At 40.4% G+C, this 1,153,433-nt stretch overlaps 6 protein-coding genes and 2 long non-coding RNA genes across 18 annotated transcripts; 5 read left to right on the top strand and 3 right to left on the bottom strand.

Moving 5' to 3' along the window:
- Positions 1-76,875: 76,875 nt before the first annotated feature.
- Positions 76,876-81,513, bottom strand: DNAJB9 (DnaJ heat shock protein family (Hsp40) member B9). The gene is made up of 3 exons (XM_042922276.1): positions 81,216-81,513; positions 79,353-79,579; positions 76,876-78,370 (listed from the first exon to the last, which is right to left on the bottom strand). Exons 2-3 carry the CDS (start codon positions 79,567-79,569, stop codon positions 77,919-77,921), a joined length of 669 nt encoding a protein of 222 aa, XP_042778210.1. The 5' UTR covers positions 79,570-79,579; positions 81,216-81,513; the 3' UTR covers positions 76,876-77,918.
- Positions 81,514-81,615: 102 nt separating this feature from the next.
- Positions 81,616-218,817, top strand: THAP5 (THAP domain containing 5). 5 transcript variants are annotated; one of them, XR_006197845.1, is made up of 6 exons: positions 81,616-81,835; positions 85,631-85,823; positions 94,261-94,370; positions 158,035-158,214; positions 211,128-211,190; positions 218,243-218,817. XR_006197845.1 is itself a non-coding variant. In XM_042922242.1 (4 exons), the coding sequence occupies exons 1-4, from the start codon at positions 81,756-81,758 to the stop codon at positions 158,150-158,152; spliced, it is 501 nt and encodes a 166-aa protein (XP_042778176.1). In that variant the 5' UTR covers positions 81,616-81,755; the 3' UTR covers positions 158,153-158,293. The 5 variants fall into 5 exon arrangements, 2 of the variants coding, with proteins under 2 accessions (XP_042778176.1, XP_042778169.1); XR_006197846.1 differs by lacking the exons at positions 211,128-211,190; positions 218,243-218,817 and adding an exon at positions 197,550-197,954; XR_006197847.1 differs by lacking the exons at positions 211,128-211,190; positions 218,243-218,817 and adding an exon at positions 166,696-166,722.
- On the bottom strand, positions 112,038-158,344 carry GPR141 (G protein-coupled receptor 141). The gene is made up of 2 exons (XM_042922262.1): positions 158,287-158,344; positions 112,038-113,898 (listed from the first exon to the last, which is right to left on the bottom strand). Exon 2 carries the CDS (start codon positions 113,882-113,884, stop codon positions 112,979-112,981), a length of 906 nt encoding a protein of 301 aa, XP_042778196.1. The 5' UTR covers positions 113,885-113,898; positions 158,287-158,344; the 3' UTR covers positions 112,038-112,978.
- On the top strand, positions 162,362-162,958 carry LOC122209953 (60S ribosomal protein L10-like). Its single transcript, XM_042922289.1, has one exon. The coding sequence runs from the start codon at positions 162,377-162,379 to the stop codon at positions 162,941-162,943; it is 567 nt and encodes a 188-aa protein (XP_042778223.1). The 5' UTR covers positions 162,362-162,376; the 3' UTR covers positions 162,944-162,958.
- On the bottom strand, positions 183,136-188,764 carry LOC122209958. Its single transcript, XR_006197858.1, has 3 exons — positions 188,598-188,764; positions 184,889-185,108; positions 183,136-183,613 (listed from the first exon to the last, which is right to left on the bottom strand). It is a non-coding gene; the product is annotated as an uncharacterized LOC122209958 (long non-coding RNA).
- A 25,341-nt stretch (positions 218,818-244,158) lies between the features above and the next one.
- LOC122209966 lies at positions 244,159-255,414 on the top strand. The gene is made up of 3 exons (XR_006197860.1): positions 244,159-244,242; positions 254,550-254,597; positions 255,257-255,414. It is a non-coding gene; the product is annotated as an uncharacterized LOC122209966 (long non-coding RNA).
- Positions 255,415-286,879: 31,465 nt separating this feature from the next.
- Positions 286,880-817,423, top strand: ELMO1 (engulfment and cell motility 1). Of its 5 annotated transcripts, none has more exons than XM_042922198.1 (22): positions 286,880-286,953; positions 384,671-384,818; positions 409,050-409,090; positions 410,125-410,197; positions 445,515-445,565; positions 449,976-450,145; positions 461,795-461,830; positions 473,463-473,562; positions 480,434-480,585; positions 482,732-482,810; positions 488,434-488,484; positions 491,026-491,148; positions 492,574-492,705; positions 542,112-542,216; positions 575,919-576,027; positions 653,275-653,411; positions 772,251-772,414; positions 783,100-783,212; positions 792,338-792,445; positions 800,159-800,241; positions 810,738-810,815; positions 816,161-817,423. In XM_042922198.1, the coding sequence occupies exons 2-22, from the start codon at positions 384,741-384,743 to the stop codon at positions 816,359-816,361; spliced, it is 2,184 nt and encodes a 727-aa protein (XP_042778132.1). In that variant the 5' UTR covers positions 286,880-286,953; positions 384,671-384,740; the 3' UTR covers positions 816,362-817,423. The 5 variants fall into 5 exon arrangements, with proteins under 5 accessions (XP_042778132.1, XP_042778144.1, XP_042778152.1 ...); XM_042922210.1 differs by lacking the exon at positions 286,880-286,953 and adding an exon at positions 287,060-287,129; XM_042922218.1 differs by lacking the exon at positions 286,880-286,953 and adding an exon at positions 384,270-384,422.
- Positions 817,424-939,118: 121,695 nt separating this feature from the next.
- Positions 939,119-1,107,569, top strand: AOAH (acyloxyacyl hydrolase). 3 transcript variants are annotated; one of them, XM_042922170.1, is made up of 22 exons: positions 939,119-939,341; positions 939,630-939,821; positions 964,136-964,231; positions 973,398-973,464; positions 980,726-980,825; positions 997,825-997,884; positions 1,003,041-1,003,111; positions 1,009,827-1,009,887; positions 1,010,942-1,011,012; positions 1,011,929-1,011,977; positions 1,013,200-1,013,248; positions 1,015,143-1,015,237; positions 1,037,535-1,037,626; positions 1,056,907-1,056,989; positions 1,073,978-1,074,014; positions 1,074,752-1,074,826; positions 1,082,531-1,082,703; positions 1,089,615-1,089,673; positions 1,089,762-1,089,821; positions 1,091,089-1,091,185; positions 1,096,495-1,096,571; positions 1,106,143-1,107,569. In XM_042922170.1, exons 2-22 carry the CDS (start codon positions 939,695-939,697, stop codon positions 1,106,269-1,106,271), a joined length of 1,728 nt encoding a protein of 575 aa, XP_042778104.1. In that variant the 5' UTR covers positions 939,119-939,341; positions 939,630-939,694; the 3' UTR covers positions 1,106,272-1,107,569. The 3 variants fall into 3 exon arrangements, with proteins under 3 accessions (XP_042778104.1, XP_042778120.1, XP_042778111.1); XM_042922186.1 differs by lacking the exon at positions 939,119-939,341 and adding an exon at positions 939,352-939,488; XM_042922177.1 differs by lacking the exon at positions 939,119-939,341 and adding an exon at positions 939,352-939,492.
- Positions 1,107,570-1,153,433: the final 45,864 nt, after the last annotated feature.

The following is a 1,153,433-nucleotide window of genomic DNA, read 5'->3' as shown; positions in this document are numbered from 1 at the left end:
CAAACCTTGACATATCATGCATATTCCAAGAGTCTGAAAATAACTCTGTATCCTGAAATCTAATCTCTCATCCCCAAAGAAAACAGTAAAGCCAAACTTTAGAAAGCCTAGCCTTTTCTCATTTTCAATTGGGGAAATACACTAAAATATACGGCTCTAAAAAGTCAGAAGTTTGGTATCTCATTAGCTCCATTCTCTCCTTCAGTGGCAATATATCTCCCTCTTGTGGATTTCTGGGATATTTCCACCCAGGAGAGTCCCTTCGAACTTACACCTCTGACTTAATCACTAGGTTGTATTGCATAACTATAATCATAAATAAAAAATGAGGTATCTATTGTACCCTCCTCCTAACTTGAAATACTAGATGGAATACATACCCTAGCAATTCACATTCATTCCTCTTCTGGAAATGAAGTAGCTGTTAAGAAAACTGTGATAATGTATCAAATATTTATTGAGCTATTATGAAAAGCATGGACACAGGGCACTTGAAAATGCAGAGCTTGCTTCAGCAAAAATTTACAACCTAAAACAGAAGACTGAACATCCTGCTGAAAACTATGTGTCAGTTGCTTTGATGGTAAAAATAGGCTTGGACTAGGACAGCTGCCCAGGTGGAAACCCCCACCTGTGCCAAGCAATGCCAAACACTTAGATTCTAAAAGGCGGGAGTCCAGGGTGAAGTATGGTGGAGTCCTGTGACTATGAAACTGATATTTTCCCTTATATATATAAAAAGTAAGTCAATATAGGAATTAAATTTCATCATTCTGTACAGAGATAATGCTACCAGACAGAAATACTATTGAATTCTTGTACTGCTACCTTAATTTTTTTCAATATCTAGACCTCCTTTTTCTTTATTTTCTCCCTTTTCAGAAAGTATCATTCCCTTCCAAGAGTAACCCTTTTACAATTTTCTTAGCTTCACTCTCCTTTGTTACGTTTCCTCTGCCTACAATTTTGCTCAGGTCTCTTGCATCCCCTCCACTGATACTTCTTTGAACTACAAAGTCCACTAGAATTATTCCCATTCAAATTAGGCTCTACTTTGTTTCATTCATTCACTAAGGAATCCCCAGCAACAAAAACAGTGCCCAGTCCAGAGCAGTTATCAATAATTTTTTTCCTTATTAGTTATTGTCTATGCATGTCTTCATTGAAATATAACCATACCATAAAACTCACCCTTTTAAAGGGAACAGTGGGTTGTTAATATAGTGGGTTGTTAATATATCCACAAAGTTGAATGAAAGTGGTACAGTCATTGATGAGGGACCATAAGGCAAGCTGATAGCCAAGCACAAACTAGTGTGTGTGCGCACACACACACACACACACACACTCAATTGGGATATGTGTGCCATTCCTCAGGCACTCCTGTATGCCCAAGAACAAAGGAAAGAAAAGAAAATAAATGGCTAATTGACAGAGATCACACTCATGGAGGACATGAGTCTCCATGAGTTTACAAATATCTGAGTAAATTACAAGAAAAAGACAATCTTATCAAAAAACTTATCTCCAGAAACCTATAGACTCAGTTTCCTGGAGCCCCTAGTATACCCTCCCCTCCATAGTGATGTGGGGAACAAAGGCAAGAAGGAAATGGCAGGTAAAATTAAATGTCCTTATAACCTGCAGCCCATAGACAAATACTTGAGGAAAATACAGAGTATAATGTTTGTCCAGGAACCCCCTACCATTCTAATGTTAATGACTTACTAGAGAAAAACAACCTTAGCTCGTCAATAGCCAAGGACTCAGGTATCTTAGGAGTCCTCTTTAGCATACTTAAGTCCTTCTAGAGGCCTCCCTGTTGACTCTACCCCGCCCCCCAACTCCATAATATAAAACCAGTCATTCTTCACAACTGCAGCACAGCTCTTTCTGCCCACAAATTCCCCATCAAGAGTTCTCTTTTCTTCACATCCTCACCAGAACTTTTTAACTATTTTTTTAATAATAGATCTTCTAAAACATATGAGGTGATACCTTATGGCTTTGATATGCATTTTTTGATGTCTAGAGATGTTAAACATCTTTTCATGTGTCTCTTGGCCGTTTGAATGGTCATGTGTCTTCTTTGGAAAAATGCCTATTCAGGTCCTTTGTCTATTTTTAATTGGGTCGTTTTTGTTTGGTTGGTTGACTTTTGCTATTAAGTTCTATGAGTTCCTTGTACATTTTGCATTTTAACTTCTTTCTGTATATGTAATTTGCAAATATTTTTCTTCCATTCTATAGGTTGCTTTTCATTCTGTTGATGGTTGACTTTGCTATGAAGAAGCTTTTTAGTTTGATGTAGTCCCACTTGTTTATTTTTGCTTTTGTTCCTTTGCTTTTGATGTCAAATCCAAAAACTCATTGCCAAGACTGATGTCAAGGACCTTACGCTTTCTTCTAGGGGTTTCACAGTTTTAAGTCTTACATTGAAGTCTTCAATCCATTTTGAGTTTATTTTTGTGTATGGTATAAAACAGGGATTCAGTTTCATTCTTTTGCAGGTGAATATCCAATTTTACCAATACCATTGTGTGAATAGAATATTCTTCCCGCATTTTATATTTTTGGCTTTGTTGTCAAAATTAATTGACCATATATATGTGGGGTTTATTTCTGGGCTCTCTATTCTATTCCATTGATTTATGTGTCTGTTTTTAATGCCAGTACCATACTGTTTTGATTACTATAGCTTTGTAATCTAGTTTGAAAAGAGGAAGTGTGATGCCCCTACCTTTATTCTTCTTTCTCAAGATTGCTTTAACTATTCAGGCTTTTCTGTACTTCTGTACAAATTTTAGGATTGTTTTTCTCCATGAAAAATGCCACTGGAATTTTGATAGAGATTGCATTGAAACTATAGATTGCTTTGGGTAGTATGGACATTTCAACAATATTAATTCTAAATCAAAATTAGACCTTGTATAAAAAAGGAAAAGTGGAGTCAAGGGTGAACTATAAGGTAATAAGTTTGTGTTATTCTAAGCCACTAAATTTGTGGTAATTTGTTACAGAGGCAATAGGAAACTAATATAATCACCTTTCATTATTTAACAGGACTTCTAATGTGGATGGTCTTCCTGGCAATAATGTAATGCTCAATTTCCAGTGATGGATGAGAAGCAGTTTAGAATTTGAAAACAAATAACAAATAAAGTAATAAAGAATGTTGATATTATTTTATTTTAAACTGTACTCTAAGTATTTACATAATATGATGGTTAATTTTATGTGTCAACTCGACCTGGCCACAGGGTGCCTAGATTAAATATTATTCTTGGGTGTAGCTGTGAGGATGTTTCCAGATGAGATTACCATTTGTGTCAGTGGTGGACCCAGTAGATTGCCCTTCTCAATACGGGTGGGCATTGTCCAATGTGTTGAGGGCCTGAATAGAGCAAAAAGCAGCAGACTGGAATTACACTTCTGGCTTTCCTGCATGTCCAGTTACAGAGGGGAGACTCTGTAGTGGGACTTCTCAGCTTGTATAACTGCATGCACCAATTCCTCATAGCAAATAAATTAACACACACACACACACACACACACACACACACACACACACAGGTTCTGTTGCCCTGAAGAACCCTAATACACATAGCTTTAGGAAAAACTAGATAACCTCAATGATAACCTTCCCATCATTCCTATGATAACTCTTCTATCTCATTCAACTAAGTACCTTTTGGCTGAACCCACAATATACTCTACTTCGTTAGTAAATCCTACAGATTTTGTGATGTTAAACTTCATTCATTTAAGCATATAAGAAAAACTATGTGAATTACCACAAAAGGCACATTTTAATTTGCTACAAAAGTCTAAAAACATGTGTGAGCTCAGTGATAATTTGAAAACACTTGAGATGCGTGAACCTGATTTCTATCAAATAAAACCATGACATAAATTTACTATCTAATAGAAACTATGTTATGCACTAAAATCAACTAACATTTTCATCTGAGAAATAAAATTCCACAAAACAACACACACCAATTCCAACATACAGTTTGCTATTGCTATGGTCAGAATGTTTGTGTTCCCCCCAAAATTCACGTATTGGAATCCTAATGCCCAAGGTGATATTAGGAAGTAGGGTTTTGAGCAGTTAGTAGGTCATGAGGGTGGAGCCCTCATGAATGAAATCAATGCTCTCCTTAAAATGATCCCAGAGAACTCCCTTGCTGCTTCCACCATGTGAGGGGATGTCTAGAAAAAATAAAACTCTGATCTGGTTCTCCTCAGGAAAGACAAAGGAAGAAATGAGGTATTTCTAACCTCTACCTCACGACTCCAAAATAAAGGATTCTCTTAATGAACTGAAATGTAGTTCATTTTTAAATACAATAGAGTGGTGCTTCTCAAGCTATGAAGGTATAACTATTCAAGAATCTCATCCTGGAGGAGGGATGTACAAAAAAAGCACACAGTTTATTATCTTTCCGCGCATTAGCTTCTCTAGAATATGGGATTCCCAAAGGAATTTATACTATTTCCTGACAACCCCTAAGCATAAAATTAATAAAGAAGGTAAAAGAAAATTTGCTCTAGAGATTCAGAGCTGATTAACTTAAGCCATGCCCGTCCGTCACTCTCTGGAAGCCAATTAAGTAAAGTACTCAAATGCAACACTTTAACACCATAAATTAAAGTTGGCAAAAAGTTTAAACCCTATCATAAAATTAACCATTGTAAGTAAATGTACATTGTAAGTAAATGTTTTGAAAATGTACCTTTAAAAATAATTGCTAAGCAAAACAAAGGAAATTTTTATTGTGAAACAGCCAAAATGACCCCATCAATCTTTCCTAGCTTTCCATTGGGGAAAGAGGTTCTTTGCAGTATGAGGTATGTGAAATTAATCTTCTTCAAGGGTATTATTCTGCAGGATCCTCTGAAAAAACTCATGTACAGTACAACTTTTAAAGTTAACTCAGGGCTACAATATGGTCAGAAACAGAAGGAAGGGGATTCATGGTCCTGATTTATTCTTTTCTCTCTGTAATTCATTTGTAGACAGTATCACCCCCAATCATATCTCCACACAATAAATAAAGAAATGGACAGACCGATAGATTAAACTAGCCCTGTAACTCTGTCTTGTATGCATGCTCTCAATACATATTGTGTTTTTGAACTCAATTGTCAAACACCTGGCTACTGAACCATGGCTTTTATGACATAATCAAGAGAAAAGTCATTATGATGAGGAAGAAGAGTCCCATATGCTAAACCTAAAAGGCCTTGAAAATTAGGAGCCCGGGTTAATTGATTATGCTAGATGATTCTAATATTACGTATTATCCCAAACACTCACAAAACCCCACCCTTATTCCATGCTCTGGAACTATACAAGCACCAGATAAAACCATTCTTCCCCTATTTCCACATTATCCTTGACATGAAGAGGAAGGTTTCCAAACTTTACATGCTACATATAAAACCAACCTTCATCCTTCACTACATTAACTCTCACCACCTATCTGCCTTGAGTCTGAGATAGACTTATCCCTTTATTCTTGATTCATTGATCACCTCAACAAGCCCAGACTCACCTCCTCTACATATGCCTTCATCCCTGGGCTCTTCTTACCAGATGGCTGTGTCTTTACTCTTTTATGAATTCATCTCCCACCTGTCCTCAAGTCCTGAAACACTTCCAATATGTCCTCTGAAATCCACCATTAAGTGTTAGCAGAATCTAGGCACCTGGGTGGCTCAGTCGGTTGAGCATCCAACTTTGGCTCAGGTCATGATCTTGCAGTTCACAAGTTCAAGCCCCGTGTCGGGCTCTGTGCTGACAGGTCAGAGCCTGGAGCCTGCTTCAAATTCTATGTCTCCCTCTCTCTCTGTCCCCTGCCCCTGCTCGTGCTGTCTGTCTCTCTCTCAAAAATAAACATTAAAAAAAAAGTGTCAGCAAAATCCCTTGTATTGATATGTCATCAGTTTGACTTGGTTTTCTCCCCAGGGTATGGCATGGCTTCATCTCATCAGACTATGTACCCGTTACGCCTCCTTGTTGCAATTATCCACAGACCTGGGTCCTTCTCTACTCCTTGAAGAATTAATCTCTTAAGTCACTGTTCACTTCCAGCACCCTGCTTGTCATTATTCTGGGTAATTTCAATATCCACTTGATGATCCTTCCAATACATTTGAACTTACCTCCTCTAATAATCTTGTCTTCCTCCTAACCCAGCCACCTACTCATTACCAAAAGAGCAACTCCCCCATAAGCTCAATATCAAGCATCCCACTCTCCCACCATCACCTCTTGTTCTCTAATATCCCAGTCCCAATCGGGGCCTATCACTTTTTCCCACATTCTATTCATATATTTAATATCCTCTTTATGTAGTTTAAAATCCACAGACCATCATCTCTCTTTTGCATAGAACCTCAGCTCTTTTTTCTTCCTCTTGCCCCATGGTTCTAACTTGGTAAAACTCTAATCGCAGTTAAATCTGACACTCTACCTGCTCTGTCCTAACATCTATGAATCTAAATATAGTGGAAGAAAAACATCTCACTGGATCTTTAAATCATGATCACTTATCTCAGATATTTTGAGGGCTGCCTGGTGAGTAAACCGTATTTCTCTGCTCAATTTTCTCATTCTCCTGAAGGACTTTTTCAAGCCTATTCCTTCACCTGAAAACTCCAGCAGCTCCTCATCTTCACTCTCAGTTTTGCTTCCTGTATCTCTAAGGAAAGAAGAGTTCCAGAAACTACTGCTACCACCTCTACCTACCCCAGCTTCATGTATTCCACCTTACTTTTCCATTACCAGAGGTGAATTTTCCATGCTTTCATCTAGTCAACTCCTCTACTTGAGCACGGGAGACCATAATCTCTCAAGTAAATGCTTTTGCTCCAGAAATTCTCCCCTCTCTTTCCTGATTTTTTCATCTCTACTAGATCATTCTGTTAGGTATAAAATTACCAATTCACAAATACTTCTATTGTCAACTTCATCTCCATTTTGCTAAATCAAATCTCAATCTTCAAACTAAATGATATGTCTGCAATATCTGACTTAGTCAATTACTTAATCAATATCTGACTGAGTCAATCCTCCGCCTTGAAAGACTTTATTCACTTGGTTTCCAGGACACTCTGGTTTCTCTCCTACCAATGGGATGCTCTTCAGTTTCCTTTGCTGGCTCCTCCTCCTCTTTATGACAACAACACTGGAGGGGACCTAGAGCTCCTGTTCTGGATCTCTCCTCTATCCATATTTATTTTCTTAATGATCTATCAATCTATAAGCTGATAACTCCCAGATTTATATTTTCAGCCTGACCTCTCCCATAAACTCTAGTTTCAATATCTAACTACATTAGGCATACTCTGCCTTAATAATGCTATGTAACATACCTCATGTCTATCAGGTCACTGAAGTGACTTATGATGATGCATTTCTTCCCAATTTATCTTCAGGAATGCCAAGGCATCTCTGCTTCATGCTACAGAATCAGTTCTGGTCTATTCCACATATATTTTATTCCAAGAATAGCAGTTCCTGAAGGGTTATGTATGCTCTTTGTATGGCAGAGAGAGACATCTTCAAAGGAATTGCCACATTTTTATCGTATCACCAATCACCTCAGCTCAATTGGCACACTGTTATTTCTACCAACAATTAATTGGAGAAAGAAAGTCACATGGCCAAGCCCAGCCTCAATGAGTCAAAGAAGTGTACTCTACCCCAGGGAAGCCATTTAATGTAATCTACTGCACCAACTCCCTATACAGCATCTTCCAAAAAACATCTCAAACAAAAATCTCAAAACTTGTGATGGACAAAATTGATTTTATCCCCTAAACCTGCTTCTCTCACAATTTTTCTTTCACATACAACATCCAACCCTATTGCCTTTACCTTTAAATATGTCCAGAATCTGACCTCATCACCTCTATTGTAACCAACTTGGTCCAAGTCACCATCATCTCTTAAAAGGAGGATAATAATAACCCCCTAACTAGTTTCCAAATTTCCACCCTCATCCTCCTATAGTGTATTCTCAATGTGACAACTAGTATGAGTCTTTAAAAGTAAGTTATATTGGTGTGCCTGGGTGGGTCAGTCAGTTAAGCATCCGACTTTGACTCAGGTCATGATCTCACAGTTCATGGGTTCAAGCCCCGCATTGAGCCCTGTACTGACAGCTCAGAGCCTGGAGCCTGCTTTGGATTCTGTGTCTCCCTCTCTCTCTCTGCCCCTCCCTTGCTCATGCTCTCTTTCTCTCTCTCAAAAATAAACATTACAATAAATAAATAAATAAGTTATGTTGTGTCACTCCTCTACTTAACCCACCAATCATCTCCTTTACCACTCTGACATCATCTCCTACTATTCTCCCCCTCATTCCATTCCACTCAAACTTAACTGCTGATCAGTGCACACAACAGATACATTCTTGCCCACTGACCTTGTACTTGCCCTTATCTCTGCCTATATGGCTCTTTCTGCTTTTCTTAGGACTTTATTCAAATGCCACCATCTCAGAAAAGCCTCCTTGAAAACTCCAATTTCATAGCACACTCCAACTGCATAGTGCAAGGAAGTACTATGATGAACATAGCTGTGGAAACCCAGAAGCTCACCAATCCAAACTATGAGTCAATGTATAAAGTACCTTTATAGTAAGAACATGCCAATGAAGAGCAGTGGAACATTATACTTTGTCACATATAACCCTGAAATTCATCACCAAGAGGTAAGTGGTCTCTCCCTCAACCTGTGAGAGATGAGTACTTCCCTTATTCAATGATGGTGGCTAAGCCATGTGACTTCCTTTGGCCAGTGGGTTGTGTAAAGAGGCATTATGCAAGCAGAAGCTTTAAACCGGCTGTAGTGATTTGGCATGACCACTCATGCTTTTAGCATTTGCCTTGAAAAGAATATGCCTTGAGTTGCTTCTGGCCCCAAATAAGAGTCATGTGGATCAAACCTAAACCATTCCACAGATAGCACCCAAGCCCAAGAAGCCCAGCAGAGCCCAGCAAGTCATATCCAACCTGCAAGCCCATAAGAAAGGAAGCCACTTATTGTTACAAGCCACTGGATTTGGGGAGTTGTTATGCAGCATTACTACAACAAAAACCTGAAAGTATTTTTATACACAATATCAGTACCATCTAGAAAAGTTTCTACAATCTTTCTCCATTATTTTTTTTCCATTACATCTCACAAAGAGTTTTACCCTTTCTCTAGTACCCAGCTACCACTATCACTCTTCTTCAGTGATAACTTCTTGAAGCAATAGTCTACATGTATTTGTCTTCTTTTACTCATTTCCCAACATGGTTTAACCCCCCTCCAATCAAGTTTACATCTTGATATCATAGAGACCATTTTCTCAAATGTCACTCATTCCTTTACCAAAAGGGCAGATACAACACAGGGCTGTGGCAGTAGGAATCATGACAACTAAGTCCATCCATAGTGACAAGTAAAGGGTTGGGATGAATTGGGGAAGAAAATGTAAAGCAATTTGAGAAGCACTATATTTCCAATCTATTGAATATTTAATCCAACTCTCTACCTTTCAATTTTTACATTAAAAATTAAAATAGTTTATTTGCTAGATGAGAAATCAATCTCAACTTTCTCAACCACTAATTTGGTAATTTTATGTAATGCCACTTCAGTTCTCTGAATCCTGATATTTGCATTCATAAATTTAGAAAGCTAAACTTCATGGGTTTTGAGCAGAAACTTCTGGGAATTTTTCAGAATTCAGAAGCAAAAGACTTCCTATTCCTCCATCTAACTCTGATATGATGCCTTAGGGTAGAGAGGGATTTGGGCAATCTGAAATGCTCAGCAATTGATTTCTTACTTTCTCAAGCCCTGTTGCACATCCCTGACACACATTCACACTGGTCATTTAGGAACACTAAGGCAGACATTCTCCAACATTCCTTTAAAAACTTAGTAGGTATGTTTACCTTCTATAGATTGTGATCTGAAAATATTAACTGAAATGTTTGTATCTCTAATGCAATCTATCTATGCTATCTAGTGAATATAAGCTTTCTTTTTGCCTGTTATAATATCCATCAAAGCACTAGATATTAACACTCTTCATATTAATTTACCCTCCCAGACCCTCAAAATACCGTATATGCAAGTGCTCTTCTATCAAGCCAGCAACTTTGCAATGACATATATTATTTTCTTCATATAACCAATAGCATGGAGGGAAAGAAGAATTTAAAAATTAGTGTGAGCTTGGGAGTTGTGTATTTTAGATATAAATTTTCCCCATGACATAAACATTTGAAAGCATTACAATAATTGAATGTTTTCTTCTTTTATTATCTCTCTATCCAGAAAAATAATGATTGTATCATTTTGAGATTTTAGTATATGAAAGCATTTTTTTCATACTTTTATTCAATTATTTCAATATAAATTCACATATATATACATGCACCAGCCTTCTAAAAGTCTAATACCCCTGCTGCTCAGACAGACATCAAGCAGTTTCCAAGGGAACATTGCTTCAAGCCAGTGATCCTATTAAAAAGATCCCTCTGAGAACAAATATCTCTTCCCTTCAATATCATTCAGAAGCATTAAATTAGAGCCACTCCTCTTGAAATGAAGAGAACAATCCTGTACTTAACCATCACAGGGTAACAGAGAATTTTCCCCTTAAAAGCATAATTATTCTACAGGGTGTCAGCACTGGTATGGACCATTAGCTCTGACAGTGAAAAGCTTCTAATTCCTCTACAATTGAAAAGTTGCTCTAGATGACAAGAGATCCACAAATCATGATTATCTTAAAATCAGAGAATTAAGCCCTGTAGCTGAAAAGACTCTCCAGAGATCTGATGCCCAAGTCCTCTGGCTGGGGCAAGGAGCAAAGCCAGAAACTAGCCCTGCTGAGGAGTCCTTAAGTGATGCTGCTTGCCTAGTATCAGCCATCAGAGCAACAGATAACTCTTTAAAAGTTTTTTGGTTTTGGTTTTGTTTTTGGTATTTTTTTCTCATTACAAAATAATAAAAGTTAGAACACATAAGAAAGGACAGGGAAGAGGGACACCTGGGTGGCTCAGTTGTTTAGGCATCCTACTTTGGCTCAGGTCATGATCTCACGGTTCGTGAGTTCAAGTTCTGTGTCAGGCTCTTGTGCTGACAGTTCAGAGCCTGGAGCCTGTTTCGGATTCTGTGTCTCCCTCTTCCTGCCCCTCCCCCGCTCATGCTTGCTCTCTCTCCTTCTCTGTCTCTCTCTCTCTCTCTCTCTCTCTCTCTCCCTCTCTTAAAAATATAGAAAGAAAGAAAGAAAGAAAGAAAGAAAGAAAGAAAGAAAGAAAGAAAGAAAGGGAGGAAGGAAGGAGGGAAGGAAGGAAGAAAGGAAGAAAGAAAAAGAAAGCAAGAAAGAAAGGCACAATGAAGAAATAAAAATCAACCATACTCCTCGCACCTAGAGAGCCACTGTTAACGTTTGGGACGTAGTTCTAAACTTACTCTGTGACTCTAAACTGACTTTTTAAAGACTCAAGTGAGTTCATTAGCATACACATAATGTACTTTTATCAAAGAATACTTTATTGTAAATATTTACTCCATCTTACTAAATATACTAATCAAGATTTTAAATTTCTGTAGTAAATTCTAATTTACTGTACTGGAATTTATTTAATAAACACCGATTTTGACACACTTAGGTTGTGATTTTTCACTCTTACAACTAATAGGGAAGTAGACATCCTTAAAAATATACCCTTATGTACAATAAACATCATCGCCACAGAACAAATTCCTAGAAGGAGAATTGCTGGATCACAGATATAAGTATGTTAAGATTTAATATACTTTATCAAAGTACTCCTCAGGTAGTAACAATTGAAAGTCCATCATCAGTATATATGGGAATGAATACCAGAAATGGCACTGGAATCCTTGGACGGGGTCCACCCAGGACAGTTCTATCTGTACATAGCAATAGCCAGGGGATTTCTGCCATCTCTTAAAGGCCAAAAGTTGGATCACTGAGAAATATTAGATTTATATTAAAAAATAAGACCTAATAAGAACATTACTAATAATGTTCATTTATAAATACTTCTAAGCATCTATAGATACTCCACAGAAAAGTTACAGCAGTAAGTTCCAGCTCCTACTCAAAATGAGCCAGAGCTAAAGGAGTTTTCTCTTTTTGTTCTAGAAACTTCTTACTGTTTTAAAAAGGCCTCCTATTGGGGTGCCTGGCTGACTCAGTCAGTGGAGCATGTGACTCTTGACCTTGGGGTTGTGAGTTTGAGCTCATGTTCGCCATAGAGATTACTTAAAAATAAAAAATCTTTAAAAAAATAAAACAAACATCTTTGTAATAGGATAAAAGGACCCTTACTACACGATTATAAGAGAACATAAACTCAACCAGCTATAAAGCCCAGACAGGTATATAAAGATATAAACTTGGCCAATTTCAAAACATTGGACACTGAGGAGTCTGTAGCAAACTGAAGTAATTTAAATTCAAATTTAAATTTGTTGTTGTTGTTTTTAATCATGAAAGACAAATTAAATTATGGAGGCACTTTACTTTTTTACACTATACTTTATACTTTTTTACACTGTTTTTTAGAGTAGTTTTAGGTTTACAACAAAATTGGAAGGAAGGTACAGACATTTCCCATATATCCCTGTCCAAACACATGTATGGCCTCTCTCATTACTAACATCACTTACCACAATAGTACTTTTTTTTTTTTTTTTTTTTTTTTACCAAGGATGAACCTACATTGACACATTATAATCTCCAAAGTTGATAGTTTACCTTAGGATTAATTCTTGGTGAGGAACAGTCTATGGGTTTGGACAAATGTATAATGACATATATCCATCATCATAATATTATATAGAGTATTTTCACTGCCCTAAAAAAATTCTCTGTCCTCTGTCTATTCATTCCCCACCCCCCAATTACTGATTTTTTTATTATGCCCATAGTTTTGCCTTTTCCGGTATGTCATATAGTTGGAATAAGACCAGTGTATAGCATTTTCAGATTGACTTCTTTCACTTAGTAGGACATCTTGTCTGCTTCCAACTTTTGGCCATTATGAATAAAGCTCCTATAAATATCCCTGTGCCAATATTTGTGTAGACATAAGTTTTCAACTCCTTTGGGGAAAAATACTAGGAGTACAATTGCTGGGTTATATGGCAAGAATATGTTTGGGTTTGTAAGAAACCACCAAACATGAAGGGGTTTTGGATTTTGTCAAATGCATTTTTTTGCCTCTATTGATATGATCACATGATGTTTCATTTCTAGTCTGGTGAGGTAATGGATTACATTAGTTGATTTTTGACATTGAACCAACCTTGCATAAATGGGATAAATCCTACTTGGTCATCATGTATAAAACTTTTTATAAATTGTTGGATTCAATTTACTAATATTGTGTTGAGGATTTCTGCATCTATATTCATGAGAGATATTGCTTTGTAGCTTTCTTTTTTTATAATTTTTTTTTTATCTAGTTGGTGTTAGGGTAATACTCACCTCATAGAATAAATTAGGAAGTAGTCTCTCTGTTCTGTCCTCTGAAAAAGATTGTAGAGAACTGGTATAATTTCTTCCTTAAATGTTTGGTAATTCACCATGGAATCCATCTGAGCTTGGCGCTTTCTGTTTTGGAAGGTTATTAACTATTGATGCAATTTCTTTAATAGATATAGGCCTATTCAGATCATCAAACTCTTCTTGTGAGTTTAGCAGATAGTGTCTTCCAAAGAAATAACGCATTCCATCTAGATTATCAAATTTGTAGACATAGAGATGTTCAAAGTATTCCTTTATTATCCTTCTAACAACCCTGGGATCTGTAGTGATGTCCCCTCTTTCATTTCTGATATTAGTAATTTGTGTCCTCTTCTTTTCATAGTTAGACTGGCTAGAGGTTTATTGATTTTACTGATCTTTCCTAAGAACCAGCTTTTGGTTTTGTTGATCTTCTCTATTGATTTCCTGTTTTTGGTTTCATTGATTTCTGCTATAATTCTTACTATTTCTTTTCTTCTGCTTACATTGGATTTAATTTGCCCTTCTTTTTCTAATTTCCCAAGGTGGAAACTTAAATTCTTTTTTAATGTTTATTTATTTTTGAGAGAGAGAAGGAGAAAGAGACAGAATACAAGTGGGGTAGGGGAAGAGAGAGATGAAGTCACAGAAGCCAAAGCAGGCTCCAGGCTCTGAGTTATCAGCACAGAGCCCAATCCAGGGCTCAAACTCACAAGCTGTGAGATCATGACCTGAGCCGAAGTCAGCCACTTAACCAACTGAGCCACCCAGGTACTCCCCAAGGTGGAAACTTAGATTATTAATTTTAGATCTTTTTTTCTTTTTTAATATATGCATTTAATGCTATAAATTTCCCTCTACACACTGCCTTGCAGCAGCCTACAGATCTGGATAAGTTGTTTTCACTTTAATTTCAAATTCATTTATTAAGTCATCCTGACAGTCAAGCAAAACATATTAAGGGAAAATTTTCACTCATGGACCCCCAGATTACAACTGTTTTGTTGTTTTGTTTTGTTTTTTGTTTGTTACTATTGTAGATTATTCTCAGTCTCTAATGATTATTCAAAGTATGCTTTGAGCAACAAAAATTTATTGAAAGATTTTTATGGATGCTTGCTTCAATGTACTCTTTAAAAAGAAGACCCAACCTGTGACATTTAATTTACTAATACTAAAATGGGGTTTCTTTCTATGAGCCTATATCCTGTCTTGTCTGTGCTCTGCCTTGCTGCAGCAATTTGTGATGTCCATATCCAGTCAGTGTAGTGGAAAGTTGTTGCAAATTTATTATTGTTAGCAATAATAAAAAATACTAACATTAGCTAATATTTACTGGATTCAGTTCAACAGACTATCTTAACTAAAAAGGCATTTCCCCATTATCCACCTCCCCATGGAAACTCTGGAGATGTTCCTTTTAACCATTTCCCCCACAAAAACATATACAACCTTCCCTTATGGTAAATACAATAAGGTGGTTCAGGTTCCAAAAGACTGAGCTGCCCAAAGATAAATGGTGCTTTTGCCTTTGGGATACAGCAGCATACTCTAATTACTAATTATATAAATTAAAATTGTTACAGATTTGAACAGTATACAAAGAGTCTCCTTTGTTGCAAGGTCTCTGGAAACAAGTGAGAACACAAGGAAGGAAAGGAAACATGGGCTAGGAAATGCAATGGGTGGCCCTTATAAAGCTTGATTTTCAGTTGTGAGGCTGATATCCCAAGGGAGTAGAACTCTATTTAAGCCTAATGCTTTGGGGGGATGGTAAAGTTCTTGAACTCACAAGCTGAAACATTCTCAAGAGGGCTGTTTATTCAGAAGAGACATATTAATCCATTAAGCTAATGCTTTAACATAAAAGGCTAGACTTACTACATTAGCTTCAGTGACCCAAGTGATTTTACCCATTTGAATAAATAACCTTTGGTGTGAACAATATAAAAAAAATAATAATAAGCATCAAATTCCACTGTGTGTGTGTGTGTATGTGCGCGCGTGTGTGTGTGCATTCCAACTGTTGGGTTAAATTCCTAGCCTGTGTCTTTATATTACTCTAAAAATCTCCCATACTCTGAAACATACATCTGATCTAAAAAAGAAATTGCAACCAAAGGCCTGTACTTGTCTGGATAAAATGAAAGTTTTCTGAATGTGTGTAAGGGGGAAATTCTCCATAAAAGGAAAGATAAGTTGTGACAACTTGGGACTCCAAAGTAATAATGATATAAAATTATATCTTAATTGTAATTAATAAGGTTTGGAGGTACTGAAATGTGAGTTAACCATCTATGTTTTCAGTGAAGTTTACTCCTGAAATATGTTGAAATATAATTTTCACTAAATCTTAATAAATCATTTATAGCAGATGTTAAGTGTATCAGCATAACAGGATCATGCAAAGAAGTTAGTAAATTCCAACCTAGTAATAGCATCAGGCAAAACAAATATGCATGATTAACAGTGACAGTTTGAAAGAACAGCTCTAAGCAATTTAAAGACCCAGGGACCAAAAGGATCAAAAGAAACAAGTTACTTTCATTGGGTGAATAGAAGTAACTTTAAAATTGGGATTGTTGTAAGATGCTACTTAAAATGAGCTACAGGAAAGCAATGAAAGAGGACTTATTTTATTCTCGAAAAGCCTGTTCTGTCAAGGTTTTTGGAGAACCAATTATTCTTAGGAGTTCGTCAAATAAATGCCTCTGAGCCTGTCTCAAGCTAAAAAATTACATACAAGCATTTAGCATGTATTAGTTTGACCCTGTGAGCTGACCTCATTCATGAGATTTCAACAGAGTTGTAGAAAAATGCTTCAACATGCTAGCACACCTTAATCGAACATGGCATGTTTTATAGCAAAGAGTATAATGTGGGAAATTGCATGAAAATGAGAGTAAAAAAAGAAATTAATTTAATGCCATTCTGTATCTCAATACCACTCAGAATTTAACAAGAAACACAAACTACATAACCACTAAATTCTGGTTTCATTGATCCAAATCCCCTCTAACTTTTCAAACCAACCCACTCACTTGTCTTGTTTTAAATATTTATGAACTCAGCTTTTATCTGGAACAATTATCAATTGCTAATTGTTATATTAATAATAGAAAATTACATTCAACACTGAAACAGATGGTCTCCTTTCACTCCACTCCACACTCTTCGTCTTATTGAAAACTCTCCTAAAAGCCAAAAACTATCAATCAGTTGAATGGGTTTTACAATATGTTTATTACTCAAGATGGGGTGTCAATGAAAGCTTTTCTTAGTGAGAGGCAATTATTTTGATCTGGAAAAAGTTCACAATATGTTTGATAAACAACATTTGCCTAAACATAAATATTTTCTCTCTTTTCCCATTAAAGAAATGTAATCTTATACCTTCTAATCTCTCACTCTTTGACATTTTATTAACCATTAATCTGGTGAATATTTATTTGACACTCAGTGAAACTATAGATCATATATTTACATATGTTTGAGAGCATCTCTTTAATGTGGCCTCTCTGGGACTTGGATCTTCATGAATATTGCCTTCTCTCTCCATTCTATGATCTCCTTCTGAGGTCTGCCATGCATCCATCCCTGACAAAATAAACCCTCTGATTTATTTGGAACTAATTAAGTCATCCTCATTCATTTATACCTTTAAAAACATTCATTCATACCAATAAGATCTTCCTAGACTGAAAGGATTGTATATATGATAATTTGAAAAACTATAACAAAGATATAAATACAAGTTTGATTTTTGCAGGCCTATTTGCACATTTTGTGGCACCACTTTATTTAAATATTTATATTCATTTTCTATGAACATAAGAAAATTTAATGGTCAGAATTTTCATGGAAAAGCTAATCAAGAATAAATTCTTGTAAAGCAATTGGCAGCAAAACACTTCAGACTCACCAGGTAAATTATAAATATTTTAGTCATATTATTAAGGTAAACTACACTAATGTCAATTCTTTACTGGCTTAAAATGCGTTTATTCTAAGTATTTTTCTTTAACCATAATGATGAAAAAGTATTTCAATAGATAAATATGTGTCTATGTTTTTTATCATAAGCAACATTCTTGTTTCCTTTCATTAACCAATTGCATTTCAGCATGAAAAACATTAAAATTAGGATAGCCAGTTTACTTCAGCTGTTGCCTTATTATCACTGGACTGAGAGATCAGTCAGGAAATTGTGCTTTCCTCCTTTTTCAAATCCTAAACTATTTCTCATTTGCAAATAATTTAGCTAATAGAAACCATTCTTTAGAAACCTGCAGAAGAAATTCTGTTCCTAAAAGCTTAATTGTCCTACAGAACTCCTATGATACGTATCTTGGAAAAAAAATACAAATAAGACAAAGCTTTAAGATGAAACTTTGCCCCTAAGAATCATGGTTGGCCTTGGTTCTGGTACAAGAGATCCTCAATCCTGATGCTCAGACACCTGAATCCCTGAACCTCTTCTGGAAAGCTTTGTCCCTCCCCAGGCTGGGGGCCAAGTCGGAACAGAGTTTCACTCAAAACTGAGGCATTGATTCTAGTAGAACTCTTGATATCTTTTCCCACAGAAGCTTTCAGCAACAAGGTCGGAGATTCTCAATAATAGGCAGAACAGTGTATAAGAAGTGAAAGCTAGAGACACAGTGCTGAGCATCAGGTGGGAAGGTGAAAGAGAGGCTGTGCCTAGGAAGATAAATCATACATTAAAAGTATGAGGGATAGGCCCACGTCAGGATATGGTACCTCAAAAGGGGACAGGCAAGCAGTTCAGGACGAAAACTATGACCAGTGCACAGGTAATACCAATGATGTGACATGGCAAAGGGCTTTATGATTAATACAGGACCATGCAAGTGTTCTTTTCTATTCAGAATCCTGAGTAGAAACATGGCTCAATCTGGTATTCCTTTCAGAGATTTCACTCTAGTGTCAATGGAATAGATTGGAGAAACAAGAAATGGCAAAGGTGTAAATGAGGGCACTAGAACTGGGGAATATTCAGGGAATAGAATTGATAGGAATTGGTAAAAATTGGCTGCTGGGTCTGTGTGCAGACTTAAAGTAATATTTTTGTATAATTCCCAGGTATGAGTTGGCCAAATGTGAGGATAGTAGTTCTATTCAGAAAGCTAGGAAAACAGAAAGAAGAGCAGACTTTTGAGTAAAATAATGAGGTCAGTTTTCACACTTCTATTAAGCAAGATAGAAGTATCCCAACCCAACCAAAGAGAGACCACTCCTTCAGCCACTCTGGCTTGGTATTCCCATCCTTTGGGAGGAACTACAACTTGTAGCCAGAATCTCACTGTACTCACAGATGCTCAGAAGTATCTATAAATTATTATTAAACCTTACTTACTGTTTGTTTTTTTAGTGAAAATCTAGTATTTCTCAGTGAATTAATTTCTGACCTTTTAAGGGGTGGCAGGATCCCTCTTATCATTGCTATGTACAGATATAACTGTCTTGGGTGGACCTGCCCAAAGACACCAGGATTCATACACTAATGGTGGACTTTGAATGGTTATTACCTTTCTAAGGAAAATTTTGACAAAGTGTATCAAAAGTCTTAGCACACAAGGGGCGCCTGGGTGGCTCAGTCGGTTGAGCGGCCGACTTCGGCTCAGGTCATGATCTCGCGGTCCGTGAGTTCGAGCCCCGCGTCGGGCTCTGTGCTGACAGCTCGGAGCCTGGAGCCTGTTTCAGATTCTGTGTCTCCCTCTCTCTCTGACCCTCCCCCATTCATGCTCTGTCTCTCTCTGTCCCAAAAATAAATAAACTTAAAAAAAATAAAAATAAAAATAAATAAAAATAAAAAAGTCTTAGCACACTTATATTCTATGATCTAGCAATTCTCCATCTAGAAATTTGTCCTAAAGAAATTCCCAGAGAGGTACACAAAGATTTATATATGAGGATGTCTAGCACACTATTAGTTATTAGTGTAGAATTTAAAGACTACCCAATGGGATCGTTTAGTAAGTAACTGGAAGTAGCTGATCCCTAGAAGTCCATCTCCTCCATTCAAAATGGGCATATTTCATCTACAGATCCCAGTCCTTCTTTATCTCTTTAACCTTCCCCTGATCTTATTCTTGCCTTTAAGTTGCTTCATGCCTATTTCATGTTTGATCCAATCCTGCCTTCTCCAAGACTAGTCTGCACTCTGAATTTTACTTATCTGTTCTTCATCCAATCCTCACAACTCTAGTCTTCTCTACGTAGCAGACAGGTAATCTGATATTCAAGCACATGAAACACACCAGGCAGAAGGCCAGATCCACTGTAGTCTCCAAGATGAGATGGTTACGTTAGCACTAATCTCCTGAGCCCCATGCACTCTGTTTCTTGTACTCACAAAGGTGTAATTCCAAGCACAAGAATTCCAGACAAAGCATAAGACAGGAGTGCCATGGCAGTGAGTCAGGTAATACTTTAGGAAATGGGGCTTTCAGGTATCACTCCTTCATCTGGCCATTTATTCCATTCTAAAACTGGGTCCATCCTGGTCTCTGATTCATTTGAGGGCTGCTTATATGCTGCTCTTCTGGAAAGTTAAAGTAAGTCAATCTTTCTGAAAATATTTAAATTGCAAAACATTGCCATTATTCCTGAAATAGATTGATGTAATTATGACAGACGGTAATTGAGTATATGAATATAGCCAATACATTCTTTAGCAGTCAATGACTAACATCAGTGCCAGAACTGAGAACACTGCTAGAAATTTAGCTTTGGATAGTTAAGCCATTTTAAGATGTATTTAAAAAGTTTCTAAAATACCTTGTCCTAAACACTGCCCTTCTCAAACTACAGAGCTACCCAGGGGAGACAAAGCAAATTCCTAAGGGTGACAACAGCATATTTTAATTGTCAGAGGAAACACAGGGGCAACTGTCAGATTCCATACAAACTGCAGCTCCAAAACAATCCAGTTTCAATCTTATATCTACTCACACTCCTTTTGATGATGTTAATGTCTTTTTTCCCAGCTTCATTAAGATATAATTGACATATAAAACTGTATTAGCTTTAGGATCTCCTATATGGATTTACCGTGATGGTATCATATCTTTGTGAAACATTTTCAGATGTTTCTGTGATGAAAAGCAAATTGAAACAAAAATTAATGTGAAATAAGAAATGAGAGTGGTATGGGGCGCCTGGTTGGCTCAGTCAGTTGAGCGTCCAACTTCAGCTCAGGTTATGATCTCACGGTACGTGGGTTCAAGCCCTGCATCGGGCTCTGTGCTGTCAGTTCACAGCCTGGAGCCTGCTTCAGATTCTGTGTCTCCCTCTCTCTCTGCCCTTCCCCCACTCACGCTCTGTCTCCATCAAAAAATGAATAAACATTTAAAAAAAAAAAAAGAAATGAGAGTGGTAGTTCTATCTGAATTTACAGTTTCAGAATGCATGCAGGGCCCAACAGTCATACAATACTATGAGTAAATAATTGTTGGAATTTAAGAATAAAATATTATTTTTCTTTTTACTCTAAGTGTATTATTTTTTCCAAATGGCTTCTTTGATGTTAGGGCATAAATACCCATTAAGTTACTTGGGCCTAAATACTTACTAAATAGGTATATTAGTTATTTTTTTGGCCTAGGAACACAGTGAAAAAATTACCAGACGCTAAGGGTACTTGCTATTTACAGAGAGAGTTCAAGAACCTCTGCCTAAACGCTATGAAACTCTAGACATAACTACACATTATTATTACATCTTGGCTCTTTCACAAAATTGAACAAAACAGTTTTCACAAAATTTTGTTTGAATATCACAAAAAGCATTTAACTTCCAAATATACAGAAATTCTTATTAATCCATTTTTTATGAAACTAAATAGTTAGCCATTGTATAGGATTTTATAAAGATAAACATTAAATCTTTACTTTCAAAAGAATTAGTTTTTCCTCCTATCTTTGGTTTCACATTTCTGTAATTTAAGAAAGTACAGACTTTTAGGCAAAGGCCCACATAACTAGTTGCCAAAGAATTTATTTGTATGGAAATTTCTCTTCAGCCCTCTCTACTGATACATAAATATAGTACGTAAAGTTTAACCTCATTCACAGAGGAAGAAACACCTGAGGCATGCCAATCAAGCCAAAATCTTTTATCAAATTGCAGGTGTGTGTTGTTTTCAATACCCAAACTAGCACCAATCATTCAAATCAGTTTACTTTATGTAAATTAGTCTCTTCAAAAAACTTCCTTAATCCAGGCCGTTATTAAGTGAAATGGGATTTACCTCAACTAATGTCTGCCCAGAGGGAAAAACACACAAGGGAAACCTTATTATAGCTTGAAGAACTGGGCTCTCCTTTGTTTACTTACAATCCCTCCTCTGGCAAGAACAATGAGCAGGCTGTAATTATTTTCTTGACTGTCATTTTTACAGTTTTAATTTGATGCTGCATCTTAAGGAAAAGAGAAGAGGCATACAATGATGAGACCTTTTTTTCTATACCAGTCTGGCTTAGTGATTAAGAAAGGGGGACATCAATTTTGCCACTAATTTCAAAAGGGACAAATCTAAGGAAACCTATACTCTTGTGCTTGCAAAGTAGAAGAGACCAATTTTCTAACTGGTATGACTGTGTTCCACTAGAAAATAGACACCCAACTTGGAATTTTTTTCTCCATTAAATAGCAATGTATTTTTTAAAAGGAAGAGCCGTCAAGAAGATTCACAATCTTGGGACATCAGTCCAGCACAGGTTTTACAGTATTAAATGGAAGTTTAACCAGGAGGTAAAGGTGACTTTTGATGTGTGTTTTTAAAAAGTCTTGATTGCTAGGGCGCCTGGGTGGTTCAGTCAGTTGAGCATCTGACTTCAACTCAAGGCATGATCTCACGGTTCCGTTCGTTGAGTTCAGGCCCTGCATTGTGCTTGCTGCTGCCAGCTCAGAGCCTGCTTCAGATCCTCTGTCCCTATCTCTCTCTCTCTCTCTCTGCCCCCACCCGTTCTCTCTCTCTCTCTCTCTCTCTCTCTCTCTCTCTCTCTCAAAAATAAACAAACATTAAAATAGAAGTTTCAATTGCTTTGTATCATAATTAAAGAATAGCCTGAGAGAAAACCACTAATTTTTGGAACCAAATGCAGTCATTGGTGACAGACTTAACATTCTTTTATATGTTCAGATCTTGTGTGTGATAATTTAAAACTGACAAAAAGCCTTATCACCTGGAAGCCTGGGAAAATGAGTTCTCACCATGTCCCTTTGAAGGTAGTGGCTCACATCCCATACTCAATGGAAAGTGACACTTAATTTGGCAGATCTTGGTTTTAGGAACCCGAGAGAATAAATCTGTCCTAGTAACCTAAAGTACACAAAAGAGGTTGATACAGGGTGGAAGAGGTTGATACAGGGTGGAATTTACTTTGTCAAAATGTCACAAGCAGCCTAAGGTGGGAGCCAGTGTGAAACTGGTGCAAGGCAGATTTTGAGGAAAATTATGGGATTGATGTTTTTATTTTTATTTTTTGCTATTTTAATTATTCTAAGATTTGCACTTGGCCAAGTGATTTTTTTGGTATTACTTTAATATATCTGAGACATTCATTCCAGACTCTAAATAAACATAAATAAACCTTAAACACATACTAGCTGCGACACATATATACCATGTTATCACCATCTTCCCAGGCTCAGATGAACCCTGCTATAGGAAAGACAAGATGAGATTTTTGGTCCCCCTGACTTTTTTTGAATAATCAATGCATAACAAACTCCAAGGTGTAAGTAAAAGTCACCCATAAAAAATGGGAACAAAATTAGAAAAGTCATCCCCTGCAACTGAAATTTATATTAATTCATGTGGAATGAATGTGATTAGGCTTCTGCAGGAATGACCATTGAGAGGCATTTGGAAAAAGATCAGGTGTCCCTAAATCTCCTTAGGTCTCAAGTCCAAATATAAGTCACTATAGCCTGGGCTTTGACTTTGGATAACCTGGATGACCACATGTTCACAATAAATGCAAACATGATGTAGCATTTGGCATGAAGTTTAGAAAATGTAGAGTTGAAGATGAATAATTTTTTGAGGTTTATTCAGAGAGATGTGGAAGACAAGTCATTAGAAATACACATTCAGTGGTTAATAGAGCAGGAGTAATTCTCTAGTGTCTTCTACAATCCCCAAGAAATAGCCTTCAGAACTACTCCATTTATTTTACCATCATCTCATATGTTCATGTTTGTCTCTTTGTCAGCAACTTGGATCCCTGGGAAGTCTGGTAACAGGAAGGGCTGCCTTAGATAAGGGTTTTCTAGTGACAAGAAAGGCAAATCCCCACTGAACATTAAGTTAGCACTTGTTTAGAAATAAATCCACGAGACTTGTTCACCTAAGGTCAATCTCCAGAAGCTCATCATTCCTAAGTAAACTGAGAGCATCAAGTTTCTTGAAACTGGATTCTGGACCCGCAGGAATTTCATCAGTCCTCAAAAGAACCGTGCTTGCAGAAACGTGTGAAATGGTGCAAAAGTAACACATGTAGCATATCATTATACATTTGTCAAAACCCATAGAATGTACACAAGCAAGAGTGAACCCTAATGTAAACTATGGACTTTGTGTGATAATGATGTTCCAATGTAGGAAGTTCCACTGATGGCAACAAATGTACCCCTCTAGTGTGGAATGTTAATGGTAGGGGATGATGTGCTTGTGGAGGGCAGAGGATATATGCTACTTTCTATTCAATTTTGCTGTGAACCTAAAACTACTCTAAAAAGTAAAGTCTACTTTAAAAAAGAAAAATTAATGCATCCAACCAGAAGGAGTTAAGATATACACTTTGGAGGCAAAGAGACCTGGTTTAAAATCCTGATACTTGGGGAGCCTGGGTGGCTCAGTCAGTTGAATATCCGACTCTTGATTTTGGCTCAGGTCATGATCTCACAGTTCATGGGTTCAAGCCCCATGTCGGGTTCTGTACTGATGGCATGGAACCTGCTTGGGATTCTCTCTCTCTCCACATCTCTCTGCCCCTTCCCTGCTCTCTCTCTCTCTCTCAAAATAAATAAATAAGCAAACATTAAAAAAAATCCTGATATTTGCTGTGGCTGGGTGACATTTATCCTTTCTGAGCCTCAGTTTTTTATCTGTAAAATGGAGAAACTAAATATATACCTTCGATGTTATGACAGTTAGATGAAATAATATATGTAAAGCATGTAGAATAGCGCCAGGCAGATACTAAGATTTCATAATTTCCATACTCTGCCCAAAATAAATCCTATAAGGTTGGGCCTAAATTAGAAGTTATCCTTCATGCCAAAAAGTATAGAGCTCACTGTGACTACTCTGAGAGCCTAAGGCACATAGGGAAAAAAAAAAAAAGCAAGAAATGGCAGGCTACAAGACCAGGCCTCAGAAAAAGAAAGCATCTCCAGGAAATAAGTTGTTAGGGTTAAAAATTTCACAAAGCATATTGGTTGTATCAAGCTTTCTAATTAAAACACTTGACGTAGGGGCATCTGGCTGGCTCGGTCAGTAGAGCATGTGACTCCTGATCTCAGGGTTGTGGGATTGAAGCCATGTTGGGTGTAGAGATTACTTAAAAATAAAATCTTAAAAAAGAAAACACACATTTGATGTAAACTTTATTACACTGAATCTAAACTATGTGTCAGACTCTGTCTTAAATGATGGAAATATAGAAATTAACAAGGTATGTATTCTTCCCTCAAGGGACCCAAAGAACAGTGGAGAAAACCAATAATCAGAAAAAATATACCATAAAATGTACAGTGGAGACCCCTCCCCCCCCCAAAGAAAAAAACAATTCTTCTTTGGTCAGCAAACAAAAAAGTTTCTAAAGAAGAAGCACCAGGTGAGTCTTGAGAAATACTGCAGCTTAGAAAATACTTAAGGAAGGGGTGCCCAGGTGGCTCAGTCAGTTAAGTATCGGACTCTTGATTTCAGCTTAGGTCATGATCTCATGGTGGATGAGATCGAGCCCCCCTCCAGCTCCATGCTGATAGCATGGAGCCTGCTTGGGATTCTCTCCCTCTTTCTCTGCCCCTCCCCCGCTCACACTCGCACGCACGCGCGGGCGCTCTCTCTCTCTCTCTCTCTCTCAAAATAAATGCATAAACATTTTTTAAAAAAAGAAAGAAAATACTCAAAGAAAAGAAGTTCATTGAACAGAGACCGGAGCATAAAGAACTTGCAATTTTCATGGGAGGAACTGGAGCAATGTAAATCAAAGAGGCAAAGCACTCCTTTTAAGGGATGTTAATAAGAATTAAAAGATGTTAGGGGCACCTGGGTGGCTCAGTCGGTTGAGCGGCCGACTTCGGCTCAGGTCACGATCTTGCGGTCCGTGAGTTCGAGCCCCGCGTCGGGCTCTGGGCTGACAGCTCGGAGCCTGGAGCCTGCTTCTGATTCTGTGTCTCCCGCTCTCTCTGACCCTCCCCCGTTCATGCTCTGTCTCTCTCTGTCTCAAAAATAAATAAATGTTAAAAAAAAAAAAAAAATTTAAAAAAAAAAAAAAAAAGAATTAAAAGATGTTAAAAACAAAACAAAACAAAACAAAACAAAAAAAAAACCAAGTATGCCATAATCTAATGGATCCAGAACATGCTGGGTCTAAAAACGTAAACAGTGACAAACAGATCTCTTTACCATAGGATTTCTTAGCACTTTTAACATGCAAATGTGTATTGTAAATCTCCAAAAGGAGAATCTGATGTAGGACATTTTCCAAACTTACCTGACTCAGAACCTCTTTTTTTCCATGCTCCTCACAAGACATGTCATTCAACCCATTCTAGGATATGAGGTTGTTGTCTAAGAGGAGTGAATAAGGAGCTTCAGCCAGAGAGTGAGGTGAGCTAAATCCTCTTGCAGATCCCAAAGTCCTATAGAATAAAGTGCAAACTCCTCATCCCACCCTCCCAGCTTGACCTCGCACCACCTCTTCTGGCTACACATTTCCACTTCCTCCCTCCATGTTCTCTACACTTTGGACAAACTAGACATTTCATTTATTCCCAAGAATGTTTTTAAATTCCCTTGCTTCTGAGCTCTTGAAAAGTCTCCTTTTGAAATTCTACTTTATCTTTTGGGATACATCTCAAAGACTACTTCTTCAATAAAGTCTTTCATGATTCCCCAAATCATGTTAATAACACTCCTTATGTGTCTTGCTTTTATTTCTAGTTGCCCTTCTTTCATTCTATTCTAACAGATGGCAGCGCTCATGTGCAATGGGAGAAAGTTGGTGGGGAGCGCTGGTGACTGCTTGCCAGAACTACCCAAACACCAATTGCAAATTTTTCCTTCTATAGCACTATTTCCTCTTCCTTTGCCCAGTGACTGCCCTACCTCTCTCTGTCTCTCTCTCTGTCTCTGTCTCTCTCTCTCTCTCTCTCTCTCTCTCTCTCTCTCTCACACACACACACACACACACACACACACAGAAAAGGGTACCAAAATGTCACTCACTTCACACAAATGTGCAGAGAAAATTCAGCTTCTTTATTTTGTCTGTAACCGATCTAATCTTTCTCATTAGCACCCACCTGGTTAGTAGTGATAAAAGCTGAGTTTATTCCTATCTTGTAAATTAATCTACTTTTTTCTGGAGAACCCAGTCTTTTCTGGATAAATGCCCAGTCTTTCAGAGGTCCTGATTCTTCCTTCTATTCTGCAAGAGGGCATCTGGGCATATGAGGTGTGTTTCCTGTGTCCTTCTGACGGTAGGAGGTCATCTGGGATTTACATTCTCCATCCTTAGGCTTTTCTCTGCACTGGCAATCATAAACTGAGACTGTCCCTCAGTGTTCTGTTGTTAAATTTGGCAGTTGTTAAATTTGGCAGTTGACAGGATTCATGATCTGACCTCTCTCTGTTTCCTTAAGCCCTCATGATCTGATTTAAACCCATCTTCTATCACTAAAGCAGGTGGTCCTGGCCCAGGTGGTTTATCCATGGCTCTCAGCTACAAGGTCACCTCCACTCTGCCACAGAAACTCTTGGCATGCTAGAATCTCACCTCATTTACTCTTCCCCCCTCCCCTCTAGGGCCTGCAAGACAATCTGGGACCCCATCCAAGTAGGACTGGAACAAAAAGACAGCCCAGGAGAGCTAAAGTCAGTAGGTGCTCAATAAAAATGTGAATTCTAAGAGTTAGATTTTTATACATTTTAATGTTACCAGTGCCTAGGTATTATTTTCAAGAAGCTCTGATAAATTAAAATATAAATTTTATCCAAAGATTCAATGTTTTATATAATCATTTTAACATACACAAATTTGGTTACTTATTTTAGCTTATCATCATCACCCTCCATTTTACAGGATCATCATTTTACAGTAATAAGACCCCTACCCTCAGATACTTTAAGCTTTAAGAAAAATAATCATGATATGGATATATGAATGAAGAATAAGCAAGAGCACCATGTTAGCAGGAGCAAGGCCCCTATCCACAGTTATTTTAAATTTTAAGAAAAATAATCATGGTATAGATACACAAATGAGGAACAAGCAGACAAGAATACTTGAACAAAATATAACCTTTAAATCAGTGAGAAGGTCAAGACACAGAAAAAGTCTAACAGTGAGACAAGGGAAACAAGGGCTTGAGACAAGTGGACTTTGGAATGCAGGCAAAGTAGGATCCGGGAATTTCTCTCGGTAGTCATTCTCCATAAAGGTAACAGCACAGTGTTATTCAAAGGACATTAAGCATCTCTAAGAGTGACCCTAAACTCTTCTACAAATATGAAACTATGTAAATGGATTCCAAACTGATAGAATCTTTCAAATATTTCTCTAAAACATAGGTTCGGAATAAAGAAAATTAAAAAGAAAAGAAAATTAAACCCTTTCTAATACGCTAATCACATCTGTTCTTACTCCTCTGTATTAGTTCACCAGTCAGAGACTGGCTTCCAGCTTCCTGCTAATTGTGACATTAGCAGAATGTAACACTTGCTTTGGAAGAGAAGAGAGAAATCCAGACAGCTTTTAGCATTTGAGTAATTAATCACTTAGTAGGTAGTACTGGATGTTGGGTCAGGGGAGGAGGATTAGAAATCATTTTAATAGTGGATGAAAGGAAGGCAGGAGTTTTAGATACCATTTTCCTTCCCGGGAATATCCCAGAAGTTGTCATTAAAAAAAAAAAAAAAAATTTATATCTGATACAGAGTCAGGAGTTCATTGGTTTATTTCTTTTTATTTTTCATTTTAAGTAAAGTCTTCCCTGAAGATTGCTGCACCATGTAAGTATGAAGCCAAGCATTGACTATTTCATCACACCAAATACCATCTCTTTTCCTCTGAAAGGTGTTGAAAGGTTCATTTAATCCAATGACTCAATTGGAAACTTTAACAATGCATTTTATATGACACACAATTTATCTAGGTTTTAAAAAATACATTGGAAGAATACCTTTGTACATTTCAATGACCCTGAGAGAACCTCAGTTACTTTACATTATATGGATATTGTGCTACAACCTGCCTGCTTAACTGTAAACTTTTATCTCCAATTAACTTCTGCCTATGATCTATTTAAACCCTCAGAGAAGGTGGGAGAGGTAGGAAGTCAGGCATAATGGTTCTTCCTGGAATAAGGCAGCTCTCAACCAGCTTACAGGTATCAAAGGGCAAGGAGGCCAACAAAAGCTACAGAAAACAGGGGATCTTACCTTCATTCAGCCTACACTGAGCCTGGTGGGCATGATCTGGTGGGTTGAGCTAAAACGCAGAAACATTCCAAGTGGGCAAAGCAACAAAGAGAAGAGCCTGTCCAGACCTTCCCAGGCTCAGCAAGCACTGGCTCCATGTAGCCACCGGGATTCAGGATCAGAAGGTCCAAACATTAGAGGGCATTCATTAGCACAATGAGGGCAGAAGCAGAAATAAAATCCTACAGCCTGTACAAGTGTATGCACGTCAGTTGGATAAAGGTGGTATATAACAGATAACCACAACTGATCCAATAGAAAGAGAGTTGAGGTCCATTACAAGTGAAGCCAAAGGAAAGATGAGAGATAAGGTGTCACCTTGCAAAGTGAGCTGTGTCCACAGTGCTTGTAGATCAGTACTACCCTTTTGGGAGGTGGAGAACTTCCTTTAATATGTCTACCAAGATATGATCCCTTCCTTTCTGAAGGAGACTATATCCTTTTGATGATGTGCACATTTGTAACATGCTAAATTCTACCCGCATTTAATTAGCACATAAAGCACTGAGTGACTCTCCCAGGAAGACGGTATCAGACCTCACTGAGTATTTGTTCTGGGTTAGGTAATACCACTAACACGTGTGGTACAATGATCTGCTACTTTCCATTAAGTCACATCAACTGTTCCTCATCGTAACGCCCCATAATGCCCTCTGTGTCCTGGGCTCCTGCTTACAACAGACAGAAAAGAGGAAAATCCAGCAATTTCAGGTCATAGTCCCTCATTAAGTTAATGATCTGATTGGGGTCAAACCCTGGGCTTCACATTTGAATCACCTGGGGAATGTCTGAAAAACAACGAAGGTCTGGATAAGGCCTGGATGTGGTTATTTCTTAGAGCTTTCCGGAAGAATGTAATGTGCCCCAGGGCTGTGCATGATTGTCCAACTGAAGGCATTACACACAAACAGCAGCAGATTACAATGCTGACAGTTTTTCAGATCAGGGAAAGCTCTGAAACTGGCTAATCCCTGTGCAACGGAGCACAGCACAGGACAGTTCCTGCCCTCCAGAAAAAAATGATTTCAAATTGGTTTGTCTGTTGTTTTGTAGGGTTGTTGTTGTTGTTAACATATTGGCAGCCCATCCCGGATATGTCTAAGAATCTCCTTGCCAAGAAATCCCCAGTAATCACTTAACCCCATCTATGTATTCATTTAACCCAGGTTTCTATGGGCCACACAGACCTGCAGAGAAACACTACCATGGCCTTAGGGACCATCACAGTGTAACTGATTCTACCCCAAAACTCCCCATGCTGTCCTCTGCTGCCCTGGTAGTCCTGAGTGGTTCATATTCCTCCCTTGCAACAATTTCCACTTTTCTGCAGCCACTGTCACTGGTTTCCATTCTCCTATAGCTGCCATTATTGAAGGCTTATTGAGCAACCACAATGTCAAGCAGGAGACTGGGTTCCTGTATAGTATTTCATGCCTTCCCTGACCACACAGGTTGGGTTAATTAACCTTCCAACAGGCTGAAAGAGCTCCCTCTACTTACTTTCTGACAGGAACTTCTCTTCTTTTACAGACCCAGTGCTTGCCTGTTTTCTTGCCTATATACCCAACATATGCACCACGAGAACAGTACTAGGTTTTTAGCCATTATTTGATCCCCAACAATTTCTCTTCCTCTGTTACAAAGCAGGACACTCTTAGAGGCAGTCCACTTGGAGGCAGCCTGACAGTGAACCATCCTGCCTGATTTCAAATCCTGCCTGTCACTTACTACTGGTCGTAGGACCCCAGGCAAGTTTCTTAGCCTCTCTATGCAAGCATTTCCTCCTCTGTAAAATAAGGATACTAAATAATAAATGACAACAGTACATATAAAACTATTACTAAATATGAAGTGTTTAAAAGAGAACCTGACATCGATGACCAATTGTCCTAGTTTGCCCAGGACTGAGAGGGCTCTCAGGGTGCAGAACTTTCAGTTTGAAACCTGGGAAAGTTTCAAGCAAACCAGGATGAGTTGGGTCACCTCACTTGGCACACAGTAAGCAGTATATACACGTTAGCCTTTTTGGCTTGATGTAGTTGGCGAAACATGGAAAGATGGTTCTTTTGGACCATAAATAGATGGTTAAATATCTGTAATTTCTGTTACTTTCCCAAAAGTCAAGTCATTTGAGCAAGATGCATTCCCCACTAAATTGCTCATCCTGAGACCAGGACTCAATGTGCTTATGGATTCTTTTGTCTTCAAACTTATCCAAAGTAGAGGCCTGAATCACCTCTGTTCCATCTTCCCAAGGTGCCTACATTAAAATCACAAACTCACTTCTCATTGGTTTATTTACTCTTCAGTCCTGCTGGTTAGAAATAGGCTTACTTCACATTGGCTCATTTGTTTGATCTTGTTTAATGAAGCAAATGTTTGCAACACTAGGAAGTAAAATATTATTACTGTCGACGGTGCCCAATGTTATTTGGCTTTCCATCATAGTGCTTGCTATGCATAAACAAATGGCATTTCTTCACCTTCCTCATCTCTACAAGCTGCATAATCACAAACAATATTAAAAATATCTCTTATGCACTGGTCCAAGCTCACATAGAGATGTATGCGTATAACATAATTAAAAAGTAATGTGAATTTTCACAAACACAACAGAGCTTAGCATTGCAAAATGATGTTGTCACTCTGGAAGGAAACAACAGGGAGTATGAGAAGGAGCAGAACTTTCATGCCAGATACATCCCAATTCTCTCCTAGTTCCAAGGGGTCTTAAATCACCTAAACATTTTTTTAAAAAAATTTTACTGTTTATTTTTGAAAGAGAGACAGAGTGTGAGGGAGGGAAAGGCAGAAAGAGGGAAGGGCTGAAACAGGCTCCAGGCTCTGAGGTGCCAGCACAGAGCCCAACATGGGGCTCGAACGCACAAACCACGAGATCATGACCTGAGCTGAAGCCAGATGCTTAACTAACTAAGCCACCCAGGCGCCCCTAAAATCACCTAAACATTTTGATTCTATTTCTTTATCTGACTGACAGGGATAATACTTGCTTCGTAGGACTTCTGTGAATATTAAATGAGAGCAATGTATATTAATCACGGAGCTTCCTTCTCACTTTTAAATCTAAGTCATCCTGGGGTGGAAGCCGAGGCACAAAGTCATTCCAGAGAGGATGCTGCTACAAAAAATATTTTTGAAATTGCTTATACCACAGCCTTGTAAATTTCTAAACAAACAAAAATTCATTCTGACTCAAATTTGGGTAATAAAGTGGATGACCTGAGCAGAGCAACACTCTCTGTAGTAAAAACAGAATTCCAAACCACTTCCAATTTGGCATTGCCCAAATAGAATCAATTTGTGTGCAAATTAATTCTTAAAATGTTTAATATTCCTCAGTTTATCTTTTAACAGTTCTGGTGTCAGGAAAGGGAACCGAAGAAGACCCCCAGCAGCCCCCAGGAGCAACAGGCAACGAGATATAAGTACCTTGAACTCTGCTGCTTTCTTGCTGCCTCTGGAGGTGGTGGATAAGCCGTTCCCGGATTTTGGATCCTAGTTCCAAATCTTTGGCGTTATGCGTTTTCAGACTTTATATTAGCTTCTCCCTACCTACCCCCACCTCTGGCCTCCTCCCCCAACAGGTTCCAGAAACTAGCCGGAGTTGGAAAGGGTCTGACTTAGAAAACAGTACTGAATCCAAACTAAGGCTGGACACACCTTCAAAACCAGACTGGGTCCAGGGTCAGACTGGGTCCATCTTAGAAACACAATTGGGACCAGGAGGAACTAGGTCCGGAATGGACAGGGTCTTACTTAAAAACTGGGCTGGATCTCAAGTCAGACTGGGTCCAATTAAGAACCCGGATTGGGTCCAGGAAGGACTAAGTCTGGGAATAGACAAGGTCTGACTTAAAAACTGGACTGGATCCGAGGTCAGACTGGGTCCAACCTGGAAGCCTCATGGGGTCCAGGAAAGACTGGGTCCATGGACTGACTGGGTCTGTCTTAGAAACTGCGCTGGATCCAACTTAGAAACCGGACTGGGTCTAGGACAAACTAGGTGTTACTTAAAAACCGAACTGGGTCTGAGGACAGACTAGGTCTGATTTAAACTGGACTCAGTCAAGTATGAGGCCTCAGGTGAATAAAATTTTGTTTTAATGCTGAACAAGCAGGTTAAGCTAAACTATTGTTTAATGCTGAATTAGAGTGTTCACAGTGGAGAACTTTTAACCATCTTGGGTAAACTTATCCGTTTAGGAGGCACCCTAGACAAAAAGGGGTCTCGGCCAAGTGCTCACTCTAAAAGGGAAGAGGGAAAATTATTTTTCTTCTCTATACTTTCAGATGACCAGGATGAGACACACTGAGACACCCCACTCACTCTAGAACCTATAGACTACATCCCGGAAAACTGGCAATAAACAGGAAAAGGTAAGAATTTTTACTGCGCTCCTGGGTGGCTCAGTCGGTTGAGCATCCTAATCTTGATTTGGCTCAGGTCGTGAACCTAGTTTTGTGGAATCAAGTCCTGAATTGGGCTGAGTGCTTACTGGGGAGCCTGCTTAAGATTCTGTCTCCCTCTGCCCCTCTCCCCCACTTGTACAGTCTTTCTCTCTCTAAAAGAGAAAAACAGGAAGGAAGGAAGGAAGGAAGGAAGGAAGGAAGGAAGGAAGGAAGGAGAAGAGAAAGAAAGAAAGAAAGAAAGAAAGAAAGAAAGAAAGAAAGAAAGAAAGAAAGAAAGGAAGGAAGGAAGAAAGAAAGAAGTGTTGGGGAGGATGTGGAGAAAAAGAAACTTTTGTGCCTGGTTGGTGGGAATATGCAAATTGGCTCAGCCACTATAGAAAGTAGTATGAAAGTTCCTCAAAAATTAAAACTAGAAATGTCATGCAATTCTAATAATACACTACTAGGTATTTACACCCCCCCCCCCAAATGAAAACACCAATCCAGAAAGATATATGCACCTTTATGTTTATTGCAGCATTATTTTCAGTTGCCAAGATATGAAGTAACCCAGACGCCTATAGACAGATGAATGAATAAAGAAGATGGGTGTGTATTTATATTTATATTTATATATTTATATGTGTACATATATTTATACATATATATATGTATAGTAATATTGGAATAGTACTCAGCCATGAAAAGAAAGAGTTCTTGCCATTCATGACATGAATGGACTTAGAGAATATTATGCTAAATGAAATAAGTCAAAGAAAGATAAATACCATATGATTTCACTTATATGTGGAATCTAAAAAACAAAACAAACATCAGAAACAAGCCCATAAATATGGAAAACAAACTGCTGGTTGCCAGAGAGGAAGGAGTAGGGAGATGGGCAAAATTGGTGGATAGATGTAAGAAGTATAGTCTTCCAGTTATGGAACAAATAAGCCACAGGGATGAAAGGTACAGCACAGAGAATATAGTCAACGGTATTACAATAATGTCTTATGGTGATAGATCATAGCTACATTTGTGGTGAGCATAGCATAATGCATAGACTTGTTGAATCACTATGATATACACCTGAAACTGATGTAACATTGTATATCAAATATATTTCAATAAAAAAAAAATTCATGGATTCGAGCCTTGTGTCTGGCTCTGTGTTGACAGCATGAGCTTGCTTGGAATTCTATCCCTCTCTCTCGGCCCCTACCCCACTCATTCTCATTCTCTCTCTATCTCAAAATCAATAAACTTTTAAAAAATTAAAAAAAACAAAGATGAGTAACACTAAAACATTTTTTCAACCATCTGAGCAGGTGACTTTAACTTATTCTATCTGCCATAAATACAATTCTAATCCAACCATTCTTTTATAAACTGGGGAATTTTGTATTACCTTTCAACCTGTCTCATGGCTAAAATTTTTACATGAAAGCTGTAAGACCTCTGTGTATGTATGTTACAGATGTGTGATATTTTTGTACCTCTGAATGGTATTATCAAAGTTAATTTATAAAGAACTCTATTTAATTGACTTAAAGACAAACAAGCATTTAAATAAATCAAGTACACTCTCAGAAATATAGTATCTAACCCTAAAGAATTTTAAGTTTACATGATCTAGGATAATCTTTGGTAAATAAAAGCTAGTTTAAGTTTGTTGATTTAATAAAAACAGGCATGTCATTAGTTACCAACACCAAATATAATACTTTTATTCTACTTAGGTTTCCTAATGGTCAAATAAACTCATGCTATCTCTGTTACAGAATTTGTTTTAGCAAGAAAGATAACGTAAGATGGTAGTTAGCTGTTTAATACCTCATGAAATTTTCATGAGTTCTCTAAACATAATTGTTAAGGACAAATAAACTAAATAGGTGTAAGTAAAATAAAAGTTTACAAATAAAACTTCAGTAATAATTGTGCTTTATGGTATGTCTACTTAACAATAATTTCCAAAATCTTTTGGTAACTTGAAACCTTAAAGTTATACTGAGATAAGTTGAATGATGGATATTCACTGAATATCCAGACCATTTCCAAATAAGATATCAACTTATAAAATGTTACTGAAACATTAATTACTGAGCATAGGTTTATCTACTGTTGACTTCCTTTCTTACAAAGGAACTAGAAATATTTGGATCTATTAGTAAACATGTCTTGTGCCACACTGAAAAATTTATTACAAGGAAGAATGTACTTCTAGAAATTGTAACATGTATTTATCAAGTTGCCAATCCACAGAATGCTACTGTAACAGTCCTTGCTTCTTAGTTTTTATTAAGAATAAAGGATTCTAGGGGCGCCTGGGTGGCTCAGTCGGTTAAGCGTCCGACTTCAGCTCGGGTCACGATCTCGCGGTCCGCGAGTTCGAGCCCCGCGTCGGGCTCTGGGCTGATGGCTCAGAGCCTGGAGCCTGCTTCCGATTCTGTGTCTCCCTCTCTCTCTGCCCCTCCCCCGTTCATGCTCTGTCTCTCTCTGTCCCAAAAATAAATAAATGTTAAAAAAAAAAAATTTAAAAAAAAAAAAAAAAAAGAATAAAGGATTCTAAGAGTTAAGAATTCTAATCAATATATGGAATTAAAATTACTTAAAAATAATAAGGGTGAAAGGAAACCACTTTGTATGAAAGTTAGTAAGGAAAGTAGAATGAACAACTGTTGTTCCAGAAAGAGAAAGACAAAAAACATAAGACAAAACATGACTGGAGATATATATATACATATATATATGTATATATACATATATATACACACATATATATGTATATATATACACATATATATGTGTATATACATATATATACACACACATATATATGTATATATATATGTGTGTGTATATATATATATGTGTATATATATATATATATATATATATATATATATATAGTAAGTTTGTTGCATAGACTTTGTTGCATAACTTGTTGCATAGACTCAACAAGTATGCATTATGCTATATATGTATATAGAAGGGACATGGACAAGGAATCTTTGAGAAGAAATTTTATGCATCAATGTAACAAAATTGGAATGGATTTAAGTTTTTAAAGTATGAGTTTTTTTTTAATTAATTTATTTACTTTGAAAGAGAGAGACAGAGAGTAGGGGAGGGACAGAGAGAGAGAGGCAGAGAGAAACAATCCCAAGCAGGCTCCACAATGTCAGCACAGAGCCCAATGTGGGGCTTCAACTCATGAACCCTGAGATCATGACCTGAGCCAAAACGAAGACCCAGACGCTTAACTGATACCCCAAAGTATGAGTTTTAATATCAAAAGTACATTGGCACAAAATTAGACTTTTGTTTTCTCTCTGTTAAAAGGACAGTGGTTTCTTGGTCTGCTCTTGGTAAGAGAATGTGAGAGGTGTTTTTCTACCTTTTGGGTAATCTACCTGGAAAGGAAGATTTGTGTCTTACCAAAATAATTTGCTGTGTTTCATGCTGTCTTTATCAGGTCTTTGATTCCTTAAGAAAAGCCAGTTTTCTCAATATTGAAAGAGCTCAGTATTATTCATAACGAGCTAAGTACTATTTCATAATGAGCTGAGAGTCTATGTAGTCAAATGCTCAAACTTTTGACAAATTCTCAAAATAAAGTTCTAAATGGAGTCTTTTTTACCTCAAAGTTACTTTGACATTTCCCAGAGGGTCTCTGAAAAGTCTCAAAGGATTTGCCTCACCTTGTAAAAGAGAGATGTTAAACTATTAGGTTTATTTGGTGGTGTATTTGGCGTGGTAAATTATGTGGGAAGCATTGTCAAATAAAAAGAGACGGCAGATCTTAGGTTATCTGTGTATGGATATGTTACTAACATGTGTATCCCAGAAGTTGTCTAAAGTTTCTGGAAACTTGTCAATACTCTCATTGTCCGACTATTATCCTAAATTATTGTCTGCCACAGAAATAACTACATTTCCTTGTCAAATGAATTCTCATCAGATCATTCATTAACCATGACCATTTTTAAAGTCTTTTTTGTCATTTGGTTATTGTCTTACTCTTTTGCAAGGGTGCTTCATCTTCAGAGAAATTCATGGAAAGGACTCTGACAAGTACTCTGGATATAGGTTTCTGTTAACTTTAAGATCACAAAACTGAACTAGATAAGAATTTTTAGAACTAATAAAAAACTGGACTCAAGCAGAACCAGAATCAACAATATGACATTGAATGAACTGATGAAGATGATTATATTTTGTATAAATTTTCTTTGAAATATTACTGGTTCCTTAATGTTATATTTTTGCAGATTTAAGGAAACCTTTTTCACTTTTCTCATAAGCTATCTATGACCTACAGTAAAGTATGTCTATGTAAACAAAATTGTAACATTTCTTTTTTGTCCCTGATTTATCTAGAATTCAGAAACCTATTGAATATTCTTATTTTCATGACAATACAGTTATTTGCATAAGTTCAGTGAGAATCTGCTCTCCCTGTAACAAGATATAATTGGAAACATTGGTTTTTACTAAGGCACTAAGGCTTTGACTAGAAAGTCATATTTGAGAATATGCATAAAATCAGATATAATCAGAACAGTTTTAAGGAACTAAGGTGGACATTATGGAGCCAATAAAAGCCCCTTGGAAAACCTGACCTTGTACCTTGGCTTACAAAGTTCCCAACAGTCTTACCACATGACTATGAAAAGTCAAGTCCTGGCAGGCCCAGGAACCTCAGGTTATCTAGGCAACCTCCAGAAGAGAAGAATTCACCCAAATCTATAGAAATTCCAGGCAGAGTCTGATGGTGAATTCTTGGCTTGGCTTCTAACCCTAGAAAGCCTTTTAAAAGTCTAGTTTAAGATTCTTTATGAAAAGTTCCAGCAAAGCAGATTTAAAAAGAGCCTATCTGCATGATCACTGTTCTTGCCGTACTTCTGTAAATAATCAGGCCGACAGACTTATTTTATAAACAAATTAGCCTTCCTGTCACTACCTTTGATACAGATGATGGTGATTGTAAGGGAAAAATTATGTTTCTGTAAAAAATTATAACACAACTTTGTGGATACCAGATTCTAGTGCCATTCATTGTCTTTGATTTTTATTAAGTATCTATAAACCAAACTGGATCAGTAATTCCTCTACTTTCTCCTAATATCCTGTAACTCTCCAGGCTAACACTTTCAATTTTCTCCCACCCCTCTGATTTGGAATCAGTAAGAAAAAAGACTTCCCTTGAACACTTTGGAAGGGACCATACCAGGTCCTCCTCACCACCCAAACAGCAGCCAAACTTCACATACTTGAACCTTGGATCCACATCCCCCAATCAAAAAGGGTTCCTCCAGCTACACACTAGCTGGAGATCTAAATTTTAAATTGATTGGGGAAGTTTCTCCCCAGAAGCAGAGAGCATCTTGAAGTAGACAGCTCTCCCAAGATCACTGATCAAGATCTTTATCTCCAACATAGAATCTTTATTGCTGCTGCCTTTTTGCTACTTGCTTTTCCTCTCTCTCTGTTCACACATGGGAAGACAGTGCTCCTTAAGTTTGGCAACTATCACTGAATAGTTAAGGCTGTAGGTGCACAAGTCCCTAGATTTTCTTCCTAAGGTGGGTTTAGAGAATAGAGTTGCTTTAGATTACCTATTGGCTGAACAAGAAATCAGTACTGTGGCAAATATCTTCTGCTGTAGCTCGATCAACACCTATGCTATTGTGGTAAATATAGGAAATTAACAAACAAGCCACTTGGCTAAAACAGGTTGATCCACTTCAGGTAATTACATTGATTTATTTGATACTGACTGGTTTGGTTGTTAGGGGCCCTGGCTAAGGAGCACACATCAGTCTTTTGGTATTATCCTCCTAATAGTTATCATTGTAGTCTCCCTGATACACAATGTTCTCCTATGCGTCTAAAATGCATGTGCATAAGCATCAGCAGTACATTGGATGATCTCACTATACTTGGAGAAACAGAAACAAGAAAACAAAGAGACAAACTGCAAAAACAATTCTTCCCCAGATCTGACATCTTGACCTGTGAGTTTCACAATGAGAAAAGATCAACTTAACTCTAATGGTGACTGAGAGTGGTGTTAATACCAAATTTTTGGTCAATCTCTCATGTATGAGAAGATGACCAAAAGGTGGGCATTATCAAATTAATTCAATAAGGAGGCCATTAGACTGATGTGACTCTAATGCCATGGCAGCCTATGTAAGCAAACCAAAACCCAATCCCGTCAGTACCTCAACATTGCAAAATCAAAGCTCAAGAACAAGTAATTACAAACAGCCAACTAGACTCCACACCATAGCCAATCAATAATTTCCCTACTTGAGCCTTTTCCCTATAAAAGTCTCTCCCAGAGCTCCTGACAGTGGAGCCCTCCTAATCACTTTGGGTTTGGTGCTGCTGGTTCCAATTGATTTTTGTTCAAGTAAAATCTTATTTCTTTTTTCCAGATAAACTCTTAAAACCAACCAACAAATAAATAAATAAATAAATAAAGTAATAAGGAGAAGTAGGTCATAAACTAACTCTGAGGCAATTCTGAGAGAGGAGTTTCAAAAACATTCTGCAAACTGATAGAATCTTCCAAATTCGTTTATAGATTTCCAAGGTAATTCCTTGAAACAGCAACCCTAACTTGAATGATTGCTTCTAGGATCATTTATTTTAATCACATTTATTCTCATCCCCTTTATGTAATTAAAAATAATTCTGATTTCAGGCACTGATTTAGATACTCTCATCACCACTGATGCTTGATCTGTCATAAACCAAAGCTGAAAATTATTTCCTGTTATGTACATTCTTCAGAGTTTACATAACAACAAATAGGTTGTATCTGTTACACACGTTACTCTTGCTGATGGCGACATGTAGGGCAGATTTCCACAGCCAGAATGACGAATAGATTTGTGTTTCCCATCTTGACATTTAGGATAAAATACCACAAAAATTGGTTAAAAATCTTTTGGTTTCAGTGTGATTAAATAATATGCTTGCATTAATATCTGTTCACTTTGCTGCGAACTCTTGCCCTCAATATGCATTATCAGAAACAGTGCTTTTCTGCTAGGACGAGCTGCCATAACTATCTCAAAGAAAAAATATGCTCTTGGCCACAAAGATAAATTATAGAAGAATTTTTTAAAAAGTTAGGTTTACTGATTTAAGAGGCACGTGGTGAGCTTTCAGACCTCAATTAAGGTTGTGATTTCAGAAAAAGAAAATGAATTTTCCAAGCAATTAGGTGGTAATAGATCTAATAGCTTTGGGGGAAAATAAATGGGTACTTTTAACTTTGACAACTGGCTGCCATGCATTTGTTATATAACCTCTTTTGATAAGTATTTTTGTTCCAAATACCTTTTTTAATTATCTGAAAATGCCTTTTGCAGGGAATTATAAAGAGTAACAACCACAAAGGAGACAGGCATTCTGCCCTACAGAGTCAATGGCATTCACTTTTCTAAAAACATCTCACGTTAATTTCATAATACTCATTTTTAAAGGTCCAAAAATATGTGCTTACCGATAAACCATATGGTCTCAGAAGGATATTTTACAAGAAAATGTGTCAGCTTTCATAAACTTCCACAGGGGACCCTTTTCCTTTTGAAAGAAAAAAACCTGACTTTGAAAACACACTGGAACTTGAACATGAAAAGATCTTTTAGCAGTATGAGAATGTAATAGAATCCAACAAAATCAGTGTATTTCATATTAAAGTAAGGCCCTGTGTTCAGCTCATCCATGGGACAAAAGAACAAATCATTGCTTACAGTGATGTAGCATAGGTATTCAAAGTTAATGGAGATTTAGATTCCTCATTTACTTATAGTTAAAGGAAATGCTAAGGAAAGGCTAAGATTGATTCATCTGGAAATAGAGGCATTTTTCTATACCTTATGCTATAGGCAAAAATCTTTTTTAAGCTTTTTTGTTCGCAGTGTGCAATTTTCTTCGTTATTTAACCCCACTTTTCACCAGCCAATTCTATAGAGTGTTGAAATGCATTCTGCAAAGTCTCACAAAGACAGAAATCTTCTATCCACCAGTTTTGTATGAGCAGGAAAGAAATTATTTGAGTTTTGTTGTGGTTCTCCTGGAGGCCCCAGAAGCCTGGCCTCTCTAACCTACAGAATAGCACAAATACTTGGCTTTGGGGCAGAGGAAAATATTTCAACCTAATAACTGAATGAGATTTCTCTACAAGAGGACATAAAAAATTAAAACACACAGTGGTTGAACCTAAAACTTGGCCGGAGACAAAGGAAGTTTCATGTCCACTTTGCTGGAGTTGAAATAATTGTTCATGAAATGGGGATTCTGAGATCATACCATCAATCAGTTAATGAGTAATGAGTGGAACAATAGCCAACTGATTCAGTCACTTTAGCCACACCGAAAATGAATATTGATTTCTAAATCCAAATCATTCAGGAGGTGATCTATAGTGTTTACTCAGTTGCTCTGTTCACCTGGCCCCTTAGTAATGGATCTGTAGAGTGCTTGCTCTCCTCTGAGATCAAAGCATAATGTATTGGTGCTAATAGAAAAATAGCAGTTCTCCTAAGCTCAGGATCCCTGTCTCCATGGGAGGAAGCAAGGGGAGCGGAGTGTCCTCGGCTCAAGAAAAGCTGGGACAGGACCTCAGTGCCACAGAATTAAGCAGGAAAAGCAGCACAGGTCATAAAGCCACAGTGACATAGGGTCAAGCTTAAAAGCATAAACACATAATAATGATAACAACAGAAGGCATATACTGAGCATAAATATTTGTCAGGAATCGTACGTATCTCAGCAACCCTTGACAACCTTTGAGATACATTCTATCCCTGTCTCAGGGCAAAACTGAGATTCAGGAAGCCAGTGGTGGAATCAAAATTAAATCCAGGCATCTGACATCTGAGTCCTTGCTTTTGCCAGAACCTCTTGGTAGCACTGGCCAGAAGTGAGTAAATAGTCAAAATGAACATAAAACTGAGTTAATTGGCCAGACATCAAGAGAGGGGCAAAAGGAGACGGTGGGCAAAGGTTCAAGGGGCTGAGGCCTATAGCCAGGACCAGCAGGTAGGTATGTGATGCTGCTTTAGAAGCCTGTTCTCAGCCACATCCAGCAGCTATGGCCTGTCTCCCTTTAATCGCCTGCAATTATGAGCCACCTTCAGGCAGGGATAACTAGAAATAGTCATATTGGCAAATATGGGTAATTCAAGAGCAAACCCCCCAGGTCAGAATTCCTTCAGGTATCCTCACATTTTAGAACAACTATTATTTTAAAATCTGCTTGTAAACCCTTGAGAAGAGGGTGGTAACATGTGGCTAGCATGTCTTCATCTGAGAAGCTCAAACCATTTCACAGTGGCCCTGGGAAAAGAATCATTACTCAGTGCCCGGAAGCTAGGGTTGGAGTATTAGAGAAGAACCCAGTGTCTTCCTATGGCCCTGTGGGTTATTGTGCACTTTGACCTAGGGCAGAGAGAAAACAATGGTAATTTAGAAATTGGAATCTCACAGCTTTTTTTTTTGGCAGAAATTACATGTTTCCAGAATCTCTGAAGGATGAATGTATTGCTTATTGTGAATCAGGGAATCAGTGGCAGAGTCTATGGGGCCTACCAGATTAACTGTTTTGCCAGCGTTGATTTGTTAAGCAATTAGAACATGTGCCAAATAAAGTCTTACACCCATTATGCCACACTGGTAAATAGCCAGCTTTAATCTTCAGTACCTTTAAATGGTTGCCATTATATTATATTGTCCTCAGTGGATCATGCATCTGTTTATAATCCTTCTCTTTCTAGAATTGTGGTTTGTAAAGAAATAGATCTGACTAGTGAAACCCATAGTGTGGAATTATCTTTACTACATAAATTTATAGTGCTTTATGTTTACAAAAGATTTTGTTGTTGCTGCTGCTAGTTGTTCTTTTCAATGGATCTGTTTAGGTAAGTATGGCTATTTTCATTTCACTCCTGAAGGCTGACAGAGATCACATTGCTACAATTTACCCACTAAACTCATGACCCAAACAGAAGTCATATGCTGACACCCAGCATAGTGTTTGGCCCATTTTTTCTTTCACTTAGGCAAAAGGTAAAAAAATATGGACAATTAACCAATTTCCACTTAACTAATGATTATAGATATATAGGTTAAATGATTCAGACCAAATCCTTTCCTAATCCTCATTCACATCAGTACTAGTATTTCTGGCAAGAATTACTTACTAAAGTAATTGCACTTTAGTAGCATGTGTACTGGTTTTTTATTTTCTTAATTTTTTTTTATTTTTAAGATTTTAATTTTTAAGTAATCTCTACACCCAGTGTAGGGCCCTAACTCACAACCCGAGATCAAGAGTTGCATGCTCCACCAAATGAGCCAGCCAGATGCCCCTGTACTGGTCTTTTGGTTTTGCATATTAAGATTTGAGTGCAAACATGCTTTAGACCAGGACTGTACTGGTTCTGCAGGGCCATAAGGGCAAGCACAGGGACTAAAGGCCCAGACCCACTTCAAGTGACAGTGTGCTCAAAAAACCACAACATACACACCTAAAATGTCCTGAAAAACTGGTGTACCCAAAAGCGTGTGATAACATTCAGGTCAAATCCTAACGAATAAAATCCAACTGTAGAACTGCTAAGAGAAAACTTTCTGAGCCACCGTCAACAGCCACCTGGTTTCAAACAATATTTAGCAAACCAAATTCCAGCATACCAAACAAAGAAGGAACATTCTCTAGACTCTGGTGTGATGATATTTGATAGCATAAACTAAGGGAATACACACTAAAACAGTGGTTCTCAAAGTGTGGTCCCAAACCCCAAACATCAGCATCACCTGGAATTTGTTAGACGTACATATTCCCAGACCCCTCCCCAGACTCACCAAATCAGAAACTTGGGCAGGAGCCTAGCAATCCGGTTTCACAACTTTTCCAAGGGTTTCCGACGCACACTAAAGAAGAGGATCTGCTTCAAGTAGAATGAGATCAGGAAAATTTCTTGAAGGAAGATAATCTTGAGTCAGACTTCACAAGAAACAGAAGGCTTGCCCAGTTTTCCCTCTTGATAGAAGGCTCTACAAGCAAGGCCACAAAAACCCAGATTAAATATTTACCCTTTCAGATAAGTTTAGGCTCTGTTTAATGCTAAACTGTCTCATGCAACTACTTTGGCTGATCCATTTTCTACAGACATTTCAGCCTAAAATATATACTCCCCAGGCAGCCAGTGAGCTATCTTAAGAAAACTAATAATCACTCTCAAATACTTGAGATTTCACATGTTATCCTTCAAGATGAAATGTGAATTACTTCCCTCACTGGCAATTGTTACTTCTTTTCTTTGTCCATTTTGCAAACCATATGTTTAGTTCAAAGGTGAAATGTGTAGGAAATTTACAAAGAGGTTAAAATTAATGTGAACATGATACTAGAAAGATTGCTGAATTCTAGTCAACATTTTTTAAAGTTCTTATTTCTTGCCACAGAGTACAGTTTTTCTTAACACAAATATACTACTCCCTTTCATTAGGCTCCATTTGATAACAATTTTAGTGTTCTACTTCCCCCTTGTGGTGAAAATTAGCATTTTTACTATTTCTGAAATCTAAAGGTTGACAGAGAACAGCAAAGGTTTATTTATACTCAGCATCAAGTTTAAATGGAAATTGACAAATTCAGCCAATCATTTCATTGATTTCTCTATAACATTCAAATTCAGATCTTTTTTAAATACCTGATGGTTTGTAGAATCTGTTCCTTTTCATCCAGATATATGAAATTATCTAGATGCAGACAAAAACAAATGATGGGAGTAGCCAGTCAATTTTTTTTCAAACAGCATTAAATTGTTGACTTTTTTAGTGTTCCTGAAAATAGAAATTCAAGGCATCAGAATAATGCAATCATTACTGTTAAATATAAAGTCGCTAATGACTCTACAGAGAATTTGTGGTAAGCTTCTCAACATTTATTTTGTAAATACTGCACTAGTTAATGGATAGCTCACTAGAAAAAAAAAAGGCCCAGTTTAGTCAAAATTTCACTATAAAATCTGAAATTTACAGCTGTAGAGTTGACTTCTCAATGGTGCAGGATTAAGTGCCATCACAGCAACAAATTTCAGTCATTCATCAGAATGTATTTTGAGTTGAATTACTGGGGTTATGAGTGTGGTGTCAAGACTGACAATTTAAAAATATAAAACCTTCAGAAGTCAAAGAAAATAAGGGAAGAAATGACAATTTCAACAGCTATGTTTGCATTCATGTTGCATTCAAGTTGTCAACTCCTATACAGTGTCTGTGTGATAATCTCAAAAGCATTGATTATATGGGGCAAATGATGAACCATATAGGGGTCTGATTAATGAGGGTGAACTGGTTAGGATAACCAACCTCAATCCAAGAAAAAACTGGGATAAATAACCGTGGACTCAACCTTCAAATAATTCTAGTTTCCTTCATCTCTGATATTGTTAAGCAGTGACATTTTTTAAAACACTTGCTATATTCAGGATGCTGAGCTAATGAACCATCTTGTCCTTCAAGGACTAGCTCAAATGCCAGATCTCTAAAGCCAGACAGAATGAATTCTTCCTCTTCAATGGTAAGATAGTGCTTATTCCTACAACTAGGAATATGCTTCACACATGATTGTATAACTATTTTGTGCCCAGCTGTCTTCCTCACTAGGCTCTGAGCTCTTTGAGGAGAGGAACCACATCTTAATCATGTAGAATTACTAAAATCTAGCATAGTGCCTAGCATATAGTAAGTGCTCGAAATTTTTTTTTTCTAAATGAATTGAATAAATGAGGGTGAAGGGTGTGATACGAAGGAGTTGAAAGTATAATATTGGCCTTCAATTAGTTTATGGTTTATCTGCATAGGTTCTCTAAGTGTATATTGACTGGTTTGGTCTTTGTATGATTGTAAGAAGTATAATAAAATGTATGTGATCTCTTCTGGGGTTAAGGAGAACTAAGAGAGGGTGTTTATTTGTTAAATGCCCCTTAAATCAGCTTTTCCACTGGCTCTTCCTTAAAGGCACAGAACTTGCTGACTACTTGCCAGTAGTCAGATGAAACTGGGCACCTTTATTTTTTTTTTTAATTTAATTTATTTATTTATTATTTTGAGAGAGAGAATGAGCAAATGCAGGAGGAACAGAGAGAGAGGGAGAGAGAGAATCCCAAGCAGGCTCTTCACTGTCAGTGTGGAGCTGGATGCAGGGCTCGAACTCATGAACTGCAAGAACATGATCTAAGCCAAAGTCAGATGCTTAATCAACTGAGCCACCCAGGTGCCCTGGGGCCTCTTTTCTTGATCAATGTTATTTTATTTTCTCCACAATAGCTGTATGACCTCCAGCTAAGTTTGCACATGGGCAGAATTGGAAAGTGATCAATAACATGTGTTTTTTAAGGATATGAAGAAGACCCCAATTATCCACTATTTTCCCCACAACTATGTTAACTAAAAATCCACCAAAATAAAATTGATTCCATTGTGCCATAAATTTCCCCAACCATTTAAAAATGAAATATCTATCCCCTTGGAGGGGCAACCAACACAGTTCTTGACACCTTGGTGAGTACTGATGTTTATTAGACTACCTCCCATCTGTTCTAACTAGAACTGAGAAAGAGCATGAAGATTCTGGGTACTTAATAAAAGAAGGCAAGTGTCGAGGGGTGAGAATGAACATAAATTCTCTGACAGTGAATCACGGAAGCCCTACCATTCTAGACTTCTGTATTCTTGGACTGAGAGGGGACCCATTCAGTTGGCCTTCCTCTACATTTTCTGCTATCACCTATCCACCCACAGTTTATTACTATGATCCCTCCCCTTCAAAGTGACAACTAATTAGAGAGAAATCATTCCTTATACTATCAACCCTCAGAATGTTCTTCTTCCTTCCCAAGTAACATATGCTAGTTTATGTGATGTGGCAGGCTGTAATTAAACCAAACCCAGCCTCAGCTTAATTTCCAAGCAGTAAATGCCATTCCCACCAAGGTTTGAAAGCTTTTATCACATAGCCTTAGGGCAGAGTAGCCTGGTTATCCAGCTAGAAAAGAGTCAGCTAAGAGCACACAGACCCAGGGGGAGATGTAGTGGGCAGCTTCACACAGTCCTGCTTCCTCCATAAACTAGCAAAGCCAGCATCTAGCATTTTCCACAGGACACTGAAAAGACACTATGCCCTGAAAATCAGCAGATGGTAAGATAGTTCTGCAAAACCATACTCTGGGCCAGAGCTTAACTGAAGGCTGACAACTCTCTATGATCAGGAATACAAATCCTAAAGCAAGAGGGAGACCTGCTCTTGCAGACAGGGCTCTAAGAGTAGCCTGAAACACACCAGAGAGGAGTCACCGTGGACGGATCACTAGATCTGAAGCAAGGAATTAGAGTCAAGTGGACAGCTGTCATTGTTGTTGTCATCGTTATTTTTACTGCTGGGCCAAACAAGATTTCTTCTTTCCTTCTAATGTTACCCTAAGTCCCTTCAGGGTAATTGCTTCTCCATCTCTCTATTAAGTCTGAGTGGAGCTGTACCTTTACCCAAACCAGAGATTGGGCACCAAGTCATGGAATGGGTGGACTGTGTCCACTCCCTGTATTCTGTATATACTGAGAGGGGTGCTACAAATATTGAATATGGAGAAGAGTAATTTTTATTTAAAAAACAAAGTTTGGGGCACATTCATTCCAGGGCAGAACCTGTAAAAGATGGTCAGATACTTTCTATTGCCAAGACTGGCAAGACTGCCCTGGTTTTTGTTCTTATTCTATTATTGTGTGGAAGTCATCGCATTTCTAAGCCTATGTATTCTATGATGAATCCCTCCAATAAATTTGCTTTCTCTAGGCTTAGCAATAACCAGTTCAGGTTACTTATAACTAAGGAGGCCTGACTAATACGCATTGTAACACATACACATGTACATATATAACTATATAATAAATCTGGTTACTCACCTATACCAGGTACCTTAGACCGATTGAAGATGCCCATAGTAAGCAAATTGAGGTAACCAGACATGCAATTCATTTTTCTGTGGGTATGTCATGTGCTGTTTTATCAACGTATTTCCAGCCTCTTATTCTGGATGATCTCTGAGTGAGCCAGAAAAACAGAAGCAAATAGAATGTTGAGCGTAATCCTCTTGACCTCATTGCATGGACCTATTGAATGGAGAACTCAATCTCAGTGTCTTGAAAGGGAGAGAGGTTATTTCTTAGATGAAGTAAAGGAATCAATACCTTTAGGGCATTTTACCTCAGAGTAGATGTGGCAGGCAGCAGATTCACATTAAAATGAATCCTTTTAGGGGCGCCTGGGTGGCTCAGTCGGTTAAGCAGCCGACTTCAGCTCAGGTCATGATCTCGAGGTCCATGAGTTCAAGCCCCGCGTTGGGCTCTGTGCTGACCGCTCAGAGCCTGGAGCCTGTTTCAGATTCTGTGTCTCCCTCTCTCTCTGACCCTCCCCCGTTCATGCTCTGTCTCTCTCTGTCTCAAAAATAAATAAACGTTAAAAAATAAATAAAAATAAAATGAATCCTTTTGGACTGTCACTGGACTGGATCGCCACTAAGGCTCCCATGCAAGAGCTGAAAAGACCAAGTCTTGTCATTTCCTGTGTGTTTTAGTTCCTGGGTGCTATAACAAAATACATTGAGTGGCTTATAAACAACAGAAATTTACTTCTCACTGTTCTGGAGGTTGAAAGACCTAGATCAGTGTGCCAGCACAACTGGGTTCTGGTGAGAACCCTCTTCCAGGAGGCACACTGCCAACTTCTCATTGTATTTTCACATGGCAGAAAAAGAGCAAGAGAGCTCTTTGACATCTATTTAATAAGGACACTAATCCCATTTATGAGGGCTTATGACCTAATTACCTCCCAAAGGCTCCACCTCCTAGTACCACCACATTGAGGGTTGGATTTCAACACATGAATTTGGGGGGACACAAACATTCAGTCTATTGCACTGTGAATGGCAAAAATGTCCCTATGACATAGTAGTGTTGGGTTGGACCTCAGACCATTTTCTGATCCATCCACTCCAGGTTACCCACTCCTCCTCAAAATCAGAGTTCCATTTTCATTGACTTGCTTACCCCTAAGCACCACTCAGAGAAATAGGGGTTTAATAATTACAGGAAGAAAATTATTTTCTCACGGTTCTTGAGGGTAGAAGTCCAACATCAAGGTGCTATCAGGGTCAGTTTCTGGTAAGATGTATCTTCCTGGCTTTGGGAGCTGGGGGTAGACATACAAGGCAGCCCATAACAAAGGCCCACAGATTGGGAGGCTTAAACAAAAGGAATTTATTTTCTCACAGTTTAGATTGGTTTCTTCTGAGGCTTCTAATTGGCTTGCAAATGGCCATCTTTTGTGACTTCACATGGTCATCCTTCTGTACAGGTTTGTGCCAAAATTTCCTCTTCTTATAAGGACACCAATAATATTGGATGAGGGCTTATCCTAGTGACCTCATTTTACTTAATTACCTCTTTAAAGACCCAGTCGCCAAATACAGTTACATTCTGAGGTACCAGGAGCTAGTTCTTCAACATATGAATTTTAGGGGGGACAAAATTCAGCCCATAACAGTAAAATAATAAGTCAAGAAACTGAAAAAATGATGAGAATAAAGAATGAGACATTTATCAAGGTTGGGCCCCAACTCTGCCTCTGAGGCTCATAGTTGCTAGCACAGAGAGAGAAGCTTGATCGGTTACAAGACATTCATCATGCTTGTGCATGGATTTAAATGATGTTCTTCCACAGGCAGTGTGGTGTTGTTGTCTAATTAAAAAGTCATGACTCTAGGGGTGCCTGGGTGGCTTGGTCGGTTGAGCATCTACCTCTTGACCTCAGCCCAGGGTCATGGATTTGAGCCCCATGTTTGACTCTGCACTGGGTATGGAGCCTACTTAGAAAAAGTCATGACTCTACTGGTAAGAGACTCAAGCCAGGGAAAAAAAGAATAGTACCATGACAGCCCAGTAGGAAATGCATTCTTCAGCAGTGAAAATCTTAGGGATTCCTTCAAAATACACAGTCACAAAATACACAATTCCTTCAAAGTCACAGGGCAACTATCTGCATTTCAAGATTCTGGGGACAGAAAGAGTTCCCCCAAAGAAACCAATACTTCATAAATAATATACATTTATATGTGTTTGCATGGAATAATTTTCAAAAATTACCTACTGCAGTTATTTTAAACAACCTCCTAATATTAACCACAGTTCTAATTTCTCAACTAAGTAACAAAATTCATGAGGGATCATAGATCTAAATAGGCTCTTCATAGTCTCCAGCATAAAGACCATCATAGCTCAATGGGTCAGATATGAGGAATGTCCAGGGACTGGAATCACAAAATTTAACCTTTGATTCTGTGTCCTACAAACCACTTAAATCCTCTTTGGAAGAGAAATAAATATTTGGGAGTGAGGAGACAAGAAGGCATACATCAGGATGAATGGTATAGCCTAGAGATATGTCAGACCTTCCAGTCACATTCAGAGATAAAGTGTATCTACAAAGTGAAGGAACTTATCAAGTAAGCCTCCTTTTCTGCCACAGATAGGAAATCTTATTTAGTGCTAAAGGATCATGAACTTGGGAGATTGTCTGGGTTTGAATTCCAGAATGATCACTTGTTTATTTTTTATTACATTTTATTTGAGGAGAGTTGACACACGATGTTACATAAGTTTCAGGTGTACAACGTAGTGATTCAACATCGGTATGTTATGTTGCACTCACCATAAGCGTAGCTATACCATCTGTCATCACACACTGCTATTACAACACCATTGACTATATTCCCTATGCTGTCCCTTTTATTCCTGTGACTTAGGCATTCCATAACTGGAAGCTTCTATCTTTCACTTCCCTTCACCCATTTTATCCAACCCTCCCATGCCCCCTTTCCTCTGGCAACGATCAGTTTGTTCTCTGTATTTATAGGTCTGATTGTTTTTCGTTTGTTCATTTGTGGGGTTTTTTTGTTTTTTTTTTAGATTCCACATGTGAGTGAAATCATATGGCATTTATCTTTTCTCAGTCTGACTTATTTCACCTAGCACAGTACCTCTAGGTCTATCCATGTTGTTGCAAATGGCATGATGTCACCCTTTATAATGTGTAATATTCCATATGTATATCTTGGCTATTGTAAAGAAGGCTGCTGCAAACATAGGATGCATATAACTTTTCAAATTAGTGTTTTTGTTTTCTTTTGATAAATAAATACCTAGTAGTGGAATTATTGGATCATGTGGCATTTTTAGTTTTAGTTTTTTGAGGAACTTGCACACATCTTCCACGGTAGCAGCACCAATTTGCATTCCCATCAACAGTGCATGAGGGTTTCTTTTTCTCCACGTCCTTACCAACACTTGTTATTTCTTGTCTTTTTCATTATAGCCATTTTGGCAAGTTTAAGGTAATACCTGTGGTTCTGATTTGCATGTCCCCGATGATTAGTGATGTTGAACATCTTTTCATTTGTCTGTTAGCCATCTGTATGTCTTTGGAAAAATTTCTACTCAGGTTCTCTGTCTTTTTAGTGGGATGGTTTTTGGTGTTAAGTTGTCCAAATCACCATTTATTAAATGTATGTCTTTGGGAAGTTTCATTAAGCTCTCTACACCCTGGCTCCTCATTTGCTGAGGAAGAGAAACAACTGCATCTATTTGAGGATTTGTTAAGAGGATTTAGTTAATATGTAAAGTGCTTACAACAGTGCCTGGCACGTAGTAAGTGCTATTATTATTAAATAGTTCCTTAAGCTCTGAAAATTATGGGTTGGTATAATCAAATTTCTATTGTCTGAGTAGAAGTGATAGAACAGTTTCAGCCATATGTGCATATTTACATGTCCCAGAATGTATTTTGTATTCTGAACAAGGTTCATGTATCCAGAAGAGGACCTCATTCTGTTAGCATAAGAGGGACATGAGTTCCTTTGTCAATGCCTCATAATGAGACACCTCTGCATTTAAAACCCCAAAGGGAATTCTCCTCTTATGGAGCTGTTGTAATACCTTGCAATTCAGATAGAATTACCTATCTACTTTCACTCCAGGTCCCGACTTTACACATTTCTTCTCCAACTGGGCATCTTTATTTAAGATTATTTTCCCCAGGTGTATTTCTGTTCACTTTTCTGAGTTGAATCTTGTTATGTTTTTGTTCAAATCTCTGAGCTCCCTTCAGTCTTTGTAAATGATCTCGGTCTGTGGTGTTAGCGCCGTCATTTGGTGCTATATTGTAAGCTTCATTGCATGTATTCTCTCTGCTAGATCATTAATGATGCTTTTAAAATTTACATCCAAGACTTTTTTCAGTCTTTTTCTTACATCCACATGCTTTTCTCTAGAAAATGACACCACTTGGCTAGTTCTCTCCCTTTGTTCTCTGTCATTCATTCTCTCTTTGTCCTTTTAAGAATGAAGGGAAACTGTTACCCAAGTAAGCTCTGTTATTCCAAGATGGCTTTTCTTCCTTCATGTACTTAATGCAGATACATAATTAGTGTAGGACATATTTGAATGGGATAATTTGTTTTATAAATTACAGCCACAGGCTCATCTGTTTTTGTATACTTTCTCTTCGTTCCCCTCATATCTAAAGTAATCGGATTTACGCTGCTGCTTATGTTGACTCCCTGTGGTTCTTCCGATATGTGACATCTGTTATTTTACAGTACTTAACTCACGTGCACTGGCAGCCAGGCACCTATTAGAAATAACAATTAAGGGCATAAATAACACACATCTGCATGAGTTCTGGCGCTCACTCAGGTATTAACTCTGCTTACCATCTTCCAGATTTATTCTCTTCTGCATTGTAAGAATCATTTGATTTTGGAGAGTTTAGCTTTCCTTCCTGTGGAGACTTCAGGATATATTTATATAATTGTTTTTGTAAGTTGGGACAAGTGTGTGGTTGCGTTTGTGTTGTGTGCTCTTTGATAATTGCACATTCAGGAGAGAGAGACACTCCCCATTGTATTCTCTTACTGCAGCACTCGGCTTCCCACCTGAATAGTTTTTACAACAGCATCAAGCATGACTCATTGGTAATCCCTGCTGATATAAAATTCATATGCCTGTGTGCTTCCTTCTGAAGGCAGTGATTTGCATTTCTGTAGAGGTTTGAAAGAATAGGAGAGGGTTATTATCTGTTATTATTTGCTGACCACCCACAGCACTCACAATGGGGTACAAGAGACAGAAAGGAGAAAGGTCAGCTCTTTAAAATGTACATGTAACTAGCTCAGAGCCAATGGAAGCATCTTGGTGGCACCTTAATTAGCAGCTTCCAGGGTCAGAGGACTCTAAAAAGCTTCCTAACATCTACTTGGAGCCCATGGAAACTGTCACTTCACAGACTCACGAGATGAGAAGGCTGGCCGAGAACAGCTGCGAGTTCTCTCTGCTTCACTGTGAAACAAGATGGTTAGTGCCACCTCACTCCTGCTTTTCAGAGCTTGGGGCTGGGATGCTCCATGGACATCACTGGCATCTGCTGGGTGCAACAAAAGCTTTAAGTGTTTATTCCCCTCAAGAAAAACAGGAATGAAAAAGGAAGGAACCATCTGAATTCAGTGACTGAAGGAATGGTGCTTCAGTGGATGGCATTGTAATGGCAGGACAGGCCGGATCCATTGGGAGAGAATGGAGCTGGAACAGAACCTGAATAAGGAGGATTCTGATGGTTAAGTCAGACTGGAATCCTAAACCCATGCTTCCCAGAATTAGCCATCAGAAAGAGAATGAGGAGGCTTTTTTCTTTTTCTTCAAAACAAAAGCATAACTTATAACACTAACAATACTCTTACAGCAATCTAATTTTTTTCTAAAAACCTTTCAAATATTTTTAAATGACAGAGCATGAGGTCAGAGAGTTTTCTGTTTGTTTAGTTTTGGAAGATGACAGATGAATGAGAAGGTTGAAATAGATCATGTATAAACTATGCTTTCCAAACAATATGCAGGATTCCAGCATCAGAAAGGAGAACAAAGCTTTAAGTACTAAAATATGTCAAAATATGATAATACTAAAGCAAAAAATCCAGATATGTAAATGTCCAATGACAGGGAAATGGTTTAATTATATCTATGTGGCGGAATTATTAGATAACCATCTTCCTAGATGGTTATCTTCCTAGAATTAGGCTTTCAAGTAATTTTGATGATCAGGGAAATGCTCACTATATAATGAAGTGAAAGCATAATACAAAACTACCCCTGCAGTATGATTTTATTTATGAGAGTGTATGTACAGATATCTACACACACACACACACACAAACACACACGAACACTGGAGGGAAACACTCCCAAGTGTTGATAACATTGTTATATCCAGATGGGAGGAGCATTGGGGATGATTTAATTTTCTTGACTTTTTTCAATCTTTCTATGATTAATGTATCTTACTATGAAAATCAAAAAGAAATGTTTGTAAATTCCTAGCCTACTCTGAAGAGATAACTCATCTCACAGGACATTCACTCATGTGATACTAATTTAACACTTTTAAAAGTCCGTCTTAACCCAAATCTCTTCTACCAGTATCCTGCAGGTGCCCCAAATTCCTATAATTATAAATTGATTTCACAGCATATTTTGAGCAAACAATACATATATTGTATAATCCTATTTCTTCTTGTCTTTTAAGTAAGTATATATCCTAATACTTATTTATCTTTACTTATTTATATTATTATACATGTGCTGGGAACTGACCCAACCCAGTTGGTTCACAAACATTAGCTTCTTTTTGATAAACAGCTGTGGGCTCTAAAGGTTGGAAGTAGGTGATAGCAAGGGTCTCTTTTCCCACAGCTGCCTTATCAGGGGGTGTCTGGTACAGTGAACCCAGATCTCAGATGGACTTTTGTACAAGAGACAAAAATTTATTAGCATGCAGGTACAAACACAGGCATGCTCACTTCTCTCTGCTCAAAGTGCACACAGGACAGAATGGAATCCTCAACCTCATATGCCAGGCAAAGAGCATAGGATTGGATTTAATAAATTCTTGCTCCCTATTCATCAAGTGCAGGTGTGCCTGCATAACATTTCTAGCCAATTCACACATCTGGAATACTAATAATTTTACAAAGAAAAAATTATTTCTAATATCCATTGTATGCTAAAAAATAAATGACTGGAGATCTTATAGTGGTTCTTCTAGTGTGTGGCCTTTCAATGGTAACTGATTGATTAGTATATGTCAAAGATTAACTAATCAGCTCTACGGTATTGATTAAAGCCAACACATATACTTAAGTAATTTATAATAAGTTATAGAGCATATAATCTTATGCCTTTACCTAAATAATCTGAAGAATAACCAGTAAATTACTATTAGTGGTATTCTCCAAAAAGAATGGAATTAGGAAGAAGGGACTTTTTTTTCACACTCTCCTGTATTATATGTTTACAAAAGCAAACATTATTTTTGTAATATATATTTATACTAATGAAATTTTTTAAAGGATGGGATACATGATAATGGAGATTTATTCAGAAATAGGGATTGACCTCTGCATGCCTTCAGAAGTATACAGCAGTGTGCTGGGGATTTGGAAAAGCACAGAATGAACAAGCCACTTTAAGACTGAATTTTGCTGAGAATTTCAGATGGGTTACAGCACTGAGCAACCTAAATGGTAAGCAATTTAAAATAGATGTTGAAGCAGTTTCCCCCCTGGTCTTCCTTTCCCAACCCTTTTGGAGCTGCCTCCCGCCCTACCTCCCCCTCAGCCCCTTGATTTTAGTGGGAACATATGAGAAGTTATGCCTGCTGCATTACTGTGCATTAATTCTTGTTGTGAATTAGCTCATCAGATTATCAGCAATCATGATGCGACAATTACCTACAAGGGCCAAGGAGTGAGAAGAGGATGTAACTGGTGGCATCTAGTGGTTGGGAGCTTTGAGTAGGAAATGCAAGGAGAGAAAGAATGGTCTGGAACTAAAAGGCAAACTGAGAAGGAATACCCTGAACCCTGGGGGCAGCCAACCCTTGAGCTCTCAGGTTAGGGGACTAGAGCTCTGAAGTGGTGTGCCTTGGGGGCTGAATAGGAAGAGTGGAGCAGATAGGTCAGGGAGCATTAACACCAAATAGTTTTATTACACAATTTTATCCCTTCCCAGAAAAAATACAGATGTAAATTTACCAGCAGACAGTGCTATGTCAGTCATCAGATTTGCTGCTGCTGAAATACATCTGTCAGCTTGTTTGCATCAAGCAGAAGAGCTGAGACTACAATCCTTGTTCATGATAGATGGAGATTTGGAAGACATTTGCTTTATCCAGCCTTTTGCTTACTTAGGCATCATGCAGATACAAAAGACACCGCCAGAATTTGCTTAGACAACACTGAACATGGGATAAGAGTGAGAAGGAAGGGAGAAAATCACTATGAAATATTGCCACTTCCACTGCAATTCTGTAACCATCATTCTAAATTGTGAAATGCTTGCTGCTGCGTATAAGGGGCAGGAGCCTTTCCTGATTCAAAGGCATTGGCAGAAGGCTTCATTTGTCAGGGAAGGAAAATGCCTAATTCAAAATGAAAGTCACCTGGCCCTGATAACTTGAAACAAATGAAGCAAAACTTCATTCTTTGGTTCAGTGCCAGGGAACCACTCCTGTCCCTCTAGAGAGGGTGAGTTTCCACCCCTCACCATTTCTCACTTGCTATTAGACCCTTATAAGCGTAGTGATGGAAGAGAGAGGACAATGGGATCATCGAGCTAATGAAAATTAACTACTTTTTGTGTATTTCACTTCAGTTGCCTTAGGAAAGTAGCACAAATCTCTCACTCTTGCTCTGTCTGCCTCTGTCACTGCAGGACAGCTTTGATTCTGCCTTCTTGTGTCTGAGTGAGTACAGACCACTCCAGAATGTCGGCTTGCTTCCTTCCCCTGACATTCCTCCTTTTCCCCTTCCCTTTCTTCCCAACCTTCCTTCCCATAAACCTAAAGTCTAATTCAGACAGCTGGTGCATGATAACAAGTCCTCTATTCATCCATCCCCCATCTTTTTGACAAATATTTATTTACAGCCTGTTATGGATGAGATGTTTGAGAAGGGAGAAAAAGCACTCCCTCAGACCCCCTTCCGCAGCTTATATGCCTGAGAGATTCTGAAAACTCAGCCCCTAAAGTGACTGTAAACAGTTTGCTGCTGTTTTCTGTATAGATCTATAAAGAGAAAGTATTACATAAAAATTACAAATCTATTCTAACAATGCTCAGTGATTCCTAGCTGAATGCTACCCTCCTCCTTCAGCAGCTAAGTAAAATGAACCAGCAGAGCAAATAGAATCTGGTGCCCATGGCAACATACATTCCTGCTTTGAACTTGTCAATCCACCACAAGGAAATCACATTAATGGGATGTTTTTCCGCTACAAATAGCTTTTGTCTTCACATTTTAATTACGGGAATAGATTTTTCTTGATTTCTAAATTCTTCAAAGACCTGGGCAAAAAGGAGAAAAAGTAAAATAAAAGTAGTGTTGCTTCAAAACGTCCTTGAAATTCCAAGCAGCCTTTTAGTTGAGGGAAAGAAGGTGGAGAGAGAAAAATGATCTATTTGTCACCATTTTTCCCCACTTACATGACCGTGAAAAGTCAAAGGCTTAGGTGGATACTCTTTCAGCAATTTGTTTGTCTTTTTAAGATAGTTTCCTCATCTGTAAAAACAGAGATAGCAAAATCTGCCTCATAAGAGTGTCATGAGGTTTAATTAATGTTTACGAAGTGCTAAGGATAACTGTTGAGGATTATCAATTAATACTGCTGGTTAATCCTGGGTGGGAGAGCCTCGGTTTCACCTTAGGCCCTTAGCTATTTCATTCAGTCATTATCAGCCAGAAAATGATCATTTTGTCTATCTTTAATTGCTTAACCGTGGACCATGACTGTAGGAGTTTATGAACACATTTTATGAACAGATTAGTAAATTCATGAAAAGGATGAAATTAGAACTAATTTCCACCACTAAGAAAGCTGGGGAAATAGGATATGGCACCTAGATACCACCATGAATTCTACAGGAAACTCCAAGGAGGACAAATTTGGACAACAAGAAGGAAAGAAACAATGAATATTTAAGTTGCAGATTTTAGTAGTCTTCATTCTGACCTCAAAACCAGCTATATGATAAATAAAGGCTCTAATTGAAAAAGAGGGTTGATAATTTCTGATTTGTGAGAGTCTATCTCTCTAACTCTTTCTAAATCTTTTAATCTTGATTTTTGAGAAGAATTGAAAGGACAAAACAAACTTACTTGCAGGCCTTGGCTTTACTTACTTTGTCGACCTATAGGCATGGAAGTAAAAAGGTAGAATATGACCCAGAGCTCTGGGCCCTCCTTGCTCTTAGTTCTTAAGAAAAAAGACTTGCTACTTTAGGATGCTATTGACTGAGGAAATTAGACCAGCCTCAGCCACTGTCTGCTGCTCAGTTTGTTGGACAAACTGAACCCCACAGAACACAGAGTGCAAGCAGAAAACAGCTATCTGGACTGCCCTCAACTCTTCACACTGGCTCTCACAGTTTGCTCTTCTGTGCCCTTGGAGGAAATCCTGGGCAGGTCTATAGGTATTCAGGTCTATATAGGTAACAAAAAGTCTTCCAAAGTGTTGGTGAGGATGTGGAGATAGTGGAATCCCTGTGCTTTACTGGTGGGAATGTAAAACGGTGCAGCCGCTAAGAAAAAAAAGTTTGGCAGTTACACAATAAGTTAAACAGAATCAACATAATCTAGCAATTCTACTCCTAGGTGTATACCCCACAGAATTAAAAACAGGAACTCAAATACTCGTAGGCCCATGTTCACAGGCAGTGTTATGCACAACAGCCAAAAAGGTGGATGTCATCCAAGTGTCCATCCGCAGTTAAATGGATAAACAAAATGTGGTACATGTACCTACAATGGAATACTATTCAGCCTTAAAATGGAAGAAAATTCTGACACATGCTACAACATGGATGAACCTTGAAGACATTATGCTAAGTGAAATCAGTCACCAAAGGACAAAAACTGTATGACTCTACTTATACGAAGTATACCTATAGTAGTCAAATTTGCAGAGTCAGAAAGTAGAATTGTGTTTACAAGGGGCTGAGGGGAAAAGGAACGGGGAGTTACTGTCCAGTGGGTACAGGGTTTCAGTTTAGATGAAGAAAAAGGTCTGGAAATGGATAGTGGTGATGGTTGCATAACAATGTGAATGCACCAAATACCACTGAACTACACACTTAAAATGGTTAAGATGGTAAACTTTCTATTATGTATCTTTTATCATAATAAAAACATTTAAGTCCTTTAAGCACTTTGGGCAACAGAATATCTGACCAAATTTAAGTCTAAAATTTTAGTCTGCATCCAGTTTTACTCCCCTCTCCCTTCCTCCATCAGCAGGACACACCCCTGCAGCCCAAAACATTGCAGCGGAGAAGCTCAATGCATAAAAACTGTTCAATGAACACAGTATTAGATGAACCAGATATACATATGAATCCAAATGAAGAAATAGGACACTGAAAAGGTATGTCTTGACACAGATCAGGAATGCTGTACATGTGTCCTGTATGTCCAAGAGCAGGGGACAGGTGGGGGTGATGTGATGGGAAAATGGAGAAACTAAAAGAAAACCTCAGCCTTCCTCACAGGGGAGCTTGTACTAGTACGAGTTCTACCCTCTGATTTCCCTGCTCTCCCCGCTTCTGACTTCATCCTCTCTTCCTTTTATGGCCTACTCCAAAGGACAAGAACATGCACAATGCACAACTGATGGTGAACAATAGAAAGAGCAATAGAACACAGAAGGAAAAGGAAAAACCCTGTAGAATGGTATTCATTTTACAGCACACCCAGGCTGCTCATAGCTTTAAAGCAAAGCAAGGCCTCCATCTAGTGGGGAAGCAGGGGTGTCCAACATTGCAAATGTTAGTTGCAAATTTATGAAACCTTCCTCCACCCTCCATATTAAATTTGGCAGCTGTTCTAAAGCTATATGCCAACTAAATCATGCTTGACAATCATATTTGTTTCTGGCTACTTAATTCATTCATTTAGTCCAGTAATAGATATTAACAACATTATATTCCCTACAGCAATGCAAACAATTACAGACATTTGTAATGTTCCAGCTTCTGCTGTGTCACAGATGCTAATGCATCAGTGAAACTCAATGAAAAATATCTGTCCCTCGGGGAGTAGGCTAAACAGAATAAAGGTAATTTTTTCTTCTTTACTAGTAATAATGGAAAAAGTGAAGAATCTGATCATTTTGAAAAAAGTCTTTTCGGGGCGCCTGGGTGGCGCAGTCGGTTAAGCTTCCGACTTCAGCCAGGTCACGATCTCGCGGTCTGTGAGTTCGAGCCCCGCGTCAGGCTCTGGGCTGATGGCTCGGAGCCTGGAGCCTGTTTCCAATTCTGTGTGTCTCCCTCTCTCTCTGCCCCTCCCCCGTTCATGCTCTGTCTCTCTCTGTCCCAAAAATAAATAAAAAACGTTGAAAAAAAAATTTAAAAAAAAAAAAAAAATAGCAACTTCCCTATTTAAAAAAAAAAAAAAAAAAAAAAGTCTTTTCACCTTTAGGCAATATATATTTTAATCCATCTAATTAAAACAAACAATACATTTCAAACTACAATTCAACCAATATATACCAAGTGATTTTTTAAATAAGAAATACTGGCAAGACTGCAAAGTCACTCTTTATGCTGTAGTTTAATGTGGAAAATTCGTCAAGACACTGGTAAGACCTTGGTTTGAGAGCAGAATTCGTTCTGGAAACATGCTTGTAATCCAAACCTTATAATCCAAGGTAGTCATTGGTCTAGCAACTGCCCAAAGTTTTTAATTAGAAATTGACTTGAAACAGTTTATTCAGTTTCTGCTGTGTAATAAAAACATGGAAAATTACATTCAATTTCATTTCATGTGGAAACATACCACTAATTGGACTAATAAGCTCTTATATTGGTTATATTTTTGCTGGACCACTTTTTCCCCCCATCTACTCTGAGTAGTGATAGGAAGGGGTAGACTACACCCTCAGACCTTTAATTTTACTTGTTGATTGTGTCTTGGGTGGACAGATGCTAATTTTCATATAGATTAAAACCCTGGATTGCAAGTAACTTGTCCTGCAAGTGTTCTGCAAGATGAGCAAACATTTCTAATAAATTTTAACTTGATAAACGAGTGAAGTCTTGCAATATGAGTAGTACATGATGCCAAATGTCACATGATCACAACTGAGCCAATTGTTCTTGAAATTTGCCTTGGATTATAAGCATGTTTCCAGAAGAAATTATGCTCACAAACCAAGGTTTTATTGTATTTTTTTAATAATGTGTTTAGAATTCAGTGGAAAGTTAGAAGAAAATAAAGTTAGAGAATGGAATAAAAAGAAAGCATTCAACAAACTACAACCAATAAGGTTTAGAAAAAAAAAAAAAAAAAACACAACAACTCTGCCACCCTCTGAGAAATGTACAGGAATCCTGGGCTAACAAGTGACAGCAAAACAGGTCAGGCCTGGCCTTTAGTCCACATCTCTCATCATCCACCTTCTGCTGCCTGATTTTGCCATTAAGCACTGAAACTCTACTCTCTATGAGACACCGTATTATTTCCTATTGCAGCTGTAACAAACTTAGTGTAAATTTAGTGGTTTAAAAACAACACAAATTTATTATTTTATAGTTCTAAAGGTCAGAAGTCTGAAATGGATCTCATGGGTTAAAATCAAGGTTTGGTAGGTCTGTATTCTTTTCTGGAAGCTCTAGGGAGAACCCTTTTCTTGCCCCATTCCAGCTTCTAGAGGCTGCCCTTATTCCTGTCATCTTCAAAGTTAAGTCCTTCTCAGGATATTCATTTCTCAGATCTGACTCTTCTGCTCTCTCTTTCCCATTTAGAGACTCTTGTGATTGCATTAGGTTCACGAGGACAGCCTAGGACAATCTCGTTATGTTAAAGTCAGCTGAGTGGCGATCTTAATTCCATCTGCAAATTTGATTCCCCCTTGTTCTGTACCTGAACATATTTACAGACTCTGGGATTAATACAGACATGTTTGGAGGGCCATTACTCTACCTACTACAGACACTGTGACAGAAGCTCTGCATGGCAACCCTCTTCTAGTGCTTCCCAACCTCTTTTTACACCAGGGAACACAGGGGAAATGAATTTATTTTATGACAATATGAAAATGAAAATACTTTATGGAATATTGAGGCTATTTTTTAACAACTGGATAACCTGGTCATGCCCCAGCACAATTTTTTGAGAACCCCTGCAGTCTACACTGACCACAGGATTGATCATAGTGGCTCACACTACTACTCCTGTTAAGGCTGAGGCCCTCATAGACCAGCATGTACTGTCTCCATAGAGTCTTCCAAGGCAGATAAGTGGGAAGGGAAGCTCTGCCATTTGATTTGCCATCCTACTTCCTCCCATTCTCAGGGGATCACTCTCTCCACCAGACCAGCACATATTCATCTTCCTACCTAAGCATTACCTTCCCTTGTGTTCCTGTCTACTACCCCTTCTTCCTATGGGGGCAACTTAATGTGATTCCTTGCTGCTCCTGACACTTCATGAAGGGTTTGAGTGACAAGTGCTAGAATTCATCTCAGACTATCTTAAGCAAAAAGAGGACATCTTTGGTCTTCCATAACTGAAGAGTCCAAGGGGAGTTCTGGCTTCAGGCATAGCTAGATCCAGAGCTAAATGGCCCTGAAATTCTCTGTGGACACTTTTTTTAAGTTCCCTTGAAGTAGCTCTTGACAGAATCAGGTTGACGTCAGTCTTTCTGTTAGCAGTCCCAGGAGAAAAGATATTTTATAATCTAAACATGAATTAATTGAGATTTCTTTTGACCTACTTTATGATCTGTTTGAAAATACTCTAGAAGTGTTGGAAAAGACAAAAAGTTCTTTTGTTTATAAATACCAAATAGGGGAAATTATCAGTACACCATTTATTATGGCTTTAAAATGAAATTTAAATCACATGTTTAGGTGTCTGTGCCAATGCATATAGCTCAAAGGGGTTGGGAGAAGTAGGATTCTTTTAAAGGGTTTTAAAAGATAAGCTCACACAACCCTATTCAGGGAAGAATGTCTATTTAAAAAGAGTTAACACTCAACTTTAATTTCTTAACTCAATAAAAGTTTTTCTAAAGTTCCCCTTTGATCCTCTTATGCCTGAGGGGCAGTGTCTTAGTTTTCTGACTATCCAAAGATCCACCAGTATCCATATATAAACTGATTTATCTCCTTTCAAGAATGATCTCTTGAGATAGTATCTCTGACAGTTTGGAGATGGTATATGAAAATTATTTTCTAACACTAAGATCTGACAAAAAAATAATGATAAAAAATTAATAGTAAAAGAGATGTTACTTGGGATTTAAAAAAATGCTGGATGACTATGTCAGATTATCAGTGTCTTTATGTACAGATGTCCCTTATTTAGTATAATCGAAATAGCTCTATTCAGATTAATCTTTCATGAGTTGAAGGATTCTGTAATGTTTCAGAAAATCAAATTGCTGAGATAATGTGCATCGTGTAAATTATCTAATTCATTCGTTAAGTATTTATTGAGTATTCACTCTATAGCAGTCATAGATCTAAGCACTTAAGACACATCAATGAACAAAACAGAGATTCCTATCCTCATGGAATTTACAGTCTATCAAGAGGAAACAGATAACATAAGTAAGCAAATGAGTACTGTGAAAAAATGGAGATGAAAAGAGATAAGGACTGTGGAGGTGGACAGACACTATGGTATTAAATAGGATGGCCCAGGAAGTCCACTGAAAAAATAACATTTGAGCTAAGACTGGAAGAAGGTAAAAGGATTGGCCATATGGTAGAAAAATGACCCAAAAAGAGGAAACACTAGTGCAAAAGCCCTAAAGAGGAAGCATGCCTGGCATGTTCCTAGAGGCGTAAAGAGTTCAATATGGTAGGAACACAGTGAACAAGGGGATAGAATTAGTGAGTTAAAGGGAAGGGGTGGGATGATTATAAAGGATTAGTAGACCATTATAAAGGATTTAGCTTTAATTGTGAGAAGGGAGTAAATGAAAAGTTTTAGGTAAAGAAATAATAATCTCTGATTTACCTTACAAGAATAATCCTAGTTGCTGGTTTGATAACAGACTATAAGGGGTAAAGGATGGAAATTTACCTTTACTCAATAATCCATATGAGATGATAATGATATTTGCATTGGAGGTGATATAAAGTTGTAAGATTGTGGATATATTTTGAAGGTATAGCCATTAGGACTGGCTATGGGGTGCGAGTGCAAGAGCATGAAAAGAATCAAGAATCGCTCCAAGGTTTCAACCTAAGCAACTGGAAAGGTGGATTTGCAATCATCTGAGATGGAACAGATTTCAATCAGAATATCACAAATTGTATTTTGGACATGTTGAGTAGAGTTGTACTTTATATAGTTGGATATATGAATATGGAGTTTAGGAGAGACCTGACTTGGAGATAGAAATTTGGAAATGCAGGTAAATTGACAGTTTTTGAACTATGAAAAGAGGACACATAAGGAATGAGCATAATCAGAAGAGAATAGAAGAAAGGAAAGGGGAAGGAAAAGGAAGAAGAGGAAAGGGAGGAGAAGAAGAAAGAAGTGGAAGGGAGGGAAGGACTAGGACTAAGAAGATGCAAAGGACAAGGGGAATAGAACAAAAGAGACTGCCAATGAACAACTATTGAGGGACACGAAAGACCAAGAGTTTGTGTTCTGACAGCTAAGTGAGGAAAGAAGATTAAGGAGAGAATTGAATTGTATAAGATGAGGCCTGAGAAATGATCAACTTATTTATTATTTGACACTGATTTTGTACAGTAGAGCTCATCAACAAGAGAACCCCGACAAGAAAGTGTTGGTGGAGTGGTGTAGCCAAACTTCTCCAAAGAAGTATACATACGAGACAGCAATTAGTTGGAAAAATAGAGTAAAGAGAATTTGTTTTTAATGCGGAAGAAACAGCAATAGGTTTGTTTGTTGGTGGGAATTATTGAATGGAAAGCAAAGTCTTGATAAAAGGGAAGAACTTCTGGAGCAATGTATTGAATGCTCTGAATGACATGACCAAGTGCAGTGGAGGGCTTGGCTTTAAGTGGGAACATGAAGAGTTTGTCGATGGTAATGGGTTCATGCAAAGGCAGAGAGAGTAGAGCTTGTGCTACCAAATGATGGTGGGAAACTTGGGAAGTTCTTTTCAGATTGCTTCAGTTTTTTTCAGTGAAGATAGATTTCCAGCAATGAATGAATATGGATGCATTTACCTTTGCATGTTTTTCCTGTACAGGTGAAGTTTCTAATTTCCCCAGTACTGGCTTTCTACATTCATAATTTTTATGTCATTTTCCAAGTGGCAAACAGAGACATCAAAGAGCACTATGGGAATAAGAAAAGGAGGACTTTTGGGCTTCTACTTTTGAGATTATGGCATTGCCATAATCACAGGCAGTCTATCTTTATAACAACATCCAAGTTTAATCTGGAACTTCCTAATATTCATAACAAAGAAAAATGAGGTAATATATGTGTACTTTGCACTTTTAACATCATAACCCTCCTCAAATCACTCTTCTAATAAATCTCTCTCTACTAACTACAGTAGCTCTGTGGATACATTAGTCCTAATACTTGTGCATGGAAAGCTTCTAGAGTAAAGTTTTTAGAAGTTTGCCTTTTCTACAAATGTTTGTTCTTTAATGAAAGATATGTCTAGTCCACGGTTTCCAAAGAGTATCACACAGTATCACACTGGTCCAGCAAGCTGCTCTTGCAAAAGGGTTTGTTGATGACAGATTTTAGAAATGCCTCAAACTGTATCTGCTTCATGGAGATATCTAACATAAATTAGCATATTAATGACTTCGAGAAGTCCTAAGACTTTCATAATCCAGTGTTTCCCGTATTTGACTATGGAGTTCTTATTTTCATTAAACACACATATTACACACTTTACAAAAAGCTAGTTTAGTGCCGTTCCTTTTGTGAAAATATAGTATTCCTAATAAAATCATAAGACATATTTTATTTTGGTAATATTTAAGAAAATGGATGTGACTAATACATTATTGCAGCATGTCTAGTCTATGCCAACTAACATACACCTCTACCTCTAGTCTATGCCAACTAACATACACCTCTACCTACACAGGGAAAAAAACAGAGAGGAATTGATCATAGCCTTCCCTGAAAAAGCAAAGAAAAATGTTTTTCTCCATATCTTATATCCCAGATCTATGTAGGCCTATACAGTGCTCCTGGTCTATGTGTCAGAGAAGGAGATTCGGTATTATCTAAATGACAAGAATGAACACAAATAATCAAATAATATGCATTAGCAAACTCTGGTTCATTCCATTTCTAATTATGAAATATATAACATAGAAAATGCTAAGGTAAAACTCATTTAAAACAAGAAAATGTTGTAGCACTTTTAATTATCTACATATTAATACATTTAGTTGTAACTAAAAGTCAATTGTAAAATATTGGCAGAAAATTTTATTTTAATGACTTTTCCCTAATATAGGCAATGAATCATGTAATGCTTCAAGTGACTATTGCTATGCAAAATTATATTTAAATAACAGGAAATTAAGTTTAAAATATTGAATAGTTGAAAATGTTTGCAATACTGATTTAAACTGCTAATTTATTAAGTGATAATTACATAATGTGTCACATCCCAAAAAAGATTCTATCATGAGGCATCCATGGGGCCTCAGCAGCATAGGTTGCTGGGGGAAAAGATGAAAACAATGAGTTGGCAGCATCAAGATTAAGGGAAATAATCCAGATGTAGATTTGACTCCCTATAGGCCAGTAGATAAAAATTCAAAGCCAATATTCAAATTAATGAGGAAAATTGAGGTTTGACTGAGGTAGGATGGGGCGGAACAGAGAGGAGTGGGTGGCGAAAGATATGATGAGGTTAATGGGCCATGGTAGCAACCATCTTCACTCTCTCTCTCTCTCTCTCTCACACACACACACACACACACACACAAAAGGAAGAAAGAAAAAAATAGAATAGACTTGACTTTGATGAAAGGGACTTGAACCTCTAATTTAGTGTACACCATTTAGCAAATAACTTCCCTCTTAAAATGCCTACATCATGACAAATACAAGTTATCAGAAGATCTTTTGATATATAGATGTTGAATAGGTGGCTAGGCCTGCTTTCTACCTAAATGACTGTCTCATGAATAGTAGTAGACTAGTAAGGCAGAGAATTCAATTTTGTACTTCAGAAAAATCACAAATTACTATATTATGGAACTTTGAGGTCTGTTCCAAATAGTTGAAAGCATAAATGTTAAACCAATGCCAATGCCAAGATTCTACAGTATTTAAAGTGAGGTTGGTTCCTGACTCACACAAAAACTCAGCCACCACTTGGGGATACAACGAGAAGAGCCCAATCCTCTGTTAAAACATCTATCTCATAGTGAAGAATAAATCATAAAGCAAAACCGTTCAAGGCTACCGAAGTCTTTGTTTTTTAGTATTCAACTATTCATAGTGAATACTATTCACATTCTTCCAATTCCTCCCCTCCATTCTTCCAATTCCTAATAGAGTACCTTTTTTCTCCAGGTGTCAGTATTTTTGCAGGACACCACGAGTTTTAGGGGGGAGAATAGCCCCAGCCCCAGCAGGTGGTCATGATTGGCCCAAACCAATCATGGTGGTCATATTTCCCTTGTTAGTGACTAGTCTAGCTATGGACATGTAAGTAACAACATGGAACATTTCTGGCCACTAAGATGGGAGGGAAAGTTTTTTTTGAAGGTCTTCCAGAGAAGGTTTTATTGCTCATAATGAAGCCAACACTTCCTCTGATCAGAGGAAGACAACTACAAAGAAGCAAAGCCAGATTCCTGGCAAACTCCTAGAGCTGCCTGACTGACCTCTGGACTCTTTGCTAGAAAAGAGAATAAGCATTTTATTGCTTTGTAAATTTAATTTTAGGGGTTTTCTATTAGCTGCAGGCATCCTAAGTAATAGACCAAGTTTTTTTTCTCTAAATACATTCTAATGTAGAAAAAAGTCTTTTCACAAACAGAATTCAAACATCACAGGTTCAGGGTACCTGGGTGGTTCAGATGGTTAAGCGTCTTGTCTTCAGCTCAGGTCATGATCTCATGGTTTGTGGGTTCAAGCCCTGCATCAGGCTTTATGCTGACAGCTCAGAGCCTGGAGCCTGCTTCAGATTCTGTGTCTCCCTCTCTCTGCCCCTCCCCTACTCGTGCTCTGTCTCTCTCTCTCAAAAATAAAAAAAGACAAACATCACAGGTTCCTGTAAAATGCAAGTAAGTCTTCCCTGCCCTCTCAGTGCCACATCTCAGAAGTTATCAGGTTAGCAGGTGTTCTGGTGTTTATCATTAAAATTCCAAGTGATATATGCTTAAATCACTGGTCTTTGATTTATTACCTTTCAACAGAATCAATTGATTACCTACCATGAAAGATGATATAATTAATACACTAACCTTTTCTTCCACCTTGCCTTGTCTTCTTTCTCTTTCTATTCCCTAATGTGAGGTACATTTTAGATAATTCCTATAAAAATAAATCTTGTGTACAATTTAATTGTAAATTACAACTTAATTGTTAAGTTGAGTAATAGATCCATGAAGGAAACAAAAGTTTTGTTTTCTGAATGAGAAATTCCCATGTCAAATTCTAATCTATGCTCTTGCTTTCTAACTTTCCTTATTTCTTCATGAAGATATATACGCACCTGCCACTGTCTCATTTCCCATGCTGTACCCTTTCTATTACATTGTAATTTAAAGTAAAAATCAGCATATAGCATATGTGGGTAATAATCTTTGAGTTCTTGGATTTCTTTAAAAGTTTGTCTACTTATTTTGAAAGAGCAAGCATGACCGTGTGTGAGCAGGGTTGGGGCAGAGAGAGGGAGAAAGAATCCCAAGCAGTCTCCACATGGAGGCTCAGAGCCGACATGGGGCTTGACCCAACAAACTGTGAGGTGAGATCATGACCTGAGCCGAAATCAAGAGTCAGATGCCCAACCAACTAAGCCACCCAGGCATCCTGAGTTCTTGCATTTTTGAAATGCCTTCATTTTTGTCTCCCCTTCTGTTAATAATTTATCTGGTTACAAAGTTTTAAGTTCAAAAGCATTTTTCCCTAAGCTCTTTGAAGACATTGCTCCATTCCACTCCAGTACCTGGTATTATTTTTCAGCTATCTATTAAATTAATTCTTGCTATTATGTAGGGAAACTTCTTTTAACCCCACTTCCCCCACCAAATACTTTTCATTTCTCTGTAGCTCTTCCCAAGAAAACTATACATCGCTTTTCTAGACTTGGTGTCTTCTATCCTCTTTCTCCTTCTATTTTGCAATATTTTTTTTGGTTTGGTTGGGATTGGGAGAGAAACTAATCCTTATATTCTCCCACAAGATGAGACCATCTTGCCCGCACATGCTAGAAGCTTTATTATGGAATTCTCAAATTGTATTGCAATTCCAAATTGTAAGGAATTCTCAAGAGACTGTGATAAATTATTCACTTATATTAGTATTTTGATCTGTTTCCATTTACCCCATTATTTTACAGACCCAAAGGATATTTCACCAAGAAAATATATGTATATGTATAGAAGTGGTGTGATTATTCTATTCCTCACTGACTAGATATAACCTGAATTCACTACTCGACTGTCAGAACCTGTTTGATACCACAAACTGCTAATACTGGTCCAGTTAGTAAAGGATGAGACTAGATTATAAGAATCGTTTGCTCTTTATCCTAATAATCTCATTTTGATTCTTCTGTTCGCCAATACTATCTTATTTTAAAAATACAATTTAGTAACAATGACTAGTTTTTATTTTCTTGGGGCAATATGAAAGGAATTTTTTAAATTAAATTGTATATTTGTTTGATGATGGCTTTTATAGGGTATATAGTCCTGAAAAAACAATGCTATTTAAATAGCTATAGCAGTGATCAAAAGAAAAGCATGGTGATGAAATGTAAGCTAGAATAAATAAAATTATAAAGGGTCTGATGGGATCTTTTTCAGGTCATAGTTAATTCAAATAGAGAGAGAATGGGAACACAAGCATATCATTTTTGCTCTACTTTAAGAACACATACTATTTAATATGTGTTCACAAATGATTCGTTATGATTTTTTACTCAATTTAGGTTGGTATTTACCAAACTCTGTTGGTGGCACACTTGGATATAGTTAAAGGCACTAGGTAAAAATAGTTCCATGGTCCAATAAGTTTGGCAAACAATACTTGGTATATTGACTAGAGATTAATGATATAGACTAGCATATTGAAAGCTCTGAGAAGCCACTAAGACGGTGTATTCTGGGACCCAAATTTCAAAAGCGTGGGAGCATGTTTTCTCCCCACACCACAAGGCAATGCTCTGGACACTAGCTGGGTGTCCTACAATTCAGCTCAATTCTGACACTATCTACCCGTAGACAGCATCAGATCCCATAGGTTAAGGGCTCAGTCCTATAAGACTGCCCCTCCCTTCAGATGCCAAATGCAAGCCCAGCACATTACTTGTGTTTCTGCCCAACTAGCTACATGATTGGAGTTTCCCACCACTCCCTCCTCAGGTTTGATTAATTTGTTGAGCAGCTCATAGAACTCAGAAAAACATTTTATTTCCTAGATTACAGGTTATTGTAAAGGATATAACCCAGAAACAGCCAGATGGAAGAGATATAGGGAAAAATATGGGGACAGGGCAGGGACATTCCATGTCCTCTCTAGACACACCACTCTCCCCAAATCTCTATGTGTTCCCCAACTGGGAAGGAAGGTCTCTGAACCTTCTCTTTTTGGGCTTTTATGGAGACTTCATAACTTAGGCACAATAGATTCAATCATTGCCATTAGCTATGGATTCAACCTCCTGTCCCTGTGCCCTATCTGGAGGACTGGGGATGGGTCTGAAAATTCCAACCCTTTAAACACAGGGTTGGCTCTCCTGGCAACCAGCCCCCTTCTTGGGTGTAGTCCCAAAATCACTTCATTAATAAAACAAGAGACAGAGTTATCACTCTCATTACTGGAAATTCCAAGGGGTTTGCAAGCTGTGAGCTAAAAACTGGGGACAAAAACCAAGGATATATGAAAAACATATTATGATCATTTAAATGACCAAATACATATTTCTTATAATTCACAATATAGTGCCTACCTATAAACATATTTAACAAGGTTTGAATCTTAACCTGGATTTCACAAAATTATTTAAACATCATTTTTTTTTTGCAGCATACTTATTAACATCCTATATAACACTATTCTGAACAACAAGCTATTTGCTACACAGATGGAGTCATAACTGAAACTCAATTAAAATATCCATGTTAAGAATTCTGTCCAGAAATACATTCGCTATAAATTACTTTCCAAATAATTTCTTTGAAAGCACTTAGTTTGGCTGCCATTGTCTCTTCAACCTGCTCCGAACAGGTGGGGCATCCCCACCACCTGACAGGAACTGGTCTTGTCAAAGTCATTTCTGACCTCCATATGCTAAAAAACAAACAAACAAACAAACAAACAACCCACAATGGTCAGTTCTCAGGGATTGGGGATGTTTGTAAAAACATCCCCAATCAGTTTCTACTTTTTGATAGATTTTAGTTTTTGTTTTTCCACTTTCTCCCAGGACACAAAACTCTTAATTCACTGGCTGTTTCTTCTCATGTACCTTTGTAGGTTCCTCATTTTCTCCTTGCACTTTTAGAGTGCCCTGAGGGTTCGGTTCTTAGATTGCTTCTTTTTATATCTAAAAATATTCCCTTGGTGATTTCATTTAGTCTCAAGGTTTAAAATATTTTAAATTATATTTTGACAATTAAATTATATTCTGACAATTCCAAAGTATACATTTCAAGTTCAGCTCTCTTTTCAAATTCCAGGCATATCTCCACCCTCTAGATATTTTCTCAAAGTTGATATGTCCAAATTGAACTTCTGATCTTCCCTCTCAAATGTCTTTCTCCTTTAGCCCTCCCCCTCTTAGTTAATAGCAACTATCTTTCCAGTTCTCTATAAACACAAAGCTTGGAATCATCCTTTTCTCTTTCATGTCTATATCCAAACCATAGGCAAATCTTGCTGGCTCTACCTGCAGATTGCATGTGGAATCCAACCACTTTCCACCATCTCTACTGCTATCGTCCTGGAACACTGCATGAGCTACACCAATTTCTCATTCTGGAATACTAAAATAATTTAACTCATGTCTCTATTCCACTGTTGCCCCTCCACAGCCCATTATCAACACAGTGCTAAAATGATCTAACATGTATGGAAGATAAAGTCATTTATTTGTTCATAACTCAGTTATCACATCACATTGCAAGGCCAACTTCTTTATAAAAGGCAAAAGCCCTATGTGATATGCTCCTAATCCTCACCACATTTATAAACTCATGTCTAGCTACTCTCCTTGTTCACTGACCTCTAGCTACACTGGCTTCTTTGCTGTTCCTAGAACTTCTCTCACATGCTTCCATCTTCCATGCAAATAACTCAAACCTGTGCAGATTCACCTTCATAGTGAGGCCTGCACTGGCCATCCTGTTGAAAATTGCTTGATCTGCCTGCCCTCTCAATATCCCATATCCCTCCTCCGTGCTACATTTTTTCTGTAGAGTTTATCACCTAACATGGTAATTTACTTATTGTGGTTATTGCAGGTCTCCTTCCACTAGAATGTAAGCACTGGCACCCTATTATTATAATGAATAACAATAAATAGGACTGCACAACAAATTATCTAGCATGGAGGAGTAAAAATAATTTTCCCTCTTCCTCTCTAGGTTCTTGACTGAGACTCCTCTTTCCCCATCCCTCACCCTGTAATAAAAAAAAATTTAAAAAAAATTAAAAAACCAGATTAACAGGAAAAAAAACCAAAGATATTTAATAACATGTATACCTCCAGTATACATGTGAGACACTCAGGAAAACTGAGTAACTTTCCAAAATGGCCCAACCATCTCGAGAGAAAGACAAAAGATGTTATGGTTGGGGGAGCCAGTTATGGAAGATGTTCAGATAAAGCACAGTAAAGAAGAGTAAGGTTATTACACAGGTTTAAGTCCACGTCTTCTCCATTCATCAGAGTTTCTAGTGATTTAGTTATCTTCCTCTTCCTAGTACAAGGGGAGACACCCTTACAAATTGAGATTTTCCTTTCAAATATAAATATCTTTTACAAAAACATCCTCTTGTTTTTCAGAGTGTCTTCCATGTCTATAGTTTTTGTTTTTGTTTTTTAAGAAAAGTAATCAGCCTAAAATACTTTTTAGACCTAAAAGGCATATTTAGAGGTGGCAAATTCTGCTCTTCACTAGGTAGTTTCCCATACAGCAAGGTCTGGAGAAAAGCAGGGGAGGAGTTTGAGTAGCAAAGTTGAGAGGAGAATCTGAATTTTGTAGAAGGGTCCAAGTAAGTCCTGCATGATAGGGAACATATATACCACACATCTACAGTTATCTTCCAGTGACTTTGGTTGTAGTTGATGTTCATGTAAATTCATACCGCTTCATCTATCCTGTCTGACACCATCATCACATGGAAAGAAATCTTGGGAGAAGCAGGTTAAGTAAGACAAGGACCTCTGCCTGATTCACTGATGAAATATTTTATCATAAGTCTAGTACTACTAAATTTTTAAATTTAAATTATCTCCTAGTATCACAATTATTTCCTGAATTATAGTTCTTTGTCAGGGTTGGATGTTGGGTTTTCCTTAAATGTCTGATATTCCTTGGACACCTGTGTTTATGAAGGACTACATCAAATTCCAGATTGCTGTGAAAAGCAAGTTTCCTCAGCAATTAGATAGCCATTTGAACAGAAGCTATGGTTCTGTGTAAGTTGTCAGGGCATCTCAACCAGCAGGCACCTGGTATGTGGATGACTTACAGAAGCTATTGTTTCCTACACATGCCCAAGTAAGGAGGCTTTACTCTGGGAGTGGAATGGTGTCATTACTCATCCTTCCCTTCCCCAAGCGAAAATTTACTTCACCTCTACTCTACTTTCTATAGCACCCCAATACCCTCACTGAGGAGCCTCCCTGGGAATAGGATAATCTGTTTCCTTGAAAATTTATTGTTTTAGGTTTTACCCTAAAGAAAAAGCTATCTCAGTTAATAGCAGTTTAGCTGGAGGAAAGAAGGGCAGGGGTTCCCAATGCAGTTCTTCAATTAATCAGCATGACTGAACACTGGCCCATTCCTTTTGTCTCCCCGCACCCCCACCACCCAAATCTGAGCCTTAAAGTGTCTCTAGGATACCTGGCCATGGTTCTCTTTTCTCTCAATCCAATCCCTTCTGCTTTATTCCCTCCTGGAATGTCTCAAAAATCCTCCTCTTCTCCAGAACTTTTAGGACTTCATTCTTATATTTTCTGTTATTGGGACCAAGAAAGGGGGAAAACAATCATGGTTGATTATACTCAATCTGTCATCTGGAATTGAAGGTACCAGCATTAACATAAATATAAAAACTTTGGAGATCTACTGGTGGTACCAACATCTTCTTTCCTAGTGTGTTCTTTTAATTGCTAAATAAACTTTCACTTCAGAAAATTAAAATAACTACCCTAAGAATGTACAAATTTTTAATTGTCCTTCAGCAACCTGAATTCTCAAAGAACTGATCTCAGAATTGAAACTGAAACTCATAGCACAAACAATTGCCTAAAACCAACCGTCAGATCAGGAGTTAATTATGCCAATTCTGGAACACCAAAAAAATCTCATGGCTACTATATGCCCTATAGTATCTAATTCAAGACATATTCAATCCAGAAAACTTGAAGAATTATAAAAATTCATTCAAGAAAAAGACTAAAAGTCACGTTATAGATATTACTATTTTGCCCAGAAGGAAAAAAAAGACTGGTAGATTTCATGTATCGATTTGTGTAGGGAAGATAGATTAAGCTATTGTATTGATCATTTCTTAAATATAGTTTTCTATTTTTTACCATACACCTGTACAGACTAAAAAGAAGAAAACACGTAAGTTATTGAGAAAACTTTTATGTTGATTCCTGGCCTTCCAGTTGCTTATATATCAAACTATACACACATAATACACATACCCCCATAGATTACCTAAGTATATTTTTGATATTTAGTTTGTATCTAAGGTGTGCATGACTCAGGGTCCATTTTTTCCTTGCAAAAATTATACCAAAGAGTCAAAAGGGAGGTTTAAAAAAAAAAAAAAAAGGGGACATTCAAATCAATGTTCAGAATGGGAAAACAAGGGGTAATCTGGTCCAGAAGAAAAAGGGGACAGATGCTGACAACGTAAAGTTAATCCTGTTTGAGGTTTTTTGTTTTTGCTTTTTGCTGCATTTGTTCTGTTCATAGGCTACAGATAATCCTCAGACCAAAATTCAAGGTATGGCCATTTTCTTATCAAGCAAAAGAGGTAGATGGGGCACTTGGGTAGCTTAGTCAGTTAAGCCACCAACTCTTGATTTCAGCTTGGGTCATCATCTCATGGTTCCTGAGGTTCATGAGATTGAGCCCAGCATGGATCTCGGAGCTGTCAGTGCTCCCGTTCTCTCTTCCTCCTTCTCTGCCCCACCCCCTGCTCTCTCTCAAAAACTAATAAACATTAAAAAAAAAAAGTAGTAGGTATATCTTCCAGGAAATAATTAAGATTCATAAATTAATAGCATAATTCCATTTTCTTCAGTTTGAAAATTAAAGACAATTATTAACAAATATAGCTTTATGTAAAATCTCTTTTTCCCAATCAGGCCTAAAGAGGAAAGAATACTTGCTCCTAGCAAGCAAATACATCAAAATCATAATTAACAAAATCTTTAAACTACAAAAACTTGTGAGGGAAGGATGATAAGAAAGTAAGAGTTTTTCAGGGTTTCAGGTCAAAAATAATTTCTGGAATATGGTCTATGGTCAGCATAAGCAGCCCCATTGTTTATATATCCTCCATAGCTCCAGACTACAGAATAAACTTAACAATAAAGTGACAACTGACGTTATATTGTAAATATTATATTTCTCTCACTCACACACAATGTTTTATGAGACATTTACTAGTTTTAATGTATCCATAGGATTAATACTCATATGGAGTAGAATGCAAAAAGTGCAGAACTAAAGAAGTCAAATGAAAACAAAAGCACACGTTTCTTAGGATTTAAAAATATTGCACATAATAAGTTTGCACAGAAATTACTGGCTGTATCAACAGAATGAGGTATTAGTCAATCTCTAGATAAAGATGAGTGCAAAGAAGAGGAGCCACACACAAGAGATACATAAATCCATAGAAGACCTAGCGCGCCAACGACTAAGAAAAATGTGAAAAGATGTGTAAATGAGCTATGATTTCAACACTACAAAATAATTAGCCAGGGACCAAACATGTAACAATGTCTTGGCAATATTTCAAAAGTTTTCAACTGTCTTTCAGCCTAAATGGCTATAAGCAATACAATCATTTCCCTTACTCCAATTTTACTACAGAAAGGTATGGTTCTGTGGTAAATATTAAACCGTGACTTTCTGAAACTTTCAGTGGAAAGATACTATTATCCTTTGTTGAGTGACTCAATTGCAGTTTCATGTACATTTAGCAACCCAAATCAGAGATGCTGCAGAGCATGCAACTTTAAATTAGCAAAGGTTTCACTGCAAAAACCACTGAAGTTCACAAATTTAAATCTACAGTAAGTTTTAAAGTTTAACTTTTAAATACGTATCAGGCAAACTCAATCTTTTCTTGGTAATAAAACTGGCCACGCAAGTAAGCCCAAGGGCAAGTAGAGAAAGAAAGACCAGGCAGAATTATAATATCTTTTGTTTTTTTTTAAAAGAATGTTTCCTAATCAGGAAAATTAATAATTATCTATTTCTCTAACTGAATGTTGCTGAATTTTCAAAAACCATTTAAATACATTTAATATCTATATCAAGTTAAGTGAAATCATGCACTTGTCAAAATAGTTCACAGAAAACTGTTTTGCATCAAAGATATTGAAGAGTCAACTAGTTGGATTTAGTGAGGACAAACAGTGAACTACTGTCCTGAACAGTCAGTGTATGTAGTAACCATATTTCCTCTTCGTTGTGTGACAGTCCTGCAGTGCTTGCTAGATCCATGGAATCTATTTTCAGTCTGTACTGTGTGCCGATTGGTGGTGTCAAAACCACTAAAAGAAAACATTTTCTCCATATCTTCAAACATGTCATCAAACAGTCCACCTCCAAAAGAAAATTCCTGGAAATGATGTCTTTGTCTACTGGAACCATCCTGGCGTGTCTGGAAGTGATTTTCAAAAGGCTTCTTGGACCGAGTGTTTTGGTTTTGACCAAAAAATCCAAAGTCTTTAAATAAATCATCAAAATTAAAGTTAAATGATTGCTCAAAAGGGCTTCCGTTAGCTCTTTGTCCTTTACCATTAGTAAAAGCACTGTGTCCAAGTGTATCATACTCTTTTCGCCTGTTAGCATCTGAGAGTGTTTCATATGCTAAAGGAAATAAAAATATTAGTAACTGAAGGTAATCAAAATTACATATAACCCAACCTCTTCAAATAAGTGAATTCAATTCTCTATTTTAGGGAAGAATATCATACCATCAATAAAACCAAAACATTATAAACGTAGGAAAAAGGTAAAATGAAAGTTACAATAGGCAGGGCCTTTGTCTTGTTCACTGTACAGTATCGGCCGTTAGCATATGCCTGCCCCCAATAAATATCCAATAAATATTTGTTAAATGAATGCTACCATTACTTAAAGGTAAGCATATGGGTAACAATTAGTTATTTTTCATATTATTTGGGTAAAACTATTCTTGTATTAAATAACTTAATGGCTCAATATAACTTTAATTAGTTATATTTAGAAGAATTAAGATTTCTCACTTCCTTACTAGTTGAAGTAAATGTTTAATTCCAACTGTCTATTCAATTACCCCCATCCACCATTAATTACCATATGCTCAGTGCAACTTGTTTCAGGGCTAGTCTTAAGCTAAAATTTGTTTCATATTTTTTCTTTAAAGACAAATGTCGTTTTTAAACATATATGAAGAAAAAACCCACATTTCAAAGTCTATTTAAACTTTTTACACTTAATATTTTTATATTTAATCTCCATACTTAGTAAAAACCATGTTTCATAGGTTAGCTTATAAGTTTTGGGAACCTAAAATTCCTTTTAACATGTAAACAATAAGCTACTTCATAAACAATAAAAGAAAGAAGTAATACATTATCAACATTTTAAGATCTATATGTCAATAAAAATGCATACTACCATTTATCCATCCATCCAGGAATCAAAGTACTTATCATAAGAAAATAGTCTCAAGAATCTCCCTTTATTTAAATGTAGATCCCTCTCTGCCACCCACCTCCACAGTATCTCCAAATACATACACTTCTTAGCTATCATTCTCCTTTACTAGTTAATATCTGTGAGGCCTCAGAGACAGTCATTTACTTACCTTCTGCAATCTCTCTGAATTTTGCTTCAGCATCAGGGCTCTTATTTTTGTCAGGATGGTACTTCATGGCCAACTTGTGAAAAGCTTTCTTGATTTGGCGCTCTGAGGCTGATTTTGGCACACCTAAGATATCATAGTAACTTTTGGAGGCCAAAATTAATTCCGTTATCATTAAAATGCAGATTGCAAAGACGAAAACTGACTGGGGAGTAGCCATTTTTAATATCCTAAAAAAGAAAAAAAAAAATTATCCATGGAGCTAACGTTAAGATTTTTTAAAATGAAACCCAGTGAACTTTTAGGATACAAGCTATACTTCCTGCAGTATTAAAACTGTTAAGCATATAGTATCTTGTACTTGTTTCCATGTTATTTCAGTTTACAGGTTTTATTACCCCTACATTGGTTGTAATCTTCTTGAAGGCAAATATAATTCAACCAAAGTGGGAAAAAATCTCCTTTGCTTTACCTTTCCACTAATACTCTGGTCATACACAGAGTAGACACAAAAATACTCAATAACTGATTTTTGCCAGTTAATATTGAAGATTCATCATTTGCAAACATTGTAAAAAGGGTGGGAAATCCAAGTAATTTTTCAAAGGATGTCAATTTCCCTTTCAAAAATTCATATTCTAAAAGGATTAAAAATAAAAGTATTTAACTTCACAGAAAAAGTACATTACCAAGGTAAACAGCCCAGTAGGTCTGAATTGATAATCTTCCCTTCCTAAGAATGTACCAACTTCAGCCTTCGTTTTGGCAAGGTGAGCCAAGTATTGCAAATAGGAAAATCTCATCATAATAGTATTGACAATACAGTAGAATGTAATGATTTTTTAATCGTAACATCCCAAATATTTAACAGAAAAATGGGTTTTGTTAAAAACTTGTAATTAACAGAATTTAACATTTCTCCTAAGGCTACCAGAAAAACGAACTGTCATAGTCTTTACTTTGGATAAGCTAGTTATTTTCAAACTTCTCAGTAGTCATTAAAATATCTCTCTAACCTTAAAGAAGTTTTACATTAGAATTCAGCTTAGAATTCTGGGTAGTATAGATTTAATGACTTGGGATTCAAAACGAATGTGACCCTGTTTTTTGAACTCTACTACAGGAGTTCTTAATAACCTATGATGACATTACAAGGCTGACGAAAGACAGTACGGTTTGTGGAAACTGCCTGCCTTTCTCTCCTGTGGCATTTTCTGAGCGTAATTAGCAGATGGATTCCTCCTTTCCAGAGAGTTACTCATAGTCACGGGCACCGAGGATCAAGTACGACCGTCTAAAGAACGCAGAGGGAGTACTGCGGACGCCACAAAGACTGCAGGTACTTCCCTAGTCAGAGAGTGGGTCTGAAACTGACAGGGAGGCACATATTACTGGTTTAATGAAGGATACTCCACAGTTTAGTATCTGACACTTTTTTTTAGGAGACCGACTTTTGTATCATACTTCTCCTTCCCAAGAGGGACCCATCGGACAGCAGCCTGGGCCTTACTCCCCAGAGCCGGTGGGCGGTTGGGCTGCACTGTCCAGCCCTTACCCCAAGACGACCCCATACGCGTCCCGTCCGTCCAGGCACCGCCCTCGCGGCTGTACGCGGCCCGGAGGCCAGCCCTGGGAAGAGCTGTCCGACGCCCGAAAAAGCCAGCGGCCAACCCAAAACACAAAACGCCCTATTCTGTGGTTCGGTCATCTCCTTTTTCCTCGTCCCTCAAGAACACCAGGCAGCCTGAAGCGCTCGCGACGACCGTGGCGACCACCGAGAGGTCAGTCTACAAAGACCGGCCGAAGCCCTGGGGACACTCTAAACACCCCTCCCCGCGACCTCCCGGCCTCTCCCCACATCCTCACCCTCCGACTGCTGCTGCTCAACAGAGCAGAGGCGCCGGGAGACTGACGACCGTCTCCGCACAGCTGCTCGGCCCGGCCGTTCGCCCAGGTCTCCACGGCCTCCCCTAGCCGGCGGGCGCCCCACTGCCGGTTGCACACCGACCTGACGCTCCGCCTGCCGCCGCCGCCGCCGCGACCCCTCTCAGCCCGCTCCCCACTGGCCAGCGGCCGCTACTGGCTCCGCCACCTCAGGAGAAGACCTACACGAAACGCTTCCCTATTGGCTCCCGCTTCCCCACCTGACCCTGGCGCCCTACGCGCACGTGGAAAACTGTTGTTGCCGCTCAGCCGGTGCGTCACTTCCGGCCCCAACCTCCAGAAAGGGCCGTGCTGAAGCCTGAAGAAGCGGAAGTGAGTCGACGATTGCAGCGTCTTTCCTCTCGGCCCATTCCGGCGCAGGCGCGGTGGCCTCGGACGGCCTGGACTTGGCGGCCCCACCTTGGCAAGGAGGTTCCGCCAGCGCCCCTCGTCGGCCTGGGCCTTCTGGGCCGCACCCGAGCGATGCCTCGCTATTGCGCAGCGATTTGCTGTAAGAACCGTCGGGGACGAAACAGTAAGGACCGGAAGCTGAGTTTTTATCCGTAAGTTGTCCTTCGAGCAGAAGCGTCAGACGCCTTGTCTTTGGGCCACTGTCCTGTGGCCGTTGTAGCCACGGTTTGGGGTTATCTGGAAATTCGTCCTCGGCTCTCCGGGCGTGGCTCTTCACTGCGCGGGAGGAGGATGTTAAGGGTCGAGTTGAGTTTACCTAGAAATGCCCTGGGCTAGGACACTGGGCTGGTGGCGAGGCATATAGGGGCCTTTTTGGGTGTTAAATAGCCCCCTAAAAACAGTAGAGTTTGGGCGGTGCTCCGTGGATTTCCGAGCGTTTCCCCACCTCACCTGATCTCATTTTATTGTACGACGTTAACCACCACTTAAGGCACACATCAAACCCGCCAAGTGGGACGTTGCATTCACAGTTAATTTACACCTTCTGTGAGTTAGGTTGCATAGATGTTCTTAAGTCCGTCTTCTCCCGACGAAACTAAGGCCCTTCAGAAAGTAGGTTACCTTGAAGTTCTGTGACAAAGCCAGAATTACAACCTGTGCCCTGCTCAGGGCTCTGTAGACTCTTCATTCGTACAGACAACAGGCTAAGTGTTGTTCCAAACTACTACTGCCACGAAATATTTCCGTGAACCCACAGAAGTGTTCGTTTTTATTCAGAAGAAGAGGGAAGCAGTAGTAACTCGGAGTCCAAGCTCCAAAGCCAGACTTAGTAGGTTCACAACCTGGCTCCCCTACTCTGTAGCTGAATGACCTTCTGCAAAGTTTGAACTCTCTGTGCCTGAGATCTCTCACCCGTGGAGTTATTAATTGTACCTACTTCACACTTTGTGTGTAAATAGGTAAAGCTGCACTTGACAGTCAGTACGTGCTTAATATATGTGAGAATCAACGTATTTGCAATATTTTGTTTCCTTTTTTTCTTGTTTGTAAAAATAATTCGTTTAGCTCTAACCTGGTCGTCTTTTACTCTTGTAGATTTTCACCAGCTATTTTTTGAAGCCTGTTTTACTTTAAACCAGAAACTCTGTGTTCGTGGATACAGTTGCTTTCCATGATCTTAACTAATGGAAAAAAAAACAAACAAAAAAACCCCCAAAAAACCCTGGTAACCCCAAATAACTTACATATGGCAATATTTCCAGGATTGTCTCCCACCCGTAGCCCACAAGATGCAGAGTGATTTTTGAGAGGAGTTGTTAGTTATCAATAGCTGTGACTCTGAGAAGGTTTGTAGCAAAAAATCATGTTAAACTTGATTTAGCCTCATATTTCCCAGATTTATTTGGCCTTGGATTTAGGGGGAATAATGCCAGACTCCAAATTCTTTTAAGTTAATCTTTCCATAGTTACTGTTTTTAAGGAGGGAAAAATAATAATGCCAGAGGAGGTCAATTGTAAAGATTTTTTTCCTCCAATTATGAATTTACTGCAAGTGGGTTTTTTATGTTTTTTATTTCCATATGTAGTCTGAAAAATAAAAATTGAATTAGTTTTAGTCCCCTAATAGCACCAAACTTGAAGAATTGAATTTGTTAATGCTAACACTGTAATAAGCTCTACTGTATACTAATTTGATAATTCAGTTTACGTGTGTATATAATATTCAGTTTATACTGTGATTATTTTATACTTTTTGGGGGATTAATATGGCATTGAAACCAAATTGCTGAGCAAATTGAACCACACTGTAAAGATACGAAGTTGTTCAGGAAACCTATTCCAGGAGATTTCTTAGAGATTTACCTGCTGAGAAAGTATTGCGGTCCAGTTACTAATGAGGATATGCACAAACTGATTTTTTTTAATTATTTATTTATTTATTTTTTTTTAGTTTGGTAACTTAGTATAGGTACAATAGAAATCTGCAAACAGTGTGCTTATACATAAAATGACATTTAAAAATATTGTAAAAGGCATATTCCCTTTTTAGATGTAGCAGAAAAAGTATGAACTTACCTATGGCTAACAGAATTTAGGTCTTCTGAAAAGAAAATTATTTTTGCCTTTAAATGTCTTTTCTGGTTATGTGTGTTATACTTACAACCTAAATTACTGATACATGCAAGGTTAAAAGTTTTTCAAGCCATGTATGAATATTGTATCTATGGTAAGAACTTACAAAGGTAGATGATCTGATTATTCCATATAAGGGTATCTGGGTTAAAAATTGTTTCCTACAAAGTACCCAGACTCCTTTTCCTTAGCATCTTCTAAAAATTTTTTTATTTTAATGTTTATCTTTATTTTTGAGACAGAGAGAGACAGAACATGAGTGGGGGAGGGGCAGAGAGAGAGGCAGACACAGAATCCGAAGCAGGCTCCAGGTTCTGAGCTGTCAGCACAGAGCCCGACGCCAGGCTCGAACTCGTCAACTGCGAGATCGTGACCTGAGCTGAAGTCGGATGCTCAACCGACTGAGCCACCAGGCACCCCTCCTTAGCATCTTCTAAAGTTATCAATATTTGCAGGGGTGCGGGGGAGGCATGCTATTACAAAGCATAACCTAAATGGTTGGGATTGAGAGGGAATGTATAATTGCTGCTTTCTATATAAGAAACCTTATGTCGTTAACTATTTTTTAAAAATAAGAATTGAGACTTCTCATAAAATCATTGAAATATGAATTACTGTTAACTTTTGTTTAATGGAGTTTAACTGAAACCTATTTAGATTGGTAGGAAAAGTTTTCTCTCAGATTCTGTCATTAGCTTAATTTTGCCTATAACACACATTTCATTATGTTAGCACCAACTCTAAACAGAGGTTATTTTCAGCCCAGGAAGAGCACAAAAAAGAACTGTCTTACTTTTCTCTGTCTTTTCTCTTTGATTTCAATTTCATGTTATAAAATATGAGTCTGTTCAGGGGCGCCTGGGTGGCTCGGTCGGTTAAGCGGCCGACTTCGGCTCAGGTCATGATCTCGTGGTCCGTGAGTTCGAGCCCCGCGTCGGGCTCTGTGCTGACAACTCAGAGCCTGGAGCCTGCTTCGGATTCTGTGTCCCCCTCTCTCTCTGCCCCTCCCCTGTTCATGCTCTGTCTCTCTCTGTCTCAAAAATAAATAAATGTTAAAAAAAAAATTTTTTTTTAATAAATAAATAAATAAATAAATAAATAAATAAATAAAATAAAATATGAGCCTGTTCTTTACAACATTTTTAGTTCTTGTGTCAGTTTTCTTTCATAACTTGAATTTTAGGGTTCTTAGTTTATTGGTCATATAAGTTTAGAAATAGTAGACTAAATTATGTATGGATAGACTTGAGGCTGATTCTGGTAAAGGGCATGGAATATTAGTACTTTTATAAAATATAGTATTCATTGTCAACTAAATCACTTACTTGAACTAACTTTTTTTAAAAAAATGTTAATAAGGGCCTAAAGTTAAATACTCCCTTGAAATATAGAAAAGACACCATTTGACTTATTAGTATATAGTATCAGTATAGAATACATTTGGATAGGACTTTGTAGTTTATGCCAAGCTCTTTCCCAGTTCTAGGCAAAATATACAACGAAATAAAAATATAATATAATCCACAGAAAATATGAGTAGATTTTATCCTTTGTTGGAACACACATATTTTACTTGAAGAGACTCTGAGTTCTGTTTTACCAGCCAGTCTTCTCAAAAGCTTTGGCTACATGTCTTAGAGCTTACTCATCTTTCCTCGAGAGGGGATGTAGTAATTATCACAAAGATGCTCTTACATGGTAGGGACTGTTGCCTTGCTTTTGCAGCACTCAGTGCATAGGTTACCCTATGTATGCAGTCCTGAAACTTGGCAAAATTGTAAAAATATAGCAAAGTTTTCCTTTTTTAATTTCAGGTTTCCTCTACATGACAAAGAAAGACTTGAAAAATGGTTAAAGAATATGAAACGTGATTCATGGGTTCCCAGTAAATACCAGTTCCTGTGTAGTGACCATTTTACTCCTGACTCTCTTGACATCAGATGGGGTATTCGATATTTGAAACAAACTGCAATTCCAACAATATTTTCTTTGCCTGAAGATAATCAGGTATTGGAGGCAGAGCATAGGGGAGAGGGGGATAATGCAGGGTGGTAGGTTGCAGGGTCGCAGGTAATGAGGTTAAGGGAGGGAGAGGGAAAGATAACTGCTGGGGAAACAGATGCTTGAGAAAAAGGAAGAACTAATTTATGCTTTTACTAAAAGTATGATAATTAAAAAAAAAAAAATTAAACCATTGTGAAGCATACCTTAAGAACCAAAGATAACATGTGCATAAATCATTAAGTTATTGACATAAGATAGTGATCTAAGATTTTGTTATTGGTCTTTGAGTGATCTGAAATATTTCCATCATATATTGAATGTGCTTAATACTTTATAAAAAACACTTTGAAGTAATTTGAGTTGTTATGTGCTTAGAACTTTTTTAACTGCATAAATTTGCTTGGCCAATTTATAATTAAATATTCAGCACTGACTAATAAGAGAATAAGGTTAGTGAGGACATCTTTAGAATTTGAAAATATTATTTTCTAGGAAAAAGACCCTTCCAAAAAAATATCTCAGAAGAAAAAATTAGATGATGAGAAAGAAGTATGCCTAAAAGCCAAGTCACAAGAATCATTTGCATCAAATGAGCTAAAGAAAAATACAGTTAATACAGATATTTTCCCTGAACACACAGAATTACTTAATTCTTCTACCTTGGTGAAGCCACCAGCTGCAAAAACAGAAGGTATACAAAATAACATATTAACTCTTAATCTGATTAAACAAGATACTGGAAAACCAGCATCTACCTTGGAAACATCAGTTACCCAAAACATAGGTGGTTTTCACACATCTTTTGAGAATCTCAATTCTACAACTATTACTTTGACAACTTCAAATTCAGAAGATATTCAACCATCTTTGGAAACCCAAGAAGTACTCGAAATCACTACGAATCATCTTGCTAATGCAAACTTTACAAATAATTCTGTGGAAATAAAGTCAGCACAGGAAAGTCCATTCTTACTCAGTACAATTACTCAAACAGTTGAAGAATTAAATACAAATAAAGAATCTGTTATTGCCATTTTTGTACCCACAGAAAATTCCAAACCTACGATTGATTCTTTTGTACCTGCTCAAAAAGAAACTGTGGAAATGGAAGATCTAGACGTTGAAGACTCCTTATATAAGGATGTAGACTATGAGACAGAAGTTTTACAAATTGAACATTCTTACTGCAGACAAGATATAAATAAGGAACATCTCTGGCAGAAAGTCTCTAAACTACATTCAAAAATAACTCTTCTTGAACTACAAGAACAACAGACTCTTGGAAGATTGAAGTCTTTGGAAGCTCTTATAAGGCAGCTAAAACAAGAAAACTGGCTATCTGAAGAAAATGTCAAGATTATAGAAAACCACTTCACAACATATGAAGTTACTATGATATAGAGTGTTAAGAGGTTTTAAAGCTGTGACTTTCATATAAGCTTTTTGCAGCCAAACCAAATTATATGTAAAGTGAACTTTTTTCCTGTATAAAGTTCTCATCTTAATGAAGCTAAGTGTTCTAATATTGTGAACTGTATCCTGTTCTTATAATGTTCATTTTTGGGAAAAACTAGAGAGTTGTTGGGCTGTAGAGAAAAAGTTTCACTATTTGGTAATCTTCTAAATTAAAGTTAAGATAGAGTGAATAAATAATATGGTAATATGATTCATAAAATGGGAGAGCATGGATATGGTGAAAGGGATCCAGAAGAGAAATAGACTCTGGTATCAGTCCTGGTTCTACTATTAGCTTATGACTTGGGCAAGTTACTATTGAATATCAGTCTGTAATCTGTAAAATAAGGGCACTTCCTAAATCTAGTCTGTTTATAGTTCTTTTCCTTTCTATTCACGTACTTCTAATAGAACAAATTTTCTATAAGGTAATAAATACGTAATAATAGATATTGGCTAGCATTTGATGTTATTAACTATTGGATTATCCTCAAAATTCTGTGGTGTGTGACGTTTTGGCTATATAGTAATCTGTAGTAACAAAGGAAGGTACTCTTTATAATTTTATCCACTTGAACTAAAATAGCCATCCTTTAGCCAGTTCATAGAAGAGGTACCTTAAACTTCAAAGAACATGTATTTCAGTACCGTATATGTAGCTGACCATCATAATACAGAGTCACTTAATCTTAACATTCTGTATTTAAGGTTATAATTTGCAAACCAAAAGTTTTAATGAGGTTAATTTTTAAAAATCTATATATTACTTTATTTTAGAAATCATACCTTTTTATCTGTTTAATGTGTAACTTTTAAAAATGTGTGCTTTTGTCATTATTCCAGAATGATAGAGTAGTACTTAATATTCTACATGCCCACTTACATATATTTTATTAAAATACATAAGAAATTATAGATATTTGGTGATGTTCTTAGGCAAGTAGGAGAGAAATGGTGATATAAATAAAAATACTGCTTATATCCATATGAATTTTTTAAAATGTGAAAGCAAAGACTTAATGGGAACAACAGAAATGTGAAAACAAAAAAGATCTTGTAAAATTGTCACTTCACATAATTAAAATGTTACTGATGGTGGTATTGAGCAAGTTCTGATCAGTGTGATTCATATTTTTTTCATCTTTTTTTTTTTTTTTTAAGTAAAAAATACTATTCAAGAAAGATTTTGAGAATTCTTGAGGTAGCATGTTTTTGGTCCTGGAAGATAGGAGGTGCTCAATAAATATTAGTTGACTGCACAGCAAATAGTATACTAATTGTTTTGTAAATTCACGGTGATTGTTTCTGACCACATTTTAGTTTTTTTAAGCTGATAAAGTTAATTGGTATTATATAAATATGTGTCTGCTAAATACAAAAAGTTGATTTAGACATGTCCTTATGTGCTCATGGGAGAAAAAAAGAAAAAAGTTTAAATTTTTTCATAAATTGTGTGCAGATAATTGGTAGAATTAATATGGTTACCTTTAAGTATTCTTATATTTCATTTTTACAGTACTTTAATAAAAATAGTATAGATGAAAATAACCTTGATAAGTCATTATGAAGTAATGTTTCAACTCTGTTTTTAACTGTGTATATTGTAGTTATTTTCCATTTGTTTGAAGTTGTAGTTTACTCAGGAATAATTTAAACTCATTGTATTTCTTTAAATTTAATAAATTATAAATATTTAAGATATTTTCTTGGCCTGCCTATATTCAATTCGGGATGTTTCCAACCTGTTAACTTCTAAATATATTTGGGGATTCTGATGAATTTTATTTCTTACTTGCATTATTATAGCAATCTCTTAGCTAATCTTGCCATATTTTTAATCCCTTCCATATCATTATGGATTCTGTCAGCTTTTTACTTCAACTATAGATCTAACTATAGCATCCACCCACTACTTAACTTTCCCAACTCAGAAATCTGAAATTACTCTTGAATACCTATAGAATAAAACCAAACTTGTTACTATATGTGATCCTACGTGATTGGCTTCATCATGTGTTCTAGCTGCACTACTTATTTAGCATTTTCCAAATATAGAGGTGACTTTCTTCCTGAAATTTAACCAGTCAAAATTGCAATTTGATTGAATTCCATCTCCTTTTTTCCAGTCAAAATTGTTTTCTCTCTGCTCCTACGGGGCTTCATTTTATAACACCATAACAGCGTTTGCTGTATACTTTTTTACTTCATGATATTTATGGCTGTTTTTTGACCAGATTGCAAGCTTTATAAAGCAGAATTTTCATTAATCACTTATTTCTTTGACAATGTAATATTCACTCAATAAATGTTTGGATGAACATTTTGAATTTGCCTACTTGATTCTTGTCACTTAAAATCAAGAACCTTCTTAACAGAATGGGTCCTTGATACCTTAGAATGTTTAGGGAAAGTTATAGGTCTTTACATAATTGTTGAAACATTCCATGTCTCCAGTGGACAATACAGTTTACCAATTATCTGCTATGCCATCTCTGAATTTTGTGTGTGTGTGTGTGTGTGTGTGTGTGTGTGTGTGTGTGTGTGGTAGACTATCCCCACTCAAATATTTTCTGTTTTCTATCCTATATAATTAAAAAGGAAGTAAGTCCAAGTATGGCTATAGAATATATCTCATTCTATATTCTTTCCTACACTGTGACCTTACCACTCCCTTATCAAGAGGTGAAATTTATTTCTCTACCTTTCTTAATCTGGTGGGCTATGTGAATGCTTTGACCAATAGAATACAGTGAAAGCCATGCAGCCAGTTCCAAACTTAGCCCTTAATTGGGTTGGCAGCTTTTACTTCTTTGGAACAGTATCTCTTCAAATGCTAGATGCCCTCTAAAATATGTGATTACGCTGATACCATACTGGAAAAGCCAAAGCCACATGGAGAGGCTCTAGAAAATGTGAAGAAGCCAAAAAGCAACTCAGTTTGTATCACAGAGTCCTGAAAGACAGTAATTGGAGTCAACAGGTATCTCTGGAATTGGAGGAAGAGGTGTGAAGACATGTTTTTTTAAAAGAATAGAATTGATATTAACAAGCAGTAGTCCTCACACAGCTTGGCAGGTGTCCCTTTCCTAAATTCAAAGGTTTGCAAGTTTATTCTCTGGAGAGGACAAAACAAATTCTTCAGAAAAGATCATGGGTATCCCTATACCGTACTGAAAAAGAGGTATTAAGTGAAAGTTTATAGTGAAAATTTGTATCATTAAGTGAAAGCTGAATAGTGAGCTCCAACCTAGCCTCTAACATATATTCAGTTCCCAGAACTGTGGCAACCAAACTTAAACCTTTTAATTTTCTCTTGGGAATTTGACAAACTCATGATGATGAAACAAGATTTCACATTGGGAGTTCCAGCTGGGTCCAGCTAAGTCACTCTTCAGTAGTGATTCTTAACCCTTCACTGCATCAAAATCACTCGAGAGGTTTTAAAATGTTTCATTACTCAATCTGATTCAGTTAGGTATAAAACCTGAGTATCTGTGGTTTAAAATTTTTCCCAGGTGATTCTCCTATACAGCAAAAGTTGAGAATCATTGCTCTACAGTAAAGCTTATGGACATGGCTCATCCCCGAGTGAAGAGTTTCTCATCAGTGTCCTGCTGACAGTTGACAGTCAATTGTATTAGAGATAGCAACTAAAATAAGTACAAAACAGCAATTTAGAGAAAATACTGTTAAGTAGAAGAAGAGTTAGGGGAAAGAACCAAACTATACTTAATACTCTTGCTAAAAAGAGATGTATATTGTATACCTGAAAACAAAAACAATACATTTTTATTTATTTAAGAAATTTTTTAATGTTTATTTCTGAGACAGACAGAATGCGAGTGGGTTGGGAAAGAGAGACAGGGAGATGAATCTGAAACAGGCTCCAGGCTCTGAGCTGTCAGCACAGAGCCCGACACGGGGCTCCAACTCAGGAGCTGTGAGATCAGAACCTGAGCTGAAGTCGGACACTCAACTGAGTGAGCCACCCGGGCCCCCTAACAATACATCTTTAAAAAGGAGTATTAAAAAGAACCCTAGTAATTTAAAGTGTGATATTAGGGACACACCGAGGCACATCATTTTTAAAAATCAAAACTTTAGACACAAAAAGAGGATCTTACTTCATCAAGAAAAAATCCACAAAGGGTCAAGAATAGGACAGCTTCAAACTTCTGAATGGCTACACTGGAAGCAAGACAAGAGATCAATGATTTGAAAATTATGAGAAAAAGGTTTCCAAGATCAAATCCTGTATCCAAAGTCTCAAAATATAGCATCCTCTCTTTTCTAAGGCAGCTATTGGAAAATGCATCCTAGGGAAACAAGGCTGTAAAAGAAAATTAAGAGAATGGCCTGTCTTATAAAATTATACCTGTGATGATATTTTATCATTCAATTGATCCCGACATTAGAAATAGGAAAAAGGAAATTCAAACTGAGAGAGAAGCAGAGAGAATCCCAAGTTGGTAGTTAAGGGAGGTCCCAATTTAATAGCCTGACCACCAGTCCAAATTAGAGTAGGGCAGAAGGCTCAGGGAGTTCTTCAAGAAGATAAAAATTGATGGAATAACTGACTGGGGTAGAATTTAGAGTTGAATTAATAGTAAATACAGAGAAAACTATGCAAACAAATCGGAACAAATACACAAAATATGTAGAATGGTCAAGCCGTTATTTCTTAGTACATACTAAGATACATAGTTAAAATAATGTAGTTAAAAAATACATAGTTAAAAAATACTTAGTACATCGTTAAAATAATGTAAATACAATATAAACACTGATATATTAGGAAGATAGTATGGGGCAGGGGGTGTGTGTGCCATGCGCATCCAGAGGCGTGCATATATAATTGTGCTGGGGCCAGGAGCAAGGAGTGGGATGATGTAATTGAAGCAAAATCCTCATCAACCGTAGCGGGATATCAAAAGATAATGCCTAAATGCAAAAACTTTAAAAATAGCAAATTAAGCATATTATTTTGAGTTAAATAGGTAAATACATAAAGAATCCACATATGTCATTGGAAATTGTTGACTCAGGAGTAAGAAATGGAGAAGGACTGCAGTTTTTTGTTTCAAGGCTTATAGGATGCTGACTTTTTAAGCACATGTTTAAGAGTAATGGGTTTATTTCTATTCATCCTTTAGGACTGACCTATTCATTATTTTATCTACAAAGCCTTCATTTGCCTTTCCAGATGCCCTTTTTAGTCTATTAGCTACCTTTACTTTTCCCTATCATAATATCTATCTTCCAGCGTCATTATTGCTTCTTTACTTGTTCTCATATCCCCAATATAAATTTTCATACCTTCAAAGTATAAGCTTTTTACATGCTTTTAATAAAAGCTTCATTGTGTAGCACAATTTCTCATACAGAGTAGGAGCTCCATAAATACTTGTCAAGTAAGTAACTTGTCACCTACTAAACCATATTTCAGGAATTATTTTGTTGGGTCTAATTCTGTCTCCACATTGAGACAGTCACTAGATAAGTTAACCAATTTGCAGCTCCATGATGCATTATTGCCCCATTATTCAAGCAGGCTCTGTTAAATTACTAACTTGAATTATAATGCAAATAATGCTACTTTATTTTTAATTTTTTTTTTTATATTTGGAGACATTATAGCATCCAGTGGCCTGCAGCTTATAATCCACACAAATGTTCTGTAAATCTCACAAAAGCTTGAGAACATAGCTTTGACATATGGAATGCTACTTTAAATCTTTCATTGGCATGCTATAAATAGTACCTAGTAAATGTGAAGTACCATTTCTTCCAGACAAGAGTTTTGTAACTTGGAAGTCTGGACTTTAGGAAGTCTCCAGGAGGGTCACTGTATCCCCTAAAATTTAATGCGACATCTTATGTATATAGACATTTTTCTGGAAAGAGAAGCCATAATAATTTCTATTATATTAGAAAAGGGATAAATGACTCCAAAAAATTTAGACAATGCAATAATACCTTACATTCTACATTGTGCCATAGATCATAAAGCTCTTTACATACTTTATTTCCTAAGCACTCTGCAACAAAAACATAAGAAAATGTGTATTCTAGATTTGAATACACAAAACCCCCACCAATTTAGCTCTGTGGAATAGAACTGGGATTAAAAGGAAAATCGGCCCATATCCAAAAGTGGGCTGGGTAAATTCTACACAATTTTTAAGAGTTTCCAACCAGTGTTATTTCATATTTTCTGAAAAATAGATTTTAATGTTCAAATTAGTATATAGACTGTCAGAAAAACAAATTCAGAGATTATATAAGTACTATTTTGATTTTTGGAAAATACTATTTAAGTACACTTGTTTCTTGGTTATTGAAATATAATTCAAAATAAGAAGCAATGTAACAGGAGCCAATTTCAGAGCGAGCCTAATCTTTGTTTTTCTCAGTGCATGGTTCAGGTTTTACATTAATAAAAATGCATAGTGTTTTTAATATGCACAACAGACTAGAATATCAAAAATGTGAAATGAGGTTAATTTTATTGAACTTGCCAATATGCTTAGTCTAGGGAAAATGAATTTACTGACATGAGACTAGAACATATCTGAACCATGGATGAAAAAAGAAGTCAATCAGTTCAATGATGGGGTATTAAAATATGAGAAGGAGTTTGGGAGGAATGAGGTGGGAGAGCAAAGAGCCTCATTCAGATTTTCCAGATAATCCTCAGACAATCATTAAATAAGAAAGCATTCATCTATTCCTCCCTGGAACGCTAAGTGTACTATGTTAAAGAGAGATTTGGTTTGCTATGTTAAAATTTGGTGCTTTCGAGGTCTGAAACATCTTTTGGCATATTAACTTACAGTCCACATGCAAGTTTAGTTTTATTAACTTGGGAAATGAGAAAATATGAAGGGAAAATATGTGGTAGAATATAGGAGGGGCATAGAGCTGAGACTCAGAAGACTGAGCAATCCGTCTTGCCTCAGAATTATAATCTAATCTCCTTTGTCAGGCAGAAGCACATTACTGGGTATCATCACAGAAATGCATTCCTGAAGACAAATACTGTAAACAAAGCCTTTTACTGAGAAAGACAGCAAAGCCAGTCCAAGGCACAGTGAGGTAAGCTGCTCCTTCTTTAGCAATAGCAAAATACTGAGGATGAAGAGACACCATTACTAAGAACAGGGAGTGGAGCATTTGGTTTTAACAAGTTATGTTTGGCTCAGGAGAAATTGCTTCCAAACTTAGATTAAGTATTCCCACAAATGTCCCCTTTCTGTCTTTCTTTTGTTAATCTGGGCAGAACTGAAACAAGAACTTCATGGGTGGTGGGGCCTATGTATCACTGAAGAACCAGTTGCAATGTCACCTTTTCCATGTGGACACACATACACACACACACCGCTTAGTTTTTCACTCCTCTGTCTTTACAAACTCTATATCATTATAACTAGATAATTCTTTGTTGTAATTACCACCTTACATATCAGGTCTCTCTGATTACATTGCAAGTTACTAAGAAGTGGAGATTAACACTCATCTTTGGCACTATAGGGGAGGAAAAAATTTCTCTGCCTTCTTAGATTGTGTGGGCCTGTGAAACAAACTGACAAGAGAAAAACAGTTTATTAGCACATGAACACGTGCATGGCACATACATGTGGGATAACTCCGCAATGGGTAACTAAAACGGGTGGTCAGAACTTGGGGCTTATATAGCATCTTAACAAAGAGAAGTGAGGGGCACCTGGGTGGCTCGGTTGGTTGAGCGTCCGACCTTTGATTTTGGCTCAGATCATGATCCCAGGGTCGTGGAATTGAGCCTTGCATTGTTGCAGAGCCTGCTTAGGATTCTCTCCCTCTACCACTCTCCCCCACTCATTCTCTCCCTCTCTCTCTCTCTGTCTCTCTCTCGGGTAAAACAAAAAAACAAAGAGCAGTGTAAGACAAAGGTAAAGGGGTTTAGGTCGGTAGGGATGGCAAGTTATGGCAAGGTAAATATATGGAGGAAACTTAGGGAAGATAGGGTTGTTTTAGTAAGTTTTTTTATGTAGCTTACTCTGATGCTGGTAAGTCTAGAGTTGTCTCTGGTAATTACGAATTATCCTGTTCTTCCTAATATAGGAGAGAGCCAGAAGGTTTTGTGTGTGTGTGTGTGTGTGTGTGTGTGTGTGTGTGTGTGTGTGTGTGTGTCTGCTTCTTCTCAGTTGTCCTCAACTGAAAGCAAAGTGATATGTTTTGGGGTGACATAATCTGACCCCCTTTAGCACCTAGTAGGCCCTCAATTAGTTTTGGGAAAACACAATAATATGCTGTCTCTTGTGGCTATATTTGAATGACAGATGGTGGATAAAGTATATAGCATTATGCTTATGTCTAATTACTTTTAAATGCTATAGAACACTAACTTAATAAGAATTTTAAATTGCTCAGTTTCAAAGCCTATTCTAATTCAGTGCTGGCTCTTTTGCCCTAACGTGTATCTCAAATTTACCTGTTAACAGCAAATAGAAGTTTAAGATAGTTAAGAATAGGGATATCACTCTTTTCAATTTGAGGCCTCATCTAGAAAGTCACAAAATATTTACTCCAAGATTTCAGTTTTCAATTGCAATATGTAAAATGATTTAAAAATAAATAAGTCTCAAAAATCTAAAATCTAGTAGTGCTAAAGATACCTTACTGGTGATTACTAAATCTTCCTTATGTTGGATTTACCTAAAATCTAAGTTGAAATTTTTTAAGTCAAGCCTTTAATTCTTTATCAATTATCTTCATCTTAAGTAATTTATCTCTTGATTTAGATTTTATTTTATGAAGTTTAAACTTCACCTACATTTATTCTATAACTTCAAATATATATTATTTCTAGAAGTGTTTATTTTAGTCCGTCTTGATTTTCACAACTGAACTGAGAGCATATTAAGTGTACTTTGTTTGAGCTTTATAGAGAACCTGCCATTTGGTCTTGTTGCCATGGAATGTTTTCTACCGACTCTCTTAAAGTGACACATATTTACTGTTTATGATTGTTCTGGGAACTACACTTACCTATTTAGACATGAAAAATCACTTTCATTACACTATAAAAGAATATGGATTTTCTGAAAGCTCATTTTAACCTGAATAATACTTTGCTTCATTTACTTATCTTAAATCTTGTATCAGTTCATTTTCTGGAGTAATTCAACTGTTTTGTCATTCTTAGAAGTGTGTCTATTTTTTTTAAATATAGCATCAAATCCCACATAAACTATGGCAAGTTACATTTCTTTGAATAAGGCAAAATGAAACCAAATATAATTTGGAATTATCTTTCCTGAGACATGTATCTAGCACGTTTGACTATCTCTTCCTCCTAAACTTGTTTTACTGCATTTCCTGTGTTGGTTTTATTTATTTGTTTATTTGTTTGTTTGTTTATTTTTAGAGACAGAGAGTACAGGAGCATGCATGAGAAAGTGGGGAGGGGAGGGTGAGCAGTGAAGGTGGTAGAGGGAGAGAGAAAATCTTAAGTAGAAGAAAATCTTTACGCCCAGAAAGTTTGTTTCACACTCATTCTTACAACTCCTTTGGTTTTTTGTCTTTTGGGGTTTTTTATCTTATTTTAATGTTAATGACCTTTTTTATTTAGAAGATTGAAAGTTTTGGAGCACCTGGATGGCTCAGTCAGAGCATCCAACACGTGGTTTCGGCTCAGGTCATATGATCTCATGTGGTTTGTGGGTTTAAGCCCTGCATCGGGCTCTGCGCTAACAGAGTGGAGTCTGCTTGGGATTCTCTCTGTCCCTCTGTCTGCCCCTACCCTGCTCTCTCTCTCTCTCTCTCTCTCTCTCTGTCAAAATGAATAAATAAACTTAAAAAGAAAACCTGAAAGTTTCAATTATGGATTACCTTATTTTCTCCCTTTAATATTTGGTTGCAAAATTCCCTGGACCTAAAGGTTTTGTTTTGTTTCGTTTGTTTGTTTTTAAAGAGGTTTCTGAGAACAAATTCATTTTTTTTTTAATATTTGTTTATTTTTGAGAGAGAGAGAGACACAGAGCATGAGTGAGGGAGGGGCAGAGAGAGAGGGAGACACAATCCAAAGCAGGCTTCAGGTTCTGAGTTGTCAGCATAGAGTCCAATGCAGGGCTTGAATTCACGAAGCGTGAGATCATGACCTGAGCCGAGGTCAGGGGCTTAACCAACTGAGCCACCCAGGCACCCCTCAATTTTTAAAAAAGAAATGAGGCTATTCATATTTTCTTTTGGTCATGTGTTTGTTTTGGAAAGATCTGTTTTTCAAAGGTTTTGTCCATTTCATCTAAGTTGTCAAATGTTTTGTTCATAACACCCTTTTATTATCTTTTTGATGTCTGTAGGATTTGTAATGATATCTAACCCTTTTTTTATTCCTGTTATTGATTGATCCCTGCATTAAGTAACATCTTTAACCCCCTTTACATGTGGGAAAACGAGCCCCAGTGGTGACTTACATAACTTGCTGGCTCAAGATGGTATGATTTGTTATTAACCTCTGATTTGCAGTGCACTGTGTTTTTCTGTATATATGTTTACCTGAAATATCTCACAAAATTTTATTTGACAAGCAGTCAAAACTATAGCTGGGATGAAAAATAATATGAAGGAAAATTCATGCCAAGTAAGTCGTGGATAACTGTTGACTAGAACAATTCAGTATAGCTATCAAAAATACTTGGAAATATTTCAGACCTAGAATTGAAAAACTAAAGATAACAGTTGCTGTAAGTTGCAGTATTTTAAAGATAACTTTTCTTTTGGAAAGTAATCATTTGGTGATGGACTGCTTGGCATTGGTCTATAGTCATCATGATTCTAGTACTATCATGATGGTAGATGGCTATCATCAATTTTTTCCCTCTCCATATAAGCACATCATACTCCCATCAAGAAATAGCAGATAGAACCTATTCCTTACCTTCCTTTGAATCTGCGATGGCCTTAGTGACTTGCTTAATGAATAAAATGTGACAGATGCAATGTTCTGGGACTTGCACAGCTAGGGCATAAAAAGCCTTGCAGCTTCTGCTTGGGCCTCTTACAACACTTTGTCTTGGGGAGACCGGTTACAACATAGGAAGTCAGAGTATCCTGATCTCACCACATTCTAGAAGCTATATGAAGGTACTTCAGTTAATAGTCTGAGCTTAGAGTTGTGGCCATACCCACCAAGGCACCAGACATGTAAGTGAATCCACCTTGAACCCTCCAGACTGGCCCATCTGCCAGCTAAATGCCACCAAGTAACTTCAGTCAATGCCATATGGAACAGAAGAAACCAAACTATGCCCGAATACCTGACCCATGAAATTTTGAAATGTAATAAAATGCTTATTGTTCTAAACCACTAAGGCTTAGGACTGTTACACAGAGGATAACCAGAACAATGACTATTATGTAAATGATGGAAAACATCCCTAACATTTAGCTTTATAAAGACTTATGTGAGACTCCTGATTAGTTGAAAGAGAACCTAGAAAAATACCATCAAATCTGACATGCTAAGTGGTATATCCTAGACAACTTTGTTCTCCTCCACAGAGCTAAGATGACAATACAGTTTCTAAAATTTATAACAGTTCTTGCCAACACAGTTATTTCAATTTAATATTATTGACTATTTCTGGTCTTCAGCCGGTAAAGACTTGTTTTTAGGGGCAGCTAGGTGACTCAGCCACTTGAGTTTCAGACTCTTGATTTCGGCTCACGTCATGATCTTGAAGTTAGTGGGTTTGAGCCCACATCAGGCTCCATGCTGACAGTGCTTGGGATTGTCTCTATCTCCTCTCTCTCTGCCTCCCCACCCCACCATGCTCACTCTCACTCACTCTCTCTCTCTCTCTCCTTCTCTCTCTCTCTCTCAAAATAAATAAACTTAAAAAAGAAAAAAATAAAAAGACTTGAAGGGCACCTGGGTGGCTCAGTCAGTTAAGCATCCTTTTGGTTTCGGCTCAGTTCATCATCTCCCAGTTCATGAGATCGAGCCTCACATGGGGCTCTACACGGACAGTATAGAACCTGCTTGGAATTCTCTCTGTTCCTCTCTCTCTGCCCTTCTGCATGCACATGTACACATGCTTGCTCGCTCTCTCTAAATAAATATATTTTTAAACTTGTTTTTATGTTTAAGATATTATAATGAACAAGACTTTCTGATTATTGGTTGTCATCTTGGAGAGAAAATAAAAACATCTTCATGTGTAAGGGTATATTCGAGTTGTAATGTAAGGCTTGAGCTTTTAGATTTTGGCTCTAAACATACTGGACTAGCTCATATTTCAGGATGCTTTGAAACAAATCTCTGTGAATGAATGGATCTGTAATAGAGGATTTGCTTTCTGAGAGAATTATCTCTTCCTGGAGTGTTAAAAAGCTTTATGTTGGATATCCATGGTGTCTCATGCAACTTAAGATTAGTCTGTGCTTTGCAGCCCCTTTTAGCCAATAAGATCATAAACAATATAACAAAGGTTAACATATAAAAAGCAATGACTGCTAAATTTAACCAAATATCTAGTGCTTTTTAAACAACATCCTGGATCATAAATTACTTTTAGTAAAAGCCTCATACCTAATTTGGCTTGGTGAGAATTTAATTGGAAAGTGTATATAAAGTAATTCAGTGTGTCTGTCCTGAGTTTTTAATCCTTCTTTTTATTCTTTAATGAAGAATAATTGTATAGCAACAGAAAACACAGTCAATATCTAAAGTCATTGATTCCTTCTTGGCTCAACCAGGAATCATTCTCATTAAACAAACAAAAATACATGTGAAGAAATAGTTATCATTAAAGAGTCCTTTCCTTGAGGCATATTAAAAATCATTATAAGCCTTCAATGAATGCCACGTTTCTATATAGCTCTTTTTATGTAGCTTTAAAGTGCTACTATCACAATTGTTCAGATCTGAAGAAAATAAGAGAAGGTGAACTGGCTCACATGCCCACTGAAAGGAAACAGCTGAATGACTGAAATTTCCAGCCATGTTTTTAGCTCATTAGGCAATTGTTAAAGTGTTTTTCCATTGCCATAACAAAAGTAATTAAATCCAGGACAGACTTTTTAAAGAAAATGGCTTGTAAATACTAAATCATATCTATCCCAAAGCCCAATGGCTTCATTAGTTCATAATAGTCACCATAGAATGCATCCATTTCTCAGGATACACAAAGGCCCATATCAATAGTCAAATGGCTTGTATTTGACAACTGTTGTTGGCAAATGAGTAGAAAAGCTATCTTATCACTTAAGGCTAGTAAAATATAGATATACTTTACTTACTGAGCAGACCAAATTGTTTCATGGCTTATGATTACATTGTAATGCAATAAAAGCCATAATAAAAGCTGTTACTTCTGGTTATTTATGTATATATAAAAAGGTACATTATGGATTGTTCCTGTGCATTGTGGAAGCTATTGCTCCCTCATGCACCCTGGAGGATTCATTAATTCATTTGTTCCTTTATCAACATTTAATGAGCATGTATTGCTAAAAACTGTTCTATATTCTGAGTTTGCAACAATAAACAAACCAGAAAAAAAAAAAATTCCTGTTATCTTGAGGCTGACATTCAATCTAAAGAGAGAAAATTAACTTAAAATTGCAAATAAATGAATTATACAATGCCAGAGAGTAAGAAATAGTGTGAAGAAAAATAAAGCAAGGTATGGAATAGAGTGTAAAAGGAGTACATTTTTGATGAGATGATCAGTGAAGGTCTTTCTGGAGAGGGGACACTTCTTTTTTTAGGTATTTGTGTGTTTGGTTTGGTTTGGTTTGGTTTGGTTTGGTTTGGTTTGGTTTGGTTTTGTATGGAAGTAAGCTCTGTGCCCAATGTGAAGCTCAAACATACAACCCCAGAGATCAAGAGTCACATGCTCTACCGACTGAGTCAGCCAGGTGCCCTGAGGTGACACTTTAGACGAAATGTAAATGAAATAAAGGGGAAAACTCTGGGAATATCTGGGGAAAGAGTGTTTCAGGCAGGAACAGCAGGTGTAAAATCCTGAGGCTGGAACTTGATTGGTAAATTCAAGGAATAGCAAGACCTGTGAGGTTGAAGTGACCTAGGGAATGATCACCATGATGCTGGAGAAATGCCCAGTAGCTTTGGATTTTACTGTGTGATAAGAAGCCATTAAAAAGTTTTGAGCAGAGAAATAAAAGATTCCTTTAACTGCTACATAAATGACAACATAGTGGCAAATGAAAAAGCCCTGAGAGCAATCAAGAACCTGCAGGAGGCTATGGCAAAAGAAGATGGTGCCTTGGATAAAGGTGTGTTCTAGATGTTTTCTGTTTGCTTCTCCAGATTCACTTTCCATCCTTCACCATGGTGTTTTGTGCCCTAGGAGGCTGGTTTGATTCAGCCAGTGAGGGACACTGGCAGAAATTGGAGAGCAAGAAGAGAGTGAGGAGGGTTATTTATTGTCCTGATTCACTTCCTGCAGGGTCACAGGAATTGATGTGTGCCTCTATCCATAGCTCCTCCTAGGCAACCCTCTTCAAATGCCTTTGCTTTCTAGGTTCTATAACGTCTAACATTCACCCCTTTAACCTATGCTAATGAGGGCTCTGCAAGGTTGCTAAGCCTGAGATTTCATACTATCTCTTGTTGAGTTTTCTAACTCAATTTATACGTTTAAATAGTGCCTTTCATACACCCTCCCCAAATTACTGTGCTTTAATGAGCGACCTGTTTCTTGCTGGGCCATGATGGCACAGAGTGATAATGGTGATAAGAAGTGCTTGGATTTGGGATATATTTTGACAGGATCTGCTTAAAGATTGGTTGTGTGCATACAACCTGAGATATGAAGAAGGGATACAACTTGCTTTTTTACCCTTAATAATATGGAGGTTTTCTTCCAAGTCAAAACATAGACTTCTGTTTTCAGTTAATTCACACAATTCCAAAACATGAATATGCCATGGCTTATTAGTTAATCACCCCACTTGAAGACATTTAGTTCCTTTCTGGCTTTTTGCTAATATAAATAATGCTGCAGTGTACTCTTGCACTATACATCCTCTATCTTTGTGCATTGTGGATTTCTTGAGGACATATTTATAGAAGTAGAATTACTATACCAAGAGATAGGTACCTTTAAAACTTCTATAAATATTTCCAAATTCCTCTCCCAAAAAGCAATATTAATATGCCCTTCCAACAACAGTGACTTTTACCCTCACAATGAAGAAATATTATTAAACTTTAAAAAATATTCTGATAAAAATGTTATTTGCTTTTCTCTGAATGCTAGTGATATTGAGCATCTTTCCATGATAGTTGGCCATTGTTTGATGAGGAATATGATTACACATAGATTCAAAATAGCTCCCACAAAATACTTAATTACAAAGAAAAAAAAAGGAACTTCACAGTAGAGAAATCTGGCAAACACTACCTTAATTAAGTGACCAAAGTGACTGTCATCAGTAATGGTGATGTGGTTTGAAGTGTTGGGGTTCAGAGCTGACAGCCAAGAGAGAATTCTTGAGACATCTTTGTTACAAAAAGGTGGTTTTATTAAAGCATGGGGACAGGACCCTTGGGCAGAAAGTGCTACACTAGGGTTGTGAGGGGTGACTGATTATATACCTGGTTATACAGTTGGGGGAAGTAACGATAAGGGGAAGTTTTCAAAAGGACTTTCATATGCCAAAGACTCACAGGATCCTGAGGGTTGTGCTAAGATTGCGTTTTGTCCTTAGCAAAGTGTCAGCATCAAGGCAGCTGAGGTCCCAAAGGAAGGTTGCTCTGCCTGTTTCAAGGACTTGTCAGTGGGTTGTAGGCAGTAAGGTAATTTAATTTTTCATTTGCCTTTGTTTCCCACATCAATGGGACAAGTCAAAATTGTAGACCACCTCATGGTAATGAGATATAATAAGAAACAATGTGGTACTGTTATGCCCAGAATTTGTGATCCCCAAAGACCACCAGGGAGCCGAGTCCGATGCAAAAGCAAAGAGCCTTTATTCGAGCTAGCTTGAGTTCAATCCCCTACCTGCACCGACGACGACGCAGCGGTGAGATGCCGGGGAGAGAGAGCGAGTTTCTAAAGCACAAAGGTTTTGTTGGGGTCTAGGGGCAGTTGGTGACGTAATGGCTGTGGCCTCAGCCGATTGGCTGGAGAAGGGTCATGGCCTCGGCCGATTGGCTGGGGAAGGGTCGGAGTCCTCTTACGCAGGTCGCCAGGCGTGTTTTGATCGGGAAGTTTGAACGGGTGAGCGGGAGGTTACTCAAGGGGAGGAGGCGTGGTCTGAGGTTTCTGCGATTTTCTTTTTTTTTTTATAATTTTTTTTTTTTTTAACGTTTATTTATTTTTGAGACAGGGAGAGACAGAGCATGAACAGGGGAGGGTCAGAGAGAGGGAGACACAGAATCTGAAACAGGCTCCAGGCTCTGAGCTGTCAGCACAGAGCCCGACGCGGGGCTCAAACTCATGGACCGCGAGATCATGACCTGAGCCAAAGTCGGCTGCTTAACCGACTGAGCCACCCAGGCGCCCCTCTGCGATTTTCCCGGAAAGGGGCATGTCGGGGACATAGTCACTCAAGGTGGAGGACACAGAACAAGATGGAGTCGGCGGCGTAGGTCCGCCCTTTCAGCACCTGGGTGAGTTAATCGGTTAAGCTAAGTGTCCAACTCTTGGTTTCAGCTCAGGTCATGATCTCACAGGTTCGGGTTTGTGAGACCAAACCTGGTGTCGGGCTCCTCACTGTCAGCTTGGGATTCTCTCTCCGTCTCTCTCTCCGTCTCTCCCTCTCTCTCCCTCTCTCTCTGCCCTCCCTGGTACATGCACTCTCTCTCTCAAAATAAATAAACTTTAAGAAAAAAAAAGAAAGAAAGCAGCAGCATTTCTGTGATATTTCTACCAAAGATACATAATCTGAATCTAATCATGAGGCAAACCCAAACTAAGAGACAAACTACAAAACACGTGTTTGTATTAAGGTCGTGTAAAATAAGGAATGACCAAAGAACTATTCCAGAGTGAAGGAGACAGAAGCAGTGGGGTCTTTGGATTAGATAGTAGTCATGAATCAATAACTTACTGATTTTTAAGCTTGTATAATCATTTATAGGAGAAACAGACCTTGTTGATGAGAAATTCTCACTAAAACATTAGGAAGTGATATGGCAACAGGTCAGTAACTTGTCCTGAAATTGTTCAGGAAAAAGAAGTTACTTATATTTTATTTGTAATTTTTCTTAAAGCTTGAGATTATTAAAACAACAACCAACTTTTTCACATCAGAAATCACAATACATATTCCTCAGGAATACTTCTCTACTTGGCATCCAACGGACACCATATATTTATTCTTGTGACAGAGAGGATAAATCTTAACTTGCTTTCTCTTCCCTGGATTGTTTTTTTTTTTTCTGATACAGGTTTCAGCAGTGATAAATCATATCATAGTGGTTAGAGAAATATCTCATCACACTATCTACAAGTTAGAAAAATAAAGGTTCTGAGAGCTAGTCAAAGGCTGTGTCATTGGAGAGAAAGACTTAAGTAAGGTACTGGCTTGCTTCGCATAAACTCTAGCCTTTTCAGGATTTCAAATGTAGGGGAGTTTCCTGAAACCCTGTTTTGTTTTGTTTTTTTTTTAATTTTTTTTAGTATTTTATTTTATTATTTTTGAGAGACACAGTGCGAGCAGGGGAGGGGCAGAGAGAGCCAGAGACACAGAATCTGAAATAGCCTCCAGGTTCTGAGCTGTCAGCTTAGATGGTTAAAAGACTGAGCTACCCAGGAGCCCAGAAACCCTGTCTTAAAAGCATTCAAATGTTTTGCTAATTGGCAAGCATTCAAAACAAAATGAAACAAAAACAGGTTACCAAAATCCCAATCCTCTACAAAAACAATGGTGTTTTGTTTGTGCTCTATACATTATTTCTAAGAATTAACTTAATTTGGGATCAAAAAATTAGTTGCAACAAACCATTATTAAAATAAAGTACTAAAACCTCTAAATATGAACTAAAAAAAATACTTTCTTTCAGAATTATTTTTGCTCTTATAGCTAGAGATATATTTTAACAGTATCTTCTCAACCAACCTGCTACAAAAAAAACACAGTTTTTATGAAATAGTTTTTTTAAGAAAAACAATCTTTTGTGTAGGGTTCTGAAAATGCTAAAAGTTTATTTTTCTTACTTAATTTTCTCTTCTCCCCAACCTCCTTTTTTTTTTTTTTTTTTTTGGTAAGTAAATTAAGCTTAAAACTCAAGTAAACAAGCTTTGAAAAGCAGATACAATTGGTTACTTTGGGCTGCCATCTAGTGTTAAAGAAAATATTTACCTTTTTTATATTGACAGTGGTTTCAATATGACAAAAGGTGAAAGCAAATACTATCCTTAAAATATTAAAAAAATTTTTTTAATGTTAGTTTATTTATTTTTGAGAAAGAGAGAGACAGGGTGTGAGCAGGGGAGAGGAGAGAGACTGGGAGACACAGAATCCAAAGTAGGCTCCAGGTTCTGAGCTGTCAGCACAGAGCCAGTCGCTGGGCTTGACCTCAGGAACTGCGAGATCATGACCTGAGTCCCAAGTTGGATACTTAATTGACTGAGCCACCCAGGCAGCCCCTTTTTTTTTTAAAGTTTATTTATTTTTGAGGGGGGAGGGCAGAGAGGAAGACGCTAAAATTTTTTTTTATTTGTTTTAATGTTTATTCATTTTTGAGAGAGAGAGAGAGAGAGAGACAGCACAAGTGGAGGAGGGACAGAGGGAGACAGAGAGAGACAGAATCTGAAGCAGGCTCCAGGTTCCAAGCTATCAGCACAAAGCCTGACGTAGGGCTCAAACTCACAAACCATGAGATCATGATCTGAGCCGAAGTTGAACACCCAACCGATTGAGGCACCCAGGTGCTCCCAGGATAAAAGATTTTTTAAATAAAAATTAAGTATATTTGAAGTGTATAACATGTTGATTTGATACACATATACATAGTGCAAGATTACTACAGTTAAGCCAGTTAACATATCTCCTCACATAGTTACCACATTTGTGAGGAATGCACTTGAAATCTACTCTTTTAACATATTTCCAGTGTTCAAAACAAAATCAAATATAGTCATGCCTTTACATTAGATCTCTAAACTTATCCTATATAACTACAAATTTGTACCTTTTGACCCACATCTCTCCATTTCCCCACCAACCACCATTTTACTCTCGACTTCTATAACTTTTACTTTTTTTTTTTTTTTTTTTAACTTCACACATATTTGACCCTTGAACAATACAGGGGTTGGTGCATTAACCCCTTGCCTGGTCAAAAATGCATGTATAATTTTTAACTCCCCCAAAACTTAATACTTACAGTCTGCTGTAGACTTGGAAGCTGATGAGGCCACATAAGGCAAGCTGACCCCCCACCCCCCAAATCACCTTCCCCCAGGTGGGATATGTGTGACATTCCTCAGGCACTCCTGGCTACCAAAGAACAAAGGAAAGAAAACAAATGGTTAACTGGTTAACTGATAGAGATCACAGTCATGCAAGGTATGAGTCTCCATCAGTTTACAAATGTTTTAGTAAATTACAAGAAAAAGGCAATCTTATCAATAGCCTAATCTCCAGGAACTCCCCACTGTCTAAATGATAGTGCTTTGCTAGAGGAAAAAACAGCCTTAGCTTGACAATAGTAATCCAGTAATACTTGAATCTTCTTTAGCATATGGAAATCCCATTAAGAAACTTCCTCTTGATTTTATCTCCCCCAACTCCATGTGTATAACCAGTCACTCTTCACAATCCCAGTGCCTGTCTTTCTGTCCACAGGCCCTGTCCCCTGTGCTTTAATAAAATCACCTTTTTTGCACCAAAGACATTTCAAGAATTTTTTCTTGGCCATCAACTCTGGACCCCCATTACTCTAAAATCCCATCAGAAGCCTCACCAATAAAAAAAAGTTGATTAACACATATTTTGTATGTTACCTGTTTTATATATGTATTCCTACAAAAAGTAAGCTAGAGAAAAGAAAATGTTAAGAAAATCGTAAGGAAGAGAAAATACATTTACAAAACTGTACTGTATTTATTGAAAAAAATCTGTGCATAAGTGGACATACCCAGTTCAAATTCACGTTGTTCAAGGGTCAACTGTACATATCTTCTTTATCCATTTATCTATTGATGGGCACTTGTGTTGTTTCCATATCTTGGCTATTGTGAATAATGCTGCAATGAATATGGGAGTACAGATATCTCTTTGAGATCTTGTTTTCAACTTCTTTGGATATATGCCCAGAAATTGGATTGCTGGAACATATGATAGTTCTATTTTTAATTTTTTGAGGAACCTTTGTACTTTTTTCCATAGTGGCTCTCCCAATCCACATTCCAGCAACAATGCACATAGGTTATCTTTTCTCCACATCCTTACCAACATTTATTATCTCTTGTGTTTTTGGTGACAGCAATTCTAACAGTGCGAAGTAATATCTCATTTTGTGGTTCTGCTTTGCATTTCCCTGAAGATTAGTGACACTGAGCATCTTTTCATGTACCAGTTGGCCATTTGTAAGTCTTAATTAGAAAAACATCAATTCAGTTCCTCTGCCCATTTTTAATCAGATTGGGGGGGGGTTGCTATTGAATTATGTGTTCTTTATGTATTTCGGATTTCAATCCCTTATTGGCTATTTGATTGCAAATATTTTCTTTCATTTGACAGGTTGCTGTTTCATTTTGTTGATGGTTTCCTTCACAGTAAAGATGCCTTTTAATTTGATGTAGTCCCACTTTTTTATTTTTGCATTTGTTACCTTTACTCTTGGTTTCAAATCGAAAAAAAAAATCATTGCCAAGACCAGTGTGAAGGAGCTTACTTCCTATGTTTTCTTCCAGGAGTTTTATGGTTTCATATCTTAAATTTAAGTCTAATCCATTTTAAGCTGATTTTTGCACCTGGCATAAGATAAGAGTCCCATTTCATTATGTTGCATGTGGTGGTCCAGTTTTCCCAACCATTTACTGGAGATTGTCCTTTCCCCATTGTATATTCTTGGCTCCTTTGCCATAAAGTAATTGATTATAAATGCATTAGTTTATTTCTGGGCTCTATTCTCCATTGATCTATGGGTCTGTTTTTAAGCCGGTATTATGCTGTTTTGATTACTATAGCTTTGTAATATAGTTTAAAATCAGGAAGAGTGATGCCTCCAGCTTGGTTCTTCTTTCTCAATATTGCTTTGGCTTTTGGGGATCTCTTGTAGTTGCATACAAATTTTAGGATTGTTTTTTTCTATTTCTGTGACAAATGCCATTGGAGTTTTGATTCTGCATTGAATCAGTAGATTGCTTTTGGTGATATGGACATTTTAACAATAATAATTCTTCCAGTCCATGAGCATGGAATATCTTTCCGTGCATCTTCCTTAGTTTCTTTTATTAATGTCTTAGAGTTTTCTTTGTACAGCTCTTTTACCTCTTGGTTAAATTTATTTCTAAGTATTTTATTCTTTTTCATGTAATTGTAAATGTGATTGTTGTCTTAATTTCTTTTTCTGATAGCTTATTGATAGTAGATAGTAATGCAACTGATTTTTGACTATTGATTTTGTATTTTGTAACTACTGATTTCCTTTATTATAACAGTTTTTGGGGGGAGTCTTCAGGGTTTTCTTTTTTGGCATTATCCAAGTAAATCCACCATCACTGTGCCCTGTTACCATAGGGCTTTTGTTACCAACTATCTCCAAAGTGCTATAACCAGCCCCTATTACAAAGAGAATTTCCTGTTCCTGTCACCCCCAAAAGGTGTGAGAGTCCTCAGTCCATGCCTCATCTTATTAGAGGTTACGTGAGCAAAATCTGCATAATCTAATAAATGGCAATTTCACAGTTTCACCTCACTGACCTTCCACTCAAGAGTTGATGACTGAGAATGTCTTGGCTCAGTGCTCTCCTTCACAACCCCTTTATTAGCTTAGGAAAGCAGTTTTACTGGCAGCCCCAATGAGGAGGATTAGAGGAGGATTTACTTATTTTCACCACTTGTTGAATAATTCCACACAAAGATTACAGGCAAAATAGTTTCTTTCTACCTAATCTATGTCAGGTTAAGGAGGAAAGGGACCCAAAGACCTTTTCAGAGGAAAATTAAGAAATGAACAAAGGCTGAGTAGAGAGCTTTTCTTGACGGATGCCAGAAACAATCTTTCTGTCGGTGCCTCAAAAATTGTCATTATCGGGGCGCCTGGGTGGCTCAGTCGGTTGAGCGGCCAACTTCAGCTCGGGTCATGATCTCGCCGTCCGTGAGTTCGAGCCCCGCGTCGGGCTCTGTGCTGATAGCTCAGAGCCTGGAGCCTGCTTCGGATTCTGTGTCTCCCTCTCTCTGACCCTCCCCCATTCATGCTCTGTCTCTCTCTGTCTCAAAAATAAATAAACGTTAAAAAAAAAAAAAATTTAAAAAAAAAATTGTCATTATCCCTGGGTTTAAAATCTGGTAGATATTGACCATGAGCCAATTTGAGAGTCGTGAGTTCCCTCAAAGGGAAGTGCCTTTGTCTTATCAAAAAAGAAAATACACATATATGTTTTCTAAAAAGTTACATTTACTCTTTTAATCACTGCAGAAATGAAAGAAATAGTTTAGAATTGAATCAACCTGAGGTTTAAGTATTCCTGAAATATAAGAATATTTTTTCTGTTCATAATGTCATAATTGATAAATCCGCCTTTTAAATTGACTCTTTGCTTTCTCAGTTGGTCTCAATGATTGCAGACCCCAAACCTTACTTTTTATTGCAAATATTTGGTAACACTTTTACCATTTTAAAACAAAATTCACAGATAATATAACCTTCTTACAGTATTAAATATATAATGTTCTAACTGTAACAAATGAATAATGAAGATGACAGTTATTTGTAATAAAGTAGTATATATATATATATATATATATATATATATATTTAATATATTTCAATGTGTAAATGCTCAGACATCACCAAAGGAGACAAAATCAGGCAGTCTGATGTTGGCACCTATTTCTAGTATCTATCTGAATACAACAGCTACAAATATTGTTTACAGGTTTGTTCTGTTGTATTTTAATGCCATAGATGGTGTCACCATTGATAATGTGATTTTACAAAGGAATGAACAACTCTTGGTAAAGTTCTGAGGAAAACATAATAAAATCTTTCCTCAATATCCATGCCATGGTATCTACATTTCTGGAAAATTCAGAAAATTAAAACTATACCAAAAAACACTATGTGTTTATGAAAATAGAATAAAACCTGACTAACTGCTCTAATTATTATTTACATATGTTTCACTTCATAAATGTCTGGAAGAACATTCAAATACACAGCGAGACCTGGTAATTATTTATTATGCAGACAGTTGTGTGCAAGGCAAAATGTCTCTGACCCCAGCCACAATTGCCAGTAGTATACTCTTATGATTTGGATATTCAAAAATGGCCAGAGAGGCCAGTAATGCCCCCACTCCTGCATGAGATTCATTTTCATAGTAATGAGAAACAGCAAACAGACAAATTGAAAATATCCACTTATTTTCTAAATATTGATGATTAAGTTATTTTATGTTATGGAATATTGCATTTCTATATTTTGGGTAATATTTCATAGAGGTCCACAGAAATAGGCCCTTTATTATGATATATAATAATATAGGGAAAAGCATAATGTCTGAGCTTAACATATTAAAAACCTGGAAGAGGTTATAATACATTTATTTTACAAGCTAGCAGATATTATGATAGTAAGACATAGATATATAAGAAAAGAAATTTGATGTAATTTCTGTAAATAACTGTTTGGAAATTTTAATGTTTTACTATTTGTATTATTCTATGCTATTTATTTTTGTTATATTTTACTAATTATTTTCCTACAAGTTTTATGGATGTAACAGATTTTCTTAAAACTTTTGTAGATCTTAGAAATTTCCTTACAACTTTTATGAGTCATGAGAAGGAAAAAAAAAATAAGAAAAAATGGTAAAAGAAGGCAAATAAGAAATAAAGGAAATATAACCTTAAAAAAAAAAGAATAGATAAAAGAAATTTCAAAACAGGAAAATTTTGGTAACAAGTCATCGATACAGCATGTTGCTGCTTTGTCTTCCTCAAAATTATTTTCTATGAATTAGTAATTTTAGTGATCATAGAAACTCACAGGGATATTTCTTATTCATCTGATAAATTTATGGATCCATAGAGTATAACAAATTAAGAGAAATCTTTAAATTCTGAACATTTATTTTGCTGGGAAAAAAACCTTAACTTAATTCATTCCATTCTTTTATCCCTAGCACCAATCACTTTAGGTTTTCTGAAATATTAAAAATGAAACTGCATCAGTTCCTCGGAGAGTTTCAAAATTATAAAACTTTGGGGAAAATAGTAGAAATATGAGCAAGAAGGGAAAAAAACCCACAAACCTATGTATCAACTTAGCAGCCTAATCTCATAGTCTAAATTAATTTTTCCTTTTTTTTTTTTTAAGTTTATTTATTTATTTTGAGAGAGCATGAGCTGGGGAGAGGCAGAGAGAGAGAGAGAGAGAGAGAGAGAGAGAGAGAGAGAGAGAGAGAGAGGATCCCAAATAAGTTCCATGCTGTGAACGTGGAGTCTGGCTTGAACTCAGGAACCATGGGATCAGGACCCGAGCCAAAGTCAAGAGTCAGACAAGGGCCAACTTAACCTGCTGAGCCACCCAGGTGCCCCTTAAATTAATTTTTATTTAGATTTCTCAAAAGGTCTTTTTTAAGAATATTGTTTTTGTTTAAAGACTTGTAACTTTAAGAGTAGAAGGTAACTCTAAAAAGTATAACATTCTGTTTCCAAGGAAAATCTAAATTAACTGTGGCTCAAGATATCTAGAGTTATTTTCAAAAAACATAAAGGGAAAAAAAATTAATCATTTCCTTAGGAACTCATTTTAATGCTTACCAGCATATTGGTGAGGAATATTATTTAACTTATAGTTTCACCCTCATTTATATATGTTTAGTAAACTTTTAAATGATTTTTGGATTTATTGAGGATGTTGATCCCATGTTCTTAAACTTGACTTTTTAAAGGACAAATCTAGATAGCCTTGTTACCGCAGAAGGCTGCAAGGAGTTCTGTTTCTCTTTATTGCTAGATAAGTGACTTCCTACCAAAGTTATGATAATCTAGAAAAATGTCTTACTGCTCTCCACCCTTATCTGTTATTTGTCAGGGTGGGAATTGAATGGACATCTTATCTGGTTAACCAAGTAGAGTTTGTGCCTTTGGGGCTGATTCATTGCCAGGATTAACTTACCTAAGGTTAAGTGGAATGAAAAGAACTAGAGGGCTAAATCTGTCCAAAGCCTGAAAAAGACCATGTTTCAAACTGATGAAACCAAAATAAGCTGGTGAAACTCAGAAACCATTAAACCCATGGTACCTACATGGGCCAAGTAGACATTTTATACTGGAAAATAATGCTGTAGTGCAGCTCCAAGAGGACTGAACATCACTAGTCTTTCTATAGACATCATTTAGAGATGGCAGGGATTAAATAAGAACTGGCATGAATGCTCTGACATTTTATAGTCTTTTTGTTTGGCTGCATCAAGGCATGGTTTTAATCAAGTAAGGAAATAACACTTCCTGCCTCTCTGTGCCCATTTTTACTCCCAATATAAAGGAATTCTGAATACTGTGGTTTGTGGCTAGCGGCACAAAAAGCAATTCCAAAGGTCAATTATCTTTTGTTTACAATGGCTTCCCCCAAGAACAAAGAGCAGCAAATCAAAGCAGCTAATTGCTGTTACACTCAAGAAGATTTCATTATAAAATGCAACAGTGTTGTTACAGTCGCTTGACTGTGCCACCACATATAAGTAATAGATCCTAAAGAACTGGTAGGGAAGGAAGCAAACAAGGATGACTCCTATAAAAAAAAGGTTTTTCAGCTGGGCCCAGAACTCCTGGTGGGACAACAAGGAGTGGCGTAGCTTCCGCACCATTGACATAATGATGAAGATCTGGAAGACCAAGAGAATCACTGCAATGGCTATAACAATAGTGACTATCATATAGTTGATAACTTGCACGTGGGCACGAGCAAGTTCTTTGTGGAATTTAAAACAGTGTTTCTCATCATACGTCTCATTACTTCCATACTGAGAAATAACCAGGGGTACCACAATGACAATCACCAGCAGCCACATGCCAGTACTGGCCGCCACAGCATGCAGTTTTCTGTAGAATTCCACTTTGTCCTTGCGCTTGAAGAAGATGAGGTACCTGATGACCAGGATCACCACATAGAACAGGAATGTGAGGTACATGTGGATGTGTAGCATGGCGCTCACAAATTTGCAGAAGGGCAACCCAAATGTCCAGATGTGCTTGATGAGATATGTCAAGCGAAAAGGCACTGTCACCAAGAAAACACTGTGGACCACCACCAGGTTAACGACTGCTGTGGTAGTCACCGACCGCGTGTTCATTTTCACCAGCAGGAACAAAATAGAGATGATGCCCACCAGTCCTCCAATGAGCACTATGAAGTAGAGCCTGGTTAAATGGGGTGTCAATATAGGACGGCAGGAAGAACTGTTGTGGTCAGCCATATTTCAGAAGTCGCCTAGAAGAGACAAAACACAAATATAACTGACAAAACTTCCAGAGCTTTGTTCATATCTCCTTCCTAGCATTGGCAATATGACTTTGTCACTTATCTGTGTATATGATATAAACTTTATGTACCTTAAGAATAAAGACTATGTCATATGCATATCTGTATACTTGAGACTGAAAACATAGTTAAGTCATTGATTGTTAAGCTTTAATAGGTTAAAGACTTCATCGAGAGGCCCCCAGAAACATGTATGTATGTACATAGTCAAAACAGTTTGCATAAAACTGGATTGCAGACCATCTGAAGCTGACACATGGATACTATTACTGTGACAGCCAGTGGGGAAAAATTATAGCATGGAAGGAAAGTTGAGTAGATGCATTAAGTGCACAAAATATTTCTCTTTTAAGTATGATTCTAATTCTCTAATTCCTTCCAACTCATCAGCAAATGATGCAAGAGTATTCATAATTCATTTAGGATGCTAAATAGTTTGGCCAAGGAAAATCAACTACATCGAAGCAGCAATAAACAATAGGAGTGTATATGTGAATTTCTCACCATAGTTATGTTGTAATCTAGCAATGAGGCCTTGGCTAAATTCTCATGGGTCCCACTGAAAACACAGCATATCTCCCAATTCTCCCATTCCCACACCTTCAAATTCGTGGAAGAACCACTATCACTTTTCCTCTGAAAAGATCCTTTCCCTAAATAGTCTTAGTCCCTTCTAACCCATTATCCACATTCTAATTTATTATTTATTAAATGAAAGAGTTAGTAATCCTTTAGTTACACTAAGTCATTTCTTTTCTTATTTAAATTCCTTCAGTGGCTTCCCATTTCTTTCAGAGTAAAAAAATCCTGGGGCTCCTGGGTGGCTCAGGTCATGATCCCAGGGTAATGGGATCCAACCCTCCATCAGGCTCTGTGCTAACAGTGTAGAGCCTGCTTGGAATTCTCTCCCTCTTTCTCTGCCACCACCCCCTCTGCTTGTGCATGCATTCTCCTCTCTCTCTCTCTCTCTCTCTCTCTCTCTCAGAATAATAAACATTTTTTAAAAAATCCTTCCATGTCTGCAATGTTCTGGGTCATGGCAAAATCTGATCCCTTGAGACCAGATTTTAAAAATGATCTAGAGGTGAAATTGACAGAATTTAATAGATTGTATATAGGGAAATGAAGGGGGGGGGGGGGGGAAGTATCTCAGTCACTCCCAAATTTCTAACTTGAACAATTGTGTGATTAGAGATCTGTTTACTGACACCAGGGAGACTGAGGATCATATCTGAGGAAGAGCAGTGATTGAATTATACTCTTAGTATCTGACCTTTGTAACACATTTGCAGTTATTCTTACTCACTTCACGGATGTCTCTTCATATAATCAAAATTACCCAGCAGTTAAAATGAACCACCGATAAATTACAAAAACATTATACTGGTGTACATGTAAATCATATATTCTCAGAAGTCCATTCTTAAGGTGTGAAAAAAATCTTTCCATGTATGAAACACAAATATACATAGGTACACAAATGGACAAGAGTATATCTATGGCATGAAAACTTCATAAAGAGGGGAGAAACAATTAGGTAACAAATGGCTAAAAATGTTCTTTAAGGGGGAGATAATTTTAAAAGTTAAAGAAACACTGTACTAAATAAAAGATGGCAGCCACAAAAGACTACATATTGTTCTTTTTTTTTTTCTAGAAAATCAAAATTAATGAGGCAAAAGGTGAGTGTAGTCCAGGACACAGGTAACAGGGGTAGGATTGGCTTCAAAGGGGTCTGGGAGAGTTGATGCAGAGATGGAACGTTTTATATCATGTTGGTTACAATTCTAGTTATTTGTCAAAGCTCAACAAATTGCACACTTAAAGTTGGTGAATTTCCTGGCATATAACTTATACCTTAATAAAACTAATTTAAAAAAAAAAATAATAATAACCTGACCCCAGGAAACCTCTGCTTTTGTGGGCATGGAATAGAATTTCCATGTGACCCACTTAAAAGATTCTTTCATGTTATATTTGTTCTATGTGCTGTGTAATCTTTGTATTTCCCTTTTATTCTTCCCTTTGAAAAGTAAACATTTAATTATATTGTGTTTGTATCTGAATTAATAGTAAATGTGTCACTGTAGTTCTGTCCATCATTTTCTTCAGCTATTGAACTAGAATCTGGACTGATTTCTGAGAGAAGAAAGTATAATCAGTCTTATTTGAGTCATTTGTCTCAAATACTCCTTCTTTCTTATGTATAAACTGCTATGATCTCTGTTCCCTAGTTCCCAGACATTACAAGATACTGTGTAAACTATTACAGAGTAGACACCTGCTTTTTTTTTTTTCTTTAATGTTCATTTATTTTTGAGAGAGAGAGACTGAGCACTAGTAGGGGAGGGGCAGAGAGAGAGGGAATCACAGAATCTGAAGCAGGCTCCAGGCTCTGATCTGTCAGCACAGTGCCCAATGTGGGACTTGAACCCATAAACTGTGAGATCATGACCTGAGCTGAAGTTGGACACTTAACCAACTGAGCCACCCAAGAGCCCCTAGACACCTGCTTGCACCAGCTAAAGTGGATTTTGTTGTCTTCAGTTAATAACCCTGGCAAAGCTGATCAATTCCTATTTCTCCTTTAAGAATCCGCTGAAGCAGGGGGACCCCTGGGTGGCCCATTTGGTCGAGCGGTTGAGCCTCTGACTTTGGCTTAGGTCATGATCTCGCATTTGTGGGTTCAAGACCCACATCAGGCTCTGTGCTCAGAGCCTGGAGCCTGCTTTGGATTCTGTGTCTCCCTCTCTCTCTTCCCCTCCCCTGCTCATGCTCTGTCTCTCTCTGTCTCTCAAAAAATAAAATAAAACATTAAAAAAATAAAAATAAATTAAAAAAAAAGAATCCACAGAAGCAGGGTGTCCTTCAGGAAGCCTTTGATAATCTCCATTTGCAATTCAGATAGTGTACCATTCCTCTTTGGCCCCATGGAAAATGTACCACGCTTGCTTCTATTATGTCACTTAGGACATAGACCATAATTCTCAGTTACGCTGCCTCCAAACAAGACTAACTACAGAAGAATCATGTTTTCCTTTTATCCACAGAAACTAATGAATTTTTAAAATGAATGTAAATATCGTTATTGAAAACTAACATGCATATATAGTAGAGTGCTCAGCTGTATGTATATAGCTCAATGAATTTTAAGAGTAAACATAGCCTCACCAAAGGTAACCTCTATCTTCATAACTAACACCATAGAGTAGGTCTGTCAACTTTGAATTTTATATGAGTTTAATGTCCTTTGTTTGTGTGTATCTAGCTTCGTTCACTCAACATTATGCTTTGAGATTCATTCACGTGTATAGTTGTAGTTCATTCTTTTTGTGGTATATTAGATTATTGTATGAATATGTCACAGCTATATTTTTAATGGATAATATATTATTTCCAGTTATAAGGCTATTATAGATAATGTTACTCTGAACATTCTTATAAATATCTTTTGTAAAAATAAGTATGTATTCTGTTGGAAGTTTACCTAGGTGTGGATTTGATGGATCAGAGGGTATACCTATTTTCCTGGGGTCAAAGTCTTTACACCTGGAAATTATACAAATGTCTTTATTTACCTAGTTGATTGTCTAATATAATATGAATTGTTGTTAAAGAGTGCAGCCGGGGGTGCCTGGCTGGCTCAGTCTGTTGGGTGTTGACTTTGGCTCAGGTCATGATCTCATGGTTTGTGAGTTCGAGCCACGCGTCGGGCTCTGTGCTGACAGCTCAGAGCCTGTAGCCTGCTTCGGATTCTGTCTCCCCTCTTTCTGCCCCTCCCATGCTCATGCTCTTTCTCTGTCTCTCAATAATAAATAAACATTAAAAAAAAAAAAAAAAAAAAGTGCAGCCGATCTCTTTAAGACCTGAAAGAAGGTGGAGCATTTGGGTGGCTCAGTCATTTGGCCTCAAGTCATGATCTCATGATACGTGGGTTCAAGCCCCACATCGGGCTTTTTGCAGACAGTGCAGAGCCTGCTTCAGATTCTCTATTTCCCTCTCTTTCTGCCCTACTCTGCCCATGCGCTTGCTCTCTCTCTCTCTCTCTCTCTCAAAAATAATTTTTCTTTTTTTTTAAAAAAGGACCTGAAAGATGGTAAGGGATATAGTTGCACTTCCATGGAGATAATCCATTACTAGTACAAGGAGTCAGGAAATTTCTTTAAACAACATCTATAACATTTATTTGCTGATGCTATTTAGATATCTCATCCATATATCTTCATCGTTTTTCCTCTTCTCGAAATATTCTATCCTATTTAATCCCCTTTGTGTATCCTTGAGATCTAAACTCAGGTTCCATTTCCTTCAGGACTCCTTCCTGCCCCTTAGACATTTCAGCTGCTTTCTCAAAATGCTTTACTTAGGTGCCTCATTCCTTTCTTCACTGCTTTATTAATTCCTAGTTTAATTCTTTATTTTAGTCATTTGTGTACTTGTTTTAGACACTGGATTTCTTTCAGAAGTAACATTATTTTTTTAATAGTAGGCATGAGTTGTTAATTGAATGAGTGAAATAATGGTAAAAGACTGCTTTGACTTTATTAAACACATTCTTGATAGGGCCCCATTTGGATCTAATCCAGTAACTAATGTCAAGATCCCAGAAATAAACTATAGACCCAGAGCAGACTCTCCTAAGGGAGTAAGATTGTCTCCCTGTTTCTCCATGAACCACCTTGCCTTGGCAGGGATCTCTTCTTTATCTGTGATTGAACCCTGATGCTCAGCAAGAAGCCTGGCCTCAAACCAGTTTCCCTCTGCCCTCTTTCATTCCCCTCTTTAAAATCCTTCTTCGTTCCTTTTAGTGAAAAGAATGAAGTATGACATCTACCATGCCATAAAACCTTTTGCAATCTGACCCCAACTTATGTTTCAAGGTGAACCTCCTGTTATGACCTTCTCCCTACCCCTGTTTCCTCATCCTGTGCCTTGGACTTACAGACCTTCATGCCATTCTTAGAATGTTCTCTTTTAAACCTCCAGGTCATTTCTTCTCTCCACAGACCCCAAACGTACAGCTGGACACTGGACACTGAAGTCTAGGTTGTATGATAAACGGTTTTATATCTCTTATTTAAAAACTTCCCCTGGCCTCCCGTTTTCTCTTGGAGGTGTATAAACTTCTTAGCATGCCATGCTAGATCCCTGCCACTGGACTTTTATCATTCTGTACCTAGCTTCTCTGCCACTAGAGCACCAGGATTCCCCTGCTCTGCCTGAAAGATTTCTTCATTGTTCTGTTTTGACCTCAACCCACGCATAGCAGAACTCCTGGGTTTACCCTGTGGTTTGGCTGGGGGCTGTTTCCTTGTGTCTTGGCATTTCCCTTCCCACATACTTGCTTGGGCCTCATTGGTCATTGCCCAAGGCTCGAGGACTACTTTAATATCAAAAGCGAGACATGGAAGTGGCCTCTGTGGCTATTTTATAAGGAATCCATGGTAGAGCCAACATCAGAGACCAATCTCAAAGTGAAAGTCCTAAAAAATTGTTAGAGTCCTACAAAATGGCATTAATTAGTCCACATCCTCATGAGTACGTAGACATCAGGTCCCAGATCCCCTTCTTTCTAAACAGAAAAGCAGCTATAATCAACTTGGGATTTTCCATTTCATTTAAGGGACTCCCTGCCACAGTCTATAGATTAAGTAATAGCATCGCATCGATGTTTCTTATGTATGTATAGTACATAGTGAAGATTCTGAGGTGAATAAAACACACCTCTACATTTAAATCTCTTTCTATCTGATAGGGGGGAGAAGACGTACATAAATTATTTATAACACCTACAGGTATATTTAAAAATGCACCATAATTCAGAAAGGGGAGTGATTAACACAGTGGAGACAGAATGTAGTGGCAATAGAGTAGTTCTTGGGCACAGGTGTACAACAGATGCTGCATCTTGAAGGTTGTTTTGAAGTTCCAGAAGCAGAGAAGAGGTAGAGCACTCCAGGTGTAGACAAGAGGCTGATAAAAAGCATGGATCCATGTTCAGAGAATCACCTGTAGTTTGATGTGCCTGGAACATTAGGCAAATAAGCAGAATACAGGCAAATGTCTGTAGATGACACTTGTCATCATGTTGCCCTCATGTTGCCACTCTGAGGATTTCCTATTTTATCCTGAAAATTATGAGAGATGTAAATTTTAAAATGTAAAATGCCATTTAATATTTCAATTCCAAAAGCTGGGTTTTGGCAACAGAATGGAGAAAAGATTGAAGCGGGGCAAGACAAAAAGAGTGATACCATTAGGAGGCTATTATGCTGATCAAGTTTAAATATCATAAAGATTGGTGCAAGTTGGTACCACCTAGGGGAGTTTTGGGGAATTTTTTGCACCCAGACTAAACAGAATTGAAGACTCTGGGGTTGGAGAAGACTGTGTGCTTCAGGTATGTCCATTAGCAAATAGTGACATCTTCATATCAAATCAATGATAAAAGGACAGGAATAGTCACTGAATATTTTAAGAGAACAAATGCCGTATTAAAAAGTCATTAAACCCCTCAGGCAAAGAACTGAGAGTCTAGTTAGTTTTCTGAAAGAGAAAAGAGGAAAAAGTAACTTTAAATGTAATTGATACTGTCAAAGAGAAGAGAATGATGTGAAATTCAATTATAGTTGTTATTGAATAAAAGATGTACTGAACCAACACAATTAGTGAGCTTGTAAGAATGTTCAGAAGGATTCCCACAGCTGGAACAACAACAAAAAGCCTAAGAGATAGGAGATGTAAAAGAAATTCTAAGAGGGGTGCCTGGGTGGCTCAGTCGGTTCAGCATCCAACTCTTGATTTTGGCTGGAGTTGTGATCCCAGGGTTGTGGGATTGAGCCCCATGTTGGGCTCCGTGCTGTGTGTGGAGCCTCCTTCAGCTTCTCTCTCTTTCTCTCTCTCTCTCCTGCTCCTCTCCCTGCCTCATTCTCTCTCTCTCTCTCTCTCTCTCAAAAAAAAAAAAAAAAAAAAAAAAGAATCTAAGAAACACCTAGGGCAAATTTAGAAGTTCCAACATCATCTGGAAATAGCAGAATGGAATGAAACATTCAGATAAAGAGTCGAAGAACATTCCTTACACGTAAAAAAAGATGATATCTTTATGTTGAAGGATCTAACCAGTGCTTAGCTGAATTAATAGAAAAGACTCACATTAGGCACATCAGGATGGAATTTCAGATCACAGAAGACAAACTCACATATCCACTTGGATGTCTAACAAACATTTCAAATTTAGTATATCTAAAGCTGAACTGCTGTGCTCTTCCTCCCCATCTCCCAAGCACACATACACCATTCTTCCTGATACCCTCCCAGGCTCAGGTAATAGCAACTACATTCTCCAGTTGCTTGAGTAGAAAACCTGAAAGTCATCCTTGATTCTTCTTTTTCTCCCCAAATTAACCTACACTCCTTAACCAACCCTAATCCTTCCTCCTTAAAAATAATCTAGTGGACCAGATGTTTTTCTATAAAGGACATTACTGAGACAATTGGCAAAACATGAACAGTCTCTAGATTAAATAATAGCATTGCATCAATGTTTTTTTTCTTGACTTTGATCATTCTATGTCATTATATAAGAGTATGTCATGTTCTTAGAAAATATACACTATATATCATAAAGGCATCATGTCTTCAACTTACTCTTAAATCAAAAAATCGTAATAATAAATATATATGTATCTATATATGTATATATACATACACATACATGCATGCATAGATACATATATATAAATTGAAAACCAAATGTGATAATTATTACAATTGGGGAATCTGTGTGAAGGGTATATTGGAGTCCTTTGTACCATTCTTATGCTTTTAACAGGTATAAACAAAATTATTTCTGGGGCACCTGGGTGGCTCAGTCGGTTAAGCATCCGACTTAAGCTCAGGTCATAATCTCACAGTTTGTGAGTTCGAGCCCCGCGTCAGGCTCTGTGCTGACAGCTCAGAGCCTGGAGCCTGCTTCAGATTCCGTCTCTCCCTCTCTCTCCCTGACCCTCATCCACTCACACTCTGTCTCTGTCTCTGTCTCTCTCAAGAGTAAATAAACATTAAAAAAAATTTTTTTTAATTATTTCTAAGTTAAGGGCACCTGGCTGGCTCAGTTGGTAGAGCATGTGACTCTTGATCTTGGAGGTTGTGAGTTCAAGCCCCATGTTGTGTGTAGAGATTACTTAAAAATAAACTCCTAAAACATTATTTCTAAGTTAAAATTATGAAAAGGAGAATCTAAAATATGTCTACTCTTCACCACTTACATTGCTATAACTGTGATTCAAGTTGCATCATCTTTCCCTAGGAATATTAGACAAACCCATAAATTCTCCTTTCTTTGACTCTTGTCTCCCTTGTTGTCTATTCTCAACTCAGCAACCAGCATGCTCTTTCAATGCCATTCTTCTTATCACAATTTTCTAATGGCTTCTTATTTCACTCAGACTCAAATCAAAATTTTGAAAATGGTCTATTAGGCCCTACAGAATTTAACCCCACATCCCCCACATTCTCTCTTTGATCTTATCTCCTACAACTATCACTTTCATTGGTATATTCCAACTAGGCATAATAACTCCTTGCTTTTTCTCAAACTTCCCTGGAATGTTCTCACCTCAGGGCCTTTGCACATGAAGTTTCCTCCTCAGGAGTATTCTTCCCAGATATCTGCACAGCTTGATCTGTCCTTTACCCCCTTCATGTCTCTGGCCAAAGGTCGTCTCAGTAATTCACTTCCTCGCTTTCATATTTAGTATGTCAATACTCCACTTTCACACAGCACACCTCATCTCCTTTTTCTACTTTATCATTCTCCACAGCATTTATCACTGACCCACCATATGTTTTGTTTGTTTGTTTGTTTGTCTTCTTGTTGCCTCCACTAGAATCAAGTCCTTGAGGACAAAGAATTCTGGTTTTTTTCACTTTTTTACCTCTAGCATCTGTAATAGCGCTTTGTGCCTAGTAGCTTCTTAATAAATAATTATTGAATGAATGGAACCAAACATCCTAAAAGTTCCCATAGAGGAAAAAAAAACACAGATAATCTATAAAAGAATTAGAAGCAAACCAGCATTAGACTTCTGACATATTAAATGCTGGGGGGAAAAGAATCTGAATGGTTTTGAAAGATGATTTTGAATTTAGAATTCTGCTTGCAACCAAACCTGCATTCAGAAGAGTAGAAAAGCATTTCCTGATACATGAACACTCAGAAAGTTTACCTCTCTCAGATCTTTCCTGAATTATTAATGTAAATTCCAGCAAAATGAGAAAAGATGTATGGGATACCAAAAATAGAATAGTGAACCAAAATATAAGTGAAACACAGCGAAATCTATAATGTTACCACACAAAACTAAAATATGGTTTCAGTGTGGTGGGGGTGGTGAAAATAAAAAGGAAAAGTTCTATGTTAAGATTTTTGTTTTATTGGGGAAGGGATTAAAGGTAGTATTTAATTGCAGAGAATCCAAAAACTATGAGTTTAAACTTTTGATGAAATTTAAGAATGGTCAACTTGGTGAATAGATGTTGGTATGCCTTACAAACTATAAGGAAAAATGAAATACAGTAAAGCCAATAAATCTAAGCAAAGGAAGGGAGGGGAAACAATAAAACAGAAAACAAACAAGAAAAAATGGTAAGTAGACAAATTTAAAAAGGAGAAAATTAGTGCAGACACCTCTGAAATCACTATATTGTTCCTTCCTCTACTTACTAAAAAGAATTGTATGCATTTCTGTGAATATACTAAAACCCACTGAATTGTACACCCTTTTTTAATGTTTATTTTATTTATTTTGAGAGAGTGAGAGAGAGAGAGAGAGAGAGAGAGAGAGAGAATTCCAAGCAGGCTCTACACCCAGCACAGAGCCTGATATGGGGCTCAATCCCATTACTGTGAGATTATGACCTGAGCCCAAACCAAGAGTTAGATGCTCAATTGACTGAGGCGCCCAGGCACCCCTGAATTGTACACTTTAAAACAGTGCATTTTATGGTATACAGATAATATCTCAATAAAGCCATTATTTAGAAAGAGAGAAACTATCTGAACTGAGTAATGAGATAGGAGAGAGGAGAAGGAGAAATGGTAATGAGAAGGAGAAAGAGAATTATTACTGACAAGGTAAAGAATTAAGACAGAAACAATGGTGCTAAGCAACTTACTCCCTTCCTGTTGGGAGGAGAGAAGAGAAGTGTAACTTAAGAGTCCTGGCTAGACAGATAGCTCAGAGGCCTGGTCCCTTTGACCCTACACTTCATTCCTCTTTGCTTCCCACTCCATCCCTGGATTCACTTCCTCCTACCGCACTGCACAGATGGGCCTGTGGGTGAATCCATTCAATATGAGAGAACAAGAGCACTTGTCACTGTTGTCTCTCTTTTTCCTCATTATGTTTCACACCCATCCTTGTCCCCAGAAATGAAGGATCCACAAAAGATGTGTGATTTACCACTGTGTCACCAAGGCCAGAGGGACACCTGTACCAGGGATCAGAAGACAACATCACAAAATCTTAGAATCAGAATGAAATCTAGAGATTACCACCATTTAAACAGAGGAAGACACTGCAGACCACACAGGGACTTTTTGTTAACCTAACAAAGTAGTCACTATCTAAACCTCAGGTCTCCTGTTCTAGTCCAGAACTGTTTTCATGACACAAGACCACTATGGAAAGAGTACAGAGGTCCAGAGACATTAAAGACAGCTTCTGAGTGGCAGAGCCATGATTGAAGCCCTCCCCCAAGGATACTTCTTCAAGGATATCAGTTAGGAGCCAGGATGAATATTCTGCCCAGGTAGAAGAGGCGGAACAATGAGAAAAGGTTGTTGATGGACAAACAGCTTCCCTGCCTGTGAGATATCCTCGGAACAAATTACATTTTGTTATGTTTATTGAAAAAAAAAAATAGGAGCATTCACTTTAATCACTCTGGGAAAAATCAAGCAGCATTTTATCCAAAATATTTTGAGAAAAGACTCTGGAATGAGAGCTCCACATTAAGGATAACTTCAGGGTAGCTAAAAAAAAATAAATAATAAATAAAAAAAATCTTTCCGAAAATACCAGAGGCAGTGTGAAAAACAACAAAACATAAATGTCAGGTCAACAGAAATCCATTTGAGAGAATTATATGCCTAAGTAATATACATGAAAAAAAAAATCCCCCTACATTTGTGTGTGTATGTTTGCCTTCTCTCACAGTCCTCATCTTTGCTATTCTATTTCTGTTTGAAAGGAGTCTCCTGGGTGTTCAACTAAAATTATAAAAAATGCTTGCTTAGGCAGTGTCAAATAAAGTTACATCTGTAGTCTCACTAATCAAAAAAATCAATTCCAGCCAACAATAACATTCTGGGTTTGAGCTATTATCTGTCCAGTTAATTGAGTTGTTAAACATTGTTCCTGACTTCACAACTTCTGGTTACCCATAAGGGAAGTGAAAGCTGATGTCAGAATCCCATGAGGTTGAAACTCAGAGGTTTTGTACAGAGCGAGAGTTACACTGCTTAGTAAGCCATCTTGGCACACTATTTACCACCTATTTTCTCCCCAAATAAGGAGAAATCTGTGAGGTCTTTCCATTCCTGGGGAGAACTTTGCACACATCTCTAGGCCTATAGGTATTAAAATGTGCTATGAATTCTTGATCCTACACTATACTCTCAGCCCTCAACAAGCAAAGCCAACAATGAAAGAAAACTGTCAGAAGTTCTACAGGTTCTTCTGTTCAAACCATGGCTCCCCTTCATATCTAAATAGAGCTCTGGGAAATCCTTGATCTCAGCTGCATATAATCTACCAACAAGTCAAGATGCAATGGCCAACAGAACACCTAGGAGGACCAGGAATGGAAAATTACTTTAGAGAATGTTGAACCTCTTCATTAAGGGAAAGATGGCATTTCATTTGGGAATTACCAACATCTGTGGTAGGAAGGTACCATAGCTTCAAGGGTAATGGAAAATATAAGCTTACTCAGAAGAACTTTCCTCAAGTCAAAGCTGCTGAGAAATTAGCCAGACAATTTAGTCAGAAATTAGCCAAGGCTCACTCTCCTCCCTTCTTTAGTCCCAGGTGCCTCTGAATGTATGCTTTTTTATCAACAACGGGTGTGTCTGTTCAACACAGTGTGTTGGTTATGATAGCTGCCCTGCGTCCGTTCCTGACACTGTGATGGAAATTTCACATACATTATTTATAATCCTCCTAAGAAGTCTAGGACATGGGTATTTTCTATCCCAAGTATCAGATCAGAAATTGAGACTCAAGAAGGTTAAGCAACTTTTCCAAGGTTACTCAGCTAACAAGTGGCAGCACTAGAGCCCAAATGCTGAGTGTCACTTCACTGGGTTGTAGCAGTAGAGTCCTCCTGAACAAAAAAGTGGGCATTCCACTGCTGCTGCATCGCTGCTCTCCTCTGAGTTGGGGAATCTGCTAGACAGTTGATCCTTGTTTCTCCACTGCATTTGTTTATGTCTTGTGACCAGAGTATTTAAGGGCAATTAATTTGAATACTAGCAAGAGACTTGGAGAAGTAATTAAAATAGGTCCACTCAACATTCTCTAAAGTCAATATTTGCGAAGCAGTTCGTCAGATTGCAATATAATAGAAAAAACTGAATTAAAATTTAATTACTAAAATTTAATTTGTCCTAAAGATAGACTCCTGAAACTTTTTCTTAATTCCTTTTTACTTTTTGAACTATGTCCTTAACCACCCCGCCCTTTTTGAGATTGAAAATTGTACTGAGAGATTGTTATGGTGGGCCTTGTCAAACTGCTCAACCCCAGACAGATCTAGCCCAGGGAAGTCCATGTGTAACCATCGATGGGCACAAGGGGCTGGTATCTGCAAGTATCTGCTGCTGTGTGCCCAGGAATCCCTGGATAAACAGCTGGGACACACCCCTCCCCTGGGAGTGCCAGGCTCGAATCATGCCACATCTTTCCTCTGACTCCCTGGTTCCTAATTAACTTCACAGACTCCCTAGATCTTGAGCCTCCCTGAACCCCATCCATTTCTCCATGTTCTGGCACTCCTTTCTTTCACTCCATTAATTCTTTTCACCCATTAATTTAGTTGTAGCTTTCAGATCAATGACCCTCCCAGGACCAGCCAACTCTTCAGATCTTGGTTCAGCCTGACTATAAAGTTCTTTAGGCCCTACTTCCTCTATTATTCCTGCTGGCCCCTGTTTCCAAGGGCTGTTCCTGCTTCTCTTCATCCTTAACTTATTTCTAATAGAATCCCTGGAAAGATTCAATCTTTGCCTTATGTTCTAATTTCCTTACCACTTCCTTTCAAAGTTTATTCCCCACCCTATCCCACAGGGACTGAAATAGTATCCTGCTGAAATCCCCAGAGTAAGAGATACCACTAATTTCCCCAGTTTTGTGTTTAAATCTCAGCTTCTTTGTTCCTGTTTTGCTACCCAGCTGCCCCTGAACTGCACATTCTAACCATGGCCAAGGTGAACTCTAAGATTAGACAATTTTAGACCCTTCTTACAACAGTGACTCATGACTCTCAGATATGTGTGGCAAAAGGTAAATTTCAATGTTTTTTAAAAGTTTTTTTAAGCTTATTTAGAGAGAGAGAGAGAGAAAGTGTGCACATGATGGAGAAGGCCAGAGAGAGAATCCCAAGCATGTTCCACACTGCCAGTGCAGAGTCAGATGGGGGGCTCAATGGATGTCACAAACTGCGAGATCATGACCTGAACCGAGATCAAGAGTCAGAGGCTTAATCCACTGAGCCACTCAGATGCCCCAAGTTTTAATATTTTTGAAGAGAGGAACTAAGTCACTAGGATCATTTTGGCCCTTTATACAGGAAAATGAAGGCCAGTTTGTCTATTAATAAACAGAGGGTAAAATCCATTTTATAATAGAGGAAGCTATTATTAATGCTGGATGAAGGAAGAGCCACCAGATATCTAACAATGGATCAGAAAGCTTCTTGGCAGATTGTTGTACAGAAGACTCATCACTGCATCTGATGGTCAAATAAAATGACCAATCTTGAGATCCTGTGACTCAACAAAGACCTGGCTTTTTCAGTCATGCCTTACTCCATCTCTTAGCTCATTCGGACTTCCACCTTAATCTCAAACAACAGAACTACTTTGTAGTAGTCCTGGTTACCAAGCAGCCAAAGGCACTTCTTTGGGGCTTTCTGGTTCACTCTTCATTTTCTTAAAGGTACCTGATAGCAAATCAGCAGCTTCTCTGGATTCTGGCCACAGAATTAACCTCAGTCCTGAAGGGCTTTAAAATAGAATATTCAGAAAGGACTTAGACCTTAAAGTTCCAAGACTGGCTGAGGGGGAAAGGCAGAATTCACTAGAGATCTCAAACTTGTGTCATTGACTTGGCTTAAACATTTTCCCATGGATGATGTTTTTTCATCACAGATGACATGCTAGTATTACTGTTAATATTCTATATTCATTTATTTATGGCTACAACTGCCATGTACAATGAGAGTAGAAATGCCTTGTCTTTCCCATATTTTCTGAGTGAGATGGGAATTGAATGTTGGCCAGCCCCCAAAGATATATATCCAAGTCTATGAATGTGATCTTATTTAGTAAAAGAATCTTTGTAGATGTGACTGAGGATCTCAAGATGAGATTATCCTGGATTATCCATGTGGGCTCTAAATCCAATGACAGGTGTCCTTAAAAAAGACACACAGTGAAGAGACAGGAGAAGAGGAGAAGGCCATGAGAAGACAGAGGCAGAAATTGAAAATATACAGCCATAAGCGAAGAAGTGCCTGGAGCCAATAAGAAGCTGGAAGAGGCAAGGAAGGATTCTTCTTTAGAGCCCTCAGAGGGAGTATGACCATACTGGCACCTTGATTTCAGATGTCTAGCTCCAAAGCTGTGAGGGGATAAACTTCTATTGTTTTAAGCCACCAAGTTTGTGGTAATTTGTTATGACACTAATACAGGTGGCCATAATTTTAATGTTTACATTATCACAAGGGGAAGAAATCTTAATTCTGGCAGAACCTCTGGGTCTGTAATGTCAGAATCACCCAGATCTGTGGGGACATATTCAAGTACAAATTGTGCTACATACCACAGCCTTCCCAGATTACAGGAGAAAGTTAAGATCATCTGATGAAACTCCCCATTTATAAATAGTAAAGCTTACTCTTCAGGCCTCTGTAATGTCCCCCACAAAACTTACCAGGAAAACTTAAAATAGAAGAGTGTTATGGAGGTGCCTGTGTGGTTTAGTCAGTTGAGCATCCAATTCTTGACTTTGGCTCAGGTCATGATCTCATGGTTGTGAGATCAAGCCCCATGACAGGGTCAGCGCTGGAGATGGATCTTGCTTGAGATTCTCTCTCTCTCTCTCTCTCTCTCTGTCTCTCTCTCTCTCTCTGTCTCTCTCTCTCTCTCTGTCTCTCTCTCTCTCCCCCCACTTCTGTCTGACTTCTTGATCATGCAGATGCACACTCTCTGTCTCTCAGCAACAACAAAAGAGTATTGTGAATTTGAGCTCTGCTTGAGATACTGTATCTTCAAATTCCATGCTGTGGTAGGCATCTGAAACTTAATATCCTCAAAGTATTTTCATATACTCTCTCACCCTTGTTATCTCAGAAGAACCCACATTAGGTAGATGAGGTTCTAGCATTAGTTCATCTCTCATTCCTGCTTAGGGCAAATGTCATGTTTCCTTTGCCCATGAGAGGCTTTTTCAAGAAGTTCCATGAATGCATATGTCATCATTACATTTACTTCAAATCAAGGCTCACTAGCAGAAATGATTTTCTAACCCTCATTTTTTTCCTAAAGCTTCTATTTCATCCTGAATCACCATTCACTTTCTATATAACATTTAATGTAGTATCTAACTGCAAAAGTGCCTGTTGTTTTGTATATTGATTGACCATTTCCCTTACTAAGCAAGAATCTCCCATAGGGCAGTGACCATGGCTGTTTAGTCCATTACTAGTCTGATGCTGGATACATAGTAAACACTAAATATTTTGTTAGATATTTGTTGAATTTAAGGCTTTTTACCTCCCTTACTAGGTATAAATCTATTAATGGTGGCAACTTTCAATGTAATTAATCTATTTTATCCCAGAGAGAAGAAACAATGCATTGCAAGGCTATGAGAGCAGAGACTGATTTCCTGGTATATTACCTTTGAACAATTATATTTAAGGTGCATATATGTTCCCAAGAGATGTGTAAAGATTATATAGTAATGAATTAGGGGCACAAAGTAAAAGAAGACACAGTCCTGCCCTCAAGCAGCTTATCCTCTCCTGAAAGAGGCAGATACATGTAGTAGAAATACACGAAGGTAGAATGAGAGAGTGCCTTGAGAGCAGAGTGATGAGAGAAGCCAAACTGGGAGAAGGAGAAATCCAGGAAAGCTTCACGGAGAGGCTGCTTGTGAAATGGAATTGAAGGATGGAAAGGATTTGGTAGACAAAAAGAGAGTAGGGGACAGAAGGAGAAGACAGAAAATGTCAGGGGATGAAACAACATGAGCCATAAAAGACAGACACCAAACTTTGAAAGGTTTGTTGATGAACAACTTGGTCTTCTTCATTAAAACCATGAATAAATCAATCAGCAAATATACAACCTCTCTGTAAGTTTTGATTATTTAGTCCTTGTTGTTCAGAGATGTCCTCAATCTACTTAATTTTGGAGGGGGGAGGGAGGTGACAGTAAGAGATATATTTGTATTTCTCTTTAATTGCTTCTATTTTAGACCATATACTGTAGACTAGAGGAAAGAAGCATAGTGTTTCCTTTCTGTAGATTTGAAAGCAGCTTCTCATTCTCCCAAGGCCTCAATCTATATTTTCTGGCCACATTCCCTGCTGAGAGGTATCATGTGTTTAAGAAATGACATAAATGTTAACCATAGTCAGACACACATAATTAGGAAGGTCCATCTGTAATCAGACACCCCCCATGGTTTAGACAGGGCCTTGTTCCCTTTTAATCATACCCATCATGAAAAATTGAGGCTCATGACCTAGGCGACCTTCCGTATACCTTCCTAGGCACCTTCTATAGAGCTGGTCTCTAATGAATGCTCATAACACCCTTGGCCCCTTGGGAAACACTTTATCACTTTATCAATCTCCAGTCTATAAGGGAAAACTTCATTTTAATGTTTAGATACACAGCTTGAGTTGAAAATCTAGCCAAAATTTCAGCAACTTTACATGCTCTTTTATAACACATGAGACCCAAGCAAATGACTAAAATGGAAACTTCATTCTTAAATAGAAACTCTTAAGAAGGCAGGGAGCTCCTAGATGGCTCAGTTTTGTTAAGCATCTGACTCTTGATTCATAATCTCATGGTTCGTGAGATCAAGCCCTGCATCGGGTTCCACACTGATAGCAACAGTGTGGAGCCTGTTTGGGATCCTCTCTCCGTTTCTCTCTGCTTCTCCCCCATACATGCATGCACATGCGCTCTCTCTCTCTCTCTCTCTCTCTCTCTCTCTCTCAAAATAAATAAATGAACATTTTTAAAAAAGAAATTCTTAAGAAAGGAACCATTTAAACAAACAAACAAACAAACAAACAAAAAAAAACAATTTGTACTGGCTTCCTGAGCAAAAGAACTAACTCAACTAAAGAATATAGAAGTTACTACTTTAGGCCAACAAGAAATCATACTTTCATCCATATACTTATTTTTTTGACCATCTTTATTAAAAACACTAATCCCAAATAAAACAATGAAATAGGGTAATTTTTGTTTTTTAGGGTGCTACATTTCTACTAAAGCCCTATTACTTGTTCTTCTAATTTCTCTGTCCATCCCATTCCTTTAACAAAGCTGACTTTTTCCTATGTCCTGATTTCTCCCAGCAATATATCACACATGACCCAAAAAATTCCGAACTAGTCCTTTATGTTCTAAGTCATCTTTCAACTCTCTCAAGAATTTTCTGTTATTCCTCCAGAAACGTAATGATCTTTCCCACTCTAATAGTTGTATCACTTTTGATTCACATCATTGCAAGTTTTAGTATAGCTTTTTGATTTGGCTCCTCCCTCTACATAATAAATATATAGATACCCAGAGAAGGAACTATGTTTAATTTTTTTTTAGTTTTCCCCTCAGTTCTTAGCAAGACTGTGGTTTGCATGGCTCACTGAAAGAATGAATGATGTTGTGGATGGTTGTGTTTGTCTGCCTCCTCAGACATCAGTTCTGCCCTCCTCAAAACCCATCATTTCCATTTTAGGATCTGTGTCATTCTGAAGACGTTGACTCCATGTCTCAACTCCAAAGATGGGACGCTAGCCTTGGGCTAAGGTAAACTGAGCAGTACATTTCATCCCCCAACTCACACCTAATCATAATTACTGCTTCAAGATGGAGGTATGACCTAGGATGGTCTAGTTGGAAAGATTTCAGGACTCTTTCTGGCTATGCTGGGCAAAGGCAAATTCTCTTGTTTAGAGGTATATGTATTTGAGACTTAGAAGTGCTGTGGTCATTTTACTGGCATAACAGAAGTCAACATTACAGTAGGCTCATGTTGCTGATACGGCTTGGCAAGAAACAAGCATAGGTATCTGGTATAGGAACTATGTTCTTATATAACATATAGGAACAGGAGGAAAAGAGAACAGGAGGAAAAATCCCAAATTTTGAGCCCATCTGATAACAACAACAACAAAAAGTCAAATTAGAGTTCTCTTCAGTTTGCATTACTAAAAATGTCATTATTTCCTCATATGTAATATGGGACCAAGAATGAGATAAATTATGTAAAGCACCCAGCATGGAGCTAAACACTGAACAGCTACTCCATAAATCTCAATAATTTCCCTTTCTTTTCCTCCCCATCTAGAAGTCTTTAAAAACAAACAAACAAATAAACTCCCAAAGCTGAAATATATCAATAATGAAAAATTCTTGTAATAACATGTTTTGAAGAACTCAGGATAAAACTAGATAATGCTCAGGAAAGAAACTTCATCTTCCAGTTTTTGCAAGGAGAAGACTAACCAAATCAGGACTCATATACTTTTGTGAAACTTTGTCATTACAAATAAGGTAATAGCTTACATCCTGTTTCTACACATCAGAGTAACAAACCATGGTGCAACAATGCTTGCTACAAAAATGGCAGATGAAAACACAAAGAAAAGTAAACTCTTGATTCCTTGGGCCAGATTTTTACGTTAAAAAAGGTTCATTGGAAAATGAGGGTAATGTAAAGGAAGAAACTTCAATTTGATTTATTTAAGGTTATTTGGATAAATTCAAGTTTGTTTGGCTTCTTTTAGGATTATTCTTTAACTTTAATTGTCCAAGAAGTTATGTAACCAGCAATTAGCTACCAAGAGTTCCAAGTTATTAAAAAATTCTGTTACAAATATAACACTCTAGAACCTAGTACACTGTAAAACTGCATAGTAACTGTCTTCTACCAAGATATTTGTAATTATTTTGTTACAGTGGGAGGAATTCTCACTATTATTATTCCCAAATTCTTCTAGAGCCTTATAGGAAAATATAGTCCTTTGGAGTCAAGTTATCTGGCTAGTTCTATTAGCAAAAATGTATACTATCATTTTTTCCAATTACCATGATTAAATGTAGTAATTTAGGTGATATAAGAGAAAAATAGCCTGAGCCTAGGTCCCAGCTCTGTGGATTATTAACTGTTTAAATCTCTTTACTTCAAAGTATTAGCCCTCTCAGCTTTATAGAGGATAATGATAATAGTACATGCCCTGCCAAACCCATGGGCTCTCAAGAGAATAAAAAGGATTCCCAACAATATTTGCCACCAAAATACCTGGCATAAAACCTAACCTTAACTGCATCTAGAACCCAGGTTGGGGGTAGGTGGCAGGTGATGGGGGAGGGGGAATGAAACAAAAGTCATTCAGAAAATAATAGGAAAGGGGCGTCTGGGTGGCTCAGTCAGTTAAGCATCCAACTCTTGATTTCGGCTTAGATGATGATCTCATGGTTCATGAGTTTGAACCCTGCATCAGATTGGGCTCTGTGCTGTCAGCGTGGAGCCTGCCTGGGATTCTGTCTCCTTCTCTCTCTGCACCTCCCCTGCTTGCTCTCTATCTCTCTCTTAAAATAAATAAAAATAAACTTAAAAAAAAAAAAGAAAATAGTGTGCCTGCTTGGCTGAGTCGGTAAAGCGTCCCATCTTTTGGTTTCGACTCAGGTCATGATCTCACTGTTCATGAGTTCGAGCCCCACATCGGGCTCTGTGCTGGCAGCATGGAGCCTGCTTAGGATTCACTCTCTGTCCCTCTCACTGCTCCTCCCCCCACTCATGCTGTCTCTATCTCAAAATAAATAAGCTTAAAAAAGAAAAGAATAGGAAAATCATTAGCTTTGCAGCTGAACACAACCATATTTGAATTCTGACACTATTACTAGTTTGATCTTAAGCAATTTATTTAATCTCCTTGGGTTCAGTTCCCCGATTTATATAATGGAATATTATATTATCAATATTGCAAAAGTGTTAAATGAAACAACAAAGGGATATAAAGGGCTTACTATAGAGTCTTGCTTTAGGAATTTGTTAATAAATTGTAGCTGAAATTACACAGAATATTCAAGTAGAGAAATAAGGTTTCAGTCATGAAAATATATAACTAATGGGTACTTTGAGCCATGAATTGGAGGTTCTTTAGCAGCAAGACAGCATATACTGGAGATGGCATATACTTAAAGTGATGGATCAATTGAAGCTATGAAGTTGGGAACTTTCATTAACTCATAAGTCTCAACACAGACAAGTGTAACATTGGCACCATGTGGAATACAGGAAAAGAATTAAAACACTCTAGGCAACAAAAGAGGAAGAGAAATCTAAACAAGAGACCTAACAGATACCCTTGGATATATTGGCTGAAGTGTTTTTTAACAATTTACCCATGAAAAAACATTATAGAGTAGCATCAGAGTCCAATGGAATTTTATCTGAATTTTTAAATATGTAATAATGTTGGACTTAATTATTGATAGCATGCACACACTATATTTGTGGCAGGGGCATTATTTGCCTACCTCCTCACTCTCCTACCCCATGTGCACACACTCTGACGTGTGACTTTGCAGTCCCTCCCACTATAGGACCAGCTTGTATTTCCAGCCCCCGTGACTTTATGTTTGGCCAGGTAACTTGCTTTGGCAAATAGGCTAAGGTAAAAGTGACAGTGTGCCAGTCTTGAGCTTAGACCTTAAGAAGCAATGTCTCTGCATATTCCCTGTCTCTGCCATTACCAGGAGAAGAGCATGCTGGGTTAGCCCCTGGTCCCAGGAGGAAGGTGAAAGACACATGAAGTGGAAATAAACCATCCAATAGAACCCAGCTTTTGTCAGCAGACACCAGAAGTGGGTGCAAGCTGAAATGGGATCTGCAGAGCCACCCTGCTAAGCCTAGACCAATTGGCTGACCCTTAGCCAGTACGTAGGTCCATAAAGATAAACGATTGCTTCTTTATGCTTTTGAGTCTTGGAATGACTTATTGCAAGCATTTTGCTGGCAATAGCTAACTGACTACACTGTTCTTAAGAGGCATCTTGCTTTTTAAAGTATTGTCCCTATCTGAAATACAAATCAAAACCACACTCAGATATCACCTCACGCCAGTCAGAGTGGCCAAAATGAACAAATCAGACTATAGATGCTGGAGAGGATGTGGAGAAACGGGAACCCTCTTGCACTGTTGGTGGGAATGCAAATTGGTGCAGCCTCTCTGGAAAGCAGTGTGGAGGTTCCTCAGAAAATTAAAAATAGACCTACCCTATGACCCAGCAATAGCACTGCTAGGAATTTACCCAAGGGATACAGGAGTACTGATGCATAGGGGCACTTGTACCCCTATGTTTATAGCAGCACTCTCAACAATAGCCAAATTATGGAAAGAGCCTAAATGTCCATCCACTGATGAATGGATAAGAAATTGTGGTTTATATACACAATGGAATACTAAGTGGCAATGAGAAAGAATGAAATATGGCCTTTTGTAGCAACGTGGATGGAACTGGAGAGTGTGATGCTAAGTGAAATAAGCCATACAGAGAAAGACAGATACCATATGTTTTCACTCTTATGTGGATCCTGAGAAACTTAACAGAAACCCATGGGGGAGGGGAAGGGAAAAAAAAAAAAGAGGTTAGAGTGGGAGAGAGCCAAAGCATAAGAGACTCTTAAAAACTGAGAACAAACTGAGGGTTGATGGGGGGGTGGAAGGGAGGGGAGGGTGGGTGATGGGTATTGAGGAGGGCACCTTTTGGGATGAGCACTGGGTGTTGTATGGAAACCAATTTGACAATAAATTTCATATATTAAAAAATAAATAAATAAATAAAAATAAAGTATTGTCCCTATCTGCTTATTCATTGCCATCAGAAAGGCAACCACTGTTTGCCATCCTTCAGGTGTCAAGGTATGCTTTAAAAAAAAAAAAAGTCCTTTGATTCATGACTTATACATTATCTAGAGAAGAAGAGAAAGGTGATATGAAGAGTGAATGGCAGTCTAGTTTTTATGGTCCAAACAAAAGTAATATTAAGTATGGAAAGTCAATCACCATATTACCCTTTTTGTTTTTGTTTCTTCCAAACTTTTTGGTACCTCTCTTATTGACTCCCCACTGGTAAACATGTGAGTAACCTGAGTCTCTTAACCACCAATACTAACCCTTGGGTCCTTTTCCATACAACAACATATGCACCTATTTAGGCAAGCCTAGGAAATTTGGAGGTGAATAAGTCACTGTTATCAAAGGGACCAGAGGCAGGAACTCAGTCACTCCTCTCTTGTGTCCCACAACCTATGGAAACTTATAATACAAAGCCTCTAGAATCTTGAATAAGGTGACCTTATTAAAGAATAAGTCAGTTATTCCGAGATTGCTGAGTTGTTATGAAGTAATGGTATTTATCCTGCCTTTTGGGTATCTGTCATCTATTTTTAAAAAAATGTTTATCTATTTATTTTGGGAGAGTGTGTGCACGCACACGTACATGCGCACATACATGTGTGATGAGCGGGGGAGGGGTAGAGAAAGAATCCTAAGCAGGCTTCGTGCTGTCAGCATAGAGACTTACTTGGGGCTCAATCTCACAAACCATGAGATAGAGACCTGAGCCAAAATCAAGAGCTGGATTCTTAACCCACTGATCCACCCTGTGAGATCATGACCTGAGATGAAATCAAGAGTCAGATGCTTAACCCACTGAGCCACCCAGGTGCCCCTCTATCATCTATTTTCATCATACACAGAGGACTCAGATTTCCAGACCTCTGACACTTCTGGCTGTATTTAATCAAACCTTGAGGCTATTATTCAGGTAAATAATTTTATCTTTATCTGGAGTTGGAAATTTGCATGTCTAGGATACCTAGTTTGCTAGATCATACCTCATTCAAGAAGATCTAAACATATCGTGCAGAAAGTATTCAGGGCCAAGAAAAGGATACAGGCAGAAGTTGTGAGATTTCAGAGAAAGATTTCCTGCAGTTAGGAGACTCATATAAAATTTCCTGGTGGTGTTTCAAATAGGCTTAAATTCAAATCAATGGCTTAAATTTGCTAGCAGAGGTAGAATTTTAAGAACGAGATTTTTAAGGTGGAATTAACCTACAGGAATTAATTTCTGATGAAAAATTGAAGATACCCAGTAGATTTGGGGAGGTATCTAGCCAATTCATAATTCGTCTGCTCCGGACCCTATGACCTGATTTTTCCAGCATGTGCTCACAGTGTTTTTCCATGTAGCTCACGGTGAGTTCATCTGTACTTTTAACAGAGCTGTAGCCAATGAAATGCTCACTTTGGTCATTTATCAGGAAACCTCTAGATTGGTGCCATTCAAGGTTAGTCTGTGCATTGACAGCATCAACTTCACTAGGGCCCTATCCAGGCTGACTGAATGAGAATCTCTGGGCTGAGGCTCAGCAATCAATTTTTAAACCAAGTTTTCCAGAGGGTTCTTGGCCATATTAATATTTGAGGACTGTTGACTTAATTCACCTTGAGCAAGTCACCCCTCTGTCCACAAAATGAAGAGGTTAACGTGGATGATGTCAGTAGAGCCTTTGGAGATCTGTCATTCTGCTATTTCACTCCAAATAGTATCAATCTCTCCCCCTGCTTTTTTTCCCCTTTTGATTCATGACTGTTATAGAGTGTAAAGGAAGACTTTGAGAGCCAGATCTGTGGTAAGTCATCTCCACTCTCACCCTAAAGAAACTAGAACACGACTAGTTATAATAAACACATGGGATATTTGATGAAACAGGTATGGCATTCTGAAACTCAGGAGGAAAAAATTTATCCTGTTATATACATAAGTAAATAGCAATCAAAATTGTGTAAGCAAAACAAAAATACCTTCCTACTACTTCCTAGCTCAGTCCAGAAATAATGACCATCACAACAACAATAAGGATCTCTGTCACCCAGATCATGGGCTTTAAATATAATTTCCCTCTAGAAGAAGCCAGAGCTGCCTGTTGGAGAAAAGTGAGGGAGAGAAGAGAATTCTAGATTTTAAAAGATGTAATAAACAGATCAACAAGGGCAGTGTGTAGGCCTTGTTTGGAGCCCAAGTCAAGAAACCAACTGAAAAAAGTATGAGGTGATCAGGAAAATTTGAACAATAACTGGCTTTCTATAACACTAAGGGGATTATTTGGAGCAAGATAGTTGTATTATAGTTATTTTTTTTAGAGGAGTCCATGGGGGCTCTTGGGTGGCTCAGTCAGTTAAGTGTCCAACTTCGGCTGAGGTCATGATCTCCCGGTTTGTGAGTTCATGCCCCGCGTCGGGCTCTGCGCTGACAGCTCGGAGCCTGGAGCCTGTTTCAGATTCTGTGTCTCCCTCTCTCTCTGACCCTCCCCTGCTCACATTCTGTCTCTCTCTGTCTCTCAATAATAAATAAACGTTAAACAATTTTTAAAAAATAAAGGAGTCCTTATCCTTTAGAGATACATATCAAAGTATTTATGGATAAGATATTACATCTGGGGTTTTCTTCAAATTGATAGAGTTGTAGGGGCTGGGAGAGGAAGAAATCAAACCAGAGCAGCTGCGAGCCAAGTCGTAGCTGGGTAATGGGTGCATGGGGGTTCATTGCTCCCTACTGTACTGTGTATTTCAATTTTTCTATAATCAGTAATCTAAAAAGAATGAAGCCAGAAAACATTCCCTCCTCCAAAATACAAACCATGAAAGATAGATATACTTCCATTTTCTATTATGAAGAGTGAATATGGTTAAGTCCAATGCTTCCAGAGGAAGCATTGCCAGTGGGAGGGGGGGTCTCTCCAGATCCTCAAGTGCCCTCACTTTGTCTACTTGGAGTCAACCCTTGTTTTACCCCTTGCAGAGAGGGCTTTGTGAGCAGAAGACCCATGCTGTGAAACAAATGCCTAGAGAGTGTTAGTGCTAGCTTTGTGGGCACGCCATAGGCACTCAACAACTGCTCGCTCAATAAGAAATACTTCCAGCAGAAGTACAAGAGGCCAGCTGACAGACACAGATGTACTTGAGTCCCTGCTGCTGTGCTCCCTGCCCTCACATTCAATACCCAAGCCTCCCTCGCCCTTAGCCCTTAGCTACTTACCACGCCCACTGGCAGCTACTTGTGATCTGATCTTCACTTTTGGTGGGAAACATCTAGTTTAAGATTGCCCTTTACAGATACTTCTTTCATCTGTGCCTTTAATGAATTGTGTTGACAAGGTAAAGAGACCTGACATCAATGGTTTTCAAATAAGTGAAAATTAAAATGGTAAGATCTTGGGGTGTCTGGGTAGCTCAGTCAGTTAAGGGTCTGACTCTTGATTTCAGCTCAGGTCATGATCTCAGTTTTGTGAGTTCGAGACCCATATCAAGCTCTGTGCTGACAGCATGGAGTCTGCTTGGGATTCTCTCTCTCCCTTATTCTCTGCCCCTCTCCCACTCCTTCAAGCTTGTGCGTGCTCTCCCAAAATAAATAAACTTAAAAAAATAATTATGCTACACCCACATGACCTATTAATCCTCTGAAATTATGCTTATATTAAATAAAATAGAAGATTCGTGTGATAAAGAAGACTGTTTATACACTGATCTCTGCATAATCTGAATATATATATATATATATATATATATATATATATATATATATATGTGTGTGTGTGTGTGTGTGTTGAAAATGACTGTATCAAATATTTAAGAGTAGTTGGTTTGGGCAGTTGTATTGTGAATGATTTTAATTTATTTCCGTACACTTTTGCAGTGTTTTTTGTAAACATTTTTTGTAATAAGAATACTATTTTCATAATCATAAATTTTTTTAAACATTAGTTCTATAAATGTCCCTATATTTCTTAATTGCCTGATGTTTATGACTTTGACGATAGAAACAAAACAACAGCCATAGATACACTCAGAATAGGTACTATCGCTTGTGCATTTAATATAGTTTTTCTTGGCTTAGTTAAAAATATAGTGTAATAAGAACTTCATCTTAAGGTCATTTGGATGATAAATGAGACACTATATAGAAAGAATCCTTGTAAGCCTTTAGGTTCAGTTTCCTTTGTATGTAAAACGTTGGGAAGGCTGGGGTAAGATACTATATCTGAACATGCATTATAATCTATGAAATGTAAGAATGGTAGCCATTGTTATTACTTATTCGAATGTACTTTAACAAAGGCATTTGGGTTTTGCCATCTTATTCCTGCTCTAACCTTGCATAATGACGCCAGTGGTTCTGCAAGGAAAGGACCCTGTTTGCCTGGGTTTAGTACCCTACACTTGCCTCCTTGTTCCCCCTCACCATTTTCCTAAAGTAATCTGTCTTTTGCTGGGAGAGACACATGACTTTCCACACACACAGTGTTCCTCTCAGACATGACATTACTACTCATTTTCCCAGGTCTTATGAGGTCAGTATTAGCTTTCACTACTTGCTGCAAATGACATCTCCTTTTGTTACCACCATTAGTACTCCCATTAAACTGCGGAGGAAGAAATGTGTCTTCCTAACACAAAAATAAATTCTGGAAGAACAACAAGTCCTGCTTAATTGGAACACAGGCTGCTTTTGGCTGGCTTTTTTGCCAGGTAATTTGTCAGGAGACAGTTTGAGGAAATGCTGACAGAATCAGAGACTAGATTCAGATTCAACCATTTTTCCTCATCATGTTTAAATATGGCCACTTATAAAATTACAACCTTCTATCTGTTCTGTCTGCTAGGCTGCTATGATGGTTTAAATAAGCTGACTCTTAGATCCAAAGCATCTTAGAGGTTATATATTATCTAAGAGGTAATGCACTCTCCAGTGTTCTTTTCAATTTAGGAAATTTCTTTCACATCCACACATTTCCAGTGCCATAGAATCCATACTCTTGTTTTGTGTGGCAGTCTGTAGCATTATTGGACAAAAGTAATTGCCGGAAAGTTCTTTATTATATTGTACAGAAGTCTACCTCCCTATAACAACCCACCATAGTTCTAGTTCTATTCTTGGGAGGTTTACAATTTAAATTTTTTTTTTCCTTTCTAAATGATATTTCTTCATCAACCGAAATATTCCTATCTTCTTTCTTTCCTATCAACCTCTATACCCTTCTGTAGAATTACAAGCTTTGGCACTGGAGTCCTGCCTTTATCATTTACTAGCTGGGCTGTCTTGGGCAAGTTACATAATTAATGTCTCTATACTTCATTTTCCTCATCTGTGAATTGGATTGTTATAATGTGGCATATTTCATAAAGTTCTTGTACTGTTTCACTTGCATGCAGATAATCTACGTAAAACACACAGGAGGACTAGGTATAGAGGTGGCACTTTACCACTTTATAAATGTTCATCATTAATGAAGGTGATGAAGATGGTTTGGTTTCCTTCCTCATGTGGCCAGACTATCTGGACACTCTAGTCTATCCATGTCCTTCTTAAGTTATAATGCCAGGATTGGAGGAATAATCAGGGAAACTGAGAATTAGGTGGGATGTGTACCACATGATCTGGATGTTAGCTATTTGAAACTAAGCAACTTACTTTATTTCTCTAAACTTTTATTTCCTCATCTATAAAATGAGAATTATAAGATTATATGCTTTGCAAGTGTGTTGTGAAAATTTAGGGATGATACTGCACTAAGGTACTAAATATGTGTCAATCATGGTTGTAAGCACCATATTTAAACACAGTACCATCACCTTGGCAAGCAGTAAGCATTCAATATTATTATGACAGGAGAAGGTATAGGAGTTTCAGGGTGCAACTGTCTGCCTCTAGGGTAATATTTTTGCCCTGGGCACAGAATCTGTGGTCACCCCACCCCTGAGAAACCCCACACATATCTAACCACATTTCTGCCCAGCTCTACTTGCCAGATACTTTGACAGGAAGGAGATAAAAGGAAGAAGAAGAGAAGAAGCTTGGGGAAGCATAGGAGACAAAGAGGAAGAGGGAGAGTCTGTAGGAGTGAGAGAGAAGTAGGAAACACACCAGGTGGGTGGTCGCTCTCAGAAAGAGGGAACAGGAGGAGAGCCACCAACATGAGAAGGGGCCTCTCTTATTTTCCTTCATCCATGCCCAGTTTCTTTGCAAGAGTCTGTGCTAAATGATGATTCATGTGAAAAATGAAAAAAAGAACCCTACAAAATTCACACCATCACTTTCTTAGAAAAAGGCAATGGCATGAAGAACAAAGAATATGAGCTTTGGTATCAGATGCATTTTCTTTTTTTTATATAGTTGCATTTTCACGGTACTCATCATTAAGCCCTCCGTTTGAATACCAGATTCGAAGTGTTGCCTTTAATTTGTTGACTTAGATTCTTTTTATTGCCCTTTATTTGTGAAATCTTTAGTCCTGCGAGAAAAGTTAAGGCACTGTAGGGGGAAAAGATATCCCTACATCCTCTTGGTACCTACAGGGATCTGGAGGATCAAGAAAAGTTCTCTCCACTGGGAGAGTTTAACTTTGAGCCTTCTTCTTGAATCTGGAAAAAAATGCTTTTGGAGGCATTTTGATGTCCACAGTTACTGAGAGCCCTGAGAACCTCTGTGCTCTGAGCTTTGGAAGTTTACTTATCACAGTCCAGTGGTTCTTAATCTGGTGACCGATTTGCACCATTAACCCCCTGCTCTGTATCTCCTAGACTTCCTGGCCACAGTTTAGTGTTAGATGCTACTAGTAAGAAGCGGTGTCCCTGTGACAATCTGAAAGTGAAACTAAAGAGAAGCTGTCACCTTTCCTTTGGAAACAGCATGCAGGCCCAAGGGCTTCTGTAGAGAGCAGATAAGCCATTCCGGAGGAGGATGTTAGTCTTCCTCCAAATCACCCTCCTTGGATCAAAAGCAGCTGTAGTTTTCAATGGCAGTTTTCTGAGATTCCTATTCCTGTGCTATATCTTCCCTGAGGTTTTCAGAAAACAAAACAAAAACCAGCAACTGCCCTAATCTTTACTCTCCAAGCACTCCCAATGGTGTTGTAGCATCTGATCCTCTGCACGATGTCCTTCCCTGTTTGGAACGCTTGGAATGGTTTCAGGGTTTCTTTTTTCATTACTCTGGTTGTGCCAACTGCACAATAGACTTGCCTGGACAGTTGTGGGAAAACACTGATGCATGGCTCCCACTTCTAGAGAGGAGCTTCGGCACCCATATTTTTAAAATGCTTTCCAAATATTTCTAATGTGCATCAAAGATAAAAACCACTGTCTCAATCTCAAATTGAACACCTGACCTCAGCTTCTTGTTTCTTTTTTTGTCAGACCCACATTTCTTAGTCATTTCAAATCAGCTGTATCAAGTGAGAGAACTTGCTCTATCCCTTCCCTCAATATGTTTTCCCAACACATTGAGGATAGGCCAATAGAAGCAGTTTTCAAAGTGGCCTAGGGTTTCTTGGTGTCTCACAGAAGGTACCTGGGAGAAGCAAATGTCAATGCAAATATAAATGTGTAAAGACATACAAGAGTAAATTAAAAGTAAATATTAAAAAGATTTACCAGGCATTTTGAAAAATAACCAACATTGTACTTTTGAAAATGAAAAATATGCCAATAGAACCAGCATCCCAAAGGACATATTTGACAAAGAAAGTAAAAACTGGTGAGCTGTATAATGGATGTGAATCAATTCCTCATCGTACAGCACAGAAAGAAAAATAATAAGACAAAATGGACTGTATACCTTTTTTAGCACTTTACATATAATTTCTTTTATAATTCTCATAATAATCCCATAAAGAAATACTATTGCTTCCTTGCCTTAGAGATGAGGAAACTGAGGCATAGGGAGGCTACGTAACTTGCACAAGTTTCTATACCTAAGAAGAGATAGAGCCATTATATTTGACCTAGAGAGCCTGGCTTCAATTTTGTTACTCAGCAACTATGTTATGTTATCATCAAGAAAATTGAAACCACAAAAAACAAGTCGATGTGGAGGCTGAATTTGTTCTAGAAGAGAAGATAGAGCAAAGTAAAGGCAGTTTTTTTTGAGAGATAATTACTGAGACTTTTCCAGAATTGATGAACAATAACTATCATCAGGTTCAGTAAGTTCAAAAAAGAATGAAAAAAAAAGAGATAAATCCATACTTAGACACAGCAAAGTGAGAATGCAGAATGCTAAAGAAAAGGAGCCACTGATGTTAAAGGCAGCCCATTAGAGAAGATAGATCACCTAAAAACAAAATCCTTTATACAGACAAGTGGGCTCTTATAAGCAGCAGTGGAGGTCAGAATACAGTAGGATAGTATCTTAAAAACAATGAGTAAAAATAATTACTGATGTACAAAGTATACCCAGCAAAATTCTTTCAAGAATGTGGATGAAAGAAAGACTTCTGTACAAATAAAAATTGACAGATTGTAACACCTAGTTCTTTACATTAGGAACATGTAGAAGATATATTTAAGGAAGAAGGAAATTTATACAAGAAGTGACAGAGGAAAAAATTTCTAATCAAAGAAACTGCAAATATATGGGTAAATCTAACCAGATTTTATATAAAACAGAAATAATAATATCTAATTTATTGGGGTAAAATATAAGACAAAACTAAAATACTGGGCAAAAATATAACTTGAGAGGAGGTTTTCTGTCAATGTGTTCTAGGATCTGTGTTTGAGAGGAAAATATGATATTGTTTAACCTAGGGCTCTGAAAATAATATGGAATTTCATATTTCTTTGAAAGCACTAAAAGAATAAAAATATAATGTGTATCTTCCAAACCAGTAAGGAGGAAAAATGGAATGAAGAAAAGGCAAGTTCAATTGGTTAAAAAGAAAAGAAAACAAGGAAGGAAGGAAGGATGGACAGAAGGAAGAAAGGAAGGAAAGAAGGAAAGAAGTGAGGAAGGAGGAAGGGAAGGAAGGAAAGGTAGAGGGAAGAAGGGAAGAATGAAACTTACAAAAAGATATACAAATAACACACTGAGGAGTAGGAATAGATGCACGTTCCAGTAATGATTTATTTCAGTGAACAAACTCTATAGTTAAAAAAGATTATCAGACTTTATGTCTAAAAATCCATTAGAATCCCATTATTTAGACACACCTTAAATAAAAGAACCTAGAAAGTTTGAAAGAAAAAGTACTAAAAAGCTACAGCAGGCAAACACTAACAAACAAAAAAAAAAAAAAAAAAAGGGAGGAAGGAATTGATATGTCTGTATCATCATGATTACAAAACAGGCCTGCAGTTCTATGCAATGAATGCTGTAATAGAAACAGGTACAGTCTATTGTGAGGGAAAAGGGGAAAAAAAACCTCTTGTCAGAGAGTTTAGGGGAAGAGTTGAAAGAATTTGAAGGAAGAAAAGGAAATAAACATTTGGCCAATGTTTGTTGAGCAGCTGCCTATTCCTGGCCCTGACCTGAGTGATTTATTTGCACTCTCTCCTTGTAATCCTTATGACAACTCTCTACAACATGAATTATTACCTTCAGGTTAAGTAGGTTGACTAGGGCTCATATGTGGCTGAACAGGACATTGAATTCAATTCTGTCAAACCAGACAACCCACCATGTGAAAACTGAGCCTTAAGTATTTATGTGTAGAATTACCAAATAAAATATAAGATAACCAGTTAGATTTGAATTCCAGATAAACAGCAAATAATTATTTTTGTACAAGCATCCCATGCAATATTTGGGACATACTTATACTAAAAAAATTATTTATCATTTATCCAGAATTCAACTTTAACTGGGAGTCCTCTATTTTTGTTTTCTAAATCTGGCAGCTCTAGGTGAGATAAAAGGGAGGACAGAGGTGAGCAGAGATATAATGGTGCTTAGCAAATGTCCCCCTTGTGTCCCAAAGCAAGACTCACCTCCTTTCCTCCTGTGACAACACATTTAAATAAATGAAAAAATATTTATGGCGTACCATTTTCTTAATTGTTATTTAAGGAGGGGGGGGGGGGTTAAACCAAGCTTGTGGGAGAAGAAGAACATAGGCTGGACTCTTCTAAAAGAAAGAATATTATCTAGTGGGCTCTATCCATAAAAATATATAGGAGCTGGGTATAAATTCATGTATAAGTTTTATGACTGTTATTTTTGCATGAAAAATGTCATTGTGTGATATTCTATTTTAAACATAAAGTCATACAAATGCTCATGTGCCAGTTACCCATACACACTTGTATTTTTTTCTGCACATTTGGGGAATGGGAGATTCTAATTGAAAATTCCCTTTAACCAAGAGCAGCGGCATAGCATGTAGTCGGAGAGGTTCAGAGGGGAAACATCTCCTGCAAGATGCCCACCCCATCTTTCTACCTACGAGTCACAGATAGAGACAACCTGATACAGTGGTGATAGGTGACTTTTGCTTTCAACTGGGACACGATGTTATGCCTTACTAGAAGAGAAATCTATAAAAAGGGAATTGGGTGCTGAGGCTGGACATACTATGGTTTTCCAGTGCTTTGGTACTGAATTCCAATTTCTGCATTTATATCCAAACCCTAACTTTTCAAAAGGTCAAACTGTAACAAAATGCCTTCTGCCCTATGTTTATTCTGACCATATACTCTTTCTCTTTCTCTTTCTCTTTTTATGCCCCTAAGTCCCCAATTCAATAACTTACCAAAGTTGAGGCATAGGGTATAATGTAACAAATACGGCTTAACACCAGCTCTACCAGCATCTGGATAACTGAGGACAAGTAAGTATTCAACCTCTCTGAGCTTCAGTTTAGCTACCAAGAGTTTTCCTTCAAGGAGCAAGGAAAGGAAGCACAGAATAATGGTTAGATAAGCCCTCTGGCTTCTTGAGCTCCACTTCCCACTATATAGGATCACAGAAGCAAATGATAGGAGGCACCGTCCTGATTCTGTCATGCTCAGAAACTGGTAGTTTATTTCAAATGTTTTTGGCAGTTTTATTAAAATAAAACACAAATTTATATTTACACATATTTTCCTATTATGCACATTTAACTATTCAAAATATAAAATACAGGGGCGCCTGGGTGGCTCAGTTGGTTAAGCGTCCGACTTCGGCTCAGGTCATAATCTCGCAGTCTGTGAGTTCAAGCCCCGCGTCGGGCTCTGTGCTGACAGATCAGAGCCTGGAGCCTGTTTCAGATTCTGTGTCTCCCTCTCTCTCTGACCCTCCCCATTCATGCTCTGTCTCTCCCTATCTCAAAAATAAATAAACGTTAAAAAAAAAACAAAATTAAAAACAAAACAAAACAAAATATAAAATACATTTTAAAAAATCCAAGTTGATTTGGGATTTCTGACTGCTTATAATCTAGATAAAAGGTTTTCAAACTATAGGTTAAGGGCCAAATCCCATCTGCCAGCTGATTTTGTAAGTAAAGTTTTATTAGAACACAGCCACACATATCTGTTCATGTGTGATCTGTGGCTGCTTTCCTGCTACAATGACAGTTGAGTGATCATGGGAGGGACTATATGACCTACAAACTCAAAAATATTTACTATGTTTTTTAACAAAAAAAAAAGTTTTTTCCAGTCTCTGATTATAAATTGAAGGACTTATTTATTTATAAAGATTTTATTTATAGGGAGAGAGCATGTGCACATGGGTGAGGACATGATGGGGGGAGTGGCAGAGAGAGAGGAGACAGAGAATCCCAAGTGGGCTCCATGCCAATAGCATGAGGCTCGAACCTACAACCCCAAGATCAAGAGTCACACACTCCACCAACTGAGCCAGCCAGGTCCTCTGAAATCAATTTATTTAGATTGGCAGGAATTCATTCATGGGTTCCAGTGGTGCCAACAAGACAACAGCATAAAGACTGGAAGCTTTTATAATTAGAAGTCATAGCTGATCTGGCTTCTAACCCCACCTTATATAGAACATGTACTGTGAGATAGAATTAAAGCTTGGCATGATGTCAAACATAGGCAATGTCAGTAAATGTTCAGTCTCTTCATTTAAACAGGTATTAAAATGAATATCAGCTTTTCCTCTATACTCTGTTTCATTTCAGAAGTGAAAAAGAGCAAAGGAGAGCAGTCAGGAGTGTCAGTCTGATAAAATGAGACAATGAAAGGCCTCTGTATAATTTTGTTTAAACACAGACAAAAACAAGGTCGCTGGGCCACACATGAAGTACCATACATCCCCTTCCTTAGTTAAAATTAATGACCGAAACATAAAATGGCCTTTGCTTTCTGGCAACATCCAGTATAGCGCCAACCCCTACTTCTTGAAACCCTCCCCTAAATCACTCCGTCAAAGCCCAAATTCTATGATAGATTGTTTCTAACACTATCTTATTGAGTTAGCCCGTGGTCCCCCATGGTGTGTTTTCTCCCTCCCTGCAATGAGTAATAAACCAGAGTTTTTAAACTATAGGTATCCAGGGGCGCCTGGGTGGCTCAGTCGGTTGGGCGGCCAACTTCGGCTCAGGTCATGATCTCGCGGTCCGTGAGTTCGAGCCCTGCGTCGGGCTCTGTGCTGACAGCTCAGAGCCTGGAGCCTGTTTCAGATTCTGTATCTCCCTCTCTCTGACCCTCCCCCGTTCATGCTCTGTCTCTCTCTGTCTCAAAAATAAATAAACGTTAAAAAAAAAAAATTAAAAAAAAAAAAAAACTATAGGTATCCACGTGGTCTTTGATTGAATGTCATTGACAGATGGGACAGTGAGATGAGAATAGTTTCAGGTTTATTGTAGGAACTATAAACTCTACAGTGGTTGTAGGAGGGAAGAAGGATGATAATTATTGAATAATACTGTGTCCTAGGCATTTTGCATATGTCAGTACTTTGGATCCTTGCAATTCTCATTTGAGTTAGATGTGATCTCTCTTTTACAAACACAAAAGCTGAGGCTTGTTGGAGTTGACCAAGGTGTGGGGCATGGCAGATGTGTTTGCCACTTAGAAGTATACAAAGGCTGAAAGACTCATGATTTTTTACAAAGAAAGCATAGCTAAAAGGAATAAGGCCTATATCTCCCCCTATGATAGACTCTCTTGTATGTATGCACAGTACTGGGTATTGGGGCCAGGATGCACAGATCATCTCTCTGAATATTCCTCCTCTCAGGCCACTGGATCGGAATCTATGGGGAGACTTAGAAATTGGTGCTTTTAACAAGTTGTTCAGGTGCTTCCAATACAGACACACCTGGAGAATCACTGCGTTAATGTAATGGACCGCCACATTCCTTGTCAGTCCTTCAAATTTCACACATCAAGTCTCAGTTGAGAGTCCCAACCTTCTGACCCCTCTGTCTTCACTGACCTTCCTACTCATGAAATTATCCCAGCTTTTAGAGTCCACATCATGCAACTCGTGCCCGAATACAGAGGCTGCTGGAGAAAACTCAAACAAAATTCACTTCCCTGACCTGCAACAGTATCCAGGTGACCTTAATCTTTGATTTTGTCATTATCAACATAAAGTAAAAATTATCTAAACCTAACCTGGAACAGAGCTTTTCTGTGTAATCCACTTCACTATGTTCTTTTGGGAAGCAATTAGTATTCCTGATAAAATGCTTTCAATTTTTTCTAATAAGCCTTAATGGTATTAAGACCTGGTATAGAAAACTAGCTACTTATACAAGCTACCTATACATCATCTGGCTAATGATTTTTACTCAACATCCTTTTTCTTTTTATGCAATGTAACAAAAATTATCTAACCACTTTTTTTCTTGTTAATGTCTCTGCCAAGAGCAACATCTTAGAATTGGCCTCTTTTAGATCTTTTTCTCTGAACAAAATTTGACATTAAACTTTCAAGTTCTTTTCATTAAATTTTCTTTAAAAATTTAGTAGTAAAATAAAGATTATTATACCTATCTCCTGCTTAGAAGCCATAAAAATTTTGACAAATACAGATCCTCATGATGACATGATCTTTGCATTTGTTTTACATGGATAAATTGCAGCTTTCCAAATATATTATTGTCTCCTAGACAGAAGGGGTCATAAACATCTTTGAATATTTCCACATGCCTCTCTACCTATAATATTAACAAAGAACGAAGTAGATAATAATCCCTATTTTACTATTCATTTTTTTTCCTGAAAACAAGAAAAAGTTTTATTTGACATTTGCTTCATGGGAAGAGATCTGAAACAGGCCAATTTAGCAATTTTGTTCTTGGTAGAGATATTTTTAGGATATATTGTAAATAATGTGGTGTATGGAAAGAGAGACTGGGGGAAGTGGATTGATGAAATTTTTGAATTTAATTCTTGCATATCATGTGCAAATCCCAACTAAAGCTTTTCTAAGTCAGGCTCCTGCATAGAATAAAGTCTGTGCTAGATATGGTCAGTGCTCTGCAAAGAGATTACAACCTAGGGGAAAGAGAAGACTTGCATTAAAATAGTCTTAGGCACTGTGTGATAAATTACATGAGTGCCATTGTACAGCTGTGAAATAATAAGAAACACATATATTTGTCTCTGCCCCCAGTCCCTGACACAGTATTCCTAACTCCTTGTAAAATCCTAAGTGATAAGAGTACTCATAACATGGTGACTCCGGGTGGGCTCCCAGATGGCTTCTGTATGGGGGGGTAGTCACCAGAAAGACCAAATCCCAAATTTTCAGTCCCATCCCATCCTCCAGAGAGGGGAGAGGGACTGGAAATGGAGTTCATAATTGATCAATCCCAAAAGTAGGGGCTTTGGAGAGCTTTCAGGTTGGTGAACATATCCACACTGGCAGGGCATCTCCCCTGACTCAATAAGGACAAGCTCCAGGGCTCAGGGTCCCTCCCAAGACCTTGCTTTATGTATCTCTTCATCTGGCTGTTCATTTGTAACCTTTATAATATGCTTTAATAAACTGGTATACGTAAGTTAAGTGTTTCTTGAGTTCTGTAAGATGCTTTAGCAAATTAATCAAATCTGAGAAGGGAGTAGTGGAAGACTGTGTTTTGCAGCCAAATCTGACAGAGTGATGTGCACCATGAGGACCTACTACTTGTGATTGGTATCTGAAGCAGGCTGGGAGCAATTTTTTGGGACTTGGCCTTTAACCTGTGGGGTCTGACTCTGTCTCCAGGTAGATAGTGTCAGATCAAGTTAAATTATAGGCCACAGCTGGTGTTGTGGAGAAATACTTGATGTGGGAAGAGAAGGCTCTGTACATTTGTTAACCAGAAGTGTCAGAATTGAGGTATTCTGTATTAGTAGTAAAGGACACACCCATAAAAGGGAAAGAGTGGGTGGTTTTTCTAATACATCAGGTGACACAAAAAGAGGAGAACATTTCCATCTGTCAATGTCAGTGAAGGCCCTAGACGTAGTTGCTGTGCTGGTTTTGACAACTAGGAGTCCCAGAGGGGAAAATGATGCAGCAGTGGTCTAGGCATGGATCACAATTTTACAAAGAAGATAATGTGTAATATGCATTGGGGGAAAGATGAGATATTCTAATAATATCTCAGGGGCAACAGATTGGAGAATAGTGGGAGATAATTCATGTCAGGTGTTCTCAGACTAGATGCCAATATTTTCAAACCAGAGATCGCTGGGAGCCAGAATAGACAGGTGATTTATTTTTTCATGTGATTCTAACAATAGAACCAAGAATTTATCTTTCCAGAAAAGAGCAGATACTATGATTCCATTTATCTGAAGGATTTAGAATAGTCAACATGAAAGAGACAGACAGTAGAATGGTGGTTACCAGGGTGTGAGTAGAGAGTAGGGATTTATTGTTTAAGGGGTACAGAGATTCAGTTTGGGATGATGAAAAAGTTTTGGAGATGGATAGTGGTGTTGGTTGCATAATAATGTAGCTATATTTAATGCTACTGAACAGTACACTTAAACATGGTTAAAATGGTAAATTTTGTGTATTCTTTAGCAAAAAAAAAATAAGAAACAGGAAAATAATTTGTCTTTAGGACAGACACTTGCTTTAGTCAAGAAAGGATAATTTTATGGCACAAAAACAGACACATAGACCAATGGAATAGACTAGAAACCCCAGAACTAGACCCACAAACGTATGGCCAACTAATCTTTGACAAAGCAGGAAAGAACATCCAATGGAAAAAAGACAGTCTCTTTAACAAATGGTGCTGGGAGAACTGGACAGCAACATGCAGAAGGTTGAAACTAGACCACTTTCTCACACCATTCACAAAAATAAACTCAAAATGGATAAAGGACCTGAATGTGAGACAGGAAACCATCCAAACCCTAGAGGAGAAAGCAGGAAAAGACCTCTCTGACCTCAGCCGTAGCAATCTCTTACTCGACACATCCGCAAAGGCAAGGGAATTAAAAGCAAAAATGAATTACTGGGACGTTATGAAGATAAAAAGCTTCTGCACAGCAAAGGAAACAACCAACAAAACTAAAAGGCAACCAATGGAATGGGAAAAGATATTTGCAAATGACATATCGGACAAAGGGCTAGTATCCAAAATCTATAAAGAGCTCACCAAACTCCACACCCGAAAAACAAATAACCCAGTGAAGAAATGGGCAGAAAACATGAATAGACACTTCTCTAAAGAAGACATCCGGATGGCCAACAGGCACATGAAAAGATGCTCAACGTCGCTCCTCATCAGGGAAATACAAATCAAAACCACACTCAGATATCACCTCACGCCAGTCAGAGTGGCTAAAATGAACAAATCAGGAGACTATAGTTGCTGGAGAGGATGTGGAGAAACGGGAACCCTCTTGCACTGTTGGTGGGAATGCAAACTGGTGCAGCCACTCTGGAAAACAGTGTGGAGGTTCCTCAGAAAATTAAAAATAGGGGCGCCTGGGTGGCTCAGTCGGTTGAGCGTCCGACTTCAGTTCAGGTCACGATCTCACGGACTGTGAGTTCGAGCCCCGCGTCAGGCTCTGGGCTGATGGCTCAGAGCCTGGAGCCTGCTTCCAGTTCTGTGTCTCCCTCTCTCTCTGCCCCTCCCCCGTTCATGCTCTGTCTCTCTCTGTCTCAAAAATAAATAAACGTTAAAAAAAATTTAAAAAAAAAAAAAAAAAAGAAAATTAAAAATAGACCTACCCTATGACCCAGCAATAGCACTGCTAGGAATTTACCCAAGGGATACAGGAGTACTGATGCATAGGGGCACTTGTACTCCAATGTTTATAGCAGCACTCTCAACAATAGCCAAATTGTGGAAAGAGCCTAAATGTCCATCCACTGATGAATGGATAAAGAAATTGTGGTTTATATACACAATGGAGTACTACATGGCAATGAGAAAGAACAAAATATGGTCCTTTGTAGCAACGTAGATGGAACTGGAGAGTGTGATGCTAAGTGAAATAAGCCATACAGAGAAAGACAGATACCATATGGTTTCACTCTTATGTGGATCCTGAAAAACTTAACAGAAACCCATGGGGGAGGGGAAGAAAAAAAAAAAAAAGGAGGTTAGAGTGGGAGAGAGCCAAAGCATAAGAGACTGTTAAAAACTGGGAACAAACTGAGGGTTGATGGGGGGTGGGAGGGAGAGGAGGGTGGGTGATGGGTATTGAGGAGGGCACCTTTTGGGATGAGCACTGGGTGTTGTATGGAAACCAATTTGACAATAAATTTCATATATTGGAAAAAAAATAAAGATTAAAAAATGTAAAAAAAAAAAAAGAAAGGATATTTTGGTGAGCTTTCTTGTAGCACAACTAGAAGGTACTGAAGATGCTTCATATGTGGATGGACTGCATTTCTGTTCAATGGGCCTTGCTCTTTAGAGATGATTATGGAACAAACTTATTTTTGATACACTCTAAGCAGAGCTTCACATAGGAAGGGAGAAACCTGAATTTGTCGATGTGAAGGTAAGGAGAGAAGTGTTCTGCCCCAGAATCGTGAGTAGGCCTCAGTAGCATGGCCACACCCAGGGCTAATGAGAGGTAGCTGTTGGATACCTCCACAAAGAAGTAGTAATGCCCACATTAGGTGATCCTAACTTTAACTTTTTCATTTCCTTCTACAAAATTGTAATTTTTAAGTTATCATCAAGCCTTCAATATAGTTCACAGGCCAGCAAACCACAGCCGGTGGACCAGCCACCTGTTTTTATAAGTAAAGTTTTTATCTCATCACAGATACTTGTTTATGTATTATCTGTGGCTGCTTTTGCATGATACCTACAGAGTTGAGTAGTTGTGGCAGAGATTGTATGGTCTATGAAACCTAAGATGTTTATTATCTAGTCCTTCCAAGAAAAAGTTTGCAGAAAAATTTGTTACAGATTCAAGTCAGTTGTGTTTGAGAGGGAACCAGAGGTGCCTTGTTCACTTTCTGGAATGAAGCCGGCCAGAAAGGTGCAGAGGTGGGGTGCCTGGGTGGCTCCATTGGTTGAGAATCCAACTCTTGATCTCGGCTCAGACCATGATTTCATGATTCATGAGATCGAGCTTCACATCAGTCTCTGTGCTGACAGCACGGAGCCTGCTTGGGATTCTCTCTCTCTCCCTCTCTCTCTGCCCTTCCCCTGCTTGATCACTCTCAAAATAAATAAATAAATATTTTAAAAAAGAAAATAAAAGAAAGAAAGGTGCAGAATTGATCTGCAGATAGATCCCAGGGCAGCAGTCAGATGAGAGGCACCCGCTGCTTTGGGCTTATAGAACACTGAAGCACAGCCCAGAATATCTCAAAAATCCTTCAGGAAGGGATGGAGCTTCCTGTCATAACTTAAGCCAGACCTTGGACCTTAAATATAATTGGGTTATATATTTGAGATCCCATTTATGAAGGTTTGGAATTTTTGACTCTATGTAGGACTAATCTCAATCCCTAAGGAGATCCAGGAATATGACTTTAGCACAACCTCTAACAGTTGAACAAGTGGTGTTATTTAATGCAGCATGACACTGCACAGGCATGCTCTATAATTACATCCCCAAGTGAATAGTTTGTTGCTATTTACCTAATAGCTTTTGCAGTGGAGGGGGAGTGAAAGCAGGGAAGGAGGTGGGATGCACTTTTTTTTTTTTTTTTTTTTTTTTTAGACAATATGGTGAGCAAATTCACTCATTTTTTATTTTTATTTTTTTCAACCTTTTTTATTTATTTCTGGGACAGAGAGAGACAGAGCATGAACGGGGGAGGGGCAGAGAGAGAGGGAGACACAGAATCGGAAACAGGCTCCAGGCTCCGAGCCATCAGCCCAGAGCCTGACGCGGGGCTCGAACTCACGGACCGTGAGATCGTGACCTGGCTGAAGTCGGACGCTTAACCGACTGCGCCACCCAGGCGCCCCGCACTTTTTTGAATAAGGACATTTCAGGCATAACTCCAGATGTACACAGGACTGCGCAGGCTTTTCATTAACATTTCTTAAATTTTTTAAATCTTAAGATTCAAATTTCCCTAGAGTAGTGAATGAATCACTAGCCAGCTATTGTAAATTGAATCCCCCTTTCATAAAATGAAATTATTCCTAGATAGAGAAGAGAGGTACATTTCAATTGCAAGTCATTTTCTACCCTGTGTAGCTGTGGGGAATCCCAAGTCAATGGTGCTCAGATTTTGGCATCATCATTTGGCCAGGCAATGGAAATCAGGCTGAACTTCTTTATCATAGAACAGAGTGTTACTGTAAGTTCTATTAGATCTGAGTTTTGGATTGCCTGTTTACGTGTAATGCTCTAGCTGGTACAACCAACTACCTGGTCTTAGCAGGAAGGGCTCAGACGCTGAGCATGCTGCTATTCCTTAATCAAACACCACTCTCCATCACTCCCTCCCACAGACTAGGTTACTGGAACATCTGTAACATGTGAATTAAATTCAACAAACTTCACTCTTGTTAAAAAAGATGACTTAATCCCCAGGAACTGCAATCTTTAGTTGACCAAGTATTTTGAAATCACGGTTATGTCCAAAGTTGAAAAGAGAAGCAATCTTTGGCCTTAGCAATGATTGTTTTTAGAGCGTTTTGGGTGCTAGGCCTTCAATGTGACCGTAATTATGTGCCATGATAGGATTGTCTTTTCATTCATTCATTCATTCATTCAAATATACATTCCAGAGATGTTGAGCACTTAGTATGTGACAAACATTGTTCCCAAATACAAGGATGAAAAATGCATAGTTCCTGCTCTTACAGAAGTCATATTTTTAGGAAAGAAACTCTGCTTAGGTTAAATTCGATTATGGTTATCATGACTAATACCATTGTCATCAAAAATAAGATAAGACAATAAGAATATTTGATTAATATTTTGACATCATTCATACCAGATTTGAAGACAATTTGCAAAGTAATATCTCAAAAATGTCTGACTAATTGCAGAATTTTTGCCAAAGCTATTATTTGGAAGGATATTACTGATTTGTGCATATTACAATCTTCTTTAGTATATTTTTGACATGTTATTTTGGTCATAATGTGCTAATAACATCTATTGTAGTGTTAGCACGGTGGCTTAGACATAGTAGACATCCAACAAACATTTCATTGAATTTTAGATTTGGAAAACATCTTTAGGAATCATCTAGTCCTGTGGTCCTTGACCTTACATTGGGTTTTGAACCCCTCAAAAATCTGATGAAATATGTGGGCTTTTTTTCTCATTAAAAAGTAGCATATTTACATACACTCAGACTCTTGTATACAACTTTAGGGGATTGGTGGATCACCCTATGTATCATCCACAAACTCCTACATCTTCCACTTTATAATTGTTGGAAATCATTGCCTAGAACAGGAGTTGGAAAGCTATGGCCCTGAGGCCAAATATAGCTCATCTCCCATTTTTCTATCGCCTGTGAGCTAAAGATGGTTTTTACATTTTTGAATGATTTCATATTATCTTCAATTTTGCCTCCTGGATGGCAAAACCTAAGTTATTTACTATCTTGTCCTTTATAGAAAAAATTTGGCAAGCCCTGGCCTAAAATGGTTAGAAAATATTTTCTAAATCACTCAGCCAATTACTAGAAAACAGAAGACTAGAATTCATACCACTTGATTCCTCATTTATTGTTCTTCTCATTACTCCTGTTGATCAGTTATAATATTGACTGATTGACTTAAACCCAATAAAAAATAGAACAAGGAGTTGTAAATCTGGAGTCCTTAAAATCTCTTAGACAAATAATTACGCAGTTGTATAGGAAGTTGAAATCCAGGAATTAAGTGACCCATCCAAAATTATATTACAAATTTGTTAAGCAAGATTAAACTCAAACTCAAGTTGTACATTACTGACTTACTTTTTTAAAGTTTACATTATATTTATTTCACATATTTGAAGTGCAATACTTCTTGCAATTCTGTGATTTTAAAGTTGTTTTCAGATTCCCTCTGTCATATAGTACTGCAAAAATAGGATAAAAGAATCATAATAACCATTATTACACATGTTACTTTGAATATACTTCTTTTAGAAATTTCAAAGTACCTGACTGCTGTTGATTGTTTTCTTCTATTGATTAAGGCTGCCAGAATAGTTTTAAACCATATGTGAGAATATTACCAATAATAGAGCTTAAAGATTTTCAGAAGAAAAAAACACTTAAAATATAAACATTTTAATAATATGTAAATGCAATATCAAATGCCCAAAGGCCTCTATGATGGTTTTAACAAGACTCTCTTTTTTTCTTTTTTCTTTTGACAGATTCCGAAACCACTTTTGTTCATTTTTGACCACATATAAAAACTGGGTGTCACCTTCAGAGCAGTGTGTACTACATGGAAAGAACTGGACAATTCCTTTTCTAAAGGAGGAATTGTGATCAAGAGGAAATAAGCTTGCTTTTTACAGCGAGACTGAAGATTCTGAATTAGAACTTCAATGGTAAGTTCAGTATGTTCTCTTCACGCATAACCTTCATTCATGAGCATCCCACCCCAGGTCTTCTGCACTTACCTGAAAAAGCCAGACTTCTCAGGGAGGTACTGAGATGGGCCACCTGTCTGAATTCCAGATGGGATTCTTTTCTAGTAATAAGTCTGCTTGGGCACTTCCATGGACTGCGTGCATTCAAAAGGCCCAGCCAGTTCACTAAAGCAAAAGGAAACTGGTGTGTTCGAAGTTCCGTAAGAGAGTCAACAGCAACCACAAAACCTCAAAACTATTTCAAACACACTAGCGTTGAAAAACCAGGCTCTTAAAAAGATGAACAGTAATCCAGGTTGCAAAATGACAACAAGGCCAACTGTCAAGAAATATTAAGGTTTTAGGACTACTGTAAGAATCCATTAAGGAAAAAAATGATATTATCAAAAACAAAAAGGGGAGATAAACTGTGTGTTGTGTTTGGGATGAAAGATTGTATATGTAGTATTTCCCTTCGAAAATTGACAGAGTTGTTCTGTCACCCACTGGGGACCTAGAACTACTATTCTTATCATGTATTTTGGTGATTAGCTCTGTCATGGATATATAATATTGCCTATGATATGACACTGAACAGTTCATTTACTTAGAGTGAGAGAGAGGATGGCTCAAGCAGAGACCATTAGAGTGGCAGAGTAAGGGAGTACATTTGTCCACAGCCTTGCTTTTTAGACTCTTAACATTATCTCCAAAAGAAGATAAGCACACAGTCACAGACATAAACGGCAAGTATTTGAAAGAAAAATAAGTTCCTCAAACTGCTCTAATTTGTCTAGCTTATTATGCAGCACTGTAATAGTCTAGAAATATTATAACTATTGTGTAAATTACATGATAATTTTGTATAGAAATCTGGGAGTTAAAATGCTAATTTGTTAAATATCAACATTTTAAATATACTCCAGTTTTTAGCTCTAATTTGACATTTCTGCATTAAAAAAAAGAGAAAAGCGAGCATCAAACACACCATCCCTGGGTTCTCTCTACTTTCAAGGCCCTAATTAGAATTATGATTTTGGTAATTTCTGATGATTTCCGGTTTCCTGTCAAATGCTGAAGAATATTCTAGGCAAACAGTTTGCAATCCTTGTTTCCTTTTGTTCACATTTCTTGTTCTACGCATAATATTATTAGTGCATCTGACTGTTGTTTTTTAGTTTCAAGGGAAGGTCTCTTTGTCTGGAAAGTCTTCAGCTGCAGCAGGTGTGCCATTTTTGTGTTATAGGAGTAAATAGGAGTAAAAAAAACTCAATATGTTTCAAAATAACTCAAACTGGAGGAATTTTAGTTTTTAGTAATGGTAGAGAAGACTGTTCCAGACACACCCACCTTCTAAGAACAACTAAAAAAAAAAAAAGGATAGAATATAAAACCTATTGGTTTGAAGGCTATAGAAAGCTGGCCAGGTCATGAGAACCTGAAAAAACAAAATCCCCAGGAAAAGAGAAGTACAAAGGGTGAACCTGATTTTTAATTCTAGTTTTCACTCAAGGTGTTTCTGATTTGTAAGTGGCCACTGAGAGGCAGAGAAATTGAGCAGAAAGGGGTAGTTAGGAAGCTCAGAAGTGAAGGACACCTGTTTAGGGGAAAAATTAGAGTCCAGGGACCACAAAGAAGGTGGCACCCTTATAGTCAAGCTTTCAAGTGGGACCTTTATAGGACTTCACCTTTGGAGAAGGCATGAACTAGAAATGCTATGTCATCACAAGATTAGAGCCAAATTTCTAATCTACTAAATTAGTTAGGTAAATAGATAATCAGTGAATAGATTAAGGGATTCATCATCATTTTAACAGCCTCCCTCTTACCACGAGCAAAAGTCATGTCTGGAGGGGCACCTGGGTGGCTCAGTCGGTTAAAACCTCCCACTCTTGATTTTGTCTCAGGTCATGATCTCACAGTTCGTGAGATCACATTCTGTACTGGCAGCATGGAGCCTGTGTGGGATTCTCTCTCTGCCTCTCTCTGCCTCTCTCTGCCTCTCTCTGCCTCTCCCCTGCTCACACACTCTCTCTCTCCCTTTATAAATAAATAAATAAATAAACAAACAAACAAACAAACAAACAAACACCTAAAAAAAGTAATTTCTGGAGCCAAAAAAAAAAGTTCTAGAGAATGATAACACTTTCTAAATCAGTAAATTAGCTCTGAAAATTTTTGCATGTATTGTTCAAGGTTCTGTACAAATATATATAGATAGATATAGATATAGATATAGATATAGATATAGATAGATACAATTTGAAGATACAATTGGCTTTATTTTTTAAAGTTTATTTGTTTAACTTGAGATAGAGATTGGGGGAGGGGGGCAGAGAGAAGGGAGAGAGAGAATTCTAGGCAGGCTCCACACTGTGCTGTTAGTGCAGAGCCCCATGTGGGGCTCAATCTCATACTGTGAGATCATGACCTGAGCCAAAATCGAGATCAGATGCTTAACCCACTGAGCCATCTAGGCACCCCTATAATTGGTCTTATTAAATGACCCATGAATCAGGCAGCATCCCATCTAGCAAGTAGAGGGGAGTTCCTCAAGTTTCAATTGATATTAATAGGCATACTTATGTCAAAAGATAAGACCTAATAACCAAAATCATGAAAATAAACCTAAAATAGAAACAAATGCATAAGGAGATACAGATTGAAGGACTTTAAAATAACTGATTAATAGTTTGAAGAAATAAGGTGAAATGCAGAGAATTTTACATTTCTTTTGGGAATCTAGCTTTTAAAATTCAAATGGAAATTCTGAAACAGAAAAATAAAATAATAAAATTAAATACTCAATTGATGGGGCTAATAGAAGATGAGACACAGAAAATGGAGCTAGAATAAATCAGAAGAAAATATCAGATTGAAGAACAGAGGAGGGAAGAAAGGATAAAAATTACACAAAATCACAAAGAAGACACAGGAAAGTCCTAACATGCCCAGAATTGGTGTCCTAGAAAGAGAGAAGAGAAAGAATTAGGCAGAACCAATATTTAAAGAGGTAATAAGATAAAGAATTATACAAACCCCCTAATATAATAGTATCTAAATGAGTGAGCAATCACAAACAAAGGTTTTAGACTACATGAAAAAAAGTACATGACAGTAAATGTTGATTAAGAGACACACTTGAAATGCAACACAAAAAAACTAAAATAGATGAATGAAAAAAAATTTTAAGGCCAATATAACTATATTTTATATATTTCTCAGGGAAATTAGACTATAAGGCAAGACACTTTATTGGCAATAAACACAGGAAATTTTATTATGATAAAAGAGTTAATATTTCCAAAATATTATAGTTGTAAATTTGTTACACTTAATAATGAGTTTCAAAATATGTAAAGCAAAATAATGATGCAACTAAAAGGAAAATGGACAAATCCATTATCAGAGGGAGATTTTTTTTTTTTTTTTTTTTGAGACAGAGAGAGACAGAGCATGAATGGGGGAGGGGCAGAGAGAAAGGGAGACACAGAATCTGAAACAGGCTCCAGGCTCTGAGCCATCAGCCCAGAGCCCGACGTGGGGCTCGAACTCAGGGACCGCAAGATCGTGACCTGAGCTGAAGTCAGACGCTTAACCGACTGAGCCACCCAGGCACCCCTATCATAGGGAGATTTTTAACACATGTCTCTTAGTAACTGATACACCAAACAGACAAAAACTCAACATGGATACAGTAGATTTGAACAATGCAATAAATAAACTTGACCTTATTTACATACCTTATACTCAGCAAATGCAAAATTCATACCAAATGCCAAGCCAGTTAACCAAATGATGAATCTAAAAGAAACCTTAAAAAATATCAAAAAGTAAAATTATACAGAGCACATTTTCTGACAACATTGCAGTTAGGATAGAAATCAATAATGAAACAAGATAATATTAAAAATTTTATATTTGAAAAGTAATAAACTTTTAAGTAATTCAAACACTAAGAGAATGAATACAAATGAAAATTAGGAGATATTTTTCTTTGAATTATAGTGAAAGTTCAACGTATCAAAACTTTTAGAATACAGCTATAGACATACTTAAATGCTGTTATTAGGAGTAAACAGCTGAAAATAACCTCTTTTCCTTTGGCTTGCCACTGGGCCATGGGCCCAGTGGTATTGCCATGGGCCACCACCCACCCCGGTGTTACTGGTATTGTAAGAACAAGCGGTGTCCAAAGTCTTGTTTCTGCAGAGGTGTCCCTGATGCCAAGGTCCGCATCTTTGACCTTGGGCAGAAGAAGGCAGAAGTGGAGCAGTTCCCACTGTGTGGCCACACAGTGCCAGAGGAATACGAGCAGCTCTCCTCTGAAGCCCTGGAGGCTGTCCGTATGTGTGCTAACAAGTACATGGTGAAAAGCTGTGGCAAAGATGGTTTTTGCATCCAAATGCGGTTCCATCCCTTCCACGTCATCCTTATCAACAAGATGTTGTCCTGTGCTGGAGCTGACAGGCTCCAGACAGGTGTGTGGGGTGCCTTTGGAAAGCCCCAGGGCACAGTGGCCAGGGTCCACATTGGCCAAGTCATCATGTCCAACAGTACCAAGGTACAGAACAAGGAGCATATGATTGAGACGCTATGCAGGGCCAAGTTCAAGTTCCTTGGCTGCCCGAAGATTCACATTTCCAAGAAGTGGGGCTTTACTAAGTTTAATGTGAATGAATTTGAAGACATGATGGCTGAAAAGTAGCTTATCCCAGATAGCTATGGCTTTGGTCAAATACATCCCTAATTGTGGCCCCTTGGACAAATGGTAGGCTCTGCAGTCATGAGAACCTTGACACTGCCCGCTCCTTATTCACGCTCACAATAAACCCTGCTTCCTGTCAAAGAAAAAAAAAAGCTGAAAATAAATCATCCAAGTATCCATTTCCACTAGTTAAAAAAATTAGTCTGAGGCAACAGGCACATGAAAAGATGCTCAACGTCACACCTCATCAGGGAAATACAAATCAAAACCACACTCAGATATCACCTCACGCCAGTCAGAGTGGCTAAAATGAACCAAATAAGGAGACTATAGATGCTGGAGAGGATGTGGAGAAACGGGAACCTTCTTGCACTGTTGGTGGGAATACAAACTGGTGCAGCCACTCTGGAAAACAGTGTGGAGGTTCCTCAAAAAGTTAAAAATAGATCTACCCTATGACCCAGCAATAGCACTGCTAGGAATTTACCCGAGGGATACAGGAGTGCTGATGCATAGGGGCACTTGTACCCCAATGTTTATAGCAGCACTTTCAACAATAGCCAAATTATGGAAAGAGCCTAAATGTCCATCTACTGATGAATGGATAAAGAAGTTGTGGTTTAGGGGCTCCTGGGTGGCTCAGTCGGTTTAGCAACCGACTTCAGCTCAGGTCATGATCTCGCAGTTTGTGAGTTCAAGCCCTGCGTTGGGCTCTGTGCTGAGAGCTCAGAGCCTGGAGCCTGTTTCAGATTCTGTGTCTCCCCCTCTCTCTACCCCTCCCCTGCTCACGCTCTGTGTCTCTCTGTCTCTCAATAATAAATGAGTGTTAAAAAAATTTTTTTAAATAGTTGTGGTTTATATCTACAATGGAATACTACTTGGCAATGAGAAAGAATGAAATACAGCCTTTGTAGCAATGTGGATGGAACTGGAGAGTGTTATGCTAAGTGAAATAAGTCATACAGAGAAAGACAGATACCATATGTTTTCACTCTTATGTGGATCCTGAGAAACTTAACAGAAGACCATGGGGGAGGGGAAGGAAAAAAAAAGTTGGAGAGGAAGGGAGCCAAACCATAAGAAACTCTTAAAAACTGAGAATAAAATGGGGGTTAATGGGGGGTGGGAGGGAGGGGGAAGGGGGTGATGGGCATTGAGGAGAGCACCTGTTGGGATGAGCACTGGGTATTGTATGGAAACCAATTTGACAATAGATTTCATATTAAAAAATAATAAAAAAATAAACTTATTGTGGTAAACATAAAAAAAAAATTAGGCCAAGGAGCAAAAAGAAACAAATAATAAAATTAAAAACATATATCAGTAAAATATAAAACAAATGTGCTAGAGAAAATAAATCTAATAATACATTTTAAAAGACTAATAAATTTCACAAATCCCTGGAAAGACAGATCAAGAAAAAAAGAAAGTGCACAAAATACCAATATCAAGAATGATTTTTTTATAACAAAGGGTCTTAACTATAGATCCCATTGTTAAGGAAATAAAAACAAAAGGATATCATATCAGTTTGGGGGTAATAATTTCAATGAAATGATTTAGAAAGCCATAACTTAGGGGTGCCTGGGTGGCTCAGTCAATTAAGTGTCCGACTTTGGCTCAGGTCATGATTTCATGGCTATGGGTTCAAGACCCACATCGGGCTCTGTGCTGATGGCTCTGACAGCTCAGAACCTGGAGCCTGCTTCAGATTCTGTCTCAGTCTCTCTCTGCCCCTCCCCCACTCGCACTCTGTCTCTTTCTCTCTGTCAAATATAAATAGATATTTTTTTTAAAAAGACATAATTTACCAAAACGGTTAAACTGGCGCAAGAAGAAATATAAAATGCAAATAATTTAGTATCTACTAAATGAATTGAATCTGTAACTAAAACCCTATGAAAGAAATTTCCATGTCCATCAATTTTACTAATCAGTTCCTCCAAATATTTAGAAATAAACTTGACCTTACATATACTATTCCATAGCTCAGAAAAAGAGAAAAATTTTCCAAGTTATTTGTTGAGGTCATCATAATTTTGATAGCAAATATTGGTAAGAACATTACAATAAAGACCTAAGAGAGACTAACTTTCATTTATATAGACACAAAGCCTATACAAAATATTAGCAAAGCAAATCCAGTGATATAAAAAAAATGATAATATATTACGGTCAGGTGAGAATTATTCCAGGAAGGCAAGATAGTGTAACGTGAAAAATCAATGAATGCAATTTACCACATAAAACAAATAAAGGAGAACAATCATATGATCATCTCAAATAGAGACCAAAACACATCTCTGAATAAAATTCAACATCCATCCATGATTTAAAAAAGAAAAATGACAAACTAAGAATAGAAGGATATTTACAAAATCCTATAGCAAACATCATATGTCACTGAGAAACAATGAAAGCTGTCCTCTTGATATTAGATGTTCGGTTCAACATAGTATCCTCACCCAGTGTGATGAGGCAAAACAGTCAATAAAAGGTATAAATATTGGAGGGGTGCCTGGCTGGTTCAGTTTGGTATGTAGGGTGTGTGACTCTTGATCTTGGGGTTGTAAATTCAAGTCCCACATTGGGTATAGAGACTACTTTTAAAAAAATAAAATATTTTTTAAAAATGGTGTAAGTATTAGAAAGAAAGAAATAAAACTGTCTTTATTTGCCAGTGGAATAATTTTATACATAAAACTTCCAAAGACTACAGACAGACTAATAGAATAAATTTATTAATTTAGCAAAACAGTTACATGTTAATTTGCAAAAAAATCGATCATATGTCACGATTGCAACACACAAGCAGAGAATGCAATTTTTAAAATAATACCTTTCTTTCTTTCTTTCTTTCTTTCTTTCTTTCTTTCTTTCTTTCTTTCCTTATTTATTTATTTTTAGAGAGAGAGAGTGTTCAAGCATGGGAAAGGAACAAAGGGAGAGAGAGAGAGAGAGAGAGAGAGAGAGAGAGAGAGAGAGAGAGAATCTTAAGCAGGCTCCATGCTCAGCACAGAGCCCAATGCAGGGCTCAATCCCATGACCCTGGGATCATGACCTGAGCTGAAACCAAGAACTGGGCACTCAACTGTCTGAGCCACTAAAGTGCCCCTAAAATAATACCATTTAAATTAGGATCAAAGAATATTAAAATAAATCTAACAGAATATTAGAAGATCTTCTATGTAGGATACTGTATAACATTGAGAGAAATTTTAAAAAGACCTCAGTGAATGGAAGACTATATATTACTTTCAGATAAAAAGATTCAGTATCGTGAGGATGTCTGTTCTCCTCTAAGCTACCTATATTCAATGCATTTCTTTTTTTGTTTTCATTTTAATTCCAGTGTAATTGATGTACAATGTCATATCAGTTTCAATTGTCCGATTTAGTGATTCAGTAGTTCCATATATTGCTCAGTGCTCATCAGAGTAAGTGCACTCTTAATCCCCTTCACCAATTTTACCCATTCCCCCACCCACCTCCCTCCTGGTAACTATCTGTTCCCTACAGTTAAGAGTATGTTTTTTGGTTTGTCTCTATTAAATCCACTTCTAATCAAAATTTGAACAAGTGTTTTCTGTGGAAATTGACAAGATGATTTGAATGTGTATATGATAATGTAAAGAGTCTAAAATGTCAAAAACAATGATAAAAAGGGACATATTTGAAAGATTTAAAATGTCAGGTATCAAGAGGGGCACTTGCATGGTTCAGTGGGTTAAACATCTGATTCTTGATTTCAGCTCAGGTAATGATCTCGTGGTTCATAAGACCAAGCCCCACATTGAGCCCTGTGTCTGAGCTCTGCACTGACAGCCTGGAGTCTGCTTGGGATTCTCTCTCTCCCTCTTTCTGTCCCTCCCCTCATGCATACAGGTTCTCTCTCTCAAAATAAATAAATAAGCATTAAAAATAATAATAATTTAAAATACTGGGTATCAAGATTTATTTTAAATCTAAAATAATTTGGACAATATAGTATTAGCAGAATAATGTACAAATAGACTAATGGAAGAGTATACAGTCCACAAACTAATTCACACATGTATGGACACTTAATTACAAAAAAGGTGGTAATATAGAACAGAAGGAAATAATGATCTTTCAATAAATGGGGCTGGGTCAGCTGGACATTCAAATGAAAGAAAAAATGAATCTTGACTCCTTACCTCACACTATACATAAAAATCAGTTCCAGATAGAAAGTTGATCTAAATGTGAAAGGTAAGATAATAAGATTTCTGAAGATAACAAAGAAAAGTATCTTTATGACCTTGGGATATAGAAAGAATTTTTTTTCTTAGAATACAAAAATCAATAATCACTAAAGAGATACTGATAAGCTGAACTACACTGAAATAAGATTTTTATGCCCAGCAAAGACATCATCAAGACAGTAAAAGGGCAAATCATGGAGTGGGAACAGATTTTTGTAGTTCATAAACTGACAAAGGACTCACATCAACTAAGTACCAATAAGAAAAAGATAATAACATGAAGTTTACGTATACAAAATATATGAATAGACAATTTGCAAAAGATTTCCCAATAAACACATATTAGTGATTTGGGAACTGGAAACAAAAACTGCAGTGGAATACCACTAACTGTACATCAGATAGCTAAAATTTAAATAGAATTTAATACCTCACAATTAAAATTTAAAATTTGAATAGAGTTTAATGCCTCAGAATATCAAGTGTTGCAGAGGATATGGAGTAAATAGAATTTTCATACACTGCTAGAGGGAGTGGAAAAGTGGCACACTAAAGCTGTGTTTTTACAGCTGAATATCCAAATGACCATGAACCAGCAATTGCATTCCTAGATATTTAACCAACAGAAAATGCATACGCATGCGTACCAAAAAAAGTTACAGTTCATAACAGCAGTATGTATAACAGTCCAAATCTGAAACATCCCAGAGGTCAATAAAAAAAATAAAATATATTACAAAAATGACAGTGTGGAATGTATAGAATTGCTCTTACCATGAAAATGAATGAAGTAATTCTACACGCGAAAACTTGGATGGATTTTGCAAACATTGTATTAATATAAAGAAGTCAGCTGCAAAAGAAGGCATTGAGTGATTACATTTATATAAAATTTAAATATTGGCAAAATTGATGTAGGATAAGTCACAAGTAGAAGTGATGACTGGAAGGAGGACTTCTGTGGTATCTCTTGATCTGGGCAGTAGTCAAATGTGCTTGCTTTGTGGTAATTTATCTGGTTTTACCCTTATAATTTGTGCACTTTTCTGTCTCTAGATTATGCTGAAACAATAAAATTTTATTTTTAAAAATGACCCATACTGGAAATGCAGTGCTGTAAGTTATTTGCCACTAATTATTTTCACAGTTCTTTTGTTTCCAAATAAGACTTCAGGCAATGTTCTCTTTTCTCCTTAAGGCTTCAGATGGAATGTTCTCCTTTTCTGAATCACTTGCATACTACTGCTCCTTTTCCTGGGTTTGATGCTAACACATCCTCTTCCTCATTTTGAAATATGTTTGGCCAGTGCTTCATCCCCAGTGAAATACGTGCCTGAACAATTAGCTCCAAATCCATTTTTAGAGCTCATTTGGAACAAATTTGCATATGGCATTTGTGAGCTTCCTGCTCTTACCTATTAAATCAATATGCAAAGTAAACTCTGTTTGAACTCTGCTGTAGATCTTCAAAATTATCTTAAGAACATAAAAGGAACGATTTCCAATATTGGGACCCTATATAAAAATGAGGCTGGTGATGATGGCATGTCAAATATTTAAAGAGCAGGGGAGGGATCTGTGAAGCTCAGAATCTCAGTGTTTGAAGATACACACTGTTACTGGAAACACCCTTCCAAGTAGTCATCCACTCTCTGCCTGCTCATCTTGTGACAGTGCTGACATTTAAAGTGATTCATTGCTTACAAGCTGAAATGTCTTACCATACTATCTACCCACATCTTCAGTTCCCCACTTATAGCCACCGAGGAAAAGCTTTACCCTTTTCTGCACAATAGCTCTGCAAGTACCAGGTGACATTTGCTTTGTCCAGTTTGTGTCTCGTCTTCTCCATGCCTGGGGCTGCGATCTGTTAACAGAATACTCATGTGGAGTAGCTTTGAGTTCCTCCACCCTCCTTGCCTCTCTGCTTTCAATACCCTTCAGTTTATTTAACTGCTTTCTTAGGGGTTCATCCAGGACTGCACCAAACGCCTTCAGTGCGCTCAGACCTGTGAAAGGATCTCTCTTTATGTGCTACTTTTTTTTCAGAACTGCCTCCACATCTCTTACCATCCTGTGCTTTTGAAGCCAAGAGAAGACCTTTGCACTGATCTTTACTAAATTTTATTTTGCTCCAAGGTTTTTCAAAACTTTTTAGATCCTAAATTCTCACTACTACATCTTTATTCAAGATGTCTAACAGAACAGAACTGAAGTTCAAGGTCTCTACCTATCCAAAAATTTCCATTTGAGCACCAGTCTATTCATGAGTGTCCTTCAAGAAAAGTTATTCTCCAAATCATACAGCTTGTGTTTCCAGAATGTCAATATTGCCAACAGCAACCTTGCCAAATGCCTGGATGAAAAAGCCACATACCTATGTCTAATGAATATTGTTCATCTTCATTCTGGTAACCTGTGCAAGATATCGCTGTCACAACTTAACTTTCCAGTGACATGAATTAGAATGTGGACTCTGCATTCACAGTAGAATGCAAAGATTTGGAAGTTAATCTGCATTCAAGTTCCTCTCTTTTATCTAGTAAATTAGGTATCCTTAGACCACATAGACTCACTCAGGCTTATTTTATTAATTAGGACAATGGGATAATGCCCATGCCCCTACTGCAGAATTTTTTAAATGTTGCTTGTTTTATGATTTGTGTGACCTTTGTCTAAACCAGTAAATTCTCTTCAAGAGAATTTCAAACTGCATATATACAGTGTTCTGAAACAGAGACCATCAAACATCTTCATCAGTGCAGAGGCCCAAGGTTTTCACCATTTAATGCATCCACACACTATATTTAGTTATTAAAAAAAATTATCCCCTGTAATGAAATGTCATTACAAGGGGTGACAATTACCACAGTGATGATGACAATGACGATGATGATAATGATGATGATGTGCTGATATACAAATGGGGCTATACCCAGGACACCCTGAAGTCCACACCCTAATGCTTCTATTGTTAGAATAACTGATGTCACTCACTTGGCTTCCCCCAGAGCATGAGGTGTCCTATTTATATGCATGTCAGGATCTTATAAGGCATTTTAGGGTGTTGCTAGGGTTGACAAATGAATTTTATGGGCGAACATGAACGCAACACAAATCTGTACTTCCTGTCAACAAAAGACTAGATTCCAGGCCAATGTAATTCTCAGGAAACAAGTTTTACAGTACTATTTTTAATTTTTTTTTTGGAAGTTTATTTATTTTGAGAGAGACAGAGAATGCAAAAGTAATGGATGGGCAGAGAGAGAGGGAGAGAGAGAGAGAGAGAGAGAGAGAGAGAGAGAGAGATTGAGAGAGATTGAGAATCCCAAGCAGATTCTGCACTGTTAGCATGGAGCCCAATGAGGGTCTGGAACTCACGAACTATGAGATCATGACCTGAGCTGAAGTCAGATGTTAACTGACTGAGCCTCAGGTGCTCCTACAGTACTATTTTTAAAGCAGAGCTTGTTTTTCTAGAAGCAGAATAGGAGCCCCTACACTTAGGGAGACTAAACTCCCACAGAGAAGAAAATCTAATGGTATTATAACTTAGGAAGTGTTACAACATGGGGGAAGAATTCCAATTTCCAATGTATTTATTCACCAATAATTTACACACACACACACACACACACACACACACACACACACACACACCCCAAATAGATCTAATAACTGAATCACCAGGCAAAAACTTTTATTCCAGGCTAAGCCAGGCCAGCACACAATTATAAGCTTCAAACATCCCAATCCTGTTCACAGAAATAGTCTTAGACATTTTCTCTTGACCTTTACCTTAATTTCTTTGCTTAGCTTCCATTTATTTTTTAATAATTTTTTAAATATTTATTTATTTTTGAGAAAGAGACAAAGTGTGAACGGGGGAGGGGCAGAGAGAGAGGGAGACCCAGAATCTGAAGCATGCTCCAGGTTCTGGGCTGTCAGCACAGAGCCCAGTACAGGGCTCAAACTCACGGACCACAAGATCATGACCTGAGCCGAAGTCAGAGGCTTAACTGACAGAGCTACCCAGGTGCCCCGCATACCTTCCATTTCTACATCCATCTAGCTCTTGACTGCTTTGCTTTGGACCTTATGCTTGCTATTTGTAGTTGAGGGTGGATTTGACTTCTTAGTTCCGGATAGCCTACCTACCTGATGGAGCTCTAGCCTGGAACTCATCATCAGTGATGGTTTCCTTGTTTACTTAACACTCCACAAGTGAGAGGTACAGAGAATTCTCCTAAGAATGGCTAGCTCTTGCCAGAGAAACTTAAGAGACAGTTATAGTGGGCCTTTAGCTGCCCCCAAATTTTTGTTGTCATTAAAAAAAATTTTCATTCCATGTTTCCTGTATTTTCAACACTTGTGTTTTCGTGTTCTATTTTTGTTACTGCATCTCTATGGTGCATTTATTCTTGCAGGACGAATTTATTAATTTATTCAGCAATCATCTATTGTACAATTGTACTTATGTATTTAGCAGCATAGCTCCAGAGACTATTAGTTTGATTCCACCTTTGCTGGGGAACTTGTCCACTGCTTGTGCAACACTGTAGGTCTCATCACACTGGCCAGCACTCTGCTAGGCGGTACCTCTTTGTCTTTAAATTCCTTTGCCTTGGTACACAAGTCTTCCTATTCACACACTATCTCTCATTTGCTAACATTCCCAACTTGTAAATAAAAACCTTAATTTATCTACTATAATAAAGCCATATTTGAGCCAATATTTATGTTTTGTTTATAGTTCATCAGAAGATGAAATCTATGAAAGTAGGGATTATGGTTTATCTACAATGACTGACCAACACTTAGCCCAATAGCACAAAACACATTGTATATGCTCAATAAATGTTTGCTTAGCAGGTAGATTGATGGATAGTTGGATTGATGGATAGATGGATGGATGGATGGATGGATGGATGCTTAGTATGTTCCAGGCTAATGTTAAGAATTTTTCATAGGGGCTTCTGGGTGGCTCAGTCGGTTAAGCATCTGACTCATGATCTCAGCTGAGGTCATGATCTCATGGTTCGTGAGTTCGAGCCCTGCATCAGGCTCTGCACTGACAGTGAGGAGCCCGCTTGGGATTCTCTCTCCCCTCTCTCTCTGCCCCTATGCTGCTCATACTCTCTCATTCTCTCTCTCTGTTTCTCTCTCTCTCTCTCTTTCTCTCTTGAAATAAAAAAATAAACTTAAAAAGAATTTCATATAAAATAATTCCTGGAGATGTATTGTACAGCATAGGGAAAATAGTTAATATTGTATTGTATATTTGAAAGTTGCTAGTAGAGTAAATCTTAGAAGTTATCACAAGGAAAAAAAACTCATAACTATGTGTTTGATGGATATTAACTAGAATTATTGTGGTGATAATTTCACTACATATGCAAATATTAAATCATTATATTGTAGACCTGAAACTAACATAATGGTATGTGTCAGTTGTATCTCAATTAAATAAATAAATAAGAATTTCATAATTTTTAAAATATTATCCCCTCAGCAATTTTTAGGGGTAGGAATCGTTAGTCTCATTTTATAGCTGGGAAGGAAAACTCAGAAATATTATGGTAGCTTTCCCAAGGCTATTGTTAAAAAATACTGTCATTACTTGGTATTCTGTTAGAGTTGCATTAATGATTATGATTAATAAACCTGTTAGCTAGCATCTTTTGAACACTTATGCCTTCAATAAGTATTTTCCTCACATTATGTTATATAGTCCTCAGGCAACCCTGTAAGATGGGGCCATTATTATGTCCATTATATTTAGTCTTTACTGTCACACCCAAAGTGTCCTATACATGCCTGACAATTTAAATGAGAGGTGTGAGGGGCGCCTGGGTGGCTTAATCGGGGAAGTGTCCAACTCTTGATGTCAGCTCAGGTCATGATCTCACAGTCTTGAGATGAAGCCCCGTGTCGGGCTCTGCACTGTACGTGGAGCCTGCTTAAGATTCTCTCTCTTCTCCCTCTGCCCCTCTCCTCCCCACTTGTAAGCTCTCTCTCCCCTTCTCTTTCTTAAAAATGAAAGTAAAAAATAAAAGTAAATGAGAAGTGTGAAATACTATCTTTTCACTTATTCACACTTCTCTCTCCATGGCCAACTGAGGAAGTGGAGCCTACAAAGAACCTCTGCTTCTGCTTTCCTGAAAACAGTGTTACCCAACATAAATAAAATCAGTAAGTATCTACAGTTGCTCTTCCAGTTCCTCATTACTAGAAAGACAGTGATCCAGATAGCTAAATTGTCATAACTAAATTAATCTGAATTTATCTCCCATTAATGATAGGCATTAGGATAGGACCTCAAGGTTTGGACATGCTATGATAATATTAAACATATATATTAAATATATAAATATAAATATAAATGTAAAACTATATATTTATTTTCTCTTACATGTCACCCAGGCAATTAAATAGCCAGCTAAAGGGGGTGTTTTTATCAGAGAACCCAACTATAAATTGGGTTCATCTAACATCATCATTCCTGACTTTACTTATTTTTTATTTTTAAATTTTTTATTGAGGCATAATTGACACATAACATTATTTTAGTTTCAGGTGTACAGCGTAATGATTTGCTATTTGTATGTATTGTGAAATGATCACCATAATAGGTCTCGTAAACATCCCTCCCCATACACAGTTACAGATTTTTTTCTTGTGAGGAGGAGTTTGAAAATTTACTCTTTTACAACTTTCAAACATGCGATACAGTATTATCAACTATAGTCACTCTTTATCCTTACATTGGTTCTCCTAATAAGTCTGATATCTCTTGCAGGGTTTCTTCACATTTAAAAAAATCTTAGTTCTCTTTTCCTTTCCTCCTGAACAATTGTGGGATCCCTATCCTTCAGGTTGTTTATTCTTCTTTTTCATCTGATCTGCGCGATTACCAAAGCTTTGTAATGCATTCTTCATCTTATTCGTTGAGTTCTTCAGTTCCAGAATTTCTGTTGTTGTTGTTGTTTTTTTAATATAATTTCAATCTGTTTGGTAAAGTAGTCCTTCTGTTCATTAATTTTATTCCTGGGTTTATTGAATTGCCTGAGTTCTCTGTAGTTCATTGAATTTCTTCATAACAGCTATTTGGAAATTTTTGGTTTTGTTTTTTGCTTTAAAATTTCATTAACTGAGCATAGTTGACATACTATGTTACATTAGTTTCAAATGCACTGCGCAGTGATTCAACATCTCTGTAAATTATGCTATGCTCACAAGTGTAGCTACCATCTGGCACCATACGATGCTATTGGAAATATTGACTGTATTCCCTATGCTGTGCCTATTTATTCCATAACTGGAAGCCTGTATCTTGCATTCCTCTTCACCTATTTTGCCCATCCCCACCCCCCCTCTCCTCTGGCAACCATCAGTTTGTTCTCCATAACAGCTATTTTGAATTCTTTATTGGTTATATTGCAGTAGTCCGTGTCTTGAGTTGAGTTCCTGGACAATTATCATTTTCCTTTTGTGATACCATATTGCTGTGATTTGTCATAGCGTTGGATGAAATGTGCCTGTGCTGTCACATTTAAAGCAGGAAACTCCTTTCTTATTTATGGAAGGCTTCATTTTCTTGGATTCTAACACCTTAACAAGTGGTCAATTAGAAGCCTTTCTTTTCATTTCCAGAAGGTGGTGCTATAACACAAGTTTTTGGTTTCTCTTCTCAGGCTGACCACACCGCACACTGCGATCACTTTCCACCTCCTCTGCTGGGAGAGGTAGCTGCTCCCAGCTGCCACGCTGCCACCAGCACAATCCCAAGGCCCGGCAGCGTGAGCTCTTGGGAGTGGGGCTGCCTCACCCATTCCTCCCTTTTCTCTGACTACAGAATTGTCTCTATCTAACTCCAAAGGCTTGCCAAGTTCTCCCATCAGATGGGCTTGTCCCTCCACAAATTCCCTATTTCCCATGAGTGCCCAATTGTGTATTCTCCAGGTTACTTTTTCCCCCCGATAGAAGCAGGTGAGGGTGGGCCACGCTCATGACTCCCGTGGATACACAGCATCATTTGTGTATCTCCACCCACTTTTGATGCACATGTGGGTGGATGTCCCAGGTGTCCTGGCATACTGTGCAGAGGCACTTTTGCTTGGTTCTGGATGCCCCGTTACTTGTAAATCAAAGGGGAGGGAAAAAAGGAACGACTCACACTGCCATGATACGGACCTCACTCTCCTCCAGAACTTTCCTTTAAAGAGCAATAGCCCTAGGATAACTAATTTTTCTTGGTATGCCCAGAACTTTCATAGTTTAGCACGAAAATCCCACATTCCAGAAAACTCCTCAGGACTCAGAAAGCAGGGATGTTGAGTCACTCTGCATGTCCCTTCAGAACAGGCCTCTAGGATCTGATAACAGCTCCACACAAAATGGGAGCTCCACTGAAAACCTGTCAATCCACAACTCTCCTTCGTAGATAAATCACATTTCTTTTCTGTTTATTAAATAGTCCACCTTCTTTGAAAATACAAATCTAAGTGGTATATCTTGGTCCTGCTTGGCCTCTATCCAGATGGTAATGCTGCTGAACGGGCGGCTGCTCTCCAGCTTGGGTAGGACTTATGAAAAATGATGTCCATTACATCAGGGTTCTTCCTGTAGCCCAAGGCACACCTCCTCAGTGGCACAGACTGGTCTGCAACCAGCCAATGCTGCATCACAACTATGTAGACATACAGAGAATTAAACCTCCTATAGCTATGGTGCCAATGGACTGGGATGTCGGTGGGTACACCCCATAACATGGCCAGTGTCTTTGGTGGTCACACGCTAGTGACCCCAGCAGGCATTAGGATCTTCCCTGGATGGGCTCACAACAAAGTCTACTTTAGTTTGAGTGTTGTCCACATTGATGCGCTCATTCATATTTTGTAGCACATTATTCTCCAGCACTCTTGTGCCCTCATTTGAATGAGTACTTCAGGAAGCTTGTGTCCTGTTATGGGATGCTTTAGTTCCAGGTTAGCAAACTTTTTCTGTAAATGGACACATAATACATATTTTAGGCTTTTGCAAGCTCTATGAGCTCTGCCACAACCAGTCAAATCAGCTGTTAGGAGTCAAAAGCAGTCATAGACAATACACAGATGGCTGTGTTCCAATAATACTTTATTTATTTATTTATTTTTTTTTAATTTTTTTTTAATGTTTTTTATTTATTTTTGAGACAGAGAGAGACACAGCATGAACGGGGGAGGGGCAGAGAGAGAGGGAGACACAGAATCGGAAGCAGGCTCCAGGCTCTGAGCCATCAGCCCAGAGCCCGACGCGGGGCTCGAACTCACGGACCGCGAGATCGTGACCTGAGCCGAAGTCGGACGCTCAACCGACTGAGCCACCCAGGCGCCCCATAATACTTTATTTAAAAAACAGACAGCAGGCTAGATTTGGCCTATGGGATGTAGTTTGTGAACTTATGCTGTTAACAACAACAACAACTGTAGTTAGCTACATAGTTCTAGAGCAAACAAGTGTTGAAGCAGTTCTGGAGAGTGTAATATACGATCCAGTTTTATACATGTTCAGACTGCTAAAGATTTCAAATCATTGGAATCTTGATCCGGTTGTTAAACTCTTTAGGCAACCTCAGACATTTCAGTAAAGCACTGACATTCTGACTTCTTGACCAGGAAGATTGTGGGAGAGTAGGTACAGATATTCTGAAATTCACCAGATTGAAAAAAATGTTTTTCCCTGCACTGTCTTTGAGTATATAAACTGGACAGAGCCTCTAATTTAAATGTTTTTTCCAGAATAAACATCTTATTTGAATGCTGGTCAGAGAGAGAGAGAATCCCAAGCAAGCTACACACCCAATGCGGGTACGGGGGACAGAGGCAATGGGGGGCTGGATCCCAGGACCATGAGATCATGACCTGAGCCGAAACCAACAGTCAGATGCTCAACCGACTAAGCCACCCAGGCACCCCAAATTTCTCTTTTAACTCAAAGACTCTCATCTATTCAACTGGTACATAGTGGGCTTCATAATTGTTCTCTTGCCAGCCACAGTGCATAAAAATCTCCCACACTCCTCAGGAATTTGCCTGAGTAACTGCAGATTGCCTGGAAGTATGAATGCCTATAGCTAGTTATAATCTTGAAGGGCACTTTGTTCTGAAATGAATTTTAAGCTGTATGCTTACTCATTTAAAATTTTAGGGTCTCGTTAAGCCAGTCAACAATTCCTGCCTTAACTGAATCATTACAAACAAAATGATCTCATAAAAACTTATACTTTTAGAGATTTTTGAAACCTATTGCCTGATCAATTTCCCATCTCTTTCCTCAAAATATCCCCAAATAAAGTGACCCCTTTTTTTGGCTACTCAAAGCTCCCTGGAGTAGTAAAATCTATTTTAAAACTGTCTGTGCCATAGTCATTTTAGAAAACTTTGCCATAATAAAAAAAATCACCTTTATTCACATAAGCAAAGTCTGGGGAGAAAGCACATATTTATCACATCAGAGAAAGTTCTTTCAGATAATACCTATCTTGGGGACACAGGTTCAGACAAGTCTCTAACTTGGCTGTTTTGGCAGGAAGCTCACTGGGGACACACACTCCAACTGGCTCCGCTTTAATGATCTTACATAACACTCTCATAACCTCTGCAGAGGCATCACTAGGGTATGAAATTGTGGCAAACCACTCTATGAGTTTTTCATGGTATAAACAGTCCAGAGTTGCTATCATAAAATTAGCAATTTCTCTAATAAAACACAACATTTGCAACTTATATCCACTGAGTTTCCAGCCCCGGCAGCGATGTTGCTTTTGTTTCCCCTCCTCAATAGGTACCAGGTACAGGAAGGCTATTCTGAGTTCCAGATTATATAGATCATATTTACAGTCATCCATCAGAAGGTATTTAGAAATAGTTCAACTCATATCAGGAAGCCTTGCACATCCATCCCACACAGTGCCTCACTGATCTTAGAAAAGCATTTTGAGCAGTGGATGGTGGAGGTTGATGGTCCCTTCACATTGGCAGACAGATTCATACCCCCATTCTCTTAGACATGAAACCTTAACATAGAGAAGGAAACAACATGAAATAAAATGAATTCCTATGAAATACACAGCTAACCTTATTAGTACTAAAACACACCTCGACTGGGGTCTCAAACCCCTCCTGTATCCACCCTCCCAAACACAAAGTGAACACTAGCTTTGCTGATGGTAGCAATGTCCCACATAACAATTTTTTTGCATAAAGTCAGAGCCATCCTCTGCAAAACATGTCAGCCTACTCTTCTCTGCAATGACTTCTGGGAGACTCCTCTTTCAGTCTCTTAAACCACAAATTCATGTATCACTCATATCAACTTCACAATTTAATTTATCTACTATCTTCTTTTTAATTTTCGGGCACTCTGTCTTGATTTATAACAGCAATAAATCTTCTTTTGTTAATGTGTTTCGTTGTTTCTCCCCCATTAACTCTGCTTCCTTGTGTATTTCTTGTGTTTTCATATCAGTGCCTCCATTTCATGTTATTAGTTTTCTTGATATTTTTGAAGATTTGAAACTCTATGTTCCTATTTTGAGTTGAGGGTTTAGACTTAAAGCTCTGTTAATTAGGAGTCTGTTTCATTCCCAGAGGAGCATTCTTGTGTCCCTGCTGTGACTCGAAGTCCTGGCTGTGGGACTAGTAGTATTTGTTTAGAGGGGTGTCTGGAGATGATGCTGGGCAGAGTGTGCAGAAGGCTAAGGGAGTAGAGTAGGGTTCCTCATTTCTCCTTCAACCACATGCTTCTCTGGGGGTCTCTGTATGAGAACTGTCTCTGCAGAAACTCATGCCTTGGCTTCTATCTATGGGAAAAGCCTGGTATCTACTGCTCCTTTTTCATTTTTAATTCCTGGCTATTACCCAAAGGTGCAGCTTTATCTCTACCTCTGCTCTGCCTCTTGGTCCAGCCCACAGTATCCCTGGGGCTCCCCCCCAGTGGGCACTGTGAGCAGAGAAGCAGTGGGCCCCAACCAGCCCAGCTGTTTTGAAGGAAGACCTTTAATGAACTACTCTGCTGGCTGTCTTACCTGCATTTGTGGACTCTGACTTTAAAATTTCTCTTTGGAGAGGAAGGGATTCCATCTGAGACATTTGTCTCTAACCTGTATTTTGGGTTATTCTTTTAGTTCTGATTCCTTTGTAATTGCAATGCCTTAAGACTTCTGCTTCACTGATAGCAGACTTTCATATTCTTCCATCACTGTTAGGAATTATTTATTTTAAAATACATTTTTCACATCCGTCAATGGAACTTGAAACAGAAGAGGAGATAGATGCAAATGCTGCATCCTTCGACTTACAGCAGATGTTCCAAGAGGTTATTTAACCTTGTTAACAAAAGGCAAATCTTGGTAAAGATATATGGGTTTGCTTCTCTCTCTCTCTCTCTCTCTCTCTCTCTCTCTCTCTGTCTCTGTGTGTATAAGCATGCATGTGTATACACACACGCACACACACACACATATATATATATACAGATATATTTTTTCCAAACCTTAAAATAATCTTTTAAAGTATTATGGTCATCACTTTTATGGATGAAGAAATTCAGTGAAAGCTTAAGAACTTTTGATTAACTTGATCTAATTTCAAATAAGTAGGAAACTTGTACTACACTTGACCTAGTATATCCTTTTGTCTATTTTTATCTATTTTAAGGTGATTTGCCACCACTTGCTGCTGTCAGTGGTGCCTAGTGGTAGCTGGCATATACAGTAGGCACTCAATGCATCTTTACTGAATTCAGTTGACATGAAAGAACAGGATTCTATATACCCAGTGCGTCGAATTTCAGAACTTACATTGTTTTTACCACACTCTATCATCGGAGCTAATATTGCTCTAATTCTTCAGAGTTAAGACGCTACTCTCTCCTTATGCAATGTAAGGAAACTGCATTCTCATGCAATCCCTTCCTCTAGCCTGAGGCATTTTCCCAAGGGATCATTCGCATAGTCAGTAACAATTCTGAACAGGACACTTCAGCAGTGAGTTTTAGAAACTAGAACCCTAGAAAGGACAAGCAGCATGTGTCCATTTTGGTCTTTCTAGCTGCTTCCCTGGTGCCACAAACTTAAGATAATATACAAGTTGGAAATATTAACAAGATGTGAAAATAGAATGTAATGTCAGGAGCAGCAGCTTTGGAGATAAGAAGGGTGATCCATTTAAGCTGAGGCTGCACCAGTGTTGAAATCCAACACTGATCATGATTAGTAAACAGCACTTAAAGAACATCTGTTCCCATAGATACACCTGTGCTAGTGCTTTTGCTTTGGTTTTAGAGGAGAAAGGAGGACTTGCATGCAGGTTTATATGAATACATAAAGGCTGAAAATGGGCTGATGGGATGCAACTTCAAGTATCTTCCCAAGATTGGGTCCATGGGCCTGGTTGTAAATCGTATGGAGGGTAAAAGATCTGTTTACAAGGAACACTCTCAGAACTGGGCATGACCAGCATTGCTTGGCTTCCCTGACTATAGATAAAATGCAACACAGAGAGAGTGCCATGAGCATGGTCTTCATTTCCGCTCCAGACCCATTAACCATTATGATTCTAGCCCTGTGAATTAGTGCATTGATGATGGAGACCACAGAGTAGCCATGGGACCCCCATGAAGACCAGGAAGTTCAGCAGGAGGTGGTGCAAGCCCGGTGAATACCTGTGCAGAAATTGGAATTATTGTGAGACAAGTGACATGCCTCGGGGGGATCCCTCAGAACTTTTGTGGGGGGCTACAGAAAGTGGACTTCATGGGAGACTGAAGTCATATTCCATGAAATAATGTAATGAGCCAAAATAATTTGAGATTTAATATTAACATGACCTCACCTTTATCTGCAGCTGTTAGAGTCTCAGAAGATTCTGATTTTATTTCCTTTACTTTCAGTCATTTTCCCCATTCCTAGTACCATGTATGTTTAGGCAGAGTAGTACAGCTTACTTAGTAAAATAGGCTCTGAAGTCTAACTGCGCAGTCTGGACACAAAATGTTGCCATTTGCTGGTTGTGCCCTGTGTTTACTCCTTAACCTTTCTGTGTTCACTATGCACATCTGCAAAATAGTACCTCCCTCAAAGTGTCATTGTGAATATTAAATGATATCAAGGACCCAAGCACAGCATAGGGCTTGGTCCACTTTAAGCATTTGTTTGTGTTAGCTGTGTTGTTATTGTAATTAGTATTATAATCATTATTATTATTTTAGTTCATCTTCATTTGGGGCGTTAGACCTGCTTATCCCACTCTACTTTTCATTTTCTCAACACTGTTGTGTTATCATAGACTTCAAAGGTTTTCTGAATAGTCATCTGTATGCAAATACTGAACTCTGTGCATTTTCCCTTTTCCTTTTGATAGATAGTGGTATTTGTTGACATTTATTCCTTCACTATTCACTGCATCACATATTCACCCATTATGTATTATGTCTACTGTATGCTAAGGATTCTTCTAGGAACTAGGTATATGACATTAAGCTACCTTCAGGGAGCTTACATCCCAATGGTGGAGATAGACAATAAAGTAAACACATATGTAGTGTAACATTGGGTCAATGTAAGGGCTAAGAAGAAAAATGAAGCAAGGCAAATGGATAGTGACAAGTGATGTCAGCTTAAATAAAGAAATCAGGAAAAGCACCCCTTTATTTGTAACAGAGTGTGGGGAAGCAGTAGAGTTCTCAAGAGGTGAACTTGATGGTGAACTGATGAAAACAGTGGAGTTCTCAAGAGGTGAGCAATTAAGAGGAGTGTCCTTGATAACAACAAGAAAGATGGTTGAGCAGCTAGAAGTACAACAGAGGAAACCAGAGAACAGATAGCTAAGAAGAGCCCTCCTGGGGGTAATTCAAGCCTCAAAGACTACCCCTGCAAAAGACCCAGCTTTAATTGGATCAGACTGTGGAGCAATGTATGACCAAAGGTGTTGTCAAAAACAGTAGAGAAATCAGCCAGCAATTAATTTAGTGGAGGCTAACAGCTAGGTGTTAGCCTGAAGCCTGAAGCTTAATGGGCAGTTCAGTTAAAGAGAATTGGCTAAAACCATACTATCCCCAAGGAAGGAGGCCAGAGAGGCTGTGCATATGCCTGAGATAGATCAAGAGTTTATGTAATCTGAATAATGTAGAAGGAAAAGAACTACATGACAGTGTCAATGGAGAAAAATCATTTGACAATATTCAACACCCTTTTGTGGAAAAAAAATTCAACGAACTAGAAATAAAAGTGAATTTCCTGTATCTCATCAAAGGTATCATCTCCCAAAGGAGAAACTCTCTGCAAATATCATAACTTAATGGTGAAATGATGAAGGCTTCACCCCTTAAGATAAAGAACAAGACAAGGGTGACCATTATTACCATCTCTGTTCAACATTGCACTGGAAGTTCTAGACAGCGTAATTAGACAAGAAAAAGAAATAAAAGACATCCAGTTTACAAAGAAAGAACTAAAACTATGTCTAGTTTCAAATGACTTTATTTTTTATATAGAAACCCTAAGGAATATATTTTCTATAGAAAATCCTAAGGAATCCACTATTAAGTGAGTTAAGTAAGGTTAAGGATGATCAATCTACAAAAACTGTATTTCTATACAGCAGCAATAAGTAATCTGGGAATGAAATTAAGAAAACAATCCCACTTACAATAGCATCAAAAAGAATAACATATCGAAGAGTAAAATCAATAGATGAACCACAAAACTCGTAGTGTTAAAACTATAAGACATGGTTGAAAGAAATTAGAAAAGACCTAAACAAATGGAAAGACATCCACATTCATGGATCAGAAACTTGATATTTTTAACATAACAATACTCCCCAAATTGATCTACTAATTCAATGGAGTTTTTGTCAAAATCTCAGCTGGCTTCTATGCAGAAAAGACATCATGGGGGCTGTGGAGTAGAGGGTAGGTGGAGGAGGCAAGAGTGGAGGTGGAAAGCCCACTTTACAGGCAATTCCATTCATCTAAGTGAAAAGTGATAGGCTGGGCTATGCATATGGTGGTGGGGATGGAGAGATGTGACTAGATTCAAGACATATTTAGTGTGTAAAATCTGCAAAAATGTGAAAATAAACCTGGGGTAAATAACATGAGTCTGTAAATGAACATGATATTGGAATAATTTACTCTAATGAGCCCTTCAGAGAATCACTGCCAGATAAATCTAAATAAATAATGAGAATCTGCACATTGACTAAGATGCAAAGCTATTCTTCAGTGAGTGTTCTGCATAAAAAGCAACATCTTTCTTGATTGTTCTTGGCAACTTCTCAGAAGTTGTATAATTGTTTTATTGTGGAGCAGTAAGTCTTGCTGTATATTCTAAAACCTCCTTCCCAAAGTAAAGTCTTTAGCAGAAAATGGGGGGCTAAAACAGCACAGGTACTCAGAATTCCTAAAAAAAAAAGTAGAAAGTCATTTATTCAGAATAGGTATTTAAAGCTATTACATTATTGACTTAAGGACTCAGTAAATGGGGGTCTCAGCTCAGTTTCTGATTTCAGTTTTATTGAGGTATAATTGACATATAAAATTGTAAACCATTTAAAGTGTGCATCATGGTGATTTGATATAGGTTTACATTGTGAAAGGATTCTCCCCTAATTAACACATCCATCACCTCACATATTTATCTTTTTGGGGTGGGCCTAAGAACATTGGACTTCTACTCTCTTAGCAAATTTCAATTATACAATACAGTGATATCAACTATCTTCTGAACTTTTAAGCAATTTTTTTCTGTCCCCCATCTTTAAGATACTACCACAGATAACAAGAAAGACAAATAGGTTAAGTAGTGGTTTCCTTGTAAACATGAGTTCATTCTCAGGTTGCTAAATCAAAGGGATTAAACCTACTGCTGCCTATTTAATCACTGAACTAAGTAATGGTATGTTTTGCTTTTAGTTTCAGATTCTATACATCAGGTTTAAACTTTAGTGCCAACAGCAAAATCCATCCTTTTAATTTATGCCTTTCATTCTAACTATTGATTCTTTATACAATTTATTTAGCCCCATTTCTGTACTTGCGATGATCTCATTTGAAGCTCATTTTATCAAATACCATTTTAACACCTGACTTTTTGTGTGCTTTCAAAATTACATAGTCTAGAGGGAAAATGATTTGCTGAGGCAGTAATAAAAATATTAGTAAAAAAAATTCTATACCACCAGATACAGTTGATATGGATTATTAGAATTATTAGCTGAGTATGTTTATTCTAGGATTTTATATTCTGAGATCAAAGCTCATGTTTTCATTTTGTTATTAGAAGGAACTGCATTGTTTTGTCTTGTATGCATAGTTCTGCCAAATAGGTGCTGAATTCAATACTGATATCAAAACTAATTATCTTTATAATTAACCTTTCTGCTGTAACAGTATTAAATGTAAAACCATGTGACATGGTTATAGAAATTTCAGGATCTGAAAATGAGTCATCTTTCGCAACAGATAACATTTTTGTTCCAAGAGTTAATTTAATTTCATTTAATTCTCAGTAAGTAAAAATCAGGAAAATGTTTGATTAATAAAGCTAAGGAAAGCGGGGAGTAAGTCCTTACAGGAAACCCTCTGTGGAAATGTTTTTAAGTCAAGTACGTTTTATATATAGCACTATATATCCATTTACGCAGACTCCAGATATAACCAAGCAAGTGTGACAAACCATTATACTGGCTGCGATGAGACTCCACCTGTTTGGATAACCATCCTTTGGCTTAAATCATGGAACATATCTTTCCTTGACAACCAAATTAAGTTAGAGGGGAAAGAGAACATTAGCAGTTACTATGTGCTGATCATGGGGCTTGGTCCCGGCTTCATAAATTGACTTCAGACATTTAGGACACGACAAACTCCAACATGTTTTCTCTCAGTGATACTGTCTGTAATTAATAATAGCATCACAATTAACTCCAAAGATAACAGGCCAAATTCTCACAAGTAAAAAAAAATAATGCATCCAGAATTATAGCAAAAACCTGAGATAGTAATGTCAAGTAGCAGTTATGATAAGTGTTAATAATTACTCAAAAATATCACAAATGTTTCTCTTTGTGCACTCCATAGCACAGTGTATGCACAGAGCACTGTGCTATGTGGTAGTATTTCAAGGAGAGGAGGTATTTTGTTGCATGTTCTCATCTTACTATTCTCCGGAAAAGGGTTAAGCTTTGGATGCAGCCCCATGAATTCATTGGGTCAATATTTCTAATATGTTTTGGTCTCAGAGAAACAGGTGTTTCAGAATATGATAAGCTAAACTGTAAGATACAGACACATGACGGGTGAGTGCATGGATGTCTAGACAGAACCTCTCCTCCTTGAGTTCTTCCCATGCATCAGACATGGTACCAAATGGTTTGCATAATTAATCCTCACAATAGAACTATTTTCCCCATGTAAAGGTGTGCAAGCAGCAAGGTTTATTATTGTATCAATGTCAAATGGAGGCAGAGTAGGAATCTAACCCAAGCTTATGTTTCTCAGTCATGTGCCTTTTAAAAATCATTACATTGTGCTCTGTCTTATTATATTAACAGCTATATAGGAGATGTTTACTGGGTGCCAGTGTGTTTACTCTTTGATTATATGTTGTGTTTCAAATCCATGATCTCTTCTGAGTTAGGTATTATTTTACATATGAGGCTCAGAAAGGCCAAATACTAAATAGTTTTATGACCACCAAATCCTTGGGCTCCTTTGCTGACTTTCCAAATTGAATCACTTTGAAAATAGGACATCTTTACTCCTAAGAATTTTAATAATAAATGCATAGGAAGCAAGGAGCAATATCTTTTCCCCCCTCAACTTTTAGATGAGGCAACTGAACCACAAAGGATTTAGTGACTTGCAAGTTTTCCTTAGCCAGTCAGTGGTAAAGTCAAAATTATAGCTCCTGGATCTGAATCATGCTGTTTCTCTGGAATGCTCTGCACCTGAAGAGCCTATACTCAGCCTTTGTTATTCCACTGCCCATCAAGCTTCCTGACTTTCACATTGCTCGGCTCCTCTTGGTGGTCTCCAAGGAGACCAGGAGGCTACTGCCTGTTAGCAATAGTGCCTGTCTTCTAATATACAGCAAGACCATGATGGGTCTTAGTGGCGTGGGCTTTTTTCTCTGTGTATAGTGTGTGTGTGTGTGTGTGTGTGTGTGTGTGTGTGTGTGTTTTGTTTCTAACAAAAGACACTCTTGAGGGGATAATATTCTGGCTTAACTTCAGCTTAAAAAATCGGTTTTTCAACTTGTAATCTAAACACTCTCCAAAGATATTAAAGGACTCATAAACAGAGCCTGGCCTGCACATACATTTCCCAAGAGGAGAACCGAAATGCTTTGCAAGGCAGGATCTACAGAAAATGCAGTCTCTTCTGCACACTGGAGAAGTGTATCTACTGTGAGAACGCAAAGACCTGCTTCCCAAGTGGCCTTGGCAGAGAAGAACACTTCTTATTACCATGACACTGGGTACCGTGTGGTGTTAGCTGTTACAGGGGCAAAGCAGGGCCAGCCCCTTATACTGAGCCAAATGGCCAGTACTGACAAGGATGAAATAGCTGAGGAAGCTCACACTGTCTTTGTTCCTATGAGGTTTAGTGAAAATAGCACATAGTCTACCAGATAACCTGAACAGCTACCTTTCATGGTCAGTAAAATGATCAAAAAAAATAATAACAACTACAATGACCACCTTACAGGAAAGGTTCTTCTAAGAAAATTCTAAAGAAACTGTGTGTGTGTGTGTGTGTGTGTGTGTGTGCATATGTGTGTGCATGTGGTGTATGTGTATATAATGTAATATACATAGAAATATATATTATATACTATATACATAAAACATACTCAGCACAGTATTCATGCATTGATTCATTCATCCATTTAAACACACAATAAGTGCTGATTTCCTAGATTCTTTTTGTTCTGCCCCCTTTCCCTACCTCAGTCTGATTTTTGTCCAAATGCTTGGGATAGCTCTGAAATCCCTTTTTCTATTTTGATTTGAATTTAAAATTTGTTTTGGTGGTTTAAAGAAAGCATCATCTCCTCCCTTCTCCTATAAGAATTATGACTTAGATGTTTCTGTCAGCTCTCAGCAACTGGCTTCTCCTCAAGACAGTAAACATCTGCAATTGGAGGGTTTCAGAGGTTGAGTATCTTGCCTTTTGAGTCACAGACACAAAAGGGGAAAAAAAAGGAGTGAAAAGCATTTCCTTGAATATGTGCTGGTCTCTTAAAACTCTTGTTCTGTGGCAACCTTCTCTGCTCATCAGCCCACAGCATTTCCTCATCCCCGTGGATATTTAATAGCTGAGCTGAGTTGGTTATTCTTTGTGTTAGAAGCAGAGTATATTTCCCTGTTAGTCTGTTAGCCTATTCCCTATCAGCCTGAAATAGGATCTCCAGGCCATCTCCTCCTTGTTCTCTGCCTCGGTGTCTTCACGCAGACTGTCCTTTCTGTCTCAAGCTCTTCAATCCCAGTCCTGCAACACCGCCAGCAACCCCCAGGGACCCCTCAGCCCCCATACAATCCCACCTCTTAGTTAAATCTTGTGAAGCGTTCAGATTCCCAGCCAGCTGCTTAGGAAAATTGGAGTCTTTTGTTATACATTTTAAAAACAAAGCAAAACAAAACAAAACCTACATTTCAAAGCAGTTGTCACAGGTTGCGATGATACACGTGTGTGTATGTGGCTATCTGACAAACATCTGTCTTCACCACAGCACCACAAGCTATAGAACAGTGAAGATTGTGTCTGGTTTTTTCCATTATATTGCTGTACCGAGTACAGTGCTGGGCACGTGGTAGGCACACATGCGTTTGTTGAATGAATACAGTGTTGGTAATGACCCCTTAGAAAGAATCATTCCCATGAATATTCCAAAGCCTCAGCCCCACCTACGATGATGCCGAAATGTCCCCTTAGAAGGGATATTCACTGGAACACTGAGTAGAACAGCCAGAGTCTTGGGAAAAATCAAGGATGCTTTTCAGGTACGTCATGGTCGATCCTTATTTCGCATACTATGTTTGGTGGCAGCATGTATACAACACCTAGGAGAATATGAGCTGCGCTCTGTGTCCCATGACTGTGTACCCTGCCCTTCTGAACAACAGGCACACAGGAAAGGAAAGGTATCAACCTCTGTCGCTCTCCTATGATGTGCCAAGCACTTTGCCTACATCATTTCATTGAAGGGAAGGACTGTAATTCTGCTTATTCCACATTCCCTAAGGCACCTCTGTGAGTCTTGGACATGTAGCAGGCATTGTATTAAACATTTAGTAATGCTCATCAAAGAAATTGCATTGATGAAAAGAGGGGCCCTATGATACGTAGGCAACAGTAGACAAACTAAAACAATAGTGACTCACCAGGATGTGTTTTTCACTTCTGTGATTTAAAAAAGAGAACTGTAGCTGGGATAAAATTCTGAAAATTAAAAAAACAAGTGTTTGCTTAGTGCTATAGGAGAAAGTGTTGACGTAAAAGGCAATTAAGAGTGTGCGTTAGAGGTATCTGGGTGACTCAGTTGGTTGAGTGTCTGACTCTTGGTTTTGGCTCAGGTCGTGATCTCATGGTTCATGGGATTGAGCACCGAATTGGGCTCTGTGCTGACAGTGCAGAGCCTGTTTGGGATTCTCTCTTTCCCTCTCTCCCTCCCTCTCTCCCTCTCTCTGTCTCTCCCCCACCCCTCCTCCACTCGCACATGCACTCTCCCTCCCTCTCTCTCAAAATAAATAAACTTTTTTTTTAAAGAGTGTGTGTTAATCACTAAGATAAATTCATAGGTAACTGAAAAGCTAAGATAGCCAAACTTTAATAGCTATGAATAAGGGGTTCTGGTAATGTAGCACCTACCTCCAAAAATATCCCCTAAGGTATCTGTTTGGCCTCAACATAAGCAAGCCCTCAAGATGTTTTTGGCTGAAACGTCAATCATTTTGAATGATTGAAAATCATTCACCTGGAAAATCTTTTCTCATCTGTACCTCTACCATTTCTCCCCAAATACTAGAGTACTTTGAAACAAATCACTGGTATTATAACATTTCATCCATGAATGTGTTAATCCTAAAAGATAAGAACTCTTCCTTTTAATGTAACCATAATACCATTGTTATACCTAGAAAAAAAGGATGAATAATTCCTTAGTATCTTACTTTAGTATCTTACTCAATCAGTGCTCAGATCTCCCAATATGTCATATAAATGCTTTTATTGTTTGTTGGTTGGTTGTTTTGTGTGTTTTTTTTTTTATTCTCACAGTTGGCTAATTGGGATCAAAATCCAACCAGGGTCCCCATTGTGTATTGGTTGATATATCTCTGGTGTCTCTCTTGATCAATAGTTGCCTCCTCCTTTGTATTTCTATTTGCAATTTATCTTTTGAAGAAAGTGGGTCATTTTTTCTGTAGTCTTCCACTCACTGGATCTCACTGATAGGTCAATAGGGTATTGTTTAACATGCTTTTCTGTCCCTTGTGTTTCCTGTACAGTTGTACTTAGAGGCTTGATAGGTTCAGGTTCAATGTTGGGCAAGAATATCTCATAGCTGGCATTTTGTATTTCCTTTCAGATCACATCACGAGGCACATAATATTATTGTCTCTCTTTGCGTTATGTTAAAATTTATCAGTAGATTCAAGTGTGGTCAACTTGAGCTGTCCATTATGAAGTTTTTTATTAGCTTTTCACCAAATGATTTTCATAGTCTTTGATAGTCTTTACCTGGATCTAGTTTTCATTAGGGGTTCTGAAATGTTGATACTCCTAATTCTATCATTCCTTCTGCATTTGTCAGTTAGAATTCTCATATAAAGAACATTCTCTCATTAATGGAATATGAATATGTATGTATACATTTATATTCTTAACAGTTTGTATGCAAGTACAGGATAAATTCTTTTTCTTTGTTTACCAGTTTTCAGATTGAAGGGGTTCAATTTCATCTTCTAATGGTGATCATAAGTTTGTTTTTCTTTTCAAAATGTCACTATAAACTCATGGATTTAAGCATGTTTGAAAGGATTCAACTCATTGCATTATTATCCTTACCAATGGTTCAATTATCCCATTTTTGAGACCAGTGGAAGCCAATTAAAGTCAGCTCTAGAGTCCTTCTGATATGACCCCAGTGATTTTCAGTAACTTCCTGACTTTCAAGACTTAGATGTCAGGGTTTATGTTGTACGTTTGCTGCCACAGACCTGGAATCAGCCATTCCTGCAAAGTTTTATTGGTAGTTTTTTTCTCAATTTCTAGAAGCTTTTTATACATGAAGTGATATAAGCAGTGGTTTTTTTTCCCAGTTGACCTTTTGTCTTTTTTACTTTACATATGTGAAAGTTGCTTCTGGATTTGAGTCACACATAGGAATGTATTCCACACTCCTAGTCTATAGAGGAGTTTGTTCATGTTTTCTCCTAGTGTATATGTAATTTCACTTTTCAAATTTAAATTTCTAATTAATTTAGAGTCTATGCTAGTACACAGTTGAAGGATACATCAATGTTGTCCTTTTCTAAATGGCTGTCTAATTACCCCAACAGATAAATTTATTAAAAAGTACATCTTGTTCTTTTCCTTTTTCTCCATTTCCAGAACAATTAGCTATTAAAGCCATTTAGTGGAGTGTCCCCATGTGAGAACAGTGTGGCAGGGACTGAGGCTGAGTAGGGTGAGAAGGCTTAAAGGGGAAAGGAGCTCCACAGGTTCTCAGAGTCCAGGTAGGGTCTGGAGGGCGTGTGTGTGTGTGTGTGTGTGTGTGTGTGTGTGTGTGTTTTAGGTGATGATGACCCTATGTTAAGTATCAGAACCCAACAATGGGAGATAGACATTTTCATGTGTGGGAATCAAGGTATGAAATGTCAGGGCCCAAGCAGAGTGAGGAAGGCACGTATATATGAGGCTGGCCAGGCATGAGGTGTCAAAGCCCAAGCAGGGAACAGAGGATCTTTGCGCAGAGAGAAACCCAGCATCGATTGTCAGCACCCAAGTAGCATGACGAAGTCATCTCTGTGGGGGAGGAGTGTGGTAGCGGTGATGGGGGATTGATTATATCCAGAGGAATTGATCAAGCAGGTAAAATATGTAATGGATTTTGAGAGCTTATTATCTCATTGTTGGAGAAAGGAGTTATTAAGAGAGAATGAAAGAAAGCTAAAATGGACACCCTTCACTGAAACCTACAGAACAATGCAGAGAGAAACTGAAGAATACCTCAACAATTGCAAAAATATACAACATTAATGTATTGCAGAATTCGTTATTGTTTAATCGTGAATCTTTCCCAAAGTGACTAGTAGATTCAATACCATCCCATTCGAAATTCTGGCATTTTGGTAAGAATTAACAAATTGATTTTTAATATTTATAAGAAAATATAAAGGACCTAGAATAGTCAAAACAATCTTGAAAAAGAAGACAATTGAAGAAAAAAAGTTAGAAATCTTTAATTATATGATATTAAATCTTATTGTAAAATGGTAATAATTAATAAAGCATGCTATTGACATAGGAATAGAAATATGTCCAGGGTACAAGTCACCTTGAATTTTGCTTTGCAGTAGTTTGCTGTTTTTAGTATAGAGGTCTCACATGTTGTTTGTAAGTATATTCAATTTTTTATTCTATTGCAAATGGTACTTTTTTTTTAATGTTTATTTATTTTTAAGAGAGACAGACAGACAGAGCATGAGCAGGGGAGAATCAGAGAGTAAGAGGGAGACCCAGAATGTGAGACAGACTCCAGGTTCCAAGCTGTCAGCACAGAGCCCTACATGGGGCTCAAACCCATGAACCATGAGATCATGACCTGAGCTGAAGTCAGACACTTCACCGACTGAGCCACCCAGGCACCCCAATGGTATTGGTTTTTAAATTTGGTTTTTCAGGTGCTTGTTGCTAATACATAGAAATACAATTAATTTTGTATATTGACTTGTATCCTGTGTGCTTGCTATATTCCCTTATTTGTTCCAGCTGTTCTTACAGATTCATTTAGAGTTTCCTACATATATAACCATATCATCTATGAATAAAAATTATTTTAATTATTCCTTTTCTCTGTATGCCTTTTGTTTCATCTTTATACCTTATTGCAGTAGCTTGGACTCCCAGTACAATATTAAATAGGAGGAGTGAGAGTGGGCAACTTTGCCTTATTTCTAAACTTAGGGAGAAGGTATTCAGTCTCTTACCACTAAGTATGTTAGGTGTCAATTTTTTTGTAGATATTCTTGATCAGTTTAAAAAGCTTTCTTCTATTTCTAATTTGCTGAGAGGTATTGTCATAAATGGATGTTTAATGCTTTTTCTGTATGTACTGAGATGATCGGATGGTTTTTCTTCTTTATTAAGATGATGAATTACATTGATTGATTTTCAAATGTTAAACAAACTTTGCATTCTTGGGATAAAGCCCACTGGTCATAATGTGTTATTCTTTTTATACATTTCTTGATTTAATTTCCTAATATTTTGTTAAGAATTTTTCCATCTGTGTACATAATAGATATTGGTCTATCATTTTCCTTTCCCTTTTTTTTTTTTTTTTTTTTTGCCATTTTCCCAGTTTTTCTTTACTGTTTTCCTTTCTTTTAATGCCTGCTGTTTTATTATCAGGGTTTGGCCTCATAAAACAGGTTTTGATATGTTCCTTCATCCTACGTTTTCTGAAAGCACTTAGGTAATATTAGTTTTATTTCTTTTTTAAAATGTTTATCACTGAAGCCATTAGGGCCTGGAGATTTCTCTGAAAAGAGGCTTTTAATTATAGATTCAATTTCTGTGTGAGAGATGGAACTATTCACCTTTTCTACTTAATATTATGCTATTTTAGATAAATCTTTTAGGTTTATTTTTCAAGGAGTTTTTCCATTTCATCTGAGTGATCAAATTTATTAGTGTAAAGTTCTTCATTATTTTGTATCATCACCTTGTCAGTAACTTTAGGTCTTGTATTGATGTTCTTTTGTCCTTCTCAATGTTAAGAATGTGTGCCTTCTTTCTTTCTTGCCTTTATTACCCTTGACAAAGGTTTGTCAATACTGGTAGTCTTTTAAAACCTAAGTTTTGGGTTTATGATATTATTTATTAATGTATGCTTTTATCTTTGTTTTGGTCATTGGGTATCTCCAAATATATCAGCCACATTTCAATACTCAAATGTGTTAGAATGACCTGTTCATGCAGAAGCTAATCACTTAGGAAATGAATTATATTTGTCAAAAGTTACTGACTGACTTTCAGTAGAAACTATTTAACTAACTACTAGACATTATTCAATTAAAGGAAAGAAGCAAAACAAACCGTTTATCAAACAAGAAGTAGAGATAGGAACTTTAACATTATTTGATATTACTTAAATTTTACTGTTAAACCTAAATGTGATACATTATTCAAATTCAAGCACTTGGATTGTAAAACAAAAACAAAAACAAAAAAACAACAACACAGTATCTTCATGGTATATTACACAATCAGTTGCTCATAGGCAAAAATTTTTCATTAGAACCTTTTGACTGTTAATGAGAAAAAAGAATCACATAGTAAACTTTGAGACACTAAAGAAAGTACTTTGCAATTGTATATTTAAATGTATGCCATTGTTAATTAGTAAAGTGTAATGCCCAGAATTCGTGATCCCCAAAGACCACTAGGGAGCCGAGTCTGATGCAAAAGCAAAAGAGCCTTTATTCGAGCTAGCTCGAGCTCAATCCCCTACCTGCACCGACGCAACGGTGAGATCCCGAGGAGAGAGCGAGTTTCAAAAGCACAAAGGTTTTATAGGGGTCTAGGGGCAGTTGGTGAGGTAATGGCTGTGGCCTCAGCTGATTGGCTGGGGAAGGGTCGGAGTCCTGTTAGGCAGGTCGCTGGGCATGTTTTGATCAGGAAGTTTGAACGGGTGAGCAGGAGGTTACTCAAGGGGAGGAGGCGTGGTCTAGGTGAAGGACACAGAACAAGATGGAGTCCGCCAGCGTAGGCCCGCCCTTTCAAAAGTAGTTTTTTATCTAATTTAATAAGATTTTTTTTTCCCCTGAGAAGCTGATATAAAGCTGGTGATACTTGTAATTGATCATATCTCTGAATTCAAGAAATAAATATTTTGCAGAGAAACTGAAATTTTCATGACTATTGATGACCTTTTAGGAAAAATAAGAAACCAAATTAAAGCAAGATGAGGAAAAAATTCTGAACTAAACAATAATCATGGAAGAAAAAGATGAAGCTGTCAAAACATAAAAGCTGCTGGCCCCAAGGGAGCTACTTCTCAGTCATGTTTGTTCAGATCTTAACGAAAAGATTATTTCTTGGCTATTTAAACCCCTTTTGATCTTATAAACAGACATAAAGCTTCCTTATTAATATTAGAAAGCTAGAATAATCCTGATACCTAACTCTAATAGAAATAACACACAAAGGGAAAAAACAAAACCCATTGCATGCTCATTTGTAAATGTTAATTCACAAATCCTAAATAAAATAGAAAATTTAGTTCAGCACTATAAATTTCAGAAATTCAATGATTAATATTGGAATTTCTAGTAATATCCTCAATTAGTTGAACATATCTCAAATGTCTGATGAATAAGAAAAAGGGGTATAGCTGAATTAAACAAAGTCAAAGAAATTTCCAGCCCACAAGTATCCTCACAGCCTTAATTTGTTCATATACAAGGAGAAATTGTTTTCACTCTTTCCAAACTTGGTTGAACATAAAACCTTTTTTCTTTCTTTCTTTCTTTTAGATTTTTATTTTGTTAAGTAATCTTTACACCCAATGGGGCTTGAACTCACAACCCCGAGTGAGAATTGCATGCTCCACTGAATGAGCCAGCCAGCCGCCCCCATTAAACCTTTTTTAATACTAGAAATAATGTGCTTTACAACTCAGTTTGAGAGATGTTGAACAATGTCAATAGATGAAAGGGGGAAAGCCAGGTGATCATTTTGATAGATGTTAAAACAGCAAATGACAAAAAAAGGGAAATAAGCACATTTACATATTTAAGAATGCTTGGAAATTCTAACAGGAGTACTGGTGCAAAAAAAGAAGTAACAGAAGCAAATACAAAAAGGAAAAGAATATATAGTATTAGTTTATAATGACTGGTTATCAGGAAAATAACTCAAAAAAGTCAACCAATAAATGTTATAAAATCATGAAAATGTTCAATAAGCTACTCAGCAAAGAATAAAAAGTATATTAACAAAAAATAAACTATTAGGAAATAGATGGAAAAATATCCCATATTCAATGACCACAAAATATAGGAATTAAATAGGGAAAGAGTAAAATTATCATGGACTTATTTGAACAAGTGATTCAACTCTGATGAAGGACCTAAATGAAGACTTGGATAGCTAGAGAGGCAACATGAATCTGACAAAAAGAAAATCAAGTTTTCTAAAGAAATGCAATACAAGAAAAGCGAGTAGAGTTGAGACATTTGGCTAAGTGTTTGGGGAGAAAGGAAACAATTAGAGCTCCACTTCATATATTACATAAATATAAATTCCATGTGGATAAAAAATCTGATTTCCAGCATAAATCATGTAATATTCATATAATCATGCAGTGGGGGATGCCTTTCTAAGCCTAATGCCAGAAGCAGAACCCATCGAGGGAAAGATTGATAGATTCTGTTATCAAAATGTTGGAAAACTTCTTTGCTATAGCTTCTATGCAATGAAATATCCATGAACATAATTTACCAACAACCAAAAAGTATTTTCAATATAAACTACAAAGGGTAACTATGTTTGATATGGGATCAGATAAGGAAATAATTAATACGATAAATGCCAAAGGGTTTTTAACGTACAATTTGGAAGAAAAGAAAAAATTAATCAATTGATACATGAAAATTGCTTAACTTCGTTATTAAGCAAAGGAATACAAACTGGCAGTGAGTTACCCTGCTTTACCTATAAAACTGTCAATTGTTTAAAAATCTGAATGATCCTCAGTGGTTGAGGTGATGTAGGACACTGACACATTACACCCACTAGGAGAAAGACTGGAACTGTTCTAAAGTGGAAAGTTTAGCAACATATATACCAACATCTTTAAATACCTTAAATGCCTCTGGGAATGTTTTATTCCACGGGAATTTTTAGAGATCTAAAATCTAAAGTTTTGGGGGTGCCTGGGTGACTTAGTCAGTTAAGCGTTCGACTTTGACTCAGGTCATGATTTCACAGTTTTGTGGGTTTGAGGCCCGTGTTGGGCTCTGTGCTGATAGCTCAGAGCTTGGAGCCTGCTTCAGATTCTTTATCTCCCTCTCTCTCTACCGCTCCATGCTTGTGCTTTGTCTCTCTCTGTCTCTCAAAAATAAATAAATGTTTAAAAAACTGTTTTTAAATAAAATCTAAAGCTTTTAGTGAAAAGTTTAGCTATGAAAATTTTATCATGGTACTGTCATTTGAGTGAAATTTGGACAAGCATAAATGTTCATAATAGGAATAAATAAATTGTACAAAAATGATTTCTTCCATTATTATTAATTATGCTATGCATGAAATTTTTTGGTATGGAAATACTCTCCTGGTGTATTAAAAGGAACATACAGATTAAGATACATTAAACAGAGATTGACAAACAGAGACTAAGAACAAGATGGAGAGACTCACAGGGACGACTCAGATGAATACACACTAAGCTGCAAAGTATAGTTATGTGAAGGGATTTGGGGTGTGTTTTATTTGTGTTTTTAATTATTTGAAAAAATTTTTTACAATAATACGCAATGTTTCTAACAACAAAAAGAAATAAAATGTACTATCTCAATTGTGAATAATATTACACCAAAATATTAACAATAGATACAATGAGAAGACTGTGGGGGGCCTTTCACTTATATTTGCACTTATAAGCCTTTCTGTATTTTCCTTTAATGGACAGGTATAACTTATGCAATCTGGGGGAAAAAAACAATGTTATTTTTTTAAAAAAAGCAACACGGAGAGATGCTCTCTGTTGCCCTCATAATACAAATCCAAAGTACATTCGAAGGTGTATAATTTTCTTCATGATTTGGCCCTCGCTTACCACAGGTCAGCTCTCTTACTATATCCTTTACTGCAGTCTAAGGCTGGACAGAACGACTTTCAGTTCCCTACAAACAGCAAAGCTCATTCTTTCCTCTGGGCATTTGCTCCTGCCCACACACCCCTTCTGGCAACTTCTCAACAACCCCTTTACTGGAAAACCTCCCTCACCCATCACATGCTGCCTGGTGGGTCAGGTGCCTCGTGCACAACTACATCATTTCATGATTCCCATATCACTTTCTGTTTTCTTGTCTTTCCCCACTCACTAGGTTTTCCAAGTTCCTATGAGGAAAGCCTTAATGAGTGATCAATTATTGTTGTCAAAAGACGTAATGAAATAAGAGAATGAATGAACCAGCCTCCATGTAGCAGATGCTGCCATGGGCATCTCATTTATTTTCTCTCATTGAATACTAACCAAGATTTCATGAGGTAGGTATTATCATGTTCCTTTTCCAGTTAAAGAGACCAAAGTCCAAAGGATTTATTGGATCGCCCTCAGCAGCCCCCAGCACATAGTAAATGCTAATAATTACAGAATAAAAGAACACGCATAGTCTATGGTAATTTCTCTAAAGGCAAAACTCAAGGAAGAATTGAGCTTATTATCTGGATAACTAAAACAACAAGTGCTTTGTTATGAGGATGAGATTGAGAGTAGAAATGGGAATAGGTTGTTTATTTTACTTTTTCTTTTGGTCCTGAATTATTTTAGGTGGCTACATAGAGTGGCTGGATTCATCTGCATTGAAACCCCTTGAGAATTTTTATAGGTTGAACCAAAACAGAATAATGAAATGAACCCTCCTAGGCAGGAATGCAGAAGCAGACATGAAAGATGATTTCTCTGAATTATTTGGCCTTTATAGAAAGAACCATGATGAGTTTCTAGAAAATGCATTATTGATGTGATGTAATAAGGTGAGCTTTCTTTTTTTTTTTCTTTTTTCGTTTCAAATAATGTCTTATTTTATATTAACCACGGTATGAAACATTGCCACTAAAGGTTGTTTTCGGCACAAGTGAATTGTATCTGATTTTATACCCTGCCTTTTCCATCTATCTTAATAGCTCTTATGTTTTGTGAATGAGGTTTTATTCATGTCATTATTCGATTTCTAGTTCAGCATGGATTCAATGGATTCAAGAGATTTTTCTTTCCCAAATCATACCCTTTGTTCCCTACATTGAGTTTTCTGATTTTTGGGTGGTTCCTGGTCAGTTCATGCTTACGCCCATATTTCATTTATTTTCATTTCCTTCTACATAAAAATAACACTCTAATTGTGCTATAGTTGAGAAAATAGATATTTCAAAATAATTAAATATTTTGATTTTAAAAGGGCAGCTTCTACTTAGTGTCTTGAAAAATATTGAAATCCACAGCCCTGTTCTCTTATTTTATATACAAATCCCACATGCATGCAAGATTGTTACAGGAGCACCAAACAAACTCAAAATCCAAATAAAGGGAGAATGGTTAACTAGGACTTGGTATGAAATTTGCAAATTTAAATTATGCAAATATTAATGTTCTTTCCATTTGAGTCTTCTCACTATCATCCAATAATGATTTATTTCTTGTCTATTTAACATTCAGTTGGTTCTAACTTTAAATGCATACTGAGCAAATGTCCATTTTCTTCCTTTCTGCAACAGAACGTCTCTTGTGTGCCAGGCATTGTGCTAGGCACAGTCTCCATTCTCTTGGAGCTTGTAGTGTAGAAGGAAGATAGATGAAGTCACACTAATGAATGTATAAGTACAAATCAAGATGAGTGCCCTAAAGAAAAAAAGTGTGGTCACAGGAACTCCTCTGTGGTGCGTCAGTCAAGTGGCACACCTGCCAGACCTTTAAACTGTGGTCTCTGGTAAGTCTGCAGCATTCCTGGGCTGCCTGTGATTACACCGAAACATTTTCCCTGCTAAACACTTGAGATGAAAACCTTGCTAGACCTGACCTGGCCTGAATTTTAAAATTCAGTTAGAAAGTCTCCTGCTTCTGCTGTTAACACTGCAACACATTATATTTTCGGGTTTGAAATGAGAAGTTTCATCTTGGAGGTGGCTGCCTACCTACCAAGGCTCCATTTAGAATGTGTGGTTCAAAGTGTTTGAGTATCCACAGCAAAGGAGGGCATGGGACAAGCTCCAGAGAAAAAACATCGGGTGTGTGACAATGTGGCAGCATACAGGGACTTCAGCCACAACACACAATGTTCCCTGGACAACTCTGTCCTGTTTCACCATTGCTCACAAATAAACTCCCCCTTACACGCGCACACACACACACACACACACACACACACACACCCCTTCACATCAAATGCATACACTTAAGACACAGATCCCACATGCATGCAAGATTGTTACAGGAGCACCAGGGAAGGAACTGAATGAATAAAATGAGAAATTGGCCTTTTGGCAAATATGTGTGGTCAAGGTAGATGTTGTTCTTGGGAATTATTGATTGGGTTTAAGGTTTAGTGAGTTCACATCAGGTATTCGCTGACTTCACATCGGACAAGTATCATCTTACTAAACTGCGGAAAAATGAGACTCAGAAAATTCAGGCACTTGTCCAAGGTCACTTCACTTCTAACTGGCAGATTAAATTTAAACTCGCTTGTTCAGAGTTCTCTTTCCACCATCATTTTAGGAAAAAGATGTTGAAATTGAAAACATGATGAAAAATGCAGAGTTCATCTTGCAATCTCTGTAAAGGCTCATAGAAGGGATCCTGGGTGAGGAACAAGAAAGATCCTATGTCCTGGTCACCAACATAACAGGAGCCAGGAAAGCCATCCTTCTTCAGAGAGAACAAGTAATTTCTAGGGGAAAACACAAGGCCTTTATAAAACCAAAGTCATGATCCATGAAAGAAATAATTGATAAGGTGGACTTCATTAAAATTAACTATGCTCAGTGAAAGACACTGTCAAGAAAATGAGAGAACAAGCCACAGGCTGGGAAAAAATATTTTCAAAAGACTCATCTGTTAAAGGACTGCTATCCTAAGTATACACACAATTCTTAACTCAATAATAAGGAAACAGGGGCGCCTGGGTGGCCCGGTAGGTTAAGCGTCCGACCTCGGCTCAGGTCATGATCTCGCAGTCCGTGAGTTCGAGCCCCGAATCGGGCTCTGTGCTGACAGCTCAGAGCCTCGAGCCTGTGTCAGATTCTGTGTCTCCCTCTCTCTCTGCCCCTCCCCTGTTCATGCTCTGTCTCTCTCTGTGTCAAAAATAAATAAATGTTTAAAAATTTTTTTTTAAATAAAAAAAATTAAAAAAATTTAAAAAAGAAACAAACAACTCAGTTAAAAAAAATGGGTCAAATACTTTAACAGACATCTCACCAAAGAAGATACACTGATGGGAAAATAAGTATATGGAAAGAAGTTCTACATCATGTATCATCAAGGAAATGTAAACTAAAACAACAATGAGACACTTATTATATACCAATTAGAATGGACAAAATCCAGAACACAGCCCAGATCAAAAGCTAGTGAGGATGTGCAGCAAAACAGGGACTCTCATCCATTGCTGGTGAGAATGCAAAATGGTGGGGCCGCATTAGAAGACAGTTAGGTGGTAACTTACAAAACTCCGTACACTCCTACCATAAAATACCAGCAATTGCACTCCTTGGTATTTACCCAAAGGAGCTGAAAAGTTAGGTCTGTACAAAAATCTGCACACAGATGTTCATATAAGCTTTATTGATAATTGCCAAAACTTGGAAGCAACCAAGATTTACTTTGCTAGGTGAATAAATAAAAAAAACTGGTACATCCAGACAATGGAATATTATTCAGTGCTAAAAAGGAGCTATCAAGCTATGAGAAGACATGGAGGAAATTTAATGCATATTACTAAGTGAAAGAAGCCAATCTGAAGACTATATGCTGTATGACTCCAACTATGACATTCTGGAAAAGGCAAAACTATGGAGATAGTAAAAATATCAGTGTTTGCTAGGGGTTGGGGGGAGGGGGAAATGACTAGGCTGGGCACAGAGGCCATATCTGAATGATACTATAATGATGGGTATATGTCGTTACACATTCGTCTAAACACATAGAATATACAACACCAAGTAGGAACCCTAATATAATCTATTGATTTTGGGTGATTATGATGTATCACTGTAGGTTCATTGATTGTAACAAATGTGCCACTCTGGTGGAAGATGTTGATGGTAAGGGAAGCTGTGTATGTGTGTGGGTGGGATATCTGTGCCTTCTAAATTCTTCTGTGAACCTAAAACTTCTCAGAAAAAAAAACAATAAAGTCTTTTAAAAATAAAATAAAAAACCAGGCCTGTCTTATATTTCACTTTATCCAGGTTTCTAGTTGATAATCTCTGATCTAGAATCCAGTTGGATGAGTGATGATTTCACTGTTTTTTCTCAAAGATATCCTTAATGGTCTGCTCCTTTGTTCTCCCACTTCTTTTCTAGTTTTTATCCTGATTTCGATAATAATGTGAGTTACATGTTTGACAAACATTAGTTTATTATCTTGATTCTTCTGTTGCTAAATGCATATTGTGATCGATAGTATGACTTAGCATTTGTGGAAAAGGGAAACTTGCAGGAACTTGTAGGAAAGAAATATGTAAATACTTATTGGTTTCCAAGCAATTTACATAGTGTAGAGAGCATTTAATCATTACTACAGCACCATAAGTCAATGTTATTATGACCATTTTACAAATGGATAAACAAAGACTCAAAATCAAGGTCCTATAGCTCATGTACCCACATACTATTTGGCATGCAGTAATGGCACCATAACATCTAAATCTGCAACAATAAGGAGAGGGCGGTATATAATGATGTTAGTGCCGTGAAATAACACAATGAGGGTCTCAGTTTGGGGTTGGAAGTTAATCTTCCCACTCTTGTTACCAGAGCATGTGGAATACTAATCCTGCAAGAGGACACAGCTGGCAGTGCCACCACACGCAGCAGAAGCAGGGGCAAGGGGTAGCAGCATTACTTAGCAATAGCTAAGTAATTACTTAGCAATAGCTAAGTAATTTTAGCAATAGCTAAGGCCTATGGAAAGGCAAGTAGGGGATATTCCTCCATGATGAGGTACAGAAAGAAATGGATCTGATTCCCCCAGAACGAGGCCATTAGGCTTGTTGGTTAAGGGTTATTACTAGTTACACAGTAAGTGAGGTCTGGATATTTATATCAAAACCTCTTGCATATCCTTTAGAACTAATCAAATATAACCATAGTTATTACATCAACTTGTACAGGGTTCTCATCACAGAATAGGGACTAACTCTATCTTCAAATTTGAGTATCATCTTCATAAGGGTCTAAATTAAAGCATCCCATGCAGGTGTTTTGCTTGTTTGTTGTTTGTTTTTGTTTTGTTTTGTTTTACCTCTCAAGGGTGCTCAAATAGCAAAAGATGCCACTAGATGGCCACTGAGAACAGATCCTTGATTCGTTCACCATGATGATTGGGTACAAATGGCAGTTAAGAATTGGGGCAAGGTTGGGGCGCCTGGGTGGCTCAGTCAGTTGAGCGTCCGACTTTGGCTCAGGTCATGATCTCACATCTCGTGGGTTTGAGCCCTGTGTCGGGCTCTTGTGCTGACAGCTCGGAGCCTGGTGCCTGCTTCGGATTCTGTGTCTCCCTCTCTCTCTCCCCCTCCCTTGCTCATGCTCTGTCTCCCTCTGTCTCTCAATAATGAATAAACTTAAAAAAAAAAATAAGAAAAAAAAAAGAATTGGGGCAAGGTTGAATTGCTCTGCCTAATAAGTAGGAAGTTATTGTAATGGAAAGAGAAGAGGAGGGAAGAAGAGAGGCAGTGGATGAAGGGAGAAGGGAGAAGAAGAGGCTGGTGTCCAGGGACTATTTTGCCAGGAGGTAATTTTAAAGAACAGAAATGTCTAACAGGAGGTCTTAAAGTTATTTTCGGCAGAACATCTGACGTGAACACCCTCCTCTGCCCCCTAAGGACTCTCCCATCTTCTGCATCGTTCCCCAATGCTTTAACAGCAGTGGATTCTTAGCAGAGAATCAGGCAAGTGCTGGGCATCTGAGCGGAGCTGAGATGCTGATGTTCCATAGGAGGAAGAGGGGCAAGAAGTAGCAGAAAAACAGAGAAAAGATGGAAGGAAAGAAAATGTGTGGCAGAGGGGGCAGCCCAGTCCTCAGACTTGTTTAATTTCTCTTTGAATGTGCAGAGTTTGGGATTGGAACCAAAGTCTCCCTGACCTCCAAGCCCTGCATGGTCTACTCAAATATAAGCGTACAACCGAATCCCTATTGCTAAAAGTCAGCCCACCACATAAACTCAGTCCCTGCTGGTTTGCAAGAAGCAGAGGACATTTTAATGGTTCCCATGACACAGTGAAAACACCCAGAAACTGCCAGAAAGGCTTTCACAGCCTCCCACCAAACAGCTCCAGACTATTGTCTGCTCTTACTTTCCCCTTCTAGGAACAGCTGTAGTCTGCAGCAGTTAAGGCTGTCAGCGGTCTCCCTCTGGGCTTCCCTTTTGCTCCCCTTTTCCACCCACGCAAGTCCTTTGTGCTCTTCACATCCCTGTTCACATCATCCTACCCCCTTCAAGAGGGCTTCCCAATTCCCTTCCCGATTCTGCTCAGTTTTCCATAATTCTGTCCCCTGTCTCATGTCTGGGGTCAACTTTAGCCATCTGTACATCCTCCCCACCACAGACCAGCATGGTGCAGAACTATAATGGGTTCCCAATAAATAATGTTTGCATTGAACGTAAAGATGATGGGTCTGTAACGTTATTTGCAGCTAACTTTAATAACCCCTAGAGGTTTCTTCTAAATAATAGGAAAATCAGATTTTGGCGGTCTAATGCAGAATTCAAATGCAACAAACCCAGCGTAGCTGTCTTGCAATTGGCGCCTGTTACTCCTGGTGCTTGACTTAAAAGTGGCCTGGCTAAACGATTATATGTTTACATTAGAGACAATTAGGAGGATGAAATGATGCTGGGGAGAAAAAGTGCTATTGATTTTGTTTTATGCCCCTCAGCTTATCAGCTGGGGCTGCATGCCAGCCATATCCAGTGCAATAATAGCCAGAGGCTTGAGGGGTTTTGTAGTGAGCCGTGAACTTGAATGGACATATTACAGGGTGCCCAGTGGTTGTTCTGGGAGATGTACCTGCTTAGATGCCATTGGAATTTCCAATTTTTTGGCAAATGTCCTCACACCAGCTGGAACCACAGCTCTGGCAGATTCCAGGAGGGGCTGGCTGCACTCTGCACTGCCCTCAGGCTCATAACTAGCAGACCTGTTCTGCTGGAATCTAGAAATACGGGGCCTGTCTCTTCCTTAACTCCTTAATTGGCACAGAGGAGACTTCATCCTCCCAAGAAGGCCACAGGGAAATAGACAGCAGTGTGGTAAATAAAGCATCCTGACCATTGAAATGATAACTACTTATCCCATGAGCATTTACACCCAAATGGAAGCAAACAAAATTACAAAGTGGCTTATGTCCTTATTTGTTATTGCCAGCATTATTCTTTACAACCACACACTGCTTTCCTTTACAAAGGCCCCACAGCACTTCTCAGATGTCTGGATACTAACATCCCTAAAAAAGAGCAGATACTGTTGAGTGGCATATCTTGTCCCTGCTTCAAAAGGCTTCTTCTCTAAGTTTAGCATCGTCTGAACATGGAATAGAAAAAATGGTAAAGGACATTGTATGTTAACTAACTTGAATTTAAATTTAAAAAATGTTAAAAACTATAAAATACTTAGGAATGCATAAAATATGTGTAAGATCTCTGCATTAAAAAGTGCAAGGCAAAAGAAAAGAAAATGAAAGGAAAGAAAGAATAAAAGAAAGAAAGAGAAAGAAAGAAAAGAAAGAAAGAAAATGGTAAAGGGAAGAGCTGGGTTACACACATAAACAGACAGGAATGAAAGTCAGAGAGAGCCAGAAAGGAAGAGAAAGAGATAGACACAAGAAGGGAAAGAAATAGTGTCAGAGGCATAAAAAGAATAGAGTGATGGATGCACGGATGGAAATACAGAACCTAGCAGAGCAGGCTGACAGACAGACAACCCACCACAGCCAGTCCAAGATCACGTTCCCCCTTAGCCAGTGTGAGGGGCTAAATGGTGACTGTGACCTTTTTTTTCCTCACAGGCAGTACTCCCTCTGGTCCCCTGCCACACTCACCTACTCCCCTTCCCCCAAAACACATCAGCCCTGTATGACTCCTGTGTCCCTAACTGTGACCCAACCCATGGCTGGCAATGACAAGGAGATGCTTCACGGAGTAATAGAATAAGAAGCAGAGTCAAGAAAAGAGAGCACAGGAAAACAGCCATGGGGAAGAAAAGAGGAAGGGAGGGAAGACATGATAACGCTGTGGCAAGGATGGGTATCTCTGGGAAGATATTTTCACATTACAAAGTACACCTGCTGGGAATGGCTCAGGCAAGGGGTGGCAGGCTTATCTCCTTGGTTCACCAGACTTCCTGGAAGCTGGAATGGGGCCTTTTCCCTGCTCCTTGTTTTATAACTCAGGTACCAGCCACCTGGTGACCTCTGAGTTCCCCTGCTCTTAGGGCTGACCCTTCCTTTTTTATTTAAGCTTGTTTATTTATTTAAAAAAATGTTTAATGTTTGTTTATTTTTGAGAGAAAGAAAGAGCACAAGCTAAAGAAGGGCAGAGAGAGAGAGGGAGACATAGAATTTGAAGCAGGCTCCAGGTTCTGAGCTGTCAGCACAGAGCCTGATGTGGGGCTCAAAGTCGTGAACGGTGAGATCATGACCTGAGCTGAAGTCTGACTCTTAATCGATTGAGCCACCCAGGCACCCCAAGTTTATTTATTTCTGAGAGAGAGAGTTGGAGAAAGAGAGAGGCAGAGAAAGAGGGAGAGAGAGAATCCCAAGAAGGCTCTGCGCTGTCAGTGCAGAGCCCAATGCGGGGCCCGAATTCACGAACCATGAGATCATGACCTGAGCTGAAATCAAGAGTTGGACACTTAACCTACTGAGCCACTCAGGCACCCCTGACCCTTCCTTTTAATAGTTGAGTGATAATGGCTTATATTTAGGAAACACATGCTTAAGTTTTTAGAGCTCAAGTGTCATGATGTCCTGCAATGTATGTGCCAATGGCTCCACAAAAAAATAATAAAAATAAATAGTAAAAATCAAAGTCATACATAGAAAAGAAGAAATGAAATGAAATGAAATGAAATGAAGAAATGGTCAAATGTTAACAATTCTTGATTCTGTGTGGTGGGCATACAGGAAGTCAGAGTGACTTTCATTCAACATGTCAGGATGTTTAAACTTTTCCTTTATGAGAGATTGGAATTAAAAAAAAAAAACTAATAAAAAGGAAGAAAAGAGTAAGTAGAGTCCCTTGCCCAGTGGCGGGAAAATCAGCACACTCCCTACATTTCCTCAGGGCTCACTTGCTCTGATTTCCTGTGCCTGCCCCTCCATCACCTTATCTTTCTGTTTGATGATGTCCCTTTCTCTTCACTCTGCTAGACCCAAACATGGACTACAGCCCCTTTTTCCTAATTTCCACAACCTCCCCCTGCCCCCCATGCAAGACAGGTGTGTGCCATCACTTTGACCACAGATCCTGGGGCAGTGATCGGGGCCAGGCTTCCATTGCAAAGCATCAAAGGGTATATATGAAAAATTGAATATTAAAAAAAAATTAATGTTTATTTATTTTTGAGAGAGAGACACAGACAGAGCAATAGCAGGGGAGGGGCAGAGAGAGAGAGGGAGACACAGAATCCAAAGTAGGCTTCAGGCTCAGAGCTGTCAGCACAGAGCCCGATGTGGGGCTTGAACCCATGAACCGTGAGATGATGACCTGAGCTGAAGTCGGACGCTTAACCGACTGAGCCACCCAGGTGCCCCATGAAAATTGAATATTTTTCAATCAAAACCAAAAATAATGTTTGCCTTTATGGTTTTCAAATGGGTATACACTGTAACATCTTATTCTTGTAGTAATATTTTCAATAAAGTGAGACAACTGAAGGGTGCTGTTTCTAGAAGTTCTGTAGCTAGTCCTCCCACCAAGAGAACCAGCATCAGTTTTCCTGCTGGTCATCTCTTGTCTAACCCTGCCTCCTCAAGAACCAGCCTCCTCCCAGCCAGCAGATTCTCTTTCTTCTTCACTCCCTCCCTCTTTCTATCCACACAAACTCTGAATTCAACTCAATTTTCATGCAGAACCACTCACTTCTTTCTATCTTCTCTTCCCTGTTTCCAAACTCTATGTCTGTCTGTGTGGTAGGAGGTGGAGCTGCCTCTATAGAGCCACAGATCTATTAATTCATTTGGTTAAGCAAAAAATCATTTGCCCCCTGAGAGCAATTATGCTAGCAGAGGGCAAAAACATCCACACAGTGTTTATTTTAAACGGCAATTTAAAAAATTCTTGCTACCTTGAACTTTGGCTTCACCAAAGAACCCTATTTAAAATGTGGCAGACACTCAGTAGCAATTTGTATGGGAACTTTGTCTGCAAAGACTGCTGCAGAAAGGCTACTGTCATTGGGTTTTCCTGGGTCACTAGCCTGGGAGAGGACAATTGAGACAATGGAAAGAAGTCTGCCTCCGCCCCATTTTCCCAGCCTGGTGATCTGCCCCACTATCACTGGGATTTCACTCAACTGGCCCACTGACAACTATGCTAGGTCTCTTTTTCTTTGGGGCCTTTGTTCTTTTTATGCCAGCATCCCAGGCCTGTGTTGGCTCTCACCTATTCCTGGAAAAACTGTTTTCTCTGCATTGTCCCCACATTTATGAGAGCAGGATTCAGTGACCTCTGTCCCTCACATCATTTTACCAGACCCAGCTTTCACAGGCAACATGAAAACCTTCAGGACCATCATCCCTGCTCTGTTATTTCTTCCTCTGCTATCCCAACTCCCACAGGATGCTTCTTTTTCAGAGAGGTTTATTTCAGTTCTCCACTTTGAGGGAAGCCAATGCACTCTGCCTTGCTTCTGGAACCTTGTTCTATCAGAAAGAACTGTGAAAACATTACTGCTCTAGATTAGCCAAAGACCTCCTCGTTCTGGATGAGACCAACTTGGAGTCTTTACTTGCAATAAAGTGGAAGTTTCAGGACAATAAGAAATAGAAACTTGTTCAAAGTTCTCACTCTCCCATCCCCTATTAAATGAGACACCAAATAATATTTAAACAGCACCTGCACTCTGGATAAAGGAGGGCTTCCTCAGATGCAGACCCTTTAGGCCCCAGACCTGCAGGGAGCCCCAGTCAGTGGGTGAGAGTCCTTGCAGCAGCCAAACTCTGAGTAGCTAGCATAGACCCTTTCCAGGACAGGGTAGCCTTCTCCACCATGTTGCTATTTCATTCAGGCCAAGAGTTAAGATCATAATCATATCTTACCAGATTTGGGGCACTATGGGATAATGTTCTAATTTTAGTAGAAACACAAAAGAATGATTTCCAGAAAAATGAGCTTTCAGCCTAGGGTTTGCAAAAGTTGTGTATTCTCCTTCATTGTAATTGTAGTTGCCTTGCAGAGGGATATTTAGAACTTCTTGTACTTTTCTTAAAAATCTGCAATGAATAGACAGAGCCTGTTAATCCTATCTGTTTTCATAACTGGGACACATTACCTGATGGAGTAAGGAGCCCTGTAACAACCACATGCCAGCAAGTGGTACTGTTTGGAGAACATCTCCTTTCCTTGAGAAGCCTGCCCCCATCCTTTTACAGGTGTGCTCCCACACTCTGCCCCAATGAGTGGGCAATGGCAACCTCTTCATCTTAGGCAGTCAGAGTCCTTCCCACGGAATTAAGCTCAAGAGAGACAGCCTTTCCTCTCTGGAGGGAAGATTTGGAAAATGTGAGTCCAGAGCCATTGCCTGCCCCTGTGCCCGTTACATGTCTTGAGCCACCCTATAGGAAGAGAGAAGGAACCCAACAACAGACAAGAAAAGCAGAGGTGAGTGATACCGAGGGGGCCTAAGTTTCCAGAGTCACAAGTCCTAAAAAGAACCCTGGGCACAGCCTTCCCAAGGTTCTTCTTCTAAGTTGTGTTTTTCTTTTCTGATGTTGGTTTTGACTTTCTTAACTACTGAAATAAATAAATAAATAAATAAATAAATAAATAAATAAATAAATACTTCTATGCTTAACTGGTTTTCTAGTGTCTGGAACCCAAAGAATCTGACCTAACAAATGGACCATAACTGATCTATCTTATCTTGAGAGTTGAATTGTGTCAGGCCTTGAGCAAAGGCAGATGAGTAGGACAGCCTCCACACTGACTGTGCTCACAACCCAGAGTGGGGGTGAGGGGGGTGGCAGGTAACATGGCTATATGGCACTCCTTTCTCTGAGTTCCTGGATTTATCACCTGACATGCAAAAGACCCATGCTCAGGATTCTCTAGCACACTCATCCCACAGAAGTAGCAATGACCCTTTTCCCCTTTATATTCCTGTTGTTCAGTGCGATCATAAAGGCCTTCTATTTGTTATAGGAATAAGTGAAATTATGCGGTCATAATAACAACAATCCCTCCTTATGATTTTCAGAGCCCTTTCAGATAAATTATCTCAAATATCAAGAATATCCAGTCCATGGAATCCATATAGTACAAAGTTGATGCTTATCAGGCATCACAAATAAAAAACATCCTGTAAGACCTTCAGCTTCCTTCCCTTTCCATATCTACTCTTAATTTTGCTTTCTATGTAGGCTTCCTTACTGAGAAAAAAAATGAGCTAATGGCTGGGAGCTGGAAAGGAAGGGTGATAAAAGTATCTGATTAACTTAGTTTACATTTCCTGGAAATAAGATTAATTGGTTTCTGTTGAAGATGAATCTCAGGGCCTCAGGTACCTAAGAGAATGATCCTCCAACAATGACCTGGGAATCAAAGTTCAAGGTCTGCCAAGCTGTAACCTCAACATCTCATTCACTCATTCATTCACTGAGCTCTATTGGGTGCCATTATGTACCAGGCATTATGGTGTGACTGTCTGCAGTCTCATGAGTTTACAACCCATTACAGTGGTTCTCAAGCTGACTTATACCCTGGAATCACTGGGAGAGCTTTAAAAAATACTGGTACCTAAATCCTACTCCCAGAAATTGTGATTTCATTAGTCTGGGTATGATCTGGATATTTGGAGTTTTAAAATGTCCCCACATGATTCTAAATGTCCAATCAAGGCTGAGAACTACTGGTCTAGGAGAGAAAGGTAAATACACAGGGAATTACTAGAAAGGGTTTAAGGGTTTACAATGGGACCCCATGAGGCTCTCTCCACTCAGGCTTAGAAGACCCTGAGAGGCTTCCCAGAGGAGGTAGCTGAGATGTGAGGGATCAGGAAGACTAACCAGATGATGGTGTTTGGAAGACGGGATAAGAAGAGTATTCTGAGCAAAAAGAACAGTAAATGTCATAAGAAAGTGCACTGAAGACAGGTAATGTTGGAGAGCAGAAATGACAGCAAAGGAGAGACCAGAAGTGATAAAAATTGAACTTGAAGAGGTGAGCAAAGATCAAAACACAAGAACTGAAGTTTTGAGATGTAATTCTGAAGGCAACAGGGCTCATTATGAAGTGTGCTGCGGCAAAACAAAAGGCTCAGCTGTTAGAGATCCTCCGCCCCCTGCCCCCGCCCCCCACAGCCCTTCAAGCCCTCACTGGTAGGTATCAGAATGACGCCAATGGCCACGCCATTGGAGCAGCAAGTTTAATGTAGATTGGTGACTGTGTTCAGGATTTGTCTTTTTAAAATCTTGTCTATACCTAGTCACTGTGTTTGATACATTTATAGGCTTTCTTTTTCTCCCCAGGAGATCAAAGTCACCTCACCGTCTCATTAACCTTCACTTGGCATCCTTAAAGGAGATTACGAGGTAAGTAATATTAGGGAAAGTTTTAAACACTTAAAGATTGAAAGACTTGCCAAAAATACAATACAATAAGCTAAGAAAACACCAAGCTCTGGAGCTGCTTTTTTCCCTCTGATTCCAATTTATCCGCAAGATGACATTATGGAGGAGAACAGGTCAGCTTGGAGCATTGCAGAGCAGGGCAGTGCTGAGCTTCAAGTTAACCTGCACTTAGAAAAAAATCAGAGGGGAATGAAATTGCTTTTTGCTCAGGGAAGTTCTTCCAATTTCAGTTCCAGGGGAAATAGTTAATTCATGAGCTGAGCCGTGAGAGAAATGAACGCATTGGTTCCCAGAGGAAAAGGGATCTGGCCAGCTCTCCAACTGCTAATACAGATTTCAGGCTATTTTACATTTGCCCTCATGGGGGAGAAACTAGATATCACTTATCTAAAACTAAAACATTTTGAATTAGATCTGACCTGGTAGATTTCCGCTAACTCAGCCACCACACGTTGAGGTTGGCCCATTTATTCGTTTAGAATCAGTTAACTGTGTTGCAAACTGCCGGCTCCATCTGGGAGCCCTAGATCTGATTTTCAGCTGCTCTTGCCTGTATGAAGTTCCCTCTCACCTGAGCATCTGGAAAAGGTGGTTTGAATTTACCTTTCAGTTCCACCCTGAGTTCAGACAAAGAAGGCAGAGTATGAGCTAGACCAGTGCTTCCCAAACTATAATGTACCCCCAAGTCACCTGGGGACTTCTGAAAGGGCAGACCCCACATTCTGCCTTTCTGCCAAGTTCCCAGGTGGTGACGCTGCTGCAGGTCCATAAACCATACAATTTCTCTACCTGTTCTGACGCTCTGAGGCAATCTCTCCTCTCAAAACCACCTTCCCTATCACCTGGATCATTAGAGGATCATCTGGGTCTTGAAGGCCTTTTGTCCTTCCAGAGTCTCCTTCTTCAAACACTTCCCCTGGAGGATTAACATTTGCTGCTCCCCCAGCTAACAGTATCAGAGATTAGGTTTCAATTGGTTGAAATCCAAACCAAAATGGAATGAGTCAGGACGGTGGATACTAAAGGAACAAAGGCAGCACGGAACAGAGAAAGGCACACATTAATGACACGATCTTCCCCAGTGAAAGGGAAACTAACAAGGGAAAGCAAAGCCACTCTTCCTGTCCTTAGAGGAGTTTCAAACCAGAGGGCATTAACTAGAACACACTGGAGAGTCACAGCCTTGAGGGAAATCCCACTATGCCCCAGGATTTGTTTTGGGGGCAAATTATGTGAATTCCTGCATTAGCTCCGTAATTTGTAGAATGGGTATGACAATACTGATCATCCACCTGGTATTGTTGTGAGGGTTAAATGAGTTCTTCCATCTTAGATATTGCCAAGCATCCAGTATGGTAGCTCTAACAGTCACTCAAATATAACCAAAATGCAACTAACAAGCATCGGTGAGGTTTGCAACATTCAGATTAATAGAAAGACTCAAGAAGGACTTTGGGAATTCAGCGAGCTCCAGTCTAGGGGTGAAGGGAATACAGTTGATCACACAATTTGTATTCTATCTCAGCTCTCAGCCTTGAATGATGTCCTCTCCTCAATAACTGTCCCTGTAGAATTTACTTGCAGAGTTTTCCCATAGAGAAATGTCATATTCGTGAAGAAAACCTGCCCCAATAATTACTTTGGATCCCTCTTGATATACCTTACTTAATTAGAAGGCAACACTGGAGATCGATTCCTTCACTTGCCAGTTACTAGTTGACCTTGAGCAAATAACAAACTTTCTTACCCTTGGTTTCCTGTTCTATAAAATGGGGGCAAGAGCAACAGTCTCAGATGGCTGTTGTGAAGCTTAACTGGAGGAATCTCTGTGGCCCTTCGGTAACTGCAGATTGTAGCTCCTTCTTCCTTAAAACCCCCCCCATCAAGGTTACGTCACCCCACTGTGACAAATGGAAAGTCTCTTGGGACCAAACAGACCAAGCTGAAGATTGATCCTAGCCTTATTTCTTCATTTTTTTTCCCCTAACCTTGAAATGTTCACTCCTGTCTTCTTAACTCTTACCCAAACTCATGCTGCCAGTTTTCCCCCAGACTGTAGCAGACCAACGGACTATGGAAGAAGCTGAGTTGAACATGATGTCTTAGGGCCTCTCTTTCCTAACAACAGATCCAAACAGGGCAAATTCAAATGTCTGAGGAAGTAAGCATCTCAGCCACGGGGCCTCAGGGTGGGAACTGCTCCCAGGAAATGGCAGAGTGAGGCACCCCACTGGCAGGGGCACAGTGAGGCCTGGCGAGGGGCTCCCCTTCTTCTCCCTAGAACTCAAATGTCCCCAAGCCAAGAATTAGAAGTAAAATTGCCAACATATGGTTTGTTTCCCAACAAATGATGTTCACTTTAGGCCGTGACAATTTTCTAAAATCCCATTTAATATAATTTCATTTTCTATGAGCTAGCAGACAGGGTCAGAAGCTGCAGAGCAGAATGGCTGTGCCGTGTGTGCTAAGTCACGTTGGGAGGGTGACAGGCTCCATGTGTCTGTGTGAGGTACGGAACTGTTAAAACGAATAAGAAGAAAATCAGGTCAACACATAGGTATTTTGAAGGTTAAAAAAAGATCCTAATTTGGGAAACTACAAAGTTGTTAATCTGATTTTTTTTTAATGGGAAATGCAGTGTTGAGATATATGCGAATAGAGCACCACCTTTATCAATTTTCTCATCCTCTCTGGGCGTCAGTTTCCTCCAAAAAATGAGGCTTGTTTGGCATCAGAGATCGCAGAGGGATTTCATTTCCTGTGCTAAGTCTAACCCATGGCCGTGGCTACTCTGAGGACTGGCCTGAGAAGTCCGAGGCTCTAGCTGGACTGACATTACAAGAGATGCTTCATATCTGTCATGAGTCTGGGGTAGCGTTGGTTATAGTTGGTGCTAAACACTTGCAACCCATGTAAATCAGATGGCCTCTGAAGTCCCTTGCATTCTTAGTTGTTGGGTCTAATTTACCCACCACAGGCTGAAGGGCACAAGCAGAGGAGGACCTGTAGAAGATTAGACTGAGATGCCCAACAGACAGGAGTCCCCTAGAGATCACTCAGGAGCATAGCTTTGGCTAAAAGGCATCTTGAAGTTTGACTTGCCTTGTCACTGAACACCACTCACAAATTCAAGCCTAAGCAATAGTTGTGACACAGAAACCAAAAAGCATTGTGTTTAGACAACAAAGATATAGGTCCTCATAGTTCCCTGACTCTTGGCACCTATAATGAGTTGCATGGTGGTCCCCGAAAAGATTTTTCCATTTCCTAATGCCCTGAACCTGTGGATGTTACCTTATTTCAAAAAAGGGTCTTTGCAGAAGTTAAGTTAAAGATCTTGAGATGCGGTCACCCTGAATTTCTCAGGTGAATCCAAATCCAATAATAAGTGTCCTTATAAGAGACTGGAGAGAAGGCACATAAAGAGGAAGAGAGGCTGTGACCACAGAGCAGAGATTGCAGTGATACAGTCAAGGAGGCCAAGGAGTGGCAACAGCCACCACCAGCTGGATGAGGTGAGGAAGGGTTCTTCCCTGGCCTCCAGAACATGAGAGAGTAAATTTCTGTTGTAAGCCACCAAGTTTGAGGTCATTGTTACAGCAGCCACAGGAAATGAACACAGCAGCCTACAGGAGTAATGGTGGCCCTAGAATAGCTCAGGCTGGCCAGAGGAAGAGTCAGAACAGTGGCTTTGTGGAGAGGACATCGGTCCAGATCCTCATCAGTCCTTCATGCCTCCTGTGCCTCCTTTACATGGGATCACTTCTGCAGCCCCCAAGTAAGGAGGTTCTGCCTGGATTCTTTGGAGGCTTTCCACTCATCTGCACCACCTTGGCCCTCAAATGGCCTCATCCAGGCCACCCCTCATGCCAGACTTGACCTTGGCCAAGTTGTATACTCTAACGCAGCTACTAGCTTAATCATTAATCATAATTGCCTTTGTATAGAATGCTCCTGGCCATGTTGGAAAACACATCGTCAAGCTAAACTCCCTCCCCTGTATTACCCAAGTGACAGCTTGCAACTGCATGCAAAACTACTGCCGAAACTCTGGCAGCATTTGGCATCTGAGGAATGGAGCAGAAAAGGAACTCGGAAGCAAGCGAGCTCTCTCTAACAGTGTTTGATACGGAAACTTTCCTCTCCAATTTCCAGTAAATAATGCTCAAAGGGGTCATTTCTGAAATTTCCTCTTTAGGGCCTCAGAATTGCAATCTATAGGAACAGCAGTTCACAGCAAGAACAAGTGGACCAAACCATGAATTTCTTTTGATGCTATTGCCCTTGCCCTACCTTTTTCTCATGCTGTGTGTTGCTTGAACATCCTGAGGAAATCTGGATCTCACCATACAGGAAACCCCTCCCCCAGATTGGGAATTTGACCAGTCTAACTTCCACTTCTCATTTCATTTCCAGCCCTGTGTTTGTAGTGAGACTTCGCTAGGACAGATAGAGTACACTGTCCTGGGAGCCCTGCCTCCCCACCGTGGTCACAACTTGCAGCAAGGAACTAATCTGGTTGACATCTCTCACTTTATGAGAGTTGTGGTAAGGATTCTATTTACTATATGTTACAATGCAATATCATACATTACTATGGTATACTACATACCATCTGTGTGACGCAGAGCATTTATTGAAAATCTGGCAGACAGTGGCTTCTCCTCTATAGGGAAGGAGTAATGACAGCTTCCTTGCATGATTACACTGAGAATCAACATATCTAGTACAGGGGTTGGCACTTGTAAAGTCCTCAGGAAATATCAGCCACCATGACTCCCATTGTTGCTATTGTGATCATTGTTATTACCACCCTCCCCCAAAGATACATAATCCCTTACTCTCCTCACCACCATTTCTGCCTGCTGCCTTATGTGCTCATATAATGACTGAGCGAGGGATGAAGACAGGAGAAGAAATGTAAGCAAAAACTTGGTGCCTGCTGGATCAAAAGAGGTCTGAGCCATTCACAGACTAAGAGATGCATTTGTATCTCAACCTCTTTGATTATCTCTGTTTCATATTCTGTCCACAGAGTCCCTGTTGGACACTTCCACTTCAGAAATCACAGCAGCCCAACTGGCACTAGGCTTTGTCTCCAAAACCACCAACCTCCATATGAAATAGACATCACCCCAAGAAACCATCTTGCTTTATGAACGATGAGACATGTGACTCCAGAATTGCCTATTGAGGAGAGCCTTGATCCCTCCCTTCTAACTGATGTCACTGCTGGAGTCCTTTGGCCAAGCACAGAGGGAAGGGCTTCTGCTTCTGTCCCCACCAGCCTGTCTGTGCACTGAAAGCCCTAGCCTCATCCTTCTTGGTGTGCTGGCTCTGTGCAGCACTTTATTTATTATTATTATTATTTTTAATGTTTATTTATTTATTTTGAAAGAATGTGAGTGGGAGGAGGGACAGAGAGAGAAAAGAGAGAGAATCCCAAGTAGGCTGTGCATTGTCAGCACAGAGTTCAAAGCATGTGGGGCTTGATTTCACCATCCATGAGATCATGACCAGAGCCGAAATCAAGAGCTGGATGCTCAACCAACTGAGCGACACTGATGCCCTTCTGAGCAGCATTTTAAAATGTGGTAGCTCTCATTGTAACCCCTCCACTGCCTCAGCTCTGACTCCTCTTTTCAACCCATCCACCTCTGCCCTCACCTCTCCATTCAGCCATGTTCTTCTATAACTATACATACCTGGCTCTTGACAAAAATGCAGGTTATCTATATTGCCCTTGACCTTCTTAGGCAAACTTCAACCTTCCTTATTGTTCCCACCAGATTACCCCAGCTCTATTCTAAGTGGGAGCCAGACCCTAGTAAGTATGACTGTCCACCCAGGGGTTGCCCCCAATTTCTCCTGCAATCTCATCACCCCAGTCAAAACTTGACTTTCCACCATAAAGTCAACAAGTCTCTTAGAAGTGCCTCTGATGAACTGGTCACACTGCCATGTAAATGACAGATGAGAAAGCAAAGGCACTCCCCTTGAGACTGGTAACCTGACAGGGGCAGGCATTTCCTCCCCAAAGAGGCATTCCTCGGGGTCCTCAGTTGGCCAAAACATTGAGAATGGGTACACCTCCTCAAAAATGAGTTATTTCTACAAAGGTCAATCAGTATATTAGTTTGCTAGGGCTGACATAACAGAGTATCACAAACTGAGTGGCTTAAACAACAGAAATGTATTGTCTCACTGTACTGGAGGCTAGAGGTCTGAGATCAAGGTGTTGGAATGCTTGCTGCTGGAATGGACAATCCATTCCATGCCTCTTCCAACTTCTGGTGGCATCAGGCATCCCCTGGCTTGTAGATGGTCCTCTCCCTGTGTTACCACATCATCTTCCTTCTGTACATACCTGTGTGCATCTAAATTTCCCCATTTTATATAAATTTCCCCATTTTATAAGGACAGTAGTCATACTGGGGTAGGGACCACCCTAATGACCTCATTTTATTTTGATCATATGCAAAGACCTTATTTCCAAATAAGATCACATTCACAGGTTCTGGGGGTTAGGACTCCAACATCTTTTGTGGGGACACAATTCAACCCATAACACTATGGTATAACATATCCTTATTTATGTCAAGCATACAGTCCTGAAGACCTCATGTACTTCAAAGTTTTCATAATTAATTTTTCTGAAGGAAAAACAATAATAGTTAAGGGCACAGGAGAGGGACTATTATCTCAAATTGTATCTATCCACAAACATGTGACATGTTTGTCCTTGAATATTTCTTTCTTCTTCTCTCAGTGTTTTCGCTAATATTTCCCTTTGAGAGTTCACTAAATTTACTGCTTGGCCTATCTCAGTGGTTGTCTGGCTTGTGTAATGGCATTTTATGTAACTTGCACTGCAAAGTCACCAGTTTGCAGACCCGATTTTCAGCACTCACGCTAGCCATATGACTCAATAACATCTTGGATGATATTGTTATGTGATTCGAAAAGTTTTAAATGCTTAAGTTGCAGTGACTATTAAAATAACAGCACAAAAGTAACCAAAATCTTTTGCAGAAATTCTGGTGCATGTAAACAGGAGGGTGATCCACAGTCCACCGACAAAGGAAGCAGGGTATTTCCATCAACAGCTGAAGCAACACTGTCAAATGTGAACACGGCATATAGTTCATTTGGCCCCTGCTTTGAAATTGTGTGATTTTTTTTTGTAAATTTGAGGAATGTATTTTTTTTTTTCATTTTAGGAAACTAATCGAGACTTTGTTAATATTCTCATGTCACCTTATCTCAAATTCACATAGTTCACATTTGCATTAAGTGCCGTTGGACTGTGTAATAAGCACCTTTACTTCAGTAAAAAAAGAATCACAGAGCAAAACTACGCAAAGGAAGAAAGGCAGGTGGAAGCTACATGTCTAGTTAGAGGCCAGTCTTGTGTAGATTAGGAATAAATGGGTTTTAGCCATGTCTCTGGTCCTTGGTCTTTAAATTATTTATTCCCTTGTCCTCTCTGCCTAGCTCTGAAGTCCTCTAACAAAAGAAATACAACCTTTATTATATGATTTTTTTTTTGTCCTCTCCTGCCTCCAGCCACCAAAATGGGCCTGGGTATAAATGCTAAACTCTTAAAGCAGAATGACATGAAGGCATGATGAGGCAGTCAACTACTCAGCAGTGCTGTGCTATGGGAGGCCAAAGATCGGGAGTCCTGGGACTTGGCTTTTGGTCTTGGCTCTGCCACCAACAAGTTATACTTCCTGGAACGACTTGTTTAATTTCTCTTGGCTTTCCCTATAGTGAGTGGTTTTGTACATTTTTGTTAAAGGGATGGAAAGCCAAAGGCAATACACAAGATGCACAACTGTTTCCTTATAGAGAGAAGCATGGGTCATGTGAAGGGGATCTCACATCATGAGCCCTTGCTTCTCCCTACTAAATCCATGGTTCTCCCAAGTCCTCGGGGAGACCAGAGGTATCCTGTGCCGTGGAAAGTACCTTGGACTGTTCTCACCGGTTTTGCCCATTGTCTCATTACGAATGGCCTCACATGCCCCACTCTATCCCTGCTTTCATCTGAACCTTCACCCAGCCCTGGTGGGGAAGAAAGGCTTTCTTTTCAGGACACTGTGCTGATCCTGACTTTGATTGCCTGGCAGGTCCTGGACAGGCCCACCCTACGGCTCCCAGATAGAAAGGCCCTAGGTAGACACAGTGTCCATATTTTCTGAACCAAAACACATGATCTGTTTCACAAGAGACTTATGAATTTTCAAAATAAAATAATCTGAAAAATATGGAAATCAAATATTTAATTTAGCCTCTAATTAATTTCCTTCATCAAAAAGGAACAAAATTACATTAGATTTATCTACCAACGAATCCCAGAATGAGTTTCCCCATTGTTGTTGAGGAACTGCAATCCTCTCCCCACACCCAGCTGGTCTCTATTGCTAATTCCATAGCCAAGCCTCATATCTTCTTTCCAAAATTCTTTCCTCTCTACATACAGGAAGAAATTAATGTTCAGCCTCCTGGAAAAATAAAAGGAAGAACATATCTTTTCCCAGGTCTTGGGATCTTCAGTGTAAAAACACATTCTATTTGTAGGCTTATTCTTTTCACCCCGTCTTCAACAGTGGTGTTTCCAGAGAGATTTGGAATTGTGCTCTGGATTCATCCTCAACATCTGGATGGGCTTGTTTATGTCTGATTGTTTCTCATCTTATGGGGGTGGGAGTGGAGAGAGAAAGGCATTCAATAGTCAGCTCTTGCCTGCCCCACCAGCCCTAGCAGCAACTGGTGTCAGTAAATGAAAATGACCTGGGGTTCTAACATCTGTGAACCAGGTTTCCTGTAGAGCTGATGTACAAGTTGGAGGCAGGAGGGAGGTTGAATTCAGGAAGACAGTGCCTTGCCTTTGCAAGGTGCAGTGGGGGCGAATGACTTCTGGAGGAAATAAAAAGGCCTCACAGGCATGAGTATCATTCAACTTATTTTCTTCTGGAAAGATTGTTCAGAGGCAGGCTGATGAAGAAGTCAGAATGCACAGTTATTTTAGAGCCATTCCACAATTTCTTCTGTACTCAACCAAAAGGTCATTAAAGTTGCCAACAGCTGATGTTGTATGCCAACTTACTTGCAGGAGAAACCGATTCTCACAAAGCCCTCTTGTCTCAGATCGGTTTACTGGCCTGACAGCTTTCAGAAAAGAGGAGGAAGCAGATGTTCTTCTCCCTCTGACTTCAGTGGGCTTCCCACTGACCTCTCCTGCAGCAGAGACCTGATTTAAGCCCAGTGGGTACCTCTGAACCAAAGTGCTGCCTCCCCTCTGGCATCAGGTCCCCGGCCCCAAGCCTCTCTGGTCCAATCAGTGCTTTGGAGGAACAAGGTCTCTTCTAAGTTGTGTTTGTATTTTTTTAAATGAAGAAATGGTATTTTCTGGTTTTGGAAATAACAGAGAGATGCAGCACTAACTCTGAAGGTGAAAGTGGCAGGCTGAAGTGCAACTGTAGACTTTGTGACCTGCCAACTTGAGTGACAGGCTATTTACACTCATTAGGGGACTCCAAGAATTGAAGGCCTCTGTGGATTTCTTGACTTTTTCGAATACTTAAAAAAAGTGTTTTTTTTAAAGGGCATCATTTAGGAATCATCCAATTATCTTATGATTTATAATCTGTATGCTTAAGTTTCTGTGGAGCTTATCAATACAGTAGAGGCATTAGTGATTAATAATTAGTAGTGAGAAACCATAAAGGTTCAGAACGTGTAGTCATTTAGAGAGGCAGCACAGCCCAGTGGTTAAGGCACAGGCTCTGAAGCCAGCCTACATTTGAACCATGGCTCCATGACCTTGGACAACTGACTTAACCTCTCTGAGCCTATTTTTCCACCTATAAAAATAGCATGAAAAAAGTACTTTCACATGAGATTGTTTTAAGGACTAGATTCTTGAGTCAAGACCCAGGCATCAGTATTTTTTTTAACATCCAGATGATTCTCATGTGCAGCTAAGCTCTCCAGCCAGAGGTACCCCTTGCCTGTGACCTTTGGCTACTTCTCAGAGGATGCCAAAGTAGAGGAGGCCCAGATTTGATGGGACACCTGGCAGGCTGAGAGGAGGGTGAACGAAATCTCACACAAGCTTCTTGTCCACAGGCACTGTGTGCAGGAAAGGCTCCTCTCCACCCTGGATGTCTACCTCATGTGCCACATAAAAATTAAAAAAAAAAAAAAAGCCTTCCAGCAGCACCACTGGCCCAAAGCACAGCCATGACTTTCCCACACTCTAGGTGGGTAGCTCTGCTCAAAGTGTACAAACTGACGAGTGTCATTTCTGTGCTCCAGGGCTGAGGTCTAGGGGGTCTCCAAATTGGTCACTTCCTGCAGTTTGTGGCAGAATGTTCCTTCTATGACACCCATGAAGCTGAAAGGTGACTGTTCTAACCATGCCTCCTCAGCAAATAAGGGCTTCCTCATTCATTCATAATCATTAATCTAAGTGATTTGAACTGAATTTGAAACCCAGTTGCATTACCAAGGCATTTTCAACCTAACGTTTGTCAATGAAAGACAAGAAAGAGCGTTTGATTCTTTAAATATCATTTTTGAATTGTTGTTACATGGTTTTAAAATTTTTATTCCCAGCCTTGAGAATAATGGTTTTTGTCAAGAATTTTAAAAGATCATCATTTAAAATCTTGCTCAGGGGTCGCCTGTGTGGCTCAGTCAGTTAAGCATCTGACTTTGCCTCAGATTGTGGTCTCGTAGTTTGCTGCTGTCTGTGCAGATCCCACTTCAGACCTCCTGGCTCCCTCTCTCTCTGCCTCTCCCCTGCTCATGCTCTCTCTCTCAAAAATAAATAAACATTTAAAATAAATAAGTAAATAAATAATAAATAAATGATACCTTGACTAGAAATTGCATTTTGCCATTTCATGCATAAAACCTGACTTTTTAAAGATTCTATGTGGAAGTTTTATACAAATTCATTTTCTTAACATAATTATGTAATATAAAAAAATTATTTTTTCACCAATAGTCATGGAGATACCCCCTAACTCCCCTTGAGCTTCTCCCAATGTGCTGAACAAATACCATTGTTTTCTTTTTTTTCTTATTTATTTTTGAGAGACAGAGAGACAGAACATGAGTGGGGGAGGGGCAGAGAGTGAGAGGGAGACACACAATCTGAAGCAGGCTCCAGGCCCTGAGCTGTCAGCACAGAGCCCGATGCAGGGCTCGAACCAATGAGCCTTGAGATCATGACCTGAGCTGAAGTCGGACGCTTAACCGATTGAACCACCCAGGCGCCCCTAAATATCGTTGTTTTCTATGTGTGCTGTGATGGGTCGGGAAGCATGGCCTTAAAGAAGTTTTGCATGACAAATTGGTGCAGCCGCTCTGGAAAGCAGTGTGGAGGTTCCTCAGAAAATTAAAAATAGACCTACCCTATGACCCAGCAATAGCACTGCTAGGAATTTATCCAAGGGATACAGGAGTACTGATGCATAGGGGCACCTGTACCCCAATGTTTATAGCGGCACTCTCAACAATAGCCAAATTATGGAAAGAGCCTAAATGTCCATCAACTGATGAATGGATAAAGAAATTGTGGTTTATATACACAATGGAATACTACGTGGCAATGAGAAAAAATGAAATATGGCCTTTTGTAGCAACATGGATGGAACTGGAGAGTGTGATGCTAAGTGAAATAAGCCATACAGAGAAAGACAGATACCATATGGTTTCACTCTTATGTGGATCCTGAGAAACATAACAGAAACCCATGGGGGAGGGGAAGGAAAAAAAAAAAAAAAAAAAGAGGTTAGAGTGGGAGAGAGCCAAAGCATAAGAGACTGTTAAAAACTGAGAACAAACTGAGGGTTGATGGGGGGTGGGAGGGAGGGCAGGGTGGGAGGGAGGGCAGGGTGGGTGATGGGTATTGAGGAGGGCACCTTTTGGGATGAGCACTGGGTGTTGTATGGAAACCAATTTGACAGTAAATTTCATATATTAAAAAAAATAAAATAAATAAAAAATAAACATAAAAAAAAAAAAAAAAAAAGAAGTTTTGCATGAAACATATGCAAGAATATTTATAGTGAGACAAACAGGAAACCACCCAAAATTCCATCAACAATAGAATGGACAAATGATGGTGTGCTCATTCAATGGAATAGGTTGCAGCAAGGGAAATCAATGAATTTCAGCAGCATGTCAACATGAATGAATCTCAAAACCTTGAGATTAAGCAAGGAAATAAAACAAGCCACAGAAGAAAACGTACCAAGTTCAAAAATAGGCAAAACCAAACAAAAAATCTGTGATTTTTAAAGGGAAAATAGAACCATTTATTCATTTGAGTCTGCTCAGAGCTCAGAGACTTGAAGTTTGATGGTTTTGTTCTACCTGGATCCTCTTTCCCCGAAATGATTTGGTTTGTTCTTCCCTGTAATTAGGTCTCTGTTCAAACAGCACCTTAGCTGTGTGAGGTCTTCCTAGACCAGCTGATATAAAATCCTGCCAGAGAATGTGCAACATACACACATGCAGACAAACCCACACATGCACACACCACACAACAAATACACACCAAGCGCCTGTCTCCTACCCACCTTATTTGACTTTTCTTCATAGAATTCAACATGTGGCATACAGATTTGTTTCCTTTCTGTCTCACCCAGCCCCCCAAACGGCAGGAACTCGTTTTGTTCACTGCTGCCTCTCCAGCACCTATAACTATTGATGGCACCTACTAGGAGTTCCGTTAAAATCTACTGGATCCAAATGAACACGTATTTAGCACCTACTTTATCACAGCCTACCAAAATTGAGTGCAGGTACGAAATTTAGAGTCACCAACGGGCGTGTGGAAAAATGAAACCTTGTTTTGCCATAATTGCATCTTATTTTGTCTCAGAATCCAGTTTTCACTGGTTGAGAAAATCTAAAACTTTATATTCCAAAGTAAACCTTGCCCTTCTGGATTTTCCTGCAGGCTCTCCTTTAGAGCAAACAGTCAATACAATATTTTACCCCACTCCCCACCTGGCCCTTGTTTCTCCCCCTCTCCTTGGAGGTGAGTTCGTTCCTGAGAGGTGGGGGCTTACAGTGCAGAGTGAGGGGCCCCCCACCTCCTTCATACAGGCTGTTGCATGCTGACATCTGTGACAGTCTTACTTGTCCTGTGGGACCTTTGTTCGCAGACATCTGTCTCCACTGTACCCACTGATGAAATATTTGAATTCCCCCTCCGCTCTCTGCTCTCAGGAGCCACCCACATTACTGATTATTTTTGTTCTCATTGCACGGCAGTTCCGCCACCTATGAGCCCCTTTGAGGGGCGTAGGCAACTTTCAGATAACTTCCTGTACCACCCTAGAATTGCAAGAGATCAGGAAAAGGGATGCAAAGGTTTTCTCTCACATCATTTCATGTCTATTGCACCTCTCCCACGTTGATCTATGACGTTGCTGCCTCTTCAGACTTCACCCAGAAGGATGCTCTGAGGTGCCCCCAAACTCACAGGGAGTCTCCCTGGCATCCACCTCGAGCATCCTTCTCCTCTAGCGAATCAAGCTTGATCTCAAATCCCCCCACGCAGCAAAAACAAGCTCTTCCATCATCCTGAATCTCTCCCTATTCTCCAAAAACTCAAAGAACTTTTTCTCTCTCAAAAATCTTGGCTCTGGCTCTATTACCAGAGGTTTTCAAAGTAGTTGACTCTATTCAGAAACTCGACTGATTCTGAACCCATCAGCTCCCAGAGCAATGAATGACTCAATGGGTGGAAAGCTGGGGGCAGCAAGCAAAGTGAAGAAAAGAGGAACATCTGTTGTTTTCTTGGAGTTTTATCTCACCACAGCAGAACCCATGGCACCAAAAGAGCTTAGGAAATGGCTTTACAAGTTTAGGTAGTGCTTTATTTATCTAATCCTTTGGGAAATCTGCAAGAGTACTTTTTTTTTTTCTGTCTAACAGATGTTCACTACCTGCAACTCCCATTTTTCTTTGTTTTTAACAATTCTTGATGGAAATATTTGTACCGCATATTTCACATCTTACGAACGTATTCAGTGTATAATCTAGAAGATATGGCCCAATTTTCAAAAGAAAGTTGTCTTATCAAGAATATCAATTATTACCTCATGCTATTTGATAGCTCTGAAAACTATCATGGGTTAGGGAAATGAGCAGGATGGCTTGACTTCTACTATATCCTGGCTCATCTGTTATTCTTTCTTCCACCTCCTTTCTTATCAGCTTTTCTCAAGGCTGCTACTATTTCTGAAGGCCAGGAGGAGTGCCTGGGCACCCTTTCTGTCTATAACAGATTGTTCTTGCTTCTCCAGGTGTGGTCCTTGGGCCGTGGCATCAGCATCACCTAGGAGTCTTCAGAAATGCAGAATCTTGGACCCGTCCCTAGATCAACTGAAGTAGAGTCTACATTTTATCACGATCCCAAGGTGATTCATGGACACATTAAAGTTGAAGAAGCACCGCTCCAGATTCAGTGCTTCCCGAGCCAGACTGAGTTCTGGCCTCACTCCCAAGAAATGTCAGTTCAGTCCCAGCTCAGACCTGAGCTGCCTCCTACCTACCCACCCCATGTAATTGTGATTTAGATGACTTGTGGCCCAGTACTGGGCTGACTTTCGTAGGTACAGAACAATTCCCAGTATAGGATGAGCTAGGACAATTTTCCTTCACCTAGAGTCTGGACTGACATTGGGGCAGTAAGTCAAGGAGGCAGCTAACAGGAAAAAGAATGTGGTAGAGAAAAGCATCCTCAGATACTTTTTTGTACATAAATCCCATCAGCTTTATTGCGATGATAAATCATTGCGGTTGTGGTTACAAACATACGTACACTTTTTCCTGCAAATCCCCCAGATTGTACTTCTGTGACTTATTTTTATCTACAAAACATCCCTTGGTATCTATCATGACTTGATTTCACCTGAATTGCAATTTTCCCTGGACTGGAGGGAGGAGGGGCGGATAGGGTGAGATCAGCTGGTCTCTTCTGACCCCTATCTGGATCTTATAACTGTAGGTCAGGAGAATATGTTCTGGAGCTAGACTGTCTGGGTTCACGTCCTGACTCTACCCTTGTCACTGAATGGTGCAATGCCAGTTATTTCAACTCTCTGCCTCAGTTTCCTCACTTATAGTATGGAGAGGATCATAACTGCCCCTACCTCTCAGGTAAGTGTAAGATTTATATGAACTAATCACATGTAAAGTGCTTAGAACCATAGCTGATACATAGCAAGTGCTCAACAAATCATTGTTGTTATTATTACTATTATTATTATTCCTAAACCCAAATAGAAAGCCTTAAAGCCACTTTTATTTCCTCCTTAAGCCATTGACCTTGAAGTCAATTTATTTCTCATCTCTGGGTCTCAGTTTCCTCATCAGTAAAAGAAGGTAAGAACAGTGCTTACCTCACAGTGGAGTAAGAATAACATGAGATTTTTAGAGAAGCACCTAGCAGAATGTCTGACACACATAGGCTCTGAGCAAATCTTAGCTGCTTTCTCTCCTTTGCCATGAAAACAAATAGTCAACACAACTAAATGTTATGTTATCTTACATGCAATTCACATTCAAGAGGCTAGTCGCAAGAAACACCTATTCACCCTTCAGGACCCACCTTAAATACTGTCTTCAGTGTAGCTCCCCCACACTCGCACAGGTACCCCATCGCTCTGTATTCCAACTGCCCCCATAGCATTTAGTCTACTGGGTTGTGACACATCTGCTTGAATGTACATCCCCCAAATTAGACTGTGCACTGGTTGGGGACAAATCTCATATTTTATTCATATCTACATCCCCAGGAGACCAGACAGGGCCTTACGCAGAGTAGGCAGTATTAGTGGCATGGGTAGGTGGATGAGTTGGTCAATGGGTGGGAAGATGGGCAGAAATAAGGAAGCCTGGGGAAGTTCCTTAGCCCTCCTGACATCATGGAAAGATGTAGAGATGTGTTTAGCTCCTCTTGTTCCCAGTTGTGTTGGAAGACTGGAGCTAAACTCTGCAGGTAGAGTGCAGTATTCTGTTAAGTTATGGGTAAGGAGCTCTTTCCATCTAGGTGGAAATTCAGACAGAAAATAGAAACGAGTTCATAGCATTTAGGAGCTTCAATTCCGTAGCTGAAGAGTACTGGGGTTGTTCAGAGTTTATGCAAACCCTTTAGGATGGCGTCCTATGTCCTCTCTGATCTGGTCTCACCATCTCCTCCCAGGTTCCGTTCTTCTCTATCTCTTCTTCGCTACCTCCTGAGAACATTTTCAGTCCAAGAACATTTTCCAGGTGCCCATCTCAGCCAATTGCTCCCTCTGCACACTCTCAGAACACTACTGAATTTTATGTCTTTGCAGTGTTACTTGCCCATTTTACAGATAAGGAAGCTGAGGATTAGAGAGATGATGTAATTTGCCCAAGTTCACACAGGTAGTAAATAGAAGCATCAGGATTTGAATGTGGCTGCGTGGCTGTAGAGCAAATGCTCTTGAACACCATGCATAGAGCAGGGGTGTTAGCTTTTTTAGCAGGTATGTCAATAGCACTCTGACAAAGGGGTGCTGATGTGCTGACTAGCACAAACCGTTAAAAAAAAGAGAATGCCTAATTACCACAAATCATAACTCTTGGTTACTCCGGTGATTAATCTCTTTATCCATATTATTCTCATGGGAGTAGGGCATATGTATATGTATATATTATATATTATGTATATATGTATATGTATATATATGTGTGAATGTGTGTATATATAATATGTACATATTATATATATGTATATATTATATATATAATATGGTATCAATTTATACAACATATAAATTGTTGATTTCAAATTTATAATCTGTTTCCATGGGCCACAGTAAAGGCTGAAGTTCAAAGTGGGGTCTAATTAACAGTAACAATTATTCTTTTATTAGTACTTTTTTCTACTTGCTATTGTAGGACTTAAAACCAATGCCAAGCCTCCCCAGAATCTGTTTATTTCAGAGAAGTCTTTTTTTTTTTTAATTTTAAGATTTTAGTTTTAAGTACTCCTTACACCTAATGTGGGTATCAAACTCACAACCCAGAGATCAAGAGTCGTATGCTCCACCGACTGAGCCAGCCAGGGAGCCCCTCAGGGAGTCCTTTGAGATGTCATGGACATGAAGGCCATGCTGGCTACTAACACATGGACCTTCTCTTCACCTGTGTTCTGGACACAGGTTGAGGCTTGCTAATGCTGCTTCTGCTCTCACTAGTATGACAGCACCATATTTCTCCCAATTTACCAAAACCATATTATAATCTAGGTATATGGCAAGAGAATGCCTGTCTCCTTTATGATTCCCCTTAGGACTCTAAACTCCAAAGTGATTTTAGATTATGTTTGTGTCCCCCAAATTTTAGCAAGACCAGGTCTTTTAGTTTTGACTAGACACCCAACCACTGGGCTAGTGAAGAGTTCCTAGTATGGACCTTCTATTCCTGTTCTTTAGAGCTCTACCTTCTCCAGTACTCACTTTCCTCCCTGTGCTTCCAGACTCAGAACCAGACTCAAGGTCTGCATTTGACTTTGAAGCCTCTTTGGACTTTACTATTCCCTGTAAATTTCTGAGGGTAATAACACCACCTTGTTTTTGTTTTTTGTTTTTTTGTTTTTTGTTTTTTTTTTACAGTTCCTTTCCAAATAAACAGTACATCTTTGAACTTCTTATTAATCTTTGTCACCAACCTTGGGGATGGGCAAGGCTGGTGTTAGTTACTGCCCCAATCTGTAGGTGAGGCAATGTAGACAGGTATTAAGGAAATACAGAAAATAACATACGATCCCCAAAGAAAGGCCAGGATCTGGCCTTGTTTAGCATAGGTGGAGAAACCTGAGTCACCATGAAATCATAGTTTTCAACTTCAATGATGAAAAAGTTTCTTACCTAATAGCTTGATGGGGACCAGATGTCCCTTTCCTAAGTTTAGGACAAAATGAAAAGGAACACTTTTCTTGCAGCTTAGAGTTGATGTGTGGAAGAAGGTTATGATGAAGACAATGCAATGGCATTAGGAAGGGAACTTGTGGACAGTAGGTAAAATGAGCATAGATTTTCATTTCTTTGGGATTGCTTAAGGAGTCTCTTAGAGGGAAATAAATTATGTAACCACAGGACCTTATCTTGTGATATGGGTTCTTTATGTCATCCCATTCCCAACATGACCAGAAGAAACCTGGAATAATATTTTCCAAAGAAGTTTCTGCTCTTGAAAGAAAAGTAGCTTATCTGGTCACTTAACTTTAGGAAATTTTGGGTTAAGAAAAGTTAAACAGGTTGTTTTTTGTTTTTTGTTTTTGCAGTATCTTTTTTTTTCCTCTTGGGGATATGAATCTCTGACAATAAAATAATATTCTCTATTTTCTTAAGTATTTGTCCACATAACTCATTCCTCCCAGGGTATTTTTTAGGTCCCAATTTCACAAATTGCACTTTGATCCAATGTGTAGGTATTTCTATAGAAATAGAATCTCTTAAAGAGGTTCTAAGACACACCTCTCTCCTAAACAGCCTTTCCTTCTGGCCCTGCCAAGGACCAATGGGACATCCTTTCACAGGCAAAGCCTTTTGAAGAGGTGTAGGATTTGCCCTTGGGTTCATTACAGCAGAATACCCAGGAATCCAATTAATCCTCAGGTCCAAGTTCCAATTCCCAGTCCCTGGCCTTCATGGTTTCCAAGTTCTGTGTTCATTTTCCTGATCAGGCCATGTTATAGACTGAATTGTGTCCCCCCCAAATTCGTGTATTGAAGCCCTAGCCCCTACTGTGACTGCATTTGGAGATAGGGCCTTTATGAAGGTAAATGAGGTTAAATTAAGTCATAAGGCTGGGACCCTAATACAAAAGGACAGGTGTTCTTACAAAAAGAGGAGGAGACAGAGACAGAGACCAGAGAGCTCTCTGTCTCTCTGCACATGAACAGAGGACAGGCCATGTGATGACACAGTAGCAAGGTGGCCATTTGTAAACTGGGCAGTGAGTCTTTACCACAAACCGACCTTAGCAGTCCCTTGACCTTGGACGTCTAGCCTTGAGAACTACAAGAAAATAGATTTCTGTTGTTTAAGCTACCCAGTCTGTGGCATTTTGTTATGGCAGCCCTAGCGGCTAGTACAGGCCATTGAGATCCAAACAGGTCTCTTCCACAATTAAGAGAAATCTCAGCGCAGTAAATTTCCCCATAGCCTTCTTCAAAGAAATATATGTCTGGGATTCCTTCTGCCCCATTGATTATTCCCTAGTCACTGGCTTCTATAATGCAGAGAAATACTCTTCTGCCTTTGAGCATCCTATAGAATAAGGATCAGCAACAGGCCAGGCATCACCTAATCTCAACCATACAAAGACTCCCGCAGGACCAAGGAACACAGGCAGAGAATTTCATTCTCTCGGCATCTCTGCTCCTATGCAAACAGGATTTGCTGGAGAAATGATTCACCCCGCCTAAGAAAATTACCTTAAAGTAGTTGCTAATGACTATCCAACAAAGACTGCTCGGTGTGGAGCACTGCAGCCACCTGACACAGCACAAATTCTGACATTTTGGCAGCGTTCCTTTGTCTTACATAAATCATCTCATCTTCGCAAGGAACTGGGGCTGCCAAAAGCTCCAGTGAACAAACACAGCCTGGCAGATGTCACGATGGGACCAAGAATACAGGGTCCTGGAAAGGGGACCGGCAGGCTGACACACCTCCTTAAGTCCCAGGAGGCATGGGGAGGGCAACAGACACAAGCTGACCTGCATGTTAATGTCTCCCAAGTACAGAGAATAGAACATGGGAGACAGAGGAGGAGAAGTTGGTTTGGAAGTGTTTTAAAGTGAAACCAAACACGTCTCACCACTTTAACCACTGAGGAGATTTTCAGATTATTCAAAGGCAAAGGCATCCTATAAACAAAATACAAGCACATAAAACATGTTTTTAACTGGAAAGAGCAATCCAGGGCTATTTTAGATGCTTCATATAACAGAAATATTTATGTTTTTAAAATTTATTTATTTGTTATTTGATAGAGTGTGCAGGAGAGGGGCACAGAGAGAGGGGGAGAGAGAATCCCAAGCAGGCTCCACACTGTCAGCACATGGAGTCCCATGCGTGGCTTGATCTCATGATCATGATCTGGGCCGAAATCAAGAGTCAGACAGTTAACTGTCAGAGCCACTCAGGTGCTGCCCCAGGAATATTTATGTTTAAATAGAAGGAAGAAAAATGGTTAATTGGATTCTTTTGAAAGAAAGACTATTAAAGCATATTTTTACAATAATTGGTACTGTCCTGCCCAGGGACACTTGAGTCCGCAGAAGTCCCTCAGGGAGAATGAGAAATCACCCCGCCTGCAGTGGCAGCCTCTTGGATACATCTTGGATACATACACTGCCACCATGCCACCATGATGAAAACCATGTTTTCAAACTGCAGAACTTTTCACATCACCCCCTTACTTAAAAACCAACAGTTGGTTCTTTTTGCCTTCCAAATGTAATCTAAAATCATCAGCCTGGGCCATGGGCTTCTTTATAATGGCCTTCTGCATATCCCTCTGCCATCATCTCCTGCCCTCAGACATCACCCTCCACTATTGCTATCCAAACTGCTTACTCTCTTCATCTCCACAACTTTACACATACTATTTCCTCCTCTACTCTACTGAGTGAATTATAGCTCATTCTTCAAGATATGGGTCAAATATACCCTTCTTTTCATGTCTCTAGGCAGTGTCATTATTCCCTCCCCTATACCCCCAGAATGCTCCATTCTTCCCTCTGATATAAGATTAGTGTTCAGTACTGTGACTATTAGTTAGGATATATTGATAAATGTTGGGATGGTGGGCCTTTGAGGCAGGCACCTTTCTTATTCAACTTTGAATCTATTTGATACCCTCTAGGCTAAGCATATTATCTGTTGGCCCAGAAAAATCTTTTCCTATTAAAATATGTGGAAACAAACAGACAAATGAAAAACATGAGGTGATTCATAAAATATCCTGAAGCCTATGGAAAAAGTAATGTTTCCTGAAAACTTAGAAGAACATGTATATAAACATGTCTTTCAACAACCAAGGAGGAAGGAAGGAAGGAAGGAAGGAAGGAAGGAAGGAAGGAAGGAAGGAAGAAAGGAAGGGAGGGAAGTGGGAGGGAGGGAGGAAAAAGGAAAAAATCAAAAGGTATTGGCTTTGTGTCTTCAAAAAGACATGGAGGGCATAACCTCCAGAAAAGAGGATCAGAGAACTACAAGGACAGAAGAGTTGAGATGAAAGAATAGATATAGTAGGAACTTATGAAGCTGAAAGAAAAAAATACAAAAAAGCAAGGAATTACAAAATGCAAAAGCAAAACCAAGACTGAATTAGAGCCATAAACAGCGATTTCTCATAGTTCAGCTATGTTTCCCCACCTGGCACATCAGATCCTGGCTCCTTCCTCCTGCCTGGTCTGTGCTACAGAAGTCCCAGCAGATCTTCTGACTTACCCCCCTCTTGTTATGAATCTCTGCTATCTGGGGGATATCAGCTGAGGGAAGAGGTAACAAGAAGGGCATGTAATTAGCCTTCTTGGGTATGTAGGCAGCTGCATCTTGGCCACTGGATGCCAAAAAGTTAAAGAACATAGGTCATCTAAGTAACAGAAAGGATAAACAAAAATAAAAATAATAGTAAAATAAGAATAAAGATTCATCATGTTTACGAAATTAGTATTTTGCTTTTTTAAAGATGATAAGTTAAGGATCTGACTCCAAAAGCAAAGTCAACAAAAGCAAAAAGAAACAAGTGGGGCTACATCAAACTAAAAAGCTTCTTTCTGCACAAAGGAAATCATAAAGAAAAAGAAATATCAACCTACCAAATGGCAGAAAATATTTGCAAGTCATATATTTGATATGGGGTTAATATCCAAAATATATAAAGAACTCATATAATTCAATGGCAAAAAACAAAAACAAAAAACAAAAAACAATCTGATTAAAAAATTGGCAGAGGATCTGAGTAAACATTTTCCAAAGAAAACATACCAACAGATGGCCAACAGATACATGAAAAGATGTTCAACATCACTAATTGTCAGGGAAATGCAAATCAAAATCATAGTTAGGTATCACCTCATACCTTTTAGAATGGCTATTATCAAAAAGACAAGAAGTAGCAAGTATTGGTGAGGATGTGGAGAAAACAGAACCTTTGTGCACTGTTGGTGGGGATGCAAACTGGTGCAGCCACTATAGAAGAGTATGGAGGTTCCTCAAAAAATTTAAAATAGAACTACCATGTGACCCAGCAGTTCTACTTATGGGTATTTATCTGAAGAAAATAAAAACACTAACTCAAGGGCAATATGGGTAGCTCAGTAGATTGAGTGTCCGACTCTTGATTTCGGCTCAGGTGATGGTCTCAGGGTTTCTTGGGTTCAGACTCTGCATTAGGCTCTGTGCTGACAGTGCAGAGTCTGCTTGAGATTCTCCCTTTCTCTCTACCCCTCCCCCACTCGTACTCTTCTCTGTCTCTCTCAAAATAAATAAACTTAAAAAAATTCAAAAAGATATTTTCACTCTCATATTTATTGTAGAATTATTTATAACAGCCAAGATAGAGAAACAATGTAAGTGTCCATTGATGGACGCATGGATATGTGGTATGTATGTATGTATGTATGTATGAATGAGTGAACGAATGTGTGGAATACTACTCAGCCATAAAGAATAATGAAATTTTGCTATTTGCAACAACATGGATGGATCTTGAAGGCACTATGCTAAGTGAAATAAGTCAGACAGAGAAAGACAAATATATGATCTCACACATATGTGGCATCTAAAAGCAAACAAACAAATAAAAAAAAAAAGCTCATAGATACAGAAAACAGATTAGTCATTGCTGGAGACAGGAGGAGGGAGGTGGGTGAAATGGGTGAAGCAGGTCAAAAGGTACAAACTTCCAGTTATAAAATAATTAATGGGGATGGAATGCACAGCATGGTGATTATAGTTAATGATATTGTATTGCATGTTTGAAAGTTCCTAAGAGAATAGACCTTAATAGTCCCTATCACAAGAGAAAAAAAATACATAACTATGAATGAAGATGGATGTTAACTAGATTTATTACTGTGATCATTTTGTAATATATACAAATATTGAATCATTATGTTGTATACCCAAAACTAATATAACGTTGTATGTCAAGCATACATCAATAAAAAATTTTAATAAAGATAAGAAATTCTATTTTTACAACACCAGGATATTTGGAAAATACCCCAAAAGTAAGTATTAAAAAGAAGTAAACACTATCCCCAAATTACCACCAACACTATAATCTACATTTTTCCAAAAATTTTTCATGGTAATACATAAAAAATTGCATAGTTATCCTACACTCATACTCATATCCTACATAATTTCCTTAAGTCTCTGTTGAACATAGCCTATTAGAGTAAATAAATTTAGCTGCTATAAGAAATAAGCCCAGGGGTGCCTGGGTGGCTCAGTTGGTTGAGCGTCCGACTTCGGCTCAGGTCATGATCTTATAGCTCATGAGTTCGAGCCCCACGTCGGGCTCTGTGCTGACAGCTCAGAGCCTGGAGCCTGCGTCGGATTCTGTGTCTCCCTCTCTCTCTGACCCTAACCCAGTCGCATTCTGTCTCTGACTCTCTCAAAAATAAATAAACATTAAAAAAAATAAAAAAAAAAAAAGCCCAGAAATCTGCATCTAAAATGATAAAAGTGTATGACTTCACCAGATCGCAGACCACTGCACACAACAGAGCCATTCCCCCTGTCACACCAAGGATCCTTTCAGCCTGTGATGCTAGGAGCATGAGGCAACATCTTCAACATTCCTTGTAGGTCACTATGGAAAGAGAAGAAGGAATGGAAAGCAACATGGGTTTCTGAGAGGACAGGCCAGGAAGAAGCATGCATCACTTCTGCTGACATCCGTGGACTCGATTTCAGTCATGGAGGTGAGGGTCTGACTCCAAAAACAAAGGTGACAAAAAGGAGTAAGGGTATAAAATTTAGCTGCATGCCCAACACAAAAGGAGACACAGAGACTAGTGAGCATTAGCAGTCTTTGGGTTGTGTGGTGGTTTCAAAATATGTCCACCAATTACCTGATGCTCCTCCCTTCAAAAGGTAGAGCCTAATTCCCTTACCCTCGAGTGTGGAAGTTCTAGCAAAGCGATGCAATGGTGTATGGCTTCTGAGACTAGGCCATAAGAGACATTGCAACTTCCTCCTTGCTCACTCTCTCTTCTCTCTTGAATCACTTACTCTGAAGGAATGTCAGCTTCCTGTCAGGAAGACACTCAAATAGCCATGTAAAGAGGCTGAGGTGATAAGGATTTAAGACTCCTGCCAACAGCTAGCAACAACTGAGACAGACTTCCTCTTAACCGCCAGCCATCTGAAAAGGCCATCTTGGAATTCATCTTCTAGCCCCAGTCCCACCTTCAGATGATTGCAGCCCTAGCCAACATTAGGACTGCCACCTCATGAGAGATCCAAACTAGAAATCTTAGATTTTGACACAAAACCTGTGTGACACAATAAATGTTTAACATTTTAAGCCACTAAGTTTTAGGATAATTTGTTATATACCACTAGATGCTTAATGGAGCATAGATCAACACACGCAGCATAAGCCTAGGCAAAATGTCGCCTAGTGGGACTTTGGGCCCAGACCTAAGATCAAACCCTTAATGGAGGCTCAGTGACTCTCTTACTTAAACGTGGCAGCTATGAGAGCGAGAGGCAAAGCTGACAAAGACACTTCCTCTATGTATTTCCCTTCAGTCCAGGCCGTATTCTGGCCCTCTAAGTATTACCACTCAAAGGGTCAGGTAAAGCCATTCCAAGGGAAATCATGCCAAAGAAAAACAAGGAAGAGGAAGGTGGAATCTGAATCTGAACAACATGTTCCTGGAGGTAGAAGGAGGAGGCAGCCCCTTACCCCTCTTACAGAAGTAGTGCCAGGAGAAAGGAGAGCAAATTTGCAGAAAGGGAAAAGAAAAATGGAAAACTTTCCATTCTGACCTGGAATCAAAACCTCTTTCCTTGTTTCTCAAAATTCTCTACATCAAAGTGCTGGGAGTCATTACATATCCTTATACACAGATCCATTCACATTAGAATTCTTGTGACATGGGATGGAGTGGGTTAATACAGAGGATCTTATGCCTTCCTGGGAGACCAAATGGTGTTATTTCCTGGCCTCATTCTTCTCTGCTTTCTGATAATAAAGGCTGGAGTCTGGCTTAATTCCATGATAGAATAACAATTTCTAACAATAGCCTATCTTCTCAAGTTCATTTTCACTTAATAACATCATATTCTAATACACAGAGTTACTCAAACGAATAACCAACAAAGTGTTTCCAAATGGAGACAGAAATAAACTGCCTTTAATGGACAGAGTACTTAGTACGTTAATTGTTTACACACAGCAACAAACATTGATTGCATTGGTTTGTTAATGTCTAAAGTTCTTAAATGATTTTTTTAATAAATTAAAACTGTCCCCTTTTACTGGATTATCACTAATTATTTCCATCTTGACAGATAGCTCATATTATGCTTTGGGTAAATTATGTTTTTTAATGTTTATTTATTTTTGAGAGAGAGAGAGAGAGAGAGTGGAGGAGGGGCAGGGAGCAAGGGAGACACAGTATCCAAAGCAGGCTCCAAGCTCTGAGCAGCCAGCACAGAGCCCTATGTGAGGCTCGAACCCACAAACCATGAGATCATGACCTGAACCAAAGTCAGACACCCAACCGGCTGAGCCACCCAGGCGCCCCTGCTTTGGGTAAATTATTAACAAATTCTGAATTTAGCTCAAATTAAAGAAATGTTTTACCAGCAATAGCAATATAGCTATTGTTCAGCAGTCAGTTTTATCCCTTGTTTGAAAGACTAACTTGCCTGGTAGGCCCTTTCTAAATGGATAGAGATAGGTAGGTAGGTAAGTAGGTAGGTAGATAAGTAGGTAGACAAGAGGATGGATAGAAAGAAAAAATGAGGGGTGCCTCGGTGGCTCGGTCGGTTAACCATCTGACTTCGGCTCAGGTCACGATCTCATGGTTTGTGAATTCGAGACCCGCGTCAGGGTCTGTGCTGACAGTTCAGAGCCTGGAGCCTGCTTCAGATTCTGTGTGTCTCTCTCTCTTCCCCTCTCTGGTTTGTGCTCTGTCTCTCTCAAAAGTAAATAAACATTAAAAATTTTTTTAAAAAGAAGGAGAAAATGAGATAGGGAAAGAGAGAGAGATGGGTGTACACAAATATAAGGCACGGCTGAAACACACAGGAGACAAAACGTCTTAATTGCTTGGCAGAAAGCACAACACCCTGAGATCTGAGACCTGGTTCTGTGTCCTACTCTGGCACTTAGAACTTTTTCACTCAAAGCAAGTAACTGAAAGCACTCTCAAGTCTATGTCCCTGTTCCTGATAGGGAACACCGCCATGCTGTCCTGCCTATGGCGTTGAAATACTTAATATAGGTGCTAGTGCTCTCAAAGAACAATCCAGAGTGCAAGAGATCATGCAGATGAAGAGAAAATGCCTCATGTGGCCGCCATCTCCAACTCGTAACCCTCCACTTCCAAAATTGCTTTTGCTGCTCTGATGGGAGTAGAGGCAGCTTCTTGCCAGAATTCCATTGTGTTTAGTTCCCCCTCACACTTTGTTCTTGCCTGCCCCAAACCTTCGCTTCCAGAATAGACCCAAGCTCCTGCTAAAATAAAATTTAAATATAAAAAGGATTTTAATATCTCTGAGCACATGACAGCCAAAACCCAAACTCTGATTAGATTCCTTGCTATGCTTGACCCTAAACTCAAAGCACCAAAAGAACAAAATTGTTCACTCTTTCTCCTCCCTCCTCACATCTAGTGTGTTGGAATGACCTTTGATGACCTTTGCCCTCCCTTCAGGTCTAAGAATCTTCATCATAGTATCCCAAGGCTTTATCCAAAGCCACCAGATTCTCATCATTTTACCAAGCCTACCCTGAGCTCCCAAGACCACCACACAGTTAATCTACCCCTAGGACACTCCCACTCCCACCTCCCCAAACACAGGACAGTGCAGAAAGGGCAAGTTCCCTGCCTGTCTTTCCCCATCATATCCTCTGCTAACCTGTGACACAGCATTTTGGTCAAAGCAGAGTTGAATGAATCATAAATGGTGAGAGAGTTCCCACTTGGCAGTTTTCGGCATGGATGGCACCTTACCTTAGTGGATTTGTCAGCTGCTTTTTCGGGCTCAGGAATCATGCCAGCCTTAGCAGCATAGCATAGGGCTCAAGAAAAACTAGCCAAGAAACCATGAATGAGATATAAGATGGCAAATGCGCCCTAGGCTGATGGAGGAGAAGACAGATGTGTAATGTTAATCAAATGATTCACAGGTGCCTCTGGGTCTTTTCAGGATTGCCAGGACCCAGAAACACTTGCATCATCATTGCAACTGTTTGTATCAATGAAGTAAGTTTTTCATCGGCCAACAAAAAATACTCAGAGATGATCTCCAACTTCTGTTAATCCCGTTTGGATTTTAGGGGAGCCAGAGAACTCCAGGTAACTGTGAGTTTTCATCACCTCTTAAGCAACTGAATAAACATACTGGTCACTTTAAGATCCTTTTCCACAAGTCAGCAAAGTCCCTTTTCCCTGGCTTGGTGTCCTCGGTCCCACTAGGGAAATCTCCTAAGTATTCATGCCTACTTATTTACTCTAAATGTTCACACCTGTGCCCCTCTTAGTGGCCACCAGAAAATACATTTGTTGGAAGCCGCCTCGAAAGTAGGCAGTTTGTAATGGTTTTGAGGAGCCTGGCTTCAGCCCAGTTGCCATGACTTTTGTGACTTTTTATTGCCATTGCCACTACTGCTACCACAGGCAAAGGATTATGAGAAACCAGATCTATTACTATCTCAGCGAATGGTGGGACCAAATAATTCTGAGGATCTTGGAGGGGTGAGTGTGTCACATTTTATTTATTTATTTATTTATTTATTTATTTATTTATTTATTTAATGTTTATTCATTTTGAGAGAGAAAAAAAGAGAGAGAAACCAGAGGAGAGGCAGAGAGAGGGAGAGAGAGAATCCTAAGCAAACTCCGTGTTGTCAGTGTAGAGCCGGACATGGGGCTCGATCTCATGAACCATGAGATCATGACCTGCGCCAAAAATCAACAATCAGATGCTTAACCAACTAAGCCACCCAGGTGCCCTGTGTCCTATTTTAAAATCAGAATGTGAGTAGGACTTGGCCGTTTTCTTATACTAAGTAAGGGCAAGCTGTCAGCTGCTGGGCTCTGGCCCAGATTCATGGCCAAAGACCTGGGCTTTGTGGCTTTGAGCTTTCTCTACCTTCACTCCTTTCTTCCACACAGTGTGACAATCTGCCTGGGGCCTCAACAATACAGGTTGCACATAGGTACAACCAGGGCGTGGGAAAGTTGATCCCTGGAGAGGACCCTGGGTAAATTCCCAGCCTCGCCATGCTTGGGTGGGAGAGTTCTGAGGCACGTTCCACAGTTTCTCCGAGTCCCTAGAAGGACTGAGTCCCCACTATATCCTACAGCCTCCTCATCCATGCGTCCTGTGTTGGCTTTTTCCTTCTCTGTCTCACTTCACTCCCTGCTTCTGCTTCCTGGGATCTCTTCCCAATAAGCCACCAGCACCTAAGTTCTTGCCTCAGAGTCGTGCTTCAGGATGACCTGAAAAAAATGAAGACCTTCTTATTTCTTTTCCTCTTTCTAAACTGTGCTGGAAACTCACTTTCCTGGAGGCCAAGCTGAAGGTAGTGGATCTGGGGTCTGAGTCATGGGGAGTGTCAGGAGGACACCAAAGAATGCTGAGGACATGAGCTGGATAAGCCCCCTGCAGTGCCTAGCTAATGTCAATAGGTTCCGTGATGACATTTATTAAGAGAACATAGACATAAATGTCGCCCTTGCTCCATGTTCCTGTATGGGAACTCCCCAGCATGCTCCAGGGGCTGAACACCCACAGCGGCTGTGGCTTACCGAGGCCTCACCCTGTGCCTGTTCAGGGAGGAGCACTGGGTGGGATGTCACTCCATCTTGGCAGAACTATAAAACTCCCCCCAACACTGCCAGCATCAGCAATAAGGATGGTCTATTGCCTGCTGTTTTTAAACAGATTTACAAATTGAGAACATTGCTTCTCCAGCAACAGCACAGACTTGTCGAGAGCAAACAAGAACACCAACAGTTAGAGTGTTAAAAATGCAGCAGAATATAAGAACTCTGTGACTTTCAGTGTGACTTGCAGCCCTTGCAAGGAGGGAACCCAATACAGAGTCTAGATGCCTAGAGTCCTGTGCTGACGGCATCAGAGCTGAGTCAGGTTGGGGGGGTGGGAACGGCAGAATCCATGAGACATTCCCACTGTTCCAACATGCTAGTGACCAGGTATGCTGTCCGTTAACCCTGGAAGTACACCAAAATTAATGTTTCTTTTGTTGCCTGGTTTTTGGCTAGACCTGTGCTTATTAAAAAACAAATAAACAAGGAGCACCAGGGTGGCTCAGTTGGTTAAGCATCCAACTTCAGCTCAGGTCATGATCATCATGGCCTTTAGTTCCAGCCCTGCATCAGGCTCTGTGCTGACAGCTCGAGCCTGGAGACTGCTTCTGATTCTGTGTCTCCCTTTCTCTCTCTGCCCCTCCCACATTTATGCTGTCTCTCTCTCTCTCTGTCTCTCTCTCTCAAAAATAAATACACATTAAACAATTGACATTAATTTTAAAAAACATTAAAACAAACAAACAAAACTTGTTTGTCCCAACTAATCCTTTTGCTGATTCTACAAATCTCCAGTTTAGAAGTTTCTCCTCACTTCTCACTTCTAGTGTGGGAGTGACCTCTGATGACCTTTGCCTTCCCTCAGGCCCCTTGAAAGAATCTTACGAAATGGGATAAACCCAAGTGACAATGACTGTCAAGATCCTGAGAACTCAAGGGGATCCAAGCTCTAGGTAAACAGCCACTCTTAAGTTATAGTGTTTGAGACAAAGGGTAAGATAATAGAAGACACTTAGGGTTCAAGGTCTCAGAAGTCTGACATTTTAAAATTAATTGATAGGTGACCAATGCTTGCATGAGAGAACAGTGAGAAAGGGACGTGTTCCTTATCCCTGGGGAATTTCTTAATGTTGTAAAAGATGAGTAACCCCCCTAGAGGAAATTGGTTCATAAAATAAAAATATCAATGCAGTGGAACTTTAGGGTCAGAAAAAGCTAGACTCAAACCAAGCTCTGCCACAGAGTAGCTGAGTTCCTTATGCAGTCTACTTATTTGGGACTTCTTTTGAGCTAAGGAGTTGAAACACTTAGGTACTTGCCAGGCATTTCTCCCTTATCTACTTGCCACTTTGTTTATGTTAACGCCCTGCCTCGTTCCATGCTTGATAAATCCTACTATATACTCTTTAGTTTCATCTCTCCTTACTGTTACCTAGATATGCTTTTCCTATTTCATTATGAACTTTCAATATAAGTGCCAGATCACAAAAGGACGAATACTATATGACGTGCTTAGAGTAGTTGAATTCAGAGACAGAAAGTAAAGTGGTAGTTGCCAGGGGCTGGGGGAGGGGAGAACGGGGGAGTTAGCATTTAATGGGTATAGGATTTCAGTTTTGCAAGATGAAGAACGTTCTAGTGATGAATGGTGGTGATGGTTGCAAAGCAATATGAGTGTTCTTAAAGCCACTGAACTGTACACCTAAACAGGGTTAAAAAGGTATATTTTATGCTATATGTATTTCACCATAATTTTATGAACAGAACACCTGACTCACTCTCATGATATTTACCTGTAAGATTCACCAGAATGGAAATATTTGTCACATCCAGATCCACCTTAACATTGTTTTCTAGGAAGAATTGAGGTAGAGAAAGACATACTTTCCCCTCCTGGACAAGGAGGATATATGCAGTATGAGTTTTGCTGAGGGAAGAAGAGAGGCAAGGTGGCATTTCCCTCTGAATTTTGGTTTTATGATCATTCTTTCGTCTTCTCTAATTTGCTGTCTTAATTCAACGCCATCCTTAAAAGTGGACGTCTTTCTAAAACAGCCACGTTCGAGGACAAACCACTCTCCCACTGCGTATGTTGGTTAAATTATCACGTTGTTTAAATTATCAGGTGAAAATATTTGCTCTGCGCTGGGTTTTCTGATGGTAACAGGGTTTGAACTTGACTAGACTTTTTTGTTTTATTTTGGTTGTATATCATTTACCCACATAATTTGTCAAATTACTGTATGAATATTTGTACTGATGTTCCCACAAAGGGCACTAAGTACTATACTAAATCTTAGCAGAATCCCTGTTGGAACACTCTGTGAAATTGACAGGACTTGGGTTTTTAGGTGTTTTCCTTCCACCCAGCTGAGCTGCATTCCCATAACCCAATATAAAAGTGTGGCCATTCACATTAACTTAAACTGATGAAATATCTTTTCCTTCCCTTGATTTCCTACAACATATCTTCCAGTTATCCTTTATGCTCTACAATTACTTGGGGGAGTTTGCTTTTTGGCTTAAAAGCCTATTGCCATTTTATTATTTTAGAACACCAAGGGAATCCCTTTCAAGCAAGAGAGCAGCATTTTCTCTTCCGTCTTGAAGGAAGCCAGACACTTCGCTGTCACATTTCAGACTGTGGATTGTTTTCTGACCTCTGGTTTCAAGCAGCATGGATGGCATACGGACTCAGGACTAAGGTTTTGTTTAATGCTAACGAGCATCGTCTCTCCTCGCCTTCTCCCGTGGCTGCTGCTAGTTATCGTGTTAAAACAGTGGTGGCAGCATATCTGCCCAGGCAGTTTCGCTTCTTGCATTTATTCAAATAATTTGGATGCAGATTTTCTTTCTCTTTCAAGCACTGAATATGATTCAGTTCCAAATATCCCTTATTATTTCACCTGCCTTGAAACGGGAATTGTAAGCACTCTGATAAATGATGTGAAAGACTGTCTAATTTCCGTAACAACCTCTGTCAGCTGTTAACTTGAAATTTTATAACATCTAAAACATTCTGAAATTCCTCTGTGCATATCCCTGAGTGAGCTGACAGCCACGTGGCCCCTGCATCAATTCTGCCAAGAAAGAAGGAAAGAGAGAAAAGGAACTATTTTCCTCTTTCTCTGGCAGTGGAAGAACACTGCTCTCAAAGCTCAGCCTGCGTGAACAATGAGTCTTTTTCCATAGAATAGAAGACACAAGAACCCATCACTGCATACTAAGTTGGGCTTAATTAATCTAATTTCTATCTTCAGAACGCTCCCTTTTCCTTTCTCAGAGTCAAGGTGAGGGGAGAATGGGAGGGAACAAAGGTGGGAAGCTCAGAGATCAAAAAAGAACAACTAACCCACCGAAGAGCCCAGTGTTGTTTTCAGCGGCTGAAAACCCTCTGAGTTGATGAACCGTGTGTTGTGTGTTATGTGTTATGTGAATATTTGTTGCAACATAAAGATAGCGTGAGGTCATCACTAAGCTCACCCTGCTGTAGGTGGTGATCATCTGGTTTGTAATAAGCTTCAGGAAAGACAGCTTTCAAGAGGGGTCCACCACATTCAGGAGCTCTGTAACAGTTACTTTCATAACCCTAAATCCAGAGTTTCCATGAGGACACTCTAAACGAACTGTATAGACTAAATAAACATCGCTGTGGGGTAGGGAGGGCTCCAATATGGAAATCATGGTAACAATACATTGGCAGGAGTTGCATGCTGCAGTAAATTATAATGTAAACAGCTTTCCTTGATAGAAAACCCCATATGGAAAATGGAATCCAGCTGTAGACTATAGATCACATAAAACACCACCATCTCTGCACTGAGTAGGAAAGCTGAAGAAGGTGGTGCAGGGACACTTGGGTTTTTTCAGTCTGCACAGCGGAGGGTGAACTTGATGTGCTGACCTTCATTACAAAAGGTGGGTGCGCAGTTCCCCAGAGGCACATTCCACTTGGGCTCAGGTTTACAAGCCAGAATTTGTTTCCTTGGGTCCCACTTTACTCTTTATCAGAGTAAAGACTCTTTATCAGAGTAAAGACGCCAGCTTCTGACAAAGGGTGTGGGAAAGCTTCTGAATCCATGAGTGTTCCCTATATGCCAAACACGAGAAGAGTTTAATTAAAAACTTAAATATAAAAGCAGAAAAAATGCAGCAAATAATTTAACAAGCACTGCCTCCAGATTAACAAGAGTCAATATTTCGTCCTACTTGCTCCAGATCTTTGTACCTTTGTATAAAAGAAACAAAATATTCCGGTTAAAATGGAAGCTTCCTTTTTTCCTCTCCTGAGTCCCATTCTCCTCCACCACTCCCCCACCCCCTCCAGGCAGAGAAGCAGCATTTGGTATCTTTCTTATGTGGATTATGTTACTGTATTATCTCATTCCCTCCAGCAATTCTTTGAAAAGGCTATTATCCCCATGTTATAGATAAGGAAACTGAGACCCAAGAAGATCAGTATTTACCCATGGTCACACAGCAAGTAGGTAAAAGAGTTGAGCCTCACAGGTTGCTCTGACTCAAAACTTGTGCCCTTTTTTACCATATCCTACATTTGGGGGAGCTGGTCTTTCTCATCTGCCCTGAAGGTGGCAGGGATTCTTTCCAACTGAATCCTTTCACCTCTTCAGATCTTGATTCATGGGCTTTACTTTCTGATTCCTTGATGGAATCATTTTCAAATTTTTGCCTTTTTGGTTTATAAAACCAAAGCATGAATCCAACAGGGGAGGGTTAAGATGGGAGAATTACATTATCTTAGCCTATGCATTTGGGCATCCTATCTGTTTTTAAATGCACCACTGGTTCATGATTACCTTCCCGAGGGCCAATGGTGTAGCCTATATTTCATTGGTCCCATGCCATTAGGGAGCTATCTGTGAAGTGGTTTTTAAAACCTCTCCCTGGATACTTACAATTTGTTTCATAGCTGTAACACTCAAAAAGGACTTCCAGAGAAAGGTGGGATAATAGCAAAGCATAACTTAGATTCAAGAGTGACTACAGTACAGACTAAAAAAAAAATGGTTTTGCAAAGTAATTTGGTAATATGTATCATGAGCCACAAAATTATCCATAATGTTTGACTATAAGAACTACGTTCTGAGAATCTATCCTAAAGAAGCAACCAAATAGTGGGAAAAGCAACATTCAAAACACTTCCTAATTCTGTTATTTATTGAAGCCTGGAAGGGAACTAATGGTCCAAGAAATGTTGTTAGATGTACTATATAGAAGGACCCCTTGACTGAAACATGTATTGTCATTAAATTGATAAAAGAAAAGCAAGGCACCCATCCTCACTGCCAATTAGGTGTATTAAATTTGCCAAGCTGGTTAATCATTCCGATTTTCAAATTTCTCAGTAGCAGTATACAAAATACTGACATCTACCTTAAACATACGAGAAAATTGAATGAGCTAAACATGAAATAACTTATTCCACTTATGGCACTGCATAGTACCCAATAAACCGTACCTAATAAAATGATTATCTATGAAAAAGGTATAGATTTGTTGCAATTACTACAAAATATGTCAATAAAAGAGCCTGGATTCAAATATATAAAAAGATAATCTAATTTATGTTACATGTTTTTATTACAGTAAAAAATTAAAAATATCTGATTTGGGGTAATGGTGTAAGAGAGGCAACATTTTTACTCTACCCTCTTAGGTTCATGTTTTAGAGGTCTGCAAATTAAATGTAAACTTATAGGTTATCAGGGGAACAACCAAAACTTATATATAAAAAAGAAGTGGCTTTCTGAAATACATATATACCTATATACCTATATATATCTTATAGGCATATAAACATGGGAGTTTAGGGGCGCCTGGGTGGCTCAATCGGTTAAGCGTCCGGCTTCGGCTCAGGTCATGATCTCACACTTGGTGAGTTCGAGCCCTGCGTCGGGCTCTGTGCTGACAGTGCAGAGCCTGGAGCCTGCTTCAGATTCTGTGTCTCCCTCTCTCTCTGCCCCTCCCCTGCTCATGCTCTGCCTCTCTCTGTCTCAAAAATAAATAAAAACATTAAAAAAAAAAATTTAAAAAAATAAATAAATAAATAAAAATGGGAGTTTATATACCTAACTGAAGAGGGGAAGGAGAAGAAAAGGCTTCTATGAGAGGAACAAATGGATTTCTAGGAGAAGAAATAAGAAAGTCTGTGATAATGTTTATTCAGGTCAGACTTCGTCTTAGCTTTTTTTCTTCTCAGACATAAAAATCCCCTGAAGATTGGACTCGTGGCAGCCCCACTCCCAGAAGTTTCTGTAAAGGAAGGCTTTTTGCTGCACCTGTTAAATCCCAAATGTCTTTGCTTTAAAATAATCTTTATATTAATTCCGGGGGGCCTAAACGGGCCTCCACATTGGCATTAAAGCACTTTTCCACCAGGGTGCCTGGGTGGCTCAGTCAGTTAAGCATCTGACTCTTGGTTTTGGCTCAGGTCATAATCTCATGGCTTGTGAGTTCCAGCCCTGCTTTGGGCTCTGTGTGGAGCCTGCTTGGTATTCTCTCTCTCTCTCTCTCTCTCTCTCTCTCTCTCTCTGCCTCTCCCATGTGCGCTCACTCTATCTCAAAATAAACTTAACAACAAAAAAAACCCCACTTTCCCCTCTTATATATTAAACAAACTTGCTGTAATATTGTTAGGCAGATTTTATAAACTTTTTAAATAAAGTGATATTTTCTAGGCTGTTACTGTATAATCTATGACAGAGGAGGCTTTTCAGTTCAGAAGAGAAAAATTCTAACACAGTCTATATTCAGAGATCATTGCAATGGTAGAAAGAGCCCTGGACTATCATCCCAAGGACCTCTGGTCACATCACAGGAATAGGATTTACCTCCTGTGTTCCACCATCCAATGGACTGGGATATGCTGGTCCTCAATTTCCTCACCTATAAAGTAAGGATAATAATAATGTCTAATTTGCACATTTCTTAAAAAGAACTGGATAAGATCTATGTAGGTTGAAAGATCATTTCATTAATAAAGACTCATTTGTGTTAGATTAAAATACTTTAATATATATGATCTTATAAATAAGGTGACATTTTATTCATGTAATGAATAAGGGAAGAGGCATGATGATTAAACCTGAAAACTTAAAATATATGTATGTATTCACCTCCAGGGAATGGCAAGCTGATATTCACCCTTAGGCACTCCAGTGGCTACAGCTTACGTCAATGCTGTCGTTTTAAAGACAAACTTGTTTTTTTAAAACTGGAGTTAAGGAAGAGCTAGAGACCTTACGGAAATAAAACAATAGCTTAAAGATGACCCTGAACACGATGACCTTGAAAAATGAGATTGTTATTAAAGAACATTGCATTGGATACTTCATCCTGGTTATTTTTCCAGCTCAAACCAGAAATGCCACCCTCTTCATCTCCTAGAGTCTCTGACATAGTTATGGATAGAAACTGGATGACAATGGGTTCATTTTTGATCCAGCAGTGTTGATTTAGACATGGAGTTTATCTGCTAATTTAACCAATATTTCCTAATATAAACCCTCCACCCACTCACAAACTATTCTAAAGAATTTTCCTGAAACTTACAGCCTTACCTGGAAAAAACAGTTGTTCAATCCATCAAATGTAGCTATTAATAGTAACTTTAAAATTGTCCTACAAGGTCCAAGTGAATATAAACATTGGAATAAAGTACTCTGTGCACTCATAATATGCTTCTAAAAATTAAGCTTTTCATGTGGAAATTATCAAATAAATAGCTGTCCTCATTTCTGTGGAGATAAATAACTCCAAGATTTCATTATTTGTTACGAATTTTCAAAATAATTGGTTAAAACTCATATCTGGTTAACAGCCTGACACAGCTTCTCCTATTTTCCACAAAAATACATAGAAAGCTTTTCTTTTTTAATGATAGTCATGATGCAATTTTTTAAAGGACTATTGCCAGAATCCTGGAGAGATTTCTCTAACTCAAAGTCAAAGTCAAATGATAGACAAAAGCAAGTGACTAGTTGGTGCTTTACCTCTGAAAATAATGGAGGCTTTCATTCTAAAATATCGACAGATATCCTTCATCCTTTCCTAATTTCATCCTCCTGATTCAGACTCTTTGCCATGCAGCTGCTTTTCTAATGCTAAATGTCTGCGTAGAGGTTTTTAAGGCAATCAGGATTCTGGTTAGCCATTCCCCAGAGTATCTCTCCTTTCTCCATGTAGTCACAAACTGTGACCCCCAGGGCAACTAGAGCGCATTGCATTCGGGGCTTGTCCAGTTACTGAAGTGCGAGAGAAACTGCAGAGGACATGGGAAACAGGACATCCTAGGGATTATAGGTTTTTAACTTTCTTCATTTGCTCAGAGTATCAGGAAATCAGGAAACCTGTAGAAGTGCTCTAAATGAAAGCTCACTAAAGCCTAAAAAGTCTGCCTTAAAATTATAGGAAATGTTGGAACTATATAGATGCAGAATAGGGTCATGGGCATTCCACAGTTACTGTGTCAACAACCACCAAGTCACTATTTATTAGAGGATGAGTAAATATAAAAAGGGTGGAGGTAGCTTACAAAAAAATCAGGTAAGAGAAAGGAAGTGTCTTGAATACTCAAAGAAATCACTAATTTCTGAAATGACGTTACTGCAAGAACCAAAAAAAAAAAAAGTAATTTTGAATACTCTGTCATCTCCACTAGGATACTAGAATACTTGAGTTCAAATCTTGCGTGCTGCCATCACCTTGGGCAGATTCCTTAATCATTCTGATCTTCATTTATCTGTAAGTGAAAAAATGGAGATAAAAATATTTCCTCATATAGGGTTGTATTACGAATTGCATAGTATTGTGTAAATGAAATGCTTCAATGCTTAGAAAATGGAAGAGTATAGCAGTGGTAGTAACAGAGTGGACGAGGTGGTGGTGGTGACAATATTTTCAGTAAATATTCTGATGTATATATGTATACTGATCAGTTGGTTCTGATGTATCAACATGTTTGAGAACCACTGTGTCCAGACTCCTTCCATGACCTGGTGCCTTCCTACCTACAGTTTCATCTTTGCCTTTCCCTTTGTCATAAAACAGAACTTCCCACGTATTATAGGATAAGCTCTTCTATGCCTGGGGCTATCCCTTTGCCTGGAGCACAGACCCCACCTCATTCCAGTTCTTTGAAACACTTATCCCTATTTGTTCTTCAGTATTCAGCTCAAGCATTGTCTCCTCCAAGACCTATTTTCCGTCAAAGGAAATATGCCCAACAAATGAGCAATTTCTATTTTTATGGTCTCCCAGAGCATTCTGTAGCAGTAACTCAAACACATCTTTGTATTATACTGAAGCTATCTCTTCCATGTCTGCTTCTGTTCCCACCAAGCTTTGTCTTAAGGACAAAGCCCATATTCTGTGTAGCAATTCCAAACTCTAGATTTCACCATGGAATGATTATTTCGGTTTTACAATGGATAGTTTACAATTTTTTAAAGTTTTTGTAATGTTTATTTTTGAGAGAGAGACAGAGCGCAAGCAGGGGAAGAGCAGAGAGAGGGAGACACGTCTAAAGCAGGCTCCAGGCTCTGAGCTGTCAGCACAGCCCGATGTGGGGCTCAAACCCGCGAACCGTGAGATCACGATCTGAGCCAAAGTCGGATGACTTTGACCAACTGAGCCACCCAGGCGCCCCTAAAATATTTTTTAAAGCACTATTACCAAATTAACAGTAAACTATGTGGTAAATTACAGAGCACAAAGAACAATGGCCCAATTTTTTTCTGAATTTGTGTTTAATATACGCATATACAACATATATGTGCATACTTCTGAGTTAAAATAACCTATGAAGCCAACATTTCCTAAAGCAAATTCCTAGAAATACTTGTTTCATGAGTTACTCAATGAAAAGAAAGATACGTGAAATTAGATATTCTGAAATATCCTACACTAAGAATTGAAGAATCATTGTTGAATACAATGGTTCCAAGAGTTATTTGACCATGATGCCATTTTGTTAAGTATACTTTTAAACCCTCGGAGTAAGTAGAGTTCTGTAGACACACATTTTGAAAGATGCAGAGTGACTTATTCTAACCAGTCCTTTTGCTAAGGTGGCAGACAGCACAGATGCAGATGTCATGGCATAGAGAGACAATTTTTGTTGGAGTGGGCTATGCTCTTACTATAGCACAGCCAGAAGCAACAGACACATTGCAAGTACATTCTGTTGCATGGCTGTTCACCTCACCCTTTCCACTACTAAGGATTCTGCTCTGCTTTCATAGGCAGTCCTTTTAATTCAGTGAATAACGTTTTCCCCTTTTGAGGCATGTGTAAATGGATTGCAAAGTATTTTGCAATGCATCCATCTGTGACCACAGTCAGGCTCTGGGCAGCAATTAATTGAGACAACCTGAGATATGATTATGCCTCACAAATAGGAAGGAAGAAAGGAGGGGGGGGGGTTCTTCTTTCTTTATAGTATCAATTTTATTTCTAATATCATGTGTATGATATATATTTGTTTATAACATCACATTTATCATATTTTTCTATTTTTTTAAATTAAGGCATAGTTTGGGGAATATGTACAAAAATGCACTTCTGATTTACAGTTTTGGGTGGAATGAGGACAGAACTTAGCTTCTCCTATTTTATTCATGAAATCTTAGTACAGGAAATGGTATACTATCCATTTATGTTAGTGGCTTCATATTCAGCACAAAATTAAGCTTTCTGCCTGGTGTCATTTGTCAAGTAAGCTTTTTAAAGCAGTAATTTTCCTTTATCCCTTTTAAAGGCAGCTTGTTCTTAAAAACCAGAGTGTGCCACATTACCCAACAAATTGTCACCAAGGGGAAGGAACAACATGAAAGCTGGGAATTATAATGCTGACCAAGTGCAAAGCAAATATTGCAAACCCCCCAAAATACTTAGGGGTTTTTTTTGACCACCAATCTTATCTCAAATGCAGAGACTCAAATGTCAACTTTGGTAATAATTCAGAAGGTTAACTGACACTCTGCCCTGAATCTGAAATACTCAAAATTGTACATGTGTTGAAAATGCAGACTATACAAAGGTGCCAATGTACCATAAATATACATGTATCATATACAAAATGATGGAATGCCAGTCTAAGTATTTATGAAATTTCACCCTAAACAAAATACTTGTTCCAGCAATAATGAATAATTTTAAATATTTGATTCCATATATAGCTGCTAAATGCTTAAGATTTAATGCTGCCTTAGAGAAATTATAGGGAGGCCATATCTCATTGAAATATTGGCTGGAAAATTCTGGTTGCTAAATCTCTATCTAGAGTCATACAAACAAGCATTCAAATCATTTAGGGTTTTCAAAAGAACCTGCAATTACCTCTCTTCACACTAGGTGGTGTAGTCAAGACCAACAAAGCTATCAAATGGATGAATACCTTTGGTTTAGCAAGGTCAAAACTAAAGGAGGGTATCATTTTAAACTTGAAAACAGATATGTATCTTGTGTTAAAATCCCAGTGTGTTTGATAAAGAGAACAGATGAAGAACCAGTAAAAGAGGAATGGAAAGCCTGTTCAAATAGCTTTGGGGATAACAGGGCTTCTTAAAGAGTAAGTCACCAACCACGAGGAGTACCAGTTAAAATCCACATTCCTAGAATCCACACCGCCACACTTTACAATTATGGCATCAGAACAGCAGGGATGAAGTAGGAGCCTGAGTCTGTTCTCCTAAGATACACTCGAGTTGGTCTTTATGCAAAACTCTGAGAAATAGATTTAGATTGCTCTAAATCTGTCCAGGGGTAAGAAACCCCAGTTGACAAGTGTTTGATGTTCAGAAACTTTTTTTTCAGCTTCCTATAGCTTGTATCTTGAAGATCAAGGGTTATAGGCTTCACTATAAAATCTCCAGAGGAATTTTTCCTATGTTACCATCACTGCAAGAAAAAAATCAGAGTGGCAGATTCAGCCCTATGTGTAATAGAATATTTGGAAAGCAGTTTGAGCTTTGTAGAATGGGGGAAAGAAATGTATTTTATAGAATGCAATGAAAATGAATCTCTTCTGGGAGGAATGGGTGGTAGTTATATTAGATATTCAAAAGTCGAGCCACATTGATCTGCCTTTTGAAGTAATTACATTGATATCCGGAGTTTAAAGAAATGTATTGCTTGTTCCCTGCGGATGTTTTCAAAAATCTTTTTTTCTAAACCAAAGCAGTGTTTTGTTTTGTTTTTTTCTCTAGCTTGAATCACAAAAGAAAGCATTTTACTGAAGTGCAGCTAATTATTGTATAGGAATATATGCATATGGGTGTTCATGTGTGTGTGAACTCCGGAAATGAGTTCTCTGTTTTTTATTTTAAGTGAGATTTTTTTGTTTGTTTGTTTTGGTTGAGTCAAAGCTTGCTCCCTTAAACTCGTTTGTTTTAAGATATTTTTAAATGGACAATATACTAAGATGAATTTCCCACTAGTCTAACTTCAACTGAGTATACAGAATAAAATGTAACCATTTCTTTAAGACTGAGCACAATCCGTGGGGCGCCTGGCTGGCTTGGTTGGTATAGCATGCGACTCTTGATCTTGGAGTTTGATCCCCATGTTAGGCATAGAGTTTACTTTTAAAAAACTGAAAAAAGAAACATTTAGCACAATGCATGTTAAAATGTGTCCTGTACAGCATACTTAAGGAGCCATTTCTTCAGGGCTCGCTGAGGACTATTTCTCTACGGTATATGAAACCAGGCGACTTTGTTCCTTGAATCTTTGCACATACATTTTATGGTTTTCTTATTTTTTCCCCCTTACTTTTAATTGTTATTTCATGTTGCCATCAATACACCAAGGCAGTTGGGAGGACTCCTGTGTCTAATCTCCAGAGGTCTTGGAAGGCTGATAGCTAAATGTAGTTTGTCAGAAACGTGTACCGAGTGAGAAGAGTGGGGGCCTAGTGGGGGAAGGGGAGGCTGCATTAGTCAAGTGTCTACCCTGGCTATACTTTTGAATTTTCTCATTCTTGATTATTTTCCCAAAAGGTGAAGCTGCAGGTGGTTGAATGGTGGTTACCTGAACTATTATTTCGAACAAATCTTTCTAATCTGTTTTTACTTGGGATTATAATCATAACATTTGTAGAAAAGCTTTGTGGCCTCCTCAGGGTATATAAATCTTGTTTTATTTTTCATGTACTAATAGCATAGTGCATTTTCTCTCTGAACAAAAATGTCTCCATGTGCTTCAGCCTTTTGATTTCTAAAAAGCCTGTCTGCATTGTTATATGTGCATATATGTGTATGTGCACATGTACAAATATAAAGGCAGATATGTGAGTGTGTATTTACTATGGGGCAGAGTGAAAAAGGAGCTCATTCTTCCATACTGGGAAACAACTTCATATGAACCTGCTTTCTTCTGAGCCATTTTTATTGCTTGCTTAATTATCTTTATCAAGGTCACTAAATGGTAGAAATGCTGACAAGAAGGAATGAGGGTGCTTTACAAAGGAACAGTAAGCCAGGACTGCGATCGATCGCTCATGTGCTCCCTTTGGGGCAGGGTGGGGGAGTTGGTGAACAAAAGCAACAGTTTCCAAGAACAAACAATGGCATTCTCTGTGACCTGGAGCACAGCGAGCAACCCTGTGTCCTCACACATCAACTCCCTCCCTGAGACCCAGGCTACCTTTTCCTCCAGCCACATCTACAAGGCCAGCATCTCAGACACTTTGGACATCTTGTTTTTCTTTTTGGTTTTAGAAAACATTCCTTATAATGGGGGGGGGGGGGAGGGAAAGCACTTTATATTTTTTTTAACTAAAGAACAGCTCTAACAAATTTACAAATCTCTAAATACACGAGGGCCTGAGTGTCTTTGTTGAGCCTTTGATCTGGAATTGCTATATCTTCCCCTGACCCCTCAGTGAGGGTAAAGACAGGTCTTGCTTTGCTCAACATGGTCTCCCTTGCGGGGCCCAGTGCCTGGCATAGAGAAGGCCCGAAACAAACATTGTGAATCAACTGATTGACTGTAGTTGCAAACAGAAACTCGACGGTGGGTGGAGATTAAGTTTATCCCATATAAGCATCAGTCAAGATCAAAACATAAATGCATTTATGTTTGTGTCTCTTACAGATTTATTTCCTCTTGTTTCTCCTCTGAGAGCTTTGAAAACATTTTAAATTTTATGAGGAACAAATGACATGTCCCACTATGCCATCTCAAATCTTCTTTTCTGAATTCAGGTTTCGTCTTAATTGCGGAAAAAATGACACAGCTGCACTATAGAAAAAGTAAGCACAGAAAAGCATATTTTTAAAAATACCCATAATCTCACTGCCCAGAAACAACAGCCACTAAAATGTTGTTTCCTTCATAGTTTTCTGTATTTATGTCTTTAATGTATATCTATGTTCACATAATTGAGGTGTGTTGTAAATATAATTTCATATTCTGCTTCTTTCATGTTATTTCATAAGTGTATGCCAGTCATTAAAACTTCCTCAAAAAGCATAATTTTCATAGTCATGTTGTGCTCCACCATAGAATGATGCCGTGTAATCAAGTTAAATTCATTTCTCCATTATCGAACATTTAGATCATTTGGAACATTTTATCTTTATGACCATCTAAAGATAGTGTTTGTGCATATCATGTGCACATAATGTTTGTGCACAACAGATTACTTTCTTGGAATGGTTTCCTAAAAATAGACTTGACTATTTTTAACGCTTTTGATTAAGTATTGCCATATTGCCTTCTGCTTTTATTGAAATTTGTAGATTAAACTTCTACCAGCAGTGAATGAGACTGTAACAGTAGCTGATAGCAGCTACCATTTTTTTTTTGATGTCTTATGTACCAGACACAGTGCTAAATGCTCTATGTGTGTCATATCATTAACTGTAACCATACCAATATGAAGTAGGTATCCTCTCATACCTATTTACAGATGAGAGACTGACAAAGAAGTTGCATAACTTTTCCAATGTCGTACAACTGGATTTGGGATCCAGATGATTCACCTCCAGAACGCTGGCCTTCAGCATACTGAGGGAACGACATTGAAAGGTAACACTATATACCTAGTATTTTGATTCTTTGCTAATTTCATGAAGGAAAAGACTGTATCTTGTTTCTAAATTTCATTATTTTAATATTAGCAATTTTAGGTGCTTTCTTATAATTATTTGCCAGTTCTATTTCTTCTAGTGTAAATTGTCTCTTTCTATCATTTGCTACTTAGTGACTCTTCTCTTTTTACAATATAAACTTGTTAAATATTAAAAATATTCTGTTTTTTCCTGTGCCTATTGGTGGCTAAAATTGCTCCTGTTTGGCATATAATTGTATTAGGATATTTTACCTTGTGACAGTTCATTTTTAAGCAGTCAAATATATTATTTTTCTTTGTGATTCATTCCATCACTAATTTTATGTTCGAAAGTAGTTCCATATCCAGATATCTGATATTAACTTACATTTTCTTTAAAAACTCTATCCTTGGGGCGCCTGGGTGGCGCAGTCGGTTAAGCGTCTGACTTCAGCCAGGTCACGATCTCGCGGTCTGTGAGTTCGAGCCCCGCATCAGGCTCTGGGCTGATGGCTCGGAGCCTGGAGCCTGTTTCCGATTCTGTGTCTCCCTCTCTCTCTGCCCCTCCCCCGTTCATGCTCTGTCTCTCTCTGTCCCAAAAATAAATAAAAAAAAAAAAAAACGTGGAAAAAAAAAATTAAAAAAAAAAACTCTATCCTTTTCTTGTGTTGATCAACCAATCTTTCTAGGTTGTTTACCTAGAAAGTCTTGCTAATTGCCTCAGGTTTTGTCTATTTGTCTGAGACCACACTGTTAGAATCCGAGTGGAAACAGATCTTTTCTAACATTTCTGTTACTCTGAAAACACAGTTCACAAAAATTTCAAGACAGCAACTTTGTCTGCTCCTTCTCCCCAAAAGAGGAAAACCAAGAAAGCATAGATACACATTGCTAATGATCATTTGATACAGAGGATTGAGTTTTGGTCCTGGGCATCAGTGCCCTTTTCTGACACTGAATTCACTTGGGTTGGTTCTCAGTATAAGAAGCCAAAAGACTAGAGTTACTTATGAGGTGTCAGTTTTTGAAATATAAACCCTAAAATGACATATTTCCAATCCAAGAGGTCTGCCTTTTGTGCTAGATCACTGTAGAGCAGTCTTTGTTTACAAAGCATCACATTATCTGGCAACAAAACCTCCTAACAATCAAGCCTCCTTTCATTTTCCCAACACTGTTTGCTGATAATTCTTCAGAAAAATTTTGAGATTTTTTTTCATGCTACTAATTTATGCCAACGTAAATGGGAGTCTAATATTCTGTTTAAAAAGAAGTGTAAACATATTTTGGGGATGCTTCTCCATTCACTCTAAAATCTAAAGTCTGAAATTATTTACATGCAATTTTCAGTGATTTATTAACTAATTATAAACTGAGGTAGGGCTGATGTTGAAAGGGTAGATTTGCTATTGGCTCCTCAACTACTTTAACTCCCAGGAACAGAAAACCTACAATTATAAACAAGACATAGGCAACCATGGTAACAGATCTACTTTTCACAACAAATACACATTTTTTCAAAAACAATTAATGTTCCTTAATGTTTGACTTATTGTTACAAGCACTTCCAATGGTATTGTTACCTTCTTTTTTTTTTTTAATATTTATTTATTTTGAGAGAGACAGAGAGAGAGAGAGAATATGAGCAGGGGTGGGGCAGAGAGAAAGGGAGACATAGAATCTGAAGCAGGCCCCCAGCTCTGAGCTGTCAGCACAGAGCTTGATGCAGGGCTTGAACCCCGAACCACAAGTTCATGACCTGAGCCAAAGTTGGATGCTTAACCAACTGAGCCACTCAGCCAACCTGGTATCTGTTACTTTAGAAATAAATGTCCAGGTAAATATGGATCTAGATGCATTAACTTTAAGTTAGTTATATAGACCTCAGTTATATTAACTTTAGACTTGAAAATCTTGTGACTATGTTTTGATCCAATTTTAGACTATGTTATTATGCACATACCTTTTCAACAAACAGTTAATCTGGAAGTTATGCAATGATTTATAATGCATGATGGGATATTAAGCAATTACTATTTGAAAATAATAACTTCAGTGGAAATCCAAATGGTTCTCCAAATATGAGGAACAGTAAATCTCCTCCAGCTACTTTTCATACCATAAGACTGAAAGATATTTCACAAATTATCTGGACTGACTTTGAAGCAACTGCATGAAATAAAAATTATTACCCAGAATACCCTAATTAAAAGTGATTATTCATACCAACAGCTAAATTTATTGTGCACCTACTATATGCCCGAGATTTTCCAATCAATTGGCACTGATTTCTCAGGTACTATGTCATTCTCATTTTATGCTCAAGAATACTGAGGCTTAGAGCAGTCAAATAACTTGTTCAAAGTCAACTTTTATCAGAAAGTCTGTTTAAGACAGACTTAAACCTGTCCTGTCTGAGTTCAGGAGCTGAGCTCTTACCTCCTATGTAATAAATAAATATCAACCACATTCTGCCAACCCATCCTAGGTACACGATTATTAAAAAGGCTGGCTCTTCCATTATTCCTGAACTTCATTTAGCCAACATAGTAGTCAAGATATCTGAGGAATTGGACCCCATAAAAAGATGCCAGGAGTGACCCAATTAGCCAAGAACACCTATTTTTAAAGGTAACTAAGAGTGTTTGGAGGCCCTTATTTTTGAAAGACTCTCTTTCTGAATAGTGTACCACTTTTTGCATAGAATCTCTTCTGTGTGAGAGTAGAGGTCAAAATAGCCTGCAATGGCTTTTAATGGGCACCTTCTTTTTTGGGACACATGGAGTGTCCCCATGTGACTAATTTGTAGCCATTCTTTTTTTTTAAGATTTTATTTTTTAAGTGATCTCTACACTGAATATGGGGCTCAAACTCACAACCCCGAGATCAAGAGTCACACACTCCACCAATTAAGCCATCCAGGCACGCCTATAGCCATTCTTTAAGTAAAGAAATAAATTTGGACCAAAACTCTAAATACTAAGTGTACATTTGAGGCTTTTTGATGCTTATTCTCCTTTGCCATGAAAATATTGCCAATTTCCTAATTGTATTAATGTACTATATTATAAAAAATGGTATCACTGGGGGAGAGCTGAATAATGGTAACATCAGGCCACTCTGTACTATTTTTTTGTAACTGCTCATGTGCCTATACTTCAAAAAAAAAAAAGTTTTAAACTACTGCCAAATTTCCATCTTGCCAGGGAAATGAACTTCTGGGCTTTGCAGCTGATAACTTTCTTCCAGCTAAGGTCCCTCTTGGGGTATTGGCCATCACTTTGAAGAGGCACTGATGTATGAAATGGGCACAAATTGTTATCATAGAAGGACCAACAGAACATATCCATAAACCTGCATAGAGGGTCTACCTCATGTCCTCCTCCTGGTATGTAGCCGAGGGCCAGGGTGTCTCTGAAAAGCTTCATTAGAAATGAAAGTCAACCTGTTGAGGAAGACTCTCAACTGCCTCTAGTGGCACTTATCCCCTGCAAAAAGACAAACTCACCAGGTGACAGGGTGAGTCCCAGACAGAGGTCTGCAATGAGCAGGGAGGAATTAGCCATGCTCCTTAGCTGGCTGCTGCCTTTAGATGTTTACTTATACACATCAGTGCCAGATCCTGACAAGGACAGATTACCCGAGTGCTGGCTTCTGGGAAGGGAACGTGCAGTGGAGAGAAGAGCAGAGCAGCCTCATTCGGGCAAGCAAGGCCAGTCCCAAGCGGAGTTCCAAGAGCCTACAGGGCCCCTGTCATCAGGGGGGACTGCTCACATGCTCACCCAGGAAATCTACTTTGTGAACCGCCTTGAGCTACTAGGAACATTCCCAAAATAAGACATTGATTTGAAGGACTGATGGAGGGTGAAAGAAAAAATTGAAGATCTGTTCGGAAGGCAACTAACTGCCTGAAACGCAATCTCTGCTTTTTGTTTGTTTCTTTGCTTAGAGAGAGAGGAAGGGAAAATAGAACCCTGATAGCTTCACCTAGTTAATGAGGCTGATCCTGGAAGTTCGTGGAACCCACTTTGGCCCATCCTACCCAGAAATGCCCCAGTCGGTATTCAGAGAACAGAACCTGTTCAAGGTGGTATTAGGAACAAGGTTGCAACTTTGAAAAGATAGAGCCCTGCACACAGCATGAATTCGGAGGTGGAAGAAGATCTGCTAAGGGAATTTGGGAAGACAAATGACAGGGCAGGGAATACAAGGAATTCTCGCACGAGCCATTTCATAGACAACCCCAAAACTGCCCATCCGTCTTCTGCCGTCAGCCTACCAAAAGCCTTGTTGGCGTCTCTGAAAATAGATGGCTAAATAAGCCTAAGCTTTTTTGGTTCATAGAATTGGTGAATCAAAGGGGCAGAAGATTTATCTCATGCCTCTAAAGATCATTTATAACTTGGCTAAGTGGCCCAGGATAAAACCACAATAAAGGTGATTCATGCAGGAAATCCATTCTGTTGAGGCAGAAATGAAAATTCACATTAAATCACCGTCCATTCTGTGCACGGGAGAATTGGAGTGAGCCAAGCTCAGTGGATTCCCAGGCACACTAAAGGCTGAAAACCCATTGTTCTTGGAAAATGGGGGAAATGAGACTCCTTTAAAGTGGGAATGCAGCCTCTGGCTCTGAGAGCAGGGAGGTACTCCTGACCAGGGTGAGCTGCCCAGTGGCCCTGCCATGCTGGTGTCTGGAACTATATTCCCGGATGGCAGCCAGCCTGGGGATCTATTCAATTACTGCAAGATCCTTGCCAGGAGGCTTTTATCAGCTGCACTATTTATCAAGACAATTGGACCCAGTACAAAAACCCACCTTTGCAAATTGCCATGAAAGGGCTGTCTATGTGGCTGAATCAGGGATGTCTGCTGCCTCTTGGCTTTTGGACTCAACTGTACAGTTATTGCATTTTCTCCTGGCTGGGATCACCTGAAAATATTGTTGTCCCCTATCCTTCACCTTCCCTTTTGGTCCAGAAGTCTAATGTATTGAGGGATAATCTAAGCGCAAAAGCAAGTTCACGGAGCAATCACACATGGGCCCATTATTTTGCACATGATTTATTTTTTGCGTGACATTAAAGTCTTCTCAGTCTCTTTCCCTAACCTTCAGCTAGAACCACACTTCTTCCCTTTTTCCTGCTAATGATCTATCAGATCTCACTGTTGGGCATTGGTTATGACCAAGTGAGATGATTTCCAAGCCCGCACCCTCGTTTTTCAGTGAGAAGTGGATTGATGCTTCATCGGAAGGCCTCAATTTTATTGTAAATTAACAAAAAAATGTAGAATATTTTTAGTACACTTAGTTTGGGATTTTCCTTCCCCATTGGTTCTTTATTAGCCTTTATTCATACAGTAAGGTTGTATGCAACTTAAAATACAGTTATTCAGTCATAATGAACAATACCTAATGCAACTCGGTTGGTAGCAATGGAGTCTGAAATGGAGATAATCCACGAGTGCATACACATCAGTGTGGTACTTGCCACAAATCACTGGTGCTCCTCTGTTGTCGTGACTGAAAGCTGACAGTGGCCATTGTGACACATTCTAAAGGGTGGCCTAAGCAATTCATCCGGAGTTGTGATAAAGGTAGGAATTCCATCCATGCTGGATTTAGCAAAAGCAAAACCTCATTAAAGTAAATCCCCTCCTCTGAAAATAAGTTAAATCTATTAACTGATTTATGCTCTTGTCAAAAGTGCCAATGTCCTTATAGGTGATGGTAAGCTATCTTGTCTATTGACAAACACTTGAAGACTGGATTTATATGAGAATCATTGGCTTTCTTGAAAAAAAAAATAATTCATGTCTCTTCTTATGTACTGCATAAGGGACGCACCCTGCAAACATCAGCAATAAAGAAGGCTTATTTTATGGTAAAAGCAATCTGGTAGATTGTAGGTAGAACATTACATTTGTCTGGTCATACAAATCTTATGGGCACAAACTAAAACATACTGAATGCGTCAATTAACCAGAGTTCCTATTGGATTTTTTAAAAATAAAAACTGTTTCTCATGGCACTACAGTCAGTACTTTGATTCGTTCCCCTTTCAAAGACTAAGGGAAGGGATAGGCCCCTGGTAACAGGCTGTTGCCCATCAAACTAGATGGAGACAATTAATTTAATGAAGAGTTTCTATTTAGGAAGAAACAGTAGGAGGAAAGGGCAACGGTGGGAGCTTCCACCAGGTTGGCTGGTGTTTTACAGGCAGGAGAAGCAGCTGGAAATTTGGATGATGGTTTTGAAAGCCTGATGATAAGGAAAAGGTCACTAAAATTGAAATGGTGGGTGGGAAAGTGGAGCAGACCAGGCTAATGTGGCAAAACTGTATCATCTCGTGTGTGTTAAAGCTTTTAAGGAACTCTTTTCTTTTTGCTTCAAACAGTTTGCTCTTCTCCCTAGTGACTACTGTCCTGTGAATGGCATAGATTATTTGCCTCTTTTCTTCCACCTAAATCAATTCTAAAAGCAATTTTTTAAAGTTCAGTTTATATGATAAGGAATGTTCCCATCAGACCAGAGTCATATTGCGAATGTGTGTCTTTTGCTTTAGTGTGTAGTTTTTTTAAGCCAATGTTGTTCCCACACTACCTTAGAAACAATGTGTGTATTTACAAAAGTAACAAACATTGTAGCTTGGAAAATTCCTTTGGCACAGACAGGAATGTTCAGCCACAAATGCTTCTGACTTAAAACCTGAACCAAATAAAACTTGACAGCAAGGCAAAATATTTTATAGGCAAAGTGACATTTTATAATAAGGGAATAATAAATGCAGAAGGGAGAATGAACCAAAGCTGAAATATCATCTGAGATCCCCTGGATACTAAAGGGAGGTGAATCTCATTTAGACTTTTCCTGTTTTTATTACACTAATAATTATGTCTATGACTGAAGCACTCTTAAACTTGGAGAACTCCCGTATTTCTAATTACGTGGTCACATATCTCCAATCGCATGTCTCTATGAGATCTGGATGACGCAGTGGGAAGCCTTGGTCGCGTGGTAAAATGGATGGATATGGAAAGAAAAGTGATGGAAAAATCACAGAACCACTTGATCAAGCACTTCACTTTGCAACCAAATCAAGCAATGTTTAAATCAACCTGATGAACATAATACAACCCAAAACCCATCTACAACTGGACATTAAATCACATTACAAATGGAATTAATAAAGACCAAGTAAGCTTACTTGCCAATCTCCCGTCTTCTACCCTACTACAAAAGTCAGCAACCACTGTTGATTTGCGCATTTAGGAAAATCAGCAAGGGTCTATCAACCACCTTTCTAGTCCATAGGACAATTGTAAAGAGGATACAAAACATTGATGTGTTAGTCTGGGAAAATAGAAATAGTCAAGGCTGGTTTTAACACAATTGGGTTAGACTAGGATTAAAAGAGAGCCAGGATTGCAAAGCAAGTTGGTGTGTGGATCTTCCCACAGTGCCAGGAGACATGCATCTGCCTTTCTTTCCTTTTTTTAAAATTAAGTTTATTTATTTATTTTGAGAGGTGGGGCAGAGAGAGAGGGGGGGAGAGTGAATCCGAAGCAGGCCCTGCACTGTCATCGCAGAGGCCAACACAGGGCTCGATCTCATGAACCATGAGATCATGACCTTGGCCAAAAGCAAGAGTCAGATGCTTAACCGACTGAGCCACCCAGGTGCCCCACATCTGCCTTTGTGTAAGCGTTGGTGAAGTGCACTTTGGGTTCACTCCAAATGGATGGACTCCAGGCTGGGAAAAGCCCACAGTCCTCATGTTCATCACTCAGAAATAGATATTTCCCCAAAAGAATGACCATGGTATAATACTGAAGAAACAAAACAAGGCAAACAAGAAACTTACAGTCATCAAATCACTAGATTAAACAATGACTTTAGCTAATGTATTATTCATTTGACAGACATTTATCACTTGGCCTACTTTTCCATGGTAATATATGGAGTGCTGGAGGACAATTGGAAATGATCTAAGCATCTTATCTCTGGATATTTGGTTTCATTAGGTCTGGAGTGGGGTCTAGAAATAGATCCTATTTGTTTGCTTGCTTGCTTGTTTTAAACTCCTGAGAAGATTCTAAGGATCCACAAGTTGGGAACCCACTGATCTGACAGAGGTTTTCAGTCTCTGTGTTGCCTGGTAAGTCAGAGAGAGCAGTGGGAAGGAACCAGAGCTGATGCAGAGAGCATTGATCATAGCTCCAGTCTCTGAGTCTGCAGGACAGCAGCTATAAAGTGTGTTGCTGGGGAAGAAATTCAGAACTTTTTATCCAAACATTACGTTACTATTTAGAAGCTGTGTGACCAGGAACAAGTAATTAAACTTCTTGAAGGGGTACTTATCGCACCCCCTTTCAGAGTTGTTAAACATTCTAAGTGAGATTGTAACAAGGCTTGCTCTGGTGCCTGGTCCATCATCAGGCTTAGTGTCTGTCCTTCTCCCTCACATAAGGTGTAGCCCTTCTTCCCCTCCTCCTTTAATGTTAAAAATTGTTTTCATTCTCCACAACCCAATCCCAACCTACATACTCCATGAAAGCTTTATGACACCTCCACCACTCCCACCACCAAGGCTCACTGGCCTCCCTCCTCCTTGTACTTCTGTGGCCCTTATATTCAGGATCACATAATCTGATACTTAATTGTCCTCCAGTCTCTTCACGAGTATTATTTTAGTTTTCCTGGCCTGGCTCTCCTTGAGCACTCAGACAATGTTTTCTTCATAGAGGGGCAAAAGAATTCCTTGTTGGTTGATCGAAAGTACCTGTTGGGCTGCTTCCATAAGAGACATCTAATGAGGAATGGGAAACCCTCATTTTTCTGTCGACATAATGCAGTGGAGACCAGCCAACATTGCTACGGCTTCTGTAGGCATTAGTATTCTGAAATAATCATCAGAATGCCAGTCTCCTTCCACCCCCACTCACTTGTTTTGTTGGAAAAATGCAAAACCTGCATTTTCCATTAACCACATCTAACTCTATGCACAGAGTGAATGCAGTGTCTGTGTTTAGCATCCCAAATGTGATAATTATGCATTATACTTACTCCATGGCTAAATCTTACATTTCTATACTAAAACACAAAGGAATGACTAAATACTCTAGTGTGTTATCTTGCCCTTCCTTACCATTGTGGGTTTTCTTCTTATCATCCAGATTGGCCCCATGCTGAAATGCACCTGTAAAAATAAGTAAGAAACTTCAGATGTATACAAGACTTAAAAGGTGAGTGACGAGAAGAGGTGAATTGTAGGGACATCTGTGCCAGCAAACACATGAGCATATTGGAAAGAGGTAGCATTGTGTGTGTGTGTGTGTGTGTGTGTGTGTGTGTGTGAGTGTGTATGTGTACGCCTGTGGAGAAAGCAGATTTTTTTTTTTAATGAGGAACAAAAGCTGGGTTATGTAAGCAGCACTGTTCAAAACAGCTTGTATAGCAAGAATGGAAACAAGGTATGAATATTCATAAGTAAAATGGAAGAAGTGTTCATTTGCAAGGAAGTGGAGATGAAATTCTGCATATTGTTTGACCACAATTTTACCCAGAAAGCTTTGGATGTGTAGATCACACAATATGTCATACAAACATAAAACCAACTAACCCCATTGCCTCAATATTCCCCTTCTTCAATACACTAATAATCAGTTTATTAATATTTCTACGTGTTATTCAGTCAGGTTGTCTTGATTTTGATTCTTCCACCTCTGGATACCTAAAAGTGAAAGAAGAAAGAGATAATAAAAATAATCATATACAAAGATTAACTCCAAATGAATCAAAGGCTTAAATGTAAGCCAAATCTATAAAATTCATACAAGAAAACATAGGGATGAATCTTGGTTACCTTGGATTGGGAAATGGATTCTTACATATGACATCAAAAACATAAACAAGATAAGGAAAAAATTGATAAGTTGGACGTCACCAACATGAGAAACTTATGTACTTCCAAAAGATACTATCAAAAAGGTTAAAGACAACCTACAGAATGGGAGATAATATTTGAAAATCATATATCTAATAAGAGTCATGCATCTAGAGTATAGAAAGTACCCGTGGGGATTCTGTATGGCTCAGTTGGTTAAGCATCCAACTCTTCATTTCAGCTCAAGTCATGATCTCGTGGTCTTGGGATCAAGCCCTGCATCGGGCTCCATGCTGACAGAGCCAAGCCTGCTTGGGATTCTCTCTCTCCCTCTCTCTCTGCCCCTCCACTGCTTTCATGCCTCTCTTTCTCTCTCTCAAAAAATAAAGTATATAAAGGACCCCTATGATGCAATAATAAAAAGTGAATAACCCAATTAAAAATGGGCAAAGTATCTGAGTAGACATTTCTCCAAAGGAGATATACAAATGGCCAATAAGGACATGAGAAGATGCTTAACATCATAGGTCGTTATGGAAATGTAAACCAAAACCATGAGGTACAACATCACACTCACTAGAATGGTAATAATAAAAAAGTCAGATAACAAGTGTTGGTGAGGAAATGGAGAAATTGCAACCCTTATACACTGCTGGTAGCAGTTCCTCAAATGGTTAAATATAGAATTAGCATTTGACTCAACAATTTCACTCCTATGTATATACCCAAGAGAAATGAAAACATGTCTATGGAAAAACTTGTATACAATATTAATAACACCATTATCTATAATAGTCAAAAAAATGTAGAAACAATCCAAATATCCATCAGCTGATGAATAGATAACAAAATGTGGTTCTTCATACAATGGAGTATTATTCAGCCATAAGAAGGAATGAAGTACTGATTACATGTTATATCATCAATGAGCCTTGAAAACGTTGTGCTAAGAAGCCAGTCACAAGATCACAAATCATGTGGTTCCATGTATATGAAATGGCCAGAATAGGCAAACCTCTAGAGATGAAGAGTAGATTAGTGGCTACTTAGGGTGGTAGAGTGCATAAAAGGGTGATAGCTGAAAAGATAATGGGGCTTCCTTTTAAATTTTTATTTATTTTTGAGAGAGAGAGAAAGAGAGAGCAGAGGAGGGAAGAGAGAGGGAGAGAGAGAATCCAAAGAAGGCTCTGCATTGTTAGCACAGAGCCTGATGCAGGGCTTGAACTCACAAACAGTGAGATCATGACCTAACCTGAAACCAAGGGTTGGACACTTAACTGACTGAGCCATCCTGGCTCCCCAGGGGCTTCCTTTAAAAGTGATGTAAAATGTTCTAAAGATGACTGTCGTAATGGTTGCACAACTCTGTGACTATACTAAAAACCATTGAATTGCATACTTCAAATAGGTGAATCATATGGCATGTGAATTATGATTTCAATAAAACTGTTGCAAAAGAAAAAAAGAAATGAAGAAAGAAAGAAGAAAAAGGAAAAAAGAAGTACTCACCATGATCTTGGGCTCTGTTAGAAGACCCAAACTTTTTATGAAATGAAACTCTATCAGTGAAATTATCAATAAATTGAATGATAGGAACAACATGAAAAGAAAATGATCAAATGAAACTCATTCCAACCTCTAATGCATTCCCTAAGTCTTATGTACTGTCATGTAACATTTTAATGATGGGGTCTTAAGCAGTGATATTTTTCCCCCCTCAAGTAGAACTTTGATCCCTCATACATTTGCCTTGAAAATTGGAAGACTCAAAGCAAAGTTGATGTCAAATGGCAGACTATATTATAGCATTTGTCATAGCATTCAATCTGTGGAGCTTAAGTTTGGTAGTATTTTTCTTTTCTATATGAAGCCAAGAACAAATTGAGTAACCTTCCAGAATTTGATTAGGAAATCAGTGGATCAAAGTTTTAACTTTAGGATGAGGTACAGTAAGGGCACAAATTAAATACACTTCAACCTGTTCACAGGATTTAGATAATCAGCCCAGAACTGATCTGTTGCCTCTGTTTTCAAACTGCATTCTATGGATCCTTCTGTGGAGGAAGGGATCCAAGGAGGGTGTGTTCCAGGTTTCTCCATCCAGAGAAGCTCCACTTCTATCTGTTCTAAATGTAGAATTTCTGCTTAACAAGATTCTATGGCTAAACAAGTGTTGAAACATGGGGATCTAGATCATTTTAATTAACAGAAGCATCCTGAACTTTCCCAGCCTCACAAAGTTTTTGTAAAAACATGAGCCCAGCTTCACTCACAGAGGAAACGTCACCAGTTCACAGAAGACCTGCCTCCTGTAAAGGACTTCCCACCCCAAATATTTCTTGGAGTCTTCTGGAGGCATTTTGTACATGTTCAAGAACAGGTCACCATTTATTCACTCAACAAGCATCAGTTCTGTGTTTGCAACAATGTAGTTATCTTCCAGCAGTCAGGTAAGGACTTTCTGCCCTACCCTTACCCTGTCCTTTGTTCTTTTGGTCAGGCAAGACTACCACTTTTAACAATGAGGGAGAGATCATCTTTCCAGTCCTTTTTCGACCAGCTATTGATGAAGAGATGCCATAACACCTGGAGGAAATTAGGATTCTCCCTAATCCTTTCAACACAAACATGTGACAACAAGATGTTCTGGCTGTTTAAAAAAAATCTAAGGGGAACCTGGCTGGCTCAGTTGGAAGAGCATGCGACTCTCAATCTAGGGGTTGTGAGTTCGAACCCCACGTTGGACATAGAGATTACTAAAAACGAACTAACTAAATAAAAAAATACAGTATACAATTCAATGTGTTCTTTTTTAAAATCTATACTGCCTTGGCTCAGAGATAAAGCAAGATTTTTTATCACACAGCTTTAGACTGTGGAGTGTGAAAAATTAATGAAATTTCATTGTAGAATAAATGGGCTTTTGAAAATCTAACTCAAAATGAGCCATTGCTGGTTTCATGTGGCATCTAACTAGCAGTTTCTGACGTGGCCTTGTCTGGTTTCCCACTGAAACACCCATGGAAACTCAGAGAACAGCGAACCCTCAGACAGCTCACCTATTACTAGAGTATGTATGGCACCTGCACTAACTTAATAGTGGAGTTAATATTTGAAGAGCCGAAACCTCCTTTGGGGGAGCCAACATAATATTTTGTGACTGAAAAAGCTTCATCCCTCCCACCCTGCCTCAGAACCTGAGTCTCCCTCAGTCATCACTTGGACAAGTGTTCTGCCTTTCTCCCATCAGGGAGGCCAAAACCAACCTTTTAAACCAACCTAGTTAGAAAATACTGGGTATTTTGATTTTTATCTCTGTATTTATATTTTTGGCAATTGCTTCTATATGCTTTTGGCCAGTACTATGGTGAAATTATCTTAAGTTTAAATTATGATAGAAGGAATTCAATTTTGTTCCCTGATGCATGTCCATTACCTAGAACAGTGCTCTGCAAAGAGTAGACAATTAAATTTAAATTTTAGAAGAGAATTTGAAGAGTTTTTGAACAGAATTCTTTAATAATGATTAAATAATTTCATAAAGAATTTTATTATGAAATTCACCAAGAGCTGAGAGAAATAAAAACCAGGAGTTGGTTGAAAGAAGGAATAATCCATTGAACAACAAGAGTACTAAAATAGCCTTTGTTTATTAGTGACCTTCAAGGAATCAGCCCTATGTCCTCTCCCCGCCTACCAAAGCAAGTGTTAACAAGCCCACTCATTTGCCAGAGCAGAGCTGGGCTCCCAGTCAATGCCGCTGACAGTGGAAGGAAGAAGAAATAATTACTTCTTAAAGCCACACATTAATTTAAGCACTTGGGAAAATTCAGTTTGTGAAAAATAAAGAATGAAATGGGAACAAAAGAAAAACCATGTTTCATGTCAGAACGGAAAGGTTAGAGACAGAAACAGCGAACAGAATGGAGTGTGTGGAAACACAGTGAGCTGGAACCAGTGGGAAGACCAGCCTCCTGCTGCAGCATGGCTGGCATTCACCTCCCCACCTGTGAACGGGGACGTTACACTCTGCACACTGCTACCACCCGCTTTCCCTCTGTATAGACAAGGTGGGGGATGCTCACTAACCCCCTGGCAACCTACTTGTTTGAGGAAGGACGTTAAAATCATGACTACTGTTTGAGGGTTTGAGGGCACATGGAGTTAAAGGCAGCTCTAGGGCCATCTTTATCCTTCTCTTTTCAACCCTGCACCCAACTCCTGTGATTTCTATGTATAAATCACCTTCTTCCTTTACTTCCTCAGCTTTGAAAGATAAACATGAAATACTAGATTAAAATGTTTTTAATTCTGCCATTTAAAGGTGCTTTGGGGGTCGCCTGGGTGGCTCAGTTGGTTAAGCATCCCGCTCCAGCTCAGGTCATGATCTTGAGGTCGGTGAGTTCCAGCCCCATGTCGGGCTCTGTGCTGACAGCTCAGAGCCTGGAGCCTGTTTCAGATTCTGTGTCTTCCTCTCTCTCTGACCCTCCCCCGTTCATGCTCTGTCTCTCTCTGTCTCAAAAATAAATAAAAACGTTAACAAACAAAGGTGCTTTGCAATATAGGTTTTATTATTATTTAATATGGCAAGGCCGCCAGATCTGAAGTCAGCTGCCACTGAAAAATAGTTACACCTATAGATCCCAAGAGGCGGGGGTGTGTCATGCAGTGGAGGGCTACGTGGGGACGTGCCAGGGTCGGTCAGGAGGCAGAGGGAGAGGGGACAGTTGTGAACCAGAGCTTTTACTGTGATTTCTGTAGGAAGGAATGGGCCTGGCATTGTAAGCAGGCTTAGGATTGGCTAGTTTGGACAAATTCAGTGGGCTCTGGGGCACAGGGTCTGTCCCTAGTTGTCTGGTACCTCGTCCTGGAGTACTTACGCAAGAGGATAGCGGCCCAAAGTGTGAAAGCCAGAGACAGGAGGTGGTGGGGGATAATGGCTCTGGACTGTTGGTTTGCATTTGAAAGGCATGCTCAATGTCCAGTTGTTAACTGTCTCTAGGTATTGGCTAGCCCTGGGAGGGATACTTCCTCCAGGGTCAGCCAGGCCCCAGATGTCAAAGCATCAGAATACAGAAAATAAAAGACATGTTTCATACAAAAGGCACTTGCATAGATTCAGTTTACCGGAGTAATAAACCCAGCATTTCAGCTGGTGACTTCCATTATGATGTGGAACTCCAGTATTGAAAGGTCGGGTTACCCATACATTCAAAACCATAAAAAGGGTTTCAAGCTGGATGTGAAGAAACTACTTCTATTGCAAGGGAACCATCCTCATGCTTGCCCTGGTGATTTGCTCTATCTGAGTACTAAGAAAAATACTTCAGGAGGATGCTTTATGCTTTATTATTGACCATTAACTTGTCATACCATGAAGGAAAAGGATGATTTAGGACTGCTGATAAGAGCAAGAAGATTTTCTCTTTATCACAAGGTGGAAATCCAACCTAGTGCATCAATAGCAGAAGATCTTACCACTCAATAGACGTTCAGAGCCTTGCAGAAATGGACCTGCAGGAAATTACTTTCATGGAGGAGGAAAAAAAATGACATCAGGTTATTGGTCCCAAATGGCTCATCCTAACCTCCAAAAATAAAATACAGATGAAGATGTCAGGAGATAGGAGACATTCAGCCACATTTAAACTAAGACTTTCTACCAGCCTATTATTGGAGTTTGGAAGGAATTCTCTCTAGCACTGAAGCTGATGGAATTGGATAGAAAAATATGATCAGCGACTCATTCAATGAATGCCAGTTTGCCATAAGGTAGGAAGTGCTTGCCTTCATCTTGCACAGTTTATGTTCTGGTTACTAAAACCCAAAAAGGGGATGTATAGATTTTTCTTCCTCTGGACTGAATAGGCAAGCAAAACAAAAACAGAAACAAAATATGCCCATGGAAAAAAAGGTATTACCAAGGGATAAAGAATGCCAAACAAGATGTCAAGAACTCCAGAGGAAAAACAAGCTTCTGAAATGGCTTTATTTCAGAAACCAAAGGAAATTGTTAAAAACTGTCAACCTCAGCAGGATTAAAGGAGACATATCCTTCATGAGAGAGAAGCAGAAAAATAAAAAGAAATAGACGAGTCTGAGATGCAAAGGGAAACGAATAAGGAAGGTATTCAAGAAAACTAAAAATGTAACACCAGAACCGACACAATTACTGGGAAAGAACAAAACTGCTAATTCAGAAAATCAAATCAGTAATGGGGCAAGATTAAGAAACTCTTCCAGAAAACAGAGAAAGAGAACAAAGAAATAAAAAATGACAAGACAGAAGATGATAATAAGTGTCTAGGACAGAAAATAGAGAGTTAACAGAATAATTATATGGTGTACCTGAAGAGAAATTAGAAGGACAGAACAAGAGCAAGAATCAGACACAAATGTATAAAACTTTCATAGACCAGAAAATACGGGGGTTTATCACATTTCTATAAACTTATATACATTTTGACAAAATATTTGCTTTACAAGAACTACAGGAAAATAAAAAATAAGCCTATAAATTGAAAAGTGGGTTATGTGCAAAAGATAAAAATCAGGTTGACCTTAGCCTTTTCCTCTGTGACACTAAATGCTGAAGACAAAGTATTGGCAGAATTTTGAGGTAGAAAATTGAAATGTAAGAGTTTTTTCATATGCAGGATTGTCTTCTCACAGTGTGAGGTCAACACAAAAATATTTCCCCAGTTGTAAGGGCTCTGAAAATATATTATTAGCTCCTTACCTTTTTATTAAAAAAAGGATATATTCCTTCTGAATGAGAGAAAAACAGGAATAAAGAACTCAAGATCATAGATTTAAAGTCAGCCAATAATGATATGTGCCATTTAGTTTCAGTAACTATTGAAAGTTTAGTTACAATAGCAAACGAAATTCTAAAATAATTTTTGACAGAGGAAGATTTATATGACAAAACAATAATTTAATTCCCAAAATCTTTATAAAAAACTGTTTCAAAACCTAGGAATTAGGGTGATTATGGTGGAGAAAAAGGTTTCTTAATTCCACATTTCATTTAAAAGGACTCAGAGGATTGCTTTTCATTTTTTAGTTTGATGTAGGAAGATTATAGTTTTTTTATGTTTATTTAAAGAAACCTTAAAGATGGGGTGCCTGGGTGGCACAGTCGATTGAGCATCTGACTGTTTTGGCTCAGGTCATGATCTCACAGTTCATACAATCCACCCTTCATCAGGCTCTGTGCTGGCAGCATGGAGCCTGCTTGGGATTCTCTCTCTCTGCCCCTCACCCACTCGTGCTGTCTCTGTCTCTCTAAAAATAAATAAACTTAAAAACCTTAAAGATAACTAACAGCAACACAAAATGACAACATATATTACCTTCAAATCAGTGAAGATAAGTGCAGACATATTGTGATGTGATCCTAGTTTTAGTTATAAAAAAATGTCTAGGAAAAATGTATGTAACATGTATTTTTTTTTCAATTTTCACTGTTTCTAAAATGAACATATATTAATTTTAAATGTAGAAAACATTTTAAAAGAGATATCTTTCATATATAAATGAAAAGAAACTCATTGGCATTTTCTAACCAGTTTCTTTGTTTGCTCTGCACAATTCACCATCAGAACTGTCCTTATGTGCAGAATCAATTAAACATCCCATGAGAAAATGGGCTTAGTGAAAACTTCCATCTGGACTTTTGGAACAAATAACCTGCATCACTTTAAACAATGATTTGCATATCAAGCATCGTTTGCACAATATTTGAACTGAGGTTACATAGAGGCATCTTCTTTTTTTTAAATCCTAGAAAAGCAACTATTCACGTACTTTGATTAGATAGTGATCTCTTTGAAGCCTGAGATTTTTTTTTTTTATTCCCAGTACCCAGCCCAGAGCCTGGTTATATGTTTGTCACATTCAAGTGAAATGAAATGACATAAATGAAAATATCCTGCCAGATGATTGTTGCTGTCACCATGTTCATTCCCATTATTGATCACAAGGCATTGATGTCACAGCCTCAAACTTCTTTAGTTGCATTTTGGGCCATTCCAAACTATTTCTCCCTCCATATTTTTGTAAAGTTTACTCACACCTGCAAAACCCAGGTGGTGTTTGTTACTATATATGCTTTTAATTACCAGTTGCTTAAATGAGCTGTAGTTGTGAAATTGCATTTTCTGCTTAAATTTAAAACTTTTTTCCATCATCTGATTTTTATTTAGGTCCTGACTTTTCTTCCCCCAGGTTCTATGGATCTGCATTAATTTTATTTTCTTTGGAAAACTTCTTGAAGCTAACAATTTAAACATGGCAGGCTTTTTCACACCCCCAGGTCTTTGTTCATGCTGTTCACTTGGCCCAAGTGTCCTTCCCACCCCCCCCCCCAGCACTTTTATACTCATCTGAATTCAGATATCACTTCCTTGATTAAGCTTCTCTTCCACCTATGGGTTTCCATTGCACATTGTACAGTCATTATAATGTTTATCAAGTAGTGCAGGGCCTGTGTCCCCTCTGTACCAGACCCATTCTTAGAACAGTATAACATGTGCATTTGATAAACCCAGTTTATGTAGAGTTATGTGGTATGCCCTCTCCCAGACTCCCAGGATGTGACATTGAACAGGTAATGAACCATGACGTGGTACTATCTTCAGGGAGCTCCCGAGCTTATCTAATAAGATAATGACTAGTTTTGACCGAGCCATGACCAAAATAGATGGAATGATATACGTAGGGTGTGTGTGTGTGGGGGGTATCTACTTAAGATAGGTAGTCAAGGCAGATCTACTTGAGGGCAAACTAAGGCCAAGGCCTAAAGTACAAGAAGGAGCTAGACATGTAGAAACCAGGCAACTGCCTTCTAGGCAGAGAAAAAAGCACGTGCAAAGGCCCCAAAGAAGGTATAATCTTGCCCTGTTCAAGGAAAAGAAAAAGCTTAGTATGTCTCAAGCAGAGGGTGAGAATCTCCCACAAAGGAGAAGAGTGGCATGAGTTGTCACTTAGGCAGAGGGACCCACGTAATGATGGCCCTGCAGTCAGTGGGAAATTTTGATTTAATTCCATTAGTCATGAGTTACCATTCAAGTTTAAAATAAGGAAGTGCCATTACCTCATTTCTGTTTTTAAAAGAAATGAGAATTCTTCACAGGGGAAAAAAATTGGCATGAGAAGTGTTTTGGGTGGAGAGTAGTGCCATTTACTGAAGTTGGGAAGAAGGTGGGACAAGGGGTGTTGATGTGATTGGGTTTTAGACACAGTATGTTTGAAAGTGGAAGAATCAAGTAGGCAGGTGGATTTATGAGTTTGCAGTTCATGAGAATGTCTGGCTCAGAGATTTAGTTTGAAAGATATTCTCATATACATGGTATTTAAGGCTATGGGATTGGAATGGATTACTTTGGAAGGAATGGAATAGGACCCAGGCCAAGTCCTGAGGCAACCGAACGTTTGGAGGTCAGATGGAAGAGGCAAAACTAGCAAAAGAGCCCAAGAAGGTGGGGTCAGTAATGTTGAGGAGTGTGATTTGAAGGAAAACAAAAGGAAAGTATTTGAGAAAGAGCAAACAGCCAAGTGCGTGGAATACTGCTAGGAGTGCAGTGAATGAGGACAGATTTCCTTCTGAGCTGATACACCCCAGCTGGTTGGTGGCCTTGTCAAAAACAGTGTCGACAGGGTGGCAGGAACAGAAGTCAGATTGGAATGGATTATAAAGGAGATGGAGGTGAGGAAGGAGAGATGATAAGGGTGTAGCTTTGAGAGAAATTTTGCTGTAAAGGGGAGCAGAGAAATTACTTTCTGCCTATGTCTATAACACATACAAGACATACATTTTGAACACACTACAATACTTCTTTTTCAAGACTACTCAAAATATAAGAAGAATCAATAGACCAAATAGGAATATTTATAATAAATGTGTGATATGGGAGAAGTCTTCTGTTAATCACAGTACTTTTTTGTTAATTTCTGTTCTATCCTACACAGCTAAATAAATAATAGCTGACAACTTAGGAGCAACTGAAATTTGCCAAATAAAATAGATTATTTTATTCAACACTCATAACAACCCTATGAGGAAGGTACTCTGACTACCCTGTCTTATATATGGGGAGTTCAAGTCTTGGAGACTTAAAAGATTACATTGGACCACAGACCTAATAAGTGGTAGAGGCATGATTGGAACCCAAGTTTTGACTTCAGAGTCTGCATTCCTAAACTTAGCAAAACAAGAGTTGGAGATAAGAAAGAAGGTATTACTGACACAGGATAAAAGCTAGAATCTAAGCCATCCTCATTTACAGAGAAATGGTCTTTCACAATTCACTCATAATTTTGGTAAGAAGATGAATGTCTTTGTTAAATAATCTTCGGAAGTAATTTAGATAATTCTGTGGGTGGCTGAGAATGAACGAACAGAAGGCTTTGATGTGATCCCTCTGCCCCTTTTTTTTTAAATGCAAGCAGGACAGAGATTTAGGAAATGCCATCAATGTGCCACTAAATCTGGAATATTTAAGACTGAATATTCTAAAGGTCTCTAACAATATGCCCCAGACATTCATAAAGGAAGTGTCTGAGTAAGAGTAGTACATCCTTTATTTACTGGGTTTATGAAAATGTGCCTATAGCAATAGCTTCTAGGTACGTTTTTTAAAAAGTAGGTTCCCCAAACATTTGACTAACCAGAACCCACATTTCATCAGTGTATAAGGCAACATCCAGGTAGAAAAGTTGAGTCTCATGCATGGCCTAAAGAGATCAGCAAATGCATAGAGGTAAAGAAAAGACATAGGTGAAGTGTGAGCCAGAATAGGATGAATGCCCTCTGAAAACAGAATCCACCTGGCTCTCCAAACCAATGGCTGCCCTACTCATTTACAGAGCAAAGAGACACAACTCAACTCTAAGAAATGTTTAAGGCCACAGTCATTTAGTCGTCTATGCATTTAGTCATCTTGCAAATGGTTTTGAGTTTTTCAAAGCACGTCACGGTGCAAAGAGGCAGTTCAAGCTCTTGAGGAATTTATGATCTTCAGGAGAGATGAGTTCCTTGGCTTATCTGCCAAGTGCCACAGGAGTGACAGATACCAAAACAGGGTGGTTGTGAGAATAGAAAAAAGAGTAGTGAACAGTGTCAAAGACTCTAAGGCAAAGGTGTAATACAGATTTAAAAAAAAAAATCACAAATTTTAAAGGAAATATGTTGCCCACTATTTAAATTGCAAAGAAAAGAATTAAAACAAACATTTAATTCATTCTCAGCACTGATATTTCTGGGTATGCATTTGTACAGTTGAAATATGTAATGTACATTAAAAAGTCTCTTTTTCATTCAGTGATATGTTGTGTTTCATACCACATTATATAATTTTCAACATCGTTAAAAATTCATCTTATATACAGGCCATTTTAATGAGTATTTAATACTCCATTATGTGGTTAAACTACAACTTATTTAGGCATTGCCCTTTTTTTGACCATTTGAGTTCAATGCAACTTTTGAGATAACTTGAGATATACACTTTAGTGCCAACCATGTTTGTCTTGCTCTGATTGTTTTAAGTACACATCACCAGAGTGAGTGAAACTTCTGGATCAAAGGACAGGAACATTTTTAGGGCTTTAGTTAGATGATGTTCCAGGAAGATTACAGCAATTTTTACATCTTCAAGGAAACTCTAGGTGTGTCTGTCTCATTAAACAATGGACTACCATAATCATCACTTTTATATATATATATTTATATATATATATATATATAAATATATATATATATATTTAATGAGTAAAACAATTACTCATAGTTATTTGAAATCTTTGAGTTCTTTGCTTAAATTCCATTAATATTCCATAAGCCACCTGCATTTTCCCTCTTATGAATAATCCGTTAATATCCCTTGCTTATTTGCTTTTTGGAGTTCTAGTGTTTTAATGATGTGTTTGAGTTCATTGTATATCAAAAATCATAACCCATTATCATATCTGTAACAAATATTTCCAAATATCTTCCTCACTAATGGTTTGCCTTTCAATTGTCTTTGCTTTATGTCAGCAGGATGGACAGAAGCAGAGGCAGAGATGCCTTAAAGCATTTGATGCCTTTGGGAGGTGGAGGGTTCAAGGTGAGTGTGGAGTTTCTGGACACATGTGTATCCCTGTCCTGGCAGATGAGTCTGAAAGTGGCTGTGAAGAGCTGTGTATGGTTCATAGTTTGGACTATTGTTAGTATACAGTGACAGACAATTGGAGGCTTAAAAGAAAAAAAGGAAGTGACATGATCAGACCTACCTCTTAGAAACAGAGATCTAATGGTTGGAAGAAGGGTGGGTTGGAGGGGGAAAGGGCCTTACCAGTCTGTTCCTGGACTATTGAAGCAGCCTCTTTGGTGGTCTCCTTGGTTTAACTTACATGACTTTGGGGTGCCTGGGTTGCTCAGTCAGTGAGCGTCCAACTCTTGGTTTCAGCTCAGGTCATGATCTCATGGTTTGTGGGTTTGAGTCCCATGTGGGTCTCTACACTGACAGTGGAGAGCCTAGTTGGGATTCTCTCTCTCTTCCTCTCTCTCTGCCCTTCCCCTGCTTGTGCTCTCTCTCTCTCAAAATAAATAAATAAACTTAGAGACTTACCTGACTTTTTCTTTATGCTTAAATTTGAATATTTAAATTTAAGTTAAAATAAGGAATGGAGTATAGGACATTTCTTTCTTAGAGAAAGAAATAAAATAGATAAAGATGAGTGAAGATCCCAATAAACTGCAAGTGTTTGTGGGGCCAACATTAAAGGAATACAGGATTTTCTTTTCCAACATGTGGTTGTTTGGTGGACATATTTGATTAAATCCTAGAAATTATGTAGAAAAGTAGGAGCGATAAAATCATAAGAGATAGGCTTGCCTGAGAGCAGAAGGCATCGAGTGCTAGAGTTTAGGATTATTTGTAGGTGATGGGTAACCTTTATGTGTTAGACATGAATAAAGTAGCTTATTGGGAACATTAACTTGAGAATGTGTAATATTGATTGAAAAGGGAGAGAATAGAAGCAGGAAGATCAGTCATAAGTTTATTGCTTTGGTACAACATTTCTGGAGGGCAATTGGTGATATGTAACAACAATATAATACATCCATCTTTAAAAAAAATTTTTTTACATTTATTTTTGAGAGACAGAGAGAGACAGAGCGTGAGCAAGGGAGGGGCAGAGAGAGAGAGAGAGAGAGAGAGAGAGAGAATCAGAAACAGGCTCTAGGCTCTGAGCTGTTAGCACAGAGCCCAACGTGGGGCTCGAACTCACGAACTGTGAGATCATGACTTGAGCCAAGGTCGGACACTTAACCGACTGAGCCAAGCAGGTGCCCCAATACATCCATCTTTTGACCCAAGAATTTAACTCTTGGGAATTTATTAAAGAAATAATAGAAAAAGTGTTTAAAGTTGTAGGTGCAAAGATGTTAACTGAGCTGTCATTTATAATAGAGAAACAGTTTTAAAACTAAATATCCAACAATAATTCATAAGATGAAATACTATGTCATGACACAAATCTGTATTTACTAACCTTGAAATGGTTTCAAAATACACTTCAATGATGGGGTGCCTGGGTGGCTCAGTCCGTTGAGCGGCCGACTTCAGCTCAGGTCATGATCTCGCGGTCCCTGAGTTCGAGCCCCGCGTCGGGCTCTGTGCTGACAGCTCAGAGCCTGGAGCCTGTTTCAGATTCTGTGTCTCCCTCTCTCTGACCCTCCCCCATTCATGCTCTGTCTCTCTCTGTCTCAAAAATAAATAAACGTTAAAAAAATTTTTTAAAAATACACTTAAATGAAAGCAGAGAGATGAAAAACAGTATATTTAGAATGCCTCCACCTTTACTTTAATCATATATATCATCTCATCCTAGTAATCCTTGTAGAATTGTCATCTCAGTGGTGATTTCTAAAGCAAATATTATTTAGAATAAATTTCACCAAATAAAATGTTCAAATTCCTCTCTTTCCTTCCTATCAGGAATGGAGTAAAATGGGACAGGGGCTAGGGCCTCAGTAAGTCTGTGCCTAATGTTAAATTAGTGTAAGTTCCATGTACTGTACATTTGTAATATACAGTAACATGCCACTTCTGCTTCATTTCGGTAACTGCAAAGGCACTTTTCCCCAAATACCGTTTATCATCTGATAGCCTCCAACTGAAGTCTTCAACAGTCCCCATAAGGTCAGCTATAGAAGCGTGGCATGGATCTCTGTTAAAGCACAACGATCATGGCTCTGGATTGAGAAATCTGCTTTCAGTCCCCATCTGCCACTTTATAGTGAATTTGGCAAGTCACTTAACCTCTTTGAGTCTGTGTTTCATCCTTAAGTGGGGATAATAAAATATCTTTCCTTTAGTTTATGTGAATTGAACACAAATAAAATCCCTTCCTTGATTTAATTCTTGTCTCTTCAGACGAGGAAATTTAGACAAGGAATATAAACACTGGGGTAGCTTGTTTTATTTTTTATCTTAATTAAAAGTAACATATCCACAACTCATTGTATAAAATGCTGAAATATGTTTCCTTTATAATTAGTCTTTTTGGAATAAAACATAGATTATTTTCCCCAAATATCACAAACCTTTCCTATTTTCATAAGTGTACATGCAAATTAAAGAGGATCTCACCTTAATTATAAGTATTTAAGATAACATAATTATGTTACTCACGTAACCTACCTCAGATTTATATTCAAGTCCATAGTGTATTTTCCAGAAAAAAAGGCCTACCATCTTTAGGTTCATCTAAAACATTTTGCTCAGGGAAACAAAATGCTATTTACGATTTTTACGGTCAGGTAAATATATAAAGAATCCTACTTGGTTTTTACTTTCCCCATTCAAAACCTAAATACTAGGCTTTTTAGGAGAACAAATACACATGCTTGCAAGTGAGTAATTACTTTCTTGGTCATAATGCTATTGTATTAACATGAGATCTAATGTTATTCCTCCAAATTTAACCCAAATACTTAGCAAAACTTTTTTTATGCACGTCTTAAGAGCCATATCAAGTCCAAAGCCTTAAAATTGGCAATTAACAGTAAAATTACTACCGTATCTCTAAATTATCTTTTCACATTTCATCCTTCCACCCCCTTTTTTCCTTTGAAATAAAAGAAGAAATAAGGTCATGTTTGGGGGCAAACAATATAGGGTGTTGACAAAGAACTGCAAAAATTGGGACACTGTCTTAAAATAAAATTGATGTCATTGTGGATGTTTGAGAGTTGAAAGTAACCTTCAATCAATCTGGGGCCCTAAATCCAAAAAAATCAATGTATATAAAACTACAGATGAGCTAAGTTTTTGTAGGTATATATGTCCTTGGAGAGACCAAGTTAGTAGGTCAGCTGAGGTGTGCTAACCCCTGAATTGTATGTGGTGACCCAGGAGGGGAAGTGGAAAGATGTGATTATGATTCCTGGAAATGATGTAAAGAAAAATGTGGAAGAGCATAATGGTTCAGAGTGTCCATTTAATGTGTCATGTGCCTGGAAAAAGAAGACAGTGTTTTAGGAGAATACTGAGTGGTCTCTGGAGGGTACAACTGGGTGTTCTATAGACCAAAAGGAGAGCTTTTTAAAAATCCAACAAAAAAAAATTTTTTTTCTTTAATTTTAGAGAGCACCAGTGGGGGAGAGGGGCAGAGAGAGAGAGAGAGAGAGAGAGAGAGAGAGAGAGAGAGAGAGAGTATCTTAAGCAGGCTCCATGCTCAGTGTGGAGCCTGGCACAGGACTCAATCCCATGACCCTGGGATCATGAACTGAGCTGAAATCAAGAGTTGGACACTCAACCGACTGAGCCATCCAGGCACCATTAAAAATCCATTTTAATGAAGCATAATTTATATACAATAAAATTCACCTTTTTAATTTTTATTTTTTAGAGAGAGAGAGCACATGTACATGCACATGAGCAGGGGAGGGGGTAGAGGAAGAGGGAGAGAAATAACTTCAAGCAGGCTCCATGCCCAGCACCAAGCCCAGTGCAGAGTGCAGCTCGATCCCACTACTGTGAAGTCATAACCTGAGCTGAAGCCAAGAGTCAACACTTAACTAACTGAGCCACCCAGGCGCACTCCATCTTTTTTAAAAGTAAAGATTTTTATTTTGAGATAATTGTGTATTCACACACAGTTGTGAGAAATAATACAGAAATATTCCTTGAACCATTTATCCAATTTCCTCCAATGGTGAAACTATAGTAAAATATTGTTCGGGAGCCTGGGTGGCTCAGTCGGTTAAGCGTCCGACTTCGGCTGAGGTCATGATCTCACCGTCGTGAGTTCGAGCCCCGCGTCGGGCTCTGTGCTGACAGCTTGGAGCCTGGAGCCTGCTTGAGATTCTGTGTCTCCCTCTCTCTCTGACCCTCCCCCGTCCAGACCCCCATTCAGTTTTGCTCTGTCTCTCTGTCTCAAAAATAAACATTAAAAAAATTAAAAAAAATATTGTAATATTGTACTATTATACAATTGACCTTGACTATATCAATGTCAAAATCCTGGTTGTGATACTGTATTGTAGTATTATTATAAAATATAGTATATACCATACTGTACTATTGTATACTGTGTAAAAAAACCAACATATTGACATTGACACAGTCAAGGTAAAGAGCAGTTCTATCACCACAAGGATCCCTCATGTAGTACTTATATAGCCATCCCCCCAGCTTCCCCCACTTTCCCACTCCACCATCTCTGACCCCTCCCAACCACTAATCTGTTCTCCAGTTCAACAGTTTTATCATTTCAGGTATGGTCTTTAAATAGAGTCAGACAGTGTGTACCCTTTTAGGATAGGATTTTTTTCACTCAGCATAATTCCCTGGTAATTCATCCAAATTGTTATGAATATCAGTAGTTCATTCCTTTTTACTGCTGAGTAGTATTCCATGATACAGAGGACCACAGTTTACTTAGCTAATCATCCACTGAAAGACAGAATGTACTAATTTTAACTTTGTGTTTTTGATGAATTTTAACAAATTGATACACCCATGGAATCATTGCCATAATCATAAACGGGACATTCATACAAAAGAAATGAAAATATATGTTCACACACACATTACGTGAATGTAGCAGTTTCATTCATACTAGCTAAAAACTGGAAGCAATCCAATGTCCAACCACAGATGAATAAATAAAAGAATAAATAATGATATAGCCATACAGTGCAATACCACTCACTCAGAAAAAAGAAATGAACTACTGGTATAAATATCATACATAATGAAAAAAGCAAGACCTAAAAGAATATATGCTCTATGATTCCAATTATGTGGATTTCTAGAAAAGAAAGCTTTTTTAGCATCAGAGAGCAGATCAGTGATTGCCTAGGGCTGGGAGGGAGGAGGGGAACGGTTGACTGCAAAGGGGCACGAGAAAACCTTTCTTGGTTTAAGAGAACATTTTAAACCCTAAACTGGGGAGAATCTGTTGCTCAGAATAGAAGGATGTTACTTTCACAGAAAACAAGGAAGTGCTGAGAAATAAATTTGTTTATGGAGGATGGTAAAAAGAGCAGAGTAGGGAAAATAGATGCCCAAAGGACCAAACTATAGAAGAATAAAGAACTCCAAAGGTGAAAAGAGTGGAAACTTGAAAGAAACTTCTCAAAGCTTCAAATTACAGAAAGCTGGTTGGAGCCTCATAACACCAGGGATGTGAGCCTCACCTATTTGACACTGAGTTTGTAAGATGTAAATTTCCCTACTTGATTTTGTGATCTTTTTTTTTATTAATAATTCTACACTTGTAAAAAAGAAAAAGAATTTTTATTTTTAGAGACAGAGTGTGATTGGGGAGAGGGGAAGAGGGAGAGAGAGAGAGAGAGAGAGAGAGAGAGAGAGAGAAAGAAAGAAAGAGAGAGAGAGAATCCCAAGCAGGCTCCATGCTCAGTGTGGAGCCTGACATGGGGCTCAATCCCATGACCCTGGTGATCATGACCTGAGCTGAAATCAAGAGTCAGACGCTCAACCAATTGAGTCATCCAGCTGCTCTGGTTTGTGATCTTTACACAGCTGTGCTCCCTGTCCTTCTTTGGGTCTGGAAGGAGAACTTAGCCCTGTATATGCAGAAGCAAAGAATGTGGAGACTGCAGGTGTGGAAATTCTGCAGGAAAATTGACAGGAAAATTCTCTCTGATTCCACTAATTGGTAAGACATGAAATTACCTCCAATAGCAGAAAGCAAACAAGGAACATTTTCTTTGCATTTCTTGGGACTCTTTCATGACAAGATACACTGTGATATTTTCTACTGATGCCCTGCTGGAAGTCCTCTCTACTCCTCCCAAAAGTATGGAGTGCTGACATAGTAAATGGCATGCCCAGATGGAAATAAGCCCTTTTAGCCTAATACATATCCCCAAATCCCCTCTACCCTTGAAGGAGACAGTACTTCCCTGGTTGTAGAGAGAAAGACTGGAGCAAAACAAAGACAATAGGACTGGAGGCATGAGTTCAGTCTGAAAGAGAACATAAGAACAGATGTCCAAAACCAGGTGAGAGTAGGGGTGAATACTAATGCCAGGGGGCCTGGAGGTGGGAGAGACGTAAGATATGGTTACTGGGATTCAGAACTGGGGAAATAAACTAAAGTAAATAGGAAGCAAGAAGGAATCAAATTAAGTGGGGAGGATTGCTAGGAGATGCTAAAACCACTGGTTAAAAGATCATTCTGGAATAGGATATTTGCACAGTGTAAAGTATCCTGTCACAGATTTATTATTACTTGTAAAGGGAAAACTTACTTTTTCACTGGAGTTAATTCACTTGGTGGTGACATTTCCCAGGCGGTTAAAGTTAGTACCACCAAGACTGGCATAGACTGACAATGCATATACCAGTGTGATGTAGTGTCGAGTACCCATATCGCTCATGAAATGTTCTTACCAAAAATGTTTAACCTGAAGCCCTAATCCATATAGCAAAAAGGACAAAGGATAAAGGGGTAAGTGAAATCACACCACAAGAGACAGATAAATCCGGAGTGTGAGCTATTCTCTAAGAGGGTTTGCCTGGACCTCACACCTTATTAGTAACAAGGATTAGAAATACAGGTTCTACATAGAAGGAAGGGGATATTTTGCCTCCTAATACTGTAGGCAATAGATAAAGTGAACGGATGAGTTAGAATCTGGATGACCAAAGAAGAAACCTCAGTTAGACCCTGAGACCCAAAGCTTAAGAAAAAAATTGGAGGTTAAGACCAGGGTCTCACTATACAGCATTTATAGAATAAAAGTGAGAGGAACTAGTGAATCCAAAGACTCTGATCCTTATCATGGCAGAGGAAGCCACTTAGTGGGGTGTTTTCCAGAACCCTGATCTGTTCTCACCTAATCTGTGGGTGTGGGGAGACACTGATGCCTGACTGCATCAAATTCAAAAAGACTTAGAGAAGGTGAACCAGGGTCTTTGGTCCCAGAGATCAACCACATAAACACAGACATGACCTAACAGTAACATAACAAAGAATTTTGCCTTGCAATTGGGTCAGCAGTGAGATAGATGCATTCGAAAAATAATTGACAAGATTTAGCTGTATTGTTTGTAATGGTTAATTAATTAATTAATTTATATGACAACTGATTTTTTTTTAAGGATCAAGACTGGTGTCCTTCAAGGGAAAGATGGTTAAGATGAGAGAGATTTGAAACCATAGGATTTGAAACCATAGAAGTTAGAGTAACAGAGAGCATTTAATCCTCAGGAGAATGTTTAGATAGAATTCAGTGTCTGTCTTCAAAAATCTGAAAAAGGGTATCTCTTGGAGGAGGGATGTGACTTATTCCATGTTAACTGCAGAGGGCAGAGCTGGGATCAAAGGGTACAAGGAGGTGGATTTGTCTAATTGCTGTGCAAGGAGAGACACAGAGTTCCCTGTTTACTCTTGGAACAATTATGACAGCTAACATTTACTGAGTGCTCATGATGTCTGCACTATAGTTGAAGTCTTTATATGTCTTAGCTAAAAAGTTGTGGATCAAATTCATAGTTACCATTACAAGTGCTCATAGCATCATTGGTAAAGGTTCCTTTTACTGGCTGCTTATTAACTTATTTCGTTTGGATACTTACCTATTTACTGTTATTATATCATTATCATTTTACAGATGAGGAAGGCTGATTACTTTTCTGGAATCATCCTACTTTAAGTTATTGGCTTATAATGATCTGGACCCAAGTCTTCCTGCTACTAATATTGCCTTCAGAGGTTATGCATATAATAAGAGGTCAGATCAGGGCTGTTCATTAGAAATATAATGTGAGCCACTAATGAGAGCCATATGTGTAATCTTACTTTTTCTATTAGCCACATTAAAAATGTAAAAATAAGCTATTGAAAATATTTTAATTATTACATATATATGTATTTATACTTATATTTTAACCCAATACAATAACCCAACTGACTCATCACATCTTAAACTATTATCATTTGTTCAAGTGATGTAATCAACACAAAAATTATTAACAAGGTATTTAACGTTCTGTTTTTCACACTAAGTTCTGTGTCTATATTTTCATAACATCTCAGGACTAGCCACATTTAAAGTGATAGTTGCTCGGGGCTCTCGGGTGCTAATGAGGAGCCAGCACAGGGTTAAAATTTAAATCTCTTGGCAGGGGAGAGAGTGGGATTGCAATTTAAAGAGGACCTTTACCTTCCACCTTATATTCCAATGCCTCCTTGCTCCTGATTTACCTCCTTTGCCAGTTTGAAGTAACAACTGCCTTTGTCTTTTCTGGTAGAGCCAACGTATATACTTCTGAATTTGGAGAAAGCAGGTGTTTTTCCTGCAACCTTCCAAGGACTGTCATTTCCCTTCTGGCAGCTACACTGGGAGTTCATTTGTTTGAATTTTGCTTTGAAAGTCACAAAAGTAGGTTGCATTAATTAAATAACGTACTCCAAATACCAAATTGGGGGTAGAACGTCTTGCTTTATGAAAAGTTATGCAAAATTAGGGAGTCCTTGGTTTAATTGATTAGAAATAAATAGTGTAAATGCATAGGTGACTATAAGAGGGAGTAAAGGTTTTGTTATTTTTGCCACGCTGCTCACGGGTAGAGGCAGAGCGTCAGAACAAACACACCAGCCTCTTAAAGTAGCTTTAAAACAGCCCACCGAAGTTTCCCCTCGAAATTCCAAACCAGCTGCCAAAAATGAAAGCTTATAAAAAGATGCCACGCGCTCTCGGCCTCCCGGAGGTGGCGCTATGACGGTGACGGAGTTAATTAGTGCCTGCAAAGCGCCGCGTGTGAGCTCATCCGAGAAGTCATGCTCTGCACACATATTATTTATAGCCGATCTGAGGCGTGCACGGTGTTTGACATTTTTCTTCTTTTTAAGTAGGGGGACTTCAAAAAGTCGTGGACATTTCCCTCCACCCTCCACCCCGCAGGCAAAGTGCAGTAGGCAGGCTCCAGGGCGCGGGCGGGAGGTGAAAGCGCCAACCACGCGTGCCGGCGTGCAGGTGCCGGGGGCGGCGGCGGCCACTCTGCAGCGTCCGCTCGGGAGGAGAGTTCGCGGTTGATCTCGGGATGCCTTGCAGATGCAAAATGTGTCTCTGGCCAGCAGGAGGAAGGAAGAGGAAGTGAGAGCAGCGGCAGCCGGCGGCGCAGCAGCCGGCGGATCCCCAGTGTAAGTGCGTGTGCGCGGGCGAGGATGGGCACGGGATAGAGGCAGAGCCACCCATACGGCCGCGGCCCGTAGCTGAGGGACAGAGCTTCTGGCCCCCTTCAATGGTCACGGGTCGCCAGAGCTCTGGTCGCACGGAACCCTCGCCGCCACCACCGCTGTCCTGCGACCCCGGGCAGGTTCGTAAAGTTTCCTGGATTGGCGCCGCGCCCCGACTCGCTGACCTCAGCGCGGCCGGGGAGGGAGCTGAGGCTGGGGCACTGGAGGAGGCGTCCTGTTCTGGGGGACTCTGGGCGCCGCGGAGACACTTTTGTTTCCTCCCTGGGGGCTCCGCGGCTGGAGCAGGGGTAGCCGCGGCGCTCTGCGGGGCGAGGGCTGCGGGCGCTCCGGGGCGCTCAGCAGTTGGGGAAGTCTGGGTAGAGCCGGGCGGCTGGAGTGGGAGTGGGAGTGGGAGCGAAGGGAGGGCGCGCGGGAGATGGAGAGCAGGGCCCGGGGCCCGGGAACCCGCGGAGGCGATTTGGCCAGGGCCGGCTGGTGGGGGCCGCCGAAGGACTGCGCTGCTGGCTCGGGGGGGACAGGGGACAGGGGAGTGTGGGATTTGGGGGCTTGGAGATCCGAGAGGCTGCGCCTGGGAAGGTACTGGCAGCTCGGGCTCCGGCTTTTCTCTGGTACTCGCAGATGGGAGGGAATCCCTTGGCGATCGCGCTCTTGGGAGGGGACAGCGATGGGCTAGAGGGATGGAGGGCCCGAAGGGGCAGGAGGAAGCGATTGGGGCGGCTGGGACCCTCAGGGGCGACAGTTAGTAAATACTCGCCTCCTGGGAACGTGCCGGGGTCTCCCGCTGGGACTCGGAACGAAGGAGGCGGGGGCAGGGGGGTTCTGTGGGAGATACTGGCATGGAATGGGGGGGGGGCACGCGGCGCGCCTTCAGAGTAGGGGCCAACGGAGCTTTGGGGGTCCTGGAATCCGAGCTGAGAGGGGCGGCGGAGATCGCTAGAGTAGCTTTGAGGAAGAGGAAATATAGAAGTCTGCCAGCCCTGGGGTGCGCGCGTGTGTTTGGGGTTGGGAAGTCCGTGTTGTGTCGCGGGCGCGCGCGAGGGCGGCGAGCGTGTGAGCAAGTGAGCGTGTGTGTGTGTGTGTGTGCTGTGTGTGTGTGTGTGTGTGTGTGTGTGTGTGTGTGTGTGTGTGTGATCGTGAGGGGCTCCGAGCTTGGGACTTCCCGCCAAGTGACCCTCTCCCGCTTGGGGGCCGGACGTTTGAAGTTGGCAATTCCGGGCAGAGGTTGTTGGCGGTGGGACCTGCGTTGACCTAAAGCTGCAGGGCTTGGCCTCCCCCAGTGACCTGGCCCTGGGGTCCTCTGGACAGCTCTTAGGACTCACTGAGCATATTTTGTGCAGCCCTGTGCCTCGGACCATGGGCCTGCTAACACCGCTGGCCAAGAAAGATGCGGACTTAATCCGCTGTATTTAAGATTTCAGAGAAGCTTGAGACCAGGGTTTCTGCCTCCGGAGGCAGGGGCTTGCAGGCTCCCAGGTTATCGCTGCTAGTGGCTTGGGGCTAGCGGTGGAAGAATTTCGGAGGTTTTTGTTTGTTTGTTTGTTTATAAAATAAAAGTAATTAATGATATGCATTTATGCATCAATCATTTGAGGGTAACTTTAGGAACTAGAGGGGCATAACCCCACTGGGGTTCACTTTTAGATCAAAAGGCTGGCAGTAGCTATTGTTAAGGGCCTTTTCTGGTTGTGGTTTTTCATTTTTCCCCTCCATACCCACTTCCCAAGGTTATTTCAAGGATTTTTGTTTCTCAGTTTACAGAACTGGGGACTCAGAAGTCCAGATACCCTGCCGTCAGGTGGCAGACTTTTTTTTTTTTTTTTTTTTTTTTTTTTTTTTTTTTATGGTTGCCCTTCTGAACTTCTGCTCTTTACTATGGTACATTTCCTATCTCTTGAGGGCTTACAGGTTAAATGTTGCCTTTTTTCCTAGTACATTTATTACTCAGATTTTTTTTTTTTTTAATTAGATGGACTGGTTGTGTTGGGAAATTGTGAGGGAATGACTTGACCTGCAGTGTTGGAACTCTGCAGTGGGGGGTGGGGTCTGGAGGGAAGGGAACTGGGGAAAAAGTTAGCAGGTGTCCGGGAAGGGGAAGTCGTGAGGCAGTCCCAGACCTGGGTCTGGTGGAATTTAGGATCCCTTTTTGGGCTACAGGATGGGTAGTCCTGTTAGTGGCCATATCTTCACACACCCCCCCCCCCCCCGCCCCCATCCCCTTGTCCTATTCCTACTTTTCTTAAAACTGCAGCCAATCTGATTGCCTTACATTCTTCTTTTTCACCAAGTTCTTTCCCCAGGACCTTTGCATATGTTATTCCTTTTGCACAAAGAACTTTTCCCCACATGTCCAGATGGCTCACTCCCTTGCACACTTCAGGTCTCTTCTACCCATTTGTCAGCTTATAGGCAGCCTTTTCTGACCTCATGTAAAATAGCAACCAGCCACTCCATGGTCCTCTTAAGTAACTCAGTTCCGCCCCCCCCCCCCCCCACTTCAGCATTTGTTACCCCCTGGCATTACATATTCATTTGTTTATTTGATTATGTCTGTTTTCCCATTAGAATGGAAGTTCCATGAGGGTAGGGACCTTGACTTGTGTATAGGTCCAGAACCTAGACTGATGTACTGACCGAGAGATGCCTATTATGGGAAATATACCAGGCAAATATTGCAGCATCAGTGGCAAGTGAACCCAGGTAACAGGCTTTTGCTTTCTTTCTTTCCTTTGTCCTTCCTACCATGCCCAGCCATTCTTCTTGCAGACCTCTTTCTGCCCTGAGTAGACTCAGAATTTTAGCCTGAAGAAAGGAACAGAGAGGTGATTCCTTGAGAGAGTAGAAGACCAGTACAGTTTATTGATAACACGTAGCCACTTCTGATCTGGTGTTTGTTTTATCATATTCCTTGGAGAAAGTGTTTGCAAAGTACGTGTTGCTTTACTCAAAGAAATACCCCCTCAGGAAGAAGGGCATTGCTGTGAGTGGGGTGAAGTCAGATAGCCACTATATCTTGTTCTGCTTTCCCAGAAGATGGAGGTGAAGGCAGAGGAGGAGAAGACGTAAGGAAGAAGAGAAGCGGCAAATGTCTAGAAGAAAAATGAAAGGGAGAAAACAGATGAGGGGCTTCTATAGTGCTTCTAAATCATAAGCATTTATGAAATTACAGTATTGAGATAAGATAATACTTAAGTGGTTTAAAGTAATTTACCCCCTTTGGGTGTTTGTTGTGAATGGGTGGGGAGAGGTGGAGGAAGAGAGTGCTTTGAAGCCCTTGCAGAGAGGATGTGGCTGGGGTGTGCCAAGGGGCTCTACTGAGTGCACACGTTGCTTACCTTACCATCTTTCTTAACACTGAAGGTTTAGAGCTAATCATTCCTATGGAGGACATTTCCTGTTCTGATCTAAGACACTGGGTACCCTTAAGGTTTGTAACAGGAAGCCTGCCACAACTTTTTAATGCCTGAAACCATCCAGGTGGGTAGTTTGGTTTTTAAGACATTCATTCTATTGAATTGGGAAAAGGTGGGGAATTACTAAACCCTGTCTACATCACAAAGCCTCAAGTGTTTGCTGCTAATTATGCAACTCCATCTCTGCTTCCTTCTTGTCAGCTAGTCTAGTGTTTTTGAAGTTTGGGGTTGCAGTCCAGGAGTAGACCATCATATCAATTTATCATGTCCAAACCAGCAGTTTAAAACATGAAATAGAAGGGTACAATGGAAAATAGGGTGTTTTACAAAACAGACACTGAATCTTAATGTCAAATGCGTTGCTTAAGGTTAAAAAAAAAGTCTATTAAAAGGTCTATTTTAATAACTCTGGAGGCCCTAGGAATCTACATGTTCAACCAGTTTGCCAGAGATCCTGATGAAAGTGGTTCACAAGGCCATACTTTAAGAAATATTTAGCTGCTCCCACCCCTTACCAATGCTATTGGTTTAATTTCCTGCAAGAGCTGCTATTTACAAATGTTCAATTAGATGCAGTGAAAGTGTTAGCCATTGACTTAACTTTTAAAATGCTACTGTTTATAGAACTTGATGATATGCCTGGCTGTGATTCTGCCATATTGGCAAAACTGGAAATCTGGTTGGTATGTTTGTCACTTACCGATATGGTGAGGCAGTAGATTCATCGGAAATAACTCTTTAACCTTACTTAGAATAAAATGAATGTACTCTTTTCTGGCCAAGTTTTAGTTTAGTGCTTTGGAGGTCTTTGGAAGCTTAATCAACTTTTCCTTTCATATTTTATACCCGGTATTCCCCATATGCCTATCTTAATTATTTTTGGACATTTGCAAAGACACTAGTCATCTTTTCTTGTGGCAGCCACGCTGCTGTGATACATAATTAGATAAAACATTTTATTTTATTTATTTATTTTTACGTAGGCTTCATGCCCAGTGCAGAACCCAGCACGGGTCTTGAACTCAGGGCCTTGAGATCAAGACCTGAGTCGAGATCAAGACTCAAGATGCTTGACCAACTAAGTGTTGGTTAAGGTACTTCTAAATAAAACATTTTAGAGGACTTGGGCTTGGGCCTGGCCAACCAAAGAAGAAAAAAGGGTGAGAACTTTAGCACCATCCAAAACAAAGATTTTAAAGACCAACCATCCAGGAGAGAGAGTGTGGCTCCCGTGAAAGGCATGTGGCCCCTGAAAGCCTTTGACTATGCTCAGCACAGCATTATTAGGTACAGCGAAGCCATCCCTGCATGCATAACACACAGAGGGGTTGCGGTTTTCAATCTCCTGGAAAATTTAGGTCGTGGGAGTATTAACAATTCTAACTTATTTATAATAACCAGTCCTGAGGCCCATAAAACATTGTTAGGATCCGGGGTTAGGTTAACTGTGTTTTCTAAACTTTCACAGGATAAGTGCAGGTACAGTTTGACCAGAATTTTGTCACTGGCCTAAGGAAGTGAACAGTGAAGTATCCAATAGGAATCTGTGTGGGAGAGGGAACGCTAGCACATTAAATAGAATTAACCACAGCAACAACCTGGCGTAGTGCTGAGTGGAGAGATTAGTCACATGTATAAATAGAAGGAGATGACGATCCCCAGTCAGTGTTCTAGGCCCCCACAAACACTGATTTCCAGAATCTGAGCAAGATTATTATTGGAACTTCAATTTTAGGAATTGAGGCTACAGTTTTGGCTATTTTAGTTCTAACAGTTAATTCAGGGAATAAAACTTCCCTCAGTTAGAAAACGTTTACTACTTGCTGGACTCCAGGACTACTGTGTGTTGGGTGGGTTGTCCTTGTTGGGTAAGGGACAGTGGTTGGAGGGTACCATGATTAGGTAAGCCCTGATTGAGCATTGCCTCAGTGGTCTTGGAGTCACAGGATCCGTGCGATATTTTCCTCCTTGCATCAAGAGCTGACACCCTTCTTCCCAGAATGCTGCTTTGGAAATGGTGGAGAATAGACAGCAGAGTATTATCCTACTTTACAGATGTGGCTTGGAGGAATGAAATGTCACAGGGATATTTGGAGAGTAGATCTGAGCTTTCCTGACTCTTCTTCCCCTGTTGGTCCTTTTCCGTGCACCATGATGCCTGTTTTGGTGATTTCCTGCTCTTGTTGGTTCTCTTGTACTAGCCTGGCCTGAGGCTAGAACCCCCATGTTGAGGTAGGCTGCAGTGCATCCAGGGAGCACTTCCCTCCTGTATGCTGGTAGAAGTGCCCTGGGTTCCAGTGGATGTGCTTTGGGTTGCCATGGCTCCCAGGGATGTGCTTTCTGCCCCTGAGACCAAGTTTTGCTGAGTTGGTGCCTCTCTTTGGATATCTCATTCCGAAGCTAAACTAGTGGGGGGGACAGCATGCCCATCACCTAAGCTCATGATATTGGAGCATATAAGCCAGAATGGAATTCATTAATCAAAAATGAGAACAGTGTTTGCCAAGGAGAATAGACACATATTCTTTAGCAAACACTTTTTTTTCCTCTCTCTCTGTGGGTGAGTCATGGTGAAAGCAAAAGCATGGAACCAGTTGGTGGTGGGGAGGGACCGAACGGTGGTAGGGAATACATTTAACAGCATTTTCCATCTAGTCTTAAGTTTTGCTACTTCTGCCCCATAGATTAATACCAACTAAGGGAACCAGAGACTGGAGTCTTCAACCAGAATGGTTTTTCCCTTGGGTGATGCTGAAGCTACTGATTCTGTTCTTTTTCTCCTTGCAGGCTATTGCCCTTTATTTTTTTTTTAAGTTTATTTATTTTTGAGAGAGAGAGAGAGAGACAGAGAGGGTGAGTGGGGGAGGGTCAGAGAGAGAGGGAGAGAGAGAATCCCAAACAGGCTCTGCAGTGTCAGCGCAGAGCCCGATGTGGGGCTTGAACTCATGAACTGTGAGATCATGACCTGAGCCGAAATAACCAACTTAGCCACCTAGGAACCTCTGGCTATTGCCAGTTTTATGTTGACTATTTCAGGCAGTCTCAATCTCAGGACTCTTGACCTATGGGGCTGGATAATTCTTTGTTGAGGGTGCTGTCCTGTGCATTGTAAGAAATACTAGCTTTTTTTGGCCTCTACCCTCTGGATGCCAGGAGCAACACCCAGTTCTAATAACCAAAAATGCCTCCAGACATTGCCTATTGTTCTTGAGAGGGCAACCCCTCATCCCCCAATTGAGAACCATTGTTTTGTTTCCTTACGTAAATTAGACTAATTGTGTGCTGTCTGACAGGCTAGACTTTTGATAGCAGTTTGTAAGTGCCCCAGTTTTCTCGATACTGGTGAATTCTTAGACCCTGAGGTGGTGTATTCACAGATAGATGGCCTCACCCTATATGTTCTTTTATTTTCCCTAGATCTTCAAATTTCCTCTGGAGCTTCCTTCCCTCCTGTCTTACAATTGTCTTCCTAACCCAGCTCCCTTTCAAGTTTGAATTTCATGTGTGTTTCTTCCTGGTCTGCTGTGGCTGAAGAAACCTTGCAGCTCATGACTTTATGTTTCAGTTTCCACAGAAGGTCTGGAATTCTGGCCACTGGTTGCTGCCTTAACCATCACCTCTACCTAATGGGAATATGATAAAGGAAATGAGGAAGGTGGTTAACAAAGCTCAGTTTGGCTACGTTCAGAGGCCTCTGTCACAAGATTAAGGAAGTGTCTGTGTGGGAATGAGTTAACAGGGTGAAATACCTCCTCCATTGCTTGTAAAATGTACCTTGGCTAGTTGGATAGTAATAGATATTGATATTCCATTAGTGTGACCAGGACATTGTACTGGTCAGGGGAAAAGCTTTAAGGTACGTTTGTATGTGAAGCCCTTTCCCCCTCTATCCATTAGATTTCTGTCCTAATCTTGCCACATTTATTTTCTTATGTAATTATCTGTCGACCTTTTATTTACCTTCACTGTTTGGCTGCAGTAATAGTGCAGAGCATCATCTAGTGGCTTAAGTAATGTAGAAATATTGCTGGCTTGTATGCTGGCTATGTCTCCCCAAGGCAGCAGCCTTCTTATAAGTCACAGCCCTATGCCAACCCTCCACCCTTCCTTCCGCCCTTTGTGCCTTTTTTTTTTTTTTAAGTTTGAAATTACGTTTAGAGAGCCAGCATTTTGTGCTATGGGGTTCTGTGGCTGAGCAGTACTAGATGAGCTATATTTTCCAGGCTGCTACACACAATTACCCTTAATTTTGAAGCGTAATGCATTTCAAAATATTTTTTTTTTTCCTGTTTTCAGGCTCTTTAATCCAAATGCAGAGCCACAGCTGGCTTTGCCCGTGGCCCTGAAAAGGCATGTGGCTTGGGAGGTAGAGCTAGTGGAAGGACTTTGGTTAGATTGCGTATTTTTGGCCGAGTGAAGAGTGAATTCCAATCACACTCAGTAAGCCTGGTTTTTACTTGACTCCTGACCACCTTCGCCCCTTGCCCCGCCTCACCGTTTTTAGAGCATTTTTAGAGTAGACCCTGTGCCCCAGTTATTCCAATTGTGGGCCACTCTGTGGGAAGTGACTGAGTACTCAAAAATTTAGGTTTGGGGGAAGGGGTTGATTCTATCATACACTTAATAGTAAGCATGTGTTGTGTATGTATGTGTGAGAGAGAAAGACACACACACATACACATACATTTATGCAGCTCTCTTAATAATGAAAGGTCTTAGAAGTAAAGACACTTACTATATCAGCTGCTAAATCTTATTTTCTTCAGTGCTTGTCATATTTACAGCAAGTCAGTACAAATTTTGTTAAATCAGAACCTTTATCAAGGAATGAATGTTTCCATCATTTTTGGACTTACTCTACTGCCACGAAGTGACTTCAACTCATTAGAACTATTTTCTCAGTTACTATCCATTCTTCAGTAGAGAGTTTTGGGAAACATTTGCCTGGGTTTATATGAGAGAAGCACAATAAAGATTTATTTGTTAATTGTAGTATACTTTAAAAAATAAATGTGTGGCTTACACTTAAATGCATATAAATGTTTTCACATTGAAATATTGCTACACTTATAGCACTCACCATAACACATTATTTACATTATTCGTTCATTCATTCATTCTTTTATTCAGCAAACATTTTAATTGCATTTCATGTTCTGAGGTCAAGGCACTTCTTGGACATTATAAGATCCACTTCATATGAGCCGTATGGGAAGAGGGGCTGTGTGGAACACAGACCCATTAGCAGATACTCATAATGGAGTGTGATGAATGTATGTGTAGAGTGTTTGCAGATCACAGAGGAAAGAGTTCACAATAAAGTAACTTTGAGAAAGATCTGGAAAGCTGAGTATTAAAAGAAAAAAAAAAACATGATATGTCCAAGGAATACATCAATCAGGGTAGTCAGGAGAAAGTCTGGAAGAGGCCTTGTGTCAACTCTTCTGGGAGCTGGGCATTTAGATTGAATGGAAAGGAAAAACAAAGGATTTTAGGCAAGGAAAAGACACAATTGGAATTTGATGAGAAATATAACTGCCAGGGCACCCAGGGAAGGTAGATGAGAGGGGGCAGCAGGAAGGAGGTACCAAGGACAGACGGAAGCTGTAAGCTTCTTCCTTCTGCGGCTACCCAGAAAAACATGCAGTCTTAGGCAAATGAATAAATAAGTAAAGCAGCATGCTTGTGGTGTAAATGCAACCTGAAAACAGGTCTCTCTACCCTACCTTCTAGTCTGAGTAGTGGGCCATCCTCTTCCTTTAAGGAAACAATTTCCAGAGACAACCTCCCACCCCCAACCAAAGGCTGGATGGAGGTTGGAGAGAAAGGATATTGATATTGATATTGATATTGATGAAAACAAAACAAAACAAAACAAAACTTAGTGACTGATTAGTTTTGGAGAGAAGGGAAAAAGTAGGAGCCTTTGAGATTTAAAGCTAAATAAATAAATACTTGCTGGCTGAGAATTCAGGTATCTTTTTGACTTTATCAGCTGAATGACTTGGTGTAAGTTAATTATCATTCTCAGCCTCAGTTTTCGTATCTGAAAGGGGAGGTAATCTAAGTCCCTATCTTTTGGAGCTGCTGAGGTAATTAAATGTAATGATGATTGTAAAGTAGGGTACCCCAGAAGCAGTGCATTGGATTTGCTGTTGTTACTGATGTTATTATTACTAATTCAAATAGTTACTATTCAGGTTTTTTATTCAAATATCTTGCTAAAATCCTTTAAAGACATACATTTATTATTTCATCTTCTCTGTGAGTTGTAAATAGCCCAGGAAATTCCTGTTAAGGTCCTGGCTAGACTGTTAGTTTGATTTATGTCTCTTTTGCTCAAGAACACAGAGAGGTAAGCTGCTGAAATACAGGTCAGGGGAAATTACGATCAATTGTGAATGAAAAGAACTGACCTAATGAATCCTGTTAGCAACTTGAGGTCCTCAAGTAAAAGCTCTTGTAAATAGATCTCTTTCTCCCATTCACTTGGAACTAACGTGGGGTTTTGCTGTGTTATTTTATTATTATTTTGCTTCATGTAGAGAGAATGGAGGTTGCTAATTGGGACTCTTCCCCTTTCCTTGATTCCAGTTTTCTGGGGGGGGATGTTTGCACTTGCCCAGTGTGGACAGGAGCCCAGTGAGAAACGTCCCACTTAGTGGAGTACTGGTGGAAGAGCAAATGGCAGGAATTTAATTCAGTTGAACTGGGTTTCATCGGTTGTGTTGCCTATTAAGGAAATTCAGTGGTTCCAATAACACTTTGTAAACGTCTCTTTTTGAATCATTTGGAACATTCCAGTAAGTAGGGACCTATTAATGTTCAATGGCAGGTGGGTGGTAGTAAAGTGTTAATCTTTCTTCTTTGATCTGAACCTGTCAACCTGATTAGGAAATACTCTGGGGATTAAAACAGAAAAATAAAAGTAGGATGACTATAGTCCTGAGTGTGACCCAGCATCGATCTGTTGGCCCAGAGTAATGAAGCATGCCAACTCTCCCTTTCAAAAGTGTCTCAGGTTGGACAATTCATTTTATGGCCACCTAAGTAGAAGCCACCTGTTTCCATTTCTGTTTATTTTTTCTGGCTTTTCCTAGTTGTTTGGGTGACTTTTCTGCTTTATGTGCCTCCAGGAAGGCAACAACTGGCTTACAGATGCACCAGCTCATTAAGGAGTAGCACATGTACCTGTCACTTGGTAATGGCCTTCACGAAGTGGATTGAAAAAAAAACCAACCTCAATGCAGGCGCTAAACTGCCATGACGTAGAAGTGTGCAAGAGAACTGTGCGAAACGGAAACTGCTTCTCTAAACTTGTGCTTCGAAAGAGTGTGGCTTCCCCACCTCCCGTTGCTGTAGTTGTAGAAGTCACTCATATCTCCTCTAGATGCAAATCTTGTTTGGTATGTGACAAATCGCACCCTATTCTCAGTGTAAAATAAAATTTCCAGTCCCTATCTCTTCTCCCAAGCAGGGTGATAAGTATGGATGATTCAGCTGCTGGATTGTCACCTGTGTAGCAATACCTCTACAACGTGTATTAGGATTGGTGTGTAACTTTAAGTAGGATCCAATGTTAAATAAATGTTTAAAGACCCATAAAGAGATTTATGTAGTGAAACACAGATTTATAGTAAATAACTGGAGAATTACATTCAGAGCAAACTGCGTATCAGTTTAACTATGATTCAGACACCTTGATTTGCCCTATACCCATTTTATGGGTGACGAAGTTTGTCTGTTAGAGAGGCTGGCTGCCCAGCATCTTGCAGATCCAAATTCAGTGCTCTTTTCTGCAGCGCACCAAATGCTAACTTTCCTGCTGCCAAGTCTCCATCAATTTGTCAAATTCATTTTTGCCTCAGTTGAACCTGTTACGTTGGGATGTTGTGTTGAGTGGCCATGCTACTTGGTGAAGGGTGGAGAACAATTTGCCATGAGACCTAGTGCCAGAACACAGTCAGGTGGCAGACTGTTCATCACCTGACCCAAGGGCTGACTGCAAGCAAGATGGCAGAAAGAAGAGGACGGTAGTAGTGGATTCACTTATATTCCTGTGAGACATGATTCTGCTGTCATAGAAGTTGTGACTTTAAACAAAATTTTTTTTAATGTTTATTTATTTTTGAGAGAGACAGAGACAGAATGGGAGTGGGTTAGGGGCAGAGAGAGAGGGAGACACAGAATCCGAAGCAGGCTCCAGGCTCCGAGCTGTCAGCACAGAGCCCAATGCGGGGCTTGAACTCACGAGTTGCAAGATCATGACCTGAGCCAAAGTCGGATGCTCAACCGACTGAGCCACCCAGGCATCCCAGAAGTTGTGACTTTCGATGACTTGTTTAGAGCCATTTTAAATCTTTGAATATGCTGCTAACAATTCTGGCATATGAAAGTGTCATGAAGCAGTCTGAGAATCGACTCCTGGAGCTGATCATGATAAGGCACGTGAAGGGGTACAAAAATATAAGAAGTCATCATGAAAATCTCCAGGTTTGTTTTTATTTCAAAATACATATTTTAGACAGTGAACAGGCTTTAGGGTAATCATTCATAACCAGATCAATGCAAGGCCCAGAGAAATGACATAATAGCAGTTGTAACATTGAGTTTCACTCTTCCCTCAAACTCTGGCAATTGTGTTATGTAGAGTTGGGCTCATCCATTAGTTTTTTGTTTTTAATTTTTTTAATGTTTGTTTATTTTTGAGAGAGACAGACAGAGTGTGAGTGGGGGAGGAGCAGAGAGAGGGAGACACAGAATCTGAAACAGGCTCCAGGCTATGAGCTGTCTGCACAGATCTCGACGTGGGACTTGAACCCATGAGACGTGAGATCATGACCTGAGCCGAAGTCGGATGCTTAACTGACTGAGCCACGCGGGCACCCCGGGGCTTATCTATTTGAAGTGAGAAGTGCCAAAGAAGGTATCTAGTATCATATACAGGGAAGGGACACTACCACAGGACTTTAGTCTTCAGGGTACCAGAGACATTGGAACCCCTTATTTTTAGGAGAAGGATCATAGTATATTTGATGGTTACTATGGGTCTGATTTTGCCTCCAGTGTTTTCCTTTTAAAATACTTTTTAATGCATTTGTTTACCCACAAATATTTATTGAGGACCTGCCAAGTACGATGGGGTGTACTATGTGATACACAAACAGTGGTGAGTCTTTTTCCTACAAAAAATAGCAGACCTATTGCTGCTTTTAGGCTGCCTAGACATTCACTAGTGGAAGAAAGGTGCATTGATCAAAGGATCACACAAATAAATGTGACATTTAAGGTCCTGATGCTGAAGGGCTGGGGAGGAAAGACACTGATGCTAGAAGGGCCCCTGGCAGGGGATTAATGTTGTCAGAGAGGGCTGGGAAGAGGAGAATGGACTTTATTGGGAAAAGAGGAGTCTGTGCAGATGACTAGCATATGTGAAGAGCAGACACGGACGTTGAAGGAACAGGAGACCACAGTGCCCAGGGCAGGGAGCACTCCAGGCCTGGAGTAGACTGGGGAGGAGGGCTCCTCGGGATCAGGGGTTTGGGTCTTTATCAGAAGAGTGGTGGGAAGTCACTGGAGCGTTTTACCCGAGGGAGTGATGTGATCAGATTTATGCATTGCAAAGATCTTCCTGGTTATAGTAAGTTTTACATGATTTAAAGTTGGTCACAATGTGGATGCACTCTTACTACTTTTTTATTTATTTATTTATTTATTTATTTATTTATTTATTTATTTATTTATTATGTTTATTTATTTTTGAGAGAGAGAGAGAGTGGGGGAGGGACAGAGAGAGAGGGAGGCAGAATCTAAAGCAGACTCCAGAGCCCGACTAGGGGCTCGAACCCACGAACTGTGAGATCATGACCTGAGCCGAAGTCGGATGTTTAACCGACTGGGCCACCCAGGTGCCTCACTACTTTTAGAATCTAACCATTTCTAAAAGAATCAATGTAGTCACTAGTGTCTCCTTCAAATTTTAAGCAGCAGTTTAACCAAATGATTTAACATGGATGTTGCACAGTGCCTCGTTCTGTGGTTCTCAGCCTTCAAAATGCCTAAGACTCACTGGGAACAAGAAACTGCATTTTAGCAGGTTTCTCAGTTGATTCTGATGCCAGTGGTCCCGACTCCACTTTGAGAAGCATTGTCCCCAAAAGTGCTAAGGAGTGAAAAAAGAATATAAACCTTGAGGTAAAACATTGTGAGGCTGCCAATAGAGGAGGGAGCCTCTTTACTGTCGGAGTTTTAACTTGGACCCGTTCTCCTGATACTGGAGGGATTTTCTTCTAGTGCACCTGAAATGGATTCTAAATCCTTTGAGTTTCTTCTAATTTATTTCTTAATCCTTTCATATGCAGCTGTTTTCTCAGATCTGTGGCTTATTCCCTCTGTGTCTCTGATATTTTACTTTACATTGTGTTGCCATTTAATAAGAATCTTTTTTATGTAAGTCCCAAATGAGGTTATAAGGCAGGGAGGCGGGGGGAGGTGGGGGAGGCCGGCCAGATGAAGAGGGGGCTCAGAAGCCCCTGCTTGGCTTTGCTTACTTTGCCCTCTACAGCACCAGACTGAGCGCCTTCTGCCAAGGTGAGACCAGTCTATAGTTACCATAAAAGGGGATTGTTTTCGGCTGTTCCCCAGAGAGTAGGAGAGGCCAAAATTCTGGCTCAGGTGAAATCGGTCTGAAATGAATATTAAGGACAGACTTAGAGCAGAAAAGAAGTCACAGAACACATCAGACAATTCAGCGGGTGCTCAGAGAGTAAAGTGCCCTGGACCCACATCTCCCTCTGGTCCACATGACACAACTCAGTGGTCACCTCCTTGGGGAACCTTCTTGATTTCCTGGTATCCCCTCCTAGGACACGTTCGGTGCTTCTCTGTGCTGAGTAGATTGGACGTCACGAAGGTACATATTCCCAGTGCTGAGCCCATAAGAGCCACTCCGTGGTATGTTTTCAGAGAGAAGCGCAATTATGTATGCAGATGAGCACTGTGTCCTACAGTCCTTTTGGGAAGAGCCCTTTCAAATGGCTTCTTTGTCCCTGAGTATGGAGCCCAAGGACACGTGGTTCGGGGATGTAACTCTCATTGTACTCATTTCTTCTGAAGACAACTGCTGCTGGAGGTCACTGTGATTGAGTCCTGGGCCAGACCAGATGTCAGATGTGGGGAGACAAATGGCCACTGGCTTTGCAATGCCCTAATCCTGTGGTGGCCCTGGTTACTGCTTTGCTGTCATTCCACTGTGCCCAAGTGTACCTTGGATGTAATGAACTTTCCAGAGGAGGAAACCAATGTTTTGTCATTTGCGTTATTGTCTGCGGAAGTATTTATACCTCATGTAGGTATTTATAATTCTCTCCTCATCACTGAAAAGCCTGTGGGGCATAGATATTAGAGACCATAACTTGTAAGAATGTAGAAAACATTTCTTGGCTTCAACCCTGAAATTTCTATCCTCTTTGTGCCTTCATCCCCACAGTTCAGCCAATGTTGAAGCTTGAGAGTTTTTTTCTCTTTTCCTTCCTCTTCAGTGCCTGTGGACGACCAGGCATTCGTGACATACACTGGGGGTTGGGATCCCTACCACATATGTGGTTACCCACATTTCATTTAGTACATTCTGAGAGCACCGTGGCCTTGATAATTTATGTTTCTGCACTCTAATTGCACATTATTTTTCTAGCAGCTATCAAAGGTTTCAGCTAGCAATTGAAACTTGATAAGTGTCATGGCTCTTCATTGCTGGAATGATTAATCCTGATGTTCAAGACCTGAGCCAAGCCCATTTCTTTTAAGACAAATAGCACACACACAGTAAACCCCAAACTTAAGTGTTCCGAGTTCACTCTGAAAGTAGAGCACATTCAGGCCTTTGGAACCGCATTCTCAGAACTTCCACAGCCCCTTTCTCCCTTGATAAAATGAGCAAACCAGTCTTCACTCTCCCAGTGTGGGGATTCTGCCAGTTGCTGGGTCTGTGTATTTCAATTATATATTCTGGAGCTGGAGACTAACCATGGGATGGGCTCTGTGACCCACTGGAGAGACTGTGAGATGGCTCTGAGCTAAGAAACTCCATTGATCACCTGAACTCCATTTAGCACCTTCTCGGATTGGTGGGCCACCAGTGACATTTTGGATCTCCTGGAATCAGTGCCAATTCAGAGCTGGTGCCTGGTAGTCCCTCGAAGGTCTGATTATTTCCTTTTCCCTAATTCACATTCCCCCTCGTGAAAGGCTGTAGGTCCCTTTGGAGGAAGGCTGGGAGAAAGATTAATAGTATGAATTTTTGGCAATCTACCAGGGTCCTTCCTCAAGGGGATCCAGTCTCGCCTTCATTTAAGGGGTTCTGGGCCTATAAATTGGTTTAAGCACAGGAATTGATGGAGAGGCCATGACTTTTTATGATTCAGGTTAGACTTTTGTCCCCTTGACTCACATATTCTCTGCTTCTACAGATTAAGTAAGAATTTAGTAGGCTTTCTATCTTTTTCACTTGTAGTTGACTCCAGGAGTCTCTGTGAATCCAACTATTCTGATTGGTCTTTGACGCTGCTGTCCATATGGTAACCATACTGCACTAGAAAGTACTTAGAGTCTTTGACTGGCTGAAGGGCTGACCTGTCTGCTCCCTTAGACACTTCAGTGAACTGGCTTGGGGAAGCAACACAGGCGAGAGCTTCGCAGCCACAATGATCGAAGTTGAAATTACTCATCATCTCCTTGCTATGGGCAAATTCATTAAGCTCTCGTGACTCCTGTTGCCTCCTGTATAAGTGGAAATGGTGCTCATGTGTTGTCACAGTAAAATGAAAATGTCCCCAAGGAATGGAGTTCTTTGGGCTCCAGCAGGTGTGAAGTAGATATGAATGGGTGTACACGTTTTGAACCTCTTCTCCAAAATTGTGTGTTTAAGCCTGTTGGTTGGATGGAAGGGATGGAGTTAGGAGTCACAAATGGACTTACAGGATGCACTGTTTGTGGTTAGCTTCCCATTCTCTTCAGGTTTGCTGAAGTCCCTCAAGTACGGGCTCGATTTTAACTGTTGTAGGAAAAAGTGCCATTTTGTTAAAAATAAGTAATGCCTACAAAAGAATTTCACATTTCCTGTCCTCTGCATTAGGACTTAAATTTCAAGTTTACTATGTTTTCAAGAACCAGTGTTTGATTCCTGGGTCCTATTTTTCTGTCTTTAGAGAAATAAAGTTTGTATGGGACAGGTGACCTTCTTAGTACTTAGCTGATGCTGTGGAAAGTCTTGTTTGTGGACTCTGTTTGTGGACTTCATTAATTGACTCATTCTTCAAACACTCAATGCCAGGGAAGTGTGATACACAGGGAGGGACTTGGCTTCCTCCAGGGGACACCCATAATACAGGGTGACTAATACCCCCACGTAGGCACTGACCACTGTCACTGTTGGCCAAAGGCCTGCTTTATGGAAGATGTACCTGGTGAGCTCCGTGGCTCTGGTGGTCCAGGCATGGAATTTGGGATCAAGAGGCCATGGTCTTGGTTCCATGGCTGCTAGGACTATAATCTGTGGCCTCCCTTGGTTGCCTCAGTTTCCTTAGCTATACTGTGGAGGGAGGCTGCTAGATACGATGGATCAATCCCAAGCAAAAAACCATGGAGCAGCTGCTTCAGAATCATCTCAGCAGTTAACAAAATTAAAATCTGGGCCCTCAACCTCAGAATTTCTGATTCTGGGCAGGTTCTGGAATTTGTATTTATACAAGGACTCCCTGCCCTGGCTGATTTTCATATGAAGCATCCTTTGGAAGGCCCTGGATGACTTCTAGCTTCCCCTTCTTCCCTATAGCTCCACTCCTCATCTTTACAACCTAACACCCTCTTAAATATCTTCTTCAGAGGGCCTTTTTGACCTCTGACTGATTGGCTCTTTATAGGGAATTAGGTCTTGCCTCCGTGGAAAAAACAAAACAAACAAAACCCGAAAAACTTTAACAAGACTCATCACTGTGTACTTGTGTATGTTTTTGTCTCCCATATTGGCTCTGGAGCTTCTGAACGTTATGATGGCACTGTGTTGGCCATTGCATCTTCTGTGTCCTGCCCACTGCTTGGCATGGAGAATACGCCTAAAGGGGGGGTGTTCACAGGGCAAGATGGGAGAGTGGGAAAACCGTAGAGTGGCTCCTTTCACTGCCTGTTAACACTACTTGAAGAGGTTTCATGGATGTTTCCAAAAAATCACTCCAGCATCTTTGGGATTGCCCATTGAATTGCTTAATTTGCGTCGGCTCTGGCACCCAAATACCTGCCTGTTACAGAGGAGCCTGCATCCCTCCTTTAGCCTCAAGGCCCCAGGATGGACGTGGGATTGCTGAAAGAAGCGGGGACAAGGAGACACGTTGGAAACTGACAGCTTAAACTCAGGTGTTTTGCAAACACAGGGACTTCCGAGATATTAGTTGGCATTCGCCTCTCTTTACCTCCTGCCTTCCCCAATTGAAAAAGACAACCCACAATACGTGGGCCCCAATTCTCCTGAGGACAGAATGGAGTCACACTGAGAAAAGGGAAGTTGGTTTCCTGGTCGCCCTCCCACTCAGGAGTTCTGGGTGGCGCCATCCCACACTATTTGCATCACTGAACTATACACATTGCCAAGTCTGCATCTTAAATTTAAACATTTGGATGCTGGTAAAGAAAGCCTGAGGGAAAAGGTAACATTTCACCCTAAGCGGTGCGTAAGCACTGTACATCGTATGTTTTACTTCTGCTTTTGGATTAAGGACAGAACGTTAATTAAAAAGTAAAAAAGCTCATTTTCTGAGCAGCAATTAATTTGTGTTCACTCTGCTTTTCATCTGTCGAGTCTTTGAATTTTTGAAAACATAAAGGCTGTAAAAGATCTCCTAGGGGTCTTTCCAATGTGCATTCCCGTCTGATTGTTTTGATCTTTAGGCTACATATTGACTTGGAAAAGGAACCAGTGTTATAAGAAGAAATGTCATCGCAACGATCTGGTTTCTGATTGTCCTTTGGATGGCGCAGAGGTGATAGGGCTCCAAGCATATGCTCTTGTTGTTTATTGGTTCTGCCCAGTCCCCGTCCAGAGTCCAGTGTTCCGTTTAGTCAAAACCACTAAGAAGCAACATAACTGGATTCATTAGCCTGAGTTCTGAACGCTCCTCTGAAGAGTTATTTTTGTATCATACAATTTTAATTTTTGGGGACAGGCTGTACCACTTTCCAGGTGCCAAAAGTGATCACTCAGATTTTTTTATTAGGTACTATTTTAGCTTCAAAAATATTTTATTTTTTATGGACTACTTTGTGCCTTTGACCCAGTTCTCTTTTCCCTGGGATGTGTGCCCTAAGAGGATGACATTTATGTTAACAATACCTGGAATATTAATTCCTTTCAAATGAAATCACTGTCCCCATCCTCCTTCAACACACACACACACACACACACACACACACACACACACACACACACAGAGCTTCCCAAACATGCATCCTTCATACTGGTAAAATGTGTTTAGAGTACATATGGGGAAAACTGATTTTTCTCCCTTTTGCAGCAGGGGGAGGAATGTACAGAAGTCTTGTGAGAGGTAGCTGGAGTAATCGAGGGCCCCTAATTGGCAGACCTGGACCCTGTTGTCTGTATTGCTCCTTGTGGAGGGATTTTCATACTCATGGTGGCCGTGCCATGAAGGAAGGACCACAGACAGACCCTGTAGAAATAAGAGAGTGTGCCGTTTGCAGAAGTGAGCTGTCAGCAGCCATCTCCTCTAACTGTAATTTGCTACAGCCTAGAAATGAACAAGTGACAGCTATTAAAAGGGCTTTAGAATAATTGCAGGTAAGAGTGAAGATATTATAGAAAAGGCATTTTATGCCACTTATACTTGTTTTCTACTCAGGGAAGGGTTGAAAATATTTGCAGGCCATAACATGTTTACAAAACAAAATAGAATCCTTGGTCATTTTATTTATGACTAGTTTACAGTGTTCATGGCTTCTTTCTTCTTTTCTTTTTTTTTCTTCCATGTCCTAGTGGCTTTGGTTTAGCTGACATCTGAAGGAGGGCGGTATCACATTGGAGGGAGCCGTGACACATTCTCAGCATTGGTCGCTGCCAAGGGGGTGAGGTGACTGGGGGTTATTTCATCCGAGATGTCAAAGTTCCTCACCATGTGCTTTTCCTAGGGGGAGGGGGTGGAGCAGGGGCTCTTGTTCTTGGCTGGGTGCCATCATGCTGTCATGTGCTTTTTGTGAATTTTGGTTTTAGAGTTTGAAGAAGCCTTTGCCCAAAATATACCTTAAAAACGTCTCCCCACCTCCCAGCTAATGTAGCACATCCTAGAGATGCTCCCCCCCCTTTTTTTCTGTAAATTGAACTGCAGTGGTTGTTCATTTTCACAAACCATTTTGTTCCAAGTAAGTATACATTTGCTTGACAGAAAAAGAGTTGAAATATCTGAACTTAAGCGAGAATTCCAAGTGCCATTCTTGCCTTGGAAAGTCACAGAGTCAGCTTCATGCCCTTTGTCATCTGTGATTTCCAGCAGTGAAATGATTTGAATCTAGTTTCTAAAGAGGACCCCTTTGATCCTCTGAACCATGATCCTTCCTTGGGGGAATTAAGTTAGCCTCGGGAAGTTCAGTTTGTGATTTTTCAGGAGAGAAGATACAACATATTTTACTGAAAAGACATTGGGCATTCTGAGTTAATGTTTCCCTGCCTATGATATTGAGGAGTTAGATACGAATACGTGCCATGCAAAGGGATTTCTGTATGGTATGTTATTTATTTCTCACAGTTAACCACTATTAATAATCTTATTGTATAGATAAGAAAACTCAAAGCTTAGAGAGGGCGAATCACTTGTTCAAAGTCAGAGCCAAACAGAACGATGGACTGATCTTAGGTCAATGAGAATAGTTAACATCAAAGAAGACTCTGGAGAAGAGATCCTTTTGTTAGGAGACTTACAGGCCTGTGGAGCAAATATTTATTGAGAGCTTAAAATGTGTGCTGAACTGCTAGGCACCAGAGACCCAGAGAGCTGCCTGAAGAAGACTCTTGTGAATTAAGGGTCTGGTAGCCTCACCGCAGGAGGGAACTCCCATAGGACTTTCCTGGGGAGATTCTCCTCATGTATTAGCATGTGAAGTGCTGAACAGCCCGCAGTCAGAAACCTGTTTTCCTTGTAATATTTTTGGTTTTCGAACTCAGTTAACCATAGGTTCCCTTTTTCTCCAATAAAACGTATTACATTTTGCAGAACCAATATTCTGTGCAGCACGTGTTTGGGACCTAACCTAATCCTTTTAAACTCATTTTTACACACGTGAGAAATCTGAGGTCCATGATGACTTGGCCAAGGTCAAAAGTAGTTGTTGGCAAAGTTTGTGTCATTCACCCATTCATTCAACAAGTATGTATCCAGTGCCTCCCAGGGTGATTTGGGGTATAGCAGTGAACAAATGAACAAGACAAATATACATGAAGGCAAAGCGATAATTTTAGATAACAGTAAAATCTATGAAAATTGGAAATTTTTACTTTTTCAGCATTCTTTTCAAGACAGGAAGCTTGCCTTTTTCATCTTTGTTTCCCCAGTTTCTAGCAAAGGGCAGGAATGCACTTTCAATAAATAGTTGTTGAAGAAATAAATGAGCTGTTGATGATTTGGGGCCTTTCCTATTATGTAACAAAGCATTCAATTAAAAAAATAGCAATTGCTGATAGTTTTGGGGTGTATTACTCTTTGGGAAATTAAAAATGAAATGGTCTGGGAAGTCCGCAGATTGAAGTAGGTTTATTGATCACCCTGCTGAGAAGCCACAGTTCTGAACAGTACTGACTTTAGACAGTCATTAGAAGGCAGGTACCTTATGTGACAAGTTGTGTTTCAAAATCATCTCTATAGGTTTCTCAGTGTTGGTAAATTGTTTCATTGCATAGAATTTTCAGACCACATCTGTTTCTTGATTCCTGGGCTTTCGGCCATGTTGCTAAAGTGCCAGAATTTCTAAGGCTCTACCCAAATTGCTAATGTCAATAGATTCTTGAGGAGTATATAGTTTGTTCAGATGCAACAGAGGTGGGACAGAGAATCTTATTAGATGGCCAGTTCCTCATGGCTTGAATTAGAGGGGACCTGGGAATACTGGGCAATCTGGTGATTTTTCTGAACCGTGATCTTCTAGATCTCTGCTCACGAATATTGAAAAGGACTAACGGAAAGATGTATTATATGTGAAGCATATGAAAAATGGCTGACATCAGTACAGTACGAGGGTCTATGAGTCCATTGGCCTAGAGGTTCTGGTCAACAAAGCAAATAGCCTTTCTACTTGCATTATCTCCTTCTCTTAAGGAATTTGTGGCTGAGGAAGACCATTCTGCTGTGGAGGAAATGATGATCTAACACTGGCATGTTCATGTCTCTTTACAGTTTGCCTTGTTGTCCCAGGAAGGGAGGGGGGAGTGCCACGATGGACCTTGTTCTTCATTCCTCAGAGTGGGAACTCCTTGCTCCCGAGAGACCTCCACCCATGAGGTTCACTCAGCAGGGGCCCGCAGGACGCACGCACCCAACACATCACCGCAAGCAGATCATTTAAGAGGGCATTTCAGAGAAGGGCATTTTAGTGGTTAGAAATGCAGCCTTTGGGAGCCTGTGTGGCTCAGTTGATTATGCGTCTGACTTCAGCCTCAAGGTTCCTGAGTTTGAGCCCTGCATCCAGCTCTCTGCTGTCCGAATAGAGCCTGCTTCGGATCCCGTATCTCCCTCTCTCTCTGCCCCTCCGCTGCTCGCAATCTCTCTCTTTCCTAAAAATAAATAAACTTAAAGAAAAAAAAAGAAATATCTTAATTTCAGAGAAGGGCATTTTAGTGGTTAGAAATGCAGCCTTTCCGGTAGAGAGCACTTACAATTTAAAAGAAGAGAAAGGAAAAAATGAATCTGACACCGTCTGTCAAATTCATTTCTAGGTTTCTCATGGAAATCTAGGTTTCCCCAAGAGGGTATTTCCCTGAGAAGGAATTATTTCATTCTACGTGGCTCTGTGCATCACAGCAAAAATCAGACATCTGTTTCTGGGGAAAAGAGGCAAAGAGGAATTGGGATAGGTATTTGAGAAATAAAATAAAATGGAAAGCTGCAGATTTTATTTAGCCCCAGAAGTGAAAGCAGAGCTTTTAGAAGTTAGGTAAAGAGATACAGGCTTAATAGTATCTGTAGGAGTTTACTGTAGGCTGTAAGAGGAATGTCTGACTACAACGAGTGATGAAATGGTGGTAAATGGTATTGAACGGAAACGGTGGATCTTTTAACCTTCCATATTTTAAGTAAATAATCTGTAATGTAGAAGACATTGGTGCATGGCAAAGAGCATGATACCTGGGGCTGGAAAGAGTCAGGCCTGAATCCCACCGTTTCCACTTATAGATGTGAGAACTTAAGTAAGCTGTGTGATGGTTTTGATTTAATAATTTTCTCATCTATAAAATGAGGATTATAATACAGACCTCCAGAAGATGCTATGTGGTGCTTAGCAGGCCTGGCATGTGAGGAGTGCTCAATAAGTAAATGGTAGCTTTTATTATTAACTCTAAATAGAAAAATACCTACCTAGTGTCCACCACACCTGGAGAGGAGCTCTGAAATGCCCTCTGGAGGTGCTTCCAAACCTTGTGACTTGATTTAGTGTGGCATCATGCTTGCCTGATTTTTTTTTTTATTTCCAAAGAAATCTTATATTTATTTGTTACCCTGTGAAAAATAAGACTTTTTGGAATTTGCACAATCCATTAACTAATTCTAAAACCCCTTTCCTAAATAGGAAGGCAGGCGTTGCCCTGCTCCATCTGCCTGTTTGTGCACCTGTTTAAGCATTTTAAAATCCAGCAAAACATTTAAAATCATGGAAGCCAATTGCTTCATGACTAAACAAAATTCCCTAAAAATGTTGTATATTCCTGCCAATAGCAGAATCCTCCAAAAGAAGTAGGAAAACCATCCGAGCTTCTTTATTAATGCTGTTGATGTGTTGAGACTTGTACCAGGTCCCTTAGGCCAAAAGGAAGCACAGATCTGGGGGGGGGGGGGGGGGGGAATCGGATGAATTAAGCCAATAAAATCTGATCTCTTGGCCAGAGATATGTAAATTCTTTGTCCCAATTAACAGAAATAAGACTGTCAGGTCTGGAAAAGACTTTGGTAAATAATGCAAACTCATTGCCTTATTGAATTTATTTCTCTGGATGCTATAAATGTAATTGGTAATCAATAGGTATTGTTTGCTTGCCATGTGAAATAGTTTCAAGTTGGGCTAAGGAAGAGTCTGTGGTGTTGAAATAGAGGAAAGCTAATTTTCTTATGCTGGGATTGGCTTTAATCTTATTAGCCAGATGTTCTAACCATTAAAGCTAACCAGTCAGATGAAGCCACAAAATCTCAGTTGCACAATGTAATTGGATTGTGAACTGCATTCTTTAAAGGTCATCATTTGTATGGGACAGAAGCACCTCTTGTCTGCATTTTGGGAGTGCAGGTTGGCTCTCTGGTCTCATTCAGGTCAGAAACACTGCTGGCATTCACTTTGGACCTCAGCTCCTTGTGGTTAAATCACTGCATTTGTCACCTCCAAGCACAGGGGCCAATTTTGGCCAATGAAAGTGGTTAACCCTTCTGCCTGGCTCTCTCCTGCTGCTGTTTATGAGGCATGGCTCTTTCATCTGTGCCTGTTGGAAGAGCGTTCAGAAAAATCCATTGCAGCTCCCAATTTTGATAAAGCCTTTAATTTTCCATCCTTTCCCTTGGCAGTTTCATCCGTTTGCTGCAAATTCAACTCTGAAGAAGCCAGGGTTGAATTGAGGTGGCAGTTTCAGAACTGCCTGGAGTTTAGGAGGTGTGATTATATTAGAGAATCTCCAGCCTGGAGTTTGCTTGGCATTGAAATCTGAAGGCTTATACTATCCTCACAGGGAAAGATTTATGGTACCTGGAGAGAGAGGACCGTGGCCCAAATGAAGTGTGATATTTTGATAAGGTGCTTGGCAAGGTTGCTGGATATAGAGCAGAGTAGGTCTCCAATGAGTACAGGCAATCCTGAGCCCTCTTGGCTGATCATTACAAAATGCGTGTCCACTAGGAGATGAGAAAATGTGTGGTGGGCAATATAGAAAGAGTACAGTTGGCTAAAATAAGCAAATAGGGAAAAGAAGCCATTTGAGAGAAAACTTGGCGCATATTTAGTATTTGTGTCTGTTTTTCTCTTGAAATGGGCTGATGTGTTGGCAAGACGTTTCTGGCTGTTGTCAGAACATCTGTGCTCCTTTGCAGAAGACTCAGGGTTCTAAAGTGTTTGGTGGAAACTATGTAACTGCCACTCTGTATCCTCATTAAGGAGTTAAGCCTCTTACTGCTCCCAGTGTGATTTTTAAAGAAAGACCTGGCACACAGCTCTGGGCTTTTACTTTTGCATACCACGTGGCAGAAGAGTTTCCAGCAATGAAATATAAGGCCATCAGATTCAAGTGTACCTCCTTGAGGCCAGTCAGCTTTGCTTGCCTGATTGGAAATAAGAACGAAAGATGCCAAGTCAGCAAGGTAATTGTGACTCAGGCTCGCAAGCAAGAGGTGTGGCTAATTCTTTGAAGGCTTTGCTGTAGCCACTGTTGTTAGTGGTAAATGCTGTTACAGTGATCCTAAAATATCAGTGACAACACAATAAGAGTGTCGTGTTTGATCACCTCAAAGTCCAGTGCTGGTCAGTGGGGTCACCCGGGGCATCCACACCTAGCCAGCACACTACCCATCTTCTACCTGTCTTTCTTTCTCTCGAACTCCATCAAAGTGGCCAGATGTGGAGGAGATTGGGAAATGTGGTTAGTGAGGTGCTTGTGGAAATGCGGGGACTTACTGAATACATAGTATTGTCTCTACCACAGCCCTAAAATGTTCTTCCCAAACAGTTGTGGATCCAGGTGTTGTGGGGCCTGACACTTAAGCAGGTGTGAGGCTCGCTTTAGAAAATGACACGAAATTACGTATAAAAGTGAATATTCATTTACAGTGAAAGGGGAAGGGCTCAATCAAGCAAGAGGCCATGCAGATAAAGGTTTCTTAGTGCCACCATAAAGGTAGCTCTGCCCCTAGATGTCCCAATAGAAAATGGATGTTTCCCCTGCTTGAACTGTAACCAAACTGCCCTGCTCCATACAACCCCCAAGGAGCACTTTGTGCTAGAGAGGGTGCGTGGAGCCAGCTACCCCACCCTGCCCCCCAGTGTGAACACTGCTCCAGCTTGTCTGGGGAGCCACTTGGCTATATGCCCATGATCCTTCATGTACTTTGACTCAGCTATCTTCCCTTCTCCTCCTCAGCTTGCCTGCACAGGGCTGTGGGCACGGGTGCAGAGGCAGATCCAGAGTGACTGTAACCTAGCCACTGGGTTCCAGACCGAACATCCTCCCCTGCCCGCATTTATAAATTTGGCATATACCGAGCGTGTGTTAATATCAGGGTTAGTTGGGATAATGCATCAAAGTGCTTAGCGTAGTGCCTGGAACTTAGTAAGAAGTTAATACATGTGGTCTATTTTTTATTATCATTCACACTAGGCAAAGATTTATGTTTGAAGATGTTCAATCTGCATTAGTCATATGTAAGAAAATGAAAATATTCTAATTGTCCAGTGACAGGTATATGCTTGAATTATATGTCATCATACAGTGGACTGTTACAGTAATTACAAATGATGGTAAAATGCTTTATGCAAGGAAAAAAAAAATGCATGTAAAATAACAGGTGAAAATAATGATAGGAAACAGTGTGGCCCAATTATGTAAATAATGAGTAAATTAAAAAACACTGAAGTTAGGAAAATGTTAGCCTTGGTAATTTCTGGATGATAGACGTATGACCAAACTTTATGCTCGTCTTTATAGCTTTCTGCATGTCACAAATTATGTGTAATTGTTTAGATAACAATATTACTGATCTTCCCTTATAAATAACAATATTACAACTTTAAATGTGCCTGGTTATTTTACTGTTTCTGAAGTGCTGTCACTTCATATTTAATCTTCACAACAACCCTGAGAGAACAAAAAAGAAAAAACCTTGCGTTTTTAATGGAAAATGGATAAAACAAAGCAAACCCATCCAGCCACTGAGAACTTTGAATTTTTTTAAACTTCCAGATAGCATAGTCACAGAAACTTCTATCTTTTTCCTTACATTCCCTAATTAATTCTGCTGTTCACCAAGCACTGTAACAAAGGTAAAAACACTGCTCTCTTCTCGATTAATACGGCCTTCTGTTTAGATCTTTCATTACAAATATTTTAAAAGTATTAGTTTGGGTTAATTTTTCATGGAGGTTCTAGACTACAGCTTGGAACCCTAGCCTTGTTCTGTCAGGAAATGCTGTCTGCATTTCAGCCAAGGAGTTTAGCAGTACACTTTGGGTCAGAGCCTGCCTGCTTCCCAAGCAGGGCTCCTGGGCTCCCTGTCCCCCACCTGCCCTGCAGGCCCAGCCCTGCGCTCTAGCACTCCAGGCCTGGGGAGTGGGGTTGCTGGAACAGCCTCTAGGACCACAGGGACCAACACCTTCTAATCAGATCATCCTGCATGCTCTTCTACCCTGGCTGACTGGTGTTCTTTATCTGGCTTCTTTCTTGTTCCAAGTGCCAGAATCCTCACCAGAATGACCCACTGAGAACTGGGCGCTTGGCTCCTACCAGACCCTCCTTCCTGCCTTATTAGCCCTTTACTGCAGAAGCTGAAGTCTGCCTCCCACTCCTACCTGGTGGTTGATGTCTCCTGATAAAGGCCTGCATGGAGACTTCCCTGATTCTGACTACCAGGCCATACCTGAGAATATTGTGTTTCTAGATTTGCCCTCTCCACACGTGGCCTGGCCTGCTGCTTCCTGTTTCAAGTCTGACCCTTGGATGCTGACCTGGTTACTTGAGCAAACCCAAAGGCATCCTTGGCGTGGACATCCAGCAGGTTCAGGAGTCTGCTGGTGCAGTGCACTCCCTTCAAGCTACCAAAGCTGCCTCTCTCTTTGCTTTCGGCCTTGCTCACCCCAGGGACCTGGGCAGATCCGATTCCAGGTTCTGGACTCTCCTGTGGGCCTTCCCTCCCTCACTGCAGTTAACTGGGCCAGGTCACCAGATACTGCACTTTGAAAAGACAACCTGTTTTGAAGTTGTCCACTGCTGGAAGGCAGTGCTGGAAGGCGGGTAAGCAAGATAGCTTGTGCTCATCTATGCTTAGGGGTAGAATCCTCTTATTTCAGCTGTGGCTAAAAGTATCATTCAAGGCGATGCAAAGTATGTTGCACTTTCTACCTGGAACCGTTTCAAGTCCCTTAAAAGTATCCTGGGATGGGAATGTTCCTGTTCCTGTGTTTTCCTTAACAGGCAGGTCAGGTTAAGTGGAAAGTGTGGGCAGGGAAAAATGTTGTCAGGGAGAGCCTGGGTTGCTTTGTTAGATTCCTTGGGCTGCCTTAACAAATTGCAACAAACTGGGTGGCTGCAAACAGAAATTTGTTCTCTCAGGGTTCTGGATGCAAAGAGTGCAAAATCAAGGTGTTGGTAGGGCCTTGCTCCCTGGGAAGTCTCTAGGGGAGGATCCTTCTTTGACTCTCTCAGCTTCTCTTGGTTCCAGGCATTTCTTGGTTTGTGCACAGGACTCCTGTCTCTACCCCCATCATCACTTGGCTGTTTTCTTGTGTGTCTCTGTCTTTGCATGGTGTTTTCCTCTTATAAGGACACCAGTCATATTGGATTAGAGCTCACCCCAATGATCTCATCTTAACTTGATTACATCTGCAAAAACCCTATTTCCAAGTAAGGCTACATTCATGATACTGGGGTTAGGACTTCAGTATAACTTTTGGGAGTCACAATTCGACCCGTAACAGCTGCCTTTGATCCACTCCTGCTGAACTCACTTCCGTGGTGTGGCCACCAGCAGGACTTATTTGAGTCTTACTTTCCTTGGCTTTAAGTGGAGATAACAGTACTGCCCTCTAAAAGGGTTGTTGAGAGCATTAAATGAGGTAATGCTTGGGAGAGTATCTGGCTTATAGACAGCGCTCAGTAGGGTGTTAGCTCTTATGGCCAGTCACGTCCAGTCCTTTGATTTCACAAGCTGGTTCATGGAGGAATTGAGTCACACACAAAGTTACAGTAAAGCAGAAGGTTAATTCTTTCCAGGCTGTGACCCATGGGATTCATCTGCACACAAATTCTGCTTACAGTGTTGTTGTCAGTACTCCTTTTGCCCGAGTATTAGCTTGGTTGACATCTTCTACATTACTCTTTAAGTGTAACTCTCTTGGGCAAGGTCTAGAGAATCTAGGCCTTGAGCTGGGCTGAGAAAAATGGGTCTATCCTCTAGGGTCATCGTGTAAGACACGTGGCTTGTGCACCACCAAGCTCCATGGTGCCATCCATATAGCCTGTGTGAATGGCACTGCTGCAAGCATTTCAGGGAACACAGCCCTCAGATGGCTGAGGGTCCTTCCCGGGGTTGCATGAGGTTGGTTGGTGGGTACCACCAGTCATGGTGTGAAACTTGAAACGTATTCTACTGGCTTAATTAGTTGGTAGAAATGGGACTCCAGAGATTCAAAGATTCCATATTCCGTAGCTTTGCAGAATAAATATGTATATTATCCATCAAGGTAGAACCTATAAGTTGTCCTCAAATCAAACTGCTCTTGTTTTCCCCACATTGTCACTGTGAAGTTTGTGTCATCAGTTTCACAGTTGGAAGCACATCTGATGTGGAACATAGGTGCTACAAGTTGAAGGCCTAAATAAAGCACAGCTTAAGACTGAACTCCAGTAAAGGAGTTCTCTATCAGTTCATTCACTTATTTCTGGTATAAGTCAGTTGCAAATCTGAAAATACGGTCTTGAGTTTGAATGTTCATTTAGTGGAGCTGATCATCTGAAATGCTTGTTATTAGAAAGATTGCAGATTTCATTATGGAAGTTACTTTGAATGTAATCTATGTGGGTCTATTGATGTTCTGGGAATTTTGAAGCTGTGCTATAGAATTTTGAAGATGTTCTCGTATTGAAGATGTGCTGTAGCCATTTGGTTTATGAGCTGTTGAGGTGCTGTTTATTTTTAATATACTCTGTTCTTTCTTCTTCCCAAAGCAAATAATCAAGAATTACTGTTTAACTTTAAGTGAGATTCATTTACTTTATGTTGAGAGTTCTTATTACTTTAATTTATTTTCCTTTTTCCTTGAAGCTGTCATGTCTTTTGGAAGATAAATCTTCCCATGCACTTTTTTGTGCATTCTTTTCCTTTTCAGTATTATTACAACCACAACAAGGCATGTTATTACACACTTACCATATGCCAGGCACTGTGCTAACTGCTCTAGATAGATTATTAGTATTATTATTTAATTTCATATCAATACTAGATTTTTAAGTAGTGTCTGTTAGAATTCACATTTTCTAACGAGCGTTTGAGGCCTGGGCAGACAGATTGGCCGATGTTTGTAAAGTGGGGGGGCCAGAGTTTGAGCCCTGATACTCCCACTCGGGATCCTGTGCCCTCCACCCTGTACTCTTGATATTGCAGACACTGTCCATTCTTTGCATTCAGGGAACTTCAGATGCAATCTAGAATTTTTCAGCGATTCAGAAGGCCTCTGCATTTTCATGTAGTGTGAATTTTGGGCCAGTGGTTGGATTCACTGTGTTTAATTTGTTTTGTTCAGGTTGACATTGTGCTAATTTGCACAGGCAGTAGCTGAAAGCAGTGGGAGATATCCCAGTAAGGCTCTGGGTTGCAGGAGATATTAGCATGGAATTGAGAAATTCACAGGTTTCATACCTAGATAACCTTGAGGATTGACTCAACTTGTTATTGAGTATGTATTTCTGAACATAGAACGTTACTTGCTTTTGTGTAATAAATAATACCAAATCAACTCAGATAACTGGTTTGAAAAGTTAAATAGGGTTTAAAAAATTTTTTTAACATTTATTCATTTTTGAGAGACAGAGAGAGACAGAGCGCCAGCAGGGTAGGGGCAGAGAGAGAGAGGGAGACCCAGAATCCGAAGCAGACTCCAGGCTCTGAGCTGTCAGCACAGAGCCTGATGCAGGGCTTGAACTCACCAACCGCTAGATCATGACCTGAGCCCAAGTCAGACACTTAACCAACTGAGCTGCCCTCCCCTCCCTTTTTTTTTGTACTTGTGGAATTTCTCAAGGACTCTAGTATATCCTATGTGCATTGCAATCCTCAAGAGAGAATAAAAGGAGCCTTAAGTGTTTTTGGAATGTACCTGACAATTGTTTGCTTGCTTGTTTGTTCATATTTTGTTCTGACAGGTAAGATTAGTCTTAATGCATTTAGCACATGTTGTTTTAAGTTGTTACAGTGGAGGGGTTAGGATGGCCTTGACTGTAAGTAACAGAAAACCCAGTGCCAAGTGGCTTAAGCAATAAAAGCTATATAAGTGCAAAGGTTAGAGGTATAGTGAGCTATAGAATTAGTCTAATTCAGCCACTCCCTAGGCATTTAGGATTTGGTTTCTGTTTTTATTTCTATCCCTGCCACAGTTGAACTTTGGATCTGGGCATAGGACAGATTCCCCTCACAAATGAACAGGGTGGTGACCAAAGAATGCCAGAAGAAAAATCTGATAATTTTTAGGAAGAACGCACGGGCGCATGGTTGCTTGAGAGGCATCAACAAATGCCCACCGTGGCCAGTGGCATAGCTATGCCTAATTTAGATTGATGAAGATATTAATTCCATGTTTTCTTTGCCTTGCATGTGTTGACGTTCTACATGTGGTGTATGGGGATCCCCCCGCCCCCAATGTTTCTGGTGAATATTTCTGTAGTTCCCTCTAAACACACAAAAAGTTTCCAGCAGCATGCTCAGAGGTACCATTCTGCATATTTCAGTTTCCCATGTAGCCATACCAGAGATCTGGTAAGACACCAGTGCTGGCTGCTAACATCCACAAAAGTTTTAAACTTAGTGAAAGGAGCGCTAGAATGACATTATACCCATCCATAGCCATGCGATTCATATTTACACTTAATATTATTTTGATGTGAAAGTGACCTGGTGAATGTAAATGGACTTCTCTTAATTTACCCTTTCACTATACTGCTCGCATGTTTTTTTCTCAGTTCTCAGAGAAGTGCTGAAGGGTGTTTTGTTGACTGACAGGCTGGGAACAGTGAGAAAAAAAGAGAACTAAGGGCTATAAATTTGCATGTCACATGGACATCCAGTTTTTGGCCATGGGGTTTCTTCTGAGAAGTGAGAAATGCCTTCAGATGACCTGGTTCATTCGCTGGTTGTCCTATTTATTTGCCATATTGCACCAATTGGTATTTCCTTCTATTGTTCAGTTGATCAACTGAGTGCCTGCTATGTGCAAGGTATTTTGTATGGGTTCTAAGTTGATCGAGACTTTCTTTAGAAACACAGCTTTCTTGGTCTTTCAGTCTGGTCAGGGAGATGACAGGGTGCACAAATAACTAACACAAAGGATCAAGTGCGGAGGGAGGCTCAAAACAAGTTCTAAGAGGCTGAGAGGAGGGAAAGATTCCTGGAGGGCTGAGGAGTCCTGTGTGAGTGGGGGAAGAGAGAAGACTGGGGACTTCAGACACAGGAAGTGTTAGCAAAAGGATAAATAATCTGGTTTGGCTAGAGCCTAGATGTTGTGAGGCAGTCAAAAAAGAAAACACCAAATTAGTCGAGTCACTTCTTGTACTAGGGATTTATTGTTGTTTAACCGTTACTCCAAAACTCAGCAGCTAACCCAACAAGAAGCTCCTGTTGCCTTTCATAGTTTCCGTGGGCCACGAATCCAGGAGCAGCTTGGCTGGGCAATTGTGGCTCAGGGTCTCTCCTGAGGTTGTACTCAGATGTCAGATTAGGGCTGGAAGATTTGCTCCAAGGTAACTCATTCACATGGCTGGTAAGCTGGTGCTTGTCTTCTTGACATGATGGCTGGCCTCCCCCAGAGCAGAAGTTTGACAGAGTTGGTCAGGTGGCAGCTGTATCCTTTTAATGATCTAGCCTTGGAAATGACATAGCATCATTTCCCAAAGATTCTATGTATTAGAAAAGCCCAGTCTAAGGGAAGGTGGAAATAGGAGTCACCTTTGAAAGGGGGGAGTGTCAATAAATAAAGGGAAGAGTTTCAAAGAATGTGCACAGATACTTAAAACTATACTGCTCCTGAATGGGAAAAAAAAAAAAAAAATGACAGAAGCAGAAACAACAGTTGCATTGCAGTAGTTTTTTTTTTTTTTTTCTTTAGTTTGCGTTTATTTTTCTTTAGTGGTAGTTTCTTTAGTAGTTTCTACATAGTCTTTCCTCATATTGTTGGCATGTTAGGTTATTTTTGATTGGTAAACTATGGCATAAATAATATCTTAAGTGTATTTTCATCTACTAAACCAGTTATTTAAAACAAAAGTTGGTAATTTAATTCAAGAGGTTTCTTGTAGCAGAAACTTACTACATAAGGTAGTAGATAAAGCAGAAGTGTCCCCGGGCTGGGGTGGAAGTGGAAGGGCGCAGCCTCCCCTGAGCACCCATCAGGACCCATAAACACTGGGACCCTGGAGACTAGAGCTCTGCTTGAAAGCCATGCCACAGATCCTTCCAGTTCGTTTTTTATTTTCTTTAAGAATTCAGTTTGTTCTTTTGAAGAACTCTTTCCTATTCCATGATTTCAAACTGCTTTGTAAAATGTTTTCAAATCCTGGGGTGCCTGGGTGGCTGAGTTGGTTGAGTGTCCAACTTCGGCTCAGGTCATGATCTCAGGGTTTGTGAGTTCGAGCCCTGCATCAGGCTCTGTGCTGACAGTTCAGAGCCTGGAGCCTGCTTCGGATTCTGTGTCTCCCTCTCTCTCTGCTCCTCCCCCACTCATGCTTTCTTTCAAATATAAATAAACATTAAAAAAATGTATTCTAATCCTAAGAATTATTTTCGGCATTTTAAATATGTGGTTGCGTCATGGCACCCAATGATAGTATTGTTTCATTCAAAATGCATGTTTTGTGGGTGGATGTGGGAGGTGGTTGAGAGTGAGGAAGAGGACTTTAATTTGAACAGAACTCCCCCCTCTGTGGAGCACATATTAGTTACGTACATACCCGGGGACTGAAGAGAAAGGGTGGTTATAGCAGTGAAAGACACGAGCCACCATTCTCTGTGATGTCAAAACTAAAAGCCGTCCATGGTCATGGAGCCTCAGACAGTCACAGTATTACCTGCCGGGGTGGGAGGCAAAATTCTGAGAATGGAGAATATGCGTACTTTTGTGTAAGCGTTCTTGATAATTTCCAGAAGTAACGGGAAATTTTTATGAACCAGATAAAGAAAACTATACTCTTTAGTCATATGAATATTAGTTTTCTCAACATAACAATATACTACTAAGGTCCCTTTCCCTAAAAAGCCATTTCTGTAGACTGTGTGCATGAAAAGAGACCCTTTAATAGAGAAGTTGGAAAAGCAGATTACATTACCTCTCTTTAACACATTTAAAGGGCAATAGCCAGCAACATTATATTTTATTTAAAGAAATTTGAGGATGAAAAGCATGAAGATACTAATTTTTCTCTACCATCACTTTGCACTTTCATTGCTGCTACACTGAACTTTACCTACTTCTTCCTGGAAAGAAAGAACATGCAGCTTGCTGCACAGATTTCTTTTTAAACTGTTGTAGTAGATGTAGAAAGCCTAGAAGAAACTAGGGGCTGGTTGTCAATTCAAGAAGGAAGATTCTGTTTGTTTCACCCCCCCCCCCTTTTTTTTTACAAAGATGTGTGTGTGGGAGGAGATTATTGCTCTTTGAATTCCTCCATTACCAATCGCTGTTAATACCTGTGGGATTTCCCATTTAGAATATTGGTAAGGTAGAATTAGTTGCTCTGTCTCCATAATTATTTCTTAAAATGGTTTTCTAAGAGCCAGTAAAATGTGCTACTTCTTGTTCTTTCTTCCTGTTGTAGCTGTTCCAGGTTTTATTATGAAAATGTATGTGTGGGAATAAAAGCCCAAGCTCTTATCTAGCAGAGTGTCTGGCATGGAATAACATCAGTAAACATTAATTCCCTTCCACCTTTCCTTATCCTGATGCCTTCTGCACTTACCCCAGCATCTACGTAGGGAGGGTGTCAAAAAGCCCCAGAGCAGATGGCTTATGAATAACATCCTTTTCTTCATTCAGCTCAAAATCTTTTCACTTACGTCTTCTAACCTTTGTAGGTTTATCTATTTCTCCCCAACATGCGACCCACTGTTTTTTATCTCTTCACCAGCGTAGAACTCAGGTTGCCTTCATGTAGGGCTGGACCTACAGGCCCAACGATGGTATCTTATTTCTCTAACTGTTCTAGTTTTATCTTGTTTGAATGAAGAAAACTATTAGAAACTTGGATTATTGATCATTCCATTTTCATTCGTGTATGTCCTATATGCCATCCATCCATCCATCCATCCATTCATTCATTTGTTCAGCATAACATTTATTGAGGGCCCACTGTGTAGGGTTGTACATGGGGTGGGGCATGGGGCATGGGGCATGGAGGCTACTGTGACCTAGACATCCAGCCCTTTGTCTTTGCCTTTTAGTAACTCACAGTCTGGTGGAGAGATAGACATGTAAACGAGTAAGTACATTTCAAATAAGCATTTATCCAGCTCTTGCTAGGTGCAAGGACATGAACCAAATTTCATTATTTTAAACCTGATCCTTTCTTTCAAGGAGTTTATAGTTTAGTACAGGAAAGAAAACACATATCTAATTTAGCAACAATTTAGAGAGCTTTGTATGTGTCAGTGTAGTTGGGCAGTTCAAGTTTATTTTCATGTTACTTACCTAAAATAGACCCTTAATATGCAAAGAAAGTAAATATCTTTGGAGCTGGAATAATTAGAGTGGGAATTGAAGAGAAAGTGGGAAACAGAATAGTTAAGAATAGTCGAGTAGTTAAGGGCTCTGGACTGTGGGAGTCAAATATATCTGGATTTGGATCTTGGCTCTCTTACTTAGTAGTTTTGTGACTTTATGGGGGGGGTGGTTAATTGCCTTTCCAAGGTTTAGTTTCTCCATCGGCAAAATGGGGATAATATTGATAATACTGTGGCAGATTGTATTTTCCAAAGATAGCCAAACCGGCATCTCTCATTTCACATGTTCTTATGCATGTCACTTTGACAGTCATTACCCACTTAGTAATAGGGTTTTGTCTCTTCTTTTTGATCTTGAGTGGAAAGTTGTGACCACTTGACCAACAGAGTATAGCATAAGTGGTGTTCTATGACTTGCAAGGCAAGATCATAAAAATGCTATGCATTGCCATCTTGTTCTGTGGTGTTCGTTCTTGGAAGCCAGCCACCATGCTGTGAGGAAGCCCAAGCTGCTCATGGAAAGGTCCAAATGGGAGGAATTGAGGACATTGGCCCACAGGCTTGGCTAAGCTCCCAGCTGACAGCTAGCACAGCTTGCCATCTTGAAAGTGGATCCAGTAGCAAGCCCCAGGTGAATTGTCCTGGCTGACTCCACATGAAGCATAGACCAGCCATACCTCCACCCTGCCAAATTATATTTTCATGAGCAAAATAAATGATTGTTGTTGTTTGAAGCCACAGATTATTGGGATGGTTTGTTACACAGCAATAAATAACCAGGACATCTGCCATGTAAAGTTGCTAAGTGGATTCAATGAATTGATGCTTATAAACCAGTACAAAACTAATGCTTCACAATAGTAGTTCTTTTCATTATTGTTACTAGTTGAGAAGATAATGGAAATCAGCATCAATTCAAAGCATTTAATGGAAATCAGCATTAGTTCACAGTGAGGTCACAATCTAAAGTTCCTCCTGAACTTCTGGTATGGGATAGATTTTAAGGAACTTGTTTTGTTCATTTTTTTGTCATTTGTAAAAATTCTGTTGTGTATCAGCTTCCCAGAGTTCTTTTCTCCTGGGTTTATGATACTGACTCTGCCAGACTCTGTCCTCCTTTGATCCAGAGTTTCATTCAAGCTTTCGGTGTCATGACCAGATTCATAATCAAGGTTTTAAACTTCCAGAATATTCTGCGAAGGTCATGCTCCTGATGTTATTAAATTTTTTTTATTAAATTGTGGTAAGAAGCATAAAATTTATCATCTTAAGCATTTTTAGGTATACATTTCAGTGGAGCTGAATATTGCTGTACAACAGATCTCTGGAACTTTTTCATCTTGCAAAACTGAAACTCCATACCTATTGAACAGTAACCCCTCATTCTCCATTCTCCATGCCCCCAGTCCCTGGCAATCATCACTCCACTTTCTGTTTCTAAGAGTTTGACGACCTCATGTGAGTGGAATCATGCAGTATTTATTCTTTTGTGACTGGCGTATTTCACTTAGCATCAAGTCTACAAGATTCATCCATGTCATGGCATGTTCTTTGGGCATAAAGAAATTTGGTAGAATGTGCTTCTTTCGAAGGCTGAATGATATCTATCCCACTGTATGTATGTACCACATTTTGTGTATCCCTTCATCTGCCAGTTGACATTTGGGTTGCTTTTACCTCTTGGCTATTGTGAGTAATGGTGCAGTGAACATGGAGGCACAAATACTGCTCTGCTGTTATTTTTTCCACCTTCCACCAGTACCAGAACCTCACTAAAATGTATTTGAGAGGGGGAGGGGCTTATTTGTGTTCACTGCCATTTTTCCCCCAATATATTTTAGAGAGTTGTACATCATTAGGTGGTCAAGCTGCCCAGCATATTGGGGCGTTCTTCCCAGGGGTTTCATCTCAGCATGCGTATCTGTTGTGTAACCTGAGTAATATTAGAGTTACACCTCTATTTGAAGGGCTCTTCCTTGCTTTCAAAGCATGGTTTCACATCATAAAAGCCATATATGAAAAGCCCACAGCTAATATCATCCTCAATGGGGAAAAACTGAGAGCTTTCCCTCTGAGATCAGGAACACGATAGGGATGTCCACTCTCACCACTGTTGTTTAACATAGTGTTGGAAGTCCTAGCATCAGCAACCAGACAACAAAATGAAATAGAAGGCATCAAAATTGGCAAAGAAGAAGTAAAACTTTCACTTTTCACAGACGACATGATACTCTATGTGGAAAACCTGAAAGACTCCACCGAAAGACTGCTAGAACTGATACATGAATTCAGCAAAGTCGCAGGGTACAAAATCAATGTACAGAAATTGGTTGAATTTTTATATACCAAAAATGAAGCAACAGAAAGAGAAATAAAGAAACTGAGCCCATTTACAATTGCACCAAGAACGATAAAATACCTAGGAATAAACCTACCCAAAGATGTAAAAGACCTGTATGCTAAAAACTATAGAAAGCTTATGAAGTAAATTGAAGAAGACACAAAGAAATGGAAGAACATTCTTTGCTCATGGATTGGAAGAATAAATATTGCTAAAATGTCAATACTACCCAAACCAATCTACACATTCAGTGCAATCCCAATCAAAATTGCACCGGCGTTCTTTTCAAAGCTAGAACAAACAATCCTAAAATTTGTATGGAACCACAAAAGACCCCAAATAGCCAAAGTAATATTGAAGAAGAAAACCAAAGTGGGAGGCATCACAATCCCAGACTTTAGCCTCTACTACAAAGTTGTAATCATCAAGGCAGTATGGTATTGGCATAAAAACAGACACATAAACCATTGGAATAGAATAGCGAACCCAGAGTTGGACCCACAAATGTATGGCCAACTAATCTTTGACAAAGCAGAAAAGAGCATCCAATGGAAAAAAGACAGTCTCTTTAGCAAATGGTGCTGGGAGAACTGGACAGCAAGTTGCAGAAGAATGAAACTAGACCACTTTGTTACACCATACACAAAAATAAACTCAAAATGTTTGAAAGACTTAAATAAGAGCAGGAAACCATCAAAACCCTAGAGGAGAAAGCAGGGGAAAACCTCTTTGACCTCAGCCGCAGCAATTTCTTATTTGACACATATCCAAAGGCAAGGGAATTAAAAGCAAAAATGAACTATTGGGACCTTATCAAGATAAAGCTTCTGCACTGCAAAGGAAACAATCAACAAAACTAAAAGGCAACCAATGGAATGGGAAAAGATATTTGCAAATGACATACTGGATAAAGGGCTAGTATCCAAAATCTATAAAGAACTTACAAACTCGACACCCGAAAAACAAACAATCCAGTGAAGAAATGGGCAGAAGACACAAATAGACACTTTTCCAAAGAAGACATCTAGATGGCCAACAGACACATGAAAAGATGCTCAATGTCACTCATCATCAGGGAAATATAGTCAGAGTGGCTAAAATGAACAAATCAGGAAACTACAGATGCTAGAGAGGATGTGGAGAAATGGGAACCCTCTTGCATTGTTGGTGGGAATGCAAACTGGTGCTGCCACTCTGGAAAACAGTGTGGATGTTCCTCAAAAAATTAAAAATAGAACTACCCTATGACCCAGTTATAGCACTACTAGGAATTTACCCAAGGGATACAGGAGTGCTGATGCATAGGGGCACATGTGCCCCAATGTTTATAGCAGCGCTTTCAACAATAGCCAAATTATAGAAAGAGCCTAAATGTCCATCAACTGATGAATGGATAAAGAAGATGTGGTTTATAGATTCAATGGAATACTGCTTGACGATGAGAAAGATGAAATCATGCCATTTGCAGCAATGTGGATGGAACTGGAAGGTATTATGCTGAGTGAAATAAGTCAGTCAGAGAAGGACAGATATCATATGTTTTCACTCCTATGTGGATCTTGAGAAATTTAACAGAAGACCATGGTGGAAGGGAAGGGGGAAAAATAGTTACAAAGAGAGAGGGAGGGAGGCAAACCACAAGAGACTCTTAAATACAGAGAACAAACTGAGGGTTGATGGGGGGGGGGAGAGGGAAAATGGGTGATGGGCATTGAGGAGGGCACTTGTTATGATGAGCACTGGGTGTTGTATGTAAGCCAATTTGACAATAAGTTATATTCATAAAAAAAGCGTAGTTTCACAAGCATTATTTTATTTAACCCTTGCTGAATGATGGCTATTTCTTTAATATGGGGAACAGAGGATACAATTATGGATGTAACCTCCATGCAGCTGTTGGCATTTAATATCGTATTCATGTTCTCTACCAAAGTGAGCTTCAGTTATGAGTAGGCTTGATGTAGTTTTTTACTTTATTTTTTTAACTAATAGATGTTATTATTTTAATTTTTTGTGTTTATTTTTTGAGAGACAGAGTGCGAGTGGGGGAGGGGCAGCTAGCAGGAGACACAGTTCAAAGGAGGCTCCAGGCTCTGAGCTTTCAACACAGAGCCCAACACAGGGCTTGAACTCATGGACCACAAGATCATGACCTGAGCTGAAGTCAGACGTCTAACTGACTGAGCCACCCAGGAGCCCCAATGGATGTTATTATTTTAATAGAAGTTTTAGGTTTATGGAGAAATCAGGGACTAACCACAGAGAATTCTCATATCTCCCCTCTCCTTGCACAGTTTCAGGTGTTGTTAACATCTTGTGTTAGTATGCTACATTTGTCACAGTTGGACCAATAAATGACACGTTATTAGTAATTGAAGACCATAGTTTACATTAGGGTTCATTCTGTTTTGCGTTGTTCTGTACATTTTGGCAAATGTATAATGCTTGTATCCACCATTACAGTATCATACAGAATAGTTTTACTGCCCTAAAAATCTCCTGTGCTGTACCTGTTCATCCCTCACCTCTATGCCCCCTCCCGGAGCCCCTGGCAACTATTGATCTTTTTACTGTCTCTGTAGTTTTGCCTTTTCTAGAATTTCATATAATTGGAATCAAACTGTGTGTAGCCTTTTCAGACTGACTTCTTCACTTAGAAATATGCATATAAGGCTCATCCTTCTTTTAAAAAAATTTTTTTAATGTTTATTTACTTTTGAGAGAGAGTGAGGTGGGGAGGGGCAGAGAGGGACAGAGACAGAGAATCCGAAGCAGGCACTGTGCTGTCACCAAAAAGCCCTACATGGAGCTTGAACCTACTAACCATGAAATCATGACCTGAAGCAATGTCAGATGTTCAACAGCCAGAGCCATGTGGGTGCCCCAAGACTCATTGTTCTTTTTGTGTGTGTGTAGCTCAATAACTAATGGCTGAATACTATTCCATTGTGTGGATAGACTCCTGTTTGTTTATCTGCTTTCCTATTGAAGGATGTCTGGGTTGTTTCCGAGTTTGGGCAATTATTAATAAGATTGCTATAAGCATTTGTGTGTAGGTTTTTGTATGGATATAAGCTTTCACCAAATATCAAGGAATGTGATTGTTACATCATATGATGGGAGTTTGTATAATTTTGTAAGGAACTGCCAGATTGGCTTCCAAAATGGCTGCACCATTTTGCATTCCCAATGCAAATGAATTACAATGAATGAGACTTCCTTTTGGTCTGCATCCTCACCAGCATTTGGTGTTGTTGGCGCTTTGGATTTTAGCTATTTGAATAGATATGTAATGTTATCTCATTGTTGTTTTAACTTGCGGTTCTCCAATGACAGACATATAATGTTGATCGTTTTTTCATATGCAGCATGTTTTTAGTCTTTATTTTTAAAAATTTTATATTGAACTCATTCGAGGCTCACACACACACACACACAAACAAACAAAAACCCCACGTATAGAGCCATCCCTTGATCAAGCTTTTCCCAATGGTAACATCTTACTTTTATCAAAACCAGGAAATTGACATTGCACAATGCGGTGAACTAGGCTGTAGACTTTACTGGTATTTATTTCATCCGTTTTTTGTGCACGGATTCTATTTTTGTGCGTGTTTATAGTTCTGTAAAGTTTATTGTCTATGTGAATTCATGTAATCACACCTACAATTAAGATATAGAATTGTTCCATCTCCACAAAGACACTCCCTAGAGCTCTGCTTTTATAGTTACATGCTCCCCACAAACCCTGCCCGGCCCTAATCTCTGGAAACCACTATTCAGACATATGTTTTTTTAAAAAAATATACTTGGGGTTATTGATCTAATTTTGTCTCTGGGTCAGTATAATTTGAGGGCTATTGTTCGATTGATGTTCCTTTATGGGTCCAGTCTCAGGTTAGTTAGAATGAGCATCTTCATGTACCTTTTGAAACAGGAACATTTTCTTCTTAGGAATTCAGATACAAAGAAGTTTTGCCAGCCGTGTTGCAAAGTTTTGAATGGCTAACAGAAAAAGAGGCACTTTAGTGAACTTGAGTAAAATGAGAACACTTCAGGAGTTTGGGACAGGTTTGACTTCAATGTATGTGTGTCTTGCTACAGATTGTGAAGTATAGTCATTAACCCTTAATGCAGCAGATCCGTTAGGCTGGGATTATTATATGATAAAAAAACTACACGAAAGTTTCATAATAAGTTCCTCAAAGTAAAGATGTACCTTAGTTCATTTAAAACACGACTTAAATTGGGGCATCTTAGTGGCTCAGTCAGTTAAGCAACCGGCATTTGGTTTTGGCTGAGGTCATGATCTCACAGTTAGTGAGATCTGCCCTTCTCCCCCACTCACTCACCCACTCTCTCTCTCCTCTCTCTTTCTGTCTTTAAAAAAAAAAAAAAAGCAAGCAAGCAAGAAAAATGTCTCCAGACATTGCCAAATGTCCCCAAGGAAGAAGCAAAGGAGGAGTCATCCCTAGTTGAGAACCACCGATTTTATACAAATATTTTCACACATACATATACTTGAAAAATATATAGTATTATTTTCTAATTTACATAAATCACGTGGAATTTATGTTTTGTTCTGTATCTTGTTTTGTCCATTTGTTATTATGTCATTGTATTTCAGCCATGAACGTAAGTATAGTGTATCCCTTTAAGTAATATATACTGGGTCACCTGTAGACTGTATCTGTATGACATTTTATTTATCTGTTGATGGACATGTAAGTTGTTTAAGTTGTTTCCAGTTTTGCCATAAAAAATTATTCTTCGGTGAATGTTTTTGTCCATGTCACCCCTGAGCACGTATGTGATTATCAGAGGCACTGAAGAAAAGCCCCGTTGAATGTATTCAGCTTTACTATAAATTACCAAATTGTTTTCCAGACAGGCTTTATTAACTTAAACTCCCAATCAGCAGTGTATGTCATCCTGTTTACTCCATATTCTTACTGACACTTGATATTTCAGAATTCTTTATTCTTTGCCCTGAATATCTTCCGTGGTATCTTATTGTTCTACTAATTTACATTTCCTGATTCCTAGTGAGTCATCAAGTTTTAACTGGACGGACCTTTGGGATCTTCTAGTCAAGTGCATTTTAAGATGAAAAGAAAAAAAACAAAAACAAAACCAAAGAATGTGGTTTTACTTCTTTGATGTTATTTTTATTTACTAGGAATATTTTTCTGTCTCATTGCTTTATGTTCCTCATGGTCTTGTCGTATTGAATTCTACTTCAAATTAAGTGGAAGGCTTTCACATTTGCAGCGAAGGTGAGAAATGTATAAGTAGAGAAAAAAAGAAGAATTTTGATAGTACAGATTTACCAGCCATCCCAAGAAGATGGCTGTTTACTGAACTGATTGTGTTTGGCCATAGGGCCTTGTTCAGGAAGGGCACTCAAGAGTTTGCATGAATGATGGAATGAACCCTGAGATGTAATGAGCTAAAGTCAAAGTCCTAGGAGCAGCTTTCAAATACCCTTAAAGCTGGGTTTTTCTCATCTCCTGCAGCTTGAGCTTAATTTCCTGGTTCTGTCTTTACCCACAGTAGACCTAGGAATTCCTGATAAGGGAAGGAAGTGTCAACATTTTGCTTATTAATGATTGGTTTCCCAGTGAATTTTGACCCATGCTCCTCAAGGCAGTCCTCTTGAGGCTACCCTCCCAGAGTCCAACTGCTAGGACCAGCAGAGTTGACCCTCTGGGATAGAGCACAGTCCCCCAAGGACACGCAGTTTCCTCTGACGGCCTCTGGAAACTGGAAGAGGTCCAGCCAGTCTGTGCTGTAACTGCCACGACACTAGTAAGCTTATCTTCCAGACAACCTCATTCCCATTAACGAGCCCAGCATCCTGAGTCCTGGTAAGTATGCCAAAAATGATTTCAGTGCCCCACGCACATGCAAGTTTAATTGCTCTGTGGTTGCGTAAGATGCAAAACGAAGGAATGTATTGCCTACAAGGAATGCATTTGTGATTATGTGTAATTCATTGCATCACAGATATTTGTGTCAGTCAAAGCAGCATGGAAATGTATTTGTTTTACTTTGTGATTTGGAAGAATAACTGCAGATAATCAAGCTTTCCCTAGTTAAACTTTGTGGGCTTATTTTTATGCTAAATGATGCACATAAATGCATGTTAATATTTTGTCAAACTGAAAAATATTTCTTGCTGAAAGAGACTCTGGTAATAACCCTTTTTAAAGCTACCACATGGAGGATGCCATAAAGTCCATTTGTGTGTTTATTTCTTCTGTGACTCTTGTTTTGAGTAGGCATCTGTTGATGACCTACTGTGGGCAGTGTGCTGTCCCAGGTCCAGGAGCTAGAAAGACAGATAAGGGGGAGGCCTTATCTTGGGAGCTTTTTGTCAAGTGGAGATAAAGATGCACAAACAGATAGTCACTGTGAAAGGTGATAGATACCATGTGACACTGGGCAGAGGGGAGGAACTTTGGGATAACCACTTTGCTAAAGTTACAAGTTTCTCGCTGTACCCTGAATAATGAATGTGAATGCAATACAGATGAGACCAGGGGTGGGGCTGAGGCTGGAGCTGAGTGTTCCAGGCAGAGGGAATAGTATGGGCAAAGGCTAAGGAGTTGTGAAAAAGCCTGACCTTTTGGGGAGAATTGTTATTTATGATTCATTCTTGTTGTTTGGTCTGAATGTATTGAAAACACCCATGCCCTGCTCCTGGGAATACTTCATTCAGATAAAATCTTATCACCCATTATGCTACCTAACACAAGTATTTTAGTCCCCAGCTGGTGGTCCCCATTGCCAGTACTTCATTGATCTAGCCATGGTGACTTCTCTCCAGGGAATGTTGCTCAGCAAATGCCTTCTTCCAGCCAGTTTCATAGAGTCCACACTTTTAGTGAGGATGCTGATCATGTGCCTACTTGCATTTTATTCAGAAAAGGGAAAAAAAAAAAGAAGGAAAGAGATTTGAGCCAAGCAATCACTGATTTTTTTTTTTAACTAGAGATTTTATTTTGTCATCAAGTAACAATTATCCAGCTACAACCTCAGTCTATTTAGAACTAAGATTTGAAGTCTGCCTTCCAGACCCCCAGAGAAAACCATGGAAGAAAATATCCAGGAAACATTTGGGACTGGAGTGTGAGACTCCCCACCCCGCCCCCCTGCCCCATTTTTTTTTTTTTTTTTTTTTTATTACTGAATTCAGAAACTGCTCCATTTCCACAGAGAAGTTACATCTCAACAGTGGTTCGAGTTCTGGGCTCTGCAGCTGGGGAGCATTTGAACACTGCTTTCAACTTGGGTAAAGGAGAACCCCTGTGGAAAGGGGTTCCCTGGAGGGCCTGAGGGATTTATTATTTACTAGATTGTTACTTCCATTAATGCAGAGAAGCATTTGAAGGATGCTTTCTTTCCCCCCAGAGATGTCATTATCGCAGGTAAAAATGACATGGGAACCCTGGGGATGCCCTGGAAAACGGAGGGAGTGGCAGAGATGAGCAGAGAGCATGAGCACCACTGGAAATACTGGCATGTCCCGCTGGAGAGCACTGGGCATGTGCAGGAGCATCCTGCAGCACGTGGAGTAATTGGAAGATGAAAGAGAGGACCCGCTTAGGGTGCAGGTCACGGGTCTCTCTTGGTAGGATTAGGGGGAGGTGGTTTGTGGAAAAGAGGACAGAAGGTGCTGGTTCAAACCTTTCCATGCCCTCTTTACATCGAGTGAGTTTCTGTACTGATTTGACAAGAAAACTTACAATATGAGGGATTTTTTCCCCTCCCATCCCCTCCTCCCTTTTTCTTTTTTTTTCTATTAATAGACTTTATTTTTTTTAGAACAGTTTTAGATTTACAGAAAAGTTGAGCAGATAGGACAGAGAGTTCCAATATACATTCCCTTTTCTGTACAGTTTTTCCTGTTATCAACATGTTGTATTAGTGTGGTACATTGAAAAAAAAATTAACGAATCAATATTTATACATTATTATTCATTATATCTATAGTTTACATTAAGATTTAGTCTTCGTTTTGCACAGTTCCGTGGGTCTTGACAAGTGCATAATGTCATGTATCCACCATTATAGTCTCGTACAGAATCGTTTCACTGCCCCCCCAAATCTCCTGTCCTTCTCCTGTTCCTTACTGCTCCCATCCTCACGCCTGCTCCCCCCAGCCTCCAAACCTCTGGCGACCTCTGATCTGATCTTTTTATTGTTCCTATAGTTTTGTCTTTTCCAGCATGTCACATAGTTGAAATCAAATAGTCTATAGCCTTTTCAGACTGGCCTCCTTCACCTAGAATTACGCCTTTAAGACTCATCCACGTCATTTCATGCCTTTATAGCTCCAGCACAATTGCTGGGTTGTATGGTAAGACTAAGTGTTTAGCTTTGTAAGAAAGCACCAAACTGTCTTCCTAGATGGCTGTACCATTCCTCCTTGCCTTTTAACTTTCCACATGACTTTAGTTTGGAAATAGAACATAGAGGTAATTTGTGGAGAAATGCAGATGCTACTTAAGGTGCCGCGCACTGATTCTGAAGTAACTGGAGAAGTGGATTCGATAGGATACAAGAGCAGAAGACTTGATGAATAATGCCTTTTACTATAAGGACATTTATTGTTTACTTAACCAAAGTCAGGAGCAAGTGGCTTCAGATTCATTAAATAGCTCAAGCTCGTTTCTCCTCTTTTGCTCATCCATACTCAGCATGTTGGCCTTTTGTCTTCTGCTTGCACTTCATAATGTGAAGATGGCTGTTGTAACACTAGGCGTCATGTCCTCACAGTCTCAACAAGAATAAGGAGGAAAAAGAAACACCACTAGTTCTCTTCTTACTTTGTCTCTGTCATCAGAAAAGCGACTGTTAGCAGATTTCTTCTGATGCCTTATTGGCCTCAAATGGGTGATAGAGTCACTCCAGCTGCTTGGAGGCCAGGAAGTGGCTGTTTTGAGCCCCTCTAATGTTTGACCAGGCCTCCTCCATTTGCCCAATGGACTGTTGCTACTTGTCAGCTTTTTTGGCCTCAGTGTCCTTCTTCTGTTGTATGAGGGTTGGGGTGTTCACTCATTTTCCAACTGTGTTTCCATGAGCCCCAAGCTTCTGGAGATGAGCTTAGGGTGCTTTCTGCTGGGAAATGGATGGGGGTAGACTGAGCCGGGTTCTGCCTTCCCACTTCTTCCTGGACAAGCCTACTTCCAGCTTCCTTACAGGTTAGGGCTCCCGGAGGGTTTCCTTTGAATAAGGCTTTTGCAGCCAAAATTCAGTGTGAAAGCATCCTGGGTTGGATGATGGTGAATGTCTCTTTCAATTCTAAGAGTCAGATTTTTGGACCAAGGTGAAACAAGGCTATTCGTTCCCTAAGTGCTTTGTAAAATCCTTAGAACTTTGTCTCAAAAGCTTTACCAAATGCACATGTTGTGCGCCGGCTGAAAGGAAACTGGTTTTGTTCTCTGTCCTGAAGGAAGAGGACTTTGCCATTTCGAAAGTGGTTTAAATCTTACTTCTTCCTTGACAAGGAGGTGGTTTGGAGGTGGAAGATAAGATGGTCAGCAGTCTTGAGTGTTACCTCTGAAAAGTTAAAAATTTGATCTTTCTTAGTCTTTTCAAATGTAAATATCTAATGTCCTTGAGCAAAAAAACGATGATTTGTGTTCTCTTCTGTTCTTTTCTAACTCCTGTCTATATTTATGTGAAATTTGTGGCCTTTCAGATGGGCATTTTATATTTGATGTAGTTATGTTTGTGTGTGTGTGTGTGTGTGTGTGTGTGTGTGTGTTCTGGAAAATGTTGTGGGCCATTAAAATATATTTCAGTTAAGGTGCTTTGTAATCAGCATTTATGCCCTGAAGTGATTTTATGAAATTTTATGGAATATAAAATACAAAAAAACCCCCAAAACTAGGTGTGTGCTCCCTAAGGAGCAATGTGTGAATCTGCTGGTGAGTGAAGCTGACATATTTTTGTTTTTGTTTTTCTTTCTTTTTCCTTTTTCTTTTCTTTCTTTCTTTTTCTTTTTTTGGAAATAACTCCGGTGGCTTCACGGTCCATGCAGCACACTGTGATATATGGACAGCATGCTGGTGCTGGCAGCTGATACCAGCCTGGGATGCCCCCCTGATCTTGGGCAGCTTGTGTCTTTCTGGTCTTACTGGTACAGTATTTAAATACGGAAATCCTGCTGTGTGAAAGACAAAGGGCCTCAGTTGTACGTGAGCACAAGCTATCTGATGTTTCATGGTGACAAGTGTCATCTCATTTACAATGCATAACTCCCTCCAAAGTAGATGTGTTCTCTCATTTTGCAGTGGAACACCGTGAAATACCAGACTTGTGCCATATTAAATAGCCAAGAAGTGGTGGCAGAACTGGAGATGAAGTCTTCCCAGAAGACTGAAGATTTGCCACTAAATCAGTGGCTCTGCCCTTCCAAAATAATTGGCATTTCTCAGACTTACTAATTTTGGGGAACACTTTTGTTTTTGGTGCCAAATAATTTGCGCATTTAAAGATGTTTCCTCCTCGTAACAGTCCTAGGGAAAAGAGAGCTTATGCTGGCATGTAGTATGGGGGTTACAGTATTATCCCCATTTTATGTTGCAGCAAACTGAGGATTGAGAATTGTAGAGGAGATATGTCCTTCCAGGACATGTGAAAATCTGCTGAAGATGTTGGACAAAGGGTACTCCTGATAACACTGCTTCCAGCTTCTGTGGATTTATAAAATTCCCCCAACGTAGTCACTCAGCTTATTCTTATGACTGATGGCACAGTCATGCGTTGTCCAAAGGTGGGGGTGGTGGTGAATGTTTGTCTACTGGAAAAAAAATGATAAAAACTTCAGCCTTTCCTCCTTTCCCATACACTTTCACAGTGGCTCATAGTCACAGTCCTTGGGATCCCCTTCTTTGCCTGCAATGGGCTGGCACTGGGGCCAAAGTGGAGGGCATGATGTGCTGGCATGGCATAACTCTTCACAGGGCCTTCTAAGAGTGGGTTCAGGCCCTGGTGAAAAACACATTGGTGGTTCCTCCAGTGAGGACTCACTGGCTGATAATGTCTACATAAAAATTGAGATTGACATGCAAAAAAATTGCCTGACACACACCTCCCCCACCCCCCCCCTCCAACCCCCAAGTCTTGGGAGAGAATCATTCTCCTCCCGCTCTCCTTTCCCCCAAGAAGTTTGTTGAGTGAGTTCAATAAAGAGCATGATCCCAGCCCTCATAGTCATGTTCTGGCAGAGCATGGGTGGGCTAGTGATATCCAGCAAGACAGATCAAGGAGGAACCAGAACCTGCAATGGATTGAGGTGGGTTCCAGATGGGAGAGCAGAAGCCCAGCTGGAGGCTGAAGGTCTTTGTCCAGCCAAGTGGCAGAACATGGTATCTGGACTGGAGGGCCTCAGGGGCAGATGTTAGACAGTTGCCTTGTTAGGTTGGTGAGGGTACCTATGAAGGGTCTGCTCCTTGTCCCATTGAACTTTAGCATTAATGAAGCTGGCTTCCTCTAGTAATTCAGTACATCTGAAGTGGAAAATCAGTTCTGGGTTGGAACATGCCAGGAAGGTGGGGAATGATCTTTTTAGGAGGTCAGAGTCTTAAACTGAGGGTGGTGTTTCCCAGAGAGGTGCCAGAAACAGGAAGCTTTTCTGTGCCTGTGGGGTTGGGGGTGGGGGCCCTGGGAAGTAGTGAGGGGAGGGACTTATACACTGGGCACAGACCTGTTTAACAGGTCTATCAGGAGACTAAGTCTAGGAAGAAGTAGTATCACAGTGCCACAGTTCAGGTCATCTTTTCTTTCCATTTTCCAAGTAGGATTAATGGAAGAAGGTGAGACTGTGACAATAGCAGCTATACACAGAAGCCTGTGCTCTCTTCTGATCCCTGGCCTTTCTTTATCATTCCCTGGGGAGGAAATTTTTGCCCTTTGGTTTCCTTACTTAGCAAAGGGTTTTTTGTTTGTTTGTTTGTTTGTTTTATTTTGTTTGCTTTGTTTGTTTCAAGTATCTAGGAATCATATGACAGGAGGTAAATAAAATACTGGAAACAGAGAAGGAAGATAAATAAAGTTGGTGAAGTCAGTCCCTTTCTGATTCCTACCTGAGTTTCCTTATCCCGTTTCTCGTATTAAGCAGTGAAAAGAGCTTTAGAAGAAAGGACTTGTGATGATTAATTAAATGCTTACATTTAAATGAATATACAATTGAGTTTTCATGTGAAAGAAACTTTAAAGTACTAGAGATAGGAAGGGAAAATAAAAATGAAAGAGATATTAACCTCCCTACTTTTCAGGGCACTTGAGAATAGAATTCAAAAACCCTTTCCTGCTTTTCATGTGTTTACACATCTTTTTAAAAAGTGACCCTGGGGGCAGGAAAAAATAGGACGTATTTACTAGTATCTGTTGGGCCTCAGGGGCTGTGCTAGAGTTTGTATGAACGTGAGCTCATTTAATGCTCACTACAGTCCTGGTGAAATGTGTGTCATTGGCCACATTGATGAAACAATTGAGGCTCAGAGAGGTTATAGGCACTGCTTAAAGGGAAATCACTGGTAAATGGACCTGAGGCATTCCAGCTGTGTCTTCATGAACATGCTGTCCATGCCCCTGTTAGTGTGTGTGTGCTACCGAATGGAGCTGTCTTACAGATGCCTCTTACAGTCATTCCTTTTACCCCTATGTGTTCCTGACATATTGATTCAAAGGTGAGCTTGAACCTTCTTTCAGTTTTCTCAGCCTTTGAAAACTGACCCTTCCTGTTTTGAGCATGAAGTATTTTAAGCATTGCTATTCAAAGGGATAGAAAAGTTAAAGAAGAAATGAGGAAAGTTTATACTGTGAGAGGCCATAAAAAATGTGTTTTGACCTTCTATTGGGTCTTAGTTTATTTCTTGTCTTAATATATAAGTAAATTAAAATTCAATTGATTATATATTTTGCGGATATTCTACCTTATTCAGTAGAGTTTAAGACTATGCCCAATTTTATATATCCAGCCAGTTTCTTTCCAATGAAAATTCCCATCTTCAGTCTGTACTCATCTGTCTTTCTTAGGGCTTAGCTATCAGATTTAGGTTAATAATCCTCATAACATGATGCAGTCATCTTTTATTTTCCCCCTTTTCTTGTTCAGTGAAAGCAATCAATGCTATGAATTTTCCTCTTAATTACTTTTTTGCCTGAGCCCTCTAGGGTTTTGTATATAGCATTCTTAAAATAATTGGTTTCTGGCCAAGATTTGTTGAACACCTATGATATTCTAGTATAAAGGAAAAATATACATCCTATACTTTAAACTTGAAAATAGGCCAGTAGGCAAGAGGATGGCTGTGTGTTCCTTCAAAATCATGCTAGCTTATTGGCCCCACCTAAGGATTATCTGATTCTCTAGGTGTATTGCCTTTCTTTGCTTTTCTTGGACTTACTTTTTATTGTCGGTTAAGGTATTTTACAAGTCTTTGAGGGTAGATTAATACCTATAGGAAATGGTGCAATGCAAATGATTCTTGTCCACAAGAAAAGATTATCCCCCAAAATATAACTTTGCTGCCCTGCAAGGCATTAAAAATCTTATTTTGGAATGCTTCTTTCAGGGACTATATATAAATATGTCTCCTCTCCTAGAACCCTCTGAAACAACTTTTCTATCCTGTCGGTTTTCTCGTTGAATTAAATACATCTTTAATAGGTATTCATTTTGTGTTTGTATAAGGATCATATTTTTAATGTTTTGAAAATTGATTCACACTAGGAACAACATAAGAGGCTTTCACATGTGTCAGAAAGACCCAGAGCTGGACATTAGTTAAAACAGGAAAACTGATATTACAGGAACTATTGCAATAGGGGAAAAAGAGGACTGGGCTCAATTCCGAATGCCACAAAGGAAAGTGGAGATTTATAGCCAAGGATCAGGGAGAGGGTCAGAGAGAGAAAATTACTAAGAGGAAACATCAAGAACAGGGGATTCTTGTGAAACTGACACAACAGGATTCTTGCTGAAGGCAGACCAGGGTGATCATTTATCACCTGGGGGGTAATGGTGGATGAGGAATTTGGTCAGATATTGAGGGTGGGAATTTTCTCTTAAACTGATTTTAGCAGGATTCTTGTTAAAATTGGATTCTGCAGGGTCAGAGGTGGAAGCTCATGGAGAGGCTTTATTGAGCAGGGGACTCAGAGGAGGCTGATTAAAATTTGGTCAAGGAGAGAATCCTTGTAACACGAATAATGCAACTTAATCTTCACATAAATCCTCTTAGGTGAGCTTATCATCGTCTCTAATTGTACTCAGGAAGAAATAGGCTTAAGAGTGTTCAGGTGGGTGTAATGTAGAGGCACCCGGTGAGCCCAGGTTTATATGAATCAAGGTCAGCTTCGCCATGTTACCATGAGAAGTCATGTGCTTCTCACTGAGAAGAGCAGTGACAAGTGTGACCTAGTACGGTGCGTAAGAGAATATGGATAAATGAAAGGAAGAAATAGGTGAAGGAAAAAAAGTTTGAGATCACCTACAAAATAACTATGATACTATTGTGTTTTTTCTCCCCATAGGGCAAAATTAAAGTGTGCAGAATATCTATGCAATGGTTGAATCAGATGGATTTGACTTGGAAAGTCCCTATCTCCTACCTCAGACCTGAATATTTACTTACTGGGTATATATAGAGAAGTGGTTTAGAAGAAGTAGCAGAGGTGCTTGTTTTTACATTAACAAAACAAAATGTTGGGAGAGGTGGGGTGCCTGGGTGGCTGAGTTCGTTAAGCATCCGACTTGGGCTCAGGTCATGATGTCACAGTTCCTGAGTTCCATCTCCCAGTTGGGCTCTGCTCTGACAGCTCAGAGCTGGAAGCCTGCTTTGGAGTCTGTGTCTCCCTCTCTTCCTGCCCCTCTGACGCTTGTGCACGCGCACTCTCTCTCTTTCAAATAAATAAATAAAACATTAAATAAGAGACAAAAAAAGCATTGGGAGAGAAGAACTGTGATTGCTTCTAGATCTAGCCAAACACTGGGATTTCATCTTTCACTATGCAAATGTCCAGTTCCAAAGCTTAGCCTTTTAATACCGTGTGGTGTTTTAAGTTTTTCTTGCGGATCTCATAAAGTTCTCAAAACAAAATTGGTTATAATTCACTTTACTTAAAAATAAACATATGAGGGATGTGCTATGAAATTAAATCAACAATATGCTGCTTCAGGCCCAGGATTACTAGAAATGATTAGGGAGACATAAGTGGTAGGTAGTAGTGAGAGAGGCAAGGGTGAGCAAGTCTTAAAACATCTCTCTCTCCTTCTCACTCTCCCTGTAAAACTACTCTCAGCTATGCCCACAGTAATCACTGCAGCAGGTAACGTTAGGAACTTAAATGTAATTAAAGTACTAGGCCTGAAACTCAGCATGCCATGGTATCCATCCGTAGCAGCAGACTCTGTCCTTGAAATACTCTACTAACCAGGTTGCGTATAACTTCAGTGGGGTTCCAGATTGGAGGTTGGGAAATTGGTTTTTGTGTCTGGAAGTGCTGAGTCAGCAACACCTACTGTTGTTACATTCTGCATCCTGATTACAGGCACCCCCGCTCCTATCCATTTAATCCAGAAGCCCTCTGGACACTCCCGATACTGTTCTCTCCTGCACTTCTCACACACCTGCGAAATCCCATGGATACTGCATCCTGTGTTTCTAAAGAATCTGGCTTCTGTTTCCTTCCCACTGTTCCTGACCTAGATTAACAACTGTCTTCAGCCTCTGGTCTGAAGATGGCTGCAATGGTCTACTAACCTACGTCCTTCCCTCTGTGCCCTGTTTTCTCCCCTCTGTAGATGGGTTCCTCGCATTGTTGCAAAAATGTCCGTAAGATCTTGCCAGTTGGCTTCGAATCCTTTAGTGGCTTCCCATGGCTTACACACCCTTGCTGAGCATCCAAGCCCTTTTTGCCTCAGCCCCGGTCCACCTTGTTCTCCAGTCCTCCCTTCTCCTGTAGTTCACCTTTGCTCACAGTCTCATCTGGAATCTGTTTACATCTGTTTTCAAGCAGAACCTGCAGACTGTGTTGAGCCAGCCATTTGTCCTGGACTGCTTCCCTCTCAACCTGGATGGGGTCAAGCATCTCCTTCTCAATACTGCACTGTAGCTTTTTATTTATAACCTTTCTGTAAGAGACCATGCTGTGTTCTGGGGGCAGGGCAGTGTCCGTTATACATTGGTGTCTCTGTGCTTAACAGGGAGGAGCTCCCCATAAATGTTGGTGGCTTGAATGAATGAGTGAAATGGGACCTTTCTGGCAAGAAAAAGTTAATGCAACTAACTTTTATTTAGCTCTGGAATATTTGCGTGAGAAAGACCTAAGGTGTTCACAAAAGCATATCATCTCTTCTTTCTTTTCTTCTACTTTATCCCATCTCTAGAAATGTGTCTGTATAACTCAGATGTCATTACTATCACTATTACTACAGTTCTCTCCAAGGAGGAGGCAGGAACGGTGGAGCAGAGAGAGTACAAACCAAGATATGCCCAAGCCCCCTCCCCCAGGTCGGTCTGTCTTTGAAATAGGCAAGCCAGTCTTCATAGACATGAGGGGATTTGAGCATGCACACACACACACACACACACAAGCTGGGTGTGTGTGTGTGTGTGTGGAAATGAACATCACCAGCAATGGGACAAATCAGAATCCTATACCACCTGGTAACGTGCAAGGAAAAGGATGCAGCTTCACTTTTCCGTGATTTTCCTGCCAAAAACTCATAATCTGACTCTATAATCACAGGAAGCATCAGACAAAGCCAATCTGATGGACTTTATACAAAATAAACAGTCTGTAATTTAAAAAAAGAAGTCAAGGTCAGAAAAATCAAGGAAAGACTTAGAGGGGGGAGGTGTTTTAGGATGAAGACCAAAAAGACATTAACAATTAAAAGAACCCTGTGATTCTGAACTGGATCCTTTTGCTATAAAGTACATTATTGGGACATTTGGTGAAATTTGAATGGCGTGCAAGGAGCAAATGTAATATGTATTATATGTTAATTTCCTGATGTTAATGGTTGTGTTGTGGTTATGGAGGAGAATGTTATTGTTGTGGGAAATGCACACTCAGGTATCAGTGAGTGGTGCATCTTTGGGTTGTCAAGTTACTTTCAGGAGGTTAAGAAAGAAGGTTCTTTGTATTAAAATTGCAATTTTTTTTTGTAAACTTGATATTGCTTCAAAATAAAAATTTTAAAGCAAAAACGTCAATAAACAAACTTGGACTTGTCCCCATGGACAGGTTGTCCTTATGAGATGTGATTCTCGGTGTATTTATGGTGAGGGAATTGTGCAGAAGAGGGGCTTCGTTTTCCTTGAGCTGAATTGTGAGCCAAGGGTGAAGTTGAGGGGCCTGGTGGAGAGCAAACATGGATCCTGTGTCATCCCCGCCCCCCCACCGCCCCCGCCACCTCTCCAGTCCTCAGCAGGTCGCCTTACCTGAAAACAGGCTCAAAAGACAGACTGGCAGCTCCAGCAGAGCAGGGCTACCTCCCAGGGACAGGTGCAATTGGCAGGCTTCTAGTAAGATGCCAAGTTGATGATTTACTGTGAGATGTGTAAGTGCCAGACCACTGGCACTCTTTGATGAGCAGATTTCCTCTGTATAGCAAACTTCAAGGCAAGCTTGGTGGTAAGCAGGAGAGTGCGAGGTAAACAAGGAATCACAGTGAGGAGAGCTAGCCAGTGGAATTAGTGTCCAGAGGTGTCCTGTGAGGGGAGCCTGACTCCTCCATCCTGCATGGGAACATCACACTTGGCAATGGCATGTGGAGGCGTGAATTGGCCGTGGGGCTTGTACTCCCTTGGGGGGAGCTGGGTGGCTTCTTAGACTCCTATTTTTGTCTGCTTCCATGGTTGGCCACCTCTCTGCCTCTGACTGATGTGTTCTTGCTTTAAATAGGGAATTAGTGTCAGGCAGGTTGTTGACTCTTGAATGTCTTTGCATGTCTCTGATTCTGTGTTGACTCCTGGGTTGAGTTTATTTGTTCACTTTATTTGAGTTCCTTTAGAGGTCCTCGTTGGCCACTACTGGCCACGTGGGAACTTGGGGTAGAGAGAGGCTACGCTCTAGAGAAGCAACTTCCCTTTTTCTATTTATTTTTTTTTAAAGTCTGGAGCCATGTAAAAGGAAAGAAAGACTTAAAAAAAAAAAAGGCTTACCTTCTTGGAATATCTTGTTATCTCTAGAGTTCTTGAACTTCCCCAGGTTTCAGAGATTTAGCCAAAATAGGTATTTCTCCCTTTTGAGAACAGTGTGCCCTCTGCTGTGAACCAAAGGTATTCAGCTTTTTGGTGCAAAGTCTATGTGGGGCTGGCTGGTGATTCTAGCTCTCTTTCCACGGCTGAGTAGCACTCTCTCAGGAGTGAGACTTCCTGGCATCCCCGCGCCGCGCCCCCCCCCCCCCCCCCCAGCCTCTTGAGGTTTTCTGTTGTTACTCACACAGGTGGTCAAGTCTCTGCTAGGGCACTTCACGACCCCCAGGTACTTAGCCCTGGAACTTAAGGTTCCAAATGGCTCTGTATGTAAAAGCCATTTGTTTCCTGGGGGGTGTCACAGGAGACCCAAACCTTGAGGCTCTTGAGTGCCACAACCTGTTTTTTGAAGAGTTGCCTAAAATCTGAAATGTAAGTCAGCCTGCAGAAAGAAGCTATGGTTCTGTCTGGCTCATCAGTTAGAGACCAGACAAAAGGGTCTGGGTCCTTCCGTGAGTGATGAAGGGCTGCGTGCTTTCAGGCACGAACTCCGTATCCTTCTTCAAAGGATAGTTAGAAGGTTGTTTTGATTTTTGCAAAGGAAGAGCATATACACATATGGACTGGCCCACACTAGTCCAACTTAAGGGTCCTCAATTTAGTGTGATTTTATATTTTGTTTTCTCCTTTGCCCATGCAATGATAAGGCCCTTCATACAAATGCCTTAATAAATGATAACCAGAACATGCCTGATTTGGCATCTTCCATGACGTGGAAATTGAACCCCAGGTTCAGTTGGGGATGGGGAAGCAGCATCTACGTGGTCACCAGGTCAGCTGCTGAGCCCTAGCTTGACCCTCTGTGTACTCCTGAAGAGCTCTTGGGATCTGGTGAACAGACACAATAGACTGGAGGGTGGTGAGTGTCTGCAAGACTCAAGGAGCAGACTTGGTTTCCATTTGCAAACAAAGTAACACTGCAAGCCTCACATGAATTCTGGAATTAGTCTTTGCTATATGTGTGATTTTTTTTTTCTTTTTTTCTTTTTTTTAATTAATTAATTAATTAATTAATTAATTAACTTACTTACTTACTTACTTACTTACTTACTTACTTACCAAGTCAGGGGCTGTGATGAGTTATCAAACTCTGTGGACCAGAGAAAGGAATAGAATCAAATCACCTGAAACATGCTATTCAGAGCAGGTAGGACTGTAGTCTGCTCAGGGACCTATAACTTTCACTTTCATTCCATCCCTGGGCCTCCTTGCATCTGGGAGTCAGAGAATAATAATAAAATAAAGGCAGGCTGTAACAAGAAATGTGATCCTTGGGGTACCCTACTAAGCTGTGCCTCTGTCAGTCAGGATTCCTATTTGATGGAAAGAGCTCTGCCCTTTCCAGCTCTGCCAGGCATTCCCCTCGGCGGTGAGGGGGCGTGGGCTTGATGTGAAACTGAGCCCTCTCCTTGCACGTGGTGAGGCTGACAGTTGTATAAGGAAATGTTCCCTGGAATGGGCTTCGGGTCCCTGCTCAGTCAAGAGGCAGACTTTTTACTCCCAGTGACAGCTGCAAGGTACCAATTTACGGCGGGGCACTAGCTCAGAATTCCAATTACCGTTTGAGTTTGCAAAGAGCCTACATTTCCGTGCCTATGGTGCATTTTTACAACTTGCCACTGTGGTGGCCAATATATAGCCATCCCCCGTTACTAATATTTCTAACCAAATGATTTGCGGAACGAGAGCACAGGTGATATATATATATACTTAAGGCTTTTTGCTCCTTGCCGGGGGTTGGGGGTGGAGGGAAGTGCTGGGGAATCTGCTCGGAATTTCAAGAGGTTAAGAAAGGCAGGTGGAGATGGTGAAGGCTATCAGATTTTGGAAGCCGAGGAACACCTGTGAGGCTGTGGGAAACAGGTATTTTCTGTTTACAGTAATTAATTTTTGTTTCAGAGAGCGGCTCTCCCTAATGAAGGTAGCATGTGCCAGAGAGTTAATAAAGGATTTGGGGGGGCACTTGCACTTCATGCTTTATGCACACCCATAGCTTGACGCGGTAGCATTCGTTTCTTCTACAACTCTTGACAGTCTATTTCCTCTGGCTGAAGGATGACTAGAGTCGCTGTTGTAAGAGCAGGATATTGAGGATCTGGAGACTAGCACGTCCCCTGCGCCCAGGCTGTCATTTTTGCCCGTTAATGCTCCACAGGGCAGGAGGATGGAAGGTATGTCTTCCAGCTTTGACAATTCATGGATCTTTAAGGTGCTTGCATAGCTATGTTTTAGCAGTGGATCAAAGTGTATAGATTTCAAGTAACAGCTTTGTTGCTTCTGTTGGAGGAAATCCACGTGTCTGTCCACATGCACGTCAGCACAATGGAGGAAAAAAAATCTCAACATTTTAAAATAGATCTTTAAAAACATTACCAAGACTATGTAGTGCTTTAAAAAAAATCCTCCTTCTGAACTTTGAAAGTCTTTTTCTCCACACATAAAGGAAAGGTCTTATGTGGCTGTTTTGCTTAATGTGGGCTGGTTTTATTTTGGACTCTTTGAAACCCAGCGTGAAGGCTAAAATTCTATGTGGAGAAGTAAAAAAATGAAAGGAATGGTGAGGTTTTGGTTGTGCTAAATTAAAGTGACAAGGTACTGATAACAGGGCATGGCTGTGCCCACAAATTAGCCCTCTCTAATTTGCTGCTGAGGAAAGGACTGCTTTGGTGTTGCATTGTAATTTCTCTCTTGAATTAAAAGTTTAGAAAGTCTAGTTTGCTCAAAAGAGAAAACCTGAAAAACGTAAGCCTTTCAGTTTTGAAATGGCCCATGGTTCCCCTATGTTCAAGGAACTGTTTGAGCTAATCTTGCTTCAGAAGTATGTAAATTACATGGTTTTATGTTTAGAAGCCACACTGTGTGTTGGATTATTTGTGTGCTACTTAAGGTAGCCTTTTCCAAAGTTTTTGTTCCAATCCAGGATGTACTTTGCGTTCCTTAGGTGGCATCTGTGTTTTGTGTGGTCTCCTCTGTATATATGAGGTGCTAGAGGGGCACCTGGGTGGCTCAGTCGGTTGAGCATCTGACTTCAGCTCAGGTCATGATCTCATAATGAATTCATGGGTTCATCAATTCAAGGCGTCCAGCTCTGGGCTGACCGCTTAGAGCCTGGAGCCTGGAGTCTGGAGTCAGCTGGAGCCTGATTTTGTGTCTCCCTCTCTCTCTGCCCCTCCCCCACTCATGCATGTGTGCTCTCTCTCTCAAAAATAAACATTAAAAAAATTTAAAAATAAAAAAAAAAATAAGGTGCTATGTTATGTACAGAATGGATTTCTGATGGGGGAAAGAGGTAAAGAAGGCAAAAGTTACTTTCTTCAACTTCCATTTAGTTCTAGGCAGCAGCTTGATATTGATGGGGAGCTGGGATGACATTAAGTTTCTCCAGCTACAATATGGCCTACCTCAAATTACAATATCCCTGTACCCCAAACTCAGCTTCCTAGAGGGCTGAAATGTTGTCATTCTGCGAAATCAATGATCATATTACAAAAAATTGGCCTCATGGATTGTAGAATATGACTCGGGATTGTTTATTACAGTACTGTAAAAAATGGCAATTCATGATAATTTATCTTTTGTTTTTAGTTTCTGTTGGTGTTTTCTCAAGGAGAGACCCGCTGCTCCATATCAGATTGTCCACTCCTTGGTGTTGACACTTGTGTCCTCGTGAGAGGCTTTAATTCATCATGGCTAATCCATACTTAGATAGTTATGGTGTTTCCTAAACTGTGTTCCAAAGGTGGTTAATAGATGTGATGTGGAAAGGGTTTTATGGTCAAATTTGAGAGACACTGGGATAAACAAAGCTAACAGATTGCTTTACTGAAGGACTTTTCTGGGCCTTTAACATTTATATATGCACATTGTAAATTGTCAGGACAGTGAGTGGAGTAGACATCTGGCACAGGTATCTGCTCCTAAGTGCATGCCTAGGGAACACTGCCTCAAAATTTGGCTCTGCCTGTCTGTTATGGGTTAAAATTGTGTCCCTCCCGGAAGAGATATCTTAGAGTCTTCCCCTTGCCCCCAGTACCTCAGAATGCGACCTTATTTGGCAATAAAGTCCTTTAGATGTAGTTAGTTAAGATGAGGTCATATGGGAGTAGGGTGAGCCCCTAATCTATTATGACCAGGGCGATTAATAAAGGGGGAATTTGGACATAGACACATACATACCGTAGGACAGTGCCATGTGAAGATGGAGTTATGTTGTCACAAGCCAAGGAACTACCAGAAGCTAGGAGAAAGGCCTGGGATAGATCTTTCCTAAGCACGTTCAGAGGGAGCATGGTTCTACCCACACTTAATCTCAGACTTCTCGCTCCAAAACTGTGAGACAACACATTTTTGCTGCTGAGCCCACTCAGTTTGTGGTACTTTGTTATGGCAGCCCTAGCAAACATTGCCATTTTAGACTTGGGCTCAGTATCTCAGGCTTGTTTTCAGGGTGGGCTAGAACCACATTCCTAGTTCTAGAAGCTTCTCAGCCAAGCTCTTCTCTGATCTTTTCTGTATTGTGGGTTCATTCTTTTTTTTTTTTTTTTTTAATTTTTAAAAAATATTTATTTATTTTTGAGAGAGACAGAGATCGCACAGGGAAGGGGCAGAGAGAGAGGGAGACACAGAATCCGAGGCAGGCTTCAGGCTCTGAGCCGTCAGCACAGAGCCCGACCTGGGGCTCGAACTCACAAACTGTGACATTGTGACCTGAGCTAAAGTTGGACGCTTAACTGACTGAACCACCCAGGTGTCCCGGTTCATTCTTTATATATGCTGTGTGTGGTACTTCCACTAGGGCATGCACCTTCTTCCCATTGACCTGGAACACTGGTTCCTAACTCTAGTTTTATACAATGGAATTATCCAGGAAGTCAAAAAAATACTAATGGCCAGGCCCCACCCTGGGCCAATTAATTATAGTCTCAAATATTAGACTTGAGACTATAGAGTCTGTACCATATTAGAGTATAGAGCTCAAGTATTTCCTTTAAAAGTTCTCCAGGTGATTCTAAGGTACAAGCAGGGTTAGGAATTACTGAAGGCAGCAAGGGCTGAGTGTATGTCAGGGGGGGTTGGGGGCTGGGTGATGGAAGCACCAACCAAAATTCAGCAGGGGATAGTGGGTCCCTTGTTGAAGCCAAAGAGCTGGGTTTGAACCCTGGATCTTCCACTTACCTACCGTGACTGTGTAAGAGTCACTTAGTGGCTCTATACCATGGCTTACTCATTTATACAGTAGGGATTATGATTATCCAGTAAGGCTGCTGTAAGGTATCTTAGTGAGGTCAGAGTTCTGTAACAGAATATGATAGACTTGGTGGGTTTTAAACAACACAAACCTATTTTTCAGAGTTTGGAGACTGGGAAGTCTAAGATCAAGGTGTCCATTCGTGTCTGATGAGAGCCCATTTCCTGGTTCATCTTCTTGCTGTATCCTCACATGGTGGAGGGGCCAAGGGAGCTCTCTAGGGTTCCTTTTATAAGGGCACTAATCCCATTCATGAGGGCTCCACTTTCATGATTTAATGACATCCCAAAGACCACCCTTACCCCCCCAAATACCATCACACTGGGGATTAGGTTTCAACATAGGGATTCTGGGGACACAGACGTTTAGTCTGTATCATGAGAGTTCAGTGAGCAGTATTGAATTCAGGGTCTGAGAGATAAGCATTGAGGACTCTTGGTGAACATGTTCAGGAGACCCTGTGATCCTGTTCTCAGTGAGTCTTCCAAGGCAAGAACAATCTGTCCCTGTAATCTTCTGTCCTTTATCCAAACCTATCCCTTCATTACTCTTCCTTATTCCTCCCTCCCTTTCCAACTGCCTGCTCATAACAATCACAACATTCAAAACAAAGGAAACCTGCATTCTTGGTATGCACACCCTTTCTTCACAAATAAAAAAACATTGGTTAAGAGAGTGTGTTTATTCCTTAAGGAAGTGGGCTCTGGGCCGAGGATGAGGTCACTGTGGCCCATACCACTGTGGGCTGCAGTCACTGCTTTTATAGGTGAAGTCATTCTTAGCCAAGAACAGGCAGCTAAAGCACAGCATCTGAAATACTACCCAGAAATCCCCAAATTGAAGACAAGCCTGATCTTAGGTTAATAGGTAGCCCACTCTCTTGTGAGAGCTTTCTGGCTCCTGGCTCTGAATCAGAATTAACCTTGGGAATGCCTGTTGAATCCAGATCTCCAGGGGTCAGAGCTGGTGTTTGGTGTTTCAAAGGTCTACAGATTACTCTAATGCAAGGACAGACTTGCCACCCTTCATAGTCTGTATGTATGCATGCATGTATGGGTGCAGGCATGCATGCATTTTGTCATGTAGAAATCCAAGCACTCATTCAGTGCTTCATTCACACATGTCAGTGTGTGCCAGGCTCTCTTCTAGATGGGATATTGGCATGAATGAAACACTCATGTTCACTTGAAGCTTCTTTTCTAGTGAAGAATCCAGAAAATAAGCATGTAAACAAATACCTGACATAATGTCAGACTTTGACGAGCACTAATAAGAAAATAATATAGAGGAGGCAGGTGGGAAGGACAGGACATTGTTTTGGTTAGGGATTAAAGCAGGTTTCCCCAACGAGACAATGTTGGAGCCTGAGTAAAGAGAGGGAGCAAGTCACAGAGCAGTTTGGTTGGGGGGGATGTTCTAGGCAGAGGAGAGCTTTGTGTTTGGTGTGCTGGAGAACAGCAGGGCCAGTGGAGTGGACTGGACAGGGACAGAAGTGCAGAGAGGAGTGGAGGCCAGACCATAGAGGCCGACAGACTATGCATATGGCTTTGAATGTTTTCTAAGTGTGATGGGATGCAAAGTTTTGGGCAGGGGAGTGACATGATCTGATCTGTGTATTAAATGTATCACTCTGGAGAATTTATTGACCATTGTCAGCCAAATCCCAGAGTCCCAAGGAGGCCCACTAAGAGGTATATTTTCAGGCACTGTCCAAGGAGGTTTATTCATTTGCTCCCAGAAAAGTAGTAAACCAATTCCTAGGCAGTGTTGGCTATGCTTAGAACATCAAAACAAAGTATAGAATGTAAACTTTTTACACTTTGTCAAATCTGTATATTTTAAAATATGATAGCTGCAGTGTTATTTTAACAAGACCATAAATTCAAACAAATTTGTGTTCTTTTGTATTGCTGTCTTTTCTTGTGTGCAACCCTTGTTAGTTTTATTACAGGTTACAGTAATGGAAGTAATTTGTAGGGGTCAAATTTTTGAGGCAAGTTATTGAGTAGATCTAGAATTTAGTGTTTTTCTGACAAACAAATGGAGAATTTCCAGTTTTCCTATAATCTAATTATTGGGATCCCTCTTGTTGGTAAGTATTGTATCTTTTCTAATGACTGGCACTTTTTATTTGCATGTGTATCACTTCATTCATCTTGTTTGAGTGTAAGTAATTGAATGTCTGTTACGGACTAAGTGTTTGTGTCCATCCAAAATTCGTGTGTTGAAGTCTAATCCCCAATGTGGTGGCCTTTGGGAGGTGGTTTTACACTTTTCCTGTAACATGTTATACGGTAAAAAGGGAAAGTAGTAGAAACATTGTACTTGGTAATAAAAGAGATGGGTAGAAAACAAAGATGAGCCGTCAAATAAAAACTGAAAATATAACAAAAAATGTATACGTAGATTCATTTGTGAAGTGTTTCAAAATTTTTGTGTTAGATGCTATGTAACAAAGGATAAGTAAAAATTCATGAACTCACTGGACAGATACAATCTTAACCAAGTACTCAAAGTTGATACCCTCCCTCATCAATGGGATAAACCAACTGCATGTGCCTCCTGATATGAGGTATGACACCACTCCTGTTATATTTCTGCCAAAAAATCCATATCAAGAGTCTCATTTCAAAGAAACATTAGGAAAACCCAAATAATGGGACGTTCTACAAAATAACTTTTGTATATTTTACCTTACTTTTCAAAAATGTCAATGTCACAAAGACAAATAAAGACTGAAGAACTCTCCTAGATTGAAAGAGACCAAAGAGCTATGTAACTCAATGCTATAAGTCATCCTGGATTAACTCCTAGACCAGGGAAACAAACTCTGGTCTTTTATGATAAAGGACATTATTGGGACAATTAGTGAAAGTTGAATAAGGCTTGTAGATTATATAATAGTGTTGTATCAATTTTAACTTCCTGATTTTGATAATTGTGCTGTGATTATGTAAGTGAATGTTCTTGATCTCTAGACATGCACATTAAAGCATTTAGGATAAAGGAGCATCACATTTGCAACTTTCTCATAGATAGTGCCAGAGGAGGAAAAGCTCTTTTTCCTCTGTCCTCCTAGGTTCTCCAGCTGGGGCTCTGCACATTAGACTGACAAAAGATGAAATAATGAGAGAAAAACAAACAGAAGTTTATTGCAGCATGCATACACATAGGAGAAACTCAGTGTTGGGTAACTCAAAGGGGTGGTTAGAACTTGGGCTTTATAGCATCTTAACAAAAGAACAGTAAGTTTCAAAGAAGTGATAAAGTCAAAGGAAAAGGGTTTTAGGTTTTCAAGGGTAGCAAACTGTGGGAAGATAAATATGTGGGGCAACTGGAAGGTAAGGGTTAATTTAGTAAGGCTTGTTTATGCAGTTGTATCTTGGTGCCATCTCATCTTAGGTGATAAGGTTGTCTTCATCCTGGTATTGAAAGCAGGGGACATCTTTATGGGGGATCTTGTGTTCTGTTGTCAGGCAGATTGGCAGAGGGCAGAAAGCTCATCCCGTGTATGCCCTTTTTAAAAATTGCCTTCAGCCCACAGTAATCCTGATGCTAGACCAGCACATTTTGGGGGTGGTATACTCTGAACTCCTTCACTCTTCTGAAATAATACAAGAAAAAGAGATAAAGCTACTGTGATAAGATGTTAGTATCAGAGGAATCTGGGCAAAGAGTATATTTCATATTCCTACTGGGTTTTTTCTAAGTCTCCAATTAGTTCAAATTTGAACCCTAAATTGAGTTTAGGAGTGTATTTTCCTCCAAATTTCAAACACCCCATAAGCTAGCGTTTTCTTTTTTTCTTTTTTTTTAATGTTTATTTATTTATTTTTGAGAGAGTGAGAGAGAGGGAGAGGGAGAGAGAGAGAGCACGAGCATGAGCATGATCAGACGAGGGGCAGAGAGGAAGGGAGACACAGAATCCTAATCAGGCTCCAGGCTCAGAGCTGTCAGCACAGAGCCTAATGTGGGGCTCAAACCCGCCAATCGCGAGATCATGACCTGAGCCAAAGCCAGACACCCAACCGACTGAACCACCCAGGTGCCCTTGGTGTTTTCTTACTGGTAGAAAGAAGGCTTCTTTTTTAAAAATATAAGGCAAGTATTTGAGATTGCCTTAAATATTTTGTCAATTAGCTAAAAACATTTCAACATTATCACGTATCAATAGAGCAGTGTGAGTCTTGCTTGACATGCCAAGAGAGCCAGTTAAAATTAAGTGGACCAGTGGGAGGTATTTTTCTTATACTTGATTCTTACATAGCCTTAAATAGTCTTCAATTCTTGAATAGAAAACTAATGTGCAATTTAAAGTATTTACTTCATACTGCTCATAAATCTGAAGATTTGTCTCCTTGTTTTGAATGTGTTTTAAAAGAGGACATAAAAATTTACTAAGAAGTGAGACATTCACTGTATAGGGGATTTCCTGAATAGTGACAGTGATCTGGAAACTTGTCAAAGATTCTGTCCACCCCTGTAGACTAGAAGGAGGCACGAATATTTGATTTCTCATGTTCTACATATAAATTTACCTGGACATTGGTTTGTAGATGGTTCAAGCTTTGACTGTTAAAAATATGTGTAATTGCATAAACTCACATTTTTGTTAATCTTAGAGCCTACGTCACAGTGCGAAATCACCTGTTGTTATTATAAATAACTTGGGGCTCCCTTATGAATTGTCACTTAAGTAGTAGGTAGTTCTTGCAGTTTTACTGTTCAGAAATGGTGTAGCTTAGTGGCTCATTTTATACAGACTGTTGTTCACTTCACGAAGAAGAGTTTTGCCTCTTTCACCCTGCACTTTCTACTGGAACTCTGATAAACTGGCAATGCCGAGGTTTTATTCATTATGACCACTCTACCTAGAGTAATGGTACCCTGTTTTTGAAAGAGCAGTTCTTTTGTTGGTAGTACTGATCTAATGAATGGACAAAGGCTGTGAACTTGGACATTATCTGGGGTCTGTCCTCACTCTACAGCAGCTGTAGAACCTTAAATAAGCTACAATCAATACTCAGTATTTGTGGATTCTGTATTTATGAATTTGCCTACTTGTGAGTATTTATAACTCTAAATCAGTGCTTCTAGTGCTTTTACAGTCATTCACAAACATGCACTGAACAGTGAAAATTCTGAGTTGCCCAGTGAGCACATTCCCAGCTGAGGTCGAACAAAGCAACACTCTGCCTTCTTGTTTCAGCTCTCATGATGTAAACAAATGTCCTTTTCATGGTCTGTTTGGTGCCATGTTTTTCACATTTTTATGCCTTTTGTTGTGATTTCACTCTTTAAAATTAGTTCCAAGCGTAATGACAGAGTGCTGTCTAGTGTTTCTAAGTGCAAAAGTTTGTGCCATGCTTAAGAGAAAAATGTCCGTGTTAGATAAGCTTGTTCAGGCAGAAGTTACAGTGTTGCTGCCATGAGTTCAACGTTAACGAATCAACAGTTCATATTAAATAAGATATCTTTAGGCAGAAACACACATAGAACAAAATTGTGTATAGATTGGCTGACAAAAATGTGGCTGTTGGCTCACAGGAACCTGTGTATTTCCCTTAGGAGCAATAGTTCAGCATTTGCCAATTCAGTGATCCCAGTGACTTTATAGAGAGTATCACTAGTGCAAATATAGAGAAGTGACTTTATATTTGACCTCTCTGAATTTCAGCTTCCTTATAGATAGGGTGCCTATATATCTAACTCATCATACAGCCCAGAGTGAAAGTGAGAATTTATCAAACAGTATGCTGGTTCACCGAGTCTAAACAATTATTGTCGAGAAAACTGGGTCATATAGTCATCCTATCATAGGTAATATGGAGCTTAAAATACCTAATTTCAGGAGCACTCAGCAAATATTTATGGACCATCTCCTACTTTCCAGGTAGAGCATGAGGTCGGATCGAACCTGACCCTTTCTAGGAAGACCTTAGCAGCTGAAAACTAATGAATGAGGAGAGAATGATGCAAGATAACATCCTGTTAAGGATTCTAGGGGCAATGGGAATCTTTTGAGAGATTCTAAATAGGGAAGTGATAAGACGTTTAAAAAATTCTCTGTAGTGAATGGAATTGGGAGTGGAGGGGGGAGTAAGTCAATGCAAGGGAAGTGTCAGGAGGCTACTGCAATAGTCCCAGCAAAAATGATGGTGAAAGTGGAGGTGAAAGAAGACTGACGTACTTAGGAGTTCAGTTCTCTTGGTCTTGACAATGAATATGAATGTATGGAATGAGGAAAAAAGCTATCAGGAATGATCTTCAGATTGCTTGAATAGAAGTCCGTTTTCTGAAAAGAGAAATGTTGAAGAACCATTATGGTGAGCAGAGTCAAGCATTTAGTAAGTTAGATATAAGTATATTTACATAGAAGACCATCTGTAAATTTTAGTTTTTTCCCCCTTTTTATTTCTGGCAATAACAATTTTTAAAATGATGTTTGTTTTTTTTCTCCCCTCTCTCTTTATCTCTGTGGGTTTGTGCATATTGGTGTCCAAATCTGGTTACTACTCTTTCATTTTCCATACCAATTTTCCGAGCATTCTTTTGCACACATTAGTTGGAAGTCGGTTAATACCCCATGTCTTCAGTTCTGCCACTGTCCACAAGTACGCGGTTTTCCTGGTCCAGGTTTCAGATCTGCTTCAGGCTGCCCAGAAGAGACAGAAGTATGGGCCTCATCTGGTTATCTGGTCCAGGTTCTTACACAGGCCACACAGAGTGGTCTGACTCTGGCCTTCCAAGGGTGCAGCCCTTTAGTGCACACACGGGAGCTCAGCTGCTGCAGCGCTGGCTCCCCGTTCCAGCATGACTGATTTTTTGGGAGCTTTCTCCAGATCCTGTTTTTGAACTTGGGTTATACTTCTAACTCCTCTAGTCTTTGGGATCTGTTGGGAGGAAAACTTCTCTCTACCCACTTAGCTTCAAAAGGTCTGGGTCCTGCCCATTTAACTGACAATAGATTAACAGGGAAAAGCAAAGATTTATTTACATGTGCATGCAAGAGTACTCAGTATTGATTAACTTGCCGAATAGTCAGAGATAAAGGTTTATATACCAACTTAATAAAAAAGAGATGTTTAGAGCTTCAGTGGGGAAGTATGGAAAGTTCTGTTGGGCTTTTTGATGCTAATGCACAACTGAATTCATTTGTCCTGGTGCTAAGGGTTAGTCTTCTCTCTCCAGGCAGAGAGGGTGGTGGGACGTAAGGGGCCTCGTCTGTACTGTAGGCTGTATTTTTTGAAGCCTCTGCTGAAGTTTAGATAATTTTCTTTCTGTGGTTGCTGATTGTGCTGATGTTTTTAGTTTGCAGTAATTTTAATACCTCTTTGGTGGGCTGTTAATTAATCTCTTCAGACTCTAGGTTTCCTTTTCTGTCAGAACAATCCAAACCCATCAGTCTAATTAAATTGAATGTCCTAAGAGAGGGATTCTGGATCCCTTTTTTCCTGTGGGTAGAGGATGGCTCCTCTATCCTTATGCACATGTATCCACCTTCTCGTCCTTGATCTACTCTGCCTATCAAGGAGTACTGGAGAGGGGTAACCCTGCTCAGGTCACTGAAGGTCACTCCTCCTCCCTCTTGTCAGTGGTACTAGTTCACCCCTCATTTGCATAACTGTGTGAGGCCACCTTGTTTACTCATCACTAAACTAAGATCTGCTTATAGTGATTTATCTTTGTCCACTCACAGACAGACACATGGTCTGGCAGTTTCCCTTTTTCGAAACTTGTAAGACCTGCCACATCCTGTGGAATCAGAGACTTTTAACTAATGGGTAAGTAAGAGATGCTGCAAATTACAGGTTCACAGATTTCTTGCAACTTTTTGATCTTGGATAAAAAATGCTTAAAAAACAGTGAACATTAGGTGAGGTCAGCTTTGATAAAAGGTAAAATCCTAAGCCTTTGCTAACTGGTTTGTCCCTTCCCTCTCAAGCTGCATGAATCTGTGCTTTTTGGCTAGGAAGAATTTGATCTGTTACCAGCTCATAAACCCAGGAAGGCTTCCCTTCTTTTTCACTTACCAAGTTTTTAGCAGGGAGAGGAGTAACCTCTTAAGATGTGATTATGCGTGCTTTTGAGTACTGCTTTGCCTCTAAGGAGAGGAAATACTATAGGAATCAGGGACATAGGAACAAAGAACCAAAAATTACTTTGTAGAAGTTCTAAATTAAAAAAAAAAAACGATTAACTAGTGTTCTCTTTATCTGGCGAGTGGTAAGGAAGCCTCAGATACAGTCTATTCAGCTTTTTGCAAGACTTCCAGAAATGTATTAATAAATTCTTGGACAACATGGAGAAAGGGGAGCTGGATGTTGATACAGTAAGACACAAATGGTTGCATAACAATCTCATTCTCAGCCACCACCTCCTTCTTTTTCCTTCCTGGGCTGCTTGGGTGTCCAAGGTTCTGGCCTTCAGCCAGGACTCACTGGTGTGCCAGTCGTGGCCAGCATCCATTACGATTGGTCATTGTGGACCCTGTGCTGGTATTAAGTATTTCACATGTGGTCTCAGGGTATAATAAACTAGAGCTCTTGGGGAAGGCTGGCCGAAGCTGGACTAGGGCCAGCTAGCTCCTCGGGAACTTTGTGCATGGTGCCCACCCCCCACATATAATTAAAATAAAAAACAATCATAAAATAAGTGTCAGGAAATCCAACACAGTGCACATATTCTCATGATGATGACCTTAGTATGTTTTTAGAACTATAAAGTAACAAATAATGTTTTATTTTCTCATTGACTGGATGTGCCTGCTTTGTTAGTCCCTTAAACATGAGCCTTTGTTGAACTCAGCGCAGGCCTCCTACGGCAGCAGGGAAGGGAGAGAATTGGGAAATATGGATTGATTCTATTTACATTTCAAGCTTCTATCCATAGTTGTGTTGGCTTAAAGTGAGTAAAAATTGTTTGCATAGCCATTAAGCGTTTACGATAACGTGTTGAGTTGTTTAAAAGAACAGCACTGCTTAAATTAAAATAGCACCACGCACAAATAAGCCATAGACTCCTTGCAGTGGAACGATGAAGCACAATATCCAACAGAGGGATTTACCGCAAAAGTCTAAATTTATTAAACTCCCTCTTTTGCATATTGGTTTAGTTAGATTGTTTGCTTTTGGCTTTAGGGCAAGCAAGTGTGCCTTTCCCAGAACAGATGTCCCCTAGCGCTGTCTTCAGCTTTACATCTGCTTCTCCTGTTGTGATGTGACATGCTGACTTGCAAAGCAGATGGTGTGGCGGGATTTCAGGTGAGGCTCATTCAGGTGATTCTTCCCTTAGGTGTCACAGCACACTGTGACTATTGCTCAGCACCAAGGGTGAGATCAGAAGCGTGGAGGGGGGATGTTGCTTTTACAAGCCTCAGGATACCGGGCTGGCTGTGGCTACATTTGCCGTCATTAAGAGCCTGTCAGACTGGGGAGATGATGTCTCCTGATAATCGCTCTCTTCTGCTCAACGCCAAGTTGAAGAGAAAGATAATTGTGAGAAAAGAGCGCTGAAGAGAAGCGCCGACTGTCAGATCCCTTAAAGAGTGAGGGATTTATCTAGGAACACAGCTGAAAATACCCATTAAATATGTAAACTAGACTGAAGGGGTTGGCAGAAACAGTGGCCGTTATTTATTGAATTACTGCATTTTTATTAGTTTGAAATATACTTACATATGTTTCAGTTAGCCCTGGGGAGGAGAGAAGAGTTTATTAGTACAACTGCAAGTTATAAAAAGTGTTATTTAGTTGCTATAATTTTAAAAGCGAGATGTGTAGGATAGGGGAGGATAAAAAGAAATCTATGGAAAATCCTATTTTGGACCTACCTGGCCTTATGATTTTAGAACATTAAACACAGTGATCATGTATTGTATATTTATCATGTGCCAGTGTCTCATGGAAGCACTTGACTTCATATAATCATCACAGCACACCTGTGACATAGTGGTCCTACCCACATTTAACAGATGAGACGTTGAGGATTAAGGGATTTGCCTAGTCACTCTGGTGGTTAGTTATAGAGCCAGTTAGTGCTAGTGATCTCAGAGATTAAGGTTTTAACCACACAAAGATGCGTTAGTTGCCTCAGTCACTTTTCCAGTTACCTTCCCTGTTTTAAAAAAGTGGGGACAGGGGTGCCTGGGTGGCTCAGTCGGTTGAGTGTCCGATGCTTGGTTTCATCTCAGGTCATGATCTTGTGGTTCCTGGGTCGACCCCTGCATCAGGCTCCCTTGCTGGCAGTGAGGAACCTGCTTGGGATTCTCTCTCTCCCTCTCTCTGTGGCTCCCCTGCTTATGCTCTCTCTCTTTCTCTCATAACAAATAAGTAAAACTTTAAAAAATTAAAAAAAAAATTAAACAGTGGGGACAGGACTAAATTATTTTTAATGAATCAGTGAGTTTTAGAACTAGAAACTCATTGCTTTTTTTAAAAAAAAAACTGAGCAGACCCAATGTTTATCCTATACTTACTGCAAAAGGTCAAGACAATGACTAAGTGGTAATTACTAGCAAGTATTTGTAGCAAATTAAGTCATTTCAGGATTTTACTTTTGACAATTATTTGTATCAGTTTTAGTAACAGAGACATGGAAAGAAGGTATTTCTGAGCCACATCTCAGTTGCTTTCTCATTTCTGTCTGTATGACCCTCCTCCCACCCCATCGTACTCTGGAGTTGCTAAATAATCATATGACAAGCCATCAGCTCATCAAGGGAGTGATGAGTAAATGCAACGGGTGCGTGAGAGGAGGGAATTTCAGGCAAGGAATAAGAGACAAGCCACTGAAGAGAACCAGGAAGAGACTGTTGATTCTGTGCTTTTCAAATGTGAAGGTTATTTAACTCTGCCTCCTTAGAAAACATGCTCCTTCCTCCTTTAGGAAAGAAAAGATCCATTCTTTAGCAGATCATAGATTCTTTTACATAGTGCAGTTTATTAAGATGTAGCTACTTTATCTTTATTAAAATTTTTAAAAAATGTTTATTTATTTTTGAGAGAGACAGAGCACAAGTGGAGGAGGAGCAGAAAGAGAGAGAGAGGAAGACACAGAATCTGAAGCAGGCTTCAGGCTCTGGGCTGTCAGCATAGAGGCCAACAAGGGGCTCGAACCCATTAACCATGAGATCATGATCTGAGGCAAAGTTGGAGACTTAATGGAGTGAGCTACCCAGGGGCCCCAAGATGTAGCTACTTTAAATATATACAAGAAAGTTTAAATGTACTTCCATTATTTATTGCTATAGGGACATCTCATCCTTTTGTTATCATGCTAAAATCTGGTATTTCACAAAAGTTAATTTTCTAGGTAAATAAATACCAAAACGTAATATTTTAATTAATTAATTTTTTTGTTTTTGAGAGAGAGAGCAAGTGGGGAAGAGGGGCAGAGGGAAAGAGAGAATCTTAAGCTCCTTTAACATTCTTTTTTAAAAAAAAATTAAAAAAATATTTATTTTTTGAGAGAGAGTACAAGTGGGAGAGGGGCAGAGAGAAGGAGACTCAGAATCTGAAGCAGGCTCCAGGCTCTGAGCTGTCAGCACAGAGCCCACCGCGGGGCCAGAAACTGGGAGCCAGGCCATGAGATCATGACGTGAGTCAAAGTCCGATGCTCAGTCGATCGAGCCACCGAGGTGCCCCCCAATTAAGATTCTTAAGATCGAGATGTGGGGCTCCATCTTCCCGTGCCAAGATCATGACCTAAGCCAAGATCAAGAGTTGGACACTTAAACTGAGTGAGCCACTCAGGCACCTCTTATTAACGTTTTCATTTTAATAAATTATGATAGAATTTTACATTTTTAAGTATACCATATAGGCAAATGAGGATATATAACATACGTATTGTTTAATGAGGAATAATAAAAAATTAATACTCATTTACCCACCACCCAGCCTGAGAAATGGAACTTTACAGTACCTTTGAAGCCCTGATCCCATACCTCTCCCTCATCTTTGTAACCTTTGTCCTGAATATTTAATTCATGATTTCTTTTTATTTTTTTATTTTATTTTATTTTATTTTATTATTTTTAGGATTACATAAATATAGACAGTAACTTTGGAACTTTATAAAAATGGAAATATTTTGTATTAAATTCTCTGTGCCTTGTTCAACATTAACATTATAGTTCTGAGATCCACCCATGTTGATACATGTAGCTGTACTTCCTTTTCATTCTTTATAGTGTGTATTCCATTTTATGAATATGCCACCGTTTATTTTTCTCAGGATAGACATTTATTTGAGTTGTTTCCAGTATCTTGCTGTGAGGATGATGCTATGAATATTTTTGTGCACCTCTCCTAGAGCAGATGAGTAACAGTTTCTCTAGGGTGTATCCCTGGGGAGGAGAAGCTGTGTTGTAAGGGGTTTATACACCTACCACCTTACTGGGCAGTGCCATCATGATCCCACAGTAGTTGTGCCATAAATTCTCCCAGGAGCACATGAAGCATCATGATGTCACAGTTCATGAAATTGATCTTGTACAGCACTGTGCATTGACAGCTGGAGCCTGCTTGGGATTCTCTTTCTCCCTCTCTCTCTCTGCACCTCCCTTACTGACTCTCTGTCTCTGTCTCTTTAAAAAAAAAATAAACATTTAAAAAAATATGATTTACAAATATTTTTAAAAAATTAACCAAGTAAATTAAAAAAATTTTTTTAAGTTTATTTGTTTATTTTGAGAGAGAGATAGAGTGAGCAATCAGGGGAGGGGCAGAGAGAGAGGTAGGGAGAGAGAGAATCCCAAGCAGGCTCTCTGTTGTCAGGACAGAGCCCAACTCTGGCCTTGAACTCACAAACTGAGATCATGACCTGAGTGGAGACCAAAAGTTGGACGCTTAACCAACTGAGTCACCCAGGTGCCCCTAACCAAGTAAATTTTTAGATATAATTGGCTTTATTAAATGATTCATGAATTAGGCAGCATCCCTTCTAGCAAGTAGAAGAATACTCCAAAGAACTGTACAAAATGCAAGTTTTGTTTGTTTGTTTGTTTGTTTTTTTAGGAAGGAGGGTGGGGCAAGAAAGTTACTAGCAAAAGAAAGGAAAGGATTGTTTTAGGCAAGGAGGTCTTTTCATGTACATCACCTAATCTTCCTTTGGGAGATATAGAGGGTCCATGTGACAGATTACCTTCATTGATGCTGACCAGAAAACTCCTGAATGACCAGTTAAGATTACGTTTTTGGGGGAGGTTGAATCTGCAATTTGGTCGGGCTATTTGTATCCTTCTTAAGAGATCCTTCTTCAGTAATGATAATTAAGATATTCTTGTGTATGTGTGTATATATATATATATATTCTAAGACTTACCTTTCTATTAATTTATACTTAATGTCTGGAATTGTTTCATTTAATGTAGATTGTGATGTGGGGGTTAAGTTTAATTTTCCCCACATTGTTCTGGTGCTATTTATTAAATGGTTAATTCTGCCCCCCCCCCCCCCCCCCCCCCCCCCCCCCCCCCCCCCCCCCCCCCCCCCCCCCCCCCCGCCAGTAGTCTGCAGTGTCAGCTTTAGCAGTTACTAAGCCCTCATCTGTGCTTAGGTCCTCCTCCAGCCTCTATATTTGTTACATATCCTTGTTGATGTCTTTACCATATTGGTTCCTCTTAGTCATAAACTTTATATCTCTCCATCTATTTTGGGGTGTTTAAAATTTTTCAATAAATTTTATTATTTTGTACAGAAAGATCTTGTAAAATTTTGTTTGGTATATTCCTAAGTTTCTTTATTATTATTATTATTATTATTGTTATTATTATTGTAAATTGTATATTTGAAAGATTGCTCTTTCTAATTCTTTATTGCTGGTGTATAGAATTGCAGATAACTTCTATGCATTGATCTTATATTAATAAATCTTGACAAACTATCTTATTAATACTAATAAAGTTTCTGGTAGATAATTATATTGTCTGATTAATGACAAACTTGCTTTCCCCCTTCAATCCTTATAATGTTTGTTTTTCTTGTCTTATTGTGTAGGCTGGGACCTCCAGTACAATATTTAATAGAGATTGTGCTGTTGGACTTCCTTGCCTTGTTTTCAATTTTAAAAGGACTGCTCAATGCTTCATAATTGAGCATGATGATTGCTAGGCTAAAAAAGCTATAGGCTTTTTAGATACATTTTACCAAGGAAGTTTCCCTCTACTCCAATATGTCTACTTTTTCTAAAAGGCTTTAAGAAATTGTGATTGACTTTGAGTGTTAGTGATTCTGATGTCCTGTTCACCCATGGCAGGAAAGGAGTTAGATTTATTATCAGTGATTGATAATGATGCCTGCAGTGGTGGCTAGTGGAGAAGGGGTGATAGAGGGAAGTAGCATATGGTTGCTATAGTTTATTTCTGCCCGTTTATATGTTGTCAAATAATTTCATGCAAATTACCACATTTTGGCTATGATTTCTAGCTTTTTGTTTTTGTTTTTATTTAGAGGATTCTGATTCCATTACTGTGACTGGAGCCCAGGTCTAATGCTCACCAGTTTTTTTCTATTACAGTCTGGTGACTCTTAATATGTACCATGCTTAAGTAACCAATTCTTTCTTCTGTAGTCTTCCCCAGGCTCTCCAGGTCACACACTTACTGAGTTGAAACTGCAGCCTGCTGTTTTTCACTGTACTTCTGAGGAGTGTCCTTAAAGCATCTAAGAAATAATTGGCTTACCCCGAATCTAATCAGTTTATTTATTTAGTTATTCAGCAGATATTTATTGAGAGCCTACTATGTGACTAGAGGTCTAATGGTGAAGAGGATAGCATTCCTGCCTCATAGTTTACACTCTAGAGTGGAATTATGACAATAAACAAATAGGTGAGTGTGCAATATAGTACAAGGTAGTGATAAGTGGTGAGTGAAGGAGAGTGAGAGAGAGAGGAAGAGGATGATTGGGAATGTATGTGTGTTGGCGTGTATGCCAATTTTATTGGCGTTAGGTTATGTAGAGAAGGCTTCTCTGAGGAGATGACATTTGGGTAGTCCTGAATAAGGTGAGCAAACAAGCTATGGGAAGTTGTGGGAACAGTGGGTGGAAATCATAGTATTTTTGAGGAACTACAAGAAGTTCCACATGGCCAGAAGAGAATGAGCTAGGAAGAATGGAGTAGGAGATGGGGACAGAGAAAGAGGAAGAGGCCAGAAAATGTTGGGCTGGTAAAAACTCATCAAAGAGATTCTGCTTTCATATTCTTATTGATATAATGGAACTATGTAGGTGTAAAGTATTTTAGTAGCATCTGATATGTTTGTTCTTTTATTCTTTCAATGATTTCTTCAGTCCATTATTGGGTTGCTGAGAGTAAGAATGTAAATGCCTTGCGAGCAGCAACCAGGGTTTACTTAACTCTTGTGTCAGAATCTCCAAGCTCCATGATTGATGGAAGGAAGGCCCTTGTTAATATTTGTGAAATGAGCAGAGAATATTTTTCCCCTTGGAGGAGTTTAGGGAGTGCTGTTACTTAATTGAGGCTGGTTCTTTGGGTCAAGTTGGGAGATGTTGCTATTCTGCAGATGCTAGAGGAATGAACCTTGGATAGGGTAGGTGTTAGCCACGTGTCTTTCTAGCCTTGAGTTGCTCTATGGATGAAACTCTTCAGTTTCAGTGAGGGTGGGAAATTCTCAAACTCTGACTTCCTCTCTTCAAATAGAAACATACAACTTAGGTAACTGTAAATGATTCGTACATGATCCCATAACTTTGTTTTACTTCAGCTACTGTTTTGAACATTAGGTATTAGGATATTGGAATGAATCTGATTCAGAGCTAGATGTTAACTTCTATGCCTTAGTCACCTATTTGTAAGGTGAGATTATGTGACAGTATTTGCTGTCCTACCTCATAGAGATTCTATGTATGATGAAATGAAATGGATGTTAGAAATTTGGTTTGTCTATTTTAATGTATGGTAAATATAGTCTGATAGACTGTAGTTATTACCAATAATGTTGGTTTTGTTGCATACAACATAATTTAACTTTGAAGAAAAAATACTCTTGATTTTGCATTCCTAAAAGATGTGACTATAATTTCTTCCTTTGTCTTATAGAAGAATGGCACAGATATGAAAATTGAGGGGTAAAAGTAAGGAAGCTGTTCCTAAATTTTCCTTTTTATCTTTTATTCCCTTTGATTAAGATGGGATTTGCTGCTTAGAATTCAGAAACAATTTCTAGATAATTTTATTTAAAAATTTTTTAAAATTTATTTCTTTTGAGAGGGGGGTGCAGAGAGAGGAGAGAGAGAATCCCAAGCAGGCTCTGCACTGTCAGCGCAGAGCCTGATGTGGGGCTGAAGCTTATGAACTGTGAGCCAAAGTCAAGAGTCAGATGCTTTACCGACTGAGCCACCCAGGTGCCCCTAGATCATTTTAATCACCTTGGAAACCTCATTGGTGGACAGGACCCTGTGAGTGGTGGCTGGAAGTGAAATCTTAGTTTGGTGATTCATTTATCAGATGTTTTCTTATCAGCATAGTGATTGTAATCTTTAGTAGGCTATACAATGATTATTAACTGTTGTACATACTTAGGAATCTTAAAGTCCATGCACATATTTAGTAGTATGACAACATGGGAAGGAGAACGGTGGCCATGGTGATACTTTCTGTGTGTCTGTATGCCTAGGAAAAGATAAGCGATGAGATGGAATAATTATAAGTAATAGAGAGAAGAGTCTACTATTGGAGAAAAGAATTTTTAGACTGTCTGCATCAATTAACTAGTTGGTTAGCTCTTTAGCTCTCCACTTTACCTTGGAAGCCACATTTTCTCCTGTGTCTTCACACTGGGTTTGAACTTTTATGATCACTGAGATCAAAGTCTTGGTTGTAAGAAATTATGACTGAGATGAGTAGTTTGTATTTGAGAATTGGCACTTTGGTGGTTCTACAATAGAAGAGAGTTTTCTCTTCTGTTTCTCCTAATGAGGAGAGCTTCTTCAGGGACCAATATTGAGCAGATCTCCTACTGCCCTTTATGTCCTGCTGCTCGTTTGGTGTTGGCCCTCACTAACTAGAGGGAGCTTGGATACCGTCTCTTTCCTGTTGAGCTCTGAATCTCTTGGCTTCACTCCTCTCGCCACACTTCAGCATGATCCCCTGCAGCAAGCTTGGGAATTGATTCACCAAAACAAATTCTTTCATTTCCAGGTGCTCATTTGAAGGACTCTTCACTCTGTGAAGTTTCACAGCCTTTGATTACCGTAAGACTTTAGGACCACATCATAGAATTTAAAACAGAAAGTGAAAATGTGGCCTGATATTAGAAGTTATTTCAGTAAAAGTGGATGTGTTTTCCAATCTATGGGAGTAGACAGACTACTATTACGTTCCCATTCCATGGAGGCTCAGATGTAAACCTGTGGGGTCAAAGAGCTTTTTATTTGATAAAAGCTAAAAACTTACCCGTATTCCTCACAAGTTATGACAGTCATTCACAACTGTCAAATATAAAAATGTTTGGATGCCATCCAGGGATAATCTTTAACAAGTTCCAGTGCTAGACATATAAGAGTTGATAGAAACTTTTTGAGCTTTGCCAAGAAGATACTTCTGACGTGTCTTCAGTAAGATTCCTTTTTGAATTATTTTTTTATCAATGGTGACAGAAAAGGGAATATCCTTAGCTGTCTTACACCTGAAAGACAGGATTTGTCCACAAAAGCACTCTACTTTCTCTTCTTTCTTAAGCAAAACTTGCCAAATCTTAAGATGGTGAAGTGAGAGGAAGAGCAAATTTGGTTTGACTTGAATTTTTTCTTATCTTAATTACAAAATGTAAGAATTCTGGAAAAAAATACCATAGTAGAAATAAAGTCCAGAATTTAAAGCACTAAATCATGCCTTATAGAACTCATGTGTTATTTTTTCCATTTCACTAGATTTTTGAAACAAACAAACATGGAAAGTCTCTTTCTCCAGTTGGATTAACATTTAGGTGAAAGCCCAAATGGTCAAGTGTGAGTAAAACTCTTTAGGAAATTTCTAATTTAAGCATAAGTGTGTTTCAGCATTCTGATTTTTGTCTGACATTGTGAATGCTTTTAGTCATGGATACAATACTATATTTGGCAGAATGGATATTAGACACAGAGCCATATTAAGGTCCCCTCAGTATCTCTAAAATCTTGTTTTATTTTGATAAAGACACAGATAAAGACTGTTTGAGAATTTAATCCAAAGGGAAGAATGTATTGAGGGTTCCAGTTTGGTTTGCTGGGAAGATATCGTCCTTTGACACCATAGTGGCCCAGAGATGGGGATGTATGGGGGCATTCTCTGGCCTTCTGTGGGGAGGAGCCTTCTTTACTTCTGAGAGACCTGGCCTAGGGCAAGGTCTTAGTTAGAACCAAATTAAGTGAGGGGATTCTTGAGGGATTGAGTTTAAATACAGAAGCATAGATGGGAGGGCGTGGTGATGGTCATGAAGTCATTAGCGTCCTTCTAGGGTATAATTTTTCAGGGAACCCTTCCCTGGCCTTTTTGGTTTCCTGCTCACTGTGTTTCATTTCTTTCTCCAATTCCTGAGCCCTGGAGGTAACTTCCTTTCTCTTTCTACCTCTGCCAGTGTTTAGATCTTATGGTATTATGGATTCTGAGAAATTAGTCTTATCATTTCTTGAGATTTTCCAGAGTTATTTTTCCCCTTCTAGTAAGAAATGAAAGGTAGGAAGTAAAAGGAATAGTAAATGTGTTTTGGAATGACTTCAAGAAGCTGGGGGCAGAAAGGAAAAATGGAGAGGAAGGGAGACTAAGTTCCATAGTAGGAGTTTGGCATACTAGAGCAGCCAAGAGAGGGCCAGAGGTACTAAAATGGGATTGGGAATAGAGGGAGGGGGCAGAGGAGGGAGAGAGAGATGGAGAGGGGGAGAGTGAGAATGAATATGAATGAGGTCTGGACAGGCGGGCACTGGTTGGATTATGTAGGCCTTTGTGAAACTGTCAAAGACTTTGAGTTTGGAGGCATCTGGGTGGCTCATCGTTTAAGCATCCGACTTTGGCTCAGGTCATAATCTTGCGGTTCCTGAATTCAATTCCCACATTAGGCTCACTGCTGACAGTGCAGAGTCTGCCTGGGATCCTCTGTGTCCCTCTTTCTCTGCTCCTTATCCCTCCCCCCTCAAAAATAAAGAAACATTAAAAAAAGACTTTGGATTTAAGCCACCCTCAGTGGGGAGCCATTAAAGGCACTTAAACAGAAGAGCCATTTAAAAAATTTTTGTGCTTTCCACGTTGGTGGCTGTGTGGAGAAGAGACTGGAGGCTTGTTATAAGTCCAGTTGAGAGATGTTGGTTTGGCCCAGGGAGCGTCAGTGAAGATGGAGAAAACAGGATATATTTGAGAGAGTTTAGTTAGATTGGTGGTGGACGGGAGGCGGCAGGTAAGGGAGAAGGAGTGTCAAGAAGGACACCTGGGTTTTGGCATGAGTATTGAAGTCCATGTGTTAGTCAGGAAAGACTAGGTCCCGCTGTGGTAACAACAGCCTCAAAATCTCAGGCCCATATCACAACGTTTTCAGGCCTGCAAAGTGGGCCATACATCCAACTGACCCTCCAAGGCAGCTGCCCTTTGAACTCAGTGGTCAGACTGCCCACCATTTTAACAGACTTGGTTCTACCAAGTTTGCTGTGACAAAGGAAGAGAGGACATGACTCTTCAGTTATTCTGTCACTCTTACTCACATGTTGTCCACAGTGGGTTATGTATGGCTATACCCTTTTATTTCAAGGAGCTGGAAGTGTAACCCCCTAGTATACTCAGAAGAGGAGAAACAGAAAACTTGGTGTGAAGGTCTACCACAAACCCATTTTTTAATATTTCCATATCTCCATTTAATGTCTTCAATATCTCCTCTGAAGGAGGAGCAGATTCTGGAGGAAAGAGTTTAGTTTCACATATGCTGTTTGAGATGCTTATGTGAAAAACTAAATATCTATATCAAGTAGGCAGTTGGATATTTGAGGAAGGGAGGAAGAAGGAAATAAAGGAATGAATGAAGGAAAAAAGGAAAGGAGGCCAAGAGAGTAGGAAGGAAGAAGGCAGGAAAATTTGGGTTTTGTATATATGTTGAAAGTATATCTGTGGGATTGTATGAGATTGCATAGAGATGGTGTCTAGAGAAAGACTAGGATGAAGAAATGAACCCTGTATTAGTTAGGTTAAGCTATGCTGTATTGTGGGTCCTTTATGGTTCAGGGTGAGATTCTGCCATTTTATACTGTACTGTCTGGGCAGAAACGGTCTGAACACAATATTCAATGTCACTTTCCCAGCACCTGGAAGAATATGTTGAAAGAAGTGGTACCTGGTAAAACTGGACTAGCAGGAGGTAGTAATTGATAAATTATATTATGTTATATAAGATTATATCAGATTATATTATATTATATTAGTCTGTTTTTTTTCTGGTCAGCTTTGTGGAGATAGAACAAAATTAATTGCTTTTCCTTTCCCTTCAATGAGTATTGACCAATGTATAGAGTCATGTATCACCACAATCAAGAAACAGACCATTTACATCACTCTAAAAAAGTTCCCTTGTGTGCCCTGTGCAGTCAAATCCCTCTCCCCAGACCCTGGTAGCCACTGATGTGTTTTGTATCAATATAATTTTGCCTATCCTAGAATTTTATATAAATGGAATCATGCAATATGTGTTCTTTTGTATCTGGCTTCTTTTATTTGGCATAGGGATTGGCAAACTTTTTCTGTAAAGATTCAGATAGTAAATATTCTTACAGGCTATAAGGTCTTTGTTGAAAGTACTCAACTCTGCTGATTACACCATGAAAGCAGTCTTGGAAAATATATAAGCGAATGTATGAATGTATGTAACTCTGTTCCAGTGAAACTTTGTTAACAAAAATAGGGAGAAGGCCAGATTTGTCCTTGTAGGCTGAAGAGAGCTGACCCTTGACTTAGGAGAATGCTTTTCAGATTCATTTTTACTACTGTGGGTAGTAAATCATTCTTTTTTATTGCTGACTGGTATTCCATTGTATTTCAAATATTCCATAATGTGCTTACCCATTCATCAATTGATGGGCATTTAAGTTGTTTCTAGTTTTGGCTTTTATGAAGAAAGTTGCTATGAACGTTCACTTACAAGTCATTGTGTTAACATATGCCTCCATTTCTTTTAGGTATATACCTAGGAGTGGAATTTCTGGGTTATATGGAAATTGTACATTTAATACTGTAAGAACTGCCCCAACTGTTTCTTTAAAATAAAAAAAAATTTTTTTAATGCTTATTTATTTATTTTGAAGGAGAGAGAGAGAGAGAGAGAGAGAGAGAGAGAGAATGAGTGGGGGGAGGGACAGAGAGAGAGAGAGAGTATGAGCAGGGGGAGGGACAGAGAGAAAGGGAGAGAGAGAAACCCACACTGACAATACAGAGTGGGATGGGGGCTCAATCTCACTCAGGAACTGTGAGATAATGACCTGAGCTGAGACCAAGAGTTAGTTGGGTGCTTAACCCACTGAGTCACCCAGGTGTCCCTCCCCAAAGGAGACCTACTAGTTAACCACCAATGTATGAGAATTCTAGTTGTTCTGAGTTCTTACCATTGTAGTGAGTGTCTACTGGAATAAATATTTATTAATATTTAAATGTTAATGGTTATAAATAAATCAATGAAGTATAGTGGGAATATTGTCTAGTGTCATAGATTTTTTAGATATGATTTTTTAATGACTACTATTCTGTCTTGTGGCCTTACCATAAATTATTAAATGGATTTCCTATTATTAAACCTTAAGACCGTTTATAAAAATTTCCTTTTGAAAACAGAGCAGTCACCGTCTGTGGAAAAGACAATAAATTCAATATTGCTCTTACTGGTAAAGGTAGAGAGTGCAATTAATTCTTACTCTTATTTGCAGTTACTTGCTAGGACATGTGCCTTTCCTACTCAGTTGATCTGGGGATTGGGTTGAAATCCTTTTGAAATTTGATGCGCCTAATTCAGTCCCACTTTTGAGTGGGCAGCCACCCTGCCTCTTCATGGGTACATCAAGGAGTACCCTCAGGCACATCCTGGAATTTTCTTAAAAAGTATTTTGTGTCTCTTGGTCTCCAAGTAATTTGTACCTTAACATGTAGGTGAATTAATTTTTGTCTGGGTAATTTTTAAGTAAATGTTTTAAATGTCTACCTCAGTTGTTTATTATTAATGTTTACTTATTTTTGAGAGAAAGAGAGAGAGAGAGAGAGCAGGAGAGCACAAATAGGGGAGGGGCAGAGAGAGAGAGGGGGACAGATGATCCAAAGCAGGCTTTGCTGACAGCAGAGAGCCAGATGTGGGGCTTGAATTCATGAACTACAAGATCATGACCTGAGCCGAAGTTGGACACTGTTATAACCAACTGAGCCACCCAGGTGCCCCTGTACCTCGGTTTTTAAAAAATCTCTGTCAAGTTTTGTAAATTTCTACTTTAAGCTGTGTAACTTCCCAGTGAACTGTCTTATACCTGAGTGAATTGATTTGCTATTTAGGTTTTTGCTATAATAAGCTCATTAAATGTTGGAGCCCGACACCAAAAAGTCATTATTTCAGTTTTGAGTACTTGTTCTGAGGCTATATATTCTGACAGAGCTAGATGTCAATTAAGATTATTCCTTGTTAGTGGAAATAAAATTGTATTATCTGCTTATAAAAGAGTCCCTCTGGATCCTTTCTCTAGGGACATAGGAGAGTATATTCAACTTGTGCAAAAGTTTATCCGTTCATTAAGTGGAAAGGTAAGAATATAGAGGTCATCAAGAAATCCCAGTTTTACCTCACTGGAAGTTATGCTTGAGCCATGGGGTGTTTTTCCTGCAGAGCTCTCAGAGGAGCTGCATCAAATTGCAGGTTCTGTCGCAGCTTCAAGAAGTCAGTCTGTGTTGAGCCTGAACGGCTCAGGCCATGTGATTCCTTCCATGGAGTCAAGGTTGGATGCAAGTTTGGTAAGTCACCATCAATGTTATGTTATACCAAGTGAGAAGGTACAATAGGGATCCATAATGAAAAAGTACTTATAGCCTCCTTCTTCCTCATGAACCATATTTGTTGTAAAATCCTGGATTTGCCGATTCATAGAGCTAATGTTGACTGACTTTCACTGTATGCCAGGCCCTGTTCTATGCATTTTGTGTGTATTAAGATAGAATGAAATTCAGTGTAATGGCACAGAACACAAGACTTTGGACTGGCAAGGCTGCTAACTAGCCAAGTTAGTGGCTGGTTTCCTTGGAGACTACATTTCCTCATTTTTAGAATGGGAATTATGAACAGCATCTATTTCCTAGGGCTATTGGGAGGATTCAATGAGTTAATATATCTGAACTGTTCAGTGGGGTGCCTGGCACATAGTAAATCATATGAACACTAGCTATCACCATCATCACCTTATTACTCATCTCAAGAAAGCTGTGAGATAGGTACTGTGGTTTTCCCCATTTTACAGTTGAGCAAACTGAGGCACAGAGAGCAATCCTCTGAAGGCCACAAGGCTAAGAGGCCATGAAACTAGGATTAGAATACATGTAGTCTGAGTCCAATCTGTGGCCCTAACTGCTGTGCTCTGCTGCCTCTCCATTTAAAAGAAAGAAACGGCTATGAATTTTAGGTGTAATCTGCAGTAAAGCATATAGGTCTATAAGGAAGAGATGAGTAAGAGGGGTGTCTCTTGTACTGGGGGCTTGGACTTTACCACTGGTTCTTCTGGATGAGTCTATACATTCATTGACATGATAGTGGTCAACGAAGTGACCGAGAGTGCATCTTCTATTTGGAGTGGTCCTAGTTCAATAAATTGGCATCACCATCTATTCTGTTAAGTCAGCTGGAATCCTGGGTCATGCTGAACTCCAGCTTTTCCCTCTTCCCTGTATGCAGTCTGTCATCAATTCCTGTCGATTTTTATTTTTTAAATATCTCATAAATCTCTCACCTTCTCCATCTCCAAGGCACCACGTCAGCCGAAGCCACTGTCATCAGTCGCTTTCTTTCCAGTCTCCAGCAGTCTGTCCCTCCTTGCTCCATTCCAGTCTGCTCTACTCATAGCCTAAGGCAAAATGCAAATCTTGTAATCTTGTGCCCTGGCCTAAAACATTACCCATTTCACATCCAAATCCAGATCTGTCTGATTGTAAAACCTGCCTTCTTTCTTCTGCCACCTTGCAGAAGAAAGTTTGGAACAGTTAGCTTTGATTTGCAAAGATGAAAAAAGTAAGATTCTTAGGTGTCAAGTAGAATCAGGTTTTCTTTGACCTCATTCATTACATTCATGCCTCAGATAATTAGGTCCCAGAATCTGACCCCATTACCAGACCCGTCAGCAGAACTCAAGTGTTCCACAAAGATTTATAATCTCTGACCTCTTTTCTAGGCAAGGCAGAGCGTATCATAATAGGAAAATGATAAGATGCATAGCAGCCTTTTCTAATTTTTTTTTTCCCTGCAACCTCGCTCACTAATCTCGCAGGTTATTTAAAAAAGTTTTTTTTTGGTGTATGTGGTTATTTTTACTATTATTGGTTGGGTTTTTGCCTGACTGAGTCTTTATCAAACCAGATATTAGCTGGTTGAGTCCCAAGTTTGCTAGAACTGAGTGCGGATAAGAATTTTAAATCATCAGCATCCTGTTAATTTACCAAGGTAAAATTTAAAAGGCACTCAGTTAGCAAACTGCCAGCACTGAGTTGGAAGTCCCTCTATCTGGTTTCCTCTCATCAGCTTTTAATCTCAGCCCTTCCCAGAGCATGCAGACAGAGTGTGGGGGATCTCTGCCCAAGGGAAAGCAAAGAGGAAATGAGCAGGCAACAACAAAATCTATCCAGAACGTGATCCTCGGGTTGGCAGGAAGCCAACTGGCAACTCCAGGGTGTAACCAGTAATATTGGTTTTCAGGATAGAACTGCAGGCCGCCTTTTCCCCATTTTGTACCGGTTTTTATTTTTAAATGAATATGGTAAGGAATTTCTGGATTCACATATATGCCTATGGAAGAGCAATGATTTTTTAAAAAATCTTTATTTATTTGAGAGAGAGAGAGAGAGTGAGTGCTTGAGTTGGGGGGGGGGGGGGGAGGCAATCCACGAACAGTGAGATTATGACCTGAGCCCAAATCAAGAGTAAGACACTTAACTGACTGAGTCACCCAGGAGCCCGAAAGAGCAGTCCATTTGTTCAACGGCAAACAGTGGCCCATTGGATCCACTGTTATCTTGGTGTTTGTGTGAAAAACTCTTCAAAGTGTGGCCACCTGTCTATGCTGATAGCATGTGCCCAGACAGTGTTTTATCTTAAGACAAATTGCAACAAACTTGTGAGGGAACCCAGACAAAAACCAGAAGTAGAGATCTCTATCATTCAATCCTGGGAGTCCTGGCAGAGCCTCCTCAGGTGAAGGAGGTAAGAGAGAAAAACCACGTTTTGGTCTTTGTTTGTCTTGTTGGGCCTGTGGGCTTGTGCCTAATAACCAGAGGGATAAGCTATCTAAAACCCTGAAAATGGAGGAAATTCATGTTTCCTAACGGAAACTTCCCTGAGAAACATTTCAGAATTCTTCTGTGTCTAGCCAGGATATGATACCCCCGGTAGTAGAGCTGTGTCATCATCGGCCACTTAGTGCCCATGAAAACCCCAGTTTCTGGGGAGCAGCTGGGCCCAGGTGGGGCGGGCCATGCTCATCAGGCTCCAGGTGCCTCCCCTCTGTCAGCTTGGTGGGTGGAGCCTCAGCACTTTAGAGCTACTCACCTGGAGAGCAGGACAGCGAAATCAGTGAGTGGGGCAGCTGGATGGAGGTGTCCCTCAGACAGGTGAGAGTTGGAACTCACTCTGGAGGGCTGGAGTGACATGTAACTGGGGAAGCTGTGCAGTAGTGGTGGGGCAGGTCCCTCTCTGTGCAGAGGGCACCCCTTTGGTCCTTCTTGAGGGTCTTGTAACTATCGAATACCTGAAGGCCACATCCACTTCTTGGAGAGAAAGGATTGAGACGCAGTTGAGTCCCGGTCACCTCGCTATTCTTACAGAACTTGGCTGTGAGACGTGGGTCGGGAGAGAAATCGGGTCCGTTTTGTTCCATCAGGTTATCTGCCCAGGCATTTCTGCTTTTGAAATGCAGGAGGATTCTTCCGGAATCTTAACACTATCCTTCCTCTTCCTATTCCTTCCAACCCAGTCACTCACCTGGAAGCTTGGTGCTCATCTTTTAAAACCCAGAAGAAAGAAAAAGTGTTCGTATCTGTAAACCCTCCGTGGACCTGAAGCCAAGTTAGCATTCCTCAGAACAGTTTGTCCAGTTTGGTTGTGATGCTAAAAGGGGAAAAGAACCACCGTGCGGTGGGACTTCTGTGTGTTTCGCTAGGGAGGCTACTGGCTGCCGTGTCCAGGTCCCCCATGCCTGCCAGATTCATAATCATAATACTACCCTAGCAGACCCTGTTCCAATTGTTTATATGTTCAGGGTTCACAACAGTCCTATGAGAAAGGTTCTATTGTTCTTCCAGTGTTACAGAGAGGACACCGAGGGCTAGCCATGTTATGTAACTGTCCAAAGTCACAGAGCTGTGAGTAGGTCAGGGCCCGGATTAACACCCAGGCAGACACCTGACCTTCACACTCACTCACCAGCTCCTGTCCGTCTGGAGAATTAAACCTGAAGGACCCGAGGAGGGAGAAAGAGGCAGAGGCTAGTGCCATCCTGCGTGTGCGGCATTACATCACGTACGCGTTGTGCAGGATGACTAATTCTGTGCTGAGTTGTCAGGTGGCAGCCTGTGGACGCACAGCCCAGCCCTCCGCCTGCCGCAGAAGGCCCTTGCTGCTCATCTGATGCAATCGAATTTCCTAGGGTGGCCTTTGCTGCTCTGCTGTTGCTGGAGAGAGAGAGAGAGAGAGAGGGAGAAAGAAGTTTCGCATATTGTTTTTTGATCAGCAGGTTTGGAAACTTTGAGTGTTTGGCTCACAGGATGGTGGAAACGCTCCAGCATTTCCTGTGGCCTCGAGTCTGGGTTGCGAGATAGAGAACTGGGCCTGAGCTTTGTCTCCTCCACCGGGGAATGTCAGCACACATCACGAGTGACAAGGCTTGCCTGCCGGGAGCAGGGGAGCTTGGGGGGATCTGAGGGGGGCGGACAGGAGGGGAGCAGTCACTGACGTTACAACAGCCGAAAAGGAATTTGAAAAGCAAATATCCAAAAACCAGAATAAAGGAGGAAGTGTGTGCCTTAGTTTGTAAAATAATGAACTTTCCAGTTGAGATGCTACTTCCCAAAGTGCGAGAGAAAGCTCCTAGTGAAGGGAGAAGAACCAGCAGCTCAGCTTGTGTCTCATCTTGTTTTTGACAGAATTTCTCTGGGAGGAAAACAGATCTGGAGTAGGCCCTGCTCTCACCTCTGAGCACCTCTATTTCTATTTCTGTCCAGTGGGACACACGAGTAGCTGCTGCTTGAAGAAGTGCCTGAAGGTTTTCTGAGGAAGGAATTCTGGATTTTAAAAATGCATCATTGGTTTGAGTAATCCTGTGCATTTTTTTTTAAATGTCTGAATTTGCTTTTAAGGAAAGAGTGATTCATTCGTTTTATTCATTCACTTGTCTGAAAAGTATTTATTGAGCTGCTATTTGCCATGCCATCTGGTCTAGACTAGAGGTACAGAGATGGATAAGATCCCTACCCTTGGGGAACTCATAAACTAATAGCATAAGGTATGGAAAGGTGTTCTGGTAGGAGCTTTGTAAGCACCTGAGGAGATAGTTGGGGCCATTGCTTCTTAGCTGGGGAGGCTGTGGGGTCAGGGAAATCTCTCAGAGGAACTGGCACATGAGATTGGCTTTGAAGTCTAGGTGGGAATTTTTGAAGCCAACCCAGGGGTGGAAGGGAAAGACATTCCAGGGAGAGGGAACATTGAGAACAAAGGCGGGAGGCAAGAAAATTTGCCATGCCCAGGAAATGGCCAGCAGTTTGATGAGGAAGGAAAGCCAATATTTGTCTTGGTGCTTTTCCTCTCCCCTCAGGACACTGTGGCACACCTCGAGAGTAATCCTCGCTTGGCCAGTCTGGGGCTTGCCTTCTTTAAGCAGTGCTACCCACAGCCACTGCAAAAAGACTGTTGATGATCTTAAAGAAGAACCTATTTGCCACGACTTAGAGACTCCTCGCTTGTGTGTGCTTGTGGGTGGGGCTCAGGGATGCATTGGTGGGGGGAGGGTGTCTCCTGGTACTCAGAGGCAGGCGGGAACCAGGCTGTGGGAAGTTGATGTGCTATAGGTCATGAATCACCAGCCAAGGTTTTAAAGCTTGAGATTCAAGCTCTCACAAATCCAAATATTCTGTTTCTTTTGCTGTTTATCTTCTGCTAGTTTGCACAGTAGAAAGCTGTAGTTAATTGAATTTTTACTGTCCTCTGTGAATTGGAAAGAGTTACTCAAAAGAATTGGGTTGCTTTCCTGGAGATAATCCCATAGATGCAGGTGATGATAATTCAATATGGGACTAAAGGAAAGTGTTTTCTCTGCCACTTTCCACTCTATTTCAGGCCAAGACTATTCAGCACTTCTGTTTTTCTTGAGAAGTGCAGGAGGTAAATGGTTTCAAAGCATCGTTTCCCGAACTGTGTCCCATGTGAAACTAATGCCACAAGATGCTCCATGAAAAAAAAAAAAAAAAAAAGAATTTTCTAGAAAGATATATTTGGGAAATAGTATATACCGCATACAAAAATTTCACGGTACATATATATTGCATTAAAGGCCCAATAAGTCCTATAGTAAAGGAACCTTTTTAAAAATGTGGTATAGTGATTAAAAACATTGATTGTGGAATCAGACACATGTGGATTGAGTTCTGGCTGGGCTCCATATTTGGATATGAGACCTTGGGCAAGTTACTCAATGTCTGTGCATTTTAGTTTCCTAGTCTGTAAAATGGTTTAGTAATGGTACCTATTTCATAAGGTTGTTATGAAAAGTATATGATACATGAACTAGCTGGTTCCATAATTAGCTGTTATTTCATTTGATGTTTTACAAGAGATTTATTTTTTCCTTTTCTTTCTTTCTTTCTTTCTTTCTCTTTCTTTCTTTCTTTCTTTCTTTCTTTCTTTCTTTCTTTCTTTCTTTCATGTTACATTACTTAATATCTGAAGGAAGTAGTGTTGTGTGGGAAATGCCAGGCTAAGGCTAATTCCTGAAATGCCTGCATGATTCCTGGCAGCAGTCCAGGAGAGGGAAAGCAGCTTCTAGGCACTGAGGGCTCCATCAGAAATGTGGACATGCAGATATTGAGCTCTAGGACTGGGGAATAAAGTATCATTCCCATTTGGCTCCAAGGTCAGATTGTGTAACTTTAGTCTGTGTTTTGTGGTTCAGTTGTCTCTTGAGAGACTGGCAAGATTATAACTGAGGGCAGTAGACAGATATGGTAGGGTTGATGTATTAGTTAGGAGTTTTTCAATTACAAGTGATGGAAACCTACCTCAAACTCACTTACTGTAGCAGGGAATTTATGGGTTCATATATCTAGGAAGAATATTAGGAGAGCTCAAAGAATGGAAGAAAAAGTGTTAGGAGCCAGAATACTCAACATAGTTAAGACTCTTGTTCTCTTTTCCCCTCTCCTGTCTCTTTTCTCTTTGTCTTTGCTTCTCCTTGCCACATTCCTTCCTATTGCAGACAGCCCATTCCCACATGGATAGAAGATGGCGGCCTAACAACCCCCCATTGAAAAGGAGAACTCTTTCCTTCCAGGCCTCATAGAGCAGTCCCCAGAAATTGATTTGCTTAGATCATGTGTCTGTCCCTTGGACTGATCAATCACTCTTGCCAGAGAAAGGGGCATTGTCATTGGCCCCACACATGCCCAATCTTGGTTGTGGGACAGGACCTGCTACCTGAAGAGAAGAGGTGGAAAAGCTCACTAGACAGACAAAAACCAAAGCTACAAGAGTTCAGTAGAGCTGTATGTGAGGGAGAATGTGCTAGAGTAGAAGGTAACAAAATTGTCCTCAAATGATATCAATGTTTTCATGTTTTTATATAAATTTCCTTTCCTGTTGATTTTAGCAACTTACTTTTTTTTTTTATTTCTCCAAGTGGTCCTTATTCTACATCTCATCTCTCTTTTTTTTTTTTTTTGCAGTTAAAATATTATATTTATGACTATTACTGCCCACTTTGTGAAGTTGGTCTATGTAATAAGTTTTTTTATTAAAAAGTTTTTTTTATTCTTTATTTTTGAGAGAGACAGAGAGACAGAGAGACAGAGTGCAAGTGGGGGAGGAACAGAGAGAGAGGGAGACACAGAATTGGAAACAGGCTCCAGGCTCTAGGCTGTCAGCACAGAGTCCTATGCGGGGCTTGAACTCATAAACTGGGAGATCATGACTTGAGCCAAAGTTGGATGCTTAACTGATTGAGCCATCCAGGCACCCCAATAAGTTTGTTTAAAAGCAATATTAGAAGCAGTCACCTTAGTGCCCTGCTTTTCAACCAGAGATGATTTTGACTCCCAAGGGACATCTGGCAATGTCTGGAGACATTTTGATTGTCTCCATTTTATAAGTGAGCATCTGATTGTATAAACGGGCATCTACTGGGTGGAGGCCAAGGCTGCTGCTAAACTTCAGCAGAGGCCAGGATGAGTCCCACAGCAAAGAATTATCTGATCCAGAATGTTAATAATGCTGTGGTTAAGAAGCCCTGCTTTAGTGGTTTCAGGAGAACAGACCTTCTCATGGCCAAGTTTATTAGTCTACATTTTATGGATTAAAAATAAATTAATTTTATTTATTTCTAAAGGGCTTTTGCTTTTTTTCTTGATTGTATCAGTGTATGAGAGTGTTATTTTGCCCACATTCTCACCAATCAATGAACATTTATTTCTTACCAATATGATAGACAAAAAAGGTCTGTTTTGCTGCTTTAATTTGCATTTCTCTTATTACTGTTAAGAGTGACCTTTTGGGTATTTATTGACCATACATTTCCTCTTGTGTGGATTACTTTGTAAACTAAAAAAAAAATTTATAAGAGATCATTGTTAAGGATATTGATACTAGGTTAGGTCACAGCTGTTGCAAGTATTTTCTCGATTGCTTATTATTTGTTTTTAAATTTTTATGGTGCTTTTTGGAACGGTGAAGATTTTAAGCGTCTTTGTGTCAAATCATCAGCCTCTTCTTTATGCTTTCTGTCTTCAGTGTTACGCCTGTTTACTAGGGCTGTCATAACAAAGCACCACAGTCTGGATGGTTTAAACAACAGAAACGTATTGTCTCCTAGTTCTTGGGGCTGGAAATCTGAGATCAAGGTGTGGGCAGCTTGGCTCTTTCTGAAGCCTCTCTCCTTGGTTGTCAATGGCCGTTCTCTTACTGTTTCCTCAAATGGTTGTCCTCTGTACCTGTGTCTAGATTTCCTCTCCTTACAAGGACAACAGTCAGATAGGATTAGGGCCCATTCTAATGACCTTATTACAACTTAATTTCCTCGTTAAAGGCTCTGTTTCCAAATACAGCCATAGTCTTAGGTACTGGGGGTTAGGACTTGATCATATGAATTTTTGGGGAACACAGTAGCCCACAGTCATGTTCGAGGGGCCTCCAACACCTTGGGAATATGTAAATATTTGGGGGAAGTTACCAAGCTCAGTAAGGTTTAGTATCTTCATTCGTTTACTGTAAGGAGTGCCAACTATCACTAGGGGAAGGATGCAGGGTAAGGAAACAAGTGTGTGCTTCAGGCTTCCAGTCCAATGCCTGCTCTCAGCTTCTGCCCCTGCTCCTTTCTACCAGCTGTCCCATGCCCTCCATGATGACATTTCCAGTTGTTGTGAGAGCAAAGACTTTTCTCTGCAAGTTTGCAACATATTGTAAAAGGGTAGCTAATAGCACGTTTCGCACCTGGCAAGTTGAGTTATTACTAAGATTACCTTAGGAGGCTTTTGTCAGGAGCATATACATAACATGGAATATTTGATTCAGTTCTCTCTCTTCCTTTCTTTCTTCTGAATGGTTATGTCTTGCACAGTGTTCCCCTATTCCTGAAGCCATGAAACTTCCTCCTTGGCCTCTGCTGTTGTCAGAATGGATGTTAATTCCCTGATGGAGTAAGAGACTCTGAAATGGCACTCCCACCATCTATCGATCTATCCAGATCCTCCAGTGCAGGGGAGGATCCCTGCTCTCATGATCTTCCCTGGCCGTCATCGCTCATCTATGCGACTTGGAAAGAGGAACGTCTGTCCTCTAATGCATGTTTGAGAAGGGAAACAAAGACAGAGTTCAGCAGGCGTGGATGAATCATAGCATCCTGGATAAGGTGAAGTGGGAGGCACCTGTCTCTTACCGTATTCTTGGGCTTAGACAGTAAGGGTGTTGGGATGTATCATTCTGTTTGGAATAAGAAGGATGTTGGACAAAGAAGAGGAGAAGAAGTAGGCCTTCCTGAGGCACAGTGCACCGTGCAAGACTGTGTCCTCCAAAGCACAAAGTAGGGGGCTCAGGAAAGCCTGAGATCAGAAGATGCCACTTTGCAGTAAGGATTGTTTTGAGCTGAAATCAATTTAGAAACAGCACAGGAGGAACTCTCTGCCATTCTCGTTTCTACTTAAAAGCAGGGCATAAATGTTTCTTTTGTAAAGGAAATTTAGATCTCTAAAGGAAATTTCTATTTGTAAAGATATGTTCCTCTCCCAAACCTGGAAGAGAACTACTCCAGACACCACTCTTAACCACACGAAAGGATTTGAGACTGCATAGCAAACCAACTGAACAACTTGTTTTTTAACCATACATTTCCAAATCACCATTCCACCCCTTGTATCCCTCAGGAGCCCAAACCCCTTTGCCTTTGTCTAACCTCTTGTCCACACTTTGTCACCCTGTGTGAGACGGTATGGAAGCTCCAAGCTCTAACCACCCCTTTGAGTTACTTCTCACTGAGTTCTCCTGCATGTATGTACATTGCATGAGTAAACTCATTTGTTCCCTTCTGTCAATCTTGCCTTTGTTAGTTTAGTTTGCACTACCCAGCCACTGAACCTAAGAGAGCTGAGGATAGGTTTTTTCCCTTCCTCTCTAGATGGATGAAGTGAATGAAAGATTACTTTCAGAAGAGTGCTACTTTCAGAGTCCCTTTCTTTTTCTCTCTCTTTTTTTAAATCTTTTTTTTAAAGTTTAATTATTTATTTTGAGAGGTGAGGAGGGGCAGCGAGAGAGGCAATCCCAGGCAGGCTCTGAAATGTCAGTGTGGTGTCTGACATGGAGCTCGAACCGTGAGATCATGACCTAGGCTGAAATCAAGAATTGGATGTTTAACCGACTGAGCACCTCAGCACTCCTCTCTTTTTTTTTTTTAAATGTTTGTTTATTTTGAGAATGTGAAGTAGAGAGTGTGTATGCGCACTTGTGCACGTGAGTGAGAGCGGGAGAGGAGCAGAGAGAGAGAGAGGGAAATAGAGAATCTCAAGAATCCCAAGAATCTGTGCTGATAGCACAGAGCCTGCTTGGGATTCTCTGTTTCCTTCTCTTACAGAGGCTGATGTGGTGCTGGATCCCTTGAACTCTGAGATCATGACCTGAGCCAAAATCAAGGGTCAGATGCTTAACTGACTGAGCCACTCAGGTGCCTCTAGGCCTTTTCCCTCTTTACCTAACCTGAATACTAAGGGAAAAGGTTGTCTATTTTTTTTTCTACAAGGGAGCATTGAGCATTTGAAATATGAGATTGGTGCTCCCTCTCCACTATTCCCATAATCAGTATAAACCTATTATTTGTCACCAGTAGATAATGATGGCCAGTGGGCAGAGGACAACTTTCCTGGGGAGGAATGAAGGGACAGAGGAGTTGAAGCAAATCATTTACCCAGCTGTTTGGTGTTTCTTTCCCATTGATCCGCCTTTTGGCTTCTACTGGCCCATCTGTCAGCCTCTTTCAGTGCAGTTGTGGGGGCACACAGTTCACCAGGGCAAGTGTGTTAGTTTTTCCATTACACAGCTCCTATAGGAATGTCCACATAGGCTTGATTTTTTCCCCCCTCTCTTAATAGGATTTGCTGGTGTAACAGAAAGACTAGAAATAGGATAAAAGGGTTTAAAGCCATTACAGGGACCAGAAGCTAAAACTATATGGGAAATTCGGTGGTGGTGGGGGGGGGAAGGATCAGGTATTTGGAAACTTTATGCTCCCAAGACCTAATCAAGCTGACTGGAAAAACATGTGCTGATGTAACAGATCTTTAGGAGACTACAATGAGGTGAGCTTCAAACAGAGATATAAAGAACTTTGGACATAGACCAATGTGTAGAGACAGACAGATTTCTAGATGGGAATCAAGAGCGGTTTCTCTCTGTTGTCTTGGAAACGTGACCTAAAGCTAAGAAGGAGACCTTCAGCAGAATGATAAAGAAAATTGCAACTTGCTCAAGGGTTATGGAGTCACGTGTAACTGACACGGGGACTTTAGTAACTAACTCCCAAATAAAAAGCAACTAACTCCTCTGTCTCATTAAATTCGCTCAGCTATAAGCAAAGCCATTTGACATGCATATTAAGGTTGTAGAATTTTCATGTTAAAAATGGAATCAAGTAAATCAATCAGCAGGCAAGCAGGGACCTTGCAGAATTCTCCACCCGTTTCCTAGTTGCCTCCAGGGATTTGAGAGTTACCTTACAAGGCAGAATGGTTGGAGTGTCTAGCCAGCTGCACAGACTTCCCTTTAGTGGGTCTTAAATTTTAGTTTGCATAAGAATTATTATATTAGGCTGTTTACCAAAATTTATGAACCTTATATTTATGGGGCAATTTTGACAACATTAGACTCCACTTTACTGCTGGTGGCTCTGATGAGATAAAATTAACTGTTCTCTCACGGAAATATAAATTCAAGAGGATAAAATGTGGACTTCTGAGGATAACAATGTGGACTGGATTATTCATTCTGAAATGGTGCACCTGACTCTTGCCTGCTGGAGCGCCGTCTGTGCTGTTTGTTAGTGTGGGTAACACTGATGAAGTCTAATCACACTTGTCAAGTGAATTCCCAGGGGATTCCTTGTAGCCTTTTGGCTCTCTCAATGGCTCCTTTGTCCACTGCTGTCATCTTATTCTCCACAGAGACTCAGGGAGAGCCACATCATTGGATTCTCACCTGTTCAACAGGTTTTGTCTCAACAGTCTTTGAGGAATAAATACCAGTGAAAGGGGAAGAAAAGCACCCTTGGCTTTTGATTCCTGGGTGGTTAGATGACCTCTTTTAGTGTAATTCTAGACTATTTTGTGTAGAGGTGGGAGGAGGGTGCTCAAAATGCATTTTAATTTTCATTATTCTCTTGATCCCCAGGATCGTGTGTTCTTTGTTTACCTGGTATTTACAGTCTATTTTCACATTAGAACCTATTTTCATGATTCTTATTCTAGGGTGTATAACTGGTTGGGATTGAAGTGATGTGGTACAGACATAATACATTGCCCATAGAATTCTCTAGTGAATAAAGGAGCATAGAGACTATGAAGAGGAATACCCCAGTACAGATTTGCTACTTGTGCTTGCATATATGAGACCCCATAATTATTTAACAAGTCCCTGTTGTAGAATATTCGTCCAGGTGGATGTGCAACTTTAAGAGGATGGAGATTCTCCACTATATTTTCACACGCGCGCGCGCGCACACACACACACACACACACACACACACACACACACAAATTTAAGTTTTGAGTCACATGAATGTGTTATCCGTTCAAAAATATTAAGTTAAAAAAGTCATCCTAAAGAAACAGGCCAATAATCTAGGGGAGGCAGCAGAGGATAATCTTACTTCTTTTGTGAAAGCAACACTATTCATTACAGTGAAAATTCAAGGTCCGTTCTGTTTGCCGCACTATCCACATCAGTCAATTTTCTTCCCTCCTGAAGGCGCAGTGTGTGAACTGGCCTTGGGGAGGGAGTGTGTGTATGCATGTGTGTGAACCTCAGGGCATTTTTTCTTCCTCATGATATCCTGGTTGCTATAGTGCGGAGCTCTATTTGTGACACACAGAAAATACTTTAAAGAAATGCTGCTTCCTGACCATGACTTCCTGGGCAATCTGTTCTTCCGGAGACTGTTGAGCGCGAGAAGTTTATGTGCGTTTCTGGACAGAGTGAGCCCAGCTCATCCAGACCCTGGGCACCACTGGGAGCCGAACCCCGTGGTAAGGGACAAACTGCCCCTTGCGGGGACCACGTCTCCTGAAGGCTTCGACTCTAGGGCATTGGCTCCTTCCTGTCATCTGTCTTCTCTCCTCAGGAGCAGCCGGAGGTACAGTTGGTGCCCTGTGTGTTGTATACCCAGAGCCGTTTCTCATACCTAAACCACCAGTGAAAACAGGAAGTGATGAAGCAGAATTTGCCCTGCATCGGCACTGAGCAACTTTTCTTTCTTTTTGTCATTCCTCATTAGGTGTAGACACGTGTGGCCGTCTGCACTGTAGGATCCCGGTTCTATAAGCTTTGGACTCCCTGGGATTACCATGCCGCCCCCCGCGGACATCGTCAAGGTGGCCATAGAATGGCCCGGCGCCTACCCCAAACTCATGGAAATCGATCAGGTCAGTCATGCTGGCAGCAGTTTGGGGGTTCTCTTCAGTCTTCTTTCTGTCTTGGAATTTTCACAGACTTTGGTTAGCTCTTTTGTCCTCCTGTCTCTCTCTGTGCTGAAAAATCTGTGCAATAATAGTTGCAGTGTAGTTTGCTTTGTGTACCACATACAGTGACGATGGATGGGGTTTTTATGCTCGTTCAACATCTACTTGGATTGTGTGAATACAGGGTTTGTGTCTGAAGCTGGGTGAGAGGCGGCAGGGCCCAGTGGCTTAGGTTCCGGGCAGTTGGCACAGTGGAGGCTATCCCGGCCCTGCCTGGCAAGTGCTCATGAGTAGGTGCAGGTTGTTTTATCCTAGGCAACACGAAACTTAATTTTTTGATACACTTTCCCCTTTGATTTTTGCAGAAGCAGCCAACAAGTACATTACAGTAACAGCTTAATAGTGAAATTAGTATAGAGGGGCTTGGGCTTGCCTCCCAGCTAATTGTAATTTTATTATTAATGTAAAATGCACTGTCTGTCTAGTGCCTTGTCTGGCATGTAATACATCCTCAATACGTATTTAATGAATGAAAAAATATCCAAAAGATTTTTTAATATGGCCCTACCTTTAAAAGCCTCCTTTAGCTTGGGTCTCAACAGTCTTACGGTGTGGCTTTGATTTGATTTGATTTGATTACAGGTTATCTCAGGAAGGTTACTAGAGCAAATAATTTAAGGAGGAAAAAAAATTGAGACTTATGTACACTTAGAGTTTCATAAAACAAATACTATAGAATTCTAGGTGGCTTTTAATATTTTCACAATTAGGCTACCATGGCAACTCCACTTTTTATATATGTTCTCAGTATTGTTCTATGATTATGATCTATAATTTTTTTTCCCCTGGTCAGATGTTATTATCTGGTTGAAGAATACTGTAAGAGTTGTATGGCATTGTGTGGATCCAAAAGACTATTGACATAAATTATAAAGGTCAAATCAGAATTAGTTGAGCTTGAGTGTGAATTTGAGAAAGGGTAAAATTCTAGGATTGTTGTCAACAAAGGTGTCATCGGTCCAGCTCATCATTGTCACTTTAACTGCTCTACGAGGCAGTTTTTGTGGAGCTCTAGAAGCAACCCATGTGGGTAGAGAAGCCCATCCGGTAGTTTTATATACATTTGTGTCAGGTAACAGATGTTTGTCCTTTTTCATGTGCTGTTTGAGAGAGGAGGTGAGTTGAATTTTAAAATATGCTTGGGACTACCTGGTGCAGACTAAATACAGTTAGGACTAGGTTTGCTACTGGCTAAGGGAACCAACGGCCTCAAAGGGGAGTTGACCTCTTACATCCACATGGCAGTCCTGGGCTGGCGTGGTGCTCCGGGGACATGAACCCAGGCAGGCCTCTTCTGTCTTGTTGCTTTGCCTTCTCCATATGTGTGGCTGAGGATGGTTGTTCGGGCTTCACCTGGGAGCTCATTGGAAATGCAAAGTCTCAGACCCTACCCCAGATCTCCTGACCTAGAATCTGCATTTTAGCTAGGTCTCCAGGGACTCCTGTGTCTAGTTAAGTTTGAGAAGTACTGAGCTGGATCCCTGGTACCCCAGGTCTGGGGTACTTGTTTAAATGTTCTTGGGGCTTCTACCTCAAGTGATTCTAAGTCAGTGGTTTAGTAAATTATTTCCGTTTGATTCTGCCGTGGCTCCGGGAACCTCTGCTATCAGGCAATAGCTCCTGATACACATTCTTAGGGGTTTGTGGAGTCAGTGTCCTGTTCTTGCCTTTGGGGATGGCCTTTGGTGTGTGTGTGCCTTAACACTTATTTTTTAGTTATCTTTTTATTTTGGAACAATTTTAGATTCATAGAAAAATCGTGAAGAGTCTATTGAGAGTTTCCATAACCCCTTCACTCAGTCTTCCCTAATGCTTAATATAACTGGTACATTTCCCAAAATGAAGGCATTAACCATGGCACATTACTGGTAACTAAACTACAAACTTTATTTGGATGTCAGCAGTGTTGCCACTGATGTCCTCTTTCTGTTCCAGGATCTAATCCAGGAATGCCAACCACATTGTAATATAGTCGTCATGGTTCCTCATTCTCCTCCAGCCTTTGACAGTTCTTCAGTCTTTCCTTGTTATTTCATGGCTTGAAAGTTTTGAGCAGTAACTTTAGTTCAATACAGTTTTTAAACAGAGAAATGGCAAGACTAGTACAAAGAACTTCTGTCTACCTTTTATCCAGGTTCTTTAAGTATTAACATTTTGCTTCATATGCGTGACTGTTTTCTCCATTTTCTCTCTTTTTAATATATAGCTTTTTTTCTGAACCATTTGAGAGTGACTTAGAGGCATCATCCCCCTTTACTCCTAAATACTCAGTGTAAGAACAGAATCCTTCTTTTACATAACCATAGTCTCTTTATAAAAGCCAGGAAATTGAACAGCAGTTCAAAACTATCATCTAATTCAAAGTCCATAGTCCATATTCAAGATTCATCGGTTGTCCCAATAAGATCCCTTATCCCTCCAGGCTCATGTATTACATTTATTGTCCTGTCCCGATGGTCTCCATTGACATGGAATGTTTCCTTAGTCTTTCTTTATCTTTTGTGGCCTTGACAATTTTGTAGAGTACAGGACAGCTTTGTGGAATATTCTTCAGTTTGGGTCTCTCTGATGTTTTCTTCCCAGGTTTTGCATTATTAGGTGAAATGCCAGAGAGATGATGCTGTGTCCTCTTCGGGGCACTGTATCAGGAGGCACCTGGTGTTTCCTTGTCTCGTTCTTGGTGATGATCCGGTTTTACAAATGCAGATATGAGGTTCACAGAAGTTGAGTGATTTGCCAATTCATGAGAGCAGGACACACACCCAGGTCTCTCTTACTCTGAAGACTGAACTTTTAAACAGTTGGCTAAATTGTGGGCCTTGTGGTATTGCCGTATGGAGACTACACAAAGGATTAGAAACCTAACCCCTTATTGCCCTGCAGCTACTGAGATTGTAGTGAGAGACTCATGGCAGTGCTGGCATCAGGTGTTGTTTCTTGATTGGGTCAGAAATTGGCCCAAGAACTGGAAATGTATTTGCACATGCAACAAAGACTTGAGCCATGATTCGTACTTGGACTTTTCTTCTGATCTTTTACCTTGTTCAGTGAGGGTCGCATAGCCTGCCTCTCTCCTGTGGCAGGCTACCTTTGTTCAGAAAGCTCTTTGCTCCTTTTGACCCTGGGTAGCTACTATTTCACTAAAAGGTTATTTCTGGGAGTTGGGTTCGGCTTTGCTGTCCCTTGTTCTCCTAAAACCTTGAGTGTCCTTCCGCTTATCCCATTGTGTTGTCCCTGTCTGTCACCTTAAACCGGTGGTCCGACTCAACCTTGGGCGTGCCCAAGGATCACCCAAGGAGCTTGTGAAAAATGCACATTTCCAGCTGAGCTGCAGAGATTTTGATTCTGTCGCCAGGGGTGGGGCCCTTCCTCTGCTTTGTGAGGAACACTACGTGAGGTTGATGCAGGGGCCCCCACACCTCCCAATCCAGGGGCTCGTGAGAAACCGTCATGAGCCTGTAAATTGCTTCATCTTTGAGTGCAGTTTCTCTAGTGCCTAGAGAACAGTCCGTCCTTAATCAATGGATATTTAATTAATGAATAACTGGAAGAAGGAGCACATTTCTGCTCAGCTTTGCTCTATTGATGCCTGTTTGGTTCAAGGGGATGTCTGCACGGAGCCGACTGGTTTGTTTTCTCTCCAGATTGTGAAGAGACAATTCTGCCTTTCCACTCAGCAGGAAAAGCCCCTATGGGATTTTTACAAGAAGAGTTTGCCATACCATAGGAAGCCGTCAGAGGAGTTGTAAACTATCTCGTTGGTGGCTTCTGCTTTGGCCTTTATGGTCTGTTGCTGAGTTTCACCCTCAGGGGCCACTTGAAGCCACCAGTCGGTGGTTGTCTGGACATACTGAGCCTTAAAGCCTCCCACCCCCTGTCCTGGTTAACTTACTATTTTCTGAACAGCTTATTTTTCTCAATCAAGAGTATAGAACCCTCGACACTCTGATGAGAGGCGTTTGCTGAGAGTTAGTGTGGCCTAAGCAATGCAGTACACTCTCCAGGACATTGAAACCTGGATGGGGCCCCGGAGCCCCCATATTTGTGAGAGGCTCTGTTACCCTCTTTGAGCCTCAGTATCTTCATTTTGCAAAGCTGACATAATAATTTTGCACTTTCATGATTGTTGTGAAGATTAAAGAAAATGTGTGAAAAAGAATGTAGGACATCGCCTGGCTCAGAGTAATTACTCCATAAAGGCAGCCCTGTTTCTGCCAGTTTAAGCAAGTTCTCCTTAGATTAGGAAATGAGATGCGCTGGTTTTCTTTTTTACCTGCCTTTTGTCAAGAATGGTTCCCTGGCTTTCTCCTTCTTTCTGTGCCTAATGTTTTTATTTTTATTAAAAAATTTTTTAAATGTTTATTTTTGAGAGAGAGAGTGGGGGGGTGAGGGGCAGAGAGGGGGATACAGAGGACCCCATACAGGCTCCACACTGACAGCAGAGAGCCGGATGTGGGGCTCGAACTCACAAATCATGAGATCATGACCTGAGCCCAAGTTGGATGCTTAACTGCCTGAACCACCCAGGCACTCCTGCCTAATGTTTTTAATGTTTAGGAAGAGAGACAACTAAAGGGTAGGTGGGAGGCATCACCTAGTAATAAGGGAGAATGCTAACTGGACATGCAGCCAGTTGTGCTGTGGAATATTCACTGGCTCCCTAGCACTTCTCCTTGATAGTTTCTTCTGTTTCTTGGCCACGTGCCAGCATTCTGGGCAGCAGATATTCTGTTCCCACACATGCGCCTCAGGCCTCTAGTTTCTCCTGTCTGCCCTGCCTCACATTCCTTCCTTTCCAAGGAGTGCACTGTGGCCAGAAAGCCACCACTCCTGTCTGCGCCTTACAAGTCCTCTGCTTATGGGTTTGCGTGCCTCCAGGATCTCATGATGCCCTTGTCTCCTGCCATTCTCTTCCCGCCCACACCCGCACCCACTGCCAGCAGAGGAGGGAAGGGATGGTCCTGCCCCTGTCCCAGGCCATTCAGTCTGTCCCATCCCCCGACTCTCTGGCTGCACCTGTGTTCTAACCCGTCCTTTCCCCTTACCTGAGGCTTTGCCCCATCACTGTTGTCTTCAGTTGTTCTTTTCTTTTCTGCTTTCACCAATAAGCTCTTCTGTTCCTGCCTTGGAAGGCCCTTCTCTTGACCTAGTAACTCTCTTGCTAGCGTGTAATTTAGGTTGTGTCTTTCCATTCCAAGTTGATTTAAATGTTGTCAGTATAGACCATCACCTGTGCTGTGTCAGTATCTACTTAATCTGAGAATGAGTAACAACTTTCCTCTCCCTGGAGCTGCTCTCTGATGGCTGCAGTGCCTTCTGCTTTGCTAAATGGAGTGGTCCTCCCTCCGCCTTGCTTGGCCTCGCTGTCTTGGTTACACTTGGCAAAGCTGCTCATTCTGATCTTCTTGAAACTCCCTGTTCTTCATTAAGCTGCAGTCCTGAGATTCTCCCTCCTTGTCTGATTAGTCTTTGTGAGTTTCCTTCATGGTTCCACGACTTTCTCCTTTCTAAATTTGCCCCAGCCTCAGTGCTTAGCCCACTGGTCTGTGTGTTTACTACTGATACTCTTTGTCTAGATTCCATGTTCTCTCTTGGCTTGAAGTATAACTTCTATCTAAGTAACACCAGCTCTGTCACCAGTGTGCCCCTGCTGGCTGGCCACCAGGTCTTCTCCATTTGATAGATACGTTATGCCTCTATATAAGCCTCCATGTGCCTGCAGAATGCAAGCAAGTGATTGGTGAAACTGTGCAGATGTAAGCCTGCAGAAAGGTGGTGTGATAGGTGTTACCAACTTTTGGAAGTTATTTCAGGTAGAAGAAGGATGGGTTAGATGTGTTGTTCACAACCCCAAGTGTACAGACTCCATCCTGTCCATACAAGGAAATAAAGCCCACTTCTACTCAGGAAAAGCTAGCCTAAGCCATCCCAGCGGGCAAGGGGTCTGGGTCGTCTCTAATATCTGTGCACCGGACAAGCCCTTGGGAAGGTTGTTATACATCATGTTCAGGCCCAGAAACAATGATGGGGAGAGATGCATATATTTTTTTAAATGTTTATTTTTGAGAGAGAGAGAGAGAGAGAGAGAGAGAGAGAGACAGAGACAGAGAGCACGAGCGAGCAGGTGAGAGTCGGGGAGGGGCAAAGAGAGAAGCAGACAGAGGATCTGAAGTGGGCTTGATGCTGATAACAGTGAGCCCGATGTGGGGCTTCAACTCACAAACTATGAGATTATGACCTGAGCCGAAGTTGGACATTTAACTGACTGAGCCACCCAGGTGCCCCGCATGGTTTTTAACCTTAGTTGGATCATTCTCAAGGATCCTTCTCAAATCCTTCCCAAATGTTTCAGGGGTGAGGGGTATATGCAGTGTGTTTGAAGGCTTTTCACACTCACTCCTGCAACAGCAGCTTATATCGGCCTTTTGATTTTTGCATGCTTTTGCAAAAGATTTTGTTTGAGGAGAGTATAATACAACTAAAAAAAAGTAAGTCATGGATGATTCTTGAGTGATCCTAAGACTTGAATCAGATTCTTTATTTATTTAAGTTTTTCTTAAAAAAATTTTTTTTAATGTTCATTTATTTTTGAGAGAGGGAGGGACAGAGCATGAGCTGGGGAGGGGCAGAGAGTGAGGGAGACACAGAATCCGAAGCAGGCTCCAGGCTCTGAGCTGTCAGTACAGAGCCCGATGCAGGGCTCAAACTCACAAACCGTGAGATCATGACCTGAGCCAAAGTCGGATGCTTAACCAACTGAGCCACCCAGGTGCCCCTTGAGTCAGATTCTTTAATTTGACTTGATGTCCCCTCCATGATTTCCCTTCATATTACCCAGGGTGCAAGGTATCTTTGTATTGACCAGGGTTCAAAGCTGCTGTGTGCAATTTTTAAGTACCATCTTGCTATATAGAAGCTTCCCCTTTAGAAGTATGTCCCTGCACATGCATGTGGTTCGTTTCTTGCAGTTTCTTTCTGAGAGTAAACCTGCTTGAATTCCTCCTGCTTCTGTTCAGCCCTTCATTCCTTTAAATCCTGGCTTTGCTAACACTGCCCAGAGCCTTCTTTGTATTCAAACCTTTGCTGAGTGTGTTATAATGCAGTTATTTTTCCATCCTTCTCATTTCTTATACCATTTTCTTTGCCTGTAGCTTTTATTCAGTTAATATAGTATGCACATAATGTTGCTTACATTTTTTTAGTGTACCCATGTCTTTTGAAGTAGATTATATGCTCCCGGTGATCAGTCAGCTTGTGTTTTACATGTATTTGTACCCTGTGATCCCTTACATCGACCTCTATTTCTGTGTGTATCTACTTTAGGTTTGAACTATGAACAGTAAGGATGAGAATAAACCATTGATATTCTCCATCCTCCTAGCAGAAAAATTGTAGTAGCATCCTCTGCCTATATATGGTCGGGGATATTATTTCCCTAAGAGAAACCTACATGATGTGTTTTCAGGCAAGCGTGTACAAAATGACTGCCTGCATTTTCCCCTTAGCTATCCTATTTCTGTAGATATGTTTTTTTGTTTTTTGTTTTTTGTTTTTTTTTACATTTTTTAATGTTTATTTATTTTTGAGAGAGAGAGAGAGAGAGCGAGAGAGAGAGAGAGAGAGAGAGACAGGCAGAGAGAGAGGGAGACACTGAATCCGAAGCAGCCTTCAGGTTCTGAGCTGTCAGCACAGAGCCCGAGGTGGGGTTTGGAGAACCCATGAACCATGAGATCATGACCTAAGCCAAAGGCGGACATTTAACCGACTGAGTTACCTGGGCACCCCTCTGTAGATATTTAAGATATAATCTAATATGTATAACTTTGATTTACCCAAGACCTTTTTAAGCTCATTAATTGCATAAAGCACATTTATTTTTTTAAAATTTTTTTTTTAACATTTATTTATTTTTGAGACAGAGAGAGACAGAGCATGAACGGGGGAGGGGCAGAGAGAGAGGGAGACAGAATCGGAAGCAGGCTCCAGGCTCTGAGCCATCAGCCCAGAGCCCGACGCGGGGCTTGAACTCACAGACCGCGAGATCGTGACCTGGGCTGAAGTCGGATGCTTAACCAACTGAGCCACCCAGGTGCCCCCATAAAGCACATTTAAATTTTTGTGCTTGACATTGGAGTTTTGCTCATTCTGTACATAATAATAACAGTAGCAGTAGAAATAATAGCATGGGCCATCTGATGAGCACATACGATATGCCAGGCAGTATGTTAAATGCCTTGCAATGGAGTATTTCATCCCCCCAAAAAGACTTTAGATGTCCTAGTTCATAATTGTTCACAAGTTCATTAATTTGCCTCAGATCACACAGCTAGGAAGCTACTGATTTGAATCCAACACTGCATGATACTAAAACCCAGGCCAGGGGCGCCTGGGTGGCGCAGTCGGTTAAGCGTCCGACTTCAGCCAGGTCACGATCTCGCGGTCCGTGAGTTCGAGCCCCGCGTCAGGCTCTGGGCTGACGGCTCGGAGCCTGGGGCCTGTTTCCGATTCTGTGTCTCCCTCTCTCTCTGCCCCTCCCCCGTTCATGCTCTGTCTCTCTCTGTCCCAAAAATAAATAAAAAAAAAAACAAACAAAAAAAAAAAAAAAAAAAAAAACCCAGGCCATTTCTACTAAACCATAAATCTGTTCCGTAGCTCTTTTAAAAATTTCATTTCAGCCTAACTGAGGTGTGATTGACATGCATTATAAGATATTTAGAGTGTACATCATGGTGATTTGATATACAGATATACTGTGAAAGGATTCTCTCCCATAGAGTTAATTAACATACCCATCACTTCACATACTTATCTTTGTGTGTGTGTGTGAGAATGTTCAAGTTCTACTTTCTTAGCACATTTCAGTTATACAATACACTGTCATCAGCTGTAGTCACCATGTTTTACATTAAGCTTTATTCATCTTATAGGTGATAGTTTGTACCCTTTCGCCAGCCTCTGCCTATTCCTTCTACCTCCCCAGTCCCTGGCAGCCATCTTTCTATTCTGTTTCTGTAAGTTTGATTAAAAAAAAAAAATCCCATGTGTAAGTGATATCGTGTAGTATTTGCCTTTATTTAACTTACCTTACTTGTTAGGTAGTTCTTTTTCAGATTCTCCATCTCTTATGCTCCTCCCTAATTGTTCCAACCATTAACACCAGTCTGATTTGAGCAGACACATACACCATTGCCAAATTTGCTTGCTCCAGCCACTAATGACGTGACTTCCAGGGACACACTGTGTCATGAAAGCAAAGATGGTATTTCTTTAAAAATGAGGGGCAATGTGGCCACTGGCCTAGGTTACTCCAGAAGGAGCCACCTGAAATGAGACATCCTGTTGAGGCTGGACACTGGTAAGGCAGTTTGACTTGGTGCTTATAGGCATGGGCAGTGGGCAGACTGATAGGGCCTGAAAGTCTGGGCTGCCACTTGAGAGCTGTGTGACCGGGGGCAAGCCTCCTGCTTTGTAAGAAAGAATTGGCAGTATTCATACATCCTTCCTGGCATTGTGGGGATTCAGTGAGATCATCATTCAGCGCTCTGCTTAATAATGGTAACCACTAGCAGTCAGTTATGAGTTTTCAGATTGGCACAAGCTTTTTGTGTTCCAGGCAAGACTGGAAGCAATAATACAAACTTCTACTTAGTTGCATTAAAGTCAGTTCTGTAGCCTGAAAACCCATAATTCCTGCGACATTTAAATATTGACAGCCTGGTGAGCTAAAATGACATCTGAACTCAAAATATGTTTTGAATTCAGAACTTTAAGATCACATAGCACATAGAATGCACAACATGAATGTACTTAATACCACTGAACCGTACATTTAAAAATGGTAAGGGCCACCTGGGTGGCTTAGTCGGTTAAGCATCTGACTTCAGCTCAGGTCATGATCTCACATTTTGTGAGTTTAAGCCCTGAATTTTGCTCTGTGCTGACAGCTCAGAGCCTGGAGCCTGCTCTGGATTCTATGCCTCCCTCTCTCTGCCCCTCCCCTGCTCGCTCGCGGTCTCTCTCTCTCAAAAATAAATAATTAAAAAAACCTTTATAAAAATGGTTGAAAGTGGAAATTTTATGTTTCATATTAAGTTTATTTATTTTGAGAGAGAGAGCAAGCAAGCATGTGAGTGCAAGCCAGGAAGGGGCAGAGAGAAGGAGAGAATCCTGAGCAAAGCCCTATGTGGGGCTCGATCTCCCCAATCTATGAGATCATGACCTGAGCTAAAATCAAGAGTCAATAGCTTAACCGACTGAGCCACCCAGGCGCCCCTGGAAATTTTATGTTGTGTATAGGTTACCACAATACACAAAGTTTTAAAATCCCGTAGAATCGAGAAAATGAGATTGGATTTCTGAAAAGCGAGGTTCCAACTTTATATTACAAAAATTAAAAGTCCTGTAATTTTCCTAGACGGTTCTTTCCTGACTGTTGGATTGTATCACCATTTCTCAGCCTCAGAGCCACTGAACTTTTGGACTGGATGATTCTTTTTTTTTTTTTTTAATTTTTAAATGTTTATTTTTGAAAGAGAGACAAAGTGTGAGCCGGGGAGGGGCAGAGAGAGAGGAAGACACAGAATCCAAAGCAGGCTCCAGGCTCTGAGCTGTCAGCACAGAGCCTGATGTGGGGCTCGAACTCATGAACCATGAGATCATGACCTGAGCTGAAGTCGGATGATTAACCTACTGAGCCACATAGGCCCCCCTGGACTGGATGATTCTTAGTTACGAGTGCTGTCCTGTGCATTGTAGGATTTAAGTTATATCCTGGCCTTTACCCACTAGGTGCCAGGAGCATCCCCTCCCCCAGTTTTGGCAACCAAAAATGTCTTTAGACATTGCCACATGTCCCCTGGGCAATTGACGAATTTCTCTCTGTTGAGAATGGACTAAATCGGTGGTTCCCAAGCTTGGTTCTTTGCTGGAATCACTTACGAAACATATTGAACATACGGAGAGGATTATTTGTAGGTACATTCGGAGGCCCAGGGATTCCTGTTTTTATCAAGCTCCTTGGTGATGCTGATGCTCTTGGGGCCAGATTTGGAAATCACTGTTGTGAGGCCCTCTAAATTTCTGACTCTCTCTGTTGGCGACTCATCTGGTTCCCACAGTAACCTTCAGTGTGTGATTCAGTACCCGCATCAGTAAAATGGTCCTACTAATTCTTCACCTCTCCTTACTTTACACAATGTCCAAACATAGCACCTGCAGGAGCTCCTTCTGTTCCACATGACAAAGATGTGACAAAGCCTGTGTGCGGCTGCACTATTGCTTTGTGTGATGTCATAATAAAGGTAGAATGACACTGTGACAGGAATAGTCATTCCTCATCTGATTTTGCAACTGTTGGACTTGGTATTGTAGCTGTTATTACTTAAACTTCCTTTAAAATAAAGTGACTGGGCCATTTCCTTTTCTGGTTTAGCTCCCTCTCGTTGTGTGACAGAGTCTATATAACCTCATAAAATAGAGTTTGCCATGCTTTGGAAGGGAAAGGCAGCAAACCTATTTCTCCCCTCAACCATGAGCTCAGTTTAATTGAGCAAGAATGAATGCTAGCATTCTGCTTTTCCTTCTGAAAATGAATTGCAGATTTTAGTTTGCTTTCTAGGTAGATTTCAGCAGAGAAATCTTTCTGCAAGGGTGTGGCCCTGGTGAGAGGAACGTGCCTTTCCTTGTTCCCACCATGCATTCTATTATTCTATATATTCTATATATATATTCTATATATCAATATATATATTATTGCATTTTATTAATTACCTTTGGGAAGATTTATTTTTGTCCTTCCATCAAAGCCATCCATGATCAAAAGACAACCAAATGGCTTTGAGATAAGATATATCCATTTTCAGAATGATTGTAGATGGACCATTACTCTGGGACAAGTTTGTGGTGATCTGTTTGGGTTTGTCAGCATCATCACGATAGGATGCTGGTTATTTCTGGCTCACTTCTTTCTTGACCTCCTGACCCATATAAACAACCACGTATCAGCCTATTTGCCTTGGCCATCTATGTCCCTTGTCCTGCAAACTCAATATATTCAAAACTGCCTTATCATGCCTATCACGCCTTCTACTCCAAGACCTGTGTTGCTTTGCTTCGGAAACTTCATGTTTTCCTTTTCCAGGTGATAGGTGAGAAATACAAGTAGTTTGCTGAAGCTGAAACTGTATGTCCTCCCAGGCTCTTCCCTCTCCATTGGCTTTTCTGTCCAATCAGTTACCTCAGTAAACTTGCCTGCATCTGGTGCCTTTTTATCACATCTGATGCTGCTGCTGCTCTGGCTGGCCCTGTTTTCCCTGGGCAATGTGGAGGAACAGAGAGAGCAACAAGGGAGGACTTAAAAATAAGTGTGTCAGATATCTCCCAAAGGGAGAACTTTAAAAGCAAGAGGACGATATCTCCATGAGCAGATTATGAACACAAAGGAGGTAGATAGAAATTGAGGAATATATGGGTATCAGAAAGAATCAATTAGAAATCTTAGAAATGGAAAATATACATATGGTAAGTGAAATATAAAAAAAGAAGGAAAACTACAAAAGATAAGTAAAAACAATAGAATGCACAGACAGAGTAACCCTAGAGTAGATTTGGCTAAAGAGAAAATTGATAACTTGGAGAATGAGAATGAGGAATTCATTCAGAACATAGCTCAAAAGATGAATGAAACATATGATTTTGAATTTGTGTTAAAAGGATGCATTAGGAAGTTGTAACCTATGTCTAGCTGGCAGTCCTACTAATAAAGAATGCAGAGCACCTGGGTGGCTCAGTCAGTTAAGCATCTGACTTTGGCTCAGGTCATGATCTCATGGTTTGTGAGTTTGAGTCCCATGTCGGGCTCTGTACTGATAGCGTGGATCCTGCTTCAGATTTTCTGTCTCTGTCTCTGTCTCTGTCTCTGTCTCTGTCTCTCTCTGCTCCTCTCTCTCTTTCTCTCAAAAATAAATAAATAAACATAAAAAAAAAGGAAATCCTAGCTAATATCTTACTTCTCTGGAACTGAAGAGAAATTCTGCAGTGGGAGAGAACAGAGGCTCTGGATTTGGCTGATTGGATGAGTAGAGGCTCTGCTATTCGGAGCTAAATGGACTTAGTACTTTATCCAAGAGCCACAAGAAAAGGAGAGGTTTATAAGCAGGGGATTGGCATGGTATGATTTGTACTTTTAGAAGATATCCCTACTGAAAACAGCCTAAAATCTGCAATTCATTTTCAGAAGGAAAAGCAGAATGCTAGAGGTCATTCTTGCTCAGTTAAACGGAATTCTCAGTTGAGGGGAGAAATAGGTTTGCTGTCTTTCTCTTCCAAAGCATTTGTATGTTTTGCAAAAGGTAAAATGAAATGAGAGAGATTATTTAGACAGCCCTTGCAATAGTCCAGGCAAGGAGTGATATGCCGTGGCTTAGGATAGTGATGGGAGATAGAAAGAAGTGAAGCATATGTCTCATCAAGATGTCTAGTAGGATTAAATTGACACGAAATTGATGATTGATTATATGTAGGGGGTGTCAGGTGAAGAGGAGCGAAATGTTAAAGATGATTCCGAGATTTCTTGTGTGAATAGCGAATGGTGGTAGCAGCTATCAAGATAGTGGAGGGATATTTAGGTGGACTCACAGTCTTCATGGAAACCTTACACAAATGGGTACAGGAGAATAAAGCAGGTATCTGTGTGACTGTACCTCCTTTCAGATTTTCTTTGGGTTTCAATGCACTGGCCAATTTGTCCACTTAACTGGTCTGTCAACCTCCAGTGCAATCACCTGTCATTAGGAAATGCACTTGACTATGTCACTTTCCTGCTTAAAAACTCAGGATGGGTCCTAATCATCAAGAGTTGTTTATAGGACTTAGACATCTTTTGCCTCTGAGTTGCCTGTTTAACCCCTCTCTCATTCATGCGTATGACACTGTTCATATGCCACATGAGCCATGGCTTTGCATTTGCTAGACTTATAACCAAAAGTACCCTAAGCAACCCAGATATCATCTGTTTTTAATTGCTCCTCTGTACCCAGAAGCAGAATAAAGAAGAAGGTTTAGTGAGTCACCTGTGAGATTGACTTGGTGGGGCTGAAGAGTCAATAATATGAAGAGCAAGGAAGGTATAATGTTGATTCCAAGCTTATTTTCTGGCAAACTAGAAGAAGATGAGTAAAAGCTGCAAATTAGGAAAGAGTTTGGAGTAGGTTTTGAGTCTGAGGTTATGGAAGGATACACACTCAAGTTACAATGGCCCGAAACAGAAGGGAACTACACAGAAGTGAGGGCTGGATGTTGGATTTGAGCATAAGGTGAGAAGGGGACCAGAGCACAGAGAATTCTTCCACTAGATGTCGGAAGTCTCAGTGTTCACTTAGGGTTTCGTCACAAGGCAGTGTCATCTACTATTCTCATGGAAGTGCTGAAACATCATGCATTAAAATAATGTTTATCATGAACTCACTATGTGCCAGGAACCAAGATGCCCAGAAGTCCAGCACCCTTCCCCTTGAGTGTTAGCTCTGGGCACTTGGTCTTGTTGTTCATGGTTGCCAGGGTTTCAGATTTGGGATGGAGTTAAAGAACGCGGATTCTGAAATGACATAGGTCCAGGTTCAAATTCTGGCTTTGTTCTAGATGCCTTAAGGCTTTGAGCAAGTTACTTAACATCTCAAGATCCTATGACAGTTTCATCATTTGTAAAATAGACTTAGTAGTATCATCTTATAGGGGATATACGATAGTCATTCAATAAATTGTAGCTATTACTATTACCGTAAGTGTCAGAAGGCCTGGCCAAGTGATGATAGATAATAAAAGTCTAGGTTGATGATGTCTCAAAGTTAAGGGAGTTTTAGAAAGTGCATGAGGTTGTGGCCATTGTTTGCATATTCCAAACCCTTCAAGAAGAGCCTGTTTTGTTATTCTTCAAGGCTATGGTTCAGCCTTGAACCATATGGTTCTAACCAATGGTTAGATTACCATTGCCCCATTCATGGGACATCTATTTGAGACTTGAAAGTCCATGTCCTTCTGCTGTTGGCTGGCAGATGTCCCAGCACATCCATTACCATTCAAGAAAGAAGGATGAATTGGCATTGGTGTATCCACTCACAAACAAGTAAACCCACCACATAAAGAAGAGAGTCAAGAAATAAAGGAGGGGGAGAAATTGAAAAAATAAACTCACTTCTTAAAAACTCCCTTCGCCACCAGTTCCTCTCAGTGTGCTTTTGACTGCTGTCTTATATCGAATCTTGGTTTCTTTGCAGGTGATAAACCTTCATAATCCTGTTTTTAAATTGAACCTGAACAAAGTAAGGTTCTGGCTTTCTTGTATCTGCTCACCTAGACTGATAATACCCTACTCATGTGGGTCCACAGTCATTTCTGTTTATCCTACTGAGCCTGCCTGTCCTTTAAATTTTAAATCATGCACATAAATACTTATTAACCTTCCACATATGAATTTGACACAAACAAGTAGACTATTTCACAGGAGTGAGGGTAGGCCGACCTTATGACCTCAGCTGGTTTGGAGTACAAATCCCTCCTTTCCACAGAGAACACTTGGTTGCAAGCGTGTGGAGTATAGTGGTGTGCCAGCCAGTGGGGAGTCATCTGGGCATACTTCTTGGAAAGCACTGATATTAGGGAAAGTTGAGAGGGAGATAGGAAATAAGAGATTGGTTGTTATTGCTGCCTGAGATACTGAAATTTGGGGGAAAAATATGTTTCTTATGTCCCTAGCAACGTTGGTATTAGGACAATATAAAATAGGGACTAGGAAGGAGAATCAAAAAAGATAATTGGTATCAGTCGTGCTTTGTTTTTGCATTGTTCATTTTCATACTTTAGTCACTTTCTGAAATTTCAGTTTCCCTTCCAATTGAAGGGAAATACAGTTTCTACTGAGGAGGAATACCAGAATACCTCAAAGAGAAAGGGTTTTTTTCACTTGTGTGTAACCCACTAACACACAAAAGTGCTAATTATTTACGTCTTTGCTCATTTACACAGTCCAATGATTTTTTTTGACACAAAGATTCTACTTTATCTTGCTAAAATGTGATATTTAATTAGTTTCATGAAGCTTGAAACAAGTCATTATAAAGAAACCATTTCTGAAACAAATCATTTGTCAAGAAAAAGGTGGCATAGCCTATCATCTTTCAGTTTTTAAAATTAATGTGGTCCGCATGGTTGTACTACTTTGGAGATGTAGTTGTAAAGCCCTTTGTCACTTCCGACAATGGAATCTTGTGCCAGTGATTCACATTGGAACTGTTATCAAAATACTTGCTTTCCAAGAACCAGCTAACTTTGCCCAGGGAAGTGTGGTTTTGTCATTCTCCTTCAGATTATTCAGGCTGTCCATAGGAAGACAGTAGGCACACACACCCCCCTCAGAGCGCATCACATTCCTCCATACAAAAGTATGGAGGTAAATGGCTCTGAAGCATGGAGACTCATCATAGGGCTCCTTGGGGTGGGGGTGGGAGGATAAAGCTGTTCTAAGATGACTTGTGTCATTGACACAATGTCAGGAAGCACCTCTGGGAACTAGGCGGGTTACTGTACATTAAAGTTTCTCCAAATCCTATTGTAGGCTAAGTCGTAGTTAACATGCGTATCCCTTCTCAGAGGTGTCCTGACATGTGGAAGCTGGGTTTCTTTTCTTTCTGGGCCAACATTACTCATAACTGCTGTGCAGAATATGTTCAATGAATTTCCATCTATAAAAGCAAAGTAAAATCCCAAGTGCTGTGCTGTATCGCCTCAAAGTGTCAGAATAAAGCATCTGTCACATTCTTTTAAAGCATTGGAGAAAAGCTTTTTAACACACTGAAACCAAAAACTTTAAGTCTTTGTGGAAAATAGTTTTGCAATTAAAGGACTGTAAGACGCTGGCCGTATGGAAGGGCAGACGCATGGTGGGGATTGGAGATTGCTTCTGTTTTCCTCTTGCTATGTTCCTTCTTTAGCTCCTGCGTGAGCTTTAGCGGCTGTCGGAAAGAGACCAGAAGAAAGGGAAAGAAGCTAAAAGTCTGGAAAAAGAAGACGTGGTCTTAATGAAACAATATTTGCTAATTGCCCGCTTTGCGGGGGCCCAGCAGTCACTCGCCTGGGAAGTGACAGAGGTGTCTCAGAGGTGGTCTCTGCCTCCATAGCAAGTGTAACTGAGTTGGCAGACAAAATGAAAATGAGTTGAAGAATGAAGAATGAATAGGAAGAGATGAGATCCAAAGGCAACAACGGGGCTGGAGTCACTCAAAGAAGAAAGAGGAACTGGATATTCATTCATGTATTTATTTCATCAACTTTTACAAAAAGTAGCTGTAAAGTGGCAACACAGGATACAAGAATTTTGAAAGAAGCTCTTCATAAATAACATTATGCAGTGTCTTACTCTGTCCTGGGTGCTATCTCAAAGGTTTTACCGCACTGTGCCATCTCAGTTCATCTTCATGATACTACAGTGTGTGAGGTACTGTGTTTATTTTCAGTAGAGAAAATGGAATCACCGAGAGAAGTCATAAACCTAAGGATTACAAAACCCAGAGTTGCAGAAGTTGGAGTTTAAGCCCAGGTCATTTTCTAAAGATGAGAGCTCATAGTTGAGGGAAGATCTAGAAAAGCAGGGAGTGGATAAAAATTCAGCATTCCCAATGCTTTCCTGGTGTCTGTTAACTTAATGTCACCACATAAGCACTTTCCCCCCTGTGTCATTAAAAACATTTGAAATGAGTGAGGTTTCAGTGAAACCAGGCTGTGTTTTCTGGGCGATGTCCGTTTTGGGACAAATGTGTGCCTGACAAGTGACTGTCGGAGGCTAGAACTCCAGCCCACAATCCGTAGGTGCTCGCAGCATGTGGTCACAACGCTGGGGGTGCTATCAGCCTCTATGGGTCAGTGTCAAGGGAGCAGTGTGTGCATGGACAGATTTAAGAGCCCTGAGGTGAGCCTTTGGGTTGGGTGAGTCTTCAGGACAGATGCCTCTGCCAACAGATAGGAACAGGTGGTTAAACAGGAACTGTGCTCATAGGAGGCATGTCAGGGACAGGGACATGGATGTGGCAGAACTGTGGGGCTCTTTCCAGGGGAAGGAGCCTTAAGGCAGGCTGGACGCTGCCTGCCCCTAAACAAACAAGCAGAGATTCCCAAGGATGTTTCTTCTTGGGATTCTCTGATGCCTTAAAAGAACCATGTGGTTTGTGTGAGAGCATAGTTTTTTTTTTAAGAGATAAAAGGGAGCCAAAAGGAAGATCTGGTTTAGTAAGGAAGAAGATGAAGTGTTAAGCTTTCATGAAGGGGTGGCAGGACATCCACGTGGATCTGCCCGAGGGGTTATTGGTATTGCTGGACCAGACCTTAGAAGAGGGTCAGAGTGGGAGGCATGGATTCAGGAATTTATGATACTGGCATTTCATTAAAGACAAGGGAGAGATAATAAAAAGGAAAGCAAAGACCAACACCCACTTTAACGAATAGAGAGAAGAGAGTGTTGCCAGAGACACAAGATTAAAAATGAATTGCTAGAGAATTTGGCCATTCGCAAAAATGTAGCTGATCTTATGAAAAGTAGATACACAAATCTTTTTGTATAGGAAATTTGCTCTCCTGACTCGCTGTCTTTGATAAATTCCATTAGATAAGGGAATTCTTTTGGAGAATAAGAGTTAAAGTCAAAAAGGAGGAATAAATCTTAAAAAAACAAACAAAAAACAAAAACAAAAAAAGCTACTCCTTGAATATAACTGTTGGCACATGGTACTTTGCCAATCAGATTCATATGGAAATGCATACTTTGGCAAATAAAAATATTTCTGCCAGCATTAAAATTTCCCCAGAAAAATATAAAATGAAGAAATGCTTTTCTATGCTGCAAGATGACCTCACTGTTGCTAAGGGGAATGAGGAAAAGAGTGTGGTGGTCTGGGGCCACCCCTAACCACCTGCAAGGTGCAGTCTGGTAACTGTCTAACCCTCCTGGTTATCCTTAAAAACATTCCTGCTCTTCCCATCTCAGCTCACTGCTGAGGCCAAGACGATAGTTTTGACCTTCAAAACAAAAAGCTTAAGGAATTTGGTTATTTTTTAAAAAACTTCAAGTAGGCTCCACAACCTGTAAGTTTGAACTCATGACCCTGAGGTTAAGACTTCCACGCTCTATTGACCGAGCCAACCAGGCGCCGCAGTTACGATTTTTTTTTAAGTTATGAAAACATACTTAGGTAGTTAAAATAATTTTGCCTCAATATTCTAAATCCTGATAGATTCAAATAGAGTATAGAATTTTATTTTTAGCTCCTTTAGGCTTTATGGAATCAGGAAGAAGAACCAGTTTTTGCCTTTTAGACCAAATTTTCTTTTTCTCCTGAGCCTTTTCTCTCAATGAAGTGAAAGACAAATTGTTCCTCAGTTCTACAGAAAGCAATCAAAGTGTCACCATACTCCCAAGACTTAGAAGACTGGGGAGATAGGCAGAAGCATCCTATGCCACTTGAGCAAATGTTAACCAAAACATAGGCAGAGCTGGCTGGCCTTTGGCTTGGAATGTAAGTGGCACAAGGAAACTCACGTCAGACTAAGGGCTTTGTATAGGAAATGAGAAAAGCGGTGGCACCAGACTAGTATTTTCTGTTTGGGTATCTTGTTCAGTCCCAGTTTATGATAGTGCTGCTCACCTGTGTGACCTTGCTAACGGATGGTGATGGTGATTTGACGGGTATCTGTTTTATCACCTGTTGAATTACACTCGTCATCAGCTAGCTCGCTCAGTGCTTTTCCAAGCCATGAATCACATAACTCCTTCAAGAGGCATCTGTGCAGGGAGTAGTGACAGCATTCACGTGTCTAACAACTTCTAGCCAACAGCTGCTTAGAGCCACCCAGTGTAGTTTACATGGTAGGAAGGGGGGGTGGGGTGGGTGTGCTAGTTAATCCAGGCTATTCTTCAAATAGTTTCCTTTATTCAAGCCTTTTTGTTTGTTTGTTTGTTTTTTGACAGAAAGTGAATGTATGGGTTTTCCATTCAACAGAAATGCATTGAGTCTCCTTTTAGATTCTACTAGCACCTATATACTATGGTAACTAGTACTGAGGGCTGGAGAAGATTAACCCACATGAATTAAGAGGGCTTGTTCTCAAGGGACAAGAAGATAAGACAGAGATACAAAGTTTTGGGGAGTGACTTATTTAATGTGCTAAGTACAGAGAGGGAGTGACTTCTGTCTGTGTGGTTGGGGAGATCAGAGACATCTGCTTAAAGGTGGATATTCTGCTTTGAAATGGGTATTACTGGTAGTAAGAGTTCATTGTTAGAACTGGAACAGAAAGGAGAGGGACACTCAACAAATGGTATAAAGTGTAAGTATGGAAGTGGGATTCTTTTCTTTCCTTTTTTTTTTTTTTTTTTTTGGTGAATCATGGACTAATCCAGAAGCATGAATAACATGTACAGCATTAGTAGAAAGTTTGACTGCATGAGCACAGATTGTGGAAGGCCTTGGATGACAAGCTAAGGGATTTATACCATATTGGTGATGGTCACTGGGGATCTACAGAGGATATTGGGGCAAAAAAGAGTGACCTGAGCAAAGTTTGTAGGGAAAGTCAGATTTTACCCAATTATGGCTAATGTAGGGATTGGAGAGAAAGAAGCTGGGGATGTGGAGACTTATTTGCAAGGATCTGGTGACCGTGTCCTGAGAGCTCTACAGAGGTAGTAGTAAGGTCTGGAACGGATAAAGGGGAGACAGTTTGTGGAGGCAACAATGATGAGACTCAGTGGAAATGCATATATCACAAAATAGAGTAAAGAAAAGGGGAAGGCAAGGATGAATTCTCTACAAATGTATGTGAAAAACTGCCCCATGTAAGCAGTGTAGGAACTAATGGCAGATAGGAATCAGAGTTTGATGTGCCAGTGGAGCATTTGACTGAGGATTTGTGGTGAGTCATCAGTAATGAAGGGGTTGCACTCCGGAGTGGTTGGGACTAGGGACAAAGAATGAGAGGCAATGGGATTGGGGGGAATATTTGTCTGATAGCAGGAGTTGGGATGGGGAGTGTCTGTATGTTAGGAGAGTAGTTAGGAGGTGAGAAGTCATGACGTGCCTTTAACTCCGTTGAGCTGGAGAGTGAAGAAACGAAGGCTGTAGGTGCTTCTGAGCAGAAGCGGTGTAACCAGAGGGAGACGTCCTGGTGGGGTGCGGGACCTTTGAGGTCCTGCTGTTGTTGGGGCAGGTTGATGGGTGAGAGTGATGGTTTTTGTTTGTGTATTTAATAAGATTCCTGAAGGAGAGTTAAATGTTGTATCTAGCAAGCTGTCAGAGATGTGCAAGAGAGTATTTGGAGCCAGAACTTTACACTGTGGGCAGTTGAAGTGAATGAGGAACTGACCGATTAAGCAAAAGCGGAAGAGACCAGAACAGAAATGTGGCGTTAGGAAGTTAGAGGCAAAAGAGAAACAATTGAAGGATCTCTTGGCTTTTACTGATGGTGTATTGGTTAACACTGTAGGAGACTGAAGGAAATACCATGAAAGCTCTGGAAAGAGGGTTTCCAAAAGAAGGCAGTAGTAATAGTGTCAAATAAGGTAGATGAATTAAGGGAGAGGAGGACTGTGAAAGTTCACTGGCACTACCTTTGGGTGGTGGGAGCTAATATTTCACTGGAACAGCAAGAAGAATAGAGGAGACAGGTGTGGGACGTGGGCCATAACATTTATTTTGAGGGGTTAAGGCTGCCTTATGGGTGCGTTATGTTCAGTTAACTGTGATTCCTTTTCATCAGTGGTTTAGAGCCTTTGTATAATCTTTGCTAAATCTCTAAGTTCTTCCATGGTTTTTACTCCTTTCATCTATCCAGCCTGAGAATATTCTAGATATAATAGTACCCCATAGACTTCTGTCGGTTCAAATTTGGTTCTGAATCTATGAGTCAGACCTGAAGGAAAATCTAAGAAATTACTTTATGACACCTCAACTAGGAAATCTAATTCTGGGAGCTATTGTGTTAGATGCCTTCTCCTACCTCAGTAGCAATGCTTTCTTGGTCTGATCTGTTGTTTCAATGTCATTCAAGGCTAACATCCAGTCTTGTTATTTACATTTCAGTTTTGAGGGTGCAAAAAGTAAGATTAGGAGGCTAGGAGTGGTAAGTCTTCATAAAATACAGATAGCCTGGAGAAGGCTCTGGCAGTTGGAAGTGCAAAATCCTCATCTTATGGGCATAGTTTTACTCCTAAAATTCCTTTGTCCTTTGGATGTGAGAATATCATTGCCCCTCCACTTTAAAGCTAAAGCCATAAACAGTGGATAAGTTCTTGTGAAGCCATTGGCTTGTATAACATGTAACTTCTTTGGAGAACCCAATCTCCATTTCTCATCTTATTAGAAAGGAGACCAACTCAGGATGTCGGGATAACCCAGCAGCTTTCCACTCTTCAATGATTCTGGGTTCCCCTTCTTCCCACTGGATTTTTAGCTTAGTCAGACATTCTTTTGAACACATGGTGGTGGACTCAGTCGTAGAGACTAGATCTCTGGTGGGCAGGAGTTCATTGGAGGAACACTGTGGACTGAGCTGGAGTCAACTTTTAGCTAGGGCTGGAGGCCCTTAGAAGGGACTGTGAACAGTGGTCAGAATTCACTAATTTGTCAGAGCAGACATGGCAACATCATGTCTCAGGGCTATTCTGTGACATGAGAGAGTAATAAGGCAAAATCCTAACCCTTAACCCTTTTTTGATTTTTTTGCTCTTTGTATTAATTCTCATTTCTTTCTTTCTTCTTTTTTTTTTAATTTTTTTTTTAACGTTTTATTTATTTTTGAGACAGGGAGAGACAGAGCATGAACAGGGGAGGGTCAGAGAGAGGGAGACACAGAATCTGAAACAGGCTCCAGGCTCTGAGCGGTCAGCACAGAGCCCGACGCGGGGCTCGAACTCACGGACCGCGAGATCATGACCTGAGCCGAAGTCGGCCGCTTAACCGACTGAGCCACCCAGGCGCCCCTCTCATTTATTTCTTATAGTAGCCCTGAGGAATGGATAGGTCCTATGCCCGTTCTACAGATAAATTAGTTGAGGTTCAGCAAATTAAGGGAATTATATAGGTTATGCTGCAGACCAGTTAAGGAGCTAGGATTTGAATTGGTTCTGCTTGATTCAGTATTCATTTCCCCATAACACATTGCCCTTCAGAGGGACAGAAGCAGAACATGTTTATATGTAGACAGCTTTTTATATGTTTGTATCTGAAAAATCCAAGGCCATGTGTTGTATTTCTTTGATTTTTCTGCCCCCTTTATTTCTTGCCTGTGATTTGTTCTTTTGGTTGACATGCTACTGCCCACCCCAGACGGAGATAGATAGGGGGTCTGTTTTCGTCCAAAGTAGAGAGGTTTCAACATCACTGGGTGAGCTGTATGGGTCTCTCTCTTTGCTGCATTCCTTCTCTCTGGGGGCAGGCAGAGCGGAACACAGCTGTGGCTGTTAGGCCTGGAGCACAGCTGTAGTCAGCCGGCCAGTTGACACCATGGCACATGGTGTCATGGTCTCATTACTCAAGTGTGTCCAGCTCAAGCTGCTGCATGATTGGCATTTGTCAGGGCCACGGTTAGGAGAAGAATTCTATGCACTTTGTAGGAACAATTTCGCAATGCCTCCTGTTCCATTTGCCACACGTTCTCATAAAAATGTCCTGAATCCAAGCTTGTTTGCGTAACACCACACTGCTGGTTGCCTGCTTCGTGTACTGATCCTGAGGAATTCTGGTTATCGTTTGACCTTGGGGCTCTCATTGCCTGTGAGATCGTTGAACAGAGCTCTGTTTTCATCTTGATTTTAACGCAGCTACGTTAAATATGATGCATGTTTTGTTCAACTAATAATGTTAAGAATAGAAAATGGGACCACAAGGATAGTAAATCATTAATATATCGGGCAGTGACGGCTGGTAGATTACACCTTGAGAAAAACACCAGACTCATTGACAACAACCAAGAATAGCAAATGGAAGTTCTCCTTACTTAGATATCTTTTTATTAGGCTCCTTTTCTTCTTCTTTTTTTAATTTAAAATGATGAAATGAAACTAACAGCATTTCCTTTTTTTTGCTATTTTTGCAGAAAAAACCACTGTCTGCAATAATAAAGGAAGTCTGTGATGGGTAAGTGTTACTTAGGATATGTGTGAGTTGCTTCAGTCCACAAACTGGAAGCTAATAAAATATTCCTGAGCAATTATTATTGCTTTATTATTATTATTTTTATTTATAACATTATTTATAAGTTACTACCTGATCTCCGCAAAGACATCAAGAATCACTCTGTACAATTTACATGCCCTCTTACACCAAAAATTTACTGTTGTTCCTCAAAGAGCAGAAAGTGTGAAATGGCTGGTGTGTGCACATTGGGGCCGGTTTTATTTATTTTGAAAAGCTGTGGTTCATTCATCCTACTCAGCAGGGAGCAGTCTGAAGTTCCTGAGGTTAAATACACACCTCATCTGGTATAAATTGAGAGGACCATTCAGGCTCCCATAGAAGACGAAAGAATTTAGAGGACAAGTCAGTGTGTGGTTTTGCTGCCCCATGGAACTTGACAGTGTTACAGCTTTCCTACCTCTCTTTGGCTAGCCTTAACAATCCAAAGGGAAAGCATATATAGAATTGCATGAGGTTTTTCTGCTCCAAAGCAGAATTATGAAGACAGTGTTAACTTGGAGTTTATTTAAGACCTGGGATACTTGATTGGAATGTTTCCATATGCAGCAAGCATAGTGATTAGGGATTGCAGAACAGAGACCATTGGAATATAACAATTATCAAAAATTTAAATTGCATTCATTTCTTCTGTGTTCCTCTTTCTGCTCCATTCCTTCAAAATGGGGGAGGAATATAACATTGTATTTAAACACCCCTGCCTCAAAGCCATAAAGATGAAGTGCTTCAAGGTGAGCCACATTCCATCCACTAGGTGTGCAATAGGACCACGATGATCCACAGAGGAAATGATTGGTCAGGGCGATGCAAGGTGGGCTAATGTCATTCCAGTGTTAGGAAGCTCACTGGGGGGTGTGTTGGGTACTGGCCAAATTCCAAGTGTAGGGTGCTTCATCCTTCTAATTCTGTCACACTGTAAAAATGACAATGACCCAGTTTTTTTGTTTTTCTGATCAGTTTATGCTTATATTTTTAAGGTGGTCCCTTGCCAACCATGAGTACTTTGCACTGCAGCACGCCGATAGTTCCAACTTCTATATCACAGAAAAGGTAGGTCAACCACATTATTTAATCTGGGACACTTCTATTTAAAAAAATTAAAATATGACTGATATTTCCTGTGTTCAGGACTAGACTAGACCTGCTGATTTAAATTTTAAGCCTCTATCATCTGTAAAAATAGAGTGTGCAGAGCAAAGACTGCTACTTTAGTATGAACAAGGCAATAGTTAGCGTCTTCAGGAGTGAAGACCAGATATGTTTCTGCATCACGTTTTAGCAACTACATTTGCCTTCTAACTGTGCATATACTAGTCATTCTTATTCCTTGGTTACAGCATTTATTTGATGTTTAATGACTCCTTTCTCAGACTGCTTTTTTTTTTTTTTAAGAACAATCTCTTAAGTCCTGTTTAAAGTAGTGGAAACAATGGTAAGAAACCTTTTCAAAGGCGGCATTGTGTAGACACTGAGTATTCTGTGGCTCAGGGAACCTTGCATTCTTCGTGGGGGATTTTGTTTTTTTTTTTACTCTTTAAGAAGCTTGGAGGAGAAGGAGGGAGTGGTGAGGACTAACGTGGTTGTGGCAGCAAGTAAAAGCAATGTCTCTGAGAGATCCCTGACAGGAGAAGGGAAAACTAATATTTATTCAACACCTACTGTGTGCCAAGGAACTGGGCTAGGCACATTTACATCCGTTTGTGGGTTTCTTCCTCAAGACTAACCTGTGTTGTAAACAGTATTGGCTTTGGTTCACAGATAAGAAACTGAACCACGAAAGTCCAATGGCTTGGCCAATATCTCACGAGTAGTAAATGATACAATCAAAAAATAAGTTTAGGTTTTTGTGCTTCAATCACTTTGCCTTTTGGGAATTTCTAGAAGAGCTTAGTGTTTAGTTAGTTTAATGAAGAATTCACTGAAATACATAGAGTCAATATTGTCCTCATGGAACTTTATAACCTTGTGGACTTGGTGGGGAGGAAAGGCTCAAGCCCCCTGAACAGTTTTCATGACAACAAGGTAGTCAGTTCTGGGACAGAAGTGAATACAGAGTGCTCTTAGAGGAGCGGGTTATTGGGTGACCTCAGGCTCCAGACTTTGTTCCTCCCAATCAGCAGTCCCTGGAGCGACCATCAGTTTACCTGTGAATCAAGTGGTTGTGCAAGGTGGAGGCTGTAACGAGGGTCCTGCAGTTACCGTGAGGGCTTGCTGTCCCCAGAGGAGTGTGTGTGTATGGGGGTTGGGGGCAGATGGTAATTCAGTCCAGCCCAGTAGGAGTATAGCCACAGACTTGGGAATGCTTCTCAGAAATTGCTTTGTTCTTCCCAGATGGACACTGGAATTTTCATAACTGATCGTGTTTTTCTCTTCCTACTAATTGACAGAAAGCTGAGAGTCAACAAGTGGACTAGATTTCCTGGCCTGTGTTATATTTAATTTTACTTGTTCCTTTCTACCAACACTTAGTTTCCTGTCTTTATTTTCCCTTAGCTTCATTTTCTTACTATTTTTCATTGATTCTTTACTGATTTATATAATCTGCATGCTCTTCTTCGTGAGGTAAAGAGGGTATAAATAAGTAAGTTAAATGTTAGCAGTTAAACATATTGCTGTGGATATCTTTAAGCAGAATACGGTCTCATTTCAACTCGGTTCACCTTTTAAAGATAACTAAAATATTACAACTTTTAGGGTATTATCAGAAAAGATTGGATGGTTTCCTACTATTTGGAGCATAATACGAAAAAGTGTAAAAAGTATTGAGTGATATAATTATAGGGCGATAGAAGTTATAATGGATTTTTCAAATATCACCAATTAGTGGGCAGTGCTATCAGTTTTGTTGGTTGCAACAGCCTAAAAAATGAGAATAGAATAGATCACATCACTTCACCTGTGTTGTTTTTTTTTTTTTTAATGTTTTTATTTATTTTTGAGACAGAGAAATACCGAGCATGAGCAGGGGAGGGGCAGAGAGAGGGGGAAACACAGAATCTGAAGCGGGCTCCAGGCTCTGAGGTGTCAGCACAGAGCCCGACGCGGGGCTCGAACTCACGGAGTGTGAGATCATGACCTGAGCTGAAGTCGGACGCTCAACCGACTGAGCCACCCAGGCGCCCCTCACCTGTGTTGTTTGTAAATCCTTGTGTCGTACACACACATATACAGGACATGTGTATTGTGCTGGTTTTTTTTTAACCTTGGGTTGTGGTAAACCACAGCCCAAAGTCACGGAATCACAATATCCCTGCATTTGGTTAATCTGTATTGACTTGTGTCCCCTGGTGGCTGTGCTGTAACCTGTCATCATTGGCAGGAGACCTCAGTGTACTGTAGATGACTAGGATGAGATTCTCAGACTGTAGAACATACTCATTGCAAGGAGAACCTTTTAGAAATGGACATTTTCAGATCCCACCCCTAGAGACTCAGATTGAGCTGACCTTGGATATGGCCTAGGATTTTGCAGTTTAAGAGCCTCCATGGAATTCTAATGGAAACCCTAGGACCACCTGGGGGGATATAGCTCTGGGGCTGTTTTTTGGTACCAGTACTGTGTGTACCACAGAAGTTATGCACTAAGTTTGACTTAGAAGTGTGTGTGCAGCCAATTCTTGGAATAATTTAAAAATTCATAAAATATTTATGCTTTTGTTCTAATGAAAATTAATGTATACACAGAAAATTCAAACCACTCAGAACAGTGGGAAAATTATTAAAATAAAAAAAATTTAATGTTTTATTTATTTTGGAGAGAGAGAGACAGACAGACAGACAGACAGGCAGGCAAAGTACAAGTGGGCAGGGGCCAAGAGAGAGGGAGACACAGAACCCAAGCAGGCTCCAGGCTCTGAGCTGTCAGCACAGAGCCCAATGCTGGGCTTGAACTCGTGAACTGTGAGATCATGACCTGAGCTAAAGTTGGACGCTTAACCAACTGAGCCACCCAGGCAGCCTGGGAAAATTGTTATTTTATCAGGCATCTTAGTTGTTTTTTAGAAAATCTTGTGTTGCCTGAGAACATTGTTAATGTTGAGTTTGAAAGGGACCGCCACCTATGTTTGTCATCCAGTCTGTCTGTCTTCAGGGGGCAGTAGCAGAGATTATTCTTTTATTAAGAGTTTAGGGAACGAGAAGACTCATCTTCCCAATCATCGCTCTTTGTTTGTAAATAGAATGTCATCACTCTTCCTCCTGCAGCTGTTAGTGGGCACAGCTGTGTGTGCATGTGATACAGAACTCACATGTCATGCACAGGGCAGGAGAGACCTTGGATCCTGGGTCACAGGCGCAAACCTGGGCTGCCTTCAGTCTGCTGTTAGGTTAGTGCAAATACTCCTATACATAGAGCCCATTTTCCATTTTAGCCTCATTTTGGTTACTTACAGCCCAGTGAGTTGTTAGGTAATATTTGCATTACCATGGTAACTGGTGACTAATTTTTGAAACTTGTACATGTTCTTCTTAGTTACTGATTTCCCCTTGCATATGAGGTGGTCTCCCCCCTCTGCCAGAGATAAAATATCACCTGTAATTTGAAAGAAGAAAAATTCTCCAGGCTCGACAAGCTAATGCATTTTGTGACTGATGGACGGATGCTTGTAATTCTCTTCTAATATCCTCAGGAAGGCACCTCCCCTACTTTTCTCATGTTATCCAAGTGCATTTTTCCAAAATAGTCTCATTTGCTTATTGGGCCATTAACTTTGGTTTTTCAGTGGGAGAGAATATTATGTTGTTGAGCAGTGTTCAGCAAAAGCATAGCATAGAAATCCTTACAGAAAGTTAAGGTTTAGCTACTCACAAGCTCAAATTCTGCCCCAGAAATTTTTATATTTCAGGGTGATGTCCGAATGAAAGAGAGAGAGAGAGAAAGAGAGAGACAGAGGCAGGAAAAAATAAAAAATAAAAAGTGAATTGTGTATCTTTTTTCAGCTTTATTGGGGTATAATTGACAAAATTGTAAGATCTTTAAAGTACATGGTGATTTGACATATGTATACACTGTGTAAGGATTCTCCCCATCTAATTAATTAACACATCTATCACCTCATGTGCTTATTTATTTATTTGGTGGGGACATTTAAGTTCTGTTAGCAAATTCAAGTTATATTACACAGCATTATCGACTGTAGTCATCATATTTTGAATTAGATCTTTAGACCTTGTTCATCTTATAGCTGAAAGTTTGTGTTGTTTTACCAGTCTCTCCCTATGTTTCCTGTCTCCTATCCAGCCCCAGAAACCACTTTTCCACTCTCTGTTTCTATGAGCTGGACTTAAGTGATACCATGGAGTATCAGTCTTTCTCTGTGTGATTTATCTTACTTAGCATAATGCCCTCAAGGTCCATCCATGTCCTTGCTAATGGCAAGATTTCCTCCTTTCTCATGGCTGAATAATATTCCACTGTGTATATGCCACATATTCTTTTATCCATTCATCCATCGGCAAACACTAAGGTTGTTTCTACACCATAGCTGTTGTGAATAATGTGGCAATGAACATGGAAGTGCAGATATCCCTTTGACAGCCTGTTTTCATTTCCTTTGGATAAATATTCAAAAGTGGGGCTGTTCGTTAATATGATAGTTTTATTTCTGAAGAGTTGAGGAACCTCCATGCAGGTTTCCTTATTGGCTGTACCAATTTACATTCCCACCAACAGTGTATGAAGGTTCCGTTTTCTCCACATCCTGGCCAACACTTGTTTATTTATTTGATGATAGCCATTCTAACTGGTGTGAAGTGATATCTCATTATGGTTTTGATTTGCATTTCCCTGATAATGAATGATGTTGAGTACCTTTTCATGTACTTATTGGCCATCTGTGTGTCTTTGGGAAAATGTTCATTCAGTTTCTCTGCCCATTTTTAAGTGGGATTGTTTGTTTGTTTGTTTTTGCCATTGAGTTGTGTGAGTTCTTTATATATTTTGGGTATTAACCCCTTAACAGATGCAGGATTTGCAATTATTTTCTCCCTTTCCATGGGTGGCCTTTTCATTTTGTTGATGGTTTCCTTTACTATGAAGATTTTTAGTTAGACATATCCTACTTGTTTATTTTTGTGAATTGTGTGTTTAAGTACTCTGGTGGAATTTGTCTTCCAAAAAATTTTTATATAGAGAGACTGCTAATAAGCATTCTAGCTCATTATCCTCATTTCAGTCTGATGATGTGTGTGTTATTGTCTCCATTTTACAACGAGGAAGGTGAGACCGAGAGAGAGGTTAAGCAACAGGTTGTATAGGTCACGCAGATGGGCAGTGGTTAAGCTGAGTCTTGGACCTGGGTGGGTCTTTCTTCAAAGCTTTCTAGGCCATCTCCTGGAAACATTCTGTCCCCACTGCCCAGGCCCCAATTTGTTTATGATTCTTTTCTGTGGACCCCAGACCACTGATCCTGATGGTAATTGCCTCACGAAAATACATACAGGAAGTTACAGCCAGCTTCTTGTGAGCATTTGTTACCAGCTTCAGTCTGTGGCTTCCTTATTCCCTAAAAGGGTAACTTGGAGGAAGTTGTAACAAGTAGTGTTCCACTCCCTAGAAATTAGCAGAGTACAGCTGACCCTTGAACAACAGGGGTTTGACCTACCCTGGTTCAGTTATACATAGATTTTTTTCAATAAATATAGTACAGTACTGTAAATGTATTTTCTTTATGATTTTCTTAACACCATTTTCTTTTCCCTAGCTTACTTTCTTGTAAGAACACAGTATATAATACATATAACATACACAATATGTGTTTCTCAGCTGTTTATGTTGTCGGTAAGGCTTCCAGTCAACAGTGAGCCATTGATAGTACAGTTTTGAGGGAGTCAAAAGTTATATGTGGATTTTTGACTGAGTTGGACATCAGTGCCTCTGACTCCTATGCTGTTCACAGGTCAACTGTACATTTTCATTTGGATTGTATGGATTATATAATTGTGCAAAGTAGTATTATTGTACTAATACCGTTCTTTTTAGGAAAGTTGCTTTGTCATCCTTAAACCTAAGCATTAAGAGAGAACAGGGCATAGTGAAGGATGCCTTTGGTAGACTGTATGTTCCACTGTTAACCCCCTACTAAGACCTGTTTCAGAATGTCTGAAGTATAGTGATATACCTTGGTAGGATCTTATTTAGATTAATTCTTATTTTGTAGGAAGAGAGATGGCCAAGCCTCATCTGGGCTCTCTTAGCCAAGCTGGCTGCAACAACCTTTGGGAAGGAAATGGGGTCATTTGTGGGGCATCCCTTTTTATGCCATTCTCACTTCCCAGATGCTCTTGGTTCTCAAAGGCCTTGAGCCTCCTAGAACCTGGGTAGATAAGGATTGTGTCCCTGGGACTTGTATATTCTACTCGGTCAGGAGATCACTCAGTTAACCATGTGGAATTCACTTCAACTGTCATGCTTTGAGTACTGGGCTCCACAAAGGGCCTAGTGAGAAGAATATGTTCCATTCTCTGCATTCGTGATCTCACTCTCTAGTGGGGGGACATAGTCTTGAAATGGGCACAGGTTTTAAGGAAGGAGAGGAAAGAACCGAATAATTATAGGAGGGAGGAGGTCACCAAATGGGTCTTTGAGCAGGCTAACTATGTCTGATCTGAATTTGGGAAATATATTCATTTAAAGACCACACTCTTTTTGTGAGTTTTAGCATCCTGGCAGGCCAGTTCAGGAGTGCTCTGGTGGGGGGAACAACTACCATGAACATTTGTTGGATGCTTGCTCTGTGGCAAGCTGTCTGCTAAGCGCTTCGCATGGACTGTTTGTCTTATTAAATCTTCATGGAAAGCCTGTGAACCGGGTTTTATTGTTACATGTTCCATTTTACAGAGGGCACCGCTGAGGGTCAGGGGTGTAAGGAAGTAGGCTGGGATTGGACCCAGGAAGTCTGACTCAAGAGCCAGTGTCCCACACTCTTGGGCTGTGCTGTGAGGCAGGCATTTCGGCACGCCTCATCATGCCGTACCAGAAATGGGAGACATACCAGTTCTGGTGCTGGAGATGAAAATAGATTCTTTCATCATCTTCTTTTGCCTCCCTAGTTTCTTCTGCTGAAAGTCCTCATTCTACCAGCTCTTGACCTCCTGAAAGCCCTTGACTCGACATACATCCTTGACCCAATAACCCAATTTGATCAGCATTGTTGAGCCAAGTAGTTTGCTTTAAAACTTCTGCAGAGGTACACACATCACCAGTTGAGCCTCTTTTCCATTTGGAGCAAAGCTAGTGAGTCCAGGGGAATTGGCTTCATCTCTGTATGGGAGGATCAGCTTTGTGCAGAGATGGTGGATGACACCTCTGAACTGGGTCGGCTAACACAGGGGTACGCGTCTCCATCGGTCGCTACAGAAAATGAGAATAGGAGTGTCCTGTGGCTGGCTCAAGATCGCTGTAATCAAAACAGTTCAAATTTGTGCATATGCCTTGGGTAATTTTTTTTCAAACGTGCCCTTTTTTGTACGGTGGATGTAGGCTGTCTAATAAAGAGAGAGCAGGGGCATTTTTGTTAACCACATCTTTCTCTGTTCTGGGTTGGTGTCCTGAAGCACAAGACATCTCACGTCAACCTGGCTCATCTTCTAAAAGTGGCTAAAATCTTGTGGGGTTGGAGGTATTTCTGAGAAAAGATTGGGGAACTTTCTTCTATTTTAGGTATAATGTGAAAGTGCAAAACTTTTTGGATGATAAGATTCTAGGACAATAGAATTAATAGTAGGGGTTTTCAAACTGTAGATCATCCCTCATTAGTGGGAGTTACATCATTTTAGTCAATTGAAAGAGCTTTAAGAATGGACTGTAATAGAGAACAAAAATAACAGTCTGTTGCATGTGTTGTTTTGCTTCTCATACATTCATAAAATACATGTATAGTCTTAGTTTTGCCTTGGCTTGGGGGCAGAAGTGTTGGAGAGTCACTGAAGATCATTACAAGGGAGGGTTCGCTAGGGAGAATAAATACAAGGCTGTATGTGAAATAGTTTAAGGAAGCCTCGCGATTGGAGTGTGTTCTTCCCTGAAGAAAGTGTCACGCATCCACAGACCACCACCAACACTGCCACCAAACAATATACAAAGCAAACTGAGGCATGTCTTTTCCTGGGAAGCTGTCCTGCCCCTGGTTCCTGGGCAGGAACCAGACGGCAGCTCTATGGCCTGGTGCCCTGTGTCCTTTCCCTATTGTCACAGAGCCAACGGCACCACGAGCTGACACATTATCCTAGGTGGGCCCCCCATACTCTCTTCTGGGAATCTGAAATTCAGGGGTGAGTTGGGTGGTGGTGTTTGCCAGAACAGACAGTCATATGGAATCACATCTGATGGCAGATAAATCATCCCGCAAGTCAAATAGTTGGTAGAGCAAGCTGTAAGCGCACTGAGTAAAACCAGCCTGCAGGAAGGATTGAGGTAAGTGGGAATGAAGGCCCCCCGAGGGAGTCAGCAGCGGTGGAGAGGGAGAAGCTCCCATCCTGATTTCCCTCTCTGCTTTCTGTGTCCTGTCTTTGCACCCCTGAGAGAGGACCTGCCGGGGCTTTTCAGTCCCACCCCTTTACTTAAACCACTTTATGTTGGTCTTGGTTACTCTTGATCAAAGAACTTTCACGGGGATAGGCATTTTAATTTGAGCAAACCAGAGCCCAGGAATGTTGTAAATTTCCTGACCCAGCCACATTCCCTTTTCTGCTGCCTACGGTACAAGATTCTGGATTTGTTCAACAGAAGCCACTGTTGCCACCTCTGCAAGCTGCCCTCTGCCAGGTGTGACTGGCACGGGCCCCCACCTGCAGACCTGAGCCAGTGCCCCAGGACCGGGTCTCAGCAGGCAGGAATGCAAAGAAAAATGTTCCTGCTTTTCACCTTGCCCTGTCCACTCAGCTCTCCTGGGGTTCCTGACTCTAAGCATTTCTTCCGTGCTGCCCCTTTGCTCTCTCCCGTGCCTTTCTCACAACCTGCTGCCTGCTGTGGCCTTGTTAAAGACTCTACGTTCACATGTGCCTTGCTGCTGAGTTCTCCCTTTTTTTTAACTTGTGATTGAACCTGACTTTTATTATGGACGCTCCTTGCCCTGATGGCTGCTGGAATGCCTGTCACCAGCTTTTGGAAAGCACTGGACTCTCCTAGATAGGCTACTTGTACTGGATCTGCCAGCTTATAACCCAGGGCTGTCAAGCAGAAACAGCCATGCCAGGAGGAAAAAAAACAAAACAAAACTATGCATGCGTATGTTCGATAAAAGAAACTTGTATGGACTTCCCGGATGTGCCAGGCACTGTGTTGAGCCCAAGATAGTTCTAACCTTCGTGATTCTCAAAGTCCAGGAGGGAAGAAAGACAAATAAATATTTAGTCCAAATTAGCCAGTTATAATTGTTAAGTGTCACAAAGGACAAATGTAAGCATCCAGACCTAATTAAGCCTGGAGCAGGTGACATTTAAGCAGATATCTAAGACAAGGGTGCGGGGGGAGGCCCTTGAAATGGGCAAAATGTGGCTAGAGAGTTTTGCATAAGCCTCAATTCTCAAGGCCTTGTAAGGCCATATTAAAGATGTTAAATTTTATTCTAAGGGCATTGGGGAGCCTTATGGTTCTAAGCTAAACCATAAAGGACTACAGACTTCCCTGTGATTAGTCTGAATGTATCATACTGGAAGAGTGGTCAGCCTATGCTAGAAATGATCAGAAAACCATTTACTATGGAGAGGAAGGAAATGCAAGGGTATTTTGAAATAGATCTAGGGATTGACATCAAATGCTGGGTAGCTCTCTTGATTCCAAGGAGAAAATAGGACCAGATAAGAATCTTCTTGAAATGTCTGCCTTCAAAAAGCTTGCCACAGGGGCGTCTGGGTGGCTCAGTCAGTTAAGTATCCAACTCTTGATTTTGGCCCAAGTCACGATCTTATGGTTCGTGGGTTTGAGCCCTGCATCAGGCTCTGTGCTGACAGTGTGGAGCCTGCTAGGGATTCTCTCCCCGCGCCCCCCCCCCCCTCCGTTCTGATCCCCACTTGTGCTCTATCTCTCTCAAAATAAATAATAACTAAACTAAAAAAAAAAAGCTTGCTTTGTATTAACCTCCTTGATATCTTGGCTAAGGTTAATAATAACATATTGCAGTTAAATTGAACTGCTCTCTTTATTTATTTCCACAGTGCTGTCTTCTTGATAAATTTGTTGATTTGCACAGCCAGATAAAATGTTAATATAATTATCTGACTAACATACTCAATTTTAACATCCCTTTTGGGTACTCCTAATATAGAACATAAAACATTTTCTAACTTACATTCATAGGAAAATAAGTAGAAAAGAATCTTAATATTTCCTGTAGATTGGGGCATAGGAGTGAAAGAGGGAGAAATCTATTTGCTCAGATTTGACATTTAAGCATGTGATGGGATGAAAAAGATAAGTTCCTGATTTCATAGAGTTTTCAGTCTAGAGATAAACTAGATAGATACCAATTGATGATGGATGAGGGTCATGTTTGAAAAGATTATTGGGAATATGATTTTTGAATCAGTTAGGTTTATAATTTGATCCTCTGTGGACCTATGTGATTCAGTGCACATTTAAAAAATCTGTTAAGTAGAATCTGAACTCTTATGCTTTATTTTTTTTATTTTTTTATTTAAAAAAAATTTTTTTTAACGTTTATTTATTTTTGAGACAGAGAGAGACAGAGCATGAACAGGGGAGGGGCAGAGAGAGAGGGAGACACAGAATCCGAAACAGGCTCCAGGCTCTGTGCTGTCAGCACAGAGCCCGACGCGGGGCTCGAACTCACGTACCGTGAGATCATGACCTGAGCCGAAGTCGGACGCTTAACCGACCAAGCCACCCAGGCGTCCCATCTTATGCTTTATTTTTTAAACATCTGACTCATACACCATAAAATCTGCCCAGTTACTGTATATACTGCAATGGTTTTAGTGTATTTATAATATAATATGTAGTGTTTTACTTTTTAGATAGTAAGTCTGTGTCATGTCCACCTGGGGTACTTTCATTTTCCAAAACAACAGCTCTCAGATTTAAATGCAGATCACGTGTCAAATCTAGAGGTTTAGATTCCGTAGATGAGGGCTGGGGTTCGAGCATTTTTAACAAGGCTGTTGGTCATGATTGCACACTACCACTAGAAGTGTGAGCAGGTTCTGGATCTTTCCCCTTATTCCTGCGTATGATGAAAATCCACATTATGAAATCTTATTGGCCTGTAGGCCTGGGTGCTCCCTGAACTGGAGGCATCATTTTACTGTTGCTGAGAGAGCATGAGGTCCAATTTCTTACTTATTTAACCTGGCCATCAAGGCGTGTCACAGTCTCGCCCCAGGCAACATTTTCAGTGTTGCTTGTTTGTCTTGTTTTCTCAACTTCAGACAACCTGCCTGAATAAACTCTAAATAAACCTTGCTTCTGGAATTCAGTCCTGTTCTTCCTCCCGCCCCTTCCTCCTATTATCGTGTTTCAGGTACAGGACTAGGTGCTTTGGATAAAGACACAAAATAACATACTCTTTGCTTCTGGGGAGATGAATTTTCGCAACAAACACACACTGAAAGCAGTCTTATTAAAATAACTGCCATTTCAGGACAGCTGACCTCTTCTCCCTACCAATCCTAAATTGTTTGAGCTGGAAGAAACCTTGGCTATTTGCCTGAAAGAATCTTAACCCCAGTTCTGAAGATTAGTTTCTTAATTCAGTCTTCTTGTAAATTTCTTCCCATCTTTACTGCTTTCAGAATCATTGTTTCTTTAGTTATTGTCTGGTAGTTTCATTTGTAGAGAATCAGAACCTGCATGTCTTTGCTGTTGCCTTGAAATGATGTTTAACTATTTGTGTGCTAATTTGTATTTTCTTCTCCATGGGATTCGAAACACCTTGCAATCAAAAACTGTGTTCCACCTCTAGACCCCTCTTACAGTGTCTCACCTGGTTTCTTGAACAAAAAAGAAATAGGTGTTTGAGTACTGTTTGTTGATTTAATGTGATGCAGTTTTCTCTGTAAGATAGAAAGTACGATTAGTCTCTTAATAAATATGTATGATGTTGGTTAATTCAATTAACAGAATAGGCACATACACTTTCAGATTATTCACCATGGAGGAATTGTAGAGTGAATAAATGAATCTTAATGCTTCTCTAAGAGTCTTAAATCAATGTTAAAAAGTTGAGGTTGGCTTTTTGTCCCCCACAGCTTATTAATTATCTCTCTAAAATAAGTACACTATATATATTCACACACACACACACACACACACACACACACACACACACACATCTGAATTTGATATTCACACATTGCTGAATATCAATTAAAATTTTTAAGGGTTCATGAAGTCTCATAATAATTAAATCAGTTCTATGGATTGAAGTACTCCCTATTTGGAATAAATGACCTATTCCTGAGAACATGGTCAGCTTTAGGAATTTATCTCTAGTTCACTGCAATTGCCATGGGGAGGGAAAAATAAGAGCCCCCCTGTACCTTACAGTATACAAGTAAATCATTATTATGCAGATAATCAGACAGTAATATAATTTTAGTCAGCATTATCATTTTTATTTTCATTATAGCAAATTACAACCTCTAAGAATCAAACTATACTTATGAAAGATAATTTACCCCAAATTATGTGATTGTTCAATTCTGAGAAAGTGTATTTTACTTTATTTCACCCTGGGGATCTATTAATATTCATGTGGCTCACCTATCATAAGTTCTTCACTTTAGTCAATTGACTCTAAGGAAGCAGTAGTCACAGGAGAGCAGAGAGAATTCTAGGCTTAAATAAATGAATGCTTCAGACTTTCCGTGAAGGAAAATATGGGCCATGGCTTAGAAACTTTGTTGGCATTCTCTACCCCACCCCCACACACTCTTTTTCATTACATGAAGGAGAAGTTTTTGATAGTCACACTCCACTGTGGTGACCCATTTTCCAATAACCAGTGAACAACTGAATGCAGCTGTTTGCAGTTGGCTTTACATGTACATATGGTGAAAACATGTCACCAAGAACAGAGGTTGGAGCCAGAATTTTGACCAAAACAAAAAACGCTTTGAAATAATGTCATTTTGTGTTGCCTTGTGTTTTGGTCCTTTTAGGCTGTTATAATTTTATTTCTCACAGTTTTATTTCTCACAATTCTGGAAACAAGAAGTCCAAGACGGAGGTGCTGGCAGATTTGGTGTCTGGAGAGGGCCTGCTTCTTGGTTCAGAGGTGGTCATCTTTTCACTGTGCCCTCAACATAGCAGAAGGGAGAGAAAGCTCCAGAGGGTCTCTTTTTATAAGGGCACTAATCCCATTCGTGAGGGCTTTACCCTCATGACCTAATCACCTCCTAAAGGTCTCACCTTCTAATATCATCATATTGGGCATTAGGATTCAACAAACAAATTTGGGAGACAGAAGCATTCACTCTGTAGTAGTATCTTGCCACATGTGAACCAACACTTTTTTATAATTACTCCCCAGACCTTACATTTTGAATTTCTCCAAGTCAGGAACCAAAAGATTATTAATATTATTAACATTTACTTTATTTAGGTGGCGCATGGTGGCTCAGTCAGTTAAGCATCCAACTCTCGATCTTGGCTCAGGTCAGGGTCTCATGGTTCGTGAGTTCTGAGCCATGCATCAGGCTCTGTGCTGACAGTGCAGAGCCTGCTGGATTCTCTCTCTCTTCCTCTTTCTCTGTGCCCTTCCCCCAGTCACGCTCTTTCTCTCTCTCTCTCAAATATATAGACTTAAAAAAAATTCTACTAAAGAACATACTAGATTTTTCCCAGTTCAGTAGATGAAGATAGAAGGCCGGGGTTGAGCTATGGGCAAGATGATGGCCCTATGGCACACCTGGGTGTTTGATTCCTGTGATGTTATTTAGGATGAAGTGGTAGGTACTGCTTGGCTTCCCTCAGCCCTTCCTCAGCCCATCAAGCTCAACTTATTAAAATTGGAATACACACACAATCACACACACCCACACATGTGTATGTACTCCTCAGACCGTCCGGACCTTCCTCACGAGCTATGCAGCCCTGGGATTGGGCTTTGGCCAGCCACTGCCTGTTCTGGGAATGTCATCTCACCTCTATCCTGGTATTTTGTTCTCAGTGACTCAAACTAAATCGGCAGTAGACTTTCTGAAGTTTTCTGTAAAAACATTTTTTTGGGTGGTTTTAGAATTTCCTAATTAGAGTTTGGGAATTGGATGGGAGCTATCATTTTAAATCATTTGGTGCTTTTCCTCTAGGGAAGACTTGGAAGAATATATACTTATTTCAGGATGAAGAAAAAAAAAAAAGCCAGTCTAAGTTGAGTCACATAAATGAGAGGGCGCAGGAGAGAGGAGGTACTGACTGCCATCGGAATTACTCAGATGTCAGTGGTTTTATGACATGTTATTTAATGTTTACCACTGACTGTTGGATAGAGGCTATCATGGTGATTACACAGGCAGCTAACTTTTTTTTGCTTAGGCTCCCTAGCTTGGGTTTGGTAAGATAGGACTGCTTCTAGAATTGCAGGCAAAGATAAATGCCAGAGGTCATGATAATTCCATGTTCTCTAGTTTAGTTATTAAACCGATGAATAGGTTGACTCAAGTACTCAAACATTTAACTGTGTCATGCTCAGATACAGAATGAGTGACACACTCTGAAGGCAGGCACTTGTTTACCAAGAATGGCCCTAGAAACACTAGAATACTCCTAAACAAAACTAACAATAGTAAAAAACAAAACCAGTTATCAGTGGAGGAAAACAGTTCTGAGAAAGGCTCTGTGATTCTTACAATGTGTTCCAAAGCCAGCAACTTAACTGCAGATTTCCTAAGCACAATCTCATTCATGGTTTTTTTTTTTTTCTTTCAGAAATGAGGTTATTTTTGTCTAGCTATTAGACTACATTTTCTCAAAGTTTTAGGCTGGAAACAATATAGACATCATGTGTTTGTGTCAAAGGATAAAAGATTCATGAAACAGGGGCGCCTGGGTGGCTTAGCTGGTTAAGTGTCTGATGCTTGATCTTTGCTCCAGTCTTGATCACAGGGTCATGAATTCAAGCCCTGCATCAGGCCCTGCGCTGGGTATGAAGCCTACTTAGGGAAAAAAAAAAAAAAAAAAAAAAAAAAGATTAATGTAACAATAGTCACTTATACTATTTGGAAAGCCTTTAAAAAATTTATTTTTAATGTTTATTTTTGAGAGAGAGAGACAGACACTCAGAGCGTGAGTGGGGGAGGAGCAGAGAGAGAAGGAGACACAGAATCTGAAGCAGGCTATCAGCACAGAGCCCAATGCAGGACTCGAACTCCCAAACCGTGAGATCATGACCTGAGCTGAAGTTGGATGCTTAACTGACTGAGCCACCCAGGCATCCCCGGAAAGCCTTTTTTTTTTTTTTTTTTTTGTTATTTTTAGTATGTTATTTTCTGTATTATTTTATATTTTTAAAATGTTTGGGAAGACCTATCAGGATGAATTCATGACTATTAATGGTTGTGATCCACAGTTTGAAAAACATTTTATTACAAGGTCCCAGACACAGATTTCCTCATCTTTTAATCTCAATGTCTAGAACAGTGCTCAGTAGATATTTGTTTCATGAAAAATGACTACCCACTAGAACAGTAAGTCAGTGACCCAAGGGCAGACTTAAGGGGTAGGCATGAAACAAAGATCAAAAGAAAAAAGAGAAATAAAAAAAAAAAAGGGAAGAAAGTTTGGTAGACAGACTGGAGAGAGCAAAGAGATTTTAATCTCCACCTCTTTGCAGTTGTTTTCTGGATGTGACACTGGGTGACATAAGGGTTCTAGATTGCCCACTCTTTCCACTGTGATCAGAGTTAAGTTACGGTAATAATTATTGCGTGACCTTTTTTTTTTTATCTCCATTGTTCCAGCTGTCTATTGTTGCTTCAAAAAACACCCGAAACATAGTAACATAAAACAAAAACCCATTATCAGTGGAAATGATTAGTTATACTCATTGATAATCTGGGTCGGGGATTTGAACATGGCAAAGCAAGGTTGATGGCTTGTAATTCATTGCTTGGAGTCTCATTTGGAAGGACACAAATATCTGGGAGATGGAATCATTTGGAAGCTTCTTCACTGGTCTGTTTGGCTTCTGGATTGGAATGACTCAAAGGGTGGGCACCCATCAGCTGGGACCATAACCTGAAGTGCCTACATGTGGCCTTTGCATGTGGCTTGGGCTTCCTTGCAGCATGTAGCAGTGTTCTGAGAAGCTCCCTGCGACGGTACTTCCTAAGAGCCAGTGTTTCAAGAGAGCCAAGCAGGAGCTGCATGGCTTTTGATGACCTAGCCTCAGAAGTTCTCTGGAATCTTCTGCTATACTCTTTTGCTTGAAGCAGTCATAAGACTGCCCACAATCAAGAGCAGAGGACAAGGGACCACCCTCTATAGAAGGAGTGGCAGAGAACTCTGGGGCTTTTTCATGAAACCACCGTATGCAACATCTCTTTAGCTTTCTCTTTCAGAGAAGAGCTGTGAGACAGGTTTCCTACTTTCCAGAGATTATCCAAAGATTAAAATGTGTTTTTTCACTTTTGCTAGATTTCAACTGCTTAAGCTAAGAGGAAGAAGAAAATATAAAAGAAGAAAAGTAGAAGAAAGTTTACATCATTAAAACATACAGTAGCAATGAGACAATTTCCACTTCGATAAAGGATACAAGAGGCGAAAAGATCTGTTGCTTCTCTTTTTTGAGGATGGAGGGGGGACAGTGATTGTATAAATTGAGAAAGTGTTCACAGGAAAATAGAGGGAATTTATTAGGCACTTTGATATTTACTCCTTCTTCTGAGAATAATTTTGGGGGAAATTGGTTCACTTCCTTTACCACACCTAAAGTTTCAAGTCCAAATACAAAAGTGAGCATTTTGTTACATCAACTGCACTTGTAAACCAGTAAGTAACCACTCTTCATTTTTCAAAGATGATCATGAAGTTGGTGCTGTAGCTACAGAGAAAGATCTGAAAGAGACCTGGTGGGTTAATTGCAGTGCTGTCGAATCTCTGGTACTGATAGAGGTCAAGTTAACCTTGGCTATCAAGCACACTTGTCATTTCTCACTCCTGTCGGAGGGGGGGAAACCCCAACCAAAACATAAGTTTAAAAATGATTCATTATGACCTTATTTAAGATTTTGCATTTCATTAAGAGATGACTAGGAAGGGATAGCTTCCTCTTACATTATGGTTTTTAAAAATGTATTTCTTCCCTTTTGCCATTCTTTCTTTGCCCCCTGACTTTTATTTTTCCCTCCTGTGATCCCGTTTCTTCCTGCTGATTTTTCCTTTCTGTCTCTCTGTGACTTCATTTTTCTTTCACTCTATCTTTCCTCACTATCATCTTTAGGTTATTAGCCATCTTTTAAAAAAATGTCTCTTCCCGGGCTCTGTTCATCTACTTTTCTTTCTTTTCCCCTGTGTTCAGATGCCTTATCTCTTGTAACTTCAGACTTGCAAGCATTGTAGGTTTAGGTTTTTAGATATATAAAAAAAAATAATGAGGTGCCACTTTACTAATTTAGTGTAACTTATATAAAAGTCTTTTCTCAGTATTTGCTGCTCCTAAGCAAGCTGATATGAAGTAATCAAATTTCATTTACAAAATTTACACAAATAAGGTAAGCACATTGGAGACATATTAAAAAAAGAAGAGTCAAAATTGTTTAAATGATGACAATCCTGTTACTTAGAGAAAACTAACATTTCAGGATACATATTTGAGTTTGGATACATATTTGTTCTTGCAAAATGAGATCATAGCATACACATTTTTTCATAACTTGCATTTTTTTAAATTTGAGAGGCAGACAGCACTAGTTAGGGGAGAGGGGCAGAAGGAGAGAGAATCTTAAGCAAGCTCCACGCACAGTGTGGAGCCTGATGCAGGGCTCGATCCCACATTGAGATAACCACCTGAGCCGAAATCAAGAATCCATCACTCAACTGACTGAGCTACCCGGGTGCCCCAGCATAATTTACATTTTAATGTAATACATACTGGACATCTTAACATGTTAGTTAATATACTCTGCCTATTTCATTGTGTACTGAAGAATAAAAGGCTTAATACTAGCAAGACAATATGTAAGTCACCTAGCTGTGGTCATCCCTCAGTGAGTCATATTTTCTATTTATTTGTCAAACTTTCTTCATGGCTGAAAGTATTCAACTCAGTTTTAAAATCAGTTCTTTTTGTTTGGACTTTTTACTTGCCTTTTTTCTCTTCTGTTCTATTTTTTCTTTTGTTTTTAATGTTTTACTAATCTTAGAGAGGAGCACAAGCAGGGGAGCGGCAGAGAGAGAGAGGGAGACACAGAATCTGAAGCAGGGTCCAGGCTCTGAGCTGTCCACACAGAGCCCGACATGGGGCTTGAACTCACGAACCGTGAGATCATCACCTGAGCCAAAGTCGGATGCTTCACTGACTGAGCCACACAGATGCCCCTCTCTCTTTTGGTTTTTTAAAACAATACAATAGCGTCCATTCTTCAACCTGAGGCTTTTTGTGATTTTTTTCACTGTTTCCTTAGAAAATAGAAGTTTAATGATGAGTCAAAGAAACGGGGTCATCCTGGCTTATACAGTCACCATTTGTTAAGGACCCCCTAGGCACCAGGCACTTTAATGGATGATTTCATTTAAGCATTTAGGGCTCACAGAAGCCTTAGGGGTTTTGGAGTTTTAGGTTGCAGAGCTTCTGGCGGTGAATTTTGGAATTGAAATGAAGATCTTCTGTATTATTATGAAGAAAGTTCCATTTCAGGGGTTTTCAGAGGTGGTTCAGGAATTGCAGATGTATTTAGTTTATACAGCCTTTTAAAATATTATTTTGAGTTCTTTAAACATAAGTAAAAGAATCAACAGAAACTGTAATAAGAGCTTCATCATTATTAAGGTGCCAGGTTAAGTTGACTTTAAACAGACATCAATATGAAGCATTTCATTTCCTCCATCCCTGTGCATATATTTACACTGCTTATAAATGTGTCATTGACTGGGAAGATTGTACTGTTTTATTTTAAATCAGGCACGAATCCATCCATTCAAGCAAAATCATTAAGCAGGTTTACTGCTGCTGCACCTGTGTGCTGGCCCACATAGATCAGGGGTGGTTCAGATATATTGGCTTAGGAGCATGGCTGGTGTCCAGTAACAGGTGAAAATCTAATTTGATTCCTTTCTGTGAGCTTTGGATTTTTTTTTTTTTGGTCTGAATTTGAATATTTATCAGGAATGAGAGTTGAGATTAGATGTTAGTTATATAGATTTGAAAGAAAAGGTGTCCCATTGTACCTTTTCCAAGAATCCTTAGATTTCGAGTTAGGCTCTCAAAACATTTACCACTGACAGGTACATACGTGTGTGTGTGTGTGGTTGGCAGCATCCAAGGTGGCACCCAAGATACCCACCCCCTAGTGTTACATGCCCAGTATAATTCTCTCTCTTTGAATATGGTCTGGATCTGTGGATATGATGGGATGTCACTTCTGTGATTATCTCATACTGTATGTTCCAAGGCATTTGCATATGCAGTTAAGGTCCTTAATCACTTGACTTTGGGTTAATCAAAAGGGCGATTATCTTTGTGGGCCTGACCTAATTAGAGGGGCCCTTTAAGAGAAGCTAAAGCATTATAGAGATGCTCTCCTATTGTCCCTGAGAAGGAGAAAATTGTCATGTTATGGAAAAGGCTCCAGGATAAGGATGGGAGGAGAGCAACCCCTTGGAGTTGAGCATGGTTCCTTGTCAATAGCTAGCTTAAAAATGGAGGGAAGAGGGATCTTAGTCATACACAAGGAAACAAATTCATCAACAGTTGGAATGAACTTGACAGAGGCCTCTGAATTCCAAATTAGGATTCAGCCAACCAGCATCTTGATTTCAGCCCTGAAAAACCCAAGTAAAGGACCTAGCTAAAACGTTCTAGATTCCTGACCCATAGAAACTGTGACATTACACATTGTGTTGTCTTAAGCTTCTAAGGTTGTGATAATTTGTTACATAGCAGTAGAAAACTTGTACACGTGGAAATGCATCCAGATTTTCTCCACAGTGAGTAAGATAATAAAACACAAAGTAAATTGAATGTGGAAGCTTGTTATATTATTGTGATAATCATCCACAATACCAGATATTGAATTTTTATGTTACTATAAAAGCTTCCTTAATTCCTACTGATGACCTTGATAAAATACACATTTACAAACTTGAGCTCATAAAACATGTTAATATTAATACACTGCCTCTTTGTCTAGTTTAGGTTCTGAGGCATCATCTGAGGGATTTTTTTTATCCCCTTTTTAGAACAAAAGCATTTCATTATTTGAAAACCACTGGCTTGACTAATAGGCACTTTTTAAAAAGACTGCATTTTGGTTGTTTTAAGAATGTAACTGTTGGCAGGGAAAAGAAGAACAAGATTGTGCAAGGCTAATTTATAGTCAGCACATTGGTTTTAAATATATGCTTATATCTTTAATTATTCCCTCATTACAGAGTAATGCATAGATGTAAGAAATCCAGCCACTGCTTTTGACTCAGACCAATGAATTTTAGACTAGTGATATTATTGTCAAGCAGAAATCATTTAAATAGTAATTTAAAACTTTTTAATCATGCCATATTTCAAACATATCAAAAAAGCACAGGAAATGATATAACTGACACCCATATACTCAATCATCTAGATGTTAATAGATATTAACATTTTGCCTATTGATTCAGATTATCTTTAAAAAAAAAAAGCTAGTCTGGCTTAAGCCCTACTCTGTCATTCTTCCTGTTTCTCTTTCTATTCCTCTCTCCCCAGAGGTAAGTACTAGCCTGAGATTGATGTACATTATCCTCATGAATGTTTTATAGGTTTTCTGCATATTTATGTTTTCGTGAATAATATAGAGAATTGTTTAGCATTTTAAAATTGAAGTTACTGCTATAATACTGTAGGTAATATTTTCCAATTTAAGTTTCTCATCCAAAGTTATATTTTTGAGATTAATTATGCATAATACCCCATGGCATGAATAAAACCCAGCTGATAAGCAGTTGTTTCCCTAATTTTGGTATCACAAATAGTACTGTAATGAATATTCTTGTACATGTATTCATGTGCCCTCACTTGAAAGTTTCTCCACTACAGAATGTAGAAAGCCTTTGGGTTGCAGGGTGCGCCCTGATTCAGCCTTACCAGAAATTGCCCAACGACCTTCAGCCGGCCTAGTGCCACCCATAACGTAGAGTTCGTATTCCCGCCTTCCTAACCAGCGCTTGCTGTCACAGTCTTTTTAGCCAAGTGGATGGGGATGCTGGGCGGCTTCTTGTGGTTTTAATTACTATTTCCCTAACTGCTGAGGCTGAGCATATTTCCTATGTTTATTATCTCTTCAGATTTCCCTTTTACAAACTGCCTGTCCAGTCTTTGTCCAGCAGTGGGAGCAGAGTGTTGTACTTTCATTGACTGACAGGAGTTCTTTATCGGAAGTGGACACAAGTTCTTTTTTCTATAGCTCCGCTTAGTCCATAGCTTTTTGTTAACTTTCCTGTGGTGTCTATTGTTAAAAATAAGTTAAATATTCATTTTAAGATGATTAAATTGATCTCCTCCCCCCCACCTTTAATATCTGGGCTTCCCATGTCTTGTTTAAAAGCACTTTCTCTAGCCATATGTCATAAAGGTATTCTTTTGTGTTTTCTTTCGAAAGCTATGAAGTCTTGATTTTTATATAGGTAATTAATCAATTTTGAAAGTGTGTGTGTGTGTGTGTGTGTGTGTGTGTGTGTGTGCATGCGCGCATGCACATGCATTAGGCAGGGCTCTAATTTTATCTTTTTTGTCCTAGCACCATTTGTTGACTAATTCATTGCCCTTCTTCCCATCCCCATGATTCTGCTTCTGATCATCGCTTCTGTTGTGAGTCAAGTTTTCTCGAGTATAGGTATCTTTGTGGCTTTTTGGTTCTTTACCACACACCTTCGATCACTTACAACTTGGTAACAAAACTTGATACCAGGAGAATGAACCTGTCTTCTTTTTCTTTATCAAAATTATCCTTCCCAGTCCATACTGTGCCATTTATATGTATTTTAGCATCAGCTTGTCAAATCCTGTTAGGATTTTAATTAGCATTGAACTAATTTATGGATTAATTTTGGGGAAAATTGCTTTCTTTATGGTATTTTTCTATTTCATCCATGAAAACGATTTATCTTCATTTATTAATTCATTAGAATGTTCTTTGACATTTTCCAATGAAAGTCTTGTAAATTTTTTTTCAATTAAATTTAGTAGACATTTAGTGTACGTTTAGTAAAATGTATGCCTAAGACCTCATGTATCCATCATAAGTTATATCTGTGTTTATGCACTTTCATTGTTTATAGCTATTTATGTATTATATATTGGGCATTTGCTGTTTACAAGTCATTCTGTTGAGTTTAATTAATTTCTACAAACATTGGCATGTATTTATCAGTTAGTGTATTTCCCATTTTTTTTTTTAATAAAATTAAGTGTCCGAGAAAGGAGGTAACTTGAATATGATTGTCTATGACTAATTCTACAGCCTGGATTTTGTCTCAGTTTTATTTATACCTTTACCTTTTGCTAAAAGCCATGTTGTAAATGGCTTTTTAAATCAGCTGCTGTTTCTATGATATATGTCATCTTATTTCACAGGATCTTTTTATAGTAAAAAACCCAAAACCTTGTTATCAAGTCTCTATGTGAAAAAGGCATTTATTTAATTCACCAAGTAGTTGTCCCTTCATACCAATTAGTTAGTTCATCTGGATTGGACATACTTACACCAGAAAATAAGTCTATAAAATAAATGCTTTCTTTGGCAATTATCTTTGAATTAACTCTTAAGAAAAAAGCCCTATTTAACTGAATTGGCACAGTCTTGTTATTGCTGACTATGTCATGAGTGCTTTCCATGAAGGTAGAGTTAGTTCCCTTGCCTACCCTGACAAGACAGACAGCTTCTGGAGACAAGGCCTGGATGTCTGAGTGCAGTGTGGGTGCTCTAGTGAAAAAAGGCAGAGGAAAGCTCAAATGCAGATGAGTTTGTAAAACTTTAAAAGTTTTGACTGTTTACTTCCTGCCCCTTGCATCTGTTATCCTTACTAACTCCTCTAGAAGACTCTGTTTAAACTCTGATTTCGCGGGGCACCTGGGTGGCTCAGTCCGGTTGGGTGACTGACTTTGGCTCAGGTCATGATCTCACGATTTGTGGCTTCAAACCCCGCATCGGGCTCTATGCTGACAGCTCAGAGCCTGGAGCCTGCTTCGGATTCTGTGTCTCCCTCTCCTCCTTGTGCTCTGTCTCTCTCTGTCTCTCAAAAATAAATAAACGTTAAAATTAAAAGAAAATAAAGAAAATAAACTCTGATTTCCCTCCTGGTGTAAGGAGGGAGGGAAGAGAGGATGGCATGAAGCAGACTCTTGTGGATGTCCACTGAAGCCCATTCTTTGTTTTGTGTGCACTGTTGGGTACTTTGTCTCCCGCACTGAATCCGCAGCCTGCCTTCCTCGGGCATCCATCCCACCTCTTCTCTTAACGGGGCCCTTCCCCATAGGGCAGGAGCAGGTGGATTTCTGGGAGTGCTTCTGGACGGCCTCATGAGCTGCAGAGCTTGGGTGTTGGAGAGCTTCAGGGCTGTTGTGACCTTGCTCCTGTGCCTGGGCAGCCTGGTACTGTGGCCCAGGTGACCAGTGTGGTGGAATATGGCTCATTTCCATTCAGGACACCGTTGCGGACACATGGATTGGTACTGGAACACGAGCAAATACGTGTCAATTCTCTGTTTTAAAAAAATGCTTAATGATACATGTGCCTCATAGTAGGCATGAAATAAATATCCTCTTGTGGACAGAAGGTTGTAGATAGAATAGGGAAGGAAAGGAAAGATAGTTTGAAATTTATTTGCATTGCACAAGGAAGAAAGGGACTGTATGTCTGTCTTTGAAGACATAAATGGGCAGTTAGCTTTAGTTTACAAATATATTCTGGCTCTTACTCTCAATTGTGATTAAAATATCCATTCCATTCACTTAAAAAGTATTTATTGAACACGTTTCACCTACCAGGCACTGTTTTAGGCACTGATGATGATAAAATGTGAAGATTCCCACTCTTCTCTTGCATATGTTCTTGTGTGTGTGGACACAGACGAGAAATTTTTAAAAAACAAACAAGGTATTTATTTTGAGATTGGGGTATGTGGTATGAAGGAAGTGAGTAACGTACTGTGATACACATATGGGGGCAGAGTGTGGTAGGTGTTACAGTTGAGGTTCAGCCTGCTAGGCCAGCTGTAGAATATAGGTTCCAGAACAGGTCAGAAATATGATTTGGCTTGGCTCAAGTTAACAAATAACCAGATAAAAACGAAATACAACTACAGCAGTGTGGATGTGGTTTCCAGAATAAGGAGCTTTGGACCTTTCTTCTTCTAACACATGAGCCCCGAGAAGAAAACTTATGCCTCCTCTCTAAGCAGTAATTCTCCTGTAAGGATTTCTGCTACCCAGGGTTACTGTCTTGGTTCTGGGTCTTCTTCATGGGGTCAAGCCAGCTCCAGGGCAATCTGGATCTCCCTGCAAGGCCCTGGATGTCCATCTGTGGGCCTTGGCCGAGATTGCCATAAGGCATCAAGAATGTCTCTAAAGAGGAGACATTTGAGCCAAGACTTGTGGATCATAAGGAGGCAGATCATAGCATTGCAGGAAAAGGAATAGCCAGTGTGAAGGCCCTGAAGCATGAAGGACTTGGTGTGATAGGGATAGTGAGCTGGGGGTGGGAAGTAGATCGGATGGGATTGGAAAGGTTGGCTGGGGCCACATCCAGTTGAGTCTTTTAAAGCATAGTAGGTATTTGAATTTTCTTCTAAAGTACAGTGGAAAACCACCGTTTTAACCTGGAGTCCATGAACTTATGCAGAAAGAAAGTTACAACTCTGTGAAAATATAAATTTTGCATTATTTCAGTCATGAATATAGGCAAGAAGCCACAGTAGTAAAGCAGTATCTGTGCCAATGTTACCAGTAGAAATCATAGATATTTCCATTTATCACTGTTATTACAGCTTCTTCAACATGTAATTTATGATCATTACACTTAATTAGAAATTATGGTGGTTATTAGACCTTGTAATGTATCTTGTTATTTCATGCATTAATACAGGGATCAACAAACTATAGCCTTTGGGTGGAATCCAGGCTGCCACCTGTTTTTGTAAATAAAATTTATTGGAACACAGCTGTGCCCATTTATTTATGTATCATTGTTGCAGCCCTTCCGGCCTGCAATGCTTAAAATATGTACGATCTGGCAATTTCTGGAGAAAGTTGCTGATAACTACATTGATAAAGCAGCATATATGTTACTATGATACAATTTTAAAAATATTTGCGTAACTATCGGGTTTTTTTTGCAAGCGTATGCATTTTATTTCTGCATTTAAAGACCTTATTCAGAGAAAAGATCCATAGGCTCCACCCGACTGCTAACAAATCCACGATCATGGGGAAAAACAGAAAAGAAAAAGAATCGCTGTACTGCGATGTCTCAAGGCAGGTGAACAAAATGGCCTTGACCTGTGTTCCCTTTGCCTCAGATCCTCTTCCGTCTTCTTTGTCAGGCAGATTTTCCATATTTTTGGTGCTCAGTAGCAAAGCTGCCCCTTCTTATGAATGATGTGTTGCATCCATTCTGTGTGCCAGATCGAGGCGTTGTTAGCACTAATTTAATCCCCACAGCAATACCATTTAGTCTAGGTATGACTGTCTTCGTGTGGCAGCGAGGGAGGTCCAGAGATGTTGTCATGTACATGTAGCTCATTTACTGAATTTCACTGAGCACCAGCTATGTGCCAGGTGCTGTGCCAAATGTCCAAGGAGACAAAGCTGTTAGTGGCGAAGCCACGCTTTGAGTCAGGCCCTTCAGATACCAGTGTGTAGGTGGGTCACACCACAGCAGCAGGTTACTTTTGGGATATCATGTGACACCGTGCTGTCTCTTTGATGCCAGCCAGCGAGCTTGTTCACTTCTCCCTCTCTGATGTTTCCATCCCACTTTGTTCCATAGCTCTCTGCTACAGAGGTGTCCGTCTTGTTCTCCCTCCATAGTCTGTTGTTTGCATTGGCTTTGGCTAGAGTCAGCTGTGGGGTTGGCATTTTCACTGCTGTAGCGGCATCCTTGGTGATCCCTGCCAGGGCCCTTGGGGTGGCCTTTTAAATGTGTATGTTTTGCAAGCATGAGCTTCTTTCCTGTAAGTGCAACTCTCCTCTCCAGCACTTTGTGGGTTTCTGAGGCCACAGGCTCTAACTTGCCAGCAACATTGTAACCTCGGTTTAAACATGTGCAATGTGACATTTGATTGGGGGCTAAGTTAAAATTGATGGCAGTGGAGAAGGGCTGGGGAATCAAGTCTCTGTCTCAAATGGATGATAAAACACGACTGCAGGGGAAAGGCTGTTTCATGTGGTTCACTCCAGCTTTGCTAGTTCCTTCTGTCAAAACCAGGGAGGTCGCTTTCTCCTGCAGAAACATAGACAATCTTCATTAGCTGGGTTGGGCAAATACCCACAATATCAGACATTTTTCCTGCTCTCTTTCCTTTTTTCATCTGTTGCACACGAGGAACATTGTTCCTGTAGTTATCTACACACGGGCACTGGTATTTTTTTGGTGTATACACACACGTTATATTCCAACAATTTGGACTCATATTACAATACTGTTTTGCAACCTACATTTTTTGCTGCACAATGCAATGTGACATGTTCTGATATTATTAAACATTTTTTTATACCAGCCCTTTAATGGCTGTGTTATGTATAATTGGGCTGCTTAACTATATTTATTTCAATTTTCCTTCATATTAGGGAACCTTTGGAAGACTTTGTGTATCAGTCAGGGTATAGAAACCATACCATTATTTGAACAGGAGCATTTTATTTTAAAAAATGGTTCCTTGTAGGAACTGGTTAACTGCGAGGAAAGGGGTAAAAGAGGATGCTGAAGAAGCAGTTGCAGCAAACCAGCTGTGGCCTTTAGTCTGAGGAGTGGGCAGTTTGAGAACTAAAGCCCAAGAGAGGGAACTGCCCCCCTCCCCAAGGCTCTTCGAAGAGAGCATGGCTGCCACAGGGACATCACCACCAAGGTGAAGGATACACACCTGTGTTGGACTATAGAAAGGAGTCTGTAGTAGGCAGAGTGACTTAGAAGTGGCCTCTGTAGGCGGAGTAGGGCAGGAGGCCTGAGGACTTGCACATCAAATAATAAGAATCATGGTGGTGGATGGAAAGCCAGCAGCCTTTTTCTGACCAGGCAGGATCATTCCGGTGCCCTCCACTGGTGAAGCTTCACATTCTGTCAGGTGGCAAAGGGGAATGCTTGGGTGTAGCTCTTGTATTCCAAAGTGGGGCCAAGAAAGCTGGGCTTTGAGATAAGAAACAATAAATAATGCACTGGATTTGCTTTTAGTTTTTTTTTTTTTTTTCTCCATTATGACTAATACTGCCTTAGACAGCCCTTGTAAGATGTCGGTACCTCTGATGTTTCTGTAGGACAAATTCTTAGAATTTGATTTTGAACATTTTTAAGGCTTTTGTTAAACATTACAAAATCACCCACCAAAAATTGGGCCATATTTACTCTCCTTCAAGTTATGCATGTGAGGAAAGGCATAAATTTTTATCATAGAACTTTTTACTAGCTTTTCAGATCTGGGTGCTTGTATCAGATGGTGAACTTGGAGACTGGAGACGCTCAGGGCAGGTGGGCCTGGGGCTGGAGCCTGCGGGCTGACTCAGTTAAGTGCCAAGCCCTGCAGTGATCGTAGTTAGAAGTGTGTTGCTAGAATCCTTCATCACCTCAGCCAACCTCCTTAACTTACTTCCTTTCTACTCCAGTTCACTGCTGCTGACAGATTCATTTCTCTGAAGCATTCCCTTCATCATAATCAGTAATTTTGCTCAGAAACCTTAAATGTTTCCTCTTTGTTGTACTGAGAATAAAAGAGAAGAGAATTGACCTTTGGTGCTGGGCCCCTTGCCTCCATTCTGTTGATGAGGAAACTGAAGCTGATCGACTTGCCCAAGGTCACATGGGAAGTTAGATGGCTCAGGCCCAACCTGGGCTTCCTTCCTTGTGGTCTACTGCACTTTCTAGGCTCCCAGACCCCTGTTGGTCCATCATGCTCGTGACATTACTGTTCTCCCAGGGCCTGTAGTGAGAGAGAGAGATTTTCTTAATACATGTCCTCATTCCTCAGATGACCACACTATGCCATTGCTGGTGCTGATCCCGCTGTCTGGATTGCTAAAATTGTCCCCCTCAGCTTCTGTGCTCAAGGGGGCTGCCTACTCTGACTTCAAGGTTGAGTCTAAGACTCATCTCTAAATAATGACCTTCCATTATTTCTTAGCAAATTGTACTCAGTCAATTCTTATCCTAGGGTGTCAGGGAGACCTGGATATGGATTGGGTCCAACCTTGAGCTTTTGGTCCCTGGGCCTGGACACCAAGATAGGTGTGTGCTCACTCCTACCATGTGAACTTGGCTGAGGAAGCAAGCAAAAAAAGGGTGCCTGTTTTTCATCAAGAGTGAACATCTAATAGTGCTTGTTCCTTTAAGGTAAGACAGCATGTTCTTCTGCAGAAAAACATACTGTTCTTCATCTCTGTCTTCTACAAGTGGTTGATTAAAATGCTGAGGGGGACCAGCATTCTCCCTATGTTCTTCCCCTGGGGTTCACGACATCCCGGGAGACTCCCTGGGCCCCTGCAAGCTGTCTACCTGCAGCTCTCCGCTCATTTTACCCCGAGTCTCATTACATATGGAAAGAGAGCAAACCATTCCTGTGCAGCATGCCCTCGGCCTCCTTCCGTGGTCTGTGTTTACACATCACAAATAGGTAGTTAGCAGATATCTTCCTTTATACCTGCCTCGTTCCGTCTTCTCTTGATGTTGGGAATTGTGTAAAGGATGCCTGTGTTCTGTGAAAAGGAAAGTGATGGAAGAAAAACAACTGAGAATAGAATCGAGTTAGGGGCAGGAAAATAGAGTGGACAAGAAGTCAAGCCCAGATCCTTCGATTAATGGGTGAAGATGAATTGCTCAAGCTGTCTGGGGTTGATGGGGACATGGTCTCTGATGGTAAACGAACCTGGGGAAGGCCACAATGGGAATTACGGTGAATGTGCATTTACCACAGTTTGCCACACATTCTCATCTTTCTACCTCACCCCCGCCTCCCAGCCTTCTTTTTTTTCCTGTTTTTGGAGGTTCAGATTTTTATTTTAGGGTATTTCTAACATCGCTCCTCAAATGTTAGACCCGTAGTCCTCTGTCTGGAGGCATTGCTGCGTAACCTAGCAACCGGCATATCATGTACTGTCCTCAGTTATTCCTTCAGCCTGAAGATTTGAAGATCACTCAAATGGACACATAAAGGACAAAAAGGGTCAGGTTTACATGCAAAATCAGTGTTTGTGATGATTGAGTAATGGGGGTGAAAAACAGCATTATTTAGTAGTAATACATCCAAAGTAAGGGCCCTGTCACATCTGGAGAGAGAGAGAGAAGCAGACAAGGAGAGAGGAGGAGAGAGGGAGCCAGAGGAAAAAAAGACCCCGGAGCTGCCTGCCCTCCAGGAGTCTGGCTTTTTGGGGTCGTAAGCGCCCTCTCCCCCTCTGACCTTCTCTTTCCTTGCTTTTTGACCAGGGAATAATTCTTAATTTGTCTGGCTAGATAGAAAGTTGGCATACTGAGAAAAACAAATTTCAGAGGGAAAAATAGGAGAACAGTGACATTTTTCAGCAGGATCTTATTATCCAACCCACACAGAGACTGAGTCGCTGAGCTAGTTCTGTGAAGAAACACAAAGACATCCTATCGAGACGCCTGTGAATGTCAGGGGCTAGTACAGTCAGGAACTGCTGGGCATGAGTAAATATGACAGTGGGGCTTTAGCTGGCTTTCACTGGGCCACTTCTTCTCGTACACTGTGTGCAGTTGGGACATTTCACTGCACAAATGTTCTGGCTGCCTCTTTTCTCTTCATTTTTGAGGTGCTGGCATTAGTCTTGTTTGCCTCAGACTCTATTTCCTTGAAATTCACAATACTTAGTCTGAATGTGCTGGGTGTTCTTGCGGATTAGACTGGGATGATTCTAAACTATTGTGCCTCAGAGTTACTTAGGATTATAGCGAAAATGAGCATCCCTGAGAAAGTGGCTAGGGAACAGGAGCCCTAGAAACCAGTATTTTAATGTGCCCTTATGGTGACTCTAAAAGAGATGATATGACGGTCATACAAAAAAATGGAGGATTGAAGACTGATTTCTCAGAGAGGGGCAGGGGGCAGTGTCTTGGCCTGTGACCCGATGGATACATTCTTCATTTTTGCAGAATGCCCCTCTCTGTTTGGGGGCGGGGGGAGGTTGGTCCATTGTTTTCTTTTCTTCCCCACATGCTTTTATATGTCATTTGGTGGTGTTATTCCTTGGCTAGCCTGGGAAAGTGACCCTGACCTGGTTGAATGCTGCTGGATTGGCCCCATTGGAAGCTGCTCTCCAGGGGTCACCAGTACAACCTGTTGATGAAACAAAGCTGGCCAGTATATTGCTCACTGTGGTAAAGGGAAAACACAGCCATGCAAAGCTTGGGCAATGTCTCAGCAGGTGCAGGCGTATTGGTCAGGGTTCAACAAGAGATGCAGAACCAGTGGGAGATATGTGCAAAGAGGTTTATTGCAAGCAGTTGGCTTACGTGATTGTGGAGACTGGATAGGCAAATCCAAAATGCATAGGGCATGCTTTCAGGAAGAGGAGGCTGGAACTCTGGGGTAAAAGTTGAATCTGCTGTCCACTGGTAGAATTTAAGGCCTTTCAATTTATGGAATCAGGCCCACCCAGATTATCTTGGATAATCTCTCCTACTTAAAGTTAACTGATTATCAACTTTAACCACACCTGCAAAATACCTTTACAGTAACACCACCTAGATGCATATTTGATTGAATAATTGGGGAGAGCAGACTAGTCAAGTTGATATATCAAAAGACTATCGTAGAAGGTAATATCAGAATTTCTTGAGAATTGGAATTTGATTTAGGCCGATCTTTCAAAGCATGTATGGATATGGTACAGCAGTCCAGGATAGGTGTTAACAGCAGAGATTTTCCAGTTGAGGGATTCAAAGAATCTTTGGATGCAAACAGTTGATGTTTTCCACTGAAGAGTTTACGAGGGCCTTTTAGGAAATTCCTATAAGGAAATTCACTCTTTTCTAATGAAGGAAGACATACACTTTTGTTCCCAAAGCATGAGCTTTGTGATTTCTTCTTAATTTATGAACTAGAAGCATTAAACACAAATATGGCTACCATACTGTCGAACTGGCCACTGCAGAGACAGGACACATTCACAAACTGCAAATCAGAGCCAGAATTTCACCTCATGTATGCCTGCCCCTCCCTCTTTAAGTGGCTAAAGGCCAGTCTACCTTGTAAGTGTCATATCTTTACTCTCTTTGTGCATCCTAGACTCTTTTTTTTTAATGTTTATTTTTGAGAAGGGGGAGGGGCAGAGAGAGAGAGACACACACACACAGAATCCGAAGCAGGCTCCAGGCTGTGAACTGATAGCTGGACCTTAATGTGCCAGCTGATAGCTCAGAGCCTGATGTGGGGCTCGAACTCATGAACTGTGAGATCGTGACCTGAGCCAAAGTCAGATGCTCAACCAACTGAGCCACTGGGGTGCCCCAAGGAGACCCCACTTTTTAAAAAATGTTTATTTATTTTGAGAGGGAGAGTACAAATGGGGAAGGGCAGAGGGAGAGGGAGAGAGAGAATCCCAAGTAGGGATCACTGACAGCGTGGAGCCCAACGTGGGGCTCAATCCCACAAACATGAGACCATGACCTGAGCTGAAATCAAGAGTCGGATGCTCAACCGAAATCAAGAGTTGGACACTCAACCGACTGAGCCACCCAGGCGCCCCTGGAGACCCCACTCTTAAGTGATGCTCTACGTTGCCTGGATGAAATTTATAGAATCAGAGAAAGCATAAGCCTTTTCCTTTGCTGACCAACTTTACATTCTTTGGAGAGTGGAAGGTGACATCAGCCTGTGGTCGAAGAGGTGTCATCCAGTTGATTTTCCTGATAGAACACAGCCTCTGAAGCACAGGTCTGTCTGTACTGCCTTTCTCTTTGAGTCTCATCTACCTTTCTGACAGGACCTTAACACTTAAAATAACTTTTTTAATGTTTATTTATTTTGAGAGAGAGAGAGCAAACAGGGGACGGGCAGAGAGAGAGGGGGAGTGAGAGAATCCCAAGCAGGCTCTGTGCTCAGACTCACGAACTGTGAGATCATGACCTGAGTTGAAATCGACAGTTGGGCCCTTAACCGACTGAGCCTCCCAGGTGCCCCAGGACCTTAACATTTTTAATGCAAATTTAATAGCTCTTCCCCTTATCTTCTTTTATTCCAAAATGCAAAACACTGATTAGAAACACATTTTTTTCAGAGGAAAGGAAAAGCCAGAAAGGCAAATGAACTGCTAGCCGAGAAGACAGAGGCACAGGGATGAGAGCTGCTGTCTAGTTAATGGTGGCTGTCCCTCTCATTTTTGAGCCACTTCTAGGCTGGGCTCAGCGCATTTATCACCTCTTGTTCTTACTCTTTGTTCCCCATGCAATGGCTCGCTCTCCCTACTTTAGGGAAGAGAAGACTTACATCCGTGTGGTTAAGGACCTCGCACTGAGCACAAGTTGGGGAATTTGAACCCAGCTCCTCCTGTCGGTGGTTTTGATGCTGCTTTTGGTTTAAACACACAGTGCTTAAGACTCTTTCTTTAAAGAACTCATACTTAGATCCCCAAAAGTCAGGAGCCAACATTGCAGGAGTCAACCTGGGGGCCAGCTGCTTACTTTTACCCCAGTCATACCCCCACCTAGGGTCCTGTACTGTGGGCCTCACAGGGAACCCCTGAGAACCTGCAGGGCGTTTGCTGATACCATACTTACTTCTTTGCTCTCATGTACGTTGACCAGTTGATGAGGATAATTCCCCTCTGAGGATAAATGCAAAATCTTGGTCTTTTTCCAGAGAGAAAATGGGCAGAGGGCCGACTCAGTCAGTGGAACATGCAGTTCTTGATCTTGGGTTGTGAGTTTGAGCCCCACGTTGGATATAGAGACTAGTTTTAAAAAAATCTTAAAAAAAGAGTTGTTATGATGGTTAAATAAGCATGACAGCAAACCCCTAAAATACCCCAGCTCGGTGCCTTTCAATAAATGTTTATTGCTATTATTAGGAATCCCTACCCTCACTCCAAATTTCCATGAGGAAATATTATCCTAAGTCCTTCCGGCCTCTTTGTGTTCACAGGGCTGCTTTTTCTTCTTGACTGGTTATTTGGGAAGAATAAAGTGGGCCCCTTTTTCTCTGGGAAGGAAACTGCTTTAGGTCTGACCTCAACAGGTAATCTGAGGGTCCAGTTAGCTGTCTTGTTGGTTCTTACCCTGAGCCTTGTTTTCCGTAAAAACTAGTAAAGGGGATATTTTAGGTTTTCATCTTCTGACTCTCTTATTTCTCAATTCATTTAGAACCTGAGCAAGAAAGAGGGATGCTATGTTTTCAGCTTCCTTAATGTTTTATAATGAGAATTTGCTGTCTTTCTCTCCTTTGGCAGAGAGTCATAGAATTTTAGGGTTGAAAGATTTTTTAAATGACAGAAATTAATTTCACCTTTCCTGCCGACCAGGTGGTCATTCGGGCCTTGCCTGACACTTCCAATAATGAGAAGCTTGCTTTCTCCAGAGGCAGCCCAGGGTGTCTGCCTGCGGATGCTCTAGATTGAGCTGGAATTGACAGAGTTGAACTTTCAGGCCATCCTGCCCTTGGTATAAACGTTTGGATTAGTTTTCTTTGGGAGACAGTGTGGGCCTGCTTTCTTTTAGGTAGTCGTTTTAGAAAATTCATTTTCCAATAAGTAGTCAGAATTGGCTGAGGGAGAGAGAGAGTGTGTTCTGTGTGCTTTTGGCATCTTATCCTGAGAAGCTTTGTACCACCTCCGTGTGCCTGCTGAACACATTCCAGATTGTGGCTCCTCTTAAGTGATGCAGGAGAATGATCCTCATGGCGCTTTATTAACTTCCTGGCCTCTGTGCTCCAGGGTGGGGCATGTGGATGTGCGACTCCCATAAGGTCTCCTCCTGAAAGCTGAGAATGGTGCGTACTCTGGTGGCAGGAAATAAAACTGCCAGTGAGATTCTACTTCCAATGCCAAAGATTCTACGTGACAGCTTTAGGACATTCACCGCCAACATGCTTGCCAAGTGGAGAAAGACTGACTTGGGCTCTTCTTATTTATGCTGTGTTCTTCACTCTAAGGTGACACACAGAGCTGGCAAATGTTAAGAAACCAAGTTCCTTAATATAACCTTAAAAAGGTAGCTTTATTTAGATGGGATTCACATTCCCTTACATCCACTATTTGAAGTGCTCAATTCAGTGGTTTTTGATATATTCCTAGATTTGTGAAATCATCACCACAATCAATTTTAGAACATTTTCATCACTGGGAAAAGAAACCTTGCAACCATTAGCGTTCATCTCCCCCCAGCCCCCGCCACCTGCCAGCACCTGGAAACCACCAGTGTGCTTTCTGTCTCAGTGGATTTGCCTATTGTGGACATTTCATATAAATGGAACCATAACAGCGGTGGCCTTTGTGTCAGGATTCTTTCACTTAGTGTAATGTTTTCAGGGTTCATTCATGGTGTAGCATGTATCAGCATTTCTTTGTATTGCCTAATAATATTCCGTTGAATGGGTATACCACATTTTGTTCACCAATTGCTGGACATTTGGGTTGCTTCCAGCTTTTGGCTATTATGAATAACGTTTTTGTGAGCATTCATGTACAAGTTTTTGTGCAGATGTGTGTTTTAATCTAGCAGAACTGGTTAGGTTGTATTTTCTAAATAACCTTTCAAAGTTGCTTTTTTTTTGGTTTGCTCTTCTTGGGCCCTATATTCCTACTCTCTGGACTTATACTCACTTCTGTGCTGAATGCTGTCTGTGACTTGTTATAAAGTTAATACATCTGAGACCCAGTTTAAAGTTCTTTGTAGAAATAATTAAAAATCACTCAAGAATTATGAGAATAAAGTGACAAACTGAATCATAAGAATTCTTATTATATGGTATCACTACTAGATTATTTTTGCCTTTGCTCTCTCTTCTTTACTAAGCTTCTAAAATTTGAAGACTTACAAAGATTTTATTTTTCTTTTCCAGAATCGCAATGAAATAAAAAATGGCACTATCCTTCGATTAACCACATCTCCTGTAAGTTGATTTTAGTTTATAGCTTTCTAGTAAATGCTTTGGTCTTCAGTTCTGCTATATGTGATTATGGGATATTAATTTTTATTTATTTATTAAAAATTTTTTAAATGTTTATTTACTTTTGAGAGACAGAGTGTGAGTGGGAAGGGGCAGAGAGAGAGGGAGATATAGAATCTGAAGCAGGCTCCAGGCTGTGAGCTGTCACCACAGAGCCCAGCGTGGGGCTCGAACCCACGAACCATGATAATCATGACCCGAGCTGAAGTCGGACACTTAACCGACTGAGCTACCCAGGTGCCCCTGGGTTATTAATTTTTGAGGGTAACTTTAGTGCAAGACAGAAGGTGTCTGGAATGTCCTCACATGCAGATCCTGGATTAGCAGTAATGCCTTTCCTTGTATTTCCCATTTCAGAGGAGGAAACTTTTATTTCAGGTTCAGTGCAAGTAAATTGACTATAAGGTTTGAGTTTGGTGGTCACTTCAACAATTCTCATATTACAGATGGGGTAACTCAGTTGTACTGATTGGTCTTACCCACCTGCCCACACATACACCTAATGCCATCTGAGCGAATTCAGCCAACGGACAAAGCAAACAAAACCAAAGACAGCCTATGATTACCTCTCTTTAAAGTCAGGGTGTGTATGTGTGTAAAAGAGAGAGTGTTTAAGCGTTTTTCTAGTTTTGGTCAGTGATTATGACAACTCATAATAATATAATTTGAGAAATATTTGCCACTAAGGTTGTTTCATTGACAGCTGATTCTAGATGAAACACTTCAAAAGCTAAACAAAGTGCTACAGAATATTTAGACTACTGTAGCTGGCTGTGTTGCTTATCTTCGTCTCTCTTACTTGCTTGCAGATTCTTTGGATAGTAGCATTAGCATATTTAAACTGTATTATTTCACAGTGCATTTTATTGCTTTCCTAAAAAATATCGTGCACAAAATACACCAAGTGTTACTATTTTCACTCCGCATATGTCATGAAAACTGTGTCTAACTCTTATTTTCAGCTTCCACCAAAGCCATGTGGTAGGCTAAAAATAAATTTGAAAATTGGGAAAAGCATCTGGCTAAACTTAAATTGTGGGTACTGTAACTACCACACATTCTTCTGGTTGAAAATTACATTAGAGAGGTTTAAAAACTCTTAAACATTGTACCCAACAACATCTTGAACCTAAACACAGTGATAAGCTCCACAGAGTGCATCGTGGGAGTTGGCCAAACTGTCTTCTGGTGCCTTCTTTTCCACTTTCTGGAAATCATATTTCTTACTCCTTTTTCAATGGCCACATGATGAGCTGAGACATTTTTGTCTGACTTAGCATTGACCTTACCTCAGTCAGCATGAATTAATGTTAATTTGACCTTTCGAGACCGTGATTTCATTTGGTTTTTGTAGTTTCTGTTTATCCTGTTACAATTACTCATTTGCTGGCTGGGCAGAAAGAGTCCACCTTGCCTTGTTAGGTCTCAGAATTAGAAAGGCTCAGTTTTCACATCTAAGCCAAAGAAGAAGTTCATTCTTTTTTATTGCCATGGGTGCATGAACAAAACTTCCACAACATAAGCTACTCCTTGAAAGAAGGTTAGGTGTTTGTCAGGGTAAAGTTTTTCGGCGTCCCGATAGCTCATGCTTTTCTGGTAGTGACCTTCACATTCCCAGCAAGGTGAATGGTGAGATGTGAAAGCCAGGGCACAAGGCGATATCATAAGATGGAGTCCACCTACAAGAGACTGGTGTCTGTATTCTAAAGACTGGTGGTTTCCAAACCCGAATCATTGGTGGAACTTTAAAAATGCGGTTGTTTGGGCCTTTACTGAGAAGCTGAATTATGATACCTGGAAACAAGGTCCAGGAATCTATATTCATTTTAAACAAGCATTTTATGATTTGGCTGTAGCCACAGGGTCTAGAACTGGGCATTACTCTAAGTGGGATATTTTGGATCTGTAAAAACTTCACTTGCTGTCAGTAGATTGTTTTTTATTATTTTGTGTTTAACTGAAAAATATGGGTCAGCATATGCTAACTCTTTCACTTTTCATGTACGCACAAAAAAATGTTAAAAAATATAACCGTCTCCATCAAATTTGCCAGGAAGTGTTAGTGCACCATAAAGAAATCAGCAAATGGTGTCATACCATAAAAATGTTTGATTCTTTCCTCTACCTCAGCTGAACTTCTTCTGTAGCCAGACAAAATGCACACACACCGACATGTGCACACTTATGCGTGCACACACATGCACACACTCTTGCTTTAGGTAATGTGCAACTGCGCTGAATTCCACCTGTGTGACCTTGGGCAAGTTACATAACTTGTCTGCACTTCAGTTTCCTGTGTACAACGAACGTGATGAGGACAGCCACCTGGTAGGATTGTTGTGTAGATTAAATGAATTCCTTCATGGGGGTATTTAGAATAGTGGCTCATAAAAAGCCCCAGGTAACTTAGATGTTTTTATTACTGGTACTAGAAGTACCACACACCGTTACCATTAATACTGACAATGAAATAATTTTTGAGTACTCCTTATTATCATAATCTGTATAATAAATGCAGGCTTCCTGCTTGGAGGAGATTGTACTTTTCGAGGAATTCAAAGTGATCTGCTTGGGGTAAATATATGTCAGTGCTGTCTGTGCACTTGAAAAATTTACAAAAAAGTGTATCCTTGAATGATTTTAAAAGATAAAGTGATTCTTGCTCAGTTCTCCATTCTCCCTCTTAAAAACATGGGATTTAGGGCGCCTGGGTGGCTCAGTCGGTTAAGCGTCCGACTTCAGCTCAGGTCACGATCTCGCGGTCCGTGAGTTCGAGCCCCGCGTCAGGCTCTGGGCTGATGGCTCAGAGCCTGGAGCTTGCTTCTGATTCATGCTCTCTGCCCCTGCCCCGTTCATGCTCTCTGTGTCTCAAAAATAAATAAAACGTTAAAAAAAAATTAAAAAACAAAAAAAAAACAAAAAAAACAAAAAAACATGGGATTTAGGGTTCGGGTGACTTTTCAGATATCCAGGAAACTGAATGAGTAGAGAGAGTTCTTGTTCTCCCCCACCTTCCTCCTCCTCCTTTTTTAAAATTTCTGATGCAAAGTGTCAGTTTTTGGTTATAACTACAATGGGAGACCACTGTGCTTCTCTGACCAAGTGATGGGGGCATGGTTCCATTCCTGCCTCGGCATCTGAAGTGTTGGCATTGGTTTCCTTGCTGGGTCCCCTTCTCTCTTTGGGGCTACTTTCAGGTGACAGGGAAGGGGGAACTGGGCAGGGAGGAAGGGGACCTTGACTGTGGAGCCTGTTGGGGTCTCAGTACCTGTGTGGATTCCTGTCCTTCACTCTGCAATCTTAACCCTGTTACAGTCCACATGGGGCTCCTCTGATAGTTCTAATGAGTTTCCATTCAGAAGATACGTCGCTTCCGGGGACAAATACCTCCTCTTCCCCTTTCTCTGAAATATAACAAGTTTCAAAGGAGAAACAAGTGGCTGAGAAGGAGAATATGAGGATAGTACATTGCTTCACCCATTGCAGTTTTGAGTTAAATAGTAACTGCCACAGATGTTGAGTTATTTCCATTAGGCAAAAATAGAGGCAGAAAAATTTAATATTTTATTTTTCTTACCGTCTGCCCCAACTGAAAAGTAGCTGTGAAAATCTTTACTGGAAGAACGAGAAATATAAACTGCAAGTTATTATCCAATATATTTCCATTCCTCCCTGTCCGGCATGTAGTAGCCAAGGGCAGAGGCCTTAAAAAAATGTCTAATTTTAGGTGAAGCTACTGATTTGGTTTCCTAATTATTTTGTTTTATATTTGTGCAGTAATTAGCCAATGCCTGTGAAACACATGTTGAAAAGCAAAATTTATAAGCACTGTTGTGTGTTGTGCTAGAAGATTTTCAGTAACTGGGAAAGATTATTTCTAATGAAATAATGTCTAGTGAAGCTTTTGAACACTCTGTGTAGGCAGTAACTGCTCAGAATATTGACTGAACGCATGAATGTTCTGTATAAATTTGCGTAATGGCTTAACTAAGCAAATAGCTTTTTGTCATTTGTAGACAATAATTTTACTTACAAGGTAAACATTTTCCCATTTTTCCCTCCTCACTGCCACTCCTGTTCCCTTTCAGGGGCTTTACTGTTTTTGTGCTCTTACTTTTCCAAGAGACAGAAACGTGGGCTTTGTCAAGAAGGCAACCAATTGCCATCATTAAATTAACAGACATTGCTTGAAGGTGGAGTCATGCAGGTTGGAAAACTGCCCTTGGTATATAGAATGCACATGGTCTTATGCTTCTGGGCCCTGTTGTCTTCCTTTCTCAATGAAACAGTAGTTTTTTGTCTATTGTGGTTTCCTCTGTGAACACTCTTCCATTTATTTTTGTCCTCAATGAGGCTCAAAACGCCCAGCAGCTCCATGAACGAATCCAGTCGTCAAGTATGGATGCCAAGCTGGAAGCCCTGAAGGACTTAGCCAGCCTCTCCCGGGATGTCACATTTGCCCAGGAGTTTATAAATCTGGATGGCATCTCTCTCCTCACGCAGATGGTCGAAAGCGGCACCGAGTAAGCATCTTTTATCCAGACTTCTAGTCTGTCCTATTCTTTCCCGCATTCTGGGGATTTGTTACTTTCCTTGTACTTGTAATTTCTAGTTTTAAAGACCAGAAATTGACCAAAAAAACAAAATCTATGTTTCAAAGTCTTAAACTAGGTCAAAATAGCATCCCTGAATAATCTTTTACAACATTGTCATTTCAACGATGAAATGCTTAATTATTTAAAATTATAAATACTATAAATATTTATCAAATACTTACTGCATATAAAGAGTGGAAGTTGGGAGAATTTAAAAAGTTGTGAGCCAAGCCATTAAAAAATCTATGGAGGCAGACCTCAACTGAGATATAATTCCTTGTGAGGGCTGGGACCAGTTACAGCTGACAGAGGGGGTGTCAGTGAATGGGCCTTTAAGGAGTTTGAGTTCCATCATGATCAGGAAAGGGATGGACATTTCTCCTTGGGAGCTCACCTTCTCAGGGAAGGCTTTAATTCTGTGGTGTGATTGGGGGTAAGGAGCCTCCTTACCTGGGGGTAAGGAGCCGGGTGGGAGCTAGCTCTTACACATGTGGACAGATGACTCCCCTCACCACCAAACGCCAGGGTAGGGTCCATAGGTAGCTAGCTACTCATTCCTATATGGTCAGGTGCGACTAGCATAGACTATTAGAGCATGTAAGTTACAGCCTATGAAAATGCCAAAGCAGTTAATTACGTATGCTAAATTAATGATATGCAGAGTTGGGATAGATATTTATTAGGAAAGAATACATGTCACTGGGAATTGGGGTTTAAGCCTGGGTCATGTAGATCTCTCTTCAGTACGTGGTGATTCAAAGAATGAATGGATGACGGTGCATATTGGAGACCTATCTTGGCCCTCTCTTTCAGTCCCTTTCCCCTCCCTTTCCCTTCCTTCCTTCCTTCCTTCCTTCCTTCCTTCCTTCCTTCCTTCCTTCCATCTCCTCCTACATGTGGCATTATTTAGTCTCTGCAACTGGCACTAGTGAAAGATTCTTTTTAGATGGCAAACAGACTTGGATGATCTGAAAAAGGGTCGATTGTAGACAGTTATCATTTTATTTATTTATTTTTTTTATCATTTTATTTTTTTAATGAGGACTAAAGCTCTGCTCATTAAAATATGGGGGAACATCAACTTGCAGCAGGGTGGGGAAACTCAAATTCTGGGTGTTACCAGCATCCCAGCAGGCCTACTATAAATTGGAGCTGGAGTTTGAAACAGCTCAAGGGAAGTTGAATAAGTTTATGGATCCAGAAGACTTGACCAAGGAAAAGGAGAAAGGGTTTTTGTCTGTGTTGGAAGCTCCAGGCTGAGGTCTAGTGTGGAGTGTGTCAGATCCCTCATTCCTTGGGGCTAATGAGCAGCAGAGTGTGAGCTGGGATTATGAACACCTTCACTGGTGACTGTGGACGACTTCACATGGCTGCCACTCCTGCTTCATGCCCATCACTGCTTCTGGTGGGACAGTGAGCCCTGGGGGGTTGAGCCTCAGCCACATTTATGGCATGTTAAGTGAAAACGTAGAGGCGCCTGGGTGGCGCAGTCGGTTAAGCGTCCGACTTCAGCCAGGTCATGATCTCGCTGTCCGTGAGTTCGAGCCCCGCATCAGGCTCTGGGCTGATGGCTCGGAGCCTGGAGCCTGTTTCTGATTCTGTGTCTCCCTCTCTCTCTCTGCCCCTCCCCCGTTCATGCTCTGTCTCTCTCTGTCCCAAAAAAAATAAATAAAAAACGTTGGGAAAAAAAAAAAAAAAAAAAAAGAAAACGTAAAAGTGGCCCACATTTACTACCTAAGTCCCAGACGTTGATGTATCACAAGCGATGTACTAGAGCCAGTTGTAATGTAACCTGCTAATATTGGGCGGTTCTACCACAGACCTAGGTCTCTAGGGGCTTAAGCTCTTGAATATTCAGAATGCTATTGTGTTAATGCCTCCAGATTTTGCAGAATTGTGATCATAATTACAATTACAATGTGAAATACACTGAAAGCAGGGGTCCATGTGATTTGCACCCTGAATAGAGGGTTGAGGCAGAGCTCTGAGACCCCCAAGGGCGGCAGTTATAGATTTTGACAATGAGGAAAAATGCATGCTGGGAGCGCCAGTATTTTAGTTTCTCATTATATTTGTTTGCTAGTGCTTCCATAACAAAATATCACAGACTGGGTAGCTTAAACAACAGAAATTTATTGTCTCTTAGTTAGGGGGGCTGGAAGTCTGAAATCAAGGTGTTGGCAGCGTTGGTTTCCTCTGAGGTCTCCTCGATTTGCAGATGGCTACCTTCCTGCTGTGCCCTCATGTGGTCTTTCTTCTGTGTGCGCTTATTTCTAGGATCTCTCTGTATGTCCAAATTTCCTTTGCTTATAAAGACACCAGTCAGATTGGATTGGGACACACCCTCATGGCCTCATTTTAACTTAATCACCTCTTTAAAGGTTTTGTCTCTAAATACTGTCCCATTTTGAGGTGCTGGGGGTCAGGGAATCAACATATGAATTCTGAGGGGACACAATTTAGCCCATAACACTCATTAAGGGGACACTGCCCTTTCTGCTTGAAAAGGAAAAGAGTAAAAACTGATGCCATGTATTTGTCTTGTCTAAATTATTACTTATTGTCTGTATCATTGCCTTACTCTGTAACCCATCTTGACCTCTAGGGGGGCCCAAAAGAACCACACTAATCCTCAGAATGAGGATTGAGGATGGCACGTCTGAATTGTATCTCCATGTTGCACACGTATAACCTGAGAGAATGTTGACACTGAATGTACTTTATGTGAACTACAGTAATTGAATTCCTGCTTTAAAAAAGCGTATTAAAGTAATTAGCATTTTAATTATTTATAATCCAGAAGCCATGTTGATTTGTTCCATGCAGCCAGGTTTCAGACACACAAATGATTCAAGGCCAGATCTTGGGTGAGTTCTCATTTGCATTGATCTCTTACACTGTCCCATCACATTATGTTATGGGAAGGAATGATATCTCTCTGGATCATCTTCAGTGTCCTCCTCACCATCTTATATGAGTTCAAAGCCCTGCTACTTCGGGGGATGGAGGGAGGAGGCACCCTGCTTCCTTCTGCTGGGTCCTGCGACTCATCTTAGAGCTGCTCATTTGTCGCACAGCTATTTTTCAGGTCTTCTGCTCAGATTAAAAACAAAAGAGAAAGACCTTTTTCTTGTAAGGAAACCTGGCTTCTCAATTAAACTTCTAGCAAGACATTCATTAATTAACAGGAAACTTTTGGAATAGAAACTGTACAAATTAAATGGATCCTGCAATTTGGAAGGCATTTGGTCATGACTTCTGGGCAGATTTCCAGCTGGGCAAGGCAGAGGTTTTGTGAAGCAGGACCTGTGGAAATTTTTAGGAAACATTGAAGAAATGCAGCTGGAATTTTTCTCTTTACTTTGAGCTATAATGAGATTCAAAGATTACTCACCTGCTTGTCGTTACTCAAGGCTGAGCTTTTAAAGGTCTCCCTCATTGGTGCCAGGAGGGGCCATTGGGCAAAATTAGCAACAAAGGAGCAATGGAGAGTGTCACTTTGGCAGAATGCAGTGATTAATACCTGAATTGAATTTTTCCATCCTTGTGGGATTTTGAAATTCTATTCCCAGTTTAAGCTTGAGACATAGGTGTGGAAGCAAATGAAGTTGTGAGGAAACTTCTCAGTGTTAGCTCAATCTGAGCAAGGAAATGGTTTCAGGGAAGGAAATTTCAGGAATGGACAGTGTTTACTAAAAAATGGGTATTAAAGATTTTTCAAGGGATTAATATCTGAAACATATAAAGAACTCATACAACTCAATAAAACAACCCAGTTGAAAAATGGTCAGAAGATCTGAATAGACATTTTTCCAGAGTATACATACAGACGGCCAACAGGTACATAAAAGATGCTTAACATAACTCATCATCAGGGGAATGCAAATCAAAAACACAGTGAGATGTTAACTTACACCTGCCAGAATGTTATCAAAAAGGCAAGAAATAACAAATGCTGGAGAACATGTGGAGAAAAGTGAACCCTTGTGAATGGTTGGTGGGAATGTAAATTGGTACAGCCACTCTGGAAAACAGCATGGAGGTTCCGCAAAACATTAAAAACAAAACTACCGTATGATCCAGTAATTCAACTACTAGGTATCCATCTGAAGAAAGTGAAAACATTAATTTGAAAAGATACACACATTCCTATGTTTATTGCAACATTATTCACAATTGCCCAAATATGGAAGCAGCCTAAGTATCCACTGATCACTGATGGAAGAATGGACAAAGAAGATAGGAGATGTATGGAGTACTACTCAGCCACTTGTGACAACATGATGGGCCTGAAGGGTATTATACTAAGTGAAATAAGTCTGACAGAGAAAGACAGATACTACGTGATTTCACTTCCACGTGGAATCTAAAAAACAAAACAAAACCCAGACTTAGAGTTATAGAGAATGGATTGGTGGTTGCTAGAGAGGAGATGGTTTGGAGGGTAGGCAAAGAGGGTGAAGGAGATCAAGTACCAACTTCCAAGTATAAAACAAATGAGTCACAATGATGTAATGTACAGCATGGGGGAACATAGTAATATTGTATTTGCTTTGTATGGTGACAGATGGTAACTGGACTTACTGTGGTAATCATTTCACAGTGTATACAAATGTGGAATCACTATGTTGTACACCTGAAACTAACATAATATTGTATGCCAATGACGTCTCAATAAAAAAAGTTCAGATGATATATTTTATTTTATTTGAAAGAAAAAATCATACCTGCAACTCCAAATCCCATGTAGCGAATAACACTGCTTTTCTTTGGCTTTCAATAAAACACCGTGTTCTTTGTCTATGCCTCTGTGCACACAGACAGTGGGACAGTTTGTCCTGTGTCTTTCCAGTGTTAAACAGTCAGAAGAACAGGGGAACATTTCCAAGAACGAAAGGGCAGGATTCTTATAGTTTCCTTCCCACTTGGCAATGTGACAGGAAAATTACGCTGTTGGAATATGAGTAAGCTGTAGCACCACCCTGGGCAGAAAAGTCAAGAGACTGAAAAAGTTAAATTTATGTATTTACAAAGACCTCAAGACAGTTTTTTGAATTAGCTTTCTCTCCTTAGTTAAAAAAAAAAAAGTGTGTGTGTGTGTATATGTATGTGTGTATATATATATATATATATATATATATATATATATATTTAAAAAATAAATATAAGTAAGCAGAAGGAGGAAAATAAGAATCATTTGTAACCTGCCTTTCGAGAGACCTTTTTAACATTGTGGTATATACCCTTTTTGTATTTTCTTTTAGATACACACACACATGCACAGGCTTTATTACAAAAGTAGAATATATAATTACTTTATTACAAAAGTAGAATAATTATAATGCTCATATCTTTGTAGCCTGCTTTTTGTACCTAACAACATTGCCATGTCATTAATATGATTTCCTTTATCATTTTTGTCATTTGTATATTGTTTCACTTAAACTTTAAGTACAGTTGATATGCAACTTAATAATCTGAAGGATGTGCACAGTGTAGTCAACCATCCCACAATTGTTGGACATTTGTATTGTTTTCAGGGTTTTTTCATGATTGTGAACATTCTCTAATCAGCTATTCTTCTAGTAAAATCTTTGTGAGTATTTAAATTACTTTGTTGGAGTACAATTCCTGATTTGGAGGATATACACATTTTAAAGCTGTTTTAAAGTGAGAACAGCCTGAAGCCCACTGAAACGTCCTCATTTATACTTTACCACTCATGTAGAAACATGTCCATTTCTAACACCCTGGCCAAAACTGGGCTGGTGTTCCCTTAGGGATTCTAGCTTTCCTAAGAAAAATAGTAGTGAGATAGCGGAGGGGTTCTCACTAATCTGGGGAATTTATAAGCGCTTTTTGTTTTTTTGGTTCAAGTCATTTCTCCAAAATTTGGCGGGATTAGGAACAGTGGAAAGAGTCCCATAGTTATTTTAGAGATATGTAAACCTCTTAGGTAATTGTCATAAAAATAAACAATGTGAATTGTATAATTATTAGTCCCCTTCCCAATCTGTCATACATATGACACAGATGTATGTATAGCTCTGTGTGTTTTCACTTATAAGAGATTTGTTGTCATCATTCATTAACAGACAGACGGTTTCATATGAAACTTTCATTAGTCACACCATTTTCTCCTGGCCAGAGTAAGAGCTGTAGCCATTCCTTAGGAGATGTGAAAATTGATGTATGACTTGAATTAAGCACCTGAATGATGTCTTGGCTCTGATATTGCCTACCACCCACAGTTGACAATGGATTTACAGATTTTATTCATTTGGCAAAGTGTGTATTATTTGAGTGCTGAATATTTATGACACCAGGTTAGGCAAATGGGAAGAGGTGTTCTGGGGGCGAGGGGGTGGGGAGTATGTGTGACCTTTTTTTGATGTTTTGTCTTCACACAAAACATGACTTTGTTTTTTGAAAGTAACTTTGTTAACCTCCATGGACATAGATTATCAGCTCTAACATATACTCTTGTTTCTAAGAATTCGATGTCCCTTATAAACCTTGGCTGTTTTGGAAGGTCCAAGCCAGGCCAGATTGTCAGTGACTCAGTGACTGGAAGCTAAGCACAGGTCGCAGAGTGCATGCCCTGCACTTCACCTTAGACATGAGGCCCAGGGAGGAGCAAGCAGCTCCCAGGACCACAGAGAAAATGCTCTGTGTGCTCTGTAGGCCCCAGCTGTGAAGGCTGCCCAGTCTCCCCACATCCTTCTGCCTGATTTCTTGGAGCCTGCACTCAGCAGAGCTCAGGGAGTTCCAACTGGAACAGCCCTCCTGGGGCCCTGCCAGAGATTTACATCACAATCAGAGGGGTCAATCATCTTGTGCTTTGTCAGCCATTGTGTGGCAGAAAGTTCCTTAAACTGGACCTTCCCCCTTCCAACTGCTCTAAGTTTGTCTCTGGGTCTTTGTCCAATTGTGCAGTCATAGACCAGCAGACTCTAAGTCAGGGGTGGGTGATGGTCTGGTGAGGCCAAAGAAAAGATCCGGAGAGAGTGATCGATCGAGGTGCACAGGTTTATTGGGGGAACTTACAAATAAGGAGATCAGAAGCAGTCAACTGGAGAAAGAGTCTGCTGCTGGGATCTGCGTGCCGCAAGCTTTGATAGCGCAGCAATGTAGCTCAACAGCTCTCTGCAACCTTTCCCTCCTTGCGCAGCCAGTGTTCCAAGGGGATCAAGGCCTGCCCATCTGGACACTCTCTGTTACGAAGAAGACACTCTGGGTTGGGCACCCCCAGGAGCCCCTGACCTTAAAGGCTGAACAACACATTCTTCCACACGTTCTGTTTGATGGGAATATAGAGGGAGGTGGGACTCTACATTCTCCAGAGAGTTACTAACAGGGACATTCGGGTGTACTTGCACAAACTAGCTATCCAGCATCCCTCTGGAAATGGAAATGAGAAGGGGTCACGCAGCCTGTTTTAAAGAAGAGATTATCTTCTTCTAGGAAACAGAATGCCATACCTTGAGCTCAGGTGAGAGGCCTCTGGCCACTCTGAAACAGCAGCCTTTCTAGAACCATTTCTTTCTGGTCATGTTTCTTCCTTTCCTTCCTTCCTTCCTTCCTTCCTTCCTTCCTTCCTTCCTTCCTTTCTTTCTTTCCTTCTTTCTTTCTTTAATTTTTTTGGAGTGAGAGAGTGCATGTAAGCTGGGGAGGGGCAGAGGGAGAGGGAGAGAGAATCTTAAGCAGGCTCCACACCCAGTGTGGAGCCCAACGTGGGGCTCAATGCAGGGCTCAGTCTCACGACTGAGATTATGACCGGAACCAAAATCAAGAGTTAAATGCTTAACTGACTGAGTGACCCACGTGCCCCTTGGGCATGTTTATTTTAAAAATGACTATATTGAGAAAGAGAGAAAGAAAGAGAGGAGAGAACCTCAGCCAGAGACATCAACAATGAAAAGTTAGCCTTCTCTTTATGCTTAATCTGAATCAAAAGTGAGGAGGCTGAGAAGAAACACCGGTCAGGGAGAACCGTCCACGGCCAGAGTCTGCTATAGCAGGGGGAACACATATAAAAACCTAGAGGTGTTCAGGCACTAGGCCAGAAAGCTATCTTGAAAAGTTGTACTGGTAGGTTTATGTATTATACACACACACACACACACACGCGCACACAGATACACACCCCACATACACGTTTATTTTGAACCAGTGCTGTTAAAAATAAACTGAGGCATATGAAAATTTTTAAGAATTTATTTGACCAAAAATCAATTGGAAGCTGTCAGTGCCAAACTGGAAGTGGTTAGGTTTCTGCTGCACCTGTGGCAGGGGGAAGACTTTTATAGAGAAGAGGTGGAAGGAAAGCACCTATTTGACTGGCTGCAGCTTAAAGCCTCATTGGGTGTTCCTGATTGGTTGTTCTTAGATACCGGTTTTTTGTTTTTTCTTTTTATGTGTGTGTGTGTGTGTGTGTGTGTGTGTGTGTGTGTGTGTGACCCTGCAGCATTTACAGGCTTAGATTTTGGTGTGCTTCTAGAGGCTTCTGGCCTTATGGCCACCTCAGTTAATGGCCTCCTTGTTTAGTTAACTGAAGGGTCCCCTACTAAATGGAAGAGTTGCAAGATCAAGTTTGAACATTTGTGTCTGTTGTGTCCTTTAATACAGATATCTAACTCCAGGTAGCGCCTTGCACCAACTTTCCTCTTGTTTCCTAATCTTTTTCCTTATGGAATAATCCCTTTTTAAAAAATTTTTTAAATGTTTATTTATTTTAAAATGTTTATTTATTTAAATATTTATTTTTGAGAAAATAAATACATGTTTATTTATTTTAAATGTTTATTTATTTTTGAGTTTTTTAAAAATGTTTATTTATTTTTAAATATTTATTTTTGAGAGAGAGAGACAGAGTGTGAGTGGGGGAGGGGCAGAGAGAGCTGGGAAGACACAGAATCCGAAGCAGTCTTCCGGCTCTGAGCTGTCAGCACAGAGCCTGATGCATGGCTTGAACCCACGAACCATTAGATCATGACCTGAGCCAAATTCAGGTGCTTAACCAACTGAGCTACCCAGGCGCCCACCTCCCCCACCCACCATGGAACTATTCTTCAGTGGTTCCCTTTCTCTCATGATTTTGGCACCTTTTGAGATTATATATCAGCCACTTTTAGAATATCCTTCAGTTTGGGTTTGTTAAAAGGTAATTCATTAAAGGTGCTTTTAAGAAAAAGATAAAAGCATGGCTCTCATACAGATATAAAAATGAACATATGTTAAGACATTTTACTCATGTGACATGAGGGAATGAGGCAGATGCTCTAACAGTTTCAAAGGAAAAGTCAAAAGGGCACCGATTTATATGGAGCAAAGGGTTGGTGAAATGAATTGCAAATGGAGACAACCTGGATTTCCGCCTGCAAGGAGGAAGTCCATTAGAGCACCACATGACAGGACAAAGTATATATATTCATCAGGTACCTACAACTTAGAGACAACAGGGCTGGAATCTGCTAATTCAGAAGAGTTTGCAACGGACACTGTACAGTTTTCCATTGGAACAATTTTTTTTTCTACATGTTTATCCTGTATTGTTTTCCTGTTGTAAACCCATATGATACGTCTTTGTCTGGAATATTAGAGATGTTTGTGTGTGGTTTTGTTTTTTTTCATTGCAACCTATTGATGGCACATGATGTCTTTTTGTCTTGTTACTCGTGTTCACTTTGACTTAAGGCCCTTATAATAGTACCTTCCAGATGTCTCTACTGTAACAGTTTTTTGTTTGTTTTTTGTTTTTTTTTTTCTTTTGGGTAGTTACACCACAAAAAATGGGAAACAGTGTAAATCAGGTTGGTATGTTTTCCCCCAGAGATTTGGTTCTGCAACAATACCAGCACACCAGTCTTTCAAACAACACGGACTCATTCAGTCCTGTTTAATTCAGGAAGCTATAATCTGTCACTATTATTATTTATTTTGGTGCTTGGTTTGTCCCAGATTTGGTTGTCCTTCTGACCTGTCCTGTCCTTCCCATTATTTTTTGAGCATTCATTACTTTCTGGTGCAGTGACGTGTTCCAGGGTTATCTAGATCTTTCCTTGTCTCAGTCCCATCAGGAGTCTTTTTTTTTTTTAAATTTTTTTAACATTTATTCATTTTTTGATATAGAGAGACAGAGTGTGAGCAGGGGAGGGGCAGAGAGAGAGGAAGACGCAGAATCTGAAGCAGGCTCTAGGCTCTGAACTGACAGCATGGAGCCCGACGCGGGGCTACAACTCACGGACCGTGAGATCATGACCTAAGCTGAAGTCGGATACTCAACCGACTGAGCCACCCAGGCGCCCCAAGGAGTCATTTTTACAAGGAGCTCAGTTCCTTTTAGTGGACAGTAGTGTCCTAGGTCTGCCCGCCTGTGACCACCTACTACTTTCACTCTTCCCACTGGCTTTTTGAAGGAGGAGGGTGGGAAGGAAGCTAATTTTTTTTAAAGACAGATAAAGGAAAGGGATGGGAGGAAGAAGAAGAAGATGGCTGTATACATTTTTACCCCCACCTGACCCCCAGTTTTACCAGAGACTAGATCTGATCTCCTTGTGGTCAGTTAGGTTTCTCAAGTGGTTACATTTTATGTGGATGAAAATGAAACTTAACTTTATCTGAAGAGCCAAATCATTCATCAACCACTTACTAAGTATCTGCTCTGCATGTGCCTGACATTATAGTAGTGAGTCACAGTGTCAAGCCCCTGCCTTCAGAAAGCTGGAAAGACAGTGAGGTGCCCTACCAAAGTCATACAGCTGGTGTTTCTCAGTGAGTGCAGATGTGAGTCCCACCTTCAGTCTGGTCATGTGGGGGAAATCGGAGGTCAGGGAGGCTTCCCAGAGGAGCCAAGAATCTGGTGAATTTGGAGTAGAACTTAGCTAGTTGGACACGTTGGTTAGAGGGAAAGGGTATTCCAAACAGGGAAGAACATACCTAGAGCCAGAGATATTTGGCAGACTGGAGGGATGGGAAGTGGTTTGAGAGGATGAACATCACTTGTTTCCTTATCTTCTTGACCCCAGGTTTTTAAGAAGCATGATTGCCCTTTCTTGCAGACAAGATTTGTCTATTGCACACTTTTTTGCAGGCTGCCATCACAGAGTTCCATCTGTTGTCCAAAACTATTGGAGTCTATTATGATGTCTTTTTTTCAAAGAAGCAATCTTTTCTCAAGAAAAGGGAAAATAGAATTAGTGGGCATTTTCCCAAAGAAAGATAATTATTTCTTCATTGTTCGGCATATACTTAAGAACTGGTCTAGTTTTGGGCTCTACTTTTTTTCATCAAATCTTTACCCATTTTGATCCAAATGGAATGTTCTTATTGCCTTTATTCAAGTAAATGCAATAGGTTGGTTGCAGTAGTTTAATCTCTGCCTTTTGGTTGTTTCTTATCATTAGAGAATACCAATTTGGTACTTTGAATAATGTTTTGCAATAAATAAAGTCTTGTACATCATGGCAGTTAAATCTTCCCTATGTCTAATCCTGAGCTCTCTTCAAGATATATTCTTTGTGTAAAAATTATTGCTTTCAAACATACTCCTCACATGGTTGTTTTCAAATTTTGCAGACGATACCAGAAATTGCAGAAGATCATGAAGCCTTGGTAAGAATTTATGATCAATTAATACAGATGATGTAATACTTCCTTCTTCTTTGCATAATTAAACCCTGTCCTCTGACTGATTGTATAACTATGCATCTAAATATTTTAAGTGAGTGATTTTTTATTCTTTGTTTCATGTTCTTATTAACAGGTTTTTCAAAAATTTATTTCCCACTTTTTTGCTTTGTGGTAGAAAGGATATTTTATGTTTGTGGCCACAAAATGATTACATCAGAATTGCTATCCTTCTCCTAGAGCAAGGCTAGGCATAATTTTATGTACTACTTTAAACAAAAACTTCCTTTTTTGTGGCCTATGTGATGTTCAAAGTCAAAAGTCTTTGATTTTCTTCAATGACTTACTATGAAAAAGATACACATTAAAAAAACATTCAGGATTGAAGTATGGAATGAAAATTATTTACTTTGAGTCTCAGAAAGTAGTCATCTGTCAAGTGAATTGCATGTTAATTGTGTATGGAGATCTCAGAACTTCTTTCTTAGAGTTCCCCGCGCCCCCCCCCCCCCCCCCCCCGTCACTGCCTTTCTTATCCATTAAACAGGGTGAATCCAAATGGGGCCTAGCAAACTCTCTACAGTAGGCAGAACAAATTTCCACTTCACCAAGTTGTTAAGCAGATAATTTCATTTTGAGAAGCAAGACTGAACAGTATCTGAAAATGTGCACCTTATTTTTTAAGCCCTCAGAGAAAATTCTGACCACTTCAGTGTTCAATACTGGTCTCAAGTCATTCATCTTCCCCTACCCTTCCCACATAGAAAAAAGCGTATATTCTCTTCAGTTATTAAATTCTAATGAAGCAAAAGGTACTACTGAGATTTGAGGGTAAATTTTTTTAAACGTTATTTTGAGATATATGTTTGCGATAGTGGAAACACTTAATGGTAATGGAAGCAGAAGCCATCTTTCATGAGAGTTTGTTCTGGGCACTGTCTCAATGTTTACATTCATTACTTTTACACACTCATATCTGACACATAAGACCAGTATAATGAGAATTATTGCCTTGATGCAGAGGTTAAAATCAGGTAATGGAGCTGGGATCAAACCAAGTTTTTCTTTAACAACCTCATGCAACTTGCTAATGTAGAGGAAGTTGGGGGCTCTGAAGCCAAAATAATTTCTTAAAGTTTATTTGCCAATAGTTTTAATCACTTGGTATGTAGGGATGCTGGAAGTGGGATTACACATTAACCATGATTTTCATTTATCAAATGTAGACAAAATCAGTGCTCAGGGCCCTCGTTCTGGTAATGGTGGAATGTCTTAATTAGACTTAATACAGATAAAAATGGTTAAATCTGGACAAAGTAGTGTGAACAAAAACACCTAAAAGCAACTACTTGAAGGAACTGGATAACCCCCCAAAGTAGACAGAAAGAGGGTGGTCAGTTCTTGAAAGAACATAATGGGTCTCAGATGAGATTTGTGTGTTTGTAGCTTTTGCCTGAGGGTACCCGCTCATCCAGTTAGCACGGGGCAGCAGGCAGCCTTAGTCTTGGTAAGTTACTGAGAGGATATAGTTTGGGGGCTGGCAGAGCAGCTAGATTATTAGGGGCAACCTGTGAAAGAAGAGAAGCTCAGAGGGTAGGAGACCTCATTTCTACAGGTTCATATAGATCCACCTATAAAATCTGCCCAAATCAGAAGCATGAATGTACATGTGTGAGTGTGTATGTGTGTGAGAACCCCAAAGGACCTGGTAAAAACATCTACCGGGAGTGGAGAGAATTGAGAAGAGATTTAAACTGCTGCTGTTTGCAGAATTTGGAGTTTGATTCTAGCTAGGTTAATTTCTGCTCTAACAAAACAGTCTCAGAAAAACAGAACTGGATTTTGAGACTTGACAATCTTTTATTCCCAGTGTTCAGAATATAACAAAAATTACTAGGGGCGCCTGGGTGGCTCAGTTGGTTAAGCATCTGACTTTGGCTCAGGTCATGATCTTGTGGTTTGTGAGTTCGAGCTCCACATCAGGCTCTATGCTGATAGCTCGGAGCCTGAAGCCAGCTTCAGATTCTGTGTCTCCCTCTCTCTCTGCCCCTCCCCCACTTGTGCTCTGTTTCTCTCTGTCTCTCAAAAATGAATAAATGTAAAAAAATAAAATAAAAAAATTACTAGATAAATGAACAAGAAAAGATGACCTATTCTTAAGAACAAAATAAAGCAGATAGTAGAAACTGACCCTGAGATGACCCAGGTGTTGGAATTAGCTAATGGAGACTTTTTAAAATGTTATTTATTTTTGACAGAGAGAGAGAGAGAGAGAGAGAAGGAGGGAGGGAGGGAGGGAGGGGCAAAGAGAGAGCGAGACATAGATTATAAAGCAGGCTCCAGGCTCTGAGCTGTCAGCACAGAGCCCGAAGCGAGGCTTGAACTCACGAACTGTGAGATCATGACCTGAACCAAAGTGGGAGGCTTACCTGATTGAGCCACCCAAGTGCTCTGCTAATGGAGATTTTTAAAGCAATGCTTATAAACATATTAGAAGATGAAAGTATTAGTATAATGAGTGCACAGATGAGGAGTCTTAGCAGAGAAATGGAAACCATAAAAAATAACCAAGTGGAAATTATAGAACTGAAAAGTATAATACTTAAAATGAAAAATTCACTCTATGGGAGTTGAAGATGGAAGAAGAGACAATAACCTTGAGGATGAATCATTACAAATCACCCAATCCGAAGAATAGGTAAAATAAATAGTAATTGACCTGTGAAATAGAAATAATTGGTCTAAAATACATCTAATTGTGGTATCAGAAAGAGAGGAAAGAGAGAATGAGACCAGAAAAATATTTGAGGAAATAATGACAGTTTCAAAATTTGTTGAAAAATATATTTATAAAGCTAGGAAGCTCAGTGATCCTACCTGGAATAAATAGAAAACTATACCTGGAAACATCATAGTCAAACTTCTGAAATTTAAAGATAAAAAGGATACCTTAAAGGCAGCCAGAGGAAAACAACTTACTACATTAAGAGAGTAAGAATAAGAATGAGAGCTGATTTCTCATTAGAAATAGTGGAGGCCAGAGAGCAATATTTTAGAAGTGTAAAAAAAACAAAAAACAAAAAACAAAAAAAACCCCACACAAACCAAACCAAAAACAAAGAAAACCCCACAAAAAACAAAAAACTTGTCAAACCAGAATTCTTATCTAGTAAAACTATCTTCTGAAAATGAAAGTGAAATAGAAACACTTTTAGATAAAGGAAAACTAAGATAGTTCATCATCAGCAGGCATACACTACAGGAAATATGGAGGAAGTTCTCCAGCCTGAAGGGACATGCATTAGATAGAAATTGGGCTCTACAGGAAGGAGTGAGCAACACTGGAAATTACAGATATGTGGGTAACTAGAAAAGACAAAATACAGTTTTGTCTTTAAAATTTCTCATATTTATTTACATTTGTAAAAATGTTTATTTATTTTTGAGAGAGAGAGAGAGAAGCAGAGAGAAAAAGACACAAGATCTGAAGCAGGCTTCAGGCTCCGAGCTGTCAGCACAGAGCCCGACACGGGGCTGGAAGTCAGGAACCGTGAGATCGTGACCTGAGACAAAGTCTGACGCTTAATCGACTGATCCACCCAGGTGGCCCTCATATTTCTTTAAAAGGCATATGGCCATACAAAGCTAAAAGAAGTATAACTCAAAATCCAATAGAGGAATTAAAAGGGACTATAAAAAATATTTGCAGAAAAGAAGGTAAGGAAAGAGAAACAGAACAAAACACAGCTGAGACAAACAGAAAACAGATGATAAATTGATTGGCCTAAACCTAATCATATCAATAATTAAATTAAATTTAAATGGACTAATCACTGCAATTAAAATATTTCAGATCATATTTGAAAAAGCATGACCCAGCTATGTGCCATTTATAAGAAATGTATTATAAATACAAAGGTGCATGTAGTTCAAAACTTGAAAATACATACATGTATATGTGAATAATAATAAATTTTTTTTTACATTTATTTATTTTTGAGAGACATTGGGACAGAGCGTGAGTGGGGGAGGGGCAGAGAGAGAAGGAGACACAGAATCTGAGGCAGGCTCCAGGCTCTGAGCAAGCATTCAGCACAGAGCCCAACACGGGGCTCGAACCCACAAACTGTGAGATCATGACCTGAGTTGAACGCTTAACTGATTGAGTCACCCAGGTGCCCCAAATGCGAATAATAATAAAACTTAGTTGTTTTATCAATAGCAGACAAAATAACAATTCAAGACAATATTTTGTCAGAGATAAAAATAATTCATAATAAAACATGGTTGCGTTATTAGGAATACATAAAAGTGTTAAATGTTTATGTACCTAATATAAGATTTCAAAATACATGAAGCAAAAAGTGACAGCTAAAGGGAAAAATAGACAAATCCGTGGGGCACCTGGGTGGTCCCCCAGCTAAGTCGGTTGAGCATGCGATTTCAGCTCAGGTCATGATCTCATAGTCCATGAGTTCGAGCCTCGTGTTGGGCTCTGTGCTGACAGTTCAGAGCCTGGGGCCTGCTTCGGATTCTGTGTCTCCCTCTCTCTCTGCCCCTCCCCCACTGGTGCTCTGTCTTTCTTTGTCTCTCAAAAATTAAAAAAAAAAAAAAGACAAATCCTTAACAATAGCTGGAGATTTTAACACTGTCTTCTCATTGATAGGAAAACTGGCAAAATCAGTAAGGGTAGACAAGATTCGACCAACGTTGTAAAATATCTTGGGTCACCATTTATATAGAGAGCATCACATTCAACAATAGCAGAATACATATTCTTTTCAGTGTATGTGTAATGTTCACCAAACAGACCATATACTATGCTGTAAAAAGTCTCAAGAATTTTCAAATGATTGAAATTATACAGATTACATTCTTTGACCACAAGGAAATTGTATTTTAAATCAGGAACAATAAATTTGCGGGAAAGCCTCAGATGTTTGGAAATTAAAAGACATACTTCTTTAATACCCAGGAGTCAAGGAATGCACCCAGGTGAAATTGCAGTATATTTTTAACTGAATGATAATAAAATATAATATAGCAAAACAAAATTTGTGGATGCAGCTAAAACAGTGTGTAGAGGGGAATTATATCCTTAAGTGCTTATGTTGGAAAAGAAGAATGGTCAAGAAAAATCAGTGATCTAAGTTTCTACCTTAAAAAGGTAGAATAAATAAGTGTGAATTACAAAAGTGGGAGGAGGGAATGAAAGGAGTAACTATCCGTGAAATAGAAAACACATAAATAATAGAGAAAATTGAAACTAGAACAGATTATTTGAAAATATTTAGTAGGAAAAAAGAAGAGAAAAATCCAATTGTCAATACTAGGAATAAAAGAGGGAATATCACTACAGAATACACTGAAAATTAAAGGGAAATAAAAGAATGTTATGAATAACTTTATGCCAATAAATTTTAATCTTTAGATACCAAATGTGCCAGCTAATGAGACTAATGAACACTGGTGCAAAAATCCCCGGCAGCATATTAACAAATAAAATCAAATGATATATAAAAAGGATAATACATTGTGGCCAGTGAAAGTTTATCCCAGAAATCACTCAATGTTTGAAAAGCAGTCACTGTGATTCAGTGTTTAGTAAAACAAAGGAGAGGGCTTAAAGAGAAAAATGATCTTAATAGATACAGAAAATAATTCATAGATACAGCAAAAGCACTTCATAAAATCCAGCATCCATTCATAAAAATTCTTAGCAATCTAGGAATAGAGAGAACTTCCTCAACCTGATAATGAGCATCTACTAAAAAACAAACAAACAAAAAAACACATCATACTTAATGTTGGCATACTGAATTCCTTCCAACTTCTGCCCTTTTAAAGATTGGGAATAAAGCAAATGTGTTTGCTTTTTGCACTTCTGTTACATTGTGTTGGAGTTTTTAGCTATAGCAATAAATCGAAAGAAATAAAAGACATAATAATCATAAAGGAAGAAGTAAAACCATAGAAGACATGATTATCTGTGTAGAAAATTGTAAATCTATAAAGAAAGTCTTAGATCTCATAATTGAATTTAGCAAGGTTTCAGGATACAGCATCAGTGTATAAAAGTGATGTATAGGTATGCATTAATAGCCAAATGAAATTTTGAAAATTTCTATTTACAAAGTGGCAAAAATTATAAATTTTTTAGGAATACATTTAACAAGAGACATGTAGCATCTCTTCACTGACAAATACATGACTGAAAGAAATTGAAGGCCTAAATAAGTAGAGAATATACCGTTTCTTGGAAGACACACACATTGTCTTCAGTGCAATATTCAGTGCAGTAATATTCAGTGCAATATTATTTTTTAAAAAGAAATTACAAACCAATCTTAAAACTTAAAGGAAATGTTTAGGACCTAGAGTAGCCAAAACAGTTTCGAAAAAACAACAAAGATGAACCAAGTTGGAGGATTTCATTAACTGACTTCAAGACTCACTATAAAGTTATTAACACAGTGTGATATTGGTATAAGAGGAAAGATAGATCAAAGAAATAGAATAGATTCCAGAATTGATCCACAGTTAAATTTTTACCAAAGGAGTGAAAAGAACGTTGGCACATTCATGCTATGATCTGAAGGCCAAGGGAATGTCTACAGGGTGATTTATAAATTTATAACCTTTTATGTATATACTTTTTACCACATACAAAAAAAAAAAAAAACATTTGGAGAAATTCAAAGGGCAGGACAGAACTATATTCATTAACTTTGGGAATTAAGTATATATTGAGTATGACTTAACAAAAACTTTAAAAGTGGCCTTTACTTGCATCTCTTCTCCACTTCTGCCTGGCACCCAATCAAAACATTTGGAAGCACTGTTCTTTTATAAATTTAGCAGCTTAAATTGAAATGCTTCAAGATTGGCTGAATTTTGTTGGAATGAAGATGGTCTCTACTGAGTTGATGAGAAACATTTAGTTGAATCATTCCAGCACACATGGTGTGTTGGCTGTGACATAGCTCTCGACCAGCATGTAGTTTGCAGTCGGCTTAATCTGTGGCAGTCAGTACTGCAAAATCTTTAGCTTAGCACTTTATAAAAAACAAATAAACCAAACAAATAAAAGTGCTTCTGCACGTGCCATGTGCTTGCTTTATATTTGTAACCCTTTTAGCCTTGATCTTTTGCACGCGGCATTGATTTCAGAGCCTTGGCTCCTGCCCTCTCTCCTTGGAGCGTAAGTCAGTCCTCTAGGAGTGAGACTAAACATCTATGTCAGGGTTCAATAAGGGCTTTTATACCTGCATCATTTGAAATTAGGTGATTGAGTTCCTTGATTTGGAATGTAATAAAATTTTAGGATGGCCATCTTCTCCTTGCAACTGAGGGTTTGAGGTTGAATTTTAAAAAAATTCTCCTTCAAAAAAAAAATCCTCCCTCATGGAAACCTAGTATGCCATCCAGCGACCAGTCGTAATGAATTATATTTATGTTATATATGCACTATATATATGCTATATTATATTTGCATGTGTATATATATTTTTATATTGTAATACATAACATGTATAAATATATCTAATCACATACATATGTTATATAGAATATATTAAATAGAATATATATGTTCTGTTCTATAGTATAACCGACTATATATGGTCTAATAAAATATATAGAATATGTTAGATATATAGAATATATAGAATATATTCTATAGATATTCTATATATTTTATATCGATATAAAATATCTATAGATATTATATATATCTATATAGATATATATCTATAGATTTTATATCGATATAAAATATCTATAGAATATCTATAGAAACTACAAAGCACATAAAGAGGGAGAAAGAGAGCGAGAGCGAGAGCGAGAGCGAGAGAGAGAGAGAGAGAATCTCAGGCAGGTTCCATGCTCAGATTTTTATATCTATATAAAATATATAGAATATCTATAGAATATATAGAATATGTTAAAATATATGATGTGTATAAATAAAATGTTATTAGATAATATTTCTACAAAATATGAATATCAATAATATAACATGTATATAAAGTGTTATTAGATGGACCAAGGGAGCGATCCCTGCCGTGGACACCTTGGTGTGTGATATGAAAGAAGCTTCTCTCACTTACCAACCGTTCACACTAATGGAAACTACAAAGCACATAAAGGCCTATCGCAGTGGCAGAAATGGTGCTCCACCTCCTTAACAACCATGGAGATTAAAATCCTGGCCCCAAAAGCAGATTGGAGATTTGAAAACCAAATGATACACTTTCTCTCTGTCTTTTCTCTCAAGTCCTTGCAGCCTGTCTGAGAAGTCTGTGGGCAGAGTTCTAGAGCATTGGAGGAAGCAGGACAATCCTAGATGTTACTCAGGCCACTTGGATTATGGGCCCATTGAGCAGGGGACAGAGTCATTTTTCCTTCAGATAATTAGAGAGCATAAATATAATTTATTTCTTGTTTCTAAGGCAGTTAAGGAAGACTAATACTATCTCTATTCTCAGCCTCAACTAGCTCCAGGGAATATAAAGACAAGTTTGATTCCAAGAGTGTGTGCTTTCCTTTTTCACTGCCTGTCCCACTGCTCATGCTGTTAGTGACAACAGTGAGGCAGTGTTTTGCCTGTATGGAGGCCATGGGTGCCGTTCTCCAATGTCGTGTATATGGGGGACTTTGAGCCGTTGAGATCTTTTAACATGCCAGGCATAAGCAAATGGCAACTATTATATGTTTGTTTTCCGCTCTTTTAAGTAAAAAGGAAAATAAATTAGCAAATAGTGTTTACTGATAATGATATGGTAAAATAATACATTAGCTAATATTGTTTACTAATATTATACATTATTATGTAATAATGTTTTCACAGTAATACTGATACCAACATACTCTATTAATAAATCTTGCTAATTGTTTTTATACCTGGCTCTCTTATTTTCCTGATGCAATTTACTTTTTTTTTTTTTTTTTTTAATTTCACTCAAGCTAATGTCTGGATTTTGTCATTCATTGTCTGTAGAATGAGTCATTTCTGGAATTCTTTTTAAAATTTGACCTTTCTTGCTCCTCTTTTTAACACGTTTTTCATCCTTCTACTTTTTTTTTTTTTTTTTTTTTGGTTCTGTCCTTCAAGTAAGTTTGAATTTTCTGGTTTGGGACTTATTTTGGGGGGCACACCATGTAAGGGGCCCCTGTAAGATTAGTATTGCCAATCTGTGAGTCAGAGAAGCCTTTGAAAAAAAGTATTTCTGGCCTGCATGGGTTGGCTTTCCTTGCGTTCCACCCCCCCCTCAACCCTGGCTCCAAGGACAGAGAATATTTGAAGGCAAACATTTGAAGATCATGGGCTTTGCTTATCTTTCTAGAAGATCACTTTTGCATAATGATCATAGCTAACACTCACATGTTGCTGTATATATACACCACACCCAAGCTTAAAGTGTGGTAGCTTGTTCTATTTCCCCAAAAATCCTGAGTGATCACCACCACCACCACCACCACTGATTTTTTTTTAATAAAGAGTGTGCATGAGCAGAGAGAGGGGAAGAGGGAGAAAGAGAGCGAGAGCGAGAGAGAGAGAGAGAGAGAGAGAGAGAATCTCAGGCAGGTTCCATGTTCAGTCCAGAGCCCAACATGGGGCTTGATCTTATGAACCATGAGATCATGACCTGAGCTGAAATCAAGAGTTGGATGCTTAACCGACTGAGCCACCTAGATGCCCCACCACCATCATTTTTAATAAATGAGGAAACTGAGGCACAGAATGTATCAGTAGCTTGCCCACTTAGAATTGGAGGGGAAAACTGCTATCTGACTCCTGAATCTGCACACATAATCATTTTTATCTATTTTTATCTGTTGCATCTCATCATCTCTGATCTCTGGGAGCTTTGGATCATGGTCTTCTGAAAGCCGTTGCCTCTTCTGTAGGTTTCTTTCTTGCATCACAGCTTGGAAAGTGATGCAGAATTCCCAAGGCCATTACTGAGGCTGGGCTGAGAGAACTGGGAAGAAGGGAAATTATGAAGCCATTTTACTTTGTTTTTTAACGTTTATTTATTTCTGAGACAGAGAGAGACAGACATGAGTGGGGGAGGGGCAGAGAGAGAGGGAGACACAGAATCAGAAGCAGGCTCCAGGCTCTGAGCTGTCAGCACAGAGCCCGAAGTGGGGCTCGAAATCACAAACCGTGAGATCATGACCTGAGCCAAAGTCGGTTGCTCAACCGACTGAGCCACCCAGGCGCCCCATATGAAGCCGTTTTAAAAGAAACATCAGCCTCAGGCACCTGGGTGACCCAGTTGGTTAGGCATCCAACTCTTGGTTGCAGCTCAGGTCATGATCTTCTAGTTTGTGGGTTGAAGCCCCGCGCTGGGCTCTGCGCTGACATTGTGGAACCTGGTTGGGATTCTCTCTCTTCCTTTCTCTCTGCCTCTCCCCTGCTTGCTCTCTCTGTCTATCAAAATAAATAAATACGTAAATAAATAAACAAACAAACAAACAAACAAAAAAGAAACACGAGCCTGTTTTCTATACTATTAACTGAGAATAGATGGGAAAATTCAATCTAAACATTCTATGAGACTTTGTAGTGTAGCAATTGTATATATGAGTTTACAGATTCAAATTCTGAACTATATTTTTTAAAAATCAAGCACATGAATCTGTGAGGTTGCATAGTATGCAGAAATCCTGATGGGCATAATTCAATGTACTTGAAGACAGTACTTATCTTGACAGTTAATGTTTATTATGATGATGATTTACAGTAGAGGTGAGTTTCTGTAAAATATTCTGAGTGTCTGTTGAGTGTGGTTTTGAACGCATTAGAAACTAGGATATTGTCTGATAAGGGTCATGGGTGGAACTGTTTGTCTCATCTCTGTTTTGATTTCTAACTCAAACATTAGACCCTTCCTATAGCCTTCCAAATCACAGCAAGTCTACAGCAAACAGTCATTATTTCTACAGATATTCTATAAAGACTATTAATAAAATGCTGTCCAGGGTAACAGAAATGAATATGCTTACTTACATATATATTTGTACCTATGTGTTTGTGTGTGTGTCTGCACTGACACACACACACACACACACACACACACACACACACACCCCACTCAAATCCTGTGCAAAGTGCTAATACTCTTAATAGAATTATTTATAATTATTAGATACCGTGAATAATGAAAGAAGCACATTGCCCTCTCTTGGTTACTCTAACTTTCATTTGCTGAAAAGCTTTTCTTTAAGTTATCATTTACTGAATGCTTATATACTACACATGTGATTAAGTGCTCTACAAGCAGCCCTGTGATTAAATAGGTATCACTATTCAGTTTTTCAGCTAAGACAGAGGCTCAGAGAGATTTGTGAACTGCCCAGTATGACATAGTTCACCAGAGTGAGAATCTGTGAGAGCCCAGGTCTGTCCAACTGAGGCCCTGGCTTATTCCATAAAACCCACCTTCCTCCTTTCCGTAGACTCACATTTTTTAAGAAGTTTCCTGAGGCCTAGCTGTGTATCTCAATGATCTTTTATAATTCTTCTGTATCCACTTATTTAAAGCTTTCTCACTTCTGTGTCTGTGCTTCTGCTCAGCTCTCCATCTCCATTAATCTTCTCTGTGTTTTCCAGCTTTGGAGACATGCTGTCCTTCACCCTGACAGCCTTTGTTGAGCTGATGGACCATGGAATAGTATCCTGGGATACGTTTTCAGTGGCGTTTATTAAGAAGGTAATGCAGATTGTTTTTTCAGGGCTTAAATTACTTTCATAGATATTTTGCTCTGCTTTGAGGATATGTTATAATTGTTTCTTATAGTTATTTGTGTAAAAGATAGATGTGGTTGTTGAAAATATTATGCATGTGGGGGTCTGGGCACCTAACTTCTATGTGAAGATGACATTGTCTCCCCACCAGGATCAAAAGGGTGTGTATGTGAGAACCCACAGTCAAGGGAAATCAAGGAATCACGTTGTTTACACTACAGACGCAGTCCCTTAGGAGTCCCTGGACAGGATTCAGTTATTCTCAAGACCTAAGTAGAGTTTTTTCTATCCTTCTTCAACCTTCTCTGCCCTCAATCAGGTATTCAGGGAAGGGGAAAGAGGGAAAGCATATTGATTTCCTGCATACCTGGATTTGAAGCAGGGATATAAGAGAAGGAGGTGTGCTTGGGTCCATGCTTCTTAAGTCAAGCTCACTTGTAATCATGGTGCAGTAAATGTCTCTGGGATTGATTTCTCCTTCTTTAGGAGGAAGGTAATGAAGGGGTGGGCAAGGTGGACTTGGTGTGGGAACAGAGGGCAGAAGAGCCCCCGCTGTTCCCTTATAAATTTACTTTATAAGTATAGATTTCTGGGAAGGGTTATGTAAAATAAAGAATTTCAGAGAATCTGTGCAAAAGCTGGAAAGTCAAAGCAAAATCCAGAAGAGTCACTTGAATTTTTTAAACCTTGTTATTTTAATCCATGTTGAAATCATGGTAGACTTACAGAAAAATCGCAAAAAACAGTACAGAATGTTCCCAAATGCCCTTCATGCAGCTTCCCCTAGGTTAACATTTTGCATAATGAGGGTACAGTTACCGAACTAGGAAATTAACAGTGGTACTATTACCATTATTTGATTTCACCATTTCTTCTACTCATGTCCTTTATCTGTCTAAGGGCCTGACCCAGGATCCCACATTGCACTTAGCTGTCATGTCTCCTTAGAGTCTTCTGATCTGACAGTTCCTCAGTTTTTCCTGGTCTTTCATGACAGAAAGTTTTGAAGACTACTGGTCAGTTATTTTGTAGAGTGTCCCTTATTTTGGATTTGTTTGGTATTTGATGGTTAAATTAAGGTTACGCACTTTTGGCAGGAATGCCAGAGAAGTAGTGTCATACCTTTCTCACTCGGCACATTGTATCGGGGTACATGATGTCGACATGTGTTATTAATGGTGGTGTTGACCTTGGTTACATGGTTGAGGTGGTATCTGCTGGGTCCACTCACCGTGAAGTTCTTTCCCTTTTGAAGTTAATCAGTATCTTCTGGGAGATACTGCCTTGAATCAAAGGGCAGAGAAAAGCCCCTAGATTGTCAAATGAGGGTGTTGGAATTGGGTGCCCCAGAGATCGAATGCTTACATGATACATATTTATTTCAGACAAGAGCTGATTGGGAACCAGGGCCTTCTCAACAGACCTCTGAATTCTCTTCCCTTATGTAAGGGCATAAAGCCAAAGGAGATGATTAATGGGAACTACTAGAAGAGGAAGCCTCAGTCAGTGGTACGAATTGCTAAAAAGAAAAGAAACGATTGTAGATGAGAAAGCCAAGGAAACGTAAGCAGTGAATGATGAATGTGAAGAACAAATTGCTGTGTTCTGTCTTTCTAGGATAAAAGTTCTAGAGAAGTAAGTTCAAATCTGAAGATACTGGGTTTTGTGGATTTTTCATACTTAACAAAAATGTTAACTCATACTGGATTATGGCAGGCCTTTCTCTCCTACATCCAAATTGCCTTGCTTGTCTGTTGTTAGAGCCTCTTTTGCTCTAAAAACAGTGCTGTTCTGAATGCAGATTCCTTGAGGTTGTATTGTGCTTTCATCCACATTATCTCTTTTGATCTCCAGAAATCCTTTCCAGAACAGAGCAGACTGTCTTGCTATTACTGGTCAGGAGGGGAGGATACAATGGCTTAGGGAGGTTAAGTGATGTCATAGGGAGTGGAGTGTCACTGGTCCCATGGTTAAGGGCTTCTTCCCCTCATGCTATACACCTGTGCTTTCAAATGGTGGGAAAAATAGCTTCTGAAGATTGGTTGAACCAGTATCGCCTCTGTTCAGCCCTCCCCAACCTCACTGGTAAGAAGTTAAGTGATTTCTTCTGCTCTCCATTCTCCTTGGATCTTGTGTTTGTCCCTGTGCAAACACTTACCCCATTTTTGTGAATTCTTTGTTTTTTTTTTTTACTGGCTCCCAGTAGACCATGAGTCTTAGGAGGCTGGAACCACAGCTTTCTGCATGACTTTATCCTCAGGGCCTGGCACAGAGGAAGACCGTGTGAAATGAATGAATGAAACTTGTTTTGGAAGAATTTTTTTAAAACTCTAGAACTTGAAGAAAAGAAGGAGTATAGTAACACCGTATTTAACTCTATTTCAAGTAAAATTTCAGTTGTGAATGGACAGGGATTTGAAAACTTTTTCATTAAATGACGTGAGAAGTGGTTAGAGAGAATAACAATAATTTAATATTCTAATTACGTAAGAAAATGGTTTTCATTCATTGAAATTAAATTAAAAAGTCTAAGGAAGCAAAGACTAGTGGTCTTGGCAGTTTAAATAAAAAATTAAATATTTTCTCAAAAGGCAATACATTTAATGGATTTCACATTCTCATTCCTTGCCATTCTCTTTCCTTTGCATTGCTACTTAGATCTCAGTCCCTTATGAGAATCTGAAAAATGGCCATCACAAAATGACTTTATAATTGATAGTTTTTGTAAGGTTAACTTTTTTTATTCATTAGCTGGATCAAATTCAGCACTTTCACAACCCAGGAATTGTATGCAGGCAACTGTCTTTTAAATGGAGCTTTATCTCAACAAAACTCATCTAGGAAATGCCCTGACAAAAGATGTTTATCTCTGTGGTCCAGACTTGGCTTCCTATTAATGCCAAATTCATACCACTTTGGAGAAATATTTTTTCCCTGCCAGCCCGTCTTCTTCTTTACTATCTGTTTTCTTATGTGTGGATGGAGATTCTCGTTTACAAACTTTGTCTGCAATAAATAACATCATTTCATAAACATTTTGAAAGGTAGAATCCCTTGATGACAAAATGTAATGTTGCTTTTTAAAGAGTTGGCTACTTAGGGAGAGGGTAGGAAGTTGTGGAGAAGAAAGAAAGGGAAGAAAAACAAAACAAAAAACTAGAACTTTCTATCTTACCCTTTGGTTTTCCCCTAGCCAAGTATAACATCAGTGCCTTTTCTCAGAAGGGGCGTTTCATACAAATGCTCTTACAGCCTTAGCTCTGCAGGAGGGCCTGGTTCACCCTACATAGTTTTCAGCACCTGGACAGACATCCAGCCAATTCAGTTTAGAGACTCAGTAATTTTTACCTCTTAAAAGACTAGAGAGATTCATGGGCCTGTGCCCAGATAATTTAAAATATGACAATGGAACTGCAGGCTCTCTGTGGTTCTTTTCAGTTTTGACAGCATGGAAGAATTTTAAGATCTCGCCCTAAGTTATTCTAAGAAGTGTTTATGTGATTTTAATAGTTTATATCTTTGATGCATGCACTGTGATGCCCCTTAGCTTTTTAGAAGCCACACAAATACTCCTCCGTATTATTTAGGTAACATTTAAAAATGAATGCAAGCATGTGGAGGTAGTATATATAATTATTGCTAACTCTTCTTAACTCTTCTTTCTTACAGTACAGACCTACTTTCACACAGCCGTGCTTTGGCTTAGGGCTGGCTCACCTGTGTGGGCCAAAAGTACAGTAATGGAGCCAGAAGTAATCTAAAGGCAAAGAAAGTCATTGTTTCTTTGGGGGTGGGCAAGAGAAATTAAAAATTTAACCAGAAAATCTTTACTGTTCCGTAACTATACTAAGATCTATAGTTATTTAAAATAGACATAGAGAATAATGCTTGTATTTTGACGAATTTGTACATGCCCTAATAAGGAGCCTGTCTACAGTCATTATGTTTGTTCAGTCAGCCCTGATGCCTTGGTTATTGGTACTTATTAGATGGAAAGATTGGGTCATTTAAATGTCTGGTTAGAACCACTGACAGATAAAGGCAAAAGGTGGCAGTTAGTTTAAAAAAGCCACTAGTATTTTAGTACTACAAAATACTAGTACAAGTATTTTCACGTTCTCAAGCCACAGACTTGTACATAGACTTCTAACGATCTGCATGCCTGCTGTCTGCGAGGCAGGACTCAGCTAAGTGTGTTACACAGAATGCTCCTTTTGTAAGCTGCATTAGGATTGCTGAAATGATAGGTTCCATATCTCACAAAAGAGGTGAAGTATAGAAAAGATTAATTTTTAAGAATATTTTGATGAAAGTAAGGGGTTAGTTTTATGGGAGAGAAATTGATAGAAATGGCAAAGGGAAATGGAATATGTATATGTAATTCAAATATGCCTGAATTAGAGCAGAGAACACAAACTCTTGTACAACATTTGAGCAAGCCCCCTGGGACCATGACGGTCAATAATTTGTAGGAAACTTTAAAAGAAGGTATAGTTTGTATCAGAAAATATTGAGAGTTCTGGTTGGATATTTTGAGAAAGGAAATGTTACCAAAAGGATATTTATGGAAGTAGAGGATAAATGTGTATTAGAGGGGAATCTTGAACATAAAGGAAAGTGAAGATGCAGTCTTAGTAATCCAAGAATGAGTTGGCCCCTGGGCCGATGTTGTGCATGTACAACTGAATGCGTATCAAAGGGGAGACATCGCAAAATGTGTTCGTAGCGATAGAAAATAGGGGACTGGAATTATAATCACTAATGATTATGGCAAACTTGGAAAAAGGTGATAATTGAGAAAGGAGGATTAAGAAGACAATGAGATTGGTTTTCACACCTTTTAATTTAGGCTTTGTTGGAATATCTACTTGGAGTCATACTTTTGGATGCCAAGAATAAGCAATTAATGTACTTCATAGTAAATGCCTTTTTATTTTTCTGTCTTTGCTAGACTATAAGGTCCTCGAAATTAAAAAATCATGTGGGTTTTGCTTATTTACCTATTTCCAGATCTTAGGACAGTGTAAGCCTCTTTTATGGCACACAATCCATACTAGTACTTGAATAAGTGAGAAGAGTGTGTGGAAGCTACAAGGTAGGGGGGCAGGTATTGACAGTAGGCTCTCAGGTGGAAGCTTCTCCAGGAAGTCTTAAAGGTACATCCAAATTTACTAAATGGGGGAAGAAAAGGAGCACGGAAGGCGGAGAGATAGTGCTGAGAAAAATCGGAAGTACTGTCAACAAATTTATTTGTGAGTTCTTCAGCGTTTTTTTTTTTTAATTGAGTACCAGGAATTATGCTGGGATAATGGAAAATGGTTGAGGTGGTGTTGGTGAAGAAGTCAAGGAATTGACATTCTGTTTAGAGGAGGTCTAAGTGAAGTATTAAACCGTGGGCTCAGGATGAGGGTAATTGGATTTTTGTCAGAAAAAGATGGCCTTAGCTTGGTAGATTGGGCAGAGTGGAGCAGACTGTGAGGATTAAGGCAAAGGCTTGCCAGGGACAGTAAACACATTGGAGAAGTTTATTAGCCATGAAAGGAGCTGAAGCAGTCTTTCGAGAATCTTAAAATTTTCATACTCTTCCTGTGCTTTATGCTATAAAATAATAGCTTTCTGGAATATAAAGCCATAATATTACCATACTATACTTCTTCATGTCATCTATTTGCCACCCCTGAGATCCAGATGTATCTGGGGCCAGAGAGGGTACTGGTATCTGTATCCACTACCCTTACTTCCACCAGGGAGTCATTAGCTAGAAACAGTGGAGATGGTAACTGTGGTTGCCATGGGCACCTTTGCGTTTAATCTTGTACAAGGATGGAGAGGGGATGAGGAGAAGGGGTCAATGGGACAGCAGAAAGGAAGAAATTAGTGCCAATGGGGGGAAGCAGCAAGTGTCGATTTGTCATGGAACCAAATTATTTAGCTTTTAAGAAAGTAGTCATTATGTTGATATAATAACAGCCTTTTAGCGTGAGTTGTCAACAGACAGGAATAACTTTTAATGAGACCTCTAAAATAAAACCTTTATGGTACCCATGTGTTTGGGTTACTGTGATCCATTATTCTAACCCTTATTTTACTTCCCTCTTACATTGTGATTTATTGTGTTTGAGGCCTTAGTGATTCATTCCTTAGGGAATATATTTTAGTGCTTAAGCTATTATTTTAACTTTTAGCACTGCTCATTTAAATGTTCTCCTGTTTGCTAAATTTGAGATGAAAGGAATGTATTTTAACCATAAGAAATTGGAAGAATGGGGGAAAGAGTGTTTCATTGTTGAATAATGAGGAGCGTAGCCAGTGCCTAAGAAGTTGCCAGTTGGATTGTGTTGACAAGTGTGATTTGTGTGAATCCCTTAAGAATATAACCAGGGTCATAATATGAACATAAAAATCATGAATCGTGTGGGGGAAGGAGTAGCCTGGGAATGGAAGGAAATGGCTATTAGTATATGTTGAAATTACCGTCTCAAAGAAACACAGGAGTCCTCACAATATATGTTGAAATCATCTGCCTCTGAAAGCTAAAACCCAGAAGAAAAATCCCAGAAAAACCAGAAAATAATTCTTTGAAGCTGTCTCCTTTTTAAAGTTGCTTATTATTGAATTATAGAAATAAGATATAAATATTGCTTTGTAATATGTAATATGAGCAATCATCGCTGACTTGATGTGTTCCTTACTATCCTGCTATAATTCTAGATACTTTTCATCCTCTGTGTCTGGTGTTTCTTAAGTGAGCTCCTAATTTCCTTAGTTTGCTCCCTTCTGGATTTCTATGCTCTGTTTACCTCAAGTAGTCAATTGTGTCCTTCTTGGATTTTCAGATAGCAAGTTTTGTCAACAAATCGGGCATGGACATCTCAATCCTGCAACGGTCCTTGGCCATTTTGGAGTCAATGGTGCTCAATAGCCATGACCTCTACCAGAAGGTGGCTCAGGAGATCACTATTGGACAACTTATCCCACATCTTCAAGGGTAAGCATACCACTGCCACCCCCTCCATGAGGAGGGGAAATGGTTCTGGTAGACAGCCACCATGGAGCTCTGGGAAACACTTTGGATTGGTTTGATTAAATAGGCAGAAAAGGAATCTTGATTTGACATATAGGCACACCGTGTACCAGACCCATCCCCCATCACACTGAAATGGCACAGTGACTTGCCTGTGGAGTGGAGCGGGGGTGGGGGGGGGGGGCATGCCTGTTCCCAGTACCTGGCTCTTCATAGGCAGTCAGTTTTGATGAATGTGATAGATACCGGTAGAATTTTACTTTTAACGAGGCCTAATAGGACAATTTGGTCTCTTGAGTTCTCAACAGTATCTTTCCTTAGTCATTAAAAATAGTGTTTTCTGTGATGAGTATTTTCATAGATAATTGGGAATTTTTAAAGGTAGGCTTCTTTCTTAGGCTCAAGGTGATTACAGTGAGCTTCAGTTTTGTATTTTGTAACGTATGTGTTTTATCTCTAGCGGCTTGAGCTCTAAGATGAGGCCCTGAACAGCCTGTAGGCTTTCCCTTCTCTCTACTCTTAGGTAGTTAGTAAGGTTGCCTCTGAGAAGCACCCCCCCTGTACAATGCTACTTTATAAATAAACCTATTTGGAGTTGCAGGTGGCAACAAACCCCCTGCGGTAGCTTACACAAGACCAGGGGTTTACTGAAAGAATACTGGTACACTTTCTAGAACCCAGGAATGACTTAAGTAGCTAAACCTTGACAAGGATAGAAACTATGGCCTCCTCGGAGTCCTCACAACAGGCCTTTTCTCTTGTGTTTTGGTTGTCACTAAAGTGACTTGGCTCCCAGTAACTACCACCCCTGGTCTCTCAGGACACATTTGCCAGTTCTCAAGAGGAAATCTGATTGGCCTTTTGGGGTTGGGAATGCAGGCTGGGGCTGTGAGGGAATGTTCATTAGTTCTCAATATGCCAAAAATGTTACCTGTTATGTTTATAATGTAAACTACCAAAGTGCATTAGATGTTTCTTTCATTTGGAAGGGGGGATGGTGACCAGGATGTAATAAGGTTTTAAGTCACACAAGCTATGGATTGTGGCCTCAGGGAAAATGAGCACATGATGATTGTGTGCAAAATGATGATTTTGTGCAAAACCTGTCTAGAAATAATACCAGTTTCACATTTCCCTGAATGTGAAATGCATTATTTCTATAGTCTGTGTCTTTTCTCTGAATCTCGAGGGCATACTTGAGCATTCACGGTACATTTTGCCAAAGTGGAGAGTTTCTTATTTGGCAAGTGCCATGCTGAGGATTTTATATACATGAACTAATTTTATCCTAAAAGCAATACCTTTAAGAACCTGGGTTCTCACCCAGTGTTACAGATGAGGAGACGGTGTTTTGGGGATACCCCATGAACTCTTCCAAGGCTACATGGCCAGCCTGCGGAGCACTGGGCTTTAGATTTCATCCCTCCAAGGGCTGCGTTCTCAACTTTGCTTCTCCCTAAATTATTTCTAAATGTAGCTCTCCGGCTGCTCTTTGTTTGTGCCTTGGGTCCTTCTTGTTTACTCTTTACCATGGAGCTTCCATGAGATTTTTGCTTCATTTGGAATTTCTGACTTCATTTTGGTAAAAAGAAAATTTGTAAATTTAAAAAATAAAAACCTGTTGTTTTTATTATTTAAAAAGTTTTTGTTTGAAAATAGATTTTTAGAATATGTAATATCATTGCCATGGAGATAAAAGTGGTATCCTTTATAATAAGTCCAGGAGTGTAGGGACAGGCAAGTCTGGTCCCTATATACTTCATGCAGCAGACAGAAAATCACACACACACACACACACACACACACACACACACACGGCCCCTGGGTTCATGTTTTAAGCCTAATAGAGGAGAAGGGGAGAGAGCCGGCTGACCACCTATCCCCAGGGGACAGTGTGTTGTCCAGCTAGCAACAGTAGTTGTACCCCCCACCCTCCCACTGTGTTTCCTGCCTCATGATGATGATTGAAATACATTCTCATTCAGTGACAACTGCATTTTCTAGGCCATGTCTTTCTCTCTCATCTTTTTTTGGGGAGATCACGACCCTTATGATGGTCTGACTCAGAGGTAGCCTGTTCTGACTTTCTGTATTGTTTGTGTCTTTACAGGACAGATCAAGAAATCCAAACCTATACCATTGCAGTGATTAATGCACTTTTCCTGAAGGCTCCTGATGAGAGAAGGCAGGTAAGCTGGATTTCTTTTGTCTTAAGACTGTACCTGGGACTGGCAACTTTTGGGGCAGTGAGTGCCCTTTCCTTCCCATCCTGGGGAGTCCTTGGGCATCCCTGCTTCTCTGCAGCCCGGCTGGCCAGCCTGGGCTCGTTCACAGATCCAGTGGGCACTAGTTGGAGGTGCGCAAGCCCTTGTCTCAGGAAGAACACTCGGAAGGCTCTGGAGGCAGAGTCCTTTCATCAAATGAAACCCAACGTAGAAACTCGAAACATAAAGAGATGAAAGTGTTACTGCTGTGGTGGAAGCAGAGGTAGAAGCCTTGAGATCTTCTGTCATGCCGTTGCATGCTTCCTAGGGCAAGAGAGGTATTTCTTCCTGCCTGCAAGCTGTTCTCCTTTGCCCATGGAGGTTTAAGATGGCAAGGACAGGAGGGAGGACACGCAGATGGCTGCTACTGGTTGAGATAACTGTTCCTATGTCTGGGGAGCTCTTTGCTCCATGACATTTCTGTTGTCCACACATGCATGTGGTGGGGAGGACTGAGCAACACATTTCCCTTCTGTGCAAACAAGGGAAGGGACCCTTTGATGGACCTATGTAAAACCTGTCCTTTGATACTGTCCTTTGTCTGCAGATCTCTGGTTCTTCTGCAGTGAAGTAAAGGATCATTATAGATGGTGCTGTGGAAGAAGTAGAATTTTGCACGTCTTGGAATATAGCTTGCACCTCAAAATCCATTCCTGTTTTTTCCATCAACATAACATATATTGTGTTACCTTGGTCACAATTCACTTTCATTTAAAAATGGGTTGGAAATATGAGATGTTTCCACCAATAGCAAGTATAGCGGGAGCTCTGTGACAGTTACCACTAAATTGTTTTAGCAGAACTTAGAAGCTAGCATGCTACTGGACATCATGTCAAGAATTTTAGTTTTTAATTTTATTTTTTTTCATTGCCAAGGATTTTAAACCTCAGTGACTAAATGTGAGGGCTTCTGGTTTTTCATTTAGAATCATTTGCTTATTCCTAGGGGGTTCTGTTTGCACAATGAAGGGAGTGGCTTTGTTGTTTCCTGTGTTTGGTTTGGTGCTGGCCTGAGCCAGAGCCGGGGGGTTGCCTGCCCTCCCTAAGCCTGTGCTCCAGGCTTTTTTAAGGGGATTTTTAAGGTGGATTTTTAAGGGGAGCGTGGCCGGTGGAATCCTAGGTGGCACTGCCCTCTTAATGTCCAAATACAAATTACTGAGCTCATGATAACCTCCAGCAGCCCAGCGAATGGCCTGACAGCTCTTACATGTGCAGTCCTGACATAGGCATTGGAAAAGCTTGATCCTTCTACTGGCCAGATCAAGGACACCTGGCAAACTGGTAGCTGAGTGTGGAGTGGGGGTCAAGAAACCTGCTATCTGGTCTGACCTCATGGGCTTCTCCTTTTTCCTGTGGAAGAAGAGGTTGGATTTGGGGAAGCAAAAACTCATGCCCACCCTAAGTGCTATGATTTCACTTGGATCCCTAGATCTAAACCTGTGTAAGATGCATACACTTTGCATCTTCCTGGTACACCAAGAAGTACTGTTAATCTTCTCAATTTGTATCAAATGACCATGGAGAAATAGGGAATCAGTTGCCTATTGTACTGACTCCAGAATAATGACACCAATGAAAATATAATGGAATACCAACATAATGTTAGGTTTGGATTTTGTGAATCAAATTTTATTTTTTGAAAAGTAGGCAATATGAGACTGAGATGACACGGATTGGCAATATATTGCTATAATGATAATAAATCACAAAGGATAGTCTAATAACATTACATAATTTAAGAAAACAGTCCAACTAAGAAAGATAGAGTATATATAATCAAGCCAAAAATTTAGACTGTAATTTAGTCTTTGAAATAAAAACAGCGACAACATAGAAAATTAATTTTGACTTTATAAATTGTGTTGAATTTAAGATGAGTCCGTGACTATTGTTTGTCAAGAAAAGGAATATTTAGATTTTTAATTTAAAAAATGTTTTTCAGTGCATTAAGAGAGAGTTGGCTCTAAAAATATAATTTCAAGTACATGACAAAAAAAGTTTGATGTTATTTCCTGAAGGTTAGTGGAGCTTGTAAAGCAGAAGATCATACTAATTGGGGATATCACTTCAGTTCTATTATATATGTTGTTATTGGCTTTTCTTGTGAAAAATTAAATGTTCTGTATTTTGGGGGTAAATAGGAAAATTTACCAAAGCCTGTCATCAATGATAATATTTTGAGAATTTTCCATGTGCCAGGATCAGTGTTCAATGCTTTGTGTCTTATTTCATTGAATTCTCATATCTTCTGAAAGCCTTATTATTGCCTCTTTACAAATGAGAGTGAGAGGGAGTAAAGAATTTGACCAATTGCTGAGGAGATAAGAGTCACAGCTAGAATCCCAACCTTGACCTTGCTGTTCTCTGCAGAGCATCCATTGTCAGGGAGGCGTCACCCACAGAATTGTCCCCTGTTTGCCGAGAGAAGAACTCTCTGGAGCCTGAAAGACACAAGCCCATTTTCTCCCTCTAATTAGATTAAAACATAATCTAAACATTTATTTATTGGATTTATAGGAACAGCTTTGTTTGTTTGTTTTAAAGCCTTAGGACATTGGACAGATTCCACTTCAGTGAAAAAATTTTATTTATTTCAACTTCTCCTCCAGACTTTGGGCCAAACACATTGGTAGGACTCCATTAACTGGGTTTTCCTTACTTTTCAAAATGTTTAAAATGAATTCAGATGGATTTTAAACACCTCTTTTCGCTTTTACTGAGGAAAAATACCACCATGGTCAGATATTTTTACTTGTCAGGCAGACTGGAGCGATATTTTTGTTTTGTGTTCATTGAGTGGGCCTGAGAGAGTGCTAGGTTTAGAGGGGGCTGGGGCAGAACCTCCCACTTTGCCAAGGCCCCCTGGGGGTTTTGGGGGGTGTGGGAGAAGGTGGTGGTACAAGGGAGGGGTCTCTTGCTTCCCCATGCCTCCTGGATGTGGGAGATTCTCCCTGTCTCTGCACAGGTGAAGGGAAGGGGTACTTGTGTGGGGAAGGGGGCTCTTGGGGATGGGAGCAAACGGATCCTTTTCCTTACAACTACACGCCATTATTCATGTTACCATTTTCATGGCATACATGTTGGTGAGGTCCCTTCCAGATTTCTCTCTAAATATTTATGGTTTTCATAAGTATTATTTAAACAAAAACCTTTTTAAAACTTAAAAGATTTGGTGGGAAAATCAGAAAATACAGATTCAAAGGAAGAAGTTTGAATGAAACCTCTAATTGCATGCCCCAAGAGAGAACTCTTGCAACTGGTCACACTTTGTGTGGCCCCTCTTCCTGCTTTCTTCTAAGCAAAGCCTCTTCTACATACATGATTTTTTTTCACTACATGCACTGGTTATTTTTTTAACTGCTTTTAAAAATGAAACAGGATTTTGTGAATATCTTTCCATGTTAATATACATATATCCATATTTTTTTATTTTTAAATTTTTTTAATGTTTATTTTTGAGAGAGAGAGACAGAGTGTGAGCAGGGGAGGGGGCAGAGAGAGAGAAAGAGAGAGAGGGAGTCACAGAAACTGAAGCAGGCTCCAGGCTCTGAGTGGTCAGCACAGAGCCCAACGCAGGACTTGAACCCATGAGCTGCAAGATCATGACCCAAGCCAAAGTCGGATGCTTAACTGACTGAGTCACCCAGGGCCCCCCCCCCTACATCCATATTTATATCTATCTATACTTTTATATCATCTTAACGGTATAAAATATTCTCTATGGACTCTCAAGTTTACTCAGTTTTCTTATATTGAACAACAACAACAACAACAAATCCATGTTGGAGACAAGGATTTTTTATTTTCTCCCTGACCAAGTTTCTGTTCCTTACAAGGGTAGTAGAAAACGTTCTTTCATTTCCAATCATTTATTGTCTACTTTCTGCCAGACATAGTGCTCCAGGCATGGAATACAAAGATGAAAAGGACAGTCTCGGTGCCCTTAAGGTGACCATAGGCTTACAGAAAAAGATAAATAATGTCAACAGATAATTACAACAATTGCTGTAGATACTGGAAATAAATTGTCCTTTTTAACTTATTTAAAATTTCATCAATCAATAGGCTAAAATAGAGAATTTTTTTCCTTTTTTGTGTGTGATTAGGCAGTAATTTCATTTTTATAAAAGAAAATAAATTAAAAGAACTGTAGGGTCCTTTGGGTTCTTTGTTTTTCATGTGGTCCAAGAAAAAAAAGTGGACCTTCCTATTTGCATTAGGAAGCAAGTACTGCCTTCTGTGTGCACCATAGAAAGACAGGTTCTTTCCAGGCTGCTCTTTTACTTGTTTCTGTGTGTGTCATTGTCCTTGCTTTTTTTATTCTTAAGAGATTGGAAGGTGATTTGAAACACCTCACAGTGTTTATGTACTTTTCTCTGCAATGCAGTGGGTCAGCAGGGGTGTTAAACTAAAATTGTAACCTCTAACAGAGTCCTCTGAATTTCCATCCCTTCTTTTTTCCTACTTGCTTTCCTTTCTGTGGTGACAATGGCACCATTAGGTTGGTGTAGAGAGCAGTGTTGACATCCTTGATTGTCCTCTGACTGTAAGTCCCCACATTCTGTTTCTGCCCAAGCCTGCTTGCGTGTCCCCCTTGCACTTTCTCCCTGTGTTCTGGGTCCTCCTTGTTTCCCGCAAGTTTATTTTAACCTCGAATGAATCCATGGTTGTGTGTTTGAATCGTAGCTTAGTTTCTTCTCTACTCAGTTAAGAGCAGCAACCCTAAAATCCAGCCCCTCCCTGCCCAAAAAACAACACACAGGTGTCTTCCTGAATATGAGCAGTATTTTTGTTTTTGAATGTTTGTACCGTGGTTGTACCCAACTTTATAATTTCTCCTTACTATCTGTTTCTCAATATTTAGAAAGAGTGTCCATGAATCATTTCTTTTAATAAAGTCACCTGCAATTCCTCTGTGTTAGCCAGGCAGCCCAAAGCCCAAAATACAGCTTGTAGAAATGATGCCTAGCAGTGCGGAGTGTGGGCTCTAAGAGCTTTGCATTTGCTCAGATATTTGTCCTTCCCTAAAGAGCTGCTCGGTTCACTTGCCTAGATTGTTTTCAAGCCCTGGGATAAGTACCACTCCCTCTTTGGTTTTGCATAGATTAAGAAGGTTTAGGTCCTTAAAATGATGGTTCCCTACCATGGGGATCTCCTTGGGGGCAGGCGTGTCTCCTAGTGAAACCTCCCTACACGTGTATAGTCTAATAAAAGCTGATGAGCCTTTGGAATGGAGAGCCATTGCTCTCCTTTGGAGCGTTCACTTTTAATTCAGTACTCAATTTTTCCTGGAAGGTGGAAATTCCTAAAAAAAGGAGAAGTTTGTGGGTGCCAGATTTCCTTCCTCTGCTTTTGGACAAAGCTTTGTTATCAAAACAGAACATTCAAAAAGTCATTTGAATACCACTGCCTGTTGGTGTCTATTCCTTCATAAGAAATACTGCTGATATACAGTTAGGAAGCACACCCAGGATAAAGTCGTTTGGGGCCATGTTGAAATGGATTTTTCTAACCTTAGGTTTTATGTGGGTGTGTTTTCCTCCAACAGGAGATGGCGAATATTTTGGCTCAGAAGCAGCTTCGTTCCATCATTTTAACAGTGAGTACCTACGTGCCGTGACTTCTTCGTTGGGTGGGAATGGTCTGGTGTGTTCATATATCTCCTCTTTTGGCTTCCATTCGTGGTGTGTTCTATGACTTGCTTCTGTGAGGAAGCAGTAGGAACTAGAAAGGAAGAAGTGTGGTTTTGGAACTGGAATAAACAAGGCTTTCCCACAGGAATGGCCTCCTTTGGTTGTAAGGAGGAGTCTCTGGAACTGCTCTAGAAAGACATTCTGGCAGAAAGGGGTGGAAATCTCTCCCAGTGGTGCAGGTTTATTACAGTTACCATCACTCTAGCTTTACATTTAGGAAATCAGGGGCTCCTTGACTTAAAAAAATCCACTTGTGTGAGCTTATACAGCTTTTAATGAGGAAGCTAGCTGGAAACCTTCTCAGACTGACAGAAGCCCTGTAATTTTGACCATCATTTTCCTGGGCCCCTTTGCAAGACACAGGCAGGAAAGACATACATGGAATCTACTTGTGAACTGCAATGCAAAAATGACCTGAAATGTCAGTGGAAAAGAAGCCCTACATGTTACGTTGTGAATGCTTCAAAATAAATCAAATAGCATGATTTCCCGAGGCCTTATCTGTTGCTTGCCTTTTAACCGAAGGCTGAAAGAAACATGCATGATTGATTTCCAGCTTACGAAAGAAGCAATTTCTGTTTCTGTGATTTCAAAGAGTTCTACAAGCTCACAATTACACACACACACACACACACACACACACACACACACTCCAATATAATGAGTCTTTTGAAAGTTAAAAACCTTTATGAGGGCAAACAATAAATATTCTAGAATCCAAAGCCAATGGCAATGACTACAGTTTGTCATCAAGTTTGATTTTAAATTTCCTGGCTGACAGGATAAAAAGAAACATATGAGTATAATTTTCATTGTTTAATGAAAGAGGTACCCCAGTTCTTTGGGGATGACACACTTTTCCCCCCAGGAACTGGAATATGAAATGGGTGTTTGTTGAGCATCCTAGTAGATTCTTGGTCCAATAATGGTCTGGTAGAGATTGCAGAGGGGGGATTCATGATATGGTTCATCTTTGTCCTGGCTCTCAGTGGAAGTGGAGGCTTCACTACCAGATGTAGTTCAGTGAAGGTGTTTGTGTGAGAGGAGGAAGGTGGAGGGACAAAGGATGAGAAATGTTAAATTAAGGTCTTAGCCCATGGTTGTTACCTGGGTGTGGCAGTGGGGGTTAGAATGCCCAGAATTAGCATGGGTGGAAGTGGCTGTGGCCGCCATGTCTGAAAGATCACTTTGCTTCAGTGGGAAATCTCCTATGAGACTTTGATGGCTGGAAGGTCAAGGGTGGTATTCTTAGGCAAAAACTTGGAGCACAGATTCTTTTGAGTTGTTAGTAAAAAAGATGGCTATACACCTTGGATGTGAGGCACATACTATGAAGTAACATTCAGTTCTGAAAATGGAAGGGTATGGGGTCTCATTCCACCTCTCCATCTCACTGACTAGCTTCCCACCCACACAACCCCAATATTTTGGTTCAGTGACTTTTTTCTGTTCCTCATTTTTTCTCTCTGCCTGTCTTCCTTAACTGGCTATTTTGATGTGGTGCTCACAGCTAGGACATGGAGTCCAATGCATGCTCGGTTTGGGAGCTAACCTAGAGAAAGTTCTTTCAGATGGCAAGATGTGGTTGGCTCTATCACATTCAAAACCACTGATTTGAATAGTCGTTTCACCACAATGACCAGTTGTTTGGTTGTTCGGCATTTTTAAGGCACAACCACGGTCTCTGCTAAAGAAGATACATGTTAGGCCCAAGCATTCAGTCTCCTTTCTGACCCAGCTCTGGTGGGGGCAAAGGCCTCCATATCTAGTCTCCTGCCATTCCTTTTATATTTGTTCCACTTTCACTCTCTTTCTAAGGGGAAGGGTCGTTTTATTTTTCATTTAATTGTTAGTAGGCGAGTAAAGTTAAGCACATGCATTCCCTCACTGCATTGTGGTGGTGGTGGTCTCTGGATAGTTTCCACAGTGAATTAACTGCAGGCCTGACAGATACTTTGCTTTTTTGTGTTGCTTCTAAAACTTTTCCACATTTAGAAGTGGGATCACGTGTCAGGGACCATGGTAGGGTGAAATGATGGCAAAATTGCTTACAAGACGTATGCACCATTCGCTCCTCTACTGGCCTGCAGGGGATGCTTCTGTTGCAGAAATCCAGTCTTCCTTCTCAGCTTATTTCAGGCACACCTTCTTGACTCATATTGTGGCAATGACCAGTGCATTTCTAGTGCCTTCCATTCTTCTCCCTCCCTCACACAGTAGGTCTTTTCCTGGTTTCTGGCCCAAATAGCAGGAATGTTATTGGGCTCTGGAACATAAACAAAAGCTCTGAGATCACCTCCATGCCCCCCTTTCTTCCGAAGGGCGGTTCCACCCACCAGCCCACACTCCCTGTGCCTCCAAATGGAGAATTCTGGGGCTCTACCTGGCATAGTGATGGGGATTGTTTGCTTTTTCTTTTTTAAATTTTTTCTGAACTATCTCTACAGAATGTTATCCGAGCTCAGAGAGCCATCAACAATGAAATGGCACACCAGCTGTATGTGCTACAGGTGCTTACCTTTAACCTTCTAGAAGACAGGATGATGACCAAGATGGACCCCCAGGACCAGGTGAGTGCTCACCAGACAGCAGCAAAAGCACATAAGGGAGAGAAAGTTATTTAAAATCTTTTCTGGGGCTACTCCCAAACCAGGAATTTTTAGGTGATGATAATTGTTTTATCGTCATCTTAGAACTTGGGGGAATGCATTTAAAATTTAGGCAAATTTAGGATCAGAGAATAAAGCAAATGGATTACTCCATTATACATCGAACACACGCATATTCTTCCTTTATTGGATAAGAAAGCCTGATGTCACACAGCCACAGATCTTGGCTTTTGGTCCCAATACCTTCAATGGTAATGGCTCTGGAGTCAAGTTCCTGGACAACCAGGGCCATTTGGTTGCTCTGTGTCATAATGACCCTGAAGGTTGAGGAAGTGATTTCCATTCTCCCGTTGTCATTACCGAAGGTGGGGGTCCCAGGTGACACCTGATTTCTGGGCTTGCGTTTTTGTTGGTTGGCTGTTTGTTATAATTCTCTCAAGGTCTCTGATTGTTGTGTGTGAGAGGTTATGTCTCCATCCAGAAGGCTTTTGGGGAACTTTACTGCGTGAGGGCAGAGTGAGAGGAAACAGCTGGGAATCCTGCTGTAGCACATTTTCAACTTAAACAGCGCTGCAGCTTTGGAAAGGAAAACACTCATTATTGGCACGTGAGGGCCTGATCTATTGCAGATGTGAACTGCACATGTGAAGTGTGTAACAGCCACAGCACTTCGTTCATGGCACGAGGCCATGCGATTAAGAATGATGGAGAGGCTTTGAGAGGCTGTCCGCCATGCCCTGGACTTTTGGCAAGGCCAAGTGTAATCATCCCAGAGAGATGAGACTGTCATCCTACCACTTCTAGTGATGGAAGGCCATGCATCTTAATGTGGAACAGCCCTCCCTGTTTGGAAATGCTTCCTTTTATTTATTTAAAACATACATTTTTCTCTTATCATGGTAAAATACACATAACAAGAAAGTTAACCATTTTAGCCATTTTGAAGGGTTTGTCTCCATGAAGTCACTTCTTAGTGGAGTCCGGGACCCCTTGTCACTTGAATGCTGTTCATAAACCTCTGTGCCTCTCACTTTGTTTCGAACAGTGCGGAAGTCCCAGGTTCTTGAACTTGGCTTTTCTGAACCCAAGCCTTCCATCATACTTGGGGCTCCATTTAGAACTTGACTAGGCAATTGACACCAGTATTCCAAGTGACTTGGCCATGAGGATAATCGTGGAGGGTTGCCAGGGCTGACCAGCAGGGAGAGTGGCAGGGGGACTATGCAGAGCCCTAACTTAGAACATTGGTTGTCTTTTATCTGTTTTTCTTTTGCCTGAAAGCAGTGATTCATTTAGACCCTGGGGAAAGAGGGAGTGTATGTAATGTCACATAATGAAAGCAGCTCTTCCCTCCCCCTCCTTTTTTTTTCTCCCTAACGCCTTCAGGCTCAGAGGGACATCATATTTGAACTTCGAAGAATCGCTTTTGATGCAGAGTCTGAACCTAATAACAGCAGTGGCAGCATGGAGAAACGCAAGTCCATGTACACACGGGATTATAAAAAACTTGGCTTCATTGTAAGTAAGCTGTCTCCAGTAAGTGCTCTCCTTCCAACATCAGGGGCCTGACCCCAGCCACACAACTGATGGCTCCTCTGAGCGTGTGGTCCTCTTGCGCCTCACAGAATAGTTTCCATATTTTCCAGATGTTTAGCTGTTTAAACAGGATCACATGAAAATCTCTTCTGGCTGCAGTGAAGCGGAATAACTTGCACAAGTGTGACTAATACTGAGTTTGTTTATTCGGTTCTGATTAAGTGTAGTTAGCCCGGGATGCATCTAGACTTCATTAAATCTACTTCACAAGATGCTTAAGGTTCTATTCGAATTAAATGGGCAATGGCAACTGTGGGACGGATCTTATTATTGGGTTAGTGATTGGATTACTTACATACATGGATTTTGTATCAAAGTCAAATTGGGAGGCTCCTGACATGTATTCACGGGCAGATTTATGTGATTTATATTTTCCTAAAAGTTTTGCCTTGCTATGGGCACTTGCTATGGGCTCCTAGATTTTCTTTTTTTCAGTTTACAGATCAGAACATAGCTTGTCTGGAATATAATCTGTTGTTTTTGTTTTAACTTGGATTCCTTTCTTGCCTTTATCATCATTGCATTTCTCCTGTGACTTTGAGCTAATTAATCTCAAATTCTCCGGCTGTAAAATTAGGTCTCCATTTTAGCCTCCATTGTAAATGGCAAAAAATGAGATTTTGGCTTCAGGGATTAGAAATCACCAGGCATTGCTTTATATTACCGGATACCCTCTCCTTTAATACACACACGCGCACACACACACGCACAAATATTAATATTTATATACATCAGTATCCTGCTTTATATGGTATTTGGGAAACCTTGCCTTTCATGGGCATTGTCTTTGCAAATATTTCCACGTGAGTTTATTTGTATTTTTCATTACTGAAGACTTTTTCATTATTTGGATGGACTACACTTTATTTAATCAAACCCTTTTACTGAGCATTTCAATGCTTTGAAATTACCAATAAGTCTACAGTTAACATCTTTGCCGCCCATTAGTTATACACATCCATGATCAAGTTATTAAGATAAATTTGTGGGACTGTCATTTCTTTGGCGTATATTTTTAAGGTTGTTGTTATTACCAAATGGCTTTCCTTTCCACAAACACTGAGTCATTTCCACTTTAATCCAATGGATCAGAGTGACTATTTTTTTAAACTTTTCTAATGTTTCCTAAACTAAAAAAATCTGATAAATTATTGTTTTTATAGTGATAGTCTTAATATATGTTTTCTAATAAGTATACTTGTCAAACATCATATTGTTGCTTTGCAACTTACTGTACAGAGGTACTGTGACATCATTTTTACCTCATCATATCTCATATTTTTTAATGTATATTTATTCATTTTGTGAGATAGTGTGCCACTATGGGAGGGGCAGAGAGAGAGGAAGAGAGAGAATCCCAAGCAGGCTCCATGCTGTCAGCACAGAGCCCGGCACGGGGCTTAAACCCACAAATGGTGAGATCATGACCTGAGCTGAAATCAAGAGTCAGACGCTCAACTGACTGAGCCACCAGGCTCTCCCATATCTCATATTTTGACTGACACTACATTTGATTTTATAGTTGAATCTATTTTTTAAAATCTTAGCAAAAAGTTTCATGGCTGAAGGACCACGTGAGATTTCCCTGTACTTGCTGTGTATCAATGGTCGAGGCTTGTAGGTGACCCCAGCCCTGCTCTCATGCATCTGTGCATTGGCAGAGCCTATTTATCAGGGATATGGCTGAGGGAATGTGGATGGGGCTCACGTTCTATTTCCCCACCCAGTTCTTTACAGGTTTACTTTTGCATGTTGAACGAGGTCTATCCAAATTACCAGGGAAGCTTTGGAAAATCACCCAATCTCCTACCCTCAAATCGTATCAAAATAGCTTGGGAAGAGATCAAGGCATGTGTATTTCAAAATACCCCCAGCTGATTCTGACATCTTATCCTGGTGGAGAGCCTGGGTGTAGGGTTTGCCTGAGTTGCTACCGTTTCGTTGTCTTCCTCCACTATTGCCTGGATTTCCAGTGCATTTGAACTATGCAGAAAATACACAATGCTAGTTCTTTCTACATGGTGCCACCCAGGACTCATTGTGTCTCTGCCCCAGGTCCTAGTGGTTTTTGTCAGCGGGAATTTGGATCCCAGAATGCACAGTGTCATTTCTTCTTCTGGCGACGTGTGTGAAGGACAGAGGAGAGAGGGAAGTCAGGTGAAGAACACTTACCAGGACTTGGATTATTACAGGTTCTTAGGGTTATGCCAGATCTGTAGGAAGGGTATATATAATGGGTGTGGGACGTATGAAACATCTACCTTTTTATTTTCGTGTTCTGGTCCTATGTGAAATAATCAGAGTATTTCATGAGCCAAACTCTGAGTGACTTTTCTCAATGTAGCTCCATCTGTGTTAACATGATGTTAATTCCTTCCACAGTTTAGTATTAGAGTATATCTGTCTTAGTTTTCAGTGTCTACTGAGTGTTCTGCTTCAAGTACTTTAGGAAAAACAATGTATTTTTTTCACTTAAAATTAATTTGATGTGGTTTTAAGGCTTTAGCTCTTATGTGGCCTCCTTTCAAAGGACTTGAAAAGTCATTTTAGAAAAAGCAGAGACCTGGAACATAGAATAACCAAAAGAGAGTGTTGGTTTCCTTTATTTTTCCATGGTTCTTTTTTTGGTTTTCAATTTTAGTCCTTCCCTTGAAACTTCTTCTAGGCCACTGTTGTGCATAAGAGAGTTGAGAAATTGGAAAGATGAGTTAGTAATGATTTCTAATGGTGGAAATTTTCCAACAGCTTTGACAAGCAGAGATTTTTAGTTTCGAAGGCCAGTCCGCCAGAAACAGACAAGCCTCAGTAAATGGAATCATGCGCTCATTGCGCCACCTAGAGACCGTCGTGCAAAAATGCTGGCGGGACACAAGTGGCCATAAAATCTCTAGGTGCTGTAAGCTGTCTTGATGCACAATTCTCTCTGTGCTTCTGAAAGAGGAATAGTCTTGCCCATTCCCTTAGTGAACTCCTTACTGTCTCCTCCTTTAGGAGCACTTGAGATTTGGACAATCTTTTGGATCTCTTTGAGGAAGAATTTCAATTCATAAGATGAAGATTGTTGTTTCTCATTTCACATCTCCTAAGGAGGCAATGCCTAGGAAGTGTTAAATGACAAGTTTTTGGAGTTCAGTGGGCCTAGATTTTAATTCCATATTTCCTAATTACAAGCCATTGGACCAGTGGGCCTGTTATTTTCACCTCTTCGGCCATCAGTTTCCTCAACCATGCAGCTACTGTTCTATTTCAAGGTTGTTGGAAGGCCATTAAAGATCATCTGTTAGTGAGTGGCCCAGCACGTGGAACGGAGGATGTGGCCAGCAAATACCACTTCCCTTCCTTGCTTTGTGGAGAGCACATATCATGGAAGTCACAGGCAGCTTGTTCAGTTTTCCACAGCAGGAGGGGCAGTTGCTCCCACAAGGCAAGCAGAACAGTTGTTAAAGGATAATAAAGCACAACACCTTTGAGAAGGCAGATGGCCTTATGTCTCTTCTCAGCACAGCATCCCGACAGAGCAGGTTTTTCTGATGAAATAATTCTGAAATCTCAATTTAAAGTGGCTAAATGGCGTGTATGGTTAGTCATAACACAGAAAAGCATCTGCTTCTAAAACAAAGCTGCTTAATCTTCTAAGATCTCTCAGTTCATGATTCTCTAGTTTCCAAGTAGACATGCCTTTGCACATCCCTGGGTGGGAGGAGGGTCAGGGTTACTGGAACTAAGAAGGGAAGGGCACATGTATTTCTCAAGGTGATGGAAGGCAGATTCTATTTAGAATGACTTTATTTTGAAAACCGGGGAAATGCCTGCTAACAAACTGTACCTTGTTGACTATAATGGTCAAGAACTGTGTCAAATGATATTCATACTCTGTGAAGAGTTGTGTTCCTGGCTAGAAACCCTTCAGATGTCGAATTGGTAGCTTCTCTGCTTAAGATTTTTACCTTTGTCGTTTGTGGGACAGTCATTAAAAAGGACATATTTGTAGTTCATCTTTCTTTCTTTCTCTTTCTTTTTTTCTTTCTTTCTTTCTTTCTTTCTCTTTCTTTCTTTTCTTTCTTTCTTTCTTTCTTTCTTTCTTTCTTTTGTTCTTTCTTTCTTTCTTTCTTTTGAGACAGAGAGAGGGTGCATGTGAGTGAGGGGGAGAGAGAGAGACAGACAGACAGACAGAGAAGTGGGGCTCACCTGGGGCTTGTGCTTTACCTGAAGCAGGGCTTGTACTCACCCGATGTGGTACTTGAACTCACAAACTGTGAGATCATGACCTGAGCCAAGGTCAGATGCTTAGTGACTGAGCTACCCAGGCTCCCTGTAGTTCATTTTTCTGATCTCTCTTGAACTAAGGCAGGTGTTGAAGTTGGACAAGGCTGTTTTTTTTTTTTTCTAGATGCTCCCCCTTCCCCCATTCCTTTAGTTTGGGACCAAAATAAACTCATTTTTAAAAGAAACTGTTTCTGAACAATATAATGTGCTTTAATATGAAAAGTTTTGATAAATATTTCCCTTTCCCTTAACATTTTCAGATTGTCTTAAGAGAAAGAAGTGACTAAGATGTCAAAGTGGAAAAAGGCATTGAGAAAAATATTATTTCAGAATTAAGATTCTCTTTTATTTATTAAAAACATTTTTTAATGTTTACTTATTTTGAGAGAGAGACAAAAGCGAGCAGGGGAGGGGCAGAGAGAGAGGAAGACACAGAATCAGAAGCAGGCTCCAGGCTCTGAGCTGTCAGCACAGAGCTTGACACGGGTTTCGAACTCACAGACCCTGAGATCATGACCTGAGCCAAAGTCAGACGCTTAATGGACTGAGCCTCCCAGGTGCCCCAAGATTCTCTTTTAAAATGTAGGTTTAATCGCGTTCAGGTTTGCTGAGGCCAGCACCTCACCTGGAGATGATGGTTGTTGAAAAGATACTGTATTACTCGTTGTTATCAAGAGAGGGAACGTGTCACCCCACACAGGACCATGTGGGAAAGCACTGGTGGTGGTCAGGAGGTAGAGGGAGTGAGGGGAAAACATGGACAAGAGCCTTTGTTGTGGTTTCCGTGAAAAAAGTCAAGGCAAGATAAGTGTAAGCAGGTTTGAATAATCTCCTAGAGATCGCCCTTAGTTGCCTGTTACCTGGCCCTGTGATTAGGGCAGGGGCACAGTGGCCCTGAGTGCAAAACCCTGATGAAGGAGATCCCTTGGGGTTTGGGATCTGGATTGGCTAGTTTGCATATAGAAGGCATGCTTCCTGTCTATAGGAATCAGCTAACCCTGGGAAGGGCAGTTCCTCTTCTCTTGGCAAGGATCTAAGATATCAAAGGATCAGAGAATATAAAAAAAAAATTTTAAATGATTAATACAGATTCATGTTAAAATTTTTAGAGGATTTTCTACTTCCAAATGATAGAAGAAAATTATACATCGTTACACAAGTATAATCATATGCAATTGCATATGTAGGGCTTGGTGTCATTTTAATACATTTTTTCTCAAATACAGATGGCAGGGAATGAAGTGAGATGGGTCTTTATCCATGGCTTCCTCCACCTCCATCCCTGTCCCTGTTTCCCTATCACAAGAGGAAGCCTCCTGGTCTAAATGCTGCTAGAATTTAACCATAACTGTAGCGTGACATCAGGATTAAACTTGGGTCTGAATTCAGGCTGTCCAGGGCTGATTCCTGACTCCCCTGATCACAGGCTGAGTGATGTGGGCAGATAACTTGACATTTTCATGTCTTAGTTTTCTCATCTTAAATCTGGAGTATAAGAGTTGTCTCTATCAATAGATTTGTGTGAATTAAATTAGTAGATGCTTGTAAATCACACCAAATAGTGCATGGCGCTTATTAAACAGACTATGAATTTAGATGCAGGTATGCCGATGTTACAATTACTATTGGTATTATTATTGGGGATGAGGGATGGGAGAGTCATAAGTTGTCCCAGGAGGATAGTGAAAAAATGCATGGTTCAAAATAAAAGTTACTGATGGAAGAACAATGTGTACCTGGGAAACTGCAAGCATGTGTCATGGGCTGACATTTTAGCTTGCATGCAGAGAGAAGTCAAATTGACTTTGCAAGAGAGAACAGATTATAGAGAATTTTAAATTCAGAGGGGTTTGAAATAGTCCTCATTGTTTATGGATTCCATATTTGCAAATCCAACTATTCACTAGAATTTATTTGTAACCCCCAAATCAATACTCCTGCTTTCATAGTCATTTGCAGACATGAGGTCAAACAAGGGGGGGAATGCTCCACCTTCTTGTTTTGGCTACAATACTTTAAGATGGAGTCCTTTTCATAGTCTGGCCAAGGCCTCAATTTTTGAAACTTGTGTTTTATGTTGGTGATATTGCTATTTAAAGTGGTCCCCAAGCGTCGTGATGCTGGGTTTTGTAAGTGCACAGAGCTGGGATGTGCCTTATGGGGGAAATGTGTGTGCTAGATAAACTCAGGTCAGGCCGACGTTCCAGTGTTGTTGCCGTGGGTTCATTGCTAATGAACCAACAATATGTATTAATCAAGTTGTCTTAAAAAATACATAAGACAAGGTTATGTATCGATTGGTTGGCAAAAATCATGTGACCAGAGACTGGAAATAGCCTAACACTGTATTTCCCCTAGGAAGCAATGGTTCAGTATTTGTTATATCCGGATTTTCCATGATGTCATAGAACATGGCTACAGGAAATAAGGAGAATCGAATGCACTACCAGTGCCTGGGGAGCTTTCAGTCAGGGGTAAGCCCTGGAGAGGAGGACCTCAGGCAGTCTCAGGCTCAGTCCCCTCCCAGCCCGTGGCCTGTGCATGATAAGTGGGGAAGAGAAAACCCACTGTCCACTAGCTGACAGGCGTGTGAGGTGTAACAATGTCTTCCCAACACTTGGTGCACTGCTCAGGAGACATGGCGGACATTGATGCATTTGTTTGGAGTCAGAATCTCCCTAGAAACTGCTGCTGTACAAAAATACCATGTTCTTGAGATCAGGGGAATTTTCATTCCACAATGACCGTACATAGAGGAGAACCCTGCCTATGGGAGACTTGGCTTCTATTTCTGCATCATTCCTGACAGGACTTTCTCATAAGGTTTTGTCGCTGAGAATGTGATTTGGTTCCTTGGAACACAGAGACAATAAGAATCCAGAATACATTTGTGGGAATTGCAGAATGTAAATTTTGACGTGTACCTAATTTTGTGATTCTCCTCATCTCTACCCCCACCTTTGCAACAAGGCATCTCTGGTAACTACAAGGTAAAGCAGCTTTTTGTGAAGTCACATTTTCCCATATGAATGATTTGATAATTAGGATAGAGTTCCTAGCCGAACACTTTTCTTTCAAGTAGTTAAATATGTGACCCATAAACAATAGGTCAGAAAAGCAAAAGGGACAACTAGTATTTTTCTGAATTGTCATTTATTGAAATTCTGCAAATTTTAGCCATACACAATTCAGGAGGTCCCTGTGTGGGCTGCGGTGCTCTTCCAGGAAGCTCTGGCCAATCCTTTCCAGTCCATCCAGCCCCAGACCATCCCTTCCACTTGAGAGACCCCTGGGGGATGTTAGTTGAGGGCCTACCAGTGACTGAGACACTGCCATGGTTCAGTCTTAGTGAATTTGCAGGCAGACACTGTGTGTGCCCGTTCCTTGGAGGCAAGTCTTCTATATTCTGCCTCGTGGGCACTACGATCTGGTCCCTTCTGGTCACACACCCCTTTTCCCTATCTGAAATGCAGCAAAGCCCCAGTCCTAATCATTTGCACTTTTGCTAGTGTAACCAACCCGGGAGATTCCGGTTATTATGAAGCTGGAGCAGAATCAGCCACCAGGTGGCGCAAAATCACAGCCGTTGATTCCCAACCAGAACCCCCACCCTCATCCTGCTTCTAAACTTGGGCAAACAGCCACTGGGACACCCAGTGACATTGCAGCTCTGCTTATCAGCCTGCAGAGGGTGAAGTTGTAGGACCAAGACAGGAGCCTTAGGATTTCGGAGGGTGGGGGCTCTCTTTAGCCTTCACTGGGGACTTTTGGGGGTAGGAACACCCCAAGATGCCCAGCTGGCCTCTCTATTAATTGAGATTTGTCTGTTGTTCGTGGCAGATGAGCTTTTCTCTGGTATCCACATATCCTGACTCTCATTCTCAATTATTTTTTCCTCATGCTGTCATGGGGGCCTTTTATATGAGGTATAATGGTCTGTACATCTAGTATTATCTTCTGTCTTAACATGGACATGCAGGAAAGAATGCACTGGAAATGGAAAAGCTAAATGCATATGGACTGTAGAAACGATAGTAATAATGTATTTTGAGGTTAAAAACACCCATAATCAAAACATGACAGCAATAACATGGAAGGGGTAGGGACGATTGGTGGAGCCCCAGGGAACCAGCATTATTGGGATGGGGTGCAGAGCTGTGTAGGGAACTCTGAGCTGATTCTTAATATACATTTCTCAGGTAAATAGAATTTATAGAATCATTTTTCAACTTTTTAAGTAGCCACTTCCTGAGTTGTATGTTCAAAGATGTTGTTGAGACTTTGGCCTTGATGATAGGGACTACTTGAGCCTCTTGGACATTTTTTGCATTTATCTCTGTGCCTTCCTCACTCCCAACAAAGAGCAAGGCGGGGTGGTGGGGGGGTGGGGTTCTGAAAGGAAAGCAGCCAAATGAGGGCATTCTATGAGGCTGCCAACAGTTGAGGCAAACGTTGCAGACAGCTATGTTGTTCACTTTCTTGATTGGTGAGTGCGAGTCATGTCTTTCCAAGGGACTCCTTCCTTACAGGTGAAGAGAAGACCACCAGTGTCTTGTCCTTACATGTCCAGGTTCTGTGGTTCTTTCATGAATGTTCCTGGTTACATGATACATAACATGGCACACACTGCCTTCACATTTGGTTTTAAGTGCAGAGACTGTAGCTTTGTTGAAGTTCTAATTATACATGTAGAAGAGGGAAAGTTAGCTCTGGAAAGATCTCTGGCAGAACCCAGGGAGATCAGATATCGGGTTGTATTTGCCATCAGTGAACCCAGCAGAGCAGATCACTGGGACAGAGAGTCCTGTGAAGTAGGCTCTTTAGGTTGGTGCAGCCTCATATGGCCACCTCTATCTCAGGTTAGTGTCATCACTCTTCCTAGTGATGGAGAGAGACATCAAGAAGTTCCATGTGGAATACTTACAGATCTTTTCTTCCCTGATCTTGCTTTGCTGTCTGGCTGGATTGGGGAAGTTAAAAGTGGCCCAGTGTGGCTTACAGGGGCAGCCCCAGCATGTGCTCTCACTGTGGGAGGTAAAGGGTGGGCCCCCTTTTCCTTTGCCCTTCTCTTGCCTTAAGGCATATGTTGTCCCCGCCATTTCCATCAGGTCAGTGATTTATGTATGTGCCATGTTATTCCCCTTGGCCCCACCTTAGCAGGGGGCAGGAGCCTGGAGGGGCAGATAATCTCCCCTCAGAATCAGCCCCCAAACATCTGGCATTTACCTGCTATGGATGCCCCCTGGAGGTGGTGAAAAGTGCATCGGTCCTTACTCCCTGACCAGGGACACATAAATAATTATACTTGTGAAATTTTTTGATATTTTTAAATTTTTTCTTTTTAATTTTTTATCTTAAGTAGTCTCCACACCCAACTTGGGGCTTGAGTTCGTGACCCTGAGATCAAGAGTTGCATGCTCCACCGACTGAGCCAGCCAGGCACCCCACGTTTTGATATTTTTAAAGGAAATAGTTTAAAAGAGAACTTTTTCATTGTAATAACAATATTTGAGCTTCATATTCCTCTTCTGTTTTTTACTGTAATTTATTTTAACTCTACTCAAAATTTTTCAGGGATGACTACTGAAAACGGAGTGAGGAAGACAGGTTTCCCAGATCCTTTCCTATTGAGCACCCATTGTTGTACCAGAGGTGGGCCATTTAGATCTCTTGTTAGAACTGGATCTGTTTTCTGTCACTAGGGGGCGCTCCTAACAAAGGCATGTGTATTAGTTGCTATCCAGGCTGAAGATGTCTTTATAAAAGAGCCACTCAGATGTGCTTGAGAAGGTGGAGTACTTAGTGGGGTAATTTTAGGAAAGGTTCACAAGAACCCCTGCCCCAGCCAAGACCTTTCACATTCCATTTATAGTTTAAAACCCACAAGAGCTTTGTCCTCTTTTAAACATGGCTGTGGCAGAAGGCGGCAACTTATTGAACAGTGTTAGTCATTAACCTCTTAGCATATTGTGCACACCTTCTTGGCATCCTTTCTTTATACATGGAACTTTGGAGCCAAAGGGCACCATCCAGCAGGTGCAAGGATGATACTTGGGGGATGTAGGCTTAGTGACATATAAATAAGTCCATTTTATTCAAGACTAACACAGCTTTTGTGAGCATAGCCCCTGGGCCAGACTGTCTGGTTTTGCATCACAGCTCCATTGCTCATCAGCTATGTGACCTTGGACAGTCGATTTAACTTTTATATACCTCACTATCTTCCTTAGTAAGATGGGCGTAAGTAATAGTCCCTGCCTTACCTTGCTATGGAGATTAATGAGTTGATATGGTTAAGTTCTTAGAAACCTGCCTGGCACTGAGAAAATGTTAATAAATTCTATGTAATTACTGATACAACCATTTAGATCTGATGGCCATAATGAGTCCAGGGGCCACATTTTCCCCCTTGGACAACTGGGACAGTTCTCTGTTAGACCATAACCAGATGGGTTCAGAGAGTAGAGATATGTTAGCTTCAAAAGCAAAGCTAATCCTAAGGGGTGACGTGTCCCAAAGTCCGTGAATTCTAGAGAATTTTTATGAGTGCTTATCAGGGCAGGAATTTTATACCCTTCAAAGAACCTCTTTAATGAAGTGGTTCTTTTTCCTCTGCCTTTTTGCTACTCAGGAGCAGCTAGCACACAGGCCTACTGCTAGGTATGTCCTTATGGATCCAGTCTGTACACAGTACAGTACTCAGTACACAGTAGTTGCTTCTGTGAGAACTTTCAAAGGCAGGGAGGGCTCAAAACCATGAGATAAACCAAAGAAGTTTTGCTGTCCACAACAGGAAACACTTTTCAGTTGGCTGACTCCATCCAAGATAACCATTGAGAGTACCGTGGACTTAGTCTGGACAGCGCGAGACCAGAGCATTTGATCAGAGTCTAGAATAGGATGAGCAGTTATGGCATCCTGGCGTCTACGATGGGTTGTTGGAAACATCCGTCACCTCTTCCCATTATGCTTTGCTGTCGTTGCCTGGCCTAGTGATTTTGCCTCTGGTAGGATCATATCAAAGCACCCTCGAGAACAGCTGGCTCTCCTGGGGTGCAGGCAAGAGGGTGAAGAAACTGTCAGTTGCTGATACAGTTGCCTGCTTGCTGTTGACCTTGCTTTGGACAGCCATTGAACAGCTCCACATGGAGTTAGGGTACCTTCTATTTTTATTCTTTTTCCTGAGACTTTTTTTTCTTTTTCTTTTTCTTTTTTCCAAATGGACACCAGTTGTCAATATGTCTCATAGCTCTGAATTCGGTGTGATGTGACCTTGGGGAGGGGGTGTGAACGTGACATCCAGACCTGTTTCAAGTCTGGGACAAAGTAATTTATACACCGGGAACTGGCTTCATGGTGTGGGATTCTAATTCTGGGGACGGCATTTTGTATGTGTAGGAAGACTGTCAAAACCTTTCCAATGGGAAGGGACAAGAACCAATTTGAGAAGAATGTGGTTATGTAAGAACTGTCCTGGTACAAGCATCTTGGCACAGTTCTTGTACTTGTTCATTCTGAAGGGGAGAGAAGGAGAGCAGGAGGAATTCTCTGTGAATGCTGGCAAACCTCCAGTCCCTCTGCTGAGAAATGATGCACCCTCTTGAGATGGTTCTGCAGATGACATAGTTAAAAGGGTGACAGGTGTTTCTTAACCCTTTCTTATTATTCTTGCCCCTCTTCTTTAAATGCTTACCAAACTGATCAGCCTGCTGGGAGTGTATGATTTTTAGGTGGCCCATTGGAGTTTCCATTGGTTTTACATCAGTAACAAAACAGCAACAGCAGCCACCCCTACCAACAGCAGCATTTTGGGGTTCTTCTTGGGGGCATGGGTCAGATGGTTCCCATGCAGTATTTAGTTTCATCTCTGCAAAGCACAAGGCACAGCTACTATTATTCCTATTTTAGAGATGCAGAAAATGAGGCTTTTTAGCTTTAGGAGGCTAAACACCTGCCAAGGGGCATGCATTGTTTTGGCAGGAAAAGGACACTTTTGCAAACTGTATGTGACCCCTTGAGTTGTTTAGCCAAGGGTACAGACTGCAGTGGAAGCAAGGTGGGGCAATAGATGAGTGTAGCGCATCGTGGCATGGCTCTTTTTCTGGCCTCTAGGAGCACTAAGTGGGTGTGCAAAGCTGAGACCTTCTCTACTCCCATAGAGTCCTGCCAGCGTTGAGAAACCTACCAAATGCTTGTCTCACCGTGGCCTTTTTATGCTCAGAATATCACTGTGAATGAAGAATGCACACCAACTGTTTTAAGGGAATGTGGGCAGACCATTGACTTTGCTTGTTCTCAAGTCAAACCTAGCAAAAACAAGTTCACATCCTTGTCTGGGGGTAGAAAGTAGAGTAGCGCTTGCTTGTTCTTGAAAACAGTGTTGCTTCCAGTTTTCCAGAATCCTAGAAAATCTTCCCAAATACTCAGGACCAGCAAGTGGCAGCAGCAGGGTCCAGGATCCTGGCCGCCTGACTGCAGTCTCCTCGTCTGCCTCTAGGCTGTGCTGTCTGTCTATTTAAGGAAACATGGAAATGCTAGATGAAAGGTCTCCCTCCCTCTGGATTCAATTCTGGTTAAACAGGGAGGCCTTGTTTCTGTTCTCTGGTTGTTTGCTTCTGCCAGCTACCTCAGTGTTTTCCAGTCATTTGAATTTTCATTGATTTTGTTTCTGAGTTTCCTTTGCCCTTCTCTTCTTCCTCCAGACTGGGAGCCTTTTCTGCTCAGAGATGCTTTCTCTTTACCACACCAATGTTCACCTTGCTGCATAATTAAAACAAAGTAATGAAGGAAAGCAAGGGCTTTGATGACTCAAGTCCTGAATGCTCTCATCTACCTGACTTTATGGAAATTCAGAAATTGGCCTTAATTTCTGCTTCCTACTGCTCATGGAACCTGATATTAACTATGTTAATTTTGCTTCTCTCAGCCATCTAACCCTTTATATATTTGTCTGAGATGTCACGTATGTTCCTTCTTAGCTCCCTGGAAGGATTCTCCCATACTCCTACTGTGGCCAATCCTTGTCACTTGTGAGCAGTGTGGGAGAGGGGATAGGCTGGAGAATGGAGAACAGAGAGGGAGATCCTTGCAGTTCGGCTCTTGTTCTGGGGGCAGAATTCACCACAAACAGCATATTTGGGACCAAGTCTGTTAGGAGAAGAGCTACGGTAGCCCTGACAGGAAAGCTGCATTAGGAGGCCCATTCCTCTCTTGCCCGGGGAAAGCGTTGCAGAGCCATGCAATTTCTGTGCACTTAAGGGAGCCCCGCCTCCAGCTGGCTGAGCTTGGCTGAACACCCACAGTAGGTATCTAAGGCATGGGAGGAGATATGGCCTGAACTTCAGCTGTCTGATCTGAGTGGGTCACTGAAAGATGGAACCCCAGTGGGCACCTATAGAATTCCTTGGTAATAATGGATCAGGCAATGGAATAGAGGCATATTATTAAATCTAGAGTAATAAGGGACTAATGAATTGACTCATTTTTTTCATGCAACCAATATTCACAAGCATTTCTTATATTTAAGGCATTGTGCCAATAAACTTCTAGTCACAAAGGTGAGCCAGGCAGAAGCCAAGACCTTTGTGGAACTTAGTGCTTAACGAATTCCCTGTACCTCTAGACCTCTGTGCATGCTATTCCCTTTGCTCGAACTCTTTCTTACTCCTCTCCCCTGCAGTTCTCAGTCCAGTTGTGATTCTGGTGGGATGTTACATTCTTAGACTAGAAAAGGTGAGTTTGATGGGCGGTCTGGGATCTTTTCCTGTTTCAGCACCTACTACCCTTGTTCACTAGTCTGATGTCTCCCTAGAGGGGTAAACCCTTTTCTGTTTTGCACACCATTGCATCCTTTGTACCCAGCACAGTCCCTAACACTGACACTGGATAGGCATATGGTAAGTGTGTGTTTAATTAATTAATTAATTAATTAATGATTCTGTCTTTCAAAAAGGGAGATGCATTTCTGTGTGTGTGTGTGTGTGTGTGCGCGCGCACGTGCGGCTGTCTGTCGGTTTGTAATACCAGGTGGAAGTTGATGTATAATATGAGAAAAATACAGAGTAGAAAATGCCCTTGAAATTCCAAAAGGGAACAGAAAGGATTTGTTTGAGGAATCCATGAAATTATATAGAAGAGACATTGGAAATGAGTGTTAAAGAATGGGCAGTGTTAGACATACAGGAATTAGAAGAAAAACAAAGGAACGAGCATAAGTGAGCTGGGATAGTGGGGGAGGGGCATGGGTGACAAGCAGGGAGAGGCTGAAGAGTGTTAAGACAATGTTCCTTTGATAACAGGCCACGAAAGATTGTGTGCTGGGGTGTTTAGATAATACTTGATAATTTTTTTTTTTGAGGGGAGGGGAGGGACAGAGATGGGGAGAGAGAGAATCTCAAGCAGGCTCTGCTTGTGCTCTAATCTCAGCCCAGAGCCTGATGTGGGGCGTGATGTCACAAACCATGAGATCATGACCTGAGCTGAGACCCAACAGTCAGACGCTTAACTGACTGAGCCGCCCAGGTGCTCCAATACTTGACAATTTTTAAATTAGGAGATTATGTGGTGAAATCTGAGGATTTCCCTTTGGTAGTATAAACATGACCTTTCGGTACATATTCTCTTAGTCTGTTTGCTGTGCATACCCATGGGGCTGCTATAGAACCTCTAATGGGTGTCCTGGAATAGAACTGTGTTGAGTACCCGAGGTGGATTCTTCTGAGCAGAACATAGTAGCAGACTTACATGTTTATGCATGTGCATGGATATGTGCATTATGTTTGTGCACACATGTGTCCCTGTGTGTCCCCATATACCAGCAGGAGACAAAGTGATGCCTAGAGAAAATTGGGTAGCCTGTAATGCCAGAACTCTCCCAATTTATTTGTAAGAGCTAGGAAATATAATTAATACTCTTCCTATAAAAGACCGTTTGCAGAGTCCTATTTTAGTGTTTCCTAGTGATGTATCAGTGTGTATATGTATGTATTTTGCCACCCTATTTTTAGTGCTGGGCATGAATATATGCCATAAGACGGCTGTTTACCAACGGTGTTGTACCTTTAAGCTCCCTGTGCTGCAGGCAGCCACCCTGAGTAGTGAGTGGCCTATGGTTCTAGGTCATCCTCTGATGTCCCTGAGCCTGGCAGAGCATATCCCTACCCTGGGTGGTTGACAGCTCTGTCTTTTTTGCTCTCCACTATGGCTTACATAACAGCTTTTAGTTTTCAGTTCAGTTTACATGTCAGAAAAAATTACGTCCATCTTATAAGAGATGTCCGTGAAGATATGAGCCTGGCAGAATGCAGGAAGCCAGGGGGCCTGGGTTAGATAAGTAGCATCTTGTGGGTTGTGCATTGTAACCTGCTGTCTGGCTTGTGTTTGCTTAGCCTCCCGGAGCCGTACTTCCCAGGTGTGTTCTTTTCCTCCCTTGTCAAGAAGCCAGGGGAAGGCGGTCAAAGCGCTCATGAAGTCCTGGGCAGTATTTACATGGTAGTGCAAACGTTACTTGTCAGGTTAAATTCAGGTAGTGCATTACTTGTCAGGTTAAATTCTTCAAATCTCTCTCCTAAAAATCCCTTCACCAGATCTGAACACGTATCTTCAATGTTTGGTTTTGCTTTTTGGTTTTGCTTTTACTGATACACTTTTTCTTTCCACTTTTTAGTAAGATTTCTTTCAGCAATTCGATTTGGTGTGGCCCTATTATGGAAACTTTAGAGAGGAGGGAACATCAGGAAGAAGCAAACAAATACATAGGAAACCACAAGAAGGCACCCATATCCCAGCCTCCACATGCAGACACTGCTACTGTTTAGCCTGTTTCTTTGCTGCTGATTCTGTGACCTCTGTTCTTTACAAAGTTGAGATTAAACTCTGTGTTCAGTTTCCTTTCACTTCCACATGTCATCAGTAATCCTTGATGCAAATCATGTGTAGTGGCTGGATAGCATTTCATGAAATGATTGAACGATAATTTACTTAGGCCTTCTCCTGTATTATTAAGGATTTAAAAAAATATTACAAAAAATGATTCAGTAGATATCACTGTGCATAACTATGGGTCAGTGTTGAGAATTATTTCCTTAGGAGGGATCATTAGACTCATGGACCAAAATGTAAGGACATTTTTGAAACTCTCATTTATAATTTTGTGTATTTGTACTTCCTATTTTAAAATCCTTCTCCCTGCTTTCCATGAACCAGTTTTTACTCATATTGTTTCTGCTACTTTATTTGAATTTTTTTTGTTTTTTAAAAAAGCTTATTTATTTTGAGAGAGAGAGAATGTGTGTGTGAGCAGGGGAGGGGCAGAGAGAGAGAGGGAGAGAGAGAATCTCAAGCAGGCTTTGCACTGCCAGCACAGATCCCGACGTGGGGCTCAAACTCACGAGCGGTGAGATCGTGACCTGAGCTGAAATCAGGAGTCAGATTGCTCAACTGACTGGGCCACCCAGGAGCCCCAGAATTTTTGTTGTTTACTTTTTTCTTTAAACTAACCATTTTAATTCTAAAAGCAAGACTTGCTTCTTGCAGAGGATTCAGGAGTGTAGATAACCAAAATGATTTAGGTAAGAATCAGCCATATTCCTTCATATATAAGTACTGTTACAATCTTGGTGATATTCTATATTTATATAGATAGATATGCTTCTACTAAAATTGTGATCCTACAGGTTACTTTTTAAATTTTCAAGATGAGTTTTATTTATAAGGTTTCTAGTCAAACACTAGGCTCGGAGAGTTTATTGTGCTATTTTAGTAGATGCTTCCCTTTATCTGACAGAGCATTGTGAGAAGTTTTCTTTCTTTCATGTCTCAGGTACACAATTTTGATAATAAAAATAATTCCTATAGAAAGCGTATTGAAACTTCTCTCCACGTTAGTCCTAGGGCTACTAAATGATAATTATTACTCTTATTTAATATCTCTCTGAGACAAATAAACATGCTACCTGCAGAACAAATGAAAGGTGTTATCCTGGAGCAAAGGAATTTTTTATGATCAACAGTCTGTCATTAGCATAATGTTTATTTTATGCATTTGCAGACTTCTTATCACCTGAATTATAGTTTATAAATATTAACCTAACTATTGATGTTTGCTGCTCCTTCATTAGTATTAGAGTTTCTGATAAATATCTTTTTTTTTGTAGGTGAAGGACAAAACAATAAAGTAAGTCTCTAGGTATCTGGTGATTGGACATGGCTGTAGAAAGATTTCGAATCCAAGGTAGTCTACCCACATAAATCCCTCAGATTTCCTTAGGGACTTGCATTCCAGCTTATCCATAAAATCCAAGCTGATAATATGTTCTCTTTTAAATAAAAATGTCGAGTGAGTACAATAACATCACATGTTTATTTTACACAGCACAGTGATTGTGCTTTGCATGTGCTTTACAAATTATCAAATACCATGCTAAAGATGGACTTGACTTTATTGCACAAAAATCTACTGCCATTTATTTTCTTTTTCAAGTTTCAGCAGTAATTTGTTAAGCACTTTTCCCTGGAAAAGTATCTTTTCATTCCTTTGGGAATTCATTAGTTAGGCTAGATACTTATCTGATTCCATTAAGGTCATGAAGATCAGCTCTTCGAATGACCCAAATAATACACCCTTGTACCTCTGAGAGAGTGGCTTCTCTCCTCATGACTCTGATCCTCAGTTCCTGTAAGGTCTAAATGTTCATTGTCTCTGTCCTTGGATTCTCATGAGATCCCACTGTCTTTCTTGAGTTATATAGCAGGAGTTAGGTAGACTCACTTTTCTTGAAGGTTGGGAGTTCAGATAAAATTTTTTTTTTTGCCTAAGTCACTGGGATCTCTTTAAGAATGACTTGTGTCCTTACTTTTTGACGTGCAAAGTGGTGACAGTGATTTTATATACTCCCCCCTTACAAAATTGTTACACATCAGAGGTGATAGTGTATGTGCATGATTTGTAACTTCTGAAGCATTGTGCAAATGATAACAACAATTGCCATTGGAAATAAGATTTTGATGATTTTATTTTTAAAAACTTTGTGAATGGGGCTTCTTGTCACAGGTGCTAGGAACCATTAAAGTGAGAAAACTACCTGGCATGCATATATATGTATTATAGATACGTACATATATACATATGTACGTATCTATCTCACATTTTAGTTATTATGTATCAGTTGATAGTGTTTGGGGTACCTCCGCTTTTGGTTATTAGGGATAATGCTGCTTATGAAGGGTTGTATAAAGTCTTTGTGTGGACATGTATTTTTTTTTTAATGTTTACTTATTTTTGAGAGAGAGAGAGAGAGAGAGAGCGCACACGTCTGAGAGCATGAGCGGAGGAGGGGTAGAGAGAGAGAGGGACAGAGAATCCCAAGCAGGCTCCACACTGTCAGCACAGAGCCTGATGTGTGGCTCAAACTCACAAACATGAGATCGTAACCTGATCCAAGAGCAAGAGTTAGACGCTTACTGACTGAGCCACCCAGGTACCCCTGTGGACGTATGTTTTTATTTCTCTTGGTTATACACCTAGGAGTTGAATTATTGGACCACATGGTAACTATGTTAAACGCTTTGAGAAATTGTCAGGCTTCTTCAAAGCATTAACAGTAAGTTTATTCTGACCAAAAGTCTATGAGGTTTCTAATTTTTCCACATCCTTCTCAACACTTAATATTATTTGTCTTTCTGATTAGAGTCATTTAGGGTGTGTGAAGTGGGTATTGTGGTTTTGATTTTCACTTCCCTGGTGGCTAATGATATTGAGCATATGTATATCTTCTTTGGAGAAATATCTATTCATATCCTTTGCCCAATTAAAAAAAATTTTTAACGTTTATTAATTTTTGAGAGACAGAGACAGGGCGTGAGTGGGGGAGGAGCAGAGAGAGAGGGAGACACAGAATCAGAAGCAGGCTCCAGGCTCTGAGCTGTCAACACAGAGCCTGATGCGGGGCTCGAACTCACTGACTGCAAGATCATGACCTGAGGTGAAGTAAGATGCCCAACCACTGAGTCACCCAGGCGCCCCTCCTTTGCCCGATTTTATTTTATTTTATTTTATTTTATTTTTTTTCAATATATGAAGTTTATTGTCAAATTGGTTTCCATACAACACCCAGTGCTCATCCCAAAAGGTGCCCTCCTCAATACCCATCCCCCACCCTCCCCTCCCTCCCACCCCCCATCAACCCTCAGTTTGTTCTCAGTTTTTAACAGTCTCTTATGCTTTGGTTCTCTCCCTCTCTAACCTCTTCTTTTTTTTTTTTTTCCTTCCCCTCCTCCATGGGTTTCTGTTAAGTTTCTCAGGATCCACATAAGAGTGAAACCATATGGTATCTGTCTTTCTCTGTATGGCTTATTTCACTTAGCATCACACTCTCCAGTTCCATCCATGTTGCTACAAAGGGCCATATTTCGTTCTTTTTCATTGCCATGTAGTACTCCATTGTGTATATAAACCACAATTTCTTTATCCATTCATCAGTGGATGGACATTTAGGCTCTTTCCATAATTTGGCTATTGTTGAGAGTGCTGCTATAAACTTTGGGGTACAAGTGCCCCTATGTATCAGTACTCCTGTATCTCTTGGGTAAATTCCTAGCAGTGCTATTGCCAAGTCATAGGGTAGGTCTATTTTTAATTTTCTGAGGAACCTCCACACTGCTTTCCAGAGTGGCTGCACCAATTTTCCTTTGCCCGATTTTAACTGGGTTGTTTCTCTTTTTGTTCTATATTCCAGATTAAATTCCATATCAGGTCTATGACTTGCACATTTTTCTCCCTTTCTGTGACTTGTCTTTTCACTTTCTTATTAGTGTCTTTTGAAGCATGCAGGTTTTTAATTTTAAGGACATCTATTTTTTTCTTTTTGAGTAAATTTCGTGTCGTATGAGAAATTATCATAAAGATCTATATCTGTGTTTCTTCTTAGAGTTTTATAGTTTTAGATAGAGCATTTCAATCCATCTTTTCTTCTTCTAAGGAGTTAGCTTTGAGGAAGTAAAAGAGTTCTGGAATATAAGTAGTGAAGTGAGATCAGTAAGTGGAGAGTACATAGCACAGTCTTGGACCCCTCTCTCCTGGATGCTACTTCCATACTCTGTGCATACCTTAGCCACTCTTCACAGAGCAAATTCCAATTCATCTCCTAGTTTATCTCTTTTTGTCTGATGAGCCCTGAATAATAGGAGGTCATCTTCTACATCTTTCTTATCTCTTTAGCTAATGGGAGTTGAATGAATGTGTACTGAATGAATGAATAAAGATTTTGGGCCAGTCAGCTGCTATTATTGTCCCCCTGCTTTTTTCTCATACTTGTCATATCTTTATTGCAAATGCTTTAGGGTGATTTATAAATTACATTGGTTACTGAAACAATATTATTTACAGAGTACAATGGCAGAATGTTTGCCATTTTTTTTAATAATCAGGTTTTATTTTTGTGCAATATATTTAATCACTGGGAAAGTGAAGGTGTCAATCACTACACAGAGACCTGTCCCTCCTCCTCTAACCTGCCTAGAGTCTCACAGACACTTAGCAGTGACACCAGGGTTCAGTGATAATTTTGTTTCATACCCAAGCCATTGTTTTTTTTGGCACTAAACCAGGCTGTATCTCTGCGAAATAAAAGGTTAAGAGGGGGCACCTGGGTGACTCAGTTGGTTGAGCATCTGACTCTTGATTTCGGCTCAGGTCATGACCCCAAGGTCGTGGGACCCTCCCTGTGTTGGGCTCTGCACTAACTGAGGAGCCTGCTTGAGATTCTCTCTCTCTCTCTCTCTCTCTCTCTCTCTCTCTCTCTCTCTCTCTCTCTCTCTCTCTCCACCCCCCCCCCCCCCCGTCTTCTGCCCCTCTCCCCCACTCACTTGCCCTCTCTGTTTCTCTCTTAAAAAAATAGGTTAAGAGAACTCAGGAATTAAAATTAAGAAAGTGGTTATAGAACAAGAGTTGTTGATTTAGCTTCCTCTGAAATAACTTTTAACCTTTTCCCACTCTGAAAGTACATGATGGATCTCATATATACCCCTCCTACAGTTTGAGAGCTGTTATGCTGCCTCTCTCTCACTCTCAAGGACACATCAGAGTTCAAGTGAATAGCTCCAAATTGTTATCATGAACCTGCTTATGGTATTTGCCAGTGTATAAAACACACCAGTGTGTAAGACGCATGACCAGTGTTATAGAAGTCGGGAGAGGGTGAGAAACCCTGGTCTTTGCTAGGCTGCTTGCTCAGGTTGCCAGCAGGGGGCAGCATCTCCACACAGTTTCCTGCTTAGTGGGCCTGTGGGGGAGTGGGCAGTGCTGTCATCAAGCTCACCCCAAACCTGGTACCTCTTCACCTCTTATCCTCCAAGCCTGACCACCCAACTTTAATTAGGCAAGGTGAAAGAAACCTGTTTTCAGTGTTGTTTTTTGAGGAAGGCAATGAAAAGAAAATAGTCCTTGTATGTGAGCAGACACACTAAAATATTTTGTACTTTAGGTGAACGGATGTGTTTTGTGTGCTTAGGGTTCCTTCCTCTGTAGGGGGTACCTATTCCCTTTGCCACAGCTGCAATGCTCAGTGTATGTCTCAACCACAAGTTAAGCCTTATTTTCCTAAAGAAGCACTGCAGTGTCAGAAGGCATCGTACATGGTTATAGCACTTTCCTTAAAGCCCACTGTCCAAAGTGCTGATTTTAGAGTCTGCCAACCTGCATTGAAACACCAATTTAGCCACTTACTAGCTGTGTGACCGTGAGGTTATAATATATTCATGTTTTCTTTAATTCAAAGAGGAGTTGTTGTTTTTTTTTTTTTTTTAACAGGTAGAAGATGGTCTTTATATACACCTCCCAGTTTGGTTTCATATAAATTGACCTCATATTTCTGTAAATACATTTGTATTTCTGTCAAAAGCCCTGGCTGATGCAGGGAGGTTCAAAGGTAATATGATCTGGAAGTATAAAATCAAGTTACTTCAGGTAGTGTCAAATTATTTAAGTTGTGGAGAGTGAAATTGGAGTAACCTACAAGGTTCTACCTTGTGGTACATTCGCTTACAAGGGCGTGAGGTGGGCATCCTTGTTCTCAGCAGCTTAGCCTGGCAGAGTAGTGGGCTCTGGAATGGAGCTCTTAGGGCAAGGAACTGAGCCTTGTTTGAGGAGGGCTGTCTGTGGCCGCTGGGCATGTCTATAGTTTTCCAGCTAACAATTTAGGTCTGATACTTGTTTCCATTTCGAGTTTGAGCAACTGTGGCCCCAGAGACTCCCCTGGGACTCTTGTTATTATTTTTATTTTTATTGAGGCGAATTTCACGTAACAAAATTAGCCACTTTAAGGTAAATAATTCATTTAGTACATTTACAGAGTTGGACAGCCAGCTATCTAGTTCACCCAAATGATTATATTTTTAACCCTGTATTTTGATAGAACTTTGAATTTAGGGAAAAGTTGCAAGAATAATATGAGGAACTCCTGCATAATCTTCAGCCAGATTCAGTTATAACATTTACCTTTTTCTACATTTGCTCATTGCTGTGTGAGCTTATTCTCCCTCTCTCTCTCTCTCTCTCTCTGTCCACACACACACATACACACACACACACACACACACACACACACACACATGCATATGTGTGTATGTATATACACATATAATGTAGGTAATATAGGTGATATCATAGGGTTAATATATAGAAACTACATATCTGTAATATGTATAGTACATAGGCATATTACATATGTATATAGTGTGTGTAATATATATAGAGAGAGACACACACATGCACACACAGAATGTATATATGTATATATTTTTTCCCCTTGAACCATCTGAGAGCATGTTGGAGACACTGTGTTTCTTTATCACTAAATACTTTAGTATCTATGTTTATATACTAATAAGGGTACATAATATAATCACTAAAATCTGAAGATTTAACATTGATAAGTACCATTTTGTAATCCACAGTCCTTACTCGAATTTCATCAAATGGCCTTCATACCTTCAGTTTTTTCCAATCCAGATCCAGTCCACAATCATATGTTGCATTTGGTTGCAATCCTCTTTGCTCTCCCTTAATCTGGACCAGTTCTGCTTTTCTTTCTGTCCCTTGACCTTGATATTTTTTTTTAAATATTTTTTAATGTTTATTTATTTTTGAGAGAGAGAGAGGTGAACAGGGGAGGGGCAGAGAGAGAGGGAGACCCAGAATTGGAAGCAGGCTCCAGGCTCCAAGTCGTCAGCACAGAGCCCAATGTGGGGCCTGAACCAATGAACCTTGAGATCATGACCTGAGCCAAAGTCAGATGCCCAACCGACTGAGCCACCCAGGCGCCCCTTGACCTTGATATTTTTTGAAGAGTACTGGCCAGTTATTTTGTATAGTGTCTCTCATTCTGAATTTGGCTAATGTTTTCCAAGATTAGATTCAGGTTCTTATTATATTTTATACAATCCCCCATGGAAAAATGAGTCCTGACTTCCAAATGCTAGGATTTATGAATGCTGTTTATCATGCGACTCTTTCAAAAGCCAGCAGTTGCATGTAGTTGGCATTTTTTTTCCAGCTTTATGTTGTGAAGATGCCCTAACCCTGTGTGCTACAATGGTAGTGTTAGATTTACCTTCCCTGAGACCACTGAAAGTCAGTAGCCATGTGGATTCAGAAGTCATTACAGTGGAGGTTGATGACTTCAAGACTGAAAGGCACTGAATGAGAATCATGCTGTGCAGCCCTCTGTGTTAAAATCATTGTTCTTTGATATCGTGGAGCCAAATGGAGTTTACTGTATGTTCATTCACTTGTCAGATGTTGAATGAGAAAATGACACTTTGCAATGTAAATTGTTAAGATAATTAAGTCAGTCTTCTAGGGCATGGTGAAGAAAGCTTGAGTCTGCCTGTTGGGCTCCTGCACCCCTATCCAGGGGGAATGGAGCAGTTCATTTCCTCAACAATGCAGTTTCCCTCTGCCAGGCAAAAATATGTTACTACCCCAATAATAAAAAGGAAATCAGTGGTGTGAATTTTTATACATGGCTAATTTCTTATGACTTTTATTATTGTTTTTATAGCTACCATTAGAAGCAGACCCAAGGAAATCACTTGCCTTTCTACTTTTATCTTTTCCTTTTATCCACCCTCTTCCAAAATCTTTGCTTTTCCTTTTCCCATCCTGATTATTTGATAACTCAGATTTTCTCAAAAGTACTCTGGCTTTTGTTTTAAATATTAAGTGAAAAACCAAATGCAGATGAAATTTAGAGGATGATGATGATGATGATGATGATGATTAGAGAAAGAGCACGTGTGAGCAGGGAAGAGGGACAGAGGGAGAGAAAGAATCCCAAGCAGGCTCCACACCACACTCAGTGTGGAGCCTGGTGGGGAGCTTGATCCCACAACCCTAGGATCATGACCCAAGCTGAAATCAAGAGTTGGATGCTCAACCTACTGAGCCACCCAGGAGCCCCATAAATTTGGATTATTTTTAAGTCACACGGACAAAATTTCCCTGGCTAGTCTGTTCCCACGAAGAAAAATTCCTCTGTGTTGCCTTTAGCTTTCAAGCTTTTACTTTTGAAATAATTTTAGCTTAACACAGTGTGGCAACTATAGTTACAGGGAGTTACTTAACCCTTCACATAGCTTCCCCTAATGTTAACATCTTACATAATCATAGCATCTATCAAAACTAAAAATTAAATTTGGTATATTAAATAGTAACTAAACTACAGAGTTTATTAGGATTTTACCAGCTTTTCTACTAATGTCCTTTTTCCTTCCCAGGATCCCAGGATACATTTAGATTTTATGTCTTCTTAGTCTCCTTGGTCTATGGTAGCTTCTCAGTTTATATATATGAAACAGGCTTCCTTGTTTATAATGGCCTTGACACTTTTTATCAAGGTCTAGTCAGACATTTCGCATAAGTTTTTTTCTCAATTTGGGTTTGACTGTTTTCTCATGGGATTTTTGGCTTTTTGGAAAGAATACGACTGAGGTGAAATGCCATTCTCATCGCATCATATGGAGGGTGCATGATACCTTTGTTGACTTTTTAAATGTTCTTATTTTCTTTCTCTGTTTTTCAGTTTTAAATACGTTTTTTATGGTTACTAAAAATATTTTTAAAAATGGAATGTTGTGGATCACTTAAAGAATTGTTGATGCAAAATCCTTAGAACTCTTTAAGTTTTCTGTATAATGTGGGCTGTCGACGTGAAAGTATATCAAATCAGTGTCGTTTCCTCTTTCTCAAATTCTGCAGCCTTTCAAATCCACCTGAGAAGCATGGGTATGCCACTTTATAAAGTGTTTAGAGAGTCATGGACAAAAACATACCAAATCTTGAGATTTCTTTTAAGGTTATTTTTAATGAACTGGGACTGGTTCATACATTGGAATACATCGTGCATGAGAAATATAAGTGATTCAGTGAGTGAGTTCTGTGGCTCTGAACTCTCCACTGAGGCCCAACTTTGACTCTCTGACTTTTCAGTGAGGGTGTTTCTTTGGCTCAAAGAATCTATGTGTTATTTTATTTTTTCAGAAAGCTGATTTTAATCCTAACATAAACCTCCCCTTCAAATATAATGACTAACTCAGGTGTGGATTTATCTCGTTTCCCTTTACTTATGAGCTTTCTAAGTCCTAGTTTACAGTTCATATTAAACAATAAGTCCACATGAGGAAGGGCCTGAGTTAATCCACAAAGCATAGTCAATGCGTGACTACCACTAGCTGGAATTGTCACTCTCAAGCCTTCTCTAATTAGTGGTGCACTCTAAAAATCTTTTATAGTGATGTCTTCTGGAACACAGAGTGACAGAAATAAAACAAAACCCATAACAAAAGAAAACAAATAAAATAAAATTTTAAAATAAAATTAATCTTTAGAAGGGAGATTGTCTTTGTTTACTTCCTGAGATTTAATTCTAATTATGGATCCCAGAACACATTCTGAATTATTATTGTGAAGCTTGACTATCACTAATTCCCTATGCTTCCAATTGGCTGGGGGGGCGGGGGAGGGAGGAGGAAGAAAAATTTAATTAGCTCTGAAGTTTGAGGATTCTCAAAACAAGCACTATTTCCATGCCACTTCCCTGCACTTTCTCTTGCAGATGATGCATGTAATTGCTAATATTTCTCGCATGATGCATGAACGTGTTTGGCAGCCATCACCATGGAGCTGAGTTCCGTGAGCTTTCATAAGGCACATATGTTCAGAAGGTGCTCTGATGGGGCACAGGACACAGCAGCTCAGATCTGTAGCCCGTAGTCTTCCACAAGAACACGCTGTGTTCAGAGGAATGATTATCAAAGTTTCTAATTGGAAAGGTGATCTTTTTAAATTGCTTGAAGCTCTTAATTTCAGTTCCACTGAGAACTCTCCCGTCCGCTTTCTGTCTGGGTTTTAACATGCAGTGTCTGCTTGCATGAGTGGGTCGGTTTCCCCACTGGAATATGCATCTACACTTCTTCCTTATCATTTTTTAATTGCTCTGCTACCTCCATACTTTCTCATTAAGCTGTGTATTCCACATTGGTCTATGTCAGTATTGTCTGACATAGATTGTATATTCTTTTTTTAAATTTATTTTTAATTTATTTTTTTTAATGTTTATTAAACATTAAGAGAGAGACAGAGACAGAATGCAAGTGGGTTAGGGAGACACAGAATCCAAAACAGGCTCTAGGCTCCGAGCTGTCAGCACAGAGCTTGACGCGGGGCTCGAACTCACAAGCCTCAAGATCATGACCTGAGCCCAAGTCGGATGCTCAACCGACTGAGCCACCAAGGCGCCCCTTAAAACTTTTTTAGTGTTTATTTATTTTGGAGGGAGAGAGAGACAGAGCTGAGCAAGGGAGGGGCAAAGAGAGAGGGAGACACAGAATCCGAAGCAGGTTCCAGGCTCCAAGCTGTCAGTACAGAGCCCAAAGCGGGGCTCGAACTCACAAACTGTGAGATTGTGACCTGAGCTGAAGTCGGATGCTCAACTGAGTGAGCCACCCAGGCGCCCCAATTGTATATTCTTCTAAGAGCTATGAAATGAGGCTTTTGCCTCTTTCCTTCCTGAATTTTTTTTCATTTTCTGTTTACTGCATGAACCATACAGTAATAAGAAAACAAAAGAAAAATAAGTTGTGTGTTCTCATTACAACAAACCAGTTATTTTTGTTCTGTTTCTTTCTAGTTTTGATCCCACATGTAGAAGTTAACTGTACTACTGAAGGACAGATTATTTTATATTCTACTTGAAGCATTATCATAAAGGTTTTCTCATGTTGTTACCTCGCCGTCATCCTCATGACCATTTGTTTCATTGAGTTGACACATGGCCATATATTTAGATATTTTCAATTGCTGGCCATTTAATGTTGCAGGATTTCTTCGTTCTTCTAGCTTTCGCCTTTCCTTTCGAATTACTTCACTGGGACAGGTCACTAACCGAATTGCTTGAAGATTTTCATGCTTTTTAGGTTCTATGCTATGTTTTGTTTGTGTTTGTTTTTAGCACAATGTCATTTATAAGAAGGCACTTTGTCAATGTCTTGGGATGAAGTGATGATAAGGAAGCCTGTTTTGGAAGCAGTCTTCTTCTGTGATATTATTGTTGGGATTCCGATGATGTCTTTTAGTGAAGTAGTGAGAGTAAAGCAGCCACTGAGTCTTGGGGAGCTTGTCAAATCACTGGCTCGTAAAAGGCCGTTTTGAAACTCATTTGTCAAGCCCACTGTAATGTATACTGAAATTATTCCTAGTGACTAACGATGTATTCTTAACAGTATTCAAAAGCTATTTTAAAACCTGCTTTGGTCTCCTGTATATGATTCCAAATATCATTTGAAAGTTTTCTTTTATGTCTTGCCCAAATCTCAATCTGCTGTGGAAAATCATTTTCAAGAATTGTAGTCTTAACTTGCAATTATGTATAGCCACATTTCTTCTGCATAGAGAATAGAGGCATTGCCCATTCTGCTGTGATCTTGAGTGATCTGCTGGGTTTTGAGTTGGGCCTGGCGGAGAGTGAAAGCAACGCATCTCTGTAGAGTTAAGAGATGTGTTTGAAGGTGTGATCTTTGATACCACTCCAGGGTGGGTCCTCTCTCTCAACCTCTGTTTGGTTCCACTTGTCCCAAGGAGAGGACTTACTGTGTATACCACTGATGCTTTCTGTGATCGTAGACCATTGTTATCCCATTCCAATCAGACACTTTGAAAATCTGCTGAACAAATTTAAAGAGCCGTGGGTAGTTATGAATTTGTACTGGGTGAGGTGTTGATAGTATATAATGCCTTGCTCTGAAGCCCATACTCAGCATTTGGAAGTGATAAACCTTTTATTAATATGCTCATTCTCAACAACTACCCAGCCTTCATTTCTTTTTTACTTTCCTCTCTTCCTTTTCTTTTTATTTTTCTACCTCTTTGTCTCTTTTCTGATGTTTCAAATGTTGTCCCCCCTGCCTCTTTTTTTTTTTTTTTTCCCCATTCCATACCTCTTCTTCTTCTTCTAGGTCAACCCGCCCCACTGTTTCATCTTTAGAACTCCCTTCTTTCTTGGTTTCTGCCATTCTTAATTCCCTTCTTGTTCCATTGGGAAAATAGGCTTTAAATTTTGAGTGTGCTGAGGGAATGCCATTTTATAGTGAAAAACTACAGGATTCAGGGACTGCATTTGTGGCTTATGGATGAAGAGAGGCTGCAGGAGCTAGTGCTTATGGGGGTGATTTAAGGGTGATGGCTCAGTGTCTCAGGTGGACTTGATTATGTTGTGGAACAGCTGGATTTCAGCCTGATTTTGACCTCTCCTTGCCATGTAATTAACAGTGTGCCAGCCACAGATCATAAAGTAAGTGCAGTTCAATGAATAATACCACGTACTGGTGCCTAAAGTTTGTCTTACCCAGGGGACCCAGTGGGCATGGGCTATGCCTGGATGTCTAGCCAGGAGTGACATTTAAACTGAATTGCCTGATGCTGGGTGATGAGAGCTCTGACATGCATCCCCAGACAGCTGCTCAATGCAGATGGCTGATGAGCTCTGAAGCTGCAGGCTGACGTGTCCAGGAGCCTAGGGGCAAGCTGACCCTTTTCTCTTTAGGCACAGCATCTGTGTTGGCTGTTTGGAAATAATCAGAAGACATTTTAACTTGTTTTTTAGCCAAAGCTTGGGGCACTCAATTTTTGGTGATTAAACTGGACTTCTAAATGGATTTCCTCTAACCCTGAACTCCTTGGACAGAGATTCATGTCATGAAGTAGGTTTGCTTCCCTTGATGAGTGTTGCAGTGAATTCAATCCTTCTCATGGCATTGTGTTGTATATTGATTAACAGAAAATAAGCTGACTGCCAGGCACATTCATAGAAAAAAAGAAGTGGGGGGTTATTAATCATGGAATGGATAACTCATTTACTTGAGACACATAAAATAGATTGAGATAGAATGGGGAGGGTACAGGGCAGAAAATTCACACACACACACCCACTCCTCCCCACCCCACACGCATGCACACGCTAACATGGTTTCATTTACTAACTGAGGAATTTGGTAAGGTAGTTCAGACATATTCAGTGGATAAATATGTAAATAGTCTTCCAATAATCACTAAGGTATTATTCAGGACACAAGCCAGTTGACTTTAGTTTCACCAGAAGTTGGGCAGATATGGCCAAGTAGTCAATCAGTAATCATTGGAATTCCTAGAGTCTGAGGGAGCCACTGCTATTGTGACTTATCTTTGTCCAACCTCATGAAAGCCAACAGAGCCAGCGCTGTCTGTGTTGCACATTTGGGTTTGGGCTAGTGGTCCTGAGTGGGGCTCAAAGGAGAGAGGCAGGCCCTTTAAAAGGAGAACATTCGGGGCGCCTGGGTGGCTCAGTTGGTTAAGCGTCTGACTTCGGTTCAGGTCATGATCTCGCGGTCCGTGAGTTCAAGCCCCGCGTCGGGCTCTGTGCTGACTGCTCAGAGCCTGGAGCCTGTTTCAGATTCTGTGTCTCCCTCTCTCTGACCCTCCCCCGTTCATGCTCTGTCTCTCTCTGTCTCAAAAATAAATAAATGTTAAAAAAAATTAAAAAAAAATAAAAGGAAAGGAAAACATTCCTTTTCTCTTCTCTAAATAAGTTTTGAGTTTAACAAACTGACATAAAAGAAGACATTCACCTTGGGTTTATGCTTCATGCCCAGGAGGAGGGAGGAGAAGCCCCGATGGGAGAGGATGGGCAACCTGGGCTGTCCTGAATTCCCTACAGATTCATTTATTTAATCATCCACTCAGAAGCAGCAGCATGCGAGAGGAGCTATTTGAACTTTTGCAATTTAGCTTCACTAGTTACCTTTGAAAATTTTTATTTAAGTGTAATTGACATGTAATGTCCTATTAGTTTTAGCTGTACATTATAGTGATTTGATATTTCTTTAAAAATATTTTTTTAATGTTTATTTTTGAGAGAGGGAGAGAGAGAGAGAGAGAGAGAGGCAGAGAGAGGGAGACACAATCCCAAGCAGGCTCCAGGCTCTGAGCTGTCAGCACAGAGCCCACAGCAGGGCTCAAACCCATGAACTGCGAGATCATGACCTGAGCTGAAGTTGGACACAACCGACTGAGCCACCCAGGTGCCCTATGATTTATTTCTATACATTGCAAAATGGCCCCCTTGGTAAGACCACCTGTCATCATATCAAGTTATTACAATATTATTGACCATATTCCTCATGCTGTACTTTACATCCCAATGACTTATTTATTTTGTAACTGGAAATTTTTACTTCTTAGTCCTCTTATATTGCCTAACCCTTCCCCCTTGGTAACCAGCATTTTGTTTCTGTATATGTGAGTCTGTTTGTATTTTTTTTTTTTTAGATTCTACATATAAGTGAAGTCATATGGCATTTGTCTTTGTCTGATTTAATTTACTCAGCATAATATCTGAGTCCATCTCTATTGATGGAAATGGCAAGATCTCATTCTTTTTTATGGCTTAGTAATATTCCAGTGTGTGTATGTATAGTGTGTGTATATGTGTGTGTGTGTATGCATGTGTGTATGTATATATATGTACGTGTGTGTATATATATATAGATATATGTGTGTGTGTGTACACACACACACATATATCTATATATATATACACATCACATCTTTTTTATTCTTCATCTGTCAGTAGACACTTAGGTTCCTTCTATGTCTTGGCTATTATAAATAATACTGCTATTTACTTTGAAATAATTCTAGAAGCAAATTTTTCTATCATCCCTTCCATTGCTTCCTTCCGTCAAAGAGGACTGTCATGAATTGGCCCCTAATTCCTCAGTGGTCTCTGTTCTTGGATTCTCCAATGCTGACATGGGTTCAAAGGGGGGGCACAGAAAGAGATAGATGCTTTCCCATGCACCCATACCTGCCAGGTCTGAAAATAGGGGGATATTACTGTAGTCACTAGATCTAATTTCAAAAAGTATATCTCTGGAATTAAATGAGTTTGCCTTAAATTCTGAACAGTTGCAGATGATGTAATCTTTCGAGACATTTTATTAGGAAGATTAAATTAAGATACAGGAAATGCTATTTCACATTCCATTGGAATGAAAGTCAAGTCTTGTGAAAGTTGTTTACTATAACAGAAGGTTGTTGGGCATCTGTTTCGACTCAGTTTTCTCATTGTTTCAAGATCTGTGTTCTTGCTGCCCTCTCTCTACTCCTTGCACACTAGAAAATCCAATCTGCTAGGAGCTTGCTGAGATGAGTAAGGGCCCTCTGCCAGTTGTGGGGAATTTGGACTCAATGAAAGTAGTCAGTGAAAACCTCTGTTTGCTCTATCAAGCATGTGGTACTTAAATGCATGCATGGAGCCTATTTATTTAGCTCCAGCATTGTAACTAAGATGTCAGTTTTCCTTCTCGGCATAGCATATACATGTACTAATTTGATGGTAATTGAGTAGTTGACTTGAGTTCTATTTCTGGTATTGTTGGTGATGTGCCCTCCATCTGAGATGAGTTTTTTGGCTGCTGTAGACTCTAAAATTCCAATCAAGGCTGTTAGTACCTTCTGATAGCAGACTAGCTCTTCACTTTACATTAATGTCACACCAAATCTTACCTTTTCTTAACTTAGCCGATGAAGTCCATGAAAAGATAGGGAGAATGATAGACTGATTTTGGCGTGTGGTATTTTGGATAGGGGTGTGGGGAGGAAACAAAATGAGGGATGCATTGAAATGTTTTTTGTAGCCTTTCTTATGTAAAAGGAAATGCTGAGAAAACATTTCCTAGATATTGAGAGTAAAATTCTTTTCTGAAATATCCTAAGTGGCTCTGAAGAGGATTTCAGTATGAAATGACGTCTTTTTTTTTTTTTTTTTTTTTAATGAAAGCACAGACAATTCTCTCTCCACCCTCAACCCTTTACAGAATTTCAAAGGAGAGGAGAAATAGAAATGAAGTTGACAAGAGAAGCCATCTAAAATTAAAACTCTCCATATGGAATTGCTTTTTCTTTTCCTGTAGATATTGTACTTACTCTAAGTCCTAGAGACTCTGTTCCATCTTTGAGAATTTTCTTACAAGTTGGTCGTCCGAGCCTCTGTTAACTCCTAGCTTCTATCATCGTGCACAATCTGTATCTTTTAAGTGGTGAAAATATGTTCTTCTAAATGACAAGTTTTTTATTTTAAGAACATCTTTTCTAACTTTACTTATGTATTGAATAGATGATAGTACAACATTCAAAAGTTACAAAAGGTAAAAAAAAATTGTAAAAACTGTTCCTTTCATCCCTTTCCTCCATCCTCTGTTTTCCCTTCTCCAGAGGCAAATAAATCCTATTCCCATTTTCTTTGTTTATTTTTAGTCTTTGGTTCGGAGGCCATTGTGTCTAGGACCTAATGGGGTATAAGTAGCTCTTTATACTAGATGTGCTTTATTGGTTCCCATCAATTTAAAATGTATTAGAAGAGAGGATAAGGCCTGGTTGTAATAATAAACTAATGGATCATATTTAGCTACTCACATAAGTTTACCTAGAAATCTCATAGGTAATTCTTCTTGCTGCTGTACCTACATTTATCTGTCCATATTTCACTGTCCAAGATGCCATTGATCAGTAGACATACATTTTATGTATAACTAAAAAAAGAAAAAAAAACCTAGGCAATTAACTATTACTCAGTATTCCCTATTATTTCAGAATTTAAAAAAATACTATGTTTATTGAAAGAGCCATGCTAGACTTGATGATACACAGATGCTTATCATTGAACACTCTTGTAAGCACATAAAAAGAAAATACCAGGGGGGTTCCTGGGTAGTTCAGCTGGTTAAGCTTCCAACTCTTGATATTGGCTCAGGTCATGATCTCAACGTTGTGGGTTCAAGCCCCACGTTGGGTTCCATGCCAAGTGTGGAACCTACTTGTGATTCTCTCTCTCTCTCTCTCTCTCTCTCTCTCTCTCTCTCTCTCTCTCTCCCTCTCCCCCTCCCCCATTCAAGCTCTGTCTCTGTGTCTTCCAAAATAAATAAATAAACATTAAAAAAAAGAAAATACAGGGAAGTAAATTAAGTAAGTTTGATTCCTGAAACTTGCCCACCTTCTTTGAATCACTTTTGACTCAACTCTTCATTGTCTGTATTTTTCCACACAATTTGTCCTATGTGCCATCAAGAGCCTTGGCAATTCAGTTTAAAAAGAATGAAAAGCTTTTGGTGCTGAGCTCTTAAGACACCCTCCTTCTATAATTTTGTAGAGTTAACACACTTTTGATTATCACTGGGCTGGAAATGTATTGAAGTAGGCCTGGCTCTCCCCATCCCTTGTACTCCCCACAACCATTTGGTGCTTGGGATTGAAAAGCATACTAACATTGTCTACAGGTTTATTCTAGACCCTGTTACCCATTCTGCTAGTGTGGTTCTCGCGTTTTTAGTATTCACACCATGCAAAGAAAATTACTTCATAACTGCCTGTCTGATCGAGAGCAATTCAAAGATGCCATTGACTGTGAAATTCTACCCAAATTTAAAACTGTTAATATGTGAAAAAAAGTGCATCTTAGAATTAATGGAAGATGGTAATATTAATTTTAATCTTATTAATTAAAAATAAAATTTCTAGAATTTTTAATCTTTCATGTGAAAAGTATCTCTAAAATGTGGACTTTTGTAGTGCTCATAAATCAATATCCTAAGTCATAAGTACTAAGCTTTGAGATTGTGAAATACCTGAGATTCTTAAGTGTGAAGCTCCCCTTCCTTAGTATGCTCACAAATAATGAGAATACGTTCCTTTTTCAAAACACCTGAAATGAGACAGTTTGAATATTTAAGTGGCAGTTTAAAAAATCTTTTTTTAAGTTTATTTATTTTTGAGACAGAGAGAGACAGAGCATGAACGGGGGAGGGTCAGAGAGAGAGGGAGACACAGAATCGGAAGCAGGCTCCAGGCTCCGAGCCATCAGCCCAGAGCCCGACGCGGGGCTCGAACTCACGGACCGCGAGATCGTGACCTGAGCCGAAGTCGAACGCTCAACCGACTGAGCCACCAGGCGCCCCTAAAAAATCTTTTTTTTCCCCCTAATGAGTCAACTATCTATTTTTACTCTAAGAAATCCAAAAATCAGATTTAAGGGTGATCTTCCAATTGAAAAGGGGAACAACAAAAAAATCTGTATTTGCAGCTCAGCTTGTCTTAAGTCATAGCTGTTTTTCCTTTCTTTTAAATGTGTAATATAGCCTACACATTACTAAGAGAAATTATTCAAAACTTGGAAATAAGGCAAAAATGTGATGTTGAAGCAGTCAAAATAGTAATAATAGCAATAATAATAATAATAATAATAATAATAATAATAATAATAGGCCTGACCAAGGACTATTTAATCTTCTAGGAGAACACCCTTATATTTGACTTGGTTATTTACTGCTGTTAGAGCCCAGACACTGGGAAATGATACATTAATGTGTAGATTTGTAGCTGTTAGGGCTGTCCACTAGGAAAGCTAACCCCAAATGTTGAAGTGCTCTATAAGACGTTAACCAGTTTTGTAGGTAACCTAGCAATCTTACACTAAAATTATTCTTGAAAATGCTGCAAACCCCTTCCCCCTCAATGCTCTTTGAAGCAGCTTTCTCACCCTGCCGCTTTCTTCATTATGGTGCTGAAGAAATCTTGACACATGGTTAGCCTATATTTTTCTAAGAGTCCTGTTTTTAATTTTCTGAAAATTTTACTTCATCAAGACTTAAATCTCCCAAATGAAACAGAAGTTATTGCCAGTTACTGTGATGTATATTTGTGGATTTACAAGTGTGCTCAGTAAGTAGTCCGTAGCCACCTGAAGGCGTGATAATGCATGTTTACCCGATTCAAAAGTAGATTGCTGAGACCATGCATGAGTTAGCCTTTATCCAGTGGTTCCAATGTGATTAGCAAATGATTTCATTGGTGTGGATGAAAAAGCTTCAGGAGCTGGAGCTGGGCTTGTGTAAGGAATTATGGGATTTCAGCCAGAGCTGGGATTATATACAGAATGGTGAGCAGCATTCCGGGAAAGCAGCCTAGGGGCGCAGGAGTGCCCACAGACACAGATGCTGGGGTTTCCTCCATTAAAACCAGGAGAGGGGTTTCCTCAGCTCTCATCCATGTGTGTAGTGATTCCCTGGAGTTATCACCTTTGTCCTTCAGGGAGTTATCAGACATTAAATTCACTTATTTTGGGTCCCCCCCCCAGTTATTCTTTTATTATCTCTCTCCTTCCTCCCTCAGTCCCATTTTTCTCCTTTTCTCCTTTTCTTCTGTTTGCCTCCTTATCCATTAACAAATGCTCCCTCTATTGAAATGGTGTGGAAGATGACATCATGTTTAACTGGATATATGTTCATTTGATTACTTCGGGGCTTTCTAGAATGCCCTGGAGCCTTCACAGCAGATGCCAATCAGTGAAACACACACACACATCAGTGAAGACAAAAATTCCTATGTATTTGAGTATTGCATTGATCACCTATTTGGTATCCCTAAGCCATTATGAGGCAACAGAATACTCAAAGTGCAAGGCTGCATTATCTTATATAACTTAGCACCTGGAAGTCAGGTAAAATGTTGCTGAATGTACAAATGAGTGAAAAATGAGAAAAGCTATTGACTCTTCTTTGCCAGAAGTCCTTATAAATAGAACACATTACCATCCAGTGGGAGACTGAAATTTTCCACGCTTGAATGCAAGAAAATGGAGAAGGTCAAATATCCTCCAGCATCTTTTGGGGACATTTTAATTCTTTAGTTAGTTGACGTCTGATCCAGGGGCAGGGGGATGGCTTAGCAGTGTCAGTAAGATGGGCTCTTTAGCATATTGCTGGCGAGATCGAGAACTAAGTGTGGGCTGAGAGTAGTGCAGGGAATCAGAACCATGGAACCAGTGAGAAAGCCAGACTTCAATTAGTGATGGCTAACACCTAAGAACTCAAGGTCAGTCAATGTCCTCAGGGCAACCAGGCCTACACCTACAATAAAGACTAGGATTTCTGAACTTGAAGCTCTGGCAGAAGGTAGCAGAGGACATTGATGCCACTCTCGATGGAAAGTGAATAACTCCCAGGTGCCATTTCCCTGGAGCTTACCTGGTGCAAGGCTCTGTTCAAGGCGTTTTCTATATGTTATCTCATTTGAGCTTCATACCAGGCCACTGAAGGAGGCAATAACTATACTGTCACAGGTGAAGAAGTGGGTTTTAGAAAGGTGACATTTCTTTTCTTGTTTATTTTTATTGTTTTAATGTTTTATTATTTATTTTTGAGAGAGAGAGAGAGACAGAGTACAAGCGGGGAAGGGGCATAGAGCAAGGGAGACACAGAATCCAAAGGAGGCTCCAGGCTCTGAGCTGTTAGCACAGAGACCGATGCAGGGCTGGAACCCATAAGCCCTGACCTGAGCCAAAGATCATGACCTGAGCTGAAGTTGGGTGCTTAACCGACTGAGTTACCCAGGCGCCCTGGTGACATTTCTTTTCTAAGAACATCAGCTAATGTTGAAGATTGCATTGGAATTTGGGTTAGTCTCTCCAAGTCTGAGCTGCTTATCCCCATGCTTTGCTGCCCCCTATGTATGCTTGTTCAGCCCTATGTGGTTAGTCAGGCTCTTTCCTGATAGAGCACTACTGGGCGTGAAGGACCAGAGTCTTTCCCATCTGTGCAGAGCCAGGTTGGTGGGGAGCATCTGGAGGCCATTTATAGGCCCCATGAACAACATGGGCACAAGACCCAAGCAGTCTTTTCTCCCAGTACTGTTCTCCAGGGTGGGCGTCTCTGGGATCTTTTAGGGGAAGGGGTGGCTGTACTTCCTTTGAGCTATTCCTTCATTTTTCCCTTCCCACCCCCTACACACAGGGTCACTGAGGGAGGTACTACCTCTGCCAGCTTACAGATGAAGAATGAGTGCTTTGTGAATGAGCAGACCCATTTTGCTCCCTCTGCATGGTGTCTGACATGTGAGAAGTCGGCAAAACTCCTTCATGTCGGGGTGCTGAAGAAAAAAAATGATCCTTGACTGCAAAATGGGGAATAGGAGAGCAAATCAGGCTCTTTTGGGGACAAGGGAGGATTTTATAGAAATATGTTCAGAATGGTTTTACAAAAACTACCCGTATACACACTGAGTCTGTTCAAGAAAGATTCATTTGTGCAGGATTGAAATGTTCCTATTAATATTCCTTATCTGAGAGAAACAGAGGAGTCTACTGAATTTCACGAAAAGGTAATACAAAAACTGATATCTGAGGGTCTTCTTTAATACTGTGCTTCCTCTTTCGTTGTTGAGGATATATTTCAGTTCTCCTTCACATGCCAGCATACAGCAGGGGAAAAAGATAGCATAATCAGTATAAAAGTAATACCAGACGCAAGCACCCATTTGCATTTCTGGCAACAACTACTTTTGATCTTACATTGTATTATTCCACAATATTTAAGGTGCAGAGCCCTAAAGTGATTAACCTACTTTCGTTTGCTGGGGTCAAATAAGATTAATGAAACGCAGACTTTCTAAATTTAACTTTTAATTATGGAATATTTTGATGAGAGAAAAACAGCAAAATCTAAAAGGCATTTGTGTCCACACACACACCACTTAGATTTAACAGCTTCTAACATTTTGCTGTGGTTTCTTTGAACATCTTTATTTTGGGAGGGGGACTCTTGAGAAGACAAGAAATTACAGATTCACTTGACATCCAACCCTCTTCCCGTCTGTCCCTCTTCCATCTCTCCCTTGTCTTGTCAGGGTGCAAATGTGTATTATTTCCCTGCATATTTTTGTACTTTGAGAAAATGGTTGTGGGCATTTTGAATGAAATTTTCTTCACAAATAGCATTTAGTGATAACCGCGTCAGTTTAAAGCCATGTATCTATTCTTTAAGTTATTTTTCTGGAAGGTATTATTCCCAAAGTACCCAGTTATTAGAGGAAGTTGAAGTTCGTAAAATAACTACCAAAAAATAAGTTAGACTTTAAGGAGTTAGTTCCAGTTTCTCCTACCCTCCCCCTTGGAGAACCTTGCAGATGTATGTATGTGTGTGTATGTGTGTAGGGAGGGGCTTCCAGACAAGGTTCCTGGAGCACATTAGGCTCACAAGGACAGACAAGAGCTTTTATTTTTTTTACTTTATTTTATTTTTTTAAGACAGTAGTTTTTAATTCTGTCTAATCTGTTTGCTAAGGTTAGGGGCAACTTGGTATTCACATGCTATTTACCTAACATTTCCAATAGTCCTCATCCTCTTACAGAGTTTATTGCCTCTCTGGTTGGTAATGGTGTCGAATTCCTATTTATCAGGTCCTTATTCTCAGGAATGAGAAAGTCACAGTCACTCCGCAGATGAGCAGGTTTATAGGGGCGAAACCAGACCAAAGGGTGGCCTGCATTTGTACTGGCTATGATGAGTGACACCCAGGAGGAGACATAATTCCTCCCTGGTATTTGCTGATTTCATAGAAGAAGGAGGTGTGGCCCAAGATGCACGTTTATGTTTATTTAAAAATTTAATTTCAGTACTGATTTTTAAACCAAAACTGTGTAACACCTTTGATCTTTTTAACCTCAGCTCCAGCTAGTTCCTTTTGGAACTATTCTCTAAAATAAGGAGCCTCTCTTTTCAAGAACTTTCAAGATCACTGGGGGTGATTGCATCTGTTTAGCTCAATTGTTACTAGGTTGAACCATGTGCAATACCATTTTTGTAGGTCAAAAGTGGTTGGATGTCTGTTTAACACAATAAGTTTGGGGAACCCTAAACATTTACAGGTCAGAGAACTTTAGAGCTGATAAATTTCATCAAGATAATATAGTTGTCCAACTGCCAACATTTATAAGTGATCACCCTGTGGCTGGCCTAGGATTGTCCAGTTGGTGGTGAAGTGACTAGTACAGTCCCCTAACAAACTGTGAGGTGTGGTGTGAACTGTCAGGCTCTAGCTGGTGCTGGCTTAATAGGGTCGGGATAAATGAGGTGGGTCCTTTAAGCCCAGAGAACTATACCCTGGCAGGGCCGGCATATTGAGGAAACACCCTGAAATGGCCCAAGTTCAAGAGGCCTCAGGACCTGAGATTGCCCCTGGTTTTGAGAATTTGGATCAGACAGGACCTATTCCTGGCTTCTTCCATCTGAATGAAACCCTTCTCATATCACAGTGTCTGAAATGCTGTTTGTGGATCTAGGCCATACACGTGCCTGCATAGGGCTTACTTGGGCAGGTGGAGCTGAGCCTTTCTGCCCAGTGCATCCCTCTGGCATACCTGGATACTGACCTACGGGGAAGGCTTCAGCAGAGGGTTTTCAGCAGGGTCCAAGGACAAGAATTCCAACTGTTTCTCATGTTCTTCTGCATAATGACCTCTGTTCCCTTTTGCTAGAGAATAGTGGGCACACCTCTAATCAAATATAAGTAAAAATCAATGCATTTTCATTAGAGAAAATAAGAAAAATATTGACAGGTAGAAAAAATATTCCATCTTCCCACTACCACAAATAATTACTATTAGTACTTAGGTAAATTTCCTTCCAGTTTTTAAAAGCATTAAAAAAAATTCCTAATTACATGCTAAGTCTATATCTTGATATTGCTAATGTATATATACTGTATGTGTATATAGAGAGAGAATACAGAGAGAGTATTCTAGATAAAATACACATTGCCAAGGAATATATACAACTGTAGAAATTTTACACAGACTACAATACATATTTTATATTCTTATTTTTTACACTTACAATAACTAAGTCTCTGTGAACACAATTTTTAACGGCTGTGTAGTATTTTATCAAGTGATTCTTTTTTACCATTGTGTAGTTATCCATTTCTCCTTTTAGAATACTGGTTAAGAACATGAGTTCTGGAGGCACCTGGGTGGCTCGGTCGGTTGAGCATCAGACTCTTGATTTCAGCTCAGGTCGTGATCCCAGGGTCGTGGAATCAAGCCCCACATTGGGTTCCACACTGAGGTGGAGCCTGTTTCAGATTCTTTCTCTCTCTCTCTCTCTCTTTCCCTCCCTCTGCCCCTCTCCCCTGCTCGAGTGCTTTCTCTCTAAAAGAAAAAAAAAAACATGACTGGACTATTGGGTACAAATCCTAGCAAGATGGTTGTATGTATGTACATGGCAAGATACTTAACATCACTATGCTTCTGTTTCTTCATTTTTAAAGTGGGCATAAGAATTCTACTTATTCTGTTGCGGAAAAGAGACCATAGTCTTCCAAATTTTAAAGCCAGACTTTGCCATTTATGAGAGCTGCATCGAAGAGAGGAAGAACACGTACCAGCCACAATCCAGGGTCCTAACAGATGAAAATTGCAGGCAGGCTTCTATATCCGAGTATATCAAAGGCCCACTGCAAGGTTTGTCTGTGGTTAGGAGGGGAGAAGGGGCCCAAAGACACTAGGGTGGGGCATTGAGTCATGAGTTTAAGACTACTGAAAACATTCTTTTCAACATAATAGAATTTGTCCTTGGGAATCTTGAAAATAATTAACCATATTTATCCAGGTAAGTAAAGCATGGAACATTTACAAAGGAGCCATGGTGTTGTCTAGGGAGCAAAAACATTTACATTTATTTTTTAGTTGAGCTTTTTAAATTTGTTAAGAAGGAGGGACTGATTTTCTTAACTCAAAGGGTTGCCTTGAGGACAAAATGCATAGAATAGGGGTAGGCTAAGTCTTTTTGTAAAAGGCCAGGTAGGAAATATTTTAGGCTTTGCAGGCCATATTCAAAAGCAGCCACAGAATATGTAAATAAATGAACATGGCTGTGTTCCAACAAAGCTTGCTTTATGTGTTGAAATTTGAATTTCATGTAATTTTCACATGTCACGATTATTATTCCTCTTTTGATTAAAAACAAGATTCAAAACTTCCTTTAAACTCACAACCGTGCAAATGTAAGTGGTGGCATGTGGAGGTTCCTCAAAAAATTGAAAATAGAACTACCCTACGACCCAGCAATAGCACTACTGGGAATTTACCCAAGGGATATAGGAGTGCTGATGCACAGGGGCACATCTATCACAATATTTATAGCAGTACTCTCAACAATAGCCAAATTATGGAGAGAGCCTAAATGTCCATCAACTGATGAATGGATAAAGAAGATGTGGTTTATATATACAATGGAATGCTACTTTGCAATGAGAAAGAATGAAATCATGCCATTTTCAGCAACGTGGATAGAATTGGAAGGTGTTATACTGAGTGAAATAAGTCAGAGAAGGGCAGATATCATATGTTTTCACTCATATGTGGATCTTGAGAAACTAAACAGAAGACGTGGGGGAATGGAGGAGGGGAAATAGTTACAGAGAGGGAGGGAGGCAAACCACAAGAGACTCTTAAATACAGAGAACAAACTGAGGGTTGATGGGGGAGTGGGAGAGAGGGGAAAATGGGTGATGGGCATGGAGGAGGGCACTTGTTGGGATGAGCGCTTTGTGTTGTATGTAAGCGATGAACCACGAGAATCTACCCCCAAAACCAAGAGCACATGTACACACTGTATGCTAGCCAATTTGACAATAAATTATATTATAAATAAATAAATAAATAAATAAATAAATAAATAAATAAATAAATATTACAAAAAAAAAAGTAAGAGGTGGACCCAATTTGGCCCCTGGGCTGTCATAACCTCTGGCTCCGTATAGCCCTTGGCACCCACTAAGTACTGTGTGTGTTAGCTGCTGCCCCCACAATTAGAGTTGTTATCACCACCATCACCATCTCTATTCTAGGGCTGTGCAGTGCTGGCCCTGGAGGAGGCCAGGGTGGCAGCACACAGCCCTTGCCTCCCTTTGACCTCCTGGGAATCCGTCTGTAGCAGCTGTGGCTTCATCAGCACTTGGCTCCATCATGGCAAAGAGCTGCCTTCCAAAGGCTGCTTGGAGAGTTGTGCTGGAATCCAGGGAAACAGGCTTCCTGACCGATGAGCTAGGGCTGCTCTGGGGCTGTGGTAGCACACGTTCTGTGTCCTCTGGTGGACCTTTCCCCTGTGCTCTTCCTGGGTGAAGAGGAGAGATGGAGAAACCCGCTCTACATGGCTGGTGCTAGTTCATGCCCTGTTTTAAAGCGACAAAGGAGAAGAGAAAAGGGGGTTCTGAACAAAGTGGTAAAAAAAAAAAAACGAGCCAGAATTGGAGGGAAGAACCAGTAGGGAGTCACTAGTGTGAGCCACGGTGCTTGGATTGTTGAGAATCCTGTGTGCTCAGCTCCATAGAAAAATTGCAGATATCTTTATAAACCTTGACAGCATTACTTCATTATTCATGAAGGCTTTTTTTTTAAACCAGCTTCATTTTAAAGGGAATTTATTCTCAAGGCATTTTTAATTGAGTTTTTATGGTAATTCTTTGTGTTGACTGTTGAATCAACATTCCAAATAAACTATTCACGCTTATCCTTTTATTCAGCGAGTCTCGCCTCTGCCTGTTCAAAATGATGAAGTGAGAGGAAACCCAGATTTTTCTGAATTGTACACATGGCAGTGCATGGCTTTTTCTGACCTCTTAAGAGTCATTTTTAACTAAGTAAATTTGCATTAAATCCTGAATTTTTGGTGTGATCTTCCATTGTGTGCACGTATGGGTTTATTTATGAGTGTGTATGTACATGTGTGTGTGTATGTGTGTATTTCAAAAAACGTGTATTGTAAAGACTTTGGATAACTCCTGAGATGGAGACTTTTTGAAGGCAAGTAGTATTTCATTTCATTGATTTATTATTATTATTTTTAAAAATTGTTTTATTTTAAGGGGCACCTGGGTGGCTCAGTTGGTTAAGCATCGAACTCTTGATTTTGGCTCAGGTCATGATTTCACGGTTCACGAGTTAGAGCCCCGTGTCAGGCTCTGTGCTGACAGTGTGGGGTCCGCTTGGGATTCTCTCTCTCTCCCTGTCTCTTTCTGCCCCTCCCCCACTTGTGCTCTCTGTCTCTCTCAAAAATGAGTAAAGAAACAAAAAATATTTTAATTCAAGTATAGTCAACAAACAGTGTTATATTAGTTTTAGGTGTACAACAGAGATATTCAAAGACTATTTCATTTTAAATCCATCTTTGGATGAAGCAGATCATGTCAGGCCCCTCGTGCCTTGCATAGTCATAGATGCCAATGTTATTTGATGAGAGGGAGAATGAAGCAGGGGCTGTGAGGCATCAGGAGGTCCTTGTCTACAATCCTCTGACCTTTGGTTGTCCCCACAGCACTCTTCCTGTACACTCAGCCCTTGTTTCAGTATTTCTAAGGACAGGAACTTCTCAGCTAATCCTGTTTTCTTTTAGCTGCACAGAATAATATTCATCCTTCAGATGCCTGCAGACAGACGTAATAGTTCAACCCACAATGCCCATCCCACCTCCAACACCACACCACACAACCCTTTCTCTTCTCCCTGTGCTAAATATCTGAAGTCTCCCCCACCCCCAACCTTTCTGATATGCCTTATGTTTAGACATTTTTGCTTTTCTCTGGCCACTTTTCTATGCACAGTTTCCCATGTGTCAGGAGCTGGCTCGCTGTGTGTGTGCTAGAAGCGTGTGCCTATGTGCCAGATGTGCCCTGACTTGGGCCCAGTCTGTGCAACCTCCTTTGTTCTTCTTGTTGTGCTCCTTTTGTGGGTTAATGAAACCCAGTGTGTGAGATACTTCTGACTGCCATGGGAAATTGACTCTTCTTGGACTTACTGCCAACTCTAACTCCTCGTTCATGGTAATATCAATGGTCTTGAACTCTCCTAGGATTCAGAACAGTTCCCGGGAGGGGGCACGTTTAGTGGTTTCAGGTGGTCCTAGAGCTCAGTTGAATCAGGGTCCATCATCCGAATGATGAGGGTGGCCTTCTCCAACCAGGGGAAGTGGCCAGGTTGAAGGGCAGAAGGGCAGGAGGCAGCAGGTCAGGGAACAGAGTGACAGAGGCCAGCAGAGGTATTAGAGAGGGCAGGTAAGGAGAAGAGAATGTGCAGCTGAAAGGGAGTTACAGTGGGGAAGCGAGGTAGTTCAGGATCTGCTGTCCTGAACTCTTAGCATCTTACTGGGTGTTTCTTCCATGCAGATCTTTTGTGTTTTACTTAAAAGAATCAAATTTTAATGATGAGGAGCTGGACTCTGATGAATTATTCATAAGCCAGATTTCCCTCATTCTGTAGATATGTGCTTGAATTTTTAAAAAAAAATTTTTTACAGGACTTTACATTTTTGTGATTAAACTTCTCGCTAATGGGGCCTATCTTCCTATTCTCCAAAGACCTTTCGAACCTAAATAGGAAAAAAAGCTACAGAACTGAAGTGGTGACTGCCACTTACTAGCCATGATCTTGCATAAGTCAGGGGTTCTGACCCTCATCTGTAGGAAAAGCTAGATAATGTTGACCTCATTCATTATACTTCCCTCACTGGGTAGTCAGGAAGATTAAATGAAATCTCACATTTGGAGTGCCTGGCATGATGCCCACCAGTACCAGTCCCAGCTGGTCACAGTTATTTTTCTGCTCCTCAGCGTATTTGCTATCTTGCCCGCTTGTAAGGCAGATTTGATAGGGCGTTTTCTCTGTATTCATCCCAGCTATTGAGAATTTAATGGAGAGAGACCAGGGCCAGGATCCATAGATTTCTAGAAGCTGCTTCTAACTTTTTGGAACATTTGTTTATGTTGGGGGTCACAAAGTCAGATGCCGTTGAGAGCCCCCTTAGATAAATATGTGAAGTAGCCAAGTGATAGAGCTGTGGGGCCTCCATGACCCCCCCAGAGCAGGCATTTCAATAAAGTCTCTGCCTAACCAAACACTTGGTACAGGGAATCCAGGTTCCAACTCCATTGGCCGGCGGATATAAGTCCCTCAAACACTCTTGCATTGGGTTACTGTGACTTTAGAGCAGTGGTTCTCAAAATATGGCCTAGCAACCATCAGCAATGCCTGGGACCTTCTATGAATGCAAATTCTCGGGCCTTACCCCAGACATATTGAATCAGCAACGGGGGCAAGGGATGGGCAGCAATCTGTTTGAACAGACCCTCTAGGAGATTCTGATCATTCTCAAATTTGAGACCCACTGATTTAGGAACATGCTCTCAACCCTGGCTGGACATTGGAATCATCTGGGGAGCTTTAAAAATCTAGTTGCTTTGTTCCTACCCACAGAGTTTCTCATTTAACCCACTTGGGGTACAGCCTGGACGCCAGGATTTTTCATCAGGTGTGTCCAGGATTGATAACTGCACTTCTAGGGAGCCTGTTGTGAGGCTCCTGGGTGAGAGGTGAGGAGTGGGAGGCATGTGGTTTGATAAACCTCCCAAGTAATCTGCTGTACTAGTCAGATTACTTGCAGACCATGACCTTAAACTACCAGCCACACAAAATATCCTTGAGATGGCTTTTTGTAGACTGAATATTCACTCAATGTGATTTGTCTTAAAGGTTGCTTTTAATGCTATATTTGTTCAGCAAACGTAGACACTCGTATAGCACAAATATTAACTCCTAAATTCTCAAAGGCTTTCCCACGATATGCCATCTGGCAAGCATTATTGTAATCATCTCTTTATTATCCACACTAATGAAGGACTAGCATGGCATTGGTAATTGAAAAACACAGATCATTTAAAAATCATTCAGGCTGGTGCCAGCCCTGCTTCCCCAACCAGAAGCATTTGGGAGTAGAAAATATTGACTGATGACAGTTCCCTACCCCCCTGTGGAGGTACCGTTGCATTTTATTTTAGTTAGAAATTTGAGCAATAGAAGAAGCGAGAGGCTTCTAAATTATAATTACTTTTTTCTGAATAAAGGAGTCTGTTTTCTCAATGAGAAGCCAAAGCACAGAGCAGATAAGCATTGAGTATATTTAAAATGCATTGTCCTTTGGAACTAGTGGGTTCAAAGTGTGCTGTAGAAGAAGTTGCATGGGATTTGAGGAATCATTGGATCTGGATTCTAGATCTTATTCTGCTGTATTGCCTGTGTTATTTGAAATGAGCCACTTCAGCCACTAGCGGGGCTCAATGTGTGGTCCCCATCCAGCGGCATCTGCATCACCTGGGAATTTGTTTGGAGATTCAGATTCTCAGACCCACTCCAACCCTTCTGAATCAGAGACTCTGGGTGAGACCTGGAATTGGTGCTTTAACAAGCCTTCCAGGAGATTTGAATGGCTGCTCAAGTTTGAGCATCGCTGCTCTCCACCAGGGCTCAGTTTTCTCATCTATAAAATAATGCTACCAGCCCAGATAATATTTGAAGTCCATTCCAGCTCTCCACTGGCCTTGGTGTATGGCCTGGAACAGGTTGGAAGATTCTCTGTCTTAGACCTTGAACCTTTCCTTGGATGTGTGAATCAAATAATTCAGCCAAAAACCTGGCATGGGGGTAACAGAAGAGAACCAGATCTCTGGGAACTCTGTACCCAAACACCCCACAGAATGCTCACTATAAAGTAAACTGTGCTTTCTTCAACTGGTTAGTACCATTTTCCCAAAGTGAAAATTCCTGGTGCTTCGGAAGGGGAGGCAGACACTACTCCTTTTTCTGGGGGCCGAGAGCTGTCTCATGTGATTCACGGAGCAGCGCTTCTACAGGAACTAACAAATGGCATCTCAGAAGGATGTACAGAGGTACACAGGCTTTGCAGTAAAACAAGGGAAAATTTCAAGCTATTTATCAAAGCTCTTGCAGCTTCCATTTCAAGACAGGTGGAAAAAAATAACATGGAACAAGAAAAGAAAATAAATCTGTATCCAGAGCACCTCATAAATAAGAAAGGAGTTAGGGGAACTGCTGGCCTTGCTAGATTCTCAGAGTATTTTTGTCACAGTTTAGAAAGCTTTCAAATGTTTTGGCAGTATAATTCTTATACTTTTTTCATTCTCAACATTCATGATTGTAGAGTCATTTCATTGGCTATTAAAACCAAAAGAGAAAAAGGAAACAAGCATTTCAAGGAAAGGGAAACTGAGAAAATGATACCTGCAGTTAAGAGAGAAAGAGAGAGAAAGAATGAGCGAGCACTTAGTTCACCCACAAATACAAAAATTTTTTTTTTCATCTAAAATACAGTGATGCTTTATAATTTAGGGCAAGTCAGAGGAAATCAAAGGCAATTTTCTAATTGGCTTTTGTTTAGTAAGAGCCTATTTGTGGGAGACAATAGGGCATGGTTTATTGAGCATGAGAGACTTGGGTCTGTTATGTCTGGGAGGGATAGACAAATTATAGCTTTTATTAAAAAGGATGGATCACAGGCTGGCCCACTTTGCCTGAGCAAATAATTTGATTGAGGAGGACTGAAGTAATTGAGGACCTGCATTGGTCATCTTTGTGAAATCCCTACTGGTGTCCAGTGGACCAATGACATGGCACTAAAATCCTGGTTAAAAGCCTGTACTTGGAGTTCGGATTCTGGCCCAGCCACACACTGGCTCTGAAACTTAGGGTAAGCCACTCAGATGCTCAGCTTGTTTCCTTGTCTTTCAAAGCAAGATAATAATAGAACCTACTTTGTGGGAGTTTTGGGATGAATCGGAATCGAGTTAGCATATGCAAGGTCCTTTACATAATGCCTGATACGTAGCAGGCATTATTTTACTGGGACTGTTTGTGAAATAGCTGTATGTTTCTTTAAAAGAATCCTAAAAATAAACTCACTATTTCTTAACTGTAAGACCTCTTGAGAGCAGCAGTGCTGTATCTGATACCCTCAGTGTGATTGATAGGAGGCTTCGAGAGGATGCTGGGATCACAATTCAAACAAGACTGATGACCCTTGAGCCGTGGGGACCTTCTGCCTGGACAGCTTCACTGACATAGCTTTGGGGGGTTGTTCGAACTGGATTCAGAGGAGCTAATTTTCGTCATTTGATTTCCTTTTCCTGTGTTTATTTTTGGAATGGACTCAGACCAATGCTAGAAATAGGTCTGAAGTAAATGTCATGTTTTCCTCTCATATTTGGCATACTCTCCTTTGTTGGCCAGAACGTGTTCATGGCAGCTAATATTGATTAGCCTACATTTTTCTCAAATAAACTTTTTTCAGGCTATGTAAAGTCTAAATGCTAGCAGTACCAAAATAAATGCATTCAACTTATAAACCAGTGGTAGAGAACAAAGTAGGAACAAAAGCATGCTGAGACATATTGTCCAAACAAGACATCTCCTGCTCTGCCAAATCAAAGCTGTGAGGCCCTGGGCAAGTTTCTCATCTCATCTGAGTGGCAGTGGCCCATCCATACAGGGGGGCTAATAATAATGCCTATTGCCTGTTTATTAGATAATCCATGTGAAACACAAACTAGTGCTAGCCCTCAGAAATTACTCGGCCGATACCAACATTTTAAATGTTATTTCTGTCTATGAAAATCTAATGTATCAAAGTCAAAATGATAAATTTATGTAGGTTCACATGAAGATAAAAAATGTCATCCTACTTGATTATTTGGAGCTGGGCTGGTGGTACTTTGGTCTTGAGAAGAGAAACCAGACTTCTGGTGGTTGGTGAAATCTGCTGAAGAATTAACCTGATCAAACATTTTGTTTTAACCACAGAATCATGTCAACCCTGCCATGGACTTTACCCAGACCCCTCCTGGGATGTTAGCCCTGGACAATATGCTGTACTTTGCCAAGCACCACCAGGATGCCTACATCCGGGTAAGCATGTAGCACCTTTTAGTTGATGTAGGTCTCCTACTGACTTTGAATTTCAGACTTACAGATATGGAGTGGGTTACCTTTAGATGTGTGTCTCCAGTTTTTTGCCTTTCATCACTCAGTAAGTATTAAAATTAAATGAAATCACTAGGGGCCCTGAAATCAGGATTTTTAACTTTTAAATGTTCTCACATGATGACATCTAAAAAAAAAAAAACACACAATAGTTACCGGAAAATGATGTCTTATATAGTTCAGCAGTGAATTATGACAAAAATTCTTAGACTTAAATAACAATAAAGAGAAATGAACCATCTACTCAAAACTTGCACAATCCCAACTTTAGCAAAGATCCCTTAGGCTTATTCTGCTTTTTGCAAAAGAGACCAAGGATTCTCTCTGGTTCTGTTTCCGTTCAATCCAATGCTGGAGACACAATAAGATAAACAAAAAGAAAGAAAAGAATGGGAGAGATGGGGAGGGAAAAGAAATGCCTTCTCTCCTATTTCTTAACAAACTAGTGAAACTCCAGCTACCAGAAGAAACTCCTTTGTGGGTGAGGCATAAGGAAGCTAGAAGATGCCAACTGCTGAGTGGGCAGTGCAGGTGTGGGAAGGGCTAAATGTGAAAGAACAGGAGCCTAGGGACAGTGACATAGGGCTGCTCCACTGGATGCACTGTTTGTGCTGACACCTATCCCGTGTCCACAGGGAGAGGAGTCCAGATTCAGCGACGGGGAGGCATCCTCATCCAAGGCTGAGATGGGGGAAGATAAGAATAAATGTGACAAGAGAATTGGTGAATAAAATTAAAATTATGATTAGATCTCAGCTTAGAAAATTTTTGATGAGTGAATTGCCTAATGCAGAAAGAATAAGGCTGACACTAGAATAAGATGAGTCTTTACTCTGACATTCTGTGTTGGATCCCTCTTGATGGGACTGGCTTTCTGGAGACTGGGGTTCAAGACCTGGCATTATCTAGTGATGTAAATGTGGGCAGTTCCTTTTGTCTAGGCTCAAAGTTCTTCCCCAAACAAGGGAGTGCTACTCCCCCAAGGGGCATTTGGAAATGTGTGTGTGGATTTCAATGCTAGTCACTATGTCAATGGGGTACGACTGGCCAAAACCTATAATACATGGGACAGTCTGCACAGTGAAAAATTGTTCTACCCAGTAGCAGCCCCCTTGAAAAAAGTCATGCCAGGTTCTGAGTTCCCTGCAGGCACTATATTTTAACTTTACGTGTTTTTCTATATATGCAGTTTGACAAGCTTTGATTTATACTGAAATATTCTTTATAATATGATTATGTAAAAGATGTTATGCATTCCTGTGAAAGGTTTGGGATCAGGTGCTTGGTCAGAAATGCAGTCCTTCATAGGAAAATTATTTGCTCATGGAAGTTTAATTTGGCTTATGTGTGTATATATTTATTGCACAGATTCCTTACTAGGAATATAATCTGCACTCACAGTAAGTAAATTAAATATTTTTGAGGTGCCATATAGTATAGCCTTGGAGAGTTGAGTGTGAAAAGGAGAAGCCAAATAGAAGTTGAATTTAGCATTAACTGATTAATGATTGTAGATGAATGTTTCTAAAGTTAGAGTGTATTGATGCTGAGTGCACAGGAAGCCTATGCCTCATGAAAAGTGATTAATGTTTGAAGCCCATTTTCCTCAATGCAGTCTCTAAACTCTTACAAGTAAACTTAATATGTGGCAATCTGAAAGAACTTTACATCTGATAGGGACTTAAAAGAAAAACCTATTTGTAAAGAAAAATGTGGCCCTTTTTGTCCACATCCCCTTTTCTTTACTGATTAGACCATGTCTATATCTGATAATATCTATATTTATACTTCTATAACTAAGATGTCTGTTATTTTCTCAGAAGTGTCACTTTCCTGATATCATCTGACTTTGGGGCATTAAGTCCTTATTGGAAAGCTAAAGCTATTTGCATGAATGACTGGGGTTAGGGGATCGTATAAGGTCCAAGGACTTCTGCAAGGAAGTTTTGGGGGTGACTATGAAAAAAGTTATCATAGTGATAGTGAAATAATAGTATAGATGGTAGAAATAGTCATCCTAGACAGCTAACTAAATTTCGATCTATGAGTTGAATGGTCTCTTCTGAAATACAGAAATAGATTCTTTTTAAAAATAAGTTTATATTTTGATAAAAATTTGCTTTGTTTTTGGCCAGGTAAATCTCCTGTCTGAATACAATTATTCACTTATTATTTATATCTTTCATTCATTAAACTCTTATTCTGTACCTGAATATAGCCTCACCATTCACTTGCTAGTCTGATTTACAGTTGAGATTTTTAAAAGGAATTGTAACACACACATACACACACACACATACAGGCGCATACATATGTATTTCCTCTTTGCCCTTGACACCCCCCCTCCAGCTATCATGTTTCCTCAAACACTATGTATTTGTATTTATGAGTTGTCTTCTTGCCCTCTGTTCTAATTATCTGCCACTCAATTTGAATACTTTGCACCTTTTCAATGAGGCTTCCACTCAGCACTTTCTAGAAACTGTTCTCCTGCCAAATGTAGAACAGCTCCCCCTTCCTCCATTTCATCTGTCCTTCTATTGACACTGGACACTGTTTACCATTGATCAGTTCTTTCTTTTTGCCTGGAGCCAGTATTGTCTGTCTTGGTTCTCTCCTTGTCCATTTCTCTTAGTCTCTCTGGTAGCTTTCTCTCCCTCTGCCTGTCCATCTAATGTACATAATCCCAAGAACTCAACTGTAGACCTTTTTTCTTCTCAGTGACTCAGTCTGCACATGTTTACTGAGTAACTATCAAATGCCCAGCGAGGAGCTAGGTGATGGAGATCCTCAAGGAACATGTCACTCATGAGTCTTGTCGTTGAAGAGTTTACTGTCTAGAGATGGAGAGGCGGGGTGAAGAGTTAAATACCAGGCACTTTCTGAGCTACTTAGAATATATTCTGATTGGAAAGGAAGGGGATACAGAGGAGAGTCACCAACACAGATGTGGGGGTAAAGTCTGGAAAGCTTCCTGGAGGATGTGGCTTCTGCACTAAGACCACTTGGATAATGCAGTTAATCAGGTGAAGGTCAGAGGGCATGGAGAGCAAGTCTGAGTGGAGGGAAACGTGTAAACAAGCATGTAAAGGTGTGTGCCTTTTTTAGGGAACCAAAAATAGTATAGTATGGCTAAAACAGAGTGGTTAATATGATATGGTTTGAGACACATGTGGGCTAGTTCATTAGGGACCCTAATTAAGATGGGTATTAAGTTGTATTAAGGTGTTCATGCCGTATTAAGGTGTTTGTTTGGGCTTTAGCCTGAAGGAATTGAAGAATTTCTGAAGTGTTTTAAGTAAAGATGATGTAAGTTAATTTTAGAAAAATCATCTTATTGCCAGAAAACAAATGTGAGAAATCAAGACTAGAGACAAAAATAAAAATTGGGAGTAATTTGAACTAAGGTAGTGACAGTGGCACTGGAGAGAAGCGGTTTGAGTGAATTATTTTGGAGCTAAAATAAACTGGACTTTCTCTGAGGAAGAGGAAGAAGAAGAGAAAGATGATTGGCTTGAGTGAATGGAAGGAAGGTAGTGCCATTAATGAGACAGAGAGTGCAGATCTGTAGGGGTAGTCATTTGGAGATGCCCAGACCCTTATATGCATGTAGGACATCTGTCCAGCTGGATGTGTCTAGTAGGCAATGAGGTGTGGGCAGGAGAGCTCAAACCCGTGTAGACGCCACATTCTGTATATTCTACATCCTTAAACTTGATCATTCCCTTTAATTTGTTCATCTAGATTGTTGCCATATTATCTCAGTGGCCTTCCAGCTGAAATCTGGTATCTTTGTACCCATCTTCTATGCCAGCTTCTAGGATAATCTTTCTAAACAGAGTTCAGGACACTTTGGGTACTACCCCTGCCCCACGAGCCTACCTCTTGTGGTACCAGGCACATAGTAGATTTTTAATAGTTTCTTGTTAATTGAGTAAGGAATTTCTCTAGTTTTTATTTAAATGGTCTCTTGCCAAGGATTAATTCATTTTTATCACCTGAGAATCATGGGCGTTGTTCCTTTTAGCAATTACATAAAAGTATAATTTCGCAACTTGGCTTTATTAATGGGCAACCTGGTTTCCTGTGTATGATTTAAATATACTTTGTAAGTGTGTACTAATGGAAGCATTGGATGTAATTGAAGTACCCCACACTTGGACAGGCACAGAACACAAGGAAGAATTGCAAATCTGAGCATCCCACTATGCCTGGAGTAAAATATGGAGGCATAGAATGATTTCAGACTTCTGGGTCTTATTTTCCCTGGGCATAATTGCTTTTACTTTTTCTGGAGATGCTTCATTCCCCAGTTCTCCCCACCACAGCTCTCTCTCTGAGAGGTAGGGGGTAGCACTTGGCTCCCTCCTATGATCCTGCCGTCATTTTTTCACAGACAGTATAATGGTATAAAACTGAATGTGTTTGCTTTTGTTGTTGTTTTGTTTTGTTTTGCTTTTTATCCCCTCCCTGGAGTAGCAAATCTAAATACCTTGGAAGAAAGAAAATTAGTGACTCCATTGGAAATAAAACTTTTGGACTTATATATTCTTTTATTTAATTATTTATTGGGAGCTAGTGAGAAACCCCAAAATGACTTGGTTTTACGTTTGGTTCAAGACTCATGCTGGCTATTGTGGGAGCCAAGACTGAGCCATAAAGCAGGAAATGATGATGAGGAAACCTCAGGCCTCCAAAACATGTAATGGCCAGGTCTGAGGAAGAAGTAGGATCATCAAAAATACTAAGACATGCTGCAACTAAAGGAAAGAGTGGTTTCAGTTCAGTCTTGCATGGTCCCATTTGTCATCCCATTTGATCCGAGTAACTGTGTGCCTAAAGTGGATTGGGTAGCATATAAGACATGTTCCAAAGATTAGCTCAGTTTTCAAGAAAAGCCTATGGGGTAAGCATTGTTAACCACTATTTTATAGATTCAGGAACTGGGATCTAGAGAGGTGCAGAGTTCCATTGGTTAGGTCAAATAGCCAATATTAAGGGAAACTTAAACTTGGGTCTTTGGCCTTCAAGTTTCAGGCATTTTTCCAGTCTGAAGTTTCTTGTCTCTGGGCTTGGGGTGTGGTGGACACAAGAGAGCTATTCTTGACGTGGAGGAAAAGAGGACAGTCTAAGACAAATGATTAGAAGACACGGAAAGTTGGTGATGCCATTAAGGAAGTGTTTGTATTTACTTAGGGTCTTCCTAGATCTAGCATAATCAGAAAGTCCCCCTTAAAAGTAAGAGAGGGTACATTACTTTATGTTTAACTACAAAGTTTGTATACAGCATCACATTGTCTTTATTAAATTGTAAATCCTTTGAAAACTAAGGCTTTTTCCTATATGTTGTCATATTACTGAATATTTGACTGAGCCTCAAATGATGGTATTTAAAGGAATAAATGAGCCTGGCAAAGGTATCACTGTAGAGCTTTCCAGATTTCAGATGTGGTTGGAAGTTCCAGTCTAGTGACATGAGAAGTGACATTTAGAAGATCAGGGGAACTTCAGAACCTATTGTCAGTCATCTGTCTCCCTCTTGGCATTACAGCCAGACAGATGCGTGCTGTGCATTAATCCCAGGCCCTAAAGACGTCAGATAAGCTATTTAAATGTGCGACAATAAAAGCCAAATGCATGCAAATGAGATACTTCTGTTATTGCTTCCATTTTTTTCAGAGGAAAAAAACTCACACAAAAAATAAAAACAGCCCATCTTCTTAGATGCTAAAAAGCATCTAACTAAAGGAAGAGAAATTTCTTTTAACATTTACATTTATTCATTCACTGACTCATTCAGGAAATATTATCAAACACCTACCATCTGCCATCGTGGTGCCATGCACAGTGGATGCGGTGGTCAACAAAAAAGGCAAAGTCTAGTTCTTAGATATCAGAAAATAGAATAACAAGCAAACGGAGAGTAGAGATTGTTTTATCGTGTTTTCTTATTCTTCTCCCCCTTGGGTTTTTCTTGTTTCCTTCTGGATTTTTAGATGTGATCTATCCTGGGCCCATCTACCAAGTCCCAGAACCTTTACTTGATAGTTCTTTGCAGTTTTCCACAATATACTGAGCAGGTAAACATTTCACCATTTTATATAAATTATCATACTGGTTAACCACATCAGAATCACTTAGGACTTGCCTTCTTTCCCAGTGACCTACTTTTCAGCAACGGCACTATTTGTTAGAGAAATAGTCTGGTGTTGGGTCAGTGTGGACTAGAACAAACCTGACCCCTCTTGTATGTTTTCTTTAGTGTGATGTTTGTCATAAATAAAATGTTTTCTTAAGGAAGCTGTTACACAACCAACACAGAATTTATAAAATCTTGAGGCTTCCAGTAACAAAATTGCGAGTGGGTACTAGAAACTACTTGTTCTTCATGTACCCTACAATTCTTGCCTCAACATCCCTCATAATTTATGATGAGCATCTCATCCAATTGGAATATCTTTGCACACTGGGTGATGATGCTAGAAGATAATGGATTTCCTGAGGTAGGGGGGTAGGAATAGAAATCCCTTTGAAAATAAGATTAATTACAATGGTTTCATGTGGTTTTGAGCCAGGGCATATGTATGTTTCTAATATTATACCAAATCAGAGCAGAAATATTTATATGTCAAGTAAATTTGATTATGGGAAAAGATGGATATTTGTCCTTCAGAATTAGTTTCTCAAGCTTCTTTCATTACAGCCATTTTTTTTTTAACAGATGAAAAATGTAACGTGTATTTACACTATTCCAAAACCTTTAAATGGATTCTTCTTCCTCATGATGCATACAAAGTAAACAATACTTTGAAAAAAATGTTGGGAGAAATACTGGTTTAGACCCTACCTCACCACTGAGACGGAGGTCTGGGTGTAGAGGCAGTACTGAAAAGAAAATGCTCTGAGATGACCTCGTATGAGAAAAGCTACCATCTTTGAAACCTTTATATATTTGGAGTACTTAACATACATTATTTGTAATCTTCCCTTTAGTGCTCCCCGAGTTGGGAAGATAAGGTGACCCCTGTACCCTCTTCTTCCAATATATAGATCTCTCTGTCTGCTGAGACACAATGCCACGTTGGGGAAACTGCTTTTGACTTCTCTCTCCTGCATCAGAGGGTGTAAATGTACTTGGGATAGCAAACACAGAGCTTGCCATGAGCTGACAACTATGCTAGGCACATTTATTCATCCTTCACAACACCTCTGTGAGGTCAGCACTATTGTTATTTCTATTTTACAGATGAGGAAACTGACACACAGAGAAGTTAGGTTGTTTGCCCAAGATCACCCAGCTAAGAAGATGCCAGAGCTGAATATAAAGCCAAGTAGTCTGCTTCTAGTGGCCTTTAGAGGTTTATAGATTCATATAGGGTTCACAGCTACAGTTCAGATGAGCCTGTGGATGTGTTTGCTCAACCGGCACAGTATTTTTAAAGCGAAGAGAATTTGAATTGCCTGTAGGCATGGCATGCATTCCCTCTTCAAATAACCATGAGCCCCAGAACTCTGTTCTTTTCCGCCTGGCTGCTTCGTGCATTCTAGTTATCTGCCTTGTACCTGAGGGACTTGAGTTAGTGATTACTGATACTGGTGGTCTGCAGTGACCTTTGTGAAGTTCTGAATACATTATTGGTACACAATAGGTGCTCAAACCACTTTATTTGCTTTTTCCCTTTCCCAGTCCATAAAGTTGTGTTTGATTAATGTCCCATCTCTCTCTTGCTGAGAATAAAGGACTTAAATTTCATCCTCCCAAGGGCAGGCAAAAGGAATAGGCATGCTTCTCAAATTCTCCAGTTGTAAATTTTAAGGAAAAAAAAGTCATCAGATCTTATTATAAATACACTGGACCAGTGTTCTTGGGGGCTCTAAGCATGGTCAGCCCTCCTCACTGTATGTCAGCTTCTTGGTGCCCACCAGCCAGCATGTAAAGAGAATGGGGACCGAGTATCCTACATGCACTAAGGCAGAGTGCTGATGGAGGCAATGCTGAGTCTTGAAAATAAATTAAGGAACTTTTAACATTTCAAGGGGGAAATTGGCAGTTTCCCAAGCGACATAATTACAGGACAGTGTGTAATGTGTAATTAAACTTAACTATGAAGCAAATGATTGGAATAAAGCTTGGTGGCACATCATTTTTTTTGTTCCCACAGTGCTGACAGATTCTCCCCTCCCCTTGTCCCTGAAGTGGCTTTAGCAGCAATTGCTCCTAATTTTTTTTAAATGAAATTATATGTTGCCAGTTAAATACACAGTTTCATGTAAAGGAACCTTTTTTTTTTATTTGAATGGCGTTTTCCTTCTAGGTGATCTGGAGCACAGAATCACTTTGGAATAACAAGGACCCCAAGGCACAGCCTTGCTGGGACTTTAAAATGACTCTTTGTCTAATAATTCATTTACATACTTTATCCTTTGCTCTTATTTTTATTCTTTCTTTGACCAAGGTCCACAGCCTGGAGGCTTATTTTCATGTAGTTTTTTCATGTTATAAAAATAGCGGCATTAATTTCATTGATTGTGAATAACCAAGCTGTTACTGCCAGTCAGGACCCCTTGAGAGAGTGAATATATGTGATTAGATTTAGTAATTGCACTGGAAGGCAGAATTTCTGACTTCCAAAGTCAATGATTTGAACGGGATGCTTCAGGAGTTAGCATGAGATCATTGTTCAACATGGGCTTGGTTTTGTCTCAGAAGACCCATCATCTGAGGGAGGGCGGGCAGGTTCCACATATATTAACTGCTGGGTGTAACAGTATATGCACCTGAGTTCTTTTGGTACTGGATTCAGTAGGTCTAAAGCATGATAAATATCTATTTCATTCTCCTTTGCTACCAGCCCAAGCTGGGTATTAGGTTCAGAATTTTTTTATTTAACTATATTTGAAGGTTTTTCTGGTTTGTATTTACTTTTAAAAAGCAGTAGGACTTTATTTTTTTTAATGCAGTAGGACTTTAAAACACAGTGATGGATTGCTTGAAAAAAAACATTGAAACCAAGCTATATAATGAACTCTATGGAGTTGACACACTGCACACCTAAGCCCAGTGTGAATTACAAGATTAGAAACTAGGGACAGCCTCATGTTTACCAGTGAAGTCCTCAGCCGACAGTCATTGTTCTGATGTCTCTATCTTAGACTCAGTAATACCTTCGCATTCTTTCTCCCAACTGGCTCTCCCTCAGTCCACATTATCCATTTTAATGTCTCACTATGCTAAACAAATAAATATTTATTGAGTACCTACTCTATGACCAGCTGCCTCCTTTCTGCTGTCATTAACCACACTTCCATCTTTGATGACACATTTTTTCCGCCTTCACTGTGCAGAGCTCAGTAGCTGCTGTGCTGGGAGTTTGCTGTTGTTTCTTCCCTTTTTTGTACTCATGCTGCACCATGTTGCAATGCAGAAGTTCCAGGGGTTGCAGCTCATTTATTTCTGTTTTTTTAAGAGGGAAAGTTTTCTGGGAATCCTCTCTTTTTTGTGTGCATAGACTTGGAAGGTGTTATAGGTCTCATTGGCTTTTTAAATAATAGACTTTATATTTTAGAGCAGTTTTAAGTTTACAGAAAAATTGAGCAGAAGGTAAAGAAGTTTCCCAGGTATCCCCTGCCCACCCCCCCCCCCCCCCCCCCGCTCCCCGTACACACAGTGCCTTTAGTTACATTTGATAAGCCAATGTCCTGCAACCTTGCTATAATTGCTTATTGGTTCCAGGACTTGTTTGTTGAGTCTTTGGAGTTTTCTATATAGATAATCATGTTATCTGTGTACAGTTTTACTTCTTCCTTCCCAGTCTGTATACTTTTTATGCCCTTTTCTTATCTTATTGCATTACCTAGGACATGTAGCCTTGATTCTGATCTTAGGGGGAAAGACTCAAGTTTTTCAGCATTAGGTATGATGTTAGCTGTAGATTTTTTATAGATGTTCTTTATTAAGTTGACGAAGTTCCCCGTCAGTATTAGTTTGCTAGGGCTGCCATAACAAAGGACCATGGACTGGGTGTCTCAAACAACAGAAATCTATCCCTTGAGATTTCTGGAGGACAGAAATCTGAGATCAAGGTGTCAGCAGGACTGGTTTCTTCTAAGATCTTCTTCTTGGTTTGTAGATGTTTGTCTTCTCCCTGTATCTTCACATGGTCTTCTTTCTGTCTGTGTCTATGTCATATATAAGGACACCAGTCATATTGGATTAAGACCCATTGTAATGACCTCATTTTTGTCTTAATTACCTATTTTATTTAAATGCCCTGTCTCCAAATGTAGTCACATTCTGAGGTACTAGGGTTAGGACTTCAATAAGTGAATTTGGAAGCACACAATTCAGCCCATAACACCCTCTATTCCCAGTTTACTGAGAGTTTTTTTTTTTTTTTATCATGAATGGATGTTGGATTTTGTGAAATGCTTTTTCTATGTACATTAATATTATCATATGATTTTTCTTTCTTTGCTGTGGTAAGTTACATTAATTCATTCTTGAACCAATCCTGCATATCTGGAATAAATCCTATTTAATTATAGAGTATAATTCTTGGGTTCTATTTGATAATATTTTGTTAAGCTTTTTATATCTGTGTTCATGAGAGGTGTTGGTGTGTAGTTTTCCTTTCTCATAATGCCTTTGGATTTGGTTTAGAGTAATGTCTTCATAGAACGGATTAGGAACTTTCCTCTTCCTCTATTTTCTGGAACAGATTATAGAGAATTGGTATTATTTCTTCTTTAAATGTTTAGTAGAATTCACCAATGAAACCATCTGGGCCTGGTGCTTTCAGTTTTAGAAGGTTACTAATTATTGATTCAAATCCTTTAATAGATATAGGCCTATTCAGATTATTTATGTCTCCTTCTGTCTTTTGAGGAATTGGGCTCTTTCATCTAAGTTATCAAATTTGTGGGCATAGGGTTGTTTATAAGATTATTATTTTTTACTGTCATTGGATCTATAATAATGGCTCCTCTTTCATTTTTGATGCTGATAAGTTATCTTTTCTCTTTTTTTCTTGGTTAGCCTGGCTATAGTTTTATCATTTTAATTGATCTTTTCAAAGAACCACCTTTTGGCTTCATTGATTTTTCTCTGTTGATTTGCAGTTTTCAGTTTCATTGATTTCTGCTCTAATTCTTATTACTTCTTTCTTCCACTCACATTACATTTAATTTGTTCTTTTCTAGTTTCTTAAAGTGGAAGCTTAGATTATTGATTTTACATCTTTCTTCTTTTATAATTTATGTATCGAATGCTATAATTTTCCCTCTAAGAATTGGTTTTGCTATATCCCACAAATTTCCAAAAGCTGTATTTTAATTTTCATTCAGTTTAAAATATTTTCAAAAAAAAATTAGGCTTTTTCTTTAAGTCTTGTGTTATTTAGATGAGTGCTGTTTAATCTCGAAATATTTTGGGGTTTCCCAGCTATCTTTTGGTTATTGATTTCTAGTTTAATTCTACTGTGGTCTGAGAGCATACTTTGTGTAATTTCTATTCTTTTTTCTGTGAATATGTGTCTAATGGCCTGGAATATGGTCTATCTTGTGAATCTCCCATGTGAGTCTGAGAAGAATGTGTATTCTGCTGTTGTTGGATGATGTATTCTATGCATGCCAATTAGATCCAGTTGATTAATGGTACTGTTCATTTCAACTATATACTTAATGATTATCTGCCTGCTGTATCTATCAATTACCAAAATATAGATATTCAAGTCTCTGAGTATAGTAGCTGATTTGTCTATATTTTCTTGCAGTTTTATTAGTTTTTGCCCTACATAACTCAATGCTCTGTGGTTAGGAGGTGCATATATTTAAGGATTAGTATGTCTTCTTAGTTGACCTCGTTGTCATTATCTAATGTGTCTCTTTTCTCTCTGACAATTTTCCTTGCTTTGAAGTTTGCTCAGAAAGTGTAAAATTAGTAGAGTTAATCCATTTTTCTTTTGATTCATGTTACCATGTGTGGGGTGCTCCAGTCGAATTGGGGCTACCAAATGTGGGGTGTCCCAATTGGGTGGGAGCCAGCAGCATAGGGGGTGAAAAAATTCACCCAAGGCAGAACAAAAGAGAAGTTTATTGAATATACCCCAAGGGAGCAGCGGTAGGACAGCAAAGGAGAGACTGCTGCAACCAAGAGGTGGTGAGGGGCCACAGTTATAGGGCAGAGTGAGGAAGAATGGGAATGTATGGAGTTTTCCCTTTTGTGGTAATCTTAAGAACTGTGCCTGGTGTAATTGGTCAGTTAGGGCCTGTGGCTGTTTCAGGGTGGGTCCCTAAATGAGTCTGTTGGTATTGCCTGTTTGCATTCAGCTTGCAACCAGCGAGCTGGTTGCTGTGGGCCCTTTTACCTTACTCAGCTTTTCCTTGCTCAGGTTTGTTGCCTGAAAGCAGCCTCTATACTATGATATGTCTTTCTCCATGTCTCTACTTTTACACTAAATGTATCTTTATATTTAGAGTGGATTTCTTAGTGGACAATGTTTAGTTGGGCCTTGATTTTTATTCACCTTGACAGTCTCTGTTTTTTAATTGGTGTGTTTGATCATTCACATTTAAAGAAATTGTTGATATAATTGGATTAATATTTACCATATTTATTTCTGTTTTCTGTTTGTTGCCTTTTCCTTCATGTGTGCATGTGTGTGTATTTTCTTTTGTCTTTCACTCTTATTTCTACCTTGTCTGGCTTTAATTGAGCATTTTATGATTCCATTTCTCTCTTCCCTTGGTATATTAATCATACTTCTTTTAAAGAATTTTAATTGCTGCGCTAGAGTTTGTAATATACATTTACAACTAATCTTAGTTCACCTGGAAATAATATAATACCACTTCACAGGTAGTGCAGGTACTTTATAAGAGAGTATTCCCAATTCTTCTCTCCTGCCCCTTACTTAACTCATTTATCTATAAGCTATAATCTGTCAATACAATATTGCTATTATTATTTTGAACAAACTGTTATTGGTTAGATAAGTTAAAATTTTAAAAATATTTTATTTTAACTTCATCTATTTCTTCTCTAATGTTCTTTCTTTCCCAATAAAGATTTAAGTTTCTGAAAATTTTCTTTTAATATTTCTTGCAAGACAGGTCTACTGGTGACAAATTCTCTATGTTTTGTTTGTCTGACAAAGTCTTTATTCCTCCTATCTTTCAAGGATTATTTCTTTGGACACAGAATTCTGTGCTTTTTTTTTTTTTTCCCAACACTTTAAATATTTCACTCATTCTCTTCCTGATTGCATGATTTTTGAAGAAAAGTTTGATGTGATTCTTATCCTTGTTCTCTGTTAGTAATGTGTTTTCTCCCTACCTGTAGCTTCTTTCAAGGTTTTCTTTGTCTTTGGTTTCCTGTAGTTTGAATATAATATGCCTAGGTGTAGGTTTTTTTTTTTTTTTTTTTTTTTTTTGGTATCTATACTGCTTGTTGTTCTCTGAGTTTCCTGGATATGTGCTTTGGTGTCTTTCACTAATTTTGGAAAACCCTTAGCCATGTTTACGTCAGATATTTCTTCTGTCACCTTCTCTCCTCCTTCTCCTCCTGGTATTCTCATCACATGATTGTTAGAACTTTTGTTGTACACAATTCTTGGATATTCTGTTCTATTTTTTAAAATTCTTTTTTCTTTTTAAATCCACCAAACCATGCTAATTCTATAGAGTTAGGAGATGTTGCTGGAGACACAGGCAGGAGCAGATCATGAAAGACCTTACATGCTTTGCTAAGTCGTTTACATAATTCAACAGAACATTTCTGCATTTGTCTGCTTTACATATTGTACTTCTGTGTGAAGATATCATGTAGATACAGGGTCTACTTCTAAAACTGCTATAGACAATGGCAATGACTGAGGAACTTTGAGGCAGAGAATGATGTGGTCTGATTTGCCTTTAAGAAAGAACAGGCTGGTAGAGGCACAGAGCATGAATTGGTGGTATCTGTAACTAGAGGCAGAGTAATTGCAATGGTCCAGATGAGAGATGAAGAGGTTTGGTGTAGAGCCCTGCAGCAGGAATGGGTTTGAGATGCAGAATTCCTTTTTCTTTTCAGCTTAGGAAGTTTGTATTACCCTGTGCTTAACTCACTGGTTCTTTCCTCGTCCCTGGCAAGTAAATTAATGAGCCCATCAAAGACATTCTTTATTTCTTTTACAGTGGTTTTTATTTCCAGTATTTCCTTTTGATTATTTCTTAGTGTTTCCATATCTCTGCTTACCTTGCCCATCTGTTCTTGCCTGTTGTCCACTTTTCTATTAAGAGACTTTAGCATGTTAATCATAGTTATTTTTAATTCCTGCTCTGAAAAGCTCCAAATCTTTACCATATCTGTGTCGGACTCAAATGTTTTATTTGTCTCTTTGGATTGCGTTTTTTTCCTTTTAGCATTTCTTGTAATTTTTTATTAAAAGCTGGATATGATGTATTGGGCAACGTGAACTGAGGTAAATATGCCTTTGGTGTGAGATTTTGTTTATCTAGTTAGGAATTATCTGTGTTTATGTTTGCTGTAGCTGTGGTGTCAGAGGCTGAATTTCCTTCGGTGTCCTTATTTTTGTCTGTTTTGTTGTCTTTGTTTTTCCTTAGAGACTCGTCCAAAAATAGGGTCTGGAGGCTTGTAGTTTTTTACCTGTGATCTTGTGCTCTTCTGCTATTATACAGGAGCCCTGTTTATATGATGGTAAAATATAGGGAGAAGGGAAGTGTCCTATAGTCCTGTGATTAGGTCTTATTTTTTTATTATTTTAATGAGCCCGTGTCCTTGTACTGTGACCTTCACATGTCCTTCTCAGTTCCCTTCTCCTCTTTTAGATGAGACAAGAGGGCTAAACATGGCTATGATCTGGTATTTCCCTTCCTTCCCTGAGATTGGTTAGGCTCTGGTGAAATCCAGATAGTTTAGGCTCTGGTAAAATAGTTTCCCTTGAGGGCAGGCCACTGTTAAAGAGAATGGAATGCTCTGAGCTTAGTCCAAAATGCTTACTTTTTCCCTCCCCCTCTTTGAAGCAAGAGAGGATTTTTCTCTGATCTTCATCTTGAAAACAGGGCAGAGCTCCTAGAGGTATAACTCATGAAAGTGTGGGGACTCCCTGAAGTCTGAGCCCCCAGGAGTTTTTCCCTCTTAAGGCACCTCTAGTCTCTTGCAATGTCAGTTACCTTTTGAGTGTTCCCAGCAGGCTCCAGCATTGGCTTCTGCTCCTAGTAAGCCGTGATCTTCTGTATTTCCCTGTTTCTCTAGTTTTGAGGGTGACAGTTTACCCTGTGACCTCAATTCTCTAATGGAACTAAGAAGAGGTGTTGATTTCTAGTTTCTTCAGCCTTTTTTCTTGCTGTGAGTGTGGGAGTGACAACTTCCAAGCTTTTTACATGTTAGACAGGGAACCAGAAATCCCCTTCTTGGTTTTTTAGGAAGAAAAAACAAAATGAAACAAAACATAGCCCACAATTTTGTTCCATTGCTGGATATTCCTGTACTCAGTTGTTCTTTTCCTACAAATTTCCTTCTGGGATCTACTTTCTTCAGGGGTTAAGCTTGGCTAACTGTACTCAGAACATTAATGTTTAAATGTTTCATGGCAGTGAGTATGGGTTGCCACAATAGACCCTTCCAGTTACTCTCAAATCTCTGGCTCAGAGGATTGCTCTTCATTTCATTAAGACTCTGTTGCCATTAACCTCCATCAGCAAATTCTGTTGACTCTACCTACAAAATCCACAGCCCCATCTCTTTTCCTACCCCTACCTCCTTTATAATAATCCAATTCATTAAATATCTCTCTTGTAATATTGTATTAGTCTCCTGATTGGTTCTTCCTGCTTTCACCCTTGTTCCTCTTGTCTGTTCTCCACACGGTGGCCAGAATATTAGGAAACCAGAACAATCCTTTGAAACATTTTTCTCTTCATGTCACTTGTCTGCTCAAAATTTTCCAATGGCTCTCATCTCACTCAGTACAATCCAGAGTCGTTGTCATGGCCCCAAAGGCTCTATGATAGTCTGCCTGTCTCTCTTTATGTCCATCTGTTCCTTGCTCACTCCAGCCTCAGAGACCTCCTTTGTGTTAGTCTCCTTGAGCTGCCATAACAAAATATCACAGACTGCCTGGCTTAAACAATAGAAATTTAATTTTCTCAGAGTTCTGGAGGCTGGAAGTGTGAGATCACGATGCCAGCAGGGATGGTTTCTTCTCTGGCCTCTCTCCCTGGCTTGCAGACAGCTGCCTTCTTGCTGTGTCTTCACATGGTCATCCTGCTGGACTGTACCTTACATTGCTGGTGTCTCTTCCTCTTCTTACAAGGGCACCAGTGGTATTGAATTAGAGCTGCTCCCTAATTGCCTCATTTTAACTTAGTTGCCCCTTTAAAGGCTTTTATCTCCCAATACAGTCATGCTCTAAGGTACTGAGGGCTAGAACTTCAACAAATGAATTCTGGGGGGACACAGTTCAGTCCATAGCATCCTGTTGACCTTGAACATACCAGATGTACTCCAGCCTCTGGGCATTGTACTAGCTGCTTCCTCTCCTGGGAATCTGCTCCCCAGTTAGCCCTCTAGCTTCCTTCCTCATTTCCTCTAGACTTGGGGTGGCCTTTGCTCACCACCAAATATTAAGTAGTAATATCATCTTTTTTGCTCCCTCTCCACCCATCCCCCCTTTGTTTTTCTCTAAATGTAATTCTTGTTTATATACTCTAAATTTACCTTTGTGTTCATTTCCTGCTCCATGAGGGGAGATACTATGTGTTTGTCTCTGCTCTGCCCCAGTGCCTAGAGTAGTGGCAGTCACACAGAAAGCACTCAGCACATATCTGTTAAATGAGTGCCTAAATCACTTGTGTACTGGTGTTCTGCCTTCTGGCTGGGATTGCCAGTTACTCCAAGGTAGGAAGCCATGGAAATAGGTTTCCACCTGGAACATGCTATAACCTTCCTGGTTGTAGCTATCCTCTGGCCTTTGTCCATCCTGGAATGGAAACGAAATTAGCGGTTATACTGGTGTGCCTCAAAAAGCCCTTGCTCCAGATATGCTGATGTTTATACTTGGGTGCATCACTGCTGACTTTTGTTTTTAAGTTGTATTCATTATGACCAGAGTCCAGCTAGTATTAGCAACTTGCCTACCAAATCAGAAGGCATTTTGTATTAGTATAATAAAATTTAGGTGGTAATGTTCCCAAATGCCCCATTGTATTTGATGAAAATAAGTTTTTCCCTTAGGAACCATGCAATACACCTGGTATACCCAAGAGTGTTTGACATGTCAGGTAATTTTATTTTTAAATTGACCTTAATTATATCAACTTTTCCCCTGCACTGGTAAAACCCAAGACTCCAAAATATAGTGTAAAATCATAAATAATAGACCATATTTTCTTGTATTTTATAAAGCAATTAAAACACTATAGTAATAGATATAACAGCCCTAAAACTTCTCACAGACTGGTTTAGTAAATGTTATTCTGTATAAGGGTGCTTATACTTTATACTTGGAGGCTTTTTAGAATACAAGGCTCCAATGTAGATCATTCATACCTGCCTATAAATTCACCGTTACCAAGATGAGGGAAGCTAGCTTGGCTGACTTTTTAGTTCTTGAATAGTGATGCTCCTGTACCACAGAATCTTTGTACTTGCTGTTCCCGCTGACTCAGCCCCTCTTTTCTCCACCCTTACCCCTTAACTTAACTTCCATTTAGTCTTTAGGACTTCATCCTTAAGGCTCCTCTTTTACTGGTTATTTTTCCTTGCTATTTCTTTTACAACACTTATTCAGTTTGAAATTGTATAATCATATGTTTTATTATTTGATCATTATCTTTTTTGTCTTTTGCCCTCACTCCCTAGCCTTGGACCATTTAAATTATTTGTTAAGTGAATAATGAAAGATTTGGTATGTTGAATCCCTGACCAGCGTCATTCCCCTTTTTTCCCCTCAGAAGTCTTTCATGGCCAGGGCGCCTGGGAGGCTCAGTCGGTTGAGTGTCTGACTTCAGCTCAGGTCATGATCTCACAGTTTGTGGGTTCGAGCCCCTTGTCGGGCAGGCTCTGTGCTGACAGCTGAGCCTCGAGCCTGCTTTGGATTCTGTCTCTCCCTCTTTCTCTGCCCCTTCCCTGCTCATGCTCAGTCTTTCTGTCTCTCTCTTTCTCTCTCTTTCTCAAAAATAAATAAACATTAAAAAAATTAAAAAAAAAAGAGAAATCTTTCATGGCTATAGTGATATGTGTCAGAGGACCAAAACTGAAAGCAGACTTGGAAGAAATCTGTCTTTCAGTGAGCTGGTGGGATCATCTAAATGGCATAGTTTGTTAGGACTGATGAGCTGCATGGTGTTAAGCCTCACATAATGTGTTACTTATGAAAGCCATAAGAAGATGTATATGCTACGTGAATAGACAGGAGTTCTGTATGAGAATATGACTAAGAAGACCAAAATTTAGTTAACTGTTTTGGCCGTGGGGTCAGTTCTGCTGAAAGCTTGGTAGTTTGGGGCTACACTCTGTATATGGTGGGAACAAATAAAAGGTAAATATTGAGTAATGAATATGTGCCCAGGGCTGTTATGAATATTTTATACGTATTACCTCATTCAATTCTTCCAACTCTGTAGGTTGTCCCATTTTGCAGATGAGGACTCTGAGGCTCAGAGATGTGAAGTCACTTGTTCATTGTTATAAACAGTAAAATGCAGACTGGGAAGTTGGACCAGACAGTTCTGGGGTAATAACTTTTTAGTACTCTACATTTAATTCAGTGGTATGCTAGTAAATAAGCTTAAAAAGAAGACAAAACAAAACAGATTTGCCAATGTCTATGGTGTAAATACTTCCACTGTAACTAATTTCCAGCTACTGATAGTTTCTGGCTTACAATTTTTTAAAGTTAAACAATTGCTGATTAGCTTGTGTTAGGACACCATGCATTCAATCCCTCTGATGCTTTCACCTTCACATCTATTATCTCCATTTGCTTTTCTCACAATATGATGAACTATGTGGAGTTAGTGGGGTTAACCTAAGTGTCCTCATCTTTTCAATGGGTGGATAGCATGTCAAGTTCCCAGCGTCAATAAGTGATGGAGTTGATTGAGGGGCACTCTCTCTCTTACTGACTCACTTTTGGCTCTACACATGAACAACCTCTTCTGTTATTAGCATCATCCTTCAGAATAGGACATTTGTTACAAATCAGTGAACATGCACTGACACATCATAACTACTCAAAATCCATAGCTTACATTAAAGTTCACTCTTGGTGTTGTGCATTCTATGGGCTTGGACAAATATATAGTGACCTGTATCTACCTTTATGGTATTATATATTTTCACTGCCCTAAAAATTCCCTGTGCTCTGCCTGTTCATCCCTCACCACCATACACAACCCCTGGCAGCCACAGATCTCTTTGCTGTCTCCATAGTTTTCCTTTCCTAGAAGGTCATGTAATTGGAATTGTACAGAATGTAGCCTTTTCAGATTGGCTTCTTTCACTTAGTAAAATGCATTTAAGTTTCTCCCATGTCTTTTCGTAGCTTGGTAGCTCATGTCTTTTTAGTGCTGAATAACATTGCATCATCTGGACGTACTGGTTTATTTATCCATTCACCTACTGAAGGTCTTCTTGGCTGCTTCCAAGTTTGGGCAATTATGAATAAAGCTGCAATAAACATCTTAGTGCAGGTTTTTGTGTGCACGTAAGTTCTCAGCTCCTTTGGGTAAATACTAAGGAGTCCTACTGCTGGATTGTATGGTGGTAGTATGTTTCCATACTATTAAGAGTCTTCCGAAGTGATCACACCATTTTGCATTCCCATCAGCAAAGACTGAGAGTTCCTGTTGCTCCACATCCTCACCAGCATTTGGTTGTCATTTGTGGATTTTGCTGGTGAAATGACTTTAAAAGGGAACTCTTTTCCATTTAAATGGAGTGTTAAATGACACAAGCTTCTTGGATGATGGGTTGTCAGTATATTTTAAATGGCAAAAATACTGAGATCTTTTGACTTAACACGTCCATTTCTAGAAATTTACATAAAGGAAATGATTTTGTAAATAAATATAAAAAATGCTTCACAGGGATGTTGATCATTAGGCTTGGGTAAGTGCAGAAGAGAGGATGTTGGGGTAGAGGGAGGGGTCAGGACCCAAGAATGTGAGTGAAGGGGCAGAGCTCAGCACCTGTGCAAATGGAAATACTATAGCAAGACAGCTGTTTCTCTTTGCCCTGGCAGCCTTATGTACCTTAGGATTTGTATCTTTTTTTTAAATAAGGAAAATATTCTGAAATGAAGGAAAAAGTAAAGTCTTTTTTGGATAAAACAACTGTGAGATAATTGATCTTTCTGATATTTAAATACTTATGCTATGTATTATGTTGGCTGCTTGGGCACAAGAATAGCCATCCTCTCTGTGGTATCCAGTGTGTGCCTTGTACGGCATAAGAGGGGCTTGGTCCCTTCCAGAGGGCAATGTTGGGCTGGTCAAGGTTTCTTCCTGGGAAAACTACAAGCATTGCTTTGGCTTGCCTTACTCTCTTCCCCTCTCTATCCCTATCTTCAGAGATCTTTGTCTATTATAGAGTAATTAAGAGAAATCTCATTAATCTCAGTATAAAGGAATATTTTTGAGTGTCTTATTTTCCATTTCTCATGTCTTACCTGAAAACACCATAAAATCAACAGAGAGGCCAGGCATCAGGTAGGGAAAATGGGGCTCATATTGAGGGCCTGTTTCCAGCTAGAACAGGGGACTTGCAATCAGAACCAGTACCCAAAATGCACAGAGGAAAAGGAGGGCCTGCCAGGGGCATCAGCACCTAGGAAACACGAATAGGTTTTGCTTTCGGTACTTCAACATGGGATGCCAGCCCAGCATGGGAGGGTTGCCCCTCCTCTGCCCCAGAGCACCCCTGCAGGATTCCCTGGTGATGGGAGAGTAAGGAGTGGAGCCAGCACACCCTTGCAGGGTATCTGCAGGGAACGTCTTTTGCTGTGGAAGCTGGCTCCCTGTCATCTCATACATTTTTTCCTGCTGGTTCTCACTCACAGTATTTACAGGAAAGCATTTATAGCAAATACTTGCCAAGTGTTTTCCATAAACACAACTAAGGACATTTTTCACACATTCCAACAGCTCTGTAAATGTTTGTTTTCACAGCGCACAACAAAGGTGAGTATAGTTTCCCTAAACAGGCCTTGGAAAATGTGAGCTTCGGCCCAGTGAGGATTTGCATCTGTGTTGGTCCTTCACCGTGGCCGCACCTCCCTGGGGACACATCAGGCACTTTCAGTAGGCTCAGAGTTTCTAAATGAGTTGTCCTCCACCACTTGGATTCCATGTGTGGCGAAGTGCTCCAGCCGTGGAGTAGCTTCTGGGTCCTGAGCACCCTCATGAGGAAGGAAAGGGTGAGGTTAGAGGCTGCTGGGAGCATCACAGAGGTCACTGCCACTGATAAAGTCCACAGGGAAATATGGATGGAAGAGATAAGATGATTGTGTCTCAGTGAAGATGCATGTGAATGTACAGAAAAAAATGACGACATTTTTCGTGTTAAAACCAAGCAAGTTGATGCTCGCGGGAAGGACAGAGATGCCTACTGGACCCTTGGTGGGCATTGCCAGCCCAACTAGAGGCCAAAGCTTTATCGTGTAGTGTCCATTCACTTGCTTAGTAGCCGTCTCATTAATAGGCTCCTAGTTCATGTGTGACTTTGCTACACTGTTAGGGATTCACAGGCGATTGAGATGTGGTTCTACCTGCTAGGGAAAATAAGACACATATACTTTGCCACAATTTGGGGCAAGAAAGAATTGCTGTAAGAAAGATATAGTAGATAAAGGTCTGTGGGGTTTTAGAGGAAGGAGTTGCATAAGGTTTTATGAAGAAAGTGACACCGAGTTGGGTCCAAAGGAGAAGGGAAATTTAGACAAATGCTGAAGGGAAAAGGGGGGGTAGGGTGGAATGGTATCAGGGGAAGCAATTTCTAAAGAAGGAAATCACATCTGGACCCACCTCTGCAGGAGAGCTACCCACATCTGCACCCACCTCTGAAGGACAGCTGCCCCCACAGAAGATATCTTTTAACAGAAGTAGCCAAGATTTTGGGATGCTTATATAGAATGAGATATAATGAGATGAATTCCATTTAAAAAGCTAGATATAATAAAAGAAAGATTTCTTTTTCACATGCCCTTAATTCAAGTAAAGCCACATATGGCCTAATTTCTTAATTGAGTTTCAATAAATAATTTTCCCATCGTAGCTATTTTAATATGCGTATAATCAGAAAATCAACATTTTCTGTTTGACAATGTTTCTGAAAAGTCCGATTAATTGTCCAGAAGAAGGTGATGGGAAATAAATAGTTCTCTCTCCTCACCTTTCCATCCCTGCAAGTCCTTTCTCTCAAACCAGAGTGAATTTATAAATCTATGAGCTAAGTGAGAAAATGATGTGTGATCTGATTTACAGGGATTCATTTTATGACTAGCTCTCCTGGAATGTGTTTGTTTAGTAAAGCGAGTTATGTCCAAATATGTTTCAGACAATGTATGTGGAGCATAACTTACCTTTAAGACTGCAATAGCTGTTAAGGCAGTAGTGACAATCCCTCAGTAAGAAATCAGGCTTGAGAAATGTCAAGCCTAATTTTTCATCCCACGGTGACTGTCAGACAATGCCAGCATCTCGGTGTCTTTGCATTCCATTGAAGGAGATGGAAGGCATTTGTATGCAGTAATGTAATGTTGAATGAGTCAAAATTCTGCCCTGTGATCTTGTGATTTATTGCTAATACTGCCCAAGATGCACAGGGGCTTCTCTGCCTTCATTCAGCATCCATTTCCCAGTTGCAATTAATCTTTATTACATTCCATACCTCCCCTCTGGTCTGGAATGTTAAAAAGATTGCTCAGGAGAGAGCCTGGAATCAGCTCCTTCTCCTTCAAGTCTCTCCCCCTCTGTGAAGTTGACTCTGCTTGCCCATTGCGTCTCACGTGCACCTTCGTTCCAGGAAGTAATACTTTCTTGTAAGAAATGCAAACAGTATAGAAGTAGATAAAAGAGGTACATAGCAAGTGAAAGCCTATCCACCCTACAAATCCCATCCCCTTGCATCTTCCAAAGAGGTTGCAAGCCCTTAAAGATGGTGTTTTGTTCATATATGTATTTTTAGCATCTAACAAGTTACTTAGCAATAATAAATGCTTGAAGAAATACTTTTTGAATGAATGAATGAGTGAATGAATGAATGAATGAATGAACGAACGAACCAAAGGGTGTGGAAGAGAGTGGAGGAGAATTTATATGTATGACAGACCTGGGAAGTATAGTACTTTGCTTTCCAAAATGTGGGCCTTGGACCGGCAGCATCAGCATCCTCTGATGAAATGCAGGATCTCGGGCTGAACTCAGTCTATTGAATCTGATTCTATATTTAAAAAAATTTTAATGTTTATTCATTTTTGAGAGACGGGGGAGAGAGCACAAGCAGGGGAGGGGCAGAGAGAGAGGGAGACACAGAATCCGAAGCAGGCTCGAACCCACAAACCGAGAAACATGACCTGAGCCGAAGTTGGGTGCTTAACCGACTGAGCCACCCAGATTCTATATTTTAATAAGATCTTCAGGTGATCCACGAGTGCTTTAAAGTTTGAGAAGACCTATAGTAGTATGTGTCTGAAAATAATGATGACGAGAGCTTTCACGAATAAATGCAAGGAAGTGCATGTGATTTGCATGTAAGCAGTGTGCAGTGGATCCCCTTCCCATCAGTGGATCCTGAGGGCTTTGTATGTACTTCATGCTTTACTCCCCTCACAGATCCCATGTGGCTGTCATTGAGAGTCCTCTAGAACTATCATCCTGGGCTATTTCTGAACCTCTAGTGCCTCCATCTGGTCAGTCCTAAACCCCAGCAGGGAAATAGAAATATTTTTTGCCACCCGAGAAACAGTTCAGACCACAGCGCAGCAGTCACGAGGCTTGCCTGAAGATGCCCGGCACGTCACATTTAACTACTACACGGCAGACACATTACTCAAGCGCCAAGGCATGGTTTCCTCATCCGTAACAAGTGGTCCTGCTTCAGTGGCTTGTGGGGACCAAATGAGGTAAACACTTGACAGTTTGCGCAAGATAATCAGTCCATCTGTATTCACTTTTTAAAAAAAAATTGAGGTGAAATGTCACATAACATAAAATAAAGCATTTCAAAGTGAACTATTCAGTGACATTTAGTACATTCACACGTTGTGCAAACACTACCTCTATGTAGTTGCAAGACATTAATTATAATCATCCCAAAAGGAAACCCTGCATCGATTAAGCTATTGCTCCTCATTTCTTCTCCCCCTAGCCCCAGGCAACTGCCAATCTGCACCCTCTATGGATTTTAACTCATTAATGATAGTTTTCATTAGTCACAGCAAAAAAATAAAATAAAATAAAATAAAATAAAATAAAATAAAATAAAATAAAATAAAAATGAAAACAATCAGATTTATTTCCTTCATCTACTCTCCTTGCTTTTCATGTCTTTAAAAACAGGAGGTTCGCTAATGATGGAAAATGAGAATATAGACGTGGCATAACTTTAAATCAGTGGTTCATAAAGTGTGTTCCCAAACTGACAGCATCCATGCTATCTGGCAAATTGTTAGAAATGTAGATTCTTGTGTCCACCCCAGGACAACTGAATCATAACTCGGAAGCTGAGGCCCAGCAATCTGTGTTTTTAATAAGCTTCCAGATGATTCTAACACAAGCTCAAGTTACAGAACCGCTGCCTTAAGTAAACAAGATGTTACCTCTTCGAGCGCGTCACGATGCCCATCCTTGGGCCCCGGAGCGCATGTCCTGGTCTAAGAGAGGAGGTCTTCTAGCTCAGTTTCTGTGATGCAGGCATCAGCGGGGGAATCACTCCTGCTATCCTCTGGCCCTTGGAAGAGTCAACAGAGCTGATGTCTCGGCTTCCCTCAGTGACATCGGGGTCACCATGCAGGCATACACCCACGTCATCCCTGCTGTTACTTCGTCTTTCCGTCTTTGTGCTGCCCAACCCCACACTGGGAGGGAGGACTTTTCAGCAGATCATAGCTGTGATTGCTTGGTGTGTTTCACACATATATCAAAGTGCAGGCAGTGCTTCTTTTTGGTTGATTAATGTTCAATTCAAGGTCTATTATGAACCTCCAGGCTTTAATTACTACACCATTACCCAGTCAATTCCTTGCCATTTTATATTTATGGCTTTTATTATGCCTCTGTATGTGCAGTTGCCTAATTTTATTCTGGAAGGATTTCACCTCATTAGCTGGGTTTTATACCATTCTTCTCATTTGTCCAGATTGTTATTTATCTCGGTTCCCTGTGTGCACTTTCTACTTTTTTTGCCCACTAATCTGACCTCTTATACATTCCTTTTCTCCTTTTCCTGGGACGCATTGTTCCTTTGCCCTTGGCAACTGCTCTTTAAGTGTTTGCAAATTCTGCTATGGGTGTTCTGTGCCCTGGTCACACTCTTATCTCAGTCATTCCAATGCAGCTGCGTGGTGTCATCAGCCTTGTCCAATGGCCTGGAGGTCTGCTCTTTAGCCCTGGACGTGGACGTACCATGGACAGCTTTATTATCAGATTTATTTCTTCTTCCACCTAGCTTCTATATGTGCAATTCAAAGATGTGTGGATGGAGGTTTTTTCTTTTTTTTTAAGAGTATGCTGCTAAAAATAATTTTGAAATGTTCTCTGAAATGCTTTGTAACACATTCTCCGTCAATCCCTCTAGTGTCTCAGAGGAATCTAAGGTTGGGTTTACTTGCTCATGTATTTTCTTAGGTTCCACCCCAGACCTGCTGAATCAAACTCTGAGGGACTGGCCTTCTAGTCTCTATCTACCAAGCCTGTGGGGATGATTCAGATGCCTCCTCAGGTTTGAGATGCTGAAAGAACCTTAGGGAACCCATCCAAGTCAAGAAATAATATTTGTTCTATCCGAGTCCTTACTTTGACAAAAAACAAAGATTAATAATCTCGGTAGCAGTTTTGTTTTGTTTTCTGGTGTGTGTGTGTGTGTTTGTGTGTGTGTGTGTGTGTGTGTTTCAACAGTTTTGCCTTTGAATGATAAGAATATTTCAGTGAAGCAAGTAGTAACACCCTGGAACCAGAGCTCATGTAATTATGTATAGCAATGGTAGATCAATTGTCTCTATCATTGAGTGTGTGGGAGGTCTCAGGCACTAAGGTATCTTTACCATCACTTTTTTCCATTAATCTTTACAACCTTTGTGGAGAGGTATTCTTCCAAGGTTAAGGAATGTGCATAAAGTCACCAGGTCTGTTAGAAGTAGATCCAGGAAAATCATTTCTGTCTGGAGTCGTAATGCTATCTGCTCATCTGTTACCATGGTAAGGACTTTCTTGATCAAAACTTTGTTACTATTTCACCCTCTCCTTTTTCAGTAGGAACAGGGGTAATGTGTTTTGAGGGGAATCAGTAATTAGGAACGTGTGTTCTGGTGTCAGGCCACCTAAGTTCCTGAGCAACGTCTGTTTGTTTCTGTGCTGTGTGACCTCGGGAAAATTACACACCATCTTCTTGCTTCAGTTTCTTCATCTTTAAAGTGGGATAGTTCAGTATTTCTGTCATGTGGTAGTATATGTACCTTAAATGAGACAGTCAATGTAAGTGCTTAGAACAAGGCCTAGGAAATAAATGCTCTCGATAAATATTAGCTCCTGTTTATCTTTCTCTGTTCTCTTGTCTTGCACCTTTAAAGCTATCTCTTTAAGGTCCATTCTCTCTGTGGCCTCACTTCCCTTATCTGTAAAATGGGGGCAGTGGATCAGGTAGACGAGCAGCTGGGATTCAGATTTGCTCGGGTTTGTTTTCCTCTTTGGCATACTTTCGGTAATGTTCCTTACTCTCTGCCCATTTGAAATCATCTTATTAGGGTTTGGCATATTTGTTGGGTTTATGGACTTGCTCAAAATTCATGATCACAATTAAGTTCTTGGGTAGCCCCCTTGAGGCAGCTCAATGTACTTTCAAGTGCTTCTCTCTGGGTTTCTGGGACCAATCGCCATTAGCACCTGCTACCATTAGCACCAAGGGGGAACACAGGAAAAGTGTTCCCTTGTGGCCGCCAAGTCGCCATAAGAGAACCTCAAACTGGGCTTACACTTTTATTTTATTTTATTTTTTTAAATTTTCAAAAAAATTTTTTTGAATGTTTATTTTTTGAGAAAGATAGAGTACAAGCAGGGAAGGGGCAGAGAGAGAGAGGGAGACACAGAACTGGAAGCAGTCTCCAGGCTCAGCCATCAGCACAGAGCCTGACACGGGGCTCGAACTCATGAACTGTGAGATCATAACCTGAGCCAAAGTTAGACGCTCAGTGGACTGAGCCACTCAGGTGCCCCAAGCGGGGCTTATACTTTAACCTCAGAAGAGGTCTGGATCTTGGTGATGTGATCCAAGCTCTAACTCTTCATTCATGATCCTGTTACTAATGTGAATTATTTCTGTGCTGCAGAGGGAACCTCATGGATACAAATAAGGTTTTTTGTTTTATTCATTGGTTTAATATGAGAGAAGATTGGAATTTCTTGTGGTGGGTCAGGAGATAAGTTTTAACAGAGCCTACAAGGTTGACAAGACTCTGGAGACAAGTGTCCTGTGGTGGCCGTGACAGTTTAATATTGGGACTGCATTGCCCAAAGTGTCAGGCCATGACTTATTCTTCAGGGTCCTTGCTCATTCCTGCCCTTGTATCACCCCGTATCCCTGTGGGAGACTCCTGCTGAAATAGGAGCACATGGGGCTTCCTGCCGGCATCTTGGGTGTAAGCAGGTGAGGACACTTTTTTATGAGGTTCTCGTGCTAAAAGGATGTGAGCGCCTCTGGCTTACTTTCAGATGTCCCCCACAGAGCCAGCCTCACTGAAGTCATGATTTTGGTTTAGTTGCTGGTAAAGGCATTGTGTGAAAGGGGTCACACAGGAATAGGAAGAGGGGGACAGCGAAGAGATAATAAACAACAACTGGGTCAAGTCTGTTTTAGGCACTTTGCCTTTGTCTTGTGATTTAATTTGCACAGAAGTCCTGGGAAGTGAGTTTTTTATAACTTCTGTATGTTTCAGAAAGAGGTGGAATGCCTTGTGCAAGTTAAACTAGTTTTGCCAATGCTTCCCGTAGCTTTGTGTCAGAATTGGGACAAGACAGACAATCCCTCCACTTTGGAGAGAACACATTACAAGTTCACACCCTGTCCTTGGCGGCCTGTGAAGAGGCCACTGTGCCGTGTCTGACTCCCAGAGCCAAAGCAGCATATGAAAGAAGACTTCATAGATGAGAGGTAGTGGAAGAAGCCGTCAAGGCTCTCTCACTCCAGGGCTGGAGTGGGAAGACTGAATGGATTGGCCTTGCCCTAGAAGTAGAGAGCTCAGCAGAAAGTAGAGGAAAATGTGTCCAGGACAAGTAGATGAATAAGTCAGCAATGTGATTGATATTGAGGCTAAGAGGGCCAGGGTGGCCCCAGGAGCAAGAAGGAGTGTGTGTTAGAGTGTGGCTGGCCTTGTATTCAGAGCTTAAATGCCCAAGCCAAAAAAGTTCATGATCTGAACCACTGGAGAAGAAGAAATGCAGAACACTCAGAGGACTATTCAGAATTTAGGGAGGGAAAGCCTGGAGGCTATTCCATGCAGCCTCAGTCACTCACTCTGAGCAATTGTTACTGATCTTCACGGGATAAATGAGATAAGAGAGAACCTTATACTTTTGTCTAGAAGGAGCTGGGATTTATAGACCCACTTCAGTGAGATACAAGAAATTGATCAAAGTTACTTCACCACTTTAGTCATGAAATCCATTGAGGTTTATGATAATATGTATGTGAAGACCATTTTCACAGGAAGAGATTTGGAAATCGAAGACTTAAAAATGGAGTTCTATGACTGACTTGGGCTAGCTCCATGCTTTAAGCAAGCCAACGCTTCGCCTTGTTGCCAGTACTTTTTTAAGAGTCTAATAGTAATACCTGCCTTATCAGTCTTAAGGACTTGTTGGGGGATCAGTTGATAGAATTTATGTATATATACCCTGAAAACCTGAAAGTATTTAAAAAACATTTTATACTTAATATGGCACAAGTATCCACTGTTTTATTTTACGAGACATGCAGACAGTTAAAACTTCTTTTGGGGTATGATGTATTCTATGATGAGTGATAATAACAGGTTTTTGTGCTTCATCTATCATGGCTTCTGTTCCAGTATGTTTGCTCTTAAAACTAGAGTGAGGAAAACATAAACATGGAAAATAGGCCTTGATATTTCCAAATGGAACTTTTCAAAATGATGTCTTAGGTGAGCATGGTTAATACCAGAATGCTGAACATAGGTAGAACAGAAAAGTTAAATGTTTTTATTTTAATTTATTTTATTTTTTAATTTTTTAAATGTTTATTTATTTTTGAGAGAGAGAGAGAAAGAGAGGGCACAAGCAGGGGAGGGGCAGACTGAAGCAGGCTCCAGGCTCTGAGCTGTCAACACAGAGCCCGATGCAGGGCTCAAACTCCTAAACTGCAAAATCATGACCTGAGCCAAAGTTGTTGGATGCTTAGCCAACTGAGCCACCCAGGCGCCCCAAATGTTTTTTTTTTTTAAGTTACTGTCTAGTAATCTATTATTAGTAACATTCACGATCATAGACTTCTCTGAATATTTCCGTCGGAATATTGACCCTAAAAAGCACACAGGTAACTTTAAAAATTACTGTCTGCCTTGTCTAAAGAAACCACTCCAGAAGGAGGTTTATTTTTCTTTAGGTGGGTAAATATGATAAGATGGATGGTACATTAAAGAATAAAGAGAAGGGCTTCTCAAAGCTGATTTACATATTGATTACTTAAATTACTCCTTAATTTAGTGCCTGCTAATAAACAGTGCCTTGGAAATGTTTCCGGAACATTTATTGGCTGCAGTAATTCTATCTCCGGTGTATGCAGATCACATCCTCATTAAATATTGATGTGCTCATGAAATGTTAATAGAATGTTAATGTGAAATGCAGGGGGATCTCCTCAGTGGGAGCTGGGACTGGCTGAAAACTACCTGTCTTCTGTCTTTTCTTTATGTTCTGTCTTCTTCTTGCTCTGTTGTTTCCATTAATTCCCCCATCATCAGGAGGTTTGGATTTGCTCCTTAATATATGTATAGCCGTCCCAGATACAACATTTTTAAAAGAGAAAGATTTACTGATTGATGGGAATTTAGTTGTTCTCCCCTCCTGCTTCGCTGAATTGGAATTCCTCGTTAGAACTAGAATGAATTCCTCTAAAAGGAGAAGGGTGATTCAGGATTAAACTAACGAGTCTTTGTGCTCAGCAGATTGTGGAGAAGAGATTGTGAAGAGGGAATGAGCCTTTCAAAGACTCGAGCACCCGTCCTTCCTTGCTTGACTGCAGAAGGGATTTAGTTGGAGTTTACGTTCAGCTTTCTCAGAGAAAAAACAATCAACTCATAACATGTGTTTCCCTAAAGACACTGCAAGGAAGAATTTTTGTCATAAATCTCAAGGACAATAAAGGTTATGCTCATGATGATATTCAGTACATAATTATTTATGTGAGCATATGTTCCAAATGGTTGAAAAGCCTCAGTAAACAGTACGGTTCATCAACTTCTTGGACAATCATGAGGGGGGTAAAGCGATAATGGTGAAGGCTGTGAGAACTGCTTGTGGCACAACAAATGCAGGAGGAGATTGAAGACACAGACTATGTTGTGACTATGGTTGGGTTTTAAGGCAGTCCTGGTAGGAATCTCCCCAAACAGTTGATTTGTTAGTGGGGTACTGTCGGTGCGTATAATAAGAGGCGTATATATGTGTGTTTTGGTGTCTGTGCAGAAAATAATCGGAGCACATTCTTGTTAAAATCCTACTCCTTTGGTTCTAAGCAATGCACCTGATATTGAACTCCCTCACATCACTTTGCTGTTTGGAACCCTGTCCATATCAATAAGATAGCAATTTCACTTACTTTTCTTTCTTCCCCCTTTTCTTCTCTCCTTTCTTCTTCCATCCTTTCAAATATTCTTTCTTTTATCTCACTTTCCTAAAAGCCTTCCCCTCCTTGTCCTCTTCATTCCTTGTCTGCCTCTCCTTACCTTTCTATGATCACATGCCGGGTGTCCCATGCACACTCAGTCTGAGCTGCCCTAATCTCTGCCAGGGATGCTGCCCAGGCCCCCCTTTCTTTCTTACTCCCTCTTATCCCTTCTCTGCACTCAGATCTTTTCCAAACAAATCAGACCATGTCACTCGTCTGCCTAAACCTTGTGATTAGCATCTCAGGATCTTGGAGTGACACCCCACCCAGCCCTGGGGCAGAGGTCTTGGCTCACCTCTATGCTCCCCAGGTTTGTTTTCCCCCTCTCCAGCTCCTGGAACCCCAAATGCTTCTTTGGGCAAGCCCAGACCCCTCCCCATTATAGACCAGGCAGTCTGCTGGCCTGTCCCAAACACATCCTACTCATCTACTCAGGGGCACTGTCCTTGATACCTACACCTGGGATATTCTTCCTCCCAGACCTCGACTTGGCAGCTCTTTCTCATCCCCAATTCCCAGCAGTCACTCAGTTATCTAAACTCTCCTCTGCAGGCCTTCCCCATTGCTCTTTAACACCTCAACCAGTTATTTTTTTTTCCCATAACACTTGTGATAAACTAATTACCTATTGTTTTTATCTGTCTTCCTCAATTAGAATGAATGTTCAATGAGGTCGGAGCCCTGGTCTATCTTGTTCTCTACTTTGCGGGGCTTCTTCCTAGTCGATAATTACCATTATTGATTGAATGAATAAAACACTATTTCTGCCACTGAAGATTTTGTGGCCTAAGGGGTAAAACAACATAGGTCGGTGCACAGCGTTGATGTAGACTGGGAGACACCCACCTACTCAGGATGTCGTGTAGCTCTTGAGGAGGTACCAGGCAACTATATCTGAGATGGTTCCAGAGATGGATAAAGTGGTTATTCCTTTTGTTGACACATGAATTTGAAGTTTAGTGACTTTGAAATAGAGTTTTCTTGCTTTGTTTTTACTTTTGTCCAATCCCTGTATACACACTCCCTTAATTATGGTAGGAACATTTCAAAGTATCTTAAGGATAGAGGAGAATTATTAGACCAACCAAAGAGTTTTCAGAGGAAGTTTTGAGCAAATAAACTGTAAGGACAGGGAATCAGCTTTTCTGCAGGAGCAAAGGTTCCCAAGGCTCTCCTATGGCCTTTCCTCTCTGCTTTCCTTTGCATTTGTGTTTGCTTTTCTTTAAAAAAAATTTTTGTAACATTTATTTATTTTTTGAGAGACAGAGTCGGGGAGGGGCAGAGAGAGAGGGAGACACAGACTCCGAAGCAGGCTCCAGGCTCTGAGCTGTCAGCACAGAGTCTGATGCAGGGCTTGCGCCCACAAATTGCGAGATCATGACCTGAGCCGAAGTCGGATGCCTAACCGACTGAGCTGCCCAGGTGCCACCCCGCCGCCAAATTTTTTTTATTACAGGTTCGCATTCAGGTAGCTCCTGTGCTCACATACGTTGTGGACTGTCAGCACAGTTGGGCCAGTTTTTTTCCCCTTTTGTATGATAAGTCTCAGGGACAAGCTCTGGTTGGTTCCTTTTGTGTCATCCCTTAGGCATGCTTCAGTCAACTAATATGGGGGGTGAGATCCTGTAAGAACATGAGAACCTCTGTGGGCAGATATGGGGAGTTAAAGGGTGCCTGGGTGGCTCGGTTGGTTAAGTATTAGACTTTGGCTCAGGTCATGACCTCATGTCTCATGGGTTCGAGTCCTGTGTCAGGCTCTCTGCTATCAACACAGAGCCTACTTTGGATCCTTTGTTCCCCTCTCTCTGGCCCCTCCCACTGGTGTTTCTCTCTCTCTCTCTCTCTCTCTCTCTCTCAAAATAAATAAATAAACTTAAAAATTTTTTAAAAAATAATAAAATGTAGGAGTTGAAGGCCCAGAAGAGCTGCTATTCACCAGGAAAGGGAAGACTGAGGGGAGAGAGCATGGTCTTATCACTTCAGTAAAAGGTCTTTCTTGTCCTGTTTTGAAAACCTCTCCATCCATAGGCACTTCTGTGCAAGTGGAAACCAGCAAGCAAAATCTGCTCTGACAGGGTGGAAAGTTTTAGGAGATTTGGAAACCATGTGAGTTTTAGGCACTATATACTGAGTATATGCTTAGAGTACAATTGTGTTTTGGCCCCAACCCTTTGTTTGGCAATCTGGGGTGGATCTGTTTCTGTTACCACAGAGCCAACATTATTTTTCAGTTTTTTTTTTAATGTTTATTTTTTATTTTTGAGAGAGAGATAGACCAAGAGTGCAAACAGGGGAGGGGCAGAGACAGAGGGAGACACAGAATCTGAAGCAGGCTCTAGGCTCTGAGCCTCAGCATAGAGCCCAACACGGGGCTCATAGTCGCGAACCTGAACTGAAGTTGGATGCTTACTCAACTGAGCCACCCAGGTGCCCCATCTTAGAGCCAACATTTCAACATTTTCTACAAACTGGCTTCCCTTACTTACCTGTTCCCTTTCCACTTGCAGATTGTGCTTGAGAACAGTAGCCGGGAGGATAAGCATGAATGTCCCTTTGGCCGCAGCAGCATAGAGCTGACCAAGATGCTGTGTGAGATCTTGAAAGTGGGCGAGCTGCGTAAGTAACACTTGTTTCCCACATGCGCATGATGCTTGGCAGGGACCCCACTTCCAGGGTTGTGCCTGGACCTACGCAAAGAATTCCCAAGGTGCTGCCAGCGGTGCATGGGCATCCCTGTGGACCCAGCATTCTTTGGCTCAGGCTTCCAGTGCATGTATTTCTGCGTGTCTGTCTTGGAAATACACATTATTGTTATCTACAAGTAGAAAAATTTGCAGGTATGATGGCTGAATTTCAAATGTTATTGAATGAGTATATATTAAAATAGTCCTGCATTTAGTAATCTGTTAAGGAAAAAGATCTATGGATTTCCTTTTTAAAATTCTGGTTTTTAACCTACCAGTAGATTATTTTCTTTTCTTTCTTTTGAAACAATTTTTCTCTGTAAAGAAAAATTGAACACTTTAATAAAATCCTCTTCTCCCAATATCTCACTTGTTTAGAATACTTTCTCTAAGAGAGAAGGAATTATAGAAGAAAATGGGTAGCTGATCATGACAAATGTGGTCAGAGATATGCTCATTGCTTTTTTTCTTATTTATATTACAAAATTTAGGAGAGGACACCCAGAAAAAGCAGGTATGATAATTTTCCTGCCTTTTGCTCACTGGTGTAATTTGGGTTTAACCTGTTAAGATGAGTCTGATTTAACCTGGCTTGCAGTCATTGTCAACATTTAGCCTCCTTAAAGTGGCTGAGTTCCATTCCCTCCAATATCTCTAGAGCTGACACACATATAAATCTTCCCTTGTAGGCTTAATAACATGGGCGCCAGAGAAGACTGTTTATACCAGAGGAATGTTGGATGTTTGGTATTTGTTGTGAAAGCATAAATATTCAGTTACCTGCTTGAGAGTTTAAAATAATGGTCTGAGATGATTAATGGAAAGGAATCCAATGATTAAATTGGAAAGGAGGTTATGCTTTATTTACATTGTAAAAACCGACTATAGGTACTATTCAGGTAAACTAGAAAATTGAGAGCTTAGGGAGGAAAAATGAGGAATTTAAGTCTGTTCGACCAAGCACAGCAAATATTGTCATCCTCCAGTGTGAGTGGATGGGGGAAAGAGGCTGAAATTGACATGAAACTGCCATGAAAGTTCTTTACTTATGAGCCCAAACTAGGTCATCTGTGCATTAGAAGAGTAGTAGCCTGACCGAGAGATTTCTGTGTCACTCTGCTCAGGTTCACTGTTCACCAAGGTTAACATTTCAGTTTACCTGGATCCTTTTTTTGTTTTAAAGTTTATTTATTTATTTTCAGAGGGGGGAGGGGCAGAGAGAGAGGGAGAGACAATGCCAAGCAGGTTCGTGCTGTCAGCACAGAGCCTGATGTAGGACTAGCACTCAAGAAACGCGAGATCACGACCTGAGCCGAAACCAAGAGTCGGATGCTTAACCAACTGAGCCACCCAGGCGCCCCTATTTACCTGGATCCTTGACCCGAGTTATCCTTCCTACTCTCCATCAGACTAACTTGTTGAGATTTATGTCTGCTGCCTAGCTTACTGTTTATTCAGTTGAAGGATTAAAGTCCTGAGTCAAGCAGATCCTACTGAATTCCTCATCCTGACAGCGGTAACTGTTTCATGTTTATCGCAATTTTATGGGGGGTGCTGCAGGAAGTCACTTGCTAAGAAGCATTGCAAGACCCGCTAAGATTTTCAGAAACTGGACAACAGTCATGCTCTGTCTCGTTGGTGTTTGCTTTGTCTAGGTTATCACCCCACATTGCCCCTTTCCCTATGGCCTACTTTGGCCAGTTCTCACCTTCATGGCAGTAGAAAGTGTATAGAGTGTATTCTTCTGTGCTTCACTACTATATCCAGCCTCTGCTCTTCTTCTTTGACAACTGACCCATATCTATCGTGCTAAAAGTTGACACAGAACAGAGATACAGAGGAGCCGAGGGAGGGAGGATGCTGGGAGTGAAGGGGAGCTGGGTTCTGTCTCTGCCACTTAGGATCCTCATGGCCTTGGGTAATGTCCTCACAAACTTCACCATGCTCTTACACCTCCACATTTTCCCCAGAAGTAGATTGGTAGTATTTGGGGTGATGATTTGAGTAGTTGTGTTCATTTTGGCCTGGGCACAGAGAGGTACACTGGGAATAGAGCGTATTCAGCCTAGGGAGACCAACTTGGAAAAGATGGCCAAGTTCTAGACTGTGGGCAAATATGGATCTGATTTGGACTTTCATCCATGTCAGTGTGACTCTATTTGGCGGGCAGCAGTGGGGGACCATGGTGGCAGGAGTCTGAGCAGACGGTTCTGCTCAGGTGAGTGTCAGCTCTGTGCTTTGCGGTGGGGGTGGAGCCAGGGGTAGAGACACAGACTAGGGACTGACCTCTGGCTGGTGCAGGGCAGCTCTGCAAGACTTTTGAGGACCTGACATCAAGCCAGGAACTAGGACAGAACTCCATTCCTAGGGACTGAGATAAAGAGTGGGGATGAAGGTAAATACCTTGAGGATCCCTGGGGGTGTTCCAGGTGCTGCTCTTGCACTGTACATTATTCCATATCTCACCTTCCGCAGCAGAGAAGGTTCCAGCCTTCTGCAATGACTCATTTAGTACCTTGTCTGGCCCATCTCTGCAGCGAAGTTGGACTAGGTTACCTAGGGCCTGGTATACCAATGGCAAGCTCCTTTCATCCAAGATGACAGATGCATTTATTCATCTGTTTAATCAAAATCTATTGATTACTTACAATGTGCCAAGAACTGTGATTGAACACTGCAGATACAAAGGTGAGCCACTTATGATCCCTGTCCTCCAGAAGCTTGTGCTTGAGAAATTCTTGGGACTGATATCTTCTATTCTTAGTTATAAATGATTGCATATTTATTTTAAATGCCCATTGTCTATTCTAAAGTAGAATTTTGCCAATGTTCTGATAGTTTGAGGTTTTAGGTTGGCCTATTGCTTGCCCTGCAAAGGTCGTTCTGGATGTTTTGCAAGGCTTATGGAGGACTCCACATTTCTAAAGTCTCCATGCCCAAATGAGATGTTTTCTGCTCATAAAATATTAAAGGATTCCTACATTCTGATTGAGTGCTAGACATCAAATGATGAAACACCCTTTGGTAAGAGGAAAATTGCTTTTTAATGGATTGCCTTTTGCCCATTGCCATAGTAAATAAGTTGCTAATATGGAAAACAAATCTGAGTGCACCCTGATGTTGAGGGAAATATCTGTTTTTCTTCTGGGGAAAATTAGTTTCACATACAAATCCATCTTCCTTTGGTTTCAATGTGTCTGCTTTTCTCTGTTTCTAAGTTCATGGTTCTTCTCATATTTGTGTTAATAATTGATCTGGAAGATCATGGTTCTACTAGATCTATAAGCAAGTGCAGAGATCAAAGAAGTTCCACTTAAAAATCTAACTGATTGAGAAAAAAGACATATACAAGAGTAGAAAGATTCAATTTTCTACAAACGCTTTGTTTTTTGATTTAACTACGGTCTTTGATGAAATCCACTTCTGAAATACTGGTTATATTTTGATGTCCAAAGCAAACATGCTAATATTCAATTAAATTAGTGATACCAAGTATTTATGCAGTTTTTTAAGATTGCTTTTTAAAAAGCACTATGTTTCTGCTTCCCAATTATTAACATTGCAAGAGGTGAATGTTTAATAGTGTGGTATAAAAACCAATATCTGATCATTTATATGCTTAAAGCACTTTATCAGGGTTATTTAGTTGAAGCCCCATAACACCCCCAGTAGTTAATCAAGATCAATAGCATCTATGTTTATTAATGAAGAGAAGACATAGACTCACTGCGTATTGTCTGGGGTCACTGGGCTCAAATCAGTGCTCAGGAAGCCCAAAGAATAGTACAGAAAGAAGCAGAAAAGTAGAATGGTTGCATTTTGGCATCTGGATGACCCATCTTTGAATTACAGCTCTGCTACTAGTTGCACGCCTTGGGCATGTTTCTTCCTCTGTTCTGAGCTTCAGATTCCTTATCTAAAATAAAGCAATACCTGCTGCACACAGTTAGTTGTTGGGAAGATTAAATAAAATAATGGGCGCTGCTTTAGTTGCAAGGTAGATGATTTTTTTGCAGGTGATAGAATCTCAACTTTCCATAAGCAGACTGCAGGTTAAGTGACAGAAGGAGAATGCTCTGACTTAAGTAATAGCTGGAACCAGAATCTGGAACAATGACTCTTGTTTCTTCACTCTTCACATTCTGTCTAAAATTATTCTTTGTAACCTGCTTGTTCATGAGTCACTTTTGAGAGCAACACACTTGTTTTCCCTTAGTTTCAATCTTAAAAATCACAAAGAAGAATACCAATGGACCCGGAGGTGGCCACAGATCCCCATTGGGCTGGGTTGTATAATTGACAGTTCCAGTTAGAAGAACAGGACTGGAGTAGAGTGAAGAGCAAGTCTTGAGAAGAAGAGGTGTATTTGTGTGTGTGCAGTGGGTAAGGGTGTGGGGAAGTGGGAGGTGGTACGCTAACAGAAGAAGGGAGTCATCTCACAGACAAATACAAAGATATTTGCTATAGATGTGAAGTCCTTAGGCAGATACCTAGCTCTTAACTGGGGCTAAAAAATGGTAACTGTTGTGTTATTATAGCACTGTCCCCCAAAACAGTAAGTTGTTGAGAGATACAAGGAAACCTTGAGTTTTACACAATAGGTTAATTACTTATCTTTGGGATATGTAGCCCCTGATCCAGTTATATTCCAATATCAAGTAGGGCTAGGATATTTCTTTCTGTCTCCCATTCATTCATTCATTCATTCATGATACACAGGGCTTCTTCTCTATACAGGATCTAATCCCTGATGACATGGACATAGAGCACACACTCCATTCTCAAGCAGCCTACATTCTGACTGGGGAGTCCTTCATATAAACAAATAATTAGAAAACACATTGTCATTTAGAACATTACATTTAAGTTACACTAATATCACTAGGAGGCAGTGGTTCGTTCTTTCTGTCCATAGGAAGCTAGACAGGCTAAGGAAGGGAGAATCTTGGGAGGTTTGACACAGAAAAGGAGATACTTGAGTATGTGGAATCACAGAGATGGGAATACCCAGGTAAGCACAGGTGTGTGTATGGTGGGCAGCAGCTGTTAAAAATTCCAGGCAGTGAGATATAGGTGAAAAGACTTGGAGGGTCGGAGAATTCTAGTTCTATATGGCTAAGGCAGGGCAGGGGGCCTTGAGGGAGCAAGCAAACGGAGGAGATGCTGACAGAAAAAGCAAGAGTTAGGTCATAAAGATTTGCCATGCAGAAGAGCTTGGACTTTACCATGTAGGCAGTGAGAACCGATAGAAGGATTTTTAATCAGAAAAAAATGCCCTAGTCCTAGGCATCAGATTCTAGGATTAGATTTTGTCTTCTGGCTGTGACAAGAACTTGTGAGTACAGGGCCAGTACCAGGGACAAGGTAACTTCAGCCCAGCTAGTATAGCAGTGAGGAGGCTTTTCAGCTTCAAGTATTAGAAATCCCAACTCAAAGAAGAACCTGTATTGAGTATCATAATTGCAGAGTTGAGTAAGTCCTAGAGATGGTTAACTGTTCAGTAATCTCATCAAGGACCCAGGTTCTTTCTACCTTTTGGTTCTGTCATCCTTGATGTATAAAATTTGTCTTTAGGCAGGTAGCAAAATGGCAGCTGCCGTCACATGGTCCAGGGGAAGAGAAGCTGTCTCTTCTAGTGAGTCTCTTTTAGACTTGTGGAAATGTTTCCAAAAGTTCTTCAGCAAACTCTCACCTACCCGAGTCATTGATAAGGGGAACAGGAACAATCATTAGCTGCTCCTGAGACAGGGTATGAAGCCAGCCTTCCTTGAGTATATGACCACAGGATGATAGATAGCTAAAGAAAATAGGGAAAATAGCTACTTGCAACCCTTAATTCTGTCTCTTTACTTTCAAAACTCTCCTCTGCATTTTCCTTACTGCTGCAAAAAACTATAACAAATTGAAGTCAGATTACAGCCCTCTGTCATTTTGCCTTTACTGGGAATTGGGGAATGCATTAGTATTTTTTTTAATGTAGCAATATCAAAGGTTGTGGAAAATGGTAATTGAGGTTTGATTATAATGCATTTCATTTTTCATCACTAAGATGCTAGGGCTCCACTACCTTACTTTCCTTTCAGCAAATGTATATTTTTCACCTCCTCAATTATGCTTTTGTATGTGGGTTATTCTCAGGTGTATTTTGAAGGGCAGAATGGACACATACATTTGTGATTCAGGTTCTCATATTTCCCTGAAATAGTTTTTCCATCTTCACCTATGTGACCATATATAATTAGATTAAAACTTAATAACTGCTTCTCTGCTTTGAAAAAACAAGAACGAAATGTACATCACATGCTATGGAAATATTCAGCATCTCCTTACTTTGTCTTTCAGTGACGATATTTATTACAACACACCAGTGGTGCTGAGTGAAGCACCTTGTATAATTCATCACCCAGACACCTCTGCTTTAGCAAGTAAAAATAACACAGATGAGCAATCTGAAGGACTCTTTGGAGTACAGCAGCAATTAGAATAGACACTTAACTCTGGGACATTGGTGTTTTCGTACTTTGAGAAGTACCATCCATCACTTTGATTCTTAGAACATTCTGGCTAAAGAAAACTCAAGAAAAGTAGTTTTTTAACAATTAAGCCTCTTAAGGGACTTTCTTTAGCCCTCTTAATACTAGCTTATTCCTAAGCTCCCTGGAAAGTTGAAGCTTCTCAGACCTTGACTCTGTCTTGAATCTTCATTTTTCTATTTCTGCTTTCATATGATACCTGCAGCTTAACGTAAAAACAAACAAAAATAAATACACTAAATGTTCAAGGCCTGAGCCCTTCATTTAGAAAGTTTTATCTACTTTTGGCCCAAATTAAAAATGTCAAAGGAGAACGTATAAGAGTCAGTCGAGAGTAGTTGTTTACAATAATTATAGAACTGATCTCAGGATTTGTAATAGCATTATTGCAAGGCAGGAGGATTTAATGTAAGATTCTTGTATTCAGAGATTCTTGTATTCAAGAATCTTGTATAAGATTCTTGATTCAGAATCAGAAGCACGTGGCAATTGGCGCAGCTGATACAAGTAAGGGATTTTGTCAAGATGGTCAGCCATCTTGCTCCTTTGTCTCCCATTTGTAACCTGGGAAAACTCTCATCATCATCATTATCATCACCACCACCACCACTGCCATCATCATTATTCTCATCTCAGAACTAGATGAAGAAATATAGGTTAAAGTGTTTTGCTAAATGTAAAGTGCCAAAAGTTTCACATTTTTTGCTAAATGTGAAATACCCTATTTGTGAAGGAGACAACAACAGAAATATGCAGATTTAGAGACACCGAGGTGTGGCTCCTCCTGTAGCAAAGTCAACTCTGTGCATTTAGTGGCTGCCTTAGAACCTGAAGTTCTGTGGTTACTTGCTGGTGTTTCAGGAGGCAGTACTTGTGGGTACTTCTAAAATCTCAAGGTAGTTCTTACCTCCTTCGGAAGAGATTGCTGCGAGAAATTAAACTCGGTAGTTTAAAAGACTATCTCAAGCACATCCCAATTCTAAATGGATGAAAATAACTTATATTCATCATAGGCATTTTTAGGGCTTGCTCTTTTTTGGTTTATTTCTGAGAAGATATGTAGCTGGAAACAATCAGCATCCATTTCTGTTGTCTCTTAGGTTATAGATTGAGGGGTGAGCCTGGTAGGTTTGCCCAACCTCATAATGAAGAGAGACAGACACAGACATGTTGAAAGAACACAGATGCCCACTGTCTTCCCTCCCACCTTAGAAATACTTGTCTACCAGGCTCATGTACAACATCGGGGTTGAGTGACCATTCTGATTCCTCCTGACTCTCTGCTGGGGAGGGCACCACATTCTCCTGGAAACTCCCATAGCACTTTACTGGTGCCTCTCTGTTATACTTTCTTCTGTTTACTAATACTTTTTTTCCTTTAATTCCTAAAAATTGAGGTAGTTTATAGTAAAGTATAAAGATAATTTCAAAATAAATAAGTGGTAAAAGCAAAGGCAAGTAAAAATTATAATTAAAATGGATTATGAATGTTTGCAAAGAGCATGTTATAAAGGCCTTAGTATTTACTAGTGGTAGACTTTGAATTTGGCTCAAAGATTTGTCTCAGGGAAGCAGGAGGAGCTCAGTAATAGAAAACAGATGTGGGACGCCAGGGTGGCTCAGTCGGTTATGCATCCAACTTCTGCTCAGGTCATGATCTCACAGTTTGTGAGTTCGAGCCCCATGTTGGACTCTGTGCTGACAGCTCGGGGCTCAGAGCCTACTTCCAGTTTTGTGTCTCCCCCTCTCTCTACTCCTCCCCCACTCATGCTCTCTCTGTCTCTCTCTCTCAAGAATGAATAAACATTAAAAATAATAAAATAAAGAAAACACATGAGTACACATCTCACATGAAGAAGCTCAGTGTGTAAACCCAAATGCTAATCAGTTAAGGCTAAAATAATATTTGATAACATTTAATATCATTTGTTAATGATGATGGAATAGACAACTTCTTAGCATTATTTTTTTTTTCTAAGCTCCTGTAAAGCAGCAAGCCAACATATATTTAAAATGGTGATAACAAAACAGCTTTCCCATTAAAAACTGGAACTAAAAGTAGGGTGCTATGGAGTGCTAACATTCACCAGTTGTATCTCTCCTTGATCTGGAAGACATAAATAGAGGTATAGTTCATTGATAGAAACAAAGTATTTTAAATTATAGACAATAAAACTATCCAGAAATCCCTGAAGAAGCAAAGAACAAGCTGTTAGAATTCATGTAGCTACACGGTGGGTAACAAAAATTGGTAGCAGTTCCATATGTCAGCAGTCATTAGTTAATCATAAAATGGATAAAAAGGGTTCTTTTTAATTGTGGCAATACAAATGTAAACTACCTCAGAATAACACTAACAGAAAATATCTTGGACTTGTGTGAAGAAAACTGTAAGACTTCACTAAGATATATAAGTTGTAAATTAATAAATAAGCAAAGGTTTTATCCCTGGTAGGAAAACATTAATATTGCAATAAAGATGTGAGCTCCTCCAAATCAGCGTAGGCTCACATATCATTCCAACGTACTAACAGAAACTGGGATGAGAACTCTACAAAATGACTGTAGGGTTCATTTGGAAGAATAAGGAGGGAAATTGGTAAGGAAGGACTGATGTGGTCAGCAGTAAGTGAATGGACATAAAAATACATTTCCTTTTGGGGCACCTGAGTGGCTCAGTCAGTTGAACATCTGACTTCAGCTCAGGTTATGATCTCCCAACTCGTCAGTTAAAAAAAAGAAACACATTAGAGTAACAGGATCCCAATAGATGAAAGATGCCATTAGTATGAACAGCACCTTCGCTCCTCATCTGTGAAATCAGTCTAGTATTAAAGTTACTAATCTCACTTCAGAAATGTAAGGTGTAACACCGTCTCTCGCTAGCTCCACACCCTGGACTTGGACCCACAGGCTCTTCTTTATCCGAAGCAATAATCTAATCAGCCTCCTCAGCACTTATCATAAGATTGAGATGTACCAGGCCATGAGCGTAAAGGTCCCAGCATGCTATAAAAGTAGAATAGTAAGTAATGAGCATGAAATGAGAAAGTGTAAGCAGAATGCAGAAAGATGCCAACAGATGGTAAAGTAGAGTAAAGTCGACCCCAAAGAGAAAGGAATTAAAATAACAGCAATCAGGATGCGGGACTGCACTGACATGATGGTGAATTTCTATTCTGTAAGGTTTTTAAAATCAAAACATACAATAGTAAATCAAACACAAATACACACAAAACCGAGAAGCAATGCTCACAGCTTTGGTCTTTAACTCACTTCCCGCAGAGGTGTTTTCCCCTGAGGGAGTCCCCAGAGGTTGAGAGAGTAGCAGAGGACAGACAGGTCGAGATGCCTTTTACAGCCTCTCATCCTTAACCTCAGGCCTTTGGATGGAGAGATTTTCCTGGCTGTTGGAATACATAACAGGGTAGATGCCAATGGAGTCTCTCAGCCCTGAGCACTTGAACTTCAGTCAAAAACCACTTGCTGATTTAGGGACACCTGGGTGGCTCAGTTGGCTGAGTGTCTGACTCTTGATTTTGGCCCAGGTTGTGATCTCAGGGTCTTGGGATCTCAGGATCGTGGGGTTGAGCCCCATAGTATGGAACCTCCTTAATTAAGATTGTCTCCCTCTCTCAAAACAAAACAAAACAAAACAAAACAAAACAAAACCACTTGCTGATTTAAAGATCAGTAGAAAGAATTTATTTTTTTAAAACGAAAATGACCAATTTATTTATTTATTAGATGCTTTCTACATGGCAGGCAATACTGAAGGCAATACTCTGTCAACCCTTTCAACATCTCCATTTACAAACGAAGTGCCTGGGACTCTGGGAGAGGTTAAGTAGATTGAGGCCACACAGGCATTAGGTACAGTTCCCTTTTGTGGGATAATGTTGTTCCCTTTACTTGGAAGTATTGCACAATGCTGCAAACCACTGCTTTCATGTTCTTAAAATGTCTTGTCTTCCTCACAGACTGTAAGCTCCTTGAGCACTAGACTCAGAGTGAATTCATCTCCCATCTCACCCTGTAGTCCAGGGATTTATATTCAGTCTGCAGTTAATAAGTATTTATTTCATGAATGGAGTAGCTTTCTATTTGCTTGAGGGTTAGTTCCAAAAATATTTTTCAGCCATCACTAAATGTTTTATGAACTTTCTGTTTTACCCTGAAACTTCTCAAACACCATCCTTTTAAAATTTTCTAATAAAGTAAGAATGAGTTCTACAAAGGGGTGCCTCCTCATTCCTCCCCCTTCTCTTCCTCCTCAGGATAATTTAGTGAGAAGGCCTACTGAGTCCAAATTTGAATTAGAAAATATCAACACTACAGTATGTTCCCCAAAGAGGAAAAAATTTTCTATTTTCAATCTTGTGTTTCAGAACACACAGCTGTGTGACTTCCTAATTTATTGTATTCCCAACTGCCTCCAGACAGCTCTCCATTGCTGCTTCTTTCCTACCCACCCCCTGGATGTGGGAAATGGGACAAATTTTAACCAGTCCAGAATGAGGATGCAGAGAAGCCAGTGGACTGCTCCTCCAAAGATGCCTGTTGCCTAAGCAGGTGCACGTAGCAGCTAGAACCTGAAGGGAGCCAGGTTTCCTGGGATGGCTGCTGGGGGCTAGGAAGTAAGCTGTCAGCTCCTTGGAGACTAATGCCAGCTGCCTGTGTGCTTCCCTGGAGTGTGGTCATTCCCCTGCCTCTAGGGAGCAGGACACAGCTTTGGATCCCAGCAATCAAGCCCAATGTGGCTTCCCTTAATTCGGCTTTCCAAGGGTTTGGCCACGAGAACAGATTGCAGCTGTGGCCTGAGCATCTTTAGAAGTATGAATCATTTTTTTTTCTGAAGAAGCTATTTTGAGCTTTATAATTGCATATTTCATGTTGTTTTTTCATAGAGTAAGGAGAATGACTTGCATTTTTTTTAATAGAATTCTGCTGGTTTCTTTGTTGTTGTGTCTTGTATAATCTGGGCCAGTGATTTCTGAACTTGGCTGTGCATCGGACTCATTTGAGGGAGCTTCTGGGGAATATAATTTCCTGCCATGGAATCCAGAAATCAGTATATTTAATCAACTCTCCAGTTCATTCCTAGGCAGCTGGCTGGTCTCTCCTAAGTTTGGGGATCTCTGTTGAACTCCTTTATGGTAATTTGGATCGTAGTTAAATGGATATTTTTATGGGGTGGTAAGAGCTCTAAACTGGGCCTTAGAAGGTGCAGATTCTTTTTTTTTTCAATATATGAAGTTTATTGTCAAATTGGTTTCCATACAACACCCAGTGTTCATCCCAAAAGGTGTCCTCCTCAATACTCATCACCCACCCTCCCCTCCCTCCCACCCCCCATCAGCCCTCAGTTTGTTCTCAGTTTTTAAGAGTCTCTTATGCTTTGGCTCTCTTCCACTCTAACCTCTTTTTTTTTTTCTTCCCCTCCCCCATGGGTTTCTGTTAAGTTTCTCAGGATCCACATAAGAGTGAAACCATATGGTATCTGTCTTTCTCTGTATGGCTTGTTTCACTTAGCATAACACTCATTCTTTCTCATTGCCACGTAGTACTCCATTGTGTATATAAACCACAATTTCTTTATCCATTCATCAGTTGTTGGACATTTAGGCTCTTTCCATAATTTGGCTATCGTTGAGAGTGCTGCTATAAACATTGGGGTACAAGTGCCCCTATGCATCAGTACTCCTGTATCCTAGAAGGTGCAGATTCTAATTCTGGCTCCCTTACTGACCAGCTCTAAGCTCTAGACAAGGCTCTTCTCCTGTGTGGTCCTTAGTTTCCTCTGGCATAAAACAGTTCTTGCCCAGGTGGCCACCAGCTCCAGAGCTGCTGTGTTAAGCAAAGACCTTTTTATGGACCCAGTATAGTGACCGTAACCACTAAATAAGTTGCCTGAAACTTTGCCATCATCAGTTCTGGAGTGACATGGTGGTATTGGATTCTGTGCAAGAGAAATAAATGCCCAAAGACCTTGTTGTGAGGGGTTCCTAGTGACAAGGCAACCTTGCAGCATGGACAGAGGCTTTGTTGTCTGCCGTACAAATATGACTGCTCTCACTTTTTAAGTGTAAAGTTTAGTTTAATGTGCTTTTCCCACTCCGAATTCTTTCCTCCTTTGAAATATCAACTTTATTGCCAGCAAAGAGTTCTTTGAGAAGAATTAAACCTTAATTTTGCCAGAACAGATAAAGGAAATGGCAAAAAGGAAAAAAGAAAAAAACCATTCCTCTGACTTCATTCTTCCCTGCCTAGCAGATTTCACACTGTCGTTTCCCACCTTGATTTTCTCAGCTGGGTTTGGTGGCTCTTGCCTCTCCATGCTGTGGTGGGGCTGTTGGCTGAAGCAGCAGCATTGTCCCATCACTTGGGAACAGGAGAGCTTAAATAATCCTGAAAGTTGGAAGAAGAACCAAACCTAAATCCAAATGCTGCTTAACATTTCTGCAAGTCATATCTATACCCCGAGAAACACAGCCCTAATGCTTCTTTGGCTTTTATTGGCTATGTAACGATTTGAGGAATCGCTTTGTACTGGAGCCCAGAAGAATCCAACCAGAGTCCACACTTCATTTCCCATCCCAACCTGCCCAGGTCAGAACTAATCCTGCTGCTTCTCTGTGTCATTAATGTTGTCAGAGGAAAACCTCAAATTTAAGGCCTCGTGGGTTGACTAATCATTTAAAAATTTTTGTTTTAGATTAAGAGTTTACCTTAAGGCCTATGCGTTAACAAATGTTCCTATTCGATTATATTCTAAAAATAAGCTAATATCATCCATACCATTTTGTAACCTGATTCTTTTCACTTAATGTGCTGCAGACCTCTTTCTTTTCAGTAAATTTATTCACTTGTAGTTTATCCAAACTTTCAGTAGTTGAATAGTATTTCATTTCATATGCATGTGGCCATATTGTGGATATGGATATAAATAGCATCCCGTTTTATGAAAGTATGGGTCTCTTATTAACAGATATTTACATTGCTTACAAATTTTTGTTTCTATAAAGGGCACCTGGATGAACATTTGCTCAGTAAATACACTTAATTAACATCTTCGTACTAGGGCTGTAGCAGTGAAATAAAACAGAACACCATCTCTTTCCCTAAGTCTCATATATTTATTTTACTTGGAGAGAAACAGACAATAAAGAAATAAGTATATCTCTGCTACATGGTGGAAAAATGCAATGAAGAAAAATCACAACAGGGAGGATGCATGGCATTGCCTGACTGAAAAGACTGTGTTGATCACAAACATATGAATGTAGTGAGGGACTGGGCCGAGACAGTATCTGGACAAGAGTTTTCCCAAAAGAGGGAACAGCAGTAGAAAGGTCCTGAGGCAAGAGTATCCAGCATGGGAAACGAAGAGGAAGGAGGCCAATGTGACAAGAGCAGAGAGAACTAGGTGGGGGGGTAGCAGGAGATAAAAGTAGGGGTGGAGAGTGGAAACATTCTGCCATTGTAACAAATTTAGCTTTTACTGTTAGTGAAAAGAGACGCTATGTGATGAACTGAGCATACAGGTGACATTATATAACTTACAATTTGAAATAATTACTTGGATGATCTATGGACATTAGACTATAACGGAGAACAAGTTAACACACTCCGCTACAGCAAGTTGAGAGGTAATAGTGGCTGGAACCAGGGTGTTAACAGTAGACTGAAAAGTGGTTGGATTCCAGATATATTTTAAAGGTAGAGAGAGCCAACAGGATTTTCTTAACAGATTGGATGTGGGTGGGAAAGAAAAAAAAAAAAAAGAAGAGTCAAGGATGGACAGCTAAAAGCATGGACTTGTCAGTGAGATTGATGGAGAGCATAGAAGACCAATGGTTTTGTTTTGGTTATGTTTATTTTGAGATGCCTTTTAGACATCCAAGCGGAGATGTTGATTTTGTAGTTGGATATATATGTGTAGAGTTCAGGGGAGGGTTCTGAGCCCGAGATTTAACATAGGACATCAGCAACAGAGAGTCAATATTTACAGCTGAGATTGGAGAGCATCCACAACTCCAGGATTCAGCCCTGAAACACCCCAAAAGTTACTTGTTAGGGAGAAGAGGAATGGTAACGATGTAAGAAGAAAATCAAGAGAAATTTCAACTACAGGTAGACAGATTGACAGATGAAATGCTGCAGATTGTGGGATTGAATGAGGACTGAGGGTCGATCATTGATTTTAGCAACATGGAGGTCAGAGGCGATCTGAGCAAGAGCAGTTTCACTGGGATGGTGGGAAAAGAGCCTGGCTAGATGGGTTAACACCAAGTGACGGTGCAGGGATTAGGGCCGTGAACACAGAGGAGTGCTACCCGGCATGGTCTGCAGTGTGCTACAAGGGAGGTAGTGCGGTCAGCTTTCCAAAACCTTTGTAGCAGTTTGACATGGCCATGGCATTTAAGCCCATGAATGTTTTTCTAGGGATTCAGTTTTATTTTATTTTTCACTACCTACTATACCTACAGTATATGGTTTTTGTGTTTTTGTAATCCAGTGTAGTATATGTGCCTTGTTGGAATATTTTTAAGCGTGGAGAAGCAAAACTAATAATCATCCATTATCTTACCACCAAGATAGACTGGTATTTTTTCCATAAAATGAGATTAAATTATATTGTTTTTAATATTCTATTCTTTCCATTTAATATATTGGGACTATATTCCTACAACAATAAGTATATACTTATATCATTATTTAATGCCTCTTTAATATTTCATTGTATGGATCAACCATCATTATTTTGACCAGGCTCTTATTACAAGATATTTTGGGATGTTTCCATTTTTAGTGAAAATAGCACTGCGATGAACATCTCTGTAATTCCATCTGACTATTTCCTCAGCATTAATTGTTGGAAGGTAAAGTTCTGTGTCAAATGGTGTGATATTTTAAAGCTTTTTATTCCTTTACAGTTTACCTCTAGAAAGGCTGAAGCATCTACACCCCCACTGAGCAGGCATGTTGATTTAGGGACAAGGTGTAGCACAATTTTTTTGAACTACTGAAAAAATTGGGGGTTGAGGAAGAAACCTGAGATGGTGAGATTTGGGTGATGATACATAGGGAAACATTCAGACAGGTAAACACATATCTAATAGATAACAGACATGACAGAGATTGATAAAGCTAGATATGATCTGTATTTATCTATACCACAGGCACATTATGACTTTCATGAGCCCTAGGTACTTTGCTTTCATGAACTCCTTCCTCTGTAAAACTGTATAAAAATTTATATTTTTTACTACATTATTATAAAGATGAATATTATCCAGGCTGGATTCATTATTATATGTTCATTATTATCCTATTTATGTTTCTCTTCTAATTTTAAAAGTGATTAGGATGAAAACATTTTATGGGCTTCTAAAGTAATTCCATGCCCTCAGAACTATACCTGCCCTGCCCCATGGACAGGGTCAGCCCAGATTACACTGCTTTATGCTTTTAATATTTCTTTCTTTCTTTTTTATCTTTTAATGTTTATTTATTTTTGAGAGAGAGATAAATAGAGAGAGAGAGAGAGAGAGAGAGAGAGATATTGGGGGAAGGGCAGAGAGAGAGGGAGATACAGAATCTGAAGCAAGCTCCAGGCTCCAAGATGTCAGCACAGAGCCTGACGCAGGGCTCGAACCCACGAACCATGAGATCGTAACCTGAGCCGAAGTCGGACACTTAACCGACTAAGCCACTCAGGCTCCCCTATGCTTTTAATATTTCTAATAATAGATATTACTTAGGACCAAAAAATAAAAGAGAAAAGTATGAGACTAAATTTGTAAATATTCATGGTCCCTACTAGGTTTATTTTTTTCCACAAAGGGAGAAGATCTATTCCTCTTTTCTCTTATATTCATCCCATTTCCTTCCTAGCAGTGGACTGTAATAGAAGACCTGGATCCTGCTCTTAAAAAAAAAAAAAAAAAAAAGTAAGAGGAAAAGTAAAATCTAACCAGCTTCCCTCCCAAACTTGCTTCTACTCCTGATCTCTGGTGTCACCATTCACCCAGTTGTTCACCCTGAGACTTGATATCATCCTTGGTCACAGACTCACATCCATAGCCGGTCAGTGATGCAAGTCCTATCCAGTAAGCACCTAAAGGTGTGTGTGTGTGTGTGTGTGTGTGTGTGTGTGTGTGTGTGTGTGTGTTTTCTGAGATGTAATTTGACATATAACTTTGTATTAGTTCTAGGTGTGCAAATGTAATGATTTGGTAAGGGAGCTGATATATGTTCATATTGAAATGATTACCAGAATAATTTTAACATCCAGCACCTCATATAGTTCTAAATTTCTACATGTTGTGATAAGAACTTTTATGACCTACTCTCTTAGCAACTTTCAAATATACAGTACAATATTGTTGATGATAGTCACCATGCTGGACACTACACCCCCCAGAAAGTTTGCACCTTTTGACCACTAAAGATTTCTTCTGTGTCCTGATTGTTCTGTTTCCACTGCCATTACCCTCCTCTACACCATTGTGGTGCTGCCTCCACACTTGCGCCTCTAATCCATCCCTGCTCCACCCTGTAACCTGGGCTTTATCTAAGGCATAAATCAGATTGGTTTAATCCCGTTCATTAAAATAAGATGGCTTTTGTAGGCCTCTGTTTTCTTTCAAAGTCCAAATTTCTTTTGACCATACTCATGCTCCAGAAATTGCAACACGGTGTACTTTCTGTTTTCTCTTGACCTTTATATACACTGGCTCTTCATTCTAGAACACCCATCCCCCATTGCTTTGTGTCCCCACCTCAGACACACTCTTTGGCCCCCACTCCCTGAAAACACCCTTCCACTGGGCTGAGCTTGACCCCATTGAGGCACATCTCACACTAGATGGAAATTACTTGTCTGTCTTTGCACATTTTCTCCCTCCAGCTCCATCTGCTTCAAAATTAGTGTCAGTTCCATCCAGATTCTTGTGTAAGGTTTTCCGTCAATCAACATGGGTTAGAAGCTTGTAGAGGGCACATGGGTGGCAGCAAAATATAGGACTGGATGTAATTCAAGTTTTTAAATGTTTATTTATTTATTTTGAGAGAGAAGGAGAGAGAGAGTAGGGGAGGAGCAGAGAGAGAATCCCAAGCAAGCTCTGCACTGTCAACGCGATCTCTTGATCTCATGAAGCATGAGATCAGGACCTGAGCTGAAATCAGGAGTTTGATGCTCAACTGACTGAGCCACTCCAGCGCTCCAGGACAGTTTTGTTATAAAGTTGAATCCATTGTCTCTGGGGTTACAATTTGGACAGTTGTCAATAAACTGTCTCATTCGGGTCAAGCAATGCCATGTGGGATGACAGAAGGCAGTGGGACAGGTCTCAGCCACAGTGTGGGACATACAGGAAGAGCTCAGCATGTTTGTCACCATCATCCTGATGGCACTGGCATTGGGAATCCAGCCTACCAGGGTGGGCTGCCTGCTGGGTGGTAGAGCAGCCTCAGGGCCACATGTGTTACTGTCAGTCAGACAGAGGTCAGAAATCAGCAGGCGAATGAATCCTCTGGTTGCTAGACTTTCAAGCTCTTTGTCTCTTTATGTGATGGGGGCCCAAGTTTCTTTGATGCTCTTGGCCTTGAGGAAAAATCAGAATCACAGCTCTTGACACTTACTGAGCTAGAGGTTTGGGTTTTCAGGAAACAAATGATGAGGAAGCAAAGAAAAACAAAAAAATCAGACAAACCCAAACTACATCTAATCCTCTGTCTTTGGGCCCATTTTGCTTTTCTGTTAGAACATTGGTCATCGTAGCTGGTTAGATGGTAAGAAAAGGACCCTGGGACCTTTTTTTTTTTTCTTTTTCTGGCATCTTTTTTCTTAATGCACCAGTTCCTGTGCCAGGTGGTTGCCTACATTTATGCTTAAGAAAATAACACAATTTCTTTTGTTCTCGAATGTTCCTTGTGAGTCATGACCTTGATTCATATGACTTCTCACTTGGAATAGTTCATGAGATGTGGTTGTAGGTATTTTATGTCAAGAAAGAAGAGAAAAATATGTATCTGGAAGGAGGCAGTCAAATGGATTACTCTCTTGAAGTAATTGCAAATAGTGACTCATCAGGGGTAATGAAGTCACTTTAGTGAATTTTGAATAGTGTTTTAAAAAATGGAAGAAAATAATGTTTAGAGTACCTCACAAGTAGCAAAGATAAGTGCTTTGTTAGATCAGTTTTACATTCATCTGCATGTGTACTGGGATGAAATACGAAGTATGTCTCATGCTGTAGGTCACAGCTCAAAAAATTTGAAAGCCACCACCCCCTGCCTGACAATTAACTCTGAAATTCCCTACTCAATAGAGTGTTGTCTGTTTTTGCATTAATGTCTACATCACACATTTTTTGATTCAAACACGTTATTCTGTCAGAGTTTATCTTAAGGGATGAGTTGCCTGCCACTCAATCATACAAGTGAGGTTGATTATCATCCATAGACATCTCCTGCGTGATTCCTGCTCACATCTTTTCTCTTGGTACTGCTCCTGGCTCTTTGTGATATCCCTGAATTTTCAGGCTTATTCCTCTTAGAAGGGCTTCTTTATAGATTAGAAAATGAGATTTGTATATGTGACATCTCCTGTGTATACATAAGAGGGAGCCACAAGACATGTCTTTAAATGAAAGGACAGTGTCAGTGCTTTGTGCCAAAAATGACTGGTGCCTTAAAACAGCTTTTGTGTTTCTGATTTATTTCAGTGTTTTTCCAGTGTTGTGTCTGAAAGAGAATATATTCTGTTTCAAATAATTCCAAATGGAAAGCCATCAACCACCATTTATGTAAAAGCCCGTATCTGAAACCCAAGCAGAAATGTCTGGTTCAGTGATAAATGCCCTTCATTCCTCCTGGGCCTCCTTCACACACAGTTGAGGGAACGTGAATGAGAATAAGTGGGGCATGAGAAAGCAATTTCCAGGCCCTGACTAACAAGAAAATCACTGAATGGTCATTCTGTCCCATGCAAGCCTAGGACTGTGGAAAACCCGCTATTGGGGCCTTTAAACAATCTTGCCTCTGTCTGCTCTTTTGACCTTATGCCCCTACACCAACTCCCACAACTGGCTTGCATTTTGTTTAGATATAGGCCATTTGCAGCTCCCTAAACAAGTCAGACTACCTCCATTGTGCCTTGGTTCCTTGGCACTTTCTCTGTCACCTGATTTTGGTCTAATACCAACCTGTCTTCTGTGGCCCAGGTGACTGCCACAAAACCTTTGGGGACCCTCTCTACTAATCTGAATTCAGTGTGCTTCTATTGATCACCTGTCATACCATACCACCTGCCACATACCAAGAACAGTACTCAAATATGATAGCAACTTACAGAATTATTAGATATCTCCTGAGTGTCTGTGATGTCCCACATCTTGTTCCAGGCACTGGGACTTTGCTGATCTGTTGAAGATAATCTCAAAGTCAGATGTAGAATTATCTTTATGTTCCTCATTAACTTATATTCTAGCAACAAACAAAAGACGAATAAGGCTATTTTCCCTCATAGTAATCCTTTGATTTCTATCACTGTTTAGACAAGTGATATTTTATACCAAATATTTTATTTTGAAATTTACTTTATAAGTTTTAGAAAGGATCAGCATTTTAATTTTTTTAAGTAAATGATCACATAATAATTGCCCTTGATTTTTTTCCTGCCATTTCTCTACCAAAAAAAAAAAAAAAAATCACATTGAAACCAGCATCGTATCACATATACATGTGATATGATAACTATATAAATAATTGCCCTTGATTTTTTTCTGTCATTTCTCTACTAAAAAAATCACATGAAGCCAGTGTCTTATAATTTAAGATTATAAAATTATATTTAAAATTATAAATCTTATAATTTAAGATTATAAAATCAGTACATTAAAAATAATCTTCTTTAAAAAAAGTGCACATCCGTTTTTGAAGTTTTACAAAATGGGAAAGATTTTCAGGAATAAAATTAAAGCCACTCACTATTCTGTACCCTGAGATAACAGCTATAGGCACAATGATAGGTTTTCTTCTACCCTCTACTGTATCTGTATTTGTATCCTCAGATTATCTCTATTATACATATGTTTGCATTTACATGTATATTGAAAAAATGTGGATCATATTGCCTCTATAGTTCAGAGTTCTGTTTTTCTCTTCACTCAAAATGGTCATATCTATAACATCTTTATATATCTTAAATTATCTTACAATATATTCTTTGATGACTAAGTATCATTCCATTGTGTAGATCTATCATAATTTATGACATAGAAGTTTATTTTTATATGCTGAAGTTTTTCCTAACTTTTACTATTATAAACACCTCTGGGATGGATGATTATTCTTGTAGATAAATCTTTTATTCATCTTTAATCTTTTATTTAGAATAAATTGCCAGAAGTTAAATTGCTAGTCACGTCCACCCTTAAGCTCTGGATACCTATTGCCCAGCTATTCTCTGAAAAGGTCATTTCAGTGTGTATGTCCCTCAACCAAATGTGAGAGAGTACCTGTTTACCATACTAAGGACTGTCATAAAAAGAACAAGACTAAGTAAGAAACCAAGAAATTCTTAATTCGAGAGTTCAAAATGTTGTCTTATTCTTGGCTGTCTTATGTCAAATTAACAGCTTTTGATGTATATACTGGCCATTTACATTTTGTTTATCAGTTCTGTTCTAATTACATGAGAATTGCACATTCCTTATGTGGTATGAATAGGAGAAAACTATGACACTATAGTGTGGCATGTGATTTTTATACAGGGATTTGCAATATTGATTCTTTGAAGTAATCAGCATGGGTGATTCTAATTTGGAAAATATATAGGGTCATGATTTTACTTACATATTTCAGGCTATTTTAAAAGTATTAATATCGAGGAGCTATACACTGACTTGCATTCTGAAGTAATAGCAGATTAGGTTGTGAGGACCCAATCCCTATTTTCAGAGGGAACACTTTGCAAAAAAGACCGTTTTTTAGGCATTTCATCACTTTGGGGAGCACTGTTCTCTTTATTGAGTTGCCAAAAGACTATAGCATAGTTGGGGTAGTATTTAAATTTTTAAGTGTTAGATTCTTTTTTATTTAATACTTTTATTAAAAGAGTAGCACATGGGGGCACCTGGGTGGCTCAGTCAGTTGAGTGTCTGACTCTTGATTTCGACTCAGGTGATAATCTCACGGTTTGTAGGTTCAAGCCCCATGTGGGGCTCTACAGTGACAGTGCAGAGCCTTCTTGGGATTCTCTGTCACCCTCTGTCTCCCCCCTTTCCCTTCCCCACTTGCACTCTCTCTCAAAATAAACTAAAAAAAAAAGAGAGTAGCACATGATAACTGTATTTTATGTAAGACATTTAAAATAAAGAGAATACTTCTCTCCATCTTCGACTTGTTTCTTTTTGAGTCCCAGCTCCTTTGATTTGATGGGCTCTCCTAGTCCTTTTTAACTGCATGTGCTAATGTGTTGTGTTGTGTGTGTGTGTGTGTGTGTGTGTGTGTGTGTAATATTATAGAACTCATTATTTTTAATGGCTAGATAGTATTTTAGAGCAATGCCTGATTCTAAGATAATTCTTTAAATGTGAGTGCAAACAGTGTTAGGTTTACCTACAGGGAATTTTGTTTATTTTAATCTATTGGAGGAAGTGAAGGGCCCAAGAGATGACCTTTTTGGCTAATGTTAGTAGAGAAGACATGGTAGAGTGAGTTTCTTTTAAGTTATGCCAAATAATGAAAGATGATGCCAAACTTAATTATCCTCTATACTTGATAAATTTATCTAACTTAAGGAGACTAATTAAATTTGGGTAGGGGAGTAATAAACTGAATGTGCACCATCAAGGAGCTAGGTCCCTTGAAAGTCTGTCTAGGAGAGTTGAATCAAAACATCCCAGATCAATTTATGTTCTTGAACAATTGTCCCACTCAAAACTCTGAAATACATTTATGAAATCCCTTGCTAGTTTCTTCTTGAGAGCGTGAGGCCAACTTTAGGAAAAGAGACATTTTTTTCCTAGGATTGGAGGCGTGGTGAGGAATAGGAGGTGTGTATGTGTGTGTGTGGATGAGAGGCATGAATGAGCTATTCTCTTCTATCTGCCATTCATGTAAATGGAATTATACAGCATGTAGCCTTTTGTGTCTGGCTTCTTTCACTCCACATAATGTTTTTGAGAGTCATCCAGGTTGTCACATACTGTTTCAGTACCAAGTAAGCTTAGTTTATTTTCCTTTTTCCCTTCTTTATTTAAGGCAGGTTTATTGAGATATAATTAGCATAGTAAAGTTCACTCTTTTTAGATATACACTTCTTTAGTCTTGAAAAACATGTGTAGTCATTTAACCACCACCACAATCAGGATATAGGCAATTTCCGTCTCTCCAAAAAGTTTCTTCATGATAATTAGTTTTGTCTTTGATCAGTAGTTCTCAGCTAGTAGAGAATGGGGAGGAAGTAGTGATGGTAAATCTAACTCTACTAACATAAATCTCCAGTAATCTTATATATTCAGCTTTTAGTCTTACACAGCTATTCCTTGATGAAAGTGTCCCTCTACGCCCTTGTGAATCATACAGAGAGGGATATCACAGTAGAGAAAATATTGCATTTGTTTTGTTTTTGTTTTTTTCCGCTGGATTACCATACTTGGCTTAATCCAGGTGTGGTAGTTCCACAGGATGGGCCAGAACCCCTCCCTGACAACAAAGCAAAACTGATGTCCATCATTCTGAAATTCATCATATCATCTTTAACTAGAAGTCAATATTGGCCAAATACCTTGTTCAAGAAAGCAAGGGATCATAAATGACAACATGAGGGTAAACCTACCTCATTTGCTAATCATTGTTCCTGATTGACAGATATTATCCAAGCTTGATACTTAAATACACATTCTGAATATTACACACACACACACACACACACACACACACACAGGCCCATAAGTTCACAGATGTCAGTAAAAGTTAACAAGGCATGTGGTTTTCAGTGAACTAAGCAAGTTGATAAATAAGAGGTCTTAACCCTCTGCTACAAATGAAAAAAAGAAGAAAAGATACCATCTTTAAAGAGTTTTTCTCAGCCTACCGTATCCTCTTTAAGTCTGTTTATGGCACTCCCAGAAGATATGGAAGGCTCTCGAAGCATTAAAGAACGGTGTGACTTCAGCGGCATGGCCCCTTCTGCCGTCACTGCCACAAAAGTAGGGGTAATGAGGATAGAAAATGGCACGGTTGTAGTGTCCTCTCTCTTACCTGCTTTGATTGCAATCTTCTCACCCCCTGGAGGAATAGCTTCCATGTCTAATCGGATGAGGTGAAGAAAAGAAAATTGCATTTATTTTAAGCTTAAAGTTTAGCCAGATGGGAGCCAGCTTAAGTTCCGTGTGAATGTAATTTGATTTTTCCCCATCGCACCAGCCCATGTTGAGTTGCCTCTGACAACTGATAAAATTCACATTTCCAAGCAAATCTCGGATTTAGATATAAATATGCAGAGTGAGCACACAAATTAACTCATGTTCTCAAAGTTAAAAAGGGTGAAATCGGACTAACTTCACATAAGGAAAATTTCAACTTAATGCTGGTGAAACGGAGCAAAATAGAATATAACCCATAATTAGACTACAGAATTCTTTCAATTCATAATTTTTAACAGAATGAGTAGGAACATTCTAGCAAAGTTGATTACTAAGTCTGAGACCCATTTTCTCATTAACTTTTGGTGTAACATTGGAGTGGGTTCCATTTGAGATAATTTCCCAAAGATTGACCTAAAAATGCTTGTTATGAAATAAATTTGGGAAACATTATGAGATGTGAAACATTAGAGATTTTAGCACCTATTAGCAGTTCACATTTTTTTTGCTGTGCTAAGGCACAGTGTGAGCATTTCTCTTCTAAGAAATTTCTTCATTTCATGCTTGCAGCTCTTAGACCTTCCGCTTTTAGTTAGCTCTCGTTCTGGATTTCTATCCTGTCTCCGAGGTGAAGGGGCTCGGAAGTGATGGAGTGCAATTTGGTTTTTCATTATCAGTCTGATTGAGATTTAACTTTCTAACTCCAGTGGTTTGGATCTAGAAACATATTTTTTTTCTTTTAGATAGATCAGCCTTAGGAACAGACTTGCAAGATATGGATAAAGCAAGCTTTTATATGCTTGAGAGGGAATGAGATAGAGTTTCACCTCTACAGCTGGGAGCTACCTAACTACACAGCCCATCTTGTGTCTCCACAGCTTTAATTTAGGGTACACCTGGAGGATGGATGAGGCCTGTGAACTTTCATATGTGTCAGAGTGGAATAGGTGACCCACATTCAGCTTATCTTTGGTACAATGGTATGTGCCACTGCAACCTGTGGTCTGTTATTACCTCTTGGTCTCTTCTCTTAGCCTCATATTTTGTTTTGAATATTCAAATGCAAATATTTTGGGTACCTCCATAATGCTAAATTTGGTACTCCCATAACATCAGGCAGAGGTTGAACTATTTTATTTATGAGTGAGAATAACCTGCCTAGAGTTCATATTTCAAACTCATCCTTTTGAGATTTGTGAATGAATCCAATCCAAGGAGAGCTTTCAAGAACACATTTATCAGCCATGTAACCTTCATTTTCAGGAAACTTTTTAACCTTCACAGTGTTAGTAATGGAAGAAAATTCTGCCTTTTTCTTTTTAAATTTTAGGTGAGTTTTCAAGATGGTGTAGACTAACAGTTTCTATTTCTGGATTTTTAATTTTCTGATTCCTGAGTTAATAGAGATAACCTAGAAGCAAAGATGTTTTAATATTTTAACAATCTAAAGCCATTTCTGAAATTATCTCCTTTTTGACATTTTTTTCTTAAACAAAAATGACTTTTTTTTCCTGGTGGTGAAACAGGCTCCTATACATAAAAGAAAAATTAGAAAATGAAAAAAAAAAAACCATATCACCCAAATAGCCATTGCTAATGTACTTTGTGGTTCTCCCAGCCTTTGGTGCATGTATTTAGAAATTTTGTATCCCAGCATGCAGCAGACTTTCTTTAAGTTGTTAAGATGTCCTGCACACTTGTGTGGGCTGGATGGTCTTTTTCACATTGATTATTCATGTTTTGTTCAGTTGATGGGGCACTTTAGCAACATTTGATCGAAATATTTCCTTCTGAAGCATCATATGTGCAGGTCAGTGCCTGGGCTGTCTGTTGCCCCTCAGTAATTGGTAACATCCATATATTTAAGACTTTTATTTAAAAAATGAATGGATGGGTTTCTTTTATTTATTATTATTTTTTTAATGTTAATTTATTTTTGAGAGAAAGAGATAGAGTGTGAGCAGGCAAGGGGCAGAGAGAGAAGGATATGGAATTTGAAGTGGGCTCCAAGCTCTGAGCTGTCAGCACAGAGCTCAATGCAGGGCTTGAACTCACGAACCATGAGATCATCACCTCAGCTAAATTCAGATGCTTAACCTACTGTGCCACCCAGGTGCCCCAGTGAATGAGTGTCCATAGGATACAGGGATCCCAGTTTTTATTGGGTCCTGTTTAAATTCTAGCAAGGTTTTCTTCATAACTACTTGTGCAAAATTGTTTCTGCCCCTAAAATTGCTCAGATAAAGAATTTATTCCCAAGTCCTTTGTATTGGCATCTCTGTTCAATCAGTTGAAAATCTTATAGGTTATTGCAGCTTACTTGTTCTTAACTGGGTAATGCAAATGGATTTCCAAGTAGCAAGTCACAAATATGTTGCCCTCTAGCTTGTTTTTTTTTTTTTATTTTTTTATTTTTAAGGGTTTTTATTTATTTTTTGAGAGAGCGTGAGCGGGGAGGGGAAAGAGAGAGAAGGACAGAGGATACAAAGTGGGCTCCATGATGACAGGCTGACAGCAGCAAGCCCAATCTGGGGCTCGAACTCATGAAGTGTGAGATCACGACCTGAGCTGAAGTCAGACGCTCAACTGACAGAGCTACCCAGGCGTTTCCCCTCTCCAGTTTATTTTTAAAATTAATTTTATTCTGCCCTAAAACTGGTATGAGCCCTTGAGTCCAGTTTTCTCTGTATCAGTGGCTCTTTGAGGCACTTAAAAGCCCACTGACTTGAAGCCACAATGCCTTCTCAGGGAATGACCCCAGAAGACCTGCATACTGGATGCCACAGAACACCCTGGTGTTTGCAGCCAGAGAACCTGCATTTGTTCCTGGAGACCCACTTTGTGCCAAGGAAGATTCCATATTGTCTAGTTCTTGCCACTGCCCTCAAATTGCTGCATAGACTCAGAAGAGTTGGGCCCCACACCTAAGCATAAATGTTTATATTAATGGACATGCCACATCCAGTGGTAACCACAAAGCTCAGTACCCTATGGCTTTGGCTCCAACTCTTCCTTAGTGATTTACAAGATTGACTGTTCCTTCTTCCCATGTAGCCTAATGCTGTTTGAGGCAGGCAGCATTCTTATTCTTGATTTGTTCCCTCTGTCTACCAGGATTATTGTGTTTTCACTGTCAAAACAGATACATGATCAGGTCAGAGAACACAGAGGAAAAGCCTGTGCTAGAGATAATAAATTGGGAGTCATTGCCATATGAGTTGGTGTTAAAGTCACAGTACCAGTTAAGATTGTCTTGAGAGAATTTAAAGCAGGACAAGCGGGAGTCCAGGCTATAACACCGTGGAAAACCTTCATTTAGGAGCCTCATAGAGGGAGCAGAGGACCATGTGATGGGGAGGCTGTAAGGGGAAGGGCAGAACCAGAAACACAAAAGCACCAGAGGATACTGCTAAGAAGTAGGTCAGAAGAGGACTAAGATGTGTGTGGGGGACATTAGAGATCTTAACCAGAGCAGCTTCCATAGAGAAACAGAGCTAGAAGGCAGAGAAGGGTGTGCATAGAGTGGAGGAGAGATTTGGACTTGGAGAAGCCCAGAGGGAAACAGCTCCTTCTAGGTGCCTAGCCAGAGGGCAATAGCAGGTGGTGGGGGGGGGGAGGAGGGGGAGGATGAATCCTGGGAAGTTATTTGTTTTGTTTTTGTTTGTGATGGTCTTTGGGTTTTTGTTTGTTTAAAGATGAGAGAAATTACAGCATATGTCAATGATGTGCTGGAGCCAATTATTAAATTTTCAGCAAGTTTGGTAACTGGTTGTTAAACAATTGTGAGTTTAAAATTGGCCACAATAGGACTGCGTACATCAGAGAAACTAACAGACAAATACGCCTCTCAACACCAAGAGCTAGTGGTTAAACAGTTATCAGCATACCTCTGGAGATACCTGAATATAGATAGACAGGATCCGCTAGAGAGGAGAGAGAGGAGATGCTGATGGGGCCTGGTCTTTGAGGATGGAGAAGGAGATGGAATCCAACTCTCTATGGAGAAATTGGCTTTTAAAAGCAGGAAGGATATGACCTCCATTTTAATGGAACCCAAGAAAAGAGGACGAGAGAAGAGAAAACTGAGACTTTAAGAACAGCAGTAATTATCAAAGCTAACATTTCCGAGTGCCTGTTGTGTGCCAGACACTTTTCCACGTGCTTTGCCTGGATTATCTCCTATAACAGCCACACGCCGAGGCAGGTATTATCGTTAGGTCTTCATAGATGAGGAGTCTGAGGCACAGAGAGGTGAAGTAGTCTGCCAGACCTAAGATTTTTGTATCAAGGAGCCAGGATTTGAACTCAGTGGTCTACTGCCCCAGCCCTTGTGCGTGGCCTCTGTACTCTCTAGTACCTCCCGGAGAATATGGAGATTCTGTAGCAGGAAGTTGACGCAAGTTCTCTGCTGATTGCCTTTGTTTTCTCTCTGAAGAATGCGGAGACATCCATAACGCCTCAGAGTGAGGGGAGCTAATAAGAAACATTTAAGGAAAGTAAGAAATACGTAAAATGACATGGCCTGTGGGTGAGCAGGCTTTCTAGAGAAGGCTGGCTGTGTAGTGAGGCAATCAGTGGGATCTTATAGCTTCAGTCACCTCAGCTATTCTGGGTAGGCACAGAGAAAGTGGCCTGTAGGGCTCCTCCATGGTTAGGCTTATGACACAGGGATAGAAAAGGAGATGGGAAGGACAGAGGAGTTTAGGGACTTTGGAAGATAATGCACTGTGGACACAGGATGGGAGTAAGAGAATATGGAGGTGGGAGGGGGCTGCTGGACTTGAGGTTTTGAGGAGGTTGAAGAACTATAGCAGTTGAACTAATTGGGGAGGTAAGAAAGGAAGCTACGTGAGCATTGAAATTTATTGATACTGGTTGTTACAGCACACGTTCTTCCTCAGTATTTTCAGTTCAGGTATAGTTGTAGAAGGGAATCGCAAACGTGGAATGGGAGTGAGAGTTACTGAAGATGAGGCAGGCCAAAGGCCATATGTGTGGACCTTAAGTAGTCCAGGGTAAAGGCAGAAGTTGTCATGGAAAGAAGGGCTGTGATCCTGGTTCTAGAATATTTATTATTAAATAACTTGTCATTTAACATCTTTTAATGAATAACATTTGAATATTGCTGATGTTAATTGACAGTTTTGAGGGTCAGTGGCTATACTAATTTCTTGTGTTTATCAGGGAAGGGTACAATCAGGCTCTGTCCAGGTGTGAACATCATCAATTGGGTTGACAATCACATGATACTTGAAACCTTAACTTTGATACAAGTGTCAGATCCCTGCCCCCTTTTGTCTCTTGAGCTTTCACTGAAACCTGAAGAGAATTGGCATTCATAAGTAATAGTAGGTTACAGTGTCCTTACTGGCTGGATGAAATAAAATCACGTTCCAAGCCTTGGTGTGTAGGGAAAAGGTGTCTGTTTATTCTCTTTGATCCCTCTGGAATTCCAGGGCTCACACCCACTATACAATCACCTGGTGGGGTGGTGCCAGTGGAAGGAAACATTTCTCTTCCTGTAGCGAGTTACTGACATGAGTGTTGTTTGCCCTGGACCTCATCTTGAGAAAACTGTGCTGCTTTGTTAATGCAAACCTCGACCTAACTGTGAGTTCCCTTGCTTAGGGGCAGTGTTTCCTGTGCTCCAAGTGGGACTTAATTTACAAGGTCCAGGAAGCGAGCTGCAGTTGCTATGGGAACAGTAACTGAATTTCCTTCCTTTAGTACACTTAACACATCAACCATGATGCTATAGTGGTATAGGTACATCTTCCTTTCCCCCACTCTGAGGTCCTTTTCCTTTATAGATGGATTATTGTTAAGCAAAGGAGAAGGAGGAGTTAATTTCACAGACCTCCCTGATTACTTACCTGATTAGTGTGTCATCATATTCACCCGGCCGGTTGTTCTCATGGTAGTCCCATGTTCAAAGGTTGTGTGTATCTACACTCAACTTCCCACCTTCAGTTTGTGCTAGTTTTGACAGGCTTTCTAATGTCATGGAGGCCCTCACAGTGAGGGAGAGAAAAATGTTGTTTATCCTCATACCCCTGGTGCCCAGCCTATTGCCCCAAATAGAGTAATTGCTTATTGAACTTAACATGGCTTTGTGTACTATGGTAAGTTGTGTTCATTCACATTTCATCTTGACCGCCATGCATCATTTCTTCAGTAAAATTGAAAGGCCTTTTGGGTTAGATATCTCGAAGCACATCGAGTGTGATTGTCAGAGAAGTACTTGCATTGCATTTCGAGGCCACATAATCTTTAGCCCAACATTTGCATATTAATGGATAATTGTAAAACATTATGTAAATTATACATGGTGGTGAATATATTATCAAATCAAATGGCCTTTAGGGGTAATTACAGGATGTGCTGTGTCAACCAGGACGCTGCAGGTTGAATGCTGAGCACTTTCCATAGAATGAAATATAACCTGGCTAGGGTTTATTTCTGTCCAAAGTCATGGGTTGTCTTTCAGTGTGGTTGTTCCTTTTGTTAGATGATGAATCTAACACTTGTGGTGATATTAGTCACAGAATATTAGGGATTAAAAGAATAAAATCCTGACTGAAATACATTAGACTGTGGAAACTTTTAAGGTTGGTAATTAATCTTCAATATTTGAGTCACAGAGAAAGTCCCATGAGTATTTATGTCTTTCATTGTACTTACTCTAACATACTTTCTTTTTTTTTATTTCTTATAAAATAATTCATGCTCATAGTAAAATGCAGCAGACAATGCAGCCTCCTTAAATTAGCCCACTGCCAAACTACTCCATTCATTTATTGACTGCTTACATGTGCCCTCCTTGGAGAGCACTGTCTGACTTACCACTCTGTTCTCCTTTAGTCTAACTTGGTGTCTGCTTTGTATATCCCAGTAAGAAAGTATTGTAGTAGGAGGGAAGGAAGGGAAGGGAAGGGAAGGGAAGGGAAGGGAAGGGAAGGAGGGAGGAAGGATGGAAGGAAGGAAGGAGGCAGGGAGGGACACAAAGAGGAAAGGAGAGATGGAGGAATGGGGGGTGGGGGGAGGAAGAAATTTGGGCTAAAAAGTGCTACCACCGTGGTACTGAATTCTGGGCAGCCCCAGTCATTTCTTCCACCATTTCATAGTAAGAATGAAGCAAGGTTTCTCTCTAGAACATGCCTTTCCATAAAGGAGATCAATGAATTCTGGCTGTATCTAGTGCTTTGAAGGGAGGCTACCTGTCTATAAATCTCTCCTGTAGTAAACTGTAGGTAGCAGACCAACTGTCCTTTATCACCATTTAAGTTCTCTTTCTTTCTAATCCCTAAGATCCTATCCTACTTGATCTCCATGCAAAATGACCTTCCACCCCCATTATTCTACATATTTCAGAGTTTTCTGTTCTGTTAATCAGTGACGACTGAAGGTAAAACATTTTATCCTAAAAGAAGCCTGATATTATGTCAGGTATCTACCTTCCCAAACCAAAATACAAACAATAAACAAATTTAGAAGATCAAAACCTATTGATGACCAAAATAGTCATTCGGATGTATGCTTGCAAATCTGTGTTTTTGTTGGAGGAGCCTGTGAGATCACAAACCTTCTGTGTGTGAGTGCTCCTCTCCTTTTCTGTGCTTCCTTTGGCCCCAGACCATCACCACATTGGACTGGAATCAGGTGACTTGGGGCTTTAATCCAAAATTTTGACACATTAATTGATTTACTCAGTTTACTTTTACTTTATAAGTAAAGCCAGTGATCTAATATTACATAATAGTAAAACTCAAAAGAATTGTTGGCTGAAGTTTTTATATTTTGGTCAATTGTCCTAAAATTTTGTAGGCCCATTTCTAACTAGACACAGAGAAAGGAGCTTTGCCCCATCAAGAGATACTTCTGTTGCTTTTTTAACAGCAGAATTTGAGTTAGATGGTTAAATGCCCCCCCCTTGGCTTCTTGCTGAATCTGTGACCTTGGACAAATATCTACATTAACCCTTCCATCCTGGCCTTTAGAAGCATGGGACATGATTCCCACTCATAGGACTGACGTAAAGGTCAAAGGAGATCAAAGATAAGAGCCCCTAACAGAGGGCCTAATCCATAGTAGGTGTTCAATACATGTTTTCTCTTGTGCATGTTGTCCTTGTTTCCTTCCTCTTCTTGTGATATCACAGAAACGTCCAGAAGTAATAATTGCCAAAACTAAAATGCCAACAGGCAGTGAGGTCTAAGTCTGTACCTGCCCTTGGTAAGTCATGTATTCATCATCCATTTGCCTTTTCTCCATTTCCATCTCAGATTGGTAATTTGGAGCCATTGGGAACTAATGAGAAAATGAAAGGCATTGTTATCATTATTGCTCTGGTGCTATGAGGTCTCATGTGGGAAAATTTGAGAGAGGAAAAGGATAATAAAGAAAGAAAGAAAAAAGAATCCTGCTCAGTATTAAGCTGTGCTATCTAGGGCCTCCTTCATATGACTTCAAAGCCACATTTTCTTAAGTGGGTGTTAAAGGTTTAATCTCCTTGCCAGTTAGAAATAATTCCTAATGATTAACATAATAGTGAATCATTTTTTGGCTCTGTGAGATACCATTGATGGCAACACTGGAAAGCAGTGAAACACAGAAATGGCCTCTGCCTTACAATGAAAGAGGAAAATATAACAGCTAATTAACAGGCTATAGAACATTTTCTACTACTGTATACTAAAAGTTTGACACACATGCTATTGGTTTTCAACAAGGCTAAGTTACCCAATTTTTATGGTGTTCCATATGCAGAGAGCTGATACACTGGCCCTAAGCTCACTTTTCTGCTTTGAAATCATTTTAACCTGACACTCATGACAGATGCTGTAAAGAATGGAGGCATGCCAGGCTCCCTGATTTACAGAACATCTGTATGTAAAAGTCCCCTAACTGATGTGGTAATTGTTCCGGGCAAATCAGAATTAGCCCCCTTCAGTTCATTAAGAAAAGTCATAAATGTGAGCACAGAGGGGTGTTAATAAGGTAAGGGAGCTGTCTCAGGATGGTTCGCTGGACACTGGAAAAGAGTCTAGCATCCAGCTCTCATCTGAGACTATAACTACAGGAAACCTCAGGAGCCTCAGGTGGCCCTGGTGGGAAATCTCAAGCCAACAGGATACCTCATGGATAGCGGTACTATGCCTGAAGGGCATTGGCCCCTCCCATGACCCCCAGAAAGAAGGATCCTACCATGGATTTCAGAAATCCTTTTTCAGTATGGGTGAACTCAGACCACCAACTCTAGACTTTCCAAATAGTTTGCAATCTTTGAGGAATCCTTCAAGCAAGTATTTTTGCATGTGGATATTATCCATGTGGAATCTAGGGCCTCTTGGATTTCTAGAAGTATCTTCATACCGTACTCAATACCTAGAGGCTGTCCTGGTCTTGGGAAGCCACTCTAGAGGTCCCTGTACTGAGATTCTCTGAAAGATTCTCCAGTGAAAGGTGTTTAGTCCTCGTTGAACCTGTGGGAGTTGTCTATTGACCCGTGTGCAACACAGAATCACTTCCCATCACCTCCTCTGGTTAGTCTGATGAAAGCTTGGTAAGATTCCTTTTCCTCGCTTTCTTCCCTGATGGAGTATGGATGCCTGGCCACCCTCGCCAGTGTGGCAGCAAAGTGCGGGATGCAGTGTAGGAGTGCCCTTAAGGGCAAGAGAGAGAACAGTTGCTACATGGCTCCTCAACTTTCAGGCTTTTAAAGTGAATTTTAAAATGTACAATGCAACTGTGATGAATGAGCTAAATCTTTCCCACAAGAATGGAAGATTTAAAAAAAATTATTTTTTTTTATAACTCTGTTGCTTTGACTTGAGTGGTATATCCTGAAGAATTTAACGTTTGCATGAAACCAGCCCCACAGAATCAAAGAAAGTGAGAGCAAGTAGGGATCTGATCTTAGCATAAAGGAGTACAAAGAACTCTGGACTGAGGACTCTGAACAGAATTTTCACTGTTCAGCAGCCAGTGATATATGCTATAATGTATGTTTGTGCATGTTAGTATAAAGTTGCCCTCTGTCTTATAGCACAGAAGGACTAATCTTTTTTCTGTATTTGTGCCCTGACAACTTCTTTAGGGTTTAAAATGTCTTGCTCTTTATTAAATGTTGGTGATAACAGTAGAGGACTTTTTCAATGGCTTTACTTGACACAATGGGAAGTTTATAACATTATGCCAGTTCCCAAATTTAAAAGAAAATGTTTGCTACTCTGTAAAGGCCCAAAATAGAGAACATTAATTAGCAGAACTGCCAGCAACCACTTCCCACCAAACTCAGCTCTTTAGATGAAGCTCAGAAATGTGAAGACATGTGCCCTTCCTTATAGATACATGTTCAGCTCTTTGAGAGAGAGAGAGAGAGAGAGAGTGTGTGTGTGTGTGTGTGTGCACATATACACTCATGTACATCAAAAGCTTAAACTAACCTCTCCTCTTCTGATAATGCTCTAAATATTCCTGGCTGAGGGGGTATTACTGAGCTGGCTAGTGCTTCTATATTTTGGAGACATTGTAAAGGAGGAATGATGAAGGCCTTGTAAGAAATAAAAGTCATGAAAGAATCTCTTCTGTAGACAATTTCATGAGCGCCTCATCGCTTTGGGAGAGCTTGACTTCTGTGTCCAAATGGTTTTACCATTTTCTGTCTAGAATAACAGATGGCAGGACATCTACTGTATGAAGAGCAATCCAGGTGAAAGTCACTAAAAGAGTCAGTCTCTTTCTAACCCTTTATTTTCTTTAATCCTAAAAATGTAGACATTTGTACAAATAGTTGTTAAATTTTTTTTTTCAAAAGCATGACAGATCTGCCCCATAATATCATTGATTTTAACCTTAAATCAGAGCCAGGATGCAAAACCCACTGAAGAATGTATAAAAGGAATAAAGTAATATAAAAACTGCCATTGGTGGGCACCTGGGTGGCTCAGTCAGTTAAGCATTGGACTCTTGATTTCAGCTCAGGTCACAGTCTCACAGTTCATGAGATTGAGCCCCACATTTGGCTCTGTGCTGCTTAGGATTCTCTCTCTCCTCTTCCTCCTCCTCCTCCTCCTCCTCCTCCTCCTCCTCCTCCTCCTCCTCCTCTCCCCTTCCCTCTTACCCCCTTCCCCTCTCTCTCCCTCCCTCTCTCTACCCCTCCCTCTCTCTCAAAATAAATAAATAAACATTTAAAAACCTGCCATTAATAATAAAGTTTCCCTCAAAACTACCGTAATTCATGTCTGTCTTGTTACATGTTTGCCTCAATCCATATAGCAATCATTTATTAATCAGCCTATTTATTCTTCTCGCTGTATTTTATCTAATAAACTGAAAATGTAGTACTAATATTTTTGAGTACTTACCATGTGTTAGATATTTTCTAAGAATTTTTAAGCCTATTACCTTATTTAATACTTAGTCATCCCATGACTATCTTAATCTCATTTTAGAGATGAGAGAATTTATTCACAAGTCCAGTGACCAGCACAAGATTGCACAGCTAAAAGGGTCCAGGTAATAAGTGAAACTCAGGACTCTGGCTCTAAGCTCTTGCCCTTCGTACTGGATTCCATCATCTTGGCCCTGAGTGTATCATTTCATTTCCCCTCCTACCTTCCCCACCACCACAGACACACCCACACAGAGTCAAAAGAAGCTACTTTGATGGTGGGCAATTCCATCTGTTAGTCCTAGAATACCTTTCCTCTTAGTGTCTAGTGGGGTCCCACCTTTAGTGCCTTATAACCCAAGTAGGGTGGGTAATCAAATCTACTTGCTTAGAAAGAAACAGAGGCAAATGGATATTTCTTTCATTTTCCATGTCATCCCTCTCATATTTAAAACTTGCCAGATTAAATAGACCAAATTTGTGATAGGGATATCCTTTTTGTTTTCTAACAGGCACTGGCATTCCGTCCAGTGGACTATGGTTGGGCTTAAGCTTTTTCACGGGAACTGTGCTTGGTCTGATCGAGGTGGTTGCAGTAGGAATTCTGAAAGTGTAGCACTGTCAGAATTAGTCATCTCATGAATGGATGCATGAAAAGCAGACCCCACCTAGTGCTTCTATCAAGAGAGTCACTTAGAAGGAACCACAACTGTTGTTGCTTTTTAATCTCTGCATATCTTTACTCTTGGGTACACTGACCTCATAAAGAACTGGCTGGGGATCTATAGTCAATAAATATAGCTTGTATTTGTAAATCATCTTTCCTCTAAAATGAAAGAATTACTCCACAAATTTTGCTAAAATTAAAATACTTCCTGAAATTTTAGTGAGGGAGGCAAGGCTATTGTAAATCATAAGTTCTTTTTGGGTAGGATTGTGTCTTTACATATATCTTGTACTTCTCAAAGCACCAATGTTTATTAAATGTTTTGTGACTGTTTCCTAACTAATATCAATGCTAAATATTAATGAATTACATGAAATGAAACATGAAAATCCAGCGCACCTTCTGTGATAGCCACAGTGTATTGCTGGGTACTGACCATCTGTACGTGTGCCATTCATGTGGCCAGTAGTAATTATGGTGCCCCCTAGAATTGGGCACCACTCAGCCATATACACTAGTGCAGTTGTGGGCACAGCAGGAGCCATGACTAATAAAACTTAACATAGATGTGGTATGCAGGTGCATTCCCCAGACAGCTTCTAATTCTCAAACACTCAGGAGACAGAACCTATGAGAGATTCTACCTACTGAAGGGCTGGAGCTAACACCGGGTTGAACACTGATATATTTAAGCTGGTTGGGGAAGTTCCTGGAAGATAGTGACCATGCTTTGTTGGTTCTTGGGAGAGTATCTTGGCAGTGAGTCTTCAGGGGAAGGGTAGGTATCTTGACAGCTTGATTCTAGGCTTAAACATATAACCTGAAATTCTTAAATTTATCTGATAATGGGCCTAGGGGTCTTTGTCTGGCTCCTGCTATAGTATCAATTGCCAAAACTTGAAGAAGTTGAGGTTCAGAGAGGGAACTCTGTTTGCCCCAATTTCCGTACCTAGTAAGTTATAGAAATGGAGTTCACCCAAATCTTTAAAGCCCATTTTCTTTGTAGTATGCTTTGCTGCTTCTAGTTTGAACAATTTTTTTTTTTCTATAGACATTTCAGCTCTTTGTTTCTTGTTATCATCTCTGTGTATTTGTCCACTGGCCACAGAAACCATTTTCTCGTATTCATTTTGATGTTCAGTATTTACATTGAGGGATGAGTTGCAACTGTTTTTTGACATGGCTGACAGGGAGACACAGGTATCATGGGGGAGCTAAATGATAAGCTTCTTAGAAATCTGTTTCCTGGGTGATGGAATATACTCAGCTCTATTGTTTGTAAGCGGTAGCATTATTGCTAGGACAAGAAATGCAATACATATGCTAATATGTGCATGAATGGTTGGAAAGATGTTTGAACCCAAGAAGCTTGTCTGTTTCACATTTACAAGCAATGGAAATTGAAAATTTTTTAGCAGGTTTTCAATGAAGATGGGAGAGGTGCCAGAAACTGGAGATTGCTACATAGTGGTGCGTTCCTATGAATTATCATAGGCATGCATACTATTTGCAAGGGCTTGGATAAAATTATTGTGAATCTTGAAATCCTATGATTGTATAAGGTATAGGTTATACAGATCCCCCAGATACATGAGCATAGTCTGAGTAAACAGAAATTCTTAAATTTAATTTGAATTAAGATGATACAGGAAGCTAAAATTGTATTTCTTTTCACAGTATCTCTTAAGATTTCCTTAAAGTATATAATAAAATATCGGTACATTTTGCCTGTAATAAGTATCCCCAAGGTAAAAGTAGCCCTTTAACTTTATATATTACTTTATTATAGCACAAATCACTTTATTTATTACAGTGAAGTTCTTGTGCCTATAACCAATTCCATATTCTTCACAGATATTTGAAAACAGAGGCCAATTCTTGTACATCTGCATGGCAGGCAGGTAATCAGTATCTGCTGAGGGACTGAGGGTGAATGGTATCATTTTCACAATCTTTAAAAGTAGATTCTGAAAACTATTATCACTGATAAAAAATTTTAAATGGATTATTCAAAGGAGTAGTGTTTGGTTTTAGAAGATAAAGTAATAAATACTTTGAGAAGTTTGGGGTTCCCTAGATTTAATTTCCACCAAAACCCACTTTCTTTTCTGTCATAAATGTTAACATGATAAATTAGAGGTGCCCTAAATATAGTGTATCTAGTTTGTAACATGAGGGCATGTTTTAAGAATTTCTTAGAATCATTTTCTTGGAGGAAACAGAGTCTATCCTTGGCTGTATCTTTTTAAGGATTTGAATCTATAATCTGAATGAAGGCATGCAAATTATACTCATCAGACTTTTTAGAATACTCAAATTAAGAGAAGCATTTCATAATTAAAGATTTTTAAATGTCACAATAGGCTGAAAACTTGGGACAAATATCAAAATTAATGGAACTTTTATAAAATTCTACACTTGTATTTAAAAAAATCAGTTGCACAAGTTTAAAACTGAGGTGACTTTGATCAATAACTCTGGGCAAAGGGCCTGAGCATTTCAGTTGATGACACTGTCAGTCTAATTCCATGGCAAATGGTTGTTAAGTAAAACCAGTGCAGTCTCAGACTACACTTACAGAAATAGAGTTTCCAGATCCAAGGAGGGAGTTAAAAGTCTCATGATAAATATACTTTCCTCAGACATGCCTGGAATACTAAGAATCATTCTAGGACACATATTTTAAGGAGGTCTTTGGCAAGCCAGGAGCATATATAGAGAAGTAAGTAATGATGTCTTTAAGCAACAATTGAAGAAATGGGGTATGATTAGCCCCAAGTCGAGAAAGCTGAGAAGAGACACATTAACTTTCTTCAAGTATTTCAAAGATTGTCAAGTGGAAAGGTATTTGATGTACTGCATACAACTCTAGAGGGTAGACTAGGACCAACATGTGTGGAAGTTTCAGGAAACTAGACAAGAGGTTTTTGTTTGTTTTAAACACATGAAATTTTACAACAACGTTGTGAGGCACTGCTCCTGGCCAACCAAAGTTACATGCCAATCTTTCATGGATGTTACTAATTAAGAAGTTTCTAAAAATGGATTTCCCCCATGTCTGGAAATGCAAATTGTTAGAATATTCTAACAAATGTACCTCCAAAGATAGAAAAACAAAGAGATGTATTATTTCTACCTGATACTCGCCCCACTCCAAGACATCTGTTGAACATTCCTTAAACCACATACTGGTTCCAGGCTTTCTCTGTGGAGAAGACTAGATTGCCATCCTTAGAGAATCTTGATATTCAGGGCCTGTGGTTGCCACTCTCCTTGGTACTAAATGTAGGCTTGGGCCTTTTGGGCCTCCTCCCAGACTAAGATTTGCTGGTGTTTTGTATTGCTTTGTTTTTGTTTCTGTTTTTGTTTTACTTATCTCTACCCTGCTGCAATTCAGATTGCAACTCTTGCCTATTGAGTTGCCTTCATATTATGGCTCCATACCATTTGGATTACATCCTTACATCAAGATTTTTTTTTATCATTTTGCCTGCCTTTTTTAAATCTGGCACCCAGCCTGCCTTGACCCCAATCCACTGACCTCTCAAGAAAGATGAGTTATGGAAGAGATTTGAAATTTGAAGTTTGGAAGAGCTGCAGTAGGTGAAACATGACTTTCATATATCTCTCTTATTAAGCATTTAAATTTCCAATCACTTGAAAACTCATGGTATATATATATATATATATATATATATATATATATATATATATAATGATTATATATATAATGATTATATAATCATATATATATAATGATTCTTAGACATAGACATGAAGGCAAATATTAGACAAGGTGGGTATCTGGTTGAAGAAGAGAGTCTTAAGGGTATGATGAGGCCACTGATGAACTAGACATAAAAATGGGAATTTTTAACTTACAATTTGGTTTCTCTCATACATATAAAGCACTGTTCCTGGTAGCTGTAGATATCAATTCTTTACACTACCATGGCTTTGCATGCAAATGAAAAGCTTTTAGTAAAGGTCACCACATGATAACTAGAAGAACCACACTGACAGGACATCTTAACGATAGAAGCAGAGATCTGATAAACTTGGGCTTTACAGAACAGTCATGCTCTGCAGATGAGAGGACACTGTTGGCATAGCGTGGAAAAGTCTTCTATCCTTCTGTCGGGTCTCACCAGACATAGAGAACTTGATGGGAGCATTGTTCCCTGTAGACCCAGGGAGCTAAGATTGAGCTCAAATGAGAGAATCTTGGAAACCGAAACTTAAAAGAGGAAAAGGAAACACTAATGGAAAAGAAGAATATGATGCATAATGGAAGGAAAAGCCTGAAAATCTCTTACATTTAATGGTAATTAACTTGTATAAAAACTTGCACAGAAGCCAAACCACTTAAGGTTCATAAATTATATAGCCAGATTTTAATGGTAAAATTCCTTGAGGAAAGGATTCATTCAAAGTTCACTATTTATAATTTATAAAATATTGCTGTACCCAGTTATGCAGTTAGTAAATGCTTTCCATGATACCTGTGATTTTGATTGAAAGAGAAGAAGATCCCCTTTAAATTAAGGGGGAAAATAGAAACGTGGTTTGGGAAATACAACAAATGAAACAGTTAATCCTCAAGATTCATCCAGTGAGGTTTTGTGATTCAATAATATTTCATATAAAGAACTTTGAGGGTGAAAGAATCTACACTTTTTCATAATTTAGACCAATCTTTTAGTAGCTGGTCAAATTCAAGGGCAAGTTTATTAGTTTTAGAAAAATTATACAAATTGGGAAGAGCCACTAAAGAGGCAGCCCATTTATTGAATAATTCTCTTTGAAAGTTTTTTTTTTCTTGAATAAAATATTCTCTAGAGCTAAGGTGTCCCAGTGTCCACTTGAAAAGCCCTTATTCTCATATATTACCCAATGTGATAAACAAATAGAAAGGCCCATTTCTCATCATCTCCTCCACCCCTTATTTTTCAACACCACAGTTGTTTCAGACATTTTGGTGCTACTTATATCCACTCAGAAAGAAAACAGTATTTGATCCAGTGCTATGTAATAGCCAGAGGAGGAAGGAAGCTGAACATGTCCAAGAAAGAATTCCTATGGGAAATTCCACGTTGATGGAAGGGCACCCTGCCTGAAACCCTTAGAGTAAAGTAGGCCCTCCACATGTGCTGTCTCCTGTGGTTAAATAGTCTCCCTAGCAGTAATTAACCTCAGTTGGAGCAGGTTAAATATCAGCAACAAATGTTGGACTTTCTTCCACTGAAACACAGATGAGACTGTTATGAAAGCACTTAAAGTTAGCCTCTGAATGTGGCTTCTACATCTATCAAACAGAGGTCATATCAGCTACCTCACAGAGTTGCTCTAAGGCATTTGGGTCATTGTAGGGGCACAATAACTATTGGGGTTTTTTCCACCTTTTTCTCAAAGCTCTGTTAAGCAGTATTAAAAAAGAAAATTAACAAAGTAAGTTCTTTTTAAACGTTTGTTTGTTTGTTTGTTTGTTTGTTTAGAGAGAAAGAGAGCAAGCCAGGAAGGGATGGGGAGAGAGGGAAAGGGAATCCCAAGCAGGCTCCTCACTGTCAGCGGAGAGCCCGACAAGGGCTCGATCTCACGAACTGTGGGATCATGACCTGATTTGAAATCAAGGGTTGGACGGTTAACTGAGTGAACCACCCAGGCGCCCCCAAACTAAGTTTTTCTTTTTGCCAAACACCTAAGTATCATTTGTCCCTGAAAGTCTTACATCTTCATACTAAGTAAAGTCTATGATGGATCTATCTTCTCCTGAGGGGAGGCTCCACAGGGTGGCTTACTTTGAATACCATGATTGAATATGACAAATAGGGCTGCTAACAAAGCTCTTGGCTTATCCAGTTGTCCTAGAGGAAGAAAACACATACTCCCAGGAGAAAGCCAACTTGGAGAGGCAAGTGTTGACTGTCTGATGTAATTCTAAATTGAAAATTTATAAGGAAAACAAGATCTTTTTCAGTGGTCAAAATGATAGAAGGTGGAAAAATAAGAGGATAATGTAAAGTAAGTGTAATAGGTATGAGGTTTCATTTGGTGGTGATGAAAGTGTTCTAAAATTATATAATGATGGTTGCACAACTCAATGCGCCAAAAACACATTGAATTTCACACTTAAATAGGTGAGTTTTATGTAATGTAAACTGTATCTCAGTAAAGCTGTTCATTTTTTTGAGGGGTGAAAAAGTGATATTTTCCAACAGCATAGGCACTGAGGACAAGAAGGCTTGGGTTCAGATCCCTATGACTTTATGGTAAATAGTTGGGTGGCCCTGGGTGAGTTATTTAATGAGCCTGCACCTCAGTTTCCTCATCTCTCAAGTAGAGATAAGAAGACCTCCTTCTAGAGTTGTTGTGAGGATAACTGGGATAATGTATGTAAAACGTCTTCCAGAATGCTTAACTTATTTTTTTTTTTAAATTTTTTTAACGTTTATTTATTTTTGAGACAGAGAGAGACAGAGCATGAACGGGGGAGGGGCAGAGAGAGAGGGAGACACAGAAAGCAGGCTCCAGGCTCTGAGCCATCAGCCCAGAGCCCGACGCGGGGCTCGAACTCGTGGACCGCGAGATCGTGACCTGAGCTGAAGTCGGACGCTTAACCGACTGAGCCACCCAGGCGCCCCCAGAATGCTTAACTTAGAGAAAGTCCTCAGCAATGCCAGTCATCGGGCATGGGGGAATTTGCTGGTACTGACAGTGTGAATAGAAATAGGTCTTCAGTGTAAAAGTTCAGAGCCTATAAGAAGTCTTTATGAGAGAAAATTTAACCATCCCATTTGAGGATATATTTCTTTCCCCAAAACTATATTAAGGAAAATTGAGTCCATTTTATTCCTTCAATAAGCCCTTCTTCATTCACCCTTTCTCTGAGCTGACCTGGAAAATCAGCTAATTCACTTATACAAGTATGTGATTAGAAATCAGAAAAAATCTGTAAGCTCTTCAAGGAAAGCAGGACCTTTAACATCCCCCCCCCCCCCCCCGACCCCCCAACCTGATTTCCTTTACAATGAGAAAGCTGAGTTGCACAAAGGAAAAGGCATTGAACAGGTCCTGTATCTTAGTATTAAAGGGCCACCAACTGAATCCTTCTGCAGCAGACTGGTCTTTTCATGGGAGGGTGATGCAGGCAAAAGAGAATCCTTGCTGGAAAGCTGAACCAGGGACTTTGTGGGGAGATGGCCCTGAGAGTCCCAGAGCAACACTGGCAGTTCTCAGGCTGCAGGAAACCTCCCTATCCCCCCAACTTAGATCCTGTATTTATTTCTCCAGTTCACTCAATATACATGTAATAAGTGCCAGCTTTGTCCAAAGTAGTACAGTAAGTGCTTACTGTTTGTCCCTGAACAAGGCAAATGTGGTGTTCTCTGTCTTAAAAGCGGACATTCTGGTGGGAAGATCAAGAAAAAACAAGTTAAAGAGAAATTAAATAATTACAAATTGTACCAAGTTATGAATAAATCAAAGGGCTAAAAAAGAGAGCAGCAAGCAAGTGCCTGCTTTCCCAGTGGGTCTGTCTGGCCGCATCACATCACTAGAATAGCCCTTTCCATCCATTTTCACATCTGTGAAAGGGAAAAAAAAATGCCCACATCACGAAATGTAACCCAAGCCCATTCAGTGAATGCACAATATTCTGGGTCAACTGGTCTTTAATTTATGTTTAATTATCCAGATAGGTTACTGCTTAGGCTCTGTCTTACAGAAGACAGTGGCTACATGAGTCCAAAGAGAGACAATTCATTGAAAGTAATTTGAATATATTACAGAACTTAGATAGGAATCGCTGTGATGATTATCTCATGGAATATTTTTAAACATGTGTTCAGGCTAAGTCCTTCCACCACAACTTTCAAATGTAAGTACTTTTACTTATTTCTTTGTTTTGTGAGCTGGATGGGGAGCTGATCCCAAGACAACAGCTTCTGCTCTCTAATAAACAGAGACAAGAATCTTTTTCAGCATTTCAGATAACAGAATAGTCATAATAATTGTGCAAATACACAGGAAAAAATGTTTTTCATTTGCTGTCTTATAAAATAATTAAAATCAGCTTCTACAAATATAACGAGATTATTTTTTATAATTTAAGGAAATGTATTTTGTGAGTGTATAATGTATAATAAAGTAGGTTTTCCACTAGATGTTAATGACTAAATCAGTGGCTTCAAGTAGAGTTGGTTTTGCACCCCAGGGCATATTTGGTAATGTCAGGAAACATTTTTGTTTGTCACAACTGGTGGGGAGTGCTGCTGGCATCATAGGAATAGAGAGGCCAGGGATGCTGCTAAAAAATCCCTCAATGCAGAGGACAGCCCCTTCTCAACAAAAAATTATGTAACCCCAAAAGTCAGTAGTACTGAGGTTGAGAAACCCTTGCCTTAATCAGTAAAACTTGTTATCATAAATTTTAAGATGTGAATATTTAGTTCTCCAAGGTGAAAGCCATAATTTTTGATAAAGTATAATGATTTTTCAGATAAACCGCCATAGTAAATATTTAACACGGTGAGTTCTAGTTTGATCAAAGAAAACAAGTTTCTCTTATTTTAAGATACCTTTTTTTTTAAATTTTTTTTTTAACATTTATTTATTTTTGAGACAGAGAGAGACAGAGCATGAACAGGGGAAGGTCAGAGAGAGAGGGAGACACAGAATCCGAAACAGGCTCCAGGCTCTGAGCTGTCAGCCCGGAGCCCGATGCGGGGCTCGAACTCATGGACCTCGAGATCATGACCTGAGCCAAAGTTGGACGCCCAACCGACTGAGCCACCCAGGCGCCCCTAAGATACCTTTTTTAAAAAAAAAATCACTATTCCTTTCCTGGGGACACTTACCCAGTAGTGTCAGCCGAATGCAGACAGTGATAAACAGATAACTTCAAATTCAAGTATTAAAGTTCGTATGCTTTAACTTGGAGAAGTTCCTCAAACTCATCACAGGGTATGTTTATTTGCAAGTTAAGCAGAATTCAGATATGTTTATGGTGGCAGGTATGGTTATGCATATGGCACTTAACTAGAATAGACCCCATGACCTAGTCATGGGGGAAGAGTTTGCAGCTGTGGTGCAGCCAGAATCTTCTTATTGAGACAGATCCTTGAATGCTGATGCATTCATTGATCCCATAGGGAGCAAGTGACACTGAGGTGGCTGCATCTACTCATTGGTATTTGTTCTCCTCCTTATCCCCTGTTATGCCTCAAGTGACCACAGGCCAAAATGGGCCCCACTTAACTGGGGCCAGGCTGGTGTTCCTGTTCATTACTGAGGCTTAGACCCGCTTTCGTGATCAGCCCCGCTCTCTCGGTGGTGTTTTAAAGCTCGTACAAGCTACCAAAAGTCGGATATGTATAGAGAAGAAATTCTGTAGCACGCAGGTACCCTGATTAATGAGCTGTTTCTGTATGTAACAAGCTATTTTGTTCAGTTAGGCTATAAAATGCAATGCCAGGTCATTTGTATTCAACATACATGTTTTGCAGACAAATTGCTAGAGGCTGGGGACAGAAGGGTGAGCCAGCCCTAGCCCTGCCCTTCTAGACATTTATTCACTTATATGACTCAAAATTTTTTTTCTCCTTTGCAAGTTAAAGAAATACCAACATCAACTACTGAAGAGGAATTGTGCAGACTCTTTTTTAAGGGTTATGTTTGATTGTTCCTAAGCCATAATTTCTTTATATGGGAATCTGTGACTTATAAACACAAAAGAAGAATTTCTGTTTCATTATAAGCAAACAGTGAGCTGTCCCCAGCCTTTCCCAATCTCTTCCACAAACTGAAAGGATCTTGAAAACCCCTTTGTGCCTTGTACTGGAATTGTTTAGAGAGTTCCCAGGTTCCCTTTAAAAAAATCAGAAAGCAAATTTATATCAGCTGTTATGTTGCTCCAGAAATTCCCTTGATCTCTCAAAGATCTCCCTTCTCGATCTATCAAAATCTCATGCAAGGTACATATTGTTGCTTTCACCTTGATCTCTCCATGAGTTTCAGATTGTTAGGGTTAACTTTAGCAGACATGTGCCTTGGTCTTTGATTTGTCTCATGCTTTGATTTTTTGTTTTGTCTTGTTTTCATCATTCTCATTCTCCCATTTGATTCATCAATGATTATAAACTATCAAAACATCAAACCTAAACTTCTGCTCTAATGAGAGCAGACACACTAGGGTTCTTTCCTCGGCCGATCTAAAGCCTGGAGGGCAGCCCCAAGTGGGATGCTTACAGTGCTGTCATTCTCCAACAAGAAGGTGGCTGGTCAGAGGCCTGGGACCCTTTATTCTCTCATTATTTAGTGCTAATACTTTGGGATTCCTTGTGTGAAAAATATAAAGAAGGCTTGATGTTTCTGGTAGAATCATCTGAGATGGTTCTGACTTCTAACAAATATTACTATGTATGTATAGAAAACATTTTTCTCCCTTTGAAAGGCTGACCTTGAGTTGGTCTGTTGAAATTGTGTATAATTGCTGGGCAGTTGTACATAGTCTATAATTTAAAAAGGAGACAGGTAAAATATATGTTTTAGGTGACAGTGAAAGATCAGCTGGCTCTTGGCTTTACTTATGTTCAGGAAGCAGGGAAGTGGTATGTAGGCATAGGTGGACACCACGAGTATAAATTGAGGATTGATTTAGAGTTTGGCAAGATGTTTCTGCAGGCTTTATCCACAGAAGGCTGCCTCTAGTGTAACAATGTGGCTCCAGGGCCAGCAGGGTGGAGGAGAGGTCATGAGGCCTGCAGGGAGCAGACAGCTTCACGTGGGTTGGAAGGTTTTATTTCACCTCTCAAAGCCTCAGTTTTCTTCATCTCAAAATAAAGATTATTCTAAACCTCACAGTAGCTACCTAATGTGTGATAATGTGTGGGGATATCCTTTGTTAACTCTGAAGTATTGCATAAAATATACTCTTTATCATGGAAATATAGACTATTCTGTAATTTTAGACTATCTTAGGGAATTTAGGATAAGCAAGACTTTATTGAACTATTTTCCTTTTCTCTTAATTCCTTTGTGGAATGAGGCAATGCATAAATATATAAGTAACTTCCTCCTCCCAAGTTCAAATAAGAGGTATTTTTAAGATTTAATAGAGAATAAAGGACAGGGAAATTGCTGTAGAGCAAAAGCAGTCAGTGAAGGGAAAAAAGCATTTAAAAAAAGCTTTTGAACTATTATGATTTGAAAAAAATATGTACCATCTTATCAAAATAGAGAAGTTTTTTTGTAATGATGATATGTCAGAAGTTTAGGGCAATAAGTAGAGAATGCAAAATCTTAGCTTCTTGTACCACTAATTTTTTTTAACAAACTATATCTTTTAGTACACTGTTAAATTTACAGAAAAATGAAAAGATAGTACAAGGAGTTTCCATATACTCTGCTCCCAGATTTTGCTCTTATCTTAGTATGATACATTTGTTACCATGAATAATAGTAATATTAACTAAAGTGCATACTTTCTTCATGTTTCCTTGGTTTTTACTTAATATTCTTTCACGAACCTACCCCAGACACCATTTTATATTCTGTCATTGACTTATACTCTAGTAAGTCCAGAATGTAGTCCTAGGTTCTAAGGGTCTCTTATTGATCATCCTTGTAAAGCATTCAGAGCCTCATAATGAGCGAGTAAAATTACCTCCATTCCAGAGCTCAGCTGTATAACCACTTTATCTGAGCAAAACATAGGCAAAACCTATTATGGGCATTTAAAAATAGCCTGGAACAGCCTCAGTAAATTACAGAGTGTCAACCATGTTCATGAACATCACTTCTAGCATTACTTCTCTAATTCATACTTATTTATTTTTTACACACATTTCTAACACCTTTTGTACCATAGAATGTTTTGAAGCTTTCAAAATGAGTCCACTACCCATAAACAGCTGAAGGTTACTTAAAATCCTAGAATAAATCTCAGTCAGGAGACCCAGAAGATAGTGTGGATGAAAGTGTTATTCTTTTAACGATTTTAAAAGCTTTTGAATTCAGCATCATGATGAGTAAAAGCGCCTATGATCTTGATAATAGGAATGTATAAGTGTTCAAGGATGTGGATAGTGAAACTCAATGTCTAAATCTAGGCTCTGCTTATCTCACAGGAACTTTTCTAGAACTTTCTGTGGAGTATACAGATGAACTATAAATCATCTTTTAAAAGCTAGAAGTAATCAAACAACTCACTAATTGGGACTTACTATTTCACCTGAGAGGCGGTACCACCCCTCCCAACCCCCACCCCACTGGTTATTCCAAGCATCCCCAGTTGACCTGAGAGACAGGAATGGCCATTACAATCATTGTCCTTGTTTGTTAGTAAGCACACTCACCATCAGGCAGGTTAGAGAAAAGTTGTAAGGACACTGAGACAGAGCTCTTTCCTGTCCATGCCTCACTGAGGATTTTCACATCTGCTCCAAAATAGCTATTTGCTGTATCTCAGACAAAACAAAAGCAAAACAAAATACAAGCAAATGCCTGTTTATTGTAATTATTTAAAAAATAAATGAGTTGGTAGTAGCACTTTTCCCTTATAAATATATACAAACATCCCATGCTTCTCCCCTCTGCCCGTGTCCAATGCGTATAAAAAAGACTACTCATTATTTCTAGCCCCTTTTTGGGCAGTAGGGATAACATCACTGTAATAAAGTGACAGAAGAACACATCTCACAAACCTCAAAAATGAGAACCCTGTTGGGGCGCCGGGGTGGCTCAGTCGGTTAAGCCTCTGACTTTGGCTTAAGTCATGATCTTACCGTTCGTGAGTTCGGGCTCTGTGCTGATAGCCTGGAACCTAGAGCCTGCTTCTGATTCTGTGGCCCCTCCCTCTCTCTCTGCCCCTCCCCTGCTCACTCTGTCTCTGTCTCTGTCTCTGTCTGTCTTTCTGTCTCTCTCTCTCTCACTCTCTCTCTCTCTCTCAAAAATAAATAAACATTAAAAAAAAAAGAGAACGCTGAATTCTTTCTCTGGAGCTGGCAGCACATCTGGCCTTTGGCCTGGCCCCTTCCCCACTGGTTTCCTCTCCTTCGTGTGACTGTTCTATTGCCATGAGTTCTGTACACACACAGAACTCACATCAGTCCCCTGGCTGCATGTTAGAATAACTAGGGAGCTTTTAAATCATGTTCTGGCTCAGGCTCTGATTGTTTAATTTAGAGCATCTGGGGTAGACTCAGACCTCAGCAGTTTTTTTGTAAATGGGTATATTGAGATACAATTTATACAGAGTGGAGTTTACCCTTTTTGTGTGTATAGTTCTTTGAATTTTTGAGACACACACACACACACACACACACACACACACACACACACACAGAGTCATGCAGCCAATACCACAATCAAAACATAGACTATTTGTAACACCCCCCCCCAAACTCCACTGTGCCCTTATAGTCAACCTCTCCCCCTACCCCATCCTGGAGACTATTTATCTGTTTTTTGTGGCATCAGTATTTTTTAAACGTAGGTGATTCTTGTCTGCAGCCAAGGTTGAGAACTGTGGTCAGTAGAGCTGCCGGGCAGCCTTTAATAAAATCCAGGGACACAGGGGAGGAAGGCTGCAGTGTCTTGTCAATACATTCAGGAAATCCATCAGTTTATCTCATAACTAGACTTCCTTTATGACTATTAGCTGAGAGAAGACCGGTCTGTTGCTTGTGTTTGTTGTGGTTGTGTCTTTGTTTTAGTCATGGTCTGAAGAGAGACAGGAATGGAGTGACTAGGGGGCTCTGAGACTTTGCCCAGGGGAGGCAGACCACCCATTCCTGCCCCGGTGCAGTTTGTGGTCACCACACACACACACACACACACACACACACACAGTTCTTTCTAGGTATCTGCACTGTTCTCATCACTGTGGACACAACAGTAGGCTGCATGTACAATGTCCCTGCTTGAATGAGGCTTACTGCAAGTGGGTGGAGATAGGCAATCAGCAAATAAAAACCTACACAAGGAAGAAAATGTCATGTTGTCTTACAAAATGCTGTGCACAGAACTGAATGGGGTGATCTGATAGAGGCTACTTTAGACTGGGTATGAATGTGAAGAGGTCACATTGTTAAGTCAGGACCTGAATGTCACAAGGAAAGCAGCCATGCAGAGTTAAGGAGTGTTCCAGGACAAGGAAACAGCTAGTGTAAAGACCTTACAGTTGGAAATGAAATTCGTGGGTGTTGGGACAGCAGGAGGTCAAAGTGTCTAGATGTAGGGGCAAGGGAGGGGCAGTGGAGATGAGGTGGGAGAGGTGGACAGAGGGCAGAGCTCCTGGGGCTTCATAGAATGACATCTAAGTAGATTTCATTCTCTGTGCAATAGGCATGTGATTTGAAGCAGCAAATCACACGTTGTAATGCGTTTTAAAACCTCACTTTGAGTGCCATGTGGAGAATGCATTATAGCAGGTGGAGTGGGGATGAATGGAATTGAGGAAGACTAGTTAAGAGACTGGTGAGGTGAGACGACAGTGGTTTCCTTACCATGGGGACAGAGAACAGTGGCCCCACTGATGCTGTAGACGTGTGAGAAGTGACCCCTCCAGATTTACAGTGGATCGGGTGTGGAGTGCCAGGGGAAGTGCAGAAGTCTCAGATTGTGGAATTGAACTTATGATCTCTTGTGGTAGATTTCCACTGGCCTCTCCCCATATAACCTGAATCTTTATTATAGCTTGCTGAGCCCAAAGATGTTAAGCTATAACCCAAACCTGACATCACCAATGTGGCAACTGGGTAGGTCAGCTTGAGTGACATGCTCCTGCAGATTAACCCAGGGAAGAGAGAGATGAGGCTGTGAATGAGAAAAATCAGTACCAAGAAGTAGGAATGGGGTTAACAGGGAAGCTTTTGATTAATTACTACAATACTGCCTTAAACAAACCAGGTTTTACAAAAAGATCTGGCTCTGCATATACATTTACAGTGAAATGCAAAATAAAATGTGAAAATTAAAAGCACCTGTGAACGCATAATTCTCCTGAGAAAAACAGAGCTGTTGAAACCACATGAAAGAAGGTACCTACGTGATGAAACATAAAACATGAACGTCTTTATTTTCAAAAGTGTAATTAGCCACAAGTATTTCATCAGGATAGCAAACAGAATGAAGAACACCTAGGACCACATTGGGTAACTCGAAGGACAGCAGCTCAGTTCAGGATGTGCACCTGCGTGGTGGTTGCTCCGCCATATTGACCTGTGTGCTCTTGTGGGCAAGGTCATCACTGTGCATAGCTTGATACTCACATTTTTACTCCCCTTTCTTTGGCCAGTATTTCAGGAGTTGTGACTTCATTCTTGTTCGCTGCACTTCTTTTAAACTTATGTCAAAAACTCATCCTTTTTGTCTCCTTGGTAGTACTTTTCAAACAATGACTCCATCCTGCTTCAAACTCCCTTACTCTGGCTGAGAATTTCTGGGAGAAATTGGAATATATATATAACTATCTATATAGAACATTCAACCAGGAAGGTCATTGGCTACCTTGCTGATCAACAGTGAACTCTTGAGTTATCATTGGAACAGCATTGTTTTATATATATACCTTATATATTTCAGGTGCCTACAGCCCATCCACTATAAATAAAGCTCCATGGCTATAAAATGACAAATGGCGGGGCACCTGTGTGGCTCAGTTGGTTGAGCGTCTGATGATCCCACGGTTCACGAGTTTGAGCCCTATGTTGGGCTTTGCACTGACAGTGCCAAGCCTACTTGGGATTCTCTGTCTCCCTCCCTCTCTCTGCCCCTTCCCTGCTCGCACATGGGCTCTCTCTCTCTCTCCCTCCCCCTCTCAAAAATAAATAAATATTTAAAAAATGACAAATGGTAACAATCTTTGCATTGTCCCTTTTCCCTAAAGACATTATACGGACAGCCAAGGTGGTGCAATGATGGAACTGAGTGTTATTTTTCTTTATTCCTTTCCTATAAGGAATGTTAACATCACCTATTCTATATGCTACACTTTTCTTTCATCTCCCCAGCTTCCTATCCCCAATTAACTTTCAGACTTATATAGAATTTTGATGATACACCTATAAGGGAGGCACAACACCTATTTCTCACACCCACCATATATATTTTTTTAAATGTTTATTTATTTTGGGAGAGAGCCAGAGTGAGAGGCAGAGGGACAAAGAGAGAGGGAAGAAGAATCCCAAAGACTACACCATCAGCACAAAGCCTAATGTGGGGCTTGATCCCACAAACTGTGAGATTATGACCTGAGCTGAAACAAAGAGTCAGATGCTAGACCTACTGAGCCACCCAGGCACTCCTTATACCCACCATATTTTGGCTGATGGGGTGGGCTTTATAATGTCCCATCCCTCCTTCTCTGGTAGAGAAATACACTAACTGGCGGTAACATGATGTGAGAAACATTCACTACTTTAAGTTTGATACTGGCTTCTTTTGTTCTAGGGCCCACTATAAATGGAGTCATTTCTTGGGGAGGAGGAGAGATTTGCTGCTCTTAGAGTGTTGTACATCACATTAGGCACATACTCATAACAGCCAGATGCTCTAGTGTTTATATTTCTGCTATTTTTGTGTCAGTCAAATGTTATCGTCATACTAATACTAGATCTTCCCATGGGAATTCACGTCTGTTGGTCATGGATTCGAAGACCTAACATGCAAAAACTCTGTTCAGTATCACAACTACTTTTGTCTTGAAAAAAGTCACCTGTTTAACCTGTGCCAAAGGGAGTACTCATGAGTAAAATGATCTCAAACTCTTTCTATTCAGCTTTAGTGTTACACTCTGAGAATGGTTTTGTCTGATAGTAGATGTCTAGGCTGAGCATCCATCTTTCTAATATTTCACTGTCCAATATGTTAGCTACTAGCCATGTGTGGCTATTTAAATTTGAATTAAGTAGAAATAAATAAAATTTAAAAATTCATTTCCTTAGGCATCCTAGCCACATTACACACACACACACACACACACACACACACACACACACACGCACATTTCCATTATCACAGGAAGCTCTGCTAGACAGCATTATAATGTAACATCTTTCCTAAGTAAAATGAAAGTTTTAAGTCATTGCATTTTTAATTATCCTGGATTGGAGCCTACATTTTCTCTTAAACCATCATTATGTTGATCATATAGAGAGAGTAGATCAAAGAAACCATTTTACCTCAGACCGCGGCATGTCATGATCTTCCATCTTACGCTCTGAAAATATGTGACGCCACCCGTGTTGTGAGCCTGTGTGTGCCCATGTGAGTGTTCTCACACATGAAGTCACATCTATTTATAGCAGTAGTGATTTGTTTCTTTAAATATGACACAGAACTTTTCCTAATCCTTTGAATATGTTTTTTAAAAAAAAGAAAATTAGAGTTTCCTGAGTTTGGGAAAGTAATATTAGAAAGAAAACATGTAAGCAAGAAAAAAACTTGTCATATCTTTTCATGTCCAGCCTCCGTTGCTAAGAATTCAAGGTGTAGGTGATGCTTTGAATATTTAGAAAAAGTAACAACTTCGATGGTAAGAAATAAGAAGAGACTGGAAAGTCTATCCCAAAATATTGTGAACATCCTTTGGGTTACTGTCATGGGCTTAATTCATTGGTTCCACAAGGTTTGTACTAACATAAGAGAAGTTGTCCTGTGAAACCAGGGCACATCTGGGAGGAGTTCCGGGGACATGAGTCAGCACAGGCAGGTCACAGACCTAAAGCATCCAAGGGCAGGATGAACCTGGGGCTGAGGCACATTGTGTCCCATGAGACTAGAGCCAAGCAGGCAGGAGAAAAGGCAAGAATGTTATAAGCAAGGGAGACTTTGGAACTGATGGGAAGGGAAGTGCAAGGGTGCGTGTAAAGCTGGATGTTCCCCAGCAATTGTTGCCAAGAAGCTCATAGCCTCACGCTCATTTCCTTTGGCTTCCACTGAGGTGTCTGTGTGGTTCCCTGATTGAAAAGCACAGGGCCATGCAGGACAGTTAAGGGATACATCTTTTGGGGATCTGGTGGATGATGGACAGAGCAGATGGGTGCACTCAAGCATTGTGTCTGTTAAGTCAGAGCTGTCATCTCTGAAAACTTTTGATTGCAGTCTCGAATCAGTGTCTTTCAAATAGGTTGACTTTTCCATAATTTCTACAGTTCTTTTTATTCCATATTTAACACTTAAGGGTGTCAGCTGCCCAATTAACTGTATGCTGAAGCCATAGATTAGTGTATCTGTGTGAACATTTTGATATCATTCAGTCAAGATGAGATGATGTCTTGAAGTAAAAACAAAAAGCCCTTTGAAAATGGCCTGTCTGGTTAATAAGGGTTTATATTCTGTAAGAAAAACACTCAGAAGTTTGGAATATAATAGCGTTAGAGAGAAGAGAAGAGAAGAGAAGAGAAGAGAAGAGAAGAGAAGAGAAGAGAAGAGAAGAGAAGAGAAATATCAACAGATCCAGATTTTAAATGTTATCCCCACTGACATTTATTTTCATGCACTTAGAGAGCAACCCAACCTTGACTTCTGATTTCTCGAACTTGGTTTTGGGTTGGTGAGGGAGATGGGCCAGTGACCGATTTCTGTGGGTTCCGTCACAGATTGTTTTTTTGCCTCAGCTCATTTCCCCTCCTTCCTTCTCCGTCTGTCTGAATTTTCTCCAGAACAAAGATGGCCTTGCTTGTCTTTGTCACATTCCTTTGCCAGAGGCTGCAGGCCTGCGTCCAGTCTGCTCAAGCCCTTCATGGCCTGGCTCTTGGCACTGCCTGCTGAGTCCTCACCACGGGAGATGGTTTTGTCTTCCCAGATAGTAGCCCAGTTATTTTCCAGTCTCCTTGGCTATAGGGGTTAGTGGACAGAATTGGCCAGAACCCAGTGAAAGGGTGACTGATCAGGTGTTTGGCCTAATTGGAAAGGGAAAATGCAAACATAAATATCAACCGGAATAAAAACAAAAGCTTTTAAAGGTTAATGAAAATAATAGTAAAACATGTGTGACTCCCCCACTTAATGCACAGGAACTGTTGCATCAGACCTATTCCCATAAGAAACCTCTTCATCACAGATTTTCTTTTCTTAAAACATTAAATGGCATATGCTACTCTCTTTACACAAGAGAATTGCCATTTTGTTTGCCGTGAGATTGACTAGTGGATGTAGAAAATTCCAGCAATAAACTTTCAACTCCTCATTTTATTATTTTGTTAGAAGCTTACCTTTTGTTCAGTAATAACCTCCTTGGTATTTCTCACTAGCAAAGTCCTCACTCCTCCCCATTTTACCACCTTCTTTCCTCTACCCCACCTCCCATTTACACTGACCACTTTATTCTCCTATGATTTCTGCAAACTCAGGCTCTCAAAGTGATCTTTGTTTCTTTCATCTTCTCATCCACGTTCAATTTATCGAAAATCCGTTTTGAATATTTCTCTCACAGACGTCCAAACCCTGGTTATATCACTTCCAGGTTACTGGATCCTTTCCAGAAGCTTCCCTCCAACCCCAGTCTTGCACCTATTTTGAAAAAGAGGGAACAATTCCACAACCAAAATGCATGGCTCTTTTTTGTGAACTTTCTTCTGATTTTTAATAATTCCTAGAACTCAGCTCAATTACCACATGTGATACCGGAACATCTTTGAAGATACTTTTTATACATTTTCTTTGATTTTCTCAGCTGTGCGAGGTTGTGAGAAATTAATTCACCCAGAAAACATATGTCTGTTCTGTGTTGGAAAGTGGACCACTACTTCAGCCTGATTTCTTTCTTTTGCACAGTGCTGCAGTATAATTCAGAGATTCACTCACTGTTTACACCCTTTCTTCATCTTCTGTTGTCTTTATTCTGCACCACTGAATGTTCTGGATCACCTAGCCCTTTGAAGCTGCCTTCGGCATTGGATAGTTTTTCTCTCAGTGTCCTCTGTGTGTCCTTTTCTTGGCTTTTGGAGAATCAATTCTGATTATCTTGGATGTGGACGTTCATACCTGATCATGGGACAAATTGCTTTGCAATTCCGTTTCATGTTCTGTATTCTGATAGAAACCCCTATCATCAAAGACACTGCATTTGCCTCATATCCTCATAGATTCAACATACCCCTACCTTCTGGGAATGAACATCCGGGCCTTGGCTATGGCATGCTGACCTGTTTGAAAGTTATAATCTAGTGTCTGGAATTTTTCCTCCTAAACACATGTTCTAGACATTGTTTTTGCTTCATTTTCACCCAACATTCATGATAACAAAGCTCTATTTTCATAAGAGCACTTTTCTCCTAAAAAATCCTAAGTGATGTGAACATTATCCATCTTTGCAGTGTGCCTCTGAGGTAAGTGGGTGGCAGTATTTTTATCGCTTTCTATTAAAGCCGAGGCAGAATTCACTGCACCAGGATCCCCTGGAAAGCAGAGCGATCTGGACTTAGTGAGTCTCTGCTCTGTTTCATTTATTGGCCACCATAAACCTACTCCTGGTAGAACTGTGCATAGAAGCATCTTTGCAGGCAGACTTATATGCATGCATTTAAATGGCTTCCAAGAGACGTTGATTATGGAATTTGGAGTCTGAATGTAAGTGGAATTTGAAATGAGCCTGACTGGGAAATTGTTCTGAAAGAAAAACACATTCAGAACTATGAATTAGATTCTACCCATCCTAAAGTCCAATTCAAATGCCAATTTCTGTAAGAAAATAAACCCATCTTTTCCCTGGATTTTTTCATAACCCTTTGCATGTTCTCCCTTGGTGGTATTTAAGTCACTGTACTTAATTCTGCTGCTCCTCTGTGCAGAGTCTGTGCCTGATTCACCTCTGCAAACAGCCAGTCAAAATTTTTTTCTGGAATGACAACAAAAGAATTAACTTCTATTGTGTATCACCATTGTGGAGCCTAAAAATTCTTCCAGCGGCAGCTCTGGAGTGCCCTAGGTGACATGAAGAAGATGGCACCCATCTGACTGTCCTCTCACTTTGCTTCATGTTCACTACTTGACCACTGATGATGCTGGAGAATGCCTCTGTCCTTGGCTGAGCATCGAGTATCATAACCAAGGAAAGAGTGTCCAGCCAGCCGTTTATCAACAGCAGCTCTGGGAGACCAGCTTCAGGAGCCAAACCTGCAGGGTGTTGTGCAGTGTCTGCACCTCCTTTGAGTGTTCCTGCTCCCCATCGATGACAGGGCAGAGCAAGGCTGGCCAGCTACTGGCCTCTCGGGAGTAGTGGGAGCTTTAGACATGCCAGGTCGTCAGAGTATCTGCTGCTCTGATGAAAAGCACTTCAAGCAGAGTCGCTTGTTAAAAATAAATAATGCCAATTCCCAAGCTGCCCCTGGCTCTCTTAGATGTTTCTAAGAGGTGCCAAGGCAGCCCACAAAACATCAGTAATGAAAAGGAAGGGAGAGCAAGTTCTTTTTGTCATAACAGTGAACTGTGAGTCATGTCTCCTAACTCATCGAGAACATACAAAGGAAGCCAATCAGTGGGGGTGCACCCTAATAGGATGTTTCTCCAGTGACTCAGGCAGGCCTGGAATGAGGAGCAGCCCGAATCAAGCCAAACAAGTATATTTTTAAATCTGGGAGGGCGCGTTTCCTGGTACAATCTGATGATGAGTCCTACACACTTACATGCTTATTTTAGCACAGCCACTGAAATGTGTGGGCACGGTCTCCACAGAGCCTGCTCCTGTGGTCATGTTTTGTTTTGCCAGTGGGGATGCATGTTTAGTGGTTAGCAGCCGCTGGCAAGAGTAGATTGCAGTGCAAAACTTCAGTGTAAGGAGATGAAGAATTTTTGAATGTTGTGACTTCAGCAACTTCGTGCCATCAGACAAGAACAACTTTACAATGAACCATGCATTCCACAAGCATTTTTTTGAAGACCTAAGTACTGAGGATACAAAGACAGAGAAGGCAGGGTCCTGAGTCTCCAGATTCTTAGGATTCCTATGGGGAGACACAAAAGCACACAGAATTGGGAACTTGGCAGAGGGTGAGATGGAGACCCTTAGAAGTGTCAGCCAGTAGGTAATAGTAATAAAAGCATTCCACAGAGGAGCTAACAACTGTATTGGATCTTAAAGACCTACAGGACTTACCACTAAGAAGGGGCATGAGCTGAGGAAGGGTGTTGAAGTCCTACATTAAATCATATGCTCAAGTCTGGAAGTCTTGCAAATGGTGTATTTGAGCTTTTTCGTCATTTTATTTTGTTCTCAAAATTTTGAGATTGTTTGGGGCGCCTGGGTGGCTCAGTCAGTTAAGCGGCCGACTTCAGCTCAGGTCACGATCTCACGGTCTGTGAGTCCATGAGTTCGAGCCCCGCGTTGGGCTCTGGGCTGATGGCTCAGAGCCTGGAGCCTGCTTCCGATTCTGTGTCTTCCTCTCTCTCTGCCCCTCCCCCGTTCGTGCTCTTTCTCTCTCTGTCTCAAAAATAAATAAACGTTAAAAAACAAAATTTAAAAAAAAAAAAAATTAAAAAAAAAAATTTTTTTTGAGATTGTTTTCTCCCTCTCCTCATAAATGCATTCCGGAAGTTTTATTTTTAAAAGCTTGCCCTGAAATTGGCGGATTCAGAGCTAGGCAGGGTCCACATTTATTAAGGATTTTGGACTTTATCTGAGAGATTTTAAGCAGAATGGCTTAATTATTTTCACTATGAAAAGCACTGATAAAACTAAACTCTTGTCGTTGCTATATCTGTGTCTTGCCGTGGCTGTAGTTAGATTTGAACAACCTCCTTATGAAGGCCAGTGAGGAAAACGGATGCATCTTGACGGTGGGAGACCATTTTGAAGCCTTTTGTCCTAACCTAGGAGAGCAGCGGTGAGCACCTGAGCCAAGAGAAGTGGCAGGGAAAGGAAAGGAGGAAATATGTTTAGGATATGAAGGGGAGTGAGAGAGAAGCCAAGGCTGACCTGGATAGCCAAGTAGATTCATACCTGAGGTGGGAAACCTAGTAAGTCTGGATAATGAGTTCAGTTTGGGTCATTTTGAGTTTGAGGTGACTAAGGGACATCCAGGTAGACCATGTCCAGCAAGGAGCTGGTTGTCCAGAGCTCTGGGGGACTACCTGAGCTTGAAATGGAGATTTGGCAGCTGTGAGCATGGAAATTGCAAGACTAGATGAGTTTTCCTAGGGCAAGAGTGAAGAGAGAGGAGAAGAGAAAGATGAGAACAGGACGTTGGGTAGAAAGAAGACCCGAAAACAAAGAACAAGACTATGAAGGAGACAAGAGAGTACGGTGAGATTGGGAAGAGCATATAAGTAGTGTTAGTGAACTGTTGTCATTCTGTTTTTCCCTCTAAAGTCTTGATGACTGTTGGATAATTTTGAAGGCGTTCATGAGGAATCCACTTGCATGTATACACACTAGATATAATGTCTTTCTTAGTAGGAAATATGGTGTCATATTGGGTATCTTATGGTACATTCCAGTGACCATACATGGTGTCCCGGTCATTTGTATGTGTAAGAGAATAGCCCTAATAACAGAAATGGTCTCTGTTTTTAGAGAATTGGAAAATTTTTATAAAATGGAAGTTCCTGAGTACGTTTACCAGGGGAGAAGGAGAGAATGCTTTCAAACTATGAAGAACAAAATTGAATGACCAAAAATTAAAATAAAATAGCTGTCTACAAAAAATGAGAATTAAAGTGCCTGAGAGCATTAACTGTTATATCATGTAGAAGGAAGGTCTGAGAATTTCCATCAGAATCTTCCTACTGGGGTGAAAAGCACCTTAATTTTAGTCTTATCCTTATTTGGGTTTTTCATTAAGATGTGTCCTTATCTAAAATGACCTCCTTTTGGTGAGGGTTTAAAAAGAAAGAGAGAGATTGAGAAAGATGATGGCCAAGAAGCTGGAGGCCAAAATAACTCTTACTGAATTTGGTTTAAGGCGAATTCAAGTGGAGCAAAGTCTGCAATTGCATAACAATCACCCAAAAATATGCAAGGACTATATTGTATATATTGCAGGGGTTAATTATCATTTTATATCAACAAGGCAGGGTAGGAGGAGGGGGAGTAGCAGATATTCAGTATAAGAAGAACTTAGATAATTAATGAAGGGTTAAAATGTATCATCACCCATCAGTTTAGGACTGAATTCTTCAGAAACACACATTCCTAAGGTAGAATCTATGCATGCATCCATCCCATTGGTCCAGGAACAAGAAACTAATGTTGGGACACCTGGATGGCTCAGTCAGTTAGGCGTCCGACTCTTGGTTTCAGCTCAGGTCATGATCTTGTGTTTTATGAGTTCGAGTCCCACATCGGGCTCTGCACTGACAGTGCAGGATTCTCTCCCCCTCTTTCTCTGCTCCTTCCCTACTTGTGTGCACTTTCTCTCTCAAAATAAATAAATAAACTTAAAAAAAATTAAAAAAGTAAAACAATGTTCAATTCACTGGAATACCAATTAGTCCACAATGCTGTGTAGGATGAAAAAAATAGTCTCATTAAAGCAGTAACAAGAGCTTCAACCTAATTCTATTAGTGCTTTTTATTTTTTTTATTTTTTTATTTTTTTAAATGTTTATTTATTTTTGAGACAGAGACAGAGCATGAGCAGGGGAGGGGCAGAGAGAGAGGGAGACACAGAATCTGAAACAGGCTCCAGGCTCTGAGCTGTCAGCACAGAGCCTGACACGGGGCTTGAACTCACAAACTGTGAGATCATGACCTGAGCCGAAGTCGGATGCTTAACCGACTGAGCCACCCAGGCGCCCCTAGTGCTTTTTAATAGTAAAATAGTTTTTATCAACTGCAAAACTGGGAGCATTCTGGGAGCATTCCTAGTGAATGTGCCACATGCTACTCAAATTTATGTTTCAAGATACCACCAAGACACTGACAGCTGGTTTTTTGTTTGTTTGTTTGTTTGTTTGCTTATGAGTTTGGTTCTGTGAAATAAAGAGATTCAATCCTAACATAATCTTTTTTTGAAAAAAATCAGAGTGGGTGGGATTTTTTAAATGAGTAGATTTGATATAATTTGGCTCTTTATTGATGAGAGATTTTTTTTTTAATGTTTATTTATTTTTGAGACAGAGAGAGACAGAGCATGAACGGGGGAGGGTCAGAGAGAGGGAGACACAGAATCTGTAGCAGGCTCCAGGCTCCGAGCTGTCAGCACAGAGCCCGATGCAGGGCTCGAACTCATGGACCGCGAGATCATGACCTGAGCCGAACGAAGTCAGCCGCTTAACCGACTGAGCCACCCAGGCGCCCCGATTGATGAGAGATTCTAAGATCTGATATACCTGGAGTAGTCATGGATCTGTGTGTGATCCGTCAGGGTCAAAGGGGCCCAGCAGCCTTAGATTGTGAATAAGAATTTATTATGTAAATTCTTATATAACCGTGTAATGGTTAGGACTGCAGCAGCAGCAACTACGTAGGTAAAAAGCTACCGGGGCAAGGAGACCTCTGAGTGAGTACACTGGTTACGCATATATTTGGTTCAGAGCATAGCTTCTGTAGGCTGATTGCCTCCTGAAAGCACATTCTGGCTGTGTGACTCAGACAAAGTCACTTAGCCTCTCTGTGCATTGGTTTTCTCACCTGTGAAATAGAGATGAAAATTGAACCTGGCTCACACTTAATTTTCATATAATTAAATCATTTTATAATTTTAAAGCACTGAGAATGGTGGCTGGTATATATGAAGCACTATATAATTGTTTGATGACAAAAACAGATTGGTCTGACTAGCTTTATTTCTTAATCTTTCAGGATATTAGCCTTTCATTAAAAAAGATAAATTTTGTATCTTCTTTATCAGGATAAGGATCTATTAAGCCAATGAGCCAATCGATGCCCATGAAATTAAGAGTCTACAAATTGTTGATTTCCTCCCAGCATTAAAGAGTAACATTTCAATGGGAATACATGTCTGCTATAGATAAATTGGCAAAAGGAATACCATCTTATACCAACTGTAAGAATCGCATATCCAAAAATTATCTTAGTTAGCAATAGCAAGTCTTCATTAAAATGGCGGGTCTGAGAAGAAGGAAATGGAATCAAATTTATTTTTAAATCACAGTAAAGAGGAATTCTAGGAAGTATTCACTTTCTGCTTTAAAAATCTTCCATTGGAGGGTAATTGCTGCCCAGTGAGTGACAGGACAAGAACTCTGGACCCAAACCCTTGTTAAACCCTGGCTGTACCTCCTGTAAGCTCTGTGAGCCAAGCCGTGTCACTCGTCTGGGCCTCAGTTTTCTCATCTGTACAGTGGGGATGATAGTAGCTGCACCAACCTCGTGGAATTGTTATGATAATTAAATGAGCAAATACTTGCCAGGAGCTTACAACAGCTCTTGGCACATGCTCACTGCAGTATTCTCAAGTAAGTAACACCCTGTTCTAGGCTGCTCACCTTCTGATTTGCTGAAGCAGATTCCCCAGGTGTCTTGTTATTCAGATTATGTCCTTTTCAAGTTTTCCAGCCAGCTGTTTCTGGTTTGGTATTTAATGTTTTTTCCTTTTGTTTCCTCTTTTTTGGTAAATCTCAGTCAAGTGCCTGTGTGAAGTTTGACCTTTTCCTAAATTATTAGCACAGTGCTTGAGGATGTGCTTCTTAGGGCCTGGTGTTCTGCTCATACACTGAGGGCTTCTCTGTCCCTCCACACAGGCCTGCCCACATAATCCCAGGCAAGAGAGAGATGTGCTTTTTATCATGCTTTCTTTTTTAAGAGGACTGAATGGAACTATATACAGGCAAAAATATTAGGGACTTAACTCTGGTTTTGTTCACTGATATAAATCTCCATCTTCTCAGATCCCACATTGGCAAAAGCATGATTGTCAGTGGATTATTCCCTTAATATCCCCCGTATCTCCCTTAATTCCACCACCCAGGGTGAACGCATTGTTAACACTGTTATGCAATCCTTGAGGCCTTATGTTCCTTGTGACAGAGTCCCAGAAGGGCCCAAGACAAGCACTGGACCTAGTGTTCCTGGTCTGAATGGGTGTGTGGTAAATGAGGCGGGATGGGAATGGCAAGGGGAAACCCCCTGCCAGGGCCTCGGTGCTGGCTGTTGATCTGCAGAGGAAGGTTACATCTCTGTAGTTTAGGAACGTCATCAGATTTGGTTTTCTTCCCTGTTGAATTTTGTAATTAATTTGCCTTCTTTATATGGTTCCTTATTGTTCTCCTAAGAGAACACCTATGCTTGGGTTTCAGAAAATTGGGGGAGAGAAGGAGGAGGACTGGGTTCTTTTGCGGGTCTGATAGTTTTAAAGCAGAGAGGGAAGCCTGAGTGGAGCCTTCCAAGTGCCCTTATCACAGCACAAGTGCTGAGATGTGTGTTGTACAAAAGTCGGGGACATCCCTCATCCTGTCCTTTAAGCAGTGCATGAAGTGGCACATAATGGAAACCATAGGGAAGAAAAGCATGTCACTGGAGGCACAAGGGGGGGACGTGCAGGTAGGTGTTAGTGGGAGGCTGGCCATGTGGGAATGCAGAAATTACTAGAGGTTCCTGTTTCTGCAGCAGTCAGGAGGGGGAATCCAACCAGGTGGAGAAAACTGAAGGTCTGTAGAGGCACAAGGGAAGGGGCAGACTGGCAAGGCTTGAGTGAAGTGCCCTTAGCAAAGGGATGGGCTTTGGAGGACAACTCCATGGGCTCCATGAAGAGAAAACTCCAAAATTTAACACGTAGAAATACAAGCAGGGGTGGTTAACTTGGTAGGTAAAGAGGTAGAAACTGGGCTTGATTTCAGGCTTCCTTCAGAGGCCAGAGAAAAGTTAGAGGCGGGGAAGTAGGCTCAGGCTGACAGGTGCTGAATGACTTGCTAAAGCAAGCGCGTTTTATGTGAAGAGCTACAGGTGGTCTCTGAGATCTTAAGGAGAGTCATTTACTGAGCAACAGAGAGGAGAAAGAATGGTATGAGGAGCAAGCCCTGGCATGTCCCCTTCCCTTAATTTCGCATTTATTGAATTCAGGATTGCTTATTTTCGGCCCCTTTTGCCAGCTCTCTGGCTCTGGCAAAGGCTCTGAGCCTCAGATCAAGGTATAATCCGTGGTCACGCAATGGCGTGCCCGCTTCTTGCTGGACTTTGAGGGAGGCACATCCTAGCTGCTCCTGAATCTGCCTCTATCCCAGCATAACCTTTGAGTGCCCATCTCACATGGTTGGACAGGCAATTATTTATATCCATGCTAAATTTGCTGTATGACAGTCTCTTAATGTGCCGCTTCTCAGAATAATTTTCCTTATAAAGGAAGTTTTAACAAAGGCAGGCAGAAATTTGCTTTTTGAATATGTTCTTCTTTGCCCTGCCCTGGATTATTGACCATTCAACCAGAATTTTCCTATTTCCCAACCCTCCACTGCACCACCCCCCCCCACAATGCTGCAGCCACACCATCCCCAGAAAAGTAGGTAAAATATATTTAGCAAGGTAAGTATGCTTTGCCCTTGGTTTTTGCATCGCTAACACACCACAAACTTGATACTCCTTCCCAGAGAATTCATTTTTTTTCTTCTCTTTTTTTTTCCTTTTTGGGCCAAGAAAAAACCCCTTTCTTAGACCTGTACATGGATCCAGAAATGATTATTTTGCAGATAAAGAGACAAGGTGTCAAGGACCCAGGTTCCCTTCTCCTGAATGTCTTAGTTGTTTCAGCCAGAGGACAAAGGAAATGTGCATGCAGAGCATATCAGCAAGACGACTTTTTAATTATAAGCAAACTTCCAGGGGTCACTTAGCTTGCTCTTATCAGAAATCTTAATTTAATGGAATTTCTGTGCATTTTTTCTTTTTGTTAAATGTCTCACAAGAGAGGATGGTGCTGCTGCTCTATAACTTTCCACAGGAACTGAGTACCTTCACGAAGGCAAGTTAAAATAAGATTTTAAAATAAATAAGAGGGGCGCCTGGGTGGCTCAGTCAGTTGAGCGTCCGAATTCAGCTCAGGTCTTGATCTCATGGTTCGTGGGTTTGGGCCCCGGGTTGGACTCTGTGTTGACGGTTTGGAGCCTGGAGCCTGCTTCAGATTCTGTGTCTCCCTCTCTCTGCCCCTCCCTCTCCTCGCACCCCTCTCTCTCTCTGTCTCTCAAAAAAATTTTTTTTTAATTAAAAATAAATAAGATTTCACCACAAGCTAACCCTTGTATTCAATTCAACATTTGGAGGGGAGAATTACACATCATATTTGTATTCTGCACGAGGTTTTATGATTAACATTTGTTGAGTGTTTATTATATGACAGGCACTGTGCTAAGTGTTTTATGGGAATCCTCTCACTATGTCTTCACCCAGTTCTACAAACTATGAGTTACTGTTATTGTCATCATAATAAAGGACTCAAAGACATTAAAGAGCTTGGTTGAGATACACAGTGAAGGTGCAGAGGGAGAATTCTAGCCCTAGTCCTAACTCCACAACTGACGTTCCTAGCCACTTTAGCTCTCAAGTTCTTATCTGGTTTACCACTTGTCCTTAATGCACTAAAATATCAAGTAAATGGATTCCCGAATAACAGCAACCCTCAAAGTACCTGAATTTTAATTCCATCAAAAAGAGAAAAAATAGAGTAAGAAAGGAGAAGGGAAGGCGTTACTTCATCACTCTGAGTCTCCAATGCTGAGGTCTTCAATGAGGTCTCCAAAGAATTAGATGATCTGTTTCCTGCCTGCTCCTTCAGCCTCATCTTTTATTCATCTATCTTTGCTTATGTGGTCAAGGTCACATAGATTATGAGCAGCAGAGCCAGGATCCAAGCTTAGACAGATGGGCTCTAGCACTATGTTCTTAACCACCTTGCTAGTTGAATGGATGGATAACAGGTGGACATGGACACATGGATGGACAGAAGGAAGGAAGGAAGGGAGGGAGGGAGGAAGGAAGGAAGGAAGGAAGGAAGGAAAGGGAAAGGAAGGAAGGAAGGAAAGGGCAAGGAAGGAAGATTTGTGAATGAGTGAGTGAATGAAGCAACCAGCCAAACCTGTGATAGCTTTTCAGCACCTGCAGTACTCTTCACTGAGGTCAGGATCTTCATTTGCAAAACAGCAAGCATATACTTACCTATCCAACAGGTGACATTATACTGAAGTCTGGGTGTAGAGAGATGTACCTGACCAACTTCAGAAGCTAATACCACTTTAGGTAGTTGGACTAGGATGCCTAAACAGACAGGTTATATGCTTTTTTATCCAGTTAGTCAACCTGGCTAGGTAAAGTGCCAAATCCCTGGTTCCAGAGATGGTGAGTAGGGCAAACACAGCACTACTTTTGAGAAGCCCATCTAAGTTATCTGCAGTAGTTTTATCATCTAAAATCTTATTGTCCCTTTTTGATCACCTAGAAAGCCCACATTCTATTTTTTAAAGTTAACTTTTTATGAGCGTAACTTAAATGCATAGAAGTGTTCAAATCCTAAAAGCACAACACAGCTCAATGAATTTTCCAACTACCAACTAACTGGCTAGTTAGCTAATTTCTATCTAGATCAAGATAGAGAGTATTATACAACCATCAGAGACCCTTCTGGGTTGCCCCCCTCCCCCCGATTTTTATCTGGAAAAATAACCTGTTTCCACTACCGTAGGTGAATTTTGCCTGTTTTGAGCTTTAGATAAACAGGATCATATAGTATGTTCTCTTTTGTAATGTTCAACATTATGTTTTCGTTCATGTTATTATGGATAGTATAATTTTTAAAAAATCATTTCTTTGTGGTAAATATGCTGCTGTAGGAATAAGCTATCATTTATCTAATCTCTTGGATGGACATTTGGATTGTTTCAAGTTTAGGGCTATAGCAAATAGTGCTGCTCTGAAATTTCATGTACATTTCTTTTGGGGCACATATGTATGCATTTCTATTGTATTTATATGTTTGGGGAGAATTGCTGTGTCATAGAGTATGAAATTTTACCTCTGCTAAATATTACTAAGCTGGTTTTTAAAGTGGTTGAGCCACTTTACGCTTGCATCAACACTCTATGAGAATTCCTCTTGTTCCACATTTGTATCCACACCTGGTATTTTCTACCTTTTCATTGTAGCCCTTCTAGTGGATGTTTGAAAGTTTATTCATTTATATTTACATTTTCCTGATGACTGAAAAAGCTGAGCACTTTTTCATATGTTCATTGGCCACTTAGATACCCTATTGCATGGAGTGCCTGTTTACATATTGTCCATTTCTCGATGTCTGTCTTTTTCATACTGACTTACACAGGTATTTATATATCATGGATACCAGGTCTTTGTCAGATAGTGTTGAAAATGTTCTCCTGTGGTTGCCATCCTACTATATCTTTTGATAAATAGAAGTCCTTGGTTTTAATATAATCCAATCAAATATTTTCATTCAGATTAATGATTTTTTGGTCCAGTTTAAGAAAACTTTGGTCACCTCAAGGTCATGAGTGTATTTTATATTATGTAGAAGATTCATTGTCTTTCCTTTCACATTCAGAACTGTAATCCACTTAGAGTTGATTGTTGTAGATAGTGTGAGGTAGGGAATCATAATTTTTTTTTCCAGATGCATATACAATTGGCCCAGCAAAAGCTTTTGAAAATCCACTACAGTGTCCCCTTTTTCATAAATCTAGTGTCTGTATATACAGGTCTGTATCTGAACTCACTGTTCTCTTCCATTTTTCTGTTTTTCCATCCATAGACTAACATCAAGCTGTTTTAATTACTGTAGCTTTATAATGTCTTTGCATCTGAAAGTATAATTTCTCCAAATTGGTCATTTTAGCTACATACAATAATAATTATTTTGCTATTAAATCTGGTAACAACTGGCATTCGTTAAGTGCTCATTTTATCCCAGTTAATATATGAATCATGTATCACTATACATTTAATTCTTGTAAAAATCTGATGAGATAGGAGGCATTGTCTTTCTTATAATGAGGAAATTGGGGTTCAGAGGTAGTAGAAGTTGATCAAGGTCATGTTACTATTAAGCAGTGACACCAAGTTTTGCACTGGCCAACCTCGCTCCAGAATTTCTGCTCTTTAATTACCACACACTGCGTTGCCTGGAAGGCCTTGGGTCCTTCTTGCTGAATTGGCCGCCTTTTGGTGCTAGAGTCTGATTTTCAGCCCCAGCACTACAGTCAGTTATTTTTTTTTTTTTTTTCCTCTCTCCATGTCCTTAAAAAAAGCCCATAGGGAAAATGAACAATGAAGCATTGGATTAGCTACTGTGTGTCTTTTCAGTGTGGATTTCATACTATTTTTAGGCATGATAGAGGAGAGAAAAGAATATCTAGAGTTCTGTTAAACCAGGCTTCAGGAGCTGGAAAGAGCTGAGCGGGTTTCAAGCCTCTGATCCCCTGTCCTGAAATAGGGGGGGTGTTAGCTTCTATATTGGTGGAACTCAGCAGCAGTTGGGGAACTTCAAATTCTTTGCCCTTACTCTCCTTTGTTCACTTCTCCCTCCTACAAAAGGTTCTGAACTTTCAACATCTTCCCACACAGTACCAAAGCCCCAAAACCAAGCCATTACAGAATACCAGGTCTAAAAATAGAAAACTCAAAGGCTACAAGGGTAAGAATTTCTACAAAGGTATAAAGGTAGAAGTATACATTTGCATCTGAGAATTCATAAATATATTATCTAGACTGACCCTAGAGCCACAAATAGGTCTGATTTGAATTTTCATGCTGCAGATAGCTAGTAAGATTGTATAACTGCTCTGGCAGTTTTGAGGTATTAAACGCTTTTGTGTGTATATGATTTATCCCTTTCTTCCTGCAGCTCATAATTTTAAAACAAAATGCATTTTGTGTTAAGCCAGAGCTTTTTTGGTAAAAATAATCAGAATTTGCCTAGTGCTTCCCGAATCTGTGTCCCTCTAGTACCCGCAAATGGATTCACATAACAAGGGTCATAGACAGCATGGAACAGAGCTTTTTGGCATCTCAAAAATTATATTTATCTTACAAAATTCCTATGAAATAGCAGAAATTTTGTGCATTTGCCTGTGTTGTCTTGCCATTCTATCTTCAGTCAGGTAATTTTCTTATGTAATGGTCTGCATTAGGTGATATTAATAGGTCTGAAAGGGTATAAAAACATCTAACAATTTTCTTATGAAAAAAGAGTTAAGTACTAGCTCATCAAACATTTCCGAAGCCTAGCAAATGTCATTTTGATGCCTTAACACCCTAAATGAAATGTGTAGCCATCCTGTCATTCAAGGAAATAATAATTTAGGAAATAATTGTAAGTTCAGTGCAGGTGCAGTCTGCAAGGTGTATAATTGTTGTTGGGCATTAGGGAGTTGAAAATACATTATCTGGGGTGTGTGTGTGTGTGTGTGTGTGTGTGTGTGTGCGTGTGTGAGTGTACGTGTAGTTTTAGAATTTTAGACTTGGCAGGAATTTTACCGGCCCATTTCATTCACAGGTAAAAACTGTGGAACCCAGGGAGCTAACATGACCTTCTGGAGGTTACAAGTAGCACTAAAACCCATCTTCTGTACTCATCTTTCATTGTTTACTTCCTGTTCAGTGGTAGCCCTTGACCTCTGACACTCCAGTGACAATACGTACCTCATCTCACATTATCCAGCGGAAAATAGGAACAAATCTACTTTGAAAGGCAAAGTGTGACAAAAGTATGTACAGCATTCTTATTTTTATTTTTAAAACTTACGTGCATGGATTATAGCTGCTGTCAAAGCTGGCCTATTTATAAGTGAATTAGATGTCAGCAAATTAATAAGAACCCATTTTACCCTCAGCCCTGGAAATACCTTAATATTCCAGATTTAAAAGACCATTAAGTTGATTCTTTTTTACAAAGTAGAATCTCATTGTGTTAAAAATAGTGTGCTTGAAAACAATTTGGTTTTTAAAAAGTCTTACTATTTTTGTCCCATTGAAAGTTTCTCTCTAAATTTCATTTATAAAAGCATTGCCTAGTAGCTAAATATTTTTTTCTTAATGTTATTATTTAAAAGAACAACAGAATAAGCCTCACACTCTGTGTTTTGTTTGTTTGTTTGTTTAAACCTCTGAATGAAGAACTCTATTCTGGAGACTCAGGCCATCCCTATATGCTGATGCAAGCCCCCACTTCTCAGTGGGATGGCCTGGCCCAGGGTCCACGTGATATCCGATAAGCATCATCGTTCTTTTGGTTTACCCCTGCACTGACCTTGCCTCTTGTAGTCACTGTTTCCACTGAATCCTCACAGCAAACTAATGGAGTTTATACTGTTGTTGCCCCGGTGAACAGATAAAAAGACTGAGGTATGGCCAGGTGAAATGACTTGCCCAGGTGACTCAGCAATAGTGAAGAAACCAGGATTGGAACCTGGCGGTCTGCTCCCAGCGTCTTCACCCCCTTTCTGCCTTGGTGAACTCTGGACAACCCGATGTGCCTTTCTCACTGCTCTTAATGACAAGAAAGGAAAGCAGATCAGGCAACCTGGATGGGTTTTTCCTGCCTGATAATCGTCGATCTTGAATATCTGCAATTTGAACATTTTAGAAGAAAAACATATTAAGACTTAATGCTTTATCCTTACCTCTCATACTGGAATACCCTTAAACAAGGAGTCATGAACCCCAAAATACATCAGAATCTTTTCCTCGTTCCCTGTATGACATGTCAAGGAACAAATTGTTTTTGATTTATTTTTATTGAAGTGCAGTTGACACACACAATATTATATTAATTTCAGATGTACAATGTAGTGATTCAACATTTATACACATTGCAAAGTGATCACTGTGATAAATCTAGCTACCATCTGTCACCATACAAAGTTGTGACATACTATTAACTGTATGCCCTGTGATGTACGTTGCATCCCCTAGCCTTATTTATTTTATAGTTGAGAGCTGTTTGCCCATTCCTCACTGCAAGGGATGAGTCTTTTCAAGGGGTGTAGGATGGGGGCACCTGGGTGGCTCTGTTCGTTGAGCATCCGACTTTGGCTAAGGTCATGGTCTCAAAGTTTGTGAGTTCAAACCCCACATCAGGCTTGTTGCTGTTAGCGCAGAGCCCACTTCGGGTCCTCTGTCTCCCTCTCTATGCCGCTCCCCTGCTTGCACTGTCTCTCTTTCAAAAATAAATATACATTAAAAATTAAAAAAAAATAAGTATTAGATGATGACAAGCTCGTGTCTTCTTGTGGAGGATGCAAACACTGTCTCTGGTGAGAGAATGCTGGGTTTGATTCTAAGCCCTGTCACTGCAAGTTACTTAATTTCACTGCTCTCACTTTTCTCCTCTGTGAAATATGGGTGATAACAGTGACCTTGTTGTTATTGAGGATTCAGAGTTAGGACAAGTAAAACTCTTACAACAATAGCCAGCACATAACTTTAAAAAATTTTTTTAATGTTTTTATTTATTTTTGAGAGACAGAGCATGAGTGGGGGAGGGGCAGAGAGAGAGGGAAACAGAATCTGAAGCAGGTTTCAGGCTCTGAGCTGTCAGCACAGAGCCTGACACGGGGCTTGAATTCATGGACCACGAGATCATGACCTGAGCCAAAGTCAGACTTTTAACCAACTGAGCCACCCCGGCACCCCTGGCCAGCACATAACTTTAGGTAATTGCTGGCAAGTGCCCTTCTTTATTTCTGCTCTTTGAGTCCCCTTTATCCCCCCATGATATATCCATTTAAGTTGTGTTTTCCAGTGCTGCCATTCCTAACAAGGAGCACAGACATGACTGCTAGTCAGTCTGGAGAATCACTCCTGCAGGGAATGTGTTCTGATGCTAACTTGATCCTGCTGTTAGCAATGGCTGTCTTGTCTCAGTGTTCTTTAGTCACTTAGGCCTGTGGTTTCAAAACACAAAAGAATAAAATAGAGTACTTTCCCCAGGATCCTTACTGTGTGGCTTCTATTCGCCCAGCCTCCACCACTTGCCTCTTCCTTCCTCCCTCGCTGGAATGGAGAGGGAATTGTGCCCTAATGCATTGACTTCAGGGGTGTGGCCCTCTGCCTGGGGACAATCTCACTGTTTCCTGTACTTGTTTTTTTTTTTTCTTTTTAATGTTTATTTATTTATTTTTGAGGTGGGGGGAGGAGGGTCAGAGAGAGGGAGAGAGACAATTCCAAGCAGGCTCAGCGCTGTCAGTGCCGAGCCTCATATTGGACTTGAACCCATGAATCACGAGATCATGACCTGAGCCTAAATCAAGAGCAGGACTTTTAACCTCTGAGCCACCCAGGTGCCCCTCCTGTACTATTTAATGAGCATTAGCAGCATTTCTTATATTACCAGCTTAAAAGAACCTATGAGACTTGCATATTATTTGGAGGTTTGAAGGAGTGGATGGAAACTTAGACTTACTGTGTGTCAAGGCCCAGCCTCTGCCAGACACTTCACCCTCTATAGCCCTAGGAGGTAACTAGTAACATGTTTATCTTACTGATGAGGAAGCCAAGGAGAGAGATGCTTGTATCACCAACCCTAATGAGAATTCAAATCAGTGCTTACCTGATTCTGAAATTTATATTCTTTTCATAATACAACCCAGTGGGAAAGAGTCAGGTGCTATTTTTCTCTGGAGACAGTGTTGATTGGCCAGTGTTGATGGGTGCATGTACACTCAGCATGTGACATTTCAGCTTTAGGATCTGAACTTCCCACTGGATTTTGATCTAATCAACAAGAATGATTGGTTGGCCCCAACCCCTCCCTATCAATAGGATCCCAAAGACCATTCACCAGATTTTTCTTCTTCCCGTCCTTATCTCCTAGAAATGTTAAAGTCTTTAAGAAGCCATATAGTGCAATGATAATGATGATAAAAATAATACTTAATAGCCATTGTTTACTAAACCTATCTATGTGCTAGGTATCTTATCACATATTTTATAAACATAATCTAATTTGATGCTTATAAATCTTATAAGGTCATATGTTTTACAGATTCAGGGAGTTTCGTTGTCTGAGGCTACATAGTATGCTAGGGAGCATCAAATCTGGTCTTTGAATGTAGTTCTGTTTGACTGTAACCATTATACCATCCTGCCTCCTCATTCTTACTTTCTCCTTTCTCCCCAGCCTCTGGTAATCTTGAGCATGTGTTCTCTTATGCTAATATCCGTGTGCTTGCATGAGTTTAGGTTTCCATATCAGTAATTTCATGTGTCTAAGAGTAATAGAAAGCCTGGAAACAGTGACTTAAACAAATCATATACAAGGAATTCCTTAGGAGTTCAATTCAGGATTGATATGGTGATTCCACAGTGCCAAGGAGCTCCTTCTAATTGTCTACTCTAAGGCATAGCCTTCATTTTTGTGCTGGACATGAAGTTGTGTTCTGAACCTGAAGAAGTTGAGATGTGAAGGCAGAGGAAAAATGAACAAGCCAGTCAAGTGTCCTTCCTCTTGTAAAGGTCTTTCCTGGAAACTCTACCCAGCACTTTCCCTGTATCTATCATTGGTTGTGATTGGGACATAATGGTCACTCTTAAGAGAGACTGGAAATTGTACTTTTTTTTAGGTGGGTGCATTGTTGCAATGAACAAATTTGGGGTTTGTTAACATGCAACCCAACCTGTTAATTTCTTGAAGTAGGTCAAATAAATTCATCCACTGTGACTCTTCCCCAGGGACTGACTAGGGGAAACTTGGTGTGTTCCAGAGGCTGAGAATATCTTGAGAAGATGAAAGAGTTGGTGGACTAAAAGCTAGAACCAGGTAGACTATGTCGGGTATTCAAGAGAGTTGTCAGGGGGCACCTGAGTGGCTCAGTCAATTGAGCGTCTGACTTCGACTCAGGTCATGATCTCACCGTTCATGGGTTTGAGCCCCATGTCGGGCTCTGTGCTGACAGCTCAGAGCCTGGAGCCTGCTTCAGATTCTATTTCTCCCTCTCTGCCCCTCCCTGCTCATACTCTGTCTCAAAAATAAACATTAAAAAAAAATAAAAAAAAAAAAAGAGTTGTCAGGAGTGCAGCTTGACCTGACCCAGGGAAAAGAAAGGTAAGATCTAGAAGAGGAGTGTGACCCAGTGATTTGAATCCAACTCTACTTGGATCAGGACTGGTAGGAAGAAAGCAGAGGAATCCTAGACTCTAAATATACTCTAAGCATTAATAGTTAAGGTGATGCTACTTGTAAGATTTTACTTCATAAATATCTTCTCTGGATATAAAAGCAGTACTTTAATATTTGTATTGCTGGGGGAGGCACAACAGAGGAAGAGTTAATTGGGAAACAGAATGAGAAAATGAGAACAACAGACAATGATGGGCTTTGATTATGGCAGTTGGAATCCCAGCTCCACCACTTGCAAGCCTTGTGACCTGTGACCTTGGACAAGTCACCTAACCTTTCTAACTCTTTATTTCTTTTTTCTCTTCCCCATCCATCTAACTCTATTTCTAATTAAAAAAAAAGAAATTGATAATATCTTCCTCGTGTGCTTGTTGTAGCAACTAACAACAATGTAGACCTAGTGCCTGACATATGGCTGTGGCAGTGGTATGGCTGTTGTCTGGCAGTAGCTGTTGTTGGTACTGTCACATTGCTAGATGTTGTCCATCAGCAGGTGCTGGCTGTACACTTGCTGTGAGTCCCACTGGACTGGGGGGTCAGGATCCTGGTTTCTGTTGAAGGAGCAGTGCAAGAATATCTGGGAGAGTGGGTGGAGAAGTTAATTTTCAAATCAGCAGTCATAAGGAAGTGTCCTGAGCTCTTGTCAACTAATGCAGGAAGCCTGCTGGGTCAACTAAACTGCAGGTTTCAAATGCTCATTTAGGGCCACCTAAAGAAAGCTCATGATGGAAGGTGTAATTTCTCCAAGATTTACCTTCCTTATATATAAAATGAGGATAACCATCATGCCTACCTACCAGGTTGTTGGGAAGAGAATACCAGTAGAGCCCCCAGTGCATTATATGCACCCAATAAATATTCTTTATTATTAATGATGTTACTTCCCTCCCTCTTCACCTAAGCAAGTGCAGGGTTTGTTGGTCTCAGTTTTGTTTGGTTATCTCAGCTTCAGTAATCCCATAAAAACTTTAACTAGGGCATAAAGTACACACATAATCACACTGGGTCCAAAAGATACTGTGATAATGTGATTAATAATGAGTACTTGGATGGCAGTAGTATTTTAGAGTGCTTCTGTGGACTTGTAAATTCCATTGGCTTCAGTGCTTGGGAAAGTGAGACTGACAGCTCATTGCCCAGGGCAGCAAACACACAATCCACCTGTGTTTACATTCTAAGTTCTTTAAATAGCTTTGTGTCCCAGGTCAGAACTTCACTCTTGCCATTTTTCTGCCAGTAACACAGGCTGGGGGTTGGGGTGACATATGTTCTTGCTGCTGATTTCTCAGATGTGAACAGGCTTGACTACGAGCTGGGGGGAAATCAAAGAACAACCCATGTTCCTGGAAATGATACGCTGGCACAACATTCTTTATCATCACCACCACCTTGCTCCATGTTGGTGACAACTTTTATCCTTTCCAAGCACTTGCCCATGAGTCATGTCATTTGATCTCTCTGAAACCGGTGGAGAAGGACAAGGAGATTTCATTTCCATTTTTTTAGTTAAGAAAATCAAGGCTCATGGGGTGCCTGGGTAGCTCAGTTGGGTAAGCCTCCGACTCTTGATCTCAGCTCAGGTCATGACCTCACTCACGGTTGGTGAGATGGAGCCCCGAATTGGGCCCCACGCTGACGGCTCGGAAGCCTGCTTAGAATTCTCTCTTTCTCCCTCTCTCTCTGCCCCTCCCCTGCTTGCCAAGAGTTCTCTCTCTTTCTCTCTCAAAATAAATAAATAAACGTTAAAAAGAAAAGAAAAGAAAATTGAGGCTCAGGAAGTGGCTTGCTCCTGATTGGCATGGGCTGGACTTAAACCCACATCTTCTTCTGCCCTCAGACCCAAATCTTTTCTACATGACTGCAAGTTGCTGCTAGCCTGTGCCCTTACCTTGTCTGGAATAAAATAGCCTCTGTGTAGCTTTATATCTACCCTTATAGAGGACTGGAATCCACTAAGATAGAGGAGCTTGGGACATAAGAGCTTGTGGCCTTGCCAGGGCGGAGTGTGTTTGCTTAGGTTTGATTAGGGTTCAATTGCTGGGCCTGCACCGGAGGATTCTCTCCAAGCAGAATCAACCACATGGCAGGCACAGGGCTTTCCGCAAGTACAGAAGGTCTTTGCTGTAAGCCCTGTTCATGCCCTGCAGCCACTCCTCTCCCGGGCTTCTAGGGCTTGAAATGCTACCATTTGGAACCCTGAAGACTAATTGGCATTTAAAGAGATTCTGATTAAAATAGGAACTATTTCACTATACATAACAGCTTATATTTAAAAAAAAACTTATGGTACTGTTTTTGGGGGGAACACAAAATCTGGCTCTTTCTAGTGTCCTCATCCATAAGGCATGAACCATAAGAGGCATTGTAAAGATCAAATGAGACGTATGTAAAAGGACTACAAAAATGTAAGCTTGACAGTTAGCAGGGAAGAAGGGAGTGGCTGCGGTACTGTTCTGGGAAGAAGGAGAGAAATAGGCACAGCTCGAGCTCAGAGCACTGGGTCTGATGTACAGAAACCCTGCAACGGGGAGGCAGGAAGGCAGTCTGGCTGACTTCACGGTTTGGTCCAGGACTGGACCATTCACGGCCTTCAGAGCCATTTGGGTTGCTTTGACCTCCAGCCAGCTGTGTCTGGAAATGTAAAACAAATGGTTAATGGCATCAGATGGTATATGATCTCAAATGTCCCCCTGCTTACTGCCATAAGAGGGAAAAGAGCCCCCTGGAGAAATAATCGAGGATGCTATTTTCAAAATTGCAATTAATTGTGTGCTTGGGAAAGCTCATCCTCTGCCAGTTATTCTGGTGAGAAAGGAGAAATTAAGAGTGATGGAGCTATGACTGAAGGTAGTTTGAATCATCTTTATAACGTCAAAAAGGCAGATACAGAGCCCATATTCAACACCAGGGATCCTGGAACAAAAGCTATAAGTTCATGTCTTAGGGTGGGTTAGGAGCTGACTTCCTTCAGTCAAAATATGTCCCTTGGGATAGGTCTGACCGTCTGACCTTCAACTTCACAGTTGCCCATGGACACTATCATTAGGTTTCTTTTTCAAAATGCCTTACTTCCACTGTGGCTTGAGCCAAACGTGCCTCCCATCATCTCTCTTTGGGACACCCACATGTGACTGTGTTCTCTCATTTCACTCTGCAAACTTTCTCTCTTATTTCCCTTCTCTTTCTTCCAGCTAGTGAGACCTGCAACGACTTCCACCCAATGTTCTTCACCCATGACAGATCCTTTGAGGAGTTTTTCTGCATCTGTATCCAGCTCCTGAACAAGACATGGAAGGAAATGAGGGCAACTTCTGAAGACTTCAACAAGGTAAGGTGAATCTGAGGCAGAGGCAGCTTCCTTTGTCTCCCAAGGAGCCTCACCTTTGCATGGTTCCTTAACTGTGTGTGGAAGGCAGATCAGGAGAATGGGGACGACTGTGATTTTTAGGTTGCCTTGCAAATGAAAAAAGAAAGACATACCTGTATAGATGGGAAGCTTGTGTTGGCGATGTTCTCATCTCTCTAGGGATAAGCCTGGAGCAGTTTTGTTCCTTTTGACTAACTAAACTGGAGCCACCAGCAGAGACCCTTTCTTGAAAAATATTATCTAGACTAACTTATTCCGGCATGAGTCCAGATGACTTGTTATTGCAACACCCATTAGATGCCTCTCTCTCCCCCTGTGCAGTGGCTGTTGGAGAAAGAATGAGATCAGGAAGGCTGCTCTTTCTAGGTAACTTGGTTTCTTTGTGGATTATGGATGTGTTGAGATAATCTGCCCTTTGCTGTGTCAAAAAGAGTTTTTATTAAAATGCAAAATCTCTTTCAGGGAGTTTAGTAAATTTATATGGAACATTTTTTTAGTTTGCAGAAAGCATTTAATTCTTTGAACGGACATCTTCTTTGGTTTTCTATAAGAGTGTAAATTTCCCATTTCTGTTTGTGAGTGAATGTTGGGTACCAAGAAGAGTGTTGACCAACTTAGAGAAGGCAAAAGTATCACGTAAACTTTTCACGATAAACGAAATCTTTATCCTTAGGTAAAGGCCTTGTTAACAGTAATCACATCGCTAATGATAACTGATGGTTGAGACAGGTGTATTCAGAACAGGTATATTGGGAGAGCTCTTCAGCACTTTTAATTTGCTACTGTTTATGGATCTGGGTTTGCTTGGCTCCATCACCCATACCTGCTGACCTGGTACTGAGCATGTAAGTGTTGTCGCCAAGAGTCGAAGGGTCTGACCTCACAGTCATCCTATGGGGACTTCATAGCTTGTGTTTGGGGCATAATATAATATCAGAATTCCAACTGTGCTTCATGTTCTTATTGGTCTTTACCTCCCTGTCACCTTTCCTTTGAACTTATAGCCCATCCTTCTTTACCACTATGTTTCTGGTTTGTGGCATCTGGAACTGATAGCAGTTGAAAAGAAAGGAAACCATGAAGAGGAAATGATACTCTTTGCTGAGCCTCAGTTAGGTTCTAACCTGACTGTCCCCATCAGCATAATGATCTCACCTGCAGTTGTAGCAGACAAATGCCATTCTATCTTGGTCACCTTGGGCCATCTATTTAATCCATTGAAATAGGCCCCAGGGACATGGAGAGCCCTGATGCGTAAGCTACAACTGGAGCTGCCAAGGGTCTCAGCAGCGATGCACAGGCACAGGTATGATTGAAGAAGGGAGGTGAAGGAGAGAAACCCAGTAATTCTGTAGCCTCTTAAGTGTACTTCACTTGATTAGGAGGGACATGGCAATTCAGGTACAAATCATCCTCTGGAAAGAGGAATGAAGGAGCAGGGAGACATTCGTACAAATCAAGCCAAAAAAAAAAAAAAAAGAGAGAGAGAGAGTTAAAAAGTCTCTGAAATGGCCAAGACTACTCTGCCCCTGGATCAGAGCAACTCTTCATGTACTACAGTGTTTCTGAAAGCCATCTGGTCTTCAGCTTCTATGTTCATGGGCCACCTGTCCCTTCAGGAGAAGGTAATCCACTGACTGGCCTGTGTTCTGGCATCAGGTGTCTGCTTGCTTGCTTTTTCTTTTTTTTAAGTTTATTTTTGAGAGGGAGACAGAGCAGGAGCAGAAGAGGGACAAAGAGAGAGGGAGAAAGCGAATCCCAAACAGGCTCTATGCTGTCGGTGCAGAGCCCAACACGGGGCTCCATCTCAGGAACCATTAGATAATGACCTAAGCCAAAATCAAGAGTTGGACCCCGGCATCCTGTCTGTCTGCTTTCTGAGAAGATTTCATTCACTCTGCTTCTTCTGAATTACAGAAATTGGCATTTTTGTCAATGATAATGATGTATATATTATTGTTGTTGACATATACACAGATGAGATATTTGGAAAATATTACCAAATTACTGCAGAGGAATCACTCAAGACGGTTAGCACTTAGATGCTTAAATCCTACAGAACATGTAGTTTACAAAATGGAGCCCCAAGAATACATTGTTGGCAAAGGTGACCAGAGGCCTCTGTCTTTAGGAAGTGAGCATGGCTCTCAGGTCCCTGTGGTTCATTGTGGCCATGTGCTTGGGTCAGTGGTAATGATATCCTGCCTGTGCAGGGTGAGGTCCCTGACGTGTCAACTCTGCAACTTTTTATAGTTGACTTATATGGCTGTAAAAACTGTCTTCAGCAAGATGTCTTCAGCAGGTTTGGGGGATAGTGCTTCATCGTGGCCCTAGTGCCGTCTTTTTGCATCATCTGCCGATCGTAGATGTTCAGTGTCACATATGTGCTGCCAAGTAGTGATGGCGGTTTATGGCTGCGAGTAGGCAGCTGGAAGCCTGAGAGCCAGAGGGTCTCATCCTATGCATACATATCCATTGGTCAAGAGTGAATACCAGTGATGGAAATGACCAGGGATCTAAATTTTCCATATTAAATGTTTTTGCTATGGTTGCTTTTTTCTTTTTAGTGTTACACATGCCTTAGTTTTGTAAACGGAAGAGTGTATCAGTTAATGTACTCTTTTATCATGTGTGTACTAGTTTTCTATGGTTGCTGCAACAAATTGCTATGGACCTCATAGTTTAAACAATACAAATGTACTATGTTATGTATAGTTCCATAGGACAGAAGCCAGAAGTGGGATTCATGGGTTAAAATTAAGGAGTCAGCAGAGCTGTGTTCCTTTCTGGCTGCTCTGGGGGTGGGGGGGGGGTGGGGGGGCGGAATCCATCTAGCGTTTTCCATGTTCTAGAAGCCAACCTGCATTCCTTGGCTGGTTGCCCTTTTTATCTTCAAAGCCAGCCAACCACAGGTCCTATCCTTCCCACATCACACCTCATCACTCTGATCCCTCTTTGGCTTGGATCTTTCACTCTTATGGACCCCTGTGATTACATTGTACCACCTGGGTAATCCAGGATAATCTTCCCTATTTTAAGGTCAGCTGATTAGGAACTTCAGTTCCATCTGCAACCTGAATTCCCCTTTGCCATGTAAAGTAACATGTTCACAGATTCTAGGGGTTGGAACATGGACATCAGTGTGGGGCAGGGGGATATTTGTCTGCCTACCATAATATATGTTTAATTTGTAGGTATATTAAATTTGTATCCGTATTTATGCATGTCAATTTAAAATATTGAAACATGGACGGATGAGCTTTTTGTTGTTATTGTTCTATTTGCTGGTAGACCAGCATATCAGTCAGAGTTCTGCTAGTGGTTGCTCAAGCACAGATTTAACTATGTCCCTTTTCTTTTATGTCTCTGTTCTTCTTCTACCAGCCTTGTGAAAAAAGATGGGCTCTGTATGAGGGCCTCTAGGTCAGTGTCTTCCTGATTTTTTTCCTGCTGCTTGTCTATCAACCACTGCTCTACTTTGCCAAATAATAAGTTGGAAAAGAGAGAAGGGCTGAAATTTTAATCAATTCACTTTTCTTCTTGCTATTAACTTTGTAGCAGAAGCTATCGAATTTAGGAACACACATGGATTTGGGGTTATTGGTAGGTTTAATGCTTTCCTTGTTTCCAAAGATTCCCCAAATGCGAATTCCGAATATCTTAAAAGAGCCCTTCATGAGACACACTTTCTTTTGAACTTTCTTGGCCACCATCTCAGACTGTTGCCACTTTGAACAGAGGCATGGACGGCGAATTTGCTTGTCGACCTGTGACCCCCAGTTCTGTAAGAAAGACTTAGCTATCTGCCTTCTTTAGCTCATTACTGGAGAAGCAGTATTCCTCAATCCAAAATTCTGATTTTACAAACAATACTGGATTCCAGCAGATGCAGGAATTTCTCCTACAACCCACCTTGCTTGGGACACTAGTTTATAGATATCTCGTGCTTAGTGGTTACTGCTTCTGCTGGAAGCAAATGATTGGAAAAGCATCACTCTTCTTGCTGCTCCAGACTTGGGAAGCCGAAGATGGGATGTTTTTTATTTATATGAAAGAAGTAGAATTAGAGACTGATTAAAATATTTATGGTTTGAAAAGTACTTTCTTTCAGTTTCCTAATATAGCAGTCCCTGCAGAATAATCCATTGATTCAGGCCATTGAGTTTGTATTCTGTTTTTGCCTTTTGTTACCAATATTTTAGAGCATGCATTGTTCATTTTTATGGGCATTAGAGAAGAGCTCAAAATGCAGCTGAATGCCTTGGCACACAAGTGCCCCATAATCATTTCATTGAAGCCCTCATTTTTTAAGCAGAGTAGGAAAGAAGACATAAGTGATTTGGGTAGTTCAGGTCTGGGAATCTTATTTAAAGCATTTGTTGCCGACCATGCCACTTTAAAAATTCTAACAAGAGTATAATACACTTCAAAATTGATATTTATGTGTAGCAGTGTTTTTCAGCCTTGCCTGAACATTAGAATCACCTGCAGGGCTTTTGAAACTTCTGTTATCCCAGTGCCCAATTGCACAACATAACAATTACATCTTTGGGGTGGGGCCAAAGCTCTCATGAAGATTTTTCATTAAGGTGGATTTGATCGCTAAAGGTGAATCACATCTGTGGAATGACCATTAGTGGATACATGTAACACAAATCACCAACTAGTACATATTGTATACATCGATGAAGTAGTATGCCCATTGGTTTGTAAGACCTGGTTGTGCTACTCAGGAACTCTATGCCTGAAAATAAAAAGGTCAGGGGGTGGGAGGAGGCAGGAATACCAGTATCCCATTGCCCTCTCTTGTGGTGCTATGATACTAAATTGAAGTATTAAATGTAAAAATGCTTCAAGAAGTAAAATGTCATATGCAGTTGTATTCTTTTGGTATGTAATAAGATAAATCCTGTCTATGAGAAATGAATAAATTGTCCTTTTCAAAAGAAAGTGGGTTTTTTTGGCCATTATGTTAAACAAACAAAGAAGGAAACAATGAGAAAAGTGAAGCTGCGTATGTACCACAGATTGAGTTCTGAACGGAATGAATGGCATGAAGTTCATTTACCTTTGGCAGAAATAGGGTTTAAACTGAAAATCTCATGGATTTGGGCAGAAAAAATTTCGGTCCCTTAGTTTTCCATGTGACAGGCCGTGAGCAGCAGGCTAAAACTCAGGTTTCACAAAGATCAGGTGTTTAATAGCTGGAGAGAGTTAAGGCCTCTCTAGCCATTACCTAGCAGCCCAGACCTCTCTGGGGATGTCTGCACCTTCTAGATACCATCCAAATATTTGTTCATGGCATTGGGGTTACTTTAGATGTTATCCAAATCAGCACTAAAAATGAGATCAAATGACTTTGCCATACTTTCAAATTGCCAAAATGGAAGAAATTAATGATTTGAAAAATGCAGTCACTCTAGAGCAAAAGCACTATTTTAAAACTTTACCCAGCAGCATAATATGCAAAGCACATGCGATAGAGGTTAGGATCTCAGGCTTGCAGATGAGAAATCACCCCTTAAAATAGGAGAGGCTGTGCACAGAGAGAACCCAGGGCCTTCAGACAAAGCCGCAGCTGCCCCTGGCTAGGCTACGAGCTCCGTCTGAGTCAGTGGGAGAAAATCTCAATTAGGAAGGATTGGAGAGCACAACAGAGGAAACATCCTGGGAAGTCCTCTGGAAGATTATCCATGGAAAATAGCCACTAACTAGTCACTTCTAATGGATTACGGTGTGGTGTAGAAAAGGGATTGTTTGAAAGCTTAAAGGCAGTGATGGCATGAATAAGAAAGGGAAGTATGTTTACTCCCCGAACTGTTTCCAGTTTACTGACTTTCTGTGCATGCTTTTCAGGGGGCAATTATATATTCAGGAGTCCCCTTCCTAGGCCAGCTCAACTTCATAGTGGTGCAGACAGCGCTCTTGTTGGTTAGCTAAGCTGGCCTAGGGAATGAAAGGTGGTCTGTAACTCTCGCCATGAATAAACATGAATCTTCTCATTTGCATGAGGCAGGTGACTGTAAAATATCTTGGAGCAAGTTGTGAAAGGAGGCTTTGTGCATCCGTGCCCAGGGGAAGCTGGGGAGGACTCGGAGTTGTTTATCTTCATTAGAATTCTATCTAGGGCTGCTGTTATTGATCTGAACCAGGCCTGGGCTAGCTAATAAAGTAGGTGTATGTTTTAATTGAAACATGAATATTTAAGTAGAGGAGAATTCTTTTAAAGGGCCCTGATGTACAAGGAGGCTATCCATTTTTCAGCTGTCTAGGCCATTTACAAGTATTTATTCAAAAAGCTTCTCGTGTTTCACAAAGGTCTTTAAGGTTTGACACAAAGGAAATCGTACTTCCTGTAGAAGCAAATGCATTATATGAATAGATTTATTTTTTCCTTTGAGGCTTCCTGGTGGGTAGGTAGCAAAAGGTTTTGAGTGTGTGTGTGTGTGTGTGTGTGTGTGTGTGTGTGTGTGTGTGTTTAAATGAATGCTTTTAAGTTATTCACTTAAGGTAGTGTTACTCTTTTTTATGGAATTTGCCACTTCCATTTGGACAGTAAGCAAGATATGTCTTCTACTGTCCTCATCAATATGAACTGTGCTGTCTAGAGGCAGCAGGAAGACTGAGAAAGAGACCAAGTAAGATTTTTTTGCTCCTCCAAGAACCAAATTTCTCCCTCTGGGGGCACGATTCCCTGACCCATTGAGAATGCAAGGTTGGAGAGGAGAGAACCAAGGCTGAATGCAGCTGGAGTATCTGGTGGCAATCCTGGCCAAGTGGCTCCCCACTGCCCACTGGCAGTGTGTCCTTGAGAATGTCCTTTAGCCCCTAGATTCCTTCTCATCTTTAAACTGGCAGTAGCAAAAATAACAATAACGACAATAGTAATAATAACAATGATATTTCCCCAAATCACAGTGAAGAAGATGAGGCCCTTAAAGCTTGGCTTTGTAAATTGGCCCATACAAATGAGACCATGTGCTGGTCTCAACAGTCAGAACCTAAATTGACAGTCATTTGCACTTGGTTGTGTAGTATAGTTGGCCTGCTTTGATTTTCCAAGGTAGTTTGTTCAAATACCTTTAAATACAGATTTTTCCATACCTCTGTGTGAAAATCCATTGAACTTTGGTTTGGCTGCAAAAGGAGATGTTGACTGCAATGAGGACAGATTCCTGAGCAAGGAGGAAGTCCTCTCTGTGTGTTTCTGATCACAAGGGATGCCCCTCCCCAGCCTGCCCACAGATACCCTGCAAGTGACTGAGGAGCTTAGCCAAATCTCAGAGGCACAGCACACTTGTCATTCTCTCCCCAGCCAGCTGCATAGCCTTGTGCAAGGGATTCAGCCCTGTGAGCTCCAGATTGCTCATCTGTGAGATGAGAATGGGAAATCACTGCCCCTAGGCGGGCTCTGAGCTCTCTGGACCACATCGGGCAGATAAACTACTTGGCTCAGTCTGGCCTGAAGCAACCACTAGGTGACACATGTTTCTAGATGCCTCTGAAAAGGAAAAGGATAGTTATGGCAACACTAATAGCAGACATTTCCAGAAAAACAACAACAACAACAACAAGCTTTTCCTGTGGATTTAGTGATTAAGGTAATAGAATACCCATCCCACCATATTGTCCTCGTGGTCCCAGCTGCACAGGGTCTGTATGACTTTTATGAGAAATGTGAGAGTGTTCATAAAGTGGTCCATTTCTAGGGATTGTCCCAGGTCGTGCCATTAATAGCCCAGGGTATCTCCTTCTGAAGGGGTTATATCCTGAGTCATCCAGAAAAAGTTAGATTTTGTTGACTTTGTTTATGTAATTTCCCTAAGAAATGGTTAAACTGTTTAAAATTTGTTTAAGAATTAACTGTTAGGTTTAGTTGGCTGAAACATTGCTAATGTGTTTTTCTTTCTTGATGTTCTCTTTCTTAACATTAACTGGAGCATTTACAAAAATGATAATTACCATGATTGAGTCTGATGAGTAATTTTGGATAAGCCTGACAATAGTAAATCTACATTTTAGAGGTTCCTTTAGGTGCAGGGTCTAGCTTTGAGTTCTCCTAGTTTCCAGTCTTCCTGGAGTCAGTGTCTCTTTATATGCATAACATGTGCTAAACTGACACTTGCTAATTAGGAGACAAAAAAATTTATAGGTTCTTCCGCTGGACAGCAGTAAGATACATCAGTCCCTCGGTTCATCTGCAGATCGTCTCTGAACATGAAAATAATAGTGACTCTAAGTTAACTGCTCTACGTAACTCTGCTCAACGACTTCTGAAACTTCTCTCCCTTTTGTTAACTACACTTTGGGGTGCTGAATGAATTGTTAACTGGTTCCTATGACCTGGATTCCATATTCCATTGTGGATTGTGTTAGGGATTTGATAATGGCACAGAAATCATTTTATTAGTATATGTCCAATTAAAAAGAAGTTACCTACATTTTAAGTAAGGCATAATGAGATTTAGGCATTTTAAATTAAAGGGCAGGTAGGAATCAGAGTTGGACAGCTAAGAAGAGTACCATTAGATGTGAATCTCTCATGAAATATGAGTCCTCCTTGATTTAAAAGAAAATATTTATCTTGTAATTGCAAAGAAGGTGAGTGTTTATATGTAATATGGGAGTTGAGAACACAGTTCTACAAAGGGATGTGTTTCCTAAGGTAGAACAGAAGATCGTAAAGGTACTGTCATTTACATGCTCTTTTTGCCAACTCACGGTGCCAGAGGTTAGGAAGAGGCAAGGGATGGAAGGCAAAGAGGTGCCCTAGATAAGATGAGACAGGGAGTCAGAACAAGAGAGTGGTGTCAGAAGCCGTTTGTTAAGACTCCAGTATAAGAGCCGGGAGAAGTTGAAGATCCCAAGTGAAATTTCTAAGTATCTCCTGCAGAAATACCAGATCTAAGGGGTCAGAAGTTTTAAAATAGAGTTAATTATTTAAATGTGTACAATTCGCATGCTGATTTAAATTGCTTATATGTCTATGCAGGGTTTTCAAAACCATGCTTTTATATCTGAGCAGCAGTGAATGATGGGTCAAGCAGTCCACTTTTATTTTACCAAATAGAAACTAAAACCCTCACCTGCTGGTTCAACGCCAGATGCTAGCTGCTCTCTCCATGTCCAGCATAGAGCTAAGCCACCAGGTCAAACAGGTCAAAAGCAGGAACAAAGGGGGAGAGGAACAAACAGGTCAAAAGCAGGAACAAAGGAAGAGGGTACCAAAGCAAGACTAAATTTGTTATAGGAAGAAAAGTAAACATGAATACTTGAATCAGAGAGATGAGAACTCTAAACTGCTAGTTTCTTCTTCTCCTCTCCTTCCCTTTCCCCTTCCTTTTATTATTTCTGTGTTTTCCACACAGTTCTGTTGAAATTAAAAATAATAGTAGGTGCTCAGTGAAACTATGTGGGAAGAAGTCATTTAGATAGGTACTTAAGTCAGATATTGTTCCCGCACTAGGTGTACATCTTCCTTGGGGAAGTTCTCAAGCCAGCCGCTGTCACTTGTGCCAACGACATACTCAGATGACCCTCAAGTGATCCCCTTGCTTTTGCCCTAATAATACCATTACCTTAGAACTTAACCACCATGAACTGCAGTTGTCTATTTAATAGTCTTCTTGAGAGCAGTTCCTTGCTTTTTCTGTATTCTCAGGATCTACTCAGTGCCTCGGATGTAGACAGTATTCAGTGTTACTATCCCACAACCATCATACACACAGCATGGCCACATTAGTGTTCCATATCTTGGTAAATAGTGTCACTATTTCACCTACACTTCAAATGCTGTGTATTCTTTCAACAAATACTACTTTGTATCCACAACACAGAAGTCATGGTGCTAGGCACTGGGAATACAGAGGTGAACTGAATAGGTGGTTTCTGACTTCCTGGAGCTGGCAGTCTAATGAGTTTCTATTTGGAAGTTTATGGACAAGTTCCTCTTTGTGAAGCCAATTGGTGGCCAAAGCCGCTACAATAACTAAGGTCCTCTGCCTTCTCATCATTGCCTTAGCTCAGATCTTCCTCTTTTCTCCAAATCTGATAGATGGGATGTCTGGTTGCAGTCCTTTACTGATCCATAGGGGTGATATATCTATACATCCTTGCCACAGTCCGATGGGGAGTGAATCGCATTTCCCATACCCTTTAACTTTTCACATTGGCCAGTGAAATGATCACAAATATGAAGCAAGCAGAGACCTGAATATTGCATGTGTGGTTGGCGTGGGCTCTTGCACTTCTGCCTTCATCATGATATGAAGTATACTCCCTGGGCAGCCACTCCTCCTTCAGTGTAGGTCTCAGAATGAGGCATATGAGTACAGTTTCCCCAATCATCCCATAGAATTACAGCTTAAAACTATAACCTTGGCTGATCTATAGACCTGTGAGTATGAGAAGAAATTCTTAGCTATTGGTATTATTTGTTACACAGACTATGGCAGTAGCTGACTGAGACACCAGCTATTGCAGTAACTTATCTTCCAGCTTTGAAACCTTCCTACTTTCCAAGTGTCCTCCAACATAGATCTGACTATATCATTCTTGCTTTTAATCCATCATGGCTGTCCATTACCTGCCTCATAAATTTTCATGGCCTTAGCAAGATGTTTAGATATCTCTTTAATTAACCTAATGTACTTTTCTTGCTTCGTCCTCATATCTTCACCTTGCACCTGCTCTAAGCTCTGTAATATTCTGAACTGCCCACAGTTCCTTGTGTATGCCATGGTACTTTCATGTTGCAGATATGTACTCACCCTCATTCCTTCTGCCACCCTTCCCTCATCTGCTTGTTGAAATTCTGTTTTAGGAATTTACACATTGCCACCTCAGGGATACTACCTTGTTTGATTACCATCTCCTTTTCATTCAGAATGAAATTCTGTTACTCTGCCCCCATAACATGGAAGCGTGAACTTCTTTTGGAAAATATCTTCTAGCTATATAGTAGTAGTTATTTATTTACAAACTTACCTTTCTAAATTAAGTCAATATAGCATTGAGAGCAAGAACTATAACTTTAAATCCTAATATTCTCCAGGTATTTTTGAAATAGTAGCTGCCCAATTACTTTGGGTTGAATGTTGAATGAATAAGTGGCCAGAAATGTTTAATTCACACATTATTTAAAACAGTCCACCTAGCCAATAAGATGAATTAATTTACACTGTTTTAATATGGAATGGTCACTCTTGTTCAATTCCTGGAGACCATAGGTACTCATTATTCTGCAGTTCTACCAAGTAAAGAATTTTCTTACCCCAAATGCCAGTAGGCCTTACTGAGAAACAATTCTAGATCCTTCAGTCAGATCGTCTTCTTCAGATGCCAATACTTGGAGGGAATTATAAAATTATTTTGCCATTTCATTATTTTTTAAAATGTTTTATTTATTTATTTTTGAGCAAACAGGGGAGGGGCAGAAAGAGAGGGAGACAGGAGACAAAGAATCCCAAGCAGGCTCTGCACTGTCAGTGCAGAATCTGACACAGAGCTCGAACCCACGAACCAGGAGATCATGACCTGAGCCAAAATCAAGAGTCAGATGCTTAAGCAATTGAGCCACCCAAGCAACCTGCCATTCCTTTCTTAACAAAAGTGGTAGTAATTATTTTTCCACCTATGTAGCTTTATATAAGGTAAATGAGAGCCTCAAAGACATTGAAGAGTCACAAAATAAACTGAATTTCTTTTTTCCAAGGAGAGTGGTTAGAACCCTAGTTAAAAAAAGACATCCCTCTGTTTAATTTTTTTTCCTTGATCTTAAACCACATACGGTGGCCGTTTGGGGAGTACTCTGTTTCCCACTAGTCTTATTCCCAGGCCAGTAGGGAAAATAACGTCAATAATGGTGCTCATCCTTTCACAGGATGGCTGCTGAGAGACCTTCAGTGCAGAAGACAAACGTGCCTGCCGGCAGGTCCACCCATTTAGGTGACTACATACCCGGCAGACATGTACCTGTGTAGCAGTCATGTTAAATAGTAAATGTGAGCTCCCCGTGTCATTCACAAAAAATTGTCTTTTGTATTTTACCTTCATCTCCCAAAGTTCTCTTAAATTAGGAAAAAAAAAATTACATTTCCCAAGAGTGTCGTAAGAGTAGGAAGATGTGGTTCTTGCCACAGTGATTATGTGTTTTAGGTGCTGGAGGCAGTCAGCTCCCGAGAGCGTTTCTGGTCCCAATTTCCTTATTTCTCTTTCACATTTCCGTTTGCGTGGCTTGGCTGGATCTGAGGTGTGTGGCATATGGCTTTTTGCTGCTTGAGCTGCCACAGAAGTGAATGTCACTGGCATATAATGCCAGATTTCCATTTTGTGAATCACAGAGCCATGAGATTCTGTCCGAAAGCTCCCAGGCCACTAGGAGTCCTTCAAGCAGAAGCAGAAAAGGGTAAGACCCATGCCTCAGAGATACTGTTCCTATTACAATGTGTCGATCATGATAAAAAGTGCATATAAAATGGAGATGCTCTTGCTCTCGAGTGTGTTGGAAAAAGCTGCTTGGCTTGTTGACTTCTTTTATTGTGGTCAGGGGAATGGGCGATCCTGGCTTTTTGCTTCCAAGCCTTAACTAAGCACACACTGGTCAGTCAGGGATGTAGAGTTGGTTTTGAATTTTTTCAGATAGATAAGAACTCACTTGTGCACATACCAGAAAAATAAGACTGTGAGTAGAAGATATCAGTGGTTTTTGGATGCAGTTTACCAGCATTTTGTATTCATTGAATTTTCAAGTTACAAAACGCTTTAGGACAGAGTTGGATGATAATGGGGAACCGAAGCTGCCACAGACACAGCCTGAGCCTCGGCTCCCCACCTTCACCCCTCACTCCACATCCCTCCCTACCCCCTCCCTCCCCAACTGCCTCCTGTGCCTGAGGAACTTGGAAATTCACAAAGAAGAATAAGTTCAATCAATAAGTTCAGTACATTCAGTCAATAGATTCAGTAAGTCAGGAGCATTGACCCTGGACTCAAGGACTGGGCTTCAGACCCGAGCTCCATTATTTCCTTACTGGGTGACCTTGGGCACATTAATATCCTTACCCCCTTTTTTCAGCCTTTTCATCTGTGAAATATGGAATTTAATATATGCTGTTGTGAGGGTTAAATGAGCCAGTATTAGGATGATAATATGAAATGGACAATACTTGATCCATTTCTGAATTGGAAAATTAAATATTCTTTATGGTTCATCTTAGTATATATAAAGCACTTGGGCCATTTCCACAAAGAAAAGTACAAAAAGGATGGCATAATGCTCCAGACGAGGTGTGGGGAAGCGTGGATTTTATTCCAGCTCTGCCTCGAGCTGACCACACAACCCTGGGCTCTTGTCCCTCATCTGCCCTCACCACACCCCCCCCTTTTTTTTCTGGACGAAGATGTTCCTGGAAGCCACTGAGGTGGAGGCCTTTGAATTCCTCCTTTGAATTTTCTCTCTTCTCATCTTCTCTGGGCTACCACTTGATCAATTAACACAGTCTGGTCCTTACATCATCAATCTTGTCCTCTTGATGCTGTCTTCTTACCAGCATATAAATGTACTCACATCTCCTGCATTTGAAAAACAAATAACACCTTCTTGATCTTCCATCCAGCCCTCACCTCAAGCCGTATTTCCTCACATACTTGCCTCATTTTGCCACCTCTTGTTTTCACGTCTCAGTAATTTCACGCCTCACTGCAACCTGTCTTCTGCCCTCCTAAAAATATAACTAAAGCAGAAGAAGAGCGATAAGACTCTAAAAGGTACTAATTTATGCTGTCAATACTTGAAAACCTCTTTAGCCACAAAAGCCATTGGTTTTGACGAAGTCAAGAATGGCCTCTGGTGGACATTTTAAAATCTGTCTTGTTTGCCTTCTTTGCAGCCCTTGATTCTCTCCTTCTTAAACAACATCTTCCTGTGGCTTTGCAAATAAACACAACACACACACACACACACACACACACACACACACACACACACAAAATAGATACATGATATGCTATCTATATTAAAGGAAGAAATAAGATAATAATCATAGTTCCAGTTACAGTGATATTTTTAGAAAAAAGATTAAAAGGTAACTAAAATATATAACTAAGCTCAAGAAAAGAAACCTGCCTCTAAAATGCACTAATACGTATTTTGAATACTCAAAAACCTCTTCAGCCACAAAAGACATGATTTCTAAGAGACAAGTGGAGATTGAGAGGAATTGTTGAGTTGTTCTAATTTAAGACTAGAAAGAAGTCACATTGTTATGACTCCCTGCTCTGATGAGAAAGATAGACATCAAAAAATTTGTAAAAATAAATCTTTTATCCCTTACATTTTTATGCTTATTGGCATCCTCCTTTCCTCCCCCTCAATTTTGTCTCTTTCAACCTAAAAAGCTACCCAAATCTCTCCTATCCATAAAATTTTTTTTCACCCCCGTTCCTCTTTCAAGTTCTTACCCAATCTCTTTCCTTCCCTGCACTGCCAAATTTTCCAAGAGAGAATGCCGTCTCCACTTGCCTGCCTCCTCCACTCACTGTGGTCTGATGCTCACCCACGCCCACCCACTAAAACTGCTTTATTTAGGTCAGCAGTTACCTCCCGAGTGTCAGGTCTCTTCCCAGTACTCATCCTGCTCCGTCTCCCTGAAGCACTGTGTGCCCTGCCTGTGCTTCCTAGAATCCGGTCTATTCCCTGACTCCTGAGGCACCACTGCCATTTCTCACTGACCCTTCAACTTGCCCATTTCTCAAGCCCTTCTTCTCATTTCTCTCCCACCTCCTCCCCTCCACCCACAGTGTCTCATCTTCAACCATCCTTCAACTCCAGGAGATGCATGGCGTCTCACCTCATCTCTTAGACGTGGAACTCTGAGTGATCCCTGGCTTCCTATCCTCTCCTGCCAGGTCCCCACATCCTGTGGATCCAACGTGTGTAAGAAGGAGCCATCTGGCTTTACTGCTATGGCCCTGTTTCCTGACACCGTCATCTCTTACATGGACTCTATCTGTCCTTTTATTGTTTTCCCTGAATCTGGACTCAGCCCATGTGTAAGTTCTCTTCCCCCTACCAGAAACACCTTTCTAGAATACAATTCTTCTCATAATGCATCCACACTCAAAAACCTTTGCCTCCCTCTTCTCAAGCATGGTAACTGAACCTTTTCATTCTATTGCGAACCACTTTGACAAACAAAATGCCTATTGCACTCTTCAACACACCCCTACTAACCTCTAATTAATCATATTGATGGCTCCCTGAGCATACCTTGTACTTCCAAGTCTCTGTCCTCACCCATGTTCCCTCGCAAGGAAGACCCTTCTCCCTTTGGTTGGAATTCTGCCCATCCTTCAACGTCCAGCTCATGGGCCCTGTGGAACCCCTTCATGGAAGCAGAATTAACTGTTTCCTCTCAGGCACACTTTCTTTTTACCTCTCTTGTAGCACTTTAACGTACTCAGCCATACATTGAGTTTGAAAACTTATTTTAGCAAATTAGCCTGCTAAAATGGGTCCCTGGCCCACCTCATGGCTGTTTTGAGACAATACTGCAGAATCTTAGACAAACCCATTGAAAACCATGGTCATAGACTTAGTTATCCACACTCTATCGCTCTTATTCCTCAGAACAAGGACAAATTCTTCCTCACCCCTCTACCCCACGGGGGCCTACCAAAAAAATTATATACGTGCTCAACACATGTGACCTGGATTGAATCTTCACCCAGCCATTAATGGAGAAAAGAAAGAAGATAATAATGTCTTTCTTTTTAATAAGCTGATAGTGTTTTAAAAGGAAAAATCACATTCTAGAACAAACTTTGCAAACTATACAACAAATTCAGGCCATAAGTGAAGGGCATTGTGTGACTAAGGTATGGCAGGAGAAGTGATTCTTCAGTGTGATGATTTCTTTTAGGACCAGGAAAAAAAAATAAGGCATTACCAGAAGACAGAGAGAAAAAAAAGGGAATTGTGTGTGTGTGTATGTATGTGTGTGTGTGTGTGTGTGTGTGTGTGTGCGTGTGTGTGTCTTAAAAACACTTTTAGATTTTGTTGTGGTGGCATTTACTTCCTGACAAAAGCTAACTGATGTTTCATGCTGGCATGTACTCCTGCACATAGACCAGGGGCTGAGATGCTTGCAGAAACTTTCACATCTCAGACCAAACTGTGGCTGGGCCTGGCACAACCAGCTTCTGGTTGTTTGTGAAGTTAATTACCCCCTCTCTGCCCCTCCCTTGTTTATGTGGGACAGGAGACCCTGGAGCTCCTTCGATAAAAAGGAACAGAAGACTTGCCATCCACAGTGACATTAAAGGGTCCCTTGCTACCACTTTGCTGGTAGAAACCTTGACATTTCAATAGAATTTTAAGAAAGCTATTAGGACAAAGTGCATTTGGGAAATTCACCAACAATTGATGACTTCATTTACAAAGTCACGCAATACAATGTGGCTGTTTAGAATCATAGATGTTCTGGGGATAAAAAGAAAGTTATGTATGTAGATGTTCATTTCATTATTATTTATAACAGCAAGAAAATGGAAAATAACCCACAATTCAGCAAAGAGGATATGATAAATTCATTTATGGGCACATTTATTAATATGTTAAATGTTTCAGTCATTGAAAATGACATATGTGAATGATATCTAAATATAAGAAAATATTTTTTATATTATATTAAATGTGGGGGAGCAAAATGTAAAATTTTATCTTACTAAATACAAATAAAAACTAATATGCTTTTTAAAAAAATATTTGTTTATTTTTATTTTAGAAAGAGAGAGAGCATGCACAAGTAGAGGGGAAGAGGGGGATAGTGAGAGAGAGAATCTTCAGCAAGCCCCATTCTCAGCACGGAGCCCAACATAGGGCTTAATCCCACAACCCTGAGATCACAACCTGAGCTGAAATCAAAAGTCAGACGCTTAACCGGCTGAGCCACCCAGGTGGTCCCAAAACTAAGAAGTTTTAGACCTTCTTTTTAACAATGGTTTCTTCTGCGTGATGTGATTAATTATAATTTTTTTTCTTTTTTATTATGTGATTTTTAACTTTATTTATTTTGAGAGAGAGAGAGAGAGCACACAAGCAGGGGAGGGATAGAGAGAGAGGGAGAGAGAGAATCCCAAGAAGGCTTTGCATTGTCAGCACATAGCCTGATGTGGGGCTCAAACTCACAAACCACAAGATCATGACCTGACCCAAAGTTAAACATCAGACTCTTGACTGCTTAATTGACTAAGCCACCCAGGTGTCCCCCACTTTTATTATGTTTTTAACATTATACATTTTCTCCACTGAGCATGCATGTTCTTACAGTCATAGTTTAAAAAAAAAAAATTTAAAATACTGGGATGAAGAACGGTCACCAAGTTCCAAATCTGGTATGATTAGTAGTTCTGGTCTGGAGGGAATTCTTTGATCTCAACACCCCATGTTATAAAGTCAGGCTAAATTTTGTTTATTCTTCCTTGAAATAAAGCATGGGTTTAAGCCAGCTGTACTAGCTCAGTCAGTGTCCTGTATCTTTATCCTGAAGTTGATTGGTACAAAGATCAAAAGCCCTCTGAGGCTCTATTCAAGGAAGACTCATTAACTGGAAGGGAGTAGTGAACAGATGTGACATCCTTGAAAAAATGAACCAGATAACAGACAGGGCTGGGCCCTGCACCTGGACTGCCTATAAAATGAGTTGATAGGGGGTGGGGGGAAGGGGAGGGTGGGTGATGGGCATTGAGGAGGGCACCTGTTGGGATGAGCACTGGGTGTTGTATGGAAACCAATTTGACAATAAATTTCATATTTAAAAAAAATAATAAAAAGATAAAACTGTGAAAAAAAAGAATATAAATAAGTACATACATACATACATACATACATACATATATACATACATAGATAAATAAAATGGGTTTCCGAAAGGGAGTTTTCAGATGTGGTTCCCAGCGCATGCTTTTCCCTCTCAGGCTAGGGATTGCAGGGCTGGGAGGAGGGAGGAATGGGAGACATAAGAGATGATTCACTGAGTTGTTTTCAAAGCTATCCTTGTCTCCTAACTTTATCCATGATGTTGGGTAGAATGACCGACAAGTGCTCAGAAGGCTTTTGTAACTTCCATAAGTATAAAGGTTTGCAATAAGCTTTTGTATTTTTGGCTAAGGCATCAAAGATCTCTAGAGATAGTATTCCTGGTGTTGTGTTAATAGTCTGACTCTTAGGAATTCGCAGTATTGGGGATAGCTCTCCAAAGAGATAATTATGAAATAACATGACACGTGCAATAGCAAAAGTCCAATGCACTGTATGGAAGTAATTCAGAGAAGGGAATTCCTTACTTTGGAAGACTTTAATGTATGAATAGAAACTTACCAGGTGAGCAGAACAGAGTTCACTAGGAAACAAACAAACAAACAAAACCATGAAATTTAAGAAGTACATGAAGAGAAAACTTAGTAAGTGGTGCTTTATTACTTTCAAGATATTAAGGCTGCATCCTTGGATTCCCGAGACATGAAAGGAACATGAGGCAACATGTGAAAAGCACATTATTGGCACTTCCTAAACATTAATTGAATGACTGGAGGCCAATTCCGTACTTCCAAACTGAACTTTTTGGGTTAAATATTTTTTTTCGGTATATGCAAAGAACCGCTGCGATGTCTAACACACAATAGATGCCCCCAAATATAAGCAGCAGCATGACGTCTAACACACAATAGATCCCCCCCCCCAAAATATAAGCAGCAGCACTTTTTCATGGTGGAAGCTGTGTGATTATTGGAAGTATTTTGCTCCACAATTCTCATGCCTGTCACTGTGTCGAGAGAATTGTAGGCGATGCATTTCGGAAATCATGTTTCATATTTGCCTTGGGATGACTTGGAAGAGGAGCATTTTTGCATGTAAATGGATTGGTTACTGCCTTTTGGGGGCAATTTTTATTTATATTATCAAGTTAACTCCTTCCTACAGTTTGCTAGCTTAAAGATACAGGCAAGCACTGAGCAATAAAATAAAATTATATTTTTGTGTGAATTTAATTGCTGCACAAATTAGGTTTTAGGGCTCATTGTTTGTGAGAGTTGGGAATAGCCTGTCAATATCATTTGTCTAGAGGTTATGGTTCACATTTCAAAGCTTCATTTAATTGGAAGTACAATAGAGAGCCGTTTGAAGTGGTCTGGCTCTTACAAGCTGATGGATTTGAAAAAATGAGTTGAAGAACAGACCTGTCCTTGTGGTGACAATGCTGGTTTGCCAGGAGCAGGCACAGTCCGAGTGGGTTTTCTTAGGGAGGTGCTGGGTTGTTGCTGATACTCATTGAAACTCTGGGCACATAGTTGAGATGTGACTGACTGGCTCTGCCAGAGTCAACTTCCTTTTTTTTAATGATTTTAATTTTTTTATGTTTATTTTTTAGAGAGAGAGAAACAGAGCATGAATAGGGGAGGGGCAGAGAGAGAGAGGGAGACACAGAATCTGAAGCAGGCTCCAGGCTCTGAGCTGTCAGCACAGAGCCCAAGACGGGGCTCAAACCCACGAACAGTGAGATCATGACCTGCGCTGAAGTCGGATGCTTAACCAACTGAGCCACCCAGGCGCCCCCAGAGTCAACTTCTTTACCAATGGACAATATAAAAATAACTGGTTTAAACAGGACTTGCCATGGAATCCCATATGGTGATCGCCTCTGGTCCTGTGGGTGTCCTCACCTGTGGCTCCATATCTGGGCCCATTCAGACCTGTTGGGCCCCCTTTCAAGCCCTCAAACTCATTCTGCTCTGCCTCTCTCCCCTTTCATACCTCAGAGCGTGACCCTCAGGAACTGACTCCCTATATCTCTGGAACCCCCATTTCCTACATCCTTGCCTGGATGTACTGCATCTACTCATCTTGATCTTGGTTCTCTCTTGCACAGCAAACCCTGCATTCTTCCCCCTCTTCTCTGGCTTGCCCTGTTCTGTTGCAATATAATCCCTGTTGTAACAAGAGACCAGGGCCACAGATTATCCGTGAATCTGTGAGTAGAAAGAGCAGAGAAAGGAACGGCATCGAATGTTACTATTTTATAAGACATAGATTTAATCTCTACCAACTGCTGTGAAATTGGTTCTCTTATTGAGAATATCAGAAACTAATTTTTTTTCTCGAAAGGTAGATTACTTGTGTGTGAAATTGATATGTGTTTCAGAATTGAAAGAGGGTTACTCATGCGTTAGATCTGGAAACCAAGAAGAATGTGATAACAGCCCCGAAGCTTCCCTTTTCCTGATGGTGAAGAAGCTGTTTCTCATTTTGTGTCACCTAAAGAATACCCTGCCTTTGGCTCAGTAGCTTTTTGCCACCATATTGCCAGTGGACATGCTTGGCAAAGCTGAGTTAAGGATTTTGGCATTTTCATTTTTCCTTTTGGCGTGATTTTTCATCAGCCTGCATTTCTGGAATGCCTTTCCCTGGTATATTTGGAAAATTCAAGCTGGCAAGATGATAAGCTTTCAGAATTTCACCAACTATTCCCTTGAAGGCACTCCAGAATTATAAGAGATGCATGATATTGGGCCTTGCTCTTCTGGCCTCCGTGTTGTTCTCAGGTCAGCCCACCCCATTTGCCCAACTTTAATCACACCTCAAGGACTTCCAAACCTCAACTCTTCAACCCTGTGAATGCCAGTCATGGTCACACATCAGAGGTCAACGTCTAGAAGAGGAAAGAATAGAAGATCTATTCATAGACATGTTTGCATTTTGTAGATCTGGTTTTATTTTGGTGTTTGTAGGTTTTGTTTATATTTTAGGCATTTTGAAGGAGAATACAAAAATGGCCAAGTCCAGGGAAATAAACCTACTCCTATTAATGTCTCATGAATATGAGTTACGAAATGGAACTCTCCCTTAGGATGCTATTGGAATCATCCCAGCTGCCCCAGCAACTTGCTTGTAGGAGCTCTGAGCCTGTGGTGTAGTAAACTGCTTGTGGTACTTCACGGACACCTGAATTTGAATCCTGAGTTGCATCCTTACTGGATGGTGACTGTAGATGCACTACTTAAAAGTTGTAGGTCCCAGTTTCCCTTTTTGGAAAATGGGCATTTTTAATGGTATTGGCCCATCATAAGCACTGCATATACATTTGCTATTATTTCTCTCATCCTCCCACAGATGTCAGCACTGTATCATACAATCTTTAGCATCCAGGGACCTAAAGATAGAGTGCCATTAAGTAGACTTGGTAAGTTCTGCTTATGGTCATCTCCCAATAAGGGTGAGGGAAAGAGAAGCATCTACCTTTTTGTATGAGGATTTTTCTATGGAATATTGTTATGATTATCTCCCCATGGGGATAAAAGGATATGTAAAAGGTATTCTGGCCATGTTTAGTTGAAGTTTTGCATATGTTTTCATTTTAAAATGCATCATGTAAAAAAAAAATCAGAGATAATGATCTACTAGTTAACCCAACTACCTAAAGAAATACGTCTCTTGAATGAAATAAAACAGTTGAACTGAGCTGGTAGTAATTATACTTCTGACCTATTAGGGCAGAGTCACTACTTCTGACCTCACATCCTTGGAAGATATGATCTGGATTGGTCTGCACTGGGCCTGTTTCTGTTTGGGGTGGAAGTAAAGTCAGAATGTGTGTGTGTGTGTGTGTATGCTCATGTATGTGCATATTTGCATATATGGTCAGGAGAGGGGATATGCCTTAAGAAGGCTAAGAAGTAGGGGTGCCTGGGTGGCTCAGTCGGTTGAGTATCCGACTTTGGCTCAGGTCGTGATCTCGCGGTTTGCGGGTTTGAGCCCCATGTCGGGCTTTGTGCTGACAGCTCAGAGCCAGGAGCCTGCTTTGGATCCCGTGTCTCCCTCTCTCTGCCCCTCTCCTGCTCACACTCTGTCTTTCTCCGTCTCTCAATAATAAATGAATGTTAAAGTTTTTTAAATAAAAAAAGGAAGGCTAAGATGTAGTTAGAGGTAAGCCTTCAACAATATACACCCTACTATTTCAGATTTTTTTTGAGGCTCAATGTGATCCTCATGACCTCCTTAAGAATCAGTTGACCAAAGAAAAACTGGGATTCAGTGGAGCCATGTCATGAACTAAGGAAGTCATCACCATCACATCTATTGCCAGTGATGAACATGCATCCTGATGAAATGAAGGTGCAGATTGTGGAAATAATGTTTGGGACCAGGAGTTGGAAAATGGAAGGATTTGCTATTAGCGCCACCTCCCATAGCCCAGTACATGGAATCCCCTGCAGCTCCTTTTTAAATACTCCTTGTAAATGGTGTTCATTTTAGTTAAGACTGGTAGGTAAACTAAGAGAAATTTAGCCAGCTAGTTTAGAAATCATTCTACAGCAGTCACTATATTTTCTGACTCCCGAATACAAATCACCCAGCAATTCTTTTTTGATTTGTGAATTTATTTAAAAAGCACTGCAAAGGTATGTGAACTATACACTAAATTTGCTAATAATGTATTCACTAAATCATGTTTATGGAAAGAAATCGAATTTAATTAGCTTGAATCTGCCGCCAAGAAAGTGCAGTGTAAATGGTACTAGCAAATACCTAGCAAGCACGGAACAGAGAATACAGGCTATAATGTGGGAGTTGAAATGGAGAGATTTCTTCTGATTTTTATCCAGATGCCCAGGGGTGATTTCCTCCTCCCCTCTTTCCCAGGTTTTGATGCTTTGATTCCCTTCTACGATCTGTGCACAGCACGTGATAAATACAAAGGTGTTCAGAAGCTTGATGACATGCCACCAATAGTGCATTTTGAGCCTCTGTAGTGCAGGTCCATTACACTTCGTACCAATTCTTGGGGGCTCGTTCAGGTATAAACCAATTAATTAAATGTAGGTTTCTCTTTCTTGAGGTTCAGCAGCAGCTCTGAGGCTTGTGTAGACTCTTTCATTGCACAGTCTAGAAAGGAAAGAATACACAGCAGTGGCCAAATTAACTGATAGTCTGTGATCTCAGCAACACAACTACTGGACAAGGTTCTATGGAAAAATTCTTTGCAAGTTTCTCCAAAGACCATGTGGCTGTTTGGTATAAAGTGACCCCTTATGGAAATGTAGATGAGGCTGCTTATCTTTCAGAACTAAAACCGTGACCAGCTTGGTGAACCAGAGATCCTGCGTACTTGCTTTTGAATAGAAGAGGAGGGTTGGAACAGACTCAAAGAAATATTCTGTCCACCTTGCAGTTTGTCTTCAAAGTGAATTTTCTGGGAGAAAAATTACCCAAAGAAAACTTACAACCTTCCTTAGTGTCCACAATACTACATGACCTACCTGTCTTATTGCTAGCATCTCTGCCTCACTGGTGAATCTGGTCTTTAAGAACTTCCATGTTCTGGGGCGTCTGAGTGGCTCTGTCAGTGAAGTGTCCGACTTTGGCTCATGAATATCATGGTTCGTGGGTTTGAGCCCCGCGTCAGACTCTCTGTCAGACTCTGACAGCTCAGAGCCTAGAGCCTGCTTCAGATTCTATGTCTCCCTCTCTCTGCCCCTCCCCAGCTCATGTTCTGTTTCTCTCAAAAATAAACAATAAAAATTAAAAAAAATGATAACTCCCATGTTCTTTCTTCATACGTAATCCTAGAAGCTATTGAGCTATGTATGCTCAGTACCCACTGTGCTATGGTACCCACACCCAACTCGAGAGTTTGCAGTCAATCAAAGGGAGGTAAACTTGGCTTAATAGAGATGCATCCTTTGGGATGGCTTACAGTAGTGAAACCCCCTGCCCCCATTCTCAAAAAATTAAAAAAAAAACTTTCTCCATTTTATACATTGAAGATTAATTCATTTCCTTTATGCAAACGTCTCTTAGCAGTGATTCTCAAGCTGTGGCGTGAATGAGAATCCCCTGGAGAACTTGGGGAAATGTTCCTAGACTCCATTCCCTGAGATTCTGGTTTGGGAGGGTTGTGGAAGGATCCCAGTAATCTTTATTTTGAGGAGAATCCCAAATGGTTCTGACACAGGTAGTCCCTATAGATCATACTACAGCTGGAGCTAGAATCCCTTGGTTCAAAATCGCAGCTCTGCCACATTTTATCTTGGTAAACTAGGTCAAGTTATTTAACCTCCTATGCCTCAGTTTCCACCTTCTGTATAATAGGGATAATAAAAATACCTCACAGAGTTTTTGTGAGGATTAAATCAGTTAATTCATATAAAGTGCTTAGTATGCTATCTGGACTCTTAATTGCTCAATGAATGTTAGGTAGATCAGGCCAACAAATTATGGATGCCTTGAAATAGATTATTTTATAAATTGAGTTGTATAGGTATTTTGGGGGGAGGGAATCATTTTAATGAGTCGTACAATGGTTTGTCATTGCTAATAGGATAAGAAACAATCTCCTTAATGTGATTGTCTAGGACCCTACAGGTCTGGCCTTTGCTTGCCGTCCAGGCTCATCTCACTCCATCCTTTCAATCATTCTCACTGCAGTCAGCTGCATTTGGCTTCTTTCAGGTTTTCAAAGAGGCCACACTCCCTCCTAGGCAGTGTGCATCTAGACAGGCCCTTCACATGTGCCATTCCTTATGTCTGAGACACTATTCCCCTCACTTTTCGTTCAACTTTTACTCTTCCTTTAGATCTTAGCTCAAGTATCTCCTCCTCTGAGATACTTTTCCTAACCTCACTAGGTTAAATCTTTTCCTTTGTGCTCTCCTTCATATCCCATATAAAAGTTATACTTTCATATTTTTTTTTTGCCTCCTCTAGTAAAGTTATTTTGCCATAGGGCAAAAACCATGCCAGTTAGTTTTGTCACTAGCACAGTGCTTGGCACATAAACACTCACTGTATACAGTGGAATAATTGATTACATTTGCTTGAGGGAAGACCAGGTTGGAATGACATGTTTCTGTATTTAAAAAGTGGTGATTTGAACAGTCTCTGGAGGGTGACAGTGCAAGGGGTAGGTGTCCTCATGGTAGAGGAGAGTAAGCAGAAGAGGTTAGGGATGTTCCAGAAAGGTAGTAGAAAAACCCCAAAATATCCACTGCCCTGGAGGGTGGAGATCATCTGGACAATGCTGAGAAAGATGGCCAGAGTTGGATTTGGGTGCCAGAGAGTCAGTACATGGGTGAGAATTCCTTCCCAAGATCACAAGGGCAAAAAGACAAAATGGAAAACCAGGATTTGGATTCTTGAAGGATTCTCTAACTTATGCCAGAATCATAGCCTTCTTTGACACTTGACATCTTCAGTCAGTCTTTGTACAGAGTTGAAGGCTTCCACAGACACACAGATGAGATTATCACCCTCTCAGTCCCCTCTTGGGTCTGACCTGGCCATGCAGCTCAGTGGTGGCCCCTGCTGTTAATGAGAAAGATAGCACATCCAGAGTCCGACATTAACTCTGGTCATGTAACTAGCAGAATTTGGAGAAAACAAGAGAGGAGTCAGGGGGGATGTAAATGGACTGAGGAAATCCCCAAGGGGACCCCCAGTGTTCAGGGTGCCTTGTGAGTTGCTAGGGCAAGAGAAGAAGATTTTGTGCTTAAAAATCTTCTATAAGCTTCTCAGGTTAATTGCTTCTCAGTTTAATTCACAGTGCCCCCTGAGAAATGCCATTGCAAACTTTTATTTGGAGCCTTTCAGGGCCATTAGATGACAAATATTTTTAAAGAGCCCCACTAACTCTTTAGGTTAACCTCTAGTAAATTTTAATTAGGGGTGGAGACACAGTATTTATGCTCGTTTACATCCCGAATAGGAATCAGAGTATAGATCCTTCCGTAAGAATCCTGCTGGGATGCACTCCTGTGTACACACATTTCTGGGCATGTGAGCACCTCTGGCATGTGTGTGCTATGTGTACAAAGTAAGGCAGTTACATGACATTTCTGGACAAAAACTGAATGTGAAGACAAGAAGAGAGAAAGCAAACTAACAATCAAATAAAAGTAGGGAGAGGGGGAGAGATGAGATTGCAGTTGATTATGGGTCTGGCAGCAGATGTTCTACACGAATCCAACTCGCTGCAGCCAGTCTGTTTCCATGGCAACAGAATCAGTAATTATTGAGCCCAGGCGCTCTCCCCTCCTTTCTTGCAACAAGGTGGAGGCTGATGAATATGAACTATCTCTAGCCCATCACCAGCTCTTTCTTTTTCTTCTTCTTCCTCTTTTTCTTTTTTTTTTTTAAGTTCTTTATAGGAAAAGTGGAGGTATTGAGGAATACCGAGAAGAGGAGCTATGTAATACATATTGATGAAAGAGCATAGGGCACTAAAATTGAAATGAAGCTATTATTTTTTCTCTTGTGATACTATAAGAGAAAAGCTCTTCCTAGAAAAGCCGATGATCTCTGAAGATGCTAAATAAATGAGCAGGAGTTTCCCTGAAATGGAGGCTCCCTTTGATTGGCTGATCTTTCTGCGATTCCTGCCAATCGGAGCACCCCTGGGCTCCAGCTCCATAAACATAAGCAAAGCTACATGCTTATTCTTCTGGACTCGAAGTGTGTAGCATTCAAAGGTGTGCGGCAGGTCTCCATTCACATGGCTCAACTGGAAACCTATTTCATGAACAAGCTTACTCAGGAACCATCTGGTATTCCAGCACATTGTTCTTCTAGGGGACGACTCTAAGTCATTTGGTGGCGGCTTAGCAGCAGTATTGTAGTTGGGAAAGATGGACTTACGGGAGCTTGGTGAGTAAACCTCAGTCTTACACATCTGTCCGCTGGTATTAGCAGCCTGAGCTAAAATGCAGCTTTGTCCTATTGTCTGCCGAGAAAACTATGAATTGGAACAAGCACATGGAAGAACAGGCGTTCTGGGGTTCCCGTGATGTGTGAGCTTCTGTATTCCAAAGCCTGCATGCATTGCTTGGGTATGATTGGATTTGTAGTTGACTGTGTATTATACTGGAACATTGGTCTGTCTAGTAAGGATAAGGATTAGTGTGAGGAGTGGAGTTTTGCTTTATCTCCCTAGGTATAGATCCAGTTCAAAAGAAGGTGTTTTTAAAACTAAATTAAGCGGAGTCAACCCTGTGCATTGCTGGGAAGAGAGAGAAAGGTGCAAGCACGGAACTGAGCGGTGAGCTGCTTGACCGTGTTACTGGTGTTTGCATTGTGAAGAGAGATGTTATTACAATGGTCTGTCAAACACTTCTTAAGACCCCCAACCACAAAAGGAAGCATCTCTTCTGCACGCACTGCTGATCTCAGCTTGGAAGTGTGCAACTGAGCTAGGTCATGCCCCTCACTTCTTTCATGAAACCAGTCTTTAAATCAAAATATGTTCTCTCGCTTTTTGAAAATTAATTTCAAAGATGAGTTGAAGTGCAGACAGAGAGATTTTAGCTGTCAAAAACCATGCCTCAAAATGACTCTGTTTTGAATCCCTTTAAACCCCTGAAAACCAGAGAGGGTTTGCAAAGTTATATTCAAGGATTGGCTCTTTGCCAGGGAAGGGATGCTCTGAGCTATTGCTTTGCTCCCTGGGGTTTAATTTTCTGACACTGGTGATGAAATTCTCGATTTCTTTGGGTAGAAGCAGGAAAAATAAGAAAGCAGTGCTGTAAACAGGCAATGGAGGGGCAGTATGGGGAGGGGGAAACTCTTTGCCTTTAGAGAGGCTTCTAGCTGCAAACTTAAAAAATATATGTAGCAAGACAGAACTCAAGCACAGTGTAGGATTCCAGAGGAACTATAATCTTTCTGAACATGGAGAGGAGAAGCATCGCTTTTGGCGTGGGTGCAGAGAGCGGGGGCTGAACTTGGGGTTTCCATCTCTGCCTGAGAACCTCTCCTCAGCGTCTCTGCTGGTTTTGAGGCTTCATCATTGTTACTTTGTTTTAAATGTAATTTCCTATCTTATGTGCCAGGAAAACAGGCATACTGCATGTCTTCTATTTACAGTTCACTTGGGTTCAAACAACAGAGAGGAAAAGAGGATAAATCATTATCATCTGGCTCAAAAATATATGCACATGAAATAGTTGAACATGGGAAATCTTATTGGCTTGTCCTTTATAACAATGTCCTTTTGACCGAAGAGAGTGTTACAGGTCTTCATGTGGCTGTAGAATGGAATTGGCTGTGTCCTAAATGCAATCTGTGATGAGCGAGTAAAGAAACAAAAGAGCGAGGAAGGTTTTGCCTCCAGAAGACCCAAAAGCAGGGCAAGGGTAGTTGGAAGAGACCTGCTCTTGTGACCTGATACCACAGGAGGAGATGGCCAAGTTTTCTCACTGTGGGTAACAGTCACAGCTAGGAGAAACCTGGTAACTTGACGAGGTCAAAGACCTGTTTGCTAGCTGAAGGCCCCTCTGGAATGTAGGCTGTCCTTTGATCCCAAGAGGCTCGAGATGGTGTACCAAATTGAGAATTCCACCTGATCGGAGGCAAGTGTGTGCATGTAAAGTCTCCCTATTACATGTCGTTCCTTGGCACACCTGGATGCATGTATAATTTTGAGCAAGTCTGGTTGCTAGTGGATGTGCATTAAGTGATGTCATTTCATTAGAATGGCCCTCCGTCCTCTTTTGGTCTCTTCTCTCCCAAAGTAGCGTCACTTATATGAGTGAGGTACTGGCACCTGTTGGCAAGAGTGAGAGAAGAAACAGCCTTTTATGGAAGCAGTAGAAATGTTGTTTTTTTTTTTTTTAAACCAGGAGTAGTTATTAACCTATTTTTGGATCGTGGAAGTCCAAGAATTTGAAAGCTATGAAACTCTCCTCTTGCCCTAAGAAAATATATTAATGCATAATCACATAATACTCTGATGACAGCCCATTTCAGGGTCATGTAGGATCTTTGTCCTGGGTGAATAGCCAAGAATTTATTATACCCTCAAGTTTATTATCTCCTTTTTGAGAAGGGGCCACTAAATCCTGCCATAGCCCTGTGCCAATCAACTGCTGACTTATGCAGTGGCTTCAGTAACTGGTGAGGTCCTGTGCATTCTAAGTTAGAATGGTTAAGGTTTAAATTAAGAAGTCTTGGAAATAATTCTAGATCTAGATTTTCTCACTTCTCAGCTTGCAGTGTTGGTGTAACTAGGATCACTGGGCTTGAAATGAACATGCTCTTTCAAATACCAGAATTAACTGCAGTCTTGTACCTGTTCTGTTCACTCCTGAAGAAGAAAGCTTCTCCGTACTGCCTCTTCATGGCATTTGTAAGATGTAGGACATATTATAAACATAAATGTAAGGATAAGTAAAAATGAATTCCCTCAGATTTTCAAGTGACCGTCAGACTTGCCTCATACGTCAAAGTAAACATAAACATGTTAAATCCAGTCCCTGAAATTCAGCACTGAGAGTTGGAAGGGTAGAATCCTTCATTTCTCCTCTCGAGTGGAATAAAATCAATCACAGCAGGAAAAGCTAACCTGCCTTGAGCATTTACTGTGTGCCAGACACTGTTCAATACAATTTATGTAGACGTAACAACTCTCTGAATCTTTACAACCGCCCCAAAAGGATGCCTTTTATACCTATTTTCTAGATGAAGAAATGGACTCTCCAAAATATTGAGGAACTTGACCATGTTTACAAAGCTAGGAACTGGCAAGGGGTTTGTATTTTCACACATGTGGATTTACTTGTTTGCTGCATCCATGGATGGAAGGAGTGTGGATGGACAGGGGAAGGAGGTCTCCTCGGCTGTCTGTGTAGTGGAACCAGGCCACACGGAATTGAATTCAACAATCATTGTATTAATTAAAGTCGAATTAGAATGGCATTTTATGGTGGTTGGGTGAATTATATATAGTACCATTTAGGAAAAGATGTTTGAGTAAAACCTTGTCACCAAAATGTCCCATTTGTTTATCCCCTTGTGTTATTGTACCATGTGCTACCTTATTCTGAGGAGCGTTTATTTGACTAATGAGAACTAGGCCAGTTTCTACATGAGACCAGCTCCTCCTGGGCCATCTGCAAGAGGTGGAAGGTCATCAGTTCTATGGCTGCCCTTTGCTCACATTTGCCAGGAATGATTTGCAATTGCCATAGCAACAGTGAGGGTCATGAAGGGTCAGGAACAACAATGCAGCTGGTTTGGGGGGTGCGTCACCCACAGTGGATGTGGGAATCACCAGGGCTACCATGTTTTCTGAAGACCTTGTGAATAGGCCGAACTCAGAAAGAGATTTTAGGTAGGTCCAGAGGATATACATTGATGGAACAACTGGAAACTTAGAAGTTTAGGCCTGAAAATCTTTGAATGTGACATAGTTTTCAAACAAAGTCGCTCAGAGTTGGGGACATTGACAGGACTGGGGCAGTGTGGAACCAGGGTGGGAGGCGAGTGAGTCCTCCACTCCCACTTCAGAGCATCTCCATTTCTATCTGTTTTTTTTAATGTTTTTTTAAATGTTTATTTATTTTTGAGAGAGAGAGAGAGAGAGAGAGAGAGAACATGAGTGGGGAAGGGGTAGAGAGAAAGAGAGAGACACAGTATCCAAAGCAGGCTCCAGGCTCTCCAGCACAAAGCCCAATGTGGGGCTCAAACTCACAGACTGTGAGATCATGACCTGAGCTGAAGTCGGCTACTTAACCAACTGAGCCACCCAGGTGCCCTCCCAAATTTTTTTTTATTATTATTATGTTTGTTTATTTTGAGAGAGAGAGAGAGACAGAGAGAGAGAGAGAGAGAGAGAGAGAGGGAGGGAGACACAGAATCCGAAGCAAGGCTCTAGGCTCTGAACTGTCAGCACAGAGCCCATCGCAGGGCTCAAACCCATGAGTGTAAGATGATGACCTGAGTTGAAGTCGGACACTCAACCGACTGAGTCACCCAGGCGCCCCTCCATTTCTATCTGTTTTACCAACCAGCATTTCCATGGAAGACTTACTAATGGAAATGAAGTGGAAGGAGTTAGGCCACTAGAAGGAAGAAGAAAAACTATTGATGTCCTAAAATATCCAGTTTGACATATACAGAAATAGCAGACCAGAGCATATAAGCAAGATCACATTGCTAGATGGAAAAGGAATCTGTAGGGGTCTTAGGAGCAGGTTTTAAAAACGGATTATTTGCTATGCATGCCTGATATTATGCACTTTCTACTATTAACACTAGGTATGTGAATGTGTAAAAGACAATTTCAATAGCTATTCAAAAAAATAATGCCCTACAGGGATAATATGGCAGATTTCTTTCTAGATCAGCACTGTCTAGTGGAAATATAATGCAAGTTATGTATGTAATTTCCATTTTTTTAGTAATCACATTTAAAAAGTAAAAAAAAAAAGTGGGTCTACAAATTTTAATAATATATGTATTTAACCCAGTATGCCCAAAATATTTGAACATGCAACTACAAAATTATTAACAAAATATTTATATTCAGTTTTTTTATGTTAAGTCTTTGAAATCCAACATATAATTTATACTTACAGCACAGCTCAGTTTGGATACTGAATTTTCACAGGAAATCTGTTTTTAGATTTCATAAAATGTATAGTTAAAAAAGTAGAGTCCCATACCAAACTTGTTTAGAACATACATGAAAGTTTTTCAATAGCTGAAGCTAGCTAAAATTGAATAAACTTTGTAACTCAATTGTGCAGTCCTACTAGCCACGTATTTCAAGGTTTCTGTAGCCATGTGTGGTTAGTGATTACTCTGCTAGACAGTATAGTGCTGGATTCTCAAAGAACCCTCCTGACACAACAGGCCAGTGACTTCTATCACTACGTCATCCTGCCATGGCACTGTCATCTCTTTCACCTCCATGAAGTACCTGCAAGCACTTGTTGCTCAGGCAACAGAGAGAGGCACAGAACATTAGCATTCCCAACCTTGTTTACTTTTGCCCTTAACCATTGTACATAGAAAACTCAACATGTAGCTAAATCTTGGTTTTTCCATTACTCTGTTAGGCAAGAGGGAATTAAAAGGTGTGCCATTTCCTATTGTGGAAAGTCAGCATCTACCTTCTGTGGCATTTTTCTGTCCCCAGATATTGTGGCCTTGCCATTCACTGTACTTTGGGCCCCCACCTTCAACTCAGCATGTTCAGAAAACACGGGTTTAGTTTTAATAATAAGCTACGCAAACCTTGATTGAGAAGATAAGTCTGCTGCAAACATTATTCTTTATGAAGACAAGTGTAAATTGAGGGTAAGGGATGATTTAATTGCTGTCATCTTATTCAATTCTCCAAATTTTGTTTAGTTGGAAAATATTGACTAAGTAGTTCTTACACTTAATTTGGTCTTAAAACCCTTACCTTCAACATCATATGCTATTCTATTTATCCACTCCCCAAGGTTGTTGTTTTCTTTTCTTTTAATGTAAAACCAATTATGAGAATGTAATCAACCTTTTAAGTAAACTAGATCAAAATCATGCTGCAAAGCCTTCTTAGAGGCATCTGGTCCCAGCCTCCTAGAGATGTCCTGACATTGATAATTTCAGCCAAATCTGCAACTAGACGTGATAAAGCTCCCTTTAGGCCTGGTCTTCTTGTTGAGGTTTTGTTTTTTTTGTGTTTTTTTTTTAATGTTTATTTATGTTTGAGGGGCAGAGACAGAGGACGGGCTAGGGAGGGGCAGAAAGAGGGAAACAGAGGATCCTAAGCGGGCTCAGCGCTAACAGCAGAGAGCCCGATATGGGGCTTGAACTCACAAACTGCAAGATCATAACCTGAGCCAAAATCGGATGCTTAACCAACTGAGCCACCCAGATGCCCCTAAGCTGGGTCCTCTTAAACCTTCAGTTAATAAAGAGGTCTTTTAGAAATCTCACAAAACATTGAGAAAGGTGGGGAAAATCCATGTAGTTCAATATGATCTCTAATGTCAGTGATGCCTTCTGGTCCAACTATACTTGTTTCCTGCATGTTGGACAGAATTCCCAAGGAGGATGCCTTGTGCACATAGGTACTCAACAAATATGTGTTGGATTACATTGTGTGGCCCCTTTACAACTTCTTTCTCTTCATGGCAGGACTTTATCATCTTTGCTGAGGCAACGCTGACAGACCAAGTAGATTAAACCACAGGCAGGGTTGAATCCAAGAGCAAGATGACTTGTTTTGTGAATCTGCTGATGTTTGGCCAAGCCAAAGACTGTCATGAGTGGAAAGAAGTGCTGTGGGATTTCAGTGAGCACAGAGACGCTGGGAAATAGCTTTATATTGCATTGGTGTGATCAGCATTACAGTAATTGTCTTTGCATTACCACAGGATTTTGAAGTCCACTAATTTGCTAGCTAATTTAAATCTGTGATATTCTAGAAATTCAGGACTAGAAAAGTACTTGTATAGATGACAGAGCAGTAATCTAGAATCTAAGACCTTGAATTATTCTGTATAGTTTAGCAACTAAATTTTATAAATAATTTAACCTTTATGCTCCACAGCACCTACACATGGATAAAGAGAAGTTTAGACCTGGTGATTTCCAAGGTCAAGCTTCCAAACAATCTATTCTCTAGGGCCCATATTTCGTTGATCATATCAATCTTTCCCACTGTACCCAGATGGAGCCTCAGAATCCTTCTTAACACAGCACTAAGTCAGCCACTACCAAGCAGTCAGAATTGGCTTACAGCTGAAACTGATTTTTCATCCCTCTCCTATGTCCTTTTCTCAGCTCTGCATTGTGCAAGACTTTGAAAAGGAACATACAGGGAATTATCAGTATGCAGGGTTTCAGGGATAATGGAACGACAGTTCTTTACTCATCTTCTTGCTCAGCTGTTCCATGGAGGTGTTGCCATCTGACAAGGAGGGCTGCAGCCTGGCACTTTGGGAGCTCACTTTTCCTTTCCTTTGAGCTATAAGTGATGAGAGACCTGTCAAGGAGAGCAGTTCACTGGCATCATTCCCAGACCTGGAAGCATAATGAAATAAAGTTTCATTCTGACTTGGTTGGAATTTTTATAGCTGAACATTTGAGATAGCATCTGGGGCAGTTCTAACATCCACTTGCCTGGTTGGAATGAAGCACCCATCAGCTAATGGACTCAGGCCTTCATACTGGCAGCCCATACTGATAGACTTGACCTTTGGGCAAATCGTTTCTAAGTAGAGCCAGCCAGGCCACAGGTCCCAGCAGCTGAGATGGAGCTCACTTAATGTCTAATGGACCAACAATGTACAATATGCATTGAGTGATATCAAAGCAAGAACTGGTCTGAAAGCCACCAACACTGCTACTACTGCACATAGATCTAGACTACTTAATGTTAAGGGTTTAATCCAAGGCTTGGGCTCTGGGGATGTTATGTTGGTACGGTCCATTGGCACTCTTTCTAGTGCTCACACCCTTCCAGCTTTAGAGAACAGTTGGGGTCAATGGGAAAAAGTCCTCATTCTGGATTCCATAAGCCAGGCTCAAACATCTCTGCAGAGTAGACCCAAGAAGTTTGTAAAAACCACCTTATGGGAGATCCTTCTCTCTTCCCTTAAAATTTCTTAAGGACTAGGTAGATGACTACTTAACCTCTCTGAAGCTTAGTTTCCTCATCTGTAAAAATGGAAGGGGCTTTTTTTAACAAGGCTGTGGATGAATGAAAATTAAACTATGGTGTCTGCATAAGTGATTAGTGCACCATAATGCACTATGCAAGGAGAAAATAGTATGATTATGTTCCTTGGGTAGAAGCCATTTACTTTTTGTATCTTGCAGAATGTCTAGCTCAGCTCTTTGGCTGTGGAAGAATCTCTAATTGGGCAACCAGAGTGCTAGGAGGGCACATGCTGTCTGCTCTCAGACTACTCTCCTGGATCCTCAGAGACTACCCCAACTCTGCTGGCAGTGGAGGCCACCCAGAGAGTACAGACCACTGCCCTTAGAACAAAGCCTGAGCTTAGTCACTAGTAAAATTTAGATCTTGCCATATTACCTTTCCAATCTTTATAATCCTTTTTTGTCATGTACAAAATATAGATAATATCTACCCCATTGTATACATAAAAATGTTTAGAGAACAAAAAAATTAACATATCCCATATGCTCTGTGGATTGTGCATAAGGTAATACATAAGGTATTACTATTATTATTTCAAATCTAATATCTCTTAACAATTCAACCTTGTTTATAGAGGAAGAATCATTGGAAACATGTTTCTGGAGCCAGAGTCACAGAAGCTCCAGGATAGTGATGTATGTTTTCCTGATTTTGGAAGCCAGTCAAGTTCAAACGATATTGTGCTTCTTGGCAGGTGCCTTGTGGCATTCAGGAAGGCCGTGACCTGTCATAGATAAGTGGTGGCTTTTACATTTGTTAAGTCAAGATGTTCTTGGTTTCTGCATATGGCCCACAAATCTTTCTGGATTTCCGGGTTTTAGCTATCCTGCCCCAACTCTGTCTTTCTTCTTCATGAAGACATAATAAAGCATTGGAAAACATGCTTGGTTTTGGTTCATCCATATGGAGGTTCCTAGCCACTTCTTGGTAGCTTTATTCTCTGCCTCCTCCCCCCTAGCCACGCACTTTACACCCTTGGATTATGTATTCTGTCAAAAAGAAGAAAGGGTGATGTCTTCCTTTGTTGCATCTGGTTATCTATTTACTATAAACCAATCACTTCCCAGATCTTAAAGAAACTGGAGTCCAGGGATGGCAAATAGATTCCATCTGGTGACAACTTAGGTACTTGAATGGTGGCAGCGTGGAGCTCTCATCTGGGGCCAGGGGGCCCTTGGGTGGGGAGGGAAGGGTGACAGGGTACAGTTACCTTATTACAAGTGAAGAGAGTAAGGCTTAGAGAAATTAGTCGACTTGTTAATATGTCTGTTAACAAGGGACAACATTTATATTTCCTTGCTCTCTCAATTTAGTCAACAACCACTATTTGCCCAATGCCTGTGTATCAGTTCTAGGCCTTGATATTATCTATGAACATAAATAATCTGTAAACATTAATGGATTAACCTGCATGGAAGCTTATTTTTCATGCAATCATTAGCCTCAAAGTTGCCTAGAATATTGAGGCTATGATAATAAAATTCCCAAAAAACTAGTTATTTATACAAGTTGACCTTTGAACAATGCAGGTTTGAATCCACTTATAAGTGGATTTTTTATAATACAGTACTATAAATGTATTTTCTCTTCCTTGTGATTTCCTTAATAACATTTTCTTTCCTCCAGCTTATTTATTGTAAGAATACAGCATATAACACATATAATGTATGAAATATGTGTTAATTGACTATGTTATTAGTAAGGCTATTAGTAGTTAAGTTTTGTGGGGAGTCAAAATTATATGCAGGTTTTCAACTATGTTGGCACCTCTAACCCCCACATTGTTCAAGGGTCAACTGTATTCACTCATTTGTGCGTTCACTTATGCGTTCATTTTCCTGTCCATTTACATAAAGAATATATCCCCACTTTTCAAAACTTGGACTTTTGTAAGACTTCTTTGAAAACAACTTGAAAGTAACTGATAAAAAACAAATTGGCCAGTAACTGTCCTTGATTTTTGCCTTTGTTCCCCTTGATCTGCTACTTTATATGGCCTTGCTGGCACAGAGGTGAAAATGAACAATGAAGAAAAATTGAACCCTAAAAGCAAACTCAAGAGCCGTACACTATCCTACTTTTGCAAAGCAACCTGGAAGATGAAACGTAGGTGAACTGAAAATTTTCCATTTAACCAAAGGTTTCTGAACTGTTAGAATTGTCAAGGGAGAGAGAATTGGCAATTATGGAGAACTGCTGTAATTTCATGTCACCTGGGGAGAGGTGGTGCTGTAAGAAGCAGTGGGTGAGAAAATGTCTTAGTCCTCTGAGCACCGTAGTAACAATAATCATAATAATGTGTGTGGCACTGTCTGTCTCTCCCATCCCTGGTGTAGTTGTATGGACTCACCCTCAGTCACCTGCTTCAAGGCCAGAGCAATGTCAGAATCACTTGTCTGATGGTTATGAGAATTGTGCCTTCTATGCACGAGGCACTTTACACATGCATAGGTTCTTTTAATGGAATTTTCCAAACATTTTTTTAATCGTTATTCTTAACATAGATATTATTTTGAAATTACTACTTGCAGCGGTCCATCAAGGTACAATTTTTTCCTGGTTTTATTGCAAAATAATTGACGTACATCACCGTATAAGTTTACGGAGTACAGCATGTTGGTTTGGTTTACATATATGGTGAAATGATTGCCACAATAGATTTAGTTAACATCCATTATCTCATAGATACAATAAAAATAAAAGAAAAAAAATCTCCTCGGATGAGAACACTTACGATTGACTTTCTTGACTCTCCTGTACACTGCACAGCAGGTTACTTGTGTCATCATGTTGTGCATCACACACTAGTATTGATTTATCTTGTGACTAGAAGTTTGTACCTCATACCACCTTCCTCCAGTTCCCCTTCCCTCCAACCCCCACCTCTGGTAACCACTAACCCGATCTCTCTCTCTCTTTTTTTTAATGAGTTTGGTATTTTGTTGTTGTTTGTTTGTTTAGATTCCAGATATAAGTAAGATCATACACTATGTGTGTCTGTCTACCTTAGGTCACTTAGCATAATGGCTTAAAGGTCCATCCATGTCACAAATGATAAGATTTCCTTGTTTTTTTATGGCTGAATAATATTTATTGTACATATATACCATCCCTTCTTAGGATACAAGTTTTTATCAAAGAGTGCATCCCCCAGCCTCACAGGACAGAAAGCAGGATTCAGGGAGGCTTCAATGCCGATTTTCAGTCTCCGTCCTGTTTCCTAACACATTTCCTTACAGCATTCAGAGCAATGTTAAAAGGCATTGTATCCCCTTTTACAGATAAGGAAACAGATGTGAAGAAGTTAGCTTATTATCCTTCCAGTAAGTGGTAGAGTGGAATTCAAATCCAGGTCTGTCTGATTCACAAGCCCGTGTTCCTTCTACTGACGTCTAATACTTTCATTTCAGTCTTACCACCTGTATATTGATTTATAACCAATGCATTAGAAAAGTAGTCTTCATTGTGGGGTGCTCACTCTCCTAAGGGGCATGAAAACTCTTCAAGGGAAAGGCAGGTGTGACTAGCTTTAAGGTAATCCATTTCCATATTCTCAGTTTCCACATGTACCTTAAAACAGACCATCTTGAGATGGCACCTGTGACCCTCCCAGCAGCCTGCTCCCTCTTGATGAAAGAAAGGCCTCCTTTCGCCTCCATTAGGTCCTACAATGGTGTGTGGCCCAAAGCGTGGAAACCTTCTCTGAGAGCCAGAGACATGTGTCAGTTCCCTTAAATAAAGATCCATAAAATGGGTTCCCATCTCAATAAGAGATGGAGTCCCAATAAAATCTTTCTCTTTGGGCTTAATAATCATCAACATTTGTAATATATTTATTCTAATTAGTTTATATTAATAATTGTACTGTTAAACTCAATGCGGAAGAATATTTTTATTATAGCCCTCTGTTCACAGAGAATGTATTTTAAATTAAATTTTGGTATATATATGTTTTTCTTTTAGAGAAGTATAGTAGTATGATTAAGAGTTGAATTTTAAGCATAACATTCTATCATGATAAAATTGTATGAGTAGAATTGAGGTAGAGTGGGAAAAATGGAGGGGGAGGTGCCTGGGTGGCTCAGACGGTCGAGCTTGTGACTTCGGCTCAGGTCATGATCTCGCGATCCTGGATTTGAGCCCTGCATCAGACTATGTGCTGACAGCTCAGAGCCTGGAGTCTGCTTTGGATTCTGTGTCTCCCTCTCTCTCTGCCCCTCCCCTGTGCGCATGCTGTCTCTCAAAAAATAAAATAAAACATTAAAAAAAAAAAGAATGGGAAAAGTGGGAAGTGGAATGGGAATTTGAGTTCTAAGACAGAGGGTGGCAGTGACCTATGGGCCACATCCAGTCTGCTGCCCATTCTTGTATATAAAATGTACTGCAGCACAGCCATGCCTATTCATCTATGTATTGTTTAGGACTGCTTTCGTGCTCCAATGGCATTGTTGAGTAGCTATGACAGAGACTGCTTGGAAAGCTTAAAATAGTATTTGGCCTTTTACATAGAAAGTTTGAGGACCTGTTATTAAAGGAGAAAAATGATGTAAAATCTCCAACTATAAAGAAGAGTTTTTTCATGTATGTTTAAGTGAGTAATTATGGGTATAAAGTCCCTGATGTATGTATATCCAAGGATACATTTAAAAGAGTGGTGTAACGGTTTTATTTTTTTACAACAATATTTTAATACACTGAAAATTATATTCTTTGCAGCTATTTCAATTGTGATAAAAAAAAGTCCAGCCATCAACTTAAAAATGTGTACATAGAGGGGGGTACATAGATTTTTTTCAAAACAGAGAATTAAGAGACCACTGCCCTTAAAGACAGGATCAAAGGTGTGACTTTCCATAATTTAAGGCTATCGTATGATGGATGGGAGCTTGTCTTTTTTTATATGGAGCAAATCGAGCTCCATGTGAATACCTCAGCCTTCACTCCAGCTGATCTTCCACAACCTTGATGGGTACCTGATGGAAATGTTGGAGTTTAACAGGATGATGTCAAAGAGCAGTCTCTTAAATGTCTGGGCTGTCTTAAAGATCAGAAAAATCCTTTGCAAGTCCCTGTGTTGGCCCTTCTATTGGCCAACTAGGAGGAAGAAAGAACAGCAATGCCGTTCCAGGAGGTAGAGGCTGGGCTTTTTAGGATGTACCTGTAGAATTGATGAGAGCCTATGCTGTCCTCCAGCCACACTGATGGTGGATTGCACCACACAGATGGATGTTTAAACCCGCTTAGCAACCTTGATGCATGCTTTGGGTTGAATTCCGTCTTCCTCCAGAAATGAGATACTGGTCTTAATCATCAATACTTCAGGCTATGACCTTGTTTGGAGATTGGGTCTTTACAGTGGTAATCAAAGTGAAGTCATTAGAATAGGCCCTAATCTGTTTGTGTCCCTATAAAAAGAAGAAATTTGGACCCACAGAAAGACATACTTTAAGAAAATGAAAACGCACAGGGTGACTCAGTCGGTTAAGCATCCAGCTTCAATTCAGGTCACGATCTCGCGGTTTGTGGGTTTGAGCCCCACGTCAGGCTCTGTACTGACAGCTTGGAGCCTGGAGCCTGCTTTGGATTCTGTGTGTGTGTCTTTCTCTCTGCTCCTCCCCCACTCACTCTCTGTCTCTCTCAAAAATAAATAAACATTTTTATTTATTAAAATTAAAAATTAAATTAAAAAAATAAAAAAAATAATAAAAGACATAAGGAGAAGACGGATACCTACAGGCCAAAGCTAAAGGACTGGGACAAATCCCTCCCTCACAGCCCTCAGGAGGAGCCAACCCTGTAGACATTTTGGTTTCACACTTCTGACCTCCAACACTAGGAGGCAGTAAGTTTCTGTTGTTTAAGCTGGACCCAGGCTGTGGTACCGTATACTCAAAAGCATAGCTTCTTTTAATGGACTTTCCAAAGCTCAGTGATTTTTATGTTTAGCTATGTTTTGAAATTATTACATGACATGGTCCATCAGAACACAACTACTTTTTTTTTTTTCAGGATGCATCTAAAGACCGAGAACTGGAACCAGGGAGACTTTGATCCTGGCCCCTAGTCTCCTTCCTTCCCCTTAGAGCAGTTCAGCAGAGCAGTTAAGATCAAAAGCTCTGGAGCCAGAGCTCTTGGGTTTAAATTTTACTAGCTATGTGACTTTGGGGCCTGTATGGCCTCACTTGTTAAATGGAAGAATAACAGCACCTGCCTTGTAAGGTTATTGTGGGACCTACTGAGTTAATAACATATAAAACTCAGTGCTTGGTGCATAGTAATTGTTCAACAATAAAATATTCATTGTATTATTGGAGGACCAAAAAGAACAGCCTCTGCCTAAGATCTACCCAGACCCATGAATCACCTAGCAAGTACTACCCACATGTTCCCCTAAAATTCTTAAATCCTTGTTTGTGAAATTGCCATATAAATGTTAGAAGCGTTTTTTATTTTAATTCTCAGATTGTCTTTTCTCTTGTGTTATCCTGTCTTATTCTTACAAAGTCTCATATTTGAGAATAGCTAGCATGCTTTATTAATCCTTTAAAAAGTATCTGCTCCAGTACCAGTTGGCAGTTAGATTTCATCAGTCACTCGAGATTATGGATTAACTCACTGATCTTTTTACCCTTCGAGCTAATTAGCCTTTGGACAAATACAGCTAGTCACAGAAGCCAAACACAGCTGACCAAACACATTTCAAAGAGTAAATTTGGTGGGTAAATAATGCCAAACTTAGATCTCTCAGTAATATTGCTTTTCTGAGTCACTGGAATCTCGATGATCTTTCCTTCTGAGCCAGAGTTGGAAGTGAGGTGTTTACAACCCTTCGAAACAAAAGGGAAAATGTGACTAATTAAACCGGCTATCTCCTCCCTACTTAACCCCCCACCACCACCATTTAAGATGATTCTTTCTCTGATGTTCTCTAATAACTGGCCCAGTTTGACTTTAAATGACTTAAGCATATCCTTTGGGACCCTTGTTTAACGACAAGGAAGACTTTCCTAGATCCCCAGATGAAATGTAATTTTACTTACTTTAATTTAATTATCACTACCTGCCAAGACTTTGTCACACCTCCTTAAATCACCTTAAACAGTTCATGCCTCACCTTGGTGCTAAGGCCTGTTAAGTACTTGTAGATAATTATCATATCCTCTTAGACAATGTTTGGTGAAACTCAGTATTTTTAGATCTTTCATTCTTTGCTAAATAAGACCTCTCCAAGTAGTCTCCCGTTAGTTGAAATTATTCTTACACTGTAATAGGCACAACCTCACCAATGAATTGTAAGGGAATTGCAGGGGGAGTCTTTCCCTGGGGCCAACCATCCCCTTGGTAAGGGCAGCTGGATTGGTGTGCCTATCCTGGTGTCCCGCTCTATTGGGCAGGCTCCTGGTCTCCTCTAATGTCTCCTTGCATGGGCAGTCTTACGCTGTGCATCCGTACGCTGTGCATCCATGATCTTCTGAGTGATCACTGCTTCTTCCCCATGCCACAGGGCAGATTTCTGGAGGAAAAGGGATTCCAGATTGAATGTCAGTTCTGACATTGCACAACCACATACCTCTCATTAGGGTTTCATTTTCATTCATGCATTCAAGAAAACAGAAAACAGGAAATGGTTTAGCTCTTCTTTCAGAAGAGTAGAAGTGTAGTTGTTTTGCATTGTCATCAATATCCATTGACAAAAAACATTTGTGACGTGAATACTAAATGCCCAGCCCTGTGCTTTGGTAAATAGGAAGAATCCAAAGAGAATATAATCTAGACTTTGCTCTCAGGGATCTTAGAAAACAGTGAAAAGCTTATAAGACAATAAACAATATTGAATAGCATTATCTGGTTAATAACAGAATTGTAAGCTTCAAGTGAACCAAGTCCTAGGCCACTATTCTGTAACTAGTTCGTTTGAAAAAATATCCCATGGTGAAGAGCACCATATGTTACACTTGCGTGGGCTTTCCCAAACCAAGATATCGTGTCTGATACCAAGTGGCATCTGTCTAAATGAATTATGATAATATGAGTTTATTATACAGAATTAACTGTATATGTATTTGAAAAGGAAAAATGACCAAGAAACATTTCTCAGTGAACAAAGAAGGTAGTAGGATATACAGAATATGATCCATGGGGTGTGTGAGTGCACTTGTATGTTTTGAGTGTCTGAATAGATTTGTGTGTGTTTGCATATATGTGGGAAAATGAATAATAAATTAATACAACAATGGGTAACTCTGGAAAATGAGGCTGGGGAACCCAGAAAGAGGACCATTATTTTTAATATGATATTCTCCTATAACTATTTTTACTGAAAATTTTATATTCATATTTATCTATTTTTAAATAATTTTTTAAGTTTATTTTTATTTATTTTGAGAGGGAAAGATAGAGAGCAAGTGGGGGATGGTTGGAGAGAGAGGGAGGCAGAATCCCAAGCAGGCTTCTTGCTGTCAGTGCAGAACCCAACACGTGGCTCTAACTCTCGAACTGAGAGACCATGACCCGAGCCAAAATTAAGAGTTAGTCACCTAGCCAACTGAGCCACCCAGGCGCCCCTATATTTATCTATTTTTAATTTAACCATGATAATGGATTCTTAAAATATATTGATAGAATATTAATAAAAATTAAAATGCCATACAATATTATAATATAGGAAAGTGTGTATGTTCTTGACTTTAATTATTGGAGAAAAACAGTTTAGAATTTGTTTCGTAAATACTAAGAGCATTAATTCTCATCCTGTGGTGATTCTTACCTGTTGATTCTTTTAAAATTGAAACACCCAGCCCCAGAACTACCCCAATTTTATAAAACAGAATTTCAACTGAGGTTTAGTTAAGTGTACTTAAAAACAACACACACACACCTTGCCACCACCACTTCCCTAGGTGGTTCTGATGCCCCAAGTTGAAGTACAGAACTAGAGAGGAAATGAAAGATGACAAAAACTATCCATTGTGTCCATGAACATACTAGGTTACACCTGTGAAAAGATAATAATTTTAAATTGGATTGAAAAACAATATACAATCATGTTCTACTCACCAAATAACCACCCAAGTAAACGATAGAAAAAAATTTAAAATGAGAAATGTAACACACAAATGGGGGGAAAAAAGAAAATAGGAATGGCAATATAAACATCATAGAAGAAATTAAGCCAAAAAACTTTATATGGGAAGGAGAATCATTTCATAGATAAAGCATCCAAACTGAAAGACAATGAGGGCAGTCATGAATCTTTATTCACAACGTATCAGTATCACCAAAATAAGAAGAAAGAACTAGAAATACAAGAAGAAATGGACAAAAATATAGCTTTGAGAAAACATCATTGCATTATTTTTCTATTTCAAATGAAACCTATAAAATGTTTTAATAATATAATTAATAAGTGTTAACCAATAGGTACACATTGAATTGGCATCTTCCACTGAAAGTATGCCTTCTTTTCCAAGTACCCATGGAACTTTAAAATAAATGTGTCACTTACATGACCAAAAGTCCTTAATACATTCTTAAAGGAACAATCTTGTAAATAACTACTGAATCAAAGAGAAAATCAAAACTACTGTTAGAGACTATTTAGAAAATGATGACCATGAAAACATGGCATGACAAAACTTACAAGATACAGGCAAAGCTGTCCTCAAATGGGAGACCCCTAAAAATCATTATTTTACAAGTGTTATTTTATAGAAAGAAGAAAAAATGAAGTAAGGATTTAAATTAAGTTAGAAAATAAAAATAAAGGAGCACCTGGATGGCCCCAGCAATTGAATCTGACTCTTGATTTTGGCTCATGTCATGATCTCACAGTTCGCAAGTTCAAGCCCTGCATCAGGCTCTGAGTTGACAATGCAGAGCCTGCTTTGGGATTATTTGTCTCCCTCTCTCTCTTCCCCTTCCCCACCTGCTCTTTCTTTCTCAAAAATAAATAAGTAAACATTAAAAAAAGAAAGAAAATAAAAATCAAAGAACAAATACGTCAAGAGGAAAGGTATAATAAAAATAATAAACTAGGAAACAGAAAAATAATGGAATCTTAAAATGAATCCAAGAACTACTTCTATTAAATAACTAATAACCATTGTCAATTTTGTCAAAGAAAATATGGAGGAAGCATGAATTAATAAATTTATAATTGAAAATGATATTAAAATAGGCATAGAGATGACTAAAATAATATTGATGAATTTGATGGGTGGCAATATGTCAATACACTGGAAAAGCACAGTATGTACCCACACACATGGGTACATGTGTGTTGTTGGTTGAGATATATATTTGTGTGATCTTCCTGGAAATTGCAATGTGTATTAAGAGCTTAAATTTTATATGATCCTTGACCCTCTTATTCTAAATCAAGTAGTTTATCATAAGGAAATCAGAAATGTGGAAAAAATTTCTTTAATAGGAGACAGTTTAAGAAGACTAATATCATGGGAGTATGCTGATATTACTGATTGTGTGGGAAAATGTAAATATAGAATGATTTCATCTAGAAAAAAACATGTAATTATGAACTGACATAATTCTGGAAGACTGCACTACAATGTTCATAACACTCATCTTTTGAGTGTAGGGTTTACAAGTGATCTTTATCTTCTATGTATTTTGGGGTACTTTCATTCTTCAATGAGATTGCAATATTTTGTAATTAGACCATAAAATTACTAAATTAAAAGGAGAAATTTTAATATAAAATCATAGGAAAACATTTAATAGGAAAAGCACATACAAAAAGCATGATGTTCATAGCCTATCAAGACTGAGAATGCCACAAAACCCTCAATGTTCAGTGAGTAGTTAGTATACTTTTCCATTGCCTGGAAGAGGTTATGTATGAGAGGTGGAGGGAGAAGGTCCTAGTGAGGACATGTTCTTTCCAAAACCTGAGGTCTTTGGTATCACCAGTGATAGTGAGGGTGTACTTAGCACCCTCCCTTTACCAGATACATAAAGTTTGGTCAACACTCCCCCTAGTGGCAATTTAACAAATCTCCTAAAATAACTTGCCCAAAGAGCCAGGGCTGAAAACTGATGTCAGCCTCAGTTAATTGAGGCACTTGTTAATGAAACATAATGCTGGGCTCCACCTCAAGAGTATGGCTCAGAAATATGTATTCCTCTTAATAACAAGCAGCCTAGTTGATTAAGATATTCAAGTGTGGAATCTATTGACCTAGATCATATATTCCTGAATGTTGTAGAAAAGAGAGGCAATGTGAGAAGAAAGAAATTCTTGTAACCTAACCTAGTATTAATTTCCAAAAAAGAATAGAGGTCAGTGGTGTTTGTATTAATTTCCTACAGTGAGCACTTGTGAGAACACTAGCTTCTGCTTTTATTCCTTATGCTATCTACAAATATATGGGAGTGTAAATTACAAACAAATGGGTTATACCTGGTTATTGTTGCTTTATTATTCTCCATTCGTATTTCTAGACATCTTCCACACCTTAGATTTTCTCTCCAGTTTCTAGACAGCCAGACCATTTGGAACAGCTCGCCGATTTAATCAACATGCTGCTTATCATGTTTTCCAGATGGTTAATGGGTCTCTTAAATAAAACTGGCCCTAATTCTAACTGGTGCTTCTGTTCTGATCCCTTTTGTAGAATAGTTTGTTTCATGGCCAAACTTTCTTTTCGTTATTTCTCTGTGGTCTTTGGTGATCCCTTTTTACCACTTCTTTGTTCAGAACTGTCAAATGGCACATTAATTCAATCCACTAATGTTCATTGTACACACAGGGGAGAGGAGACTTTTTCATATTAATATCAACATGCTTCCCAAATCATTTATCATTTACATATAAAGTTTTAGAGAATAGGTTTGTCATCATTATTGATTGACAGAGGAGAGAGAGCCTTCTTGTGGAACCACAGACTGGTGGTTCCCATTGCTGTGTCTGCTTCAAGAAGGAGTGTTCTTGTCATATGAAACAGCACTATTTGGGGAGCAGTGTATATGGATAGAGTTTTCAGGAGTCTTACTTGAAAATCCTGTGGTCTTAATATTCAGTGCTATGCAAAGGATTCCAAATATAAATAACCTTTGAGCTGACCCACAGATTTAGGTCTGATTCCCATTTCACAAATGGTTTCCAAAGTATACAGTTAGGTTGTATAAAAGTGACATTAAAAGTCATGTTGGCAAAATGCCATTATGGCATGACTTCTGCAATAATGAATGTCTGAAAGTAGGCAAGATAATGTAAGATTTGAATGGGGTTGCATTCTGAAAGGAAGGCAGCCAGAGGTCCTGAGAATTAATGGAGGAGCTGCAGAAAAAAAAATATGGCTCTATTACACCAAGCATTTTCTTCTTTTCCTTTCTATTGCCTGACTGAAATGATTTGGCAGAGTTTAAAAATAAATGAGCTGTATTCATTTTTCCTTCAGAGCTTTGCTTTGAAGGCATTCTGTAAGGAAAAAAAAAAGAAAGAAAAACTAACACAGACAGTATGGGGGGGGGATCAAGACATGAAAATGTAAGCATCCTATCCGACAGTATCTATTTAATAGCCCAGCACTCCTTATGTGGATAGATATGCTTGCTTCCAATTAAGATCGTATCACATAGGCAAATGCGATGCTTCAAAGAGGTGCTAATGATCTACTAGGTAGTGCAGAGGAAATTTTGTTCTGAATGGGCTTCAGCATTTGAGTCTTTTCACTGTCATCTGTACATGGCACAGACAGTGACTGGGATTAGGTTTCTTACAGCAACTCGATCGCAATTTTCAGTGCTAACTAGAGGCAGGATTCTTTTGCAGGCATATCATTTGTGTTAATCATTGCTTTCCACACTTTATTTTAGCCACAGAACCCTTATTTTCAACAGAGTGGACCCTTACATGTAAACACATGAAAGTGCAACTCTATGATGGAAACCAGGTTGCACATCTCAGAGATTCCCTGCCCCACCCCTGCCCCTGAGCTTTTATTCCAGTGCCTCTCCCACTTCTCCCCATGGCAGGACTTGAAAATAGTCTTCTGGGAGAAAAAACAAGATTTCTTCTCCACAATCTCTAGGGGTGGGGGAAATGCTTTTAATTATTCATTCATTTTTTGATGGGACAAGTGTGTATTCAATGCCTGTGATAAGTCAGGCCCTCTTCTAGGCACCGGGGATGGAGCAGTGAATAGGAAAGATCAACAGCCTGCTCTCAGGGAGGCAGCAAGGGAGACAGTGGGGCATCCAGGACATGTCTGGTGCTATGGAGAAGATAAGGAAGGAGGGGCAAGGAGAGGGGTCCTAGTGAGAGAGTTAACAGGGAGAATGGTAACGTCTGTCTAAGAAACCTGGGTGCTGAGGAAGAGTGGCCATATCCAGAGCTTGGGAGTGTTTCAGGCAAAGAAAGCCCCTGAAATCCCTAAGGCAGGGGTATTCAAGTCACATTCAGTGTCACAGAGAGGATGTGGGAGTTCTGGTGGCTGTGGGAGAGGTCAGAGGTAAGCAAACTCCTTTACAAGATGTCTAGTAAGCCATGATGGAAGTTCCATTTTTACATTTTATTTTAAATTCATTTTCAATCATGGTTTAATTATTTACTTTTAAACTACTTGTGATTAAGCTCTTTATATTTTTATTCCACCGACTTCCAAGATGGCTTTGAGTTAATTCACATACATGATGCCTTAATACTGGTCCATTCAAATAAAAGCTCAAGACCGTGTAGCAGGTGAATGAAGTAATAGATAGTGGGATTGAGAATTAAAAAGGTAGTTCTGTGTTCCATCAGAACCAGGGCGAAAGAAAGAAAGAAAGAAAGAAAGAAAGAAAGAAAGAAAGAAAGAAAGAAAGAAAGAAAGAAAAAGAAAGAAAGAAAGAAAGAAAGAAAGAAAGAAAGAAAGAAAGAAAGAAAGAAAGAAAGAAAGAAAATGATGGCTTATGTAATTCTGTTTAGTTAAAAGGTAAGGCTATATCTGTTCGTAAGGGAAGAAACTTCTAAAATAAATTCTAAACATGATGTATTCCATTGGGCATATACAAGAAACATCAATAATTCCCTTTATGAATATTGAATACCTAATACATGCAAACTGTATGACACTCTAGGGAATATAAACCTTGATCAAACAAATTCTGCCTTCCAGGGGCTTGTAGTTTAATGCGGTATGTAACAAACGTACACAAGTGACTATATTACAAGGCAGGAGATATAAATCTTACTTTTTGGAGTACCTAGAAATGGGCATAACAGTTATAACATGAAAACATGACTGGAAGCATTTAAGGGTTAGAAGAAAGCGTTAAAGTAACCACTCAGGCTTATAGCTTTTCCATAATCCAAGGATTTCCCATGCAGTGCCCAGGGCAGAGTCTTCAGGCTGTCTTCCTCTGCTGTCTCCTCTCATAGGCAGGAGCTGGTCCTCATTCAGTCCAAAGGTGATTCTTTGTCAGGAGCCTGAGGCAGGTGTTCTGCCTTGCTAATTTAGAGACATCCATACTTTGGATGTCCAATGTGTATGTGACCAATTGGCTTTGTTATGAAAATTAAGTGAAATTAGAAACTGTAGGCATCACAAAAAGAAAAAAAAAAAAAAAGATGCCTATAATCCACCTGTCCAGAGGGATACTTTGTTGATATTTTCGTCTATGTCCTCTCAGACACTTTTCTATGAATGTGGATAGGGAGAGAATCACACCATCCAAACCATTCTGTGGCCCCCTTTTCTAGCGTCCTTAAACTTCAAGACATGCAATTATTGATATCATTAGTAATTGCCTCATGGCACTGTGGTGTATAATTGCATCATAAATTACTTAACCAATTTTCTGGAATTGATGCTTAACTTGTCCCCAATTTTTCACCACTAGAATCAATACTGAGACGAACATTCCTTGAAATACATTTTTTCACACTTTCCAATTTTCTGTAATACTTTTCTAGAAGTGGAGACAACAGTGATTTTTGGTAACTGTCCTACTTCTAACCGAATCACACAAATACCCAAAGCTTTTGCTTAAGACTTTTTTACTCACTGGCTCTAACAACAGACAGTGCTAAGCTATCCTTTTTACAGAACTGGGTGGGGGGAGGCAGGCTTCAAAGCACCGAACACGTCCCTGAATTTTAGATTGTCATTTGTTATTACTTTCTTCCCACTTCAACCCCACTGATTGCTTTAAATCAATAACCTAAGCCAGAGCATGGATGGCATCCAATTAGTTACCAAATTCCTTAAGTTCTGCCTCCTAAAAAGTGTCCTGAATCTGTATGCCACCCTCCTCCAACTTAGGCCATGACCAATAACCCTGGGTCCCTTATAGAGTTTCCTACATGCTCTTATCTTATTGGGTTTGGCTCACCCTCTAATCCGTCTTTCATATTTCATTTTAATGTAAATCTGATGATGCCAGTGCTCTGCCTCAAACTTTGCAATGACTCCATATCGCTTTCTAGATTAAATTCAAACTCACGGCTTGGCATACAGGCCTTTATTTCTGGATCAAGTCACCTGGACTGAGTCCTAAGAATCTGTATGTTTTAAAACTTCCCTTTGATTTCAGTGGAAGCAGCCCAGCCCTTCACAAGTCCCGAGATGGGCACTTAGGAAGTGCTCGTCTGCTTGGAACCCATTCCAGAGCAGAGGCCAGCTGCAGCTAGGAATTTCCCTCAGCCACAGCTTAAAATGACCCAGCACACTGTGATTATTTTAGGAAAAATTTCAAAAGCATTCTACCAAAGAGCAACATGTTTGCAAGTATAGATTAGAAAATCATTTCCATTTAGGAAGCCTAGTTTAATTAAGTGACAATTTTTAAGCTATGGAAGCTTTTCCTGCTGAGTCAGGATTTTCTACTCGAGGCTAATGCAAAGCAGGTAGTTGAAATTAAAGACTGGCCCCAGATACTACCACGTGCTTGACTGTATCAAAGTTCAGAGCATCAAGTATTGCTCTATGGGACAGAAGGGCAGGAGGAGATTTTGTTTAGATTTTATTAAAGCACTGTATTAAACTTTGTTTTTTTCAATGAAGACATTTAAATTTTAGGTTCCTTAGAAAAATACTTAGAAGCCATTTGGTTCTTTGTATTTCTAATAGGAAAGGGTATTCATATCATCAAATTGTTAAAAAAAAGAAAAGAAAAAAATTTTTGAGAAGTTCTGTGTTTCCTTGGGATTAATGGTGAAGTTAAAAAAAAAAACTACATTTGTGAAACTGAAGAAATATTACAATAATAGTGGGCTATTTTATCTCCTCTTTTGCTAATCCTTAAGGAGTTTGATGGACTAAAATCCCTAATTTTCATAGCAGGTAATGTGAATACCCATTGTTAATATGATCATTAATATCATTAATATTACTCCTGAAAGATGCAGAGTTGGGATTTAAAACAATTTTGGTTACTTTTCTTTTCGTCTCCTCCACTAAAACATAATTTTCACAAAGCCAGAGTCTTTGTCTTGTTCACAATGTGTCTGCAGCCCTGGTTAATGGTAGGCTTGGACTAAATATCTGCTGAGTTATGTTTGCATGCCAAAGAATGAAGATTTTGTGTAGCATACTCCTCTGAGGAGATATAAGAGGAGAGAGAAGTTTGATCCTCAACCTGAAGGAAGCTTATAATAGTACAGAATACCTTTTCTTCAAATCTATCTGATTTATCAAATTATTATCATGCTGTGTACATTGCAGCTTGATTCTCAGTAGAAAGTCTATTTGTCTTCTTCTGTATCTATTATCTATCCTATCTTATCACCCTTGTAACACATTGTCAATACATATATTCTGAAATTGTCATCAATGTGTACTTTATATGTATGTGGTAGGGGTAACATCTTCACAACACATTCCCCGATCTCCAGATAGGTCAATAGATTAAAAAATCATTTTCAAAACGATAGGCAAGAAATTGCAGGAGACACTAAGCTAGATAATCTATATCAGTGTTATTCAAAATGCTGGTCAGCAAGCTCTTTATAACTGATCTGCAACAGGAGCTTGTACTAAAATAAAATGCAAATCAATTATGTCATTGAGTACAGTTTAGTTCAGTTCATATCTTTTTCCTGATAAGACTTTGTCAATGAAGGAAGCAGGGTGTTGACGTTCATTCTCATGCAAGCTCTTTATCTTGTTCTGGACAGCTCTAAAACAGTTCGTTGACTTGCACTACCACACATTGAATAGCACTGGTCTCCATCAACATCTTGCTTACTTAAAAAAAATCTCCAAACTGCCTCTTAAAAGCATCATTTTCAGTTTGTTAAATGGTTATTTCTTTAATAATTACTTATATAATAATAATTAATAGAAATCACATAATTATTTAGATAGATAATGTTATGTCAAGTAGTAACAATGCTATGGAAAAAAAATTAAACAAGGTTAAGGGTTAGAGAAGTATAGGAGCTGCTTTTTTGGTCAGAGTGCTCATGGATGGTTTCTGTGAGGAGGTGACACTGAGAAGAGAAAGTTTCATAATGATAGCTGGGAAAGAGCATTCCAGGAAGAGAGAAGAGTAAACTCAAAGGGCTTGAGGTGGGAATAAGTTTGGTGTGTTTAAAAACAGCAGGGCAGGGGCACCTAGGGTGGCTCAGTCAGTTAAGCATCCTGACTTCGACTCAGGTCATGATCTCATGGTTCGTGATTTCGAGCCCCCACATCAGGCTCACTGTTGTCAGTGCAGAGCCCGCTTTGGATCCTCTATCCCCTTCACTCTCTGCCTCCCCCCTCCCTCAAATAAATAAACATTAAAAAAACCCAGCAGGACAGTTTGCCTGGAGAGAAAGAAGGAGAGTGGTAGGAGAATGGGTCCCAAGAGCCAACCAGGTGTCAGACTTTGCAGGGCCTGATAGGCCATGGTTAGCACCTTGGCTTTTGTTCTGAGTGAGACTAGGAACTTTTGGAGGGTTGTGAGCAAAGGAGTGACATATGACAGGTTTTAAAGGGTCACTGTGACTGCTGGGGAGTAAGGGTGAAATGAAGCAGATGAGAAGGCTGTTGCTTGCTGCAGATTAGCCAAGGGCTGACTGATAGCTTAGACAAAGGGTTGGGAAGGTTGGGGATGGGAAAGAGCAGTCATGTTCTGAATTTGTTTTCAAGGCATAGCCAACAGTATGATTCTGGGTTTTGATGGCACCATTTACAGAGATGAGGAACACTTGGGAGGAACAGACTGAGGCAAGGGAAGAAGAAAGAGTTGAGTTTGGACCTGTTGGATGTGAGATGCCTGATAAACTTAAAAGTGCAGATGTGGAGAGGCATTGCAATAGATGCATCTGAGTCCCAGGAAGAGATATAATTTGGGAGTTGTCCACACATAGATGGCACCAGATTAGATCATCTAGTGAGTGAATAAAGACATAAAAGAGGTCCAAAGACCAAACCCATGGCACTCTAACAGCTAGAGGTAGGGAAGATGATGAAAAATTCAGTAAAGGAGATGAAGAAATAAATACTGGAGGGTAGGAAGTATACAAACAACAACAAAAAGGTGATATTATGAATACCGGGAGAAGAAAGACATTCTTAGAAAGAGGCAGTAATCATCTGTTTCAAATGCTATTGTAAAGTGAAGACTATACATTATCTATCAGATTGGGTCTAATGGAGGTCACTGCCCATGATTAGAGCAGTTTCAGCTCTAATTCGCTGCCTGATTAAAGAAGTTGTCTTGTGATTGGTTTTAGTTTCTTAGTGAAATGAGAATCAAAGTTATTTGATGAAAACTGAGGAAGTAGGGGTGGGCCCCAAAGGTTTGCTAATGGAGGAGAAGCTGTGAAGAGTGAACCAACTGGGGAAATAACAGCAAGATTGCCAAACAGAACTAAGAACTCATTTGCTAGTTAAGGCCATAAGTTTAAGATGAGCACCACTGTATGCTTTTCTCCAGCCACGTTCAGGTGAGTGGAGGCAGAGAACAAGATTTAAGGGAAATCAATGTTTTGCTAGGCAAACATAATGCAGGAAGAGGTTCTAGGGATTTGAGAGTGAATGTAAGGGAGAGTATCACTGTGAAAGGTAGTTGAGAGGAGTATAATGGTTGAGATCATTGAATTGAGGTGGCCATGGAACTAGAGGACTAGAGGTTGGGTGGATATTGAAATTACTAAGAATGATAACAGAATGATGGCAAAGATAAAGAAGGTAAGAAAATCTTCAATAAATTGTGGATATGACCAGGAGGAGAGCTAATAGCATAAGGAGAGATAGTGGGTACTACAGTCTGATGGCAGGCAACTCAGGGGAACTGGGTGGGACTTAAACAGTAGAAAAGACAGTGGTCTGGAAGCAGCAACAAAGAGCAGGAAGGACAACCTTATCCAGTCTCCAAAATCAGTGGTATCAAGTGAGGGACAAAAAACTTGACAAGACTTTAAGAGAAACTTTCAAAAGAAAGTCAGCCAAATTTCCATCAGGGCAGGAAAGAGAAACAAATGCTTGGAGAAGATACAGGAGAATTTACTGATGGCAGACGATGAGTTTCAGAGGATGCACTAGAAAGATTTGGAGATGGGGGCAGGGATGGCCAGAGCTTCAAGCATTTTAAGGAGAACCTTTGGGAATGTAGATCTGTGAGAGTCTTGGTGATGGAGGATGAGCTGGAGTCCTGGGTATGTGCTCATGACTGAGGTATAAGGCTGATTTGGTGGAGTCTTAGAGACAGTGGGATACTCAATACTAAAAGTTGTTACTTGTTGGGACTGGTCTCTTTGGTGGTTCTCATGGTGAGGTGGAAGAACTGGATCGGAGAGAATGGAAATTGCACCAGAAGGCGGGGGCATTGTTGAGGACTCCTTGGACACAAAGGAGAGTAGTCTGTCAGGGGCTGTAGAGCCCTAGGGCTTTAGCCTCAATCTTGTCAAGGACAGCCTCAAAGTTTCCAAAAACCATACTCCTTCAATTGTCCATTAACTTCTCTAGATAGGAAAATTGTCATTTAGTGATTGAAGTCTTTGCCTGAATGTATTTTAGAATTACTAGGTTGGTTGAATGCTTCAACAAATATTATTTTCATGGAGAGCACTTCAAATTTACATTGGAAAAGAGCTGGTGCTATTCCTCTCCACAGAAATGAGGCTGACAGCACCTAAATAGCTTTGGCTATCTCTTGGGGAGATCACAGTTGGTGGGAAATCGACAACATTACCATGGAACATAACTTGGAAATGATATTTTTCTTTGCTCACCACTAGGCATTTTGGTCTTAGAAAATGCAGATTGCCCAAGAAGTAATTAATGTGTAAGAACAATGGGCACTTACTTCAAATAATGATTTCTTGCCATCTTTTCCTGCATTATAATCAAATCTATAGACTGCTTATTATTTACCTATTATAAGTTCAGCTTTCTTGCTTTTCCTGTTTCAAAGTAGTCATTGAAAAATTGCCCAACTGATGATTTTTTTGTTGGGAAAACATATTTTTGATGATAGTCTTTCCAACAACTGCTATAGAGCTTTGTCACTACAGGCTGTTGCAAGATGGCCTCACTTGGTAGTCTTAAAGTCTAATTAGTTTTCTTATACGCCTGGGTACATTTCTGAGCTGTAAAATAAAACTCATTGGATAAGGTGACCTTTTTTCCTACATGCAGTCTAGCCGATTTCAGAACTGTCCTTTACAAACCTATAATACATTGATTGATCTGATGGCATTTGGGTCTAAAATTACTTCTTAGATATAGAAGAGAACATGACCTTGTTTTGGAAGTTTCTGACTTAATTATTTTCCTTCAAAAAAGAGAAGGCAAATTCAGAATTTGAAGAGAATTATAGATTTTTTCTTTAGCCTGTTCCTCAATCAAAATGTTTATGGCCTTAAGGACACTCTAGACGAGAAATTTTTAGAAAGGAAGTAGATATTGAGATAGATAAATTTGGATCAGGCACCTATTTATGTGTCAAGTACTGACTAAGAGGGAGATATAAAAATGAAAAAGGATCTCATCTCAAGTATCAAATGGTTTAGCAGTGGAGACAAACACATAAACCAATAACTGTTGAGTTCCATTAGACTTAAGTAAGGGGTGTGGGGTCCTCATAAGGGAGGAAAGTTAATAGGTAGGTGTTGGAGGGTGAGGAGCTGGGAACCTACCAAGAACAGAAGATATTTGAATTAGACTTTGGAAGATAATTAAGAATTTGCCAAACCTTTTGGACAGGAGTGGAGTAGGGGTCATCTGAGAGGGAATTCAGAGAGGAGACAACAGCCTGAGCAAAAGATGAAGGCCTGAATAGGATAGCTTTTGCGACCCTCAGGGGTCAGCAAGGGACCTCTGACAGAGATTCCTGGCTCCCTACCTTTGACAGCTTTAGAGAAAATAAAAAGATGTATACATGTTTCTAAAACATTATGGAAAACACTCACTTTTGTTACCTGGAGACTGTTAGAAGTGAATTGAAATGATATGAAATTGGATAATTTTTCTACAATGAATCTAAATAATTCATTTGGTGGGTGCTTTCATAAAGGAAGGCTTTGCACCTGCTCAGTGCATAGTTCTACTTGGGAATTTGTTCTTAAGAAGGGATTCTCCATCTTTTGGTGAATGGGAACGAAGGGGCATAGTGATGAGAATTATGAATGATGAGGTGGTGTAGAGAAAGAACAAGAGTTCAAGTAGAGGAGGAGTGTTTATTTCCTACTGGGAACAGTTATGAGCCAGATGGCCCTAAAATCACCTGACCTCCTGGAGTTCATTCCTTCCTCTGTAGAGGGACAACTGGTATGTTGTTCTGAGACATATTACAGCATATATGGGGTAACAGGAAAGCCGTTTAGCACAACAGCCTTGAGAGTTGGTGGTGATACTAATCTCTGAGTTGTAAATTTGGCTTTGTTAAGGGTCCAGGGTCATAAATTATAGAATGAACCTAGAGAATGGTTCTCAAACTTTGGGGATGTCCCCAAACATTTCTAACCTAGTATATTTGTAAAAACATCAAATCTTGGGAACCTCCTCCAGAATTTCCAATCCAGTAGGACTGAATAGGGACGTAGCTTAGGAATCTGCTTTTTAAACAAATAGCCCATGTGATTCCAAAGAAAGTAATCCAAGGAGACCATTTTTAGAGAAACTGTCTCAAAAAATCTTAAAAGATAGATGCATCCAGCAAAATGGGGCCAGAAAGTGCCCAGCCTATTAACAAAGCCTTGGGTCCTTACCTTCTGAGAGAAGGTAAGGTACTCTGTTGAGCTTCTGCAGATCCTCTTTGACCAAGGTGTCCTAGCTTAAGTTTGCCTGGCTACCTTGAGCCAAGTCAAGGAAGTGATGACCTTTTTGAAGCATGGTGATTGTGTTTGGAGTGAGGATTGAAGAGCACAGGCTGTGGCCCTCAGGCAACTGCAGCTCTTGCCCTAATCCTTCTTGGGGCTGCATTGTCCCCTGCTGAGCATCAGTCTGCCTTCTGGAGGTGCCCCTCCTTCCCCTGCCTCTCCACTAGCCCTTCCCCAAGGGCATCTGCCATCAGGAAGGTACTCTAAGCATTTGGCCTGAACCCTCATTTTGATACTCAGCAGTTCTGTGACTTCCATCAGTTCATTTACGTTCCCAGTGTCCATTTCTCAACCATAAATGAGGATGACATAACCTAGCTTGCAGCACTGCTAGCTAGGAGATGAAATGAGATGTGCTTAATGCTCCCTGTGAACCTGCTGTGTGGGCTCCGCCATCCAGACCATGATGGGCTTGTGCCTCACAGCAACTTGGATGTTTACGCTCTTCTGAGCAACAACAATGTGACAAGGCTGCCTAGGAGTCCGAGCAAGGTTCTGAGCTTTAGGCATGGAGTCAAGAGCAGAAAACGGCTCTAAAATTTTCACCTGAAGTCTGTTGGCTTCTGAATAAAGATGATAATTTGTGGTGTTGCTATTTGAGTATAGCTGACACACAGTGTTACACTGGATTCAGGTACAGAGCATACTGATTGGACGAGTCTATATGTTTTGGTCAGCTCGCAAGTGTAGCTACTATCTGGCACCATACAACGCTATTACAGTACCATTGACTGTATTCCCTGTGCTGTGACTTTTATTCCTGTGACTGTTCATTCCATAATAGCCTGTACCTCCCATTCCTCTTCACCTGTCTTGCCCATCCCCCACCCCCACTCCCCTCTGGCAACCATCAGTTTGTTCTCTGTATTTATAGGTCTGATTCTGCTTTTTGTTTATTCATTTGTTTTGTTTTTTAGATTCCACACATAAGTCAAATCATATGATATTTGTCTTTCACTAACTTATTTCATTTAGCATAATACCCTCTGGGTTCATCCATGTTGTCACAAATGGCAAGATTGCATCCTTTTTTTTATGGCTGCATGATATTCCCCTGTGTGTATATGTGTGTGTGTGTCTGTGTATGTGCGTGCACATGCGTGCATGAACATGTATGATGTCTTTATCCATTCTTCTATCAATGGAATCTTGGGTTGCCTCCATATCTTGGCCATTGTAATTATTGTAATTACATTGTAAATAATGCTGTGGTAAACATAAGGGTGCATGTATCTTTTCAAATTAGTGTTTTCATTTTCTTTGGGTAAATACCTAGTAGTGGAATTATTGGATCATGTGGTAGTTCTATTTTTAATTTTAGGGAGAACCCCTAAACTATTTCTATAATGGCTGCACCAATTTGCATTCCCACTAACAGTGCATGAAGTTTCCTTTTTCTCCACATACTCACCAACACTTGTTATTTCTTGGTTTTTTAATACTACCCATACTGACTGGTGTAAGGTGTTTCTCATTGTGGTTTTAAGTTGTATTTCCCTGATGACTAGTGACACTGAGCGTCTTTTCATGTGTTTGTTGGCCATAAAGTTGGTAATTTTGGATTAAAACATTTAATTTTCAGGGCGCCTAGGTGGCTCAGTCGGTTAAGTGTCCGACTTCAGCTCAGGTCAAGATCTCGTGGTCCATGAGTTTGAGTCCCATGTCGGGCTCTGTGCTGACAGCTCAGGAAACTGCTTTGGATTCTGTGTCTCCCTCTCTCTCTGCCCCTCCTGTCACACTCTCTCTCTCTCTCAAAAATAAATCAACATTAAAAACAATTAAAAAAAACATTGAATTCTCCTTTTTTCCAAAATTCTCCTTGAAGTGACAAAACACGTATACACACATATGTGTGTATGTGCACACACACACACACCCTACATACTATACCAGTCCTGGAGGAAGAAATAGGGCACCCCAGTCATTTGTTTAGCAACATCCAACATATACACCCATGAGGTGCCAGACTCTCAGTGGGTCCGTGTTGTATAGGCTAAAATTAGACATAATCTACATGTTCAGCAATAGGAGCAAAGTTAAATAAATAGAAAACTGTGCTTTCCTTAAAGATGGTGGTGTGTTAGCATATTTATTTATATAGAAAAGGTGTTTATTTGTTATATGTAAAAGGTTTTAATACACATTATACAATATTATACTAAAACTATTCTTATAAAAATTTCTAGAGAGATATGCATCGAAATTTTTAACAGTGCTTTTTGGGGATAGGATTGGAGATCATTTTTTTAAATATTGTTTATTTATTCTTTCTAACTTAATTAGATTGAATTTAATACACTAGCGTAATAAATATATCTAACCAATTGAAACAGTTGGGGCTTTCAGACATTAACTTCAGTGTTAAAAAATATTTGTGCAGCTAGTTTGAGGCTTTTGTATGATGCCCATCTTTATGTCAAGAAGGCAGTATCTTCTTCCATTGGACACCCTGTCCTCATTATACTGAAATGTCATGGGAGTCTTACCATCTTCCTGTGGGTCCCCTAAGCTGTACTGTGGGGGTAACAAGGAGATTTGTCTCCTCCAAGAACAGAAGGAACAGAAGAAACTTTGGTATTCCTATGCTGTCTGTATTAATTTCTTCCCCATCTATTCACATACCAGGAGAATTTCTCTTATGTAAGTGGACCTCTCTCGAGGCTCTCTGTGATAGAAAAGAATGTGTTGTCTTTTCTCTCTCTCTCTCTTTCTCTCTCTCTCTCTCTCTCTTTAAGAATACCATCACAATCCCCACTTTCCTTCTATTCATTTTCATAACTGAGTCTAGAGTGATTGCTTTTTCTTTGAACCTTGCTTGAAAGTGCCTCAGCTCCTTTACAACAGCCCCTGTAACCTAGGCACCTCGAAGGTGAGAGCGATGATATGGAGGTGCTGTCTTATTAATCAAACGTTTCCTCTGTGCTGGGCATTAATCATATAAACCTGCACAGCTGGATAAGATTCATTAGTGTCATCTTTCACTGCTCTTGTCTACCCATTCTGCTCACTGTCTGCGGCATTCATTAAAATTCCACTGACACTTTGGTGGCCAGCGCCATCACTCTCTCTTACCTCCCGTGGCCAGGTGCTGTGTTTGACTCCCTGGGGACATGAAAGATCACTAAGAGGTTACCGAGCAGAACATTTAATTAAAGGCCCTCTGATGGCCTCTTTGACTGATTTCCTTTCAAATCTGCCCAGATCCTCTGGGAACTTCTTCTCAGGATCCGTGTTCTACACTGAGCCAGATGGCAGCCCCAGGGGTAGAGACGGTCCTTGGCATGAGACTGAGCATCTGTATGTTGTGGGTTTGCCAGTAAGACACACCTGTTCACCAGGCACTAGCCCTCTTCTGGGGACATCCTTCTGGTGCCCAGACTCTCCTCCCTGGTTCCTAACCATTTCCTTCTTCAATCCACTTTCTAACTTCTATATATAGGTCTTTGAGTTCAGACTCCCTTGCTCTGCCTTTAAATCCCCCCTTTATTTAGTTATTCTTTCAACATATACCTACTGAGCACGTTCTATGTGCCAGACCCTGCACCAATCCCTGTGGACACAATGCTGAACCAAAGAGTAATGGTTCTCGCCCCGCGGAGTTCACATTTTAGCAGGGGAGACAAGCAAAAACAAAACAAAGGAGTAAACAAGGCAAAATGGTCTCAAGTGTAAGAAGTGCCATGAAGTAAACAAAAAAGGGGCAGAGACAGAATCGCTAGGGCTGGCCAGCCTTAATTTGAAGAGCGTGCTTGGAGAAAGCTGTGCTTCCTAGACCAGCACCAGCAGCAGCACCTGCAAACCTATCAGAAATGCAGATTCTCAGACTGTTCCCCTTTCCCCTGAATCAGAGACTCGGGGGGTGGGGGTGGGGAGCAGCAGTCTGTGCTTTAACAAGCCCTCCAGATGATTCTGATGCCCACTCATGTTTGAGAATGACCAATTTAGGTTGCAACTACATGATGGGAAGGAAGTAGCCATATGAAAGTGTGGAAGAGAGTAAACTGGAAGACGGGGCAGAAGACTCAAGACAAGAAAAAGAGCTGGGCTTACTCAAGGAAGAGAAACCAAGACTGCTTTGGCCAGAGAGAAGTGAGGGGGAAAATGGCAGAAGATGATGTTAGTATCATGAGCAGGGTCAAATCATGCCAGTTCTTATATCAGGGGAAGGGGTTTGGACTTTAGCTTAGTTAAAAAGAGAAAGCACCGAAGCATTTAAAGCAATACCACGCACCGATCTGAATTACTTTTAAGATGATCTCCATTGCTGAAACCAGAGCAGGTTAGAATGGCTTCAGAGTGGGAGTGGGGAGACCAGTTAGGAGGCTGATACACTGGTGCAAGCAGTATATGATGGTGGCCTGGGCTAAGGTGGTAGCCATGGAGATAGAGGTAAGAAAGTAATTCCAAGGTATATTTCGGAGAAGTTCAAAAGGATTCGTTGATAGGGGTGCCTGGGTGGCTTAGTCAGTTGGGCCTCCAACTTTGGCTCAGGTTATGATCTCATGGTTCATGGGTTCGAGCTCTGCATCAGGCTGGCTGCTGTCAGCACAGAGCCCACTTTGGATCCTCTGTCCCCCTCTTTCTGTCCCTCCCCTGCTCATTCATATTCATTCTTTCTTTCTTTCTTTCTTTCTTTCTTTCTTTCTTTCTTTCTTTCTTTCTTTCTTCCTTCCTTCCTTCCTTCCTTCCTTCCTTCCTTCCTTTCTCTCTCTCTCTCTCTCTCTCTCTCTCTCTCTCTCTCAAAAATAATTAAAACATTAGGGGCACCCGGCTGGCTCAGTCAGTTAGGCATCCAACTTCAGCTCAGGTCACAATGTCACTGTTCATGAGTTCGAGCCCCGCATTGGGCTGTGTGCTGAGAGCTCAGAGCCTGAAGCCTGCTTTGGATTCTGTGTCTCCCTCTCTCTCTACCCCTCCCCCACTAATGCTATGTCTCTATCTCTCAAAAATAAAAAATAGATACTTAAAAAAAAAAAAGACTCATTGATGGTCTGAGTATAGGTGGAGAGCAACTGTGGAGTGGGGAGGGTTCACAGCTCTTCCCTGTTTCTGTCTTAAGTATCTGGGTAGATAAAAGTGTTAATTACTGCTCTGAAGAAGCAACCGGGCAGGCATGCCTTCTTGGCCTTTATCTCAGACTCTCCGTAAAGTGTTTGACAGGCATCTTACTGCCAACTGCATCAGGAAACCTATCCTTAGCTTGATTCACAGGCTACCTCCTCAGTCCCATCCAGACCCCCAAGACAGGTCCATTTTACTGATCCTCACAAGGGCTCTATCGCTTCCACACAAGGTCTTGTGTGCATGAAGGTTTCAGGAATACCTAAATGACTGTGCCTGTGTGTAAAGCAGTGTCCCTTTCAGAAAAGAGTTGAGTCAGTCCCTGGCCCTGTTTAGAGGTGCATATTTGTTCACTTAAGGAAGGAGAAAAGAAGTAGAGAGAAGAGAAATAAATTGTATGGATCCACGAAGCAGAGACAGCCCTAGAATCTAGTAGGCCTTGAACCAAAAGAAGCAGAAGATCAGAGTGGCCAAGGGCAAAGGTGGAAATTAGAGAAATCTGTGGCTCAGTGGTGAGTGACCCTTTGCTCAGTCACCCACCATGAAGAGGGAACTGCAGGAGGGAATAGGAAGGAAAACAGATTTTGAAATTCTTTGCATCTCCTGCAGAGAAGGTGGGCTGGTTACATAAAAAGCTGCTTGTGGGCTGCTCAATTCCCGAGTCTTGCTCATGAGGCAAAAGGAATCATTACCTCCTCTCCCATACCTGTGAACAATGAGCATGTCAGTCATTCCAACCAGTCAGGAGTCAAACCTCCAATTGTCCACGCACCTTATTGCTTGTGTACCACGAAGTGCACCTTGCCCCACATTTAACATGTGTGGAGTGTGCAGGTGGCTGCATCTTCTAGATTTCAACCCTGACAAAGATGGTGAGATATAGGGCATGGGGATGAGGCAGATGTAAGGAAGATGCAAAGGAGCACAGAGAGAATCGAGAGCTTGCTAACTCTGGCCAAAAGAGCCATGACCTAACAAGCTGGGAGGTTGATCCAGCAGAATCAGCTTACACAGGAGGTCTTTGGGAATTTGCTTAAGAAATATGTTTACATTGTCTATGTGATTGGGCACTTAAGGCCCATGGTTCTCAAACTGGTGGAAGAATTTACCACAGGGGGCACTTAGCAACGTCTAGAGACAGTTTTGTCACAGTTGGGTGGGTGGGCAAGGGTACTGCCAGCAACTATCAGGAAGAGGCAAAGGATGCTACTAAACATCCTGCAGTGCACAGGACAGCCTCCACAACATAGAATTATATGGGCCAAAATGTTAGTAGTGCTGAGGTTGAGAAACCCTAGGCTAGGCCATGTGAGGAGAACAGGATAAGAAAGCATGGTCTGGTGGCTGTCACCGAAGAGGATGTGGCCATCCACACTAGGAAAGGTATGTCAGCTGGTCTGTCATTAGAGAAACAAGATGAGGAAATTCAGTGAAATCCCAACTATAATTTCAGTTCTCATCTGAGTCTCCCTGGCTATAAACAAACATTTAATGCCTTCTATCTGGGTTCAAGGTACCAGGTAAGGTGAAGTGGGAGTGTTCAGGGCTGTGGCAGGCAGAGAAGTCAGAGGTGAGAAGCCCAGCCCATTTATGGAGAGTCTAGTAAGCCATGTTGGAAATCCTTTATTTCTCATCTTCATGGTAGAACCTTTGTAAGGATAAAATGATAGTATATGCAAAGTGCCTTTACCTGGCTGACATGCTAACCAGATGCCGAAGCTTCTCCTTGCTCCAGAATTTAGCTGAAGGAGCCCAGCCCCTTCTGCCCACAGTTATGTGAATTTGGATCCCACATATTGCCTTAGTTTTCCTCACCTTCCCCATCAGTGCACAGAAGCAAATCCCCTCCCCCTTCCCTATCTCACTAATTTTAAGGACACGTTCCTTTAAAGTATTCCTAAGCTGCTCTAAGATAAGTTTTCCTGTAAAATCAAGATCCTATTCATTCTAGTTGTGCTTTTCACCACTTTTTACTACTTGTATTCAATTTGCATTAATTGAGTTTCTATTGCATGATAGGAAATGTCATAGATGCTGGGGAAATTAAGTCAAACATCACATAACCCCCTACTTGACTGTGTTTATCACGGACAAGGGTTTGCTCATCTTCTGTCACTTGAACCCTACCTTCATGAATTGTCATATTGTGTAACTGATATACCTGGGTTACATCCTGTAGGAGGATAGTCAGCCAAAAGAATCTAGGGGGTGTGAGGGCACTTATGGGACATTCCAGGTAGAGGCGGGTGGTTTCCTCATGGCCTTCCAGGTCACTGGTCAGAATGTGAGTAGGTGAGGGGCAAGAATGCAGTTATAGAGGTGAGGCAGGTCAGCTTAGAAAGGGCCTTATATAAACTACTGTAGAGTTTGGGCTTTGTCCCAAGGTTCCTGAAGATTACAGAAATGATTTAAGCCAAAGAGAGACATGATCAGAATTGTGCCTTTAAAAGAGAACTCTTGAATTGAAAAGTCCAAGAATCCTAGAGGAGAGACCAGTTTAGGAGGTGGTTGCCTAATCCAAGCAGGAGATGATAAAGGGCCTGAATCAAAGTAGTGGCCAAAATTGGGAACTGGGTCAATAGATATTTATTGGAATCAGCAGATTTGGGTGATTCATTGGATGGAATTGAGAGTGAGTTGGAGAATGAGAAATTCAGGATGACTTCTTAGCAGATATTGGAACCTCCAACTTAGAAAATATGGGAGTAAGAGCAAATCAGGATTTGGGCGAAAGAGTTGAGTTCAGTTTCTGAGCTAGCTGTGAAGTGCTTCAGTTCCACATCCAAATGGAGACAATCTCTTACTCAAAGCTAGAGAGCCTAATGAGCAAAGGTGAGTGAGAGGGTCTGAAGATACAACATTGGTGTCTCAAGCGTGAGCTGAAATTGCAAGACATTTTATTTTGGTGATGAGATCACCACCATCTGAGGATGATTAGAGAGGTAGACGAAATGGCTGTCTTCAGTGGAAAATGGAGGACCCTAATGGTTTCAGAAGGAAGGTGTTGGCTTTTATGGAAAACCATCCCACCCCCATCCCTACTATAGATCTCGGTCTTCCCTTGGAAGGCAGGGAGCAACACATACACGCACACCTTTACACATGCACACACACTCACACAACACACACGACATAGAGCTTGTTGCAGGAAAGGTCATTCTGCTTTTGACCAAGAGTGGCTTTGAAACTTCAACTGCAAAGAGGTGATAGAATTCCACTTTTTTGTCCTGACAACCCTTTATCTTCACAGCATAGCAGGAGGGTCCAGTGGCCACTTGGACGACAGATGCACTTTCCCTGTAACCATTAATACTGTTCATTCTCCTACCTACCGGAGGGAGTGTAACCCTCGTAGCTACCCCACACCTCTCTTCCTGGTGATGGAAATTTCCATTATTGACGGAGAAACAGCAGGCTAATAGCACAGATGAATTGTAAATTTTGACAGCCCCGACAGGTAAATATTGGCTTTGCACAAACAAGTTTCTATAAATAACCTGTCTGCTGTAGAAACTCCACAGATGGCAGCAAGGCTGCCCAAGCGTTGATTTTCCCAGGGCGCTCGGTGCAGGAAAGCACAGCTGTCAGCTTTGCTGTTCTCGGTGCGAGCTCAGGCCGCCTCTGCTGTGCCTGCAGCCTGTCCCTATCCTATCCTCCTTTGGCAGGCAGAGGCAGGGACAGACAGAGATCAGTCATGTCAGTAACCTGCCTTCAGTGCCTTTCATGCCAGCATTGTAAAGGGATTCTTAAAGACATTCTTAAAAATGTCACTTCAGGTTTTGCACTCAAAAGTGGGGATTTGTCTGATATGGGGATTTGGATGGCCCCTTGTGATTAAAATTGGTCCTATTGAAAAGAAAATCAATTGAAATGAGACATGTAGCCACTCTGCACTGTGTAGCATGTGGTTGCATTGCTAAAAATAGCATTGTCAAGGGCTCTGGGCAGATGTTGGGCTATTGTCTATGGGCACACCATGGACACTGACCTGAAGGGGAATTGCACAGTGGGGAGCCATTCACACCAGCGAGTCCTCTTGCTGGGGAAATTTGCCCAGTTACCATCTCACCCCATCCAGGGAGCCAACGAGAATGTAGTGAGCCACCATTGGAAAAATATGGAGCCGTTCTTATTTCTCAAATGTTCAGCTAAGGGCCCATAGCTGGAATAATTCTGACTGAAGTGATGGCATTCTATACGATCATTCTAGGGATGCCCAGAAAGCTTAGTGCTAAATTAAATGCTCTGTCATTGTGGCTGAATTCTAGTTTGGAGAAGGAGGGAACTCTAGTTCCCTTTCTCCCTGATGTTGATTTACTTCTGCTTCTTATTTCTTTGGGCTAATTGATTTAGTGCATTTTATTGTAAGCCCCTTTAAACTCTTCTGGATGTAGACAAGGTATAAATCAGAGAAGGTGAATCACATGATTCTAGAAGGTGTCTAAGATAACAATAGTAATAAAAATAATAATATTTTTTCCTCCTACAAAGGCTTGGAGAAAACAAGTGATGATAATAGACATTGTGCAATAGACAATTTGTTGATAGAAAATTAAGAGAAAAATATGGAGAAGTGCAGTAGAAAATAACATGTGAATAATGAAGTAATGAGGTGTCATACCCAAAACAGAGTTGTCTGTAGTGTTTTTTTTTAGCCTTATCCCAAGAGAGGAGAGCAAAGCAGACACGGGTCAGCAGTCATTAGAAAATATAGCATGTGTTTGCTGTGCTCTGTATTCACAGAGTGAATTCCAGACTTTTTATTCCTGCTCCTAAGCAACTGATCTCCTTTGCTTTTCTGGTGGGGTTACCTTCTAGTTATAACTCTACATTCAGAAGGAGTACTCATTTTTTAGGGTTTGGAGCTTTGGATTTTTTCTCTGGTTCTGTCTCTATGCATGATGTCTATGGCTTTTTTGTGTGTGTGTGATGTTTATTAATTTATTTTGAGAGAGAGAGTGAGCATGAGCGGGGGAAGCGCAGAGAGAGAGGGAGAGAAAGAATCCCAAGCAGCCTCCATGCCTTCGGCCAACACAGAGCCGAACCAGGGCTCAGTCCCACAAACCATGAGATCATGAGTCACACGCTTAACCAACTGAGCCACCCAGGTGCCCATCTATGTTTTTAATAATGGCTATGAATACCATGAGTTGGCATGTGTCCATGCCTTCTACTTCCCAAGCACTCTATAAAGTGCCTGGCATCCAGCAGGCAACAGATCAATGTTGGTAGAGTAGAGTAGACACAGTGAGCTCTGGTTATCAGAGGAATCTAATTTCCATATTGGGGGAGAGACCAGAAGAATCTTTCATGGGTAAAATTACTGTTTGATATTCAGTAGTATTGTTGAGCAAGATGCTTGCATAGAAAATAATGAGTCATCTTCCACTAAATCTGTAAGAAGGATGGAGCATATAATACAGTAGCTTTGTAATCAGGCAGACTAAATTTTGAATTATGCACTCCTTCGTGTGAACTGGTGGACTCTGGCCAAGCTATCGAGTCTCTTTGAATCTCGGCTTCTCTGTTTTTAAAAAATACAGGCTAATAATCGAATTCTCAGAATCGTGGCCTCCAAGATGCAGCATAATGTTGCCGTTGCAAGCAGGGATGCTGGAGCCACATTGCTAGGTCGACATTCTGGCTCTGCCATTTAGTAGCTGAGTGATCTGTAGCAAATCCCTTACCTTTTCTGTCCCTCGGTGTCTTTACTTTTAAAATGGAGAGAGTTGCTGTGAGGAATAAATAATATATGCAAAGTGCTCAGAACAGCGGGGCATATAAGTATTCAGTGTGTGCCTATGACAGTATCAGGTGGCCCTGAGAAGGGGCGCCCTGCCTCGCATGCTCTTTTCCTCCGTCTCACTCGCTCACTCTCCTCCTGCTTTCCTGAACAATTTCTTGATCATTTTATTAATCGTGAAACCAGCCGCACTATTGTCATCTTCATAAAGGATTGCACAGCTATTATCTAGTACACATGGCCTCGCTAAGAGGGGAGTGTGTCAGCTTCCACATAAATCCAGGAAGGAAGCCTCTGAGGCTCCGGGAGAGAGAAGGGAGGGTATTGTTACACAGAGCTGGAGTTGGGGTTTTCTTCCTTTTTTGTTGTTATGAAAGTATGTTCTTTAACTGAAAAATAAAGTACAAAGTATTCTAAAAACCAAAGTAATGCACGTTTATCCAGTAAGGGGCGAGTGAACTATTTGGAGGCATATGATACACTTTATTTATTCAAGATGTTGATAGATACTTCATTCATTTTTTTATTCAAACTGTCTTAGGTAACAATTGTACAGTGGGTCCCTATGCCAGGTGCTGGGGACAGAAATAGGAGCACAACTGTCTTTGCCCCCAGCCCCCCACCAAAACTCCAATCAAGTTGGCAATGTCAGCTAATGAATTTTGAGAGCACAAGAAATTAGACAAGATCTGTTCATGAATGATGATCCAGAATACCAAAAGGAAGATTATAGACAAGGAGAAGGCAGTTAGCTTTAAGTTAGGACGAGTGTAGTACCTTAGCTGGAGCAGAGCATAACAGAGGATGTGGCAAAGGGAAGATTGAGTTAATATAAATGCCAGTGTTACTTTGAAATTTTAAGAATTAAAAAAATAAGTGATTATGAATGGGCACAGTGGGAGGACTTCATGAGTGTGTTTCATTCCCATTTGTCTATTCATTCCCCTCGAACCAGGTAGCCACTCGTGTCCCCACTATACAAATGAAGAAACTGAAGCTCAGAGAGAATTAAGGGATAGCACTCGTAGGGAACACTTCTAAGATGGGAATCCGGGCTCCCCAGGTGGCTGCAGTCCCTGTCACAGTACACTATCCCGCTATGCCAACTTACTACAATTGTGATCTGAAGGTGGTTGGTCATGATGATTTATCAATGCAAGACAACTCTGGGATTTCTCAGTGGCATCTTATAGCAACCACTGTTTTTTCTTCTGGCTCCTAGAGCATCTTCTCCCCTCCTTCTTGGGAGCATCTTATCAGTTGTATAACAACTCTTGGGCGTCTTTACCGTGTGTTCCTTTTCTAGCAAGTATTCATCATAGATTTTTTTTTTTTCACAGAGGCTAAAAACTATCCTGGCTGAGGCAGTAAACCTCCTAATTAGCATGCAATGCCATGTATGCTGTCACATTATAATTCCTTCTGGCTAAAACACAGTGGACTCACCATCAAAGTAAGCACTTCCTTTAAGAGGAATAAATCATGCTGTTTATCCAGATTTACTCCTTCATGGTGTAAATCTGTGGCTTTCCTGTAACCAAGAAAATCCATTGTCTGTGGCAAAGAAAATGCTCTCTCCGTATCTCTCCAGAAATCCCCATCACACATCCTAAGCTTTCTTAGATGGTAATGGCACCACCCTGTCTCCTGAGACTAAGAAAGCACCACTTTTGAGCCTTAGCACAATTTGAGGACTGTCATTTGTAATCACTTCATGTTTCTATTTCAAGGGTTGTTGACTGATGTTTTGGCAAAATCATTTTGTTTCTTCCAGATATTATAGCTGAGGGGTCTTAGAAGTAACATGCAGCTGCACTTCCTGGTAGAAGATGGGAGATTTTCTAGACGCAGTAGAGGAGGGGGCTACTTAGTGAATCAGAGTTGGGTATGGCTCAGTGACCTCTGCGATTTTAAGTGACCTTAAAAATCTCTCTCTCTAAATATCTGTTGATGAGATGATGAATGTATAATCCATTGGCTTTATGTAAATTGTAGATAACTGTTTATTTTAACTTGTTTAACTTGTTCACTGGAATTACCCAGTGCCAAACTAAGATGATGCTAGCTTTCTAACACTAATGTGAATCCACGGCAACTGGTGTTGAACAGGGAGGCTTAGGAAATGAACAGGGAGGCTTAGGAAATGAACAGGGAGGCTTAGGAAACAGAATTCAAGTCCTGCCACCTCCCAGTGGTACAATCTTAGATAGGTTGGTTAATATCGCTGAGCTTCAATTTGCTCATCTGTGAAAAGGAGAGGAATAAGGCCCCACCTCACAGGGTGTTATAAAAGTAAGGTAAGGGTGTTTTGTAGAGTGAATAATGCAGTGCCTTCCAAATGGAGAAGATGAGTTAAATTCTTTGGAAGTTCATGTTTGATCATCTACCCGGGAGTAATCACAAGACTGGAAGCCACAGACCTTTTTCCCTAGGTTTCCAGATTGCCTAAATGGGTTTGGGGTTTGGCATGATATTTTAATGACTCTTAGGACATGCTATGCCAATCTCTCAATTTCCAAGGTGAAATGGAAAATGATTAGGTATTATGCCAGAGGATAAAAAGTCTTATATGCCCATATAGGTTTATGATATCCTAGGTGTAATATGTTGGATAGATTTAACTTGTATATGCTAATATGTGTAGTGAACCTCCAAGAGGGAGATACAAGAAATGAAGTTTCTCAAAACTACATCACAGAATTCTTTCCTTCTTCTTCTACTTCTTTTCTTTCCCTTCCCTACGCAGCATGCCATGGAACTAGTGCTACCCAGGGCATACTCTGAAAAGTGAATCAAGGAATTCTAAAGGGACTGCCCTCAGCTCTTTACACCTGTAGTAGTAGAAAGGCATGGTGTCAGAGATAATGCCAAATACCAAACCATGTATAAAGTACAAATATGTGACTTCTGAATATACCATATAGTAAGTGAAGGTGATAGGAGCAGTAGGCTCTTTTCCCACATGGTCTCTGTTTAGCTATTATTTCAGAAATCAATTTATTTTTTCCAGAGCCAGTGTGGATAAGAGTAATGGAATATATCCCAAGAGTGTATTTATTGTATAATTGGAAACTAACTTGGAGTTTAGTTTACATTGGTTAAGGATATTTCATAAAACAGCTGAGGGCAAGTGCCACCTCCTTCATGGAGCTTCTCTCAATCCTCCAGTTAGAAGTTGTCCTTTCTTCCTCTCAACCTGTCACCAACTTTACCTGTGCCTCTCTTGTGCATTTATAATTTTCCACCTCACACTAGAGCTAATTGTGTACATGGATTATCTCCCCTGCTGATGAAGAAACTCCCCTTGTGGAGTGCTTCTTAGAGCCTCACAATGTCTAGCAAAGAGTTTGCATGTGCTAGGCACTCAGATGATTGACTTGATGAGAGAGTTTCTCATATTTCCCTAAGATTATTTATTTACTTTTATTATTTGTTATTAATCAGTTATTAGTTAGCTAATATTTATTGAACATCTATGTGCTACGCACTTTGCATTTATTATTTCACTTAATATTCACAACAAATCTGAGGTAGATACCTTTTCCCTTCAGTATACAAATAAAAAACTGAGGCTGTAAGAAATCATAAATAACCTGTATCAGTACTCCAAACTATGGGTATTGCTTCCCAAACCTGTGCTGCAGATCATTAAGCATTGCCCTGTCTGGGGCTAAAGAATAGACAAATCCTCACAATCCAAAAGAGCAGCCTCAGAAATACCTTTGCACTTCCCCATTATCCATTAAGTTCCAATGTAGAGATAATCACACCCAGAAATGAAAGACTTATAGGCCAACAGCCAATTGCTTTTCCTCCTACAGTTTGAGTGTGGAAGGTTCCCTTTGGCCTGTTCTGTCTGAGGTTGGCTTTCACCAGATTTGCCCTGCTGTGACTATAAGCCCTGGTTAAGTTTGGGTTAATTGCCAATTTAGGCAGTATTCTCCTTTAGAAAGTCCCTCCAGAGAGAATGGCCTCAGAACTGGGAAATGGTTGTCTATTTGCTCTCCACTTGTCCAGCTGCTAATGGGGTTAGGAGGATGCCAACAACATATGCCACTCCAGATTCTTCTCATTTAAAAAGTCTTGATGATTTCCACACCCAGTGACTTTCAGCCTATTGCCACCCATGGGGTCAGGATGTCAAACTAACCAGTATTTATTGGGCACATGACACATGTAAGATAGGATGTCATTGTGAACTCATTCCTAGTCATCTTGATTCTTCTTCCTTTTTGCTTTTGCTAGGGCCATACAGTATGGGGAGTAGAATAGGAGATTTGAGTTCTCACTCCAGATCAGATGCCACCCCACATTTGCTGCAGGCAAGCCACTTGGCCCCTCTGGCCCCTAGTCTCCTCAGCTAAAAGCAGGATGGCTGTCACCCTTCCTGCTCTCTCCTTCTTAGCCTGACTTTCTCAGAATGGGAGCATCTTCCCAGGGATAGACTTTATCTGGACTCTGAATGGGGATGGGTACCGTTTTATGCATATGGCTTTCCAGAACCATTGCAGTACACTGATATGTTTTATTTACTACTTCATTTCTGAGAATGTTCAGAAAATGCAATTCTTTTTAAGTTAGTAGAATCAAAACCTAAATCCAAATTGGGGTGGGATTTATACTCTAAAGACTTTTACCTGCAGAAGGTGAAATGCCCAGAGATGGCAGTTACAGCCATTCTAAGCTGCTTCCCTTTCCCCACACACACCTGACTAGGTTAGATCTAGTGTTCTGTCTCTGGTAAGTGGCCGAGTCTTTGACCTAGATATGATATGGCCAGGAAGCCAACAAAGTCCTTTCTGAGACTCATGCCCAATGTATAATCATACCCGCAGGAGATGATTTATAGGTCGTTTTCCATTTTTTAAGTAGCTTTAAAAATTAGACAGGTAAACACATGTTCCTTTTGTTTTATTGACAATATCTATGATGTTTTGAATCAGTAGAATTTTTTTAAAAATGGACATCACTGAACAAAGCAAACAAGTATTCCCTCCCTCATGGAGCTTACATTCTAGATAGCCATTGATGACAACTAAGACAAAAAAGTAGAATTTGCCTATCCAAAAAATATAGCATCCAAAATGAGGCAACTGCATAAAGTCTCTCTCAGTCCATGCATCTGGACCTGCCAACTGATTAGCTAATTAAAAAACCCATGAAAATGGTTATGGTTAATCATAACATGATATGTGTGTACCTTCAATGTTTTATTTTGAATTAAAGCATATAAACACATATTCACTCACCAATTTTTTCATACAAGACCAAAGCATTTCTTAGGTTTGCCAGTTGGAGTTTTTAATGACCAGTAAACCATACCTAAAAGTCACCATCTGCAATTTTCAGTTCCAGTTTACTTAAAATGGAGTGAGATCTTGAAGGCACTTAGGAAGCAATCTAAGTACAGAGTCTTCCAGTCTTTGGGGTTGACCCACCCACACCTGGTTTGCCAACAGTTTTGATTTTGTTTTAGCAACTTTTTTTATCCAATGTTCCAAAGCATGCAACTTAGAGCATTTTCTTTTCACACTTACATTTCATCAGTGTATATAATCTGCAACCAAATTATGTAATTACACGAATAAGGCAACCGGCAGAAACAGGTTTGAAAACAGACTCCAAAAGCTCACATCTCAACTGGTGGAAGCAGAAGCACAGGGGCACAGCCTGCAGTCTCAGCTTGGGTGTCTGTCACCATATTTTACAGAAAGGATGGAGAACATTTCTTAAGCTGGCAAATCAGTTGTGTGGCCGTCATTCAAGAGAACTCCTAGTGTACTTCCGAATGTGGCGGTAAGCACCCATGATTTGCATTCCCTAGAACAGTGTTTCTCAGCCTAAGTGCTGTGGAACCCTAGTGGTTCTTTGGGGGTGATTAAGGATCATAAGAGAGAGTTGGCAGCAGATCTGAAGGTCCCCAAATCCTTAACCTGTAGGCGCTACACTTTTATCTATTTTTATACATCTGTATACTTTGATTTTGATTTTGTTCTTTAAGACATGGAGATTGGTAATACCTTTAAATAAAGGGATACTGGGATGCTTTTAGAGAGAGAATGTTAAACTTTTAGCTGTCTGGAATGAGCTATCATAGGTAGAGGATATCTGATAACATTTGTAAGTCTTTTAAAAAGATAGGTGATTTAAAATGTATGGTTTCCACCCGATTTGTTAGTAATTCTGAACAGACACTGTCTTTATTTCCTGGAGCTGCCATAACAAAATACCACAAAACAGGTGACTTAAAACAGCAGAAATTAAATATCTCACAGTTCTGAAGCCTAGAAGTCCAAAATCAAAGTGTTGACAGGGCCATGCCCCTAAAACCTACTCTGAAAATCTTCTGAAACCTATAGGGAAATCCCTCCTTTCCTCTTGGTGGTTTGTTGGCAATCCTTGGTGTTCCTTTCTTGTAGGTATATTACACCAACCTCTGCCTTTATCATCACATGACATTCTTTCTCCTTGTGTGTCTGTGCCTTCACATTGCCATCTCCTCCTAAGAAAACGAGTTATATTGGATTAGTATGACCTCATCTTAACTCATTATATTTGCAGTGATCCTATTTCCAAGTAGGGTCACATTCTGAGGTACTGGCTTTAGGACTTTAACATATTTTGGAGGGGGACACAATTCAACTCATAACAGGCATTAAGGGTCCTCTGGATATAGTTCTTTCTGCCCCCAGCACCCTCAATTTCTAGAAACGGCCGATGAGTGGAACAAAACTTCTCAACATTTATAATCCTGGAGATGTCCCTATGCTTGAATAAAACTGAAATAGATCCTCTGGGAGAATCCCTTAATTGAGATGAGGCAGTGTACCCAGAAAAGATACCACAGTGAAAGGAGCTATCATGTCTTGAGTGCTTACTCTGTACTGAGTTCTATGCTAAGTGCAACACATCTCTTCTTTTATTTTTTATTTATCTTCCCCCAAATTATAATAGCTATCTCTATTATTTTATATACTTTAATTTGCAAGTAACAGAAAACTTAACAATTATTATCTTTAACAAGAAGAAAAATGGCTCATATAACTAGAAGGTAGAAATACTGTGGACTTCAGGGCTGGCTTAATCCAGGGGCTTCAGCTCATTTCTCTACAATTTTGGGGGCCCTACCCTCCTCTGTGTAGCAGCTTTCTTGATGTATGTTGCACACCATATCATCCCATGAAAGAGAGAGGAGTCACTTTAGGATATGACCCCAGAAGAAGCAAGAACATTCATAGACCCGGTCTTCCCTCTGCTTATCTCCTTGGCTTGAATTTGAGCACACACCCAGTTCTGAACCATATGCTATATAAAAGAAGGGGGAGGTTATACTCAGACCAATCAGATCCACATCTGGGTTGGGGGGGTCCACATTGACTCAGGCTCAGGGACTGCCCAGAGGATAGACAGACATGTGAATAAAAGTAGGAAGAAGAAGGAAGGCAGCTATTAGGTAAGCCACTAACAATTGCCCACCTCAGCAGACCCCGGGTACAGATGAAATATCTCAGATTTAGGGAAGTTAATCCTTTCCAAAATCACACCACTCGTGAGTGAGTATTAGGCTAACAGCACCAAATGTCTCTGACTGCCATTTAGCATGCTACCACCAATTCTCTTATAGGAGGGACAAAGCATTTCCTTTGCTTTTTGGAGTCACTGCCTACTCTCTGCTTCTAAGAAACTTCATTCTGCACCCTTGACCATGTACCTCCTAATAAGAGCACCAAGAGCCTCATTATGCAGAATGAGTGAAAAATGCTGCTGAGGTCTTGAGTGTCAAGGGAGAATAGGAGGGCTTGTGCTGGGTGGGGTGGGGAGTGGATTCCCAACTCATAGATGGCCTCAGTAGGACCACTGAATTGTTAGGCACATTTTTCTGCTTTAATGCACTATGATCAAGATATTAGGCAGGCTAGCTCACTAAAATATCAGAGAGAGAGAAGGAGAGTACTCCCTACAACTTTGCAGTTAGGCTGGTTGGGTACTGTTTTAGAAGAGACAAGGCGATACCTGAATAACCTCTCAGGAGAAACTTGCCATGGGGGTGTTTACTGTGATTGAACAGAACAGGAAACCCTAGGTAGAAGGAAGGAAACTTTTCTTGTATACCCAGCATCTCACCCCAATGATGAGAAATGTGGAAAGAGTTTCTTCACACTCAGACCTTGGGGACAACCTGAATTTTTGGCTCTAACCCTTACTTGAACTACTTCTGTGAATTTTATTTAGAATTTGTCTGGCCCTGACTATTTGAAATTTTTTCTAGTGCCTCCAGGCTCCAGTGGAGGGTGGCCAAACTGAAAAGTTTTTCGAAGACGTTTTCTCTTGTGAACATCTGTATTGTCAAGGAGAAAAAAATTATTTTGCCCTTTATTAATCTTCATGCTAATTGTTTCTTTTTCATCTCCTAATCATCAAAAGCACATGTTCATTTCCATTTCAATCATTTCAATTACTTGTATCCAAAGCAGAAACAATCCCAATGTCATTAATTTTGTGTACTGCCCAACAGCAACCAGCTCCCCGCCTTCCCTAGCCACACCCAAAAGTTCTCCTCCTCTTTGGAAGGCACTCCCTCCAGGTTGGGTTTCATAGGTATGTGCAGTGAGAGGGATGTAGTGTGAATGCTGTTAAGCCGGTGCCCTTCCCCACCTGCAATTTCTAATGCAAAGACAGATATCCGCTCCTCAGACCACTCTGGGAAAGTATTTTAGCAGCCTGGGTCCTACTGTGTAGGTTGGGGGAAGGGCCGAATTAAATTTGCACATAATAAACCTAATTTGCAGAATGCCAGAAATGTGACTTGCCACCTGAGTTATCCTCAGTTCTCCACATTTTTGTCCCTTGCTGTGCTGGCCCAGTCTCTGTAAGACCTTGCTCCCTACAAATTTCCTCTAAGAGTGAGGCCTGACCTCAACCCAGCTCCCTTGACTTCAGTCCCACAGGGCTCTCACCAGCCCCTTACTCAACGCAAAGCATCTTGGATCCAGCCTGGAGAGCTAGATCAACATATTTCAAACATGTCCACAGCCAAACCCTTCTTTAAAAATAAAAAGACTAGGAGGCTCAGTAAGTAATAGAGATAAAAGCAAAGCTGTTCCCACTCAAATGGGAGGAGACAACTTGAGCTCTTGGCCCTTGGTCCTTCAGGTAGAATCTCTCACCTCTTTGAACACAGTGTAGAAACCACAGACCTGAAAGCACGAGATCACTGCTTGCCTAGCTAGGGCCCTCAGGTCCCCCTGCATTCTGCTCCCCAGCTCCCTGCCCTCTCTGCCTAGCAGTTAGAGACCCCAAACCTCCCCAGGTTAATGTGCCTGCAAGAGTTTCATGGAACTTCCCTTCTTCCCATAGAGATCTAGCCCTTGCATGCAGAAGAGCTTTGCCCCTATCCTACTGCCCTGGTTCTGGACCTCTCTCCTCCCAAAGACTTGTATTGCTCACTATAGCTCCTCCAAGCCCAGAACATTTTTCACAGAAAGCTTTTGAAAATGTGTCTGGATAGACAAGCTTGGGTCATTGTTGCTCATATCATTGTGATTTCACCACTAAATCTCACCTTGGAGTGTTGGTGAGAACCCATGTTCCAGGAAAAGAGCATAGAGTTAGGGTCCTCCCAGCTCTTTAACTAGAAAATGCCTGATGTTCCTAGAAAAACAAGTGACTAGTCATTCCTGTCTGGGGTGCCGTGAACCAAATAGATTAGTGTCCATGAAAATGCTACAGTTGCACCCTGTTCCTATAAAGTTTTAGCTACACAAAATCTGTGGCACTGTGAATAGTCCCATATAAGCAAGTGTAGAGTGCATTCACTCCCAGCCTGCAGCCATAAGTGGCATAAAAAGTCATTTGCAGCCACACATGCTCTGAGCTGCTTTGAGGCAGGAATTAACTGAGCCAAATGAACACCTCAGTGTGTCTCTATCAGTGTAGCCCCTCTCTGGATAGCTGTGAAGAGCAAGACTCATTCTTCTTGTCCTTTCAAGGCCAATCCAAACAAAAATCCTGAGCCCTGGCTGGAGCACCAACTCTGGGAAGGCTTCTCTCCATCCACCATCTCTGCTGCACGCAGTAAGAACCCTGAGGCATCACACAGGCATTTCCCATTCATCTGCCAAGTCAACAAACATTTACAGAGCCTTTTCTGTGCTGGCCACCAAGCTTGATATTGGGCACTGAAAGGCAAATGCATCACAGAGGAAAGTGTTATCAAGTTACTCAGAAGGCTGAAGAGTTATGGGGAATCTTCATCTTCGAAACATCTAAGAGATTGTTGGATGTTTGAGACCTAGAGGAAAGAACACAATGAGCTCTTGTCCTTGCTCTCTAACTCTAGTCTCTATCTTCTCAGCCCATTTTTTCTCCCCAGTCAACAAAAACATATGCCCGTAGAACTTTCCAGCTGTGTTTCACTTAGTATTTTCTGTAGCACTCTGTTCCTCCCACCACTTAAAAAGTAATCATAGACTACCCTCTTCTAAATTACAAAGTTTTTCAATTAACAGGGTCTGAATTAATGACATTTTTTATCCACACATTTCAAGATTCCATTAGAAGTATATAGACTTCTCAATCCTGACACACTTTTTTCACCTTCATCCGTGAATCTGGAAGTGACAGGAGGGCATTAGGCATATTGCTGCCTTTTAGCATTTACCACCCAGTCCTTGAATTGATTTTCACTCATCTCCCAGTTAATCAGAGATCTCCTTGAGGGAGGAAAAGAAGGAAACTAATACTTCTAGTTAAAGATATGAAGCCAAGAGCTGTGTGTAAATTCTGTCTCATGCATCGACAGGGGCCATGTTTTATTAAACTGTGTCTAATAGTGCCTTGCCTGCCTCCTAACACACACACAATAAATGTTTAATGAATCAATGAATGAGATTTACCTTCTAAAGAGCAGGTCATCTTATGTCTCAGTGTGTGTTTGCCACCTGAGCCCATGCAATTTCTTATATTTAGTATCTGGTTACCTGAAATAATACCTTGTACTATACAGAGCTTTCTGATTGTCAATTTACATGCTTAAAGAGAGACACATATACACAAAAGTCCCTGGCACATAAAATTTGCTCAATTACTATTGGATACCTACAGATGGTCATTAAAAGAATTCTATGAGTGAGGTAATGCCATTCTCCTTTCCATGGAGGTAATTCTGTGTGTGCCCAAGGTCACACAGCTCAAGTTTTCAATCTATGTTTAAGTTACACACATTAAGGACCTTACCGTGTGTTGGGTGCTGTCCATGTGTTTATAATTTAATCCTACAACTCTCTAGAGTCTATATTAGTGTTGTGATTGGGGAGATTATGAAACTGAGGCCTTGAGAAGATAAATGAGTTTTATGTAAGGCCACGAGTTCATACATGACAGGCCCCTTTCCTGAGAGCACTCAGTATAACTCAAGTAGCCAGTGCCAGTCCTAGGAGATTTACCCTCTTGAAAGAATCCCCCCAAAATCTGCCTTCTATGTTCTAAGGGAAGCGCTTTTATTTCCAAATGTGAACCCATCTTTCTTACTATAAGTTGATTGGTACTCAATAGTGTGATCACGGCCAAAGTTTCCATCTTATAAATTCTGCATTCTTTAAGACTCAATGTATCAACTGTAAAATTGATGCTAATGGATCAAGTGCAGTAGGAAAGCCAGAAACTCATTTCCATTCTGACTTTTTAAAAGAACTAATAACATGATAAAGATGAAGACGGAGAGAAAGAAACTAAAAGTACTCATAATCTCACCTCACAAGTAAGTCTGTGTGAAAAGTCACTGAATTTGTCTGCATGCCCTCATTGTGCAGAAGTAGAGGAGGCAAACCTTTACCACTCTAGAGAGCACACTCTGGCCTCTTTTTATTTATTTATTTATTTGCACTTGCCTGATTGGAAAACAGCTGAAATTGCAAATATGACATGGTTGGAATAATAGACCTTCTCATCGAGAGCGGAACACAGAGCCAAGTTTACTTAAAGTATGTAGCTGAGCATGCTCTGTAGAAGATGATTTTATCCTATTTTAGGGAGTATTTCAATTATGGCTTACTCTTATAAGGAGCAGTGCCTCAGAACCCAGGAGTGACTAACGGAGAACAGTGTGTGGCTGGGGAGATTTCCCACTAACTGCAACTCAGCAAATTAAAGGCATAAGTAATTTTAATGACAGCATAAGAGAAATGAACCTTCAAAGGTTAGGAAATTTTAGCTTTAACTTGGGGGAATTGCACACAGGTAGGCTTTAAATTCTTTTTATCTTAAAAAAGCACATTCTAAAATATTATAATATATGCATGTGGAATAAAATTTATTGAATCTGTAATTTGGAAGCAAAATATAGCTTTTGAATTTCCCAACATTGGCCTGCTATTTATATTATTAACAGAACTTCCTTGGGCCCCAAATAGCCCACTTAGCATTTTTAGACACATCCAGGGCCATGGCTACTCCTTGGTCAATGGAAGCTGGCCTGTGGGTTGGGACACCCTGCACAACAGGATGGACAGTTTCGTTACAATACAGAGAGAGCGCTCATGGCTCCTCATCCACTGGATGTGTTTCCCACCTCTTTGCATTGGGTTGACCAGTTTTCACAGCAGGGATGCTACCTAATGAGCAACATAATCCCCAGACATAATTTAGGCCCTTGTGGAGTTGCATTATTCCATTAGGCCACTTGGATCTCATGGAGGAGCAGACTATTCATTTTCTCAATTGCTCCTGAAGGGGTATGCAAAGCTGATGAACCTCCTTACTTACACTTTGGGAGTAACTCATTGACCAGGCAAGCATTGGCCCGTGTCCAGGGAACTCACTGCGAAACAGTATTTTTCAAGTTCATTTGGAGGCCAATACAATGGATTTGGCTATCATAGACTTTACTGTTTAATATTTTACTACACCCTGCCAGCTACCTTTATATTTTTCTGCTATAATGACTTTCAGACTTACCTATTTTAAATCTATCAGCTGATTGAACGATTCATTGTTCACTTATTCAACAAGTATTTACTGAGTGCCAACCATTCAGAGCTGGGCCACACTGAATATGAAGCTAGAGGACTTTGCAGTTTGCCTAATAAAGGTTTGGAGGGTGATTCTGAGAGTCATAGTATGTTTGCCCATTAAGAAATAGTTATATGACAGTTTAATTCCAACCTAGAGTGAGAAAGTTTCTAACTAGTACCTTGCTATGTAGTCCCCTTCCTTCATAAAACTAAGATGCCGGAGGCAGGAGGCCCAACAGAAGAAGAGAACCTAGGAAACTAAGAAGGTATAACAGCACCTACTCATTCAGCCACACAGGAGGGCAGGCAAGGCTCAGTGGTATGGCAGTAAAGAGTATGTGCTTTGCTGTCTCCTGTGTCCTCTATTTGGTTCCCAGTCTGATACTTACTAGCTATGTGACCTCGAGTAAAGCTCTTACCATCTCTCAATTGCCCTTTCTTGGTAATGTGGCGATAACAACATCTCCACTACTAGGACAGGTACAGCACTTAGCTCAGTGGCTGGCCATACAAAACCTTCCATGAAAGTGGCTATTCTGCCTTGCTCTCAGTCAGTGTGGCCCTTCTAGTCCATGGTCCATGACTGTGCATCTGCAAGTGTACATACTCACTCTGCAGCTCTGTTTGTATCAGATGTACAGAATGTATACTTTGGAATGTTCTTGCCATTATGAAAAGATGTACAGAATGTTCACTTTGGAATATTCTTGCCATTCACATTCAATCTAGTAGAAAAAGGCTCCTACTTGCTCTGCAGGCGCTGTCTCATTCCTGGAGTCTCTCCAGACAGCCCCATGGGTGGGATGACTGACTGAATCTTAGACCATAGTTAATATTTACCATGTGGACTGGGAATGGGGTTGGGAGGATGGCTGGCCAACTCTTTGGAGGCAAGTGTTATTAACTAGGCAGTGGGAACCAAGCAGGGCTGGAAATAGATTGTCGACATTATCTTTTTGTTGCAGGGTGTTGCCGCTCCTACTGCTTTTCTTGTCAGTGCTTCCTGGATTGAGGGGGGGGGGGATGACAAAATATACTGTTTTTATCAGAGGCTCAACTTGTCAAATATAGAATGCTGTTTGTGTGTCGCTGGTGCTGTTTTTATTGCCTTCTGCATCTGATTTACAGATGGTTCTTTTTGACTGGTTACACTAAATGATTTGCTTAAAGTCCTATTGAATGGAAGGGGAAGGGGAGCATTACTGCCAAAGCCCTGGAGTCCACAGGATAGGAGGTAGAAGGAGATTCAGAGTGTCTTAAAATAATCCTATTCTTGGATAGGAAGTGCAGGTGACAAAAGACAGCCAGCTTTCTGTTTTCTGGGGCAGAGGGAAGACACAGTTATGAATCCTGGAGTTAATCCTGAAGCCTCACCTGAACCAAAGGAGCTTATCTTCTTGGTTAACAAGTGGCAAAAAAATGGAACTTTAAAATCTTCTTTTTCCTGATTTGCCTTTTGAGCTTTTCAGAGATTTACCAACACCCAAGAAAAGTGATGAAACAAAGAGATGAAGCTTGGGTTTTGTATTAATCAGAGGTTGATTGGCATGCCTTATTTAGGTCAAATTCAAGTCTGGCTTCCCAGAAGAGCTGAGAGACCAGTCACCTACTTCCTGCTATTTGAACCCCCAAATCTCTCTCCCTTGAGCCTATTACAATAGCTGAAATGACAGTCTTTAAAAGTAACCAATTTCTTTAAGCATTAAACAGCCCATGGGCCTCTGTCCATCACTCATACTCGACTGTCATCTAATTCTTCAGGTTTGAATTCTGGAGTTATACTAATGGTTTGGAAGGAAGGGCCATGTGTTTTGCAAAGCAAAACAAAACAAACAACAACAAAAAACTAAACAGCTTGGTACTGTCTCCCGAAAATAAGACTGGATGTGGTACCATAGCGGGGGGTTCTCGATTCTGGGCCACTTTATGTACCATAAGCTTTTAGCTCTGTCACTCCAGCCTCAGGCTTTGTGTAATCCTGGTCAAGAGTAGGATGTGGCAGACTGCAGATAAAGGAAAGAGGCTGATCACATTGATACACTGGGGAATGACAGGGCACTCATAAATACAGATTGCTTCATTCACAGAATATTTATTGCCCCATATCTGGGGTTGCATTTGGGTGTCTTGGTGCTGGGAGCAAGAAAAGCCATCTCTGTTCTTTACTCAAGTCACACCCAAAAAGAAATGTGCAAAATGATGCCTTGATGATACATGTGACAAAGTTTGGACTCAGCTTTCTCAAAATCGTACAACTAAAAAGGTCAGTTTAGGATTTGGACGTAGCTCTGCCTGACACCAGTTTCCATGCATGCCCTCCTGCATCACCCTGCTTCCCTCTTAGACCTCAGAAATCACTCTGAAACTCCCAAATTTCAGCTGTCTATCAGGGGTTACAACTGGTGATTTTAAGTGTTTAGTAAATCTTGCTAGTTGTGGGTCCCTCTCACAGATAAAACATGGAAACTCATTTTAAAAGATAAGCAACAGCAGCACCCACCCCACCTGTGAGGCTTGGAGCCTGTTCCAAGGACGCCACATCCATCCATTGACATTACCTATAGTCCTGTGTCTCTCCCATTGACTGGACCGTGGGTTTTGGTTACCAAAAGTGCCAAGAGCCTGGACATGCTATTTGGAAGCTTCATCTAGCAGGAATCACTCATATTCTTTATGGAGCCAAAATCCACTTCAAGTGAAATGGAACAGCAATTCCCATAGCCTTAAGGAGGGTGAACAAAGACAGGAGGAGCATAGATGCACAGAATGTCTCAGTCATTCATTTGTCATTTTCCAAGTCCTGGTCCACTCGTTTGGTTGGTTGGTTGGTTGGTTGGTTGGTTGGTTGGTTGGTTTGATGGAAAATTGAGTGTACCTTTTGCATGTTCCTAGATACTTCAACAAAAATAGTGGAGTGAATCTAGGAAAATCAGTAGATTAATTAGGATATACAGGGATTTATTTTTCTCCAGTGTGTGTGGAATTAGGACAAAATTAACTTAAAAAGCAGGAAACACAATAAATTATGGGATTCCATTGCATTAGATATATAGAAAAGTATAAATCATAAAAGTCTATAGGAATTTGAACATAATAGTTTGGGAACTAGAAGGACAGGTCTCTGGGCTTCAGAAATTCACGTATGAGATGAAGCACCAAGAGTAGAGTAGACATATGGCTCCTGCTTGCCCCTCTGTGTATTGGGAACGCACATGAATGCAACCCCCCAGGGAGTAAGGACAGGCCTTGAGTACTGTGTTTCTTCTCCATCTCCTCCTTCCTGACAGGAGGGGAGAGGCAGGAGGGGGAAAGGTTTAATCATGTGAGGTTTAAGTGCAATCCCGACTAAAGGTCAGAGCTAAAAAAGGCAAAGACCCGAGATCCCAGCCTCAGTGTGAGTGAGTCATTTCCCCCATGGGACCCTGAGGGACCATGCAAAGGGCCTCTAAACCTACCACACATAAGACAAAAGGAAAACTTGTCCACTCAAGTTTGAAAATTCACGGCCATACACTCCAGAGAGAGGGTGTGTGACCTTGAGCAAGTCACTCCCTGCCCATACAAGGTTCTTCAGCTGAGATGAGGGGAAGGCCTGGGTCTTAGCCCTGCCCTCCTGTGAGACAGACTGCCATTGTCCTGATGACAGTGAATTGTGCTGACACTACACAGCAGGGGAGAAATGAGGACGGACTCTCCATCACGAATTCAGAGTTCTTCCCTCCCTCCACCTCCTTGCCTTGGGCAGCTGGGATCTTCGTTACATAACATGGTCAGGAAAAGGAGGGCAGGAAGGTAAAAATATTACCCAGAAGTTGTGGCCAAGCCAGTACCACGCTGGGTTCCGGAGATGGAAGAAGATGAAGGGGACTCGGAGGGAAATGGGAAGGAACAGAGCACACGTAAAATCAAGATTGATTCCTCTGGCCTGGGGCATTCATCTGTATTTGGTCCTCTGTGTGACTGCTGGGTCTACCCTTGGAAAAGAGGCCGTGGGGGTGGGCTGGAGGGGGGAACACATCCATCACCATTGTTCAGAGTGTTTAATTTCCCAGAGACTGTCATTAAACAAATTTCTGCCCTAGTCTGGCAGCCTTCACAGACATTTGTTGGAAGAAAATTACGAGGATGTGATTTGTCTGAGGTAATAGCCAGGCTAGGCTCTGGATTCTTAATGGCACATAGACCTTTTGCCTTCAAAAAAAAATTGCCTGTTAGGAAATTCATTTTCTGCCCTATCTTTGCAATCAGAGTCAGAGGGGTTGGGGCAAAGTGGCATAGACAACTTGCTGGGTTTTCAGGCCTGGAATTAGAGCCCAGGAACATTGCAATGAGTAGGGGGCAGTATAGGGATCAGATGCTAGGGACTGAATGATAGGGTGGAAGGGATTCTGGACATTAGGAAGGACGCCTTTCCTGGAAGTTTCTGGCTGTTACCTGCCAGGAATAGCATCCTTTCATAAATTAAGGTCTTATCATTTGCTGCAGCAGCCAGCCTAGAGAGGCCAGGCTCGGCTCGGCACAGGGATCTGAGGGGAAGGGAGCTGTGGAGAGACTGCAAGGCTGCTGTCCCCAGCCTTTGGAAATGTTCAAGCGCTGAGAGAGTCATGAAAAAATGATCGCTCTGTTTGTTCCTTGAAGTATAAAAATGGTTTTATTTTTAGACATTACGGTGTTTTTTAAAAAAAAATCTACTGGCAGTTGTCTTCAGATGCAGCCGTGGAAAGTAGAATAACGCTGCCAAGGATGGGCACAGGCGAAAGCTTTGTAAGGTATCAGGGTTTTCTCAGCTTCAGCACTATTGACATTTGGGGCTGGATAATTCTTTGTTGAGGGAGCTGTCCTGTGTATCCTAAGATGTTTATTTAGCAGTGCCCTTGGATGCCAGTAGCACCCACACCTCCAGTTGGGATGACCAAACATGGCCAAATGTTTCCTTGGTGGGGGGGGGGGGGGGTTGGCAAAATTATCTGAAGTTGCCCAGAAAACAGTCTTTCCCATAGCCCTGCATTCTGTTTTTCTTCAGTGAACGGTTGATCCCCCAGACCACTGGTCTCCCTTGTGCCCACTTTCCTTCTGGTTGTCCACCGCCACCCTCACCCCTGAGGGAGCACTCCCCACTCCTTCCCGCACATTCTCTGATTGCCTCCCTAAGATAAAACACATTCCACCCTCCTCCTATCTCCCCCAACATGCAGTAAGTTTAATGCCTGCTACTTGTCATGAAACGTTTGCATTGTATTTACCAACTATATGTCCTTTAAGTAGAAGTTTGCCAAATGTGCTGCTTCTGCAGGAGAAAACACATTTCCACTCAGTATTTCCATTTGGTTTTGTTTACGTGTGTTTTTTCAGGCAATGCCAAGAGGACGTATTCATCCTGAGATCTCTGTGGTTCTATTCTTTGTACAGTGTTAGGTTTCTTTTATACCTCCAGTTATCTAAGGCCCCAGAATGTGAGCATGGAGACATGCTCTACCAGAGGGAGGACCCCACTTTCAAAGCACCTACATATAAGATGGTGGTGATTTGTACTGAGTGGGCACAGCCTCCATCCCGTACACTTGCACCCAGATTACCCAGATTCAACACACCTCCAAGGAATAAAGAAAGGCATTTGTCCTAGAAAAGATGAACTAAACCATGAGGTCAAGGCCAGGGCTGTTGGGCAACAGTCTAAGATCTAAATGTTTTAATAAGATCCAAACTTAGGATTTAAAGTTGAGTCTGGCTGAAATAGGTAGCATTTAGAAGAGTGACAGTCCTAACACACAACTTGGTGGCCCTGTCACTCCTTGTGTAGAGCTCTTTGGTGGTTCCTGCAGGAGGACTCCAATATCCTTGGCCTGGAACATAAGGTTTCTGTGATTTGCCCATATAAGCCTCATTGCCAGTCTCCCCTCTGACCAACTCCCTCACTCTCTGTGTTCCAGCTATACACAATTATTTCCAGTTTTCCCAATGTGCCAGGCTATTTCATACCTTTTCCTGGACTGTCTCTCTCTTCTCTCAACCTGGACAATTCCTTCTCATCATTCTTGACCTACCTCAAACATCTTATCTGTGGTGCTACATCACTGCCTAATAAACTGTGATATATTATGGTTCTTCTCATGACATATTCAAATTATATACGATTTTTTTCTAATTTCCAAAACTCAGCACAAAGTAGGCACTCCCTGAATGTAAGTGAATGAATTAATGTATGATCCCAGTCCCATAGAAGTCATTTAAGATTTGTTATTCTTGAGAGGGTTTTTTTTAAAGCATTCATTTTAGAACTTCAGTTCTAAATTCTAGCAGGTGCTTGAAAATTCCAGATTTCCCACCAAACCTCTTCCTCTTTGGAAATCCCAGCCAATTATAAACCGATAGGCCAGGCCCTTTGCTGCTGTGTACCCAACCACCACATGGGTTTTTAATCATGGTTTACCTCTATGTGTGGTTTGGGCACTGTTTTCCCTAAAATGAGATTGGGTTTCCTTTCTACCCTTTTTTTTCCTACATGAAGATATAATATTGACATACAGGGTTTTTCTGCAAGATGTGAGCTGGTTTCAGAAGGAATTTTACTTGTTAGGTTAACAAACCCATAAATACTGTAAGTTGTATTCTTTCCAATGAATTTGACTCATCTCTGTTTCTTCTCATTCATTAATTAATTGGCATCTAGTGGATGCAGAAAACAAAAAGAGTTCCACCACCAGGGAGACCACAGTCCAGTGAGATAACTATTTCATGTAATATCTCCACTGTCCAGGGAACATGCTCCCATAATCATGTGCTGGGAATAGGGAAAGCCTATTGGAGGGAGAGACAGCTTGCAGGAAGGTCCAGACAGACAGCATAGAGGAGGGACTGGGCTGGGAAAGGTGAGGTCCTTGGATGCCTGTGGCATGCCCCTCTCCATATCAGTTCTTCTCATTCATCCTCCTTGACTACTTTAATCGTGGTTATTCTTACTCATTATCACCTGTAAGGAAGGCAGCAGGTATAAGAGGCTCTGTGAGCACTTTCTATAGGAAATGTGTCATTAGGATGAAGTTTTAAGCTGACGCTTGCCATTTTTTTTAAACTATCATGAAAGATGAATGTGAAATGGAGCTACTCAGACCTTAATTCCTGCTGGCAGCCAAGTGCAGCAGCCAGAGTGGAAGCTTGTATCATTGTCTGGAATTCAGCCACCCTTTCATTTCCCCTTGATACTTCCCAACAGAAGCAAGTTAATCGTTGAGTCATATTCACTTATAAGATGGAGGTTTTCATATTTTTCTTTGTCTTCCTTGTTTCCCTTCTCTTTCCTTTCTCTGTCAAATCATGTTTGTGAAGGTTTCTTAATTTTAGAGAGAAAAGATCCCAGATATACCATGTACTTCAATTTAAAAAAAAAAAAAAAGATGTCATGAGGATCATTTCATGATGTATAAAAATATAGAATGACTATTATGTACACCTGAAACTAATGGGATATTGTATGTCAATTTTGCTTCAATTTAAAAAATCCCAGAATCCAAGAATAAAACTGCGTATAATGACAAATTAACCAAAATGAGAAAAATGACAAATAATCTGTGGGCTGAAAATTTCCCAAAAGCCAGGAATAAATAAAATGTCTCTTAAAGTGCTTAGTGGAGGAGGCTGATAAAAGAATCTCAATTATCTGTTGTTTTTTCTTCAGTCTGTGATATCTGATTTTAAAAGGGAAAAATAGTTTTAAAAAAAAACCTTAAGGATATGAAGCAAGATAATAAATAGAAGCTCATGAACTTCTGTGAATTTCCAGGTAGAAAGAAAATGTATTCGTAGTAAAACAGCCAGTGTATCTGTAGATTTTCTTTCAAGAATAGCATCACTTAGGGGCGCCTGGGTGGCTCAGTCGGTTTAGCGCCGACTTCGGCTCAGGTCACGATCTCGCAGTCCGTGAGTTCGAGCCCCGCATCGGGCCCCTGTGCTGACAGCTCAGAGCCCGGAGCCTGTTTCAGATTCTGTTTCTCCCTCTCTCTGACCCTCCCCCATTCATGCTCTGTCTCTCTCTGTCTCAAAAATGAATAAAAACGTTAAAAAAAAAATTAAAAAAAAAAAAAAAAAGAATAGCATCACTTACCTTAGCCTCCTCTCTTTTATAAAAGTTAAATTGCTTCACTTGTACAATTGGATGCCTGGCCACGTACCTACTAGTGTTGGACCTGTTAACTGTTTTACTGTAAGTAAATATCATACTTTGTTTCCCTTAAATCTGCCTCATTCCGATAAGGGAACAGAAAAAAATCATCAAGAAGCAAATATGTAGAATTCTAAGTGTTTTATGGAGAATGGGGAAAGTTCCCCAAGAAACAGAAGGAAATCCAATCCAGACGGTGTCAAGTAGGCCTATGTAGAGAAGTTCTCCCACCCTTTGGAATGGTCTCATCTTACCCGGGCACTTTCTAATAGCTAAAGCCCAGCAAATGCCCTAGAGATTGATATCCTTCTTCAGAGCATTTTCTCAAGAGATACAAAACGCTGAAAGATAAATGACTGCCATAAATCTGGGGGGTTTGCAATGTATCTGCTGTGGTCTGAATGCTTGTGCCCCCCTCCCCAAATAATATGTTGAAGCCTTAACCCTCATAGGTGATGGTATTAGGAGATGGGAAGTTGGGGTGCTCTGCCCTCATGGAATTAGTATTCTTATAAAAGAGAGTCTACAGAGATCTCTAACCCCTTCTATCACCTGAGGACACAGTGAAAAAAAGTCCAGCTATGAACCAGAAAGAGTGTCTTCATGCGACCATGCTAACACCCTGATGTTGGACTTTCAGCCTCCAGATTGTGAGAAATAAATTTCTGTTAGTGTTTGTATGCTACCCAGTCCATGGTATTTTGTCACAACAGTTCAAACAGACTAAGACGGACTCCTATCTGGACTCTTTGTCCACTGAAGAACATTTTGGGAAATTTTCTGTATTGAAAATAAGGGGTTCTAGAGAATGCAATTAATAGTTATTGAATGGCTGCAGTATATCAACAATTGTTCTTGACTCTTGAGTCAGGTGCAAGAAAAAGATCCTCATCTGGCCATCAAGGAAGACGAGGAAGAGAGTACTAGTAGTAATAATAATACTAATAATAACAATAAATATTAATAATAATAATAATACAGGGTAGGGTAATATTATTTCCATTTTATTGTGGAAGTATTGAGGCCAAGAAAGGTTAAGTAACTTGACAAGGCCACATGGCTAGTAAGTGGCAGAGCTAAGTTCTACAGGCAGAAGGTCTGATCCAGTGGGCCAGCTCTTGACCACAAGCCACACCACTTCTCAAGGACATAGACATTGAAATGAATCATCTAAATGTGCTCATAGAGGCCTACAGAGAAAGCTTTGGATGTACACTGAATAGAGTGACTAGTCAGGGAGTCAAATGAGGTGACATTTCAGGAGAGGCAAGATGGTCAATCTAACAGCAAAAGGTAAAATGACAGAAAACAACATGGAAAATTTTGTTCTTAAATTTCCATTTTGAAGGGTGATTTAATATTACCAGATTAAAAAAAAAACTTTTATGCATAAAACCACAGTAATCTAATGATATTCATTAAAAGATGTGCACATATATATGCAGGAATTTCATTATGTAGGTATGTAAATTAATGTATTGGGTGAGAGATTATGTTTTAGGATACAAACCAAGCACTAGGTTATGAATTAAATTTTAAAGAACTACATAGTTTTGGACATTGTTTTAATATCCACACATCAGCTGAGTGGGAAAACATGAACCTTCAGAGCTATATGAGGTCAGTATCTCTCTCCAGAGGCAGTGCCAGGTGACGGTTGCCTGCACTGGGCAACAGTCCAACTACCCAATCAATCCGAAACTCATTCGGAAATGAAGAGTGACACATCTTATTCACTCCATCATTTATTTTCATGGACTCACTGACTTGTAATCAACAAATATTTTTTGAGTAGGTTCAAAACCCTATATGTTGGCTCTGGAATGGCTTGGCCGAAGGTGTGGGATCTGGGTCTTCCAGGCCAGGCTAGAAGATAAAGTCTAAGGCTGGCCCTTGGAGGAGAAAGCTATTAGACATTAGTCAGGGCTTGTATGCCCAAAGGGAAGAGCCAAGCATTTTGATCATATCACTGTTGATGTCACATGGGATAGGAGGATTTTGACCCCATGGAGGGTTTCCAGTAATGACACAGTTTAGTTCTGAATGGTCCACAGAATCTATGATACCAGTTTCAGACATTGTCCGGAGATTTAGTGATGTTAGGAGCTAGGACTCCAAGGAAAGATAGTTGCAAATGGTTAGATGGGTTGTCCCATTACAGCCAGGTTGGCAGTAGAGTGGGTTCAGGAGCGTTCATTCTCCTGAGAGCTTTGGATTGCAAAACTCTTTCGCAGAAGCTCAGCCTGTATCACAGAGTGTAGACATAAGAGCTGGAGCTCCGTGAGCACTGGGGGGCCAGAGCTTTCATCAGAAGACGAGATACTGGGTTTGTGGCAACACACGGAGCAGCAAGCAGCCTAACTTCCATACTTCCCAGGCCCACACTGTTGCATGCACTCTGCCTTCATTGTCTGATTCTCACAGCAACCCAGCAAGGTTGATGTCATCATCCCATTTCACAGATAAAGAGGCAGAGACTCAGCCAGTAGGTGACAGAGTCAGGTTTCAAACCCTGGGTTAGCAGACTCCAAAGCCCACATTTTTCCTGTTTTACTAAATGCTGCTTCTCTCAAGCCTGTCATGGCCTCACACACTGGTGAGGGAGATTGGTTCAGGGATTTATTGGTGATAGCCTTAAGGCTCCAAGGTTCCAGCCTACATCTGAGCAGCACTGGAAAAGTCAGGGACGGGGCGCCTAGGTGGCGCAGTCGGTTAAGCATTCGACTTCAGCCAGGTCACGATCTCGCGGTGTGTGAGTTCGAGCCCCGCGTCAGGCTCTGGGCTGATGGCTCGGAGCCTGGAGCCTGTTTCCGATTCTGTGTCTCCCTCTCTCTCTGCCCCTCCCCCATTCATGTTTTGTCTCTCTCTGTCCCAAAAATAAATTAAAAAAAATTAAAAAAAAAAAAAAAGCTCTTTGAAAAGTCAGGGACTCCATGGTGCTAAATGCCGTGGGAAATAAAATAGAAATGAATGATTGCCCTCCTCAGTACTAACCAAATGCTGACTTCCATGAAGCACATGGTGACATCCAACAGAGAGTTAGCTGAACCATCCCCAGTACATCCTCACTACTTTATTTTAGCCCAGGTGTTGGCTGGATGACTAAATGAATGAGTGAAGGCACATTGGCTTGCTCTTATAGATTAGCTTTCTTGCTACGGATAAAACGAAGGAAAAAAATATTTTCCCATACCCCCTAAAGCGAGTCTACTTTGTTTTGTGGGAGGTAGCAATTTATAGACCTATCTACACATTATTTTCTAAAACTCAAGTATTTTGGAAGAGCAGATGGAGTACCATACTGTATACACTAGTCATATATTTTGAAATACATTTCTTTTTGAGCAATTTGGTTCTGCTTTATTTAGCAAAAGCCGTTGAAGGGTTTAAAAGCAATGATGCAAAAGACGTGAGTGGCTGAGATCACAGTGGACAGACCCTCAGGCATAATGCCAATGCTTTTCAAATTCTGCTCTGCAAACCCCAGCCCTGGTCCCCATTGCCTCCCACCCTTAGAGACGCCAATCCACTTTGTCCTGGAGGAGGGAGTGGAGCCTGGTCATCTGTATTTTTAAAAAATCTTCTGGGTGATTCTGATGTGCACCCAGGTTGGAGAAACAACTTCTATACCCATATGAGTGTGACTCTTATATCTCATTTTCTTGATACCTTTATTTCCACCTATTAAATTACTAGAGAAACAAAGGAAAGACAGTTTCATTCCTTTTATATCTTCTGACAGTCATAGGGGAAGCAAATAGGTGTTGAGCACCCCCTACTTAGCCAGGAGATTTGGTTATGAATTTCACTGAATATTTACAGAACTCAACAAAATTTAAAGAATCATTTGGCCCTCAGAGAGCTGAGTTATGCAGACTCTTCAGTTCATAGCTTGTTATTGTCATAAGCCCCTGAAGACTTTCCCTTTATTTTCCTCTTTACCCCTGCTTCCCATACCCACTCCCCTTCCCCAAAGGAGAGCTACCTAAATATGCCAGCACTAACATGTGCAAGTGTCCTTATAAAATGTATCTTATTGTGTTTGTATGTGCATATTGGTCATTCACATAAATGATAAATATATAATATAAATAGACTATTAAAAAGTAAGAATTTTTCTTATTTTTTGCTCAACATTGTTTTCAGATATATCCCTATTGCTGTGTAGACTTCTGACATTTGCATAGTATTTCATTGTCTGCATTCACTCCATTTTATTTGTATCCTTCTCAGTTGATATACACTCATGCTACCTCCAGATCCCCACTATCACAAAAAATTCTGCAACTAACATCCTCATTTGTGATCCTTGGGGACCTGTGTGAGAATGGCTTCTGGGATGTGTGCCCAGGAGTTGGATCTCAGAGTCATATGATATACACATATTTAATTTCAGATTGTTTTCCTAAATGGAAACAGTACATGAGAGTTCTCATCTCCCTACAGCCCCACCAACATTTGGTATGAACCATCTTTTAAATTCTGGTCATTCTGATAGCTAAGAGTCATTGTTGCTTTAATTTTTCTACCTTGGATTACTAGTGAGTTTGAGCATGCTTTTTACATATATGGATTTTCCTTTCTGTGAATTGCCTTTTCATGTCCTTTATCCACTTTTCCATTTCTTATTTATATTTGAAACATTAATCCCCTGTCAGCTTGAGCTGCTGCAATACTTAACTCCCAGTTAGTTATTTGATAACTGACCAATAATTTCTATATCTGAATAAAAATCCTTACTACCTAACATGGGCAAATCCAACAATTTTCCATCTTACAGGAAGTGATTTTAGGATCTTTTTTATGAAATACTTCCCCACTTAGAATAAGTATTATGACTTCCATTTATGTAGACAAGGAAACAGGATCCCAGTGACTTGTTGTACGTTGTCACACCATCAGTAGCATGATTGGAAACAATCATTAGCTATTAATACATTAAATCATGGTATTCACAGCATTTTTAAAGCCATCAACTGTTGTTTGCAATCGACACAAGCAATCTTTCAAAATTTGCAACCTACAGCTTCTCTCCATCAGATTTCACAGAATTTTCCTTTCTGCCCTGAAATTCTTGCAAAGTGTCTCCAATTGCATTACAACTAGTCGTAATTACAGCTTTGGCCTTCATTAAGCTAATTACTACTTGTACTCATATTGAGCCATTTCACTCAAGTAATACCGTAAGCCAGTCCTTTCTCTGTGCTGTCTCTGCCTTTTCTAGGGAAACACAGGGCTGACATCAGAGTTCTGTCTCTCCTTAGAGCAGGGTATTTCCAGCTGTCTTTCTCCAAGGATCCCTGAGGTACAGCTCAAGTGTCTCACAGGCCACGAGAGGAATGGTTGGAGGAAGTTGGGGACTGGAAGGAGGCTGAGCACAGACCCCCACCCCCCCGCCGCCATTTAACCCAGACAGGCTTTGCCTTTATTTGTTGTGTGTACTGCGTGATATGTAAGATCTGCTTGAAACAGGATTCTGCTGCTAAAAGGGGCAGCGGGGGTGCAGGGGGAGAAGCAGTGCCTTGGAGAGCTGGACTACTTAATATAAACTGATACATTTTCATCTCTCGGCTTGTGTCACATTTATATAGTGCGTTACATTTTGAAAAACACTTTAACATGATCTGAAATTATAAAATCCCGTAAGGTAGGTATATTTAAACAGCTGCAGCAAAATTTTCCCACAATTGAAGCTCCGTATTGCGGTACCCGTTCATTCTAGCAGGCAGGCTGAAGGGCCATATGTCAAGAAATTATCACCAGCTTGGGTAGAAGGTAGAGCTAGATGATCTCTAATCTCTGTGTTTGTACAGAGATGTTATATCTGGAAATGATGAGAGAAGAAAGCAACATCAGAAGAATGACCTGCGGTAAGCCTCTTGTCTGTTGGGGGAGGAACATTTATTGACCTCCTGCCACACTCTGGTCTCTGTGCTGGGTGCCCACGGCCACCCTGGGAGGGAGGTATTATTGTATCCATTTCAAAGGAAATGAAACTGAACCATGTTAGGTTAAGTTGGAAAAGCTTATAGCCCAGAGTTCTCCAGCTCCCAAATCAGGACTCTTGCCACTGCAGAAGAATGCCCCCACAGAAGCATTGCATCTTTTTTTAAAAATTAGCCTCCCCAAACTTTATGTAAGCAGTTATTATTTTTGGAAAGAAGTTCTTCATAAGTAGTTCTGCATCGAGCCAGGCATCATATTCATGTCCCCATGCTCTCCCTTCTTCCCTCCCTCAGGTCCTTACCTCCTGCTTTTGGATCAAGCCGCATCATCTGTCATTTATAGCTGCATTCAGCCTCCTTACTGAGGAGGTCACTTGCCATGACTCAGCTGTTAGCATCTTTCCTGCTTTGATTTCCTGGGTTTCCAACACAAGCTCGTGCTATTTTCGGTTTTGCCTCAGATAGGAAGATTGGAAAACAGCAGTCCGGCCTTCTGGCTCTCCAAGTTGTTGATTTGATTTGGCTTTCTCTCTTCATTCATGAATTCTTTCTGTGCTGCAAGCTGAGGAGGGTTGCATGTTTGAAAGATTCTTCTCTCTTCTCAGAGGGTGCACATCTGGGACACAAATGGGGGCCGAATGTGGTGTCAGCTTTGGTTAGCTTCGGTTTCGCTCTTCCAATGAAAATCTCTCAAACCATGAAATCAGTCTTTCCCCTTCTGTTTCCTAAAGAAAAGAATAAACATATAGAATAATATTGCTGAGTATTTTTACTTCAAATAGGCATATTTAACCTTAGCCCTTTATTATTAGGGCAAATAGTTGAAGAAACTGTGCTCTGTTAAGTTAAAGCTCTCTGATTTCACAACTTGAACTTCTGGAATCTTGTATTTTACACTAGGAGGCCATTTATACCAATGTCTCTGACCATTCTAAAACCATGGAGGATGAGAATGTACCCTTATATGTATAGCACCTTACAGTTGATGAAGTGTTTTCATACGTGTTCTCTATTTTAACTTAATTACTCTATGGGCTAGGTTTTATCATCCCTATTTCACATAAGCAAATTCAGATGCAAAAAGCCTTGAACTTTACAATAAGGCATTTTGCTTTATTATAAAGCAAAACTGCTTTATTATTAAGGTGACTCAGCAGAGCCACCTAGACCTAGTACATGCAAGTCATTAGCTTCTGTTTCTAGAAACAGTGCTGCATGGATGGAGAGATAATGTTGGCTTTGGGAGAACTGATCTATAAGAAAAGTTGAGGTAATAACACTGAAATGGCACTCAGCTGGCTGACCCATAGGTCTGAATATCAGCAGGGCATGACTCGTGGAATCAAGCAGGGTTTTCTATTCTCCAGGTAAAAAGTCAGGGCCTTTATTTGTGAACTGTTTTTCTCCCTACCCTTTCCTTTAAGGATAGCTCTCTGCCTCTAGCTGCTGTTGGCCAAGCCCCCAGAACAGCCAGGATGCTTTTAGGATACCCCAACCAGAAGAAATGAATATCCTACCCATTGTCAGTAGACTAGGCAATATTTTAGGTATCGGGGAAAGCATGATTCATAGGAAGAGTCCTTGCCCAAAGAATATAACCATATGGTGGAGGGTGGAGGGGATGTTGGCTTAAATTAAGTCTTTTGATACAATAAGATCGAGCTGTGATGGGGTGACAATTGTACCTGAGTGAAGGATGAGCACTTAGCCTGTTAAAGAGGGGCAGTTCAAAAAGAGAACTCAGCATAATCGAACAAGAACATTACCAGTAACTCAGGTTTTCTAGAAGGCAGCATCTGAACTGAGAAATGGTAGGCAATGAGACCAGGAGACACAGGCAGAGGCCCAGTGATGGAGAACATTGTTTTCATTATTGAAAAGTTTGGCTTTTGTGCTGCTGAGCACCTGAATCCACAGGGGTCAGATTTGTGGTCAGCTCATCACACCGTCATCTGTGGAGAAGGGATGGCAGGGGTTGAACACGGAGGGAGGGAGATAAGCTAAGAGGCTTCTGAAGAGTCCAGATAAGGGACATTGAGCCTCAACTAGCAGAGGAAGGAGGGGTGGAAGGAAAAAGGCAAAACACAAAAACATGGAGAAGGTAGAGTCATAACTTGATGATTAGACACAGAGTGTGAGAAAGGAAAATGTGTCCAAGATGACTTCATTATTTTTGGTCCAAAGGAGGATACAAATAAACTCTTACAGAGAATGTTTCAGGAAGGACATTTTAAAAGGAAGATAATAAGTTGAGCTTTAGAATGTTGAATGAGAAGTGCTTATGGGACACTTCTAGAAGAAAATATTCCATAGACAAAGCCATTTGTAGCTCAAGGCTAGAAATGCAGATTCTGCTCTGGTTTCCATCATTCTTTTTCTCACCCTACCTCTTTAAATCAGTGGCTCTTATGGACTTCATCATGACCAACTCTGAGAATCTGAGGAAAGCAGCAGATTCACTTCGGAGTGGGAAAACACATATGTCTCATGTCATGTTCATGAGACATGACACACAATTTCAGGTAATTCAAAGAACTCCAAGTTAATAATCTTTGCCTTAAATAGGACCTGAAGCTTTAAAATTCCATGCAAATCTCTGAGCTCCCAAGTCATATATTAGGAGATTTTCAAGGGTCCTCTGCTGCTGTGGTGTGATTGGAGGAGTCCAGTTACAACCATGTGGTTTATTATCAACACAAGTCAATAGCAGATCAGCCAAGGACAGCAGTACCCAGAAACTGTAGCACACAGGCTCATTTTAACTTTTCCATACGCTACTTAGTATCTTTTTATTATGGTCCCGTTCTTTGCCTGTGTCATAAAATCATCCCCAGATTCTCCTCCAAGGCATAGTTGATAGAACACGTGTTCAGATTCTGTTACTATTTACCAACGTGCATGTAGTCTTTCTTGTTACAATTTGTTGTCATACAGTGGGGATCCTACTGTGAGGACAACCAAGCTCCATCTTCCACTGTATCCTCTGCTCAAGTTGGTCAGATTCTACCTGTGTCCAGAACTTAAGTCACTTTTAATCTTTACAATAAACATTGTGCAGTTTTCACCTCTATATTTTGACTGTTTTTCTACAAGCTCTGTACAAGTTCCCCTGAAATAAATTTGTTCGTGCATTTTATTCTCCCAGTGAACCTTGTTGGCATTCCTTTCCTCTAATGCAACAGTCTTTCACGTTAACAGAGTCCCCCAAACAAATACAAAGGTGTAATGAAGTATCTTCTCATTTAGTATTTGTTGAGTACTTGCTATGTACTAGGTCTCCATTGAGGAATCCAGTCTAATGAATGAGGCAAATATGGATTTATAAATCACACACAGTGTGATCACTGTGTTAGTAGAGGTGTGGGACCCAGGATGTCAAATAGTGCAGGCTGTACTATCCCTTGTGTGACGCAGGTACTCAGGCCTTTTTCAGTGAGCATTTGTTGTACCCCTCCTGAGCGGCTGCAAGGCGCTGTGGAGGTAGATACTCAGACAAAAAAAATCTTGAACTTGAGAAACTTTCACAGCTTAACAAAGATAGACCAAAAAAAAGCTCCAATGGAAGCTAGATGTGATACATGCCATAAATGTAAAGTAAAGCAAAGTGGAAACAGCATTTCCTGAATACCTAGTATGTATCAGGAATTATTTTAGGTACTTTCATTTACATTGTCTAATTGCATATTCCAAATCATGTTTTAAAGTAAGTCTTATCCCTATTTTACATAGGAGGAAATTAAGGCTCAGAGATGATAAGCAAGTTACCATAGATCTCCTTATTTCCACTCTATATAGCTAAAGAAGCTTAGGAAATACATCAAAACAATGAAGTGAGGAAGAATATGACCTACTTTAGTCACCACCTCATGCTCCAATTTTCTCTTAACTTCATCTGTCTCTTTCCCCCTTCCCATTATGGTTAAGTATATACCCTGGAACATCCTTAGGGTTTGTCCCTTACCAGCTGCAACTATTATTACTATCCTGATAGTTTAAAAAAAAATCCCTCTGGGGGCGCCTGGGTGGCTCAGTCGGTTAAGCGGCTGACTTCGGCTCAGGTCACGATCTCGCGGTCCGTGGGTTCGAGCCCCGCGTCGGGCTCTGTGCTGACAGCTCAGAGCCTGGAGCCTGTTTCAGATTCTGTGTCTCCCTCTCTCTCTGACCCTCCCCTGTTCATGCTCTGTCTCTCTCTGTCTCAAAAATAAATAAACGTTAAAAAAAAAAATTAAAAAAAAAAATCCCTCTGGATGTGGTTCAGCAACTGTCCCCTGTCTTCCTCCCATGAGTTACCCAATCCCTGGTAGCATTAATATTAGATATAATTAAGTGTGCTGCCTTTATAGGGTGATCGTCCATGGGCATGCCATCTTTTTTATAAAGGAAGAACATTTTTTAATAAGACATAGACATGGCTGGCATCTTTTCATTCAGGGCCTCTCATGTCCTTTTAAAACAAAATTTTAATGTTTATTTTTGAGAGACAGAGCATGAGCAGGAGGGAGGGTCAGAGAGAGGGGGAGACACAGAATCTGAAGCAGGCTCCAGGCTCTGAACTGTCAGCACAGAGCCTGACATGGGGCTCAAACTCATGAACCAGAAGATCACGACCTGAGCCAAAGTCAGACACTTAACCAACTGAACCGCCCAGGCACCCCCTGTCTCATATCCTTTTTAACAAAACTAACAAACCCACACTTTTGGTTTCCTTTACTGGATGGGAATTATTACATCTCAGCTACATTTATCCAGTATCATAGAAATTGCTGAATATACTCCCTAAATGACCCAAATCTTATCCTCCTTTCAATTTAACACTTTAAATAAATGCCAGCAAGCTTCAGCGCTTTGGAAAATTACTATATGTCTGAAACAATTTGGATATCAGTATTTGTCACACAGCCTTCCTAGGTATAACATCTAAAGCAATAGCCACTTAGCTTACTTGCATTCTCTGTGTGGTATTTACCCAATAGTCATCACTCATGTGTGTTCATTAGGTCTTGGGGTGATGAGCCAAGCCACTGTATTCTCAGCTGGACCTGGAGCCTGTTTAGTTTGGCACTGATTAATGATGTGTGGGGAGTGAGCAGTTTGCAGAGACATCGTAGAAACCTAGTTACCCAAAGACAAATAGCTGTAAGTTGTCTGATGGGAGCATGAGAGGTGGGTTCTTGAGAAACGGGAGTCATTTAGAAACACCAGTGTGACTTTTGGTTACCCTAACTAGAGAAGGGGCAGGTTCCATAGTAGATGATGCTTTGGGGTGTTATTTCTTGATACACACCCCAGGATAAGGTGTGAGGCATGCTACTGATGTGCCTATCCAGCTACAACCTTTCTCTGTTCCTTGGTTCTCACCATTTGTAGACTGGGCTTACAGAGCCTGCCTGCTTCCCAGTCACCTTCAAACAAAATGTAGGTGTCTCAGTAAAGTATCTTGCAACATTCCTTTTGAAGATCTTATGCTAAATGAGCAAGCACTTATAGCTTTACTTTTTTTTTTTTAACCAAATCAATCTTACACTGGAAAAACAATGCTTTGAGTGTAGTAATATTAAGTGTAGGATAAATAATATTTATCTTGGCTTACGTACTTCCTATCTCTTGTTTTTCCTTCTCGTTCCATTCACCTCTTGCACCATGTGGGTTTGGCATCCATTCTTTACTCAAATTTTCTCCTTTTTGCCTCTTTCTGTTCTTTGAGTGGGGCAATGAGGAGAGACATGTTGATATTGAAGTTATAGAGAAAATGTCTTAGCTCTAATTGGGTTGCTGTCCTTCTTGTGGCATGCCAACAGCTGGCACAACACATTTTTTTGTAGTCCTTTCCAAAATAGACTCTTTCTCCCTATTACTGACAGGGAACTAATGGAAAACATATATAAAGTTCCCTTGGCAACTCCCAGCCAGAGACTTTATGAATACCTATTTCCTGAAGATAACCCATTGTTTAGAGGACTTTTTTTTTTCACCAGCCCATCCAGAATGCTCAATTCAAAAGTTACAAGGATGCCTTTATTCATTGGGGATGTGGAAAAAAAAACAGAGAAGTAGGAGGGTGTGCCCAGGGTTACACAGGAGGCAGCACAAGAAGAAAGATGCAAAGCCCAGTAAGCACCAGGAGTTCTGGCTTAATTATTAATCTTTGACTTTATCACGGAGTTCTTCTTCTCAAGATCTTAAATTTTCACCACTTCCTGCAAAATTCAGTTCAAACAAATTCTTCTTGGCAGTTACAGGCCTCCATAGTCTGATCCTGACCCATCTTCCACTCTATCCTACCCCCTTCCTAAGTGAATAAGCATAAACAATAACTATCATTTATATCTGGCCCTGTAAAAGTTGCTTGATAAATATTCTTTTAATCCTTGTATCACGTTGCAAAGTCTATACTGTAATTTCCAGTTTATTGGGGGAGCTCAGGCTTAGAAAGTTTCAAAAACTTACCCCAGAACACATAGATGGTGAACGTGAGAGCCAAGATTCAAACCCAGTTCTGCCTGACTCCAGTGCTTGCTGCTTTCCTTTGACCTTCCTTACATTCAAAGTGATCTTGAGCAATTGCCTTTTTTGTTTTTTGGAGAGACAGAGAGAGAGAGAGAGAGAGAGAGAGAGAGAGAGCGCATGCATATGCACATGAGCTGAGAATGGAAGGAGGCAAGGGAGAGAGGTACTCTTAACCAGGCTCCACACTTAGAACAGAGCCCATTGCAGGACTAGATCCCACAACCCTGGGATCATGACCTGAGCCAAAATCAAGAGTCAGATCCTTAACTGACAGAGCCACCCAGGCACCCCAAGCAGTTGCCTTTTTATTGATGGGGAGAGCCCTAACCCCCCTCACTCTTCTTTTCAGACCTAAATCATACCCCCATCCTGCAGAACTCCACCCAGAACCTACTTTGTTCCTACAATGTTTTCTAATCCCCCAACTGGAAATGGTCTCCCTTCCTTTGAACCACAGAGTACGTGGGAATGATCATTTGACATCATGCCTCAGAGCAAATAACATGAAGCAGGTAGAAGGCAGGAAGGAGCTTTGGGTTCAAATCCCTGCTCTGCCAGTGTGATTTTTATTAAATCACTTAATTCTCTCTTAGCATGTGCTGCAACCTGACCTCTAAAGTCCCATCCAGGCAAAAATTCTAAGATTCTGAAGTTGTATTTTATATAGAATTTCTTGTATGCTTTGAGTCCTATACTTCTTTGTATTCACTAGTCATTCGTTCGTTTGTGTACGGAGCATTGATATTTCAGCCTTGATCTCGGAAGCACCATAATCTTCTAGAGGCCTCACCTCCACTTTTGGGCTTAAGTCCCCGAGGGCAAGGACTTTGCTTTTTTTTTTTTTTTTTATACCCAAAGCAGATAAAACAGAAGGAAAAGTCTCTTTGACAAGATGAGATCCCAGAAAAAGAAGTTTGCACAAATACCAGTAAGCACCATGTAACATTTGGAGTCTCACAGTGTTTTCAGCTTCTCCTCAATCCTTGTGCACCTGTACATACAAGCCTGACGTTGCCAACCTGCTCCACCCCCCAAAGAATGGTTATCAGTTAATTTAAGTCACCATATTTCAACTTTGGTTTCAAAGGACTATCATCTTCTATACCACATTTAGTGACACTTGTCCCCTTTGACTCCTGCAGGTCCTCAGACATTTGTTTTAGCAGATGGCAGTTCTGCTTATCCCATCAGCAGACACCATTCTGGAAGGTAGATGACATCTTCCTCCCTGCAAACCCTCAGCAAATTCCTCAGACTGCATTTTTCATTTGTCAGATGTTCATGCTGATTCCCAGACGCCCTTATGACAGTAATAATAAATGTAAAACTCTCACCTGGATTTTTTTTTTTCTAAACACTTTCCTAGTGTGCTTGCTACTTGAGCACTTCCTAGGTACAAGGAGCTATGTGTTAACTTGCTACTCTTTTCCCTGACATAGTGTGGTAGCATTTGCCAACTATAGGTAAAAGTTGCAAACATCTTTTCATTCAACTCTCGTATTCTGAAATCAACTGCATCTTGGTATTTCCACTTTAATAATTTAAAGCATAGGCTTTCTAAACTCAGAACTTGGATTCAAATCTCTCCCCTGTTGGGACACCTGGGTGGCTCAGTCGGTTGGGCGTCCGACTTCAGCTCAGGTCATGATCTCACAGTTCATGGGTTCAAGCCCCGTGTCGGGCTCTATGCTGACAGCTCAGAGCCCGGAGCCTGCTTCGGATTCTGTGTCTCCCTCTCTCTGTGTCCCTCCCCTGCTCGTTCTTTGTCACTCTCTGTCTCTCAAAAATAAGTAAACATTAAAAAAAATTTTTTTTTAATCTCTCCCCTGTCAGTTACCAGTGTAAATTCTCTAAGCCTCAATTTTGGGAACTGAAAGAAATGGAGGGTCCCTCTTCGGCAGGATTGTTGTCAGGATACAATGAGAGGAAAGATACCAAGCTTAGAGTCATGTACCTCCACTGAGTAAAGTGCCAGAAGGTGCTAAGAGCCGCCATTCCATCCCCTCTGATAGATAAAAGGTGCTTTGTGAGCACCCATCCCATTTGATTCTTATGACTGTGCCTAATTAGGTGAGACAGAGAGTGGATATTAAGTTTGTTTTCAGTTTAGGAGTATGTGTTCTGCTTCAAGAATGGGATGCCTGGTGAGATCCAACATAACATGCGTACATTTCTTAAGTGAGAAATTGAGAACCGTCATAGGTGTAGTTTAGTGTGCTTTTGTTTTTTGAAGCTTCCTTTGCTTGTACCACTTTACACGATTCATGCCTTTTTCCCTTCTTTCACACTTTCTTTTTAAAAAAGGAACAGAGCAGAACATTGACTCTCCAATATACCTGAACCCTAATACATTACATTGTATTCTTTTAGACATCATTTCATTTGTTTTTATTAAATAAGGAACAAGTGGATTTATAGAAACTGATGTTACTTCTAAAAAATCCTCAGTGAATTTCACCCTAATTAAAATGCTAGGCAATTTCCATAAACATTGGTCATAGAAAATTTTTCCAGAGTTATAAAATCATGGAAATTTGAAAAGAAAGAAAAAGGTGATTGTGTTTAACATCAGGTCTATAATTAGGAGGTCTATAACTAGGAGACCCCTGTCTGCCCACTGTTTCACCATGTCAATAAATACGTGTCAGCTCTGAGTGTTTGACACTGTTCTAGGACCAATGACTAGGTCCTTACTGCAGACAGTATATCATTTTCAGAGGTGTTAGTATTGGTTTCGATTGCCAAGATAGTGAGTTAGATAGAAAGTCTGTGTAGTTATCGGATTGAACAACTTTCACAGGTACATAAAATTGAACACAGGTCCAGGCCCTAAAACACCTAGGGTTAGTCTTCAAAGAAATTGGGCATTGGGACTTTTAAGATACTCTGATCCAAGGTTACTGAACAGTTGAATATGTTAGGTAAGAGTAACGGTTGCTTATCAACATTGATTTCCTCGGAGATGGAGGGTGAGTGCCACCAAGAATGCCTAATTCAACTGGTTGTTGGTGGTTGCCTGCAGGCAGAGTCTGGGTCCAGCAGAAAATAAAGTGCCCTGATAGATTAGTGATGCCCACCACTGACCTGGGAGAGAGCAATGATGGTATATATGCCACATCATTACCTTCTACGAGGTTTTCTCCAAAGGATGCATAGGAGGGCAAGGGACCACATTCAGGCGAAGCGTGGCAGATGCAGTGGATTGGGGAAACCACGGGAACAGCTGTGTTCATCCAGCTGTGAGAGATAATAGCAAATGGGCAAAAAGGAAGAGGAAATGAGTGGAGAAACACAGGAGCCATTTCAGATCTTCCTTGGGCTCATTGGCTCCAAACCACCAAGTGACTGTTGGGATTTTACAGAATCAGAGCAGTCTGGGCTGTTTTAATTGTCTGAATTTTGTGCTGTGGTGGTTGACAGGTTCTCCTTTAAAGATAATAAATGGCTCACAATTACTTTAGTTTAGAAAGTGCTCCTCTGCCCTGGGACACTGTAATAACCAGCCATGGAAAAGAAAAGGCCTGGGGATTTATGAGGTGTCCCAATTTACAACCATCTGGGAAAAATACAGCAGGACGTTGGTATAGCAGTGTGTTAACCAGAGTTAATCTATCATTGCTACTGTTATAAACCCTCTCTTTCCTTCTGCTTAAAACTATCACAGGGATTCATCCCTGGCCTTCACAAAGACGCACCAGAAATCATTTTTTTAAAGCACGTAACTCAGAAATATAGTCTGGTTGACCTTCGCTTTACTGGACTGAGTGGGAAATTTTCCAGGTATGCAGGATTTTAAAATCCACTAGTGATAAAAAGATAAATGAGGTATAGTCTCTTCTTTCTGAAGGCTCAAGGTGTCCTACTGGGAGACCAGTAGTGAATGCATAATTTCGATACACTCTAAGAGGTGCCATTGTTGAAACAATAGGGTAAGAATAGAAACACATTTGTATGCACAAAAACCAGTGGTATACTTAATAATCACTTTGTTTTCCCTGCCCCCAAATTATATTGTTAGCCCATACCTACAATAGAACTTATTAAAGTCCAACATTATTATTTATTTGCACACCTTCTTCCCCCTAAGAGGAAGTTTTGCAAGGTGGGCACTGGGTCTGGTTTTGTATTCCCAGCACTTCACCCCGAGTTTAGCTTGTATTAAGTGCCTAATAAATGTTAGCTGAGCAAGTACAGGATGCTTCTAAATATTTTAATACCAGAAATTGACAATTCATTAGGTAAAATTTAGAAAGTAAAAATATATTTACTCCTAATATATTCTGTTGATGATTCAGAACACCTCTTCCCCATATATATCACAGAGTATAGACAATGGGTGCTGCTAAATTTTAAGTTCCCACTGTGTGGCCGTTTCCACTGCCCCATCTGTCTGCTGAGGAGCACCCACCAACACTTCATTTTGATGGCGCTGTCCTCCCAGAGGGACTTGCTGAAGCAATAATTCTGGTTTCCCTGGGGTCCATCAGCCTTGCCTGATGGCAGAGCTAGTTTATAGGATCCAGACCTCGCTTTTCCCACTCTGTATCGCTTGTGGTCTTGCCTGAGCAGTCTGCTTATGAAAAGTTTATTGAATATCCCTTCCAGAGGGGCAGGCTGTCCCATTTCATTTGTCACTATTTAACAGTTTATGCAGAACATGCTGGGAAACCTCAACATGCAGAACTTCTGGCCTCACCTCCATGTGAGACGGTAGACGTTTCATTTCTTTCCAAATGGCAACTAATTTCAGAGTAGTCTGAGGCTAATTTATCAGTGCCCACCAATACTCCCCTTCTCCATCTTCCTTTAGCCCTATTCAGTGACTCTACACATATTTATGAAACTGATCCTGGCACACAGAGATGAATTGGGTAAAATCCCACCATCCACAGAGGTTGAGACACACTAAGGTAGATCAACACGTGAGCAGACGTTACCATTCACTCCTTTCCTTCACACCTTACATTACAATGAATGAGTGAAGAAGGAACAGTGAGTCCATCTCAGATTTATTGGTAAGAGCCCATAATGTTTAAAGGGCTACCTATGGATGCCATTTATCCATAAACAAGGACAGTTGAGAATTGCTCATCATTTAGCACTGTGTATTTTAGCCTCATGATTGTGTGACTTCAAAAAGGAAAATCCTTTGAGGCTCAGTTACTTTTTCAATGAAGTTCCTCCTCTGCTTTGGGGGACCTCTCCGAAGAGTTATTCCACAAGTGCTACCACCACCACTCTTAGCCATGGCTGCAAGAGCACAACACCTCAGTAGCAACTCCAGCTTGGGAGACTTTCCCACTGGGAAGATCATTCTTTGTAACTTTCAGAAGATTTGCCAAAGACTTTGCTTTCAACATCTATGCTTGACAAAATATGGCTAACTTTAGTGAGCGAGCAATAGTCAACCAATAGTAGTATAAGTATTAAAAGAAAAACTAACCATTTCCCCCAACCCTATTGGAAAAGAGTTTCTCAACTTTTGTAAGAAAACCAGCCCCATTTGTTTCTGCCTCTTTCTCCACGCATGGTCACATGTTTTGACTGACTTGTTTGACATGTTGTTTATTCAAAGCTGTAGATTAAATGTCACCCACTAATGTGATTTGCTCAGACTGCTTGCCTGAGGCTGACTCCATCAGACACTGGTGAAAATAGCTCCCTCTTGTCAACCAGGGCCTTCAATTAGCTGACCAGCAAGTCTGCCCTGATTACTATATTAATTTGGCTCCCTATTACTATATTAATTTGGCTCCCTATTACTATATAAATTTGGCTCTCTATTTCAGTAGAGAAAGGAAGTTTGGTCATATCACTATTTGCCTCTCAATTGCTGTCCCTTCAAGGGCAGGCTGCGGAGAGAAGGTAGTGATCCTAAACCTCACCTTTGTTTCTCCTCTTTTGAACTGGTTTCCTGCAGATGCTGAAGAAAGTGAGAAATGTGTTGCTTCTATATTCATTGTTCTTCAACAGACCCAGCACTAATTGATTTTAAGATGAATTCCTGGTTGAAAGATTTATTTTTTTACTGGCCATAAAGATGCCTTAAGCCTTAAGTAAAATGCCTTCTCATGAGGAACAGGACAGCTGTTAGTGCCTTGTGTTTTAGTCTTTGGAATGTGAAATCGCCCAGTTAGCACCTGCACGGAACCATGGAGTCAGGCATTGTATAACGAGCTATTTGGGAGACTAACACCAAGGCCCTCAGAGTTCTCAATTTGGATTATGATCAGATTCTCAGGATACTTGAAGTTGTCTGAACATCTCTCTGTCTCCTGCCATCCAATTCCTATTTTATTAGTGGCTAAAAATCAGAGGAAGCTCACAAAGCAAGGAAACAGGGCTGGGCAGCTAGCTTCCCTTTCTAACTGCTCCAGGGCCATCTTCTTTGCTCTCAGGGCATGTTTGAAAAGTCACCTTTCATACTGTATCTAATACTAGTTGTCCCTCAGGTTCCCCAGGCCCGTGTCGACACTACCGGCTGCAGGTTGCCTACTCAGGTTGGCACGCAGGCTGCTGCCCTGTGTCTGGGAACATTGATGCTAACTGCTACCCAAGGAATTGTCGGCCCATTGGGAACAAAGTGGTTGCCCTTGCTAAAGGGGTCCCTCAGCAGCACTTGATCCTGGTAGGCAGATGCCCACAGCACCACAGTGGCTCTGGCTGCCTCAGTGATAAACAGCCCAGGCACAGTGGTCTGGTTCCTGAGTAAAGGTGGCCTCTCAAAGTATGCTCAGAGCCAGCATGGTCCCCTGACCCTGTCTCTGACTGTCCTAGATGAGAGCACTCATCCTGTTCACACTGTGGCTAATATCTGAAGACCAAGCCTTGGGGGAACTATAGGCAGTAGCAAGCCGAGGTCTTGGTTCCTCATCTGTAAGTTGCATTGGGCATGTGAAGGAGGGAAGAGGCCTGTCCCTTCTCTCTTTCCCCTGGAAGGACAGCAGTCATCACTCCTTCCTGTCTTCTTGTGCCTCCTCATTTAGACCAGTAGATCTCAAGCCCAGCCACACACTAGCATCCCCTGTGGGGCTTTCAAAAATATGCCCAGTGTCTGGAACCTATTCCAGACCAAATGAATCAGAATCTCTGGGGGTGAGGCCAGGCAAAAGTCTGCTTTAAATTCTGTTTTAGACTTAGAGTTGGGAATTGCTGATTTTTAAAGCTATTTATTTCTTTTAATCACTTGATGGGTCCATTTGTAATAAATAGGTAGACATTTTCTCAGTTACTACTATGTGAGTGGATTGTGCAGACCCTGGATATGCATTAGTTAATGAAGGACACTGTTCATGATGTTACATAGTATGATCCCATGATGGGAGAATGGGGGAACCAGCACCGACATGAGGGAAGGGCAGCAGGTCAGAGAAGGATTTTGTAGACTTGAAGAATGAGCAGGTATTGGGAGGATTTTAGTCACAGGTTAAAGGAAGAACACAAATGAGGGCACAGGGGTGAAGTTCGAGGCACTGAAAGGATCTCAGTGTGACTAGATCATGGGGTGTGAGGGGTGAAGCCAAGGAGGAGGCATCTGCTAGAGCGGGAGTTGGAAGGCAACCACGTGTGCCCTCATGGCCACACTAGAGAGGCTGGTCATCCACAAGCAGTGCTGAACCCCTGTAGGTTCTAAGCAGGTAAATGATATGATCAGACTTGCATTTTGGAAACAATCTAGCCTCTGTGGGCAGGGTCTGAAGGGGACAGAGGTAAAATCAGAGGCTTTTGGGTAAATCAGGACAGGTAATGATGGGCCAGAGGCCCAAGGAGGAGTTAGTGAAAATGACATGGAGTAGACCAATGTATTCAATGTAGACCAATGTATTGCTTCTTGTATTCAAGAAGCAAGTCGACAGCACAACACCCTTAAAAGTGTAATCCTCAGAGCCAAATTCTCAACTTCCAAGCCCAGGTAGTTCCATTATTTTGATCATTGCTGCACAGTTTTCCATCACTCACTAAAGACATAATGCAAGTCAGAGTTGCATTTCGGTCACAAGTACAGATGGATGGCCCCCAAAGAGCAGGCCTTGGCTGTCAGGCAGTTTATACTCCAGGCTCTATCTTGAGAGGAGTCAAACCAGGAAAAGGTTTTGGTCTGCAGTGAACTGTCCTTTTTCTCAGCTCTTGGGTACATATCTTGACCTTTGATATAATGCACAACAAGCCTAACCTGTGTGGGGTTCAGAAATTCTATCTTAGGGAAGAAGAGTTACAGTGACCTCACTCCTCACATCACACATCGCAGTGGCCTTCGGCTCTGAATGAAGTCATCATCAGCCCCTCAGACAGATATCCTAGGAGTTGAGAGCTCAGAGGACTGTTAGAGACCCACTGGAGAAACAGAGTCAGCAAGGGAGAAGCTAAGCTAAATGACTTGCTGATTCTCATTATGACTGCCTGCCAAGATTCAGCCATGTCCATTGTGAAATGCGAAGGAGCTTTTTTGCATTTATTATTGCATTTGATTCATGAATAAAATGTTTCAAATTCATCTTGCATAATTGAGGACACATGATGAAATCGAGAGGGGCTGGAGGTTGCACACCAGCTAAGCTGATCCTCTGTGATTTCAGAACAGTTTCTGGCCATTTACATTAAGCCTGACCCCACAGGGCCCTTCATTAGGGGACTGCATTGGTCAAACCTCAGCAGGACGTGTGGCAGGATGGAGCAAGGACAGGAAAAAGTATCTTCGAGGCCCTGAAACCATTCAAGGGGACAATTGAGAACACTGTTTTCAAGAAAACAAAAACTTAAATATTGGAATCAGTTCTGTTCAGTGCAACTTAAATATAATCTTGAACTGCCCTCCATGCATTCTAAACACCCTGTGTCATCATGAAGGGGTCTTCATACCGCAAGGACTATTTTATTTTTTGGATGAGCTGTCTTGAGGACTAAGATTCACAGGAAACCTCCTAATGATGGGGATAGTGTTTAGGGATCAATGCTCAGCATCTCCTAATCCTGACTAAAGTTGGTCACCTCCACCTTCTAGATAAGGAAACAGGTTCAGAGAAGCTGAGTGATTCATTCACCTAGCTCAGCATATCATGGAACAAGACTTTGAAATGAGCATGGCCTATCTGTAAAGCCAGGTGTTTTTCCTCTATACCAGGGGTTGCCAAATTGCTGCCTACAGACCAAATCTAGCTCACCACCTGTTTTTTAAATCAGGTTTTATTGGAACAGAGCCACACTCATTTACTTCTTGTCTGCAGCCAGTTTCACACTGCCAAGGCAGAGCTAAGTAGTTGCAGCAGACACAATATGGCCCTTACCAGAAATTTGCCAACCTCTGCTCTGTGCCCATACTGCCCCAGAATAAATACAGAAAACTTAAATGCTTCTCCTTGGGCCCAGAAAGCATTTTTAATTTTTCTCTCCCCTTCATTTAATACATTTGAGACCATTCAGCAAAAAGTCTCATTTGCGTGGACTAGCCTAGGCAGTCCACTCCCCAGCCGTGGCAAAACTACAAAATAAAACCATTTTTAGTTTCCAGAAGGTGTCCTAATTTTAAAGACCTCTAGGGGGCTGGAGTGGGGGGGGGCAGCGGGGGGGGGGATTGAAAGCCTGCATCTAGATCAATATTTGTCCCTGCCTAGAATGTCATCAGTTTTTACCCTAACTTCTAGCACTTTTTCTGGGCAAGGCCTCTTCTCCCCACATCCTAAACTTGGAGATTAGCCCTTCAAAGTGATCTCTGGTCTCTGGGAAGTTATTCTGCCTGCATATGAGCAGTGAGACCCCTCTCCAGGCAGAATCCTTGCAATTTTTTGGTCCTTATGAGTCTTCAGTCATTTTGTTTTGTGTAAGGAACATTCTTAGGAAGAAAAATGGTCCAGTCCTAAAACCTGGCAATGACAGTTCTCCCACATGACTCATTTTTAAGCTGGACTGTGTTGACATCTGTCTTCTCTGAGACAGCCTTTTCTCTTCATTATGAAGATAAATCCATTTAATGGGTCACTACTGATTGGGTAGATTGTACATTTTTGTAAGTGCTGACTCCCTCCTTTAGTGATAATGCCCAATAGTGGCTTTTCTAGAAACTCTCTACTCTTCACAGACCAGCCTTTTCCAACTCAACCTGGGAAAGGAAGCCCAAAACGATCTCTCAAAACCTAAGACAGCATTTCAAAGCCATGGACTTTACTTTTTAGACTTTGTAAAAGTGCACTTTGAAAACCATGTTAACAGTCTTATAACTGTGTTAAGGATGTATTTGTTTAATTCTACAGATAAAATGTGGGAGCCTAAGAATCTTTGGCATTAAACATATCAACCATTATTACAGTCTGCAAGATACCGTGTTAAGTACTAGGGACCACAATACAAATAAGGAACAGTACCTGCCCTCTAGGGATTTACAATCTAGTTGGAGAAAGGTACACCAGTAACTGACTTATCTCCTTTAATGGGATATGGCACGAATTGCCATTGATGCCACACTGAAGGCTGAGAAGTGGGGCTAAATGTTTGCTGAGACCAAGCTTCTCACATTTAGTGAGTGCTGGAATCATTTGGAGGAGCTATTGAGAAACCCTGATTGCAGGGTGCTACTCCTTGAGTTTCTGATTCAGTAGATCTGGGGTGAGTCTGAGAAGTTGCATTTCCAGCAAGTTCCCAAATGATACAGATGTGGTCTCGGAACACTCTTTCAAGGATATTTTATTGTAGGAGAAACCTCTGATATAAGTCATTTCATTCTCAGAAGGCAAGGGAGCATGACATCATATTTGTTGTGTGTCTAATATGTTCTATTTGGTGTATTGAAATAATATCTTATTTCGATTTCACAATAACCCTATGAACTCTGAACTATTATTTCCACTTTATAGTGAGCAGACTAAGGCTTGGGAAGGGAAACCCATGTATGGTCCAAGGTACCATAAATGGTATGAGGCTTTATCTAAAGAACAACACCTTGACAAATTCTAAATGATTAGTATTTATGGTTTACAGATGAGAAAACTGAGTCTGGGAGAGATAGACTGTCTTGGAAAAAGTCACAGCCTGGCTTCACAGTTGTGTATTATGAGAAGTAAGGGAGATTATTCCTTTTCAGAAATACCAAATAAAAGCTGTGCTATCTAATTAACAATAGGTTTACAATCTATTGGAAATATGTATGAACCAACCCCCCCAACAATGGAGTCTCAAATCTTTAGACACTTCACTTCCTGTTTCTTCTTCCCCTCTCCATTTCGTGGGCTTATTTTTGTGGGCTTTGCAATGAGCATGAGGGAAGGACTGAAAGTCTCTGTCCCTGAAAGTCACCTCAGGGAATATACACTTGTTTCCGTCAGACTATTTTTGGTCTTACATGGGCATAGACAATATCCGGGTAAGGTTATAACCTCTAGTACTCAGCCAATGAGGAACCAAGGGAGGGACTTGCATGCTAGGAGATAAATTGTCTGCTGTAATTGTCCTGAGTGTGCATGTCTGTCAGTCCCCCATTTTTGCAAGAATGTTGATTAAAGCCTTGCTTCACTGTGCTCTGAGTCTCCGTGTCCCTCCTTTGATTGGGTGTGTGGGCTTATTTCTAACATGTATGTTGGGCCCTAAAGGCTGAGAAGCCATCCTGCAACCAGTAGCATCCATTTGCTGAAAGCTGTAATATGGACTCCAAAAGCATATTTTGTCTAATGTCTGACCCATGCACTCCCTCCCTCCAGCCTTTGCTCTTGCTGGTACCTCTTCCTGGACTTCCTGCCCCTCTTCTTCCCTCAGTAACTCCCATCCATCCTTTAAGTCCCAGCCACAGTTGTGTCTTGGCCTTGCAGACTTGCTGACATCCTTCCTCACCCCAGTGGCAACAGGGATAATGGCTCTTTAGTAATGTTTCCCCAGACCCCTCTCCAAGCAGAATCTCTCCCAATTTTTGTATGCATCCCAACATACTTTATAGTATTGAATTTCATCACACAGCCCCCAAATCCCCTGGTGACTTATCATTAATTATAGAAAAAAAAATCCAAATTTTTCATCTTAACCAACAAAACCACCCACTGTCTGGCCCAGCCTGACTTTCAGGCTTACCTCACAGCCCTAACTCACTTTTCCAACTAAATGAAGCCACCATACACTCCTCCCCACCCAGGGATGTCTTCTTCTCTCTCCAAGCGTTGGCTCATGCTGTTTCTTCCACCATTAATGGTAGCTCCTTCTCTGCTTCTCATCATGTCCACATCTGGTCTCTCCTCAAGCCCCAGCCAAAGTCCTGGTACTGTGCTGTCAGCCCATCAGCACTTGAGAGGGACCAAGTATTTGAGGAATGAATGTCTTGCCCTCACTTCACTGTGACATTACTTCCTCCCTTGGAGGAGGCAAGTATGTACATGTCTTATCCACTTTCCCAGACTGGGTGCTCATTCGACACAAGTCTTCAGATGTCTCACAGTGCCTTGCACATTGTTGGTGCTTGAAAAACAGTTGTTGAATGAACGGATGAATAATGCTGGATGAAGATTGTGGGTATAAAGGTGTGGTCAAATTGGTGATTAGACTAGGAGCACAGGGAGGCTCAGGAGATCTGGGAATAAAACACAGGAGCACATTTCAATGTACAACAGGAGCACAGTTAGATTACCAGCATGTTTGATTCTAGTTAGAGTTCCCCAGCCCTTAACACCATTAACCCAACCTTCCAAGGAGCCCAAAGGTTTTCTCCATTTGATGTACATGTGTCTTATGGAACTGCCACTGCTTTTGTAACGTGTGACATTATCACAGAGAACATGTGCCGGAAAAATTCCAGAAACACACCACAGGCACAGTTTGACCTTGATGAAATAATCGGTCAATAGCAGTAAGTGAATGCAGATTCTAAAAGCATGTTTTGTTTGCTGTCTGTGGCAAAGCATATTCTGTAATTAAGAAGTTTTAAGTTCATTGATTTGCTAATGCCTCTGCTACACCATCTGTGGGTTTTCCAAACAATGATAAAAAGTTTGATATTTTCCGAAGAAGACAGAGTCAAACGTGGTGGTTGTGAATGTCTTGATTTAAATTGCACACATAGAGCATTCATGGAGACTTAACATTATTAATTGTAGCCTTTGTGGAAAGTATTTTGCAAAGGAATAGAGAGATATTTGATTTATTTAACTATTTTGTCTCTTTAAAAAAAATCAATAACATTTTTCACTGGGGTCATTTTCCTTGGCACACAGAGTGACCATAGAACTTCTCAGGGCTGGTGCCAAGCAAAACTGTGAAGTAAATCAGGGAAAGCCAGTCTTTGTCTTCCCTAACCTCTGTTCTATGCTATATACATACCAACCACTTGCACCCCTTTTCCTGGAGCCAGGTGCCCCTTGGCTTATCCTTATCTTTTTTCTTATCCTATCAACCTACTCTTAGGAAATGGTCTGTGTTTTCTTTTAAACTGAATCATAAGTGATTGTTGGGAATTTAAAAGATTGTACCACTTATGGATTCTTACATCTAGCAAAAGATCAAAGTCTTAAGCTAGAGGAATTGAAACTCTTAACAGTAGACTTTAAGCATAAGATTGAAGTAGGAGCTGAAGAATTTCCCAGACCACCGTAAGGGATTATCATCATTTCCATGCAAAGGTACAACCATGTGCATATAAATGAGGATGATTTTTAAAACGTATTTCTTATTAAAGCACCTTTGTTGTTTCTATCCAGCTTCCTTCTCCTACTTTTCCCCAGTCTGGACAACCTCCAACCCATAAGCTGGTATTCCTCTTTGACTTCATTATATGTATTCATTGAGATCTTAAGTTGTAAGTGACAAGAATTCCATTCAAATGGGGAAAAAAAAGGTTCACGTAACAAAACCAGCAAATGTCAGGATTGAATTAACATTATGGTTGAATATAATTTAACCATTAGCACATTCTCTCTCTCTCTCTCTCACACACACACATACACACACACACACACACACACACACACACACACACACACACACACCACACACCTTTCTTCTGTCTAATTTGAACGAAATCAGTCTTAATATCTCCCATTCTTCCTGCATGTTAAGGGACAGTGTTGTAGTTGTCAATTTTAGGGGAAAAGAGCATGCTTCAGTTCTGCTTCACATCAAGTCAGAAGTCTGGCAAGGATGCTGATTGGTTAATTGAGGTCACATGCCCACCTAGTGTAATCATTGTGTCTAATCATATGTGGTCTGGTGACTGTCATCTCTGTGACAGCCTCTTAAGAAATGCAAGAAGTAGGAAAATCCCCTGGCCCTCTTTCCTTATCTATAAAATTAGGGAAGTGGAGATGTCTCTAAAACTTCCCCAGCTTTAACCTGATTCTATTTAAAAACTGCTTCTTCATTTTTGGTATTCTAATCGCTCTTAGTCTCTCTTACATGTCCTCTACCTCCCACATGAGGGTCAAATAACATTGGGAGATGATAATTATCTCCTTGGTTTGACTCTGAGTTTCTCTAAATGGGGAAGGGGACAGACAGCTCCTGTGATGCCCCTCTCGTGAAACAGCAAACTGTTATAGTTCAACCTTGACCAAATTTAACCACCATTTATGCCACATAATATAAATTGGTCACAATTTTCAAAATTTGTCAAGCATCCCAAATTTAGCATTTTTCTTGAGTAAAAAAAGCAGATCAGGTGGAAGGTCAACTGGAAATTTTCCTTTATGCCATTATGCTGGGGGCATGAAACGATGCTTATGTAACTGGCTCCAATTCAGATGCAGCTCAGGCTCAAAGGGGTTAATTAGGTGTCATGTTCAGGTTATTCATCTCTTCCCACAGCATTGAACACCCGCTCCTCCCTGTCTGCCACCAGAGACCACCAGTCTGTCTTCTCTATCACATCCACACTTCTATTGTAACAATTATTGCCTGTGTCCAATGTCTAGCTCTTATTACACTGTTAGTTTACAGAAGGCAAGGGCCATACCTTATTCATCTTTGAATTCCTAGTGCCTCACCCAGTATAGACACATGATAAGTATTCAGGGATGTTTGTTGTATTGACTTTGTAAGTAATGCTTCTCAAGCAACTTTGTAATAATTGCTTCAAATCAATATCGTCTGCTTTATGGTAAGCTGGTAACCAGTGGAGTTAGACTGCATGACCCAGCCATGGTCCTAGAAACTCCCATGAATCAGAGTCCAAAAGGATGAGAATAAACTGAGGGTTGATGGGGAGTGGGAGGGAGCGGTGGGGGGGGGGGGGTGATGGGCACTGAGGAGGGCACCTGTTGGGATGAGCACTGGGTGTTGTATGGAAACCAATTTGACAATAAATTTCATATTTAAAAAAAAAAGGACAGTTGCCTTCATGTCTTTAAACCACTGCTGTCACCAGCAACCACCCCTCCCCTTCATAGGGCAGCTGTGGCACACAGGGCCTCTGTGGTGCCTACTGGATAAAGCAGATTCATGAGTACATGACAGAGATCTGTCATCCTCCAAGTTTTCTTCTGTAGTTTCCTGAAATTTCCTGCCATTTTGTGATAAGACACTACCTCCCAGAAAGTCCTCCTGAAAATGCAAATATGTTACCTAATGGAGGTTCTTCTCATTGTGAACTTGGGTTCCTAAATGTCAGAAGCATATAAGGAAAAGTGAGGGTTGATATAATTTGAAAAATAGATAGATTTGTTTTTATTCCTGTCACCTATGACTCATCTTCTCTTCAGTTCAGCCATTTTCAATTGACTAAAGGAAAATATGCCTGACCTGGGATCCCTGGAACATGGGGGCACTGAAAGCAGTGGGTCAGCAGATGAGTAAAGAGTAAGGACAGCTGGCATACCTGAGGTAGGGGACTTATGTCCTTGGGGTCACCTGACTTCTGGTGGGAAGCCCCCAGGTTTTCCTGAAGGCCATTTTAGTTCCACTATCAAGGAGGATATGCTACCTCCCAGTGTCTTCTAGACCCCTGCAGGTCAGTGAACAGGTCCTTATGTGGACAGGACAGCTATAAGAGAGACATATATTTGGAGAAAGAAACCTGAGCAGATTGCTTAGCAACCCACACCATCAAAGAGCTCAGCAAGTACAAGGAGCTGTTAAGTGTTTAGAGGACGTTTTAGCTGCGTAGTATTTTCTAAGGCGGTGAGATTCTCCCATCACCTAGCACTCAGGCACATTTGGAAGTTCAGGTTTGCCACAACCTTTTCCATGCTGTAAAATTGTTACCTCTATTACAATAACACTTGATGAAAATGTCATCTTGGTGTAGGACTAGTCAGTGAGCAATTACCAAGTACCTATCATGCATCACTTATTCAACAAAGAACTGATTAGAAGCCATAAAGAATATGCTGGGATCACATTCATAGTGATGAAGGCACACACATGGCACCCCAGGGCTGTTCACCATCAAGTGCCTGCTGTATGCACCATACTGGACTGCTTGGTGCCATTGAACTCAACTAGATATGTGTAGCCTTGGATAAGTCCTCCATCATTCAGTCTCAGTTTCTTCATCTTTAAAGGAGTGGTAATAACACCTATTCTGCTGGATTGGAAGGAAGATTAAATGAGATGATGAATAAAAAATCTGCCTGGCACAAAATCTAGCATATAATTGAGTTGCATTTGTGATTTTTTTCGTATTTTTAAGTTACCTATTGACCCCAAGGATGGTGGCATGATTGGCAGTGTAGTAGAGTGTTCACACCGTAGGGTTCAAATCCCAACTCATCCACCACCAACCAGTCAGAGGATTTTGAACTAGTTACTGAACATTTCAAAGCCTCAGTTTCTTTATATCTAAGTAGAATGATGATCACATCTAACTCATAAATTTGAGTGGATTAAGAGAGAGAACATATATAATGCACCAGCATAGTATCTGGCACATAGTAACTACCTTGTCAATGGTAACAATTGTTTTCATTTGCAGTAGAGGATAAAAAAAGAAGCAGGGAGATTACTGCAAGTGTCTTGGATGCCTCTGTGTTCTCTAGTCTTTCCCTGCTTTATAAATTCTGATGAAGATGAATCCACATTAATGGAGGCAATGTTTAATTGCCTCCTTGTGGGCTGGATAGCACATTACCATATTCTTTTTTTCTTGAGGCTTCCAGTGGGATATGTCTGTTCTATTTAATAGACTTCTTTTTTTTTTTTTTTTGTGCCTGGCTCAAGAAGGCACATTTTCAAATCCCTCATTTGTATGAACACTCAGGCCTTAACTACATGGGGAAAACATTCTGGGAAGGGTGAGTGTGAGTATCGTTTCGCGTTCATTTGAACCGGTGCCAACCAAACTTCCACAGTTGATTGTGTCTCAGTGATATTCTTCCAGAAAAAATAATGGTAATGCAGAGTCCTCACTGCCTCTTGGACTTCTTTTGCTTTTCAAGTTTGCATTGTCCGTGGTGTTGGCTTCAGCACAGACATGTAATATATCGAGCAAATGGACCACTCCTCCCAGCCAGGCCTCTCATCCCCAACCCCAAGTTAGTCCATCCATCTCCTTCCTTGTGGTTCTACAGGTACAAGACAAAGTTGAAGATGTACATCATGGTAGTCTACTCTTTGGAAAAGCACTCTCAAGGTTTGGGCAGAGAGTGCAAGTCAAGGGAGGTAGGGAGCCATTATCTCCGGAAGATTTTTTCCAATGGGCAAGGACGGCCCCCAGGAAAATTATGGTCTTCCTTTCATCTACAGGTAATGCAGGTGGTGAAGGAGCAGGTTATGAGAGCTCTCACAACCAAGCCTAGCTCCCTGGATCAGTTCAAGTGCAAACTGCAGAACCTGAGCTACACCGAGATCCTGAAAATCCGCCAGTCTGAGAGGATGAACCAGGAAGATTTCCAGTCTCGCCCGATTTTGTAAGTAACCGCTGTCCTCTGTCTCCTTGAAGGCTCTGACCCAACACTTCTGGTCTGAAGGCCTGTCGTGGGCTGTCTCATGAGATCCTTACAGAAGGCCAACAAAAGACACTCCAGGCAATGTCAGTTGGGTTCCTCAAGTCTCAGCAGCTCCCTGAGGAAGGAAGGCTGGGCAGGGCTGGCTGAGGGGAAGGTAGGCACAGTGCTGGCAGCAGGACCCAAACCAGGAAGTGGCCTGGTGACTGACGAGTCCTCTGAGAATTCATAGTCGAAAAGTGGGGGGGACCTTTCCTAACACCCGGGACAAAATTTTTTTGCCTGTGTAGCTATTCTCGGTAGGTCCCTTTGATTGACAAGAGCAAGGGCCACTGATAATTCGGGCAATATGATCACTGAAGTCATGGGTGGAAGAGACAGATTGAGAGGAAGAGAGAGATGACTTCTCCCTGCCCCCTCAGCTTTGCCTCGTGGCAGAGCATCGTGCATCACCTGCTTGCCCATCAGCCTGCAGGCCTGAGAAGGAGAGGAAGCAGGCCCTCTTTTTATAGGACTTTGCAGCACCAGTTGCCGTTTCACATACCTCTATCTTGGGGATGCCCTGCACCTTCAACACAGAGACTGTTTTGTTTTGGGGATTTTTTTTTTTTTGATTCATCTTTTCTTAGAACTGGCCTATTGATCTTCCCTTATCTTTTTCTAAGAGCCAGGTCAGTTTTGTTACCCTTATAATTTATACAGAAGCAAACAGGAGAAAAGGCAGGGAGTGGTAAGGAAAGTGATATTTATTCTCATTCTTCCTGCAGAAGACTGGACACAGCTTCTTCTGAACTTTTGGTGAAGCAAACCTACAGTATAGGTGTCATTATGACATTAACTAACCCTCTCGGTCTCTGTCTCTTATCCTTTTTCTTTCTACCCCTCTTTCTGTCTTTTACTCTTAAATATTTGGCCTTTTTAATACTTGGCAGTTTGCAAAGCAGCCCCTCCCGCTATTTCATTTCCTCACATCCATATGAAGTAGGTAGATCTTACTCCCATTCAAGGAGCAGGTATAGACCAGAGAGGTGAGGAGCCAGGACTTGAACTCCAGCCCACTGATCCCTCAACCAATACTCTGTCCACCCCATCAGAGCTCCTTTGCAAAGTGCAAGACTAAGATGAGGTTTAAGAAAGTTCACAGGTCAGGGTGCCTGGATGGCTCAGTTGGTTGAGTGTCTGACTTCAGCTCAGGTCATAATCTTGTGGTCTATGAGTTCACGCCCCCTGTGCTGACAGCTCAAAGCCTGCAACCTGCTTCAGATTCTGTGTCCCCCTCTCTCTCTGCCCCTTCCCCACTCACACTCTGTCTCTGCCTCTCAAAAATGAATAAACATTTAAAAATTTTTTAAGAAAAAGAAAGTTCACAGGTCTGAAAAGACAATAGCCAAGCTGTCTACTATGTGTTTATTTTCAGGCCCTAAGAACCACGGTTAGAGGCTGTGGAGCGGAACTGCAGATGTTAGTGAGGGTGACATTAGGTGCAAGGGAGAGAAGCGCTTCCTGAGGGTCTTTGGCTTGCATCGTGAGACTTGAATCACACCTGCATTGAGCATCAGCCAGCTGTGCAGCAGGCATTGCCAGGGCTTTGCCACTGGTCCTCAGCCAGAGGGTCCAGCTAGTCCTACCAGAAAGAAAGCCCCTCACATAAATGATTGACCCCTCAGAGACATAGTTTCTTATTTGCAGAGGGGGACAATTCTGCCTCACCCCATCCCAGGGCCTACAGTCCTGAAATGTTGGATTTCATAAGGTTTGTTTCAGCGGATGTGTAAACACGAGGAAACTTATTTTTTGACACCAATTCTTAAAGCCTAAAGGGAGACTTTAAGAGACCACTCAGTTGAGGCCGAGGGATTCCAATTAATGTTTGACCATGACTTTATTCTAAGTAGAAATGTTAACCGCATGTGAAGTGTGAATCCTTTGCACCTGTTTTTGGCTTCATATCTTTATCTCCTGAGGTTCTGCCCGTGACATTCTGAAGTATTCTCTTGATTACAAGAAGCTCTTATCTTTACATTTATTACATAAGGGGGAGCCATACAAATATAAAGGAAATCTTGGGTATGTATGTAGCTTTGGCAGCATCATTTGGCCACAGGACTGAAAAGCACCGCAGCTCACTAGAGCTCTTGGTATAGTTGCAATAAGTCATGAAGACTTGTCAGAAACTATAGCAATTTAAGTGGGGTGGAGCCCATGAACCAGCCTGATCATTATCCTGGCCTCTGAGATGGGCAGTTGGCAGCCAGCCTCCTCCAGCTTCTCGTCCAGTGATGCTTTGTCTGTTGAGTGACCAACTAGACAAGAACTCAGTGTGGGATTGGAGGAAGCCTAAAAGCTGCCAGAATGGCTCGGAGAACAAACTCAAGTCAACAGAGAGAAAGCCAACACATGTATGATTGTTTGTATTCATTCATTAATTCACATAACAAATATGTATCAAATGACTCCTACCTTCTCAGCTCTGCCCAAGGTGATGGGGACAGGCAGAGAACCAGAGGCACTTGACCTCCCACTGTCCAAGATTGTGAAACTGGGGTTGCAGGGTTACCACAGACTGGGCTTAGTTGGAAGAAGCACGGGTAGGGGTTGTCATGAGAACATAGAGGAGACACATCTCACCCAAGCTCAGGAATTAGGATATTAGAAATTTAGAACTGAAAAGCACCTTCAAGGTCATCCAGTTTAAGCTTTTCATTTTGAGGACTGGGACAATGACTTACCTGGGGCTTGACTGAACCCCACTGGCCACACCCTCACCAGCCTCTTGACCCCCGTAGTGCACCCCCCCTCACCTGGTCGCCTCTGTGACTATCGCACACAACACGGTGGCAAACCTAAGTGCCACAAAGATGCTTTGAGGCATACATCCCATTATTATAAAACGTTGATGTTTCCCGAGAAGAAAAATGCACACCCTGTATGAGTAATTATTTAGGGGGGGGGATATTCAGTGGGGTGAAGAAGCTCTGTTCTATTTCTTAGCTCTTAACTCATTGTTTCAGAGAGGAGATATTTGTTTTTCTCCACTTAGCATGACTTTACAGGGACAATAAGTCCATCCACACAATTAATCCGAGTTAATGGATATAAAAAGCTTGAATAGTCCAAAAATAGGTCATTTAACACTATATTGGGGAGAAGAGAGGCAGGGATAAACACCAATGAAGCATAGTAGCAAAAGGTAGCAGATCCACACCCAGGCAGCTAACAGATCTGGAATCAGACTCCAAGGCCACCACCTACCAATATGGCTCTGTAGACAAGTTACGTAACCCATCCTAAGCCTGCTGTTGTTAATGTCTAAAAAGGAAGATGATTAAAGCGTATACATTGTTGCATCGTTATGTGCATGACCTAGTTCTTTAAAAGCATTTAGCATATGCCTGGCACATAATATCCACTAAGAGAAATGTTCACTCTTACCCATTAGCTGATAACCAGAATTGAACATGTGGTCACACTGTTGAAATGTAAATGATAAAACTGACACTATGAATGTCTTCGTATGTGCCTCCCCTGCCTTATCTCGGAAGGTACAGGAGAAGTATAGGTAAGAAAGAAAAAGTAAAATCAAACAGAGCCAGAAATAAGGCCAATGCCTATGCTGCATATCTGCCTCCTCACTAAAGACTGGCCACAAGCTTTGCTCAATGCTTTCTCTTAACCAGTGCCGGTAGAATGGTCTGGTCAGTTACACAATTTTCAGTGTTCAGTGCACTTGACAAATACTTATCAAATGCCTGCCACATGCTGTTCTATGTGTTGGTGATTCAGCAGTAAAGAGGACTTAATTCTCACCCTATCGTGATTGTATTGTTGTGGAGAGAAACAGACAATAAACACAGTAAATAAGATGATAGCATGTTAAAAGAGGATAAAGACCATGGGAATGGAGAGCTGGAAGTTTTAAATAATGTGGTCAGAGTAGATCCCTCTAGTTGGGATGGTAACATTTCAGTAAAGATGTTTAAGGGAGCAGGCTATGTGTGCATTTAGGAGAAGAATACAGCAGAGAGAACCAACAGTACAAAGGCCCTGAGGTAGGAGTAGGTCCAGGTGCTCAATAAAGAAGGCCAGAGTGGCTAGAAAAGAGTAAGCAAGGGGGAGAACAATAGGAAGTAAGACCAGAGAAGAGGCTGGAAGTTGGTATGGAGGGCCTTGTTGGGGAGCCATTGGAGGGTTTTGAGCAGAAGATTGGCATGCTCTGACGTGGGTTTCTAAATGATCCCTCTTGCTACTATATTGGGAATGGACTCCAGGGAGGCAAGTTTGGAAACAGATCAGTAAGGAAGTTACTTAAATAATCCAAGAACAAAATGATATAGATTAGATAGATTTTGAAGATAAGAAAGGTATTTCCTGATTGATTGGATGTGGGGTGTAAGAGAAAGAGAGGTGTTGAGGATGAGCTCGGGGTTTTGTTTGGGCTGAACAACTAAAGGATAGAGAGAGTGGAAGATGTTAGCACAGGGGGTCAGGAGTTCAGCTTTGGACCTGTCAAGTTTGAGGTGTCTATGAGACATCCAAATAGGCAGTTGGATTGATGAATCTGGAGTTGAACGGAAAGGTCCAGGTTGGAAATACAAATTTGGGAAGTTGTCAGCATAAAGTTGCTATTTAAAGTCCTGAGTCTGTAATATAAAGAGCAGAGGAAGTACAAAGACTGAATTTGGAGGCCCTCCAGTGTCAACACAGACAGATCAATTTCCATGAAACAGACACTGTCATTCAACCCACCCAAAGTCTTCACAGAGCCATGTTAGATCAGGGGTCAGCAAAGCATAGATGGCTCTTGGGCCAAATCACACTCACTCCCTGTTTCTATAAATGCAGTTTCATTGGAACACAGCCACGTTCGTGTGTTTACATACTGACGACTGCTTTCACTCTGCTATGGCAGAGCTGAGTAGTTGCCAGACAGTGTATGGCCCATGGAGCCTGAAATATTTACTACCTGGCCTTTTACTGAAAAAGTGAGCCAACCTCTACTGTAGGTGAGCGCTGAGTAGCAGCTCAGTAGGGCAGACCACAGGTGCAGAGGGGCATCGCACCAGTCTAGTGGTACGTCTGTCTTCTGTATATGGTGCTGGCCTCACTGGACTCATACCTGGGATCCTCTTCCAGAAACATGCTGGACTTGGAGTTGTCCTTCACACATTCATTTAACCTACCCCCTTTAATCATTCTTCCTTTATTTATTTACAAGGCCTTTAAATAGAATAAGAAGGATATCTATCAAAGCAAAGGCAGTGAACCCATGACCTTGGCCTCATTCACCCCAAGCTGAGAATTTCAAACCCCAAATCTAGCCCGTGGTGTTGTTGCCTGGATTATTCTGAGGTCAGATCTCATCCACAGACACACCATGTGGGTTTTACCTATGTTTTCCTAATTTGAATGAATTTTATAGCAACTGAGTCCCATTTGCACGGAAAGAAGAGGAAAATCACTTAGAAAACAGAAAAGTTGTCCCCTTTTTCTCATTGTCCATTCATGTTTTGGAGGCCTTTGGGGTTCATAATAAGGAAAGGCTAACTCTTGCAGCAGCAGATTCACTCATTCCAGTGGTCTGTCTCCCGGGGCTGGTTCCATAATGGAATGTGTCATGATGAGCACATCTGGGGCTCACACTAAGATGTAATAAATCATCAACTAAAATTACTCAGAAGTACTTTCACTTATTTCCTCCTTTTAGTCCTCTTCTCTGCATCTTTATCTCCTTTTTTTTAATAATTGAGTTTTAGCCTACCAAAACTATTCTTTAAAGATACATCTTAACCTAAAAATCAAAGAAATTCCCAAACCCTCTCTCCAGTGATTTCTTCATCCCGCAGTACAGTCTTGTCCTCTCTGCCCCATCGCCCTGACTTGGAAGTCAGGAGCAGTGATTTATTGTTGTGTATGACTGCCCTGGCAATTCCCCCACCTTCTTCTCCCATTCAGAGCAGGGTTCATCAAAGCTGCAATATACTAAGTCCATTTTACAAAAGCTGAGCATTGATAATAAATAGCTTTAGTGATCTGAAAGCCTGAGATGAGACCCTGGAGGCCTGCACAGGAACAGCTTTACAAATATACCAAGCTGTATTATTAGGGATGAATCTCCATATTATGCTTTATAAATGCTCAATTGGAACAGTATCAAATGACAAGAGATTTGAAGCCATTTGAGTTTAAAATATGTATCAGCAGAGTGTACTGGCATACCCCATTAGATAATGGCCAGATCCTTTGATGTAACTTTTTAAATTTTTTTCTAAGTTTATTTATTTATTTTGAGAGAGACAGGGACAGCATGAGTGGGGAAGGGACAGAGAGAGAAGGAAAGAGAGAGAGAATCCCAAGCAGTCTCCACACTGCCAGTGCAGAGCCCCTTGTAGGGCTCAAACCCATGAATTGTGAGATCATGACCTGAGCCACGACCAAGAGTCAGACACTTAACTGACTGAGCCACCCAGGCACCCTGATGTAACTTGTTAATTCTCTTTTTCTCACATATAAATAGGAGCAGTTTGTATGCAGAAGATTTAAGTTTGTACCCCTATTCCACACTTAACCTCTGTGAACTGTTTCTCCACCTGTAAAATGGAAATACTGCCCATTTACTAATGACACTGATAAATATTCCCAAAACATGAGCTATTTTGAGAGAAAACAGGAAGGGGATGAGCTAAAATGGGACAGGACACTAGCTGCTCATAGCAGACACTTACCCAGAGTGAGTGCCTTCCCCACCCGTGAACCAAACACCGTGTGGAGACAGCTTGCCTACAGTCCAGAACTGGTCTACAGACCAGAACTGGTCCAGAGTTAAAATTGAAGCTGACAGATATGTGAGCCTTGACTACAGTGAAATATGGTCACAAGGAGAGGTGGCCTGAGGAAAGGAGAGAATATTATCAAAGCAAATTCAGTAATACCTTGTGTTCCTGTCCGGTGCTTATAGAGCATTTGCACTCATACTGTGTCCCTTGTGAGTCACAGCAGTTTCCCAGAAAAGATTCTTATCCCCGTTTTACAGATGGGGAAGCTGAGACCTACATGAAAAATGAGTCATGGGCAGAGTTTAGGTTGAAACCCTAGTTTTCTGAGTTCTAGATCTATGTTCAAATCAATACTTCACCTCTACTGAGGGTTCTTCCTGCCCAGCATCAGCTAGAACAGCTCTAGCTTTACCAGACTCAAACACTAGGGTGCTACATAAAATTTCACATGATAAAAAAATTATGCTCTTTAAAGAAAGATTTAGAAGCCATTGTACTCTTTCTGATCTCTTTATGGCATAGTACATCTAAAACAACTTTATATTAGCCCTACACCAGATGCAAATAATCCTTAATTTATCCCATGATTGTCCCAATCTCTGTAGGCTGGAGTCTGGGGCGATGTGTTTTTCCCATCTGTGAGACAGAACGGAATACCTGTGGTTTGCCCAGGATATAGTGTTTGCTGTGGAATTAGTAATTACGGGACTGACCAGTAATGCTATTTGGTCAGATCGTAGGTGTAGTCTATGAGTTTACCTGCTGTAGGGGGGAAATGTGACCAAATATTTATTGTCTTGGCAGAGTCTAGTGAGTTTCTGCATGCATTTATATCTATGACTTGTGAAACGGAAGAAATTTCTCAGGAGACTTTGGTCTAGAAAAACGTCACTGAAGCGGCTGGTGCTTTTGTGGGTATTCTGTAAATGTCAGAGAATCTATAGTGTTGTTATAACAGATAACCCCATCCACTAACTCTTAATAAATAATTCTCTAAAGCACCAACTTGGGAGGTAGTGGGATGGTCGTGGAAAGATGCAACTTGCACTTCCCTGCCCCATCTGCCCATGATGCCCTTTCTTTTTCTTTTTGTTTCTTACTTTATTTTATTTTTATCTAAATTCAAGTTAGTTAACATATAGTATGGTATTGGTTTCAGGAGTCGAATTTAGTGATTCATCTCATATATATGATACCCAGTGCTTATCCCAGCAAACACCCTCCTAAATGCCCATCACCCATTTAGCCCATCCCCCACCAACTTCCCCTCTAACGACCCTTAGTTTGTTCTCTGTATTTAAGAGTCTCTTATGGTTTGCCTCCCTCTCTGTTTTTATTTTTTTTCCTTCCTCTATGTTCATCTGTTTTGTTTCTTTAATTTCACATATGAGTTAAATCATTTGATATGTCTTTCTCTGACTGACTTATTTTGCTTAGCATAATATACTCTAGTGTCTTGCAAATGGCAAGATTTCATTCTTTTTTATCGTTTAGTAGTATTCCATTGTGTGTGTGTGTGTGTGTGTGTGTGTGTGTGTGTGCGCACGCGCGCGTGCGCGCATGCCACATCTTCTTTATCCATTCATCAGTTGATGGACATTGGGGCTCTTTCCATACTTTGACTATTGTTGATGGCACTGCTATAAACATTGGGGTACATGTGCCCATTTGAATCAGTTTTTTGCATTCTTTGGATAAATACTTAGTAGCGCAATTCCTGGATCATAGGGTGGTTCTATTTTTAATTTTTTGAGGAACCTCCATACTATTTTCCAGAGTGGCTATGCCAGTTTGCATTCCCACCAAATGCAAAAGTGTTCCCCTTTCTCCACATTCTCACCAACGTATGTTGTTTCCTGAGTTGTTAATCTTAGTCATTCTGAGAGGTGTGAGGTGGTATCTCAGTTGGTTTTGATTTGTATTTCCCTGATGATGAGTGATGTCGAGCATCTTTTCATACATCTGTCAGCCATCTGGATATCTTCTTTGGAAAAGCATTTATTCATGTCTTCTGCCCATTTCTTCACTGGATTGTGTTTTGGGTGTCGAGTTTGGTAAGTTCTTTGTAGATTTTGGATACTAACCCTTTATCTGATATGTCCTTTGCAAATATCTTCTCTCTGTCAGTTTCCTTTTAGTTTTGTTGATTGTTTCCTTTGCTGTGTAGTAGCTTTTTATCTTGATGAGGTCCCAATAGTTCATTTTTGTTTTTATTTCCCTTGCCTCCAGAGACATGTCTAGTAAGAAGTTGCTGCAACCGAGGTCAAAGAGGTTGTTGCCTGTTTTCTCTGCTGGGATCTTGGTGGCTTCCTGTCTTACATTTAGGTCTTTCATCCATTTTGAGTTTATTTTTGTATATGATGTAATAAGGTGGTCCAGGTTCATTCTTCTACAAGTCACTATCCAGTTTTCCCAGCACCATTTGCTGAAGAGACTGTCTTTTTTCCATTGGATACTCTTTCCTGTTTTGTCAAAGATTAGTGGCCATACATTTATGGGTCCATTTCTGGTTTCTCCATTCTGTTCCACTGATCTATGTGTCTGTTTTTGTGCTAGTACCATACTGTCTTGATGATTACAGCTTTGTAATACAGGTTGAAGTCTGGAATTGTAATGTCTCCAGCTTTGGTTTTCTTTTTCAACATTACTTTGGCTATCTGGGGTCTTTTGTGATTCCATACAAATTTTAGGATTGTTTGTTCTAGCTCTGTGAAAAAATCTGGTGTTATTTTGATAGGGATTGCACTGAATGTGTGGATTGCTTTGGGTAGTATAGACGTTTTAATAACATGTGTCCTTCCAATCTGTGAGCATGAAATGTTTTTCCATTTCTTTTGTGTCTTCTTCAGTTTCTTTCATAAACTTTCTATAGTTTTCAGGAGATAGATCTTTTACCTCTTTGGTTAGATTTATTCCTAGGTATCTTACAGTTTTGGTGCAATTGTAAATGAGATCGATTCCTTGATTTCTCTTTCTACTGCTTCGTTATTGTTATATAGAAATGCAAAATGATTTCTGTATGTTGATTTTATATCCTGTGACTTTGCTGAATTCATGTATCAGTTCTAGCAGTTTTTTGGTCTAGTCTTTTAGTTTCCCACATAGAATATCATGTTGTCTGCAAAGAGTGAAAGTTTGACTTCTTCCTTGCCCATTTGTATGCCTTTTATTTTTTCTTGTTGTCTGATTGCTGAGGCTAGGACTTCCAATACTGTGTTACACAACAGTGGTGAGAGTGGACATCCCTGTCGTGTTCCTGATCTTAAGGGGAAAACTCAGTTTTTCCCCATTGAGGATGATATTAGCTGTGGGTCTTTCATATGTGGCCTTTGTGATGTTGAGATATGTTCCTTCTTTCCCTGCTTTCTTGAGGGTTTTTGTCAAGAAACGATGCTGTATTTTGTCAAAAGCTTTTTCTGCATCTATTGAGCAGATCATGTGGTTCTTTTCCTTTCTTTTATTAATGTAGTGTATCACATTGATTGATTTGCACATATTGAACCAGCCCTGCAGCCCAGAAATAAATCCCATTTGATCATGGTGAATAATTATTTTAATGTACTGTTGGATTCGATTTGCTAGTATCTTGTTGAGAATTTTTGCATCCATGTTCATCAGGGAAATTGGTCTGTAATTCTCCTTTTTAGTGAGGTCTTTGTCTGGTTTTGGAATCAAGCCTCATAGGATGACTTTGGAAGTTTTCCTTCCATTTCTACCTTTTGGAACAGCTTCAAAAGAATAGGTATTAACTCTTCTTTAAATGTTTGGTAAGCATTTAAAACCACGGAAAGTCCTTGGAAAGCCATGCCCATGATGCCCTTTCAACCAACCGCTGTTCTCAAGGCATGCTATGGAATATATGTTTGTCCTTCACAGGGAACTAAAGGAGAAGATTCAGCCAGAAATCTTGGAGCTGATCAAACAACAACGCCTGAACCGCCTTGTGGAAGGGACCTGCTTTAGGAAACTCAACTGCCGACGGAGGCAAGGTACTGTGTTTGGGACCACTCCACCCTCAGCTAGGGTGAACCGTGGCCCACTCCATGGGGTATCACAGGGCACGGGTGCTAGTTTACAAGTAGGCTGTGCAGCCTTGTACTCAGAACAGGAATAGCAGTCCAGGTAAGATTTGACTACTGATGCATACCCAGAGAGAATCAAAGAATTACCAGAACACCCATGGAACTGTTGTTCAAGAACAACTAACATGTACTGAGCACTTACCATGTGCCAGGCTCTTATTTTAATGCATTTCATTCTCATGGTAACCATAGGTAATCCTGTGATTATGCCCAGTTCACAGATAAGGAAACTAAGGCACTGAGGAGTAAGTAACTTACTCAAGTAAGTAACTTGCTCAAAGAGCAACTTGCAGAAGAGCAAGGATTCATACTCCAGCAACCCTATGGCCCTTACTTTTAATGACTCACTCTGCTGTCAGGAGAGCTGGCACCTAGTGTTGGGTTTGATCTTGAAACTTTCAGCCTGGATGCCCCTTATTCCCAAATCCCAATACTGATTCTCTTCTAGATATAAATTACTTTATTTGGAGATGCAGGTAACAGTGAACCCAGATGGGATAGAATCAGTTTTGATAATCTTGCAAGAAGAACTTCTATTGACAATTCTTGCAAGAATTGTCTCAACGAATTTTAATCCAAAAATATCTTGTCAAAATGGGTACCATTAGAGTAGTCCCAATAGGTGGGAAGCACTTCCAGCTGTTTTTAGGGAAGTGAAGTCCCACTATTTGCTTTCTTTTTCTTTTGACAGGCTGCTGACTGAAAAGTCAAAGTACTCCTATCATATTGTCCTACAAACAAACAGAAAGTAAAACTGAAAAATAAGATCTGGGGAGAGGTGAAGAGATTGAGGGACAGCCAGGAACAAGCATCAGAATTAACAGTTATACCAAGAACAGATACCAGTTATGACCCAGGAGAAACTCTGGCAGATCTTTTTGAAACTCAGTGGATGTTCTGCTCAGACACAGAGCTCACCCACTAATGACAAACATTATTTCATGTTTTTGCTGAGCCCATCCCCCTGGCCCTTTACTTAAATGGCCTTTGTGCTGAATGTTGAGTAAATTCAAACTATTTCGAATATTACCATTAAAAATCATATTAAAGAACTTCCAATGGCGGAACTTCCTTGAGGAATGAAAATTCGGGTTGTTCCCAGAGATTGAAAAGCTATGGCACTGAGCTTCAAAGGGGGCTTCAGGGGAGAGGACAATGGGCAGAATAATAATAAGGGCTGAGATGCAGCTGGTGCTAAGAAAGGCTCACTTTGGGAGAGCAGTGGAAGAGGGCATTTCTTGCATTGACATCTTTCTCACCACATTCCTTGCATTGGACATCTTCCTATTCCAGGAAGGTAATGTGGCATGGTGGTGAGGACAGGAGACCTGGAGCCAGATGAAATGGGCACAGTCCTGCCTCTTCTCCTGACCAGCTGCATGACTGTGGGCAGTTTCTCCATCTGAAATGGAGCTAACAAGGCCTGTATCCTGAAGTTAGCATAAGGAGGGAGGGTGATCATGAATGTAGCTCTTAAACAAAGGGTAGCTCCTACTCTTCAGGGAGATGGTGTAGGAAAAGAGCAATGAGCTGGTAGTGAATAGACTTAATTCTAGGCTTCCCAACTCTAAATAACCAGCTGGGTGCCTTTAGGCAGACACATGACCTCTCAGGGCTACAGTTTCTTATCTAATAAGTGAGAGAATAGGACTAGATGATCTCTTAGCCCAATTAGCCAGAGTCAATTCCATGCCTGATTTCTTCATCACCTTTGAAAAACTCAATAGTCAGGACATATGCTCCCATAAGATGATTTATAAAGCTTTTATGTACTCAGCTTGGGCAAAGGACATAGAAGTGGCAGGAGGAGGGGAGAAGTGGCACATAGACACAAACCGTCCAATGCCTCCACTGATGTTCAGCTAGGATCCTCCAGAACTTAATTCAAAGAAGTCAGCATAACCTTCCAGTCTACTTTGCCATGAGTCTTCCCTTTTTAGGGTGAAATTATTCTAGTGGACTCTAGAATAATCCTGTTTCTAGATATAATAATGAAAGTTTTTTGCCTAAAGAGGTGTTAGTCTGTTATCTGAAAATTTGTCCAGTTTTCTAAAAATGACTTCGCTAATGAACGAAGAAATATTAGCACCTAGATTATAAATTCGTTAGTTAAGCTCCCTAGGGAGCCTGGCCATCTGTGTTTAATATAAAATCATCCTTCTGGATGCAGAAAGGAAGGCCTTTTGGTGTTTGGTAAATGGATTTAAGCACAAGATCCACATTCGGCACAAGATCCTAGTCTGATGACTAGGTCTGTGTGCTTAAAAGTAGGGATTCAAAGCAGACTGTGCTGAAATTGGTTTCCTATCACCCCATCAAAACATTCCATTTAGATTTACACAGATTAATGAGGATATGATGTAAAATCATTTTAATCCTTTGAAAGAGGTGTACTTCCACAGAAGCTCTCAGAGGGGAGCAGCCATGTGGCGTCACAGCTTAAAGAGCAAACACGCGGTGAAGGAATGGCGGCCGCACTCCCTTGAAACTTGTCCAACAGTGATTTGGATATAGATGAGTTGATTCAAGTATTAACTTTATAGGGGAAAATATGAAAGAGTTTTTTGTCCCACAGAACTGGAAAGTGGAGAAGCAGACAGAGTCCTTTACCACACTGTTTGGCCAGAAGACCTGCGTTAATACCTACCCATAATTCTACCTGCCTCAGTCACAGCTCTGCTACTTGGTTAGACTGAGGTAGATGTTCGCAAATCTGGGTTTCCTGGAATTCTGACCACATTAGAACCGCAGTAAATCATGTGAAACACATCAAGCTGCATTCTTGTGCCTGCTTCCGCACTCACTAGCTGGGTAGTCTTGGGAAACCCGCTAGATCGCTCTACGTTCCTATTTCCTCATCTGTCAAAGGATGATGGTTTCTACATCTAACAGTTATAAGGGTTAAATAAAACCCTGCATCTGTAGCACTCAGTGTAGTGTTTTACACATTGTCAAACATTCATTAGTGATAGTTATCATTAATTTTAGCTTGTAGATCCTCAGAATATAGGTTTTTAAACACAGATGGTAGATTGGCAATGGATATCACATGCCAACCTCACTCCATTCTCTTCCTACCACAGAGTATGGAAGGCTCTTGTTCAGACTGCTTCACAATGAGATAGATTGCCTTGCTTCTGCAGGAGACAGTTCGGATGAAACTCCAGAAGTTGTTTGTGTTAGGGCCATTATTTGCATCATGAGAATCTGCAGGATCAGAAACTGCTCCCTATTTTCCTTCGATTTCAGAGATAGAGATTAGGGGCTTTCAGAATCACTCATGTTGCATCGTCTTGCCAAGAGCCCAGGGCTACACATTGTTGTGTCATTTCAAGAAATGACAACATGAAACTTTTGCTTCTCATTGAAAACACTGTCCATTTTGTTGGCCAGCATCCCTTCTCTAAGCGCTAACATAACAAACTTAATTTGGAGCTCAGGAGTGACCAAAACATGCCCCCCCCAAGGAATTGTCAGACTTCCGCACTGCTGCCAAGGGTGATATACCTTACGTTGGTCTTTTAGCTCACCCAGAAAACCTAGTGGCAAGTGGTCTATTCATGCACAGAACCCCTGTAGGAGCAGGCTGTTTCTTCCACTGTCCTTGATTGAAATTTTCTTTTAAGGCTTAATTAAGCCTTATCATAACTTATTTTTCTAACAAAAAGGGGAAAATAAAAGCATATTTTCAAAGGAAGAAAATCCAATTGATTTTCAGGGACAGAGCACATTCCTGCAGATGAAAATAACAGATAATCATTGTTCTCGAAAGGTGGAGGGACCAGTAGTAGACAGGAGGGTTACCATTAACTGGAAGAACAGGAAGATACTAATATTTGTGAGCCAGATCTGTGAAAGGTGCATAAGTGGATATCTTATATATGTTTTACTCATATAATTATTAACATTACCTAATAAAAGAAGAACAGGGATCCCTAAGGTTCTTATAATTCGGCCAAGGCCACTTAGATGATGTGTGAGGGCCAGGTGCATAGCCCAGGTCTGTTTGACTCCAAAGTGCAGATTAGCCCAAACCATCTTTAAGAGGACTTGGGGCTCTGGAGTCATCTTCTGTTGTGAAAGGAGACAGCAGTCTCTAGGGAGGCAGAATTCTGAATCAAAACACCTGTCTCTTTCTGGAGATTGGTGAAATGAGGAAGATTTGAAAAGCAGGATGACCTTTGTCTGTATCTATATTCATTGTCCTCCTTTATTAGACCAACAGAGGAATCTTGTATCTCATCACCATTTCCCTTTAAAAGCATTGCTGAAGTCCCTCGTGTTTTGTGACTTGGAAAGCTTCAAGCCTAGGCAGGAGGAAGACCTGAACACATTGAAGACGTTGCACATTTTAGGTTAACCTGAGAAAGCTCCAAAATCCTAAGGGAAGTGCTCTAAAAATTTATTCTAGTAAAGGCCACCTGCTTCCCAAACATAGGTCTCTCAGGATTCCCTGTGCCAGCAGTCACCAGCCAACTGGGGGCTTTGCACCCAAGGCAAAGATGTCCCCCTGAGTCCATGGCAGAGCTGACCTGTGCCTCCCTGAACTGCCCAGCATTTCACTTTCAACAGTGGTAGCTATTATTCAGCTTGCTCACCTCCCCTACGGTCCTACTGGCCAGCCCTAAACATGTCTCCAGCCTTGATGATGAAGACAGATGATCAGTCGTACTGTTGGATAAAGCTACCTATGGCTAATTTAATTGAAATTTAATAAAATTTAATTCTTCTTTTCTTATTATTGGATAAGGATCTGTGGAGTATTTCCATCATTACAGAAAGTTCTATCAAGCAGTGCTGCAAGAATTACAGTTGTCAGTGGTTATTAGCTCTGTAATGATCTATGTGACATTGGGAATAGCTTTAATCAGCCCTGGAGACCTTCTTAGCAGGCTTGTGAGCTCTGAAACCAGCTTTCCTCTCTCATCCTTCACACACACACACCCACACACACACACACATGCACACGCATGCATGCACGCACACGCACACATACAGAGACAGACCAAGAAAAGGAAGTACAAAATTGTCTCCAAATTGTCAGTTTTTGAATTTGGGGAATGAAGAAATGGCTATTAATGTGCTAATACTCATAATTGACTGGAAGACCTCTATATTAACTCCTGTTTATTCTTTAAATGCTAGTAAACAATCTTTGATAATGTTCTCACTGCCTCCTGCTAATTGCTTCTAATGACATAATCCACTCATTCATTGCCCAGAGGGATTGAGGAACTAGTAACATCATGCTGGGCTTTGAAAAGAAATACATATTTTTCTTACCATAAAAGAAACTGCAAATCAAGCTGCTGCTGCCGGCTGACACTGAAATCGTCTCACGCGATGAGCCGGTGTGTTCGCTGCTCAGAGCTGGCAGCCCTGTTGTGCTTTACGGCAGCTCCACCTTTGAGACCGACATACACACATTATGATGCCTTGAAACCTTCCCAGAACTAATGACCCCAGCCTTTATCCTGAGGAAGATACTGGCACAGTATCCATCCATTTGTTTATGAGTCAAAACAGCTTCCCCAAGCCAGTTCAGCCCCTCTTCCAACATTTTGTCATCCTTCCAAGATTTCCTGTTTGATGGGAAGCAACAGAGCAATCACTTAGGTCGGTGACGTACCGATCTTTTTGCTCTCTACCATTGCAGTAGGGGACTGAGGAAGAGGAACTTCTAGAGGATAGGAGGGGAGTTAGCCAGAGGAAGGAGGAAAACTAGAGGAGTGTGGTATCCTAAAAGTCAAGAGAATTTAGGCCTCCTGGAAGGAGGACATTCTGTCAGTTGTGCACCAGCTATTGTTAAGGTGGGATTCTGGGTAGCCTTTTGGGTTCCTTTGAAGCAGATGTCAACGGCAACTTTGCAAAAATGGTTGCTTGGCTTTCAGGAACCCTGACAGACAGCCACGGGTCTGTCTTCGTTTCTGAATCGAAGCGTATGTTACACAAGAGACCTTCCCTGTCCCTGTTTTTCCTTGCAGTATGGCCAGAGTCCCTGAGTCCCTGTCCCTACTTCCCAAACCTGGGAAACAAGTTTTTCCACCATGTTTCTCTTATTTGCCGCTAAGAACTAAGGGAGCCCGTTGCCCTAGAGCTTCTTGGCTTTGTCTCTCATTGTCTGCCTTTCACCCTAACAGTTTTTGTGCTGTACCTAATAGAGTGCTGCATGCATTGTAGGCACTCTGCAAATATTCACTGGATAAGTAAACTTCCCTTGAAAGTATATGCAGCAAAAACTTTTGAAGTCTTACAAACAAACACAAGTTGTGCATTTTACTTCACAAGATATCTGGTTATACCACTTAAATTTTTTAACACTCACCAGTATATTGAGAATGAATGATCTTTGATCTTTGATTGCATCATACTGGCCCTTGGGCTTTAGGTTCCTACCATTACCCTTAGAGTTTATCCCAGCTTAAGAAGCCAGGGATCCCTGGAAAGAACCAGTTGGGACCTTATTCTAAATAAGACCTGTATATCCCAGTGCACAGCTAGCTCACTGACTCCTTGCTGGCTTTCTGTCACCCTTCAGTTGCTCACTTAGCTAAAAATCACACCGCCAAGGTATCAGGGGAAGAAAGCTTCGTAGAAAATCTCTCCAGCTGGCTTTGGACAGTCTCCGCAGGCTATGTAGGCAAGGTGAAAGTTCCCTTTGGGGAGGAGGAACCTCCACAGCCTGTCATTCAGGCCCCCCACCCCCTGAGCACTATTGCTACTCACGGCCAAAGCATGGCCTGCTCCCTTGGAATTCACAGTTCCTATTGTGAATTACAAATCCGATTCCCAAATGTGTTCTTCATGGAAAATTGATGATTACATGTTTGCCTAATTGAAATGACTGTGAATTATTCAGGGAATAACTTTATTCTCTGCCTTTGAAATACTCTCCCAGGAAAATGACCTATGTTGTGTGTATGGATATAATTTTGAAAATTGAGCAACGCCAGATGTTTCCCTAGCCAGAAAATAACTTTTCCTTTCCTCCCAGATTTTTCCAGCAGAGTTCAGATTCTTTTAAATATGTGGATTGCCATATTATGAGTACTTTCAAGAGTTCTCAAACCCTATTTATAGATGAGGAAGATAGGAATCCCAAAGGTGTTTTGCTTTTGTAGATCAAGTTGGGGCATTTTCTTTGTTCATTGTGCGGCTTTTAGTTCCATTTTTAAATCTTTCTTTTCTATTAAAAGAGTCCTAGTTAAAATATAAGCTTTGCAGTGCAGGCGATTTTAGATAGAAAAACCCTTTCTTTAAAATGTTGTGATAGCTTTCTAGTCAGAGCAGTTTCAAAGCAATACATGTTTGTAGACACAGTAATGAGGTGACTTGACCAAGGCCGCCATGTTTGCCAACTGCATCATTGCACAAAGGGGCTTACAGGTCATAGATGCTTTCAAGGTCATAGATGCTTTGTGCCTTAAGCATTTTGACCAAGTCCCCTTGGGTCCTCATTTATCAATTTAACCAACACCAACTGTGCAACCCCCATGTGCCAGGCACTGTGCCAAGGGATTGGGACAGTGCAATTATGAAGACAGTGGCTGTCATTAGAGAGCTCTGGCTTCACACTGTCCAGGCTCATGAGTATCCTGAGTCCTCTTCCTCCATCAGTCATTGTTAGCAGTACACCTGCGAGGGCAAGTTGCCTAGGGTTTATGGTAAAGAAGGGGAAATACTAAGATGCTTAACATGGGGGCACTAATAATCAAAGAAGACACTGGGGCATCCAAGAGGATGAGGAGAGTTCCTTCAGCAGTAGTAATCACAGAGGGCTTCCTGGAGGAGGAGGCATCTAAGCACAGCCTTGCTCGAGAGCTTCACAAAGATTGCTGTCACAATTTAAATTTCTTATCTATAAAAAGTGTTTTTGCCTCCCCCCTACCTCTCAGGCTTATTCATTTTTATTACCTTGGAACACAGAGGAGGTTAAGTTGAGGGAGTTATTTGTAAGTATGGTCCTAAGACCCTGGTCATGTCTAGTTCTTTATTTTTGTCTTAATTTTTTTTTTTTTTTTTGAGTTTCAGGTGTACAATATAGTGATTCAGTACTTCGTATATTACAAAATGGTCACCACAATAAGTGTAGTTACATGTGTCACCATACTCAGTTGTTACAATACTACTGATTGTTTTCCCTGTGCCATACATTACATCCCCATTCTTATTCATTTATAAAGGGAAGACTGCACCTCTTAATCCCCTTCTAGTCATGTCTATTCAGAGGACTACACTCTAGGAATTAGAGAGGAGATGATTGTGAATATCCTCATTCTTTGGATAAATCCCTGAATCATTTAGGTTGTTTCCTCATAAACTCCACCCCTTATGTGTATCACTGGCATCCTAAAAATCCATTTGTTGATTAATTTGCATGTATTAGCCCCAGGGGTGGGGGTTCGGTATAGCAACTAAGATGTGGCACAAGTAAATTACCTCAACAGTTTTAAAATCTCGGAGAGGAAAATGGAAGCAGAGGAGTTCCAAGAAAGCTGCTTTTTCTACATTTCCCTCCCCACTTTTGCCAGACCTAAGAGGATAGGGAAGGATGCCCATAGTCATTATAAATACTGATGAAATGACGCTCTGGAAGCCACCACCGCAGAACACCTGCTGCCATTATGCCTGAAGGATTTAATAACCTCCCCAGTGGTTACCCAATGTATTTTAGTCAGAACGGTGCTAACTAAATATCAAGATCAAGAGGCCTATTGCCCAGGGCTCTAGAATTCCTTCCTTCCTGAAGACTTAAAATTTAGTGTTTATTTATTTTTGAGAGAGACAGAGACAGAGACAGAGCACGAGTGGGGGATGGGCAGAGAGAGAGAAAGACACAGAATCCAAAGCAGCCTCCAGGCTCCGAGCTGTCAGCAGAGTCCGACGCGGGGCTTGAACTCACTGACCGCAAGATCGTGACCTGAGCCGAAGTCAGACACTTAACCGACTAAGCCACCCAGGCGCCCGGGATGTCGATACTTTTAGAAATCAGAATCACTTACCTTATAAATTTGTGTGTTTTTTTCCTTCAGACAAGTTTTGGTACTGTCGACTTTCACCCAACCACAAGGTTCTGCATTATGGAGACTTGGAAGAAAGTCCTCAGGGAGAAGTGCCCCACGATTCCTTGCAGGACAAATGTAAGTGGCTCTCCTGTGTAGGAGGACTGAGTTTGGGTTGTTTGTTTCTCTTCCTGGTCACAAAATAGCACACAGGAAAACTACCAGCCCAAATAAATCCACTGGACGTGTCTCATCTTGTTGTAGGTCCTGGCCTGAGCATTCTCATCACGCACGAGACCCCGATGGACTGGGGCTTCGGGACAGAAAAGGGGAGGGCACAGAAGGAATGCTCACATATCTTTCCTGAAAAATGTAAAGCTGGGTTTCAGATGTCCACTTTCACACTACTTCTCCAGTTGCTGTTTTAAGGAGCAAAGACAATAGAAACCTGACTCTGTCGCTTGCCTTTTTCTGTTGACCCAGAATAATTTTCCATGAATCATGTACTTGGTCCCTACCACATGTACTCATTATAGTTTAGTGTATCCCATGACCGGAATGCAGAGCTAATGGTAGACCCCAGGATGACTAACCTGCTTCAGAGAAGTAACTCAGACATTTAGAACATTTATTTGTATTTTTTAATGTTCATTTATTTTGAGAGAGAAAGAGGACACACCTGTGTGTGAGACAGGGAGGGGCAGAGAGAAAGAGAGGGAGAGAGAGAATCCCAGGCAGGCTCCACACTGTCAGCAGGGCTCAAACCCATGAACAATGAGATCATGACCTGAGCCAAAACCAAGAGTTGGTAGCTCAATCGACTGAGCCACCCAGGGGCCCCTGACACTTAGAACATTTATGATCAGTTACGTTCTATCATCAGCTAAAATACATATCCCTGAAACACATATTATTTGTATTTATTTGCTGTTTCTGTACAATTCTATTTTAATGTGTATGTTTTTGAAGAGCCAGTAATTTGCCAGATTATTTTAGCCCAACACCAAACCAGGGTCCAGGTTCTTAGACAGTATTAAGTGTGCGAATTAAACCAAGTATTATATAAACATTAAAATACATAAGGGTGATACATTCGTTTGGAAGAAAAATGAGATAAAATGAACATAACCTCAGAGGACATCCCAGTTAGAGAAATCAGAGTGGGAAAGAGTGAGAAAACAAATAAAGAACACTATTAAGTAGCCTTCAAAAGTTACACTGACCCTGCATAAGTCATCTCAGCAGGATGTCACAGACTGAATCCTTAGCCCCAAGCCCCAATGTCTTTCCTCTCATCACCCCAGGGCCTAAGGAAGTCAGCTCTGTACTACCTTCCTTGCAGCCCATGGCCACCAAAGGCAATAAGTAACCACAAGTGAGAAATTCCTGACACATTCAGAATCTGCGCTGACACATCAGGTGGACAACCTAGAACATTCTCTCTTCCTCCAGCTTAGAAATGGAACAGTCTAGTTTTGTAGAGTCACTTAGCTCAGAAAGCAAGCTTGTTTGCTTTCGTAGGAGCACTGCTTCCCTGACCCACATTATTGGCCTTGCTAGTGGAAGGTGGAAGAAATCTGAAGCCCACAGCTACAGCGTCTGGGACAGTGTCTCTGCATTGGCAGCGTTCCAGGCCTCTGCCTATAATGAGGACCCTCCCTTCAAGTCTCAGAAAGCCTCCCCCATTCCACCATGGACAAGCCAGGCCAGTGGTTCTCAGAGTATGGTCCTTGACCCGTGAGCAGCATCTCCTGAAAATTTACTAGAAATACAGATTCTCCAGCCTCTTTTCCAGTCCTACTGAATCAGAAACTCTGAGGACAGGGATCGGCAACCTCTGTCTAAAACAGACTCTCCAGGCAGTTCTGATGTACACTCAGAATGAGAACTGCTGAGCTAGATACTACCTGATAATCTTCGTGATGATTTCCCAAATTTGGCTTTACCAGTAAGTAAATATTGTAAAAGAACAAAAAAAAAAAGTGATTTGACAGTGGGTTGCCAACTTTTCATTTTGGTAAAAAATGTCTAGTAAGAAATAAGATCTAACTAAAATTTAATATCACATTCCTTTCATTAAAAAAAGAAGGGGGAGGGGCTCTTAATCATGAAAAACAATAAGAAAGAGCTGAAAGACCTAATCTTGGAATATAGGACAGTTACTTCTACTAAATTAAATTAGCTTTATTAAAAACTCACAGCTTGGTCTTCATTTTCCTCTCTTTGCTGTTCACTGGTGAAAACTTACTGGCAAAACTTTGCTCGTGAACTTGGAACTGTCCAGGGGCCAGCAATTTGGAATCACTGCTACAGTGGGAAAATGAAGAGTTAATGGTGACTATTGCTCAAAGCAAGCAGAAGTTTTTTGGGTTTTTTTTTTATGTTTATGTATTTATTTTTGAGAGGGAGAAAGAGTGAGAAAGAGAGAGAGAGAAAGCTACGGAGGGACAGAGAGAGAAAGGGAGACAGAGAATCCCAGGTAAGCTCCACACTGTCAGCACAGAGCCCAGCATGGGGCTCAAACTCACCAAACTGTGAGATCCTGACCTGAGCTGAAATCAAGAGTTGGGATGCTTAACCAACTGAGCCACCCCAGCATCCTGCAACCAGTTCTACACATAGTCTGCCACAGTCTCATTCTTCACCTGACCACGAAATAGGGAAAGTGGTCTGGGGAAAACACACACACACACACACACACACACACACACACACACACACACTCAAACACATTTGCACACAGCATAATTCTTTTTTTTTTCCCGCATGGACCAGTGAATCAGCTTTCCCACTCACTGGACATATTATTTATTCCCGTAGTTATAGGGATATAATCCACTTCTCAACCCACATATAGGCATTTGATTGGCATTGTTTACAGGTGTTATATGCAGCACCCCTATTCTAGCTGTTTCTGTTGCTTAGGAAACTGGTAGCCCAGCTCCTAGAGAAGGTCAAGGGGTGGACAGCTCCTGAACGTTGTAGGGGCAGTTCCTGGGCTTGGCCACAAGCTGATGCCCCTACCCCCAGCTCTACCAAGGCCTGCACCCCCAGGAGCCCAGGGTAAAAGTAACCGGATATAAACCAGGAGTGCCAATGCCAGAGAGAACCAGCTTGCCAGGGTGTTCACAGAGGAGCAAGGTTAGAGCTGCAGATCTCTAAACGGCTTTTGGTAGTGGCCGCAGAGTGATACTGGTCCTGGGAAAGGGTTACAATCGTCTGTTCTGACAATGGCTCCAAAACTCTAGTCTTACCTTACCTTACCTCACCTCTGCAGCCTTTGAAATCCAGTACTTCGGAGTTCAAAAGAGTTTCTCCATTAACAGTCTATCCATTGAAAAATAAACCAGGAATGCATACTTGTACAGGTGTATGCATGCAGGGGTGTGTGTGTGTGTGTGTGTGTTCTTGAGATTATATCTGTAGGCACATGTGAGCCAAGTAGGGGGTGTATTCACGTAAATAAGTAAAATGAACCTGGTATGTGCTCGAGATGAGAAGCCCCATCTTGGGAAACTAAAGTCTGCTGCTTCAGGCCTGGCACCTGGTTTGCCTTTAATTCCAATTCCATGGGCATTCTGCCCATCATCTTAGAGCCCTTAAAAGTCATAAACCTCATTCCACTAGAAAAATGAAATGTTCCTTTAATTAATTTCAAGTGCCTTGCTCTTGTCATGTACGATTGCCCTCTCTTGAGACCAAGGGGGAAATTGTCTTCCGCCCCTTGAGTTAATCAGTGCTGAATATTGAGATATTGATGAACCAAATAGTGTAATTGAATCTTCTTGATATAGAGAGTGCGAGTAAAGATTGAGGGCCTCTCCTTGGCTGTCTTCATCCCTGAAGGTTTAGGAAGTCTCTTCTCATATTACTTTTGTTTGGCAGGAGATATGGCCCTACATCTCTCCCGCTAAGTTTACAGGCTTGCATCACCCTCACTAGACACTAGACTCCATTGCTTTCCAGCTGTGCCCCAGGCCCCTCAGTGCCTCCCTTTGAAAGAATCTAGGCCAGAGCTTCTCACCCCCACATCCAAGGGGCCAGAGAGAAGGCCCACTCCCTTGCACAAGGCGATTAAGCCTATTACAGAGGGTGGGAGGGGCAGCTGAGACAGCAAAACAGAGTGGGCAATTTGGGTCACTGAAGCACAGTGAATACTTCAGGTCCCTTGATCTATAGAGACAATTTAACTTTGATTATTGGTAATGAGAATAATCACGGACAACATTTATTGAGTGCTTACTATATGCCAGGCACTATGCTAAGAGCTCTACATAAATTACCCTCTCACCAACCTGGAGAGGTAGACATCATTGCCCTTGTTTTACAGTTAAGGAAACAGAGGTACAGAAAACGTGGCCGGGAAACAGAACAGAGGTCTGATTGCAGCCATCCAATTCCATGGCCCAGGCTTTTCCCCACTACCTGTGCTGCCTCGATTAGAAGCCAACAATGATCCTGGCTCCTGCAATAGGACTTAATTCTTGGAACAACCATATGAGTAGCTGATGCCATAGTTTCCACATTGCAGATGAGGAAGGTTAGGCTCCAAGAACTTAAGCCCAAAGTGGTACAACCAGTAGGTGGATCTAGAATTCAAAGCCAGTCTGATACCAAGGGTACAGCCCTTCCCACCACTCTGTGCTGCCAGGCTAGAGATCAGATTCTTCATTGAACTGAACAGGGAAAGGATCAGCCTGTCCCTCCTCTGAGCGTCACCACTCACCAGAGCGTCTGTGGAGCCATGTCTGCAGCAAGGGCTCATGGCTTACTAGCTACTTCCTGGGGTGGTTTCTGCCTCAATGTGGCTCTCAGTGGTGAAAGCTAAAACTATGTTGGTGGCCATGTGTGCCTTTTCAATTGTATTTTTGTTTTGAATCACAGTTACAGATCCTTCCACAGATATCAGCAGTTCAAGAGTTTCCTAGAGAGTCTGAAGTGATAACCACATCTGGGGCTCTGTTCAGCATGATTTGAGGATTCTGACAGCTTCCAAACGTAGGGAGTAGTCATGACCAAGCAAGGGAGGGTAGGGTAGAAGAAAAAACAGTCCTAACTCTGTCCTCCACTAACTATGTGACATTGTATAATTTATTTCCTCTCTTGAGGCCTCAGTCTTCCCATTTGTAAAATGGTCATATTGAATGAGATGATCTCAGTCCAGCTCAAACTGAGAAAAAAGGGCAGAAAGAAATGAGGCCATACCTCCAAAGATTTAGAGTGGACTGTTGGGTGCCAGGAGGGACCCTTTTGATTCCCATATCTCTGGGCACCCTTTCTTTATGCTGCTCCCACATAAAAATGCCTAATGGAAACACTAGCCTGACTTTGAAGTAATCAGGCGCCCGCTCCTGCCTCCTCAGAGTGTAGATTCAAGAGACGTGAGTCTGATTCTGCTCATGGGAATAGAAAGGACGGCATTCTAGCCTTCTGATGCCTAATCTTCCAATGCATCTAGAGACAAACTATGCAAAGAGCAACCTTTAAAAGCCATGCTGTATTTTTAGAATTTTGTGTTTCCTCTTAGCCATAATCCTGTGAGTAATATAGCAGCTTGTCTCCTTGACAGGGGACAATGCATATAAAAAACAGAATATGTACTGCCACAAGCACAGTAGAAAAGTGCCTTTTCTTCCCCGAAGCCTCCTCATTAGAGATTCTGAAGACTACTCCCACTGTAGACCTTTGTGTTACTCTTGTCCCGTTCCATATGATGGCTTTTCAAAGCCAAAGGGTAACTTAGTATTTATAGATTGTAGAAACTCTTTCTAGTTCGTTGACCATGTTATATATGATACAACAAAAGACTCTCTGCACAGTAACTGTGACTCAAACCCCATCTGAAGCTTGAGAAGGCTTTTGACTTAGGATGTTAACTCTTTCACAAATTCACTTCAGTGGCGGGTTTTCAACTGAAAAGTAAACACGGAGTCGACCCAACTTCCCAGAGGGCCCAAATGTCCACTCCTGGGGTAGTGATTAGGCAACCCAATTGACCACTGAGGGGAACAGGGCTGATCACTGGTTATAAAAAATGGATCTCAGAAGAACTGAAGTCAGTGGTTGTGGTCAAAAGTAGGTCCGGGAATTATGGAGACTGTCTTTAGGAAGCTGCCAATTCAAAGGGGCCAAAGAGAGACAGGAAAGACATCCCAGGTAAAGGATTCTGCCAGTGAAGATAGGCTGCATTGCTGACTTATGCTGCGGGAACAAGTGACCCCCCCCAGATCACAGTGGCTTATGACGCTAAGAGTATATTCTCATTCATGTTACGTGACTGACATGGGGTGTGAAAGTGCTGCCCCACATAGTCACTCAGGGACACAGGCCAGTGACTGCTCTGCCCTCCCACAGCGTGCCGTCTGGATGGAATATATGGCTTGTTCAGTTTCTGAAGAGATTCTGGTGGACAGTGACTTTTTACTGCCTCTGTCTAGAAGAGACTGGCATGCCGTTGCCTCTCACATTTCACTGGCCAGACATAATCATGTGGCCCCACCTAACTGCAAAGGTTGCTGGGAAGTGTAATCTTCCATATATATGTCCAGAAAGGGAGGAAAGCCGGATACACAGCACAAGTAATTTCTGCTGAAGGGATCTAGAATCAGGACTGCGGGATGAAGGAGCAGACATGGTGGGACAGATAGCAGGGAGTATATGCAGAGATTCCTGGAAGAGTTGATCAAAACCCCACTTTTCTCTGGGGCTAAAGAAAGCTCTCGGGGATATCGACAGATTTGAACAAAGTCTTAGGAATTTTAGGGTACCTGAAAAATGTTAGCTTTTTAAAAGGCCTTCCTGTTGTATCATTTTGATATTCTATATATTTCATAATTTCGTCTTCGTCTAAATCTCTCCCCCACAACCCAATTCCCCAATAAAAGCAGGGGAATTTTAATTATGAAATCTCTCATCATCTTCTCCATTAAGGGAGTCTAAGGCATTGGTTACTTGAAGTTTCTGCAGATCCTAAGTGGGCCTCTAGATTCACAGTCCCTTGTGGGACTACAAGATTAGGGATTGGAGAGGGAGAGGTGACTTCACAGTTTTTTAAGCTATGGTTCCAAACCATCCTACTGCCTTCCCTCTCTCAGGTGATCTTGACAAAAGTTTGAAATGCACAAACCTGTCTTTTATCTTCCTCCGAGTCCTGAGTAAGACATGAGACAACATCATTTTATCTAACTGCATTATTCTCCAAGATAAATACCGGCTACCATCTCCCTATCAGAAAGGAATGTTCCCTTTATTTAATTGAGTTTACTTTCATTGTCTGTAAAACAGAGATTAAAAAAATCTGTCTCCCAGAGTTGTGAGAATTAACAAGGTGGTAGAGAGTGAGGATTTGGAGAGTGACTCTTCAGATTCAGATCAATTTTTTGTGGTAAGGTTGCTTCTCCTCATTATCCAAAACTCAGAAGCTAATAGCTTCTCAGAAGCAAAGCACTCGGCATTGTTCCTAGCAAAAGGGGTCTTGCCTAATATCAGGATTAGCACCACTGGTATTATTATCATTATTATTACTACTGATTCTAGTACCATCACTTTTACATGACTATGATAGCTTTTCTTAGGTATTTGTTTCACAAATGGGTATTTGTTTCACAAATTCTGGTCGTGAACATAGACTTTTCTCCCCAGGGATGCTTTTTAGCAGACTATTTTCCTTTCTGTCCCTGGGACCCTGCCTGACTCCTCTTTCTCTTTTTGCCTCTTTTTTTATTTCCTCTTTCTGCGTAGTTTCTCAGAATGACAACTGTGCCCGCCGACTCAGTGCTCACTCCTGACTCTTTATTGACATCTCAGCTTTCACATGGTGTAGTTACTTTCATTTTCTCTTATGAATTGCAGTGCCGGTGGCAGATATCAAAGCGGTGGTGACGGGGAAGGACTGCCCTCATATGAAAGAGAAAGGTGCCCTTAAACAAAACAAGGTATGATTCCGAAATTATTGCAAATAGTTCTATCCACACCGTGCAGTCAGCAACTGTGGTGGGCCCAGCCCTGCTTTAGTAGCAATGCGTGTGTGCGTGTGTGTGCGTGTGTGTGTGCGCGTGCGTGTGCTATTGCACATCACTTATTCCGCCCTCCTTTGTCCTTTCCTAATGCTTTTACATCTCTCAGCCTTATGATTTCACTGATCACTTTCTTTTTTTCTTCATGTTCTTTTTTTTTTATTTGAATCCAAGTTAGTTCACATATGGTGTAATAATGATTTCAGGAATAGAATTTAGTGATTCATCACTTATGTATAACACCCAGTGCTCATCCCAACAAGTACCCTCCTTATTGCCCATCACCCATTTGGTTCACCCCCCCACCCAACACCCCTCCAGCCACCCTCAGTTTGTGCTCTGTATTTAAGAGTCTTATGATTTGCCTTCCTCTCTGTTTTTATATTATTTTTTTCTGCCCTTTCCCTATGTTCATCTATTTTGTTTCTTAAATTTCACATATGAGTAAAATCATTTGATATTTGTCTTTCTCTGACTGACTTCACTTAGTATGCTACACTCTAGTTAGCATAATACACATCCATGTTACAAATGGCAAGGTTTTATTCTTTTTCATCGCCAAGTAATATTCCTGTGTGTGTGTGTGTGTGTGTGTGTGTGTGTGTACCACATTTTCTTTATCTATTCATTAGTTGATGGGCATTTGGGCTCTTTCCATAATTTGGCTATTGTTGATAGTGCTGCTATAAACGTTGGGGTGCATATGCCCCTTCGAATCAGCACTCATGTATCCTTTAAATAATTTCTGACTAGGGCGCCTGGGTGGCACAGTCGGTTGAGCATCCGACTTCGGCTCAGGTCGTGATCTCACAGCTCGTGAGTTTAAGCCCTGCGTCAGGCTCTATGCTGAAAGCTCAGAGCCTGCAGCCTGCTTCAGATTCTGTGCCTCCCTCTCTCTCTGCCCCAACCCACTCGCATTCTGTCTGTATCTCTCTCAAAAAAAATAAGCATCAAAAAAAAATTTTTTTAATAAATAAATAAATACTTAGTAGTGCAATTGCTGGGTTGTAGGGTAGTTCTATTTTTAATTTTTCAAAGAACCTCATCACTTCGATTCCCCACCACCTCTTCCATTTTCTCACTTCCTGTCCCCTTCCAACTGCAGGAATTGTCCCTTATTGTTGTCACCCAGCCCTCTCTCAAGCCTTCTCCACTCATCCCCATCCATTCTCAGGGCCTCTCCTAACTTCTCCTTTATGTTCATGTTCTCCCTTCCCTGACTTCCTCCCCAACCTCTTTCATTTTCTTCTGCTGTCCTTACCTTCTTAGTATCTTCTCTGGAGTCTCTATGAAGCCTGGGAAAGGCAGAGACCAGATGATTCAAAATGTTTTAGAAAACTTAAGGGCCTGATAGCCTTCACCATCATGGAAAGTACTGTGAAATAACTGAAACCCATCTTAAAGGAGAAAACTTCCCCAAAGGTGAATACTGCTTAAATCTCCTTCATGTCACAATATTTTTCACCCTCCCCTCCTAGTTTACCAACCAACTGATCATCCTAACAGACCATGTTCCATACTAGAGGGCATGGGGAGGAGGCATTATCTGAAAAGATGGAAGAATTTCCTTTGCCCTCAGTTTGGAAGTATTTGCCCTTGGAAGGGCCATCAGGGAGCCAATTATTTGTTTCTCCCTCTCAGCATCTTGTAATACATAGTACCCATCCATGAACAAAATTATTCAGATTGATCTGGGTGCTCCAGCCACCTTGGCACCAAAAATACCACCCAGATTGATAGGTTTCTCCTTCATCGTCCATGTCTGTATCTAAGAGGAATGTAAAGCTTATACACATCTCCTTCTCAATCAGCGTTAAAGCGAACAATCTCTGCTTTGTAATTTCAAATGTTGTAAGACAAAGGGGAATCCAGGTCTGCATAGGATGACCCTGTCTATGGTTAAGGAAAAACAAAAGTGCTGTGAAAGTACTATATAGGAAGATAAAGGGGAGCAGATACAACTAAGAAGGCCGATGGCAAGATCATTGTTTTTTAAGTTACATAAGTATTACTCACCTCAACTCTATGTGAATTCCTTCTTTGTCAAGCCTGTCACAACACCATCACGCAATTCACTTGACTGACAAGCGTAATGACACGAGGGCATATGCCTAAGAGTCTGTGGGTCATCCGTTACACTGCATTTCTCTCTTCTTCATGATATTGGGAAACAGGGGTTGTACTTCTCATCAGATTTCAGAGGAGCATCCTTAACTTTACCAGCAAACTAACTATACCAGCCTTCACGGTCTGCCTCCTTTACCCACTGAGATGCAGAACACAGTCTCAGGGAGCACTGGCTCCACTTGGTCCCATGGTTATATAACACTTGCAGCTGAGCAGGAAACAATGAGGGGAAATTGACAGCAACAAGAGTTTATAACCCAGAGAAGACCAGGAGGGGTGTAGTTGCTGGCAAAACAGATTGCCAGGACTCATGGACTCTGAGTAGGGATAGAGAGAATTCTGTAAAATATGTGTGGAGAGATTGGTTTCAGTCCCAACATATAAAGTGCTTGGGAATTTTCACCCCTATCCTTATAGTAAGAAGAAATCGAATAAAGTGAAAATCCACAATTTTCTTGGACCTACCAGAGAACTGAGGTTGCAGGGCAAACCACCCCCCACCCCCAGAATCTGGAGAGTCCGGTGTATCCAAAGAATCACAGCCAGATGTGCTCACCAGGAGCAAAATGCATCAGTGCTATAAATTGTAGGATCAGTTAAGTGACAATTCTGATTAATTGCTTTAGGCTGAGTGAGGGCTAGTGTGAGAGGGAGGAACTTGGGGTTTCAGTCTTCTGGGGGTCATACTTTCATGAGCTTTACCTCCAGGAACCCTAGAGATTCTTGCAGGGAAGAACTGAGAAGGACCACTCCTCATGTCTCTGGTAGGGGAAAGGGAAGAGTAATCGTAAAATATGCCAGAGCCTTCTTCATAACAAAGCCCTTTTTCCTATCTAGGTGAAGACAGTTTCTCCCATTTTACCCCATTTTAGCCTTTCTGCCTCAACTGTGGAGTTGGGGGTAGGGGAGAAACAGTCAACAGCAGTCAGAGCCTCAAGGAAATTGATAGGAAACTCTGCAGCCAAGAAAAAGGGGAGGGGTATGAGGGGAAAGGGAAGGCTATGCAACTTGAGAAGGTGACAACTGCAAAATATAGAGCCCCTAAAAGATGAGAACTTAAGTGGGAAATTATAGAAAACTGTCCCTCACCCATGTCCTACCACCACACTAATAAAACTCCAAGATAATAATGTTGGATCAGGGCTGAAAGATCTTCAAGGCATAAACTCTCTCTGAGGAGGAGTACTTAGGGAACCCCAAGTCAGTAGGGGAGACAAAAACAGGGACATTACAGGAATTTGAATGTGGCACTTATCTATAGCAGATGTTAAACATATCTCAATTCCTTGCCAGATCAACATAAATCATCACTCTAAAGGTCTATGTATCTTACTTCCTATTACCTGACACAACATGTCTAGATCTCAACCAAAAAATTATAGTAATGCCACACAAAAAAAAAACAAAACAGCCCGAAGAAACAAAGCAATCATCATCAGAACCAGACTCCATTATAACACAGATGCTGGAATTATCAGACAGAATTTTAAAATAACTAGGTTGGGGGAGCCTGGGTGGCTTAGTTGGTTAAGCATCTAACTTCAGCTCAGGTCATGATCTCATGGTTCGTGAGTTTGAGCTCCATGTCAGGCTGACAGCTCAGAGCCTGGAGCCTATTTCAGAGTGTGTCTCCCTCTCTCTCTGTCTCTCTCTCTCTCTCTGTCCCTCCCCCACACATGCTCTGTATCTCCCTCTCTCAAAATTAAATAAACATTAAAAAAATTAAAATGACTAGGTTATAAGTGCCATAGGCTCTAATGGAAAAAGTAGAAAACCTGAAAAAACTGATGGGTAATTTAAGCAAAGAGACGGAAACTCTAGAAATGAATCAAAAGGAAAGACTATCAGTAAAAACACTGTAACAGAAGTGAAGAATGCTTCTAATAGGTTTATCAATAGACTTGACATGACCAAGGAAACTATTAGTGGCTTAAAGATGAGTCAACAGAAACTTCTAACCTGAAACGTAAAGAGGAAAAAAATGAAAACATTAGAACCCCAAAGAACTGAGGGACAATTGCAAAAGGTATAACATATGTGTAATTAGAATACCAGAAGAAAAAGAATGGAGCAAAAGAAATATTGAAAGAATGGCTAATGCAATCCAAAATTATTGACAGACATAAAATCACAAATCCAGGAAGTTTAGAGGACACTAAGCAGGATAACTACTCAAAAACAAAAACAAAAACCACTTGGGCATGGAATATGCCAACTTCAGAAAACCAAAGACAAGGAACTGAAAGGAGAAATTCACAAATCCATGATTATATGGGGATTTCAACACCCCTCTGTCAGTAACTGATAGATGAAGCAGACAGAAAATCAGTAAAGATATTGATGACCAGAAGAGCACCATCAGTCAACTTGATCTAATTAACATTAGTAGAAAATCCATCTGACAACAGCAGACTACACATTCTTCTCTAGCTCACAAGAGACATTTCACCAAGATAGACCAGATTCTGGGCCATAAAATATATCCTAACAAATTTAAAAGAATAACAATCATACAGAGTATGTTCTCAGACCAGAGTAGAATTAAGCTAGAAATCAGTAACAGAAAGATAGCTGGAAAATCTCCCCAAATATTTGGAAGTTTAAGAACACACTTCTAAATAACCCATAGTTCAAAGAAATCTCAAGGGAAATTACAAAATAAACTAAATAGAAATAAAATATAACTTATCAAAATGTGTGGGATGGGGCAAAAGCAGTGCTTAGAGGGAAAATTATAACATTAAATGCATATATATTAGAAAAGAAGTAAGATTTAAAATCAATAAATTTTCTACCTTAGGAAACTGGAGAAAAGCAATATAAGCCTAAAGCAAACAGAAGAAAAGAAATAATTAATATTAGAGTAGAAATCAATGAAACTGAAAACAGTAGAGAAAATCAACAAAGGCAAAACTTGGTTTTTAGAAGAGATTAATAAAATTTATAAACTTCCAGCCTGACTAACCAAGAAAAAATGAGAAAAGACACAAGTTACCAATATCAAAACAGGTGTGGGGATGATGATCTCATTTGAGCGTATGATATGTGTGGGTGATGTGGCCTTCCTGTGTCAGACTCCTCTCCCCTTAGAGGAGATCAACAAAACAAACTGAGTAAATGGCGTTTTCCAATCTATTTTGGGTTTTGGTTTTTGGTTTTTTTGTCATGGAACTCATGGAAAATTGAATGGATGGATGGATGGATGGATGGATGGATGGATGAATGGATAGATGGATGGATAAATGGGGCCCAGTGCTATAAACACGTAGATAAATAGCCAGTAGAGGCTATTTCCTGGTATTCATTGGTCTAGATGTTCTGGTCACCACCAGCTCTTCCAGGCTACTTTGAGGGCTGAGACAGGCAGTATGTCTGCCAGCCTGGCTCTTTCATTGCATACACATGAAAATTGTTTGTCTTGCAACATCTATAGTGTTCATACACCCAGTTCATCAGGCAAAACATCAAAAGGCAAAGAGGAAACCGTGGGTTCTGAGAATTGCCTTCCTCAATCCCACACACCCACACCCCTTCTCCTAGTACTCCACAGGGCTGTTGCTCCCTACCTCTGGAACTTCTGGTAGAAAAGGGGAGACCTGCAGCTTAAAAGGAGACCTGACCAAAATGTGTCCACAAGAGATCTGTCAGTACATGGTAGAGGAAATAACTAAGGTGTGTTGCTGGCTCTTCAGACAGTTCTTCCAACTAGAGGGTAGGTTCTGACATTTCATGCCATGGGTCTTTTGGTTAGTTTAATCGCTGAGCAAGACAAACTGAGAATTAGGGTCCATAAGGGAGACACTTCATTAATAGCAATATATTGGTAACTGACAGGACTTCTCACTCATTCAACATCTGATATGTCAGGCACTGTCTAAGGTCCTGGGAATAGGAAAGGGAAAGGAACCAAACCTTTCCCTGAAGGCACAGGCACTTGTTCCTAGAGTCATTCACTCAGTCAGCATTGGATGCCAATCAAGATGAGCTCTGAGCGTAAATAGTGAACATAGTCCCCAGAAGGAAGATCTGACCAGATATCACTGATATGGATAGGACTATCCTTGACATAGCAGAAGCTTCCCTCTCACCATGTCCTAGAATCCAGCTTTTATTTTTCCAATGTGATTCATGAACCTGAAATAAGAAGCAGATTATACTAGAAGCTAATGTTCTAGCATCAGCTTGAAAACCCTGGTATTAACCCAAAAGCCCTTTACTGAGATTTACTTTATTCATCATTCATACTCATATGACATCGAGTATCTTCCTTGTACCATGCCAGTGCCAGGAGCTAGGAATTGAAAGATAAGCACAACCTGGCCCCTGGCCTTGGGTGTCTAGTAGGTATAAAATTTATGTGCCAACATGCAATTATAATCCAATATTGTCTATGCCCCAGAACCTTTAAATACAGGGAGAGTCTGGGAGACTTGAAAAAGGCTCCCGGAGGAAATGGTATCTGAGCTGAGTTTTGAAAAGGAATTGTTCAGGGGTAGAAGCAAGAGGAAGACTTTCTAGGAGGAGGAGAGAGTATGTGAAAAGGCACAGGGGCTTTCCAATATATGAAAGAATATCCTCTGATTGAGAGACATTGAATTTATAGTATAGGATTGATAGAGACAGAAGAAAATGGGTGGGAGAACTATTGGCTGATAATGCTAAGATAGATTGGGGCCAGAAAGTTACAGCTGCCTGAAGAAGGCAGTATCCTCTATTATTATGTACTACATGAATGAGTAATTTTTGCCTTCTAAAATAGAAACTCAAACTCATAGAGATATAGATGAGCAGCAGTGTGTTACAGCTATGAAATCTACTGCTATGCCTATGGCCAATTTTAGCACACACACACACGCCAAGTTGTACCCTATGTCTTTAATCAAAATGCTTTGCCCTCAAGACGACCTGGATACATGGTGGAGAACCAACACAGTTCAAGTGAATGCTGGGAAAGATCGCCAAATAAAGCATGTCACCCCAAAACAATAAAAGGAATGGCAGCCAACACTGGATACTGAAAATATGTTGTATCAAACTCTACTCTTGTGTTCAGTCCGTCCATCATTTGACCCCTGAAAAATGGCAATCCTTAAAACAAGGTGCCATCCATGCCCAGAATTTCTCTGAGCTCCCCTGACCTAGCATGCCTTATCACTGGTCTTAGGGCCCAGGAGTTGAGGATGGGGTCAGAGGCCCCAGGGCATGGGTTGGGGGGGAATCTTCAGTTTCTCCTGCCTCCCATATCCCCAGAATTCTCCCATCCCAGGACTTCCTTCACATGCTGAGAGATGTGAATTAATGGAATAGAAGATGAAAATAAGAAGCTCCTTAACATTGTTTTTCACTGAATTAAATCCACAGGGCATAAAAGACCTTAGGTTGTGAATAGCAAAGCCCCAGAGCATCAGATGTCTGAGTGCCATGGAGCATGATGAAACCCAAGAGGGGGACGTTCCCCAGACCCATGACCACGACTCTACCATCTCCTGGCACCTCTTTCCTCACAGACAGTTTGGACAGGTGGCAGCTTCTGGAGTGTTAGTCCGAGAGGTGGCATCGCTCCCAGCTCTGTAGCCTCTCTGCTTGAAGTGCTGAAGAGCTGACCTCCACCAACGACTCAATGACAACAAGCCAGAGACGTCAATAAAACTCATTACAGGCGATAGCAGCCTTTAATGCAGTCATGTGGTTCCGAGAATTAATTCCTCCCACCCCTCCTAGGCAGCTTTAGTGAAATGAAAGTGGGGATTGACATCGTCACGAATTTCCCATTTCCTGCCTGTGTTTATCAGGAATCTAGGTCATGACAGCTCAGTTCATTCACTCACGTCCTCACTGGTTTATGCCTTAGGAGGGCAGAGCCTGAAGTTTGCAGGCCCCCTCCTTTCTCTTCCTTCTCTGTGCCTCTGCAGAACAGATGGTGTCACAAGGACAACCACACTGACACTCTGGCCTCAAGTGACTTTAGCACCTAGTCAAGCGGCTGCTTCTGGGCCCTGGTGGTGTTCACACTGGCTGTCGTTTGCAAGGGGATGATTCACGTGACTGCCCTCAGCAGAGGACCGGTTGTCCAGCATCCACCCAGAAATCTGTTTGTGAATTTCACCTTTTTCCAGTGACCTCTGAAGCTCACCTAGGGCGGCTGCCAGGCTGCCATATACTGATTGGTTGTTCACAAGCAAAGCCTATCCTCCCCTTTCTATCCAATCGCTCAAGCATGAGTCAGAGGGTTTTCCTGAATGTTACTAAAATTTGTAAAAAATCATTTATATCAATGTTCCTAATCTAAGAACAATTTTTTCATGAATATATGAGATCAGAGCTTATATTTTATTGAAAAAAAAGTTTTAAGCTTTTTTGAAAGAGAAAATAATCCCAGCATCTTAACATGATTTTCATTTCACATAATTTGCCTCCAGTCTCTGTTCACAGGTAGACATTGTTCATTATTGTGATCAGCATGTAAATAACATTCATTTTTCTTGATTTTTGTCACATCAGATCAGTTCTTCATAATTATCATACTGAATGGCTGGCTGAATATACTTCTCTGCTCATTTGTGGTGTCTTAACTTGTTTACCCAAAGTGGGGAGGACATTTATTTGGTTCTCATATTATTATAGGTAATAATGTATACAGTTTTTGCTTGGTTTTGAGAATTTTAGGAATAATCCCAGGAATGAGATCCCCGGTTCTTGATAAGGATTGCCTGAATGGTTTTTTTAAAAAGATAACACCAATTTATGATATCACTAGTAGGGCTCATGACAAACTAAAAGACCCAAGGGAGATGCCAAACTTAGTGGAAAAAATATTTTTGTTTCGTTTGGTGAGCTCTTTTTTGTTTCATTTTAATATTATTGACCTTCACTGGGCAGACCTGAATGGGAGCCTGAGAGAGAAGAAAGGAAAATGGGGATGGGGTAGTTTTACAGAAGCTCCCATTCTTGACTTGGCATTCTTTCCTTCACTTGCTCCTACTTCAGGCAGGGTGAGGAGGCCGAAAGAGTGTGAGATACTGGTAGGTCTGGGCTCAGAACAAGAGCTGTTCCTTCTTCATGAGTCAGATACAGACAAACCTCACGAGAGCCCAAATAGCCGGATGGTTGACTTTGTCAGGAGAGGCATCCAGCTAATGCTAAGCCTTCAGAATTCACTTGACAAGAACTCTTTAACCCATTTGAAATTCTGAAATCTGGTGGTGTTGACCTCATCTAGACAGATGAGGTCCATCTTCTTTCTGGGGCATTCTCGCTGTGCATGAGTGGCCAAAGGCAAATCCTCTGATAGATGTTAGGCAGAGAGTGATGTGGAAAGATATGTCCTCCTGAGAAATTATGCAATATCTGTGTGTTATAACAATGTAGAGCACCAATGTGGATACACTTGGCCCTTCTCCAGATTAGGAGCTGGTAGGGTGTTGAGATGTGTCATGACTGTCATCTTGCAAAGATTGTATCCTGCTGACTGCTCAAACTAGTAGAATAATCATTGTGCCCAATACTGTACAGCACATAGAATTAAATTCTTAAGACATACATATATATTAGACATGACAGTGTCTCGGCCAAGGTCATACAGCTACAATGAAATGGCAGTGGTGTTTAGTCCTTGGCCCTTTGTTCTGACTCATAGCCTGCACTCAACAGGCACTCACCAATGAAGGAACCCGGGCATTCTGACACTGGGCCCTTGCTTCTCCTTTATACTCTGCAGCCTCTTTGGATAAAATTTAAGTTTCGTGTGGCCTTTGCTCTACAGTAGCTTAAGGAACAAAGGGCCTAAAGATAATGAGTTCACCCACAAGCCTCATGGGCTCCCATGTAGCTTTCATGTTTTAGGAAGCTCAGACCCACATGGACATCTGTGTATTTGGGGTAATCAACGATAGAGCAGCCCTTAATCTGCTGGTTAGGGAAGAGTTTACTATTTCTCAAGGCCTCCCTGGACCTGGAAAGGAGATGCTGAAGAAAGAAGAGTGGCATGGCTTTGGGGCTATATGGCTTTGGACAGTCATTTAACTTCTCCAAGCCCCTGCCATAAAAGAGAAATGATCACACTTGTGCAAGGATTATCTTGAGAATTAAACGAGATGGTTCATGCAGACTTCCCCTGAATAGAAGGAAAGTGTTGTGAACCTTGGGAAAAAAGGATGCTCCTTCCCCCCATCAGCCTCACTGACAAGCCCCTCTTGTGTGGGCTTATTCCACGTTCAGTCCGCAACCATTTGTAACTGTGGAACGAATGTACCCATTCTTAACGTGGTACTTTCTCTCATCCCTTGCAGGAGGTGCTTGAACTTGCTTTCTCGATCTTGTATGACTCAAACTGCCAGCTGAACTTCATAGCTCCTGACAAACACGAGGTAAGGGTCTCAGTGGGGTTAATTTGTGAGAGAGTGTCACATTTTCTCTAGAAGAGCAAGCAGGAGAGAAATATGGGAAATAAATTTCATTTTAAAAAAAAGCCTGCCTGAGAAAAATCATGAACAAAGGAACATCTTGTTGATTTGGAATAGAATGGAGACTTCTTTAAAAACTGCCCATTATAACCAATTCAACCTCTTACTAGCTCGACCAGTAGTTCATGGTAAAGAAAAAGAATGTATAAATGCTTCATACTCAGCAAGGACATAATTGTCGATTTGAAGAAGAATCAGCTCTGGTCAAGTGCTGGTTTTCACTGAGTATTTAATTTTTAGTCAGGATCTTCCCAAGATAAACGTGTCTCTCTTCTTTAAAACATTTGATGAAGTAGGTTTTCTACCATGTTTCTTTAAGTTATTTTAAGAGTTTTGGGCTGTCTCTGCTGTTGGAATTTTATTTTTGAGATGATTTTATTCCTTTTTGACATCTTGTTATATGTATAATTTGTTTCTCTTCTTGAAGCACGCTGTCAGCTATATTTAAAATATTTAGCATAGATCTAGGAAAATGTATTTGTAAGGTGAAATAGCAGCTATGGTTGATTTAACTTGTTCTCTTGTAAACCAGAGCCCAATATTATGTTTGAAACTCTTATTTTTAGATGATACCATTCAAATTTTTGTTTTACATGTGGTTGCATAAACAGCTTTTAGAAAGGAAGGGAACATTTTAATGGAACCTGACTTTTGTTTCCCATCTCCCCTAGGAGACTCTGCTCATTTAGAAGTTATTCAGTATCTAGTTTTCACTGGTTTAAAGCTTTTGCATAAAATTGTACATCCCAAAGAGAGAGGAAAGATTAGATGCAAATCCTGCATTTAGAATGGTGCTTAAATGTAATTCTGTGTTACTTGACATTTAGTTTGCAAAAGGGTATGACTTTGTCTTCATCTTTCTGAAAATAGATACTGTGTCCTACCATTTCTCTTTTTAAACAAAATTGTGGTTATTCACAGGCCACCATATTTAAGACATATACAGCTTATACATAGTAGTATAGAAAACTGCTTTAAAATGTAGAAATGTGGATGTTATTTAAATCTCTGCAAGGCTGTTTTCTCCAGCTTGCATTAATTCCAGATAAGGATAAATGTTCTGAGACTGCCAAATTTTATTTGTAACTGCCACATTTTATTGACATAGTGAGGAGAAAAATGCCATACACTTGTGAATACTTTTGCTGTCTTCAAATCTCTTTCATATGTATTACCTCATTTTATTTGCATCCTTGGTCAATAAAACAGAACATTCTATTACAGGTATCTTCATTTACCACATAAGGAGAGTGGCCTCCCAAAATCGAATACCTCAGCATTAGTAAAGATTGTAGTACTTACAACCAGTGTGGATTGCCCTGTGCCAGGCATCCTCTGTACTTCCCCTCACTTAATCTTCACATACCTCTGAAAGAAACAAACTGTGATTATGCCCTTTCGATAAAGGAGGGAAATGAGTCACAAAGAGGTTAAGAAAGTTGTCCAGAGTCAAACAAGTAGTACATAACAGAGCCGGAATTTAAACCACAGGACCCTTGCTCCAGAAACCCCGTCTCCCTGGCCCCTGCACTGTGTAGCCAGGAAGGCGGAGAGCAGGACCTGAACTCAGCTTCCTGCCACTGCCTGTCACCAAGTGTCAGCAGTTAATCAACTCGGGGCCAATCTGGTCTCCCCTGTACCTCCACCCACACCCAATTGGCCCCTCCAGAGTCCTATCAAAGTAAATCCAATTATAGTGTTTATTTGCAAATATTCCTGTGTGCATCTCTGAAAATAGCATCCATTTGGAAACCTAACTACAATACCACTATTACACCTGACTTTTTTAGACATTTTGATACTACCATCTGTAGTCGGTTTTCAGATTTCTCCACTTGCCTCGTGTGTGTATGTGTGTGTGTGAGTGTGTGTGTGTTTCTTTTATACTTTGTTCCGATCAGAATCCAAATAAGGTCCATGCACAGAAATTGATTAACTTGTTTCTTCAGTTTCTTTGAATCTGTAGGTTCCTCTCTTTCTCTCTATCTCCCTGTCTTATGAGCATCTGCTTTTGCTTTTTTTTTTTTTTCCTTTGCAATTTATTCATTGAAAAAAACAAGTCATCTGTCTGGTAACCTTGCTGAGAGTCTAGATTTTGCTTTATTATAAGTATGTGTATTAGTTTGCTGTGGTCACTGTTGCAAAAAATTACCACAAATTTAGTGGCTTAAAACAACATAAATGTGTTACCTTACAATTCTGGAGGTCAGAAGATGCACGTCTTTGGGGGCTAAAATCAAAGTATTGGCAGGCCTGAATTCCTTTATGGAGGGTCTAGGGGAAAATCTGCTTCCTTGCCCTTTCCACTTTGGGAGGCCACCAGCATTCCTTAGCCACGGCCTCCATTTGTCCACGGAGGTTGAGTCTCCACAGCACTTCATTCCAACCTCCTCCTTCTCTGTAGTCAGAACTCCCTCTCTCACTCACTCCTATTCTGTTTCCCTCTTCCATGTTTTAAGGACCCTTGTGATTACATTAGGCCCACCTGGACAATCTCAGATAACCTTTCTACTTGAAGATCAGCTGATTAGCAATTTTAATCCCCTTTGCTGTGTACCCCAACATCCTCACAGGCTCCAGGGATTAGGACATGGTTGCCCTTAAAAGGAGAGTTTATTCTGCCTACTGCAACCTGCACTGTTACTTCTCATGTTTATCTGTCTCCTGTGTTTCCTGTTCGGTGATAGTTAGAGGATTAATCTAATTCAGGCACAACTTTAAGCAACAGTGGTGTTGTATTTGGTTGTCTATCTTTCGGAGATGTTAGCAGCCATTGATGATTATTGCCTAGATCCTTGGACCCATTAGACATTGGAAAAGGTTAATATCTCAATTCTATCATTCCCTTCTCATTTATTAGCAGGAAACTGGCCCCATATTTGAGGTAATACAATTTATATATAATAGGCAGGATAAATACTTGATTCCTGTTATTAGTCTTCAAAATAATTCCTTATCTTCCAAATGAGAACAATGAAGTGTTTTGGCGTTTGAGCATCATTATAAAGTAATGGATGTAAACATATCAGTGTTTTAATAGGTTGCAGTTATTATCATTATCAATGTCCAAATTATCCTATCTAGAGAAAGTTGGAGCACCTTCTGGTTGACTTCTGTGTCCAATTGACATGACCCCAGATGTCTTTGACAACTTTTCAGTCATTTTGCTATGACAAAATATTCCAGGCTCCTCTTGCATGTTTTCTGCTTTCTCTCTTTGGAGTCTTGGTCCCTTTTTGGTAGAAAATGGTATTTAGCAACCAGAATCTGGGCATTAGGTGTGCTTACTATTACTTGGTCCATCATTATTTTTAGGTCTTTTTATGGGCAAAGCTAAGAGCTATGGTGTTTTTTAAAAGACAAAATACATTGTAAGTTCATCTTGATACTTCAAACTCAGATTCTGTACTACAGAGTTTTTATTTATTGGTTGATGTACTTTTTAATGAAATTTTCTGTGCCAGCTCCTTCTCAAAAGAAAGGCGCCACAGAAGTATTCCTGTGGGTTACATTAATCTGTACTAGGAAGCTAGCCAGGACTGGCATGGCTGTACAAAAAGCAGTAATCCCAGCACTTAGGGATTTACAATGAAACAGCGTTCGAGCTGGAAGGGGCCTTAGAGAGCATGGAGTTCAGTGGTACCAGTATCTGGAGGTATATCAGAATTCACTGGAAGTTTTTCTGAATAAAATTTACTTACCCAAGATATGCAAGTTCATGATCTCCAGGGTAGGACCTTAGAATCTATTTTTATCAAAGCTATTTATGTGGAAATGGATGTTAAGATGAGTTCAGAATCTATCTAAGGTATTACTGAGGACATTAATACTTCAGAGATCTCTTAGCGCTCAACTGGTATTTAGATGGGTTAAATGCTTTGGCAGAGCTCACATAGCCAAGGCAAAGTTCTACAGTTCAGGGCTGCACTACTAAGACATACAACCTCATAATACAGCCACGGTGCTTCTCCTCAGCTGAGAAAGTGGTGCCATCGGTGGGCACCATGGTGAGACTTCCATATCACTGTGACTTAAGGTTTGTAAAGTCCTTGCAGTCTTGTAGTACCTTTTATGTTGAGATATGTTATATTCCTCACCACAGCCCAGGTAACCACACTGCAAAGGACAAGCTAAGTATGGTCTGGAATTGTCACTTGACTGAGTGAGGGCAGGACAAAGGGGAATCTAGAGCATGTTCTAGAAGGAAGACTAGTCTGACAGTAGGAGCAGAGCAATTGGTATCACAGAGATCCTCCGTAGGACTAGAATATCCTAAAAGGTGAGAAGAACACAGCATCCAGAATGCAGGCGGTTTTCTCAGATTCTGGCAGCAGAAGCTAGTCCTTCCACCAGGTATCATGGCTCTAATACCATGTCCCCAACTTACAGCCCCTGGGAGGGAAGCTGACAAGAACAAAGCAGGTCCTCAGATAAACAAGGTACAGTTTCTTCCCTCAAGGAGTTCACAGTCAACTGGAGAAACAAAGAGCATGGTTCCTTTTAATGAGAAAGGAAGAATAAAATTCTTAGTTCGGTGCTCTGGAGGGCCTTCCCAGAAAAGCCATGTCCCCAGGAACCAGGCTTCAGAGATATGGAGGAGAAAAGCTCTGGAAACTGACGACTCAGGCAGAAGAGACAGACAGCCAACCCACCTCCCATGAAAATCACCCAATAATTTTAGCCATTTTGTCCACCAGACATTGGGCAGCGCTTTTGCTGAGAAATGCAAAGGTGGGACTACCTTTGGCTCCAGGGCAGGTGTGGACTGTCATAGTGAGTGTTAGGAACCACGTAGGAGAGGCAGAGATTAGCCACTAGACTAGGAACCATGCTTGTAGTCAGGAAAGAAGCAAGCTCAATGTAATGCCGAGCGCAGTAGTGTTGGAATATATTGTACCAAAAGCTTAAAATCAGACTCACTGGTGGGATGTTAGAGACGTCATGTTGCAAAGTCATGCAGATCCGAAATCCTCCTGCTATTATGTAAGAAGGCATTATTTGCATGGAAGCATACAGACACTAGAGTCAGATTGCCTGGGTTCGAATCCCACTACCTGCTACCAAGTTACTCAGCCTCTCAGGGCCTTGGTTCCCTTGACTGCAAAACAGAGATGATAACAGAAGTGTCAACTCTATGAAATGATGATCTAGGCAAAGCACCTTCTCCAGTTGAATAATCAGTGTTAACCATTGTTACCACACTTGTGATTGTCATCAGTAGTTACACTTGTCGCCTCCTTTTCCACCAGTACTGTATCTGGACAGATGGGCTGAATGCGCTGCTGGGGAAAGACATGATGAGTGAGCTGACCCGGAATGACTTGGACACCCTGCTCAGCATGGAAATCAAGCTCCGCCTCCTCGACCTGGAAAACATTCAGATCCCCGACGCACCTCCACCCATCCCCAAGGAGCCCAGCAACTATGACTTCGTCTATGACTGTAACTGAAGTGGCCGGGCCCAGAAGCACCCCCTCCATAACTGGAAAATCTAGCTAATGGGAGAGAAGAATGAAAACACACCCACGCCTTGGAACCCTCTCGCGGTCAAGAGAAGCTGTGGGTCAACACTTTCTTTGGCCTCGCCTCTAGCCCCAGCGTTCTTCTGCCCCTACCTGGCATCCTGCTCACTGCCCTGATTCTGTTTCTAGACTCCATTGCTTTAGGTCACTTCCCATGCTACAGTCTACTGGTGGGAGCAGAGCAAAACCCACCGCCAATAAGAGATCCAAAGGGCCCTTCCGTCCTATCCCCCAGCAGGCACATCCTCTCTCCCCGGAATGTGCAAGCCGGCAGCTCCAGACTGCCCCCAAACCTGCCCGCCAGACGGAAGGGAGTGCCCCAGTGCTTGCGTCTGGAAGAAACAGCCTAGCTTCTCGAGAAGACCAAACACCACCTCCTCGTTCCCTTTCTCTCTAGAGTCCGCTCACACCACCAGTTCCATGTGAATGGAAATCAGCTTCCAAATCCCTTCCCTCCTCCGTCCAGGCCTTTGCCTCGTGCTGTTCCTCTCTGGTCCCAAGAGCAGCAGCAGCAGCCTCGTCCTAGCTTTTGCCAGCACCGGGTCTCCCGGACACAGTCCCAGGTCCCATGCCCACTTCACATCTGCACTGTGACTGTGACCTACCTTCCTTCCTCGCCAGCTAGTCTTGGGTGTCCTCTCTCTGCCCCAGCCCACACCTGCCTTCTTCATGCCTCACACCTTTCTGGCCCCTTCGCTGAAAGCACAAATGGTGAAATCAGTTGTCGTCCCCATCTCTAATATACTAAACCTAATGCCTCTGTGGCAGGCGGCCCCTGTCTAAAGGTTTGGTGTTACCTTGTGCTGGGGGTTCTGCTGCAAACAGGCTCCACGGGATGGTCAAGCTGTCAGACATCCAAGTTTACATCACTGTAATTATTACAAGTATTGACAATTTGCAAGGGTTTGGGGTTGTTGTTTGTTTTTTTTTTTTTTTTTTGCTTTGTTTTTGTACAAAAGAGTCTAACATTTTTTTGCCAAACAGATATATATTTAATGAAAAGAAGAGATACATAAATGTGTGTACTTTCAAGGTTTTTTTTAATTATTATTTTAATCCTAAACATCTTCCTGAGAATAACATTCCCTTACACATGCTGTGGAATAAAATTAATTGTGATGAGTTGGGGAGCCTGTGTTTTGATTTGGTAACTTAGGTGCTTGCTACTCGGTCATAAGCTTCACTCGTGAGCTTGTCAGAAATGTGGCATCTTTGGCCCCACCCCAGCCCTCAGAATCAGGTGATTCACGTCCCCCACTGGCTGAGGGGACTTAACCACTGCTATGTCACCGTAGACTCTGAGCATCAATAAGGAATGTTATTTCTAAGAAGATCATCTCAACTGATAGAGAAAATCAGACCCACTATGTGAAAATATGGCTATTTATGTTACACTGTTGCCTCCTGACCAGGACTTTTCCTCTTTTATTTTTTTCTTCCTTACCATTGTATAATGTATAGAACTGGCCAAATTCAACACATCATACTTTGAGGGAGCACATTTAGCTATGAAAAAGAATGCAAACCCATGGACCGGAAATAAATTAAGTCAAAACTAAATAAGCCTAATTATGAGTTAATAAGATATGGGTCAGAGCCCAGCAAAGGATTTTTCTGAGGTCGGTTTCCACTGGAGGTGTATCTGGATCATAAACTCCGAGGGCCGGAAGGGATGTCAGAAAGGTCCAAGCGTGCAAATTAAGCATGGTTGCAGCACAAGTCACTCTGGGTTTGCTGCAGAAGTGTTAGATGCCTTCAGGTCACTGCTCTTTACCATCATCAAGATGTGCAATTACAGACTGACTTGAGTTGAGATGACATGGTCCAGAGCCCTCCATAAATTGCAGGGGAAAAAAAGTCCTTTAGAATCCATAGTAATTCACAGGCGATTATGCTTCCCATCAGAACACTCACACCTGACTGTCAAGTAGATGCTTCCTTTGTCATTAAGCGTTAATGACGTTAACCCACCTGTCCTTCCTGTCAGGCACACTTATTGATCCAGCCATCATCATGATAAAATGATAAATATTAGGTAAAAGAAAGTAGACAGAGTCATACTATTTTTACTTTGAAGTTACCAGATCTGTCCTTGAAAGGGGAATTCTTTGGATCAAGGTAGCTGAGGTCCTGACTCCAGGTTTAAGAGACTGATCTGTCCTAGAACCCTTGCTGGGAAGAACCAGCCCCTGTCTTTTTTGGCACTCGTGCTTTGGTACATTAAATAGAAACTAACCCTTTCTCGACTATGAAGAGAGCATTCTCCTAACTCTCCTTAGACCCCCTTCCTCTGCGGATGGATGAGATCCAGAGTATGACACCATTTTTTCATTTTGCAACAATATGAAGCAGGGTTGCTGTCAATATTTGGACAGCTCATCTTGTGTGTCTTGACTGACAGCGCTTCCCACACAGCAAGCCTTCCCCTCCAGCTCAGCCCCTGCAGCCTCAGGTTTCCAAGCCTGGATGGATAAATCGGCCAAAGCCAGGGAGGGGTAAAGTAGGAAGCCCAATTTTATCATCAGGTCTACACCGCATTCCCCAGTTCAGCTTTACCTGCAATAAAACTGGTCATTGCATTTGAATCTGCTGATATTTTAATTCCTGTCTAATTTTTTATTTAGAACCTAAAGCAGGAAGGATAATTAATTGGCCCCCTCAGACTCAACTACTTACAAGGGTAGAAAAACCTAACAGTCATTGGAAAGGAAAAGTACCAGACTAATGTTTCTTGAGTCTATTTGCAAATCCATCCTAAGCCATCTTCCAATTCTCAAATAAAGCATGTCCTACTACCTGCTCTTACAATGAACTCAGCAGGTATTCCAATGACATACCTTCCTTTCATCCGTTTTGTTATAGTTATGCGATATTTTACAATTAATATAAACCTTTAGCTTGAAGGAAATGAAATATCCATACCCTAATAAAAAAAAGTGCTTAGAGCTAAGCACTAGGAATATAACAAGAATAAGATATATAAATCTAGAGTTTGCAAAAATAAGAACGAAATCTGTAAGATCAGAAACGTATAATCAAGCTAGTCAAATACAAAACAAATAATTGCAGCACAGTGTGACAAATAGTACTATATAAATATGTACAAGGTAGAGAACTAGAAAGGAGCTTGTGCTCAACACTTTTGATAATGGGATTAAGTAAAGCAAGAAAAGAATAGATATTTGAGTCTGGTCTCAAAAGAGAGCAGATGTTCCCCATGCAAGAGACGAATACTCCAGGCAGAGCAAAGTGTACAGGGCATGGAAGCATGAAAACCCATGACCGTTCACAAAGCCATAAGTCACTAGGTGTGACTGGTATGTAAGATGCATATGGGAGAGACTACTGCAGAGGAGTGAGACACAAATCATGAAAATCATGACATAGCTTGCAGGGGACTTTTACCTGAGGGCAAGAGAGCACAGTCAGAGGAGGGATGTTGTCAGATATACCATTCGGAAATATCACAATGACAAAACACCCAAGTAGGGGAAAGACAGGAGCAGGAGAAATTGAAAGCAGAGATGTTAGCAAAAAGTGAATGGAAATAGTCTCAAGCCAGAACCACTGTGCCCAGACTCCGGTACAGGTGATGGCAAAGAGGAGAGCAAAGGTATAGAAGAGGCAGGATAGCTGTCTCTGAAGTCATGGAGAGAAAAGAATGCAAAGGACTCCTGGGCTTCTGGAATGAATAAGCAGATAACAGAGCTGTTTGGCTCTAAAATCAGGAAGAGAGGAGGAACAGGAGATTTTAGGAAATGATAAGATGAGATCATAAACTGGGTTTGTTGGACTTCTCTAAACAAAGAAAGAAAATCTTGAGACAGTCATTTAACCACTGTGAGGCTGCTTACCTCATTAATAAAATGGAAATCTCATTACTTGAGGATACTGTGGATGGGGCGGCTAGAACCATCAGTGCTAAAGAAGTAAGTCCCTCTCCCTCCCCAGGTATGGCCTCCCCTTCCCTCCCACCCCTTTCTTTCCTTTGGTGTGAGCAAACCATCTCTAGTGTAGCTCAAACAAAATGACGTGTTTCAACCAATGCAGCCTGCTTTCTGAGAAAGATAAAAGAGCGAAGGAGAGAAAGGAAGGAAAAATGGAAAATTGTAACATACTTCTTGAAATAAGGATTTCTGTAACTTGCCGTAAAACCACAATTTAAAATAAATTTGGGGGAAAGGAGGTATGGTATAATCCCATATGAAAATACAGTTCTACTCTAAATTTTTCTCTTAATGTAATTACATGTTTTCTGACATCGAAATGTAAAATGAACACTTCAAGTTAAGTAGGCTTTTTTAATTCACAGAAATAATTAGAACACAGCCAGATGAAGGAAGGAAATAATTCTACCAGAAACATCATGTAAAGAGAGTTGCCAACTTGAACGCTAAATCTGAATTTCCTCCTGGAAGCTGGTGTAAATAAGGAAGCCAACTGGGATGTATAGCTCTCATGTTCTTAGTAAAAGGAAAAGTTTTATTCCATCATAAGAAAACAACCTTTCCCTGGCACCAAATTTTGGAGGAGACGTGCTATTAAAAGCACTTATCCCTTCAATAGACATCTCTTAGCAGGTGCTATTTGTCTTTCTGTTTTGCAGAAGAAACGGGTTGCCCCTACAGCCCCTTGAAAGATGGAAGCAAACAGGTGCCAGAGAAGGGACCATCTGGGTGCTGGAGGGGGTTTAGGGACAAAGTGATAGAAGAATCAGAAGAGGATCCTGGGAGTAGAGCAACTGAGGAAGGGTTGGACAAAGAAAGAGGTTCGGAAAGCATGGAGTGAAGCCATGGCCAGAAGAGGTGCTGGGCAGGAGGAGCAGGGTCCAGGAATCAAATTCCACAAGACTTCCTTTGGGAACTCTCTATGCACCAAGCACACTGCAAAGGGATATAAAAATAAATGAGAAGTAGACTCTGCCTTCAAAAAGCTCATAGCCTGAAACAGGAAAGAGAGGCAAATGAATACAATCCCTGGCTAAGAAGAACATAATGTACAATATACTGAGCTAGCACTTGAAACAGGAACTGACTGCCCCCGCCCAGAGGAAGTGAGGTCTGGCAGACTTGGAGGGGGGACAGGAAGCCACCAGGTGATAAGGGAAAGAAGGCCAAGCTCACTCCCTACTTGTCCTTTGAACCTCACTTTGGTCATCACTTTCCCTGGAAGTTATTCCCTAGGTCCCAAAGTCAGGGCTGGGGACTCCTCTGTGCTCCCACAGACACCTCTCCTTACCCTGTCACAATTGTTTGAGGCTTTCACTACCTTCCCCACTAGCCAGGAGTTCAGTGAAGGAGGAACCAGGCTGATTGTTCTCACCACTCTTGTCTACTACCTTAGCACAGTGCCAGGCGTGTAACTGGACTCCATCAATACTTTCTGAAATAATTGATAAAGGGCATTCCCGGAAGAGGTGAGAGTTCGAGGCCCTAGAAAGAGGAAATGTGTTATGGCTGGAACAGAGATGAGCATGGGAGAGAGAACAGTAGGAGACAAGCTTGGGAAAGAGGGTGACAGACCTTGAATGGCATGCTAAGCAGCTGCAAGTGTATTCTTTTATTTTTGTAAGTTTACTTATTTATTTAGAAAGAGGGAGAGAGACAACCAGGGGGGAGGGACAGAAGAGGATCTGATGTGGGCTCTGCACTGACAGCAGAGAGCTGGACATGGGGCTCAAACTCATGAACTGAGATCATGCACTGAGCCGAAGTTGGACACTCAACCGACTGAGCCACCCAGGGGCCCCATGTAAGTGTATTCTGTATGTGAGCTGGGACCACTGACATATACACGTAGGAGAATTGGCAGGACCAGATTTGCATTTTGATATCACCACACTCATACCAGCAGCAGCACAAAACACAGTTTGAAGAAGTGTGGGTCTGGAGGCAGGGCAATCAGGCAGAACCTGTGTCAGAGGTGCTTCGCTTTTCAGAAGGCTGACCATGCCAGTCAGTCAAATTTCTAGGATCAGACTGAGTCCCACAGAGATTATAGACATGGGCACTGTAAGAGGTGAAGTTTAACCATCATTGCAAGGACAGAAATAAAAGGCAAAAGAATACATTTTTGAAGTCTAATGTATAAATACAAAAATAGATGTAAGACCAAATCTTCCTCAGGCTACCAGAAAAAGCAAAATCTGGACAAATTGCTAGTTATAAGATAGTCTGCCTTTAAAAAAAAGATAGGGAGTAATTGAAAATACAGAGATAGATAAGATATACCAGCAAATTCAGAGTCACAGTGGTGCACATGGGGAGAGAAGATGGCAAGGAAGGAGCAAATAAATGTCAGGCAAGTAAAATAGAAGATAAAAGGCTGTGGACAATGAAAGTCATTTTGTAATTCTCTTTGACACTGGTACAATTTGCTATGTTGATGTAACTGACAAGAATGTCTAATGCCAAATAAAACTGTCCTGAAATACACAAACCAAGACTATTATAAACACAAGAGAATTGATGAACACCATACTTTATGTAGAGACCTTAAATAATGGTATTAGGCTTTAACTAAGACGATTAACTGGATTCAGTAGATATTTCAATATATATAATCTACAATAAATGTACACTATTCAGATATCTGAGGAATACGTTCAAAATTAACTGTATAGTTGTCAGCAAAGAAAATCATTATAACGTAAGGCAGAAAGTAAATATAAAGGATTTCTGGCTCCATGACAATATAGAACACATCCTCTCCCCAAAATTACTTTAAATGCAACAAAAAACTTGAATACAATAAAAACGAGGTTAAATGTATTTACTTTAGCTTGTACTAAAGAAAGAAATCCACAGGTGCCCACGATGAAGAGAGAACTGAAATCGGAAGCAATGAACTGTGGCTAAGGGTGTTGATGCCTTGACAAGGGTGTGGGCTCTCATGTCCAGGCGGGGTTGGATACCAGGGGTCATGTGCAAGCCAGATGAGTGATGGAACTGAGCTCTTCCCATAAAAGCCAGGCTCCTGAGAGGGCTCTGTTGCAGGTTAGAAGGGGAAAGAAATCTATCCATTGGTACAGGACAACATGAGATCTTGAAACCTTCATCCTGTGACTTATGTGATTTTAGGGTTCACGTTTATACCGCTTCTATGTGTTCTAGAATGCCCACTTGAAAGATTAACATAAAACATGGTCCTGGGCTGGTCAGAGCTGGACTCCTGGCAGACATAAATGAAAAGCTCTTCTGGGTGTGACCCTCTATGAGCCAAGAGGGATTTCCATAGGAAAAGCAAATGCTATTAAAAAGTTGTGCTCAGAATCAAAGGTAAAACAACACTTGGAAGCCATCCATAGTAAGTGGAAGATTATAAACTAGAAATTGATTTCCAGTTAAAATGACAATCAAGAGTGAAAAAAAAAAACTAATTTTTTTTTTGTCACAGGCAGATGATCTCTAAGAGTGAGAAGAAAACGGAAAGTGTTGGGGGCAAATCTAACAGCAAAGGGCTGTGTAAAAGTCAATAGTAACAACTAATTCAAGGTGTATTAAAACAACATGAAATTAAAATACAGAAAAAGAATATAATATAAAATTAAAGGGCATAATGTAACTGGAAACATTTTAATCTTTTATTTTTCAGTATTTTAGGAATACTGATCATCTTTAGGCTTTAAATCAATTCTGCATATTAGAAATTGAGGATTAACTATTGAAAATATTAGAAATGAAAATGTGTGACTTCCCTATCAATAGAAGAAAAATGTAATAAAGAAAACTAAGTCAATTCAATAATAAATAACAGAAGGAGCACCCAAAAAATACACGCTCCAATTGAAAAATGTGAAAAGGATATCAACAGGCAATTAACAAGATATAAGGTGAATGATGAGTATAGTAATGAAAAAATATTCACCGCCATACAAAGTGAAGAAATACACATTAAAATGAGATGCCTATTTGGCCTACTACATTGGCAAATGGCTATATCATTACACGTTCTTTCTCTTAATATGTAAATGAGTCAAACAGAATAACCCAACACAGAATAACCCAAAAGAAATGTGGGCTAACAATGGGAGTAAGTAAACCCTTAAAGAATCATGAATAGACACTGAAAAAAGAAAAAGTTCATGGTCACAAATAATTTTAAAAGGCATATTATTAATACCTTAAGACAGAATTTTGTCAACGAAATTTTTATACATTCAATGATGACAAATGATAATGAAACAGACTTTCACAATCTTCCTGGAGAAAAAATTTGGCAAATATATATACAAAGTTTTCAAAATATGACTGACTCTGACCTTGTAATTCTCATCAAACAGAGCTGCTCTGTTTGTTTTGCTTTATCTGTTTTACACGCAAAGCTGCTGTGTATGATTTTGTTTTAAGAAGGGATTCCGGTATTTAAAAATAAAACTTTAAAACCTCAGGATTAAATAATTTATGCGACATCCATTTCTACCGTGGCACATGACTGGCTCTCAAAACTATATGAGTGTTTCATTAAAAGGAAAGATGTCAATAACCACTCTTCGTCAGGAACATACAAATCAAAACCACAATGAGTTACCACCTCACACCAGTCAGAATGACTAAAATTAACAACTCAGGAAACAACAGCCATTGGTGAGGATGTGGAGAAAAGGAAACCCTATTGCACTGTTGGTGGGAACGCAAACTGGTGCAGCCGCTCTGGAAAACACTGCGGAAGTTGTGCAAAAAAATTAAAATAGAACTACCCTATGACCCAGCAATTGCACTACTAGGAATTTATCCAAAGGATACAAAAATGCTGATTTGAAGGGGCACAGGCACCCCAATGTTTATAGCAGTATCAACAATAGCCAAATTATAGAAGAAGCCCAAATGCCCATTAACTGATGCATGGATAAAGAAGATGTGGTGTATATATATACATACATACAAACATATATACATACATACACTACTTGGCAATGAAAAAGGATGAAATCTTGCCATTTGCAGCATTGTGAAGGGTATTATACTAAGCGAAATAAGTCAAGCAGAGAGAGACAGGTATATAATTTCACTCATGTGGAATTTGAGAAACTTAACAGATGAACATAGGGGAAGAGAAGGAAAAATGAGATAAAAACACAGAGGGAGGCAAATCATAAGACTCAAATACAGAGAACAAACTGAGGGTTGCTGGAGGGGGTGGGGGAGTGGGTTAAATGGGTGATGGGCATTAAGGAGGGAACTTTTGGGGATGAACCCTGGGTGTCATATGTAAGAGATGAATCGCTGGGTTCTACTCCTGAAGCCAAGACTACACTGTATGTTAAGTAACTTGAAAATAAAAAAATAAAAAGTAAATTTAAAAAACGTTAACTAAAAAAGTAGCTTATAGAATAGTAGGAATAGATGTATTTTATTTTTATTTTTATTTTTTTTAATTTACATCCAAATTAGTTAGCATATAGTGCAACAATGATTTCAGGAGTATATTCCTTAAGCACCCTACCCATTTAGCCCATCCTCCCTCCCACAACCCCTCCAGTAACCCTCTGTTCTCCATATTTAAGAGTCCCTTATGTTTTCTCTCCCTCCCTGTTTTTATATTATTTTTGCTTCCCTTCCCTTATGTTCATCTGTTCTGTGTCTTAAAGTCATCATATGAGTGAAGTCATATGATATTTTTCTTTCTCTGACTGACTAGTTTCGCTTAGCATAATACCCCCTAGTTCCATCCACATCATTGCAAATGGCAAGATTTCATGCTTTTTGATTGCCGAGTAATACTCCATTGTGTGTGTGTGTGTGTGTGTGTGTGTGTGTGTGTGTGTGTGTGTGTTTGTGTGTACACACCACATTTTCTTTATCCATTCATTAGTTGATGGACATTTGGGCTCTTTCCATACTTTGGCTATTGTTGATAGTGCTGCTATAAACGTTGGGGTGCATGTGTCCCTTTGAAACAGCATCCCTGTATCCCTTGGATAAATACCTAGTAGTGCAATTGCAGGGTTGTAGGGTAGTTCTATTTTTTAATTTTTTGAGGATCCTCCATACTGTCTTCCAAGAGTGACTACACCAGCTTGCATTCCCACCAGAAACGCAAAAGAGATCCTCTTTCTCTCCATACTCGCCAACATCTGTCGTTGTCTGAGTTGTTAATGTTAGCCATTCTGACAAGTGTAAGGTGGTATCTCATTGTGGTTTTGATATGTATTTCCCTGATGATGAGTGATGTGGAGCATTTTTTCATGTGTCTGTCCGCCATCTGGATGTCTTCTTTGGTGAAGTGTCTATTCATGTCTTTTGTCCATTTCTTCACTGGATTTTTTGCTTGTTTGGGTGTTGAGTTTGATAAGTTCTTTATCAAAGATACTAACCCTTTATCTGATATGTCCTTTTCAAATATCTTCTCCCATTCTTTTGGTTGCCTTTTTGTTTTGCTGATTGTTTCCTTCGCTCTGCAGAAGCTTTTTATTTTGATGTGGTCCGAATAGTTCATTTTTGCTTTTGTTTCCCTTGCCTCCAGAGACATGTTGAGTAAGAAGTTCCTATGGCCAAATCAAAGAGGTTGTTGCCTGTTTTCTCTGATGGGATTTTGATGGCTTCCTGTCTTACATTTAGGTCTTTCATCCATTTTGAGTTTATTTTTGTGTATGGTATAAGAAAGTGGTCCAGGTTCATTCTTGTGTATGTTAATGTCCAGTTTTCCCAGCACCACTTGCTGAAGAGACTGTCTTCATTCCATAGGATATTCTTTCCTGCTTTATCAAAGATTAGTTGGCCATACGTTTGTGGGTCCATTTCTGGGTTCTCTATTCTGTTCCATTGATCTGAATGTCTGTTTTTGTGCCAGTACCATGCTGTCTTGATGATTACAGCTTTGTAGTATAGCTTGAAGTCCGGGATTGTGATGTCTCCTGTTTTTGTTTTCTTTTTCATGATTGCTTTGGCTATTCTGGGTCTTTTCTGGTTCCATACAAATTTTAGGATGATCTGTTCTAGCTCTGTGAAGAATGCTGGTGTTATTTTGATAGGGATTGCATTGAATATGTAGATTGCTTTGGGTAGTATCAACATTTTAACAATATTTGTTCTTCCTATCCAGGAGCATGGAATACTTTTCCATTTTTTTGTGTCTTCTTCAATTTCTTTCATAAGCTTTCTATAGTTTTCAGTGTATAGATTTTTCACCTCTTTGGTTAGATTTATTCCTAGGTATTTTATGGTTCTTTGTGCAACTGTAAATGGGATCCATTCCTTGATTTCTCTTTCTGTTGCTTCATTGTTGGTGTATAGGAATGAAAGTGAGTTCTGTGCATTGATTTTGTATCCTGTAACTTTGCTGAATTCATGAATCAATTCAGCAGTTTTTTGGTGGAATCTTTTGGGTTTTTCATATAGAGTATCATGTCACCTGCAAAGAGTGAAAGTCTGACCTCCTCCTGGCTGATTTGGATGCCTTTTATTTCTTTGTGTTGTCTGATTGCAGAGGCTAAGACTTCCAATACTATGTTGAATAACAGTGGCGAGAGTGGACATCTCTGTCTTGTTCCTGACCTTAGGGGGAAAGCTCTCATTGTTTCCTCATTGAGGATGATATTAGCATTGGGTCTTTCATATATGGCTTTTATGATCTTGAGGTATGCTCCTTCTATCCCTACTTTCTTGAGGGTTTTTATCAAGAAAGGATGCTGTATTTTGTCAAATGCCTTCTCTGCACCTATTGAGAGGGTCATATGGTTCTTGTCCTTTCTTTTATTGATGTGATGAATCACATTGACTGTTTTGTGGATATTGAACCAGCCCTGCATCCCAGGTATAAATCCCACTTGGTCGTGGTGAATAATTTTTTTAGTGTATTGTTGGATCTGGTTGGCTAATATCTTATTGAGGATTTTTGCATCCATGTTCATCAGGGAAATTGGTCTATAGTTCTCCTTTTTAGTGGGTCCTTTGTCTGGTTTTGGAATCAAGGTAATGCTGGCCTCATAGAAAGTGTTTGGAAGTTTTCCTTCCATTTCTACTTTTTGAAACAGCTTCAAGAGAATAGGTGTTAACTCCTCCTTAGATGTTTAGTAGATAGAATTCCCCTGGAAAGCCATCTGGCCCTTGACTCTTGTTTTTTTGGAGATTTTTGATTACTAATTTGATTTCCTTACTGGTTATGGGTCTGTTCAAATTTTCGATTTCTTCCTGTTTCAGTTTTTTTTAACGTTTATTTATTTTTGAGACAGAGAGAGACAGAGTGCAAGTGGGGGAGGGTCAGAGAGAGGGAGACACAGAATCTGAAACAGGCTCCAGGCTCTGAGCTGTCAGCACAGAGCCAGACACGGGGCTCAAACTCACGGACTGCGAGATCATGACCTGAGCTGAAGTCGGCCACTTAACTGACTGAGCCACCCAGGCGCCCCTCTTCCTGTTTCAGTTTTGGTAGTGTATATGTTTCTAGGAATTTGTCCATTTCTTCCAGATTGCCCATTTTATTGGCATATAATTGTTCATAATATTCTCTTATTATTGTTTTTATTTCTGCTGTGTTGGTTGTGATCTCTCCTCTTTCTTGATTTTATTTATTTGGGTACTTTCCTTTTTCTTTTTGATCAAACTGACTAGTAGTCTATTAATTTTGTTAATTATTTCAAAGAACCAGCTTCTGGTTTCATTGATCTGTTCTACTGTTTTTTTGTTTTTTTGTTTTTTGTTTTTTGCTTTCAATAGCATTAATTTCTACTCTAATCTTTATTATTTCCTGTCTTCTGCTGCTTTTGGGTTTTATTTGCTGTTTTTTTCCAGCTCTTTAAGGTGTAAGGTTAGGTTGTGTATCTGAGATCTTTCTTACTTCTTTAGGAAGGCCTGGTTTGCTATATACTTTCCTCTTATGACCGCCTTTGCTGCATCCCAGAGGTTTTGGGTTGTGGTGTTATCATTTTCATTGGCTTCCAAGAACTTTTTAATTTACTCTTTAGCTTCTTGGTTAGCCCATTCATTCTTTAGTAGGATGTTCTTTAGTCTCCAAATATTTGTTACCTTTCCAAATTTTTTCTTGTGGTTGATTTCAAGTTTCATAGTGTTGTGGTATGAAAATATGCATGGTATGATCTTGATCTTTTTGTACTTGTTGAGGGCTGATTTGTGTCCCAGTATATGGTCTATTCTGGAGAATTTCCATGTGCACTGGAGAAGAATGTATATTCTGCTGCTTTAGGATGAAATGTTCTGAATATGTCTGTTAAGTCCATCTGCTCCAGTGTGTCATTCAAAGCCATTGTTTCCTTGTTGATTTTTTGATTAGATGATCTGTCCATTGCTGTGAGTGGGGTGTTGAAGTCTCCTACTACTATGGTATTCCTATCAATGAGTTTCTTTATGTTTGTGATTAATTGATTTATATATTTGGGTGTTTCCACATTTGACGCATAAATGTTTACAATTGTTAGGTCTTCTTGGTAGACAGACCCCTTAATTATGATATAATGCCCTTCTTCATCTCTTGATACAGTCTTTATACTAAAGTCTAGATTGTCTGATATAAGTATGGCTACTCTGGCTTTCTTTTGTTAATCATTAGCATGATAGATGGTTCTCCATCCCCTTACTTTCAATCTGAAAGTGTCTTTAGATAAAGTGGGTCTCTTGTAAACAGCATGTAGATGGATCTTGTTTTCTTATCCATTCTGTTACCCTGTGTGTTTTGACTGGGGCATTTAGTCCATTGACGTTTAGAGTGAGTACTGAAAGATATGAATTTATTGCCATTATGTTGCTTGTAGAGTTGGGAGTTTCTGGTGGTGTTCTCTGGTCCTTTCTAGTCTTTGTTGCTTTTAGTCTTTATTTGTTTTGTTTTGTTTTGTTTTGTTTTGTTTTCCCTTCAGGGAGTCCCCCTCAAAATTTTTTGCAGGGCTGGTTTAGTGGTCACAAAATCCTTTAATTTTTGTTTGTCTGGGAAACTTTTTATCTCTCCTTCTATTTTGAATGATAGCCTTGCTGGATAAAGAATTCTTGGCTGCATATTTTTCTGATTCAGTACATTGACTATATCCTGCCACTCCTTTTGGCCTGCCAAGTTTCTGTGGATAGGTCTACTGCAAACCTGATGTGTCTTCCCTTGTAAGTTAAAGACTTTTTTTCCCTTGTTGCTTTCATGATTCTTTCCTTGCCTGAGTATATTGTGAATTTGACTATGATATGCCTTGTTGATAGTCGTTTTTTTGTTGAATATAATGGGAGTCCTCTGTGATTCCTGAATTGTGATGGCTGTGTCTTTCCCCAGGTTAGGAAAGTTTTCCACTATCATTTGCTCACATAACCCTTCTACCCCTATTTCTCTCTTTTCCTCTTCTGGAACCCCTGTGATTCTGATGTTGTTCCTGTTTAATGAGTCACTGATTTATCTAATTCTTAAATCATGCCCTTTTGCCTTAATCTCCCTCTTTTTTTTCCTGCTTCATTACTCTCCATAAGTTTGTCCTCTATACCACTGATTCTCTGTTCTGCCTCATCCATCCTCCCGCCGTGGATTTCATTCGAGATTGCAGCTCAGTTATAGCATTTTTTTATTTCATCCTGACTAGATTTTATCTCCTTTATCTCCACAGAAAGGGATTGTAATCTATTTTCAACTCCAGCTAGTATTCCTATTATCATGATTCTAAATTCTGGTTAAGACATCTTGCTTGTATCTGTGTTGGTTAAGTCCCTGACTGTCGTTTCTTCCTGCTCTTTCTTTTGGGGTGAATTCCTTCATTTTGTCATTTTGAAGGGAGAAAAGGAACTAATGAGATAAAGAAAAATTAAAATTTAAAAAAATTAAATTTTAAAAAATATTAAAATTAAAATATTAAAAACAAACACACACAAAAAAATCTAATAAATGATGCTAGATCGTAGGTTGTTTTAGTCTGAGTGTTTAAAGGGGATTGATAGATTAGAGAAAAAAGGGGAAAGGAACAAAAAAGAAAAAGGATATCATTTGAAAATTTGAAAAAATGAATACACTGAAGTAGACTAAAATGAAATGATGGAAGTAAATTAGAATTTGGGAAAATGTACACAAAAGTAAAAAATATAGTAGAAAAAATAAAGAAAAATATTTTAATAAAAATGAATTTTTTCTTTCTGTATTTAAGAAAAAGAAAAGAAACAAAAAAGAGAAAAAAAAAAGAAAATTGAATAGATGGACCAGCGAACAGACTGAAATATGACTGAAATTACTTTGTTTTCCCCTAGTATTCAAACTATGAAGTGCTTTATAGTCCATAAACTAAGCAGGTGGAGAGATTTGTGTTTCTGAAGAGCGAGATTGGCACAGTTGGTAGGGGCTTAGTGTAACGACTCTGTTCTCCACTATATGGTACTGCTTAGCTTACTGGGGTGGATTGTTGTGGCGCTTGTAGGTATGTGTGTGCATGCATGGGAGTGGTGAAAATGGCATCACCCAGCTACCCAGCCTCTGGTATCGGAACTCTGTTCTCCCAGATAGGCAATCACGCACCTGTCCTTTGTCTTTGGCCTCCAGCCACTCCCCGCTTTTACACAGTCTGTGACAAAGCCCCAGGCAGCATCTCCCTCCTGAGTTTTGTCTCATATGCGGCTGATTTTCCCGAACCCTTACTTCTGAGGGACTGTGGCTTTGACCCTTTCTGCCCCTCTGTAGAGGGTCTCACTGAACAATGGTCAGGTGCCAGCCACAGCCAGGAATTCTGGCAGGACCATGCTGCTGCCAATGCCCAGAGACTGTGGCCGGGTGCCAGCCCACCCCAGAAAAAGTTCCCAATATAGTGTAGCAGCAGCACTTCCTGGATCATGGAAAATCACAACACATATCTGGCACCAGGCTTCACCCTTAATGACCTGTTCCAGCACCAGCGAATGTGGTTGTTCTCCCAGGTCCACTGGGGCCTGCCTTTGGGGGACCCACACAGTCACTACTAGGTGTCCTCCCAGCAGGGGAACCGGCTCTCCCCGTGTGGCCTGAAGAACCCCAGACTCCACTCTGCTCCTGAGGATTTGCCCTTCCCACCAGAGCACCGCCAGGTATGGAGCTGCAGCATTTCAGATTCTGCGCTCCCCCTGTTTATGGTCTTAATGGAATTTATACCTTCTCCTTTCTCCTTTCTCCATTTCTCCCTTTTCAGTTCAGTCCCTGCAGCTGTTTCCACTTTTTCACTTTCTCTCCAGCTGCTTTTTAGGGGGGTGCTTTTCCCATATTCTTCCTCCCCACCCCATCCCCCCCCGTCTCCATCCTCTCTCTGCCCACAAAAGCGGCTCCCTGCCTCCCTGCAGCTTCTCCCTCCCCCAGTTTACCTCTCCGTGCCACGTACCTGCTGAGTTCTGTGGTTCAGGTTGTACAGATTGTTGTGTGAATCCTCAGATCAGTTTTCTAGGTGTGCAGGATGGTTTAGTGTTGGTCTGGCTATATTTCATGGACGCGACACACACTCAAAGAAAGGTGTATTTTATTTTTAAATGTAACTGTGTATATTAAATATGCTTAGAAAAGGATTTAGAAGAATATATACCAAGGTGTTTTTAATGGTTTTCTCTATTTGGATGGCATTCTGAGGATTTGTTTGCTTGTTTGTTTATTGCCAGTTCTGTTTCAGATTCTTGTAATACATATATGCCCTGCCTTTGAAATAAGAAAAACTTATTTTGCTTTTTTTTAATGTTTATTTATTTAGAGAGAGAGAGCAGGAGTGGGGAAGGGACAGAAAGAGAGAGGGGGAGAGAATTCCAAGCAGGCCCCTCACTATTAGTGCAGAGCTGAACTCGGGGCTCAAACTCACAAACTGTTAGATCATTACCTGAGCCAAAGTCAGACACTTAACTGACTGAGGCACCCGGGTGCCCCTAATCTGCCTATTTGGATGATGAGATTTAATGACTCAAGTCATATCAGTAGTCATGAATCTAACCGACCATCCAGGTGTGGGAAGACCATCATCAAGCAAGCCTGTGCTGGAAAACTATAGTGCCCAGAACCCAAATGGTTACCAAAATGCCCCCTACTGATGCAGAAAAATCTGAACACAGCAGTCTCCTTTATCTGAGTACATTGTAAGACCCCTAGTGGGTGCCTGAAACTGCAGATAGTACAAAAACCTATTTACATGAAGTTTTTTCCTAGGTGTACATACCTATGGTAAAGTTTAATTTATCAGTTAGGCACCGTAGGAGATTAACAGCAACAACTAATACTAAAATAGAACAATTATAACAATACACTGTAAAAGTTAAGTGAATGTGGCCCTCTCTCTCTCAAGGTATCATATATCATACTCACCCTTCTTTTTGTAAAATGACAAAATGCCTACGTGATGAGATGAAGGGAAGTGAATGATGCAGGCAGCAGCATGAAGCTACCACTGAACTTCTGATGATGTCAGAAAGAGGATCATCTGCTTCAGGACCACAGTTGAGCAGGGGTGCCTGAACCCCAGAAGGTGAAACCATGGATAATGGGAGACTACTGTAGATATAAGAATAAAAGAACATTCATTACCTTTACTACCTTTCATTTAACCATCCTGTGTGCACCGCTTAAGGCCATATGCATACATTCAATCCATCTTCTTCATGACAACTTTTAAATATTTGAAAATATCTGAAATATTCTGAATATTTGAAAACAGCTATTATAGTCCTTGTCAGTCTTTTCCTATTTCTTTTGACCCTTCCTATATGACATAGTGCTATAGGTTGAATGTTTGTGTCCCCTAAAATTCATATGTTAAAAACATAGTGCCCAAGGTGATGGTATTAGAAGGTGGGGCTCTGGGAAGTGATTAGGTCATGAGGGTGAAACCCTCATGAATGGGATTTGTGTCCTTATAAAAGAGACCCCAGGTTGCAACTTTACCCATTTCCTCACGTGAAGATAGAGGGAGAAATCAGTGGTCTGGAACCCAGAAAGGGGCTTTCACCAGGACCTGACCATGCTGGCACCATGACCTTGGACTTCCAATTTTCAGAACTGTCAGAAATAAATGTCTGTTGTTATAAACCACCCAGTATGTGGTATTTTGATATAACAGCCAGAAAGGAGTAAGACACATGGATTATAGCTCACCATCAATAAACACTCTAGTTTGATGGTGTTCCACTCAAAATATGTCACCTAAAACCAAACACATTTTGGGGCACCTGGGTGGCTCAGTCAGTTAGGTGTCCGACTTCAGCTCAGGTCATGATCTCATGGTCTGTGAGTTCAAGCCCTGCGTCGGGCTCTGTGCCGACAGCTCAGAGCCTAGAGCCTGCTTCCGATTCTGTGTCTCCCTCTCTCTCTGCCCCTCCCCTGCTCATGCTTTGTCTCTCTCTGTCTCAAAAATGAACAAAAAAAAACCATTAAAAAAATCACATTTTTCTAAATGTGTTTTGACAGTCCAGTAAGTGAGACCTTACTTAATTTGCAGAATATTTTTGCATGATTAAAACTTAAGGACACCAACTTCTTTTATTTTGTTTTATTTTCTTTTCATTTGAGTTTTTTTAATATGAAATTTATTGTCAAATTGGTTTCCATACAACACCCAGTGCTCATCCCAGCAGGTGCCCTCCTCAATACCCATCACCCACCCTCCCCTCCCTCCCACCCCCCATCAACCCTCAGTTTATTCTCAGTTTTTAACAGTCTCTTATGGTTTGGCTACCTCCCTCTCTAACGTTTTTTTTCCTTCCCCTCCCCCATGGGTTTCTGTTAAGTTTCTCGATCCACATAGGAGTGGAAACATATGGTATCCATCTTTCTCTGTATGACTTATTTCACTTAGCATAACACTTTCCAGTTCCATCCACATTGCTACAAAAGGCCATATTTCATTCTTTCTCATTGCCAAGTAGTATTCCATTGTGTATATAAACCACAATTTCTTTATCCATTCATCAGTCGATGGACATATAGTCTCTTTCCATAATTTGGCTATTGTTGAGAGTGCTGCTATAAACATTGGGGCACAAGTGCCCCTATGCATCAGCACTCCTGTATCCCTTGGGTAAATTCCTAGCAGTGCTATTGCGGGTCATAGGGTAGATCTATTTTTAATTTTTTGAGGACCCTCCACACTGTTTTCCAGAGTGGCTGCACCAGTTTGCATTCCCATCAACAGTGCAATAGGGTTCCTGTTTCTCCACATCCTCACCAGCATCTTTAGTCTCCTGATTTGTTCATTTTAGCCACTGACTGGCATGAGGTGGTATCTCAGTGTGGTTTTGATTTGTATTTCCCTGATGAGGAGTGATGTTGAGCATCTTTTCATTTCCCTGTTGGTCATCTGGATGTCTTCTTTAGAGAAGTGTCTATTCATGTTTTCTGCCCATTTCTTCACTGGATTATTTGTTTTTCAGGTGTGGAGTTCGGTGAGTTCTTTAGAGATTTTGGATACTAGCCCTTTGTCCAATATGTCATTTGAAAATATCTTTTCCCATTCCGTTGGTTGCCTTTTAGTTTTGTTGATTGTTTCCTTTGCAATGCAGAATCCTTTTATCTTCATGAGGTCCCAATAGTTCATTTTTACTTTTAATTCCCTTGCCTTTGGAGATGTGTCAAGTAAGAAACTGCTGCAGCTGAGGCCAGAGAGGTTTTTTTCCTGCTTTCTCCTCTAGGGTTTTGATGGTTTCCTGTCTCACATTCAGGTCCTTTATCCATTTTGAGTTTATTTTTGTGAATATTGTAAGAGAGTGGTCTAGTTTCATTCTTCTGCATGTTGCTCTCCAGTTCTCCCAGCACCATTTGTTAAAGAGACTGTCTTTTTTCCATTGGATATTCTTTCCTGCTTTGTCAAAGATTAGTTGGCCATACTTTTGTGCATCTAATTCTGGAGTCTCTATTCTATTCCATTGGTCTATGTGTCTGTTTTTGTGCCAATGCCATGCTGGCTTCATGATTACAGCTTTGTAGTAGAGGCTAAAGTCTGGGATTGTGATGCCTTCCGCTTTGGTCTTCTTCAAAATTTGGCTATTCGGGGTCTTTTGTGGTTCCATACGAATTTTAGGATTGCTTGTTCTAGCTTCGAGAAGAATGCTGGTGCAATTTTGATTGGGATTGCAGTGAATGTGTAGATAGCTTTGGGTAGTATTGACATTTTGATAATATTTATTCTTCCAATCCATGAACATGGAATGTTTTTCCATTTCTTTATATCTTCTTCAATTTCCTTCATAAGCTTTCTATAGTTTTCAGCATACAGATCTTTTACATCTTTGGTTAGGTTTATTCCTAGGTATTTTATGATTCTTCGTGCAGTTGTGAATGGGATCAGTTTCTTTATTTGTCTTTGTGTTGCTTCATTGTTAGTGTATAAGAATGCAACTGATTTCTGAACATTGATTTTGTATCCTGCAACTTTGCTGAATTCATGTATCAGTTCTAGCAGACTTTGGGTGGAGTCTATTGGATTTTCCATGTATAATATCATGTCATCTGCAAAAAGTGAAGGCTTAACTTCATCTTTGCCAATTTTGATGCCTTTGATTTCCTTTTGTTGTCTGATTGCTGATACCAGAACTTCCAACACTATGTTAAACAACAGTGGTGAGAGTAGACATCCCTGTCATGTTCCTGTTCTCAGGGGGAAAGCTCTCAGTTTTTTCCCCATTGAGGGTGATATTAGCTGTGGACTTTTCATAAATGGCTTTTATGATGTTTAAGTATGTTCCTTCTATCCTGACTTTCCCGAGGGCTTTTATTAAGAAAGGATGCTGAATTTTGTCAAATGCTTTTTCTGCATCGATTGACAGGATCATATGGTTCTTATCTTTTCTTGTATTAATGTGATGTATCACACTGATTGATTTGCATATGTTGAACCAGCCCTGTAGCCCAGGAATGAATCCCACTTGATCATGGTGAATAATTCTTTTTATATGCTGTTGAATTCGATTTGCTAGTATCTTATTGAGAATTTTTGCATCCATATTCATCAGGGATATTGGCCTGTAGTTCTCTTTTTTTTGCTGGGTCTCTTTCTGGTTTAGGAATCAAACTAATGTTGGCTTCATAGAATGAGTCTGGAAGTTTTCCTTCCCTTTCTATTTTTTTGGAACAGCTTGAGAAGGATAGATATTATCTCTGCTTTAAATGTCTGGTAGAATTCCCCAGGGAAGCCATCTGGTCCTGGACTCTTATTTGTTGGGAGATTTTTGATAACTGATTCAATTTCTTCGCTGGTTATGGGTCCGTTCAAGTTTTCTATTTCTTCCTGTTTGAGTTTTGGAAGTGGGTGCGTGCTTAGGAATTTGTCCATTTCTTCCAGGTTGTCCATTTTGTTGGCATATGTTTTCATAGTATTCCCTGATAATTGCTTGTATTTCTTTTTTTTTTTCTTTTTTTATTAATTTTTTTTTTAACATTTATTTTTGAGACAGAGAGAGACAGAGCATGAACGGGGGAGGGTCAGAGAGAGAGGGAGACACAGAATCTGAAACAGGCTCCAGGCTCTGAGCCATCAGCACAGAGCCCGACGCAGGGCTTGAACTCGCGAACCATGAGATCATGACCTGAGCCGGAGTCGGCCGCTTAACCGACTGAGCCACCCAGGCACCCCAGATAATTTCTTGTATTTCTGAGGGATTGGTTGTAATAATTCCATTTTCATTCATGATTTTATCTATTTGGGTCCTCTCCCTTTTCTTTTTGAGAAACCTGGCTAGAGGTTTATCAATTTTGTTTATTTTTTGAAAAAACCAACTCTTGGTTTCATTGATCTGCTCTACAGTTGTTTTTTTTTTAGATTCTATATTGTTTATTTCTGCTCTGATATTTATTATTTCTCTTCTTCTGCTGGGTTTGGGGTGTCTTTGCTGTTCTGCTTCTATTTCCTTTAGGTGTGCTGTTAGACTTCGTATTTGGGATGTTTCTTGTTTCTGGAGATAGGCCTGGATTGCAATGTATTTTCCTCTCAGGACTGCCTTTGCTGCATCCTAAAGCATTTGGATTGTTGTATTTTCATCTTCATTTGTTTCCATATATTTTTAAATTTCTTCTCTAATTGCCTGGTTGACCCATTTATTCTTTAGTAGGGTGTTCTTTAGCCTCCATGCTTTTGGAGGTTTTCCAGACTTTTTCCTGTGGTTGATTTCAAGTTTCGTAGCATTGTGGTCTGAAATAGTGCATGGTGTGATCTCAATTCTTGTATACTTATGAAGGGCTTTTTTGTGACCCAGTATGTGATCTATCTTGGAGAATGTTCCATGTGCACTCGAGAAGAAAGTATATTCCGTTGCTTTGGGATGCAGAGTTCTAAATATATCTGTCAAGTCCATCTGATCCAATGTATCATTCAGGGCCCGTGTTTCTTTATTGATCCTGTGTCTAGATGATCTATCCATTGTTGTAAGTGGAGTATTAAAGTCCCCTGTAATTACCACATTCTTATCAATAAGGTTGCTTATGTTTGTAATTATTTTATATATTTGGGGGCTCCTGTATTTGGTGCATAGACATTTATAATTGCTAGCTCTTCCTGATGTAATTACCCTATAATTATTGTATAGCCCTCTTCATCTCTTGTTACAACCTTTAATTTAAAGTCTAGTTTATCTGATATAAGTATGGCTACTCCAGCCTTCTTTTGACTTCCAGTAGCATGATAGTTCTCCATCCCCTTACTTTCAGTCTGAAGGTGTCCTCAGGTCTAAAATGAGTCTCTTGTGGACAGCAAATAAATGGGTCTTGTTTTTTATCTATTCTGATACCCTATGTCTTTTAGTTGGAGCATTTAGTCCATTTACATTCAGTGTTATTACAGAAAAATATGGGTTTAGAGTCATTGTGATGTCTGTAGGTTTCATGCTTGTAGTGATGTCTCTGGTACTTTGTGGTTCTTGCAACATTTCACTCACAGAATCCCCCTTAGGATCTCTTGTAGGGCTGGTTTAGTGGTGATGAGTTCCTTCAGTTTTTGTTTGTTTGGGAAGACCTTTATCTCTCCTTCTATTCTGAATGACAGACTTGCTGGATAAAGGATTCTCAGCTGCATATTTTTTCTGTTCATCACATTGAAGATTTCCTGCCATTCCTTTCTGGCCTGCCAAGTTTCAGTAGATAGGTCTGCCACTAGTATTACTGGTCTCTCTTTATATGTTAGAGTGTGTTTATCCCTAGCTGCTTTCAGAATTTTCTCTTTATCCTTGTATTTTGCCAGTTTCACTATTATATATTGTGCAGAAGATCAATTCAAGTTATGTCTGAAGGGAATTCTCTGTGCCTCTTGAATTTCAATGTTTTTTTCCTTCCCCAGATCAGGGAAGTTCTCAAGTATGATTTGTTCAAGTACACCTTTAGCCCCTTTCTCTCTCTCTTCCTCTTCTGGAATTCCTATGTTATGGATATCATTCCATTTGATTGCATTGCTTAGTTCTCTAATTCTCCCCTCATACCCCTGGATTTTTTTATCTCCCTTTTTCTCAGCTTCCTCTTTTTCCATAATTTTATCTTCTAATTCACCTATTCTCTCCTCTGCCTCTTCAATCCGAGCTGTGGTCTCCTCCATTTTATTTTGCACCTCATTTATAGCATATTTTAGCTCCTCCTATTTCTTAGTCGCTTGATCTCTGTAGCAATAGATTCTTTGCTGTCCTCTATACTTTTTTCAACCCAGTGATTAATTTTATGACTGTTATTCTAAATTCTTGTTCCTTTATATTGCTTAAATCGGTTTTGATCAATTCATTAGCTGTCGCTACTTCCTGGAGTTTCTTTTGAGGAGAGTTCTTCCATTTCATTATTTTGAGTAGTTCCTGCTGTGGCTACTAACTGCAGGGCACTTCCTCTGTGTCCTCCGGAGTAACTTGTGTTGGTGGGCGGGGCTGCAGTCTGACCTGATGTCTGTCCCCAGCCCACCACTGTGGCCACAGTCAGACTGGTATGTACCTTATCTTCCCCTCTCCCAGGGGTAGGACTCACTGTGGAGTGGTGTGGCCCCTGTCTGAGCTGCTTGCACACCGCCAGGCTTGTGGTGTTGCTTTGATGGGATCTGTCATATTGGCCAGAGTGGATCCGCAAGGGGCACAGGGGCAGGAGGGGCAGGCTTAGCTAGCTTTGCCATTGGTGGTCCCCTGCAGGAGGGGCCCTGCAGTACCAGGAGGGAGGCAGACCTGTAGGAGGGATGGATCCACAGAAGCACAGTGTTGGGTGTTTGCATGGTGCATGCAAGTTCGGTGATGGGAACTTGTTCCCTTTGGAATTTCGGCCGGGAGATGGGAGAGAGAAATGGCGCTTGCCAGCACCTTTGTTCCCCTGCCGAGCTCTGTCCTTCTGTGGCTAAACAATTCTCCCTCCCAGTGTCCTCTCACCCTCCCAGTTCTCCGAGAGCAGAGCTGTTGACTTTTAACATTCCAGATGTTAAGTCCCACTGGCTGTCAGAACTCACGGAGTCCAGCCCCTTCACTTTTGCAAGTCAGACTCGGGGGCTCTGCCTTGCCGGGCTGGCTGCCCCTCCATTACCCTAGCTCCCTCCTGCCAGTCCGTGTAGCACACACCGCCTCTCCGCCCTTCCTACCCTCTTCCGTGGGCCTCTTGTCTATGCTTGGCTCCAGAGAGGCCATTCTCCTAGTCTTCTGGCAGTTTTCTAAGTTATTTAGGCAGATGTGGGTGGAATCTAAGTGATCAGCAGGACGAGGTGAGCCCAGCACCCTCCTATGCCACCATCTTCCCACTCATGTCCTTCATTTGAGTTTTAGAACCGTGTAATACTATTGACCAAATATTCTAAGAGATTTAGCATATTTGCTAAATATGAAATTCTGATAATATGAAATATAATTTTTTTAAAAATGCACAAAATAGGAACCCAAAAATAATAACTCATGAGTGCTTTTCTAGCTAATTGTATGTGTGTTTTAGAGAGAGAGAGAGAGAGAGAGAGAAATCCCAGGTCTTGTGCAATGTCATGGTGGTAGAGTTGTTAAGAAAATATAAGCTTTGAAATCCTATGTCAAATTCCAGTTGTAATGCGTGCTGACTGTGTGACTTATGGTAAATTATTTTCTGGTTTGTAAAGCTTTCTTTATAAAATCCTTTTATAACAACTGTTGAAGGATTATATTAATTCATATTTATAAGTTTCGTAAGAAAGTATCTACAATATAGTAAATAGTCAAAATAGTAAATAATAAATACAGAAGACCTTTCAGACATCCACAGCAAACACATGTCTACACTCGGTCCCTTTGAGTTTGAGAATCAGGACACACTCCATTTTTCCTCCAAAGCTAGCTGCTGACCATATGGATCTCATAGTTAACTATAACTTTCACACTCTTCTTCAAGAATTACTATGAAGCCTAATTTTCACTATTCAAATCTTACCCCTACCTTCCTCTGTGGTAGTGGTGGATACTGAATAAGTGGGCTAGACTCTGGATATTATCTGGAAACCCAGGATCAGTGATCCAACCTGCAGGAATAGAACTAAAAGTGGAAAATGAGTCAACATGCAGGAGTCAGGCATTGCCAGCAGACAGTGAAAGCAAGGAGCTAGGGGTTATTCCAAGAGGCACCAAGGATAATGGGGTAATCTCTGTAACTGGCCTTTATTGGACGTGAGAAATGTGGTGCCTGTGTGGCCCTGGCTGCCATTTACTCACCACCCAGTGGCAGACATTGTGCAAAATGCTTTCCATGCACTCATTGTGTCCCTTCCATCTCCAAGAGATTGGTAGTGTTACTTATTTCCCAGATGAGAAGTCCAAAGCTCTGAGAATTTAGGTCACTGTCCAAGGTCACACAATAAGGAAGGAGGTGAATCTGGGGCTGAGTGTGGTTTTCTCTGCCTCCATGGGCTCTACTAACTCAAAGGGACGGTTTTGGTGGACCTTCACACTCTGATACCCAAGCAATTTTTTTTTATCCTAGTTGAACCTTCAGTTCTCCCTTCAGTGGGGGAAAGTGGGCAATCACATTTTGCTGATGGAATCCCTTACCTCCAAAACACTAGGCTTCTCTAGAAACCCCATGAACTGTGTGCTATACCCCAGCCTGCTTGGGTGCTGCAGTCCCTGGTCCCTTAAGCCATGCCTTACCTGTTTAGCCTCACATCTGAGCAAGTCTTCACAGCTGCCTCAGTTCTAGATCTTTCATCTGGAGTCTGTAATGTCTTACCCTGGTAATTAATTGTAACAGAACTTCCTTACTGTTCTCAAAATACCCCCACAAACCTTTATTTATTTATCCTGGATCCACCAACTCTTCTCTTCTTGGCCTATCTCTCTCTTTTATATTTGCTCTTAGATAACTTCGTTAGCTACCTCCCCATTTTCTTTGGGGTCATCGTGGTCCTTTAAAGCTGCCAGGATAGGTATTTATGAAGATTTTATTCTAAAATATACGCCCAGAACTTGTGAGGAGGTGCTTCAAATGCAAAAGAAAAAAGTGAAGCTTCTGGGTGGCTCAGTTGGTTAAGCATCCAACTCTGGACTTAGGCTCAGGTCATGATTTCATAGTTCATGAGATAGAGCCCCACTATGGGCTCTGCACTGATAGCACGGAACCTGTGTGGGATTCTCTCTTTCTCCCCCTCTCTTTCTCTCTTCCCCTCCCCATGTTTGCACATGTTCATGCTCTCTCTCTAAAAATAAATGAATAAGCATTTTAAAAAATAACCCTTGCTCTATCATTGGGTGCCATTGAGTCATTCCCTCATGAAGAGGAACATCCATGGCTTTTCCTGTAATCAGCTTTCTAGCACTTTCCCCATTTCAGACTAGTGGCTCTTTGAGAAAGAAGACCATTCCCTCTCAAGACCATATTTTTCATTTTCCTGTTTACGCTTGGAAAAGAGCAACATGCTATCACCACAGAATGCAAAGCAGAAGAGGGAGTAAGAGCCAGAACGGGAGTGGAGTTTCAGGCCTCAGCAGAGCCTGCTGTGGGGTAGTGTTTCTGTGCTGACCCATTTACCAGGTATGCACAGCCCTCCAAGAGCAAGTGCCCAGGGCTGACCCTGCCTCTGTGAAGAGAACGTCTGAGTCCCATCATTCTTTCCGCCCCATCTAGGGGCTGTCTCTTTCTAGCACCTACTATGAGCAAAGCAAGGAGCCATAAAGAGTCATATGTGCAATTTTGTTTGGCCTAAGTCATTTTAACATCTGTAAAGCAACCATGAATTCATCTATCACCAAATAAAGTCATTATTGAAGCAGCTGTTACCCAGACATGACTCCTAGCTGGGGCGGTGGGAGAGCAATTTATCTGTTAGTGGCAGCTTGCCAACATCTCACTTGCAATTTACAGAGAAGGAGAAATCCTCCGAATATAAGGTTCAGGCAGACATGTTGAAAATGGCTTTTTACATTCTTTTTAAAAATAATATCTGTTGTTTTTCAATTTATAAAACACTTATAGAAAATTTGGAAAATTCAGAACCATGTACACGGGAAAATGATCTAATAAAGACATTGATTATTAATATTTTAATATATTCCCCTTCAAGGAATTTCTCTGTATATTAATAGATAGATAAATAGATGATAGATAGATAGATAGATACTGTATTATTGAGAATATGCCATATATTTATATGTGTTTGTACCTACAACTGAGTGGAATCAGCCAGGGAAAATGAGTCTGTTCCTATCACTCTGCCCACAGTTTAGCCAAGTTTCCTTGGGGTCCCATACAGAAACTCTATCCATCTTTTTCTAGTGTTTGGCATCTTGTTTCATGTGGCTACTCCCCACAACTTCTGAAAAAGTCCCCTGGCCAGTCTGAGCACCCTCAACTTTTTATACGAGGATATCTCTTATGTTTCTGTGTCTGGTACTAGCTGATGGGAAGGCTAGCAAGTCAATCCCATAAATCAAATTGGGAAAAGTCAATGGAAATTAGATGAATCAGGATATTAGAGAAATGTTAACAGAGCCCAACCGGAAGACCAAAGAGGAAAGAAATGCAGGCCAAGTCAGTCTGAATTGTGATCTCCCCCACCTTACACTCAATAATCAGAGAAATTCCATTTGAGTGTTTTTCCCAATGCTCTTTCAAACGTTCTTCATGAGAAAGGAAGGTGTGTAAGGCACATTCCTTACCTTTGAGGAGCTCAGGGATAAGAATATATATATATATATATATATATATATATATATATATATATATATCCGCTGAGGCTGAGCGGATAAGTAACTTGCTGGGAGATCACAGAGCTGGTAAACAGAGGGCTTCCCACCCTCCCCTGCTGTATCCAGCTAAGAGGTAAGAGTTCTTAGAGTTTGCACAAAGGAAAGCCTTATAAGCCTTATAAATCCTGGAGCATAAGGAGATGGGTCTGAACAGGGGTGGGCTTTAGCAACACCCAAAACTGAGTGATTCCACAGAGAAGATATTACCCCTTCGAAATCCTCTGGTTTGTTTAGAATCACTTTGTCAGCAAAACTGTCGTTGTAGTATTTTGTCTACTGATTGGTCCCTGCAATTAAGCCTCCCTTGATGAAGGCACGTTAAGGCTAATTTTAAATCTGATTACCATCAGCACGACATCTATGTGAAGCTGTTTTTCAAACAAGTGACAGCGATTTTCCTGGGGATGACAGTGTCAGAGGGTGTTGCCAGAAGTCTTTGCAGCTTTGTCTTCCTCTCCCACCCCTGTAGCCCCCTCCAGATGCGGTGAGTTCACAGCGTGATAAACTCAAAGTGCCTCCATGCAAGGAAAGTGCCAACGCTTCTCTCCAAGGCCTTGGTGTCTCAGCGCTGGCCTGAATCAGATAGCAACGGAAGATGGAGTATCTAATCAGATTAGTGAAGGGAAAAAAAAACTCTGGGGCTGTGTCCTGAGGTCCCTTGACTTGGATCCTCCTGTATTAATAACAGTAAGAGCCATTCCTCCATTGTGGAGGAATAAAGGCAGAGATGGATTGACCAGATTGTTAAAAAGCCTCCTGGCCCCAGAGCCTTCCGCTGTCTCTCAGATCTTCTGATTTTTCTTTGAATAAAACATATGTTAAGCAAGACAGGAGCCCTGAAGACTGTCTCTCCAGACCCCCTTCAACCAACAGAGAAGCTGACATTCTACCTCCACTGCTTAAGATGACGCCACTTCCATTAAAGTATGTCAAGTGGGGCAACACCAAGCATGCCCAGGGCTGTGGAATCATTTCTGGAGTCTGCACATTGACCTGAGTCCAGTGCTAATCATTCTTTTTCTGACTCTCAATTTTCCCTTCTCCTTCATATCCTCTGCCTCTGAGACAATACACATCTCTGTAAACTGTCTTCTCAAATTCCTGGCAAGAAAACAAGGAGACTAAAGTCCTTCATGTCTGGACCGTTGCTTATCTCTTTGGATTGCTCTCACTTACAGCGAGGGCTGGACAAGTGCAGAGGTGATAAAGCCGGAAGAGAGGTTTGGAAGGTAGAAGAGGCAGTGCCTGGTGACCCATCAGGTGTGGGAGTAGACATGAGGGAGCAGTCCAGAGGGACTCTGAGGTTACTCGCTTCATTGATTAGAACAACGGTATACATTAAACAGCAGAATGAGTTCAAGGTGGGCAGGGTGGTGTGGGAGGAACACATCTGCAGGAAGATGGGTGGTTGAATTTAGGTCATGGGGGTTGGAACACTGAGGGCCACGCCAGGAGCTGTATCTGTGAGAGAAGAGCAGCTCCGTCTGCAAGAAAGGCTGACTTCCCTGTCATTCTCCCTAACCACTGGGGCAAGCCCAATGACTGCTCTGTTGTTAATGAAGATTTCTTGTAAATAGGAAGGTGACCTTAAAGCAAAACGGTAAGTCAGGGTCTTAGTGTAAGATTTTTCATGGTGGGGGAAATGGAGGGAGAGGAAGAAGACTATTGGTTTCTTCCTTGCCTTTGCACATCAACCAAAAATGGGCATTGCCTAAGGGACTTGATCTTCAAGCTCTGGAATAGCCATAGCTCCAGATCTCCAGGCCTGGTTATGAGAACCTCAGTCTCATCCCTAAAGGTCCAGACCGGCAGCCTGGAAGAGTCAGCAGATTGCACCAGCTGCAACTTACTTGTTTGCTTATGCTTTTCATTAGTGGTATTATTATTATTATTATTATATCAGCATTAAAATACCTTTCGTTCTGTCATTTTAGTGTGTTTTATCCTCCTTTCTAAAGTGTCTCATCTTGGGGCACCTGCGTGGCTTAGTTGGTTGAGTGTCCGACTTCGGCTCAGGTCATGGTCTCGTGGTTCGTGAGTTTGAGCTCCATGTCGGGCTCTGTGCTGACAGCTCAGAGCCTGGAGCCTGCTTCAGATTCTGTGTCTCCCCCTCTCTCTGCCCCTCCCCTGCTCTCTCTCTCTCTCTCTCAAAAATAAACATTAAAAATTTTTTAAGTAAATAAGTAAAATGTCTCATCTCATTTACCTGCTTTCCTATTTAATCTTTAACCTTCTGAGTTTTAGAGACAGTTTCCTTTGTTATTCTTTTTGTATTTTCATTAACATGATGCCTTCCATTCCATTCCATACATTTGAATTTGTTTTGATTTTTACTTTAGCTTTTTAGCTCTGGGTTTTTTTTAATCATTTACATTTTTATCTCTAAACCTTTCCTTTGTATCCATTCACATTTTTACTTCATTTACTGATTCATGTAAAAATTCTTTTATGTTCTTTTATTCCTTTTCAAAATCTCTACCCTTAAACTTAGCCTGTCCCTCCCAATCACTTTCTTACTAGGTTTTCCCCTTTCAATGTCTTTTTTTGTTTCTTCTTAACTTGAAGTCGTTTTTGCTCCCTCTGTTGTTGTTGTTGCAAAAAGTTTCTGGAAATAATTCCCCCACGTCCCATGCTAAACAGAGATTGGATGTCTTTTCCCTTCTAAGGGCACACCGCCTTCCTCTCCATCTGGCTCCAATACAGTTTGCAATATAGATTTTTAGAAATAAATTCTGAGACAATTCTAAAATAAAGTGGACACACACACACACACCCCTCTTACCTTATAAAATGAAATTCCTTCACAACCAATCATGATGCCTCTGGAGATGGGACATCTGAAGAGCTGGAATGACAGTTTATCACTTTACCACATTACGAGGAGCTGTGAGTTTTATAATCTCTGGCTCCAGAGAATTCAAAGAACCATAGAAGAGAAGGATTTCAAGGGGTTACAGTCTCATTTGGAAGAATACATGTCATGAGAGCCATGGAAGAGGAAATGGAACCAGTTAGGAGAGATAACTGGAAGGCTAAGTCAGGGTTGATTGGGAAGAGCTATGTGAAAGAGAGAAGTTACAGGACCCCTACTCGGTGTTGAAGACACTGCCCTATCTGCTTTGTAAACATGGCCCCTTTCCATCTTTATAATAGCAACACCGCATGGAAGGTATTACTACCATTCTACAGATTAGAAAACTGAAGCTCACAGAAGTCAAAACATTTTTCTATGACCACATGGACACTAAATGGAGCCAGAAAATGAATGAGTTCTCCCTGCTTCTAGCATCTGTGTGCAAATGCCATTCTCTACCCTTCCCTTGGTAAAGATGAAAGAGCAAAAGATTGCAGAGGAAAAAGTAGAATATGGAAAATGTTCTCCAGACCCATCATCAAGGGTATTTGGGAACTCTGAGGGGTCCTACAGGTCAGGGACAGAGGAGGCCCGGTATGTTCTTCAGCAGCTGGGATGATCTGGAGGTGAATGGAAAGTAGCGGATCAAACCATGAACAACTGGCTAATCAGAAGCCCCACGAGGGAGCAAAGGGCTGTCTGAGTGCAACTGAGGGAGAGCCGAGGCCTGGTCTTCTGGAACTGCACCGTCCAAACGCAAACCAGTGTGCAAACACACCCAGACTGGTTTGGAAGTATGTACAGTTTCCTAGGGCTGTAATAAGAAACCTGCAAACTGGGTGACCTCAGACAACAGAAATGTATTCCAAAATCAAGGTGTCAGCAGGCCCAGGCCTCTCCCCTATCTTCGGGGGATTACCCGCAACACTCGGTCTCTTGGCTTGGACTGTGTAACTCCCGTCTGCCTGTGCCATCACGGGGCTGTCTCCTCTCTGTGTCCATGTGTTCAGACGACATTCTCCTCCCTGTGTGTCCTTCTCTGTGGCCCTCCTCCTCTTCTTTTAAGGAGACCAGTCATACTGGATTAAGAGCCCACTGGGCTCCAGTATAACCTCATCTTAAATGAACTGATTATATCTGCAACAACCCTACATCCAAATAGGGCCACATTTTGAGGTTCTGATAAGAACATAAATTTTGGGGAGACACTATCCAACCTATTATAAGGTGACAAGCAAAGTAACACAAACAACCTATAAGAGCCTGCAAAACTCTGCCACCAAAATCTGAGTCTGGAGTTCTTAAACCTGGCTACGTTATGGAACCACCTGGACTGCTTTGTCCAGTCCTGCCACTTGGGCCCACCTCTGGAAGTTCTCATTTAATTGGCTTGGGTGCAAACTGGGCTTTGGAGTTTTAAAAGCTTCTCAGTCGGGGCAAACACGCAAGGCAAGTTTGTGAACCACTGCAAGGAAGCTGTTGGAGGTGGGACATCAGCCAGTCTACAGTCTCAAAACAAGTTAGAGAACTGAGGTGGCTTTCTGTCACAGCCCTCAGATTTTAGAGGCCACCTGACCTCAGTGGAAGCAGCTCTGGACTCAGTCTCACAAGCAGGCATAGATTTGACTTCATTTTCTTTAGCTATATGCCCTTTCTGAACTTCAGGCTCATCCTCTGTAAACAAGTTAGTTGGACTAGATGTATTCTGAGTACCATTCATGCTTTTAAAAACCACTTCATATTCCTTTATTTATTATTAGCAAGTATTGAACATCTGCTATTAAAGGAATTCTTAGCTTCTGTGACTTCTACTAAAAAATAAGGGTAACATCTGGGTAAGTTGCCTCCCAATTTATACACTTTGTAGAAGGAGAGCCCACTCCTTCATTTTTTCACTTCTTAGCCCTTAGCACAGTGTCTGGCAAACAAAAGGGACTCAAAAAATATTTGTTGATTTTCTGATTGCTTATGTATAAAGAATGTTCCAGTGCAAATAACCTACCTCAACTCCCACCCAAGCCTATGGCCACAGTAGTAAATCAAATGCCAATAACAAAACCTGGATCTGATATTGTAAAAATAGTCAATTCTGGTTCCTCCTCTTACCAGCTGGAAGTGTAGGCATTTAACTCATCTCTCTGAACGTCAGTCCTCTCATCCTAACACGGGGTTGGCAATACTTACCTAGTGAAGGAACAGTACAAATTGGAGATAATACAATTGAATTTCATAGCATAGTGGTTGGTAATAAATAATGAATTATTCATGTGGATATACTTGGGCCTATCACTGACAAAAAAAAAAAAAAAAACCATCTCTTGGGGGTTTTGAGATCTATGTCTAACTTCTGCCAGAGAACTATGGTATTGTTAACTAAAAGCAGGAAAGATCACCTTCTAAAGTGTTAATGTTTAGTACTGTTAACATCTGGAAGCAAAATAAGTTACATCTATAAAAACCTTAGCCTTGGGGCACCTGGGTGGCTCAGTCAGTTAAACGTCCAAACTCTTGGTTTCGGCGCAGGTCATGATCTCATGGTTTCGTGAGTTCGAGCCTCGTGTCAGGCTCTGCACTGACAGAACAGAGCCTGCTTGGGATTCTGTCTCTTCCTCTCTCTCTGCCCTTCCTCCCACTCTCTCTCTCTCTCCAAATAAATAAATAAACATTAAAAAAACAACTTTAGCCTTGATATGTTGAGTATTAACTTGTCACTCAGTCACCTGTGGCGTAAAATATATGATGCAAAATATGTAACTGTTGTTAGTTATCTATTTCTCTATAACAAAATACCACAGAATTTAGTGTCTTCAAATAACAAACATTTATCTTTTCATAAGCTTCTGTGCTTAGGCGTTCAGGAAGGGCGGAGCTGGCTGATTCTGGTGGAGGGTCTCTCTTGAGGCTGCAGTCAAGACGTTGGCTTGGGGCTGTGTTCATCTGAAGGCGTGACTAGAGCTAGAGGACCCGCTTCCCAGGTGGCTCATTCATATGATTAGCAAGTTGCTGCTGGCTGTTGGGAGGCCTCAGTTCCCTGCCCCAAGGACCTTCCGTACTGCTGCTGGACTGTCCTCAGGACATAGCTGCTGCTTCCTGCACAGTGAGTGATCCAAGTATGCAAGGTGGGGGCTACAACAACTTTCCTGATGGAGCTATCGAAGTGACACTTCATTGTGTCTATAATGTTCTACTGGTTACAAAATTCAGTCCTGTTCAATATGGGAGGGAAATCACAGGGCATGAACACCAGGAGTTGTAAATGATGGGGGACCACCTTAGAGACTGGTGGGCAGACCACCTGAATCAAAATCACCCAACAACCTGGGCCTCATCTTCATTTTAGGCAAACTTCCCAGATGATTGTATCATTTACATTAAAATTTGAGAGCAATTGCTTTATTGTACTAAAACATGTCTATCTATATCTATATCTATCTATCTATCTATACAAAAACACTGAGGTTATTATGGATAATTATTACTTCTGGGGAGTGAGACAGGGTGGTTGGGGCAAATAACACTTTTTAAAAAAATTTAATGTTGTTTTTTTTTTTTTTTTTTTTTGAGATAGATCAAGAGAGAGAGAGAGAGACAGAGTGCGAGCAGGGGAAGGGCAGAGAGAGACACACACACAGAATCCAAAGCAGGCTCCAGACTCTGAGCTGTCAGCACAGAGCCTGACACGGGGCTTGAACTCATGAACAGTGAGATCATGATCTGAGCCGATGTCAGATGCTCAACTGACTGAGACACCCAGATGCCCCCAAATATCACTTTTTAAGTAATAAGCATGTGCTATTTTTATAATAATAGCTTTAATTAATTTTTAAAATGTTATTGGACACCACTTTGGATGTTGCCTTATGCTGTCTGAATCTCTTTTGACTTTAAAATAGAAAGTAGAACGAGTATAAGAATGTAGCCACGAAGTACTGACACTGTCTCCTGCTACATTAAGACAGAAGTTAGAATTCCATGGAGTACTACTAAGGGAATTCAGCCCCTCTGGCCTTGCCATGTTCCTCTTCAAAGAATTGGAAGCCAATCGAAGAGGGACAAGGTGGCCCAGTTTCTCTTTCTTTCCATTCTTTTCACTTAGCTTCTATGTGTCCACAGAATAGAGATCACACATTTTGGCAGAGAATGCATTGGTGCGAGTGAATGAGAATGTCCTTGTTTTAACACTTCAACTGCTTTCCCTGTCCTATTTCGAAACATTTATTTACACAGCCCCATGCCACCTCTAGAGATATTTGCAGATCAAAGCTCCCCAGATGATTTTAACTGGTGGAAGCCAAAAGCTTATCAGTATTCTCTCGGGATTTTCGGGAGCATCAGGCCCTAAGCAACTGAAGTAAGTACAGCAAGACTGAAGAGGAGAAGGGAAGAGGAAGGTCCACTTGAATTAGTGCCTTGGGCATATCTGGCTTGGTATTTATGCTATCCTGTTACCAACATTTCTCTATTCTCCAGTAAGTGTGTGGGAGTTGGGGAAAGGGTGGGCAGGTGGACTCCCTCAGACTCAATACTGCTCAGAATCACTATTGTGTCTTTGGAGGCCCTGACTCCATCCCTCTTTGTTCTTCCTTTATTATTTGGGCGGTTAGTTTGAATAAGCATCTCTAATTAACTCTTTCAGATAAATTCTTAGAAGTAAGATTACTGGTCAAAGAGTATGAATAACTTTGAGAACTTTGATTCATGTCCATTCATCAGGCAAGTGTTGACCTATTTTAGACAAATATTCTGTAACAGACATGTGTTTATGGGCACATGAATTACAAATAATTAGAAATAGCCAAGCTTTAATGCTCTTCAGTGTACATAACACTTCACCTCCCCCAGTCTATTGGTTTGGCTTTAAATATTTAAAATTGTTTGGTGATCCACAAAGCTTTCAATGGTAGTGCTGTCATCTGTGTAAAAGAAAAGTTTAAGATTCCTGGTCCATGCATTCAAACCATCGGGAATCTGTAGTTCAAATGAGCCAGGCAGATTGTGTTGGCTAATCAGTAAAACAAAGAATTTGCATGTCTTCATGGTTGTGGAAATACAAGCTCATGAATATAATATGCTAACACTGTAGAGGGTTTATAAGAATTGAGATGTAATTCATACATGATAAGATTCATCTTTTAAAATATACAATTCAGGGTCGCCTGGGTGGCTCAGTCGGTTCAGCCTCCGACTTCAGCTCAGGTCACGATCTCGCGGTCCGTGAGTTCGAGCCCCGCATCGGGCTCTGGGCTGATGGCTCAGAGCCTGGAGCCTGCTTCCGATTCTGTGTCTCCCTCTCTCTCTGCCCCTCCCCCGTTCATACTCTGTCTCTCTCTGTCGCAAAAATAAATAAACATTAATAAATAAATACATAAATAAATAAATAATATATACAATTCAGTGGTTTTTAGTATATTCGCAAGGTTGCACAACACCACTATCTAATTTCAGAATATTTTCAGCACTTCAAAAAGTAACATCATGGGGTGCCTGGGTGGCTCAGTCAGTTAAGCGTCTGACTTCAGCTCAGGTCATGATCTCGTGGTCCGTGAGTTTGAGCCCCACCTCGGGCTCTGTGCTGACATGTTTCTCTCTGTTAACCTTTAAAGAAAACTGATCCAGGGTTTCTCTCAACTTAGTGTTTTTGTTGTGTCTCTAATTCCTTTCCAACTTATACATCGTCATCATTTTAGCAACAATTAATTTTGATTCCTAAATCTCTGTCTTTTTATCTAAATATAAACCATACTTCATGACTCTATTAGTCTATTTGTAACCATCCAGGCAGGAGTAGGAAATCTGTGGGAAGGACAGATCAACCATGTTGCAATAGACTTATCTCTCCAGCTGAACCCTTCTTGAGGATGCCAAGTGTTCTTTCAATTACCAATCTGGTGACACGTTGAACACCACTATAATTTATGTCACAGGGAGTCTAGGGGGCAAGAAAGAGAAATTAGCCAGATTTTCAATGGCATTGCACTGTCATATGAAACAGAAGGATTGTGCACAGGCCAGCTTCTGTCCAAGGGTCACAGTGCCTTCCCAGGCTCACCCTGGTACACACAGTATTTGCATCAAGCTAACAGTGATGATAGACTGCATCCCACTGCAAATGCAAAACATACCCTTCCTCCAAATTAACTGCTGCTAAATAATAAGATTGGACGGAGTGGCACAACCAGACTGCCAAAGAAGGAGTGATTCATCGGATGCTTGGAGGAGCTAGCCAGGGCACCGGAGGACCTCATGGCCTCGCAGCACAGCAGCTCCATCTCACAGCGATCGTAGGCTTTTTAGCTCTCGAAGCATCAAGTAGAATGGCAAGACTCACAAAATGGGATCATGGGAGAATTAGTGGCAGCAAGGCAAGGAGAGGCGTGGTCACGATGACACGTACCGACTCCCCGCTGCACTCCTCAGGTCACATAGCAGGTGTGGAATGCTAAGCCTGAGGGCAGTAGGTTTGCTTCCCCGGAGGCTAGGCAAGAGAGTGGCTCAAAAAGATGTGACAAAATAGATTTGATCTTGTCACTAAAACTCACAATGTTTTTCAAAGTTTTGGGGAAACAGATAAGAAAGGATGAGTATAAAAAATGCTTATTAAAAACTGCCGGAGAGGGAGATAGGAAGATGGCGGTGTAGGAGGACACTGGGCTCACCGCGCGTCCTGCTGATCACTTAGATTCCACCTACACCTGCCTAAAGAACCCAGAAAACCGCCAGAGGATTAGCAGAAGGGAGTCTCCGGAGTCAAGCGCAGACGAGAGGCCCACGGTGGAGGGTAGGAAGGGCGGTGAGGCGGTGCGCGCTCCACGGACTGGCGGGAGGGAGCCGGGGCGGAGGGGCGGCTCGCCGGCCAAGCAGAGCCCCCGAGTCTGGCTGGCAAAAGCGGAGGGGCCGGACGGACTGTGTTCCGACAGCAAGCGCGACTTAGCGTCTGGGAGGTCAGAAGTTAACAGCTCTGCTCGGAAAGCGGAAAGCGGGAAGGCTGGAGGACAAAGGGAGGGAGAGCTGCTGAGCCCCCGGACGACAGAGCTCTGTTTGGCGGGGAACAAAGGCGCTCGCCAGCGCCATCTCCCCCGCCCGTCCCCCAGCCAAAATCCCAAAGGGAACCAGTTCCTGCCAGGGAACTTGCTCGCTCTGCGCAAACACCCAACTCTGTGCTCCTGCGGAGCCAAACCTCCGGCAGCGGATCTGACTCCATCCCGCTGCCACAGGGCCCCTCCTGAAGTGGATCACCTAAGGAGAAGCGAGGTAAGCCTGCCCCTCCTGCTCCCGTGCACCTTGCCCACCCACCCCAGCTAATACACCAGATCCCCAGCACCACAAGCCTGGCAGTGTGCAAGTAGCCCAGACGGGCCACGCCAACCCACAGGGAATCCCGCCCCTAGGAGAGGGGAAGAGAAGTCACACACCAGTCTGACTGTGGCCCCAGCTGTGAGCTGGGGGCAGACATCGGGTCTGACTGCGGCCCCACCCACCAAAGCAAGTTATTCAAGACAGCACAGGGGAAGTGCCCCGCAGTTCCGCACCACTCCAGGGACTATCCAAAATGACCAAACGGAAGAATTCCCCTCAGAAAAACATCTGGGAAATAAAAACAGCTAACGAACTGATCAAAAAGGATTTAAATAATATAACAGAAAGCGAATTTAGAATAATAGTCATAAAATTAATCACTGGGCTTGAAAACAGTATAGAGGACAGCAGAGAATCTCTTGCTACAGAGATCAAGGGACTAAGGAACAGTCACGAGGAGCTGAAAAACGCTTTAAACGAAATGCAAAACAAAATGGAAACCACGACAGCTCGGCTTGAAGAGGCAGAGGAGAGAATAGGTGAACTAGAAGATAAAGTTATGGAAAAAGAGGAAGCTGAGAAAAAGAGAGATAAAAAAATCCAGGAGTATGAGGGGAAAATTAGAGAACTAAGTGATACACTAAAAAGAAATAATATACGCATAATTGGTATCCCAGAGGAGGAAGAGAGAGGGAAAGGTGCTGAAGGGGTACTTGAAGAAATAATAGCTGAGAACCTCCCTGAACTGGGGAAGGAAAAAGGCATTGAAATCCAAGAGGCACAGAGAACTCCTTTCAGACGTAACTTGAATCGATCTTCTGCACGACATATCATAGTGAAACTGGCAAAATACAAGGATAAAGAGAAAATTCTGAAAGCAGCAAGGAATAAACGTGCCCTCACATATAAAGGGAGACCTATAAGACTCGTGACTGATCTCTCCTTTGAAACTTGGCAGGCCAGAAAGGATTGGCACGATATCTTCAGTGTGCTAAACAGAAAAAATATGCAGCCGAGAATCCTTTATCCAGCAAGTCTGTCATTTAGAATAGAAGGAGAGATAAAGGTCTTCCCAAACAAACAAAAACTGAAGGAATTTGTCACCACGAAACCAGCCCTACAAGAGATCCTACGGGGGATCCTGTGAGACAAAGTACCAGAGACATCACTACAAGCATAAAACATACAGACATCACAATGACTCTAAACCCGTATCTTTCTATAATAACACTGAATGTAAATGGATTAAATGCGCCAACCAAAAGACATAGGGTATCAGAATGGATCAAAAAACAAGACCCATCTATTTGCTGTCTACAAGAGACTCATTTTAGACCTGAGGACACCTTTAGATTGAGAGTGAGGGGATGGAGAACTATTTATCATGCTACTGGAAGCCAAAAGAAAGCTGGAGTAGCCATACTTATATCAGACAAACTAGACTTTAAATTAAAGGCTGTAACAAGAGATGAAGAAGGGCATTATATAATAATTACAGGGTCTATCCATCAGGAAGAGCTAACAATTATAAATGTCTATGCGCCGAATACCGGAGCCCCCAAATATATAAAACAATTACTCATAAACATAAGCAACCTTATTGATAAGAATGTGGTCATTGCAGGGGACTTTAACACCCCACTTACAGAAATGGATAGATCATCTAGACACACGGTCAATAAAGAAACAAGGACCCTGAATGATACATTGGATCAGATGGACTTGACAGATATATTTAGAACTCTGCATCCCAAAGCCAACAGAATATACTTTCTTCTCGAGTGCACATGGAACGTTCTCCAAGATAGATCATATACTGGGTCACAAAACAGCCCTTCATAAGTTTACAAGAATTGAAATCATACCATGCATACTTTCAGACCACAATGCTATGAAGCTTGAAATCAACCACAGGAAAAATCTGGAAAACCTCCAAAAGCGTGTAGGTTAAAGAACACTCTACTAAAGAATGAGTGGTCAACCAGGCAATTAGAGAAGAAATTAAAACATATATGGAAACAAACGAAAATGAAAATACAACAATCCAAACGCTTTGGGACACAGCGAAGGCAGTCCTGAGAGGAAAATACATTGCAATCCAGGCCTATCTCAAGAAACAAGAAAAATCCCAAATACAAAGTCTAACAGCACACCTAAAGGAAATAGCAGCAGAACAGCAAAGGCAGCCTAAACCCAGCAGAAGAAGAGAATAAAGATCAGAGCAGAAATAAACAATATAGAATCTAAAAAAACTGTAGAGCAGATCAATGAAACCAAGAGTTGGTTTTTTGAAAAAATAAACAAAATTGACAAACCTCTAGCCAGGCTTCTCAAAAAGAAAAGGGAGATGACCCAAATAGATAAAATCACGAATGAAAATGGAATTATTACAACCAATCCCTCAGAGATACAAACAATTATCAGGGAATACTATGAAAAATTGTATGCCAACAAATTGGACAACCTGGAAGAAATGGACAAATTCCTAAACACCCACACTCTTCCAAAACTCAATCAGGAGGAAATAGAAAGCTTGAACAGACCCATAACCAGCGAAGAAATTGAATTGGTTATCAAAAATCTCCCAACAAATAAGAGTCCAGGACCAGATGGCTTCCCAGGGGAGTTCTACCAGATGTTTAAAGCCGAGATAATACCTATCCTTCTCAAGCTATTCCAAGAAATAGAAAGGGAAGGAAAACTTCCAGACTCATTATATGAAGCCAGTGTTACTTTGGTTCCTAAACCAGACAGAGACCCAGTACAAAAAAGAGAACTACAGGCCAACATCTCTGATGAATATGGATGCAAAAATTCTCAATAAGATACTAGCAAATCGAATTCAACAGCATATAAAAAGAATTATTCACCATGATCAAGTGGGATTCATTCCTGGGATGCAGGGCTGGTTCAACATTCGCAAATCAATCAACATGATACATCACATTAATAAAAAAAAAAAAAAAGAGAAGAACCATATGATCCTGTCAATCGATGCAGAAAAGGCCTTTGACAAAATCCAGCACCCTTTCTTAATAAAAACCCTTGAGAAAGTCGGGATAGAAGGAACATACTTAAAGATCATAAAAGCCATTTATGAAAAGCCCACAGCTAACATCATCCTCAACGGGGAAAAACTGAGAGCTTTTTCCCTGAGATCAGGAACACGACAGGGATGCCCACTCTCACTGCTGTTGTTTAATATAGTGTTGGAAGTTCTAGCATCAGCAGACAACAAAAGGAAATCAAAGGCATCAAAATTGGCAAAGATGAAGTCAAGCTCTCGCTTTTTGCAGATGACATGATATTATACATGGAAAATCTAATAGACTCCACCAAAAGTCTGCTAGAACTGATACATGAATTCAGCAAAGTTGCAGGATACAAAATCAATGTGCAGAAATCAGTTGCATTCTTATACACTAACAATGAAGCAACACAAAGACAAATAAAGAAACTGATCCCATTCACAATTGCACCAAGAAGCATAAAATACCTAGGAATAAATCTAACCAAAGACGTAAAAGATCTGTATGCTGAAAACTATAGAAAGCTTATGAAGGTAATTGAAGAAGATATAAAGAAATGGAAAGACATTCCCTGCTCATGGATTGAAAGAATAAATATTGTCAAAATGTTAATACTACCCAAAGCTATCTGCACATTCAATTCAATCCCAATCAAAATTGCACCAGCATTCTTCTCGAAACTAGAACAAGCAATCCTAAAATTCATATGGAACCACAAAAGGCCCCGAATAGCCAAAGTAATTTTGAAGAAGAAGACCAAAGCAGGAGGCATCACAATCCCAGACTTTAGCCTCTACTACAAAGCTGTCATCATCAAGACAGCATGGTATTGGCACAAAAACAGACACATAGACCAATGGAATAGAATAGAAACCCCAGAACTAGACCCACAAACGTATGGCCAACTAATCTTTGACAAAGCAGGAAAGAACATCCAATGGAAAAAAGACAGTCTCTTTAACAAATGGCGCTGGGAGAACTGGACAGCAACATGCAGAAGGTTGAAACTAGACCACTTTCTCACACCGTTCCCAAAAATAAACTCAAAATGGATAAAGGACCTGAATGTGAGACAGGAAACCATCCAAACCCTAGAGGAGAAAGCAGGAAAAGACCTCTCTGACCTCAGCCGTAGCAATCTCTTACTCGACACATCCCCAAAGGCAAGGGAATTAAAAGCAAAAATGAATTACTGGGACCTTATGAAGATAAAAAGCTTCTGCACAGCAAAGGAAACAACCAACAAAACTAAAAGGCAACCAACGGAATGGGAAAAGATATTTGCAAATGACATATCGGACAAAGGGCTAGTATCCAAAATCTATAGAGAGCTCACCAAACTCCACACCCGAAAAACAAATAACCCAGTGAAGAAATGGGCAGAAAACATGAATAGACACTTCTCTAAAGAAGACATCCGGATGGCCAACAGGCACATGAAAAGATGTTCAACATCGCTCCTTATCAGGGAAATACAAATCAAAACCACACTCAGATATCACCTCACGCCAGTCAGAGTGGCCAAAATGAACAAATCAGGAGACTATAGATGCTGTAGAGGATGTGGAGAAACGGGAACCCTCTTGCACTGTTGGTGGGAATGCAAATTGGTGCAGCCGCTCTGGAAAGCAGTGTGGAGGTTCCTCAGAAAATTAAAAATAGACCTACCCTATGACCCAGCAATAGCACTGCTAGGAATTTACCCAAGGGATACAGGAGTACTGATGCATAGGGGCACTTGTACCCCAATGTTTATAGCATCACTCTCAACAATAGCCAAATCATGGAAAGAGCCTAAATGTCCATCAACTGATGAATGGATAAAGAAATTGTGGTTTATATACACAATGGAATACTACGTGGCAATGAGAAAGAATGAAATATGGCCTTTTGTAGCAACATGGATGGAACTGGAGAGTGTGATGCTCAGTGAAATAAGCCATACAGAGAAAGACAGATACCATATGGTTTCACTCTTATGTGGATCCTGAGAAACGTAACAGAAACCCATGGGGGAGGGGAAGGAAAAAAAAAAAAAAGAGGTTAGAGTGGAAGAGAGCCAAAGCATAAGAGACTGTTAAAAACTGAGAACAAACTGAGGGTTGATGGGGGGTGGGAGGGAGGGGAGGGTGGGTGATGGGTATTGAGGAGGGCACCTTTTGGGATGAGCACTGGGTGCTGTATGGAAACCAATTTGACAATAAATTTCATATATTGGAAAAAAAAATATTAAATTTCTGTAGATGAGTAAATACAGCAATAAATAAATAAATAAATAAATAAATAAATAAAAACTGCCATATGCGGGGAGCCAGGGATTTCTCAAATGCTACCTAGTAAAGTGGGCAATAATATCTTTCTTCTAGCCTGTAAAACAACATCCCAGTAAAATAATCTTTAAGAATATTTCCTATTGCTCTTCAAAAAGGGCAATTGTTGGAGGAGAGAGGAAATTGTGATTAGTAATATGCCAAAGCCAAACAAATGGTTGTTATGTTGTGAATTAGCAACATGCTGAAGAGAATGTTGCTCACCTGGGCATCGATATCAATTCGCCACCCTATGTGGCAAAGAGCATTACATCAGGTAGGAGCCACTGAGTTTAGATAGGGAATCTGTAAGGAAGGATTTCTTTCTGGTCTACTTCACTACCTTAGAGCCTGTTGGCAGTGGTGTTCGACAGAACGTGACCACCGGTTGACCTTGAGCCCGACCTGGGCAATCAAGGACCCAGGATCCTCACCACTCCCCTTTCCTTGGAATCTGCATTCTGCTTGCTTTCCCTGCTACCAGTATAGTGATGTAGTGCTGAGACCATGTATACCATGGATGATATACATGACTAAGCCCAGTTAAGACGTCCATTTAATTTTTAAGATTCTGGCAGGTGGGTGTGGAAATCTACTATCCGAAGACAGGCCATGCAGATAAATTCCCTTGTTTATTAGACCTATCACCTACCAATCTGGACTGGCCTGCCTCTTTCTTGGGTCTCTCTTTGCCCTTCACAAAGGGAACTGGTTTCAGATTACCCCTGGGAACTCCAGAGGAAAGTTTGAACCAACAGGCTTCTCTTCCCACGCCTTCCCTCTTTTTCACTCCCAGGTCTCAGGGTGAATGCCACTCCCCAGACAGACCTTCCTGCCCACCCCAAGAGAAGTTGCCTTACCTCAGCCCTGCAGCTTGTTACTCTCATTCAGCTCACTCATTTTTTTCTTCATGAAAATGAGCACTATATGAAATTACCTTTTAAATTCCTTGTTTACTTTTTATAGTCTGTCACCAATGAAATGAACCCTGAACAAGGGTAGGGACTTTGTCACTTTTGTTCATGCTTTATTCATGGAGCTGGAAACAGAATCCGGTATTGTAGGTGATTAAATATTTGTTGAGTTAATGAATCAGCATGACAAAAAGATTAGTTGAGATTTACTGGCCAATATTCCGGAATATAAATAATATGCTTTAAATTGGCTAAAGCATCAACATATTACAAGTTGTAATAGACAGAGAGCAGTTTCTGATGTTAAGTGTATAGACCTCCTCACTACAGAGCTGTCATGGTGTATCAGGTATCTGTTTCTTTGCAGGAAGTAGCCCCAGAACTTAGCAGGTGAAAACAATAAGCATTTATTATTTTATAGCTTCTGGAAGGTTGGGAATCTAGGAGTGGCTTAGCTAGGTGACTCCTTCCCAAGGGCTCACATGAGGTTGTCATTTGGGACTGTCATCTCTGAAGAACTGAAGGAGGCTTAGCCATCCATTTCCAAGCCTACACACGTGGCTCTCGGCAGAAGGCATCAGTTCCTCCCCATGTGGGTCTCTCCATAGGACTGCCAACAACATGGACCACTCTGGAGCAAGTGATCTGAGAGAGAGGGAGAGTGCGCACAGGCAAAGGAGACAGTGCCCAAGATAGAAGCTGTAGCCTTTCACAACCTAATCTCATAAATGACATATCATCACTTATGCCATATGCTCTTGGTCACACAGACCAACTGGGTACACTGTGGGAGGGGACTCTACCAGGGTGTGAATACCAGGAGGCAGGGATCACTGGGGACCATCTTGGAGGCTGGATGCCCTGTGTGGCAAAGAGAGTACCCTTCCTTCTGATCCCTTCTGGCTCGCTCTTCTCTCTGGATAGTGTAAGAGCTGCTGCCCATCTATGGTAGGTCCTGCTCCGTGCTATCTGCCTTGGGATGTCTATGTTTTGAAACAAGGTTTCTCATTCTCAAGTTATAAACTAGTTCACTTTCCATTTTCATTATTTCCATTTTCAATGATAAAGAGATTTTTACTTCCCTCCAGTACAACCTGCAAAACATTGGCCACTAATTGCTTTGATCCTAAAGTGGGTTCTGTTGTAAGATATGGCCTATCTGCTCTGTGGTTGGAGCAGCTCTATTCTGTCACTCCAGCGTCTGTCCTAGGTTCAGCCTGCTCTGTTCGTGGGAAGTAAGAGGTTTTTCTGCTTCCCTTTGTCTGAGCTGAGGTCATACCCTGCAATGGGCAAATATGATACTGTGAAAGTCATGTGACCCTGTCAACTATCTGCCTTTCTGCAACCATCAGAAATGTGGTCATTTAATGGTTTAATTAATGGCTGCCACAGTTTAAGCAGACCAGTGCATTCCAAAGTTGGCTTCTATTAAGAACCTTGTGGGTAGCTTCTGAAAAAGATCCATTTCCTAGGCTTCATTCCCAAATTTTCAAGTTCATTTTTAAAATCTGCCTCTTGTTTAAAGCTGATCAGGTAAGTCTGACAATCAAACAAGTTTGGAAACAGCTGGGATAGGGAAAATGAAAATCAGACCCTAAAATAGGAAATCAGACCCTCTCAAACCTCATGGAGTGGGTTCTCCACTGTAAAAGGGATTTATTACCAGAAGATAGGGAAAAGGACAACAGGGTAGGCCCATGCATATACACACCACAGAGAAGTTGCTGGCATTATACCAGCATCTATTCAGTGTGTAGCTTTTAATAGTGTAATCCAGCTTGGAAAGAGGAAAAGAGAATAGGTTACACGACATCTTCAAGCCCCTTCTGCAAGTTAGATGGTACGAAGTTTGAAATGTTTGAATGATGTCATGCTGAATCCCTGCTGCTGGGAGGATATGACGGTGCTGCTTAAAAAAATACCTTGGTTTGAATGTGTAGATAGCTTTGGGTAGTATTGACATTTTGACAATATTTATTCTTCCAATCCATGAGCAGGGAATGTCTTTCCATTTCTTTATATCTTCTTCAATTACCTGCATAAGCTTTCTATAGTTTTCAGCATACAGATCTTTTACATCTTTGGTTAGATTTATTCCTAGGTATTTTATGCTTCTTGGTGCAATTGTGAATGGGATCAGTTTCTTCATTTGTCTTTCTGTTGCTTCATTGTTAGTGTATAAGAATGCAACTGATTTCTGCACATTGATTTTGTATCCTGCAACTTTGCTGAATTCATGTATCAGTTCTAGCAGACTTTTGGTGGAGTCTATCGGATGTTCCATGTATAATATCATGTCATCTGCAAAAAGCGAAAGCTTGACTTCATCTTTGCCAATTTGGATGCCTTTGATTTCCTTTTGTTGTCTGATTGCTGATGCTAGAACTTCCAGCACTATATTAAACAGCAGCGGTGACAGTGGGCATCCCTGTCGTGTTCCTGATCTCAGGGAAAAAGCTCTCAGTTTTTCCCCGTTGAGGATGATGTTAGCTGTGGGCTTTTCATAAATGGCCTTTATGATCTTTAAGTATGTTCCTTCTATCCCGACTTTCTCAAGGGTTTTTATTAAGAAAGGGTGCTGGATTTTGTCAAAGGCCTTTTCTGCATCGATTGACAGGATCATATGGTTCTTCTCTTTTTTGTTGTTAATGTGATGTATCACGTTGATCGATTTGCGAATGTTGAACCAGCCCTGCATCCCAGGAATGAATCCCACTTGATCATGGTGAATAATTCTTTTTATATGCTGTTGGATTCGATTTGCTAGTATCTTATTAAGAATTTTTGCATCCATATTCATCAGGGATATTGGCCTGTAGTTCTCTTTTTTTACTGGGTCTCTGTCTGGTTTAGGAATCAAAGTAATACTGGCTTCATAGAATGAGTCTGGAAGTTTTCCTTCCCTTTCTATTTCTTGGAATAGCTTGAGAAGGATAGGTATTATCTCTGCTTTAAATGTCTGGTAGAACTCCCCTGGGAAGCCATCTGGTCCTGGACTCTTATTTGTTGGGAGATTTTTGATAACCGATTCAATTTCTTCGCTGGTTATGGGTCTGTTCAAGCTTTCTATTTCCTCCTGATTGAGTTTTGGAAGAGTGTGGGTGTTTAGAAATTTGTCCATTTCTTCCAGGTTGTCCAATTTGCTGGCATATAATTTTTCATAGTATTCCCTGATAATTGTTTGTATCTCTGAGGGATTGGTTGTAATCATTCCATTTTCATTCATGATTTTATCTATTTGGGTCATCTCCCTTTTCTTTTTGAGAAGCCTGGCTAGAGGTTTGTCAATTTTGTTTATTTTTTCAAAAAACCAACTCTTGGTTTCGTTGATCTGCTCTACAGTTTTTTTAGATTCTATATTGTTTATTTCTGCTCTGATCTTTATTATTTCTCTTCTTCTGCTGGGTTTAGGCTGCCTTTGCTGTTCTGCTTCTATTTCCTTTAGGTGTGCTGTTAGATTTTGTATTTGGCAATCCCAATCAAAATTGCACCAGCATTCTTCTCGAAACTAGAACAAGCAATCCTAAAATTCATATGGAACCACAAAAGGCCCCGAATAGCCAAAGTAATTTTGAAGAAGAAGACCAAAGCAGGAGGCATCACAATCCCAGACTTTAGCCTCTACTACAAAGCTGTCATCATCAAGACAGCATGGTATTGGCATAAAAACAGACACATAGACCAATGGAATAGAATAGAAACCCCAGAACTAGACCCACAAACGTATGGTCAACTCATCTTTGACAAAGCAGGAAAGAACATCCAATGGAAAAAAGACAGTCTCTTTAACAAATGGTGCTGGGAGAACTGGACAGCAACATGCAGAAGGTTGAAACTAGACCACTTTCTCACACCATTCACAAAAATAAACTCAAAATGGATAAAGGACCTGAATGTGAGACAGGAAACCATCAAAACCTTAGAGGAGAAAGCAGGAAAAGACCTCTCTGACCTCAGCCGTAGCAATCTCTTACTCGGCACATCCCCAAAGGCAAGGGAATTAAAAGCAAAAGTGAATTACTGGGACCTTATGAAGATAAAAAGCTTCTGCACAGCAAAGGAAACAACCAACAAAACTAAAAGGCAACCAACGGAATGGGAAAAGATATTTGCAAATGACACATCGGACAAGGGGCTAGTATCCAAAATCTATAAAGAGCTCATCAAACTCCACACCCGAAAAACAAATAACCCAGTGAAGAAATGGGCAGAAAACATGAATAGACACTTCTCTAAAGAAGACATCCGGATGGCCAACAGGCACATGAAAAGATGTTCAACGTCGCTCCTTATCAGGGAAATACAAATCAAAACCACACTCAGATACCACCTCACGCCAGTCAGAGTGGCCAAAATGAAGAAATCAGGAGACTATAGATGCTGGAGAGGATGTGGAGAAACAGGAACCCTCTTGCACTGTTGGTGGGAATGCAAATTGGTGCAGCCGCTCTGGAAAGCAGTGTGGAGGTTCCTCAGAAAATTAAAAATAGACCTACCCTATGACCCAGCAATAGCACTGCTAGGAATTTACCCAAGGGATACAGGAGTACTGATGCATAGGGGCACCTGTACCCCAATGTTTATAGCGGCACTCTCAACAATAGCCAAATTATGGAAAGAGCCTAAATGTCCATCAACTGATGAATGGATAAAGAAATTGTGGTTTATATACACAATGGAATACTACGTGGCAATGAGAAAAAATGAAATATGGCCTTTTGTAGCAACATGGATGGAACTGGAGAGTGTGATGCTAAGTGAAATAAGCCATACAGAGAAAGACAGATACCATATGGTTTCACTCTTATGTGGATCCTGAGAAACATAACAGAAACCCATGGGGGAGGGGAAGGAAAAAAAAAAAAAAAAAGAGGGTAGAGTGGGAGAGAGCCAAAGCATAAGAGACTGTTAAAAACTGAGAACAAACTGAGGGTTGATGGGGGGTGGGAGGGAGGGCAGGGTGGGTGATGGGTATTGAGGAGGGCACCTTTTGGGATGAGCACTGGGTGTTGTATGGAAACCAATTTGACAGTAAATTTCATATATTAAAAAAAAAAAAAAATAAAAAATAAAAAAAAAAAAAAAAAAAAAAAAAAAAAAAATACCTTGGTGCCTGTGTTTTTGTTTTTTTTTTTTACAAGAGATGATTTCAGCTCCAGCCCAAGCCAGAAATGACTTTACCCTCCAAAAGGAGTTTAAAACATCCTTCAACTTGTTACAGTATGCCAAGCACATGGTCATCAGAGCTGAGAGCCCCGGGTGTAACAGCCAGAACAGAGAATCACAGAATCTACACCCACAGTTAGCACCAGCCAAGTGCACTGGAGGCAAGGAATGCCCATGCTAGAAATCAGTGAGGAAGACTCAGAATGCAAATATGGTATTTGTAGGAAACACAACCAAATGCTAAGACTTCTTAATAAAGTTTTGAAGCACAGGAGAACAACTGGCCATCTCCTTTGTCAAGAGCAATGTGTAATATCCAGGAAAGGAACATCCGGGAATGGTTGTTTTCTTCTCTCAGAGAGAAGAAGCCAAGGATTAACCTCAGATTTCTTTGTCTACTTTTTTTGTAGTTTATTGTTTATATGTATACATTTACATCAGCCACATGTGGTTTTCATTAACGGGATAGGGTTATCTTTGGTCACCTGTATCCAGTCTGAGCTAGAAAGTTTTAGGGCTGGGTGGTTCCTTACCAGAGAGAGAGAGTCAAAATACCAGGGTTCAAATCCAGTGCACACTTTCTCTTCCAGAATTCTATCTTGACAAAGCTTGTTTCTTTCTGGGAGTATACAACAGTCTCCAACACCAAGCTACCACACAAATAAAACAGTTTGTAAAACTGTTGTTAGATTTTAATCACCCAAATTTATATACTTGGAATACAAATTTTCTTTTTAAAAATATCAGATGGAATTTAAATATTTATTTCATTCAGTGCTTCTTTGGTTGATTTGTTTCCGAAGCTGACAAGAACTTACTGGTAATTATGTTTGTAAGTTTTATAATAAGTAACAGATTATTTTAACAATGATAATTATCAGATTGCCCTATTTATAGAAAATGAATATGTAAAACAAAATAATAGTCATGCTCATATCTCAATTGTTTCATCTGCTCAATGCCAATACATTCTAAAGGAGAGCTGTTTAGTTAGATTTTTAAAAACTTAATATCTGCTTGTGGTTCCTTAATGAATTCCATTATTTTAGCTTGTTTCTTGTCTTTTCTTATAACTATCACATTATTTACTTTCTTGCTGCTAATGAGTCAGCCTACATTAATATGTATGATGTACTTCCTTCATTTCAGCACATGTAAGTGAACAAGCACATCTTAGCACGCCCATGAACACACATGGACAGACGTGCACACACACACACTCCAGACTCACGTGACCACATGCAGAAAGAATTTGTCTCCCTTACCCAGTCTTGGAGTTCATACAGAACAATAAATTAACAGGGAAAAGAAGGAGAATGTTACCGATCTTCTCCTGATCAAATACCATAATTTTTATAATTTAGTTTTTATTTTTATCAGAATTATACATCTATACATATAGAGTCAAATAGTCCTACCAGGATTATCACCAAAATCAAGCCACAACAATCCCCTGTTCCCCACCCACAGTCTCACATTTCTCAAATTACTTGTTTTTCACCCTCACATCAGTAAGTTACATAGTGCTTTTAAAGCTACTTTTAAGGCTACTCATTTTTCAGCAGAAGACAGCATAAAATGCCTTTCTCCTGCCTCTTTTTCACTCCTCCTCTCACCTCTCTCCCTCTCTCTCTCTCTCTCTCTCTCTCTCTCTCACACACACACACACACTCATTTCTTCAGATCCCACTTACACCAAAATTTTTTATTAATTCAGTATTTAACATTGACATTATAACTATAGAAACATAACTCTCAGTTGAGCCACGTAGAATATGCACAACTATTTGTTAAAAACTGGCTTGTTTTTAAATTCGGTTTGCTTTGTATTTGCCCAGACTCAGTTCTGTAAATCTCCCCCAGTACTTCAGGCCATGCCGGGAATGATGTCAATATCATCTTCTCATGGATACTCTCCAGCCCTCTGAGCCGGTTGCCCTCTCCGTCACCGTCATCCAGTTGGGTTCTCTCCTCTTTCATCTTCTGATTCCTGGATCCCAAGTTCCTGTTGTTTGGTTTACACCCTCGTTTTGGAATTGTTTTTTTTTTTTTTTTTTTTTTTTTTTATTGAGATGAACTTCACATAACACAAAAGGTACCATTTTAACCACATTAAGGTGTAAAACTCAGCGCTAAGTATATCTACACTGTTGTGCAACCTTCACCATTATTTAATTCCAGAATATTTTCATCCTTTCCCCCACCAGAAAAAAACCTCCTTACCATTTAGGCAATCACTCCACATTCTTCCCTAATCCCAGTCCTGCCAACCACAAATCTACCTTCTGTCTCTATATATTCGCCTCTTCTGGACATTCCATATACATAGAATCGTACGATATGTGGCTCTCTGTTGCTGGCTTCTTTCACTTAGCATAATGTTTTCAGTGTTCTTCCATGTTGTAGCACATATCAGTACTTTATTCTTTTTATGGATGAATACTATTCCATTGTAAGAATACGCCACATTTCTTTAGCTATTAATCAGTTGATAGACATTTGAGTTGTTTCTACTTTTGGTCATTATAAGTAATGCTACTACAGATATTCCTGTGCAAGTTTTTGTGTGAACATCTGTCTTTAGTTCCGTTGGGTATACACCTGGGAGGGGAATTGCTGTCATAGGCTAGCTGCATGTTTACCACTTTGAAGAACTGCCCAGCTAATTTCCACAGAACCTGCAACATTTTACATTCTCATCACCCGTATACAAGGTGTCCAATTTGTCTATATCCTTGTCAACACTTCTAATTTTCCATTTTATTAAACTGCTGTTATTATTATTCTAATGGCTGTAAAAGTGATTTGGATTTGGATTCCTCTAATGGATACTGACGTTGATTTGTTTATCTTCTTTGGAGAAATGTCTAGTCAGGTCCTTTGCCCATGTTTAGAATAAGTTGTTCGTCTTTGCATCCTTGTTTGAGTTCTTTATATATTTCTAGTACCAGATCCTTATCAGATACATGATTTACAAGTATTCTCTCTCATTCTGTGGGTTTTTTCACTTTTGCAATAGTATTCCCTGATGCACAATTTTTGCAAATTTTGATGAAGTCCATTTTATTTTTTTTCTGTTATTGTTTGTCCTTCAGATGTCATATTTAAGAAACTGTTGCCTAATCTGAGGTCGTGAAGATTTACCCCTACAGTTCCTTCAAAGAGTTTGATAGTTTTTACTCTTACATTTGCGCTTCTATTCAAGTTACTTTTTGTGTATACTATGAGGTAGATGTTCAAATTCATTCTTTTGCATGTGAATATCCAGTTGTTTCTATACCATTTGTTGAAAAGACTGTTCCTTCTCCATTGAAAGGTCTTGGCATGCCCGTTGAAAACCAGCTAACCTTGTATGCATCGGTTTGTTTCTGGCCTCTCAGTTCAATCCCATTCATCTATATGTCTGTCTTCCTGCCATACTGTGTGTGTTAGCTTTGAAAACAAACCTTTATGGCATGTTTTGAAATCAGGAAGTGTGAGTACTCCTTTGTTCTTTTTTTAGGCTGTTTTGGCTATTCAGGGTTCCTTACACCTGCATGTGAATTTTAGGATGAGCTTTTCCATTTCTATAAAAAGGCCATCAGAGAGGCCTTGGTGGAGAGGGAACACACTAAATCTGTTGATTGCTTTGGAGAGTATTGCATTTTGACGATATTAAGTTTTCTGATCCATGAACACAGGATCTCTTTCAATTTATTTTGGGCCTCTTCCATTTCCTTCAACAATATTTTACGATTTTTGTATACAAGTCTTGCGGTTCCTTGCTTAAATTTATGCATAGGTATTTTATTCTTCTTGACACTATTGTACATCAGGTTGTTCTCTTAATTTCATTTCAGAGTGTTCATTGCTGGTACTTGGAAATAGAACTAATTTTTGTATGTCCATCTTTTGTTCTGTAACCTTGAGGAACTCGTCTCTTAATTTTAATCACTTTTGATAGCTGTTTTAGGGTTTTCTGTACATAAGAACATGTCCTCTATGGTTAGAAACAGTTTTAATTCTTCTTTTCCAGTCAATATACCTTTTATTTAGATGTCTTGCTTAATTGCACAGGCAAGAACTTTCCAGCACATTGTTGAGTTGAAGTGGCCAAAGTGGACATTCTTGTCATATTCTGATGGAAAGCTTTCAGCCTTTCACCCTTAAAAACGTTAAGTGTGGCTGTTTCATAAATGCCCTTTATTGGGTTGAGGAAATTCTCTTTTTATTTCTGATTTGTTGAGTGTTTTTATTATGAAAAGCTATTGGATTTTGTCAAATGCTTTTTCTGTATATATCATGATAATCATATAGGTCTTTTTTTTCCCTTCCTTCTGTCATTGTGGTATATTCCGTTGATTGATTTTTGTGTGTTTAATTACTTTTGTATTCTGGGAGAATTCCTCTAGGTCATGTGTAAAAACTTTTCGATATGCTGCTGGTTTTCTAGTATTTGGTTAAGAATTTTACATCTATATTTATAAGGATATTGGTGTGTAGTTTTACTTTTTCTTGTGATGTCTTTAGCTTTGGTATCAGAGTAATGCTGGCCTCTTAGAACAAATTAAGAAGTGTTCCTTATTCTATTTTTTGGAAGATGTTTCAAATAATTGGTGTGAATTCTTTAAATATTTGATAGAATTCATGGGAAGGCCATCTATTTTCTCCTCTTAGGAAACATTTCTGCTTATAGTCAGTGTTTTTACATTTCATTATGATGTGCATTGGTATGGATCCATTTTCATTCAAGATTACCCATGGATTCAACTTCCAGCCAGAAGACATAAAATCAACAGAGGATTACACAAAAAATTTTTATGGCCTAGACCGAGAAAATTGTATACTTCCACTCACATTCCACAGGCCAAAACTCAGTTACATAAGCCACAAGATAAGGAATTTAGGTTTGGATATGTTATGTTTGAGATGTTCATAAGGTATCCAAGTAGAGATGTCAAATAATTAGATGGACACATGAACCTTGTGCTCAGGAGAGAAGTCTAGGCTGGAGATAGAAATGGGGCAGTGTCCACATGAAGGTGATATTTAAAGCCATAAGACTATGAGATTCCCTTGTATGGAAAGGAACACAGTCTGAGGCAGTCTATGTAAAGAAGTTGGGAAAAAGAGAATGAACCAGTAAAAGAGGCTCTGGAGGGATAACCATTGATATAGGAACCAAGTGAAGAAACCAAATCAAGGACAAGAGAGATGAGCTGTGTGAAATGCTGTTGAGTTTACAATTGAGAATTAACCAATATTTTAGCAGTTGGTGGTCACTGGCTATATTGACAAGAATAGCTTCATCGGAATGATGGGAATAAACACCTATTTAGTGATTAATTTATTCATGCAACAAGTGCTCAGTGTTGTCAGTAGCTAAAACCTGCAGTCTGATGCCCTCTCCTGCCATAACTTATAAATGAAAGGAACATTACGTTTAGATTTAAACTATAAGATCAACACCGAATTGATCTACAGGAGATATATAGATTTACTTTAAAGTTATAAAAAAAAATATATAGCTCCCTGGTTCAAGACTTGAAAATTACATGGCAGAACTTATTCATTTCTCCAAGGATGGGAATGCATTGGCAAGAAAGCATAGCAAAGGACATCTCTAGTAAATGTTGGTTCAATCCTGCGGACAGAAAACCGTAGTAAGCATCAAGTGTTCCTATATCCGTACAGTTAGTCCTCAGTTCAGTAAGTAAATTGGCAGTTATATATCAACCCATTAGACTCATGAGTGTGATCAGTGTGACTCAGCTTCTGAGAGATGAAGCCACACCCACTGTGTGTTGACTAGGTCAGGTTTCTGAGCCACCTGCACTGAGGACTGGCTAAAATCCCCTCCTGACCCAGTCCTCTTAGGATACAGCCTACAGGCCCTCCTCCAGTGATAACCCTCCTTCCCTTGCCATCTGAATATCTGCACCAAGAACTTTTTATGTGCAGTTGGCCACAAAGTTAAGATTCTCAGAGAAATAAAAGAAAACTCCTGGGCTCACGAGCTCATGGGCTCACGGGGACAATGGTACGTGCAAAGTTGATAGTGAGAGAGAATGGCAGAGCAGAAAGGGAACAAGGTAGTACAAAGAAAGGCCAAATGAGATTTTACAGACCAGAGACTTTCTGTCAGCCCCTCTGCCCGGCCAGCCCCTCTCCTTGTGACCCAGAGCTGCTATGGCCAAGAGTTCGAGCACTGAGAAATGTTTTCAAAGGACGTTCTTTGGCTTAGAGCTGAGTGAGTATCACTTTTCAGTCTGTCTCGTTTCGTGTGATGTAGTGAAAAGATGCAGTTCCTTTGGGAGCAGACAGACCTGGCTTCAAATCCCATCTCTCCCACTTAATTGTGTAACACGGGGAAAGCCAGTCCCTCTCAGCAGCAGTTCTTAATTGAAAACACTTTTCCTATAGGGTTGCGGTGAGGATTAGAGAAAAGGTATGGAAGGGACTGGGAGCATAGAAATTAAAAAAAAAAAAAAAAAATGTTGCTAATTTTACATTCTCCATGCTTAAGCAAATGTTTCCCTCTGAGACAGTGTATCATATAGCTCATGGGCTTGAGGAGAGTTTCAGTTGAAATTTACTACCTGTGTAACCTTAGGCATTTCACATAACCTCTATCAACATCAGTTTTCTTGTTTGTGATGTTGAACCCATCGAGTTGTTGTGTTAAGTGACAAAATGTCAAAAGGTGTATAATGTCAAGCACACAGTCAGGCACAAACTCAGAGTCCCCTCATCTTAGCTTGCTTCCAGTCTTCTTCCTCCATGTGTTCCAGGTTCCTTATAGAGATGAGGCATTATGGAAAGTGGCTGGGGGTTAAACGACGCAGGTTAAAAAACCAGCTTCTCATTTTTCTTTTCTAGAAAAATCAGTCTTCTGACGATAACATGAGCCAATCTATGCCTCAGACTATGGTCTGCACCGGTGAATTACAGCTGTGGAATCTCTGTACAATTTGGTAAGATGACTTCCTTGGAAAAATATCATGCCCTTCTTGGAGTGGGTGGAGTTTATCACGGCACTTGTATCTGTAATTCCATGTAAACCCCTTGGCGACCATGGAGGGTGAATGCTGTACTAAGGTTGTGACTTATTCGTAGGTTACACAGGATGTGTGTGCAGAGCTGGAAGGAGATGTCCGCTCTAAATAACTTTCTGGATCTCATTCAACCTTCATTCCCCTGTATTTTCTGTCCCTATGAGCTTAGTACTAACTCTTGGAGAATCCCATATTCCTGCATATCAATTCTCCCTCTTGCCTGAGGTTCTCAGGAGTCTGGTTTGGACCATTCATTCCCCAAAGTAACTCAGGCAGCCTAACCAGGAATGTGATCAGGCCAGTCGCTGGCCTCTGATTCGGCCTGGAATAAGATGACTATAAAGGCCAAGTGCTTTAACTTGGGGGATATGAACTGGTTATTGAGAGGATTAAAAAAGATTCACTGTTGTGTTTGGGGAGGGCAGGAAGGGATGTACCCTGCTGTGGTAATTTCTAATTAATCAGACTGGCTCGGGGCTGCGGGTTCGGCTCTGTAAATAGAAAGCAGATGTTGCCGTGGGGCTGCCAGAGGAAGGAAAACAGCCGAAATGCTTCAAGCTGGGACAGTTTCAATGCAAAGGATTTGAAGAAGTGATGAGGAAGTTTTTAGATATTGTATTTTATTAAAAGTAGTAGTGGGCATGTATAGCCATAACACCTTATTCTTTCCAGAGAAAAGCTGCCTAAAATACATTTCAAATAAACTTCCCCAACCTCCTTGTCAAAAACAAAAAGATTTGAAGATACAGATAATTATAAACTGGACTTAGAAACCAGTCTGTATTTACAAAGTGCATTCTTGTTTTCTCAAAAAGTAAGATACACATTCAGAGCATCTACCGTGTGCCACGACTTCATGGCAGATAGCTCCTTGAATTCTCATAAAAATCCCGTGAAAGGGTTGGCTTTTATTTTTTCTAATTATCTTCTAGCTGAGGAAAGGGAGGCAAGGAGAGTGATGCAAGCTTCTCTGGGCAACATTGCGGCAAGGGGAGGAGCTGGGGGAGGCCCGGGGCTGCTAGGAAGAAGCCGGGGTGGAGCCTGGTGAGCTGAGCTCTGACTCTGACCCACCTGCCTGGTCCAAATCCCAACTCTGCCCGTACTGGCTGCAATGCCTTGAGCGAGTCACTTAAGCTCTCGGTGCCTCAGTGTCCTCAACTGTAAGGTGGGGATGAGAGACCGAATATACAGACGGACAATGGTCAGACCACGTGTGACAGTAGAACTCTGGTCTTCTACATCTGCAGCAACCAGTCCAGGAAGCCAAACCACAAGGTCTGGAGCGTGTGGCCAATGACTGCCAGCTTCTCTAATTTTTTACCCTTCCTTCCAATTCAGAACCAACCAGAGAAAGCCAAGTCTACTCTCCAAACAAATCACATAAGATGTGCGACGTCAAATTAGCCCACCTCTTGCTTCCCCTGCCAACAGCCTCCAGTCAGAGCCTACCTGAAGACTGCCCGTCTTTAAAGCTTTCCCACCCCTCTGACTGCCTCTGAATCTACCTAATGCAAGTGATGGTGACTGACTCCTCTCCTACAGCAAGCCTTGAACAGCTTCTGTTTGTTCTCATTTGGGTGGCCTTTGTTTATTTCCACAGGGATAATAACAGCACCAATTCTGTAGGAGTGCCATGACAATGCAGGTAAAGGACTTAAAGCAGAACCTGGCACATATTAAGTACCCACAAAATAGTTTTTTTTTTTAATTAGTAACTTTGCAATGGAAAGTGGTAAAACAGATTCCAATAAATTACTTGCACATGAAAAATTTAAGAACTACTGAGGGATGGGATACTTAGTTGAGGCTCTTCTCTGACCTGTCCTGGGCAATATTGTTGATATCCCTACTCTGTAGAAGAGGAATCTGAGATTCAGCAAGGCTGAAATTTAAAGAAGTCAAACTCCTAAGTCCCTGTTATTTCTACTTCTCATGCTCACATTCTCTAATGATTTTTTTTCTTTTTTAAGTTTCCCTTGGAGATGTCTGCCTTTTAGGGGTTTGTGTAATCTTGGCCTTTGTATGAGAACAGAGTGGGTAGGTCACATGACTCCCTGATTTGTGACTCCGCCAATCATATTTATATCATGCAGTAATATTATGGCAGGACTTTCTGAAAAGCTAAAGATGTCACTGGGTTGAAATTAAATTGTTTGGGTTAATCCCCTAGAGAGCAAGACCCAGAACAAAGTATTTCCCTGGCACAGTGATGGTTGGATAGGAGTTAGGAAACCAAATTAACTGGTGCAGTGGGAGACAGACATTGTACATTACCATATTAAAGGCTTTTTAAAGAGGAAAAGACAAACCGTCTCCAGAGAGTTGAGCCTTCTAGTTTCAGGTGGTGCTCCTTTCTTAGGAAAAAAATAAACGATTTGACAACTTTGGAGCAACATGAGGAATAAAAAGAAGTAAAGGAGATAATGAACACCTCTGTTTCATAGTAAGAGTACATTTTGCTATAGGAAACACAAAGCTGTGAAACCCTGGGAACCCCATACACGGAGAGAAAGGTGAATAAGCAAATATTTTAAAATAAAAGCTTCAATAGCTAAGTTAGTAACGGAACTTAGAGTACACAGGAGGTATTTATACTCTTTTGACACATATTCTAACCAGAGCGTTGTATGTATGACTTTTAAGCAAAAGTAATGGCTCACTAACCCATTGCATTTGTGTAAATTAAAAAAAAATGGTTTTTTTGTTTGAACTGGTAGGTTTGATGAGGTCTATGAGAAATCCCATATTTAACTCCCTTGCTTCCCTAATTTCCATGATAAAGATCAAAAAAATTAAGGAATAGTCTGGAACGTGATGATCTGACATGTGAATATCTTGTGAAATGATTACTACAATAAAGTTAATTAACATCTTCATCCCTTCACATAATTATCATTTTTCATGGTGATAGCTTTTAAAATCTATTCCCTTAATTTTCAAGTATATAATACAATATTGTTAATTATAGTCACCATGGTATATATTTGATGGGATTCTTTTTTAAATACTTCAAAAAAAGAAAAAAAAAGTAAAGAAAATATTGCAGTATCTTGATAATTGTTGAATCTCGGTGCTGGTAATATGAGGGTTTGTTGTATTGTTCTTTACCTTTTGGTGTATTTGAAAATGTTCATGTTAATTTTTTTTTTATTATATCACTAACATTTCAGTCAAAATGGATGTGTTCATCATTTGATCTACAATGAGCAGCCTCTGGAACAGAGTATTCTTTTTTGGATTATCTACTTCAAAAGTTACCACACATAACTTTTGTAATATTAGACCTGTAGGTATTGGTCAAGGGATCTGCCTCACACCAGGTCATGGCCCCTTTAGGGGTAGTTCGCATCCAATTTCTGGTGCCAATGGCCCCCTTACCCCAATTTGAGACGAGTTTGAGAAGCTTTCAAGCCCCCTAAGAGATGACTGAGAGCTTTGCTGTGGCTGCATTGCAGTTTACCTTCTCCCTCTGTTCAATCTCCTTCCTCTCCTCTCCCACAGGTGTAATTCCTAAGAGCAGTAGCCAATCAACCCCCTACACGCAGCTCTCGCCCTAGGCTTCTGTTTCCCAGGAAACCTTACCCAAGCCAGCATGCAATGACCTCCACTACTTGTTGTTGAATGAAAAACACAAATTGCAAAACCGCATGAATAGAAAGATTCTTTGCAAATAATGATAAGAAAACCCAAAAGCATACATTTCTATATGGATGTAAATATACAGAAAAAGATATAGAAACATACACACACATACATATACATCTTTTTAATTTGGGGAAGGGAAGTGAGTTGAGAAGATGTTAAGGGCAGTTTTTCGTTTTACTTGAATCGCTTTAACCTTAATAAGATGAATTAACTTGTTATTTGTATTACTAAAAGTAAGTCAATAGTTTGTTCTTTTTAAACATGCAATAGAAGCTGCCTTCAGCAGATGGGGAAACTCTAGACACATGTGAGTGCATAAGAAGATGAGATTAAGACTCCCAAAAGCCAGGCCAAAAAAAAAAAAAAAAAAAAAAAAAACAGCTAATGTGCAATGTGCAGAAATATAAAAGACATGAAAAGTAGACCCAGAGGATTATGTGAGTGTATGTATGTGTGTTTCATCTGAAAGAGAGATTCCGGAAGCAAGGCAGAGCAAAGGAGCAGAAGCAATCATTAAACAAATAATAGAAGAAAAATGCCTTGATTTGAAAAGACTGGAGGCTTCAGAGCAAAAGGGTCTCTAAGTACAAATATCTGAAAAGAAATACAAAAGAGTCTCTAGGCAAAATGTCTGAAAAGGAATGCACATCTATGTGGTAGAAGGTTTAAACTCAAATGACAAAGAGAAACATCTTACAGGAATTCAAGGATTAAAAACAGGTTGTCTCCTAAATATAAAAATAGCTCAGTTGGCACCAGACTTGTTAAAAATACCACATGCTGAAAGTCAATAGAGAGTAACCACAGCATTTGAGAGGGAAATATGTGACCTAAGGGTTTCACATCTAATGAAGTGATATTTAACGTGTGCAAGAGCCATCAGAAGAGAGTCTCATACATGTAAGAACTAAGAAGCATAGCATCCACATATTTTCCTTAATAAAAATTAGTTGAAGAAGTATTGATGCACAAATGCTCCAGACCAAAAACTTAAATCTGGAAGTTGGCTAGGAAATTAATGGAGATGAGCAATAAAATAAGTAAAATTTTGAATTCATCTAAATAATTGATATTAACTTGGAATACAACAATGCAAATGTTAAGAGTAATTCTTTAATGTTCATAATGAGGTTTTGGGGTGATGGAGGGGTGGTTCAGAGCCAATGGCCAAGAAAGAATTCTTGAACATGTCTTTGGTGCAAAAAGGTGATTTTATTAAAGCACAGGGATAGGACCCATGGGGCAGGAAGAGCTGCATGGGGTTGTGATAGGTAACACATTATATACCCTCAGGTTGGGAGGGGGTCAGGGGTAGAATGAGTCTCTAAGGAATTTTGGAAACGAGGTTTCCAGGACCTTGAGAGGCTAGCTGTTGCTAGGGAAACACCATTTATTACTGTTTAATAAAACCTCAGTCATGAGACACTTCAGATGTATATCAGGAAGCCATAAGCTTGGAGTATGGTTGCCAGCATCTGTCTTGGGAGAGTTAAGATAAAGGAAGTAGACTCACAGGATCCTCGAGGTTGGGATAACGTTAAGCTAAGATTCTCTTTTGCCCCTAGTAAAATGTCATCAATCCAGGTAGCTGAGATCCTAGGGGGAGGCCCCTCTGCCAGTTTCAAGGACTTGTCAATGGACTGTAGGCAGTAAGGGAATTCAACTTTTCATTTGCCTTAGTTTCCCACATTACCATTGCAAGCACTTAAACCCCTTTCCTTTGTTATTGAGTAGCCAGGAGTGTCCGAGGAATATCACACATATTCCACCTTATGGGGAGGGGAATGCTGTTCATCTGTATTTTGCCTTCAGCTTGCCCCCTGCTCCCTCATCAATAACATAAAAAATCATGACAATTCTTATTAATCTGGATGGAAAGCCCACTATCTATTGACAAAACCTAAGGAGAGATGCTAGGCAAAAAGGGAGGAAGGAAAGAGAAGGGTACTATAATCTGTTATGTTTATACAAATATCAAAAATGCATTATTTCATCCTTGGTATTAATTGAGAAATATACACTTTTTCAATTTAAAGACTATCATTGGCATGCCAAAATGACAAATTTTAATTTCTAAAGAAATAAGGAAAAAATTAGGAAAATTTGTCCTATGAAAGAGAAAAATAGGAAAAGAAAAAAAAGCAAAAGAGGAGGAAAATATGTTTAAAAGTACAAAATAAGATGACAAATTCAGAAAGAAATTAATTGTTAAAATGAATATGAATATATTATATAGAAGTATTACAAACAAAAAAATAAAATATTTTAAAAATATAAAATTGGAGAAATTGACAGAAAATATGACAAATAGGAAATTTCACTATGGATGTCCAAGAATCTGGAGAGTAGTAGAGAAAACTATAAAGTTTACAAAATTAATATAATTAATAAGCTTGTATCTCTATTTTTATCTATCATGAATTACACTAATTACAACTATTGATAGTACATTTATAAAAATTGGTATCTTGAGCCACAGAGCAAATCTCAATTATTCCAAAAAAGACATTATACAAACTGATTTTTTATCACGGTGCAATAAAATTGAAAGTTAGTGGCAAATGGTTTTGAAAACTTCTACTTGGAAAGTGAAAAAAAACCCAGCTAAATAACACTGGAGCCAAAGAAGAAATCAAAACTGCAATTAAGGATGATTTAGAAAGTCATTGTAATGACTAGAATGGATTCATTTTAATGGGGTATGGCCAAAGCTATCTCAAAGACATTTCAAGAAGAGTAAGAATACTTGGCTATGCTTTTACCAAATACTGACCCTAAAAAAGGACTAATAAACATATAAACTGAAATTCATAAATTTGAAACAGAACTGATAGATAAAATGGATTTAATTCTGAGCAGGCCAACCAAGAAAACAAAGGAGAGAGAACAACAATATACATCATTTAGTGTGAAAAAGTATATATTACTGTAGAAACATAAAAACATTAAATTCTTAGAGATGACAAGAAAGAGATCAAACAATGAATATAAATCAGTTACTTTCCCTATGATGAGACAAAGGCTTCACATTGAACAGGAATTTAAAACAACAACAACAACAACAACAAGAGATACAACTAAAGCAAATAATCTGAAAATTTTAAATGAAAGGAGGTAGAGATCCACCAAGTAAATACAATGAAGTTGGGGCGGCAATAGTATCTGACAATATAGAATCTAAGGCAAAGGATTAAATAAAACAAAGAAGCTTATTTTTAATGGAAAAGAGTACAATTGCAGTGGACATATGCACCTCTCCATGTCAAATAACACTTTTTTTAGGGTGCCTGGGTGGCTCAGTTGGTTAAGCTTTCGACTTCGGCTCAGGTCATGATCTTGTGGTTCATAAGTTTGAGCCCCACATCTGGCTCTCTGCTGTCAGTGCAGACCCTGCTTCAGACCCTCCGTGTCTCTCTCTCTCTCTCTCTCTCTCTTCTCCCCTGCTCATGCTCTCTCTCTGTCTCTCTCAAAAAAATAAATAACATTCATATAACACTTTCTTGTGTTAGTCCAGAAATAGAGGAAAACTAAAAGACATGAAAAACAAATGATCACAATTGGGATATGTATAGGAAAACCCTTGGAAAATCACTTTTTATGGGCTAGGGCTCTTTAACATTGCCGTATGAAAAATCATCCTATTCTTTGAAAACAAATGGAATTAATAAACTGTGGCAGTTTTTCCAAGCTCTATATTCCTACCCAGAAAGACTGGGTAATGTTTGCAAAATTTCTTTGAGCACTAGCTCTATGTCTAGAAATGACACTTGTTTGCTGTTTAATGTTTCTATTAGAGAAAAAGCAAAAGCAAAGATAGTCCCTCCGTTAGTGTTTCAAATCTAATAGCATTACCATGTGATGTTTCAGCCCTCTAATTCCACCCCAGGAGAAATTTTGCCTGAGGGTTGACACTCCATCGTCTTTGAACTAGCCACCCTATAGAGCCCATCAACACTGACTCCTGTGTCAGGGTAAACTTTTATTCAAAGGAACTAGACTAACATAGAGTCCATGGGACTGCTTGGAGGGAGGGAAAACCAGCTTTATTTTTTTTTCTTCTTAGCAGAAGGATTAAAGCAATTTGGGTAATATTGTCCTGAGATGTCACATACTCTTACAGCGACAGAACTGCACACTATAGTACAGATGTGTGTGTTCGATTGAAGGAGGCAGGTAGGCAGGAGTGGAGCTCATGATTCCACCTCCCATATATCTCCATTCTCTCCCAGGATCAGCCAGCCTCCCGACGTGCAAACACACACAGACCCAGGCTGTGAGTGAAGACGTGGCAGGTCAGAAGGAGCACCTCATGCCATAACTCTTCACACTGCAAGATAGGTGCCATGACTGCCCTGTTTAAAGTCTTGGCTGGGAAACTCAGGTGTCCAGGATGTGGTCACTGTGGGTTGATGTGCAGACAAAATGTGATGTGGGTCTAAAAGTTGGCTCCACCACTGTCTGTACAACCTCTGACAAGTCATTCAACTGAGACATTAATGTACATACTAATCCCTGGAGATACAGTGATGATATAGTTATGAAGCTTACAGTTCGGCAGGATCCCGTATGTGACAAGGGGGCTACCTTGCAGGACCATAGGAAGTTTCAATGGGTTTAACATCTGCAAAGTAGGAGCCCGATATAGATTGGGGGCTCAACAATTACCCCATTTTCTTCACCCTGTTCCTTCCCTCACTGCCTCATTTCCTTGCTTCCTGTGGCCACTCTGTTGCTCCATAGCCCCTCCAAATGAGACTGGGGAGTGAGATGGGAAAAGGCAGAAAATTTACATTAACAAAGCTTTCTATGTTGAAGACCAAAGTACTGGTGAGAGTGGATGCTAACTAGTCTGCTAAGAATTTAGCTAAGGGTTTCTCCTGAATATAAACATCTCTGCCCATCAGTGAAATTTGCCTGAGGTTTGACACATCATGCCTTTATCCAGTTCCATCCAGTTAGAGCCAGGAGACACAATTAAAAAAACAAGTCACCTAAGTGTGCAAACTAATTAGAATAGATTCTTAAAGAGTTGTATGTTTAGTCTTTGTTGTCTTATGGCATTGACTTTGATACAGACCTCTAATCTTGAAAGTCATATTAAACACAATATTAAACACATATTAAACACACTAAGTTCATATCAAATACATAATGAATAACCTGGCTAATGTAATCTGGCTTATTTCCCTACTGAATAATAATAATAATAATAATAAATAACAACACCAACAATAATGCTCATTTGTATTCAACTTCCACAGTATCTGATCCTCGAATGAATGTAAGCTGCAAGCTCTTCTACCTTTATGACAGCCCTGAAACATATGTAAGATCCTGAGCTTTCTCAAAAGGCAAAGGTAAGAAATTTCTCCATCCAAGAAAAATCATTGAGAAATAGAGTGACTCTCTACCTGACCAGCTACAGGCTGATATAAAGAGCTGTGTAACCAATGACATCCTACAAATGCACAGCCATAATTATTATAGAATTTCAAATGGGAAGGGGAGTGGTGGTGATTTCCTTTTGTTGTCATTGCAGAGGGTCCTGGGGCATCTCCAGGGCAGCAGATTCAGTCCCTTCTCATCACCATATTATGAACAACTCAATCAGACTGCTGCTTCCTTGGTATTTCTTTTAAGTCCCAATTTACCCCCTTCCTGCTTTAAATGACAACATTATTAGTGGGAGTACTAATACTATAGCTATTACTTTGACTCCTGCCTTTCTTCAGCACCCTTTCCATGCAAAGCACTATTCCAGTGCATTACATAATTAGCTTATTTGGTTCCCTACACTACCCTGTGTGACTGGAATTATCATTGTCTTCATTTTCCGAAGAAGGAACAGGCTTAGAGCTTGTATGAGTTTCCTAGTGCTGCTGTAACAATTACTTCAAATTTAGTCACTTAAAAACAACACGAAGTCATTACCTTACAGTTCTGGAGGTCAGAAGTCTGAAATGGGACACACTGGGCTAAAACCAAGGTATTGGCAGAGCTGCATGCCCTACTGGAAGCTCCAGGGGAGAATATGTTTCCTTCTCTTTTCTAGTGTTCTAGAGGGTGCCCATGTTCCTTGGTTCCTGACCCTCATCCATTTTCCAAGCCAGCAATGGTGGGTTGAGCCCTCTCACACTGCATCACTCTGATCTCTCTCTGCCTCAGTTTCTTACTTTTAAGGCCACTTGTGATGATGGTGGGGCTACCTGGATAATCCAGAATACCCCGCCCCTTTTTAAGGTCAGCTGATTAGCAATCTTATTTTCCCTCTGCCATGTAACATTTTCACAGGTTCTGACGCTGAGGACATGAACCTCTTTTCAGGGGGCAGATGGGGGACATTATTCTGCCTACCACAGAGATATCACATAACTTGCTACAGGTCATGGAACCGATAAATGGTATTTTCTTGAGTCAAATGTTGGTCTCTTGATTCCAAAGCCTCTGCTAGTAACCCCAACCCACACTGCTGCCCAGTAACATTCTACCAACAACATCATTTCCTAAGACCCTTTTCTGTGGCAGACACTATCCTAAATACTGGTGGTTCATATACGAATAAGAGTTAACCTCTACCCCAGAAAAGCTCACAAGCTTGAGGATGAGGGGAGAGTGGCTTGTAAATATTAATAAATAATTATAGTGGTAAATGAGAAGTATATGTCAAAGACCATGGGTACACAGAGGAGGGAGTAATTGATTCTACAGGAGTGGAAGGCCTTGTGGGATGGGGTTGGAGAGGATATGTAATGTGATCTAAAGGATAATTAATTCAGTAGGCAAGGAAGGAGGTGAGGAATGCTTCACGCACAGAGAATGATGATGGGAGAAAGGCTGAACAATGGAAGTGACCATCTGTGGGAAAAATCATTCATTTTTGTGGGATCAGGCTGAATATCTGAGGTGAAAGTGGAAACTAGGTTGGAATGGGTTCTGAGAGAGAAGAGCCTTTCAGGACATACTGAAAGTTCAGGTTTCATGGTGGAGAAAATGGAGTGCCATCAAAAGATTCCAAGGAAGGGAGGATCATGATCAAACTTGCACACTGAGAGTTCTAGTCGAGTATCTTTGCAGAAGATGAATTAGTTGGCAGGTTAGGGGGATGCAGTAGGGGCTGAGGTCAACATCCAGGTGAGAGATGGTAAGAGGTAAGGAATGGCCAGTAGCCATGAGAATGGAGGGTAAAAAGCATATCCAAGACATTGCTGAGATGGACTCAATAGACATTAAGGCACTAATTGTGAAGGGTTATGGGACAGATGGTGATAAGGTAAGTGGTGTCAAGAATTACCCAGAGGATCTCTAAGTTAAAGGTACACAGTTACACCCTAAACAGATGTGGAATTTCATACAAACCCACCCTATCATTCATCGCCAAACATATTTGTAAACTCAGTGTCATAGATTTCTGTGGGGGGGGGAACAATCTTCTCTCTGGAGCTTGACTCTCTTTACAAAATCATGTAGAAGGAATTGCTAATTATGGCCAAAGTGGTGCTTGATTATGAGGAGTGGGCGGAAGGGGGGGTGGATATTCATGAGAGAGAGAGAGAGAGAGAGAGAGAATATTTGGAGGGAAGTATGCCCTTTCTAAAACAACTGGTCATATAACTGAAGAATAAGGCTCCCCTTTCCCTCCTCCACGCAGAACTACTATGAGTGGAGAATCAGCCTTCTGCTTCCCTCCCAAGACACTGACATGTCCCAATTGTCTAAGGAAATCTGGGATAGGTCATCTGATGACCGGTTTGGCAGTGGCAAGATCTATTAGGAGGAACTAAATCTTAGGGGTGTATGTGTCTGTGTGTGTACTTGCTTATGTGTTTCTGTCTGTGTTTCTGCACATATATCCATGTGTATGTTCATGGTAGAGTTGCCAGACTTAGCAAATAAAAATACAGGGCACACAGTAAAATTTGAATTTCAAGTAAACGGCAAATAATTCTTTTCAGGTAAGTATGCCCCATATGTGTGTTTGTGTATGCAATATTTAAAACTCATTTATCCTAAAATATTGCTCATCATTTGCCTGAAATTCAAATGTAGAACCCATGTTTTTGTGTGTGAATTTGTGTGTGCTGTGTGGGACTCCGTGTTTACGTGTGTTTTGTGTTTGCTTATATGCCTTGGTGTTTGTGTGCGTGTGTGCATCTGGGTTAGCGGATGCCTAATAAGAGATTTAGCCATTCGTCCCCTGGAAAAAATAGAACTCTTCACATAGAAGAAAAAAAAAACAATCAGATTTTTTCTATTATTAATTTTGACTTTGAACAAGTCACAGAAGAGTAAAGAGGTTGAGCAGATTCATCCATTTAAATATTTATTGACCATTATAGGAGCAGAAGGTACAAAGGCAAATAATTCATAGAGGGCTCACAGTCTAGAGAAAGGACGTCTATACAACAGATGAGGTTATGACGTAGTAAATGCCACGATAATCGTGCCAGCCGAGATCCCAGTGACTGCAGCAGTACCTTTCACTTCTTTGTGTCTGTGTAGCCAGGGCAGCATGCAGACAACAGATATTTCAATGTGATGCTTTTACCACTTGGAATCTTTAAATTACGATTATTGGAAGCATGCTTGCTGCTCTGCTAAGCACAGATGATCACCCAGTCATTCAGCTGAGGGAAGCATTGCTCTATTCGTCAGGTTTGTTTGTTTTTAATACTAGCACTATTCGTGAAAGCCAAGAAATGCCCCTGAATTCTTCACTGAAAGCATTTATTAGCAGCCCTCTTGTACTGTCATCATGGACAGTATACCTTGTAGTTTTAAAGGGCTGCCTGCTTCCCCTGCTAGGTATCTGAGCTCCCTCAGCATTGGTTCCAGACGCTTCTCTGCCTCTCCTGGATTTTTTGCACTTTTGTTGTTCACCCACCATTTTCAGGACCTGTCTTTCAAATAAAATTAGCTGGGTAAGTGAGATATTGGCCATTCTGGCTTGAAATCTGTCTCAAGTGAGCATTCACACCCCTACAGAAAGCTGCCTTCATGTAATAATTGAGGAATTATGTAGGAGTGTCTGCATCCAATGGTGTATAGTTAGAAGACAGGCCAAGCTGCTACAGCAAAGAAGCCTCAGTGGTGGCAACAAGACAGAAGTGTATTTCTCACTCACATAGTAGTCTGAGCCCAAGCTGTCTTGGCTGACATGCAGTCCCAGAGGGACAAGGAGCCCAGTTCCTTCTGGCTTGTTGTTCTGCTGCCTTCAATCCATGGCTGCTAGCCCACAGTTGGCTGTCACCAACATGGCGGCATCTCAGTCAGCCAAAAGAGGGAGAGGACGAGGAACACAAGCCCAGTTCCCTTCAAAGGCCAGACTTGGAAAGTACACCAGCACCTCCCCCAACAGCTGCAGGTGAGAATGTGAGCTTCAAAAGAGGCCAGAAATATGATCTTCATCAGGCTATCACTGTGGAAGAAAGGAAGAGTGGATATTGGGGCAACTAGTAACCTCTGCCCCAAAATCATCTCCCTTGAACCATTTAGAACACTCAGGGAAAATAGCCTTCAGAATATACCTGTCTGTCTATAGCTGTGCAGAGCAACAACCAACACTAACTGAGCATTCGCTGTGTTCCAGATTCTGTGAGAATCATTCACTGTGTGTTATTTTACTCAATTCTGATAAGCAAAGAGCCTGAGAGGTGAAATGACTTACTCACTGATAATTATTGGTGCTAAAGGGAGCATTTGGTCCCATGACCTTTCCCACATATCACCCTGGGTCATATAATCCACTGGTGACTATGTGAATGCCTTAGCTAGGTGCTGGATTCTTGGTTGCCAGCTCAGAATCACTACCATCCCCATCTACGTCTCCTCTGCATTGCAGAAGCAAAGCAGGAACTACATTTCCCAGAATGCCATTCTCTGCAGGATCCAGGTAAAAGCATCAGTGAGAGATATCTGGAAGCAGAAGAGAAGCAGAGGCCTTATCCTGCAGAGGTGATTGTGTCTAGATGTATGGTCAGATGCAGCTTCACAACAGCTTTCCACCAGTTCTTGAGAATTTCTGGCTTTGGTGTTTCATGCTGAGATCATGGAGGGTTGCCTCTCTGACTTTCACACCTTGGCCCTTCCAGAGGTTACATAAATAAATCCCTGATGACTATGTAAAACTCTCCATACCTGGTACACATAGACTGATCCCTCACAGATACAGAATGTAAGATGGTGAGATGAGGCAGAATTCTTTGTGTATGGCAGAAGGAACACTACCATTGGAACTGAATGAACTGGGTTTGAATCTAGCTTTCTCAACTCACCAAGCATGTACTTGGGCACACCACTGAAATTATGAGAGCCTCCACATTTTTCATTTATCAGATGGAACACCATTATCTGTAAAATCATTGGGAGGATCACATGTGGTAAAATATTATAACAAGTAACACAGCACGATAGTAGAATATTCTTGTCATTATTACTTACAATAATAATAACCAAGCATATTATTCACATTATCTCATGTAATTCTAAAACAACTCTCATTACTATTATCATTCCTATTTTACAAGTGAGAAATCTAAGAAACAGAGAACTGAATTACCTTACAAGTGACTCACAGCTAGCTCCTGACAAAACCAGAAATTGAACCCCTGTCTCTAGTTCTAGAGCTCACACTCTTAACCACTATGTGTTGAGCTTCCTGTTAATACACATTTCAACTAGCTTGTTTATTTCCGCCTTCTTCCTCAACAAAGAGTTTACTAGAATTGCCAACAAGAACTAAGTCCAGAGAAGAGACTTTATGGGCATCCACTTATGTGGAATAATGTCCTAATAATTTCAAGAATCCAATACAGAATTGGTCCATCTGGTAAGGTGCCTGGTCCCTGAGTACTTTCAAGACAAAGCTCAAGGAAAACTTACTTAAAGGCAGTAGTGCTCAGCCTGGGACGACTATAACCTCCAGAGGACAACTGGCAATGTTTGCAGACATTGTCACGTCTGGAGATCAAGTAATAACAGCATCTAGTGGGGAGAGGCCAGGGATGTTGCTGAATACACTCCAGTGCACAGGGCAACCTCCCTCCCTGCAAACAACAAATTATCTGGCCCTATTCAACAGTGTTTCTGTTGAGAAATTCTGCATCACAGGACGTGCCGTGAGGTTTTTAGCTCCTGAAATGTATTACATGGGGCATCCTCTAAGATTATGTTATCAAATGTGGTAGTCACTTGCCATGTGTGACAATTTAAATTAAATTAAATTAAATCAAACATTTAATTCCTCATTCACACTAGCCACACTGCAAGTTCTCAGTGGCCAGATATGACTAGCAGCCATTGTATCAGACAGTACAAATTTATAGAACATTCCATTATCTCAAAAAGTTCTTTCAGACAGTGCTGCTGCAAGAACTTCTTACTCCAAAATTCTATTAAATATCTCAAGCTACAGTTCCTTGCATGTTATGAGAAACCAAATATTAAAATGATGATTTTTAAAACAGATAAAATAGGGCATATTTACTTATACTGTAAAAATGATCTTTTAAATGTGAATGTTTCTAATATTAAAAATGATCTTCTAAACGTGAATATTTCTAATATATTTAATGGCTTATCTCCTTGTTAAAAATCTGATTTATTTGGTTATAGATCATTAAAACTGGGAAGAGAATAGAAGCTTAAAGCTAGAATTGGCAAAACCGCTATAAATTGAAGCTCAAGAAAAGGACTTGAGACAGCTCTGAAATTGCTATGTAAACCAAAGATTTTTTATGAAGTTGTAGAATTTCTTAGTTTAAAATAGGGTCTTCCTGGAGTGCTTGGGTGGCTCAGTCAGTTGAGTGTCTGATTCTTGATTTCGGCTCAGGTCATGATCCCAGGGTTGTGAGATCGAGCCCCCCTACCCCGTCAGGCTCTGAGCTGTGTTAAGCATAGAGCCTGCTTAAGATTCTCTTCTCTCTCTCTCTCTCTCTCTCTCTCTCTCTTTTTCTCTCTCTCCCTCTGCCCCTCTCCCCAACTTGTGCGTGTGTGCACCTTCTCCCTCTCAAAAAATTAAAAATTAAAATTAAATGGGGTCTGCTTAATATTTTTGGTTCAGATTTGTATAATTGTTTTTAGGGAACACAAAGTTCTTGGGGAATCTGATGAATGGTATTGATCCCCTATTCGCAAGTGGGACCATGTACACATAGATACGTACTGATACAATTTTCTTTACAACTCATGCATTTAATCACTTCATAAAGCTTAGGTAAACCCTGTGTTTTCCAGCTGATCTCTCCAGATGAGGAACTTGAGGCCCTGGGAAATGAAGTATCGTGTCCAAGTTTACACAGTGACGGAACCTGAATCAGAAGGTGGATATTCTAAATTTCAAACCTTATACATTCATTAAGAAATACTAGTTTCTATAAAGTAGCAAAGAAATTAATCAACTGTGTGATACAAGATGTACTATCCAAAGTCTTCTGCTTGGCCTCTCTGAAGGGAGGGAAGGGGATAGTGCTTAAAAAGCAATGAAATGTTTTCCAAAATTGCCAGAGGGCAGAATACAGCCGATTCAGTACTCCATGGTGTGGATTGTATAGCTCTGAATGAAGCAACATGTTCTGTAATTTCTGATTTTTATCAGAATGTTTCTTTTTTGAGAATCCATTGCCTTTCTCCATACAACATGTTCCCAGTAATAATAATACGAGCTCCTCACCAACATGCCTCCATATTTTTCATCAAGGCTTAGGAAGCAGTTTGTGAATTCCCTCTTGAATAGCTCATTAAGTTATTTGCTTTGGTTCCTGCCTCCTATCTCCTGTGTTCTGTGTCCTTATTTGTCCTTTTTCTTAAAAGCCAACAAAGAGCCAAGAAACATCCCTTATGTAAAATTCCAAGATTTTACTCCTGAGCTTAATTATACAAAGTCGTGCCTGTTCTATACTTATGGCTTTTCAAAGTGTGCCATTATGTAGAACAGCAAGCACAAGCAAAAGGTAGCAAAGCTCATTGAAAGTCTAATCCACGAAGCACTGTCCCTATTGAAATACTGTAAATAGAAATAATATTCAGGAAAACAGAGATTTCCTCTAAAGCTGTGCCCAACTCATCTATTCACAAACCTCAAACTAAGTTCGGCAAATCAAGTACACTTAGTCCAACGTCTGGAACATAGCAATGAGTTTTAAAAAAAAAAGGTGTGGAGTGAATACACTATTTTTATTTCCCCGTTTGCCATTCACTCTTTGTTCTCCATCCTCTTCTTTTGGTCCCTGTCCTGACCCCTGTAGACCACATCGCCCAGGCTTTCTTGCCAGGTGGCCACCCGTTCGCTACCGGCAATGAGAGGTTGGAAAATGGAAAGACAGACACAGTAAGTACCTCTTCCCGTGCCCCTCTCCTGCACTTTGCTTCTGGTATGGCTGTGTCCTCCACAACCACAGCTCCCATTGTGTGGCCCCTTTCTATGGCACCAGCTCTTCCTAGGCTCCAGAAGCTGTACTGTCTCCTCTTACCCCTTTAGGTCTAAGACCCAATTAACAACTTCCTACACTGCTGGTTCCTGGATGTCTCCACATCCTTTTTTGTTCCTTCGACCCTGCACATGTCTCAGCAAACCATTTGTCTTAGTAAGCTTGGGCTGCTATAACTAAATACCATAAACTGGGTGGCTTAACAGACAGAAATTTATTTCTCACAGTTCTGGAGGCTGGGAAATCTAAGGTGAAGGTGTAGTCTGATTCTGTGGTGAGAACCCACTTACTAGACAGCTGTTTTTTGGCTCTAAGTTTACATAGTGGAAGGGATGAAAGATCTCTCTTAGTGGGAAGGTCACTAATCCGATTCAGAAGGGCTTCGCCTTCATGATCTGATCACATCCTAAAGCCTGCCTCCTAGTGCCACCATTTTGAGGGGTAGGACTTCAACATATGAATTTTAGGGGGACCCATTCAGCCCATAGCACCATCCCTTCATTAAAATGGAACCAGATGAGGGGTGTCTGGGTAGCTCAGTCAGATAAGCATTTGATTTCAGCGCATGTCATGATTTCCTGGTTGGTAGGTTCGAGCCCCACATCGGGCTCTGTGCTGACAGCTCAGATTCTGATTTTGCTTCTATGCCTCCCTCTCTCTCTCTCTCTGCCCCTCCCCTGCTTGTGCTCTCTCTCTCTCTCAGAAATAAACAAAAAAACTTAAAAAATTGAACCAGATGAGTTAAATTTTGTTCTTCATTATCGGTGAATAAGTGAAAAGATTTAGAAAACCAGCTTTAAAGTAATGTTGAATGTTTAATTTTTAACATTAAGGAATAAAGCTATAAATACTAAAATCACTTCCCAATATATTAAAATTTCAATTACTGAAATGTTATCTACAAATAAGTTTTAATTTACAAAAATTTATACTCACATTTATATAATATATGCCAGGGATCAGGGGCAGGTAATATAATTCAGAAAACTGATCTAGGTGTCAAGAAAAAAAAGTGCCAAGAGCATTAATAAATGACAATTGGCAATTAATTTATACCTCCATTATCAACTAGAGGTTTACTTCATGTATATATATGTATATGTATATGTATATGTATTGTAAATAATCCCCACCAATCATAAAATTGACACAGCTGGTATATCATCTAAGGTCCAACTTCCAAGTTAGAGCAAAATCTTCTCATATCATAACTACATAGGTTTAGGGAGGTGGGGTCCAAGCAGGGCTTGAACGTAGGCTGGAGTCAGTTTCAGGTTATAGGTATGAGCCACAGGGAGACACATCATAGCCAAAAGGATTGGTTATCCATCAGGAAACAAGGCTTGAATGACTTTAATGTAGAAGGTAGGTTGAAAGCCAGAACCAGAGTTTCGGGCCCGGAGACACCAGTCTGTCTTTGAATGAATGTTCTCTTTCTTCTTTCATAAACATACTCCCTCTCACACTGTTGCTCACTCTCTTTCACTGTCTCTCTCATTATAGTCCATAGTATTTATTCTTCTTATTTTTTTCTTATTTTTCTTACCATTCTAAAAAGTAAGAGATAGTCAACATAGAAAAAATACCAAAGAAATAAAGATAAGCAAAAAGAAAATAAAACATAAAATGACCAATAATCTTTTCATACTGAGATAACTAGTTTTCACAGTTTGATGCATACACTTCAATACGTGGGTGATTGATGGCAAGCGAGGTGAATAAATGATAGGTGGTATTTCCTAGCCAAAAATAATCGAATGTACATGTTTTATAACTTGCTGTTTTCACTTAACAGTATGTTTTAATATCTTTCCAAGTTATTGCCTACCGTTCTGCAGCATCATTTTTATAGCTGAAAAATATTCTATTGTATGAATTTGTCATTGTTTGTTTACCCAATTCTTGGAAATTTAAATTCTTTTCCATATTCCCTACTTTTAACCATGCTATAAAAGATATCCTTATAATTTTTTGCTACTTCAATAGCAGGGTTATTGTTATTATCTAGATACTTTAGAGTAATGGCAAAGAGCTTTGCCTACTCTTCTTACCCCTGAGCTATGGCTGTGATTACAAACACAATAATCATAGGATCAGCTTAGTTTTAAAGGGATATTCAATCCATTGTTGCCATTGTTGCAGGGCCTCCCTGCTATCAGTATCCCTTTCCCCACACACTGTTATATTGACCAGGTAATCTGGGGAAATTAGTTAACATTTTATTCAGTATTTCTTTTTTTTCTTATGAATATAAAGTGGCAGAATGAAAGGAGACACATACTAATTTTAATTCTCTCACATACTCACATACACACACTAAATGTAATGCATTTCACAAATGTGTGAGAGAGTGCATGTATACATGGCGGACTGTCTCTACTGATGCCTCATGCTGTTCCTACCGTGGGCATGATAGGCAGAGTGTATATGCCAAGGACGGGACTGGGAATGAGGAGCCTCTGATTGCCTGGGTCCAACTCTCAAGTCAGCTGCCTGTCATGTCCTCTTGATTACCTCCTCCAATGTGACTACCATTTATTGAGCACTTACTATGTGCCAGGGGACTTTATATGGTTATCTTATTTAATCCTAACAACGTTATGAGAATGAGGCAATTGAGGAAGAAAGATTTTATAACTTAACCCAGATCACAAGGCTATTAGGTAATAAGTGTCATATACCAAAGCATGTTTCTCAAATATTACCAAGAAGTTTGCCACTAGGAACATTGGGAAATGAAATCCAGACTGTATTTGTCCAAATAAATAAATAAATAAGTAGCCAACCAAGCCAAATCAAAATGGGCATTTGCTGTGTAATTTAATAGCCTAGATCCTTATTTGGTGATGTCGCAAAACAAAATAACTTTAATCCAGGTGCCTCTCCCATCCCCAAAAAATTTCAGTAAAAATGATTTATTAACATCTGAATGTGGTTGTTAACAAGGTCCTGGAGAACACTGCAGGGTAGACTTGTTTTTACTTATTCTTCTTTGCTGTGAGCTTTTTCCTGTCTCTGTTCCTTCATGTATAGAATCCTATTTCTCTATAGTTCCCTTCCCCTCCTTTTAAAAGTATTTATGCCATAGTTACGTCTCCCCCATTTGAAAGTGAACCCTGTGAGAGTGAAGAAAGAAAGAAAACTAGCATTTGAATGCCTGCAACGAATCCCACCGAGAAATTCATATACATTATTTGAGTGGGCAGGAACCAAACCCAATTCCTCTTTATAGGTGCTGTGCTTATTATACGGCATAATTTTGCAGCCTGTGGGCCAACACAAACCGCTTCTTTTGTTCTGTCGACTTTGATACACTTTGTCGTATGTGTGCATATTTACGTTTTCAAAATCATATATTAATCGACTTGGTACCATAAGGCAAAGTCTGAAACTAACAGACTGTTGATGTAATGCAAAAGATACAATGAAGATACTAAAATGAAACTAGGATGTAGACACCTAAAAGATCCCCAGGGAAATGCTTCAATAACAACGTGGAACTCCGTGAATTAGGAGAGCGGAAATGGATGCCACAGGCAGAAGAACAAACTGAGTTAAGGAGGGCCCATCATTATGATGATTTAGTACAGAATCTACTTAAGGGGAAAACACTTGGGGATGTGGGAAGAAGAAGAGGATTGAGAGGAAGCAAATTGACATTCCAGTCCTTCTCTTTGTGGCTGTTAAGATAATTCTGGTCGTACCCGCAGGGAATTAATTATATCTCATAGTAATAGTTAGACTCCACTCATATCATAGTCTTGCCTTGTGGTCAAATTTACTAATCGCCGAAAATTGTCCTGCATCCAGTACTAACTTTCTGAAAGGGAAGTAAACCCTTAGACCACAGATGGACCTTACTGCCCTTGGTTTATGATCTTCCATCATTATGCTGACGGTTGGCAGCCTCTCCGGCATTTTCTCTAAATGTCTCAGTTGAAGGGAAAAATGGGCTTTTTTATGGCTCTGGATCTATCTTCTGTCACTGAATTTATTTCCTCTTTTGGGCCCTGGATCCTGTTCTTTCCCTCCTGCTAACCACTTTTGTTCATTAATCACCCCTTTCTCACATTTATCTTCAACCTTCCATCTCCAAGCTCTTCCATATTTACAAAAACCAACAAATAAACAAACAAAAAAAACACAAAGAAACTACTACCTTATATGCCTATGTCCTAACCAAACATCTTGGAAATTTTTCTATATTCCTTATTTCCAATTCTCCACCCCCTTCTGTGCCAACGCTCCCCTGAAAGTCCTCTCAGCAAGCTGATCAATGACCTCCTAATGCCAAACCCAGTCCTTTTTTTGCTTGACATCTTTGTAGCATTTAACAATTGAATACTTTCTCATTTTTAAAACTCTTTCATGTATTTGCTTCCACAAACTCAATTCCATCTACTCTTTTCTTATCACTTCTCCCCTGGGTTTCTGCTAAAGGCATCTTTATAAAATGGATTTCCTACTTCTTAGTTTTGCCTTTGTCCAGTCTACTCTTCTTGCTCGGTGCTAGAATTTGCATTTTTGAAATGAAATCTGTCACCCCTTAATGATGTCTTATTGTTTTCAGGATAAAGTTTAAATGCTGTCACATGGCTGATAATATCCTCTTATTCCAGCCCCACCTTACTTGCTGAAAAGGAAATTGCTTGCCCCAGATTTCTTCACTTTCTGTTCCCTTAAGCTGGAACCAGACATTGCAGTGACCTGTTCTCAATTATGCACCGGTGGCTCCTGACCATCACATAGCAAAGCTATTCACCAGTCTAGGCTAGCAAGACAACTCTGTGAGAGAGAAGATCTATCTTATTTGGGGTGTTGTACTTTGGGGTTATTACTTTACCCTCGTCTTTACTGAAACTGGTTAAACTGGTTTCTCCTCATGCCATGTGGCCCTCATCTTGAATTGGATCCTGTGTTCCATTCAAACCAGGCTAGTTGAATTTCCAAAGTGTCCACGTTCTCGTCCACAAACTCCCCATGTTTATGTACGTGCTGTTCCCTCTGTCTAGAGTCTGCCCCTATCTCTGCCTTACTATTCTTATTCATGACTTAGGACTCCAGTCAAGTGTCCGTCCCCATTTGAATCCTTCCATAATATGCCCCTCACCCCCGTACTTTGCCCCCACAGCACTCTGCGCATTTTACCACAAGGTCTGTGATCACTGGTTTACCTGTGTGTTTTCCCTCTGATTATGAGCATCTTGATGGCAGAGGTGATCTTGTATCTCTGGCATATAGTTGGGGCTCAGCAAATGTGTACTCAGTGAGGAGTCAGAGAAGCTCAGTATGTTCCAAGTTTCCCTAGAAGAAGTCTGTGTGTATCTGTGAATACGTGTACATGTGTCTGGGATTGAGCCATCTTAACAGAAGTACCAGGAGCCTAACAGCCAGAGGCTGGGAGTGTAGCCAGTATCTTTAGAGAGTGCTGAAGGAGCAAGCTGGGACTAAGGGTTCAAATGCCAAGTCCAAGGATCAGGAGCAAGGGAGATCAGGAGGAGAGTAATCAGGACAGTCTTATAGAAAGAAGGATAATGGCCCCTACAGATTCCATGTCCCAAACCGCTGAACCTGTGAATATGTTTGGCTACATGGCAAAGGAGACCTAATGGTGCAGATGGAATTAAGTCTGCTAATCAGTTGGTCTTAGAATAAGGAGATTATCCTGGATAATCTAGTGGGCCCAGTGTAATTCCAGGGGTCCTTAAAAGTGGTATATTGAGGCAAAAGGTGGAGAAAGCAGAGAGATGGCAGGGTAAGAAGGATTCAGTCTAATATTGCTGGCTTTGGTGATGAAGAGCAGCCGTGAGCCAAGGAATGAGGGCAGCCTCTAGAAGCTAGAAACAGTAAGAAAGTGGATTCTCCCTTAGAGCCTCCAGAAAGGAAGACAGGCCTGCCAACACCTTGATGTTAGCCCAGTGAGACCCATTTCACACTTCTGACCTCCACATCTGCAAGATGATAAACACGTGTTGTTTTCAGACACTGAATTTGTGGTAATTTGTTGCAATAGAAAGAGAAAACGAATAAAAGTTATCACCAACTGAATGAACTTGGACAAGACACTTAATCTCCCTAAACCTCCTGCCTCATCTTATTAACAGGGATCATACTCATTCTGTGATTGTGAGGATTAAATGAGATATTGTATCTAAAAATCTTGGTAAATTGCTTGGCACAGAGTAAGTACTTTGTGAACAGGAGTAATTGCTGTTATTATTATCGTCATTGTTATTGTTCACTAATTTGCCCAATACCTCTAGGGTAGAGGGGAAGGAAGAGACAGAGACAAAAACATGGCAAACAACACAATAAATGTCTATTTTGGAAATCTGCAGGCATATTTGGTTTTAGCTCTCTTGTAATGTGTCTTCTTAACTCACAGAATGTGCTTCATTTCCTTCTGCTCTCTCTCTCTCTCTTGCTTTAGGTATTAAGATCTATTTTAAATTTAGTCATTTCAAAGCCTCCTTGGCATCGTGTAAATGTCGCACCATTAAATATATATTCAATGAGCGCTCGAGCAGGCTGCCTTCCCCGCCAAGAAATGGAGTCCCGTAGGTGGGCAGGTGGAGGAACTGACAGACACCACCCCCACGGCCCCCCACCCCCACCTCCACCCCCACCCCCCCGACAAGCCCATCAACTCTGCTGTCCTTACTGAGCAGAATCACGTTTTATGAGCTCCAAATCAGGATGTGTGGTCTGACAAGCACGTTTTCTCCCGAGTTCTAATTTAGTTTTATGAAAAGGTTTTCACAGGTATTAAATTAAATCACATGAAATTTAGTGGATAGTCTTTGCTGCAAAGAATAAAATCTCAAGTAAAAAATTCAGGGAAAACATATATCAGTTTTTATAATATTTGAAATTTGAATTATCGGTGACAATCTAGACTGTAAGGCTTGGTGGCCATCTGGTGTGGAGGGGTGCAGTTTGCTTCTATTGTGTTTTGTTTTCCTTTGCTCTCAGGTATCCCCTTCCCTGACTCTTACCCCTGAGTCATGCTGCACCATTCTAATGACGCGACCCTCATGAACTGCCAGACATAGAACGCCAATTCCTGGGTGAAGGAATAGATGTGTGATGCCAGCTTGGCTGATCATGATACGCCTTCACCCTGGCCAGTGATTGGCCCCATGGATAGGTCCATGATCCAAATGGAGCCAATTTCATACAGACAGATGAAGAACATGACTTTCTTTCCCCTAGAATAAGAAGCAGTGGAAAGCTATGTAGGAGTTGTTGCCCGCCATGTTTGCCACCACAAAAAGGAAACACATCTGCAGGAAGTGAATGGGGCCAAAACCAGAAAGAGGCAGGACTGAGAAGTGGAGAGGAGAAAAAAAAAAACAGAAAACAAAACAACCCTAATGACATCTCTGAGCCCTCAGACCCAGCAGTGCCTAACACCACTTATTCCCCATCCTTCTCTGTACATGAGCCAATAAATCTTTTTTAAGTGGGATTTCTGTCACTTGAAATTGAAAGAGCCCTGGCTAATACACAGGGTTATTGCAAAAACACTGTCAAAAAGAGACCTCAGAAACCAACCCAGAGGTTGGCCAAACAGACACAGGAAGAAAACAGAGTGATATAGCAGGCGATAAGGCGGGGAAGAGCACAAGACTCAGAGTCAGAACAGCAGGGTTTATATTCCAGCTCTGCCATTTACCAACGACCTTGGAAAAAGTAAGGTGCAACCTTGGATGACAGCGTAACATTTCCACTTAATGGTCTATAGAGTGGATGACTATCCTATTGTTGCCATATATAACATGATGCTCTGAACACTCTTTGTAAATGTTAAGTGCTTGAAAATGGCACTTATTACATAGAGAGCAGCACCATAAAAAAGACTGTGGATTGAAACATAGACTGAAAAGGAGAAGCTAGGCTGTAAGTCACTGAACTCTTGAGAGAGAAATATGGAAATCAGTTAATGGTTGGATCTTCTATAAGGAATCTCAAGGTCAGACAATACTGAATGTCAGTGGTTTGAGTAAAAACATAGGCAAAATCTATGCAAAAACTAGAAAACAATTCTAAGGCTGTGTGTGGGATAGGAGAAGAAAGAGAAGAAAAGAGAACCAACACTTGTGAGATGTCCACAGTATCTCACTTGTATACCATGCATGCTCTCACATAACCCATGAAGTAATGCTGCAAATGTCAGGTATTAGTGTCCCCAGTTTAGACTTGGGGAAAACAAGGCTCAGTGCTTACAGTCAAGCCAAGATCTTAAGATTCTACAACTGGATCGCTAGACTATTCCACTGTCCATAAAATACATTTGAGCTAGACTTTGGAGCTTAGGTGAGGATATGCTTAGTTTTCTTTCCAGATTATAAAGACCAATAAACCAATATTTTAAATAAAATTTTAAATTTTAAAAATTTTGTTGGGAATGGTTTTCTGCTAGATTTAAAGTCTAGTGCTTTTAGTAGTTACTAGGGCAGGGAAGGAGCAGAGAAGGAGGGAGAGAGAAGTGTGTTTCTCTTCATCTGGGTGTCAAGAATCATGAAGGGTCTGAGATTTTAGCCTGCTTACACACGAATTAACTAGGCTGTTACTATTTTGTGGATGCTGGCAGAAGACATAAGACTCGTGGCCAAAGAGACAAAGGCCTTTATGATTCATGGCAAAAGTAGTAGTCAGAGCTTTATGTTGGTTTATGTCGGTTGGTTCCCAATCCCCACCACCAAGACCCATGAAGGAGACAGAGAAAGCCCATGGTGAGTGCCCACACATGGTATGGGTTACATTACAGGAGGGGAACACTAAAACTAGGGATTTATTGCTTTTATAGCAAGTGAAGGCAAGACTGTTCTTTGTTTGGGGGAGATGTTACCATCATCCCTCAAGATTGCCTTCTGCAAACACAACTCTGAGAAACATCTTACATATGGAGGAGGCTGGGCCTTGCATTTTGGGCATACCCAGCAAGAATGTGTAGGGAGGCTGAGGGCGCACGGTGAATTGCCTCTCCCAGCACTGAATCCTTCTCTAGACAACAATGAGGTCTTGTTCCTACTTACCCTCTCCAACTGCAGTTTCATTCTTTTGCTCTCCATTGAGATCATCCCTTGCACATATCTCTTCGAGCTGCTTCTCTTTCTTGTTCTGAACTACCAGAAAATTACCTTTCTAGTATCTCTAGTTAGGGCAGGCTACAAGGGATATTCCCTTCTGTGAATTTGAGGACAGAAGGACAGAAGCAGCTATTTTCTCATGTTCTCCCAGTTAAACGAAATACCAATCTAGATGCTACTGTGAAGGGAGTTTATAGATGTAAACTGTAAACAGTCTTATCAGTTGACTTGAAATTCAACAAAAGGGAGATGATTGTGGATGGGCCTTACTTAATCAATTAAAAGCCTTTTAAAAGAGAGCTTAGGCCTTTCCTGAGCTAGAGACCACAGACAGCAGCTAGCTTCTCAATGGTTCCCCTTTCCCATTAGATCCTCCTTCCTACCTGCCTGCCTGTGGACAATAACTTTCAGCTTGGACCCATGGGTTTCTAGCCTGACATGGTCTTCTCTTCTCAACTGCCTATCCTATGGACTTTGGGGTAGCTAACTTAGTCCCCACAATTATGTAACTCAACTTCTTGTAATAAATACCATAATATATTAAGAAGAATTAACATATTATGTGTGCATTTTTAAATGTTTAGTTATTTTTGAAAGAAACAGAGACAGAGACAGAAAGAGAGAGAGCAGGGAAGGAGCAGAGAAGGAGGGAGAGAGAATCCCAAGCAGGATCTCCTCTGTCAGCACAGAGCCTGATGTGGAACTCAAGCTCACTATCTTGAGATCATGACCTGAGCTGAAATCAAGAGTCAGACGCTTAACCGACTGAGCCACACTGGCACCCTAGCATATTATATTTATCATTAATATTTTTATTAATTAACCAATAACTAACACATTTTATATTAATATTTATAATGTATACAAATTATAATAAATATTATAATCCATAATATTTACAATCAACATATGTATCCTACTGGATTTTCCTCTCTAGTTGAACTCTGACCAATATATGTGCCATTTCATGGAAACTGCTCATTTAATGAGACTGAGACCTCCTTCCTGCCAAATTCAATGGCATTCTCAGTCCTCATTTTGAATGACACCTCACTCTTTAGGTTGCTTCTTCTTTGGTGTTAGAAATACCATTGAGGCTTTCTTCCCAGTACATTTCCTATTCTGGTTGTCTTATTCCTCTAACCTTAGTCATTTTCCTAAGAGTATTCTTGCCATGGTATATCTCTTCCTTCTTTAATGCAGGTAGCCTTCAATCATCATGGTCTTTACTATACTATACATTGGTCATACCAATGACTCAAATATATTCCTCTCATTTTCACCATCTCAGAGTCTTTATTAGTGTAACTCTTGCCCAACCCAGTTCATGAAAGATGCATCAAAGAGAAGACCAGCTCCAAGGCTGTTTGAATCTTCCTCCCCTCTGGACTCTAGAGAAACTGCCTTCATGGTTATGATAATGCTGGTAAACAAAATTATCATTTATTGAGACTTGATATGCACTATACACTATTTAAGGTGCTTTACAAACATGATCTTATCTAATGCTTCCAATATCCTTATGAAGTCAATATTATGATTCCTTTTTTGTTCTTACACATTTTAGTATTATTTGTTCTAGTTCTGTGAAATATGATTCCCATTTTTCTTATGAGAAAGCTGAGAATTGGGGAAATGTTATGTAATAGGTCTTGGGACCCACAGCCAGTAGATGTCAGAGTTAGGATTTATATGCTCAACCCAAGTTCCAAACAACTGATAATACTGCCTCTGTCAGAAGATATGGACAGTGAGGGCATAATCATCAAAGACCATTTACATGTGTACAATCTGGCCAGGCATGGCAGACTTGAGCAGGTAGCTTCATCTTAAAAGCTGGCAGTAGCCTTTGGGTGACTATTGAAACCATTATAGCCATGAGTCTCATCTAGCTGGTATAATCACAACTGTTCTTTGCTCATGGCTCCTAATGTAGCTTTGCAGATTCTCCGAATATCACTGTATACCCTCAGACAAAGGATGGCAAGATCTTTCCCTTGCCAAGCTGTCTCCAGTCATGGACAACAACCCAGCTTCCAGACCATACTACTGTCTCACTGCTACTGCTTTATCACTCCTGATCTATGACCTTGAATCTGAATCTGAATCACACCATATTTGGCAGACCACTAGCCAATAGTCCAGGGGGTTTAGTGGTCATTCCCTCTGATGTCAAGTCAGTGCAGTGTTTTTGCAGAATCATGGTGCTTAAGGCATCCTGCAATAGAAAGCAGTAGAACACTGATGCCAATAAGAAAAAAATTGCCTTCTTCCCAAACAAGAATTTTTTGGCAATTATTTTAGTCTTGGCTAAAGCCTGTAAATTTTTGGCTCAGTATTTACTTTATGGGCCAATCATCAAATCCTGATGTGGCTATGAATAAAGATTATGTAGAATATGAAGAACCAATTACAAAGATGGCCATGGAAGCCTTGCAAAATCGAAAGGCATATGTGCCAGGATGGCAGAACACCTTGGCAGATATTTCCCTTGGAAGAGGGGGAATAAGGCAATTATTTCCCTACTCTTGGGACTTTACTTTCTGCTTCTTTGAAGAAGTCCTTGATAAATATTTTACATTTATCCACTTCCTTTTGTGGTAGTTTGTTTAAACATTTATTTCAGTTGGTTGTGAATTTATTTCAGTATTTTCAGAAGTTGGTTTGACAAGTTCACTATATCAATTACCCCAGACCGTAAAGGGACCACTTCCCACCTTCTTTGTTAGTTCAGTGACATGAAGAGCTCAAAAATGGCCTTGGAATAGCCTCAGCTCCCAATTTAGTTGAACTGTGATGCTGTTTTCTGATGGAACATTTCTCCTCAGAGTACAGCTCTTAAAGTTCTGGGGATAACATCAAACAATACTCCAGCCACTCTCATTTCTCTTAGTTCCCAGGCCTTTGCATTATGGCTACAGAGAACATACCACCAGCTATTGACCACTGGTTTAAGACACCTGCTTGTGAAAGATTTTCTTCATCAGGCCATTCCATTAATATCAAGCGATCTGCTTCTGGGTGACAGGAGAGTCATAAATGCTAAAGGTAAGAGCCCTTTGCCACACATCCTTTGCCACCAAATAAGTGCTTTTGTGAGATACCATGTCAATGGATAAGGCATCTGTAGGTCCACAAATAGGAATGCCAGCAGAAGAATTCTGATAAAATAAAGCAAAAGTGTATCTGAGATACACATTTATGCCTGTGAGGACAAATCACTGTCTACTCTGTGCTTTATTAAAGACCATGGCTGCTGAAAAGCTGGGCAATCAACAGTGGCTCTGGCCAAATAAGCTTTGGGGATAAGAAATCCATAATAAGCCTCCATCTTTGCCTCTATTTCCACTTTCTACATGGGCTCATTGAATAAGCACCAATGTTGCCAAAAAAAGGAGAGTGACTGACAGCCACCTTTCCTACCTATTTATTGAGAGCATTTACACATCAATAGCTGAAAAACCAGGTGCCAGGAGTGGTTATTGATTTTTTTCCTAATAAAGATATATCCAAAACCTCAGCTGTGATTGCCATAACCACCTTATTAAGTCTGGAACAATCTACCATTATTCTCTAAGACCCATCTGGCTCTTGGATCTGCCAAGCAAGACTAGTTAAATGGGGATGTGGTAGGAATAATCACCCCTGCATCTCCCAAGTCTCTGATGGTGGCACTAATCTTTGCAGTTCCTCCAAAGAGTGCCACATTGCATTGAGCTTATTATTTTGGGGCTTCCACTTGGCTCCTCCTATCATACAATCTTCATTCCACATAATAGAGAGCTAATGTGAGTATTCTGCCAATTGAGTATATCACTTTTCTGGAAGTGGGAAAATAACCAGATGAAAATTGGGTAAGAGAAGACACTTGTGCTTGCCAATGATTACTAGTGGCTTATCCCTTTCCCTCTGCTCCCATCGAGGAGGTTATCTATGCACTCCTCAACTTTGAACAACCCAATCTTGGAATCTTGTTTTTTTCAGAGGCTGTGTCCTGGGCCCACTTCTTCCAGTACTAATTACTATGTAAGTCAAGATTCTGGCAGGGAACAAGTAGTACATCCAAATTAGGGTAATTGGAGAATGTAATAAAGGGATATTTTACAAAGGTGTGGGTAGATTTAACAGAAATCAATAAGGGATAGAGAAGCCACACAGGATTAGCAACATCAGGGAGCAACCCCTGGAACTCAAGAAGAGGGAATAGTTATGGGGACTGAGAAAGAGCTGTAACCTCCAGTAAGGATTACAGCCACTGCTAACCTGCATAAGGAGGGAGCCAGAGAAATTAATACCCTGATCTCAAGATACCCCAAGCCAATAGGTTTCCCACCCCCAGTAGACCAATTCTCTCTCTCTTCAGGGAATCTTAATTCCAAAGCAGACATTGCAATGGCACTGTCCAAAATTGACCATGCTTGAGCTCTCCTACTTTCCAAACTCAAGTTGGTCAGCCTTTTCTTCAACTCACTGAGCTAACTTCCTCCTGTTGTAACTCTTTCTTTCTGTTTACTTTTGGCCTAATCAATCAGAGCCATTTCCAGTAACAACGATAATTTGAGTCTCAGGTGGCGAAAAAGTAGAAAATGTTTCTAAAATTTCCAAAATCTAACTTCTGGCCAATAATTAATTCCACTTAATATTCCCATTCAAACTAGTTTCCATAGCTAGAGCACATTTCAAGTGCTGAATCCTGGAGGATGAGCCAATGTGTCAAAAGAAAAGACAAGGGAAGCAAAATGATCTGAACTTCACCTTCCAATGATTTATAGAACGAGACATGAAGGTTATAAGGCAGGTCCACTCACATCAACAATAAAGTGAGCAGAAAGAGGTTGTTGGACTAGGACCTGATGAAAGAAAGACACCAAAAGCTTCTGTGCATGACCCCTCCACCTTGTGCCCTTGAAGAGGTTTTTAAGTAGAGATGAGACCAGCAAAACTATTTTTAGAAGGACCACTCTGGCTGCAGGATGAAAAAGAAGTAGGCTGGAGGAGCGACCCAATTGGAGTTTGCTACAGGGTCTGTGCAGGAGAAGGTGCCCAAGCAGGCAAGGCCAGGAATGGGCTCCAGGAGTGCACTGGGCAGGTGACTGGAATGTTTGTCATCTGATCATGTGGTGACTGGAAGGATAATTCAGACATCATCATCCATCTCCATTGAGATAAGCAAGAAGAGAATTTATTCCTTCTTTTTATATCCCTTAAGTGTGCTTATTTCACTTTGTAGACATAAAAACAAAACAAAATAACAAAAAAACCCAACCTAAATATCAATCAATATAATTGGATAAAGAAACAATATTACAGTTATGCATTGTAATGTTGTGTATTAATAGGGAGATCTGTAGATCTATGGGAAAATGATCACAATACTGAAATGAAAAACAGAAGCTGCTGATGGTATGTAGAGAATGCTACCATTTTGGAAAAACAACAAATAAAATGTGTGTGTGTGTGGGGGGGCTGAATATAGAAGTACAGGTGTGTGTGAATAGAAAAAGTCAGGAAAGATCTTCACAAAAATGTTAATGGCTGCTATATTTACAGATTATTTGATGGGAAATTTCCAAATTCTCCATACTATCTGTATCATTTTAATCTTTAACCACAAATATGTTTTATTTCTATGCCTGAAAAAGGCGGAAAAAATATGTTCATTCTATGATAACAAGACCACTTAAATAAGAACAATGCAAATGTTTATAAGAAGAAGCAGAGGATAAAGCCCCTTGTAGACATTACAGCAAAGATTGCTATGGAACGAGAATGGAGTAGGCCTTTTGACACCAAAATACAGTTTGGAACAGACCAGAACATTCTCTTGGTGATACCAAACTAAGGCTTTTTACCAGTCCTTTGGTGAAATTAATATGAGAACCCCATGGATGCTCTTTAGGGAGTCTTGATTATAATGACATCTAAGTTAACACTGTCGTGACTGTGCAGGATTTTTAGCCCTCATATTTTATTGTCTCTCAAAATCCAAGAATTTTTTTTAAATCCATGCAAGTAAAGTAAGATGCAAATGTCGGTGCTCTCCCTTGGCTACTGCTGTCAATGTTTTGGTGGGGAAATTAAGCAGGACCAGCCATTATAATATGGCTTGACTCTCTCTGGGTGTGCTTCACCATCAGGGTTGGTTTTACAGATGGGTGACCTATGCAGCCACACAGGGTCACGTTCTGAAGAACCCTTGGTTTAATGTTCTGCTGTGGTCATTCTAAAATTCTTTTTTTTTTCATTCTGAAATTCTTGATAATTTTATCTTTGACTTTGTGTTTTGTATGTGAAATCCAATGGGGCAATGGAACACGGGAATGATCAGAAGTGACAGGTGCTGTATGCATGTGTTCTTGCTTCTGCTGCACCATTTGCATGTAGCCTTTGAGATGTGCATGAGCAGAGAATCCAGAAGGATCCACCATTCATGGAGTCAAGCAAGACTCCAAGCAAGTACAAAAAAGCATGTTCTGTCTACAGTGGAGGGAGAGGGGGTGCTGACAGCCCCGAGAGCCTCTGCTCTCTGTTCAAGCCAGAAGTTGCTTTGAATACAAAAAGAAGGCAATCGCATTCTAAGAAACCTGAATGACCAAGGAATCCTGTCATGTTCTTTCTTACTCTTCTCACTTCCCTGCAGTAGCCAACCATGTACTGAAAATGATCACATATAAGGAAAAGGAAAAGATATGGCACCCCATAGTACCTTTTCTTTCACTCCTTCCTCATAAATCTGGGAGCCAAAGATAGAGAATATTGGTAGATTTGCACATATAAAGTGAAATAAAATAGTGAGGGTTCTTTGTTCAGCATTTCCAGTGTTTTATAAAAATGAGACATATATACATGTATGTATATGAGATATGAAATAAAAATTGTGCAATTTTGGTGATTTCACATAAGAGGTAAATGCTCTTATATTTGCATTTAAAGTTCGTATTGCACAGCGATGCCTCAGTTGATTAAGCGTCCCACTCTTGGTTTCGGTTCAGGTCATGATCCCATGGTTTGTGGGTTTGAGCCCGGTATCAGGCTTTGTGCCGGCCATAGCCTGCTTGGGATTCTGTCTCTTTCTCCTTCTGTCTCTGCACCTCCCCCACACTCTCTCTTCCAAAAAATAAATAAATAAACATTTTTAAAAAAACATTGGTATTGCACAGTATGAGTACAAATAGTAAATTCAAACTAATAATGTAGAATTTTCATTTTTCTTTACTTATATTACTACTGAACCAAAAAAATTTTAAATACCATAACAAAGTAAGAGAGAAACTGTGGAGGAAAGAACAAGCTTTGTATTTTAGGACCTTTAATGGTACTTTTTACTGCATTTTGAACAAGAGGTCCCAGATTTTCACTTTGCAGTAGGCCCTGCCAATTATGCAGCCAGCCCCACCTGTGATTGCAGCAGCCGTCAATTCAAGTGGCTTTGGGACGTTTTGGTGGTAACTTGATGGAGGCAGTGGCGAAGGCTGAGAAACTGCACAAACATCACTGAAGGCGACACAGGAGAAAGGGATCTGGAAGGGAGGTGGGGGCATTGACTAGTAGCCTTTAGCAGTGCCCCTTGTGCAGCTTTCCGGGAATGACAGGGACAGCATCACTAAAGAGAGATGCTTAGTGTAAAGAGGCAGGTTCATCCCTTTAAACTGCATGGATTTCTCTGCAATTTAGTGCTGAGAAGTGATGTTAGAGAAAGGCTCTTTTCTCATATGATTGCTGATAACCTTCTGTCTATTACTCGAGCTCACTACTTGGATGTATTTGTGCAGCAAAGCTGAGCCCTTCCTCTCAGGAAACCCAGGGAACAGCGTGATAGATCAATTGATTTGTCAAGCCCCAGCAGACAGAAACAATTTCCTTGGCTAGACTTGGTTAATGCAGATGGCCGGCTCCTTCACCCTTAGTACACCTCAGCCTGGCCACGGATAATGTTTCTGGGAGGATGTCACAGTCTCCCTGGAAAGCTCTGGGCTCTTCCTCTAGGCATTTGAAAGAGAAGATAGCACAGCGCAGCACCAGCCTGAGAAAACCATTAGCGTAACTTGGGTGTGCCTGGGAGAACAGATTAGGTTGTAAGGTGCCTGCTGGTAGTCCCATTGAAATCTGATCCTGCCTTCAGTTCCTGTGGTGTCAACCACCAGCACACCTGAGGCTCAAGGTGGAGAGAAGACAAAGAACATACCAGCCAAATGCCAGTTCTTTATACTTGCAGCACTGACTTCTAGTCTCTGTCTGATAAACTGAGATTGTGTTGTCAAGAAGCACATGACTTCTTAGCAGATTCTCTCCTTACTGATTTTACTGCTTTGAAGGCAGGGAGGAGAAGAGGAGAGCCTCCCACCCATCCTCTACAGATACTCATATCATTCTTCACATTAAATGCTCCAACCATCTCTAGCCCCGTGCGGGTGGGCATGGGGTGGGGAAGGGCTGAGAACTCTGTTACAGGCATTCCAAAAACCACAGTAGGGTTGGAGTTCCCTGCTTCCGCACAGCCATTTGCCCTCCATCTCTTTAGTTACTGGAGTACCTTCCCTACTTCTTCATTGGCTAGTGTTCATCAAATCCATTTCCTCTTTTTCCTGGCTACACAGGTAAGACCACATTTCCCAGCCTCTCTTGCTGTAAGTTGTAGCCATGCGACTGGGTTCTAGCCAATAGAATGAGAGCAGAAGTCATCAGTGTCACCTATAGGCCTGAGCCAACAGACCTCTTTCCCTTGTGCAGACTGATGCAGAGGACCACAGCACCAGGAGAGCTGAGTGATAAAGTGGTTGGGCCACAATAAAGAAGCGATCCTGGTCCTTTCATCTCCACTTGAAGGATAGCCACCCTTTAATCATCAGGAATTTCCATTCTGGAAAGGGAGAGATGAACTCTTATTATATCTAGGGGTTGTTTCAGCAGCCAGGGTTACCATAACCAATAACAACTGACTTCCAATAATAGCGTTCATCCTCCTGGGGACTTAGCCACAGACATTAACTGTTCAGATGTCCTCCAGCTGTCTGGAGACTCCCTGATCTTTGATATTTCATTTTAAAGGCTGAAATTCCCTCATACTTTAGGGGGAAATCATGGCTCTCCTCTTCCCACCCCCATCCCTACCAGCATCTCCTGGGGTTCCTGAAAGACTTACTTTTCTCCTGATCGCATCTTGCTCTGACATCACACAGGTAAGCAAGGACATGATGGGGTTCTTTGGTCTTTCATGTTTCTTAGAGCACCATTGTCTTCCTTCTGCATTCAAAACAAGTTCTGGTTTGAGTGGAAGCCATGGAAATTGTTGGCTTGTTCTCTCTTTGAGTCCTGCTGAAGTCCCATGCACCAGGGTCCACTGAAATTCTGTACCAATGGGGGTATTGCAAACACTGACTGTGAATGGGGAGGCAGAGAACAGTGGATGTGTTACTACACCTGTCTCCTGTGCTCGGGCACAGGCTCTATTGTCCTATCAGACTAACAATACAGAGATTCACAGATAGGATATTAACCGTTTTAAGAGGATGAAAGCAGAGCATTAAATCTCAAAAGGGATTCTTTGCTCCTGGGCCCTTATGTGACTGCACAGTTCACGAGCCTCTGAGTCTAACTCTGGAGAAGTACGCCCCTTTTGTCCTTCCTCTCGCTGGCTGGCAGAGCAGGTGTGTGAGGCCGGGGGAAGAAGGGACAGATCAGAGGGGAACAGATGAAGACTGCATGATGTAAACCTCTTTCCGATTCTTCCACTGGAATCATCTGCGATGATGTTTGTGAACTGGATTTTCCTTTGGGGAATGTAATTAAGTGTTGCATCATGCGTCAGGCCTCTTGTGGAACAAAAGTAGAGCCAAAAGATGGGGCATTGGTGTGCAGGTTACATGTGCAGATTTGGGGCTAGGGATGCACACACAACAAACAACTTTGAATAATTGAACCCTGTTCTTTCACATCCTTTGCCTGACCTGCCACTGGGAACTTTTCTCTGGTGTGGACTCTCCCAAATCCTGCCTCCTGGCCTCTCTGGGTCCTCACTCTCTCCATTAACCCCCTACCCCCATTGCCTTTGGAAGTGCAAAATGTTTTCTACTTTATTTGCAGGGCAGTTATTTCCACTTCTGATTGATCCTGATCTAATAGGCCAAATTATGCTACCAAGTTAATTGCTGGAGGAAATAAAAACAAAACAAGCAAAAACGTGGCTTATTTCCTTTAAGAATTTGGCTGCCAGTATTTACATAATTATTTTTCTCCCACATACTCTAGTAACAGACTTTCTTGACATGGTTTTAAAACCCTCAGAAATCCATCCCTGCCTCCCTAGGTGAGTGTGGAGACTCTTCCTCTGGTCTCCTATAAAATCTTGTGCATATCATACATATACCTACATATACATATAGTCAAAAATCAACAAAGCCAGACGTTAAAATGCTAAAATAGATTTTATTCAGCAACTATTGATAGCTGAGAAAGAGCTGAGCTCCCTTCCAATTTGTGCAGTGGTGACTGGGCATTTCAAAGTGGAATGAGGGAATCGGGAGAGGGGTGGTCAGAGATGTGAAAAATTACAACAGGTTGGTCAGTTAAATGCATCAAGTCAGCTGTGTTTGCTGGCTGGTAATTGAGGCTGACAAATGAGGATTCTGTCCTCCCACAGAAACTGGGGCACACAGGCCCTATTCTTCCTGATGATTACATTCCAGAGAAATCGCTTTCAGGTCCTTGAGAAAGATGCCACTGCCACATATTGTCAATTGTAAGCCCTTTGTAGTAAATTGTTAAGCAAGGCATCTCATGTGTACAGTCTGCTCAGCCGCATAAGAAAGGGCCCTGGGCCTGGAACAGTCCTTGCCGGGAGATAAGGGGCCCACACAGTCTGCCCTGGGCTTGTCACCTTGTGTGGGAATATCTTCCCCTGTTTCAGGTGTAATGTGCTCCTTCTGTGTCAGCATGTGTCAGCCATCCTCAGGCACACCTTCAGCCTTCAGTATTTCCAGCTCCAGGGGAAGAGTGGAGGCCCTTCCACCGCAGCAAAAGATAGGTGAGCACAGCCCCATTGCCTCGTGTCAACTGTCGGGGACCTCCACTAGCCATGGGGTCCAACACTCATTATTGGAGCTGATCTAGCTCTGTCTCTGCTCTTTCTATGTGAGTAAATCATTGTTTCATCCAGTGCTTGACCGTGTTGGCAGCCCTGAACTTTCTCAAAAAAGCAGTGAGAACTGGGTCATCTTAGGGACATGGCCTTATGTTACTAGAAGCCCTGCCAGAGTTTGGTCATCTTAGTGTAGGAAGAGGTTTGGATGGAGTAGTGATGTGACAAAAAGTAGTTCTACAGCTCTTAACATAGGCATAGACATAGACATATTCATACACAAACACATATACACATACACAAACGCACACATACACATACATATGCACAAACACAAACACATATACATTCACATACACACATACATATACACAAACACAAACACATGTACATACACATATACACACACAAACATATACACATACACAAGCACATACACAAACACATATACATACATATGCACATATACATATATATATCACACACATGTAATCTTTTTCAATGAACTTTCAAAGATACTCATCCCTCAGGCATAAGGCAACTCTGCCCAGAGGAAGTCCAATTTTACAGGTCATGCTCTAACCCTAAAGGACAACAGGAAAAAAATCCAGATCCAGTACAAAATATGGTCTCCTCTGAAGGGCTGCTACGGCCATTCTGTCTCACAGCTGTTTCTTCTTCCTCACCGAGCTGCCAGGACTCTCAGGTTTTGAGTCAGATGATTCATCATAACAACTACACTAGCCCTCGTGTTCCTTTTTTTTCCTCTAGTGATTTGATTTCCTACTTTTATTTCTTCAACTATGTTGTTTATATGTCCCTGGATATGAGGATGGTCGAGGCAGGAAAAGAAACTAACAAATATGTGGCACAAGCTTAGGTTTTTGCCTCAAACTTTACCGTGGCTTGTATCTGTTACGGGTGTGGAGAGCTAGAAGCTAATTTGGGAAGAATTCATGGTGTGAGTCTTCAGTGAGCATGTCCTTCATACAAGGCACAGCTGTCAAGGCAGTCCAGAGGAGGAGGGGGGTGTCTTGGTTTTCTATTGCTATATAACAAACTACCACAAATTTAGCTGCTTAAAACAACATACATTTATTATTTCAGTTTCCAAGTGGAATCCAAGCACATCCTACCTAGGTGCTCTGCTTGTGGTCTCCTAGGGCTACAATCCAGGTGGGTATCATTTGGGGTACAGTCCTTACTGGAGGCTCTGGAGGAAACCCTCTTCCAAGTTCACTCAGATTGTTAGCGGAGGTTACCTTATAGATGTAGGATTGGAGGCGCTGGCTTTTTGCCAGTTGTCAGCTGGGGCTACCTGTAGTCTTTGCCACCTGGACCTCCCCTCCCCCCATATGGCCTCTTACTTCAACAAGCCAGAAGGAACATCTCTAGGGTGAGTCTACTTAGCATGACAACATCTTAGGTAATCATAGGAATGATATCCCATCACCTTTTATACTCTGTGGGCTAGAAGCAAGTCACAGCTTGAGTCCACACTTGAGGGGAAGGATTCCACAAAGGGGTATATGTTGGGAGTCAAGGATTATGGGAGAACACATTGGAATCTGTTACCATAGGAAGATAGAATATACATATTATCAATTATAGCTTCTGGCCTCAAGGAGCTTATGACAGAATTTAGCAAAAAAAAAAAAAAATGTATAAATATGTACTAATACACCAGATAGAAATATTATAATCCATAGGCAACAGAAATCACATCAGCTTACAAGATCATGAATATTTTCTGAAGGGCTGCCACCTGGGCTCACGTCTGTAAGCAGAAGACATTTTGTGGGAATGGAGTCTGCAAAGATGGGCAGGGACCAGATTTTGTTGGGTGCTAAGTGCCAGGATTTTGCAATCTATCACACAAGCCTATACTTCCACACATAGGGTAAGTGGTGCTGTGCTGGGAGTTGATATTCAAACCAGGTAAGCAAGGCCCTTCATGGAGCATTGGTTTTACTAGAATACTTCCTGGGGAGGAAAACACATTAGTTTTTATATTAGGGTAAGTGTCGCGGAGTAGGATGCAGAATTGAAATTTATTTTTCTTAAGATTGGAGACTCCAAATCATTTTTCCTCTGGCTCTGGTGGAAATTATCGAGAAGGAGCAGCCCTGAATAGCTGCTGGCCAGAGCAGCCACCAGATATGGAGGTGCAGGGCAAGAGGAGCCAGACACACATGCCCCTGGAGGATGGGAGACAGATGAAGGGCCCTCAAACAAGGAGACTTTTCCTTGACCAGGTCTTCCCAGCCTAATCCATGCTGTTTCCTACTAGTGTGAGAAAGAGAAACAAGTTTAAAACTGACAGCAGAAATCTTTAGGGGGTTAGGCATGTTGGGACTTTTTCCTCCCAGGGTTAAGGCTACTTCAGCAGAGTTTTGCAGCTGGGGGGGGTGGGGAAGGGAACAGTCTACCGATCTTGGACTCTCCCTCGCAATTGCGAAGAGGCAAGCGCTGAAGATTTAGACCGGTGGCTGGCAGACCAAATCCATGGTGAGCCAGGCAATGGTGTTTGCATATTTAAATGATTGGGGAAAAAGATAAAAAGAAGAATAAGATTTCCTGACACAGGAAAGCCATATGAAATTCAAATTTCGGTGTTTATAAATGTAGTTGAATTGAAACACAACCTATTCACTCCCTTATGTATTGGCTATGGCTGCTTTCACAGTTCAACGGCAGAGCTGAGAAATTACAACAGAGGACAGTGGCCTACAAAGCCTAAAACATTTACTATCTGGCCCTTTACAGAAAATGCTCACCTTGCTTAGAACCTTCACAAGAAGGGAGGCTCCAGTGGATGCTAACCTTTTCCCATTTGACTCCGTATCCTCTGCTCGGTTTTCTGCAGTGATGTCTGTCTACATGCAAGCTTCCCAAACTGCTCTATGAAATGATAATAGGTGTTCTACAGAGCAGAAAAAGTTCTGTAGTAAATCAAATCCTGGGTTTTAAAAAAAGGGTAAAATGATTTTGCTACTGGAAATGTTCTCAGCTCTTTAAATATACTTTGTGGTAATCCAAATTGAGGAGATAAATTTTAGCATTTCCCAAAGTTATTACCTCACTCAATGATTTCTTTTAAGGAATATCTATTATTATCTCCAAGTGTTCCATACAACACAGGTTCATCAATACTACTCATACCTTTATCACATATCAAGAAATTATGTTCCAATTTGAAGCAAATGTCTCTTCTTAGTGCAGTCCCCCTTGATCTTCCATTCCCCTCTTCGGACATATAAATTTACTGGGACGATTGTGCATATCACCCCTTCCCTCACTAGAGGCATGCTTACTCTTTTACTGTGCCCCCCCCCCCAATCTGTGATCTCATTCTCTCCCCTCAAATCTCCCCTTCACGGACATGGGAAGGCAGCAGTTTTCAAGCTGCAAGTTATAATCCATCAAGGGGTCATGAAATTGATTTAGAGGGTCAGTGACCAGCATTTAAAAGCCAGTAAAATAAAAGAGGATATAAAATATCAGAGTGCATCACAATAGTACTTGGTGAAATTTTTGTATGGGTTATGGGTCACAGCATAAAATATATTTCTTACTTTGGGCCATTGTTAAAAGTGTTTAAAAGCCATTGTGCTAAGGTGCTAACCAAATAAAAGAACACAGCAAAGTCTTGTAGCTAACATTTGATTAGCAAAACTGTTGTATCTGTCCCACTATTAATTCTTCTCATGCGTTTCCACCCCAGGGTATCCATTTTAAATTGCAAACATAAGGACCCAAGGACTGCGTCTTTTGATTAACCTCTATATCTTCTACCCCTGACTGACTGTGGGACTCACTTCCCTACAGAGGCTGCATAAATATTTGATGTCGATAATGAAATGAAATTAAAAGCTAATAGGATAAGCTCTCCAGTTTCTACTGCCACTGTCTGTTAAAGGATGGGCAATAGCCCTCTATGTCACGTCCACTTCTGTATGGCCTTCCAGACCCCTCGCTACACACAACCTAAGATGACCCAAGGGGCACTTCTTCTCCCTTCTTCAGCAGAAAGTGCACACCTGTGGCTCCAGCCTCTTCCCCAACTGCAATCTCCCCATGTTTCCCCTCTTACCAGCCTCTGCACTAGCCACCAGCCAGGCACCCTCGTGTGTCTACACACACTGTCGCTCCCTCTGCCTCGCAGTTTCTCCCTCCACACTTTCTGCATGCTGAAATCCCTCTTACTTGTGAAAGTCCATGTTGCATAGACGTCTGTGTAGCCTGAACACATGGAGCTACTTGCATTATTTTTCATGGCCCCATAGGACCTTATTCAAGCAGCTGTACAGAAACAATGACCCCGAGCTGTAAGTTTTGATGTGTCTATGGCCTCCTCTTGCCCATTGGCTTCTCTAGGGCAGGGGCTGTGTTTTATTTCTCTCTGAATGTTCCATGCCTGGAATGGTGTGGCTCAAAGTAGGTGCTGGTAGTGTTTTAAGTATAAATGAAACAGAAGAGTAGTATGAAGTATCAGAGGGATGCAAAGTTTTCTTATGGGATACACCACATTCCTTTCTCCCCCAAACTCCAGCCCCTCTCCAGCACCCAGGACAGAGCTGCCTGGCAGGCTGCGGAATCTTTAGATCTGTTAGTGGAACCGAGAGAAGATGCACACATGCATTCCAAGGATCTCGGGCACAGAACTGATGCGGAGCCTCTTCTGCATGGACTAACTCTCCAGAGATTTCCTGTCAGGCCATTCTGCATGCAAGGAAGAAGTTTTAAATGCTCATAGAACTCTAATGTGACCACGAGCTAGTACACCTGGTAGTGGATGACTAATGACTTGTAGAATGAGCCCAAATGCGAGCTTTATAATAGCTGTGGATATGGAGGGCTGCAGAATTAAGAAGTTTTGTTCTGAACCTCTTGCAAGCTTTTCTGGTTAGATCCCACTCTTATACACCCTCCTTCCACCCCACACCCACCTTGTCTTTGTTTTCCCCCCAGAACTACAAGACTGTTTCTCTCACCCCGAGCCCACCAGGATGACCTGACCTGCAGTGCCCCAAACTTGTCTGTGCGGCAACAGTGTTTGGTGTCACCGTCCATCAGAGCAGTGCCTTCTCCAGGGACTAATTCACCAGAGGCTGCAAGATCGTCTGCAGGATGTGCCTCACTGGAGTCAAAGAAGTTGCTGAAAATTGAAAACAGGTGAGCCATGGGTTAGATTCCACCAGGAAATCCATGCACAACTCTAGGAACATTTACCTTTAGCCACATAAACCCCAGAATAGAGAAGGAAAGTAAATAAGGCCCCTAGGCAAGTTCTGGCCCTCAACCAGATGTAAAGGGAAAGTGATCTGCGGGATTCTTCATTCTTCTTGGGATTGTGGCTTCTCAAGAAGCAGAACTGAGATTCTTAAATTTAGTCGTGAGGTTGCTGGCACCAGGCAAGAGATCAAGTAGCACCAAAGAGGAGCAGACCACACTTGATGGAGGCTGACGATGAATTCCTCTTTAATTAAATTCGACCCAGTGGGCAATCCACGGTGTACACAGACTGTATTCAGCTGTGGGGCCCCAAAGGCCACTGAACACCTGAGTGTCAAAGACACTGAGGCAACAACTCCAATGCTCATCTCATTCCTTCCAGGCATGCTTGCACCTAGTGACCCTCCCCCACATCAAGACACCACTGTCTCCCCACCACCCCCCCCCACAACCCCGAGGAACTGGAGTCTTGTCCTCATAACCTCCATCCCTCTCACTTACCTCAAAACCTCAAGACTTCCCTCCCTAGATATCTTTAAATTTTCCTTACCTTTAAGAGAAGAAGAGCATGAGTCAGGGAGGGGAAGAGAGAGAGACACACAGAGGATCTGAAGCAGACTCTGAGCTATCATAAGAGAACCTGATTCTGGAAACAAACTCACAAACTGCGAGATCATGAGCTGAGCCGAAGTCCCTTACTTAGCCCACTGAGCCTCCCAGGCACCCACACTCCCTATGTATTTTTAAATCCCTTCCTCTTCCATAGAACCTCCCGGGTCCTTTGAGTGATCAACCAGCCTTGGGTGACCTGGCCCATGCCTAGCCCTCCAGCCTCAGCCCTCTCTGACACCCTCCGACTTGACATCTCATGCTTGGGGGCCTGCCCGCAGCCCTGCAGCAGGAAATGTAAGCAGAGGCAAGTGGCAAACAGGACAGAATCTGTAGCATATATAAAAATCCGACAGTTTTCATGCATATGACATATGTAAACAGTTACTATGGATCAGTAAGCAAATCATGAGCTGTCCACAAATAAAAATCTATATATAAACAGCCATCCGAAAACAGAAAAATATATGTAGGGAGAATAAACATAAGGGATAAAAGCCCAACCATCATAGTAACAAAAGAAATACAAATTAAAAGGGCAATGAATATTTTCTGCCTTTGTAGGTGAAGTAAGGGGTGAATTAAGACCTCTCCTATGAGGCTGATGAAGTGCAGATTAGCAAAGATTCCTCATGGGAAACTTTACTGCGTGAAAAAAGTCTTTTAAAATGTGTAAAACAGTGACTAAGCAATTCCACTGGTACAAATTTATCCTGAGGAAATAATTAGTAGATTGAGAATTTTTTTCACTTTGGGGATGTATAACACAGTGTGGTTTCTAATGGAGAATACATAGAAATAATCCAAAGTGCCAACAATTGGGTACTTTTAAAGTAAATTCCATACAATACACTATACGCATCTATTTAAAAGGGAAGTATGGAAGTATAACTGTTGACATGAGACGGATGTTTGTTCGTAAATTTTCAAGAGAAAAAAGTTTATAAAAATATTACACTATTTTTTATTTCAAAAAAGGTATATGTATGAAATGACAGGGAGAGTATACACCAAACCATAAACACTGGTTATACCTAGAATGGACTTGCTGGTGAAGAAATTTGGGGGAAGCCTTTCTACATTTTTCCATCTTTGAACAATAATACTGATTTATTGGTATAATAAAAAGTAGTTTAAAAATAACTCAAATAAAATTGCCGAACTTAGAGTTATTTATTATTGAAGGAATAGACTTGAGCAACTTAATTTTTAAAATAAAGCCAGCCATTTACTTCAATCCAGAAGACATTTATCCATCTAAGAGCCAGGCGTGGTTGTGTGTTGGTGTAGGGAACACTGGTAATTCACACAGTCGCTTAAATAAACCTTGTTAAATTACAAATTATGAAAATTTGTTTGATTTATGAGTCTTGACTATCATGCCCAAGCTGTTTTAGTGTTGATGAAGCTAGGTGATATAAAGAAAATGCATTTAAAACTTAAATGACACAGTTACATGGGTATACACATGTCAAAGCTAATTGAACTACACATTTAAGATTGGCCCATTTTGCATTAGGCAATCATACTTCAAAAATGTGAAGGCAGAAAAATAAAAACATTCATAAAAATGACATAAAATATTTCACATTTTTCATCTTGAGCTTTTAATGTGTCTGTAATGTTGAATCAATTAGAAGCCAGAACACAAGAGTACTTCCACTTTTGACTGATGGATGGAGTAGTTGGTGTCAAACAAGTCTCCCACTGAAAGCAACTATGGAAGCTGGATAAAATAACAACTATTAGAAGTCATCAGGGAAAAAACAAGGACGCCATGCTTCCTTATCAAGGCCTAATTCTCACACTATGAAAATCCTATAGAGAGGAAATGCATTGACATGAGCTGGACATTCTGTGCTCTTGAGGTATTTTCTGTCCCGTATGTTGTGTTTGCGTGGAGCTCAATACTGAGAAACAAAGAAGAAAGAAATTTTTGAGAAGGTAAAATCTAAGCAGAAACTTTGATTTCTGGAAATGCTAGAGAGAAAAAAGAATAAAAAAATGAGTTGAGAACACACAAAGAAGGGGCCCTGATAAAACTCTAAGTTTTTGTTGAAATTCTTAAAAGACACAACTTATAAGTAGGGGAAACCAGAAATAGATCTGATGCCACTGAACACAGATGATGTGCCAATACTTTGTCTGCCTTCCAGAGGTAAGCAACATCTTTCAGAAGATAATAACATCATCTGGAGCTTCTGCTATTTTTCATACATTTTTATATTCAATAAAAAATTGATATGAATAATAGGAAATAGAAAGAAATCATTGAAGATTAAAAGACAAAAGTCCCAGAAGATAGACTGTCACCCAGAATCGCATAGATGTTTGAGTTATCAAATACAAACTTAAAGATAACTATGATATATACCAAAAAAAAAAAAAACTTGGAAAATGAAGAATTTTATCAGATAATTGGAATCTATTAAAAAAAATCAAATGGAAATCCCAGAACTAGAAAATGTAGTAAATGATATTAAGTATTCAACAGATGGGTTTAGCAGCATGTTAGACATGGAAGAACAATGAACTAGTTTAACAGAAAGTTGGCCAACAGAAAATATCTGGAGTGAACCACAGGAGAAAACAATGGAGGGGGAAAAAAGATGGAAAATAAGAATACAGAAAAGAGTGAAGACACTCAGGGAGTGTATAATTGATGTTCAAAAATGGATAATCCATCAACAGATGAATGGATAAAGATGTGATATATATCTGTATATATATATATATAATGAAATATTACCCAGCAATCAAAAAGAATGAAATCTTGCCATTGGCAACTACATGTATGAAACTACAGAGTATTATGCTAAGCGAAATTAGCCAGTCAGAGAAAGACAAATATTTTATGACTTCCCTCATATGTGGAATATAAGATACAAAACAGATGAACATAAGGGAAGGGAAACAAAAATAATATAAAAGCAGGGGGGGTACAAAACATAAGAGATTCTCAAATACAGAGAACAAACTGAGGGTTGCTGGAGGGATTATGGGTGGGAGGATGGGCTACATGGGTAAGAGGCATTAAGGAAGACACTTGTTTGGATGAGCACTGGGTGTTATACATAAGGATTGAGCCACTGGAATCTACTGAAATCATTATTGCACTATATGATAACTAACTTGGATGTAAGTTAATTAATTAATTAATTTAATTAAAATGAATAAATAAGATTGGTAAAGTAAAAAAAAATGGACAAAAAGAATGAGAATAAGACAGACATAATATTTGAAGGGATTGGCAAAGAAATTTCCAAAACTGAGTTTCTTTACAAAAAAAAAAAAAAAAACAACAACAAGGAGAGGCTAGATTCAAGAAACACAGCAAGCCCTAAGTATTAGGATAAATACAAAGGAAACCACATCTAGGCACAAGTAACTAATTGTTAACACCAGAGACAAGGCAAAGATCCTGAAAGCAGTCAGAGAAAAAAGATACATTTTCTACAGTAAGTCTTAAGTCTATTTTTTAACAGAAATTATGGAATACAAAAAATAAAACAACGACAACAAAAAAGAGTAAACGTCACATCTGCCAGGGAAATACTGAAAGCTTTCCCCTGAGATTGGGAATAAGAAAAGAATATCTGCTTTCACTGCTTTCATTTATCATTGAACTGGAAGTCCTAGCCAATACAAAAAAGCAAAAAGAAAAATTTAGAAATAGGAAGACTTTGAAGAAAGATGGAAAGGTGTCACTATTCACAGATGACATGACTGTATACCTTACTCCCAGAGAGTCTAGAGAAATGAAGAGATGGAAACAAATCCAGGATTGAGGAGCAAGGCAGACAGGCTAGGAGTCCATTTGCCACAAATAATTTGTAATGTGGATTAGCCACAAGGCTGATGTTTCTGAGTCCTTTTTGAGCAATTAGACATTGCTGACTGTGACATTAGCTCAGGAACTTTTGAAGATCCCCTAGGAAGGACACTATTAGCAATCTTTTAAAGCCATAAGGCAGCTTCCTGTGTATAACCATCCCCAACCTCTCAGCCATTCAGAGTCCAGGCCACTGTCACCTCAGTCAACCCAAGAGGAAATAGATGAGCCACTAACACCATTGGAGCATGCGCCCATGTAAAGAAAGTACTTTAAGCCCTTTCTGGAGTTGATGTTCTTGAACGTCTGATTTACACTCAGACCATACCGAGAGTTTTGGTTGGTCACTGAAAGGAGTAAAGTGGCTTGTGAACAATATCTGAACATCCATGCCTCCTCTGAGTGTACATGCATATGAAGAAAAGTGAAACCCAGTTTCTTCACTGCCCAATAAAGGTAAGTTGAATGCATTCCATTGTTGAGCTTCATTTTGTTTCCATGGCTAGCAAATCCTTTGAGATAAATGTATCGTCTCCTAACGATCAGAACTGGGTAGTTTTTGCATCTCCAGAATTGGGAAGTTCTTCTTCCTAATACAGTACCTGTATATGTGGGTATGGTGAATATGTTCCAAGCATAAGTCTAACTTAAAAGATTGACCCACTACTGTTCTTAGTAGAGAATTTTATTAGTAATGTTGATCATTCCCATCTTAGACATCTAGCACATGCTGCACTCAGAAGGGTTAGGATTAACAGCAAAGGATAATAGCAATGCTTGAGCTGAAGTCTAGACTGACTCTGAACTCAGAGCAATGACTGCAATGACTTGTGAGTAAAGAGAGGGCCAAGATAAGTGTGTGTAATGTCTCACTCATATTCCTTTTATTCATGATCAAAAGGGACCTACTGCATCTAAAAGCCACAGGTAAGCCAAATATGGACAGAGTGTTGGTGCATGGCTTGGTATGTGGGCAGTGGGTGATTCCTGGAAACAGTGTGTTTATTTCACTTTTTTTTAATCTTAATGTGTGATATGGATATAGTGAAGTCCATAAATCTTGACTTAAATTTTTACAAAGTGAGTACCATGTACTTACTATCCAGATAGAGAACATTTGAATTCCAGAAGCTTCCCTTATGACACAAACTCTGTATTCATTAAACAACTCCTCATTCTCCCTAACCCATCATTCTGCTTTCTTTCTCTATGAATTTGACTACACTAGGTACCTCTATAAGTGGACTCATACAGTATTTGTCCTTTTGTGACTGGCTTATTTCACTTATAATAATGTCTTCATTATGAACATGGGAGTGCAAATAACTTTTTGAGACCCTACTTTAAATCCTTTTGGGTAATATATCCTGTGAAGTCAAACTGCTGGATCATATGGTAATTCTGTTTTTAATTTGTTGAGGGGCTGCCATGCTATTTTCCACAGTGGTTTCACCATTTTACATTCCCCCCAACAGTGCACAAGGGTTCCAATTTCTCCACACCTTTGGAAACACTTGGTTTTTTCCTTTTTTTTTTTTTTTTAAATAATAATTATCCCAGTGGGTGTGAGGTGGTATTTCATTGTGGTTCTGCTGAACTTCTTGACCAGCGCACGCACTATAGGATCCAGCCCCAAGAAACGGCCTGCCATGCTGGCATCCTGGCCAGGCCTCCTGAGGAAGAGTCTGAACAGAGAGGGAGAGAGGATAGTTCTTAGAACTCATAATTGGTTCCTGCAATGGCCATTTGTTGAATTTAATTGTGTGTTAAGTCTAAGACATACTATGTCTGTCATGCACACATGCACAGTTAAGGTGTAGACCTATGAGGGGGGAGTGATCAAATCGGATAATTTGCTGAGTGAGTGCCGAATTTCTGGAAGTGAGCACTATGGCTGGTTCTCCACTGCAAATAAAGGAAGTCATCTTGTGGGAGGTTATTCAGCTACAGAGCTATAGAGCTCTTTACGCTACACGTGCTGCATGTCTGTACAACCGTGACGACGGGACAGAAAAATAGGGATAAAATGAAAACAGACCCCGCCAACAGCCAGACTAAAGTGGGGAGGCCTGAGAATGAAAACAGAAACTACACTTATGAAACATAAGCTATCCTTACAAAACAGATCAATCGTGACAGACCATTGGGGCTCAGTCTTTAAACACCAGCTCCTCCAGACTCCTGTGCACCGACATAAGACCTTGGAGAGACAGCCCTAATGGTAACTCTGCACAGACTTGTGTGTCCCAAAGATAAGACTGCTGGCTTTTCCAGACACTCCCTAGTTTACAAAATCTCATCAAATCCTGCCAAGACCTTCCTGTGACTAACTCCAGCCCCTAAAACCTTCTTAAGTACCCCTCCCTCTCTCCTTATCCTCCCTTCTGAGAGGCTCCTGAGCTTCTCGGGATATGTATTCTCCATTGCTGCAAGATTAATAATACAAATAATTTTGTTGACTACAAGTGGACTCCGGTGGTCTTGGGCTGCAGGGCAATGCTAAAAGTCAGACTGTATGCAATGCCTGAAGCCAGCTTTCTCTGATGCCACGATTCTGGAAAAGAGCAAAGCCACTCTCTCTGGCTACCTTTCACTTTCTCCCCACACTTTCTCCATCCTCATTCTCCAAACTCCTGGACACCTCACGCCTTATACTTTTATTTATGAAAGCTTCTTATAAAAATGAATAATTTAGCATCATGAGAAACGTATCAGGCTGACCTAAGAATAAAGCAATCAAAATCACATTAAAATTATATCATGATTTTTCCCTAAGACTCACTAAGGAGCCATGAGAAAATCAGCCCATCAACCTCTTGTGAAATCCCGGTGTAGCGTTTAACAAATTTTCTGCCTTCGGATAACTTCCCCACCATTAATTTTCTTTTCCCTTAATGAAAGTTTCATTTCATTTCTTTAAGGTGACATCAAGAAATAGTGAAATAAAATGTGCCAGGGTTCCTGGAGTCACATCCCCCATACCTTAACTTCTCAGCTTATGGTGGGCAGAGTGCTGACTCTGCTTTCCCACCATCCAGGGAAAGTGGGAGAGGGCTTTCCTCTGCCCAGCCCCCTCCCCTCCCTTGAGTCATTCTCCCTGCTCTCTAGAATTTGCTTAACCCTGTGGAGACAGAACCAGACCCTTCCTAGTGGCCTGGAGGGAAGAACCTAGATCTCTTATTCATGTCTCGCTCCTCCCATTCTACACACAACGTGGCTTTGGGAGCAGTTTTGCACACAACCTCCCTCTCTCCTAGCCAGAGTAGACGGATCTAGAAGAGGTAAATGAATCCCTTCATGAAGAATTTCACCCAAGGCAGAGAGAAACTGGGACTGCAACATATAAATTCAAGAGCTGTCAGTGGCCTTACAGGCTGGAAACTGGGGAAGATTGTCCAAAGCCAAAGGGAAGGATGAAATGGAGGCTAAGAGAAAAACAGTAAAGATACCCATGCAGATTCCTTATGGAGTGTCTGGGTCCCATGCTTCCTGAGGCCCCATGGCTTTTCTGTTCTTGGAGTCCAAGAGCTTCTGTGGTATCTTTCCATTGAAAATTAGGTTTTGCCCAAGTTGGCTCCCATGGGTTCCTGTAACTTACAACCAAAAGAGCCTTAGGAATGCACAGGTTTCCTGGTGTAGAGGAGCTTCACACCCTGCAAGAAGGGAGCACACTCCCCAACCCCAGGACTGTACCATCTCCCTTAGTGAGGTCCTTCTGTCCCCTGAGCTGAGTTAGCCACCCTTGACTCTGCTCCCCAGTCCTCCTGACGTGATCCTGCCATGGCACTAGCCCTTCATTCTGTGGCCACGCGCAACCTGGACTCAGACATCGTAATTCAAGGTCAAGGGCTGGGTCACTTCATTACACACCCCTTCTTCCTTGTTATCATTGCCCTGTTGACTGGGATCCAAAATTGTACACACTGCCAGTTTATGTGAAAAAGATGTGAGTTCCTTATTTTCGACTAATGATGGAATCTTCCTTTCAACCTGTGGATAATGCACGTGAAGTTTACTCTGTTTGCATCTTTTTTTCAGCATAGTTGACACACAATATTATATTAGTTTCAGGTGTATAATATAGTGGTTTGACCAGTTTATATGTTATGCTTTGTTCTCCCCAATGCAGCTACCATCTGTCACCATATGTCATTATTACAATATCATTGATTATGTACCCTATGCTGGGCCTTTTATTCCTGGTACTTACTCACTCCATACTGACTGGAAGCCTGTATCCCCCACTCCCCTTCACTCATTTTGCCCACTCCCCACTTCTATCCCCTCTGGCAACCACCAGTTTGTTCTCTCTATTTATAAATCTAATTTTGGTTTTGGTTTGTTCATTTGTTTTGTTTTGTTTTAGATTCCACTTATGAGTGAAATCATATGGTATTTGTGTTTTTCAGTCTCACTTATTTCACCTATATAATACCCTCTAGGTCCATCCATGTTGTCTCAAATGACATGATGTCATCTTTTTTATGATTGTGTAATATTCCATAATATATATTAGGAATTCCATATATTCCATGACATATAAATATTCATATATATGTGTATATATATATATATATATATATATATATATATTCACATCTTCATCCCATGTCTTCCTCTTTCTCATCCATTCTTCTATTGATGGACACTTACGTTGCTTCCATATCTTGGCGATTATAAATAATGCTACAATAGACTTATAAGCGACACCGCATATATTTTTTTCAAATTAATGTTTTCATTTTCTTTGGGTAAATACACAGTAGTGGAATTATTGGATTATATGGTGTTTCCATCTTTAATCTTTCTGAAGAACCTCCACACTCTTCCACAGTGGCTGCACCAATTTCCATTCCCACCAACAGTGTGTTAAGGTTCCTTTTTCTCCCCCTTCTCATCAACGCTTGTTATTTCTTTGTCTTTTTTATTTTCGCCACTCTAACAGGTATAATGGAGGCTACCATTTAAACTTGTGAAATGCCCAGAGTCTAAGAGACCCCCAAAAACGAACCACCAGAGTCCAGAGTCAAAGCTAAGCAGCAAGGGTCATTTATTGCAGGTTCGAACCTGGACCTCTGCGCCCTCGTTGCCGGTGACGCCGAGAGGTCCTGAGAGAGGTTTTTACACCCCTTTTATAGACAGGTACAAACAAGTCATGGGGAAATCAGGAATTTTCCACAGTTACAGAGCTGCGATTGGTTGGTGTTTAAAGTTGGACACTTAACAGTATTCGATTGGTTCCTGCCTTTAGGTCAGACTACAACCGGGGGTACGGGTATCACAATGATTGATCAGGAATACACGGATGTGCCAAGCAACAATGATTGATCAGGAGTACACGGATGTGCCAAGTAACAATGGTTGATCAGGAATATACGGATGTGCCAGGCAACAATGATTGATCAGGAATACATGGGCGCGCCAAGCAATTGTACAGAAGCGGAACAAGCTGGTTAAGCTTGGTTAGGTTTCAGTTTCCCGTAACTTAAGCTTTTAAGTTTTAATTTTCTCAGGCCTCTCACTTGCCAATTAGTAACATCTCAGTCTCTGTGAGTTGGAATAGTCTCTCTTGGAATGACCATGTCTCTGTTGGGTATATGCTCAATCTTCTGGATCTCCCCCCTCTCCTTTTCAAGATGGCAAATGAGGAGATGTCAGGGTCGTGGGAAAGAGTGGACTCTTACTATACGTGCTCAGTTCCTGCAGTGTCCTTTGGCTGTCCTGTTTTTCACGAGGATGTCCCCTGCACTGCTGCTGGCCTCTGAGTCTGAAATCTATAGCTGGTGAATTTGCCGTTGGTCTCTGAGCTCCATGTCAGCTACATGGCCCTTCTCACAGCACTGGCCCCACTTTGGACTTTGCTACTGCCCCACCCCTTTGGCTCCTGGATCTCTTTGCCCCATACTATCTCTTTGTACCTTGAAAACCTCATCAGCCACATCCTCAGCCAACTTCTGCCTTGTCTACATGCCATGGGTAAATCTCTGAGTCCCCCCAGTACACAACACTTAGGCTAAGGCTAGCTGGGGGACACTAATTCAGACCCCTCCCTGCCACATCTGATGCACCACACTTTTCACTCTGCCACAGGCACCTCATGCAGCTGAGAGATTCTCTCTGTGGGATGGTGTAGGGTCCCAAACAACAAAACAGGGTAAAACCTCTGCGATCCTGGCTGCCCCCTCAACCTTTCCAACACCCACAACCCTCAATTAGGGCTTGGAGAGAGACGAGTCATTTTATATATGTCTGAGCTTGCTCCGCTCTCTGATACTCTTCTTCTCTACTTTGCTGGCTCAAAAGGAATATGATATTCCCGGTCCTTTCTCTCTGACCCAAAACCCTTTTATGTGATTTCCTTCCTAAAAGGGATGCCTTAGTAAAACCCCTAAGGGTCAGGTGGTCCTTTGATAAATTTCCTTAAGCTCTCATTCAAAGCCTATTTCTCTCTTTCTCTCTTTTTTTTTTAAAGTTAATCAGTGGCGCCTGGGTAGCTTAGTCGGTTAAGCAGTCAGCTTCAGCTCAAGTCATGATCTCACCGTTTGTGAATTCAAGTCCTGTATCAGGCTCTGTGCTGGCAGCTCAGAGCCTGGAGCCTGCTTTGGTTTCTGTGTCTCCCTTTCTCTCTGCCCCTCCCCCACTCATTCTCTCTCTCTCTCTCTCTCTCTCTCTCTCTCTCTCTCAAAAATAAATAAACGTTAAAAAAATTTAAAGTTAATCATGATTTGCTTGGCTTTCAGCCCACAAGAGAATGAAGATGTCAACCAAAAACAGGGAGGCATGCATACTGTCTATGAGAACACAGTGAAGGAGGAAACAGAGAGACCATGAAAAAAAACACACACAAGGCGCGCCTGGGTGGCTCAGTTGGGTCATGATCTCACAGTTCGTGGGTTTGAGCCCCACGTCAGGCTCTGTGCTGACAGCTCAGAGCCTGAAGCCTGCTTCGGATTCTGTGTGTGTCTCTCTCTGCCTCTCATCTGCTCATGCTCTGTCTCTCTCTCTCAAAAATAAACAAACATTAAAAAAAAAGAGAGAAGTGGGTTTCATAACCAATTCTAAATTAATGTCACCATTCTATCCCCTGAATGCATTTCCTCATGGCAGGAGAAAGGGAGACAGCCTATAACTGGTGGGTGTCCACCTGTTCGTTCTCTGAACACCCAAAGTAGGGTGTCCAGCAGATTTTGCAAAAGGCAAAAAAGGGGAATACAAACTGGAATAAAAGGAGTCACTCAAATACGTGAAGTAAAGATACAAAGTAACTTTGGTTTTATTGCCACAAACTGAAAAGACAAAATGAAAGCCAGCGTATGGTATCTGGCTTGGGTAAAGGAGACCAGGCCTCCGGTTGGGCCTTCCCACATGTTGCCTCATGACAACAGCCTCCGTCTCAGATGACAGATGGTGTCCGCCCTGATGCCCTTGCTCAATAGGAAGAGCTTATATCACAGTGCTAATACAGAAGTAGGTATGACCAAAATTTTGCACAATTTCTCAACCCAAGTGGCTAAATTTAAACAGGAAAACTCCAGCTCATGGCAGTTTCTCATATGTGGAACACAGAATAAGAAGCTGGGAAAAGTAAGGCCATCCAAACCAAGGGTTCTTGACCTGGGATCTATGAAACCTTAGAAAACAAATAAGGGTGTGTTACTTCTTTCTAGGAAGAGGACCCATAGCTTTCATCAGATTGTCAGTGAGGTCTGTGACTCTAAAAAACAAAATTTTTATATGAGGTGATCAGTTAGGGAAAGATAAAAAGGGCTGGTGTCAGTGTCCTGAAATAAGAAGTTGTTTCTTCTTATATCAGGCTAAAGTAATACAAAGAAAGCTGGCTTTCTGCTCTGGGAAAATTGTGGGGGGGTGTGAATTTCCCAAGGAGGGGCTGTGCATACAGCTGCCTGCTCTGACCCTGTGCATAAACAATCACAAAAAGCAGAAGCGATGTAACCATATTTAAATAAATGTATTTTCCAGACGGCATAGCAAGTCAACTGTGAGTCCAAAAAAAAAAATGTCAACTCAATGCGGACAGAAATCTTCGTAAGTTTTCCTAACTCTCACGCCTGCAAGCTGACCAATAGCAGGGAATCAATAAATATGCACGGAATGAATCAATCAACAAAGAGTTTTCTAAAACCCTACAAAGACTGTGGGTCCAATTAAATTCGGCTGGCTTTGTAATGCATTCTACCACTGATAAGAAATTTATTCGATTTTATTTAAAAGGCACTATTGGCATCAAGTAGAAGCTTTTAATATTTTATTTATAATTGTTTTCATGCTGAAAGTCTGAAAGCTGTTCACTGAAACATTTTGACTTTCATCAATGCCGTATTTTCTTGTTTATTTATATACTTATTTTATTTACAGTAAAAATTTGCATACAAAAGAAAATCACTACCTGATTCTTTCCATTCATAATCATATAATTTAGGACTTTTGACCCCATGGAAATAACGGATGTAGGTTTCAGAGCTAACAGTGACAGGGTGAAAGTTTTCTGGTCTTGTTGATTGAAAATGCACTATTTCCCTGCCTGGTGGAATTCAAGTGCCTTATTCCCGCTGTCATGTGCTAACTGGATTGTCTTTGGCAGAGCTGAGATAAGCTGGGCATGGATCATTTCCATGTGGGTTTCTTGTATCCGAACCGCCAAATAGCAGCCTTCCAAACCCACAGGTCTGTTTTGAAGTCTAATCACTTTCTCACATCAAAGAGTATAAGGAAAGTTTCTGAGACAGATATTAAGTAGATTTCTTATATTGTGACCTGTAGCCATGAGGTTCAGACCCTCCAGGACAGATGTCTCACCAGAGCTTTTGAACCAAGGTGCTGGCTGTGTGTTTTACCTGCACAGGTCAGTTTGCAGGGAGATGACTTCAAATGAGCCATATTACAAAAAACACTGGTTAGTTGGTCTCGTTCTCTTTTGGCTTGAATTCTGGGAAAGTAGAGGTGTTGATGCCACAGAGCAGTGAGGACATGATGGCTTTGGAGGAACTAAATCACTCCTGAAACATACTCCAGCAAAGCAGTGAATTCCAGGGTGGAGGCGGTGGGGGGGGGGGGGGGGGGGGCAGGTCTAATGAATGGCCTTCAAGAGTCTAGTCCCAGGATACTAAGAGATGAGGGTTTGGAGTTCACTCTTGGTCAGAGTCAACGGGGCAGACGTACTCTGCATAAAGGCAATTAGTCATGTCTGAGAGGTCAGCTGACTTGTTAGCTGACCACCATCAGCAGCATTTACACCTTTTCCGGGGCAGGGGGAGGAAGGAGGTGTTTAAATGATGCAAAATTCCAGTTTTACCCTAAAGTAACGGGAAGCCTGGGACTCAGGCGTCTCAGATATCCTCAGATGCAAAACCAATTGGACTTCAGCTTTGCAGATGGATGGAAAAGCTTGTAAGACCAAGACAGACAAAGTTGAGGTGGCCTCAATGCTGCTGCTGAGGCTGGCTCTTATCAGGGCAGATATTGGGGCCCAAGTTCAAGATCTAATGGCCATAGAGCACCAGAGCTTATTTCAGACAGACACCAAGAACCCGGGAGAGGTACAGTCCAGAGGGTAAGGCATAACTGAAATGCAGACAATGGATAGCACACACAGTCGTGTGAACAGAGGGGATGTGGTTTGAGAGGTCACACCATGCACAGTGAGGCTCCAACAGCTATCTATAAGGCGGGGGATGAGGCCTTCTAGCTCCATAAAGAGGGACAAGAGCTCAAATGGTGTCAGGAGCCTAATGGGAATTCAGATCAGCTTGGCGCCGGGAGACTTGGCAGGGACTGAAGCAATGTCAGGCCCAGACACTGAGCCAGCAGGCAGCACAGGGCTCCAGGGCTCACCAGTGGCACCAGGGCTCACCCCAAAGCTCCCAGCCTTGTCATACAATAGTTCTTGATTTCAGACTCCTCTATCTGCAGCTATCTGCCTACCTTCCTGCTCTGTGATAAAGTGGATGAGGATCTGGGAGGACTGCCCTTTCAGGGAAAAGGCAGGAGATGCAAGATTGACACACTTGAAGGGAACTCACATTCCCATCAGCCTGGAAGCAACTCACCTGGGTCTGTGTGTCCCTCAAGGTCTCAGGCAGATCCAGACTGTCTAAGGGATGAGGAGGCTGAACTCAACTGCACCTGCACCTGGACCTTTGCCCAGTGGCAATGCCCTTGTCTGGGACTCACTGCCTAAACACATGGAACAGAAGAGAAGAGATATTATTTTAGCAAAACATATGCATAAATGATTTCCTTGAATTTTGAATTTAAAAATTGTGTAGCTATACTACAACACATTTATTTTTTCCTGGCTGTATTTTGACATTCGGTTCCTACTTAACAACAATATATATTTAATAATTATATATATATATATATATATATATATATATATATATAAAGTGTATATATATCTACACATATGTAATATATATAATGTGTATATATGTAATATATATAATGTATCCATATGTAATAGATAATGTGTATATAACAGATAATTCATATATGTAACATATATAATGTATATATAATATAAATGTATATATGTAACATATAATATGTATAGGTAATATATATAGTGTATCCCTATGTAATGTATATATAATAATGTATATATGTAATATATAATGTATATATGTAATATATAATGTATATAAATGTAATATACATAATGTATATATATGTAACATATATAATGTGTGTATATATGTAATATATTTAAATTTTTATATTGTTCCATAAAACATTTACTAAAATAAAGTTAAAAAATAAAATAGAATGAAATAAAATAAAAAACAATGGCCCCTGAAAGCAGAATAGAAGAAAGCAGCATAAAGGATTCTGGATTTAAAATCAGTAATGGGATTCCCATTCTGGGCTTCGACTCCAGAAAAGTCATCTTGACCTTCCTGGCCTTCAGGTTCTATAATGTTCTGCATGTGTTTCCTGCTTCTATCCTAATTCAAGAGACATGGTGTCTCTTGAGTTCTGGGGAGAATGGAATCAGGGCAAAGTTCTTTCTTGTTTGCTGGCTCTGAGATTTTTATCAACCTTGTGGTGCTTGAGAGTAGGTTATGTGTTATCTTAACCTAGTTCAAAGGTAGCAAATGTTAACAAAGAATCCTACAACCTAGTCTTTTCTCCAGTTGCAACATATTAACAAGCCTCTGACAGATAACCTCTCTTTCACCTCATTCTCCTTTCCTTACCTTCATTGCAATAAAAACCCACATACCTATGCAAGCAACATAAGAGTTGTCAGGGGACTTGAAAGGTGTGAGTCAGAAAATGTGATCTTTGCTTGCAATTTGGAGATGTTTGTCCTTGAAAGTCTTACATGGTTCCTTCATCTTCTGAGTCTGGATTGCTGTCCCTTTGGGACATGCAGGAACCACCTCTGATCACTAGAAAAGTCCAGTGTTTCTGGATTGGTTTGATCTAAAATGAAGGACCTTGGTGTTCTGGAAAGCACAGACCCAAAGAAATGGGGCAAATATGCTCAAACCCTTAACAACCTGGATGATGCATGCTGGCCAACCATAATTCAGTCTCCAGTCTCACACACTGTTCTGATTATCTACTATTAAATAACAAATGACCCCAAATTTAAGGTCTTAAAACAACAACTATTTAATTATCTCTTTGCTGGCAGGGTTCCACTGGGTAGATTTTTCTGCTCCAAGTAATATCAACTGGTGTTAGGGGTGGGGGACTTTGTCGGTATTGAGCTGGCTAGTCTGGAGGGTCACTTTTGCTTGGAAGGTCAAAGTTGGTCTCATTCACATGTCTGTGCTTTTGGAGTGACACCTGGAAAGGTGAGTCAGCAGGGGACTGCTCCCTCCCCATATGGTCTCAGGGTCTGCACGAGGTCTCTATAGCAGAGCAATCAGACTTCTTACATGGAAGCTCAGAATTCCAAGAAACCAAAGCAGAAGCTGTCAGTCCTCTGACAGTCTGGGCCTGGTACTAGCCCAGAAACACTTCTTCCAGACTGATTGGTCAGCAGTCATGAACCTGCCCAGATTCAGGAGGAGGGCAAATGAACCCCATTTCACAATAGTGGGAGTGTCGAAGAATTTGGGACCATAGTCATTGCAACATACATATGCACACATCAACGCACACACACACACACATACACTAAAACTTCAAAATAAAAAAAATTTTTTTTGATGAAAGAGTGACTTTTAAAGCATAACTTAGGATGTGGGAGGAGGAGAAAGATGCAGGCCAATTCACACTGATCGTCCAGTCCCTTTGGCAGGACCCCAGGACCCCCCCGCACCCTCACTTCCCTTGGCTCTTCTGTAATCTCCATTTAAGTCGGCCTTCCTCCTCCCATCCCAAGTCATGGCAAGAAGTAACTTGTAAAGGCGGTTCAGGCACCTTCAAGCTGCACAGAGGACCTGCTATTGCCGGTGGGGGGACAAAGGCTCCTCTGTCTTCCAGTGCCTGTGGCTGGCTGAACCCTTCCTCCCGGCTCCTCAGAGCAGCTCATTCTGGAATGAAGCAAGGCAACACCCTTGCTTCCCTCTCCCCACTCCTCTCTGCTAGCTCAGGTCCACAGTCTCTTGGGAAATAAATCTTATCACCTTATTACAAAAACTGTGAAAAACAAGGAGGAAATTGCATGACTCTAGATTTTACCCCTGACTGCATCATGCTCTCACTTCTCGTTTTCTCTCTGCCCAGGCTTGGGACCGCCACTCAAATCCTGCTTGGTGGCTCGGCCCTTCACTGATCCGATTTGGAAGCGTTTGCGCTAGGGTCTAGTTCTGAACCCCAAATATGGTGCCTGCCTTTAATGTTTCTTCCTTTCACATACAACTCCTGAGAACATTTTTAAACATGTAAAAAAATATATTCTACTCCACTATTCTGCTATAACAGCTAAAATATTTTTCTCCTTTTGTTCACTCCTATTCTCATGAACATTTATTGAGTTCCTACCTTGAGTCAGGTGCATGTTCTGTGGGGACAGTGCTAACTATCCAGCAGCTGGCAGGGGAGTCAGATGCCCACCTTAAAGGCCATGCCACAGAAGCAAGAGCCAGGGGAGCCTTGCCCATTTTGTTCTGGGGGCTCTGAGGACAGAGAAAACACTCGTGCTTGGCAAGGGACAGGGACAGCTTCTGAGAAGAGGTGGCCTTGAAGGAAAAGGAGGCGTTATCCTGGAAGACAAAGAGGAGAACACTCTAGGTAGAGTGAAAGCTCATGCAAAGGCACTGAGGCATAGAACAGCTGAGCATGTCTAGGGACATCACTGGTAATTTGGTGTCACCAGAACACAGAGCATGTAACAAAATGACTAGAAATGTGGCCGGGGAGGCAACAGTCTCCAGATGATGAGCAGCACTGAGAGCCCTACTAGGAATTCACCCTTCACTTGGTGGCCCTGGGGAGCTTTGAGCAGTTGTAAGCAACGGGATAACATGATGGACTGTGTTTTGACTAAGATTACTACTTTTCTTTAATTCTCATTTTATATTTAATTGAGCTCCTCATGTCTTTCTTTTTCTCTAAAGGCTCATATTATCTTAACACAAGGTCATTCAGAGATATATTTATTCTGGTTATTTATTTTCCAAATCCATGCAAGTGTGTTCATCCCCACCCTCTCTTCCTTCAACGATCCTCTCGTGGGAAACATCAGCAGGAATTCCGAGGCAGCCCATGAAGCATGCTCTGTGCCAGGCACTGGCAAAGCAATCTCGTGATCCTCTCTCTTCACGCTTTCACTGACTCTTGATACAATGACTTCAATGTATCAGCAAGAGACCTCCAGGCTCGCTGTAGGAGCTGGGAAGAAGCCTTCAATAGACCTGGTGGTCTGATCTTGCCATGTGCATCTGGGGCCCTCGCCATGAAATAGCATCCCCTCAGACTGAGGCCAGTTCCCAGGGTTGCCATTTGTTTGGCCACTTAATCTCCCAGGACATCTGACCATGGCCACTCTAGTTGACCATATAATCCAAGGGCCCTCTACAAGTGCGTCGTCCTGCACCAAGAACCTCAAAGTTGTGTTCAGCATTTTGTTTATATTTAATTTGCACCTTACTACATCTTCCTTGGTCTTCCTTCACTAAAGTATTTCCAGAAGAGATTTATTCCATGTTTTTTTATAATGTAGTGGCAAACTCCCCAGTACGGAGGGAGCCTGTCTTACTCATGATGGTCCCCCACGACAAGTTAGCCCATCTCATCTCAGCTGTGATTTTCATGAGGATTTTTGTCAGCTCATCTTTCCATGAGCTCTCTAGGATAAGAGCTGGAGAGAAAAGCGTCTTTGGGGAGCATAGGTCTTCTCAGTATTCAAAGAAAATTCCACTGAGAGGAATAGGACAGGCTAGTATGCTTCCTCATTCTACCTTCCAAAAACTCATACAACCTAATCAAACATATTCAACTCAGCAAGAAAAATGTTTACATGCATTTATGTATAATACACATGGTGGGCAGTTTCCTCCAATTCAATTTCTCCTTCTTTTAAGAACCCTGATCTTTAGCTGAGCACATCACCACAAGAATAGAGACCACCTGCCCTAGCTTCCCATGCAGCTACGAGTGGTCATATGACTCTATTTCCCAGCATCCCTTGTAGCCAGGTGTGGCCAATGAAATGTAAGCAAACGTGTTGAGGGAGACTTGGGAAGAAACGCCTTTATGAGAGAAGGTGTGAGTTCCACTCACCTTCTGCTTTCTTCTACTGCTGTCCTGGAATATAGGTAAGATAGCTGGAGCTCTAGCAGCTACTTTAGATCTTTAGCTGATCTTGAGAATGAAAATCAGTTCTAGGAGGGTGGGACAGAAAATAAGGAGCTTAGGTCCCTGAAGGCACCACGGGACTGTCAGACTAGCACTGAACTGCCTACCCTTGGACCTCTTTTATCTAAAAATGAATAAAAGAATGAATGAATGAGCTTCTCACTTATTTCAGCAATGTTAATTTTATCTTACTCTGTGTGAAAACTTAACTCCACTTTATAGATGTAGGTAAGAGTGATTTAAGACCATCATCTCCCCCAATCTATAGCAGATGAGAATCCAAAGCCCTCCCCAAGACACCTATGAACTCCTGAGCTCTTGTTCTCTTGGTCCCTCTGCCTCTGCACTTGCTTCTATGGGTACATTCTTAGCTCTTCCCAGCCCTGATCCAAACAAGAAACTTGTTCCCTTTGATTTCCACAAAAATCCATTCAAGATCTGGGCAAAGTATCATTTCCCATGTGGCACAGCAAACAACTTGCAAATCTACCACAGACCTTTCTATTCGCTCAGCCTTTTGCCTCCCCACTTCCCAGCACTTCTCTCTGGTTTTTGTTTTTTGGGTTTGTTTTTTTTTGTTTGTTTGTTTTTTTGTTTTTTGGGGTTTTTTTTGCCAGAAAGATCCTAGTGTGTCATCTGTCCTATTTTCCCTTTGCTCTCATTTCTCTACTCCTACCCTGTTCCTTCTGGATTATGTCCACATTCTTTTGCCTCATTTATAAAAAGCAGTTCATTCACAGCATCTCCTTTCTCCAAACTTTTATCAGGTGCCCAGCAGACAAAAACAAGTTATATCTAATAGAATTCACCCTCCTTAGAAGGCCATGGTTATAAATGGCACACCCCTACCAGATAAATATCTCTACAAATCTCAACCACCTAGAAGCACATGAGTGAGTGGGTAGGGTTAGTGGGGAGTGTGGGAGCACACATCCTGTTGTATGTCTGGGTTGCTTTGCACTGTTGCTGGACCACCCATCACTAGAGGATCCTTGGCTTATTTCCTGGTGCATGGCTTTTCCTACTGGAAGCTACCAGCATACCTCTGGGAGAGGGGTTCCTTGTCTCCACACTCACCTACAGCCCACCTAGTGCTTACTTCTCAAATTGCATCACAAGTCTCCCTGGACTGGGGAATCTTACCACTCCCCTGGGGCTTTCTGAATTCCTACTTTGTATCTACGTATGTGCATTACTAAAATGGAAATGCCTTTAAATGTCCTCCGAAAATGTACAAAGCCAAAGCATGTTAAAATTCCAATATTACTTAAGAAGGATAATGTTAATTGATTGTTAGCTTTACATTTATCTAACCTTTACTGTTAGGGTTTGTTTTTTTGTTTTGTTTTAATTTTTATTTTTTTACTCTCATTGTCTCCTTAATCCTTACAATGTTTCTATAATATTGGCATTCTATGACCCATTTTATAGTGAAACCAACTAATCCCAGAGATGTGGATCCATTTGCCCAAGGGCACACAGCTAGGAAGTGATGAAGCCACAGTAAAAATGTAGGTCCCCGCATCCTAAATTCATAACTCTTTTAATTAGCAGATGTGCAGGCTTGTTATAGATTAATTTGCTATTTCCCTAGCACATAACAGAAAGAAGGATTGGCTACAGCTAGAATAAATAAGCTCTGACTGGAGAGAAGAGGCTCAGCACAGAGTCTGGGGTTGGTGGGTCTGAGCCAGGGACCACCGCAGAGAATCCTGGGAAACCAGAAGCGAAAAAAGGTACCCTTGGTGTCAGAGACAGGAGAAAGTCAAAGACATGCTTTTGTGATAGCACCAGCTTTTACAAGATTTCCTGTCATTAGGGTCTTTTTTTTTTCTTTCCCCTGATTAAAGGACTCGCTGTGAATGAGATAGCTGAGGCCAATGTAGGTCAAAAAGTAATCAGGAAGCATATTCAGACAGAACAAACCAGAACCACAGGTGTAGTATTTGGGAATTATAAACCCTCAGCCTTCTGCTGCAGGGACTGTGGTTTGAATCAAAACTCCCTGAGCAAAGTAACAAAATGCTGCAAGGAAGAAATCTTATTCCCAGAGGCAGATATTGAGAAAATCAGAATTGGAGCATCTGACAGCAGGGGTCCTCTAGGGATATCACACAGGGCCCAGCTAGTTGTTATAAACCACGGGTATATCCAGGGCCTGTCAGCAAGTTGTGCAGGGATCCTGGGTCATTTGCACTCAATGCTTGATGAACAAAGGCAGCCCTGCTGGGAGAAATGAGACGGGCCATTGCGAGGGACGCCATTGTGAGGGACACCACCTTGGTGACACAAAGGTTTTGTCTGGTGGTGTGCAGGCACACACACTTCAGCATCAGTTAGCAAAATCACTTCCTGGTTTCTGGGTTCCTCTTTTGACCCTGCCCAGTAAGAATTTGATCTTCAAGCATGAAAATCACTCTGTTTATGGAAAACCTACTGTGTGTCAAGTATAATTGGGATACACCTCTACAGCTGAGGAATCTCACCCTTGGAAATGGCAAATGACTTGCTTCTTGCTGCACAGCTAAACCAGGAATTCCTAGTTTGGCCAGCCTGGAAGCCTGAGCACACCAGGTTGTCTCAAGGCTCACTGTTCCTGGGGTGGTTGTGGTTAGAACTGCCCAGGTCACCCACGTGAATAACAAGGCTTAAAGTTTGCATACAGCCTTCCACTAAGAAACTCCTTTCACCCTGAGAAGCCTGCTTCCAGCCTGCACACAGCTATAAATCTAGAACCAACAGAACCTCAGGAGGCCCAGAGCCTGTGCCAAGTGCTCTTCTGGAAGCTGCCTGAAAATTCCTTACTGACCTATGGGTTAGCAAACTAGACTGCATTCCTGGAGTTCTGCCCGGCACATAGAAGGCATTCAATAAATGCTGCCTCTTCCAATCCATGCCATTTCCCCACATCTTGGCCTGAAACTACCACGATGTCTTATAATTCTCACAAAGGCTGGCCTGGGGTGCAGATTTCATCACATTCCTACTGGGATAATAACCAGAGCTTTGATTTACTAAGCACTTACTTCTTACTAGGTACACTGCTTTATAGTTTGGATACATCATCTATTTTAATCCTTCCAGCAACCCTGTAAGACAAATATCATTATTATTCCAATATCAGTGAGGAAACTGATGCATTGAAATGTTACATTACTGGCATGATACATTACTCAGAAGTAAACAATAGGTATGGTATTTGAACATGGGTCTTTCAGTATGACACATGAGCACATATGTCTTTGCAGTATATGCTCATAATCATTCCATTGGTCTGTCTCTCCAGGAAGTCCCTGGAACTTCTCTAGGCCCTGCCTCCTGTGGTGGTCCTAGTGACCTCCAGAGCTTGCCTTGGTCACAGAGTCAGGGACCTTGAGAACCAGCAGCTCAGCCTCAAAGAAAGTCACAGGTCCAAGGACATCATGCATCTGTTTGGCCCAACGTGTGCCAGGACATAAGCAGCGGAACACTCTGGAGTGTGATATCTCTGCTGCAGATTCAGAGCTTTGATGAATTAGCATTTGTTAAACTAATGCCTACAAAGAATTCTTCAAAGCCTAAAAATTGGTATTTCCTACATCCTGGAAAGAATACAACTCTAAAATTCTGCCTGCTATTTAAAATGCTATTCCTTAAGTAAAAGCAGGAGGAGGAGGAGGAGAGGGAGGAGGAGGAGGAGGAGGAGGAGGAGGAGGAGGAGGAGGAGGAGGAGGAGAAGGAGAAATGTCTACCAAGTCTGATAGCTTTCATAACATTTCATAAAGTTTATAATAAGCTTTCCTCAGAGCCTAAACAAGGAGAGTAAAAATTGCAGGATCTCCCAGGCATATCTAGATTGTGGTACTTTGACCCAATCCCCTTATCTCGTCTGAGCATGGCATGTGACTTTGCTGTATCCTGTTTTAGAACAAAGCATTCAGATGATATGTCTTTTCTCTATCTATGATCTGGTTCAGTTTTTTTCCTCCAGAAAAACTGCATTCAGTTCTCATCTTCAAAACAGAAAATCAGTCTCTGGAAAACGAACAAATCATGTGAGGTGGGAAATATAAACACGTTGTGGAATTCTGGAGAAAAGAGATGCATCATATACAGCTGAGTAACTACAAGTGGGTTAATTACAGCACATCTTTTTTTTCACGTTAGGTTTAAAATCCAGCCATGCTGACAGTCCATTCTTGTCTGCATTGCTTATTCCCTGCACACCAAACAGAAGGCCTTGGCAAAACTTGACCCTGGAAGGAATAGTCCAACTCCTCCAGAGGAAAACAGCTACTTGACCAGAATATTCTTTAGCAACAAAATAAGGAGCTCGATCTTACCACACAAAATTGTTTAGAGCAAAATGAAATAACTTGTGAATACAGCAAATTATCATTTCCACAGGCTGTGGACACGGCTGACCAAATTGCTAGAGTTGTGTGTCTGTGGGTCTTTTTTTCTTCAGTTTTAGTTTTGCTTTGTTTGGCAAGAATGAAAGAGGAAGGCCTCCTAACCACCCCACAGGATGATTCCGGCAAGACTCGAGGTTCCTGAGGCTTACGACTGACTTCAGCCAGCAATATAAAAGGGTATGTGGCTGCAGCTGCTGCCATTTGGGTTTTTCCTTTGGCTTCAGTTTTAACTCAGAAAACCTGCTCACCAGGGACTCCCTGCAGCTCTTTCCGGGGCCCAGGCCGCTGGCTCTCTCTCGGGGCTTCTGCAAAAGGAAGGAGTGGGTCTGTGAGTGTTTGGATGTTTTTCTATTCCCTTCACACTTATGAAAAGTCTGTATGTGAGAGTGCGGGACGTGTGTGTGTGTGTATCAGAGAGGGAAGAGTGGAGAAGGGAAGCCAGACTGACAGATTCTGTGGCCTCAGCTTCAGAGTCCCTCAGGGGGCAGCCTCTGCAGCCCGGCTGGTCTCTCGTGGTGCACAGCTCCAAGATGAAGTCCCCCTGGAATATCCTTTTGGTGACTCCTCTGTTCTTACTCCTGCCGCTTCGCACCTCGGCGTCTCCAGCCTCTGATGACTCCCCAAGCACCAGAAACCCCAATGGCCACACCTGTCTAGGTACGTAAGTGTTTTGCATATTTTTTATGTGGGCATAACAATGGGGTCAAATACTTTGCTTGCATAGTAAATCACCTATTTAGTGACATCAATAGCTCTGAATTCCAAGTAAGGTGACAATAACCTCCCCAACATAGAAAACCTTGAGCCTGAGAGTGAGCACATATGTGTGCACAGAAGGACGCTATCCAGTGGCTAGTTTGAATTAGTTGTGTAAGTCTTCCACCTCGCTGGTGATTGTAGTTTTTTTTTTTCTCTTGGAGGGACAACCCTTAGAAAAGCCTGAAATTCTTACCCCTTTCAGGACAGTAGGCAGCGTTGCACAGTAGAAAGAAGGTGGTCTTTGACATCAGACAGCATGACTTCTGCCATATTCCTGGTTCCTCCCCTGAGACTCAGTGGTAGGAGACATAGTTCCCTCCTTTTCGTGGGAAGGTTAAGGAATTTGTGGCCATCCTCATTAGCCATGGGTGTTCGTTTGGATGCCCATACAAATACTCCACGGCCCCGAGAGCTCAGGGAGTCTATTGCTACTTGGGTTTGATGACGGGTTAGCACCCACTTCCACAATTCTCAATTTCTGGCTAACTGCCTGGAGTTGTTGGCCACTCCACATGGTTAAGAAGAAAGGTGAGTGCAAGATGTGTCCATCATGTGATCAACATTTACTGGGCAATGACTGTCCTGAGCCAGGGGCTGCAGGCTGTCCCAGCTGGGGTCTCACTGTTTGAGTTGGTTCCTTGGAGAAACAGGCTCAGAAATTTGCACACAGGGGTGTTTATTGAGGTGTGCTCTTGAGGAAAACACCATGAGGAGGGAGTAAAGCAGCAGGAATAGGCAGAAGGAAAATATGGGCTATGTAACAGCCACACACACACACACACACACACACACACATGCACGCCAATCCCACTCTGGAGCTAAAATGGCCCTTCAAAGTGGCCTGCAGTGGGTCCAGACACTGGAACTGCCAACAGTGAACAGTCACTGGATATGAACTGACCCCAGGGGGCAGCTCCTTTCAGTGGAGGCAATACCTGCAGAGGCACTAGCTGGGAGCCATTAGCACCGCCGGTCCCAGCAACGGGGGGAGGGAGTGTCTCCTGAAAGGGGACATGAGGATATGAGGGTGCTCGGGTTTGCAGGGCTGAATGTGGGGTTAGCTCATTCGCAGCTGGTGGTAGGAGGAAGAGCGTCAGGTAAGAGGAAGAGAGGCAGGAGAATACAAGGAGTTTCTGGTTGGGCTTCCACTACTTTCTGAAAAAAAGCAGGACTATTTGACTTCACACTCACTGGCACAAAGTCACTTCCCAAACATTCCTATGTGTCCCCTCTCCACATGGTCACTGAATGGCCACCACATGCCAGACCTTGTGCTCTGGGCTAGAGATACAAAGATGAATGAATAACAGTGTTTAACAATTTTTAAGTTTGTTTATGTATTTTGAAAGAGAGAGAGAAAGAGAGAGCAAGTGGGGGAGGGGCAGAGAGAAAGGGAGAGAGAGAATCCCAAGCAGGCTCCACACTGTGAGCACAGAGCCCAATGTGGGGCTCCAACTCACAAACAGCGAAATCATGACCTGAGCCAAAACCAAGAATCAGTCGCTTAACTGACTGAGCCACCCAGGTGCCCCAAATGAGAATAATATTTAAAACGCCTCTGTCCTCAGCAAGTTCACTGTTCAGTTTAGGGGGGAAAACAATGAAACTCTGGGCTGTAAAGGTTACAGTTCTTTAAAATGAAGCACAAACTGAGAGCTTAGTGCTCACAATAATACTCCACCTGTCAAAGAACTCTGAACTGTAGCACCCATGGTACAGCCAGCAGAAAGCCAAGAAACACAGAACAAACGCAAACCATTTCGAAGCAGGCAACTGGTGACTGCAAGAACCTCGTCATAGTCATAACATCACTGAGCAAGGAGAAAATTGGAAGAAGGGTGGGGTGAAGTTTTAGAACTTTAGAAATATTTCTACCCAAGTATTGCCAGTCAAAGAAGGAAGCTTCAGGTATTCCCAAAGATTTCACTTGCATTTACCTTCCTGATGAGAGATGCTGGGCTGCAGAAGTCTTGAGCAAACTTGGTTAGGCAGTTGGATTTCTGATCATCCGATTGAGCAGTAAGGGATCATCTTTGTTAGCAGCTAGGGATCTCCTAATTACCATTCCAAAATAAAGTTTTACTTTGACTATAAAAGTATACACTTGCCTTGATTTATAAAAGCATAATAAAATAAAATACTTATAGTCACCTTCTTAACACATGGAAGTAGTTCTGCTTCCCAGTTTTTCCTGGAGCTCAACTGAATTAATTGTGTTCCATCCATTTTTATGAAGATGCGCATTTAGTGATCATATTTGTTTCTTACTCATGAAAGTTTTTTTGCTACTGGTCTGCAGCCATTCTTGCAGCATCCTGGCATTTCTCCCTGCTGCCCTGTGTCTTTTCTCTGAGTTGCATCTGGGCTCATTGGAGTGGTGCATAAAGAAAGTGAGGGTTTTTCAGTGACAAGAATTACATTCACTAAGTTAATAAATATAAGACTGCTAACATTTATTGAGCGTGTATGTGCAATTAACAGTCTTCCAAAAAGTTTATATGAAGTATCTCATTTAATCATTAAAATGACCTTATGGGATATATATTATCATTATTCCCACTTGGCAGGAGAAACAACTGTGAATTAGAGAAATAAACAACTTGGCCAAGTTTACGCAGCCAGTTAAAAGTTGGCCTTAGATTTCACTATCAGTGTGATTATGGTTTTTTGGTTTTTTTTTCAGTGATTAGGTAGGGGCAATATATTTCTTCCTCACATTTTTTTAAATACTATTTTATTTTATAGCTTTATTGAGATATAATTCATGTACTATAAAGTTTACCCTTTTAAAGTATAATGTTTATTTGTTATATTCATAAGTTGTATGTATATTGATCATCAATATTTAATCCAAACATTTTTATCATTCTAAAAAGAAACCCAATATTTATTACCAGTCACTCCCCATTTCCTCTCTTCAGCCCCTAGAAATCACTAATCTCTCTTATATCTCTATAAACACTTCTATAAATGGAATGATAACAATATATGGCTTTTTTGTATAGGTTTCTTTGACTTAGCATAATGTTTTAAGGTTTGTCCATGTTGTAGCATGTACCAACTTCATTTATTCTTAAGTTTGTTTGTTTGTTTTGTTTTTGTTTTTTTCTTAGTAATCTCTACACCCAACCCCGGTCTTGAACTCATGACCCTGAGATCCAGAGTTGTATGCTCTTCCAACTGAGCCAGCCAGGCACTCCCATTTCTTCTTAGGAATAAATAACATTTCATTGTATGGATATGCCCCACATTGTTTATCTACTCATTGTTGATGGACATATAGGTTGTTTCCAGTTCTTAGCTATAATGAATAATTCCGCTATGAACATGCATGTACAAATTTTTGTGTGCACATTTGTTTTCATTTCTCTTGGGTGGAATTTCTGGGTCATACAGTAACTCTGTAGTTAACATTTTAAGGAACTGCCAAACTGTTTTCTAGAGACACTACAGTATTTTACATCCCCACTATTAGTGCATATCATTTTCCCACAACCTCGCCAATACCTTGTTATTATTCATCTTTCTTATTATAGTCATCCTCGTAGATTTGGAGTGACACTTCATTGTAGTTTTGATTTGCATTTCCCAAAATAATAATGATGTTGAACATCTTTCCGTGTGCTTATTGAACATTTGCATATTTTCTTTGACAAAATGTCTACTCAAGTCATTTGCCCATTTTTTAATTGAGTTGTGTCTTCTTATTGTTGAATGATAAAAGTTTTTATATAATCTAGATATATATCCCTTATCAGATACAAGATTTGTAAATACTTTCTCCCATTCCATGGGGTTTTTTTTTCCCCGCTTTATTGATTGTATCCTTGAAAGAGCAAAGTTTTAAATCTTGATGAAGTCCAATTTATCTATTTTTTTCTTTTGTCTTGGGCTTTCTTGTATCATATCTAAATCCCATATTTAAAAAAAAATTATTGAAACTATTGTCTCTTTCTTGTCATGTGCCCATCCCCTTACCTTGTTTGTCAGACACTGGGTCTCTAACTACCATTTTAGTGACCCAGAATATAACTGCTGGGGTTGTAAGTAACAGGAATCAACTTGAGCTAGGCTGAGAAAAAAAAAAAAAAAAAAGAGAAAGCTTTCCTATGAGGATCCCAGGAATGAATTTTAGAACCAAAAGGCAGAAAAATACAATTAGGCCTAAAAAATGAGCCAGGAGCCAAAAAATGATGGCTGTCAGTGTCCTAAGGAGTACTTTTCTGGCCTCTCAGTACCTCCATCTCTGACCCTATATAGACTAGCTTGTTTTACTGCTCTAGGCCCTTTGGCCAATTATGGGCTCCCACAGTCCAGAGTTTGCCTGCAGTTGTCCAGTCCACACCAAGATGGACTCTCCTTCTGGTCGTTAATCCAGCTTCCTGGCAGAAAGAAACTGGGCTAAGTCTTTAGACCACTGAATAGGGGCAAGTGGGAGTGAGGAGAGCTCGCTGTACACATGTGGCTGTCAGAGCCACGGGTGAGAAGACAGCTCTCCAAGAAGTGAGGATTGCTGGGACTGGAGAGATACTCTAAAGGAAACCATCACAGAAGTTACTGAGTGATTGCACCAACATCTCTGTCATAAGCAAACACCTTCAGCTTCAGTCCCACGAGAAGACTTTGCAGGAAGGACGAAACAATACACCTGGAGGGCACCTTCTTAAATATATTCCAAAATCAGAACTAAGCTGTGCAAAGCCCCAGTGGCCCCCTTCCAAATTTACCACAATTTGTTTGCATGGAACCATACATCCCATTTGATCACTAAGCAAATGCTGATTCAACTGTGCTTGAGCAAGCAGTGCCTCTTTCTGCCACTTTCCAAATGTTATGGAATCAATAATAAGCCATGTTCATTTTTACAAAACATCATTTTCTTTCCATGGGTGATTTAGGGGCAAAGTAATATTTATGTTTCTAAGTCATTGACATTTTAAATTAATTCATTGAGTTTTTTGTTTGTTTTTTAAGCACTTATAAAAGGTTAAAAAAAACACCTACCTCCCCCCACCCTTCATCTATGTTTGGTTAAATATATAAAATACCTTCAGAGTCAGTTAAAACCCCATCTCCCCATCCCCCACATCTCACATAGAGTGACTTAATAGCTTGCATGATAAAGAGAAAGGGGTGCCAGTGTGAATGGTAAGATGACAGTGTCACCGACAAAAATAGGAAAGATTTAGATAGAGCCAGCAGAGAAGTTTGAAAATTTATGATCACAATTTTATATACAGAAATTTCATTTTCTCTTTCTCTATAACTGAACACTTGTTCGTAAGCTGCTGTTGCTGCTGATAGCACAAAACACTTCATCTTACCGCTTTGTGTTTAAATTTGGTCTCCTCTGGGTACCTCAGGGCTCTCTTCTTTCCTTGCTAGGGCTGGTCTCAATTCTGAAGGAGGGCTTATGTACCATTCTGACATTTACAGCTCTTGGCCTCTGAGGGCAGGCCTCTGTCCCCATGGTCATGGCTGGTGTAGATCATGGGCTCCTTTCAGCAAGGGAATATCCACTGTTGCTCTCAGAGCATCTGCTCGTCTCCATCCCCCCACCATCCCCCAGGTCACCCGCTGGGGCCTTCAGATTGTGTTGGTCTAGCCTGTCACCTACTGGTTCCCAGCTATAGCTGTAGCCCCCTGCACTTTGCCCCCCACTTTTCACACCTTCTCCCCTCCTTAATTCCCATACTTTTATTTCTACATTATCATAGAATTTAACCCCAACCTTGGCACAAATGTTAGGTTTCTGATCATCTACACTTTCACTATACCCACATTTGCCTGTTATTTTCCTGGACTGTTCTGGGGGGTCACATCTCTGAAAAGAAAGGCCAATAAAGACACTATAGAGAGAGATCTACCACTTTGGGGAAAGGTCACAAAGTGAGCAAAACCTAAAGAACTCAAGTTAACAGTATGCTTTTCTTCAGGCAGAATGTGAATAAATTTTAGTGGGGAGGGAGGGTGTGAAACTAGAACATAGATTAATTGTACTATGGGAAAGAGGAAAAAAAAAGAATGTTGCAAAGCATCAAGCTGAGTAAAATCCCCATAAAGCTATGATGTATCCATCTCTCTATTTATACAGCTATTTTATATAGCTCTGACATATGTGAGTGAACTGCACACGCCAGTCAAAAGACAAGATGATCAGACTAGATAAATAAGGCAAGATCCAACTATATTCTGTCTGCTGGAGACGCTTTAGATTCAATAACACAAAAAGGTTGAATGGAAGATACTTGGAATTAATATATTAGTATCAGACAAAATTGGCTTTAAGATATGAAATCATCCTAAGACAAAGAGGTATTTTTAATAATGATACAGAGCTCAATATATCAAGAAGAAGTAATAATTGTAAATGTACATATACTTAATAATAGAGCCAAAAAAACCCCAAGAGATAAAAATTTAATTAAAAAATTAGAAAAAAATACAATTCAACAATACAGTTGAAAATGTCAATGCTCCTTTCTCTGTAATTGGTAGAACAAAGGACAAAAAGTACGTAAGGATGTGGAAGACTGAGCAATTCTGACTTGACCCAACTAACATCTATAGAACACCCCATTCAGCTACAGCAAAATATACATTGTTTTTTAACTACACATGGCCCATTATCCAGTATAGACCATATACTAGGCAAAAAAACAGGTATCAATCCATTTTTAAAGATGGGAAATCATACAAATATTTTTCTACTTAAATTAGAAATCAACAATAGGAACAAATCTGGAAAAAAATCAAATGTGTATAAGACAACACGCTTCTGTAAAAAAATAATAATAAGACAGGAAATCACAGGAAAATTAAAAAAATAGTTTGGCTTAAATGAAAAACCACAATATATCAAATTTTATGGAATGTAGCTAAAGTAGTGTTTAGAGAAAAAATTATTTATTTTTCTTTTTTAGACAGAGTGTGCACAAGGTGGGGCAGAGGAGTAGAGAGACAGAATCTTAAGCAGGCACCATGCCCAGCACAGAGCCTGACTTGGAGTCAGTCTCACGACTCTGAAATCATGACCTGAGCCAAAATCAAAAGTCAGATGCTTAACTGACTAAGCCACCCAGCCACCTCCCAAATTCATAATTCTATACCCTTATTCTACAGAAAAATTCAACATCAGCAAAAATCCTTAACAAAATATTAACAAACTGAATCCAGCAACATATAAAATGATTTATACACCATGACCAAGTGGGGTTTATCCTAAGAATACATGGTCGTTTTAACATCTAAAAATCAATTAATGGCATATCCCATTAATTAATAGAATAGAGGCTATAACTACATTATCATCCCTATAGAAATAGAAAAATTATTTGGCAAATCTATCACCCATCCACATCAAAAATTCTCAACAAATTATGAAATAAAAAGGAACTTTCTTAACCTGATAAGGGGCATCTGTGAGAACCCTATTGCTAGCTTCATACTCATTGATGAAAGACTTAAATACTTTCCTCTTAAGATCAGGAACACAGGAAGGGTGTCTACTTTCACCACTGCTGGTCAACATTTTTTGGAAAATTCTCTTCAGTTTAATAAAGAAATAAAAATAGTAGAAGCATGCAAGTTGGAAAGAAATAAGTAAAACTATCTTTAGAAGTAAAACTGTCTTTATTTTCAGACAACAGAATCCTGAATATAGAAAATCCTGAGATATTAACAATAAAATGACTGTAATGAATAGGAAAGCTTAACAAGGTTGCAGGATTCAAGATTAATATAAAAGTCAGTTACATTTGTTTATATTACCAACACATTTTCAAGAATTGAAATGAAGAAAACAATTCCATCTACAATATAATAAAAAAATACCTAGGAATAAATTTAGAAAAAGAAATGTGATTACATTGAAAACTACAAACCATTGCTGAGAGAAATTAAAGAATGCTTTATTGGAATGGACAGATGTCTCATGCTAATGGATTGGAAAACTCAATAGTGTTAAAATAGCATTACTCCCCAAATTGTATCTATAAACACAATTTCAATCAAAATCCTAACATCCTTTTTTGGTAAAAATTGGCAAGCTGGTCCTAAAATTCATATGAAAACACAAACTATAATCGTCAAAAATTTTGAAAAACACTGTTGGAGAACTGACACTATCTGATTTCCTATTTCAGATCACTTGTAATTAGTAATTCAACATAAATTCTGGGTCTCAGGTAAGAGCAAAAACTATGAAACTTCTATAAGAAAATCTTTGTGACTTTGGATTCAAAGATTCTTAATATGACATCAAAAGAACCATACAAAAATTAAAAAAAATTCTAAATCGCACCTTATTAAATTTAAACATTTTTGCTCTCCCAGAAACATCATTGGAAACTGAAAAGAATATTGTGAGAAAATATGCACAAACTGTGTAGATTTCAATATAGCAATGACTATTTTAATTGATGTTATTGATAATGTTCACTTTAAAAATCCCATATTTTAATATGTTCATTGTGACACTTAGAAGCATTTGTATTTCAAAGTTCAACTGATCTGGATTAAAATCACCAGTCAGCCAGTTGGTAGAAGAATCGCTGCTTATCTAAAAGGCCTTGGGTATGTTGCCTAACTTCTTTGCGCCTCCTAGTTTTCATCTGTAAAATGGGAGGTACCAATCTCATGAGGGTGTTGTGAAGATTAAATGAGATATAGCTTGTAAAAACACGCAGCTGAGAGCTGAAACAATGAAAGTATCTTAGAAAATGGCATTTCACATTTTCCTAGAACTTGGTAAGGTAGAAGGCAACTATTAAAAAGTTTATTCAATGAGAAATTATCTGATAAAATAATATGTATTGGTTTTTTCTAATTATAAAAGAATGTGTGGCTTTCATAGAGATTTTAGGAAACAGCAAAGAATATTTTTGAAGAATAAAATCAACTGTAATCCCCAAACCCAGATGATCACTATTGATATTTTGCTATATTTCCTTTCAAAAAGGTCTGGGTATGTGTTTATGGAGTTTGGGACCTCGTCTTATTATTTTGTTTGATTTCTAAATCTGGATGGCTAAGTAGACAATCTAAAATCAACACTTTTTTTTTCAAGAAAACATTTGTAAAAACTTTGGTGGGCGCCTGGGTGGCCCAGTGGGATGTTAACCATCCCACTCTTGGTCTTGACTCAGGTCATGACTTGCGGGTTTGTAGGATTGAGCCCCACTGCAGGCTCTGTGCTGACAGTTTGGAGCCTGCTTGGGATTCTCTCTTTCCCTCTCTCTCTCTCTCTCTCTCTCTCTCTGCCCCTCCCCTGCTTACACTCACTCTCTCTCTCAAAATAAATAAATAAACTTTGTTTAAAAATAAAAGAACTTTGGTAGTAATAAGTCTTTGCTAGCAAGTGGACATTTTTCAATTTTTTTCATCTTTTATATCTATCTTATCTACCTACCTACCTACCTACCTACCTACGTATCTATCTAATCTATCTACCTATCAATCCATCCATCCATCCATCATCAGTCTATCCTTTTCTATTCATCCATCCATCCACCCACCCACTCAGCCATTCATCCATTTGTTTTTCTATCCATCCATCCTCTATCTCTAAGTACGTATCTTAAAATTCAAAAATAAAAGTGAAAGGAAACATGAAGTCATATATTTTTGGAAAGATAATCTGATTAGTTACTTTAATGATAAGGTCTGACTTTGCCATTTAGGTTTATACAGAGGACATTTCTCATAACCTGATGAACTAAATCTGTAGCTCCAAATTTGACAAAAATATACATGAAGTATGCATTTAGATAAAAGGTTTTACTTAAAATATTATATACGCAAAAGTGTATTGAAAAGAATAGTATTTCAACTTCCCAGTTCTTTCTGAGTGTATTAAGTTCTAACAAGTTCTCTCGAGGTGAATTATAATAGATATAATTAAAAGAAGAGTCTTAGTAAAACATATATATACATATATATGTATATGTACACACACACACACACACATATATATATATATATATATATATATATATATCCCAGAAATTGAGAAAATAGAAGATTTCATTGATTTGGTAACAAATGTTTTTGCAAGTCAGGTGGTTTCTAGTTCTTTGCTTTCAACACGATTGAAGGGGCACTTAATGGAATTTTCAGGTGATAGATCATTTGAAATAATTGCCAATGATAGATCACTTTAAGACTTTTGACATTTAACTTAGAAGGAGTTAAAGAATAAAGTGACATTTCTCTACCAAAAGTCCTTCTATTTCATTTACTTAAGTGAACATGTTTTCTCAGCACTTGCCTCTTTAAAAATGAAAAATAAGAACAGACATGATGTTGAACTTTGCCTGTTTACATGAATAAGTAATATTCTTCATCAGACATAAGTACTAATTGAAAAGGGCAATCATCTCTTTAAGAAGTGCAATTCCAATAAAATTTTAATTTTATTATTTAGGAATTGTTAAATTGACAATAATACATATTGCTGAGAAAAGTTAATTTTACTAATAATGAAAACTATCCAGAAGAATTTTTTAAAACTTAGAGTTATATTCACAGGAAATTAAAATTTCCATTTAAATTTTATTCATATTTTTAGTGCTAAGAAGTATAACAGTGCCATCAATAAAATACATTCAACCATAAAAATATATTACATTGGGATACAATTCTGTACTGGAAGAAAAATTCAAGGAGGTAGACTTTTTATTGAAATATGATTTCAAGGAGAGGGATTATCAACATAAATTTCTCATTGTGAAAAAAGTGCTTGAGCTTATATTTTTTAAGTGGATGAGAGTAGGTATGAATCACTACAGTATTTAGATTCCTTTGGATACATAGAGATTAATGTATGATTTCTACCATTAATATTTATAGTCTGCCTAGAATTATATACTCTTTGCATCTTTTTAAATTGATAACCATTAATATTACATTAACATCCATTAAAATGTGGAAAGGGTACATAGTTTCTCAAATTTCCTTTAGGGGGTACAAGGTAAAATGTTTGAAACCATTGGTTTACACTGTAGACTCTACAGAATTTGGACCCCATGCTCTATGGTCTGCCCTTCAAGGCTCTTCACAATGGGATCCCTTTCTACCTCTCTCACTTTGTCTTTCCCATGGACCCTGAGCTCTAGCTTTGGCCAACCCTTCTCTTTCTCACAACCAAGTCTTTAAAAAAGAGATTCCTCTCTTTTTGAAGGCCTTTCTTGCCTTTTTCTGTCAAATAAGGTCCTTCCATTCTTTTAACACTCAACTCCTGCAGGAAACTATCACTGGCTACCAAGGCAGAGTTCGTTTCTTTTTTAATCAATAATTTATTTATTTTTTATTTGCATCCAAGTTAGTTAGCATATGATGCAACAATGATTTCAGTAGATTCCTTAATACCCCTTCCCCATTTAGCCCATCCCCCCTCTATATTTAAGAGTCTCTTATGTTTTATCCCCCTCCTCGTTTTTATATTATTTTTGCTTCCCTTCCCTTATGTTCATCTGTTTTGTTTCTTAAAGTCCTCATATGAGTGAAGTTATATGATATTTGTCTTTCTCCGAGTAATTTCGCTTAGCATAATACTTTCTAGTTCCATCCACGTAGTTGCAAATGGCAAGATTTCATTCTTTTGATTACTGAGTGATACTTCATTGTGTGTATATATACATATAATATATAATTTTTGGAGACATGTCTATTCATGTCTTTTGTCCATTTCTTCACTGGATTTTTTGTTTTTTGGGTGTCGAGTTTGATAAGTTCTCTATAGATTTTGGATACTAACCCTTTATCTGATATGTCATTTGCAAATATCCTCTCCCATTCCGTTGATTGACTTTTACTTTGCTGATTGTTTCCTTTGCTGTGCGGAAGCTTTTTATTTTGATGAGGTCCCAATAGTTCATTTTTGCTTTTATTTCCCTCGCCTCTAGAGATGTGTTGAGTAAGAAGTTGCTGCGGCCAAGATGAAAGAGGTTTTTGCCCGCTTTCTCCCCGAGGATTCTGATGGCTTCCTATCTTATGTTTAGGTCTTGCATCCATTTTGAGTTTATTTTTGTGTATGGTGTAAGAAAGGGTTCTGGGTTCATTTTCTGCATGTTACTGTCCAGTTTTTCCAGCACCATTTGCTTAAGAGACTGTCTTTATTCCACTGGATATTCTTTCCTGCTTTGTCAAAGATTAGTTGGCCATATGTTTGTGGGTCCATTTCTGGGTTTTCTATTCTGTTCCACTGATCTGAGTGTCTGTTTTTGTGTCAGTACCATACTGTCTTGATGATTAAAGCTTTGTAATACAGCTTGAAGTCTGGGATTGTGATGCCTCCTGCTTTTGTTGTCTTTTTCAAGATTGCTTTGGCTATTCTGGGTCTTTTCTGGTTCCATACAAATTTTAGGATTGTTTGTTCTAGCTCTGTGAAGAATGCTAGTGTTATTTTGATAGAGATTGCATTGAATATGTAGATTGCTTTGGGTAGTATCGGCATTTTAACAATATTTGTTCTTCCTATCCAGGAGCATGGAATATTTTTCCATTTTTTGTGTCTTCTTCAATTTCTTTCATCAGCTTTCTATAGTTTTCAGTGTATAGATTTTTCACCTCTTTGGTTAGATTTATTCCTAGGTATTTTATGATTTTTGGTGCAATTGTAAATGGGATCCATTCCTTGATCTCTCTTTCTGTTGCTTCAATATCGGTGTATAGGAATGCAACCATTTCTGTGCATTGGTTTTATATCCTGCAACTTTGCTAAATTCATGGATTAGTTCTAGTAGTTTTTTGGTGGAATCTTTTGGGTTTTCTGTATAGAGTATCATATCATCTGTGAAAAGTAAAAGTTTGACCTCCTCCTGGCTGATTTGGATGCCTTTTATTTCTTTGTGTTGTCTGATTGCAGAGGCTAAGCCTTCCAATGCTATGTTGAATAACAGTGGCGAGAGTGAATATCCTTATTTTATTCCTGACCTTAGGGAGAAGCTCTTAGTTTTTCCCCATTGAGGATGATATTAGCATTGGGTCTTTCATATATGGCTTTTATGCTCTTGAGGCATGATCCTTCTATCCCTACTTTTTGAGGGTTTTTATTAAGAAAGGATGCTGTATTTTGCCAAATGCTTTCTCTGCATCTATTAAGAGGATCATATGGCTCTTGTCCTTTCTTTTATTGATGTGATAAATCACATTAATTGTTTTGCGGATATTGAGCCAGCCCTGCATCACAGGTATAAATCCCACTTGGTCGTGGTGAATAATTTTTTTAATGTATTGTTGGATTTTTGCATCCATGTTCATCAGGGAAATTGGTCTATAGTCCTCCTTTTGCATGGGGACTTTGGTTTTGGAATCGAGGTAATGCTGGCATCATAGAAAACGTTTGAAAGTTTTCCTTCCATTTCTATTTTTTGGAACAGCTTCAAGAGAATAAGTGTTAACTCTTCTTTAATTGTTTGGTAGAATTCCTCTGGAAATCCATCTGGCCCTGGACTCTTGTTTTTTGGGAGATTTTTGATTACTAATTCGATTTCGTTACTGGTTATGGGTCTGTTCAAATTTTCTATTTCTTCCTGTTTCAGTTTTGGTAGTGTATATGTTTCTAGGAATTTGTCCATTTCTTCCAGATTGCCCATTTTATTGGTGTATAATTGCTCATAATATTCTCTAATTATTGCTTGTATTTCTGCTGTGTTGGTTGTGATCTCTCCTCTTTCATTCTTGATTTTATTTACTTGGGTTCTTTCCTTTTCTTTTTGATCAAACTGGCTAGGGGTTTATCAATTTTGTTAATTCTTTCAAAGAACCAGTTTCTAGTTTAATTGATCTGTTCTCCTGTTGTTGTTGTTTTTTGTTTTTTGTTTTTATTTTGTTTTGTTTTGGTTTTGGTTTTGATAGCATTGATTTCTGCTCTAATCTTTATTATTTCCTGTCTTCTGCTGGTTTGGGGGTTTTATTTGCTGTTCTTTTTCCAGCTCTTTAAGGTGTAAGGTTAGGTTGTGTATCTGAGACTTTTCTTCCTTCTTTAGGAAGGCCTTGATTGCTATATACTTCCCTCCTATGACCGCCTTTGCTGTGTGCCAGAGGTTTTGGACTGTGGTGTTATCATTTTCATTGGCTTCTAGGTACTTTTTATTTCCTCTTTAACTTCTTGGATAGCCCATTCGTTCTTTAGTAGGATGTTCTTTAGTCTCCAGGTATTTGTTACCTTCCCCAATTTTTTCTTGTGGTTGATTTCGAGTTTCATAGCATTGTGGTCTGAAAATACGTATGGTATGATCTCGATCTTTTTATACTTGTTCAGGGCTTATTTATGTCCCAGTATGTGATCTATTCCAGAGAAAGTTCCATGTGCACTGGAGAAGAATGTATATTCTGCTGCTTTAGGATGAAATGTTCTGAATACATCTGTTAAGTCCATCTGGTCCAGTGTGTCATTCAAAACCATTGTTTCCTTGTTGATTTTCTGTTCAGATGATGTGTCCGTTGTTGTAAGTGGGGTGTTGAAGTCCCCTACTATTATGGTATTATTATCAATAAGTTTCTTTATGTTTGTGATTAATTTATATATTTGGGTGCCTCCACATTTAGAGCATAAATATTTACAACTGTTAGATCTTCTTGGTGGATAGACCCCTTAATTATGATATAATACCCTTCTTCATCACTTGTTACAGTCTTTATTTTAAAGTCTAGATTGTCTAATATAAAAAAATACAGCTAATCTGGCTCTCTTTTGGCGACCATTGACATGATAGATGGTTCTCCACCCCCTTGCTTTCATATGTCTTTATGTCTAAAGTGGGTCCCTTGTAAACAGCATATAGATGGATCTTGTTTTCTTTTTCATTCTGTTACCCTATGTCTTTTGATTGGAGCATTTAGTTCATTGACATTTAGAGTGAGTTCTGAAATGTATGAATTTATAGCCATTATGTTTCTTGTAGAGTTGGGAGTTTCTGGTGGTATTCTCTGGTCCTTTCTAGTCTTGTTGCTTTTGATCTTTTATTCCCCCATCTTTTCTCCCCTCAGAGAGTCCCCCTTAAAATTTCTTGCAGGGATGGTTTAGTGGTCATGAACTCCTTTAATTTTTGTTTGGGAAACTTTTAATCTCTCCTTCTATTTTGAATGACAGCCTGCTGGATAAAGAACTCTTTTCCCAGATACCAGCCAGCATGGCTTCCCAAGGGCAGCGGCTTCAGTCTGCTTTATTAACTCTTTTCTGCACAGCCCTCTTTCAGTTTATTTTTCCTTAGAATGTAATGAGCCCCTTCAAATTGCATACTAAATAAAGTTGTCTTTAATTCTTTCAAAAAAAAAAAAAAAAAAAAAGAATTCTTGGCTGCATATTTTTCCAATTCAGCACCCTGAATATATCCTGCCACTCTTTTCTGGCCTGCCAAGTTTCTGTGGATAGGTCTACTGCAAACCTGATGTGTCTTCCCTTGTAGGTTAAGGACTTTTTTTCCCTTGCTGCTTTCATGATTCTCTCCTTGCCTGAGTATTTTGTGAATTTGACTATGATATGCCTTGTCGATGGTCGGTTTTTGCTGAGTCTAATGGGAGTCCTCTGTGCTTCCTGAATTTTGACATCTCTGTCTTTCCCCAGGTTAGGAAAGTTTTCCACTATGATTTGCTCACATAACACTTCTACCCCTTTTTCTCTCTCTTCCTGTTATGGGACCCCTGTGATTCTGATATTGTTCCTTTTTAATGAGTCACTCATTTCTCTAATTCTTTTTTTTTTTTTTTCCAACGTTTTTTATTTATTTTTGGGACAGAGAGAGACAGAGCATGAACGGGGGAGGGGCAGAGAGAGAGGGAGACACAGAATCGGAAACAGGCTCCAGGCTCTGAGCCATCAGCCCAGAGCCTGACGCGGGGCTCGAACTCACGGACCGCGAGATCGTGACCTGGCTGAAGTCGGACGCTTAACCGACTGCGCCACCCAGGCGCCCCTCATTTCTCTAATTCTTAAATCGTCATCTTTTGCCTTAGTCTCCCTCTTTTTTTCTGCTTCATTGTTCTCCATAAGTTTGTCCTCTATATCGCTGCTTGCCTCAACCATCCTTGCCGCCATGGCATCCATTTGAAATTGCAGCTCAGTTATAGCATATTTTATTTCATCCTGACTAGCCTTTATCTCTGCAGAAAGGGATTCTAATCTGTTTTCAACCCCAGCTGGTATTCTTATTTTCATGATTCTAAATTCTGGTTCAGACATCTTGCTTGTATCTGTGTTGATTAAGTCACTGGCTGTCATTTCTTCCTGTTTTTTCTTTTGGGGTGAATTCCTTCATTTCATCATTTTGAAGGAAGAAAAGGAATTAATAAGGTAAAAAAATTAAAATTAAAAATTAAAAACAACACAAAAAATATCAAATAAAGGTTGCTGGATCCTAGGTGTGTTTTGGTCTGGTTGTTGGAAGGAGCTTGATAGATTAGAGAAAAAACAAAAAGATAAGAAAAAAAAAGTTTGAAAGTTTGAAAAAAATGAATACAATGAAATAAAGTGAAATGATGTAAGTAAAATATAACTTGAAAAATTTACCAAAAAAGTAAAAAATATAGTAGAAAAAATTAAAACTATTTTTAATAAAAATGGAAAATAAAAATATTTTCTCTTTCTGTATTCAAGAATAAGAAAAGAAAAAAGTTTGAATAGATGGACCAGCAAACGTACTGTAATACTATTGAAATTACATCAGTTTCTCCTAGAAGTCAAAGTATGAAGCACTTTATAGACTGTAAACTAAGCAGGTGCAGAGACTTGTGGTGTTCCTGAAGAGTGACGTTGGCCCAGTTGGGCGGGGCATAGTGTAAGGGCTCTGCTCTCCACTAGGTGGGGCTGCTTAGCTTACTGGAGTGGATTGTTGTGGCAGGCGTAGTTGCGTATGCGCATGCGTGGGGGGGTGAAAATGGCATCACCCAGCTAACCAGTGTCTAGTATCGGAACTCTGTGCTCTCCCTGACCAGCAATCGTGCACCTGTCCTTTGTCTCCAGCTTCTGTCTACTCCCCACTTTTACACTGTCTGTGACCAAGCTGTCATGTTGCCAGGTGGCACCTCCCTCCTGAGTTTTATCTCAGATGTGGCTGTGTTTCCCAACCCCTCACTTCTGAAGGACTGAAGCTTTGACCCGCTCAGACCTTCTAGGTGAGGGTCTCACCAAGCAATGGTCGAGTGCCGGCCCCACCCAGGGACATTCTCGGGACTGTGCTGCCACTGATGTCCAGAGACTGTGGCCCCAGCCTGCCCCAGACTGCCAGCCTGCCCCAGAAAAAGTTCACGTGATTGTGTAGCAGCAGCATTTCAGGGGTTATGGAAAATCATGACACACATCTGGCACCAGGCTTCACCCTTAATGACCTTGTTCCAGCACCAGCAAATGTGTTTGTTCTCCAGGGTCCACTGAGACCCCCTCGGACCTCGCTCTCTGCTCCTGGGGATTTGCCCTTCCCAACAGAGCACCACCAGGTATCGAGCTGTGGAGTTTCAGATTCTGTACTCCCCCTGTTTATAGAGTCTTAATGGAATTTAAACCCTCTCCTTTCTCCTTTCCCCTTTTTTTGTTCAGTCCCTTGCATACTCTTTCTTTTCTCTCCAGCTGCTTTCCTACTCTACCCCCTGCCTCCACCCCTGTTTCTGTCCTCTCTCTGCACAAAAACCAGCTCCCTGCCCTTAGTGGCTTCTCTCTCCCCCAGTTCACCTCCCCACACCTCATACCTGCTGAGTTCTCTGGTTTAGGTTGTGCAGATTGTTGTGTTAATCCTCAAGTCAGTTTTGTACATGTTCAGGATAGTCTAGTGTTGATCTGGCTGTATTTCAAGGATGAGAGACACACAAAAAACCTTCCATGCTGTTCTGCAATCTTGGCCCCTCCCAGAGTTAGTTTCTTCTTCCTCTCTGCTTCCAAAACACTAACAGATCCCTCTACCATAGCACTCACAGGTTGCCATAACTAGACTGTTTTTCTCATCATCAGGCTTTCCTCCTGGTCTGTGATTTCTTTTATTCATGTTTGTATCCTCAAACTTCTGAGCATATAGTAGGTGCTAATAAACATGTGTTGAATTAAAAACAGGATGGAATGGTTCCTGTCTTTACTCTCATCTCTTTATTATTAGCTTTTTATATATTTCTAAATTAGTCAAGCCAACCATCCTGGATCTCTCAACACAGTCTGCTTATTTCCTCTCACCAATACTCCTCACCCTTGAATACCCCCAGCCTCTGTTCTCACTAGGAAATTGCCCAATACAGTGCCTCTCTCATTGCCAGTGTTCTTGGGAAATTTGGCAGTTTGGAACTCACTGCACATTTTCTCATAAAGACAATGTTCTAGGTGATGGTGGGGTTAAGCCACAGACCCTAATCTGCCCAAATGTAGTGAAAGTACTACCTACAGGCAATAAAAGCAAATTCAGCTATAGAAAAGTAAAAACACTGTTGGTACAGCAATATGTTTTTCAAAGATAAGTTTCTGAGTTTTTATTTTAAAAAGAATCACAGAGAATATGCCTTGGCCGAATGGTCTCAGCAGCTGGAGTAGAAACTGACAGTAGATATTTGTTAAATGCCTACTCTACTAGATAGCATATGCATTTGTGGGTTGTATCACTTAATTCCCACAATGCTTTTGCCAGGTATGGCAGACAACCTGTGGCGAGTTACAAACTACTCCACACTTATACAGCAATCATTTATTAGCTCATAATTCTATGGGCTGGCAATTTTGGGCTGGACACAGTTGGGTGATCCTCCCACTGGAGATCCCCTGGGCTCACTCCTGCTGCTGCACTCACTTGGTAGATGGCAGAATGACAGCGGCTGGATGATTTAGAATGGCCTCATTCACAAATGTTGGCAGGCTGTTGGTTGGGGCACCTTGATTTTCCTTTGTGTGGCCTCTCCAGCAGGCTGGTTCAAGCTCACAGCTATAACGTTCTAAGAGGGCAAAAATGGAAGCTGCAAGGCCTCTTGAGGCCTGAGTTCAGATCTGACATGCTGTCATTTCCTCCATGGTCTATTGATAAGACAAGTTACAAGGCCAGATTCAGAAGACTGGAATAGATGGCCATGTTTAATAGTGAGCATTATTATTCCATTTGGTAGGTGACAAAATCTGGGTCCAGAGAGGTTAATCATCCTGCCGGATACCTCAGCTCATAAGTCAGAGAAGCAGGCCCAGGTCTGTCTGACCCCCAAATTCTTCTAGTCTCTACTATAACATAGTTTTTCCCTTCATTCCTTCCTTCCACTCTCTTTTCTTCTTACCAACCTCTCCCTATCCATGTCCGGACTCATGAGACGAGGAAAAGAAAAGGGTGAAGGTGTAATATTCATATCTGGGTTGTGTACTAGTTAGTAACTACTATCGTAGGGAAACAAAACTGGTAGGAAGGTAATTTTAAGTGACTATTTTCATACCTTATTTCCTTTTCTTTTCACCAACATGAGAAAGGCCTAGGAGAGTGTAAACATGTAAAGCCATATCTTCTGCTCCCACACAAGCAGGGAAATATGAGGAAAACAGAGTTTAGCTGCTTGAGGAGCGCTATTGTGGTGGGAGGTGGGACATACAAAGTCACCTGGGTGCATAGGGACTCAGGAACCCAAACCCAGGTGTGGTATGGTCCCAAAACCTGTGCTCGACCCTTCCCTGGGGCCCAAACCACAAATAAATGAATCATTTTTGATTCTCACTTGTCCTCATACTTCTTTCCTTCACATGCCAATTCATTAATAAATTGTATTGGGTTAACCTCCACAATAGATCCCACATCTGTCTATTTTTCTCTGTCCCCCCTGCCACTCGTTACTCTCCAATCCACCACCATCTCTCTCCGGTACCAAAATAGCCTTCTACTTCATCTCTCTGCTCCCACCTTTGCCCCCTAAGTACCTTCCTCCCTGTGACAGCCAACATGATAATTTAAGACATAGATCAAATAGCAGCAGCTCTTTCCACAAAACCCAGCCATGGTTCCCCATTGCTCTCTGGAAAAATCCCTGGCTCTTTTGCAGTCTACAAAGCCCATGAAACTGACATCTTCCTTTCCCTGCACTTCATCTTTCACCATTGGGTTCTGGTGCCAGGTTTTCCTAGCTTTAGGCCATGAAGTGGCATCAGCTCCCCCCCACCTCTTACCAAGCTTGCCCCCAGCTCCTTATGATCCTTTCCATTATATTAGCCATTTTTTGTGTGCGTTCTCCAGATAAGCCCTCTTTATTGGCTCTAGCTAAGAAGGTTTATACCACCCCATCTTCATTACCCTCTGCTATTTCACCCTGTTCCTTTTCTTCATGGCTCTTAAAAATTATTTATAATTATGTGTTTGTTTGTTTACCATCACTTTTCTCCATTACAGCATAATCTCTAAGAGGGCAGGAACCGTATCAGTTTTTTTTCAGCACCTACTCACAGCCCAGCACAGTGCCTCCATCTAGAAGGAACTCAGTACATACTGTGTTCCAGTCCCAGCTCTCCTGTTAACTAGCCACATCCTTGGCAAGATAGCTAACCTCTCTGAGCCTCTGTCTGCTGGTCTGTAAAATGAGAGCAATGATTCCTACATCTATGAGTTGTTGTGAAGTTTGAATGAGATGATAATGTATGCAAAACACTTTGAAAACTGCAGGGCACACTCTAGCCATGTGATGAATTATTTATGTGTCCACTTAGGGTCAAAAAGGAAGGATAGTCATGCTGACCCTGTCTCTGACAACTGCCTAGTGCTTTCTGGGCTTTTCGATGAAGTGTGGGCTTTACACAAATGGGAAATCTTGTAGCCGTCTCTCTGCAGTTGGCTGCATTTCCAGCCAGCATGGTTATGATTATAATTAGAGTTGCAAGAGTCCTGTTTCATTTCAAAAGGATTCTGGGTATAGTCTGCAAACTACCAGAGGAATGTGTCCAGGAGCAGATCCTTGTGGCAGATGTTTTTATTGGGGCCCATTCACTTCTTTTCCTACAATATCAGGAGTGTCTGTTTCTATTACACTCATTATTTCAGAAGCCACGTGAGAAGAGATTTTCCATATGTGAGGTTTCGAATGGTGACCATTGAGCAAAGTGTACCGCTCTCACTCTCTATAAATGAACAGTAGCCTGGACAAACTCACTTTAGCAGAGCCAGGCCTTTTATCAGCAGCCAGAGAATGGTCTGTAATGCGAAGAATTACTCTGCCCATGTGTCTAAGGGAAAACATTCTTTAGCCTGTCAAGACAGTGGAACCTCTTATTAGAAACTATAGCCAAGTCAATTTCTCCACTCTTGCCAACTAAAGGATTCAGAACACACTGCGCCGCAGACCCTAAATTAACAATCCAGCTGGAAGGGGAGTTGAGGCCCCTGGATATGGGTGAGGATGTCTAAGGGAGCATGATTCAAATCAAAGCTGAGTCCAACCTGGGCGTTTACATATTTCAAACCCCATTACCCAGTTTTCTTCAGAGCCCTTTTGATCATAACTCTTCACTGGGCAGAGCAGAGGTGATGTCAAGGTCCATCCCATCAGAGACAGCTGACTTTTTTTTATTTTGGCTCCTTTTATCTAATGATTTCCAATTTTAGCAAGGAGTGCTAAGGAGCCACCAAAGTCATAAGAGTCCTTGATGGGATTCCTCTGAGTAAAAGAAAAACCCGTATCTATAAGTACAAAGAAGCAGGTTGAGGTTTCGAGTGGCACAATTCTCTTTGCATTGATCCTTGCAAGCCTTGGATTAAAACAAATGCATACCTCGTTTCAAGTCCATGCTGGGTGAAGCAGCTCATTGATGAGATGCCACACAAAATGATTGTTATGCAAGATTTCAACCCCATGTCCACCGCCTTCTGTGATCCCCAGCTGCAAGTCGTGACTATTTGCTATCAGATCCACTGTCTGACTCAAGAGTTGGCACTGGTTGTTTCACACCAGAATGAGAAGTGCAGTCATGCCCTGCAACAAGATGGAATGAGAGTAAGCGACGTTGTTGGGGAGATGACTGAGTCTGAACACAACTTCAGGTGCACTCATTAACCTTTTCCTACGGAGACCCCCAGCAACTGACAACTGAAATGTCACTCTGCCGGTTCTCCAGTCAGCTTGCTTCAAGTCAGCACACATCTCTGTCCCCTGACTCCAAACCACACCCTGCATCAGGCATTCAAAGTTAGAGAGAGTAAGACCCTTCTCCCACCTTCAAGGAACTTCTGGTCCAAATCTAAACTCGTAAAAATGAAGTTCCAGCGGAGAGGTAACTTGTTCAAGTTACACTGTTTGTAACTCATCCAACCAGTATTTGAACCCAAGTTTATTTTTTAATTCAAAGCCTCTCCCTTTTCAACTATACCACACTGCATCCTCTTACCACACTGCAATCTCATTATTTATCATTGTCTTTCAATTGCAGTTATTAAAATTTATTTAGCTCCCGTTACTTAAGAGGTGATTGGCAGAGGCATAAATTAGGGGGTAAAAGTATTATAAATGTTGAAAATATTCGCATATGTTAAGTATATTTTGTATATTTAAAGTAAAAGTGAAATTGGTTTATCTCTGGGTGAGTTAAATGATGTTTATTTTATTTACAATATTCGGTATTTTTTGTTTTCTAAAATGAGATTGCATTGCATTATATTTTGAAATGTTATTTTTAAAATAAAACAAAATACACATGAAAATGCTTTTTAGATCATAAAGTGCTAATAAGTATCAGCTACTAAATTCATTGCATGTAATAGAACCCTCAATGCATGGATTACTTAAAAGCACATCTAATCAACCTTGATAGTTGGTGTTGATAAATGCGCAGGTGCTCTCAGAGCAGTGAGATTGTGGTTTTCAAGATCACGCTCAGATTAGGTGAGCCTAGCTTTGTCTGGCTTTATCTGAGGATACAGAGCAATCGAGGCCAAAATCCTCATCAGCTGTTGCAGTGTCTAGAAAGGGGAAAGTCTCTCGCTCATTGACAATCCTGCATTTTACAGAAGATTTTATTTCTTTCTGTCTAGAAATGCTCAATTGTACTATCACATCTGTTACCAGCCACCTTCCCTCAAGGAGTCCTGGTAGAAATCTGGCTTTAATGACACTGCATGTGAATTTGGGTTCCCAGCACCTTGAGCAGATGGTTAATGGCGAGTTTACTACTGGGCCAGGCACCCTGGAACTTCTTCATTTGGGATATAAGCCTTTTTTCCTCCTTGGAAACCAACCACTGCTAATAAATGCCACTCTTGTCTCTCTGAGGCCTAACAATTTCCTCTCACAGACTTACTGATCTTTGACCAACCAACCCTTTGTGTGTAGAAGAAAGAGTCCCCTCTCTTTGGAAAAAGGAAGTTTGGGCTTTCCCAGGCATTCAGGAGATCAAGGCTGGTGATAGAAACTTCTAAGGGATGTCAGCCTGGCATTTCTGGGCCTTCACATATATACACCAAGGTTGGTGAAGTAATATATTTCTAATTTAATCTGAGGTTCCTTTTAGACACTTAGTATATTGGCATATGCTTTCAAGCAGAGTGCTTTCTAGCTGGAAGGTGAAATGATACTTTATACTCGTGTTATGATTTCAAAGGCATGTTCAATTGCACTGTTATCTCACTGAATCATTACAGCCTCTTATAGGAAACTTATTACCTACTTTGCAGTGAGGAGACCAAGTCTTAGAAAGCCTGGATGGTGAGTCCAAGATTCAAGAGCAGGACTCAATTCCAGGTCTTCTGACTCTAAAGGCTGAGCAGTTTCCACCACTTTTCTAAAATTAAAAACCTGACCCTAAGTCACAGCTGAGAATGTATGGGGTGGGGATGATCCTAATCCCAATGAAACCAGCTGCTGCAGAAAGGAAGAAAAGGGGGGAGGAAAGAAACCAGTGTCTATTGAGCTTCTGCTCTGTGCTGACTTGTTTATTTCCACACTGTCTCCTTTAAATGCCATGTCTGTCTTCTATGCGATTGAAAAGCAATGAACATAAAGATTCAGTTACCTCCACAAAGTCCTATAGCTTACAAGTGGCAAAACTGAACTGACAACCAGTCTTTCTGACCCTCAAACATACAATCTTCTTAGCACACTTTACATTTCACTACAACTCATGGTGCCTTTATGCACACAGCAGATGTTAAAAGGCTTGGCAAACAAAAGTTCTGTGTTTTGGAAAGGTTGGTGTTCCCAAGGACACACGCGCATCCCTTCCTTTCCCCTGGCCCTCCAGCACAGTTTTCTACATGACACTGCTGACATGTTCTTCTGTCTCCTTGCAGCCTGTGTGGCGGTGGTATCTGTGATTGAACAGCTTGCTCAAGTTCACAACTCCACGGTGGAGACCTCAATGGAGAGACTGTGCAGCTACCTTCCTGGTAAATACAGAAAGGGTCATGTGGCTGTGGGTCTGATTTGTTTTCTGACTTTTGAGTCATCATGAGCGAGTTTATACCCTACACACACTTATGGAGGAGAATATGACTGAGTTATTTGTGTGAGTTGATATTCTTATGGGGCTCATAGAAATTAAAACAAATACACACACACACACACACACACACACACACACACACACACACACCACTCGAGGCAATTTTTTCCCCTGACATTCATTTTCCACCATGGCAGAATGAGATTGTTGAGGACATTTAGGAAATAAAATGTAGAATGGCCAATTGTTGCTTCATATCTCACATTTATAATGATTTGCCTAACTGGAGTTCATTGCCTTAAGTACCAAGAAGGTCAAAATAATGAAAAATGAATAATTTTCCATGATTTATGTTAATTTAACCACATGTACATTCCCAGATACATGTACAGCCTTACCCACACAGAGCTTTATTTAGGCTGAGAGGACAACTGATCTTTTAAAAACCCAAATGGGAAAATAATCTGGGAACTTTCCACGGATTTGAATTGGATCTCAATAAAATCATCTGACCCATACTCAAAAAAAAAAAAAAAAAGGAATGGATTGATGATTTAAACAAATAGTATATTTCTCTCTCCATCTCCTCAAAGTTGAAAAAATATTGATTCTATTTCCCTTATAGAATACTATTAGGTGAACAGCCACAATGAGTAAACTTCTTTGAGAGTCAAATTGTCATTCCTTGAATGTTAAGGAACAAATTCATCAAGGACGATTTTTTTCAAAGTAAGGAAGCCAGACTAATGGTGGTTGTGTCTGGTTTCCATAGCATGCTGTTCCAGTAGCACCAAAGCATTTTCAGAGAATTTATTGCATTCAGTCACAATATGCATTCACAAGCTAAATTTCTTGGAATTCAGTCTAAAGTCTAAGAGAGAATAATACACAAACACAAGTGTTTACAATGTCCCAGATTGATCATTGCTAAGATTTTGACTTATTTACATCGTCTTTCTTTTGCGGAATTAGAACGTGGCGGGTAGACTTGAAGCAGCCTTTGGCTTCCTCTCACCCCCAGTTCCATTCTCCTTCCATCTCCCCAGAGGGAACCACTCACATGAGCTTTATGGGTATTGTTCTTGTCAAATTTAATACTTTCATATTCACTTGTATGAATCCATAAACAATGTATGGTATTGTTCAGTGGGTAATCTTTTAACCTTTTTTGGAGGAAACAAGTCAAACCTAGAAAACCACATGAAATAGATGTATAACTTTATTAGTTATTAAAATGTGAATACCCTTGTAAACATAGCCCAGGTCAAGAAGAAACAGATAGGTAGCTACTCTAGAAGCCCCATTCCATCATAAATCCATTCTTTTGCCTAAAGGAACAACATCTTGAATTTTACTGTACTCATTTTTTTTTTTTTTGGCATTGCTTTATAGTTTTATCTTCCAGGTGGGCATTTGCTATACCCTAGTCTTGCCTAGTCTTAAAATTTTGATATGTCAAGGCCTGGGATGCCTGGGTGGCTCAGTTGGCTGTTTCTGCTCAGGTCATGATCTCACGGTTCTTGGAATTGAGCCCAGCATCAGGCTTTTTGCTGACAGCATGGAGACTGCTTGGGATTCTCTTTAGGTCTCTCTCTCTCTCTCTCTCTCTCTGTCCCTCCCCTGATCCTGCTCTTACTCTCTCTCAGAAATAAATAAATAAACATTTAAAAAAATATTTTTTGACTGCCCGGCTAGCTCAGCTGGTAGCACATGAGACTCTCAAAAAATATTTTTTGATATGTCTCTTAAATCTGTTTTAATCTATAAGTTTTCTTTCCATCCCTTCCTTTTCCATTTAATTTAATTGTGGGATTTGCCTTGTAGAGTTTCCCACAGGCTGGGTTTTGCTGATTGCTTCCCTGTGGTATGATTGAATATATTGCTCTGTGTTCTTTATTTCCTGAAAATTGCAGCTAGATCCAGAGGCTTGATCAGACTCCAGTTTGACTTCTTTGGCAAGACTATAAGTGGTGATATTTTCTTTAGTCAGGAGGCCATTATAAGTGGCTTTCTCTTTTTGTGACATTAGCAGCTGTCGATGGTCACTAACCAGATCTCTTAGTTCACTGGGGGTTGCAAAATTGTGCTATTCTAATATATCATTTATATTATCTTTAGTGGTGGAAGTACATTAGAGACACTTTGCCTCGTCGTCATCATATTTTAAAGAATTTTTAAAGTTTATTTATTTATTTTGAGAGAGAGAGAGAGAGAGCGTGCAGAGGAAAGGCAGAGAGAGGAAGAGAGAGAGAATCCTAAGCAGGTTCCACACTGTCAGTGCAAAGCCCAATGCAGGGCTCAAACTCTCTAACCATCAGATAATGACCTGAACCAAAATCCAGGGTTGAACACTTAACCGACTGAGCCACCCACGTGTTCCCATTGTATTTTAGAGACGTTTTCCCCACAGTCCATAATGGTATTGTTCATAGTAGGAAAGGCAGGATGAATGCCTGATTCCTTTGCTTTACTTGCCAGTTTTCAAATGATTCGCTGCCTTTCTATTATTGTCCCATAGTAGTCAATTAGTTTTCTTTAAAAACTATCATTATAACAATATAATGAGATATGTATATATAGATATAGATATATAGAGAGATATATAGATAGATACATAGATACAGAATAGATAGATATAGATATATATCTCATGTCTCATGTCTCATGAGGTCATACTGACACTTCAAATTCAAATTCAGGACTATAGGATTTTTTTTAGCAGGATTTTCTTCTTAATCTCTCCTGTGTCATATCCATATCTTTCTTTCCACAGCCAAAGTCCTAGTTCTCAAGGACAAAGGGACAAAATACCCTATAATTACTCTTTCACCTATCCCTCATTAGACATATAACAGTCTCAGAATATCAATATCAATCCTCGTACTGCTACCATTAATATACTTTATAATCACTGAAGGCAACCAAAACTGCCCTTTAAGTATACTGTTCCCATTTTTCCACCCTTTGAAATCATTGTTCTCTATGACCTGAGCATACGGCTATTCCATACCATATCCATGCCCTTCTCACCCCCATTTGGTCTCAGTCCCATCAGCAACTATTTGATTGACGTTCACTACCAGCCCTTATGCGGATGCCTCTCTAGTCAACTTGTCTACAGCTCATTCCTCAGGAAAGGCTCACGGGAACACTATTCCCTGAATTCTTGCATCTTAATAACAAGCTGCCTGTGCCCTTTACACTTGAAAGTCAGTTGTTTTTCTGGATACATAAATCCTTGCCATATAATTTCTTTCTCTAAGTATCTTAAATGTGTCTTTAAAGAGCCTACTGATAATCTAATTTCCTTTTTCTTATAAGTCACTTGCTGTTTTTGCCTAGAAGTTCAAAGGAGGTTTTTTTCCTTTCTTCTATAAAATTCAGTCATCTAACTAGAATATGCTTCAGTGTTTGTTGTGGTATATTGATGTTCTCAGGCATGCAGTGTGCTCTCAAATACATTTTTTAAATAATTTCAGAAAAGTTGTTTACTTGTTCAGTTTCCTTGATTTGGTTTTCTTTTTCAGGGATTTCTAGTATCCATATTTTGAATCTTCTTTGCCTAACCTTGATATGTTGCCTATTGCTTGAATACTACTATCCTTTCATTTATTTTTTATCTTGAAAGTTTTTCTTAAGACATTAGCTGTTGTATTCACTTCTTGTGTTCATTCTCGTTTAGATTTCATTCCTCTTATAATCTTGTATTCTTCCCTGTGTTCTTTTAGTCCATGTCTGAGTTTTCTAATTTTGATTTCTGTTGTTCTTTCATGACTTAAAGCATTTTATTAATGCTTCTTAGCTCATTTTGAAATACTATGTTATGTTTTAATCCTTTTTTGGACTTGACTTTCTGGCATGCTTTTGCTCTCTATAGGGATGGGATTCTGTTCCTTATTCTTTTTTTTCTTATAATAACTTTGTATGGGAGTTGACCTAGATACATTTCTGTTGCTCATTTTTATATGAAATTAGTTTTCTAAAACTCTTAAAAAGAGAAGTTGTTCAGGGTACGTTTCTAAATGCACAGAACTTTTTTCTGTTGTTCTTATGTAGTGTTAACACACCACACACACACACACACACACACACACACACACACACACACGGGAGCATACTTTTGGTGTTTCTGGCTATTCCCTTGCCCACTTTTGTCTGGATTTTCTTTCCTTTGCTTCTCTCCAGCTCAGTTTTGTTTCCAAACCCAGCAATTTCTCCTCAGCATGGATGCCATCCTAAAAGGAATCTCTGGTAGGTCATTTTCTAGAAATCATAGATGCCTGGCCATGCCAGCCCCTTAGTCCTTCTACCCCTAAGACCCTTGTAGTCATCTGCCATCACAGTGGCCAAAACCCCACCCAGTCTCAGCTTCCCTTCTTTAATTGGCCCACATACTTTCTAGGCAATATCTATGTACTATTTGGAGACACCCCCATTCTCAGGTTTATCTGGTATTCTATTGCTTCCCTTTACTTTTTGCCACCCAGATGTTGATAACCCACATGTCTTGCGGATGTGAGTGGTTTATCCTTGCCTAACTGTGTTTTGGGGTTCGTGGAGACACCCAGTTTTGTTCTTTATTTAGGCAAAGTTATGTTGCTCAAAAATGAAAGGCTCAGCAAAAATCCTTCTTCCTAGATTATCTTCACCTAATATACTAGCAAAACGAAAAACAACATGGACCAAGATCGCTGGTATGCAAGGTACCATCTTGGCTCCCTCTGACTCATCACAGGAAACTTCAGAGTCTGCTAAGGTGAATAAGAGGTTGAAAGTCAGATTCTGGTAAAATAAAAGTTGACGCCTTCCCAAGAGAAGCGAACTTGGTATTTCAGTTTCCAGTGGTGGGTTTCCTTTCAACTGGAGGAATTTCAAAGGATTAAGAATGCCGCTTGCAGTTGTTTTCATGTTATTAATTAATATTTTACCTGTGGATAGAAATAATATATTCAGTTCAGCTTAAAAGCTCTTTCACCTGACATGCATAAAGGCATGGCAGGCATTACTGTTTCCATTTTATAAATGTATTTTGTACATTTGTGTGTAGGATGGTCACGCAAACTGTAGAGGGTGACAAAGATAGTGTGCCTCCTAGCTCAGGATTTCTCCTTCTTGAAAACGAAATGGGCCTGAGCCATAGTGCCTATTTGCATCCAGTATTGCTTTCTGCCTGGTGTGCCAGGAGAGTGGGGGACAGAGGAAGTGAAATTACACACTTCAACACACAGTTATTATTTTTAAATAGTATTGCTTTTACCTCCAAAGCAGAACTAGTTCAGAAGACATAACCTTAGCGGTCTGAAAGCATGTAAGCGACATTCTTGAGAATAATCACTCAGTAAATCAGGCTGGCCTTTGCCTGGGAAGACGATTTTTTTGAATTGTGCGAAGCATTACCGACCTTCAGTTTCACCTGCTGCTTTTGCCTCTGGCTCTCATTAGTAAACACCTTGGAAGAATATCAGAATTGTTAATGGAAAAATGACTAATGGAATCATTCTCACTAGGGGTTAGCAGACTCATATGCCCTGAGAGCCTGGTTAGAACTTCACTAGAAGTGACCCTTCCCAAGAAAGGGTCGCCTATGCAAAAATCTTATCTTTGTGGAATATGATAGTTAAAAACACATGTAGATTTAAAACAAGGAAGGCAACTCTCCTCATGTTTCTTAGGTTCTGAAAGTCTACAAGCAAACTAGTAGGAACTAGTTAGAGAGTAAACATAACTCTCTAGAAGGAAAGTAGAAGGAGAGTAAACATAAACACTCCCTCCAAAGGGTCTTAGGAGAAACTTCGTCATGGAAAACATGAAGGTGACTTACAACCTAGAATGTCCTGGGCTTCATTTACACACACATGTGTACATCTAATGTGTGACAACTGCTCACTTGCTCCTTTTTCACCCTCCTTTGCCCTTGACAATGGCCACTTTTTTCCCCCTCCTATGCTGTTCCAAGTCTGTTTGACACTGTAGAAACTCAATGCTCTGTACCTTGCTGGTCACAGATGGTTTAACTGTATACAATTTCATATCAGATAGGTGACTAGCAATATGTTAGTACCAATCTTTTCTGTGGTTGTATCAGTAACGGTGAGGTGGCATCTGATCATGCTGACTGGGCCCTATCTGGCTTGCTCTGGAGGCTTGGCACATCTCCACTCTGTACCTTTCTGTGCTGATCTATAATTTAGCTCTCAAGGGGCCATCTCTTCTTCCATTGCTCCAGGAGCCTCTCCCTCTTAACCATTGCAGAAGCCATCTGAGAAATGATCACTGAATCTGTCTGAGAAATTGATCATTCAGATGGTCCTACTCAGAGAGCGAGGAAAACTTGCAGCCACTCATTTCAACTTGAACAAAACAAGGTTCTAAGAAAATACACACACACCCCAACATCTCTTATTGTACCAGAAAGAAGATGAATTTCCTCTGGCTTTTAGGCAGTACTGCAAGAGTAAATATTGCCCAGCTTTTGGTTCAACTAGTTCTACACTGGCCACACTTGAAACTGGCTTCCAGAGTGCTTTGCCAATTCATGTAATTTTCAATATCTGTTACATGATTCTCCAAACTCCCTAGATGGTCTAGTGAAGGAGACTGAATTCCATTCCCACATTTTTCAGATGAGGAAATGGAAACCCAGAAGGGGTAAGCAATCAAAGGTCAGAAGCAGGTCCATGGATGCTGAAATCAGGTCTCTGAATCCTATGACATCATAGATTCTTGATACTCTCCATTGCACTGCCCCTGTAAAGGAGCACCCAGGGGAAAGAGAGGTTTTTATTTTAGAACCTTTTTATTGAGGGGGCACCTGGGTGGCTCATTTGGTTAAGCATCTGACATTTGATTTTGGATCAGATCACGATCTCATGTTGTGAGATCGAGCCTGGGTTGGGTTCTGCCCATGGTGTGAAGCCAAATTAAGAGTCTCTCTCTCTCTCGCCTTCTGCAGTTCATCCATTTAAAATGTATAATTCAATGACTTTTAGTATATTCCCAGAGATGTGCATTTATCACCACAGTGAATTTTAGAACACTTTCAGCACACTAGAAAGGACCCTCACACCTCTAAGTTGTCCTTATCCATCCTCCCCAGCCCTAAACAACCACTAACCTATTTTCTGTCCCTATGCATTTGCCTCTTCTGGACATTTCATATCAATGGAATTATGTTTCTCTCATTTAGCATAATGTTTTTAATGTCCACCCATGTGTGGCATGTAGCAGACCTGCATTACTCTTCACAGCTGAATATTCTATTGTATGGATGTAGCCCATTTTGTTCATTCATTTGTTAATGGACATCTGGGTTGAATTGTTTCCACTTCTTAGCTATTTTAAATAATGCCACTGTGTTCATTCATGCACAAGTTTTTGTGTTTATATATATTTTTTATTCTTTGGGGTATATACCTAAGAGTGGATTTGTATCATGTGGTAACCCCATGTTGAACCATTTGAGGAAATGTCAGACCATTTACCAAGGTGGCTGCACCATTTCATGTTCCCACCAGCAGTGTATGAAGATTCTAATTTCTCCAAATCAATACTTGCTATTATTTGTCATTAAAAAAAATTTTTTTTTGAGAGACAGAGCATGAGTGGGGAAAGGGTGGAGAGAAAAAGGACAGAGGATCCGAAGCAGGCTCTGCCCTGGCAGCAGTGAGCCCAAAGTGAGGCTCAAATTCGTGATGTGAGATCATGACTTGGGCCAAAGTCAGACGTTCAACCAACTGAGCCACCTACGTGCCCCTATTATTTGTCATTTTTATTATAGTATATCATAGTGGGTATGATGTGGTATCTCATTTTGTTTTTGATTTGCATTTCCTTAATAGTTAAAGATGTTGAGCATCTTTTCATGTGCTTTTTGGCCATCCATATATCTTCTTTGGAGAAAACCTATTCAGATGCTTTCTTCAGGTGTTTGGTACAATTCACCAGTGAAGCCATCTGGTTGTGGGCTTTTCTTTGTGGGAAGCTTTATATTACTAATTCAATCACTTGTTATAGATCTATCCAGATTGTCTATTTTTGAGTCAATTTTGGCAGTTTGTCTTTCTAGGAATTTGTCCATCTCATCTAGTTAACTAAGGTGCGGTCATGCAATGTCATAGTATTCCCCCATGGTTCTTTTCACTTCTGTAAAGTCAATGTGGGGATATAATTTTAAGTTCCTACTTCAAACGCAACGTGTTTGAAGTCATTGCTTTATTGTAGGAAAAAAGGTCCTATGAATAGATCTATTGTAATGTAACAATAATATTTACATTATTTACTAGTGAGTAAAAATGAAGTACCAGACAGTGTTTCCCATACTTATCCTATTCTTTTACTACCCTACCCTCCAAGCAAGGTGTGGGTAGTGCAGTTTGAGATGAGCATGACGAGATAAATTCTCATCAGAGACAGACTCCCATCTCTTCCCAGAACAGCCCATGTGTCCTAATTGTGCTAAGGTCCTAATTCCCAAGGCTCCACAGTGGACTTACAAACTGGAAAAACAGGACCAGAGAATAAACAGGCTTCATTGTGCAAACTGATCAATTCACAAAGCATCCCTGTACTCTCACAATGGAGAGGAAGGAGATTGCTTTGTTAGTGTGTGTGTGTGTGTGTGTGTGTGTGTGTGTGTGTGTGTGATCTCTGGTGAAGATGGCAGTGCAGGGACATTTTGACCATCTCTTTTTATCTCTGGAATACTAACAGCAAAAACTAAATAGGCAAAGTGAAATCTTTTTTTCCAAATGAACACCAGAAAAGAGTATTTTTAGCAAAGCTATATTTTAAATTATTTACTTTAACGTGAATCCTGTTTCTTTTATTTCAACAAAGGAGATCTTCACCAACATTCAGACATTCCTTGCTGTACAAAAGAAAATAAAACCCCCAAATTTAACTGTAATAAACTGGTAATCTTTGTCATGTACTGTAAACAAAGTAGCATTCACATAAACCTGAAATAATGAATACATTAACTGTAACATTTCCCTCAAACCGTTATAATTAATCACTGGAATCAATGATAAATTAATCATCTATCATCAATCCTTAGTAAAGATGATTATGAAAATAATCTATTTCCCCTTCTTTATTTTTTTTTTTTTTAGAAAAGCTGTTCTTGAAGACAACCTGCTATTTAGTGATAGAAATGTTTGGACCAGACATCATAAAACTGTGAGTATGCCAGCACATTGACCTTACTCAGTTGCTGGGACATGGGTGAAACAGGAAAGCTGAGAGGCAGCTGACTCCTCTGCCAGCAGGATGTACTCACTGAACAAGGACTTGAGCTGTGTTCCTGTTCTTGTTAATAGTGGAACATTCAGACCTGACTCAGGTCTACTATCATTCGAGGCAAAGGCTCCCCTTGAATTACAGTATGGAATCTGATTTTATTTCTCCTCAAGAGCCTTCCAGAAGAAATTTTACTAACACGTGACTAGATCCTACTGTCCAGACCCAGGCATTTGGCCCCTTACCCTGAGCTCCCCAAAGTGTACTAGTCTTTCCCTTCAATCCCAACTGGGTTCCAAGGCCACATCATCTTAGCTTCTTCTCCTCTGTCCTCCCTCATGGGTTTCCTGGCCCCTCCCTACTTCCCTAGCCCCAGCCCTTGCCTCTCAGGATCCCCTGCGTGTGCCGTTATCACATGTCTGCTTCCCTCTTTCTCTTCTCTGTCTTTCTTTTTTGAGCTCAAGGGCACTGGATGAGATAAATCCTATCCGGTCTTGTTCATAACATTTTCTCAACAAGAATCCATACATGACTTTCTTATATTTTTTATTTAGTTAGTTACTTAGTTATTTTGAATAATGTAACTAGCATCTAAACCTACCACCCAAAACTAAATCTAGGACCTAGGTTATAACTTACTCTAACCACCCAGTCCCTCTTTCATTCATTCTCATGCTTTTTTCTACCCAAGTAATAAATCCCATGCTCATCTTTCTCTTGTTTTCTTTTTTCTATAGTTTACACACACACACACACACACACACACACAGAGTTATGTTAATATGTTAAATTTATGTATATTTATGTATAATAATATATAAGAAATACGTATCAATATGTAATATGGAAAATTAATCTTAATTAAATATCAATGAATTGAGGTATTGATGATTAATAATTATAATTAATGGTAATATATAATTACATAAAATAATTAGAATTTTAATGTACTTATGTATATTTCTTTAAAATATACCTTGTTTTAATCATTTCTTAAATTTATGAAGACAGTATCACATTGTATGTAATCTTTCGGGACTAACCACTTGAGTTCCTATGTCTAGGGGACCTACCACTTGGGTTTACATGTCTATGGGACCTACAACTTGAGTTTATATGTCTAAGATTCATCCATAATGTTGTGTCATTGCTATAATTCACTCACTCTGCCTGTATAGAATATTCCATTGTGTCTCTACAAGAATCTATTCCTTCACTCTCCCATTGATGGGTTTTTAAGTTGTTTATTGGTTTTCTGTCTTGTGAACAGTGTTACAATGAACATTCTTATGTGGTTCCTCTTTTATATGCCATTAGCCTCAAAACAGATAGGCTCAGAGGCACCATTCCCCACAACTAGGTAGCCTAGAGTTGCAGAATTTTAAAGAAAAAAGGAGCTTAAAATCATAAAGTCCAAAGTGTTTGGTCATGCTGTGCACCTGCCTCTATTAATATGTATTTCACGCTATTATGGTAAATGATTTCTCATGAGCCGCTGAGTGCAAGTGTTGGGAAGGCAGGGACCATTTCTTTTTAGGTCATACTTCTATTCCTGTTACTGCCTCCTAACTGGACTCCAGACTTGCCCATTGGCACAAGTCAATAATCCACATTCTAGCTGGCCATATATATTTTAAATGCCAAACTAATATGGCACTAACAAAATTCTTCAGTCTTCACACTATTTGCAGGATTCCTTAGCCACATACACAAGGCTATTTATAAATCAGTCCTTGAGGACATCTTCAGACTACCCCTGGCTGTTCCACAGCACACCACATTCCAAACCACTTGTAACTCCTCATACACACCAAGAGGTTTTTGCCTCAGGACCTTTGCATAAGACGTTCCCCCATGCTTGATTCATTCAAAACCTCTACCCCAGACAAATTCTACTTCTTTAGACCTCAGTTCCAAGGTCACTTCCTCTGGAAGCTTGCCTGACCTTAGCCCTTAGGGTGGGATAAGACAGATGATATTCCCACCACCATCAACACACACACACACACACACACACACACACACGCATGCACGCATGCACACGTGCATGTGCACACACACATACACACACACACACACATTCCTGGTATCCGGTGCAAACCCCTAGCACAGCACTTACCACATCTGTTTGTAATTTAATTCTCCATTTACTTTTTCTGAGTTGCTAACTAGATTGAAAACCTTCTGAGATGCGTTTCATTCATCTCTGTATCTCCAGATACTTAGCAAAATACTGAGTATGTGGAAAGAAGGAAGGAAGGGAGGGAAGGAGGAGAAGGAGAGGGCTTTGTATCTTCAGGGCTTGGTGCTATATTTGAGCCTTCAATATATATTGAGGTCCTTCAATAAATGTTTGTTGAACTAATTATTTTAAAAGAACAAAATTATCACTGCAGATGATATGACTAGATAGCTCCAAAGAAATTGGTTGAACATATTAAAACAGGAAAAGAAAAACTTTTTAGCCTATTTATTGAATCTGCCTATATACCTATTATGAGTTTGGTGCTCTGGCAGAAATGTCAGCTTGGCGGGGAGGTTCTGTTGGGCCTAGATCATGGAACCAGAGAGGTACATGGAAAAAAGTCATAGAAGCTAAAGAGGAGAGTGCATGCAGATATCCAAAAGGGGGAGCCAGAGATTAGCTACCAAGCATGCTGGCAGTGAAAGGGCCATTGCCTGGGTTGATTAAGAAACCCATTGCTCTTCTGTAGTTGGCCAGAGTGGCAAGTGTAAGAGACATTTAAGACAAAGATGAGAGAGGACAGACAAGACACTGTCCTAGGTACTACAGATTTGAACTGTACAAACAACAGTCCCACCTCAAATAACAGCAAATTAACACAAGGTGTTAAAGAAGAATGGGCCCAGCAAGTCACCAAAACAGAGGGCCACTCTCTGAGTAGGTGGTGGGGAAGGGTGACATTTTTTTCCTTTGTGATGATTCAAAGTCACGAGACAACTAATTCTCAGTAGTAGGGGTGGGCCATTTGAAGAAAGACAGATATAATAAATGATCCCCCTTCATGGTTCTGTCTACCATTAGTTTTGTTTGCAAGGAATTTTCCAGTACCTGTGTTAGGTGTTTGCTGATAGACATTTCTCCTCTTATGGTGTGCTCTTATTACAACTTCTTTTAATCAATCACATACAGTTTGGGGTTGTTATAAGTGCTGAAAATGACAATCTTATGGTTTAGTTTTACCTCAATTTCAGGCTTCCAGTATTAAATGTGTTTTCTAACCCAGAAGGCATCCCTCCTCATTATTTCACACCAGTCAATTATCAATGATTCATGGACTAATTATTCAGCAATTACATTTCCTACCCATGGGCAAGCCACAGGATGTTGTTGGGAAGTGAGTCACCTGAGCACTCAGGCATTCCCCCAAGAACCTGGATCATACAGGGAGGGGCTGCTTCCAGGAGAGGCCAATCCTAGCCAGTGCTAAGTCTTAGCCATGTGCTGGGTCTTCCTCTGCCTGGTCTTGACCTCCATTGTGCCATTGGTTGCCATAGCAAGCCTGATCCTTATCTTCTGTTCATCTCACCTTACTTCCTGGGATTTACTTCTACTTTCCTCTAAATCATAAACTCTTGTATTCTAAACTAGGAGGTCTCCGAGATCATGGGGGGCCTAAACTACTAACATTTTTTAGAAGAAAATGTGAAACAGAATTTATAACATAGTACACCTTAGATGTAATTAATGTGTTTTTAGACACCCAAACACAAAGCAATATCAGTGCCATTTCACAAGATAATTACAGCAGTCCCCCATTATCCAGAGGGGGCAAATTCCAAGACCCCCCAAGTAGTTGCCTGAAACCAGATAGTACTGAACTATATATACTATTTTTCCTATACATACATACTTGTGATATAGTTTAATTTATAAATTAAGCACAGGAAAATATTAGCAACAATAATAAAATAAAACAAAACAATACACTGTAATAAAAGCTATGTGAATGTGGTATCTCTCTCTCTCTCTCTCTCTTAAATATCTTATTGCACTGTACTCACCCTTCTTCTTGTGATGATGAGAGATGATAAAATGCCCACGTGATGAGATAAAGGAAGATGAATGATGTAGGCATTGTGAGGTAAGTTAGGTGGCTATTGACCTTCTGACGATATGTTAGAAGAAGAATCATCTGCTTTCAGACGATGGCTGACTACTAGTTACTGAAACCATGGAAGGCAGAACCACAGGCAAGAGAGAGACTACCGTACAAGATTTATAGAAGTGAATAAATTCATAGTACACTGTGCGTGTGGTCCAGAAATGGGATAAAAGTATTAAGTTGCATAAGGAAGATCTTCTTTCAATGCTGTGAATATATCTCTGTGACTATATGTTAATATATAAACTTTCTTTGAAAGTGATGTCAAGGTCTAAATTTGAGAGCTTTCATGTGTGGAAGTCCCTGTCCTCACTCCCTGCCATAGGCTGTTACTCTGTCTATTAACCCTGACCTTGCTCCCTTCTTTTGATTTATGGTGATGATCATCATCATTGACTCCATTCTACCATGATCTTAATTAGACTTGTTAATTAGCTCCGCCAAATGTGTTGAAGCCTCTTCCCTCCTCCCCAGTCCCCCACCACATGCCTCATTCCTGCACACCTCTGTACCTGTAAGGGTAGTAAAAGGAAGTAAATTAAAAAGTGACCATTTTGGTCTTTTTGCTACTATGGGAAAAAGAAAACAATGTTGAGTGGGAATGGATATTCTGAATTTGGAGATTTCCTAGGGATTTCACATCTTATGTGTTGCCTAGGCTTTCTATCCCACAATTGGTAAAGAGCACATGTGCTATTTTGCCACTTCCTTACATCTTGCACATTCTAATGGTCTTACACTTGTCTGTATTTATGAGGCTCAGCATTTTCTATTCTTGTCCAAAGGAATGCTTCTCACTTTCAGTCTTTTGATGACAAAGATCTGATCTTAGAGGACCCTGGGAAGAACACCATATGCCTGTTCCCCTCTCCTATTCCTCAATGTAGAGACCACCTCACTGTCTGTGGGGTTTTCATTTCCACTCCCATATTCAAGTTCACTTACTTGAAATTGTGCTCTATTTGCAGAGAAAGAGAATACGTCTTGGATATCATATGATTAGTTAGTGGTCCTGGATTACCACAGATGGGACGGCTATAGGGTTTAAAGGGAAAAAAAGGTTAAGCAGAGCCTATTTATCACCCTCTTGAGTCCACTAAATATCAAACCCCCATAAAGACAGCAGTCATCAGTTAAATAAATGAACCATTAAGTTGAGAAAAGATATGTGAAAACAGCCACCTCTCCTGATTTACTGACCCTTGGTAGACATTAGTTTGCTAATGAACTTCATCTGCTACATACAGCTTGCCCCACAACTTAGAAGATGTGAACTCCTTTTATATTTTAAGTTACCTTCCCCTCTACCTCTCACCAAGGAACCGTGGAGCCAGACAGATGACTCTCTTTTTCCCTCTTAACTCAGGTACTCACAAAAGCTTGGGAAGCCATCTTACCAGGCTTCAGACAGGGATGGAAGCAGGACTTGGAAGCCACCAGGAATACAGGGGCACATTCTCCCCAGGCTTTCTCACTGCACACACTGGGTTCTGACCCCTGAATCCTATCCTACAGATTAGCTTTCCAACTTCTCAGTCCATGTGGCAGAAAATGACATTACAGTCCCAAGTTACTATAGCTCCTGTTATTCTGGGAACAGCTCAGAATGAGTTTGAAGTTGTTAATACCAATTCCAAATTTCCATAGGAGAGAATCTGACTGATCCTACTTGAACAGTCATCAAATGAGGTCCAATCAACTGGCCAAGACATAGGGAGTAAGTACAACATAGTTGCTAGGAACCTACCCCTGTGGAAGAAGGGGGTCAGTTAAATGATCATGTGAGCTGGGAAGAAATCCCAAAAAGTATCTTCTAAAATCAAGAACTGTTTTTCTGAGATTAGTCTCTAGGTATGACCAACGTATGTTTATGGATTCTTTTTGTTGTTTTGGTTGGTTGGGTTGGGTTTGAATCAATGATTTACTGGGAAAAGTTACTAAAAATCCATACTCTGTTTGTTCCTTCATTTGAAGCAGCACATTGTACTCATTCTTCTTGGTAAGAAGAATTTTGGGAGTGCCAGGTATTAAATGCATATGGAAGGTTTGTGTTAGCACCTTCAAACTAGACATAAACCAAAATGTTTAAAGAGCACTTTCCTTACACCATCCTGGGGTGTGGAAAGTCAAACATATTGTATTTTCTCCCATAAGGTAAAGAAATATATTTAATTTATTATTTTTTTAAATATTTATCCATTTTGCAGAGAGAGAAAGAGAGAGCACACCCATATAAGCAAGGGAGGGGCAGAGAGAGAGGGAAATAGAAGATCCCAAGAGGGCTCCGTGCTGACAGCAGAGATTCCCAACACAGGGCTCAAACCCACGAACTGTGAGATCACAACATTACCAAAGTCAGATGCTTAACTGACTGAACCACCCAGGAACCCCTAGAAATATATTTATTTTAAAGGGAAACAGATGATTGGGGCACCTGATGGCTCAGTCAGTTAAGTGTCCGACTGCGGCTCAGGTCATGATCTTACAGCTCATGGGTTCGAGCTGTGCTGACAACTCAGAACCTGGAGCCTGCTTCAAATTCTGTGTCTCCCTCTCCCTCTCTGCCCCTCCCCCACTCGTACTCTGTCTCTGTCTCTCTCTCTCTCTCAAAAATAAATAAACATTAAAAAATTTTTAAATAAAATAAAGGGAAACAGATGATTTGGATTATGCCTAAGAAAATAATTTTAGGTGTTAAGGCTTTATTATAAATGATTTTTTGCTATAAGACCTAGCAAACTTTAAAATATTCCTTCCATCAAATTATATGCCTATCCATTTTTCTTTTCCCAATTTTATTTGTGGCTTCTCCTGAAAAGAATCACAGTGCCCATGTGAGAGGATGACCACAGCTCAGTGCTGTCCATGCCCTCTTCCCACCCCCAGGACCTTACTTCAAACAGAAAAGAGAGCAACGTGGCAGGAAATCGTTTTGATCTGGCAGCTACTTCAGGCTGGACTCAAAGACCATGCTAGAATCCATTCTGGGGATTTACCTTCCTTTGAAATAGGTTCTATTTCCTAAATGCCTGAGAGATCTTAAATAGCCTTTGTTTTGTCCCATTTCCCTCCAGGCTTAGCACAGATATGAATGCTGATGTGGTGTGTCACACCCTGAAGTTTTGTAAGCAGGACCCTGGCCAACCATTGTGTCATCTCTACCCACTTCCCAAGGTAAGTGGGTTTTCACTTTGAATGTCAGATTACAGTAACCTGCAAGCCCTTTGGACATGTTGTAAAGGGAGGTTCAGCTTCACTGGCTCAACGGTTGGGGGACAGAGAGAGACAAGACGACATTTCCAATTACATCGTGTGAAATAATATTCCCCAGTTTCAACCTAGACCCTCACCCCATGCTGCCAAAGAATGTTTTGGCTACTTAACTATCATAGACTGTAATCTAGAGCTCAGCTGGCAGTAGGTGGGAAATCTAACCAGCCAAGAAGAGGAGACCTTAAATCTCTGCTATTTAAAAAATCAAGCAGATCACTTTCACAGAGACCAACTCATCCAGTTTGCCCAGGACTTTCCCGGGCTAAGCACTGAAGTCTCATATCCTGGGAAAACCTGAGCCATTGGTCACCCTAGTCTGAGCTTAATTGTCCTCACACATAACATGGGTATAATAAAATGCCTAAAATACCTCCCTCATAGGTTTGTTGTGGGAAACAGTTGAGCTAATACATCCAAAATGCTCAGCACAATACCTGCTACATTAAAAAGTGTTGATAAAAGCGGTAGCCAATATAATTATTATCAATATCATTATTATTCAGAGATAGCTCTTCAGAACCCCCATGTGTGTTATATCATGTTGGACAATTTTCAATTGAAATGCAGGCGGACAGGGCTGCAAATGTTGACACAATTCTCAGCTCACATTCTGAATGAGAGCATAATATTAAATCCAGTTCCACCTCAAAGTATTGATTTTTCAGAAGCTGCCTGTAAAAATAAAATTAAATGATAAAATAAAAGAAAATTCTATGCCCCCTGTCCCAGAAATGTAGTTTTTCTGTGCATTACACAGTAGGTTTCTGTTTTGTATGTGATTTCCTTTTTATTCTCAAGGAAATAAAGTCAGTTTAATATTTTGTGGCCTGAACCAGTGAACCTGATGTTGCTGCCTAACTATCATAAGCTTGTCTCCTTGAGAGGGAAGATAGAGATTCAAATACCTGGAGCATGTGTCCATGACGTGCTTCCTCAGTCATTGACTATGTGCCAATTAAATTTCCCTTAATTCCACCTGAGAAGCTTTGGAGTCCACTGGTTTCTAGAAGAGATAGGCACTTTTAATTAAAAAAATCTTTTTTCATGAATTCAAATAGCATGTAAATATTGTATCATAATATTCACTATTGGATAATGCACAGAGAAACGTGTCTCTATGTACAAAGGCAAATGATAAGGGTTTTTTGTCATTTCCTTAAATAACATCACATTATATATACATCACACCCACAGTTATACATAGTCACAAAATGTTCAACTTTAAACTATCCCATGTAAAATGACATTCTTTATTTTCGTACTCCATGGAGTTTATCCTCGAAATACCATTTCCTTGTCTTCCCATCAACACCCTTTGCAATTCCTGACTCGGGAGTGTTTTAAGCATCCTTGCTGGCTGAGATGGAGTGGGGGGTATTTCACCCCAGAACTGCTCAGCTTGCACCCCAGCAGGGCATGCTCCTGGGTCAGCTTGATGTTTCCATAGTCGCTGTTCTGGACTTTGCCGTCCTCCTCAAATCCCCGTCCCCACAGGCGCCCTGGAGAAGAGGGGCAGTCCATGCAAATGTGGGCAGCTCCACTCTCTTCTGCCTGCAAGATTTCTTTAATAGCAATATTTACTGAGGACTCACTACACTACGTAGCACTGTGTTTACACTTCACTTTATTTAGTCCCCCAAACAGTTCTGGGATAGAGGCACCAGTATTGATTATGACCCCTTTTATAAAGTTGCAGAAACCAGGCTGAAGAGGTTATGTAATTTGCTGAAGCTCACTCCCTTAGGAAAGACTAGAACTGGGATTCATATCCCTGTCCTGCTGACAGTGATTGGTTTAGTCTCTTGACAATTGGCTACGTTTCTGAAAATCCTTCTTGGGGTGTCTCTTCACATCAATCAGTGAAATCCCACCACCAGAAATAACCAATATCAAAATGTTGTATGTTTACCTTTTAATTTGTAAATAAATAATATTATTATATTGATTTTTTCAGAGTTATGATAATGTTATATATATAATTTTTCCTCCTTAACATTACACTCTGAGTGTGTATTTTTAATGGTGTATATCAGTCCTTCTTTTCATTTCCTTGGCACACAAATTACACCTACAAAGCAGGTGTGAATTAGTGGGTAGAATTACCTACCTACTAAAGATGCAAATGATTTCCAGTCTGCTGCCAGAAGCCTCCATCACGACTCTCCCAGTCAATACTCACCCCCAAAGTAGCCACTGTTCTAAAATCTCTCACCACATATTAGTTCATTCATATAAAGTTCTGTTCTTCAATGTCATATAAATGGAATCATAGAGTATGTTCTTCTGTGTCTGGCTTCTTTTGTTTGCAAGGTTCATCGTGTTTTGGGTGTGTAATGGTATTCCTGCGTGAAGGTGTCTCACAATCATCCTTGGATGTCATTCCTGCTCTAGCTTCCTAGTTAGTCCAACCAAATTCTGCTCTTGCCTGCTTTCCAAAAAATTTTCCACACCAAGGCCAGAAAGGCCTTTCTATGAGATAAATTTGATCTTGTCACTCCAACTCAATGACTTTACGTGGGAAGCATTTTCTCCTTCTCCCTCATCTTTCACCTTGATGGACTTCCCATCCCTCAAATCTCACCTTATATGTTGCTTCTTCAGGGAGTCCATCCCTGACTCATTTTACATACCCCTCTTGTCAAAGCTCTTGTAGGTCCCTCCACTGAACCTGCCTTGTTTTAAATGATATACCCGGGTGATTGCCTGTCTATCCATCTCTCCCACTAGGATATAACCTCCACATGGACAGACTCCACCTTGCTCCCCACAGTAAGCCCAACACCTAGGATGGTGCCTCACACATAACAAAGAAATATTTGTTGAATGAATAAACAAAGTGCCACTAGCTTCTCGTTTGCACCCCTGACGGAAATTCTGCTTTCCCTTACTTCATGGACACAGTAATTTTCCCAGAGCCTATCTCTGATCATATTATTTCCCCCAGCTTATGATCTCAGTATTGCCTACACAATTAGGTACACATTTTCACCTAGCATTTCAGAATTCTCCAAAAGCCTTCCTGGACTTCCACTATTATCCTTGTGGACCCCCTGCTGCAGTCAAGATGGAGTGACTGGCTCTCTCTTGTGCTCACCTTAACCTTCCTACCTCTGCACCCTTGTTCTCAATCATCCCTTCCACCCAGCTGACCAGGCCTGTCCTGCAAGCTCATGTCTCTGTCAACTTCTCTGTAGAATGATTCTTAACCCTCTCCACAAAATTTAACTCTGTTCTCCACTGTCATCCTAAATTCCTTTTCAAATACTACAACGTGCCAATATTGCCCTACATGCTTTGCATATATTAATCATTTAATCTTATGAGTAGGTATTATTGTTGTCTGCATGTTATAGAGGAGGAAAGGAAGGCCCAGAGATATTAAAATATGAAGTTTACATAGATTTCTTCACTCAGATGTAAGCGTGTGGAGGTGGCAGTTCTGCATCTTGCCCGTCTTTGCTGTCTCCATTGTGCAAGCCACATGCCTGGTATCTGGATAATCCATCAGCACTGACCTTGACGCGTGTGATCTCATTCAACAGTGCTCTTGCGGGGTAGGGGTCTATTTTACAGATAAGGAAATTGAGACCAGGAGAAATTAACAGATTACACAGTTAATAAGTGACAATAATTACACAGATTACACAGCTAATAAGTGACAGGATTCAGCCCTGGGCCTGTTTGTCTTGAAAGTCCAAGTTCTTCCCCATGGTGCTCTAGGCCTCACTGCTACTCCTGGGGTATAGTTACTTTTAATTGAACCACTGCTCCTGGGCCAGTAATTCCTCACAAGCAAGACTCTGCTTGTAACCTGCTTTGCATGTGTTTCCGGTTCTGGTAAAATACAAATGAAGTGACAGGAGCCATTGCCCCTGTGAAATGCATGCTGCAGGGTGGAGGGAAGAAGGAGGCCTTTCTGCTCCAAGGAGCTGGCATGGCAGAACCTAGCAGTGCAGAGCAATGGAGTCTGATGTTGGTAGGATCAAAAGTAAAAGTGGAATCACATTTAGGGATCTCAGCAAACTGCCTATTCATCATCTACAGTGCAGTTGACATTCCAAGCCCAGTTTTTGCCAATCCTTTAGCCACGGCTCATACCTTTATCTACTGTGTTCTCAAAATGACAAACACCATCCATGATTAACTGAGCAAGAAACAATCTATAGTGTTCAGCTGGCACCAGGATTGGGGTGGGGGTGGGGGAGGTGAGGGGAGGTGGAAAGGAGGACAAGACAAGGATAGGAAAGGAACAGAAAGAAGAAAATCGCAGACTGCATGGTAAAGACCACCCAGATGGTTTTGTGTTACCTACTTTGAGGGGATTATTTATATGCTCCTTTACATTTGCATACAAAACAAGGCATTGCCTGCTGCTGGAATGTGTATGTGTGTGCATGTGTGTGTGTTCATAAGCAGGAATTGGACACTGAAAATTGAACGTGGTTCCTTCATGTGTACCTTGAATCATCTTTGTTAGATCAGTGTTAGAGTGCACCCATTGGGTCAAGAGTGGAGCCTCCTCCTCGGCTTTATGCTGTTCGCTCCTAGGTCCCCTAACACTGAGATCCTCAAGGCACACCCTACATCATGCAGCAGACGCCCTTCCTAACCACCCCTGAGCTGCAGGAACATGCTACATTCACAGATATCTCAAAGGCATACTCAAGACCTACTTCACATCACTTTGATCTACATTAAAAGAGAATTATATTCAGAGTGTGTGCTCTAGTGGAGATAGATTCTCTTTATTTCCCCAGGGCCTTCAACCCATTTAAAGTTCTGTGAGGCAGTGGGAGGGGGAGTCAAGAATGAATTTGCTTTAAGATTCTATTCTACCAGTTGTGCTTGTTCAATGTAAACACCACAGGTAGGACAAGGGGTCTCAAGCAAAGGAAGAGAGGTAGCCAGATGGAGCTCTATTTGGGAAAGGAAACATAGATAGACATATTTATCCCTGGGAGAGGGATGGGGGAGGGAGGCTGGAAATGTAGACAAGGGGCAGATAGGAAGGGCTGCTGATGCCAAACTGAAGAGTCATTCAGATATGGAGTAAAATTTCAGGATACTTTGCTATTTATTTCACATAATATATTTTAAGTACTTGAAATCAGTAAATCGGAGTATTTAATACATTTCAAATACAAAAATTCATAAATATAAGTAAAATGTAAATACGCTAACACATACCTTAAACATACTCCAATGTAAAAATAAAATATTGTTTCAAATAAGCACTACATAAAGTTTATTTGGGGTTAAACATGAAATACAATTATGATCTTTTTTTTTAAGTCTATCAATGATGACATCTATCAATGATGTCATCTTTGAGCCGTGAAAAACTTCCCAGTTATTTCTCATTTGTCTTCATCTCCCTGTCTCATCTTGCACAAATGGTGATTCTAATGCAGACACCATATTAAAACCAATTTTAAAAATTATTTTAGGGGCACCTGGGTGGCTCAGTTGGTTGATTATCCAGCTTCGACTCAGGTCATGATCTCACGGTTCATGACTTCAAGCCCCATGTAGGGTTTTCAACTGATAGTGCAGAGCCTGCTTCAGATTCTGTCTCCCTCTCTCTCTCTCTGTCCCTTCCCCACATGGGCACGCAGCCACACACTCTTTCTCTCAAAAATAAATAAAAGTTAAAAATTATTTTAAAAAATAATAAAATAAACCACTGTGAGGGAGAACCATTGCCTTAGGAAAGCAATCCCGACTTTGAAATGGCTTTTCCAGGATGAGTCTGATTGCTGCTGGAACCAGAGCTCTCCAATGCTGAGTGTGTGGGGGTGTATGCATAGACAGAGAATTCATGCTTCCTTGGGACCCAAATTACCATGAAGCTGACGTAAAAGGGTTTGAGGAGGAGGAAGTTTGCACTCTTTTTATGAGAAAGTGTCACATGACAAATTCTTGTTGTTCAACTGAGAAATAAAGCTGATCCCAGGAACTTACTTTAATTTTTTAAACATTAAGTGTAGAATAAAACATCTGGTGTCTATTTTAATTGAAAATCTCAGGTAATAAGGCTTAGGAAAGATTACAAATGGATAGGAAGTTGAACATTTTCTAAGATTCATGAATCACTAAATTTCACTCGGTACAATCAACAGTGCCCTTCTGTTCATAATGATGAGCTTAGTTAGCTCTGTGAACTCACACTGTGCTTCTAAATGTGTTATCTAATCTTCCCCAAACTTTTTGAGTGAGTCCCATTTTGTCCAATATGGTGGGGTGTGTGTGTGTGTGTGTGTGTGTGTGTGTGTGTGTGTGTGTATTTAGGTAAATTTCTCTACTCCATCTCTGTTTTATAAGACCCAAGTCTCTAAAGTCTGCCTTTATCCTCTCAACATTATAATTATGACTTGCCTTTTTGGGGGGAGGAGTATGTTTACAGAATTTAAAAATAAATTCAGCACTCTCAGTTTAATAGGAAAAAAAGGAAAAACAAGGAAACAAGGGAAAAAAATTATTTCCTCTGTCATCATCACTACATTGGAGCCTCCATGGCTACTGTCATGGACAATTCTAGCAAATTAATATCTCAAAGCCTAAGCTAAATAGAAATAACTAAGGTTCTCTTCCTATTTGGTTGTCTGGCCAACCTCTCCAGCTTATATTTGCTCTTCCTCTGTTCTCCATCATAACTTTGTATAATATGAGTGTTTTCTCACATGTCCAAGCTTAGGGGAAAACAAAATATTAAATAATAAAGAAGCCATTTTTTGTGATCATCAGTTTCAGGTTAAAGAAAGTTCCTTCTTGAGTGATGGCTGATCTTTAACTGTGACTTGGCAAACTATTAGACAATCAAATGTTACTTGTGAAAGGAACATATATTCCAGGGAAAGAGTAACCTACAATTTCAGGGCATTCTTGTGTGTGTACTACCTCAATACTCTGGAAGAGTTAATAAAGTTTTGCAGACTACCTTCCTTAATAAACCCATATTTGTGCCCAGAAGACAATCATATCTTTGACAACTGAAATCAGAAATGGTACTAGGGTCAAAAGGGACTTGGGTGAAATTGATAGGTTTTTAGGCATACACAGTCATTCTTCTATTCTTGCAATATACCTTTACTAAGCCCCCATTGTGTGACAGACACACATTAGGGGCTGAAAAATAAAAGGAAATGGCAAACACAATTTAAGTAGCGACACACATAACAAAAGCTGGCCTAGGCACTTGTCATATAGCATCTAAAGTCCTTCCACACAGTTGCAAGCTTATTTTATTATCCTAATTTTACAGAGGAGAGATCAATATTCAAGCAAATTGTCGCTTGTGGAGTTATTTGGCAATGTTTTTAAAATTCCTATTTAAACATCTCAGGAGATTTTGAACAATGAGATAAATGACAGGGGAATATGGCCTTCTAGATGTGGAAGAGTCAGCCTAAAGAGGAACAGAATATACTGCCTAAAAATAAACCCAAACACATTCTTGTTTTTGATAAAAATAACATTCATATCAGTGGTACAACACTAGTTTATTCACTCAATGGAACTAAAGACCAGCCATTTGGAAAAAAATTTAAGCTCAATGTTTATTTCTTATAGCAAAGTAAATCCCAAATGAATTAAAGTTTGAATCATTAAAAATGGAACCATAAAAGAAGAAAAATCTAAGCAATTTTATTTGTAATTTGTGACACAAAAGTTGCAAAAGGAAATATGAATACATGTGACTAATAAAAAACCTGCCATACACAAAGTTAAAAAAATGGTAAACTGGAACATGTTTTTGTAATATGCCACACAAAGTTATTTTTCCATAATTCAAAGAGCTCATATAAAATTGAAAAGAAAAAAAGTCTAGAAAAGTCCACAAACAATTAGTTTACAGAAAAAGAAGATCAAAGAACCAAAATTGTAGGAGGAAATACTGATCCTTTTCTCATAATTAACAAAGTGAAAATTAAATGAGATTCCAACTATCTCTTATGTCTTTTGCCTCTACAAAACCCTTTGAAGGTCATTAGATAAGAAATTATCGCAGAAACAGAAAGGCTATAAATATCAGAGGCCACTAAATTAAATTGCTCCCTGAAGACTGAGAGGATTAAAACTCTAAGAGAACAGAGGAAAGCATTAGATGCTGTGCTTGGATGTACGGTCTACTGTTGTATCATTTCTCTGGGCATTTCACGGTATCTTGATAGAGATTCCATGCTGCATTTTGGTGTAAGCCCATATTAGGAATCTTGGAGAATTTATCTACTTAGACTTGCTTAAAGACTAATCTGGCAGTCATTAAACTCATAGAGACCTTAAAAATCTTCAAAATATAGCATAAATAATGAAAATTTAAATTACCCTTTCTGAGGGGTGCCTGGGTGGCTCAGTTGGTTGTGTCCCACTTTGGCTCAGGTCATGATCTCAAGCTCCTGAATTCTAGCTCCTCCACTGCTTCCCCCCCACCCCCACCCCGCCCCAGCCTTGCCCCTGTCGTCATTGGGCTCTGTGCTGACAGCTGGGAGCCTGGAGCCTGCTTCGGATTCTGTGTCTCCCTCTCTCTCTGCCCCTCCCCCACTTGTGTTTTCTCTCTCTTTCTCTCTCTCTCTCTCTCTCCCTCTCTCTCTCTCTCTCTCTCTCTCAAAAGTAAATAAACATTAATTTTTTTTAATTTCCTTTTCTGATAAGTAGAAGAAATGATCCTAAAAAAGATGCTTATATGGTATTCAAGATTTGAAAGTGTTTTTTGCCTACTTTAAAAAGTTTTTAAAAATAAGTATTTCTTTTTTCATCATATGCTTCTTTCTTCCCTAAGCTCAAGAAAAGTTAATGACAGAAAGAGAAAGAAAGAAAGAAAGAAAGAAAGAAAGAAAGAAAGAAAGAAAAGGAAGGAGAGAGGTAAGGAAGGAAGGAAGGAAGGAAAGGAAGGAAGGAAGGAAGGAAGAAAGAAAAGAAAGGAAAGAAGAAAAAGAAAGACTAGTGAATTCGAACAGTTCTGAAAGATATGTTAAATATTAAGGTTTTAATCAGTGGTCTCCCAATATCCACTCTTGACCCTCGTCTTCATCTAATTAGTCACCCACTTTAGAGCTCAGTTCACAAGTCATTTCCTCTGAGAAGCTATTCCTGATGCCCTAACTTAAGCCAGACCCTCCAAACTTCTTGTCTTTCATCATACCTCCTCCTTTCAGAATGTATTACAGTTATAATCAAACAATTGTACATTACACTACATAATTGTAAAATTATTGTTTAACATCTGCTCTAGGATATAAACTCCATGAGAACAGATAACCTAGCTGTTTTATTCCCCAGACACATGCTGTTCCCTGCAATTTCCCCAAAGGCCAGCACAACTCACTGTACTCATTAATCATTTAATAAGTATGTGTTGAATGAACACTATAGTGCACAGAACAATGCTCCCCCTCCAAAGAGGTCCACGTCGTAATCCCCAGAATCTGTGAATGTTACATTACATGGAAAAGGGGACTTTGCAGGTGTGATTAAGTTAAAGACCTGTACATGAGGGAAAATTATCCTGGATTATCTGGATCAGCCTGATGTAATTAAAAGGGTCCTTCCTTATAAGAGAGAGGGAGGAGGGTCAGAATGTGAGAAGAAAATATGACAACAGAAGTAGAGTGATGAGGCCATCAGCTAAGTAGGGGGTGCAGCCATTAGACACTGCGGAGGCCACAGATTCCCCCTGGAAACTACAGACTGTTAGCCCAGCTGACACCTGGTTTTAACTTCCTCAGACTCATTTCAGACTTCTGATCTCCACGCTATGAAATAGTAAATTTGTGTTGCTTTAAGCAAAGTAGAAAACTAATACAAATTAATTGTGAAACCTTGGGCAAGACTTATCTAGCAACCTGAATGCAAACAGAATAATAGTCAAACAACAACAATAACAACAACAACAATAATGGATTATGTTGCAAAACAATTGGCCTAAAACAACCCAATGACTGAACCACACTCACTATCTAACTAACCCAATGATTTGCTAGAAATCATGGGGTTAAACAGTAGGACAATTTCCTGTAATAAGAACAGCCCATAGAGTCTAGCGCTGGAGAGCTTCCTCACATACACAGACGCTAGGGAAGAAACAGTCAAAATGAAACAAAAGTGTTGGTTGTGAAGCCTTGGACAATTCCAGCACTGGCTCTTTGACTTTTTATCTCTAAAGTGGGATGAGAACTGTTAATCCCTGCCTGGCTGAGTTGGTATAAAGTGTAGAGATGCAGCATAGACAATGCCTGGGCACAGACGTGGCAGCATTGAAGAAAGAACCTCTGTACGTGCGCATTGATGCTGCTGGAGGTGATGGTGGTAAAATCAATGAAAATAATGTCGGGGGAAAAAATATTGGGATGGGAAGAGTGCCATTTAAAATAATGCTGTTTAAAAAGGTGTTGTCTTGGGGAAAGGATGTGGATAGTATGATTAAATATAGTGATGGTACTAATAGGAAAGAAGAACATTTAGCTAATGGTAAAATGAGTGTGAGGAAGAGATATTCAGTGATCAAAGGGAATGGATTTAAATATAGTGGCTTTTTTCTTTTACATTTTCCTTCCTCCCTTCCTCCCTCCCTCTCTCCCTTCCTTCTTCCCTTCCTCCCTTCCTTCCTTCCCTCCCTCTTGTCCCTGGAAGAAGAAAGTGGGATGAACTGACTTCATTCTTTCCACACATCTAGAAATCATAAATGCCCTTCAGAGCTGGGAATTGTCAGAACATGAAAATCAAATTGGGCTTTGGTGTGCCTTATCCTACATATTGGAAAATAGCCACTGTAGGATACAGCGGAATGTAGATACAATAATAGATGAGCAAATCCTACCCAAAAGCCAGATATGACACTATTTGATAAAACCTTACAAACAGAGGAGCTTCCTGCCTTTGTCTTTTTACTGAATTGAAGTCACCTCAAAGCACTTTTCCCCCCTTTCTCTTGGCTCTACTAGTCTGCCTTACTCGGCAGTTATTTATGTACTCACTGCCTCCAGTGGGTGGTCAAATCCTTGGAGACAGCTTCTCTCAAATCTGGCTCCATTTGTGAATCAACTTATACAATTAAATTTAGAGGTGTGGAAAAGCCTGTCCTAATGAACTTTTAGAAAAGATCCGAATAGATCAGTGATCTTCCCCCACCCTCAACACCTCCCCACCCCTGCATAATGCCTGCTCTTGGACAATAAAAAACATGCACCTAAAATCTTCGTTTCACTTCCCAGGGGCTTTCTCCTTTGTGGGAACCTGTCACTGCTGTCAAAAGTGTGAAGTGAACAAAAGGCACTTTCTGTAATTTTTAAATCTACTGCTGCTATAATTGATAGTAGAGAACACAATCACTAAAAGTTATTCACGGTAGAAACTTGTGCCTAAAAATACTATTTCTCTTTACTTCCTTCACTCCTAAGTGTACCAGAATTTAATTCTTTAACATCACAAAACCTGAGAAGACCCAATTAATGAATGTGTCTTGTCCAATTCACCAATACTCCCAAAATGTCAAGAGAAATTATACTGAATTCTGGAGAATCCCCGGTACGCTATCTTGTTTACATTTTCCCCTACCGTAGACAATACAATGCTATGCTTTGGCTGAAACATTTAAATGTTTGGGAAATGCTTTTCTACATAGTACTTCTTACCACAAAGTGGCTGAAAGCCTTGAAAATACTAATGTGTGTCATGGCTCTCTCAGAGGAGTATTTAGTTCGCAGATTTCCCAAACTTTTTTAACTTAAAACAACTTTCTTGTCTAGCATACCTATTAACGTCCCCCAGAGGGGGATTAAAAGCATGGGTTTTGTGCCAAAAGGGTCTGAACTGAATCTGGATTGTGCCACTCATTGGCTCTATGACTTTGTACTTTATCCACTCTAAGACTTAATTTACCTCATCTATAAAATAGGAATAATAATTATTACTTAACTCTTGCTACATTGTATTCTAATTACATTTTATTTCCAATCTTCTCTCCCAGGTTATAACACCCTTGTTGAGAAGATTATGTCTCATTCACTATTACATCTCTAGTATGTAATATGTCACACAACATAGACAAACAATAAGTGTTTGTGGAATGAATGAATAGAACGAATGATTGCACAAAGCAATGACTGACTGAACGACTATTTCTTTCTCTTTCACTATCAGTCACATGCTGGCTGTTATGCTTGTACATGAGTTTCACTGCAGGTGCGTAGGTCCCTGGTGTACAGAGTCAGTTCTCTCCCCTGACCATGTGATCCTTTGCGTTAAACCATCCACATTCCATGTGAATTTCCCTTGCCATTCCCTTAAGCCTCAATGAAACCTTAGAAGTCAAATTTCTTTGCCTGTGTTAAAATTTTGGGCTTATTTCATTCTTAGAAAACAGTGTGGCAATGGTGGGAAAGGAGTTGGAGCCCAGAGACTTCAGCACCATTAGCTCTGCTTGCAGAATGACCATGGTTACAATATGTAACCTCTCTTCTCTGTTTTCTCATCTGTAAAAGGGAAAAATAATGCTTTCCTCTCAGGGTCGTTTTCAAGATCATAGAAACAATAGCATACATTTTTAGAGGCTGATGTTGTAATTACTGTAATTTTTCCAGCTATGTGTTGGTGGCATAACAACCCAAAATAAGTATGTCAATTGTTAACACTAATGCCATGCTTACTATATGCAAAGCACTATTCCAAGTGCTATTTTGTTCAATACTCACACACGCAAATGCTGTTATGATCCCCATTTTGCAGATGAGGAAAGTGAGGCTTGGAGTGCTTAAGTACCTTGCCCAAAGTCCCACAACTAGTAAATGGCAAAGCTAGCATTCACACCCACAAACACTCTAGAGTCCAAATGCATTTTAAATAGAAAATAACAACGGAGACCATGATCTACTATATATTTAAATATCTTCCACTGAAGATCAATAGTTACCAAGCCTCTCCTCTTGTCTGAAGACTTTGGGCTGGCTCTGGTTTGGAGGAACACTTAAATCATTCTAGACAAAAGTGTTCCGTGAACTACCATAGATTTGTGTTCCTATGTGCTCTGATGATGTTGCAGACGGTCAGCCTCTCTGTTCTTGTAGCCTACTACGACACCATGCCATAATGTCCTTGGAATTTTCCAAGTTCTTGAGTAAAGAAATCCAATATACGTATCCATGGTTCTTCAGATTCTAAGCTCCCATGCTGAGGGCTTATATCTTGCAAGCCGATGTGAGGGCCTCCTCAGTAACCCACTCATGAGGATGTTAAATAGACCCTGGAGGGAATTTGAAGTGGTAATAAGGGGGACACTATAACCAGAGGGAGAAAGTAATGAGAAACTGGAAGGAGTTAACCATAAAAATTTCAGGATCAAATGAGCACTTCAGAACCAAGCCCCTCATTGTTGATGGAGAATCTGGCCATGCCTCAGAAGATTGCTCTAGCCGAATCATAAACACCAGTATGGCTTCCAACCAGCAAAGTTTTATAACCAGCTCACCATCTATTCCCAAGTTCTCTCTCCAACCCCCAATTACAGTTGCATCTGTATTCTGAGTTTTAATTTTTCAGGGGACAGAAGAGTGGTCCTCATACTTTAGAAACGATGCCTTAAGCAGTACATTGCCAACAGTGAAAGGTTACCGGGGAGAGATAGCAATTATCTTCATTTGCACATTGCTAACAATTTGCCCATTTGCCTATCATAATGACAAGAAAAAAATGAGCTTTTCCAAATGTCTTTGAATCCTTACATCCATTTTCTTCTGGAGGAAAAAGATCAGGCCTGGTATCTAGATTCTCTTTTCTATGTTGGCATTTATGCACCTGAACTGTGGAAGAAAGTGGTGCTCTGGTTGAGCCAGTCTAGATGAACCTGCCCTCGGGCTCCCAGGGGCAACCCCAGAAGTATCGTCACTCACAGCACTAGGGGGTCAGAAGGCATTTGGTGAAACACTTGCCACTTGGCTTTTTGTTTGTTTGTTTGGATTGCTTGTCTTTGTCCCTCACTACACATTGATCCCCTCAGAGAACTGAGCTGGATGAAACTCAGATTACGTCTCTGAAGGGGATCCAAGCAGCTTGTCCTATGAAGACTCTGCCAAGGCCATCTCTCTGGCCCCTTGCACTCGCAATGCTCATTCCTGGTCTGTCTCCTCGCCAGACTGGCAACTCTGGGAGAGCAGGAATGTCTCTTCACCACCAGATCTCCAGGGTCCTCACTGCATCTCTATGCTGGAAGCATGTTTTTGTTTTGTTTCAGTAAGAAACAGGGCAACATATATTGAGTTCTTCTTTACAAAGCATTTATTGCTGAATTTGTGCTCATTATTGAAAATTTAGAAAACACAAGAAAGAACCAAAAGGAAAAAGTTGTCACTCACAAGTATGATGGCAAATTTCTTTGCAAGACTTTTCTTCTGTGCATGTAAAATCTAGTAGCCTGTTTTCCTGGGTTAACATAATATCATAACTATTTTCTTTCACTTTTTATTTCTATATGTGTTGAGCACCTAGCATGTAGCAAGGACTGTATTAGGCTTGAGCTGGGCTTTAGAACAAAAGAGGTATTTCCAAGGCAGAGAAGCAGAGGGCATGTAATTAAGGCAGAGGGGCACCAACAGCATGTTTCAGTAACGCAGAGAATGACTTTTAGGCTAACGAGAGCAGCCAAGAAAGGGCACCACAACAGAAACTTGCACTTAGATCTAGTGTCCGAGATGCTTAGATCTCTGCCCGAGATGCTGACTTTCCAGAGAGTTTCCAGGATTTGTCAGAATTTCCAGAAAAAGCCAAAATTGCATTCATGCATCTATGTTTTTAAAGTGAGGATTTCATTGGTCTGTTTTGTCCCTGTTGTCAGCCGATCAGAGTGGACGCTGGGTGTGGTGATGGAGCCCAGTCTGCAGGTGCCAATAAGGCTGTACCACAACTTTGACCCTTTGTGAACTGATCCTAAGGAAGTCTAGGGAGTCCTAGGGAGAGGCTGAACGACCAGACCTGTGGTGGGGACACTCAAGGGCTCAGGGGCACAATTGTTCACCAACCGACACGTTAGCGTTTCAATGTTTTAAGAATCATACATTGTACGAGAGCGTCCTGGTGACCAGACTGACCTGGAGAGCAGCCTCCTTTCTCAAGTAGCTAACATGCGCTCTTAGATGTCAGCGGTCCTGCTGCCTCTGACACAAGAGCCATGGTTTGCCATCCTTTGAACTTGAGCTGGAGGAGTGTGATTTGGGGCAGAAGCCAGGGCGAGGGTTTCAGAGCCAGCCCGGAGAGGCTGTGCTGTGGCTGGCTTTGCTACCTTCCTTCCTGAAGCACCTGCTGGAAAATCCATTCCAACCCAAGTTCACACTGAGCGTTCATTCCTCTGCCCACGTTCACCCAGCATGGCTGAGGTCTTCAGAATACTACGGAGCTCTGTAATGGAAGAAGGTGTCTCCCAGGAGGGAAGAATCCACAACAGAGTCAAGCAGGGACACAAGTCCTGAACATGCATTAGCAACAATGGTCACATCTCCCAAGAGGCCTCTCCTGCTGGTAGCCACCTCCAAGGTCCCATTCCAGTACCTGTTTTTTCTTTTTCTTTTTAAATGGCTATTTATTTATTTTGAGAGGGGGTAGGGACAGAGAGAGAGTGGGGGGCGGGGAGAGAATCCAATTAGGCTTTGTGCTGTCAGCACAGAGCCCATCGTGGGGCTTGAACTCACAAACTGTGAGATCGTAACCTGAGATGAAACCAAGTGTCAGATGCTCAACTGACTGAGCCACCCAGGTGCTCCTGGTACCTATTCTTTCTGCTTAAATGCAGGGACAATGTCCTCAGTTTCCTGCAGTAAGAACCATGACACTCTTCCCTAATCCAGCTTCCTTATCGATTAGGAAGGGGAAATCTAGGGTTTGAGAGACCAAAGTTTCCTAACCAACTTATCAATTATTGAGTGGGGATTACTGGGGAAGGCTCTGGCCTAGGGCTTTACATAAATGATGTCCCATCATCCTCACAGCACCCTTATGAGGTAGGTGGATATCAATTCCCATGTTGCAGATGATAACAAGAGGGCTTTCTTACATGTGAAGGACCTCTGTGGATACCGAAGGGCTCAGAGTATAACTTGCTCAACTAATAAACAGCAGAGCCGGGGTTTGAACCCAGATGTGCAAACCATCACCCATGCTCAGGTCTCACAGAAAGCAGCACGAGGAAGACTGTGGCAGGGTCAGGACGTGTTGGGAGCACGAAAGCTCTGGGAAGCAGTGCTGGGAGCAAAGACCCCCCCCCACCCCTCACCCCCAGGGCTACTTGTCCCCCAAACTGCCCACAAGTCTACAAAAATGGAATTCTATAACAATTGTTACTGGTCACAGTTAGCAAACTCTTTATACTTGCAATGTAAACTAAGAAGATGCACTTGGATGCTCTAGAAATGGTGAAAAATGGGGATGTTGAACTGGAAGAGGAGGTGAACGAGAGACGGGGGTGTTACCTTGCACCAGCAGGTTCACCGTTGGCCACCTCCTGCCGTGACGCTTCGGGACCCAAGGATCGGTTACTTAGAGACATCAGCGTAGCTCGGCAGGCAGAGGTTCAGACTACGTCTCTCCAGACACTGGCGCTGCGATCATCAGCCAGTTTCTTAGCTTTTCTGCTTCTCAATTTCCTCATCTATAAAAAGGTCATCTCTCTCAGAGCTGTTGTGAAATTAAATAAGACCGTGTTTGCAAAGTACTTAGCACGGCATCTGGCACAGAGCAAATCCCTTAATAAAGATGGTTATTAGCATGAAATTGCCTTCTTGTGAATTATTTTATCACAAATCTACGGAATAATCTCTTCACTGCAAACTTACAGACTTTAAAGATCCTAACTTTGGAAAAGACATGGAAAGGAAAGATGAGACACAAGCAGTAATGTTGTCTAACTTTGTTTTTGTAGGAGGCATGGAAATTTACACTAGAGAAGGCGAGACAGATTGTCAAGAAGTCCCCAGCTCTGGTAAGCAACTGAGGACAGTGCCTCTGTTCTCCTTGACGCATCGGTCTTCCCCCACCCCTGCTCGCGTGCCCCAAAGACCAGAGGCTACTCCAGATCCAAGCCTGCTTCCACCATTGTTGCAGTGAGGTTGAGGTAGGAAGGTGAGCCCCTCCCCCTTTTTCCGCAGTAGTGTTTCTCATTCTGGGCACTACGGACATTGGGGCTAGTTACACCTTTGTTGTGGGCACCGTCCTGCACATCACAGCAGCATCCCTGCCCCCCACCCACTAGATGCCAGCAGCCATGACGCCCTTCCCCAGTCATGACAACCAAAACTGTCTCCTGCATTTGCCAAAAGTCCTCTGGGACTCACAGTTGAGGAGTGCTGCTCTCCAGTAGACCATTTTGGAGGAGGCTGTATCCTCCTGCCCCTCCACTTCCTAAATACTTGCCCTTGAGCTGAGCCTCGGTTTTCCTGTCAGCAAGATAGAGACAGCAGCAGCGTTCCTTTCTCAAAGCATAGGTGTGAGGACCAACAGAGCTGATGTGTGGCACGCCTGGAACTTACCAAGCACTCAATCGATACCATGTTTAGTTTAAATCATTTATCATGGAGCCAAGTATGGGACTTAGGCCCTGAATGCAAATCAGCCCCAAAGCGAAAAGGAAGCAGAAAAGAAAACCTTTAAAGAACTAGGTTTCCCTCGAGGCTGAAGGTCCCGGCAATAAGGAAGCATTCATCAGAGATGAGAAGGCACGGCCCTCGTCCTTGGCTTCTGCCTCATCACCTTGCTCGCCACTCACCCTGATGGGATACATCTCAGGTGGTATTGATTTGACAACACAGAAATAAGGAGGAGGAAAAGCCCTTACAGCTCGCCTTGCCAGATCTAGCAAATAAAAATAGGGGATGCTCAGTTAAATTTGAATTTCAGATAAACAGTGAATAATTTTTAGTGTAAGTATGTTCAGTGCAATATTTTATCTGGCAACCCTGCTCATGGGGGGCAGATGGGTTTTGATGTAAGGCTGAGACGTGGTGAATGGCACTATTCGGGCATTTCTACACAATCAATTAATCAATCACAATGTCTGTGTTGCCAATCATTATTTAATTCAGTGAGTAATTAAAGGCTAACAGCAGCCAGTTTAGCTAATCTGCTTAAGCCATTGAACAAGAAATTGAAACACCACATGCAACCCTTGACCACATTCAGAACAAAACTAGAGAACAATACGGTTCTTCTTTCCTTCTTCTCAACATGCCTCTAGAAACTTACTCTCCCAGCGTTGTTAACTTCGCTAGCAAAAACTGCCTTGGCATTAGCTCAAAGGCTAATTAGGATTTTACAATTTTTCATTTCTGTCATCAGAGTTGCAAGCATAAATCCATGGAGCAGGATTCCAGTAATTCCTTGTGAAAAGCCAAGAAAAAAAGTTGTTTTTTTTTTTTTTTTTTCACCCAACAACAATACGAAACTCCTCAAAAACCTCTTCCAATGTATTTACCCTCTGGATTTAAGCGATCAAGGAAAAAGGAATCAGAAAATGCAAATAAGTGTCTCTGAATTACTGCTCAGATGATATTGGCTGCAATTAATTCCACTGTGATGGCTGACATACCTGCAGACCCAGCTAGGATGCAGAAAGCAGCACACAGTAGGTTGCATGTCATTTCAGCACAGTCTGTTAGACTGGGGGGAGGTTAAATATTGTTGAAGGGGATGTTCCAGAAAACATCTGCATCTCAGTGAGGCTGGCAGAAAACTGAGCATCTAAGGGCTTAGAGTACCTGAGTTATGGAATCAATTTATTTAATTCTCACAAAAATTCATTCACAATCAATAATATTTTTGTTATCAACCCCATTTTACAGATGAGAGGAGTAAAGACCAGATATGTTAAGTAATTCACTCATTCCATATAGCTAGTAAGTGAGAAACCCATCATTTAAATCCATATCTTGCTACTTCTGAGTTCCTACCTTCTCCACTATGCCAGTAGCTCTCAACCAGACCTCCTCAGTACTAAATTTCAGGAAGCACCATTCACATCACAGGCTATGTAGATATTAAAACTGTGCAGTGCACGACCTGTGCAGCTGTACATGACATCCCTGATCGAAAACCTACCAACTTAATAGAATCATCCTCCCCAGTGCAATTAAACCCAAGCAAAATAATACATGGCAAGGGCTGCAAAGTACTTCACCATGCAGAAATTCAACTTCAGTTTGGCTGTGTATGCAAGAATAGTTCTTCTCTCCCCTTTGGCTTTCTGTACCCCAGTCACCACATTTTTTCTTTATTCAACCCCTGTGTATTGTTCTGTACTCATTTAACACCCTGGTGTGTGGAAAAGCTCAAGATACAAGCAGAAACCAGTTTAAATAGATTGCTAAGTGAAGATGCTACATGACCCCTGTGCCCAGGGACAGCCCAGATTGAGACTTTCACTTAAATGGGATTACGTGCAGCCGGATGCAATATTTTAAAACCATTGCTGAATCAATCACAGCCTACATTTTGCCTCTGTCTAGCAAAGTTCAAATTGAAAGGAAGGGGCTGGCACACTACAAGGGAGGGTTGCAGAAGTAACGTCCCTCTGTGTCTGTCTCATTCCTCTTTGCAAGTAAATTAGAAGAGGTTAGTCTTTCCCATATCGTGGACTGAAAGGACTGGGTTATTAAAACCTCTCTCTCAATGGGAGGAGTTCGGGGTGGGGTTGGGGGTGGGAGACATCCCTGGGCAAGCCCCATGATCTATTGTCCACATCCTAGACTGAGTTTCTGCCCAATGAATGTCAAAGACAGCTGCAGCCTTCAGGTTGAATTCTGACAGTGAACAGCTGTGCAATTATAACATTTTATTCTATTTTACCTCTTGTGCAATAATTATAAGACTGTCCATATAATTTTTTTTGATGAATTGGTTACATCTGTGTTAAAATCTACCTTGTCATTAGGTTAATTAGACCAAGGCCTTCAGATTCAAGTAAATATTAAAAGATGTAGCTCGAACATTCAAATGCAACCTGACTTTGAACTCTGAATGTGTCTGTATTTCCAAACTGCCACCGATGTTTCAGTATAACTTTATGTTGGCTTTTGTCTGACAGTCTGTCTACAGCCGGGTCTCTGGACTCAACCTTCTAAACACCCCTCCTTTTCACAACCACCCTCTCCTTTCATCTTTACAACCATGGTTCCCAACCAGTGGCAACTTTGTCCTCCCCACCCCTCCCCTGAGAACATCTGGCAACATCTGGGGACCTTTTGGGGCTGCTTGCATTAGTGGCTAGACCCCGGATATACTGCTAAACATCCCACAAGGCACAGGACAGCCCCACAACAAAGAATTGCTCAGCCCAAAATAGCAGTAGTGTTGAGATTAGAAACCCCAGGATCAGGCCTCAGGGTGTTTATCTGCCAACAGGTCCATCTGCCCCAGCTCACCTTCTCCAGGACACCCTCTCACCCCCAGAGTTATCTTTCTAAAATGCAAATGTGATCTCTCTGCTTAATGTCTTCAGGAATTCCCCACAGGATAACACACAGTGCAGCATCCTAGACTTGTCCTAATGTCTCCTTCCCTCCATGGTTCACCATGTCCTCGTGGCTCCCTACACGCCAGCCAGGGTGAAACATTCGGCCGCCCCCCGAGGTGCCACACCCAGCATGATGATACTCCCATGGCGTCGCGTGGGGGGCTCCCTGTGCCAGCAGCCACGCTTCCCCTGCTTTGGTGATGGCTCCAGTAACCTGGGACCATGGTGAAATGTGGACTCTGCTGTGGGGCCTGAGACCCTGCATTTCCCAAAGCTCCCAGACAAGGTCAGTGCTCCTGGTTGGTGATCACATTTGCATCAGCCAGGAGCTAGAGCAGTGGTTCGCAAACTTCAGCGAGCACCAGAATGACCTTGTGCAAGCTATGCAAACACTGGTTCCAGGGAACCACCCCAGGCTTTCCAATTCCTTAATTGGATCAGGGTGGGGCTCACACATTGCACCTGTGGCAAGTCTGTGGCCCAGACTTGAGGTCACAAAGCCTAGAACATCTACCTTCCTACTTGACTTCTGGCTCATCTCCTGCCTCCTCCTCTGGGTTCCTAGATAGCCACGTTAATGCCTAGACCCCTGCGAACCTCACAAAGCATGCTAAGAGCTGAGATACTCACCCCTCCACCCCACTAGACGGTGACTGCAGTGAGGACAAGGACAGCCTCTTCTGTCTCCGTGTCGTGCATATGGATGGAGGCACCAATCAGGATTGTTTCTCTCATCCTAGAAAGTTAGGCAAACTTCACAAAGATACTTAAAAACTTCATTTATAATGTGAAAAGGAGGTTGCCTTGTTCTCCTCTGCCAGGGTTAATATATCACCAACACCACTGATACAACTCATAGCCACCTGAAGGACTCTGTAGGCTGGCAAAATCAACGATCTCTCCTCCTTCACTGATAAATGCTACTTTCTAACTTTTCTACCGTGTTGTCTTTTTCTTTCATCTGAGGAAAACATCATGGAAACCACAATCACTGTAAGAGTACCACCCAGTAAAAAGCCAGGGCTTTTAATTTGTCCCACAGCTAGAGAGTTCTGGAAACTGCTGTCTGAAATCCCTTGCTCATGAAGCTTGAGGAATTTCATCTCCACACCTCACCTGCCCCCACTTCCTGCCCACCACCCCTGCCCCAAGGAAAGGGGACTTCCTTCTTCCTTCTCCCCAAGGCATGTCTCCCCATTAGTCTTTATTTTCTCTCCTAATAGGCTGGGCTTATTCTATTTGAAAATGTTCTTTGTTTCAACCCTTTCCCAAAGCCTTGAGTACAAGGAGGGAGAGGAATGTTGTTGCCCAAGTGGGATGGACCACGAGGGGCCAGATCCTCTAGGGAAGAAGTGGAGAATACGTGAAGGTAGGAGTGGCTGGCTGTGTGAGGAAGGGGGAGCCTTCAGGCTGAGCCCCCAGCAAGAACAAAGGCACAGAGACGGAGTGAATATGGAGTGTGGGCACAGGAACAAGAAGTAAATTAAGTTAAATACAATGGCCCAGTTTCTGAAGGAAAGAGGGTCCAGAAATCCAGACTATAGGGCCGGCGGGAGAAGAAGGGCCTTTACAAGTTGTGGGGCTATTCCTTGAACTAAGCAACTTTTTTGTCATCTTTTTTTTCTCTCCAGAAATATTCCAGAAGCAGTGCTGATATTTGTTCCCTCCCGTTTTTGGCCAAGATCTGTCAGAAGATTAAATTGTATGTATACTATTTCTATCTCCCCAAGTATTGGCATGAGATGGCATCTTTGGTTGTCTCTGTTTTCCAGTGACTGAAATGATCGCCAGATGTTAAAAGTGTCTTCCTGAAGGGGAAAGTGTTTGTTGCTCATGACTTGTACAGAGACTAAAGGACAAATGAGCTCTGAACAAATCATTTCGGAAATACACTGCATAGTAGTTATCTTTGAACCTTAAGGCCTGACTTCTATCCTGGGCTGGGACCCGTGAAACTTCTGGGCAGCCTGGTGCACACCCGTGCTGCATGTGGGGACAGCCCCTCCTTGCTGTGTAAGACACAGTCAAGGCTAGCAACTCGTCATGGAAGGGACTCAACATCTTTTGTGCAAGGCACTCATGAGGCTACAAAGGGACCATTTTATCACAGGGTGCAACCTATTACCTAAAGACTCTGACTCAGATGTGTATGAACAGGGTTGCAAATACAAAGACACTGTCCCTGGGGCATCTAGGTAGCTCAGTAGGTTGAACATCCGACTTCGCCTCAGGTCATGATTTCACGGTCTGTGGGTTCAAGCCCCATGTCGGTCTCACTGCTGTCAGCACAGAGCCCGTTTCGCGTCTTCTGTCCCCTCTCCCTCTGCTCTTCCCCCGCTTATGCTCTCTCTCTCAAAAATAAACATTTAAACAACAACAACAACAAAACACTGTCCCGAATTCCCACGACCTCCTGTCTCCGTTTAAAATCCCATACCCCAGCTCTACTCTGAGTCTGAGGTTGTGCTGGGTGTCATAGGAATCACTGTCCAGAACTTTAAAAGATGGAACGGTGTGCTAAGAGGGTCACATAGTACACGGACGTTGCTCTAGGTGCTGGACATGGAGCCTGCAAACATTTCCGTATCCAGTCCTCGCAATTCCACGAAGTAGAGATTGTTATTATTCCATTTCACAGTGAAGGACACTGAGTCTTAAAGAGATAGCTTCTCTCAGCAGCCAGGTGTATCTGGTCCTGACTGGCTCTCCTTGTGAGGGCTTGGAGATGAATTGGGCTGCACATCTGGACTGAGAGGCTACAGTAGTTTCTTAGCATAGCTGTAATAATATACCTACAAAACTGGACGGCTCAGAACAACAGAAATGTATCCTCTCTCAGTTCTCGAGGCTGGAAGTCTGAAAGCAAGGTGCTGGCGGGACTACTCTGAGACTCTGCTCCCTCTGAGGTTGCCTCCGAGATACTGGGTCAAATCCTTCCTTGCCTCTTAGCTTCTTTTTTTGGTAACTTTTTAAATGTTTATTTATTCTTGAGAGAGAGACAGAGTGTGAGTGGGGGAGGAGCAGAGAGAGAAGAAGACACAGAATCTGAAGCAGGCTGAGCTGTCAGCACAGAGACCATCATGGGGCTCAAACTTACGAAATGGTGAGATCATGACCTGAGCCAAAGTCGGATGCTTAATGGACTGAACCCTCCAGGTGCCCCAGTTTGTCTCTTAGCTTCCGGTGGAGCCGGCAATCCTTGGTGTTCCTTCGCTTGCAGATGCAACACTCAATCTCTGCCTCCAGCCTACATGGCCATCTCCCCTGTTTGTCCACCTTTTCCTTTTATAAGAACAGCAGTTGTATTGGATCAGGGTCCAGCCTAATGGTGTCATCTTAACTCATAATATCTACAAAGACCCTATTTCCAAACAAAGGTCACATTCACAGTGACCCAGGGTTAGAATTTCAACATGACTCTGTGAACATTCAACCTGTAATAAGAGGCACTTTTCCTACATTTCTCCATCCTTCATCTCATGAGTTTCATGGCAGCTAAATCCACTAAACATCTTCCCTCTGCTGTGAAAGTTCCCCAGGAGAGGACAAAACTATCTTCTGACCTATATTCAAAGCTTCTTGGAGATCCAAGAGTTGAAAAACTTTTCCTGGTTCATCTGCCCACATGAGCTCCTGCAAGCCAGCTGTGCAAAATGCTGGCCTGGGTCCCAGAAACAGTATCAACATGACTTTTCATGAATAGGGGTGGACACAGCACCAGGACGTGGGCAGTGGAGGGGAAATAGAAGACATGAAAGAAAATGCTGGAAGGCTGAGATGCAGCCAGCTCCCCAGGTCCCCAGTCATTTCATCATGCCTAGATCTTGCTGAATTGAGACACCTGTCCCCTTCTTGCTGAAGGCATCATTGCATTTTCTATGTCAAACGTGGGCCAGCAGGACCCAAAGTGACAACTCTTCAATTGAACCACCTTTGAAAAATTGAATTCAAGAGCATCTGTGGCCAGGGATTTTCCTGGCCCAATTTAAAAGGGAAATTTTTCTTTTATGAAAAAGCAAAAGCAGGGTGTATTTTCTTTCTAAAAATCATTGTGCTTTGAATATAATTTGCACCAGAACACAATTTATTCAGTGCTTTATGGTTTACAAAGCACATTTAAATGCAGCCTCATTTATTCTTCAAAACAACCTGTGGCTCAGTAATAACAATAACTGAAAGTTGGATAACTGGACAGTAAGGTCTGTGCACCAGGAACTCTTGTCAATGCAACTTTACAAGGCAGATGGCATTATTTTTCCCTATCTAAAGAGGTAAAGTCTTTTTCCCAAGGTCATGGAGCTAGTAATAAATAAATCTGACATTTGAATCGGCAGCCTGATTGCAAAGGCCATTCTCAGAGCCACCCAATTGTCTGTCCCTTGACTCTTAGCCCTACTTTTAGATGAGCAAGTAGGTTCTAGCACACTGAGTGTCTGACCCACTAAGCACAGTGAGCAGGTGGTAGAGACAAGACCTACGTGTCTTCTATTAGATAATCCTTTGATAGACTCCCTTCCTGTAGGAATGCCTTCCTGTTCTGTGCCTCTCCCGCCCGCATCCTGTTTGGTCTAAAGCCTGCCAAATACAGTGAGGTATCTCCACCGTGGGAAGTTCTCCAGCTCTGCTACTAGACGTTGGGCTCGCCCTTAGTACCCTGAGCTCACTGGTGCCTGCTCCTGCATCAAGCTCTGGTACTGCAGCTTCCCATCAGGTTCCCACATACCCACAGCTCCTGGAGATCAGGGACACCATTCTCAGCAAAACTTTTATCCTTGTACTTACCACAGTGCTTTGCAATTAGTAGGGCATAAGTCAAGAAAAGACACTATTTTAGGGGCGCCTGGGTGGCTCAGTCGGTTAAGCGTCCGACTTCGGCTCAGGTCATGATCTCGCGGTCCGTGAGTTCGAGCCCCACGTCGGGCTCTGTGCTGACAGCTCAGAGCCTGGAGCCTGTTTCAGTCTGTGTCTCCCTCTCTCTCTGACCCTCCCCTGTTCATGCTCTGTCTCTCCCTGTCTCAAAAATAAATAAAATGTTAAAAAAAAATTAAAAAAAAAAAAGACACTATTTTATTGTGTAAGATACCAGACTACTACCTACCATGGGGACAATCAAGTTTTTTGTTGTTTTCGTTTTGTTTTGTTCTGGTCAGCACTGACAGTGCCTACATACTATTTTTTATCATAACAATGGCAAGTCAAGAGAGTCTCCTCTTAATAATCTCTTCTTTGTATTTAATTTCCATATGCATTAATCTGCATATGGATAATTTCACGTAAACATGGACAGACTATCCTATCCTATGTTAATTCCCTGTAGTTCATCATTATTTTCCTTGCCTTTTTTACTTGTTCCTTCTTCCCCATGACCTACTCCTTCCAACCATGTCAGTCCCCATCCCCACAACCAAGGTGAGCCATGGTGTATTCTTTCCTGGTTTTCTCTGCTCTCATTTCATCTTGCAGGGATGCGTGTAATGCAGCCACATGCATATGAAACAGACCCATTCCCAGCCCTGGAGTGCTGCCTGGGACTCAGTTGTGAGGCAGCTACACGTGGAAACTTTTTTTCTCCCTAGTTTGCTTTTGTTGTCATGCCCCAGTTTCATGAAATGCTTTTAGGGAGTTTGAACTTGAATAGCTATTCTATTATGTAATGAATAATATTCACCTGCAATTACAGTTGCTCACTGGATCAAGCCTGCTAGCTCAACAACTGGCAGTAATGAGCAATGGCTCTATTGGAAATGTATTTTACATTCGTCCCCGAGTGGGTGATTAGCTGCTCCAGCCAACAAGACCATTGAGTAGAATATTGTGTCCCTGGAAATCTGAAAGCCTGAAGAGGGTCCATGGATTGGATTTGAGATGGCTCCAGAAACTAAAATGTCATAAGAGCAGATGCCTGACTCCTGTTTGCCCAGCCCTAGAAACTATCCTTGGAATAACTGTTACCACTGCACAAAATAACAAAAAGAGCTCATGTTTTGTGAGTGCTTACCACATCCTTGGCATGGATCTTCACGCTTCACATGGACCAACTCCCTTGGTCTTTACCACAGCTCTAGGAAGCAGACACGGATACTGGCCCCATTTTACAAATGAAAAAACACAGGTACAAAAGATGAAATGAATCTGTCTAAGGTTATATAGCAAGTAGAGAGCAGACCTGGGATTCAAACCCAGAGAGTCTAATTTCAGAACCCAGAACTATGTTAAGAGGCTTCCTATGACTTTTCTTCTGGAACTCTGCTATGTTCTACTACATCTCTGCTAGAACATTCTTCACCCAATTACATGCTTTGAAAATGCTTTCTCATCCTTTAAATCTCAACTTAAGATCACTTCCTCCCTTGTATAGTATTAGAAGTGTTTTCCCTTTTGGTGCACAACACTTTATAGCATTTTCTCCATCATACTGTAGTTATCTATTGATGCATTGTTTACTCCTACCCATCATTAAGCTCTTCTGGAAATATATTCTCCCCTAACATCTAGTATCATGTCTGGTGCACAGCAGAGACTCCAAAAATGCCTGTGGGATGAATGAATGAATGAATGAATGAATGAATGAATGAATGAATGTTCCAGCATACAACTAGACACCTGTAAGGATATATGAAGTATCAAATTTAGATACAGTTTTGCACAGGTAATGTTAGCGTTAAACAATGTCTTGTCTAAAACTTTGGAGCCGGATGTGATCGGAAATTCAGAATTTTCCGGATTTTAAGAAAAGTGACATATGGTGCATATACCTTACGTCACCTAACACTCTCAGTACCTTCTGAGAAAACACATTTGTATTTCAGCAGTGAAATGTATAAATATTCACACTAAGTAGGGTAAAGCCTATGAATTGCCTTCTATCAGTTCAGATCAAGTTTTCCACCAATGAATTTTCTGCAAAGTTAAAAAAAAAAACTGTTTCATAGCTGTTTGGATTGGAGACTATGAATAAGAGATTGTGGAGTTTATATAAATTGCAGTTTATGCTACTTTGAATGACCAATCAACCCCCTTGTGTCTAGAATGTATGGTTTTGAGGGGCACCTGGGTGACTCAGTCAGTTAAACGTCTGACTTCAGCTCAAGTCACATGGTCCCTGAGTTCAAGCCCCGTGTCAGGCTCTGTGCTGACAGCTCAGAGCCTGGAGCCTGCTTTGGATTCTGTGTCTCCCTCTCTCTCTGCCCCTCCCCTACTCGGACTCTGTCTCTTTCTCTCAAAAATAAAATAAAAACATTAAAAAAATTAGAAAGTATGGTTTTGGTTAGTTACTTTGAGCCTTTAAAATAAGCAGATGAAGTTTAATTTAATGAATTCGTTTTCTAATTCTAGAGGCAACTCGTTGTTTCCTCAAACTCTCATCCTCAGGATGGCAAAAGGGTGGCAGACTAACTGTGACCTTTCACCTAACATCTTTCCCAGACTGAAAATATGACTGTTTGGGTCTATACCCTGTGTGTGTGTGTGTGTGTGTGTCCTTCTTTTCTCATCTAAAGACTACGATAGCTGTCCAAGAGGTACATGGGGGAAATATGTACATGGGGAAAAAGTACCGAGAGAGGCCTACCACCTAGACTTCTGGTGGGACCACCATCCCAGAGTTAATAAGACAGGCTCTGTGATACCAATTAGTCTCCGTGCTGGCTCTTGCTGAATCCATTTGCCTTGAGGCTCTCACAACTGCTGATTCAAAAGACCATTTAACAAATCCTGTAAAGGATCATGTTGCTCTCTACATTCTAGGCTCTAAAAATAGCCTCAGCCGGCCATATGATGGCACTACCCTGCTACCCCATAAGAGAGGGAAAGCAGTGTTTGCCCTGCAGAAGCTGGGACAAGTTTGGTAGGGAAGACGCAGGGGGAGAGCCTCACTTGGGGGAGGCGTCTGTGGCTTTAGCATGAATTTGCTTGGTCATCAATCACATCAGAGTCTTTGGTTTTCCGGGCTCATGAATGGGAGTGAACGTTGCCAGCTAAAGCGCCTCAAGATTCTTAGAGTTAGTGGTTTAAAAGAGTAGAATTTTAAGAAAAGACTTCCATCACAGAATGTGTAAAATGGCACAAATTCAATCCGTGGCGCTGAGCTCATTGGACCAAAAATGCAGTCTCCTTCTTTTCTGGGCATCTCAACCTCAATATCCCATGTTCTCCAAAATGTTGATTCAATTGTTTCATTTCCCCATATGGGCCAAATTAATATCAGAGAGAAAATAGTTCTAATTAGGTGGAGAACAGAGATTGGCAAACTTTGGCGGGCACTCTTCCATATCATGGAGGCACTTAATTTTATTTTTAGAATGGACTTCTATCACACATACTCAACATAGCCATATCTGAAATGTCTCTGTTTGTTTTCACAAACACAGTTTCTTTTTTTTCTTAGCTCACCAGCTGTTTTGTTTTCTTTTTTCTAGAGCTATAAAAAATTCTGTGCCATTCAAAGATGTAGATTCAGACAAATACAGTGTTTTTCCAGTAAGTATTGTTAAGAGTAACCAGATGTTCATTAAATATTGTACTGCTTTCTACAAATATCTTTCCTTTAATAAGACAAGACTGAATTCAATTTGAATGTATTAATTATTTGATAATGCACTATTTTATGATTTTTATGCACTTTTTTGTCATCTTAATAATACATGAACCATCAGAGTGGGTCTTAGGCTGAGGCTGTTTTTTGTCTCCTGAAGCCATTCCCAGCTGGGTGTTTCAGTTATTTTGAAAGGTGTTGAGAATTATTTGGGAAATTCTTAAGCCTACTTTTAGAGCGTGCGTGTGTGTGTTTATGAGTGTGTACATGTTTGACTTAGAGCACATTGGATATCAGGATGTTCGCTGTGAAAGCAAACAGGCAAGAAACAGATGTAACTCCCCAAAGTTGGTGGGATTCTCAGATATGCTACCTGGGAATGGGGGAAACAAAAACATTGTTTGACATTATCATGACTCTTGATTCTTTCAAATCAAGGATCAAGGCAGGTCAATCACATAATAAATCCACACAATTAGCCAGTTTTGTTAGAGATTTTGAAATTGTCCAGTAAAACAATTCATCATTTGACCAAATAAAAAAAAATTGCTTTGGAGGCTAAGAAGATTGGTGATTAATAAAGTTCAGAGAGTTGGACGTTCCTGCTGTTTGTGGAAGTGGACACACACACACGAACACATGCATGTTCATATATACACGTGTGTACAGCATGCATCCACATAACCGCACCTGTGAGTACACACATGCCCACATACATACACATTCACACACTTACACTCCCATGCTCTCATGTATGGCACACACCCAACAGCACATCCACACCCACTCACACACACACTACCTGGTATTAGCCCTGGTCACCTCACACAGCATGACTTAGCATATTAATCTTCATTTTCTTAGTAATCTCTAGTGTTCCTAGACTGCATGCAAATTAAAAATTGCACATGTCAGTACCCCTCAGACAGCTCTGACTGTCCTTCCTCATGGATAATAACAGTGGAAATGACCCTTCCTGTGTGTGCTCTTCAATTTCAGACGCTGAGGGGCTATCACTGGCGAGGGAGGGATTGCAATGACAGCAACAAGATGGCATACCCGGGCAGGAGGTACGTCTCTGCTGGTCACTGATTTGGAAAATTACCTTCTTTAAAGGAGGCCTGAGGTGTAATCCCATCCCCAGCCTAGGGGATTTGTATTTACAGAGACAAGGGACCTCCTTGTCCCTACTGAAGTAAAGCTCAGTGAGGAAAGAACAGCATTCGTTCATCATCTGTCCGGGAAGTGCTCATCGGGCACCTGCTAATTGTCAACACTCTGCCTCATGTTGGGCAGTAAACAAAATGGCAGAAGGGCCTCCTCTCACGGAGCTTACCATCTAGTGGGAGAGAGAAGCAAGGCAGCAGGCTATGGTGGACATGTGTCTGGCCTTCTGCACGACTTCTGCATACAGGACTGAGCCCAGAAACAGCAGCCTCTCCCCCTAGGAGTGAGGACAGAGGTCTGTGAATGGAGCACATGTCACATTTTAGTCCCAGGTTGATGTTCAAAAACTGGATATGCCAAAAAAAAAAGGGGGGGGGCGGGGATACGCCAATCTTCATTTTAGCTGTGATTACAGAGCCAAAGCATTCAATTTACCAGATGTGTGGGATTTTAGAGGCATCACTGTAATGGCTTCGCCTATGTAAATAAGGCGGACGGCAGATTCATTCACTCTGCCCATCAGCACTGTTCCACAACAACACAGTGCATGAATATAGGCCGTTGTTAAAAGGCTGGATTTGGTCCAGGGTGCCCAGAAAATATCCAAAATCAAGATCATGGCAACAAGGCCAAGTAGAGGCTTCTGTGTGCCACTGACAATAATGTGTGTCACTCCTCTTTGAAGAACCTGTTGTCTATCAGTGACACTTCATTGAGCACTCATTCACTCACTCATTCATTCATTCATTCATTCATTCAGCTAACATTCGCAGAGCAACAAGTATATGCTGAAAACCAATGTTGATGTTTTCCTCTTAGGCCAGATAACTGGGATGTACATGAGGATTCAAACTGTAATGGCATTTGGGTAAGCAACTAAATTCAAATTTAACCCTGTTCTCTTGCTTTCTGCCCTCCTTAAAAACCTATTGGCTTTAGTCAGACCTAAAGAAGGAGGTGACAGACAAAAGCAAATCTTTTTCTGCAACTTTAAAGAGGAGGATAGACTCCAATCGTACATGATGTCAGTGATGGGATGAGAGTTGAGGGTCTCTCAGTCAAAGCCCCGTTAAGCTTGTCTAAGATCACCCACCGCTAACCCCTTTATTCTGTGTTCAGTCATAGGACATTAAATAAAGAACGCTGTTACCAAATCGCGACCCAGCTATTGGAGCAAACCTCTTGCTGCCACCACACCATCCAGCCATTTCTTTTCTGTCTCATGAACCTAGCCAGGCAGGGTGGAAACTCCCCTGTAGTTATCCCACTACCCACCTCTTGAGACATCTAATGCTGGTGCCCCAGTTCTCTATGAATATCAGATTTTCAGCTTTCAGGCAGAAAGAGGGAAGAAAGGAGGAAGGCCAAGCACTTACCTGAGAACAACAATGGCAGCAGCCCCACGTTTTGTGAGGTCTTGAGCTAATATAGGATTTGAGAGTCCTCATGAAGGAAAAGAATACCAAAATACAAAATCAAGTATGAAAGTACATAATTAATTAGAACAATAGAAGAAATCCCAACCAAGTACTGGAGTCTTGGAAATTCAGGTCCCTTGGAAATGGTAGGATGTGCAGCAGCATCCCTGGCCTCTACCCACTAGATGCCAGTCTCTCCCCCTCCCCCTGTTGTGACATGTCTCTAGACATTGCCAAATGTCCATGGGGGGTGGGAGTGGGGAGGGATCCAGCTCTGACGAGAATCGCTGCTCTGGAAGCATCAGTCCTTAGGAAGTGGAGATGTCAGGACACTTAGAGCTCCAGCTCAGAGACTGCAGAATACACACTGACCTTGTGGCCCCATCACCCGGTGGGTCCACAGCGCCCCCTCGCGGTCACACTGCAGCACTCCAGACGCTGCCCTGAATCTGCTAGTCCCGCTTCTGGATCCCTCCTCATTCCTGCCCCAGCAACTTAAAGCCCACCTCATTTACACAGTGTTGCTACGTTGAATTAAGGGCTCAAAAGACATTAATGGGTTTTATCCACCGGTTTGCCTTTGTACTTTTTAAAGCCGTTAGGGAAGGCCTCAGTATATACGTCTCATAAATCTTAAAACAAACAGCTAATCTCATCATTTCTCTTTTAAAGGGTGTTGATCCAAAAGATGGAATTCCATATGAGAAGAAGTTCTGTGAAGGTATGAATTGTAAATTCGTGTGATTATTACAACAGGACACTTTTCTAGACTGAGTCAGATTGAAGGGAGCAGACCACCCAAAGTGAGGAAATGCCTGATGCTACAATTTAAAGTTGACCATTTGACCTTTATTTTCATGAAAAAATCAGAAAAAGACATGAACAAGATTGCAGAAAATGGAGACAAGAGAAAATGGATCTAGAAAAAGCAAAACTGAATTTGTTTAACTGACTCCTTTATGTGGGGATTGGAAACCATAACGATCAGGCCAGAAAGGGCTGTAGGATAGAATACAAGGTAACTGAAATCTAGCACTTCTGCAAATAAGAAAATAGAGGTGATCATTTCTCATATTCTTCATGTCCTTCTCAATAGACTACAAGGTCAGACATCCAGGCTTATACTGACTGAGTCCCTGTGTCAACTGGGCTAAAGATTCGTATCTGGGTGACTTGAGGGAGACCTCCAAGTTACAGCCATTGAGAGTTCCCAAAAATAGCTGAGCAAAAGCTCTGCATTCTAAAGCCCAAATTCCCCAGACATCTGAGCTACCAGTACTGTTAGGAGAAACCTATAATCACCGACACACTACTGAAAATATGCTCCTGGTGATACCTAAAGTATCTCAAACAATACCCTCTGGTAGCACCACTTTTTATGTTTATGCAATGCTTTTCCGTAAAACTTAAAAGCATTTCAATCATTTGTTCATTCACTCATTCATTCATTCATTCATTCATTCATTCATCCGACATATATTTCCTGAATACCTATTCCTATTCTGCACCAAAGCTATACTATACTTGGCTCTGAGTTTTCCTGGGCAAACGTGATACAGTCCTTGACCTCAATCAACTTAGTCTAATTGTCTTTAAAATCTCAGAGGGGTAGAAAGGGAATAGAAAATGTAAAGATTCAGTGCATAGTTTGCAGTTTAGAAATGTTTATTGGATGAATAAACAATGAATGAACAAATGACAAATAAATAAACAAACTCAAATCTAAGCGAAAGATCTTCATGTGAGGCTCTGGGATCACTGTGGGAAGCCTCTTGGACACCCCACATCCCAAGCCCTCCTGGATGTCCTGGACCTTCTCAGTCCAGGTGCTCAGTCACTCAGCATTCAGTCCGAGAGCTAATTGTCACTGATGCCCAAGATAAGGAGCCACTGAAATGAGGCTAGACAATCCTCCAGCATGATTTGGGGGATTTGGAGCTAGGGGAGAGAGGCGTCCCTGACTCTGGTAGGCATCAGTTGATTCTTTCAGCATCTTAAGGGATTTAAAAGAGTACATGCATCACCCACAAGTAAATGGATTGTGTAGATGGGCCTCAGAAGCAGATTAAGTGATTCCTAACCTCCAAATAGGCCTGCGCAGGTACCTTTTTATGTTCATCTCCCATGAATCAGCCAGGATTGTCCATCCAGTGCTGTTGTGTACATGGATTAAGGGCTTTAAAAGACCATAACATTTTTGAAGAATCAAAATTGCTCCATGATAAGAGGAATTCTTCAAATGAATTATAACAGAATTCAAGAGAGCAATTTCCAAAACTAAAATTTAGGGTGTATTTCTGAGTTCAGATAAAGTTTTGATTTATTTATTCATCCATCCTTCACTCGTGATGTTGCACAGCAGTTTGTTTTATGCTGAGCTAGGAAACACACCTGCATCTGTACAGCTTAGCTAGCAGTTCTGATGGCCTAGAAATCTCATTCAGCTCCAAAATGTGATCTCCCTCACTTCCCAACACTTGAAAAGCGGCAATGCATCACTGTTATGATGCTCTGTGCATGAAATACACACCAGGGTATCTAGTCTCCTAACCACCCAATCTGGAGGCTCAAACTACTCGAGTGCATAAATAATGCAAATAAATTGTCCCACCCAGGTTCACAGCCCAGGGGAATCATTTTGCTAGGAGACTCAGCAGGGGCTCATTTCCACATCTCTCCCGAATGGATCACAGCTTCACAGATGTCTTTGGTAAGTAATTTTGTCAGTAATCATCCCGGATGTGCTGGCCTTTGTGTTTGCTCCCCCTTGCTTTCTGTAAATGGGATGCCAACTCCAAACAGGTGCAAATTTCCCTCCTCAGCAAAATCTGCTATAAAAGGCACATCCACAGCCATTTCAGCTCAGTTCATTTCAAACAATGTGATAAGAAATGTGAGGGCATTGTCACCACAGGTTCATAACAAGAACTATCCTGTCCATTAGAGAAGGGGGATGATGCCCCGCCAGGTGGAAAGGAAACTTCGGCACAATGGAGAAGCCCTTGTCATATGGCCATCTCTGGGTATGGTTCCCTTTTTCCTCTCCTGGAACCCTGAAACTCTGATTCAGAGAAAATTAAATTACAGGAATTATAAATTCTTTCTTGACCTCTTCTTCTCAGAAGAAGCCCTCCCTTTGTAAAGATGAGCAGACAGGGAAACATCTGGATATATAAAAAAAATGCTCGTGATCTCAAAAGAAGAGTGCTCTTTTGAAAAAAAGCTTGCTATAGGAGAGAGAGTGACATTTTGTAAAATATTAAATTCAGATTCTCAACAATAGTCAAGAGAAGATTGTACACATGAAAAAGGAGCAATTTGAGATCAGGAAAGACTACTTTTGGGAGAAAGAACAGTAATTACCTGATGTGAGAATCCAGTGGTAACACTGACTAGCAAGTTGGACAATGCAAAAAGTAAGATAGGCAAACCAGCCCACCGGCTGGGCAAATTCTGGAACTCAAAAAAGAGGCATGCAGGATGGGTTCTGGAGATCGAATAGGAACCCCAAAAAAGAGAACACATCAGCCAGAGAGGAAGTGGTGACAAAATAAATAATAAAAGATAACTTTCCTGAGTTGAGAGAATCCTTGTCTTCAATCCCAAACCTGCACTGAGCACCAGGCCAAAGTATCAAGTAGACCATCTCTTTACCATGTCTTGTTTTTTCTTTTTTAATTCCAAATATAAAGAAACATCTTGCGATCATTCTGCCCCAAAACAACAACAACAAACAGGGTACACAGTAGGAGGAAAAAATCCTTTTGGCATCAGACTTACCTCTCAATTCTAAGCTTCAGAAAATAGTGGAGTGGTTTCTATGATGTTTTGAGGATTATGTGTGAAAAAGGCCCTAACTGCCAAGATATTGTTTGTTCTTACATGAGGGCCACAGAAATTTATTCTCAGTTTTTCAAAGATTCAGAAAACAACAGACATATGCCCTTCTGAAAAAACAAATTATTTTAAGAAGTATTCCAGATTACCATTCCAGATATTACTAGATTTCATTATATAACATTTTCAAATGTATGCAATGTCAAAAAATCCATAAAGTTAAAAGACAAATGAAAAACTAGGACAAATTTATAAAATATAAGGCAACATTTAAATCCCCTAATAACAAACAGTTCCTGCATGGAAATAATAAATTTTATTTTTTAATAATCAAGAACATAACCACTAAATAGAAAAATAGTTTCAATGGAGTATTACTTGGCCATCAAAAAGAATGAAATCTTGCCATTTACAAGTACATGGATGGAACTAGAGGGTATTATGCTAAGTGAAATTAGTCAGAGAAAGACAAATATTATTTGACTTCACTCATATGAGGACTTTAAGATACAGAACAGATGAACATAAGGGAAGGGAAGCAAAAATAATATAAAAACAGGGAGGGGGACGAAACATAAGAGACTCTTAAATGTGGAGAACAAACAGAGGGTTGCTGGAGGGCTTATGGGAGGAGGGATGGGCTAAATGGGTAAGGGGCATTAAGAAATCTACTGAAATCATTTTTGCACTATATGCTAACTAACTTGGATGTAAATAAATAAATAAATAAATAAACATCCATGCAAAAGAAAAAAAAGAAAAGAAAAATAGTTTCATCTTTAAGAATAACAAAAGAAAGACAAATTAAAACAGCAATGGAATATCATTTATCATCTGTTAAACAGATAAAGATTAAAAAATGATAAAGGACTAGTTTCACCAAAAATATAGTGAAATGGAGATGTTCATTCACCAACAGTGTTTATGTTGCTAGAACTTCTCTGAAAGGCAATTTGATAATACATATAAAGTGATATTAAAACATTTGTGATTTGGACCATTAATTCTATATTTGGAAATTTACCTCTAAAAATGATCATTCGCCAAAGAATCTATATACATGTATTCATCAAAGAATTACTTTTAAGAGCAAACATGAGAAAAAAAATTTTAGAAATAAAAAATAAAAAAACAGAAAATAATTAGAAGGTTGTAGATTGGTATGTTAACACTGGTATCTTTGGATCGTAGAACACTGGGTAACTTTTTTTCTTATTTTTCTTCAGTGGATTTGTACTTTGTATGTACCAAATATTGTAATCCAAGATTTGGGGGATTGTTGTGTTTTGTTTTGAGCAAACAGCTAACACCAAAGTACTGCTTTATTAATACTTGTAAAAGCCCTCTGAGGTAGGTATTGTTAGAACGTAACTTCACTGTACAGATACTCAGAGAGGTTGAGTAGACTGCCTAAGGCCACATAGCCAACAGGTGGAAGAATCATTTCCTGTCATTGTCATCTTGAACAAACCACGTAACCAGAAACTCTATAAATGATGGTAGGAACAATCTCAGGCAAGGCCATACGGCTTCAGTGATCTGAGGGCTGTGCAAACGCTTTGGAGATCTGTGTTAGATTCAACCCAAATAAAAAGGAGATTGACGTGCACTCATGTAGGGCAGTGGTGGCAGCTAAGCAAACTGGTCCATGTTTTGGTGCTTGTCCTCCTTACCCCACACCCAGGCCTCTGGAGGCTGAGGTGAACGGTGCCTCTCACCTTGGGTTTCTCCTGGAAAGAACGGCCTCTCACAAACTCTCACCAGAACTGGCAGCTCGTTCTGCAGTGTGCTAAATTTCTGGGGAAGAGAAAGACCCGCTGAGAAGCCACTTTAAAAGAAATCACTCTCAAAAGCCCAGCAGCTGGCCCCATCCTGGAGTTCTGACAATTGGGATTTGAATTGTAACATTTTTTAATCTGGGATTTGCGACAACAAACTGATTTGAAATCCTGCAACTTGGCATTTGTTGGTTGGGGTTCAGGTTATAGGTATGCCCTGCTTTCTGAAAGTTTGTTTTATGCCTCTTTGCCTTTACAGAAGACCTATATTAGTCCCCTTTTCTTGCCAAGCAAAAGAAATCTAAAGAAGATTTTCACTTTCACGAAAAAAGCTGTTACCATACTAACGTAGGTCTTTGAGAAAAGCAATGTGGCCTAACTTGAGCTTTGGGAACACTCCGCTTTTGGATAGCCAGGGAAACCTGTAGTTCCCACCCCATCCCCTGTCACGTTTTGGCAATAAATAAGTAGTGTTGAGAAACGACCATGAGAATGACAATAACATAGAGCTGATGTGGAACACAGATCGGGCATAATAGTAATTGGGATTCATGAATCTCACCAATATGTTGATAATGCGTTGAAGCTAGGGACAACACTACAGTTCTAGTGTCATTTTGTCACCTTGTCGTCAAGCCTCTGATGTTCTAGTGTTCTTAGAAGTTCTCCCTAGGTTAACATTCTTCTTCAAGCTAAAATTTAGCACAGTCATTCCAAGCCTGGGCCACTTCTGTGGAATGCCTTTTATATGATGGAAGATGTGACAAGAATAAAAGAGAGATTTTGCTTAGAAAGTTAGCATTAAAAATGAAGATTTATCAAAATATTATTTCTCAAAATAATACTGTACAAACCACCCCAAGTCTCAATGTCTTCCAACAATCCACATTTCTTCTCACTCGCACATCTGTGGGTTGTCTAGAGTCAGCTGTCCTAACTTAGATTCTGTTGGTCTTGGCTCCAAGCTAAAGATTGGGTCTAGGTCTGTTCCACGTGTCTCTCATTTTTCCTGGTTTTTCCTAGAATCTATCCAGAACATATTCTTTTCATGGTAGTGGCAGAAATGCAAGAGGGCAAGGCCCCCTATGCAAATACATTTGCTGCATCATGTCCACCATCAATGTATTGGTCAAAGCAAGTCACACGGCCATGCCCAAGATAATGGGGAAAGAAGTATATCTTCCCAAAGAGAGAGACAAAAGAAAGTAAATATTTGTAGTATTGATTTTGTCTAATTATAAATGTTAAACATTCAATGGAGAAAAATAAGCAAATATAGAAATTATTAAGAAATCATTAAAATTCTCCTTAATTCTACCACCCAGAGAGAACCATTTTAACAATTTGGAGTATCAGATTGGTTTTTAAAAGTATTCTTTTAATATTATTCTTATTGGGGTAAAAAAAGAAGATTTAAAATCAATATTAGAACCAATTTTGAGAGGTTAAAAAAAAAAACATCCCCACCATCTTAAATTTAGAAGTATTTTTCCTCTCCTTCCCAGAACTCCACCCTCACTACACACACACACACACACACACACACACACACACACACACACACATTATGTAGTCACAAGAGTAGCAAGTATGCAATTGGCCATTCTTCTTTCTTTCAATTAGCACTAATTATAATCATTTTCCTACATTGCTACTTAGTCTTTACATTCATTATATTTGTCAGGGTTCTATAGTATCCTTTTCAGTATACAAGCCATAATCTACTGAACCATCTGTTCATGACTGGATATTGAGCTGATTCATTTCTGGGCTACTATGGATCACACTTCTTTAAAAAAAAAAAAAAACTTCTCATTTTTATTTATTTTTAAAAAAAAATTTTTTAACATTTATTCATTTTTGAGAGAGAGAGAGAGAAGGAGAGACAGAGTGTGAGTGGGGAGAGGGGCAGAGAGGGAGGGAGACACAGAATTAGAAGCAGGCTCCAGGCTCTGAGCTGTCAGCACAGAGCCCAATGCGGGGCTCAAACCTACGAACTGCAAGATCATGACCTGAGCTAAAGTCAGATGTTCAACCAACTGAGCCACTCACGCACCCCCCAAAAAACTTCTCATTTTTAAAACCTATTATCTATACAACCTCCTCATTTGCACAGGGAGTCAGAGTATGCATGAGTACTGTGCCTAGCAGACATCCATGAGGTATGTTGAGTTCTGATGTCTTGTGTTTTGATTGTTTGGCTTTTGGATTTTTTTTTTTAATTAATTTATTTATTTTGAGGTGGGGGGGCAGCGAAAGACAGGGAGAGAGAGAGAACTCCAAGCACCCTCTGCACTGATAGTGACGCTGGCCTTGATTTCACGAACTATAAGACCATGACCTGAGTCGAAATCAAGAGTCGGATACTTAACCGACTGAGTCACCCAGGCACCCTGATTATTTGGTTTTTAATGCTTGTGGCAAGTAAACAAAATGTCACCAAATACTAACCTGGGACCTGCTGCGTGCCAAGCCGTGTGATAGGGGCTAATGACACAGAGGTGAAGAAGATGGAAAGAACCAGGTCTTCAGAGGGCTTCAGGCCTTGGGGGGAAATGCAGACCAGCAAATTCCAGAGCTGCTGTGATGCATACACACTCCCCACACCCAAGGAAAGAAGGAATTCAGGCAGTTTGGTCCTAGCAGTGAGGAGTGTGCTAGCAGCAGAAAGAGCACACGCAAAGGCTCACAAGTAAGAGGGTTCAGCATTCTGGGAAGTTTAGTGTGGCTGAACTAGATGGTAAGTGGGAGCAAGGTGGAGAAGGTACGAGAAGAGTCTAGGAAGGTGCATAAGAGCCAGATCTCAAAGGCCCTTGAAGCCACATTAAGAAATTCAGAGTTTATCCTGAAGGCAATAGGAAGCCACCAAAGGGTTTTTAACTGAGAAATAGTAGCAGTCTTATTTGAATTTTAGAAAAATCACTCCGATTTCAATAGCAGGATGGATTGGATTGGGAGGAAAACAGGAAAGGAGACCAGCTAGTTGTTCATCTTCTAGTGAAAGTGTCCTAAGCTACAAGAGTACAATGGGGAAGAAAAGAAAAGGACAAATGCAGAAGTTATCTGGAATTAACAGTAGACATGTATTTTTCTCATACCCTTCCCACCCTGTGGACTTTACAGCCAGCTCCTGAAGAGACCACCCTCCAGAGCCAGTGTCCCACCTGGCTGGGCTTTACTCAGGGCTGTTCAGGCATCCCTGCATCTGGAAAGACTGCCTCACTGACTTCACCCCTCTAATGCAGATCTTCCCTAGAGTGTCAAAGCCAGGTTTTGAAGACTCTTCAGGAAGAGTCTGTCCCCCTAAGAAATTTCTGGTGCCTCTGGTTCTTCTGCACCATACCCCCAACCCCTAATGGTTATGGTGAACTTGTAATTTGTTGTCCAAACCTGAGAGAAGAGGGATCATGACTGATAATTATATGAGGACAATGGGCATTGACCTAGATTGGTCCAGACAAATTGGGATGTATGGCCACCCAACTGATAGCATGAGAGCCATGTATGAAACTGACACCTTGAGTCAAGAGCAAGTGCCCAGAGGGGCATTTCCAGCCCCTAAGTTATCTCTATTTAAAGTAATTTTGGACCTTGAATCAGATCTGAGTTCGAGTCCTAGCTTAGCCACTTATCCTTTCTGAAATTAATTTCCTCATCTAAAAAATATAAATAATGATGACTATCTCATCAGAAATTTGGGATAGTTTTATAATAGGATATTACAAATTGGGGTATTTATTTCTACCTAAGTTTCAACTGAGGCCCCAACTATTCCCACTTTCCACAGGACATACAAAAGAAGGGAGTGAAAATCATTTCTGCAACCTGTAGCTTAAGGCCCAACCTCGGAGGTCTATGAGTTGAGGCAGGGAATGGCTGGAGTCAGCATGGCAGTGGAGCTCAGCTCTCCCCTTGGGGAAGGGTGAACATGTTTTCCCCTCAGTGTAGGTGACCACTAGCAGACTCAGATAGCTGTCTCCAGAGACTGGGGTCACAAGGGCTGGTGTCTGACACTCTCGTGAATAGTGTAAGCATGGTGACTGAGGCAACAAGATAGAAAGAGTGTGTGTCCCGGGGCAAGTATGTGGACCCCAGGAAGGGAGAGCCAGCCTGGATCATTAAAAATCCTGGAGAAGATCACCTGCTGATGACTTCACTGTGGAGGGTAACCTCCAGATGACCAGGGCCTGGAGCATGAAACCTAAAAGACTAGATGGGGTTAGGAGAATGCACTAGCTGCCTGTGAGGTTAGTCCCATGTTCCCAGCAGGGCCTCTCAGAGCCCTCGTTATAGGGAGCCAGCTTTGGACATCTGCCCAGCCAGAAGAATCATATCTGATTGTACCTCTTCTCCCTCCGCCCACCACCCTCTGCGGTCAGAAGGTTCAGCCATGAATTATTCATTAATTCATTTGACAATAACAATAAGAAATACATCAATATAAATGGCATATTTTTATGACATAACTTTATTTTCCAAAACAAACAACAAAATAAGTTAGAAGAGTAGTTTTCTTTCCCACTTTTGTGAATCTCTTTGGTATCTGCCTATAGATAGCTGGATCCCTATATCTGCTTCCCTCTTCAATCTGTTTTAATATATATGGATGTAGCCTCTTGAAAACTACCCTGTACCCTCATGAGTGAAATAAAAGTGAAAGTGAGAAAGGCAAATCAAGTCTCAGTATTATGATGAAAATAGTGTGCTCATGAACTCCTGGTGAGGGTCTCAAAGGTCCCCAGTGATCCCCCAGACCGTATTTTGAGAACCATTGTCACAGTTTTCCTACTGCTTCTAATGTCCAAATTTTGAGGATTTACAAAAGAAAGAAGTGGTTGTGGAGTACTGCAGTGGCTTTCCAAATTCTTTACATCTATAAATGCCAGGAAAGAGGTACTCTAAGATAAAATGTTTTAGGGTAAAATGGGACTCCTTCAGCATAGTGTGGACTAGCCTCTCAACCCAAGATTTCCAGAGCATATTAGAATGTGTGAGATTCCCCAAGAGAGTGTCCACTGAGAATGCACCCTCTGCCCGTGGGTCTAACTATTTGAGAGTCTTTTAGTAATGTCACCACAAAGGAAGAGAGCCCCCAAACTTTTGGCTAATTCAGCAGATGGAGCCTTGGGTTTCTAGTCAGGGTCAGAGTCAACATTTAGCAGGGACCAATCAGGAAAATAAAAGCATTCCAACCGAAGGGATTTAATACAGGAGACTGGCTACACTGGAGTTGCATTTCATACACACAACTGATTACATAGGTATTAGAACTCAAAGGCAGTTTCTGAAGAGATTAATCATTGCTGACACCAAGGATAGGGAACAAAAAGGAAGATGGGATTTTACCAGAAGCTAGAGGAAGGCATGTGACTGATGCTTGAATCTCAAGGTTCCTCGGGTAAGGAACTGTGGCATACACCCAGCTGTGTGGCCTCACTCAGGGTTCGACAGTGGGAATAGGTACCATCAACCAAAACCCTTCAGGACCCCACGTTTTTGGTGCCCTGGCTTTCTCTCCTGTGCCAAGGAATACATCATATCATCTGGAAAGAGAGGGAAGTGCTGTAGAAACCCAATTACTCATTGTTTCATAATTCTGCCCTTTATGAGACTTCAACATTTCTTGGCCTTTGCTTCCCTAAAAGCAGAAAACACTGCTGCAAATACATCACCCCATCCCAACTGTGCCTATGGAAAGGAATCCACAGTGGTGGGTATCTTTCCTGCCACAGCCTACTCTTCTCCACCCTTCTTGCCATCCTCTAGTTAAGCAGTGTGGCACCCGAGAGGCCTGTTTACAGCTAATTAGATTAGGAGTGTGTTCATCTGGAAAGATATTTGTAGTTCAATAAAGAGAGTGTGAAGAATCACCCTACTGGTTCTGCAGAAACAAAGGTTCTGAGCCTCATTCGGCTGAGGGCAGAAAGCTGGTTTTTCCCCTCCTCCCTCCTTAAACAACCCTAGCTTCTCTCTGAGGTCTCCTAGTAGTCAGATCCAGAATAAGCTTCCCATGCCACAGGAAAGATCTCAACTTAGAAAGATTGCAAAGAAAAACGAGTGGATTTGAAAACACTTTCGTGCTTTTTTTTTTCCTTCAAAGGAAAAACATTCACTGCTTGAGATGTTTTGTTGAGAACGGAAGGGAGGCAGAGAGATCATCAAGGCCAGCATTAGATGCTGCCCTCCTGCCTCTTCCCCATCTGTTCGAAAATTATTTCCAAAATATTAAATGCTGCATTTCACTGAACCAGAATTGCATGACGGGTTGGGGCTGGGGGAAAGAGGAGGGAGAAGAGATTCTGAAATACAATTTCCCAAATGTTTATGTTGCTAGCGAAGGCTGTTGCCTGTACTATTATAAAATCTTAGCACGACCCCCGGCAGGCTGTTGTCTGTAGGGTAAGTAGGCGCAGATTGAATTTCATGCTGTGTCAAGGACAAAATGAATCCTTAATCTGGCTGCAGAAAATGCATATTCACCCAAGAGCAAAGCGGCTCCAGTCTTTCAAGCCCACATGTGCTTCATTGGACTCTTTGAGATGAGTGTGTAGATCAAGTTTGGTTGACCTTTATTAGCCCACAGACCGCACAGGCAAGTATCAAAGCTCTCACCCTGACTCTCCCTAACCTGCCCTGCTTCCTGCTCTCTGGATTTAACAGTGAGCCCAAAGCTTCTATTAAGCATAAAGGCTGATTTTCATGGTGCACATAAAATATGGAAATTCTACCTCGGCTAGATTCATGTCAACTCCAGAAATACTTAAGAATTAGAGTACTTTATTATTATTATTTTTTCAAGATGAGGAAAGACTGTAGTTCAGTAAAATTGGACAAAATTATATTTTCTGCCCCTTAGACACCTTGCCGGCTAGTAGATTAAAGATGCTAAACAGTGAGAAGAGAAGTCTCAATTCTAGTTACTCCTCATTTATTCTGCCTGAAAAAGAGAGTTGTATTCACCATGGTGAATCCTTTTCTCCAGCAGCTATCAGGCCACAAGAGACAGAGTGTTCTATTCCCATTCTCTGTTCACGGGCACAGGCCAGACGGGCTCTTGCCTTGAGGCCGGATCAATGTAATGCCCTTTTCTTCCCACTCAAGGTGAGCGTTTGGGGCTCTTATCTGCCAGCAAAGTAGGATGCTGTTGCAGGCTCATTCTTCTGAAAACATTTGTGATCTTAGCCCTCACTGCCTTCTGCAAGAATTAAAAAGACAAACACCCGGTGTTATGAAAAACTATAAGAGGAAATTATTTTAAGCACCATACTTCTGAAAGGCATTTATAATTACTCAGCCCATATGCCTGCTCTCCCAGCACATTAGATGGAGATTTGCTCAGAGAGAGGCAGCATGAGTCGGTAAACACCTGTGTGATCCAGCGTGCTACGAAGACTAGATGTAATTTCTTGCCCCCTAGTTAATTACATTTACCACTTAGCTTTGCTCTCCCTCAAGTTCCTCAACCATAAACTGGGTCTCAGGAAACTGACTCATCATAGGAAAAACATTTAGAGTCTTGAATCAGTTAGGATGTGGAAAGAGGAAAACCCTGGCATTTAGAAATAATTTTGGATGACTGGAATTGATTGCTACACTCCAGTCATTCATTAGTTCATTCAGCTAATTCCCTCCATGCCATTCCTTGGGGTAAAAAGAATGGAGATCACCCAGCCTAGCCCTTGCCAAATGCCTGGCTTCTGAGTGATTTCCTAGGGATTTTCTATTCAAGGCAATGGCTCACAGATTGGTCAGATTGGCTAAGCCATAATTCCTAGAAGAAAACCAAGGGGAGCATTCTGAAAGAGAAGGTCCAAAGATTCCAGGAAGAGAAATTGAGGACAGCAACACTGAGCCAATAATTTAAAGACTGATTGATAAAGACCCCGAGAAAAAATAGATCGATAAGGATCAAAAAGGTCATGTTTGCATGTTGGTAACATATTTGAGAGCCAGAAAGAATAGCAGGTGGGTCAGCCCTTCTTAAAAGACTAGTAATTAATCAAGCAGGGTATAGGTTCAGCTGCTGTAACAAAGAATCGCCAAATTAAGTGACTTAAGATGAAAATGTGGTCTCCTTTCATATAATAATCCAGAGGGAAGCACTCCAGGGCTGGCAGGATAGTTTGGCCATCCTCAACATGCAGCTTCCACCTCTGGGTTCACGGTGGCTGCTCCTGCTTTGTTCACCTCCCTCCTGTAGGAAGGAAAAAGGACCAAGTGAGGACACAGACATCCTCTGGAAGTATTTGACACAGAGGTGGCATGTGTTACTCTCTTACACACCTCATTGTCCAGAACCCAGTCACATGCTCACACTAGGCTGTAACCGAGGCTGGGAAGTACAGCCATGTGCCCAGCTAACACTGTGGGAGTTCTATTATTAAAGGCACAGAAAATAGATAAGGGTGAACAACTCAGGCCATAGACATGAAAAGCCGTCTCTAACCTCAAGGAGCTTAAAGTCTAGTTGGAAAGATAGATTAACTCACAATTATAATAATTACATTAAGCAAATATTACCATATGTTTACCAAATGCCAGGCATTGTACTTAGTATTATCTCATTTAATACTGAAATGAGGGACCCCTGGGCAGCTTAGTCAGATAAGTGTCTGACTTTTGATGTCAGCTCAGGTTATGATTCCAGGGTTGTGGGATCAAGCCCTACATCAGCATGGAGGCTGCTTAAGATTCTCTCTCTCTGTCTCTCTCTCTCTCTCTCTTGCCCCCCATCACCCCACTCCCATGCTGGCACTCTGTCTCTCTCTCTCTAAAAAAAAAAAAAGCACTGAAATGACCCCATTATTATGTGTGTTTTATAGATGAAGAAATGAAGACTTAGGATAACTAACTTACCCAAGATAATGCAGTTAAACATGGAGCCCAGACACAAACTGAATACATTGGAGCCTAGAGCAGAAGTCAGCAAACTATGACCCTTGAACCTAATGTGGTCCCTCCCTTTTTTTGGTAAATAAAGTTTCAATGAAACACAGCATGCACATTCATTTACATATTGTCAGTGGCTGCTTTTCCACTACAATGGCAGAACTGAGTAGTCACAACAGAGACCAAAGCCCCTTTATACTAAAAAGTTGGCCTACTCCACCCTAGTGCTGGCATGTTAGGTGTAATTAGCTAAGCATGCACAGGGTGTGATGAGAGTGAGAAGAGCACCTCACAAAGGAAGGAGGGCCAAAGAAGTCAGGATTTAGCTAATGCTTGACCAATGAGTAGCAATTGATAAGTAAAGACCGCAGAGTAGGAAGAAGAGCTTGTGACAGGCCTGAAGGTCTGAGTGGCCCACAGGTAGTTGAGTGGGATGTGAGAAGAAGTTGGGGCAGTGGGTGGTGCCATGTGGAGGATGACTTTGAACAGCTACTGTAGCCCAAAAAGCAGTGTTTCCCAAACCGGGCCAGTCACTGCAGCCATTCAGGGCACTTATTAAAAATAAATTCTAAGGGGCGCCTGGGTGGCGCAGTCGGTTAAGCGTCCGACTTCAGCCAGGTCACGATCTCGCGGTCCGTGAGTTCGAGCCCCGCGTCAGGCTCTGGGCTGATGGCTCAGAGCCTGGAGCCTGTTTCCGATTCTGTGTCTCCCTCTCTCTCTGCCCCTCCCCCGTTCATGCTCTGTCTCTCTCTGTCCCAAAAAAAAAAAAAAAAAAAAAAAAAAAGTTGAAAAAAAAAAAAAAAAATTCTAAGACCCCACCACAAATCTACCCAAACAGGATCCATATCTTAACAAAGCTCCCCAACAAGATTCTAGAATAGACTTCTGAAGATGGTAGGGGGAGTGTGAGAAGGCAGGGACCCTGGCCAGAGGCTGTGGCAGTAACCCAGGACCATCACATGTGCAAGTTGGAAGGATAGAATCAGCGAGATTTTGTGATAGCTTCTTGGTATAAGGTGGAAGAGGGGAGAGGAAGAAAATAAGATCATTTTTGATGAGCTAGATAGTGGGGAGTGACAGCCCAGTTCTGGCCTGGTCATTAGGTGCCCCCGTGATGGCTTCCCCTGTAGCTTGGCTGTGGACTTTGGGCTTCTAGAGTCTAATGTTTGATGTTACCTCTCAAAAAATGAAAACTACCCCACCCCAGACAAACAGCAGCTTGAATGCTTCAAAAAAATGACCAAACCTTTACAAATGAAGGTATCTGAAGAGTGAAATTTTATGATATGTGTGCCTTGTTGCCTGTTCCTGGCCCTTAGAATAGTTATTTTTTCTGTTTGTGAAAAAATGTGTTCCACTGGCTCCATGAAAGAAAAGGTTGTGATTTTTTTCTGCATAGCAGCAGGACACTTTAAACTCTTGTTTTCTCAGTTTTATGAATTTGGATACAGTTCTTCAACCACTCTAGAAATAATGATGGAAGGACTTGAATTTTGTGGAAGAAATCCAACTGCACAATGCATTTTCATTTGGTATGGGGAGATTAGATAAATGCATCCCTCAACTCATTCATCGAATAAATAAATGATGGGGTTAGACCTTAAATAATAAATAAAAGAAAAGGGGAATGAAAGAGACTAAGAGGAGCTGACAAGGTGAAAAAATAGATTAATAAAAAGAGCTATATTCTGGCAAAATGATGAAAGATTGTTGCTTGCCATTCTGTCCTCTTTATGTCTACTGGTCACATTTTGCTAGAAATCTTTATTTGACTTTCTTCACTGCCCCATAAGGCTTTGGACTAGCATAGGGTCAAAGATGAAATGCTATACGTTTTTTACCTGAAAACTACTTATTTAGCTCTTGCTAAAGTTTAAATGTGCCTTCAATAGGTATCATCCCAGGAGCTGAGCAGTTGTTACTGGTCATAACAATAGATAGAGCAATAGAGAACTGGCATATATGCTCCTTGGGTTTGTTACAGGCAGAGTTTGTTGGTCTTCCTTGTATGTAATAGGATGGATTCAGCTGTGGAATTTTGTATATGGTATTGCCAGTGCTTAAACTCTTTCCCCTGCCCCTTTTTGTCTGGCTCCCTTTCAGTAACCTCACAGGATTCACATGGGATGACATTTCTTACAAGATTCCTTTTCAAACCCCCACATATGAGACAGGTGTCCTTTCTATCACTCTGGACTTCCCTATCACTACCACTAAGAGCTAACTTTCATTGAACACTTATAATTCTAAATGGATTGTCTTTTCAGACCACCCGATGAGATAGGTGCTGTTATTAGACCATCATATAGACAAAGAAACTGAGATACAGAAGAGGTAAAGAAAGTCTTCAAGGTACCCAGCTGGGAAATGTTTATTTTCTAGACTGTGAGCTCCACAAGGAGGAACTTACTACTGCTTGGTACAGTGGTAAACAGAGTGCCTAGCACAGGATGGCATTTGATGTGTTTCTCTCTCTCTCTCCCTGTGTCTGTCTGTCTCTCTCTCTCTCTCTCTCTCTCTCTCTCTCTCTCTCTCTCTGTATGTTTAATGAATTATAGGGCCACCAGGACATCAATAGGAGACTCATTTCACTGTGTACAGGATTCTAAGGTTTATGAATCAAACTCAGAGTTTAATTACATTCTTGAAATTGTCTATATCAAAGTATTAGCTTATGTGAATGATGCTGCCTGACTGAGTAAAGTCTGAGATTGAGAGGCAGAAACCAGAGGAAATATACTTCCCCTGCTCTCCCAGACCTTCATCTGCCAGCTGCACTGGAAGATAAACCTCCAGATTGGTAGTGGTTCTCTGAGTCTGCCTTTCCCCAGCAGATGTGAGGACAGAACAGACCCTGGGAATATGTGAGTGGGGTGTGTATGTATGTGTCTGTGTAGGCTCACATATCATTTCAGTATGTATCCCAAAAATATCCATTCTGTACTCTTCATAAGGTATGCTTGGCTTCCACATAAGAGAAACAGAGAGGAAAAGATAGCAGCCACTCCTGGATTATCTGTAGATTTCTGAACCTTTTACCCAAAGTAGTATCTGAGAGACCATCCTCTCAGTAGACACCCAGGAAGCCTCATTTTCAACAACTAGCCAATCCAGCTTAGCCAAGTTTGTGATTCCATGAGATTTGGCAGCTTAGGGGGAAACCAAGGACCAGATACAAGGGGTTACTGAAAGCTGAGGTTCTTCTGGCCTGCTCCAAGCCTCTCCCTTCCTAATCCCACCAGCACCTGTGTTCAAATCCGAGCCCCACTGCGTACCAGCTCTGTGACCTTGGCAAGTCACCCAAACTCCCTCTGAGTTCTGTTTGCCACAGTTTTCCTGAGTCCCACGTGGCCCAGTTTCTGCACAGAAAATACAGAGTCCTCTGTGGCCCGGGACCAGTGACAAGAGGTGCCACCACAAAATGGGCTTTTTCTAGTATCTCCAAGTAGGTTGAGGTGTGCTCATTTAATTTACTGCTGTTCATCTGAGGCTTGGATGCTTGTTCCTTTTCTAAAAGGTAGTATCCAGCATCTGAGACATGGTAGTTGCTCAAACAGTGTTTGCGGAAGGGACCAAGGAAGGAAGGAAGAAGACTAGCCCCTGCCTCACAGAGTTGTTTGATGAAGTTACACAGTGTGTACAAGTTTCCCGTCTCAGTGCCTGGCACATAGGGGGAATTCATTATTAGTCCTTTCTCTCCTCTGGCCTAAAACGCAGTTACCTGGGAAATGTAGCACATTCAAGCATCATGAAGGAATATACATTCATTTATAGGATTTATTCACATATCAAAGCCTAAAGGAAAGGGACCAGAGCAAGAAAGTTTGTGCGAAGGACAAGGAGGGCCCTTGAAGTTTCATGACTTGGTATTTCTATAAGGAAATGCACTAAGGTAGTGGCGGGAGATAGGAGGGGGGGAGGGTGGATGATGAGACTGAGTCCCAGGCAGTGGCCTGAGAAGGCAGGAGGTCATAGAGCAGGCCTGTGAGATTGAAAGGTGTAGAAATACAACAGATGAACATAGGGGAAGAGAAGGAAAAATAAGAAAAACCAAGAGGGAAGCAAACTGTAAGAGACTCTTAAATACAGAGAACAAACTGGGAGTTGCTGGAGAGGAGGTGGAGGGGGATGGGCTAAGTGGGAGATGGGCATTTAGGAGGGCACTTGTTGAATGAGCACTGGATGTCATCTGTGAGAGATGCATTACTGGGGTCTACTCCTGAAGCCAAGATGACACCGTATGTTAATTAACTTGAATTTAAATAAGTAAATTTAAAATTTTTTCAAAGGAGGGGGAAAAAGGCACAAAGCCGGAGCACAGCCTCATCTAGGCCACCTGCAGGACAGGTGAAATAGTGGCCGACCAAGAGGGCTGGGAGGCTCGTGGTCCCAAAACTAAACAGCGATCTCTGATTCCTAGGCCTTGAGATTCTTGTTCCATTATCAAAAGACCAACCTAAGAGCTATTTTCCTCTTTGAGTAAAACAACAAAACCTGTCTGCTTTGAGAGTTTAGTTCCTGATAAATAAATTTTTAAAAACTTATTTAACTGATGATATTTTTCATATCTTTTTCCAACAGAAGTTAGCTACAGATTCCTCCAAGTGACTTTGTATTATTTGAAAATAAACAACTTAGATCTAACCCAGTTAACAGTACTACAGAAGGGAATACACTGTACAATTTGTCCATGGCACTGTCGGACAGAGAGGGCTCAAATGGAAACAGTGAAATAAAGGCTCCAAGAATATTCCCTTTATCATTGGAAGATTGGCAGAACCACATGAACTTCTGGTTGATGCCATTATTCTCCGTCACTTCATATGGTTTTAAGAAACCCAAATATAAGTTGCTTATTGAAGTTAGGGCTTAAAATATTCCCAAATCCAAAGTTTTATATTTACTGAATATGCATTAAAAATGAGAACCAGTGGGCTTTCTCAATTCATGGAAATACACACACACACACACACACACACACACACACACAGAGTAATGTTAAAATATTACACAAAAATGGTATATACATGTCAATTATGACATAAAACATTGTGTATCATTGATAAAATCAGAAGAAAATCTGAAGCAATGAGGCAGTTGGCTTATCACTCATTGAGTTTCTGATGCTCTTTACAAATTTGGGAAATTTTTCTTGGTAAACATTGTCTTTCTACATATGTACATTTAAGGTACATTTAAGACAAGTTTTCTGAGAACATAAATGCTCAAGAGGAATAAGCAGGAGTTGATGAGGGAGATCCTAATTTGCATCTTTCCTGCCTTAAATGCCTGAAATATCTTGGGTACAATGTTGCGTGAATAAGGCTTTTAGTGTTTAATGTGATATGACTTAAACATTCTCTTTTTGCTAGGGTCTATAAAACCTTTGCTATTAATGGCCATTACTTCTCATTTTTATCTACCAAATTTACTAAGGAAGAAAAAGTATGTTGGGGCTTCTATTTGTCTGCTCAAATGTTTTCTATTATCTGCAATAAAATTCATTCCTCTTAAACCTGGGACAATCCACTTGGAGGGAACACTACATAATCCACCCAAACATGATTCTTTACACAGTGTGGGGCTTCTACTTGTCAGGCTGCTTCCCTCACTGTCCTTTGACCCTCCCAACATTCCTGTTAAAGAGAGTAATATTCTACAGCCATTGGAGATACCAAAACTGACACAAAGGTAAAGCCCCTGGTTTTGCACAGCCAAGAATGGTAAAACTTCACCATAACACCATAAATGAAGTCTGAAACATTTAACCAGGAAAGCACAAATGCGTGTTATTTCAAGGTTAATTGAGTGACCAGGACAAACCTATGCAGCTGACCTTCCTGGGCTTTCCAGGACTTCGGCTGTGAGATACAAAGCCACCCTGGTCCCCGCTGTGATTCAGCATCAGCTGCCATCTGCTCCAGCTTAAATCCTGGTAGGGATGATTCCAGGACTGGTTGGGGCTTTTTTCAAGAGCAGCAAGAAGTCCAGGATTCTCCCAGATATTTGAGATCTGAAGGGATTGATCCAGAGAGACTGAATTGAGAGACCCCACTACCCAAAACAAGGCTGCCAGCCATTTTCTCCTCTGTCCTAACTCTGTCTCAACATCTGCTCCCCCACCCCCACTGGGAAGATAAACACTTTATCACCCACCCCTGACTGAGAATGGGGATGGATAGACTATGGAACCCATTTCCAATGTGTCATATCCAAACCGTGGAGTTTCACTGTCTTTGTAGAGCCAGACACAGAAGTAGAGCTTCTGCATTTTTAGAGTAAAGCCTTTCCCTACTTGGCTAGCACGCTTCAGAACTGCCATCCCCTCCGTTACTGCTCCAGGCTGCAGAGAGCATCAGGCACACCTCCCTGCCAGCAGGGTTCCTAACTCCCTATGAAAGAGAGAGTAGGCCCATCCCAAATCAGAAGCCTAGTTCCGTGCCCAGTTCCCCAAATCTGGGGTTGTCATGATGCAGAGGACTGAGAAAAAGGAGAGAGAGAGAGAGAGAGAGAGAGTGGTATCGGGGAGTGTTGTATTGTTCCTTTAACTCAATATGCTCTATAGGCTACTGACTCACTTAACACAGCTCACGTATTCTGTCTACATATCACAAGCCACCTGCTTATTCACTATCTCTGCCTAACAAATCTTATGAGTTTCATCCATTCTGTTTACTTTTCTTGTCTTCTCTGGATGAATTGAATATTCTCAAATCCTACAGCAAACACACATTGTAAACAGCAAGACCTAGGGAAAAAATAAGATTAAAAAAAAACAGAGAAGACATTTGAGTTATAGTGGCAGGAGGAACAGAAACCAAAACAGAGAGTATCTGACTCACAATAATGGTGGAGTTTTGAGCAGAAAGTGGCGGGTGCCTCCTGCTAAGGGGTGACAAAGTGCCAGTCACTGGAACTGCATGGTGCTTCAAGATTCATCAGGAGCCTCTTTTCCATCGCCTGTTTCTGCTCCTTAGATAGAGATAAACCATAATTGACACATTATTATTATTTTATTAATACATAATTATTATAATTATTAATGATAATACATTATTTTGTTGCTAACCAGCATAGTTAATCCCAAGAAGCCATCCTTTCCGGTCACCTCTCTTCCACTTCCTGCCCCCACTGTGCTGAAAATCACCCTTGGGATAAGAATAAGGATGGGGGTCCTTGGGATTGACATGTGGAAGGAGAAAGCTCACAGAGCCAAGGAAAACAGGGCAAGGCACCACAGGACAACTGCTGCGTGTGAATTATTTGTTACATGACGTATTTTGAGAAGTAAATGAACACAGTAGAAGGTTCGTATCTTGGACCTCTGAATAAGAATGATAAGAACTGCAAGCAAATTGTCCAGTTCAGACCATGCCATAGTTTCCTTGGACCACTGCAACAAAGTATCACACACTGAATGGCTTTAAAAAAAATTGTTCACACAGTTCTGGAGGCTGAAAATCTGAGATCAAGGTGTCAGCAGGATGTTTCCTTCTGACAGATCTGAGAAAGAATCTGTTCCATGCCTCTCTTCTAGCTTCCAGTGATCACTGGTGATCCTTGGTGCTCCTTGACTTGTTCTTTGACTCCAGTTTCTGCCTCCATCATTACATGGTCTTGCCCCTGTGTCTCTGTGTCTCTTCTTCTTCTTGTGAAGAGACCAGTCATAGTGCATTAGGGACACATCCTATTTCAGTATGACCTCATCTTAACTAATTGCATCTGCAATGGCCCCCTATTACAAATAAGGTCACATTCTGAAATGTTGAGGGTTAGGCCTTTCACATGCCTTTTTGGAGGACACAATTCAACCCATTACAGTCCACAGTTGAGAAATAAATTTTATTTTATTTTGAGTACTCATTCTCTATATGATGGTAGGAACCATCACACTCTGACACTAGGAAAACTACTTGAGTTTTGAGGTTTTCCAAGTTTAAAGAATGATGGTAGATTCATAACCTTTGGCAACCCTATTCTGAACACATATATAATGTTCATCTATAGATAGCTTTAGATATAGATATAGATATAGATATAGATATAGATATAGATATAGATAGATATAGGCATAGATACAGATATGATATAGATGTCGATAGGTAGCTCACAAGGTGTTAACAGTGGTTACCTCATAATGATTATCTCTTAAGGGGAAGTGATGAGAGACTTTCTATATTGTAAATTATTATATATTTCAGTTCTATAACAAGTATACTTTGTAATCAGAAAAAAATAATAATGATACATTTTCAAGTGGTTAATGAGAGAGAAGTGTGGCTTTTCCTTCCCTCATAGCCTCCACATTTAGGTTCTCTTTAGGAGACAGGATAAGGATCATCATAAGCAAGGAAGCCAGCAGGGGAAGGGCCATATGCAATTTGAAAACTTGTATTCTGTGCCACAATTGCTTTGATAGGATTTGCCTTTAGACATTATCCTTAGTTTATTTTTCATTTTAAAATAAACATTAAAGGAGGACCCAAGGTTTTCATGTTTATCCAAAGGAGGCATAGGTTTTCAATGTTGAGAAGCTCAAGGGCACATGGAGGAGAAGACACTATGTACCTGAGATAAACTGCTTCCTGCAGCCAGGCATTGAGGCTTCCTGTCAGCCAGGGCAAAAAGGAAGCATTGGATTTCAGAGTGTGTATCCAAACTGAGATCCCCTGGTAAAATACAGGACACCCAGTTAAATTTGAACTTCAGATGCATAACAAACAACTTTTTAAGTATAAACATGTTCCAAACATTGCACAGGACACACTTATGCCAAAAATTATTCTTTGTTTACCTGAAATTCAATCTTTTTGTACTCATTTTTTTTAATTGTGATAAAATACTTGCAACGTAAAATTTATAATCTTACCCACCTTTAAGTGTACAGTTCATTAGTGTTAAGTATATCACGTTGCTGTGCAACCAATCTCCGACACTTTTTCATCTTGCAAAACTACAACTCTGTACCCATTAAATGGCAGCTCCTCATTCTACATCCACTCCCAGCCCCTGGCAACCACCTTTCTACTTTCTGTGTCTATGAATTTGACAGCTCTAAATACCTTCTATAAGTGGAATTATACAGTATTTATCTTTTTATGAAACTGGTTTATTTCACTTAGGATAATGTCCTTAAGTTTCACCCATGTTTTAGCATGGGTCAGAAATCTCCTTCTTCTTGAAGACTGAATAATATTCCATTGTATATAGGCACCACATTTTGGGGGTTTTTTTGTGGGGTTTTTTTGTTTGTTTTAATTTTTTTAATGTTTATTTATTATTAAGAGACAGAGCGTGAACAGGGGAGGGGCAGAGAGAGAGGGAGACACAGAATCTGAAGCAGGCTCCAGGCTCTGAGTTGTCAGCACAGAGCCTGACGCGGGGCTCAAACTCACAAACCACAGGGTCGTGACCTGAGCTGAAGTCGGACGCTTAACCGACTGAGCCACTCAGGCGCCCGGTTTTGTTTTTGAGACTATTTTTGAGACAGAGAGACAGAGCAGGGGAATGGCAGAAAGAGAGAGGGGACAACACAGAATCTGAAGCAGGCTCCAGGCTCTGAGCTTTCACCACAGAGCCCTACATGGGTCCCAGAATCCATGAACCGTGAGATCATGAATTGAATTGAAGTCAGATGCTTAACCAACAGCACCCCATCATTTTGTGTATTGAAACTCAAATTTAACTGGGTATCCTCTATTTTTATTGCTAAATTTGGCAACCCTATTCTGAAAACATCAGTCTAGATAAGCTTTTTCTAGAAATTAGACCAGAGTAGAGGTTTACCCCAGAGGGCATTTATAAAAGGAATAATAAGGGGACATAGCTGGCAATGTTTTTTCTCTATGATTTTGCACAAGCCATAGAAACATGGTTCAAATGAATCCTGGTTTTGTCAACACTCTGTGTCAACAGTTCTTGAACCCGAGACTGTGTAAGAGATACAGGGGGTATGTTAACCCCTTGAAATCATAGGCCGTGTTGAATATATGTGCATCTTTGTGAGGAAAGAAACCAAAATTAGATTCTCAAAGGTGCCTGAGACTCCCAAGGAGGTCAGGAGACACTATCTTATTGACTGAGGACATGGCTTTGAACTCAGGGAAGGCATTCTTGCTGGGGGCTTGGGTATTATTATTGTTTGAGCAGTTGATTTCCTGAATATCTAAAATAAATATGGAGAAAATCTCAGCAAATTTAAAAGAGTGGAAAGTTTACCCATCTACTGAAGCATCCCTTTCAAATGAGGGATGAGTATAAGCTGCCACACATTTCACATCTTTCACAGAAGCTGAATGGAAGCCAGTTCATGAGTGATGCTGATCTTTGTGAAGTCCCTGATGATAGAGTGGCATATGCTTTATATACCAAAGCCTCTTAAAGAAATAGATTAAGAAAAAGAGAGTGAGAAAGACAGAGAATGCCGCCTAGGCAATGGATAATGTTACTACCTGTAAAAAACAAATGACCATTTTTATAATCACCACTTTATGTTTTCTTTAGAAATCCTTCGTCAATTTACCAACAGCTCTTACCAATGAGCTCAACTGGCCCCAAATCTCTGGTGCTACTGGGTTTCTGGACTCCATTAGTGGGTATGTATGTTTGAGTACCTTTAAACATTTCAACGTATCTGTGTAAGGAAAGAACAAGAGACGGGGCTTGCTCCCAAGATGTTGAAACGAGAATTATTAGGAATTGCTTCTAGAACATGAGTAACATACAAGAAACCTACCACTGACATAGAGTCCACTATGCAGGGGGATGTAATGCAAATTGAATTTTATCAGTGTTCACAAGGAGGGAATATTCTCATTGCAGGGGCTGTAGAGTTGACCTCTAATGGATAAGACATAAACACATCACTGACTTTTTCTCATTCAAGGGACAAGAAAGTTTACTTGATTATTTACTCTCAGAAATTAATATCCATAAAGGTAATGGCTAAAATTAATAGGCAAGTCTCAAGGTCCTGGAATCACCCTGGCTTCAATGCTCTGGATTTGAAGGTAGAGACAATGTATGGCAAATCTGAGTGACACACAAACCCAATTTGCTATGTGTGATTAGGCGTTGACTCAGAGCCTGGGGGCAGCCATTCATAGGTTAGCACCCCATTTTTTTATTTAATGGAGGACATTATATATCATAAATAAATTATTCGATCATTACCTTATTGTCTTCACTCATTCATCTAAAAATACTTACTAAATACTTACTACCTAATCAGGAATATATGCTACAGATGTTTCAAAGGTAAATGGGGTTTGACCTATCTCTGCAACCAATTAAAATCAAATAGGGCAGATTAGACAAATGTACAAATAATGATAATACAAGAAAGATGTGCCACAAGACAACTCTCAACACAGAGCTACAGATTCGTTGAAGAAATAATTCATAGAATTAGTCAATAGCCTCTTCCTTTTGGGGTGTCAGGCCAGGGGCCCAAACCCTAAAGGATTTACAAGATTGGTGTAATGAAAGAGGTAGAGAAAAAACAGGAAATGATAACCAATCTTCAGGAAAGGGCATTGACAATAATGTAGAAATCATCTGTGAATATAGGGAAAGCAAAGGGGATGCATTTGCAAGTTTAGGTGTAGGTTTTCAAGTTTAATCACATGAAAAATGAGGTTAGTGTAATAATGTTAACAGTATCAGTGATAGGGAGAGTAAGAAGTAACCTTCATGAGACATTCACTGTATGCAAATCACTACCCTGAGTGTTATGTAGAGATTTTTCTCATTTCATCTCTTTGTGAGGGAGCTGGCATTAATTTCTGCATTTCACAGTTGAGGAATCTAAGGGTTACATAGACAGGTTAAGAAACTTGACCAGGGACCCACATTAATGTGAAATGGTGGGATCTGTCATCATGGAACACTATACCAGGGAGTAATTTGGTGAGCAGGGGTCCTCCTGGTCCCCAATGCCCAAACTGTATGATTTTTTTTTTTCATTCTACCTGCAGGAATGTTGCTCTCTGTAGTCTTTGTCACTTTGAGAGAATAGCGATGGGATGGAGAAATGACTAAGAATCAAAGAAGCCCTCTCCATGGGGAGACATGGCATGCATTGTTTCAAAGGTCAATCAGGGGCTCCCTTTCTATGGGCCCCCTACTCCCGGTGGTCTGGGGCCCCCTGAGCACCAGGCTTAGCCTCTCTTTCTTCAGCTGCACTTGCTATTGTTTTTGTCGCCTGGAACACATCCAGAGATAGCCAAGCTGAAGCAGCTTTCTGGAAAAAAGACTCTTACCTATCTCCCCACTGTCAACACTGAAAGTGAGAAAACAAAATTTAACTGGCCTCCACCAATCCAGTACAAAAACACCTGGAGATTTCTCTAAATTAAAGCTTTTATGACAACAACAAAGGAATACATTATGAATGAGAAATGGATATAGTTTATTACACTTTTAATGGAAGTTTAACTTTATGTTGAACCCTATAAAATTCAGCCACCTTTTGACCTAAAGCTTCACAAGGTTGCCATTGAGGAAATGCCAGTCTGATGTTTAAAACAATTGCCAATGGGGCGCCTGGGTGGCTCAGTCGGTTGAGCGACCGACTTCGGCTCAGGTCATGATCTCATGGTTTGTGTGTTCGAGCCCCCGTGTCAGGCTCTGTGCTGACAGCTCAGAGCCTGGAGCCTGCTTCGGATTCTGTGTCTCTCTCTCTCTCTGCCCCTCCCCCACCCATGCTCTGTCTCTCTCTGTCTCCAAAATAAACATTTAAAAAAATAAAATAAAAAATAAAACAATTGCCAAGTAGTTTAAATCTTCCTTGGAGTCATCCAAAGAGTGAAAGAAGAATCCACTCAGCAGGGCCCAGTTGAAGGGAAAACTGGTTTCCTTATCTCTTCCACTTATAGCTCACACTCACCAACAGTTGCCCCACATCTCCTACATCTAATTTTCCCAAAAACTCTGCCCCAAAATAGCTCCTGCTCCCAAGCAGGCTGTTCAGTTGTTTTTAGATTTTAGTGAGGGGGTGACAGGGGGAGCCAATGTCCTTCTGTGTCTCTTCTGTCCTCAGACTAGGGGTTTGCTCCCTTCTCAGTGTGAAATCCCACTAGCCCTCCAGTCCCATGGCTGCATCCACCACCATCCTATCAGAGCCCAGCAGCAGACAGATGTCCATAGGAGAAAGGCAGTGGGGAGAAAGGGAGAGGAGAGTTGCCAGTCTTTAGCCACTCATGGTTTATAATCCTTATAAGGGCTGTGCAGAGACATTCTAACACCATCTCACAAAGGAGGTGACTGGCTAGGTGTGCGTTAGGTGAAAGTCATCCCTATCCTAAGCTAGTTGGTGCTGACTTAGCACCTTCTTGTATCAGGCTCTGTGTTGCCATTTACAAAACTTCCATCTGGTTCTGCAACTTACTCATCACTGACTCCAGGTACTGTCCTTATCTGTTGTGTTTCTAAGGATGTGTGCAGCACAGCTGGCATGCTGTAGGGTCACATACCCTGCAAGGGCTTTTCTCTCTATGTGTTTGTGGGGCCCCAGGCTATCTAGTCGTTTCTCTCCAAGAGCTCTTTCTGCCACCTGTTTGTGTGTACTATGCCTGTGTTCTTTGCCACCCAGCTGGAATGGGGGAAATATATTCAGTTCCTTTTGACAGAAAAGGAAATTCTCTGAAATCTGAGTTGCAGCAGATTCCGCCAGTAAACAGACACATAGCAGCATGATAGTCATGTGTGTGTCACCATTCAAGACATCCCTCCCAGCAGTAGGTCCTGTTAAACCATTTCTATAATCTCATGCAAATTATATACTGCAGATAATCTAGGCTGGGCCAATCCCTTCTTAAAATAACAAAGATTTATAAAGCATGTAAAAAATATTAGAGAGATTAGAAGATTAGATTAGAGATTAGAAGATCCTCTTCTGCTGGAATCAGGAGAATGAAAAGAATATTGACCCAGAAAGCAACATGTATGAACGACATGGGCAGTTTCCACGGGCATTTTGAGCATGTCCTTCTGAGTCCAAATGCTTATCAAAATGGGATAGAATTTATGGATTTCTCTCTTCAACTGGATCTGTAGATAGTGCTTCTTATTATCTGTGATCAGCATCATGCTTTGGGTATTAACAATGTTCTTTAGAAAATGTACCTTTGAAAGCAAAGGATGCATGGTGCCTGGGTAGCTCAGTCAGTTGGGCATTAGACTCTTGGTTTTGGCTCAGATAATGATCTCACAGTTTCGTGAGTTCTAGCCCCACATCTGGCTCTGCATTGGCTCTCTATCATCTCTCTCTGCCCCTCCCCTGTTTGTGCTCTCTGTCTCTCTCAAAATAAATAAATAAACTTAAAAAATAAAGGAAAGAAAGAAAGAAAGAAAGAAAGAAAGAAAGAAAGAAAGAAAAAGAAAGAAAGCAAGCAAAAAGATGTTGCTTGGGAGAGAAAATGGTTACCTTCCTTTTCTTTTTCCAACATACCCTCCTCCCTCAAAATTCAATATTTTTTATGAGGTAAATGTAACTAATTGAAATTACATGCATGCATTAAAAGACAAATACAACCCCTTACTTTCACAAATCTTTACATCCTTCAGTTGATTCGACACTAACAAAAATCTGTTCTCTTGACTCTTAGGCTCGAGAAAATTCAAAAAGCAATATCGTTTAAAACCATGTGTTTTATTTTGTTTTCCCAATGTGATTCTGAAAGTAATTGAGTGGTTCAAAGACAAAAAAAAACCGAAAACAAAACAAAACAAAAACCCACCCTATGAGGTTGGTAGCATGGGAGCTGGGAGCCCAATAGCCAACATTAGAGAAGGGAACTATAATTGTAAGTGAGAAGAAATGGGTATTTTTTTAATTAAAAATAGTACTTCATGTTCAGATCATGTTCAAAAGCAATTAATGTAAGAGAAAAATCCTATTTAAGTTAAAGAACACAAGGCCCAGTAACACATATGGAAGTATGGGAAACAATACCAAAATTCAGGAAGGAAGGACTTCTAGTTAAAGCAATATCTAAAACTCCAGAGCCCTGTGAGTTGGTGTGGTAGAGTAGGAGGAAGACCACCTTTACAGGTATAAGGGTTCTGGTTCTGCATGGCCTTCAGTGGAATATACAGCAGTCCTGGACCTCATTTATATGTTGAAGTTGAGTTGCACCTAGCAATCTCTGAAGTTCTCCCCAGTATTAAAGTTTAGTGGCTTTAGGGCAACGTGTTATTGAAGTCCACATCCTACCCTCCTGATGCTCCTTGGTTTAGAAGCATTGGAGGAAGCTGTTGAGAAAATATGCTCCTGCTTCTCCCCACCAAATATGCTTTTCTCCACCCCTTAACTGACCATGCCTTCAGATAAGACTTGGTTAATTTTATGGGTCAGAGCCTGAAATTTTCTAGGAACCATGTTTCTCTAGGGCCAGGGTTGTTGTGCCATAAAGTTTGAGCATCTGCATCATAAGCCCTGCACTGTGTGGTGCTGGCTACTTGACCAGCTACTGGTTTAAGTAGCACTCCATAATTGATTGTCCTTTATGGGTACTATTTCCTCTAAGCAAAAGTCAGACAGAGAACCTAGTAACTCCAAACCCTTAACAAACATAAGCACCTGAACCTAACCACATCTAACGTGAGCATTTATGGTGCCCAAAACCCCTTCTGAAAGTGGGTCCAGGAGATGGTCCAGTCAGTGGAGTTCTGCAGGCCAGGGGTAAATGGTAGAGAAGTCCTTCAAAGCTGGAGAGCAGAGGGAGGAAAAACAGGGCAGTAATCAGAGCTTTAAAAATAAAAGGTGAAGTTAGCCATTAAAAATCATGAAAGCCAAAGGAACCAAAAGCAATTACCGAAGTTACCATATCAAGCTGGAAAGAGAAGAGTGAGATCAGTAGGTCAACATAAGTGGGTGCCAACTACATGGAATTTTGTAGAACAAATGTTGATCCCTCTGCCACTGGCTTAGATTTGCTATTTGGGGCCAGAAACATAGTACACGCTTAGAGAGAAATAGACAAAGCTACTGTGAAAAGAGGCACAGTAATGCTATTCAAGGACATTTAAACACACATCTTTGATGAGCGGTGTCCTAGAATCTGAGTGTTAAAGGTTATCTATTCTCTCCAACCCAATAGACGTTATATGAGAGAACAATTTTGAAAAGCAGTGTATAATTCCAAACCAAGTCACTTGGGGTGTTAAAAACAGAAAATTGGAGAGAAGGGATTTGCAGCTAAGATTTGCTAACCTAATTTCATGTTTTAAAAAAAGACATGTAAGTACTAAACACTAGTGGACTTAATAACCTTATTAAATCCATTATTCAAAAATTACATGTGATGTAAGTGCAAATCATTAGTCATCTTATAATTATACTTTGCAAAACAAATAATTAGCCAGAGAGGTGGTCATTTGAAGTTAGGTGAGGCTGATTGGAGTGAAATACAGTCTACATCAGAGATTCTCCAAGTGTGGTCTGTGGACTGCTGGGAGGTGGGTCTCTCAGGCCTTTTCGAGGGATCCACAAGGTAAAAATTACTTTCACATAGTACCAAAACAGTATTTGCCTTTTGCACCGTGTAGCCATTGGTACTGATGGCACAAAAACATGGTGGGTGAAATTGTTGACATCTGAGCATGAATAAAGGCAGTGGCGCCAAACTATGTTTATAGTCACTGTGATCTTCACCTCTACACAACCCTCGTTTTAAAACATAGCCCGGGGGTGGAGGGCAGCCTCCCCTGAAAAGTTCACCTATTGAGCAGAAGAATTATTAATTTTTTTAAAGTATTTCCATGATTTTTTAATAATTTCATCAGATGAAATGGGAGGTATGCATAAAGCACTTGTACTGCATAAGAAAAAATAGGATTTTCTTAAGAAAAAGCACTTTTGTGAGGGAGTTGAGAGCTGAATTAGTCAGTTTTTCATGGAACACTGGTTTTATTTAAAAGAACTAGAAAATAAATTATAGTTATTCAGATTGGATATGTGGCAGATAGTGTATCTGAAATGAAGGAGCTTCAAGGAAAACAACTGACAGTATTGACCGTTAATCATAAAATTTCAGCTTTCAAAGAAAATTCTGAGTTTTTGAAAACTTGTATTTTCTGTTATGAACTTGACAGCTTCCTAATACCCAAAACTTTTCTGATATGTAGTGCTAGCAACAAGTATGATTTTTCAATATTGTATCATAAAATGTATCAACATTTAAAATATCCACATAACTCAGTGAGCCAATATTTTCTAAATGACCAGTATATGATGTATAAAACCATGCATGGGTAAAAGATCCATTCAAAGTACAAGATAGACCAATGCATTTTAATGTGATGTGGTACAAAAGTTCATTGATATAATTTCAGATTCCACATGACAACTAATCAATCTTTAAAATAATACCACATCTCAAGTTTTGGTATAGAATCAAAGAAGACTGTCCATACTTATCTAAAAAAGTAGAGGTGCCTGGGAGGCTCTGTCGGTTAGGGGTCTGACTTCGGCTCAGGTCATGATGTTGCAGTTCGTGAGTTCAAGTCCAGCCATCAGGCTCTCTGCTATCAGCATGGAGCCCACTTCAGATCCTCTGTCCCCTTCTCTCTCTGCCCCTCTGCCATGCATGTGCACGTGTGCACACACTTGTGCTCTCTCTCTCTCAAAAATAAATATAAACATTTTTAAAAAGATATTAAAATGTTACTCCCTTTTACAACTATATGTTGAAGATGAGACTTTCTTCACATAATTCCATCAAAACAACATACCACTACAGATTTAATGCAGAAGCAGAGATGAGAACCCAGACTGTCTTCTATTAAGTCAGACAGCAAAGAAACTTGAAAAAGTGTAAGACGATGCCATTTTTCCCACTAATTGGAGGAAGGGTTGGAAAATACATATTTTTCAGAAAAAAATATGTTACTTATGTTAACATGTAATGGGTTTATTTTTATTATTATTATTTTAAATGAATCAATAATTAAATATTCTTTTAAATTTCTAAGTTTTGATTTCTAACATATAATATTGACAGGTATAATTCACATTTAATTTTCTTTAAAAATCTCTCTGGGTTCCTCAGTAACTTTAAGAGTATAAAATGGTTCTGAGAGCAACAAATTGAGAACTTCTGTTTCAGAGAATGAGTGTGAAAAAGAAATGTGGCTGTGGACAGAAGCTGGTGGGAGGGGTGCCAACATTTAGAGGTTCAGGAAGAGAAGATAAGGAAGGAATAGTCCTTGGGGTGCCTGGTGGCTTAGTGGATTAAGGGTGGGATTCTTGATTTCAGCTCAAGTCATGATCTCACTGTTCATGAGTTCAAGCTCCGCATGGGGCTCCACACTGACAGTGCAGAGCCTGCTTGGGATTCTCTCTCTCACTCTCTCTGCTCCTCCCCTGCTCATGCTCTTTCTAAGTAAATAAACCGCTAAATAAATTTTTTAAAGGAAGAAATAGCTCTCAAAGTAGAGAGAAAACTAGAAGGGTTCAGCAGCCTAGAGACCAAGGGAAGAAAGTGTTTCCAAAGGAGAAGTGACTTTCAGCCAAATGCTGCCAGAGGCAGAGGAGGACTGGAACAGAGAAAGAGGACTGTGGGTGCAGGGCGGTGATCAAGGGAGACTGGCCAGAGATGTCTCAGTGGGGGAAGATGGAAACCTGACTGCAGAGAGTAGTTTCCAGGAGGTAATAAGGGAAGTGAGCATCAACAACTTATTTAGTAAGTTCCCTTTGGGACACCTGGGTGGCTCAATCAGTTAACTGCCTGACTTCAGCTCAGGTCATGATCCCAAGGTTCCTGAGTTCGAGTTTCTCCACCTTCTCCGGTCGGGCTCTGTGCTGAGAGTTCAGAGCCTGGAGACTGCTTTGGATTCAGTGTCTTCCTCACTCTCTGCCCCTCCCCCATTCATGCTCTGTATGTGTGTCTCTCTCTCTTAAAAATAAATAAATATTAAAATAAATAAAAAATTAAAACCTTCCCCATTAAAGGGAGAAGAGAAAAGGTGTGATAGCTTGTGGGGAATCATTTTTAGATGAGAAATCCTACAGTATGCTGTTAGTGAGAGGAAGTTCCAACAGGGAAAGAAAGGTGGATGAAGGAAGGAAGCAAGGAAGGATGGAGAAAGCAAGAAGGGATGGAATGAAGGCTCAGGGCACTGCCCTTTGGGCCAGAAGGACCATCTGTAGAAGCCGTAACTCCTAGCCAAGGACTCTTCCTGCCATATACTGACAAATCTCTCCATCTGCAAAACTTCTCCCTTGATGCCACTCATTTCTAAATTTTCACTTTTTAATTTAATTACTCAAATAATGAATACATTTTCATCTTACAAAACATACTGAGGTATATTTATAGTAAAAAGCCAAAGCTTTCCCCCAATTCCACCCCCTTTCCCAGGAGAAAGCCCTATTATCAATTTAGCGTGATTTTGTTCAGATCCCTTCTGTGTGATTACATGTGTAAATCGGTACATAAAGAAATATTTCATTAAAATCTCCCCATAAGTGGCATTAAACAGTGTATAATACACTGTAAATTAATGCTTTGCTTTAACAATACTTCTCAAAGCACTTTCCATTCTTGAACAATTCTGCGTGGTATTTCATAGCATCGTACTGATGGACAGTCCATTCCAAATCCTCACGATACCCAATAATGCCATAATGAACATCCTACAGTTCTCTTTATGAATACATGTGACAATTTATTTAGAAAAAAATGGATAGAGGAGCGCCTTGGTGGCTCAGTCCGTTAAGCATCTGACTTCGGCTCAGGTCATGATCTCACAGTTCATGGGTTCGAGCCCGTGTCGGGCTCTGTGCTGACAGCTAGAGCCTGGAGCCTGCTTCAGATTCTGTCTCCCTCCCTCTCTGCCTCACCCTTGCTCATGCTCTGTCTCTGCCTCTCAAAAATAAATGTTAAAAAAAATTCTAAATAAATAAATAAACATCTAAGAAAAAATGGATAGATCTGAATGTATAGAATGTATACATTTTAATTTTTCATAATCTCCCCAAAAAGCTATCCCAATTTATATTCCCACAAATAGTCTGTGAGAATACTTGTTTCCCCGTATCCTTGCCAATACTGAAGATTGTCCATCTTCTTAATTTTTTCCAATCTAACAATATTTTATTGTTATTCTGATAATATGTAACCTGGTTACTAGTGAGTTTGAGCATCTCTTCATGAGCACTCACACTCACCTTTGTCTTATCTAGTTACCCTTTGTTCACGCTTCCACACTCACCACCCAGGGATCAGTTCCTTTAGACAGCCTCCTCAGGCCAACCCCCACCTGAGTGGATGATTCTCTCCTGTGCTCCTAGTGTGCTCCTTCAACCTCAATGTCACCTCACTTGTCAAAACAGTTTATTTATTGTCTCTCCACTCCGCCCACCCCACCCCAGACTCTGAGCATCTTGAGTACAGGAATTAGGCTTGACTTTGCTCTCTAGCCCTAGACCCTAACACATTATGTGGCACCATAATAGGTACTCAGTAAAAGAGAACAACTGAATAAGTTCATATTGATATCACTTTACATTTGTAGAGTGCTTTACAATCTACAAGGCTCCTTCCCTTACATTTCCTCAGATTGCCTAAATCAAGTCAGATTTGCAGGAATTAACATTTCAGGGAAAACGCTAGGGATAAGGGAAAAGGAATATAAACAGAATGAATTGAATCACCAGCTGCATGATGTGATGCATGTAAAAATAAATCAGTGTAGCTTAAGCCCTTGGACTTTTAAGCATGTTCTATAATAAATGTTCTACAAGAAACTAGCAAAATTCATTTAAGTATTAAAATAACCACACAGTCAACAAATTGGAGAGAACAATTTTCAAGTAAAATAATCAACTCAATAGCCAGATAGAAGGAATAAAACAAATGAGAGATCTGCTAACAAGTGAATTTGGTCAATAATAGATAAGTCAAGCCTTGGTGTGAAGTTTTGTCCAGAATGATATAATTTTTCAATCCAGATTGATCAAAGTAAATGAACAACCTCCAAATTTCTCTAGCAAAATTACTATAACCAACTCAACCCGAGATTTTAGGCCATCTCAATGCTTACATAGAGAGCACAGAAATAGTTCATCAATATTCCCCAACATACTTCTGTGAAACATTAGTTCCACAAGATGTCATACATATTTTTTAAAAGATTCCTAGGGCAACTAAGTTTTGGAAATGCTGGTTTAAATAAGGAGAAACACATTTATTCAGTATAAGGCTTATTAGAGCCTTTAATAAGGCAAAAAACCTTATGTATCTCCAAGGTATAATATGAAACCGTTTCTAAACTTATTTGACCGCCGAACTATGTAGAAAATCTCTCTCTCTCCCTTTCTCTCTATATGTATGCATTTAATGAGAAAGATACATTTCAAGAAACTAGTGTTTCACAGCATCTTTTGAGAAGTGCTGTTTAGATTATTAAAACAATCTTTTGTGTATCACAAGTGATCTTCGTACATTATAAGCCTCAACACCTTAAATCTCTCAGTTTATCATAGTTTAATATTTATGCTGATGCAGTGGCCTACAATCAAATCTGAGGCCAAGAAAAGCCAGGAAGGAAGCAGTTACAGCTGCTCTAAGTTCAGAGGACAGAGGAAGGAACCTTAGTGGGAAGTTAACAGGTAAGAAGCCTTGTCTGAGTACCGCAGCTCATGAATTATTGAACACAATGCCCATGAAGTCTATTTCCCTGCATTATTTGCTGCTCCAAATTCAAAATCTATCATGCTGTCTGACTAATCTTTTCATGTCTGAACTCCTAGGACCTCCTCTATAGCCAGCCTCACCACTGCACACACACCCCTGCATAATTAGCCCACTGCTAGTCTCTCTGAATACACAACGAGTCATATTCTACATGTTTATCTCTCTCTGAGGCTGAAATCTTCATTGTTCCATGATGTGGTGAATTAGAGGTTACACAGGGATCTAGTATCAAAGAACTAGAAGGAATTTTAAGAATTCTTTAATCCATCTCCCCGGCCCCATGCTAGTCTGACTTCCACCCACATCAGAAAGAAAACTATTCACTCTTTTCTTAAAGCTTCCCAGCAGTAGTGGTCCCTGGATGAAGCCTGCCTGGTCTCTAAATGATTCAGTTTTATCCTAATCCACTCCCCTGCCCTAACCCTTCACATTAGATGTTACCATGTATCTCTCACTGTCCCTGCTACTAGTCTTCCACATGCCCTAGTCTTTTTTTCGTGTGTCTCATTCTCTACGATTCGCCTTAATTAGGGTGTCAGAACTTATACCCAAACTAGCAGTGCTCTGCAGAGAGACAGAAATAGCCTCAGAAACTTCACCAGGACCTGATACATCACTGTTGTTTGCATAGTATCAGACTTGATTTATCCCCAAAACCTCGGATATGCTAAGCCTTTTGGGGAAGCTGTTCTGTTGCCTTTCTCCAAGTACATTCTGCTTTGAGTCAACATAGAAGGTGATGACTTTTTTCAGTTTTAAATTCGACTCCTTTAATTTATCTGCATCATGCATAAGGCTCATTTTTTGGTCTTCTTCTTTGTTTTGTTTTGTTTTCCATTTGGTCATAGTGAAATGGTATGGTGGTGGTAGGTCATAAGAAGGCTATCAGAGAAAGTGGTTTGTGTGTGTATGTGTGTTTACCTGAACCTATGTTGGGGAGAGCAACCAGTAGACATTCTGTGTTAGGTTTACCTGTTTTGAATTTTGATGTTAGAAATCAAAAGCGGACCAGTGTGTCCTCACGTGAAATGCCTGTACTTCCTGGGCACTGGAGTAGGTAGAGCTAGTCACAGTGGGAATTGAATATGGCATGCTTCCACGTCAGCCCCGTACATTGAGGATACCAGCATCTTGGGCATTGGGGAAGGTGGGAGAAAGAGAACTTTCAAGTACTCCTCTCTGCCCCCATCAAACTACAGCACTGATGCTATCACCTCTTCTACCAGCCCATTGGGCTTTGTTTTGATGTACAACAGAGGGCAAAGGGAAAAAACAGAAGGTCACACTGAAAAACCTGAGTCCAAGTAGGGGTAGACTGGACTGGTTTCAAATCTCAGAAAGGTCATCACAGTTAACCTTACTATGCACAGTATCCTTGGTTTCTCCTATTAATTCAAATTCACCTGACCCTGTATACAGATGCCTTTCTATCAAGCATTCTCAATTTGTTAGCATCTCAAAAATATTGTGCTATGGGCTTCTCAGAGTACTGTATTGATTGTTCTGTCTCCTCAGGATTCCTGGACACTCCATGAGAAATTCAATCCCTAGTATTTATAAGACAGATTATGCATTCGAGGTGGGATGAAAGAAAACGATATCTTTGATTATGTGAAATGATTGCTAATGCCTAGTACAAAACCTTAATCTCAAAAGTCTAGATACTATTTCTGGTCAGAAATGTTAATGAAACTATTCACCAATTGGCAAAGATTTTGTATTATTGCAAAGACAGATGCAACTAACTGTTTCTATAATATTAATATACACTATTCGCTCTCCATGAGCAGGTCATGAGCAAAACAGTATTTCGGTACATAAATTCCATTTTTAGAATTATCAAAAATACATTTATGGCTAAATATTGGTAACAATTACTTTCCCAAAGTAAAATAACCCCTCTTTATTGACCGTGAAATTATTTTAGGATTGAACTCAGATCTAATGTCCATTTCCCATCTGCTTTTTTCAAAATATAATAAAACAGTCAAGGCAGAGGGCGTAAATGACACAGAGTATAAAGTATTCATTTCAGGCTTCTGGGTAAGATAGCAGATTGAGCAAAGCATTTACTTCTGTCCCTTGAGAAACTCCACTAAAATGACAGTAAATGAATCTGTCCACAAGGACAAAGAGAACAGGAAGAGCCAACAGCCACAAAACATTGGAAACCAGAAAGCAGAACAAGTGGTAACTGACTCAGTTGACTCAGAAAGCTGCATCCGAAGCCAGTGGGAAGGAATGTCAAGAAGCAACCTGGTTTACACTGCAGATTCCCCAGAAGACTTGAGGATTGGTTATATTTGGTAGCTCTAGAAATTGAGGTGAGAGTAAAAACAAGGGTCGATTGAAAGATTGTTGAAGAAGCAGTTAGATCCTGAGACTCTTTCCCAACTTCACACAGGTGGGCAGTTGCCTCTCCTTACTCTGGTATAAGTCTAGAGGTTTATTATTCTCTAGAGATGCTAATATCAAAAGCTTCTGGACTGAGGGACACCAGACATAAGTGAAGAGAGGAGCACCCCACTCCACATGCATACTGAATGCTGCAAACCACCCACCCCTAGCCCCAGGGTGCTGGTAACCTGGCTGGAGGGCAGAAGATCCTTCTGTAGGGAGTCTACACATCCCAGGGAGGAAAGCCCCAGACACTGACAGCAGGGCTTCCCCGAGAAAGTCCCCACCAGCCCATGCTACAGTGAGGATCTGAGTCAAAAAGCCACACCCAGAGGTCCACTTTCCAATCAGCTTTGAAGTTTTTAACCAGCTTCCACTTTTAAGTACAAGCCAACAAACAATCCAGGATCATCGGACATCAGAGGGAAATTTTGAATGTAGAAAGACAACACAAAAAGAGAAGAAGCAACTTCAAGAAAATAAACTATTGCTATTTTCTAAGGAAGAAACATTTTTCTTAGACTCTAATATCTTACCTATAAAAAATAACTAGAATTCGGGGCACCTGGGTGGCTCAGTCAGTTAAGCATCTGACTTTGGCTCAGGTCATGATCTCGCGGTCTGTGGGTTCAAGCCCCACGTTGGGTTGTGTGCTGACAGCTCAGAGCCTGGAGCCTGCTTCAGATTCTGTGTCTCCTCTCTCTCTGCCCCTCCCCCACTCATGTTCTGTCTCTCTCTCTCTGTCAAAAATCAATAAACATTTAAAAAAAAATTTTACAGTAATAACTAGAATTAGTATCTCCAAAAAGATAAGAAAAGATATTTCATTCGTGTAACAAGAATGTTACACTAAAATTAAAGAAATATTCAAAAAACAAAAAATATCACTTGGAAGTTATGCTAGTGGCATAAGATAGTTTTCATAAAAGGATTAAAGATGAAATTGAAGAGATCCTCCAGAAAATAGAACAAAAGACAAAGAGATGGAAAATAGGGCAGAAAAGCTAGGAAAATTAGAAGACCTGCCCAGCTGACCCAATATACAAATAATAAGCGTTCTAAGGAAAAAAAGAAAGGAAGAAATCATCAATGAAATAATTCAAGAACGTCTCTCAGAACTGACACATGTGAATTTCCAGGTTGAAAAGGTCCCTGGGTGACTAACACTGTGAATGCAAATAGAGCCACCCCAAGCCTATCATCACAACATTTCAGAATTCTTGAACAGATGCTACTGCAGGTTTTCAAAGGATGGAGGCACAGAGCAGCTTCAGACAACAACACTGGGAGGCTGGGAGCCAATGAACTGATAGCTTCAAACTTCTGAGGGAAAATGATTTTAACCTAGAATTCTATAACCATCTGTTCTGGTTAACTATTGTTGTGTAACAAAACACTCCAAACTTTAGTGGCTTAGAACAACAACCATTTTCATTACCTCTCACAGTATAGGGTATCAGGAATTCAGGAAGAGTGTGGCTGGCCAATTCTTCCTCTCCATGTGATATTGACCATGGTTACTTGATGGTATCTACCTAGTGGTTGGGTTAAAGGGTCAGATATGACTTGACTCACATAACTGAGGCTTGAGAAGGAGAGTTAGAATATTGGGTTTGTTGTAGAATATTGGGTCCTGTTTCCTTTCCAGATAGAGACTTTAAAAAAAGGCTTTAATTTTTGGGCAGTTTTAGATATCCAGAAAAATTGAGCAGAAGGTACAGAGTTCCTATATACTCTGTCATCTCCTCCTCAATTTTGCCTATTATCAACATCTTGCATTAATGTGGTACATTAGTGTGGTTATCAATGAAGAGCCAATATTTATATATTATTCTTAACTAAAGTCTACAGTTTACCTAAGGGTGTATTCTTTATGTTGAACCTTGCATGGGTTTTGCCAAATGCATAATGGCATGTATCCACCATTACAGTATCATATATCAGTATCACTGCCCCTACCCACAAAAACCTCTGTGCTCCATTTATTAATCCCTCCTGTCTCTCCCCAAATCCCTAGAAACCACTTATCTTTTACAGTGTCTATGGTTTTGCCTTTTTCCAGAGTGCCACCTAGTTGGAATCATACAGAATATAGCCTTTTCATATTGGCTTCTTTCAGCAATATGCATTTAAGCTTCCTCCATGTCTTTTCATGACTTGATAGCTCTTTTCTTTTTACTGCTGAATAATAGTCCATTGTATGGATACACCACATTTTGTTTACCCATTCACCTTTTGAAAGACATTTTGGTTATTTCCATTGAAGGATCTTTTGACATGGTTTCCAGCAGGATAGTCAGACTTCTTACATGGTGAATCAGGGCTTCAAGAGAACAAAGTTGCCAGGAATCTTAAAAATGGGGCCATAATTGGCATAGAATCACTTCTAATGTACCCCGCTGGTCAAAAAGTCATTTAACAGCCAAGATTTAAGGGTAAGGGTGTCAAAGATAATGAGGCCATCTTTAATCTACCACACCAGTCAATGAGAGACAAACTCTGATGGTCTCAGAGGTTTATTTCCTTCTTCCTATTGATTCCCTAGCAAGAAGATGATTCATCATGTTTGGGACTCCTCCTATTTAACAGATAATCTCCTATACCATAAATCTACTATTATTGTTAAATAGTGACTTACAAACACCAGAACCCTCTTTCCCTAAAAATATGTAGGCTGTCCTTGATATATCTAGTCTAGCTATGTCCTGTTTAAAAGACCTTTCTAGGGGCACCTAGGTGGCTCAGTCTGTTGAATGTCCAACTTCAGCTCAGGTCATGATCTTGCAGTTTGTGAGTTCAAGTCCCACATCGGGGTCTGTGCTGCCAGCTCAGAGCCTGAAAACTGCTTCGGATTCTGTGTCTCTGTCTCTCTCTGCCCCTCCCCCACTTATACTCCCCCCCGCCACTCTCTCTCAAAAATAAACATTAAAAAAAAATTTTAAAGACCTTTGTATAAGATAATGAGTGTTCAGAGACCAAGTGGAACTTGAAGTTTCTCCCCAACAAGTCTTATTAACCTTATATATGTTTTTAATTTTTTTTTACCTTATTTATGTTTATACTTACGGTGTAAGCTGTTTCTGGGCCCACATTATACCTCACCAACTCAAAACATAGAAACATTTTTAGATATACAAATGATAAAAAAAAATAAGTTACTTTCCCCACATCCTTCAAACATTACTTTAAAATATTCTCCATCAGAAACAATAAAAATGTGGTCTTCTAGAAAATAGATCTACTAAGCTGGGAAGAAGTGAAGACAATCTCCAGGATGATGAAGATGGGGGCTCTCAGGATATCTACTGAGCACCAGGGTGAGAGGGAAGCAAGTCCAGAGGAAGCAGGTTCAGAGGTTTCAGGAGAGATTTCTGCAAGATAAAATGAATAAATTATCCATTAGAGTATATTCAAAAGTGATCAAACAACTGTAAAAAATTTGAGGGTAAATTGATGATAAATACTTAGAAAATTAAGCATACAAACAAAAGGCAACTATTAACTCCAGGGAAATAAAAGAATTTAGAAGGAAAGAGAAAGCAATCATACATCAATTGTGAATAGCCAAACCCCCTGCTCTATGGTGGGAAGTAAATAGACTACAAATCAAGAAGTGGACTTGAAAGTATGTTATTTAGAGATAAGAAAGAATATACCCAAAGAGTCAGTTAAGGCTGAAATTAGTAGCCTCTGGGAATGGAGAAATGGGGAGGGTAGGGGAGTGTGGGATTGCTGTTAATCACTCTAAGCTTTATAGACATAAATAGTTTAACTGTCTTTGCTTACGTTCACCATTTCATTGAGCCTTGCTCTGACCGCTCTAACCCTATTTCTTCTGCCTCCTTTTTTTCATAGCACTTACCGCCTTCTAGCATCCTCTCTAATTTGTTCATTCAGGATTCTTACTGTTTTTTTCCTGATAGAATTTCAACAATACAGGGCAGTGGTCTTCATCGTCTTCATTTACCAGTATGACCCAGGTGCCTAGAGCAGTCTCTGGAACATAGTAGGGCCCATTAAACATCACTCAAGTAAAACAACTTTGGCTTTTTAAAATTATTTGCATGGGTAGCTTTGATTTTTAAAAATAAAATAAATCATTCGCCTAAAAATTCTACCACAAAGTAAAAATCCCATACTTAAATATTGCTCATACAACTTGCTCGTCTATCAAAAAATGTTATCATTAATTTTCTCAGGCTTCGAAATGAATACTCCTTCAGTGCATCCCAAGTTCCCAACCTGATACATGTTTACCTTTATGAAACACTGAGACAGTTGGCAAGCACTAAAATATAATAAGTGAGGCTCACATAACACTTAAAAATAAATGATGATTTATGTAAGGTTGTGAGATATGAAGTTATTATAATAAAGAGAAGATACAAACATTTGAGGAGTAATCAAGTACTTCTGAGTTTAATTATCATTCATTAGTCTATACCTGGTCTTGTTTCAAAAAAGATTTTAGGGAAGCCTATAAAAGTATAAAGGATATAACATTAAATTACACTTAAATTAAACCTTGGCAAGAGAAGATAGAAAATCAAGGATGGGACAAAGAGAAGCCAAGAAAACGACTTAAAATACATGCAGTTATAAGCTGATACTGGTCACAAATTTGTCTCTAAACTCTGTGTCCATTAGTATTAGATTTAGCTACAAGTAAACAAAGAAACTCAATATATGGGTGGTTAAAATAAAATAATATTTTAGTTTATTTCTCTCACACGTAAAATTTCAGAAATGTGGAATCCAGCTCTAGTGTGAGAGCTCAATTCCACTGGTTCTCAAGGATTCGGGGTTCTTGCAGCTCACCCCTCTGCCTTCCCAATGTAGGAGATACCCCCATAGTCCAAGATGGGATCACTCCGGGCACCAAAATGGAGAAAGAAGATAAAGAAGGAACAAGGGGCACTTGCCAATTGTTTCCTAAGAAATATTCCCAGAAATTGGATACTTCTCCTTCTATCTGATCGTCCAGAAATTAGTGAGGTGGCCAATTGCGGCTGTAAGGGAAGCTGAGTAAAGCAGTCATCACTGTGACATTATCATGTCCTACTAAAACTTCTATTAAAATGAAGGGGAGAGCTAGATCTGAAGGACAACAAGAGTGTGTGCCACGGCCTCATAGCAACCAAAAGAAGAAAGGGAAGAAGGTCAGGTTCAAAATCGCTGAACAATGTATAGGAATCACTGAATCACTATCTTGCACACCTGAAACTAATATAACACTGTATGTTAACTCTACTGGAATTAAATTTTTAAAAACCTAATAAAATTTAAAAATGGACACAGTTGTCAAGATGACCTTTGCTCAAGCAACTTATAGTAGCTCTTGGTAAAAAGATTAGAAAGGGATGACTCTGGAGAACTTCACAAAAGTGAAAAAGTTTAGTCTTACTACATTGATGCAAACCATTTTATAGGACTGTTATTTGTAGCAACTCTTTTTTTTAATTTTCTTAATGTCTATTTATTTTTGAGTGAGAGAGAGACAAAGCGTTAGTTGGGGAGGAGCAGAGAGAGAAGGAGGCACAAAATCCAAAGCGGTCTCCAGTTCTGAGCTGTCACCGACTGAGACACCCAGGCACCCCACAACTCTTAATAATGTACTGACAGTTTAGAGAAAACATGTGTGCAAAGATTTGATCTTCTGAGTTCATTTGAACCATCCATTTTGAAAAATCATAATAAAATCAAGGTTTTTGAACTTGTGTGAATGTCCTGATATACACCTTTGTATTTGTCCTGATATACACCTTTGTAATTTGTTTCAGAATTAAAGAAAAATCTATTTACCTTCGCTTACGGAAAAGAAACCACTGCAATCACAGAGACTACCAGAATATTTCAAGAAATGGTACGTAGCTTTCCATCGAAGCCTTCAGCAGTGTGCCTTTACTGATTGATTTTATTTCATAAGTTCCACAAAAGCTGAGTTAGAAAACAAGGGCCACCTAATAAAATGAACAGTCTCCCTTTCCAGCACCAGGGCCCTTCAAATACAGCATCTTACCTACAGCAGAGGAGAGAAAGAAAAAGATGTGGTGAGGATGTACACCAAGGCAAGGGAGCAGGTCAGTCATCCACAAGCATAGTTCTAGAAAGGCAGGGCATTCAAGGCTCAGGAGGCAAGACTTAAGCAAGCCTTAGCAGAACAAGGGCTGAGTAAAATCAAGATCATTGCAAAGGCTCTGCCCTTCCTTGTGATGCAAATTCTCCCACATTTCTACTGGGATTTGGAGTTTTTTTATTTAATGTTTATTCATTTTTGAGAGAGAGAAAGAGACAGACAGACAGAGAGACAGAGCATGAGTGCGGGAAGGGCAGAGAGAGAGATGGAGACACAGAATCCAAAGCAGGCTCCAGGCTCTGAGCTGTCAGCACAGAGCCCGACGCAGGGCTTCAACTCGCAAACCGCAAGATCCTGACCTGAGCTGAAGTCAGTCACTTAGCGGACTGAGCCATCCAGGCACCCCTGAGATTGGAGTTTTAAGATAAATGGCTAAGTGTTTATATCTGAAATCCCCAAAGCCATTAAGAAAATGAATGTATTTTCAGAGTGTTGTGGAGACTTGCAGGTCTCCATCAGTTTCCCATGTTTCCCAGGACATCAGTGTCCTTGCCTCTCACCTACATGGTTCTCAGCTCCCACCTTGGACCCAGAGACAGTCCATTGCCACAGGATTTCAGTGAAACTCCTGACTGATGAACCAATGCCTGGCTAATGCCAAATGAATTGCCAAGTAATGTTTTGTGACACCGTGATGTAGAGATGGCAGACACTTAGGGTGGGTGTTGCCACTCCATCTTCCTAAGATGTCACTAGTCAACCTTGGCGCTCCTCTCTGCTACACCCAGATTCTGCCTCAGCAATTCCTACAATACAGCACATCTGACAATCACCATCAACAGGTTAGACTTGGCACGTAAAGTTAAACCTATTTGCCATCCCTGTGCCATTTCTAATTCACAAGATTGCTAAGGCTTTTTCCGGGCAGTACAAGTTTTAACCAAATATATGAGCAGCAAATAATGTATGTCTTATCATACGTATTCTACACAGAATAAATGTTCTGCTAGCCTAAGAACAATATAAGTTTTCTTACTAATGAAATAACAGTTGCTATTTATTACTCTCTTACCAAGTGCTAAGAATACTTTACGTATAATATTTCAGCTTTTTTTTTTTCAACAAACTGTAAGGCAAGTATCAGTATATTTCTTCAGTTCTATGATACCACTGATTATAATAGCTCAAGGGGGTGTTGAGGGAGGAAAAAGGAAGGAAGAATTACAGTTTACACATTGATTGCAGGACTCAACCCAATGTCAAATGTGCTAAAATGTATTTCTCAGAATTGAGGAATTCTAATGATAGATATCCACACTGTTACAGCTGAGAAAACAGAGACATACAGAGACCAAGAACATGGCCTGGGATCACAGAGAAGGTTGCAGGGCTGGGATCTGTAGCCAGATTGTTACACCACACTCAGACACCAACAAAGATACCACAGTCACTGGTCTGTGATCTAAGATGATCTACAGAAAGAGCTTGGCCTCACCTCTCTGCAGATGAACACAATGGACAATGTAGTGGAAAGTTAGAATTGAACCTGGCTATGAATCATCATATACACAAAGTGAATATCAGCCCCTTGCACTTTCTCTTTTCCTTTAGTGAGCTAAACAAACAGCCCCAAAGCTGTCAAAAGCTCTCTGTCAATGTATAATAAAACACAAAGAACAAAAACACCTGTGCTCAATATCATGCACTCTAGAAAATGATGGTGAAGAGGCCATATATTTTTATTTAGAAAGACAAAACACTGCCAAAAGAAAAATCGGGATACGAAGTTGGATGGTATAGTTTAATTTATAGTGTATTATTTATTGTTTTCATTTTTTTAATGTTTATTTATTTTTGAGAGGGAGAGAGGCAGACTGCAAGCAGGGGAGGGGCAGAGAGAGAGGGAGAGACAGAATCTGAAGCAGGCTCCAGGCTCTGAGCTGTCAGCACAGAGACCAACACAGGGCTCAAACCCACAGACCGTGAGATCATGACCTGAGCTGAAGTCGGATGCTTAACCCACTGAGCCACCCAGGCACCCCTACTATATTTTTTTTTAAATAAGAGAAAAAACTAGCTTCACATATGAAGATCATAGAAAATATACCAAAATCATTATGTTTGATCAATTATGGATGATCTTTTTTTTATATATACTTTTCTGTTTCCTAAAGATTTTATGTTTGTACAGAAATAAACTTAAAAAAAAAAAAAAAAAAAAAAACCAAACCTAGAAGAAAGTGAGTACAGGAACCGTGAAGGGCTTGCCTGGGATCCCATAGCTGAGGGGGTCAGGTTAGGACAGGAACAAGCAATAGGACTCTAAGCTGCACGCTGCCTGTGCCTACAATGCCAGCATTTCCCTCTCTCCCAAGCCCCAGACTTGACAACTCAACATTACTTTCTACCCACAATGAATGCAGTGATCTTTTGTAAAATCAAAAAGACCAAAGTAAGATGCTCCAAAAATACAAAGTACAATTTGTAGTAGATGTTTCTCCTTTTGTGGTATGCTGTCTTGACAGCATTCCTTTAAAATTCAGATTGTGAAGATAGATAAAACAGGGAAAAAGAGATGGGAGAGAAGCCTAATCATGAAAAAAAAAAACAGGCATGTCAAAATGGGATCAAAACCTGTGCCTTCTGTCAGAGTTAAGTCTAATAAATAGGTGCCAGAGTGTAAGTGAGGGGAGAGCTTATTTCCTTCCTTTTCTTTAAATTTGCAGTCCTTAGAAATGCCTAAAATGTAGACTTTGTCTAGTATAACTTCTTTGAAGATGCTCCTTGACTATTTTTCTAAGGATGGAATTCTACAAGGGTTTTTATTGCTGCTGTTGTTATTGTTTTAGTCCCTCATAATTACTCATTATTTAATGTTCTGGTTTTACTTCCAGCCTTTCTTCCTATTTACTGCAGCTTTTCCTCACTATGGGTTTTCTTTGCTATTATGCAGAATGTAACCTGACTAGCTGTGCCAAGTTATTTCAATTACTCCCCAGGGTTTTTATTGGATATAGGAAAAGTCAGCCTTCTACGCCCTGCATATTTATGGCTACACTTATTTTTTAGAACCAGCGAGGGGGCGGGCGGTGGAGAGAGAGGGAGAAAGGAGAAAGAGAAGAAAGAGTTGAATGGAATATTAAAGACTTTCTTAAAAACTGTGTAGTAAGAATTAAAGAAACAGCTCTTAGTTTCATCTTGATGTTTCTGAACAAGACCTGGAAAATGTCTAGAGTTACCTCTACCATGAACCATTGCCAGTGATTATAAAGCATTTTAAGATGTACAATGCCAAAGTCATCTTTAAGTTGGGTACTGATTGCCCAGCAAGCTTCCAGCTAAATCTTTACAATGGGCAAAGGAGATTTGCAGCAAACTCCTACAGCTCCCAGCTTGCCCAGAGGACCTGCGGGGCGGGGCCGCATAGGGACAGGGAAAGGGTCAGTACACCTTGTGGTTGGCTGGGTCCTCACAGAATGTCACCTCACTTCTCAGAGATGCAAAGCGATTCCCAGAGAACAAACAGCAGAGCTATCCCACTCTTGTTGCTTCCTAAAATCATCTCATTTCCTTGCCGTGTAAACTAGTAGACTGGTTTTGAATTTAGGCGCTGGAATTGGTGTGTGACTTAGACAAATAGTTTAATTTCCCTGGCCTGTTTCTGCATCTATATAGAATGTGGGTCATGGTTCAATGCACACAATTGCCAAAGTTGACCCGGGATCTCACTCTGGGTTGCCTAGACAACAAGCTAGCCCCAGTAGGTTGCCTTCACCCTATTTTGCGGAGGGAAAGGCTGCGCCCAAAGTCAGTGAGTGATGGGGTTCGGGGAACAAGCCTTGCCTTGTATGTTTGCCCCTTCTCCAATAAAGCCAATTTTTAAACTACATCACATGACATGCAGAATTCATCACAAAACCCAGATGGGGCCCACTTTGCACAGTGGGGATAATAACAGGACATACTTGAACTTCACAGGGCTATTTAAGGTTGAATGGGAAAAACACAGTGCTTTCTAAATGTCCATCATCATTGCAAACTCCACCTACCACCTGTCCTATTATTTCCTCAGCATTTTAAAAAATCAGTCACTTTTTCAATGTACATTGTTTCTTAAAAAAAAAAAAAAAGTAGATTTGAAAACACAAAAATACATTTAAAAGATGAACGTCCATGATGGGAAAGCCTGTTGCTCACCGAGTGTAAGGACAGAACAAGGGGATATCTGGGGTTGGGTCTACAGGCCCCTCAAGACAGCAGTGGGCAGGGTCATGGGTGAGGGGCGGCTGGCTGGACCAGGAGAATCTCACAGAAAAAGAGGGCTCTTCCTCTGGGAGGAAAAGGCTGAGCAAGGGATAAGAATGGGAAATGATTGGAGCCTGCTGGACAGCAGGTCTGAGAGTGACTGAGGGGAGCTGGGGCCAGGAACAGAGGAGAAATGGGCAGGACTTCAAGGGAGCCCTGGGGAATGGGTGCATCCTGGGCAGCGGGCTAGGGCTCCCCTTGCAAGGCTGGAGGAAAGTAGGACAAAGGCAGGATAGAAGTGGAGGGAAGTGAGAGCTACAGTATGGGGCAGTAAGGATGGGTGGGGCAAAGGATGGAAGCTGTGGGGTAGTAGAGTCTGGAAAACAAGCTTTGACTGGTTGAGCTGGGAGCCCAAGAATATTCTAGAAGGTGGAGGAGCAGATGAAGGTTTTCAAAGATGATCACCTCTCAGAGGCTAGACCTATAAATGTGGATGCCAATCAATATCCATCTGAGAGTCCAGTGAGGCAAACATGGACCCCCAAACTACCTCTCATACCCATGCTGCATGTTCCACGTTTGGAGACCTTGGCATTGGGCCTCAAAGCCTCATGCTCAGTAAAGAGTCAATGAATGCTAGCTTTTATTTCAGCCCTCACTGTCCTTGCCTGATCTCACTGCTCCCATTCACACGTCCAGCAGAGCCAAACTCCTGCCACCTTACACAAGTCCTCTGTTGCTGCCTCTGGTCACCCTTTATTCGGCTTGAAGCTGCTTCAAGTGGAACTTTCCAGTGCAACAGTGAGCATGAGCCCCGAGGGAACCATATTTGTACTCTAGCACTGAGCTCAGCCTCTGCTGCACGTAGTAGGGAAAAGTCAAGCCAACGCACTTTTTTTCTTATAAACTTGAATAACTCTCAGGAGTTACATTTAGCCTTTGAAGAGAAGAAAAGCACACACAGTAATCCTTTGCCAACCTGAATACCTCCACAGTGGGCAAAAGCCACGATTGGCACTTCATTTTTAAAATAAAAGGTAGAAGAGAAACAAATGTTAAAGGAGTATTCAACATGTGTTTTTAAGTAAATAAAAATTCACAAGTCATCCACTTCTAAAGTAAACAAGACTCATATGCTTTAAAAGACACACAGATCCCAGCCCCTGAGCCCCCATGGCCACAGCACACAGCCTACAGAGGTGGGCACTCTGACCTACCCGTTCCTGGGCCACGCGTAGCATCTCCACAGTTTCCCAAGGGACTTTACTAGCCTGGAATGTCTTTTGTCACTGGTAGCCTTCCTCACTTTGATTCTGCAGGTTTAGCAAAACCTTAGTGTAAACCCCTATTTGGAGTCCTTTTGTTTTCAGAAAGTCAAAAGTGCTTACAGGAATTCTGTTTTCCAGGCCTGATCTCCCACACAGTGTGAGGCCACCCCTCTCTGTGCACGCATGTGCTCCCCCACACGCCAGAAGTGGGAGCAGGGGACCAGCTGGAAGTATATAGATAAGAAACTTGGAGAATTTTTTTTTTAATTTTTTTAGCGTTTTTATTTATTTTTGAGAGACAGAGAGACAGAGAACGAGCAGGGGAGGAACAGAGAGAGGGAAACACAGAATCTGAAGCAGGCTCCAGGCTCTGAGCTGTCAGCACAGAGCCCCCACGTGGGGCTCAAACCCACGCACCGTGAGATCATGACCCGAGCCGAAGTCAGTTGCTTAACCGATTCAGCCACCCGGGCTCCCCAAAACTTGGAGAATTTTAACATGCTGCCACAGAGCATGTGTCACAGCCTTACCTACCTGACCCCACCTCAATCCTTTTGCTGCAAACCGGATTTGAGCTTGAACTCCACTGCCCCTCCCCCACTCCAAGAACTTGCTGGTTCCCTTCTTTCAGCTTGCATTAAACCATCTAGAGAATGGGAGAGAATCTGGCAGACCAGAGAAACTAGGGTAAAGGGGCAAAATTCAGGGCAGCATATGAAATTTATATTCAGGCCATCTACATGGTAATGTGCTGGGAAGGCTAAGCGGGAGGTGGCGGGAAGCAGAGGGGTGAGGAGCAGAAGCAGAGGGAGGGGAGAGGGAGGAAGAAGAGAGCAGGGTACTACGTGTCCATGACGGCTATGAGCTCAGCTCTGTGCTCCCTCCTGATGGCCGCTCAACTGTTTCTTCTACAAATCACTGCTCTGAGTTGAACCCCACAAGATTACTGGCAAAGCAAATCACCTCATTCATGCACCGCAGCACAGTACAACTCATTCCTGTTGCTCTCCAGTGAAAAGTGAGGGGAGAGGCGAACCCTAAACTCATCTCCATGCTGATATTAAGTCTGCTGGTGTTTTTGAGCACCAGCTGCTGTAATAGGCACAAAGGATAAAAAAGACTAACCATTAACGGATGCATGACCACATTCAGGTCCTGACCTCTCACTGGCTGGCTCCATAGCCTCCATGAGTCCCTCCCTGTTCTGAGCCTCAGTTTCCCTCTGTGTAAAATAAAGGGTTTTAACCAGATAATCTCAACTTCCATCCAAGCTCCATGACTCTGAAATTCTAAATCAGACTGTTTTAGACCAGCAATCTTCAGGGTCACTCCATGTTTAAGTGTTTTGTTTTTAATCTGATTTGTTGCTCATATTTAAAACTCAAGAGCTCTTGCATAAAAATACCATTTTTATCTATCTATGAAAATCTGGCAACACAGCCACACCCCTGCCTGGCAACGATTGGTTGGAGCTGAGTAGTGGCCTGCCCTTCAGGTGGACTATGGGCTTAGCTACCTGGCCCTTGTGGCCATTTGAGGCTTCGGACCCCCTCCCAAGTCTTAAGTGGCCAGGGACTGTGCAAGTAAAAGTAGGACTTCAATGTACAACAAGTCAAAAGTGGGAAGAGCTCCTACAAGGTGACCAGGCCCGGGGTGAGAAGCAGAAGGAGAGAAGATGCTTCTGGGGGATGTTCTAATAAGAGTGAACATGAGAGAACCATCCATCCTGCTGTTAGACTTGCAGAGACTTGTCAGAAAGCAGCTTGCTTCCTCAACAAGCAAAAGAACTGTGGAAGGAGCTTGCCTTGGACACAGACACACCACCATTCAGGCCTTGCTCCAAGCCAGAAAGAATACATCGATGTCTTTTCGGGCCCTGGCCAGCTAATCATGTGTTCTACCTGGGGAATACCATCTAGGAGGGACCATTGGTCAGGGCATGATTCCCCAGGAGCATCCATTAGCAGGATGGGTGGATTTAGCTGGAGAGGTTTTGAGGTTGCTATTGTTATTACTACTTTTATAGATTTTAGCTGATATTAAGTACTGCAGGCTTAGTTCAGACTGCTTTAACAACAACAACAACAAACCTAGACTATCTTATAAATGACAGAAACTTATTTCTCACAGTTTTAGAGGCTGGAAGTTCAAGATCAGAGTGCTAGCAGGGGGAGTTCTGGGTGAGAGCCCCCTCCCGGGTTGCAAACTGCTGACTTCTCCTTGTATCCTCTTGTGACATGGCAGAAAGAAAGCACCCTAGCTTTCTGCCTCTTCTTAAAGGGCACAGATTTGATTCATGAGAACTCCATCCTTTGGACCTAATTACTTCTCAAAGGTCCCACCTCCAAATACCATGATGATGGGAATTAGGTTCCAACATATGAATTTTGGAGGGACACAAATATTTAGTTCATAAAATGTACCTTCTCTCACTCAGACACTCTGCTAAGTACTTTGCATACTTTATCCCCATTTAATCCACAAAGCAACCCTATTTTACAGGTGAGAAAACTGGGGCTTAGATAAGTTTAATAACTCACCCAAAATCAGTGGTGGAGTGTAAACCCGTGTCTGTCTCGTACAAGCCATGTCAGAGAGTGTCTATGCCTGCTCCCAACCATGCCATGCTGTCCCTCTTTCAGATTCTGGCTTCTAAAGCCACTATCTTCACTTCACTGTCACACTGTCAAGATGACCCATACCTGCCCAGAGGCAGCTGAACATCAGAATTAGATACCTTGACCCAGCACTCTGTTAGCCTTCCCTCTTTATCAAAAGTGGTCCTCTCAGAAAGGGAGAGGTAAGAAAAAAAAGTAAAAGAAGGATGAAGAAACAAACTAGAAATGAGTATTAATCCAGGTAGAGCTGAATTCAGTTACACATACAAGAACATATTATTTTTATTATCACTTCCCCCCACCATGATCTCTATTCTCTAACAAAACAGATTTTGTGGCTTTAACTAGCTGTCTGAACACTTGCTATTGTATTCTTGACAAAAATGCACAACCTGAATTTAATTAGGAGGAAACATAAGACAAACCCAAATTGAAGGGCATTCTATAAAATAATTGGTCAGTACCCTTCCAAAGTGTCAAGGTCATAAAACTTTGAAGAATTAGCCCAGGTTAAAGGAGACTGGGCTGACATAAAACTAAATACAATATGTGATCCTGAGTTGGACTGACCCAGAAAGTGTGGGGTCTGAGTTGGACTGACCCATGAGTGGGACAATCAGTGAAATTTAAATAGGCCTATAGATATGACAACAATATTGAATTTCCTGATCTTGATAACTGTACCATGACTGTGAAAGATGTTCACTTTCAGGGAGTTTGGATAAAAGATATGTGCAAATGCTTTGTTCTATTTTTGCAACTTTTGTAAACTATTTCAACCTTTGAAAATTATGTTAACTTCTTGGAAATGATTTTAAAATGGAAATTTTAAAACAATTTTTTAAAAGCCACAGAGCACAGGAGAGAAGCAAAGAAATTATCTTGCCAAGCAGAAGTAGGCCCTCAGTAAGTATTTAGTAAACCCAACCACTGGGTCAAGTTTTTAATCTCAACCCAGAATGTTGGGAGGCAATGAGAGAAATTGTTTATAACAAAACAACTGGGATGTTTCTATTTGGGAGCCATGATCCAGTGTGCTCACAGCAAAAAAAAAAAAAAAAAAAAAAAAAAAGCCGGGTTTTAATACCAGTTTTTGAGTTGCTTGATCTAAAAGGTAAATGCAGATATGCTCAATGCCTGCAAGGTATCAAAACTTCCTATTCATCCTAAGGACCAAACGTATCTCCAAGATACACTGTTTGATTTTAATAGAAACTTTTGAGTTAAAAACATTTCAATTTGATACACTTTGTATAGAGGGGCACATTTCCCTCCTTATGTTAGCAGGATTTATTCCCATTTTTAATATTTTCAAGGCTTTCAATCTCAAAGAATCATTAAACAGTGGAGACATTCTTTTTTTTTTTTTTTTTTTTAATATATGAAATTTACTGTCAAATTGGTTTCCATACAACACCCAGTGCTCATCCCAAAAGGTGCCCTCCTCAATACCCATCACCCACCCTGCCCTCCCTCCCTGCCCTCCCTCCCACCCCCCATCAACCCTCAGTTTGTTCTCAGTTTTTAACAGTCTCTAATGCTTTGGCTCTCTCCCACTCTAACCTCTTTTTTTTTTTTTTTTTTTTTTTTTTCCTTCCCCTCCCCCATGGGTTTCTGTTATGTTTCTCAGGATCCACATAAGAGTGAAACCATATGGTATCTGTCTTTCTCTGTATGGCTTATTTCACTTAGCATCACACTCTCCAGTTCCATCCATGTTGCTACAAAAGGCCATATTTCATTTTTTCTCATTGCCACGTAATATTCCATTGTGTATATAAACCACAATTTCTTTATCCATTCATCAGTTGATGGACATTTAGGCTCTTTCCATAATTTGGCTATTGTTGAGAGTGCCGCTATAAACATTGGGGTACAGGTGCCCCTATGCATCAGTACTCCTGTATCCCTTGGATAAATTCCTAGCAGTGCTATTGCTGGGTCATAGGGTAGGTCTATTTTTAATTTTCTGAGGAACCTCCACACTGCTTTCCAGAGCGGCTGCACCAATTTGCATTCCCACCAACAGTGCAAGAGGGTTCCTGTTTCAAACAGTGGAGACATTCTGATACAAGTGGAACTATTTCTTAGCACTTATCTACTCAGCCCTGCCTGGCTTCTCCTTGTTCCATGCAACTCATCTAGATAGAAGCAGGGCACCTGACAATGATTATAATGTGAAGAGAATGAGTTTTCATTTCTTCTGTTAGGTCAAGATTTCCATCCTGTACCTCTTGAATCTGCCCACCTACAGAAGGCAAATTCAGAAGCAAATATCTTCTACTTTTTTATGTAATTGTCAATGGCAAAGGTTGCTGAAGTCCTAGGGGGTCTCCTTTCAATAGATCCCCCCTTTTTTTAAATGTTTAAACATTTATTTTGAGAGAGAGTGTGCACGTGGGGGAGGGTCAGCAAGAAAGAGAGAGGGAGAGAGAGAATCCCAAGCAGGCTCTGTGCTGTCAGCACAGAGTCCAACATGGGGCTCAAAACCATGAACTGTGAGATCATGACCTGAAATCAAGAGTCAGACTAAGCCACCCAGGGGCCCCTCAGTAGATCTCTTTTGTTTAGGGTTTGAGATAAAGGACATTGTGGGGAAAGCTCCCTGCTACTTGTGTTGATAGCTTAAATGAATTTGCCATGTTTTTTTATCAGCTCTGAAGCATGCTGGCATGTGCCTTTTACCTTTGGTCTTCTCTTACTTCCCATCCTCTCATTTTCCAGTTGATTTTGCCCCCACTACTCCCTCTGTTTCCTCTTCGATATTGTAATAGGTGCTAGAAATAGAAAGATGGACAAGACAAAGCCCCTGCCTTCAAGGAGATCATAACTACACGGAAAAGAGAGACAAATAAGGAGACAATCAGTGTTCTTCTGAAATGACACTAAAATAGAGGTAGGTTGAGGTCTCTGGAGGTGAGAGATATTTACCTCTGCCTGGAGAAGGAGAGGAAAACTTCACAGAGAAGGTACGTTTGAGCAGACTTCCCTGCAGGAAAAAAAAATAGGAATCCAAAAAGCAGAGGGAGATGGTGACTCAGTGCAAAGAGGCTCCAAGGGCAAAATATCTTTGAGAAAGAGGATGAGAGAAGTTCAGCGTGGCTGAGGGATGCTTGTGAAGCTGTGTCAAGTTATGAGACTATGAGGGAGATCAGAGCCATTCTGGGAAGGCTATTATATTCTTTTAAAAAATATATGTTTTGGGGAATCATTTATCTAGCTTGTCACAGAAATTCAGAACCACACTTGTGAATTTGAAAGCATTTTCAGTAGTAGAAACACCAGCAGAAACTGTCACAACAATTATTAAGTGCCTACTATTTTGAGCTCAAGGTCAATGTATTAGTCTGAATGTTTCTACTCATTGCAAGCAACATTTTTAGAGAAAAGAAGGAATTTAAATTTCTTATGGCTGATTTTTTAACTGGATTTATATACATCATACTCTTCAAAATGCTTCAATTATAAAAATACGAGCAAAATCTGCATTATTTAAAATCTAATGAAAGTTAAAAAACATTATTAGATTTACTTTATGTCTGTGTATGATAGCACATTTTCCATGAACATTTTATACTTTCTATAACACTTCTTAGGTTTCTGGTTCTGGGTACAATAGAGTAAGTACGCTCCACCCAGCCTGCCCCCCTGAAAGGTGCTCTAAAGCCTTGTCAGAAAGTATGGAGCAGGTGCTAGAAGACTCTGAAAAGTAAATAGTAGCAGGTCGATTGAAGAAGAAGACCAGAATGAGTACCACCAAACCGGCAGTGAGGTTAGCATTTTATTGTCTTCTGATATCTCCTGACCTAGTCTCAAGACTCCCCAAAACCCGGACGTGGACAGAGGCACAGAGAAAAAAACCTTCAGTTCTCACTCAGGAAGTAGGAAAGGGGTCTCCTGGCAGCGACAGGGTCTCATAGAAGAACGAATAATATAACTCACATATTCTCATATAGGAACTAAAATGATCTAGTTCAATCATTACTAATGTGTATTGTTAAATTGACATCTGAAATGGATTACCACTTACCAGCTGTAGGACCTTGAGCAAGTCTCTTTCTGCCCCTGGGCCTCATCTGGAAAGTGGGCTGCCTGATCATATGCTCTTGGAGGTCCCACCTGGCACTGATGCCCCAAGACTTCACACATGACCTTTAAGGAGCATCAAGAGGCAGAGTTATGAAGCTAATGATATTCTAGCTTGAGGGCCTCCCAAGCTTGGCGACCATATGAATTTGTAAAATTTTCCAACTTAAGATATCTAACCACAATTGGTTCAGACCCTTCTCTCTTCCCACTTTGGCTTCCCTTTATGTCAGGTCTCATTTTTCTGTTTTGTGTCCTTTTCCTTAAAGAGGATTCCCCAAATTATATAAGCTTTAGAACTTGAAACCTGGATCTTCCCTTGTCCTATTCAGACAGTTATAACAAAATGGCCTTAAACTTGGGATTTCTTTCTGCATCATGTATAAAAAAGCATCAAATATTTTATCAGAAATTAATTAACAAGTTATTGTCTTCGAACATCAAGAAAGGAAACACCTAGTTTTCTTTCAGTGCACAGCTTAACACTTCTTCAGGGCTTCTCTGAATCCTCACACTTTATGTTCATTATTTGCCTCAGAACTATAAACTTCATAAAAATAGGGACCGTATCTGTTCTACTTACTGATGTGTCCCCAGCATCTACTGCAATGTCTGGCACACAGGAAGTAGTCCATAAGTGCTGTCAAATTAATGCATTAATTTCTGAAGACCTGTTGTATTTAAATAAACTTCATCTTTTCCCATGAAGAATTTGAGACAGAGCACTTCCGCTCTGGGCCAGGCACAGAAAGTTACAAGCTCATTTAGAAGACCATGAAAAGCATCTTACCAGTTGATCTGAATGCCCAGAATATGAAGGAATTGCTGCTATGGTCAACACTGATCCAGCAGTGGAAATGTACACTGAAATTTATTTATGGGAGAACAACCAATGCTGAGATTATGTGAAACCCTTCTTCTCTCCTTGCAATGCACAATTCCTCATTTATTTTTTTTAATTTTTTTTTAATGTTTATTTATTTTTGAGACAGAGAGAGACAGAGCATGAATGGAGGAGGGGCAGAGAGAGAGGGAGACACAGAATCGGAAGCAGGCTCCAGGCTCTGAGCCATCAGCCCAGAGCCCGATGTGGGGCTCGAACTCACGGACCGTGAAATCGTGACCTGAGCTGAAGTCAGACACTTAACCGACTAAGCCACCCAGGAGCCCCCACAATTCCTCATTTAAAATGCAATGAATGAGGGGTTCCTGGGTGGTTCAGTCGGTTAAGCTTCTGACTCTTGATTTCAGCTCAATTCAGCTCAATGTGAGTCATGATCTCACAATTTGTGCAGAGCCTGCTTGGGATATTCTCTCTCTCTCTCTCTATCTCTCTCTATCTCTCTCTCTCTCTCTCTCTTCCTCCCTCCCTCCCTCCTCTGCCCCTCCTCCCCCTCTCTCTCTCTCTCTCTCAAAATAAATAAATGTTAGGGAAAAAGGCACTAAATGAGCCAGAATTCAGACTTTGATGGCCAAAAAAGACCCCCTTCTTCCTTTAATTGGGGAAAGAATTCCTTTAATTCTCCATTGGACCACTTCAATGAATAAATAAAATGTCCCTATTTCATAGTCACACCTTTTCCATCTCTCTGAACTGTAATTGTAGAGACCAGACTATGGATCTCTTAAGGGTAGTTACAGTTCTTCAAATGTCCCCCTTGTTTTGCCACATCCCACAGGCTAGGGGCTGTCTTTCTTTCCTGCTCACATCTTCCAGTTCCAAATGCTTCAGTATTTTCTACAACAGCAGCAGTAAAATCAGCAGCTGAGAAGAAGTCTATATACAAGAGGAGGAAGACAAGAGGGCTTGGGAGGGAGAGAGATAGCAAATGTTGATGGGGCTTAAAAAGGGTAGCAGGACAACAGGAAAAGGGAATTAAGAAGAGAGAATGATGTGGAAATTACCTAAACTAATTACATAATTTCATAAAACTGAGATTCCCAAAAGGAAATATAAATCATGGAAGGCACAACAACTCTGGAGCACAGAAAATTCTGTGCTCATATTATAAATATTCAGCAGAAAAAAAAAACCCTTAACATTTGAGTAAAGAAGAGTAGGCATGTTCTCTCCCCTTGAGTGGAAGTTTGTGATTGTTGTTTTGAAATTCGCCACACCCAGTTGCAATTGGCCTGCCATCCTTGTCCTGAGCAGCAAAGGGATGTGGGTGGTGTGGGCACTGGGAGGGGGCGGCCCATGTGGCAAGCCATGACAGGTTTTCATTTTCATTTCCCTCCAGCTCTGTGGGTGCTCAGCACCTCAAATTCCCAGCTGCAGTCTGGATAATGAGGAAAATTATTGGCCTGACCTGGTCCTTTAATTTTTTTCCCACTCATGGCTTGAGCTTTCATTAGTTTTCATTTCTCATTAAAAGAAAAATCAAAGAGTGAGAATTAAACACCTCTTGATTGTTATCCTATTGAAAATGGGAAGTTGAGAGTCATGGGGCTGGAACTGAATGAAAGGCCAGCCAATGAGATGAGTGAGACACCATGGGATATGTCAGCAGGCAATGGCTGCCCTCCTTCTCTTTCCTCTTGAGAATGATGGGAGCCCTCTAACACCCAGAAAGTCTTTGAGTCTGTACATTTAGGACTCAGTGTTGTAAAATCTGGCACATTCTCGTTGGGTTTGGATGGGCATTAAAACTTTCACCAGCACTCAGTTATGTGTTTACCCCCTTTAAATGCTGCTCCTCAGACATAGAGTCTGCATCCAACCCATTTGTCAACTCCCTACTGTATGTCAGGCACATGGTAGGTGTTCAGCAAACCAATGGAGAGGGTAAATGGATGCATGCATGCCGAGATGAATTGACTGCTCTTAATTTCTATGTTTGTGTTCATATCAAATGTACCCTGCCTCACTAACATAAAGGGAATAAAAAAACAGTATGACAGTTCCTCAAAAAAAAAAAATTAAGCATAGCATTGCCATATGGTCCAGCAATTTCAATTAGGTATATACCTAAAAGAATTGAAAGCAGGGACCTAAACAGATACTTGCACACCAATGTTCATAGCAGCATCATTCACAATAGTCAAAAGGTAGAAACAAACCAAGTACCTATCAACGGATGAATGTATAGATCCATACAATGGAAACTTATTCAGCCTTTAAAAAAGTGGATATACCAACACATGTTACAAATGAACTATGAAAACATTATGGTAAATGAAATAAGCCAGGCACAAAGAGACAAATATATTATGATTCCACCTATATGAGGGACCTAGTTATTCCTTAATGAGTATAAGTCTTCAATTTGGGATGCTGGAAAAGTTCTGGAGATGGATAATGCTGATGGTTGCATAATAATGTGAATATACTTAAGCCACTTGGATGCTCAAAAAAGTTAAAATGGTGAAGTTTATGGGTTGTATATTTACCACAAAAAAAAAAGGGAAATAAAGCAACATCCATTTAATGTGCTGACATTCCTGAGTCAACCAAGGGAATATCAGCACTGCCCATATAGCTTGATTCTACTGCACTTGAAGAAGAGGCAGTCATTTTGTGGTCACACTGATTCAGGGAAACACGGGCCATCATGGCCTTCATGGCTGTGCACTCTCCTTTTCTCTTTGCAGATCTCTAAGAACACTCACTGACTCTGTCATAAGATACACCTGTCCCCAGGCTTCTAAGGCTGGAAATTATAGGAGAATCTTCCTCGTCCCTTGTCACCCAGCTGGTGATTACTTGTTACTGCCGGCCAGCCTCCAAGGGACAAACTAGCAATAAACCTATATGGGTTCACTCTTTCTAGACCCCCAACCTAAAGGAGCAGTGCCAGAGCTCAGCATTACAGACAGAAGGGACTGGGTTTAAGCAGCTCTCCATATTATTAGTTGTGTGGCTTTAGGCAATTCACTTAAGTAAGCCTCACTTTTCTCATCTATAAAATGGGAATGCTACTATACCTACCTCACACAGTTGTGCCAAGGTGTAAATGAACTAATAATATAAGTACCTAACAGTGTGTCCACAATAAAATGAGTATCCAATAAATACAATTTTCACATAAGAGATACATTACAGGTGGTAGCAAGGAGAGGGGGAGGGTGGTCATTCATCACAGGAGTTTAAATATATCAGCTGTACAATCTGAACCTTGAACAGACCAGCCAGCCAGGAGGAGCCTCAGGAGTGAGCAGGGATCCCAGCAGGTGATTAACTGGGGCTTTCTAAGGAGATGGCTAGTTCTCAAAGAATCCTTTTTTACTTCTTCTCATTCCTCACCTAACGATCTTTGGAGTAGTTTCTCTTTGGTGATAGATGTATATCATGTTCTCACATCTACTAGAAAGCTTACTCATTCATGCTTAGGAAATATCTTGAGACTTGGAAATCCAAAGAATTTAGGATCATGTTAATATAATGCCACATAAACAGAAAACTCTTTAAGGAGAATGAAGCTTTCCCATCTGTGTGATGGTGCAGACAATGTCTGGTTGCACAGTGATGCTTCTTCCATGATTTCAGTCAATCAGACTATCATCCCACTCGTGTTGAATTGAGCTCACTACCTTTAATTATTGTCTTTTAATTATTCAGGTGCATCTTCCCAAAACCTGGACAGATTTATAGAAAGGTAAGTGAAAGTGGGATATAAGAAGTTGTTTTTAGATTGGGTTTCTGATTTAAAAACAAAGAATGAAAACCCTCTGTGGCTACCCTGTAATCACTTGTACTGAGTACCAGTACCTTACTAGACACTCCCAAACATTGGGACATTATCACTCCTTGGACCCGTGGGCATAGGAAGTGATTAATTTGCATATGTTCTTTAAGAAGAATCATAAAAAACGCATACAAAGGGGATCAAATTTAGGTCTGGCCAAAGTTGCTGAACAAAAGACCAAAAAAATGTATTTCATTTTCTTGCTTTATGTGCTCATGTTGAGCTTAAAATTCAGAAGCAAGGCCCTGGGTTCCCAGAGAGAAAGCTTGAGAAAACCTTGAATTTGAAGTTCAATACACAGATGTTGGGATGTCCTACAAATCTGGACAGAAGTAACCAAGTAACACTTGATGAAAAACACTGGGAAAGGTCCTAAAAAGATGGCATCACGTGTGCCTACTGGAGACTTCAATCCACTCTTCTCAATTCTGTTTACTTCTGTGGTCTTTCCCTAATGGGGAGGTGGGTTACAGATTATACACAAGAAGAGGGAAAGAGAATGGTGGTACTGGAATGAAAGAAAAATAGCAAAATGTTATCCAAAAGGGGGGGCACGCAAAGATCCTTTCACAGATCCAGGCTGTGACATCAGTTCCAAAGCACAGCTTCTGAGTGTTTGCCATTCATATCCCATCTATGTTTCTCAGTTTGTCCAGGGACCCACTGTTGGATCATCCAGCCATCATTATATACGCCATGATTGGAAATGATGTCTGCAATGGGTGAGTTATGGAGAAAAAAAGTTTTAAATTCTTGGACTCTGGATTCCTTGTCCTCCACTGCACTCCACTGTGTCCCAGTACCTGCTGTTGAGTTGAATTTCTCTGTCTTAGCAAGTCCCAGACATATGTGAAATCAACGGAACCAACCTGTAAAGCTGAAAGGCCCTTTTAAAAAGATCTGATCCATTAATTCTCTGTTCCAACTCACAACAAATGGGTATGCCATGCTACAAGTTCTCAATTGTAGCACAAGATAGATGCTGCTACTAGCCAAGAATCCAAACTGAATATAACGGCCTTTTAAATAAAATAAGGCTGAATTTCTGCTACCCCATAAGAATAGCTTCCTCACTTATATTCTGATATAGGTACTCATGGCAGAGACAGCGTAGGCTTAGAGCATTTGCAAAAGGACTGTGTATCATTTATGGCCAATTTTATGTATGCCCATGGCCCACAGTAAGAAAGCAGTTTTGCTAAACTGCTAATATCAGTAGTGATTTCAAAGTGTTGAATGCCTTAGTTCCCCCACACCATTTTGGAAGGTTTTTCAAAAATTGTGTGTACCCCTAAGAATATGCTGCACATGTGAATGCCATCTGTCCTGTGATTGTGGCCAAAAAGAAAAAAAAAAGGTGAGATCAGATCTAGAACAACTCCCCAGTAGCCACCCACCCACCCACCATTTTAGAAAACAGAAAAGCAGAGCCAAGAGACATTATGTGACTTGCTTGATTAATTGATTAATGGCAGATCTGGCCTCCAAGCCAAGTGGTACTAGAAATAGGTCATTCTACTCACTGCCCACCCTTTGCTTTCACTCACCAAGCTTTCTAAGTCTGTGTTAAAGACCCAGTTCAATATTATGAAAATGTGTTTGCCCTCACCAATAACTCCACAAGTTGTGAGAGCCCTGGAACTCTCACAGTGAAGGAGCTGTAAACTTAATTAGTGAAGTGAGTTCAGGCCAAGAGATACCATGTTGTCCTGCAAAGATATGGAGTGCCAGACCCTGCTTTGGCACACCTTGGGCTGGTTTACCACCCTCCCCAGAACCCCAAGACTCCCAAAGCAACACACTGGGGACCAAAGTCCCAACCTCTGTGATGAGCCACATGGAACTCTCTGGGTAAATAACAAACACCCACAAAACTTTCCATGAGCCAAGAGCTGCACCACTCTATATTATCTCTTCCCCACAGCAGCCTTAAGACAAAAGTATGATTGTCCCCAATTTACAGATGAGGAAACAGTTTCGGCAAGGTGAAGGAACTCACTAATACTGAATGAGTAGCAAGTTTGAGATGCAGACCAGGTTCTCTGACTCAGTTCTGTGCTCTTTCCACAATCCACACTTGCCTTATTTGCTTTCTTTGAGACAGTCGCTTTTTGAAAAGTATATATTAACGACCTATGATGTGCCAAATGCTGTGCCAGGCTCTGGGGCATTATGGCAAACAGGCCACAGTGCCTGATCACAAGGAACTTCTAGAAGGAGAAGCACTGAGCTTCAGGAACCCCAGTCCTATCACCACACAGACTGAACCCATGTCAGATCAGCCAGTGCCCTGCTAGCCTCTGGATCATATTCCCCTGGGGGGGATAGAGAGCAAACCAGTGATACTGAGTAAAGAACACCTGTGGAAAGCAGCTTTGACTCCAAGAGTCCAAACCCCTGAAACTGCACTTTTGCAACAGAACCTGCTTACTCAGAGGCCCTTCCAGCCCAGTCCTGCTTTTCCTTTTCCAAAGAGCCAAAGGGCAAGGCAGACATCAGCCAGAGACCTGTGCCAGCCGCTCCCCCCGCCAGGGATCTGGGCAGATAAGCAGCAAGCATTTGGGTGAAAGAACAGTGTTGGCAGTGTGGGATGTCCCTGTGGTGCCCACTTTGCAATGTCCTGTGGTGGGGTTAGAAAAATAAAGGCAGATGGCAGCTATACCTCCCCATCTGCCAGAACGTCAAGGTGGAGTAGACAAACCAAAATGAGCAAAGCAATTTCATAAAAAGCTCAAGCTAGCAATGAGTTGCATAATAAGTCCGTCCTGGAACAAGTTTGGGGATATTTGCTTGACTTTTCTCTTTTCTTTTTTTTTTTTTTTTTTTTTTACATGAGGATGCTAGCTAGCATATACTGAAATAATGTAGCTATACGCTTCTTTCTCAATTCACTCAACTCATGCAGTTACTCAATGAATACTTGCTAAATGAATGAAGGCCAGGATTGGAAGACAGCTTTTAGTATCTGGAATTTAAGAAGAAAGGTAACATAGACAGATCCAGCTTTCTCATTGTGATTGTAGTCAATTTGGCCAAAGCTAACCCAGCTTCCCCTGGCCTTTCCTGTCACTGCCCTTAAAAGCTATGGAAGGTCAATGATACAGAAGGAGAAAAATTCCTGGAAATAGGGAAGATTTGAGTGAGCTACAGCAGCAGAACCTTGCAGGGGCAGCATGGGAAATGGGAATGTCCTTAAGGGCCTCAAATCATAAACCCTTCCTCCGCCCCCATCCCAACATGACATCCCTGACAAGAACATTGCAATTGTCAGCAATGTGATAGAATTATGAAAACATCCAGTACTATCCACATCGATTGACATGGTCCATTTTTCTTTATAGTGGACCTAGAAATAATTAATTGTACGTTTTTCACCTAATGGAAAGAACCAGGGCCCCCCTATGACAGGTTGTCTGCCTCCCCTGCCCCCAAGCATTATTTTTTTGTCTGCAATGTCAGTGTTTCTGATGTCACCTAGGGCAGATGATCAGCACTGCATTAAGAAGAAACCAGTCAATGTGCTGATAGGTACCAATGTGCTCCCCAAGGAGAGGGAAACAATCCATTCTATCCAGTCAAATGGTAGGAAAACCAGCAGGGAAAGAAATGCTCAGAGCATTTCTATCTCCCGGCCTCCTCAGTTGAGGCATGGGTGGCCGTGGGAAGGCTAAGGAGGTTCCCAAGCAGCCAGCATGCTCCAAGGCACACCCACTTCCAGGGACCCAGGATCTCTAGGCATGAGGTAGTGCGGGCCCAGTGCGTTCCCATCTCCTTGCCAGTCTGCGGCAAGACGCCTCTTAGAGGGGGGTTGAGTGTGAGGCCAGAGATGTGATTACAACTGGCTGGCCTGCAGAAAGGGCTGACTATATTGCCTGGCCGCTTAGAAGCTCAAATGCTAGCTGTGCATGAGGTCTGAGCACTCAGTCATGACAAGCCTCTGGGCTTTCGCTCAGGTTCTGGGAACTATTTTCCACAGAGGCTGTTTGCCTTCATCCTTAGGAGGAGGCACATCTCTCTGGCATCGGCCGGATGAAATCTGGCTGGAATAGCTGCCAGGGTAATGAAAAGATCACAGCCGGCCCTGCACCCAAGTCACGGGGCTTATTTTCATGATCAGACGCAATTCATTAGGACAAGGACAGGCTCTGAGCCACCCAGGAGGTGAGCCTCTTTGTCTTTCCCCTGCCGTGTGTTCCTGACCTTTGAAAGCACAGCCGAGGGCGCCGGCTGCTCTCTCATCATTTTCCCTGGTGGAAGCCTCACATGTCCCAGGCTTTCCCTCTGTGAGCTCAGCTCCCCTAACCCCTCACCTCTCCGTCTGGGTGACTGGCAGGAGCTCATCAGTGAGTGAGAAGGGGTGCAGGGCGCTGGGGTGTGCAGGCAAATCCAGGCTGGCAGAGTGGACCCCACACAGGCTCCAGAAAACGTGGGTTGAAGAGGGTTAGACGCTTGCAGTTCAGCCCATTCAACCTTTGGTGGACATCAGAGAAGGCCTAAGAGATGTTTCCCAAACCACTGGAACTGTGGTCTCCAAAACGCTAATGCTAATTCTCCTCAAAAACCACTGGAGGAGAAACAGTACCCAGACCAAAATGGCACTGAGGATTTTTCAGGGACAGAGTCAGAAGGCACCTTCTATGGCATCCAGAAGAAGTGACCCACCACCTATCACTTAGACCCATGTGCCCCTGCCTGAACTGAGAATCCATTAATTTTGGGGTCCCTATCTGGCTTAGTGGGTAGAATATGTGACTCTTGATTTTAGGGTCATGAGTTCAAGCCCCACATGGGGCCTAGAGCTTACTTAAAAAAATTTTTTTTAAGAATCAGTTAATTTGGGGGCACCTGGGTGGCTCAGTCTGTTAAGCATCTGATTTCTGCACAGGTCATGATCTCACAGTTTGTGGGTTTGAGCCCCACGTCAGGCTCTGTGCTGACAGCTCAGTACCTAGAGCCTGCTTCAGATTCTGTCTCCCTCTCTCTCTGCCCCTCCCCCTCCCCCCTCTCAAAAATAAATAAACATTAAGAAAAATTTTTTAAAAATCAGGTAATTTTGCTATGCACATCGAAGGGTTTGATTGACAATGCACATATCCATGTGCTGTACATGATGGAGCAAAGATGACTGGAGAATGTTCCATCAGCAACACCAAGGCTTCCATTTTGATTTCACTAAGTAATTAGTCATTTGGGTAATGCTTGGTTCAGTTATGGGGTGCTGGTGCAAAAGCACAAATTAGCTCAGATTCTTTGTTATCATCAGGGCTGTGTCTCTAGCCAAAAAATAATCATTAAATAGGGAGTTTGGGAGACTTTTCTCCATCTTAACTCATCTTGGCTTTATGTGAGTGGAGAGCCATAGCCCAGCATAATTGCTTCGTGCCAAAATGCTAGTGTATCAGCAGGAAAAAAAACAAAAAACAAAAAACTGAGGTACCAAGGCAAAAGTTAATAAGCAGTATGTGGTACCCTCACTGGTGATTGAACATAGGGTATAGACACCCAGCTTGCTTCCCTTTCATCCTCACTGTCACATTCAACACACACAGTGAAATAAAACCAGTTACTCTGGGTGGGTCCTCCTGCATTGAGCAAACCCACAAGGCAGCCTAAATCCCCTTCACAAACGGAGATCCTTCTAGCACTTCTACACATATGCAAGTCAAGCCAAAACCCCTACACAGCCTTCTGCGCTTGGTAGGTAAGCAACCTATTGTCAAATCCTTATGAGAGCTTTATATGCAAATTAGGAAGACTTTTACTCATAAAGTAGTATATTTTTTCCCAAGGTAAAAAAACATGAATTTAGCAGTCTGTTCTATATGCTAGGGTAAAATAGGACAACGTTTTCTTTCCTTCTTTCTTCTTTCTTTCTTTTCTTTTCTTTTTCTTTTATTTGGCGGGGGAGAGGGGGTCTAAGAAACCTGTTATGTAGTGTAGAAGCATGTGTATAATCCACAACTAACACCCTACCCACAAGCCCTAAATCAGACTTTCTCTGCCTTTTCCTCTGTATGGGTATATATTGCTTGTCACAAATTAGCCAAAGTGAACCTCGCATCCAGGATCAACCTGTCCCTTCTGGATAGCAGCAATTTAGAAAGTGATTTTATTTGACTAAGTGAACTAGGTTGGGGGGGGGGGGGGAATGACGTAAAATTACAATGCTTTCTGCTCCTCCCATTAAAATTTAGGTAGAGTCCAGTTTCCCCCCCTTACTTTAGAAAGAATAAAAATAATATGAGAATCTGTTTTATTGTTGTTATTTTTCTGATTACAAAATAACATCTGTTATGAAAAGTTCAAATAATACAGGGCATAGGAAGTGAGTTTCCCCAACATCACTGCCTACCAACCACCCCACCACCTTGCTCCAAGCTAACCAATGGAAACAGTTCAACGTATTTGCATCCAGATTTTGTCTATGCAAATTCTAATTTACAGACTGATTAATGCTCATTGAAATGAAATAATATTATGCTTACTACTCTATAATTTGTTCTTTTCAATCAACAATACTTTTCCATGCTAACACCTACAGATTACTTCATTATTTAAAAAAAATTTTATTTTATTGAGGTGAAATTTACATAATATAAAATTAACCTTTTTAAAGTGAACAATTCTGGGGGTTGTGGGAGGGGGGATGGGCTAAATTGGTAAGGGGCATTAAGTAATCTCCTGAAATCATTGTTGCACTATATGCTAATTTGGATGCAAATTTTAAAAAATTAAATTAAAGTGAACAATTCCGTGGCATTTAGTAATTCAAAGTGTTGTGTAACCATCACCTGTATCTAGTTACTTCATTATTTTTACTGGCTGTATCCCATTCTACTTCATGAGTGTACTATAATTTATATAGCCAGGCTTTTTAGCATTTTCTAACTTTACACTATTTCACACAATGTTGCAATACTTATATGTACATCTTTGCACATTTGTGGAAATGTTACTATAAATTTCAAGGTCAAAAGTTAAGCCAACTTGAGATGTTGGTACATTTCTGATGTCATTTAGAAGCTCCCTTAAAACTGATAACAGTGGAAGGATGCCAGGCTGGCTCTATAGGTAGAACTTGTGATTCTTGATCTCAGGAGGTTGTAAGTACAAGCCCCACTTTGGGTGGAGAGATTACTTGAAACCTTAAAAAAAAAAAAAAGTTTTTAAAGTGGATCTACCCAGGGCTTCTTTCTGTCCCTTCCTTCCATGTCACTCATGCCTTGAGTCCAGCCTGTGAGTAATAGACTTCCTTTGCCTGGTTTGGAATCTGTGTTAAGTTCCCAAGGGATGCCATAACAAAATACCACAAACTCCGTGACTTCAAACAACTCTCACAGTTCTAGGGACTAGAAGTCCAAAATCAAGGTCTCAGGAGGGTCATGCTCTTTCTGAAGGGTCTAAGGGAAAATCCTTCCTTGTGTTTTGTGGCAACATAATTCCAGTTTCTGCTTCCAGCTTCACATGGCCTTCTTCCCTGTGTGTCTGTGTAACACCTTCTCTTCTTATAAAGACACTTGTCTTTGGATTGAGGGCCCATTCTAACCCAGTTTGACATCATCTTAATATCTGCAAAAACCTTATTTCCAAATAAGATCACATTCTGAGGGACACCACTCAAACCACTATAAGATCATTATGTAACTTTGGAATTTTAAGGGCTCAAAATAGAAAACAACTTATTATTCCATTTAGGTTAACAAAAGGCAGTTTTAACCCTAAAGAGTAGATGAAAATCTTAGAGAATTCTATAATCTACTCCCAGGATAATGCAAGTTAGTACCTTAATTCAAACTTGATATATTCCTAAATGTGTGTATGTTCACATTCAATGTAGAAAGGAAGGATGTTGTGTGGATACATAATGTCATTTTGTTTCTCAGAGAGGTTGTATTTTCCAAACTGTGATATATGTGAAGAGTTTAAAGACGAAGTTACAGAATTCAAAGGGTCAAACAAATAATAATACCAGACTCCTATGATTCCATTAACTGTGTATATCAGTCAGGATAGGTAAGCTCATGCTTCAGGAACAAACAGCCTCAAATCCTAGTCGCGTAAAGCAAAAAACATTTACTCATACTCCACTGTCCACCAGGGATCACCATGGGTCTCTATTCTAGGACTCAGATTAGTGAAGCAGCTGCTATATGGAACATAGTGCAGACTCATGGCAAAGAGCATTTTAGTGGCTCTCATATCACCAACTGTGACGTATGACACTTCTGCTCACAGTCTGATAGGCTAAACCAGTCACATGGCCCACCCAACCACAAGAGAGTCAGGAAGCCCAAAGTATTTTGCAAATAGCACCAATAGCTACTACATTGTATGTATGGGGCATGGGGAGGAGGCCAGGGGGGATCATGTATGTGTACACATTTATCCTTATCTACTAAAATATTTTCTGTTTCTTTCACCAACAGGAAAGCTGACCCAGTCCCAGAAATGACTACTCCTAAGAAATTATACTCCAGTGTCATGAAGACTCTGAAGTATCTAAATTCCCACCTGCCAAATGGCAGCCATGTTATTTTATACGGCTTACCAAATGGAACGTTTCTCTGGGATAATTTGCACAACAGATATTATCCTCTCGGTATTAGTTTGAAGATACTTTTACTAATTGTACTAACTAACAATGTTAGTTACATATAGTTAGTTTACTAACTAACAATGTTAGCTATACATAGTTCAAATATATGTGGTCCGAACTATATAGGAATACACCTAAAATGCCACCACAGTGCACAGGTCAGAACAGGTAAGGACAAGAGCCCTGAGGTGTGGATATAAAAGGTCAGTATCTAAAGGTGAGCAGAACCGGATCCAAAGACAGAAAGGGCAGAAATCTTTAATGTAGAATTAGGACAAATTGAAAGGTAAGAGTTTAAGTCAAGAAACTCCTTTAACAAAAAGTGAAATCTAGAATGAGCGGATAAAGCTCTTGTGGAAGAGAAGGATTTCTCCAAATCTCAATGGTGAGTGCCCCCTGGTGGCCAGAATTCTAACAAATTCTGTGGACTCTGGTGGACAGTTAAAATTCTACGCAACACATCTTCCAGCGGCCTTGCTTCCTGCTCCCACACTCACTCGGAATCCTTGGCTCTAAAACGCTTTAAAGATCTCCAGAAACTTCCAATAGCATCTCTAGCACCCATACGCTTTATACACAGTGTAAAAGTAGTAGTAATTCACATCAGGAAGGGCTGACATGCTGATCCTTAAAACAATCCTGTAAGATGTTTTCATTAATTCCATTTTATAGATGAAAAACCTAAGGCTCAGACAGGCAGGCACCTTGCCAAATGTTGCATAGCTTATTGTATATGTAACGTGGGTGTAGCAGGGCTCTCTCGGTGTTTGGGGGGAGAAAGTCCTTTCAAGAAATATTTATTATATGCCAGGCACTGTTCTGGGCACTGCATAACTAACAGTGAACACAGTAATCAAAACCAATAGGCTTATATTCCAGTGGGAGCATGTCAGAGGATGATAAGTGTTATTAGAGAAAATTAAGTAGGGAAGGGGGATGGGAAGTGCTGGCCTCAGTCCTCTCTGACAGGCACCGACAACAAGGGGCCTGTGTACCCTCCCCTCAGCCCCACGTCAACAACACCTGTGCCAATCTCTCATTAAAAGGTCTGCCCCTACCCTGGTATTGCCATAGCCTCCTCTTTAGACCAACTCCTACTAAAGTGTTCTGGAGGTCCAAGCAGTTTCTAATGAGTCAGACGAGCAATTTAAAGGGAAAAACCTGAAACTCCTTCCTCAGTGCCCACCTTAGAGGGTGGAGGTGGAGAGCTTTCCCTTGTATTAATAACTTCTCTGTATCTTTCCAGTATCTTCTCCTCCTCCTCCTCCTGTAGTCCTTGCTTAAGCCAACCCCTCACAACCACCTCCCTCAGAAAGTTCCACCCCTCCTCACACACAAAATGAGCAGTTTCCCTCTAACCACTTGTCAAAGGAGTCTGGTCCCGTCACCAGGGGGACAACAATAAATACCCATTTTCTAGGATTCCCACCAATAAGACTGAAGTCATTTTGCTCTTCAATTATCAAGTGTGCCCCAAATGTCATTTTCATCCAAGAAAAACACTGTCCAGGCTCCTACAAGGAAAACATATTCCTTCTGTTCCCACAGCTTTCATGCTGACCCTTAGAGATAGTAACATGTTTACACAGAGAGCTTAACTCCATTCTGGGCTGCCTTGAACATGCCAAGGACAACTATTTGGGCCGAGAATGTCTCTTTGAGTCATTGGGGTTGAAAATTTCAGTTCCCTTAACAGATGTTTTCAGATTCCTAGATTTCTCCCATACTAAGAAATGCCTGGGGAAGAAGAGTTGAGGGCAGGGGAGATGTGCTTCCAATTTACTCTATCACATCAACGGTGACTTGACTTTGGGTTTTCTGACTTCAAATTCCATTTTCTTCCCATGAACTCCGGTTAGACAACTCCATAAATTCTCTCATATATGACACATAATTCACTTCACTCAACCACAGTATGCAATAATGACACCATGCAATTTGGAAGGGAACAAGGGAAGGAAAGAAGTTGACTTGGGGGACTTATCAATCACTTTGGTGGAGTCCCTAGGCCAGTGGTTCTCATCCAGGGACAACCTACCCATCCTACTCATTATCACAACTGGAGAGGGGACGCTACTAACATCTAAAGAGTAGAATCCAGGGATGTTCCCAAACATGCTACAATGCACAGGAAAACCACCCACAACTAAAAATGTCAATAGTGCCAAGGTTGAGAAACCTGTTTTATTTAGGTTTTGCCCTGTTCTCAAATGGCCTTTCTCTAGCCACTAATCAGGCACTAGCATTTCACAGTACAAAAGAGGAAGAAGGAAAAGGTAGAACAAATTTGTTATATATAAACAACCCTGGTTTTGGAAAAAAAAAAATCCAATTAGGAAGAAAGTTGAAACCCTCTAAAATTTGTTTAATGTTTTTAAGTTATTATTCATATCTTAAATTATCCCTGCTGCCTGGTTGCCATGGGAAATAAATTATAAATTCCTCAACGAAGCATCAGTGTCCTTCCTAGACAGCCCAGGAAAGTAGGTGGGATTTACCCAGCTTCCCCATTTCTCCTTGAGCTGGCACATAACTCACATAAGATGAGAGGCTTGAGGGGAGGGCTATCACCCTATGTCCCAGTTCTGCCTGGCTTCAAATCTAATCTTTGGACCTTTACTCCCACCAGACATGTGCCAGCAATAAAGCAGGTTAATTCTGGGCCAGCCTCAGGGTTTGGCCGCTCTGCCTAGGTTAGGGTCGGTCTCATCTTAGTCAATAGTCAAATGCCAAGTCTGATTCCCAGGGCACAGTGCTAAGGATTGTGTAGGCGAATAAACAGGGTGTTCCATTTACTTCTGTCTTTGAGCCTAGAAACACGATGAGGATACTCTCTAGACTTGACTGTAGCCACCCATTAAGGATCAAGAAAGAGGTCAGGGGGTGCACGGGTGGCTCAGTCGGATAAGTCTCTGACTTCGGCTCAGGTCGTGATCTCACAGTTCATGATTTCAAACCCTACATCTGGCTGCCTGCTGTCAGGAAGCAGAAGGGGTCAAGGAGAACCCCTGGGTCAGTGATACATTCTCTGCTGCCTCAGTAGGACAGGTAGGAACTCAGCCTGACCATTCACCTAGGAAAAGTTTCAATGCTACATCAGATTGGCAGATAATGGAGGCCTGGGGCAAGAATAGATTCCTAGCTCACTCCTGCCAAGGAGAAGGGGATAATAAATCCCTCTTAGCATCTTTTAGCCCTATTTGAGTCACTACCCAGTCAATGCCTCAATGCCAACGTCTGTGACAGCCCCACAATCCTTACCAGCAATTAAAATTCCTAGCAAGATGCATAGGCTTTTTGAAGAATCACCAGAAAGTAAATCTCACACATTAGGATTCTACTTACATAGATCTTTTCAAGCTTGACCAGGGATAAGTCCTCTCGGGCACAGTCTATGAGAAAGGCAATCTTTCCATAAATATGTTGGAGATACCTATTATGCACTTTGGAGGTAAAGACGATACTAAAATGGAGCCCTTGTCCTCAAAAGAGAGAGAAAAGAAAACTCCATTGGGGAAAATACAATATAGATCCTGACAGTGAAATCACCTTGTGTCAATGACACTGGTACAAGTCATAGGCTGGGAGCTACCTGAAGGATTAGACTATATAATCAAAAAGTTCAGGATTTCTGGCTACAAATAAGCCTGCAAGTAGGCCTTCCTTCAAAGACCTCTGCCACAAAACATCAACAACAGCTTAATTTTGTCCTAATTATTCTTAAACTTGAAGCCTAATATATTCTAAAATACCTTGTAGTATGCCTCTTATTTTATTACTGGCTTACTCCCTGTCTGATTTCATGTGGTTTTACTAAGGTTTTATACATTCAGATGGTACTTCATGGAGGTGTAGCTGATCTTTGTTGGTATGGTGCCTAAAATTTAAATTATGGTCCCAGCATTGAGTAAATGCCAAAGACTCTGCCCTAAAGAACTGACAAATGACTGAGACACAAGCTGCTACTCTAGGCAGTAGGGGTAAAACATGCCCTTTAATCTTTGGATGCCAGTCCACAGGCTCCCCACCCCTTACACACACACACACACACACACACACACACACACACACACTGTTAGTTCCTCAGCCCTGATAATTCTAGTCCTCTTGCCCCTGTCCTGGCATTTTTGACCAGCTTTCTTCACCAGATTCACTTTCTAAACAGGATGTTGCAGACACTGCCTCTTTATAGGTATGACACATAGGTAGGATCACTCTTTATACCAGGCTCCTCAATCTACAAAAATACCATTAAAATTACAGAGATAAAAACTAATACCTAAAAAGAAAGAGTGAACTGACAGCACCAATAAGTGGAGAAAAGAACTACTTCCCCCCTTCCCTTTCTTTAAACCATAAGCCTATCACAAGCACTCCCAACTGACCTTCCACATGGCCAGCCCAGAGTCACCCTACCTTCCACAGCAGAAATCCCAGAGAGAAGGGAAACCAACTCATTACATCTTTCCCAGTTACCTCCCCCAAGTACAGCTAGAATGCCTTAATCCCATTCAACAGACCCACCTACTCACCTAAGGATTTTTCCTATATTGACTTGTCTAATTAAAATTAGTGCCAGAAAAGCAAGAAAATAGGGGGGGGGGGAACAGGGATTGGGAAAAGGCCTAGAAAGACACATCTTGTGGTCTCATGCTCAGGTGTGCTGGGACCTCAGCAGTAGGACAGCAGGGAGGGAAGAGTAAGCCAGGATGGAACAAGGCTATGTCAAGACTTAACCCCTCGAGGAGAGTCAGCAGATGAGTTCCCAATATCCAGGAGAAGGACAATCTCTGGACCCTCTGGATAGCAGAGTAATCCAGGTGGGAAAGGGGAAGGTGCAAGAGCTTTACTTATAGTCAGGCCTTAGGTGCCATCACCCCCAGGTTAAAAAGGCTTCAGCCATTGGACAAGGGAAAGAGAGAGAGGCCACTTCTCAGGGAGAGGGGACTCATCAGGGCCAAGCAGGTTGACAGGGCCCCAGCTAAGCTACCTAAGGTTTATTACAAAGCCCCAGCCCAACAACAACAACAACAAAAAACAAGATGGCAGAGGGAAGGCTGCAGAGGTAGTACTACTACTCAGAGGTAGTACCAGCAGGGGGCAAGAGCCAAGTCACTGGGACACAGAGGATAGAGGATGGGGAGTGGAGATTGGAGGTGTCAGTCGCTGCAGCTGTCTAGGCTAAGACAGATGGGAACACATACAGAAAGGCAAATGACACTTTTTTTCTTTTAAGTTTTTTTATTGTGAGAATGAGAGTGTGTGAGAGTGCGAGGGAGGGGAGGGAGAGAATCTCCAGCAGGCTCTGCAGTGACAGAGGGCTCAACCTCATAAACCCTGAGATCATGACCTGAGCCAGAATCAAGAGCCGGAAGCTTAAGCAACTGAGCCACCCAGGCGCCCCCACAAAGACAAATTACAACACACACACACACACACACACACACACACACACACAATAGAGGAAAAGAAGCCTCAGTGGTAGAAAGCAGGATCTTGGAGAAAGACAGGAGCTCAGGGCTCCATGTTGAGCAGAAAATGAAAGCAAAGACAGAAGCCAGTGGCTTGGGATTTATCTAAAATATGAAGATGCAGGCACCTTTGGAGAAGAGAGGAGGCCTGGCGTGTCATTGTGACTTTAATGGTGGTAATAAGCCTGTGGTTTTCCAGTCTTGGATTCACTCACCCACACAGAGAGAATATATTTTTCCTCTATGACAAGAAAATTGAATCTATCTTTCAGTCTAACCGATCTGAGGTATAAGTGAAAAATAAGACTGTGTTCCGTCACCTTCAATCTTTCTCTTCACTCCGAGATAGGTCCTATTATTTTCCTTTATTTTTTCAAGCGGGAGAGAAGTGTTAATGGATGAGACATCAGTTATTCAGCCCTGAGATCTGGGAGGGCCTGGGTTTTGTGTCTCAGCCCCAGCATGAAAGCCTGGGTGGATAGGCTGGAAGGTGGGGGTGGGGAGAGAGGGGGCGGTGTGTGGGGAGAGAGAAGAAATAACCCCCACAGATTCTGGGTCTGTAATTGATGTTTGGAAAGACTCTGGATGAACTCACATATAGCACTTAACACTTTCATTCTTTTTTTTTAAGTTTTATTTTATTTCTTTCAGTAATGTCTACACCCAATGTGGGGCTCGAACTCACAACCCTGAGGTCAAGAACTGCATACTCTTCTCACTGAGTTAGCCAGGCGCCCCCATCTTTATTCTTATGTACCTCTTTAACCTGCACCAAAAAATAAATGTAGGGTATATCTACTAATTAGGGCTCAAATAAGATATGCACTGGGCTGTGAAGGGATATGATGTACTGTCCTTTCCCATCCAATGGCCACCCAAGCTCTTTTGTAGGCTTTCAGTCTACTAAACTGCAGGACAGTGCATGGTCAGAACTTAAGACACACAGAATGTCCTGGCAGATCCTTAGCATGGGATAATTGGGCAGATAATTGGGTTACATAAAGTTGAAAAGAAGGGTTTGATCAACTACCATCTTGAATGCTCCCTGTGCCCCAGGGGAACTTAGCATCTCATATCATTGCCAGGAGAAAGCCACCACTCCACAAGTCCTTTGTCAGTGGCGTTTCAGTCTGTATGGTATCTTTGTATCCTTCTACCTAGGTTCCAAATAAGGTCAGGCCTTTCAGGGCCTGCCCTAGTCACTCCAGAAGATCGAGATGGGAGTAAAGTCCCTAGGGCCACTCCCCAGCTCAGTCTGAATTTGTAGGGCGCTCAGAAAGAAAGAATGCACAAGTGTTCTTCAAGAGCAATGCTGAATGAAAAATCGGGTGAGGTCCCTGGCAGTGCTGCCCTTCTGCAGGAGAGACATGGTCACCCACAAGTGTGTTTCATTGGCTGCTAGATTTGAATATGTACAACACACCAGACATCTCTGTCTTCCAGGTCAGCTGAATAAGGATGTGACCTATGCACATTTCTACTCTTTCCTGAACTGTCTCCAGGTGAGCCCACACTGACCTGTTCCAAGGCCACATTCCCTGTTACAGGCCTTGTTCCTCTGTCATCAAAGTGGTGTTTTCTTACTCTCAGGTCAGCCCCTGCCACAGCTGGATGTCCTCCAACAAGACACTCCGGAATCTCACTTCAGAGGTAGGACTGTAGTAGGTCCTTTGATGCCATCTTTGATTATTCCTTCCTGGTGCTTACTGCAGCATTTCTGCTGGGAATGGGATTTGGGCAAGGCAATGGCCTCCAAACTGATGAATAAAAATGTCAACTTCTAGGGTTCTTGAGAAGTCGAGAGAATGTGGGGTGCCCTGTCTCTCTCTTTCTGCCTCGCTCTGGGTTTTTGGCTCTTGCTGTGTCTCTCGGTCACTGTCTCTGTGTGTGCCTGCCTCTCTTGTGCATGCATGTACACACATACACCCCTTTTGAAGCTGGTCTTAGGCGTATTTGTAGAAATAGAAGTGAGCAAGGATAGGCCCATGTATGACTGGTGTTCTCCCAAGGTACACGAGGACCAGGTACTCGATAGCCTTCCTCTCTTCTCTGATGGAATACATGGTTCATACACTTCTTTCACTGATGGTGAATAATCTCTTTGTAAGAGATTTATTGATTTTTTTTTTTGCAAAAGAAGTATATTTCAATTAAAAAAACTTGGAGAATGTAAAAAAGCACAAAGAATATCAACACAAATTACCCCAAATCCCACCACCCAAAGGCAATATGTATGTATGTTTTTCCAATATTACCTTCATAGATATTTTGGGGGTTTTGCCTACATAGTATCAGAATACACATATTGTTTTGTGCCTTCTAACATTAATAAGTTATTCTCCACATCATAATTTTATAATCATTTTAAAGTATACAATATATGAATATACCATGATTTATTTCTCACCTTAGTGTTGGACATAAAGGTTGTTTCCAATTTTCCAATATGAAAAATAGCATTGTGATGAACCTCTGTGTGTATATATTTTTTCTATGCCCTGTCTATTTCCTTCAGACAAATTCTTAGAAAAATTATTGGGTCAAAGTGTATGCCAGGTTTAAGGGTTTGATCCCTATTTCCAAATTGCTCTCTGGAAAGTTTAAACGAATTGACATTCTCAGTCACCTCTCCCGTGGCAATATTCTGTATTATCATGATTATTCATCTTTTCTTTGCCAATCCCGTGGGAAAGAAGTGGTATCTTATTACTTTAATTTTCACTGATTTATTCCTAATGAATCTTAACAGTTTTGTGTCTTCGTTAGCCACTTGTACATGACTAGACTGTAATGTGCAGAGCAACCCACTGCTGAGGGCTTGGAGTGAGGGTGATGATTATCAATTTCTTTGTTCTGCCTGAATTGTCTCACTGAAGTGTAGGCTTTACAGAATTCTCCCTGTTTCCTTTGTATTCAGAGAGCAAAACAACTCTCCAATACACTGAAAAATATTGCAACCAGCCAGAAATTTACCAACTTCGATCTTTTCTATGCAGACTTTGACTTCCAAGAAGGTAAGTTTTGCTGGAAGGAGGTGTTGGCACAAGACAGAAGTAGCAGCTACAGTTTAGAGCCTGACTGGGCAAAGTGTTTGTAAGGCAACAGGCAGTAGGTTGGGTGGGGAGGCTCCTGTATGTTCTGACATACTAATAGCTCTGAGTATTAGAAAAAGGTGAAGTGTGAGACCCTCTCTGGGAGAGTGGAAGTTTACCATCACCTATTCATTTCAGCATCGTTTTAGAATTCCTGAAGCAACAGAGCCATGACCAGTGGGAAACAAATTTGGGCCAGGAGCCAGCAGATCAGTGGAATCACCTAACTCATTCTTGCCTGTTTACCAATGCCTTGCTTACCTAAAGATGAGTGTGGCAGGAAGGAGGGATAAGGTGGTGCCTCCCAGATGCACATGAAATTACCTACAGAGTCAATAGCAGTGCAGACTCCCAGACACCACACATGATGTAACTTATGAGAGTCTTTAAGGGAGGGACCTCAGATTTGCTTGTGGTAAAGTGGACAATCCATATCCCAGCTTTCTGGAAAGAATATCACTGTTTCTTTCCTAGCATTCTGTCCAGACACTGGGGTCACTGATGGACGGCCATGCAAAAAATAGGCATGATTATCGGAGCTACTGATTTATCCTTTACATCTTGACTCTGAAAAATGGTTATTTATTGACTTTATTCCTCTCAGCCTCGTTTTCATTGCTAAGCACTTGTTATACAAGAGAAAAACCTCCTGTTGATTGACTGCCAGCTGAGATGATGCTAATGGAAAGCTTTACAGCGTATGCAAATGATGGAAGGTGTCTCACCCAGAGTTTATCATCTCCATCTCCCCACCACCAACAACCCCAGCCCCAGCATCTGGGATGAAGCAGATGGCCATCATGAATTATCAAATTTTACATTAGCTGACAAGTACTGCATTGCACACTCTAACACTTCAAGTCTGAACATCTTTTCAACAGGACTGATCTCCCTTAACTAGATTTCCTGCCCGGGTGATACATAATTCTCTCATGGGGAGAGACATTTTGATAAATAACCTCTCATTAAAACGCAGAGCTAAGGACTCATTAATGAATTCCTGGTGTAAACAAATGCACCACCAAGTGATCTTTGATGATCATCAACCTTGAATATAGATAAAGTTATTAAAAATATAATAATGTCTAACATTCACATGGGACTTTTCATTTTCCAAAGTAATCTCTAGCTCTGTCGTTTATTGTCTTTGGGAATGTAGGCAGTTCCCTGAACATGTCTAAACTCTCCTTTCCAGACCTGGAACTGGGGGTACCATATCTTCATAACGGATCTTTGTGATGATTATATGAAACAAATGTGTAATTCTCCTAAGTGCTGTGCCTGGTACACACATAGTCAGTGCCCAGGAAAGAGCACCGTTCCCTCACACCCTTGTACTCAATGTGGGGTTCAGAATGAGCAGCATCCACACCACCTGGGCTCTAGTTACAAATGCAGGGCTCCCAGGCCCCACTTTTAATTAGGACCTACCTCACTGGAATTTTGCCTTTTAACATAATCCACAGATGAACCATATGCATGTTAAAATTTAATAAATGGGGCTCTATAATACTACAAGATTAAGATTTAGTCATCCAATTTTTCCTAAGTCCTACTATGTACCGTGTAGGTGCTAGGGATACAGCTGTCAGAAAAACAAAACAGTCCTTATCTTCATGAAGGATACAGAGAGAAGAGCTTTACCCTTGACTTAGTACTACCAGCTTTCCACTGGTAACCTAACAGGCTTGAAGTTGAGGTTCATCAGCCCATTCTTGTCCTCACAGCAACAATAAATGCATCAAAGAAGCAAAACGTTCAGTTAAACTGAACTGAGCATTCTAAACCAAAATGGCAGTAGGTTATTACTGAGAAACCTCCTTGGCATTTGTCCTTGCTTGGCAACTCTCATCAACAGTTTCAGGAATTTCCTGAGAGGCACTTATGAAAAATAAATCTGAAGACCCAGTTTTGGTCGAGGGCCTTCTTTGGCTTCTCCGTGTGAAGTTAGCGGGCACAGTGGAGGGATGGTGCAGGCAGAGGAAATGGTGGCCTGGGATCTGCCCCCCAGTGAACATCTGATACAGCAGAGGGATCATCTACTCCCAGATGCATCCCCATGGTAACCGCCACACCTGGGCAGCTCACCGTCCCAGAAATCCTGTAGCTGCAATGTGCTCTGATAGAGCCCAGGTATAACTGTGCCTCTAGCCCAGCTCAGACACAGAATGACTGTGTAACCAACCTTAAGTAAATTAAATAACCAGTCTGCTTTGTCTTCTTTTGTGTAAGGTAGCAAGAACTAAGCTGGGGAGGAGGGCTGCTATGTGAACACAGAGCCAACTCTGCTATGTACTGAGAACTCTGTTAGCCTCCCGCCACCACTGCCATCAGTGTATGCCAAGCACCTAGTATGTTCTTCTAAGGCTTATTATAGAAGGAGACTAAATGTTGGTTCTCTTCCAACATCCAACCCACCTCCTATCACCACTCATACCTGTGGATCACTTTGAGTTCCCTAGAGGAAGCTGTGGTAGAATGTATCTCATTGGCACTGCGGTCTTCTGTTACCAGACCCAAAAATTGCATAGCCACATATTAAACCGGCAGTCTTTTTTTTTTCAATATATGAAGTTTATTGTCAAATTGGTTTCCATACAACACCCAGTGCTCATCCCAAAAGGTGCCCTCCTCAATACCCATCACCCACCCTCCCCTCCCTCCCACCCCCCATCAACCCTCAGTTTGTTCTCAGTTATTTTTTTCAATATATGAAGTTTGTTGTCAAATTGGTTTCCATACAACACCCAGTGCTCATCCCAAAATAAACCGGCAGTCTTAATGGTCACAAGAAAATCTCCCCGCTCCTTTCAGTGCTGTATTTGAGCTGACTGTTGCATCACAAATATCCTCATTTTTCCATACAAAATTTACATGTCCACACCCTGTGGCAGAGCAAATTGCAACTGAGGGTCCCTGTCTCTTGAGGGCAGGCATGAGACCTATCTGTTCTCCACTCTGACAGCCTCAGTCCCACCGTGAAAGGCTATTGCTCATCTCCAAAGATTCTTTTTTGTCTCTTGCTGACTCATCCTCTCACTGGTTATAAGCTAAACAGAGGAAGCAATTTTTCCTTCCTTCAGGAAATGCCAGCTTGAGCAGGTGATGTCCTTTTTCTTTGTCTGTACCACACCTCCCAAACAGAGGAAGGAAAATGCTGCTTGGCCGACAAGGCCATTTTTACACTGACAGCTTAAATATACCACCTGCCCTCAGTTTCCAAGACAACTCAATTGGGTAAACTGGGTTCTTAGTTCTTCCCATGTGTATGTTTGTAAAACAAACAATGACTTCATGGTACTGACCAGAGCTCAGATTTCTTGTTTTAAATATCTACTAGTGTTACTGTTCATCAAGATGCTATCAAGTGTTTTGTGACTCTTCCTCATTGATTTCTATTGCATCTTTGAAAAACTGGTCATTAGCAGAGTTACTTTGACTTTGCAGATACAGAAAATACGTTATGCACCAAATCCTGAGAGATCATTCATGATCATTTAAGAAGCTTCATTTGGGTCTTCTGAACAAATAGCAATTTGTTTACCTATTTTTAATTATGGTCCCAAGTAGGAGGAAAACAGACCACCTTCCCATGCTTCCCCTGCTTGGACCTCCACCTCTAAAATCAGAGAAGAAATAAGACCACTGTCTGGTGTTGCATTTATTCTAAGAAAGCAAAATTTCTCCCTGAGATAAACAAATGTAAAAGGGTCGCTCTAACACTGGGCACAACACAGGTAAAACCTTAGCCTCTTGCCTGTGAGTTATCGATTCTCCCTTTAAGTGTTATAAAACTGATGTCTGCAGATGTGCAATGACTGGTAACCCTTGCAGACACAATAATCATGTGAGAAAACAATGGTTTTCACTCTTAATAGTCTGATCGTAGCCTTGGTAACCTGTGGCATTTATTTTAACACTTACTGGATTATTCTATATGCTAAGCCAGTTCTTCTAAAGTTGGACTCCCTCGTAGTGGTGAGGGATGGGGACTTGTGCAGCAGCAGGAACATGTTTCCTGGAAGGAAGGAATATGTTGTCACTGACTCCCAATAAAATCCAGATGCAAAATATGAAGGAATGGCTCAAGGGTGGCCATTTTGCCAGGAAAGAAGACAACAGAAATAGGTGATCCTGTGTCTAGGGATTCAAACCACCAGCAGGAATTTTTCCCTGAGCTCTGAGAAGAGCAGCAGTATTTGCAGCCCCTCAGAGTACAGGGATTGGATAGCAAGCAGGGGTGGCACACTGTGATATTAGGACTAATTACAAAAGCAGCAATGTACTGATTCAGCTCTGGAACAAGCTTCACTTGCCCAGTCAAAGCTTCCAGTAGAATTTTCATTCCTTCCCTTGGGGTGAGATGAGGGGCATGGGGGAACGAAGAGAGCGCACATCCCTGCTCTTGAGTCTTTGTCAGGTGGAGGGGGAAGAACTGGAAAAATCTATGTCTTGCTCCCCTCTCTGGACAGCAAGGAAGTGAAGGTATTGGTGATGCTGGGAGCAGTACATTTCAAATATTTATTTCTGGAGGCTCTCTAGGGACTTGGAATTTCCTTGAGGAGTTCTTCCTGGCTGTGTAGTATTACACTGTAGAGTTAATGGTGCTGTTGCCTTGGAGCAACTGATATTCTTGATCTCTTACTCCTGTTGAAGGGCAGTTTTATTGCTTTTCATCACTTTGGGGCTCATAATATTTCCTTTGTTGCCATACTCACTCTAAATGTGATGTTGAGATAATTTTATGTAATTATATTTCTGGCAAACTATATGACTTTTAATGGTGATTGCTTGACATACACAGGCAGTATCTGGAAATGGCAGCCTACATAAAGAGATGTTAACAAATGTTTAATTTTCCCTCCTTTTCTTGCAATACTCACCCACTGAGAAATGAGGTGAATTTACATTGATGTTGAATATTTCAGAGCTCACCTTTTCTCACCACCCTCTTCACTGCACAAACCATCTTCACCTAATACCCTCACACATTTTCTTCCTGAGTTAAGAAAAAGAAGACCATACAATGGGAAGATCACTTCCATTCAGAAAGCCTCCAGACAGAGATAATAGCCCAGAGCAGCCACAATTGAGTAAGCATCACCCCAGGGGTGGTGGGCAGCTCTGACATTTTCCACTTGGTCCTTGCTCTCTAACATCAAAAGCTGGCAGTCACTTGGTCACTCATAGAAGCATGCAGTTAATCCTCTGGTTGTGTGTGTGCCCTGCAGTGACAGAGGAGTGGCAGAAGAGAGGCGGGGAGCCCTGGCAGCTCATTGAACCAGTGGATGGATTCCACCCCAATGAGGTAAGTGCAATCACACAGCAGTGGCTGAAGGTTATATCTTGGGTTACATTTAAAATATAGTTATGCATCTATGTTTATCATTATCCCATTTTGTTCCAGAAAAAATTTGAGGTAATGTAAACACATGTGTAAAATAGAAGATTCAATAAAATAAAGTGAAAATCAGAGTAAAAAGCCAATAAGATAGAAATGATACCTGGCTTCCTCACTTAATGTCTACAGTTGATAAAATGTGTGCAGGGTGGTCCTGAGAAACTGCTGGTGAGAGCCTACAAAATCAGCTGTGTGGTCTAGGGACTGATGTAAAAAGAGGCATAAGTCATGGCCCCCATTAAAATAAATAAATAAATAAATACATACATACATACATAAATACATAAGTAAGTAAATAAATAAATAAATAAATAAATAAATAAATAAGTCACATACTCAAAAACAATCACAAGGATTCCTGGAAGAGAGACCTATGAGAAATTTCTTCTATGGATCTTTCCAGAAAGGACACTGAATGAGAGGAGAACAGTGTCCTTACCAATATCCTGCAGTAAGAGCTGTGTCTTATCTAGGGTTCCAAGGTACAATTCTAGAAAGTAGTTCTACTCTGGCCTCTTCCCAGAGCAAGGGGAGCTGGAGGGACTCTGTCCCTTCCTACCCACATGCTCTCCTTTATCCGAACTTCAACAAGGGAAGCTCCACTTTTATCTGTTATACATACTAGACTTGCTCATGATGTATCTTCCTTTAAAAAACAAATGAATAAGTATGGGGGTAATTCTGTCACTTTTCAAATTTTGAAAGCTGGCAATCCTTTGCAACTGTAGTCTTTCTGGCCTAGCCTTTGGTGGGTACAGTGTGGCAATGACAAGGGTCTAAACCAGAGAAGCATCCTGGTGTGCTCTCGTCATGGCCCCTGTCTCGGTGGTCAGCTGGGGCACAGGGAGAGCTGACCATCCCCTCAGGAGCTTGAATGAAATGCACTGTAGGCTCCAGGGAGTACCTACAGACAGGGCTAAGAACTGCCTCATTGGGAAAAACAAAAAAGTGCCGCTCCACTGACAGATGAATATACAGTGGAGTCCCACAAATGCTGGGAAAATTTAAAGTAAGCATTTAAATACCCATCTCCCTGTTTTCAACAACCAAAAATAAATAAATAAATAAATAAATCTAAGTAACCCACCTCAGAATATCTAATTTTCCTGTGTCTCATTTGGATGAACTGATCCAACAGAATTATTGCCTAGAAATTGGCTAAATACTAGATTTCTTCTCCCCACAGAAATGATGACTTTCGTTATAGAGTAATTTTTAATATGGAGACTTTCTTTGTGGCAATAATTAGGTAGTGGTTCTTGTTATTCCCACAAGTCACAGAATTTTACCTTTCTGATTCTGTAGAGAATTGAGGATATAAAGAAATATAGAAGGAGTTAATTAGGAACAGACTAAAAAGCAGAGGGTCAAAAATAGCTTTGTTTTATCCTTCTGGACCTATCTGTCTGATCCATCAAAAGGCCATCCTGTCCCTGACACTTAAAATAATATTAGGGTTCAAAGTGTGTCAAATTAAGGCTTTATCTTGCACTCAAACAGTTTTGCCTATAACTAATTATTGAGAACAGGGTCAAAAGCTGAAAATCAGGGAGGCACCTGGCAGGCTCAGTCAGTAGAGTATGCAACTCTTGATCTCAAGGTTGTGACTTCCAGCCCCATGTCAGACGTGAAGCCTACTTCTAAATAAATAAATAAATAAATAAATAAATAAATAAATAAATATAAAAAAGCTGAAAATCGGTATGTGCCATAATTGTATGTTATTCCTGAGAGATTTGTTCACATGCTGGTAGTGGATGATGGCGTGGTGGAGCCACATTGCAAGTGGGCACCAATGGGTAGCCATGATGAAAACCTGCCTATTCGTCATGTATATTGAACTGAAGAGTCCAGACTGCAACGTGCCATCCAAAAATGTTTATTGAGTGCCCACCCCATGTCAAACACAGTGAGAATTCAAGAGTGAACAAGAAACTGCCCCTGCCATCTAAGGAGATTATAGTATAGAGGGAAAGAATGACAAGTGAACAGATAATTAAATAGAAAGTGGTTGATGCTTCCATTTGTGCAAGCCCGGTATATGGAAGCACTGTGAGGGATGGGATGGGAGAGAGGGGTGTTTGGAAGAGTTTTCAGAGGCGCCCACTCAGAGCTAAGACCAAGAGCTAGTCAAGTGCAGAGAAGAGGGAGGGTCTGCACAAAGTGTTCTGAGCAGAGGAAATGCACTGGCCAAGACCTGAATGAAAAAAAAAAACAAAACAAAAAAACAACAGGGCATGTTGGAGGAAGTAAAAGTGCCGCAGTGAGGCCAGGACAAAGAGTATGGGAGGGGGATTGAGAGAGAGGAATCAAGACAAGTATTCAGAGACCAGATTACGTAATGCCTGTATGGGATTTGACCTTTTTCCTGTGGGGAAGAGGGAGCCACTGAAGGTTTTTAAGCAAGAAAGAAAAATAACCAGACTTGTGGTAGCATCCTGGAGAATGGTGCAGTAGGGCCCCGCTAGAGGGAGGGAGACCATCTGGAGAAGCTTCTGTGTGTGACAGGTGATGGCCCAGGAGGAATAGGCAGAAAGAGAAAGGTTTGTATTGAGTTTCATTCACAGTTAAGTCCACAGAACATGGTCGTTTATTGGATGTGAGGGTGAAAGAGAAAGAGATGCTTAGCGTAACACTTTTTATGACTTGAGAGATTGGATAGATGATTCTGTTGCTCACTGAGGTAAAGAACACACAGGATGGAGTGGTTTGAGGAGTTTGTCACATGTTGGACTCAAGTTGCCTACAGGACATCCAAAATGAGGATGTCCTTTTAGCAGATAATATGCAAGCTTAGAGCTCAGGAAGGGGTCTGGGTGGGAGCTGCAGATGCGAGCACATCAGGATAGACTTGTGACTTGAGGCCTTGAAGAGGAGCCTCTGGAGGAACCTGCAAACTCCCCTCCCAATGAAGCACCTTACAGCAGAGGGAGTGTTAATGGATCCTTTTAGATCCTTATGTTAATAGTTTAAAAACTAACACTTAAAATTGCCACACACACACACACACACACACACACACACACACACACACAAGCACATGGTCCACAAAACATGGTCAGCTATGGGAGTCCACATCTTTTCCATCTTAAAAGAGCAAGATGGGCAATGTTGGTTTAAGGACCTCATGCTAATGGCATGGACAGAATACCAACCAAAGGAGTAGACTCGGGACTTGTTCAAATGCCATCTCACCAATTCCTATCCAAGCAAAAACAGCTGGTCCTGGTCCCTTAACCACCAAAGGGGGAACAGGCTTTATCTTATTGGCCTATTCTTCCTAAAATTCTGCTAGAGAAGCAGCGGAAGTGTCTAACCACTATTGACTCAACTTCTCCAATTTTCTTAGGAAGACAAGTTTAAGTACAAACATGAGTTGTGTTATGATTGATACATTATAATTTTTTAACCAAATTACATCCACCATCTTTGCTTATATTTTAATGGAAATAACCAGGCAAAGGAAAACTCCCAATATAGACTGAGAACTGCTTTATCTTTTCATCTCACTCCCCAAACGTAGAACCAGAAATTTAAAAAATAACTTCTTTAGTATGAGGGGGAGACATAGAAGGTTATAATGCTGGACATGATGGTTGATGGGGTTTGGTGGGTAGGAAGGAGATGACTCACAGGACTGGGCATTTGGATGAACAGAAATGAAAAAAACCAAGTCAAGGAACCCCAAAGAAGAAAGGGCAGATTTGAGCATTCTGAATTTGGGGTGCCTGCACAAAATTCAGATGGAATTGTCTAAATCAGCATTAGATCAAATTGATGGGTTCTGATCTCAGGACAGGGGCCCAGCTAGGGGACACAGGTTTGGAAATCACCAGCATCTAGTTGAGAACTGGAAGCACTCTCAAGGATGGATTGGGCCACGGGATCAAATTGTGGCCATTGCCCATTGCCTCCAGCAAGAGCAGATGTAGTGAAGAGGGGAAAATGGCAGCCAAACTGCTGACAAAATGCAAAGGAAGCCTGACTTATAAAAGAAATGATATTACAAAGACCCAAGACCCAGGTCTGTGGCCTGCAGAAGCGGCAACAATTCTACCAGTTCAAATAATCACTTTTTAAAATATCTGCGAAGTTAAGCCTCTGAAGAGACACTTAGGAGATCTCTGCCTAAAACCAGACAATAGTAAATAAAAAATGCTGAAAGAGCCACAGACATACATCAAGTCCAGATTCCTTGACTACTCTGAGACCACTCAGCTAAACATACCTGACCCCTCCTGCCTTAGCAGCTTTGCCCAGCACAGCCCTCTGCTCTCATAAAGCCAACAGCAACTCAAACCATCCTCCTAAACCTCTCGTTGCAAGCAATAAAGTTTCCATGACATCATCTCCACCTTCTCTTGAGCCCTGGACCTTGTACAATACTAGAGTCAGACAAAAGATAAATAATCAATGGATTGGTTTTGCATTATATATGTACTTGGTATATATATATATATATATATATATATATATATATATAAATTATATTTGTATTGTAAATATATATTGGTATATATATATTAATTATATATAATTAATATATATATTAATATATAATATATATATTATATTAATATATTAAATATATAATATATTATATATTAATATATTAATATATATAATATATTATATATTATAATATTATATATATAATTATATATATACTTGGTGTGTGTATATATATATATATATATATATACATATATATATAAAATTGGCTATTAAATGTTAATAGTCTGCAGGGGTTTGTTTATCTCAGCACGTAAGCCCCTGGGAACCCGAAGTCCTGAGCAGACTTGTGGAGTTCCTCTAAGAAGGAAGCAATGTTGGCAGTGGGTAGGGTGGAGAGGAGGGCCTTCTGGGCCAGGGAACCCTCAAACCCAGTCATTTTAGGCTGGCCCTGCCTAGGCACCAGGGACCATATCTCTTCACTTTGCTTTCTACATGAAGCCAGCTAGTAGCAGTGCTTCTGGAATGACACACTGAGTCAGCACAGAGGGGCTAGAGCCGGGACTTTACCTTTTTCCATAGATGTCAGTGTTTAAATCCATCTTACATCATTGTCATGTTGTCAGTTTACAAATTTAAAATTAATTGGGACCAAAGGTAACCAGGCCCAATAGATTGTGTTTGTGGGCAGATTAAGAGCCCCGAGAAGCAAAGCCATGCCTTCCCTGTGGTTAGTTAGGACTTCCCTGCAGGCGTTTAAAAAGCAATCTTACCAAAATAGCCCAGAAATGTTCTTCCTACAGGAAAAATAAATTCAGAGTGCATTTTTAACTTTGGTCTCATAAAACCCCAGAGTTAAATTTAGCCAGGGTTCAACTTAAAAGGGATCAGGGATGATAAGCTTTTGGTAAAACCTATGCAATCTTGCTTTGAATTGCATTTCTTCTTTTAAATATTGCAAAAAGGTAGTTACTGTTTAGGGTTTGATTTTATAGTTGTCTTACTAAAGAGTTCTATTTTTGTAGCAAAATACATGAAATTAGTTTACGAAACAGGCACGTGAAAGAATCCTGGATTATGTGCAGCAGTGACCACTGCTGGGCTTCTGCTGTGTCCAGATGTGTCTCATGAACTTGTGGGGTGGACTCCACACAGTTATGTTTGCTTGGAGGACCAGAGGCTCTCCTGGAGAGGAACTCAGCATAAGTATAAATGTGGTTGAGCAAAGAAGTGTGGCTCAATTTAAAAACTGTCATCAGAAGGGAGAGAGATTCTAAAAGCCATATGGTGGCTAATAGCAAGAATCCAATCAAGAAACTACACCAGTTTCCTCCCATCCTTCTCTCTCTGGACTCACACCTCAATCCTGAGAGATTCTGGGGCTACAGACAAAAACTGAAAGACCTGTTTTGCCAAACTCACATAGGACATTGGGGCGTTAAGTCACCCTTCTTTGTTGCTCCTTTCATGAAAACCTCAAAGAGGAGCCTTTGCGGTGGACCCCTGACCACCACATGGATTTGGTAGCATGAGGGCCCCTAAACAGCAGCAGCAGCAGCAGGCGGACAGGTGCGTGGCAATATCCCACAAAAGCACTGAGGCTGCATGTGTGCCTGCAAAAAAAGCACCAGTGCTCCTCAGATGTGGGCTTAGCCAGAGGAAGGGGCACACCTGCTGGAGTTGGCAGTGGTGTGTGGGCCAGAGAAGCACCACCCACGCGGCAGCTATCTGGACTCACTGCAGCTGGGGCCGTGCAAGAGCATGCAGGCAGCTGAGTCAACTGCAAAGGAAGAGACTCTGAAGGGCCTACCTCCGTTAACCAGAAAATCCCACTTAACTACAACCTCCTATTAGCTAGCCTTCTGCTAGACCAGATTTCATCCCATGCATGTGTTTGGTAGGGTTACTGAGCAAGGCAGCCTCTGAACCCCTTCCGTGCTGCAGAGGTTGTGTATGCTGGCAGGAGGAGGCTGTCCCTGTCCCTTGTCCTGAGGACAAATGTTAGGGAGATGTGTGACAAAAGTCTCCACCGGTGAAGTAAATTATCTTGCACCCATGTGATGGAGTACTGTGCACTGAATAAAAACAATGATGTAGATCTACCTTTAGTGACACAGAAATATGTTTGTAATATAAAGCAAAATAAATAAAAGCAGATTACAGATTGTGGGGGCGATTATTCAAGTGTATGCATTTGTCAACACTCATGAAGCTGTTTATCACAGGAAGTTAATTTTACTGTGTGTAAATCATACCTCAGAAAGAGCAGATTATAAAATGATATTTACAGAAGGATTCAATTTGTGTGTGTATGTGTGTGCACGTGCAAGGCTCTACACCCACTGTTAACATTGGCTACCTCTATTATAATTACAGATGACTTTTATTGTTTTCTCTTTCTGCTTAATTGTCTTTTTAAATTTTTCTCCAGTGAATAGGTATTGCTTTACTATTTTAAACTATGACTAGGGAAGCACGGAAGAAAGTTCATGTTCAAGGAATGGCTAAGTTGGAGTAATGAGGGTAGAGGGTGACTGTGCCTTGCCCTGTGCATCATGGGAGTTATAATAGGAGGTTGGTTATAAGAGAAGCCCATGGTAGGTGCTCAATAAATGTTTGTCACATGAGTGAATGATTATAGTAGGTCATTTTGTCACAAGTCTCTAGTTTAATAATAGCCATGCCACTCTCACTTTAGACCCAATATATTAGCAGTGCACATTCATAAATATTTTCATCTCCATTAGAGTGACAGCCAACTAATTGCTTTCAAACCAAACAGTTACCACATGCTGAAAGCTGATCTCCTTCCTTTTAACTTTCCTTTTCGTATCCTCACCCCATCTCCTCCTATATTAATTTAGATTGGGAAATAAATAACCACAAATGCCTTGGTTTCACATAATTGTTAAGAAGACAGCTTAGGTGTACCAAGTAGAAAGGCAAAAAACATAAAAGAAGAAGCAGTGATCTTTCACAGACATGGCAGCAGCCTCCTTCGTTGAGAAATAGCAGGAAAAACAGCCACAAGAGCTTTGAAGACACTGATTGCTTAGTGTGTGAGAGATGATCACCCCCTTCCCAGGAATCTGCTGGCTTGACAGTTAGCCTAGGGGGAGGGGTGGTATGAGTGTAGAGGGGTGTGTGTGTGTGTGTGTGTGTGTGTGTGTGTGTGTCTGTGATGTGGGGGAAGAGGGTGGATATGGTGTGTGTGGTGTGATGTGATGTGTGTGGTGTTAGGGGTGTGTATGTGGTATGTGTATATGTGGTGGGTGGGTAGGGTGAGTTTCTATTAGACACCACATGGATATGATCAAGATTACATTTCTGGATAGATAGAATTTCGGGTGTACCTCAGAAGGCTCAGGAATGTATTAAAATACTGGGGCTATTTAATGTAGCAACTTAGCCAGTTCTAGTTTTTTCTAACAACTGCTAAAACCTTACACACCATTTAGACCCAGAAAGGTCTTTAGACTGTTTGCTCTAGTCCGCTCATTTTGCAAGTGAGAGAATTGCAGCCGAGAGAGTAGAAGGGGGCTGCCAAACATCCCCAAACACGGGGAGCTGGAGGCCCTGCCTATAGGAATGGTGAACGGGACCTGCCCTTTGGAGACAAGGTCCACATGCTTCTGAGTAAAGTTGGGGACATCCCTGAGCATCTGCCATGAATAATGTGTGCCCCCCCTAAGGTCTTCAGCAATCACATTTATCTTTCAGTATTAAAAAACCCTTTGGAGATATAGCCACCTAGGGCCTCAATGCCTGGCCAGGCCCCATTTGCTAAATAAGGCATTATCTGCAGAGAAAGACTCCTCATCGCAAGCATGTTAATGACAAGCCAGAGGATGGGACAACCAAGAATGGATCCTGCTAACATCACGAGTGAAGGGAGACCTGCTGTAAAACAAAGCAACCTGAGAGTGGGCATTAAGCTGGGAAAGCCAGAGACAGGCCTGTTGTGCATTAAGCCAATCATTGTTCACCCTGGCACCCCAGCCACACTCTTCGTGCTCACAGCCTGCTTCAACCCAGTGACCATGCAGCCTCATCTCCCAGACCCCCAGAGTTGCCCACCATGCCATTCTCTCCCACACCATCTGTCTTTACACACGTTGTGTCCTCGACCAGGTGCAATGTTTCCCACATAATCCCTCTTGGTGAACTCCCCTTGAAAATTCAGCTCCACCATCACCCTCCTTAGAGAGGACCTGCCCCCCCTTCCCTGCCCCCCCGCAGCAGAGTTGGCACCTCCTCCCCTTCCAGCCTCTCACAGCGCCCCCTGTGGGTTTGATGATGTCATTTTGCATGTCTGGTTCCCTCCCTAGACTGGAGTTCCTTGAAGGAAGGATCCATCCCAAGATCCAACCAAGACTGAGGCCTGCAGTCGGTATTAGCTGCCCACAGATAAATGAAAATGTGCACCTGCTGTCTGTTACTAAATAAAAAATCACCTCAAAGGTAGCAGCTCAAAATAATCCAGAACTCACAGTTTCTGTGGGTCAGAGTGCTGGCACAGTTTAACTGGCTCCTCTGCTCAGGACCTCACAAGGCTAACATCCAGGTGTGTCATCCGGGCCACGTCCTCATCCAGAGACTCACCTGAGGAAGAATTGACTTTAGAATAACTTGGGTTGTTGGCAGAATTCATTCATTTCCTTGTGGATGTAGGACTGAGGACCCAGCTTCTTGCTGGATGTCAGCCCCTTGCCGTGTGGACTTCCTGACGAGCCTTCTTACTTCATCAATCCCACAAGGAGAGTCTCCCAAGCAAGACTGCTAGCAAAGCAGAGTCTTAGACAATGTTACACAATCACTGAAGTGACATCCATATCCCATGTTTAGAACCAAGTGATAGGTCCCACCCACATCAAAGTAAGAGGATCATACAAAGACACAAATGTAGGCATCATGGGGACCATTCTGGAGTCTGCCCACCATACAAAGAATACAATAAATCCTGCTGCTAAATTCTTTATTTTGTTGTAATTTTCCTTTTATTCCTCCTTTGGGTTCTCTCTTGCAGGTGGCTTTGCTGCTGTTGGCAGATCGCTTATGGAAGAAAGTGGAACTTCATTGGCCCCAGGTTCTGGGAAAGGAGAATCCATTCAACCCTCAGATTGAACAGGTGTTTGGAGATCAAGGGGGCCACTGAGTGCCTTCAGGATATGCATTCCTGGAAAGCTCAGTGAGGCAAAAACTTGGGTAAATTCATTCAACAAATGGTTATAGGGCTGCCATTTGACAGACTCATTGGTTCCTCCAGCAGCAACTTTGAAAAGTGATTTTCTCTGATTTTGGAGTGTATCTAAATGACAGCATGTGATTCTGTGTGTTTCAAGGATCAGTTCCCTCCAATTGACCTTCCAAGTAACCTTTAATAAAGTGTTTTGGATGCCATTCCAAACAAGAGAGTGTGCCCTTTCACAGCTAATTGTTCTAAAAACAAATGAGAAGTCCAGCAGTGCTCAGCACCTTACCCCGGGTCTTGGTGTGCCAGGACTTGCCCTTGCTCTGTTGCTGCTTCTTCAAGATGGCCAGCAAGTGGGTACTGCCCCTAGGGAGGCTGTGGCTGGCTGCCAAGGACTCTCACATCAGAGCACAAGACTATAAACACAAAATTAGTTACCGACTTGAATGTTTATTTAGAATGAGAAAAGAAATCACAACAAATTACAAATTTGTTTAAAATCCAGATGATTGAAAAATGTGACAATTTTTCTTTCTTTAAAATGTTTTCTTACTTTCTTTGGCTGCACAATCTCATCGTCTTTTCCCAGAACAATGATTTGGTGATATCATTGTCTAAAGAAAGGACAGAAAAGTGAAATGCCTTGCTTTTAACTGATAATTTAGAAGAGTTTCTTGCAGCTCCACAATTCATTATTGGTAAAGTCATGTAAACTTTTAGAATTGTCACATTGGGAAGACCTCTATCCAATTTTTTTTGAGTAGGATCTGTTACAGTCACACTCCCTATTTGTAGTATTGTTCAAGTATTGTTAAAGTTTTGCGTCCATATAAGCACAGGAATTCTGGTAAATTCTATTGCACACCATTCTCATTGGTGTGTCACCTCCCTTGCCCATATCTGATGCAGCCATGGATTCAGGGGTCAGTGGCTGTATATCGAGACCCACATCACACTGCCAGCATCCCACCTCACGTGAGCACATCTTCCCACATTCTGCCCTCAAAACTTGCTTGACAGAGCCCAGAGATGTGGGGCAGGTCTACCCCAGTGGTCCCAGGAAACCGTGAATAAATGCATCAGCATCTTCCTTTAGTGGTCAGTTTGGGAGGCATTCAGTGTGCTTCTCAGGGACAGAATCATCCCCTTTGTTCATGGCAATGATGCCTTCGATGGTGCCTCCTCCTGCCTTCTATCACTCATTGCTCCCTCATTCCTGCTTTCTTGGATGCTTCCCAAATAAACCACCTGCACCTAAATCCTTGTCTCAATAAAGACAAAATTAAAATGTTGGTGTGTGTATAATAGTGTATGCTTTATTATTGAATATATTCCTCATATGAATATACTTCTGTTTTGGTTTGGTTTTTTGTTTTTGTTTTTCCCCCGCCCCTATACTTCTGTTTTGACTAGGCACCAATACAAACCAAATCTCCCACTCACTGTATACCATCCATTGACATGGACCAGCTTCTAGCTTTGTGCATTTCACGCCTTGTTTCTCCTCCATGACCCACACACTTCCCACGCTGGGAGCTGTAGCATAATTTCATACTGTGATTCTACCCATTGGCCCTGCACCTTTGTCACAATACTGATGGACAGTAGGGGCACGCCTGGAAGCCCCACCTATACCACAATGGCTAGCAGTAACCCAGCTGTGCACAGAAATGACTGCAAACCATATAAATATTTCAACCTAAATCCAACCTAAATGGATCTCCACTTCAACTGACTCCAAATGCCCATGGCTATCCCACAGCCACCAGATGTAAAGGAAAGTATACCAGAGAAGAAGCAATTGTGTTTAGAATATCCCACTTTTGGGGCGCCTGGGTGGCTCAGTCGGTTAAGCGGCTGACTTCGGCTCAGGTCATGATCTCGCGGTCCGTGAGTTCGAGCTCCGCGTCAGGCTCTGTGCTGACAGCTCAGAGCCTGGAGCCTGTTTCAGATTCTGTGTCTCCCTCTCTCTGACCCTCCCCCATTCATGCTCTGTCTCTCTCTGTCTCAAAAATAAATAAACGTTAAAAAAAATAGAATATCCCACTTTTGCAAATTTTACAAAGTATATAACCATGCAAACACATTGCTTGGTCCCCTTCTAGGCTTTTGGAAGGGACCCTAAAACTTAATCTTTATTAGCTTTATGGTCAGTCTGCCTCTGCTCACAAGATTAATTTGCCAGTTTGCGGGCGAGCTTCAGTTTTAGGGGCCAAAACACTCAAAATGTTGTCAAACCATTAATTTATGTCACTTGGACAGAATCCTTGGTTTAGCATGACCAGTACACGTCCCGGGGAGGCGGATCAACAGGGGACCAACATGCTGCCAGGAGACTGCTTGGTGCCAGCAAGAAATACAGATGAGGGGAACGAATTGGAGACTATGAGGTGTGGAAGTGTGGGGCTCTGGAAACCTGGTATATCTGTCTCCTCTTGCGGGATGTGTCCCCTAACAGGGTCTTGGTAAGTACATCATTGGTTTTGGTGTTTCAATATCTCATGTTATTTTTTTAAGCACCAAAATACCAATACTTGTTGTAGTGTTGTTTTATTTTTTTAAATCTGAAATCTTAATCATTTAGTCTCAAGATATACCCAGGGAACACAGCAGTAAAATTTTTTATTCCTTCAGAAAGAATTCTATTTCAACTTCCCTCTGTTTAAAATGCTTCCAAGCTACTTTATTGCTATTCTAATTTCTATTTCCCAGACTACTTGTGAAGTTGGTAATCTTGTATTGCTGTTGCTCTTGTTGGGGGGATAGAGAATTCATTTTAGACCTAGTCATTTCCCAGAAGGCCCTGAAGGACTAGAGTTATTTTTAAAATTGGAGGAAACTAGAGGGAGTATATAGGGAGATTCAGAGAGTACAGGGAAGGAGTTCCCAGACTGAATTATCCTGAGGCCAACCACCTTCTTTCTCCAACCCTAGAGGTTATCTCTGTCCCTGCCACTTTTTCCTATTTAAATTCTCTTAGGGACTGAAGCCCCCACCCTGGGGAATAATATCACCGGTACCACCATTCCCCTTCTCCACTTGAACAGGTGCAGGTGGGGAGGCAGAGGTGCCTGGATCCTGAGCCCTGACCTCACTCCTACAGCATGGTCCCATGAAATCAAAGGAGAGAATGGTGCTCCCATCATATATATATATATATATATATATATATATATATATATCACAAATACTGCATGAAATAAGTACTAAATACTATTATCTCCTTAAGAACTAGAGTCCAAGGCCAGACCCTCATCCTGGGGTCAGGAGCCCATAGGTGAGGTATGTCCACTTCTGCCTCCATCTGTATATTCCACTCCATTCCAGACATGTTCCTTCTTTGAGATTCAACCACGTCTTTCTCTCTAGCTTAGGGGTGTCCTGTCCCCATAAAGTGCTTTGTGTACTTCCTATAACTTCTGAGTGTCCAGAATTTACAAGATAGCTGTAGGGGACAGCTTTATTCTTATATTTCTGCACTGGTTCCTCTTGATATACTGTCTTCAGCCTCCAGTTTTTCAGAATCAGTGTGTGAGTACTAGCCTCTGGGAGGCAAGTGAAAGACTTCCTCAGGGTGGCTCACATCCCTCTCCATCCCCTTTCCTCATTCCTGTAGTGGTCTCCTGGACAGATGCACCAGAACAGAAGCTCCAGGAGATAACCTCCTGATCAGTCATGTTCACATGATTTATATCCTGTCCTGTATCCACAGCCTTACAACAATGCCTGCCCCACAATAAGTGCTCAGTAAGAAGTACTAAATGAAGAGGGAATGAATGAATGAATTAATGAGTGAATGAGTGAATACATTAATGAATGAGTGAGTGAATGAATGAGACATTAATTTTGCCTTCCAAGTCACACCATTATTTCTTGCTATTTAAAAACAAAAGGAGCCTCTTTTTTGACATATTTAAATTAGCCTCACGGGATCACACTTGGGTAAAAAGTGTGAAAGTGTAAAAAAGGAAAGCAATCAATGAGAAGATGCCATCCTCCCGGAGACCCTTGGTGGGGAGGCATGGGCTCCTTTATAATCTTCATTTAAATACCTCAACACTATACTGTCATTTGTTTCTCCTGTTTTCAGATGAAGGACCTGTCTACCCTTTGCTATTGAAATAGAGCTCCTCATTTTCTGCATTAACAATTATCAAGAACTTTTATCTCCCCACCACCACTGCTAGGCATTTTTCATTTGGGATAGAGCCTTTTGGGTTTGGGCCTTGGTGAAAAAAATTTCCAGGGCCCCCAAAGTAGATCGGCTAAAAAATTTTTATATGAGATTGTATTGATACACAACATAGCAGGATCTAAGCCCCAGGAACTTGAACTGCTTCCCCACCCTACTTTCTCACCAAGTTAATCCCACTAGAAAAGAGATTCTTAACTAGAGTCCATGGGGACCTTACTCCCCCAGAATTAAGAGTGCTTATGAACTTGAATGGGGAAAAAAAAGACCTTCTTGGGGTGCCTAGGTGGCTCAGTCAGTTGAGGGTCTGACTCTTGATTTTGGCTCAGGCCTTGATCCCAAGGTTGTGGGATTGAGCCCCCATCAGGCTCTGCACTGAGCGTGAAGTCTGCTTAAGATACCCTCTCTCTCTCTATGGGGCACCTGGGTGGCTCATTGGTTAAGCGTCTGACTTCAGCTCAGGTCATGATCTCATGGTTCTTGGGTTCAAGCCCCATGTCTGACTCTGTGCTGACAGCTCAGAGCCTGGAGCCTGTTTCAGATTCTGTGTCTCCCTCTCTTTCTGTTCCTCCCCCTCCTCACACTCTGTCCCTCTGTCTCTCTCTCTCTCTCTCTCTCTCTCAAAAATAAATAAAAGATTTTTTAAAATTAAGATTCTCTCTCTGCCTCCTACCCTGCTCATGCTCTCTCTCTCCAAAAGAATAAAACATTTAAAAAAATAAAAAGTAAAAGACCTTCTAAAAGAGCATTTCCTTTTATTATGAATGTAGGCAACAAGACAGCCATAGTTCTGTCACTAATATTTTACATAGCACATTATATTTGCTGCAGACACAGTCAGTTATCATTATTCATAGGCGTTATGTTCCATAAAGTCATCCTGAACACTGAATTAGCAAATAGTGAAACATTGCTCCTAAGGGAAATTCAGGATTCTGTTCTGCAAGCCTCTGGTCACAACATTATCATCAACCAATCAATACATAATCTTGTTTCATGTGTGGCTTTTGTTTAAAGACACCTTACTTAATGTATAGTTGTTAATTAACCTTGAATTCATAGACAAGAGCACTTTTTTTTAAAGTAGGCTCCACAGCCAACATAGGACTTGAATTCACAACTCCTAGATCAAGAGTCACCATCACACGCTCTACCCACTGAGCCAAGCGGGTGCCCCTCACAGCCAACAGCACTTTCACTCACACCTGAATGAAATTTATCTACACATCTATTTTCTCCATAAGGCACATCACAGCCTTCTTGCGCTTAGGAACACCCGAGAACACTTTAGCACTGCGCTTGCATATTAAACAGTGAAACCACCAATGAAAAGCATAAAAATGCCCGGAACATGACAATAAATATACCTTGAAAAGGACACTTATTTACAGTGTAAAAGCTGAAACAAGAAGGCAGAGCACTTCCTGATTCAACCTCAGCTGGGAACATACAGGTCAAATGACCGAAAATTTCACTGTTCAAATAACTGAAAAAGTGCCATGAGTATTGACTTTGGGCTTACAAATAAATTTTAACAAGTAGGCAAATTCACAAATACAGAATCCTGAATAATGAGGATTGACCATTTCTTAAAATATCATTTATGGCCATAAATATTTTGAAATAACTGTCATTATTAGACCCATTATAAAAGAAGCACATGTATTAATGTATGCCCATTTTTAAATATTTCAACGTTTTTTTAATGACTATTTTTTTATTATTTATTTTTTTTAATTTACATCCAAGTTAGCATATAGTGCAACAATGATTTCAGGAGTAGATTCCTTAATGCTCCTTACCCATTTAGCCCATCCCCCCTCCCACACCCCCTCCAGTAACCCTCTGTTTGTTCTCCATATTTAAGAGGCTCTTATGTTTTGTCCCCCTCCCTGTTTTTATATATATTTTTTTGCTTCCTTTCCCTTGTGCTCACCTATTCTGTGTCTTAAAGTCCTCATATGAGTGAAGTTATATGATATTTGTCTTTCTCTGACTAATTTCGCTTAGCATAATACCCTCTAGTTCCATCCACATGATTGCAAATGGCAAGATTTCACTCTTTTTGATTGCTGAGTAATACTCCATTGTATATATTTACCACACCTCTTTATCCGGTCATCCATCAATGGACATTTGGGTTCTTTCCATACTTTGTCTATTGTTGATAGTACCACTATAATCATTGGGGTGCATGTGTCCCTTAGAAACAGCATACCTGTATCCCTTGGATAAATACCTAGTAATGCAATTCCTGGGTCGTAGGGTAGTTCTATCTTTAATTTTTTGAGGAACCTCCACACTGTTTTCCAGAGTGGTTGCACCAGCTTGCATTCCCATCAGCAGTGCAAAAGAGATCCTCTGTCTCTGAATCCTCACCAACATCTGTTGTTGCCTCAGTTGTTAATGTTAGCCATTCGGACAGCTGTGAGGTGGTATCTCAGTGTGGTTTTGATTTGTATTTCCCGGATGATGAGTGATGTTGAACATTTTTTCATGTGTCGGTTGGCCATCTGGATGTCTTCTTTGGAGAAGTGTCTATTCATGTCTTTTGTCCATTTCTTCACTGGACTTTTTGTTTTTTGGGTGTTGAGGTTGATAAGTTCTCTATAGATTTTAGATACTAACCTTTTATCTGATATGTCATTTGCAAATATCTCTCCCTTTCTGTCGGTTTGCAAATATCTTCTCCCATCCCGTCGTCGGTTGTTTTGCTGATTGTTTCCTTCACTGTGCAGAAGCCTTTTATTTTGACGAAGTCCCAATAGTTCTTTTTTGCTTTTGTTTCCCTTGCCTCCAGAGACATGTTGAATAAGAAGTTGCTGCGGCCAAGATCAAAGAGGTTTTGCCCACTTTCTCCTTGAGGATTCTGATGGCTTCCTGTCTTATGTTTAGGTCTTTCATCCATTGTGAGTTTATTTTTGTGTATGGTGGTCCAGGTTCATTTTTATGCATGTCGTTGTCCAGTTTTCCCAGCACCACTTGCTGAAGAGACTGTCTTTATTCCATTGGATATTCTTTCCTGCTTTGTCAAAGATCAGTTGGTCATACGTTTGTGGGTCCATTTCTGGGTTCTATATTCTGTTCCACTGATCTGAGTGTCTGTTTTTATGCCAGTACCATACTGTCTTGATGATTACAGCTTTGTAATACAGCTTGAAGTCCGGGATTGTGATGCCTCCTGCTTTGGTTTTCTTTTTCAAGATTGCTTTGGCTATTCGGGGTCTTTTCTGGTTCCATACAAATTTTAGAATTGTTTGTTCTAGCTCTGTGAAGAATGCTGGTGTTATTTTGATAGGTATTGAATATGTAGATTGCTTTGGGTAGTATTGGCAGTTTAACAATATTTGTTCTTCCTATCCAGGAGCATGGAATACTTTTCCATTTTTTTGTGTCTTCTTCAATTTCTTTCATAAGCTTTCTATAGTTTTCAGTGTATAGATTTTTCACCTCTTTGGTTAGATTTATTCCTAGGTATTTTATGGTTTTTGGTGCAATTGTAAATGCACCTTGATTTCTCTTTCTGTTGCTTCATTGTTGGTATATAGGAATTCAACCGATTTCTGTGCATTGATTTTATATCCTGCAACTTTGCCGAATTCATAGATAAGTTTTAGCAGTTTTTTGGTGGAATCTTTTGGGTTTTCCATATAGAGTATCATGTCATCTGCAGAGTGAAAGTTTCACCTCCTCCTGGCAGATTTGGATGCTTTTTATTTCTTCGTGTTGTCTGATTGCTGAAGCTAAGACTTCTAATACTATGTTGAATAACAGTGGCGAGGGTGGACATCCTGTCTTGTTCCTGACCTTAGGGGAAACCTCTCAGTTTTTCCCCATTGAGGATGATATTAGCACTGGGTCTTTCATATATGGCTTTTATGATCTTGAGGTATGATCCTTCTATCCCTACTTTCTTGAGGGTTGTTATCAAGAAAGGATGCTGTATTTTGTCAAATGCTTTCTCTGCATCTATTGAAAGGATCATGTGGTTCTTTTCCTTTCTTTTATTGATGTGATAAATCACATTGACTGTTTTGTGGATATTGAACCAGCCCTGCATCCCAGGTATAAATCCCACTTGATCGTGGTAAATAATTTTTTTTAATGTATTGTTGGATCCAGTTGGCTAATATCTTATTGAGGATTTTTGCATCTGTGTTCATCAGGGAAATTGGTCTATAGTTCTCCTTTATAGTGGGGTCTCTGTCTGGTTTTGGAATCAAGATAATGCTGGCTTCATAGAAGGAGATTGGAAGTTTTCCTTCCATTTCTATTTTTTGGAACAGCTTCAAGAGAATAGGTGTTAACTTTTCCTTAAAGGTTTGGTAGCCATCTGGAAAGCCCTGGAAAGCCATCTGGCCCTGGGTTCTTGTTTTTTGGGAGATTTTTGATTACTAATTCTATTTCTTTGCTGGTTATGGATCTGTTCAAATTTTCTATTTCTTCCTGTTTTAGTTTTGGTAATTTATATGTTTCTAGGGATTTGTCCATTTCTTCCAGATTGCCCATTTTATTGGCTTATAATTCCTCATAACATTCTGTTATTATTGCTTGTATTTCTGCTTTGTTGGTTGTGACCTCTCCTCTTTCATTCTTGATTTTATTTATTTGGGTCCTTTCCTTTTTCTTTTTGATTAAACTGGCTAGGGGTTTATCAATTTTGTTAATTCTTTCAAGGAACCAGCTTCTGGTTTCATTAATCCTTCTACTGTTTTTTGTTTGTTTGTTTGTTTGTTTATTTGTTTTTGGTTTTGATAGCATTGATTTCTGCTCTAATCTTTATTATTTCCTGTCTTCTGCTGGTTTGGGGTTTTATTTGCTGTTATTTTTTCAGCTCTTTAGGTGTCAGGTTAGGTTGTGTATCTGAGACTTTTCTTCCTTCTTTAGGAAGGCCTGGATTGCTATATACTTTCCTCTTATGATGGCCTTTGCCGCATCCCAGAGGTTTTGGGCTGTGGTGTTATCGTTTACATTGGCTTCCATGTACGTTTTAATTTCCTCTTTAACTTCTTGGTTAGCCCATTTATTTTTTTAGTAGGATGGTCTTTAGTCTCCAAGTATTTGTTACTTTTCCAAATTTTTTCTTGTGGTTGATTTCGAGTTTCATAAAGTTGTGGTCTGAAAATATGCACGGTATGATCTCGATCTTTTTGTGCTTGTTGAGGGCTGATTTGTGTCCCAGTATGTGATGTATTCTGGAGAACATTCCATGTACACTGGAGGAGAATGTATATTCCACTACTTTAGGATGAAATTTTCTGAATATATCTGTTAAGTCCATCTGCTCCAGTGTGTCATTCAAAGCCATTGTTTCTTTGTTGATTCTGATTAGATGATCTGTCCATTGTTGTAAGTGGGGTGATGAAGTCCCCTACTATTATGGTATTAGTATCAATGAGTTTCTTTATGTTTGTGGCTATTGAATTATATATTTGGGTACTTCCATATTTGGAGCGCAAATTGTTAGATCTTCTTGGTGGATAGACCCCTTAATTATGACATAATGCCCTTCGTCATCTCTTGTTACAGTCTTTATTTTAAAGTCTAGATTGTGTGATATAATTATGGCTACTCCGGCTTTCTTTTGGCAACCATTAGCATGGTAGATGGTTCTTCATCCCCTTACTTTCAATCTGAAGGTGTCTTTAGGTATAAAGTGGGTCTCTTGTAAATAGCATATAGATGGATCTTGTTTTCTTATCCATTCTGTTACCCTATATCTTTTGATTGGAGCATTTAGTCCATGGACGTTTAGAGTGAGTTCTGAAAGGTATGAATTTATTGCCATTATGTTTCTTGTAAGGTTGGAGTTTCTGGTGGAGTTCTCTGGTCCTTTCTAGTCTCTGTTGCTTTTGATCTTTTTTTTTTTTTCATCTTTTCTCCCCTCAGAGAGTCCCCCTTAAAATTTCTTGCAGGGATGGTTTAATGATCACAAACTCCTTTAATTTTTGTTTGTCTGGGAAACTTTTAGTCTCTCCTTCCATTATGAATGACAGCTTGCTGGATAAAGAATTCTTGGCTGCATATTTTTCCAATTCACCACATTGAATATATCCTGCCACTCCTTTCTGGCTTGCCATGTTCCTGTGATTAGGTCTGCTGCAAACCTCATGTGTCTTCCCTTGTAGGTTAAGGACTCTTTTTCCCTTGCTGCTTTCATGATTCTTTCCTTGCCTAAGTATTTTGTGAATTTGACTATGATATGCCTTGTCAATGGTCGGTTTTTGTTGAATCTAATGGGAGTCCTCTGTGCTTCCTGAATTTTGATGTCTCCAGGTTAGGAAAGTTTTCTGTTATGATTTGCTCTCATAACCCTTCTACCCCTTTTTCTCTCTCTTCATCTTCTGGGACCCCTATGATTCTAATGTTCCTTTTTAATGAGTCACTCATTTCTCTAATTCTTAAATCATGCTGTTTTGCTTTAGTCTCCCACTTTTTTTCTACTTCATTGTTCTCCATAAGTTTGTTCTCTATATCACTGATTCACTGCTCTGCCTCATCCATCGAGATTGCAGCTCAGTTATAGCAGTTTTATTTCATCCTGACTAACTTTTATCTCTGCAGAAAGGGATTCTAATCTGTTTTCAACCCCAGCTAGTATTCTTATTATTGTGATTCTAAATTCTGGTTCAGACATCTTGCTTGTATCTGTGTTCATTAAATCCCTGGCTGTTTTTTCTTCCTGCTCTTTCTTTGGGGTGAATTCCTTCATTTCACCATTTTGAAGGAAGAAAGGGAATTAATGAGGTAAAAAATTTTTAATTAAAAAATTAAAGACAACACACACACACAAATCAAATAAATGATGCTAGATCCTAGGTGTGTTTTGGTCTGGATGTTGAAAGGGGTTTGATGTATTAGGAAAAAAAGGGGGAAAAGAAAAAAAAGGAAAAAATTTGAAAATTTGAAAAAATGAATACAATGAAATAGAATAAAATGTGAAAATTTACAAAAAAGTAAAAACTGTAGTAGAAAAAATTTAAAGAAAAATATTTTAATAAAAACTGAAAAGAAAAATAAATTTTTTCTCTTTCTATATTCAAGAAAGAAAAGAAATGAAAAAGAAAAAAAAGAAAATTGAATAGATGGACCAGCGAACAAACTGAAATATGATTGAAATTACATCATTTTCTCCTAGAAGTCAACCTATGAAGTATTTCATAGTCCGTTAACTAAGCAGGTGAAGAGACTTAGGCTCCTGAAGAGCGAGGTTGGCCCAGTTAGGTGGGGCTTAGTGTAACGTCTCTGTTCTCCACTAGATGGCGCTGCTTGGCTTACTGGGGTAGATTGTTGTGGTGCTCGTACATGCGTATGCGCATGCGCGAGACCGGTGAAAATGGCGACACCCGGCGCCCCAGTCTCCAATGTCGGAATTCTGTTCTCCAGGGTCAGCAATTGCGCACCCGTCCTTTGTCTCCGGCTTCTTCCACTCTCCGCTTTTACACTGTCCGTGACCAAGCCGCAGGCAGCACCTCCCTCCTGAGTTTTGTCTCCAATGCGGCTGATTTTCCCGACCCCTTACTTCTGAGGGACTATGGCTTTGACCCATGCTGCCCCTCTGCAGAGGGTCTCACCGGGCAATGGCCGTGTGCCAGCCGCACCCAGCAACGTTTGCAGGTCTGTGCTGCTGCTGATGCCCAGAGACTGCGGCCGGGTGCCAGCCTGCCCCAGAAAAAGTTCACGCGATCATGTAGCAGCAGCGTTTCAGGGATTATGGAAAATCACGGCACACGTCTGGCACCAGGCTTTACCCTTAACGACCTTGTTCCAGCACCAGCAATGTGGTTGTTCTCCAGAGTCCACTGGGACCTTTGAGTGTGGGGAGTCCTCCCAACAGGGGAACCGCCTCTCCCCGTGTGGCCTGAAGAACACCGGACTCCACTCTGCTCCTGGGGATTCGCCCTTCCCACCAGAGCACCGCCAGGTATGGAGCTGCGGCGTTTCAGACTCTGCCCTCCCCTGTTTACAGTCTTAATGGAAGTTAAACCCTCTCCTTTCTCCTTTCTTCCTTTTTAGTTCGGTCCCTGTGGCTGTTTACACTTTTCCACTTTCTCTCCAGCTGCTTTTTGGGGGCGTGCTTTTCCTGTATCCCCCCCACCCCCGTCTCCTTCCTCTCTCCGCACACAAAATCGGCTCCCTGCCCTCCGCGGCTTCTCTCTCCCTCAGTTTACCTCTCTGCGCCGCGTACCCGCTGAGTTCCGTGGTTCAGGTTGTGCAGACTGTTGTGTGAATCCTCAGATCAGTTTTCTAGGTGTACAGTGTGGTTTAGTGTTGATCTGGCTGTATTTCACTATATTTCATGGACGCGAGAAACAAAAAAACTTCCATGCTGTTTTGCCATCTTAGCTTCTCACTATTTCAACGTATTTTTAGTAGTTTGATATTTGGTTTCAATACAATTGGTTTCCTTTGTAATCCTATGTGTTATATTTTTTGCATTTAAAAATGTTATTCTGGGGATCCCAGCTGGTTCAGTCCATAGAGCATGCAACTCTTGATCTCGTGGTTGTAAGTTCGAACCCTGCATTGGGTATAGACACTACTTAAAAAAACCACTTTATTCTGAGAAAGGATTCCCCAGCCTTCCCCGGCCTGCCAGAGGGATTGGGAACTCAAAAGGTTGTATGCTTTGGGGGGTGGTGCTTTTCGAAGGAAGAACTCCACAGTCCAAAAAAGCTGGAAGAACAGCATAATTTCTCTGCTCCTTGCAAAGTCACAGGGTGGAAGTTCTACCGTAAAGAAATTTGTTCAGTTCACCATTTACGCCACATTTTTTACTTAAAGCCTTTTCTCTGTATGATAGCTATTAACACCCTGTGGGTACCATGCTCTATGGAACCACCTTGGGAGATCCTGCTTAGAGGAATTAGCCTCTGTCTAACATTCTCACTGGCAGTGTGAGAGAGCAATTTCCCAGGCATATCTAGACTAGAATCCCACCCCTCATCTTTTCTGTAAGGCAGAATGTCTTTGGAATCCTTCTCACTGCAACAACTTTCCTGGTTGAAGTTAAAACGACAAAAGCATCACCTCTCCGGGCCCCTGAGAGGCACGGCACATTCACTGTGCGTTATGGATTTGCTGATGAATGGATGCATCAGTATGCTATTAACATGTCAGTTTCTCATTAAATCGGAGTACAGAATCGCTGTTTGCCCGGCAGGATGAACTCCTCTAATCTGATCTGGCAGAGGTTCTAGCATAAATATTCATACAAGCTAGGGCTCTTTTAATCTGGTCCTTTGCTTGGGGTAAAGGGGGTGGAGAGAGGTTGCTTTCGAAGGCTGTTTCTGGGTCACTTCTTAGAACCACAGTATCAAACAATAATGGCTTCATCATCACGAATCTGTCGTTAAGGAGGATTATTACGCTTCTGAAGCTCTTGCATGGATAGAAATGCAGAGGAGAAATAAAGAGCGCACAATGAGGCTTGCTAAGGACTTCTTTGGGCATTTGGGCTTCTGGCTGGCTGCTTTGTTTATAATTAATTACACGGAGCATTTATAGGAACCCTTTCAGCCTGGGATTGCTACAAATGTAACTTGCGGGTTCACAAAGCCGCAGTCAATAAGCCGCAGCAGAAGGACGGCTGGGAGGGCGCAGCCAGAGCTTCTGTGGCAGGAGAGGCTTCAGGCAGCTTCAGACCCCAGATACTCGCAGTCTCACCAGAGGATTCGGTCCTCAGAGATTCACGCTTTGCACAGGCTCAGGAAAAAAAAAAAAAAAGTGTTAATATTTTTACAGTGACCTCCACACTGTAAATATCAGCCAGAGCATGGACCTTGAGTGAGGCTGCTGGGGAAGCAGAGAGCTTTTGAGGGATAATAAGTGGAGACTTCAGGCTCATACAACTCATATGGAAAGACCAAAACTCTGTCCTGCTGCCGGCTGGAGCTGAGAGACACATCAAAACACGAGTGGGAACTTCATGGCAACAGGCTTTGGAGGCACTCATCTGCATTTGAATGTTGTTTAAGCCCCTGGTACCTCAGTCATTTTTTGTTTAAGATGGGAGCAATAATACCTGTTTCCCAGCACTATTGTGAGCATTAACAATAAAAGCTGGTGCTTACAGAGGGCTAAGTGACATATATAATCGCACTTAACCCTTACACAGCTGCATAATGCTGGTCTACCATGATTATCTGCTTTCACAGTAAGGAGACAGGCAGATAGCAGTTAAGTAACTTGCTGGAGTTTGCACAGCTAATAGATGATGAATCAAGAATTTGAAGTCAAGCCCTCTGGCTCCAGTTTCCATACTGCTCTAGGCAACACCGCTTTTATTAAGTAAGATAATGTGTGTCCAACATGACAAGTAATCACTCGGAACTTGCTGATGGTCTATACAACCAGGATGGAGTCTGGCCACCACACAGGCTGGAATCTGCCTTGTCTAAAGAGTAAAACTAGCTGGGGTGCCTGGGTGGCTCAGTCTGTTAAGCGTCTGACTTCAGCTCAGGTCATGAACTCGTGGTTCATGAGTTTGCCCCACGTCGGGCACTGTGCTGACAGCTCAGAGCCTGGAGCCTGCTTCAGATTCTCTGTCTCTCTCTCTCTCTCTGCCCCTCCCCAGCTTGCACTGTCTCTCTCTCTCTCTCTCTCTCTCTCTCTCAAAAAACAAATAAACATTAAAAACAAAAATTTAAAAAAAAAAGAGTAAAACCAGAACTCATCAACTGACAAAGCCCAGGCCTATGCAGGCTCCCTCTTTTCCTGTCCGTTCCTTCCTTTATCCTACATCCCAGCCACAGAAAACTTGTCATTAAAAACATAGGCAGTGGGTAGGTGTCCAAAGATGGCTGCCAGTCGTGGCTGCCCCCACCTGCATGTTCATGCCACCCCTTCCATGAAGACACACAGCATCTATTCCCACCCCTCGAAGCTGGCCTGGCACAGAGAAGGAGGTGCACTTCCACACCAAGCTTAGCACAAGGAAGCAGAGTGGCCTCTTTACCTCTTGGGTCATAGAGCCACCCTAAGGGAAGTTGAGGCTCTGCCTCCATGAAAGAGGCCCTCGTGGAGGAGACACCATGTGGAGGAGAGAGGCCACACCTCAGAGGCGTGAAAGAGGCTTTCTTGGGACTTCCCACCCAGCCCTCCACCAGCTGGATGTAGCCCAATGGGCAATCCCAGCCGAGACCACATGGAGCCCAGCCAGCCTACAGAGTCATGGGGTATCATCCACTTCTTCTTTCAAGCCTCTGAGTTTTTGAGGGGGCTGTTATGCAGCAACAGTGAACCAAAACACAGGCCTAGATCTCTCACAGCACCATGTCCTCCCACAGACTGTCTCCTCAGCCTTCACTCCCTTCTCTGATTGAAACACTCTTTTTTTATGCTTGTATTTATTTTTGAGAGAGAGAGAGTGCAAGCAGGGGAGGGGCAGAGAGAGTGGGGGACACATGATCCAAAGCAGGCTCCGTGCTGACACCACAGAGACCAATGAGGGACTCGAACCCGCAACCACGAGATCGTGACCTGATCCAAAGTCAGATGCTCAACTGACTGAGCCGCCCAGGTACCCCTGATTGGAACACTCTTATTCATTCTTCAAGACCCAGGTTGCCCCACTGTTGTCACAGATGAAAAGATACAGACACCCACCTAATCTGCTGGAGGGTATAAGAATCTCTCCAATTAGTTTCAGCTAATCCTGGTATTTTTTCATTATGTGTGAAAAAATAACAGTGCTTTAAAAAAGAGAGAATATTGTTTCTCACATAAAAGGCATCCAGTGGTGGGTTGTACAGGCCTACCAAAAGACAGGCAAGACCTCTCTGCCAAAAACAATGTCTTGCTGGAAGAAAATTAAAAAGACCTAAATACGTGGGGATATCTACCTCATTCATAAACTGGAAAACTCAATATTATTAACTTGTCAATTCTACTAAAATTGATCCATAGATTCAACATAATTTTAAACATAATTGCAGAGATTTGTTTAATAAAATTTAAAGCTGATTCTAAAGCTTATAGTGAGATACAAAGAACTTAGGTTGGCCAAAGAAATTTCAGAGAGAAAAAAATAAAAACAGTGGAAGTGTTTTTACTCCCTGACTTAAAACTTACTATAGTGCTACAATAATCAAGATAGTGTGTTACTGACATCAACACAGACAAATAACTCAATGGAACAGAACACAGTACCTAGAAACAAATCCCAATATGTATGGTCATTTAATTTTTTTTACACAGTTGCCAAAGAAATGCAAGGGGAAAAAGAAAGTTCTTTAATAAATATTACTGGAACAAGGGGATATTTTTTCATGACTTTCCACCTCTATATCATACCATATATATAAATTAATTAGAGATGGATCATAGACCTTAATGTAAAAGCTAAACCTAAAAAGCTTCTAGAAAGAAAACATTTTATTAATTTTTTTAATGTTTATTTATTTTTGAGAGAGAGAGAGAGCATGAGCGGAGAAGGAGCAGAGAGAGAGGGAGACACAGAATCGGAAGCAGGCTCCAGGCTCTGAGCTGTCAGCACAGAGCCCAACACAGAGCTCAAACCCATGAGCTGTGAGATCATGTCCTGAGTCAAAGTCGACACTTAACCGAATGAGCCACCCAGGCGCCCCTAGAAAGAAAACATTAAAAAAAAAAATATCTTCACAGCTTAGGGATAGGTAAGAGTTTTCTAGCCAAGACACAGAAATAATTAACAAAAATAAAAATTAAAAAACCTGACAAACTTTAGACAGAATTAACATTATTCTGTTAAATTACCAAAAGTTTAAAACTTCTACTCATCCAAAGGCACCACAGATTGGGAGAAAATATTCACAAAATGTGTATCTGACAGATGACTCCAGAATATTTAAAGAACTCCTACGACTCAACTATAATAATAAAAAGACAACCCATTTTTTTTTTTTAGTGAGCAAAAGATTTGAAAATATGTTTCACAAAAGAAGGCATATGAAAAGCCAACAAGTATATGAAAAAGTTCTCAACATCCTTAGTCATCAGGGAAATGCAAATTAAAACCACAATAAAATATCAGCTCACATCCACCAGGATGGCCAAAGCATGAAAAGATTTGACAGCAGCAAGTGTTAGCAAGTTATGTGGAGCAAATGAAACTCTCACATAGAAGCACTTTTGAAAAAGTTGCTTATGAAACACAAATTCAAAAAGATTTATGCACCCTGTGTATATTGTAGAAGTATTTATAATAGCCAAATTACGGAAGCAGCCCAAGCATCAATTCATAGATGAATGGATTAAGAAGTGGTATGTACACACCATGGAATAGTACTCAGCCCAAAAAAAGAATGAGCTCTTGCCATTTGCAACAACATGGATGAATCTAGAGAGTTTAATCCTAAGTAATTAAAGTCAGTCAGAGAAAGACAAACACCGTATGATTTCACTCATGTGTAGAATCTAAGAAACAAAATAAATGCACAAAGAAAAAAAGAGACACAAACCAAGAAACAGGCTCTTAACTATAGAGAACAAACTGACAGTTACTAGAGAGGAGGAGGGTGGGGGAATGGGCAAACTAGGTGATGGGGATTAAAGAGTACACTTATTGTGATGAGCACTGAGTAATGTACAGAATTGTTAAGTCAATATATTATACACCTGAAACTAATATAACAGTGTATGTTAACTATACTAGTATTGAAATAAAATTTTTAAAAAAGAAAAATGTTTCTTACAAAACTGATTGTAAGTCTACACCATGGCCCAGCAACTTTACTCCTAATTATTTACCAGCATATGTCCACAAAAAGACTTGTATGAGAATGTTCATGGCAGCTTTATTCATAATTGCTAAAATCTGGAAACTGTCCAGATGTCTATCAATAGGAAAATGGAATGGGTAAACACATCGATATAAAAGAAACTACTGACACACACAAAAAGAATGAGTCTTAAAATTATTATGCAGAAGAAAAGAAGCCTTACACAAAAGAGCATACGCCATATAATTTGTATGTATGTGTATACATATGAAAATTCTAGAACGGGCAAAACTATGATGAAAAAAATTAGAAAAGTGTTTGCCTAAAGTGAGGGAACCTAGGAAGAACAGTAAAGAACTTTGAGGAGTGATGGTTCTATCCTCATAAAAGTTTTGCATTACACAGAGGCACGCACTTATCAAAATGAAACACTTAAGATTTGCACACTTTATTGTATGTGAATTTTATGGCCAGATGGGAGGCAAGGTGTGCAAATGCAGGACTGCCTGTATCTGCTAGCTTCCTTTATAAAAATATGTCAAGGGTTCTTTTTTTTTTTTAAGTACCTCAAGCATGACAGATAGATATATGTACACCTATATAGATGAATCATTTTTCTAACAGATCTTGAAAGTCTATAAAAGGCCACTGGAAAAATCCATTAAAATGTTACACAGCTTATTGTGACTTGTAATATTTTTACAGGAATATAAAAAGAGTTTTGTGTCCATGCAATTGCTAAGCTATTGGTTTCATTACAAGAAAGAAATATCCCTGGGGATGGGGAACAAGAGACTGTAAGCTCCTAAACTTTAGACTATAAATAGGATTATAATTTGAAAAAGAGAAAGACATAAAGGAAAAGAGAAAAGGGATAATTACAATGCAAAAAAAAAAAAAAGGGGGAACATGGCTCATGAATTGCCTTGAAATCACCATTTTAAAATATGATTATCTTAATTCATTCCCATCATGAGAAAACAGACAGAAAAAAAATCAAGGATTCCTCCCTGCTGACAACTTTATTAAGCCAAGTGACTTCTGATATCCCGATCAATGCAAAGAAGCAGAATCCCTTTATGGGAGGCCAGGCTGGTGCAAAATTTGCAAAAGGAGGCCAGAGACATTAATTAGATGTTTGGATCATATTGCAGATGACATCAAGGCTGATCAGCTGCACAGACCAAGTACAGAACAGGAAACTAACCGCTGGAAAACCTGACATTTGGGGCATTGACTGTTTGCTCTTCAGCACTGCAGACCTGCTGCCTCCCTAAGCAGGCGAGGCTGCTCTGAAAGGATGCCAGACAGAGGCTTTACCTCCATCCATTAGGGTGGAATAGTTCACTCTGCCATCTTATATTTTCTCAAGGACCACAGGGAAAATAAAGAATAGTGCAGAATATGGGTGCAAATCCAAAAGTTGACAAGGAAGTGAAAGAGTTTTCATTATTTTAGAATATCTAGCATTTATATTACACATAGAAAGCAATGTAGCATTTTGCCTTTTAGAATCAGGCCAAGGTTTGAACGTTGGCTCTGCTGTGTGAACTTGGGAAAGTTACTTAACCACGCTGACACTCAGGTTCCCCATGTTCTTATGTCCTTGTATTTAACATAGGCCACCTGTGAGAATTAAATGAAATAGCGCACGTAAAGCACTTAATTACAGCCCCACAATACCTTGTTTGCATTTCCCAAATCCAAAAACTCCTACAACCAAGGTTTATTTCCTAATTCATTTGGAGGCAAAACCTGACCTGTACCCTGACATGAGGCCAGTTCGCATTTATTTATCCCACTTGATGTGAATATTCATTTGTCTCTGAAGAAATACTAACGTTTTGCTTACAGGGAGCTGCCTTGGACCCTTCTGGAGTATTGCATGATATATGGCATATAGACCATGTTAGCTTTATAAATTCAAAATATTCTGAATTCCAAAGCACATCTGGTCCCAAGAATTTCAGATAAGGTATAGTGAACCTATATGACATCCCTATTTTATGATTACTTTATGAATTTTCTATTCTGCTTCATGGCATGTTAAGACCCCCTATTAAAAGTTGTTCCGAAGCTGCAGTCTTTAATTCATGGACAGCTCATCAGTGCTTGCTCTAGTTGGGCTCTTTGCACCAACCATGGATTGGATATGTATGGATTCAGTTTCTCTTATAACAGTTTTTGCGGGTTGACTATGGTTGCTTTCGAGTGCATTATAGAATACCAGTGAGTTTGGGGTCATCTTCCAAAAGAGAAGCACAGTTTCTGAGCAAACCCATCTGCTACGTCCGGACAGCCCTTGAGTCTCCAGGACACAGAGTTTAAGGAGGAAAAGTTACAACCACTCCTGTTCAGAAGACACCATTGAACAAATGCGTGGAGTCCAAGAAGGGGAAACAGAGGAATGGCTGCGCCCATGGCTCAGTTCCATCTGGAAGACCGAGAAGATAGACAAGTGACTTCCCCTTTGCCTCCACCTCCCACCCCACCCCAACAGCCCTGCTGCAGGAAACACCCTGGTGTGCCGGTGTGTGCATTAAAGAGTGCAGCTTCTGAACAAGTTTTAATATTAAATGGCTGGTCTAAAATGCAGCAGATGGCACGCAAATGGAAATTTCGGAAAGATCTCGCTTGTAGAAACTGGTTTTTGGAAGTTGTATAAATTAAATATAAAGTGTGAGTACATTTACAGGAAATAAGTAGCTCTCCATTCATTTCAGGCTGCTTAATTCTTTGGCATAAATGGTTCTGAAGGATGTGATACATGTATACTCATTTTTAACTACATATAAAGTTGAATTAATAATAAAAACCTTATTTGGTTAAGAGCATAAGTCACCAATCTTTTCAGTGTCTCTCAAATGCCGCTTGAGAGGATACCAAAGCAGCTTGGCACGACCCACTGGAGAAGTATTGGCGCCATCCTCTGGTAAGACTGAAAACTGCAAGTAGACGTGAACAACCTTCAGCTGTTAACAAACTCAGACCTTACGCCAGACAGGTTATTGATCCACCAGCCAGTGTTCCTTCTTCAAGTGCTGCCCTCCTTCCAGGATTTCTACATTCAGCCCTGCAAATTCACATTCGCCAAGTCTATGCTGAAAGAAGACTCAAATGAAAAAAGGTTTATAAAGAACTAGTTTATAAGAATTAAAATACACGTATATATACTCCCAGGTCCCCAGCATTCAATACTTGGAATCCTTTTACTCTGCCTCAGAAAACTTTAAATAGGGCTTAATGTGTTAAGTAAGTAATAAAGACACAGATATTGTGAGTAATTATTCTGAACATTAAAATGTTGCCTTTGGGTTAGATGTGAGAATGTGGGAGATCAGAGAAGCTGTGGTAATCGTGGGAATAAACAAAGACCATGTAAATGAGAAGAGGCAAAGGGTATTTATTTAGGGATTGCTATAGCAAGGGAGTCAGCCACCATCACTTGTGTGAGCAGAGGGTAAAGGCAGGCAGAAGAGTGGGACAGCTCTCTGGTGGGGAAAAAGGGAGGGCTTAGGCATGCCCTGGTTGGAGGCTGTTGGCATGGGGAAGTGTAGACAGGCCAACTAGAAATACAGCATCCCATGTGACTGGCAAGGGATGCATGTTTCGTTTTCTCAGCTTCGTCTTAAATTGGAACTGGGAACAAACATTAGGGAAGCTACAGGTATTAACAGAGTTCTAACCATTTGGGGCCAATTGTTACAGAGGTTATCGTTTGGCTTCCTGGATCAGGTGGTGGAGATGGTGGCCTGACTGGCCTGTGGGTAGCAAACTGCCTTCCTGAGCTGGTTTTTGTAGGTAATAAGTGGCTTTTCTCACCTCGTGGCTACAGATTGTGGGTCAGAATTCTGTACTGTAGAACAAATTCCCAGAAATGGATTTCTTGAGTTGGAGGATACACTTTCACAATTTTGACACATACTGACAGCTTGCCCCATGCAGGGTGTCCTGCTTTGTATTTTTACCAGCAATTCAACTCTAAGCAGGGTCTGGGACAAAGTACAGTGAAGACCTCTATACTGTTTACATAAAAGCACATGTAAAACTTATAAATTAAACTAACAAGCTGCTAAATAAATTATGTATGCTCTATTTTGATGCCATGATGAATACACCTTCCTGAGGACCTGGAGGTCCAGATTTGAATTTAGAAACCATGGATTTCTCAGAGTTCTGTGTCAAAATGTGGTGAGCAGCCTCTGGTCTGCAGCTGCCACCTTCTCTCTCCATCGCTGTCTCTGTATCATATTCAGGGGCCTTGTACTCACATATTGTAGACACCCCAGCTCACACCGCCAAGATCTTTTCACACTACCCTATGCATAGCCACTTCTCAGGGTCAGGGAAGCACAGGCATCATGGTTGACCCTTGAGAGAATGACCCAGGGGAAAGGTTGGAACAGCCTCTAGAAGCAGACTCTGGTCATTTGGGCAAGGGATTCTGAAGACACATTTGCCAGGAGCACGATCTAGAAGGGGAGATGCAGGGTCTGGATGGGTATCCCCTTGGCCTTGCAGAGGAAGCGCATGGTTGGAGGTGAGCTAAAGGAAGAAGGGGTTGGAACCCAAAGAAAGGGCCCTATTGTCTGGGAAGCCACTTTCTTGAATCTTCCTAAAGAAGTAAATCTCCTACAATGCCCTTTTCCCACTTTCTAACCGCCTCTTATGTGCAGATTTTGGAGCAGGATTTTGAATATTCCCTTGGCTAAGAGACATATCTGTCTTCTCCAAAGGCCTGCCTATGGATAGAATAGAAATATTGCAGGCACTCCTTCAGGCAGTGTCCAAATTCAGATTCTTAATGCTCTTAGCAACAGTCACAAGCCCTTCTTTATATAAATCCATAGGAAAAATGAAGTTAATGTCCCGATTCCAAATAGTCTGTCCCTACTGGTAAGCTAGTTATGTGGATTTTTAGTTCCAGAGAAATAGTCATTCTATGTGTTTGTATTAGCCATCAGGATTTCATTATGCCTTAAGACAAATGTGTGTTATATAGATTTAAGGAGAAGGAAGGAAGGAAGTAAAGAAGGAAGGAAGGGAGAGAGGGGAAAGGAGGGAAGGAGAAAGTGAGGGAGGAAGGGAATCCTTCCTGGGAGTCCTTTGTTATTTACCTTTTATAAATTAATTCCCATTAGCCAGTAATTCTTTCTCAAGGTTGGCAATGACAGTATCTTCCATCCCTGTTATGTTATTCATTTGAAAACATGTCAAGAGCTACCTGGAAATGACTTTCCTATTTTGTTGTCAAACCTATCACTTAACCCTTCAGCTATACTTGCTGCTGCTCTAAGACAAACAGATTTCAAGAGTCAGCTTTATGACAAGGCCTCAGAGCTTTTCCTAAAATACTTCCAGCTGGTGAGCACAAAATAGTCCTTTTCTTAAAGACAGAATAGAAATTTATGCAATCTTATTGTGACAGAGGAAAAAATGTTAAAATTAAAATTCAGAAAGAATCTTTTTGTCTAACACAATCAATTAATTGAAAAAGCCAATTAAACGGGGAAAGCATTATGAAAGACTGCACACACATTTCAAATATTCATTTTCATTCATCAAACATATTACAAGGACAAGCCCTTTTCTTTGAGCAGAAGTTTGCAGAATGAGTTATACCGCGTCTTCCTCATATAAACAACCAATGTACTCTGTGCAAAAAAAAAAAAAAAAAAATTAAAGACACTTATTAAATAATCGCAGAGCAAAGTCTTCTAGATTTCTATTATTTTCCTCTGTTTTGCTTTTTTTTAAATATTTATTTATTTATTTATTTATTTTGAGAGAGAGAGAGCGCGTGCGCGCCTGCGTATGAGCAAGGGAGGTGCAGAGAAAGAGGGAGTTGAGAGTCCCAAGCAGGCTCCATGCTGTCAGCAAAGAGCCAGCCACGTGGGCTCAAACTCACAAACCGTGAGATCACCACCTGAGCAGAAATCAAGAGGCAGACGCTTAACTGACCGAGCCACCCAGGTGTTCCATCCTCTGTTCTATTTAATATTATAGACCCTTTCATGGTTCTTGTAGAAAAAAACTTCCCTTTTCACACTTTATGTAAGATCTAACTATATCATTTACAAAAACATTTACAACTGATATGATCAGATTTGGGAACAAACCACATTGACTCTTCTGCCATTTGCTTGTGGAAACAGAAATGCATACACACATTGGAAAGCAGCCTACTGGCATCTGGGTGGTTGTTAATCAATAGATTTTACCAAGGGAATGAGCAAATTAATATAGTTAGATGGATTAATATACATTAATAATAATATATATTAATATAATATTAATATATAAATGAGACGTGCGGCCCTTTTATGATATATACACACATGTGCGCACCTGCGCACACACACACACACACACACACACACACACTCCCTGGTTTCTCAGAAGTGTGGATCCTAAGGAAGATCCTTGAGTTTTTTAACGTTTATTTATTTTTGAGACAGAGAGAGACAGAGCATGAACAGGGGAGGAGCAGAGAGAGAGGGAGACACAGAATCTGAAACAGGCTCCAGGCTCCGAGCTGTTAGCACAGAGCCCGACGCGGGGCTCGAACCCACGGACCGTGAGATCATGACCTGAGCCGAAGTCGGATGCTTAACCGACCAAGCCACCCAGGCGCCCCGAAGATCCTTGAGTTTTGATGGGAAATAGCAGTTGATTGAATACAAATGAAAGAAGCCAGGAGACCAAGAGGATTTTATCTGAAAGAAGCCAAGAGGGCTAAAGGGGCTTGCTGGGTAACAAATTCACCCAAACTAAGAAGTTTGAAATCACACCCATTTATTATCTCACAATTCCAGTGGATCAAGAGTCCAGGCTGGCTGAGCTGACTTACGGTCTCACAGGCTACATCAAGGGGCCAGCCAGGTTATGTTTCTTCCTGGAACTTGGGGTCCTCTTCCTTTACTTTATACTGATGAATTTAGAAATTTAAAGTTTATTTTTTAATATAATGTATTGATAAATTGGTTTCCATACAATACCCAGTGCTCATCCCAACAAGTGCCCTCCTCAATGCCCATCACCCACTTTCCCCTCTCCCCCACACCCCTTGAACCCTCAGTTTGTTCTCAGTATCCAAGAGTCTCTTATGGTTTGCCTCCCTCCTTCTCTGTAACTTTTTTTTCCCCTTCCCTTCCCCCATGGTCTTCTGTTAAGTTTCTCAAGATCCACATATGAGTGAAAACATATGGTATCAGTCTTTCTCTGACTGACTTATTTCACTTAGCATAATACCTTCCAGTTCCATCTATGTTGCTGCAAATGGCATGATTTCATTCTTTCTCATTACCAAGTAGTATTGCATTGTATATATAAACCACATCTTCTTTATCCATTCATCAGTTGATGGACATTTAGGCTCTTTCCATAATTTGGCTATTGTTGGAAGTACTGCTATGAACATTGGGGTACAAGTGCCCCTATGCATCAGCACTCCTGTATCCCTTGGGTAAATTCCTAGCAGTGCTATTTCTGGGTCATAGAGTAGTTCTATTTTTAATTTTTTGAGGAACCTCCACACTGTTTTCCAGAGTGGCTGCACCAGTTTGCATTCCCACCAACAGTGCAAGAGGGTTCCCATTTCTCCATATTGTCTCCAGCATCTATATTCTCCTGATTTGTTCATTTTAGCTAATCTGAGCAGCATGAGGTGGTATCTCAGTATGGTTTTGATTTGTATTTCCCTGATGAGGAGTGACATTGAGCATCGTTTCATGTGTCTGTTGGCCATCTGGATGTCTTCTTTGGAAAAGTGTCTATTCATGTCTTCTGCCCATTTCTTCACTGGATTATTTGTTTTTCAGATGTGGAGTTTGGTGAGTTCTTTATAGATTTTGGGTACTAGCACTTTATCCAATGTGTCATTTACAAATATCTTTTCCCATTCCATCGGCTGCCTTTTAGTTTTGTTGATTGTTTCCTCTGCAGTGCAGAAGCTTTTTATCTTGATGAGGTCCCAATAGTTCATTTTTGCTTTTAATTCCCTTGCCTTTGGAGATGTGTCAAGTAAGAAATTGCTGCAGCTGAGATCAAAGAGGTTATTCCCTGCTTTCTCCTCTAGGGATTTGATGGTTTCCTGTCTCACATTCTGGTCCTTTATCCATTTTGAGTTTATTTTTGTGAATGGTGTGAGAAAGTGGTCTAGTTTCAGTCTTCTGCATGTTGCTGTCTAGTTCTCCCAGCACCATTTGTTAAAGAGACTGGCTTTTTTCCATTGGATATTCTTTCCTGCTTTGTCAAAGATTAGTTGGCCATACATTTGTGGGTCCATTTCTGGGTTCTCTATTCCATTGGTCTATGTGTCTGTTTTTGTGCCAACACCGTACTATCTTAATGATTACAGCTTTGTAGTAGAGGCTAAAGTCTGGGATTATGATGCCTCCTGCTTTGGTTTTCTTCCTCAATATTACTTTGGCTATTCGAGGTCTTTTGTGATTCCATACAAATTTTAGGATTGTTCGTTCTAGCTTTGAGAAGAATGCTGGTGCAATTTTGATTGGGATTGCGTTATTTATAGATTGTTTTGGGTAGTATTGACATTCTGACAATATTTATTCTTCCAATCCATGTGCATGGAATGTTTTTCCATTTCTTTGCATCTTCTTGATTTCCTTCATAAGCTTTCTATAGTTTTCATTGTACAGATCTTTTATATCTTTGGTCAGGTTTATTCCTACGTATTTTATGGTTCTTGATGCAATTGTGAATGGAATCAGTTTAGTTCTCTTTCTGTTGCTTCATTATTGGTGTATAAAAATGCAACCGATTTCTGTACATTGACTTTGTACCCTGCAACTTTGTTGAATTCATGTATCAGTTCTAGCAGACTTTTGGTGGAGTCTGTTGGGTTTTGCATGTAGAGTATCATGTCCGCTTGTGAAAAGTGAAAGTTTGACTTCATCTTTGCCAATTTTGATGCCTTTTATTTCATTTTGTTGTCTGGTTGCTGATGCTAGGACTTCCAACACTATGTTAAACAACAGTGGTGAGAGTGGACATCTTTGTTGTGTTCCTGATCTCAGAGGAAAATCTCTCAGTTTTTCCCCATTAAGGATGATATTAGTTGTGGGCTTTTCATAAATGGCTTTTATGATGTTTAAGTATGTTCCTTCTATCCCGACTTTCTTGAGGGTTTTTATTAAGAAAGGATGCTGTATTTTGCCAAATGCTTTTTCTGCATCTATTAGCAGGATCATATGGTTCTTTTCTTTTATTAATGTGATGTATCACATTGATTGATTTGCGAATATTGAACCAGCCCTGCAGCCTAGGAATGAATCCCACTTGATCATGGTGAATAATTCTTTTTATATGCTGTTGGATTCAATTTGCTAGTATCTTGTTGAGAATTTTTGCATCCATATTCATCAGGGATATTGGCCTGTAGTTCTCTTTTTTCTTTGCTTGGGGTACTCTTCTAAGCTCACATGAGTGTTGGCAGAATTCCTCGACTCCTAGAGGGCCCTGTGGCCCTCTCCATAGACAGGTCACATGAGAGCAGGTTGCTTCTTAGAGACCAGTAGGAAGTGTATCTCTCCAACCTGCTACAGCAGAGTCTTAGATAACATAATCATGGGAATGACCTTCCATCACCTTTGTCATATAACACAACCTAATTAAGGGAGTACCATCCCATCAACTTTGCTGTTTTCTGTCCGTTAGAAGCAGGTCACAGGTTCCTTCCACACTCCCCCAGGGAGGAGATTGTCTGTAATGTGTATCTCACTTGGGGGTGGGGGGGTCACCATAGGATGTGTCTGCCCCAGGAAGGGAGGTGCTGGAAGAGCCTAGGAATTGACTGGTAGGGTGTGGGGGACAATGAGTTGGGAGAGACACAGGGAATTTAGGTAGCTAGCTAAGGGTCTGGGATTTGGGAGACACAAAGAAACTTATAGGGAACATTTTGTCAGTGTGGCATGATAATCCCTTGTACTCCGTCTCTGAGAATATTCTTCAGTAAAAATCCACACTGTTCTTCAAAAATTTTGGAATCAGGTGTGGGTTATTGTTTTTCTTGGATTCTGTATAGTTGGTTAAAAGTTTAATTCTCAGACTGACAAAAATCTACTTCTCTTACAAATAGAAAACATGGCAAAGTTTTACGTAACTTTTTAAGGAGGAAATAGACAAATGGAAGAGCTGACAAAAAGAACACTTGAAAAATGGGGATGTAGCAGTCAGTGGGAAAATGAAAGCAGAAATGAGAAAGTCTAGTTAGATATAAAACCGATGAACTTTCTCTAGAGCAATAATACCATAATATTTGGGGTTGTCCTCTATCAGGTCAAAACACACACACACACACACACACACACACACACACACACACACAGCCCACATTAACTTTCTATAAGTTAACTTCTAACTTTATGGGGCAGTTAAAATGGATGGACCTTCATCAGTTGTGGCTAGTTAGCCAAAGCAAGTTACATCCCCCAAGAGATCTTACCAGAAAATGGCATGATATTTTAAAATAAAAATCGTCCAGTTATATTTTGGCTAAATATTGTGCTACTTATGGCATAAAGATTAGGAGACACTTCATCATGCTTTTAAAGTGAAGAATGTATTTAGTTCACTATTATTACCAGTTTCTAGATAATGAAACAAAGGTTCAAATAAGTTCATCTAATTGGCAAAAGTTAGTCCAACTCTGTTCACTCTTTCCACTATAGCAGATAAAACTGTTCAGGTAAATACAATTTGTCTAATATAGGAGAACATCTGCTTTTTGTCCTTAAAATTTCAATTAAGTAGAAATTCACTGAGTTACTATGAGAACATAAGACTTCTGGAGTAGTAATCACATAGTGTTTCAAAAGGCATTTTTCTCACCAATCGTGAAAGCTTTTCACAGCTTTATCTTTACACAAGAAAGCTGATGACAGATCTCCTGAAGGTTTTGAAGTGGCATGTGTATCTCTTGTTGACAACAATAAGGTATCCCATGTGGCATAAGAAAGGAAACTGAATGGTGCATAAAGAGATTGCCATCAGTCCCTGTACCTTCTTCACTAAAGGAAGAGAATGTTAGCTTTCTCCTCATGTGTCTCTCAAATTCAACCAAAAGTCATGTCTCAACAACCATCTGAAATTATCCAAGATGTAGAAGTAGATGAAAAAGATTATAGGGTGCTTGTGCGGTACTGTGCTGGGCTCGACTTCCTACTGAATGAGCCATTTCACAAATTTTTGGAGGCAGAGGTTAATTTGTAGATTTTTGTCTAGTGAAAATGCAAATAATTTATGTTTAGTAGAACAGATAACCCCAAGGGTTTATTGCCTGTTGGACATTAACCAGTTTTGTATCTAACCCAGCAAACTTACCCAAACACTATGTCTAAATACCTTAGTTCCTGAGTGCTCTTTCAACTGGTTTTAGTATCTCACCACTACCCTCATTAATTAGTGAGTTCCAGAAACCTGCCAGGAATCTCTCATCAGCTTTTTTTTTTGCAAATGGACTCTTAGGCTGTGAAAAGCCGGCAGGTTTTCTTTCCAAAGGCACTGAGCAACGGAAGAGTGGGAAAGCTCTCAGGAGACACCAAACAATTGTGGCCACAGTTTCTCTTCCTCAGGGACTTTTCTATTTGAGGAACCCTAGCTGGAAATATAAGGTAAAAGAAAGCTAAATTCCCCACAATTGGACAAAATGTGTTCAAGTATCCGGACTATTCTCTCTATAAATCCATCCTCATTCCTTCTCCTCCATGTGACTCTGAACAGAAAGGAAATTTCAATTCTGAGACACAGACGCTTGTCATCACCTAGCTGGAGCAAATATAGAGGGTCACGTGCAGACCTTCCAGAACAGAGGCATGTCACAGTAGTGCATCGCCAGCCCGGGGCCACATCTAACCACTGTTCCAGAAGAGTTTGTTAAGTGAATCAAAAAACAACTGTCAGGTCTCTCCCTGGGGAGTTTAAGTCAGAGAATTATTTTAAGTAGGGTAACCAATAAGCCAGTTTTTCCCAGGACGAGGGCTCTCCACGACACCTAATGCTAAAACAAGAAAAGTCCCAGGAAAACCAGGAAAAATTGGTCATCCTACTTAAGGCTTTCCAGTACTATCTGGGAGTCAACATTATGGCTCAGATGTTTTTGAACTGATTTGGTGGAATTTAGTTAAATTTACAATATTTTAGGAACAAAGCAAGTATTTCCCTACAATAAGTCGACAAAGCACAGATATTCCAGCTATTCACTTTATAAACATTGCTCTCTGGATTTCTTCTTTTCTCCCCTGACCCATGCCCATGCTAAAGGGCTCCTCAAAGCCCCCACACACTCTTGGGCTGAAAATACTTAGGAAATCTGTCTTGACCGGGTAAAACACAATTTGGAAATTCATAATATGTTAAGAATGGAAAAATAATGTCTGCAACTTACTTTCAATGGTCCAAATATGCTATTTTAGATACAGATTTCAGCTTTAAAAATAGAGAGATATATATGGGGCCCCTGGGTGGCTCAGTTGGTTGACCATCTGACTTCTGCCTAGGTCATGATATCATAATTCATGAGTTCGAGCCCCACGTCAGGCTCTGTGCTGACAGCTCGGAGCCTGGAGCCTGTCTCAGATTCTGTGTCTCCCTCTCTCTCTGCCCCTCCCATGCTCATGCTCTGTCTCTCAAAAATAAATAAATGTCAAAAAAAACCTTTTTTAATATGGAGGTATATAGAGAAAGCAATATGGCAAAATGCTAACAACTATTGATCTCAGGGGTAGGAATATGACTACAATTCATTTAATGTTCTTGGAATGCTTCTGCATGTTTAAAATTTTTGTTTTAAGTAAAAAGTTGGAGGCTGGAGGAAGAGTGAACCTGAACAACAGACCGTTTTCAGCAAATACTAGGAATTCCCATTAGAGGTCTTACTCTCCTACACTGCCTTTGATAAAGTGATTTCAAACCTTTGCTTATATGCAAAGATTATGTGCACATTTTCCAAGCAGGAGACACTTCCACAAGTAAAAGGTAGAGTTAAGGAGTAGTACTTAGATATTTTTGGTAGATGCCAGTATGTTGAGTATGTGGGGTTCAGAGTCTCTGGCCATGGATATTATTACAATCTTTAAAAAAAAAAACAATGTGCTTTACTTTTGCTTCAACAGTAGTGATGACAGCAAGCCTAGAAGAGCAATCCGAGATCTTGTGTTATCAACATCAATACAGGTGTTCCTCTCCCTTTCAGAGGTGGCAACAAGATAAAAGTAGGGAAAGGGAAGCTGTTGGTGTAAATTTGGCTTAGGTTTGGCAATATATAGCAGAAAACCCAAGGTTGCAATGGCGACCTTGTGAATAAATCCACAAAGGTTTATTGTCTCATATGAGAAAATTGAGGTATAGTCTAAGAAGGTGTGGTGGCATCATTAAACTATCAGGGACCTATGTTTATTTTATATTTATGCTTTACTATGCTCGGGACATGGCCTCTACTACCCTCTTGATCCAATATGGCTGCTGTAGCTCCAGTCATCATGCCTTTATTCCAAAGAGCTGGAAAAAGAAAAACATTCCCCTCATTGTTAGTTCCTTTTGAGTCTTCCTTACATATCATTGACCAGAAATAAGTTGTATGGCCATATCTAGATACAAGGGAGATTAGGAAATATAGTCTTAAACTTAGCTCAGCACATTGCCCTACCCTTCTGACCCCCACACCTTGCCCAATTATATAGCAGTTCTTTAAAAAAAAATTTTTTTAATGTTTATTTATTTTTGAGACAGAGAGAAACAGAGCATGAGTGGGGGAGAGGCAGAGGGAGAGGGAGACAGAATCTGAAGCAGGCTCCAGGCTCTGAGCTGTCAGCACAGAGCCCGACACGGGGCTCGAACTTATGCACTGTGAGATCGTGACCTGAGCCAAAGTCAGACACTCAACCGACTGAGCCACCCAGGTGCCCCTATAGAGCAATTCTGATGTAAAAGAGAGAGAGAGAGAGAGAGAGAGAGAGAGAGAGAGAGAGAGAGAATAAACACTGGTAGGCATCTAGCAGTATAGACCACCATGGGTTTAGCTGCCCAGAAGATAAGCCAGTGGTCCCTCAGACAGATTCTCTAGGCATTACTCTGCATATAATGTGTTCTACATGGCTGGGGCTCTCGGGTGTGTATCCTGGCCTAGCTTCATGTGCTTCCTAGACCCTACACATAAGGCCTGGGAAGGTCAAAATAGGAGGCCAAGTGAAACTAGGAAGGATGCTCACCTGAGGCAGCTTAGCTTAGTGAAAAATTACAGCCCACAGAAGTCAAATAGAGTTAAGTACTGTACCCAAAGAGGAACCAAGATGCAAATGGAAGAAAAAAGCAGCAAAAACAGTATTTTGGAAGGTTGACTCAGGGCAGAATAAGGAGTTAGGAAGTGGCCGAAGGTGATTCATAGTGTTAAATGGCAAATCTACCCTGAAGCTTACCTTCATGTGGTCTAAGGTATTTCCCAAGCAAATGGTGCTGCTTAAAGGAACGCCACAGGACTAGAAATTTGGGAGAGGGGATCTATAATGTGTATTTCAAAGACAATGGGAAATAGTTACTGGTGCTGGATGCTCTTCTCTGGGCTGATTACCAAAAATCCATCCTATAAATGCCATGTATATGGTTCCAAGTTTAGATCTTTACTAAAGTTCAGAACTCCCTGAGAAATGATAGGTCTTTATGCTGTTATCAAGCACTTATACCTGAGTGTGAATAGCACTGAAAGCTATTTCATGGAGTGTGGGATAGAGATTATCAGGACACTGAGCATCTGGGAGAGCAGGCAGAAAATGCAGAAGTGGAGGACAGAACCAGATCAAGGGGCAGGTCAGTCTGGCGGCTGCTCAAGGTGCCAACTCATTATAGTCACCAAGGTATCACTGGAGTAAGAGGAAAGGTGCCAGTTAGCTCAGATATTTGCATGTAGTTCCTTGCTTTATTAGAAAACTATAATCGGTCCTGCTCTTTCCAATTCCCCCAAAGTAGAAGTGGACATTTGAAAAGAAATCCTCCCATAAGCCACTTATTCATCCATCAGTGATGGAGTGTGGATAGGGTCACAGTCATATGATGAGGACAAAGTCAGGCAACGCTCTGGCACATGTCAACAGAGTGAGGGTTCTTCTACTTTGCTGTATATATTGTAACCCTCTAATACGTCACCCAAAACACTGATTCAGAAAAAAATAAAACCGAAGAATACAGGATCTACCAAAAAATGGAACATATTTGCTATTGTGAAAGTCATAAAAAGGGTTTTTTTTAATGTTTTTATTTATTTTTGAGAGAGAGAAGGACAGAGTGAGTGAGGGAGGGGCAGGGAGAGAGAGAGGGAGACACAGACTCCGAAGTAGGTTCCAGGCTCTGAGCCATCAGCACAGAGCCCAATGTGGGGCTTGATCTCACAAGGTCTGAGATCATGACCTGAGCCGAAGTTGGATGCCCAACCGACTGAGCCACCTAGGCACCCCATAATATTTTTTAATAAAATTTTACAACTATATTCATTTGTTATCCTTTATCATTAGGCATGGATAACTCTGTAGAGTTGAGTGGTGGGAAAACTGTGAAATGAAAGACATTTCTAAGGAAGTTAAAATATTATCTTACATTTAGGCTAAATAATAAGCCCTAAATTTGGAAGAAAGGGACATACAATATTTATAAGAGAAAATCAATTTCTTTCCTTCAGCTACCAACTAAATGAATATGGAGCAAACATGGGAAGTCCATTGGTTTGGAGAAAGCCCACATTCCTAATCTGCCTTGGGCATCTCATGTCTGCATACAGCCCCTGTTTACAATATCTAGTCCCAGTATTATTTTTTTCCTTTTAGTTCTGAGTGAATGCGTTTTATTCCTTCATTCAACAAGCATATCAAGGGAATGTCAACTGCGTGTCAGGTGCTGTCCTAGGTACTCTCAAATATCATCACATTGTATCTTTACAAACAAAACTATTTGGATTTTCAGGAATGAGAAAATGAGGTTCATTTCAGAAGCTAAGTAACTTCCCAGAGTCCCAAATACAATATTAATTAATGTATTTAATGAATTGGGTCTTTTTTTCCTTACCACATTCCAAAAGGGATTCAAGGCTTTTCATTTAAAAATAAAACCGAGGGTGCCTGGCAGGCTTAGTCAGTAAAGCATGTAACTTTAATCTCTGGAGTTGTGAGTTCAAGCCCCACGTTGGGTGTGGATTTTGCTAAAATAAATAAATGAATGAATGAATAGATAAATAAATAACTCTACGTAGGCCTTTCTGATTCATGATGGCTCATTGGACAGATGTGTTCACCTTGGCTGTCTCCTGGAGGCCCATGAAATTACAGCAATGAGGTTGTTGTAAAGACACATGTAGTTACAGGGTCAAAGTGAATGAGAGAGGAAACATTCACAAGGCACATGGAGAGTGAGGTAAAAAAGCAGCTGACTAGATCAACCCAAAACAGGTGAGAGCCAAACACGCAGAGAGGAAGCCCAGAAGCAACCTGCTTCACAGAACTTCACAAAATCTCAGAGACAGGCAGCGCCAGGTACCTTAAAACTGGAGTAAAATCAGAATTGAAAACAGGAGGATTGCTTGAAAATCTAGTAAGATGCAGTAGATCCCCCAGATCCGCTCCCCAGCCTCAGCAAAATGGCGTGGGTTGATTTTTAGAAAACAGGGAGCAGGAGGGACTCTGCCCCCAAACACTGGGCAGAGCTGAGGTTTAAGGTACGTGCTAGAAACAGGTGGGCTTAGGAAGGCTGTCCATTGGATCTGGAGATGTCCCAACAGTCTCTGCCATGTTGGGAGCCAGGTATTGCACCAAGAGACTGGGACTTCCTTCTCTGGGGATTCGAACCAGTCCTAGAAAAAAATTCCATGTATACTGACTTTGTAGGTTCTCCAGTGAAATGTCCCACCTGATGATGCCTTGGTGGAGCCTGCCATGAAGAGTTTGCATTCAGAAGTTAGTTATACACCTGGACAGATAGCCACGGATTGACATTGAACACTTGGGGAAAGCCTGTAACATGGAAAAAGGGAGCCCCACACTAACAAACAGAAAGAAGAAACCTAGGGAAATAGGAAATGCAGAAGGAAGAAAACTTTGAAAAAACTCACTAAGACTCTCAAAGGAAAAGAAGATATTGTCCACAAGTCCCAAGAACAGAACACTATAAAAAAGAAATTTTCAGGAAACAAGAGAGTTGCAATATATAGCTGAGGAGTGTGATAAACAGATTTCCAAAAGTGTCCTGATAAGATCTCCATCCCCTAGTGATACAAATGCTAACCTTGATGCTGCTGTGGTGGAGGGACTTCAGGTCTTAAGAGAAGATGATCCTGGATTATCAAGTAGGGCCAGTGTAATCACATTAGCCCATAACTGCAGAAGAAAGCAAAAGACTAAGTAAGAGATTTGTGGTGTAAGAGGGTGTGCACTATAGGGGCCTCATCAAAGGATCTAGAATCAGAATGTCTTTGGACTACACAACTGAAAAGCTGGAACCCAGCAGCGAATGGAGCAAAGTCTTCAAAAGTCTATATAAAACTTTAGTCTAGAATTCTATAACTGGCCAAATCACCCATTAAGTGTGATAGTAGACCAATGACATTGTTGGACAAGTTAGCTCCCATAAATATGCTTCCCAGCATCTTTCCCAAAACAGAACTTAAACCAAAGGTGAGAAAGAGACAGGATGGAGGGGCCATGGGAAGGGGGAGAAAGGGGGAGAGATGTGGTCTTATGATAAGCTTTATAAAAATATCAGACCCTTAAAATTTGATTAAGATAATTTTTAATAACATACATTGCAAAAATATAAAAAGAAATAAATGAGGAAATGGAGTGAAGAAAATAACCTGGGGTAAATTTAGTACTCTCAGATACATACTGTCTGGCCTCAATTAATTCCAAGAGCTGGATCACAAATTTGGCTCCATTCTTCCAAGATACTGGGACAATAGAAATACACAATCAGTTATAAGATTTATAGTGTCCATAGGACAAACACACCACAGATGTTCAGCAGAAATGCAGCTTTTCCTGATACCTGAGACGAATTTCTCCCGTGGGCTCTCATAAAAAGGACACTGCATGATGTTGCAGTCGGTGTCCTTGAAACTATCCCAACGATATTTACAACAGTAAATTTTGCGTTGTTTTTTCTTATGTCCATCAAAATAGGCAGATGGCAAAAAATGGAAACACAATTTAGTACAAGTCCCAGAGCCAAAAGTACGTGTTCTGAGGATAACATTTAGAAATGGGTGTCCTTCAGTCCTCAGTAAACATTGCTTCTCACAATCTAGGCTTTTTTTTTTTTTCCTTGCATCTCCATATTTACCCCAGGTTGGTGTTTAGAAACAAGAGGCAGATCAGACAAACTCAGGTAGGTAAAGGGTCTGAGGTTTGCCCTACTGTCACTCACCAGGTGGCCTGCCACAGTTTCATGGATGCTGACAAAAGATACAGGACTCCTGGGTCAGAGACAAAGGACTATATTATAGCAATAACATTAGTCAAAGTATCAACATTTGTGCTGGCTCCCAGGGCAACATAAAAAATGCCAGATGATACCTGCTAGTACTCTGCATTGCATTACAGAGAGGAGCCCTTAGCGTAGGAAAATTACATCTTTTATAATGAGAAGTAAGTCTCCTTTTTGTACCTGAGAACAACACTGTCTGTGTATGCCAAGCAAACTTGCTCTTTGCTCCAGAGGCAGATGCTTTATCTTCCAAGGCTGTTCACTATATAACATCCTTGAAAGGACTGTCCAGAACAAAAGTAGTCAGTGCCTCTCCCTGCAAAAGAAGTGCAAGTTGAACAGAAATGCAAGAGAGCTGTGGGAACTGCCTCCCAACAATGGGTGGGACCGAAGAATGCCAGACGGCAAAGGGAAGAAGTCTCAGGAGAAGTCTGGGGAGTCCCAAAGATGCATCCCAAGCCTCAACAAGACATGAAGTTCAAATCATAACAACAGCTGCCATTGGTACAAACAGCTGGAGCAGAAAGTGTGCACTGTGCAGAACACAGTCTAGTGCAGCCACATGTATCTAAGGAATCATGTTTGGGTCACCATTGGAAGAAGTCCCAGAAAATCTACATAATTTATCGTTGCTGCTTACACCAGTTACAGGGTCCCGTGTAGAAATGGCTGCAATTTCAGAGACATGGAGAAAAGGAAGATGGTGTTCCTGGTCACCTCAGGTCCAACAATGAGGTTACATTTGTGAAAATAAGTGAAACCTCACTTAAAAATAGAGTCGGCAAGCCCTGCAGCGGGCACTCACATACATACCACTCCTTGCAGCCTGCTTACCAACAGAAAGAAGAAACAGAATCACTTGGAAAAGGGAGGGCAAAGGGACTTTGCACATAGGAATTTGTCTCCTGCCTTTAAGAAAAGTAAGGGAGATCCAACAAAGCACCAACCACCACCACCTGGAGCTCCTGTTCTTCTCAAACGAACTTTTGTTCAGAACAGCCCTCCCTGGCATCCTCCTAAACCTAAAAAAAGGTCACCTTCCCTTTGTGTTGTTGGACTTGCCTATGGTTCGCCACAGCTTGCATGTCCTGAATTGTGATTTCTCTGTTATCCCCAAATAAATTCATTTTGCTGGTAAAATTGGCTATTTCATTTTGAAGGTTGGCACATTTTAGTTAGGCAGAAAAGTGACCCCATAATGTCCACATATGGGGTGCCAGAAACCACCAGGTCAAACTGACCAAATAATCCTGGAATTTTCTAGGAATCAACATGTTTTTTGCTATATCACATGCACAGTTCTCCAGCCCGTTCTGTCTTCAGTATTACTTACCAGCAGGTCATGTCTCCACTTCATTTCCATTAGGCCCAGATGTTCCTTACTGAGTATCTTCCATGGCACCAGCCTTGCTATTCCATTCAAAACATTTACCTGCCTCTGAAATGGCAACCTCCCAGCTAAAAATCTCCCTTCTGGCTAATCGTGAGTCCTGGTATCCCATCTCCCACAGTAACAACAAAATCAATTTTGAAGGAAGGCACATCAGCCTTAAATCACTGCCCATCAAGAGTAGAGATATGTCCGGTGGTCTGTTGGTATATCATGGGAGGGAACTGGGAACCTGATTTTTTATTTGTAGTGTTTTCCAGTCTCCCTGGTATTTATAAATACCTCCACCATGATGGATTTCAAGCTGTCAGACTGACATTAGTTAAACACGGACTTGGGAACAGATGCATACAATTTCCAATAAGAATTAGCTTCAGCACATCACAAATATGCCCCAAAGACTTCTCACTTTGAGACTGACTATCCTATGCAGGAGCTGTGGAATTTGACAGTGCTGGAGTTTGAGGGGGGAAAAGAGGGGGGGCCATAAAAAAACACTAATTTTTAAAAGCCAATTTGTATTTAAGTGGAAGGAAAGTCTCTTTTTCTGAGACTTTTTTTGCCTGTGAAAATTGTTTTCAATCTCTCTCTCTGTCTTTGATGTGTGTTGATATTCGAAGAATCACTCAGGTTGAACTCAAGACTGTCAGAATGGTAAGATGTGCCTGTAAGCTTAATGGTCAGTGATGGTTTGCAGGTCATATAAAACTGAGATAAATTTGGCTTCAGTCAAGTATCTTTTGGTGCCTCCAGTGCTCTCACGATTTCTGCCTATTTCCAAGAGCTTCCCACGGCCCAATTTCCTGTCCTTGCTGGGTTCTAAATTTTCCTTTCTTCTCATGTGAAGTAACTCTGTTTGCTTTTCTCCTGGTTGACCTGGATGTAGAATCCAGTTCCTTTTTCTTAATTCCTACCTAATCCACAGAAAAAAAAGGAGGAAGGGAAAAAAAAAAAAAAAAAAGATGGGAGGAGGGGAGGATGTGAGCCACTGCTAAACACATTTTTGAACTTTGCTACAGTAGAATTCTGTGTAAAGACCCTTACAGATCTCCTAGCGCTGTCTGATAATTTTACAGGCAAACTCTATGAAGCCTATAGAATGTGATTTATCCAAGACCACATTCAAATTAGCAGTAGATTTTGATTGGTTTAATGCACCTTCCTTGATAAACATTGATTGAGCACCAACGTGTGTACCACACCTTTGTGTTTGATCCTCTTCTCGGTTAATGAGCAATACCTCATTCTTTCCATTAAGGGGCTCACAGCTGCATGCGCCAGGTCAAGAAGCATCGTAAAAGATTTTTCCCATCACAAAACCTCTAGAGCTTTTCTTGCATTTTACAAATCAGGAAGCCAGAGTTTCAGAGCAACAGAGTAGTTTGAAATGAGGTAAGCACAGAATTAAGCCATAGAAAAGAAGCTCATACCCAAGTCTTTCTTTACCCTCCTAGTTTTGTGTGTTCTGCACCAACGTGTGCCCTTTCATTATGCTCTTCCTTCCTCAACTGGGTAACCAGAAAGTGGGTGAATGATTGGATCAGCTTGTATTTTTCCTTTAGTTTTTATTCTCAGACTTCTTATATAAGAATTCCTGCATTTCTACAAGTTTTTGTTTGGTACAGTGAACGCTCTATGTACTTTTTTCTCATTGACTTTAATATTTGCTTTGATTTGGACTACCTTGTTTGGGGCTTCATATTCTAAGATTTTATTATAAGTTTTCCAGTACAATCTGAAACCAGAAGATGGGAAAATGCTCTCCCTATAATGCTTATTTCAAATGCACTGTGGGAAGCAGAGTCAAGCAAACTGGACCTTGTGTACCAGTCCCCAGAGGCACATAACATTTCTAAATGTTCTGAACAAAACCATAGGTAATATGCAGCATCTCCAGAATGCTCATAAGGATACATCTTCTATCCCCTCCTAGTCTTCCTCTTTCCAGCCTGGAGCCTCACGTTTTGTTAGACCTCATATGCAACACCCAAACTCCAGGATCTTATGAAGTACATGTCATTTTTTTGAAATCACTTCATCCACACAAAAAATTAACTTTTGGGAGAAATCAAATTAAGTCTATTTTATGCATCCTTTTATAGAAGTAAAAGTTGTTTTAATTCCTCAAGGAGGTCTTGAAAACACACACAAAAATATTATATTGCACGTAGGCAATTCTAAAATTGTAGTATTACGGTTATGTTCTCTGTGACAAAACTTCAATAATGCCAGAAAGTGTTATTCTTTGCCAAGAGAATTTCTAGCCACTTTCAAATTCCCAGCAACCTCTAACTGCAGAGGGCAAGAGTAGAAAGCTTGATGGGAACATAGCTAGTCCAACCAGATTTATGTCTGCCTCTGTCCAGATCTTCTTGGGCTGCTAATTCCACAATAAACAATCGCTGTCACGTATTAGGGATTTACTCTTTGCCTTTTTACTGGTCTGAGGCCTTAACATTGATTGTCTTATTTAGTGTACCCAACAGATTTTGTGGTGGGTACTAGAATATCCAATTTGTAGCTGCAGAATGCACAGCTAATAAAGGAGTTGCTTGTAGATCTAACCACATATACCCAAGCATTAATATCCCTAACATATAATCTTATAAATCGGTTAACATGGACAATTGAAAAATAAACAAAAGACACAAACATGAAATTCACAAATGAAGCAATACATAGAGCCAATAAACACATGGAAAGATATTCAACCTCACTAGAATCTACCAAAATTGCCTAAGTAATTAAAAAGAGCTCATCAGCTTTGGGACACTTCTTGATAGAATTGATTAAAGAAAAAAAATTTATTCCATAATAGAGAGGATCATTTAAATTAACATAATTAAGCCCCACAAGATGTGCTCGAGAACTCTGGAAATTACAGACTGTTAAAACTCAATCAGTGGAACCAGGATGTAGTAGATGTATTTCTCCCTATTCCTCCTTTATGCACAGCCAAAGCCCAAGGCATTATATAAAACAAACATCAGAAGGCTCTAAAAGGTGGAAAGAAAAAGGAAACCTATCTAGAGACCTTGAGACCCAAGGAACAACATGATGGTAAATTCTCTGCACTTTCTTTTTATGTGATATATTCTGGACTGAATGCTAGAGAAGCAACCTAGAAATGCCAATGGCAGCAAAGGAAAGCCAGCTCTCTTTAGACAAAGGAGCAGAAAAGTGGCAACTTAGAAAGAAAGCAAACTTTTGGACAATAACCACCCTACTCTAGCCAAATACCACAGAAGAAAACATGGCCCCACTACCACCCATGCCAGGAAAGGCAGAGTGGGGAGCCTGGACTTCTACCCTCCACTAGCTGTAAGGAAGCACCCTTACTGTGTCAGGAGACTCCACGTGGGGAGCCTAGGCTTCCACTTCCACCCAGTGGTAATGAGGCATCCCTCTCCCTCCCTGCCAGAGTCTAAAGAAGCCAAGGGGAAGCAGAACCTCTTACCACCATCCAGTTGTAACAAGGCTTTCCCCTCCCTTTCTGGGTGTCAGTATTGATCATTTGAGGGACAGTAACAGGTACCCTCCATCCCAGCCAAAGTGATGCAGCAAAGCCTAGCAGGGGCCAGCACCCCACCCCCCACCAGCACTGACAAGGAGCCCCTCCCCTCCCCTCTTGCCAACTGAGGCTGAGTGGGGAACTGCACTTTCACTACCCGCCTGGCAGAAACAATCCCCCCATCTCCCCACCAGCATGGTGTCAGAGGAGGTCTGCTAACACAGAAGATTTAAATGTGATCCAGAGTCTCATAATATAACACCCCAAACATACATGGTACAATTTTAAAAATCACTTATATCAGGATACCCGGGTGGCTCAGTTAAGTGTCTGACTTCGGCTCAGGTCATGATCTCACAGTTCTTGATTACCAGCCCCACATTGGGCTGTCTGCTATCAGCACAGAGCCTGCTTTGGATCCTCTGTCCCCCTCCGCCCCTCCCCCACTCACGTTCGTTCTCTCTCTCAAAAACAAATAAAATATTTTAAAAAATAAAACTAACCTTGGGGCGCCTGGGTGGCTCAGTCGGTTGAGCATCCGACTTGGGTTCAGGTCATGATCTCATGATGCGTAAGTTCGAGCCCTGCATCGGGCTCTGTGCTGACAGCTCAGAGCCTGGAGCCTGCTTCAGATTCTGTGTTCCCCAACCCCCCCTCCACCCCACCCCTGCTTGTGCTCTGTCTCTCTCTTTCAAAAATGAATAAACATTAAAAAAATTTTTTAAATAAAAAAAATAAATAAATAAAACTAACCTTAAAAAAAAAATCAAGAACCAGGAAAAATCTCAAACTGAATGAAAAAAGACAATCAATAGATGCCAATACCGAAATCACACAGATGTTGGAATTACCAAATGAGAATTTTAAAGCAACCATAGTAAAAATGCTTCAGTGAGCACCTACGAACATGCTTAAAACACATGAAAAGTAGAAAGTTTCAGCAGGAAGACTTCTCAGAGGCTGTGCCCTTGAATAATTCCAGGGGAACCGTTCCGCCATCTTCCTCTTCAGTGAGGCAGAACTGCTTCAGGGAGGCAATTCCTCCCTTAGGGAGGCACCTTCCTCTAAGCTCTCTCGTCTACCCTCACCCCTGTTCCCAATTGCCTTTCCCCTGCTTTGCAAAGGAAACGCACTATGCTTCTCTCTACAGTCACTTTCCTGGGATGTAAAAATCTCCCAACACTAAAAGAAAATGACAATTCAAATAATGGTTTCCTGGACTCTTGAGGCAGATAACAAATCCTTTTGCAAGATGGGTAGCTTTCATACCTTTGTTTTCAACAAAAGTGAAGGAATTCGAGCAGTGGTAAGGCCTGCTGGTCATCCCTGAATGCCCCTTTGGGCATTTTTGTAATAGACACTCGTGCATCCCAGCAGGGTTTGGGGCTCACTCAACTAAAGACTACCTTTCCTAGCAACAAGGTATGGATGGCTATGTGATTAAGTTCTTGCAGGCGGGGTGTGAGAAGTGATGCGTGCCGGTTCTGTGTCTTGATCTTAAAATGACCAGAGATGAGCTCCCCTCTCTCTCCTTTCCTGAAAGCTGGATTATGGAAGTGATGCAGGGGGGGCTAGTTTTGACTATGAGGACAAGGGCCACATCCTAGGCTACACTAGGTGTAAGGTCTTTGGTCCCTGGATGTCCTGCAAGTTCAGAACCACCTCTCTACCCAGACTGACACCCTTTCTAGATTTTCATATGAAAGAAAAACTTCTATACAGTTCCATCCACTGAATTTTGTTGCTATTGTTCATTTTCTATGGTAGCACAGTATATATTCTGCCTGCTATATCAGTTAAAAATAATTGAGTGTATCATTAAAAATAATTTTTGATAGATCACTTCAGAGTCCCGAGAATTGAGTGACTTTGCAATAACAAAGCTTTCATTTTTATCTAATTAGGTTTTCTATAAAAATGAAAAAAAGAAATAGAATCAGTGCTGAACCACGTCTCATTCCAAAAAGAATTGATGTTTATCCATAGATCCATAAGCTGGCTGATGGAAAGCCCATCCATTTCATTAAGGAACATATTTCCTACAAAGTTTTGCTCTTTATGTTTAAAATTTTTCAAATGTCTACTTTAGCTTTGATCATTTGTTAACTGATAATGAATGTAATGATAATTCAGTTCAAAACAACCTTTTAACATTTAAAATCTTATGGTCATGGAACATTTTTAAAGTTCCATTTCATTTTATATACACGTTTTGCTCAAGCATAAAAATATAAATTACATTAGTATAAAATTATGTGAAAGAACAGAAGCAAAAAGAACACTATAAAATTTCCAAAAATATCCTATTCATGAATTTTTAAATTGACGATGGAGGAAGGGATAAAATTGTACTTGCATTTAGATTCTATTGGATTTGGTTTTAAAAACTAATGTGAAAATTTTAATCTGAAGTGGTAGTGTTTCTAATGTGATGGAAATTACATCCTCTGCAACTTTGTAAAGTTCTAATGAAAAATTTTAGAGGTCAGCTTGAAAATGGGAGGGGCGTATATAGTCTCTTCGGGTTTAGACTCTTTACGGTATGAACTCTCTTAGAGCTCAGAGATTGCTGCCCCAAATGTCTTCACAGGGTCTCTGCGTCAGCTGTGGTTGGCCATGCTCTGGCTCCCTATTTGAAACCCCTGTGCAGTTGTCACAAGTGACAGTTGTTGGGCCTCCACATATCCCACTGGCCAGTATATGTCGTGAACGAGGAGAAAGCCCTACACACGGCACCTAGTCCTGCATGACTGTGCAGTTTGGGCGCCCCATTTCTTCAACACTTACAAATTCCCTAAATAGATGCTGACTCCTGGGAGGGGGTCTGGACCCCACCTATCATCTGGGTCTGATTACCCTTCATCCTCTCCACACACTCATCCTCCCTCATCTCTTACACTCCTGTTGACCACTATCCTCAGGTCCTCCCACCCCTCTGCTCTTCCCGACCAGTGTAGTGACATACTCAGTTCTCCATCCAAACTATCTGCCCTTCAACATTGCCTCAGCAAACTATTATCCCAATTGTGCCTTTCCCTTCCCGACCCAATAACCTGTGGTCTCTACTCAGTCTTCCAGGCACTGGATGTTCCTTTCTGATTTCAATTTCTAAAGTACTCAGGTGCATGAGCAATATGAAAATACTCTCATCATAAGCATACCAAATATTCTAGAGTCAAAAGTCAGAGCATTCCTCTGCCCAGCACTGTTCCCAGCCTCTGCCCACTGCCCTTTCCCATATAAATTGTGGTGTGGTTCCTTCCACATTTGCATCTAGGTATGTACATGCATACATGTTACATAGTGTCATGTTGCATGGCATATGTCTTTTTCCCATAGGTTGTTCTGGAATTTTTTTCCAAATATATACACATATATGTATATGTATACATACTAGGTTTGCTTCTTTTCTTGAATACTGCGTGGTGTTTTGTAGAAAGAATGCACCATAATTTCCTATTGGTGGGCTTGTAGATTCTTTCTCGTTTTTGTCCCTGTTGATGGACTTTCAGGTTATTTCAATTTTTTCCCCTTATTTTTTAAATGTTATTTATTTGTGTGTGTGTGTGTGTGTGTGAGAGAGAGAGAGAGAGAGAGAGAGAGAGAGAGAGAAAGAGACAGAGAGAGATGCAAGTGGGGGAGGAGCAGAGAAAGAGGGAAAGAGGGAATCCCAATCAAGTTCCATCAGTGCAGAGCCCAACGCAGGGCTCAATCCCATGAACTTTCAGATCATGACCTCAGCAAAAATCAAGAGTCAGATGCTTAAGAGACTGAGCCACCCAGGCGTCCCTCAATTTTTTCCCTTTAAAACACTGTTGTAATGATCACCCTTTTATGTGTATCTTTCCTCACCCACAAGTTCATCTGAGGAGAGTGGAGAGGAAGGAATTAAAGCAATTGGCCTTTGGTTCCAGGAAAAGAAGTCAGGTGACACATCTAAATTCTTGTAAATGTGCTGGAAACTGGAGTTCCAGGATAATAGACTAATGATGTTTGTTACATCTCTTATCTGTGGAATGCACTTAGAAGGATGCGGCTGGTTAAGGATAGCTTATGGTAAATAAACTTAGAATTTATGGATCTGTGAGGCAAGACTCCTGATAAAAGGCACATACGTTAAGTATATAAATACATGGCATATAAAATGGCAGTATTTCCTCACCTAAAGTCTCTATGTGGGCTGTTCCACAGACCTCACGTGAGATCTTACCTATTACCCTGGGCCAAAGAGAGTGTCCAATGTAGGGTTGAAAGACCTGGGAGGCACACAGGGTGATGCAGACTTCTCCCTGCTTCATGAGGACCTTGACTGTTTGTGTCCTTGAAATTATGAGCAAAGCTTTATTTGGATAAGATCTCTGATGCACGCGAGTCTGATCCTGTGTTAGCAGAGATTACAGTAGGTAGCCAAGATGCCATCCAGGAAGGCTGGTTTATCAGTTCCTATTCTCACCAAGAGTCTGTTTCTCAGCAACACTGACTATAGTTTCACCAATTTGAGGGCCAATGAGCCAGTTATACCCATTTAAAATGGAATTTTCCTGTTTATTCATTACCGAAGTTATCTAAGCTTTAGTTTCCTCATTCAACGCCTTATTTTTCCTAAGGTCAGGTTAAGATTATAAGAGATAATCCATGCAAAACACCAAGAATATCACCTGGTACATAGTAAGTGCTCAGTGATAGCTAGGCAATGGAGCTCTTTAGATTAAATTTTACACAGTAACTTTTTGATTATTAAGTATGTTGTAAATGTTTTCTCCTTCTCTGATGCTTGCGTTTTAACTTTATTTATAGACATTTTTCAAGCAGGAAATTTTTTATCTGATCAAATCTGTCACTCTCTTCCTCTATGGCTTTTGTTGTAACTTGATTTTTTTATTGAAATCATTTTATTGAATTAACTGCTCCAAATTTCAGCTCACGTTTTCTTTACCCTGCTCTGTGATCTTGTGGTCAGAATCTTAAGATTCTTCTTTGGTCTCCCCAGTCATCACTCTTCTATGTTTTTTCATGGAAGGCAATCATGAGCCACTCCCTTTTCTCTTTGTCCCTAAAGAACACGTTCCTTTTGTTCTTGCTTTTCTTTCCATATCATACTCCCTGGATGATCTTATCCACTCTAATGGTTTCCATAGTCCCCTGCAGGCAGATGACAGAGGAGTAGTTTTCCTTTTTACCTGGTATTTCTAACTTGATAGTCCACAATCATCTTAAATTTCTTCTAAAACTAAACTTTACATAAATGGGAAGGAATGACTGAAAAGGGACACTGTTGTGCTTTTTTTTTCCCCTTCAATTTACAGCAAACAGCATGTATGGAATATTTTTAATGATTAAAGGAATATAAATATGCCTGTATATTATGGCTGGAATCAGTCTAGGGAGACACACAAGAACTGGTAAAAGTGGTTGTGACAAAGGGGAGAAGGCAGGCTTTTCACTTAACTTCTTTGTTGCCTTTTGAATGTTGTGCCATGGTAGGTAATGCCTCTTCAAAGGGAAGTACAACCTGGTTACCAGAGGGGAGGTGGGTGGGGCATGGGTGACAAAGGTGAAAGGGATTAAGAGTCATGATGAGCACTGAGTAATGTAGAGAACTACTGAATCACTATATTGTACAAAAACTAATATAACACTGTATGTTGACTATATTGGAGTTATCAATCAATCAATCAAAAAGCAAAAATAAGTACAAGTCTATAAATAAATAAAAGGGGTCCTCTCATCAATCCCATCAAAACTGTTCCCTGTTTTGGCTGGGGATGTCACTTATCCGCTCAGTTTCTGCTAAGTACTCTTCTGCTAAGCACCTCCTCGAATGCACATCTAAGTACCATATTCTGTTGAAAT

Source organism: Panthera leo, chromosome A2 (genome assembly GCF_018350215.1).
Source record: "Panthera leo isolate Ple1 chromosome A2, P.leo_Ple1_pat1.1, whole genome shotgun sequence".
NCBI classification, from domain to species: domain Eukaryota; kingdom Metazoa; phylum Chordata; class Mammalia; order Carnivora; family Felidae; genus Panthera; species Panthera leo.
Note: the sequence above shows the minus strand (reverse complement) of the source record. Positions and strands in the feature narration are given on the sequence as shown.

What these genes read in the sequence shown, in the direction of transcription:
- AOAH (XM_042922170.1), top strand. Translation starts at nt 939,695, where the DNA reads ATGAAGTCCCCCTGGAATATCCTTTTGGTGACTCCTCTGTTCTTACTC. An exon ending in CAACAGATATTATCCTCTCG is followed by an intron (nt 1,082,704 to 1,089,614) that starts GTATTAGTTTGA and finishes TCTGTCTTCCAG; the next exon opens with GTCAGCTGAATAAGGATGTG. An exon ending in TCCGGAATCTCACTTCAGAG is followed by an intron (nt 1,089,822 to 1,091,088) that starts GTAGGACTGTAG and finishes CTTTGTATTCAG; the next exon opens with AGAGCAAAACAACTCTCCAA.
- DNAJB9 (XM_042922276.1), bottom strand. Translation starts at nt 79,569, where the DNA reads ATGGCTACTCCCCAGTCAGTTTTCGTCTTTGCAATCTGCATTTTAATG. An exon ending in ATTCAGAGAGATTGCAGAAG is followed by an intron (nt 78,371 to 79,352) that starts GTAAGTAAATGA and finishes TATTTCCTTTAG; the next exon opens with CATATGAAACACTCTCAGAT.
- THAP5 (XM_042922235.1), top strand. Translation starts at nt 81,756, where the DNA reads ATGCCTCGCTATTGCGCAGCGATTTGCTGTAAGAACCGTCGGGGACGA. An exon ending in CGGAAGCTGAGTTTTTATCC is followed by an intron (nt 81,836 to 85,630) that starts GTAAGTTGTCCT and finishes TTTTAATTTCAG; the next exon opens with GTTTCCTCTACATGACAAAG. An exon ending in CTTTGCCTGAAGATAATCAG is followed by an intron (nt 85,824 to 86,312) that starts GTATTGGAGGCA and finishes ATTATTTTCTAG; the next exon opens with GAAAAAGACCCTTCCAAAAA.
- GPR141 (XM_042922262.1), bottom strand. Translation starts at nt 113,884, where the DNA reads ATGGCTGACCACAACAGTTCTTCCTGCCGTCCTATATTGACACCCCAT.
- ELMO1 (XM_042922198.1), top strand. Translation starts at nt 384,741, where the DNA reads ATGCCGCCCCCCGCGGACATCGTCAAGGTGGCCATAGAATGGCCCGGC. An exon ending in AACTCATGGAAATCGATCAG is followed by an intron (nt 384,819 to 409,049) that starts GTCAGTCATGCT and finishes CTATTTTTGCAG; the next exon opens with AAAAAACCACTGTCTGCAAT. An exon ending in CAGAAGATCATGAAGCCTTG is followed by an intron (nt 461,831 to 473,462) that starts GTAAGAATTTAT and finishes TGTGTTTTCCAG; the next exon opens with CTTTGGAGACATGCTGTCCT.
- LOC122209953 (XM_042922289.1), top strand. Translation starts at nt 162,377, where the DNA reads ATGGGCCACCACCCACCCCGGTGTTACTGGTATTGTAAGAACAAGCGG.